Genomic DNA, 1,047,361 nt, shown 5'->3' with positions numbered 1-1,047,361 from the left:
TATGCATAAAATTGTGGAACGTGAAATGAAACATGCCAATGACTATTTTATCTTCCGTCTTATCTTCATAGTTGAGAAATTTTTTAACGATAGAGAGATAAAATCGGTGCAAAGAGCGCAACAGGGTTAATGTCAAGGGCGGATGTAACAGAATGGAAGACGGTGAGTTTTATTTGAAAAATATTTAATAATAAACATTGACAATATACAGAGAAAATACGCCATAAGAAGTCGCTATGGGAGTAATAAGAACCTAACAACTGGTCCAGACTTACAAAATATCATCAAATCAGACAATGATAAAGGTGTTCCGTAAGACACCCCGTGTACTCCTATCAGTATTTTGCAACTAAAGTTTTCGAGTTGACCGTATCCTTGTTCTCTCGACATGTTTTTTTTTTTGTATATATTTTTTTTGTTACTTCATGTACCTGAAGTTTCGTTATAATTAATTCTTATTTATTTAATTAATTAATTTATTTTTTTTTGCTTTTTTGCTTTCTTTTCCTGCGGATTCATAGATTACTTCCTCGTCGTCGAATTTCCATCGCGTGTAAATGTGTGTTCCGCGGATGCGTGAATATGCTAACGCTCAACTCTTCTGCATTTTTCTTGGCGCAAAAAGTCGTTTACGCTCGTTTTAGCGTTATTCTTTTTATTTCCTCCGGAGTTGGATTCGCAGCCGGAAACCAAATGACGATTCGCACGCGTCTCCCGTTGCGAATCCGTTTACACTGCGAGAAAAGCGAAAAAACAGGTGGCATTTAGCTCTTTTTACGATGTTCTCTAGTTTGTATTCAATTTCATTCTTTCTTTTCTTTTTTTTTTTTTAATCCACGTTTTCTGTTTTTATCTCGTATCCCCGTTTGTCGAAACGTTATCTCTATCGTCCCTCCATTTTGTATATCATCGAATCGCGCGCATTTTCATTCACATTCTATCCTCTAATTAACTTAATCGCTTAAGTTATTCTCATTTTGTCCCTAGAAACAAATACGTCCGAGAACTCTCTATCGTCTGTTTTTGTCGCGGCGATTCGACGAGGTGCAAAAGCATCATATCACGCTCATTCAGCACACGATACACGGACACATATCGTCTCTTCATAATATCATTCACTCATTCACGACTCTAAGAAGTTAGACTTATTACCGTAATAACGCCCTAATGTCATGGAACATCCCTTACTTGTTAATTTTCTCGTTATCTTCTTTTTCTCACTTGTCATTCTCTTTCTGTCTTTGCCTCGCGATAATTCGAAAAAAGAAGATGGCCATGGGTCGTGCTCGAAATCCTCGAAGGTGCTGGCCTCGAAGGTGTATTCGGCACCACGCGTTTTTCATGTGTCCCCGGCATATCGCGGAAGGACGACACCAGAGAGTTTCCGGAATAAGAGAGCGGAAATGTGCGTTGTCGCGTAGACGAATCGCGAATATCTCGTCAGCCAAGGACCTACGAGGATTTCGAGCTGAACTTGGCCACGACGCCGCCTAGTACGCTAGGATATGTTGCTCGTAAAGATGTGTCGTTTACGTAAGTCCTGTAGTCATCTAGATTCACTTTAAAAATCCCGTTTACGGTACTGCCTTTAATAATAATTAGAGTAGAATCATATATTTATATATGTATAACGTTACGGTGCGTATCGATCGTATTGGATTATTTTACAATGCGATTTACCCGCTAGCACTCGAGAACGTACGCGGATCAACGAAAAAGGAGAACGTAAAAATGAAACGTGGGCACAAATGGGGCGAATTAGTCGACTGTGCTCTTTCCAATTTGAAATTTTGACGTTCTACCTCGCATATTTGGCTTGTCTTCCTCTCTCTCTCTCTCTCTCTTTCTCTCTCTCTCTCTCTCTCTCTCTCACTTACAATATTTTCTAATTTGAATTTCATAGATTCGTCCAAAGCGTTCGACGATCGAATCGTGCGTGTTAAAATTACAATTATTAGCAGATTCTTTTTTATTTTGTACAATTCACGAAGAGAGGATTCTACGCCGAAGCACGATTTTTTTTTTTTTTGTTTGGCGAATATTATAAGTTAGTTTCTAGAAGTATGAAGAAGACTAGTATCTGTGGTTCTATCGTCGAGACAAATGCTCGATTCTTCTAAGAGACTCAGAAACAGATACTATTCTAATCTATTCGTGTTTCTGGCTACCTCTAATTTCATTAAATTTCCCTTTGTACAGCGATTGATTCATTATTCTTTATATAGATAAATTTTCCTATAGATAAATATTTAAGGTGTTCCGCAAAATGTGGCGAATATACGAAGATCGAGTTCAGTACATAGTATCGATAGAACTAGGCTTTCTCGGTGCTCACGTGATTATTTACAGTCAACCTTTCCTTAAGAACGTCGTGTTCGAATCTAAAATAGTCATCTCGAGTATCTTTCACTAAAACGTATTATCGATCGCGGATCTTTCTATCGTTTCTATGCACTGAACTCGTTCCAATGATTAGTTTCACGAAACACCCCGAGGGACATCGGAGTCGAAGAAACAAACTACTACAACTAAATCGAATCTAAATTAATCGGCTTTACAATTGAATTATATTTATAGAGCACGATCCGTCGATCGCCTGGACGCGTTGTTAATTTCGCGAGATGCCCAGGAATATTTGTATCAACGTTTTACAAACAAAGCTAATAAGCAACCGAAGAAAAGAATTACAGTGGAAAGAGAAATGAAATTAATGAAAAATGTAAGCTCAACGACGTGAATCGTGAATATAACGGGAATCGTGTACGGTAGGCCTGCGTACGCAATCGGAGAACACGCTCGAGAAAACGATAAAAGTCCGGAACAAGAGGAGCGATATCGGGGGATGGGAGTTGTGCACTCGTGACGAAGAATAAAGACGCGAAGACGGTGGGTCTCGCCTAGATTTGAGCTTGACTTACGCTAGCCACTAGTTGTAATAGCCTACCGATAAAGGTATCGATTACGAGTAAGTATAAATTGTAATTACAGTGTACAATATACAGGGATAGATCTTTCTTGCTTAGTTGCTCCGCTTTTGGCGCGTGTTCCTCAGCGAACGAACACGATCAAGAGCGTATTCCTTTCTAATATCAATATATCATTTTCGAGCACACAGCATCTCGAGAGCCTTACGTATATGAAAAATGTGTTCGTTCCAAGAGGAACGAGTCGCGATTAAGCGACCAAGGTTCGAAGAGCAAAGAGTCTCTTTTCGATCCTGGGAACGTCTCTTGCCGCTCAAACAGAGAATTCCCGAGAACCTTTCCCCTTTCATTCTCGCTTCTTCGAAGATTATCATACTCGTGCATCACTAGCATATATCTTGTGTTTCCTTTACCATCGTTTATTTCTCGCTTCGTTTCGTTTCTACAGACTCTCCTTTAAAATCTACGCTCGTTAATTTAACGTTACAAGAATCAATGAGTATGTTCTGAATTGTTCGGTTTAGCTCCTAAAACGGGGACGTCCCCCGTTCAATTAATCCTTCCTTTTGTGCTCGACGAAATCGATCACAGTCGATCCCTAATTACGTTATTTACACGTACTGGCGTTCGCACACGCAAAAATAAAAAAAAAAGAAAAAAGAAAAAATAAGAATATGTATCTTCTTATTTAGCGGCCAATTTCGGTCCGAGGACCAACTACCGACCATTTTGCCTCTCTTCCTAGCCTAGAGAATTACCCTAACGATAGATTAGAGCTTTAAAATCTACTCGACGACAGTAAACCAACTACGTCGCGTTTAACCACGTCAGTTAGTTTAACTACTGCTGTCGCGTTTTTTATCTACGTAGAAAAAAAAGAACAAAAGACAATAGAAGAAGTAGAAGAAAAAACAAAAAAAAAAAAAAGAGAAAGAAAAGAACATCTTTGTCATATTTGGCTATTTCACACGACTCTTTGTGTCATACCTTGTTCCAACCCCCACCCACCCCACCCTCGTTATCCATCGCGTTTCTTTTCCTTGACCATTTTGTTCCTCACGTTTCGTCGTTTTTTTCTTCCTCATCAGTTTCTTTTTATGTCTCCCTTTCACGCTCAAGTTCATTCACTCGTGGCCACTCGCATTCCTTCTCACTTACGCTCCACGTTGAATCACGCAACGGCTTACCTATATATTTATTTATATATATGTATATATTTATTACGATAAATCTCCACTTAACTAGAACTTTTTTTTTCTGTTCAACATGGATTATCACTCACTCGGCTCAATGTGCGTACCATTTCCCTATCGCGTATCTTTTTTCTTTTTACTCTCTGCTTCGGAGTACTCTGTGTTTATGTGTGCCTCTGTGTGTGTGTGAGTCTCTCTCTCTCTCCCTCCCTCTTTTTCGTTTTATAATTCTCTCTCGTTTGCCTTCGTGATTACGTCTAGCAAAAAAAGATTTTTCCGACCGATCGAGAAATCAAATTCTGTGATCGAGAATGCGGTAGAAATTCGAGGAACTTTAAACTTGAACGAATCCATCGTTCATCGTTTGAAATGAAAAATGCAAAAAACAATATGTATACATATAATATGTACACGTATATATATATATATATACGTATGTACACGTATATGTATACATACATACGTGTACATATTATATGTATACATATATCGTATATATATATACGATATATCGTATATATGTAAATGAGTTTAGTTCTCTACGTAGAACAGTAAAACATATCTTCGATAGCTGTAGTTAATTTCTAGTCGAGAAATAATATTGGAAATATCACATAAGGAATCTGATAGCTTTCTGTGAAAAGCTGTCCAAGAGATTGCATCAAAATTCAGAGGATCAGTCTATCAATTTCAACGCCCTCGATCACTCGAGCTCCGTTACAATGTGTCTATCTTTTGTAGACGAATATCGTAATTCTCGATGAAAATTGCTATTCGTGCGTGGACACTCAGTCCATCGAGGAATAGGAATCGTTTCGTCGATTGACATCTTACAAACGAATTTCTCGTTTGTACGAATCAAGTGACAATTTCACGTTCAGAGTATTCCAAATCGGAGAGATTCGAATTCGAGACCAAGATTTACTAACACCATAAATTAATTTCTATTCCAATTCCTGCACCAAAAAATAGTTACAAAAAAAAATAAGAGAGCGTAGAAACCTCGATCGACAAGCTTCAAAATTTACAAAATTCGAACAAAAATTACCATTCTTAAAAGGTAATTTTCATTAACTATATAAGAAAAAAAAAAAAAAAAAAGAGGCTGTCACGTTCCATCTTCCATTGGAGCGTCGACAAGGCCGTGAGTATTAGGAGAAAAGCTGCGTTACATTGTCATAATCTCGATTAGGAACCGGTAGAGACTGATTTGACTAGATTCTGTTTGCCAGAATCTTGCTTTTGTCAGAAGTTATTCAAGGGATTCTCTCTCTCTCCCTTCAGCCACATTTACTATTCTACTCTTTACAGCCGCGGTTCGTTTCGCGAATCTACGCACACACACGCGCAACATAGACACACACATATTTGGCATAGAAACCCTACCGGTCACGCGTAACTGCTTCGTCGCTCTCGTCGTTTTCTCTCCTCTAAAATCTTGTCTAGCTACCTAAAGAGGGTCTCGCGTATTTTTCTTCGCCGATTACCGAGCGTGGCGTTTGTCACCGGAAGTCGTGTGTACCTCGTCGACACGAAGGAAGAGTTCCTTTCCGGCAGCCATTAGCGAGAGTTTCCTCTACCTCTTGCACGTCTTATCACGTGTCTGATAATTGGTGTTTCTGATTCATGATTAGTAAAGACCTGTTAACGCAGGCAATTAAACATAAAATTTTGTCCATACGGAGGACAAGGGTAAATAATGGCAATAGTAATAATATTAAAAAAAAGGACACGAAAGAAAACGATCGTTTACTCGTTTCTTTATTTCAGATTTCGTTTTCATATTTTAGCGAATTGTCAATGAATTATGTACAAAATTCTTTCTATATTCATATTTCTCATTGAATGCCTTTTACTCTTTTTGGATCTCAATGAATAACATCGCATTACGATGATACGTAAACTTTGTAATGTGATCTAAATAGTCCCGGTTTCGTTAGTGATAAAAATTCTTGCCGGGTCGCGTTTTAAAAGTTTCTCCTGAACGATTATAGAAACGTGCACGAGCAACGAATTGCATAATTACAATTGATTTCTAGAGAGATCAATTATCTATATCTATCTACTTATATATATATATATACGTATATACACAAATATATATACACGTACACCGTCTAGATTCGACACATTTGCCCCTTTGTCATTCAACTTCGTAAAGTCGGAATGGCTGCCGGGTCCGAACTCCGATACGAACTGATAGTTTAATGACGCGATGCCACGTTCCCTTTACACACGAATTTCGACAGCTTCGGAACGTTTCGATTCTATTTCGTCTAACTTGTAACTTTGATCCTTCGCCGGATACCGATATTTTTCTTAAGACGCTCGATACGACCGTTTGCTCGGATGTTTAACATGTTTCCAACAAAACTCAATTTAATCAGTCCCCTTTGTCCGCTAATTCAGTTTACCGATTTCCCTGTCTGCCATATATCTCTGTCCTTCCTCGCAACCCTCTTATTATCGATCAGAGTTTGAAAGTTCGACGACGCTTCGGCAGACCTTTGTCGTCTGGTCGATCAACCCCAATCGAAAACTATCTCCAACTGAGAAGCACGCTTTCAATCTAATTTAAATTCTGAGTGTTCTATATCATCTTCCTACGATCTTTAACCTTCTATCTGTTCGTCTATCGGTCCGCTTAATGCATTCGATCGTCCTTTCGTCTGTAACGATTAAGCAAATTTCTTTCTCTTCCTTTTCTCTACGGGTTTCCTTCTTCTATTTTCCCTCTGATCGACTGTGTGTAAAACTTTAATGTACCCGTTTCGCAAACAATTTTGAAATTTTCGTCCTACTTATACGTGGCACGTTCGTAGTCGACTCGGTAGTTCTGGCTTTATTGGAACGTTGTCCATAATGGCCGGATGATTTCAGGATGAAAGACACGCTTTCGTTCCGCGTCGACGAGAGCCGAAGTCAATGATTTTGTATCGGTGCTACGAAGAAGGCTAGCGTCAGCATGCGCGGAGGGTCCAGGCATCGCTTCGTGGGCTAATCGTGATCGATGACGGATGACGATGATGATTGTGTCGATTTCTTTTTGTTCTGGTCATGTTCAGCTGAGTATAACGGTGTACTTGGAAGGCTCGCGCTCTGATATCTGACGATCCTTAGTATGGCGTGAACCTGTTGTAGCCGCCTCTGTATACGGTTGCCTGTGAAAAAGATTGATTTTCTCCATCAATTGAAATTATATTTTAATTTTATGATCGACGATTCCGCCTGTTTTTTCACGGATCGCGAATATTTACGAATAGAGATATTTGAAATATCTAAAGTACTTGTTATAAAATTGAACGAGCTAAATAGAAAGAGAGTCTCTGCTTAATTTTACGAAATTATACATTTCCATGAACATCTATATACTAGTTATTAATTATTAGTAATAAATTTACGAAAATGTTTAGAAATAAAAGAAATAGCCACGGTTTAGTTATTAATTGTCAACGATAAATTCACAAAAGTATCAGCAATTGAAATTATTCCGTCTATTTATCATTTTGAGAGGTGAAAAATTGCATTTACCCCATAGCCAGCTACTGGTCCAATACCATGTCCAAGGTAGGGATCGGCGTATTCACGCCCGTAACTGTAAACATCAACATTGAAACATATTAAGTATCCATTCTGTAATTGTAAATTAATCGATGCCTGTTAAGGAATAAAGGATAAACAGATAAAAGGAGATACAAACTTAGGATGTTATCTAAGGATTTTCGATAGGACTATCAGGTTTTTCGGTAAGAGTATCATCAGGTTGTTGACTTTCGACATGTCTGCGACTCCTAAGAGCTCGACCACGACGACGAATTCTTCTGGAAGGAATGGACTCCGACTGTACATCTTTTTCCGTATATCTGAAGTTAGATTTGTAGAATATGATAAATATAGAATTATAATAGATATAGTCTTCTCGATTCATGAACAAATAACAAATAAAAGCAAGATGATATCGTATGATATCTTCGATCTCTTCCTCAACATTTTATATCGAAGGGTAGGAATCGTTTAAAAAAAATAATCGACCAAAATCAGATTCTAAAATTCTGAGAAATTAATTTCCCCATAATTGCAGCGTTAATTTCTAACAAAATTACCCTTCTCGAAATAACCAAACGAAATTCAATGGTATCACAAAAATTCTCAAAATCCCTGAAAAAAATATCGATTGAAAACCAATTACGAAAACCTCATTGAATTTCCACAATTAGTTTCTTCATAATCACGGTATCAATAGAACGCTACCATTGTCGAAATAATCAAAGCAAATCTCTTATATCGATACTGTTATTATTATACTATTATATTATACTATTAAAATCCTTTAAAAAAACAACCGACCAAAATCCGACTAGAAAATCCTCAAGAATTAATCTCTTTATAATTCGAGTATCGATGCAACTCTACTAAATTAAATAATCAAAGCAAATCTCTTATATCGGAATTGTTAATAAAAGAAATAATAAAAAAAAATTCCCAATATCCGAAGATTCATATCCCTTGAAAGGCAATCGACTAATATCCAATTAACGAAATTCCTGTTAATTTCTTCATAATTACTAGCTGCCGATAAAATTAAAAAAAAGTTCAAATCGCTTAATAATTAAACCGAATCTCTTCACCGGTCGTGGTTGAAAAGCGCGTCTCGTCTCGAAAGAAGGAAAAAGAAAGGAGATCCCACGCGACGTCGAAGACGGGTTATAGTAAGGGTTATAGTATGTCGCATAAAGGAGGTAGAGAAGATAGGAGAACAGAGCCCGAGGGATAAGGCGAAGGAGGCCTTTCGAAGGGAGTAGTGGTGCGCTTACCCCGCGACTGCGGCATATCCTGCGACCGGTTGTGCCGCAGCTGCAGCTGCGCTGTATGCGCGCGCAGCCACTGCCGTGTAGGTCGCTGCAGCTGCGTAGGTGGCCTGCTGTGCTGTTGAGAGGGGCGTCTTCAGCAACGGTGACGCTGCAGCTGCTGCTGCCGCGGCCTGAAACAGGAACCATGACCCGCCATGCAAGGCTCAAGCAAGCTCCAAGACAGACCAGACAGGATGTCCTAGCGGAGAAACGGTACTAACGCGTCCTCTTCCCGCGTTTACTTCATAAACGTCCCTGCACGCTTCGCAAATATTGGAACTCTCCATCCACAGATTGTTTATGACCTTTACTCCTTAGGGGTTAGGTGTGAGGCAGTAGTTTTGACGAAGGAATTGTTTGATCTTTAGATTGGTTCGTGAAACAAGCGTAAAATGAAATAGGGGTAGTTGGTGGTAAAGAGTATTTAATATTAGAACCATCGGAACAGTTGGGATAAGATAATTTCCTATAGGAATTTTGTAGAGATCTACGATATCTTTGGGATTTTTTGATAAAATACGTAGATATTCTTTTGCAGAAATAATATGGACAAAAGTTTACGTTTCTCCTTGCACTGAATATTTTTCCTACTATATTTTTAATGTTGTTACGAAGATTGTTTAGATTTACGACGATATAATTTTCAGGATTTCAACGGTTCTTCGTAAGACGCGACTGAAAGAGCGCAAATAATCGAAAATATTTTAGAAAAAAAAAGAAAAAACGAAGTATTCTATGATAAAAGAACAGCGCACTTTTAATACAAAATTTTTAGTCTGAAATTTAAAGGGTTGCTGTAAAATGTGTGCAACCCCGGACATAAATACGTCGATGGATGGAACCATTGAACAACGTAATTTACGATCTCGATATATCTATGGATTCCTTGGGTAATTCATGGGTTTTTTAAAATAGGAAATTGCTTTAGGTACTTTATGGTTTTCTGTACAAGGTGTGGAAGGAGTAAAGACATGTTTGTAATCTTTTTAGTCACTGGAGAGTTCCATATGTTTGCAGAGTTTTTAACAAAGTAGGGTATTTTTTTTTTTTAATTTCTACAACGTGCAACGACTTTTATAGATGCGTTTCTAAAGCATATGGATGAGACAGGCGTGCATCGTTCATTCACGATATTTTTTACGACGTTGTTTACGCAGCCGGGAACTTTTATTTTGAGCGCTGTTTGAACAACGAACGCTGTTTCATCCATATGCCACACGGTGCAGATAGTAAAAAGTTTCGAGCACTCAGCTAAATGTGGTTCTCGAAGCTACTGCTTTCTGTCGATCAAAGCTCAAGGAGGCGTGATTTATGTACAGAGAATGATGCGAAAATGATTACATGTTATTTACTCGTCGAAATCGATTTCTGCGATAATAACGTACCAATGTACTCTTTATCGTTTATTTAACTAATCAAAGGTCCCTTTTAAAGAGGCGGTCAAATAAATTTTTCTTTAATGAAGGAACTAATTTTAGTTTATTTTTCTCACAGGAAGAAACTAGACGTTTTATCGTACGATAATAGAATTCTAAAGGGAACATGAAATGCCAAGAGTGATTCAGTTACGAGATGTTAACTGTCTCGGATAACTTCCGAACGCGGCGAGTATCGATGTTCACGTCGAGATTAAGACATATCCATCGAGTGTACCATTCATTCTCGGGGGGAAACGCGAAATCTACGTGCATGCATCTAGAATACAAGTGTATCTTCTCTAAAGATATCTTTCTATCACGGGATTTCGCCTGTCAAAACGCTTTTACGCTATTTTCATCTCGCGTCGTCGAATAGCGACGCTCGAGCATAAGAGAATTTTTTCTCGACACAATGAAAAATATATGCAGGTTCGATACTTTGCATATGAAAAAAAAAAAAAAAGAAGAAAGTATAAAAAACGTTACTCTCATATTCGATAAAATATAGAAATACGATACAAGAATATAAAAATTTTATTAAACTTAATTCCATGAATTCCCAAGAGAAATGGATCCTTAGAGTTCCTTTTCATGTAATATTCTGCAATTCTATTTGACGTTCGTAGCGAGAAGTGTATCCACTTCTGGTGATTTTCATGGAATTATCCATTCGACGGATTGAAGCCAGGCTTATTCCGTCACCATCTATGGGAGAGCGCTTAAGTGCATCGAAATTAAATCTCGCCTTTAGTTCTGTTCCGTTTTATTAAACTCTTTTGTCCCGCTTGTAATTCTGCGATCATATTATTCTCTTTCTTAAACGAAATCGTTAGCCGCAAGTCGAGAATTCGTCTACTGGTTCTCCCGCTAATGAAACGCGAATCATTCGCTAGATCAGGGTCTTTTAATTAACTATATGCGTTCCACGAACCTGCAACAAATTGCATATCTTCTTAGGTACACGACTTTTGATTTTCTTCTCTATAAAACATTTGTCGCTACTAAAATATTGTTATCCTTCGGTTATATATTTTCTGGTACAATCTTTCTTTTTACCATGATATTATCTTTTTCAGTCATTGCTTTCTTTAAGCTATGCTATTTTACACAGTTTGTCGTTTCTTTTCTGTTTTGAAATTTATCTCCAACTCACAAGCACGATAATGGTAATCAAGTACGAAAATTTTCGTGACAAATTTTATAGAAGATTCGATATTTCAGGTACGAGGAAGATTTTTTTAAATTAAATAGAGAATTTCTACCATACAAGGGAGAATTTAGAGCGCACCTTGCAAACCCCTTCGAGATGGAACGCTCACTTGCCAAATAAGCGGACGTTTTTCAAGACGCGATGATTAATGATGCTTTCCAAGCACGTCGTTTTCTTTCGCAACGTGTGCATCGAGCAAACTCCTCATAAATCATACATCATATGCTTTTTGTGCAATAATTGTACTTGATTTCTCCTCTCACGAGTGTCTAATTTAAGAAACGCTAACGTCACTCAATCTCTTTATACAGAAACAAAATTCACCCCGTTGAAACAAGTCCAAATTCCAAGTAATCTATCTCTTTTCTAAATACTTTAACTTTCTGCTCTCGGATCCCTAACAACAATTCAACGAATAAATGACAAATGCCAAAGAAACTGAAGAAACAACGACCAGAGGAAAGAAATATTTTTTCACGATAAAAATATCGCCAACATCGCCTGAAATACCAGGAATAAGGTTCCCCTACTCGTTCTCGATCGTCGCGAAACTTTCGTTAACAAATCTCCTCTCCGGCGAACGAAGAACATCGAGTGAAAGAAGCGGAAACACGGTTTCAACGGCGCCAGGAACTCGTGGAACAGGCCGGTGCGTACTGCGATAGAAGGTCGAGGTTGGAACGCGACAACGGAAATAAGAATCCGTGGCCGACGTTCCTGGAGACGGGAAAAACTCAGGGGAAAGTTTCTGGGTCGCGGTTCATTTCCAAATGCGAGACACGTTCCTGGTTGCGCGATTTTCGACCGGGATACATCGTGGTATGTGGGTCAAGTGACTCTCGGTTGGTCTGCCCTATTCTGCACACGCTGTTTAGCCAACCGACCACTCCAACCGTGGAAATTATTTAACGTTCCTTGAAATCCTGCAACTTTATTACCTTGCTGCCTTTCACAACAGTCAGTGAGATTCGAAAATGGACCACCGCGATGTACATCGGCCAGCAAAAGTATTTCGACATTTATCACAGGAAATTTTTTTGACCGTATTACATGAGCTTGATAAACATTTTGAAATTTCACTAGCTTCGTACGATGCACACAGTACATTTAGAGAATTTTCGAACATGTACTTTTGTGGGCCTATCCGTGTTCATGAAGTAGACTCGTTATAAACTAAACTTAATTCGTGCAGCGAGAAAATAATTTAATAACGTCATTTTCAGAGAGAATTTTCATTAGCAAACAGTGAAAATCCTTTGCGAAAATACTATAGTGCTGTTGCTTCAGTTTTATTTTTGAAGCATCGGAAGCCTAGGATTAACGTCTGACCAATGCGGGGACAATCTACTTTCGCTGTTCATCGAAGTTATGGACAATGAATTCTGATGAAATAGAAAGGCAGAACTTCGATATCTAGTACACGGTTAGAGGATTCAACGATATTGGCTTCTAAGAGAAGCTTTTAGAATATTGAAAGTTCGTAGCTGATGTCTAATCAATGTCAGTTCTAATAAAATCGAAGAACAACAGTAATAATTCTTAGACAAGTATAACATCTATAACATCGCCAGTTTACTGCTTGGGGAAAAAGCAATGTCTGATCAACGCAAGAAGCATCTACTTCAAGCCAACGTCCAAGACGTAAATACCGAATTTTAATTAATTAAATAATGGCGATAATTCTTCGAGAAAATTATACGATATTGCGACTCTACTCCTCTGAGAACGTGAATTTCGGAATGTCGAAAGTATAGAAACGATGTCCGACAAATACAGAGATTCTACTTTTACTTTCGAATAAAATTACGAATGTTAGAATTCGAACGAAATAGAAGGTCAGATTTTTCACAAGAACATTCCACGATATTAATTTATTCCTCTGGAAACGAAATATTCAGAACGTGCGAGCCCAGCGTTCACGTCTGACCAATGCCGGGCTTATCTACTTCTACTCGAGCAACGTTAAAGTCTGAACATTTTTTGCATCTCAAAAGACGAAAATATATTTAACGAGATACGAGTTGCGATCTCTGTAGAACATTTCGACACGAAACTGCTCGCGTACGATACTTAATTCCAGCGCGGTTAAAAGGTGCATCGCCGCAGGGTCAATTAACTCTCGGTTATTTTCAAGGGTGGATGCAAAGGTGGCTGGAAACCAGCGTTACAACGTTCATCGCGTAGTTGCCCGCCGATCGTTTTCCTTTTTCCATGTCCGTTTCCGTCTCCCTATTCCTCGCTGAACCTCCGTTCCGTGAAACGACAAAACCGCAACGGGGATATCGCGTTTACGCCGGCCTGGTTCACGGGTCAGATGTTACGTTAACGATCTCCTCTTTTCCCGACATAACGTTTCACCAGTAGCCACGAGAACGTATCTGGATAATTACTCCCTTTTCGTCCTATGCTCGATCCACTTTCACCGCCACGCGGGGCTGATTTTGTTTCAACTAGCCCGGAAATTGGAGTCGATGCGTCCTAATTGGTCGGAAAAATTTCGACGGCCGTACGGAATTTCGTGCAATTTGTCCAACGCTTTGGATACCGAACAACTATATTTTCGTTGTTTGTGAAATAATTGAAACGTTAATTATCGACGTCGGTATCGACTTTCGTTGCAATTTACTTTATTAGCCTGTCTATAGATACGTAAACATTGAAAATTTAATGTCGATATAAACGAAGCTTTAAACAGCTAGTATCGGACAATTGCGATTGCTTTTAATTGGAACAAGTGTTTTTAAAAAATTCTTTATTTCGAAATTGCAGAAATCAGAACGATATTCAGTTCCCTGTCAATTCTCATAAGAAACGAATAATTGAAATATGATTATAACTATGAAAATAATGTTCTGCGTTTATCATCATAAAGAGTTCATTATATTTTTCCAGTTCGTCAAACCGTGTTACGTTTAAGAACGAAATTGTAACTTAATTAATCACGGAACTAAAAGGATGACACGTTTAAAAGTTAAAATAGCTGATTATACAGGGTGGTTGGTAACTGATGATACGAATAAAAATTTTTTTCTTAATTTTCTTTTCTTTTTTTTAATTTTTCCATCGAGACAACGATCTACAGTGAGATCCGTTATAACGTACCGCACGCGTACCGAGCGAAAATTCACAGTCGATTTTCTCGAAAACAAAGCCTCAAACGAAAAATTTTTATTCTATATTTTCGACTTCTTTTTTCGCGTAGAATCACCCCCTTTCCGCTTGTACCACCAGTTACCAACCACCCTGTATATAAATTCTCAGAACTTCGACTCACGCAACTGTAATTTCCAGTGCAATTGGTACCGGTATCGACTATTGTCGTAATTTATCCCCCTAAGCTCTCGATTCTCCCAACAAAAATACTAAATCCTCAATTTCTTTTTTCCACCGAATAATAATTATCGTATTTAACAGGGCAGCTTGGAAGACGGAAGCTCAGCGAAATAGCCGGAATGAAGCTGTCGGACGCACGAAATGACGCGACGTTGATTTATGAAGAGAGAAGAGGCAGGCTTCCGCGCGGACCACTGGCTCTCTTCCTGAAAAGCTCGTAAATCCTGGCCGACAACCAGGATCCCTCGTGGCCGGTTCCGTGAGGCGAATAAAGACGAACCGGTACGCCGGTACCATCAGAAAGAAATCGAATCGTTGGCGCGGTCCCGAGCAGGAAATTAGCCGCGGAAAATTCTGTGGCCGCGATTCGACGCACGCGTGTCTCTCGCAAATTTACGACGCTGTATTCTTTCGCTTCTCGATTTACTTGGTCGATCGTTCGTGCTCCATTTACATTTCATCCCACGGAGAACCGGTTTGCAACCCCCTCTCTGCTCTTTTACGTTTTCTTTTTCCTTAACCCTAACCGTTCGACGTGAAATTTGTTCGATCACCAGTTTGTTTGTACAGCCGTTGCTCCTAATCGAAGACCGTTTTTGTTTTTGCTGCAATTTCGGTTCTAGTTCATTTTTACACGAACAGCGGACGGTTTTCAAGTGGACGAACAACGTTAGGCTTTCGAAATTTCTAGACCGAAATTAAAGATAAATTTCTCGAGTACACACGTTGCTGTATACTCTGTACGGTATAATTTTGTTCTTTAACTATCGTACGAACGGTGGGAAATTTGAGGCACCGAATCTCAGATCTTTTCAATTTATAGTTTCCGATTAAATTTCTGAAATTAGATCGAGTATATTAGACGGAGCGTACATTAGCGTGTTGTGCTTTGGAAGGAACGATTCTAAAATGAATTAATGCTACAAACTGGCTTTATCAAATAGTTCTGACAAAGCTATCCTTGATTCAAGAATCAAAACGTTTCTCCTAATGTATTTCAGGAATATAATGAGATTCTATGTTCGCTAAAGACTCTCCGATAATTGCGTCTAATATTCCTAAGGGAAAGAGACATGCCTCCTATGTATACGCAAAGAAAACGTTTACGTTCAGCTCTACGAAGACATGGGGCGGTGAAATTTCCACGAGATTGTGATGATCCCTTCGAAAACTCGATCATCGATTCCAGCAAGCTACGTACCTAATGTACATGACGCGTGCGATGAACGCAACTATGATGAAGCGTATCTCACGTGGAAAGTTTCTCGCTGTGAAAATCGATATGCTCGACATTAAATCGACAGAAATACTTCGATCGCGTAATAAAATCACCGGGACTTGAGAATAAACAATTTAACGAGTAATTATTTCTTCATCTTGCGAAATTTACTAAGGTTTCGTTCGAATAAACGGAGTCTACGTAAACAGAATTCTACGGTAGATTACTCGTTCTAATTTCTAGCAGTTGAAACACAAATCACTGTTCAGACTGTCCGTTTGAATTTGCATAAAGATTACAGTTCATGTACAACCGATACGATCGCAACTAAAGCATAAACGTTGAAACGCCAACGAAACACAACAGACGGAAGATATTAAGCTCTATCAAATTGCAAATGATCTTGCAGGATTCTCAGTCATCCCTCGAAAGCTTCGAGCTTGATATCCGTAGATGGGTTCGAACTATCGACTTGACGTTTCGAGAATCGAGTGCACGAGACGGGGCGAGGTTCGACGATGCTCGACGACGCCTCGAGTGCCTCGTCGAGCATCTCGAATTCCAGCAGTCACTACATCCACGACGGTTTCCGTCAAAAGCTTTAGAGGAACCAACCCCGTTGCGCGACAACTCGGCTTCTCTAACACGTTCTCGATTAAGTCGCCGGGCAGAGAACTAATTTCAAGGGGCTGAATCTGTCGCCATGGGGTGTGTCGGTTTGTTGTGGGATGGGTGAACTCGGAGCAACTCTAAACTAGCTAAACAACTCTTTCTAAGATACTCGCCGGGTCCGCGGAGTGCTCACCAATTGCAGCCGTTGCTTGCAGCTCAGACGCGTCTCATCTTCGTATTATTAATGGAGGGGGAGGATGCAGAAACAAAGGAAATTTCGAACTTGCCGGATAATTGGTCTATTTTATACTTCTTTTTACTTTCACGTATATTCTGACTGGAAAGCTCGCTGCGCTTTTTGCCGTTTCAACGAAATTCATTTTTCCAGACACTTTTCTGGCTACTTAACGAGTTGATGATTACGCATACTATCGTAAAAAGTTGATTCTCCGAGTTATGAAAGTGTATCACGTTGGCGAACAAAGTTAGAAGCTAATTAATTTTGAAACTAAAATTTAAAATACACGCTTGAATTCCAATTCTCGTGATTCTACAGCGCTATAACGTCGCTTGTGTAAATTATTATGTAAATCAATAAATGTAAAATTTGTTAAACATTGCCAGTAAATTGTATCGAATACCCGTATGTAGCTAGCAGCGTATGTGGATAGGCAAAACAACGAAGGGTGGAAAAGGAAATAGCGAATTTTTGTCGATATTTCTGCATCGCTTTGAAGGATGATGTTAGAGCTATTCAAAAACAGTAATCGACGATTGTCTTCGATAATCGCGGAAGAAAGTTGCAGTTGTCGTGTCGGCGAGGAACTTTTTTCTCCGTTTGAAAATTATGATACACACATTACTTCCTATATACTCTAGTATTCTCAACGTACAATATCGCGTGTATGTCTACGTAAAAGCGACAAACCCATGGAAGAGAATAAAAGTATCACTTTCTAACAACAAAGAACAGAGGGTAGGAGCAAAAATAATAATAACGAAAAAAAGAAAAGAAAAACAAAAACTACCAATCACATGCATTACATTGATACAGAAGAAGGAATAAGAGGGAGATATAGATAATAAACATTCGGGAAAGATGCACAGAACAGAGGGAGAAGCTTAAAGAACCGCAACGACAGAGACAGACTGTGTTTATAATACTTGGGATCGTAAAACAGAAAGGAAGAATAAAAAAAAAAAAAATAAATAAATCGTTGTTTGTATTAAACGGAGAAAGTAAAGTGTGATACAGATGTGAGACGTTGGTACGACGATCGGTGAGCACTCCTGATCGGCCAGGTCCAAACGAGAGAAACCACCAAGAAGACAGGACAGGAGAGAAGAAAAAAAAGGGACAAATAGTTAAAAAAATAATGAAAAAAAAAACAGGAAGAAGATAATAATAGACAAACAACGGGCGAAGAAAGATCACTCAGGGCGGACCCTTAAAATTCCTACCTCCAGAGCGGGTGCTTTAGCCTGAAACACAAACGGCAAACCTGAAAAGAAATTCCGGCCAGATTCGGGTGGATTTTAATATGGCGTCGCGTTTAACGAGGGATCGTTGTCGTTGGTGTGGTCGTTGCTTAATATTATTATTATCATTATTATCATCGTCAGTGTGATAGAACCTAGAAACGAATCTATACATGTTCGTTTAGTGTCTGTGTGAATAGCATTCGAATGATAAAATCGATTTCGTGTCCACGGTGTTTCGTATATTTTGATACTTCGAGTAAATGTGAAGAGAGAATGAATGAAAAAGAAGGGGTGGAAAATGAGTGGATGAAGAGAGATCAGGCGACAAAATGCAACAAGATGCTGCACGATCTTGCGACGCGATGTGGTGCAATGGTCGAATCGCAAGAGACGCTTTCCAAGAGTTTTGATTTCGAACGATATTTCATCGTTGTGAAATATATTTACTTAGCAATAACGAGAGCAGATAAATAAAATGAGAAATATAATCTTTTTGAAATGTAAAATTCGAAAACGTCTCTTGTTCAAATATCGCGAAATAGTAATATATTTAGAGAAAAAGATTTTATTACGTAAAATCGAGAATGCTGACACGTTCGACCCAGTTCACTGGCATTCCATTAGTCAAAACTTGGCAGGTATTTGAGCGCAATCGATTACGTTTCAACTATTAAAAATATAAATTCTTTTATCAAGTTTTCCGAACGTGTCAAAGTATCAACAAACGTTGTTCCCCGAAATTGCAAAAGAGCATCGATCTCGCTTATCCCTCACTTAACGTACAAAAAAATAAACTCATCTCCATTTATAAAAAAAAAAAAAAAAAGAGCATGGAGAAGAATGTGGAATATATTCGAAAATCTAATTTCTCCCGCGTATGTCGTTGCCATATTACCAGAGCGGATTTTTGTAACGGAATGACGTCGAAACAAGAGGACAGTTGGCGAAATGAGCGCGGTGTTCGAAATTAATTTTCATGCCGCGCGATGGCGAGCTGCAAACCGGCTGTCGAGGAAGTAAAGCTCAAAAACGATAGCTGTCGTTACCCGTTTCCTGTGTCTGCTCTTTTGCAATTCCTCGTTGCCTCTCGCTTGTTTTATAATTTTTTCTCTATCTCGTTCGAACGAGATTTACCCGTAGATTTTTCGCGTATACGATGGAAGGCACGAAAGAGAAACGAGAGATGGTGAAAAAAGGGAGGAATGAAAAACCGAAAAAAGAAAGAAAAGAAGAGAAGAAAAAATGGACGAACAGGCGGATGAAAAAAAGATGGACGAGAGTGACGGCAGATGAAAGAACGTAGGGACGGGATAGGGATGGCGTAATTGTTATCGGGATTCTCTGCGTTTCACGTGTGTGCAAGCCTGGCAAAACGTGTCAACTAACGTCAGCTGTTGCTTGAGGCCATTCCAGCTAAACGGGTCCGGAACAGTTGCAGACTTTAGTCAATATTCCTCTGACTTCTTTTCTCTTTGTTCTAGTTCTCTCTCTTTCCCCCTTCTATCTTTTTCGTCTATAGTTTTGTTTCTTTTTTTTTTCTTTTTGTTCGGTTTGATGTTTGTTTTTACCCTTTCCTCGCTTTTACTCTTTTTTTTTTTTGTTTTTGAACGCGTCTCGTGCTCTGTTTCCGCGACACGATCGACGACGTATCGATTAGAAAAGGTAGCTTTTTTTTTTTTATCGGTAACAACGAACTCTCCCTTTTGCTAAGGGATAAGAACGACCGACCGGTTCGCCATTGTCACGTGAAAACGCCGTTTCCTGGTCGATCGGTGTGTACAAAGGCTACTTCATTTTAGAGTGGCGGAATCATTGTCCGTGACGAATTTTCAATCGCGTCTTTGCCAATATCCGTGCAATTTGTCAATTCTTTCTGATCATTTTTCTATATCGAATTAATATTCCGATAATTCTATAGATACGTAAGTTTACATAGAAGCTAGAAACTAATTATTGCGAACATATGGTTCGTAGTTTTAGAAAGAATAATTGCCATTTATCCACGGGACGTGTATCCAAAGTGAAACATCGAAAAACGCTTACTAATTTGGAAGTTTCAGGTGGTAGGTTGGACCGTGTTCAATTTTATGCTTGTCGAGTAGATCGATGAAGAAAATCGATACGCAAACAACGATCAACCGGGATTCGTTTACCAATTAATTCACGATAATCTATCGGCAGCGTCTGAAAGGTGATCGATTAAGCGGGCTGACGTTTCAATCTGGCCGAGGGGCGTCGCTCGATTTAATTAAAAACTCATTCGTCGTCGTTCGCGCCCCGGAAACAGAGCACCAGCGACAATTTCCGGCGGAAAATCAGGGAAATCTCGTGTCTCACCTGTAGCCTGTAGTTGGGATCCTGTGTCGCCGCGTGTGCAGCTAGGAACGGGTCGTAATAAACGCTGCAAAATAAAAATCACCAATGTTAGTTTTGTATATGTGCACGAATTTCTACGCAACCAGCATCTTTTCGATTATTTCGCTATTTTTTTTTTCCAATATGTTTTTCTTTATATATTTCTTTTTCTCGGCGCGTGTTTCGTTTCCCTTTAAAATGAAGTATAAATTATTCGTTTCTTTTTTAAAGCTTTTAGTCCTACCTCTCTTTTATTCGATTTATCTTTTGCTCCAACTTGTTTCAACTTTACTTAAACTTGTATCGAATTAAATTTTCCTGATTGAATTATTCGATGAAATAACAGATCTTTCTTCGACGTCGTCGAAAAGAGGCTGGTTGCCTTCGATTCTCTGTAAACGAACCGTTGACAAAAATTTCGTTTCTCGTGGCATTCGAAACGCGATTCGAGCGCCGAGTGCTCTCGTCTTGTTAGAAGCTTCGAGTTCCACGATCGACACGATATACAGCGTCAAAGGATATGATTTAATCTTTTTTATTCGATCGAGGACCACGCTGTTCTCGCGACTCGATGAATTTCACCCATTTGGCGAATGAAAGAATCGCTGCGTTCGATCAAATTCCGAAATCGAACGCGTGCAACTAGTCTCGAACTCATCTCTTATACCTGACGTATTTATTCGTCGAGTTACAATGCTCTCGTTCGATTCTCGCCAATTGTATCAAATCCCTAGCGCTTCTCAATAGATCGCGGAATGATTTTTTTGAAATTTCGAACCGTCAAAAATCGCTGTACGCTGTAGCTCAAAAATATCACGCACTTGCTTTCCTTTGACAGGATATAATTTAATCGTAAGTCCCCCCCCCCCTCCCCAAAAAAAGGATTTATCGATGTTCATTTCTAAAGTCTACTGTGCAATAACAAAATCGACGCTCGTGATTGTCAAAGCTTGCGGAATTATTTTGTTGTTTGGAAAGCTCGTTATCTGCAGATTGTTTAATCTTCTAAATTAGGAGTTGACGTTGTTCGTCGATTGGCAGAACACGAACACCGACGTTATTCCAAACAGCGAGTAAAACACAATTACACGATTTAATGCGTTACTGTTAATTTTTTCATGCAGAATTTAAATTTATCTATTGCTAATGTCTATCAAAGTGTCGAAATATTTATGAGCCGTGGCGTACTCATCGAAGTAATGAAACTTTGAAACGTCTCGAAGAATCACGTTTTGCAATTTTTGTCTCGAAGAATCACATTTTGCAATTTTTCTTTCGAACAATCATATTTTGTGATTTTTCTTTCGAATCGAACGAGAGAACGTTCCGAGTCGATCGATTTTACGAGAGACGAAAGTTTCTCTTTCGCCATCTCCATTTCCACGTCGATTTTATTCGTCGCCGGTTATCACGGTGTATTCGAGCGAGGTCAACGAAAATTCATAAATCACATCCGGCGTGTTCTTCCATTAAAAACGTGTCGGTATCATCGGCGTGATCGGTGGATCGAAGAAGAGTAACGAACGATTTCAACGATTTACGAACGCACGGGAATACCACCCTTATTTATGAGTAATAAAACTGACGATTGATCGGTGGGAAAATATGGTTGCCACGCGGAAACATCGACGGCTTCGAAATTTTCCATCATCCCCTTTTATCCGGTTCGCGCCGTGCGAAATTGTTTAATTAACGAGCGATGCTATTTATCGACGCGCGAACGCGTATTTGTTCGCGTTCACCGACGGAAACTAATTAAAAATTCCTTTGTCGTGAAAAATTAAGGAATCATTCTAAACGATCTATCGCTGCGCGTAACTTACCCTGTTATCATTCTTTAACCGCTTAAGAATTATATTTGTTCAGGAAATTTTATTAAAAAAAAAAACATTTAATTTCTACTATTGATTTAGTAACATTTCGCCATTGCAAGTAATTACGATTCGATTAATTAATTATATGATCGGAATTACGACGAATCTTCGAATTACACTGTTTCGTTCATTGTACAATGTTCCTATTTTAACGGACTTGGATTGGATTTTTATAATATCATTCACATTGTCCGATATCCTCTTGGAAAAATATCCATTTTCTTTACATTAGCTATACTGTAATTAAAAATTTAATTAATACATCCAATTGACGTTCCGGAAGAAAAATAACATTATCAGAGAAGGTATGATAAGAAAATGTTGCATATCTAAATTTCTTCAAATTAATATATCCTTAAGCGATTAATTTTTAAAATCCTCTATAAACCTCGTACTTCCTTTTTATTTAAATATCGAAAATATCAACGCTATAAAAGTTTCTCTATCAACCGCACCAAGTTCACGATGATCACGTTTATCCGTTCGAGGCTTCCTTTAACCTCTGATAATTCCTCCTTGCAAACAAGTTCCTCTCAAGCAAGTTTCTTTACAAACCTCCTCCTCCACTATCCGCCGATCGTATTTTCACGTTCACAAGAAAAAAAAAAAAAGAAACGCTTCGTTATCGTGTAATATTGGTTTATCTATGTTGACTAAAAGGCTTTTTAAAGTGCGTTCTATAGAAGGTTCTCTCTGGGGAAAAGGAAATTGCGATTGACCTGGTGGAAAGGTTACATCGGTGCATGCAGGATGATTTCGACAAGCAGACTATAACGAGCGAGACACGTGCAAGAGGGCTGGTCGCAGTGGGTAACCAGAAGAGCGGGCTGGATTTCGATGACACTCGATGATCCGCGGCGACAAATTGGCAGAATTTCTGTACGGTCGTCGGTCGACGCGCAAAACTGGATCGGCTGTTGAACGAAGTGTGAATTTCCACGTGAAACTACGGCGTCGACGTGGCCGGCTGTTGCGTTCGAGAGAGGAACGTGATATAGGTAGGAAGAAATCCGGGTCAGTAACTCGAATATTCCTTATTCGCCAGTCTCGTTAAAAAATATTTCATCCGACGAGCAACTCAGGGAAATCCGATGAAACAGCTCTGTTGCAAAGTGCTTTTGCTATATCGTGTATCTTGTATTTCTCTTGCGTATCTATGTTCGTGTTATCTTGTATTTATAAAACGATTTGTAATTTTATTTCGAGATCCTGAATTTTCACCTGTCGGCTTGTGTAAAACGCCAAGACGAGACATCTCATTTTATGTTCGCTAATATTCAAATTTTTCGAACTAATTGTAATATATAATATATGTTCTGAAGATTATTTGTAATTTCATTTCGAAGTCACGTATTAGAAAAGATGATTCTTCGCTCAAGTTACCAAGGCAATTTTCAGCAAAAAGATATATTTTTTATTGAAAGATATGTATCCGTAGAAATCTGATAGTTTAATATAGCATTTTATTAATTTTTAATTCCAAAAACGTATTGTACAAACTTGCAAACGTATTTTAGAAACGAGTCGGTTTATTAAGTTTATTCATTTTCTATCTGTGTTGTAATTACGATTGAAAAATCTTTTAATTCGACCAAAAATTGTCTTCGTCTCGTTTTAACTACTAAGAAACTTGTGAAAATTCTTTACTATTCCATTACACGACCGATATGTAGGGATATTCGTATTATCGACAATGTTAACGATTTTAAAGTGACACAATGGATAGTTTGCTCGACGACAGTTGACAACTACGCTATCCATTCTGAAACAACATTCTCAGAAACGAGCTGGCTGGAACTACAACTACCACGAACTTCGTACAACGAATATCACCATCCTTTGTGCCAGAACAAGCACTTGAACGACTTCTTCTGTACTCTGAACACCTCGTGAACTATACGATCTCCCATTCACGGACTTAAACAGTGTATCTCTTAAACTTTCTCACGTAACTGTTCCAACTTACAAACTTTGCCGCTCCAATTAAAGCTTGTGTGTGTGCCAAGACCCCAGACATGCCTCGAACCCAGTGAACTTTGCTACTTTGTTACAGAGCTGTTCGTGTACTAAAACTTCGTCTTACTCTTTAACGTTATCCCCTCTATATTCAATAATCGCCAGGCTAAATATACGAGACCGTTTTATAAATAACGTGCATTTTCTGAGAATTCAGACAGACGTTTCTTCTACAAATAGAGAATTTTGATGAGACGACAAATGATCATAGAAAAATTGGGGAGTACAGGGCATTGATTAATTCGTTAAGAAGCATAATTCGTCGAAATTTATGCGTAGCAATTACACGAACACGGTGTCATTAGGAATTACACGTTGCTTCGTTAAGATACAAAAAAATGTGTATTCTAACAAATTATTAAATTTTCTATTCCCTCTTATCTTACGAAGCAGCCCTATAAATAATTCCGTTATTTTAAGTCCGCCCCTCAGAAAAGCAACATTCGTTACCGAAAGGTTAGACTTCAGCTTCTCGCGCAAATTAATCTTTTCCTGTAACGAACCATAATTGAACCGATATAATTTAAACACAGATTCATTTTTACCTGTAATAAAATTGCAACGAGTAATCTACTTCGGGTATTACGCATATTTTTCTACCTTCTTTACATTTTTATATACGAGTACCATTAAAATCTACAAAAATCCGTGCCTCAACGATGTAATTTATATTTTCAATTACACGCGATATCTCAATCTCTTTTTCATTTAAACTGAAAACCTCGAAATTCCGCCATTTGATAGATCACGCATCCAGCAACCCCGCTGATTAAAAGTTACCCGCTGCGGCTTCGAAATACCAAAAGTACCGTTGAATTGCCATCGTTGGATGGCGCGTCGAGGACGGCGCAGAACGTCGGAATCTACTTACGCAGGTGCGAAGGGATGCAGGGCCGTGGCCGCAGCCGCGGCTGCGAGCGGCCCCGGGTTTCTGGCAAGAGCCAACGCCGCTGCACTGGTTGGGAAAGCTGCTCTCGCAGCGCCCACTCTTCCTCGTTGGATGGCAACTCCTCTCAGCGCCGCTGCTGTAACAACACACACAAACGCACATGCCAATGCTTGCCTACCTTCTTCGTAGCGCTTTTACAGCGTCGGTTAGTGTTTGTGCTGCCGGCCAAAATCGCTTCGCTGGCTCTTCTCTTTCTCTACTTTCTTCGACGTTCATCGATATTCTCCTTTTTTCTTTTCTTTTTTTTTTTTTTTCTTGGAGATAAATCGTTGACAAACCAAGGGCGACGACAAGACGAGATTAGACGAATTTCAGGGAGTTGAACGGGCTCAGGGAAACTTTCGACCACGGACGGAAGGTTTGGAAAATCTTGGAAACGCTCGTTGCACCAAAGAAGGCGATTCCTTTGAAATTCCCATGGAAATTCGATGGAAGTTAACCAGACGTTTAAAAATTGATTTCTTTGCGCGAAACTATCGTAACAACGGATCCTACCGATTTATCCCGTTTCTGTCATTCAAATATCTATTTCAGCATCGTATACTCGAGCGACAGGCGGAATCGCACGTTTGAAGGGAAGATTAAAACGACGAATCGATAAATGAATTAGAAGTATAATCAAAGATTATGGAGGCACGGAGATCTGAATCTCGAGATGTACGCTCGGATGTACCTGATTCTGACAAGAAGAAGGACCGACGTTATCCGTTTTCCTTCGAGAAACGACGACGGAGAGATTCGGATTTTCTCATAAATAGTTGGCTGCAGCGTTACCGATCCAGTCGAACAGAGTCTAAGAAAAGTAGCCAATATCTGGAGAAAAGGTATGTTGGGAAACCAACTACGTCTAAGTATAGTCCATCAGCTGCAGCTGATGAAAACCGACGCATGGAAATTGCTTCTACGTCTGCAGATACTTCTCAGACCGTGAAACTTCCCAAACCTACTATAAACATCGATCGGATAACACCTAAGGAAGACGACACACCTGTGAGTGCAGTAAAATTTTCTCTGTCGCAGGAACGGCAGGAAGCTCCAAGACTCAGAAATATTTGGAGTAAATGCAGAAGATTTTGCGGGAGACCCGTGTGCTAACTCACGTTGGTCATATTTTTCTGCGCTCTGTTGCCGCGTGTCTTGACATACTTTGCTGTTTTCCTCCTGGACAAGTTCAGGAAGAAGAGGCAATTTCTTTCTTCGGGGGAAAACTTGAAAGCGTAAATGTCGTTGGAACGTCGATGAGTCCAAAAGACGAAGATATCGAATAAACTAAATACCAAAGATTTGCGTGGAGTGTTGGAAGTTACGCAGAACGCGTACGTGAATTCCGTAAGGTTCAGAAGAGTTTCCGAACGTGCACCAGGAATCTACATCCTTCCAAGATGAATGATATCCGTGAATGAAATAGTTTTGACGAATATTTGGCTAAAATTGCTCATGGCCAAAATTTTGGCTGAAGTAAAGTTCAACGAACTTCTTTGGGACATTTCATGGCGCTTCAAAATACACGTGTCCGTCATTCGTGTACAACGAACCAGGCAAAGAATGACGTGTAATTCCATTCCAACAATTCTTAAGAAACCATAGGGTCGACATAGATCTCGACACGAGTATCGATTACAAGATAGAAATCGACTGAAAAATCTCAATAACAACGCTTCTACACAGTTTGTTCGAACCTTTCGGAAGAATTGATATTTTAGATAGGAAGATAAAATCCGAGCGATCAGCCACGAAGAACTGATATTTTAGATAGGAAGATAAAATCCGGCTGATCAGCAACGAATTCAGATAGAGCAGAGTGATAAATCGTCATCGACGATTCTTTGGTGAAAGGTGGCAGAGAACGAGCGAGCTTTCAATGTAACGATCAAAGACGAGAAATTTGGTCGACTGTTGGAGCGACAATTAGGATGAAATCGGGTGTTCGTGCAGCTCGTTCCGTTGATGGAACTCTTGGAAGACGACGGTTCTTTCGGCGCCCGGAAATGCTTGCATCGGCGGCGTATCCGGCCTCGATTGATCGCAGACAGACTCTCTCGGTCCTTTGATCCGGACAGTGAAGCAATAAAAACTGATGTTTCTTGCCTACCTTTTGTCCGAGCTGTCACCGTGTGTGCGTGTGCCTCAACTAACTCGTTGTCTTTAGACTTCAGCATCGGTCCACGTTCAACTTCCGCCTCGAAGAGATCAAGGAGCGTTTGTGCGACTAGCGTCTTTTGTTTCTTTTCCTCCCTCACTTTTATCGTACGATCTTTTTTTGCTTTATCGTCGCAAAGTTCAGAGAGAAGGAAAAGCGACTTGTAAAGCAAAGTGTATCAGTAAGCGCTCAGTTGATGTAATTTAGTTCGTTTAACGAAGTAAACTTTCTTTCTCTGTCGCTCGGCCAACTTTCTTCAGCTATTAATCCAGATATGCCTGTTAATTAAGATTCTGATAGCGAGACAATTCTTTTTTATTTCCAGATTTCTGCCAACACTCGCGTTTCACTTAATATCTTTTGCTTGTTAAGCTCAGTTGCAACAACAAACTAACCATCGATATCAATAATGATATAAGAATTTACTTAACACGTTCAATTTAAATAACAAATAGAGGTTTTAAATATTCGGTAGAAGAAAATGATATTATTTATTATTATAATGTATAAAGTAGAATATGTATTATTTTTTAAAAATAGTACGAAGCAAAAATTCACTTATATCTGGATTAATTACAGAAAAGAATCTAATTTTTTTTTTTAAATATCGATACTGATACGAACGTTTGAAATTTTTGACAATATTTAACAATTTTCCCGGGGGTTTTTCCAAACTCGCTTGCTCCTTTTCTTTCTCTATCGTGCGCTCCGAATCTCTTCAAGAAACAGAGGTCTCCGTGGGGATTAGTACAAAAGAGAGAAAATTATTGGCGCAGCTGGCTACAGGCTAGAAAACTTGATACAACGAGCAACAAGTAAAACATCAACAATCAACAACAGCAACGGAATAAGTATTAAACAATCAACTACCGTGCAAGTGTCGCACGTGTGGTTAGCGCGAGTACAAAAACGGAAGTTAAAAACCAGAGCCGCTTATTCGACTGGATGGTTACAGAAGCCAGACCTGATATCCGGTCGCTATTTAGTACAATACAAAATTTGGGGTGTGCGTCAAGAAAACAAGACTAGAGCGTGATGCATTTTACAGCAGGCACATTCCAAAAACACATTGGTAAGATCGTGAGAGTTAAACAAGAGAATAAATCGAACATCGCAACGAATCGATCTGTGGTCTGGCGAATGTCCTCTTAAAACCATATTCTCGAAAGATCTTCCGTTTCTTTCGATTTAATAAAATTTATCTACGTCTGCGAAAATTGAATTGAGCTCTAATTGTACTTTTCAATCATTACGTACTAAAGGAATTTCCAGGTAGAAATTCAAAATTCGTTGGCCTATCTTCATCGGTTTTCATAGTGACGTGTATGTCCTCCAATTAACGATAATTAATTAATGGGTTAACGACCGGATACCGGTCGGGGTTGGTACTGATGAACATGAGCCGTGGCAAGCTGGGTATTCAATAACGTGATCCCGAAACATCCAAAAATGTGGAGAATTCAATTTCCTGAACGTTATTCCGCGCTCGTGCAAATAAAAACCAATCGATCCGAAGAAACTAAAAATATGCACGAAGAAAGCGGAACGAGAAAGATTCGTGCACGTTTATCGAATAGTTTCTCAAGACGAACGATTTGAAATAAAGCTAAGATCTCCGTTAAATGAATATGAATTCTAATAGAAATTCTGTACGAGTAAAATTTATAATTAATATCGCGAATTTTATAAGGAATATATGTCTCGATAAAAATTCTAATAAAAATTCTATCGGAGATCAAAGATTCGAAATAGGCCAACGATGTTTCGACACGTTGCGAAACAAATGGAAAGAGAATTAAAGGGGTTGAGAAAACAAAACAAAAAAAAAAAAAAAGAAACAAAGCAAAAAAGAAGAGAAAATACACAATCCACGTTGGACCACAGATCGATAATCGTCGCGTATGTAACGTCGCCCTAAATGGCGTGTGGGGTTTGCTAATTACGTGAAAGAAACATCGATAATGTGTGCCCCAGAGAGAAGAAGGTTGCTGAGGAAGGGCGTAACGGTGTAGAATGGAAAAAAAAGAAGAGAAAAGGGGGTGGAGAAAGAAAGAAAGAAACGGTGGTGCTCGACGAATAGTCGTGGCGAGAATGCAACAGCACCGTCGCTTCCGATGTATTCTCCCCGTTCTCGTTGTTTCGTTCTTCGAACTCGAAGATCCTCTCGACGCTGCGTATCGTGTATTTCGTGTCATCTTTTCTTTTTTTGTCACAAAGGAAACGCATCTGTTATTGTCTGTGTGCATTGTACGATCAGGGTAAATGGAGTAAAGGAGTGAGAGTTGACGCGTCGAAGAAAAGAAAAAAAACAGATCGGAGGAAAAGCAGGATAATACGGTGGAGAAGCTTCGATAAATTTCGTCAAAAGAGATTGCCTCTTAAATCAACGCGAAGAACATCGACTTCTTGCAAAGTATTCTTCGTCGAGTGGATGGAACGATGGCCAAATCGTGTTACGAATGTTAGCACGAAACAGAAGCTAAAACAAAAGGTAGATACGCAATTTGTGGAAACGCGAGATCGTTCAATTATCCGAAAATACGCGGTAGGCATCGCGGTGTCGGGTTTCCGTGCAATTCAAAGAGTAGTCTTTTTAATTAATTCGTTTTAATCGCACCCTGCTAATCTGCTTTATCGATTACGCGGCCATTGCACGATCGCTGTTAATTAAGTCAGCCTACTAGAACGCTGACTAACTAATTCGACCGCTTGCTCTCCGCAGAGGGAATCTTTTTGGAAAATCGACGTTCAACGAGGATATCGCGATGGTCATCCTCGATTTCGAAGAAATTACATCCACTTGCAGCTCTTCGACGGAGGCAATCTCTCAACTAACGAGGTTTTGCGGTTCGTCGAGGGAAAAGATGTCTCTTAATTTCGTTTAATCGACGAATTCCAAATGTCGAGGAGTAAAAAGAAGAGGAAAAGATCTATCGAAGTAACAAATAAATCGCGAATGTTAATGGAAAACAGAAAATATACAAAAATATAAATTTACACGAACATTCACGATCTACGAACGAGCCTAAAATCTACGCTTCCTGTCAAGAAGAGAAATTGCAAAAATTCCCATCGCGAAACGCTCGTTCGAGATCTGTCGATCTTGCTTCGGCTCGTCATCGCGACGATAATAACGTCCGAAGCTTCCTGTACCGATAGCATCGATCAGACGACGACAAAAGAGACGTTCGTTCCCCTTGACATCGGCGCGTTTCTGAAAATTCCGAAGCCGAGGAATCGTGACGATGGAGAAACCGGGTTAGCGGAACAAAGAATAAGAAGAGGATGGAACGTCGGGGAATAAGTGACGTGCTGGTGTGTGGTTTCGTTGAATCTCGCGTCGCTTCCGGGCTGGATTATTAGAAGTCTCTCTGTACCTTCGTCTCGCCGCCGCCCTGGGTGCAAGGACGAGCGGTGCAGCTGCAGGGGATGGGGTCACCGCGGCTGCGGCGACTGCTGCAGCTGCAGCTGCCGATGGCGCCGCCGCCCCAAGCCAGCTCCACGGCATGGCCGGCAACCTGTATCCTGTTTTTGTCAGAAACTGTTAGTTCGTTGCATCGTCGTACCATTATTCTCGCGATTATAGGCTACATCACGTCCCGATCAATCCCTATTTGCCACTGTGGATCTTTGTTTTTCTTAAACTTGCCCGTTATACCATTAAAGTACCATTTATACACAGGCTCGCGAAAGTATTCGATCATATGTAAACGTTTTTCACGCACACATCTTATATAGAAAGATTTTGAAATTTCATTAGTAAGATCGTATTGATAATGTTTATAATAAATAGATCTGAAAATGTATATTTAACGCTTATACATTTAAAATAACTGAGATCAGATGCACGCTGTGTACTAATTCTTTTACTAAACGTACGTGTCCAATATCTGTCTGTATTTCTTTATACACTGTCAGATTGGTTTCGATATAAAATCACAGCAATTGTGTTTTATCGCAGTGCCAATGAAATTCCAAAATGCTTGATGTAACACATACAACATGAACATAAGAGTTTTCTATGGTAAATGCTCGAATACTTTTACGAGTCGGTATAACTCAGCGATACGTGAGTATATACGGTATACATGAGCATATACACGTGTAATATAGAAGTGTAATCGATAATCTATTATTGCTTCATAATTTATTATTATTAAGAATATATTACTTTAGAGATGATTTAGCGTTAATTATGTCGATTCGAGTTTGAACTGACTACTCTCTGTGTTACAGTGCATGTGATTTGTTATAGAGGGAGCATAGTAATTGGACGTCGACGATAATATATATTGATTGGTAGGGCGTTTCCGGAACAATTTAATACGTCTGATTGGTTATTGCTTGGGATTATGTTCATACCTGTGGTACATTTCTGGCTCGATATTCTGAGTATCTGCATTAATGTTTCAGGGTGTTCCCTGTTTTATTAGGAGTTTATTGGAAAGTTGGATCCACGGTGCCGATTAGGGGTTGAAAATGGCAGCTTGTCGTTAAAGTATCTCTCTGTTTCATTAATGCGCGTATTATTGTCCGTGACACGGAAATACCATTTTGGAAATGTTTGGTCGAATGATCGATAACCTTCGATACGTAGCGCGACCTCCACGGACAACAAACACGCGATCCGATGAATTAATTGACATTTACAGTTTTACAATTATGGCATTCTCGGTGTCAGTTAGCGAGTATGTTTCTATTAGAAAGTTATTTCTTTTTTAGTTTATATTTGCTTCTTCTCGTCTCATCCTTCTGTCTTTTGTTTCCTCCTCATTTCGCGAGAAAATAATTCGATCAACGAACCTCTTCGATCCTATTTTATAATTCTATTCCGATCACACGAGATCGATCGTTTTCTTTATCTTTTCTCTGATAAAATCAACGATAAATTTAATGAAAACATCAATCAGCGAGTCACGCCGATTCGAAGAACTGTTTTCTGTAGGAAATTTAAATAAACTCCACCTTATCTCTCCCTTATTTTCTAATCTCCTAACAATTACAATAAAGCAGAACTTTATCGACGCTGATCATCTTTCACCTAAATCAGGAAGTAGCAACGATATCGAAGATAAACTTATATGGAAGACAAGCTGATATCGAACACAGGAAACATATACATGCAAAATATTTTTCTTTTCTTAAAGATATATTTAAGCCCTGAATCAATCCTGGTTCGCGAGCAACGTAGAATTATCCGCAATATTTCTTACCTAAACCAAGATTACTAATAACAGAGGACAAAAATCCTAATAAATTCCAGTTAAGCTATCACGAAGAATTGAACCTTCCTGCTATTCCTACGATCGAGTTATAAGCTTGAACGATAGTGACTACACACGATATCGTTATCGTGGAATTGCAGAATGGCCACGAGAAAGGGGGTTTCACCGACAAAAGGAATTCAACACCGTCCCCACGAATCGTCCAGGCGAATTACAGAAGCGTGGGTAACGCGAGAAACGGCATAATCAAATATCGGAACAGATTAACACCATCGCGAAACCGCGTATTCAAATTTCATGCAGATCTCCGCGTCACTGCGGTCTGCGTTTCGCAACCGGCAGTTGCGATTCGTTAGGAACAACGTTTCGATATGGATTTATTAAATTCCAGGTATTCTCGTTTAATTACGAATTTTCTGCCGAACCACTGTCATTCTTCCCTCTGTATATTGTACCATCATTTTCGCATATCTCCCGTGACTCTGTGTTCTCGAGTATTTAGCGAGAAATCGTTTATTACAAGGAATTTCCGAAATTTTTCTGAAGCTTATAAATTCCCAAGAATCTTTTCTTAGTATTTCAGAAACGCGATTCTTCTTCCTTTGTTCCAAATCGTGCATCACGATTCTATTTCTTACGTTTTCAAAATATTTGCCAATTAGGAGGAACCATAAACGAGCAACATCATGAAGAATACACAACGTTCGTGTCGTGGCTTTTTCTATAAATTTAGATCTAAATAAAAGGTATTATAAAAGTTGTTAGAAACAAATTGAGAATTTCAAAAACGTTGAAACAATGTTCTATCTCATGCAGACAATTTTCCGAAACGCAAACTATTTGGAAAGTGACCGTAAGTAGCTTCGTTTTAATTAATTTTTTAATTCTAACAAGGATAATTTTTCCAAATCTAAAATAATGAAACTAGTCGCTGCGAAAATCCACTGAATCACGTCGAAATAGCTTTGACTAACTATACGATATTTTCGAGATACATACTCGCTTTTCGATTCGAAAGGAAGGTACATATTTAATGTGCACGAACCTAACAGTATTGGATGTCGCGGTTGTCAGAAAGCAAGTTACCCCGGTGGAACAAGAGCAGTCTAAAACTATAGCAAACTATGAGAAATCGCAACGGTAGCGAGCATTCAATTTTCATTGCGGAGAAATCGATGCTTCTCTCTGTTCCTATTTTACGACAATCGTTCAAAAACTTCTATTTACGTGTTTCTATCGATTTTCCAATCGGCTAGAACTTCCAACCTAACGCAAAGTTTCCTTCGTACAATCGACTATCGGTAACATTTTTCTAATTTTTTCGTTGCAGCTTCTCCATAATTTCGTACGCAATAATATTGTACATCGGTCGTTCGGTCTTTTATTGTACGAAGGGCGAACTTACACGATCTCCCGGGAGTTTTTTAATTAAAATTCCGTATTTCCATAACGATACTCGTTCGGCGAACCGAGACAATGTATTATTAATTAACTCGGCCTCCCGTCGACGTTGATTTACTCGTGCAACAATACGCCGCCTATTTATCCGCGAATACGATTGAACTGCTAATTAGGACTGCGTTTATTTATCGACTCCTCGTCAATCCGACTGACACGACTCGCGATGAAAACCCTCGATTATTGTTTCTCTTTCTTTTCTCTTCTTCTTTTCTGCACAGTTCTCCATCAACGTTCGCGTAATTGCACGCCCATTACGATTCCATGTTTCTTCGTTTGTATCGTTGAAATCAAATACAAGATTCTTCGTATACAATGCGGTTTAAACAAGAGAAAATAAAACAGCAATTACGATGAATGGAAATTGTTAGTATCGCTTGAAATTTAACAGCTATGCGTTACGCGTTTACCGATTTTTCGATCGACCACGAGCAACATTCATTGTACGCGATATAATTTAACCAGAAATTATAAAAATGAAATTATCATAAATGAAAATTGCGAATGTATTTAATATTCAATTGACACGTGTCCATTGATACTTGATCTTCAACGAGCAACAAGATTCGATAAGAGAGTCGCAGGCTATTTCACGCATTGTAACGGGGTTTATTCGCGTCGTAGGATTTCTCCCTCTCTCCCTTCGATGAAATTTCCAATTCTCGTTTCCCCTGGAACATTCTTGCCTATAAATTCCCTAGGGAGCACCGGCAGCGAGCTCGTCAAGTGGGCTTCCTGCAGCCACGCCTCGAGTACCACCGCAGTAATTAATATGATTGAATTGCCGATTCGACGCGGAGAATCGGTACATTTTGTACGATCGTTCAATAAAGGTAATGCAAATTACGACACAAGTATTTTTTCTCGTTTCGTCACGAGCTAGAAATTTCCTAGAAACGTATAAACCGTAATAATCGCACTATCCGATTATAACAGAGTATCGAATTATATCACGTTGTTATCCAATCACGGACAATTATACGTTTTTACGAGGATGTCTCTACGGAAGATATTCAAATTCCAAAAGAACCGAAGGACAGTTATACATTTTACGAGGATATCTCTGCAGAAGATATTCAAATTCCAAAAGAACCGAAGAACAGTTATACATTTTACGAGGATATCTCTAAAGAAGAAATTCGAATTCCAAAAGAACCGAAGTTCTTGGGACGAGAAATTATACTCGTAATAATCTGTACAATTATAGGATATTGATTTATATCATGTTATTATTCAATCGTTGATTATCGAACTATAGAAACTATCGTAAATATCCGCGAGAAAATCTGTACGGTAGAAGTTAATTTTTCGAGACGACATCTCCCCTTTAAAGCAACCTTCGAGCATTTTTTCGCAATATTTGCCAGACCACGAACGCGACACGGGACGAGCGCCAGAAGCGTTTCTTTTGAATTATTAAGCGGACAAATGAAACGCGCCCAGACGGAGAATCAATGAAATTTCTGCTGTTGGTTGGCAGCCACGTGCGTCGCCAGTCATTCGCGATTACGTTGAATAATTAACAGCCGCCGAATTCAGTCGTAATTAATTATGCAAATAACTAGCGCGTTCAATTTGTTATTAGATTCATTTGAATCGGCGACGATTAACGAGCCGGGCGACAACGAATTCCCTGGACGTGCAGGAAAACCCAACCCCCTTGCGGTTCACCAATGAATTACAAGGAAAATCCTCCCGTAAAATCGATGTAGGGTGGCAAGATGTATCTTTGAATAATGAATAATATCAATCATTTTGTTATTCATCGGTTATATCCATTTCGGCACGATAATTCACTCTAGTTGCTCATTAATTGATGAAATATGCGTTTTTAAGACATTGGTACGGCTCATAAAAATTGATCATTTAAAACGAATCTTTTATTTTCTTTCTCCTTCGTCGAAATCTATCAAGTACGAAGAACTATTTGAACGATTTCGAGAATTTGGAAAGAATGTTCAATTTGTACAATTCCTATTCCCTAGCCATCCATTCCACAACGATCGAATCGCCTCTATTTCGAATAAGAATTTTCAATGAATTCAAACAACAGGCAATTTCTACCGTCACACGAATATTTGTGCAATTCCTATTTCTCATAACACTCCAACCACCCTCTATTTCAACGAATCCTAAAGAATTTCCAACAAATTCGAACCAACTTCTCAGCCAATTTCTATCGCCCAAATATTTATACAATTCACTTGGCAGAAGCGAATATCCAAGAAGATTATCCAAATATTCTCAGTTTGAATAATTGCAAAGAATCAGCAACGAGTCCAAACGATAGCCGACCTCTACCATCGCACACGTATTTATACAGTTCTCATTTCCTCGCCATTCCTCGCCCAACATAAATCATCCCTTCGTCGAACCATTTAACATCCCCTCCGCTTCTCTACAAAATTCTCAAAAAAAAAAAAAAAAAAAAGAAAAAAAAGAAAGAGAAAAAGCAGAAAAAGTCCACCAACATTACCATGTAGAATCGCAAAATTTTCTCACAAAAGATCATTCAACACGATCGTAGATGCGGTGCGGAAGCGACGAGCGTGTGCTGGCGTAACCTTGAATCGATGAAAAGCCGTAGCTCCGCAGCGTCGCGGATCAATGGGAGTTGGCGCATCGGGGTTTGCGTACATCGGGAGTCATCGTCGGTCCATGAGGCTGTGAGTAATTAATACGATTGAATTCTATTCTGCAGGGCTGGTGCAGCAGCTTTGAGGCTTTCGCGCGCTGCAGAAGCTTCGGAATGGTGAGAGGAGAGGGTGGCCCGACGATGGGGTCGCAGGAGGGGTGGCTGTGCTGGCAGGGTTGCTGCGAGCGATCAATAAACGCCGCTGCCAGCATCCACCCCTGGATCTACGTCTCTCCACTCTCCCTCTTTCTCTGTCTTTTCTTTCCACCCTCTTCTTTTCTGTTTTCATCCCTCTCGACATCTTTTTTCCCTCACGCGCATCTCCTCTCGAGAAACTTCGTCGTCTCCTTCTGTCTAGAACTCGTTTCAATCTTCCATGTTCCTTCTCCGATCGTCTCTTCTCTTTCCTTCCCCTCCCCCCTTTTTTTATAAGGGTAGTTCCTAAGAGATTCGCTGTTCTGTGTCTTTGTTTCAAGATTGAAGTTCATTCTACGTTTTCCTCTTGATCGATTTTACGCGTGCCTGCCTACACGCTTCCTGTGTCTTCGTCCTTTTCTTCTTTTTTCAGTTTGTCTCTTTGTCGAGCGAAGAAATCCCTTGGATTTCACTCTCGATTTTTCCCATCGATTCTCCCACGAACGTCTTGATTTTTATTTTCGCAAGACGGCTCTCGCGCTTTCGGATACACTTTCCCTCTTTGCGTTCCCTGCCAAGGGAATTCTCGCTTGCACTCTGCGCAGTAACGTATAATACAAATTTCTGTTTCCTTTTTATATTTTTATATTCACTTTTATGTTCGCTGTTACTCCTTGTCGCGTTCAACTCTGCTCCCGCACGTACAGATATATTTCGTACTAAAAAATACCGAAAATTCTGTGCAACACTTTTTCATTAGCTGCGTCGTTTCGTTCCCTTTTAAATTCATTTTGCCGGTTAATAATATACAATTTTCCATTTCCTTTCGGTTCTATATTAAAAATAAAATGCTAAAAATTCTGCGCAATGGTTTCCCATCGTTTTCACCACGTACCCGTCTTTAGAATATATTTTCGCTTGTAATATACGATTTTTTCTTTTATCCTCTTACGTCTTTATGTATTTTATTCTATTAAAAAATATTGAAAATTCTGTGCGATAGTTTCTTTTACCATTTTTCGCTTCTTTGCCTGCTACGTCGCAATTTCTCGTTTAATTTTACTCTACTCACGGTCTCACGGTTACATCCTTTAATCTCTTAATACTTCTCATCTATCCCAGCGCCAAATATTATTTCATCGCACCGCCGTTTATTCTGCAGCATCCGTTTTTCTTTGCCCGCGCACGATTCACCTCTTTGTCCTTCAATTCGTTCCATCAACTCCTTTTTCGCTGCCTGGAGAGTTTCCGCGCGAAGAAAGGCAATAAGTCGATACAACAGAGAGAGAGAGAGAGAGAGGAGAACCAGCTCGAATTTCTCTCTCCTATTGTAGCAATTTTCTTTCGAAAGCTCCCGCGTACGTATCCGTATAGCGAAGAATTGCACGGTGAAAAGAAAACAATTCGTCTTTCTCGACGCTTCCGCAGCAAAATCACCGACTAACCGTACAAAGGATTTTTATACAGCAAATGATCCCAATGGAGAAACATTCTCTGGCTTGTTCCTCACCGAATCTCTAAACTTTCTAAAGTCAACATACTTTTTATCGTTTCTGTCATCTTCCGAACGTTTCATAGGTCTCAGCGCTGTCGAAAAAATTATAGCAACTCAGTTATCTTCCCGGAAAGTAATTCCTCGAATATCTTCGATCTCGCTAGTTGATCTCGTTAGTCCTGGAAGGGTTGAAACACTAAAAATCCTTCTTTCAATTAAAACGAATGCAAGATTGGAATGTGGAAGATTGAAAGGTCTTACCATGATTGAAACATGGAATAGAAACTCGTTTAGACGAAACTTTAGATTTCACCTGGCTGCCTGATTTACAGTTTTCCATCGACAAATCGTTCGAGAGACAGGATGACAATGTGATTTCCAAGAGAAAAGGAACGTCACGTGAGGATCGTTAAGCGAGATTGAATTAGAGACGAGGAGGGCGAATTCGCAGCCAAGAGATTAATGCGTTCGCAAAGATCGAATGTGCCGATCAACCGAATTACCTGCTGAATGATCTCTTTAAAATCGCGTTCAGATTAAATTCACGACTCGATTTCTTCTGACAACCGCTGGTTCTTCGTTCGAAGGATGAATTTTTGAAGATTCATGGAAGATAATAGAAACACGCTTTCGAGATTACACGGATAGAAAGAATCTAACGAATTTAAAGATTCCTCGATAAAGATCGACCGATATGATATTTTTCATGGATCAAAGATATTTACGTAAATTTCGCTAAATCCTTTGCGATCAAAATTCCAAAGAGATTTTCCAAGACTCTTTGCTTCTAACAAACGTATCCTATACATATAGATGAGTAGATTCGCTACACCTTCTGCAAGTGAAATTCCAAAGAATTTTCCAAGAATCGCTCGTCTCGATAAACTGCAGCCTCCATAAACATTTTATCGAATTTTTCGCGATAAAAATTCCAGAGAGATCCTTAAAAAAAAAAAAAAAAGAGAGAAAAAATATACGAAAAATTCCGAGAACCGCTAGTCTCAACAAACGTAATTAATTTAAAACTGGCTAAAAATTTCTCAACTCGTATCCTAAAAATCTCATCGACAAGAAAAAAAAAAGTCGAGAAAAATAATCGCGTCTTGTAATCACGACTCGATAGAAAGGAATAGTTACGACTCGCGACAATGATTCGCAAAAGGTGTGACAGCAGAGAAAGGAATGGCGAATAGAGGATGGAGAGGGTGACAAGAGAAGTAGAGCGAAAATAGAGTACACACATCGAGGCAGACGCGGAACACCGGCAGACCCGGGGGCGAAAAGTCAAATGCACTAGAGAACCACAGTCGCATGAGCCACGAGTAAAGCAACAGTGATTAGGTGTGTGTAGATTACTCGCTACTCCTCTTTGCCAATTATGCGTGGTAACGTCAACGTTCTCAGGACTCGACTAATGGTAATCGTCGCATGACCTGGCAATTTTCATCTTTCTTGAATAGGAGAGCGGGTTTGTCCATCTCTCGACCAGGAGAAATCACTGGACCAATCTTTTTTTGGTCAGTATTCAGTGTCGAATAGGGATGGTTTCAAATTTCAAAGGGAAAGATGCTGGCTGGATTATCGCGAAAGATTCCGAGCTCCTTTACTTTAGCCGCCTTTGCTTTCAAGCATATTTTAACCTGTTTTGAACCGAGAAAAACGAATAAACGAGTTAATTCGTCGCTTGGATTCTTAATCTCTGAAAGCTAATTATCTCTTGATCCGTGAACCATCTCTGGTTTGAAACGCGTCGTTTCGCTATTCAAACAGCAACGCGTCATTGTTCATTTTTTAAAACTCGCTGTAGATCTGAGGAATCATTCGGTCTAAAGAAATAACTTCTTAAAAATTGCTAAAATCTAAAGACTTTCAATTATTTATACGTCTAATGGGCAAATACAGATTGAAACTTTTCATTGTAATAGCTCAGGATTTGAACGAATTAACATATTTCTCTGTAGCAGTTGCGAAAGCTAAATATCACTGTCAAATATTTAGAGATTATGCGCGACTAAAATCAAGCGCATTGTCGGAAATCGAAAATCGAAGTTCGTCAAAGGGATGTCGGTAATGAGCAAAAGTTTAGGTGTAAAGTGCTCGTTTAGCTTCGGCGAACGAATGAAATTTGTGTCAAAGAAAGCGAACTTCGCGGAAAGGAGAGATCGCAGTTTAACGCGGTAACAAATTAGTTCGGCCTTAGAAAATTTCATCGAATCGAGACTCGACTTTCCAACGAGTCTTTAAACGGTTAACTTTGCCTGATAAACACTTGGAAACAGTAGCAACGGCTATCTTGTTGTCGGGCTCGGAATCTTTCGCATCTTTGAACGCTGGATCGTTCGAGGTCGGTGGACAAGGAGGATGAACTCTATTTAAATTTCAAGGTGCGAAAAACCGGAAGTTCGTTGCTCTTCGAGCAACCAACACGTGTTCCTGAAGCGGTAACAAAATGCATTCTCTGCTGGATATAACAATTAGTATACAACGATGTCGCTACACAGATAAATATTCGAAAAACTCGCAATTTCGAAAAAAAACTGGTCCGGGCCTCGTCACAGTTCTTTCATCGATCCATAATTCATGCACTAAGAAACGATTCGTTCCAGAAATAACAATCATAGTCATTAATAACGATAATAATAATATCATATAATGATCTTCGTACGAAAGCCATTCAACAGAACGGAAAGAAAAGAAGAAAAGAAAAAGAAAAAAGAAAAAAGAAACAAAGACACAAACGAATGGTACAATAGACATAGTAGGTACTGCACTCCGAGCAATGTGAGTAATTACGCAAAAAAAATAAATAGTAGATGCAGAGATTAGTATGAAAAAAAAGTGAGCTTCTCTACCGATGTTCCGTATGTTTTTCAAATGGGAAAAAAATAACGGATGAAACGAACTACCTACTGAACGATTATCTATCGAGAAAATGTATAAAAGCAGTTCCCAATGGCTCGAATGCTACACAAAACGATATCGTTCTCGCGTTTAATTCGATCGATCGCGATACTCCACGTACCGTGCTTTGTTCTTGCGAATATGTATAATGTGTTTCCTTACACGTGTACGATTATGCAATACAAAGAAGAGGATATTGTTTTTCCGTTCTTTGCTCGGTTCTTGGTTATATCGGTTGTCTGATTATTGCACGACTCGTAATATTCTATTATCTTATCGTCTTTATGATTTTTTTCTTTGTCTGCTCTGTAGATGGAGTTTATAATACGATAAGGTTAACGATAGACGTCAACTTTTAAAAATATTCCCAGATGCACTGTGTAAAGAGAATTATAATGAAAATTCGAATGAAAACAGATAGACATATTACAATCATGTTGTTATTTTTCTAGGATTTCGGTATTCATTTTGTTAAAAGCGCCTGTATGTTTTTAGTAATTTGCAAAAATGATAGTTTCGATGGATCTTAGTAGTTCTAGCGTTAAACAAATATTAAAAAGACGAAACAAAATATTTTTTTATCGCGAGTAAACTTTGCTTTGGAGTTGCATAAATTTTGAAACTCTGTCCTACGCTCCAGATAGAATTAATAAAATGCTAATGTAAGCATCAGAGGGAGAGGCAATTAGTTTTTTGAGCTGATTATTTCAGAAAGTTTGAAACTCTATCCTCGTCGAATTTTTCTTTCCATCTAGTTAAAATCAATCGATCAATTTGCTAAACAAAATCAACGAAAAACAAAGAAAATAGTTAACGACGAGTTATACCACGAAGTTGTCTACTCTATCGTGAACTTTACTTCCGAAATATTTGAACCTGATCATTTCGCACGTTTTCAAAGTCGACGGTTTCCCACCGTCTATTTCTCCACGTTCTTTTTCCATTAATCAAAGAATAACTTTATCTACTTCGCTACGATTATTTTACCTTTAACATCCATCGTTTATCTCGATAACTCGCGAAGATCCCACGGTTCGTAGACTAAACGCAACGCGCTCCGATCGATCCGGAAAGAAAAACACTGTTCCTGCGAGGCATCATTGCAGCTAATAATCCCGTTCCTTCGCCGTTTACACGGACCACGCGATTCTCCGGTTATCTTTCATTCAACCTAACGAAACCGTGAGAAAGAAACAAAAAGGAAGAACAGAAGGAATCGACGTTTTCTCTTCCGAAGAATCGTCTACGCGTTAAAAGCGTAATACCTTTTCTCGTGAAACAAAAAAACAAAAACAAAAAAAAGAGCAACGGAGAATAAAATAAGAAGAGACAAATATAAAGAAAGGAAGAAACAAAAATGTAATGAGAGAGAAGGAAATACGAACGTCGTTTCTCTTTTCCCTTTTCTGCTTGTTCCAAGGAGCAGAGGATTATCTGTCGAGCTTTCAAAAAAGCGCACCCCTTCGAGGGGTGACTACTAATTGCTGGCGGTGCTTGCACGCTCAGCGGTAACTAATTAAGGCTACGCACTGAGACTAATTAGTGAATGCCAGGCGAAACAATCAGTAAGTAAGGTGAACGTTATAAATATATGTATACGTATAGATGTACTCGTGTCTGCTGGAAAAAAAAAAAAGAAAGACACCGCGAACGGCAACGAAGCTCGCGTTTTTTACTACACTGAAGGCATCTTTGGTCTTGCGGAACTCGAGAATTATTTGTCTCGCGTGTCGAAGGATTTTCGTATTTTTAATTTTCTATGGATTTCGATTGGACAAAATTTCCATGGATTCGCGCGTGTAAATTTTGGTTGACTTTTATGGCGATAGCTGTACTCTGGATGTTACTCCGTTCTGAATAGAAAACCAATCTTATTTTGTTTCGATTTTGATTCGGTGATTCAGTGACTTTTCGATTCCATGTTTACGATTTTGCTACAATCGATTACTGGATGGCGAATATTCAGATACAACTGAGGAAACGAAATCTAAACAGAGATTTTCTTGACTTGTCAGATATTACAGCGAGTACTTTGGATATTTCATATATTTCTGTATATTACGTGCTACCTCTGTGCAAGATATTTTCAAATGTCGAGATTTTCGTATGAAAGATATCGGAAAAATTTGCCATTGAAGAAACTAAGCTCACTTAGAAATAGTACATTCATTGTATTGACAAATTCAGTCGACTGCTTGTCAAGGAATCGATTATAGAAATAATCGTGTTAGAAAAGAAACAGCGAGCGGCGTGACCGAGGCGGTCTTGTCTGAACGATGCGATACGAGAATTAATTAGTTACCACTAAATCAAAGGCGGCACTTGTCGAGCATGCAGCAACCTTCGCCCGGCCAAAAAATTACTGTCATGTCTCTCGCCAACTAACACACCGTGCCACGATCCAATAACATTAATCAATAACAACAGTTCCAAAGAAATAAAAATAAAATAAGAGAATGAAGAAAAGAACGAACATAAAAAAAAAAAAAGAAAATAACGAAAATAGCGAGTGGTACATATATCATAAACGATCAGTAGAATATTAAATAGATGAGAATAACTTGAAACGCAGGAAAGAAATTTAAATAAAGTAAAAGGGAAGTATGAAAAAAAGAACAAGTATAAACGAAAGATATTATCAAACCGTGCCGCCATGGCAGCTCATCTCGGAAGAAAAAAGAAGAAAAAGAAAAGAAATAAAAACCGGCGTCAGAATCCGAGAGGATATTACTGTTATAAGAGGGACGGATGAGAACACAGCGAGAGACGCTAATTGAAAAGAAGATAACGTTACGTTCTCTGATAAGAGAAAAGAGATGAAAAAAAAAAAAATAAAACGAACGAAAGTAGTAACAAGAACGAATAAAAGAAAGCGTTCTCTGGTAGACGGCATGCTTTTTTGTCCCTTCCCCCCTTCGTTACGTTCTTTTTCGCGGATGCCTTTCAAAGACGCGAGCAATTAGCCAGTACAACTTGCATTACCGTCTCTCCCTCTTTCACCCTTTCGTTTCACATTTTTTCTTTTCTTCGTTCACGAAAAAAAAAAAAAGGAAAGAAAAAGAATAAAGATCATCTGAACGCGAATAACCGTTAAAAACTCGAATGACGTCGGATAACAAGCTGCGAATAGAAAGATAGAAAGGCGGGAAGAAATAACGAAGAGAACAAACAAGAGAAAAAACCTAAGGGAACAAATAATATGTAAAATGAAACAGAGAGTGAAGAATTAAATGAAAAAAAAATAAATATAGAGAAAGAAAGAAAGAAAGAAAAAAAAAAACGTACGTGTAAGATACACTAGGAAACGTTAAGATCGTTTCCGCAATCCACACTACTCAGCTCTCGTACGTGTACGTAGGTGCAAAATATATATATATATATGTATAGTAATCTGTACGACTGCCAGGACGGACGTACCATAACACGTGAAATTATAATATAATAATAAGGTATAGTCGCATGTATCCGTATACACAGTGTTTAGAATTTTCTTTTGAAAAACGATTCGTAAGACAAGAGAAAGAAGATAAAGATCCTGTTCTTCTTTTTTTCCTGTATATATACATTACAGTTTTATCTTCTGATAAATTGAGACGTAGTTTCATAAAATAACGTGCAAACGAATACATACGCGTTATCGTTACGTATATTCAATATAGATATATGTACGGTATAATATATAATAATATATATATAATGTATTCACAGGTGAATCTCATATGAAGGCAAGCCAAGGCCACGACATGAGACGTGCAAATTAAAAAAGGTAATAATTATTAAAAAAAGAAGCAAGTAAAAAATTCTCTCCCAAAACCGCTTTCCAACCACAACCAAGCACAACCACAGGCAAGGTACGGGCCTTTGTCAACGAGACAGTCATCAACCAGTGAATATGTGGCGCATTACCGTGATTATTATATATATGTAATAGTAACAATTTGAAAAATCTATATATATATGTAATGTATGTATATATATATGTATAGCTATATATACATATACATATACGTATGAAGTACGAAAGATGGGTTAATTTTATGGTTTCGTGGATGGATATGGAACAGGTGGGATGAGACAGTGTAAGAGGAAAGATAGGACAATGGAGGGTCGATTAATAATAAGTGTATAGGAGCCAGTGACGAGCACCGTCAAAGTGGTGATCGTTAATACGACTATTGTTTAACCATAGTGGTCGATTATTAATACGTAGCAATCGGTTAAACGATTCGACCAGTAGCTCGATCTCGATTCTCAACGAACGTGATGGCGGAACAGTGCTGGCTCGAGAGACATTTAACTACACGTTATCGTATGATCTTTTTCTTACAGATCGATCGTTTCTATCGTATTCGATGGATGAATTTTGGACACTCTATATTTTAACGTTAAAATGTCAAAGAATTTAAGGTGTAGAATTTACAGGATTAATTTCCGAATTTTGGAATTTCTTTCTTGGTCTCTCAACATTTTCTATTTCTAAAATATCCCACAGACGCTGGTTAATTTATCATGCTACGTTAAATATAAGAAGCGACTAACATCTTTCTAACTATCTATATACACTACCACCTCGAAACTATACGTTAATCAACACAGAAAAAGAAAGAATCCAAAAAAATGTATGCTGTGCATCAATCACCCCCAAAAGTATTCTAATTACTAAAAAAAACTCTCCATTCTCTGCGAGTCAGTCCACTATCGAAAAATCCCCGCAAAAACTACTTGGCACAATCTACTACGACCAAAAAAAAAAAAAAAAAAGAAAAACCAGAGTGTCCATGATCATCCAACGTTTCCGCGCAAAAGGCCAGCACTGATGCGTCAAACGTAAGTGTTACGGGATATGAACTCGAGATATTTGCTTGCAGCCGGTTATACATTGAAAAGTAAAAAAAAAAAAAAAGAAAAAAGGAAGAAATGTATGATACGTGGTGAAACAAAAACGAGAGAGAGTGCTTTTAGAGACTGGTGGTGTTTGCGAGCGGTGTGAGCCGCGATTCGGCCGGATTAATCGATTAATCGAGTACAAAAAATAGGAATTAAACAGCCAAGGTTTTTTCTGGATGTAAAGACGGGGAAGGAGAGAAAAGGAATAAATCGGTTTGACAGAGAAATTGGTACAAAGAGTACGAGGACTGTTTAAGGTAGGCACAGAGCGATGGGTTAATGTAGTAATCGTTACGCTAAAAATTAATCAAATCATACGAATTATTACGTACGAGAATACCTCATGCTTTTACCACCGGACAGAGGAAACCCTAGAGACTAAAAGCTAGCACAGGCGAGACTCGTATATATATATATTGTTTCTGTTTAAAAAATTTGTTTGGCATTCGACACTAAGAAATAATCCCGACCTTTCTCCTTCCTTCTCTTCGCGTTTTGGCGTCCGCTGCTCTTCGACTATCCGTTTCAGGCCATGGGAGGAACACATAAGGTGGTGGCCATCTGATCCTCACAAAGGTTCGTCATCCTTTCTTCTTCTTCTTCTTCTTCTTCTTCTTCTTCTTCTTCTTCTTTACTACCAGATCTTGACACATGTTCACGATTGTTATATGTGTGTATTATATATACATATATCTGTCCTTTATATCGCATTGTCAACGTGGAATCTTTTTTCTATATGATTCTGCCTCGATTCTCCTTTTTTGATTTTCTCGATTGCCTCTTATTGTTAGTGGAAACTTATCGTTCGTCCACTCTGCTTGAGAAGTTTCGATAGTTATCCTCTATTTTTCTTGACATCCTGCAGAAGTCATGTTCCGAGCCTACGAGCTATTTTCCAGTGCTCTTGACCTTTTGCCTTTTCAGCTTGGATGTTCGAGCGAACGAGTTCCTCTTCGAGGGTAGCTTTGTGCGTTTGTGATAAATTTATAATAGGATTCAGTCTAGCAACCTCGAGATGTCGAAATACCGTGCTTCATTTTTTAATGCCAATAGGAATTTTCAGAATCGGTAGACTTTTAGTATTCGTTAATTTAGGAAATTTTGCAAAATTCCTAAATTGAGAATTTCACAATTTCCTTCAAACATATCGCGCACGAGAATTTCAAATTCAGGTGAAATATTCTTTTTTAATACGCGGTACATTTGCTGGAATGTTCTTCCGCAATGGTATCTCGATATCTCGGAAGCTTCGAATATTCAACAACTACATATCGAGCATCATGGAAAACCGCGGAGTTCTCCAATGCACAAAGCTACCAACTCGTAGACGAGACATCGCCGTTTCGCTTGTTTCTTCGGATGTCTGGTTCCTTGTCCGTCTCTTTCTTCCTGGATGGCACGTGCACATCAACGATGTACAGCAACAACGATCGTGGCGCGCAGTAGCAAGTGAATCGTAAGAGCCGACAGAGAGCAGGGAACGACACAGAGAGAACGTGAGAACACGGCAGAGAGACACGGTTTTGCAACGACCTTTAAAAATGCTTTACGTGTGTGAAGAAAGGTGGTACACGTGGCATGCAAACGGTGACGGGGCTTCTGGATACGGTTGTCGAGCGTGTCGAACAAGCTTTAAAAGAACTTTATCGAGCGATAGAATCATTCAAACTCGTTGCGCACAGGTAACTTTTTTTCACCATTGTCATTTTTTAATTTTCTTTATCCTTGTTTTATACTTTTTTCAATATATCAATCTTTACAATATTCCTAACTTTCTACGAAAATGGGAAATTTTCAAGTCTCGATATTTGTCCTTTTACAGTTTCTAAGAAACTAGGAAAGTTCTAAAAATTCCAATTTTTGCCTTTTTCCAAATTTGGGATGTCTAGAATTTCTTTTTGTCAAATTTGAAATAGAAATTTAAAACCTTCTCCTTAGAAATTTAAATTAGAAATTTAGGATTTTCTCTTTCCAAATTTTGGACTTTGCTTCTTCAAATTTACGTTAAAAATTTAATCAAGCCTCTCTTTTCAAATTTAGAATAGCAATTTAAAGTTTTCCCTTTCTACACTTTGGTATAAGATCTATCGCTCGATAAATATCCCAATATCTACCGGGTTACGATCGAGTTCGGGATTCTTGTCGCAGTGTTACTCACTGAAAGCTAGACGCCACTAATCAAGACCAAAAAAAGCCTACTGCATGCATTCCTTCGAACTCTGCTTTGCGCTTTTGTGACCTAACGCTTCGCTTCTACAACGAAGAGAATCTTAAATACGCATAAACTTTGTAACTCTTGGAACATCATCGATTAATATCGATATATACTTCCCGAAGGAAACAGAATTTCCAGGATCGTTGAACACAGACGGACAAAGTGGATGTTTTAAAAAATCATTCGATCTTTCTCCCCTGTTTTAACAAACACGATTAAACGAGATAAGAAAAATAAATAGAAACCCGAAGGATTAAAGGATTGTCAGAAAGTTTCACGAGGAAAACAGGAAGAGCACAGAACACACAAAAAGTACTCGGGAAGAGATATAAAAGAAGATAAATAAAGATGAATCAAAGGAGACAAAAGAAAAGAATATGACGCTCGAATGGCGAGGTTCGAGCAAAACGAAAGAGAGAAAAGGCTATAATCAAACTAAGGGGATGGAAAATAAAGACAAAAGGTTTTGCAAGGGATACGAACGATGCATGCCACGTAATCGAAGTTCGAGATGGACAGTGAGAATTCTCGGTGTTACTTTTGATAAAGTAGAAAACTCCTTCTTTATTGCCTGGCCAGAAAACACATTGAATCACTCGCTTTCCGACGAACAGTAACTGCATTCTTTCCTTAAACCGCGCGAGTGATCTGTCCATTGGAACCTTGATAATAAAAAGAGCAGAGAAATGGAAAAAAGCTGATCAATTGGTGACACAGAACCAATCGTTCTAATATTTCTCGCTACTTCCTTTAATTCTCACTCTTGCTTTTTGATAGTTTCTTCTTATATGCGTATAACATTAATGGCAATCTATAAAACATTGCGTCGGATCGAAAATATTAAAAAGATATCGTCACTAAGCTACGTTTATCAATGAAACTAAAGTTGAAACTAAAATTTCGTTAATAAATAAAACTTACATATAACATTAGTATTTTGGATTACGTACATCGTTACAACGTATGAAAATTAAAGTTCAAATAACGCTATAACGTTTTAATGGTAAAGTTAAATTTCGAACCACATACTACGATAAATACAATTAAATCGAAATTATAATTTCGTTTTAACGTTGCTCGATATTACGAGCGAAGAGGTCAAATTCTACAAGTTTAATCTCCAGTCTCTTTTATCATTCATTATCAAGGTTCCGATATTCCATCGTAATTATTTTATCCTGTGCAATGTTGGAGACACTCGTCGAGACACTCGTATACATCGAGGCAAGAAACATCGAAATCAAGTTTCCGCGAAACTAACAAGTCCTGTCAACTCGTACTACTTAGAAGCGAATCGATCGAGGCGTCACGGCGTTTAATTCGATTCCCTGTCTTCTCCAGTATAACATTGTACCGTTTTCTTATCGTGTCGCTTCCCTCTTCTCTTTTCTCTCTTCGTTGTGTGCCCTCTATTGTGACTTCTCCATAGTCTCCAACCCCATCGATGTCTTCTTCCCTTTTTTTTTCCGATCGTTTTTTACGCTTCGATTCCATCCACTACTACGGTTACTAGTACCATTTTTCCATCGAATCGACATCTCGGAAACGTTAAAGTGGCGCACGCTTTTATATTTTTCGAATGGAAGCCGACGACAGTGAAACGTTTCAAAGGGACGCGCGTTGATGCACCACTTTACCTTTCCAATTTGTTACAATGGGAATGTGTCATGAGCGTATTTCGATTCGTCGAGCACCGTTTGGAAATTCGTCTCGAGAGTAATACCGTTTTCCCTCTTAGGTGCGAAACACCTGAAGTCACGAACGCGAGAAAGCCAACGTGCTTTGAATCCTGAAAGAGAATTGGTCGATCTGACTGTTCTGGATCACTGGAATGGAGTTTACTTTGCAACTGTCTGGCTGAGCTGCGTCGTTCTATCGATGGGATTCTATCGCGAAACCTTTGGCTTATAGCTGTATCCTTCGTGAGAATTCCATGCTAACGCTATCGGTCTTCGACGTGTGCCTAAATATCTTATACACATGTTCCGTGTAACTTGTGTATTTCAAGTATTTTACGCGTTCTTCGTGTATATTGTTAGCCTCTAATCGTAGCCAGCTTGTCCTTAACAGAGAAGTCTCAATTGCTATTTCGTCACTACAGTTTAGTAGTTAGAGAATATTTAACGCTTGGCGTTATACAGTTCAATTTAGAAAAGGTAAATGTGACTCTGAAAAAATCTGAGAATGGTTGATGTAGAAAAAGATTATTCCCGACACGTTACGATGCTACGGATCCTCTTTGTGTCATACAATTTTCCTATAATGTCCCTTCGTATTGCTAAACATCACGAGTACGCTTCGTTAAAATGATATAACAGAAACGAGGTAGCGTGGTAATTATATTTCTGTCCGAGTAAAATACAAAATTAATTTTGTCAAAGGCACCTGCATATTTTCGATGGATGTAAAAGGATAAATTTGAAATGCTTCGTTGTAACAAGACCGATAGCTCTAGCGTTCAAATCTTCTTTTTCTCCCGTCATTATCGTATCATTGTTGGCTTCGTTATAAAGTAGAAGAATATAAAAAGTTGAATTATTAACGATTAGGAACTCATTAAGGCCATCCAGATCGTCGACGAATTCTTTTTCCCTAAACAATACAAACCTAAGAAGTGATTCATGAAACTTTAAACAGCACGTTGACGATCATTATAATCAATATACGGAATGTATCGTTACTAAAGTAATAGTTTGCCCTTAAACAGACACTTTGAAAACGCTATAAAAGGTAACTCTCTTACGATCACTAGAAATAATACCCTGTATCGATTTATGTCCAAAGAAACCGGATGAAACAGCTAAAGTACAAACGTTACGCTAACGCTGAAACAAGTAAACGCTTCTCCGATCGTTGGAATGTCGTAAAAATACATACTTTCGTATACCCTGTAGTTCCGTGACTAACGCTAACCTTACGATCTAATCGAAAACTCGCGAAAAATGGTCGTGTGGAAACGTCAGCGAGAGCAAAAAAGCAAATCGTCAAGGACGTCGCTTGAATCTCGAGAGCTCAAGGATCGATCGTTCTTTCCGATTCGAGAGGAACATCGATCCTTTCTCGCTTACTAACGTAGGCTCGATAGAACCTAGTGGTATTTTACGGTATTTATGGTTCGCTCAAGTTTCCTTCGAGATATGAAATCGGTTTTCGCGATTAGGAATCATCGATCCGTCGATCCAGGAAAGGCAGAGGCTCGCTCTGTCTCGGGTCGATCTACCACTGACCGATAGATGCTACTCACGTGTTCATTTTCAAATTTTCTCTCACTCATCTATCGGAAGAATATGCGAAATTTACGTTCGAGACGATAATGAAAAAAAATTACACCTGGTAGTGAACGTGAAAACAGTAAAATATTAGGACTTCGTTAAAAAAGAAACATTCGAAAGACAATAGAAGAAAAGATCGAAGGATATAAAAGAGATTCGATGTGTAAAAAATTGAGTGAGAAGCTAAGGATACAAGAGAAATCTCGAAAACATTGGAAACTAGAGTTAATGAATGTCAGAGAGACGTTCGTATCAAGCGTAATTTTTCTTCTTCTTAAAGATTTCCCGTAACTTTTCTACCGCTGGCTAGGGGAAAGACCACGGACTGCTCCTTTCACGTTCCAACAAACACTTCCATGTTTGTTTTTACATGTGTGTATGTGTGTGTAAGAGAAAAAGACGTAGGATCGGGGTCCTGGTATATTGAGCACGAGCTCTCCCTCGTACACAAGGGTGGGGGAAGACGAGTGAGAAGACAGAAAAGATTAAAATTAACCAGAAAAAAAAAAAGAAAAAATTTACGTGAGATAAAATATATACTTCGATAGGTAAGAGTATATAAGACAGTAGTTCGCGAGCTGGTTGAACGACGAGCAATTAGTTGTAGTTAAATAAAGTCTGTACACCCACCTTGGTTCTGCTGGAATCATCGAGAACCCTAAAAAAGAGGGTCAGACAGAGCGTGGGGGGGACGGTAAAAACGGAGCCGTTTTTCGCGAGGACCATCTAAGGGTCAGTGCTAGACCTGTGGTAACGCGAGAAAACGAAAGAAAGTATCGTTTTCACGCGATATTTCGTGTCTTGAACGAGTCGAGTCTACATTATCTTCACCTTAAAATGTCTCGTCTAATCTTAAAACTTGTAAAGTTCGTTCATGAAACTTTAAATGATTCGTTTTTTTTCCCCTCCTCTAACTCGTCTCTGTGACACGTAGAATCGTATGTTTCAAGAGACAACGCTCGCTGATTTTTATTCAGCGAAGTTTATGGGAGAAAAAATGCGATCGAAAAAAAAAAATAAGAAAAAAATATAGTAGCAGTATAAAAGAGCTATCGTGAATCGTGGAGATAATCAGACTGTTCTCTCCCTTGAGAGCGAACCAGTCTCTCCCTAGATACTCTCGTGGCTGTCTTTTTCTGTCTTTCTTTTGTTCTACTTTTGATTTGTTTTTTTTTTTTTTTTATGTTGGCTTGGTCGTGGTGTGTTGGCGGCTGTTGGGGAAGAAACAAACGAAAATTGTGAAACTTTTTTTAGGTTTTCACTGTCTGTCGCGATACTTCGAGCACGGTCGTAGCTCGGCGACGATGAGTTTCGTTGAACGTCTCTGTTTCATTCGGCCGTGATCACTGTCGCTGCCTTTTTCTTGGCATCGCCTTCAGGAAAACCCGTGGCAATTCTCACGGATCTCGAAGTAGAGATTCAGCAGTGCCGATTCCGGCACGTCGTGGAAGCACCTACCCTCTGGCCACTGTACGCATACTGAAACACAAAGCACATACACACGGTTCACGTTAGCGTTGTGGTACCATTTTGCCGATTCGTTGGTTGGGAAACGTTTGAAAGAGAGAAAAGGTGTATCTGTCTTGGTTTTCATGGTCCGGGAAAATTTTTAAAGGCGAGGTGGACATAGACCACTCGTCTTTAAGAAAAAAGTCTCGATATTTCGTTACGCTATGCTCTTGTACAGAATCTTCTACGTTAGAAATTTAATCTATAAAAGATACGATTAAAACAAAATGGGTGTACAATTTAAATGAAAAAAACAATTATTTTTCATATGTTATCGTCTTCTCTGTATCATGAAATTTTTAAATTAGCATGACAAATTTAATTTTTTTTCCCTACTCTATTATTGCGATATTTCAATCTTTCTATGTGTAATAACGTTTCTATCGTACCGTTGAAATTATTTTTCCATTTATATATCAGAGATGACGGTTTTCCTTATCTGTATGATAAAAACGAAGAGACTATGTTTCCATCATAACGTTTTAGTATTATGTTTCTAGCCAATATTATAATATTTCTCCATTGTAACAGATCTATAGGAAAGCTTCGCGTTGAATTTGCTGTCAGACGTTTCACAAAAGGCGAAAGGATAGCGTTCTAGGATAAAACTAGGATGTCTATGTATATTACGCGTGTGACGACTGGCTTTTTCATGAATACGCGAACGAACCAGGATTTATCGTTACGCGGGAACAGAGGGTTCGGGATAAATTACGCGAAACATCGTATTTCACCGGGCAATTTCGATCGGCATTTGTAATTCGGATTGCATCGGCCCTTCACCGAACCGATAATGGAATTTCAAATAAAAACGAGCGCTCATTCGACGTTGCTTACGTTACCGGCGAACATTTGCCTGCTCATTTTTCCATGGTTCGTAAAAATCCATCAAAAATCCCGATATAGATTCGAGTGACGCGAATGGGCAAAAATTGCCGGTGAATTGTTTTCGATTTTCAATGAATCGAGTGTTTAATTTACTACATTCCGCGTAGGTAATGATTCATTTCGAAACCTATAGAGAAATAAAGAGAATTTTCGTCAATTTTTTATTTCTTCATTACTGCAAGTATATTTCGTTTAATTTTGATTTCGATTGAATTTTAGAAATTGAATTTCTATTTTAAAATTGGAAGCTGGCATTATATATAAACATATCGTGCGATTATATTTAATCTCTCTGGAATTGATCGACTTACCGACGATTTAAGTGAAATTTCATCGTTAAACATTCTACTGAAAAAGTTTCGAATATTTGATTGAACGAATTGACCGTATAACATAGTAGAGACGTTGATAAGCATTCAAGAACTATTTTAGATTTTTTCAAAGCCTACAAAGATCAAGATAACCCAGAAAGAATATAATGGACGCAGGAAAACCCGAAGAAACCTTTAATTTTGTATAAATCCATCAGCATTTCATCTTGAATCATCTTCAACCGATTGAAATCACGAGTGTAAAAGCTTCGAAGCGGCATAAACTCGTTATTAAGGAACGATAATTCACGTGCACGTAATGATTCGCGATTGCAGCTCAGGATGGCCATCATTGACGAGCGGACGTCGCTCGGAAGAATGAATCGTAGGTTCGCGTGCCAGATGGCTGTATCTCCGGTGAAGCGAAACGGAAGGTGGCGAATTATTCGTTCAACCTTAACCCGTGTCTAGAACAGCTATGTTTCAACCGCGGATGACCCACGAACGCCTCAGTTACGGACACGCTAGCTACTGTACAAAAAATTATCTGCATATCTTCCTCTAATTTAAATCTCAATTTTTTTTTCCTTGATAAACAATCGTTGCGCTATGACGCGCGAAATATTCGCGGGTTATCACTGACAACTAACTGACAAGTGTCGTAGGTTATCGCTGAGAGATTTGGGGAGAGAAAATTTCGTTCTTGTCGAAGTTTTTGAAGGCGAAATGTTTGAAATATCGTCGTTTACAAAATTTCGAAGCTGTGGAATTTTGAATCTTCGAGGATTTAAATATTTGATTCTTTGAAATTTTGAAACTTGATGCCTCTGAGATTTTCTGTCTTGGAAATTTTCGAACTGTCAGCCTTTGAAATTTCGGAACTTTAGAATTTTGATATTTATTCCAGAACAATAAGTAAAATGCTAATAATTCTGTCCTGCTATCTCTAAGCAATCGGTCGACAAAATTACGTAGAAAGAAACCCTCGAAAAAGGTCATCTGCAAAAAGGTAATCTAGTTTGATTTTACCTCTGTCTATTGTCTATTCTCTTATCCGACCTAACTAAATGCAAATCTCGAATACAAATTCCAAGTATCATTGTTCGTTCCATTCTGTATTCTACAAGAAGATAATATAAGTATTCGCTGTTAAACTCGTGCACTCGAATCAAGAAGATGCTCTTGGCACAGTTTGCTTTCTCGATTCGAGCGATTCTCACACTCGGTTTCGTTCCATCGCTTCTATGGAAAGTATGTTTCTCTAAAGCGAACGGGAAAGAGCTCCGTCTCGATTCGGAGGGGAAACGACTCGAAACTACTTCGCTTGACTCTATTGAAAAGAATTTTCAGTCGGAAATATTCGACCCTGTGTAATCAGTAGAATGTGCTTTTTTATATACGATAAAAAGCTTCGTATTTTTATATCGAAAGCTTGGAACGTAATGTAAGGGTACTTGCCCTGCTTCGTTCGATATTCGTCAAATTTCACAATTTCAATCAATTTATCTTTATCAGTCAATGAAACGTAGAGAATAAATTTTCAGTCTCTTCGATATTTATGCTAATAGTTTTGTTTCAATACCTTCGATTTCTATTGTAGAGTTATATTCGACACAACGAAGGATAAAATCATCCTCAGTTTTTCTACCAGTAATTTTCTAGCCAAATTACATTTTGTCAAAAACAAACACGTGTTCGCATACTTATGACGCCTCTACGATCCTCGATTTTTTATATTTCAATTTTACTCTCATTTGAAAAGAACAAAAAGAATTTCTAATGTTCCAAGGGAATATTTGACATAAAATCGAATTGAGATATTGCGTATAGGCAGCAATTTCATCGCATTTTGCTTCAACTTAAGATATGTTTCAATTAAAAAATAATAGAATAAAATAAAATAAAATTACGTTCAAAGTGACAGAAGAAACGCGGCGAGGTTAAGCGACAATTTTTTTTTTCCACGATTCTATGTTCAGTCGCTGTACCATCTTAACAGTATGTCCACGGATTCCTATTGCACGCACTCTCGCGTTTCTCTCAGCGTCCATTTCGATCTCGATCCTGTGAACCGCGTTGGAACCGCCAACGTCTCCCACAACGTGTATCGTTTCCTCTAGGGCAACGCGAAACGGCCGTTTCTTTAAAATTACACAGGGGAACATAGCCTGTGCAAACATATTACGGAAACAACGAGCGACGTACAAGCAGGGAAAAGTGGCGTTACGTGGTATGTTTTCGCGAGGCTACGTGCACCCACCGTTCCATTCCACTGTAAATTTCCTCTGGTCGGCACGAAATGTTCCCGCTGTCGACGAAACGCCACCGGGAAAACACCGTGCACGGCGTATAAAAAGAACACTTCTGTCTCTGTTTCTTATTGCCCTGAGAAAGACCGGTGCGGTTGGTCGCTTCGTAAATTTTTCACGGCGATAGAGTGTCTTTCCGGCGCGGTGAAACTGCTTTAATAGAGATAATAACAGAGTAATGCTGCGGTCAACACGTTGGCTGTCACGTAGTTATTATTTTTATAATTATAATCATAGATCGATTATAAAATATTATTATTATATTGTCATTCAAAGGGATAAGCCTTTTGAATTATTTTAATTATAAATCAAATGAATAATAATAGTTTAATCGTTACGTTAGCTTAACTCGATCGTTATTAATCAATCGACGTTATTACTATTTTTAAAATTTTTAAGGCAACGACGAAAGCAGGTATTTTAATGTAAAAATCAAATGGAAAGATAATTTTAACGTGGAATCGATCGACGAGTATTGAATTTTAAAATTGCTCTTCCATAAAACGTGACTTATCGAGATCCTCGCCTGCTCTGTCCGATTCGAAGAATTTTCAACGATAGACAAGGCAAAAAGAAAAAATCGCATATCGATATCCGAAAGGTTTGAAAAGACTGATTCGTCGGAAAAGTCGAAATTCGTCTCGTTCGTCGTAACCTCGATACGAGGTAAGAATATACGGCTTTCTTTGCGAGGGAAACGAATCTAGCGAATATTCCAGGGTTCGATCTGCCGCGAAACTTTCGCTTCACTGGATATTTCTCGTCGTAGGCTGTTCTTGGTAATTCGCGAACGACGATGTTACCGTTGGGAGATCTTCCGCTCTCCATTTGCAAAATTATTTCCGCCGGTACACAGCTTCTATATTATACACAGAATCGTAGAATATACATACACACGTGCTAGATTAATAGGACGTACGTTAAAGTACAGTGTAAAGCTTATTATTTATAAGAATCTCGATTAAATTGAATTATGAGAGAAGAACTGATTCCTAGGATCGAGAAGTAGACAGATGCAATTGAATTTCATTGACGAGCAGTAAAAATACAAAAGTAGAACGATTGTAAGAAGGTACAAAGGCGAAACTGGATTTCTAGGACGATATTTTTATACTCGAGTAAACGTCGATTCCTATCGAAGATTCGTTCGACAAACAGAGCCAGCTTATCTTCCGCGATACCTTTGTCCGTGACGAAAACAACGCAATTTAAAGCGTGGAAATGGATAGAAATAAATTCGTCACTCTGGCCCATATTTCTCGTTTGTATCAGGTGGAATTATTCATTTAATACTGGAATTGTTCGAGTAACAGATCATCAGACAGGCCAATGTTTCACAGAAATTTGATAAATTTATAATGGTGGGTTTTTGGAAATGTCAATGATTTTTTGCAAACTATATGGACAAAGACATGTTCTTCGAAGACCATGGTTCGATCGAGAAACGAGAAAATTCTCTTTACGAATCGTTGGAAATGAAATTACACTGAAAGCTATTGTTATTTTATTATTGCGCATAGCTGCTAATATTTTCATTTACATTCGCGAATAAAACTCCAATATTCCTACGTTATGTGGCGTTTGTACATCTCTCGTTCTTATTTCTTCGGTGGAAGTTTCATAAATAAACCGTCGACGATTCTAGCGTTAAATAAACTGCTCACTGATCAATCCTATAAATCGAAAAATAAAAAGAAGCGATGACGTTTTCCACGAAATTACTTTCCAAAGTTTACCTTAATTCTATACCCGAGTGATAAAACTGAGAAATTTACGAAGATAGTAGTCGATCAGTTTAACTTTTGAAACGTTGAAATATCGGGTTTTCCACGAACGAGAAAGTTTGATGGCAAACAGGGTGACCTCGGTGTTCTTTCACGACAAGTTTCCGCAAACTCTATCCTGGAGATATCGTGGCCATTTCGTTAAACTGTGATTCAAGGACAGTCTTTGGCAGACGATGGTTCGTCTGTCAGCTAGAAATATTCGCTTTGAAAGTATAGAGACCGAGCAGAGAGCGAGAGAAGTAAGCAAAAGAAACTGCGATTCCACGTAGACATCACCCCAGGGGAAATGTTCCATAAAGCAGCGCGTGGAAAAACGTGACGGGGTGGTCGGTTCGCTGGTAACCCATCGCCGGAGGAAAATTAAAAGTTACCGAGCACCAAAGCCTCGGGAGAAATCGTTACACGAATTTCACACGATGCCGCGATACTCGCAATCGATGACACCGATAACGAGAACGAAATTCTCGTGGAATTCTCGTGAAATGCGAGGAAATTGCTGCGCATTCAGAAAGGTCTTTTTCTGCTATCTAAGAAGTCGATTATGGCAAGGCATTTAACCCTCTGTAATAGGAATTTCGTTTGCCTGTAAGAATAAAGATTGCGATTGATCATTTATAAGAAGGAACGTGATCTTTTCTAATGGAATCGTCTATGAGGATAAAAGCTGTAATTGATCACGTATGAAAGTAAAGTGAAGTTTCTACGGTGGAAATTGAATTTGTTGTATTATGCATTTCATATGCATGAATACGTTATAGGAAAATGGATATTTATTCATTTTATAAATTGAATAGACACAATGAATATTTATTTTATGAAAAAGGTAATATTCCATATCAGAGAAAATGATCAAAAACCACAAAAGAGAGTATTTTTACACGTATATGAAACAGCGTACCGAAAAATAATTTGATGCAGAACGTGTTCTAAAAGTACTAAAATTATGAATTTTTATTTCTTTCGCTCTCGTTGATTTAATAATATATATTTAGTAATATTACAAAATATTACTGTAATATATACTACCAAAATAATTACATGTACTATTATGAAAATACAAAATGACAATTAGATTATTTCTAGAATATTGTTTAATAAGAGAAAATTAGCGATTAACCGAGAAGAACTGGGCATGATATCAATCAACCAACAAAGACAATATTAAATCGAGGCTCGTTCGGTGAACATCTCGCATGATGCACATACAAATACCACCCATCCCCGTCCCCATCATTGCGGGTAGCGGGGAGAATTTAATTAATTCGGACGACATCTAATTTCTCCGCAATAACAGATAACGCCACAAGCGCAATTTTATCGGCATTATCCCGCAACAGCAATTTCCATATCAACGGATTACGTTTTATATTTTCGACTCGGGTGAAAATTCACTGCCACGGTCCTATAGCGGCGAATTTCCATAAACGTTTCTCTTTCAGGGCCACATTGTATAATACGCGTAACATCAACGACTCAGCGTCTACTTTTGGTCGCGACGCGAGGAGCCTTCGCGTTAGGTCGCGTCGTTTCGGTACGAAATTTACGCGTTCATGCGAAAACCTTTTCCTTCGATGACGTGACAAAATGACGAAACACGAGCCAAGGAGAAGGAAAAAGGAAAGCTTAGCGATGGAATGAAATTTTCAAGACTCGCGTCAAGGAAAAAGGCTTTTTCCGTGGATGATAGATCGCTGGAATATTCACTCTGTCGTCTCTCTGCTATAGCTTTGTACATGTTTCCAGGACGAACAAGGAAAAAGGATACGCGGCACAGCAGGCAAAAAGACAATTGCAACGTATCGACAGAGATTAGTATTTTAGGAATTATACCGTTCGTTCGTTCCTTTGAGGCTATACTTTGAAATTGCAATCGTAAATTCTAAGAATCTGCGCCAAGTAATAACGTTGAGAGATTTTTTCATAACCCGTCAGCTTTGTGCCGCGTTATACTCGCTTTAAAATTGTCTTTTATCCGCGCTATCCGTAATCAGTTGTTGACGAATGCTCGTGCATTTATGAAAATTTTCATCGTCCAACGATGTCAGGTGGACGAAAAAGAATTTCATACGAAACGTTAACGTCACGTTGACATTTTTGTTAAGATTAACGGCATTCGACAAAAATATCAGCCTGACCGGAACGCGCTCGATCCATACAATAGCGAAACTGTGGTCGAACGCCTCTATGTACCTATACAACGCTTCGTCTGGGACGATTTTGAATTCAGTGCCTTGTAATTTCTGTTAATAAATTAGAACATGATGACTTCCTGCACGATTTACCGCGAGTTTCCGCGCGCAGGGAATTGTACAAGTTAAATGGTGCAAGCATAACCGAGTTTGGTTTGGGAAATTTCTCTGCGTTCACAGATTGGCTCAACCATTTTCCCCATCGACGTTACGGCAAATGATAAAACGTCGTCGCGGTCGTTCGTTCCAGCTTTCACCGTTTTATCAGCGACACGTACGCCGACAAGCGGATTATTAATCGCTCCGCGTCCCAATCGTTCGATAAGCTTTAGAAACACAGTTAATGGAATGAACTGAAATCGACTTTATCGTTGGAGGAATTCGATGGGTGACGAGAATCGACGTACGACTAAGGCGAATTTGTGGGAATGGCGGTCGAGGCGGTTGTTACGAGACGTTTGTGTTAGGACGCATACCAGTCAGGCGTCGAACGTTCTCCGTCGGCCTTAATCGTGCCGCGTGTGGTACCTAGTGGCTGCAGCTTGCGGTTAATTGCGCGATTTGAATGCTGCAGTGAATTTCATTGCGGGATGCGGTCGAGAAAGGAATTGGTTCGATCGAAGGAACAGTTATCAATCGGTCGTTTGTTTTCGTTGGTCGATCGTTTAGCGGATTAGAAAAATTCCTTCTTTGTGGACTAATTGACTTTCTGCGTAGAATTCTACTGTCCTCTTTAAGTCAAAATGTATAATACAGGGTGTCTCAGTTAAATGAGATCACGAAAATATCTGCCTTAGTCGCGATCGCACGAAGAAGTTTCTCAGGACGCGGTTAAACTATTTCAGGGGAGATTTCTTTTTCAAGTTCATTCTATCTTTCTTCTCCTTTTTTTTCTAAGGAAATTTCAAGATTATCGGTATTTTTAAAAATAGAACTCTGTATATCTTTCTACGTCAACGCACGTAATTTTTTATTCTCCATAGAAAAGTATTAAGGTGGGCACTTGTGTCGGAAAATGTATAGTTTAAAAGATACTTCTATGTTAATTTTATCAAATGTATCGCATGAGAAACGAGGGAAAGATAAACACGAGGCTATGATTTTGTCTCTCGTACGCCAAGTCTTACAGAATTAAGATTAAAATATTTCTTAAACTAAGCATTTTCGGACAGGTTTACCTCGATATTTTCGTATAGAGAGTGAAAAGAGGCATCAATCGATGGATAAAAAGATGTAGGGTTCCGTTTAAAAATATACAGATAACCTTGAAACCTCGTGAAAAAATATTATATACAGGGTGGTTGGTAATTGGTGGTACAAACGGCAAGGGGGTGATTCTACGCGAAGAAAGAAGTCGAGAATATAGAATAAAAATGTAAAATTTAAAAATTTTAAAAATTAAAACAAAAACGTCAATCGAGACAACGATCTACAGTGAGATCCGTTATAACGAGACGCGATAAAGTGCACGCGTACCGAGCGAAAATTCAAAGTCGATTTTCTCGAAAACAAAGCCTCAAACGAAAAATGTTTATTCTATATTTTCGACTTCTTTTTTCGCGTAGAATCGCCCCCTTTCCGCATGTACCACCAGTTACCAACCGCCCTGTATATATAACGACCCACTTGTTGAAAAATATTGTAATCTTCAGCATATCCGGTATGTTAGATAATTTTACTTCCTACGATTTTCTGCTTAATTCTATAATCTCTGATCTATCATTTTAATTTAATAAACATTATAAATTGCAGTTTTACAGCTTGCTCTGATTTTGCGGAATTTTGAATTCGATACTTCGGACAATTTTACTTTACGTAATCAACAGAGTAACTTTTCTAGCTCCTTATTTATCCGACAGTATCTCGATTTCGATTCCAAGAAATCTATGGGAACACGCGTATTTCGCAAACGTAATTTCTCGGAGAGCGATAGAAGCAACGTTTCAAAATGCATTACACGCGCGTTGCACGTGGTCAAACGAATCGAATCGAATCTCGTTTCTTCAAATGGTGGCGCGTCAATCGGTCACCCATTATGGACTAACAAGTTTGACTATAATTAGAGACGCTTTCATCGCACGTTGGTGCGTCTGATACGGGTTATTCGTACTAGGCTTTCGCGTTGGGAAATACTTGGCAGTCAATCATAGTTATTGTTGTTTTAGTGTCGATTATTTATAATTGTGTTATGATAGCTGGATGATAGTAATTATTAATTGTAATATCGTATTTACCTAGATTTGTATTAATTAACAGCTAATTCCATTTAATTTCGCGTTTTGCATGTATGTAACTATCTGTGAGTTGCATAAATAATTGTACATTGCATGTATATCGTTCTGTTTATTTGTATCTAATCATCGTTTTATATATTTTTCCTGTTCACTTGGGTTTATCTCAACTTTGAAAAATTACTGATACGATAATGTTGCAAATAAATTTCATCTCTGTAATATTCGATCACTTCGGCTAATCAATCTTCTCCTTCGAATACAGTTACTCAACAAAGCGTCAATTTTCTGTTATTACACATCCTCTCTATCAATCACATCTGTCCATTGGATTTAATTAATCCTCCGCTAAGTCGAAAGTTCATCTACATCACATCAGTCTTAAATTGGCTCTAATAAATTTTCAAGATAAGCGAAGTAACGCGAAGAACACGTCGTAATTTACCTCCGACAAAAATACTCAACTCGTGTTTGAAACATTGCTGTTTCATTAATTACGAAAGCATCTTAGAAATTTCATTTAATCGACAGTCACCGAGTTTTCGATCGATCGAACGTCCCCATTCGGAAATATTAGGTTGTCCGAAAAGTGTCTTTCTTCTACAGACACGTCTTTTACAACGATGCATTTTTATACAAACATGAAATCTAATCTGTCGAACGTTGTGATCTTTATCTTGACAGAACAAAACGAATCATAGGTAATTCGATAAAATAACATAAAACGAAAAATGTGCATAAAACCAAAGAAATTTTTTGGACGTTTAAGAAAATATCATAGGAGGAAGAAATCGTTGCTATGGAAGGAAACACGACTTCTTCGAGTTTCTCCAAGTACGAATAGATATTTCGACACAGATCTCGTCCACAAATGGCCGGTGCTGTTGATCCGGATTAAGTCGCGATTTTAACAAGCTCGTGCAATGCAATCGCGATTAGATTTAGATTAAAGTCAATCGTTTGCACGAGCTCTTAGTGCTCTATCGATCGGATTAGAAACGCGGACTCTCCTCGTAAAGAATCATATTCTACGATTCGTCTAATATTCTTTGCCTATTTCATCTCCATTCGCAAAGCGATCGAATAGCTCACAGTTTCGTATTCACGCGTTTCGAGGAGCTAAATTTCCATCTTAATTAATTCAGTCAGAATAAACGTTTAATCAAACGAAGCACCGATCGCATATTTACTTTAGCGAAAAATAGAAGAGCCGGCGAAGATTGTACGAGCATCGAAAATACCATAACATTATTTAGCATCAAGTTTGGGATCTTTGATTAGAAATGGAAATTAAAGAATCGCGTGAACTAAAACGCACAACTGTGGATAAGATTTCTACATTGTTTGTATTTTGTAAAGAAAGATTTGTAAGCGTGAAAAATAAGATTAAACCTACCGTTGGGTACCGTCGGTGGTTTTTTCGTCTGCACCCTCGCTGTCGCGTTGTTCACCTGTCAAATAAACAAAATATTAAAATATCTCTCGGTTATATCTTACTATACAAATTTTATTCTTATCGATCGATCGGCAGATTCGTGTTGACGTTTCTTCTTCGTATACATTGAATAAAAATTTCATCGACAATTTCTATCGATATTTTCACGAAAATTTTGTCGAACGAAAATTAAAAGAAAATAGAATTAGAGAAAAATCGTGTAAATTTTATACATTGCAAATGTTTCTTTAAGATACTCCACTTTGAACTTCTCATAACTTAAGCTTCTATATTTTTAACATAGATATATGGATTTTGTAAATTCTTAAAATTTTATATAAGATATTGCGTTTATTTGAAAAAAGGAAAAATCGCAAAAGAGAAATAGAAAATAGAAGAACTCGTTATAGAAATTGTGAGTGAAATTTACACTTCTGACGAAGAAGGAGAATTATATGTATTGTTCTTTTATATTTGCCGATTGTTGACACGTAGAAAGGAATGAGACGCGGATTGGAATGGTTCAAGAACCAACAACAGGAATTTTGTGGGTCACGCACGAATCTCACGATCGAGGACACGTTGATGGATGCGCAATCAAAGAGGAGAATGCAATTTCTCCCCATATCGGCCTCTCAATTTTCATTTCCTCGAAATTCAGCACGGAAAAGCGTGCAGGTCTGGATAAATCGCCGCTGCGCATCGATCAACTGACAAATGTGAAAATAACTGCAGCTGTGCGTTGCTAAGTCGCATCTTCCCTTCGAACTGACATCCTTTAAATTTTCACTGAATACATATTCCATAAAAAGAGAAAACAAAGATGGAAACTTTAAGGAAAATAGTTAGACCGATATAATTTAATTATAATTTTAACAATTCTGGCGACGTACAGCTACCGTACAATAATATCTTTCGTGATTCTTCGAGCGATCATCAATTTGTCAATTTGGCAACGAAGAAAAATCTAAAGGACTTTAATGTAAAAAAAAAATGTTTGTTACAACAATATAAATAATTTCGCCAAATTTAGAATTGATTCGATCCTCCTCCTGCTTTGAAATCTTATCTAAATTCGAGAAACCTGTTAAAAATCCTGCAATTAAATTCTTGGCCTCGAAGATGCTTCGCAAATGCAATTATTAATGAAAGATAATTTATAAAATATATAACAACACGAAGAATGGAAATAGAAGGACTCGTTCGAGTAAGAATTTTTGTCTTTGAGGCCAAGAATGAAAATATCTGATCGATCGCTTTGATATCCATAATGTTTATTTATTCCTCTTTTCGTGATACGTTAATCAACGTTGAAAAAATTCTCGAATCGCTGCGTTCTAAAGCGTAAAATCTCTGAAATAAGAATTCTTCGATCAATGAGGATATGAGAAGCGATCGATCAAGCATTTTCCATGCGAAAATCCGGCAAAGTGTACGTAAACGAGCAAAAGAAAACCAATTCCGAATATTCTGAAAAATCTCGAAACTTCCTCTCGTTACCGAGGGAAGCAAACAATCGTGAGAGGCACAAAAAAAGGAAACGTTTCTTTTTTTTATTGCTCTTTGGTCGTGGAACGCTCCACTTTTCCGGACGATCGAAGAAAAGTATACACGGTGAAAAGAAATGAAGAACATAAAAGCCGTTGCCGTAGATTTCCGATTATCTCGATCTCGCACAAGTACTTTCGTCGCTAGTGGATAAATTAAAAAGAAGAAGAAAGAAAAAGAAAGTAAAACGTAGGGGGTGAAATATCTCCACGTTTCGACGCTTCCCTTTATCAGCTGGCTCGCTCTTACCGTACGATTTTCTTCTTCGGACTTTTCGGTCTCCGCTGTTTAGACTTCACCTTTTCCTTTTTCTCCTCCATTCTCATCACGTTGCGCGGTTCACGAGACTTTTTTTCGTTAAAATGGAGATTCCATTCGTCATTCTCCGATCTTTTCGATTGTGTCAGTCTCGAAATTTTATACTTCTGCCACTTATGCTTGCCACCTATGTTTGTGTAGCAACAATCATGTTGTTGTTTTGTCTCGGAGTATCAACATCGTTAAGACACATACATAATATAATAATAAATAAACTCCGGGCAAGAAAAATGTCGCCGCTACGTGCAATCGTCAAAGGAAGACGAATTTATATTTTCCAGTACTCCCTCGACTGGTATAAATAGACGACCATGTTCTTCAGAAGTTAGTCGGTCGTGCGAATCAATATCAGTTTTTCAGTCTCAATTTTTCGCGATTTTAATAGGGATCTATACACAGTCTTAGCGAATCAGTTTGTACCGAGCGTCTTAACGAACGTTCTTTGTATTTATTAATTATTTTAAATACTCTTGACGATTTTAACATAGAGTTATGTCGCCATTTAAAACACACGATCAACCAACCTCCACATTTGTATTATCTTCTACGCGTTTCAAAATTCTGCAATTTCTGATCTATGATTTCGACGTACTCTGACTTTGTAGAATTTATAATCCGAGATATCTTGAGAAATATTTTCAAATTAATTTTACAACAACAGCCGATTAGCATGTTAATTTATTCGCTCGAGCATATTGTAATCTTCGATTTATGGATCTCGATGGAAGGCAATTTCGTAGTCTCTGATTTATTTTCTTAATTCATTTGTTAAAATATACCGTAACTCCTAACGTAATTTTTCTACTTACACCGACTTTTTACCATTTTCGATTTGGTATCTTGCTTCTTAAACAATCCTACAATTTTTAATGTAATATTGCTTGAATTCGTTTCAATGTTTCTGAACAGTTACTTTACGATTTTAATATATTAACTTTCTGCAATCTTTCATCTACTGGTTTAGTAACCTGTTAATAATAATAATCTTTCCATAATTCTCAATTTGCCTAAACACAACGAACACCTGTTAGATTTTATCTGAACGAAGCAAAACGATACCGTCATATTTTCTGCCGATTTTTCTACCTGAGATACTCGCGTTATATTTATATATTCTAGGAGACAGCATCGTATCTCGAACGTGAATGTTATCTCAACCACCCCGTATTTGTTTGTCCCGTATTCCGTTGAGAGAGCTGGCTGGCCAATCGCGTCGATCGGTCCACCAATTTGCATTTTACGATCCTGTTTCCAACGAGCGCAGGTTTGTTCGTCGCGTTATAGTTATAGCCGGATTAAACGAACGTCGCCTGCTCGTAACGAGCGATCGTGTTTAACTCTCTGGCAGAAATTAGGTCTCTTTTACACAGGTGTTCATGATAAATTGGTTAATTAGACTCGTCGACAAGGAGTTTCTCTTGGAATTACTTCTGCAATTCGACTAACAAAACCATCGTCGACACGGATTTAATCGTAGTTTCTATGAATTCTTGAAACACTTGTTGATAATTGCGAAATTTAAATGGTAAATCATGCAAATGCCAGAGCACGAAATAAGAGATCATTTTTCAATCTCTTTATCCTTGTTTCTACGAATATTAATATTCTACGTTATAATTACGTAGCAGTGAACAGCGAACATCGATTAACACTTTGACTGTCACGTTGATCATTGTTGACCGGAGCGCTTGAGCTTCTTACAATTGTAAAAATTGTACGAAAATTGACAATTAAGGGATTTCGAATATAACCGATAAATAGAAAATACTTTGAAATAAAAAGTGCCCCATTGAACGATTAAACATTTTTATTAGAACATCAATAAAAACAAAACAAAAAAAAAAAAGAGAACAAATCTTGCATCTAAAGGTGCATTGTGTTTTGTATCCACATCTTTGAGGGGTAATCTACGAATATTATTAAAAACACACCTTAGAAAATAATCGCAAATGCTGCTGTATAATCATATAATTGAAGTTAGAAGTGTGCACATATTTTACTATTATACAGGGTGGTTGGTAACTGGTGGTACAAGCGGAAAGGGGGTGATTCTACGCGAAAAAAGAAGTCGAAAATATAGAATAAAAATTTTTCGTTCGAGGCTTTGTTTTCGAGAAAATCGACTTTGAATTTTCGCTCGGTACGCGTGCACTTTATCGCGTCCCGTTATAACGGATCTCACTGTAGATCGTTGTCTCGATTGACGTTATTTTTAAAATTTTTAAATTTTTAGATTTTTGTTCTATATTTTCGACATCTTTTTTCGCGTAGAATCACCCCCTTTCCGCTTGTACCACTAGTTACCAACCACCCTGTATATAGAACGAGCAAATACCGTTTACTAATATCTTTTACACGTTTCAACAATATATTCTACACGTTTTGCTTACGACGAAATAACAAATGCGAATGGCTTGTCGAAATAAACGAAGCCTTGTTATAATATGTCGCTATCAACTGGTACCATTGCGCCAATAAGATAAACGGTTCATTGGAGAAGAACATTGTCTTGCATCATCGATTTATTATTGTTTTGCCATTATATGCTTTGAATAATAAAATTACTCCCGTGGCCTTCTGAGCGAATCGTGTGATTTTGGCGTGGTAGTCAAAGTGTTAAGAGACGTTCTGGTCGGAAGAATAACGAACATCGATATTAAACATGAAATTCTATTCGAGATCGAACGATTCGTAGTTGATATCGGCATCCGCCTTTTTATATGTGAACGATGAATACTGATCAACGATATGATTTTATCGATGAGTTCATGTCTCGCTTCGCACACAAGTTTCGACGCTTTTACAGTTACGCGTGTTTTACGCGCTCATAAATATTAAATATCGACGTGAAACGTTTAGCAAGTATGAAACGCTGGCCGTTAGGAGCAAGATCCTTTATACATATTCCGCGTGAAAGTTTCTCAACTCGTACCATAATCTTTCATTCATCGGTGGATATCGAATATCTAGATTATTGATCGCCGTCCGACGAAAATTCTCTTCTATTCCTCTTTAGTTCGTATCAAGTATTAAGCGGTATGAATCATCAAACGCGTCAGAAGAAAGATGAAATATCCAAGACAATTCGTACCATTCTAAAACTATTCGGCAAAACGATGATTAATCTACATCTTTTCAAATCTATATTGTCATATCATTGCGTTGATCGTTAAGAAAATCGACGAAATAAAACGTAGCTAATTTTTGGATATTTGATTTTAGTATCGAGAATAGTTTTAGTTCGTTTCGTTACTTTCATTTTACGAATGAGACATTCGAAGGAAATCGGAAGATATCCGACGAGGTACAATGTTAAAGAATTTACAATTTACGATGAAATTAATTAAAATCCAAGAGTAAAGTTCGAATAAACAACATTGTAAACAAGAAGTCACGAAGGACGTTGGTTTGTCGTGAGGAATAAAACGTCCAAGATGGATATCCATCGTTGACGAGCAAATGAAAGGCAAACAGTAGCGCGGCTGGATCTTATTGTAGGATAGGGAAAATTCGACGAGCAGGATTGGCGTGATGCGCAACAAACGAGCAAACAAACGCGAACAGACACGAGGACCCGCGTCTACGTTGTCGGAATCGATGGTCGTGCTTTGCCTTGTTGGACAGCAAACAATACGAACGCGGACGAGCCCCGAAATCTTTGTTTGCCATACGTGTATCGTGTTGAACATCCGCGTGCGTACACTCTGTAAATCCACGTCGCGATTATTTTGCAAATTAGGCCGACCACGTTTGCAACGTCGATTGTTCGTTCACCGGTCGTTTTTATCATGCTGATTATTGTTGTATTGCTTGGATCGAAAATTATAATTGGGATGGTATCGTTAGATCGTGAAATTGTAGCCCGACGTGGAATTTTGTTGGCAAATTTTAGTAGCGATATTTCCATTTAAAGGAAGTCATTTGAATTTCATTTTCACTTGAACTTTCGTGATTTTCTGCAGCAAGCGTAGATCAATTTTGAAGAGTCTAATCGCGTCGCAAATTGCCATAGTCACATATATCGAGGGCTATTTTTCGATCTAATCGTTTTCGTTTACGAGGAACGAGGCAATTAAGAAAAGTGAACTTTTTGAAATATATATAGTAGTATTTTATTTATCTATACTATTGTTAAATATTCAGCCATTTAGCACCGACGAATTTTTTTCTAAAGCCTTGTGATTTTATTCTCGTCACGTAGTATAATTTTATAGGACAATTATGGTATTTAAATTATGATCGCTTTTAAAGTTGTCTATCCCAATGTGTCGTCTTTCTAGCAAACTTAGGTTGGACGTACGAGATTTGAAATTTTTCATACTTCAGTTTTCCTATATCGACACTTTAATTCGATCTAGCGAGGATGGAATTTTCTTCCGGAGTTGTCCGATCTGCCATAAGTTACAGCGCAGTCTGCTATACTGCAGTTTAGATGTTCCTTGGCAGCGGACTTAGCGTAACATGATTTATCGTGGTCCGGATTCGCTATAGAAGAAGCTGCAACCCTGGGGTGCCATGACCCAGCTTTCCTTGTTTATTAGAACTTACTTTAATTCCCCATAATGTAGGCTTACCACGAAAGTTGCAGAATTATTAAAGTTTCGAAATTTCCCTCCGTAACATCGGCCGATAATAGAATTTTCTCTACCATAAAATTCAAACCTCCCTCTGCTTTCACAACCAAATCTTCCAATACGGTTTAGAGAAACAAAATATCCAACAATTTGTTCCAATGTCACTGGCAACCTAATTTCAGCACTCGATTCAATAAACATGGCTAACGTCAGTCACGATGATCAAATCCTTTGCATCGTAAAATTCAAATCTCCCTTTATAGCTCATCCCTTGGAACACGGTAACAGATTTCCTAGCAGCGACTTCCAATTCCACTAACAACCTAACATTCGGTGTAACCCGGTTAAATCGCAACAACCACGGCCATATACGACACGAGACTATACCAGCATCAAGGGCCTACAATCGCGCGCTTCTCCTATCAGATTCAACCTGTCCCGGCGTTGTTACAATATTATCTCTACCGTCGGCTCGGTCTAGCCATGGCTTACCTCTATTTGCCCGTGCAAATACCAGTAAATCCGTCACCGGCTCGTTTGCCGACAGATAAAATGACGTTGACTCGGATCAAGCCTAGACGTTCGCCATCCTGAATCCCTCGATCATCGACCCGCGCTACTTGACAAAGACTCTGTTCCAACTATCACCAGGCCGATAGATAGTCAAGCCTTTATCCGCTATTAACTCGAGCAGATCGTGCTTCTCGATTCAATTTCGTGGACAGAGAGCCAGCCAGCCTCGTTCGAACGATATCGATCCGATTAAGGGGACCATTGTAGCTAGGGTTCTACGATTGGCAGCCTTGTGTGTCCGGTTAGAGAGAATCCCTCGGTTGCATCGTCAATTCGTTCAATTTTCTCGACGTTCGATTAATTGCAAAAACGTGTCTCCGTGTCGTAGTTCGAATATATGTATATATGTATTTAGAGATAGGAAGAAAGAGAGAGAGAGAGAGAGAGGAGAGACAGTCTCGACGATAATAAACGGAACCAAGAGTTGGTTCACGAAGTTTCGTGACGCGAGCTGACACGAACGATCCACGATTTCCGGCCGATTCGCCGTCGTATCAGCGCGATCTGAATTGAAATACAGGAAGTAAGTAAATCTAGCTGGCCTCCGGTAAATCGTGTCTCGTTAGGCTAACCTGGAACGCAGTCTCGGCCATCGATTTTTCGATCTACGCGCCTGCTTAACTCCGCTCCCGAATGACACACATAATTTGCTTTAGTGGAAGGGATACGAATTGCCGCATAATCGTGAACAGTTTTGGAACGAGTAGTATGAATCGTGCCGTCTTCTCTTTCGGAAATTTGGATTTTTCGATTTAGGCGCCTGGAAGATTGTCGCGCTATCGAATGATACGCCGTTCCTTCGTTGATAGAGGCGAGACGAACCACGGTATCGTGGATAGAAAATTTGAAATAAAATAGCTCGCAGAAATTGTTCGCCTCGAATTCTAGAAATGTGAAATTTGATACTTTGCAACGATGGAATTTCGAATTTTTAGAACGTGGAATATGAGATTTATTCAGCGTGGAATTTTGAACTTCGCAACTCTGGAAGTTGGAATTTTGTAATCTACGTGTTTGTGCACTTGGCTGCCAAAAGGCACACCCTTCTCTCGACGAAAGCAATGCCATAAATAGAACTTTTGAAATAAGTACATGATATCAATCGTGGGGTAGACAGGAACCTCGTCGTAATTTTTGTCGTAAATAAAGTAGCTTCTCGATCGATGCCGCTAAACCGTTAAACTTTAAAGAGGCGTCTACTTAAAGTTCGTAACGAATAAGGGAAGGCATTTGTTGGATGGTAGACTGGGTTGGTTGATCGATATGCAACTTTTTTCATTAACAGCATTGTCGTCCTCGTTATAATTTATATCGCGCGCTACTCGTTGCAGGGTAATTGATAACGACGATGCTCGCACGCTTCCTCTGCAACCAAGTTTACCCTTATTACCAAGAGTTTCTTCTCCAGGAACGATCGATGGAGAACATAACTTATTCCCTTCGCTAGAAAATGTATGGGATGCATTTTCCCCCATTACTCGTACTTTAAAAACTATCAAATTTTAATACTTCCCAATTTTAATTCGAACTTGGCGAGTAAAATGAAAAATCGGTATAATTCAATTCTTGCGAATATCAGGATTCTGTTATGATTTATTTTCGTGTTATCTTGAGCCATAGAATCAACCTGGTTTATCTACAATGAATTACCACCCTATATATATAGCATGCCGCCTTTCAAAAGCCATATCGATCAACTTTATAAATCGAAAAATGCACAAAAGCAATGATATTTTAAACACTGTCTTTTCTAATTTCCCTGAGAATTTACCACATCGTGGAGACGAACAAACTTACGACGGTAACTCGTTCGCTTCTCGAGAATTGTACGTTAGTCACGTACTTACGTAACAAAGCTAAGAAACGAATAAAAAGCCGAGTTAATTAATTTTGCTTCGGAGAGGTTCGAGCAACAAACGCGCGTCGTCAGACATGTCGCTAAAAGACTTAACCAATCGATCGATACTAAGACCATGAAGCCTGGCATCCAACTGGTCTCGAGATACCAGGGTCATTATCAACCTTCGGTTAAAAACATCTCGAAGAAAAGGCCACAGGCCATCGTCAAAGAGTTTATACCATAAAGAATTCTCGTGAAAAGAGTCACGTGCCTACTTGACCGTGTTATTAATAATCGACGTGCCTTCGCTCGTCAGTTTGCGCGACCCGATTTGACCCAGCCTCTGTCGAAAATCTACCACTCTGTCGACTCGATGGTACAGGATGTGTCGCATGCCTGGAACAAGCAAACACACAGCTTCGAACGTATCGCGCAACCTTGCTCGCGTGGCCTGTATCTGCATAAATTTGACTTGCTAAGCCCGAAAACTCGAACCACCCGCCACCTGTCGTTGCGCTAGCGAGTAGCATGAGCTACGACCATGTTGATGCCACTAGGTCGCTCGTGAACTTCCGTCTTCAAGGAATGCCGCGGTTCCGGCTTTGCTTCAACCAACGGTATTTTGCTCTTGCTTGTTAGTCACTTTCGACCTTCGTGCGCCATTTCGCCGGATCTTCTTAGTGCTACGCTTGATTTAGGCTATCGATTCGAGAATTGGAGGTGAAACGAAATTGGATGCTTTTGATGCGGTAGATTTAAATTTAGCTTTCGCTTCTCGGCTGTATTTGACAGCTGGCGAGAAGAGTTTGACTCGTTGGAATAATTGTTGGCGTGATTGGCGACTGCGAATGGAGAATCCTATATTTGGCGGTTACGAGCAACTTCCTTTCGCAATTTCACGTTATCCGTCAATTTAGTGTTGCAGCAAACGAAGTAGATTTTGACACGAAAACGGAGATATTATGAATCAGGGAATATTTTAGTAATTCGATATGAATTATCCGATATAATCTGTTCTGGACATAAATGTACTGTCTCAATTCTTAGAGTCTACGCCCTTTGAACGAAATTTTCTGTAAATATCATGTGTATTAAACATTTATTGTAAAACTTCTAACTAAAAATCGATATCTTAGATTATCGAAAAATCCACGAATTCCACACGAACAACGCGACCCTTCAAACTACCATCCTGGCAAAGGCGCGCAAGAAAATGATTTCAACTACTCCAGAACTTCAAACGTTCAAAAATTTACGCTTCTTTTGCGATATCTTTGTCGAACCACTCCAAAAGCAATCCGTTTCGAGGAAAGAAAAAAAGCTCGCGAATAAAGAAAATCTCGGGACCGTTCGCGTGACCGATCTCCACAAACTCACAACCTCTTAGCGATACTTTCTGCCCCGGAGGCGGTCAACAATGCTTTCAGCGGCAGCGTGCAAAATTCAAACGCGCTAACGAGGCCGAAAGACCTTCGATAATCGAAGAGAGAGAGAGAGAGAGAGTATCGGGCCGTTCGCTAACTACTGCCGGTGCTTAAACCAGTTTAAACTTCCCCCGATGGACCTTTACGAGCTACGGTGGAGGTTCAGAAGGTTTGAATCGCGAGCACAGTTTCGCGACATCGCCAGCTACCCTATTCGCTGGCCTATTATCTTAACGAACGTCCTTTGTGTAGTCCACGAGCATTGTGTTCACTCGTTACCAAGCAGAAGAAAACTCGAACCTCGTTCTATCTTTCTAGCGAAAATATCGTTCAAGGAGATATCCTTTTTCAGGTAAAGTAGAACCTCGTTTATCTGATAACCGAGCAGTTTCGATAGAGCGGATAAAATAAGTTTCGATCGATTGTTTCATCGAAGTTTTACTGATACTTGTGTATATAACAGGTTCTAATAAAATTTAGCGTTACGGTTTCTCAAAATATAGAGAAATGTAATTTTTATTGGAGATCTCTGCACGGAATACTCATCCTCCGTGTTCGTACAGATTCTGTGGAACGCAAGAACCAGGTGACAAAGCTAAAGACTTTAGCATCGACCGTGCGTAAAATATTAAATAAAATACTTTTCGGATATTGAATAAAATATTCAGAGATTCTACGGAAAAATTCCGATTCTTTGCATCGCAGTGGTAAAACAGTTGTGGAACGTTCTGTAGCGGCACGCGTGTCAGGACAATTCAAATCCTGTTGTTGTTTTGCCTCGGAGTATTAAGACCGTTAGATTACAAGTATTGTAAGGATCAATAAAGGTATGTCGCCGTTACATACAACCGTCAAACGTAGACGAATTCAAATTTTCCGGTTCTCCCCGGGACCAGTATAAATAAACGGACGCGATCGCGAGCGAGAGAGTTATCGAACAGTGTCGAAGAGCATCGACGTGTGTAAACGAGTACCGAAGTGATCTACAGAGTTTCTCCGAGTATTTTATCGGGTATTTATTCCGCAACTTATATTTGTACCAACTCACATTCGTCTGTAATTTATTTATTTATTTATTCAAGAAATATATTTGACGGACTGCGACGGCAATATTTCGCTCTCGTTATTTCGCTCGACCTAATAACGACTAATCCTCCACAGTTCTAACGTGGCTGGACAAGAATCAGATCCCTGTTGTTAAATATTCCTAACGTTTCGTCGAAATAAAATCAGACGATCGTTTCGAATGCTACAACCCTTGCATTCTCTTCATTTACAAATGGATATAACGCGTAATTCCTCTGATTAAGATCGAGAGATGCGATTTAACATGGAGTACAGTTGCTCTGAGGAAATTCTGTGGATCCTTGGCGTGGCCTCGTTCGGGGTTAAATTCGAGAGTAATTAAAGCGACGTTATTACGGGTAACGTCGGTTGATTCTTGTGAAGCGAGAAAAGCTACGGCAGCGCTGAATAAACACGGGAAGATAATGTTTGAGCAGCCGGCAAAATATTTGACGGAAAATGTTTCTACTGGGAAACATTGTTGTTGAAGGATAAAATATGTGAGCGTAGCTGCAGGGGCTGGTTTCGATGTCAGAGTAATTCGATGGTGTGGATCGAGTTGCCGCGAGCTGCGAGATTAGAACGAGTCAGTCAAAATTTCTCAATTTAATCTTCGTTATTTCAAAACGATGGAAATTCTACAATTGCCTTCTATGCATAACCAGTATGATGTAATAAATTTTCAATGAAGAGGATCGTTTAATTCATTTAAGAATATTATTTTGGCTTGAGAAATTCGACGTAATTTCATAATTTTAATTTAACTATCGGTGATTAAATTTTGTCTCCTAATATTAGTGGAGTTCTCAACTTCTATTTAAAACGGAAATAATCCGACAAACCGATAGAATCTCCGGTTAGCAAACATGCAAGCAATAAAACGAGCATATTCACGAAGTCATTCGTCGTCTGACAGAAAGCTCCAACTACCCTCAATGATATCTGCTGTTTTCCCAGCTCGCGTTTTCGCGACGTAATTACGAGCCAGTTCCACGAGAACGTGTGTGCTTTTGAAGAGCAACCGTATCGCTGTTTTAGCTGGACGATAAACTTTCGAGGAATCCTGCGGCTCGTGCGATTCTCAAGTGACACGCGTCCACGCCAGCCTCTGCGTTAACATTCTCCTCTCTCTCCTTTCCCTCCTTTTTTCTTTTTTTTTTCTTCTTGTTTCCAAGGCGTGGGTGGAAAAATACGCCCAGTTCTAATTTGAGATCTCCCTTAATCCTTCCGGTAATTAAAAAGCTAGACTGGCGAAAAAGGCGAATCATCGCCGGACTCTCGCTTTTTCAATGCGACGTCGAGCTCGCTACCCCTTCAACCCCTTCGCCATTTCGGTCTTTAACTTCTCGTTAGGCTCCGCGTCGAAGCTTTGCGAGAATCCTCCGAGCGAATGTAATGCGGCTGCTGCTGCTACTGCGTTGGAATTTGACCCTCGTTCCACGGCGGACATTCGTGATTTCGTTAATGGAGGTTTTTAATTTGATGGGAAGCTTGAAATTACTGAGCTCGGTGGATTTAATCGAAGAGAGCACAGCCAGATTTTTAACGAAGTTGTATCTGCGTGGAAGGGTGGTTTACAGAGTGTCGGTTTTTCTTAATCGTTTCTCAACCCTTTCGCAAATGAATTATTTGATAGGTAGAAATACAGTCGGATTATTTAACAGCTGCAAATATTTGTCTCTTATCTTTCTTGATAAAAATATCTGTATATAGAAATATAGAAAGTATTTAAAAAATCTTATCTATGTATAATTCTACTATCAGTTGCCGAAAGAAGTAACATTTTCTTTCGTAATTTTGACTTCCTTTTTCTAAAAAAAAAAAAAAAATTCACGTAATCGAGAAATTATTCGAGTTAAGTGCATAGGTGGCAGAACATGGGCGCGTTATCAAGAATTTCAAGTTTATTCACCTTGCTTTGTCGAATTAACAGGGTTCAAACGCGGATGGTCAGCGCTTTTTCCCCTGTTTACGAACCGGCCCGCGTAAAACACGCTCGTAAATTTCAATTACCGTGGCTTATTACGCCAACAAAAATAAGAGCCAGCCCGGGCAGGTGTAACGCCATAATTGAACATTAAAACTTGTTAAGTTTAATTTGGCGCCAACTATCCACCTCCGACGTTTTCATTTTCACCCGAGATTTCGTCGCTCCTTTCGTTAACGCGTCAAATCTCGCGCGTCCTTTCAATTCCTTGCCATTGAAAAGTCACAAAATCGTGAATTTATCAGGAAAAGAAAATATCCTTTAAATATCATTTAAATCATAGAAATTTCAACACGCGCTTATCGTGTTTTTCTTCTGTCACCTTCGTGTATGAAAGATCATAAATTTTGTATCTTCTTTTACACGAAACGAATATTTCATTTCGATACACCCTACCTGCGAAACAACATATCCAAAATCATAAATCTTACATTTCTCGAACGAATAATTCGTTTCGAAATTCACCAACTGCGAAAGTACTTGTGCGAACGTTCGTTGCATACTTATTCAACTATCTTAGAAATTAACAGTTTTGTTGCGTGGGACACAGTCGCGAAACGTTCGATCGGAATTTGCAAATTGCCAAAAAGAATATTATTTTTTGTTTCCTCTCTCGAAAACGCGAAACAAATCGCGGGAAATTGATCGTACGAGCGCGTGTAGCGCGCGGAGGCGGTTACGCGAATATTCGGTAAAAAAAAATTCAGGCAAATGTTTATCGTGCTTGGAACTTCGTGAATTTTGCGAACGTTGTCAATTTTTCTTTTTTATTTTTCATTTTCAACGACGATTTATCAGACGACGTACGAACGGGCTCGTTGGGAAAGTTCGTTCCTCTTTCTTTCTTTTTTCGCGATAGAAAAAGAGCAAAGTCGAATAGAGAAGGGGGAGGAAAAATGGTGATTAAATAGTCGTCGGAAATTTTTCGTTACGCTAGGATTTCAGCTTGCTTTCTGACAGGTAGATAAATTTAATGACGAATTCCTCAGTTTGAACGTAATCCCCTTTATTCACGGAGATCTATTTTCCATGGAGATTTGCCGAGCCGCGGTTAAAAAACGAGATGACAGCCAACCAGATGTTCGTAACGATCTGATATTCGATCGAATCGTCGGAACAAAAAGAAGCTTCTGAAAATTTACATCTTTCGCGCGGCTCCAGTAATGTTAATAACGAAATTTTATATGTCGTAAGTTAGATTTTTTTGTATAACACGTAAAGCAAATTCTGTTATGTCAATCTGTAACATCGATAACGAAAGAAGCAATTGTACGAGTGAATTTTAGAAACTACAAGCCAAGTGATTATCCAATCAAACGTAAAATTGAAAAAGCTGTTCACGCGTTGTGCAATCAAAGTCTGCAATTTACAATTCGTTGTTTATCGATTCGGTGATATCATCAGATAACGAGTTATTATTTATATGATGTGTTTTTTTAATTCGAGATTATCGACGCTCTTTTTTCATTTTTCCCTTGAATTAAGGCTGTTACACACTTAATTAACAATAAGGCACACGAATAACTACAACAAATATTTTATCATTTATAGTCGATATAAGAAAAAACAACATTAATACATGGTTTGTTGAATAAATCTATTTCTGCGTGCCGCTAAGTGCATAATAGCCTTTGTCGGGCAGAACCCGGCTTATTTTTGCATATCCTCACTCGATATCGATTTATAAATTCTTTCAGTAGAATTATACGAGTAATCGTCGTACTTCCTCGTTAAAATCAACAAAAATATAAAACCGTAGTCTTCCAGTTTGAAGCAATAAATCATTAAGCTAAATGGGAGAATAAAAATTCGACAAAAAAATCCCAATACTTGCAGTCCTAACGTTTCGTCAGGATCGTTCGCAAAAATAACGATAAGCTCAAGCACGACTCTTCAGCGGTCCCAATCGCGTGAACGATAATTTCACGTACGACCGAGTAAACGAAGAGAACGAATTATACCACGGAATCGACGCGATCTTGCCGTATTGTTTGAAAAAAATTCGTGCGATTTCCGATTCGTGTGTTTCGAGGGGGGTGAGAGAGCGGGCAGTGCGAGGCGATATCTTTCGTCGCTCTTCAGACTTGTTACATTTTATCGTTCAACTTATATATTCGTTTCATCTGCTTTCCTTACCTTTCTGGACACTTCGGGGATCGTATACCGACTGGCCTCCTCAGTGTCCCTGTCGTTCGGCGATTATTGCCCATCAATCTCTCAAAATATATTTATCTCTGTCTTTCTATTTGCCTTTTCTCATTATTTCTCGTTTTCTTTCTCACTTTAATACGTATTCTCTTTGCTCGCTCTCTCAAAATTCTCCGTATCTCGTCACTAGCCGTCAGATTCTCTCTTTTTCTTTCTCATTTTACAGTCCTATCCGATCTCTACTATTCGTTTGCCGCGCGCGCCTCGACAAGTCTGCCCCTCTGTGTCACGACTCTATATTGGAGAGAACAAAGAGACATCAGATACTTGTTTCTCTCGTTTCTTTGCGTTATTTCGATGCCACCAGCCAAGATATACGCGTATCCATCACGGTATATATCCTTCGCTGGCTACCTTTGACCCTTTCTTTAACTTTTCATATCATGTACAAGTACATGAGTTCATATTTATTATTATACACGTGCGTTCATCTACACGTTCAAACAAGTATTTTATTCCTCGCCTCGTCTGTACCTTTTATATTATTCTATAATCTTACTGTATAATATTTCCATATATATTATATGTTTTCTTAAATATCGATTGACTCATCTTTCGTTCTTCCGTTTAGCATTCATAGTTTTTGTTCTTTTCGACGACTTTCTTAGTGGAAATATTTGTATTACGGAATTGTCCGGAGCGCGTCCACCCCTTCAACATCGTCGCGTGTGCGTGACTCGCGCCAACCACGCGGACGCGATTCGGAGTTGGATGGACACGAATGAGTTTTTCGAGAAATTTCCACGAGATTAATCGACTGCGTCCGCGTTCGTGGCACGGCCCACGCCTCGGTTGTCTTTGCTTGCGCCTTCGAGAGGCGTCGCGACGCAGCCTGGCAATGGCGATTGGACGAACATCGCGATCTCTACAGACGAATGAGATGGTCGCAAGGGCACACGTGAGTCTGACGCGACGATTGATGCGGAAGATTTGTCACGGAGATGATCGTTCCGTGGTCAGGAACATGTGCAGCGAAAATTGGATCGGTTTAATTCGTTGGTAAATTTAACGCTAATCGAACCATCGAAATTGGCAACTTTAGCTGTGAGTTGTGAAAAATTCATCAGGAATTCTTTGGAATTTCTTGTTAATAAAAGCAATAAAATTGACAACGAATCTTTGGAAGGATCTCGGTAATTTCTCAATTATATTCGACTGAAATTTACCAAAGAATCGATCGCGAATTCTTCGGAATATCTGCTAGCAACTGAATTTTCATAATCAATTTGTAGAAGTTAATTTATCTAAAAATAAGTTGGCTCATAAAGCGAAGAAACACAGTGACGCAACGATTCTGGCCACATTACTGTGCCAACGTGTTCGAAGTATCGGAGCAACATCGCAGCTGCTCGATTAATCGCGTTATCCAATCAGATTAAGTTGCTATTGCTGAGTATCGACACTGTGCCAGACGTCACGTTCGCAAGAACGATTAACTAGGGACCATCGGGTCGATAACCAGATATTTAACTTGATCTTCCCTTTAATGAATTACTACGCGGATTCTTGGATACGCCATTGCCACAATTTGCTACCTCGCGATTGATTCTAACGGAGCCATTGGTCTGTCGGACATAAATATCCACATATTGTACGATTCGCTTCGATAGAGATAAAGAGTTGTAAAAGAAAGGTAATTTATAGATAAACAAGTCAACGCTTTTCATCGACGATATACTCGTTATTTTAAACAATAAATTTATTCGATATTATCGTTTGAAACGCGTGTTATTTGAAAGAAACAAGAATATTTTTAATGGACACAGTTAATGAAACATACCGTGAATTTTTAATGACATACAGTGACATACGAAAGTATTTGACCACATTTTACAAACAACTTTTATGAACGTATCGAGCGTATTATGCAAAACTCGTTTAACTTTCGTTAATATTGTAATATTTTATAAATATTCAACATACGAACGTGATGTGTAAATTGCTGTTATAAATAATATACGTTCTACCTTAGCTTTTATGCACATCTTTGATTATGTTTATTTTAAACTTTACCAACATAAACACCATAGTTATACGTTATTATAACGCTACTAAAATTTTCCAATGTTTCGAATACAACATATATGTGTTAAAAAATATCTTTAAATATTCAAATACTTTCGTGAGACAGTGTATATTTAGTCTGGTTCGGAAAATGGAGTGTCCAGGTCACTCCAGGAGTCAGGATCACGAATCTCTCGATGCTCTCGAACGATCACCGAGTACCAATCGATCGATGGTACTCGAGGTGCCGAGTGGTTGATCCGGATTGACCCTGGACGCTCTTCCTGATTCGCTGTTGTCCCGATCACGCAATTATCTCTCAATTAACTAAACTAAAATATCCGTTTCGAGCAAAGGAAGTGACCGTGGCTCCGTGAAAATTCGACAAATTCGATCTTCGAATTTAATCCACCTGATAATTCTGTCTCGAATCGTACTCGAAACACATTGTTTTCAAAGGCGCAAGCGTTTGGAACAGTTTCACGCTTAAAACTAGGTGCGTAGATTTCATGCTGGTAAATTATAACAGTATAGAAAGTCTGTACTATTCGTTTAGCAATGTTTGGCAGAAAATGTGACAAACGCGTCGTTTAAATTTAAATGTCAAACGTTTACGAGCACGAAAACTGCGCGCGTTTCTTAAAATCTAAGGATCAGTCTCAATTAGGCGACCAACGTTTTTAGAAATTCAATTAGAAGCAGCGTTCCACGTTGTAGTATTGTTAGCTACGAGATAGAGAGTAAAAAAAAAAAAAAAAAGAAATAGAGAAAGAAAAAAATAAAGAGATCGACAGAAGCGATCGCTGGTCGCCTGTTGATTAATCGAACGAGAAGCGCGATCGAACTTACGCTCGATCGCGCTGCCCGCGTACACCTGCAAGAAAAGAATTATAACAACACGTGTAATATAAATGAATTAATGGCGAATGTATACATATATATATGTATGTATATATATATATAAGTATAAGAATGTTCATGCACACCTCAATCTTTCTGCCCTCAACCACGGTGCCGTGTAGCCTCTCACGTGCCCGGTCCGCGTCAGCACTATTTGCGAATGTTACAAAACCGAATCCCTGCATGCAAGGACAGACAAAACAACATGCATTAAACTCAACTTACAGACTGCCAGCGCTCGGCAAACGGCCGACTGGCAGGCCCGACATTTCGTGCTTGTTTTGTACAAAATATTCAATCTGTGTCGTTTGATAAACAGGTAATTAAGAGAAAAATATTGGTGAAGAAAAGAACGAGAAAAATGAAGGGATGAATTAAAACAAAACAAAAAAAAAGGGGGGGGGAATAGAAAACGAGCGTAAAAAGATTGAAAGAAAAAGGTGAGAGAAAAGGGCGACGCGCGACGTCGCCTTTTCAAGCGACCTGGAAGCTAACGAGTGCGAGTTCTTTGTGGGGGTGCTCTGTGTGCAATTTACGCGGGAAACCTTTCCACGCGTGTCTCGAACGAATTTGTATCGATTCGATTAACTTTTCATTCAAGAATTGCAGAACGAAGCGAACGCTACTATATGACGCTCGGTTCAACGTTCTTGAGCAGATGCTCGCGTTTCTTTGCTCTGTTTCGTTCCCTCGCGCACCCCATCTCACGCCTTCTCACTCGCCGTCACTCTGCACCGTCCTTTTACTCTCAAACCTATTCTTCCGTTTATTTCTCGGATGCACAATGGCCGTCTGCCGCTAATTAATTCTCGAGATGCTCTCTCGAGACGCGGCCGGGGGGCTCGAAACTTTCGCGGAATTTCTTTCGGGGCTAGAACATTTATTCCGACCGTATAATCTCGCGGAAACAATAAACTTGATGAAATTCATCGAATATTACGAGCAGACATTTTTTTTATTATTTTAGCTGAAATAATTTTATCGAAGTTACTTCTCGCTCGACGACTTTACTTCGATCGATCGGAAAGATCATACACTTTCGAGCGAATGGAACTTTTTACATTTAAATCGAAGGTCCGATAGTTTCAAGTTGAAAAGTGGTCGCGACGCGATATTTTGTATAATATGGAATTGGTAAGATATGTATATATTCAAGTAGAACATTCCAAGGGAAAATATGTAAGTGGGGGGCGCGAAAGGATCGAGAGCACTCGTGTTTGATATAATAGGCTAACTAAACCGCGTGAAAAGGATGGATAAAGAAGCACGATATTTCAGCCGAAATGTCGGTTTGCCAGAGAGTCTGCGAGCGCGTCATACTGCTTACGGAGACGCACCAAACAACGTGCAACAAATAAGTAAATATAAAATCATGGTAAGAAATCATGGTCATGGTCACATTAATCATCTCATTATCATATCATATCATATCATATCGTGTCATGTCATCATGGTCATCGTCATATCATTAAAGACTCTTGCTTGTACCGAGAGGTGCGTGTACGAGAAAAAAGAAAAAAAAAAAATTAAAAATTAAAAATACGAGAAGGAGGTTAGAACACGAGGAACGATTGGAAGGGAAACAGGATCTTAGGACTTTGATTAGGTGTGTTTCTGTGCTGTGTGTGCTCGTGTGTGGTGCCATTCGTCTGTGCGATCGCTTCGAAAACGATAGTGATTGAAGAAGTTGTAAAATCGAAGCTTTTAGTGCCGTGAATTGGGATATTTTGGATAATATTCGACGCAAATACGCTCACACCTTTTCTCAGTCTTCGAAAGAAACGTAATTCAAGGAAATACCTTAATGGAATCGTCATAAATTTCCTTATTGCAAATATCACTTCGACAGGTTATCAGACAGGTATAATTCGAAAATGTATCTCGAAAGAAACGCCATAAATTTTAACATATGTTGCACATATTCCTTTCCCCTCCAACGACTATCAAGGAAATATAATTCGTGAATATATTACCTTAGAATCGTCATAAATCTCAAAAGGATTACGCAAATGCCTTCCATACCATAAATACGACTTCCAGAGCCTATTAAAAGCAAGTCAATCGAAAGTATATCTCCTAAGCACCTAAATTCTTTCGTTCTGAACGTGACTTTCGCTTACCTAAATATCACTGACGAAAAGAACTCTATCTTGGGAAAAACGATTTTCTAAACGATATTTTCTAAAAAGCCGGAGCTCGCATTGTTATGTCAAAAATAAAGCAAATATACCCTAAAAGGTAAAGACCCACGTTATCATCGCGAAAATGAAACAAACCTATTCCGAAGAGTACAAATTCGCGTTGTTGTTCCAAAAAGTCGAAACAACTCGGTTCTAAAGGCGCACAGCTTCTTACGCAATAAAATCAAACAGCTTCGATTTCAAAGCAAAAAGAAAAAAAAAGAGAAGAAGAAAAAGAAGAAAAACGTCTTTCTCTGCCAAAGAAACTAATTTCGCGTAATCAGAAATGGGAAAAGACGAAGAGGGTCGGGCGAATAATCAACTTGCTCTCATCTGGCTCCCCCTGTTACTGCCAGCAGCGGCTACGTATATCCAGACTATAGCCGTCGCTAAGAAATCGCATTAAAGCCAAATCAAATACGGCCTCTTACTCTCGAAGAACGAAAAAGGAGAGTGCAAAGTTATCGTGTTCCTGACGTAATACGCGGCCAAGGAACCGCTGTTTCCCTCTCCTCCAGCCCCACTTCTCTCAAGGAACATCGTAACTCGTTTCGCCGGAGGACTATAATCGAATCGATGGTAGGAAATTGAATTGCCCCGTGGAGGATTCCCCTGGAATAATCGAGAGCCACGATTTCTCTGCGTTTCGTTAATTAATCGGAGGCGAGGGAACGGTTGCTGCGCTTGGTTAATCGAGGACGAGGAGGTAGGAGTTAATTTCAAGGGAAATTTCGAATTTCTGATTTTTCACGTGCGGATACTAATTTTAATGACTGTGGAATAGCCTGGCACGATGATGAGTAGATCGCGCACCTTTATGCATTTATGAGAATTTCGAAAGCGTAACAATCCGAAGGATGCAAGCAATTTAGAAAAATGTATGTAATATCCGAAATATATAGGTAGTCTTTATATTTAATACGTAAAAGCAATGTGTTCTATCTAGGTTCCATCTTTATAATTACATTCGCAGAGACGTTGATTCGCATAATAATCCGCAGCTGATATAATTCAATGTTATAATTTCCGAAGTTTTTATGTTGGAAATCGTTAATGGTAAATTTAGGTGAAAATTTTCCATGAAACTTCTATATCGCAGCGAAGAGAAGATTATCGGCCATCTGCATAGGAAAAATTTGTTACCGTTGCAAATTCTCACGACGAAGCCCACTCGACTGCAAGATTTACGTCTTAAGCTTTCCGAACTTCGCCGTTGCTCACCGAACTTCTTGACTTCCATTTTGAACTTCTGAATATTTTAATCTGCTTTCGAGCTTGCCTTTTGTGCCGTTGAATTTTTTACCTTTCAACCTCTCTAAATCGAACTTCCTGATCGATATTTTTATTAAAAACTGAACTAACTTTTTCCTAAAGCGACATAAAAGCTATTTTCTACTTAACAACAGTGTTTATTCATTGTTGTAATATCGGACAACGTTCGAGGGATATTCGACAAGAGCTAGAAACGATCGACGAAATGTAAAATCGAATATACAAACTTTTGCAATAAATAATAAATCATACTAGTTAATACGAATATTAATATTAAATGGTGTTTCGACGAGAATAATTAATCAGACGACTATTATTCGCCCGCCACAAGCTATTCTATTTCAAGTTCTTTTAATTTATTACACGGTAATCGAATGGGAATTAATTCATCGTTTTAAATTATTCAGAGAAAGAGAAAGTACGTCAAACACGAAATTAGCAAAATTGGTTTCGATCCGGAAATTCATTAAAGTACGTGAATTCTTTATCAACCACGTACACATATACAACAGTTGCATTCTAAAGGTACATCCGAATGCGAGTACCTTTGCTCGTATACACTCCTGAAGAATAAATTTTCTCTGCAAACAATAACGTTAGAATTTCTACGCGAAATATCGCGAGCAGCACCGTGGTCGCGATGCAAATCGATTCGGCGATTATTCGATTCCCTTTACGTTTTCGAGCTGTAGCACTGACACTGCGCCGCCGGCTTATCGACATTATGCTGATTTCCCAAGTGAACCGCGTCGCGCGCGCGGTTTGTCGCAAGAAACCCGTTGAAAATCGCGCGACAAACGACGCTTTTCCACCTAGCTGAAATCTTTCACGATCGAACGATCGCTGCTTTTTCGTGGCCCGACTATGGTTTTCTTCTTTCGTTTTTACGATATCGTCGACTCTATCCAATTCTTCAACCTTTCCTACGTTACAACCTTACGAGTTTCATCTACTACTCGTACAGTTATTTTCAAAACTTTTTTGTCATCGAAATTCCAGTCGCAAAGAATTGTTCAAACGTTTGCAAATATTTTCCACGGACAATGAAAAATTCCGAATCGCGTCGATTTCTTCCATTCGTCAACCTGCGCTATATCACAATTTCACAAAACCTCATCTACTATTTTCGCAATTATTTCGAAAACTCCTTCGAAAAACAATTCCAGAGGAATGAAACATTCGATCCTTTCCAATTCTTGGAAAAATCTTGGAAAAATCATCTGTTATTCCCAAAACTAATTTTCGAAATCGCTCGAAAAGGAAAAAAGAAGAGAAAAGATTAAGAGAGGTAAAGAGTAATTTCAAGCATTTTTCGCTCGCCGATTTTCTAGGAGGATAATGAAAAAGGAGGCGTTCCTTCTCAAGGCGAGGCACGGTTCTCGTGACGGTGAGATCGCGATCTTGGCGAAAGCCTCCTTTAAAGCCTTATCGACTTTCGGAAAATTAAGGTTAGCGTGCAATACACGACCAGCCATCGCGCCTAACTCCTCCTCTCTCAAGAAATTAATCCACACCGGACTCTTACCAATCTTTCGAACGCCTGCTGCGGAATAATCCTCGCGTCCATCCTGTTAAAAAGGACTCGCGATCGCGCGATATTGCGCGACCTTCGTGAAAACCCCTGTCACATATCTCTAGTGATATTTCGAGGAATTAAGTAAGTTTAAATTCAGTTCAAATAGCATGAAATGTTCTGCGTTCTAAATTTTCTTATTTTCATTTAATCTACCTTTGAGGATCTCGAAGAAGAATGAAGTTGGAGATTGATCGGATATCAGATTTTTCAAGCTTCCTGTATTATTATTATGTTAGTGCACGTACAATGTTATTTATAAACTAATAAATAAGTTAATAACGAAAATCATTCATCATCATTCTTACTATAAACTTTCTTAACATCTAATATATGTTATTTCTAAAGGAACTTCTTTTGTTTTAACGTGGCTGATAATCTACAATCGATAAATTCAGATTTCGAAAAATGAATATCTCGTATGCATCAAGCTATCATTACATACCATAATAAGAAAAAAACATGTTGTAGTTTTATTATCATAATTACAGTTCCCTGGAAATTAGCTGACGTGTTTTATATTAATTTTTTGTAGTTTTTAAAACTCGAGAAATTTTCAACGGCGCAAAGTCACCAATTTAACAAACTCGATAAATCAGCACGACTTCTTTCTCAACTTTATTTCACAGGGTTTATCCGGAAAATTACGAGCAACGTAGAGAATTACTACGAAGTTTATAAAAGTCTGGAATAAGCGTCGAAAAACTGGGAAGTTGATGGCGCAGCGGCTTAAAAGCAAGGCCAGAAATCATTTGTTTAATCTCCGGTGCAATTTATCAGTCCTCTAGATTAGTCCTACACCCGTTGAAAAAATATAATTACCTCCATTAATTTATCGCGATCGCTGCAAACGTTTCGCGTCCGCCATTTCTCTGTGGATCTTCCGACGGTGAACGGATCTCGCGACAGGAAACGAGTATTAGAAAAACAAGCAGCCAAAGCTCGATAAGCGGTTGGCTGAGCTCTGTCACGAACGAAATCGTGCCACCTTATCGAGCGATTTATCTTCCCGCCAGCAATTGAATATCGAGCTTCCCTCTGACACGAACCGGAACTGTTTCCAGCTTACGTCCGCGTAAATACTATGCATCAAAATTCTCGAGACGAAACGAGAACACGATGGAGAACGATACTGAAGGAAATGTCGAGTTTGTTCGAGAGGAGTGAGACGAATATTTTCGCAAGAACTGCGTTATCAGGATTCTTAAACGAATGAAGAGATCTCGGTCTTCGAGACTCTCAACAGGGCTGTTGATGCGAGAATTATGATATTCTCGCGCCTTGGGTCGTTAGAAGCCAATTAACGCTGGCGAAACGTTTTGTGAAAATTATGAGAGCGCGCGACGTTGTTGAGCTGAAATCGAGTTTAAGATAATTCGAGTAGGGAATAGCGTCTTTCGAAGTAATTTGGAGTATTTTTTTAACCGTTACATTCTATTCCTCTCGATCGGTAACCTGAAGTTTCTGCAATTTAATAAATCTCCCAGAATACTGTTCGAATAAATGAACTAATTACTCCCTGTAATCAATATTAGATTTCTAAAATTTCGAGATCTCTGAAACGGAATAAACTTTCTAGGATATTAATTAAGCGAGGGGAAATATAGACGAACGTGCTATTCCTCTAACTGGTCTCAAAATTGTCTAATTTCGGGGTTTCTCAAATTGAATTAATCCTCTAGAATATTCGTTAACCGAAAGGAAACATACACGAGCTGTGTCCTATTTTCTCTAACGAATATTATAACAGGATTTTCTAATTCCGACATCTCACAGATTACATGGATCTATTCTAATCTGAATCGAGATTTATCAAATTGAAGAAATTCTTTAGAATATTCACTATTTGAAAAGAAATATATATGAGCTATGTCCTGTATTTCCTAACGAATATTATAACAGGATTTTCTAATTCCGACATCTCACAGATTACATGGATCTATTCTAACCTGAATCGAGATTTCTCAAATTGAATAAATCTTTAGAATATTCACTATATGAAATAAAATATAAATGAGCCATGTGCTGTATTCCCTAACGAATATTATAATAAGATTTCTGAATTCTGACACGTCTGAGATTTTATAGATCCACTCTGACCTGCATCGAGATTTCTCAAATTGAATAAATCTTTAGAATATTCACTATATGAAATAAAATATAAATGAGCCATGTGCTGTATTCCCTAACGAGTGTTATAATAAGATTTCTGAATTCTGACACGTCTGAGATTTTATAGATCCACTCTGACCTGCATCGAGATTTCTCAAATTGAATAGATCCTTTAGAATATTTACTATTTGAAATGAAGTATATTTGATTTCTAACAATAGAATTTCCTAATTCTGAATGTTCAGAGATTACACTTATAAATCACTTGTAAATCAAGACGAAACTTCAAACTCAGACCATATTCGGAGGTAGAAGGGACAGCTATACTTATTCGATAATTTAAAACGGAACTGCAGTCTAGGATCGACTAGAATCGATTCAGTGCGCGTAAATAAGACGTAGCCGGTAATAGATGCGATCTTGAGATGACTAATTGGCCTAGAGCGTGATTAATTGCGGTACCTGTCGCGCGAAGTAACTATCGAGAGTTCCGATCGCTAATTCTGCGATTCCTTCGACCATCAAACATCGTGAATCACATTCAAACTCCAATTGAACGTTTGTAAAACGATCTATGACGATCGGTGATCTTGAAACGATTAGTTAACAGCCGGGTGCGAGGCACGGAGTAATTAACGTTAATTTCCAAGTGTGAGCGTGTGCTATGAGCGATACGAAGACTACCAAGATAAGAATATTAATCATGCGACGAGTAAAACACGCGGTTGAGCAGCGTCTTACATAGAAAAACGAAAGTAGACCAGTTTGATTAATTTCCAAGAAACTTTGTAACGATGATGATGATCTTCTCAATGAACGATAATCTGGCGAAGTTTTTAACGTATCCACGTGTATATCTAACGAAGTTTTTGCAACCCAACTTTTTATGGCGCACAGATTGCTGCTCTGAAAGTTCCACGAATTTCTTAAATTTTTATCAACGATAAAAAGACCGAATATTTTTCGTAATTATTTCCTTTAACGTTATGACGACCAGTTAACCATACTTTTATTCCAGAAAATTAATAAAATATCGTTTTTGTTATATTTCTGGAAAAATTCAATAATTTCGAATATTTGAAAAGCACGATATAAAGTCTAAACAGATAAATAGATGCGTACGGGCCAAGAGATTAAAATCACTACGTGTTCCATCGAATGTAACAACTTGAGAGCGAGAGATTCTGAGATAATTAAAAATTCTGTTATCTTAAAAGTCTTTATACGTAGAAATCTATCGACATAAGTCGATTATTGATATCTGTAGCATCAGTACCGAATTTAATAACGAAATTAGCAAACGACTCGACGCAAGTACGATCGAAAAAATATTTCCAATCTTTTGATCAGTGATATATATCGTATACAATGTACATAATTAACGCCCACGCATTAGGCTCGTTTGACTGGTCATCATAGCATTGATATCTATTCGAAAATTGCAAAATACAATTCGAAGAACAGGAACAGGTGATTACCAGTGAGCCCTAGAAACAAGAAAGAAATGGCAAAATGTGCAATTCGTCTGTGTACGAGTCACGTGAACCGATAAACATGATAATTAAGCAAATAATTGGTGTGTGCACGGCGACGATGTGTTGGTGTGGCTAAACGTGTGTGTAGAAAGTGTTAAAGGACTGTAATTAGAGTGGTCGTCGGAGGGTCGAATGGGGTTGGGGGATGACGAGAAATGAAGGAGAACGAAGATAGAGGAAACTCGAAGAATATTTGAAGTTGAACCGAAGCTGGCAAACAGCGATATAAAAGCGCACAAAACAATACGAGATTCAAGATTATATATATATGTATATTATACGTATATACATATAAGTAAAGATAGAAATAGAGAGAGAGAGAGAGAGAGAGAGAGAGAGAAGGTGAGTTTTAAGAGACAAGGAGTATGTTCGTAGGTTTGTGACTTTTCTTTCTAGTATGGTGTATATGAGTTTTGTGTGTGTTTTTGCGATGAAAGTGGCACGAGAGATCTTTTTCTTCGTCTGTCTACGCGTTCGGTAGTTTGCACCCTACGTTTCTCCCCCTCGTTTAAATTTTCTCACTCACTTACTCGCTTTTTCTGTCTCTTTTGTTTTATCGAAGGGAAATAATTGGGATTGTTGATTTACAGAAGAGGTTCGAGGAATTCCAAGGCTCGGTTATTTTCAATTGGTCAGCGGAGATGGTTTTCTGAAACGGAAGTCTTCTTACACGTTGACTGTCATGACGTTACCAAGTAAAATAAATAGAAAAGAAGTAACATAGTTAATTAGAACATAGTTAATTAGATAATACCATCGAATAAAAACTGTGCTATTTAATAATTGATAGTTTTCATTATATACACGTAATACGTTACGAAGAGCAAGTGTCACGGTTTTCTACATTGAGAAACTTCGATTTATGATTTTCAAGGCAACTGCGAATTTTTACGAACGTAACTAGAGAAATGGAATCTACATGAAAATTTGCTTTGTCCTGTATCCATTACATTTTACCATATTCCGTGTAATATATTGCGTACATTTTTGGATATTCCAATTTCCCACAAATGACAATCAACGAACTAAAGATATTTGATAAGAACGTGTATGTTCCAACTGTGATCGAAACAACGTAAATTATTTTTAATATAAGTCTTCTCGATCATTCCACTACTTCCTGCTTTTAAAATTAATAAAACGTAAAGACCATATACTAGGAAATCATCAAATACTTAAATCTTTAAATAATTATTTCTGCACGATCAGATCTCGCATTCAAACTCGCACGTACGAAAGGGAAAGGAGTATCTGTGGAAAGTGAATGGAAATAGGTCGTCGAAGGCGGAGAGAGTAAAAAAGAGAGTGAAAAAGGCAGAGAATAAAATTGCAACGAGAAGAGCCAAACGACACGTGAGACTGGAACACCGAACAAAACGGTTGGTGAGATCGAAAGCAGCATTTCTCTATCCTAAGACACATACGTGAGTAATAAAAGAGGTAGAAGCATGGGCCGTTTCATTAATACCTTCGACTTCGCCTAGACAAAAGCGTGCGACTACTATTTACATATATAATAATGATATAACAATCAGATAGAGGTACGTACGTACATGTACAGGTGTTATGTATAAATATGTGAACAGAGTGTGTATGTGTGTGTGTGTATGTGTGTGTGTGTGTATGTGTGTGTGTCTTCTATATGTTCTGTGCTCGTGTGTTAATATACATATACGTATATAATATTCATTATATAATAGAGAGAGAGAGAGAGAGAGAGATACTTAAGAAACTTCGGAAGATGCAATGGTAATATAGATATGTACGGTATCATGCTGTTTGCGTTGGATTGTGACATGCAAAATGTCTGCTTCTAAATGTTAGAATACGATTTTTCTCCATGAAATATTCTTTCGATCGTTCGGGCATTGACAAGTGAAAAAGTTCAGAAACATTTTTCGATCATTGGCAAACAACTAATTCGTAGGTTTCTGTTAAACAAACTTTTTTTCTAAGTCTAACCAGCGATACTAATAACATTCTACTTATAAAATTCTGAACAATTTCGTACAATTGTAACAACTTAAGAAAGAAAATAAGAAAAATTATATCTTCCCCGTTAACGAAGAAGAAATTCGACAATGAACGAATTCACGGGAATCAGCCATTTTTCTTATCGCAATCCAACACTTGCAGGTGGATTAGTAAAACGTCGCGGCAGTGTCTGTGAACCACAATACGGCGTGTAGCGAGACTAATTAACAAAAAGTGATGTCTCTCTCGAGAAAAAGTTCGAACGCAGGTCTCAGTTTGGAAAGATCGATTCCGATCTCGACAGGCAAGCCGTTATCAATCGTTTTTGGTTAGTTCTCACTACTATCGTCTCCTGCTTTTGCCTCGTCTCTAATATCTAAATTGTGTGTGTATGTACGTGTGTGTGTGTATGTGGGTGAGTGTGTCTGTCTCCTTTGTGCGTAATATTTTTTCTCTGTGTATAGAAGTGTACGTGTGTGTATACGTGTACCGGCCTTGAAACGCCTTGGGAAACTCATCAGAGAAAGAGAAAGAGAAGGATAAGAATGGAGGTTGGTTAGATGTAGCTTCGGAAAAAATGAGGTGTGACAAAGTTTCATCAAATCAAATGGGCAGCATCTCCCGAGGGTCTCCTCCGCGACCGGAAGTGGCGGCAGCCGGCTCACCGGGTGCACCGTGTGTCCGCTGCTGCGTCCATTTTGAAACGATCTAATTTTTTTTCTTTTCTTCTACCATTAATTTCTCGAGCTCGCTTTTAAAACGACTGCTATTATTATTATTATTATTATTATTATTATTATTATTATTATTGATCTCTGTTATTGCTATTATTATTTCTTTCTTTAGCCCTGCTGTTCTCCTCATGAAACGAGTGTTATATTTCAATAGATTCTTAAAAACATTGTTAGCAGAATATTTTCTGGATGGTTTATAAATAATCGGTATTGTTGTTCACTATGATTTTATGCCGCCTTTTATGTACTCCGTTCTTCTATGAATAAATTATTGTAAAAATAAGAAGTATACCCGCAGGGAGGCAAATGCGAAGAAACGAGGTGAACATCAGGGTTAAACAATTCCTTTTGCATGTTTTTTTTTTTTTTTTTTTTTTGAGCTCATCGAGAATTTATATTCTTCACCGACGCAAGAGAAGATCGTGAAGGATACTACATGAAGCTTTTTAGCTGCCGTTTGCTTTCCTTTTTCTTTTCTTACGTTTTCTTTGCGTATTACAACTGTTCATAAGAAGTATTTGCACACTATCGTGTTTACCATAACACGTACATAATAATTAATTAATCCAGATTATACTAAATCTCTTCTTATCGTTTAGTAACGTTCGTACTATAAAAAAGGAATGTAGAAACTGATAAAAAAGAAAAAAAAGAGGAAGAAGCTTTATTTAAAAAAAGTATAAAAAAAAAGTGTGTGCAAGTACTTTTTGTAGCCACTGTAGCTTCGATTGAACTGTACAAAACGACGAGAAGATCGTCGAAAGGATCACAAAAAGAATCGTGGAGGCGATTCGCCATTTGTTCAAGAAAAAGGTGTCGCGTGTTTCTAAGGAGAAGGAGGAAGGAGATGATGGTTTTTGGTATTTTAGTTACTTTAGATACCACAGTTCGTCAAAAGCAGCTGCGAACACAGTTACGCAAGGTGCACCGAGCTGCCTTATAACCAATGGGAGCTAAATAATGATAAAATGCGGAATGCTAGCTAGTAAAAATGCAATAGCTCGTCTAACAACTACGAGAACTAACACCATTGGTTATATTATGGTATGTATGTACGTGTCACTGGCACATACTCAGCGCGAGACAAGTGCGCCAACCGACTACCTTCGAACTTCGAACTATCACCACCTTTTATACAATTATACAAAATTATCTACTTTTTATCCAATTATATCACTTTGTACCAAAATTGTCTTCATTTGTATTTTTATTTCACGTATACCTCCTTCTATCCCCCTCCCTTTTTTCCTCCTTTTCCAGTAACTTTTACGAGAAACAATCTTATTATCGAAAAAATGAAAAGAAAAATGGTAAGTCGATTAGCGCTCTCCTCCGCGCCGGTCTCAAAGTATCTCTTCTCCAAAATGCTGCACTTCATTAGGGATGCCACATTCCATTTACATTGACGAAGCTTTCGAGAAAAGGTCTCTCTCACAGACTCGCGCGATCATCACACACTCTCTCGTTCGCCTTAGCCTAATCCTTATTTCATGATATCCTTAGTCGAACGTCAACATCTAGCTCGTGTCTCCGTTAAAATAATCGTCGTTAATCGACGATTATTTCACAAAGAAATCGAGTCGATGTCGAACGATTTTACTAGGTTAACACGAAGAATACGAATAACTTAAATCCGTGACGGGATCGTTTAGTATCCTAAAGAGCAATTTCATCGAATACATGGATTAAATTTCTCTAATCTTTTCTCTGGAAATTAATAATCACGATATATACTCTGGTTTCTACTTTACACAATTATCGAATTGCTTCTACTTATTTCTCCTTCCTTCTTTTCTTGATTTTTTTCCTCTCTATTTTTCTTGCCAATTGCGTGTAGATTTCACATCGAGGATCCCGTCACGTCCTCGCGATCACTTAAATGCTAAAAAGCGATGGCAACGCGTTCACCGTTGTCGCGCATATTTCTTAGAGAATGTCGCGGCGGCATTTCAATTTGCAATGCAAAAAGTGCGTCGCCTGGTGCCATTGTCGAGTCGTTGGATCTCTGACGCGTAATGAATGCCGACTTGTACTTCCAGTTAAACGCATCGACGGAGGTCGCTTTTCTGCAATTTATCTCGGCTTTCCTATCGACCGATTTCCCGTTACTTCCGCTCGGCCAAGGGCTCTTACACAACTCTGTACTGTCCCGATTCCTAGAATTCGGTTCTTAGCGTGTCAATTTCTCGAATGTTTTCTGTTATGGTAGCTCACGTTCTTCGAATTCACAATTTACTCGAGTTCTACCAAGAATAAAAGATGTTCTACGTACGTATAACAGCGTAATGGATATTTTCCGACCTTCAGATTAGAAAACAGCCTGTGAGTACCATTATCCAATAGTATCAGACTGGAGACGATAGAATTTAACTAAGCGTTAACCTACAACGTCATCGTGAAGAACGAAGACCTCGAACCTCGATAAAACCGTTGTAACTCAAACCACATTACGATCACCATACGCCTTAACAACGCAGTTCGATCCTGACTAATATCACATCCAATGATTGATTAAAATTTGGTAAAAATGAAAAAAATGTTCAAGTAGTTGAACTAATTCTACGTTCATGGATAAAAGATTATCAGACGCGGTGGATGAGTATACTTCCAAATAGCCTAAATACTAACGAAACATTAAAAAATCCTCGATTAATCATAAAAATTTAAGATTAGAAAACGCCAAACTTTCAAATGGAAAAATGATTAAAGGCGACAAAACCGCAATTACTTCGATTTTTCAAGGGACCTGGTTGGTTGGTTGAATTGGAGCGTGGCCTTTTATCGAGGCCGGTTTATCCAGAATTCCGTGAAACTTGGCGCGACCAATCGGATCCGATCACGCGTCGCCAAGCGGCGAAAGAAAGAGGATGAAAAAAAAGCCGTTTCACGGATGCAGGATGATCGGTTGCTGGATAACTATCGTCAACGAGTTTAATTAATCCCCTTTCAGCATGCTGTAACTAGAACAGCTATATTCCGCTTTGGGATTGGCTGTTGCAACGACGGATGTGACTCGAGCTACACTTCCTCTCAGCATTCTACGCTACGATCGAAATAGACCTCCCTGTCGTGACCTAATAGCCAAGCATTAGCGATTGTCGTCGTCTTTCATTCGATTAGCGACTTCGATTGATTGGCTGCTCTCTGATAGAGCGACTATTAGGTTAATGAGTCTTTTATAATTGAAGGTCGGTGTCTAAACGTTTGGAAGAATCTCAATACGTCGATATAGTGTGTAATTAGGCAAAGTGGAATTTATTGTACGACATACTAAGACTGCAAGTGCTCTGGATTCGTACTTTGTATCGATGCTTTGTACGTAACGTTAACGCTAGAAATAGCGTCTTTTAAAAATCTGTTTAAACGTTTCACACTGATCGAAGAATCGAAAGAAGTAAATTTCTAATTCAACGAGTTTACAAAAACCTGAAAGTTTCTATATCTCAATTCTATATCTCATATCAAATTCATCATTCACTGACAATAATCATTTGTCGCTCTAACTCTCGAATCTTAATTTTTCAAGCAAAAACGAACAAGTCATTCCGTGAAAAGAAGTCGGACCAAGTTTTTAGCACAACTCGACGGAATGATTCTTAATACAATTTACGGCACATTTGGCCGTTTCATTAAAGCCACGGGTAAAATAATTACCCAAACGCGAAAACTTTGAAGCACGTTTCGATTACTCGTCGAGCAACAATGAATTCCGCTCTTAGCGATTCGGCGAGAATAGTTTTGAATATGCAATATGCAAGCTTGGAAATTTCCATCGCGTCAAGTTTCTGGACCAGGGTCCTCGAAAATTCGTCTTCGAGCGGTGGAAAGTCCGTGAGAGGGCAAGGATGGTCGTGCCGCGTCTTGGAAAATCATTATTCGCGTTTTCGTTGCTGGAAATAATGGATTTCTGATCTAATTACGCCGGCCAAGACTCACTGCCGAAGAAGCATCCTTTTCTTTCTGGGAACTATTCGCCTTTTGTTATTGCTCCGCGTGAAACTTTCCACGCGATTTCATAATCTCGATGAACTTCGCCAAGTTTGATGGTGCGAGGAACAACGGGATCGTCCAACCAACTCCAATTAACCTCTTGGGAACGATGCACCGTTGCATTCCAATTTATATCGTGTTCGATACTTCTTCTTAAGATTCTCTGAGCAGAGAATCTAAAATATATCGATAGTAGCAGCTGGATGTTACGAATATTTCGATTAATACTGAAAATAAATGGGATTGATAATAGAAAGGTGAATAATTAATTGATGAATTATATGCAAATTTTTATCAACGTACCTGAATTCGAATTAATCGCGATGCTTGAAAGTGCAAGACGGAGTTGGTGTTTTTCTATGAAAATAAAATCGTATCGTTCGAAGTAATCGTACGGAGGAAGAAGAAGAGAAGCGAGTCTTCAAGGAACAACGAGATCAAAAATCAGAGTACCACGATAGTAAAAAGATTTTTCTTTGTTATTTGATATTTCATTATATCGACGAATATAGTTATTTTATACTTCGCCTATTTTACATTTTAAAGGATTCGTAAATACCAAGATAGTCCAATTGAAAATAAAAATGTCTATATCGTCCAACGATATCTATTAGATTGTTCTGAAAGTGTCTTTCTTCCGCAAACGTGTTTCTTACAACAGTGTACCTTCGTACAAACGTGAAATCAGGTCTGTGAAATGTCATGGTGTTTATCTCAACAAAACGAAATGGATCGTACGTAATTCGACAAAATAATATAAAACGAAAAACGTTGTGCGTCTATTATTTCCTCATAAAACGCAAGAAACTTTTCCGGCAACCTAACATAATTCGAAGATCATTACGGTAGTAAGATTCTAAATGACAATCTCAAAATATTATCGTAAAGTCTGAAAATATACAAAAATATACGATGCAAGAAAATAAAGCACTTGCATCGAGAATCCTTATGAGAAGATTCTACACAACAATCTCAGAATGTTATCGCAAAGTCTGAAAATATACAAAAATATACGATGCAAGAAAATAAAGCACCTGCATCGAGAATCCCTATGAGAAGATTCTAAACAACAATGTCAGAATATTATCGCAAAGTCTGAAAATATACAAAAATATACGATGCAAGAAAATAAAGCACTCGCATCGAGAATTCTTATGAGAAGATTCTACACAACAATCTCAGAATGTTATCGCAAAGTCTGAAAATATACAAAAATATACGATGCAAGAAAATAAAGCACCTGCATCGAGAATCCCTATGAGAAGATTCTAAACAACAATGTCAGAATATTATCGCAAAGTCTGAAAATATACAAAAATATACGATGCAAGAAAATAAAGCACTCGCATCGAGAATTCTTATGAGAAGATTCTACACAACAATCTCAGAATGTTATCGCAAAGTCTGAAAATATACAAAAATATACGATGCAAGAAAATAAAGCACCTGCATCGAGAATCCCTATGAGAAGATTCTAAACAACAATGTCAGAATATTATCGCAAAGTCTGAAAATATACAAAAATATACGATGCAAGAAAATAAAGCACTCGCATCGAGAATTCTTATGAGAAGATTCTACACAACAATCTCAGAATGTTATCGCAAAGTCTGAAAATATACAAAAATATAGGATGCAAGAAAATAAAGCACTTGCATCGAAAATTCCTATGAAAAATTATCCGCATTCGAACGGATCATTGTGATCGCCCCTGATACTTCTGGTACTAAAACTTTGAATTAGAATTGCGATAAAATCTCGCTACGGTCCTTCCTACAACAACAAAGATGATTGTTAGAACGATGCGAATTTATTTTTATAAGAAGATAATCTAGTGGACAATGGACGGGCGTGCGTGACATCGTTAGCGACCGATGCTATTGGGTTACTGGTACCGCCAGAGCTTGATGAAGTGCACTTGAGTGTACTTGACGCAAAGACGCTGAATATGCAAGCTCACCGGATGCCGGCTGTCGGCACGATGTATTACTGCGGATCTTATCCAGACCGCTGTCATCCATATTGAAACCTATTTGCATTTCAAACTCTCCTATACACTTGGAATCCTCTATGCCTCTCTCCCTTTATTCTCCTAGATCTCTTTTTTCGTCCTTCCTCTGAAAGCTTCGATTTTCTCATGCATAAACGAGCGACAATTAGAACTGCACGCTCGCGTTACTTCTGCCTGGTGTTTGATTCGATTCGCCGGAGAATCTTCAACGTGAGTCTAAGGAATTTGAATGTCGAGAGCTCTCGCGGAACATTGCGCGGCAAATTAGATCAAGACTATTGAATTTTGAGAGTGAACGCTGTAACTCAAAGTTACTCGATTACCTTACGAGATTAAAAATCCGAATGATTCGTTCGATTCGTTTCGCAGGAGAATCTGCAAGATGAATTTACGAAATTTAATTAACTCACCCGTTGCAGACATTGCGCAGAAAATTGAATTGCAATCGGCGAATTCTAAGAACAGACAGACATCGAAACTGCAAGTTATACAATTGCAATCTCGCAAGCTAAATAACCCAAGTTCTGATTTACGATTCGATAAGAACAGAAAGCTTTATCATCGTCAATAAGGACAGAATGTTCAATATCAAACTTCGTATCCTCTCAATCGAATAATCAAATCAAATAACTGCGAGAACCGTCTCTTCCATCTCCGATATCCGTATCTAACCGCTGCTCTTTGTCACGCACTCCATATCTCTAGTAGAAAAGTTTCAACAATCCGGAGGAACGTTCCACGACAGACTTGACTAACGACAGAACCTCTACCCTTCGACAGAAGCAATTTCGTCGTCTCATCTCGCGATACCCTTAATATTTCATTCCTCACGCAGCCACAATTTTCAAGCGCGACCTTCTTCCCTTTAGGCTACACAATAAGCCGATAATCCCGCAACTCGGTACAAGAGAACAGGGAATAAAACGAAGCAGTCACGACAACTTTGCAACCAGGAATCAGAGAAATCACTGGAGACGCGGTTCTTGACAAGGCAGATCGCTCGACAATGGCACCGACGATTTTACGTTACGCTTGGGGGTAGTTTAGGGTACGCGAACGTTTCTCGTCGCCATCGCGCTGCAAAAGAACGAACGAACGACGAAGGGACGCAGCCACACGATCCAGTTTTCACTTTTCTTCGGTTTTCAAACCCACCTGGCTTTCTTGCCTTTTCTTTTTTCTATTTACTTTCTGCAACTACAAACTTTCTGGAGGGATGAAACGACCCCCGTGGCGCTGCGTCTCTTCGAACGAATGATTACGGTCCCGCGACGTCCTCGTGACCAGGTTGTCTTTCTAGCTGAGTTTTTTTCAAAAGTTTTTCCATAAGAGAAATCGTGTCACGTTGGCGCGGTGATTATTTTATATTGTCAAGGGGCAAAACAGAAAAGAACGGGAACGCATAAAAGACGAGGAAGATTGGGAAAGTTAGAGAGGAAGAGAGACATAAAAAGGTTGTTCTCCACCATCAGATTGTGAAACTCATGGATCGATTTTGGATTCTGTGAAGGAACTCGAGGGATAGTTCGAGCGAGAAACTCGTGAATCGAGCAAGTTGGAAGGAGGGTAGTTCTAGGGTGTTGGATTAACGTGGAGCGTAGAAACGAACTAGGGCCGGTGAGACTTCGAACGCGAATCCATCCTGGTGACGAGGATTTCGTGGCTAGGACACGGCTGTGTGTGTGGCTTAAGTCTAACTGTATTCTTAGGGGTGGGTTGACAGGGGTGGCTCGCAGCCTAGGGGCGACGTGAGCTTACCTTGCTTCCCCTTTCGTTAAATATGATTTCCACGTCGAGGATCGGCCCGAATTGCTGGAAAACAGAAAGCAATCTCTTGAGAATTCGTTAGAGTGTGTTTAATGAGATAAGAGCAAGAGGAAAATTTAATAAAACAACTCTATCGAGAACAATCCTTATCACGTAAAATATACAAGACTAAATAAAACTATATATTCTAAAATTAAGCGTGATAATCTAAACTATTACGATGAACTATTATCATAAGAATAGAAACTGGAAATATTTCAATGCTCGATAGAAGAATTATTTATTTATTCGTTCTTTTTTCTCATATTCATAGTTGTTATTAAATTTTAACGATATAAACCAGGTAATAAGATAATTATACGAAATAAATTAAGAATTTCCAAGGATTTCAGGTGGTAAAAATGAGACTTACCCCAAACATTGCCCTGAGATCAGGGTCTCGAAAACGGAAAGGTATATTGCTGACATGAAGGCGTTTTGGTTGACCTTTTAGATCGGAACCCTGTGTCGCTGTCGCAGGTGTAGTTGCACCTGAAGTGACAGGTACTAAAGCGCTGCCTTCGACGGCGCCCTCAGGATTGGTTTCGTTGCCAGCGGGTGCGGGTGCTGGTTGCTGGCCACCTCCTCCTGCAGCTGCAGCTGCCGCAGCCGCCACTGCTGCCTGAAACACCTCCGACTGTCGTCGAAGACCAGAGATAGTATCAGAATTATCGTGAAGCTCGTATATTTGAGATTTGTCGTTTATATTCATAAGATATATATATATTCAAAGGTATTTACAACGATTTATTAATAGACTTTGTAAGAAATTTCAAGTGATTTTTAAAGATATGGACGTAAGATACTTTCGAATTTTATATGATTTTATTTCTTATACCAAGTGCTTCTTAAAAATATAAAGAAAACATCCTTTTACGTTTATTAAATTTTATATAACATTATGATATCTATCGTAGATTCTTAACTCCCAGCAATAATGATTTCTAACTTAAAGGTGATTTAGAAATTAATTATTAGTAACTATAATAATAATTATTAATCTATTCTATCATTGCACCATTGTAACTCCGCCAAACAATTCATTTGCAACAGACAGTGTTTCCTATATTCCCAATCGGAGCTTAACAAATCTCTATTCCTAACAAACGAAGAAAATCGTTAAACCCAAGAGTCAATTAACGAACGCAAATATTTTCTATTTCTTTATTCACGCCAATAATCCTTTACCTACGAAGCGGAAAATTCCAAAGCTCGACTTAATTGAATTCTCCGTAAATGTCTCTGACAATATTCGCAAAAAGGAGACAAGATGTTTGCTGCGAGGTTTAGAGACGCGATCGTTAGCATTCCGATTCCGCAAACGGTACAGAAGCCGCAAGTAGAGCCGGCTGTAAGTGGTCAGCCACACCGGCCGACCTTATCTCGTTCGCGCCACTAACGAGGCTAAGTGAACACACGTCGCGTATAGTCAGACGCAGCTGCCGTTGCGTGGAATTTCTGGCTGTGCTACTGAATACCGTTCCACCTTCAACTTTATCACGTCTGTCATTGCTTATACCGCCACGGTAACTATCCACGGTTACTGTAACTAAAGCAATTTCAGCCATGAGCCGGCTATTAATAAACACTTTGTTAGAACGACACGTTTCCTCTGGCTTCCGTAGAAAATAGATTACGGTGTCCTTTGTGACGAACAAAATTGGGCGGAATATGACTACAAATTGTCCATGTAATATCACGCTAACTTTCAAGGTTAAATTGCTATTAAATTATTGCAACGATATTAAAAAGCCGATAAATTAGAAATTGAAAGTTATAAACTTCTTTCTTACAATTTTACGTTGAACTGAGCAATCGGGTGATTGTATTTTCTAAAATTCGTTTGGAAAATTTTATTTCTTACGCTCTTGTAATAGAAATTATAAAACATTTTCTATTATTTTTATATGGATATATTTTTATATTATATATAGATATAATATAGATATATTTATTATTTATTATATTATATAGATATATTTTACATATTTATTTTTAATAGAGGATTTATTATTTCGATAACTCGTATCTTATGGCTCGTAAAATTTTGTTGATGGCTTCAAGTACACGCGTAATAATAATCAATTATTATTCTCGTTCTAATCACAGAATTCCTACTTTTTCAAATTTCTACGTTAGAATTATAAAATTAGCAAGCTACGTAATAATTTTCCAGTTCAATTTTCATTAATTTTGTACCTTGATTAAAATTTCATTCGCGTAGCAGCATGTCGAAATCTACTATTCTTTCGATTAATTTCGTAGCAAAGGACGACGTTGCTTCAACGTCGAGCATCGGACTCATCGAAGACGAGTTTGATGCCACGTTTCAAGAACGCGGCAGACGTAATGAAATTTAGATAGGCCAGAGAGGCTAGAGACTGGCTCCTTCCCTCTCCGTGGGAGACTCACGAATTATTCATTGAGCATCGACGATGCCCACCGATGCCCGATACTATCAGAGATTAGGGTTTGCAGAGGGAGCCTTCGATACGCTTTCAGACGTATTCTACGACGTGGGTAGCTTGTATCACGGTGGATTAAAACTTTGTTTGCTCGAGCCTTTGGGATAAAGAGGATAGAGTGGCAGCGACAGAATGGAAGAATGACGGTCACCTCGATGGCTACTCGAAAACACCCTCGATCAGCTTTCTTTTTCGAGGATTTCTTATGATGAAATATAATCGTGTCATTGATATTTTTGCGTATTCCTTCCTTATGGGTTTTTGTCTTATAGGTCTGGAATATTAATAAGATATCGTAGGAATATTTCGATTATCCAACGAACATTCGGAATATTATCTTTGGTTTGCTTTATTTAGCGAAACACTTATGAACGAATACTAACATAAACAGAGAAAAATCGTTATCCTATCCGAAGGGAATAATTCTATCAAAATATTCTGCGTTTAATTTCCAATCGTTTCTTTAGGAAAATTAAAAATTTCCTAAATTTTTTTAGAAGATTACAGAATGATATTGGAGAGTTGCGACGAGATATGCGAGCTGAACGATTAATTGAAAAAATTCTGATTGAAGGAGTGACAGAAGGATACACGAGGCAAAAAACAGAAAGATCGTATATGAATTTTCCGCGTTTTTATCGCTCTTTCGCCTCCCGTCGGGGCTGTCGAAGCAGCTTGCGAAAACGAGGCCGATTGCGTCGCGTTTAATCGAACGAAATTGCCATTCCAGCTTTTTTTTATTGCTGCCTCGTTTCAATCCGCGCGGGAAAATTTTACGAGCGTCGGACACTCGTTTCAATTAGCCAAAATTATTCCAATTCGATGGGCGACAGACGAACCGTACACTGTTCCAATTTCATTAAAAATTTATCGTTTCTTGGATAGCTATAGATTTCTTTTCCCGTGTCTGTTTACAGCATTTGCGCTTAAATAAACATTTTCAGGATAAGTCTGTTTGGAAAAAGGAATATTTGTGAAAATATAAACATTATGATTGTCATTTATTTATTTTGTTTGCAGATAAATGGTAGACAAGTATTACTTTGCGTCTGAAAAGGGAAATAATTGACTAGAATAATTGTAAAGAAACCGAAGTTATAGAAGATTTTTATGCTTTCTACTAGGAAAATAAGACGTCTGAATGTGACAGGTGTATTTTTCAACAAAACCGCCAGAGATTTTGAGGATCGAGTACTATTAACCCCGAAACGTTGGTAGATTGCCCGGGGATGGTCCTTCGACTGATACAAATAATAGGGATTTCTCTCTTCACTGGCAGGAATTTATCGTTCCCGGAAACTCCTGGCCATTTGTTTCTTCCCCAATTCCTTTAAAGAAGTAGCTACAAAAAGATACAGCGAGGGAATTGCGGAAACTCTGTTCAAGAACGGGCGTCGTTAGTCTTTCCAGTCTTCAATCGAACAACCAATTTCCTCTTAAATTTGCAAATTCGCCATACAAGTAGCCACACGATCGCCTGTTTCTTATCAGTTTTTCAGAATAAATCAAAATCGAAATCGTCGCGTATGAAACTTAAAATTCAATCCTTTGATGCACAGTTTACCACAAAAAAAAAAGATCAATATTCATAATAAATCAACATCCCACGTTTGAGCGCACGTTTTCCAACTTCATGGTACAACTATCTCAACCAATTACCCAACCCCCGGGAGTCTTCTTCCCTTCAAAACCTCGTGCTGGAAACAGTTTCGAGCGCGTACAACTCGAAAGCACGCGAAACTCTCGCGGAAGCCTTTCAACATGGGCGGCGGAAGGGTAAAGGGGGTGGATAATTCCATGCAAAACCCACGAAACATTTGAACTACTCTCGAGACGTCCGTATCGGCTAACGAGGCTCCGTGAAGAAGCGCGAATGGAAAAATTTTCGAGACATCGGCCGGTGGACTTTGCCCTACGGCCAGCTCACTCCACGCTGCCGATGAAACTGGATCGTCTGGATGCTTTTTCGTCGTTCAATGAACGACGCGACATCCGCGGGAACGCGGCCATTCAACGTGTTCGTTGAAAAGGAACTTTTAATTTGCGCCTCTGCACCACCGAGTGATTTGAATAGAGTCCTGGCGCCCGAGCGCCGTTCGACTTTTCGTATTGTGCGGCAAAACTGTGCGATACTTGCGCTGTCTCGCGATAATGGTTCTCCTACGACTAAAGGCTGTTTTTTCAAGATAATTTGCCTGCCAGGATCACTTGAAATTTGTTAAGAGAATAACGTTCGAGTGGGTGTTACAGTTTGGTTGAAGAGGCAGTTGAAGATCGTCGGAGAATAGTAAACGGCAGACACTGTTAGTGTATTCTTGTTGTGAAAGACGCTTTAAGATGGTTGGAAAATAAGATTCGAAGAATGAGCTGATACTTTACGTGATATGGCAATGGTTGGCCTGGAAGAGTCGAGTAATTTTTGGGATTAATTAATTTTTGGGATTAATTTGAGATATTTAGAGAATAATAATTGATGTTGTTGTGTGCGTTGGTGTTGTGGTTTTGTTGTGGATTGAAAGGGATTGAAAAATAAGGATGACGAGAAGACGGGATAATAAGAGTGGGAGGATTTTTATGATAAAAGGATTTAAGTTTGAAAGTAAGTTAAATGAATAAAAAGAAAGGGTTATCTCTCGGAATATAACAGAGCTTCATTTATCCGAGCTTCATTTGTTGGAACAATATTTTAGCCAGTTCCCAATTAACTCAGCTCCTTCTTGATTGAGTCCATTTATTCAAACGTGAACTTCTATTATTTGAATGGAGGAATTGTGGTTAAGGGGCAGAATTAATGAACTTCATTTGTACGAACTGTTTGTCTCTTGACAGTAACTTTAAATTAATGAAATTCTATCGTAGTCGATAGAATTTATATATTATAGATTCTAACATTTGTATATCGTAGACGTGAGATTTTGTAATGAAAATTATGTTAAAAATAAGAATATTCATCCTTGTTTTAGAATAGAGATAAATTCGTCCGCAGGTTCTCTGAGAATATTTTTTCTCTCGAGATAAAGTTCAGCGCAAGGAGCCCTCGACGTTCCAAGCGGTTCTCAAAATTGCCTGACGACTCTCGAATTCTACAGAAAATTTCTAGGAGCAGCTCAGATCCCTCCCTTCGCGTGTGTCTCCTAGCGGATAGGATCTCAACTTTCCGAGATTCTTCCTCTTCAAAAGTGACTCTCTAAGATCACCTAATCCTTAGATAGATCCTTAGTCCGAGGTAGATCCTTCGGTTCAGGAGTAAATTTTCGAAGACTGAGACTCAGAGCAGATCTCCAAAGTAGATTCCTAGAGAATCCCCTAGACGCGTGATTACTTTTCGTGTGCTTTCGATCGATTGCTTCAGAAAACGCTACCAAAGGCTGTTTTAGTCTCAAAGCAGCTCGACAAATCCCTGTCGTATTCTACATGATATCGCATATTTAAGAACATTCGAATTTCAAGCTACAAATAAACTTTCCAAAAGAGACGATCTCCAAGGAATCCTGATCGAACGTGAGCGTTGAAAAAGTAAACAAAAATATTTCGACAAAAAGAGTAGAACTCTCAGACAGTGGGGGATTTTCACGTTCATTTATTCGAAAAATTCATTACAGACTAGACATTACAGAACAGTCGATATCTTTTTGAAATCTTGAAGCGTAAATCGACGTACAACGCAGTTATACTCTAACTGCGGCAATGAAAATGAACAACGAAACGCGAAGCTTGTAAGCAACGTAGCAAAATAGTACGAAGAAAATATTTTTAAAAATATATATTCAAGAGAACGCGTCAACATAATTATCCATCAACAAAGAAGATTAGCCACGAAGTGCGACACGTCTATAAATAATAGAAACCTGACACGTACGATGTTTAAGAGGAGGAAAATCACGCGGGTCTGCATGCGCAAAATGGTCAGAACGAAATGCGGCTTTACGAGTCGCTGACTAACCGGCACCGGATAATTGAACAGACGAGCGACGAACAAAGCGACCACGTCGTCCGGAACCACGACATTGTTCGAAACTCTTCACGCTTGGCTCAACCATGTCCGAAATGCTCCGCGTGCACTTCGTTCGCCTGGGTTAATTAGATACGACTATTCGACAAACTGTCCTTAGAATCGTACGTCCTGAATCTTGCTCGAATCACGATAATTTACAGTCAGCTCCTACGATCGTTGTCTTTCGATTCTCGATGGTTCGCGTCTGTATGCGCGTGTATGTGTAAAACGATCCAGTTACTATAGACGTGCGTACAAAGCGGAACTTGCAAGTTAAAATTGGAAAATGGAGGATTTTAGTGGCAATCGATAGACTGATTGGAGGAAGAATGTTCGATGGAATTTGGCTGATTAAGAAGTAAGAATTTCATTGAAAAACTCTTCCACAAGGATCTGATAATAGAAAGAAAGGAGGGATGGATGGAGAAATAAAGAAGAGCGTGTTCTCTTCGGAGTCTGTTAGTGGAGATTTACGAGTAAGACTAATTTGATCATTCGATGACAAATTTCCTCCTGCATCTTTTTCTGTTTAATTTTTGCAAGTATACTATACCTTCTAACTCTATTCCGTCAGAGAAACTGACTTCGAATTCTCAATCCACTTCATCTCACACCTCGTGTTCATTTTCCCTTTTCTTCACCTCGAATCTTTCATTCTAATCCTATCATTTTTCCACCCTACAACCCGAGTCTCCACCGTAGCCTAAACTGAACCGGCTTCCAAACATGAGCAAGTACCTACAGCGTTCAGAAACTAAATTTATCTGCGATTTTTTCAAATTAGAAACATTGTCGCTTATTCCTATCCGGAATTACAAATTGTTATCTAGTTTCTAACAGCGCAACTCGCAACAGACTTCTCGTTTCATTTCGTCCTACGTTTCCTTCCTTCAGCCTTTCGCTCAAATCGCCCATTTTTCCAGTCTGCGAGCGAAAGCTGCACCGCGCTTTAAACTGAACAGGCGAGGAGATTTGGAGAATTGGTAAGGGCGAGCAAATAGGAGGGAGACACTACAGTTCCACGGAGCCCTTTAATTAAAAGCTGTTGTCGAGCGTGTCGACTAACGTGGCACCACACAGGATTACCAGAGTCTCTGGCTCTCTCATTCTCTTGGCCAGTCCAGAATCCACCCAGCCGTCTAGTAAATCGAATTAACGAACGGAATTACTTTAATTAGCGCGGCTAATTAGGCCGCTTTATGAGTCGCGCTAATTACCGCGACTACGCGCGTCACGCCATCCAACGGCGAGTTATCGCGCGCTTAAACAAATTTCGAGCGTTTGCACGGCGAGCCGAGGGATGTTTCAACTTCGCTGGAACGCAACGACGTAGGGAGAAACAACTACAGGATATTTGTTTGATCAAGCTGTTAAACCACGCGGAAAGCAATGGTTAGTCTGGCTTCTGTCGAGGAAACATATCGTTTCTTCGATACGAGTCAGTTGATGTAAATCGACTGGTTAAAACTGGCGGTGATTCCAGTCACACGTGATCCTTAATTTGCACGTTCGTATGGTTCAGTCAAGTTGTTATCGTACAATGTTTTACAGTAGACTGCATCGTGGTAAATAAAATCGTATTAGACGTCGCGTGTGATCTTTAACTTAGTCGCCTGTAGGTTTTAGACGAGAACGTGTTTCCTTAGCTGTTTTAAATTCTACATTACACGAGGAATAACCTTCTATTAATCAAGATGATGATGTGCAGGATGACGATAATCGTGTCGCTAATATTAATACAAATCTGTGTAGATTTTTGCCTCTTTAGCTAATATGTACTCCTTGTACACTTCTAGAGTCTATAGTATACAGCTGTCTGTTATTAGTCGCGGCAGTTATACGTCGAACGAATAAACGAACGTGATTACAGAAATATACAAAATTGAGAGAGTATCTTGGAAGTTAATCCAAATCAAATTCTACTTGTTCGAGATCTCCGATCCTTCTCAGTCCTTAATTCCAAGGGGAACTGTTCAGATCTCCAGAACTTTCGCCAGACGAATATTTCCCCGCTGGTTCGATCGAACTCTCCCTACACTTATCTCCCTTTGTTTCTCGACTCGTACGTGCGTAGAATCATCGAGGGATCATGTACGTGACGTAACGTCAGCTAAGGAAATCAGGCACCGGTTGTGGCAACTTTTGTCGGAGACCGCAAAGGCGGCGAAGCAAGGACGAGCAGTTCCGAATGGAGATCCGAAAGCGACTGAACAGAGAACCAAATGCGGTTTCGGTGTGGTGGTTCGACTGACTGACCGACGTGGCGTGTGACCTCGGTTTCACAGGGTCGCGTTCCGCTGCTACATCCGCCGGAAGACAGCGTTTCCCCTACTTGTGAAGTGTAGCGAGAATGTCAACGAGCGGTACATGAAACGGCTTGGTGAATCCGAGGATTCTTTTCGTGTTGAATATCACGAAGATCTTGGCCACGGTTTCCCACGCGGAAATTGTACGAACACGTGCGATATGCTCGTTAAGATTTTGCAACGAAACTATGTTTTATCCGTTGCATGTTGGTTTCAGGTAGGCGGTAAATTTTTTTCTGAAGTTTTTTTCAGAATGTAGAATTCTTAGAATAGCTTAATCGTAAAACTATGTTGCCCTTCTATCTCATTATTATTCGTAAACGCGGCTGTGTAAATATTAAAGTTTTCGTTAAAGAAATGGAGCGAATGCTCTTTTCCTTGCCCTTGATCGTACGAATTAAAATGACGAATTATCTGCTTACATTCAATCGTGGATTTTGTATATTCTATCGCTCGCATATTTATGATATCGACGCGAGGAAAGAGACTAATCGATTAATCGGTAATCAACTAATTATTTACTATCAAACGGTACCGACCAATCACGACGAAGGAAAACTAAAGCAAATAAAAGTAGCAAATAATGGAACGGAAGTATGACATACAATAGCCTGTTGATCGACGCCGTTCGGTGGTGGAGGCGGACTGAAGCTGGCCGCGGTTGGGGCACCGGGGGCGGTAGGATGTGGGGCACCAGCCGGTGGTGGAACTTGAGGACCGCTGGGTGGTGGCTGTTGGGGTGCGCCACTGTTGTCTTCTTTCACTGGCACCGGGGGCGGTGGTTTCACCTCACCGGCCGCACCAGCCGCCCCAACGACACCCGCTACGCCATTTACCGGCGGGGGGAAGACACCCCCACCGTAGGGCGCAGCCATGCCTGTCTGCACCATGTGCTGCAAATAAAAATAAAATTGATTATGCCATGTATTCCTTTCGTTTGGTCAGTATCAAGTATCGAATAGCGATTTTGGAAAAATCATTCAATTCCTCTAGGTAATGGAATATTTTATGTAGATAGCAAGGCTTAGGTATTATGCCTGAATGGTAAAATATCTCGCTATTGGAATTTCTAAATTATCTGTAATACGTAAAGACGTTTAAATATGAAAATATTTAGAAAATAATTTAGAAAATATATATGTAAATTCTATAGAATTCAAACTACCCGCCAACCGATATCTTTACTTTTGCTTTGTTTTACCGGCAGTGATTTGCTGAATCGAATAGATCGCAAGAGAAGAACTGTAATTTAGCACTTAGAAAATCGATTCTCCATTTTCCAGGTAAAATTTGTAGTAGATTTGTTATTAACTTTTATTGCGTTTAATTTAATTATTCCCAAAATAAACTCGATTTTCCAGAATCGATCGCCTGACTTACCCTAAGCATTTACTTTATTACATATATTAAACTTATATCGTAGGTAGCAGAGTACTCGAGCAACAAAGTTCTTTGACACAAACATTGCTACATAGCAGAATATCTAAGTAGCAGAATTCTTAGTTCTCAAACATACTGCTTGAGCGCGAAAATTCTCAAATACATATCGCAACTCTTAAGCACCAAGTTATACCTCTTAGAAATTCCTACTAATGAAGATTCTTAGAATACTAGATATTCTACCGCACTTATAAATAGCAAATATTTTGGCACATCTCCACCAGAGTGTCGCGGTTCACCGCGGCCGTTTAGATAATACCATTCAGCGAGCAAAAGGACTACGCTGCATCGCGGACTAATCCTTTCATTCCAAGAGCAAATACGCAACATCGAAGCTGTTTTCGCCATATTTCCTTCCCGTTTATCCTAACGTTTTATCGCGCTTATGTATATTTTAGAGGATCGATGGATCGAACTGGCACGCCTTACGTAAATAAGAAACTCGAATAAACATTACTCCATTGGTGGAATCCCGATAGAGTCGTGCAACAACAACTCGGACTTTAGAATTTTAAATGCGACTTGAGAACGAGACGATGATTTGTGCCCGTATGAATTTTTCACGTCACGACGACAATAAATACGCTCGATACAGGCTATTAGAAGTAGACGCCGCGGACAAACCACAAATCATTTCGCGTGTTGCACGCGCGTCGATTAACAGCATGCTACAACCCTCTCGTTTTTTCCCTCTTTACCTTAGGATTCGATGAAAATGTCGAGAAAGGCAAAAAAAAAAAAAAAAAAATATAAGAAGAAAGTTGCTCGTTACTTTTTCCATCGTTTCATTCATCAACCTCTTAATAATCCTGTTTTTAGTATTATTATGGTATAGATGAAACGTATACCGGGATTAATTATAATATCAACGAATAAATTGAATCCTGTGCAAAACGATTGGGTTTATGGACAGAGATTAATGGAGACCCGTGTACAAATCGTGTTTATACTCTATTATCGCTTGTTACGCGACCATAGGCTATGTATTTCGGTTAAATTAGTTCTGGATTAACGTACATATTGCTTTACTAAATAAGAATCTTTTTCGATAGAAATGTCAGAAACGTTGCAAGCTACCAGATTTAGAAAATTGGTTGGTTAATTTTCTTCTACGTACAAAATCCAATTATCCAAAGGACTCTTAAAATTATAACATTTTTATCAACAGAAAAATCATTTTGTCGCAACATACGAAAACAAAAGCACGATAATTGTTTGAACAATGTATTGGAATAATTCAAGTTACACGCTATACGAGTCAGCATGGTGAAAAGTATTATCTAAAAATCCCTGTTCGTCAAGAGAATCCTGCTCGTCTCCTTTCTACGAATTCCTAATACACGTTAAAACCATCTCGGTTCCATTTCCAGGTTGCCGTGTTCAATCCTCGCGGTAATCCTCTTTTCTTCGCGCTTCTTCGCAATTACATAATCCCGCATTTGCATGCGATCGTCGCGTCACCGTAAGACAATTCTTCTCAACGAAGACTAACGTCTTCCGCTTAAAGAATACTGTTACGAATGCGCACGGCGTCCAAGGCCTGCAACCCCTGCCGCAAAATGGAACCGATTTCTTGCGAGGGCAGGATGGAAAATGAGCGCCGCCGACATAACTCCAAAGAGACAGCTCACGGACGTTTCGTGCGGTGCTCATCTTTCGAGATTATTTGGAAACACGCGGTGCTCCAAACTACAATTTGTTCACCCTTGCGAAACCATTTTTCTGGCAGATCCATTTTGCTAGCCAGGGGATCGTACGACTGGTCGTTTGTTATTTAGAGATCGATGCTGAAAATACGAGGCTGTGAAAATACGTTTTGCTGGATATTTTTGAGAATCTCACAGGGTAAGATTGGTTATTCGTGATTTTGGTAATTAAACGACGAATTTTTATGTAAATTCATATCGCTGAAATTAAACCGACGATTAAAGACAATTTTTCTCCTAGTTTCTTCATCGACGTTTGTATCGATGTTTGTGAATTTGTACAAATATGAGAAACCTAATTCTAAGAAGTATTTATGCATACTTTGTACATTTTTGCGTAACGTGTATTCACTACATTTTTGTAGCATCCGTATTTTTTTTTAATTATTTATTTTGTATTTTATTTATTGTATATTAAGTATCTTGCACATTTTTCTGGTCATAGCGTCTGAAGAACATATCGTAGAATACTTTACATATAATTGTAATATACTACAATTATACGTAATACTTTATGTATAATTGTATGTAGTACATTTTGATGATAATTACGATGATAAAAGGACCTTTGCTTATAATGTACATGTAACGAGTTTGCCCACTCTCATCCATCTTCTTTGACATGCTGGTTAACCCTTTCTTTGTAGCACACTTATGGCATGGGTAATATAATTCAGTGTATTATAGAGAACATATATGTTCCTATAGTATATGTACACACATATGTACGTTTTCTATCTAACAATTACCTACAGGTCTATAAGAAAATGAAGAGGACGGAGAAAATAAAGTAGCACGAAAGAGAATATTCTATGAAGATATGTTGCAACTTTTCGGTTAACCGTGTATTTTATTAACGTGAAAGAAAGTACAAGAACCGAAGAAACTGAAGAGAGGGAGGTGCGTGAAAGTCGGGGACGCCATGCGGTTCGCGAAGTTTTCGTAAACTTCGGTCAGCAGCTGTGCGAGCCGATTAAATCGAATCAACCGTACAAGGCCAAAGCTCCTCTTCCGAGAAGCTGAAACTTCTCTTCGAACTTAGCCAGCCAATTTATTTCTTCTGGCATCGATAAACAAGCCGCCGATACGTGGCAGAATCCATCAAAGTCTCCGGATGCCACGTGCAAGACGAACGGAATTCCATTTCCACGAAAGAGGCTACGCGTCGAGCCAGAAATTAATTTCCTACGATGTAGAACGCTTTGTGCTAACTTCTGACAAGTTTTCCGCAACGAAGAATCGACCAGCGACGTGCAACGATCCAAAAAATTACGCGAAGAAAAAGAAAGTTAAACGCGCGATTCGACTTTAATATCATCGGTGATATCTTACAAGCGACGAGTTACAATTTGCTAGCCGTAACACATATCGTTGCATAACGTTAATAAATTCAGCGGTGAAACAAATGGACTTCCACACACTCTGAACTATTCGATTATTCCATTTAGCGTAAAGTTATCAAATTCTGAAAAGGAAATGTACGTAACCTGTATGTAATTTGTAAGTCATTACAATTTTCTAAAGAGATAGAAACGATGGATCGAGATTCTTTGGCGAGGTAGAGGGGACACGGGAAGAACAGAAACCTGAGAAGAACCGGTTAAAAGACGTGTTCGTAAGAATGGATTAACCTCCAACAATCGTCTTAATTCTCTCCTCGTTCTTAATACGATCAATCGATTAATACATTTGCTGTTATTGGCGCGTATATTGCGTCGATGCGATTACATTACGATTTATGTCTTGTAAAGTCTCATTAACGATATTGCTTCGATCGAGCAAGAGCATTTTGCTAAACAAGACGCGCAATTCCAAAAATAACGTAGCCATATTTTAATACCATCAGCATGTATTAATGAACAAAGGAGACGAGCAAAAAATGACCTTCGACTTAATTTATTTATACGCTTCCTCGTTGGAATACTTTATTCTCGTTTCAACCTCTCCATTGAATCTCTCACGCGAACCAAACTAACACCACCGACATCTTACTGCTCAATTTTCATAAACGACCGTCCTTGAATTTAATTGTACCATTTGCAGTTACAATAAGGAAGGAACTTTTTTTATAGCGAGCATCGTGTCTGGAACGATCATTAACGAGCACTTTTTTTTATCGTCATTTAGAAGCCGAGCCATAAGATTCGGAAGAGGGGCGATTTTTCTTCGTTCAAAGAAGAAGGTCCATTGAACGTTATCAGTATGGCACAGGAATTCGTTGTTTTTTTCTCCGCGTGTGGTCAGTTTCGCGGGAATTCGTCGTTCCACGAGAGAAAAATCGCCATGTTCTTAACAACAGGTCTGTCTGTTCTTCTTCGTTGTCCGGCTTTTTGCGAAGGGTCGGATCCAAACTAGCTACGATATAACACAAGGGGCCATTCAGTGAGCGTTTCCCCTTCGGGGGCAGTAGACCGTAGCGTTGGAGTTCGTTGGGTCTTGTGGTTATTGCGTGCGAAACGAGGAGAAACAGGAAAAGCCCTGACTAGGGTTAGTCGATGTTCGAACCTCGACTGCGATTTGCAGACGTGTAATTAGGTAAAAAGTTGGAACAGTGTTCTTGTGTGGAAATTTCGGGTTTGTAGGAAAGTACTTGACTTTCTATAGAATTTGCCAGTTGATTATTTAGAGATTAACTTTCTACGAGCGAGCTGTCAATTTTTATGTGACTCAATAAATATTTATTTCACCTACTAAATATTATAATGAGCATGTTAGCTTTCCTTATTTTTCTGTAAACGTTTTAAGTATTAATTATGATCTGTTATAAATACACGTCTAATCAGGTAAAAAATTGACACGCGTTGTTCTAGTGGTGAAATTTACGATCCACGAAGGGATGCTTAGGCCTTTTTTTTTTTTTTTGAAATTTGAAAGAGGATTTCATTATTTAGGCTCGTTGGTCTATGAAATTACCCGAAATAACGTTGTCCGGAATTAACTGAGTCTTTACCTTTCGACGTTCGATATTTGATCATCTACCTTGGGATCCGATTTTAATCCACGTGTTCGTCGAATTTATTCTCTTCCATTGTGACGATCGACAACGATATATATATAACGGTAATACTATTATAAACACAAAAGGGGTTGAAAATTAATCAATTCTTCTATTCTTTGAGTTAAGAATTAATCAATTCTTTTATTCTACAAGAAATTTATTCCGAAGAAATTAATTATGCAGTGTGAAAGCTAAACCTGCAGGAATTAAACATTAAAGACTCTAAAGTTTATTTTGTACAAATTTCTTAAAATTCTCCAGTTAAAATGTTTTGTAGCTCTAGAATTTTAGACCGTTAAAATTCTAGACTCCTATATGAAACATAACTTCCAAACTTCTGGAATTCTACACATTTCTAGTTCTTTCACAGATTTCACATTAGTATAATAAAAATTAAGAGATATTTTCCATAGATTTTGCTACAATAGAAAATGACAAAACTTATTGATTTTTTGCTGGTGCGTGCAGGGATGAATTACCGGCAGCGGCGTGGATAAAGCAGGAAAGTCAGTGACCGATCGAGGTTGGTCAAGTCGGGCAGTGTAGGAGATGAACGTAGATGGGACTGGTTAACGTTAAGGCGGTTTCCAATTCGATGCATCGCCATGGAAAACGAGCGAACACACATGGGCACGGTATTGACGTATCGCTGACGCTATAGTGACGCAATAGCAGCCATGATACTAAAGTACGGTGACGTAATAGCATCGACGAACGTTGTGAATTCGTATTCATTGTATTTTCTTACGGAAAGAAAGCTTGTTTTCATGCAATTTCGTTTAAAGATCTAGAGATCTTTCCGATAGGGCTTGAATAAGCTGTTTGGTCAGTGTTGAGACATTATGCTAGTCTCAAGATTACTTTTAATTGCGTCGCATAGACGAAAGATAATGTAATGTTTCTATGTACGTCGCGTTTCCATTGACGAGGTAAATACAAGCAAAATACAGCAAAATGTTACCTAGCGTTTAATAGCTAGCGTGAAGACACGCCTTTTTTTTAACGTTCGTTTCCTCGTGAAACTGTTCACAGTCAATGAGTAATGACAAAGGAACACGAACGATCAAGAACTTTGTCGTAATGCTTAGTTGTTTTGCTTCTTTTCATGTCTAATCAGTGATAGCAGCTACAAAATTTAGATGCCTATCTAGTTCAGAATTCATGCTTCTAATTGGCTATGTTGTTAGATTTTCAGAGCATCGAACTACCCCATTTCTAAATAATTAATCCTATATAAATAATTATTCCTAGGTACTCGATATCCATGTGCATAACTTCAAAATCCCTGAACCTAAAGTCTAAACATTAAAGTCTCCGTGTTATCCAGCAGTACAATAACAGCTAAACTGTTAACTCTGCGAGGCTGCAAAACCGCTGAGATATCAAGTTGAGAAGTTCTAAATATCGTTTCGTATTCCGTCGGTTTCACACTAGGAGTGATCTAACATACGAAGTATCGCGGCGTAGCGTAATGTTGAAACGTAGCTCGCTCTCTTCACGGTGCTGCTTGTTCCTGACATAATGAAACCGTTCCACATCCGTAGCCGCGCTATTCACGCGCTGAAATCTCGTTCGTATCCCGACTCTCACGACACTTACGGCACGCGAATTAAATAACCTACGAGTCGAATAATTACGGAAAATGAGCGTTCGCTGAATTTAAAAAGATTTTCCTAACTAATATTACGCGAATTTAACGAATTCTCGACGACAGTAATTTTCTGGTTACTCGTCTGGCAACGATCTGAACAGTTTAATTATTCAGTGTTTGCGCCGATTATTATTCACCACTTCGATTGTTGCTAAGTCTACTATGTTGTATAATTCTGACGCTATTAACATGTGAAAAGGTAGGTAGAACTTGTATGTACAAGTCTCGAGTATAATTCGATAAAAAGAAAAAGGAAATTGCACATCTTCAAATACTCGTCGCGTTTCATTCGAGTCGATACATGCCGGCAATAGCACAATTATCGTTCTACCTAGATAATGCTAATAGTTTGCCAAGCATTCGCTGTTTTAAATATTCAATTACCAGAGGACCTGGTTGGAAGCGTCGAGATAAAAAGCATTAATTAGCCGGCATCGTTCGTCTAACAGAGACGCGGGACAAAAAGGAAAATGTTAAAAATGATTGCCAGTCACATCTCTAATTAGCAATAAAATGAAAAAGCGTAACGATCTCGTCCAAACGTCTCATGTATCCTGTTGGATTCAATGTACCCTCGCGGATCAAGGCTTTATCGTGGCCAGATTTAATTGCTGAAACAGGGTGTAACTTACAAGTCACCGGTCCCATTAAACGGCTCGTTAAATGGAAATTCAGCGCGTGCTTGTAATGCTAATTTATTAATGCCGTTTGGGTCGCGAAACGACCAGCTTACGCGGAAAGAGAAATTTATTCAGCTCGCGAGGACGTTGCTCGTCCGACTATCGTCCGGCAAACGGCACATGCAAATTCACCCGTTTGCTGATTCGCAGACCAGCGAAGATGGCAGCAATGGAAGGACGAGGAAAGTACGATGATGTTGATCGTGGTCAATAACGTGGCAAAACAGATACGCTGTTTACGAAGGGATGAAAACGAATCGACGTTAAATTTTCGCTCATTTCGGATTTTTCTATGATCGAACTCATATCGTTAACGATATTTCATAAACCAGTTAACAGCGACAACAAATCCTTTCGTTTATGAAAGAATATTATAAGGCAGACTATTGTTCTCCACCACATAGAATTGTAATATTTTGTGATTTTAGAAATTAGATAAATTTACAGAGATGAATTTCTTCTCTCGTTCCCTTGTTCGTGGTTAGTATCGATTTAAGGGATGAAATAGAATTCAAATACACTAACTTCTCAAACTCTGTACATCTGGTTACCAAATGTTTCTTAAATTACAATACAAGCCATTCCTTTGTTGCAAACTACAACCCTGGCTTTGTTAAATTTGTCTTTCCAAAGTCGGATCAAACATCGAGTCAGCAATTACCAAATTCATCGAACCAAAAATTACGAAACAACACACGCTTTTCGTAACTTAGAAGCCTTTCATCGATTTAAACCTACCATATCTCGCATAAAAAAGCTTCGACTCTGCGCGTGAAATTACAAATAGGCTAATTGTTGCACCCCAAAACGATACTCCCGAGACACTAAACGACCCAGGAGCGTTAAGCGTCAGAGTCTCGACACGGTACCCTTGCTTCCGATGTTTTGACGCCAGCAAAGCGACCGGCACGCCAAGAATAAACCTGGAATCAATAGCGGACGAGTCGACAGGGGGTGGAGGAGAAAAAGGGACAGAGGGTGGAGACACAAGGGGGATCCGGATAGAACGCGCATCATAGCGAGATACCTAAACCGCTTATTGTCTGAGCCGCTTAATCCTTGGACGAAAATGAACGCGCAATTATAAGCGCAATACGGCTACGGAAAGTGCACGATAAGCAGAGGACGCGTCCCATATCCACGAGATTCAAGATTCAGACGTCTTTGGCGAATAATTTATCAAGTGTTCGAGGAAATTTCGAGAGAATTATTTTAATATGTGTATCTTCCTTAAACGCACATACAACAGAAGATTTATGCGTTTGAATTAATCGTTAGCTTAATTGATCTTTAAATGGTTGTGTCATAATATCCAATTTAAAAAACTAGAGAGAGAATTATTTCTGACATTTACGAGGTCCTGAAGATGTCCAGACTCCAGAATTGAAGTTTTATTAATAGATGACGAATATTTTATGTACTCGTGCTTCCTATGAATGAAATATTCCAATGATGGAAGATATCAGACTGTGACTGTAGAGATATTGCATGAATTTTTCAACGACGAAAATGAAAATTTTAACAGCCATGAATAATACTAGATAGACGTAATATCAACTAATTACAATTTCCAGGTACCTGAATTTCCGAATGCCCAAACACACACTAAGAAATACGATGTATCTAGATCGTTGGGTGTCGACCCATGGACCCGAATTCCTGAAAGATTTCAAAATTCGATAGTTTCCGCGATATCTAAATTCCCGAACACCTGGACATTCCAAGGGGAACCTCACAATATTCGTCAATATTCCTTGCACCTGGATTCCAAGATACGCGCGTGTTCGAATACCTAAATGCCAAGACTACGAGTACCTACATACCGAAGACACATGTACGCATCAAATATCACATGCAGATACATGTTTGTCCAGGTCTCTGACTACCTACCTGTCCATGTACAATATGTACATCGAGAATGGTATATCAACACCGAACAGCTTCGGTATTCAAGCATTCAGCCACACGGAATCTACATACTAAGTGTCTCCATACTGTAGGAGGGTATTTTCCAAATCTTCGGTAAAGACGTGGATTAGGGTTAAGTTTGGATTTCACATCATCCCTCTTTTGCCATGTTACGAAATCCGACTCGAATGTCAACAGCTAAAAATAACGTACACTGCCGTTTATGCAACGGATTAGATGAATAATGAAACTGAATAATAAAACTGAATAATCACGTTAGGGAATTGACAACAGCATTAAGAATGACTGTCTCGTTTGAAACTTCGATGCTGCGATAATCCAATTTAATTGCGCAAAATTAAATGCCGTATGTAAATGCATATGACGTGCTGCACGTGTCTAGATGAGTTTCTAAATCAGATTTAGATTTTGAACGGACTTTTCGAATTCAGAGTTGAACCGGAATTTCTCATCCAAATATTTGACAATTTGATAATTCTATTGTTAAAGATGAATATTAATATTTCTTATCAGCGGATGTTGCTACAACAATGTATCGTAACGTAATGCGAAGAATACTATTGTTATAATATAAAAATATCATTACATGCGTGGAAATATAGAAATACGTTGATGATATATCTCAGAATATAGCTATAATACTGACTAACGAATTGCCTATAATGAATTCTGTGTTCCATTTTCTACGCTTCAAGCTGACGTCTCAATAACGAAGCTTCTTAAATCTTTAAAATTAACATTCAATCTATTCAAACGAGTTGGCTACCGCGAGATATCAAATGGAGCAGCGGAAAGACGATTACTCAAGGGACATTAAGGCATTAAGGGATCGGATAACGTTATATCATCGGCAGGAAAGACGATTTCAGTGTGACGACATCGGAAAAAATGCTGGACGTGTCCATCCGGATAGAATAGGTGTGATTCTTCTGGACCGGTGCAATCGTCGTCGACCGAGTTATCGGGAATTTCTCCGACATTTATTAGACAGCGAAATAAATTACAGTCGTTGCTCGAATCCGGCTTAACGATTGCAACGAGCAGCAATTTCGTCATATTACTCGATACGAGCCTCGAATTCGTCTGCAACGTTTCTCGCTTGTCGATTGTGGGAACGACGCCTTATCTTCGCTTCTCAAACGGATCGAAGCTGTTATTTAATGATCTCTGTAGTTGATGCGTTTGAATGCTTTCAACTGTATGAACGTTTTGCAATTTGATTTGTTCAATTCGATGTGATATGGCTGACGAACTCTGACTCTCTCTTGAAGAATACTAGCAACATGTGTACAGTTTATTTTAAAAGATAATGAAACTGTCAACGTATTAATTCGTTCATTTTATTTGGCATATATTCCTTTGATATAATAATAACGATAGAAATGATCAACGAATAAATGAATAGATTTCTGGTGATTTGTCTTTGAAGTCGTCTCGAGCGTCGTACAAAGAGGGAAATGAATTTTATCAGAAATTTAAGAAATAATAATCCCTTTCTGATTTTAATAATTCCTCGACGACATTAAATTGAGGGCACTTAATGCTGCACTATGGAAGCGTACCATGAAAATAAGTAGAAGAAGAATGTAGGTTGGAAAATATAACTTTATTAACACACCATTTACCTCAAGCTACTTTAAACCAGCTATTAAATATTCTTAGTCTTTGCATATCAGAAAATGGCCATAAAATATAAATTACAAGTGCCATTATCTTAACAGTAGCTAAAAACAGAAGCAATTATGGAATGCGACAGTTTATTATAACGTTCTAAAATTAATGCCGATTGGGTGATTGTACAAGAAAAAGTGGAACTACGTCTAAAAAAGAAATCCTAAAGAATCGATTCCACGATATTATCTCGTCTTTTTCGTTTCAATAGAAATCCATCGAATATCGTATGCTTCGAATATCATTACTGTTGAAGTGGTAACCACTTCAACACCCTCGCTAAAACTCTACATCTCTACAAACAATTATCTCAAATTTACAAATTATCTTTTAATATTTTTTTAACTCTCGTCTGAAAAAATGTCTGAAAATTAATTTGTCAATGCCTTCACAAGTACATTTGCCAGTCACCTTTCTCTTTTCCATACAAATTAATTTATTACAAAAAACTAGAAGACTGAACAGATCATGTAGAGCTTTTCCTTTTTTTTTTTTTTTGAGAAGTAATAATCACTTCGACAATTGCTAACGAAGAATATCGAAGAGCAACTATATCCTAACGATAAAATCTATCCCTCAGAAGTTCTTAAATCTATTTCAATTTTATTATACAAGAAGCTAAAGCCCCACACACAACGCCATACAATAAAATGTTTCCCATACAACCAGCAATGACTATAATCACTTCAATTTGTCGCAGTTTTTACTATCGCACGAGAACATGCAGAAAATGAAGAATAACACCTACCGCGGCGAGATCGAAACAGAGAGGAAGAAAAAAAGCAAGCGAAATGGAATTTAGACCGCGGCGGTGCAATTCGGGCAATTTGTTTCCGCGAGGCGCAGCGATTCGAGCCGTTTCCATTCTCGTCTCCCTTTCTTCCCTTTATCCCTGGCTTCCTCCTTCTCTTCTTCCTCCTCCATTCTTCTCTGCCCCCGCTTGCCAAGTTAAATACTCTAATTCGTATTAATGGATGGCTTGCTGCCAGTGGAACGTTTCTAAAGGGGCTCTTCCCAAGCCGCTAGCCAGAATGGACACGTTCACAGAGTACGTTCACACCAATTGACCAGACTTTAACCATCGACTACGTGGGATCTTTGCCTCTTCTGCGCTATGGGGGAGATATCCTCGATTTAACGTGGCCCTCCCAACCAGAATGGTGTTTCAACCTCTCCAAGCTAGGCTCCAGGGACTCCAGAAAATTGTATTTAACGCCAGAGAACCACCGGCTGTGATCGATACTCTCCGGAATGGGTGAAAGCGTACGGAATAGAGTGACCGCAAACGCGAGAACTTGGATTTTCGGGACACGGGATAATGGGCCGCTGATGGGTTAAGTGAACTTGGTACTTTTGGGCTGATCAGTGACTCGGTCGATGGAAGGTTAAAGAATTCTTCGTAGAAGATTTTGAAATGAAGAGTAAATAGAAGCGTTGAGAATATATCTATATTAGAAACGAAGATGTCGACAAACTAAGTAAAAATCAGACACGACAGATTCCCTAAGTAATCAACACAACACCCAATTTCATCTCTAATACATCTCTAATACACTAAACTAAACCGACGCAGTCCACAGGACGAGCCAATTACAACGGCTCACACTTTAAACGATTAACTGAATCAATTAAACATCTGGAAGCATCATCTTACCAACGTGTCAATGTTTTCTACTCGACCGGACGTGATTAAGGCCCTGGAATACGTTCAAACAAATTCAAGCAAACTCTAACACGAACACAAATCCAAACGTATTCAAACGAGTCGAAGCCGTATAACGTTCTCAACGGTTAGGATATATTATTGAAAGGACGTTTTGTGAAACGGCGAGCAATTGACCGGGCAATTTTGCAATCTTCCCTCCATTAGCAGCGCGTCGCTAGCCCCTTTTCCGCCATCTGCTCGCGCGGCCATTGCGTTCGAGGAACTGGAACGCACGAAGCTGTTCGAATCGCACCTCCAACCATTGGCTTTGTCTATGCGTGGGCATATCCAGCAAGCGACTCGACGCTGCTTGACGACGAGTGAATTCAGCATGGGTCGCATGTATTTCTCTTCTGGAACGTGACTTTATTTCTGTCTGAGAGAAGCCCGCCTCCTGGCCCACGCCGAACCGTGATCGTCATTCCGATTCGACGATTCGCTTTTGAATACCACTTACGACGGTTCTTGTTACATAGAAAAGATACCTTGACTCACGCTTTTCAGATGCGACGCGAGAGAAGACGGTCTGTGAAATGGGGGCTTTGAACAAATTGCACGTGACGATGTACGTTTCGGATAGTCGAGAGAACGAAATACGCGGCTTCTGGATTCTGAATCGATGGAATTTTTCTTTCCGACAAGTCCTCGAAAGCCTCGCAGCTCGCGTTTTTCTGCAAAATATTATAACTATGGGATCGTTCAAGTTGATACGCGAATAATCCTTATTTGACCTGGATCGTTTCATATCAATTTTTCGTTCTTTTAGCAGTTACCGAAAACACACGTGTTTCTGACTTCGTGTCAGAAATCACTAAATCAACGTTGACTTGTGTCGAGACGCATAAACATCGCGTACGCGTATTCATTTGTTTTCACTATACAACACGGGTTGTTATTATTTGTATGTAATAAAATTATCTATAAATACCACAAATTACTATTTCCATTATTAAAACATCTGCAATGAACTATTTCTATAGAGAGTTTTCTATTAACAAGTTTTCTATTAACAAAACATAGTGGTCCACGGTATACAGAAATCTGTATCGAAGTGAAGAAATTATCTCTGAACGAAGAGACCAACATGAACATTGTAGCAAAAGTAGGTACACCATGAGAAAATAGTTTTAAGTGGTGAAAAACAATTTCAATGGCGTGTTTCACTCTCGATCGTGTTATCGCGGGTATGTTTCAGCATTCGGCACGTCGCGTCGCGTCGGTGCTTGCCTTTCCTATTCTACTGTCTAACCAAGACGGCCGACTATTTCCAATGGAACACGGGAACGTCTGTTGATAACCGTGGCGTGCGTATCCGTCAATGAAACGCGTATCGTATATTTATGAGGCCACATATCCATCCCTCTCGTGGCTCTCGAGTCGCGTTCGTTTCCTCGCGACAACGCTCGAAATAACTCGCATTAATCATTCTTACGTGTTCACAGAGAAGTTTCTTCCTACCGTTGGCCACGACGACGTGCACTCTTCTCATATTTATGTTACGCCCTCCCGCAAGGAGTCAGAGTCGAGGAGGTCCGTCTTATTTTCGCGCCTAAAGGCGAACTCGTGCCGAGTTTATGCAGAAATAGAAACAATGTAATATAGCTAGGAAGATTTATGAATACGAACTGGCGACGGGAATGTGGCTGTATAGAAGCAATAAAAGCGGGATTTTCGAAAGGAGAGTTATGGAAATTTCTATCGAATAATGCTTCAGATATTTGCATATTCTCGTTGAAAAGTATTCTAATCTGTGGAATTCGGTTTCAATAAGGTGGCTTTAAGAAAGTGGGCTATGTATCTAGAAAATCTGATTAAATGAATTGCTGGAAGTAGATATCGAGCTAGGAAATGTTTCCTCCGTGCTGTTTGTCTCTGTTGTTCGGTAGAGTGCGGCGTTGGCAGAGTTTTCAATTTTAAACAGACGAGGATTATTTATTGCGACGTAACCGATCAGTATTTTGCGCTACTGTAATAAGACGTTTATTGCTTTTGTATGTTTGTATCGAAATCGTAACCGATAACGTGAAAGAATTTTTTATGTTTCTCAATTTTGTTTTTCAAGCAAGAAAAATGTAACGGTAGTCTCGTTGAAATCCTGAAACGCGAGCTACGAGAAAGAAAGAAATTATCTCAACTCACTCGGCGTGTTAATACTATTTTGCAGCAGAAAGAATCACAAATTCTCAGAGAAACTCTACTTAATCAGAATCAACGACATAATTGATTTTCTCCTGTCCTTGCCTTTTCTCTCGTTCTTTTACAACAAGCGAAGAATTTTCACACAGTTCATTCGCGATTCTACGCTTAAACCCTCGTCCTCTTTATTGATTCTCAATTTTCTCTTTCTACGTCTACTTTGCTCATTAACTTCACCGTTATATCTTTTTTCTTCTTCTTCGACATTTCATCTTGCGAGGCTTTCTTCCCACGATCATTAGTACATCTTGTTCGTCGTAAGCGTCTCTAAAACCGCTTCTGTACCATAGACGGTAGTATCGATTCGCAAGCATGCCGCGAGATCGACGCGCGCTTTCATCGAGGGCGCGACCGGAAATGAGGCCTATATCTCCGCGAACGAAACTGAGGCGGCGACAGGAAATTGAAAAATTTCGAACGCCTTCGAAGACGCGCGATAAAATCGTCTTCGAGTCTTCCTTCTTCTATTGCATCGATTTAAGAAGATTTTTCTACATTTTTCTCTTATTAACAAAGATTATGTAGTAACAATGTATTTTTATTAATACATAAGAGAGACGAAGATGGAAAATTTAATAGTCGTAAAATCTAATTTGCGTGTGCGAGGCAGAGAAAAGAGAGAGGGAGTTTTATCATTTTATTTGAATATCGTGTCTGTATGAATTAATATTCCGAATATACAATTACAATACTATCGTCGAATTTATTATGCAGCGTCGAAATTGTGTGAAATAAAATCTGCAATGATTCGTCAACAAATATTACAAACATCAGATTTAAAGGATTCATAAATGCCAATTGAAAGAGATGGATCATCAACTTATCATCCGAATGGTCAATACCTGTAAATTAATGATTTACATGTAGCATACAGAAATCTCTAGATTTTCTCAGACAGCATCAAAATAAATTATTCCGATGTTAGTAAAATTTGAAACTTTGCTCCCAATGAAAATTTCTCATCGTCCATTGACAATTGAATTAGCTAACGAGTAAACTTCCTTTAAACGTTTTCAACTTCTTAAAAAGCACGACAAACTTCTATACAAATTTTTTGAAAAAAGAAAACAAAAATAAGAAAGAATATTATTCTTCCAAAAATTATTCATAAATATGTAACAATTGGCGATTGCATAAAAGAATTCGTATGTATTTTAGTAAATATCGTTGTCGAAACTGTCATTTGTTTGCGAATTTGGCTTGTGAGTCAGTCTCGATGAATCAGAGATAATTTTCGAGCGTCTTGCAAACACTTTGTGCAAGCACTCGTTGACCTGAACGCGTTTAATCTTACGGTTCAGAGACACAGGGTGCCTCGTTTCCTGTGATAGATGTTGCAGGAAGCTCGTAGTATTTTTGGAGAGGGTCATTCGTAGTAATTGCACAACCGAAATCTACCATTTCGCGACATTGCTCGTGAATCTCAACTTTACGATCCACCGACAAAAAACGTATTCTCTCGTCTTAACGATTAAACAACGGCAAAATTTTCTACCAATTAATCGCGTGATCTCAACAGAGAAGAATCGAAGATTCGATAGAAGACTCGAATAAAACATTGATTAAATTTTGACTGGAGTAAAAAAAAAAAAAAAAGAAATATTACAAATTGCGTCCTGTTCTGCAAATGTTAAACGATCCACGAGTCGAAATGAAAAAACACGGGTCTATGTGACAACAAATAAAAAAAAAAAAAAGAAGAAAAACAACTCGGGAACAGGGAGCCTTTTTACACAAGTCGATCCTTTATTTCATTCCCGTTTGATTTTCACCGGTATACGGATTCGATCAGCGACGCACGACCTCCATTCCGATTAAACGAACGTCCAGCCAGAACTTTTAATTACTTGTTTGCGTTATCCAAGCCTCGATGCGCGTCAGATCGAACAACCGGCATCCGAGTCCTGCAATTTTCGCTCGGTCTCCGAACCTTTTCACCTTTCATCCTCTTCGAATCTTCCCTTTCTTACTTCGACCGCCCTCTTGGTTCGTTAATGAGAAAACTTTGACAGAAGTAACCGAATGTTACCCAGGCTGGAATAATAAACACGCGAACACTAGTTTCAGGGAATTTATCTTTAGTTCGATATCCACTCGGCTTTGCATTGTACTTGGTTCACTGATAACCGATAGACGTTATCAATCGAAGGAACGAGTGCCCTTTGTGGAAGGAAATTTAAGAATCGAAGATAGAATTCACTCTGTGAGTGGATTATTCGTCTCTTTCGCCCTTTTATCTCGCAGTTTTCCATCTTGGAAAATGCGGGATGAAAAAATTGGTAGAACGATCGAATCGCGTTGAACGGCGGATCAGAATGCAGGTATTTGCAGCCATATCGATGATGCGAGTGATGTATTAACGTGAGACTTTTTAGATGACTCTGATGGATTATGACGTGTTCGATATTCGCTGTGATATTGTTCCAATTAAATTCATAGTGTTGTCGTGATTTCGTTTCGTTAAATTATTATTAATTCGACACCCGAAATATCGTTCCTGTCAATTTGTAGCGTAACTTTCGAGAAGTCATGAAAGAGCACGTATCTTAAATGAAGTTTCGAAATTTTTTATTCCCTACGAACTCGATAAATTATCCGAATTCAAAATTCAAGTTGTCGCTGGGTTCTTGAAACTACATAGAAAACTTATACCTTGGGAATTTAAAGAATCTATAACGAACCTTTTACAAAATTCCTTCAAACAGTGAGAAAAATATTGTTCCGTTTCGTCGATCAGAATGCAAATATTCTTGAAAAAATTCGTATCTCTGATTAAACAAAAATTACAAATGTATCTTGTAATTACACGTCGTTGCGCGTTAGACAAGGATTACCAACATTTTTGACGAGGTAACCAAGCGAAAATCAATATGAAATTACTAGCGGCGCGAAACGTAACGGCGAAAAGAAAAGTAATACGTAATCGCTAACAGCTAACTTATACTCGAAAATAGTGGACGATAATTCTGAGACGCGGGTTAGTGACCGGGCAACCAGCCGATCGTACAATTTCCGTGCGACCTGTATCCAGTTGAAGAATTATTACATGTTTTACCGCGAAGCAACGCGGGCAACCGTGAAGCCAGTTCCTTGTAAGTTTCTCTCGCGATTTTGTCTGATCCCGAAGGATTTCTTCTCTTTACGGTGGAGGAGTCATCGAACGATGTGTCGAACTGAACCTTTCAAAGTTCCAGAACGCCTGAAGAAATTGCAACTGTACGTATACATGATCGAGATGGAAGAAAAGTTTGATTATGTGTCGAGAGGCGATGAGTAAATGCAATGAGAGATGTTGCAAGCTGGTGCTTTGAAGAATTGGTAAGAGATAGTATCGGGTTGGCAACTAAGTGATTGCGGAATTTGTCAATACCACCTAGTGACAAAATCCGCAATCACTTAGTTGCCAACTCAATATTAACCTGTTTCTATTTGTGGACCACGTGGTATTTTACGCGTTTAATTTTCTATGCAACCGATGGAATGTTGGTTCGCGCGAAAAAGGCTTCGAAAATAATCGAAATGGAAGAAAAGTTTGATCATGTGTCGACAGGCGATGAGTAAATGCAACGAGAAATGTTGCAAGCTGGTGCTTTGAAGAATTGGTAAGAGATAGTGTAACTTACGTGTTAAAATATAAATTTTATAACCCTGTTAATCGCAGTGTTATACCCTCTCAACTACCCCTATTGTCTTAACGGAAATCGGGGGTCGATCGACTCGTGGTGTCGATTATTATAATCGTAACGGGAATTTACTACTCCCGTTGACGTGTTTCCTTGCGATTGCGTCTCCCTGCGATTGGTCGAAAATCGCAGATAGTATTGGGTTGGCAACTAAGTGATTGCGGAATTTGTCAATACCACCCAGTGACAAAATCCGCAATCACTTAGTTGCCAACTCAATATTAACCTGTTTCTATTTGTGGACCACGTGGTATTTTACGCGTTTAATTTTCTATGCAACCGATGGAATGTTGGTTCGCGCGTAAAAGGCTTCGAAAATAATCGAGATGGAAGAAAAGTTTGATCATGTGTCGACAGGCGATGAGTAAATGCAATGAGAGATGTTACAAGCTGGTGCTTTGAAGAATTGGTAAGAGATAGTGTAACTTACGTGTTAAAATATAAATTTTATAACCCTGTTAATCGCAGTGTTATACCCTCTCAACTACCCCTATTGTCTTAACGGAAATCGGGGGTCGATCGACTCGTGGTGTCGATTATTATAATCGTAACGGGAATTTACTACTCCCGTTGACGTGTTTCCTTGCGATTGCGTCTCCCTGCGATTGGTCGAAAATCGCAGATAGTATTGGGTTGGCAACTAAGTGATTGCGGAATTTGTCAATACCACTCAGTGACAAAATCCGCAATCACTTAGTTGCCAACTCAATATTAACCTGTTTCTATTTGTGGACCACGTGGTATTTTACGCGTTTAATTTTCTATGCAACTGATGGAATGTTGGTTCGCGCGAAAAAGGCTTCGAAAATTTATCTTTGAAAGTACAGTAATACTGGTGTGATATTTCGATGAAACGTATGAGAGATGTTTACTTCTTAAAAGTAGACCAAGTCGAAAATAGAAGGTTTTCCTCGGAACAGCAAAGTAATTCATGATTTCGACAGAAGATTATTACCGATCCCAGTTCCTAAACCTCTCTCCAATCTACTTATTACAGACACTTTAATCTCCATCGTTCATCACCAAGCTATTAAATGGCTCTTACGATTCTTAATGTTTCCTGCTTCGAGAACACGGAAACCCACGTGCGTGTTTGTATGGCTCGCAGTTTTATAACCTAACCCGAACCAGTAAAAAGAACGTGTAACTCGTGCAAGATTCGCGAACAAATATCGTACGACTCGATTTCACGGATGGCGAGTCTCGATCGGGAAGAGACCAACTGGCTCGTTCATTAACGATACGAACGTAATACGAAGAATAATTTTTATCTCGAACATCTATGTTTGGTTTGATCTTCAGTACACGCTATCAGTGCTATGCGATATAATTTATACGTTGGAACGAATCTATTTGTTGTAGAATCTGCTTCGTTCTAACATCTGTTCGTTTTAACATATGTTCGAACGTTATATTACAAACACTAAGATTATATTTATAACTTTCGATAGAATTTGATAGATAAATCTAGAATTTAACGATGCGAACTTTTCGACATAGGATTCATTGCTAGCAAACACCATTCGTTTTAGCATATCAAACGATATTTGATTTGATTTACTGATTTAACCAACGAACGGAAGAACCAAACATCTTCTTTGAAATACTAGATCGCGAGGATGACGTGTCCTTCTCTCGCAATGTGTTCCTTGTCGATTAATAGACCAGCCGGAGCTGAATGTTAATTTGCGTGTCTGGTACATGGTAGAAGCATAGGAAAAGGAAAAAAGAAAGAAAAAAGGGAATAACCGATAACAGGAGGAAACCTGATTGCTGGGAAAGTGCAACGAAGCGCGCCAGGTATGATAATAAAGACCGGGTTGGTTCGAGTCGGTCCGGCGATTTTCATACTATTTTTAGAAGGTGTGTACGTTCACGTATCACTAGGATGAATGAAACATGCACACGTTCGAGCGCACCGCTGCAAGTTATTCATCGGCGTTCTCTATGTATCGAGATTCCTTTTACTCTGTGTTTCTCTTGTAAGTCAAACGAGTTTCCATTTTTCCGAGTTTTAGTTTCTTCATTAGAAATGATTCGCTTCCTAAACGATTAGGAATCGTCATTTTTCGAAATTTCACATCGTATCAAGATTAAGAATCTTGTTCGTTTTTCAATTGTAAATTTCAGTTATAAAATCAGTATACGCAAGTCCGTATGAGTATTAGGTTGTCCGAAAAGTTTCTTTCGTCTCATTAGGTGATAATAGACGAACAACAATTTCTGTTTTATATTATTTTCTTGTATTAGGTATGATCCATTTCGTTCTATTTCTATTATTATGTTCGTGCATAATTCAATAAACTAATATAAAACAAAAAACATTGTGCGTTTATTATTTCCCTATAAAACGAAAGAAACTTTTCGGACAAGCTAATATAAATACAGAACGCATTTGAGTTTTCGAATATCTACAGATGAAAATTGCTACTTTTTTCGATTCGATAATCTTGTAATTAAATTACCTCAGTGTGAACATAATTCGTGAGCCTCGATAGAATTGATTGGATTTGAGAGATGGGAAATTAGTGATTGCGTTGTAGGTATACAATTAGATTCAACGAAAATTGTCTTCGCTTGGGAACGCGATATCTCGCGAGAAACGATCGGTTCGATTTTGATCGCTAAACGACGCATCGCGTGTCGCACGACACCCGGTATATAGCAACTCACGAAGGGGTAGCGCGTGTGCAGGGTACGCGTGTTAATTCACAACGAACATGCGACGCGAAGACGAAGAAACTCTACTGTGCGTGAGGATTACAGAAAGCTCTCTTTACGCGGGAAAACATTTTCCACTTCATCTTTCCAATTTCTATCAATTATACATTAAATCGATATTAAACGTGAAACAATTTATTACTTAATGCGTTAAAAATGTTATCACTCTTGTTACACTGTGTAGCTTTAATAAACTATATTTTTTAAACGATTTGTTGATGTAAAATTTATCAATTTAGAGATACGTTATCTTTCTCACTAGGATTTATGCCTTTCGTTTCTAAACGAATAAATAATTTAGAATATTCAATACATTTAAAATGTATGGCATAGAATTTACATTCTAATTATAATATATATATTTCATATTTATAATTTAAAGAATCTATAGAACTGGTATTTTATAAGTCATAATTTATAAATTGCGTTCTAAACCAGAATAATGAAGCAAACTATGTCAAAGGAAATAACACGGCAAAGCAATCAGTAGCGACGGAATCGAGTGGCGAATTAACAACGTTGTGCGTTAATTGCCATCGCCGTCAGTGGCCCGTGAAATCGTTTTTATTACGGAAAACGAAACCTCGAAGGAACAAGACTTCGCGCGCCTGCAATTAACAACTTTTTCAATGAAACTACCGAGCCCTCTCGCGGGCCAATGCAACGCGACCGTTTAAAAATTCCCTGTTTTCTCAAAGATGACGCTGCTCTGTATTTCATTGCACGTGATCAACGTTCTCCTTTTGCCAAGTCAACAATTAATTTACGTTACTTTCTTAACTCCGAACGCTGCTTCTGCGTCAAGTTATGTTTCCTGTACTTGTATGAAATGTAAATTCTGAAACTTCGAAATTCGAATACTTAAGATAAGGAAGAAAAATGTTGTTACGGGCGAATCATGTTCGTAAATCATTCTTTGGTCTGCGTATTAATTTCCTGAGGTTTCACGACGCTGAAATATTTTGTCATAATTTTGGATGAAAATGCAAAGTTCATTTATAAATATCAATGACCGCAACGCCAGCGTAATTCTGCTGGCTCGTTGACACGCCCTTGCCAACAGATTTATCATTTTCTCGCTCTTACAGTCGAGAAATGAACACGTATTTATCTTCGTAATCCTGGTTTTTTCCATTATCTTTTTTCTAATCTCGTTGGTAATAATTTGAAAACGAGCACGAACCTTACGAATACGAAATCTGACAGGAATGCGCAATGAATAAAAGTTTGTGCCGTCGATCAGTCGATTCTTGCAATCGCGTAGAAAATGTGACGTTAGAATTTCGAAAGTCTATAAGGAAACCTATCTACGAGAAAATTTCGATGACCTATTTTAAAGTAAGAAAATAATTTACGAGAAGATAATGAAAAATTTCGCATTTTATCAAAAGTGATAGAAGTGACTCTCGAGTACAAATATTTCTCACGGAATTTCCGCGAAATATAAAAGAAACGCACAAAGAGGAAACACGTTGAAAAACAGGAGAAACTGGGTGTCAAAGGCGAAAACGCTTAATTAAGGCGTCGTTCGAGCGCCTCACCCCTGTTCGCTTCGAAACGATTTTTAAACCACCTCGTTACCCTTTCTTCTTCCCTTTTTTTTCCGCGTTCGAGAAACCGGAGGTGGTCGATCCACGACGAGAAAAAAGAAGGTTCTCGCGAGTAGACTCGCGAGGGAACGCTTTTACCCCCGGTGGAAAATAAAAAATGCTTGCCTCGAGGGACAATACAACCCCCATGACATGCTGCGAACGCGCACGACCCTCTTTTACCGTAACAAGAGGCTTAGCTAACGAGCCGAGGGTTCGGGGGTCCCTTTTTACCCAACACACCGACCACTTCTCCATACTTTGTACAGGAGAGTCGTTGCATTCCATTAACGAAAGATTTACGCAAGCAGCTTCTTCCCGATCATTGTTCGATTTGCAGAAAATTACTTAGGGGAAAATTATTTAGGGGAAAATTATTTAGGGAAGATTACTCGAGAGCAGGGAGCATTACATTAGTCTCGAACGTAGCTGGATTTGAGAATCGAGAGAAATGATCGTTGAATTTTTGAGTAAGGGGAAATATTATTGTATGTGTATGTCTTCTGTCATGTTGGACCTACGAAAGTGGATATTTTGTTACACATTGGTTATAGGGATCATTATCGTCGCTCTGTAACGAATAAATCATGATTACGATGAGAAATAATTTAATTCTTATATATAGCACATTTAATTTCTTCGAATACAGTTGAAAATTGTTAAAATGCGAATAGAGCAAAGAAGGTATATCGCTTACTGAGATAACTAATAGTATTCTGTAGCAAATAAATTAACATAGCAATGAAGAGTAACTTGATCTATGCACTGCGTAAACAATTTTTTCAATTAACCTTGGAAACTGTTATAAGTAATAAAAGTATAGGGTATTTACATATACATGCATATGTATATTAAGACAAGTATATTTGCTGAGAGGATCAGTGCTGTGGTTTTACGACGAATAAATTCTAATTACAATAATAAATAATGTAATCATTACGTCGCGTAATTAATCCTTTCAAGACCGAATGTTGTTTAGACTTTGGGAAAAAATTCCTTGTGTCGTACATTAATAACAGGAACTTTTTTTCTAGTGTCTTTGTAAAACAGGCGTAATTCATTCAAACTCATAATCGGTTTTATCAATAACAATTATAGTTATCGTCTAGCTGGTTAATAATCTGTCGGAGTGCAGCGTCGCGTGCGCTTAATACCGAGCGCGAAAGAATTTATTTTTCCAACCAGTTTCAAACAGCAGCAATTTTATCGAAAAAAAAAAAATGAAATTCTTTAGCCCTGAATATTCTTCAATTTTTTTATATTATGAGCAGCTACTTGAATAGATCATTATTAACAAAATTTAACGATGCATGAATTATAATTCAAACTATCTTATCTTCATTTTGAAAGGAATATTTTTCAACAAAATAATAAATATTTCATGAAAATAGGACTGTGCGATAGAAATAAATGCAAGCACAGACGACAAGGATGAGAGCCACTGCACGTTGTTGAATACATTATCGTTCGCGTGTAAAGGCGCCTGCCCCCCTCCCCCCTCTGAAAATGGACCCTTTTCGAATCCTCCCCTTGCTCCTGTTCGCTAAGGGGTACCGTTTTGTTGTGCAGAGTGTATGCAGCTTGCTGCATCATGAGAAAGATTCGCTGCGTCCAAAGTAAAAGGTGAATAAATATCACGCATCGCTCTACAACGTCTTTTGCTACCTATTCCAATTGATATTCATGTATCGGTTTAATTCAGTTATATCCGAATGTTATTTTTTCACAATTCCGTTTCAGAATAACATTTTCCTTTTTCAATGATTCGCTTGTTGTTTTAACTATCCAAATAGAGGAGTTACGTGAAATATAAACAACGGTGCTACTGGACTGTATAGTAAAATTCGTGCCATCAAAAATCAATGATCGAATGAGAATCGTTTGAAAAGAATTTCGCGAAAATCGAAGTTCGAAATATAAATACGCGTATATCTGAATGTTTGGTGGAAAGGTGAAATTTTATACGCAAGTAACAACACTGGAGGATGAGCTTGTTTTCTTCAACCTAATGGAAATCACGAAATATTAGGTTGTCCGAAAAGTGTCTTTCTTTTACAGACACGTCTTTTACAACGACGCGTTTCTATACAAACATGAAACCTAATCCGTCGAACGTTGTGATCTTTATTTTGATAGAACAAAATGGGTCATACGTAATTCGATAAAATAATATAAAACGGAAAATCTTGTGCGTCCATTATTTCCTTATAAAACGAAAGAAACTTTTCGCATCACCTAATACATGTGACGACGTATTTAGCGACAAAATTCCTGATATTGCTGTATACAAATTCTTCAAATCCTTGAATACTATTTAAACCAGAACACCATATTTTTATCCATATATATATATATGTATCTCCCACGAGTGGAAGGTAACGTTAGCCAGTGCTTGCACGCTATTAGAAACTCCCAAACCCGAATGCTCACCCTGAACACGCCACTGATCCAAACTGAAATCGTTCACTCACGACACGCGGTGAATTATAAATCACGGTTGCCCGAGTGGTGCGAGCGGAGCGTCCATTCATCGAAAACCGGGATGGCGTTCACGCCTCGAATGTGAAATCGAAAACTGGGACGGCAGAAATTCGGGCCGTTCCTCCGCTATCAGAAAATCTCTGTCGCCCGAAGCGGAGAAACACTAGTGGGACAGCCTTCATGTACAATCCGTCGTTATATCGTTCCACAATTGACAAGCTATCGGCTCTTCAATTTACCTTGTGAAACGATCGCGCGATAGAAATCCGCCAGGGAGACCTCACTGATGTAACCGGAGGAACAGATGCTTCTTCAATTTTTCTAGGAACTTTCTCGAGATGAGAAGCTAACAAATAGGTTCTTCAATCTCTACACGTCTACCTATAGACTCGCGGAGATGTCGCTTTTTATTTATTTATCGAATAATTTATAGATTCTATAAGTTATCTAGCGATAATCTCGACATGTGAATACCGCCGACAGGATTTTTGATTTCACTCGTTTTTCGATTGCTTTTAGTAGCTTTTTTTTTTGCAAAAAGTGTGTTTGACGTGGCTTCCATTGATTTGATAATTTATAAGCTCTAAAAAGATAGTATTAGAAAAATAATGTTCAAGCTGAATCTGGAAATTGAAATCTTGATATTTGTTGTCTTATGTGAACAAAGGGAGAATTTAAGAGAATTTCTCGTATTGCATAACAATCGAGAGTTAAATCTCCTCTTTATGGATTCATTTTTTAGATTCTCACCGAGACGTTTTCTGTAGGAGGAAAAATAGAGAGGATAAAACGAGAGGCGGGTGTTTTCCTAGGGGAATTATCGTTGCTTGAAAATTCATAAATCGAGACAACAAAAAGTGGTTTCCATGGACAAAAGAGGATTCCGGAGACGGTGTTATACATCTCGGATGGGAATATCGGTTATACCTGTAATTTTCCTCGCGAATAAGGTCCCGAGGCTGAGGCGAGAAAATTGCTTGCGAAAAGAATTTCGTTCTCGGTGACGATCCTCATCTAATTTCGTCGATGAGACGCGCGCCATTCTCCCTTACGCTCGCGCGAGGAATTCGATTTGCTCGCGCAGAAAGGGGAGACGAAACGAGAGAAAAAAAAACAAGAAAGAAGCACGAGAAGAAAGTATAAATAAGTAAGCATGCGAGAAACTCAAGAGAGAAAACCGATCTTCTCTTTCATATCAATCTCTGTGCATCGATTAGACTATCGAGTGCCGTGTTACTTGATCACATACTGAGAACTTGATTTTTTATGTAACTAGAATAATCTATGCGTAGAAGATAAAATTAATCGCTGTCTACTCGATATAGATATAATTTCTTACGAATTTCAGCTTCGACGTTACATTAAATTTACATTAAATGAACATTCTGAGGAACAATGCTAACGAGGAACGAGTATCAGATCAAACTTGATGATTCAAATCAAACACAGAATTTCTCGTATCTGTGTATCTGTGTGGAAACTAAAAGTCGACAATCTGATGACGAATATTATAAAAGAAGACGCGTCAGAGAAGAATTAATGAATCACTATCGACAAACACTCCATTCAGCAGTCTCAATTCAAAACATTTAATGGAAAAAAGCAAAGTCCATGTGAAAGTTCTCGTTTCACGATGTACGAACGTAGTTTGGAAACGAGATCGAGATCCAACAAGATATGGAGTGGAAAGAAGGCCACGAATATCGTTTCATCGTCGTGATATCCCATCTCTATTCATAGAGAGACAATGGAACGCGAGGTTCAAACAGCTTAACATAATGATCAACGCTCGAACTACGCGACGCCGAATCGGTAAATCGCGTCTGAACGCCTTGAACTCCTTTAATCCGAGTAATTGGTCGAGATCTGGTTAATTGGATTGAGCGAGTTCGCGAAGCGTCGGAAATTTGCGAGATTCTTCTTGATTTGAGATGTTTGAGGATGTTGAAGGATGTTGGACTCTTGTAATATCGTGATTCTTTTAGGAATTCCCAGGAATCTGGATAAGAAATTTTCTTCGGATCAAGCATAATCGGCGTCCATTTGTTTCAAACTGCTTGCAAGACTAAAATAAAATAAAAAAAGAGAATAAAAGAGAATAAAAAAATAATATCGGATGCAATTTTGATACTGTACGTTTGATTCTTTTTATTCTTCGATAGGACTCGTCGATTCCGAATTCGAGAAATTTTCTCTCAAACTATCTAGTTAACGATATTTTTTACTTGATAACGATCTATTACAATTTAATTTTTGTTAACAAAAAATCTGTATATGGATGATCTTAAAGAATCCTAAAAGACTCGGTGTATCAAGGAAACGTGATCAAAGAAAGACCAAAATGACGATGAAGAATAAGCCCGGATATGTGTCAGCAGGTGTATAAAGTCTCTGTGTACGTACTGTGTTAGAGAGTGTAACGACAGCGGACGAACAATGCGTTAACGGGAATTAAGAGCACGGTGTTAACAAACTGTGCAATCGTTGGACGATATACACACGAGAATCGGAGATTACATATTTGTCGTAGCAAACAGCAGTGGAACGACGAGTCTCAGTGTTCAGAGAAAGGATCTACTAAAAGTTAGCCTAGGTAACCTCGGGATAGTCGCATCCGACAAAGCATGACCTTTCCAGTCACATTCCCCTCTTAAATATTTCAAGTATTCCGCTTATATCGATACGATATCTCGTCGAGTAAAATATGCTGTCTATTCCTAGACGATAACAACGTTTACAAAGTAGTATCGAGGCTAAACCTCAGTCTCGCTGTCGTTGAACCGCCCAGAATTACAAATTCCAACAATCTTAAACGCAATTTCTTTTCTAGTTGAATTCGTAATTTCATTATCATACATCTGGTTATCGTGTTGTGTTGCAGAAACATTTGCCAAAATCTAGGTACAGAGCTTCTCAATAAGACTGAATAACAGAGTTTCTTGTTAATAAGCTACTTGGGTAGTAAAGAATGTGACAGCGTATTACACGATGTATTACACGATACAAAGTGATTGCACTTCGAACGAGTGGAAGTTTTCACGATAATCAGAATATTTCGATGAAGAGATGCTTCTAATGCAGTTGCATAGTCTTGTTAGTCAGATACTTGTTTGGATAAAAATTTGAAGTACTATTTCAGTGAAAAGAATTATTTCAATGAAATGCTTGAATATCGATGAAAAATAATAATTTTTCCAACACTCGCTAGACTTTCCTACGTCAAGGAGATATAACGGAAAAGATGAATCGGAAGAAATCTCACATTCGACTCATCGTTGAATTTCATGTTGAATTTCTCGAGCCTCGGCATCTTTAATTCATAAATTTACGTACAACAGGGTGGTTAACCAGACATTAAGAAATTAACTTAACACAGCCCTCGAAGTAGGGCACCTCTTTCAGAGAGATAATCTTTTCTCCCCCGAAGCGAAGCTTAATGATTGCGTAGAGGTGGCGGTCACGAAGAAATTCTTGGACGTTCCTTTAGATAAGCGTGCAAAGCGAGTTAACGGAGTATGAAGCTCGAGAGTCTTTTCTTTTCTTCCTTATTTTTTCTATTTTTCTATTTTTTTTTTTTTCTAGCTATACGAAACGAGTCATCCGTTCTAGAAAAGAAGCGAGTCTCGGATATTGAATTTCGTGCAGTGAATTTCATATCGGAGCAGAGGAAATTCCTTTACTATTTTTTGATTTGTAGTCGACCGTACGGTGAATATTAACGAGGCATTAAAGGTTCCGTTAGCAGACTGGGTCATGCTTTTTAACCTGATAAACTCACTTTTCTCTACGAATCGCGCAAACGAATCTTAATTGCTCTGTATCATGTGAAAGAATATCGAACGATATTACGAAGGTAGATGTCTGTTAATTTGCTTCCCGATAATGCTGATTTTTATTTGAATACGTAGTACACCGCATAATATATTATTACGTACGGTTGTTCACGGAAGTATTTGCACGTTTGTAGAAGATTGTTTATCGCGACCGTTGTTTCTTCATCGACGTCACACAACCGTCAACTACCAAACGCACCTATTATCCTTCTCATTACGTGTCAATCTCTAACCAACATTTTTATTCTACCAAAAAACCACCTACGTAAAACATCGAATAACGTATTATTTCGTATGATCAATCTCGTCTATCCTCTCTGGAAAATTCGCATTTCGTCCATCCAAAAGCTGATTTATCCTGCGTCCTACATCACCTATTATCCGTAACACATATCCGCCATTAAACATTCCAAATCTCTCTAGGAAGATCTAAAATCCCGAAAAAAGCATGCAATCTTTCTCTCTCGCAAGAGAGAAGAAGCATCCATGACCTTTGCGCGTGGCTCGTCCTTCGATTATTTCGGCGATGCGATGGTCCGCGTCGGCGTCGTACGTTTTCTACGCGGACAATAAATGGAACGTGGCTTTCGAGGCTGGTTTTCGCAGGTCCGCTAGTAGGGAGCCGTTTCTACGAGGGGATCTCGTCGCAAGAGAGGAAGAAGGGACGAACACACACACACACACACACATGTACACAGAGAAGAGAAAGAGAAAGAGGCAGAGAATTTTGGCATGATGCCATGGTTGCTACAAAGGCTTGCTCTCTCGAGCGCGGAGCTACCGTGTGTTCCGGAGGGTTTCCAAAGGCAGGGTCCCGCCTCGATGCTTCTCAGCCTCTCTCTAGCCTTTAGTTCTGTCTTTCTCTCTGCTGTGCCAACCCACCCAGTCGACCCTAACCTCCAAATCGGCCGGGTCTGGATATCCCTCCCTAGGCGCACGTCGGAACAAAAACCTGCGACTTAGAGGCTGCATGAGAAACGTGGCGAGCCTTCTGGCCCTGGCTGGCGCGTGCGTGGCCCGATTCTTCGACACGCCAATGCGATTTTTCGGAGCCGGATCGTGGAATCAAATGCAGCCTGGAGCGGTTAAATTAACCGCTAGGTAGGCAAACCTCGGGTCATTCGACGATTTTCGTAGCAAGTGAAATTTCACTCGTAAATCTCTTGCGAACGAATTTTTATTTTTCGCGGAAAACCTTTTAAACGGATAACTTTAAAGCCGATTGTACGATGTAGTTAAAACTTCTGTAAGCATTGCAGAATTTCTACAGATTTTCCAAGAGCTTAGCTTAACTCCGAGCGGTAGCTATGGTGTGTGTAATAATAATAGGGAAAATGACGAGAAAGGACGACGGAGTATACGATGTTACTTTAGAACGTAGTTCGAACGAAAACGACGATAACATTATTCCATCTGGAAAGATGTAATCGTAGATTGGCGATTACTACTTGCAATGTTTGATCTGAGAGTTATTAAGATTGTCGAGCAGAGATTGCAGATAGGTACGGTCGGCTTGATATCATTTGTATGGTTTGAATTAGGGTACGCTGGCGAGATTGCTGGTATAGAGTTTGGAAGGTGGAACAAATGGAAACAACAGAACAAGAAGTCGTTGTTCAAATTGCTCTATAAAATAGAGTCGTTTTATTACCTTGGATCGTGAAATTCTCGTATCTCTTTTGGTCTCTATATGTATCAGTATTCGCGTATACGATAACGAACAGATTATCACTGCGACAGATCCTTCATGTTCTCAACAGTGTACCCAATTGTAAAGTTACGTTGTTAAATATTCCTAAATAAATTCTTTGATAACTATAGTCCGTATCGAGACGGGTATTTCGATGATCGAAGCGTAAACAATTCTTTCGAACGCGCAACGAATTCTAAATTTCACGGCGCCAGGGAAAAAGGTGACCACTTTCCAGAGAATTTAATTAACATGGCATCGCGCGACTGACAATTTACGGGCGTGCACTCGACTGCATCATTAGCGGGCCACTTTCGACCAAAGGACGACAGATTTACGAGGTTCGTCGGCTGCGCCTACTCCATTACCTGGCCGTCGAAATCGCGGCACAACCCTCGACCCTTTGATACGCGTGTAACAATCACGCTGGGCGGATCTTGCTCGCGCCTACAACTCGACCTGACCCCCTACGTTGATCGAACGTTCAGGCATTTACCCTCCGACAGTGAGTACGTAATTCGCTTATTGCTAATATAAAAGTCCTCCTCTACAAATTGCAACTTCCGGGAAATTTCAGCGAAGGGCGTAGGAGGGACTTGTGATTTTTCAATTTAATAATTTAATAATAATTAAACTAGAGAAGGTTTTTCCATGTATTTATGGGAAATGTAAGAACGCAAAGATGCAGAGAATGAGCATGATACGCGCAAAAGTATATAAAATATCCAAAGCAGTGCAACGGTTATAATTTTCCTTTCCTTTTCTATAATTCCTTTTGCTCGCATTTGGGGGAAATTTAAAAGTACAAACACGAACAGAATATGCAGAATATGCAGAAATATAGAAAATGCTCTAATTAACGAGTGAAATAAACTTCTATAAAAATTCTCTATTTCTTTATTTGTATTCAGAGAAATCTATAATCTAGCGATTAGATTTAACCAATGGTTTAACCAATAAAGTGTACACGGAACGGAAACTGCTTTTCTATTGAAAACAAAACTACACACCTTACAGAAACGTCAATTACTATTTGATCGTCCAGTTTCACGAGGATTTTGCGCTTCAAAAGCACGTATGAAGCGGAATTAAAAGAGATTAAATCTATGGATCGCCGTCGGTAGAACGAATATAGAGGGAGGGGGTTAGCTAAAAATAAGTAGCCACGGTAATTAAATCTGTCGACTGAAAACTCGGAGAACGTAAATCTTCGCGCACTCGTAGTGTATTTCGCGACACAGTGCGCGGTTGCAGTTTTACGAGCTCGTATATACGTCTTAAGCCTGTGTAATCCGGGATCTTTGTTGGCGCATACGACGTGCTCCGTCGGGTGGAATTTCGAAAAAGACTCAACACGATGATGGAACACGGTGCGTACTTTCAATGGAAAGCAGCGGAAAAGAGCTGTTGTTGGAGACTCGGATGAGACCTTTACGACGAAATGAAGATTAAAAAAGCTGTACCAACGTTAAGAAAGTCTTGGAAGCTTAGAATGATTTTACATGTTGAAAATGATGAAAGTTGAGAGATTTTGGGAGATCGCACCGTCGGTTTTCGTTCACGATATTAAAAATTTGCCGAGTTACGACGAAATTTATGACGATGATCTTGAATTCTTTATATTCCAAGTTTAATCTCACTTATGTTGACAGTAGAACTACCGAATTGAAGTCTCGACTTTCTTCTTTTATACTTATTAAAGGTATACGGATGCTTGGCAAAATTAATATTAATTTCTATTATGATAGATTTCGATATTAGGATTTCATAAAGATGTTAGGAAGACTTCGATCAAATATTGATCCCTATACTTTGAAATGAATAACCTTTTTCTCTTTCAGAGATATCTTCGATACAATAAATCTTTTATTCAGTTGGTGACATTTAATGTTACTCTTCCATTTATTATGATACACGAATAGTAAGAGATAATATAAACATTCAGACGACGAATTCAATTAAAATCTCAAATAGAGAGTGCAATTAGCTTGCAACATAGAACGCCTAAGTTAATCAAAACTATCTAAAAAATAATATGCTGCAAAAAAACTTCTCTATTTTTCTATTTGTTGTTAGCCCTCGTAATTTCAACGATCTATACTATCGAAATATAGAACGAAACGAGACATGTATCCAAAATTATGGTTCATGTCCTACCCAAGCCTATCGATTAGGGACTACAAACATCGTGAATTGGTGATCATGGGGAAAATCGATGGCCCGTGGTGAAATCGAAGGCCGGAGTCCGACGTGGTTTATAAATTATGACAGGAAGCGCAGCGGGTCTCGCTCTTGCTGATTTTATGTCCCTTCCGTGCGCGCATTTTACGCCATAGTTTGCAAGGAACGCTCGTTATGGGCTGTCACGCGTTACTTAGCCTCGATGGAACCGTATTATTTCGCACGTCGTAAAGGTCTCTATAGAAAGTCTCAGTCTGAACTAGAGTGAATTTTTTAATTTGTCTCGTCACTTTACGATCTCATAGCTCCCTCTTTAAACGCTTTTATTCGCATTTTATCATCTGATCACGTTGACGATGATGTAGAATTCTATAGAAAAAGCCACGATGCATTCTATTCTTAAGTGAAGTACCCTTTTTTTTTTTTTGCATTTCATCTCGAGTTTGTCAAAATTTTCAAGTTTCGAGTTTCATATCGAGAAGATAGGCTTCGATGATCTCATCTTGGACAATAGAATGGTATTATTGAACGCAACGCTCTAGTAATGGTATCAACGCTAAGAATGGTATCACTAGCGATGCCAATTACCATTCTCGGTGCTATCTTCAAGCTATGAGTAATAACAACACTATGCAGTACATAACGGAGTATCGCCACTTACAGAGCCATTAGCGTCGCTTGCCATCGTGCGAGTATCATTATCGAGCAACGGCTAATTCTTCAATCGCGTACTTTCTGTATAGAAAAAGATGCTAATCTGGTAGTAATCTCAATTTTACTATACAATTATCCGTGGTCAATCATTAATTCCACGCTTTTTTACGACGATGTACAGACAAAAATAAAATACCTATTTCACCGTTTTACCAATTTTTCGTGATCAATTCTCAGTCTGAATAGCTTCCCACGTGCGTAATTAGAAGACGACGCAGTCGAATCGAAAGACAACCTCGTACAATCGACCAACAAAATTCTTACACAAGAAATATTGCAACTACAATAATTTTCCCTGATCAATTCTTAATTTCGATCATCATCTCGTTCGCTATACATATAAACATTCTACTGTTGTACACTTAGTGTACGTTCTAATTAGAATTTCACTGACGATACTACTTCGATTAAACAAATAGAAAAGGACAGAAATATTCAACAATGAAAACTTCTTCATGGTCAAGCAACGTCTGAACAAAGGTTGAACAACCTCGGCTCATAAAACGATTATCCGGCTACCAACAAGCAGTGCGAAGCACGCATTGCGAAATACCTTTGATCCTACTGCTGCGTGGTGCATCGAGCTGCGAGATTAAACGCAATTGTCCACGATCAAAAGCAACAACGTTCAACCATGCTGCTGATGATTTCACCTCAACGAGCATCGAGAGAGACAGAGATAGATGCCGAATGTGCATCGAACGCGACGGTAGTAAACACACGTGAGGCCACACAATGTACGAAGACGCGGCGCGGATTAATGCGGCGGTTCGCGATGCGTGTCGTGACGTCACTTCCGGCCAATCAAAAATCATCAACGCTACGATCAGCGACCGTGCTCGAGCACGTTAAGCGACGTTCACACGCGTCGACCAACGATCGTCGTCCGTTGGATTTCTAGACGTTAATTGAACGAGACTAGACGAGAAACGAGAACCTCCAATTCTCTGTGCTACTCTCGATTAGTAGCCTGAACCTGATTATGTCATCACCGGATTCGATTTACGTTGCGTTACGTTACGGACGTTCGAATCAAACTTTTGAAACGATTCCGTGAAATTCACAAAGCTTTTGTTATCGTTATAGCCAGCATCGAATGTTTTATTTTATAGCGACGAAACGAAGCAAACGGGACGATGTATATTTCTAGAGAAACAATTTTACGCATTGACTCATGTTTCAGGTGATTCGAATTGAATCGCAGCGCATTATTAGATACAGCCTGTTGATCATGATTGGATCATATATTAGAATGAGAGATTACTAAAAGATTTATATTATTTATATTATATTATAAGATTATGCATAGTGTTAGAAAGAAATTATTGAATATTTATGCCGTGCATATGTCAGATGCAGTAGTAAAACAGTCTGAGTAAATATATTGGGTTGGCAATTAAGTGATTGCGGATTTTGTCATTAGTTGTTATTGACATAGTAGACATAAGTCCAAAGTTCGACCATTTCCGAGACGCAAACATTCTTTGTATGTTAGCGTTAAGATTGATTTACTACCGGCTTTTATATTCACCGAAGATATTTCACGTTTCCTCTTTCCATTCCCACACACGCTTAAAATCCTCTTGTTACAGAATCGCGAACTCTCCCGAAAATTTCAAACCTCCGTCGAATTATTTGAAAAGCACGCTGAATTCGGTTACGTAATTCCTCGAAGTCACTTACCGGTGAAGAATACAATTTTGTAAATATCCCCATGAAAGAAAGTTGAATGGAGGATATTCAGAAGCTCATTCGTCAGTCGATTACTCAATCATAACGCTAACGCATACAATGTTTCAGCTTGGAAATGCTTGATACTTCAGACTTACGTTTACTAAGGTTTTTTTCTTTTTACGCAGTATGACGTATCCCATGTAATATAAATATTGAATAGCTTTCTATGAACACACTGTATGAATGTCTTTCATTCCACGTAACTTTCTCCTCGCGATAGTAGCCGGTTGTTGATGTCACTTGCGTTTGTAATAGACAGCTATTGGCTGATGCATAGGTAGGCAAGGTGAATAATGAGTAGCTTGGAAGGGTATTTTGTCATGTTACTGCGAAGCGAAGATAGTTTTGTAGCGATTCTATATCTTTGTGTACAAGCGAATGATGGCATTTTACGTGAAAGATTCTTTTATTCCTTGCGCCTTTGTAATATATCGTATTCAGGTATCGATATTCAGATATTCATAGGAATTGATGAAAATATCGACAAAAGATCGTTTCGCGTATTTTACCTCTACAATACCTCTACGTTGTACCAATTTACCATTAACACGTAGAAAACCAAATTTATAATAAAAATATAACATGAGAAATGTTAATTAAAGGAGCTCGTTAAAGTTGCCTTTCGACTGTATCGTCCACGCTGTAAACCTCGTTTCGTCAAAAAGAAATATAGGAGAATAGAATGAAAATACTACTTGAAATGTTTATTTTTATGCTTATGAACATTGTCAAAGCGATATCAAAAGGGCGAAAATTTTCGAGGCAGTCCTTGCGACAATATTTAACGCTTTGTGTCTTATTTGTGTTTATAGTCGGAGTAATAAGAAAGTAAGAGAAAGTATTGAGAAACGGTGATTTCGATAGACGACGCAGGAAACGTACGTTCGTTTCGTGGAAATCCATAGGATTTTGTTGTTTGCCAAGACGAGATCCACGTAACAAAAGCGTATAGTATATATCCTGTTTCCCTAGGGTAGCTGGAAACATGAGCAAATCATGGCCTCCAGACTACCGAAATGGGCAGCAGGGCATAACAAGCGAACTTCCGGTCGATAGATCGAGCTCCTCTCTTCTCAAACATCGTATTAAAATCATACGCCGGAAAAGCTATCGAAAGCGTAATTGAAATGAATTCGTTGAGAAAGTTTTGATACGACAATGAGAGAAGATAAGAAAAATTGTTACGTAATTGGAATAATTTCCGAGGCGGATTGTGGAAAGCGGGCTATTTAATTTCCTGAGCAAAGAATGAGTATTCTTCGATGTAGCGAGATTAAGCTTGAAATGAAATAATAATAAAGTTTCGGAAGTATTAAATAATCTAACGACCTGGGATTATAGTAACAGCAGGGAATTACAGTTTTCCAGATTAATTGCACCCAGTTATAACTCTAAATATAGAATTGCTATGCCATTTCCTAAGCACACGGATTCAATATATCCATTGTAGATGTTTTAGGTTAAATATCAATAAGCTTCAGAAATGTTCTAATCGGATGATGAATTTAGCGTAACAAACCTAATGGAAGCACGATAATTATATTCTAAACGTGATTCCTCGTATCCAGAACAATCTGATTATTCTACCGCTTGACTATACATTTCTACGATCTACCATAAAACGTAAGAGCAGTGCAGGAAAAGATATTCCAGAATTCTCATATATTAGCTTGTTCGAAAAGTGTCTTTCTTTCGCAAGCGTGTTTTTTACAACAATACTTTTTACAATAATGGTTTTTACAATAATGGTTTTTACAAACGTGAAACCAAGTCTGTGAAATATCGCGTTGTTTTATCTCGACGGAACAAAATGGATCGTACGTAATTCGACAAAATAATATAAAACAAAGAACGTTGTGCGTCTATTATTTCCTCATAAAACGAAAGAAACTTTTCGAACAACCTAATACAAAAACGATGGAGCTCAAAAATTATCCAAATATCGGACATTTGATCGTAAATTTCTACAATCTACGATAAGACACAGAAATGACGATAGAGAGATATGGATCTTCCTGAATGTTTTAGCGCGAAGAGATCAAACTTGAACAAAGCTAAAGAAGGAAAAAGGAGTATCGCGTGGGAGGGACGTGTGGCTTCGTTGAAGCGGCCTGTAGACCGACGAAGCTTACGTTACGACAGAATGTCGTTACACCCAATTAGCTTCATTAACGACCCTGAGAGGCTGACACACGAGCGAGCCACGTTCGAAACGGCGGAAAAATAAAGCCGGTGTTCGTCGACGCGACTGAATATTTATGCTTTCGCGGGAAAGCTTGCGAAATTTGACCGAGCGACAGCTTCGAATAATCGCCTTCGTAGGCTTAATTGCGGGCATCGCGCGTTTAGAACTGGTCAAGGTAACGTGAAATGAAGCTGCACGAACAGGTAATTAAACCGTTCGTTCATTATACCAGCAACGTAGGGCCGTCGAACATCCTCCTGCGATTCATTTATGTCAGCGTAATTAGGACGAAATAGTTTACAGATTACAGTTATGATCTGTCAATTTGTTGGCTAGTTAGGGTTTACACGGATAGAAATGTCGAGTAGAGAATGGAACTCTCTAGTGGAAAGACAATTTAAAATATTCATAGAACTAGAGAAGCATTACTCGTAATTGCTGATGGAGCGAAGGATCTTGAGTCTCAAGAGTTTTAATAATCGATTCTAACATCCTTTGGTAGTAGCCACAAATTATGACAGAACACATTAAAGAATTCAAAATCTCCGATATTTGTTAAATTTTCAGATATCGCAATCTTTGGGTTTCCATTTTAGGTAAATACAATGATTTCATTCCGACGGAACTAAAGTAAAAATTATATCAGACTATTCCAAAGGGACAAGATTTGATCCCAAGAAGGGTTAATTTTTAAAATATCATTTCCAGGTATTTTCTTAATGCAACATGGAGATTTTAGCGCAAGAGGTAGTGGAACGTAGGACGTTAGAAAAATGAGGAAATTATCATTCTAACCTACAACGAAATAGCCATCGAAGAAGAAGTAGCTCTCTCGGTCGAGTCGAATAGGAAGAAGGCCAGTATCGGGGCAATCTCGTTCGAAACTGACCAGCCACGCATGAATTAAATTCATTTGTTTCTTGGAAAACTGGGTGGGCGAGCCGAGCAAAAAGGAAAGCAACGAAGAAAGTCCGAAGAAAGAGCTAGAGAAAACCTTCGTGCGCCTCCGTTTCTTACGTTTCTATCGCGTGCCTCTCTTTTCGTGCACCGGACGAGCTTCCTCGCGCCCATTTTTTTCATCCACAAATCACCGTCACGATCTACAAAGCCCACTTCCCCTGTTCGTTTAAAATTAGATTTTACCAGCAGAAAATTCCTTTTACCCTAAAATCTAGATTTTGAATTTTAAGCTCAGCGTCGCAGACCCCTTACTGTTTTATAACCGCTATCAAACTTTCCTGTTAGCTGCGCTCCTAGGCGATCAAAGTTGCATAAAATCGGTGATGGAGAACTTTGAGGCTTTACAGTGTTATGAAATATTCACTTCTCGAATTTTACGACTGATAACCCCTTTTAAGCAAATCCTTGCGTCTTGTACCAAGATAAATTTCGATACTACTTCTAGATTTCTCGTATTTCCAAAGAGCAATTTATAACCATCTGACGTGCTATGTCATAGCAATAGCATTCGCTGTAATCTGTAACCAGTGCACGCATTATTTACTACCTCCCGACACCTATGATACATTTCGAACATTCCAAACTTCATCTATGTCTATCAATTATCCAGATTTTTTTCAGAAAATTTGATTCTCAAAAAAAAAAAAAAAAAAAGAAGAAAAGAAAGAAAGAAAGAAAAAGAAGTAGACAACCTCTACCCAATCTGCACCATCACACCAGCGTAACCCTGAATCATTTGATGACCCACTTTCCATGATCTATTCATCGGCATGCCGTACCCTAAATTCCAAAGCTACATCGACAATCGTCGCAAACAATCCAAGATTCATTCTCAACGTCAAGTTCCACGTGATCGTTAGGTTTCTCGCGTTTTCTTGCCAGTTTTATTCGACGGGGAAGCCGCCGCGCCGCGTTTGAATAATTCATCCGCGGAGCCACGGTGGCTTCCGATTGGCGGTGTTAGGGACGCGAAGCTCATCGCACATGCGTGTTGCCTGCCAAGCTAATAAGGTACGCTTATGGCGTGCACGTGGCGTGACGGAACGAGCCTGTATGAGACAAAAAGGGCGTGTTAGCAGTCGGCGAGGAAGTACTCGCACGGCGAGTGTACAAATTGTCGGTTTAGACGGCGATCAAAATTCTCCCTTTCTTGTCGCCACCGCGATCAAGTCCCTTGCTTTCAAGGATACTCGTCGCTGCCTGAAAGTGGCGACTACTTCGGCAATTCCATTGAATGCTTGTCTTTCGAGTATGCGATTACAGCTTTGTTTGCCCTTCGAGATGGCCAGGTATGGGTTTTGCCCCGGTGATTCGTGACTACCTGGATTTCTGAAGAATTGATGGACGATCTTTCTCACGGTTGAATCGGATTTTATTCTCTCGTATTCGAAACGTTAAATGTAAAGAACAACAAATGTATCTTATACGAGGAAAAGAACCTTCGATAGATACAAAGAATTCGAACGACTAAATCCTTCGAAAATTCTATAGAAAAAGATCAGGCGCGCCGTGTATCGAATCAATCAATATGACATACGTGGTACGGGAAGAGCTTCGTAAAACGATTCGTAACTTCTATAGATAAAATCGCTGAAAGCTGACACCGATATGGAAGAAAATTGGAACTCGTCGAAAGTTCGAAATTTATTAGAACGAAAACGGTGGAAAGATTCGAGGAGGCGTCTAGCATCGTCCGAATCAAAATCTGGAAGAGTATCCGGCCTGGAAAACAATATCCTGGCTGAAAGGAGACGCCAATCTGGCGGGAAACTTCGAAATTGGTACACGTCTGTGCCAGATGTTACGTAGCTGCATCGAACCGAAGGGAAGATAAAAAGCCAACGCGTCCCTTCGTGGGACAGTTCGAGGAGACAGACGTGCACAGCTGCCCGAGAACTTAAACTGTCCGCCACATGTTCCAACGATTGTTTTCGTTCTGACGGCCAACCAGAACCCTTCTCATGACGATTAATTCCCTTTGACGCTTCGAAGCAATTTTCCTACGCCTTCCTCTCTTTCATCCGATCTTTTTCTTTTGGTCTTTTGATAATCAACGGACAGAGTAAGAATACTCTAGCTTCTTAGAAGTCAAACTGATCAATGCCATTTCTTTGTTAATTTTTTAACTTCGTTACGTAAGTACGCGATTAACGTTCGACACTCAAAAAAAAAAAAAAAGAAAAAAAATTACTTATTTCCACAAATTCACGATTGTTCTTGGTACGATATTTATATCTCGTTATTTATCTTTTGTTCTCCTCTCCTTCTTCTTGTATTATATTCGTACGATAAGTAATCGGCGCATTAATCTTTGAATTTCGTTCTGGTTCATCCGATAATGAAATTCCTTTGAAATGTCTTCTCGTTAAACGCACAATGTATTCAATTTCGGATGATCTTTATGCCTCGGATCGCGATACATTTGTCAAAAGCATCTGCTCATACGGTACGATATATGCGAAACGCTCAAAGGTCCAGCCATCGTCTTTGAAATTTCCTATATTCTTCGCCAGGTTTCCTCGTAATTCAGAATACCGTCTCCACGTTCTATCGATTTCACAGACCTTCGCGTATATCCCACGCAGTTTCCAGCCACAGTGCTCCAAATAATGTTCGACTATCTCTGCTGCATCTTCTCATCGTTTCCAGCCTATATCCGAACATATTCGAATTCCCTTCCATCCAACTGAAACCTCAAAGAGATTCCTTCGAAAATCTTTCAACCAGCAACATACAAATCGACCAAGAAAGAAGCAACTCTCTGGCGAAAAGTGTCGGCGGAGAATACGGAGAAGTGAAAGACAGAACGCGTCGAGTGAATAACCCGTCGCAGCTGATAACCTTAATTATCGTGATCCTAATGACCCGAGACTCTAGCGTGAGCGCGTGTTTCACATTTACACGCAAGTTTGTATAGACAGTGTGAGAGAGTTTGCCCGTTCCTTGGTGGCCGCTGGAAAACTCAATTTGGCGCGAATCCAACGACTCTGGTAGTCGAAACGAGTCCTCGTCGAGCTCAACTTCCCAGGAACAGGAATAGCCAGGCTATTTCTGCCTGTTTCACAACGTCCGCGAAAGTCTTTCGAGACAGCCGACCAATACAGGCAACCACATTTTTCTTCGTGTTTACGGGCCACCGATCGGTCCATGTATATATTGCCAAAGAGGAACGCGGACGTTATCTGTAAACGGCAAAAAGTAGCGACAGTCGGCGAAAACACGATTCTCGAGGCTTCCTCGGTAGAGTAAACAAGCATTTTCCATTCGAGAAATCGTTCGAACGATCGAACCTTCAGTTGCAAAGATTAAAGAGTATACTAAACGATCGATAAGCTTTTCTACTGTATTTTTTATTATCGCGAGTGTGGATTTTGATATCGAAATGACGTAGAAATTTATTAGAGATGACGAAAGGATGGCGAATCTTTGTAAAAGGACGACTGAAAGCCAATTTTACTATATTTCGCGATTTTTGCAAGACACGCGCACTTCTTAATAATCTTTGGAACTGATCTCTTTAGAAATCTTTTTAGAAATTAAGTAATAACAATAGGAAGATGTAATTAACAATCAGATGATTAAGAGAACTCTTCGAAGTTGCATCGACGCGAACATCTATCGAATCTCGTCGGAGAAGAATATTTTTTCACGAAACGGGACCGTTCAACCGCAAACACATTCTCAGCATGGTGTTGCAGAGTCATTCTCGCTGGCATTCGGCCAAACGGCGTATCGGTTTGCACGAGAATACGCTCATAACCACGCGGTTAGAGCTTTATGGTGTCGTTTGTTAGAGGTTCGCAACAAGAAGTTGGCCAATCGTTAACGAAAAAATTCAGTGGGCCATGGTTAACGTCACAGTTGAACTAAGCTTAATTTAACAAGCCCGTTCGGATTACGCAGATTTGGCGAATTTTCCGTGTTATGATTCGTTGATGGATTTCCTTCGTTCAAGATACGGCCACACTGCCGCTGGAAAGTGAATTGTACAACTATCCTGACGGAGTTTTATAAAACGTTTCATCTTTATTTTTACTCGTTCCAGTTTTTAACGAAGAAAATTTTGATTGGTTTAAAGTTACGCAATTTGTACGTGAAGGAACTGAGTAACGAATAACGCGGATTCGTGGAGCGTACGTGCTTTGGTGTAATAAACTAACGTGATTAGGAATGTCTGTATGTTTAGAGAATTCTTAAGGATGGTTAGCTTGCTAAGAGAATTGATTTCAGAATGCAGAATCTAAAAAAAAACTCAAAAATTGACATTCCAAGCACTATGCGCTTAATAATATTCCCTATAGCTTACGAATATATCGTGCATATTTACGATATATATTTACCTGTCATACAAATTTTGTCGCTGAAATGAACATCCTTCCGTTTAGATTCCCTTTCTTCAAATAGTTCTACTCGTACAAATACGAATTTACATTCTACTCGTGAAACGTTTGATCTTTCCTCGTACTCCAAATGTTTAACGTTCTAAATCTCTTTGCATTTTAAACTTCTTTGTATTTGAAAGTCAACCTTATAGAAAATTATACGATCTCGAATTTTCCTTCACTCTACATATCTTTGATATTTTGTATATTTCAAATTTTGCCGTATGTTAAATTCCAAGAAAATCAAATTTACACGGAATTTTTACGATCACCGATATATCAAAGCCAATATATCATGATATTCGCACCTAAGAGTATCAAGACAAGACAAAAGTGCAAAATCAACGTTAGACTAATTTGCAAGAATCCTCGTCTATCAGCTCGATCACGGTATTTCGCGCGAAATACGACGTCGTTTTTGGCACAGGGCCACGATGTGTCCTTATCAGAGACGACTCGACAGCCCAACCGATTTTCAATTCCATGTTCCACTTCGTCCGTGACCGCGTCTCTACTTCCCTCTCATCTCTCTCGCTGTAAGCACAGATAAGAGAAACGCCGCTTACCTACACGAAACACGCCTTTATCAATGAACCTTTGAGTCGGCCGAGGTCTCGGCTAATCCTGGCTTGTCTTCCGCGTGTAGTGTGTACAAATCTAGATGTACGAGGATTAGCGTCCGCTCGATTGTTGTGAGAACTAGTAACTAGCTGTCTACCAGGTGTTCGCGAAATATCAGCTACGAAGTGCTGACAAATTTCCAGGAGAATTTAGTAGGTACAGTATGGAAGAATTTTGATTTAAATTGAATTCGAAGATTGGATTTGACATTTGACATTCGAATTCGAGGAAATGGAAGAATATTTTATATTAACGTACGCATAGGAAACTGCGAAATTTTCACCGCTGAATTTCTCGGTAAAGAATCTTCAGTTTTATCGAATAAAATTTCAAATATTCTTAATAACGTAACAGAGATTTCAGATTTTTAAAAAGCTTGCCGCTGGTAGCTTTAAAATTTCATCTATTGAGAATATTTCGAAATTTATATTATTTCTCGAAACATCCTAAAATAACCTACTTGGTTTTGAAATGTCTTAACAATCAACGTAAAATTTTTAGCTATTAGTATTTTAATTTTGTTCATAAATGATTTCATTTCTAAAAGCATTGAATTTCACTCAATGCATCGAATTTTAAATCCTTCTTCCATACTTCAGCACCATTCATTGAATTTTCCTCGATATTCTCGTTCCTCCCATGACCGTCGCCCGAGCCACTCTCGCAATTACCTACTTCAAATTGCCAAGTAATTATCGCAAATTACGAAGCCGCGAATCTGGCGTAGCTTTCTCCCTCGTTTCGCGAAACACCGTGTAATAAAATGCTGGTAATTATGCGACGTTGAGTAACTTCTGCTGTGCAACGTTTCTCGTCGTCGCCATATCTTTTTTCTCTAAGTGGCTCGATACAAAATTACGCGTCTCGACTTTTTCCGAGGTGTCGCTTTTCCTAATTGTCTAAATACTAAATCGAATTGCGCGCCTGCTTCGTCACAGTGCGAGTAAGTAAGAACGAGACTGTAATTTCGCGTTATACGAAGATAATTATGGAACGATCGCGATAATAGACTCGCACGGATTTTGTCAATTTAGCACTTCCCTCTGTACAGACGGATTTCGATCGTTTTTTAAAAATGAGATATACGTACCACACATAACTTCTTCATAATATGTAAGATAATTTTATTCCGCTTCTATGAACACGAGCGTTTATAAGAACAAGATATTATAGAAAGTTTATGATCTATAAATCACGTGAGTCAGAAATATGGCGCACTAACAAGTGATAAAAATATTTACTTAATATTAAGGAAGATTTGATGTTCTTTAAGATAAGAAAGTTTGTAGTAGAATGCTACTTATTAAAACTTGTTGAGAATTTATGTAATAGAAGATCATTAATTCTTCTCGCTCTACTTTAACACTCTAATAAAGATTGACGTTATTTAATTATTTTCACAATGATACAAGTTTCCACGATTACACAATCTATTAACGGAATATTTTATTACTTGATTTAATTTCATTTGTTTATCTATCTTTTTTAAATAGAACTCGTATCGACCAGCAAACGACTGGCATGTTCTCACTTGCTTTGAAAAATTCACTTTATCTGTAAATCTGACCCAAAAACTCACTACTGTCTATATAAATCACCGCGAAATGAGAGAAGATTGGTTATTAAAAAATCGAAACTGCGATAGAAAAGAAAAGTCGATTAAAGAAGCACACTGACCCAAAGATACTTTACGATCGGATCCATTTCGAAGATGAAGAACGATCAAGAATATCCAACGATGTTTCTAAATCAAGAGCGAAACTGCCACTGTCGAAACAGAGGAAGCTCTCAACGTACAAACCCCCATTTTAAAAACAACATGTTCTCTTTCCCCTTTTTTGGTCCATAGAATTCTACAAAATTCGTCTCTGTTTCATTTCTCGTTTGACATGGTATCCTCGCTGTAACTGGTTTCTGACTGGCAGATGCGAACAGCTGAAAGAAACACAGAATCGATCCATTTTCTCCCCTTGAACGAGGATAAAACAGTATCGATTATCACGAAAATGAAGCTCTTTTAACTAATGGAGCTTCTATGTTGGTTGGAGTCGGAAACGTTTCTCTTAAGTCAATCGTTTTTCACGAACAAACTGACTGTGATAGATTGATAATGTGATTTGCAGCTGAAACCGCGTTTGCTTTCTCGAGAAATTAACTGTTTATAACGCAATTGTTATCAGAGAGTAAAGTGCATGAATGGAATCGTCGATCCGAATTTCTGTTCTTTATCCAACCATAATCGTATGCTTTGTAAGACGATCATTCACGAAATACGTGCATTCCACTATAATTAATTATCATGAAATCATCCTAATATCAATAATTAATATTCCTACAAAATAGAACATATTCTTTCCTAAGTACATAATCCCACATAAAATATCGTACATTTCGTGACACGACACTCGTCGCGAGATAAACTCGTTCGACTATGATTAATTATCGTAAAAAGTCGTTTTGCAATAGAAAATATTCCTATGAGATAGAATACGCTCTTCCCAAAATACAGTCTTGACTACAGAATCGCACACATTGCAACATGATTACTGGCAAACAAGTAATGAACGCATTCGAAGATAATTAATTACCAGAAAATCATTGAAAACAAACGACCGAGGAACAATTTCTCTCGGCACCGTAACAAGTAACGGTTTCGAACGCTCTGCAGGCTGGAACGCGACAGAGAACGATGGCGACGTATTATTTTCAGAGCAGAGCGAACGTCAAGTCGCGTCTTCAAGTTTGCCGCTCGGTCTCGGCGAATACCATTTATTAGCGGACCTGCCTAGGCTATTTCGGGCTTATAACCTGCCGCCACCAAGTCTAGATAATAGTAGGTCGACCGGAGGAACGAAAAGGTATTGCTGGAGTCTGCGCCACAATGGAGCCCTCCTTTCTACTTTCGAGGATCGCTTTGAATCAAACGATGCGCGTTTCTTTCTTGCAAACGCCAATGGATACCCTTTGTCCACCTCGGGCAAATTCGACGAAACACAGAAGAATGTTTTCTCGAATCGCTATTGCATAGGACATTCTGCAGTTCTTCTGGCAATCCAATTTTGTTATTAATCTTCGCGCTAGAATTATTGGCAACTAAAGTATCGTTTCACGGACTTGGATCAAAGAAATCCAAATGTAAATTAGGTGAAAAAATATATAATTTACCGTATGGAAGATAATATAAATTGGCCAAAATCGAAGTTTCGGTAAATCAGTGCAATTTTTATGTGAAATTACAAATTCAGATCTCGTGAACGATTTTTTCCACACGCCACCGTCTGTTTTTCGAAATTAGGGTGTCGAATTATTTTCGGAGAAATGAGGAGAGAATAGGTTTAATTATACTATTTTTCTGCACTAAACAAGGCAATGTTGTCAGACACCAAGAAGAATCGTTTTCAAGCAACCAAAAGATTAGTTTAGTAGCAAATGGAACACGGAATATCGACATGTAAACATCAAGAGATCCTGCAGAACAGGAACAATATAAGCAAAGATAAGGGGACATCAATGCGGTTAGAGCTACGTCGAAACAGGAGCACAATAACGTGTATCAAGGAACATTGTGCGGAGGAACATAACGTCGCGAAGGAAATAAATTATTTCTCGTTCGCAGATTCGATTGGAGAATGCATAAATAGTATTCGAACAGGAATCAGGACATCCTAGCGTAGTTTCCTGGCTTTCGACCTCCTTTTATAGTTCCATCATCCTTGGATTTGTGTTGGGAAAGTACTCGTTCGTATCTGAAACTTTCTATTCCTCCAAAGTATCATGGATTCAATTTCCCACTCGAAAATTTGTAACAAAGTTACATATACGAATTTTTAGGAACTATTCGAACAGAAAGTTCTTTACTATCACCGATAATCGAGATGGTTTCTAGAAGAAAAGAACCATAGGACAAAACAAAACTAAATTATTGCATACTTCGTTTCTCGTACGTTTCTAAAATAAATAAATACTTCATAATGATTCAACTATTTGATTATATATTTACGATAGAAGCATTTTCGATTTCAGTTATCTAACTTCAACAAAACAATTATCAATAATATCAACGCAAACAAATCTCGCCATTATCTCATCAAACACAAAACCATCGTATTATTCCAAAACCAACTATTCATAGATGGATCCTGAAATCCAGCGTAATTTCCAATCGGATAATATCAATTAATTTAATTGGAATCCCCTTCCAATCGCATTTTCTCACTGATCGATCTATCTTTCTTTGCTTTCGAAACAATCATGCCCTAATCCGACAATAACAACCACATTCATCATTGTCGCTGTTCTTTTCAGTTCCTTATACCTACGCTACCTGCGTGTTTCTTTTGGCAGGCGTACATTCCCTGTTGGCAGTCTGGTGAGCGTCGTTCCCCGCGGAATCTGACCTGCGTTCCCTACACGGGCTCCAGGTATCGGCATGACCCTGGAATTAAGCGGTTCCACGCGAAGAAACCCGTTCATCAGGGCGTCCCTTTGGGCTGGGCGTCTCTCTGTGAGAAAAGCCGGTCGACCAGCCTAGAATCGTGCCTCGAAATTCTTCGACCGCGAAACCAGCGCACGTAAGAACCAGCGAGGAAGCAACCTTGGGAACGATTTTCGATTTTTCGTCGATTTGTTAGCTTGCGTAATATCTGTGTTTGCATTGCTTTCTATGCTACGTTATTTACATAATTTTTCGATTCGATCGCGTTTCTCTCATTACCAATTGTATTCACGTCGTCATGCGATTATACTTCAATGAGTTAGGCATGAAATGAAATTAAAGAAATGAAAATATAGACATTTGTTTCAACCTTTAAATACTCTCACGTATTTTACTTGCTATATTTTACCTACTTTTCTGTAGGTTATCTAATAATCTGTCGATTATTTTTTTACTTACCATACGCTTACCGTTTCTCAATTGTTTAATTTCAAAAATGAAGAATCCTCTATCGCTAAAGATCGTAACGTCAAAATCTCTAGATATTGTTAAATAAATAAAAAAAAGTACGTAAAAAGTCTAGTTACCACTTTGCCACAATTAGAACGACGAAAGAAAAAAGTCGGAGAGTTTGCAGCAAACTTTCAAAAATTTCCGAATCTAAAGTTCACCAGATTTCAAAGACGATTTTAAAGGTACCGAAGAGTTGCATGTCGCGAGACTTTCTGTCTTCTGTCGATATTATAATAAGCACTTTCCGTGTGTATCCAACTTTAGGTTGTTTCAGGATCGCAATTAAGGGCCGACGATTAAGGTCGATTCTCGTTCAAGTGGCGACAATGAAACAATAATGCCTTCTCCGCGATAGCCTCTCTAACTTCGTCCGCCGTCGTCGTTATCATCCATTGTCATTACCGTGACGATTCTGGCCGTGCCAGCTCGCGATCTCACGTGAGATTCATTATCCAATCTGTGGCGAACACGCTGTGACACAGTTCACGGCGTTCCTCGAAAGTCTGCTGACGGTTCTGTACGCGTTTCGAATCGTTGTACGTAGCTTGACCGGCGTAATCACGCTTCCGGTGTTGCATCGTGACACGGTCGTTGGTCTTACCACTTTGAGAATCGTGTTCTCGAAATGGCAGACAGTCCTGGGATTTTTGATAACAGATACCAGCAGCTACAACAAGTGCTTGCACATAGTCCTATTTTTCCATCAGTTTCTTATCAGATTCCAATTTTCCAGTCTCATTTTTAGAATATTAACTTGTATATAGACGTATGAATGTACTGTCAAATTAATATACTTGTACTTGGTTAATAATTTGTTCTGTGAGAATAGATTCAGACGCGAAAATTGTTGACCGAAGAACGAAGAAAAGTTCTATCGAATCTTGTGGAACTTCGAACAACGAGAAGAGAAATTAAGAAGACGTACGTACATCCTACAAAATAGAATTTTCGATGATAAGCAGAGATATTTGGAAAACTTACATTTCTATGAGAACCAAACGTCGAATAATCGAGAGAAATAATACCGTATCGAGAGAATAACCGTAATCGAGCCTGATCGACGTATCGATGGTACAAAGATAGAAATCTAAACATCGATGTAAACGTTCGCGGAAATATCGTAAATCTTGTGTTCTGTTTATCTTTTGTAGAGTAGTTACATTACGATGGAATTGTTAATTTTCATGGAAACACCAGGGGCGGATATTCCATCGTTTTCCTCATTAAAAAATCGCGTTCTTCTCGGTACCGTGTGTGCCGATCTCTCGAGCAATCGCAACGAGTGGAGCACGAGATAATTATGTCGGGGTAATTAAAAATCGATCGACCGATCTTTTTATTCGCGAGCACTCGATACGCGCTTCATATCCCCAACCAGGTCAATTAAACTTGCACGCTTGTACTGCGATAATAAACGATCAATAAGCATTAACTTGGATACAGGTATTACAGATATTGTTTAACAACGGTTCTCCAATCGAATTAACAGAGACCCTATATTTTTCCCGTATAGAGAACCAAGTTCGTGAAATTTCACCGTCGCCATATGTAGATAATTCAAGTTGGAAGATGGCTCTGGGGAAATTTTAAGTTCCTACGACGAGATTGTTCCTACTAACTCGCGAGTAGTTTTTTATATAACCAAGATGATAGCGTGGTACTAACATGTATATTATACGAAGCATGCAAACGAGATATCTTCCACCATAGATAGTAAATAAATATAAAATGTAGGTTAAAGTTTCTGAATTTCTATACCGTAGACTTACTTTCGTTTCAACAAACACGGAGACTTTTGGTGCGAGTTTTATAGGCAACTAATTCGAATCGTTGAAAATCCAACAGACAGAATTTCAATTCCTCGTTAATCTATATTTCAAACTTTATCAACGATTAATTTGAGAAAGACGTTGAAAATAAAATTGAAATAAGAGAAAACGTGTATTAACACGTTAGAGGTTGCTGATGTAATATCATGTCCTTTTCATAGATGATCCATGTTTAAGTTCTGGAACAACTTCCACCTGAGATAAACCAGTCTTGAAAGAAGAATAAATATCTCACGAGAGCTGGTAAATACACAGCAGAGGAGAGGACAAGCGTAAGAGATCTTTCACTCGGAAAGTATTCGAGTAATCAACGAAAAAGCATCTGTCGCGTGGAGGGTGGAAATTCTATTTGAGAATAATTGACATTTCTACTAGAGCGTGGCAATAGCGACGCGAAGGATGAAGTTTTGTACCTCGTCTCTCGTGCTAAGTGTTTCTGTTTGACGATATCGCGCGGAAAGTGCGAGCGTTATAGCACTCGCAAAGTGCATGCTTCTGTCTTTGAAGTTTCACCGGGGTTGCAATCTGATATTAATGCACGCTCTATAATTATTAATCGACGAGACGCGCAACGAAGGAACAGAACCCTCAGCAACTAGTTCGTAATTACCGTCAGCGCGTTTCTCAATTAAGTAATCCAACGTAATGTCGATTATTATGAGATTCGACTTTTCGCGCGGACATAATTGTCTTTTCGAGTAACCGTAGTAATTTCGACGTAATTAATTGCGGACCATCTAATTCGTTTTCGCTATTTCGTTGAAATAAATAAACTCACGGATGTATATAATTCATTTTTTTGAAATAATGAACGCTAATTATTCGTTTAAATAATGAAATTTATTGAAACAAAAACAAATGATAATAACTTCTTTTATATTCAATTCCATGATTAAACTACATTCTGCCAAAGTTAAGCAAGTAAACTACCTATCTACTGACTAACAATGACCACTTTTAAATCTCATTTATGAGCAAGATATTTATCATGTAGCATAAAGTTGCACTCCGTAAAATTCTATTTAAAATCCAATTATGCCTCCCCCGCGAAACTTTTAATCGCAAGCTCTAAACGTTGTATTTACTAGGCATACGTTACTTGGCAAGCGTAAGTGGCGCTGAAAAAAAATTTCAATTTCAAATCGCACGCGAAGGAAACCGCTTACGACAAAGTTAAGGATGAACAAAGCGCCCACAAGCGCATTACACAAGTTACTACAGAAAGGTTCTAGTAGCTTGCTCCTGTTACTTTCTTTATGGTACTTCTAAATTATCTAGCCCTTGCAATTTTAATACAAGATACGTATCATACACGTTACTTTCTGGAAATTTTCTAATCGTAATATTAGAATATGCAAATCAGGTTTTCTGAGGAAATCTTAATCCTACGATACGAGAGTATATGATTAGCGTTTCACTTTATCAAAAACCGAACGATTAGAAACTCTCGATGGATTACATTAATTCCACTTCTACGAAGTTTAATTACAGGCACGTACCTACAATTACTTATCAAACGATCGGTAATTAACAATGATTACCACTATCTATGCTTCTTCATCCGTATAAATATCCACCGACTATGCTAATATACAACCGTCTAATACATTTCTTCTTAAAAAAGGAACATGTCCCTTTAACTAAACAACTGTGTATACGATTCTAATTGCTTTACAAATTCCAAGCACAACGATCGCTGTGCTCGGAAATGAGAAAAACGCTGCTTAATAAATCTCATAAGAATAGCGTGACTCACGGTACACCAGGCGAATCGTATTCTTACTTCTAAACCATTGCACACTTACCTGAAACAGAGAAAATACAACGAGTTTAGTTAAATAGCACAAAGGAAGGTTTATCCGTGTACGATCAAGTTAATTGGCAAATTGCGAAGAGGGTCTTGTAGACGACGGGATTCGAGATAAACGCGTTCAAACGGGGCAAATAGAGATAACCCTCGAGAAGGAGCGATACGCGGAGACTTGTACGGCGACCCGAAAATTGTGACGCTATCGGGACAGATAATTCGCAAACATAATAGGACGAACACGGTCGCGCGTTGGTCAGACCCGTCGCATGGAAATTAGATTCGTCCGCGCACGCGAACCCACACACATGGTTTTCCAACCGTGCAGAAAATCGATATCGACCTATCGTATAACACACGCGCGCAGACATACACACACATAAAATCTTTCTCTCGCATACTTTTCCTCTTTGGTGTTCCTACTCCCTCGATGCTTCTTAACGATGCTTTCGTGAAATTGTGCTGCGATCACGTGATTTGAAATTACGTCAAACATTGATCGAAAATCGTGAAACGATCGACGATCGATTTTATCAATGAGAGTTCGTATTTTATTTTGATATTTGTGATTACTTAAGCCGTATTACTATAACAATCGAACATTTTTCTTTGTCTTTGAAGATGTTGAACAGTAATAATCGGGAGTTACAAGCTGATGAAAGAATTTGGTCGCTCGTAGACACCTTCTACGAATATATTTTGAAACTTATACAGCTTATTAGCTGTATTACGAGAGTCGGTTGTCATGATCATGTTGCATGACCAACTCCTTGTTCATACTGCGATAAACATCGTAGATTCATCCTGCAATAAACACCGTAATCTGTTTCTCGTTCCTGAATCATCCCGAAGTTCGACTCTTTTTCCTCTTCGTTCCTTCCCGATAATTGTGCCAAACATATTAATCATCCTCACCACTAGGCTATGAGAACCACTTTTCCACGATAGATCAGCAGAGAATTCTACAGTCGGTGTCAGCGTGCAGTTACCCGTTACGAATAAATCCTCTAATTTTTCAACGTGTGTTGTCAAATTTCCACCATCCGAGATCCAACAATCATATCGATAAAGTTTGAGACAAATCTGAAGATATTACAAATAACGTAATAACGTAAATTCTTCGGGCAAATCAGACGATTGATTCTGGAAAATCGAGTTAATTTAGGGAATAATTAAATTAAATATAATAACAGTTAATAAGAAATCTACTAAAAAAATTTTTTCTAAGTCCTAAATTACCGTTCTTCTCTCGTGATCTATTCTAATCAGCAAATGACTGCCGGCAAAACAAAACAAAAGTAAAAGATGTCGGTTGGAGGGTAGTTTGAATTCTATAAAATTTACAAATATATATAGAAATTACAAAATATTCAGTGCATCGCGAAAATAATAAAAACAATCAATTATTCGTTATATTAATAAACTTCGAGATTTTCACCTGTTATTTATGCCGTGTACTGATATTTTACAAAATATATGTTTCCGATAATTGTTTCGTAATTTCCAAATTGATCAATTTCAGCAATATAGGGATGGCGGTCGTGTCTCGTTAAAGTGGAAATAAAATTTCAACACGTACGATATAACAAAGACAAAAGTTTCCTACGGTAGTTGTTCAAACAGTTGTTGCCAGGCAATATGAAATATGCGCTTGTAGTCGAAGACTTCATAAAGAATAAAGTAGATCAGTACGATTTCCAAGAGTCGAATACCAAAACCGAAATATTCCAGAAATAAGATATATCCGAATGACCAGTTTATTCGTACGCCACCGTTAATAAGTTGAAACAATTAAACAATTTTGAGAGTTATTTAGACGAAAGCATAGCGTATAAAAATATGAAGCGAGTCGATAAAACGTTGAACGTCGAAAGGAAAACATTTTAATGCCTTTCGAAATTGCTCCTGAAACCGTTGAAAAAAAACGGTCATTGACTTTAACGTTCGACGTATAACCGAAGTAGGGAACAAACGAACGAGGCGATTGAATTTTTATCACGTCGCCGATATATTGTCGTGGCTTTCACTGTTTTTGTTTTTAATACGATTCGATGGAGTATATTAACGCGGCACGGCGTATCCGCGGGAAAGCTGCGAGACCCCGAATATGGTTAAACCTTTTAATGAAATCGGTCGAGAGAATAATCGCGGATCGGGGTGAAATTTTTATTCCGTGGAACGATATTAATACAGAGTAGCTATTGTGCTCGCGATATCATTGGATGCGTGTTCCAGGGATTTACCGGTAGAAGTGTTAGTCAGTGGACGAACGTTGAACGAGGATCGATGCATCCATTATTCATTTCTATTACAATGTACATACAAACGTTAATATTTTATCATCCCCTGTTTGATTCCCGTTGTCCGAATCATCGGAGCCTCTGCTGGTTCAAATTTTTCCACTAAAGAGTTATTAACCCCTGCTAATAAATCGTGAACAGCCACGACATTTTCGTCGCTCCGTCAATTTATTATCATCGTTAGACAGAGTTTAGTTTTTCGAAAATTAAGATCGTTTCAGTTGGAATTAATTTATCTGATTTTCTAATTCGTCTGAGTTCGTAATTGTTAGTAGACGTAGATACAAAAAACAGAAGCATCTTACGAAATGGCCGAGGTATTCTTTAAAAGGATCTACATATGTTGTAGACATTCCCACTAGTGGGAATGTTGGAAGCAATTATTCACAGAACTATCGGAAATAGGAAAAACTTGTTTGATTTGGATGAGAAAATACGATATTCGACTAAAAGTTTCTTCCACTGCCACATTTCAAAACCAATTTCAGTCTGTGAAATGGGACTGCGTGTTTTTATTATCCCCCCCAGATTCTCGTAAATAAACCTACTTCGTTGTAGTGGCTAAAGTTTACTGTATAAAAACTGTTTCATCTTTCAACGCGCCATGGTGTAGTTCCGCTTCGATTTGTACGTGAAAACATGCGTTCACGCTTGCGAAAAGATTTAGCAGGAGCAAGCAAGCGGAATCGAAGCTTAATACGAGAAAAAGGAGACAAAGGAAAGGACAAAAAGGCTGGAAATCTGAGAAATACGAAAAAAAAAAAGAAGAAAAGCGAAAGCGGGAGGAAATCGAGAGAAAGGAAGCAGGAAATAAAATAAATGAAAAGGAAAGGAGGGTGGAAATCTGAAAAGAGAAAAAAAAGGAAGCAAAAGACACGAGATGAAAAAGAGAAAATCCAATAAAAGAATAGAAAAGAAGAAAAGTGGAAGGAAATCTGAGGAAAGCGGGAAAAAGGAAAAAGAACGGGGCAAAGGAAAGAAAAAAAAAAGAATATAGAAGAAAAGGAAACTAATAGAGATACAGTGAAAGAAAAGAAAAATGAGAGGAGAAAAAAATGAGTATCGATTTTCAGCAAGAAAAAAGACAAAAATCTGCAGACGTGGTACGAAAACTCGCCACTCCACGAACGAGCATGATATCTAACCCGGTTACTGGTGACGACGAAAGGATTTTCGTCTCGGTCATCCACGTGGGAACGATCACTTTATTTCCTCCTTTTCGCGTGAAAACGATTGATACGGGCTCGTGTCCACCTCGGTATCGCCGCCAGCTGCGCGACTTCGCTCGTAAATTACATTTGCGTTTTAATATCGGCGCAGTTATAAATTCTCATAACGGTAACACCAAGTCCTTCCTTTTGGCTGTTTCGCGTTAGGCGGTTCGTCTTTTTCCATCGATGCAACTGGACCACGTGTATTGTCCGAGTTAAAAAGCTCGATGAATTTTTACGCCATTTCCGCCGAGGAAATTAAAGCCAAGTTCTGAATATCGGTAACTGTGAGCAAACGCGCTTAGTGGATTTATAGCGTTGTTCGTTTATGTTCATGTTATGATCCACTAATTTTAGTCAATGTAATTTTCATAAGAAAATTAAGATATAAATGAATTATTAAAGCATTAAGAAATTATAAATTAAATTAATTATAAATTGATAAGCGAAATATCGTCGATTTCGGATTCTAAATAACACGAGCACTCGCTACGTGAAAACCGATCCAGAAATTATTGGTGAAAATAACTCTACATCCTACTCGGCAGTGTGAAAATGCATCTATTAAAAGAGAAATGCCGTGTATAAAGAATACTATATAGTCTCTCTCGTCGAGCGTGAGTGGAAAAACAGGATGAAAAGAGGACTCTCTCTCTCTCACTTCCCCATCTGGAAAGATGTCGGAAAATAATTTTTGTCCGTATGAGAAGCTTCGCTTTTGATAAAACCTACCATTGAAATCAGTGGTGAAACGTTGGTTAAATTAACTGGCTTTTCCTTTCATTCGCTGGTAAATAAAAATTCTTGGAATTCGTAGAAGAGAGAAAGCTGAATTGCTTTTGTAGCTGAGCGTGCTTTTATATCTCTATCAAGGTTGTAGTTCAAGAGACATAATTTGCCGAGAGCTTTTGAGTAATGACTCCGTTTTATCGTTCAAATTTTACCGTGTCTCTTCTACATTCGGACATATTATTCCAGAGGCCATTCCAGATGGCCTGCCACCGTTCCTCGTTTTTATCGTCGACAAATGAAATAGCGACTCTGAACCTAAAGGGACTCGATCTCCCCTGAGACCCATAGGCAAACTTCTTAGGCTTTATTGAGAAGTTTATCAATTTTTACGATATTTCTTCGAATCAACGGCCGCAGTAGATTATCGTTGGCTCGGTTGTACATTCAATTGTTGGTATTATCGTGAGGCAATTTGTTTTACTTGACACGTTCAGCCTTTGTGTTGCTTATATGCAACGTTTTAACAAGTTATTACCTTGTTATCATATTGTTGCGACTACTCGTGTGACAATCCGAATATTCTAGCAAAAATTAAAAAACCGCTCGATTCTAGTAAAATTTCACTTGACTTATCGATCACAAATTAATATTTTCCAAGTTCCATCGATCCTATTAAAAATTCCCTATTTGAATTTCAGCAAATTTTTCTTCATCAGCCGCAAAAATTTGATATTCCAATCCTATTCGAATCGAACCGAATGAATAAACTTTCTTCGGAATATCGTAGTTGGAAAAGGTACCTATCATTTGTGAGAGGAGAGGAGGAGAGATAACCGCAGAGATGACCTCTGTCATTATCTTGAAGCGCGTTCAGAGACGAATGCAGTCTCTGCCGTTTCCGTTCTGCGTTCTCAACTCTTCTACCCTTTCTTCTCCCTTCCTGATATTTCAGCCTCCCTCCACTACGTTCATGGAACAAGTATAATGAACGAGGCACACCAACATGCAGGAGAAAGAGAGAGAGATTTCGTATACGAGGCTGCGAGATCGATACTCGTGGCTTTCTGCGAGAAACGCGCAGCGAGAAAAGCTTCTGGAAATGCGAAAACGCTGACTGCGGCTGTACGGAAAGCTGCCCTTCTTACTTTTCCTTCTTTCTTACTTTTATATCGATATGCAAGCGTCGGGAGATCTTACAGAGGAAAAGAAAAAATTGTCTACTTGTCACGATACGTAGATCAAAATTTGCGATACTCGAGATTATTATTCGTAGTGAATTATTTTTAGAAAATAATTCGAAAATCGTAAGACACTTGCAAGCGAAGTTTTTCTATATGGACGTGTTTACTCGAGGATCGTGTGTTTGTGAATACGTAGGTACAGAACAGAGAGGACATGAATCTGGGTTAGGTAGGCTCGAAGACTTTCAGCATGCGGCAGGTGAAGAAAGAATTTCCGAGAAAACCTTGAGACCATCGTCAAAGTACAATCGCAGTCGTTCGCGGACTCTGGCCCTTGTTTGCGAGTTGTATATTTCCAGCTGCACCGAATAAAATGCTGCCACAGCGGATCAAGTTGGACCGCATAGATCGGACGATGTTGGATAAGTCACGCACTTCGAATTCTCTGAAGTTCCAATAAAAAGTTCAAGCGACTGCAAAAGACAAACCAAGGAAACACTGTAACTATGCGGCGACGTTAGATGAACAAAGAGCCAAGGAAAATTCGCGAGGACGCGTGCAGACGAGGGAACGGTGTCAAGTTCCCGGCTGAACATCGAAAATACTCGCGACAAGTGGCACTTAACTCTGCAAAGTAAGGGACAAAGCGGAGCTAGGCGCGAGGACGGTTCTACGAGAGCGGAAAGCGAGCTTTAGAAAGTCTAGGATGATGATTCAACCAACAGAAACAGGACCAGTTCGCTGTGTGCGTGAGAGAAACTGGAGGGGGTTGATATGAATAACGCATCTTTGTCTCAAGACGTTCATCCGAAGAGATGAACGAAAAATTAACAAAGAGACCTAACGATGACGACGCTTTAGTATTCGAAGATCGGTTTAAAAAATTGATGGACGAAGAGCGCAGTAAATACAACTTCGTTGGTTGGTTTCTTAACTCTTAGAATTATCAGAGTTCGCAAAATAAACAATTTTTCTTGATTTTAATTAAGAATTTTATTTCGTAAGATGATTTAATCTACATTTAGTTTAGTGAATATTTTGCAGTTTTAAATAATTTTAATTTTCATATAAAAGATTACAGAAATTTTCTGTAGGCACAGTTTTTCTGAATTTTAATTACGAATTTTACTTAATAAAATTATTTACTTTAAATTTACTTCATATTTCAAATTTTAATTAATCTTTATTCCTATAAACGATTGTCCGGTATGGAAAAAGGTTTGCAAATTCCAAGAGCTTGGAAGCTTTATTCTTTAATCGCCAGTGGCTCGAGTAGTAAGAGAATTCGACAAAGTCGAAAAGAAATTTTAGATGATGCGTGGGACCCAAAGTGGTAAGCTCTCATATGGGACTGATTGATGGGCGAGTATAATCCAATCTGACTGCGGGAAGATTATTAGTGTACCTTGTTCAAAGGGAGTCGTGAAACTTGGAGAGTTGCTGGGTTATGCTAAACCTAGAACTGAATTCAATGAATTGAATTACGAGGTGACGCGGTTCTTCTCGTAAAGCCTGACACTAGAGAAGTGCATGAGCGGGACTAGATCAATAAAGATTCTTCTTCAGAAAGTATTATCCACATAACCCAACTTAAAATATCGAAGCATCATCTTTTATGAATAAGTAAATTCACTTAGAATGCCAACCTAATTAAGAATAGCTACGGTAATGTTGCATATTTCATTTGGTATGCAATGGAGTCTCGATTATCGCAGTCCCATTTAACCAAAGCTGCATATTATCGCAGGCCTTTTGTACTTTACCACAACTTCATCTTTTTCGAAATTTTAACAAGAGGACTATGAAAGTGTAAACAGTGAGATATGGAAGTAGTGGAAGCAATTAATCAAACTTTCAACCGATCAAATAACTGATTAAAACTAAGTACATCTACAACATTACATTATCAATATGTTTCCTATGATTGTACACTTATGTACATTTATGAACACTAACCGACCTTACCGTATTATCCGAGTTTTCGATTATCCAAGATAAGCCCGGGTCATATCACCTCGGATAATCGAGACTCTGCTGCGTTTATTTGCACACATGACGCCTTCGAATGACTATAATCTCTAAATAGTTTCGCTCCTTATTCCGAAAATAACTGAGTCACTATATCCTAACATTTTCGAAGCACTGAAATTTCTACTATTTTCCCTCTTCACTTGCAAACGTCAAACAACGTGAATAACTGTACCAACAATGAGTATAACGATACCAACAATCCAACGAAGTTCTTTAACAATGTATCTGAATTTGTTGTACTTTCGCTAAACTAAAAATCGTACTACGTATATGGGACAAGCGTGGCCCACATATATCAAGGCGACCAATAGAAAAATATCAAGTAGCGACAAAAGAATAAAAAGATAAGCATCCGTACGTCGTCTGAAGGCACACGTTCCAGTACACGTTTCGAAGATCGAAAGCTGGAAAGAATGAAAAGAGGTGGTCGCGTCGATACGTCGGAACCTTGAAGAGAGCCAGCGACAGCGAAGATGTGAAGACGACGCGAAACGAAGTGAGAAAAGAGAGCTGGTATACGAAAGGATAGACAGAGAGGGGAGATACGAGGGGTGCCTTCGGTGGATGGAAACTGCAGGCTGCGTGGGTGGAACGGGGAAACGAGGAGTAAAGGGAGGATAGCAGAGCATCAGGGGCGGATGCGTGGGTGTTCCTGGGCCCCAGATGACTTAAAGAGAAGCTGCGACTAGCCCGGACCGATCGATATCTGCACCGACATTGCCACCGCGACGACACGTCGCGGGGTTTTCCCGTCTGGAATTTCTTCCCCTCTAGCCAACAGAGACTGCAACGATACTGCTGTAGTCCCGTGGGAACACGAGGTATGATTCGTCCTCGCGATAGAACCCCTGCCTCCTTTTATTTCGTTTCTTTCTCCCCGTCTGCTTGGTGTATGCGTCGGAGATTAAGTTCGGCCCGACGAGCCAACAAAGAATTCCTTGTACCCAACTATATTAAGTCGACCGCGGTTTCTTCCCGTTTTTTAACCTCTTTTTTTCTTCCTCCTTTTTTTTAACCCCTCTCTCTCTCTCTCGTTCTTTTTTCTTCTTGAAGAGCACGATGGTGCACGCGTGAGAGAAATTTTGCGAATTTTTGACGCCCATAGGTAGATTCGCGGGAGTATATCGCGAGCAGGATCGATCCGCTGGAGAAGCACAGAGAGGTTGAATTTTTTAAAGTGCAAGGTCTGCACGTTTTTTTTCTCTCTCCTTCTCCCTCCCTCCCTCTCCCTCTTTCTCTCTGTTTCTCTTTCTTTCGCTTTAATTATGACTGATGCTTTAAAGCTTGCGTCCTTTTTATACGTAGATATACGTAGAATTTATGCGATGTAATTTGTATAAAAGATGTAGCCTCGCTGGGAGTTTTACCGGCTCTTTTTTCCAGGATATTTTTACGAAGATAGGGATCGTTCTTAAGACGAAGGAAATTACTGCGAGACGTCGAGTGTTGCTCGACACCTGCCCAGCTTTTAATCCAAGTTGAGGGAACCTTATAACTCCTGGCAGATAAGAGAACGTAGGTTGAAATCGAAGAAATGGTGAATTCTATTTGACGGAGGAAATTCTCTGCGGCGAATTTCTCCGCTAGACGAAACGAGATGGGGGGAGGGATTTCGAGTCGCCTTGAAACGCAAAGTACTGGTTAGAGACGCAACTTTTTCGCAGACAGCCCGACGAGTTCATCGACTATAGCTCACGGTACCGTCGACGAAGTTACGCCGTTCTGGGAGGGCGAAACTAAAGTTAAACTGGCGCGAATGCGGCGAACAACTCTTGCCTCAGCTTCGTCTCCCTTGTCTACGCGACTCCGTAGTCGATTAGGCTGCTGTTCTTGCCTTTGACTTTCGCTATTTCGCCCGACTCAATGAACCCATTACAGTCATCGTTGTTGTGTACCGTTTTTGTTTCGTGTTTGTATTATGAAAACACGACAGATTATTAAGTAGGAGAAGAACGTAAGATGGGACGATAGAGAATCTGCGTAAAGAAATTTGGATAAAATATATTCGATGGTAATATCAATTTTTTCAACCATCTTTCTTCCTCAAATATTTCCATCTTTTGGTAGATCATTTTATATATTCCTTTAAATATCGACAATTTTTACGTTCCTATGTAATTTTCTTTTTTCCTATACAATTTGAACTTTTTTAGTTTTACGTGTATAAACGTATCTCTCTTTTGAGGTTCAGCGAAGCATAATTCGTTAAAAATCACACGTTTTATATATCAAAGTCCAATAGATGTTTTGATTATTTTTTATTACTTGTAACTCTCACATATTATTTTTCCAACTGAATTTATCCTTTGATATCAAGTTGATACAATAATAAACAACTGATACAACGAAAAAGGAAACGTTGATATAACTTAATACATTTTTCTGTCAAAAATAAAAGAACGAGGTAATTTGCATTGTCCATGAATAATAAAGTACCGCGTACCTCACATTTATCTGCGATATAAAAATGTAAAGCAAGTAGTAAGATGGATAAGTATTAATTATGTTTCTCTACCTTCGCGATTCAAACCTGTAGGTATATTTCTTCCTACAAAATCACATTTGACCATTTCTACGGAGCAAATATACCACTCGTGTAATCTTACGTATAAATCGCTCATACATGACTTTAACTATTCGCAGAGGATATTCCATTTTTACTCATAGAGTTTTCATAACGTCGTTGATAGAACCGCAATGTATGAAACGCGTTGTTCGCGAACGTTCGTTTATGATCAATAAACGGCTCGCGAGGATTTACCGTTTTTCCCTGGCGCCACCTAAATCGCACGGACGAGAAACTGTAAACTCAAACGAGCATCGCAAGCGTTTTTGTCACGGATATATTTAGGAGGTGTGCTCTATCCGTTTCTTTCGTTCTACTCTTCATTTATTTACGAAGAAAAAAACCTATTAGCAATAAGAAATCCAGGCCATAATCGGTACTAAATTACACAATAAAACGTACAATGTTTGCTAATTTACCTCCGTGGTATCACGAACGTTTATCCACGGTAATTAAACCAACGATTAAAATCATTTTCTCCAATAATCCTAAGAATTTACGACTTTGAGACTCATCGCGTTATTCGAAAAAATCGTTGCACGTATTGTGGTATCATGTTCTATAGTAAACTGTATTTTCTAGTTCGTCGATAATTCGCGGTACAGTTTTCCAGAGGGGAGGTGACCCCTTATCGGCCTTTCGATTGCGTCAATTAATTAATTTTAATTACTTCGCACGGTGGCGTGCGTCAGCTGTGTGAAATAGAATTAATCGCGTTTTATCGGTGGAAGTCGAACGGTAATCGAAGCGATTCGCGGGGAAACGCGAGCAATATTCAATCCTGGAGGATTAATCAGGGTCCGATATTCGATCTTTCCGAGCGATCGGTCGATATTTCGCTTTTATACAAAGCCGTTTCGCATCGGCGTTTCATTTTCAGACCAAACTTTCCCCTCGATCGATACAATTTTCCCTGACCTGCCCTCGTATTATTGAGAAATTTCAATTTAACCCATTAAAGGCTAGATAATAGTCTACATAATGTCGTACGTGCTTCCATTTCTCTAAATGTCATAAAATTGTCGAATACAGATTCCAGGAATAACGAGGAAAAAGATTAGTAGAATTCACGTTGCACAGCGAGGAAATCTTTTAATCGTAACTTTTTACCGTTGCAAACGTGTAGGTCCCTTTGGAATTTCTGATTTATGATGCGCCATTAAGGGATTAACAGCTAGACACGAATATGTAAGAGCCGTGATTAAACAATACAAATTGCACTGCAGGCAACATGAAGGCAGACGAACTAAGCGAACAACGACGATGGCTCTGTACTCAAAACGTTCCTCTTCCGTACGATGATATTATAAACCGTCCGAATGAAAATCTAATACCGTGCAACAACCTGTACATACATCTTTCGATAACACTACATTTGCGCAATTTTTGCTATTGTAACATTACTAAATTTCAAATAGATTAAATACGCATCATACGTCACTTTTCTTATCATACTCGGATTACCAGGGACTATCATCCCTGCTCATTAATAAATCGGCAATCTTCGCATCTAAACCATCCCAACCATCGCAACGCATTATACCCATCTGCAATATAATAGATATCCCAATATTATTCCCCACATTCAATAACCCCAACCTTCGAAAGACATACGATCATCGTGCATTCCCGCGATTTTCTCCCCTCTGCTCGGATTCACGGTCAATTTTCGAGCGGCAAGATCTCGCAGATGTTCTAGCGCGCGGGTCTAAAAACAGCGCGCCGCCCTATTCGAACGTGAATCATCCGATGACGAACGGCGTTATATATAATGAGCGTTCGCGCGCGAATCCGAAAATCGCGCGTTCTCGAAATTCCCGACGGATGGTACTCGTTAACGAGCCACTCGTGGAAATATTTCATAAACACGTTCGGTACGTGAAAAATTCGCGCGAAAATCCACGACCATGTTCGTAACGTCTCTTCCAATTAACGGTCGGCAAGAAGCCGAGCGTCAAAAATGCTCGCTGACTCGTTGGAAAATCGGGTTTCTACGCGGCAAACAGAAAGAAATTATAAAACACGCGCAGAGATCGGGGGATACACGTCGGTTTCTGTCGGAGGGATATTTTTCAGGGGCGGGTCCTTTTTCTGAAAAAAGATAAAATTCTGGTTGGGAAGGACGGAAAGAGGCGCGGAGCTTTTGTGTAGCCGACCCGAAATTTCGTTGGAACGCCGCCAACTACCGCGCCACCCGCTGGTTTAAGTATCCAGAGAATCGTCGGGATTTCTCGATGCTTGGGAAACTCGACGCTTGTGTTCAGTGCGTATATCTATGCACGTTCTTTACGAGATAATACGACAATTTTGGCGGAAACACTAAGGGAAGAGAATATATAACGCAGTTGTTTCGGCACTGCTTCGTCGTCCGTGAACTTGGAATGGTTAAGTATACTGTGAATGTTCATGTAGGTGTATACATATTTTATATGTAATTATTATCTTACATATTGCATATGTTTTGCATGTTATCACAGTTAAGAAGCATATGTACACGTGAATGTTAAATACTCCGTATCTATCTCTTTGCGCTTGATTGCGATAATAGACGACTATGTATATAGTCATAAGCCGAAACGATAATTGTAAGAACCTACGATGCAAATATTCATGAACCATATTGCGAGGATTTTTAAGGAATGTATTAAGCTGTTCGAAAAATTTCTTTTGTTTTATGAGGAAATAATAGACGCACAATGTTTTTTCTTTTATATTATTTTGTCGAATTACGTACGATCCATTTTGTTCTATTGTGATAAACACCGCGACAGACTTGGTTTCACGTTTGTATGAACGTGCATTGTTGTAAAAAAACATGTTTGCGAAAGAAAGACATTTTTCGAACAACCTAATATGTACCTGGTAGTCGTAGCGAACGAGTTCGTATGAGAATAAAAGCAATTTTGTGAAAGAATTCCGGTTCGTTCGAAATATTCCAAATTGCGAACGTATCAAGCGATAAAACTGTGGAACACTCGAGTTCTGTAAATGAAACTGAAAATTTCATTCAGTTTGAGAAGAATATAAGGAACACGTATTTTTCATAAACGATGACATATTAAATTATTTTCACGTTACTCTCTCGTCGATTCAACATTTTATTCCCGTTTGATCTTGAAATTCTCATCTAGAGATGCTTAGACATTTATCTACCTCCCTAATTCCAGAGCTAATAAATTAATTCAAGGGATGATAAACGTCTTCCTAAGAACATCAGCAAAGCCTCGAACCCCACAGGATCCTTAATCTTCGTCTCGAAACCATTGACTTATCCCAAGTCACGAGGATACGGGCGGTTGATCTCTGTCGTCTGTTCGATAACTTTGGGAAATCCGCTGCGGGTACCAGTATACGTTGACAATATTTAAAAAGAGGAAATTAAATTTCGAGGTAGTTCACGAAGAATAGTTCGTTGAGCAACGTTAAAAAAATTTTATCAACTGTGTCGTAGCTGCTGGTCGTGTAATATTTATATTATAATATTTAAACGCGTTATTTCACGCATGGATGAAGGATCGAATACGCGATATTGCGAAATCGAAAGCAAATTTTTCTTTCTCGCGTGTCTTATGCGCTAAAAGAATGCTGCGACGTAAGAAGTTCAATTTGAACAATGTAATAATCAATACAGGTAATATAGCTAACGTAACAAACAATCTGATTAAATTTTCCTTATAGTTCGTTTCACGTAATATTTTACAATTTTCTCTCTAAAGTTTGTATCTATTTTCATTTGCTACCTGCCTCGTTATGAATGCTATTCCACGCATGAAATGAGTAAAGGTACAGCATAGACGCTCGATATATGTTTCCAATTTACGTGGATACAACAAAACGTGCTAGCCAAATAGCACAAGAGCAAACGAACTCCAACAAGCTATACAAATATGTATACAGTTTGGTCGACCTCACAGACAGTGAAATACTGGAAATTTTCTCCAACATTAGCAGAAGTCAGTTCCGTGCCGATCTGTGCAAACGAGACGCACGACGCTCTTTCATCACGTGCAATAATAATACGCGCACGATACGAGCGATTCGAGTATTATAAAATATGAAATATCTCGCGTTTTCCATTTTCGTCGTTGTCTTATTTATCGAAAATCGTTCGTCGAACGACGTTCATCCTGATCGTTAAGCCTGACAGGCTGGCTCAATTTTCATACACGCTGATATTTTACCTTTACTGCTGGCTAAATTATATTTCGATGCTTCATTACACAAATGATATTACATGCAAATATTAAAGTACATCGATGCAATGAAAAAAAAAAACGTTTATATAAACTGCATTTGTTTTAACAAAATATTAATTAACGTCTGAGTAAATAAGCTCTCGTCGACTGAATCTACTTATATGAATCAACTCTGATTATGTAAACGATAAATCATACATAATGGGACGAGTCGGTGGATTGTTGTTATATGAATTCCAATTACATAAATTATTTGTTGGATAAATTCTTATAAACAGAGTTCTGCCGTATCTAAATATTATGATACATAATATTTTGTTTAGTCTTTAGTAATTAATAAAAAAAATATGTTTACTTAACCTACCATAAACTCTGTTTTGAAAGGGTTAAGGAGACAGCGCTTCCCCCCCAACGCGGATGTGTAATAAATCGTGGAAGCAAGAACGGTAATGGTAGAAGGGGAAACGAACCGATCGATTCTCCGGTTCTCTGACCGGCGATAATCCACGGCGAATATTATTAACCGCAACGAATGCAACCAGGAGGCCAGCAACCTCCTCGAGAGGCAGCCTCGACCCTGCAACGAAACCGCAACGACAGACCCGGCCGCGTTTTCGAACGTGAATTACGAACGCGACGAATGCCAACTTCCACGTAGAGAACGCTGTCCGCTTCCATCGACGAGTTCATCACTATTACTGTCTCGTTTACGAGCCTTTGTCTTCGTTTCAAAGGCTTTTGAACTCTTGTTTTCGTGAAACTTATTTATTTAACGGATGTTCACTGGTGACACTTCTGACGAGAGTATGGTTGGCAGCAGTGAAAACTTTAGACAGGCGAATAGCGTTGTTCTCCGATTTGACGAAAGACAGTGAAATGAGGATTGCAATTGGAGATAAATATTTGATTTTATCGAACAAAAATATATCGTTGATGCTACTTGTTATTATCTTTAGATATTTCTAATTCCTACTGTAGAGATGTAGGTTTTCTCACGCCAGGAATAATACAATACGCAATACAACTATAGCAATTTTATTTATTTGATAGATTTATTTACAATGATTGAAGCAGGAGAACGATGATTATTTAACTAGAGCTTAATGTAATAATGTAATATAACTAAAACAACTAATGTTACGTCGCGTGAAATGGTCCGTGCGATGTCCTTCAGTGTCTGACCATCAAGGCCCAAGCCCCATTCGACAGACCCTCGATAAACCTAAGGCAGGAACCTTCAATCCTGCAAGTATTTCCGGTATTTGAAACAGTCCTTGGGTTTATTGCACGTTCTTACCGGGTTACTATCCTTAAATCAATCACTTGCTTAACTTATACATACGCCTCAGTGTAACTCTTAAGTGTTGGAAATATAATCTTTATAACCATGTTAATCGCAGCGTTATACCACCTCAACCACCCCTATTATTTCAACGGAAATCAGGGGATCGATCTATTCGCGGCGTCGATTATTATAATCGTAACGGGAATTTAGAACTCCTGTTGACGTGTTTCCTCGCGATTGCGTCTCCCCGCGATTGGTCGATAATACAACTAAATTTGTACAACTACTCAACTTCTGAGTGACAGCTCACCACTCATGGTCTCATGACTCCAATTCACTCCAACTATTGACTAACGACTCACGACTAGCGACTCACGACTTACGACTAACGACTCATGACTTACGACTAACAACTAACAACTAACTCACTTTCTCCATCAAAACGTCCTTTTATACTAGTTTTAGGTACTTCTACCACGCACACATATTTCAAAACTGACTCAACATGGTCATGTACATCTTTCTTCAAGTATTTATTGCCCGAAAGCGTTACGGTTATATTGCTGGGCCACATGGCCCATTGGGATTTCCCATCCTTCCCGGCTCGTCAGCACTCACTTTCTATCTACATTGTAGTTCATCGGACTTTTCCTAAACGGTTTTTCCACGATACTACGCATCAGATATCTTTCATTATTGTTTGGTGTTTTATCGAGTAAGAATATTTGAATTCAACATATTTGAATTGTATAAACAATATTTGTATTGTATAGACGTGACTCTTCGCATTTTATACTACATATTCGTAATACAATGTATTTAAAAAACATATAGCCAACGTGTCGGACAAAGAAATCTTCTATAGCAGAAAATTGAAATTCTCTACACTCTTAGTACATAATGCTTAAAGTGTCACCAATTTCTCGTTAATGTAACGGAACTTGCTACCAAGTAGATTAAAAGTTTCAGATGTTTCGCATACCTTAACCTAAATATAGTATACATTGATGATTATAAATAAAGTGGTATTATAAGTATGCCAAATAAGCACGCCTGCCAAAAACAGTTGCAAAGAATAAAAAATAATAATTCTAATGTTAAAACAGAACACACTCAAAGCTACTAAAGCACAGGCTCAACAACGAAACCTATTTAAAAGGACTAAAGCGTTAACAAAGATTAACACGTTCGTATAACGAACGATCTTTATATGCTCGTTCGTCAAGGATGAGACGCGATCTCGCGAATTTTTCCACGCTCCAGTTACGTCACTCTGACACGAAAGTTATATTCGAACGACGGGTCCAAGTAGCAATTTGCACGAGAAGGACGCGAGTGGTTCGAGCTCGAGCAGCGACGTGGATTAATACCGAAAATGAAGAATCGTCGCTGGCACGTATCAAAGGGAACGTGCGGCGTTCCGTTCGCGAGGCAGTCGACGTTTCTCCGTGATAAATATATCCATCTTGTGGGAGGGACAGAGAGCCTACGATCCCGCGGGGAACACCGGGATTTATTCGTTTCCGCGGGAACGAAGGTGAAACGTCTGGCTGTTAAATGAAGGGCCGCCGACTGCAAATGGACCACGCGTCCAGTCCGCCCGAGTTTGTTAACTCAATCATCCGTACTCGTCCCCTGAACGAAATTAGAGCCATTAAACTAGAGAGACCGCGGTTAAAAAAACCGCGAATCGTGACTTTTCATATGCTCCTCTTTATGTATTTTGATGGTACTTCCGCTAAACGCTGTTAAAACTAGTAAAAAGATTGTAAAAAGTACAAAGTTTGGAATCACGGATGCTCGGAATTAAAAATTACGCCGGCTTAAAATATCTTTTTACAGGTAAAAATGTTAAACTCTTAAATTCTCAAATAAATACAGAAACGTTCCCAGTTTACTGATAACAAAATTAATAATTAACGAAAAATTCGGTTTAGATAAAACCGTGAAAATTGATATTTTGTTCATATTTCGTGTATAAGTGATTCACGTCAGTGTGAATTGATTTTCATAATGGTAGAAGGGAAAGGTTCATAGAATGAATCATTTCGTCCTATGATATTTTTGTTTGCGCGGTGTTTAAACGCGTGAACTATATAGAGACGTTGAGAATGTTTTTAATCTTCTCTAATAAATCGTTCGAACTAGCAGTAGCCGTAAAAATGAGTTATTCGTGCCAAGTTAAATGTATGTTCAGTGAGATATCTACAGCGCTAATCCTTTACGTAAAGTATGTACATTTGATATTTTGTTCTACTTGATTCACGCGCGATTACCAACTTTCTGCACTTTATATTATTACACTGTTGCGCCATTTCAGTTGTTTTCCAACGAATCGCATTTTTCTACCAGGGAAAATTTCTCAAGTTTGGAGAAAACGCGATAGAATCATTGCGCGATTTCTTTTTCCAACTTTGTTATAACATTTTCTCAATACCGTTATTAAAGAGAATTTGAAATTAAAACAGAAGAATTCGAAGACCGTAACAGAGATAAAGGCGATACTTAGAGATGCGATGGTTGAAAATATTTTCTTAATATCCAATTCAATGTAGAATGTGAAAGTAGGATTTTTATGACCTATTTACTCTTATATATTTGTTATATACGCTTTACGTATTCATTATTTCTTCTCTCTCTCTCTCTCTCTTTCTCTCCCTCTCTAATAAAGCAAACAGCAAACAAAAATTCTCCTCCGCTTTATTCTCTTCGTATCACCGAGACCCCAAAACATCCATCAAAAGCGCGAAGGTAAAAAAGGAGGAAAAATCCAGATACCGAAATACGTAAATCACTGGGACGATTAGTAGTCAATAGCGCAGTGAGGCCGACAAATAGGACGGCGTTAATAAAGTGGACTCGACACGTCCCAATTTGATGCGTCTAAATAAAGTGGCGGACCGATCGAACCGATCCACCTTCCGTCGATTTCGTTCGCGAATAGCCAACGCATCGACCCGTCCGAAATTAACCAACCGGTTACATGTCAAATGTCAGGAAGTATGATGCCAATACGAAAGGAACAACTCTAGCAAAGCAACGTCGCCATCGTCTTCGAGCAACTGTTTGATCGTGAGTAATGGACAACCGTGTCGTCGTCTCTACTTCATGGCGTAACAGTAGCCGACGTGGCACTATTTAATCATCAATCTTAATCCAGTCAGCCGCGTGCAAGCGTTAGAAGTTAATTCCCGTATCAGTATGCGGACACAAGGCACCGGACATGTCCCTCTGTGTCGTGATTTCGCGAGGCTGCTTTGCAAAGCGGAACGCCTCGAATTATTAAGATCCACGTTAAGACGCAACGTGCACTAGCAATACTAACTTTAGACGTTAGGAAAATCAAAATAAGATCAATTTTACGAACTAAGAAATTTTCAACAACGTGTTTCAAATGCTTCGAACGACGTCCTACAGATGCTTTCAAAATCATCCGAGTAACCCTTTATTTTTGAAAAGTAAAGGATCGACTTCCTTGCTCGAATGATAAAACGAATCCCTCAAACATTTGCACAGTTTGGCGTGTTAGTCGAAAATATCTTGGCGTGAACTCGTGTTAGTCGAAAACCAGACCAACATGTTTCCTTAATCGAATCGAAATTCTCCGACTCTGCTTCAATAAATGCTATTCGACATTTCCTTCCCTTCGTGATGTTCCTGTTATATTCGCAATTCTTCTATTAGTTCGTCGTTTTAAGCATTTTAACTCGCTGTAATTATATCTAAAAAGAAATAAATTTAAGATTGTATGCATCTATATTTCACAAACCTTATCTTATCTACCTTGTTTCTATTTCATTACATTTCATATCCATCTACTAGTATATTTTATCGAACTTAACTAAGTAGAGCAAAGTACTAATTCTTCACTGCTACATGGTATTAATTGTTTCAAGAAGCGTTTACAAAAGAAAAAATATTGCCAACGATGCGATCTTCCCACGCCAAGTGCATTCATAAGTGATAATTTGCAGGCGCGAAGAAGAAAAGGAAGACAGCGGAAAAAAGCAAACAACGTACAGAGAAAAAGAAGCCTTGACACGTATTCGCGACGCGGATTAACCACGCGTTGCGCGGTGGTTCGAGCTTAAAGTGATACTTCCTTCCCCTTTTGTGCCAACTCGCTCTCGAATTGCACGCGACACGTGAAATATTTCTTAATACATCCGAACGCGGCCGTCTAATTAATTCACGGAGTGGCATCCACCTTCAACGAAATGCCCGGAATATTTCTTCCTCGAGGATACGAGAGTGGATGCAATTTGTTCGCGCTTTACAGAATTCTACTCTCTCCCCGTGTTGCACTCTAAGTTGCTTGCGTTTAATTTTAAAATGGCTGCTGGTATCCAGAATTTTTTTATTCTCAGTATTTCTCTCGTTTATCAACGTCCGGAGGGTTCTAAGTTTAATTTAAAAAATTCGTATTCTGATCTTTCTTTATGCTTGTCTGTTCCTCTTCGTGAAAGATCGTTCAGTCCTTCGTAACTACTCTGAATCAATTCCGAATACGATACGAGACATACAGAAGCTAAATTGATTAATTTTATGCGCAAGTTTCGAATATAATGAAGTTTTACAAGTTTTTCACACAATTACAAATGTATTGTATTTTTGTTGCTTGCAAAAGGACCAAATATTAATCGTTTGACTGCGAGATTTATTTCACCATCTTGCCGATACAACGAGTAGGTATTTTCAGAAGGAGAAATTTTCAGAAAAATGACACGTACATCTTCCTACGTTCGAACAAACAATTCTATGACAAATCAATATGTCTCGTACGACAAATTCAAAACAATTTTCTCTCCTCCGTTTCCATCTTTTTAAACATTTCGATTCCTGGTATCCCGATCGAATTGCGTTTCTAAATTTACCCAATGCCCAGGAAAGCAGTTCGACGGCTTAAGTTTGGCTCCAGGCTGATTCCTTAGATAAATGAAACAATACCATGGAGAGAGCAGTGTCTTTAAGAAAAACTCGATATTACTTTCATTTCCGAGTTACGAAACGTCACGAAATATTCGATTTTACTTGTTTCGTTAATTTGTTATTTAAGGCTTAATTACGAGTAAACATGAAATACCATGAAACTGACCAAAGCTTGGAAACTATGATTTTTAAGACTCGTGTTAACACGCAATCATGCACGGCCTATTTCGCGTGCTTCCGCGGGGCATGACCCCTGTCTCTCGGTTTCAATCGCGAACAGAAATAGCTTACATTCGAGTAAACTGGACAGAACAATTCCTAATCCATGTATCAGACAGAAATTGGCACAAATTCTAGAAGCCAGAAGATAAAAAACATCGAAGACATGAATAACGGTAGGTATCTGTAGTAACAGCAGTAGGAAATATTTTATAGATTCCGCTTATCCCGGATACAGTGTAAATAAAAGATGAAATTAAAAATCGTAAAGTTTATACAGAGTTATGTACGTACTCGTAATATTTTGTTTAATATTTAGATACTATCGTATTCTTCCGTTTATTTATTTCTATATTTAGAAACTACTGAAATATTAATTCAGTAATTTCCTACTATAACGAGTTGTTTGTTATGACAACAACATATCTGTTCTCGTTCTTCGTCGCAATATTTCACGATGTTCCGTGAAATTCAAGACTACAGAAGAAACGCAAGAAGATCGGAAAATAAAGGTGAAACGGAAGTATATTCGCTCGATAACAAGTACGACGTTCTAAGATGCGGTTAACCATAGAAAAATCTACCGATTAATGGAGCACGTGATGAGAATATCGATAACAAGGTGACACACGTTGCAAGGACAGACTCGATCTGTCAGACAAACAGACTAACACGAAGGAAAATTTTAGTCGAAATTTCCACGCGGTCAACGTCCAACGATTAATTATCTTAAATAGAATCTGAATATTCAGGAGCAATTACTAAATGAGATAAGGCAGGGAGTAATGGCGTTGTTGGAAAAACAAGACAAATTCCTCCAATCCAAAAGCACCGCCTTATTTTTCGTCTTTTGTAACGCCAACTTATATTACGCGCTTCTCTTCTTGTGTCACAATTTTTTACTACCTATTTGTACCTTCTTTCTTTCTCAGCTTTTCTCTTTTTTTTTTTCCTTGCTGCGATATTGCTTGCCTCGAAACAGGTGTTAAATTATAGGTAGTAACGGGACGAATTTATGCTTTTACTTAATACATTACTGTCTTTTTATCCATGAAAATATCGACCTTTACCCGCGGCGATCGAACTGGTGAAATGGACTGATATTTAAAGCGTTCCTTTTGGAAGAAACAATCCATCCGTGATTTTCGCGAATCGTTTTGTATAGTTTCTTAAAATAACGGAAGAACTGTACCAAAAGTTTTCACTTCGAAATCAAAATACATTTAAAGTTCAATCGAATGAAAATCACACATATGAACAACGATTCTTTCGTGTCTTCCTCGGATTTAAGAAATTACTTGCCGATAAATGGACACGATTACATTGAAAAACACAAAGAAGTTAATACTTCCAGATTTCATAAAAACTATCTAAAAAATAGCTAATCCAAAAACCATCTAATAGGTATTCCACTACTTAAGCAAGACCCCATACCCTTCCTCTCTCAAAGAAGGATTTACACAGCCGCAACTACCCCGGAACACCCTAGTGAGAAAAGAAATTAGCATGAGGGGACAGATCGTCGGGGCCGTGCATAGCTTAAGGGCCAGCCGATACGATGGGAAGACCGATCGATCTACTTATTTGCCTCGAAATAAAGTACCGATACACACCGGGGGCTGGAAATAGCCCACCCTGCCCTATATTTCAAAATACACATCGTCGTGCCGTGGAAAATCTCTTCATCGACGATTCGATGATGAAAACGAGAAGAGAGAAATACATCTCTGGGAAATAGACGAACGCAAGAATAAAACACACACACACACACACAAAAAAAAAGAGGAAAAAAATTAACGCGAGTAGAGGATCAAAGTCGACGACGAGCAGTTCGTGAATGACGTTCGTCCACTTCGACTCTAGTTCAAGCCTCATTGGCCTCCGGTTTCTCGGGAAATAATATTAAAACCAGAAAGGGGTGGTCCAACAGCGCAGGGATAACTATGGACGCTTGACCCAAAAAGCGACTCTTTTTTCCTGAAAAGCCAATGGAACGTGACCGTGCGCTACCCCTTCGTTTTTCCCCTTCTTTATTCCTCCCCCTTTTCTCGCGTTCCACCTCTTCTTCTCTTATTTTTTCTCCTTTTATTTATTTCCGTAGAATTGGCAGTGGTAATGCCAGTGGATTAACGTCGATGGATAATACCGCGAGCTTGTGACGCTGTAATCTGCTTTGAAATTTTTCGTCCACCTCTCGCTGTGGACAAGCTTCGCCCCTTTTTCTAACGAATATATACGGGACGAATAAAAAAGCTGGGAACACGCGTCGGGTCGCAGGGAAATTCTCGCGCACACGGAAATTAACCGACCCTCGATCGAGCGGATTTTTCGGAGAGAAACAGCGGGAGATTGATGAAATCGATTGCGACTGGTCGATTGTTCCAACGTGTTTCTTTGTCCCCGCGCTAACGGTAAAATCGCCTTTTCTTCCGCTTACCGTGTAATTTGTGCTTTCCTTTTCCCTCTCTCTCTCTCTCTCTCTCCTTTTCCTTTTTGACACGTGTGTAAAAAAGAGCAGAAGAGTTTTTTGCGAGAAGAACAAGGAAGCTGGAAGTAGATTATTTGTTAATGCATGTCATGTTTACGGTGGCAGAGTTTACGATGACTGTGCAAATTCGTTCGAATCTTTACGTCCAACTTTTTACCGACGCGAAGTTGATCTGAGTTATTGCTCATGAATTCATGGAGCGAAACTTGAATTTCAATTGGAATACTGTTATGTAATTTTTACGCCGAATGCGATGTTACATTTTTTTTGTGGGTATACATTGACAGCCGCTGATATTGGTATTTGGTAACTAAATAAAACGGGTTTGATCATCCTATTCAACTTTGCGTTGTTGTTTAATCTTTTCACCGATGGATTTAACTACACCTATCTCGACTTTTTCTGTAATCGTTTGAATATGTATATGAATTAGCAAATAAAAGTGGTGAGGATATAAAATGTTTAATTATCAGGAAGGTTACTGTTGTACATTACCATTCATACTTGAATATTAATATCGAGACAATGCTACAAAAACTTCAAAATAATTCCAGATACCAAAAAAATACAGTAACATTAATAAATATTAAATATATAATATTGAATAAATATATTTATTCCATTATAATAATAATCTACGTACCACCTACCTACATATTCAACTTTGAAATTTTCGTTTCACTATAAATACATCTGTCAATTAAATCACTATATTAATAACACTATATTAAATAACACTATATATTATGAAATATCACTATATTAAATAACATACAAAGTATATTCAATTATTTCTGCGATACATTCTTCGAAAAACCACAAGATTTAATATTTAGACCTCAAAGAATAAAATAATTTCTACATATAAATAAAACTTAATACAATAACTATAAAACTTAATAATTCAAACGTAAAAAATAAAAACTATCTCTGTTCCCGAATTTTAACACTGGCATAAAAACGACACAGTCAAGATAACACTCGTACGTCAAACAAAAAACGCAACGCAAATGGCAAGCAACGCGATACGCGTACATATCAATATTAATTACGCGAGACGATCATGGCGAATCGGACGACATTGTGCATACTTCAAACGCGTGCAAAAAAAGGCACGTCTTCGTCACGTTAATCGTGACGTACCAGAAAAGTTCAAGACTCGCGAACGTTTCGCGCCGGGACGCACGTGCATCGCTTACGAAACCAGCGCACTACGTTCATATTCGCAGAACGTACTGTAATTCAACATCTGAATAGAAACCACAAATGATTCTTGATTCAAACTGCACAGCTGATGTGTACAATAATAAGAAATATTATAAATCATACAAAAGCTACTTCGATTTTGTGAATGCTGGTATAAAAGCGAGCGTCGTGCTCCGAACAATATGTAGAAAGTTGTGTAGGGGCGAAAGAAACAGGTCAGGTTTATTGTGTATGAAATTTAATCCGTCTATGCCTACCATGGCGAAGGAAGAACTTTGGAGCGAGATTCAATTCGAAGAAAGCCTTATCTCAACCTCTGAGGACCTACCTGGGTCTAGGTAAATACGCAGGTAGAAAATATCTACTCCGATTTGAAGTAAAGACACCAAGGACTAAGTTGCAGTACCCATTTGTAATATTTTTTGGTATTTAACACACATAAGATGGTACAAAAAGAGAATTTTGTATGTATATAGCGAATATCTTTGTTTAAAGATAGAAATTTTGCTTTTGGAGCACAGTATTCTATTGATTGGAATTATTGGTTTAAAATTAGCTGTAGATATTCGAATAATATGAAAAATACCTTCCATTGCGCTATATGACATAAAAGAGAAATTCTGCATATCTGAAAATAAAATTAATTTAAAATCGGTTAATTATGGGCACTGAAACGTAATAATTGGGAAACTAGTAAGATAAAATAGTGATAGCTAGTAACAATTACTTTCACTTTGAAGAGAGCCCTGACCGTGTCCTTCTTATCGAGTGTTCTAACCTTTCCTTCGCAGAGATCTTTCTTAACGCGGTAAATAAATAGATATATTTCCTCGAAATGCATATTTCGCCAGCAGTACGATGACCAAGGCGAATTTCACTGCTAGATATTACCGAAACACTCGTTCTATCGACTCGTGTTTTTGCTCCGAATTGTTCTCGTTCGCTGTCTCCCGGCGGAGGCGAACATAACCTCCAATTCGGCCGTATCGAGCGAGACACTCGTGTGAGCGACGCGACGACCACGAATTCTCTCGTGCTATTTACGACGAAACAAGGGTGAACGACGTATTTGTACTTCTAAGCAAACTACTTGAAGGTGTTAGTTATGACTCGATTTCGAACAGAAAAAAAAACAAAACAATGCATCATAGAACACGACACTGTGCGCGTGTGTATCGTATTATATTCACATACACGTTTCATTCAAGGGGCAAGAGTCAAATATACGTCAATTGCGTCGCGCAATGATATCGAATCGCTTTTATAGAGTTCGAAAATAGTAACAAAGCACGATATTCCACGACCTGACGCCTCATATCGAACCGACGCGACGCCTTCGAACATTTCCAGCAAAGGGAGGGTAGAGAGCGAGAGAAACAGTGAGAGACGCCTCCCTCTCTTCTGGTTTAGTCTAGCATCTAGCCTTCCGATGAATGCACAGTATTCATAAAAAAATAAAACGATCACTTACGGGGTAGTACATCCCTTGCGGAGGAAGAAAAAACGCCCCAGAGCCCCACAGTTTGAGGCCGTTTTGCTCCACCGTTGTGCAAGAAAACAAATCCAACACTCCGTTACCTCCTCCCCCTCCTCGCCCGCCTCACGCCTCCTCCTCTTCTTCCCCGGTTGTCCTTCTCGCTTTCTTTCTCTCTTACTTTCGTGCTCACACTGTGTACGCGAGATCCGGCGTTACTCTCTTTCCGATGCACGTATATATTCTTGTATGTATACTACCCGATGTATGTAACACACAGAGAGAAACGCGTAACGAGAGACGGTGCGGTGTTTTTCACGCACACACGGACACAGGCGCGCGCGCGCCGACCCACACGCACCAGAACGGACCGAGACGACGCACGATAATCGAACGACGGAGGTTAAAACTCTTTCACGCGCACACGATCGAGCGGGACCCGCGAACTCGGTGTGATCAACGAAGAACGTTCGCGTACGGCTACGATTTCGACTTATTCTTGTTACGTTTCGTCGTTTTTTTCTCAGAAACCTCTTTCTTTCTCTCTCTAGCTATCTTTTCTGCTTGCCTGTCTTTCTTTCTTTATCTTCTGTTTTGTCCTATTGCACGTTCTCTTTCTCCTGCGACAAACTCACGACCGCCACCGTACGTGGTCCCTCTGCGACTGATGGTCCCGCTCCCAGCCGGCGCCATCGGCGCGCAGCGTCACTGCGCACCCAGCGCCGCGCATCGGCCATCTTTCGCACTACGCGAATCAAACTCTATCGAGGCGCACAAAATGCCTCCACTTTGATCGGGTGTACCTTCTCTCCTACATCGAACGCGAAATTTATGGAAATATAAAACGTTTCATTTACCGCAAAACGTTCGTTACATTTACTACCCGTGCTACGTCGCCGTTGTGCCCTCAGGTTCCCACGATACGACGTAAGATTTATATCGGCGATTTACTTCTTTTCCCCTATTTTAGTCCTCGTACAATTACTGTACGTCCACCCATGCTCCCGTAAAAGATGCGATCGTTAAATGGAAATTAAGTCAGATTTATGTACGATTATTTATAACTTTTTCTGTTTATCTATCTATTATTTTTTCCCGTTCTTCATTATCTTAGTAGCCATTTTTATATCTTTTTACGATTCGTGTTGCAACATCGTATATTTACAATGATACAGTGTCCGTCACGAATATTTTTCATTTTTATAGTGGCACGTGACTAACTCTCGGTATTGCCATTGCTGTTTCGTCGCCTTTTCAGTCAGCGCTTGCAAAACGCCAGAACCTCGCGCGCAGACTGCAGATGTTCCTTCGCTATATGTGTACCTGCTTTTGTATAGATGTAAATCAATTGTTCTTTGCTCTTTAATTGGTCTGAAAGCACAAGCGTTTCAGGTGTACGATTTCTCTTTGCTGAATGACAATTGCATCCGTAATTATGTAAAATAATTTCATCCAAAATAATGTCAATTGCCTTTTTTTTTAAACGTAGATATTTCATAAAACGATTGAACGTTTTAAATGAAAACTTACTCATACGACTTTTTATTAACTGTAACCGGTTGTTATGCAGCCTTTTGTGTTTTCTACTTCCAGTAATTGATAATTTAGCGGATTTTATACAATTTAAAGTACAAGCTAAAGGTACGCGATCTAATGAGTCCTCGCGCGGCTAGCATATATAATATCGAAGGTTCGTTATTGCGCCCACAGTACGCTGTTATTACGCATATATTAGTATGCAGCAGAGAGATACAAGGAAATGAAACCATTATCGAACTGTGGGGAACGGATTTCGATTCCGAGGAAAGCTCGCGTTACACGAGATTACCCGCTGACCCTTTGCGAAATTATCCTTGCGAGCACAATCCCACCAGGATAACGAGCTATATTATTATTCGTAACGTTCTCTTTTTAAAATTCCAGATTAAAAATATTGTAAAATCAAACCATTATATTACAATTCAAAGATACTTTCGAGTAATAATTACTACATTTGCTGTTATTAATTACAGAACATTTAAAAGAAACAACTAACATTAATTTATGTTTCGATTTCATTTCCTCGAAATTAAATTTCCCTACAATCATTTTATTGCAACGCAAGAGATACCTTGAAAACGTAAGCCAACTAAATAACATTTTACTCGAGGCCTTTCTAACGTCTACTTCCTCAGTCCTTTGGTTTGCAAACATTTTCACAATGCACGTGCGTATTCAGATGTACGGGGAATCGCTGCGTGAATCACAATTTTCCTACCTCTAACCTTTGATTGCCGACAAACGTTCGTTGCAGCTCTGCACGACTGTGAACACCGGTCGAAACTTTCACGTCTTCCATTACGCCTATTCCTTTCCCTATCGTTGCGCAATATCCCGGCTTGGTACACGGAGTAAAGAGGACGATCGAAACGCAGCCTCGATCGAAGATGGATCGTTACGAAATCCTGTTCATCTGAAGCTTCGACCGAACACCACCGCGAACATCCTGATGGGGGCAGGAAAGTTCTGGAGCGAAGTATCGGGAGAAACGACGAGATCCCGACAATTTATACCCCTGGAATTCTGCCAGAATCCGTCTGTTCTTCGTATCGGGTACAACGAAAAATGCCAAACGAGAAACCGCGAGAGTCTACGCTCTGTCGGCGAAGATCGTAGGCTTGGGATTGTTATGGCGATTCGCTTTCGTGTGATTGAGGGCGACGTTGATTCATTGTGTATGGATTGGCAAATTGTAATTATTCCGATAGACCTTCGTAGGTGGAGTCTTGCTTGGTTATGAGTGGACTGCGGATATTCATGCAGATTCAAATTTTTGCGGTTATAACTAACTAAATTGGAACCTCGGCAGAAACGTTGTCCATCTATTGAATATTGTAACGAACACTATATTGGGTATTTTTGGTTAAAAAGTAGAAGGTGTAAAAAATTTGTAAAAATTACTTTTTAAAATGTGCAGATTGGAGCCGATAATTATTCTTTCCACCTCTTTGCTACGAATAAGTTCATTTATTTTTAAACAGGCCGAAAACTAATAAACATTAATAACTTGGTTTTTAAAAAGCAAGTTTAAACACGTACTTGAGTAACGAAGTTAAGAAATTTGAAAAATAACGGCATTTAAATTTAAAATGAAGTGTCAAACACTCCTTCAACACGATAAGATCAGTCTCCTAAGACAAACATCTTAGAAACTTTGGAAAAGCCATAAAAATGCTTCTATAAATAGCATTACGACCGAACAGGGTATGATTTTCCGTTTCTTTGATTAACGCCGGTATTTAAAGCGTCGGGTGTTCAAAGAGCGACCGTGTACGAAAATAGACGGTAAAGAAACACCGTCAGACAGATTTTCTTGAAAATCGTTTCTTTTTCTTTTTTTTTTTTTTTTTCAAGAGGTTGAAGCACGGTCCATCAGTACGATGACAGTAACGAGGTTTCGTAGAAATCTTGGAAAGAACATAATGCGCAGCTTTGTTCGTTCACCGGATTCGTAAACCATGTTTCAAGACGATTAAAGTCACATCACGGGAGAAAGAAAGCAAGAAATTGACGGCAGCTCTAAGAAACACGTTCACTTGGTTGGAGGAGCGAGAAGGTGCAGCTGTATTTTCGGTACAGCGCGAATGTGATCTCACTAAACAAGTGGAGCGGACGTTTAGAAGCAGAGTAAATACACGTTGAAGAGGAAGTGACGAGGACACGTAGGTAAACTCGTAGTCACTCTGCTCTAACTTCGCTTTCTTCGCGTATTTCAGGGTGAAGCAAAAGTTCTTTGTGATGATAGTCACGAACAGTAAAACTATTGCAATTTCCCGAATCTCAAGAATACAACTTCAAATTTTTAAGATTTGAAAATAAGAAGAACTTGAATCCTATAAATTCAATTTTTGGTCTATTAGCAGATAGATTTATAGACTAGAAACGATACATTCGAATGAAATTGTCTTTTTGGAGCCAAGAACCATTGTTACAATGTCTACAAGTTTTTCATTGGCAGATTGCGGATGTTTGTACAAAATGTTTTCAACCATCCATATAAATCTTTGTACATCCTATAACGAACCAATTTTTGTCAAAATAAAATGCTACAATATTTTACTCCAAAATTAATGTCTTTGACACAGATACAACTGAAAACTGCTTTACTATTATTTTATATGCTTTGGATTATAAATATATTATTATATGATTGTATTATAGATACATGTTTTATTTCGACAAAAATAGATTCTTTACAAACTGTGAAAGAACTATTGCCAGAGACTGTATATAAATTATTTTGATTCTTTAAATGTTACAACAAATACATTACCATATATATTAAACAATTTGGATATTTTGTATATTTTTACATAACATCTACATTCTATGCATTTCTCAATATTAAAATTTTCCATAAATGCATGAACATCACTGTCTACTCATCAACGAATCGAATGCAAGACGAAACAGTGAAGCAAATAAAACACGAGAGCCTGAAACAATATAACGCCACTCTTAAAAGTATCCTTTCATCCAGCACCGTGTCTCGATATCTTTAGGAAAATGTAACTTCCAGACAGCAGCCTGACGTTACTTCGATAATCACTAGCGAAATGATTGTCTCGTTCGAGAGAGGAGTAACCCTCTATCCCCGATAGATGATCCTGTGTTTGCCAAGAGGACTATACGGGCACCTACAATCAACCTGCGACGTTCGCTCGATCTACAGGGGATACTACCCCTCTTTGAATCACCATAGAAACGAAGGGACGACGCCGGAGAGTGAGAGAGGGTGCAAAAGCCACGGTGCTTAGAATAACGTGACTCGACGCGCTCTAGATGGAAATGGATCTCCATGGTATTACCGAGTGGTAACAAGCAAAGACACGATGTAACGACGTGCTCGTAGAACGTCGTAATAACAGTCGGGACAAATTTATAACACGAATTCGCGATTTTCTTTGTTGTACCGTTGAATTAATTCGGGAAGAAAATCGTGACGCTCGCAGCAACCTCCATTTTAAATCTTCTTCATTTCGCGTATGTTTCCTTGCAAAGCTGTATGTTTCCTTCCTTTTTTTCCAAAAAAAAATACTGCAGTCCTTTTTATAGGATAACACAGAGTAGAAAAGTTGGCAGATCTTCTATGTTTTTAGTAAATGCATCTTTTATTAAAATTTCATACGATTTAAGTAGAAATTGCAGGAATCGATGTGCAAAGTTGCCATTGCAATTTTCATGTTTTGTGCCAGGTTGTATGGAAAACTTCGTTTAAAACAAAAGCCATCGTAACTTGAAAATAGCGGGAAGCGCATAAGTGTTCAGAGACCACTTTAAACCATCACCCATTGTATGCAATACCGGTTGAATTGCACAACTGGGGCAACTCGTATCTCTTTCTTCCTGCAGATAAAAAAGCTGAAACAGCGACAAAATTCCAGAAGCGCAGCCACCCACCCTGTACAATCGCACTTTTCTTCGACTGAAACTTCCTACCATCTCCCGAATCTTTTATATGTTCGATCAAAAAGGAAAAGATGAGATTGAAGTGGGAGAAGAAAAAAATACGTGCTATTCAGTACGTTCCCAAGGATATTATTCCTTTTGAGAAATCCTCCGCATCAGCATCTTTAATATATGAACACACATATGGTACACTTAAGATTGCTATTCATCCCAGAACACTAATATTTTACGACATATATGTTTATAATTAATATTTTCCAACTTCTACACGCATTTTTAAATTCCTTTTAAATTGCACCAACATACGTAATTATGATAATCGTGTCACATCATAGTGCTATTGAAATTTCAAACTGTTTTAGATGACGCATACGATATATGCATATACGTAAAAGTTATCTATGATAAATTCTGAAATATTATCCGCAAACCATTGTATAAAACAATGAAGACTTCTTGTAATGAACGCAGGGGATGCTAGGATGCGTCGCCTCCGTGAAATTGCCTATCGAGGAACTCTCTCAGGCTCGGTCGACGCGGTTTCAAGTGCACTTGGGGTGGTCGCGTATTTTTAGAAGCTCGTATGCACACGCAGCTGGAGCGCACATGCGCTCGGGGACAAGCACGACGATCTCGCTTCTCGTCTTTGTCGTATAACATCTTCGTGACACTATAAATGTTTTACGGTTGACCTCACCGTGGGCCAAGTAAGAAATATCAGCGGAGAGACAAATTTATTGGACCCCAGGAACGTCAACCCCTGGAGCCACGTCTTCGTAAGATTCAAAGTTGCCACAGTTTATGATATAACGCTGGCAAGTGAGCTCTTTATTCGGCTATGGTAACCGAGAAACGTAATGAGTAACGATAAGAAATTCTCTTGGAGAATAATAATAAGGTACTCGGCGAAGGGTGAATTTTTCGATAGCATTTTTTGTCATTTTTGGGATAACGTAGCTATTTGTTATCGCATGATTTTGTTTTTATATGGACCACAGAGTGCCAGGAGGGACGTAGAGTCGTCCGCGATGAAGATAATAGTGATTTCTTTATAAGATCATTTAAAGCAACTAATTTAAACTAATTCTTTCCTAATATATTCTTCTGTACTACTTAAAGCGAATCATAAAGTAAATATTCGAAAGTAGTCAATAAAACATAGCAAATAGATATACTGGTTGTGATAAATATCTGTAATAAATTTTCCTGAAAATTCATAAAAATCATCTTTCATAAACACATGAAGTCTGGAGGTCACGATTGCCTATTATAATGCAGACTATACTTCTGACGTAATTTTTAGAAAACTTCTGACGTAAATATCCGGCATTCGATTTCTGCAGCAATATTTCCTCTGGGAAGAGGGTGACAGGCTGGCCGTGTAAACTGGTTGGTCATCGAAATTCACTGATGACATTCCGATTTATAGATCGCCCTCGTCATCCCTCTCAATCTTCGCGTTCTTCTTTACGAAGTGAACTCGCGTAGCTCGTAAGCATAGCGGATCTACAAGATGATCCAGAAGGAGGGCGGCGAAGCACGAGGCCCGGATGATTTTGATAAAACCAGGGACTATCGAAGAATCGGGCTGATCCTTTGAATTTATTCTACGTTGCCAACTTGTCGTGATACGTGAGATTCAACGCAACTACGATCCATCGAGCCTTTTTTACAAGCCAAAAGTAAGATCATTATGCTAATGAAAAATAAGGAAATACGAGAATGGACGAGTCAAAGAATTCCTGCAAGCAAAGAAGAACTAATTCTCGAAAAATTCATACGAGTAAAAGAGTAAATTCGTACCTTTCGAAGTTGTAGTTTAATTGCGCGGATTCTTAATTTATCTAAATATTCATGGTTGAACAGAGCGATGATTTGACAGTTTCTCAGAAGAAAGAAGAAGTTCGTTATGTAATGCTAAGAAGAAGCGCTCGAGAATGAATAAATTAATGAATCCTTGAAAATAAAATATCATCTCGAAAAACACAAGGCTATATTTCTTGCGTACCTTCGTAGTTCATGTAAACATTTATGATCAAACAAAGCAACGATTCTTGAAATGTTTTCCAAAGAATAGAGAAGAAATAAAGGTTGTGCTGATACAAAGAAAAAAAAACTCGAGGATAAATAGCAAGTAAGAAGAAGTCTCGCAAATAAAACATAAAATTATTTCCTTTTATTTGCCTGCACTTTCAATTCCATTAAACAATTCACAATTAAACAAACCGCGAGTAAAATATTCAAATCATTGATCTTGTCCTTGATCTTTCGTCCTTGAGACGATGTACTTATATATGGAATGGAAGGTGACAAGATGAAGTGTTTAGATTTATCATCGTTGGAATAGGTTAGCCTTGATCGACGTTGTCCGCCCCCGGAACTCGAGGTTACACCCTAAACCTCTGGAAACTGCCTACTCTCGACAAGGGAGCACTCTGAAGAGGGGTTTCCATGACGACTACGAGAGAGAATTGTGCCGATAGCCGGGCCAACCGACCCTCTCCGCCTCGAAATGTTCACGTACACCCGCTATACGCGCGTCCTTCAATAAGGACCGTGAAATATTCAAACTGTGAAAATACTACGGCCTTGCTATTGTCCAAGAGATCACAGTAATTTTCTCAATGGACACTACAGAGACTCGTTTCTGTTCTCTCAACTTTCGTTTTCTCATCTTTTTGCCTCCCTGGATTCTGGATCGAAGCTACAACGGATGTTTAGATAGCGCACGATCTTCTCTTCAGGATATTATGTCGAAAAATAAATTCTTTAACATAGATACATCATGATGATCTTATAATTTTCATTTTGGGTGCAACATACTGGTTTGTGTAACTTAAAAGAAAAGGATAATGAAAATTACAACGTAATTTCGACATTTCCTTGGAGGATAATGAATCGCTAATGCGGTAGTTTTGTCGCAAGGCATTAATTTTATTCCAGCTGTTTAAAAGTTTAAAAAAAAAGTCTCCCTTGGTAACATTTATAGACTTTAGTTAAAGTGTATTTTTTTTATATTAAAAAGCAGCTGACGATTTTCTCTTTAGGAAAGATAATCTCGTGATTTTCATTTCACGAAAGTTTCTTGTGGTAAGCGTACAAATACTTTCGTGAATCAGTATATCAGTAAGTGTACGTACTAATCCTTTTAGATTGAAAATTAGGCATTTTTTCTACTCGTGCAAATTCGTTTGCCATATTTTTGGAGAATGAAGGGCTACTATACAAACTTAAAAAGATCCTACCCCACCCCTACTACTCCATCCTAAAATCTTACCTAACCAATAGGCAATTCATGGTTAAATACCTAGACGCCACTTCCGCAACATTCCCAATAGAAGCCGGCATACCCCAAGGTAGTGTCCTCGGACCCCTACTGTACTCCATCTACACTGCCGACCTACCTATATCAAATGATATAACAATAGCGACATTTGCAGACGACACAGCGCTATTAGCTTCCCACGCTGACCCGGTAATAGCCTCATCCACTCTCCAGCGAAGTCTCGACTCCATGGAAAAGTGGTTTCACAAATGGGGCTTCAAAGTCAACGAAAAGAAATCCTCACATGTAACCTTCACGCTCCGAAAACAAACCTGCCCCCAGGTCACCATCAACAATGCAACAGTTCCTAGCAGGGACACAGTCCGATACCTGGGCATGACCCTGGACAGGAGACTAACGTGGAAGACACACATCTCAGATAAAAGGAAGCAACTAAAGGACAAACTAAAAAAACTCTATTGGCTCACGGGCCGACGCTCCAAACTAAATATACAGAATAAAATTACCCTCTACAAGACCGTAATAAAACCTGTCTGGACCTACGGAATCCAACTATGGGGAACAGCAAGTAACTCCAACATTGAAATACTCCAACGCTTTCAATCGAAAACGCTAAGATCCCTAATTGACGCACCTTGGTATGTAACCAATGAAACAATACACCGCGACCTCAAGATACCCACCGTCAAAGAGGAAATAGCAAAATATAGCAACAGATACAGCAAAAGAATCAACAAACACCGAAACCCCCTAATCACTGGACTACTCGATACGACGGACCAGACTCGCAGGCTGAAGAGGCACTACCCGCTAGACCTAAACGTCAGATTCATTTAATTATCCAAATTAAGCATATGCACTTACTTATAATACTTATAAATTATACCTATCTATAATAAGTATTAACTTATTGTAAATAAACAGCCATGTCACTGCGCCACGCCAGAAAAATTACTGAAAATTCTCAACGCGAGAATTGATTATAATTTCAACAAATAAATAAAAAAAAAAAAAATATTTTTGGAGAAATTGCCGAAGGTTTAACTCCCGACTTAATCGTATTTCTGATTTACTACGAAAAATATTTGTACCATGCTGCGGCGATAAGTGCGAATTTTCGAGCTTCGACCAGAGTGCACTTAGGCAAATTCGTCGAAAATACAGCGGCCCGCTTAATGAGCGTTGCTTTAATATGCGGCCAGATATTACGATCGCTGCGCATCGTCGCTTGGTTTTACGTCGCCAAGGAATTTACCGCTTTAATTTTAAGATGACGCTCGCGCAAACCTTCTAACTAGCTTGGAAATTGTCAATAAAGGTAGCAAATATTTTATCCGCCGCGGGGACAATTCTCTGATAAAGCCATTTCGTTATGAAGCTCTGTGTCCATTATGGCTTTGCTACGTTTTTATGAAACTTACGGCAAACAGACTGCCTGGACGTTGAACGATATTGAAGCTTATGTCACACAGAAAGTTCAAACGAGGATTGGCTGTTAATTGTTTCCGGTTGACAATTCTTTCAAATGAAACTATGTTTAAATAAGAACACCTTTTTCAACAATCGGTGATTTTGCTATGAATGCGGAATTTTGAAGGATCCACCAAGGGATAAAGTTGCAAGCACTATTTAAAAGCGGAGAAAGAATCTTTTTACACGAGACAACATTTGGAAAATTGTCACGAAAATGGCTGAAAACGAATCTAGATTTAATATTTGAGAAAGGTTAAAGACACTGTCTATTTCGTTTATCCAATTTCTCAATTTCAAGGATTGTTAAATTTCAGATTGTTAATTTCAAACTAATAATTCTTCTAAATTTGGAACGATTAAACCAATTAACCATCGACAAAATGATCTTAAATCACGTGGGAACTATATCCGTCAAATGCCTCGAGTTTCCAACAAACTACGCGAGTTTGACATTTTCATACAGAAAGTACAACAAAATATCTTCAAAAGTAAATTGCACAATCGTGCAACCGCATTAAAAAACACCGAGTAAAAGCACGCAATTCGTCCAACAATTCTCATTAACGACTGTATAACATGGTAAGGGAAACGAATTTGCCATTGTATTTGTATTTCTTTAAAACCTGGCTGCGCGAAAGTCTAACAAGCGCTTGGGACACAAACGTCGCGTCGTGGATGCGCTTGAAAACCGGGCGTAACTGGAAGAGAGGAAGAAAAAGTCGCGAAACGCGTAGACGGCGTTGAATTAATGAAGACACGGCGGAGAACTTTGCTTCTGAAAACGACGACAGGACCTGGCGGCATTGTCTTTTACTGGCAAAGTGAATGAACGCAGAAGAGAATTAGCTGCCGCTAAGGTCAAGCTCTGCGTTTCCAACCTGTCCGAAATAAAATCTAACAGCGAAAGATGGAAAGAACCACGTAGCGGATTCCCGTTGCTTTTCATCCCGGAGTAATACGAAAATAAGAATACTCGACTAAAATTATCCGCCTACTAATTCCGACTGCTCTTCTCTCAATTTCTCCTATTACCACTTAAGTCGGTTGTGCATCGAAGAAACGAAGAAAGCTTCTGAAATTTGTTTCAGAAGTGGAAAGTCGTCGTCGATGTATATTTGTTTTTCTTTTTCTCTCTTTCTTTTTTTAGATTACTTAGAAGCTACGGTTACTGGCTTATGAAAGTATTTCAACATCTACCATAGGAAACTTTTGCGTTCGTACTGCACGTTTGCATCTTTCGATTGTTTCTTCTTTTAAAGCTAATAAATCCATGCCAACCTTGATAAATTCTCTGCCTAATTTCTTACTGGAAAAACTATTCGATTATACAATCTTACCGCGTATTTCGAATATTATAAATAGCCAGTTTATGAAATTGCTAATAGTACCGATCCTTCGTTAATATATATAATATCTATCGCTACTCAAACAAATCATTTACGTAATTAAATAATTTCCGCTATATCATATAGAACTCGTTTTTCTCTTTAGATCAACGAGTCCATAACGACCTAGCCTTGTTTCTTTATTCATCACGTAAAAAACCGCAACTGCATCACGTAATACACCACCTTTGGATATAATAATCAACTTATACTTGAATATACTAGAACTTTAATTTCCGACTATTACAGCCTTTGCCATCCAAACGAATCGATCACATGATTACGAAATCTCTAATTAATGCTTCATTGTCTTTAAGACGAAAGTTTACAATAACTTTATCCAAAAGTTTCTCGTCGTCCACAACACGAAGAGCCACGATCGCATAATACGTGTCTCGGTTGATTCTTCCAGAAATATCTCATTTCCAACAACCATGAATCGACGTAAGCTACCTAGCTTAGTCGGACACGCGATGCTTCGCGAAGGAGCGTTCCTTTTTTAACGATGCTTCGGTTCCATCGATTCCAGCCGAGCCGCTTCTCCGTGCAGAAATATTACGTGACGCCACGTGCTTCTGCTTTCCATCAGTAACAAGTCGAGACTGTATGTTTCTCTATCGAGCCGCGCATTGGCCGGTAGCCGTGGACGAAACCTTTCCAATGCGTGTAAACAAGCGCTTCAAACGGCCTATGGATCAGCAGCTTTTCTCTCGCGCCGCTGTCAAAGGGATCTTGCACGCCAGTTCCCAGAACCACTCGGAATCATTGTGCTACCAGAAGCTCCCTTTGTGTACTCCGTTTTGGGAAAATAAGAAACGAGGGTTGATTCGAACGATGTGGAACTCTCCGAGGGAAAAGGAAAGAGCTAGTGGGTGCAATAGTCTCGAACTTTCCCTTCCAGAAAAATATTATACGTTGCTGTTCATAGCTTTCCATTCAAGAAAAGTACATTGTGTTTTACGAGTACCACGAGTTTTAGTGTTTTACGAGTAAAATTATAAGAAACAACTGTATTTTAGAAATGCGCATTAAAAATTTGATGATTTGATTTTATTTCGTATTTAGCTAAATTTATCGTATTTTAAGCTGTCGTATTTTTATACGAAAAAGGCCTCTGCTTGTTCATTAGTTGAACAGTAAGCCGGTTTATAAAATGCTTAATTCGTCCCTGGTGGGTAATAGCAGAGAAACGTGGAATTTCACGCTGTTCCTGCAATAACGTTCTATACTATCTGAGGATAGTTTATTCAATAGTTCTGACGACTAAGGAACACGACGGAGGTTGAAGTTTTTGGACTAACGGTTTTATGGATGTGACAGAGGAGGATCAATATTGGCTAGTGTACATATTGCAGAGCACACGAGAAACATCGAACGACAAAATCGTTCGACATGAACGTTGCCTTTTAAAATGATGGAAATTATTGTAGGATCCTACTACAATTAGTTTGTTTAAAATGGATTAAACAGGCGTTGGTTAAACAGAAACAACGGTTGTTTCACCTGAACTAAATATAGTAACGTACTATAATTAAGACAACTAAATAGTTAATTTGCAACTCTCGTCACCACGGTTCCAACGCTCTCTCTCACGCTGACCACACTCTCTCGACAACGCTAGCAACACACTGACTTCTCAACTAACACTGACTGTTGTCTTTCTCCCTTAGCGTCCTTTTGTCTTTTCTCTTAGTCTTTTTCCGCGTAACTATTCGATTGAAGCACTGGTGATACGTTAATAGGCCTGTCGGTACTTAGCCTTCTCGCGACATTGTTTATAATTCACCCAATATCTCTTAGGCCTTACATCCACGATACTACGTTATGATTCAATATTGATATCGATTTCGCGCTTAGAACAGTTGGTTCGTTGGTGTATCAAAACGGTCAATGGAAACCACGATTCGGTATCAAGGTTCGTCTTGTGTTTAAAAACTACGTAACTAAGAATCGTATTGGAATCTCCAAAAATAAATACGAGAGAATCTGTCGCTCCAAAAGAATTACACGCGTGTGTGCTGAAGATTCGAACGAGAAGTCGTGACGAAGTTAGCATCGATTTCGAATGGAGGAGAAAGGAAACTCGCCAAAGCGGAGCAGGAAATCTATAATCTTCTCCCCTTTCTCTTATCATAGATCGTGTTTCCCCGAGAATATTTCGCGACACGCAAACCCCGTGCTTCCACGCTTCTTTTTCATAAAAAAAGGAAAGAGGCGGGAACGTTCAAAGTGGCGTCGCGACCGGATGGAATTCTTTCGACACGCGGGACGATTATTTGAGGATGGTGATCCTGCGGGACCCATTACACCCGAGAACATCCCCCCAACCAGCTGGATCGAATTACAGGGCCGTATCCTGGCACCGGTTCAATTTTCCAGCTAAATATACCGGCGATGTATATTTGGCGAATTGCTTGTTTCAGACATGTATAGCGTTCACGGTGAAGCGCTATAAAAACACCGTGGAATTTCAATTGAACACGGTTGGCAACTCGAAGAGTTAGAAATCTAATAGTTTATTAGGAAAATAAACTGAACAAATTCTATGTGGAATTTCAATCGTTGTTGAGAAATGTTGAATTTCGAGAATATGAAAAAGATGTTTCAAAAAAGGTTTATAATAAGTTGCATACGGGGGATAACGTAGGGGCGATAAATTGTGTTTAGTCTTTTTCCTGTTACGATCTATATCCATTTATTCCAGTTGAACGTCATGCGACGAACAAGTCGTTATGTAAAAGTATTATATAAAGATATTAATCTCATCGAGATAATGATACTGATCGATAAAAAATTCTTACCCCTCATAAATTATGATATGCATGTAGATATTATTGTTTATTTTCTGATAATCTACATAACAGTTACTTAGCTTTTCTATAATAATGTAATTTCATATTTTTAATAATTTATTTATAACTGCTATCGACTAAATCGTTATTTTCTTTCTACGACGATACCTAACAATTTGAACAATTCATTTTTAATAATAATATTATAAATTAAATCTCCAATTGATTTTCTAACTTATTCAAGTATATACTGAATCGATAATGTCGCATTTGATACGAAAATGGTAAGTGAATCTCCTGATTCATCCAAATTATGAGAAAAATTATTGTGTATCAAGTATGTTTATCCTACCTTTCATCAGATCTCTAATTTTTACACTTCTAATTGTTTGCGTATTTCAGAATGTTAGATGAAATATTAAATGAAAAAGCTATTCTTTATATTTCGTTTATGATAAGACGTTACGACCAAATTTGATTTTCATTTTGATTTCATCTGTTATTCAAGTTGATGTCTCGTGGTACGCCAAATTACATTAATAGTAGGAATATTATAACAAAAGCTATGTAACTTTCGATTCGTGTGACACGAATTTGTATTAAATGAAGAAAGGTTTATCTTATAAACTGTCTATAATATTTTTCATACGTGTACGAGTATATTAAAAATTTGCCATATGTAAACAGAAAAATAAAATGCACTTGTTACGGACGTTACGCAGAATATTACAAAACTACTTTATCATTTAAGGACAAGTAACAGCGCTCCTCGCGAAGAACTATTTACTTCAGAAGCTCCTGTTCACATAGATGGTGGCGACACATGTCCTGCTATCTTGTGCCACCTGGTGTTTCAACTCGTGATCGATTCTCGATTGCAATTCAAATATTGCGAGAATCGAAATTAGAAAAATGGTTATTCGGAAAGTGTTCAACATGAGACAATATTGTAATAATCGCCGATGAACATTCAATCGTCTCGTATTACTGAACCTTTTTAATAATCGTACTACTAACAGAACTTTCTCGATATGACTGTTTAACGAACGAGAATATACCATTTCTTCGTAATATCAATTATCACTGAATTAGCAAAAATATTCATCATACAGTCACAAAGTCAATTATAAACAATTGGTGCATCTGATTCTATTTATATCGTTATGAAATAATACGCGAAGAACTGGGCAAAATAGAGCATACAAAGTATATGCTAATGTTACAATACATCAGAAACTTTCGTCCAACGTTATGGAATCTCACTCCACAGGACCGCCATATATGTCACATACAAAAAATTAACATTTTTTCATCGACATACCCAAATTTCCCAGTTCAGCTGATCCCATTCGTGGTTCAGGGATATTCTCATCCGAAAATTACGAAGACGGATATTTCTAATGATTTCTTGCGCTGATTTTTCAAAAGAAGATGTAACAAATTTCCTTGGTGCACGCATGACGACAAATAATATTGCAAAACTGTTCGAAAATCATTTGCGCGCGTTTCTCAGTCTGTTCGATACCACCACCTTCTGTTCAGTTTCTGTACTAAGCTAGCGAGGGTCGATAAAACAGAACTCTAGCGCGCATAAATTCAAAAGTTAACGCTTATGAATACATTTAAGATTTTCTGTCTAAATTATTCTATTACGTACAGATTTAAAATCGCATAACGTATGTATATGAATGAAAGATGGTGCTTTTGCATATTCTAGTGTGCCTTAATAAGAGTTACTTCTATCATTTTCAATAATATTAATTTCTGAAATAATTTAAGGTTTCTCTATGTATTAGAACAGAATTAAGAAATTTATTATCATTATATAATTATTGTCATTATATAATAAATATTAGAAATTATTTATTAAAATCAGTTTTGCTACATATTCATTCCTCTAATATCGTTCGCAATAAATTCGTAGTCCAATGAATCGTAATCATCGAATGAAATTTTAATTGTAACAAAATCATTATTATCCCAACAATTTTTTTGTAATTTTGGTCTTGGCTTCTAGAACGTCATTAACTTTTTTTTCGTAAGATCGGCCTCTTCCCACTCAGTTCTTTAAAGACATTGGCATTCTTAAGAGAATCGATTCGTCGAGAGGAATTTTCCCAAGAACAGTGATATCCCTGTCTGGTTTAAAGTTCGTAGTTTATTTTTCTCGACATTCATGATAAATTCTCTTTCAATAATCAATTACGTTTCACACTGCTACTTTTTAATACCAATATCACAGGATATTTCGAGGTCACATAAATCCACTGTGTTTCAGCTATTTTTCTAACGCAGGTTATCCACGAAACAAATTCCAACTATACTATTGCACTAAATACAACATAGCAATAACGTAATATTAAATCCTTCAAAAATATTTGTAGGTAACGTGTCCGTATGCGTGTTTGTATGTGTCAGTTCAGAAATTCGGTTCCGAAATGATCAAAGTTTCACGAAGTCATTCACGAACTATTTGAAAGGAAGGAAATATCATTGGAAAAGATTAATCGTGCGAATTGACTATACACTTAAAGAAACCACGAACCTTTCTTAGTATAAAATTCATATCCGTATCTTGAAAACGGTTTGTGTTACTTCACTCAGAAATAAATCGTCCATCCGCAATTACGAGTCTGTAATAAAGTCCACTCGCGTAGCGCGCGGGTGCGCGATTTACCAGGAGAACTTCTTATTAATTCCAACGCGGAGGCGGAAAAGCAAATACTTCCGAATTATTCATAATCCCGATGCCTCCAAGACTGGCATAATGGACGTCCGCGGAATAAAAGGTTTTCGCCGTGGTTCTGTTGATTCCTTTCATCGGTGAAATACTCGTCTACTCTCCTCTCTACCCCTTAGCGTCTGGAAATTCGCGCAAGAACGCTCGAAAATGATTTCAAGGACCTGGAACCGCAGTCATTACGCTCAAATACGGGCGCCGTGTTTCGCATTCGTCGATTTCCTCGTCTACCGAGACTCTTAGATTTTAAAGACCGTGAAAATTTCTATTCAAACGATCCTTCTTGTTTTTTTATTTTCGCCGTGAAAAATCGTCCAGCGAAAGAGAAGGAAGAAAGTACGCGGGATAGAAGTAAAAGGGGAGAAACGCTGGATTTCTCAAGCAGACCGCTATCAAAAGTGATCCAAATCTCTGTTGCTCGTTCGAATCGATTCTCTCCGAGTCTCTTTAGTTCATTCTTGTTCTCTGTATTCGATGGAAGAGCTATGTGACGTTACGGAAATGGCCACGCTATTATGCGTTTTCTGCCGTTGACGTTCAGTCCTCCTTCACGACGGCGCTAATTTACCGGATTTAATTAGCCAACGCGTAAAGGCGGCTCTTTTTAATCGAGCTGGATTAATTTGCCGCATACTGCCTGTATACTTGCTTCTTTATACCTTTTTCAAGTAGCGTAGTCGCTTTCTTGTTTAAACGTATGAACTATTAACGTTCGAATGAGAAGAGGCAGATTAAGTCGAATCTAATTAAAATTTAAACTTGCTCATTCCCGATCTCACGAATCAATTGGTTCTTTGGACACACGTGATATTCTGCTTCTGAAGATTATATCTGTCTTATCAGGAGATTATTTCACATTCAAAGGAGGTTAGATGGTAATTAGACTGTACTTATTAAGCCATATCCTAGCTTAAACCTCGAATTACGCTAGATTGGACGAAGTAACCTGTGGATTAGATCCAAATTACAATCAAACGGGACCAATTCTAGAATAGATAAGCCAAGTGCTCGAACTGGACCTGGATTAAGTTCGAAGCGAATCGAGAGGTCTAATTATCTTCGCACCAAAAATCTCCGGTTCACTTTATCAATGTACAATATCAATACGATTCTCGATTATCGACCGTGTGATATTTGCTTTTTCATTTGGAAAAATCAAACGAAATATGGTTGGCGAAATGTGGAACGGATCACGCATCGAATAAAGCCCGGTCGCCATAGCTGATTGAATTTTTTAGCTAAACACACGCGAGCAGGTGCGCTGGAATTTATCCAATCCACAGATTAGATTGCTCCTGCGGTTTCCAGCTCGATACGCGTCCGTCGAGATTATTAAAACATCCTCGTTATTAATCCGTGGCTTCGCTAGAGATTCTCGACGAGCACTTTTCCCACATTTCCCACCGGTTCCCCCCCATTTTCATTGTCCTATTCGCCCTCCTTTCTCTTCCCTGCTAGACGCTTCGATTGAATTCTAATTCCATCACGCGATTTTCTCGAAGATTTCTCGCCACCAACCTCTCCGTTATGAGTGCTCCATCGTAAAAAATCCACGAAAGCTCGTGAAAAATCCAGTTTCGATCCCTGGTCTCCAGGTTTTCCAACGATTACTGGCAACATTCACGCTCGACAAAAATGATTTGCGAATTTTTTGATCGTATTTCAGGGGTTATATTCATATTTTCTTGGGGTAAAGCGCACGGTTGGGGCGTGGAGAAGGACTTGTTTGCCAACGAGGCAGAAAGGGAGAAGGAGTGTGTGTGTGTGTGTGTGTGTTAGAGAGAGAGAAAGAAAGAGAGAGAGGGAGGTTGTAAAGTGGAAGTTTCATGGAATATTGTGGGTTTCGAGAGGCTGGCGGACGTAGCAAAGGATGAAATTTTGCTCGCGATTGGAATGTTTTTCGGAGAACGTGTTCCAGGCTGTTGTGTTGCAGGGAAGTACATTGAACGTTTTAAGGATTCTGCAACGTAGGAAAATTGCAAACGGGCGGAATTATCTTCTAAGATCGAAATAATATTCTTGCGGGGAAACGAGAATCCTTTATAAAGGGAGGTTTGTCGAGAAATTGCTGCCATATTGCTAGGAAGAAATTCATCTTTTCTAGAGGATGGAACTACTCTGTGGTTCTTCTGGTTATTGTGTTGTTACAGCACGGATGTTTACTTTGTAAGTGCCAGATTATTCATCAGTACGTCTACGGGGTATTCAACTGGTTTATTGTTTCAAGAGAATACAATTAATATTGCTTATTCGTCCTTTTGTAGTTCTACGTGTGTTGAATTATATTCGACGTCCTATTCTATTAGACCTTCCTCGGTTTTTTAATAACGAGTACATTCGTAATAAAGAGAATATGAGAAAATGAACAATTAGGTCAATTAATTAGAATTCTACGTTGATGCATGTGTAAAATACATGTTACTTTCATTACGAATAATGGTTGAGATACAGACATTTTTCACGTTTCCAGAGATACAAAGAAATGTACGTGATACTCGTTTATAACAGGTTCTGTACGATGAACATACGTATTTAATATATTACGTAACACGTACTCGTTGTTAGCAAGTTTTACGATGCGTATGTTTAAAATAATATTTTTAAAAAGATTTCGCGCGTGCATCCGTTAGATTAAACCTGATTTGCGTTTTCCTAGTTTAAAATTGACTTTAAGAATATTCACGCACGGAGTACTGTTGATTAATTATAGCACGTCACATTAAACACAAACGTACAAATTTCACAGACAAAATGGCAATAAAAATTTGTCCTTCTTCTTCTGTTCAACGTTCGTTAATTATATATTACATTTGGAATTCCCGAATCTCTCCAAAACGTTATTAATATTTATCGATAAATTGGCAACACGCTCTAAATATAAACACATATTAATTACACAGCGAACGTCATTATTGAAATTTCTCCCTCGATTTTCCTTTTCAACTTTCGAAAATAACGCGCTATTACTCGAATTCCCAAATTTCCACGGAAGCCCATCTGACAACCTTCGAATACAAACATAACTGTAAATACATTCTCGGTTTCCCAAAGCAACACTACTCGACGGCTCTCGAGTCCTCTCAATACTGAGATTCGTGTCAGGTATGTGTATATGCAGAGGAAACAAGAACATTGTAAGACTGGCTTAATGAAGTGCAAGCGGGAGAAATTGCGAGGCAAGGCAGCAGTCGGGAAGATCGGGCGGCAGAAAACTGCACTGCCGTATATCGCGCTTGTCGAGGGCGTAATTAACGAGCGTCACGTCGAAATTACGTCTCAGTGCCGAGAAACGAGCCGTGCACTTTTCAAGGGATGCAACGAAGTCTCGTACTAATTTACCCCAACTTCGTCGAACGTATCATCGGCGACCTTTGTGACGTTCGTCCGTCGCAGGAGAAGCAGCTACGAAAACGACGATGTTCCTCCTTAAATGGACGTGCTCGACAAAGGATCGACGAGCTTTGCTGGCAATTATTTTCTTACCAAGGCCGCTTTTGGCAAACAGACCTTGATTATAAGCCATCACGGCTACTCGTAATTATGTAACGACGACATACACGAGCGCTCTAACAAGTTTTCTCATCGATTCGATGAAGAAAGATTCGACGAGCAATCGCGTGGATCGTTGAATATGCGAGTCGAATTTTAATGCACTTTAATGCACGCGAAAATGTTTGTACACTTGTTCGAGAAATTAGCAAATGTACACATGCATTTAATATTGACCAAAATGAAATAAAAATTTGACAAATTGCTGACGTAAAATCGATCGACAACGTAGCGAAGAATACGATTTTGTTTCAAAATTGTATCTCTATGAAATTTGAAAAATGTAACTGTTCTGTGTGTTTCTTCTATGGGCCTTAAACTATATCGTTCACGCCTGTTTAGTTTCATAATTGAAAATAATGATCATGATATTTGTTTTGTGCATGAGGCAACAAAACTCGAAAGCATCGAGGATGGTTTAGAGAATCTTTTCTATTTCTTCGCTATCGGTGTTTAATTAAAAAAGAACGGCTGCTAGAGATGGTTGGGGACCAAATGAATAGAGTTCAATTTCGTTTCATTTTCTCGAACGGCAGAAAAATCTTCTTAACGATGATTCGCTGGCAAATAGCTAGCAGAGACTTTTCTAGCACGAGCGAGCTGTGATTTCCTCTCTCTCTCTCTCTTTCGCAGGGAGCGAGAGCCCTTGCTCGTGTTTCTGTCGGGTTTAAGGTCAGCCGGGAAACGCCATTTTTCCGCGACAGAGCAGCGGACGTAAGAGGATTAAGCCAGTTTTCTTGCCTGCGGATTTGCCGCGTTGCACAGATGCTGCTGTTCGCCATTTTCACTCCACTCTCGGCCATTTCGCAAAGGACGATCCTCTATGCAATTAATGGCAGATTTACGAACCCTTTGTTATATATCCGGAATTTCCAATGCTTTAATTAATATCATGCCCTTTTGTTCTGTAGCCAGCAAATAGACACAATTGATTCTACAGAAATATCTAGTCAGATAGCGAGTTCTTAACGTATGAAGCTTTCAATTCAAGACTCACTAACGTGTGAGTGAGTTTCAATTCTTGAAGTTATTATTATTTATCATCAACGCAGATTCGTATCCTTTCATAAAACATGTTACGCGTAGAATCGCCATTAATATCATAGACGACGAGACAGTACCATTTTGGATCAAATAAAACCAGGCTTCGCTGATAGAATCACGAGTTTCTTAACGCATTAACGTACATTTTATCCGAGTTATGCGTAGATGAAATAAAACTTAATTTATATTGTAAAAATCTGAAAACGTCGAACCTATTTTCACATTATAAATCAAAGTTTTGTTCCAATGCAATCCAAGTTCCTACGAATTCAATCACCGTTATTGTTCCTCGCGTAAAGATTTCCAAACAAGCGAACAAACACCAGCGCTTTCGTATCGGAAAAGAGTTTGCCCGAACGAAAATTACATCACTTCGGTTCATAGTTCGCAGTTATAACCGACAGAGCACGTATATTCGAAACAATTTAGACCATTTTGCCCGTGATTAATTCCGAGAGGCAACTCCGCACGATCGCCATTAAAGACAAGTTCTCTATCTGAGAATCAAGATTGAAAGTACGCTCCGTGATCTAATATTAATCATTCTTTGGGCAAAGTTTCTCGCGTTTCTATGTCAAAATCGCGAACCCCTTTTGTTCCACCCGAGTCAAAAGGTATTAGATTAATATCGCGGCTCGTGGAAACTCGATATTTAACCTGACGATGGAGGGGCGAGTTCTTTGAGCTCGGTTCCGTATCAGGCAGCGGATTAAGCGGATGAAGATTAAAAATTAAGGGAGTGCAGTTAGATTTCTCGTTCCCTGCAAGATGAGAACTTCTTCCACGTACCTCGATCCCGACTTTCGTTCACGAATTCTCGCGGAAATTATTTTCACCGAACACGCGTGCAATGTGCGTGACTACGAGGATAGAATTAATTAGAGAACTATGGTTCGGATAAATACTCACAATATGGGGTATGCGGTGTGGCGTCTTGGCGTGGTAGGTCAACCTGAAACGACAAGAATACGGTTTCGTTATCTTGATATTTCGGTAGTTGCATCTGTTGTTCCATTTATGAATCGTTTTACGATACGCGTATCACGATGCAGATGCAGCTTGTATTAAATCGATTATTAAGTGGAATATTTATGAAGGATAAATATTCTTGTATTAAAATTTAATTACCAACATTTGTGGATCATGAATATTAGCTATTCTGGTTGAAATATGATCACGGAAATGTCTGTGAAATATGAATATTATTTGCGCGTATACATATTTTCCATATAACGTTACAAAACGATTTGTTTTCCTTTCTCCCTCATCTTTCTCTTGTTCCTTTTATTCAGTTAGAAAATGGTTTCTTTTCCTTACCACCTATGCACCGTCCTTTTAATGTTGTTTTACAAAGTAGCTTTTAAGATATCCTTTAAAAGCAAGTAAATGCTCGTGTAACATAAAACTACTTATTACATCTGGACACCAGTATACCAAAATGCAGCATACCTCCTTCATAAAATTCCTTATACTTTCTTCTTAAACTAAACATTGGCGCCACTCCTCATTCTCCGTGGAAACAGATAATTACTCGTTATTCACATCCGCAGTTAATCACATCGCTAGCAATTTTCCACGTATACTACAGAATTTTCTCATAATCCACGTAACGTATATTCGCAGGATGCTATTTAAAATTTCCCCGTTCGCTTTAAAATATTCTCTTGATCCGTGTGAGCAAATACACGAAAATGGTACAAAATTGTATCATTCGTTTCGCAAAATCTTCCCGTAGGTCATATAATCGTGTTACATTCATAAAAAATCATACAAAATTCTTTCGTTCATTTTACAAAATTGTCTCGCACATTTCACGAAATTCTCGTCTAATTCCACACATTTTCGATTTTGAAATCTTCGATTCTGCGAAATTCACTCGGAAGGGACCATCTTCGTCGAAGACCTCTCTTGCTACCGCAGCATTTCTGGCGATTCGATTTCAAACGAAGGCGTCACTCACTCGTTTCACCAATCAATTCCGATGATCCTTCTCTGTATTCAAAGCCGGCGCGCGATCTCTGGCGCGCCAGAGAAGAGAAGACCGTGGTACTCGAGGGAGTAACGATCCTCACGAGTGCAGTTTCGATCGTTTCAATTCTGGTCGCGTCGTATCGGAGAACCACCCTCCCCGAAACGAAAATTTCCATGGAACGTTGGAGGGGGCTGTGTGTCAGACGATGCGACGTGGCGAGGCATCGCGAAATTTTCGGCCGCGCCGGAAGAGCGGTCCGATTTAAAATGGAAATCGAGACCCCGTTCGCGAAACCCCTGGCTGAGGGGAAAAATAAACGATGGGCCGGGCGTAAATTATGGAACGGGGGGTCAGAGACGACGGCAATTTCGTGAATCGACGGACCAAACGTTGTTTCGAACGCTGATCGATATTTAAAGGGGTTATCGAACGCGGTGCCCCGATTGATTGCCGTGATCGTGCACGGTACAGTGGATCTCGTTTTCGCATTTAATCCCACGGCTTTGGGCATTTGAACACGCTTCGAATTTCCTGCTCTCTACCTTTTTTTTATTCTCCTATTCTTTTACAGCTTTAGTGCGGTTATAAAGTGAATTTCGTGGAATTGTATTTTAGTAATTTCGGCGGAAAGATGTTCGGAAAGATAATTTGTTGGAACGTAACGAAAATCGAAAAGTGAATCAACATTTACATCGTTCATCTTATCAGAACGTAGACGAGAAAGGTCGTCGTGCTATTTTGAGAATAAAGTTAGAGAAAGACTCGAGTTATTACGTTAAATCTGGCTTGTAAAGCGAAGTTCCTAATCTTAGGAAAATTATCCTCGCAGTTCTCTGTTAGCTTACAACGAACTCCTTCGAGCCATAATCAGCCTTATTTCATAAGCAACCCCTTTAAGATCTTCGAACAAATTTATCCGTCTTAAATTAAATGAAAGACGAAGAATAATCCAAAGAAGCTTAATTCCAGAAACTCGTTGCGAGAAATTTCATTTTCACAGCCATTGTCCGTTGCAAGCAATTGTATTTCCACAAGCATCGTCCATCACCGAGTAAATCACCATTGAAAATGATTTTTCCAAAAGAAAACTATTTATAGGATGGAGTCATTCGACCGCTTGACAAATTACAGACATAAATTCTGCGAATTTCCAGCCATCGCTCTTACCGCAGGGTAACTGTGTGGTGTGATTGCAACGGATGCGAGAGGAAGACGCCGAATCAAAATTGAAAAGATCCACGTCGTTTTCGCCGTCGAAATTAATCGCATCGACGCATACCAGCTAATCCAATGACCGTGCTCTTAGTCGGCGAACCGCTGTCGACTCGAATTTCTAAAACTAAACCCGGCTTTCCGTGGTCAGAGAACTACGCCGAAAATTTCACCTACCAAGGTGGAATTTATTTTCTGGACATCGAATTACGTCGTCCTTGCCAAATAACGTGTTTGCGTGGATAAACGATGGAAATTCGGAGGGTTGCTTGGTGGAGCTCTATATAGTGGATGCTTTTTGGGTGGAAAGGCGAGTGGAAGAATAGTGACGCGTCAATGAAGATATATGTGACGCTTTTAGGGATAAAAGTTGGCGAATGTGTCTTTGGAGATGGGAAATGTGTTAGGTCAAAGGGTAGAGGGAGCTAGATGGTTCTTGGGGTTATGAAAATGTGTTTGAGTTAGATAATGTTGCGAATTATCGATTAAAGAACAACTGGTCAGGTCAAACCGATCGGTTGATTTCGCGTACCTTGGATGAATTAACGTTCAAGATGAAGGTGTTTTGATAGATCGAGTATTAGAGTAATCCAGCACTGTATTTGCATTTGTTGTATACGCAAAGTGTGATGTTAGGAACACGGCGGTGGTAAGATCTTGTTGGGAGTGAAGTATTACACCCCCACAATACGATGTCTGATGATGAACTGTCCTCTTACGTTGCTGATTCTCCCTACCAGCCGTTGGGTTTCGTCTGTCCATCGTGCCCTTCCGGTTGGTCCTTTTCCGGGGTTTTTTACCTTACCTCGAAGTCATCAGGTTTACAGCGGGGAGGACATGTAATTCGGAACTTCCTAAAGAAGGGAATGGGCCTGTCCGCGCCATAAACGGACGGCCACTCAAATAGTAGGTAATAATGGTAGAAATTATGCTTTTTCTACTATTCTGCGGTATTTAACGTGATATTATAATATTCGAAGAAGATAAGTGGATACTTTATATAACTAATTCTTTTCATAGAAGGAGGAAAAAAAAACAAAATTGGGGAGCTTTTTTTTTTATAAAGGTCGCATGTGTAAATGCAATGAATATTGAGTGTATTCTCTAGTCAAATGGTTGAACCGTAATCGTCAGTTCAAAGGTAACTAATATTAAAAAGATCAAGACTAAAGAACTTCCGATGTGATTTACTCATTTTAACGCACCAACTTTTTTTATGGGCGTATTTTTCAAGAAGCTCTTCCATCGTATTGTTCGTTACAATCTCGTGCAAATTTTCTAAATAATATTTGCTTCGCCCAGTTCCGCGTATATTTTCTCCGTTAAGCTTTATCTAAAGTATTTATCGACTTCCTTAATATCTCAAACATTTTCTTCTCGCCGAAAGAACCTTAAACAAGCACGTAGAAAGAAACGGAAATGACATTTCCAAGCTTGGCTGCACAAAAGGTGGAAAAGAACAGGCGTGAAATTGAATTTCGTGATCGCGAGGTAACACCGTGAAAACTTAAACAAACGGGAGGGAGGGCGAGAAAAACGAGTTAACACCCGACATTAATCGGATCCATCACGCTCAAACAAATTACTCCCATTCTATTATACAGTTCCGTCGCGATCAGCCAGCTCGATTGAACAGCGTTAAATCGAATTGACGGAAAAGTTCGCTGAAAAATTCACCTTCCCATGCGAGAGAAAAAAAGAAAAAAGAAAAAACGAACAAAATATATCGTTCGTTACGAGTCGAAGGAAGAAACGAGGAGGAACGACGTCGATCGAATCGAGGACGGTCGAATGATAGATCGTACGATTCGTATCCTTTTTGAGCGAGACGATCGTTCGTGTTCCTTTTTAGGAAGACGACGTAAAAATCCATGTTTCTGCAAACATGGCTCGAATTACTCGACCGGTCGATCAATGTGATTCCGAATAAGTCGTTTCACGTACTTGCTACTCTTGTTTCGTTTTCAGTTTCGTTAATCGGGTTGCCGGGAGTTTGCTATCCCTCGCGGAAAAAAGATGGCAAAGATCGAACGATCGATCATCGAGGCAATTCAATAGGCAGTTTCAATCGCATTGTGTATTTTGTTCGGCGCGTAATTAAAACGCAGAAAGGCTTCGATCATCGAAGTAAAATTCAACAAGAAGTATCGGAATGCGTAATCTACAGATAACGCTTATCAAAAGACTCCACTCTGTTACGATCTTCGAATTTTTATCCGGTCTTGCCTTTGTTTCGATCGATGAGAAGATTTTTAGTGAAATTCCAGCGCAAGTTTCAAACGAGAAATCGTCTTTTGTATTCTCCTGAAAAAGTTCATATTTGCGTGAAAAACAATCCGAGGGATATAGCAGAGGAATCCTACAAACCTCTTTCACCATTATAATTGTAATTTCTCGAATCCCCTAATCAACCAATTTCCTATTCAAATTCCCAATTAAACTGCCGAAAGTTCTTCACCTCAATTAAAACACCTAACACCTACATCGAGATGTTGGATCGAAGGGCGATAGCTCAGCACCGATTGCTCCACGCGGAACAATTTCCAACCCGGAGGCGGAAACACGATTGCCGGTCGCGAAGCTAAGCCCACGAACTATAAAGCAATTACTTTTACTCCCTTTCGTAATCGATTGCTTAGCTAGCGGCTACTACGTGACCTGTATCGTCTCGTGTGCACATACCGACTCGGTGTTGGCGATTCCGTCTCACGTTCCTGTCGTATTTCTGTATCGCTTACGAGCCGCCTTTCGTCTTATCGAATTCCCAGCGCGACTTCAGCCGACTACTTCCGTCCGATAATAAAATCCGGAACTAATATCCGCGAAGGCGGCGTTCAATGGTTCTCCAGAGTGCATCGGTCTTATTGTTGCACGTGAGTGTTTTGTTCTTCGACGACAGGCTGCGAATCGGACGATTTATCGTACTCGTATAATTGCGAACTGCCCTTGGTGGACGAGGAACTGGACTTTGTCAGACGACAAGATTGGTAATAAGCTATACAACTGGTTAACTGCGCGAACTGAAAGTTACACAAATAAGATTATGTTAAGAACACTGTTTTTTTTTTTTAATTTACCCTGGAACGTACCGTTACTCGTGTTATCTTAATTAATAATTTACGTAATGAAATTAGGAAATTGATAGAGAGTGAAGCGAAGAGAGGTCAATTAGAATAACTTATTCGCGGAAGCTTCATAAAATCTATCTTAATTGCAAGAAGTAAAAGAAGCTACTGGTTTATGGGAACAGAGGAAGATACTCTTACATACATGAAATAAGAAATCGTTGATCTAAGGTAAACTAGGTAATATACATTCAGAGTAACGCGAGCTGACGATGTGCCTGGGGAAGAGGAAGGGACGAAGGTGTCCATCACGGACGCATCTGCAATTCGAAGTAATTAGCGAGCAAGATTGAAGCTGTTTCCTAGAGACACGCAGATACTCCCGTGCGTGGTAATGGATCTGTGAGCCGCGCTTGTTGCGGGTAATGGTGTCTGGTCGAAACTTCGCGAAACGACAGCGCTCGACGTGCGGTTAACAACTTCACGGGGAACACGAATGAGGTCTTGACAATTGTTTGCGAACAGCAAGGGAAATCGAATTAGAATTGCGATCGATGTTACGTTCCACTTTGTGGAAAAATGTTGATTAGTTTGCTAAATTTCTCACTGTTGAACGAATGACGGCGAACGATCTGTAACATTGTCACAGGATTTTGTATCTAATAGAAAATGTTCGCTGCTGCTCGATTACGTCAACGTCGAAATTTTATTCAACTTGCGAAACTCCTTTGACATTTTGTTTAACGTCGTGAGAAACACAGTTGCTCATAAAAGCATTCAAACGCTTATAGAACCCTTTTATGATTATATTATGTTTGTAAATTCTATTAACGCTATAACGAGGCTTGACTATCACGATGATATCACGATGCTTTCACAAACGTGATCTTTTACAACAGTGCCAAGAAACAAAGTCTGTGAAATGTCTCGGTGTTTCGCGCTCAACAGAACAAAATGGATCGTACGTAATTCGGCGAAATAATATAAAACAAAAAACATTGTGCGTCTATTATTTCCTCATAAAACAAAAGAACCTTCCGGACAACCTAATATATTGGTAAAGTTTGAAACAAATCTAAAAGCGCACATAAAAAGTTCGATTTATTTGATACAAATTTATTTTTCAGAGATATATTTTATCATGTCAGTGAGATTTCAAAATATTTTATATAACATACACGATATGAACGTATATACATAAAAGTTTTCTATAACAATTACTCGAATATTTTCGCGAGTCATCACACGTAAGACGTTACCTAAAATTTGTCCGATATTCCTAATTACATCTATGAAGGTATTTGTACCAGCATCTCTATGATTAATCATATTCTTTTTTAATCCTCATACGTACCGTCGGAACACTTCATCGCCTTCAAATCAAACCTCGTCCTAGGGGGCGCAAAACCTTCGCGACACCGTCGAAATAAAACGTGAAACGTGAATACCTCGGTTCAGTCTGACGCTCCGTCACAAGCGTTGAATTATTCCCGCGCTCAGAGCGGGAGAACGTTTCCGATTCCGCGGATGAATTTTTCAGTGTGTCGACCGCAGACTTTATCCGCTGTACGTGGCGTATCGTCGTTTTGCTAGGTTCGTATACGCGGCGCCATTATCCCAGACAACTGTAGTTCGTGTATCCATTACCGCGTACATGACCATCCGTATATCGGTTCAGCGATGTAATTACAGACGCAGCAGGTTGCATCGTGGCCCGGTCTACACTCTTCCAAGAACAACGTTTTTATCCAGACGAACTAGATATTTTTAAATTTCCCGCCATTCGAATCGAGCAGGAGAAGAATCGTTTGGAAAAATTTCGAATTTATTCGCTGAAGATAGACGCGCCTGTATAATCACTGAATAGTCTTCCGCAACGTTTGATAAATGAAATCGCACGAAATTGCAAGTTAACGTTTCTCTGTAACAGAGAAAATCCCATTGCGCGTTACAAAATCGTTTCAACAAAATTTTTATTTTTCTCTGCTATATCCATTATATTACGTTTTATGTGCGATACGGCGGACGCAAAGTAATATATTCATTACAACAATATCGAGTCAGAGTACTCTGTACCATCGAAATTACCTTGACTATGGAATCGATACCGTTGGAATCCATACTATCAATCACTAATTTTAGCAAACAACCAAACCATTTTTTCGTAAGCCAGCCTATATTTCTACCTCACATTCCTATCACATAACAATCGTCCAAATTGTTTCACCACCCGCCATTCCATATACTTCGATTCTTCGACTACGGATCAAATATTTGCACTCGATTCAAATATCGAAAATTTGATGCTACGTTACAAAAAATAAAAAAAAAAGGGAGGAAGGGGAAACAAAAAAATCCCCATTCTACTCTTCATTGTAAATTGGCTTTCCAACGATCCTGTTTAACTCTGCTCCGACTGGTACAAGGCCCAAGTCCATTGTTACGTTCGTGCAGACGTCCGTGTACGCGATAATGGATACGCGTGCCGTGAATGTCCTGGTTAATGGCGGCACGGATTATCGTGCAACAGCCATTCGGTTCGCTGTGTCGCAGTACATGATGAAAGAAGGTTCAAGGGAACAGGGAAATGTAATTTTCATCGTGATCACTGTGTTACGCTACCGTTGGTGTTATATCATCGGTTTACTAGAAAAGTGATATAATCAAGAAGGGTATCTTTCTTTTTTGTAGAAATCAATTTGAAATACAATCGAACACTGGAGTAGAAAATTACTAATTGTTGTATCATTTAATGAATTGTATCATTCGATGAAAAGGATTTTCTTTTCTCCACGGGAAGAGCCTTTTAGAGTCAATCTCCCTATATTACCTTGAAATTAACGATACTTTCAATGTGTAATTTTTCTTTCAAACCAAGATAACTATTAGTTATTAGCAGGAACTCAAAAAATTCTAGGTTAACCTGAAGCAAAGTTGAGGGCGAATCAATTAATCAAAAGGTAACACGGACTAGGTTGAACGAAGATCGAGGAGTTTGAATCGTGATATATTGAGTTGGAGATGGATACGCGCACCCTTGGGGGACGATTCAGTTCTTAATGAAGATACGATCCTTTGAAGGAACGGGTGCTTAATTAGCGCTAACGAGTTCTATTAATCTTCGAGCAATAACGTAACCATATATTATTCTATAAGAGTTAATATATTTAATCAATATACGAAAATATAAGATTAGTAATATTTTAAGCGTTGAAACGCATAAGAAAATAATTTCCCGTAGGTTTATGGATGAGAACGATAAACCAAACAGTCTACGATGAGTATATTAATAAAAATACAAAACAGACTACAAAAAAAAAAAAGATGGATCAAAGGAATAGCGACCGATGCTATAACATTTCATATCGGTTTTTTCCCGCTCCAATTTTTTATCAAATACAGTTTCGAACCAGTACGACTTCCAAAGAGTCATTCAACGTTGACGAATAGGATTTAACGCTTTTCGAAAGCATTTAAGATTAACCGGTCGCTTCGATCCGGCTGCAGAGTCGCGATAATGATTCCTCGTTGCGGCGTGAAAGCCAATCGGCGGCCAACGGCGCAGAAACACGGCAAATGGCGATCGAACAACGCCCCGTATCCTAACGATTTCACCCTCTTTAAGATAGCTCTGTTCCGCAAATCCTTGTCGGTAGCCGATTTTTTAGGTCGTCAAGGAAATACGTCGAAGCTAATCTCAATATCTCGAGGAGAATCGCGGGTAGAGGGGCAAAGGCAATAACAATGAAGCCTCTCGAACGATTACGAGCGAGCAGGCACACCATTATCACTTCCGGCCGATCGGGTATGTTATCGAGACTTCGCGATCGCTGATCGAGCCTGAAATAAAGTGGAACCACCAACGATAAGGCCGAGGATGCTTCGTGCCGACGATTGTTGTGTGCTCACCGATTAATGATGTCGAGGATGTACGTGATTTGGAAGATTTTTCAATGATTCGTTGATTTTTTAGTTTGGTTGTTTGGAAACGAGTCTCTTTTAACTTCTTTCTATTGCTTCTAGTGCTTCTTCGGGTTCCTTTGAGCGGAAGCTTTTTTTAACTTCGATGCTTCTCAATTTGGATCGCTTGAAAGTCGGTATTTTCTAATTTGGGTCGTTTGAAATTCGTACAGTCGAATTTGGATCGCTTTGAAAACCAATGTTTCTCAATTTGTACCGTTTGAAAACCAATGCTTTCCAATTTGAACCGCTTAAAAATTAATCTCTGAGAACAAAAACCCCGAAGATTGAATTTTCTCGGAAATTCGTGGCCACAAATTCGATTTTCTTCAAAATCTTCTCCTCCTGTTGCAATTAAATTCCATTCGAAATCGTCACAACCCCATTTTGGGAACCGCTGTTTGCACGCTCTGTTCAAACATACCAACGCGAGATCACGAAAAAACATACTCAATCTGTAAAGATTAACGAAATGTCGTTCAATTATCGGTTCCACGATTTCTTTTATATTCGTGGGAAACGTGATTTTCGTTCGTTGGTCGAATTATTCGACTAACTGGAATTTGAGTATATCGATACAGACTCGGAGAGACTCGGTTATTCACAGAGACAGGCATCTATGCATCCCTGCGCCGGGATTTCCAAATGGAATTCCTGTCGCGCGAAATTTCGCGCTGATTGGTACGCACCAAAGGGAATAATAAACGGAGACGCATCTAATTTCGCGTGACGAAGACGAGACGGTAAATAATGCAGTAGCTCGCTAACAAGGTGCAAGATAACATACCTCGTACGTTGTTTAATTCATCGATCCGACCTGATAATTTTTTAGGAATCACGATTCCAACTGTACTCGTGTCCGACTGTCGCAAGTTGTTCTATTTAAAATTCAACCACTATTAGACTGTTGATTTATTGTTGATAAGCGTAAACATATAAAAGATGCAGGCACAAGAACGGATATGAATGAGACAATATATAAAATTCAAAGAATTAAATGAAATGTCATAGTCAAGAAATTTGATATTCATAATATTATTGAAAACGAAACTTGATAGAAAGAAAAAGAAATAATAACAAATTGATCTCTAATTTTTAATCTTTTAAATAAAACGTCACATATTTCTTCATATCGTGTGTTGAAAAAAAATGCAGCTATCTGCAACGTGATACATGTACATATATGATTTCTAGCTTTCGTCTGTTTCCACAAACTTTTTCAATCTTTGATCTTTGTTATATGCGAGAGCTTTGATCGAGGTTCGTACTTCTTTCACAAATACATATAGATATTATACGTTTGCATCGAATCGTTAAATCTCCATTTGGAAACCGATCCAAGTGTTTTCTATCGCGGCGAAAGTCGTTCGGAGGGGTATATAGTGACCCACATTCGTACCACCGGCTCTAATTCGTACGCGGATTCACGATACGAGGTCGCTATAGCGTAAGCATCGTCCCAACCAATCAGATTTCCCACCATCCTTGTTTTAAGGGAACATGCAAATTCCAAATGCTATCGCGATCTTGCATCCTCGTTGCGTCCAACAGCTGCCAATTTCCTTTCTTCTAGCGTGCAAAACTGTTCGCGTGTCTTTTATATGTTATCGCATCTGCCGTTCGAATCTCTTTGCCGACGTTGTCCCTCATTAAAGGAACCTCGATCGACCTTGCACCACGGTGGAAACTAGCAGTTTAAACGAAGACTACTTGTTCCTTCGTTTCCAGTCATTAAATTGCCGACAGATCGCGACCGAATCTGTTGGTCTTTGTGATTCGCTTCTTACGGGTCTCACTTCCTATGGGTTGGTAGTTTATCTTGTTCGACGTAGTCTCTCAACGTACGTCGATTCTACTCAGGGGATGATAAGATTCAGTCGTTAACAAATATTTTAGAAGTTACTTAATTACGATATAAAGACACTTTTATCATCAACAATTCGGAGTATTAGGAACAGCGTTAATCGTAGCCTAACTTATATTTCATATTATAGTATATTATACGGTTATCGTTGTGAGAAAGCCAATGGTCCAAAAAATTAGTTCAACCAACTCTCCATCAACCTAGTATTATCGTATTATCACCAAACTCGTATTATCACGTATGAAGAAGCTTTAAAAATTGTAGAAAATCCAATGGCCGAAAAAGTTAATCTGGCAAATTAATTCGAACTCGGATACGTCACAATCAGGCTAAAGTCAAATTATACTATCTTAAAAACAAGAGCTCGAGATACAAACAATTTTAAAAGGAGGAGAGGCGTGAAAAATTAACTCATCAAGTTCGTCCATCGAGTTGATCCGAATTTGAAACAAAATGTCAAACGTTATCATCCATTTCCCCTTCTTTACGTAAGACAGTCTTCATCAAATATCGCTGAAACAATCGGCAACGCTTCCTATCACCCACGTATCCGATTCCAACAGGTTCACCGCACTTCATAATCAATCCTCCCCGGTTTCCTCATAACGCTCCTGCGACTACGTGAACAGGTTTCGCAATCAGCAAGTGGAAAGTTGTTCCGCAAAAGGAAGAAATGGCGGAAACCGTGAAACCTGTCTTATAACTGGGTTATACAGCCGGCGTTTATTCGCGAATGTAGGTCGACCGGTCGAATTTACGACAGAACACGCATATGTCCTCGCGATACTCGTGTGAGATAACCAAACATCCACTATTATCCCGCGCGAATTTGTCCAGAACCGACAACAAGTCGTATAATTAACGAAGTCGCTACAATAATTTCCTTTTGAAATTTCTTCTTGTTCATCAGTTCTTTTTTATTTAATATCACAGAAAGATAAAAGTAAAGCTGATCAGCAGAAGAATACAGTATTCTTCCAAAAGTCGCTATAATAATTTTCTTTTGAAATCTCTTCTTGTTCATCAGTTCTTTTTTATTTAATATCACAGAAAGATAAAAGTAAAGCTGATCAGCAGAAGAATACAGTATTCTTCCAAAAGTCACTACAACAATTTTCTTTTGAAATCTTTTCTTGTTCATCAGCTCTTTTTTATTTAATATCACAGAAAGATAAAAGTAAAGCTGATCACCAGAAGAATACGGTATTATTCTTCCAAACAGAATAAAAAATATTTTGTTATTATTCACTTTCTGACTCCGTTATCTCTCTAGCATCAATTTTGTCATTCTGATTGTAAACGATAATTGATCTTGTAGTCTGTTATGACTCACGCCTAATCTTCTCTCTTGGCTTTGTAAATATTCGAAAAACATTCTCAAGAGTCTTAGAGTTTATTATGCATTCTGTGTTGTTATTCTCTGTTATTCCTCTGATTTCACCCAGCCATCGATAATTCGATTATTATACTGATATCCTCGTTAGGCCCCATCTGAAATACGCATCTCTCATCTGATCTCCTTATCTTAGGAAACACATGCTGCCCCTCAAAAAAATTCAACGTAGATTTCTTCTGTGAGCCCTTGTGAGCAGAACGTGCCATGATTATTCACCGATAATGTCATTACTTAATCTGAGGTCTCTGGAGGAACATAGATGATGTCGCTGATCTGCATTTGTTACATGAAATGATCATACAAACAGTTTGTATATCTCTGCGCTGATCGATTTTAACGCATCACATACGTCTTTAAGTAAATCGTTATTATTTCAATGTCACGCTTATAAATCTAAATATTTCCACTGAGATTTCCCAAAATCCTATTTCCTCCCTAGCTAGCGGTTTTCCGGATCGCATAAATCTCTTCTCCGCCAGTGACGTGTTATTCGAGCGAGCGATCCACGACGCGTTATCTTTATCTTAAATTTGCTGTACAACTATGCTTTCTTATCTATATTTTTCGAAAACTCATTTTTTTCACGCATGTGTAGCCCCTACGTGCCCACGTGTCCAAATAATTAAATTAGAAAACGAAAACCTCGTTTTGATAAAAGAAATCGAGTTTCTCGAACGATATTCCGATCAACCACGAAAGTGAGTTTACTAGACGTAAACCAGAATTTATTTCGGGACGTTTAATGACTCAATGAGAAGCAAGTTTGCCTGTTTTCTGGAACGATAGCCTGCGTTCACTGGTCAGTTCGTGATCAGCGATATTCCGATGAGTTTCGCGCGTTACAAACTTTCTTTCGATCTGCTCGATTCCATAGGATTCGTTCAACGATCGCGTACGAATTGAATTTTCCCGACTCCGCGAGCAAAATTTTCCGACTGACCACGCTCTTCGATAATTACCGACCGGAAACTCGTGAAACTTTCCATCGTGAGATTTCTGCACGTCCCTCGAGACAAGCCAGGAGTTCCGCGATTTTTTCCCATTTTTTCGTAATCGTGAAACGTTAAACGAAGTGCAGGGGCAAGATCGAGGATGTTGATCTTTCGACTGGAAGTTTCAGGTAGATGGATTGAAAAGTTTGTGGAATTGGTAATGATTATTGACTAGAGGAAAAGAATTTACCGTTTGCCAACTGGATGCTGCTTTGTAGCGTTACCGACCATTAATCCCTTAACGCACGAATTTTATCTTTGCTTTCTTGCTAAACAGGATTAAATGTTTCTTCGTAATAAAAGTTAAGCGAGATCGAAAACGAGCATCGTATTATTCGTAATATTGTCGTATTATTTAACGCGATATAATGGCATAAAATATCGCAAAGTGGATCGTAACATCGAGAGATCAATGGCTGAAATAATCAGTTAAATTAAAAGCAATCTAAATTAATGTGTATTAAATGATCAACGAGATAGAGGACGATTGAAACGAAATTAAAGGTCAAAGGGAAGACGATAAAAGTCTTTCGGAAAATGGAAATGAATGGAGAGAAGCTCAAATACGCGCGATGAATATTGCATAGTGAATATTACAAATAGGATTTCAGGGCTTTACTTCGATGTATCACAAAGTTCAAAGATGTTTGAAAGTGTATTGAAACGGACAAGTTTCTGCAAATGGTATTCAACTATATTCGACAATGTTGACAACGCACGCTGAAGCTTTACGATGCGACGATAGCCAATGTAGCAAACAGCCTGTGTAAACCTTTTAAAGCTGTACGAACGGTCTTCTGTAGCTTTGTTACGATATTAAACAACGTTGTAAATCGATTCACAATATTCTCAACTTTTGCAACGATGTTATAAAGCGTCTTTTAGCTCTGTGAAGCTCCGGTAGACGTTATGTAATATCGTCTCGCTATCTTGCAACGTTTCCTGATCCTAGTGACAATGTTCGATATTATTACCTCACTGATACTTCCTCAATGATTTTCCAGTTAGCTCACTCCATAAAAGCTTGGAAATAATTAATCGCTAATGGTACTGGAGACGTGATTGACGTCGAGGAAGTCAACGGTGGCGGAAGAACGCGAGATTTTCCTCGGGGAGAAACTTTGCTCGCGAGATTCTTCGTATTATACGGAGGCACACGATCCTCGAGGAGACCGATTAATGCAAGCAGTCGAGGAAAAATTTCATTTATCCGGCGAATATTCGACGTTCGAGGACTTCCGTTCCTCGAGCAAAGAAGCGTCGAAGCGTTCTTCCATCCTTGAAAGAGAAAAAGAGCGACGAGAAAGAGAAAGAGCGGAGGGACGAGATTTCCGTGGATAGAAATTTTTATTCCACGGAAGCTAGTCGAATGGAAATCGTTCCCTTTGGATGTCTTAATGGATTGCCATTTGTAAATTGTTAACGAGGGACGCAGTAGCGCTCTCTGACTTGGAACGCGTTTTCCTGGGATAGCGGAAGGTCGGAAAGAAAAAGCGTAATTAATAATAACTATTGGTAATTCGTCGTAGATTGCCAGGCTCTTCGGCGAAATTGCGCCCTGTAATTTAAACTTCCTTCGATGATAGTTTGTATTTTTTCAAGTACCAGCACGATAAGTTGTTTGTGAATGAATTTCTTTGAGTCAAGAGGAGAGAAGCATTTGTCATTTTTCAGTTGTATTTGTGTAATACATATTTGTGGTTATTAAACGAGACGGATAATATTCAGGGAAATATTTAAAAATCAACTAGATTCGATAAATTACTATAGAACGTAATTATCATTGGATTGTTTCAATTAATTGAAGAAATAAATAAAGTGTACGGTATTGTACAGGTTTCTTCTAATTTATCGTAAAATATCAAGTCTTCCGCGAAGTTGTTCGCTACAATTAAAACTTCCCACGGTAGAAACCAATTATATATTTTGAAAATATAAATTGCCATTAACTAAATTAATAATATTCTCCTGAATACATCTACGCCATGTTTCATTTCTCCGCATTCTCGTATTTAACCAGTCGATTACGCAGCTCCATTGTACGAGGAGAAAGTTACGCAAATACAAGCGTTATTAGCATTGCTGGCATTACATCAAGATCGGACACGGCACCCATATTTTAATCCCGTTTTCCATCGTCACGGTAGCGCTACTAATGAAAAGGTAAACTCAAGCTGGCGCGGTTCGCCATTTTTCAACCATACCGTTGTTGTAAAACCATGACTTAATGCGCGGCCTGGCAATATGCGCCGGTTTATCTCGCTTTAACAGAGATATAATACGGCAACATCGTCGTTACGTTATCCTCTATTTACCAGAGCAAAGGAAAAATAAAAAAAAAAAAAAAAAAAGAGGAATAACAACGAAAAAGGGAAGGAAAAGAGGAAGCGAGGCCGGAAGCGTGCCTCACTTTTCCGTAGCAACGAGATAAACGCGGACATCGCGCGTTAAATTATAATGTTACTGCTCGGAGCAAACTTCCACAGAGGGAGGAACGTCTAAATCACAATGAAATTTGTTCCTTTATCAGCAAACGTGCCGTAAAATTCAGTGTCGAGTCAGACGTGAACTACTTTCCATCGCATCAACGCGTGGTGAAACCGCTTTTCACCATCGCGTCGTCGGTTCGGAAGACAATTGGTGAGAAAAAACGAAAGACGGGCGCGAGAAGGGGATCGATCGAACGTCGAATATGCTGTTTGAGCGAACCAGGTAACCTTTTCTAGCGACGTCGACGTTTCGCCACAACTTCTCTTGCTGCTGAAGTTGAAAGGCGTGGGATCCTGCTTTCGGATGGTTTGGTGAAACGAGCGAATAAGAAATTCCTGGCGGAAGGGATGAAGAATTTCTGATCGGTCCACGGTGTGTGTAATTAGGCTGAATAAATGCATGAGCCGCACACAGAGGCTCGACGATGAAACTTCGCGTCGTTTCAGCCAGGAAACAGCCGCCAACGACCAGAGGGGAGAAGGGAGAGAGAAATGAGCGAGATAGAAGGGGATGAAAGAATATCCGATGTTTCTGGGTCAGTCGCGAGCGCCGCTCGAGGATTTCCATCTAAATTTCAAAGCCCCGCACGTCCCTGAAATCCCTTTAATTAAATATTTGTCACGTCGCGCGTTGCTTGCCCGCGTGTCTTTTATGATTCCACGACGTTAAAACGCGCGAAATAATTGAGACCGCCTGGGAAACACGGGCCTCGCTAACTTGCAAATGCTGAAGTTGAAAACGGTATCAAAAGCTTCCAGCCAGCTAGTTGCAGTCGAGCTGTTTGAACTGGGAGGGGTGGTTTTGAAATTGTTCAACATTTACCACCACTTCGAAATATCACCACGTTTCCGGTCTCCTTCTTTACTTTGATATCAACCGGAAATTTAATAGTTTCTGTAGAGACCTGAAATCGCTTTGATCTTGCTGATATATCGCCAGATCGAAAGATTCTAGACCGATGTACTTTTCGCATCGTCGTCTTCCTTATGATTCTCCTCTTGCCATTTCCTCTTGCAAAAACGCGATCAATGTCGTAAAAAATGGCGCAAAGAGTGAATGGCAACTCTTGGAAGATTCTTGTATTTCATTTAGTTTGAATGTACAATAGTCTTACGGTGTTCGGTAACGATATAGATGTCGTTCATTAGACAAACTACCCTGCGAATTTCAAATACGAAGGTTTTTCCTCTATTAGTGTCCCTTGTCTATATTCTTAGAATACGCAAGAACGATAAACCAATTAAACGATTTATTATACTAATGAGAACCAAGAAGTTAAATGATGAATAAAATTTGTTATTGAAAAACGTAAATTAAGTCATTTATATATCGCTTATGCGTACATATGTTTATATGGATATTATGTTTATCATCATGTATTCAAAAGTAAACACATGAGATATATAGAACTAATAAATAATTCACGAAGATCACAATCGCTTAATTCAATTTAAGATTTTTAATCTACCATCAAATATAGAAAATTTAGTTGAAAATAGGCATCCTGAAATTTTCGAGTGGAAGTGAAAATTCGATTAAAAAGACACTCGTCGAAAGCTTCCAATTCTAAGAGAAGTCCTATCCTTCTAAATCCACGAAAGGTGCCTTTAAAAAACAATCCCTTCCACGCCTCATCATCCGCGACAGTTCCCAGCCTCATCCCCGCGATTTCTCAAATCCTACCGATCCACGTCACCGTGGAGGAAGTTGCTGTCGATAACATCCGTAAAAAGGGCGCCGGCTCTATCTCTGGATATGGCTGGATATTCTTGTCCGTGGACTTCGGTTTCGATTCCACCGCGATTTCCGCGTCCGCTTTGGCCAGCCGGGTCTGTGTAAACGTGGGACAAAAGGGAACCACGGCTCGGACGTGGAAACACATTTATCGAAGGCAATAAAGGCCGTGGCGACAGAAAACGACGCCACGGGGCGCGATTGCTCCACGTCGTTTCTCCACTCGTCCCTTTCCTCTGTCGGTTACTTTAACCCTGCTACAACATCCCTTCGCTGGACAATAATGAGGGAGCAGCCGTACAAACACGTCGCGCGGCGCACCATTGGCCGGCGAACCTCGCCAAATTGCACGGTGATGTTCACGGTTTGTTAATTGCCCGTGAACAGAGTGCAAGTGAAACCAACTTGAGGTTGGTGCTTTCTGAATAATGAATCTGTTGTGATGTAGTTAACGATTGAAAATCGTTATAACGGTTTTTATAAAATTGGATTTTTAGCGAATATTTTTTCGCATTGTCCATTTATCGTTTAATTATTTGCTAGCTTCATAGTAACTCTATCGGAAACTTTTTATAAAATTCGTATTATATTAAATTATTTACGCTCTTCTTACTATTTATCGTACAGCTTTACCAACGCGTTTTCTTTTCATTTTTATGAAATTGGCATTCTTTTCTTAGACTCGCTTCTTGCCATTTATTGGATGGCAAAGTTTTTGAATAGAAAGTTTTTTCTGAAAAGTTGTTACAGAAGTGGAATTTTCCTAACTAACGTACTGTACTGTATGATATCGCGAATAATTCGCGTTCGCTATATCTACTATATTCGTAATATTTATATTTCGTAGGTGTTCCAAACGAAGACAAAATTATGGTCACAACCATCTTAACAACCAAAATATGAAAGGTTACAAGTCACTCCTTGATTTCACGTGATTCGTGAAAGAAAGTCGTTTAATGGCGCTATCGATCACAATAGAAGGAACATTGTATTGCAACGGTGGTACTCGCGAATTGGATTTGCTCTCGGAACGTCTAGCAGAGGTAGCATTGCGGCAGCTCTGTATAATTAGTACTGGCAATTTCAGACAGTCTCAATTAGGGGCTTCGTTAATTAAAAGTAATCAGCCGCGTAGTCGTCGAGTTCTATGCGAGCTTTTCTACGTTTTCACGACACCCGATATACATGCCTGGTTGCGAAGCTACTCGACGAAAATCGAGGCTTTTCATTCCATTAAAACTGCGGTGTTTCGCCTGTTCCACAGCTTGAAAGTCAGTTGATTCGCATTGTGACCTGGGTGACGTTGCATTTAACTCCGCCTCGCTATGAGCAAGCGGTTTGTCTTCTTATTCGTTCGATTAGAGACGAACATATTGACATTTCGGCAGAGTTGGTTTTAAAATAGACGATTCTTCATTGTGACAAAGATATTAATAAGTGTTATCGAATCATCGATGCTAACTGTTCGTTCAATTTATTTTTATTTCAAAATTTGATAACGTTAGTTCGAAAATATTCGTAATTAAAAACGATTCATTCTTACCATGGACAAGTTGTTACGATCACTGAACAAGGGTTGCTAACTGAATATTAAGCATCGTTTGAGAAAGGTAATTGTGACGAGAATCTTGAGAAATAAAATTGCAATTTGTTTGCCTCAAGGCAACACGAGAATCTCATAACTCAAGAGAAAGAAGATCAAGGCGAAAAAGACAGGGTCATCAATAATTGATACCACGCTGGCTCTGATCAGTGGCGAACACGGTTCCAGTTCTTTTTATTCGTTTAAAGATCGTATCCACAAACTCTTCTGAAGTCGAGTTAATTTATAATTCATAGAACACGAACGAGTGTCTCATGAAGCTGAATAATTTACGTTCGAACGAGTTTCTCGCCATATTTTTCTGGTCTATCTGCTTTAAAAGGTACCCGTTTCTATGTTTAGACCGCAGCTCCGCTAACTAGCCACGTTGATGAATTCGCGAGTGCAATCTTATCTCATTTTCCCTCACATATCCCTTGAATCGTCCGACGACAAAGCGCTCTTCTCTCTTCCTCTCAAAAAAAAAAAAAAAAAAAAAAGAAAAAAAAAGGAAAAGAAAGAAATAAGGAAACACTCTCAACAAAAGGAGCAGCAGAAAAGACACAAAGAGAGGCTCGTCTCTTTCAAAAACTCTTTCTCTGAGAAAACTCTACGTTTACACGCCAGGAAAAAATCGACGCACGGCGCCGTCCCCAAAGACAAAGACTGGGATTCCATTTAAGCGAAAGAATAATTCGTTTCGGCGACGGTCGAAAAACTCGCGCTTAGTCGGCCAACCAAGTCGAGGACGAATTAAAACCACCCCAGCCATTCAGAGACGAAGAAAATTACGCGGCTCCAGAACGTCCAGGGCCATCGAGCACGTTCGACGTCCGCTGAAAAATATTTCACGGCAAACGACATCGTAAGGACCAGGCTTGTTTCGTGGATCTAACGAGCCGTCACGAGGAAGTCGGCCAGGCTTAACGACTTCTGTCCGTGCGACAAGTTGCCGTATAAAAACCGTGGAAAGCGTGAAAACGACGTTTTCCCTTGGTACCTAATGCCTGGAAAATTGTTAATGTATTGTGACGAGAAGAAAAGGTGGAAAAGAGGGTGGGAGTTAAGAAGTTCTTGGTGCAATGATAATAGGTGGATGATCGTAGATTTTGATGAATTTTTTGAGTAACTTGTGAGACTTTGATTGTTGAAGAATGGTTTAATTGTGGAGAGAAAGGTATGAGAAGTTTCAAATTTTCTCGAGTATAAACATTTGAAAAGGTAGAAGAAGTTGTTGGAAGTTGCGAAATGGTAATAGGAGGATGACCGGGGAAGTTTTTAAACAATTAGCGAGATCATAGTTCGTTGAGGTACCAGTTTGATTACGCCGGATACAATACGAGTAGTTTCAAATCGTATTAAATTTGTAAAGGAAAAATGTATTCTTTATAATACATTAATGAAGGATTTTTTATCCCTGGGCAATGAAAGAAACATGTTGCAAGAAACATAATATGGAAATAATATTTTATTATAGAAACAATTTTGAACGCCATTTATGAGCAGCTGTTTGAAAAAAACAACGATAAAAATAACAAACGAAGAAATTACATATATTGCAAAGGTGAAATATAACTACGGCGCATCTGTACACTTACAGTACAAATATTTGTACATGTAAACAGGTAACCAGCTGGAAAGCATAAAACTATAAAAGTTCCTGCCAATACCTCTACGCTCTACCATTCCGTTCGACGTACCAGCAATTTTCCAGAAAGCTTCGAGCGTGCGAATCGATAGATCCCAGGTTCGCCAGTATCTAACTGACTCCCATAAAACCGGCTACGTATCATGAATTCCGATCCGGTGTCGTAATTCGAAATCCACCCGTTAAAATCTGCAGTCGTTTCCGAAACGTGCCTCGCCAAGGAATGCTTATTACCCAATTTTATTGCGAAACCCGCGGTGAAATCGCGCGAAGCGGATCCAATGCGCACTTTACCCCGTTTCCATCCCCCTTTCATCCCTCTTCGCTCCCACTTCTCTGAATATAGTAAAGCATTTCAAAAATTTCATGCCGAGCAATAAAACGGTCGTATCGTTTCATTGTTCCATGATCTTCGATCGCAGATCTACATTTTGTATTTATGATATACAGGAAATCCTTTGAGTTTGAGTTATCCAGTAACCCAGTAGTTTGGTCTCGTGGTTACGTTCTATCTTGACCGATAGTCTCAGTTGATAGTCTATTAGGAGAACAGTTTGTCAAAGTTTGAAGATAAATAGAAAGACACGCTTCATTTATCAAACTGAAGATTAAGGTAGGATATATTTTAAGGGTATATTTTAAGTTGCTTTGCATTTAATTGTTTAATTTTAATTCGAATATACTTGAACGGAGACTCGTTGTATCTTGAGAGAAACGAAAAGAAATTCTTTAATTTCGACGGAAATTAAAAAGAAGTTTTTTCCTTCTGCTTTAAAACTGTAACTTATCAAGTGTAGGGAAATAATAAATACGTAGTATAGAGGTAAAGAGTCGCCTTTTTAGTATTTTTAAAAGGATTGAACGATGGTTAGATAAATCTCATCAGTTTCTATAAATATCATTTGTGACACGGATTGGTAATAAATTTGTGTGCTAGAAAAACGTTAAAACAACGTTATAAGGATAGGAGAATGAGAGGTCTCGATGGTAATGGCGCTAGCGTGTCCAACTACAATTACGAGGCTCCCTCAGTTCGATTCCCGCAGACAATAAATCTTTTTCTGACATTTCTACATCCAGTGCTTCTTTCACCGAATCGACTTGCAAGATTTCCTTTCCAATCTTCGGGAAAAGCTTTAGCTAAACAAAAAGAAAAAAAAGAAAACTGAAATTGAATATCAATTCTCCACTATTTTCATGTAAAAAAATGCTAAAAAAATAAACTCAAAAAGAATGTCAAGATATTTAGAAATATATCTACTATCGAAAGAATGCAAAAAATTCACAGATGTCCATTAAAGAGATAAAATCGGAATTAATGTTGTGAAATTAAGTTCGTTACTATTGACCTAAAAAATGTCAAAAGTCGAATCAAAAAGCGCCAAAAACCCTTTCTTCGCGATTCCTTGGAGAAACGGAGGTTCAAAGAAAAATGTGTCGTAGTGAAAAGGGACAAAAAAGGAGGGTAGAATCGAAGGTCTGGTCGTTAGGCATGCAAACGGGGTGCGAGTGATAAACGGTTTTACGTTCGACGCGGTAATGGCCGAACTCCGCTCGACTCGTTCTTCCTGACCTACATCCATAGGAAGGGAGGTGTAACTGCGTTTCTTCCTGCAGAACGACTGGAAGTAATTGCTTCGAGTTGCTAAAAAAAGATGGTTCCTTACAAAAGGATAAATACGAAGGAATGAGAGAAAGGTACCATCGCGAGAGAAACACGACTGTTCTCTAAAACTTTCCTACCGAACTATCGAGATAACTTTCGTCTCTCAGACTCTTTATTCTCGTATCTCGAGGTCGATTATTCGATCGAAACTGTTCCGGGGGTAGATCGAACCAGACGGGGGGTGGTTTCACTAAAAATTTCACACGTTAAAGAATGTTCAGCCGAGTTCCACAGACTTTTATGTACATACATTATCAGTCAAAAGTTTACAACCATTTTTCAAGGTGTACCTATAACAAAAATAAAAATCTCCTGCTATTTGTTTTATTAATTCAAAATTAACAATGTAGATATTAACGATACAATTTTTTTTTGCTTGAATAGATCGTTAAAAATTTGTCCAAAGATACGAAATTCAAAGATAACATTTTCTTTAAATACTCGAGTTCGATGTAGAGGAAAGTTGTACGACTTTCATTACACGATTTGTTTCATAAGTTGAAAGATACGGATCTAGAATCTCAAGTATATGATTTTGCACAGATTTTCCATAGCGGTTCGAAACTTTTGGCTGACGGTGTATATCTGGACGAAAAACGGCGGTCGAACGAATAGCCGATAAAACAGACTCCTCTTTGTCAGAGGACACCCGTGAACGAGCAGAAAAATCGAAGCGATCTAATCTGGAAATGGCCGACCGTGTGTTTCCCGTTTGTCGTCGACTCTTTTTCTGTTCTTCCCTTTCTTTCTCCTCTCTTTTTTTTCCTCTCGCTCTGTGTTCCCTTTTGTCCCGCTTCAGGTTAACGGAGATACATCTGTTTACCGTTTCCTGTGCGGCTGGTTTATTGATTATTCATAGCCGCGCAAATATACCGACGTCGTTCCGGTACGAACCGCGGCCTGTAACGCAGTCGGCCAACCGGAAGATCCAATTTTTCTCACGGTAGCTGTCGTTTGTGCGCCCTCCTCGCGTGTTCCCCTCGTTAAAAAGAGAGCCTGACGATCACGCGATCAGCCACGTTTTCCACGCGAACGACCGAAGACAGCTCTCCGTGTGTAACTCTGATCTTTCGTCCCCTTTTTTTTCTGTCTTTCTACAATACGATACATCGATCGTTACGTTACGTTCTTTCCTCTCTTTTTTCTACTTCTTTGTAGCAACGAAAGGAAAAACTAGTCGGTTCTCGTTTCGTTTCGCGCTCTCAGGAGGTTGAATTCCTTTGTCGGTGATCTAAATCGTTGGAGGGTTGCGAGATAAAGGTGGAAAAAAGGAGGTCGGAGTATGCCGAGGAAAGAGTTGCTCGTAGAATCGATACTAATACCGGAAGGATCGGCGGATGGGAAAATGTAACAATAATCGGATAGATTGTTATTGGAAATACGTCGGGTATCGTTGCAATACGTAGTACAAGCTTCGAAATGGATCAATTTTCTTCGAAATATAGAATATCGTAGTGTTCGTTTACACACTCGTGGTTCTTATTTCGTTGCTGATAATATTCCACGTTTCATTATATTTTATTTCCGAATTTAGTTGTAATTTCGCGTTTACTAAATCACCCATTAATCAATCTCTACAATGTTTTAGACAATCGCTGGTCATTCGTTATTGATTTTATTCGTTGGAGAATGCTGTTTTCCATCGTAACGTATGAAACGTCAGTGTGAATGCTCCAGATTCTTCGTCCAAAATTATAGAGAAGCGTATCATTTGTTTGCGATCTTTTGTTTCGTGTATCTTTTGTTTGAAATAATATAATTCATCTTTCTTTATGAATTTAGATTCAGTTATTCTGCAACAAGAGCCGTACATAACGTTCATATTGTTTCCACAGGCTGCTACTAATGAACCTACCGAAACCACCCTTGGTTTTCTGCATTTGCTTTTAAAAATACCAACTTTGAAAATGGAGCTCGAAGAAATGAAAAAATCGAGGACTGATCAAAATTTTTTATGATGTGTTTTCAAATAGTTTCGCGAGCCACTGTTCGTCCGAAATGGCTTACGTTATTTCGTAGATTTGATTTTTCATTAACCCACGTCGATTCTTTTTCCATCGCTCCGTTAAAACATGTTTTTTTTTTTTTTTTGGATCAACGAACACAGACGTTTATAAAGGATTTAGTCGGGTTTGGAAAATTTTTCAAACGGCCGATAACGAGTCTTATAATCGTTGTAACTGGTTGTATCGGGTAACGTCGACGGCTCCATGTACACGGCCGTGTCTGCGGTCTTGTTCGAGCGGCGTATCGTGCACGACATCGCGCGTTCGAACAACATTGGCCCGTTTCCAACGGGCACGGCCCAGCGCAACGGCTGACTGCAACAGTCTGATTCTACTTAACCGACTTGTTCTAATCTACTTGAATAAATTACGGTGACGCGTACGCTTCCATACGGATTACGCTTCTACATAGAATCATTCGCTTCGTGATTGTATGTCGCATACTCTTTGTACGAGTTCCGACTGTCTTCCGCGTTAAGTCAGGGTTCATAGATATCTTTGATACATAACGATACTTTTGCATTATCATTATTTTACTGTTGGTATATTTACGTTAATTTTGATTACGTAGATTTTTATATTGCAAGGGAATATTATAAAATACTTTTGGAATTTATAGGAAAATTAAAATTGTGCCGTTATTTCTGTTTCGATCGATAAATGCCACTACTGAAGTTTTGATCGTCATTTCTGAACAGTTTAAATATATTATAAATTCGTATTTACGTCACAGAAGAGATTTAATGGCTAAAGGATATTATAAATTTATATCTTTAGAATTTATTGACAAAATCGCCAGAAATATCATTGACATTCTTTCGGCTGACGAATTAATATTTGAAATTTGTGATATTATTAAATTTACTGTCCTACTATGAAGATATAATAAACGGAAACACTCGTAAACTACGATCCAACACGACGAAAGTTTCCTTCAACTCCACTCAGAATATCATCAAGCAACAGGCTTTTGATCAATCAGCGAGACTTCTCGGCAAGATTCCAGCATCCGCTAATTGCAGACGCCTCGTTAATTAAGCGCCGCAGAAATTCTTAAGGAACGAGCATCTTCGCAGACATTTTATTTCGAAAGAAAGTCGAAGCACGTAGGAGGCTCGATTCATTGTCCCGTGAAACGTCTCTCGCGGTCGAGAAGGGATCAGATGGGGTGTTTCCATCTCTCTACCCCCTTTTTCTTACCTCGTCTTTGCCTTTGTCCTGTCTGGTACTCCTCCTCCTTCTTTCGTGGTTTCTTGAGCGTTCCTCACGATAGAAAAATGTCTTGTGCATGCCCAGGACGACGAGAGAAAAATACTCGAGACGTTTTCACCCCTGGAATTCGCCAAACGAGATGTTCGTCCTTACCCCTTGTTCGCGTATTGTTAGAGGTAAACGACGAATCGATTAAATAAGGTGGTTTCAATAAACATATAATATAAATAAATCAACGGTTCTTAGAGAAACAGATTGTATTATAAAAACGACACTGTACTTTTATTTGCTTATTCGATAGGAAGTTTATAGAATAAATAAAATATCGATTCTCAAGAGATACGATTCTAGTTGTAGCAACGACACTGGTCTCTTCTTTATTTAATTGCAATTGCAGCTTGTATTATTTTATATTCAACGTGCAAAGCCTGGCTTGTACTGAGATATTTTCACAATCATATTTTGAAAGTTATACGTATATATTGTATGAAATATCAAATAGTTGAGAAAATTGGGAAACAATTAATCGAAGCTGGCCGTATCTTTCGAAACTCGTGCACCCCCTGAAGCGGGCGAGCACTTTCCGAAGTTCTATGAGCGTCGTAACGAGCCCACGTTCCTCTAGCGATCGCCAAGCTGTGCCAAACAGGATCCACGCTGCTAGCTTTACGCAAACTATGCAACCATGTCCGATAAATTCGTTCCCAGCGAAACGAAATTCTTCGCCTGTCTTTGGACATTCTACCAGATCTTTAATATCAATCCTCCACTCGATAAAGGCGACAAAGAGAAAGGACAAAGAAACTCGTCCAAGCTCCAACATCTCTTCGTGTTGATCGCTTAACCGTCTTTTACTCGTAAAACTCTAACGATGGAAATTAGAAAGCAAGAAAATACAGCTTTAAGAGACACTAGAGGTAAATAAGCTCCAAAGTGATCCATCTACTACCTTTACGAGATTGTAGCTCATTTAGAATATTTCCCTCTAGGAAGCATGAAAATTTACTTGTTAACAATGCGTTCTTAAAGGTTGTTGTTAGTTACGTTACGGCCCGAAATTGTTCTATTTCCGAACAATTTATGTCAAATAATTTCTCAAATTATTTATTTAGTTCTCGAAAATTTGCCTACGCAACCTCGTATCGATTATACCTGTCCGATTGAAAGTGATTCGACCATGCGCTACTCTGTCTGATCATTACAAACTTCTACTACTTTTTAAAAAGACGTTCCGCTTACGTTAACTTACTTGTTAGAAAGATCTTAAAAGTGCACAGAATAATCGCTATATCTTTCAATAGGATATATCACAGACTGTAAGAAACCTAACAAAAACCATTTTATCCATTCGCGTCTGAAAAATGGTCGACCAAGGGTTACAAGAAAATCTCAACATCCACATTGTCCCTTTCCGCAATCTGCCAAGCTGTAGGCTACGGTTTACCACAGAAGACGGTAGAACAAATTCATTTCCATCCCGGCTAGTCCAGCTCTTCCATTCAACCGATCCCAATGGGTCGTACCTAAGATCCAGGATTCACCTCGGTCAAGATAATTTCGCGTTAGGGAAAAGAAGCTAGTTAACGTTGGCCGGATATTATCACGGCCGGTCCCTGACACTTCCATTTCCCGTCTCCACGTTCGTTCGCCGCCTTGCCTAATCCCCTTCCGGCCAGGAACAAAGGAAGAAGCGAGAGAATCGCCGATCGCGCAGCTTCGAAAAAGAGCGACGGTGAAATGGGACGGGATTGGATCCCGAGGATTTGGCCAACGAGCAGAACGAATGGCCGACAGACGCGCTACCAAAGATATATCGGCTTCGCGAAAGACGCCCAGCTAGCTCCTCTTGCCCTGCTTAATAGGAGCTGTTTCGTAAATCCGGCAGAATTTTTCGGATCCGAAACAAGGTGCTTCCGTTCTTAAGAAACCAATGGTCTTTTTGTTTTTGAGGATCTGGATGGTTGACGATCGTTAGACTGCGGACGATCATGCGTTTTTGTAAAACTTAAGGATGCACAAATTCATAGAATGGATAGACAGTTTGTAAAAAATCCACCTGGAAGATGCTCAGCTGTAACATCCTAAGGAGATTAGGTGCTCGTTATAGTAGTATTTGAAGATTAAATTGATTAGTTGTAGTTGAATTTTGTTTATGTAGTTCGGCGGTGTTCGTAACAATAGGAATTTGCATAAACATTCTAATGACTTAAAAAAGGTGAAGGGACGTGAATGGACATAGAGCATAATTCTTAAAAAATCATTTTTCTTGCAGCCCCTGAATTTCAGGGATGAAGATGAACTAGAGCTTTGTTAGTTTTCGTATAACCCGTGGCATTGAAATGAGAATATAGGAGCTATTTTGTAAAGTATTTTATGATCTTTTTTTTGTAAGTAATTTGATAAAGAAGTTTGTATTTCTTGACATTCTTGAATGTAAGGCTTTTGTAAGTATGAACGAGGAGCGGAGCTGAGATTTGGGGGTTTCTTGTTGATTTTCTTACTATCTGTGGTATATAAATGTGGCTTACTGTATAAATTTGTATAACCTCTGAGATCGAAGTAAAACTGGTATATAGACAATTCAAATAGGATAAAGAAAACCAACCGTATGACACCACAGGAATTTGTATTTTCTGGAATTCTTGAGACAAGAATATATTCAGGCATTCGGAAGAAGAAAGTTGCCGCTATCTGGAAAGTAAAACTCGCCAAGTTGAGATAGAATAAAATTTCCAAAGAGAAAATCGAGTTAAACCTCTTGACTGACTTGATACTGGTGAAGGTGAAGCACAATTTCTCCACTGTTACCGATATCCATATTGTCCTGGTTTTAAAGCTATAAGCCAAGGGATATAGGAACTAGATATCTTCAGCCTGGTATCTCGTGATTCACACGTCCATAAATAGAAGCGTTCAACGAAGGATGAAGCCCGAATTATAATGATCGAGGTTACTGCGCAAAAGATATTCCCTGATTACTTCGACAAAACTCCGGCAATTAACCGACTCGCGATTAAAGTCGATCGATAACCAGTCTTCCTGTAAATAGGTCAATTTCGAGTCCAACGATCCATAAAAATATGTTTCTTCGAACAACTTACAAATACCGAGTTCCTTTAATGTTTAGAAAAAAGAAACAAAGCTGTACATTTATATATATCTTTGTCCTTCGTTATTTTCTTTCTCAACTCTCCCCAAGAACAATATTTTTTCGAATAGAAACTTCGTAATTGCTTTTCAACTGTCTGCGCAAGACCAAACCCGCCAGTTGAAATAGAAACGGAAGTACAAACAACTCCGTCGCGTCGTGGCTATAAAACATTTTCAGCCAATGAAGAACTCCGTAAGACGATCGCGATTCCTGCGTCTCTGAGAAAGAAACGATAAGACTAGAGCATATCTTCTGCGGCTAATTATCTTTCTATCGCTTTGTTCGTGCTTCGAAAGATATGACAATTATAGTATCGCATCACGGTTCGATCAACTATGTCGATCATCCAGAAAATACAATATCCTAAGTCCCAAGACATCCCAATAATCATCGCGACTATCCATCTTCGATACTAATCCTGTTCTTAGAACGTTAAACGTGACAACAATTGCAGTAACAAGCTTAATTCTTTGCAGCGTTTGATAAACATCGCCGCGACTTATGGTTGTTGGCTGAAGGAAGAGGAAAATCGTCGCGGTCGAGGGGTTGGCTGGAAAGAGGGTTGGAGAAGGAAGTGAAAGGCATGTATCGAGGCATAAAAGCTCGTTCCATTTACCCGACTGTTCCTCTGCTCGCGTTTCGTCACGTAGACTCGCGCGCGCGTCTATTCGGTGCACTCGATGCCCGCAAACAATTCCAACCCCCGGAAAACGAGGAGAGAGAGGGCGAGAAAGAGAGGGCGCGGCTTGGAGGGATGGCAGGGAAGAGGAAGAACGCGCTCAGTCCACGAAACGAACGAATCCCTTTAATCCGTTCTGTCAGAGGCAAATGAACAGTACGCCTGTGGACAAAGCTTTGCCTCAATCCCATCCTCGCGCATCCCCTTCGTCGTCTCTTTCACTCGCACGGCCTTCTTCTCTGTCCTTCGTTCCAGCCGCCTGTTTCCGTTACCCTCCGAGAAAGGCGTTTTATCTACGTCCACCAGCAGGTTGTCCTCCTTTTTCTCGTTTTCTCCTCCCTAATTTCCATTCGCGAGCCGAGACCTCTTTTTTTGACCTTTTTCCCCGACACTCCGTTAGAGCATCGGAAGAAAAGCGAAAACGTTAGACAGATCCTTTTACATAGCGTAATAAATTGGTGAAAGAGGGTGGAAAGGTTAATTCGTCGCAGGGGTGAACGGATAGGGGACAACAAATATTTGGAAGAGAATGCCACGGGTGCGAGTGCTGGCTGACACAAGTCGGACGTTACTACTTACACACCGCTTCTCATTGGGTTCTTGGGACGAGGGAACGATTTAGCCAGCCGTGAATTGGAGGGTTGCTTTTTAGTGTACGAGGCCTCCATTGCGTCGAGTGTAAACGTATTTTCATGAAACTGTGACGCTAAAGTTGAACCCCTCAAAGATCAAAGTAAAGGTCTCTATTTTTTGTAAAATAAAAATTGTTCGTTGCTCGAGTATGCAATTAGTATCGAACATCGGGAAAAAGAAATCTTATTTTCGTTAATTTATGTGTCATAAGGAGATAGCGAGAATAATTATAAATTTACGGCGTTGAAGTTGCCTTTCACGCTTCCCGAGGTACTATGTTAAAAATTTCCGTATAACGAAGGAAAGACGGGAGCAAGAGCTTCTAGGATTTTTTCCTTAATGAATGGAAAACTTGTTGACAGCTCATCGATGAAGTACAGTTTTTTAATTCGCTTAAAAGTTGTTGAAATTTGTTTTCCACGGTACAAGGCAAAATTAATCGAGAGTTTAATGCACCGTAAAGTCCAAGGAATTCAGTAAGGCGTATTTGTGTGGCCAGAAATAGGCGGATTTCACGATTATATCGAGAATAAAGACGATTCAACGACAGAACCCGGCAACAGTAAGCCTTCTGGAATTGTCCAGTCTGTTTCGTTCTCAATAATAATTCCTTCTCCGTCGTTTCTGCAATCCTCTTGTCCACCGGCATCGTTCTAAAAGAAAAAAACCTTCTAGTATTTCGTATGTATCGTATGGAAATTCAGAGAAATATTCCTTTGCATGACGATAAAGCGACATTCAAATCAAAGAATCAACAAAAATTTCCTTCCAATGTGCAGACAAATCTCCGTATAGGAAGAGCGGGCATTAATAGCAGAAAATGGTCATTGACATACGCCATCAGTATCATCCCTATAGCCGAGAGCAATTACAACAATATCCACACGCGTGTCCGAGGTTTCATTGAATCGTGACTTTTGACAGGAATCGAAAGCCAATACTAGCTACAATCAGCTCAATATCGATCGCAAATACCAGTTACAATTTCACCAAGCTCGACAGCGAATCACCAACCCGATACGATGGTTCGCCAAACAATCGACCAACCCCCGTACTTCGATCCACGTAAAATCTCAACAGTGTGGCACATATTGTTAACTAAAACGAAATGGTAACTAGGAACGAGCGCGTGGCACACACACGGCCCATCAGATTTAATGCAATGTCCGGGGTTCGTCGTGATTCGGTATGGTGAACGTACAACCCCAAAACCAGTTTACCCACTGGCCTAGCCGACGATATTACGTGGCCACGGCCAAAAACTCCACAATACCGGTGGCGTAGTTTGCGCGTGGGCGCTTCCTCGATCGCCCTCGTGGACGTTAATCCATGTACGCATGGACCATTAATAGTGGCCGACCGATAAATGGATTGCCGTCGATAGTGGTGGCGGTATAGCGACGGCCATAAGTGCCGGGACCAATAGCATGGAAATGTTTTCCGCTCTGGCCTCGACGTTCTGACGCGCGTTCGCTGTTGCTTGTCGTTAACTTGTTGTTGTCGTTAACTCGTTGTTACCGTCAACTTCATTTGTGGAAAGTTTCGCTTTTTCTACGGTGGTATGCGCGTGAACGTGTATTTATACACGATGCTAAAGGGTTGGTATAGTGAAGTTGGATTTACGTGTTTCGAATTCGCGCCGGTTATTTTGGTAAATAGGGTTTATTTAGTGAATGGGGATATACTACGATATATGTTTGACGTATGATATTATCGTACAATTACATGGTAGCTGTATCATGGACGATGATGGAAGAGATCATTTAGCTTCGATCATAACGAAGTTTAAGTGTTTCACATTCGTATAACTTTCTTTGGAAAATGGAGCTTCTATTGGAAATTATATTTCAAGTGTATTTGTCTGCTATCTCGTCAAAGTGTTCGTTGCAACGAAAACTTTCCCAGAGACAACGTCCTTTAAAAAAAAGCAGTGAATTCTTGTACAAAAAATACTTCAAAAATTATTCGTTCAGACTAAATAAACCTTAATAAATTTTTGCAAAACTCGTACCAATGAGACGCTTTACGTTCGTTGGATACAATTCCACTCAATTCGGAATCGTATCGAACAACTTGGGAACGCGTGAAATCCCAAACCGATTGGAACAACAATTAAACATTCTCAATTGCAATCGGACACCTAAACACCATGCGAACCCCCAAACGTTCCTTCATTTTCTATTCCCAAACATTACGCGAAGGCATTGAAACCGATCCAACCATTCGACTAATATTCTGAACGCTCGTTGCGCAAAACACGTACGCTTGGTAGGATTTTCGGATCGGAGCTGGACAGAGTGATGTTCCAGATGTGAATCGCGATTGCTCGTTAATTACGCCAACAAGGTCGGATGGTGGGGTTGGACGTTCAAACAACCGGTCTACTAGAGGCTGCTAATTGAAAAATCCACGGCGCTGTTTGTACGCCACGGTAGCGATTAACGGAAAGTCAAACAAAGAAATCGAAAATTCTGTTTGCCCCGCGCCAGATACATCGTTAATTGCTCCGGCTTCTCGAGAGGAACGCGCGAACCACAATCTCGCGCTTAATTAAACGCTCATCCTCATATCGCGAATCAAATAATCTCTCCCTTTTCGTTGTATCGTCCTTTCATCGACTCTACTGCGATAGATTTATTAAATGCTAAATAAGTTAGATGCCACAAAGCAGATTTCTTTCTGTGAAAACGAAATTCTCGGATGGTGCAAATGCAAAGAAATTGCAAATGTGAATAAGTGAACGAAGGATTTGAAACTAATGTTGGTATTTAAATCCAATGTCTAGAACAATAAGGAAGCAGAGCAAGAATATCAATAAATAAATTTAGAAGATATAGTAACATAGTGAGATAAATTACAGTGACGATAGTAGGAGTCGAAGACACCTTCCTAATTCTTCGATATTTTTTCTTATTTCTTTGAATATCGAGACTTCTATTACGTTATTAACAAAATTACGTTATTAACGAAAGAATGACAAATTTTAAGAACGATGCCTAATCCATCTGATAGATGGAGATAATACGTCGATAAATATGAACTGTCTTTTTTTCTTTTTTTTATTTGGAAGAATTTTACAATCAATTCTCATTGAGAATTATGAGTCAATTATTCTAGCGTGGTACTATATCTTGAATAATAAGTGTTTATCGTACGTTTGATTCTAGTTAAATCTAACGCTTAAATCTAAAGGGTAATGTCTTTTTAGTCTGCGGATCTGATCCGTCGTGTCAAGTAATTGAGTAACTAGTGGGTTTTGGTGGTTGTTAATTCTTATGTTACATCTATTATTGAATTTGGATATTTCTTCTTTAACTGTAGGTATCTTAATTTCGCGATTGTTTCACTGGTAACATATTGTTACGCCACGAGGCTTACCACAGGCTGTATTTTCTAACCGTTGCTTGCGGTCCTACAGCGTCGCAGGCAGATCGTCTTATCTGCCCGGCGGATCATATACAATGTATCGACGAGCGCATAATTGTCGCCAAGTAGCGAGCTCTAGAAACGTCGATTTTTGTCCGTTACGTTTTCCACGCAAGAAGGCGGCATACGTGATCATAGGCGCGAACGGTGCCGTGACCCGAGCATAGTGAGAGTCGTCTTCCAAAGAAGACAAAGAAACGATCGCAGGGCAATCCAGTCCCTTCTGACGAGCCAAACGTGACACATCGAGAGGTCTGACGAGCAAAATCAAAATCGCATAGTCTAACGAATTCATTGAGAGATATCGTAAAATCGAGTCAACCTTCTGTAATATATTTACCATATTCATTGTTAAACAATTTGTGGCGTGTTCATCATATTATTATCAAATATACTATTATATGTTAACCTGTTAATACAGTGTTACATTCATTGAACCACCTCTGTTATCTTAATCGAAACAGGGGAATCGTAGCGAGAATTTACGCCTCTCGCTGACGCGTTTTCCTAGCGACCGCGTCTCTCCGCGAACGGTCGTAACACATACCAAGGTGCATCTATTAAGGATCTTAGAGTTTTTGATCGGAATCCTTAAGAATTTCTATGTTGGAATTACTCGCTGTTCCCCATAGTTGGATCTCATAGGTCCAAATAGGTTTTAACATGGCTTTAATATGAACTGTAAAAAAAGTTCGAAAGTGATGCTCTAAAAATCACCAACTTCCTTCACCATTCCTCTGAAACAATTGTTCGCACAGAGACTTTAGCATCGATGGACAGCAAGCGGTTATTCTCAGTTAGCACGTTCGTTCGAATAACGAAATTGAAACACGATATACTTACGAGGTGAATGCAAATCGAGGAAATCGCGAAGTTCACTGATCATTCCTCTCCATCGATTATTTTCAGAGAAATTTTCGCTTCAATCACGGTACGAGAGTCTGTGTTAGAGGTAACACAGAGTGGAGAGGGGAACAAAAAGAGGCTACTCGTGCCAGTTCCTCAGGTAAATCGAGTAAACGGCGGATTCTTGTACCGGATAGGTTTATTGAAACGTATTAAAGCCTGCTCCGGCTGGTTGAAACGGTGCTCGTAAATAGAGTTCCCCGTTTCTTTCTTTTCTCATTTTCTACCCTTCTGTTCTTCTTTGCTCTTTCCTCTTTGTCCTTCTCTCTCCCTCTGCCTCTTTGTCTCTCTCAGCAGAGACAGAAGATTGTCGCAATCGAAAAACAGAATTAAACAGGATTTGATTTGAACTTTCCTTCGTCGTGCAAATTCTGTCGCTCTTTCCGTGTTGCTCCTTGAAAATGCCGTGTAATAAACGAACTGAATTTTCAATCCATCCCAGCATCGATGTCTCGTCGCTAGTTTATTAAACTCATCGTCCCTCTTCTTCTTTTTCTATATTCATCCCTTTGAAGTCACCGGAATAATGAAAATTTTTTGTCGAAGAAAACTTTTTCTATAGGAATCGGTCAGAGGTCGTGTTAAATTTCATCTTCTTCCCTTTCGAAAACTTTCCAAGTGTTTGCGGTAGTTAAAACAGGGAAAGGATCCAGCGGAAGATATTTCTTTCGTTATATTTAAAGAAAATTCGCAAAGTCTTAATACGATACACCTATACTAGTACCCAGTAATCGTTGGCAATTTTCGAAAGCATCGCCAGTGTACTTCTGGAACGATTATTCGTTTACGATACACAAGGAAACTGGGTTACCATGAGAATCTTCGTTGATAAAATTTTTCCAGGCAGGTAATTGCCGCGAAACTTTCTTAATACTTCTTGAAAGTTTCCGCTGGACGGTTTCTCGTTTGCTTTTCTTTTTTCTTTTACTAGTAGATTGGAAATTTTTATGCATTTATGGGAAATCTAGAAGCGCAGTCGGTTCATTATTTTCGAAAATAACGAGACGAGCTTTTTTCTCGTCTAATCTTTTTACTTAAAGCATAGCGTATGTAGTTAGGATAGTTTTTTTAGGATAGTAGAGAAATATATCGAATAGAGAAACACGATCGGATTTATTTTCCTCAGGGAGGGAAACACTCTGTCTGCGATGAGACTTACGAACAATATTTGCGGAACGTGAGGCTACCTCGACTGCTATCGATCGTGAGTGACATCGGAACGATGGAAAATTAACGAAGAGAAAAGGAAGCTCGGAGCAAGGAAAATACATAAATTCCTAAATACGTGGTTTTGTTGATCGTCGCCGAATTAATTTAGCGATCTTACAATTAGTTTGAGTGGATATAAGGGTTGCACCCCTCGAGGTAATAATAAAGTACTTTGTACCAGGAACTCACGTGATGGATTAGTAGCTCTAAACTCGAGGATTCGCAGAACTTAATCACATCAAGTACCCATGAAAGATAATATTTTGTAATTTTCTTAAAAGAAAAAGAAAAATAGTTCCACGATATTCCATCGGTTTTATTTCGAAATGACAATTAATCGACAGCATTCTAATTTAATCGAACATCCAAAAAGTTACCAATTTCTAACTTAAACGAATCTGAAAACATAACAAAGAGTTTTAAGACATTGCATCGTTTCTAATTACAAGATTACAATCAAGTAAACGAATTCCAGAGCGCGCACGGTCCAATTAAAAAGTTTCCTTGGAGCTTCACAGTGGCAAGCATTGTAATTTAAAAAAAAAAAATATAAAAGAATTCATCTTGGTGTTTTTCAAGCTTCATAATACTTGCAACCCATTTTTCTCAACAACCTACAACATCTACCCCAACGACTTCTTATTTTTTTCTCCTTTCTCTCTTATTCTTTCTTTCCTTTTTTTTTTTTTTAATCAACTAGTGACAGTCAGCGTTTCTGAAAGTTGGTCGAGTTATTTGGCAAGCGTCTGAAAACCGTTGAATCGAGCCGAGCACTGAGAAAGAAAATACACATTATTTTCTGGATGGCAATTGCCAAGGCGCGCTCGAGGATATCTTTCCGACTCGAAAGACTCAGAAGTTCACGTTCGAAGCATACAGTCTTTCATTTTCTCTCTATGCTTGGGCTAAGGATTCGTCGTCGACCTTTTGCGCCAGTCGACCGAGTAGACGCGCTTTTTCGACCAGGTACTTCCAAAGAAAATCGAACTTCTTCCTTAGAACGTCTCTTATCTGGTTGTCTTTTCTGTTCTATTCGTGTCTTTGTTCCGATGATGAGCTTCTTCAGTTATTTGGAAATTTGTAGGGGATTGTTTGAAGCATTGGAAAGAATGGAGAAAATGTCAGTAACATACTTGGTCCCTATAATACGTAGTCTCTGTGATATCTTTACGTATATTTGGATATTTTAAATATTTTCTATATGCCACGATGCTCTGAGAATTTTGTGAAATTTTAATTGATAATTTTAATATGCCAAATTGTAGATCGTGCAACTTTAACGACACAACTACGAACAGCGGAAGTATAAAATTTTGATCGAAAAAATGAAAATGCAAGGAGAAGATCTTTACAAAAAATCATCCACGTCCCTAAAATGCTCCGTTGCAGGCTTGCAATATTTTTATGAAAACTTACAAATTGATAATTTTAATTACTCCAGCTTTAATCTAAGGAGAAAGTCCCACCTTCCATCGATTCGGTCGAATCGAACAAGTAAATTGACAGTTATCAAGAATATTCCTCTTCGATTTCCTACTTCCATCCCTTCGCGACGTTCATTTAGAAACTCGGACAACCATTAAACAAACTTGGGGGATCGTAACGAGTTTCGATTCCCAATTGTCCATTCCTCCCATTAACGATTTAAAAAAGAAGCAAATAAAGATCGTCCCAAGACGAGTGGATCAATCATTTGCCGAGGAAGGACAATAGTTCGCACATAACAAAACATCAATTCCGCAGCGGTGAACGCGACGCTTTGAAATTAAACCAATCAACCTGTTTATCCATTAAACACATGCCAGTAAAGCGTACACAGAACACCATAGCTATCAATTCCCATCAGAGGGCGCGTTAAATCGCGAACACGCCACGCGCAGATCGCGGTTCAACCTGTCATAAAGCATCTGCTCCGTCTCATTTATGGCCGGTTGGTAAACGGCTGAAAAATTACGCGGCTGCGTCACCAACACGCGGCCGCTTCCTTCAATTTTCGTTGCCCATAAATCTTCTGGTTCGATGGAATTTCTAGACTAGCCAGCCTTCTTCGCCAAATCACGATTAATGCGTCTCGGTTGATCGATACAGCATCCGTATCGTCGCGACCATTGATATCACGGTTTTATCCATTTTACCACCATTGTTCTTGTTGTGCTATGGACGTTTCGAATTCTTGAAATTGTTCTGGTTATACTATTTGCTTTCTTCGACTGGTTACCTATCGTGATTGGCGGTTGTTAACTGATTCTAATTGCTCGTTAGTGGCTTTGCTTTCTCGTTTGGGAATTTGCGGAGCGCTCTGTTAGGAATTTGGGTTAGGGAAGTAGTGTCTTTTCTTGTTTGTGTTTGAGAATTGAGAAAAGGGAGAGAGGTAAGATGGAGTAGGTAGTAGTAGGTAGTAGTAGGTAGGTAGTAGTTAGTTAGTAGTGGGTAGGTACAGCGAATTAAATGGAAATTAAATGAAATATTCCCAAGAGATCAACCTTTCAGATCATCGAAAATTCAAGCTCGTTCAAAATAAATTCCAGAGATTGACGAATAAAGAGGACAAGGACAAAAATGCGTTGCAGGACTTCGAACGTCGCCGAAGATCCGTTCCAGAACGTCGAATGCATGGACGCGTCGCCAATTATCAGGTTCGCGAATCCCTGAATCTCTAATGACCGCGTCGTCATCCGTTAATATCGCCAGCTCGTGCAAACTTGCGAGCAACCACAGGCTGCATTGTCGCATCGACTAATTGGACGCGGAAGAGCGGTTCGGAAGAGACACATTTGCAAGCGTCGAGAGAGGTGTCCGGTAATGACGAACCACGTCGAGAAAAATCTATCCTTGGCAGTGGACGAACTACCATATTGTTATGTCACAACAGAATTTTTGATAGACGATTATATTACTCGCTGATGCTTTTTATTTGTAATTAATGAGGATTTGGCGTTGAGTTAGAAGAACGGGCGAGTGATCGATTTGTATTAGTTTTTGGGAAAGAATGGGGATTTCGCGAAGACGAAGTATTGGTAGTTTAAGAAAATCGATTTGTTGAGGAAAATTGATTTGTTGAGTATACTTAAGAATTTTGAAGGTAAGATGTTTGTATACGAAACTGACCAATGTGCTTAGGAAATTAACGTGACTAATGCGAAATTACATCGTTCATAATTGGAAAAATAAAACTCCAAATGATATTTTTGTAGATAAACTTTTTTTACGCCTTTTAATGCCTTGTGCAAGAAAAGAGATAATAAAAAAGAATAAGATTTTGGTAAAAAATGAATTTGTGTAACGTACGACACAATTTATCATCTTTCGGCAAAATTGCCGACTTGTCAAGTTAAATTATCACAGCTGGTGCTTCAAAGAGGGAGTAACTATGTTTTATCAAATCTACGTAGCACTGAGCGCTATCTTGTACTTGTGCGGTCGTTGCGTATCTTTCCGTGAGCTTGGATACTTTCGTAATGTACAACAGGGAGGAGTTTCTAAGGAATGTTTAGATGGTAGAAGTTGGAAGAGGTTTGGGAAAGGATGTCCGAGGATATGTTTTTGCGAGAGTCGACGAAGAAAGTTTGAGCAGAAGACTTGAAACTAAAGGTACTCTTGTGATTGATACGTTATATTGTATTTATGATTTTTCGATATTAAAATAATTTTATTATACACGTGGAATATAAAACACCGTGCACAAGATCTCTATCGTATTTTTGAACGTTGTTCGATGATATCCTGATATCTCCCTATTATTTGATAATCCTATTTCACAGACAGTAAACGCACGTTCAGTGAACGGAAAATGATTTTGAACAGTTCCTAGAGGATCGATACTTCTTCTTTGGCCGCGAGTACTGATAAAATTAGACCAATGAAAAAGGTTTCAATGCTTTTCGCTTAATATCGAACAATGCTTGAAAAAAACATTGAATTTCATTGACTTCACTTTATCGATTTTGTGTTTCCATGTCAACGATGCTTCATCTCTTTTTAAGTGTACTTTTGCGACGTTGGGTGTACTTTACTTCTAGTATCAAAATATTGACGCGCCAGGGACTGCTCGTACTTAAACTCAGAATACTAATGAAGGTTAATAGGGCAAGATCGTGGGAGGGACGATAAGCACGGAAAGGAGAACAATGTTCGTGATGTTTACGAAAGAAGCTTGCAGAGGATCGGTGCAACCCGAACGATAAATATCGAGAGGGAGAAGCCGTACTTTTTATCAAAGGAACGTTTTCTCCCATTAGTGGCCGTTTCTTCTGCAGTTTCTCTTCTCTCGCTTACGCTCGTACAAAAGCGAATCCGAGCCCTGCAGCCCTCTACAAACTTCCTCTCCTTGTTCTCGTTCCAGATATAACTATATTAACAGAATTCTTTTAACTTCGTATCTTCGATAGATAAGAGCGATGTAAATAGAATCTTCTTGATGTACCGTTCGAAACAATCGAAAGTTCATTTAAAATTCCTAGCTCTTAATCGAACGAATAAGTGAAATTTTTCAAAAGTTCCTAGCTTAGATCGCGATTGATTTTCTCGTGGGAATTGATTAATCTACACGACCGTTAATCTGTACGTCTTTCCCTTTATATAAAAGTCAGCCGATCGAGCGGATCGTGGTTATTCTCGTCGATGGAAGTAAACGAAGCCGAGAGTTGTACGGTGGGGTGATGACAAATGTACCAGAAATTACAGCAACCTGTGCATGTCTCTCCTTTTAACAATAATAACTGGCGGCTTTCCGTCGCGAGCGTTTCTATATTTAGAGGAAATTTCTCATCGTCCGATGGACGACGTGAAATCGTACGACGCCATGCATGGGTGAACGTTTAATTTTAAACTCACTTTTTTTTTCTTCTTTGTCTCCTCTAAAAGCTTTTTTTCATTTAGGCTTTTAGAGACTCACCTTTTTCAGATGTTATCGAAAATTCTTTTTCCTTCGTCAACGTTCCGACTTTGCCTTTTTAACGTTCCTTTTACTTTTTCCAAGGGCAGCTTGTTTTATTTCCCTTTCTATTTCGAGTTCCGCGCAACACAGCTTAGTGCGTTACGTCTCTCGTGCGTGTCTCATTTTTGTTATTCAGCGGAAGCAAAGTTTCGCCTTCTAAATTATATTAACCGAATCTACGTCGGGAGCAATTAAAAGTTGTTAGAAACACCCATAAGAGGGGGAAATTTGCCGTGCGCACATGTTGCGTCGGCATAACCAACTGTCATGGGCAGAGGGAACGTGACACCATGAATCCTCGCGCAACCAAGGGTCGAGAAAAAGGAAGGAAGAAAGTTGACAGGGGAGCGACGGATAGAAGCGAGCACACGATATAATGGCCCTTGTCCTGTTTTCCAACAGTTACCCGGAAAATGCTTCAGCAATCGCGTTAGCGAGCCAGACAGCCACCGGAAGGGAGCAAGTTGCCTCGAAGGCTACCCTCTTCGCTACGCTTCACCGAAATATAACGATCTTCCATTAACCGTCCATGATCGCCTTTTGCTGCACGAAACAGCCAAACCGACGCGAGATTCCTTCACGATCTTCGTCGAACATTTTATACTTATAAATTTTCAATAACGTAATTTTGGTTTTGCAAGAAAAGCTGATTTTTTTTTTCAAACGATTTGTTTTACAACTTTTATTCATCTTTCTGATTTCAGGTTTCGTTTTGTAGTTAGTTTCCTTTTCCACTTAAATCTTACCAACCGTTGTAACTTTGTAAAATTTAAAGAAATTGAAGTGGATAATCGCGGTATTTTTCCTTCGCCTCGAAGATGTTCGAGTCGAGTGTGTCTCGAGTTACGCGCGATCGTCTTCTGTAAAATGTTTATCATCTTACGAATTCTTCGACGCTTTCACGTATCATTGCGCCGCTTATTTCTCAAAGAAAATATTTCAACCCCCGAAAAGGAAAATGAGCGGCAGTAAACAAGTCACGATTCCGCCTTTCGTGCAGCAGGGTGGAAGAACAATTCGTAGCTGGGGCAATTCTCGGAGGAAATTATTTCCAAGACGTGCAGCGTCGTCATGGCCGCCCCGAGATGCAAGAATAACGCGGTCCCGGGGCACGAGGCATGAAAATTTCAAGGAACTCGTTTGCTAGTTCGATTCGAGACGCCCGCCTTGGCTTGCATCGATGCGACGAATCGTGTGTACACGCTCGAGAAATAACCTTCCTAGTTTCTTTTCACCTGACGCGTAACTTCCCTTAAAGGCACGCTACGAGTTTTCTGCGGAAATAAGCGAGCCTAGGCTAAACGCAGGCAAGTTTCGCGAAAATCGATCGCTAAAAGCAGAATAAGGAAAGAAAGCAGAAATAAGAGGAATATTTCCACGGAGAAAGATCACAAGAAGATGGACTCTGGTATTCGCTTGTGCAATCGTTTTCGCGGCTAATGGTTGCAAACATTGATCGGTGGAATTGGCTGTAAATTGGCAGTTGCGCAGATGGAGATGGCCATTGTGATTCACGATTGACGTAAGCTCCGCGAGAAGATCGAATGATCGTACGGGCTCGCGAGCGTTGTTTTAAGATGTACAAATAATTTATAAGTAAATTCCTAAGCTCCTTATTTCTTCGTTGAAGTTGAAAATTAATTCTTCAAATTTGATATTAATCTTTTTAATATGATTTTGTAATAACTTTTAGAGGCATTACACAGAGATAACGTAGAAACACATATAATTAGTTAATACGATATTCCGGATAGATATAATTAACCAATAGAAGTTCATTCGTTTATAATTACCAAGCATCGATTATATTATAGGTGATTAAATTTGAATTCCACGAGGGTAATGAGCGAATGTGTGCTGGCATGTAAATACATTAACAAGGAAAACAGTGAACGGTATAATAGAGAAACACAAGAGAGATAGTGAATCGATTTTAGTTTTATTCTAAATAATGCAACTTTCGTTTTGCTAGAAATATTTCTACATTAATCCCAGAACACAAATATTCAATATTCAATACGTTGGAATAATAATTCGATATCCCTTCAACGCAAATATTCATCTTCACTTTTCATTTTTTTCCCCAAATCTAGCGTTTATATCATGTTAAAGTAGGATAATAATTAAAGCCATAATCCTGTGTCGATATCGTTCGATTTCGGGGAAATTTCTTAGCTCGACCGATTCTCTAATTAGCAGCAATTTTACGCGTCGGTGTAGCACATTAATCGGGGCTCGACTTAGCTTAACGGGCGTTCACCGGAAATTGTCAGACGACACTGTGAGCCGACGCAAATCGGTTCCGCGTGCTTCCTCCCGCGTGACTCAACTGAAAACGCGATCGAATTAGCGTAACTAAAGCAACGGCTCGCTAATAGCGTTACACCGAACCGGTAATGCAATCAAAGACGTAGATGTTGCTGCGATATTGCCAAGCAATTATGCCGAGAGACTCCGCCTCCGTATCGCGTCCGTTCCCTGCGAATTGCCGGCTGTTCCCGTTGCGAATCTGTTCGATACGATCGATCCATTTCGAATGTCCAGAATGAGATATAGGCTTATCTCGATAGGCTTGCTCAAAGAGATACAGCGAAATTCACCTAGCGTAATTACTATGAGAAATTTATTAACAAAGCAGACTGTATCAACACATAGAGACATATACAGCAGTAGAATATTTGGAACATAATCACGATCGATATATATGGACCTCTCGAAAGACAAACCAACGAACTGTACCCTTTGTGAAGTTTTTAATTTCATTGCTTCAGTTCGTAGCTAATATTGAATGGCTGGAAAAATAAATAACTCGTTTTCATAAATTTAGCTGTTTGGAAGAAGACGGTATAAGAAATTGCGAATTTCAAGATAAGTATTGAGAAATAATATTTCTAATTGGTATTGGTATTTTTCTCTTAATTTCAATTTATGGAGTCGCTGACTTCTAAATGACTCGTACAATGGTTCTTCGGTGTAGATACTGTTTAGAGACGAATTTGTTCAAGATTGGATTATTATTCTCGTATTGTTAAGAAGGGGAGTATTATTTGTAAATTATCGCATTTCATAGATTAGAAATATTACAATTTGTAGAACGTGAAACTACAGATTTCACTTCTTTAGGTATCAATGTCAGCAGAAACATGCAGAAATACGAATGTGCATAAACATTCTCATGCCAGTCTAGTCGTGAATATGAGTTAGGAGTATGATTTACACGATTGCGTGATAAAGACAGATAATAACACATTATAGATTTAGAAGCAACGGTGAACCCGAGGAAGAATATCTGATTTCTCGCCCCCGTTACCAGGTACCTTGTAGTGGAATGTTTGATTAAGTTAATGGCAGGCCTGCGTTCCTGCTGAACACACGGTTTGCTGCTGTTCGCTAATTCAATCACCTTCTGCCTTAGTCAAAGCTTCCCAGACTGCGTCTCCTCTGGCAGGATGCAATTCGAATCGGAACTATCGAGGAGCCGTGATGGAGATGCGGGCTTATCGAGTCGTCTCGTGATTCGAATAAGAGCCTTATCTACTCCGATGATCAGTAAAAGGATTCCATATATTTAACAAAAAAAAAAAAAGAAAAGAAAAAGATCTGACGTTATACGATTCGTGAAAAGGGACAGAATTTACTATCGCAAGCAGGGTGTTCTAAATCCGAATCTTTGAACCCTGGAAAAATCAATACCGAGGAGAAGCTTTCAAGCAAACAAATTCCATTTGAAAGCTTTAAAATTAATATAGAAAATAGCTATTCGAAATTAAACTACCTACGATAATCTAATTCTAAAAGACTTGAAACCTCTAAAAAGAATATTCGTTGAACGTAATATCAGTCATCGACGCACTGTCAATTCCCAACGTCTCTCGATGCATCGATTATTACCGGTCGCATGTATCGAAATATCAATCACTCGATCGATTTTCTCGTTTTCATCGTGTCAAAGGATGTCTCACGCGCATCACGCGATCTTTCGACGAACGCGTGTTGATATATATTTGCTTGGAAGCGCATCGAAAAGCCGATTCGACAGGCGCGCGTTGTGTTTCGCTTAATTGAAGAACTTATCAGCCGAAATTGCTTTCTGTGGCTTAACGGTCGCGCGATTGCAAAGGACACACGTGGTCCAGAAAGCTCACGCATATAATAGGCCAGGATCAAAGGAGACTGCGACCATAGCTTATTCCCATTCGCCATTCGAAACCACCGAGTCTCTGTGAACTGCGTGTATTCCATCCCTCTTCGCTTTTCAATGTTGGATCGTCACGATGATTATTTATGCAGCCGCATGCAAAGCTTCTTACCGAAGGGTCCGCTTTATCACGCTTATACATATATTAATGGCTTCGTTTCGCAATAGTTTTGACGAGGATCGTTGGCAAATGTTTGAACATGTAATAAGGAACGTTTCGAGGATGGATTTTTCGAGGATAATTAGTGGAGCAATTTGATAGAGGAGTTTAGAATGAAAAGTTAGTTCTGTTCAATGAAGATATAAAGCTGAAAATGAACAATTTTGTACATTTAAACCAGCTTCAGTGGAATTTGACGAGAATAGTTTGGAAATATTTGAACATGTAATAAGGGACGTTTTCGGGTTGAAAGCGATTTTTGAACAGCGATTAGTGGAAGAATTTTACAAAGAGGATACGGTGAAACGAGACACTTGGACTGAAAACAGAAAACGAGTAAAAGCGCGATATTCCTATATTTAAATCGAGAAAGTAATTCGATGAGAATAGTTTGAAGATATTTGCACATATAACAGAGCTTATTTTAGGGTTGATCTATCAAACTTTGCTTTTGATTTTATTAACTGTGTCTAAATCCTTCGCATTGCGTCGGAACGAACAAAGTTGCCCTTAGGAAGCAATCCCTTTCAGTTATTCCGCGCGAAAATCGCGGAAGACAAGCAGCGAGGGTAAAATATTTCACTTCTTAAAGTCCATCAGGCCAAAGGACGTTGAACCAGTCGACTAATTCAATTCTGGCGTCGTTTTGTATCGTGGCAAAGAGAAACACGCGGTTTCATTTCTAAGAGCGCGTCTACATTCGAGTGAAACAGGGAAACAAATGCAAAGTGCAGTTCCGCAGCAGCGGCAGAAGAACAAATATGGACAGCAGCCGCTGTACAAACAAATTCACCAATGAAAAATGGAACTGGTTCTCCTCTCTCTGCTAGCTATCTCGATCTTGTGCAAGCTCCTTCCTCAAACACTTCACCTGTCACCCCTATACTATCCTTATTGCCCTTCATTACCCCCTTTTCCTCCGTGACACACGTCATTTCTCGTACGTCAGAACTTTCAGAGGGTCAGAATGTTCGCTTCTCTACTAAAATTTACTTCAACGTAACGTGACTTACGTTATTTCTCCGAGAACAAGCAAAATACCGTAGAAACCTGCAAACACACAAACGCGTGCGTTTTTCCATTATTTCGAAGATTATATTTACGATTTTCGCGTTAGTCTTTGTACGATAACGGCGATTTTACGTATCGTGCGACAGTTACTTCTATGCAGAATTAGTTGCGTTACTGAAAAAAAGAATTTATATCAGTTTTACGCTGTGGGTCCCGTATAACGCGGAATTTGTTTAACGTGGAACGTATCTCCCATGTCGTAGAAAGTATCGCTGTATTTTATTGAGCAGGGCAAACCGTTTTATAAAAAGAAACTTGGTAGCCAGTGCCATGTTAATGGACCCAGCCGCGCTATTTGCAGCGACGATATGCATATTTACACTCACATTGCCTGGAGATGGTGCATCGATAGGAAACTTAATACCATGGTCGATAGTGACGAAATCGACTATGAGCTCGCTTCCAAGCCTTACTTGCATATACACTCATGCGTGTATGCATGTACGATCATATACAAGTATTTCAACGCGTACACAGTAGTGAAACGTTCTTTCATCGTATATTTAACATTGTGACGAAATTCGAAATTTTCTAATTACATAAACTGGGTATTTAAACATTCAAGAAGTAGGAAATATGTTTTATCCTATCGTGAACTTCAAAATAATTTATTGCAAATAGGTACACTGACACAAGAAACTTACTGTCAAAATCGAATTTAAATTCGCTTCTAACACACATGTACGCGTGTACGACGCCTATCAAAAAGGATCGTACACGTCTTGGGGAACGTCTCTGTTTACCGAGCACGCGCAACGAATATTAATATTTAAATGTTTACTCGATCGTACGAGATCACGATATTAATGATCGAAGGATGGTTGAGCGATAAAAGTTACATAAAACACGATACGGAGATATCGTGACACTTTAATATCTAGTTGGAAATAAAATAGTAGATAAATGATTATCGGTGGTCGAAAGGAAGCGATAACGACGAGGGAAGCTTCGTTTTAACTAATATTCCCGGATAATTGCACCGGGACAATTTCCGGTACCTGGTCGAATTTCCTACCGCAGTTTTCTCTTAATATCGTCGATAAACCCATTGTCTAGAACGGCCGATCCAATCCGCTGTTTCCACCGGAAATTCCCAACGAATGATGCAGTTCTTAAAGTTTTACGATTACTGTTTTTATTTGGGAAATCGTTGATTATGCTGATCATGCTGATCACTTCAGGGATTTTGTGTATAGGGAATACTTCGCAGTTTGCTTCTTTATACTTCTTATCACGGAAATATCTTCTTATTCTTTGTTTCCATATTCTGAGAAATGTTGGAGAAATACGCGAAGATTCTCTATAGTCGTTTTATTGTGAGAGTTTCATTTAAATTAATTTCAATCAGGAATCGCGAAGGTTGACGATTGGACAAAAATGAGGACAAGGATTTTTAGACGTCTCTGTCGATGAGTCGTTGTTGAATTTTAAAGAACTATCGTATCTCTGTTTACCTTCTTCTGTCATCCATTGAGCTGACACGATCGACGAAATGAATTATATATAAAAATTAATGGAACGGAATTAACGACGGTGTGTTACCGTATTGACAAATTTTCAATTATGCATCGATTACTTGCGACGCAACAGCTGTTCGCAAATTTTCGTACCTTAATCGAAAGACGAATAAAAAGAAGATCCTTCCTAGGTCACGGATTCTCCTACTTTTAGCAAAGTCTGAAATAAAAATCAGCGAAACAAATTCCTGCCTCTGAATCGGTAAATTTCAACCGTGCTCCATTTCGTCAATAGGGGAGGGAAACGCTCTATAGATCACAGATTCTCTGCTTTAAAATAAACAAGAAGATGCAAATATTTGAAAGAGAGCTTCGCTCTATTCCCATACTACACACGCCATCGCTTTTCCCTCTCTTGGACCGTGTACCTCGATATTACAACGTCTCAACATGCTCAACCGGGAAGCCCAGCGAAGAGCATCTTCCCAGAATAAGTAAACCTTTCGTTTACTTCGTGTGCTGCACTTCCATTACCTGGAAGCCTGGGCGTTTCTTCTTCCTGTCGCGATGGTGGACTCGCAAGGCGCGAGAAGAAACAGGAAACTAGCGATGGTCCATCCAGACCGAGTTTGCACTCGTCGCAGTATTTACTCGCTCGTGCGAAATGGTGAAATACAGTGGCTCGCCAAAGTATCTGGACACTCACGGAAATATTTTATCAATATATTACGTGCGTGGTATAAAGGATTCTGAAATTTGATAAGCAGTTCACAAACAATTTGAAATAAATCTGAAAATATACAGAGAAATTACAAGCCGCTTCTAGTACCAGAAATATTCTTCAGAGATCGCAAAGTTATTTAAACGTATTAATTAACCCCAATATTCAATGGATCTATATTTAGCAATTATTATATGTATGTGTAAGACGGTCATCCATGCTGCGTATGTATACTAATTTTGTACTAAGCAAATGTTTGCAATCTCTACATTACATTTGACCAATAGTTGATGGCAATCGCGTTTCATTACAGCAACATTTAGAAATAGTTTATATAACGCAACGATAGTAAAATTTCCCGTGGTATGTGGCCAATATTTTCGCGAGCCACCGTATTTATCGGTAAACGATGATGGGGTTCGTTTGAATTTCTATTACCGGGTTAATAATAAGAGAACGGGACTAGCGACTAACGATGACCGGCGATTTAGTCCGTGCCGTGTCTATGCGCGAGAAATTATAACTGCAGTTTGCGTAGCTCGTTCTGCCCGCGTAAACAAGCGCGCACACGCTCCAGATTACCCGCGACACACGCACGCCACTCATTAATACGATATCGCGTAATTGTCAGCGAGACGTACGGAAAATTATGCGCGATCGTGTCGATGGTTGATAGCGAGCGTTTGGGTAGCCGCGTAGGAGCACGTTATGGGACGTTTTCATGGAAATTTAATGAAAAGGTAGATCTTTTAGGAGGAAAGGATTTTACCGAGATTTGGTAAAAAATTGGGAAGGCAGAGAAAAATCCGCGCGATGCGAATGGGGGAAAATCGGGGAAATTTTATGGGGATAAATGAAATTGACGGTGGAGAAAGAAGAGTTTGGTAGAAACTTCCTACAAGAATTATAAGAACGTTTCTTAAAAGAAGATGGTGTAAGAGGGTGATGATATGTCAATTTTTCTAGACCACCAGTGTAGTTGTAATATTTTGTTATTTTTTAATATCGTTGAAACGATTAGCGATTTATGTTTTGTTTCCAGACAAACGAGTAAAATACGAACAGAGAAAATAATAGAAAGTTTCTGAAAAAAGGACAGGTATAACAAGAACAGAGTAAATAAATTCTTTTAAACAGTATGTTACTTGAATACAAAAAAGAAGAAGGACAGAGTGAAATATGGAATGAAATTAAATAAAAGAGAAAAGAAAAATGAGAATAAGCTTCTTAAAAGTATACGTAATGTAACAACGTTTTATTGTATCATCTTTAAAGAAAGAACAGCATAAAGAAGACGGAAGAACCAAATTTTCTCGAAATGCTACGGAACATGAATATCCTATTATATAATATTATATTGATCAAATGACGTTTGATTTATGTTTGATTACGGGGCAAAGCCATATCGGAAATGAGACAAAGCACTTGGCGTATCGCGTTAATTAATTCGTATCCGTTACGCATAATTAGCTTAGAAGCCAGCAAAATTGCGGAAACTATTTGAAATTGGTCGACGACGTTTCACAAAATTAATAAGTTTCGTGTAACGCTCGTACGTTTCGATTTTCATTCCAATGGACGTAGGCGAATGCGGATAGCCTTGCAACGTCGATGATTGTATATTCAGCTCGCGATCTCACTGGCTGTCCTCGAAGTATTTTTCACTATAATGATGTTTCGCTCGTGTGTTCTGAGAATTCGAAAGAGAACCAAGATCGTAAGGATATCTTTCTTAGCCAGAATGCACGATGAATGAGAAATGAGTACGATGATCGCTTAACGTTGTTACGACGGATTTAGTAAGGTAGTTAGAGCGTTTGGTATAGTTGATGGCGGTTGAATTGATATTATGTAAATTGAATTTCAGACCGAAGTTTGTGTTTAGGGAACACACGCTTCAAATATTTTGTATTTAGGATATTCCGGACTTGGGATATTCCAGATTGGAATATTCTATGCCTGGAATATTCTATGCTCATATATGACTTTGGTATAATTTGCTAAAATGTTTGGATTATCTATAATCTAAGATTATCTACGCTTTAGATTCCCTAATTTTTATTATATGCTTGATATGCTTTGAACATCCTAAACCTGGAATCCACTCTTTTACTAAGATATTCTACACTTAGATATTCCATATTTTGGATATTTGACACTTTAAATAATCTACTCCGATAACATTATCCCACTGTTGGAATATTCTACGTTTGGGGTACTCTGTGCTTGAAATATTCAATGTCTTGGATAACTATATACGCACAATACGCTACTGTTAGAATATTCTATGTTTAGGATTTTCTGCGCTTAGTGTACGCTATTTTAGAACATTTTATGCTTCGAAGATTGTATGCTTGAAATGTACTATACGTCAAATATTCTTTACCTACGATACTTTATTATTAGAAAAATCTATGCTTGGAATTTTATATATTTGATCCATTCTACCTTCGAAGTATTTTATGTTTAGAATTTCCACTCTAAATATTTTATGCTTCAAATACATTGTGTTCGGAATATTTTATATTTTGAATATCCCACGGCTACAATACCAACATTTTCGCAATTTTCTATATTTAAAATACTCTAAATTAATGACATCTCATACTTAAGTCATTTTCCATTTTCGACCTATCGCGCTTAGAAAATCGTACACTATATATCCCTTCAAAGCTTGCATTTTCTATGCCTTTAATATTTTCGATGTAACAAATAATTTCTTAATCGTCCGAGTCTAGTATTCGTTTAAGATTACCTTGGTCGAAAACATGCAGCAAAACCGAGACTCGCTGCATCCGAAAAAAAGACGATTAACTTTGAAACTCGTTGGACGAACGAGGGTGGAAGAAAGGGACGATCTATTCGAGGCACTCTCGTAGTTGCACCGAACTTGTTATCGACTTTTAAAAGTTGAAGAGTTGCCGACGAAGTAGGGTGGATCGTTACGAGGCTTTCGCGCGGTCCACGATTCCATCGCGATGGAAGGAATTTCATGCGGAAGAATGCGGCGACAGCTCGTCGCCGAATCTTATTACGCTAATGCGCGACCAAACGGGAAAGTCCAAATGAAAAGAGTATCGGGCTTTACTATCGAACCAGTTACTTTGGTAATCTGATATTATAGACAAATTTCTTTCTTTGCGATGGATCTGAACGCTACTGCAGAGTTCGTTCATTCGTTTGAATTTGGTTATTGCGAATGATTTTTGATGAATAATATCATCAGAGGATTTTGATGAATTTAAAAAGTTCGATAACTTTGGATAATTTTCAAGTACCTCAGAGACAATCTTGAAGAATTGTCAAGCATCGTAAAGATGATTTTAAACAATTCTCAGATTTCAGAGATCCCGTTCCAAAGATAACATTTCGAATACGTCAAAGATAATCTTAAATAGAATTCCTATCGACAAGTTGTTCTGCAAAATTACATACAGGGTGGTTGGTAACTGGTACAAGATATAGAATAAAAATTTAAAAATTTTAAAAATTTTAAAAATAATCGAGACAACGATCTACAGTGAGATCCGTTATAACGAGACGTGATAAAGTGCACGCGTACCGAGCGAAAATTCAAAGTCGGCTTTCTCGAAAACAAAGCCTCAAACGAAAAATTTTTATTCTATATTTTCGACTTCTTTTTTCGCGTAGAATCACCCCCTTTCCGCTTGTATCACCAGTTACCAACCACCCTGTATATTCAAAATATCAAAAAATGGTAATATGAATTTGTCTGTAGCGTATAATTTGTTGATAGCGCTAGAGAATTTCCAATTTCCACATTGAAATTTACACTGACAAATCATTGCTCCAACGAGTTTACTGTTTGCACGATAAAAAAGACCAATTTGCAAAATCCAATTTCCACAAGCCCATGAAGTTCAATTATTTTCCTACGAAATTTCGCAGAAAGTCTCGAGGAGGGAACAGGGGAAGAAGATTTTGGACGATCCCGTAAAGCGAGTCGAAATTTCTGCTATCTATCCAGCCACAAGATGAAAAACTCGTGAACGAGTTCGCTCGTAAAGTTTCCCTTACGTTGACGCCATCTTTCGAGACGCTTGTAACGGTGTCGTTCGTTCCTTTCGGCTGCGCCCAACTCGCGCACCAAATTATTATGCAAACTGTTTACCACGAGAACAGGGATGCGGCTGACACAATACTGTTCGCGGCAGGATCGTACAATGAGAACGCGTCGTAAAGTTTCTGCGAACATTACGCGTGTACGCACACAACAACGTTGCACGATTGTTTGTGAAAATAACAATGAAGTTATGGAAAAATATTTGTAAATACTAACAGATATTTAGAATAAAATTTCTATTTTTATAGATCTGTAGTAGTAAAGAATAGTTCGATTAAAAATATTGCAGCATTTGTCAAACTCCATGTATATTTGAAATAAAAGTTTTTTTACACGACATAGAAATTGTATCCGTGTTTTTTATTTCACTGAAGAAATATCTGTGAAAAATATGTAAACGAAATATTTTGATTAAAAAGATTGCAGTATTGCGATATAGTAACATTTTATTCCAAATTGAAACTCAGGAAAATCCGCAGAAAAATAGTAGAATTGACCGATCGAAGAATGTCTGACTACAGTCGGCCATATTCCCCTTATTCTTTTCTAACTTCTTATAACGCGTGGATGTCTGTGTTATCGAGCTTCCAGGTAATATTTTTTCGATTTAAAGTTTTCATACCCAAGGCTGTTAAAAGTTACAGTTCCCCTGTGCTTTGCTCTTTAAAGTGAAAGCTCTCTTTAGCTTTTAAGGTCACTGATTTACTCTTATTTCAAGAATAGAGTTTTTTAACCCTGAGATTTCGAATAAAAAAACAGTTTCCAATTTTAGTATACGAATGTTGGAATTTCTCGTTCGTAAATTCAAAAAAGCGAAATATTTATTTTACGCGTAGAACTTCCAAAAGCTTGAGACTAATTGGGTAAAGTTACCAAGATCAAAGTTCTTTAATCTCAAAGTCGTGCGCGCATGATCTTGAGCTTTCTCGACGACGAAGCTTTTTCACCTTGACTTTTCAACACCACAACTTTTCCACCTACAGTTTCCAAGCATAGAGATCTTTCACCCTGACCTTTATGATTCTCTTATCTCGATCTTGTAAGCCTACCTCTTTTTTAATTCTAATGCTCGCACGTCTTACATATAAATATTTGCCACAACTCTCGCAGTTTTTTCTATCCAATGTTAAATCTTGCGTTATCTTTCGCTCCATCTAAATATCACGTATCACATTTTCTTCGTGCAATTAAATCAACTCATTAACAAATCTTCGCATTTTCCTAACTGTTATTTTAATCCTGAATTCCAACGTGCTTTACAAATCGTCTGACAGTAAAACCACGTTTTTCCACAATCAAGGAATTAATGTACATCGAATCAGCCTGTCTATTGATAACTAAATAAACAAACCAATTAAATTTCTTCGATCCGTATAACAATAAATTCTTCTTAACCTTGTCACCAATCAGTTTATTCTCAATTTTGATGTGTTCAACGAATCATTTACAATTGGAATCATCTTTTACTGCAATTTAACGATTAGATCTCTTATCAAAAACGCACACACATATATAAAGATACAAACAAGTTAATCAGGAACCCAATTGATCGATTCAATTTTCTGAGAATTATTCGATTTTATTATTGCAGCGCACAATCGGTGCTTAATTCTCCGAAAGCCAAACGATTAATTGTCTTTTCCAAACTCGATTAGGATAAAAAATACATCGGAAAGGGGATGAATTAAAGAACCAAGAGATAGACACAAAACCAGTGATCTGCCCGAGCTCGTCCCAAACCGGCCAACCAAACCATTCACTTGGAAATTTACATTTCAACCAGCAGAAATAGACGCCGGTTGCTAAGTTGGTTTCCGGGTCCGAAGGAAGTTTCGTCGTTCCCCGAGCGACTCGTAATTTTTGCGCTGGTCGCTCGGATGCGATCCGCGCGGAGTCTGCGGCGGGTGTCCGCATTGCAGATTTCCCGGTCACGACTGGGGACCCGCGACGATAAACCGGAGCTCGTTGATAGCGCCCAGGAACGTCTTAATTTCATGCATTGAGAACGGATCGATGCGAAAGCCCCATAAACGCCGCTGTGACCGTTTGTTTTCGTGCCAGTTGCGCGCTTTTACTGCACACCCGGGAATCGTCAACCTTGTGACCAAACCTCGACGATGTATCCTCTCGCCGTGTGATGCCTATCGCTCGTTTACGACGATGCTGTAGCAGCGAACATCGCGTGAACGGTTGGTTACGTTAGTACCATAGAGCAAGATTTCCTGATTAATGGTTTGATACGACAGAAGAATGACGATTTTTATAGTGGAAGATCGTGTTACGTCGGTTGAATCGTCCATTGCGATGGTTGAAGCACCGAGTGATAGCTTAAGAGACCTAAATGAGTCTCTCAAGAGCCATGCTGATCAATTCCACGTATCGTAACAACCACAAACATTCTTTTCCAGTTTCCTTGCAAGTTTCGATTGTTATACTATCTCTTTGTGATGCTAAATAAATTTATGGAAATAAGATTTCTCTTTTGGAACGTCGTAATCTTTGATCTTAAATATCGTGTATTCGTTGTAATCTTTCCCAATTGGGTTTCTAGTCACAGCTTAATGAGGCTTAATATACAAGTAAATCCAACTCGTTCCAATCTACCGCAGATCCGAAGCCCTCCGTGATCGTTTCCTTTTAAAAAGACTGGTAGCACTTACCATCGTTACTTACACACGTAAAGCTCAGGGAAAATCTCCAAGTCAGAGCTTTTAGCGATCAGTATGGAGAGACCATTGGATCGCGCATCGCGTTTCGAACGAGGAAAGGCGCATCGGAGTTGGAATCGTCGATTCATTGGAGGCGTTAGAACGAGAGACCTCGTTGCGGAGTTATCTTTTCGCGATCGTCGATGCGTGTCAGGCTGGTTAAGCCGAGTCGACGTTCGTCGATTCGAGACTCGAAACTTCTCTTCTGCGTACGTCCCGGCGGGATTCGTCGTCGCGACAGCGGAACGAGAAGAGGATGCGAAGCTGAGGGAAACGGCGCGCGCCACCGGAAGTAGAAAGAAGTAGCAGGCGACGACGCAGAAGTGCCGTCAAGTGGAATGCAAGGTGATGTAGACTCTCCTTGCTTTTGCCTGCTTGCACACACACCCCTACACCTTTCCTACTACCAAAGCTGTCCTCCCATTCACCTACGTCTCTTTCGGTTTCTTTCATTGCTCGTCGCTTCTTTCTACCTTATCTCTACTGATGTTGCTCGTTTTTACTTGTGCTCACCGTTCTTCCTGTTATTTTTTTCTCTCATACGTTTTTATCATATTTCTTCAGACTTTTTATATGCTCTTTTTTACTGTTTCTAACCAGAGGTGGAATAACTTGTTCGTTATTCCGTTGGTTTCAATTTCATTGACTGGTTCCTATTATTTTTCGAACCCATTTTCCAAGTCTCTTTTCATCGTTCTTTCGTGCCGTTCGATACCTGTTCATATTGCATTTTTATCGAACCTTTCTCACGCCTGCTTCTAGCGATTGTTTTCGCTTCTATTTATTACATCTGTTTCAATTCGACTTTTCCCTTTACGTTAGCGCTACTGATACCAGCATCGTTCATTTATCATCGTCGACTAATCTCGTACTGAAGAAATCGAACGATATACGAACAAATACATAGCGTAATCATTGAAATGCACAAAAATATAGGAACAGAACTAACCGTAGGAAATATCAAGGAATTTCTGCCAGAATTTATGAATCAATCTTTTCACCGCGTTTCCTGTAACCAAATATTTTCAATTTTGATGGGAAGAATTCCTCCTTCTTACCTACTTTCTCCACTATCATCTCGACCCATCTTACCCTCTAGTCTCTTCTACCATCACCACATAGAAACACGCCCTCTGATCCCAACTATTCTCCCTTAATCCCCCACTTTTTCCCTTTTACTCTTTATCATTCCAAGCTCATGCCGTCCGTGGAACGAGAAGAGCGACGTTACGTGGTCGACCGCTCAGTTCTGCTCGATGCATTCTTCATCCGTCGCCAGCCACCGTAACCACCCCTAGCTCGCAACTACCCCTTTTCTTTCCCCCCCCCCCCCCCATTCCTTTCTTTAACCTGCGTTCTTCGACGAGAAAGACCCGGTACACCTCTTCGTCCGTGATTTCTTCCCTGACAGCGTTCCCTCGATAACGCCTGTCACGTTCCCTCTTATTGCGACACGCGGTCGTTGTACCTCCGACCGCCATTATTTCCTGTGTTATTTCACGCTGGCGGGGGAGCGTTGATCCAGCGACCGGATCACGGCGTCCGATCGCCTGGAAAGAAATCTCTGCGGGAGTAGCTCGTGCAGCTTCGAGAAAAATATCAGGGAAAAGTGATTCGTTGTTGGTAGACGAATCGTGGCTCGTTCTAGGGGCACTGAATTTCTTCGGGTTTCCTTTCTTTTCCGGGAATGCGATTCAGAGAAATTTGAGGAAGTGTGTTTCAGAATTCTCTTTGAGAAATGGCGAAATGAACAATTTGGAAATTTAGGGTATGAAATTTAGCATATGTTTTTTTAATCATTAAGATGTGATTTACTGTACGGGAATAATCAAAATTTAATTTATGTCTAATTCAAACAACCGAAACTCGAGCGAAATCTAAACCACTTAGCTCAAACTCCATTCAAATCTAATACAAACTTGATCCAAAGAGCCAAATCTATTTCCGAATCTATCTTTAACCTAATCTGTATCGAGGTTCAATTATTCTCACAATATTATATTTTTCTCAAAATAAAAATTTCTATTATTAACAATACACAAAAGAAAGAAATTTTCTTGAAAGGTAAGGAACGTTTCAGTTTGAAAAGTGCTAAAACTCGTAACGCTACAGTCTTCACGGACTATTCCAATCACGAAGCTCGCCCTTCGATTCCTTTACGAGCAAGAAATCACCCCGCACCATCTATTTTTTTATGTCGTCTTTACGTCACGTATAGAGTTATTGCGGCAAGATTCGCGTTTCGAGAAACGAAAGGAGACAGAAGACGCGTCGTTAAAAATTGCTTTCCCCACGGAGGGTATTTCTCCAACTGTCCCCGACTCGACTCAGCGTTCGTCGCCCTTCCTACCAATTTCAGACGCAATCATCTCGCTCCTTCTTTTTCGTTCTGTCTTTCTTTTTCATTTCTATAACATAGAGCGCGCGTCGTATACATTTTCGATGAAACGCGTTACAGGCGCATGCATTTTCCCTCCAAACCACATCTGTCCCGCGTCGTTCTCTTTGACGCTGTTTCTCCACTAGTAGGTGGATTGGTTTTGAATGTCATATAGAAACGACCGTAAATTTCTTTTCTGAAATCTTCTTTAAAATGTTTGATCGCATGTACGATTACTCTTCGATACAGTGACCACTATTTCCTGTTGCTTCTTGTTTGAACAACTATACCTTTCGTTTCTCAAAATAATACTTGAACGATCATCTCTTTCTGCGATAATTTCACGAATAATTTATTATATATATTATAATAAGAATAGAAATTTTCTATCGTTAAAAATATTATTCAATATCATTTTATTGGAACTGAGACTTTTTGAAATTTTTAAGGGAAGAATTTATTGGATGATGCTTATTGGACAGGAAGTTGGAAGTAATTAGACAGCCGTCAAACACGAACAGGAATTTCTGCGCGAGTGGCAGCAGTTCATGCCGGAATCTGCGTAAACTCGGAATATTATTTACTCAGCGAACTGCCTTCGGTGGCTGCGTTCTTTATGCACACGCAGTTCTACGCAAATACGGCTTCTTAATGCCGTGTTTGTTTTCGTCCCGTATAACGTTTTCGTAGCGCGAAAACTTTGCTCTCAATGCCGTAGTTACTTTTTATCGTTAATTGCATATTAATTTCCAAGAATAATACACACAACTCTAAATTTTAATTATCGCGCTACGATATCTTCGAATAAAATTCGCGTAATAAAATATTGTATTGTTCAGACGCTGGCACATATTTTCATAGAAATTTCCTATCTATTCACCGCTTCGTCAGATCTTTTACTTCATTTGCTGTACTTGATGTTTGATAAAGGGCGGAATTTTGTTATTGAGCATAATTTATTAATAAGCAGTCTATCGCGTACGTTCGTGCTTTTGTGAGAAATTTAAAATTGAGAAAATACGTAGGATAGATAAAATATGCGAAAGCATAGAAAGTTTCTACAGTGTATAATATTCAATAATTGAAATCAATTTCTGCTTAAATTCCACTTTTTTAACTAGCTTTATAAAAAGCTACGAGTACGAATTAACATGCGCAGTTTACTCATCGAATACATAACACAATTTCGTTCACTACTGATTATTCATTCGTCTGAAAATTTTGTACCAAAGAGAAGACAATACTCTAAGAGCAACGATACCGCGTTTCTATGAACAATATTAACGCCACTCACCTGACTGCAGGAAGGAAAGCCGGACAGGACGAGGCTGGCAGAAATCTGAAACAACGCAAGAGGATCCGGAATTATGTTACACGAAATTTCGCCTTCTGGTTTTAATCACCGAGCTGAGTAATGATTCAGTCACGCTTAGACACCCGCGGATGCAATTTTCCTAGGAACCCATAGCTTGGAAATTCGTGGGAAAGTCCCAAGGAAAGGTCGGGGTATAGGGGTGAATTTAATCAAGTCGAAGTTCGCTGGAAAGTTAGAGGATAAGAGACCTCTCGTTAGACAAGGTTCGTTTTGTTGGGACGAAAGAGAGAATAGAAATGTTTGCGATTAGAACGAGATTGTCAAACAAGTAATTTTCAAGTTCTACAAACAACGATTAACTGTTTCTATTAACGTTATTTAAAATTCATCTCGTCGCACCACTGTTGAACATAAAATTAACATTATAATTACGATTATAAATGCCTCTAATGTGCAGTTAAATATACTGTGCGTGAACGATTGTAATTATAGCGATACAACGAGGACAAGTGAGCATTTACACGTATAATCGTGATTCTATTTGGGTAAAAGTAAATAACAATTTTACTAAAATCCTGCGCGGGTACACTATCTGTTATCTGAATAAAACTAAACATCACTTTTACTAAAATTATCTACGGTGAAATTCGATTTATGTGAACTCGTTAAAAGTGTTTCATCAAACATTTCACATAATAAGATTCTCTCGGTCACTTATAATTTTCTCTCGTATACAAGTTCACGTTCAGATTAAACGGATTCAGCTAAGACCAAGTCATGTCACCAGACTTCATTCGTACACGAGTTCACGTTGCGGTAAGTAGATTCAGCCGACCGGAATTCATGATCAGACACCATACATAAACGATTTCCTTGCAATAAGTGCAGCCCTACCGCATATATCCTTAGTAACTACAACAGCCAAGCATGTACAACTCATCGAAATGCCTGATTCTATCGTTAATTACCAAGAAGACCGAAAAAGTCAAACTCAGACATTTTTCTTACTATCTATTGGGTTTGCAACTAAATGATTGCGGATTTTGTCATTAGGTGATATTGATCAAGCGAATAAATATCCTAAGAAATTATTCATTATTTCGTATATTTTGCGTATTTTCGCATATTTCAATCTAAATGCATAAACGATCTAATCGTCGTAGTATTCTTTAGAATAAATAGAGAGGCGATAGCCAAAATTTTTAATAACGAAACTCTCGAGCTTCGCTTCGTGGTAAAAATATTAAGATATGTATAATTTTATGTGCTAGACTAGGTTAGATTCGTAGTAGTGATACTTGTATGTGAATATCAGTGTGTGGAAGTATGTGTGTGCGCGGCGTCTCAAAAACAAATGAATGTAAACTGTTCAGTCGGTTAACAGTCGGATATGGAAGAAAGTGCTGAGACGCGTATGAGTGTGTATCGATGAATATCTTTGAAATCGCTTATCAGATAAATATATAACTATTCTAATATGAATTCTAATTGTAAATTTAGTGTTCCTATACCATTATTTCGGCTATTAAGATCCAAAATTCTCAACAAAAAAATACCAGTGTAAGAAGAACAGTGAAGCTTCACATCGAAAGCGAAGTGATTTGTTTAAATCAAAATTGGCTGATTTGAAAGACCTTGATCGCAGTCTCGAAGCTCGATTGTTTGGCGATTAAAGGGGGTAGCACGAGCTTCGTGAAAGAACGACGGAGAAGCCGAGGAACGCCCGGAACCTCGAATACATTACACCGTCGCGTTAATACCTGGGCCGCACGCGACGTTGTTCCGGTGCATAACATACTCGATTTAACTGCGTTTAGTTTTAAAGCTCGCGGACCGTTTTCCCCCTCGAGCGATACATCGAGTTCCACTTCCCGTTTCCACCTGGCGTAGCATTAACGCCCGGACTATCGCTAATGTGCGTTCTCTGTCATGGAAACCGGCTTAAACCGACGTCCAACAATCTGTTTTCTCCATCGTGATCTTTTCTCCGAACTGCTTCCGCCCTTTCCCTTCCCCTTCGTTTCTGTACTTTTTGCTGTCGCGTTTCGATCTTTCGTACGAGAAATTGGAACGAGACGACGATCCGTTTTCAATGTTCGCTAGAGATTCAACGTGCGTAAATCTGGAATTTAGTTATAGAATATTCTCCTTTTTGGTATTTGATTTAAGAGATAAAAATTTGATTAATGGATGATTTATTTTTAGCGTTCGTAGTACCTGGATTTAAAACTAGAAATATCTGGGATTTAACTAAAATCAGATTATTTAATTGATAATGAAATTGAAACGTTGATTGATTGGGCCATTCATTCGGACGATTGACAATTTAATTGTATTACATTCTCTTATTGGTTTTTCATTTGAAAAATCGGAATGTCGATGATTCTGTTCTTCGTGCTGGTCGAAGATCCAAAATTTGTTCCTTTTCTAGCGTATGGTTCGATAAATTGAAGTATCGATAAACGATTCATTTTTAATATATCCATTTAATCGTTATCGTAGAATGTTATCCAGCTTTAATCACTGATCGAACATTATAGAAACTAATCGTTCGGAATATACGTATTTCTAACCCTGATCTCTTCCCGAAAATTCAAACTCAAACTCTCTAAATCCTGGATTCGAGACCTCGAATCGATTGGAATCGCAATTGGCCTACCACGAAGCTCCAACTAGTTCCGATTTCACTACCGATCTTTGCCAAACTTCTCTCTGCAAGTCGTCTTCGAAGAGCTTTAAACCCCCAATCAGAAATTTTCGAAGGATACGGCTTGAAAAGTCTCGAAGAGAATCTAGCGGCTCGGGGGAAAAAGTTGGTTCTTTCTTCGTTTCTGTGGTAATAAGCGCTGGTCTAGTTTGATAACGCGGTTCAAGCTTTGACGTGACGGGTATAATTAAACAAACGAAGGAATGGAAATTATCCGGACTGGCGGCTGACTCGACAGGTCGAGATGAAAATTCCGCGGTGGAAGTAATTCGCGACATCTCGCAGGACCTTTCGATGAGAATTCCACGAGTTTCGAAGCCTGTAAAACCCGATCGATCGCGTTTAAGGAACGACGCGGATCATTTGCATTTCGAAGATCTTTCAGTTCAAGGAATACAGAAAAATCATCGTTCTTAAGTTATATTTAATTTCAACATTGATAACGCGATGGAAATATTATACTTTTGATTATATTTTATTTTATTTTAGTTCTAATCGGAAAGGGGTGAGATTCCTCTAGTGTCCAAGGGATCTCTCGTTGCCATTACCACGGAAATAAACCGAGTGCCTTTCGCTTCAGCGAAAAATCGCCGCGATAAATCCTCGCGACTCGTTTCGACGAAGTTATTTACGACGCCGACTTCACCCTCCTATATATTGTCCGATGCTGTTTATAGTCGGCCATTTTTCCGGTCGCTCTACCTCTAACGATGCGTCTAGCGCTTTTAAGTTTAACAGGTGGCAGATCGTCGAGTCGTCTGTTTGAAAAAAAAATATTTTCTTCTCTATCTCATCGACCAATGAATTTCATAAATTCTCGGTTGATTAGAATTTCACTTCGGTTGTCTTCAGTTAGTTCCTAGTTTCCGCCGATAGAATTCCTTTCGATGATTCAACGATTACATTCTTATATCGTTATTTGTTACGTCTCAAGAATCCAAATTATACCGAAAATTCGAATCTTCTGTCTTCGTAAAATAAAGGAAATTTCCTATGAAATTGATTTGTTAATTTCTATCATCTCTTTGAAATTTCATATCCCCGAAAATACGCCCTCCTCTTCTACCAGTTTCCCCTCGAAGCGCACTGTCACTTCGATCAAACTCCCTCGAACAGGCAACCCCCTGTTATATTCGCCCCTGGCAAGATTCCCAGTGTCGTGCCTTAATTTTTGCCAGTCGATTACGCGAAGCTGTTGCTCGCGAAGTGTATTTCGCGATCGCGGGGGTTAATTTCACGGCGTGGCGAGCCGTGCAACACGGCGAAACGACGCGTGACCCAGTTAACTCACTCGCTTCCCGGTGCATCGACCCGAGCGAGCGTTTATTAAGGGTGGCAAAAGGGTCGCGAGTTACAGTTCGTGGAAGGAGGATGGGCCAACGTCGCAGAGTAAACGTCCCTTAATTAAGTTGTCTAGTCCGCCAGACCGATCCATCGAGCTTCTTTATCGAGAGAGCTGGTCCCTGATGCGAAATCGATGACACGCTCGCTCTCCGAGAGGACGTCGCCTGTTTCGTCCTCTTACTCTCTTTCTCTTCCTATCTCCTTTTTTTCTTCTTTTTTCTCTCGTTTCTCATCTCTCTCTCTCTCTCTCTCTCTCTCTCAGTCTCGAGGGAGATGTTCAATAAAAATTCCTCAAGAGCCTCGACTGGCAGGAAATGTCGTCGGTGAAGCGCGTGTACGCCGAGATCCTCTGGCGGAATCGAAACGGAATTTCATGGGACCTTCGAACGAAGACGAGGGACCGGACGTGGCGGCTTTTTAGATTCTCCGCATAGCAGACGAGGACAACCCTGAAGGTCATTTCGTTCGCGACTAGCTCGTGCATAGAGTTTCTGCTCACTATGGTATACTTAACGGAAATACTATTTGTTTCAGCAAATATCAATTTCAGTCAATCAAATAATAACCGTTGTTACGTCCGTGACCCTCCACATAAAACAAACTCGTTCCCTCGATCAAAGAAGATCACTAGACGTCTAAACATCTTTATTCGGACCCGCGATAATCCCAAGGACCGTCATAAATTTTAGCATTTTTTATAATCAAGACCCTCAGATTCCTAAAGTATCTTTCAAGTCGAAAGGTTCCTTAGGGTTATTGCTCATTCCAGGAAAACACGAGCAAACAACATAATGCCACCCACGAACGACCTTTGGTCGGGGGCGGCCAGCACCCACCAGTTTTTCTCTCATCCAATTGGCAACGATGTCTGTTGCCCTCGCTTTCTTAACGAAAATTACCATTAACGAATCCGCTTGTCTCATACTCTGGACACATCCATCAGTGGTTTTTTCCTCCCCGACATCACCGTCACCGAACTACTTGCTAGTAACTTTGAGATCTGAACACATCTGACTTGCTGTTAACATTTCGCTGAGAACGCTTCTACACACACCACGCACGAATACTCGAGTGCTCACAGTTGTTGGAAATAAAGTGTATATTTAACCTGTTAGCTCGGTGTTATAATCATTCAACCACTCGTATTATCCTAAGCGAAACAGGGGATCGACTGATTCGTGGCGTCGATTATCGTAACGTATCGTAACGAGAATTTACGACTCTCGTTGACGCGTTATACCGCGAACGCGTCTCTCCGCGTGAACGAACGCGTGAAACGGTCGAACAACGGTACTTGATAAATAACAAGGATCGAGAGTTACACGTTTGTGGATGATTGAACAAAGTTTAGAACTTGTCTTGGGAAATGGAGAATTTTTTACAACGGGATTACAAACGGAAGATTTTTATATCTAGCAATTGGAAACCACAGTGAAAATTCACGATAAGTAACAGTTTCGTATGAGGGCAATTTCATAATCCAATGTTTTATCAAACAATTATTACTACGATCGTTCTCTCACTAGGTTTGACAAAATCCTCTCAAGTTCGTTGATTTCAGGTAACTCGAATAATCTGAACGAGCTTGACCGGCGCGTCTCGCGTTTGCCACAAATTCCACGTAGTAAAAATGTTTTAATCTTTTTCGCGATGATTTTACACGACCGGTTCGTTTTATTTCTCGTTTGATATTTCGATCTTTTACGCGCGTATTTCCAGCATAAATTTCCGCAACATTTTTCAAAATTCACGTTGATACACGTAACCGGGGAATCGAGCCAATTGCTAATGTATAAAACAGCGTTTGTTCCCGCATAACTAAATTCAAACCAATATCGGGACGTGCAATATAAATTCATTTTGGTGGCTCAGTTAAATCGCGGAATTGAAAACGTTGACTCTTGAAATTTTCGCGTCTGCCAGCCTCGCCGTTAAATTACCGTCATTATATCCGTCAAATCACTAACGGGTGCTGAACTCGATTGCAATTTGGTCCTGCATGTAATTTTCCAACGATCTCTCGATGCTTGACTTGCTGTAACGAGAATTATTCACAGAAGCGCGCATGTATACGCGTATTTGATCGTTGTGTTTCGTTTCGATCCGTCAAAATCTGTACAAACGTACCATTCTTTCCATTAACCAAGGAGCTAATTGTCCCTTATGTTCGAATAATAACCGTCAAATCAAAAGCCAAATGGAAATTTCGAATTTCCTAGTTTATTCATCTGTTCAGCTTTAATATCACGAATTAAATCAGAATTTTACGCGTTCGTAACGAAGTGGCGATGCAAACGGATATTCTACTCATTTGGTGACAAAATGTTGTTCCAAGAAATAAACCGTGAAATCAGAATAATTCGATGTATGACAAATGTTTAACAGATTAAAATATAAGCACCGATGATTGAAATTTCTACCAAAGAAACTGCGCAATGTATATTCAACGCTTGTGTATTCAAATTTACGCTATAAAACGGATATAATTAAATTTCGATGACTTACATAAAATATATATAATACCGAAGCTTAATAAAAAAAACTAAAACGCGTTCTAGAACTTCTGAACAAGACTTTGTATCGTTCTAAATACATGAAATTTTCATATAAGAAAAAAAAAAGTAGCCATTGTTCACATTGCTCATTCTCTACTACAATAGTTCTAGCATCGATAAATTTAACAAGTCGGATTAAGCGAGTCGCGACGGAACTTCTGATGTAGTCAGCGATTAATTCGTTTCTTAGAAATCTCCTCGCGGTCGCCGCGGAGGTGCAATTAGTTTGACGAATGGTTCGAATTACGAAGAATCTTGTCCCGATAATTCAAACGAGCCGTCGAAAAATTCCTCTCGAGTATTCTTCGTGTAGAAAAAGCCAGACAGGAACGCGCGAGCATGTAAATTCTATTAATTCATCGTTTCGTCGCGTCTTGTTTCTCCGCGAGCGAATCATTTGTAATGAAACGTTTCATTATTCTTGTTTTCGAGGACAGGTTGAAAGTCTTTTTGTCGAGTAATATGCAGAATTCAGAAAGATATATGGTAATTTCCTCTTGCTTTCGAGAAACTCTGATTGCCATTACGTGGATGCCAGTTGGCGATTTTCTACCTTCGGAAAAGAAACTTTCTCTCAGGTTTCATGTAACGTGTGAAAGTAAGTAAAAATGAAAACCTATCGATGCTAAATTGATGCTGTTTGTACGTATCTCCAACGCTATTTAAACGTGATTATATCTATTAGAGAGTAGCGTGATCTCATCTTCTTAAATGAAAACGTGTTAGACTTTTCGATTGAATTTGCTCGCGGATATTTATCGGAGAACGAAAAATTCGATAGCCTCTCCTTCTGATAAATTGTATGAACGTAACGAAATGTAAACAAGGAAAGATAACGAACTGTAAGTAATAAAATATAATTATAAAGAAAATTATTTTAGCCTTGGAATACCAGAGAGGAAGGCGAGACACGATGGAGTCGTCGTGTAAATTTCGCGTGACAGTCAAATTCCGGAGACGAGACACGCGCAATTTCCCGCAGGGCGAAATTACTGCTCTTAACGAAATTAAAGGCACCCTATGTCGCGCGCCGACGACTCTATCCTCCGTTTCATACGTCAAAGCTACGCTCGCGGTGAATTTTGCGCGCATAATCACAAGCAACCATGGAGCACGTGCTTTTCAAGATTCGAAACGTTACAAATTCTCGATGGATCTCGTGGATAGAAACATCTCAATCGTTCGTAGTAGAGAAGTAGACGTAGAGAGGTAGTTCTTGGAGACGAGCCAGTCTCTGTCTGTCTGTCGGGTTTGGTTTATTTGGGCCTTTTCGATTAATCGGTTCGGTCGACTAAAGTAGAAAGCGGCTTCGAGCGTAGAGGTTGAGGGAAGGAAAATTGAAAAGCGTTCGAAGAAGCAAGTGCAGCTGGATTAGAGGTTGAGCAATCTCCCGAGAACGTGATCTTACCGCTCTTATTATACCTTCTTGTTTTTTCCGTTGAATATGTTGGAGGTTAAGCTGGATAAAAAATTCTGATAGAAAGATCGTGAATGTTTTATACTTAATATCCTCAGTTTTATATATGTTACGACTATAATAAGCATAGGTTATCATGGCAGGTCTTTAATATCGTGACAAAAGATACTCAAGGAAGTATATAATATATATGGCAAGTAAAGAAATATTTTATGAGAATAAAATTCGCGTGTATAGTATCAAGAATAAAATAAAAACACAAACATGATATAGAGAACGCGTAAAATGACGTTAGGAGTACGCAATGTAAATGTTAAACCTTCGCAGTCCAAGCAGCATTCGACGCTTCGTTCCAGCTGATTTTTACTCGAGAAGCTACTTTCAAAAGCTATTCGTAATATGGATGAACTTTCATATTCTCGAGCGAAACAAAACCGCAAATCTTCGTGCAATAACATGCCGTAACCTAAACTTTGCTGTAGTCGTAAATCATCTAAGTCATTTTTTATTTGCAAATCATTTAAATCTCTCCGTATGAACTGAAATACGTACAAGGTGAGGTCTCTGATCTTTACCATAACAATTCGCTCGATATCGTAGCTGCCTCGTAATCAAACCAAACGGCGCCGACAACTTGGACCTATCTCCGAGTTTAAACCGTAACAGGGTTCACTTGACGCGATGCAATAGTAAACTTCGAGTTCGACTTCGACGTTCACGACTATCGAGGCGCAGGTAAACCTCCTAATTGCCAGTAGCGTTTCAGGTACGCGGCATTATTCGAAGCCGGCTTGCACTCGATAATGAACCAGCAAGCCGGCGCTCACGACGTTGTTGCGAGCAAGGATCGAATCGCATACGTTATTGGGATAACAAGGGAATTAATTCCGAACCGTTTCGATCGTCGCCCCCACGCCCCTTCAGCACGTTGATCGACTCACTTCCGCGGAAACCTGGTGTCCCCTGACAACATACGAATTCTATGCAGCTCCAAGAACAGAGAAATTTTGGTGAGACGCGCGATAATACGTATTCGTCGATGAAACGATAGAGGAAAGGATTGAGACGATGAGAAACGTTTGACGACGAAGAAATGGGAAAATAAGATTTATATCGTGAGATTTATTGGATTTCTTATATTTTGACACCAGTTTGTTGGTTGATTTTTTCTTGAACGATTAGCTTCTTCGCGAGTTTATGAATATTTTTGTAGTCGTTAAGAGTTTACGAGTACATCGAGGTAGGAAGGATTTTATTCAGAAAAACATGGATCGAGAGGGTGAGAAACGTCCTTGGACAACGAGAGAGACGAGAAAGAATATTTATACACTGGCTGTTTATTAGATTTTACATGTTTTGAGGGACGTTATTTGGTTTTTTATGGGAGAGTATCTTTTGAAACAGTTTATGAAGATTCTCCTTTACACGTACGTTTCTAAGAAGCGCAATTTAACGATGGATACAAAGATGAAAGGGACGAACGTTTACACTCTGCGTGCTTATTGAATCTTTAATATTTTTAGAGCGGGTTATTTGGTTAATCTTGGGAGAATATTTTCCTGAAGAACTAATGATGGAATTTCATTAAAAATGAATTAATGGTATGCTTTCTTAATTCGAGGAAAAAGCAAGATTAGGCTTCCTCTTTGTGCTATTAAGATCTACCTTTTCTTTTTCCAATATGTTGTTCATAGATCTAAAACGTTGATTTAATGATACAAATTGTAATCCGTTAGAATCACTGCCAAATTATTCATCGACATATCCATATCAACTTTGATAACAGAGGATTCGCGGAATTCTCATGCAATTAATACGCCATCTAATAAATGTCCAATTTATACGAAACTTATCCAGTTTCGCGTCGCATTGACTTTCATTAGAAAAGTTCTATGGAACTTGGAAGGATGGAGAAAAGTTGGCAGAAGCTACGAGACGGACCAGAACCGATCGAATCAATCGACCAACCGGAACGAGTAATTGCTAAATAAACGTCGGGCCGGCGATGGCCGCTCGTTAAATCGTTAATTTGCGATACCGGGAATAATAATGCAACGCGATGAAATATTCATACGGATATTCGCCGATGTTCTCGTTTATCCCGCGCATTGAGTGCCGATTATTTCGAAAACAGTCGGCGAGGACGCGAGGCGAAATAAATTTCCAAACGCAATAATCGACACCTGTCTTTTTCTTCCTCTTTCTTACTTGCTTCTCGACGATTCTACGTTCCGCTCGATCGTCGAAATTGTCGTAGGCGTGCGGACGGTGCAAACATTTTCGTTGCTACGATTTTTACGCGGCCATTATAAATCGTCGTTTTAATGATCGAGAGGTATTTCATTCAGCGCACGGTGAATATGCGGTACATTAAGCGAGATACATTCTATAGGCTGGTTCATTATGCGTAGGGGCCGACTTCGTCGATATATTCCACGTTAAAAAACGATTAAACCGCCATTTGAATGTTTTCGAATGGCCGCTGCCCATTTGTTAACGTTTCATTAAATCGAGTTGACGATCGAGAGAGACGTATTTCCATAGTGCACGCTTCGAATGTTATATTGTATGGGATTCGTTTGACCGAAAAACAATCCAAGGGGAGATATGCTCAATTGCTTGTAGCAATCGAAAAAACTAACACTACGTTCATTTATCCGACATATCGGCATGCACCAGATCTCCCGATTCACGCACGAGATCACATCTTTCTCTGGAAGCAAGATGATAGATATAGAAAGGACACGATCACGGAATATTATCGAAAAAGCTTCGCAGAAGAACCGGTTATCGAGCAGAAGATAGAGATAAGTAACGACAGATTGCAACGAAGAAACTACGTAATATTTCAACCCCCTGTCAAAACGAGAACTTAACACAAATATACGCTCGCATCTACACACCTGTTCCCCTTTTCCCCTTTTCTTCCGTCGAATTCTCCTGGATACACACATACATATGTACGTGTATATACGCACACATGGTACACGTCACGCGATATTAAAGCAGATTCCTTTGGCGAGCGTCCAAGTCGATGAAAACCGAGGTTATCGTCTGTGCGACGGTCGATTTCTTTGTAGAGGCTACAACGACACCGTCGACTACGCGAAAATCGCGCACACTCATTTTACTCATGACGTGTCACCGTCATGAATTTTCAAGCTTCCTTCCATTCTTATGAATGGAACTTCCTTTAACACTTGTACGACTTCCTTAAGCCCTTTGTGTCTTTCGTATTGTCTATTCTTTTAAATTCATTCAAGGTTATCATAAAGATTGGTCTCATGGTGTTGAGATTTATTCAATGTTCGTATAGAAGAAATTCTTGACTCTTCGATAAATTTGGTTTGCAGCGAAGCTCTCTTATTGGAATAGTCTCCAAGTTTCTTTTAAACTTCGTTATTCTCCGAGCCTCGCCGAACATATTCCAAAGTTCTTGCGCGGGAATGAATGAAGTTTGAACTTTGAAACTTTTATCCAGCTTTGTCAACGTTTATTAAAAATTGATTCTAGAGAAAGACATCGCGGGATATCGTTGAACAATTTAACAAACGTTACAGATAGATAAAAGAATAAGAATATAAGTAGTAGGAGACTATAATCGGGCAGACTTCATCATTTAGACTCGATCGCATGAAATATTAATTCAGTATATTAATCGATATAAAAATTCAACAGCGTCATATAGATATAAATAAAATAAACAAGCGCAGGTAGTGGAGAATCGTTTATGGTCAGACAGATTCCATCTATTTGGACTTAATCTACTAGATTCTATATTTCTCAACTTACCTACTTTATATTATGCATTACGTAAAGAATTACGAAGAGAAAAGTAAATTCGATTCCATTGCAGAACATTACTCTGACAAACACTGCCTAAGTAAATTATTTTTAATATTTTACTGTCTATCATGATTCACGATAGTTTTATCGAAGCGACGCTCACACCGCAAATAAAACATTTTACAATTTCAACTTTACCACTCGATATATATATATATTTATCAATATTTAAATTTTGCACAAAATTCTACTATAAACATTCAAAGTTTGGTATTTCAATTTGACCATCGATGTTTAAAATGTCAGTAGCACTTCCAAAGAATGAATCGAAAATGAACCGAAGCAGAAGCGATATTTCCGTGTGTTATCATGAACGCTTTGCAAGATAATGCAAGCACGATTCTGTTTACTCTGCATTCTGCACGCTGGTCGCGTTTTTGCACGCGTGCATATTGTTCCTATGGAACACGTCCAGGAGCATGCAATCAGTGTATATTCGTGAACACGCGAGCCCACGCGCGTGTGTTTCACATGCCTTCACGCCGGCATCAGTGCCCGGTCTGGAAATTCTATTTAGAATTTTTTTTTTTGCGCCGCCAACTTGAATCGGGTTTCCTCGAGGTTTAATTACGCGTGCCACGCAACCTTTCTCATCGTTTCGCTCTGGAATTCAGGCCGGACCGCGCGAGGAAGCTGAACCTTTGCCCTCCGCCACGGTTAATTACAACCTGACCTTTGATCTTACGAAACGGTCCCGCATGAGAACCGTGATTTCAGAGGACCAAGCAACTTCCACTGTTTTTTACCGGTTGAAAGAAGCGGAGAAAAATAATTGTAATTGCAAGTTCTCTGTGGCCAGAGTTTCGCCACGAAATCCGCAGATTATATTTTATATTCGCACAGAACGAGTGACTTTCGCCGAGAACTTTACCAGTACTTTAATCCATTAATTCTCCGACTCATTATTTTTCAAGTAGTTTATTCGAGTCGGTATTGGTTATCCACTGGTATAATACCGTGTCAGCTGCAAAATCTGGAAAATATTACACAATTTATAATTAGTTATTCTCTGCCTGAATAACAGAAACCGATGTTGAAATTCAACTTTGCGGCAGGTACAATTTGCTTTTGTTAAATTACCATCATGTCACGACGATACTACGATATTGTAAAGTAAAGGGTTAAGAGCAATATTTTATACGAATTTTTCCTAAAGAATTGGAAGACTATATAAATATGTAAAACAAACGATCATCCGGATCTTAACAGTGATTCTGACAACAATCGTTCGCTCCTCGTTGGAAAGAAATCCGTCAATTCCATCTGTTAATCCAAAATTATCTCGATTGTTTCTAAACATCCCTCTACCCGTAAAACCTACAACTTCTCCTCTTTCTAACCATATACTGCCAAACGCTCTCTTTCTCTCTCTGTTTCTGTCTCTATGCATCGAAAGTTTCATGCACGCGAGAGTGCCTCTGCAAGATACGAGCGTCGCCACACCTGCCACAACGCGTGCTCCCCTTTCGTTCACCTGAGCGATCTGCCGACGTCACCACACGCGTACGCTTACACGAGTCAGGAACACGCACGGGGAAGGGTTAGAAAGCTGGGCCACGATGGTAACATTCCGGAAGCCAGGATCGATATCCAGACACGCCATCGCCAGGCTCGACAGCCAACCACCCTCTTTTCACCCTCTTCTCCTACCTTCCAATCTTCTCCTCCTTCTTATTCATTCTCCATCCTTCACCCTATTCCACGTCTGTTTATTTTTCCCTCCGCCCCGTTCAGCCCTCGCGGAAGGTTAATGGACCCTCGGGGATGTCTTTGGTAACGCGAACGTTCCGCGGAGTTTTTCCTTTCTACCACCTTTGGCGAATCGTCCTCGAGCGAAATTCCTCGAAAAGCGGTTGCAGCCGTTGAGATCAAAGCAGAACGGATGCTCCCCGACGGAAAATCCAAGCCCCGTGATTATGTTTAAGTTGGTCCATGAGAAACTAACGAGTTCTACAGGGCACATGCCGGTGATTGCCGGAGACTTTCACCAAGTGTTTCGCAGCAGGAGGAAGTTGTTAAGAGAAGAAGATCGGGGCTTGATAGTACGTAGGATTTGATTCGTGTAATTGGAAGCGGTGTTTAAAGGAATATGTACTTCTGCGGTGTTTTGCTTCCACTTTCTCCGCACTATTACAGCAGAGACCGATTTTAAGATGTAAGATACCGAACAAAATATTTACCGAACGAAATGTTAAACTAAAATATGTCAAGCGATATTTGGTGATAATATTACGGCGAAAATAATTTCACTCTTTCGTAAATTCTCATTTGCTTGTTTCGCAGATGCGTGGTTCGACGTTTTCTGTTCCGTAAACATTGACAGTGTTTGAAAAATATACGTGAACTGTAATAAAATTATTTCACGGTATACCGCAAAAAAAAAAAAAGAATGAAATAGGAATATAGAAATATAGCAAATTTAACGTGCAATTTTCCCGTAATCAAATCGCAACGTTTCATAAAACCGGACAACTTATCCAAGCGATGCGTCATGTTGCGGGCGAGTCAGTTATCTTGTCGGCAAACTTGTTAACAAAATTGCAAAGCATCGTTGCTCGCGGCTAATGGATCATCCGTAAGTTTTCTAAAGTTTGTAGGTCGGCGAATTTGTCATCGAAGTGATTACGGTCGGCAGGTTGGTGGATCGGTCGCCGTATTCCATTCCCATGAGGATCCGAAAGCAAGTAAAAGCGGTCGAACGTTGGAATCGGGGTCGTGGAAGCCGGGATTAACGACGGTTTCTTTTTCCGCGAGCGCTTCTTACAGATTCGATTTGACCCGCGGCATTGTTCGCGTCGCTACGATCCGATCGCGAAGAACAAAGGCGGACGCATCGTCGTCCCATTTGCTTTAAACGCAAAGAGAAAAAAAAAAAACAGAGAAAAACATGGGGGACAATGCATTTTTGATCGACAGAGAGATAATTTGTTCGATAGGGAATTTTGCGAGGCGACTACAGGAAAATGGATCGACCAAGGTTCACAGGGTATGTGGGCAGATTTTGATAGATGGCAGAGTAGAAGTTGAGGAATTGATCTTGGTAATGCATAGACGGTGAAGTAGAAATCTTTGCGGATGAAAAATATAGAAAAATAAAGAAAAAAAAGAGAACTTGTATAATATTTAATTATATTTAATCACTTGGTACATATAGATAGGCTATTTTAATAAAATTGATCATTTTAAGAAAAATATATAGGCTGTCTCGCTAAATTTGAGCATGTAAAAGTTGAATTTCTGAAAAATGCTTGAAAGAAATTTATGCTCTTTCAGGAAGTGTATCTATATAATGATGTGAATTTCAGAAAATATATAATACACCAACAATCTTCATTATCGTTTTTCATAAAAAAAAATTGAGTAATTTTCATCTTAAGTCGCTCTAAAAGTAGTAAAATTTGGACATTATTATATAATCGATAGCAAAAGCCGTGAGTTGAGCAGCGAGTTGCATGTTCCTTTATCCGAAGAGGGTAAAACAATACTTCTTGATAACAGGATTACGAAGAGCAGCGCAACAGCTGCTCGAGGAACATCGAATGCGAATCTCTCTTCTAATTACGAAGTCTCTATGATCATTAACATAGCGGCAACTCGTCGATCCTTTCTAATTGCAACATCTTGTTAGAGATGAAAAACCACCGAAAACAAAATTGACAAGCGCCTGTGTTACATAAAGACTGCAAGATACGTGCAGTTCGGATGAAACACACGATCATTATACTTAACCGCGTGTATGTTACGTTCCACCGCTCTAATTAACCAAGATAATTAGTCAACCGTTCCTGGTGTGACCACTCACGAACATTTTTCCTCTGTGAACAAGGTACGCAGGATGGTAGAACGACGCCTAATGCGAGAAAATCCGATTACGCGACGCGAAATGCACACAGCCAATAAAAATTCGCAGATTTCGCGCTGGGAAAACGGCTCGCACGCTAATTTACAGCGAAGCTGTAGCAGTGGCGAGCTTTACGATGCACCTGATACCGATAAAAGTACCGACGGGAATTAGCGTGAAAGATCGCTGTCCTGATACGAGCAGATCGTAAACGCGACAGAACAACGATATGAAACGTTACTGCGCGTAGTAGCGTATCAGAAAAATTGCTATCTATGCCGTGAGGCGTAACCAAAATCCCATCTTTCGAGCTTTCTTGCACGATAATTTAAAAGCTAGCAATTAGACTACGGATGTGCATTTATGGGAAATTTAAAGACACAAAAATGTACGATCCTGTACACGTAACGCACAAAGATATATAAAATATCAAAAGTAAAGCAAACTCGTTATACTATTCAGATGATGTAACAGATCTCTTCCTACCGTATAATCCATTCCAATGTTTCTTATTATTGAGATATGTATCATTTTGTGTGCTACACTGGATTAGCCGCGTAGTAGTGATACACATATATGAGTATGAGTGCACGTACGGAAGTACGTGCGTGCACAGTGTCTCGTAAAACAGACGAATGCAACTGTTCCGTTAGTAGTCTGGTATGGAAGATGGTGAGACAAAGAGAATACTGAGACGCGTGCAAATGTATATCGACGAAGATGTTGTAAATCATATATTAAATAAATTTGAAACTATATTCATATCAATTCTAAGTATAATCTAAGTGTTCCTGTACATTTATTTCGGCGATTAAGATCCAGAATTCTCAACAGTTATATAAGAAAAACATGAATTTTCATAAAACTTCGCAGTCTACTAGCATTATCAATGGATTGACACGTGACAGATTGTAGTTTACAGACATTTTAGAATTTTATGTTAAATAGAATGATCGAAATAAATTATATTTCGTAAAATATCACTTATTCCACTGTCAAACATGTTGCAATTATGATAGAAAATCTATCGGTGTTAATTAATTTTTAACTCGTATCCGATAAAAACGAAACCAAAAGAGAATCACAATTTCCGAGAAATTGAATAACGAGAAAATCCGAAGCAGTATTCCTTGACAGAACTTTGCATTTTAGGCTATAAAATATTCATCGACGATCAGAGTAAGGACACAAGGTGAAATACGTGGATCTAGGCGACGTTGAACGTGATTGTGAGTCCGATACAGAGGGTCGCGGCAACACGAATGGATCAATCGCTGAATGCGCGCTCGAAACTCGAAGCGAACGTTTGATATCGCGCTTCGACCAAGTGTTCTCGAAACCGGCTCGTATCGAGTGTAAATTTTGTTCGATATCGCTACAAGTAGTTTCACGGAAAAAAATCCCATTCTAGTATCCTTAAAAGTGAATTTTAAAGAAGCGGAGCAAATAAGCGAAACGAGAGTGAAAGAGATATTTCATATTCTACGAGTTGTTTCCTTTTTTATTGAAAAACGTGTACGAGAATCGTGAGGAAATATTGTACGAATATATTACATGTGCTACATGAAAATTCTTAAAATTTACTTACGACTATCGGTAAAATTTAAAACCAGTATAAAAATGTTTATAGAAGTTCAAGTATTTTTAGTAGATCATTGTTTATATAGACTGGATAATATTTATAAACACAAAATGTTTATAGAAGTTCAAGTATTTTTGGTGGATCATTGTTTATATAGACTGGAAAATATTTATAAACACAAAATGTTTATAGAAGTTCAAGTATTCTTGGTGGATCATTGTTTGTATAGACTGGAAAATATTTATAAACACAAAATGTTTATAGAAGTTTAAGTATTTTTGGTGGATCATTGTTTATATAGACTGTAAGATATTTATAAATACAATACATATATATTTATAAATTATCTATAAAATTAAAAGGACATCGCTCAACCGAGAGTGGTTATAGAGAAAATATTAACCGGCCGGTCTGACTACATACACGAATTTCGGGTATATTTCACTGCGTGCATTCCTGGTGCAAACGTACAGAGAATCGAGGACGAGTACGCGTTATCCCTTGACAGTCAACTCGGTGAAATTTCACCGGTGACGAATCCTGCCATTTCTGCACCATTAATTAGGTCAGCAAGATCGTTTCGGAGTGAACGTAAAATCTTCAGCGTGACGCAAATTGTGGTGCCTGTAATGGACTACTTAGACGTTGATACGATTACATCGATTACGAGCGAACGATTAGCATCAATGCGAGGTCGTATGAAACAGATAAGCGTCGACCTGTCCGACGAATACGTAAAATTCACAAAAATTGTCGATTTAACGAATGATCACGATGGTTGAGTTTACGTCTGTGAAGTTGCTCGGGAAATTTCATTGCACGTAGAAAGTTTCGAAAGTATATCGAAGGAAAATGAAGAAGAGTTAGGAATTTTATACGCTTCGAAACTTTTGAATACCTGCAGGGAGTGAATGTGACTGACATACCAAAAACGTCGAATAATAAAATTTGAGTGTTCTCTATTAGAAAAATACAGAATGTTACGATAAAAATTTTAAGAGTTTGTGGATTTATAGTATTTTCTTTTTTTCAGCAAAATCACAAGTTTCTCGTTAACATAAGTTTTCGTTATAAACTTACGAAGTTTCATACGCTTCTTTTTGCAACGTTCTGTATTTCGAAATTTTATTTCTTTATCAAACTCCATTGGTTTTAGTTGTCGCTTGGTTTTCGTGCATAGAGAGGTTGGTTAGGAATTTTTGTAAAACGAGGACCGCCGCTAATTTCAATTAGCCCGCGATGCATTCGGTGCATCGCGGGATTCGGCGAAAACAGAAAGGCGAACTTTGCTTTTCGTAATGGTCGACGTCGAGGTCAGGGCAACGAAAAATAATCACGATTTTCCGGAATACCGTGCGGCAACTCCGACAAGCCGAAAGTTTTCCCCATTAACGTCTCGTTTTTGCGGACGCAAAACTCCACTCGACTCGCGCGACCAGAAAAGATGCCCGCCCACGTGCAGACACGAAAACCAAACTTTTTCCCAGCGTTTTCCCTTTTTTCCTTTTTTCTACCACTAATTTTCCCGTTAGACTAATTAGCGAGGCCGAAATGTAACAGTTTTACCGTTTCCGCTTTTGCAGGCCTATTTGTCCTACAGGCTGATTCAAAAGTAGAACATTCGTAAAATTATAGGTACGTTTTTAATTTGGTTTTTAATATAATGAATTGTAAGCTGTTTTTAACGGAGACAAAATATTTTCAATGTAGAGAAAATATGTAATAATTGGTTATACGTAGTGATTGTTAATTTGTACGGTCTATAGATTAATTTAGCAGAGGATTTACGAGCAATTTAGCTTTTTATTCGTTCGTGGATCGTATGTATAATATATCAGCATTCAATCCTCTTTATCACTAATTGGCTTACGGAAATGAATGTCATAACAGTGCGACTGATTTTGAAACGTAATGCCTACTCTGATAGTTCAAATCGATTCTGTACATGTACAGGGTGATTCAACGACAGGTGCAACTAATTTCGAAATATGCCAATATCGAATATTATATACGGAAATCTACGTTTCTGCCACGCTAAATTAAGTAAAATATTCTCGCTCATAAATCCTATCCTATCGATTCTACAACAACGTTAGAATGCTATTCTTTAAACGCCACTCGTAATTCCTTCTCCTTCGAACCAACGAAAAATTATCGAAAACCGTCGAAGCTACAGCAAAAGGTCATCCGAATTCTACTATACCCGCATCCATGTACACCAAAACGCACTTCGACTGCTTCGCTCGGTTCGATATTAGCCTCGAGTGAATTAACAGGCGAATCGGGCCAACTGTTTCAACGCACGACATAAGTTTCAGCTCAGACGATGACCGAGCAAAGGGTCGAGAGTAGAAGCGAGAGATAGAGTGAAGAGAGAGAGACAGAGATAGAGTGAGAGAGAGAGAGAGAAAGAACGAGAGAGAGAGAGAGAGAGAGAGAGAGAGGTCGAAAACGGAAGACGGCGGGAGCGGTTAAGGGAGTGCACAAAGCCATTTCTGTCGAGAGGGAATAGAGGCATGCTCTGTGCTCTCAGACATCGTCAAGCTGCATTATGCGCGGTGCACGCGATGCGTATAGACTGCCCAGGGCCGTATGAATCGGGCTATACGACCTCAGAGCTGCCGTCTCCATTTCTCTCTATTTCCTTCAACCTTCTCTTCCTGTGTCGTCTTCCTCCAACCTTTTGCATTCGTTGTACTTTCTCTCGTTCTACTTCTCCTTCTAAGTATTCTATATTCGTTGGAGAGAAAAATTTGCAAGGAGTCGACTTTTCTGGGCCGAGTTCAACAGCCCCTGTAAAAGATGCTGTCCTTAAAGGAATACCAAGCCAATGGGATAGAAGAGTCCTTCGAGAGGCAGGAAGGGTAAAGGTCGCTTTCTATCGTTTGCGAATCTTCTCTTTGTGGAGGATTAGTTGTTATTTGGTTGAGCGAAATAACGAAAGCGAAATATTGCTGTTGCAATCCGTTAAATATATTTTCAAATAAATAAATAAATTACAGACAAATTGTGAGTCGCTGGTACAAGTATAAATTGCGAAATAAATACCCGATAAATACTCGGAGAAGCTCTGTAGATCACTTCGATACCTGTTTACACGTTGATGCTCTTCGACACTGTTCGATGATCTCTCTCGCTCGTGATCGCGTCCGTTTATTTATACTGGTCGGGGGAGGACCGGAAAATTTGAATTCGACTACGTTTGACGGTTGTATGTAGCGGCGACATACCTTTATTGATCCTTACAATACTTGTAACCTAACGGTCTTGATACTCCGAGGTAAAACAACAACAGAATTCTGCATCTTCATCGCTAATAATCCATGTTCCCTCTTTCTATTTCTTTCAGTTTTTCATAGATTAAGGTAAGGTTATTTGAGCGAAGCTGAGGGTAATTTAGCTTGTGGCACGCCGAATTCTGTTACGAACAATTTTTTAAGCGAACTACGTTCGAAGATACACTGTTTAAATTAATGTTATTGATTTAATAAAGAGCGAAGCACGTCGTATGCGTTGACAGTTTGACAGCTTGACAGCCGTAGTTTTTTACAATCCTATCAAAGCTTGTTCAACCAATGTTAGTGCTTTCAATCGTAATTGTCGTAATACAATAGCGTGTAGCGTTTAGTTCTGGAAGTTATTTCGTCGTTTATTTAATTAATCTCGTTAATTTATCCTTGCTACGTTATATCTGCTTTCTTTTTTGTAAATTGAATCCAGATAAAAAGAAAATAAATTCGACGGAGCAACATTAATCCAGAGGTGACTTTGGCAAGCTTTTTGTCCCACTGCAACTTCCCACTTTCCGGAACATAAATCCAACGAAAGGAGATTTACCACGACGAGCACGCGGAAATCGAAGCTTCCTCTCGCGTCTTGGAACTTGGATCTGACCGTTAACGGCCGACTATAATCGTTAAATCGCGTCTCCGGACACTAACTGTGGCTACGAAACCGTCACTGATAAGACAATCTACCATTACACGCAGATAAAATTGCGACGTCGACGTCCACCTTGTCTATCCGCAATTGTATTTGTGCAAGGCTCTCCCAGGGTATCGTTGGGCAAGCTTCTAATTGTAATTCATACTCTCAATAAAATCTATAAAATTTCTACAAAAAACTACACTCTGGTAGTTTGAGCGTAAAAAAAAACGAATTTTATGGGAGTTCTGACGATACTAAGAAATAACCACCCACTCCGGATCTTCGTAATAATTCTTATCGAACTATCGAGACTAGTAACGAACTCGCCAAGATTAATCGGAAAATTAGTGGAGCAAAAACGACTTGATCAGGCATTTGCTATTCCCAACACGATCTTATCGCCAGCGATAACACTCGGTCGAAATAATTCCATTTCCATAATTCGGATAATACTTATACCAAAGAAAATGTCGTGTATCGTAATTATTCGTTTGAATTAGAACGAAACAATTGCATTGAAATTGAGATTAACATTGCTGTAGTCTCATTCATTTTCTGTGCTAATATAGAGGTCATAGTAGAATTAACTATATAAATGGCGACAGAAGATAGCGATATCGAGTCGAAGATGTCTGTGACGTGGAAAATTGAGTACAAGTGGGCGGAAACTGTATTACCTAAGGGTAAGTAGGTCTCGGTAAGGTTTGAGAAACTGTTGGAATATTAATTTGTTCGACGAATACGCGAGACTCTACGGCTCAATCCTCTTACTGCATTACGGAGTCTATGTCCCTCTGGCGAAGTGGAAAATCGATCGCATCCAACGGTCGAAAGGAAAATTCTTAGCTATGGGATGGATGGAAGTATGAAAAATTCTGGCCACTTTCCCATTGCGATCTCTCTACTACTTTGGATCAAGAGGCTCCTCGAGGTTTTTAGGTTAAGATGAGACCCAAAGAGAATCGAAGAAAAATTGATGGCGCTCCGGATCGACGAAAATGGAAAGGAAATTTCGTGCTGGAGAATGAACGAAACGTAGATACTCTGTGACACCGTCGGCCAGGACTGTGATAAATTTCAAACGAAAAAGTATAATAAATGTTGAATCTTGGAGAAGGTGGAAGAAAAATTGATGTAAAAATCTAGCATCCTTTAGTAAGAAAAATTATTAATTATTAAACTACGGGAGTTTACGCAATTTCAAATTTTTATAAACGATCAAGGAAATGGAAGTAAAGCAAAAATTTGTTTCGTTCATTTATTTCATTCGTTAAATGTTACGATAAATAGGTTTATTTACTTTATTACTTGGAATATATTACTTTTTAATTAAAAAAGACTCCCTGTGGATATTGTGTTGCATTCCATTTATGTTTGTTTAAAATACCAGCAGTCTATTAATTATCGAGAAAATGTACAAATTGTGTACATATTTGTAGAAGGAAGTAACTTAACAAATGAACTTCTATTAAGAAAGTATGCTGCTCGTGAGTGACTGAGAGATATCGAGGAAGCCAGCCAAAATTTCCCCAACTTTTGCTTGAGTTTCAGATCTTGTAACGAGGCAAACTTCTCGTGAGTGACATAATACACATAAACTTCGGAGAGAACGAACTCTAATATATCGCTTTGTCTTACATTCCAAAGATACGTCCTAAAATACAAGTTCTATTAAACATTGTAATTGTACTTGTGAACCAACCTGCGACACAATATAACTCTAACCTACTCTTCTGTCTCGATTTTTATACGATAAGAGTTGTATCAAATACTTAAAAAATGATCGATTTCCATCTACTTTTCTGGAAAGACGAAACTTTGGTAGAAAATTTCAGACAGCAAAAAGAACAACAGGTTCGAAGATCGGGACGACCAGGAAGGATTGAATATCGCGTAAATAAGAAACGCGAGAGGAAGAGGCGGCCAGCCTCGAGTGTCCTTCACCATGGGAAGATGGAAGGTTGGAGGATGGAAAAAAGCTAACGAATTAAGGCGATCTCGAGAGTGGCGCTTCTTGCTGGAAGCTCTTCGACTCCGGATAAAGGCTGTGCTCGATATCTCTACTTATTACCAAGCATCTCCACCGGAACGTCAGTGGAAGTACTCGCGAGGTCGCCGACTTTGGTTCCGGAACCGAAGTTTGTAATCATGGAACGTTGAAAAAGGAGAAACGAGGAAGAGGAAGAAGGAAAACCATTGGAGAAGCTCGCAGAAGGACGGTCGATGTAACACGGTGCTCAAAAGCTCTTTCTTCTCTTTCCTTTTGGCTGAAACTTCAGCCGAGAACGCTCGAAAACCGAGCAGGTCCGACGTGTTAAAGGGCTGGGCACGTTCTTCGTTTACCGAGCGAAAGATCCGGCGATTCGTCCATCATCGGCAGAACCGTAAATAAACGAGGCAGCTGCTCTCTGAATAGAGGAGAATCTTTGCAGAGAATCAGAAAAGTTCAGCATTTCTACGAGCAAGATAAAAGTAGAACGATGTACACACTCGCGGAGATGCGACGCGGTGTAAACTTGGAGGAAATTAATTGCTACGGCGAAGTTCGTGCTTCCACTCGAAATTACGATTCCTTGGGGATAGCCCCGAGCTCACCCTCGACCAAACAGCTATTTAATTAATGAAACGTAATTCCATTCGATCGAGCCCCCGGCTATTCATAATTCGAACACGCCGCCTGATAAAACGAGACTGCTGTAGAGCGTGGCTCGAAGCTCTAACTTTTCAGAGAGGCATATATTCGAATGCTTCTTCGACCAGGTCGGAATATGAACAGTTTTTCCATTCGGTACTCCCTGGGACATCGTAGAACGCGGCAATATTTCTATTGCCGTGGATATATCGCGATATTGCCTTCGATCCGTCCACCGAGAAAATATCCACGGCTGACTGTAGAAACGTATTGCTCTGGCGACTGTTGAAAAAATTACTTTTTCTATTGCACCACCCTACGTCGACAGTCAATTCTTAGTCGACAGATAGTGTGTCCATTTTGCGAAGGAATTTTTGTCGCGGTTGTTTACCGTGAACGTTCCTCTAAGACACAGCAGTCGGGAATTCGTGAAAATCGAGCAGAGATCGTGCATGATGTCTCGTGGCTTCGGTATTTATGTCGGTAAAGTTGAGTGTTCTTGCAAGAATATTGAAATCGACTCTCTCGGAAAGCATCGATTTCGAAAGTACTCGTTCTCGTACTTTGGATATAACGTGCGCCCTGTAACCTTCATACGCAAAAGTTAAAAAATAGAATTTAAAACGCGGATGAGACGACATTTCAAAAATCGCAATTTTTGTACGATTCGTAAACTTCACAAGAGCGTAATAAAATTTCAACTTTTGAATATCGCAGGGTGATTTTTGCGACGAGGCCGTAAGGCGAGCTACAAAAATCTAGAAAAGGCTGGATTCCTGCCAGAATGGCAGGCGTTCTTGGAAGCGCCATCGTGTCCGTCTGGGAGCTTTATGGGTTCCTATCTAACCGTGTATTCCTTTATATTAAAATGCAAAATGCGAAGCATCAACTGGCTAGCCAGGTCAGAGAGACGAACGGGTTAATAATACAGAATCCGGCGCGTTTCAAAGCGACGCGATAACAATTACCGGTGTGTTCCTTCTGCGAGATATTCGACGCGGTACGCGGCTATTGTGTGCATGGAATTCTCTTCAAAATCCTGCCGCCATGTTGTTGCAACCTCCATGGAAACACGCAACTATGATTCCGGAATTCTCTGTGAAAATTCTCAATATATGCACATAGGAGATACCGAATAATCCGTATCTGTTACATCGAATTAATATATTCCTTTTTAATTTTCTATTCTTATTTGGAATTTATTGCTCTTTAAATATGGAATACTACAGTGAACAGGCTACGTTCTCTGTTCATATTCGTTTTAATTTTTAACAGATCCAGATCATTTTTTGATCGATCCAACATGACTGATGAAATTTTACTTGTTACTGATACTCATAATCGTTGTATACCGCTTTTCAGTATCAGTAAAGTAATAAAAGCGTAATACCGCAGTTTTATTAAAGTTTCGAAGTATCATGCTTTTTAAATCTTGTTTGGAACGTATTTTAGTTTGGTATTCGCCATTCTTTTAACTTTAAATGGTTACTGGAAGTTTACAAGATGTTACCGCATCGCTACCGATTATGTAAAATGATATTGTTGGAATTCACCGCAGTCGACAAGATTTATTACTCACAACAGGGAGAAACATGGGGAAACATTATATTATTGCATAACTTGACGTAAATCCGGCCTGCTACGAAGTGGAACAGCAGAAACGGTACGCTTAAGGTTGTACGTAAATTTCAAAGATTCATATTCAGAACGTAGTCTCCTTGCTTCTACTTTTGCTTTACGAAATAACGTACGAATCCTAAGAAATCGTTTTTCTAAATTTCACTATTTATTTTACAATTCTCCTTATTCATATATACTTATCGATTTCTCTAAATTATTAACAACGTTGATATTCGTCAAGAACAACGTACAAATTCTAAGGATCGATTTTCCAACATTTCTCGACGATTCTAGAATTCTTCTTAGGAATGTTACAATCTCTCGTTTTTGATTCTCAAAAATCCACGAACCTAGAACAAGCGACACGACAAATTCTCGATGAGCGCAATTTGTTTTTCCTTGTTCCGAGCTATCTCGTTCCCTTGCTTCCATCATTTTACGTAACCTAGAAACTTCAGAAACCCTCAATCCCATCATATTTTCTTCAAAAACTACTTTCATCCACTTCTCTGAATCATCTCGTTGACGATGCAGTGTGTCTTCTCGCTGTGCACGCCAAAGTCTCGGATTAATGCACTCTTGGAGCACGAGCGCGTCAATTCGTCTGCACATACACACAGACACTCATACACACACACACGTAGCCGGTAGCCACTTTAATTAAATACACCGTGTACGGACACGATATACGAATGTTGGTGGTTTTTGTGTGCGGCCATCGACGAGTGCCATGCCTTTCCTTAACGAAGCCAATCTCAGGGTTCGTCCCGGGGTCAAACGAGAGACAAGACCGATTTCAACGCGCCGCTTCAATATGGCCGATCCGATTGATTCTCGTGGATCAAAGTGACCAAGAGTGTTGGTCAGCCCCAGATATCGAATTCTACCAGTTTCAGACTTCTTCGAGACTGCTTTACGAAGAAACTGAACTGTACCGAGCTGACTATGCACTTTCTCCACCAAACCTTGGATTTTTTGTTTTACGATTAATCTGTATCTTCAAGAATATTTGAATTTTCTTTAATTCCGTTTAATTTAGAGTAGCGCTCGGTTTTTGGGAGAACGTAGCGTTGATTTAGAAGATGGTAAGGTTAATTTGTGTTTAACACCAGAATTACTGCATTCACGTAAAAAGTTTATATGGAAGGAAATTAAAATAGAGGAGAGGTATATGAATAAATATTCGTACATAATGCAGGAGGAAAGATATGCTTGTCTCTACGTATTTTACAAAGGAACATTGAAATTCCTAAAAGGACATTATAAATAAAATTTCTACGAAAAATCACAACTTGATTGTTATAATTATTCTTATTAATTCTGACTACTCTGACTCGTACGAAGAAAAAGTAATTTCAGATATACTTTGTTACTAATTTCTAATTATCTCTGCTGATTTAAGTATTCATTAGAGTAAACGTAATCTAAATAGTGATTCATCTTCCTACCTGTTGTTATAATTATCATCGTCCAACTTGCTGTACATGTTCTTTGAGAACTTATGCATACTCCTGCACGAGAACATTCCTTTACGATCATTTACGAAAATAATTTAGATAATTCGGACAAGCTTTCGTGATTTTCTAGTCTAACAATCGTATTAAAGAAACATCAGCTAAGCAAACATTGTCATTATATTATTTTTGTAATAAGACTCAACCATTCTCCATTATCCTCTGACCTATCATCTTCGCTCCATACTCCAATTCAGACAACTGGCATTTGTTCTCACAATGGCGCACGCGTTTTTACATTACACGAGAGAAAGCGGTCGTGTCTCGTAAACAGGTAGGTCAGCGTTCACTCGCGAATTCCGAAAAGTCGAGGCAAGCGCCACGGGGAAGGAAAAGGAAAAAGAAAGAGTAAGTACGCGTATTCGAATTACCTTTCCCTTGTTATTACATTTTCACTTTATACTTGCACGGTTCAGTGTATAGCTACAGTTACACGCAACTCCACTCTTTCCTACGATTTCATTTCCGCGAACTTCAACGCGTTCGTTTACGCGTTTCGATTCAACGAGCCGACCCGCGACGAACAAACGGTCGGTTTAACGTGCCAGTTCACCAGCTCCGAGTTGCCCGAGAGCCACGCACTCGTTCCTACGCAATATATGTTTGTCAGTAGGCCAGTGCGAAATACGTGTCGTGCGCACAAACCGAAAATTCATTGTTGAAGGTAAGGAACGTCAAACGCGTTATTTCCACGCCGGTAAATCAACCGACGTTGCTGTCGTAAACTTATACGTTGTTACTAAAAAGATTTTTGTGGTCGTTTCTAACATCCACGGTTTATGAAAGAAAACTGAATGAAAATTGCTAACTGTCTCTTATCCATAGTAGGTTACTGGAGATTTGTCTCGTTATGTATTACAGTGGCTGTATTTTTGTCACTATTTTTACGAACGATTCTTCATTGCTCTTTCGTTGAAATTTAAAGAGATTTCAAGAATTGTAGGATTTTGTTAATTTCAAGGTCTTTTAATATATACAGAGAGAGATAAGAGAATTGAACATACCAATTTGTAACATCTTAAATTACTAACTACATTCATACTTTTCCACTTTGCTCGACTGTGTTCAGTGACTCGTCAACGAGAGTAGTAAATTCTTGTCTCGATTGGCATCAACGCCATAAATTTCCTATTTCGATTAAGATGATAAGGATAGTTAGATAGAATCTGACACAGGGTTTTAACGTGTCGTTTTATTGTATTTCTTGAGCTGAGAGCTGAGTGCAAGCGAGGTATCGGTAATGCATGTGGAAAAGATGAAAACTTGAGATAGGCCTGTGTAGAACATAGAACAAGCGGATTCACCCTCAACATTGGGTTGCAATTTTCTTTAAGGCAGTAAAGGTAGCGGCCATCGATGCTAATCGGTAGGAAAAGCTGGTAGGCAAGATGAGAACTGACCATTTTCAAACTAAGGGTTACTCGAGGGTACGGGACGTTAACGTTACCGTTAATAAATCTTTATAAACTGTAAATATATCATTAAAGAATGCACCGTAAAGCTAAGGTACTCAAGGTAAAAGCAAGGATTAACTTTCGACACGGCAGTAAGGTCTTCTTGAAGATTATTGCTGATCGAGTGGACATGTTAAGGAAAGCGTAGACAGAGAAATAAAACTGGAAAAAGGTGTATACAGCTGCCTTAGAATATTAGAAACTTCTATTCTCGAAGGGTTGTCGTGGATGAAGAAATGGACGAGCGTGTAATGACTGGGCGTTTAAAAAAGTCCAAGTTACCTTATCAAATAGGCGACACCAAACTTTTGGGCGGTAATATAGTATTAAAGGCGATTTCAGACTCGCGTAGAGAAACGAATGGCAATTTCCAGAAAACAACTTTTCCTTACGATCTTGATTCTTTCTTACAACCGGTTATACCGACGAGGAAAGATCGCAGATCGCGATTTGCTTCGAGGCGTCAAATGAAAAAGCGTGTAAAGTTATCGTTCGAATAATTGCTCCGTATCGCGCTATATATTTCGATAGCAACGCGCCACGTTCGAAAACAGCGAATGTAGAACGATGAAAATTACGATTGGAAAGGTTAAACTGTGGAAAAGCTCGACTCACTGATGAAACTTTACTATTGCAGAAGGTGGAAGCGCTCAGGGGAGGTTTTAGAAGCGTACAATTACGAGAGGGTCGTGGAAACGTCGAAACTTTGGAACTTTGGCACTTTGAGAGGGCGTATGACGCTCTTGTTCTCAAATTTTCCACTATCTCGAGTACTACTTTATATAAATATTATTTGAAATATAATAGAACCTTCGTTGTTTGAACTAATAGGAAGACAAAAGTGATATTATGCGTTTAAAGTTCAGTTCGTTTAAAATTCACTAAGAATATTTAGGTTAAAAACTCTGTGCGAATGAAATACACACTGGTGACCGTTCCAGTTTAGAGTTAACTTTTCTTGGATATAGTGCGAGGGTCGATACTATCTTATTGAAAAAAAATAGCTTTCTAATAGTTTCTATTACTTAACCGCTCTCAGTATCTAACTGGCAGAAATATTTATTCCAATATTTCGTTACTTGAAATTTCTAAAAGCAGGTGTCTGGATTCTATCGTAGTTTCTTAATAGACAAGAATTTTCCCTGTTTACGCTGTACAGCATTTTCAGATCGAAAAGTCGATAGACGGAGTCGCCGGCGCACCGATTGCCTGGCAATCGAGCGGACAGATTGAATTACGGAGCAGTCGAACTAAAAGCGGGGTAACGAAGTTCGTTTCTTTTTCAACGGGCGATGGTGTCGATAAATCATATTCCGAAACGAAGGCGGCTAATAACGAGCGACCAACGAGCAAAACGACTAACGACCCGGCGTGCCAATTAGGAGAAAAGCACGGCAAGTCTAATAAATGGCACTTCCTTTTCATCAACCACTACCACCGTGGCCGGTGGGTGGTTCACGAAACGCCGTGGCTGCTGATTCCGCCCGACGTGATTATTAGTGGATAGCATTCGTACAAATTCCGTGAAATATAACCTCTAATAAAGCTCTATTATCTTTTTTATGACTTACTCCTTTATCGTGAAAATGAGTAATCGATAATTCTTCATATACAGCGTATTGATATTCTTTCTATAAGTCGACTTCTATAGCTTGATAAATTAAAAAATCATAATTAGAAAAATTATTGCCCATGAATTGAAATATATATATCGCTAATATTGACGAAATATCACAAAGTAATATAAAATAAAATGGATTAGAAGACGTGTAAAATATTCCATAAGATTCGCGATTTCAATTTTAAACAATTCGTTAGAATTTCGAAGTTCGACGAACCGATCGAAATGGTTCCATTTATTTTTCTATTAATTGACAGGGGGGCTATGGCGACAAATTAACCGTCTACTATCTGCGGCAAAATTCCGGCATTCTTTTTTACGAATTTTCCCGAGCTTTTACAGACGTCCTGTATTTTCCGCCTTGTCATCGCGACGTACAATGAAGCTCATTTTTAAATCAACGGCGCATCCAGCGTAGTCAAAAACGGCGATCGCTCTGTGAACCTAGCATAGCTTCAGGGTATACAGGGTGCCCTAGGGTTGAACAACTAAACTTCGTAGTATATTCAGGCCAAAATGTTGTCTAAACATAGGTAATTTAAAGCCTTATTAGTAAGATTATAATTAAAGTACGGAATACAAAGGGAGTAACAAGGAATTTACGGTTATTATGCTATCAGACAGTAGCAGGTTTACGATTAACGCAATTATTAACAGCTAATATTTCATTTCAAAACGTTCGTTGTTTCTATCGATACGAAACTGGTAGCGATAAAAAATTATCTGTATTTATGTAACAATTTTTGTTCGATTATATTCAATATAGCGGAAAATATAGCGAGACAGAGTTTGACTGTCAAACCCTAGGACACCCTGTATATTTGTATATACGTGTGTATGCGTGTATGTGCAAACGCAAGGAATGTTTGCACGGCCGGAGTTTAACAAAACTGGCGGGTAACAAAGCCATCGGCGCCAATCCACGTGCCGAAATATCTGTCGCCGCTGCGCCTCCACCCAACGATGCACTTTTTTCGCTTCCGTTTCATACGCGACTCGACACAATGCGTGACATCGAACAGTGCATCGACGAGGGACAAGATAGAAAAAAAAATCTGTTACCCGGGCACGAAACAGGAAAAAAACTATTCCCATCGACGGCGCACCGGATTTTCGCGAGATTTTAGTATACCGCGTGGTTAATGCAGCTAATTTGGTTGCCGAGGCTAAACTGCAGAGGAACGCTGTGTACGTTGAATTGTGCGGATATTTTTCATTTTCACGGAAATTGCTTTTTTCGTTCTATTTTAGTTTGGAAGGTGGAATGGCAACGCGGTGTTATTTTCGTAGTATTCTCATACTACTACAAACACGTATCGCTATCGAAGCGAGATGGAGAACTGGATAAAGAAAAACGCCTGAAAAATAAGGCTATGTGTCGAAACTTTTGATGCTTTTCCGTCGGATTTTATGTATACATTTGCTATACAATTTCGATAAGAAGGAATATTTATACGTAACATAGGTGTTGCAGGAACAGTCTTCAAGTAGCTGGAATAAAATCTATCCTTCTGTTTTACCTACGATAAAAATGGCAGTAAGATGTAAGAATGAAACAGTTGAGCGCATAAAGAGTTAAATCGAGAAAGTAGATCAGAACGAGAGGCAAATATACATTTAAAAATAGCAGTGAAACGTAAGAATGAAATAATTGAGAGCGTAAATAGCTTAATCGAGAAAGTAGATTAGATATACATTTACAAATATACATTTCTCTCAATAATCACGTGAATTCTCACAACACGTATGTATACAAATAGTGTCGGAATGTCGAAAATTGGGGATGTGTTTTGGTAAAATCAATGGTGGAACCTTGAAGAGAATTATATTTACATATATCGCGCAATAAATTATTCTGACTTAATCTCGTAATACGTGTCGTGCTAGCAATGGCACAGGATATCGCATCAAACAGGATCTTGATAAGTCGGTGAAATTCTTGAAGTCGCTAGCATTTACTTGAAGAACGCTCCTGTTGCTCCGACTTTTACTCTTATCATACCCTGCATCACACTGATTTTCCACTCACGGAATCCTTCATTTCAAATTCAAATTTCTATGTCGATAAATGCATCTACAAACTGATTACGCATTAAGTTAAGCGAAAGTTGAGTGAAAACAACGGTGTTCCTGTGCAGAAACAATTGATTCGAGATATTTTTAGAGATACAAGGACTTCCATCCACTTTCAGAGCGGACGCGAAACTGTTTCTTTCTTTCACGCTCAAAGATATACCGAATAATTAACAATTATAAATTAATTTCTACTACTATAATAAGGCGATTGGAGGCCACAGGCAAAATACGTAACAATTTTGAAATCCAATAATCAGCTCCATTTCTGTTATACGTTTTCAGTAAGAAACGTTTGATCGGTTGTCATACATTTGCTGCAAAATTGAGAAAGCAACATTAAAAGACGATGAGGCAATGTAATTTATACGATAAAGGAATGATTTTGAAAAATACAGGATGTCATAACACTTCAGAGACTAAAATGCAATTCTCACATTTCTATGAACGCCGTAAAACAAACTGCTTCTTTCCATCGACAAAATATAGCTCCGTCGAGCCATAGAGTAATCAAACGTGCAATTTGCACGAACGAACGAAGAAGGAGAGAATAACAAACAGATAGCGGAGCATAGAATAGGATGCATCGATATATCATAAGAAACGAGGCCGTAGCGGAGGCGCATTTACCTTGCAGATAATTCCAGGAGGGTGGATAACGTTCGAAGGGTTGCTCAAGGGATCGGCTCGTAAATTCTCGGCAACCCCTTTCGCGGACGCAGTAATTGCTCGTTTCCCCGGTTTAGACCCCGGGCACTGTGGTACGTAGGCGCCGTCACTGACCCATTGTGGTCAACGCGGTCTACGTATAGATTCTAACTGCATTGTGGGTAATATGCCGCGGGTAATACGGCAACTAGCACGCGGTCTCTGCTTCTATCCCTCTTTCTCTACCTCATCTTCCTACTCCAGATCACGCGCATTAACACGAACTTCGCCCCGCGGGAATCTCTGCAAAATTCGTGACGATTTTTTGGTAAACCGGAGGTACAGGGTATTGCTCTTAGTTTGAGCGTCTCTTTAAATTTGAATATTATTGGAGATTTCTTGCAGAAAGAATTATCGGGCCGAGATTAGAATTTTTAGGGTTGCAGTTTCGACGTAGTTCTTGCCTTAAAGTTTGAAAAATATTGCGATTTGAATCGATTACGAGAGGAACGCGGTTTTCTATATATTCGTGGGGAATTTAATGACGCAGAAGGGAACAGAATGCACGTAACGTTCACAAATATATCAAATATGTTTGCGAGTATAATACAGGAACGTAAGGTTTGTATTTGCAACGATGAAACGATATTTGCTGTACGATATTAAGTTTAGAATTTTAATGATTGTTTCGGATTAGTACTTTTTGTCTGGAAGTTTAAGGTGTACTGAGATTCAAAACAGTTTTGATCGATTTTCAGGAAGGTTATTAAATATTGGAACTACGTTTCTCAGCTAACAATAAGCTTATAACTTACAGCATATAACTCACGGTCGTGTGTAACAAGAAGTGGATGAAGGTGGTTTCCTGGTTCTTGCAGGGACCTTTACATCGCCTCAAATCTCATTAATCACAGGGCGGGAAAATCCTCGTAAAATATTCTTCACGACCAAGAGCACTTGAAGAACATTGATTATTAAATTTCTTTCTTCGCGGAATAACGTATCACTGCATTAAAAAATAACCCATTTTCCAAACTTTTACAAACTGGTAGAAAATGACAAGCCTTAACTTCTATTTATAATATTTATTATATTTATATAAACTTATTCCCCTAAACTCATCTGTATTATTTCCATAGGAACCTTAACACGCAACAACTTTTTCGAATTGCAAAACGATTCGCTAGAGCTTGAAATCGCGACGGAAGGATTATCGCGATCATTCCCGTCGACTCGTTTTCCACATGGCTGTTCTTTTTCGTCCGCTCAGAAATAATTCGTTATTGATACGATCGCGAGGACACGCGCGAATTTTCAGCGCTGTGTATCGGCGCTAATGGCTCGAAATAGCATCGCCAAACTGCGTATGCGGTCAATGGATGCGCTAATGCAAGCTGGGTTGCCGTGAATTTTCATCATTTCCAACCTATCCCCATCCGCATGAAGGAGTGGCACCCATTGCTCTCCGTCGTGGATCGACGCCACGAATGAAAAATGATCCTACCGCTCTTTGTTTAACGAATTGATACTGCACTTTGCAAGATGAAATCGGCCGAGTTCGTTCGAATTCCGCCGAGCGTTCTCGTTACGTCTAAATAATTCCATCGAAAATACGGCAGCGATTGCTCGTGGAAGTTGGATCGGCAAGAAGGGCAGAGAGAGAGAGGTAGAGTAAAAGAGGAACGAGAAACATGCAAATTTCGTTCGAATTACAAGCACTTGCCGAAGATATTCCGAAACGATAGAGGTCGATCGGGTCCTCGTATGAATATTCCAGGCGGTATCGGGTCTGACTACGAGCGTCCCTAACCACTTTGAATCTCGGTGATAATCGATTGACGCTTCATGGCTGGCGGGACTTGTTTTCTTCTACTCCAGACTCGACGACCAACGTTCGCAATTATTTCTTTGAAACGTATATCAGCTCTTCAACAACGATATCGATCAACTTCATAAACGTAAAAAAATGTACAATACGAGAAGAAAGAGATAATCTTGCTACGAAGTTATTTACTTTGTGAAAAATTGAAAGCTAATTGTGTACTTGGCAATAAAATACAGGCAGACTTATTAAAATCGCGGTTGATCAATTTGACTGTTGGAAATCTCATATAACGATGACAGTGACAAATAAGAGACGCGGAAACAGAGAAGATAGGTATTATTTTAATGGAAATTGACCGTGGTTCATGAAATTCAAATTAGAAAATGATACTATTGGATGGTTATGGGAAGGTAATCGAGGATCCAAGCAGAAGTTTGATCGAAGCATCTTTGAAATTTTTATTATAGATACGTTATACGTTTATTATAGATGCGTTTTTTTATTCCTAACAAATTTCCTCCTTTTGCGTAGAATTGAAACACGAAGCTTCAAAAACGTGAACAGTGTTAAATATTCTGTCGTTTTCAGATTTCGTTAATCTCGCTGGAAATTCTACAAACGAAATATGCCTCTAAACAGAGAGCTACTGTTTCAATTCATACTCGAATTAAACTGGCAACGCCTTTCAACTACACTAACGCCAACAAGTAGCACAATAATCCCTTTCCTTTGAGCATCTAGAGCACCTCTGTCCAAGCTAAGCTTCGAAGCTTAGGAACACTAAGCCTCCATTGCGGCCCATTACCATGTGGGATCTGACTAACGCGTTACACGCCATAGATACGTAGTAATGAACGTGTATTAATATCCTCAAGCTCTCTAATTACTAAGATCAGTATCAATCGTCAAACTTCTTAACAACAATATCTTCCGGTCGATTTGACGATTCACATTTTGCTGCTCAAAGAGTCCAGAGAAGAGAAACGAAGTTAACACTTTTCCAAGTTATAGCGGACGGCGAGCTTGTGTTCTCTTCTTCGATGCTTCTACAACTTCAACACCCATGAAACACCACGGTCGCGACTGTTTTAATCGTTCAAGTACGAAACATAGAGATGGACGATGACGTGAAACTTTGGCGAATTCAACCAAACAGACAATAAAACGTCCCTGAACATAATTGCTGATCGAGATTCGTTCAATTTGCTAATGGTTCGTAAAACGTGGATGCTCTTGGACGCGATCATGCGTTTACACCGTTATTAACCCACTTCGTTATTGGTCGATGATGGATTGCCAGAGTAACCGACACGAGGAAGGAACGAGTCATCGGTAGATCCAGGAAGCAAACTGGTTGAGCTCGTAACGAGCCGATACCCAGCAACGATCACGATCGTTCTGGCAGGATGATTCCGCGTTTTCAATAGTTCTGTTGAACAATGGTTAGGTGCTACAACGGTGAAACGGTGGCCAACCAGGGTGGATTACAGAGAAAGAAGGTTGAGCGTCGCCGGATCGTGGAAAGAGATTATACGTGTGCACGTGAGAGGAATGGACGGCAACGAGTGCGATTAAAACGAACGTTAAGCGGACCAGGGGAATGCAAATGAAGCCGATTACTCACAGATTTGTTTTGAATTTGTTTACACGGCATAACGGTGACGCTGTTTTATATTCAACGCGGTCGCGGATAGTCGATTTGGGGTTGCTTATTCCTCTTCGCCAGCGTGCCCGGGATGACGCGAATATAATAGCCGATTGGAAGTGTTTCGTATTAGTTCGAACGTCCGTGGATTTATATTATTAATTGAAGCGAAAGTTCTGACGCTCGGTCAGCTATGAAAACACGTTCAACGCGGATAAAACTCGATCCTTTGTATTAGTGTTTAAGTAAATATTACTCGTATGGTGTATCAATGGCGATAAGTTTAATTTCAAATTGAAACGTTTATTCATTCAATTTAAGTTTTCAATCTTCTTATACTGCGCCTTATACAAAGATTTACGATGTAACGTACAACTTGTTACACATATATCGTTATATAATTTACAAATTATTCGTGTCTCCTATTATAATTACGTATAATGCGCTTCTTATTGCACGTATATCATTATACATTTTTATATGATAAACGATATAAAAACTTATGCAGTTTGTTTATAATATACGTACAACGTGATCGAGGCTTCGCTTCCCACAAACTGCCTCCACATGAATTACCAATCTCCACATGGATACACAGTGTCAACCGGTTTTCTGTGACATTCACTCCCTACCATATCCTTCCTCCACTTTCAACTTTCCCCCTCTAAAACCGAGTCACACAACTAAAACTGAATCTACAAACTTGCTGTTGTTGTGTCTGACTAATGACCGTCTGGATCTACTAAGAGTTCATCCTACTGGTTGACGCATCGCGATAATTTTAGCAACAAGATTGTCATCTACTTACAAACTATGAGAACTTTTACATATTCCTAATATTATTATACATCGAAACATCCTATTTCAAATAGCCTAATCAAATTCAGCCTAATCAAACCTATTTCCATTCTTCCGTTTCACATTCCATGGATGATCATCAAGTAATCCCTGTCATTCGCCACATTGTCGTTTCCTGGACCATTCCAGGAAGATCCATTCAACGATACAGGATTAATTCCGCTTCACGGTATCGCACGATGCTCGATTCGTCAGGATAGTGCGCTTTGAAACGTTCGCGTGTCCTAACGACGAATTGTTCCAGGCGGTTATTCCCGCCGGTCGTTTTATCTCCGACCGAGGTAAAATCGGATTAATTTAGACGACGCACAGGAAACTGGAGCCGCGTTTGAGAATCGTTCGACCTTGACGAGTTCTACGCTCATTCTCCAGCGCGCTGCGTTGCTTGGTGGGAAAAGTATCGATCGAACAGAGAAGCGGTAACGAGCTCCAAGTTCTTATCGTTAGCTCGGTAAGAAACGTGGATTGCAGTCAGGTTGATGTAAGGAATTTTCTTTTAGGTACACCTTATTCTTTCGATTCTCAGCTGAATCGTTCCTTTTGTTCGAGTGTATTATAAAACGGTAGAGCAATTAACTGTGGGAAGATGTGCGTTTCAATGGCCCGCACTTTTACTGAAGATGCAGGTAATTTAACCGCACGAAACAACAACTGCCTCGATAAAATTTATTAAATTGTTCCTTGCTTGTCACCCGTTGTGTAACACGCTACGTGGCATCGCGATACTCTTGTTCTTTCAAGAAACAACTACGCAATTGCTGCTTCGTGCTTGTTAATCTACCTTGCTTCGACATTTCTAGTTATACGCGTAGTTACTGGAAAGTTAGGATAGTAAATTCGTAACACGTAAATTTGGTGACACGAATTGGACGAGGTTAGGATCATTGAGCGCTCAAGATCATCGCAAAATAGGGTACCGTATTTTTTCATTTTCAATCGTGAAATAAAGATATGACATAATTCTTGAGAATATTTATGAGATGCTCCTTAGGAACGAAATGAGACCTAAATAGGAACTTGTTTCATCTACAAGCTATTATTACAAATGTAACTTTGCTTTATACATCTTATATATTTATTAAGTTGTCCAAAATGTTTCCTTAGTTTTATAAGGAAATAATAGACGCACAATGCTTTTTGTTTTATATTAGTTTATTGAATTACGCACGAACATAATAATAGAAATAGAACGAATTGGATCACACGTAATTCAATAAAATAATATAAAACAGAAATTGTTGTTCATCTACTATCACGTTATCAAACGAAAGAAATATTTCGGACAAGCTAATAGTTTCGTACATCATTTACGTCTTGTATAACTGTTTCGCCTCTCAATTTCCCATATATAAATTCTCCTGTATCAAGTAAAATTTCTTATTATCCTAAGCTAACATCTCGACTAATCCTACTTCGATATCGACACCACACAGTGTGTGTATAGTAACAGGATACCATTCTTCGTACACTTTCGATCAATCTATACATAACTCTGGCTTAAAATAAGAATGTAAAACAGAGAGATGTATTATTACCATAAAAGTTTACACGGTCGACCATCATCCACAGAGACGATCCTCGTGGTGAATATGTTTGTTGGCCTTGAGAGTATGCAAACTCACGTAGAACGGATGAAATCATTCGCACGCGATCCCCAGCCAACTCCAGGGATCTCTAACTGCACGTTGAAGGAAAAAAGAGAGCTTTACAGCATGCACACAGAGTGCTCGTGTCGTTTTCCGCGAAATTAATTGAAGTACTTCTGATCCGTCGTCCACCGGTTTATTAATCGACTGGCATTCATTCTCCACGCGATTCATAAACGCTGCTACGATTCTATCCCCGATGCTCGTTATCGTTCTCGTGGTCTACGCTGAATATTTCGATGGCCAGCTCGCAACCAAATTCGATACGTTTCCAGCGAGCGGGCACGCACTGGATGTGAATATGTTGGCAAATTGAGTTCGCCTGAAAAACCAGGCCTACGAGAACTTGTCAATCGAACACGAATTACCAGTTGATTCCTGACTCCAATTAATTTTGATGGTCTAATCTAGCCCGGGGATCAGCTTGATATTATAATTGTTGAAGTTTTCGGATGAAATCTGGTTTCAGGACCTGTCAATATATCTGTGATACGTAGATGAATTCGCCCCGAAACAGATCACGCGATTAGGCAAATGAATAGTCACATTTGGAAAAAGAAAGAGCAAATATAAGAAAAACAGCGTTGATGATGTATTTATAACTGGCAGAGAAAAAGAACTGCGCGTCAAGCTTTGAACTTGTTTCGTTCCAAATACGCTCTAAATATATCCCTTGCTTAACGATTAATCGACCTTCTGGCATCATTTCGCATTAGAAATTTGTAATTCTAACAGGCTCGACACAGCTTGATTGCACGTTTCACGTGATCGATTTCGCGTCTTCGTCCGATACGTGGATATTTTTGATGAATCATCTGCCGATAATATGGAACGTATCCTCCGTGATCAAACGCCGGCGGCCACGAAACAAGCGGAAGAGGAATGCGGCAGACGCATTGATTTTTTTCTACCATTGGCCGAGTCGTGGTTTAAACGGTTCGTATAAAATTCCTCGACCCGACCATTTGCGAGATTACAAACCAGCGAGGAAGTCGCTGTGCAACACGGCAGAGACGAGGGTGAAATCCAGAAAGCAACGCGACCTCGAAAGTTTTCGCAATGTCGTCGTCGTGTCGGAAGCGAAGTTTCCGTTTGCTCGCCGCGGACGCCTGAGAACCAGCCGAAAAGTTTTATTACGCGCGGCGAAATGCTCGAGAGGAGCCTGTGTCGCGCGACATAACTGCACAGTCTTTATTTTAAACAAATTCACCGAGGACGAGATTCTTTTCTGACGCGATTCACGCTGCGCGACCAATTAAAGAGGATCGACTTTTGTAAATACCTGGTGTGCTCCTAATGATAAAAATACACAGTGCCTACAGTATAGTGCCTAAAAAAAAGTATTATTTTGTAAAATTGTTCTTCTTTTTCTTATTTTTGAAACTTTCACGATGCTACATGGTATACGTTGTTTTAAAATAAAGTAACACCGAGGGACTTTTTATAACGTTTTTGATCATTAACGCTTAATACACTGAAAGCACCAGGCGCACATTTATTCTGCATACTTACGCGTTCAATGTACGTGTATAAGCGAGCAAGGTATCCCTGGCAAATTTCTCAAAGTGGGCGTGAATGAACGTTGAATACTTTACCGCCAACGGAACGCACCTGGCTGTGAACTATTATTAAATCTTGCCTCATTCACAACAGGTATTATTGAAAATATTAATCCTGGAACCTGTCTGTTCCTTCGAAAGATCAAATCCTTGGAACGATGTAGGCGACGAAAAACAATTAGCGGAAAGAAATGTCATTTGCCCACACGGATATAGAGGCATCGAAGTTGGCCTGAGAAATATTTTCGCTATTCGCGAAACGTGTACCGAGTAGGCATACGAATTAATCTCTGCAATGACCTATCTTATCTTTGTAGAAATATTTCTGTTACTTGTTGCTTTCCCATACTTGATGTATTAATTTTCCCATAATTAAGTTGTCTCTCGACGAATGAAAAATTGCGTTCGATGTGAAAACTGCCAACGAAGCCACTTCAATGTTCCAAACGCTTCGTACATCTCCGGTTATTCCTTTCCTCGGTGATTTATATTCGTCCAGGAACGAGATCGGCGTATCTCGGCGAGGCTTTCGATAATGGAAACGAAAAGTTGGAGAGACGTTGATCAGTGCGGTCCAATGGTAGGGGTATCGATACGGCGAAATTCGTCGGTGGATTGGCAAATGAAAGTTTTAGTGGCTCGATAACTCGTGTCCCTCCGCGCCCACTCAATTCGAAGAATACCGTCTAGCCGAACGCAAGGTGAATCGATAAGGGCGTTAAAGCGAAACGTTGCTCGAGAAAGCGATTCGTCGGTCGATACGCAAAGCATCCGTATCGAAAGTGACTTCGGTTGCCTCGTATGCTGCCTGGTCAACGAGAAAATCGTTCTACACGAACAGACGAATAGCAGCATTGTATAAAACAGATCGCTGCGTCGACAATTCCGTTTGAAGGACCATCTATTTCTCTTGGCAAAGAGTTTCCAACTAAACGCGATGGTATTACGTTAACTAAAAATGCTGCAGTTTCTGTGACGTAGATTGTTATAACATAAATGAAACGTTAATAGCAGAAGCGAACTCTGATACTTGACAAAATGAATAATTCACTGTCTAAAATAGATGCAAAAATATTCGTTATAAGATCGACGTTATTTATATAATCGAAATTTGATTCGGATAAAATGAACGATTAATGCAACGTGCTGGAGTAAATTGTTCAACTGAAAAGTCAAATTTAGAAAACTGTCTTTTAGCTCACCTTTTGACCTGGATACCTAAAATGTAAAACATGTGTGCAAAATTTTCGTTTATTATCACGGCAAAGCTAATTAACAAACAAAGCTTTTGTCAGGGAAAAGTTCTCATTGATGATAGGAATAACGAGGTTTCATATTGTTTGAACTTTTTTTTATCAACCAAATACCTTTTTCCCTGTGACATTCTGTTCTTCCATTATTTTCTACGGGATAATGAATGAATATCTTCGTTTTTGTATTTACTTCATATCAGACTCATGTGACTTTTTCATATGTTTTATATTCATATTATAACATTTTGCATCTCAGAAAGTTTAGTACAGATACCAGTACTTTTAATAAAGAATTTAATATTTTTAATTACCTAAATACGATTACGTTTGATCAAAAGTTGACTGCCTGGAGTAGTATTCACTTTGAGAATATTGCTATTATTCCAATCTCTATACGATCTTTCAGCGATATTCAGAAATCATGTCTTCGCAGTTTTATCATCGATATTATGTGATAGTTTGATATTTAGTATACAGGGACACGTAATAACACGAATCGTGGCAACGAACAGCGTGCTATTTGTACTCGCGTCTACGTAGTAAAATTTCCATTATTAATTAATGGAAATTTATGGAAATGAATTGCTCAACTTCCTGTTGTCGCCAACGTCTACGTTTACAAGGATTAAAATCGTAATCGTGAATAACTTCGTCGTTATAGACATAACCAAGTGTAGCCGACTTCTACAGCTTGTTGTGTACGGTACACTGGCTCGCTTCAAGGATTACTATCCCTTTGCGTATAAATTTCGTCATTAGACAAAGCGTCTTGTACTGTTTGGTTATGTCTGAATAAGTCTTTGGAAAGGAATGCTTGAGCTTGTCCATGTACGTTATGCAAAAATAAAAAATAAAAAGAACATTTAAAAGTTCAGATTTCTTATCCAACTGACTACGCGATTTATTATAATTACATCTAATCAACTTACTTTTACAAATACTTTTCGTAGCCTCTGTATGCATATACGTATATAAATAAATGTTCGACTGTGTTCCCGGGGAGTCGCGTCTGCAGTCTCAGTGACTCGTCGACGAGAGCCGTAAATTCCCGTCTCGATTAGGATCGGCGCCACGAATCAGCCGAATTTCCTATCTCGATTAAGATGATAAGGATATTTAGATAGAATCTGACACAGGGTGTTAACGTTTATTTGACAAAGAGCAACTTGCAAAACTCGGTGTACGGATGAATGTTCAGTGTAGGCTGAGCGGTGTCGTTTTATTGTATTTCTTGAGCTGAGAGTTGAGTGCAAGCGAGGTATCGGTGATGCATGTGGAAAAGATGAAAACTTGAGATAGGCCTGTGTAGAACATAGAACAAGCGGATTCACCCTCAACATTGGGTTGCAATTTTCTTTAAGGCAGTAAGGGTAGCGGCCATCGGTGTTAATCGGTAGGAAAAACTGGTAGGCAAGATGACAACTGACCATTTCCAAACTAACGGTCACTCGAGGGTATGGGATGTTAACGTTACCGTTAATAAACCGTTATAAACTGTAAATATATCGTTAAAGAATGCACCGTAAAGCTAAGGTACTCAAGGTAAAAGCAAGGATTAACTTTCGACATGGCAGTAACGTCTTCTTGAAGATTATTGCTGATCGAGTGGACATGTTAAGAAAAGCGTAGACAGAGAAATAAAACTGGAAAAAGGTGTATACGGCTGCCTTAGAATATTAGAAACTTCTATTCTCGAAGGGTTGTCGTGGACGAAGAAATGGACGAGCGTGTAATGACTGGGTCGCTGTACGAAACAATATATTTCTAATAAAGAACTTTGAAGAATTTCTGGTAGACTCCTATAAGATTTACCACCTTCCATTACCATAAACAATCATAAATTCTACAATAAATTTTGAAAGAGTGATGACTTCGTAATATCACCACTTTTCTTTACATTTTGATATATGCAGTTGATAAGTGAAGCTTCTCAGCGGTTCATACGTAGTCACTTGATCAACGACACACTGGAGTCCATCGCATAAACTCTCGTGTTACATCCAGAACGAACACCTTCGGTGTCAAGAACACGCCAACGTGGAGGATAGGGGAACGAGAGACACTCGGTGTACCCGGTGATTAGACGAACGGAGCTCTCTCGCACTTCACGGGAGAACAGTGACGTTTTGTCGCGCTTATCACCCAACCAGCACGTGTAGACACGTGTGTGCATGACGCTGATAAGGGCCACGCTACGCGACCATAGTCGAACGACAACGATTTGGTTCGCTCGTGTGCGAACGTAATCTCGAGACCCTGCTCGATCGTAGGCAAGCGTGACTGTCTCATCAATGCGGGTCGCTTTTATCATCAATCTACGCCGATTAATGTTTCTTCCCTGGTAGTAAAAATATATAACGTTTTGGAGAAATAAAATTTCCTTACGTAATTCGTCTATAGAATTATAAGAGCGAATTTTACAGAGAGAATTTCAATGGGTCGTTGGTAAATTGAATTTGATGTCACCTTTTATTGGTTCTTCTAGGCTTTTGTACGGACATGGCATTACATTGTTATACAGAAGCAACAAGAAGAAGAAGAAAAAGAACAAAAAATGGAAGCTTCAGCTTCTACAAAAGTTGCTCAACTTGTTAACTGTTTTTAAACGATTTCATCTTTAAAGCTGGCAAGTTTTCATTTTCAATTATGTTATATTAACATTTTTCTGCTTAGTCGTATGTAACATTAACGCAATTAAGTAACATCGAAGTTAAGAAATCAAGAAAAATGTACTTGTCGTGTTTTTCTCCTACAATCTTCGATATGTATAGTTATCGAAAGTTTTTTTAATTTAAAATATTTACTTTTCTAAGTTTTTCAACTGTGAATAGCAATTTCGATTATTTAAAGTCGCTACACGTCTTTTTTAATGGGCGACGTCACTATAGGGAGCCAGAGCGTCGCACCTATGCAAACTGCAACGTCGAAGGAAGTGCATCAAGAGTGAAGGGCCGTGTTCGCGTCAAGTGGCACGATGCACTCTCAGGAACCGCAAATTACGTTATTGCCGGGCACACGAACGAGTAGCGGCGGTAATCGATAGAGAGTAACGACGGTATATTACGTTGGTCTGCGTCACATTTTTCAACGATCCACGTGCAACAGCATCGTAAATGTTCTCCTCATTCGTAAAGTAAAAAACTCCGAAATATACGGCGCGATATTGGAATTTTTTATCAATTGCATACTGCGCGAGCGTATAAGTAGAATTTCTGGAGAGGGTTTCCGAAGGAGATACAGCATCCATTTCCTCAGCAGAATATTACGAAAAATGTTATTTAATTAGCAATAAATTTCGGTAACTTCAAACCAGATACTGCACCACAGGCTCACGAAATTATTCGAATACACGCAGATACAGCTTATAAATATATTATGTGCGTCGTATGAAACATTTTGAAATTTCATTAGCACTGTCGTGAGACTCGAGTATCGCGATTATATTATTTAAATTTAAGACAATTCTGAAAACACGTATAGAAAGTAGAAGATATTTAGTACGAGTTTATATTTCGCAGAGATCGTGAAGGTATTAAAGCAATCAGGTATACATTATATCAATAAATCTGAATATTTTGGAAGATTATATTTAGGATTCACTATATATGGTTAAACTTAATTTTCACAAAATTATGTATACATGCGATAAATATCTTGTATCGTGTTAAAACAATCTGAAAATGTATTCCATGTACAATAGACAAAATTTACAGGTTGTTTTCAAATTCAACCAATATAATCACGATAGTCGTGTCTCGCAATAATAGTAACGAAATTTCAAAATGTTTCCTGTGACACGTACAATATGGACATACAAGTTTTCTATGGTAAACGTTGAAATAGTTTCACGAGCCAGCGTACGATCTGTCGTTTCACGATGCAGCGAGTGAAACGAACGAATATCGATTCTTCGGTGAATTCAACCGGAGCACGGGGAGAGAGGTTGCTTTAGTGCTTCTTTTGGTAAGGTCCCTGCGATGCAACCTTGACACCATAGAGAACTGGAGCAGCTACGAAAGCTATGGAATTATCTCGTGACCATCCCGTTACGCTGCATTTCATTCTCCCCTTGAACAATCTCTCTCGACCTATGGATTTTTCATTCGGCTATAGTAGCCTTCGATTTTCCAGAGAAATCGATAAACGTACTATATCCATAGAGAAGCAGTTCTGCGGAACGCGATAATATATCGTCGATTTTTCGCCCGAGTTTCTGTTTCGACTGGTTTATCTCTCTCTCTCTCTCTCTCTCTCTTGTCTCCTGCTTTCTGTCGCTCGATGATTTATTTTACCGCTTTGTCCTACATTTCTCCCCGTAGTCTTTCGAACGAGAGCGAACAACTTGAATATACATCGTTTCACTCTCCGTTTCGATACGTATTTTTTTTTCTTTTTTTTTTTTTTTTTGTCTCTCCGATCGCGTTTCTTCCCGAGACTATCGGTTTTCCATTTAAGCTCAGATAGAACGGAGTAATTGCTGAAAAACGAGGAAAAATGCGGACGTTCAAAGCGGTGACTTTTAAAATGGTCAAGCTCGTCTGGGAAATTTGTTGCATCTCGAAAGCGATATATTCGTGCTTTATTGGGGTAGAAATTATTGAGACATCATTTTTTCTAGTAATAGGCTGTGCGTATTTACTTATGCAAACCTGAAGTGTAGATATAAATAGAACGTGCATATGAATCTAAAGATAAGAAATGTAAAGCTGACCTTTCGTATATCTCTGCTCGTCAAAAATGTTGATTATTATAATGTCAAATATATCCTTAGTTGCTTAGAAAATTTCATAAATATCATTAGTAAAATATCATCCTTTTTTTCAGAAGACGTACTGTCTTTGAATGCAGGAAACTGTCTCTTTTCAAACTATCTTAACCATCGACTGATTTTTTCTGTTATTTGTACAGAATTATTGAACAACGTTAATGACGAAGAAGGAAGGGATGAAAGAAGTACGATCATTTGATGTTTTACATTCAAAGTTCTGTCAGAACGAGAAACTTTCGCTGCGTTAACAGTGTCGCGATCTTGTCATTATCTATTCGATTGAAACAAGGCAACGCTAAATACATAGTAGAAGATTTTGTTCAATGGAAACCAGAATGGATAAGGTTGTACCAGATTAACGTTGAATGGTGCAATAGGCTACGCTTTCTAAGCAAATTTCCGCTATTCAAGAGGAAAAAGATCTTGCAGATATAATAAAAAGCTTGACTTATGTAGGACAACGTAAAGTCAGCAGGATATTTAATATATGAAAGTTTTCCAACAAAGAAAAACAGCATGGTACAACGAATCTTATCGAAGTTCATCTCTATCGACGTAGCAAATTTCTGCCACTGAAGAGAGGAATGATTTTTACTTTATGTTGCGTTTTAACTTTATGCTGCGTAAACTCAATAGGATATCTAAATTAGCGTTCGAGATGAGATGAAGTAGATATTACTTCGTAACAACGAAGATCGATACGGAATAATTAATAGTTACGTCAAAGATATATTGCCTCATTTTTGTCACCGCAGCAAATGTTAATATGACGGAAAAATCACGCTTCACAAGCATCAAAAATTACAAGAATTTCTAGGAAACACAAATGATCGAGCGAATTTATCAGTTTATCGCCCGTTCGCTTGAAGTGCGATGCAGCCCGAAAATTCAATTTGGAAGTCAATCATGACACAATATAATAAAAATTAAGTCTAAAACTCGATTGGCAATTCATTAGGAAAAATTTGCGATCGAATTTCAGAAACGTTTCGATCCTTCCACGCTCTGTATTGCAACAATTATATTGTACGCGATAATTAGAAACTAATTCAATACCGAACGCGTAAATGTAAATTTGTTTAGGTAAAGAATTTACGATGTTGGAACGGTTTCGTATATTACAACCTAATAAACACAATATGATAAAAATTAGATTCAAAACTCGATTGACAATTTATTAGGAAAAATTTGCGATCGAATTTCGGAAACGTTTTCGATCCTTCCACGCTCTGTGTTGCAACAATTATATTGTACGCGGTAATTAGAAAATAATTCAATACCGAACGCGTAAATGTAAATTTGTTTAGCTAAAGAATTTACGATGTTGGAACGGTTTCGTATATTACAACCTAATAAATCAATAATTAGTCGCGAGGTCCGCCATCCATTTCCATCTTTCGTCTTTTCCACGTCTCCATTTCCCATCGGGGATAGGAAAGAGTCAGAGGCTGGTTTTTCTATTCGAGGAAGCAGAGAAGCACGTTCATTTCGCAGCGAAAAGAGACGGGAATTTCGAAGGTGCACACGTGAAAAGGCTAATATCGGGCAGATTTCGATTCGAGCAGCGACTCTCTTCTATAAAACCTATACTTCATTCGACGAGCGTCGTGCATCAACACGTGGGTGCTTATCGGCGTCGAGCCGGCCGCTATCGGCGGTCTTGGAATAGCGAAATGAAGTCGCACGCTCGGCCAGGGTCGCTCTCATAGCACCGACCAAATGTAATTCCCGTTATTGCACCGGATCTCCATGGAATTCTCCGGATTCTTCCCGTCGCGATACGACTTCCGGTCGGTTTCTATCATTAACCTCCTGAGAACGCCGATATTCGCATGCAGGCTGTTTCAAAAGTATTCCTATGCTATGAAACTCTGAATTATATCGTTGTACTCTTTAGATAAATATTTTACTTGTTTCTTTATCGCTGCCTCTTGCAAAATAATTTTCCATTATCCGATATTTCATTCAAACTGAGGAAACCATGTGTCATCAGCTTAAGTAAAACAGTAAAAATACTCATCTCTCGTTAGAGTGAAAAACTTGCGAATAATTATATCCGTTAGCGACAATAGTAATTTTTATCAATTTCTTGATGTCTTAAAATAACGCAACTAATTTGTCTACTGTTAAAAAATGCTGAGGATCTTGTCGATGAAAATTATCATCTTTCGAGACTCTATGAATCAAAACGATACTATCTTGCGTAGTCGTATAGTCTTTTCGACATTAATGTATCAACATTTCATACTACTGTCAATCAGAAACTTTCTCGAGCTAAATATTCCTCGCGTATTAATTTTTTTTTTCTTTTTGTCGCATAAGAAATAACCAACTCTCTCGCCAAAGACGTGGCTGTATTTCATCGCAAAGGAGCACAAGCATTGCGCGCCCATTACGGTGTCATTGCTCGCGGGCAATTAAACTTAATAATCGAAGCAGAGAAGCATACGGAGGGGACGCGCGAATCGCATAAATACTCTGTGCAACGGACGCATGTGAAAAGAAGGAACAGTAGAACGATGAGAGAAGAAAATAGATCTAGCCTCATACGGTGAAAGCAGCTGTGTAAACGCAATCGTTAATGCTATGCGAATTGCTCGTAAAATCAAGTATCGCCACGGTTACCGATCTCACCTGAGACTGCCACTTCCGCCGCGAACAAGTTCCAAAGGAGTTTCGAAACTCTATACCCGCCCATATACCAGCATTCTCGGCTGTCGAGTCGCGTGTATGCACACAAGAGTTGAGGGAAAGAGAGAAAGAGAGAGGGGCACCATCGCCCTGAATTCTCGTTTCGCGCGTTCCCATTTTACGAACCTGCATTGCAACGAAACAGGGGGACGTTGTCGACGAAGAAGACGAAAAATAAGGAGAAATGAAACTTCTGCGGCAACATGGAAATTTTCTACGGCCGACGGTTGTCAATCATTTCGAGACCGATTTTCTTCGAAGAGTAGTCGTAATAATATGTGTACATATATACAGAGTGGTTGGTAACTGGTGGTACAAGCGAAAAGGGGGTGACTTTACGCGAAAAAAGAAGCTGAAAATATAGAATAAAAATTTTTCGTTTGAGGCTTTGTTTTCGAGAAAATCGACTTTGAATTTTCGCTCGGTACGCGTGCACTTATCACATCTCGTTATAACGGATCTCACTATAGATTTTTAAAAAAGTTAAAAAAAGAAAGATTTTTATTCTATATTTTCGACTTCTCTTTTCGCGTAGAATCTTCCCCTTTCCGCTTGTACCACCAGTTACCAACCACCCTGTATATATAATAGCGTGGGTTGTAATTTATTCAAATTAAAAAGAAAGTATTAGATTTTTCTGGAAATTTGTAGCATTCTTGTCAGTTGATTCGTTTTGTTATATTCCGTATATCGCAAATTCGATGAGACTTAAAGAGAATCATTTATTATATACTGGAATATTTCTTTGCGACTGAATATGTAATGCATCGGTTAAGTAGAGAAATGTGGTATTGATCGGTAGGATGAGTATCGTGTTTCAAAAAGAAAAGAGAACCGTATATATCTCAGTAAGAAATAACAAATGTCGATTATTCATAAGGAACTTATCCTATTTTATTCATATAATCAATCACATTTTTCCGAATGCTCGGATGCCTGAACGCTGTCAGAAAAGTTATAAGAATCTAACAATCTTTTTAAAGGTTACTTTTAAAGGATATCGTTCCATTAGTCTCGAAAGAGTTAAACGAGTTCCTTGTCGAATGCTTTGACTTCCAATGTATTTTGTAGTTGATTGAATTTAATAGGAAGAATTCATAGGTCAGAGAGAATCATTTTAACGAAGGATCAAGAAGGTTCACGTAGCAGAAACGAGTTCTCTAAGCGAGAGACGATTAATCATCGATATAATTTCCCTTTTCTTACGTGCAATTTCCCGTGATTCTCTCCCGAGAGTTTTAATTCTTCCGATGAACAGCGAATGTAGCAGTTGTTCGACGAACATCGTTTTATCCGAAGTTAATATTTCAAGCATCTTCTGGTAAATGTAATGGCCGTGCCATCTTGTTCTCGCATCATAGCGCACGCTATCTAACGATCGAAAGAAAGGAAGAACAATCTTCATGAAACTAAACTTCTGCTCCGGCGCTCCACATAAAAACTAGCTGGAAAGTTCGCTGGTAAGAACGAAGTTGCGAAGTGCTAAAGCAACGAAGTGAGAATGTTGATCGAGTGTATAAGAGACACGAATATTGTTCGCTACCTATTATACTATACACAGGTATCTCGCAACATTTTTAATAATTATAATGAAATCTATTTTAATATATTTGTTAATATATATCTTTTATTTAATATATTTGTTCAACAATGATTAAATTTTTATGCAAATTCATATCTTTATGAATAACAACCGAAGGAAAAGAATTGAAATAAAATTGCATCTACCAAATGTCGTAACAAATAGTCTACTTTGTATATTTTTTATCTTAATCGAATTATTAATTTTTGTTCGTCATTTTTCTAACGTGATTTTTCCCTTGGTAACAAATTAATTCGATGGTAAGAAATTAATTTGACGAAGGGATAAGAAGTGTAATTTGAATATTCTTTTACTAAAAATAGAAAGAGTCGTTATTTATCAGAAACATTATTCACCACGTTCATAAATAATAAGTAGCGTGCAGAGCATACTGTTTCTCATTTGTCGTAACGTGTCAAGTTGATTAGAGTATTGCACGAAAGTAATGCAATCGAAGATTTTAAAATCCTATAAAACGAATGTTATTATGGATCGCTAATGTTATCAATATTTTTTACAAAAATTTTCTTTGCAAAATTATTTTTCCCTCGAAAAAGTTAACCGACAGAGTGACGCGCGAGTGAATCTTCTGTGATCGTTTGTGATCTTTACATCATGGAATGTTCGATCATTCGATGCAGCAAAATCAGTCGTTCTTCAAGCGTTAAATCTTCAAATAGCGAAATCTTCGATAGGAAAATTATAGAATTTTTAAATAATAAAATAGTTAAGTTATCGAGTCTTCGAATCATCGCGTTTACAACTTCCAAAGAATTACGTTACTTTCGTTTCATTCTATGGATCCAGTAAAAACTCGTTCAGAGCAGTAACACTGTCTGTAATTGGTAGGAGGGAACTGAATTAAACGTCGGACAATTTTCTCCAGGCCTCAAACTCGATCGTTCCACCCCAGGAATAAAAAGCTGGATTTTGATTGCACAGAGCGGATCGACGAGTTGGAAAACCGCTAATTTTACCTCGGTGCCGACACAGAGAGGACGAGCGTAAATTATGAATCGATTACGAAGTCGACATTGACTTGCAACGTATCGTTCGCGAAGCTGTACCTTTCACGGTCCCGCGTGTGTCCGCGCGCGAGCAGCTGCGTCGCTCGTACAGGATGCAACAGCTTGCACACGCCGCACCACTCGTTATGTCGCGCCTATAGCCACGCGGCTGCCTGATCGATACCACTTCTGCTTGTTCCACGACCAAGCTAAAGCGTTTTCGAGCGTGCTGTTACGTTTCGATGACCTTTACCTTGTTCTTTGATATCCTTTTTTAGAATTTTCTGGCGCTGAGTAGGCGGTACCAGAGCTTGCAGGGGCATAATTTTATGGAAATGTCAAATTTCTGACAATGTACGAGATCTTAGATTTGTTATACTTCTATGAGATTACAGGTTTATTATACGTGGTACAAGATTTTTTAAATCCCTATAATTTTTAGAATTAGGAATTAGTACTCTAAGATCTGGGATTAGGAATTTTTTAATATTTGCAAACGAGGTAATTCCAAACAGTGCACTAATTAATCTTATGGAAATTTGAAATTTCTAATGAGAATAATAACCGTGATAAAAGAAACAAGATTCGATGGAACGGCGATTTGGTAGATGATTTATGAAATCGAATTTCTGAATATTTGCGAATGGGATAATTCCAGGTGATATTATGGTAAAATCTAAAAAGAAAAAAAAATGTGAATTTCTAGTGAGAATGACGATTGGAATATAACGAAAGAAATTCTAATTGCTAGTAGATTATCAGAACCTAAGACGGCTCAATCAGTCAGAAAACTGGTCTTCGGTACTTACGAAAGTACGAAATTCCTCAAAGAAACCTGCATTTCAACGATCATCACCCTCTTTACGATTCAATCCAGTCTGTTATCGCTCAAACAGTTCCGAAATCCCATCGATCGTATCAGAAGAATCCTCTCAACTCTAAACGCATCAAAAGCGAAAGGGAAAACGGTGCACTCGCGGCACGATCTTACGTCGAAACGAACAACTTCACCGGCAAAGAGCATCCCCAACGAGGGTTGAATCGTCGACGCAACGCGAACAAACGCAAAGAGCGACGAGGAGAAGGAAGCGGCCGCGCAGCCGGTAAGAACGTGCTTTCTCGCCAGACTGACAGCTTCGCGCCGCTTAAGCCGGCTTCCAGCCCGATACCTCGAAACGAAGTTTCCGCGAAAAAGATGGATTTACGCCGGGAATTCTTCCCCGACTATTTTCCGGGGTCGGACGCCCTTCTCTTTCTTCCTTTCGCTTAGACTCCCGAGCTCGAGGATGGAGAGATTCGTTCGTGTCGTCGCTCACGTTCGCCGCTGGAATCAGCGGGACGAGATATTCCGGGATTTCGCGTTCATCTTCAGCGACTTTGCGCTCCCCCTTTCGTCCTATGGGAGTTCTGGTTACTTTGATTACCGCTTTATACGAACTGTCACGTGAAATACGGACACCGATTTGCATAAACACGTGAAAGCGAGTCAAAGATCATAGAGTGACAAAGGATAAGCCGTCTTTCTCGCGAGTTTCAATCGCGGCTACGCAACAACCGAATAGAAAGCTGTCATACTCTACTTGTATAGACGTTAAACAATGTAATGGAGGAGAAAGAAAGCGGAAGTGGTCTGCGAACCTGGAAGAATATAAGGAGATGGCAAGGAGGCTGAAAACCGAGAGTAGATGTTTGGTTTGCTACAAGTTAGAACAATTACCGTTAGAAGGATAAGATGAATATATGAAACGCAAGAATGTACCGAACTTTTAAAAACTCAGATTTGAGTTGGTTTATGATTTTTGCAACAAGAATCGTCTAGGTATAGGTTGAACGTATGGGATTCTTAAAAACTCGAATTTACCCAGATTCATGATTTTCCACTCGCGCACGATGCGTACGATTTATCTCTATCCCATGCACGTAGCTTTCCCCGAAAATATCTGGATATTCGTTCGACGAGTAATTCCTCCTTTGACAGAGATTTTACGAGGATCGTGTCGAAGGCGATCAAACGAAGCTGCGTTGCGCGTTTGCATAGATACCGAATATCCTCTCTCTTTCCACGCTTCAATCCTCCTCGTTGTTTTAACATCGTTATTTCGCCTTTGGACACGGCAAAGGAACAACAGAGGAGTTTCACGATTACTTCGTAGTGTACGTAGATGCGCCGTAATTTCGGGTAATTTCATTTCGCTGGAGAGACACCGGCTGGCCTGATTACGGGTTGACAGAGAGACCGACCGCGGACACTAAGGGCTGATGCGACGAAGCTACGGTTCGCTGTCGGTATTTCCGTTGAAAAATGCCAGTTACTTTGAGATTGCAGTCTCGCAACGCTGAGCATATCGTGACCGGCATTACTGTCATTATTTGCCTCATCGACAGACGAGAGGCGAAATCGACGAGAGACGATCCTTGCTCGTTCAACGACTCTTGTTCGCGTGCGAGGACGTGGAACGTTGGTTTCTCAAAGCGAAGAATCGTGGCCAGATCGATTAGAATACAAACTTCGGTTCAATGTTTCGTGAAGTTTGCGAATTTCTTGCGAGAATTCGTAGAATCGTGGAACGGAAGGTGAGAAGTTGAAGAGATGTCTCGAGTGTCTGCACTTAGGGCAGCTGGAGAACAGCACGCGATTTGCGAGTAGATTCGAGAAATATTTCTAAATAGCTAATTGCGCGGTAATGTAAAAGGTATTGAGAACTTCATTTATATGAAGCTTGAATGTTAGAATTACGTGTTTTTAAATTTGCAATTATGAAAGAAAGCGTATGGCGCGGTATAATTAATACGTTGGTTTTATCCTGGAAGAAAAGTGCAAACGATAAAATCTTCAATTTAAAGATATTGCGGCTAAAATTAAACTTTGATGGAAAAATTTGAATGCCACTGAAAGGTTTAAACGTGGTACTGCGTATTAAAAGTTTCAACATTCGTGACAAAACTCTCTATAAAAATATAGTTTCGTTATTAAAAAAAGAAAAATGAAGAAAAACGTATACTTGTACTACTTTATTAATTTAATTAATTAATTACTTGATTAATTTTATTATTTTAATTATTCACTTTCAATATATTAAAATTATCATAATCATTTATTTATAGGCGACATTGAATAAAAATAATTACTCATTAACCAATTGCTTCCCATTCGATTCATTTCCAATCAACCTCCTATGTTTCTCCCAGACAAACATATTGACAAACTTGCTATAGAAACATTATAACTACGACGTACACCACTCCAATTACAGGGAACGCCTGGCGAGTTCCGAAACGATATCAAACAAACGCCCGTCTGCCCATAATTTTAGAGATACCGCGTGGTCTCGTGGGCGTATCGTCGCAAATTTCACAGGCATTAGCGTTATAAGATTGCATACCTACGTACGCTATTCCTATTATTATCAATTGAAATGCCCTATTTAGCATTCAAAAGCTGTTAGTAAATCGTTAAGTTGCACATTTTTTAAGACACTGAACCGCGTTTCTAGTCAATGAAATTAGAAAACTCGGAAAGATGCAGTTAATCAAATTGGCGTCTCAGTGGTTCGTATAATTTCACCTGAAAGATGAGAAACGTTAGACGGAAAATTCTTTAACGAAAGAAGGCAGTGTATTAATCAAATCCGAATGTACAACTGCGCCGATCCTCTACATTGTCCTGAGACACGATACACGCATTTCTCATCGACGATAAATTTCATTAAGATAGAAATAGCGGAATCGTTTGATAGATAAGAGTCTCGATGGTCATCGATATCGCGACCAAGCCTTTGACATTAGCTACCAGTCCCTCAGAAATCCGGTCGAACGTGATCTGGAACGTGAACAAAAGAGGAGCGGTCGAGTCTTTCGACTTCTTGCTCGGCGACGATCGAGCGCTGTCAGCAACCGACGACGATCTTCGTACGATCGAGAAAGACCTTCTGGGAATACCGGTTCCACAACGACAGCCGAAACAGCTCTGTTTTTTACTGGCAAAGAAAAAATGAATTTTCTGCTTGCGACATCGCTCCCAGGCGAGGAATCGAAGCGGAGAAAGTTGACTCGTCGCGAATTTTACATTGTTCTTGGTTGCAACGTTAATTCACGGCTTTTGTTCTCGTTTTTGTTTCCTAGTAAGCGTTATTAGGTGAAGTGACTGGCTTTGGCAGCTGATAACGAGGCTGTCGTTAATAATGGAGAGCGCGTTAATGCATCTTTTGATTATACAAGTTGCGAGCCAGTTGAAAATTGAGGATATAGAACGGAAGTTTCCCTAGCAATTATTGCCAGAGAATTGTTTGACGCGTCGACACTAAGTTAACGTGTTTTAATGTAACGCGATTTTTCTTTCTAGAAAGGCTAAGATTCGTTAACGTAGGTCCCGTGTACCGTATATTTACGCGAGTTGCAACTCGCAGTTATCGGCAAAGCAAATAGAAATTTCAAACAAAAGAGAAAATATTTCACTTGAAAATTTTCCATGAGAATAGAAATAATCTGCTTTTATATTTTTAAAAATGAAATGCGATATGCAGACCCTCTTATACCGGGTTGTAACATAAATTCACCCTGTTTTTATGTATATATTACTTATATTGTAGTAAATACAACATGTAGTATTAAACAAGATGAATCGCAATATACGTGTTCCTTAAATTTTATCAAACTTAGGAGTAACCTATACTTTCAAATAAAATAACTCCGAAAGATTCTGATAATTTCCTAATGATTTTCCACATTCATCTGATCTTTCCCAAATACTGTACTGCTTCTAAGTAAAGATACAAATAATTAAATTTAAACCAAGTAACAAACTTTCAAATAGGATAATTAAAATTATTCTTTACAACTATCGAATGAAATTTTCTCGGTACACTGCTACACGTTTCTCACAAACACCGAAACACAGGATTCTGAAACGTGTTTTTTTCTCTTTTCTGTTCATTAACCGTTCGCTGACAATTTGTTTCTTTTCGCAGATATTAGGTTATCAACGTTACACGCTGACGAACGTAGGAGACGACGCGAGCCGTTTTTCTGCTGGTATGTCCAGCGACGCGTTAATCTCGTGATAAATACGCGGTAGATAATAGCCGCTGCTGCAACCGCTAATCAATGCAGAAAATACACGCGTTCCTATTTATTATTCACGGCGATCAGCTTCGACGAGCGAGTCGCTCGTACTTAGTCGATCGAGCAACGCGAAGACGAAGCCTCGAACGTTTACGATGCCGTTGGAAAACGCTTCAACGAGGAGGACGTATCGATAAATCGCGGTTTGTTATGAATACAACGTCCTTTCCTGCGCGAGAAGAGATAAACGCATTATACGGAACGAACAGCGTATATTTTCCGATCGGAGAATCGTCAGAAAACGACGTTATTAATCGTTTAACGCGAACGAGCAGATTCAAGCTGGAACAGCGCAATTATACCGCTCGATGATTCATAGGAAATCACGGCAGAAAAGGAATAGTCTCGAATCAACCGCTAAATTCGAATTCGATCGGCTTTTAACGAGAAAATAAGCTTCTGAACGAATATGAAAAGAGTCGAGTCCGATAATCCTCGAAACTAGTTTCTCAATAATGCACGGTATTTTAAGACCCCAAAGAGTCATCGTCAATTGCGTAGACTAACAAAAAAAGTAACATACGTCTTTAACAAAAAATTAAAAAATCCACAGATTACAGGATAACGGTGTATAGTAGTATATATAGTATAATAACGGCCGAATAGTATCGATTCGAATATTTGTTCTTAAAAAAACTCAATTATGCGCATTTAAAGGTCGGCTATTTGTGAACGCATGTGTTCAGAACAATCGTCAAATTGTAATCTTTTTTATCGCGGAAGTTTGCACGTTACTTCACAAAATTCGTAAAACACGAAACAATTTACTATAAATATTAGGTTTTAAAGAAGAAGGGGCATCGTTCGGGAAATGGTATTCTTTAAGACGACGAACATCACCGACTTCTACATACCCATTATCGTAGTTACATAATTTTTATAGGCAATTAACGTTCTAATTATGAATTATTGAAAACTTAGAAACTTAAATTTCTAAAAATATCACATGATAGAAACTGAATGTTATATAACCTTTCCTTGGCTTCACAATCGTTTGAAAACACGGTATGACGCGTCTAGGCTCGCGAAATGTTTTTCCCAGAATTATGGGAGTAGAAAAAAGAAAAGAAGCATAGGTAGAAGAAAGAAACACGCGGGGTATGCTCGAGGTTTGTAAATATCGACGCCTCGACGAACATCGTTTGATAAACACACAACGACACGATCCATTCGTTGGACAAAGGAACAGCTCCGACTGAATATAGTCGGCTGGATCCGTCTTGGCTACAATTGATTAAAGCAGATTGATTTCCACGAGGCGCCACAGGTTTCCAGGAACTTTAAGAGTCGCGTCAAGATCGAGACCATGGAAACGTGGGACGAGCCGGTCACGAGACCAACGATCGACGATATTCTCGAAATCCAGAGATCATCGTGCCGAGATCACCAAGGTCCGCGCGAAAACATGAAAAAAACCGAACCAGCCGCGGACCGGCTGTTTATTCATGCACCTACACGCTCGTGACACTGCACTCGAATACGAATGAACCTGTGTCTAAATGTTATTCGAGATACTCTCAGATTTTGTCCGACAGATATTGAGAGAAACGAATATGCTGTTTTCTGCTTGTCGACGACTTATTAAACAATTGCCTTGACGCACGCTTTTGCGGCGTTTCATAATTTTCCCTTCGTGTTACGAACACTATGTTCCGCGAGGCACGATACGATCAATTCCAATTCACTTCTAAACAGTAAACTCATTTATTAAAGTTAACGAGACAAACGTAACAAGAATACTTCTCGACCGTTCGAACGAACAACAAGTCATAAACGCACACAAGATACACGCGCGAAAAGGAATTTCGTAGAGGGGAAAAAAACAGGCATAAAAGAATTTTACGTAATAAAATAAAAAATATTTGACTCACCGAAGAAGCTCCACTCCGCACAAGGTTCCCCACGATCCCGAGTCCAACTCCAAAAGTTGTTCCCCCGACGACACAGATCACACGTTCGTTCAACGCTCACCACCACCGGTCACTGCCTAATCCACACAACTGGCAACAACCAAATTACCGAAGGAATCGATCGATGACGAATCAACAGAGGGTGTACAATCAACAATAACGCAAATTGTAACAACAAACAATAACACCGTCACGAGAGTCGCGAAACGTAGCTCCGAGAACGAAACGTGTAGTAAAATTTCAGTTATCGTGTTCAATTTGTTAAGCGTATTTATACATACACACACACCGCGAGGGTGGAAACGAATAGAGAAACAGAAAGGGGGGATTGGCGAACGCGGGGGCGAACACGGTCGATGAAGGTGAACACACGGTCCCCTCGACGAAGACGACGGGTCTCGAGGGTACACGATACGACACGGCCGATCGTTGGGTCGCGAGTCGAGAAACTGCGTGTCCGAGTGGCACTGTGGCTCGCGCGATTCTGCCGTCGGTGGCTCGAGTCGACCTTAAAGGCCGTTCCGCAAGCGCTGCGTCGCGACGCGCGCAACATCGCTCCCGCTCTCGATGGAACACACAGTGTGCCCCCTTATCGCTGCCCAAACATTCCCGTTGCTTTTCCTCGCCTTTTCTACCTGCCCTTTCCACCACCGGCGTCACCACCGCGGATGCGGCTTGTTTTCATGCCAAGCTTTTGTCGCTTTCCGAACCGGAGGGATGCTTTTCAAAGGACGTGAATTCGAATCGCGGTGGAATAAGTTGACGCCTTCCTTTTTTCTTTTTCTTTTTTTGGTCGCTTTTTACCGGTGTAGCCAGGTCGAATTTTTGTGCAAGTATATATGGGTGAGTTGGTGGTAGCGTGTGGAAAATTTCGCGAATAGGTTCGGGAATCGAAGGTTCGCAAGGATCTTCTCGTGGAACGATCGAACGATTGGTATTAGAAGTATTAAAATGTTCTTGATAGTTCTGGGAGAAGGCGGATTAGTCTTGACGTTTTTAATTCGAGGTAGAAGTTTAAGAAAATTTGCAGCGCTTAATGGCTTGATATAAACTTAAAATCGAAGCTTCGTATAGGTTCGCGAAGGTAAGCTTAGATTCGAAGCTTTCAGGTTTCTTCTTCTTTTTTCTTTCTTGAGTTATTTGTCTCGATATTTATAATTTCTTTTCATAGAGTTCTTCCAGAGTAGAGGTATAGAGGATCTTGCGAATCAGTTGATACGGGAACCGAAGATTGGAGAGGATCCTTTCGTGGAATGTCCGAAGGATCGGAATTAGAAGTTTTAGGATGTTCTTGATAGTTTTGGGAGAAGGTGGATTGATCTTCGTGTTTTTCATTTCTTTTTATATCTACTCTTGTCAGGGCCGGTGTTTGAGGATAAAAGTCTAGAGGATTTTACGAACAAGTTGATATAGAGTTGGAATCGTTGGTTTGATAGATCCTTTCGGATACAAGTTAGTAGTTTTGATATCTTTAATACACTTTTAGCGTTTACGGGATGAGAAAGATTTCATAGATCATTTTCAAAGAAATATTTGAACGATACTAGAGTCGAAACTTTCGTAACTGTACTTTTTATGTGGATTATGATGTTTTTAGTTCCCTCTTACAATCGCTTGAAGATAGAAGTTCGAGCATGCAAGTCTGGAGTGTGAACAAACTTGCAATCGAAGGTTTGGAAGATCCTTCCGGAGAGAATGTTTGGATGGTTTCAGGACTGGAACTTGGAAGATGTTCTTGACAGTTTCGGAAGAGGCTGACCAAGTTCCACGTAGTTGTGACACTTTTAGTTTCTTTTTATAATCTTCAGAGTAGAACTTCGAGAATTGAATAGTTGGGAGTTTAGCCAAGCCCTTTATCGTTTGCGAACAGATCAATAATACATCCTTGCTATTTAATTATTTGCCTATTCTTCGAAATTGTATTGTTCCAACGGAACATCAAATAGCAATCACAGTCTATGAAAATAAAAATTCCGAAATAAAAATTCACAACGTTGCGAAATCCAGAATTCCAATCGTCGATTCGACGGTTGAATTTTTTTTTCTGAAAAAAAAAAAAAAAAAGAAAGAAAGGGAGAACCGAATTCGAACCCCACCGGGTTATTTGGTTCGGAGGGTGAACCGTGCCGCTGTCCATCGACGAAAATTCATTGTAGCGGTCGTTTTAGTTAGCCAACCGCATTCGTTTACCTGTATTGTTAGGAAAACTTGATTACATCGGCCGATATTGTCTTCAACGACGTACGTAACGAGAACTCGACGTGTATAATTGCGTTGTCAGTGACACACTGATGCGCGCTAGGATGCAAATGGAATTAGCCGGCTCGGTGTGCACGTTAAAATCTATAATAAACGAGTATCGACTCGAGCGAACCCCAAACCGCGGCAGAGTTTCGCGAATCGGCCATCCTGAAAGCAGTTTCGCGTGTTCGTCGTTACGATAATGTCTCGAACGACGTTATGCTGGCAAATGTGAAATATCACGTTTCTTTTTCCTTCGAATGGAATTTTCTTAATTTCTTAATTTAAGAAGGATTTTCTTAATTTAAGATTATTACAACACGATAATCGAAGGTGCTGGCTGATAAAGCTAACAAAGTTTGTTTTCGTTTGTAAGGGATCTCGTTCTGAATGTCAAAATGTTTGATTCAGACACTGAATTAACATTTAAGATGTGAAACGTAGAGTAAGTACTATATGACTACACTGTGAAAGATTTAGAGTAGCTACTGTACGACTACACTCGAGATTCAAAGTTCGCAGAGGACGTTTCATATGCATCAACCTAATATGTACTCTGTACCCTACTGGCAATTTTAATTCGATAACCAGCCGCATTTCTGTTATATAATGGGAGTTTTTGTATAGAATGTTACAAGGATGAGAATTAATGGGCACGAGAGAAAATAAATCTGACGAATAATAAATTCTGGAATAAAATCATGAAGGTAGAGTATGAGCGCATTCGATGATTTTTACAATGTTTGATATACTATCAAACTGAATTCGATGAATGAAATATCGAGATATTTTTATACTTTGCAAATGCGAGTTCGACTTTTTAATTATGTGTTTGAAACGTGAATAATACTGTGAATTTTTGAAAGATAGAGAGCCGAATGAAACAAAAGAATTGAAAGAATTAAAACGCAATCTGCGATATACCGTATAAAGCAATGCAAGAGATATTTCAACCAGCGTTTATTTTATTACGTCATTTTTAATTTATTTTCTGAGTATTTCTGCGCCTGCTGGATGGTATTTACATATTTACCAACGTTTTACCGTCCCTTTATGTTTCATGTGTTTCCCGCGTTTTGCAACATTTAAAATAAATTCGCTCAAAAATTACGGTGCAAGATGTCGATTATTTTAATGCTGCCTCGCAAAATTATAATCGCGAAATAAACTATATATATTCTTTCTCAAATTTACCCACCAGCATGGAGAGAGAAAGAGAGAGAGAGAGAGAGAGAAGAAAGGGAGAAAATGGATGATACAAATAACCTCGCAACAGCTTTCCGATACGTCCCAATTAAAAGCCATATTTAAAAAAAAGTGTTTATCCCAAGATAATATTGCAAAACGTCAAAAGTAGTCCGGAAAAATGTCCAATGAATTTTTCATTCGACGTGCATAACAACGGTACGTCCACAATAGACACGTATTCCGTCGTGCAAATAAATTTCGTGGCGGATTAACGCCGCATAATCGTCGAACAACGCACGAGAAGAGGTCCGCGTCGATAAAAGTTTCAAAGTGAAAACCGACTCTGTAATAGGAGCTCGCTCGAAAGTTGGATTATTCATTTCCGATGCATGCACAAACACGATTCATTTCCAATGCGAGCCATCGTTGGACGGAAAAGTTTTTCCAACAAAAGCCATCACGCTAGCGTAGAAAAAAAAATCCAGCATCCGCGCTATCGTTTTCCTTCTCCGTTCCTTCCGATTCGATGCTTTCTTTTAATTACCGTCATTGGTCAGAAAAGATGATACGTACTCGAACGAAATTACCGTACTCAAAGAAGATCATGAGAGGGATCGACTAGTTCCTTTTGGATACGAAACGATTATCACGTTCGTTGAACGAAATAAAATTGCAAAACAGTTGGATAAGATATGTTAAACATATGCAAATGATTGGCGCAGACATGAATTTCCATAGGAAGATACAAGTGCATATTTTTCTCCGATTGTTTGTTTCGAAGTTAGACACGATGGCTTTGGAATTTTCCCGAAACCATTTGCATTTGTTTGAAGCTGAGAAGTTGAAGAACGAAGTGAAAGCGTAACATGTTCCTTTTAAAAAGCCTTGAAACTTCAAACAACGACAAGACTTCTCTGCGCCTACTTGCTGAATATTCTTACGATCAATCTTCTGCCATTGTGATGGGTGCCTCTAGCACCCTCCGAGGAAAGGTAAAAATTTGCGGACACGTTTAGGTTATTCATAAAGATAGCGAAACAACCTCTGAATATAGAATTATTTCGAATATTTTACCTTTGTACGTCCCTTTCGACGAGACTTTCGATTTTTAATCTGTTCTTGATTATTATATGAACATTAATGTTCGTAAAGATAGCAAAATAAGAATAAATCTGCTTTCGTCGTAAGTTTAACATAAAGATACGTCTCATTCCGTTATTAATATACGTCGAAAAAGAATTCGTTTTTCCTTGAGAAAATTTCGTCGCCAACATCATAAATTCTTAAAGATTTCCAGTGTCGTTGCAAGGAACAACGATCGAATGGCACAGACACGGTATCGAACGCAATCTATTCAGAAAATCGGAGAAAGAGGGTCGCGGCGATAGAAGAAGGAAACGTTGTTGTAGAATGTGAAAGGGATACGATGTGCAACGTGGACGCGGACGGTGTTATAAAATACGTGACGGAAAATCGTGTCAGCCGTATATATATACTCGCTGCTGCACAACTTTCTCGCGTGGATACAGCAGCTTTTTTCGCGTATCTCATGAGAGAGAGACTTTCACCAGGCCCAACGACGTTCGTTTCTATTGATCCGCCTATACCTATTCGATAAGGAGGCGACGCTTCCAGTCTTCCACGGAATCCTTCTTTCATCCTCATTCTTGGTGCTAGACGCGTTTCGTACCCAATCGAACGCAGAGTGTAAAGTCGTAAAAATCATCGAGGGAAATCTGGTCGATCAATCTGAGGATATAAGGCGATGGTCTTCGTCGAGGGTTGGACGTTTTTACGGGCGAGTTAAGTAAAGTGGCAGTAGATTTCTGAATTAATAAATAACCGGAAGGAGATGAAATAATTTCTGATATATTGATGTGTTTGAAAATGTTTAGCGATTTTGAGTGTGCATCATGTGCGATTATGTATAGGTAAATTAATTATTTACTACTTTAGCGAAATATTAAAATACCGTACACAATTTGTAATTCGGTAATGTAATGATTCAGCAATCTGTGGCTGTCGTAATATCGAATTAAAATCAAAGTCTGATTTGCCCCGATCCAAACGTGACTGGATATTATAATGCAAGACAAGAGATTAATGAGAATACTTTCGAGATACAATTCCACTTTCGAATGAGAATCTACAAAAACTCGAATCTACATGTGTGATACGTGAGACTACTGCCACAACCAGTTCTGCTATCCAGGTTAAAGCACCTACTGCCTACAGATCGGCCAGATTGACGACTTTAGCGATACCTGACCACCAGCGAAATTCCAAACCCGACCGGGCACATCGCGTTTAACACGAGGATTAAAAACCTGAGATCACTGGATGAAATTTTTTACTCCATAAAAGGGCAACACAAATCTTGCGATCTTCTTTCAAACTTTTGCCAATATCGAAGAATTACGTCGCTTAATTACGTAGAAAAATAGGAACGATTGAAAGAATCCTAACTTCGCTGGAAACCTTGAAGCGTGTTTCGAGCGAAGCGAAGTAACAAACTCACATGGATAAAGTATTGAAAATGATTTGAAGTCAATTAATTTGATTAATGAAAACAAGGATATAGAAATTCCAAGATATTTCAAGTATGAACAAATTTACATCGGAAAAGTGTTTCAAATGATTCGATGTCGGGTAACTTGACTAATGAAAATGTCGCTTGAAACTTAAAACAATATCTCAAGTCGAGTAAATAAGACATCCGTACGGAGTATTAGATATAGAAGAAATAGATATAGAAGATATAGAAGAATAATCCGTACGGATTATTAGATATAGAAGAAATTTCAGTCTACATAAATTCGAGTTATAACTCGACTAACTCAAACAAGACATAACTCGGCATCGAAACTCCTACGGTTCGCGATTGATATTTAAGCACCAGAGTCAATCATATATCACTTTCATCCACCGGTAGTTGTCCAAGAAAATACCATTCCCCGCAGAGAATAACAAAACGTGAGACGCGTCAGCACACGTGGGACGAATCGCAATTTCGCGAGCAGCTCGCGGCCGATTCCGTGGAATATCACTTTGGTGTGCGGCGAACACTGACGTGGGTCCCTCGTCGTTCCATAACTCAGCGAACGTCGGCCGATGATAAAGCGATATTGTGTTGTAAATTTATATGACGCTCGCCGACCGGCGGCCAATGCGTTTCGGTAATGAGATTCGCTAACTGAGGAAATGCGGCGAGGCTTCGATCCGCGAGACACGTTCTCCGCACCCTACGTCCGTACAACGTGGCCTTAAATTCGTGTTACGACTAAAACCAGACAGATCGTACGGCTTAAAATAAGAAGAAAACCAAGAATCACGAAATTAACTTGATTGCTTTATTTTCGACGAAATTAAACTTGATATTCCATCAAGTGTATCTACGTGAATTTGTCCAATTCCAACTAGATAAAAATATAGAATCGACAGGAAATCATTCAACATGGTAGAATAAATCGAAAATATAGAATAAAGGTTTTTATACGGTTGGAAAAAGTGCGCTACCATTGGTTTTGTTGAAATCGAACGTACAGGAAATTGGTTTATTGAACAGATCGTGCGGGTAAATTCGATTAGACAGATCGATGTATGTATTTCTGTTATCTTGGCGCATAATGCATGAACGTTGAGTGGGATTTATTAGATTGTGTGTTTTCTTTATGCGATGGTTCCTAGTTGAACAATAGGATTAGAAATAAGCTGTAGTTGTACGTATCGGTATGTGATTAATGGTTAGTATTTGGTTAGATGAATGGTTAGAGATATTGTAATTAATTTCACCGTTGAAGAGACTTATAGTATTACTGCTTGTAACCTGATCGACGGTTTGTTTATGTATTTGCCTGAGGCGCGTGTATAAAATCTAGAAATATATAAAACGTTTAGAGTATAAAATATAAGAAATACGTAGATATATTTATATATAAGGAAGTTTTATTTCGCGCGATAACAGCCACCCATTTACCAAATTTAATCATCCCTTCCGTCGCAAGAATCAAAAGCCACCCTTATAATCCGACATCCGTCAGACAAGCTGCGTCTACTCAAATACGCCTTTTCTTCTCTGCGAGTTTCCACGTTCCATGGAACTCAATTCGCCAGGTTGGGATTTATTCGCGCAAAATATTTGCTGGGAAATGAATAACTCACAGCCGGGGATGGATTTAAGCGAACGAAATGAGGCATCAGAGAACAAGATTCTGCGAATCCGCGAGATATTCTCACCAGCTTGCGAAAAAACCCGGTGATTTAACACTTTTACCAAGCGTTGGACAAATTCCGACACGCGACGCTGTGAAATTGCGCCTGGTTCGCGACTGTAATTTATACGAAACGCCGTGCTTACGAGATCGTCGCATCGGAATAATAAACAAAGCGCAAAGTGTCCCATCATCGTTGCCAGTGGGACGAATCAAAATATTTAAGATATTTTTTTCGCCTGAGATTTAGAAAGTTGGTAGATTGGACGATTGGGAGTTGCTTTTCACGACGATCGAAGGAGCAAATGATCGATTTCCGATTGGAAGACTGAGCTGAGTGTTTTGATTATTCCGATGAGAATCTAACACATTAAAGGGAAATTCATTAAATTTAAAATTAGTAATTTTTGTGACAGCTGTGTGTTTTCGAGTGTTATTCGTCTATCACTCGTTTACGAAAAAAGTTACTGTAGAATTCCTTCGTGTTCTAAATTATTCCATTCGTATCTTTTACTACCAGATTATTAATAAATATTCGCATTTCCAATTTTTCTTAGATACTTCAAGATTCTTCGTCTAACACATACAACGCGTATAAATATTATTTACAGTTAGTAAAACCTACAAAATATCAAAAAAGATGATTAAAGTGTATCTAACGAAAGAAGAGTAAAACGTGTAATTAAGTATCAGTTTGAAGAACAATTTACTAACATCCGTCGTTAGCAAGAAAATCAAATTTCTACGATCAGACAAAAGAAGCAAAACCTCGAAAATAGCCATACATTCTGGAATCCAGAGCAACGAAGCTCGATTAATCATAGACCGCGAGTTTCCTTGGATTCAACGTTGAACAATTAGATTCGGAACATCGAAAACGATGGTCCATCGGTGGCAAAGCGGTTCCTTTGGATTCCGGTCAGCAGAATTTCACCGACACTGTCCTACCTATATCGATTGCAGGAGGTCGATGGTGCGCAGGTCAGTTCACGTAAGTTCTGCTTTCCCTAATTGTACTTGTTGCACTTGGGGTCAGGTGCACACGAGCCAGGATTCGGCAGTGTGCCAAACGTTTGACAAACGGCACCCTAGCACGCCGCCCCCGTTCCCTGCATCTGAAACAGATATTTCATATCGTTTCCACAAGCACAGGGCTTATCCTTCGTTCTCGTCTATCCCCTACTTTCATTCATGATCGAAAATTTCTACGAAAATCGCAGGAAACTTGGCGAATACGTTTCTTTCTTTTCAACTTAAACATTTAATCAGCCGCAAATTTCAAACTTTTCATTCTCGAGATACTTTTAACCCATTAAGGATACAATTGCATCGACGGAATATAAATTCGTCTGAAACGATCCAAGACAATTTTCAAACAAATAATAATGCACCTGCCGAAAGATTAACGTGGAAATTAATGGCACTCGAGGTAATCGTTGGTGGAATTCCTGCTAGAAATAGTCGGCAATGTGAAACATAATTACAATTGCACGAAATTACAGCGCTCATCTCGCGTGTTACGTACCGTTTACAATTATCTAATCCTAACGTAATTATTCAATCGCCGCTTTTTACCTGATTTCTCTTCACCGATCAAATCTCATTCCCCTTTCTTGTCCTTTTGAAGAAAATGAGAAAAGTATTCATAACGTACTGCGTCTTGCAACTATAAAACTATCCTAACATTTTCTATCTTTCTCTTTCTTTCAGCGAATACAATATGTCCTTTTTAAAGAAGGGAAACATATGTAACGTGTTCTTTCCCAGTGATCTTCGTATTTTAAGGAAATAATTTTGTGAAAAAAAAAAAAAAAAGAGAAAGCGATTAGCATCGCTCGATTGGAGACCCGATTAATTGACATGTAATAAAGGATCGTGTAGCAATACAGCGATACGTCCCACGAAATATTCGAAACTCATACTACTGCTCGACGTAACACGACGTCGTTACGAGAGACGCCTTTGAGGCAGAAATACGTATCGTTATGAAGCATCAAACAGACGTGTGTTTAATTAAAGGCCGAGTTAATGATCGACTGAACAGAATTCACCACATGTCCCTATAAATTGCGATGGCTCGGTAAGTTGATGTAAGGGCTAGTTTGCATTTTGGTCATTAAACGTTATTATGACGAAGCCGACCGATTCGATTGCGTTAACGTCTGCTTTCATTATCGTTGGAACGCGGATATTTATCCAAAATTCATATTTTTATAGAGAAAGTTAATCTTCTTGGAGAATGAACTTTTTTTTAAGATCAGAAAGAAATTAATTCGCGCGTATGTGTACGATAAATTAGGAATAGTTGCTATGTCAAAGAGTTATATACAGGGTGGTTGGTGACTGGTGGTACAAACGGAAAGGGGGTGATTCTACGCGAAAAAAGAAGTCGAAAATATAGAATAAAAATTTTTTTTTTAATTTTTCCATCGAGACAACGATCTACAGTGAGATCCGTTATAACGTACCGCACGCGTACCGAGCGAAAATTCAAAGTCGATTTTCTCGAAAACAAAGCCTCGAACGAAGAATTTTTATTCTATATTTTCGACTTCTTTTTTCGCGTAGAATCGCCCCCTTTCCGCTTGTACCACCAGTTACCAACCACCCTGTATATATATATATATATGCGTGTGTATCTTTCAAGATATTGAACAATCTGTTCTCAAAAGAAAAGTCAGATTATTTTGTCCAAAAATCAAAAAACGAAAGGAATGTTACGACGAAGCGAATAAATCTATTACGAATGAAGAATGAAAACGATATTTTATATGCAGATCGGAGAGTGTCGATGAGATGGCGAGAGAATATTTCCTCCGTGAATCGCAGCTGGATCGAAAAACGACAATATGCAGAGCGATGCGATGATAAAACATTCCATTAAACTTGTCGATTTCGGTTGCGGGTATGGCGGTGGATCGAGCGAGTCAACTTTTCATCGATTAGTCTGTTAGCAATAAAATACGGTGGCGAAGATAAAATACATTAATAGAGATGGAAATAGAAATTTCATTTCGAGTGTCGAGTGTTCGCGACAAATTAATAGTGTGAGCAACTACGTTACAAGTTGCAACTCCCGTGGCGTCGACCTTTCGTTTCACAGGTTTCGCGTCTATAGAGAGTAAAACATCTCGCCCAAGTCAATGCGTACCATTCCGAGAACATTTCCAAGTTCCATTCAACGTGTTAGATGGTCTGTCACCGTGGAAGGTTACCATTGTAAACTATCGTATTGTAAGCTGTGCGTCGCCCAACTTCCGGTGTTTAAGGGAGACGTCACGATGAGACATCGCTAGTCAGTTTTTCCACATCGAGATGTCTACTTCTTCGAGAGATGTCTACTATTTTCCTATCTTTCTTTTTTAACGTGTCCCGCATAATTCTTTCGTATTTACTTCTTAAACCTGATATATTTCTCGCTCGTTTTAATCTGTTCGCGTTACTTGTTTTCCATTAATCTTCTATTAATTCTCCAACGTGCAGGAACCAAATTTGCTGAATAATAGATTTAAATTTCCTTGAGGCATTTTTAGTTATAAATATTCATAAAATTATGTTGTCCAAACATCTGAACTCTATTTTGACTAATTTCCATATTTGAAATATTCAATTTCTTGATAGAGTTAGGAACGTAATTTCGTCTACATGAAACATAAATCGTTCAGAAAGCAGAGAGCTGTCCAAAAATCTTTCTTATTATCCTTATATAATTTTGACATTGTTATCCTATTTTATTTGTACCTGTCTCGTACACACTAATATATCCACGAACCAGAAATCCTCAATTTTTATCTGGGCCTTGATCTCATAAATCTTATGTGAAACAGAACTATCCAGGGATCTCTACATCACCAGCAATCGTTTTATTTCTATCTTACCACGAAATTTCCACAAACGAGTCTTCACTTTTTATGTCAACTTTAGCCTCGTAGATTGTTCTTAAAATAAAACTGTTCGCGTATGTTTATGCCAGCGAGCACTATTTTATTCGCTATCTTGCTAGAAAATATGCTGCACGATATACGCAAACAGGTCTGCACATACTTTTTCTCTTCACCTCGCTTTCACAGATCGTACACATACAGTATCGATATCCTCGAACTTTTTTACTGTCCTTTTACCGTCCCAATACTACGTTTCGTTTACACCACATACGCTGCAAAATATCCAGAAAAAGCGGCAAATCCAGGAAACGTTCGGTCTTGAGGCAAATATTTTTCCATCCACGACAGCCTGCCAACCGAGATACACAACGAATCCCAATGTTTCCACAGTGTCCGTCATATTCCAGGAAAATCACAGAATCCAGTAGCGCAGCTGAATCCAAGCTATGGCAAACCTCCCCGAGGATTTGTTTGACGGCGTGTCAACGATTCCTATTATTGTCGATCCTTATTTGCTCTGTCAATAACGAGACAGCGAGGGGAGGTTTTGCAGCCGCGAGTCTGCAGCGTCGTGGCGGGACGAAGATCGTTGTTACTCCCTCGGCACAGGAGCAATGGTAAATCAACGAGGCTGCTACGTCGCGTTTCCTCGAGTCCGATACGTGAATTTCCTCTTTCGACCGCCAGACCCTGCGCTCTCTTGCTATTATTTTACTATTTATCAAGCCACGTCATGTTGTCATGATTTATATCGCCGGTATCGCCGACCGAGATCACTTTTTTCAATATGGGCTAAAGGAAACGCGAGCCGATGCGAGTATTTTTGCTGGTTCGGGAAAACCGAAGGTTTAAGAGGCCGAGGGGAAATGAAACGGTGCATCGATACACTTCGGTGGAAATTAGAGTGTTTTAAATGTCGAAGTTAGGACGAAGATTTGACGAATAGTTGATACGTAATTAACACAACGGGAAATTGAAAGGTACAGAAAAATACATAGAACGCAGTTTATAGGCAAAAACGTAAAGCATTCGAAGCATCAATAACGAATAAAAGGTTTAACAACGTTTAACAATTATTTCCTTGGCAATTTTTTCAGTGACGTTGTATTCGTATATATTTTATAAAAAAACACAAAAAGTTCCGCTCAATTCAATAATTCGACTGGCACAGTTTTGTAGTGGCGTAATAACCGCAATTTACTGCAAAATTAGCAGGAAAAAGTGGAATCGACCACGCGAAGAGGAGACTATCGTGTTCGCCAATCGTAAAAAGGAGGATGATCGCTCTCGGTGAACATCGAAAGACATACAAGACGCAGTTTGGGGACCTTGAATTTATATTACGACCTCTAAAAATGCTGAACAATGACTCTCGATGCGCGAGCACGATAAAAACCTGTATTCCCATGCCACTGGATTACGATAAATATTTTAATATTCGCGAAAAAGCATCGACCTTTTGCCGAGCAATCAGGAAATAGTAGCGCGAACGAAAAGTAGTGAATAATTCATATCGATGCTATCACTATCTACGTCCACGATCAAACAGTAATAACTTTAACGTTAAATCGACTGCTAGCTGCGTGACGCATGAACATATACGATCCCAGTGATGTAATTTGCAATTTGCAATTGCGATGGCGACCCATTTAACTTCTTTTTCACCTCTTCTGTTCCAGAATTTACCCCAACGTTTCGTTATTTGGCAAAAACTAGTAATAAAAATTCTACCAATCTTTTCAATAGCCCAAATTATTTCTAATTTGAGAACTAAGTCCCAAACGACATTTCTATTGGGTTGGCGACTAAGTGATTGCGGATTTTGCGGAGTCATTAGATGGTATTGATAAAATCCGCGATCACTTAGTTTCCAATCCAATATATACGAAAATGTATCTAACCTTTCTTCACTGTTTTCGCGTCTAAAATCGCGCGTTATAAATATCATCATTGTTTTCGTCCTCGAACGTGTAAAGGAAAGGGGATAGTGAAACGCGACTGAGAGGGCTGTTGCATAAAAACAAAGGCAGCCAAAAATCTAACGAGTCGTTGAAATAATCGGGAATCCTCTCCCCAGAGCTCGAACAATTCCCTTAATGGTTACAATTAGATCAAGTAGCTCGGCATTCGCCGCTTAATTGTCCTCTAATTGAATCAACATCCACCTCTGTTTTCCATCTACGGCGAGAAGTGGATTAACGTTAAATAATACATCGATGGAACGCACGAATCGATCGATTTCCGATTAAACGATCGCCGAATTAATTGTTAGAATCGAATCATCGTTTTAAAATTTCATGTGTAGTTCGGTGTTTTGACGAACTTTAAAATTTCGTTTGCGATATGTGCGATTCGGTATTTTGATGAATTGCTTAATTTCGTTTGTAATGTATGTAGTTTGATAATTTTTCTTTTCTTTCCTTTGGAGGGTGAATTTCGAGTGGTCGACCAATCGAAGGGTAACGAATAAAATAATACGCGAAAATTTTGTAAATCTAACGTTGCTGAAAAATGTAAAAATGCGATATATTAATGCAACTTTTACTGTCGATAGATTCAACAATAGAAAATGGAAGTCTGCAGAGATGAAAGAATTTTATAAATCCGTAATGGCGAGCGGTCGGATGTAATAAAAAATGTGATGGTTTGCAAATTAAGTGAGCAAATTCTTGAAACTCTCTTCCATAATTCCAGTGACGGTGGAATAAAATACAATAGCGTAAATTAACTAAAATAAATTGCGGATGAATCATCGCCATAACACATCGTTGACTCTTAATGGGTTAATTCTTTTGGTAAAAGTGTTGGTGGGCAAGTTGATGGTGAATAATTTTTTTTCTCCAATCCGCAACGCATCGGTAATTACAATGATTTGGTCGAATCGATGCGGAAATTATTTCACGGACGAACGAGGAAACGTCAGGCATAGTTGTCACACCAAGCGGAATGCGTACTGCCGGTGTGTGTGTGTGTGTGTTTCGACATTGCCAATTTTAAACATCAAGAGCAAAATTACGCAATTCGTTAGCAGTAAATTCACCGTTATCGTTAAACCTTCGGCTTTGAGCGGTTAACTCTTTGTCGACACTGTAAACGCAATAACAAACGCGGCTGGTTTCGCTGTTTATTCGCGTATATCACTGTGGAGTAGGAAAAACGTTGAAAACGTATTCGGGATTCAATTTTAAGGGATAGGTTACGAAAAACACGATGCTTTGAAGTGAAACTAAATATATCCGTTTTAATCCGTGAGAAAATACAGTGCTATATCAAAGCTTCCAAATTTTTGCCAGACAGTCGAAACATATTTTGTCCCGTGTGTTATATTTTTCACCAATCGAAATATATCGCGTGCTATGTATGTAAGAAATCTTCTATCGCGAGATACGAAGAAATATATTACTCTATCGAAGACATTCTGTAGGATGTCTGGCAACGGTTGTCGGAATATTCACGAGGTGGTTCCACGAGTTAAAAGAAGATGAAAATCCTGAATAGAAACATGCATTTGAGATATCGTTCTTTACTTGTTAATATCTATGAATCGACCAAACTATCTTTGACATCTGGAAAATTATTTCATATTATAAATACGATACAACATACAGATATAAATATTAAATATAAAGCTCCTCTGATGTTATATGCAAAACGAACAAAATACGTCGAATATCCGAATCTCATTTGCATTCAGTGGAACAAGAAAAAAAGAAATATACCTCTCTTGATAACTCTTGACCAGATCCATGGCCAGGTAGCGCAATACTACTGTGCACAAAATTCAAGCTCTAAGAAATCACAGCATTCGATATTTCCAACATGCCATAGCACAACCACAATAACTCGTATCTTTTATGAATTACACCACACAGAACCACGTTATCAGGCTGTGATATATTAACGCCACCTTACAAATCATTTAAACTCCCTACTCGAGTCACGAAGAAGAAATTGTACGTACTATAAAGAAACAGATTCTACGATACGATTCGAAACCACAGAGAAATTCCCATTGAAGTATAGGTCGGTGATGCTCGTCCGCGACTCAGCCGTCGATAAATCAACGGAATTTCGCGAGCAGAACCACGATTTAATCGGAAACGTTGCGTACATACATCGTACATCATGCATCATCGGTTTGCCGTTACGCGTTTGAACGAGGGAGGAACGAACATGTAATTAAAAAGCCGCCGAGATTTCGGTTTTTTTCAACCGGCGTTTCCGCAATCCAAACGATCCTTCTCTCGCTCTATTTCTCTCTGGACATGGAAAACGTTTGCGCTTTTCACGAACGGAACGCGTGCGATTCGCCTGATCCTCGGATCACTGCTGTTTAATTAGCTGGAACGTCTGGCTGCGCGTACGAACGCGGATGAAAATTTTAATTCGAAATGGAGAGTTGCACGCTTGAAATTCACCTCCTTCCCCTTACGCGGTTCGTTTCATTAATCGTCCAGTTTTTACGGTGGATTTGTAAATTACTATCGGTCAACGTAGAAGGAAAATTTAATTCTACTCGGTGAGTTTTGTTAGATCGGCAATGAACGTTTAATGGGACGCGGTTTCTCGTGCATTTCTGGATTTTGAGTATTGAAACCGGAATCGGGTTTCGATGTTTAATTTCATTCCGCGGAGGGGCCATTTTTCGTCCCTCCTGAGGGAGAACTCGTGCTACAGTGATTAATGGCAGTCCTCGAGTAATTAATTCTAATTTAACAGATTGTGTAACAGGTTGTTTGCAAGGGGTATAAATTAATCGAGAAATGCCATTTAAGTCGACGGCTATGTGAGATGGCTGGAGGCTTTCAAGAGTAACCTATTACCTCACCCTCTGCCTTTAATACCCGAGTTCATTGACCTATATTTCCGTAGATCTCATTATAGAGAAATTTTAAAACTAATAGGAAGTTTAGTTCGCGTGTAATACAAAAGAGAAAATGCTAAATTCCAAGCCCTCCAACGTCTAAGCTGTTCGACCATGCGAAATATCAAAATTAACACGTGTAAGGTAACGTCTAAAGTAAATAATTAAGAAGATGATTGATCGTTACCAAGTAACTTAAACAGAAAAAACAGTCAGTTGTTTCCGGAATTTCCTACGGAGTAGACGTATCGAAACGAGTATCTCAATAATAATTCAGATTGTATATAATTGTACATATATAATTGTAAATAAAAGATGTGAGTTTACCCGAAGTTTGGCCTTGTATTTAACAAATATCTCCTACTATTAAAATTTCCGTAAGTAATACTAATTACCACCAAAAAGAGAATGATATTCCTTAAAATCGACTGAAATGTGAAAAAGATAAAATATCATAATCCCTCAAAAGAGAAAAGAGGACAGTAGAATAACGAAGGCATTTGAAATTCCATCGTGACCAAAATTAGGAAGACGAGGGCGTAATATAAGCGGCGAGGAGCGATTCCTCGGGCACGGGCGAAATTCCTCGAACTGACGGAAAATTATTGGGAAAATCTATCGACTGGTGGGCGCAGCGAGGCGAGCCAAACTGCCGCTAATCACCGGCGAAATCTCGATTTAATGGTCGACGGGGAGTTTGGCCGGTACACGTGGAGCTGGTGGTGCGCAACGCCTAGCCGAACAAAAACCGTCGTCTGGTTCGCTCGCATGCGTCGCGACGATAAATGCCATCGCGCCTCGCTGCATACACACTCCGTTACGTTTTATGCAAAATAGCCGAGCCGCGACGCCGGCCTACGGATTTATCGACGAATTCGCGCGTGCATTTCCTCCGTGTAGACACTTTCGTGATCTTCGCTTCATCGTGCCTCTTGATTCGAGAGCAGCTTCTTTCGGAGAAGTATGCACGACAGTACTCGTTATTTCGGGAGAGTCGAGCGGAATTTTTCGCTTTATCTGTGAGTGGATCTGTTCGAATCTCTTTTCGATGATGAGATTGTAATTAATTCTGTTCTTCGGTTGTGGAGTATAATTTTTTGCTTCTACGAAGTATTACGTTTCGATTCGCATCGTTCGATCGCAGATGATCGTAGGAGTTTTGATAAGGTTGGTTAACTTTGGTGTATTTAATTTCAATTGTTTCTTTTTATCCCATATTTCATAGGACAAATTGCTAATGGTCTTGATACGCGTAGAAGGAAGTGAATTTTAAAATTAAATTCCTGAACCCCCCTTTTGATTGTACATCGTGTACGACTCAATGACACGAATAGAAGAACGTTTGCTCTAATGTCTTTATGAAGAAAACATACAACGCACTTAATCGAAGATGAATACGTTTATAGCTGACAGGGTTGATAACTTGTTGAAGGACACTATGCATATATGGAACGTGAACATTGAGCGTGGAAGGAGCAAGTGTCGATAACGTAAGAGATAGTAATTACGATAGAAGAAAGTCTAATTTAAAAAAGCATTTAATTCTCTTCAATAAATGCAACTATCCAGCCGACACACTTACTCTAAAAGCCACCACGGACCTACACCTCTTCGTATAAAAAGAACCCTTCTATCGTGCCATTCTCGCGTATTCTACCACCTATCGTGTTTCGTGCTCTCATATTTCGAAACCAATATCTATATTCCAGTCTTTCGATAATGCCTGATCGACAACTTATAAACCCTCTCGCTCTCGATCTACAACAAAAAAAACAAATGGAAAGAGCTAGCTAATAAAAGTTTAAAAAAAAGTTACCATCAGATTCAACGAACCTGTCGGTCATCCCTAGCCCGCAAATGAAATCGAAAGAAGAGTTGGACGTTGGCACCGGATGAAAGGCCGACGCCAAAGGCCTGGACCATCCCCTCTGTGGCTGGGTTCTTAAAAAGTCAATTTCACAGGGCCGAACGGCCAAAGGGGATCGACAGGTTGATCGCACGAATCCTCCCTTGTCCGTCCCGTGGCGTAGTTTTTACGGGCGTGGAGGGAAAACGAGAGCCGAGCGTTGAAAAGCAACGTAAGCGAGCGCCACCGCTTCATATTGATCGTAGCCGGCTGCTCAACATGGCGCCGGGGGTGGCGTTCGCGATCGGCCTGATCCTCATCGTCGGACAGCTGAAGGAAGGGCCGAGCACTCTCGCGAAGACCTTCACCTTCCCAGAATATCCGTACAAGGAGACTACCAAGAATGTAAGTCGTCCTAAACGTTCGTCAAGAATCCGCTCGTGGTACGCGTTTCCAACGCTAGTACAGGTTATGGTCGAGCGAGGTCTTGTTTTGGGGGTGGCGCTTTTTACCATACCGGCCTTACCTGGCACTAGATTCCACGTCGAAATACCAGAAAGAATCTGCGGTGATCGAACTAAAAAAAGAAAAAAAAAATAAAAATATCAGAAAGTACCTCGTGCCGTTAAGCATGTTTTCGATATCCGAAGAAGTTCGAAAAAAAAGTTGAGTTCGTCCTTTTTATTTTTTCTTTCTTCTGGATCGATGTTGCGGATGTTGAATTGTTCGATTCGATATGAATGGGACAGTTGTATAGGATTTTACGAGTTGGAATTTTCAAGAGATCTCTGTGATATCCCGTCAGTGATGCGCGATACTCGAGAAGGGTTACTTCGCGTCGATCCAACATTCCCATGGGGGACGTAACGAAAGGACGGGTGATCTCGCGAGTTTGCTATGGGGATAAAATCGATTTGGCATTAACCCGAAGACAGTCAAGATGCTCCGGGGCGTACTTCGGTGTCGTCGCTCGGCGGTACGGACTCGTATCCAGTGGTGTCTTGAGAAATTGATGTAAATCGCGTATGTTCTCCATGAGGGATTATACTTAACACAAATGTGATTCTTTTGTTGTTATTTTATAACGTAAATATAAATGATAGGAGTTTGGTATCGGCGAATAATGTTCAGTGAAAGGGAACTATCTTCAAAGAAAATTACACGCGCCGGCGGCACCAATAATAGAACTCATACGAGCACTAATTGAGGTTAATCTTTCAACACGCATGAACCAATTGTTACGCTCAATTTTATCCCGTTATTGTGCGCGAGAGTCGGCTGTATTTTCCACCGCATGCCACGAGACTCTGTATCAATCGAATTCTCTATTGAAGCACATTTTAATTCAATTCCAATGTCTTTCTAATACAACACTGGTCGCAGGAACTTCTCTTCAGGCAATTCGAGCAGACTTGCGAGGAGAGCGGCGCTTGCAAGATGCTACAGCCAGAAAGGAGCGGCATCGCCAAAACTAAATGCATTCGCGAATGCGTGTCACCGTCCTGTTACAAAGAAATCTACTTGTTCGATCAGGTACTTCCATCGACTGGACTCTTTCAATTTTTCACTGTGCAAAGCAATGTCCGTATGTCTGATTGCAGCTAGAAGAAGGCGAGATCGACGTGAGATTAAACTCTTTCAAGGGTTGCTTCATGCAGCGCAACGGACGACCGCGAAAATAACAAAAAGCTCGCAAGCGAATAAAAGATGCTGAAAGAAGAGGGCTGAGGGCGGCCTGAGCGACCTGCTAATGGCGGCGAATACAAATTCTGAGCGACAGACGCACCGCACGAACCGCGTCCGACCAGTTGAAAAAAATAAAACAGAAAGAAATCACAAAAAAAAATGACAATTTTGAAAATATATTATATCCGGCCGGGGCATTTAGAGCGATGAGAGCAATCAAGCTATTTAGTGAACATACAACAATAACAGACAGAATAATACTATATTTCAGGATCACGCTGAAGCGCACGCGTTAAAACACGCGGACGAATTAAATTCGTCCTCGATTGATCTTTTTCTACTTTTTGTACGCACGTATTAACACGTTACAATGTTATCGAGCAATATTGCACGGATCGAATAAACTGTTAAAGCAAAGCCTCCTCGTTGTTCGTGTCATAAGATCGCCCTATCTAATCCTTATATTGCGACAACTAGAAACAACACGTTGCTTTTATAGATCAACGAAGAAAATATCCTGGTTGTTAAAACACTCACCGCGTAGAGAAGATTATAGAACGCCGCGTCGTTTCTTAAATCGCTTGCAGTGTTAACGTAGCTCTTGATCCGATCCAAAGTCTCCTCAAACGGTGTCTTGCAAAGAGATCTCGCGTTCCATGGTCCTTCATCGGTGCAATATCTTCTGCGATAGCGGAGCCAGGTTGAAACGAAATCCAGAAAATGGTAGGTTACGCCGCGTGTCTGCAGGATGCTAGATACGATATCATAGTTGCTCATCAACGTGCAGATATGGTACATCGGCAGTTTCGTGTGCTTATGGCAAAATTTCAGGACGCCTTGGAGGCACTGGTACACAATGTCTCTTTGTGTTGGGTCACTCTGCGAAAGGAAGAAATAATGAAAACCGTTCAAAGTAACGTATAAGTAATATAAGAAATTCTAACTGTTATAACAAGATCAATATTTCAGCGGAAATTTGTTAAATTGTACGCTTCAAAATTAATTTATTATTCTTTAGATCGTAGATTTTCGAGTGAATTATTGAATCGAAGATCTCTAGAAAATTTTAAATTATAGATTTCCTTTAAACCAGAGCATTCTACATTTCAATATCGAAATGAATTCCAGTTAAATATACAATTGCTTAAAAATCAACGAGGCGTCAACGTTCGATAAAAATATCAGCACTAACTCTTTCGTGAACGATATGAAGGGTCTCGTAAAGATTGATCACACCCTCGGTCCGATCGGCGGGGATCTCGTCCAGCCTGACAGGCGATCCGTCAATATTTTGAGTTAAAAGTTCCAGCGCGAGTTGCATTCCATTGATCGACGAGTGCACGGCCCTCCTCGTATTTAACAGCAAATCGGCTAAGCTCTGCACGTCAATCGTCACCGGCTTATCACGCTGGAAAACACGTCGTTCGACATATGGCTGACGGTCGACAACGCGAATCTATTATTTACGGACGTAGTATTCTCGCACCTGTATCGACGATTTCTCCTGACAGTGTACGATAAACGCGAGAAGCTTCAAGCACACGGCGGACAATTCTGGCGTTTCTAAAGAGAAACCTTGAACGAGCAACTCCTCCAAAAAGCTCGGCGTCGTGCAATACTTCTCGAGAACTGTTGGGAAATGAAGAAGAAGGTAAAAGAAGCCTGGCATTGTTTTCTTATACTTCAGTTTCTCTTGGTACTTATCGAGCTAGACACTCATTGAAATATGTACTCGTGTATGGCTTAATCCTCGCGGACGTGACCAGCAACGCGTACGACTGCAATATTGCTAGTGTCCTTAGCTTCAAGTCCGCTTCCCGGCGTAGAATAATCGGTATGAGACTCTCTGCGCATCGAATCCTGATGATCCATGATAATGAGTCCGGGATGGATACGTTGCTTAATTCTAACACGGCTTTCACTTGCTCGTCTATCAGGGATCTTTTATTTTAGCATTTTCCAGATTTTTTTTATATGACTGGTAACAGTGTGATCTATACTTTCAAGCTTTCACAATATAATCACGATGGTCGAGTGTCGTTACGATGTTAATGCAATTATGTAATATGATACGTTCATAAGAAAATTCTATCAATGTTCGAATACCTTCGTGAGCTATCGCATGTTGCATATAAGAAAAATACCTTTGGATGGTTGATAAGTAGAAAGAAGATTAGGCAACATGTGCCAAGCTATCTCTGCAATTTCCTTGGCATTATCCAGGCGTACCATCTCTCTAATTCCTTTCATCGCTAAGTTGATTATCTTATCCGAATATCCAGTTTGTATGACAAGCTATTTCCCAAATGACATTGCATCACATTATAATGCACCATTCTTACGATTTCAATAGACCATTGAAGCGAACGTATGATTGATTACCATTAGATAGTGTTGCACAACTTTCCCGCAATCTATGGTCAGCAACGGTTTGATGTCTCCATCAGACTCGACCAACCACAAGTCCATCGCTCTGTTTCGAAGATCCTTTGGGAATTCAGGGCAATTCAAGCAATAATTTAGCAGATCTATGTGATGAGTGTAACAGTCGTTCAGGTTGGAATATTGCAACGCAGTTGCCAATCGTTTCGCGGCTCTGTCGTAATCCTGTTCCGAGCACGGTGATGGATGCGATACGGACGCGACAGCAAACAGAAACCATAAAACTTTTAAAATTTGCGCCGGTGTCTGCTCGGATTTAGGGAGATTGACAGTCCTCACGATCAGCAATTTCAAGCATATCATATAGGTCCTACAATATTTCTATTCAAAATATTGCCACGGTATACAAAAGAAGAAATATCAACATTAATTGATCCTTAAACGCTATCGTAGGTGAAATTTGACCCCATATGAATTTTGTTTTAACATTCTCGCCCTGTTGTAATATCGTCGCAGTGTTATCTGCAACCACTGTGAACAATAGGTTTTTTTTCTCTTCATTTAATATCGAATAACAGTATGACGTGAAATTTCACTTATAATTTCTTTTGACGACAGTTTTTAAGGGTTAACTTTGATTTCGTACTCCCTGGTTCCGTGAAAGTGATAATAAACCAACGTCATTAATGCAATTGCTCTGTTTCCTCGATCATGAGCCATGATATTCTCCCATTGTTCAGTATCTTTTGGTAGATCCACCAGTCCTCGGTGTATTAGATATTCGAAGCTTATTTCTCGATTGATAGGTTGGTAGATCGGCATGGATTTATCAGCTAAATTTGCTACGATCCGCGATAACAGCAAGCAAATGCTACGTCGTAAAATTTCTCTAAAATATCAGTGATGGAAAATCTGACGTTAAGCAAAGTGAATGTTGGAAGATATGGCAGTCGCGATATGACATCATATCAACGAATAAATCCTAGACCATTCACGAAACTTACGGAAGTCTGGTAGTTAACAGCAAGAAGTACTTGAGATATCCGTTGGCGGTCAAGTGGTTTGACAAGTTGTCGCGGCCGCAGCTACTACTCAGCTTGTAAAGGTTGTTCAGACAAGTCACGAGGTTCCTATGGAATTTGACCCTGTCTGTTTCGTTTGACTCCGCGGTCTACAGGACGGAATGAAAGGACCCTTGATGCTCGCATAATTAAATATACGTCGCATCGACGACGTCTATCGAAATGATTAAACTTACCTTAACGTAAGGTATCAACGTGTTCATCATCATGATGCGAATCGTCTTCAGCATCGTTGCTCTAAGTTTCGAAACTTTATTGAACGATCCTTGACTATCGTCTTCCGCGACGCATAATCTGAGGGAAACGAGTTTTTTGTATTTCCATTTTATGATCCTGCATACTGGGTCTCTCGTTTCGTTTAAATCATTTCATGAGTACATATTTAGATAACGAATCGACGTTTCACGTTTGGGGAATTTCATGTTCGTAATAAACGTTCGACTCTTTTGAATGATACAAGAATTTGCAAATTATAAATGATATCGACCAGGTCATAATTAATTTCAAATTTTCGATTATAGAATTTTATGCCTTAAAACATTAATTTCAGTAACAATGATATCCAAGTAATTTAAGTACTTGTACAGCGAATTATTATTCCATGGTTGGGAAACTGAACATCTAATGAATATTCGAGAATTGTGAATAACGCACAGCAATTTACAAATTTTTACTACACTAGGATGAAACATGGTACAATCATGATTAAATTGAAACTTTCAATTTTGCTTTGTTCCTTCTGGCTAGAATCTTTCGTCCAGCAAAAGAAGTAGAATTAATATTAGCAAGCTCACACACTCTCTCAACTTATGAAGCTTTAACTATATAGAAAATATATAGCCTCACCGTGTGACAGAGGCGCAAACAGCACACAATGCATCCGCAGCAAACGAAATCGAGACGTCGTCGTCGCTATACTCGACGATCTCTTTCATTAAATTGAGAGCTTTGTGGCACAGTTCATATACCCCATCATCCCATTCGTCTTCAGCGTTAACGTTTTCAAGAACAAGATTCAATAGCGTAACAGATGAGAACTTTATCTTTTGATTCCAAGAATCTTCCAAGATCAAAGATTTCAAGAGCATCAGTACTTGCCGTGGTACACAAACAATGTCGAAATTCACGTGAAATTCTACCGCTCTAAAAATCATTACGTTTGTACATAATATTTTGTTTCATAAAATTATTTCAAATTTGGTTAATTTAATTACAAATTTTGGACGAAACGTTTACCTGTGAAGTATATCGTAAATGATTGAAATAAGCTTCTCTAATAGTTCGGTTTCTTTGCAACGAGACTTTGCGACGCAAACTGTAACTTTCAAGATGGAGTCCATGGCGTCTGTGGCTACGTGACTTTCGTAAAACTTTCGATATACGATTACCAAGTCCAGAAAATTGAGAATACATCTATCAACGAGAATTATGGGAAGGTTCTAACAAGAATTATTAATTCTATTTGCGTATAACGTATTGTGTGATACATACGGAAGTAGACGATCACTGGAAGTTTGTAGAAGTTCGAATATAGTTGAGAGTATGTCGAACTTGATCAACTTTGAAAGAGCCGCTTCTGTGTTCGCAGCGCCACCACTTTTGAATAAGTTGGATATTCGTTCGATACATGTGATCTACGAAAATTGTTCATTTTTTCTATTTCAATTTATGTTTATACTAATGGTATTTGGTAATAATTATAACATATTGTAGGTTCTGATTACGGCTTTTAGAAATAAAGATAGCAAAATCTTTTTTTCTAATAAAATTCTAACCACATTCTTTTTCCACTTCATTATGCTTAACCAAATATATTTAAAATTTCTACACTAAGATATATTCTAATTGAAAAATAAACATTTCTAAGATATCCGAAGATCTCAGTAATGTATAATTTTCAAATAATGAGAGTTCAAAGCATACTCGTATGATGTTACAAGCGGAGATCATACACGAACTTTGAATGTTTTTCTCACGATACATACCTGAGAATATTCATCGTGTAGCATTAACCTCTCTTTCGTGTTCACGAGCAAAATATCGATATTCTCAATATTTAACTGGAATAAAGGTTCCATTTTTCACAAATAACTGAACTTCCATACGTACGAACACGCAACGTACCGACTAACTACGCGTTTCTTTCAAACTGAAAGTCTTTTCAAGTACCTGCGCATGCGCATAGAATCTGCGCGCTAATACAAACAATTTAAATTTCATTTCGAATATTCGAAGCACTTTCTAATATATACATAAAAGAAACAGATTCATTAAACGGATATTCACGTCAATGGTTACTATATTTTATTTCAAACGTTATTATAAATTATAATACAAATACAATAAGTATAATCGTAATATATTATAAATGTTAAACAATCCTGAGTAATTACTCTACATAAGAGATAATGAATCGTATTGTTATCGATAATCCTTTTCTTTTTATTGTTGTAAATCGCTTCTGTCGACATCAATTAAGATGTAGTACGACATCTTCACTAGAACGCGTCAATATATAATATAGAATACAATAATAATAACATATAATATAAACAATCCATTTTCATATGGAAGGGGTTAATTCTAGGCTATTTATACTTTCTTGCTTCTTAAATTGAAAACGTCATAAACTATACAGTATTAACATCAAAAAATGATAATATCGCGAACCGACAAAAACATTTACACAATGAAAATATGTGGTAATACACAGTGCAATGTGACAACGCCGTATTATATTCAATTATGTGCAGAATCTATACATAACAAGAGCATAAACAAACCATCAAATTCGCACGCGACCGGATCAGCGACAAGTCATAGTTTTGCGCGTTTCCTCGTAAAACGATCGCGTAAAATTGGATAGAAACGATCCAAAAAGAAATAAATGCCAATATCTATGGTCAAAAAAAGGATGACTCGTATAGGACGTAACGCACACTCCTCTAAAACGAAGATTCTATCCAAGAAAATTTTGCCTTCAACTGGAAAGGAAAACGCGCACTCTTCTAAAACGAAGATTCTATCCAAGATAATTTTGACACATTGAGAGGAAAACGCGCGTCCTTCCGCGAAGCAAGCGTACAAATATTTTCAACTACGAAGAATTAACGAGAAACAGTGCAAAATAGAAAAAGAAAGTAAGTAGAGGAAAAAAGGAAAGAAACGATAGAAATAGAGAATAAATCTTACGCCCCTTGTCTTCTCTTGCCGCGACAAAATATCATCGTTATTTTTTCGCTTTAACACACTAACTCATCTTTACAAAACAAAATAATAATAATAATAATAATAGTCACGAACGACTTGTCAACAAATGAAAAAAGAAATAATTGAAGCCTCCCTAGAAGACGAACTTTGAGCCGATCGTCGATTAAAATTAGCCCCCTCGTAAAGTCACAAGATGGCGAACAACAAATCTTACGATTGTACAAAATCATTTCATCGTTTCTTTTTCTTTTTTATTAAAACGCAAACGCAACGGTCTTCATGAATTATTTGTCAGTACACTTTCACACCGATACATTTATGTGTTACATTGCGTTAACTACCACGACACTTGTATAAATGACTCACAGTACGGTAGATTGTTAATTATCCGGACTTTCGATCTCACTGATTCGGATATGTCTAAAGATTTCTATATTCGAATCTCTGAAGTGAATCATATCTTGCCAATTTAATTACTGGTAATTCGTTCGAATAATCGACATTCTACTGTACTTTCATTGCATCTGCCGCTTTCTTTGCCGTTTCTCGTCATTTAAAGAATATTCCATGAAAATATTTTGCCTCTTTTAGATAGTTACTTTACCATAATCTCAGTGAAGATTCAATTTCTTGATATATTCAAGCGCTACTCGTTGTAATTCGAATTTGAACTCGAAGCGCTAAGAAAAAGCCAAAGAGAAATTCGAACAAAACGGGTTCAGACACCGATCAATAATCGCATGACTTCCTTTTATGCAATCACGAATAAAGTGACGAGAAATGGCAGACAGCTGAAATAATGCCCCAGAAACGCACGTCGCTCGCGAAAGTCGATCGAAACGACTACTACTCGGTCCTACGGGAAAAAATTCACGTATCGAAAGTTTAAATGCGTATCAAAGGACCAGCCTCATCGAGTGGTGGCCTGGTAAATGGTACCCGGTAAAAATTCTATCGATATAAATCGGAAGAAAGACAGTCCCTTCGAAAACGACCTATCGTTCGCGATAGGCGTCCAACCGTAAAGCAGAACTCGCGAGCCTCGCGCGGGACCCGAGCCTCGTTTCGGCTATTGAATCATGTTTACTTGATAAACATGCTCAATATCGTTACGTTACGACGAGCATGATCCCGGGCGACCGTATTAATTGACACGAACATTGCTCCATTTTATCATCGAAGCTCTATTTGCTATGGCAGTGACGAAATGCTTGCAAATTGTCATCGAAAAAAAAAAAAAAGAAATAACATAAACAGTTATTTCAACACTAAAAAAAGAAGGAAATGCTAAAAAATGCCGTATGTTCAATATGTGACAATGCAAGTCGAAATCCATGGGTCTTCCTTGAGGAAGATTTTGAACGAGCAACTATTATAGTTTAGCACCAGTTGAAAACGATTCGTACGAATTAATTTGTGTGTGTGTTTTTTTTTTACATGGAGTTACTACCCATGATACATTCGACGATGCGCGTAATCTTGAAATTTCAGCAGACCAATAGGATAGTGATACATTCTTAATTAGCAATTCAGAGCTCGAAACGTTTCTTCCTCTCGGCGACCATGCCCACCGCTGGTAGTGGAGGGTGGAGCGTATGATGATAACTCGGCGTGGGCGTTGGAGGCAGACTACGACAACTTCTGCTGGACCACCTCACGGCTGGAGACCTCATCAGCTCTGCAAACAGAATTCTATCTTATTCATTGTCCAGTTGACTGATCCCTTTTCACCCGTGCTACCCAGAACACTAAATGCGCGTGGAGATAGAAATCAAAGTACGAAGGCAAACTTAGATAAAAAGAGCAGTGTATATACATACGATCGAATCAGGTTCGTGAATGTGCATCAGCAATGTATAGCCCACAACGTACAAGTAATAACGATAAATAATCCAATTTGAAGTAGAATAAATAAGATAAGAAAATTTAGGATCAATTATTTACCATCTGAATACACATAAAGGAACCTGTACTTAGACGAAAAGCTGGCAAAGCTGAAACTGGACCCAAGCTACTGAGCTACCAAAATAAAGAAGACCAAATCAAAGCAACGTTTTGAAAAGAAAAATGAAAAAAAAAATATGAAATGAAGTGCGGATAAGAGGCGTGTCGAAATAAAACAAGCTGGTGAAGTGCGTCGACGATGAATTCGTTGAAAGATTTTCCTTAATTGGCAAAAAAGAGAACGGACCTGCAACGGAGAGAGCTGGGGGTTCCGGGGTGAGGCGGGACGCGCGAGGATCGTTGGCATGGAAGCCGTATGCCTCCGAGTGTTGCTGTTTTTCGATTTTGTTGCTGCCCTGCCAGCCACTGCCGGCGCTGTCGACTCGCACCTCTGCTGTGCCACCTTTCGTGTGAAATACAATTTTTTCGAAATACGATTAACCCGGTTTGCACAATCCATTTACGCGTGTATTTCACTTGTTTTTCTTTCTTTCTATATTTTTTATACAACTAAATTACGAATTATTTTCGAAACAAATATAATTCGAACGAACGTTCTGGATTACTGTGAGATTTTTTTCTAATTATAGAATGATTTCTGAAATTTATTAATTTTACTACGTATACAGTTGAAATTTTACTTTTCTTAGCTTCGCTCGTAGATTTCTTGTATTTATCAAATAATTGAAATATATATAAAGGAATTTTGGATAAACTCAGAAACCATGAAGATTGAAATTATATTTTTTTCGATCAGTCTTACTGCCACCGATGTCCCTTAATTATTTTCAGACGATACGACGGCTAGAAGGGTATAATGATTTTCTTAGAGTACCTACTATGTTCCCAATAGTGAAGCGACGTTACTCTTACAAATATATTCGCAGAGTTTGATGCTGGTGTTCGGAAGCACGTAGAAATCTGTGTAAAAAACTTGGCATTTCGACGCGTGTATACTGCAGATTGCAAAAATAGGATCTCCAGTAAGAAAGTGTAAAAAGTTTTATTAAAAAGATCCAGTTTATAAAAGTTCTGTGGTAGAGATATATTCCACGCGCTTCCAAACCTGTTAATAGTACAACTTGAAAATTATTATGCGCACAGATTAGACATTGAAAGAGTACAAAATCACATTCATGAGAAGGCGGGGTTACTTTGCGTTACACCGTTAAAAGGTCTCTTGGTTAGCAATTGGTTAGACAACTTTCGAGTAAGATTAATATCTGCGCTTCGTATCGCTGCTTGAACAGCGATCGTACGCTTGTCAAATCGAAATACAAATCGTCGTCGAGAAAAACCGGACGAAACAATCCGCATCAACATTCGAATCTCGTCGACACGTTACACATGTAAATAACAAAACGATTATTGCACAACAACGCGATTGTACGCGTTAGTCGTTGAGAATTTGATCGATTAATTCGATTCGACGACAAACACTAATAACTATAACAGAATTAATATGTTCGAAAGTGGTTAATTTATAGGAGAAAGCACTCGGTTAGTCTTACGTTTCCCACATCTCTTTCTTGGTAACAAATTTCAAAAGCTTTTTCTTACGAATTGTTAAACAAAATACAAAGATCTCGATACACGCTTTAGCTAGTTTTAGTCATGCCATAGTCCGCTAAACCGTCAACGAACGAATCGTCGAAAGGAAAAAAGCAATGAGACAAACTCGACTCGATGTCCATCCAACGCGTATGAATATCTCGTAAGCCTAATGCAGCTAGTATGCATATTAGAGAGAAGCAGGAACGAGTTCGAGGAAAAGGAGGAGGATCGAGAAACGGCGGCGATCCGCCAGAAGCGTTTCTTTCTTTTTCTGATCGGCTTCTTTTTTTCCTCCCATTTCACCTTTCTTCTGTACCTTGATACTGATGGGGCAGTCCGGTCCTTGGTCTCAGGCTGTCCCAAAGCGGCGATGCCAGGCCGTTACGCTCCTGGCTCTTTTGCCCTAAGCTCACCTCTTTCCTATCGTGCGACGGCACGCCAGAACTACTGCCCGGCCTAACCAAGTTACTCGAGTAAGGCAACGACACTGACTTAACGCGTTCAAGCTTGTACGAGAACGCGGCCTGCTTGTCCTGCGTGCTCTTTTGCAACGTGGACAGCGAGCTTCTCGGCCGTTCGCCGGTCGTTCTCTGCTCCTCGCTGCTCGCCGCTCTGAGCAGCGGCTCGTGACTACTCCGGACACGCTGCGGCGAGTAGCTTAGCGACGGAGATTTCGATGACACACCGGACGTATCACGAGGAGCCTCCCCATGCTGTTAGTGAAATATCGAAAATATAATGCGTCAGTGCGGCTGGTATATGGGGGTGGGTTAACACGATCGTTGGAGATCGATGCGCGCCGGGGCAATCAATTATGGGCTACTCACGATCGGTCAGATAGGTACAGTAAAACCTCCGTCAACGCTGCTCCTAATAAGGATCTTGAATATCTGCTATCGTTACGTATCGTAAAATATTAAATCATTATTTTAGGGGTAAGATGTATTTACTTTTGGTTACCGGTAGGATGGCAGCAATTTTAGTGTTATGTTAAGTACTTCAATTAATCTAGTGCCTTTATATTATGCCTTTAGATTAGAAAGAAAGTAGATATGTTTTTAATGGTTAAGTTTATAACTGCATAATATATGAATGAGATTTTAATTTTGTTTAAAAAAGGCACTCGATTAATTTACAATACATTTGTATATATTTCATACGAATAAATCAATATATTATAAGCGATCTTTCGAGGAACAAAATTCATTGAATGAATGAAAAGATCTTAATAAGCATGGGGTTAAAATATCTTTTTATTCCTTGCCTACCAATCGAGGATTAAATATTCGCGAACGGTTAAAGCCTGCGAACACAAAAGCTTTTCTGTACCTAACTTCATCTTTAGCTTATGACTACTATTTATTTACAATTGTCAGTTCTTTTTCGTTATCTAGAAGCGCTTGCTCGAAACATTCGAAAGGGTTGGGCGCCATAACATGTAACTGCGGCGGAGTTAATTAATTTAGTATCGTACATTTTTGTTAACCACATCTACGCTGTAAATGGGGCACGTTCATGGCGACGAGAGCTATCAAAAGTTTACCTTCATCTGTTGTAATCGATGAATTTCCTCCCTCGGCTCGACAATCTCGTTGTCCCTGCCCCTCAACATTTGCATACTGTCGTTGATCGTACCATCGTTCGTTTCTAATACCAAATGTGCCCTCAGCTGTTTGTTTCTCGCGTCTAGTTGCATGATGTGCTGTTGCGCTTGAGCAAGTTGTTTGGTAAGGGATCCTACTTTTTCCTCCAGGGCTGCAGATTCCACACACTTAGAGGAATATTTTGCAGATAACGAAAGAATTTCCTGCTTTATCTCCTCCATCTCTTCCCTATAAATTGATAAATATTATTTAATAGTCAGAGATATCTAAATTAAAAAATATATATCATCATGATAAATTCATGGATTATTTAAAATTTACAGATATAAAATAGGAATTAATTACATACTCGTGTTCTTTATGAAGCACGCCAATGTCCTCGCGTGCCTGCATTTGTTTAATAAATTCTTGCTTAAACTTAGCTATTTCCTTCTGCACTTCGTGTTCGTGCGCCTTTCTCATAGCATCAAGAGCCGCAAGAGTGGCCTGAGTCTCTTCTGATAATGCCTGCTCTTTCTCCACCCTTAGATTTTCCAATTCCTGTCGATGTTTCTCTTCCATCTCAGAAATAATGCGTCTATGAGAATTCTCCATTGCCAGCAAACCTTTTTCACACAACGCTCGCAATTGCTTGATCTCTTCTTTATATCTCTTTCTTGTTTCTGCATCTGTGTCCAATTCCGCGCTCATGGATCGTTGATAAGCTGCTCTAAGTTCGTTCACGTGAGCAGAGTGCTCAGAGTCCATAGCGTTCAGTCTATGTTCTAATTTTCTCGCCTTTTCTCGTAGACTGGCCGCTTCCTGTTCGTACTGAGATGTTAGAGATTGTCTCTGATTGTCTAGTTCACCTTTGATATCCAGCAAATCCCTTTCCTGATTGCGCTTCAATGTCTCCAACTCTTGATTATGCTCGGCTGTTATCCTATCGATGGTTTCTTGCAATTGGCCACACTGTTTGCAAGTCACGCTATTCATGTAGTCGCTCAGCTTCTTGATCTGCTTGCGCAATTCCGAGCATTTTTCGCACACACTCGACCAGTCGGTGATGGTAACCGTCGGCGACTTCGTAGGCCACACGGTATTTTCGTTATTTTCGCTCAATTTGCCTCGGACGCGTTTGCCCAATTCAACTAAGTCTTCTTCTAGGTAGTGCAAACTCTGGCCAACGTTCTTTATCTGATCCTTCGAAGCACGCTTTGAACCGAATATCCTTTCCTCGCAGTCCTTGCTAAACTGTTGATAAAGGTAACTGTACTCCGCGTCGAGAATCGGATTGCTTTGGAACTCGTGGTCGTCCGCTTCTAGCAGACTTGAAAGGACGTCGTCGTTTCGGATTAGACTAGATACGAAAGTCTCCCCAGGGAAGATCGTCAATTGTCTCGTATTCTCCTGAAGAAGCCCGATTCTGGCGTCTATTAAAGCTTTGTGCGCGATCACGTCCGCGTATTCCGTTAACAACTGCCGGGACTCGTACTTCGATTCAACTATCGTCGACTTATTCTTCTTCAGCTGATGAAGGCATTCCTCGTACACGTCGGATAGCTCGCGAGTAGAAAGTTCCATCTCTTGACGGAGTCTGGCCTGCGCGGCATCGATCCAAGATTCCAACGTTACGTTCTCCGCGCCCTCAAAGTTGAGACAAGCATCGGTGATGCTCGTGATGTTCTGTTCGTACATTTGGCCGCAACGCACGATCACATGAGACACTTCAGCTTGTACCAACTCTTTGCTAACCGTTTCTTGAGCCAACGCCCACGCTTCGCGAATTCGTCGATCTTCCAGTAATTTTTTATTCGAGTTGGTCACCTGATGTTTGTTCAAATCCTCTTGCTCGGACATGCTCAACGTTTCGGCGGCCAGTGCTTCTGCGAGCTGTCTCAACTTCGTTTCTTTGTATTTCCGTACGATCTCGTTCACCTCGCATTGTTTTTGCAGCAGGAAGTTCAAGCTCTCGTTACGAGCTGCGGACACCTCCTTGGTCGTCGTCTCCGTCGCGGCCACGCCACCTACTAGTACTAACTTATTCGCTAACACTCTAGTAAGATACTGAATGTAACTGGTGTTTTGGTACGTTTTGGGCTTAGTTCCGTGAATCTTACGCATTAAGCTTGAGGCAAGCTGACTAGTTTCGACCAATTCACTGAGAACGGCACTCCGGTCGAATGTCCGGCCGATCGCGCACTTGATCTGTCTCAGAACGATGAACTCGAACGCCACTCTCTCCGCGACCAGCTTCATCTTCTCTCTGTCGTTTAGTTGGCCGTTCTGCTCGAGCGTCTGCCGTCTCTTCGTGAGTTCGCTCAATTTATCTTTAAGTATAGTCTCTAGTCTAGATACCACTACGCCTACTGACTCGGTCACTTGAGCGCTAGCTTGGTTTTTCTTACATTCTAAACACGAGTCCAGGATGTCGTTCACCTCGCGCAAACACTTCTCTGCTTTATCCTCCGCTTGTGTCGAACCTAAACACTTCTCCAGCCTCCTCTTCGATTTCGACACCACCCTCTCCAATTTCCTTAACCTCGCGATGATCTCCAATGAAACTTCGCTGGTGGAGGATGCACTGATCTCGCTACACTCGCTGGAGTCTTTCTCAGCGTCACTCGCCATATTTTCTGTAACGTTCGCCACCTTCGTCTCTAGAGTGCTGAGTCTGATCAACACTTTCATCGGTTCGGAACTAGTTGCACTATCTAGCGATTTTCTTCTTAATCTAGTACGATCCAGACTCTTTCCGTCCCTTCTCTTCTCCTTCTTTGGGTTAGGACTCGACTCCTTCGAGCTGCATCCAGTTGATACTGGCGCACTGGTACCTTTTCCACGTTCTATAGCACAGATCTTGTTCTCCAGATCCAGCAGCTTGTCCTCCATCTCTTGCGAGATCTGGAAGGACTCACGACCCTTCAACGACAGCGATCTTCTTTTATCTCTACTTTCAGCTTTAGTCAACTTCTGCTTCAACGTTCTCACTTGTTTCTCGCTAGCTGCAAGCTTGTTCGTCAAATCTTGAATCCTAGCTGCCATTAACTGCAGCTGGGCCTGGTTCGTCTCGCTGACACTCGCTGCGTCCTGCTTGTGAGCAAAAATCTCTAGCTCCAGTGCGTCCTGTATCGCGTGCGCTTCACGGAGTTCCTTGCGCATCGCGCGTATCTCCAGGATAGCTTTCTCAAAGCGGCTTCTCAGTTCGTCATATTCTTCCACGATCCTACGGATAAAAGATGCAAAAGATATAATATGATTTTCAAACTACTTGTAGCTATATACAACAATTTCAGATATGTCTTTATTACCTTTCCTTATCAAGAGTATCAAAGTCTAGGTCTAACTCAATATTCGTTAAATCACTGAGAGAGTCGAAGCTTCTCCCGCGCTCCCTTGAAGAAGATAGACCCCCTTTATCTTCCAATTCTCTAACTTTGCTATATAAACGCTCGTTTTCGTCTATTCCTGCATAACAACACGATAAATGTATAAAACATATAACAACATTGTAATAAATGATATTAACACCACAACAATTTTATTTCAAATTCAACATACCTTGAGACAATCTGTTACTCAATGAAGTAACCTCCGACTGCAAATGTTCAACGGTTCTATGACTCGATGCCAACTCTTTAGTAAGCATCTCGCAGCGTTCACTCGTCTCCCTAAGAATAGCCTCTGTCTCCAGCAATTTGCACTCCAACACCTCTTTATCTCTGTTGTACATCTTCTTCATCTTCTCCAAGTCCTCTAAATCCTTGTTCCTCTGTTGCTCTGTTCTCTGGATGGTATTCAATAGTTCATCGACTTGCTTCTCCCTAATAGAAGCTTCAGCCTTTTGCTGTCTCAACCTGGACAACTCCTTCTCCGCACTAGCAACATCCGCTCTCGCCGCGTTCAGCTGCGACTTCAGACTCTCTATTTCATTTTCTTGACGCTCGATAATGACTAGTAGCGTGCTTGGGTGGGATTGATTTTGATCCAACTGATCGCGCAACATCGATACCTGATTCTCCAACAATTCTACGATCAAGGGACTCTCGTTGGCGCTCGAGAGGCAACTATTGTTCTGCATGTGTCCATTATGTTGGTCCTCGTCTTCTCCAAGTTCGCAGCAAGCCATCATTAGATCTTCCGACCTCACGCTGTCCAACGTACTTCTTCTTGAGCTTAAAGGCGAGCTACAGCTTCTCTTGTATACTCTAGATCTGGAGCTTGATCTGGATCGTGCTTTTACTCGGGATAGAGCTGTTCTTGTCAACGGTGGTGACGGGGGTAATTCTGACCATTCATGGTTTGCTGAATCTGACCAGCTTGATCCCTTCAGTCCACTGGGCCAATCACCGTTTCTTACGAGAGGTGGTGACACTGGGACTTCTGACCAATCACCGGACTCTCTTCTGCCACCCTCGGATGCTGTTCGATACTCCTCGTCCGAAGAGAACAGCACTGAGCGTGGCGTGACCGAGGTCGATGGAACAACCGAGTCTCTCTCACGGTCCGTAATGGATCTAAAATTCAAATGTGGACTTGAATAAATTTCAAAGCGCTTTAGACTATGGGAAACGCTTGGAAGAATTTTATAAACAGTGGAGTTGATCAGTTTGGCTTCTAAGAAGCTCATACGAATCTTTTTCCCTTATTTAATCAATTATATTTCGCCTCACTTACGCAGTAGGTGATTGAGGCGTGTTATCCTGCTGTCCATCTTGACAAACGGTCAGAGAATCGTTGCTACTGTCAGGATCTGGTAAATTGGCAGCCCTCCGAATGGCCGACATCCAACTGGCTCGTATACCAGCGGTGACCGCGGACAACACGGTCGATCCTCGATCATCCCAGGCCTTGAAAAATGCGCAACAACCGGACTAGAGCAAATCATCGGATAAAACAGAGCACTATGAAAGCAGGTAACTGAAATGTTATCGTCTATGTGGGCCAAACAGCGGGATACAACGGATGACAGAGATCAGTGACACGAATAAACGAAGAGTTTCAAGATCTGTTCTAGCGTGAAATTGAGTTAGCGACTTTTTCCAGCCACTCCCGCCACGGAAGTTAATTCCGGCGATCCAATTGACCAACCAGCCTCCGGCGGATTCATAGTTAATTATAGGTTTCGACGATCTAATTCAACGATTCTTCAGTGTTACGTTACGTCCTCGCTGAAGCAACAAGGAATTTTTGTTGCTTGTCGTTGCTGCATGTTCCAGACGCTGTTCGACAAATATCAACTTGTGGAGATATTGTCCATCATATCGAAGCCACGTAATCAGAGGAATATTTCGTTTTTGTTTCGATCTCAAAACGATATGTCGTTATGGAACATTATGAATCGTTATGAAACATCGAGCAACAAACAATAACTTTTTCAAGAAACATAAAACATGAACAAGAGGTTCGTCGTTGGTTTAGTGAAGACGAGGTCTTACGATTTTTCCTGTTACACATCTCGCGAAGCTACCAAACGCTTAAAAGTCGGTCCAGCTAGTAGACAATGTAAACCAACTCGTTTTGTATTGTATCTGCCTCTACGAGGATGAAAAAAAAAGGATGGAAATTGCAGCTCCCGTAAGGTCTGTAACTGGATTTCCGTTGACCGATTCTTTCTTTCATGCGGAATGTTAATTACCGTAAATCACCGCGTGCAAATCCACCGGTCACACTCACCACGGTCTGGAATCCATAATTTCTTGCGACTTGAAGGGGCGTGACGGCGGTAACGGTATTCAGATCTATGACACCGTCCATGATACCCTTATCTTCCGCGCAAGGATCACGGTAGTACATGAGACCGCAACCGCGCAACACGAACCAATGCTTGTTCCATTCCTGAAGAATACACCACTCGTTACGTATATTAACCTACATTCGATGCTACCGTAAGGTTACACGAGAAATTGTCACGTTTGGTAATATACCTTGTTCAATCCTTGCTTCATTAGCCAGCCTTTCTTGATGTTTAATAAATCCTCGGCAGGCAGATCAACCCTCAGTTCGGACGTAGGGGAATATCTTATCCCCGAAATGTCCAGGCCACATCCGTCTGGATCACCTCTGATCTGTATATGGTATTAACGACGAATTTTTATTATCCTGGCTCGTAAAAGACATCTACATCGAAGTTATTTAGAGTCATGGAGTCATTTAACTTTTTATCGAATACTTTATCGATACTTTTTATCGAATACTATCCTAGATTCTGAATTATACATTCTCCATTTTGAGCAATATATCTTTCTTGAAACCTTAATCTATATCTTTTGAGCAATATATCTTTCTTCGAACCTTAATCTATATCTTTTGAGCCCTGTCCTGTACTTTATACTTTGAATGGTAGTATATTTTTCTTTCGAATCTAGTTTATATTTTAAAGCCTACTCTTGACTAATATACCAGAGTAATGCTTCTTTTGAAATCTTAAAAAAGAAAACCCATAACGAATGACGATGTGAAATGACAACTCCAAATCCTTCAACAGGTATAGAAACTCGAGACTCACGAATTTGTCCTGATACGCCGCGTTAGCTGCATCCACCACGTCCCTAGTCGGTTCGGACGTTCTCGGTTTGATCCTCCTGACGCGTGGCTGGGTCAAAGAGGCAGCAATATCCCGCAATTTTCCCTCTCGTTCCCTCTCATGCTCCAGCATGATTCTTCGACAGGCGTCATCGTCTGAAACATACGTCGAATCGTTCACCATTTTCTGCTCCATTCGATAGAGTCATTCCGCGTCTCCCGTTACGAGACGATAATGACAGGCTAGCCGCATAATGGTCATGATCAAGCAGCAACGTAGCAGCAACAGCGAGAAACGCGTTTCCGGGCTTCTATCGTTCTCTGGCTGGTCGTTATCGAAAATATTCGTCTTCGACTTAACGAATTAAGTTCTTTTCAGTTGGAGTAAAACCTTTAGCATGTGGCGATGTTGCCAAGGCCAGACGATCGCTCGGTTAATTGACTGCCGACTAATTAATAACCCAGTCCCCCTTTCACGTCAACGACCAGGCGAGAACGCTTATCGCCCTCGTTTATCCGCGTTTCTATCGACCCATCACCCATCGAATTCTAACCGCCATTACTATGCTAATAACAGTTTTCTACCAGCTACCTCTCTTCGTTGCTGTTGACGTTAGAGAGCATGACGTTTTGACAGGGTGGAAACAATGGGACAGTTTCGGGGAAAATTGGCGTCCAGCGATTCATCGTTCGATGGAAGATTTTACATGTAGCGAGCGATGGAGATATTCCACTTTGGTGAAACAATAAACGAAGATTCTTACGATATTTGCAAATCGGATGTCTAAAGAACATTTTCCGTAAAAAATTTCCCGCAAGAATTTAAGTAATAAAATAGATCAGATTCTTCTAAGTTTTAGATGAGCAGAAATAAATATTTGTTAAATATAAACATTTGTACAATATAATTGAGTACGATATTCAGGAAAAATGTTGCGTAAAAATGATCGGAAAGGTAGGAATTTCTCGATACTCGTCGATTATTCGTATCGATCGCTCAATTATTCGGACGAATAAAATTCGAAAAAGTATACAGATGGAGATTCTAGATTGCACGGCAGCGATCCTGAATTTTACTCTGTTGTAAAAAAATTCGCTAAGTGTATCTTCCCAAGTATTTCGTGGATATCTTTGGACAATCGGCGATCGACATAAATCTCAGAGATCACTGGTGAAGCTGGGCAACGGGTTCCTGGACGTTCGTTCGACGCCAATCTAAATGAAATCTACGGATCAGACGGGAGAGCAGAGATCACGAAGCACGCGGCGAGGAGAACCGGTAGATTTTCTCGTAGATTGTGCACACGCAATTACGCAACGAACGGGAAACGTAATCACACCAGGCGAATCCTTTGGAATCGAAGCTAACTATGCCAGTTAGACCCTTATAAATCTCGAACGCCAGATTCTTTTTTCGGCGAAGAACGTATTGCTTAATCCTTTTTCCTGCCAATCGGTTGATTCATCGTTTAATGACGAATTTCCGTATTGACGTGTCTATCATGTTTGTTCGGAGTCATTAAGCTAATAGGAGATAATGTCGATCGATGAATTTAGGTTGGAAGAAATAACATTGCTGATTAATAATTCACTCAACCGGTTGAATCAAAGTAGAATATGCCTGTTTATCTTGTTTATTTATGAAGTATCCATTAAGCTGTCTAGTTTCATTTCTTGTTGTCTGATCTATTGAGCAAACGTAAGTACGAGCATCTTTAAGAAGATTCAACTTCGATTAAGAATAGCTATGAAAATGATAAATATATTTCAATTTTGCCTCGTCAAAACTCAGCTTTGATTAAGAACTAAATTTTAGAAACGGCTACTTTCATCCCTTCGGTGTAGACAATTGTCGATAAAAAAAATACGCACCAGATATATGTATACCTCGAACGACTGTTCCAGAGAAATTTCTTATGAAGTTAATTAATTTTACGCATTATATCTTTTCTTGTGGAAACGTCAGAAAATATGTATTTCCACTATTAATCAAATTAAAAAAGCGATTCAATCCTGGAAGTCCTGTTAAAACAGACACGCCCAGATTCGAAGTGTTTCTTTGTCAGTACGAAAATATCGTGAAAGTCCTACGAACGTAAAATACATATTGCATAGAGGTACGTAAATAATTATACAGAAACATTGTTACAGAGATCGACTACAAAGCCTATAAAACAAATCAGAGACCTTTACCATCAGAATTCTCAACTGACCCAATTCCAAGAACCTACTAATCTCTTAAACTATCAATTATCCCAATGATTCCTCGAGAACGCCAGTTTTCAGGCTTCCAAGTCTGAAGCCCCGTGTTCTAAACCTTCGACACACCGTTACTAGTTGAACATCCTTCGCCCTAAACGGCGAACCATCGAGACAAGTTCATCGTGAAGCAGACAGCTGAAAGATATCGTTGTCCACGCGCGTTCGATCGGAATTAGGCTTTTTCACGTTGGGATACGCTAATAAACCGACCGCAAGAAGCTAATTCGATAATGATGCGTGAACAAATTGCAGCGGCTAACGGTGTAAAGCACGCGCAGTTAACGCGAGGCGATTGCACGATTTTTAGAAAAGGATACACCGTTTGCCACAACCGGTTCTCCATCGACGAAAAATTCACTTGTGTTCTTCTTCTATCGATTAAAACACGGCGCCACGCTTCTTCGTTTATTCGTTTGTTCGTTCGGCGAGATTAATGAAAAATATGCGATCATAGAGAGGGGAGAGTACTACGATAAAAATAGACACGTTCCGTCACAAACTAGCGTGTGAGTAAAAAAAGTTAAGTGTTGCGACCTTTCAACCAGTTGGCGATCGCTTAAATCGTAACTGTTCGGTGGGGTCGCGAACCTTGAACAATATTCACGCTCAAGGTGAAGCGTTGATTAAGAGTTCTAGTACGATAGTGATTTTCTTGAACGTTTATTTCAAAGTGTTTTATTCTCTAACCTGTGCTGACTGGTGCTTATATTCCAGGTGTCAGTATAGGTAGTGCGTTTTCGTCAACGTTTTCTACCAGGTGGGAATTTATATCTGTTCGATCATGCGACTGTCGAAATGTCGTGGGCATCTCGCAAGTTGTGCGTTTCTCGTCGAGGGTTCGCAGCGTAACGTCCCGTTAGCGACATCGTCGCGTGGTCTATTGTCGAGTTCTCAACTGTTGTCAAAGTTTATGACACGTTGTTTGCTATTGTAGGGAGCCGACGAGCGCTCAAAATGCGAATTAAGTCGTCCACGTGGTCCGAATTGTAAACTTTATAACGTGCAATGTGAAAAAATTCGAACTTGTCGAAAATAACAGGTGTGTCGTCCGTATCGTAAACTTGGGATAATCTTCTACCCTAAACATGGAGAAATTTACAGAATTTATTGAGACGACTAAATACACGGTTGAAGCTGTTAAACTGATCATAAAGAGCCCTATACCGTTTCTGACGTTAATAGCTTATGATCCTTCTTGATCATTGTAACTAAATGGATGGGAAAAAAGACAGTTGCAGCGCTTCGAATCGGCTGGATCGATGAATTTTTTTCATCAAATATGATTTAACGCCTCTTTTGGGCATAATGATCAAACGCGAGGATATTGTTATTGCCTTTTATATGAAATCATCAGGTTTTATAATACCACGTTGGATATTCTAAATTACGGTTTGCAATGAAATCTCCTTCATATAGGATCATGCTACTGATGAGTTATAGCAACAGTAAACTCGCTCTCGCTTTAACAAACACAGAAGGTCTTAAATATTTTAATACAAGAGGAATATTTGTAACGAAATACCCTGTTATTGAAAGTACACGTTGAAAATGTCTTTAAAAATACAATGATTATATTCTCGCAAGCAGGGAAAATATTCGATATTACCTTAAAATCGCAAAATAAATTGATACGGGGGAGGATACAGTACGAGAACCCTTTTAAGCAAATAAAGCTTCACAGAAAAATTGTCAGGGAATTTAATCGGCAGACAAAACACCCGCTCCGTGTTTGAAGTTGGCGAACACTCGACCAAAGAGTGTCTCTGTCCTCGATAACGACGCGGCGGGCGAAAATTGTTAGCGAAATTAATCAGCAACTCGTGGAGGAGCCTGCTCCCTCGAACGTGATAGGGGATTCCAATTAAACGAGCGAGGGGATTTTCTCTATGTTGTTCCCACCATCGGTATCTCGTACGTGCTTTCCAATCGACGATAAGTTAGCCTGTCGTTTTCAGTGAGCTACGAGCCTTTAATCGCGATATGATTCCCCCTGGCGCTCACGTGGCTACGATTTCTCTGCTTCGTTGCGTTTCTTCGATACAGGTTCCAGCATTAGAACGAATGTCCTGTGTTTCTTGTGTTATTAGAGAATCGTTGGATGTTCCAAGTAAAAGTGAAAGTAACAAGGGGAATAGTTGGTTCGTCGTTTGTACCTTAATTACCACACACCTATAATAACAACATTAACCATTTCTCGTATAATATTCGGTCACGTCGATTTTCTCGTATCAAAGTTTCATTTTAACTTTGATTTTGCTCTCCTATTGCAAGACATTAAATTACCGATTACATTTGTCTATACCGTTTCAATTTTTATTTCGAAGCTCCTTCGCTCATTCTGCGTTCTTTTCGTCATTTTCGACTCAAACTTATTCTTTTAGAATAACAAATTATCTCCAGTTTGGAACAATTGCCGGAAAAATTCTCTCGATCGTAAGATTCTACGAAACACTCCCTTTCTACGAAAGATTTTGTGAAACACTTCGTGATCGCGTGTCTTACGAGATTTAACCAGAACTGCACACTTTTGACCTTGTTCGTACATCGTAAGTTTTCGATCCCAGATTCTCGTCGAGCCACTCTTCCTGTCATTAAAACACAAACGGTAGCGAAGCTTCCCATCGAGATTACACTGTACGATAGAGAAGATAAATGACTGCCAGGGACGAATAAATTCGTGCGGATAGAATCGGCTGGATTTTCACACGGACGGTTCTCTGTTGCGTGGACACGCGCTAACTGTTTTGTTTATGCCGTCAATTGTCACGAGGGAAAATGGGTCAGGTACGATTTAACGCGGTCGCGCGAATCATCGTCGAAGAGAAGAATAGTCGTCGACGACCCAGTTTCCTCGTGCGATTCAATGGGACGTTGTATTGTTGGTTTAAAACCGAATCGCGTTAGCAGATCCGCTTTGCGATCGGGCAACGCAGTAAAATTTCTCTCTAGGTGCACGACCTAATAACGTGGCAATTAAACTCGCGTAAAACCGATTCATAAGCACTTAAATCGGAGAAAAATAATTTACGATAGAGTTTTATGGGAGTGAGACTGTAAAAAAGGAGAAACCACGATACGAATAATTCGATATATAATTGTCGTATAAATTTTCTATTATTTTACACCGACATCAATTAGCAATTTCAGTAATCGTTTAACTATATTTAGATGTCGTTAACGATCCTGCTGTGCCAATTACAGGGATTAAAGCTTCTGCTCGATAGGACCATGAATAAAACTACGCAATCGGCGGTGGGATGAATAAAAGATGCGGTCGTATCTTGTTAAAACGATTTCGACGAGTAACGACTGTAAATGACGATCCAGCCAGATGTTCCTAGGTCTGACTCACCGTGTTTGTCAGGTTGATCAACAGAATAAACACAAGTTTAGATTTACAGGTTACTCTGTGCTTTTTAGTTCACTTGGTAATTCTATGCTTCGGGTATATTCTAGAAAACAAATCATTCAAAAGTACTAACTTTACCCGTTCGTTACTAAAGAGCCTTAAGAACGTTCATTCGCCTCGTTAAAAATTCTTCAGCAATTTTTGACAGCGTAAGTGTCCCTAACAACGTTCGCTGTCGTAATATTTTGAAAAAAAAGGCGCTGGTAAAAATCGTACGGTATTTTACGTACACGAAACGCAAATAATGTCTCTTTCGTTTGAGACTAATTTGATACAAAGATGTCTCCTATCTTTTTGCTCGAAATTTGATAGACGATATTAGATGCAATTACCTTAACACATACCATATGCACGTATGCATTGCATCGCCAAAAAAAAAGAAGGAAAAAATTATAAACATGCCACATCGTACGGTTCGAAAAAATGGCTCGCTCAGAAAATCTACAAAACCTGAAAACAACGTGATCGCGATCAAAGGATCATTTGCAGCGGGCCTAAGCCAGTCCCGGCGTCAATTCGCATCTCCGACGAGCATCGCGAAACCAAGGCCACCGACATATTCGAGTATACCGACCTAGTTTCTCGCCGGAGCAGGCTGTCCCGGCTCGTTCTCCGTGCTGATTCATCCTGCGCCTGGCCTTGTCCTCCGCTCGAAGCTTGTCCCTGGTCGGAGGAGACGCGCTGCTCGCTGGTTGATCCCTGTAGCTCGATCTACCCTCGTTGGGTACGATCGGTGGCTTCTCTGTCAAGGAACTGCTGCTTGACACAGTCGTTGGCGTCGACGGAGTTGAATACACAGTGCTGGACACGTTTCCGTTCATCGACGAAGTGGTTGAAACGGAGGATAGATACGTGGAACCACCGTTCTCCAGGGGTGTGCTGGTTCTTAGAGGCGACAGGTTGCTCGTTCGATGATCGTTGTTGGTTTCCACGTTCCCATTGCTCATTGTTGCATTGCTGGTGGTGGTTACCACGCTGTTGGTTACCAAAGATGGTGTGGAAGAGAACACTGGTGGACAAAGGTCGGAAGGGACGCTCGTTTCTGGGATCCATGTGTTGCTGCGTGGCTCTGAACGACAGCTGTTGAAACGAGGTCGCGGAGGATTCGGTGTATTGCCTGTAAATGGAGTAGGTTTGACGTTAGATACAATTTCTATTAACTTAACGTTAGTCCGGGTTTCGTCTTTGGCAGCGATCCAGAGTTATTCAACTCTCAGACTCTTTCGAGTCTAGGTGGTTGAATGATGGGACAGAGATTGGATTTTTATCGCGTGATACAGAACGGGAGTGTAATAATATCTCGAGTGGCAATATTTTAGTATCTTAATAGTATCTTCGTAATTTCGTACAAAGAAAATTAATTTAAAGATCGATGACAGTCGATTAATTATTCTTTAAAGAAGCAATCTGCATTTAATTTATGCTTAAGTGGCGGCGCAGAACATTCATTTAACATCGTCGAACTCTCGAATTCAATTAACCGCTCCATTGAAAATAAAAACGTATCAAGCGTCTGCCATAAGCAAAACGTATTTCACAACTTAGCTTGTACAGACCGATCAATTCGAACTCTGATAAAAAAAAACATTATCAATTACTTACTTCTGATCGTTGGAGTGACTTGAAGAATGGTAGTCTGTCCACCGGGGAACGTCGCGTTCCTCTTATGTCGGCCCTGAAAGTTATTTCAACTTCGATTAACCGTTTGTTCTCTAATTCTTCGGCAATCAACCACCCACAACCAAATCATTTCATCGACATCGATCGATCAACGTTAAAAGCTTTCTAAGTCTAAAGTCTAAGTTTAAAGACTCGTGTACCTCGATAAATGGTACATTTATAACGTAAGAACTTTACGTAACAGTTAATTTAAAACGATAAACTCCTCGTAAGGAATTTTTCTTTTTGCCAAATTCAATAATAATAAAAAAAGAAGAGAATACCAAGACTTCGACGTCGACCGATCCTTCAAGCATTGGCGTATTTTCTCACCGCGTATAGAGGGCACATTTGCGTCGATTAAAAATCGCTAAAAAAATAATTGTTATCTTCTCGCGAGTCAGACTGACGTCGCGACTCCATGGTGGAATGTCGTAGAATTTGTACGTGGGCGACTGTACGAGGGCAGGCGTGTGCACGACCAGGTCGCGGTAGGCGGCCGCAATAACGGCAGATAACAGCGAGCCTGATAATATTCCGCGAGGAATACGCTCTTCTCGCCGTGCATAATTCATAAGTCCGCGGCCCGTGTACCGACCAATGCCAGACAAATGCGAACACGGACGATTCAATCGGTCCTACTAAAGCAAGATCTTCTTAGAGACTCGATCTTTCGATAGAGAAAGAGGATTTCAACGCGTACGTATGCTTATCGGGGAAGTTTCGATTATGATAAAGGAGTTGGTGGGATTCGTTAATGCGATCTCGCGCAGGAAATAGTTTTTAGATTAATCATGCGAATGAAAAATAGCAAAATGTGAGCGTAATCTTTGCGGTAAGACAAAGATGAAATAATGCGAATGTAGGATTCGAACTGATACAATATATGATCACTGTAATAAAGAGTCGAACAATAATTATAATTGGATATTTGGATCTTCTTAAAATAATTTACTTTTAACAAATGATGCATTACAGACTTCCACTGTACGAAATGTAATTCGTAAAATTCTATCGATTTGATTGTTACCAAACTTATTGACGCTTCTAAAATCCTGTCAATAATATTAATGCAATTATGCAAGAAACTAATAACTAGACAATCTTGGGAAAATAAATCCCACAGAAAGCAATCCTTTTCTCGTCTCAGAAATCTCCTACACGACGATCCTTAATATCCCGATAATCGATCCTTTCGAAATATCAAATACGAATACTCGGTCAAATAATAGAAACGATCAAAGAAATCAACCTCCCTGTCACTTACCCCTTCCAATCTACTTTCCTCTCAATCTTCGAAACATTTCGTCGAATTAACCGAAGCCTTACTCGATTTAACGATCGGACAGGTGACTTGGCGATCTTTTTGCCATCGAAACGCGAAATAGACGTCGTGCAACATTTTATTTCGTATCAAAGGACTGGAGCTGCCTTTACGAGAGGCGATCAGCGAAGAGAGGAAATAAGAGGCCCGTTTCCTACGCGCGTTCACCAGCTTGTACGATCGTGTTGGCGTACGTATATGTCGCCTTGGCCTCTTAAACGTAATCGTACGTCTACACCGAGCTGCAGGTCCGCGCAACGACGAGCCGTTTCCATTTGCCGATCGATCATTTCTTGCGTAACGGATTTGATGCGAACAATACGCCAGGGACGACCGATCGATCGCGACGCCACATTGGCGACGATCTTATAATCGAAAGATGCCCCTTTCAGGATACCGATGGGTCATTGGTGTTGAGGTCGTATTTAGATGGCAGATACGATTGATATTTTGTTGGTAATTTCCAATCGTGATCGATGATCGATCGATCTTTTTACTTTACGTTCTGTAATAACAATGTAGCTTAGATGTTACGTGAATGTGATTATGTTTTTTAAACCTGATTTTATCTGTTCATCGGTGTTTCATTTGACTTTGTTACCCTGCCATTCTTCTAGCGTTAATAAACCTACGTATTTACAACAATTGTTAGTTTCTAGGTTTCTAACTGAAGGAAAAGTAATTCTTCTTCTGACGATTATAAAATCTTCTATTAAATCTTCTATTTCTTCAATCCCTTCCGATTAGACAATTTTTTAAGATTCCAAATTGTTAGCTCCTAGGTTTCCAATTAAAATAAAAATTGCGTTTCGAGATACGTGGCATCTTAAGAAATTAATATCATCGATCATATCGTAGTTGAGCTTTGCCAAAGTATCCGTATCCTTTCAACTTCGATGATAAAAGATATTCAAAGTAAAGAATATTCGTATCGCCAGTCACGAGTCTAAATATTCCTCGAAATTCGCACACAGGCGAACAACCATAAGAATAATTCGTACGTTTAAAAGCCTCGTCTGATTTTTATCTCGTTGAGGAGAAGCTACTCTGCCATCGATCATTTGTTGCACAACGCGCCATTGTCGAGAGCCTAAGTAACGTGGCAAAATGACGGTCTCTCGACGACAGGCTACACGATTCTCGAACGGGCGCCTTGATCTATCGGGCGATCGCGAAACGCGTAGATCACGCGGCAGATAACATCGACCAGGCTCTTTTACTGTTTCGACGTCGGCGTTAATTCATCGATACCCGCGTTTTCAAATATTCGCGCGGCGATTATTCAAGACAGTCAAAGGACTGAAATAGATATGACATTAAACGGGGGAGGAAAAATTGGGAAAACCATTGGTAAAAGTAGTGTCGTTCCACTTTAATTCCATAATTATTCTTGCGAAGCGTAATATAGTTGAACGTGCAATTCTTTCGTCGTATGAACATTCATCGCTGCATTTGGTTGTCCCAAAGGTTCCTTTCGTTTTATAAGAAAGGAACTTCGTTTTATTTTATTGAATTATGTTTGATCTATTTTATTCTATTACTACAAAATGGATCGTACATAAATCCATAAAATGTTGTGCATCTATTATTTCACTTACGAAACGAAAGAAACTTTTGGAACAACCTAATAACATCGTTACAAGTGAAACCAAAATTACAGCCAAAGTCGACAATCCAAATATAAAAACCGACAGTCTGAGTTCTACAATCGCCTGAAAAACTCGAATCGATAAATTCACACCTCCCAAACTTCGTCCCCCGAAACAAACCCCGCGACACACATTCACAGCGATTCGGCGTCGAATCAAGCGCAATTAAAATTAATTGAATCGATCTCAACACCAAGGCAATCCCCCATCACCCTCGTGAATCCGCTCTGAATACCTGTCAGTGCCTGACCTCCCTCTCGATCGTTCGAGAATCGGATTGAATCGTCGCTGTTCACGGATTAACAAACAACCGGCGATCATCCGGCATTGTTGCGCTGTTACCAGCCGGTCACGAGCATAATCGGCTCTATTCCCTCGAACGACGATAAGAAACCAGCGAAGAACTCTGGCGAGGCACGCGGAACGATCGAGTGAATCGCAGAAAAGCGGCAATCGACGCTTGGCTACGGTGCAGTTTTGCCCAACGCGGCATTATTTCGCGCAGTAACGAGCGTGACGCGGCGACAGCGCGCGCTAATGATCGAGCATTATCGCACTTTTGTCAGACTCGTTTCTTTTCTCGTCTCTTTCCAGCGTCCGCCTCGTTTACCTGTCGTCTGCTTTCGCTCGTTCCGCGTCCAGATTAACCGTACGAGCTCGAACCGCCGCGCCGATTCTCCGACGATAACCGAGAATTAGATGTCTGTAGTGGTCTATCCGAGTTGTATACGCGTTGCTCGATTCCTACGGTTAAATATCGATACGATTGCGATTGTTGGATGGACTGTTGAAAAAGAGAGCAGAGTTGGTGGAATTTTTGTTTGGCGCGTAAAGGGGTTGTAGATGGGCAGGTAGATCGATCATCGAGATACTCGTAAATTATAATCGGTAATTGGGATATTGGAAATAAGATAGTCGGGTATAATAACAAGGCGTGAATAAGACGAGAATTTCATTGATAAGGATTTATTATAATAGAGATAAATTTGAGAATATCGAGAAGATAAGAATAAGGGTTGAGGATTAATCGGCAAGTTGATAGGTCGATTAACTAGATATCTATAGTAATTGGAATATTGGAAATTCCATCGAGATAAATTCGTTAATGGAAATTTATTATAATAGAGACGAAGTTGAGTACAGTGAGAAGATAAGAATAAAGACTGTTGTGGATTTATCGTTCGATTAAACGATTGATTGGCGGGTATATATACGTATAGTAATAAATTGCAAACGTAATTGGAGTGTTGGAAACTCTATCGAGATAATTTCATTACCAAGAATTTATCGTAATAGGGATAAACTGGGAGTTAGAGTACCACTGAACAGGTACCGCTTCCCAGAGGTCTGCAATTAGAAAGATACGTAGTGGAAGAAGGTTGTCTATTAAATCGGTACTAAAACATTCGATTATTTGAAATTAAAAGGAATTAAAGTAAAGACAATCCTTTAATAAGAATAATATGCTCCTATTAGAGTCAACCATTAAATCGCTAATAAGAGAACTTTCACCCCGCTTTTGAATCTACCCAGTCGTTAAACGGCCCAATCAAAACGTTTCATACTATCGTTAACAAAGCCATAATTAGCTACCTTAGCCCTTTAGAGCGCCACGTGACTCGAAAATTACACGTACCGTATGTACGTTTCGTGTGTATTTTTTACGTTCTTAGTTAAAATTATACCACACAAACTGAAATAATGATTGTGTACTTCGAATATGAATATGGCACGGAACAACGACGGGCTTAGTTTTCTGCGGTTGTTTCAAAATAATAGCGTTGCCTGGTCATTGGTCAGAGAGTTTGAAAACACGACAACTACTCACTACGGAAAAAACATCGTTACATGCAAAGTAAAAGATTTTAATAACGACGAAGGACCTCTCCGGTTTCGATTGGGAAAGACAGGATAGAGGAATTCGCGTAGGTCGAGGCGCGGAAAATCCGCGGGCGGACACGTTTGTCGCGATTCGTTTGCCGCGAGAACGCGAACGTAGTTTCGAGCGTGCGATTATTAAAGCTATTTCCGCCGGTGAGACAAGTCGACGCGACTGGTATTACTGCACGCGTAACAAGTATGACGCAGAAGGATGTAGTAATGATTATGCGAGCACCGCAATCAACGAACGACAGCGGCCCCGTCGCGTCAGCGTCACTTCTTTTTCGCGTTGGACCACGCGACTCGTGAAACGTGTAATTGGCAATTCGCCGCTTCTCGAACCCACCCCGGCTCATTTGCCATTCGATGGCAATTAAATGTAGCTCCACCGAAATTTCCCATAGAATTTTAGTCGCTTCAGAAAGATCCTTCTGTTTTCGTTACTTAAAACGCTGAACATTCTTTGATATATATAAATTGCAGGGTTTACAGAAGAAACAATCTATGTTCATACTACTGCATCATCTATAATTTGTAATAGTCCAGTAGTTTTAATTTCGTCTAAATACATTTCAATTTTGTCGAACGAACGTTCGTTCCACGAGTGTAATTGTAATTATATAATAGAACTATTAGGTTGGCAAATTGGCAACATTACCACCTACTGACAAAATCCACAATCACTTAGTTGCCAATATATTCGCTGAAATCATGAAGTTCGAAGAGAGAAATTATTAATTGGTCATTTTGACTATTTGGTAATTCTAACATAAACAATACGATATTCTGTTTCCATTATGCAGGTAATTTTGTATTTCCTACTTTCAAATTTACCAATTTGAGTGACGATTATGGAATTCGGAGCAACTCGATGCATCTGGGCTAAAAGCGTTGCGTTCGAATCACACTGTGTAAAACGACGAGTATAAATCAGCCAATGCTCGTATTACGTGTAATATATTTTTGAAGCAAACCTTGTTCCTCGAGTAGACTTGCAGCACATCAGCCCACCATCTGGTTTCCTCGCGGCACGTGCCTTTTACGAAGGTAACTCCTTCCGGTGCGGTGATCGCGAGGCTGTAAGGATGTCCAGTGATGTCTTCGGCTGCAGCGACCTCCAACACCCGGGTCATATCGATCCTCGCTTGAGGAACCGTCTCTGGCTGCAACAGAAACGTCACGTAACTCGTTAATCATCTATAAATCTCTTTTATATTCGTCTAGCAGCTGGCAATTTCGATTCGACGACCAGCCGCTGATTTAATCGAATAATGTAATCGTTTAATAACGAACAACGCGACCACGAAACGTTCTATTTCTCAAGAACGCGCGACGAAGACCTAGAAACACAGAAATGCCAACCGGGTCAATTGAGATGCAATTTAATCACACTATCTGGAGCAACGTTCGTTCTCCATCGATAGGAAGCAATTAAAACGTCGATCGGCCATTGATCGTATGTAAATGCGGCGATATTTCGAGGAACTGTCAGTGGCTTGGATGGTTCAATTAAGGGTTTCATTGAACGTTTTCCACAGCCTCGAATCAGCTGCTCCACTTCGTTTCGATTAAGAACGCTCTTTAAAGGTCAGGTGGAAGTACGTTCGATAACGCTTAAGAGGATCTACTTTTGTTTAATTAATTTAAATCAGCGAGCAATAATTGGAAATTAAACGAGCGAGTCACGAATGCTCCTTGAAAGATATTAATTCCTCAACGAAATAAAATATGCCTAATTTTAATCCGTCTAGTGTCTTAATAATTGTAACGTGAAAAGATTTTACTTAACTCTATCGGATATTTAGAAACTTCGAATTTTTTAAACGCATAATCTAATGGTAACTCGCAATTGGGCGCATTAAATTCTTACTAAATCAATAATTTAAAAAATCCCAGATTTTCTAACAGAATTTTGTAAAGATTCGTACAACAAGTAGCTAAATATTACAATAAGTCACACGCTCAAGCGCAACCGGTTTAACCTGGACAAAACAGCGAATTAAACAACGATGTTCCCTTCTTAACCGATCGAGCAACTACCAGGAAACGTCCAAGCTAAACATCCAAGCTTTTTACCGTTCGTTTTCGACTGGTATCGCGAGCCAGTGTATCGAGCCAAAGCTAAACGACCGAGAAAGACAGACGTTCAGAGCAGAGAACCAGGTTTCACCGTAATTTCGCGTTTATTTGTTCACCGTGGCGTACGCGCGTCCCGCAACGCGTTTTATTGCAAACAGGATAATTTAGTGCGCCGTATACAGGCGACAGTAAAAACCGCGTGACAGCGTGGCAAGGTGGAACGAGTAAAATCCAACCATTGCCACTTTGTCGCCGATTTCGGCCGCCACGGACCGGAAACGTAGATTTCCCATCGGCTTCACTATTCCGCCAGTCGTAAAAGCGTCACTTCCCGTGGAATAACGTCGCGATTACTACCAATTCTCGCCTCGTAAAACAAAACTGACAATTGCGAGGTCATCTCCACCTGGAGACAACTCGGTGCTAGGTAACTTGTCTACGGTAGGATACTCATCTCGAAAAGTCGATAGATAGACGATTTTGATAATTTTGATTCGTTTCCAGCAAGGATTGATCGATCGAAATAGCGATAAATCGAATTAATTTTATCAAGAAACGAAATATTTTGTCTTCTTTACTTTTTGTACAAGCGAACCCTAAAGATATAGCAGTTGGTTATAGGAGTTCATCACTTCAGGGTTTCATGAGCATTTTTTGAAATATACTAATAGTTTATTGTAGGATTTATTTATTTATTTAGAATGGATTAAACAAGATACGATGGTTATTTAACGTGAACTAAATACAGTAATGTCTCGTCACCACGCTTCCAACGCTCCCTTTCACGCGGGCCATCTTCCTCGACAACGCTGACAACAGTGACTTCTCAACTCACGACTGACTGGTAATTCGTCTTTCTTAAGCTTCCCTTTGTCTTTTCTCATAGCTCCACCGCGTACCTGTTCCGCAAACGTCCGCAGCCATAGTCACTAGGTCTTTTTTCCGCGTAACCATTTGGCTGAAGGACCGACCACACATTGATGGGTCGCTCGGACCATTGTAGTTTCCAAACCCTTTTGGCCTGTCGGCATTTAGGTTTCCTCGCAACATTGTTTATGGTTCACCCGATATCTCTTAGACAATCTGTCCACGATACTACATTACTAGAGATTTTATCTATATTTATTTATTTATTTATTATTTATTTATTATTTTTATATCACTGCAGAATAGAACAATAATTGTACAATTTCCTAGAAATGGCCAATACGTAAATAATCTAATAAAATAGAATAATACAACCGAATACCGTCGTGACCAACTGTATACATGTATTGTTTATTTAAAAAATTGTCTTGCTTATTCTACATAAAAATAACCAATTAATTGAATTGAACGTGATTTGTATACAAAAATAATACTGTTCAACATTTCCATATGTATATTATCTCACTGTGCGCCAGCTAGTTCGATTTGTCGATGTAAAAAAATAGCAAGAATCTTTTCAACTAGACCTTTTTATTTTTTACATTTGGACTCCCCAATGTTGCTATTTGCTAAGAATCTAAGAGGAAAAGTTTCGAATTGCTACGAATATTTCGATTTTTTAACTCGAGTAACATGTGGATGAATTATTACAGGTTGTGCAAACTTTTTCAATGGATATCTTGCTGAGCTGATACGAGTGATTGGTAACCAGGGATGTGTGACTGCTCTCATTAATCGCGTTATTTAGGTTATCGAACGATTGGATGTTCCTTGAATGTTAGCATCGAGGAGGATGCTGTTTCTGATAAGTCTGTGGAATAATTATACACCTGAGAGTATCGAGAATCCGAACAGCAATAATGTATCGAGATAAAACTCTACATAATCCTTCTCTATATTTAACAATCTCCGTATGATCGCTTTGAAGATACCGAAATAAAGTCGGGTTTCGATAATATTTCATTTTGCATAGATATCTACGTATGTTCCTACTTATTATACAGCTTACATATACTTGACGCAACCTAATCTCTTGAAGAATATCGACACATGTACACGTTTAGCTTCCCTTTGCTTCGAAATTAGTTTCAAAGAATTTAAGAAACATTATCGCGAATAAATATTCTTGACTGCATAACATTCTTCCATGAATAGTTAATTTCAATGTTCAATGGTCCTCGTACACCGTAACGCAGTATAGCAAAGCTATTTCCATCGAACTAAAATCCCATTGAATATTACCACTGATAATATACTCGACACGATCGAGGCTAATTAAATATTATTTTTATAGCAAACAAGTGACACAGTTTGCTACGAAATAATCGTTGTTTCATACATTAATAGACAAATATAATATTCCAAATAAGATACAGCTTATTTCGATAAACGACAGATCTTTTATAAATATTAGGTGGTCCGAAAAGTTTCTTTCGTTTTGTAAGGAAATAATAAACATTTTCCGTTTTATATTATTTTATCACAGACAGATTGGGTTTCATGTTTGTATGAAGATGCGTCGTTGTAAAAGACGTGTCTGTAAAAGAAAGACACTTTTCGGGCAACCTAATAGTAGGCGCAAAGACCCTAACAAATAACTGTACGTACATATTATTTCTCAAAAGAATAGACAAAAATCGCGTATTTCTTTGGCCTCGATAGATTCTACTTTTCTGTCCAGGCAACGTTAGCCATAAATATTCATGAGCAACGCCGCTCGAGATAAAACAGCGATATTTTAGCGTAGAACTAATCGAGAAAACAGAGCATCGTCGATATTTCCAATCTATTACCCGTTGTCGACTACCGGTTGCGATCGAGAAAGATGAGAAAAAAACGGAGCTTCCTTATTGGCCATAGAAAGTTGCCAGCTTAGACGAAAGATCCGTGAAAACGACGTCGTGAAATCCAGCGACGACCGCGATTCGCGTAGCAGGATCGTGTAATCGTCCGCGGAGAAGGAAGCCGGAGAAGAAAAAGGACCAGGGTGACCGTGGAAATCGCTCGGCTTTTAAAACCGAACCGTTCGTGACTGCGACAAAGTATCATCTCGAAACGGCGATTATCCTTTCGAACGCGATTGACGTGGCCGGTAACGTGGATAGCCGGCGTTCGACGTTGAAAACTGGCCGCCAAGATGAAACGAAGGAAAGTTGAAAAGGGTTCTTCGTGAAGGATCCGGGATCGAGGGGAATCGAAGTTCGATGGAGAGGTAGTTATGCCGTCCCGTTGAATTCAGATCGTACGTTTGATTGGCATGGAGAATCCGCGCTTGTTATCGAGTAAACTGTGGTGAATGAAAAAAAAAAAAAAGAAAAGAAAGAGAAAGAAGGAGAAATTTTGCGTAAGCGAAGTCGTGAATTCACAACGACCAAGTCTCTTTTAAACCTTTGAACTTCAATTTCTGTCTGTTTCTTTGATAATTATCCGATGATTCAATGGCGCATCACAGATACTCGATAATACTAGGAAGTACATACTGTTTTTAAGGAGTCAAGATTTCATTCTGTACTATCAATTATGCTGGCAAAATGTGTGCGTGCAATTCTTCCTGAACGTGGCTTGCGCCTGAAAGCCCCGAGTAACGATGTTCCTTGCAATTATATTGCATATTCTTATACGTATATGGTAAATTCAAAGGCGCATAAGGAACAAACTGCACACAGTATGCAGAAATAGAAAACATATTCAAAGTGAACTATTTGTTATAAAATCTAACGAATAAAGTAAATCTGTACGTATGTTTCATCTCCTTAGTTTAGATCTTAACAAAAATACGATACTGCGTAAAAATTCGCAATCTACTTATAATAACGCAAAGTTGTCGACTAATCGTGTGAAAACCACAGAATGCATACTTTATACTGGGAAACGGTTAAAGAGTATCATCACCTACTACCGTAACAATCCCAACAATTTCTCCGCCGCGCAAACATGGTACATAAAATTCCTCGTTATCGTTTACAACTCATTCCCCACTCCAAGCCAACTAACCTTAAAAAAGAAAAATAAAAATAAAAATAAAATGCGAGTCGCATAAAACGGAGAAACACAGCGATCAAAAAAATCGGAAGACAACTAGCGACTGTCCGTTAAGGCCGAAGAAACATCGCGAGGGTTACGCCTTAAATTATCCCGGCCGGTCGTTTATTCGGCGAGCAGAAGTCGCGTCGCATCTCAACCAGGGGGACGGGGGAGAAATTTGTTAAATGTAGATTTTTGCGCGTTCGAAGCGGTTCATTAGCCTGCTCTCGCGATAAAAGAGGCTGGTAACGGTAAAGGTTCGTCAGCGACCTCCTATACCGCTTAATCAAGCGACGCGCGAGGAGTAAGATTCGTCGTCGCGCGGGCTTACGCTTTAGTCCGCGATGTTGCAAAATTCCTATTAAAAATGTTAAAAGTCACAGTTTTTCTCCGGAATATCCTTTTCGTAGGATGCTTTCATCTCGATCAAAAAGCAGCATACTTCTACGTCTTACATCGAGAAACTCGGAGCTTTTCCTGCTTTCCTTTGCTCCTTGAATTTAACGATTATATTTATCAGTCTATGCGGTCGTGACTTTTATCAGACAAATTAATTCTTCTGTCAATTTACTGTAATATTAACCGCAAAAATTGGCCGCATCTAGTTTCTATTTATCCAAAATATCCTTTTCTTTTTCAATGAAAACTAATAATATTGTGCAACAGGACGAATAATTTACAGATTTGTATCGACTTCGATAATGACAAAACGCGATATATGAGACGAAAGTTGAAGGTTTTGAACGTTAAGGGTCCAACGCGTTACTATTTGCACGATCTGAACACCGAAACAGAAGAAGGAAGGGTCGGAGAAAAAATGTGGTATTCCGCGGTTAAAATTCAGTAAAGGCGATCGTGTTTCGAAACAGCGAGCACGACGACGCGGACACATTTGTAAAATGTAAATTTTTCGCGTGCACGCGAGTTGGCGCGGTTTGAGAAATGTATGGACACGGAAAAGGTGAACGCGCGAGTGAACCAGTCGCGGGAAGCAGTTCGGAGAGTAATGTCGTTGTTTGCACGAGTTGGATGAAAAATCGCGGATGGCCCGAACCTGTACGTTTCGAGTTACGTACGCGTTTAACGTCGTTGAGAAACCTGTAATTTTGAATCGTGTTGCGACTGTCCACTTTTTATACATATCGAGGATGCGTTTAACGAACGAAGCTTGGAGCTGGAGAACGTAATTAGTCGAGAAGTTTCAAGTAGCGTTCAAATTGTGAGCGCTGTACGAGAGATCGAATGCCTTGGCGAGTTCGCACGCATACTTGGCATATTCCTTGTAATAGATCGATTCTCTTTCACCACCTTTTCTGGAAAAACACGTGGCAAGGCTGGAGTCTGACGAGATGAATTTCACTCGGGTGCCCGTGGCAAAAACATCGAAATTTGTTTTCATCGGCATGGAAAAGGAATCTGCAGCTAGAACTAGCTAATCCGGTTAACCAACTGCCTTTGAACACCGATAGTAAATCTCGCGGTGAAATAACACGAGCGACGTTGTTTGATCGAAACAAGCGTGCCGTTTAGACTCCGTCGTTAGATCGGCCAGACCCTCGACCACGAAAACGTACGATCGAACGTGGCCAATAAAATCCGCGATTTAGAAATTACCGACGAAATTCCAGTCGGGTCCCGGAGTGTCGAGCACGCTACGGCCGCCGTCTTACTTTCTATTATCCGCGTTCTTGCCACGGCTGAATGGAGACCGTACAATTAAGTACACTTGACGTTCGTACACGGCGATCCATGAAACGTCCAACGCTCCCGGTTCGGTCCGCTTTGTTGCACGGCGGCTACAATTTGTTATTTGTTTATACAGCGTCGCACCGGCCGCGAATATTTGCAAGCGAGTGCGTGGGAGGCGTTCAGGCAAATCTACGATAAAATGGGAGGGCGCAGCCACGTACTTCCACGTTGCGTAAACTTCGAAAGTTGTATAGAGACTTCGAATAAAGCCAGGGATCCATCGGAAAGCCAAGCTAAACTATGCTGCACAGATTTTAGCTTTTAGTGGGAACGGTTCCGTATAGGTATATTTATCCAAGCAAACATTTACAAACTCGGCATTCCATAGCGTAGCGTGGCTTCACTTTTCGGTGGAGCATCGACCAAAGTACGTTACTTGCGCATTATATACCTACTTATCTAAACTCAGAAAGATTCTAGGACCGAAAATAAGAGGAAAATGAAGAACAAAATTGTCAAGAAGAATCCAAGTAACCAAAAATCCTACCAAGTTAAAAGATCCCTGTGAAGCTTTCTGCTTCGAAAGGTATATCGCGTTTTGGCGACGCTACGGTGGATTCGATCTGGCTCGACCGTTCCGCATCGAAACTCGCTGCAAACTGGCTTTCGGAGGCCTTCGACGCGTAACTCGAAAACGGAGAAACGTCCAGCACAACCTAGCGATCTTGTTCGGTTACAAAAAAAAAAAAAGAAAAAGAGAAAGAGCCATGCAAGGACAGGAGGTTAATTAAAACAACGATTTATGCCCGCTTTAAATTAAACAGACCGCTCTCGAACGGGTCGTCTCTGAGTCTCGAGACGACTTCCGGTTGGTGGCAATCAGCTTCCGGCAGCCTCGAGGATCGACGTCGAATCCAGCCAGGGAAGATCGAGCAATTATTGCCAGAAAAGGAATGGATAGAGAAGAGGAGAGGCTAGGGTCGGCATAAAATCCAAGATATATTGAGTGGAGAGCGGCACGAGCCTCTATTAAGCCGCCTCTCTTGGTTCCCATGTGCTCCACATAGTAGCGAACGGGATTATACCTGTGCACACACGATCACGGAGACGGTGTGTCCACCAAGAGCGATACATCATGGTCGGTGTCCGGCCGTTATGTATACGAGACCGCCCTGCTCCGCGTTTTTGTTCATACGACGTATTTATTAGCGCGGCACCGGCGTGGCTTTCTTTCAGGACACGCTTCTTGATTTATCTCGAACGACCGCTTCGGAATGTCCATTAGCACGCCAGGCCAGAGGTTCGGGTTCCTAACGAGAGGAATTTCGCAGCAATTGACAGTTTAATGGTGCGAATATTTGGAATTTGATCGAGTTTAAAATACGTTGATGGAACCGTTAAAAATTTGCAGGAGAGATGAGTGCTACGAGGGTGGAGGGTTGAACGTATGATACGGAAAATGAAATTTAGTTGCAGGAAGTTGAAAAGAATTTGAATGCATAGAACATAGTGTCAATGTTCTGAACATCGTGAACTGAACACAATGTTCATAGTGTGAACAAAGTTATTAAAATTTAAGCACGATTTTGTGGGGTTCGTTGACTTGGAGTGGATAGAAACGAGTGAACGAGGAAGTAATGAAAAGTTTGGAATAGGTGAGCAGGGGGTGTAAAATAGCGCAACTAAGCCAAGTTGGAAATCGGTGATTTCAGAAAATGACAATAAGAAAATAGAAACTGTCCTAAAAAGCAAAAGAAACGCAGAGGAAAGGAACACAATGCGGAAAAGGTGCAAACGAGAGAATAAGTAGCACGAGCAATCGCCGTAAAAGAAAGAATCTCAGAATATGTCGTAAAATAAAAAAAGAAAAGAAGACGCATAAAAGAAAAAGGAGAGGGTAATGAAACAAGCGGGAAAAACGTGTAGCGAACAAGGTGGCGACGAGCAAGGCGTGTAAAAAAGGGAACGAGCAACCGAATGGTGCGACCAGGTGGAATGTCAAAAATAAAAAGATATCTGGTTGGTCCAGGCGTTCGAGGATGCGCAAGATCTGGTACCTGGCTACATCGTGACCCGGTTGCAGTGTCCAGAGTGTACCAGAACGGAGATAAGATCCGCGCTACTTATGTAAAACACGAGTCGTCGCGCCCTGTGGCGGTCTCTTCATCTTCCTCCGTACCATCCAACCTTCCACTCTCTTTTTTCTCTCTTCATCTGGCTTCTTCACTCAGTCTCTTTCCACCGGAGTATCTTCAATCTCTCCTTACGTGAAAATAAAATTCAATGAAAAAATCTCGAACGCAGAAGCAAGTCGTTCGTGATTCTCGTTAATTCTTTCGAGAATAACTCGAAAGAAGATCTTTCAACTTCGTCTTCAGCTAGAGGCACTGGCTAACCTTTCATCGAAGCGAAGGTCGTCGAGAGCGAGCGATTCAAGGCTGCCGCGATATCCGCTTCACGGTCGAAGCTCGGCTCTCGATCCTGGTCTAATTAATTGCGGCAATTAAAACGTAACGCCCTGGTCGAGTCGTCGGCGAATTTACGGAAATTAGCGACGCTTATCGTCTCGTTGTCGTTCACCACCGACTCGTCCCTGTCCCCTTTCTACACGGACTCTAAAGCCGATACTGCGACAGATAAACAGGATTCTTGCTCCTGCAATTTACGAGACGAACTTTACGCGGTCCTCTAAAGATGCGACAGTGAAAGCTTTTTATCAATTCGTCGTTGCATGCAGAAAGGTATCGATTAAGACTCGACACGGACGTGTATCGTCGCGCGTTCTAGTAGTCTGGAATATGGAATATGGGAAGAAATTTACCGTGCATCGCTCAGAAGATGACATTTCTGAGAGCATGGGAATTTTATTTACAGATGTTGCGGCCAATACACGTGCCAATTTTTACGATCTTATCGTATAGCAAAAGTACCATCGTGCGCGCTATTTTCCAATCGAGCTTCTTCCATTTCATTTTCGTAGTATCTTTGTTTAATCGCATGCGAGTGCTACCAAATGACACGAAGATTAATATACGTACTTGGAGCTAATTAATTGATATGCAAATGCTACGAAATTAGCATTAATTTGTCGCTATTTGTGTATCTTTCTCCGCTGAATTATCCTTCGTGAGAAAAAATGGTTCCACTGCGTCGAGCTTTCGAAGAAAGACGAACGAGGATTCGGGGCAGCGATCGAGAGAACGTGTCAGGGAAGCAACGAACGACAAGATCAAGCAAAGAGAAACTTCTTCTTTCGGAAGAGGCGCGTGTTCGCGATATTCTGTGCCGTGTGGTTTTCGCACGGTCGACCAGTTCCATCTGGAAAAGCAACGGGGGTCTGTCGGGCGTATCGTACCGTCGTTGCCGGTCTGAACGATCTGGTAACTTTTCATCGGTGAAAACAGGTCCCACCGGTGTGTCCGGGGAGGCTCGCCACGAAAAACGATCGATAAAACCGGAACCCATCGACGCACGAATGGCCAACAGAATAGCCAGCAGAATGGCCACCGACGCCCTCTCACGCGACCAACCTCATCGCGACAAATAGTCGCTCAATTGCTCGCGGATAATCGAGGTTGAATTAGAACGACCAACCAAATCGATGATGTCCGATCTCCAATTGCTTACAGGCTTAAGCTATCACACGTGGCTATTGGATCGTTTAAAACGTGTCCGTAGAGAAATGTAACCCTGTTGCGATCCTGCAATATTTATATTTGCTCTAATTTTTGCGATCAACCAGGATTTTCAATATAGTTTAAGAAAATATTCGACGTAAAATTATCAGGAAAAATTATGCGTGAGAATAACGACGTTTTCGTATTGTGTTCCAACTTGAGATTGATCTTTTAACATCAAAAGAAATTCAATCGAGTAAAAAATGAGAGCAGATCGTGTTTTGGCCTGTAATTCTGTAATTAAATCACGTTAGATCAAAGAGGCGCAAGCGTCTAGCTACTTTTGAACCCAAGCGTACGTACGATCAAATTACGCATAGATTCGATTTATTTGCCAATTTACCATCGTTAGAGTTAGATCCAATCCACTATGATACAGCATGCGTTTTCGTTTAATTCAAACGGGTGTTATGGATGATCAGTATTATAATTGGATTAAGTTATGCTAGCCGTAAGTTATAGCCGATCAAGCAACGCTTCGACGTAAACTTATGCAAGCATCTACACGGTGTAATTTCGTCTAAATCGTGATTGGATAGGTCCTCTTAGACAGCGGCGCACGTATCTGATACCGTGATCTAAATTACGCGCCGTCTCGACAACTTATACTCGCGATCTAAATTATATATACGCTCGGATAATCCTAAGTCACACTTGTATGCGGCAGATTATGCTAGAGACGGAGGATCGTGCTCCAATCAAATTGTATTAAGCTGTAATTAGGCTTAGTTCCGACGTACGCTGTCGCATCGACCTCTAATCCATTCGACTTAAATCCTGTCATTAAATTCTAGGTCATTTCATTGATGATCGATCGAAGTTACTCTAATGCTTGATAATTGTATGATAAATTATATGACAAGCTATGTGATACATAAATATAAATAAATTAACTGACGATATAAATTTCGGATCGATTTGAACGTCAGTATACTAAGAAGATCGCAGTTGTTTTTTGAATTTGCGGATAATTTAAAGATGTAAAAATAGGCAGCATTGCGCTGTACTATTCAAAGTGAAGTACTTGCCAAATATTATAACAAACAATATAAATTCCTATTCAAATTTCATTTTATAAACTGTGTTTATAGAAACGTGAATTTTCTTCCACGAGGATGACAGGTCAATTTTGGTGAAACTTGGAACCTTCATAGTTTAGCCAATTAAATCGACAAACACAGTTACGGAGTGAAAACAACCCTTGAAGAGTTTGGGATTAAAAATTGAAGTAAAAATTAAGTAATTAAAAGTAAAGTATACGGAGAAGTATACGTAGGTGAAAAGAACCCTTAAAGTTAGGATAGGGAATTATATTTGTATCCTCGAAGTGCAAATATGTGGCTGTGCAAACAGATTTTCAAAGAATCTATTTTTTTAAAAACGATATTGATATTAAAAAGCATAACTCTCAGTGTTAATTTTTCTCGCCAATACTTATCGATCTCGCTACAGATTTTTAATTTCCTTGCCTAGATTATATCTCGTATTACAGTCCATTATTCAGTCCACGAAACGATCGATCGAATGTGCGTTCAATATTCCAACTCGTCGACGAGTTTAATATTCTCCTAATGATTATTACGACAACCCTGGACTGGCAATCGGCCGATTTCTCCGAATCAGCTTGGTCGGCCGTACGTTCGGAGATAGGGGGCTAGAAACTGATTAGAATACCAGGGATTTCCTCGCGGCGCGAGCGACTCCTCCCCTGCAACGTGACGGAATGCAACGCAGGCCGAGCCTAGTGCGTTCCGCGCCTTACACGCGAGATGAGTTTACACCGTACACCTTCCATGGAATTCCTATCAGTCTCTTACTAACGAGACCAGCCGACACCAAATGGGATCGATTTTCCATACGATCATTCGCTTTCAGCCTATACGCAAGTGTAAGAAATCACGAACAGCCTGTTATTGGATCGTGAATGATGACGAAGAACGTACTATAATATTTTCGGGGGAAGAGTGTCAAGAGGAACAGGGAAATTCAAATTATACTTGAAATCTTATTTTGTTGGAAATTAGGCTGTGACATCGAGAACTCACAGGTAGCACGTGATAGCTGCTCTAAAAGTACTTACGAATCAAAGTACATACGAATGTCTTGGAGATTTTGGGAAATACATCGAAAGTGTCGATCTCGATCATATAGTCGTTATTTATAATATTTCGATTACAGTACGAGTAACTTGAAAATATTACAAGACAGGTATATAAAGTCTGACTTTCGATCATCCTTACGATCGCATGTACTTCTTTGCTCGATAAATATGTACTTGAAATCTAACGAAAGACAGGCTTATTATTATATACAAGGTATTATAGCTCATAAACATTCTCTTTTGTAAAATAAAAATCCGTATGTTTAGCGAGAAAAGATAAATTGGCGAGCAATCACCAGGCATTGTCAAACAAACGAACTTCCATCATCTCGCATTATCACAGACACACCTACTCGCTCCATTAAGCACACGGTATTACGTCAATTACAAATCACCGACGACGTACATACAAACACTTCGCTATCCTCTTGCCGACTAATTTACGATCTAAACAATCAATCAGCCGGATAAAACCACGCGTACTCGCCCATTAAAAAATACCAAAGCGGCGTTGCGAGGTAATTTACGAAAGGTTAAACTGAAAAGGTTAAGACGAAACGCGTGTTATCCTCTTTTCCCCTATCCAAGCAATCCGCCAAGATAATCCGTCGGTTTTGCAACTTTTCAGAAACGCACGGCGGTGGCTCGGCCAACTAGCGGCGTCCTCGTCCGAGATCAACCGATAATTTAATCGACGGTGATCGTCAGTCAGGCTACGCGACCTCCTGCGGACCTTTCGATGATCGCGGCAACGCGTAGCCCGTCACACGTGGAAATTTCGTAATTAATAAATCTGCACGGCGATCTAAACTCGCGATTCGATACCTATCGTCACGGGGTACAATTAAATTAATGACCTGATGTCCTTATTAATTGACTTCGCCCCGGTTACAAATTACGAGCGCTCTCGCGCCGTGCCGGTGGCTGCTTTCATTAAAGCGTGGCGGATAGCGGCAGCTCGCTCGATCTTAACCGTGTGCTAGATCGACTCGTGTGCGGTACGATTCGATTACGGTGGCTTATACAGGCGAGGAAAACGTAGCGGAGGATTTGCGATCGAAGAAATAGAGTTTGGAAAGATTTAATTACTTTTAATCTGCAAGGGTGTATGGTTTTTTTTTAGCTTTCAGTCAGAAGGTTTCAACGATTTTTAATGTGAAATAGTCGAAAGAGTCGTAGGTTCGTAGAATCTACGAAGAGTTCGATAGAATTTCGGGATTTTTAGTTTACAAGGGTTGAAGAACTTTCAGTTTAGACAAATTTTAATTTGGATTTCTAAATAGTTTGGGTATTTGAAGATTTTTAATATGGAAGCGTTTTAAGGGTGAAAAATACACCTCATGCCTCGTACGCGGCAAAACATAATTCAAAAAAAAAAAGAAAAAATACAACACGTCATTGAAACCGTAATACGAGCGTGTAATAGTACTAGAAATGGGTTGGAAAGAATCGATGACTCAATTAGAATGTACAAAAGTATCCGTCAAACATCGGATATCTTCGTAGATCATTCAAAATGTTCGCTTTCAATCAAACTAACGAGGAACGTTTATCTACTTCGAAACAATTTCTATGTCTAAGGGTTGCTCAACCCTCTGACCACTTTTTACCAAACAATCCATGGTCTGACGTTTGTTCGGTTCTCGAAAGTCGATTAATCGTCGCCGACGATTCTATCGCGATTGCTGTTAACGTTACGTTAAGAAGATTTATCGATGACGTAAATAATATGCAGACAGTCGGTCGAAGTGACGCGAGCGTTTGCTTATCTCGTGGTCGCGGCAAGATTAATGCGCGTGCCGACCGGCGCGTGTACGTCGGTTAATAAACATTGCTCGCAATAATAGTGCCACCATCCTCTAAGCAAAGAATTAAGAATCGCTCGAGCGATGCTGTCTGCATACACAGGAGCACCATGTCGAAATACCTGACCGTAGGTATGCACACTTCGAAGCGACGAACAACAATTCGTATAAAATTGATTAATATCAAACTCTACTATTTCCTATTCTTTTCTGTTAGCGTGCATCAGAAGAATAAATCTGAATCTAGAAACAGATTGTTACAACGTTCCGGGACAGATCTGAGTGGAGATCTTAATAATTTAAAAATTGAATAATTTAATAGTTGGAGGATTATTCGCGAGTCATAAAAATGATAGAACTTCGTGTTTTAGGACGAACCTGGCAACGACAGGCTGTTACTCCGATAAACAAAGTTCCATTGCTCTCTTCAACCTTCTACGCGAACTAGCCAAGTAAATAGTCACACGACGATGACTCCGCCAGCATTCTATGTTCACGATCAACCACGTTGCACGTTCAACACGACGCCTTCTATCTCCTTGCGTTCTCTTCTCGCACGAACGACAAAACGTTACATAAGATCGAGAGCATCGACAGAAGGATCGAGCGCGCTCCTCCGCGAAGGAAAATGTCGACTGAATTGCGCAAACGTAGAAAACGATCTCTTCCTTCGAAGAATCGCGCGCGCGCTAGAGAATCCTCGATCGGCGTCCTTGATCCTCGGCCTTTTTCTAGATTTCACGAACGATCAATCGGCTCTCCCCTTACCTTTTCCTGGCGTAGATCCTCCGCGAAGCGTGGAACATCGTTAACCTTTGAGATCATCCGAGCGCGAAACACGCACGCGTGCGTCGCGATGCATTCCACTACAACGTAATCCCTTCTCTCTCTCTCTCGCTCTCTCTCTCTCTCTCTCTTTTTCTCCCTCGTTTGCGTGTTAAAGAAACGCGGTGTACACGGTTCGCGACGAGTAACGGGATCGCGAGGGATCGATCGTGGCGGAGATCGAAGGTCCCTCGAGAGATTCGATTCGATCGTGGAATGGCGAAGGTCGCAGGCGAAAGGGATATACCGTTCGTGAGTTATCGATCCGGCTGCGGAGATCGATGGACGGAAAAACGGCGAGACTGCGAGGATCCAGAAGTTTCGAAACACTGTGAGACTGATCGGTGATATTGGCGCGTGGGTGCTCACGCAGGTGCAAATTCCAGAATTGTCGATGAGATATGGAATAGAAGGAGGTTGTGATTGAAAGGAAATCTAAGCCCAAAGATCGACAAGTTAATAACTCGCGTAAGAAAAGTTTCGATTGGGTGATTCGAAGAAGAAAATGGGGCGAATGACTTGAAGATAATTAAGATTAGGAAAAGTAGGATTATCATTGTATCTAACGTACGTGGAATTCGGTAGAAACGTAGAAACGAGTCGAACATCTAAGATAAAATTCGTTCGTTCGAAGCTTCGTTCCCGCGAGAATCAAAGTTGAGAATACATCAACTATTCGATCAGGCCACTATACAACGATGCAAGAGGGAAATTATCTAGGGATCCGTAGGGATGCTCTGTGTACCTGCGATAGGGGTTAGTTAGTTCGAGATTTAGATTAGACCGTGATTGTTTAGTCTCGTTCAAGCGAAGTAACGAAACTTAGAAACTTAGTTTGCTCTCGTCCCATTATATACCAAATATACGGTAATTCAAGTTTGGAATTAACTTGAGGATAACGTTATCCAAGTTGCCAGAACCTTGAGGGAATTCCTTCCCTCGTTCGTTTGATTGATGTTAATTTATGTGAGAAGCGTGTGCAGTGTGTATCCTAAATTCAAAGCCAGCTCGGAAACATTACTATCCAGGCTAAGTCTTAGGACCTTAGGGAAGTTTCTAACCGCCTTGCTATTATAGCGTAGGAAGGTTGATGCCACATTATGGCGCTACGGCGTGTCTCTAAAATTGCGGAAAATGATTTCAAGATGAATATCCTCGGGACGAAGCACTGTTTCGCGAACACGTTATGATAACTCGTTACGTGGGAATTCAGCCGAACGTCCAGGAAGAGAAGTATTCCTTGGTGATTTTTGAACTCGTCGGATAATTTATGGACCGTGTTCAACTGTATATTAAGGCTTCGTCTCGAGCGCTTCCCTTAAAAGTAACCAATTACTTACTGGAACACAAAACGGCCTGTAACGCCAAGATGAAAAGTAAACATTCATCTTCGGGACTCGACGCCGTTCTTGCGTCACCGTACACGTAACGACACACACCTGTACGTATGTTTCGCTATGAATAACTGATTGAAAATCTGGGACAGTTATCTCGCTCCTCTTTCCTCCGTCGCACAAAGGATCCTGTGGCAAAAGTAAATCTAGACAGGATAGGAGTTTATTTATAGGTAGATTCTCTCAAGTAAATTGAAGGGGACAGGATAAAAATTAATCACTGTCGAGAATTGACGCTTGGTTCGTTTAACACTTTCGAAGGTGTTAATACGGTGTCGAGATTTATAGAGGATATAGTAATTTTAGATTGCCGAGTCAGTGAGATATCGAATTCTTTACCGCGTGATATCCAAATATTCCAATTTGCAAGTTTTCTAAACGCGGCTATGAATCAAATAGATTCGATATTTATTTGTTTTATGAAATTTATTAAATTCTCGAGTTTCGTTATCTGAAAATATTCCACATCCGCGCTATCAAATTTATAAACTTTAGGACTCTACAACGATCAAATTTCCCTTCTTAAGATTTCTTCAAAACCACATCAAAGACGCTGTATATCCGACAATATCTTTGCTATATCCCATTCTCATCCCCTAAAGAAAGACGAATCAAATCGAAACTACAAACGACTGTGGACAATCATGCAGCTCCAATCAGAAGCTTCGTACTCGGACATCGTGGATCGAGCATAAATCACTAAAATCCGTGAAAATTAATTTGGTTCACGGTGCCCATAGGCCAGAGTTCGTTTGACTCTGCGTCCACCTTGAGCCGGACGCTTGCTTCGTTATTTCATTATCCACGACAGCTATGGTCGGCTAGCATGAGAGCCAGGAAAATGGGTTACCGTGGCCGCAAGATTAATGGTGCCACCTGCTCGCAATTATAGTCGCGTAGCGAGACTCGCGCGCGTGCTAGCGCGTGGATTATCTTTCTGCCCCAGGCTCCACGGGAAATTCCTGTCCTCCTGTTCCGCTTCTGTCGAAGGTCCTTAGAACGCACGCTCTATGATTATTCTATATGCGGTTACTCGCGAAAGCCTGCACGTATCCCTTAAATATAATCTATTATAGTTAGCTCTACGAATTACTTTGACACGTTAAGACACATATCGCTAATGGTTTCGACATTTCTGCTACAGTGTTATCCTAAGATTTTCTAAATTGAACGTTTTAATCTTTTGAATTGCTTTTGAAAATACCTTAATCATAATTCTATCGATATCTAAATAGAAATAAGTTTGTAGCAAATTTAATCTGCTGAAAATCTTTCTACGCAGTAATTCAATTTAAAATAACGAAAGAGCAACGACGTTATTGTACTCCAAGTGACTCTATCGTCGTCAAATATCCGAATCTCCTCCAAAATGCTCAAAGTACAAATTAAAGATACTCTCTCTTTTTCAACATATACCTCGTTGCACAAGCTGCATGACCGCGAAACATTTTCTTTAATCGTTTACAACTATCGTGTTCATGCGACATTTTGTACTTGCCTTTGCACGTAGATGGACACGAATTTATGAATCGCTGTGTACAACGTGACCTAAAATCTACCCTCGTAGATAGCCTTCCTATCATTTCAAGATCAAAGATCAAAGATCACAGATCGCACTGTGTGGAAACCACGCTACTCCCCTACAGGCACGTAATTAACGCGGAAGTTATTGAAAAGCATTATGGTCTCGGTCACGTGCAGAACGCTCGCGAACAGCTCTTTTCAAACGACGGAGCACACCGTGGCGTCGCCTCGTTCCACCCCGGGTTAAGTGAGTTTCATTTAATCCCGTCATTAGCTATTTGCCGGCGGAGAACGGAGGGCGAGGCGTTTCACCTTCTTCCTTCTTCTTCTTCCGGACGAAGGCACGACCTCCTCCAGCGCATCATCTATCTTGTATCTTCTCGCTGTAGTCGCGGCGAGAGAAGCGGCAGCAACACCGCCGCCACCGCCCGTGGAACGTCTTAATGATAATCTTCGGGGTCGAGCTCCAGGAGAATAAAGAGCATGCATTACGCGGGGCAACAACGAGCCAGCGAGAAGAGAACCTCCACTGGGTGGCTGCCGTTGATGGCCTGCATCCACCGCAGTGGATCGATCGGTCGAACGGACTTTGAAACGATTAGTCGTTGGAAATTGAATGGCCTGGATCGTTCCGCCAGACCATCGTTCCCGTTTACGACCGCGGTGATTGTATTGGATGTTCCGAATGCTCCTCTGATAACCTCGTGGGATGATAAGATACCGATGCGCCGTGTCATCGCTGTTTTCATGGGTGGGCTAGGTCTCTGTGTACGAACGATGGAAAAATATAGTGAATTTTAGGAGTATCGTGTAGGTAGACATCGTATTTAGATATGGTAGACTTCTTTGGAAACACTCTGCAAGTGCTATTCGTCAGATTCAAGAATTGTAAAATGGGGACAGATTATGGTGTGGACGAAAGCATAGATTTTCTTTGCCTTGGAATTTATTGTTATCGTTATTCATACCGATTCCTTGCAACGCACGAAGTTAGGGAAGTTAGTGATTTGAATTTTGATTTGGATTATTATTAGGAATATTAATTGCGTATTCGAGTAACGAAATTGAGAAATTTACGAAAGGTGTGGTTTATTCGAGTAATCTGGAGCAATTCTTTTTGGGAAGATTTAGGTTGGAAATGCGAAACTTTTGGATTAAATTTAAAACTGCTTCCGTGGATGAACGTAACGAAGAAACGTGGAGAATTTTTTGAAGGAAAGAAGATCTGAGGTTTACGCGAGTGTGAAAGAAAAACAGAATATTAAATATACGAAATCGTGAAAACTTTCATCCGAGTATCTATGCTACTTTTGTAGATGGATATAATCGAAAAATGTATAGATCTTTTTCGATTATTGAATTTTAGAACAATTTAGAAATGGTTTGTTTTCAGAGATTTAAATTGACGATATGTTATTTTTAAGAAGATGAGAAGCTGCATACTAAATAGACAAGATTCTTCGAATATTCACGTGCAAAGTATCCGTGGTATTTAAATTCAAGGAACGCGCGCATCACGCAGTCGATTTCTTCTAGTAATGCATAAGCTTACTCATTGTCAGTATGCAAATCCCTGCCACAAACAAGCGACTGTATTTCACGGGGAGACGAGATTCTTTATCCGAAAAGTAAGTAAAATCTACTTGCCGTGCTTTAACCACTTACTTTGCTTGAAAGCACGCCTGCTTCTTTCATCTTCGCGAAAGAGAACTCCGAAGTACGGCTTTTTAGTTGGACTTTGTCAACAAAGCCTAAAGCCAGACTTCTATTCTTTCAAATGCGCCCTCGAGGAAAGATGTCGAGGTTTAGAAACTACTTGCACTCTTCTCAATTCTTTCCTTCGCAATTTATTCCACGTTCAAATTGCTTCGGCTGCAGTTGAATCGTTCAAGAGTCACATTGATCAATTCCAAGATTGGGAAACAGTTTTTCTTTTAAATTCGCTTTGAAATTTGCCGCTACTTATGAACAGCGAACAAACCTGTGGAAGTAAATTGGTTGTTTCTTTAGTCGCGTAGCTATACGATGTAATTGAAAAATTAATAAGTTTAGCTTCCGAGAACCTCGATTTATGCAAAAGATTTCCAACCTTGGAACAATGCACAAAGAAACCTTCCGATTTTTTCACTCGCAGCTTATTATTATCTGAATCGTCCAACTGCGATTCACGCAAAACTCGCAGAATCCGAAATATTCATTCTGAGATCTAACCCCGCCCTTTCTCTGAATGTTCGTAAACCGCTGAAGCTTAATAAGCAACCCGAAACGGTTAATCACGGAACAACGCCCATTTCCTTCCAACTATATTATCCGGAGATCCATTACAATCGAGGAATTCCAATAATCCCGCGAGACCGCCGAGTACCACGGTGATCCATCCGCCAAAGGAGATCCAGTCCACGTATATTCATATACCAGCCAATGGAACGCCAGTGATGTCCAATACGCGATCCCAAATGATGCACAGGCTGTACGATCGCAGTGTACGCGTATTACGTACCTGCACGAGTAAGTACAGTACATAGAATACACGTAGACGCAGGCGTGCTACGTTTCCTGGTTGCTCGCCTATGGTTGGGCGTGTCGCGATGCAGGCTGGCTACGTGCACGCAACGCAACCTCTCTACGATGTTCGATTTTGAAGCTATTCGCGTCATACAGCTTCGATGAAATGTATCGCATAGGTTGCTTTCTTCCAAATATCTCGTCTCAATAGGAATTTCATCTTTTAACGATTTTAACGAACGAATATTTGTTCTGTTGATGAATTTTGCCATTATTCTTTTACCGCACATTGAAAAAATAATTATACGCGTTACATGTACGATATTTTTTATTTATCCGATTGACTCGTTTTAAAGATTTTTCAGAAAGCCTTGAAAGAGGAGTGAGATTGGAAACAATACAAATTCTAAGTCCAGGATTAAGAATACGATAATACGCGGTCCTTAATGGTACAAACATCGAGGAGAAATAAAAGCTATTCGCTATATCGTTGCACCAATAACGAGAATACGCGTCGGACTTTTCTTAAATCAAATCCTTTGTCACACGTTGCATTTTCAACGTTAATATCGCTCGATTACGGGGAAATTGGTCGGGATTGTAGCGGGGCTCCCTGGCGTACCAATTTCGCCATTACATTGTTACAGGCAAGGTAACCGGCAATAATGTTCGCCAGGGTAACCTTATTCGCCGACAGTTTCCAATGCTATTACGCAGTTCGGTTTCACGCGGCGCACCGTTATTCATCGTTCTCGCGATCGTTTACTTTGCCGTAACGACGCTGTTCGCGGCCAGCCACAGAGACACAGAGAACCGTCCGGTCTCGGCGTGCAACCAGCTCGAGACACGGATAAACGAGCCATTGATTCGACCGTACCGCGAATCCACCGATGGACACGTCCAACTCGTATCCAAAATCCTATGTAACAAAGACAGTCTCGTGAATAATAACAGACTCGTATCCTGTCTGATAACAATCTGAAATATTTATTTGCAGACTATGTTATCGCAAAAAATGCTCTTCACATTATTCAACATTTTTAAAGAGGTTTATGAGATGTAAAACATCAAAGACTTGGCCGAATCCTGGAACAATTTCAAAACGAACAAGATCGTGCATTTGCAAAGCGATCTGTCGTAATTTCGACCGTACCGCGAATTCACAGATGGACACGTCCAACTCGTATCCAAAATCCTATGTAACAAAGATAGTTTCGTGAATAACAACAAATTCGTATTCTGTCTGATAACAATCTGAAATATTTATTTACAGACTACGTTATCGCAGAAAATGCTCTTCACATTATTCAACATTTTTAAAGAGGTTTATACGATATAAAATGTCAAAGACTTGGCCGAATCCTGGAACAATTTCAAAACGAACAAGAATCGTGTACTTGCAAAGCGATCTGTCGTAATTTCGCGACTATTTAACCAAGAACTTACGCAAGTTCTTATCTCTGTCTCTTTATCTATCCTTGAAACAAATGGAACACACACGCAGTAATGTTCATTCGAGTCTTTATTTAACTGAAAATAACATCATTTCGACATCCCGTCTTTTGTTCCCTGTTGAATCTCCGTTTTTTTTTTCAAAAATAATGTGAGCAGCATATTGAGAACACGCGAGGATGAAGCGCGACCCGAATATACTATGATAGTTTAGTCTGCGAGGAAGTAGTAAAAGTGAGTTGGCAAGCATTGGGTTTTAAAGCACGCATTCTTCAAACATAGTAAACGAATTCTTCGTAGTCTCGGGATATGCGTACCTGGAACTATCAAACAGGTATTGACGTTTTTGAGCAAAGGCTATAGGTGACGAACACATCGCAAAATTACTTTAAAACAGTTTTATTATTAATATTTCGTATTTCATTCAGGTGTTAATCAATAAATGTCGAAATTATAAATTAATACAAATCGAAATGAAGGATTTCCATTGAATAACTTTTTAATTCAGATATCGGGGAATTTAATCTTTTCTTTGTTTTATCGGAATTTTTGTTGCTCTCGGAACAGTGTAAAGAGCAGAGGTTACGCGTCTCTAACGCTCAAAACACAGTAATTCGCGATAAACGAAATTCCCATTTCCACAATTTGGAAGTGAAAATTATCGTATAAACTGGACGAATTAAATTTCGAATATCAGAGGCGGAAGGAAACGCGCGTTTCCCGGTTCCTGATCGGCCAGCATCGAGTTCGAAGAATAAAACGAACGAAAGGAAATTAACGCTAAATCGAGATTACTTTCACCTATTTATTTTTCCAATTACACCCAGGAAGAAGTAATTTACGTTTCACCTTATATTCCGGCAATATCGAAGGAGTCACGAAAATTCCCTCTGCTGACCGCGGAAAGAATTCTTAGTTCACCATTTGGTTAATTGGCAGGAAAAATTGCAACAGCAGAAGGAGAAAAGAAATCTGCCGATGAGAATGGACGTTCTGATTAAATTTCAAATAGCATCGCGGGTTTATCAGGGTCAGTATCGTGCGGAGGCACGCACTTTCTCATTCCACACGATCGTTTTGCTTTCGTCGACTGGTTTTTCACGGGCTGATGCAGAGACGAAGTGGAACGGCGGTCTCACGTGCAGAAGCGTCATGCAAATGAGACGGAGCCTTCACAATGATGCTTTTTGTCTCGTGAAAATGTTGCGACGACGATGGAACACTCGACTTATAATGCCGCTGGGATTAAGCTAAAAGCGTACGCGGCAATTAAACGGAAATTGTTGCTTTTGCCGCTAAAGACCGGCTAATTGCGGGAAAAACGATGGAATGCGTCTGTTTTGCCAGATAATCGAGGTAGATTATCGGAATTTCAAGAGGCAGGCCCAATTTACTAAGCAACGGACTATGTTAGGCGTGTTGGTTAATTAAATGATGTCTTTATTAAGTGAAAATATTGGTCATACATTTACGAAGTTTCGCTTTTTAAATTCCATGCCTGCTTTTAGAAGCACCAAGTTCGAAATGGATTCAGAGATTCGATAAGACCAACATTTACATCTTATTATGCAAAGTTTAGAGTAGAAAAAGTGGGATCCTGTTTTTGATTCGGAAATCGAAATTTTAGATTTGAAGATCCGAATTTTCTACAGAATCTGAATCACAGAATCGACGGTATGATTCTTAGAATCGGAAATCGAATCGTTAAATTCGCAAGCTCTGAATTAAAAATTGTCTAACTCCAAAATTTCTATTACCACGCCAATTGAGATTCTCAGTACGCGAATGAAGCTTCAAAGTCCAGCGTCCGAACGATCATTCCGACAGATTTATTCCGTGTCTGTCATCATTATCAACAGGAAAGGGATGCGTAATTCCTAAATCGCCGTTACAACCGGTCGTTTCGGTAATTTTCGTGCCATAAATTTTCCGTTCTCTCGACGAGCGCGGCTACGACCGGCAAAATGTTCGGTGCAATTTTAGGACAGGGCGATTCCGCGAATAGACCACGCAGGACGAGCGGTAATCTCTGACACGCGAACGACTCCTGCGTTCGTTGCATCGTTTAAACCGTTTCTATCGCATGCTGCCGCAAAGAGATCGTTAACCTTTGCCAGCGCGATGCTCAATTACGCTCTGTGCGTTACCTTCTTTACGCGCCGGCTACTCAACCAACGTATTAATATAAATTTACCTGCGACTACTATTCTACTTTTGCTATCTCGAAACGAACGAGCACGTGAACTGAACATAAATGAGACTGCAGTCGTAAATTTTTAGAGGCTCATCGGTGAAAATACGCGGAAATCGATCTTTAATCTTACGCAAACATACTTGGAAATTTTACATTCTCCAGGTAAATTGAATCATTTACACATCATTTTTTCACTACTCTAGGTTCTCCAAAGATGACTCAGACAAATTCTGAGATTCTTATCGATAAACTTAAAAACGCATAAATATACGTATAGAACGTAGAAACGCATGTAAAATCGATGTAACGTCTTGCTAATTGTAGCGTCAAATTTCTGCAAGAATCGACGTATCAACAATTTTATTATTCTTAGCTCTAATTTGAGATTTCAATGTGGAAGTAGATAATAAAACGCGGGATGTGTATTTCATTATGGTTAAAGTAACAATAGATTGTACTGAAATGTCGAGAGTTTTAAGATACAGAGCCTAAACGCGGAGGCAAACGTCTTCCGTTCGTTCGTCCCGAACAATTTTGTATTACGTGCAAGCGTTGCGATCATTACCCCCTCGGCACGGTAATGTTCGGTAATCAGGTGTATTTTAACGAGTAGAAGCAGCGGTTTGCGACTTACTAGATGCCATGAACACATTTGCGTGGCTACGTTGTGCAGGTGTACGTATAGCGGCCGCTGAAATGCCATTTCTGAACGACACGAGATCGTTGCACTCGCTCGGTCGAGAAAACTTCCTTCGATGGCCAACAAACTTACCCATTTCCTTTTTTTCCTTCCCTCCGTGTAACGTTATTTACATAATACTGTAATTTCAGCAACATTTCAATAAAACAATCTATAATTAAATCTCGGTTTTATAACACAGGTCGAACGACTGGCTTTACATTTTTCTTTCGTTCTCTCGGGTTATTCTGTCAGAATTTCTGAACAATTCTACTCGAATTCTCCGCAATTAAGTATATCTCGTTTTTGCAATTGAATTTGGCTATTAACGTGATTTCGATTTTTCTCATTTCAAAGGCTCATAACCGCGATTCCAAGTATAAATAAATCTTTATATTTTATACACAATCTTTTCGAGATAAGTTTCCAGTCTAATATTTTACGCTTGAATTTCATTTCTTTAATTTACGTCGAATGGCCACACATTCTATAGATTCTCATTTACATACTATCGCAGTTTAGGAAAATTCCGTTGAAACGATCTGTAACTCGATTCAATTTCTATCCAACCGGCATCTAACTTTGCAATTTTTCCAACTTTCTTAATTTCAATCTTTCTAACCATTGCTACATCGCCCGAAACCATAGCAAATTAAACGTGAATCACGTAACTCTGGATATAGGAGCAAGTTTACTTCCTTTCCTTTATTTCTCTGCTCTATGCAATCTTATTTGCTACCGTATATTACTATCATATATCTATACACGCTATATACAGACACCATACTGTCATAATGTTAAGAAAATTCCATCAAATCGGTCTATAATTCAATCGAGTTTTTCTAATTTCAAGCTTTCCAATTAACCGCGTTTCCAGGCCGAACAAAACTATAACGACTGAAATTTCACTCGCGTCTAAATATCACCACCACTGAGTAACAATTACGTAAGATAAAATTGCCCCTATCTATAGCTTTCTTTCGTCAACCAATAAAAGACGACTTTTTTGTATTTTAAATATTTTCATATGACGGGTTAACCGTTAGATGCCAGGTTTATGTTCGTCCATGGAAAAAGCAAAAAAAGCTGTGATAAACGTCGAAAAATTGGCGAGCATGCTGTTTCACGGAGCAAAAAGCGTTTCATAGCCAGGGAAATAATGACGGCAATAACTCGCCACAATAAGGTACAAACGGCCCGTTCTGCTAATTAGGAGTATCGCGTTAACAGTTCGACGAGCAGGAATGTATAACCGAAGATACGGGGTCGTCGACACACGACTGGCCGCCCCGTTACAATGTAAATATCGTACGCAACACACACGCAAGGAACGTGCTCCTATTATACCTTTCTCCGTCCCTGCCAACCTCGCCTAACCGAGGCAGTAGGAGTAATTAATATTAATGCACGAACGTTGCATGGCATATCTAGCAAAGTGCTCGCATTTTTCCACTGATAACCAGTCGTAACGATGTTTCGTTACACCTAGACTCGATAATTTTTCGGTGAATTTTTCTACTTGACCCGTTACATAATACGTTAATACATTGCCACGTGAAGTTTATACGTTGTAGGAATCGCGATACATTAAAACTATCAACGTAACACTTCATTTTTCTCTCACCGTGTTATCTAATTGTGTGTCATTTACGTTTTGCTGGAGAATATTTATTCCGCGAAGTTTGCCTTATTTTAGTCACTCTAGAAACTTTAGTAAAACGTGGCTCACCGATGACCACAACAGAGCGGTAATCAACGCACTGAGAAGCATGCGATAAATGAAACATTTTTACGTCTGCTCCGAGGATATTCACGATATCCAATATTCACGAAACGTCGGAACAAAACGCAATGTATCGATGAAAAAGCAATCGAACGCCGAAGAATTAGAAACATCTCAAATAGGAAAATGCTTGTTCGTCGATTTAATTAACACGATCGACTAACGTGGCAAAGTTGTGATCGAACCGTGGCCATGCGGACGATCGTTTAAAGACTCGACATCCTCGACAGCTTCAATCGCTGCACGGAGATCGTACATCATCGAACAGGAAGAGGAGACAATCGGCCGAATCTCGATAAGTCTTGAATGAAACGACCACGTTCGCGGCCCACGAGCCAGACTTGTTCACGCGGTCCTGTGCACGTGACATTGTGCTAGGAACGGAACAGCCGTCCGTCTCGACGTGGTTTCCATGAGAGCGACGATGCGTTTCGAAGTGTGCCACGTTTGTGTCTGTCCCACAGTTAGCAGCGTGGGTCGGCCATTGTTCCCCGTAGTCCACGGACACGCCGTTTCCCAGCGAAACGTACTCTCGACTGCGAAATCTTATTTGCGAAATGCGATTTACGCGCGCGCGTGTACCAATGACACCGATAATCGCACGGCGAACCTTTGCTTTCTCCTTTTTTTTTCCACGGGAGCACGTCGATCGGGAAGCGTACTGTGCCGTAGCTTCCTTTCGAGACGTCTGCCGAGTTCTTGGAGGTTTTCAGTTGTGTGACCCAGTAAGTGGATGCGTCGTTAATGATTCATCGTCTCATCTTCCGTTCCGAGGGGGTCTCGCAAGAAACGAAGAAGCGCGAAGCTAATTCTTTCGATCTCTCGGTAATCTTTTAGTCTTTTGATGCGAAACCTTAATTGTATTTTGCTTGTTACGTTACGAATTTACGCGATATATTTAGCGATACGAACGAAAGATTTATTCGACATCTTCGAATTAAATTTCGCGATTTATTACGACGTTCTTTCTCGATGATACGATTCCAAGGAAATAATAATTTCTTTTAATTTATTTCTAGTCAATTTACGTTATTCTGCTCTGTTAAATTAATATAGCGATTACGAAGAAGAATTCCAAGAATCTGTTAAGTATTTCGTTCGCTGTTATTTCTCCTTTCAGCTGGATCCTATAACTTTACCAAGTTTATGAACATTCGTAACGGTGAATGGTTAGGAACGATAAAGAAGATGATTTAAAGGAATTAATGGTGAATCTGTTGCCATGGGGAGAACGCATTGCCGGCAAGCGAAACATTAATTAGGACGAAAAATTAGCGTTGCGGAGTTGGTTTCAACCGAATTCCATATTAGAAGAGAAACGTTTCAACCCAATGACGCTCGCCTAATGACAGTCGTGTTAATTACGCTCTGCTTGCCGTTAATTACATCCGTATGCTCGTGTGCGTTTTCACGAACGAATTGGGATTACGTAAAAGCCGATTCCCAACGAAGCGCCCCGTTTCCTTGCGCAAGAATCGGATCATCAAGAAGAGAATATCAGTAGCAAATCAGGAAATTCAATTCCATCGTGTTAATCCAACCCTTCATCCGTAATACTAAATCTTAAACGCATAAAACTGCAACTTAAATGCAATTAAAATACAATTAATCGTTGGGTTCGTTTCTCTAGTGAAACCATCAGAACGAAAGATCAACGACCAAAACGATGAATTATTAACCAAGTACTCTAATTTTTCACGCGAGAATCGGATTATCGGAAAGAAGATACGGCGATAAATCAAACAAGTAAATTGTATAGACTCTACGATCGTATATCAACCTAACGCTAAACTATAAAGTCATAGAAAATTACAAATAAAATACGACAGCAAGTTGAACAAATTTTTAATAACTTCCAGGTTATAAAGTATCTACGAGGAAGCGTGTGTAACGATTATAGGCGCCAAGGTGAAAAAACGATGAGAAAAAAAAAGAAAGAAAGAAAAGATGGGAGTTCCAACGAAATCTGTCTGGCGTTCAGGTTTTCTTGCCTGTTCCTGGAGAAACCCAATCGCCAAGGATCTAATGCCTGCCGATGCACGTGAACGGAGAAGCATCTCAGGGATTTCTTCCTTTTGCACGCGTTGTATCGATTTCCGCGTCGCGGAAACCGCAGAATCCCCGAACAAGACCGGCCGGTTTCGACCCGAAACTCTGAAACCTGAGACGCCCGATGTCTCCTCCGAAGGAACTACGAAATAAAAAGGATCTGGCGTTGCTCCTGCGCCGACCACCAAACCAATCTTCGTCGTTATTTATTGTTCGTGAACTTCAAGTTACATCTCAATCCTTCTCACATTGTCGCAGAAATTTATATTTACGTTCGATTATGTTGAAGTGGTTACCACTTCTAAGAAAACTCTACATCTGGTCTTTTTAGTTTTCTCGATCAGTGAAGCCATCGACAGCGCGTAGACAAAAGACTGCGACGAAGTCAGACCATAAACAGTAGACAGGCGACGTTGGCTTCGGGGTTTTCAGTTATTGGGGTAACACAGCTAGCGTGCGGATCTGAACCAGCTCAAATTGTATTCTTATTTATAATTACACTTCTATTTAAATATATTTTCTGCCTTACAATTTATCCACGTGTTTTCTCTGTTTACAGATCGAATAACCTCAACAGATTAAATATTGTAAGCTTATATCGCTCGTTGTATACGAACTTTAAATTACATTTGAAACCCTGAAATAGTAAAAAATCTGTGCTTCAATCGGATTTGAAAGGAAATTGAAATTTTCATCAAGTTTTGAAATAAATAACTTTCAGAATAAAATAATCTCGATAATATTCGTTATCTTCGATTGCGTAACGCGACACGTTTTCCCTCGCCATTTCTCGCAGCTATCTTCGACCACCGAAACGTGAAAAAGCGCGTCCATCCGGTTCCTCCGGTTCGTCGGCGGTGCATGTCCCAGCAATTACGCCCACGACCATTCAAACTTAATTTCTCGTCAATTGTCTAGACGGTTCGGTTCTCTCTTGTCTCGCCATTGCGCCGATAAATCAGATTCCATGGCCGTTCTCCATGGGACCGTTTCTATAAATTTATGCCTGGCTCGGACAGACGAGAATTCTCTGTCACAAGTCGCGACGCATCTCTTTCTTTTGTCTCTTTATTTTTTTACCCTAACTCTTCCTGAAAACCTCACTTTTCTTTACTTCGCGCAGATACGCGTCGTAGTTAGTCGAGTTTTGTATCCGACCACGTTCCAGCTAATAACGAAAATAAGACGAAAACGCGTGCGCTATTTTTAAGATTCTACTACGGAAAATAGTACCGTTACGTTCTTAAACCAATCAGTTTCTTCAGCAATTCTTTCACGAACTAACTTTCCATCCGGGAAGACGCGCGATTATGTTTGTGGAAAATGGTTCCATCGCGTTCCAAGCCAATCAATTTCTTCTGCATTGCTTCCGTTAACTGACTTTTCAGCCGCGAACGAATGATTACTCTGATGGAAAATGATTTTGTTACATTACGAACCGATCAACTTCCTCCGCGTCCCCTTCCATTCGCTAACTTTTCAACCAGGAAGTTTTCTTACTTTGACGCGACTCGCCACTCTGAAAAGAGTCTCCGTCTGAGAGCCGACGGTGGCGTGGCACGAGGTGGCGCGGCGTGGGACGAACGCATTGTTCGACCCGACGACGGCCTCAACGATATACACCAGGAATAAAGAGTACCGGTTAGTTTTCATGGGTGCTGCCACCATAAACGCCAAACGCTATTTGCGGATTATAATTTGTGCCCCGATAATGAAGGATAATAAAGCGCCGCGTGGGATTAGCGACTTCGGTCTAGTCGAGAGAAAGCCAGAGACGCCTCTCTTTCTCTCGTTTCCTTCCTCGTTAATTCCTCTTTGTTTATTCTCCTTCCTGCTTTATTTTTCCCTAACGTGACATTACCAGGCAATTCGAAATTACCAACTCAAGTAGCCGGTCTCTGAATCGTCTTGGCAGCCGAATCAGCGTTGCTCGATCGTCGATTCTATGAATAAAGAAACTGCTAAGCTCGTCTTGGCTGGGATCGTCTGAATTAGCTTAAGGTAATTGAAGGATCGGCCTGCGATGAGTATCGGAGTGGTTCATGGATCGATTAGCTCAGAATTGATTCATCTTATCCTTCTTTTATTAATTTTTGATTAATCTTCTGCGAGAATCAGAAAATTTTCCGGCTATATGAACTTTGAAATTGAGATGGAAATTTACTTTTCATCGACTAAATTCCAAGAATCGAAGCAATGTCTTCTAAGGAACGACGAGACGATTCGGAAATAGAGGAAATTTCTCGAGTTAGAAAGTGATATTTTACGAGATCGAAGCGATACTTCTATCGAAGCTGTCCTCGGTTCCATGAGCGTTAAAATTGTAGAAAGTCTGTCTTGAGAAACAATAAAATGGCACCAAAACTTCATCGCAAGCAAGTCGTTTCGTACTCTGAATCGCGCAATTGAAATATCCCGCAGACATTTCGCTGCAAAACCGATATTATGATCAAAGGCGTTGCCACTCGGTTCTCATGCGCAACACGCGCATTGTATGCAAACTACCCTCTACGAGCCATAATCGTCCAGTGCATTCTACTTCTTTTCCGGCTATCCGACGCGTAATTAATATCTTGTAGAAAACCACGAGGCGAGAAACACGATTCGATCGTATAATCGCTACGAAACCGGATGCATTCGTTTCTTCGTATTGTACTTCGTGATTTTCCTCGATTCCAACGAAACTGTTCGTTTCAAGCGAGCAAATAATTAACACCGTATCACCTTACCATTTCTTTTCCAAGTGAAACCAGCGAACGATAGGTTGTTACGGATGATCGATAGCCAGGATATCGATATACGAAACGAGATTTTGCAAGGCTGATCCGAGATCAGGGTCGAGGACGATCGTCCGTGATTTGCAACAGTGTAGCAGTGTTGCCGATCTCAATTAAAAGATCCGATAAGTGGCACGCCGTTATCGCACCCAGCCACAGTTTTATAGCCGACGTATCGGAAATTATAACGGTCGATTGACGTTCGTTTAATTATCCACGCGTCGCTTCGTTGCTGTTTGCTGCCCTCCCACAGCCGGAAATTAAAATTAATCGCGAGACCAGGGCGAGAGGCTGCATCGATGCGTTTAATGAAAGCGAGCTAGATAGGACACTCGTAGCAATACATCGACCGTTATTGCTGCACCAATACTTTCTTCCATGCCGATCGTAGAATCGTAGAATGATTCTATTTCCATCGTTTTACGCTCGATATATTTCCATTCGTTCCTCTTTTACGTTCTTCGTACAGCGTTTAAAGAGTAAGTACATCGGTTAAGAAATTACGTGGAAGATGATCAAGTCGATTACACGAAATGTTAAAGGATTGATTGTAAAACGTGAAAAGTAGAACTTCTCGAGCACTAAGATTTCCTCGAGGAAACTTTCACGTTTTTACCTTTCTACGGCGTAATGAGATGTCGAAGAGAATAAACGACGTAGAAAGTAATTATCGTCGAGACTACCGTTCTGTGTTTCTGCTGTTACTGGCATATAAAAAATATGTACAAGTAAAAGGAGTGATTAATCGATGCAACAAATTTTCTAGACGATATTCCACGTTCCAGGAATTTTATTACGAATTTCCTTCTTTGTGTCATGTATCTTAAAAGTATACGGATTTCTCTGTAAGGCTAGAAATTAATGATTTCATTGCCTTGTGCAACGCTTTTCCTCGGAACTCGTCGATTAATCCGCGCGTGAAACAAACAGCAATAATTTGCAATCGTACGGCTATTACAGATAAATTGACGAAGGTTGTCTGAAAAGGTACCTGTGCTCGTACTTGTCAGCGCGTAATGTACGACCCATTATGCAATCCACGGCCAGGTTGCCCACGTGGACGGTAAGGACAGTTACTTGCACGAGGTGAGTTTTTACACGCTGGTTTTTCGGTGTCTCGGTTTTGACGTAACGCGTGTGACTTTCACTCGCGCGATCTCGACCGCGTATCTTAAGCTCGTAATGGCTTCCCTATCGGTTTTTCTAGATAGTCTGACGCTTTCCTCCACGAGCACAATAGGATTCTTTGTAACACGGGAGATACGTTCCGCGTTATACAAATTTCCCACTTACTTACGTTTTTATTTATTCAGTTGTACGTTCGCAGGATAGACCCTTTGGTACAAAGATCAATTTATTATCGATTCGTATTCCTACGTATATCATTTCGATCAATCTTTAATTCATGCAACGTATGTGTAAGAGTTGTCGAATAAACTACGTACTCCGAAGTACAAACCGATTACGTGTACCGAATAACGCACGACTGAAATGCCAGTACGATTTCTATTAGACGCGATTTATGCTACACATGGACACGTATCTCACGATTGAACTGAATTCTAGCGACCGATAAGTCGGCTCATTTGTCCGACCAACGATCGTGCAATTGACCGATTATAAAGCTATAAGTCTGGACTTTGAAGCGAGCGAGTGAAAAAATTGATTATCTCACGATCGATATGCCGATTGATACGATTTGGATGCCGTAATGCGTAATTGAAGCGCTTCAGATTGCAAGAAGTAGCAGTATGTTACGAAGCATTAGCATTTTATCGAGCGAGGAAAGCATCGCGGTACGATTACTGCAACGACCTGTAAAAACTGGCAGAGCTTGTATAATTTATGTTGAAATCGATTTGTGAAACGTTCATTTCGGCCATGAAATCAACCTTTTCGGTAATAAATTGGATCCAACTTGCGATAATTTCCCATCTACGATCTACAGCTATAATTACGAGAGCGAAATTTCTGCATATGGTCCTAATTCGATGTCCAGAGGCAACAAAATCATTATACTCCCGTATCAAGCGACTGTTTACAAAAATCACGACTACCTGGGATTGTTGTAATCACAGATCGCCATCGGTTTACGACATTTTCACTTATCACGTAGCTGGGCCACGCGGATCCCCGGACAATCTCGCAATTAGAAAGTATGCGCGTATTCGCGCGTAATCGTCACCGTGAGATAATATCGCGGCGAGTTTTGCAAGCGTAGAAACGCGTACGTACGTGTCTCTTTTCCCCTCTCTATCCGAGTAACGTTAATGGCGAAATTACAATGGGCCCGAGGAGCGGCGACGATTAATCGATAAGTCAGGACCACCTTCTTGTCGTCTGTTATTAGACGTACGTGGACGTCGCGGACGGTAGGTGAAACGAGCCGTTTCGACGCGATACCCTGCAATTGAATTGTTCACGGTATCGCGGAGGTTGACTGCGAACCGGTGGAAAACAAATTGACGCCCACGAATTCGAGTCTCTTTTCAGAGATCGTACGGTAAGAGTTTAGAAGTCGGTGAACAGCTGGTTAAATGATCGAGTTGCTTGGGTAGGTTGTTATCCGTCGTGGCTACTATTCACAGGATAAAGCTACAGTGATTTATTTCGAAGGAAAAGTCCGAGTTACCTGCTGAAATCCTGGCAAATGTTTTATGCGGTGATTTTACGCAGTACCTGCTCGTATGAGAGTGAAGACGCACGAAACGACTAGATCGAACCGAGGCACCGAGAAAATTGAATTTTTATAAAATATACATCGAGTTATTAGTCGTTGAATTTTTCATTTTAGAACGTTTTATCTAGTCATTTGTGTTATTCGGAATTATTTTCTCCGCCATGTTTACCTTGCCTCGATCGTTCTAAAATATTTAGAAACAGCGGTAGGCAGAGCATTGTAATTATTCGAGTGACTTTAAAAGCCTATAGATATTTCATAAATGTTAGGTAACCAAAGAAAGTGTTGCGTCATTGGCGTTGAAAAACTTACCTACCATTAAACCAAAGAATATTCACTTAACATATAGAATTCAGAAAAAAGAGCTTCGACCGTCGATTCGACGGCAAAAACTCAAGCAATTGACCAAAGTGGAAAGGATGGTACCGATTGATTTCGTTGGAGCGAGTGGCAGCTCGAAGCTCGAAGCGATTCGAGAAAGTGGCTCGATCCTGAAGATAATTACTGTTATTACGTGACTTTGTTGAAAGCCATCGTCCTCCATTCGCTCTTATCAATAATTGTACGTCGAGAATGTAAATGACGAAAGGATCAAAAGTCTGCTTCTCTCCTTTATACATCTTTTTATTTCTAACGTTGTTTCCTATCTTTTTATTCTTTCTGTTAGTAGCCGATGATCGAGGACGAAAGGATCGTTGAAAGACCGAAGAAACAGGAAGATCGTGATCTCAGTTGTTTGGATGAACGGATCCTTGGTGAAGATGTTCGGAGAGATCGGAACGATTTCATAAGATCGATAGGAAGTAGCGATAAGAAAATGGTAGCCTGCTACCCGCTACCACTTTCTCACGTACGTTAATTGTAATCCAGTTGACGAGTAGACATCGATTTTGACGTCTCCCAGACGATCGAATAACAGTGTTCCCGTCGATGGCGTCCGATTTGACTAGTTAATCGACTTTATGGCGGATCCATTGGTGGAATACCAATTTCCTTTTCCAACTACTGTGGATCTCGTTCGTGTGGACAGCAGGTGTCTTATAGTCGTCGTGAAGTTTGCAAAGCTGCGACTATACGAAAGTCGAAATATTCTTGCAGAATTTTTGAACTGCCAAAAATAAAAACACGATCGATGTAATCACGTCCATTGTAATCACGCAAATGTTTCATATAACACGTACGACATATTCGTAAAGTGTTCGAGTAGCTTCGCGAGCCTGTGTATTTTCCAGCATTGGTGAAGACGAAAAGAGACGAAACCGAGGTAAAAAAAAGAAAAAAAAAAAGAAAAGGAAGATAGACAGTAGGTGGTCGTGAGAGAAAGACCACGTCAACAAAGAGGAGCCAAGAGAAGGCGTGACAACGGCCGCGCTTAGCATAACAATATTTACTACTAGAAGACACTTAAGAGACTTGAATATTCTATGCGCCAAGCCTCGCCCAGTCCTTGCACAACTACCAGGTCCGTATAATTATGTGCCGAGGATGGGACAGGATCGTTGTGCTTCGTCGAGAGAAGATCCAAGACGAGGATCAAACGTATTTGATAGCCGGCGAACGCCAAGGGAGGAAAACTCGGCGTCGACTTTCGCGAATAGGGTTTTAATTGATAGCCGCTATTCAGACGTCAGTCACTCGATGATTATACCGCTATGAGACTACCGATGGAGTCGTACGTGCAAGTAGGATGATACTTTAGACGAGTCTTCATTGATTCTGACGTTATTGAATAAGTGGAGAAATTTGAGACACGGAGGAATCGTGTCACGCGTGGGAGGATATATTTCGCTGTGAAATTAATATAAGCGAGGAGTTTGTAGGATGTTTCTGGTATGAAGGAATTCGTTCTATCGGGCGTAGAAGGTTAAGTTTGAGCAAAATGGATTGAAAATTAAATTAAACTCTATTTTCAATCCTCTCACGATCATCGAATTTCTATACTTTGATCTTGTTCTTGCTTAAGCAAATTTCTATAGAACTTGTAACGTTTGAAGGAAAAGATTTCACGTAATATACGAATGAAAAATTAAGAATTGAAATTCTTTCGTATTCGGTTGGAACCCAAAATTCCTGTTGGATCGCGGATAAAATTGTTTCACGAAACATCCACCGCCAAATCCTGGCGCCTGAAAATAAGAAAAGAACCTGATTGCCCGCCTCGATTGGCTCAATTACTCGATCAATCTTCGAACGTAATCTCTGAGTCGTTTCAAGGCACTTGAGCGCAACATTGTGCTTCGATCTCGCCTCGATCGAAACGTTCGGCTAAAAATCACGAAACAAAAGCCAATTTACTTTCCACGCAGACTGGGATATTCCCGTGGAGCACGTAGCCAAAGGATTAGAGGTGACGCAACGCGCGTACACGAGGATGAAAACGAGCGTCGCGAGTCGCACGACATTTGCCCGAAAGCCAGGAAGAGACCAGCAGAAGATTCCACCACCTCTGACTATCTCCGATTGCGTAACGGTGAAAATAGGGAGCCGTGGCACGACCTGCGGAGAAACGGTCCTGTCGCAGGTGCTCTCGAGTCTCGCGAGGCCGGATGAATCATCGATGAACCGTCTAATCGACACGCGCGATCTACGCCTCCTAATGAACGGAATTCTCCACGAATTCCACAGAAAATTGTGCAATATCCTCGTTCGTAGCGAGACCAGAGTGCCATTTATAGTGGCAATTGTTGTAAGTTCTTACTTTAAGGTAAAGGTAAAATTGTCAACGATTTGCTGGATGTTAAGCAGGAGATTATTGGAACGAATGGTGTTCTGATTCGCGTGATTATGGTATAAGCCAAATTGGTTGCAGTTAAAAGAAATACGTAACTCAGACGTAATTCTGATTGCACAGCTGTGATTTATTGATATACGACGCCAAATATTAATTGAAACTTCGTGTAAAAAATCTATAGTATTTTATTCGTAGAAACAAAATTTGTAGACAAATATTTTAAGAAACAACGATATTTTAAAGATACCAAGCACTGTCACAAATCGCGCTCAAGAATATTCCAAACATTCACAAACTCGTCAAACGAACACACCAATTAAAATTGACAAGTTCAGTTGATACTTCTCGGAACAGTTTCCAAGCAATTCTGAAAATTTCGGTCGACAGTTTATCAAAAAGATGGACCTTACGATTCACTGATAAACCGTGTATTGCATGAATATTGTGAAATTATGAAACGTCACAGGTCACGTTCGAGAATATTCCAAATATGCACAATCCCATCGAACTGAGACACCTGTAAAGTCACGCGAAATCCGCTCGTAAAGATAATGATCGCATTTACGAAGGTGTCGTAACCGCGTCCTGTCGTTAACAGGATCGGCCAACGATCCGTCGTTTTCGATACGCTCTCTCGAGAATCCCGGCCTCGATCATCCTCCGCTGCCGCGTAACAAAAACCTCGTCTTTCCCTCGATCTGCCTCTATCTACTACTCCATGGACTAGAAAACAATGCTCGGCGTAGAAACTCTGACATCTTCGACGGGAGGCTAGAGAGAGCGAGAGAGGCCAGGCATTCCCGGAGGAGCCGCAAGAAAACAGAATTCCACGGTCCGCCTTTCTAGGAGGTGCACAGACTTCCTGCTATGCCCAGACAGTTTCGCCAGAAAGGCGATCATCCCGGTGTTGGCGCGTTACGCCGCCGTGGAAATCGTTTTCCACCTCGCATCTCCCAGAGATGCCGCGAGACTTTTTGCCTTCGAGAATGGAACACACCGAGGGAACCGCCTTGCGGATCGAACTGTTCTTTCCCAGAACAAGTGCAGCTCTTTGAACTCTATTCGCGAGTTGAGACAGAAGACTCTGATCTGCTACTCGTGATGGTCACCGAAATATTCACGCTTGTTCGCCGTCTGTAGTTCTTAGGTAGCTCGAGTTTTTACGTAGGTGAAACGACAATTTTGTTCGTAGAAATTCTCAGGTTTTCAGTTTTATTCTACATAAGCGAGCGTTGTTGGACGATCTTATGTCGGCAATCGGAATAATCGCGCTACCTGGATATTCTGATGAGAAACGCGTACCTTTTTCGTTGACCTACTGGAATTAATTATAAAATTCAGATGTTTGATATATTGCGCGAAGAATTAACTCTCATCTTAAACTTTCATCTACTCAATAACCTACCGCAGAGCGCACGATTGAAAAAAATTGTTTTCTGTACCCTGTAGACTCCGAGATATTCGAAAAAGTACATTTTCATCCTTTCAACAAATTACTAATAAATTTAAATTACCGACAATGCCCAATACCTGTCTTTCGTATCAATATTACCAATATTCCCATTTTCGGTATTTTCTTTCCATAAACCGCGCATAGAACAGGTGACGTAAAAAGAAAAAAAGGCCAGTCGAGAGCAATTCTACGATATTTCCATAAGAACACACGAAATGTTTTAAAGCGGAAATAAGAAAAATTGCAGATGCCTGGCAACGTAAGAGCCAGAAGAAAGAACAGGGGCGAACAACTGCTGAAGAAAAGTATAGAAGAAGAGCATAATACAGGGGAAAAGAGGACTCGCGGAACGGATAAGCTTGGAGATAAGTAGCGCGAACTGCGTGGCAGTAGGTAGAAAGAGTCTAGCACCGGCTTCGGGCAAGAAACTAGTGGCAATAATAATTTACAGTACGCTCATTCCCCTTCTATCTCTTTCCTCTATATCTTACTTCTTCCCTCTTCAGTTTCTTTCCACCCTGTTCTACCTTCGACGTGATGCTTCGTGGCTTCCACGGTGGTTGTTGCGTGCAATCCCATATTAGGAGTCCTGCTGCTCGGTTTACAGAGATGCGCGTCGGCCTATTGAGACGTAGTTACCCTTGCTCATCCTCTCTCTGCTCCAATCCTCCCGCTGGGACCAACAGCAGACGGAGACGAGGATGGAAAGACGCCCGGCGATCGCCTTGTGAAAAGGGGGAATCGAAAAGGTGAAACCCGATGGGGCTTTGTTGCGCGCCAACCGATTCGCCAACGAGATGGAGAGTGATTCTCCTTCAGGGAGATTCTGGATGTACACGCTATGAAATATGTACTACCTCGACGGAGCCTTCGATCCACTGCTCCGGGTATTAGAGCTTTCTGTAGGTTTTACGACGCGGAATATGTTATCTGGCGAGGCAGAGTCGAAGATTTAGGTGTGTTACTTTCTGTCCGTTAAATGGACGTCTTGGTTCTATTTTAGTCGAGGTTTCAATGCGGTTCAGAATCTCAGTTCACCTAGGGTTTAATAAAGCGATATAAACTTTTGCCGATTTATCTGATCGTTGAAAGAATGTTTTATGTCTTCTGCGATCGTGCTTATACGTTTGTATCATTCTGCTTGTACATTTTTAATAGGCAAGCTATGCAATATATTATATTATTCCGTGCATTAACAGTACAGCTAAAGTACAGTACAAAATGAGGAATTTCAATCTGCTCTTTTCTTACGATCACAAAAAAGTATGTTGGTGGTTGTATTCTAATAATTTACGCTCTATAAATGTTTTGCCTGTTTCATGGTAGTACCTATCGAATCAGTAACATTGCTTATTTCACGTATTTTATTAGTATCGTCTATACTAAAACGATAATTGGATTTATAAATATCCTATCGTACTTTCGTCTATCGACTAAATAAACCACACGCGTCAATCAACTTCACTCGGCATCAACCTGTCGTGAAACTGCACAATCGATGTTCCAGACATATTATCCTTATCCCTTCGAGCGCACGTTACACGTATTTTCCCAACATGACGTCCTGACATCCCAAACCAGTGCACAACAACTCTGGTCAACCACATTAGATGCTGAGGTACATAGTTCGTGTAAACTGTTTCTATAAATTATCAAGGCAAAACATGAAGGTGAACTGACGCGCAGGTTGCTGAGACACGGTTGTGGCAATAAATCGCGGTCGGCATTCCTCCGTGCCTAGCTGCTGACGAATTTTCCAAGCCAACGAGCCAGCCCTATCGCTCTCGTTTCAACCTATCTTTTTTCCTTGCGAATAACAAGAGATGCTACTTTGTTGCGCTCAACTGGAAACCTCTTCTTGCCTGGCTTCTCCGCGGAGAGATGTTCTTTCAGCCGAATAACATTGTGTCAACATCGGACGCAAAAAGTTAGTGTACGTCGAGATTCATCGCATTCACTCTTATCAGATAACGAGCTTTCTCTGAATGAGTTTTCTCTAGTTTCTTCGTGGTCAAGAACTTCTTCCATCTTGGACTTTTTCAAGGCGGAATAGAAAGAAGAAGAAGAGGGATAATGTCCTTTGACATCATCTTTTTCTTCTTTTCTTTTTTTAACGAATCCCATTAGAGCGCCACAATTGAAATGCGGTAACCGGAGAAATTTTACAAATCACAGTTCACAAATTATACTAATAGAGAGGTACTAATAGATCTTCTTATCTAACTGTAGTAAGTCTGGTAATAAATCGAGCGAAATTTTGCAATCAAATTTTCCAATTACGAAATTATAAAAGAGAAATCTATAACCTACGGGTTGTAGCTTGGCGTGATTTATTAACGTTTCTGATAAATAATAATTCACTGTGTGAGAAAATTCAGATCAACCGGTCTATACTTATCGAAAACAACCGAGTACTTATATCACCGTCCATTATCCTATCTAGGAATCATTTTATTACAAGAAGTTTGTTTCTTAAATGGGATTTAACGCAAATTAATATCATTTATAATAACGTTTCTCCATATTTTCCGAAAATAAAATTCCACGAGATTCTCAACGATTTTTCGCGAAAGAAAGAAAAAACGAAAAAAACGAAGCATGAATGAAACATGATTTCAAAAAGTACGCAAAAAATGTTCAGCAACATTAAACACTGTAGCCGAGGTGATCAGTGAGACCTCATCATTCATCAGAACCACCCCATGTTACACCGAGAGAACACCTGTTCTCGATACCACCAACAAACCACTTGATAACCAGCATCCATCGAAAGACTTGCAGTGGTCGAGCCACGGGGACGCATTAAAAATCAAAGAAAACCAACAAGTGGTAGCGGGGGAACGTCGAATTAACGAGTGACCGGGACGAGAATTGATGAACGCGCAACCGGAGCTCGCGTTTAAAATCGCATCTAAATACAATCAAAAGTGTATTACACGCGATCACCTGTTTTCCCCGGGGAACCACAGTCGAGAAAATAAGTCACCGATGATCAATCGAAGAGCCGACATACACGCGAAAGGGAGGCTGAAACGCGGCGGTTGGTACTACTGATCTTAAAGCTGTGTCTACACCTTCTCCTTTCTTTAAATTGTTTATTTACATAGGTCGCATTAACAATCAGATCATTAGCGGTCACATCTTCATACAAATAACGATCTTTCTACAATAATTTTATACATTCTTATAGTAAAATAGTACGCCGATAGGCAATAGTTTGATTGATATAATTGTCGCGTATGCTGAGGTCTTATTAACCCTTTGCACTTTTATTTTGCAATTTTATTTTATTTGCAATTTCGTTACCAGCAGCTCCCAACGCTTTTAAGTATTTTATCTGAAATTTATTTTAACTGAAAGATAAGACAATTTAAATAAATAAGGGAAGAAACTGTTGAGAATTGTGGACCTTAATTGCCGAGATAAAAGTAAAGGAACACTAAGGTTACACTTAGAATTCCTATTAAAATAGTTTTAGATTTATTTAATAAACGATTTCCAGGATCTTCGTCGATATACGTTTGCACGCGTCTCGGCACTCTCTTTGTCTCACCATCTTCCATATCACACTGCCAACGGGACAGTTACATTCATCTGTTTCAATCTAGTTTAGCACAGAAAATTATACGTATCTCAATAGAAACAAATTCGCTTAAATACCAGTTTTATTCACACTATTGTTGTATTTTGTAATGTTTAAGTGTACGATATATCTTGAAACAATTTCCACGGCGCAATCCTGATTTTCTAGGACGTCTGTTGATTCGAACATGAAAGAATATGGAGTGGGACTGGACAAAGGAGCTTCTGAGATAAAAACTGATGTCGAGTCACACTCGACATAGGAATGCAAAGGGTTAAAACAGCGTATCAGCAACACGGATAAGCACTGCATCGTTGCGTATGAAAACCTGATACCGTAGCGCGGGTGCTATCGATTTCCCTGCGCAATTATTATTTATTTACAATTCTAGAATAATAATTCTGGCACATACGCGATTCTCTTGATTTCGATAATTTCATTAGTAGCTTGCGCTTTGCTTCGTAGTTTGTTTCTTCAGAACAGATCTGAAGACGAAGATTTCGTGTCAGCGTGTTTCTATCTATATCCTTGCCGTGTGTATTCCTCGCCAGTCGGATGGAACGACTTTGACGTTCGGTGACCGTCAAATAGTCGCAACAATACAAAGATACGCAACGAGTGTACACGCGCCTTAAAATATCGCCTCACGCGATTTCTTCCTTGATGACTTGGCAAACGAGATATTAAGTGGCGGACAGTAAAATATCGCGACCCGACCGCTCCACCAATTAGGATACGTACAGTAGTATCGTCCAGGTACTCTCGATGTTATAACCTTCGGTTGGGGATGCGAAACGAGAACATGGGTGGGGGGAGGAGATGCTGGGAAATGATAATAAAGGGGTATAGTATGTTGGCGTGGTATTTATAGCATTTAATGTTGGGCATGTTAACGTTTGTTTCTTCGGGGTGGAAAAATACGAGAACTGTGACGCAGTAAAATATGGTGAGCTATGACGACGACGAGTCTACTTTATGACATTGTGGGCGGCCCTGTCCCGAGTAAATCTTGATCGCCTAACGGTTAAATGTTTGGTGAACCGGCTTTAACTCGCGCAAAAGTGTAAATAGATGGCTTTGTTAATCTAGGAAGAGTCGAGACCGCAGGCAAAATAACAATGAACCCTAGACGATTTTTCAATCTTGTGCCATGGACGATCTGTCGTCGAAAGATCGTGAACTAGTCAAAAATAAAGATGAAGAGGGAAGGAAGAACGAGGATGTGGACGAGTATCGAGGAATGCAACGGTTCTGTAGAGATTTCGAGTCGTTTTAAATAATCGTAATGATCTTTAAAATCGTAAATAAATGAAAAAAATAAATCCCTTGCGAGAAGAAAACGCATCTATTGCATTTATCTGCCCGTTGAGTATTAAACTTTCAAATTGCAATTACTTTCTCGTTATCTAATCTATATCTCGATCAATTACTTCGCTTGCAAGCGACTGATATCCCGTATCCACGTACAGTACGGAGAAAACATTAACATTATACGCGATGGTATTTCAATCTGCTGGCACTTGCTGATGTTTCTATCAGATTCTACGAAGGCAATCTACCTTTACGCATCAAGATCTGGCTATTTTTCTAAAGTTAACAAATAGCATCCGTGTTTCTTTTATTTTTCTGTCTGGTTTCATTGGCATGCCGGCACAGTCACGCGCGATTCTCCACGCGTAACTATAAAACGCTATTCAAACAGTTCGAAGGCGACTCGCTGAGATTTAGAGAATGGAGAATCGAGGGGCAATAAATATCCAGTCACCCTCTCCTTTTCCACGTGACACCATCGCGGTTGGAACCACGCCGCGTTAAACCGTCGTTAAAACGTCATTAAAGTATCGCCGTCGATTAATACTGGCACGCGAATCGCGAGCCAAAGCCTTTTATCTCCGCGCTCGGTGTTTCCCAATAGTTGGTTGAAAAAAGCTTTCTATAATCCTACTAGATACGTTTCAATTGATTGTCTGATCCTCGAATTTATGTGGTATCGAACGTGGCTTATGGCGATCCCAGTTCGTTCATAGATTATCGGTTATTTGTGCTACACCGGTAATTAGGTCGATCCCAAGTTATACCTTGGATCTGATACTTGATTCGTGTTTGAATCGATATCTTGAAATTAAATTATACCAAACGAGTACACGCAGTTAAATATCTTATGTCTATCTAAAATTAAAACGACAGGATGAAAACGAATAGACATATGGAACTACGTTTCTGTCTCGATAAAATCATCAGCAATTCCTTGGGAATCGTAACTCTGACTAACGTTACACCGTTAGCCTTCGTTCTCGAACATTCGAGAGAACATCTTGAATATCTAGTAGAATAAACAAAGATCGCAAGAGTAAATCATCGGCTCGAAAACCTACGAACTAACGATCAAGACAATATCTAATTTAACTTACAACTATTTACTTAACTCGTAAACTCTTCTATGTAGGTACTTGGCAAGCATAAACCAAGACGGAGCTGAGCGTAGGTCTGCAATGACCCGGATCGATTTCATGGATCTCGCCGAGGAGACGTCGGAACAACCGTGCGTTCATTTCGACGACCACCCACGACAATCGGAAATGGTCCGCGAAGCGGTCGGGTTGGCAAACAGTGATCTAGGTAAGACGACTCGCGTGGACCATGTAAATGAAACGAAAACGAACGCCTACAAAAGGGGCAGAAAAGATGAAAATACGCGGAGGCGAGGGCGAACCAGAGTTGCAGAGTCTACGTGATTACCGATTACCAAAGCGATTTGCACCGTACGCCGTGCAGGCGATTAATTTCTGTAATGGAGTCGTACTGGGGATAAGATCCTTCGTAGCTGCAGCTGGCCATTAAGTCGATTCTCGATATTGAATTCGCCTCGATATCGAGCCACTCGAGCATTGGATTTCGCTCGCGTGGTCGCATCGCGTAATTCTCTACGATACGCCCCTGTAATTTGTTAGTTCACGGTACAGCCAGATTCCTCGAGTTTTCAAGACGAACTTTCGAATTCATCGTGGAGTAGACATGGTCAAGTTCGTGGTTAGGTTTAGGTAAATGTAATTTAAACGATATAGCCCCATTGGGATCCAAGGTTTCTTAAATACACGATTAACACATACGTGTCTGGTCTAAGTCTGTGTTCGCTTCGTTTTGCCCTAATTTAAGTCTAACTCGCACATTATTTCTCAGAGACTAGGTTTAGATAGTTTTACGTTTAACTTTCTCCAATGTTATTCCAATGTAAGTTTAATTTAACCTAACGTAGGTCTCGATGTAGGTCTAACTTTGTACCAGTCTAACATAAACCTGACTCATTCTGGGCCCAGTGAAACTAAATCTATCAAACTTTCCACCGTCATGAGATCAGCAGAATATGTTTGCAGAGGCAATACGACTGTGCGGTAACCTACATTAAATTAACCTCGTTTCACCTTAATATTTTACCCTTACCTTCATCTTTTACCCTAATCTTTCGTTTTAACCTAAGTCCATACCCTAAATCCATCTTTCGTTTTCATTCGCACGAGAGTCTCGATCTTCGACGTAGAATCTCTTCAACGTGAATTTACCTCTGCACCTGTGTAACCTAAATTCAAATTAAACCGAATGCAATAAAACAAGATCTGTCGTATTTTATACATCGTTTTACGAAGAAACGCCCACCGTGCAAGGCAATCTTCTCGTCGATCCGACCAAGTTTTACCCGATGCTAATTCGTATCGAACTTCGTTTTCATCCGATAATAAGTAACTTCTGAGGGTCGAAGGGAGGAACGGAATAATTCCGATGGTTTCTTGCGGGCAAAGTACGCGAGGCTATACGACCCGACGAAGTGCTTTCCAACTATATGCACCCGATTACCAGGAACAAGACCGGCCTTTCTTGTTTCCACCGCAAGCCAACGAGCGTGTTCCGCTCTGACGGATGATGACGACGGACCATCTCAGCGGGTAGCTGCTCCACCTCGATATCCTCGTGTTCGTCGAAACGAGGGACGAGCCATGTACACATAAGAATCGTACTTGGCGTGCGAGAATCATCGACGAGCCACGGTGACACGTTTCGTGCGATTATCCAACAAACTTATCGAATTCTGCTCGCGTAGGCTAATTCGTATTTCGTTAAGAATAACAGAAAATAGCGATTTGTTTATGCGAGATCGCGTAATTTCATCGTACCGTGTCTATGTAACAATAAAGTTTGTAGAAATGTATTTTAAATAAATGCATCCTATCTTAATATTTAAATATCTTTTCGCTAATATCATATTAATCGCATAGACCTGTATATCCACAAATAAGTGGTTTAATTATCCGCTATAAATTACAATGTTCTTATTTTACCGAATTCTCAAACCGTGTCGAATCTCGCAGAAACGATCTCCTCCCTTTCATCGAGTTCCATTTACGTCGCGAATTATTCTTTCAAGTTTTCAATGTTACCAAACCTAGACGACAAGTTACGGTAAACAAACTTAGAGCTATCGGTTAGTACTACACGGACATCGGCTACGAGAGTGGAAGAAGTTGTGTAATTTAATTTAGGATTGGTACGAATTAGATGTAATTTAATTTTCTTAATTCAGGTCTAGACAAATGGGGTCTGAGAGTGGAAGTTAACTTGGTACAGGCTCGCACCAAGAGTTTCTGCTTAATTTAATCTAGATATAACGTGGACTGGAGGATGATAGAGCTTGGATATTACGAGCTAGGTGTAACTTAGGTTTACCGTAGTTTAGCTTTAGTAGGACTAGATTTATTTACCAGTTAAAGAGTACTTGTTTCCGAGGCTCACTTTCACTGCGTCTCATCTATCTTGCTCATCTATCTCGTCTATCAATCTCGAAAATTATAATGATCTTTCTGACGAAGGGGTGCTTGGAGGAGTTCGAGGAATATAATTCATTAGAACACCTACAACAGACGAGAATTCAACGTCTGTGAGCAAACAGAGAGGATTCCCTCGCAAATCAACTCGACGCCTCGCAATCTCTTCCTTCACTCGTCCCATCTTCGTAGCCAAACCGTCGAAATATATTTTTCTCTACTCGATATTACGCGAAAAGATATAGTGAATCGATTTCTCAAAAACCAGGTGCAATTCTACGCTCTGATTTAATAAAATACGAATAATACAGTAATAAGGTTGAAGATAAATACGACAAAGATTATTTATCAACTTATCGGACGTCCACGTTCAAATTTTACTCTAATTCTGCATGTGATTTACGAAAAGGAACGAAGCAGATGGCAAAAGTAATTTGAAGAGACAGAGAAGCAATATCACAAAAATTCCTGACAATTCCAAAGTTTCAAATCGTAAAACCACTTCTTGGTCGATACGCACGAAAGAATCTGTTGTTCGCTGCAGAAATCAAATGCCACAGTTTTACCAGCACAGTTGTCATTGCCAGCCTCGAATCATTAAACGCGTTTCTCGTTAGCACCAGAGACGCTCTATCTGTCAACATAATCGTGAGAAAACGATCTTTCTGTCGTCGACGTCTATCGAAATAATTCTCTTTCGTTTCGATGAAATACGGAACATAGCTGAAACCGGTGGTCAGAAACGCTATGAAGTTTCCGAGAAACTTAACACGATTATTTATTAACAAGAGGAATCCCGGAAGAATACGCGTCGATGCACTTTCACGAGCATTTGGGATGCGTTCAGCCCCGCGTTCGAGCTTCCTCGTCGGTCCCTTTTTCTCGGTGGCGTGTCCACGGACGATATTCTCTTCAACGAGCGGAGAACGCTCGCGATTATCCGCATCGCGCCGATTCCGCTACCACGAGGAACGCGGTAAAAAGCGTCGTTGGCGGATCTCGTCGTTAATTGTCCGCGAGCGGTTTCCTCGTTCACACTGCCTCGATTGCCTCGCTGGATTTCTTGGCGTTCTCCTTTTTACTTTGTTCTTGGGTTGCTTCGAGCACGCGTGCTTTGAAGATAAATTCTTTCAAATATTCGACAAACACACTAGGGTTTCAGTGTGAATTTAAGCAGTTCGACCAGAGAGATCAGTATCTGCCATAATACGATAGAATTCTGATTCTGATGATGGCTAATTATCGTCTTAGTTTCTCACGGCTATTCTTCGACAATTCATCGCGGAATAATAACGAGCAGATCTTCGATTGAGAGATCAGACAGATGTCAGAAATAAGAGGATTATGGAAGAGAAGTGCGGGAGCCTTCCATTTCGCAAGGGATGCGGCAGAGTTGAGCGAGGTGAGGCGAAGTCGAAGAAAGCATCCAGAAGACCATTATCCGACGTAGTGTGCGTTCAACCCGAGCCGGGACCATTACCATTTATCCTGGCAACCATGTGCCGGAATCGGAATTCGTACTTTTGCGGAGAACGAATCGGCTGAATTTATAATAACAAGCAGCCTCCTTGTTCCACGGTTCGCAATCGGTATCATGGCCTGCCGACGATATACTTTGAAAGCTGAGTGAAAGTTTCGACTACACGTCCAACGCTATGCAATTTGATCGTCGTTCCGTGTCCGCGTCCAAGTTCTCGCCAATTTACGATCTATCGGTTGCTTTTTGTCATTTTTATTCGATTTTGTTGCGTGGTACACAACATTTTTCACTCGGATACTTTATACTATTTCTCACGATCTATCAGCAAGTTCGTCCCTTCGAGCAAACCACCAAAGTGTTCTACGTTTTTGCTATTAGGTAGACTACGTTTCGTAACTCGCCGATATCGTTGAAAATCAGATTCCCTGCTCTGGAATATTTTCAAACGCGAACAAACGTAATTTCGCCTCGTCGATTACAAACTCTGAGACGTTTTTGCCAAACAGCAAGGAATTCTACACCTTCGGCATTGATCCGCAAACTCGTAAATTAAAATACTTTCCGCGATCTTCTATAACCAACCAATGCCATTTAAAATTCAATGCTGGAGGCAGAAACGCAGGCAAACATTGTGAGAGGCGAACAAAGGTAAGTTCGTCCCTTCGACATCGAAACGTTGGGATATTTGCCTTAAACGGCAACCGGAAGACACGCAGTGGCCGTGCATTTTTCTGGCTGCGTGTCGGTACAGCTCGACAAGGTATCGAAGGGAATCGAAGGTGGAGGAGCCAGGAGATCCGCGGCGGTGCGTGAGCATTGTCTCGACGAGACCGTAAATACTTCAACCCCGTCCTCGTGTGCTCGTCCTCGTCGTCGTCCTCGTCGTTGTCCAGGAGGGCCTGTGAACGCGTCCGCCAGAATTTTTCGTCCGCCAACACCGAACAATTCTGACCACCCAGAAACCGGCCAACGATACGATACCAACCGGTGTACGATAAAATATCGATTTCCAGCCACCAACCACCACCACCGCCAGCTTCCTCTCGTTAATGTACGATTTACACGGAACCTCTACTTGCTTCGAACGATCGCTTCGAGCAAACGCACGATTTACGCCAGCCAAAGGGTAATTAACATTGGGCAAGGAGAAAGAACGAGTTGGCTTATGGGCTGGGAAATAATGGGGTTTGCAATTGTGGCAAAGGTGAAACGAATCTCGTAGCTCCATAGAAAGTCCGAGTGGAGTTTCTTCTTTCGTACAGATCGATTTGAAATAGAAAAGTTTAAGCTATATAAATAGATGTAATTTGAAACAGTAAGTGTGTTAACTTCTGAGCGAAACTTGTTTGAATTTGTACACGCGAAAGACTTACAGAAAGAAACGAGAACGCTAAATTGAAAGAGAACTAGAACAGTAAATGTTTAAAGAAAGAACTTGAAAATTGTAAACTTGTAAAACGTAATAGTAGTTGAATGATAGAATGAACTGTAAAATTGCGCAATAGGAATAAAATCGTTAGAATTTACAACTACTATTACGTACTATATTTCAGAGGATTTCCAGTTCATATCATATAGAAAATTAACGTGCGATAGAAAGACACTGTAATAGCGCGATTATCTGAAATACAAATATATCCGACAAACTCGAAACTTGCACGGTAAACAGCCATAACCCATAACACAATTTGCTCCGCAACAAATCGCCCACCCTTGCCGAATCAGCGCCAGATCCCCAAGCAACAGGAGCTGAAAAAACACGAAAGCTCCCCCGAGCCTAATAACGAAAGAGGAACACGAGCGTCAGGGACGTGGAAAGGCGTGATAAATCGCGTGGCAGTTGGCGGAACGAACGGGAGCACAGGGTCAAAAAGCACGGTCATACGTATGTGCCGAGCCTTGGGCCCTTTGGTCGCCGCGTACAATCAGGAAAGCGCGACTGTTCTCGTCGGCGACCTTCTACTTCTCAAGATGCTATATGACCCTCTTAATGAAGTACGACAGATCGCGAAGTGCAAGCACTGGTGAAGCATGGCGCGAGGCTCGTTGCACCGCGATTGTAAGGGACACCGCGGTTCTTCGATACAAACGCGAGTAGGCCACGCAAAAAAAGAGAGAATTCTTGCCGAAGACGATGTTGAAAACGCGAGCTGAGATGGCGAGGTGATAAATCTGACGATTTTTAACTCCTTTGTACGACAAATTCCGGTGAATATCGCTGGAAGGGTTGGGATGAGTTATGTTCGGGTGGTGAATGTATTTTGGTTTTTGAGAATCTTCCAGGCGTGCCTTTGTGATTTATTTCTGAATAAATAGGATAGCTAAATGGATGACTTTTGTAACGAGTGGAATCTCTTCTTCTTTTCTAACTTATGGAAAAGAAATATATATAGGACAGATAGAGGGATGATTTTCCTAACGGATAATTCCTAGAGTTTGTTATTCGCGAGTTACGTAGCCTGGGGCTATTGGATGGAAAAACGAAGAAAACGGTAAGCTTGGTTAGAAAAATATTCGTATTCTCATGGAAGATTCCCTTCAAAATGCTACAATCCCTGTACCGTTACGTACCTTACACGATTAATCACTTCGTCCACGATAGAGTGGAAACATTAAGATGTACGACCCTCCGCGTGCATCAATCTCTTTGAAGGATTAAACACCGAGACAAAAGAAGTTACACTCTAACCTCCCAGAACTTGGCATTCATTTTTCTTCTGTCTTCCTGTTCGCGAAATGGAAATCCGACATTCCAACGGAACAAGTATTTAAAACGTAAGCGTGTAAGAATAAATTTTAATAAATAAAGAACCATATAAACAAAAGAAAATCGCAGCACGGACGCATGTATACGCTCGATGCATACGATTCTAACTCGATCCTCGAGCTTTCAATTAACGCCGTTCTCAACGAACTTATCTACGTGCTCTTCGTGTTTATTCGGTTGAATAGTGTCGATTAAAAGCGGCAATGCTAATCTAATTGGAATGCAAGATCCAGGTCAGGCCGACCTGCTGCTTATACCTTGATCAACACCAGCGACTACAACACGGTCCTCTAATCTAATTAGATGCAATTAGAGAAGCCGGTAACGCGACCAGCCACTGATTGGCCATTGCTGCTACGTCTAATTCGACTGGCTCTGCTGGTAGCGATCTCGTGTCGGCTACTGCTTCTCCAACCTGTCGTCCTCCGCTAGAGTTTTCGAGGACAACGCGCCATCGACGATTGACTCTCGACCCGTTACACTGCTGGGACAATGGTACGAGTTAACGAAGCCGATTCGGCGAATTCGTTCCCGTTCATGGAGCATTGCATTAATTTGCAGCTTCGTAATTACGTGTTCGACCGTGGAACCGTTCCTCTCGAGGGATGATATGAATGGAATGGCTCTCTCTCTCTCTCTCTCTCTCTGTCTCTTGATAGACCTCTGTTTGGTTGTCACGACTCGAGGGAGAAAGAGAAAGGAGAAGTTGCGATTAGTGGAGTAAGACGAGCTTTCTTCTCGGATATTCGAGGGAAGAGTATTCCCGTTTTAAACTATAATATTGGATCGCCTTTGTTTTCGAGGATGTAACGATTGTGTAAGATGAGAGAACAATAGTGGATTCTTCTTTAGAGACATCCCTGGGAATATCGTAGTGAGAAGAAGACACGAGATAGAGATATTCGCTTTGTCTAAGTATGAAAGATTAGATAGAAGCACAGGTAGTAACGCAATAAGAATATCACGCAAAATTAAATAAAAATCAGACTTGTCGTGCTCGACGACTTCAAGACGTTTGAAAACGTCGTTTCTTGCGAGATCGTCGTTTATTATAGACAACTGCGCGTCGTATATGATAGATGAGCGATTGAATCCAACGCGAAAGGACCGCCAACTTGCTAAAAGTTCCAAAATCCAGCAAAAACCAGGATAAGACAAGACATTCTGTCGGAAATATCGGCTCGAGTGGACCGCGATTCCCGCTCGTTTCTTCGTCCGCGTCCTTTTTCGGTTTCGAGCTGGACATCTTCCCGGAAGAACAAACGGTGCATTTCGATCGAGCAGCTCACGCACGAGCGCGAGGCGGCGCGATTTAAACCGAATTCACCGGCTGCCAACGAACGAGTGGCAGCACAAAAGGGCTGCTAATTTGCCGAGCCGCTTCAGCAACGAGGAACACGCGGACTCTTTTCAGTTCCGCACATCAAAGGAGCCTTGGAAAGAGGACAAAGAGAGAGAGAGAGACAGAGACAGAGAGAGGTTATTTTCGTGCGACGCGATGAAAAACCAGCGCTGTCACCCCGACGCAAGGAAACGCGACCTCTTTCATCCTGTTTTCACGCCCGGAGATGAGCAATCTGCGTCGAGGATTGTTTCTAGACCGCATCTCTCTATTCTCTCTAAACGCCCTTCTTTTCGGCCTCTTTCGAGTTCATTGAACGAGGAAACTCAGACGCTAGTGGCTGTGCTATAGAGGAAATTGTTCGAGCAAAGAGCGAATACAAAAAGTAGAGGGTTCTCTGTGTAGGTCAGCTTTTAGAACTCGAGAGAATAATCGCGGTAGATGTTCCGTTTTTTTAAATCGCTTTGACAAAGATACGAATTTGCACGAACATCCATTGCCATGATAATAATCCTATCACATTTCGTATCCAAAATCCTTAAAAAGCTGTTTAATCCGCTACAAATCGATTTCTCATCTCGCCAAAATCGGATCGATAGCGTCAAATTCATTCAACGTATCTTGCAAATGTCTCACCGATCCACGTAATACTCTGCTCTAACCTCGGTGGGCCATCGATCACTCCTTAAACAGTGCACATAAGCGAACGTACCTACAGGTGGATCAACGTGTAGGACTGAAAGGATCGCTTTCGTCAAAAAACCCGACCAGATAGAATCAAAGAGGACTCTGACCGAGGCGGTCCTCTTCGACTCACCGGAGCCATTCTTCGTGCTGGGCATATCTGACGTGCACGAGGAACATCAAGAAGGTCTCGAAGACGTGCGCGTTTCACGCAACGCGGACCCCAGCCTGAAATTATACCAAGCAGAGAGCTCCTCTTTTATCTAGGATGATCTGGAGGTCCGGCCCGGAGTACAGAATTCGCACGAAACACACGGCTCATCCTCGTCAATCTGGACAGCTGGTAAATTGAATTTTTTCGTGGCGTGGCCGATCCGATTGGCCGAATCATTCGTTCGAACGATACACGAAACGTCGGAATGAAACGAGCCAACATTTCGAAATGTATATTGGGCTCGATTATTTTTACTGGTAACTATGCTGCAGGTTGTCATACGCCTTAAAGGCTGAACATATTTCTTAGAAAATGACAGGTCCAACTTGTCCAATGATTTAACATTGGTTATTTGCTTCTCTCTGAAACGTGGTTCAGAAAATTCAGCCGATACGATAAACCACGGAGTAGAGATACCATTGAAAGCAAGTCGATCAGTGTGTATTATTTTTACAAAAAGGAAGATAAAGCTTGGTCGACTTATTGAATCATGCTGTGACTAAGGACTATGGATCGAAGTCATTACCTACCCGTTAAATACGCAAAATATATGTACACCCCAAAACCAAAATCGAAACGTGTATCGCAAACGCTTGCGTACGTCGTTGAATCTCGAGATGGCTTTCAGCTGTACCCATATAGAAATATACCAAAATATATCGAATATGGCATTTTGAGTAAATTGTATGTATTATTTAATGCTCGCAATTTCCAACACCGAAGCCAACGAAAGAGAAGCGGAACTCTGAAACACAGGTAATAGGTTACTTGGGTTCGTTTACTAAACGAGTGACTCGCAGTGTCTCTCGATAGAAGACATAAGGATTTTACGTACGTACTACAAACGATCCTAAGTTATACCTTTGTATATATACCTTTTTCCCTCTTCTTTCCTCTCGTAACGTAAGATATCATTGTAATGAAAGTGAATTGGAATGTTTGAAAAGATATAAAGTAGGTGTGAAGGAATTCGAATCATAAACTCCGACACTGCTAACATCTTAAGCCAAGAATCTTAAGCCGCATAATCCTAGGATTAACGCTCGATTCTGCGACATAGTAGTCTTGTAGATCTCGCATAGTCTCGTGCTACGAGCAATGAAAAACCTAGAAAAATTAAATTTACACCGCGTAAATAAGAAATCAAATCCGAAGTAGCAACGTTAAACTCCACCCAATCCAACGCGAGTTACCAAACCCAACAAGAACAACTCCACGTTCAAGGACTACGAGGCCACGACAAACTATCGAAAAAGCAAAGAGAGAAAGGGATAAAAGCGTCACGCGGAATTTATCATGGCGGAGATCTACAACTGTTTTGAACGGCCGCCGTCCCGACTCGTAATTCGTCGCCGCTCCTGGCGTAGTTTCGCTCGTTGTAAATCAACCGATTCCGCGAATTTTCACCGGTCGAGAGGCAAACGATCGAGGCCCCCGTAGATCCAGAGGAACGCGCACTTCGATCGGAAATTATGCGACAGGTGGTTGGGCGCAGCGCGTGTCGGCTTAATCTGAGTTACGACGACGTTGCGTAAAGCCGAACTGCTTCCACGCACGATGGTCCTCATTGACCAATTTTTTACGAGTTCTGCATCGCCTTCGGCCAATATATACGTACATATATATATATATGTGTGTGTGTGCGTGTGTGCGATTTCGAAAGATTCGCGACAAACACGCTAGATCAATTGAAATAAAATGATTTTAGTTAACGACGTAAAGTAGATAGATTTACAGTATCGATACAAAAATTGTAATTACTTCGACGATTACGTTGTATCAATCTTCCGTTGGTTAGATGTGTTGCAAAAATGTGTGGTTAATTCGAGACTGATATCATAGAGATCGCCTACATACGCGCAATAATAATATGAAATTAATATAATAAAGGTGAAGCGCAGAATGTATATGCATAGTATGTAGAAATATATAAAATGATAATAAAATAAAATATATGAAATGTTGAAATTACATTTGGTCATACTGATACATAGGTTGCGTTGTAATTCCGAGGAAATTAATTTTAATAATGAAAACAAATTGTACGAGTGATTCGCAATCGTAACAACGCATCGGAAAGTCCAACGAGCTACGTCATAATTTTCTGAAAGTTTCAGATATCGTTTGGAAGTTTTAATATACCGAATTAATTAAGTTTAAGGTGCTAAGACCCAAACGTACGTAAAATTCTACGAATCTCAAGACAGAAACAATCTACTGCCCCAAGCCTCCATTAACTGAGACTTCGCATACGCCACATTGAAACCTACACGATCAGTGATTATACCGCGAGACTTCTATCCTAATCAAGAACCTGTTACCAGGTCGCAAACATTAAGCAACGTCGTCAAAGCGTGGTTCAGGTCGAAAGTCGCGATACGACCGACTAAAAGGAGCCTCGAGGGTAAGAAAAGGAGGAGGTGAAGAACTTAGAGCGAGGAACTGGACAATCAGGTGCGTTTAGACGGGCCGTTTTGCATCCTCGCGTGTTTTCGCATTCAAATGCCTGACCGATGCAATTTAAAACTCGTTTGGGCGCCACAGTGGGGCCAGCTCTCACCGGTAAGAACACTTCACTGATTTCGTGCAGCATCTGGACCAGAGAAGACGAGGAAGAAGAAGGAGAAGAGGGACAGGAGGGGGAGGAAAGAGAGAAAAGAGCAGGGCCACCAGGCAAATAAAGCCCTGGAGTGGCTGAAGGCCAGTTTTCAAAAGGAAGATGAACCAACGTAGAAAGAAGCAACCTCTCATTGTCCTAGTGAACGGTCCTCTTTCACCGGTACAAAACCGACGATTCGTGAACCCCCGATTTCGTTTCCTCAATGAAATAAAGAGAAGAAAGGATTCGCTCGAGGGAATTCGCTTCGGGGTTCTTCGCTTCTTTGATTCTAACAATTTCGGTGTAAGGAATTTTTAGAGAAACGTCGGATGGAGACGTGTTATTTTCGTGACATGATCGTTGGGGTTAACAATTACAACGAGTTTCTGATTCTCGAACTTTTGCTTCGAGTTTCTCGAATCAGAATGACTTTCGAACTCTTTTCGTTTACATCAAACAGGATACCGCGATCCTGTCCCCTCGATCGCCATATGCAGTGAAATTAGCAATTAGCGATTTTCTTCGATAGGCTCTTCGTTGAGAAGCGTTACGAAGAGATCGAATTGTAAATCAACGTTTTCTTCGGAATTTTAAGCCTGACGAAATACGTAGCGGTTGCAAGCTTCTAACCGGTATTTCTACTAAATTCGTCTGTAGCACAAAAGCGTACGTTCTTCGTGTCAAACCTGAAATCCACTCTCTCAACGCAGAACCGCAGAGCCTTAAAAATCTGCATAAACTTTTAACGTTCCATCGCCGCTATACCAAAGAAACCCCTGAAACCAGCGGAGCTCTCCGAAAGCATGCAAGACAAAACAAAAGCACAGCGAAGCACGGCCAAAGAAACAGAGAAGCGAAGGAGAAGCTAGAAGAAGGCTGTGGCGGGCGAAACGTAGCTTCGAAGGGTGGAAGAACGTTCCACCGAAGGGTATAGATCGAAGTCAACGATAGCTCCACGTAAATATGTACGCCGTGGCTGGTAGATACACCACCGCCTACCAGAGATACGTCTGTTTCGTAGCAAAGGTCGAGCCGGGAGATCGATTTGCATGTCACTGATAGGAATCCGCTCGAGTAACGACGTATACGTGGCTGTGCACGCTGATCCGAGCGTACGCGCGCGCGCATGCTCGCGAGACCCAGTGACGGAAGCGGCAGACAGTTCGAGACAAACGATCCGATATCTCCTCTGTGCACACACGCGGGGCAATCGAGACAGCCAACCAAGAGTGCAAGCGGACGCTCCGGCCAGCAGACGAATGAGAAAGTCATCCATCGTAACACGATAATTATTATCATCGATGCTCGCGGCCGGCTGGCGAGCGAGCTGCTCTCTGCCTCGACCGCTGCCAACGACCGCGAGAATAATCGCGACCGTGCTCTCGCGGAGAAGAGCTACGGGATCGTGAGCAGACGCTACACGTATAGGATGGCGAGGAGATTGGAATTTTTCAGAAGGTAGCACAAGGGATTGAGATTTTGGCAGATTGGACGTACGGAGATGGAAACGATGGTCGAATTTTTCACTTTCTAAACCTCTAAACCTGCGAGTCATCGAACTCTTCGATGTTCGAATCCTTAAAACCTGGATCTTTGAATTTTTGAACTCTTCTCGACCATCAAACTATCGATGCTTCGAATTTGTTAATCCTCGGATCTTCGAGTATTTGAGAATTTTTTCGGTATTTTTGAATCGAAGACGACAACCATCCATCGACTTAGCGACGACTCCGAAAAAGACCCTTCCCTCCTTTCCATTTGCTGGGTGCAACAAGCACAGGGAAACTGAATCTGCTGTGTCTGCGTGATTGTGCGTTCGAGGAGAGGTAACGGAAAACTGGCGATCCTGGTATGATTCAATGATCCCGTGGGGTCACGTACATTCGTTCATGCGCGACCGGTCATCAATATGGCGGCGAATAACTGTCGCCGCTAGAACGGGCCCTCACGAGGCTATCATTACTGATAATTGCGGTTAGCTGACACCTTGTCCCACCCGAGGATCCCCTTATCCACGGTCGCGGTGTGTTTCTTGCCTCGTCCACGTCGGATCGAGCCACAAATGGACGGGAGCAATACGACAACAGGATGTCTGCGGGAAAAGGAAGAAGAAAAAGCCAAGACCAGAGGTCGACCAGTCTTCTGACCGGTCGGGTCTACAGAAAATTTGACAAAGGCCGTTTCGAGAAAGAGAACTACGACCGATAAAAGATCCAGCTGCCTTCTGAATCTTTCTTCCTTGGATCCTTTCTCCTACAGATTCTTTCCAAGTGTTTGTGATTTCTGAGAAAAAAGAACGCGGTGTTCGAGAGGTAAGATTTATCGCGAGGATTTCCACAAATTGGATTTGTCGTCGATTTCTTTGCATTTTTTGTTTCACAGTCGAAGTTCGACGACTGTCGCGTCGCATACCATAAATTTCCGGATCTCCATAAAACTTTTTACCACGTCGTCTATCGTTTCTTTTTTCATTTTACAAGATGCGTCGAAATATTTGAAATTCTTCTAAAGTAATAACTAAATATCTTAAATTAAATGCAGGAAAACGAAAGATGGTGGAAAGAAAACGACAGGACCCGAGTTTTATAGAGTTTGGAAATGGTAGACGGCTAAATACAATTTCCTTGGATGTTACAGATTGGTTTTCAAGCTTCGAGAACAACGATAAGTGGTGCTTGCAAGATTAGCGTGGCACAAAAAATTGAAAAGAGGAAAGAATTCGAATTAGGACCAGCGACAAGCCCGGAGGACCATACGGATAAAAAGAAATTGTAATTTATACGTCGCTGTGCCGTCAACGTGGACAATAAATCCGCTGGCGCCTCGGATGGGTTTAGTCGGTTGGACCAAAGATACCCGGGCCGCCTAGGGTGTCCATTATTCCCAGATAATTACATACTTCTCCCTCAGGAATTTTTGAAATGAGTTTCAGCCCCGCTACGTGGCCACAGCTTTCGTCCGGTCCGCCTTCCACTCTCGATACCTGCGCCAATAAGCTTTTCTCCCTTCGTGAAAATCCTGCAACCTTCTCTAGAAATCTCGTTCGCCGTGGAAATTCGATCAGCCACGCTACTACCGTACAAATTAGAATTAAAGGAGAAAGGCAGTCGAGTTTTCCAATTTCTCTTACGTTAATGCCAGATTATGTAACTAAAATCGTTAGTTTAAACACGCAAACAGTGATTCCAAGCGTCTTAAACTTTCCGATCTATCAAATAACAATTTTACAAATTAACATTCAACGAATCTAACTACTTTAAAATGTATACAACATAAACGACACATCTTCCCAACGATCAAACATCTTGTAGACTAACCAAAATTGGCCTAACAATTGCCTATCTCCAATTAAAACCCAACGAATCAAAGAATCGCGAGATGCTCGCTTTAGAAAGAAACACCGTTAAACGCCAAATATTAGGTTGTCCGACAAGTTTCTTTCGTTTTATAAGGAAATAATAGACGCACAGTGTCTTTCATTTTACATCAGATTATTAAATTATGCGCGAACCTAATAATAGAAATAGAACGAACCGGGTCACACCTAATTCAATAAGACAATATAAAACAGAAATTGTTGTTCATCCATTATCACCTTATGAAACGAAAGAAACTTTTCGGCCAACTTAATACATCAACGTATTTCCGACTATCATTACAAGTATCTTCTGCAAGCCGAATATTTCGTCGAATCGACAGAATCGATCCGATGGTCTCCGATCGCATTCCATTGAACCGTAAAAGCCAGCTTCCGTGTTCCGGCTAACTGTTCACCATGAGGGCCGTGCATAGCGCGTCTAGAAGGACGAACACGAAAGAGAAACGGAGGAAGACGTAGAGTTAAAGGGACCAACAAAGACCGACAACAGAGGGGAGTAAACGTTGCTACAGCCCGTTAAGCTACAGTCTCCCGTCGCTGGTTCGGTCTAGTTTCAAGCCATCGTCGGACGTCGAGTCTCGCGTGAGCCTGATTGCGGTTCGAACAGGTTGAAGAGTTGGGTAATGGACGCGCCCACGTCGTTAGCGGTACCAGCTTCTGTTATCTTCGCCGCTTCGAATCAGCTTCGAGCCGACAGTTTCCGCTGGACGATAACGGGCTTCGTGGAATAAGGGAGGATCAGGGCTGTACCAGACCACCGGAATGGGTATTAAACCGGTAGATACTCGGCGCGTTATCGGCAATGGGCCATTGATCGAGTATAGGGCAATACGTTGCTTCGCATTGGAAACGTATTTTTGTACATTGGAGAATGGGGAATATTCCGAGGATGTTGGATAATCGTAGGATCGAAGTTTAAAGATTTCTATCGCGGAGCATGAAGTTCCCGATATTTTCTATTGTAAAGTATGGCTTTCTTACGAAAGTTTTCGTTCGAGTGGATTTGCTAGCAGATTTACCGCGAATACGTTGGTTAGAATTTGAAGTATGAAACTCCGGCGTACATAAACTATCCAATCATTTCCAAGACGTAAAAAATTAACGATGCAATTCAAGCTGCGTTTGCACCTGCTCGTTCACCTTTTCCGGTTTCGCTTGACCTAAGACCGACGCGGCGGCGGTGGCGGCAGCGTTGGGATGATAACGGTACCGTTTTCCCAAAAATCTAACGTTATGGCTGCGTTTCAGCGCGATAAAACGCGTACGAAATACGATCGTCGCGGCTTCGCTTTATCCGCTTCGAAAAGGACGTAGACAGTCGACAGCATCGAGAAATTAACGATACTACGATGTTTACACCTGGTAAGTATGGTTCGTACGTGATTCTCCTATCGACGTAAAACATCTGGCTTTCTATGATCTGAAAGACAGATTCGTCGAACTCGTGCTGTCTCGTTGATCGTATTCTTCCTCTAATTATACATATAATAAATACTCCATGTTGGATCTGTGGAAGTAATTACTTCTAGAAAAACTCTACATTTTTCTATTGTATACCTGTTACCCGATACCGCCTTTACGTTAAGAAAATAGAATTTGTTGAAGTAAATAGAACTGAAAAAATGGAGAGGTCCATATTATTGTGCCCTTGAATATGAATGTTGTTTTGGGTTACAAGGTCTAGAAACAAAGAGCTATAAGTAGCTTTTTATCGCTGTGTCTTGTAACTTTCAGCTAGAGTTACACACCAAGGTTAATTTTTTTGGTAATGTAAGGACATTAGCAAAGCAAAAGTGCTGTAAATGTATCAACATGCTTCCTATCACATTCCATGGTAATGTAACACTGTTAAAGTGAAGATCTGCATCAACATACACTATACTTACACTTACTTCTATATACAAGGTGGTTGGTAACTGGTGGTACAAGCGGAAAGGGGGTGATCCTTTTTTTTTTTAAATTTTTCCATTGAGACAACTATCTATTGTGAGATCCGTTATAACGTACCGCACGCGTCCCGAGCGAAAATTCAAAGTCGATTTTCTCGAAAGCAAAGCCTCAAACGAAAAATTTTTATTCTATATTTTCGACTTCTTTTTTCGCGTAGAATCATCCGCTTTCCGCTTGTACCACCAGTTACCAACCACCCTGTATATTTCTATTACAGATTCATCCACGCGTTCCTCCTTATCTAATAAGATAACATCAACAGGATCGGAGCGTTTCCCTGAGCAATTATCTCGAAAGCACAAGATCAACGTATCGATGCACCGTTATATATGCATATAATTAGATACAAGAAAAAATGTCAAAAAATTCAAATCACAGACACGCTGATTATTTTCCCTATAGAAAGCGAAGAGACTCGACACAATGACGTCTGAACGCAAGCGCTTGCTCTGCCGACACCGCAAAGCCTCTTAAATTCCAAAACCATTTTTTATCACGATGTCATAACACAAAGCAACGCCCCTCTTGGTTGAAGAGGCGCAAGATCGCGGCGCATCCCATACGAAGGGTGCAGCCAGGCAACGCTTAATGGCGCAAATCGTCGAACAAAAGTCCCATCGAATGGATCGTTTTCACGCTGTCGTTAACGTGATCGAGCCGTCTGAGGCCGCGAGACTAATAGGAAACGTGTCGTCGATGAGGTAACGTTGCAGAACGCCAGAACGACGTCGAGATGACGAGGCCGATAACGACATCGAACAAACAATGCGAACCAGCCATCGTCTTCTCTCTTTTTATTCTTCCCCCCTCGTAAGGCTCTGTATACGTAACTACTCGCTCGCCTAAACGCCAAGTTAATCAGCTGACCCCAATTAAACGATAGCCATCGGCCAGACCAGGCGAGACGCAACGGTTGCGTCGTCGATAAATGTTAATGAACCGTGCACGTAATAGCGTGGAGAATAATAACCGGGGGAAAACGCGGCCATTAACGACGCCTTTGTTCCACCTACGATTCTACCGATTATCCTACCGGTCGCGTTAATATCGTAACGGTGCTCCAGCGCCAATTACAGTACAGTTTAATTGCGAGTAACCGTAAACCCTGCTGACCAAGTTGTTCGCAAGATGACGTTAGATGGAGGTGATGGTTTTGCAGAAATTGTTATTTACGAGAGGACTGCGCGTTCGCGACTCTGTATCAAGATGTTATTCGCGTTTCACTTGCAAAATACGAATCACGATTACGAATATTCATTGACAATTTACGATCTACAAATTCTGCTAATGCTACTAAAGAAACATTAGCCAAGCCAGAGTGTTCGTCGAGTGTGGTACTTTCGAGTTTCAACGTCCCGCTCTGTAACATCATCCCGGGAACCATCGAAATATATTATAAAGAGGCTACGATCGACTCGTAATTTACGCCGGTGTCAAGTGGCTAATTCATTTAATTAGGCGCGCGTAAATCAAGCGGAGCGTAGAAGCTGGTAATCGGGGCGAGTGATCAGCTCGCCTCGAGAGGCCATCCTCAGCCATGACGAAAGAAAGCGAACGGATCGAGAAAAGGAAGAAAAGACGCAACAACGACGACGACGAAGAAAACGAATCGTTCGCGCTCTCGCGGCTTTATCGCGAGTAAGTAAGTACTCGTGGTAATTAATGGCGGATCGGCCGATCCAATTTCTTTCTTCGATCTTCGAGCAGAAAAATCGCTCTGGCGATAATTGCGAGAACCGCATCGATCGCTCGCGTAACGCGGTTAATCGTTTCAATTCAAACGACTAATCCCCGCGCTTCGGTTCGTCCTTTTCCCGTTTTTGGGGTGGCCATTTTTCGCGCCAGCCAGCGAACGAACAGGTAGCGAGGAGGTTCCCTGCCAATTCCAATTAACTGATTATTAGGCCCGCGCCAGCCCTAACGGAACGTTACGCCTGTCCCGTTCAGAGAACCTTGATAAATGCTCGCGACGGGACGCTACCATTCCTCGTCTACCTTTTTCGATCGGTGATTCGCTGGTTGCGACTTCGCGTGGAACAGAGGAGAGAGCATTTCGAAGATGCTGGGCTTAGCGAGAAGAGTTTTCGTATTTACGTGGTCGAGCAAGATGCAAGTGATCGAGTATGCTTGACTCTGTGTACATTTGTTTGACGAAGGAGGATTTGGATATTCCTGTTTCTGAAGTTTCGTTAAGTTTCTATATTTACAATCTCGTTGTCGTTCCACCGTGGACGTTTATGGAAATTAACGTTTTCGTGGATAAAAAAAAATGGAACCTGCATAGAAGATTGTTTTACCTGTGAAACGCTATAAAGAGCGCCGTACTTTGAACATCTTATACGTATATTTTCGCATGTTCTATACACACAAAGTCCGCCGTCCACTAAATCGTCTACTTAGCTCGAATACATTTTTTTATCTACTCGGAGAGAAATTTGATCGGAAGAAGTTTAACAAAGCAAGATAATTAGAATTTTTGTAAATAAATTATAAATAAAACGGGCGAAAGGTTGTTGGCAACAATGTACGAAGCGCCAGCAACGTCTGGATGATTCCGACCTGTTAGCCCAATTTCACATTCCATCTCAAGGACGCCCAGAACGACTCGACGAAGAACAGGGCGAGAAAGGGAGAGACACGCATTCGCCGTACGTAGCGCATTATCTTTTCGCATTTTTCGACCGAGATTATTCTCGAAACGAATGGCCCTCTTAAGGCTCGCGACCGAACCATTAATCTGGCTTCGGTGATGGCCAAGTTGTCGGGCGCGCGCGCAAATCGGCCATTGCGAATCCTTTAATACCGTATCGTAATGCCATCCCCCATCAAACGTCGTTATTTTAATTTCGTTTTCGCGTGTCGTGGCGCCGATAATAAACTACGGACCGCCTTGGTATCCAGTTAAAAGTTCGATCCTCCTCGACCAAAGGAAAGTGACAATCTCTGTATGGCAATACATTATCGAATGCATAATATGGTAACGTGAGTCCTTAAGATCGATGTTGTTGAGGATACTTAACGTCGGTTCGTCGAGGACTCTTTGTCGAGATCGATAATACGCCACGAGATGATAATTTTATTTTTAGATCGAGATCAGCAATCGTTGTATGGGAAAATAATATCGAGACGGAGACCTTGAACGGTGGGATAAGATTGGTTCAGGTAGAAAGCTGCTGATATTATTAATTTTCCCTTTTTTGGTCAGTCAGTCGACTTTGTTTTGAAAGCAACAATTACAAAGTGGCGAAATTTTTAAATCGATACGCGTTTCGCAAGAAACAATTAATTTTAAAAAAACAGCTCGAATCGACTGGTGAAAAACTTTGATAAAATATCTGATAATTTCTGATCGACGATGAAATCAGATTCGATAATTAGAAAAATCTCCGGCTATGTTATACTAGAATTCCATAATTTTCATCGACGTATATGTCTCGATCAGTGAACGCGTAAGAACACGTCTAAATTTACAATTTAGCCATTCAGAAACCAGAATTTGCAAAAAGACTTCCGACGTATCTGTCAGGTAAAGTACAATGTCCATACCGTTAAAGAAAACCGCGGAAGACACAGTTTACGGTCTTTACTCAGCCATCAGTCCGGGTTTAAATCAATTCTGACGGTTTCCAACGTAACCACGGCCATCGACGTCAAAGAGGAAGAGTCCAGCAGCGAGATTCGCGTCTGTTCCGGCGTCCACGTCGGCCTAGACGATGTCGATGGTATTGATGGTGGTGCTGACGATGGCCGTGCTTGGCCGCTAACTACAATTGACTCCGACCTCTGCTGCACCTAGACTCCGAGGGAGCCGCTTCAGGGCAGATTCTGCCTGCCATAATGTTCCAAGCCTGACGGTTCACGATTCCTCAACGATGATAACCGTCAGCTATTCGCGCCGCGCCGCTTTGTACGCTCTGGAATATCGCCTCTTTGCGTTAGAATTCGCAGTAATATTGCCGTGACTTGCATTTCACATTTTTTGATAACTCGATTGCGTTCAGTTAGTTAGGTCGAACGAACGAAATATTTGGAAATTTTGGAAGTTTGGTAATTTAATACACTTCGTATAATCAGGCTTTGGAAATTTTTTCAGCAACTAAAAGAAGTATTTTGAGGGAATTTAATTAACGATTTCGACGGCAGAAATTGTCACAACGAAAGATAGAAATATTTTGGGGAAGAATAATTCGTTCGAATCGAAGCTTCGTTTAGTTACGAGAAAAAGATTAGAAAAAAATGGATTAGAATTTTTCTCTTTAATCCAAGTATGGCCATTATCCTTGCAGAAGGACGACCGCATAGTAATTTGCAAGAATTACAGAGTTAAATAGCGGGGAGAATATTTAAAGAGTGTCTAAATCAATGGACTTTCACTCTCGACATGGCTGCACAATGAGTTTCCTTTTTGAATGATACGCATCTGAACGTCCTTCGTATATCGAGCACAAAGAGCCATTATGATCGTGATAAAGGAACGCAGAGAACGTTCATTCCGGTTATGACCGTTCGAGTGTTAAAGAAAGACCGGTGTTTCGTGTTGTTAACGCGTTCGAGTGGTACGCTGAACGTTTCGTTAGTGGAACGATCATTTTCGCTGGATGAAACCGTATCGGGACGCTAAACGGATCTGTCAGTGGCAAAGTGGATTTCGACAACGCATCGATTGGCCGTTTGCAACGAGCGTATCGAATCGAGAATTTGCGTTAAACGATAATTTAACGATACTCACGTGCTCGTCCACCGAGTACGTCAGCTCTCCATCGTCGTACAAAACGAACCATCTTCTCTGCCATCTCTGAAAAATAAATTAAAAAGGATTTATCAGTGATATATCTCGCGAACAAAAATGCGATGTTTGTTTAAAATATTTACGACGAGTTCTGCAAAATTAATAATTCTGCTAATAACTTTGCAGAACTACGTACCATCTATGTAATAATACAAGACAGAAATTTGAATATTTCAAGAACATATGACAAAAAATTCGGCAAAATTGATCGTTTTTCAGATTATTTTATATATCACGGTGTATCTTCAACGCGAGTAGTTTTAGAAACTTGGAAACGTGTTAAAAGGAACGATTAGGAAGGAACAAGGGACGAAGAACGCGAAGAATTCACTTTCGATGACACCCGGTCGTTTTCGTGGAAACGTTTATTGCATCAAGTGAAAAGAATTCCGCTGAAAGCGAGGCCGGACTTGTCCAACTTACATGCAGGAATCTCTAAGTCTCTGGACGTGGCAGCTGGACAATTAGCACGCTGCGGTCGTTAATTAGGAACGAAGCTTAGAAAGAACCGTACAGCGTCCGTCATTCGTCGCGAGCTTCCCTCCATTTTGTTAACTTGCCAGGTTCTTCGCGTCACTGTCAATCCACGTTTCTCAAATTGAAGGAAAATATGAAAGGATCGTAATCGAGAAATCCCCTTCGTTGGTCAAAACTAAAGCGAGATTAGATCCAGAAAAATCCAACAACTCCGGCTACTTCGTCCAGACGCTTGAAAATTTTCGCACTCCACCGACGCTCAGTTTCACTTTCGATTATCGCGTTAACAGTTCACTGCGATCGCCCACTGATCATCTTGAGGTGGATAGTAGGGTCAGTGACAGTGCTGCTGCTGGTACATGATTTTTGTCTTCATCCGGGTTGCCTTCTTCTCGGTTGGAAATCGTGGAGAAAAAATGGGACTACGAGTGTCAGGATTTGAACCTGGTCTGGAACGTTCGCAATCAACGGCGCTAACCACTGCTCTGCCGTCGTCCGGTCATAGTTTGCTATCGAGTGCCACTACAACCTACATCTTAAGGGCTACATTTTCCGCGCCTTCGCGTCCCACCACGCTATCTCAACGATATCGAGGCGATAAGCGTGGGCGCGTAGAATGAAGCTATCCGGTGGAAACTTAACCGCGTAACTGTGACTGGTTTTCGCCGGCACCCTGCAAACGGTTACAGTTCACGAGGGGTCGATTCTCGTGGGTTGATGATTCGCGAAGGGACGGCGACGTCGTCGTTGTCGTCGAAACAGGCAGCCTAGGTACCGTTGCAAAATCCTCCTCCATCCGAGAACGAACAGAAGAAGAAGGATAAGAAGAGGGATACGGAATAAAAGAGAGAGAGGCGAGATTTCAGCCTACACGAGGCGGCGGTATCTTCATCTGGTAATTATTCAGCGGGCCTCGTACGCGAGAGCCGCGGCACGTGCGTGGGAAGATCTGTTCGTGAAGGAAGAGGAAGAAGAAGCGGACGAACAATGCCGCGGGATTGAGACGGCGCGAGAGAAAGCACGGAACGAGCCCGTAATCTCTTCCTCGTGGAACGCTCGCGAGCTAGCGAGCTGCAACGCTTCTCCGCGCCGTGGCTTCTCGCTTCAATAGACCTCGTGGGGAACGTGCGAAAATCCGCAAAATCCCTCTCCCAGTGGCGCACGCTCGGCTACTGTGCCATACTTTGGAACAGTTTGCAAACGCGGCTTTGGATTTACGACTGCTAGACTGCAGATTTTTATACAGTATCATATTTTTACGTTACTTTCGCTCGAAAGTTTCCAACGCGTCTATCTACGTTCTTTTGATAGACAAACATATTGCGATTGCAAGCGTCGCTTGAAAATATTCATCGCAGTCTGAATGCCGTAGCAAAATCGTGTTAATAGCGGCATTGGAAATAAAATATTCGTTTGCTTGAGAAAGTCGTTGTTTCTTTCCAAGTTCTAACGCGCTTTAAATTTCCAAGCGGCTATGCATGTGCGTGACAATAGGGGAAGCTTCGTGAATGAAAAAGGAAAGGGATGACGAAGTAGGGTCTAACGTTAATTTTAAAATCGGGTTTGGTGTTCCTGTTGCTCACACTGATTCAGTGTGATCGATGGCTCGAACTGTTTTGAATGCATAATGGTAGTAGTTATATTCTAAATAGAAACTGTTTCAGATGAAGGAAGAAAGAAAGAGATAAAGTAGGGTCTGACCTTAAAATTGATTAGGTTGATGGTTTATACCGTTTGAGTGTATAGTGACGTAGATTGTGTGCAGGTTAAATTATTCGTTAAATTCTGCGTAGGATGGATTGCGTTAAATATTTAAGGACGAAAAGAAGAAAAACGAAGAATTGGTACTTTCGATACCAACGATGTTTTCGTAGATGATCAAAATTCTAATTTTACAGACAATGGGTGTATTTAGTAAACGCTGAATAGCGTGGCAAAGAAGCAGAGAAAAAAGTAGTTAAGGTGATTGGTAATCAAAGTCGGTCGACGTTGTGTAAGGAAATAGGTCTGTTCTCGAGCGTGCATCGTAATTTCGTGCATCGAGGGACCCGCATATTCCTGACCTACCACATCTTCCTGGTTTGAACAGCCGGTCGTTAACACCGCCCACCAACCAGGCTGTTTCTGGTTCAACCCGTTCTGTTCATTTCGATCATCGATGAGTAAAATCACCGACGTTCCAACAGTTACGACCGAGATAACGACCTGGGCTCATTCTCTTAACACTTGTATCTGTCCCGCCAAATGCGTTTCTACGAACGTACCGCGATAAAGAACAACAGGAAACGAGATTTGCCTCGTAAGATTTCTAGATCGCATCTTATCTCGCAGTCCTAGAAAATCGCTCGATCGAATACGAATGAATCGAAGACGCTAGAATACCAAAAATATTATATGATTTATAATACTTTTCAGCTTCGATTCGCTGAAACTACAGGGTAATCGCTTAATTTTAAATCACTCAGTAGATTAATTTATCATAAATCACTGTGTTGGAAGAAAAGTAAATATTCCAAATAATCGGAAACAGAGAAACGTTTCGTTGAATGATATTTCTTAAGATTATAGGTAACTGCAGGTACTGAAATACCGAAACTTGTACAATTTTTTATCAAATAACGGTAATGAAACCACGGAGAGTATCGATCGGTCCGACACAGGCAACTTCGGAACGCTGACCTACCGCACCTTCTTCCGGGTATAGCGACGATCGTTTTGCATCGCCCACGGATCAAGGACTTCTGGTTTCATCGGCACACCAGCGTCGCGTCGATCATCCGGGACGGGATGCTTCCTCGAGGGGGAAGCTGGATAAAAAAGGTGAACATACCACTTTGTCACCGGTGACACGCGGAATTTCGCATCGCTACGATCCAGAGAACGCTTAGACACGCTTTTAGACACGTCTCTAATTTATGTCAACTCTATCTCGTATAATATAGATTCGTACTGACGCGTTTACGAGTGAACACACCACTATTGATAAATTTTTTATCATCGTCAAACTTTAATCCTTCGTCTTATGATCTTTTATTTACTACTTCGATTTTTCGAGACCTCTTCTTTTTTTCTCCTTTTTTTTTTCTTTATTTTTTGTCCAAGTAATTACAATCACCGCTAATAATACACTGTCGTATCCTGAATAATTCAAAATTATTAAGCGAGAGATTAATAGCATGCTCGTTAAGAGCGAATTTCAGAATATTGAAATATATCGTTGATAATACGTGGTCTTTCATGCAAAAATCTGCCTGTAAGATTTGAATAATGATTCGTGTCACGAAAGCAATGAAGTTTCGCATAATTAGAAGCTTCAGCTTCCCGCGTACTGCACGCCGTGTACAACGATGCACAGATAAGAGAAATATAGCAAAGTCATAAAAAACATCAGAGAACGAATACAATAGAACGTTTGAGTATGATTCATGTATCTCGTTACGTTCCTACATGCAAATCGTATGACTAAGACAAAACCGAAGACACGATTTTCTTGAGAAACTACGCGTCGCGTCGTCCACGCTGCTTATAACGCTCACAGCGAAAGCATTAATCCAAAACATCCGACTGTTAAACCTAATGATCACTAAACTCACACTGTACGTACTTGAATTTTGCACGATGCCACAAGACTACACACAATCGTTGCTAAACTGACTACATCGTATGCCAAAGTTTCTAGTCATAGAAATCGTGCAAAATGAATGCAGGCAGTCTAGATGTTTCATAGAAGAGAGATTTTAGAATTTAATACGCTGTCAATCAACATCGATTCTCTAAATTTGATTTTGATTAAATATACAGGGTGGTTGGTAACTGGTGGTACAAGCGGAAGGGGGGTGATTCTTTTTTTTTTTTTTTAATTTTTCCATCGAGACAACGATCTACAGTGAGATCCGTTATAACGTACCGCACGCGTACCAAGCGAAAATTCAAAGTCGATTTTCTCGAAAACAAAGGCTCAAACGAAAAATTTTTATTCTATATTTTCGACTTCTTTTTTCGCGTAGAATCACCCACCCGCTTTCCGCTTGTACCGCCAGTTACCAACCACCCTGTATATGTTTCTGCCACTCTTTTCAACGTTTGAAAAATATGAATAACATCAGTTAAACATACGCGATTGTGTCATAATTTAAAAGCTCTTTTGATAAAAACGCCATAAAGAATGACGCTTTTCAATTTCAACGGTTTTCGACAAAGAAAAAAGTAAATTAAAAGGGTTAGAGGAAAGTAAAAATAAAAACGGCTGGATAAATTAAATCGACTAATAAAAAATAAAATTCGCTAAGAATAGCTCTAGATAAAAATGCAAACAACATCACAATCTGCATAGTGAGTAAAAGGATGGTGGCATCGCGAGCTTATTTAGTATTCGCCGGGAAGGTTTCCTCACCGAGCGTTGAAATCACCGGTTCCCGGCCGTTCTCCGCGGCGTTATCGCGTCGCGATCGTTCCCTCCGCAGATCCATCGATTACGGAAGTTAGAAAGCGGTCCAGTCAGCGGGGACCGGCTACGAGGAGGCGAGTCGCGCTTCCAGAACGAACGCGGACGAATTTATTATCGTTGGAGCACGCGTTGATGCGCGCTGATGTTCAGCGCGAGGATGCACGTAACGTCGAGCGATACCATCACGATTTAGAGCGAAATGGTTGGCGCGAAACCAACGTACGTGTAACCGAGGCGATGGTATTGGATAACATCATTAAAACGTATATACAATATTCGATAAAATAAATTCCTGAAAAAAAAGACAAAATTAAAATACCAATAACGAGAGGAGTCTCGGATTTCAAGGAAAATTTCAAGGAAAATTTCAGGCAAATTTAATATACCAGTAGATCTATACGTACAGAGATAGTTGTTGTAGACACTTTAATATAACACTAGATAGTCGAGTAATTATGAACAAGTACAATTGATCGGATACAATAAAAAAGAAACAAAGTACTCTAATACGAACGTTTGTAAAAATCTTATCCCGATCGAATTATTCTTGACGAAAAAGATGACGATAAAAAAAGAATTCCTACGTTACTCCATAACGTGAGGTTCTAAGAAACATCTGTTAATAAAGATTAATAATTATCACGCGAGGAATATCGGGAAAAAGAGATCTTTTAAAAGAAGCATAGAAGGTGTTCGTGACATGGTAACTTGGCACCGAACGTCTCGACTTCCCGTGCGACTTCCTGGTCACCGATCAGCTTGTATCTTCTTCGACTCCGTGTCCGTGTTTACCTCACGATTCTCGCGTGGCGTGGTCATAGCGTAGCGTGCTACCATGCATAGGCTGCCGCTATCATTTAAGCTCCCGTGTACCAGCTGAGAATGGGCGAGGTTGCTGAAGGGACCAATCTGACCTCAACGGTAACGTGACCTAACGATACTGCTGGCGATTTCCCTGATCAAACAACTACGACTCCAGTCCATCCTATTTCCCGGTGATCCTCGAGGATAGTCGTGCCGCAGGAATTTCAACATTCCCTACCACGCCAATTCAGTACCCCGACTACCTTGTCTGCTTCGATCGAGTTCTCTCACAGATTCGCAACGTTAAGTTGAAACGGTACAGGAGCACGATCCAATAATTACGCTTCCGTCTCGATAACAGTCGATATTAATTTTCCCTAGGAATTCCAAAAATATTCTAATCCAATACAATCCGTAAATCGTCGCAATTCGACGACGATAAAATTTGATAAATCTTCTAGAACACCCAATTACGTCCGAATTGAACGCCTATTCCTACTTATCCCTCTCTTACGAACACGTATCATAAATTTCTGTAAAGTACGGCAACGATACTTCCAGCGAGACAACGATCCTTCCACATGATCGAACTCACGAATAAAACGAATCGATTCGCGGCGTTCTCATCGACCTTGCGAATCAGATCTGTTATCCACCGTTGGTCCGATTCAGAACGTTCCAATTTCACCAGGGTACTTCCTGGTTATCGATTATCTTCGACCACCTAACCGTCCATAAAGAGTAGCGGGCACCGAGGCCAACGTTTAGTCACGGTGTCTTATCAAGAATGTAGGCTACCGGCGTGGTTTTCCTGTTGCGCGAATATATCAATTTACCGTATGTATCGCGCGCCACGATCTAGCCGGCCCATCGGTGGCTGGAAACACCCACCGTCATCGTACGCGTCGGAAATCGATCGATCGAACATCTATCGTGTCTCTCCCTTTTCAATCGTCTTTGTCTCAATCGTTATCTCGTCTCTTCTATCGGATGTGTATCGATTCGTGCTACGAGACCAACAACGATCCATTAATTAATCATTACCGCGTTTTTTCATCGGTTCATGCCTGCTGGCACCCTTGATAGAATAATCTACGACGAGATCGGTCGTTACAGCTTTACGTGCACTTCCTAGCGGTTGATCATCGTATCCGTGCAACGTATATCCGTCACGATCGACGCAGACTACAGCCATGATACGTTCTCGTATCGGGAATCGTCTCAACATCACGACACTGTCCACTCGTGCAGGTTTTCGATGCTTTTGCTTTTATATAATAGCGATCGCGTGACGTTGGATCGGAACATCGATCGTTTTATGCGCCATCAATGTCGATCGCTTATAATTCTCGTCGATACGATAGGATACTCGCAGAAGAAGAAAAAACTTGAATCAGACAGATCGTGCAAAGATCGTTGCTTTCAATTTTCACGAAAATCCGCTACAAACTCTAATTCGAGATTGCCGTACATAATTGGCCGGATTTCTATTACCATACTCGATACGATGTGATTCTTTACAATTGAAACTTCCAAACGAAAGGACCACTGTATGGAAATCTCGAATTAGAGTTGGTAGCGGATTTTTGTGAAAATTGAAAACAACGATTTTCAAATGAACTTTGCCGTACTGACTGGCCAGATTTCTACTACCATACTCGATACGATGTGATTCTTTACAATTGAAACTTCCAAACGAAAGGACCACTGTATGGAAATCTCGAATTAGAGTTGGTAGCGGATTTTTGTGAAAATTGAAAACAACGATCTTCAAATGAACTTTGCCGTACATAATTGGCCAGACTTCTATTACCATACTCGATACGATGTGATTCTTTACAATTGAAACTTCCAAACGAAAGGACCACTGTATGGAAATCTCGAATTAGAGTTGGTAGCGGATTTTTGTGAAAATTGAAAACAACGATTTTCGAATGAACTTTGCCGTACATAATTGGCCAGATTTCTATTACCATACTCAATACGATGTGATTCTTTACAAGTGAAAATTCCAAACGAATGGACCACTGTATGGAAAAGTTCATTTGGAAATATTTCGTACAGTATAACACGCAATTAAATACGTTCGTAGAAGAAGCTGTGTACAGGTGTTCGGTCTACAGTACTTTGATAATAAGCTTGTGTACGAATAAAGGCGTCATCTATATTAAATCACTATTGCTACTTGATTATCGCCGTGCAGCCAAAGAATTCTCTGTGGAAGAATGGGAAATATGTAGGAGACAAAGATCTACTTGTTCTCGTAGGAGGGAACGGCTACCGTTACACGCGCGGCTCTTTACGTGGAATCGATCTCGATCTCGTTGGTCTGTGCACACAGGTGCGAGCGGTCACGTTCGACGCGCAATCGATCCGAAATGCAACGAGCCGATCGAGTCAACGCCGTCCGACCGCATTTAATTAAAGCTAGACAGGTGCATCGGAGAAAGCACCGGAGGACTCTCGTCGTCGAGTGAAAGTCGCCGGCAAAGTCAACGACGAATGTCCCGTGTACTCTGTGAACGCTCGTGTTTGCTTGTTCAGTCGATGTCTTGCTAATCGGTTAACGTTTACCGGGCTGAACCATTGTGAGGAGCGGTTAGGATAATTTGAACAGTACATAAACATTTATTGGCTGTGAAAATGGATGCTGCAAAGAAATATTCCGACGAATATCGTTTCATCGTCTAGCTTTATTCTTTCTAGATTCTATTAAATATTTATTGGATTAAATGATAAAAGATGAATAATCGAACGAAATACTCTGACGAATTAAATGCATCGTTCTCGTAGACACATTCTTTTTAAGCTACGATCGAAACGATTTAATTGTAGAATTTGCAACGATAAAGGAAAAAGTTATGCAATGCGTTAGCACTTGAAGAATTTGATCGTTGTTATTGAAAGATTCTTGTATCGCGAGTTTCTATTCACGCTGAAAGACCATAGACGGTGTACGTTTACCTGACCTATACTAAACCGATACAAAGCATATTAGGGACCGCCCCCGATATCGGGAAACCTATAATTAGACCGGTTTGTATACCTCTCACCTATGAATACAACCCTGAGGAAATCTCATAAATGCTAAATACGAGAATAGTAGGCCATTAATACCAGTCAATTTCTTGAAACTTAAATACCAATAGATTCTCTCCTTTCTGTTAAACAGTATTTAGCCTCTATTTTTTTCTACTCGATAGATTTCCACAGGCAAATTACACACCGCTAAATTTCTTCAACTTCTAGTACGTGTTTTACACGTACAGTTCCTACGTGCACTATGATTTCCACTTTTTCATCTTCTCAAAAAGTACGGTATCTTTCCTAACGCAAACCTCTTAAAAATCGAAAGATTCCAATTCTTCCATCCTCTACGGATTAACATGTTCCCATTAATTATCTGCAAATATCATATAAATTTGTCAATTTGCCGATTATCTAAAAACGAGAATGCAAAAATTAAGATCCGCGTGCAACAACGACGAAGTGGAAAGAATAGCAGTGTCAGCCCGTTTCTATTTCGACTGGCGGGGAAAAGAGAAAACATCGTCTGCAAGAGAAATCAGCGAGGTTGTTTAAAAAGCAGGGGAATCTGGAGCCGTGTGGTCGGGAGCAGGTTCGACGTTATCAGCCCGCGTATGCAAGAGTCGAGGGAGAGAAATCCTCGACCTTGATGAAAGCGGCGCGTAGCCACGGTGACTAACTGGTTACAAAATATCTGGCGTGTTCATCTAACGCGTTGAACGACGGGGGGACGTTTTCTCTTCGCGGGAAAATCGGCGGCCTCTCTAATTAAACCGTTTGTTAAACGAAACGCATCGAGGGCTCAGCGCCGCGAGAGCCAGCCAATTAAAACGATGCGATAAATCATCGTAGAGAAGGTCGCGCTCGCTGTGTTCGGTTACCCGATGATGAACATTCGAGGGCTCGATTATCGAACGTAGCCTGATGAACGGGCTGGCGAGTCCTCGGGGAACCTGTTCAACGCGAAACACGATTGCGGAATTCGAGTCAACGTGGCCGATGAAGGTTAAACAGCATATGCAAAAGATGATCGTTATTCGAGGGAAATGTGGTCGAAGATGAATATTCAGACTTCAGTGTACAAGCTTGTGATTAACCCTTCGACAGTGTAATAAAGCGACGAACAATTTGAAGAAATCACGATTTAGAAAATGTTAGAATTGTTAGGCCGTCCGAAAAGTTTCTTTCGTTTTCTGTGCAAATAATAGACAACGTTTTTTGTTTTATATTATTTTGTCGAATTACGTACGATCCATTTTGTTCTGTCGAGATAAACACCGCGACAGACTTGGTTTCACGTTTGTATGAACGTGCATTGTTGTGAAAAACGCGTTTGCGAAAGAAAGACACTTTCCGGACGACCTAATATTTCCGTATCGTCGAGACATCTAGCATTTTCGTTAAATATTTAACGATTTGATTGCTTCGATCGTTGATATTTCTCAGGAATTCGAGATAAAACGCTTTATAGCAACCCTTCGACAGTGTAACAGAGTGGCGGAAAATTTCGAACGAATTACTTTGAGAGTTATTACTTTTCCACGTATCTTACATTTTCGACAAACATTTGGCAGTCTGCTTGTCTCGCTCGAGAAAGATAAGAGAGACCAGACCTGGAACGAATGCAAGAAGGAGACAGAATTTGAATGAACGTAAAAGATGAGAATCACGGACTCGCAGCGAATATAGAAGACGGGTTTGTGCAAATCAAGCGAACCCAGACCTTGAAAAATTACAGCACAGCTCAAGAAAATGTGAGTCACGGCGATCCGACGAGTCTACTAAACATGCAAAATAAAATTTCTTGAATTCCAACCGAGTCTATAAATGAAACATCACACACGGGTCGAAACGGATAAACACGTGAGTCGTAAACCACAATATAGAAATATATGCACATATATACATCTGCAACAAGCGAAAGGACTCGTTAAAGGATAAATTATTAAAACAAGAAAACATTTAACCCACATTTTCATACAAATTCCCGCATTAACTTTGTTTTCAAGAAAACGATGATTAATTTTCTAAGAAAAAGTAGAAGAAATGATCCGGTACACAGAGTAGCTACTATGGTATTAGATCTCAGTGATTATACAAATTGCAAGAGCAATCAGCGGTTAAAAACCTGTTAAAAAGAAAATGAAAGACCAGCTTAACAAGCAATTGAAGAAAAACAGGTCGTCGATCATTGTTCGTTTCCACGCTGTTAGCAATCGTCGCTGGAATTTCCAAGCGGGTTACAAACGAGCGTGGTAACGATATGGATCTGTTTATCCAGAAACGGGCAAGTGGAGTCGCGGGTCAACGCGTTTCTGGCGCTATGGTTCGCGATATGGTTGAAATAGCCCGCGAATTCACCTGAGGCGAGACGATGATCAACGTGTCGACGACTCGTTAATTTTTACCTTCACGGTCTGCCGGCCGTGTACCGCGATAATTCGTCGCTTTACGATTATTTAACCGGCCACACCTACGGGAAAGATCAAACGTGCCGATCGTTCGCAAGCTTTCAACGATAATTGTACGCGCACTCAATTTTCTTATCCTACGATGTTTACTATTTATTGCGATATTTAATGAAAACTTTGTACTGGGTTTCGTACTAACACACTTGTACTAATTAACTAAAACAATAACACCGTAATAGAATAATTTACACGCAAAAAGTTAACGTTAGTTTCTTCGAATTCCAGTCAAAAAAGATACTACATCTACGTAAGTCGTCAGAAAGTTTCTCTCTGACCTAACGCGCTTGAAAGTGCAAACAATATTAAAAACATTCGAGTAAATATCTTGCAAGTTTCATGGTTTGTTCGTCAGATTAATTTCCTTTATTCGTCCCATATTTTTTATTTCGTTTCTACTCGGATTAAATTGTACTCGAAAGTATGAAAAATCGACCTACGTGAAATTGACTTTTCATAAACATTTCACTTCGTAATTATAGAGATCTCCGGTTGACGAGCAAAGTGAACGACAGGTTAACATTTTTGCGGTAGAAAGTGCGCCGGATGTTTCTCTACTCTGCGCTTCCGAATGAACGTCGCGTCGCGTGGTTGCGTTGAACACTGCTCGATAACCTTTCACCCCGATTTCCTTTTCCGGCCGCTTCCGAGTTCTGTCTCGGATGTAAATTCGAAATTTCGCCGTGGAGGCAACATTCCGCCCACGTGGGCTCAACCTCGACATCCACCTTGTAATTTATTCGCGCCAAATACGTCGGATTTACGAAGCCACGAGGACGATGACGCGGAAGGCCTCGTAATTTTCTGCGTTGCCATAAGCTTCATAACCAACACGGTGTACCGTTATCGTAGAACAAGAGAGAAACCGTACAACACTTGACATTGGAAGAGTTATATATCGTCCGTATCTTCGCGCGAATCTACCATTTTGATGCTTGCAAATTGTTGTACTTCTCTGAACAAACTACTTAAGAAGCTAAATTTAGAAATCTACGCCGCATAATGGAGAAACGTACGTTTGCGAGCAGATAAAAGTAGCAGCCACGCGAATTACAAACTTTCACTCATACATGCCTGGATCGTAAGAAGAAGACAATCCTTTAATCTTTCGATTCTTTACGCAGATTTCTCTAAAGGTCTCCGCGAACACTGCGTCTGCGTTTGTAAACTCGTTACACCACGCTAATTAAAACCTCTTACTCGGTATACGGAGATGTCCATTTCCAAAATGTCAACGCGAGTAAATATCGTTTCTCGGAAATTAACTCCGTGCCTTGTATAATAACAATTATACCGTGGCTATACGAACAACGCTAGAAAACTCGATCGACTGCATGGAGCATAATATAATCCATATTTTTATGAACGCGTCGGAGAAAAAGCGAAAGCCAAATAAGAATTTCTCTTATTCCCGCTAAACGTTACAACGAGCCTTTGTATATTTGGTCCTTTTGGTATTTGAGTCCTTTGGATATTTCGTACGAATTTTTCATTCTACGCGTTCCGTGTATTTCCGCGTCGTTAGATTTCCCACAAACGCGTAAATCTGCGAGGTCCAATAGTAACTTTCCGACGAGATACATCGCGATACCAAAAGCGAGAAATTCTCAGAAAATAAAATAAATAATCCTCATGAAGCGAATAATCGTAGTACATCGACGAACGCAAGGATAAGACCATGAAGATTCCAGTGTACTTCCCTCGCCTTCCGCTTTGTTCGTTTCTCTTCGCCACAGCTCATCTAATTAATTCGCAAACGAAATACGGTTACTCGAAGTGTGGAGCGGTCTTTCGATTTGAAATTAAAATATTGACGCGCAGAAGCATGGAAACCAAATCGAACAAGCTATGGCCGTGTGCTCTCTCGCTTGATATATTGGTTCGATTTCTAATCTTCCGCGGTCTATGCTTCCGGCCCCATAAAATATCATTGGTCGTACGTCACGGCCGAACCGTGTCCGCCGCTGTAATTGGTATTGCATCGCGTGGCAACTTCCTTCGTCGACGTCATCGTCCATGGTCGCCTCCATGGCCGATCTGCATAGACGATTATGCGAAAATGTCGGCCGAGATGCTAGGACCGGTAATATAGGCAGGATAAATGTGTCGCCGACTCGTGTTTTCTGTGCGTCTGGCCTCGGAGGTAGAATTATTGGCTTCCAGAGTATCCCCTTTGCCTCGTCACGTTCGGAACACGTACGGATTAGTCGAGCTGCGCTTTCTTGTTCGTTCGCTGTTAGTAGGAAGTGAATCAAGGCGATGCCACGCTGTTGTTTCTTGCTCGTTCGATACAGCTACGGCGAAGAAGATGGTCGGTGTTCAAGGTTGCTTCGTGCCGCTATGAGTCGCGCGCACGTTGCCACGGATAACAAGAATTTGATAGTTTCTTCTATTAATTAATTCTTCGATAATATCGCTCATGCATATTATTTCTCGGAGGATGGAGTACCAGAATGAATGGTCGACTCGTGGTGAAAAGTTTCAGCCTCGGTGGATTTCTATTTTCGTTCTAATTTCAATAGAAACTGGCGACCATCGACGCGTAAATTATGCACCACGTTCGATATTTGTTCGATTTTAACTTAGCTACCGGAGAGGATCGTAAATCAAAGCGTAATAGCGAAGATTCGAAGAGAACGAGAAGGAATAAGAAATGAGGCGAAGGAAGTAGGATTCTTGAGTCGTTGATACATCTAGAGCTTCTTTCGCGCTAGTTGCTCAAACGTCGACTAGCGCTTCAAAGTATACGCTTGGTGCTTGTAAATACCTTCTTACAAATACTCGTGCACGAACGTGTAAAGAACGATCCTTGTGATATCTCTTCCGATGATGCATCTGGCCTGAGAAAGTCGAACGCCCTCGTTCGTAGAATCGAAACAAAACAAAAAGTATTTAAAGTCCCTTGTCCCCTTTCGTTCCCGTTCTGCTTCCCTCGGATACTCTTCGTCTTGTTTCTATTCCGCTGCTGGCATTGTCCTCTCGGCGCGAGGAGTAATGTAATGGGGTCCCGTACGAACGGGCTACGCCATTGTGTCGGGATTTATTGGACGCGGCCGTGGACAAAGGTTTGTCATTGCAAATTATGATTCGTGCACGCATCCCCTCTATCCGCGAGAAAATCACCGACCAATTACCGTTCTTCTGCTTTACGATTGCGAATCTCGTGCCCCGTTAAAATTTCATTTTCTACCTCGTTCGCAGTAAACTGTCGATACTTGTGCGAATTAAAATTCTATTTTGTTGAATCTATTTTATGTTACTGAAATTACAATGTGACTATACTACGCTAAATATCACAATTGTGGCTATACTTTCGACGTTTTACTTTCCCGTATTACTTTCCTATATTGCGTGTATTTTTCCACTTTCGAGTATCCCATAATCGCATAAAAATCCTCGGTTTACTCGTAGAAGAAACAATATTCCAGCGAACTATCACGATGAAATAGCAATTAAGAAATAGATCTGGAAATAGATCTTTGACTGAGAGAGATTGATAAAACTGAAGGCAGCGAGATGAGCTCGTTTACAGCGGAAAGGAATAGAATTTTGAACAGTTCCAGTGAAACGCGAGAGATCGTATACCGTTAAATTAATAAAATCCACGGTGCACGCAGTGGAGCGCGCGTTTATGCAGATATGGTGCACGGCCTCCGCTCGTAAGCCGCATTTCAAGAGAACTGTAAACAAAGTCGTAAGACACGTTCCACGCGGCCAAAGAGAAGCAGGTATATAGCTGCTGGCTTAATAAAATGCCACCGATCGGATTACTCTTGCTGGCTGCTGGCTGTTGCTCCGTAACTCGGCTAACATTGCTCGAAACGAGCCGTTACGCAACGAATATTACGAAAACAGAATGCTGCGCCGGCTACGTCCTGGCTTCGTTCTCTTCGTCACACATACGGCGAACGTGAATGAAATCCTTCATTCTTTCTCGACATAGGGAACGATCTCGCGAGAATCGCGCTTCCTTGCGAACGAAACGCTCGTTAGAATTGCGTCGCGGACCGTGGAACGATGCAGAAGTAGATGCGAAGAACGAATGGTCGTAAAAATCCGAGATCGAAGGATTTGATGAAAGGATATCGTACACGTATGATTCTTTCGGTATTCTTCGATTTATTCTTCTTTTATTAACGATTCTTTACACTTGCACGTTTAATCGAGATCTGTTATCGAGATTTTCAATTTATGCACTTTGGAAAGTTCTAGTCGGATACTAAGGAGAATATCATTTCGATGCGTAGATGTGGGAAAATTCGATGTTGAGACGAAGCAAAATTCTCGGTATTCGCTACGCAATTGATTTCGCTAAAACCAGATACACAGGAACAGGATACACCAGAGAATGGTAATAGTCATAAAAATGGATTGCGAAAAGTACTTGCCAGAAAATCATCAATTTCTTAGAATCCATTCTTATTCCAACTTAGCCCATTCTCGTGAAGCGTTCCACGAAACGTGTCTCATTTTATCTTTCCACCAAACTTCCATCCTCGACGAAACGCTTCGATATTCTACTTTACAAATGTGAAGATACATTTCTAAAACCTTAATACTAACCAAAGTCTAAAACTACTACCAGAAAAGGGAAATATATTTAGAAAGATCTACAGCTCGAGAAGAGAACCGAGTCTCTATTCAAACATCCTAAAGGTCCCTGAAATCACCGACAGATCTGACAAATTTCTGCGAAAAATTATTGTTAAGAATTGTGGATCTTAATTGCCGAAATAAAAGCAAAAGAACACTGAGGTTGCACTCGGAATTCATATTAAAATAGTTTTAGATTTGTTTAATAAACGATTTCCAGGATCTTCGTCGATATACGTTTGCAGGCGTCTCGGCACCCTCTTTGTCTCGCCATCTTCCATACCACGGAACGGTTACATTCGTCTGTTCTTCGAGACGCTGTGCAGACACATGCTTCCACACTCTCATATTCACATACGTGTGTCACTACTACGCGACTGATCTAGTCTAGCACACAAAATTATACATATCTCAATAATTATTTATACTTTACCCTCGCAAGTTGCAAAAGAAAAATTGTACGTTTCTATCGAAAGAAACATCGAACAGTTGCACAGAAGGAAAATTGTACATGTACATAGCGAACTCGAGTAACGATCGGTGGCGGGATGCAAATTCGACGGGAAGTAAAAAGTCTGTACGCAATTGCCGACGTTCTTTATGGGGACGAAACTAGCCGGCATTCAACTGACCGGTGAAAAGTGGCCGCTTATCTGTCCTAGCGGACAGGGCGCAGAGTAGGGGTCGTTATCGCGGCAGGATGTCCTGCGAGGGGACACGATCTAAGTAGCAAAGTGTGTAAGGCATGTCGAACTATCGATTGGCCGACGTATCGCCGACAACGGAAGGTCGATACGCGGGTCCCTGTAGTCGAGCAGAGACCCACATGAGTCGTCGATAAAAGGACGACTCTTTCGAGAAAAAAAAAAAAATGTCCACAGCTATCGCGCTACTACCGTTAATTGAGGATACAGGGAAAAGCGCTACTTAACGATTCAGATTAAAGGAACGCATTTTTCTACTTCTCGAAACAGAAATTCCTCGAGTGGAATACCAACTGTGTGTAGTTGTTTGGTTCGTCGCAGTGCTTCCCAGATAGGCACACGAAAAATATGTTACTCGTAAGAAATTGTGTGTGTTGGGAATTGTGGATCTTAATTGCCGAAATAAAAGTAAAGGAACACTGAGGTTACACTTAGAATTCGTATTAAAATAGTTTTAGATTTATTTAATAAACGATTGTCAGGATCTTCGTCGATATACGTTTTCAGGCATCTCAGCACTCTCTTTGTCTCATCATCTTTCATACCACACTGCCAACGGAACAGTTGCATTCGTTTGTTTTTCGAGACGCTGTGCATCCATATACTTCCACATACTCGTATTCACATACGTGTGTCACTACTACGCGGCTGATCTAGTCTAGCACAGAAAATTATACGTATCTCAATAGTACGCTTCGAAGGGAGGGAATTTGTGCGAACGAGGAACAATCGAGGATCGAGCTGAAGTATTCGTTACGAATAAACAACTGTTCTGAGAATACATTACGTACGTATAGGGGTTGGAATACGCGATACCACGTGGCGATCATGATCGATCGCGCGTGCTAAGAATAGAGTACTGTGCGTGTGAAACGCTTAAGAGTGAAATGCGATTGAGAAGCGAGAAAGTTGTGAGAGAATCGTTCGATTGCGAGAGTCGATCGGAATCGGAGAGTAAAGAGGGAGAGAGTCTGAGCAAATGTCGTTAGATGTAAGTTCGGTTATTTATTAAATTGTATGTTATAAGTAATTACTGTAATTTCAGTTGTTTATTAGAAAGTAACGAATGTATTTATTTAAATTAATCGTGTAGTTAAATCGTTCGTGGAATTAAATTCTCGTCTTGTATTAGTTGTACGTTTAAATTGCTGTATCGTTACACTAGCGTGAATTATCGAATTATCATCGTTGAATAGGTTAAGCAAGTTTTTTTACCGCTTTATCCTACATTTCACGAATATTTCCTCGCATTCCGGCGATCTTCTCGAATAAATCATCAGAGGCTGGAGGAAACACCGAAGGTTGAAATTTACGTAAAAGCGATAATAGGCCTTTTAAATGAAAACGCTCACAGTCGAATGTAGCATCTGCGTGACACCTTTCAACAGGAATGACGTCGCACGGTCTAAAGACTGTGATTTCAATCTACTCTAGCCGACTGATTTGCACGTCGTGTCTCGTCGTTCGGTCAAGCAACGAGCATAGAGGTTTGCCCGCGATCAAGTCGCTTCGCGATGGTTACGTAACGCCTGGAGGTTAAAGGACGTTACCGAAGATCCCGGACGTTGGAGCGTGACACACGAGAAACATGGAACATAGCAGCACCTTGAGCTGCAGTTACGCAACGAATTACGCTGCACAGGCAAATACTCGCTAGAGTTCTAACGAGGCGACCTTTCAGGCTCGACTACCGCGTGGAATCAATCAAAATTAGACATTCCTCGGTATGTGGTAATAATCGGAGAAAGTAGAATCGAGAATCGCACTGAAAATTCTCTTCGACTAACTCGATCGATTCCACTGACACTTCTAAAGTTATCGATCCTGCTAACTTAACCAACACCATTAATTTCTTCTTAATTACATCTGTCGTGTACGTATATTCGTATTATACCTGTTACTGCGTCGATATACGTGTAATTGCATCAATTTTTTTTAACCCTTAGAGTGCTGAATACTCGAGGCCTATGCGGTCCGTACGGACGACGCGCGGCCAGCACTGACCATCGCTGTGTACGGAATACTTTTTCGCTAGACTGAACTTTGTTAATTGACTATTCAGAGCGTAAATCGTAATAGGTTATAGTAATTCTTTTGCACGAGATTAAATGATTCGAGAGCGTTATTTTTTAGTATTAATTATTTATTATAAACATTGAAATTTACGATAAACTAGAATTTGGGTAATAAACTAGAAAACGATAAACTAGAAAAGTAAATTTGGTAAATATAACACAAGTTAATAATTCAGGTGTGTGTGAAAAATTTCAAAACAATTATCGATACATAATCCGACATCGCATTTTCTGCATTCGTATCGCCTGTCGCTCCTTCTCTTATTTTTCACACGAACAACGCGTTTCTTCTTGATAATTGTGTTATGCCGGCGCGATTAGGGCATTTTGATGGAAAATGCCTATCGATTAAACGAAATGGTAAATCCTCAGACTTTCTCCTTCCTCCTCCTAACATGCTTCTACGTTGGAAATATTTTCGTAAAATGTCTCTTATCAACGCTAAATGAAATTCACTAAATTTTTGTTTCGAAGCGGTAGATTTTTGATATAAAATATGTGCATTATATATAAGGAACGCGTTTATATTTATCTCACACGAACGTAATAGTATTACTTCTGCGTAGGTGTTCGGAAAAATTGACAAACGCATGACGCAAACGTTAAACAGAAATGCACCTACTTTTCCGTTGCGTAGTTCGAATCTACGATAAAGCGTTAGGATAAAACGCTAGGAAAACAAATATTAGTTCACGGTACATTTTGAGTAAAATAGAAAATTCTCGTTGAATCCGCGAGAATAAAAATCGCGATCGAAACGAGCTAACGTACAAGCTGGGCGAGTGTAGCATCCAGACAACTACCCTCGAAACGTCTAACGAGTTATCTGATGTAACTTCGAGACGTTCCTAAGCTCCATCTAAATCCATTTCTCCCCGAAGAGAATTAGCGTGGAAGGAAAAAGGGACGAACGACGTACCAGGTTCGAATTAAACCAGGAAACAATGCCCTCGGAGTTCACGTAGCTTCCCTGTAACCACGCTACGCCCGAGCAAGGGAAAACAAGGTAATTCCAGGCGAACGAATTCTCGTGGAATTTGCGGGTGAATTCTTTGGCGCGCTGCCGAAGCTGAAGCTGGTCTGGCGGAAGGGGGCCTGGAATTCCTGGCGCGTTAAATAAGGTCGCGTTCAACCTGGAAGCACCCCGCAGCGGCGCGCAGAAACGCGGACGTCGGGGCTGCTTGGAAATTGCCTCGGAATTTTCCGCGGTGGAATGGAATTTCGCGCGATTTTTATCATTCAACAGCGACTAACTTCTACGTCTCTCTTCGTCCAACCTGGGACCAGCTTCAGGCTGGAACTCGACGTCGTTAACGTAGCCCTTTCAGTTTCCACGATCGAGGCAATTAAGTCGAAAATGAGATGATCAACTATTACGCTCGATTTTAAATGACTGGATCGTGCTCGTCGTACTGCGATTAACGCGTGAAAAGGGTAGTTGGTGCGGGATTCTACAGGGGTTGGTTATGAGCAGGAGCACGAGATTTTTGAGAAAAGTGGACATTTTTGTTGCGTCTCGTGTCGCGACACGAGAAGTACACGAACGAGCAATTAAAATTTACACGGGGAAAATTCTCACGATCAGCGAATCTCCGATTTTTCAGAGTCATGTCGACGATTATCCTCGTCGTATCGGATTATCTTCGGTACGTTCAATCGACGCGAAAACACGGAGATAATCACACGGGAGAAGTACCAGCAGAAGAGAGTCTGACGATGAGGGAAAAATTGCCAAAGGAACAAGGCTTATCGCACGATACAAAACGACGGTCACGGCTCTGACACGTAAACTCATTTAGATGCGTTACACGCCGCGAAATAACAGTCCTTTAAGCTCGTGGCGAGCCGATTAATTGTCCGAGCAGAGGTTCGCTAGCCCCCGTTACACGCGAATGCAAATCGACCGCCGCTGCAGGTGGAAATTACGATTGCGCTCTACGTTCTACGCGGAAATCAGGCGGCCTCGCTTTTAAACAAACTGTCCTGGGGCCACGTGAAATCTCGCGAGCAAGTGGATCGCTTCCGAGTTACGGTTATTTCGGGGAGTTTGTGATTTTCTTCTCGGTAAGGAGTTTGATATGAAATATCGATTGATATTCAAAGTGTGAAATCGATTTTCTTACGTGTTTCAATCGAACAGATTGGTATTGCGAAAACGTCACATTAGAGTGGTTTACAAGCAGAAAAGCGTGACAGGAGGAATACCGATAAGAGTAGAGTGCACTTAGAATATTGAGAAGAGATAATCGAACGATTGTACCTATGGTATCTATTGTTGTCTGATTCGTTGTACCTATACCATCGTTGTTAATCGTTATACAGGTTTTATTTAAAAAAAAAACCTTTATAATTCTATCACATTAATTATTCTATCGGATCTTCCGTCCCAAAAATTCGTAAATCATCCCTGTCCAGATCTTTCAACTACACCCCTAACTCTTATGAGACGGTTATCGTGTTCGTTTCTACAAGTTGTCTTGATAATCGTGTTACTATCGATTTGATACTCGAAAACGAAGTAACATAAACATAAAATCGCATCCTATATTTTCAATGTATTTTCTCACATAGAATCACCATGACCATCGCGGCATATCCTGTACAAATTTGTACGTACTACGGTACATACAAACGTACGTTAAGATACGTATACTTTTCACACGTGTGGCAAACTTCGAAGCTTCTCGTGAACGTTCAGCGACAGTCTCGAACGTCGAAACAAAAGGTGTATTATATTATCGTCGTTTAGCTCCTTCTCCGCGAAGAAATCGCGCGAAGCGGGTAACCTTCGACGCTCTTATATCCTTCACGGCTGAGATCCTGTCCATGGGATCTTCTTTCCTCCGCGGCTCGTTATGCAACACGATTCCATTCGACGCCGGACCGTTAATTTAATTCGCGCTTTCCACTTAATTAATCCCAATTACGCGTGGCGTCGAGGTATAGCAACGGGGCTCGTACTCGACTCGCGCGATATCAACCTCTCTCTCTCTCTCTTTCTCGCTCGTTCCACACGCTCGTTCCACACGCTCGTTCCACACTCTCCTCCACCTGAATGCCCCTTTAATCCGCGAATACCCAGGCTCTCTTGGCGGGCCTCGCGCGCCACAGGCCCGATAAATTAATGACTGACGGCGGTTATTGGCCGTTAAGTCGATTAATAGTTCCGGGTTAACGAGCCGAGCTCGTCTTATCCCGAAAGCGTGGCGGCGCTCGCACCTCGTTGCGAAAACGCTGCAGAGCTTAATGCCCTCTCGGTTAATACAGCTCTCCTGATGCTATAAGAAGGAACAAGCCGGACTACGTTACGGACCAAAGGTTTCTCGGAAGTTGCACTCGGAAGTCTACTGCTCTTCGTGGAAGTACAGTAAAACTGCGTTTATCTGAATTTGTTTATTTGGAAGGGAAACAAGCTTAGTTACAACTAGTGCTCGTATAACAACAGTTATAACTGACTCTCCTACGATCTTTTTACGTGTGTCCATTTTTACCATAGTATCGAATCTGTCAGAACCGCGCTCTTACAGAGACACACCTTTCCAACTTTGCATAACACATCGAAGTATTAGGTTGTCCGGAAAATGACTTTCTTTTACAGACACGTCTTTTACAACGATGCATCCTTATACAAATATGAAACCTAATGTGTCAAACGTTGTGATCTTTAATCTTGATAGAACAAAATGGATCGCACGTAATTCGATGAAATAATATAAAACGAAAAATGTAGCGCATCCATTATTTCCTTACAAAACGAAAGAAACTTTTCGGGCGACCTAATGCTTGTGAAAGATAAAACAAAGAATGTTTTTTACGTTCTAAAGCCGAAGGAAATCTCGAATAAGTTGCTGTAACGTCCATTCCAAGTCTACGTAGAAGCTATAGATGTTCGATAGCCAAACTCGACTATCTGCGTAGCCACTGAAAACCGATATTCTTGCAACACGTCGCTCTCAAAGAAACGCTAGTTCGTTGATTGAAAACGCGACTGCGAGAACAACTTAAGACTTCCTTAACAAAGGAGACAACTAATCGCAAGCGATTACGAAAGAATAGTCAGAATTCCATCGTAGGACGACTTTTGCACGCAGCAAGGTTGGAAGTCGGATGGCCAGGCAGTCGAGTAGTTTTGCTTCTGCAACGGACGCAACGAACACGACGAGACGAACTATGGTTGTGCACGTGCTCGTTTTCAATCAATGGCACCCTCGTGTAAGAGCACTCGACATTCTCCTCGCACGTGCCGATGGCAGTAACCTCGAAGACAATGACATGCCGACGACGAGCGCGTCGCCGCATGTAAATGTAACCTTTTGTAAGCCCGTGGAAGACGACGCGCGGCTGCCAGAGAGAGAATCGCACCGAGTGAAAGGTGCACGACGTGTCTCGATTCCGACGGACCTAGCCCCGTGCTTAGACTCCTCTAGGGATTAGGAAATGTCAGCTGATGCCACTGCACGAAAACATTCCGACGTTACTCCTCTGTTCTATCCATTTATCTCGTAGTTCGTTGTTCCGAAGAAACGGAAGATAACGCGGTGCGAAATGAGAAAATTCAAAACTCAATTGTAGTTTTGTTTGAAAGTACGCTGGAGATACGCGAGTTTCTCGTAGTAAGGCAGGTAGAATCTTCGTTCGAAACTGCCGAAGAAGATAACGCGAGAATGAGAAGATTTAAAGAAATCTTTAAGCTTTTCCTTACAAGCATGGCAGAACTTAATTCGTACGAACGAATTGGCGATCAATTTTTAGATACGTACAGGCTATCGCAAAATACGTGACAGAACGTAGGTACGTTGTATTTTTATGGGGGTCGATGTCAGGCATCGAAACGATGAAAGAAGCTCACGCTGAAGAATGTCGCTTGAGGTTTATCGTTCGAGGTAAAAACAATTTGATTTTGCATCGGAGACACGCGGTTATAGAAAAAGAAGAATTAAAATGAATTAATTAGAAATCAAATTTCGTTAATGGTGTATGAAATCTGCTTTAAATCGTCCAATTTCCTCCTGACACGTGACAAACGAGGCTGTAAGCTGTCGCCGTATTAATCAGGGCTCTAAAAAATGGAGTACAACACTTCTCGTAGCCTTTACGCGTCTTCTACTCGTTTTCTTGGACCGTATTACGCGTGTCGACCGATTATTCATTCATCGATGAATTATCTGAGGGACGATGCTCGCGGCACGTTTTCCACCATGGCGAAGAATTCCATGTTCCCGTGGGGGCTGCTAGCGCGGTCGGTTATTTATCGTCTAATAAATTGTTCACCAATAAATAAAAGGCTCATTACAGGCAACAGCGCGTGAAATGCGCGGTGTGGTTGGAAGCGGTGAACCGACGATCGTAATCGACCGTAATTCGACATCGTGCACCCCGCTTCGGGGCTCTGGGGCAAAATGGAAACGGAAACGAATCGCCGTGATTCCCGCTCGTCGCAAGATCCTTCTCCTCCTTACGATCCTGCGATCACCGATCATTTGTTACGTGTGTCATCTTATCGCAGGAGGAAACAGAAAATGAAAACAGCGTTCGCGTAATATAGAATATTAGTGTACGAACGTTTACGTAGTAACAATTTATACGGCACTGAACAAGTACGCTATTCCCGATGAACGATACGTATCGTTTCAATTGGAGATGAAAAATTGAGAAAAATAAGGAATGTATTTGCTTATACAGGTATTCTTAGATTCCAATGGAGCGCTTTCTTATCAGATTCTATTAGGTTGTCCGAAAAGTTTCTTTCGTTTCATAAGGTGATAATAGACGAGCAACAATTTACGTTTTATATTATTTTATTGAATTAGGTATGATCCATTTCGTTCTATTATTATGCTCGTGCATAATTCAATATGCTAATATAAAACGAAAGAAACTTTTCGGACAACCTAACATATCTGTTTCATTTCTACAACTTCAAATTGTTCCAGTCACCTGAACATACTATTAAACGATACGCGTTTCTTATAAACTCGATTACGTTATACATAAATACCTTCAACGTGCCGCTTCATTCGCAACTATTTAGCTACATTTTATCTACGTACGTATATTGGAAAATGTTAATTCTATTGTTGGTACGCATGTGCAACGAAGAAAAAAGCGAGATTTAAATAACACAGGTATGTACAAATAGAACTCCTAAATAATAACGATTATTCGACGTAAGAGATAAAACATACAAGTCAGAATTAATTATTTATCAAAAGCTAGTTTCAGGCTGGCGCTCCATTAGATAGAGGTTTGTTGATCACCGGAAAAGGGAATGGCATTTCCTTTTATCGTTCCTGCGACCATCCAATTAATTGCACTGGTCGCCGACAAAAGGGTGCAATCGTGAAAGTAGCGACTGAACCGCGTGCCTCTCGGCCTTAGAACGGTTTCAGCCACCGGACCCTCCGATCCACCGGCAATTAAGCTAATTAAGAGCAATAATAGTCATACGATAATTACGGGATCGTGCGAGTCTCTTGGTCAACGAATCGACCTTCCGATAATCATCCTCCACCGCGATAACTCAAAATCTGGGTGAACTACGACGATGAGCATTTCTAAAGAAGAACTAGAAGAGACTGGAAGGTGGAGCACGAACAAATGTGCACGAAATCCAAACTCGAAGTCAGCCATCAAGGAAATGTAAACAATTCCTCTAAAATTGCTCGTCGATCGTAACTCGTTTAAGCAACACCTACTTTTCGCCTATGGTGAAATTACACAAACGAAAAAACCAAGATTGCCGACGATTTAAGAAAGTCCCCTTTCCCGTCTTTTTTGTAGCTGGGAAAATCTGGATTCCTCCGGTCGAGCCAGTTTTTTTTCCAACTGCTATCATTATCTCGCATTAATTCGCCGGCCTTTCACCGTCAAACTTTTCCCTCTTCTTATTCGCTTCTTATCGACGCCTCTTTACGGACAACAGGGAGAGAAAGTCGCCTTGTCTCCGTCCTCCTTTCAATTATCGTAACAGTACACGTCTTACGAAGAATTCACCTAGCCGTTCCCTTTACTTCGCCGATTTACAAAACAAACGAAATGTGCTCGACTAAAAATTCCCACGATAGGATCAACGCGATGTTCTTGAATAACATTCGTCGAGGGTTATACGAAAAATGAACCGCTATACTTGGCGATACAAGAAAAATATCGGCGAACTATCCAGAAAATTTGTTGTCGCACGACAAATTTCTATCGCTGCAGATTGCTATACGATTTTCGCCCGTTACTCCGGTAATTTTCCACGAATGGAAATAGAATTGTCGCGGTGCTTTTCACGGAGAAAGCGTCACGTTCGGACGGTTTCCATGTTTTCACCGCGTTCGAGCAAGTCGCGCCACGGGTTCCGACAACTCGGCTAAACCGCTGCAATTAGCTGTACAATCGACGCAATTAGCGAACCCTCTGGCGTTCAACCCTGTGGTTTGATTCGATGCTCGTTTTCGTACGGCGCTCGAAACTCTGGAAACTCGGTTAAAACTAATACGATCACTTCTAAATATAGCGAGTAATTGCGAGTGACGCGGCCAAGAGATTGATGGCTTCTCTCGCGGCGGACAAAGAGGCCGTTACGCGATATCGAAGTCCGCGGAATTTTGTTAAATCGAAGTGGATAAAGACAGACGAGTCGTGCCGAGTCATAGGTTATCCATGAGGGACGTTGATTTAAATTTTGCTTCTCGTGATTACTGTTTTAAGGTACCTTGTTAGATACGTGGTAAAAATGGCGATGAATTTTCAAACCTGCCTCGACCTTCTCATTTCTTTCTTACGATTTCGTGTGGCAAATTTTTAATTCGTCTGGAAACATTGAACCGTTTGCCGACAAACGCCGCACATATGTGTTCCGCATAAATCATCCATCTGGCCGATGAACTCATATATGCGTTCAGCGGAAACAACCGATAGATATGATACGGGTGTTGTGGACGAAATAGACACGACTTTAAGTACAATCGACTGTCTAAGAAAATCAATGAGGTCGTAGAAAAAATATCTTTTTTCATCTACTAGACTTATCGATATACGAGGCTCGCGTCGTTTACAAACGAATCACTGGCAGAAACGAAAAATCTAGCAAATTTCACGTTCTACGTGCGAAAGAAACGCTAGGGAAATACTCAGAGCGTAGAGTAAATCAGACAGCGATGACTGAATCAGACAAAGATACTGATAATTTTCCTTTTCCGATAACGGACAGGCATTTCGTATCAAAATGTCTCAGACTGGCGGTCTCGGTCACAGTCTCAGTCGCAGTGTGTGTGGAGGAGAGTACTCTGCTGCTTTTGTACTTCTACTGTGCTTCCAAATAAAAATACAGTTTCCTCGAGCGTTTTCATTTGGCGGGTGGAGAAAGAAAAAGTGGATTACAAATTAAAAATAATTGAGTAGGTTAGCGAGGATATTGGAAATAATGGGAAGATCAACAGGTGGATAGTGGCAACTGTAGAAAAACTGGACTCGCGACTTCATTAGCAGAAGCCGCGAACACTTTCGCCGACATACGGGGAATGCGCGACGGTTGTCGATAATCCGCGAAGACGACTCGCGAGGAAGGTAAACACGCGGAGATTGCAGCCAATAGAAAAATATAGAGAGTTCTCGGAGAATAATAAAAGCGTTTCGAGGAGAAATTCCACGAAACGTGGCTGAAAGTTTCTAGTATTATTCGCGTGGTAAAGCCAGCAATCATTCCTAGAAAGCGATCGTATCGGCTGCCGTATGACAATTTAATAAATCCTCCTAATTATTATTCTTAACGCTGCTACTATATAATCATCGTTTTATCAGCAATAAAGTCAAACCTCATAGCAAACAATCTTTAATTAGTGTACATTAGCTCACTCCAATTCCAGTAATTATGCGAGTGCAATTTTCGCGGAACAAGGGTAGCAATTTACCCAATCCGAAGAAAAAAATTATAAATTTTACGTATGACGTAGTCGATAGTTTGTCAAACACTGTCAAACAATCGCGTCGATGCTATAAAATTAAACAGCACCTGTAGAAAAAGGGTAACAATACCCACCAGATATCCGAAACCTAAATCCTAATACAAAGTAATACTACTACTAATACTAATACAAACATTATCGATCATTAAAAAATAAATTCACATATTCATGAAACACCATCGAACCGATGCCTCGTCTTAACCAACCAAGACGTTGCTGAAAAGACCTCATCTAAAACTCACCGTAGTTAATCCTAAATATCCTACCTTATCCGATATAAGGAACAACTGGGCCTCGTATACACGCGAGTAGCGAAGAAGAAGCAGAAGGGCAAGGAATTGCGGTGTGTCGCGAACGTAGAGACGCGCGGCAGCCTGAGTCGCGGCCGAAGCGAGGAGAACTCTCGACCAAAGGACGAAAAGAAAGGGAAAAGAGAGGCGCAGGAAGGGAAAGGAAAGGCAAGGAAAGGGCAAGGCAGGCCGGACAGTGGCCAGAAGCGAGCAATGTGGCCGGCGCGGTGCGCAAGCAGGCGTTCGTCTCGGTTCGTCGACCTCGAGTGGAAAAAATACAAGGCATAACCTACCGTAACACCACCACTAGCATCACCAACGGCACCGACGCGTCCATCGTGGCCGTCCACCGGTCCGCGCGAGAGAACCACCTGCGAACCAACCCTCCTCGACAAACGCAGTCCTTCTTTTTCTTCGTCCATCGCGAATGACTCATCTCGCGTAACGTGTCGTCCACTGTTTGCCAGGTGATCTCAAATACAAGGTACTCTTTCGAAGGCTACCGGATAGGCAGATGGCGAAGATTATGCAGGATTCGATGGGTTTGGTTTTGATGGTATTGCTGGAGACTTTTGAACAGGTTTGAATTTGCGTAGGTTTGCGTTCAGCCTTTGTGCGTTGATAATGAAGTATCGTTGCTAGGAATGTAACATCCGCGGATTGTATTTCTGAGAGTCGAGACAGTATTCTCTAGATGCAGTCGTTCTTTAGATCTCGTGAAATGAAAATATTCTTGGGGGAAGATATCTTTGGATAGGGAAATGTCGAGTGATTTTAATTTGTCGGCATACGACGACGTGTAGAACCTTCAGACTGAGAATATGAATCGTAGATGCTAAGTTAATGACACTGAATGAAACATTATGGAAAGGATTAACCGTAGAGGAAAATGTGGTTTGATTTAATTTGCTCGTGATCGAGGGAGATCGAAAGAGAAAATTCGCTGAATTTCGAAGAGTGAGATGTATATCGGAACTTGATGCCACGTAACATTGAATTCTGAACGTGAAAGAGCTAAAACACAGCCTCGCCCAAAGAGTATATTCTTCGGGAAATTGTTACAATTTAAATTTGAATTTGAATTTCAAATCTTACGTTCGAATTTTTAAATCGAACGTATTAAACTATCGACCTATATCTATTTATCGGCAAATCTATAAAAAGTAAATCGTAACAGTCTACAAATACAGAGAAAAAAATTAATTCCACGGTTCTAACGAGTTTCAGTTGCACATACAACGAAAGGGGAAAAAATAGAGGAGAAGGTTCTGCAGGGAGAGAAAAAGATGGCCAATCGAATTACGAAAATTCCACGACACGCGAACGTGCCACAGCAGCCAGAACCTTCGAGGTGGTCTTATCTGTATAACTGTACCTGTCCACGGCAGTCCGCGATTGCTCACCGCAACGACTATTAGTGATTCTCCCGTTAGGATAAATACGTGCCAGGCGCCACGAGATCGTAACGATTAATGCCCGATTAACCTGGCCAGCCGCGCACCAACGTTCCAGAATTTCACGGAAAACCGTAGTTAGAAATTCAAACGGTCCACTCCTCTTCCGTTTATTGTTAATAACCACGTACGATCGTTCATTTACTCGAGAAAATTGTACGTCTTGAGCCATGCAGTAGTTTTTTCTTTTATTCTTCTGCCTTATCTTTTTGCTCTTTGTGCTCTTGCTTGGAAAAAAGGATAAACATAATCGAGTAGAAAATCTTATGAAATGACTAGGGTCAAGTATCGTTATTTTTATCAGTCTTTTAATTAGAATTATAAAGATCAAAGGAACTAGAAAGATCTTTCTGTTTAAAGTATTCTTAAAAAAAAAAAAAAGGTATTTTTGTCATTTTATTTTACCGTCATATTGTGCGTACGTATTTGTTCTATAATTAAAAAAAGATGGACATGACCGTGAATTTAGTCTTCGTCTACCAATTTACATACGAGACATCCACCCACGTGTTTCATCTGATCTACCTCGAGTCGAATTTAGAAATTTTTGTCCAGTTCAAAAACTGGTTTTATAAAATTTAATTTAATTAAATACACAGAATCTGTATATAACCCTTTTCATCCTGTTCAATAGCATTCTTTCCTTTATTCTCTTCGTACGAACTTCGCAAATATCCCAAATACCCCAAACTTCTTAATCCACTTTTTCCAAACTAATACAAATTCCAGCGGCAAACTTTCCTTCGGGAGAACGAATCTGCTTTGCTTAAGAAATTTCCGATGTAATTGCAGATTAATTAAGACACGGTATAACGAGGTTGAAACGCGAGCAAATAGACCAGAAGCCCAGATACTTAAGGCACTTTCTTCGCGCGCAACAGTTTCACTGAATGCATAATAAATTTCGCCGGACGTTTAGCATAACGCTGAGAGCCAGTTCGCACTGAAACTTTCGTGGAGTAAATTCGCAAGGATCGATCTTCACGTGGCGTAGGAATTTCGTGGATCGACGATGATCGAAGCCGGTGACGATGAAGCTGCCAGCGAACCAAGTATACAGTTATAGAGATAAGACCCACCTCGAAGGATCACGATTACAAGCTGCTGCGGCCCCATCGTTCAACAGGATCTCCAACGGATCCTACGTATCTCGGTTATGCCGTTCTACCTAATTCCAGATCCTGTTTACAAACGGCCAGCGATAACGGGGTATCGCGTAATAAAGTGTTACGTAAACATACAAAAAGTGAATTTTCCATGGATAAATTATGGCTGAAAGGTCAGCCAGTACGACAGTGCACAGAGTGAGTTTCCTAAGTTCATTAGAATTTAAGATTCTAAATAACTCGTTTGCCTACTGTACTGTACTCGATGATTAATGAACCAAAAATTATTATTTTATTTAGAAGAACGTACGTTACCTTCGCCTTGCATTATCTTCTAAACTTATTCATATATATATGTACACTGTCAGATATTATGGTTTTCACTTTGATTTCTTGCAATCCTCTATAAGCACTTTCTTCTGCACGGTATTACTTTTGGAAATATTAGGTTGTCTGAAAAGTTTCTTCCGTTTTATGAGGAACTAATAGACGCACAAGGTTTTTTCTTTTATATTATTTTGTCGAATTATGTACGCTCCATTTTGTTCTGTTGAGATAAACACCGCGACATTTTACAGACTTGGTTTCACGTCCGTACGAAGATGCACTGTTGTAAAAAACACGTTTGCGAAAGAAAGACCCGTACGTACCTGTGATTTTTATGCATTGAGATATGAAAGTATATTCAAAGAAAAGATTGCATATTGGGCAAAGAGACATAATTCGATAAGATTGATTTTTTATTATTTTTATCTATTTTCATTTATTAAAGAAAAACCCCATTCGTTAAGAAATATTTATTTTGATCGTTTTATATATCGAATAATTTATTTGTTTCTCTCACTCTGTATATTGTCTCAAACCGACTGCTTTTTAGTTGCGCGTTTTTTCAACGAAAAGAAGCCAACCACCTTGGCGGTTGATGGTAACCTACTTGTACAACGACTTGCTTGAGTGACTCACGATCGGTCGTTTCCTAAAATATCCAGTATCTTTTTGCTTAAAAAAGTTGATTTTCCGTAAAGCGTGCGACTCATTCCTAAATTAGATCACGTACATTACATCATAAATTAAAATAAATGAAATTGGATGATAAATAAGATTCATTTGTCTGTCGCCTAGATCTAGATCCTTAAAAAGCTGTTTTCGACCAAGCACAGCTTATTTTCATACTTCAAATCGTCGAGTAACGTTTAGATGAAATAAAGCCATCGCTCCCTAAATACAGTCAAAGCATCTGCAAGTCCGTGAAACTTAATAAACACCGTTTCCACGAGTCTCATTAAGTGCCTCTCTGATTCTCGGGACACGAACCAAGGGGCATCATTTTTCTAAGCGTTCGTGGAAAGTTCGCGCGCAAATTCTTCCCGTTAGGCCCGTGCCTAATTGCAGGATCGAGGAGGCGTGTTTGAAAGAGCAGGGGTTACAATATAGCCTAATGACCGCGCCACGGAGCAAAAGTCCATCATCAGCTTCTTCAAACGCGCGTCTCTCTCTCCTTGGTTGTTCGCGAAGCGGTGCGCTGACCGGAAGTCTCCGGGGCACTGCACTTAAATATGCACGTACACACGATGCACGGGCTTCCAAGTCCTCCAGCTAGAGAGGAACATTAATGGAGATTCGCTTTCACCGTTTCTCGTAGCCGACTATGTCTATCCTCGTCGTGAAGTTTCGCGTTCGTCGTTAGCGTTCCTCCTCCTCTTTCAACGATTCTTCTTCTTCTTCTTCTTCTTCTTTTGCTTCTTCTTCTTCTTCTTCGACCAAAGAGATCGGTGAAACTGGCACGACCTTTCGCAGCCACCTCCTTGTGACCTTTTCAAGGCAACGTTCTAACGACTTACGTTCTATGTGATGTACTTGTTTCTTGCTATGTGGAGCGAATCTGCTTCTCCGCTTTGCAAACATGTCACTCCGAGCTTCAAACCTCGTCCTATCACGTTCATTCTGTTTCCCAAATCCTTCTGCTCCTCGTTTCTAGGTTAAAGCTAATTAGATTCCAGTCACTGATTGCCGATCCACGTATAGTTAAATGCAGTCCCATAGTTGCAGCATTACATCCGTATACTTATCGTTTGTTTGACTGTTTGAAAACGGACAAGGGTGAATAGCATTAAATGGATTAATCGTGTATCCGATACGCGCAGTATTCCGATAGTTGGAAAAGTACGATCCATCGGTTTAGTTTCTTTCAGTCTCATTGATATATATATATAATACCAAAAAGATTACAGCAATTAATAAAAAGTAAACGAATAATTAAACGGTCATAACCTGTTGTAGGAGAATTACGTTGATCGAGCGATAAAAATTCCTCTACGCATCAGACAACGATGAGATACAGAGTATGTCAACATTGCTGATAACAATGGTCGTTACATCGCCACCGATTCATTATGTAACTTCGTTATTGTTCGCTCGCTGAAACGAATTTTTCTCGGCTGGGCCTATTTATCGTTTGAATGGATTACAATTGCAATATTACTCTGTACAGGTGGATCTGGAGATCGTTGTATCTCGTTTGCAATTGTGACTTTGAATCGCCGGAGTACCACGATATATACGAGAAATTCTCGTTCAACGCGTTGTTTGAGGAGACGATGTGGATCGACCTTCCCTGCTCGATTCTTTGTGATGTAACACCACTGTAGCATTATAGTAGTGTAGAGTGGTTACGTGGATCGGTTGAGTCATTCATGAAAAGTTCGTGTATGCCTATGTAGATACGGTATAATACTACTGCGTTCCATATCTTCCTTTCGACGTAGTAATCGTGACTTCGTTCTTTCTCCTAACTCGTTTGCTTTAGGTCTAGGTCTGAACCTGTTCTTGTCTCAATTTTTAGATGCTCACCTTGAAACAGGAAGTATATACTAGACGATGTCTGTTCTTCTAACAGACGATTCGAAATTCCTAAATGTTCACCGTGGAATATTTTCTCTTAGCTTTCTGCGTTTCGTAGCTTGAAATTTACCCGTTTGGTTTAAATTCCAGCATTTTTCTGCGCCACACAAGATCCGAATCGATTCATAATCCGATTCTCTTTGCGATCCGATGATTCCAGTATGCAGTTTTGTAAATAAAAATGTCACGTTCTCCGTAAAAAGAAAAAGAAAATTAATTTCGTTTACAACTTAATTCCCTGTATATGGCACGATTCAACGATTCCAGTTTTCTATCTCTCGCAACGCTCTATACAGCAATTCTCGTCTTTCAGAGATGATTTTACGAACGAATCGAGAAACCTGGAAGCCTTCGCGTGACGATTTACCGCAATCAAATGGTAAATACGAATCTTGCAAGCGTGTTTCATAAAATCGCCTGTAATACAAGTTGATAAGCTGAACGATGACGCACGAGAACGGAGAATCCGTTCTTGCAGAAGATTGTCTTGCAACGAACGTTCGATATTGCAATAAAATGAGCAAAGGCGCGTAAAGAATTCTCGCGTCTCTGGTTCGCAGGTCGGATAGTTTTTTCGCGAAATCGCGCTGTATCTCAGCCAAGTGGAATGTAGTCCTGGATCGGGCCGTGACTCAGCCTGTCATCCGAATCACCTTGACGAAAGCGATTCGAGAACGACCGGGATTCGCTCTCGCTCGCGATCCTTCGCATTCCAGGTTAAGATCGCGACACGACATCGCGGATCACGCCTCGTAAAAACGTGCGGGCTTGTTAAAGAAATTAGTCGAGCCACGTTGCCGTGACACGATCGTCCAGCATTTTCCTTCGAAAAAGTAATACTCGATCGAAGGAACTTCGGTCTTTTCTACTTCCATGCGTCAACTCCTTGTTGTGACGATGTTTTGCGCTATGAAACTACTCGGAAGTTTGTCATTTTTTTCTACGGTGTTTCGTAGTTTTGCTTTTTGGATTGCTTCGTGGAATGGCATCGACGACGATCGTTCGGTATATGAAATATCGCTTTCTAAAACTCGAATTCAAGGAATTCCGCGTATTAAATTATTAATCTTATCAAGAAAGAAGATATTTGTTATAAACGACGAGAATATTTACGTCATTTTCTTGTACATACTTAAAGTTAGATTTAATATTAAATACGCCTTTGATCTCATCTAGACAATTTTTTAACGCGTATTATTTCGATAGAATTTATGATACTCGGAAAAACTGTGTATGACGAAAGCCCAGTTACGATGCCAAACATTCTAACGTCCCATTCTATTCCAAGGAAATTCTATGCTTCGAAGCTTGCAATCTGCATGGAAGAAACACGCGAAAGAATGTCTTCCCTCTACCGACTACAAAATACAGTTACATCACGAAGTTACATCCTAACGTCCCATTCTATTCGATTTTACGGAACTTTTCCAAATTCCACGCTTCCTACTTTCCACGCCTACGCAGAACGGCGAGACATTCCTTGCGTCTCTCCTTTTCCAGACGCGAATCCCGCCATTACCACGCGGAATATCCTGCGGCACCGTCCCAAGCGTCCACGGTGGAAACAAAGTAGCGCAATGACTCTTCGGAAGCACGAATTGGAGTGGACTGGTGGAACGATGTAATATTGTAAAAGGGTATGGCTCGCGCGCGGCTGCTTTGAGAACCAGCCAGGAAGAGGAGGCAGCCGCGAGTGAGATCCTATCGGCTGATATTCAATGCGATATAACTCATTCTAGGTATGGACTATCCTGAATACACAGACCTTGAATATTCTTGTATATGCACGCAAGGATTGGTTGTGTGGTAGGATACGGTTTATTCAGTCCATAAAGCTGCCGCGATGCGACCACACGATTTAATTCGAAATCGAGGCAAACTTTCGTGCACCTTTCTTCCTCGAATTATATCAGAGATCGTAAAGAGCTAGTCGATTTGGATCGTTGGTTTTTGCGTTTTTTCTCTTTTTTTTTTTTTTTTGACGCGTGAATCGGATACGATTTGTCCGAAATTTTGGAAATTACCGAGTTACGATGTACAATAGGAAAACATGTAAATCGGTTCGGTTCGCGCATAGGCGTTTCAACTTGTAAGTAGAACGAGCTCTTACGCGCACACCGCTTATCTCTGAGACGAGTCTGAAGTTTTTCACATTGCTTTGTGACCTGTTTGCACTTGCAAATTCGACCGGTTCGTGTCGATTTTCAACTAGTTTGAAACATTCTACTTTGAAAGTTATATTTAGCTTCAACGCGCATCGTCGATTTTCCCAACTTCTTTATTTTCGCACGCATCGATCGATTAAGGTGCCTTTTCAAATCATCATTTTATTTTTAGCTTACTGTGATTTAATACGAGGTTGTCCGAAAAGTTCCTTTCGTTTTATAAGGGAATAGTAGACGCACAACATATTTTGTTTTATATCATTTTATCGAATTACGTTTGATCCATTTTATTCTATTACTACAAAATGGATCATACGTAAATCCATAAAATGATTTAAAATAAAAACTATTTTGGCGATCTATTATTCCACTTATAAAAGGAAACTTTTCGGACAATCTGATAAATAAAATACCAAATGCAACAAGCGATGAATAGTTAAGGCTTAAACACGATGGAACTCGTAAACCAATGTATCAGCTTTATAACGAGATCACTAGATCGTTCAGAGATTTATACGAATCAAATATTCTTCGTGACAGATTCTAGCCTACATTCTCTCGAGTAAAAAACATGTAACCACAGCAGATCTATTACGGAGTATTTCATAATTATACACATTCTCCCGGTAAAATATTCAAACCACTCGATTAAAACCTCAAATCACTCGGTCATTTATACCCTGGAAACGTAATTGAGCTTGGTAAATCGAGAGGTAACGGTTATCACTGTTGTCTCGCCTCCTTTCAAGTATCTTCCCTCGAACGTAATCCGTTAGTGGCCCAAATAAATGTCATTCGCGAGTCCCGCGAACCGATATGAATTAATTAAAACTTGTTAATGTTGCTCGACGAGAATCGAAGACGGACGCCACTTTCCAACCGTGTCCGTCTCCTCCTCGCTACCGTTACTCGATCCGAATTAATTCCGACCGTTCCAGCTGCCTCTGGCTCAATTAGCCTTCGATATTTCAATTATTCGTCCCCCGAGGACCTCGTGTCCTTCTCCTTTTTCTTTCTCGCTTCGCCGTCTTCGCCGATTTAATTGAATGTCAACCTCGACCCAGTAACGATCCATCAATATTTTCTTCTTTATTTCTTGTCTTATTTAATTGTTTATCTTCTTCACGATGCTAATTAGCTATATTGATTTTTCTCGACATCTAGGTGGGTTGGATCAAGTGAATTTTTCGTTCAGAAAATTTAAGCTCAGATCGCGCTGTAACAGAAACTACTATCAGGTTGTTCCTTTCCTTTTATGAGGAAATAATAGACGCACAACGTTTTTTGTTTTATATTATTTTGTCCAATTACGTACGATCCATTTCGTTCCATTGAGATAAACATCGCGACATTTCACAAACTTTGTTTCACGTTTGTATGAAGGTGCATTGTTGTAAAAAACACGTTTGCGAAAGAAGGACACTTTCTGGACAACCTAATACATATACATGGGTATAGAGTTAAAAAGTAGCGACGCCTTATCGTATTTATTATTTATTTACATATTAATCAATTAGGTCCAAATATATGACATTTCGTATCGTTTAGTTATGCCATCGTAAACCCACAAGAGTTTGATAGTACGCTTGATATTATGAATATATATCTATATATGAAAATTAATTACTACACTTGAAAATAAAGGTACGTGGAAATATTTTCTATAGTCACTGCAGTCTCTAACGATCCCTGTAATAACCTCTGATCCCTAAAATATAAAATAAACCATACAGATCACTGTCCTCTTATTTCTCATCCCTAATTCCCCTAAACGATAACTCACGGAAGACACCTCAACCGCCTAATCAAGCAATACCTGATCGCAACCAACCAAACTTCGCACAATCAGATAAATGGAACACCGTCGGCTGTTTAAGAGAATCGTCGACACGAAAAACTGAAATCACGTCGGCTAAAACTTCACCCGTGCCTTCGCGAAGCTTCGACATCGAGGCCTCGCGTCGATTACATTCTATTTCCGCTTGGGACACGCGTGCTCGTCATTTGCGGCCACCTGTTCGCTCGTCAAACGACGCACCTCGATAAGGACGCTCGATCAGATAATCCGCGCAACACCGAACGCACACGTTTCTACGTACTTGTGCTCGTGATTAGCAAAAAGTTCCGTTAACGGGCCTCGACGAGCACGGTGACTGGACGCAACGAGGAACAGCAAGAAATCAACTCGAAAAGCAACTCTTGGTTAGAGGTAGGAACCTCGTGATAAATGGCGAAGGTGCAGCGGTGGCACGTGGCTTGCGAAACGTTGACTATCGCGTACTGCTACTTTGTTTTACGTGGAATGTCGTGAAATGGCGTTTGGCGACTAAATGGTCAGAATTATCGACTCTATGGAATATCGTGCCTCCACCAAACACTGTCTCGCGAAAGTACTCGAATCCTTATTGTGGGAAACATTTACGTCGATATTGTGCGTGTTATGTGAAACGTTTCGAAATTTTATCGCCGCTGTAACGACATACGACTGTCGAGATTACGTTGGCAAAATTTGAAAGCGATCCGACTATATATATAGAAACTACAGAACATTTATTGCAAACGCATACGTATATACAGTACAAAATTAGCATACAACACGAACAGCGATCTCGAACGTCTAAATGTTTCATAATTTCTATGAATACGTTTTTCTATTTGTTTCCAACTTCGGCGTATCTCTTCGGTCGTGGTAATCGAGTCTCGTAACGGTGTCAAACGTAATTTCAGAATGTTTCGTACAACGTACGTAATATATTCGTAAAAAGTCTATTCGTGAAAAGTCTACGAACGTTCGAGTAGTTTCGCGAGTCTGTACAAGTGCTAGGGGTGACACAGGTGACGAAAGTGAATTTTTAAAATCGGGGTCTCCGGCTCGTACCGCGGAGGACGTCGACCTTAATTCACTGCTAACGACTCGATTGTTGTCTGCCTACCTTCTTCCATTACAAATGGCAAAACGTTCTCCGCCAGGGGATCCTGAAACGCGTTCTTTTTTCGCGTTCTCACGGTATTCCGCGCGCAAGTCAGTTTCTCAAGTGCCGTCGGATCAAGCGCAAATTATGATCCGCGGAACAACAGCATCACGCCAGTGCAATAGGTTAACTCAGCTCTGATCCTGTTATCGCCGCTGTTCGATCTTTGCGCGATCATGAGCTTTCCTATTGCCACCTCGTAATCATGTTCAACCACCGACACTCCCGTGTCTTTTTTTTTTTCTTTTTTTTCTTTTTCTTCGACCTTCTTCCTTTCACACCGTGAACTTTTGTCTCTGCGAGTTTCGACGTCTCGTATTATGAATAATTCCCTTTTATATCGAAACGTCCGATCGTTTCAACTGTTTATCCGATTGTTAATCCTCGTGTCTTTAGATTTGATTATCGATGGTTAGAGTACGGGATTTCCCTAGTTCTCCCGTTGGAAATCGTACTATTGCTTGTTTAGCGTGTTGCAAAATAACGATCCAATGGCGAAAACCGATTCTTCTTAACATTTACCATATGCCTTTTCCAGAAAAGCAAAAGAGTATTATATTTAATTTCTGTTCGATACGTTTCAATTTTCTGTTGGAAGATATTCATCGAGTCGTATAATTGTTACGAGCGTGTCTATATTCATATCATAGAAGAATTCTACTTAATTAAATCACGAAACTGTGCATGTGACAATGGTTGTTTCTATGGAAGCAGTTAATTCTCACTGGACAAAAGTTCAAGACGCGGATCGTTCTCATTCGTAATTAATTTTTGACTGTTAGAATTTATTATTATTATCTGATTAGTTATTATCTTGTCCGAAGAGTTTTTATCTGAAGAGCGAAAGATTCGAAAAGGACTGTTTTTCTTGCGAATCCTTCGATTTCTACGTACAATGATGACAAATTGGAATCGCCGTGGGCAGTTCCATTTTTCAGTAAATTTAGTAAAACTGTCGCGTTAAAAAGAACGTCATCGTTATGTAAATTAATTACGCAGTTTCATAACGTTTAATTCATCTTGTTTTTTTACACTTTGCGTCTATCGTACGTGTGTGAGCGTGTTGGTCGTGGGACAGTGCTCGCGTATCCACGAGTTGATCTGAAAGAGCAAACGGTATGCTAATTAGATTTCCACCTGCCAGGGATTTAAGGCGAGTACGCGAGACACAGAAAAGCACCGCCCGGAACTGGTTACTCGATTACAGTCGTGCTTCAAATAGGAACGTTCGACGTTCTACAAATATTGAAACAGTAGAATCGGCAAACGGTACTTGAGACCATTTTAGCGATGAATGTCTGCGCATGACGCTCTTCGTATATTAATTTAGAGCACATCGTGCTGTTAATTAAACGGTGTGAAAGTAGGGCATAGAAGCAGATTCGTGAAGTAATTATAAAGTGCGATATATATTATACCAGGTTATAACGTATAAACTGATTTGCTTCTATCAATTTTTTAAATCTTTATTTTTATACGTATAACAACGTAGAATTTCCTTTCATTTACATAAATAAAATATATATGAACTTAACCCTGTAATTATTCTGTAATTTGAAACGTTAAGTTTATCGTTGTCTAACCGAAAAATAGAAAAGCAGCATTCGTGCCACGAATAGTTCGTATATGCAAAGTTCTGCCCGTATTGCTATGCGTGATATAGTTAATAAATACAGGAAACTACTGATTGTTACGAGATGTCGCGGTATCGTTGATAAAATCTAGAGAAAAAACGTTAATCGTTCCAAGGACGATAGAAAACGCTAGTTTCAATTATCCGGCTACCATTTTCCAGCCGTATAATATATTATACGAATGTTGGAGCGTGGAACTCGTGGACCCTGTACTCTCATCGTAGCGGCTTCATTAATCACATCACAAATGTAATTTCCATACCCGGTTCAAAGCGTGATTGATTGCGCGTATGCGAGAAAAATCCGCATTAGCCGCAAGTTCACCCGTCTCATTAGCCAACGCGAAAAATCAACCACCCCGTGGTAATCGTGCGATCAAGAAGAAAAATTCGACCAACGTCAGTCTCTCGATACTCGTCGTTTTATACAGAAAATCGACGTGTTATCTCCATAAATTCGCTGTTTACCAAGTACTTTGGTATCGAGATCGTATTATCGACTGTTCCAAATTTTCCGAATTTTCTAACTTTCCATCTACGTTTAGAAAATCTAATCAGTCAATCGCTTCGAAACTCGAAAGCTTAATTAATCGTGCCAATCGGGCGAAATTCCATCGATTCTCGCAAACGTCTCTTCCATCGTCTTCGGGACTCGTAAACTCGCTCTCGTAAACTCACCATTCACCTAGTACAGATTTTCTATCGAGATACCTGTTATTCGACTGTCTTGAAGTTTCTAAACTCGTTAAATTTCCATTCAGTGAACTACATCAGTCGATCGGTTCAAACTGAAAACCCCGATTAATTATTTCTTGGGAGCATAAAGTTGATACAGAGATATCCGACCGCCTGGAATATTTGAAATTTCCATCGAGTAAAAAATCTATATCGATCGACGTATCGGAACACAAAAGCCCGATGAACGCGTTCCAATTCTCGATGCTCGCCAACTGAACATCTCTCTAACTCTGGTTAGTTCGTAGAACTAACTTCCCACAAACCCACAATCCTTGACTCTGCATCGAAGAGGTGCTGCCCGATCGCACGTGTTCCACGTGCAGGTTGGATGCACTCTCACGGGAAAAGGCTTTCGAACGGTTTATCCTTGCGGTTTGCGTCGGTCGAGTTCGTAAATCGAGGATCGAGACGGTGGTCGAGTGAGACTTGTCCGCGAATCGTCCAAGCTACGTGCGGCGATAGATCGCGTTATCGGGCCAGAAAACGGCCTGTCTTCGAGCGAAAGATCGAACCGTGGCGATAGAGCCGAGGAGAAACGGACAATTACAAGCGGCCTGTGCTCACCGATCGGCCGGGTTCCCCGCGCGTTTCCATCGACGCGTGTCCTTTTCGTTTGGTCGTTCAGTGACGCGTAAAACGCCGTGCGCGTTTTATATCACGACCGATCGAAGGAAGGCTCTCGTTGAGATCGTTTTCCATGGACGGGAGGAACGCTTTCGCACGCTCTTCGCTCGGCCTCCTCTCCCTTTCTCCGGACGTCGAGCCTTTTTTTACCATGGGAATGTGTGCCAAGTGCACGCTCGCGGAACAACGTTTCGGCGGATCGCGATTTCTTCGGCCTCGAACTGCTCGCTACGATTTTATTCGATGACTGTTTCGACTGACTGCTTTTAACTCGTAAGCGTCGAGATACTTGGCGGATTGAAAATTACCGAGGATTTTCAGAATTTCACTCCAGCCGGGTATATTTATACTCTCAAATGTATCGTCCTTTGAGTCTTGTAATTAATTGAATTATAATTTTATTCAACGTCGTCATACGTTTGTACGAAGCGAAAGGATATAACGATTTTTTTGCGATAATACAAGCAGAACACATTCTCAGTCAGTGATCTGGCGTGAAAGTTTTATTCGTCTGAGGCTATGGGCGAGATGTCGTTTATTTTGCGTAAAAGAAAGATGTGGCAAGAAAGTGGTTTTATTACACGCGCCGAGTGGATTATAGTTTAATTACCGGGCTTCTTCGAGGTTTTTCGGCCTCAAACATCGAGATCGAGATTCGACAGGATAACGTTTTATTTAACTTTATCCAATGGAACGTATCTCGTGTTTTAATTAAAAAAGAATGAGGAGAACTATCTTTTCGACGACAAGTGGTGACCATAGCGTTACAAAACATCTCATTCAAAAGGTCACACGAATGACATTCGATAGCAAGTAAGGGTTAAGTATTTATCGATGAAGAAAGTAAATTTAGGTTGAGTATTCTAGATGGATACGAATTTAGGACTTGCTCGAGTCAATGCCCTTCTAATCGATGCCTATTCAGATCTATTTCCTGTCTATAATAAGCAAACAGCACTGCATACCAGTACGCGTCGTGTTCTAGCTAATAATAGTCGGGATTCAACGATGAGTATTGACATGTCGGCTTGTTTCAACGCTATTGGATTATAGTCCGGAGGAAATCGATTCTCGTTACTATAGTTTGTTGCTACGACGTTCACTGTTCTGTCGCTCCACTTATTTTCAATCGGAGAAGATTTCGAAGACTGTCAATTCACAATTTTAACAATTTGATACAAGAATTTAATAATAGTAGGGCGAAGAAAAAAGAAGATATATATATAATAGAGTATCTATCGTAATAAAATTCAACATTAATTTTATCAAAAGCATGGAAACTGCTGCTAATCGTGAAATACAAGCGTCCGCACGACGCTTATCGCGAAGAATGGAAATTTCACTCGCAAGATCCTGGAATCACAAATTTCTCCCAATTACGAAGCATAAGAAACACAAGATGGGATTTTCTGGAAATGCTGCGAAGCAGAACCGAAGCAGAGTCGGCGATGCAACAAAGAGATAACATCGAATCGTACGCCATTCACCGCGGAGCCGATCCTCCTTGCCCTGTTACGAAGGTTTTCTTCTGTGGCGTTCTTCCGGGTCTTCTTGCCACTTCTCCCGGCTCGAATTACCGATCGAACTAGTCACCGAGTCCCGGAGACCGACGGCGATCGTGTCGTATTAACGAAGAGGTTTTTGCCTTTTACCCGTGCCAGAGAAATCCGACGAGTGGTTGGATTGTGCAACGAAATTTCTGCCTCTCTCGATTTAATGCCGCCTTCGCCACACGAACGCGAGCAGAACGAAGCTGAAAGCGGCGGGGACAAGAAACCTTAGGGACGTGTTCTTCCACGAATTAGATCTCTGAAAAGTCGTCTGTCTAAGCTGAGCACAGTTTACGCAATTTCCCGTTCTTCCTGCTACGCGTTTCCGGTTTCCAGAAAAGGTCACGGGTCATTTCAGACAAAGAAGAGCATGAGAATCGTCTTGAAGACAGATGCGGGTTAAAGGGGAGCGTGCGTTTCATAGAAGTAAGTAAGAAAGTTCAAGAGTTCCTCGAGAGTATTTATTTTAAATATCCCGTGACATCTAACTTCTCGATAGAATGGAATTCTATCTTTTCTTTTTTTCTGACGTTTAGAGATAAACGAGAAAAAAATAGAGAGAAAAAAGCTAGTAACGCGGTGCTACCGATCGAAGTTCGGAGAATCGTGGACGAGATTGGATTCTAATAGAAAAGTCAACGCGCTAGTAAAAGACAAGAGATGGAATTAAATCGGTAGTTGCCGCCTCGGTGTCGCAACTAGCGCGAAGAATTTTAATACCAGGCCGCGACAAAACGTTGTAGAAAACGATATCAGCCTGCCGATTCGCGGCTCTCTGTTCCCTTCTTTTCACGATCGAATTACCGCAGATCAGATTCGATCTTCTTTCCTCACGGTAGGTGCCAGGGCTCGCGTGTCTCGATATTTCATACGCGTACACTCCACGACAGCAGTTCTGCCTGTACAATCGTAACTTTCATCCACGATAGAAATTATTCCGATAGATCGATCGTATGTTTTAACGCTAAAATCGACGAATTTTCACAAAATGTCAACCGATCGATTTGCCCCACTCGCCTGTGTTTCTGCATCGACGTAAAATCATGTCCGGAACAATTGCTCGGCGGCATAAATCGTCGAAAACGTTTTCCTGGTTAATTCCGTGGTGAAAGGTGGACGAGGAACGGCGGAAAAGCGAAAGAGTCAAAAGAGAAGAAGGGATAGGCGAGGTCTATTCGTAGAACAATAGGCGGCATCGAGGTACCAGACGATGAAGTCACGACACACTCGTGTTCCGACATTGTGGACATTTTGCCGCGGCCAAATAGCACCGATTTAACGCGCAACACACAGTTTCGCGACTGGCCAACAACGGCGTCCTGTATTCGCGACAGCTACGAGCATCAAGAATCGACTTGAACATGCCCGCATCCCATAGAAAATGGCAACTACGTGGAAACAGAGCGTGTCCTGGTAATGTCGCGACACGAACTCGCAGAAGCGCGCGTGTCCACGAGCACTTGTTCCTTATTCGCGCAGGAAATTAACACGAGCAACGCGAATGTAAGGTAATTAGTGGACTACAGATGTTTATGCAAATTCGTATCTTTTACAAACGTTATCAGAGAAATAGACTGGAAAGTCAGGGAGAAATAGAAAACTTGAAAAATTCGTACACGAGATGTTTAATTAACGTAGCAACGATGTAGCAAAGTTTCCTCTGCAATTTTGTTACTTCCCCCTCGAGGATCTCTTCAACTCGTTCCGCAACTTATCAGACTCTGACATTCTGTCAGGTGGATTCACTAGGAAGTACCCGAAGAGCAGAATTCTCTTAATCACGCGAGTTTCGATCGACAATGTTACAGTCGAGTGGACGAAATATTCTGACCGCGTATCGGCCGTTACCTGAATGGATCGCTTGGAAATGCAATGCCGATTCCAAGGGAATCCACGGTGACTCGAATAATCCCGCCGTGCACGACGAAGCCACGCAGATGAATAAAGTCCTCGTAATTGGCTGAAACGCAGCCCCGGCACGACATTTTCACTTTCCGCGGATCGTTGCCCCGATAATTACGTACTCTGTCGCGATTTGTTCCGACAACCAAAGAACTGCGATCGATCGAAAGCACCGATTAAAATTGTAAGATCTTCGATTTAAGAGCGCGAAAATCCTCGAAAGTTAAAATTATTAGATTGTCCGAAAAGTTTCTTTGGTTTCATAAATTGATAACAGATGGACAACAATTTCTGTTTTATATTATTTTATTGAATCAGATGTGATCCATTTCGTTCTATTTCTATTATTACGTTCGTGAATAGTTCGATGAACTAATATAAAACAAAAATCATTGTGCGTCTATTATTTCCTTATAAAACGAAAGAAACTTTCCGCACAACCTAATAGAACTTTGTTTTCTGAGTGAACGATACGTTTAACTTCCGTGTTATCTCTTTTTTATCGGAAAGGTTCGAGAGTTTTCAGATTTCAGAGTTTCGATGCTCTAAATTTCTAAAATTCAAAAGTTGCAAAGTTTTTAAAATTGTTAAGCGTAAAAACGTTGTCCCCTGGAATGTCAAGATAAAAAGATAATTTACACGCATTTCCTTTTCTCCAAACTTTTCACAATTTGGATAGACACAAGCACGCACGCGATATCCAATACCTGAAATTAAGGCGATCATTTTGTAAGCGCCTAAGGTCGCATGAAATTACGTCGATCGGAATAATAACCAGAGTACAGAACCTGACAAAAATCCAAATGAATCGCATGTCGAGCACTTGATTTATCCGTCTGTTCACGGCGCAAACGCGACGAAATAAAATGTGGAGTCCCTACGGTGTCGCGAATTAAACGATACCTCGTTAATCGCGTTGATTCGACCTATCGGTCGTTTAAAAATACCTGCAAAATCACGATCGTAAAATTCATGTTTCGAAGAACGCGTTACACTAAGGATATTTCAAGTATTCAACAATTATCCAGTCGTATTTACGTGATTTCAGATTATACGGCAACGAATATAAATCTTTCGATTATAGTTCAATCTCTTTCGCACTTTTCTTCAGTTCAAAGTTTCTCATTGCATTCGAATCATCGTTACAATCTTATTATCGTAAAATTTCAATATATCGAAGAAAAAGTGGATCGACCTAATTTCTAAGTATCGCAAAAACTAATCGATTCTATCACGGAATTACAAATCGTACGTCGTGGCAAAGCTCTGTTAACCCTTCACTGATTGGATAAAACAATGGCGTACACGGCTCGCGGCAGTCGTTTACCTGAAACCCTTGCGTACCACTACTCTATACCCCGCTATCGAACGTGAAAATATCGAGTTACCCAGGAGACAATGAACCGAGGCCCTCGCCAATTATCCCGACTTCCACGAATCTCGCGTAAAATCCTACTTCGGAGAACGTGTATTATTTCTTCGATCGACTCTAAAGACAATCGTTAAAGAGATCGATGCGAACCTTTTTTATACAATTTTGGGTCGCCAACTAAGCGATTGCGGATTTTGTCATTAGATGATAATGACAGTAGTTTCCCAAAACCCAATAGTTTCCACTATTAAACCTTCTATTAATCGACGCGACGACAAGACAGCCGCGCAACAAATCTAGTTTCCTTGAAATTAATCATCTTCCTTCGGATTTAACTTTCTCTACGTACGTACGAACAATCGATGCATCCGTGTACCACGTACGAACAGTTGAAATCCTCTTTCAAAACCTATACACCGATCACCGGTGATACTATCGTTAATCGGGTCGTTCGATTAATACTTTGACTGCCACGTTGTTCATAAAAGACAGGTTTCTCCTGTGACGCCACGGTGGTCATTGGTGATCAACCAGAGCGATTGAACTTCTTACGATTGTAAAAATTGAATGAAAATTGACAGTTAGGGCATTTTGAATATAACCGATAAATAAAACATACTTTGAGATAAAAAGTACTCCTATTGCACGATTAAACATTTTTATTAGAACATCGATAAAAAAAAAGAACGAGAACAAATGTTGCATCTAACGGTGCACCGTGTTAAAACACCGTGGCATCCTGAGCGAAACATGTGATTTCGGCGTGGCAGTCAAAGTGTTTTAACCGAAACAACGAGCGAACAACCGTTCGAGTGGCATTTCCTCGAAATCGCGATCGCATAGGTAACACGGGCGAACACAGCGCGGAACAACAATCGGCACCTCGGGTCCCAATCGAAACTGCTTTCTCTCGTGGCCGGGAGGTTGGCATTACCAGAGAGCCGTGCAGCGTTCCAGAGATTGATTGCCTTATCGATAATTAGCTTAGCACGAGCAACCGTGCCGGACCTTTTGTTTCACCGTCTGACCTCAACAACGCCTTCGTCGGACTTCTGCGACCACGAGAATTCCTCTCGCGTCGAGCCACCAATGGCTCACTTATCGTTTCGTACGTGCTCGTTCGAATTTCGTCGTCGAATCTCGCGAACCTGCTCTTACGGACTAGCTAGCTGGTAATTTTCGTTTCTCACCGCGTCGTCATTTATCAAACGGCGAGTTACTAGTTTGCAGAGTGACTAAGGCGAATGTTTCCACGAGCCAGCCGATCTCAGAGTCTTCCGACGATGGAAAGCGAAACGGAGGCACGGACGAACGCTTGCCAAATGGAGAAGCACAGGCTGCTACTTAAGGAAAATTCAGTGAAAACAGGTTAGATTCGATGGCTTTTCCTGGGCCGTTCGAAGGAAAACTCGAAGAGGGATCTAGATCGATTCTAGAGCGGCGGATCGACGTTTCTCAAACGAGTATTTGCGTTCCGAGGAATCTCGTAATGTTCTCTGTTGCGAAGCGTGGATTGCAGAAGACCGAGATTTCTCTGGCTCCTTGGATCGATCAACGTTTCGTCAAAGTAGACGAACCTGTGTAGTTGTATGGGAAGTATGGTACTATGGTTCTGTAGCATGGTGTTGCTTAGGATCTTACGATATTCCATACTGCCAAGAACGAATTACGAGGAAGCAAGATTCCCTGGAGACTTGCGCGACATTTACAAACAAATTGCTTCTTCATCGAGGTAAACGAACCCACTGAAGGATCCTAAAACTCGGCATTCCTCGCGATCCAGCAACGTCTCACGTTGCGAAATCGAAATTCCAAAAACAGCAAGATCTCAGCGAGACTTCCACGGCATCTTTGACTAATCGGTGTTTCGTCAAAGCTAACGAACGCTCCACGGTGTAATTCGACAAACAATGAACGCATCGATTAGCGGACGCGTAGGTGGAGACGAGGATGAAGGCGCATTTGCACGTGTCGCACGTCCCTTGGGCGCCGAGGCGACGACGGGGAACCTGAAGGTAAAAATACGGGAGAGAAAAAAGAAAGAAAAAAAAAACGGCGACGAAAGGAAAGAGGTGGAAGAAGAGAGGAAAGCAAAAAAGCAAGAAAAAAGAAGAGGACAGCGAGGAAACGAAGAGAGGGAAGAAAGGAACGACGCGTGCAGGAAGGGCCGCCTTGAAGCTTTAAGAGGCAGCTCACAAAGGGTGGAGGAGAAAAAAAAAGAAGCAGCGACGTGCATACGGGGCATAACTCGCGAATAATGCGCCGTTTTATACGGGCGTACGTGAGCGAGCCGTAAGCAAATGCATTTTGCAGCAGCGGGCCTTAAACCGCGCTCACATGTACAGTCCGTTGCATAAGATCGTCGATGCAAATATCTCTGTATGGATATTTTTCTTCATCCCCTCCTTCTTCGTTATTTTTATTCCCCTTCCTTTTTCCTTCTCCGTCTAATTCCAATTTTCGTTTCCTTCCCTTCTTCCTCTTCTGTTTTCCTTCTTTACATTACCTCCATTTCTTCTTTTTCCTGTTTCGCTGTTTCCTTTATATTCTTTTACCTTCTCCTTCTTCCGTCGCCTACCCTTTCTTCCTTCCATTTCCATCCTGAGCTTTCAATCTGCGTAAATCTTTAAGAAAATAACAATAATTTTCACAAGATCTTCCCTTCCTTCTCCTTTCTTCTTTCACTCTCTTGTCTCTTCTTTCTCTTCTTTTCGCCTGGAACTTACGTAACGCCGATACGCATAAACGTTTGTACAAAAGAAAGAAATTAATTTTCACGGGAGGAGACACCAAATTCACGATCTTGCGTCGCAGATTGTACACGCATGGCCCGTGCTCGGTAACAAAATGCGATCGTCCTGTTCGTCGTTGCGATAAAAATACGCTCGTTAAAGCCTCGTGCGATGAAAGTTGCACGAGTTCCATCCACGGGAATGTTTAACAAGAACTCGCGAAAGACCACGATGACTCGTCTTCATTCAATATTGTTCAATTAAAAGCTCGTAAAGTTCTTTGATACGGAGATGGGGGCACGGTCGAGTGGTCGGGTTCCGAAGATCCGCCCTTATACCCCGGATAATCTTCCGTGGAATTACAGAACGATTTCACATGATGCCAGCAATTTCACTGGAAACGACGCGGCAGAGAAGGAGATTCGTTTCTTTCTTTTTTTTTTTTTTTTAATCCGGGGATTACGCTGCAATTTGGGCGCCATGGAAAAAGACGATAAAAGAATAACTTTGCTGGCTCTTTTTTCATTCGAAGCTCGTCTTATGAATATTCGTTGTCGTTTTATTAACGATGCTTGTAACTCTAATTTCTTGTAGATTGGCTTATAATTTTACTATGTTGTATAATTGCCTACAGAATTTTAATCTCTCGTAAAGTTCCATTTGAATTATAACGACCATGTTGCTATTCAGGTTAACAAGTCTAGAAATTTCCAACATAAGTATAAATGTTTCTTTCGTTAAATTAATATACGTCGTTCACGAAGGCATTCTCAAATCACTGGCTCAGAAAAAAGAAACTTCTGCAACTTGAATAGTCGACGCTACAGATTTTCTACCAATGATAACAGAACAATCTTCATTAAAGAAAGAATTTTTCTGTCAAATATTTTCAACGCCCCGATAAATCTAACATCCAAGGCCATTGGCCTACGAGTGACGCGATCTACTTGGCCCGATTCATAAATACGATAGTTTCTTTTATTCAAAAGTCTCTGTTCTCGTTTAATATTAATGTTCACGGAATAACTGAAAATGAACCATCTTCCCTCGTACGAGTATAACGTTACCCATCCTTTCGAACGATCAAGATTCTGTATAAACTGAAATACCATAGAGGCATAAAGGCAACGTGTACACGTCTCTTTCTCCAATTTAAAACACATCGTTTACGAAGGCGTGGAACGCGACGTCCTCGAATCGCTGGCTCGGAAAAAACGAAACTTCCACGCGACATAGATAGCCGATGCTCCGGATTTTCTACGAATTAATATGATTAGCCACGTAGAGCCACGCTTCTATTGTGACTCCCATTTGCAGTGAAAGCATACCATTAGAGACGTGCCACTTGCTTTTCCTCGAAGACGAAAAAGAAAAAAAAAAAAAAAGAAAAAATAAAGAAAAGGAAAGAAGAAAGATAGAGGAAGAAAAATTGGCGAGCGAGGACGAAAAGAATGGGCAAGAATACGAAGAAAGCTCAAGAGAGAGAGAAAGAGACCGGTTGCGATCGTGAGGGGACACGAGGCGCGTCCATTATGATGCAAATTAACGTTACCCGAGGAATTTTACGCTCGGCCTCGATTTTTTTCCCGCGTATTGCAGGTTCATTAGAGTGTGCCAATTTCTTCTGGCGTTTCTCGCAGAACCGTCTGGGAAAATATCTTTGTGCGCGAATTCCCCGGCTCGATCCAGGCCAGTCCTGCTCGCGAGAACGAATTAAGCCAACGTGCACGCGTTAATTGGCTAATTAAACGGGGCCATGGCGTAACATGCGATCGGTTTCGATCGATTTCGTCGGTTCGATCTTTCGACGATCGTTCTGCACGCCGATGAACAACGTACAACTTATCGGAGATACAATAGGAAAAAGGACGATTCGACGAGCGAGTTTAACGAAAGTCGCAGCAAGTGTAACCCAGATCGGAAATAGCCTGAACAGAAACGGTTCTAGACTTGCTTTAGATTCGACTTTGCTCGTCCCGCGTCACTGGCTTTAATGGATCTTCGGCTTAACGACGTGCGATCTTCTTTAACTGGTCACGCGCAAATCGAAATTTGCATAATATTCGCATGCTTCGTCCTTTACGGTCCTACCTTGACTGGCTCGATTTTTTTAAATTACTCTCGAGTGAGAACTTGATTCGGCAGAAATTTCGATGTAAGTGGATCGTTGGTTAGGAAAGTATAGCGATAAAAGGAAATTGCGAACTGTTTTTGAAAGGAAATTGTGAGAAAAGGTGAAATACGAGCGAGGTTAAGCGTAATATAAAGTTAAGTAGTTAAGGACTGCGCGAGTCAGACATAACGCGACCTAAATATGTGCCAATTTGGCCCAAGTCCGGCATCGTTAAACTCATCGAATTAAATACAACCCACGTTCATAAAGACAACTTTACGCGTCACGAGCGTATATTCCATTTGTTCTTAATATCGTCCATTAAACCTGTACAAAGATCTCAATCATAATGCAATTATCCTACGGGATTACCGATTTACCATTTTCGGAACTTTCTACGCATTTCATTCGAAACAAAGATCTCCAAGTAACGTAATATGGAATTATGATACGCGATCAGAGCGGATACAGGCGGCCGTTGCATCGCCACAGTCCTTAGCGGTACGCACGCTTGATAAACCATAAATTCTGTTATGGCGGTAAGTATGCAATCCGCGTGGGATGAGGCCAACCGACAAAAGGAAAGCGCTCGTTCTTTCTTCACCTGATAAGACCGTGTTTTCTCTGCTACAAAGAGCCCAGGCTAACAATGAGGTATGCCAGGGTTACGCAATAGAACGCGTCTCTGTATTTATACACGTTTACGTGTGTTTGAGTACGTACGACGACGATTGTGCAATATGACGCCGGTGTACTTAGTATAACGCAACGTTCCCAAAAGAAACACGAGCAGCGTTCTTGTATCCTGATTGCGGCTATTATTTAACGATCGTCGAAACAGATACGGGAAGAACCAGCAGAAAATCGGTTGACAAACATCGACACGTGTCGGCGGTTCCGTGGTGTACGGCCACCGATACGATACGCAACACGTCGACATGCTGATTTAGCAGGTATTATGCTTCGTTTCGACGCACACGCTGTGTCATTATCGTTATGCAACTAATCGTTGGTAAACGACGGATAGGATATACAACGAGGGACGAAATTACATGTTCGTACGGTCGGAACGTGGAAATAGAAGAAAAGAATATGTTCGGTGCTGTTAAATAATATTGAATAACGCGGTTCTGAAAGATCGAAAAACAATGATTATTTTCTTAATTGTAATCGTACGATGAAAAAGGCATGGCATTGTGATCGTGTTATCGGTGAAGTCGGCGTCTCTTATCGTTGGATACGTTACGATACCGAGGCCACTGCAATATTCGTTTACTTTATTACGCACGCGGTATAATGTGCTCGATGACTCTACAAATTCGTTATCGCGATTAATGCACCGTTGTTCCCAGTTACGCAGTTTTATGCGCACTCTGCCTTAAATACTAGTCGAGTTTCTTGTGCTTTGTCGACGATCAATGCGTCATTGATGGCGTTTAATTTGGATAAAAGATTGACGAGGAAAGACGCGGTCGGTAGCTTCGAAAGAAAGCTTATCATTCTCTAATTAAAATATCGTACGATTGTCTGACCTGAGAATTCTTTAAAATTCCAGACTAAAACTAGCCAACGCGACAAAGATTTTACAGCCAAATGTTCGAATTGCTGTTGAAAAATTCCGAGAATATAACTCGTGAAAAATGTTGGAGATCGAATAAAAGCAATAACGTACGCAAGAGGAACGTACAGATTGGAAGAAAATTCGCTCGATCAAGGTGCTCTAATTGTCTGTCGTTATCTAGAGAATCGTCAAACTGAAAAAAGTTCTAAGCAAACAGGCAAATCTAGAACAAATTCCATATCTAAAAGTACAACTGCTGGGAAAAAATTCCGTAACCGTATCGCGCGATTCGCAGAATATTCCCAAAATGTAATGCTAATGAAAACAATAGTATAGGCAAACAAAATGGACAAACTCGATGAAAATCAACATCGCTAAACGCATGAATTAGCAAGATCCACTTAATTAAGGAGTCTCGTCACGATTGTGAACCGAGAGAAGACGGTTGTTACGCACCGTTCGTCGTTTAGGCTTTAAAGGCCTTTAAGGCCTTAAGGCGCCTTCTAATTATTCACTTTCTCCGACGTCTCGCGGTGAAACGAGCGAGATTTACAGGCTCGCGTCTCGCTCGATGTAATTTCCACGATAGTTTCAACCTATTGAGAACGACAATACACAGAGCCGCCGATTCCCACCGAGCTTCCGGGTTGTTCGTTATTCCATGATGCCCTGTTTATCGGCCCGTATAACGATCGGTGGTGCCTACGTTTGTTTTATTCAGCTTGAATCGTTTATTTTCATACTCCTATCGAACAGCCATTAGAGAAATAATTGAATCGTTCGGAACGATAACGCCGATCGCGACTCCGTAAATTGAAAAACGTTCGTAAGGTTATTGTTTCTAACCTACCGTAAAATTTGCTGCTGTTTTCTGTCATTTCTTTCCGATAAATAGGCTATCCAATGTTTGTGCGAATTTATACTTTTATAAATGCAACTAAAAGAATAAGCTGTTTCGCTCATGAAATTATATTTCGTTTTTTTGTGCATTTCGTGTATTTTATCTCGTGGTTTTTCACTTCTTAATTTTCTACAAATTAAAAAGTCAAAAGTTTGCAACAAAGGAAGTCTCGAACGTACTGCTAAATCGTTCGTTTCTCGAAGAACGAGCATTAATCGTGTTACCCGAAAAATAAAATTGAGAAACTCGCAAAAAGCAGAGTTCGTCGGCTCAGCTTCTGAGAGGCTCGATTCGATTAAAGTGCGAATTGGGAATAAATCAGAGGCTGAAGGTCGAGGATGTATTATATACAGGCATCCTTTTCATTACACGAAACGATAGCGGTCATCTAATGAGAGTAATTTGGGGAACAGACAACGCGAACTCTTAGAATCAGATGCCTGGCTTTCGAGATGATATATGATCGTTTATGACGTAGAAAAGATAATTCGAACGCTGGGGAACTATTTTTTATTGTAATTATGTAACGCTAATCATATCTTTCTCGTGACGTCGATACACTTCTATGGTTCGTATCGTTGTGTTACACTTTTTTGCTTCTATCATATTTTATAATTTTGTCTTTATCGAACATAGAATTATTGATTCTGTATCATTTTTTATCTAATCATCTTTTTCTATAATCGTGAAAAATATGAAGAAATCGTCAATATAAGCCATTCCTCGTTTCCATACTATGGAAAAATATTGTTCAATTTGTTATCTCGCTATTTAAAGAAATTGAAAGTCTTTCCCTTCGTTGAACAACGAACAAGATCGAAACACAAAGATGTATAAACCACGATAAAATTGCTGAGAGAGGAAGAGAGAAGAGATAGTTTGATCTACGAACTTGTAGAATTTAAATCAGAATTTTTGCACAGCGAAACAATAACGAAACAACGACAGATTCGATGATTATAACGAAAGCGACACCGCGATCAAGATACTGTCATATTCTGTATGGAAGAACGTCTGCCAAGGTGAACGATGACTGCGAACCGGAAGAAGAATTGCCATTATTCGCGGGACGGCGAAAAACTCGCGGAAGAGCAGTCACAGCTGTCATAGAAAATCAAGGGAGAGTTTGTTGATCGAGGCCAAACACGGCCATCCATGAAACCGCTTTCTATTCGTGCGTTTCTCGACAACGGGCTCCGCAACGACGCGTCGTACAATTCGATAATCGATCGTTTAAACTCGCTCTTCACGCATCCATTCGACGCTGATCGAATCGCGAAACGTATACTATAATAACGATATACACGCTTCTAATCGATTCGTGTTGTACGACAGCTATCTCCGGCTAAACGATCCTGCGATTTAACAAACTGTTCCAAAAAGACTGTTAAGACTGACGAGTTCGAAAAGCCAAATTTCTCTTTCACTCTTATTTCTTGCTTTTTTTTCTTTCTTTTTAATATAGATACGTACGTAGAACGAAATTTCGACCAACACATAATGGATTCGACAACGTATATTCGTTAATTATTGTTGCGAATTATCGACTAAAGAGCAACCGGTCAGGTCAAACCGATCGGTCGATATCGCGTACCTCGAATGAATTAACGCTCGAGGTGGAGGTGGTTTAATATATCGAGTGTTAGAGTAATCCAGCGCTGTGTTGAACTAGTTGTGTAAACGTAACGTGTGATATGATACACGGTGGTGGTAAGATCTTGTTGGGAGTGAAGTATTTCACCAGTACAGTACGATATCTGATGATAAACCGTCCTTCTACGTTGCCGATTTTCCCTACCAGCCGTTGGGTTTCTTCTGTCCATTGTGCCCTTCCGACTGGTCCTTTCCAGCGGTTTTCTACCTGACTTCGGAGTCGTTAGGTTTACAGCTCGGGGAAGACATGCAATTCGGAATTTCCTAAAGAAAGGAATGGGCCTGTCCGTGCCATAAACGGACAGTCAGTCAAAATTCCGAACAATTATACTCGATGACATTTTTAAATCAGTTTCTATCGTTGTCCATTTGTCATTGAGTTACGATCGCTCTTCGTCGATACGTATAAAATGCGAGATATTTCGCCGATGATCTTTGGCGGCGGGATACAAAACCAGATACGACAAGAAAGCTTAGAAACTATAAAAAAGTTATACAAAAAAACTATATCGCCAATAAAAGAATCGGAGAACGATCGTAGACGAATAGATGAGAAAAGTTATGGTTCGCATTGGTTACAAGTAACATCCTGATGGTATCGTTAGAAAATTTGCAATGAAATTTCAGCCGTGATAATCTCTAGAGATTAATTGAAAATCTTTATCCCTCGTTGGGACATCGGTGACTCTTGAGCGCCTTTGTACGCGTCGATCTCGCGGTATTTAAGCTCAGGCTACGGAAGCGTGGTAAAATGATCGGAGCTGGAGATCGGAAATGCCGCGTCTGAGCCATCGATCACTTCCGTTTCGATGCCTCGAGCTACGTGGCGCGTTATCGACAGTCTATGATCGCGAGATCGTGTTACAAGATCGATCGAACCGCACAATTTTCTCATTATCGAGAAAGCGAGGATAACCGTGCAACCCTGCGCTCGATCTCGTTGTGGATCCTTCGTAACAGTGCTGAAACGATCGATTCCATTGCCTTCTCTTCGCGTTTCCATTTCCATCTTCCCATTCTCGATATCGCTTCAACGAACAAATGCTATTTGATTCGCCACGACCACCGAATCAAAATTTCTATCAATATACGAGTGGTCGATATCAAAGGATAATAATTACGATCGACAGTACCATTGATGACTTTGACATTCTCCAACGATCAGGTAGCGATTCGATAAAATTTTAACAATAAAATTTAACAAATAAATCTTCATCGAATAAATCACAAAACACATCGCAATATAAATTTGCTATTTTACTCTATCGTTACAAATAGAAGATGTAGCAAGCTTACTCTCATCGATTTTATTCTTTACATGCTGCAATTCTATTCCTGTTATTATAGCGCACAGACATACGAATGTTGTAAAACGACGTACGAATGTTTTCTATAAAATAAGTGTCCAAACACTTCCACTAGACGCTATACCGAAACTTTAAGAAATAACAGAAAATGATGGAAGCAGCTGTTCTCGAACAACGTGCTACGTACCTTTTCCCATTTTACGGTAACTGCTCGCGTACGTACGTGACTACGAATTACAAACAGTTCCCGCTGGTTACCGATCGTCCGGTTTTTTCTTCGTTTTATATTTACGACCGCGAACTACGAATCGGCCGTTCCTTTCTAAACTTTCTCCGGCGAACAGCGACGCACGATTCTTAACGCTTCGTATCGAATTTTTGCCGCGTCCAGATCGATAAGAGAACCGCCGATTTCGCTGTCCTCGGAGCGCCTGGTGATCTCGGCCACCGCCGCGAGTCCTTCATCGAGACCGCCGAGATTTATGCCGATCGTGAGCTCCCGTTCAACACAGAACCACGGGTATATTAATTTCCACTCCGTTATCGCAGCGATTCTTCTTTTCCGCGTCGTTGTCGGTAGCTTGGCGCTAAGAGAGAAATCGGTGTCCTCGAACATGTCCTCGAATCGCAAATCTATTAATCGTAACTGGAGAGCGTCGTTCGCTTCGTCGATTGGAAATTATTTATTTTTCAAGAATTTCTTCGGGGCAAAATATTCGATACAATGAGAGAAATAAATTTCTAGCAAATATTTAGAGATAAATTCGTTTGCGGCGCATAAATTAAATATTAGAGAAATTCCACTTTCCATTTGTTCGTTAACACCTTAGACACGGTTGATCAGGTGTAGTAGCAAACAGAAGAAAGTCTAATCCTACTGCCTTCTTTTACTATCGCAAGATTATTCGTAACCGACGCAAACAATCATTTTCCTAATCTTTTTATTCGAAACTTTTATCAAAAAAAAAAAAAAAGAAAAAAAACGCGTATACTGTAGCAAAATTTGATAAATGGTGACGTTAACGTAATCTTCTTCGACGATAGGTTTTAACGGTGAAGCGGAAAATTCGTTTCGTTTCTCTTACCTTCGTTCGATTCAGCGGATTCGAGAAATCCCAGCCCGGGGCGACGAACAGGTACCCGCATTTTGAAATCTTCCTCGTTGCCTGCAACATAAATATAGATCGTGTTTAGTTTTGACGTTGATCGATACTAGTAGCTATCGTTAGCTCTACAAATAGCCAGCAGGCTTATTGGTATTACGTTACGTCGGCTAAAAAGAATGTTCACTGGATCGAAGTTATAAATGTTTATAGATATAAATGCAGTGACACCCGATGAACAGTGTAGAGATAGTACAGAGACGGTACAGAGAAAGAAAAGTCAATGGTTGGTGAGATCAGAATGAATCCAAAGAAGTCACACTTCGTCGCGTGCATTATGCGTTTCGTCACGTTGCATTGAACTTCTGACGTCGTTATTATTTCTATCGAGTACAAAGACTTTCTACGTAGTTTCACGTCGCGCTTACAGAACTCCTCGGCTGTAGGCGGACACCGGAGAAATATGTACTGGCGAACCAAAGAAATATGAATATCGATGACACAGATTGGACATTGTAAAGCGAGACTTAACCTCGACGAATATAAACGAAAAACATATACTTCTAAATCTATGCTACGTTTTATGCAGCAGTCTCGTTAACTTGTTAACTCGTTCCTCTTCTTCCACGTCCCTTCGACACCGTTCTGATAATATATTTACACATCGATCTTCTAACGCGAACAATAGAGAAACGTACGTGAAGAAACAAACATATACCGAACGAGATACAATGTCGTTTCTTTCTTTTGTACGAATCGACTTTATCAATTTTCTATTTTAGCGCTCTCGTTTTTCGACTAACCCCCTCCAGCTTCATCGTAATATCAACGACACTCGAAACTTAACCTCGATAAATAAAAATAAGAAAATACATAAAAAAAAAAAAATACATATTCTGTTTTACATAACAGCTCATTGACTGTCTAACTTATTCGACTAGTTCTCCGCCCAACCACTACCAACACCGCTATAATATCCACACTTCGACCCTCAAAACGAATGGGAGAGGGAGAGAGAGAGAGAGAGAGAGGATGAAACGAGATAATTATTAAAAAAGTTCCGGCGGTGTCCATCGACGTCGACATTCCAGAGAAAACATAAGCGGAATATCAACCACGAAAAGCAATCTCCCGTCGCGTCCATGGAACGAGCTTCTCCATGCAGCGAGCTAATCAAACTTTCCAACAACGCCGCGGCTGCACGCCAGATCCTCTTCAAACTCTATTATTATGTTTAGAGGAAGATTTAGGGGCTACCGTCCAGGGATAGAAAGAACGAGAAACAGTGAAGGAGGGAGAGGATTGGATCGAAGGGTTCAAGAGAGAGGAAGAGAAACAGAAACGGCGGCCATTCAGATGGAAAGGAAAGTCACGTGAGCACGTACAACATCTTCGAGGAATCTTAAATCGGTCATTCATCAGGAGCAAGCGTACGTTTCACGTGTTTCACGTGTTTCTCGTAGTATTTCCTCGATTCATAGCGATATATTTATTTCAACGATCGACGAAAGCCACTTCGACTAAAAATTCTCTTCCCACAGAAAATATAGGATGATCGTATGTTTGTTCTTTTTGACTGGAACTAGGATTAAACGGATAAAAGCGCGATGATTGGGAATTTTCGACTGTACGATTCGAGAGCTGTTATCTGGAAGATCGAATTTATTTATTGGAATTTCTCGGGAGGGAAAGGAAGAGATCGTGCTCGGAATGAACTGATCGAGAATCTGACATTTTCTTGTATATTCGTCTTTGTAATTAGAGAGCCCTTTTATAACAGTAATATTCCAATGTATCCATCCTGACTTCTTCTTTTTTTTTAAATAAAAATTGCTCGTTATAACCCTAATTCCTTGTAAACTCCTCCGTTGTGGCTTCATCATATTCTCATTACACGTCTAAAACAACGTATATTTAAAGAAACAGCAAGGTTTTAACACATACTCGTTACCGAGCGCATAATTTTCCATGTTTTCCCCGAAGGAACAACTTCGACGGATCGTTTTCCTTGGAAATATGATAATGAAGCTCGCGTGCACCTCTTTCGCGTTACATTATTCCACGGGAATCGCTTCCGTTGACGCACGGAAGCCAGTTTTCGATAGCTTTACACCGCGCTTTCCAAATATCTCGAAAAAAAAAAAAAAGACGCGATATATCGAGGGGAAACAAAACGACCGTGCGTCACTTTCGCTCGTTACGAAAGTTGCATCCCGAGAAGGGAACGAGCCACGCGAATCAGCGAACGATTTTTCCTCTCGCTCGAGAACTTTGTCGTGGAATTAAGTATACATGTTCGGGACGATCGAGCGATCTTCGACAGCTGAAGAAATTTCACCTAGAATGACGCGCGACGACCCAGATTTCCCGTGCTTAATAACAAGCCGTGCATCCAGTCGAAGGTAATCGAAGGTAGTGGAATAAAAAGAGAAAGAAAGGACAAGTACAACTTTGTCGATCTGCTGATCTTAATATGGCATCGATTAAAAATGTTTACGATCATAAGATACGAGATCTTTTTGGAATAGATTAGAAATCCGTGAAGTTTAGTGAAAAAATAAAACTAATCGCAATGGATTAATGTATAACGATATCGATTTTATTACTCGAGTTAGGAATTGGTTGTGGAAGGTAACCGTTGAAGGTTGTGGAAGAGTGGAAGATTTTATAATACAAGATACCAGTGCACGGTGGGCAGAAATATGATAAGTAGCCGTGAAGTACTTCATACGGAGGCTAATTTCACAGCAATTTACACTTTGCAATTTCTTCTTCGTAAATTGTTAGTGTCTCCTCATTTAAGATTCTACTTTCGTAATTTCATAATTATATATAGAATATAATGGTGTAGTTTCTAACATTCGAATGTTCGTTCTTTTCCTTTTTCTTTTTTTTTTTTTTTTTTTTTTGTAAAAATGTAATTACACGAATGAAAGCGTGTTCTTTTCCTTACGTTATACAATTTCATTTCGATTTCCTTGGTGCAAGTTTCATATTTTACATTCTTTCTCACGAAAGTCTTACAGATTTATCAACTTTGTGGGTTACATATAATTTCCCATGTTCTTCTGCGATATATAATCCATAGATAAAAATTTCTTTTCCCCTTCGCAACGTACAATTTCGTTTTGATTTGTGCGCTCGACAAGGTTCGTATTTTAGTCGTCGCTCACTCTAACGTCAAAATCGAGACTTCTATTTAAAAGAAAAAAAAAAAAAAAAGAGAGAAGAAAGAAACAAAAGACACGTCTACCTCACATTCGCGAAACATCTTTAAAATATTCGACATGTAAAACCGAAGGAGCAAACCGTAAAGGAGCTCTCGCGCGAAGAACAGGGACGAAAAAGAGTCCGCAGGACCGGTAAGAAGAGCGATACGTCTTCGTTCCCGTGACTGACGATCATTTTCCAGTGCGTGGCAATCACGAAACCAGGCGATCATCTGGCCTGCGCGAGCAAGAACGAGAATTCACTCGGCTTTATGGAGAAATAAAGTCCCTCGGCTCTCTCCCCTGCTCCTCGCGGAAAGAGGAACGCCGTGTTGGCGTTCTAACCGTGAGCGCGTCTTTCTTTGCAGAAAATTATGGTGTACCCTTGTATGGGCTAAACAAAAGATCACGGACACCGGCAAAAAGCCTCGATGCCTAAACATGCGCGAGCCACTGCGGAATTCCACTGTGAAATGGGGTCTAACAGAAACCTTGTCCACGATAAACTAATTTACGCCGCGAGATCTCTGCCGTGAGCGCAATTACGCTCAAGATAAATGAACGGCAACGCGTTTATTCTGCTCACGGTCGAGAAACGCATCGAACTTTACGTTATAGGGTAAATTAGAGGAGCATTTGGTGATTTTGTCTAACGTTCCGTAGCATTGTGATTCGACGAAGATTGAAATATTTATCGTTTATAGATACAATTTGTATCGTTATCTTTTAATATGTTTCGATTGGCTATCGATGATCTTCATAGCTGGAGAAACGTATAAAGTGACGCGCGTTATACGTACGAAGAAGGTTAACAGTCAAAATTATACTAATCCGATTGTATTATTCTTTAAATTTATCTGTTTCTTAATTCGCATTTTATCTTTCGTGTGTTTAATTATATGTATGATTAATAAGAAGTTGTTTTACTGATTAAATTAACATTGTAATAAAAGATACGAAATAACTATTCTTGGATATTACTCGGATAGGATGATAACAGGCGTTCAAAGGGAATTTATGATTTCGTTGGTTTTTGACGCTGTTATTATGTATCGTTACCATGGTATGCAGTGCGTAATCGTATCATCAATTAAGGACCAAATACGATGTTATATCGCTGATAATTTGTAGCCACATTCGATATTGGCATGTACTGCGTTTTACTACAACGAGTACTAAAATTAAGGTCTGTTACAAATTAGTGCAGGCTGCAGTAAATCTAGCATAACATTATGTTTAATTCTCGATGTGATCGACCTGGAACCCGTTTAACCAATTACGTACCAAGGATTTCGCCTTATGTACCGATCGAAGGTTCAGTATATTGAATTCAATTACGCCAAAGGTAAAATACGAATGTTGCTGCAACATCTACCACGATCCACTCGTCCGAGCGAAATTGAAAAATATATCAAACGTACACGCGGTACACTGGTGCAAGATTTTTACGACGAATGTTCAAATATTTTCAATATGATCGAGAAAGGATGGAAAACTTTTGCCTCGTAACGTGCTTCTTATATGGCGATCAACATCGAAGAAAATGTCGGATCGATTTCGGTATTACGAAAACGAAACAAACGCTGGTAATACAGCGTGATCTTTCTTTCGCAAGAAAGGAGAAAAGTATGCATAAATTGTATATCGGTGTTCCGGGAACGAGCCAGTCCGGATTCACAGTCCAGTTAGCTTATCGAGGACGATTAGAATCGCGATTCCACTAAGAAACGAGCCAATAAAATCGCGAATTCCTTCGTGGCTATGGCTACAACACACCTCTGTGTTCGATCTATCCACCGAGATAATTCTAAAGATCCTGTATCTTTCTCTCCGTGGACGCTGTGCTTTTTGTCCGGTCGAATCGATCGCATCGAATCTACGCTCTGTTTAACCGCTTTCCGTCCGGGCGTCCGCTGATTTCCTGTCGTCCGTCGCACGTTCACAATTGACTTCCGGCCAGTCGACTCTCCCCCACGCCATACTATCTCGCATCTGGACAAAAGCGCGTTGGAAAACTACCGCAATTATTTTGCGCGTAAATTTTATCGCGTTTTATGCGAGTAATAACATGGAATGGAAAATTCGTATAATATAAAAATATACAGAAAGACGAGGATTTAGCAACGTCTCTTGCATTCGTCACCTAACGATTACCAAATAATCTTGCCAGAACGATCTCGTAGACATATAATCTTAATATATAACTAACGTAATAAATATTGCTAAATAAGCAGAAAGATTACGAGCATTCGGCAACGCCTTTTACATTCGTCGTTTCGCTAAACAATCTTCCCAGAACGATATTCGCCGTCTCTGTTCAGCTGACCTAATACTGCGAGATCCCACGAAGAACTACAACCGATATTAATTAACATCGTAATCTCCATCGATGTCTCGATAAATCATCTGAACGACAGGCTCTGAGAAACATTTCCGCCAACTGTGGTGCCAAACTTTCCGACATTTGCTCGCGCAACAAAGATCAACGAACGTCGATGTACTAATCCAAAGCTGAAAGATCAGTCGATGACCTGCCGTGGCGTCGATTGCGCAATCGAGGGACACGTTCGTCTCGGCAACTGGCAATAATTGGACAACAGGTTGATCGTTCGAGGCAAAGAGGTCTCTCCTTCTCTCGTGGCTTTCTCGCGGTCGTCCTTGACACGCTTCGACCGAGTCCTTGCCAGTCCTTAAGCTCTAAACGCGACCGAGATGCGGGCCCACTCGAGACCAGCCGCGCTAATCTCTAATAAAGTCAATCACGCAGAGGTGTAGGTGCGCCCCGACGCCTCTCAACGTCTAAAAGGCCAGCTTGAAACATGGCGAACAACGAACGTCGAAGAAACAAGTCGAGCTTTATGAAAGCAATTAAAAATCTACCGCGTCAGCCAACTCGTTAGCCAATCAGACCGTGTCGTAGGCGACGCCTGGTCAATAAAAAAAAGGTCCCGTTGAAACGTTCTCTATTTTGAGGACGTGACAAGTATGGTAATAGTCGCGTTTCTGGCGATACTCTGTGAATTTAATAAAAAGGACGTGCTAACGAAAAATCGATACTACAGATAGGAAGACTCTGTAAAATCCAATCTTTCTTTCATATATGATCTTTATGTTTGCGTGGATTTTCAAAAAACACATCATCGAACATTCTGGATAAAATTAAACGGAATCCTAGAATCATCTTACGTTATTTCAAAATGAACAACTACGCTATCCCGTTGACGCGATAATCGAAATACGAAATAAAATATGCTACTAACATAACGTGTCACATGGCAAGCAACGTTTTAATACCTAGAAACGTTACTTTCCGATCACCTTTTTACAAAGTTAGAAGACCATAACTTTAAATTACCTATTACGGCACTTATCATCGGTAATAACACGCTTTTATCTGTAATTTAATTATTACATTGCATTGTGTAGAAGGCAGCCAGGTGTTGTCCGGATACTTTCGCGTGATGGTGTACATACACTACGTGATCGTATGGCCGACGTACGCTGTCGGAATACAGGAAGCCAGGCAAGATAGATGTCCGTTTAGATTCAGTAACGAGGCGGATCTCTTATTAGAGACGGTTTTCGTTCAGAGAGAGAATCAAGAGGAGGAACGGCGAATCGTTAACGTTCTATCGCCGCGAATTCATTTCTTCCGTGCGGTAATCGAGTGTAAATGCGATTCGACGATTCCCCTATCGCGGAACTCGCCCATGAAATCGTCCGCGGGCAAACCAATTTACATCGTCGAGTTTCTACCCGGCAACGTAAATCTGACGTCTTTCGAACGCAACAGGTATTGCCCTCTGACTGTGTCGGAACAGAGCGACGATTAGACTAATGCCGCGTTAACTGTTCATCGCTATCCTCACCCTTTGAAACTAATTTCGTGATGCACGATGTTTGGCTCAATTTCTCTCCTCTGAATTTTTTATTCCAACAAAGAAAAAAAAAAAGAAAAAAAGAGGAAAATAATCGTTTCTACATCGTCGAAATGTCTCGCGTCTGTGGCAAGAAACGACGTATCTTAAATTTCAAAATCGCTAAGAAACCATGTGTGTCTTGATAATCGTCCGGACAAGATCTCGACTCGTGACCATCTAACAAAACAACGCTGTATACTGCCGCGATTTCCTCTTAATCGCGATTAATCGATGCCGTTTGACATTCCCAACAAAAATGTGTTAACCCATTGGCGCAAAAATATTTTTATCTTCGGAGATACTTCGATTCTGATATTGCTAAGAATCCATATATATATGTGCGTCTTGATAATTCATCGTACAAGACGTCGATCCGTGATCATCTGACAAAACAACGCTTCTACGATTTCTTTTTAACCGCGATTCCAATTCCCTTCTCTCTACATGCACACAGATTCCGTTCACCGAGCAGTGTTTGCGGTACGATCGACGATTTGTCGAGGCAGCATCGAGACTTCTACGTGCAGCAACTGAACACCAAGAAAGAGTCTCACCTCGTCGTAGCTTCGTTTCTCTCTTACCGGTCTCGAGACACGAAGAACTCGCTCGCGTGCATCACACGGGGAATCCCACGCATCTCGTCGTCTGCATATCCCACATCCGGTGTCCATTCTGGCCACCTCGACCAACCCTCGCTCTTGCATTTCTGCTTTCCTCTCTCGTCCGAGAAACCTGTCCCCACCTAGCATCCTGGTATCGAGATATTATCGCGACAAGAAATCGATCGACGAAAAGATTAAAGAGTGAGTTACGCGTCCACACGTTCGTTTTCATCGCCGCAGAGAAATATCTATTACCGATCGGTACAATTTTTTTCTCTTTTTTAACAGCCTAGGGGATCAAGGACGAATCGGTTCCACCTGCGAGATCGTGTTAATGGAGAAACCATAAAACGACTTCTTGAAGAGTTTCTGTCGAGAATTCTGGATCTTAATAGCCGAAATAATATTATAGGAACGCTGAATTTACGCTTGGAATTAATATTAGAATAGTTATATATTTATTTTATGGACGATTACTAAGATGTTCATCGATACACACTTGCACGCGTCTCGGCACTTTCTTCCATATCCGACTGTTAACCGACTGAACAGTTTACATTCATCTGTTTTCGAGACGCTGCGCACATACATACTTCCACACACTGATACTCACATACAAGTATCTCTACTACACATCTAACCCAGTCCAGCACACAAAATTATACATATCCGAATAGTTTCAATACGTCGATTGCCGGATGAATTTCGTATGGCTGGATCGTACGAGTGCTTCTTTCAGCGTGAAATTTTATCACGTATTTCGGCACGATACGTTATGTAAACCTACCGAGAGATAGCATTTTCGATCAGAACTTTTAGGTTCTCATCGCTGTGTCTACGAATTTTCGTGTAATAAGAATACGAATTGAAACAAATGGATTTGTAGCGTTTAGCTACTGGCTATATAAATAGAAATAAATATGTAGGTATTTTGTACATACCAAGTTGCTGAAAGATGTTTTTACTTGCCGTTTTACACTTTTTCAATAAGCTTACGACATACATCTTAATAACGAAATATCGTAAAGTAATTTGAGCGCGCCTGGTACGTTACGCCATTGCCATGGTAATAAGTGCGCTGAATTTTGCAAATATGGCTATTTCTTTAATTCAAACACTGAGAAATCTGGCGCCTGTCGCTAGTAATTTTCACAGCGTTCGACTTCTTCGTGCAGACTTTTTTTAGCTCGCCACGACATTCAAATAATCCACGGACGATTAACACGTTCGATTCGAGGTAACGCATATAGGAAATGTTTTTATCGCTTGTACGTCCATTGGACACGGAATCGTATCCCTTTTTATCTTTTAAATTGTACTCGATTCTAGCCTGGTTTTGCCAGGTATACGTTACTTTTTGCCTGCAACAGGTAAATCGACGTAAAAGCAAGAAACAGGCATTCGACACGATAATTGAGAAGCAATGTGAACGTGAAAAATCCGCAGCCTCGATTCCAAACGACCGGACCGTCGAATAATCGATTCCATCGACTAAATTGATGACACTAGCTCCACCGCGGGGCGTCTCTATCCGCCTCAACGTTTGACACGCCGACTGATTTCCAGTTTCAGTGGCTTTCTACTCAATTAACTTAGCGACCGCGTAACAACCGTGGAAAACCTCAAGAAACTGGTGTTGCCCTGCGAATTCCGTCACGGAGGAGGCCATCCTATCACTTCGTCGCGTTTCAGACTCTACTTGCCACGATGAGCCACATTTACGGCCTCTTTGCGCCATCGTCGACAGAATCACGTCAAACGATCCTTTTTAATCCTATCAGCCCTTTGGTTGGATAGTCATAATGATAATCGTGATGGCGCAATAGCTACCGTAATAACTGGCTCCATTGCCAGTTTTCATAACAAAAAAAAAAAAACGTGTGTACTGCATCTGTTATTATAAGAAGTTGATTATACTTTTACGAGTTATGAAAACGTGTTACGGCAGTACGAAATTAATGGGACGATGCGTTTAAATGATAACGGAGGTTACATTAAGGTTAAACGATCGACCTAAATGTACCTATCAATTATAGGAAAAAAGAAAAAAGGACGGAATTCGCGTTGGAATTGCATAGCGTGAAAACCATCGTTCATCAGCGTAAAAGAAAGTATAGTTCGAGAAAGAACGAACGATCGACGCTCGATCGAGCAAAAGCGAGCTTTACCTAGTTCCAGATGCTCGGTTTTCGTTCTCAGCGGTTCTTCTCGTCTCCTTCCCACGACCGGTATCCATCGTATTGCTCCGTTTCCACGCGTAACCACAATTAACGAAGAGTTTTCAACGCGAATCCAACAATTAAGTGGTCGTTAAACCTCCGGCCGGGAAAAGCCATCTTACTCGGTCGTGTTGATTGAACAGGCCAACCTGACGTTTCCGTTAATCGATAGGTGCAAGAGGAACCGTGAAAAAACGAGCAGAGGGCGAAAGAAAGCCGGAGAAAACGAGGAGAAACGTTTTTCAGATGGACATTGTGCACGTACGGTGAATCGAAACAATTTACCAGTTAACGATCGCTTACCTGGTCCAGCAGGACCACAGGTTGTGCAAATATCGCAGAACCATCTTACGTGTCTTGTTTTTAAACGGCGATTACGTGAAACGGATCAAGAAGGTCCCGGGGAAAGTGAAAGCGATGCTAATCGATTCTTAAACGTCGCCGACGAGATACGAAATTTATATCGGAGATCGATACGATAAGATTTTCCATCATATACAGGAAATAACGTGGAGAAGAAACCGCGAGCTTCTTTAACTTTCCGACAACTTAACGTTTAATATGTAACGTTTTTGACCGCACTCGACTATCCACAACGCTATTCAACCTGATAATCAAATCCGTCAAAACTAATCTTTCACTGTTCGATCGTCATTACGCGCAGACATGCCGTGAATCTCTTAAAAACTACCCTTTAACGTCTGATCAACAAATAGTAATATCCAGTCACGGTGCGTGGTCTTTTTGTGTCGGCGAACCTCTCTGCAAATCCGCCAGCTTGAAAAAAGCAAATCAACGTACGATCGAATGCCCCATCGGTGGGGCAGTCGTTATTCCACAATGTCCCCTGTGAAACAGAGAAATCAGAGAGGGCTGGCGAGCTGTGGGGAAGTTGCTACTACGCAGCAGGCAAGCGTAGAATCGCAACGTATCATTATCATTGTAAAGCATTCGTACGATTTACCATCATCGATCATGCTCGGGACGCAAGAAATCGAAAAGCAGCGGCAGCACCGGCAGCACCGGCAACAGCAGCCGCATCGTACCAAGAGAGAATCATTACGTTACGCAAGATTAACCCACCTCCCTTGTCTCTCTCTCCCTGCCCTCTCTTCTCCGTCAGTTCCCTCTCCTCGCGTGTTACGTCGATTACCCGCTCGCATGTTTTGCAACAACAATACAGCTGTGCATACAAATGCATACAAATAACCCGGCTGGTTAACTTCGAAAGAATTGCCCAAGAGAAGCGTCGAGGAGGTCGAAGACGTGGGATCGAACGCAGCCTGTGTGTTTCGTCGTCGTTACCTCGTCGTTACCTCGTTGTAGCTGGAGGAAGAGGTAATAAGGAGAAAAAAGAAGCAGAAATATAGACGCGGGCATGTATGAAAGTACAGGGTGTTCCTAATTTTTCTAACCAAACTGTAGGAGCGTAATCCACAAGTGGAAATAGAGGGAGAACGTTATACAGGCTGTCGCGAGATACGTAGGGAATATTTAGAAGATGATAATGTTCAGGCGCGAAAACGTCGCTGAGAATTATTTTCCAAGTTGCGAATAATTTTTCTATACGCCAGAAATATTCTAGTTTCGATCAATTAGTTGACGAAGCTTTTTTATTCTGTTGGATTTATTTGTACGATGTTCCAGTCAGTGTCTGATCGAATGAACTGTTCTAATTGTCGCAACGTGAATTCGTATGTGAACCAAGTCTCACCTGACTGCTGTTGGCTGAAAACATTGGAAACACCCTGTATATGCGAAATAATTAGCTACAGACTCCTGTTGTACACCATTGTTACCACTTAAATCACTAACGAACCTGCGAGTGCGAGCTGAGAACACACATCCTTCGTTCGTGGCTCGCGCGATAAAAATAACGAGGAATCGTTGGGAGAGGAAGGGGTGGAAAAGAAGAAATGAAGAAACACGTTGATCGGGTATGAGGCGGCTCTGTCTACGTGGTTCATTATGTAAAATGCTATAGCTGTGTCGGTTATTGACATTTCATGGATATTACGGCCCTCTGTTGCGTTACGTGGCGTTCACCGTGAACATTCCACCGCCACGTAATTTCTTGCTTTTCGATTTTCGAACACCGACAGGTGTTTGTGACATTCGACGTGTAAGCATGATATAGTACATAGTTTTGCTGGAAATTCAATATAATACAATAGAGCCTCCTATGTTCGATTTAATATATAGAAAACGGTATTCGAATAAAGAAATACCGAAATAATAGAACAATTACTTTTTCGATGCTAATCTGCTAACAGTGGCAGATCTTAAACAAAAACTGTATAATTCAAAGGTAAATTAATTGGAATATTTCGTAATAAAGTAATACTAAAAAATAACAAAATAAAATAAATACTGGTAAAATAATTACTGACTTAAATTTGACGTTTGCGATAACTTCGGCGTCGCTGATAGACCCACGTATGTATAATGACGCGAGGAAGATCTAAATAATCTGTTATCGTTCAAAGGTGTTTCTATAACTGGTTATTTATCTGGAATTATCTTGCCTACAGATTAACGTCCTTCTCGCCGATTGCTCCCACGAGCTCGAATTAACCTTCTGCGATATCGTATCAAGGCGAAATCGACGACATACGACGTTTCCTTCTACACTTTCATTCCCATTTAGCCGCTGTTGGGCCTTTAATAAACGTACGAACGTCATTAAGAAACCTTTTTGCACGGAGACGTCGCGGGAACATGAAACGTCGTATGAAACGTAATTGTACATGAAATGTAATTTTATTAAAACGTCCACCACTTTTACGTCGAAATATTAGCGAAGCTCCTTCGACAAAGTCTTTCAAGGTTCTAATTGTCTGATAATGTTGAAAATGACTACGTGAGTTCGCGCTCGCCATCCATATACAGATGCGCTAGTTACAATGAATAGTAACTAGAAGATAGTTCTAGATATACAATCAATAGATTTAATCTGAGGTGTAAGTGTTGTCTGTGATAATTGTTGCGCTGGCTGTAGATGTCGCTGGGATGGGATACTGCTATTTTTCTTCCAATTTAGATGCGTGGAAGAAAAATCGGACTCCGGGTCACCGGGATTTGAACCCGGGTCCCGAACGTTCGTAACCTACGGCGCTAACCACTGCGCTGCCGTCGTCCTACAGAAGTTAGTGTCGAGTGGCGGTATTTGTTGCCGAGCGCCGTCACAAATCGATAGGTTTAAGATGTTCTATCGTTTTTATCCCTAGTCCATGTAAGAGAGTGCAATAAAGGTTTTTCGGCTCAGAACGGTGTGATAGATTTATCCAAAGAATAAAATAATAGAAATTGTGATCCTACCTCTGAATACAGAAATAACAACAGTTTGTTTCAACGTCGAGAATCAAACAATCTCGTAAACGATGCATTTTACTATTTTATTGATAAATCTTCGACTTGTGCAATCCCAATAAAACAATCGTGTAAAGCAATCGTACAAAACACAGGACCAAAAAATAGAGCAAACTCGTAAAGAGGCAAACATGGAAATCGTGTCAAGGTCAAGATGATCACACGATGCAACATCGTGGAAGAATCGTGAGGCAGACGGTTTCCTGACCTGACTCAAAGTCGGAATCGACTGACCAACCTCGAAATCCCGTGCCCCGCCGTCAGAGAGATACGAAAAGCGGACGTTTAAGGTGGATAAGCTTGGAAAACGTGGGTGGATGTGAACGTAGGTGTATATAAGGTAGACCGATGTCGTGATGCGCACTTGTCGAGAATGACTAGTCGAGCCTCCCGCTCGTGGTTGCCCCAGGGCAATCACACAGGTACAATGTGCAACTGTAGGGTCCCGTGTATGCCCCATCGTGTCAGTTCTCTACCTCTTTCTCCGTCCTTATACTTGGGTCAAACTCTTTTTTTACTTTGGTCTTCGCGCGGGTACTTTCTTGCTATCGGCACCACCATCATTAGGAATCACTAACAGCGATCCAAGTTTCTCTTATTCGCGCCAACTTTTGACGAATACCAGGAAATCTATGCTTGGTAGGGTATCGCAAACGAGTACACTGGGCAATTTCTAAATCTGAAATCGTCGTGACGTGCGATTCTCTGGTGTAAACTACGTGCGACCGCGTGTAACGTAGAATCGGATTTATAGAAACGTGACACGTTTCGAGCATTGTCAATTGTAATAATTTCTGAAGTGTTTACAAATTGACGGAATATTTGTAGAAATTAGGTGTACAAGAAATTTCGAGAAATTTGCCGGGAGAGAAAAAGCTACGAAACTTGGCCAAGCTGCTAAAAAGTAAGAAACGTAGGAAGCAGCGCCGGGGGTGCAGAGAGGAACGTGCGCGGACTTCGATTCTCTCCAAAACAAGAAAATTACCGATAACCTGACGCACATGCAGAAGAACCAGCTCGTTTCTTGCTTTCGTACGACGAACCTCGAATACCAATATGTCGATACCCACGTTGTTCGATATCGGGTGAAAACAAATCGTCGTTGTACGAACGAATGAGCTTTCCTTGACTGGCGGCCAACAGACGGCCAACTTCGATTTCACGGTCACCCGGTCGTTGGAATTCTAATAAGAATTTAATGGACGAAACGACGCCAATTCCAGCGTAACTGGCCTCGGTCTCGGCCACTTTCCATCGAGGCCCGTTCCTTCGTATCACTTTCGTCTGACTCGCCGACACTTCCTGCAACCAGCGTTGCTGTTTGTTCGGTTTCTAACTTTGACCAGCTTCGTCACACGGTTGGAGAAAATCCCAATTTTTGGCAAAGATTTTAGCTTTACGACCATTTAGGTACCGACTGTCGAGTGATACGTGACTTGGTGAATTTTTAACACATTTAGACAGCGTACAATTTTACCTTTCGATTCATCGTATCTCGATAGAAAGTGCGTGTGTCATAAATCCCGTAGTTTCGCCTGGCAATTTCAACTTGCCGAGGGTGACTCTATCCCCCTTCTAGAGAAGAAACGCGCGCTAAAAACGAAGAAGAGAGAGCTCGAATTATTAAAAATCCTTGAGAGAAGACGGACTTGCTAACAAGGTTTGAACGAGACATCAGAGAGAGCGAAGGCTCCAATAGCAGTGGGCTGAAAATAGATTTAAGAATTAGATTCAAGGACCAAAAATTCGTCGATTTTCTTCGCCATCGCAGTAACCTCAAATTCGATGGTTTTTCAAACGAGCTACGAATCTTTGGACAATACCGTAGGATATTTCCCGAGTCTTCGGGCAACCCTAACGCTGTATCATAGCTCCACCGATCGAAACGAACAACGCCGACTTTCAACCGGCTAACGACCTTCCAATAAAGCGTGCACGATAAAATAGCGAGCCAACGGATAGTCGGAGAACGCGTGCACAGATAAAACAGTTGAATATCTGCGTTCCATCTGCGAAAAGGTCGTCGACGTCTATTTTTCGGTGTTCCTTATTGTCTCGATCGGCACGATCGAAGGCTGTTGGCGCGTAACGAGCCCTAAAATGTCGCAATATAATTCCGCTAGTGTGTATGGCCGATACCGGGCAATACGTTTCATTGTCATTAGCCTAAGGGTCGCCATAAGAGAGAAATGGAAATCGATACGGAAACAATCGAGCACGGTAGCTGGGATAGCAGACCGGCTTCTATGTACGATATGCGTGAACCACCGGTACCGTTACCAGAGTTACATGCCCGTTCACCTTAACTCGACAGTTGAATTCGTTAGCGGGCTGGATTACGAGTAATGTGACGCCGGAATATTCCCTTTTAGAACCTGGAGAAACGGCTCGCTAGAGCGAGCCCGGCCAGAAGGGAACCATGCAATAGCGCTTGTTTTCGCTGTACATGGCGATCGTTAAAACTCCTTTTCGTTGGTCGTCATACGGACGATTATGGTGGTTCATATTTTCTAAAGACGGCTCTTAGGATGCTGAGTCGGTTCTAACGATTCCTAGAAAGTGAAACTTTCGCCAAGTTGAGCAAAGACGAAGTATTTGGACGGTGTTTCCATTACTCGTACGACTCGTTCAACGAAGACGAATTCTTATAGCCCGAAATTGTATTGCGTAAAAGCGAAATTTTCCATGGAATTCACTTGAAATTCGGACTTGTTCGCTCCACGATGGTGTAAACTTTGCCGGATCAATTAATGAGAGATCGAAGCGCGACTCATCGATACCTGTCCTACGAATCCAATGGGATCACGAAAAGAATAGAGATTTGCGTTACGTAGCTTCGTTTCTACCAGTTCGCTTTTACTATTACGACACAGAGTGGTTTGTCGTTAAACAATTATTACGCTCGACAGGAATGAACTCGTGCCTTAAGTTAATATCGGGGGAATTCAAGTGGGTGATAATGAACGAACAAATGTTTACGTTAGAATATCGGTAATAAGTAAAAGGCAAATAAAAGACCTACTGATAGTCTGTACGCTATAAATTAGTATTGCATAGGTGTTCCTTTCGTGTATAGTAACGTAAGAGGAATGCAACAAAGGCAAAATTTAAAATATCTTTTTTGGTTACATCCCTGTCTGGTTATTTTGAACACGATCGTCAGGCATACCGACGTGTTCGACGTGAACGACACGCATCATAAAACATTTGGACGCTTTTGTATCGAGCACAATGGAACGTCTCCCGTCCCGTTACTTCAAATTAATATCGATCTTCGTTCGTTCGATCGATCGATCGTGTCAGAACCGCGTGCATACGGTCACGTTCTCGCCACGTGGGCGTTTAAACGAGCAACGAAAGGACAGACCGCGAAGTCGACCGAGCCGCGCCGAGACAGAAATAGTAATTAGGCAGGTCAAATTAGGTTAACCTTGAAAGGAAACGCCGCGCGAGATGTTTCAGCGCCAAAAATGGTCTCGAAAGTGGTTCGAATTGCCTCCGGATGGACGTTCACCCGATCGACGCGAACGATTTTCCTTCTGGACGACGTCATGCGTCAGAAACTCGTTCTTCTTTCTTCGGGTTTTTCATAAAGAAAGTTGGTTATCTTTAAAGGTAAGATTTTCTATACGAGTCACGCGTTATTTAACTGGATAAGTTCGAACGCAAAAATTTTTTACCGGCGTTAAATACTTCGTTGAGATATATCGTAACTGGAGACGAGGTTTCTTCAAACGCGCGTATTTCGCTTCATTTTTCTACTGATCCAAAATTCCTTCGAACTTTGCTTCGAGAAGATAACAAATTCCAATCGTATCGAGAGAATTTGTGCGAAGTAATAAAAAAGACGCGAAGCTCTTAAATGCCCCGAGAGAATCGAACAAATTCCAAATATTTCAGAAGAAAAGAAATGGAAAAAAATTCTCTACAGACGTTTAAGAATCGCGCAAGGAAATAAATTTTGCAAATCTATCCATTCGCATTTTAATATTAAACACGATTCTCGTAATATCTTTGTACATTTCCCAAACGAAATTCTGCCTGTGCGTGTCTCGAACGAATCTGTAACTCGATGGATTCCCACAATTGCCAATTGCCCAGTTCCAAAGTCGCGCTACCATCTTCCTAAAACCATTGACACACTTGCCCCTATTCGCAAACTCTTGGTCGACCCACTGAGCGTGAAAACAGCGTGAAGAGCCGTCGCAGCATCCGCCGGGTACGGGAATAGAATCGTTTAAGCTTTGATACCACGGCTAGTTAGCGTCGACCGTTAACCGGTTAACAATGTCGCGACGGGTCGTGACAGTTCGACCGGGTCAATGAATCGGGTCGAATTCAATTTTGCTCGCTCGACGAGCCGACACGCGGTCGAAACGAAGAAAGTCTAGCTCTTCGATACCGATATCGATTTTAATCCGGTCGGACGAGTAAACAGAACGAAAGTAACCCGTGGACGCTGCCTGGTGTGTATCGACGTCCAATTTCTCACGAGAGTTTCTCGAATTTCAATTTCAGTATCGGTCGAGAGTCAAGTTGGGCAACGGTTAGCCTCCCATCGAATCTTTCCATCTGTCTGTCCCCCGTCCAATGTCCCTCGAGGCCTTTCACTCGAAAGACATGGACCTCGAAACAGTCTCTGCACGGATTCCTGTCTAGTACACTGTATTCAGATTTCGTCACCGAAATACGTACAGCGGTTCACCAAAGTGTCCGAACGCTTGTAGAAACTTTTCTTCCGAATATATTACGCGGATTGTATAAATGGTTTTGTACGTCATACGATGTGCTACGGTCATCACGATCACGTTGGTAAAGTTGGAAACAAACCGGATAGAGTCGCGAGACGCTTGTGGCGAACAGGCGCTTCAGAAAAATCGTAGAATTATTTAGACGGTCGATCGAATCGCTTGAACGTTCCTGTCGATCGACTGTGTAAATTAAAATTAAATAGAGAGATTAAAATACACAGAAAACTGACGATCAGAGAATATTTAAAGAAATTAATATCTGTTACTCGTGAGCGAAAACAATTTCCATAACCGATAATAGTTACCGGCAAGCAAACAAATTGTGGTTATTTATGACTGTTATTTCTGTCGAAAATCCTTTCAATTGATCTAATTTACGACTGTTATGTTTTCTGACATTTTCTATGCCAAGTATTCAAATACTGTGGCGAGTCACTGTGTACCTATCCGAGAGTGCGCTAAATTACCTCGATGGAAATCAATGGCTCCAGGGGAAGAAGGAAAAAAGACATCGAACTCGCGGAGGTTGTGAGAAACGTCCGACTGGGGGAAACCGCGATACCGGAATAATTGACACATTTCAAAGTCGAGAGAAAATTCGCCTGCTACACTGGAGATCGATAACGTCGAACGTCTTGATTGCACCGAAATTTCGAAAGCAAACCGTGACTTACGTACCGCTTCTATAATAGTAATGGTGAGCAGCGAGTTGAATGTCGGAATTTTTTTCGTTTCATGGGTTCTCGGTAAATAACAGGGTTTGATCTACTGCCTCGTAATTGAGGGTAATTCGTTTGCCCTTTCCGCTACGTGTCTTGTACGTTTGAGGTACTTGAAGCTGAATATCGGATAGAATAACTTGGTTATTGAGGAGAAAAAACGCCTAGCTTCTTAAATCCTGAAGATACACCATCAACCAAAAATTATGAAAATCTCTAACGCTGTTTATATCGAATCTTCTTGTTAACAATCTCGTGATTACTTCGAAATTAACGCGACAAGTATAAAAAGCAATTTTCTTTGTATCGTTAGATGTTTCACAGAATGGTTTGCCAAAGTAGCACGATTTTAGCCAATTATCTTTCCTAAGTTCTTGCATTCTATGGGACACGCAGCGAACACGTAGAATTTTCTGAAGTTCTTCGATTCGACGCAACATGTGGCATAATTGCAAAGTATTGGCCGATACCGTAAATATCAAAGACCCACGCAAAGACCCAAAAAATAGTAGCAGTCGTAAATTACAGTTTGTCAAAATTCTTTTTCTCGCAGACACCAAAAGACACTTAAACGGAGAGCTAGGAGAAACGAATCAGGTATGGAAACACGAGCTTACCTACACTCGCATCGTCCCTTCGGCTTATTAGATGCTCCTTAATAAGGTCTTGGTTGGGCAGGTGCTTTCGAGGACTGTTTAAAGCTCGTTACGCGTTAAGAGGTATCACGTAGACGGGTCGTGGGTCGCGACCTCCGAGGCCGAGCCTCTTTTACGAGGAGTACTGTTACTGACACAGTGGCACGCTTAAGCACGACCTCTCGACCGTCTCGCTATTCTCGAAAGCACCTGCAGTCGCATACCCTGGAAGGTACCACGCCTTCGTCGTGTGTTAGCCCGAGATACGAAACCGGACGACTGGTCGGTAATGACACCTCGCGAAATGGTAATTGCACAGGAAGAGAGGGGAACGTCGGGAAAGAAAGAAATCTCGTTTTTCGCGACCGGTCTGTGTCAACGTACTCCACGCAGCCAAGTCGAGTCGGTAAAGTCTCCGGTACGAGTGATACGGACAAAAAAGGAGGAGGAAATATGAGGCGAGAGATGTGCAAATACAGGCAGTTCTCATTTTTTCTGTACAAAGTGCAAGAGCATGATCTACAAAGCGAAAATAGGAGAAAGAGTTTGGTAAAAAATTTTGCTGTGAAACGTGCACAGAGGTTTTATGTAAAGTGTTGTACAGAGTTTTGCTGTAAAGATTCCTCTTTTTATTCGAAATTATAAGTTTCTAAGCCAATTATAAGTTTCTTTTTTCAATACCAACTTATTAACACCTATTGTAACATCGATTACGAACCTTATCCTTATCTCGAAGCATAGTAATTGCAGGTCCTTTGCTATTCCCTTTAAATTTCGTATTTTTCTTACGAGTTGTAATAGAGAAACGATATATTTTAATATAATTTATCTCTGTAGATATATATATATATGATACATTCTGCTGTATCAAGGTATTCTACGGAACCAGACAAGTCGCTAAAGTCTTCGATAGAGCGCTCGTGGAGGAGGCGAAACAGTGACGAAACGACGACGCGACAAATCTCGCATTGAGCAACCATCCGCAATTGTTAGACGCTCGTGAGACGTTCGAGGGGAAGGCATTAAACGAAGAGGACCCTTTCAGCGAGTAAACGAACGATTACGCAAGAAAGAAGCTTTCTTAACGCGGAATTAGATTCTCGAAATCGTGCGAGGGAAACCTTATTATCTATGCCGCCATCTTATTAAACGATTGTCTAACTCTCTGCCTTGATTCGTCTTTCTTTCTCTTTCTCGTATTTCGTTTCGAGTTTCATTATGGAAGACGATTTCATTACGAAAGCCTACGTACCGCACAACTCCATTTATGTAGATTTGTCCGGCGGGGGATAAATATTTTATATAATTGCAGTCCATACAATAGAAGTCTAACGATCATAATTTTCCATTCTCTCTCTCGTTTTTCGTATTTCTTCCTATCCGAAGTACACGATACTTTCTCGTTCCTTCGTTATTACATTAAAGATTAATGGCGCCTCGTACGAGTTCGATTCTTTTGCGCAAAGTTCGAATAACCCTAGCTTACTACTGTACTATAAAATAATTTGGACGAGATTTACGCTACGCTGCGAGTTTACGTTCGCGTAAGTGGATTAGAAGTACTGCAAGACTTCGTTTAATCGGCCATTCACCCGTCAAGAGCCAAGCAATAGTTTATCATAATGTTACAGATACTTGGATACTTTTAAGTTTCATAAAACAACGTTGGCCCTTGAGCGATTAAGTAAAATTTCGTTCGAATAAATACAGTTCGTATAAACGGAGTTCTATCGTAACGCTGTGCCACCAGCGTATACCCATTATCGAGTTTTCTAGCGATGATAGTGAGTAAATCGTAGTAAAAACACGAAGAACCAGTAGCTAAGATAATTTTTTCAATCCGTCGATGGAATAGCTACTCTTGAAATTGCCAGTTAACAACCTCTGTTCAGTTATCGGCGGCGAGGATCTTCAACGATTTTGATATCGAGCGTTATCTTGGCATCGTGCCAGAACCGAGACGCTGTGTCACGCTGTATCTTTGAAATTATTAAGAGAAGAGTCGATTACCGATAACGTTGCTTCCGGCACACCGTTGTTTATTGACCGTACGCTCGAATCAAATTTGAAGAAGCCAGAGATACCAACGTGATCGTGTACAATCGTAAAAGGTTGCATCGACACGTTCATCTTGCCTTTTACGATACAAACGAGACAACAAAAGAGATCGATAATCACGCGGCGTGACGAAGAAATAGCAGGCTGCCACGATGCATCGCCGAACGCGAAGATCCACTACCCTTCAATTTGCTACCAGTTTCGCACGTTTTCTGATTTCATTCTGATAATACGCGCAGCCATGCTCTTCTTATCTCGCGTTGTTAGACGAAAAAAGTAATTTCCGGTAGCCATCGTATGGCTATGGTTTGTCGGTATTTGGAACGCGAATCGAACGATGTTTGCGCATTTTTGGTGTTCGAATAGTTTCCGGAATGCGATGTAGACAGAATTAATTTCGCCAAGGGATTATAGATAAATGGAAGATATTTATCCGTTTACGTCTACGATAAAATATCTAAAATACACATTGTAACGTTTACCGCGTGGAACAAACCTTCTACACGCCGGACGTACGTTAATATCTATGTAAAAAGTTTATTATTTTTATAAGAGAAATCGCTCGAAGATTTAACCTGCTTATACAGCAATTGGCAAAGTAATTGCAAAGTTCTAGCTGATGTACACGCATAACCACAATTTCTGCAAGCTTAGGAGAGATGCGTATCATTTTTCCAACTAATTTACTATTTTTCTAACCATTCTAAAATTCCTTCGAGACTCGATCCGCTCGTGTTGCGTGTACGAACATTGTACACCGGATGGGAAACTATTTTCTCCCTCTCAAAATAAAAAAAAAAAAGAAATAAGAAAGAAATTATCATGCGATCACACGCAATCTCGAATAACGAACGTTAGGCAACGTGTCTCTGTTTAATTGCATTCAGCTTAGCACGTGCACCCTGCCATTTTGTAACATGTTATCCAAGCCTAATGACGCGCAAAACGACGTTCTCGAGAGGTCACTATAGTTGGATATCCCGGAGGTGGAAATACCAGCGAACAAGCGACGTGTATACCTCTGGTACTGTTCGCAGGGGACCCCATCGTCGTTAAGGGGGTAAACTAGCAACGATTACGAAGCCTGCGGCACGCGATGACGTAAGAATGCAAAGTTTATTGCACCGGCAGTTTTCGTGGCGAACCATGCGCGCCGCCACCGTTGCAATTTGCCACGACCCAAATGACGAAACTAAGTATAAACGCAAAGAAACGCCCACGTGCGCGGCCAGAAGGGAGGTTGACACGTTGGTTTTCCCCGATGAGCGCCTCCCTGTTCACGTATTCTTGGACTGCAGGCCGGAGAAAAAGAAATCCGCACCGATTCCACGAATCTGTGGCGGAATTAATACAGCCTCGTTCACCATCCGTTCCGTGTTCCCAAAAACCAAATGCTTGGAGAAATAAGTCGAGAAAGAAAGCAAGAATTCGTAGATTCGTTCGTGAATGACACGACGTCTTTTCTGTTGGAATTTGTATCGCTTTCGATGAAGAATCTCTTCGTTCCACGTAGATCTCCAAAAATCTATCGAATGAAGTCATTTCCTAGTCCGGAGTCTTACGCTTCGAAAAACCACAAATAGCCAAGTATTCGTAACACTAGTCCCTTTCAGAAATGTACGTCGCTTTGAGCGAAGAACGCTCTGATTTCTGACATAGCGAAAACAAAATTCCAAGTCTACCAAGTAAAAGAGCGTGCGCGTGTATCGAGGATCTTCGATCTTCTTGCACCCTCGAATCAGCCTATGCTTCCTGGAAATTTCGCAAATACAAGTGGAGGAAGAGTGGAAGGAATTTATAAATCCGCCAAGTGGCACGTTGCCTCTGGAAATATCGAGCGTGTTAACGATCGTTGATTCATCGACTCGATCAGTTCCAAACCCGAGCGTGAAAGAGCCGGAGGAATTGGATACGCTCCAAACGATGTTTCTCCAGCTGTCGCGGCCGAAGACAGACGTCGCTTTCGAGACGAAAACCGCGCACGAGCGGAAATTTAATAACATCGAGTTGGTCGACGGCATTAATTAGAGATTTGTCACGTTGACGCGACACGTTGAACCACGATGTGACGCAAAAATCGAACCGGCTCTCCGGCTGGAGAACACGCACGGGCAAACGCGTGAAATTAGAAACGGAAACGCTGCGTGCCGGCCGAGCACGTGATCCCTCGCGACCATCAGCCACGTTTTTATCGGCTTTCGTGACGCGTTAATTGCGCTTAATTGCTTTTCTTCCACGCCATTCAGGGTTAACGAACTTTCTTCGCGAGCAGCTTCGAGATCTGGTTTAGAAAACGATAACCGACCGATTTAAGCGAAGTTGCGATATTTATGTTCGCGGGAAGCCTGGTATTTTGGGTACAAAATTGGTATTGGGTTTTTTTTCGAGAAGTCCGTACTGATTTTCAACGTGAATAACGGCGAAGATATTTGGGACGAGTGACGAATATGTTTGTTCCCAACTTCTTTCTTGGAACGAGAAAGCGGTGTTCTGTTTCCTCTTTGCTGCTACGATCGACTATCAACGCGTATCTTTTTCAGCTGAAGAGAGCTTTGCTGATTTCTTGCTATTATTGTATCACGAGAAATTTTATCGACACTTGATAATCAACGTATCCTAGGAATCATGACTAATTAGGAAAAATCGGACGATATATCCGAACGATAGATCAAATGGGACTAATTACTTGCGTATTCGTAAGTGAGCAAATGCGAGGAATATTAGCCATGAAATAAGAGAATCTCCTTCTTCGGAATGGGTAAAATCGTTTCTCTTAGACGATAATAAAGTAGATGCTACGTTATCGATTCCGATGCATCATAGTTTTCGATCGTGTTCGAGCCACGGAACATCGAATTCAAAATTCGATTGAAAATTGGTGAAAGAACAGTTCGTTAAAACTGATCATAGTTAATGGTTAGGAATTATAGATGGCGAAATTTCGAGTAGCAATAAATGCCAATGTCGTCGGTGTTGATACTGATAGTGGACTTGTTGATATAATAATCGCGGAGATAATCAGAAACGACGATAACGATGACGAAAAACAAATATTATTGTACCACCGTTTTACATACGAGGTCATAAATAATTATTTTAATCAGAAGGAAAGAATTGAATTAATCCGTTAAAATAATTCGATTAATTCGTCGAATCCGAGTCTTCTCTATCGATTGGAATAATAAGATCGGTGCTCTCTACTATGTGAAACGTTGAACGTATGAAAACCAAACCTAGAAAAATCTCGATAATCCACGGCAACTTGCGCATAGACGGCATGCGTGGGTCATCAACGTCCCGCAGGGTTGCACATATCCACGTGTCCCTTCAGCGAGGCCACGTCTGCCCTCTCGCATCGGGTTCGTTCGGGGATTGATTAAATTAGCGTCGCCCTATGCACGCGAGACGCAGAGGCGCACCTGCGAGCGCGAAGAAGCCAGTCGAGCTAGGGACGAGCGAGTGTCATTGCCCTATGCTACGCTGTCTAGTATAGATGGTACAGGAATAGCAGGCTTGGCCATCGGCTTAGACGTTGCACCGCTTCGTCGTCGTACCATCTACACGCGCGACCACGCTTCTCTCTTCGAACCGACTACAACGTTGTCCCCCGATTGCGTGTCCGCTGTGTCGCCATGGACAAACTAACAAATCAACAGCGTCTTATCGCGCCTTCTCGTTCACCTCTGTCCGCCGATGGGTGAACTTCATACCAGAACGCGCCGAATTCCTCACATTTTTCTGGTATAAAATTCTCGAGTTGCCGTTAGATTCGTAAATATAAGTTTCCTAAAAGTAGTCCTAATAGTCTACGATATAAAAACACATATCTTACTCGACAAACCGAATCTTAACGTCGCTTATCGTCGTTTTTGCTTCTTACGTATTTCTTAATAAATCTTCTAAATGGACGAAATTCTTTCAAAACTTTCACGAGAGATCCACGATACAATGCTGGGTAAAATTTTCATTTAGCCTGCAACCTTTTTATTCCTCTTTCTTATCCGCTGCATATCCTCTTACCCGAAGGACTGTTAGCAGAGGCTGGCTGTCTTCGCGAACTGTTCGTTACTGTCGAGGTGAAACGATTTGCTCGGGACTCTGTGGCGAACAGGACGTATGATCAAACAGCACTTGACAGCCTCGAAGGACAACCGCAAGTGTGTGCAGTGTGTACCGTCAGGCTGACACTTCGCGCAGCTCGAGATTAGATATCGACGGTAACAATCAGCGCGGCATGAAAATCGTCGTGCACCGTATTGCACGGAGGACCGGTATAAATGAAGGTTTCTCTCGCCGCGCCTATCTTATCCGCCTCTAATACCAGTGTAAACGACTCGCCACGCTAACGTGTTGCTCTGTTATACAGGGTGTCACGGCATATGCGTGGGATACTTAACGGGTCAACTGTAAATATCGAAAAGATGAAAAAAGTTCGTGCACAAAAATGTCGTTTGGAACATACTTTTCAAGTTAGGTAGACGATGGTTCTTTACGCTGGTGGCGTATCGGTATCGACGAATCGGCTGACGAACCGTTTCGTGTTTTTCGCATTTTGTGGATCTTAGAGCGAGAAAGGTGAAATTTGAGTGAGATAGGAGAAAGATATTATTACTTACAACTTGAAAGATAAGCCTGAAACGACGTTTCTGTGTACGAAACATTTTCTATCGTTTCGATATCTCAAATCGGCGGATATAGGCATAAATATTGCCGCATATTTTGTGACACCCTATATCGTAACACACCAGCAGCAGCGTGTACCCGCGCGAGCGCCTTCCTCCTAATGTGCGCGTTTCAAAGCAGTTGGAAGAACGAGGCGAAGAGGAAGAAAGAGCTAGACATGGATAGAGCCTTTTATTACAGATTGTAGAAGCGACATGGAACTGACTATTAAAACTGTACCATAGGATAACTGCACTTATATCGGTAAGCCATAGACTCGACAATGTCGGGGTCACGCGGGCAGATCTGCTTTTACTGGACGATAGCAAGCCGCGGCATACTTTTAACCAGCTTTCGTATTGTTGTTTCTGTGATAGGAGATTTTATGTCGAGATCGAAGGTTTTAACGACCGTGGACTCGTTACCATACGGCGAACACGTGCGACGAGAATGCAACCATGAAAAATGCAAGTTGAGACGGTTTAGATTGTGACGTCTGAACGTATTAATTTAGAATTATAATAACGTGGAATCGATAAAAAAAAGTTTTATTAGGAAATTTTGAGACAATGTACGATTTTTTATTACGCTTGCGGTATAATTACCGTTGCAAAATATTTATGCGATTATTACAAGGACCCTGTATGACCCATTCGATGACGAACAAAAGATTTAGCGACGAATGGCGACGGCCGTGAAAGGGAACCCAGAGAAAGGGCTCGGGGACTTTTGCTTTCGCCTCATGGGCTCGACTGATTGCGATTGATGGCAAGATTAAAGCAACGTGGAACGCGACTGCGACCGCGATTGGAAAACCTCACGAAATGTTCCGCAACGACTCTGTTACGCGTTCCAAACCGGAGCCCACGATGTTTTTATCCAAGCGAACAGTACACGTCGCTCCGTGACTACTTTTTCGATTGCACAAAAGCCTTCTTTTCACGTGAAAATCACCAAGAACCGCGATATTCCCTCGTATTTCATAGCTGAAACGCTGTAACTCGATTAGGAAAACGATCCGGACGTGCACCAGTATTAGACGGAACCTATCAATTTTCTATGTTTTATCGAACATTCGATAATTGCCAGGTTTCGAAGGACAAACGAGAGCAACGATTATCGTGACAAACGTGAGTAGAGATAGGATCGAGTATATCGCGGATAAGTTTGAAGTTCATTGAGAAAATTAAAATATGCCACGAATATAAAAAAAAAAAATACGCTTCGAATATAAAAAAGAATATCTTCAAATAGAATTTACGTAGATCTTATTCGCTGTCTAAACGTTACAGCCTCCTATTTTCCTTAATTTTATACATCTCCACAGATTACGTGAATTTTGTGCATTATACATCTCTAGATTCCTCGTAACTGCGTATAAAATCTACTTATGCGTAACAATTCAACCCTATAAAGTGAAACTTTTGAACTAACATCGACTTAGGTTCACGGATTCACATCGAGATTGATCTGTGAACCACAGGAGTCCAGGTCAAGTTGTGTCATTCGATATAAGTCTCTTTGATCGATCCAGTTCTCGACAAGAGAGCACAGGTGCTCGAGAGACTCTACGGCGCGTTGATCTCGTTTAGAACATTCTAACAAACCCCTTTTCTTCTTAATCCTCTTGAAAACGACGTCACGAGGTATGTGGCGCGATGCACGAGCACGATAACGCACGCTCGCAGCTTAAAACGCTCGCGACAATACATATCACCCTCTCACGAACCGAGAAACCGGCGGAGACCCGTATGGCGCCTTTGTTCTTCCCTCGAATGCTTGCTTGGCTTCTTGCCACCGTTTATTGCCAATTCAGTCACGCAAAAACGCTTCCAGCCTCTGCTGCTCATGCGAAAATCATCCAGGGTAAACATCTCAAAATGGTGCCTTTTATAGGTCAGACATTAAACGCGGAACATTCCCGGTACATTTATACGATAATAGACCCCGGCTCTCTGCTTTCTGCAAATAAGACTGGCGCACGGCTCTGCAGAGAATGATCTTTAAATTTATCTCGGGTCCAGAGAAGCTTAAACTCTCTGCGTTATTCCGGTCATTTTTAACGTTCTCTTTCCTTGGAAGATCTTTCACGTTACAGCTACAGAGGCCACATTTTCTGAACGATTAACGTTCCGACGATTACGCCAGAACGATCAAATACGTAGATCCTTATCGTTCACGGTATTTCATTCGTCAAACATAACGCTTAGATATTTACTAAAACAAAGTACACAATACTCAACACCTCCGCTTCGCTCGTTTCACAGTCACGCCAACCTAACTTTGAAATACCAAAAAAGACAAAAACCGCAGCTGCGTTTGCGCAAAAACCAGACTCTATTTCTCCGGAGTAATTCCAACCGATAACCGATTTCCATTGCTCGTTTCTAAAAAAAAAAACAAAAACAAAAAACAAAACAAAAAGAGAAAAAGGCTCGGAATACCTATATCGATCACGAGAAATCAAATACCCCGGCCAATGACGTGATATCCAGCGGTATAGCGAGGGAACGATCGATCGAACGATCAAAGGGATCGGATCTTGGACTGCCCGAGGGGCTCCTTCCGATTCCAGCTCCAATTTCCAGCCACCCTTCGCGACGCCGCGGTTTCTTCGAGGGCTCGATATTACAGTGATCTGTGCTACCGAGCGCAAACTCGAAAGGGGGGTTGGGTGGTGAACGTCTATCGATCGGCGCGATCTACGTGGCCAGAAGCCAGGGTGGTTGACGATCCACGGGATCGGGATTCCGCGGATCCGCGACCAAGCAAAACGACCAGAATGTCCAACGACGGGATAACCATAGGCCTTGGCAGCTGCGAACAGCAGAGTGACATGCTTCTCCGCCAAGTTTCAGATTGCATGCCGCCATAGCGGCTCGAGGAGATTATAATCAACCGGCCCGGACTGAGGATTCAGATCCACCGAACCGTCGCGCCGCGTCCAACAGACGCAGTTCTAGCTTGCCACCAACTATGCCTGGAAGCCGCGAGACCACGTGTCCTTTCTCAGCAGTCATCGATCACCATCGTCGATAGACCAATCATGGAATTTTTGGAATTTCGTTTGGAATTCTCCGGTCTAATATTTTCGGCAAACGAACGTCGTCGGAGGATTCTTTGGAGCTTGTAGCTCCGTGGATTAGATATTTGTTGCGAGTGACTTATGGATGGGTTGAGGGCGAGGTGGAGTTTGTAGCGTGGTTCGATTATCGGACGAACGATTTGGAAAGTATGTTCGACGATCGAAAGTGGAAAGTAGAGAAATGTGAGTAGTTTTTGACATTTATTTAACGCGAACTTACGTACTTGTGCGAGTAATGCGGTTATTTTTGAAGAGTCAGAGACGAAATTGAACGATTTATGAGAGATACAGTCGATCGGATGATAAATTGAAATGCTTATTTCCATATAGTACACTGTAATACTCATTTTAATTCATTAAATATTATGTAGCGATAATTATTATTTATCGATAGCGTACTTTCCATTTTTCAATTTTATCTACTCGTACGTCATTCAATATTTTCTGGATAACGTTCGTATCTAGCTCAATGATATCTTCTTGTATCGTTTATTAATACTTACTGGTTACTAATATAGTCAGCGTGTGTTGATAAAATATTTATAATATTTATATACATACAGATAACTGTTCTAATAGTTTCTCTGTTCTATACGTATATCGATGGAATATCAAAGTGCAACTAGCTGTGCGATTAAATTATCTAGGTATATAGATACATAAAAAATAGAATTACATGCATCTTATCTTGCATGCTCCCTAAGCTTTAACATTCCGCATACTTATCAATGAAAAAACATCGGTAATTACTGAACTTCGTATATTCAGTAAACGCTTCCTGACTTGAAACGTGCAATAAAAAAAGAATCGTATTACTGTACCAGTAATTAACGTCTAACTGTGCACCTTGTTGCGGTTGTCTTATTTAATTGCTGGTAACGATATCAGTCGGATAACACGAGTGTACTTGAGTCGGAAATACTTAACAAGAAGGAAGCGATGTGGGGAACGTGTTTCCGTGTTACGCGCCTTACTACTCCGACTCTATTCATATTTCTGACAATTAATTCTTGAGAGAAATAAATTAATAGATTACTTGGATCGATGCATAGCGCAGATATCGTCGCTTATCTGCGATTATGTGTGGATTTAACGAAATCCACTATTATTAGCAGAATACGAAAATTTATGCAAATTTATATCTTTAGTATTACAACTAGAGACGTAACCTAAATAGAAATCCCCTTAATCCTTTAAATAATACAGTGCATTAGTTTGAATATTTTGGATATTCTTTATATTACGCGTATGTATTTTGCGCATTTTTAAATATTTGAATTTCATATATCTTTATGATTACAACAAGAGACGCGACCTAAATACGATTTTCATCCCTTAACTGATTTACGTATTGTAGTAGATGCACGTACCAACGTATCCTGTGTATATTACAAATAGAAGAACGTATTATTTTTGCGCGTTTTAGCAAATAACACAAATGTATACCGACTCCATAAGATAATAGTAAATTCAGCTTTTAATATTTAATTTCCATTTAATTCGTGCGCTCAGGTAAAATTCAAATCGAAGTACCTGGCTCCTTTCGAACGGTAGTGTAGGTATCGAGGATCGATCGACGTGGATCCGAATCGTGGGCGTGGCTGATAAGGCTTCATTATTCTACGATACGAGGCAAGAGCAGGTTTTCGCCCGCGATCTGCAAGTGGAATTTCTCGTAACGTGACTCGTCGATAACATTAATAACGGTAGCAACGTCGTAACCAATTCCTGTTTCCCTAGAAAAACAGGCCGTACCAGAAAAGGGAGAGAAACAACTCCGAAGACGAGTAAACGAAGAGCAGAGATTCGTCACGAAGAAACCACAAGCTTCTGCCAGCTCTTCATTCAAACGAAAGTGTCGTAGACTCGTTGCGTTTTCTATTTGACTTCGTCCTACAGATGGAAACCGCTTCTATGAATCTACAGGCCCGACAAAAACCCATAATTTCTACTTGATGATAGCTCTTATAAAGCTGAGCTACTTTGCACGCTTATAAAACTTACAAAACTTGAAGTCGGAATACGGTGGCGGACAAAAGAAACTTTCAGATGTAATCGCTAGGAAAAGCACGGTAATTTCGCGAAACCGGATTATAATTTGCAAAGACTACGAATATGATATAATTTTCAAAGTGGAAGGCTGTTAAAGTGTAAAAATGTCTAACGGCTAATGGTTACTTATATGCATACACACGAGTATCAATTTTAAGTTTTCTTTCGTATGTTGCCACTATGTTTAGAAAACGAAGACTAATTCTGTAAAATCCTACATTAGAGTTCCGTAATTCTACCCAAGCATCGTTGAAAAACCTTCGAACGAATTATGGAATCTAATTTATACAATTATCATATTTATCTCTTCACGGGTGTCGACAAACGACGAACATGGACGAAACAGAAATTTAATTTCGTTCTATGTAATTGACGAAATTACCAGAATATCCAATATACGAGTACTGTATAGCATAAAATTTCAACTAGGACGATCTTTCTTGAAACTTTTTAACAATTAACCAGGCTAACCCAATTCTTCCAAAATGTCAAGACGCTTACAAACAGCGTGTACATCTTTCAATTTGTCCACCGTTACAACGTCATCGACTCGACTTAACCCTGTCAGAAGCTCAACGCGTAAATTTACGACTCCTTAAACCTTATAACGCGTCATCCACGCGTCGCTAAACCGTCCTGTTGACGGACTAATCCGCTGCGTGTTTCGAGGATCTCGCGAATGACACGGCGACGAAACGATCGAAACGCGAATCGTTTGATGTCTCTCTGCAAAGAGGGGTTCGAGTAACACGACGCGCTGCCCCCGACGCGCTATGGGTGCAAATCGTTGCCCGACACCCCGTACAAGGGGCCGAATGAGACGAGAGAGAAGATTATACGGTATGAAGCAGCAGGCAGGAGCATCCTGTCTATCAAGGACGCCTTCTATCTCACTGGCTCCTCCTCACCTTCTATGATCCACCTTCTTCGCTCTCTTCCACCTCTTTTCTCCGGCACCCTTCTACTTCTTTCTCTCTCCCCTGTTGCAACTCGTCCCACCCTATACAGACCACGCAGACACGTCGCAGCAGCCTGCTACCTCGTGTTACTCAAAGGTTATTTCTCCCAACCGCTCTGCCCCTCTTCCTTCATTCCCATCGATTCACCAAGGGAGCAAGGAACTGAAAGCTGGCAAGGATGTCTCGAGATCACGAATCACCTGACCATTTCTTCCCAGGATTCAGCTTGATTTTGTTGTTGTCGTCGTCGTTGTTCTTAGGAGCATCGAAAGTTCCGTGGTATCGCAGATATGCGAGTCTCCTGTGTGATATGAATGTCACGTGAAGTGAAACTGGTCGATTCCTGGGGGTTAAGATCTTGGAGACGTACGATGCATCCTACTATTTTAGAGTTGTTTCCGATTATCTGATTATTTACGGTGGAGGGTATTTCACCAAAAAATTACGGGTATTAATTGTTATTTCTAGAAATTGAGAAACGAGCGAGAGGAATTCCAGTACAGACATGAATTTTTAATAGGTCTAGGTTCTAGAATCGTATTTGCTAATTTGTATTTCTGTCGGTTTCTTTCTTTCGAAGCGTATTTTAATCTCTAGTATCAAGATCCATGTTATAATTAATGCCTCGGACGATGATCGAGCCATAAAATCAAAGGTTCTCAACGTGGTAGTCTAGAGAGAGCAATTATCAAGCTCTAAACGAAGTTTACATTCAAATTTCAGAAGACTTGATATTCCACAAATCGCTTGAAGCACCACGCGATAACGACTGAGGATTACAAGTCACCTACGACAAATCGATTATTTCCGTAATTGATTCTTTATCCCAAACGCGAGATTTAGAAGCAATGATTACAATTATTAGACGATAATCAGGGTGAGATAGACATAGTTCGTACAACGATGTCGGAGTGTGTAGATACAAATCGTGACGCTTTAAAGAGCCGAGAAACGCAATCGTGTTCGACTAAAATGCAGTCACCGGTAGACGCACACGGGGCCAGGCCAGAGCTATCGATTACCGATCAGATCTCCTATCTATGTCAATATTGTATTACCAGTGGACGAACAACATCGCGCGGGGATTAACTCATAAAGAACACGCTGTTTAAAACTGGTTGTCGCGCCACGCACATTGCCCATACACGAACGTTGCGTTTGTCAATCTGATCGTCGAAAATGCTCCGACAAATTCGTGAAACACCACCATCTATAGTAGAAATATTTTTCGGACAAAAATAAAATAATTTTTCCAGGAAGTTTATTCGATTTCGTAACCGCACACTGTCATACTTATATCCTCCGATAGCTAAATTCTCAATAAAGAATTATATACATTTTTCGTAACGGAATCATCTCATAAGCAATAACACTCTAGCGATAAAAAAGCAATTCCAACATTTGTTAACATCCGCTTAGATCGTAATGGAATTGAACACGCGCCCAAACGCGACTATTGGCGCGCTTTTCAAACGCTGTTCGATTCGACGTTAATGGTGCGGTGAATTTCATCGGTTACAAGCAATATACGACTCGATGCGTTCGATGTTAAACCAACCGATCGTTTAAGAATCTCCTGGACGCTCGTTCCTTTTCTTTCTCCGCCATATCAGCAGAGACTTTTCGTCCTTACTTTCCCGTGTAACGGCGATGGTAGATGCCGGTTTTATGGACAGGACAGTCGGAATAGTAATAGTACTTAAGCGAGTTCCGTAAATGCGGTTTTCACTGGCAAAAACGAGCCACGAGTCGAATGTGAAACGAGAAGCCGTGCGTTTATTTACGTTTAAGTGCGTTGCTCCAAGGGATTATGAAAGAGGTTGAAATAGGTACGCTGGAACCGTTTTCCACTTGGAAAAATTCAATTAAAATGCCGCGACGGGAGAGGAAGATTTTTTACGCACTCTTAATCCTTTATCCTTCTGGGATACAGAATCGTTTACTCGCCACGTTTTTTATCGCACGTTGTAACGAGCTTTTACAAGATTCCTCTCGTCCCTTACATCCTGAAGAATGTTCCAAAGAAGATTTTGAAGATATCTCGGAGATAAAATTATAGACGCTTCAACTCTGCCAGATCGTTTTCTACGTTTTGTACAATAACATCGAGGAAGTGTTTCGAGCTATAAAATACGTCCGTGATCCGAATACGTTTCCTTTATAGAGATCATGAACAAATGACGCAGTAGAATGATTGAAAGACACGAGCTCCGATAATCACGAACGACGAAGACACCGATCGTGTTATCGATGCAGTAAATTGCAAAAAATAAAATATTCAATTTCCCAATTGGCAAGAAGATCCGAGGTATACGACACATTTTTATTAAATGAAAATGACAATAAACATGGCGTACGTGAAATTTTGTCCATGTGTAAAACAAATTAATTCTGACGTGGTGTTAAATGTAAGTGCCCAAGAAATACTCTTGGGGTTCAACAAAGAAGGTTTATTTAACAATTAACAGACAACAATCAACCATCGACAATTAACAATCACGCTTCTCGAATGCGTTTGCTTCGCTGTTACGCTAGACCCTTCGCACTTCGCAGTTCGGAACGGAATGAATCTTTTGTTCGAAACCAAACGGATTCTTTTCTTTGTTGCCTCTCGATGTCCCCACTACGTACAAACTTTGTTAGACGTCCTCGACGGTTGCCGCGTATGCATTCTTCCGAATATTCGGCGAAAGAACCGTAGCAATATCGATGGTACATTAGGTTTACGCTTTTATGGTATAGCGCTTTGTGTCGCGAAGTCGCCGGAAAGTTCCGTCGTCGAGTGCCGCCAAAATTCTATCCCAAATAAGAAAGAAAATAAATTTTGTTTGATTTAAGCTAGATTCGTCGAACGAACTGAACCAATCGCAAAAGCGAAAAAGAAATAGAAATATTCGATTGAAATTGCATCTGTCTTATCACCGATTGCGACACCGATTTACTTGCGTTGTCTCGAATTCCCCGTAGCATCGTCACACCTTGATTGCTTATCTATTTATCTCTACAAGGTGTTCTCGTAAAAGGCACTTTGGTCATACCGAATTTCTACTCGCGATTCTCCTATCTGCGTGCTATTTCAAGTGGACAGAAAACCCGAAGCTTTTCTATTCTCACGAACGAACTAAATACGTAAGGACGATCATCCTCATCTGGTTATTTTCGATCGGTTCTTCGAAGAATCGATTGTCACCGGTCAATAATGTGATTCGACGACGATGAAACTGCACGGATCGTGGAGTATTTATCGGATGATTCAGTCGTCGACTTCGAGGGGATCGGAATGTTCGGGGTAGAATTTTCGAGTCGTGACTTGGGAGCGTATCGTCGACAATCGGCGTCGACGGAATACAGAATCTTCGCGTGCTATAAATACGTTTTCCGCTGGCAAGATGGCAGTCGAAAGACCTTAAAACGAGCGTGTGACGAGAGCATCGTAACGAACGAGGGAACCCTCGCGTCGTTCGCCTCATTCCTCGAACGTTTCCATTGAAATCACTCGCGGATAATAGCCGTATTTTCTGTTTCATCGGCCAAGCGACTGGAATCTCCATAAAGAATTCGTTTATCTCGCAGTATATTGCAGCAAATAAAATATCCTAATTTAACTGCCGTATTTCTTCAAGTTCGTAATATCGTAGGATCTAGATGAAAGAAGAAATACTCGCAGTAAATGCCTTAAATGAGCTAACGAAATTTCAAAATCTTTCCTACAGCATAATATATTCATAAAGGACGTGTACAAGTGTCCGAATATTTTCTTCAGCAACTCTATATACTCGCCATCCCGCAATGATTGGAAAAAGTATTTACGCGTATCCTTGTTCTCCGATAGAGCGTTTCCTCTTATCGTCTTTTACGTTTCATTTCCATAGCATGAAACTGTTGCGACCGTACAAAAGTACTACTAAACGACGCGAAGTCTAATACAATCGAATCCAATCGATTACTGTGCGATAATAAGTGCGGTAGAAAAAAACTTTTTGTAGCCACTGTACTTGCAACCAAAGAGCAAGCCACCACCGTGAACAACCTGCTGATACCGGCGTGAGAGAAACACGTCGACCAACGTCCGTGCGCCGGAGAACACGATCGATCGAGGTCTCTGGAACAACGAGAGTGGACGAGGGAGCAACGTGAATTGATCGAGGTCTCTACGTCACCGTACCGAGAACGATCCGTCCGCTGTCATCGCTAGGCCTCTCCGAGGAAATATGACCGTGGACAGTGTGGAAGGAAAGGCGCGATCCACAGAGAGGGCAAGATCAAACGCGTGCCGATCGCGAGAGCGCGAGCGCCAGAAAATGACAAAATGATCATTAATTTTCACCAGAGGCGACACACACTTCAGAACGAGACGGAAAGTACACACATTATATATACGCTGGCCGATAATAATAGTAGCGCTGATGATAGTGGCCAGTAACGTGTAACGGCTACGATAAAAACGTGGTACGCTCTTATGACTTCCCTCGAAACGGAATCTCAGCAAATAGAACGAGCGATGCTTTGGAAACAACCATTTCACGGACGGTAATCGATTTTTCAAGTTTAAAACGTTTGCAGAAAATTTTCTCCATCGATCGACGATTGCACGAAACTTCGAAACCTATGCACAGACGTGAGAATTTCGTAATAATTTTCGCAAGAAAGATATTCGTAAGAATTCTCTATGATAAATGTCCAAATATTTCCGTATGTGGAGAAAAAATGTTGATACAAAGATGTTTTCAAAGTAGACGGTAAAACTGCCGGAGCAGAGAAGTTGTAGTACAGCGGAAGGAGAGTGGAAACCGAGCCACGAGCTTGTAAAACACCGGTCGATCTCGTGATTGGTTCTGGCTGAATTATCAGGCTCATTGGAACGGTTGCACGGAAGTGTAGAGAACCGTGCTTCTGGCCGCAATTATGGTAAACTACAATTAGGCTACTGTCCAAACAGGGACACGGTGTCGCGACGTACAAACCGCCCCGGGAGAGAAAACAGTGCCCGATCTGGAACACCGACGTGTAATAGCCGTGATTTTATTCCGTCGGTAATTTTCAACGGGTTGTTCGTGGTGGACGTTGCGTTATTATTCTCCGAGTGGAGAAGAGACACGGGGGGAGCTTGAAATTCGCCTTCAAGAACAAAACTGCCTATCGTATACTCGTGTTACTGTATTTTTTTTTAATGGTTATTGCGGTTAATGGGGGAATATGAAAACAGCCTACCGAACTCTCACACGTGTTTCCTTTGTCCGATCTTTCGAGGATTTACGAAACCTTGAACTTTGACGCTTCTTTGAACTTTGATTGGTATGTGTTGGGTATTTGTTGCTCCATAATAGAATTTTGATTGAATTCGTTGATTTTAGCTTACGCGATAAAGAATAAAAACCGCAGATTGTAGAATATAAGCGGAGATTGCAATTCGAAACCAACGCTAGTAAATACTATAGAAAAGTAATCTAAATATATGTATATATATCCTAAAAATACGGTAGTTAAATAATTAAAAATCAACGATTATCCGACAAGTCCTAATTAAACAGCCTAAAATTAGTGAGCGATCGATCCTACCAATTAGCGGTTATCATAAAAGTACCTTGAGAATCTACTCTGAAATTGACAATTAATTATCCCACAGAAGCAATTTAAATGCAGTTCCAATCGTTACAACCGCTCACGACACAAGAACATCAGATAAAGATTAACATCTCGAGTCTCATCAGCAGAATTTCAAACTAACCGGAGTATTTCACGCGAATCGTGTTCGTCGATTAATTCCAAGAGATTCCTGGAAACGTGATAATCCCTAATCCAGCGTGAGACATGGCGAGAACAGAGAACGGGATTCAATAAAAGTCAGCGAGTCGTTAATTTACGCGGTCGTTTCGACGCGAGGCTAATTCGCCACTTCGTCGAAACAGCGACGATTGCGCAATCCTCGACGCAATCGCGCCAAAGAGGAAGCAAAACGTAGGCGTGTTACACCGGTGCACGACCATCGTAAAGCGACTCGTAAACGGTCCACGAACGGTTGTCCTTTCTCAGGAGGGAAAAGGACGAGACGAAGGGAAAGACTCTCGCGATTGCTCACGACACCAGATATTTCCGACAAACTCTATAACGGAAACACTCGATGATAATCATCGAACAGGTCGTTACGGGAATTTATTGGCGACAGGTGCCGGAGAGATCAATAAAACACGATGGAAATAGCGTGCGCCTACGGGGAATCCGAGATATACTTTCTAACTTGGCACTGACTAATTAAGGGCCTCCGGTGTAATAACGTACGTGATGAAACAAGGTCCTAAATTGACGCATTAATTAGCCGCGAAGGTTTTTCGCTAGAGATTCGACGCTTCAGTTGAAAGGATGATCGAGATGCGTTTCACTACGCAATTAACATTTTCCTGAATCTTTAAAAGCTAGTACAAGCTAAAGCAAATCACGTTCACTTTCGATCGACATCGTCGGTTATGGTTGTGTATGATTGTTTAATATATCTTAGACGACTAAGATTAGCGAGATTTTGCTTCATTTTAGGGCAATCCCTACAATCCCGAGTAAAAAAATATGTGCTAATTTACTAGTCATCTGTTCGGTATTATGGAGCAATCTAAAAATCGAGGATAAATGATAGTTCTATTTTTGGAAGTAACGGCTAGTGTTAGGATTGGCAAGTGGAACGTTATCTGCGATCGTGAATGGCTAAATACACGTCATATTCGATCGAGTATTCCGGTCTTAATAATTTCCAAAGAAATCTCCACGCCTTTCTCTTGTCTCCGTTTAAGAGAGTGTTGCCGGCCGATGAAGTGGAGCAGGAAGTGCCTCACCGGAGAGCCTGAGAACCGTTTTGCCCAACAGTTTCCTGCCTGGGACTGCGAATAATTTTCTCTGCGCCCCGGCAAATCCCATCAAAGTCCCGATTCTTATCGTTTTCCAGCTACTCCGCGAGTTAACAGTGTTGTAAATTTTAAACGTAGATCTCTTCGGATTAAAAACGTAAATAAACTTACTTGTTGTTGAAGCGCGGCCCGCGGGAAGCATTAACAGGCTTTCGAAATGCAAGTCTAATGAAAGAAGGGAAGCACACGGGAAATGTATATTCTTATTGACTCGTGTCATTTATTCCGCTTACCTTTTCTTTATTCCTCCATTTATGCGTACAATTTCTCTGACCCTTTTACGTATTAAATGGAATATCGTACTTTAGGAAGTTACGTAATTGCAATGTCAGGAATGTATTTATTTTTGAAAAATATCTTATATTTTAGCGCACTATCGAGGATACTTTCTCTCTTTATTTCATTTACTGTGTTTTTAACATGTAATCGAGTTATTTGTATATAAACAGTTAAACACCTAACGAGTTGATGTTTTATACAGTTCGAGATAAAAAGGATTTAAACGTGAAAATTATAATTGAAGTTGCCGGATAGAAATTACCTACAAAATCCATTCTGACGATGATTTTGAATATCCACCGGGTGTTGGCATTCCGTAGCGTGATTACGTTACGTAACAAAGGTGTATAAGGAACTAGCAGCTATTGTAGAATAGCCAGGCTCCATTATCGAATATTTGCTATGGTTTTCAACGAATCATCGTCCGGCCGTTTCAATAGGCGAACCCCGGTGAATCTAGAGGCTGAATAGCCGACGATGTCCAGGCAGATGCTAAACATATTACGCTTAATGACTCATACGCTTTACTATATTGCGACTTAACAGCTAACAGTACCTTCGCGTCTATCGAGCGTATCACGTGAAACAACTCGTCGTTGCTTCAAACTCATTTACGTGTCGAACTTTCACGCTCGTCGATATCTAATCGATAATAATTACTTATATCTGAAAATCATCGTGTATTATATCCACTCGTTAATCAAAAAATAAATACACAGATACGATGCAATCGTCCCTTTTTCGATATCGATACACGTATATGCTGATTTTCGACAAGATGTAATTTAATTGTGAAATTATAAATCGATAAGACCGTGCCAAAATTCTATTTTCTATCGTTAGTACGGCAGAAAAATATTTGTAAAAAGACTAACTGCGGCATTAATTAATACTTGCTCCAATTAATTGACGCGATTAGTTGGAATTTAAAACGTTCTTATACTACAATTTACTTTTCCTTACACGACCAGCGGTTAATAAAGATCATCTTTATATTTCAATTATGTGCTCATAATCCTCTTAAAATATTCCAACAAGATTTATGAATGACGATATAAATCGCTGCTTCCAATTGCTTTCCTTCCTTTTCTATCTAAAATTCTACACTTTTTATCCAAAGCTTGTCTAGGATCCCGTAGAAAATAATTTACTAATCATTCGAAACGCAGAAAAAAATGACGGCCATCGTCCACGAATTATAATAATATTCCTCTTCGGATATCGTATGTTCGCGTTGTGCACGCACGACCAACAATCAAGTAGCGCTCTGGTTCGCGTTACGCAACATGCGTGTGTACGCGTGTGCGTCAAATCACACGTGGGAACGCGTATCGTAGGCGAGGATCGAGAGTGGCTCCCATAGCAAAAGGACGAGAACGCAGGAACTCGTCTAAACCGATAGCAGCCTGCCAGAGGAATCGCACGGTCTCTTCCCTTCACGACCACTTTCGTTACGATACTATTATGAAATTCCGTAATAACCCTGACTATACCAAGATCGTTGCCTAGATTCCGTAAGTTGTCGCTATGTCTTGTTTACGATGCAACCTAATGACTTCCAGACCTGTTCAAGCTCGTGTACGTAACGCAATTGCTTCCTGTTAAAAGTGCAGCCGAGAACACGACGATGCAGTTTACGAAAGACTTTAACTCGCGAATGCGATGACGTTATTGAAGAATCTTACGGTCGTTACGTCGATACGTAATTAAAAGGATAATTCCTTTAAAGTTATCTCTTACTTTGTCATCTTTTAAATAATCTTTATGCGTCGTGCGTAATCTTCGAGTTACGTTCACGAAACTCTCGAAGCAAAGAGAAGAATCAAACGAGGTTTCCCAAGAAAAGTTACTACTACTACGACTGGCAAAGGAAGAAAAAAACACTCTCGTACTTCGATAAGCAAGTTAGAACTTCCCACATAAGCTGCACCATAGAAAACTTTGATAACCATAGCAGTCGTGAAAACCTCGAAGCTATATCGTAGAAAACGATCCGCCTGCGAGATAGCTTTTCCAAGCAATGTAGCATCGGGGCGATCTTGCGGGAGAAGAAGAAGGTTCCCACCGGTGTAAGAGAGACAACTCAAGGTTTCCTCGATGCACAATCCCTTTATGGTTCCTTTATCACGGTGACGTGCCTAGCCGGAGGAGCCACGGCCACCGCGAGCGAGGGCCGCTCACTTTCTCCAATTTGTCATTGGCGTATGGGCAACGATATTGCGATATTAATTAATCTTCCGCGGCGGTGCACGCGCACATACTCGCCCTTCATTCACGCCGCAGGATGTAAACCCTCGTTCAGAAGTACGACACCAGAACAATTAGAACAAAATAAGATAAGCCTGACCGATGCTAATTAATTTTAAAAGCTTCGAGAATTAGTTAGTTCAAGAATTGTTGTCGTTATATATTATGATGACGTATACACGCTTTGTATTATATTATTCTATCATATTTCTCGTATCGTAATATACGCGACAGAAGAGCACGTTAAGTCACATTTCCTATTTTCACAGAGAATCAATTTTTGAAATTCAATACGTTGCTAATTAAAGCCGTGTTACCAAAAAACCTTCTTACTTTTAGAGCATTGAACGTGTATTTTTGTACCATCCGTAACAGTTCGTCGTAACGTTAAAATATCGTAAAATACGATAATGATATTCTTACGTCTGTCCACCTCTTGTAAATAATTTTCATCGCTTTCTGTCACGTACTTTTCGTCGCACGAATACGAACTACTATTTTTTATTGATCGCTTTCTATTGCGTGTCGTACAAATTCCTGGTAAGCATCCTAATAATTATGAACGGGGATGTACATCAGGAGCACTGCGTACACGTGCACTTATGCATCACTCTCCCGCGTTTCATCGTTCGAGATAAGATCCAGAGCAGGTGGAACGTCTCGTGGTTCAGCACGCTGCCGCGTCGTAGTACGCTCCCACCCCACAGACTTCGAACCTGTTGAACCGCAACCCTGAACACCGAAGGACGACCATGGGTGACAATAATTTGTCATCGTGGAAATACGTACTGTACGCTTACGATCCGTCACGGCGATCCGCGGAATTTGTTCCTTGAGATACTGATACTACGTATAAAAATTACGAACGGTGATCTTAAAATTGCATCGAAGAATTTTCATTTTCGAGGCTGCGACATCTTTAATAACAGTAGATACCTTGATTTATCGGTTGATTTACATTTGGAGGTTCCATCGAGGTTAATTATCGTATTGACGTTGATCAAATCTTGTTTCATTCATCGAAACTATACTCGTTCTTGTTATTTTACCAGATTCATAGAAATATCAATACTTCAGAAAAGAAATTTACTACTGTAACCTATATTTTAAATGACCGAATCTCCGATAAAAAGAAATCTCTACATAATCCGAATCGATGCATTCGAAAAGAATAGATATATTTATTTGCAATTCCAATGTCTCGTATCTTTCTCCTAAAACTCGTTAGAATAGGCGCATTTCTATTGTTAATAATTAATAAACGAAATTTTCCATATCTGAGAAAAGACCTCGTCCTTTGCAAGGGTTAAGGAACATTTGCAATGGTGAAAGAATAAGAAAATGCTTGTCTCGCGTATCGAGACGAAATTTAATCGTTGAAGAATAAACTACGATGAAAGATTGGGTAAAAAATTTCTCTCCTAGTTCCGAATCTCGGGCAAAAATTCTCTGTACGCCAATTCGTCTCAATTTCGCCATGACTCAGATCGATTCACTGAATAAGACCACGCGTATCAACGTCGTTGCACTTTCAGCCATGCATCTGGCCATTCATAGTAATGCACGTGCACGGAGAGCTAGGTCCGCGTGTGCCGCTCAGACTTCACCGACCTGAAGAGATAAGATCGAGGACAGGTGGAAAGTTCTCCTCGGCTCCCACGCGACTATCCGTATTTGACCACGTTCAGACACACGGAGCAGAGACGACAAGCATTTACCGATCCGAAGGATTAGAATTGGGAATACGTTGGTTCCATCCCGCGCGGATTGGATCGTAGTGGAGAGAACAGGGACGTGAGAATGATCGAGAGCCAGCGACGAAACTGGGTCGAGACCGTTGTCAGAAAAATAACCGAGAACCTCCCGATGTACGAAAGACTCGCGAGGGGAACCAGTTACGGCATTATCTTCTTGCTTTCGCTTCACGCAACAACCGCCATCGGGAAAAAAAAGCATCTTTACTTCGTTCCACGCCGGTGAAGGATGCAATCAGCGTTTTTACGCGTCGCCTACGTGTCTCGTACCTACGGGTTTCTGTACGTGTTCGAATTATATTTGAGAATTTATATTGTATCGTCGATGACTGGACTTTAATTGGATTATCAATCACGCGGCCTATCGCCACCATCGATCGAACTTTGAGCTTTCGTCACGCCGGCCTAATGACTTTCATTATTATGCTTCGCGAATTACGAGATGAAGTTCTAACCGACGATGCAGTGGAGTTCAGGTAGGAGCCAGCAACATGATTCTACGTGTATCCTGTTCAAGGTACAAGTAAATAAAACCGAGAAACGATCGAAATTTATCATCTACAGGATATCATATGAAACAGAAATCATTCGAGTAATTGTCCGTCGTGTCTCGTAACGAAATGCTTCTACGTGTAAAGGTAAAAAAATATGTCACTTTGCATAGCGTCTTATAGCGTAACCTTTTTTGCGGTCGGACAGCCGTGTTTAACACACCGTGTGACGTCTCCTTTACTTTGGCGACTTTGCGATCGCGGGAAGACCATTCTGCGCCAGGTCAAAGCGATCCCAGAGACGCTCATTGATGATTTTGGTCGGGTCCAAACGTCGTATACTACAAGTCCAAGCAAAATCAAGCCTGTTCCTTTCTTGCGTGCATTACGGTACCAGAAGAGCCGGATTGTCGTCCGGATAGGTACTCGACACGCAGACAAGAATCGACTTTTCGCCAGCCGGATGAGTCATTACGTCGAAGCAGTAGTAGCTTATATCGAACCGCAAATGACGCGAAAAACCGCTTGCAAAGCTGGGAAGACGTCTTGCTCCGGCACATCGAACCGTGAACGTTTTTGCGCGTAAAAATTGCCCCCGTCTTGGACGATTGACCATTCGAAATGCGAATACGATCGAACCCGCGAACCCAGTGGTCAGACTTGTAAGCATAATCTCGTTTCTTCGTTGCTTCGATTAATTTTTATGCGACTATTTTTGGTAGACATTCTCGCAGAGATGAGATTTTTCCCCTTTGCGTGCTAAAATTAAGATACTTAAACCACTCGTAACATTAAATCATCCTCGTAACGAACTGTAGTGGACTAAATATAAAGCGTGTAATAGGAAGAAGAACCTGATTCTGGATCTTACTGACGAATCTCTGTTTGAATTTCAATTTTCGTTTCGATTTATAAAATTAAAAATCATTATCGTTTTCGTGTTCTTCCATGGTCATGGAAGTTTCATGTTTTATCTGCGTATTTACAACGCACTGATCGTAAAAAGTATTTATACGTAGTAAAATGTTATACGAACAGTCTCCAGACTGTTCCAGACTTAGAATCTAAAATAAAATCTATGTATCTAGCCTACCTAGAATAAAAATGGAATAACATGTAATAAAATAATATAAGAAGTAAGAACGAAGTAATTGAGATGGTTAAATCGTTAATTCGAGAAAATGGATTGAAACGAGAGGCAAATGCACTTGGTTCGGCGGCAACTTTCTTCGTACAGTAGCTTTATAGCCTATTCCACGAACGAACGACAAATTTCCTGAAGTGTTGCACGTTCGACGAGTTATGACAAGTTCGTTTCTTTCGCTGGAAAGCGCGCGCGATTGGCAAGACAAGTTTTCCTTTTACTTCCCGTCCTGCTACCGAGAGAGCCTTCTACGTTCTTCTGTCCACCGTGGCTCGTACCATTCCTCCAGGGCAAAAATGAAACAGAGAGCTTCCACTGGCTGTACTTTCCTTCGTCGAAACGTTTTGCAAGAACTATTAACAAAGAAAATTCCAGTCGACCACAGAACCTAACATCTCGCAAGAAGGATATCGTTTGATCGACAGCCAAGAACAGTCGAATAAATATCGTTGCAATCCTTCGACCGCCTTTACTTTGATACATCAACTATTAGAAACTACTCTTCCAAAGGTAACAGAATTCTAAACCAATAACTTGCTCGCGTTTTCAATTCGATATATTTCTCTAATAAATATTGGGTTGGCAACTAAGTGATTGCGGATTTTGTCAATACCACCTAATGACAAAATCCGCAATTACTTAGTTGCCAACACAATATTACAATTCCTGCGGTAGGGAAAGTTTGGTTGAAGATTTTAAAACCTTTTGCTTTCTCCGTAAGATAATTCAAGATGTTATCAACTATGAGGAATTGTCAAGATTGTAAAATTTCCAAGCCAACTTTTCCCGCCATAGAAGCTATAATATTTATTATCATAAGAATAAGTATAAGAAATAGATTTGCAGCAGTATAATTTCCCAAAGATAACTTTGTTGCCGAAACTATTCAACTATAGATTCTCGAGAATCGAGCCAGAGTATCGCGAGAGAACGACGATCTGTATTTCTGTTTTCCGCGGGTCTTGGATCTTGTTCGACCTTGCGATCGGTGCATAAACGATTTATAAATAATGTATGTGCGTTTATTTATACGTACGCGCGTACGGGGCCGAGTAGTCCTGCGCGAACTGGGCCGTGCAAGGAGCGTCAACGGGCAAAAAGAAGGTGTACCGGAGTGAACACGGGACCGACGAGGGAAGGGACATACACGCGATTGCCCGTATTCGTTTTGGTCGGACGTGATTCATTCAGATGTTACGTCCGTACTCCCTTTAAACCGGTCAACCGATACCAGAACGTGTAGTCCCTGGCGACAGGAAGCTAAGAGGTGTTCTACCCTCGGAATCTCGAAGAACCTTTAAATGCCTCGTTTGTAACGTCGTACTTTCAATTTTCTATTTTATTATCTCTGCTTCGGTGATTTAAAGCGCCGAGACCGAAGCATTTCGAAATTTTTAAATCTGCCGCGCTTCTTTGCGAAAGAACGTTCAAGCGTGTTATTACAAACTTTCAAAACTCGAGAAGAAAATTACCATTACGATATCGCGAATGTACTTTACGTTGAACGGTTTTAAAACTTTTCAAATCTTCCGCTTTCGGCGGCTGAATGCCAACGTTCCTACGTTTCTCGATGTTTATCCCAGAACATCGATCAAGTTCGATCTATTCTACGAAATTCTTTCCGAGGATTTGTCTGGTCCACGGAGATTCTCAAAATACACGAGAAGAGAGCTGCCGACCGTCGCTCTCGAAATACCTCGACGTTTCTAAACCTCAAGTTCGTCGGAGCTGTTGCAAGTTCAAGGCAACCGATCGATCCCGAAACATCCGATTCACTAACAAACGCAAGAGACGTCAAAGAAAGCAAAGCTTGCCGTCTCTTCTGAAGCCTCTCGCACTTCCCAGAACCCCGTTTGTACGCCGAAAAAGGGAAAAAACGACGGATCGAGAGAACGATGGCCGAGAACGTGTTGGAAATTAAAACCAACCAACCACGCAGACGGTTTCGGAAAACGTAAAACTTCATGACGCGATGAAAGAGAAGCGGACTGAGCAGAGAGGTATACCGGCTCTTACGGCGTAGCATAAACACCGGACGTTTACAAGCGCAGACTCGAGAGAAAAGCGTAAACGAAGCTGATGGAAGGGAAGCACGAGGTAGAAAGTACATTGGTATCGAGGAAAACGATACGTAGCAGTACGTTATGTCTGTTCGATTACAGGTAATCGATGCTCAACACCGATCCAACTTCATCGACCTATAAATCGACACGGGGAAGCGCCTATGGATGGTAGCCAACGATCTCTACCTGATGAGATATCCAATCGCGCTAGGCGTAAACGTACGATTATTCTTTTGCGGTATACGTGTTCCGTGGATGTATGAAATTCCGTTCGCGAGGAACGCGTTAATCGCCGGCTATTGCAGATATCTCCTATCGACAATGGTTATCTTGCACGATTTCTCCGTTTCTATGTCTCTACGGGGATTTTTGAAAGCTCGAGACGAGGTAGATACATGGATGTAGTTAGGATTTAATGTAAATTCGAGGAGAATGTATGTAATCTACATTACCACTGATAAGTCTCACTCTCTACATCTTCTACTTCTCGTAAAGCTTCAGCGATGAATAAATTCGTTAATTTTAGAATTTTACAATTAAGGTATGTCATTATGACGTCACGTTATAAACAACATTTCTACGCGACGACTGTGCTAAATATTCTGAGAATAATATAGTATATACGAATGATCAGCGTTGCAGAACGTTTACGCGCGTCTTACGGAATTATTTAGGAGATTTCTATCGATCGAACGAAGGACGTTGATGGAATAAATCGGTATCGCTGGTTGTCAGGTGTCGATCTTTCTCTGCTTCTTTGTAAAATCTACTTGGTAACGATATTAACAGAATTATATCTTCGTGTAAAATGATTGCCACTTCGTTATTGGATTTGTTATTATTGGATCTATCTTTGGTTATCCGCGTTTAAGCAGACGCTAATTTCCACTAGACACGGCTTACAGCCGGAAGCCTTAAACTGTAACAACTCGTAAACCTTGTAAACCGGCGGAAAATCTAAAATTCTTCGTTTCCCGATAAAGCTCAAAATTCTGCCTTAGTTTACGTTGCCCGGTCGTCCGCGGTCACATCTGGTTCAGGTTTATTCTTAACGCCGTCAACCTCCGCCGTTTCCCTTCGTTCTTCGTGTCTCTAAACCCAAACCAACCTTAGCACATGTATATATGAGTGGTTCAGAAGTCGCATTAGTCAGCTGCATAAATCGAAAGGTACAGTAAAGCGACGATTAGACTGCGAATATTCATGGGAAATTTTTCAGATGCAAAAACGTACGGAATACGCATAATACGCAAAAATAAATAGAACGCTGAAAATATGCTGCTATTAGCTGCTACGCCGATATCGAATAAACGTTCGCAGTCTAAGAACGACCTTACGAACACTACCTTTCTTTCTTATAAATATATCACACGTCAGGACTTATCGTTATTCGCGTCATGTTCTCGCGACGAACGAACTTACGCAATTAAGTAATTTGCTTCTCAAACGTTAAACATCAACCAATCGAGCATCGATCGCGTACTTGCGTAACGAGATTAAGGAATCGCTAAAACGTGGAATTAATCAATTAACGTCCAAGAGGCTCGTATTTATCGCCTAGATATCACCTTTAGCCATTCACGTTCTTTCTTTTTTATTTTTTTTTTATTAACGTGGAGAAAATCCGCACGGACACCAGGTCGCTTCTGGGGAAAAGCGGCGTGGTAGTGCCGGACTTCAACCGACTAAAACCTCCACGATGACCGTCCCGGCTACGATCGAGAAGGGCCCGGGAACCGGAGCCATTCACGCTCTAACGTTTTCCTAACGTTCTAACGTTTTGCCAGCGAAGAAGATCGAAAAGCAAGAAGAGCGCAAAGAAGCACGCGGCGTAATGAATTGTCGTTGTTCGGACAGATTCACCGGGAACATTAATCAATAAGTAGAACTCAATCAAGGGCCCGGATGATAATGGAGTTTCTGAGGACGAGAAGGAAAGTTACAAAGACGTCGGGCCAGCGGCGCGATCGCAAGATCACAAATTATCCATCCTGTACCATGAATGTCCCCGCTCCTCCTCCTTTCGATCATCGAGCAATATCTCATAGAGTAGCCGACCTGTGTTTAGCCTATCACGAAGTGGATGTCCTTGTCGTGACCGTGAAGCTAATTGCCGGTGGTCAGCGGGAGGACGAACGCCGGCGGAGGATAAATAGCAACGATGGTGGTGACGACGCACAAGAAGAAGGCGAAATATCACGCTGATTCCCCCTGCGATAGAAGTAGAAGGTGGAGAAGGATGTCGCCGGAACCGGAGGCGAGGGGTTCGGTGCTTTATTTTCTTCGCCGTTTCACCATCCATCATCGGGGGTCCTCCGAAAGGACGTTCCGAAGGTTGGATCCCGTGGCTTGCTCGAGAGCCGACGCTGACGCTCTCCTCGCTTATAAGCCGAGCGCGGATAGAAAAGATGGATGACTCGACTTGTTGAGTTTTTAACTCTAGTTCCTCCTCGGTAAAGGATCTCGGAGGGCTTTTTGCGAGGCGCGATGCGAAAAAGCCCGAGAGGATCGTCTTGGAGACTTTGTCACGGAAATTGGAGAGATTGCATCGATCTTCGATACGCTTTCCATCAGATTTAATTAATCCTTCGAAACAATTGCCTACATTATTATAGAGGAGCTATTATGGCAGCAGTAAATTCAGTAAAATCGAGAAATTCGTGCGTAGAATACGTAGCGCTCGAATGTCGCGAAACGCTTGTTCTCGAATCTTTCTCAGTCTCGAATTCAAATGATCGTTCGAGTTCTTGTCGTTTTCTCGAGTTCTCGTATTCGATATTTCGTTTCTTTAAACATAATATAACGCTAAATATAATAGCCGAAAAATCGTTGGTCGAAAGTTTCCATCTAATAATTGTACAAACAGAACATATATCTTCAAGATATAAAGCGATAAAAAGACGAGGATATCATTGACAGATTCTTGAACGGGGAATTTTCTGTACCGACGATGAAACGTAATCCGAGAATACTACAAGTCACGCGACCGATTATTAACGGCAGGATCGAATGGATAAAAATCCGAAATCACGACCAAGTAGTCGAGAGGAATTGGAAGAGAAATTATAAACGGGAGGTTTATCGGGCGGAGAAAGAAAAAAGACGAGTCGCAGGGACGGGCAGGTAAGTTGCTCCGCTTCGTAACTACGCGGATATCGCGTTACCAGGAACGAGGAGTTCTCGTTAAGAAGGAACTCCGTAAATGTAAAGCCGACCGGTACAGATCGTTCATTGACGTGGATCTATCTGGGTTTTCCTGGGAACAACGCCAGCCGTTTCGAACGGCTCGTTCATTGAAACGTTTTATTTTTCCATTAAGAATCGGCCGTTTAGACGTATGCAAAAATTCCCATTGACAGGATAATTATCCTCGTTAGTTCGTCGACGAAGAGGGAAAAATGCGCGCCAGGGAATAGGTGAAGTTAATTATCGAACCCTATTTTCCGCCAGAGGAACAAGAAATGCGCGCATCACGCGAAAGAAGAATGGAATTACAAGAAATGAACCCTCAGCGATATGTTCCTCGATCCTTCGAGCGATACCGCAGGATTTCGCGGAAGCAAATGAAATCGGTGCCTATGGTGTTACACGTAAATGCGTTCTTCGACTCTTCGATGCGTGTTAAGATGTATCAAAATTATACGACAAGGAAGGACAACTAATAAATCGTACAAAATCTCCCATGCAGGCTAATTAAACAACGTTAAGTAAAATTCACCGAGAAATTATATGATTCGCGTGAATAAATTTCTTTTTTCGAACGAAATATTCGAGACGCGACTCTACCGTTAAGAAATACTTAAGATTACGTCGAACTAAATTCATAAGCAAACTTTAATCCATCAAAGATGCGCGCAGATCTGCCAATTAAAACACCCGACGTCCCAAACATCGTTGTCCAGCGAATCCTCGTTTCCACTCAGCTACTCCAATTGACTAACGACACAAAACCAAGAAGGGTACGACAACAACCCGGCAGTCGAAGGTTGGCCGGACTGGAGGCGAGCGACAGGCGCGTTTTCAATGAAGTCCTTATAAAGGCAAGGAGCGTGCGTGCGACGGCTTCTATGGCGAGGTAGAACGAGCGGAGGTTGCGCGAGGAAAAACCGCGTTTGATTCGAAGGAAAGGAGGAGAGTGGCCTCTCCGGCTTCCCAGATTCGATTAATCGCCGCGGGGCTATCGATCCAGGATGAATGCGCCGCAAGGGAGGCCACCGACGGTGCCTCTCCATTCACTAGGAACGACGGTAGCCACGAGAAGAGGAGAGCTTTCGTTTGAGCGTCGTCGCCACGTCTGCCCCAGCGATCTCCTCTTTTCCTCTTTCTCTTTCTCCGAGACCTGGCTGTTGCGTACGGTATACCGTTACAACTGGATGCCCCCGTGTCTTTACGATTTTCTGCGGCGATCTTTTTGTCGCCAGCCACCGGCCGCGGATCGAGATCAACGATCGCGACACGCTCGATTCATAACGATCCACTGCTCCATCTCTCTTCGGCTCGTGGTTCCGGAAAAACTGCACGAATACGCGTTAACTTATTCGGGTTTCCACGCGTTCAAATCAATAAGTTGTCACTTATAGCTACTTATAGTTGTAGGTTGAGTTTGGTAGCGGTCGAATGGTAAAAATGCAATCTTTAAGATCCAGTTACAAAGCTTAATGTTTACATATGGTTTGCGAAGATGGCGATCGTAACGAAGATGAAGGAAGAAGCATTTCGACGACGCAAGAAACATTGATGTTCATGAAGCAGAAAGAAGTAGTAGAGATCTACTTTGTGATGGAGTTACGTGAAGAAGATGATAGGAAGATGATACCGAGATTCAGGAAAGAAAATGATACTAAACGATATACTATGATACAGCGAACGAAGACTTCTTCTTATGCCTGATGCTGTTATAGGCAGCACATTAAGTACTTTTTGTAAATTGACAAGTGAGTCATTTAGCGTATTCATTAGGAAGGATCACAAAAATGATAACTTATAAACTAAGCGTGAAATCTGAAGAGACCGAAGAATCCAGCACCGTTTACTCGCCAGAAAATATAACATGGAAAGGCTAACTTACATTTACAGTCTCTACGTCGTAGTACGAATAAACCTCGACTAATCGTTCACGAAGTTGTCGTTCTTAATCGCTCGATTTTATCATTTTTTCACACGACCCAACCGTTTATAACGATAACTAAACTTGCCTAAACCTAATCTAGAAATCCACCGTGCGTGTTTATCGACTAATTTCACGGACTGAAAAGTTTTCAACGATGCGAACGCTGATTTACGTAACGCTTGCAGAAAAAATCTAATATTTTGCAAAAACTAGATCTTACGGAGCAATTAATATTCCGACCTATCGCTACTCTCAGGAAAAAGATACAACGTACTCGTGGCGAACCGCTCGACCTGTTGCTTATTTTTGCAAAAATATGAAACTACGCAAACATCCGCGAAATATCTATAATCAAGCGTATCCAGGAACGTCCCTTGACCCCTTAAGTTCGGTTACTTGAAACTCGCGAGACGGTAGCAACGGTATTTCGCGTGTCACGCTGTATTTCGTTTAATGGGGAAACGATCGTGGACGAAAACCGTGGTGTTGGTTAAGTGGCAATTTAACGGGGATGAATAACATCGCCGAAAGTGCCGCGAGATCGTCGTTTCGTAAGGCGAGAAAGAAATATCAAGATCGGTTGGGCGATACGTCATACGAGCACCACCGGACATAACAGTACTTCGCTTATGGCCGGCGTCGTAAGCAAAGTAAATATATGCGGCTAACAATGGACAGGTTACGCTCGACTGGTCCGTAGAAATTTTGTCCCACAAGCGCGCGACACGAGAATAACGCGGGTGAGACAAAACTTGTACGTGGACGCGACGGCGAGCCCAAAATTCTTGCCACGACGACCTTCTGCATACTGATGCCCTTTAAAGCGGCGCCATATCGCTACAAGCATCGTACGAGTTTCGCATCCTCGCGCCAACTTTTCTCTTAACACGATCCTTGCGTGATGCTGTCGATCCTTGCGTGTTTCAAGCTTTTTCTATTTGGTATTTTAAAGCTTAAATAGATTATCGGAGAGTTTCGATTACGATGGTTCTGCGAGTTCTTCGGCTGGTGTCTTCGATATTTCAGTGTATCGCCAGATGACACAGCGTTAATTACCCAAAGTTAGCATACACTTTAAAAAATAAAGTTCGTACAGTATCGATTTACCTACGTTTCTCGTTATTAACTTACATCTCTACGTACTTTGTATCTTCGCTTAATTTTCAATTATACGCGCAACATTGTACGTGCAAGGTTCTTGAACAAATTCCGTACCTTCAACAAGGTGCACGTGCAACTGTCTTGTAATTTCTATACGTATTTTCGGTTTGATTTCAAGATTGACCAATGTAATCGTGATAATCGAGCCCGTCATAACGGTACCAATGAGATTTCGAAACGATTCGTAAAATAATTCCTAGCGTAATTCGTAAAAATATGTCTACGAATGTTCGAGTAATTTCGCGAGCCTGTGTAGTTTTTTATCCACGGCGCGTGGGATCCAGAGAAAGGATTTATGTTTTGATATACAACGATGGAGGATTGAACGTGTGTCGAAGAGCGGCGAGAACGCAAGAAGAGACCAGGACCGTTCTATGTTCCCCGCGAGGGCCGTGTCCGCTTGAAAACCGTGGCCATTTCTTCCCGGTGAACACAACGCGAACAGGTATTTGAAGGTTTTTGCGATGTCGTGTTGCACGACACGACCTTTCTGTGAAGCGAGCTCTCGATAACGATCTCTATTGCCTGTCCATAAGATCATCAATAATTTGTCGTGACTTGGGCGAAAACGACAGCCCTTTTTAAACCGATGAAATTTATGCCAGGTTGGCACGCAGAGATCGCGAACGTTATCGACATCGCGCACCGCTGTATACGCGCTAGTACCTACAGATAATCATCGAATTATAAATTGTATCGAGGGAAGATACAACACGGTGGAAGTGAAGCTGAACTTTTGCTAATGAGCAGATTAGATCTTCTTTCGTTTGGCTTTAAATCGAAGATCGTGAGCGAAGGGACGTTTGAGAAAATGCTTGTGGAATTCTGCAATTTCCCCTGCAAATCTGTTAATTTTTATCGAGGGAACTTCACCTTAATTAAAGAGTTCGCTAGAGTCACATGAATTATTCATCGATATTATCGTAATTTACTTTTAGTATAGTCTCTTAGACTATACTAGAGTTCTTCGTGACTCAAAAGACTCTATTACAAAGGTAAACGTTAATTTGGTGAAATATAGAAAAATGTATTTAACCGTTAAAATGTTTTACCCTTTTTAAAAGCTGCTGGCACGCGAACATTTATATCGGAAAAGAATCGGAAAAGCTACTTTTTCCATAAATCGTTGGTAGAATCGTTGTATGAAAGTTTACTCGTCGCTCGATAAAGATGTGAAAAGAAACGAATTGTAGGGAAAATTTTCGTAATGTTGGCGAATCCGTATCGAATTCGATACGCTACATACACTCGTGTCCCGTTATCAAAACGGGCTGATTTCACCAGGAAGAAAATTGTTACAGATAGTTGCGCAATAATGCACCTTAATTGCCAGCGAATCGAAGAATCAGAAATTACTCGCTAATCACGAACACCCTTAATTAAGCGAATACCACACCACAATGATGCGCATTGGAAACAAATGAAACAACGTACGTATGAACGTAGCCAATGGCAGAACGATATATCTTTCTGATCCCAAGCTTGCCTGGTTTCGTTCCGAATCGATAAGACTACGACGATGTATCGATACGCGGATAAACTTCCGATAACAAAGTACTTTCGTTGCTTCGACTACCTCGTGCTTGCGCTTCCTCAAATATACATACAATAACAAGTACGTGATTTGCCAAATATATTTCAGATTAAACTTGCACCAAGCAACTTTCTCTGCTAAGAAAGAAAACCGAGTTTATACCAAGTGCAAAAGTTCCCTCGAAATATCTCTTTCTATAGAAGAATTTAAATAAGAAATTCGCTGATCCTTGCTTCTCTTAGGATAAAAATAGTGGAGAACGAAGACGACATTGGCGAAAGATCGTCTTACGCAGACTGGACGCAAGAAAATTCAAACTACTGGCGACAAATTCCCAAATTATATCGCTGTGGAGTGTTTTCTCTTTCGACGGAAGAATTTAAAAGCGAAATCCACGATTATCCGATGCCTAAGGTATACAAATATCTCGAAATTAAGACGTAGGAAAAGAAAGGTTTGACGGTGAATCGTGGACGCGTGTTCGCCTGAGCTTAACATAATCGATAGCGAAAACAGAAATATGTGCACGCATCTGCAGGCCCGTGCGGATAACGCGTGCACCAGCAACAACAACGGAGAACGAAAGAGAGAAAGAGACGAGGGAATGGTACCGTAAGGCATCTCGAAATCGTTTCACCGGATCAAAATTTCAGGGACTCGAGAATGGCCACGAAACCCCAGAGGAAATTATTTCTCGAAGGCCACTTACCGAGGCGCTCACGAAGAAGTAATCGGACAGAAAATACGGAGCCACGGACCGATAATGGTTGGTCGTGAACAACGCGGCCCCCGGGCTCCTTATCCATCTCTCAGCCTTTCTCTCTTTCTATCTTTTTCTTGTCCAGAAACAACAACGGACTTCGTACGCAACTCGAAGAATCCTTCGTCGATCTCGTAGCCTGACTCTCTTCTCGTTCGATACCGAGCACCCGGCTACTTTTCATCACTTTCTCACGTTCGCGAACCCAGAATCCTCGGACGAACGGGAAGCCGCTGATTACAGGAATTAAACCGCGTATCGAGCCACGAACCGCGCGAAAAGTCATAATTAAACGCGGTTAAACCGCGATCTCCGTTAGGCGATTCGATGGATCCGAGTCGAAACTCCAGTTCCTTTAGCTTTTGGGGATCGTCCGATCGCGAGACGAAATTTCCAGAGATATTTCCTCGTTTTAGAGTCGATATTTGAGTATAACGTTGTTGTCTATCGAACGAATATTTAGAGAAATCGTGAGAGACTTCTTTGTGTTTCCTTCGTAACTGAACGTTCCAAGTGGTGTAACAACGCCGTGCAGCGTTTAGGCAAATTCGTGGAAATTCAATGAGATTTTCTTGCTTCGCTTTTGAAAAGCCAACGAGATTGACAGTGGAAATTATTTAGGTCTATGGGATTGATTATCGAAAGGATCTTTTGTTGCGTGTTCATCGTTATGATATAATTAAACGTGAAGGGGAATCGATGACGAGCATCGGAACATTTCCTTGTCGACAGGATGACTTCGAGCATCGTCGAAGTTACAACGTCACCGTAAGGACAACACGGTCGAACTTAATGAATTGAAATTGACAATGAGAACACAACATCGAGGATCCAATTAAACAGAATGGATCACACAATTCAAAGTAGTTAACGAAGAGTCGCATTTTTCTATTTCCAGTCGTTGAACGTCTGATCCACGCTGTGGAGGAAATAACGACGATTCGATCGCGAATATTATGCATTTATAGAAAACTTAAGAGAGTAAAAGCGTACACGAACATATTAGATTCTCCGTTCCTTTCGTTTTATGAAGAAATAATAGACGCACAACGTTTTTTGTTTTATATTATTTTGTCCAATTGCGTACGATCCATTTTCTTCTGTTGAGATAAACACCGCGACATTTCACACACTTGGTTTCACGTTTGTATGAAGATGTAAAAAACACTGTCGTAAAAAACATGTTTGCGAAAGAAAGACATTTTTCGCACAACCTAATACAACGTATCTGACGCAGAGTACTTCTCGTAGTATCTAATGAACGAAACGAATCCTCGTTGGTTGCGTTCGTAAAAATCTAAATTCGCACAAACAGCAACTTTCTATCGATGTCTTATACCCGATATAAAAAAGAAACATAGAAACTGCCGTAATTTAACTGGAAGATATATCGATCGTGATCGATAAAAATTCATTCGCCAACGATTGCCCGATCTTCGAACTGCCCGATCCTCTAACCTTTAAGACCTACGTGGAATCGGTGTGGAACACGCGTTTTACAGGTATTCACGCAATCAGCTTGCACTTCCGCGATAGTCGTAACTCGTAGAAACGATCCGGGAGAGGGCCGCCGCGAGAAACGTTGTAAAAGGTCAAATTCCTTCGATTCGAGACTCTCCTCGTCAAATTACGAGCCGCGAGACGAAGAACCGTGCGACCAAGGGGCAAAGAAAGGTTGGATTGCGTATGCATTCGTTATTTGCGGTTTATATGGGGGACAACAGCGAGAAGTAGAGAGACAGAGGAAGAAAGAAAGAAGCCAAGAAACCTGTGCAGATCGGCGAGACAGAGAGGCGAAGAGGTGGAGAATAAACCGATACAGAGATACCGCATCCAGGCGAAAGCCGACAAGCCAACAACTCTCGAAAGGGCCTGTGCTGTTGGGGTGCCGCGAGAAGACGGCTGGAATGCACCGAGAACAGGTCGCAAGGCTGCCGACATTCCGAAATTTGCAACGGCCTCGGCACGGGCGACGTGTCCCATTGTACGTGTACGAAATTGTCCTGGCCTCTGGCCGAAAAAAGCGTAAAAGGGCAATAGATTCGTGATCTTTCCCTTTCTCCTCGAGAAGCTCATAGATCGCGAGAATTTCACGACCAAGCTCGCTCTTCTTCCAATTCTATTTTCTTTCTTGGAAACAGAAGAACAGCTTTTCAAGAATCTCGTCGCAAGATGCCGTACGAATTTTACGACCACCCACCTCTTCTTTACATTTTATTCTACTCGTTCGGGTTTTTGGCCATGCGATATAACGAGACTCGAGTCTCTTTGTACGATAATTCGTTAATTAAACCGTTAACGACCAAAGTTTATAATACTACGTTAATAATACTACGTTTCGTGTAATCGTAGAATCTATGTGAAAGAAATAGCGAGGAAATGATATTGCGCGAATTTTAAGAAGTCTCTTTCGTAAACACAAAATATGCAAATGACTCTCGAGATAAGATAGAGGGGCAAGCGGTTATATTTCAGAGCTAAATCTCCTATATTTTCAATTTCCTATATTTCAATGTTCGTATGCATATTGAAAATTAATATGCACGCGCGTCACGCGACATAAACGAAATAAATTACGCAGCTCTGACATCGATACAAAGTTTCGCAAACATTTCCCAATGGAAACATCCGTAGGTAAAATCAATATATTATGCAGCGCGTTTCATGCGGCGTGCAATTTTCCTGGCGTCATTAGCGGAAACCAGAAACGCCGCTCGTCATTCATCGTATCGGCTATGGATATGTTTCTCTATACCGTATACCGCAAAAAGCGTTTATACCTATTCAAAGTCCCCTTTTCTCTTCTGGAATCGATTGCTGCGTAAAAACCAACCAGAGAGATACTCGAGAGCAACAAAAAAACGGATAATCGTGGAGAATGGAAGAAACTCTGGAGAATCGAGAGAACCAGAAACGAAACAGAAAAAAAAAAAGAAAAAAGACAATAAACGTCGTCTTATCGAACAGATTTTAAACAGACGACTGTTCTTAACATATGACACGTTCATACGTATTTCGACTTCTACGAAAACTTAAATAAATATCCATAATTAGAAAATTATCAAATCGTCTAGGAATTGTCATCTCGTTTGAAACGTCGAACATAAGTTGTAACACTCTTGTAACAACGATCTCTTTAATTCGACGTGACCAAGTTCTTGCTCGCATCTGTAGCATCTTTTCATCGCTGTGTTCGTCAATTTTGACGCTCGTATTATTTCTATCGTAAGTATTTACGCTTAATTAATTTCACGCGTATGATAAACGATTTTACGATACAGATTCAGACTTCGTATAAACTTCTCCATATTTCTTAAAAGGTGTCTACAAGTGTTCAAATATTGTACTTTCGCACTTGCCTACATGCGTTGAATCGTAGCCTCGCGCGAATACAAAATTCTGATCGATTAATCGTTTCGTTATGCTTTAGTTTAATTGTCGCGTTTCGCGCGAAAGCTGTAGGTGTCCTAAAACTTGAACGGTGTTCCTGTGCTGGCGTTTCGAGTACGGTACCGTACGATCCGCAGCGTGAATTGATTTTTAACGCTTTTATTCTGCGGCCCACCCTCACCCCCCTCGAGGGCCCCGCTTTTACGAGGCAATTTTGCTCATCGACGACCGTACCGGGCCCCGTTGTAAATAAAAACCACAGGCAAAAGGAAGAAAACCGTACTATAAAGATTCCTGTTCTTCTTCTTTTAACGTCTCCTAACTTGTACCGCGTGCCACGTATTTATATCCCGGAGCCCGTGGCGATGCTACTTTTTCGCGCATTCGTTTGTAAATTACTATTACGATTCAATCGAAACAGCCACGACTTCGAAAAATAAAGAGAAAAAGAACGAGGAGGAAGATAATCTCGAGGATTCGAAAAATTTTAGTAGAAAAACGGATGGAAAAGAGGTTGGGGGGAGGAATAATTTCGAGGATCCAAAAAAACTTCATTTTTTAGAGGAAGATACAAGAACGTTGATATTCTTGAGGCCTTCGGTCTATTTAAAAGATACATTTTGAACGACTTGATCGGATTGATCGAGATTAACCTTGAAAAGCCCTCAACGCCTCCGCCAATAGCAATTTCTTCCATCTATCTGCGTCAACCTTGAATTCCACTTATATTTCACTCTTTTTTTTTCCTTTCTTTTTAACTCTACGGCGAATCAAACGTACCGTGCGTTTTTCCATTTACCAGAAATAGATTTCGATTATAACGATAATAAGTCCAACCCCGGTATTCTCACACTCTGGCTATATTCTAATACCAAATACAGATTATAATTGCGAGACGACGTGCATGGAATTGCGTTAAACGAATCGTGTGTATATATATACATATATTCATATAGTTTCATGGCTGGATATTTATGCGAGTCAATATTTTTATGAACATAAGAGAAGACATTTATTTCGCTCATTTAATATTATAACGAGTAAAATGGACTGTCTATAAAACGTTATAATCTCTATAACCCTCTATAACCCTATTTTTCATTGCTCCTGCGATTTATCACTTCAATGGATAAACCGTACAGGAATTAACGAATACACGTGATATAAATGGACTGTTTGCTGATAAAACAGTGGTATAACGATAATGGAAAATATACAATTACACGTACGCGATATGATACTTGAGAGATATAAATAAAATATGAATAGATAAATAATTGTGAATCATCTGAAAATCTACATTTTTGTATACATCAACGTCATAATAGTTATAGAACATCTACCGATCCTTCATACTATTCTAAATCTTTTAAAAATGTAGGTAATCTTCGTAAATAATTACACACAGATAATTATAGAACATCTACAGATTTTGTATACCGGAACTGGTATAACCTATATGATTCGTTAACGCGCGGTTTCTTACAAAACGCAACACACCCCTGCATATTATACTTTACTCATTGTACTTTAATTATATATCTTCTGTACATTTTTGCATCTTGAAATATCTCCGAAACGCAAAAACATCGACGGTCTAATCATGACGAACGAACCGCTACATCGGCGCGACGAAAGCCTGAAAAGAGAAGCTACACGGGTGTCTGAGTTGAAAACCGTTGGTTCGTTCCGCGGACTAATCGTGTTCACCGTGCACGCTCGTCTTACATAACATCGACATCTCGAACGTCAGGACCTTCGTCCTTCTGGCTGGTCCCGATCACGGCAAGGAATTCGAGGGCGAGCAAGAAAGAGAAAATGCCGCTCGCGATGGACCGAGTACGCACGCGTGAGTAAAAACGAGATAGAGATACATACGCAACTATACGTTAGAGTGAGACAAAGAATACAGACAGAGAAGGATAGATAGCGAGCAAGAGAGAAGAAAAGGCGCACGCAGGGAAGAAGAAAGAGAGAGAAAGGAAGGGAGACAGAGAGTCCATCAAGCAAAACTCACCCTGTTGCATTCCAGAGCCTCCGCGCTGTGCTCCTCCTTCTGCTTGAAGCAGCTGCTGCACTTGCTCTTGTTGAATATGTTCGGCGCGAACTTCCTGCACTCGGCGCCGGTGCCACGGACGCCCGCCGTGCCGCCCGACATCGCGACACGTGCGAATTAACCGCGACGACCGGACAGCACCATCGTTCGTCTCTCGCCCCCTTTTTCTTTATTCCTCACCCTCCGGTTCACCTCCGTTCACAAGCACCGAAAACGCACCGACTAAATGCACGCCGGCTAAAAACGCGCTGGCTAAATACGTACCGACGAAATACGCACCGACTAAATGCGCGTCGGCTAAGTGCGCACAAACTAAACGCGCATAAACCAAATGCGTATCGATTTCGTACGACAAAAATCGGCTGATATCGATTACTCGAACGTGAAACTCCAAAACACGATTTCCCAAAGTTGTTCTTTCTGCACGCGATGAGACAGTTTTATCGAGGAGTGATTTTATTCGCTTAGAGTATTAATTTCATTTATTTAAATTTGTACGAATTCTGTATAATTTTGGATTTTACACAGACGCGCGCCACCACCGACAACGAGTCAGTCCCCAGCGGCCACTCTCCGCGTGTCCGTTACGTTAACGGATCGAGTTAACAGGATTTCGTATTCTCGTTTCGCGCGAGGATCGTCATTTATCGAACTATCGACCGGCAACGATATGTTCTCGATATGTTTCGTTGATTTCGTTTGTATCTCGCGTGCAGTCAGATTCGTGACACGTTCGAGGATCGACCGTACATCGAAGCGACACTCGCTTAGTCAAGGAGAGCGAAATGTGCTTAAATCGGCGCCAATGTATGAATAGTAACGTATTATGTTCTCTCGTGATGGTTGACTCCGTAACCGGAAGAAACTCCGATACGCTTCTTTGCCCGATGTTTACATACGCTTCGGCCAATAATATACGTGCTCGACTCCGTTCGAATTTCGTAACATATACAAACGAGCGCGCTTGTCTCGTGCTTGTGTGTTTACAGTGTGTTTATATGTCACACGCGTTTAGGTGACACGTACCGGTTACCGTCGCTATTGCGATATTTACATGATTCGGATAAACGAATCTGGTCGAAAAAATACAATATACAGCAAGATGACTCGATCGATCCGATTCACCCTCGCGTCCCAATCGACTTGTTGATAATGTTCCCCTCGAATACTGTACGCTGTTCGATGCGAGCACGTGGATTACGCGGCACTCCGAATCACACGAATCTATTATTAGACACAATAGCATGCACCGCAGTTAACATGTCACAGCACCGATCTATCGATCATTCGACTAATCGAACTGTTAATCACACATGATAGGGCGCGATTATTCGATCGAACGAAAGGTCACTTGCTTTTTTGGCTGCTCGAAACTCGCCTTGGATTGTGTAGAGACGTGGCTAAGATGTGATTATTCGTTTGCCACAGTTCACGATATACCAATAGTAGCACCACGAGCACCACGATCCTTATGTACGCTTATACTATATCGACTGTCACAGTGATAATTCCGTGATACGACCCGAAATACTACACACCCGACCACTACGGCAACGACCACGACGACGACGACACTCGAGCACACTTACGACACGTCGCGTTGTGCTCTCCATGACAGAACGCTCCCGCGGACGTCCATCTGCGATCTGGCTCGTTTAACTCGGCCTCTATGCCGTCCGTAGCGCTCACTCTCGCTCGATCGACCGTAGCACGCCCTCTTGGGTACGAGGCTACGCCAGCGCCAAACTAGTCCCCCATTCGTCCTCTGGAACATAGCGCCACGGCGTAAGAATTTCAACTAATCATCTCGCCGTTATTCTTTTATTCCATTTTCGTCCAATTTTCTTGATCACGTCCCTCTTACATAATAATTCACCAACTAATAATATTAGTAAACTATCAAGTTGCAGGTTATAAATTATATACTTCTCCTTTCTGCATCGAATAGGATACTCAAATAATTTGTAACTTGTAAAATTTGATTACAAAATTTCATTTGCGTCATTTATTAAACTTGTTATTGTTATGCAAGAGAATTTACTAATACTTATAATCTGCAACTTGTGAATTGTAAGATTTAAAATAAACGATAAATATTATAAAAACATCAAAATTAAATATAATTCATTGACAATTGATATCGCTTGCAAGAAATTAAACAATGTATATTATCAAACACATTAAGGTATGAATAATAGATTCAACAATTGAATTAATGTAACAATTGAAATCATACTAAATTTAAGGCAAAGATTTATACATCTTAGCTATAAAGAATTTCATAAGACTTGATTTTAAAAAAGATACGTATGTATCCCTGATATGATCTATCGCAATTTGTATTTAAATATATTATTTGTATAAAATATAATGTACAGATATAAATATAGAGTGACAAGGTAAAAGATATATCTGCAATTTTATTTTATAATTAGGTATACTAGAAAAGTCACATTTCACAAAATACCACACACTATCCGAATGATATATATTTCGTGAAATGTGGTTTTGCTAGGAATGACCTAATAATTATAAGTACCTTCTTAGCGGATGATATCTCCCTTACTTTCCAAACGCAATCAAATATTGAAGTAAATGAAGAAATATGACTTTACAAAGAAGCACGTTTGAACAAACTTAAGTTGCAAACTACGGCTTGACTCATGCGAATGCTTAAATTGAATCAGCTGATTTTTACATCCGGTTCAATGTTCGAGATTTCTTTTCCGGTTCATCCAGACCAACGTTCCAGTGTTTGGAAGTCTGATTGTAAAGATGGTAGATGAAGCTGGTGACAGGTTCGTAGGCTAAATTATTTTCGGCTTTTTATACAAAACTTGATACTTCTAACTAACACTAATATACATACCGTAATATAATATAATAACGTAATAATTAATTTTGAAATGAAATTAACCTCGAATCTACTCCCTGGAATTCAGGAGTTTAATCTTTCATAATCTTTGCTACAAGTCCGTGAATGTTTTACTAATCCGTAAATTTCCATTTCAAGACAAAATTAAAGATGATTTCATTATAAAAATTCATTATTTTTATGTACTATGTTCATTTTTTTCCCTGCACTTTTTTTTTGTCTCCTGTCAGTCTCAGTAACATTTTTGAATCATTAAAATGTATATTAATTTGACAAATATTGTTAGAATCCAATAAAATATTATTTAGACATATAACATTAAGGATAATGTTATTGTTTCTGTTATAAATGTGTTTGTATTCAAACAAATAAAGCGTTGATCACCTCCAAACAACATCTTACATAACACATAAAAGAATTAAGTTGTAAGAAGGATCATACTGTTTGATTTAAATTACACAATTGATATATAAAAATACATTTTTAACTTTATAAGAATGAGTACAATTTATATGTTTTATTGTGTATGTATAAATTATAATATAATATTATTTTGAAATGATGGAATTATATTTATATCTAAATGTAATTGCAATTTATATAATTTATGTAAAGTATTTATTTGACAATTAGGTACGGATTTCTTACAGGGATGATTCCTCAAATGTTGCCATCATCAAAGAGGTATACGATAATGAAAATGCACATGAAACATTTGAATATGAACTAGAAAGAGCATTAGAATCTGAATGCAGTTTAATTGTTATTGAGCCATCTAAATTAGGTGATGAAACCTCCAGGTGGATAGCAGTAGGAAATTGTCTTCATAAGACTGCAGCATTGTCTGGTCTTGCTGCCATAACTACAGGTTTTTAAAACTTATGTTTCATATTATATATGTGTATATTATTGAAATATTATTCTTTATACAAAGTATGTTATTATATATTTCACAGGTTTGATTTGGGGTGACCAGCCCTATATTTGTGGTCCATTAGGTTTTATATCTGTAATATCCTGTGGACTTTATACTGTTTCTTGGCAGTTTGACCCCTGCTGCCAATATCAAGTAGAGACTGACACAAGCAAATTGCCACATGTAGAATTGTTAGCAGTTCTAGGACCATCGTCTCCAACATTTCTCGTAAGAAAAGATGATACAAGAAGAAGAATTCTTCACACGACTATTACATTGGTAGCTCTCAGCATCAGTGCTTGGAGAGTTTATCAGGCATTTAAATGAAATGTTCTTCTGCCAAGAAAGAAAAAAATCTGAGTTTTAAAAAAGAGTAAGGTAGGCCATACGATATATTGTAAAAGATCGTAATAAGGCCTAGCATAGAAATCTGTGAATTGCAATTTCATGTAAATTAGTGGGGATTGTTGAGTCACGCAAATCTATTTTTGTTTGATGTTTATATTTCTTTTATGTTTTGACACTACCTCACAGGTGGATGCTGATTTTACAATAAAAGGGAAAATATCTAATAAAACAGACTAAAAAAAAGCCTGTTCTAAAACCACTTTGAATCTAAAACATGATACTTCTTAAGGCTCCACATTGTTACTCTATGATCTTCATCTTGTTGATTATATCACAGTTAATATTAACACAAGAAAGACACAATCATATTCATGCAATCACTTATGTGATATAACTACTAATATAAGTGTTCTTAGATTTATGCAAAATTGCAAACGTACACCTGAAAGGTTGGACTTGAACTATATATTTTTAGAGTGTAAATAAAGTAGATAGAATACACTGCATATGATGTATTAAAGAGAATGTTGCCTAGATTTTCTCACCCAGTGATATAGTCCACTATGCAAAAGATATTAATATTCGGAAAAGCCATTCTTGAAAATATCTAAAAAAAATTTGTCCTAGTATTATTTGGCAAACATCTTAATCAGCATAATACACAAAACTTTTGTTAATTATATAAGACTCTTATCATGCTATATACAAACACATGGGATATCAAGTTAAACGTCACAAACATTTCTGTAAGTGAATGATAATAATAAATATTACATCACGTAATATAAGAAATTTTTAGATACATTTTAAGTTGAGTAATGTGTCAAATAATTCTTGCAAATTGTAAATATAAACAAAATATACCAACATCTAAGATTTTATGACTATATAACAGATATAACACAAAATTGTTATTTACATATTTACATGATATGTAAGGAAATCTAATTGCATTAGACAAATCTTGAGTACTGTATATCTACTTTCCCTTAACATAAACAAAATGTAAAGTTTATTTCAATCAGTGTATAATTTCTAATATTCATCTACATTGTTTCAATATTTAAAAAAATCTATAATATGAGGTAAAAATTAAAAAAAAAAGAAAAGAAAATCAGCAGGCCAATACATTTTATGTAGAACTTAAGAGTTTAACTATCTTTGCATAATATCATTTACCAATAAATCCAATATAAAATATAGTTATTACATATGGCGTGCATTTTATGCACAATACAAACATATAATGCTTCATTATGTTAATATGAAAAAGTACGTGTTCGTATTTTTTTTACAATTAAGTTAACGTCAATTAGAATCTTTTTATGTAAATTAGAATTTACAGAAAATTGCTGATGATACATAACAAAAACTTAAATAAGTGTTGATAATCCTGCCATGACAGCAAAGTTCGTACCAATTGCTGTACATTATATGTCATACTTTGAATGTCTCAGTTATTAGCCAAATATTTGTTATGATACAACTTATAATATTTTATAGTTGTAACATACAAGAGAATATGCAATAAAATATCTACTATGGATAAAGATACATTTGACGAATGGTGTGTTAGGTAAATTTATTGTTCTGTAATTTGTAGCTTAAAAGGTCTCTATTTCTCTGCATTTTCAAGCATTTATTTTTCTATGTGAAATTTATGCAAGTATCTTTACTTTCTGTATATGTCTATATTTTACAGCTTTTATTATATTTATAAAACATAATTTCTGTAATTACTTATCTTTATATATTCCATGACTTTTCAAGTTTTAGATGACATATATTTTAATGTGCTTCAGTCTAAATTCCATTAACACGTTTGTAGTATTAAAATGTATATAATGTAAACATATTCCACCAATGACTGGCATTATAATAAAATATAATTTGGATATAATTTTGTCCAATGCATTTCATAAAATTATTCTCTTTTCAAGATTGCCATCAACTTGGCATAAAATTAAATCTATTACAACGTATATTTCATTTTAGTTATAACATAATAATAAAAGATAGTATAAATATAAAGATAGAGACTAAATGTTTTTATAAATAACAAGAAACAAATAATTGTCCCTTTGTTATAACCATATATTAAGTATTATGATTCTTTTGCCTTTTTAGCTCGTTTTTGCATTATCCAGAAATACAATGATGGACATAAAGTGCGTAAATATACTGCACATTTTGGAATAAATGGTGCAATAAACACATCTTTCTCTTCTTTCAATACTGCTTTTAAAATACGATCTGCTACATATTCTGGAGAATATCCCTCTTGTGTGTTTTTATCCATTACTGTAATTGCATTGATGTTTACAATTACATTTTACTAAGATTAATTAAGTTTCTAGTTTACAAACCTCCATAAATTTGCCCATTTCCTGTTAATGCATTCTGTGAAAGAGAGGTTCTTACATAACCAGGACTAACAGTTGTAACTTTTATATTTTGGTCATACATTTCTGCTCTACAACAATCGCACCAGGCTTGTAATGCATATTTAGAAGCTGCATATGCAGACCTGTCATATTAATAATGGTAATTAAAATTTTTTAGGAATTGCTTTCAAATTTAAATATAAAATATCCTGACCTGTATGGTATTGAAATTTTTCCCTGTATGCTACTAACACATATTATGTGACCTGACTTTTGCTGGATCATATATGGGAGGACAGCTGTGGGACACAGCAGACATTTTGATAAAGAATCAACAAATTTCATTGGATTAAGATTAAATAATTACCTTTTGTCAAAGCAATTTGAGCAAAGTAATTTGTAAGCATTACTTTCATATCTACATCCATATTTGTATTAACAACTTCACCTCTATAAGAAATGCCAGCATTATTAATCAAAATATCAATCTTTCCATGGATATCTATCATTTTTGAAACTTCAGTTTGTAGAGAATTGATATTAGTTAGATCTAATGGCACAATTACTGGAGGATGAGTTGGTATTGTCTAAAATAAAGTCAAATGGTTTACAATGAATTTTAGGAAAAATTTTTGTCAATGGATACATACAACATGAATATTCATTAGGTCATTTTTCACTCTTTGCAATTCCTCCTTTCTTCTAGAAATTAAAATAAGTTTACAGCCACAGTCATAGAAAATATGCGCTAATGCCTCTCCTAATCCAGAACTGGCTCCAGTTATTATCACAACCTAAAATGTCAATTGAAATATAGCAGGTGATTATTTCTAAAATTTACAAAATACAAATTCAAATGAGATATAATCTACCTTCCCACTTAACATACTTTTTCTTCTTTTTCGTTGCATTATATCAAAGAAATGATATATCAACCATGGGATAGTAATTGGAAATCCAAATAATGTAAATAACCACCATATAAGATGCCAACCTTTTAATGTTTCTTCCTTCATGATTCCAAATATTTGTATATAATTACAGAAAAATCAAGAGCTTTCAATAAGGGGTGTTAACATTTGAAACATACAGAATTAAAATGATAACTTATGTATTACGTTATAAATCTTAACCTCTATGCTCCTGAACTTTGACCAAACACATGGAGACCATACATTATATAGAATAATATCTGTTAATATGAATTTGGTCATAATATACCATAAATAACATAGAATATAGATGTAACAGTCGTAGTTGAATATGTATTCGCAAAGATTCTTATCATTTCAATGTAGCATTCAATATTATCGATTGACAGTTATACACGTTGCATTCATATGCATGTTTTTGTAATTTTTTATTAGTTTGATAAATAACAATAATTGTAAGACTTGTTCCAAATGATTTTGTTTATAAAAGGATTGCAATTAATCTTAATGAATAAAATAGATATCTATTTTTTAGGGAAACTTTTGTTGCCTCCAGTTATTAAATATCTATATCGCTCCAAAAATTAAGGAATTCTGAAAACATAAATTTAGACTTTAATAACTAAAATTTAGGCTTTAATATCTATTCATTTATTGTAACATTGTATATATTACCTACTCACAAAATTGTTGAAGACTGTTTTAAAAAGTTTACGTACATTGACGACGATGTTCTATTACACAAAAGCAGATATAGCATTTATATACTGGTTCAATTTGTCTTTTAATTTCTATATTAACGCTAACACATAAAAATATTTATCTTAAATATAGTTCTTAGCTTGTACCAATTTCCAAAAAATAATCGATTTGGAAAGTGATATCAATTATCAGACCTAACCATGGAGAAGAACTCCACTCGATGATTTATTTAAATGATTACCAAACGAATAATGTTATAAATTATAATGGAAATTAAATAGTTGATTCCATTTTATTCTAGACCCATATTTTGCTTTATCAATGCTCTTATCTTAATCCATTAAACATGTTGTACTTCCAGGAACAGGACGGAAAGTACCGCGAGACTTGAAAAAAAGCAAAAGTAGAAAAGGAAACATTGAAGTCTGTATTTGTTTGAATCTAAGAAAGCGGCTCTACTCTAGACGGTGGTTGATGATTGGTCAGAGTAAACGCGCCCATGTCAGCTGTGTGACACAGAGTCGCTAGTCGTCCGTCGTAGACGCGGATTCGTGCAAATGGCGTCACTGGCAGTATGAGCGAGCGTATGCCGTCTAATAACGCGTACGGGCCTCGTCCGGGCGCGGCGCCGCGCGGCCCAGCCTGACGGCGAGCGTGAGTGCGACGATATTGGTCGAGATCGAGGGAAAATTAATACAAAGAGATCGTTAAATTTCGTCGTCAAGTTACAACAGTGCGTACGTATCAACGACGAGTGGTGACACGCAGTGAAAAAGAGAGGTGAGTTGCCAGATAGAGAAAGAAAAGTCGACAATAAAGAATTCTGGTGATTCTTTATAAGAAGTGCTGTGTTACGCATACGTGTTCATTATTCACGAAATAAACGTATCCTCGTCATGCATACGCTTTGGGTATGTTTTCGATCATCGACTAATTTTTTTTTACTACGCGAATGACGAATCTATATTATGCAGATCTTTTGATTGCATCGATGTTTTTATGCAAGAAGATTTTAGTTAGTTGTTACAAAGTATAAGAAGCGCGAGATACAATTTCTACCACAGGGTAGTAAGATAAAGGCGACGATTCAAAGCGAATTTCTAAGCGACTTTTAAACCATGATAGACAAACACGATGAAAGGAAAGGAGTAAAATGTACGCGCAGTACATACTTTCCTCGTTCGATTCACAACCATACTACATAGTGACAGGTGCCATGCGTGTATCATTGCCAAATCTATCTTCACTCTTCAAAATACTATATCGTTCTGTGTATATTTTCATAGAAACGAAATATCAAAAATTAGTATTGTTCTTCAGCGTGATTCTCATCTAAAGTATCATACGATCGTTACGTTTTATTGCTTAATGCGTATATTTGCAATGAAGCGTGTAGTATGTTTATCTTATACAATGATTAAAAATATTCTTATCGTGTTTTGTAGAAGTTTTTATAATACTGTTATTCTGACAAACTATTTGAATATATGCCGTTGTTATCATGTAATCAGGACGGCCATGTTTTTCCCAACTAAAAAACACGTTTCCCGTGGCCACGCGCACGTGTGGGCGAAACAGAATGTTTTTGTTTGCGCCGCGACGAGTTCCTAAATACGACCTATGGTTGCATAAGACATAAGACATAAGAGATCGAGGTGTGCCTATTTGAAAAGAGTTCTGGCGTCTTATAAAAACTCTCTAAGCTCGTTTCTGTCTTCGATACACAGCCAGCCTCGCGAAACGATACAGATTACAGAAACAGAAACGCGCAGTTATACTAATATTGCCTTTCCATACATAAGATGGGATGACAAGTGTTTAAACAAAATAGAATCACAATGGAACATTTGATACAGTACGCATGGTATGTATTTCGCGATTACGTCAGAAAGTATTGCTTGTTATCCTCGTGTACGATCGCGCATTTTCTACTCTTCTAATTTATCGATAGAGATAGATTATCGATAGAGTCTACGGTCATAGAACATGCTTTCCACGATAAGAAAATTTCAGTAGCTATATTAGCGATGCTTATTATATTTTGTTTTCTATAAATATAACAGAATTTTTAAAGCCACACGGGGGAAGGAAAAAACCTTCGTATGCGAACGGATAAAGCGGTTAACCTTACCGATACCAAGTGACTCCGGGGTGAAAGGGCATTAACACTTTTAAGATAATAATATAGTGGAATATTAAGGCCATTTATTAAATAGAATTGTTGCAAAGGAAATCCGCCCTGATAAACTTGCTTGCGTAATATTGCAAAAAAAAAAAAAATACATGGTACCGTAAACAATATTAGTAAAATCACGATCATTGTCAACTATGACTTTGGAACTTTTTATCAACGGCTAAATGATATTTTATTCGTCTGTTCGAAAAGTAGTAAGTACATTTTACGTTCATGCGATTGAAATTATAATTGCACGTATTTCATCTATCCTGTGGATAATGTTGGTAAATTCCAATGCGTTTATAAAGATATATCGTCAGCTGTTAATACCTAGTCGATAAATGGAAAAAGATCTACTCCCGAAACCGGTTATAACGGATCAACCCATAATTTGCGATATCGCGTATGCACTATTCAATGTCTATTAGAAATGGACTTCGATTTCCGTTAGACGTTTTCGTAACATGTATCTCGGTGAAGGTTTCCACGCACCTTTATTAGAGGTATCTAACACGTAATGCATGTTAAAATCGACGAACCGTTGAACATACGTTCAAGCTAACTCTTTTACAACTAGCACGATTCTTTACACTTTACAGAATTACGATTGGGGCCAGTCGGTAACCAAGTTGCGGGTTTTCAAGTAATTTAAAATTTTGTCATTCTATTCAAATATATGTAACTTGATGTAGTTTAAACGAAGCAGTATAAATAAGAAAAATGTGCATTATAAAAACACGCTTATATGAATAAATATTAGGCTTACCTAGTTCTTCTGCAACACCCGTAACTACATGTATTAGTTTTCTACGTTATGGCTCAGCATGTTAATTCATTCTGTCATTGTAATCAAACCTCAACTTTCTAATATTCATTGGATTTTGCTTCTAAGAAAAGCTAACATACAATAGGTAAAAAAGTTTATGTGCTTTAGAGACGAAGTAACGCTACCAAAAGACGTACGAATTGATGTGACATTTTTCCGTACGATCTTTAACCTATTAAGACGAGTTAACTCATCGCTCAGATTACCAACCTTTCGGACGCAATTTCTTTATTTAGGGATCTTTTATCTGTTTACACGTCCTTTTATTAAGGATGAATTATACTATATTTACCATGCGTAAAGACAAAATTCGAGCACTATTCCTACTTGTAAGTTATAGTACAAAAAATAAATTAAGTTTACTAAAATAAACATATGTCCGATTTAACATCGTTGCGTCTTATTCTAGTTACCTTATCATAAAGTTATCGTATCTTTATAACGCTACATTTATGATTGACATTATGATTCTTATTAAATCTTGTTAATTTATGAACTGCAAAACAAATTATATCGAGTACGATATAATCAGTAAAAATAAAAAAATTAATACGAATTATACCAAAATATGTTTTGTATAGAAATTTTTATTTTTTCATAAGAACGAGAAAGGGGGTTAAGGCGGTAAACAATGATGTGGTTAGGAAGTTAAGGTTTTAAACACAAAGAAAATTGCTTGTATTTGCCCGTAAATGATAGTTGATCTGCAAATATGTGTGGTGTTTAATTTTAGACAGGGGATATCTGCGGTTCTGTCGAAGAAGTCACTGACCATCGAAAATTCTGGCGCGCGGTCACGTTTTCATGGAAATAAGCGGCCGAAACGACGACTTTAACGATTCCCGGTCATTCAACCAGGCATAAAGGTTGTTTACATGCTCTGAATTCGCACGTTAACAAAGGATGTGTTCCAATGGGAAACGTTCTCTTTCATTACACTTAAAATACTTCGTAACAATCGTAACAATAGCTTTATAAAATAAAATACTTAAAAAATTTTTTAATGAGAAGCTTCTTGCATATAATAAGACGCAGGGTTAACGGAAGTGAAGATGAAAAAAGAGCGGAAGCAAAGTTCATAGTAATAAACGAAAAAGATAGACAAGCGTCGAATAGAGAATTGTAGACTTATCAGTGGCCCGATAAATTTGTTGTGTCTGGCGGAAAGGATCCATCCTATCGGGATTGAACATGTAGACTTTGTAACCTAGAGAGATTTTGTGAAATGAGGTCGACTAACACCACTAAATTCTACGTTAACGGCCTTGTTCTAGATTTCTTTGTATTTTTTTATCACCCACTCATACCTTTTTCTTTCTAAGTCTTCTTTTTTTGAAGCTGTGTTGCTACCGTATTAAGAATTCCATGTCGTGGCTAGATTGCGAATATTTATGCAAATTTAAGTTTTTATTAATACAGCTAAAAAAAATGAAATTGTTTCACTTACAATTAGAAAATATTAAAAGATGCTATAGTACTCAGCCTTAGGTTACAGTAATTTGAATAAACCACACGCCAATTCGAAATCAGATCAACTTACCAAACATACTACAATTTATAATCGGTTAATATTCGAAGTAAGAAACTTCTGGAATTTTTTGAACAACTTTTTCCCTTTCGATATTACCGTAAAACCTTTAAGTTTTTTATCGATGCAATCCTATCGATCTCCAATAATATTCATCGTAAAAAATTGATGACCGAGAACAAATCCGAAGCTAATGAGGAACGCGCGATTCGTATTAAAAAAAAAGGAGTAACAACAAAATTAGAGAAAAAAATGAAAATTTAAAAAATGGAAAATGTGCGTGAAAATGCGTATCGACGCGACTGTGATCCGCAGAGTGGCGCTGAAGAGGGATGCAGGCCGAACTGGTGTACAGAAAGCCGTTAACAATGATGACCACAACGTCCAGCCAGAGTTTTCATCGTCCTGGGACAGGGAGAAAAGAGAACAGCGGTCGAGACTCTCGCGAGACCATACACTCTGGTCACTTTATGGTCTCTGACTTCGAGGCGGAGGCCCAGGACGACGAAGATGAACTTGCTGTCCCAGTGCCTGACGAGGAAGCCGCCAAGATCGCGATTATCGCTTCCACAGGATTTTTACAAGAGAAATTTGCCACTAGCTCTTCGAACGACAAAACTTCTCAGCAACTCAGCATTGAAACGTCCTTGAACAAGTTGTTCCAGTGCATGTCGCTAGCATACAGGTGAGTTTCTCTTTTCCCTCGGTTTTTCTTCGGCCTGTTTTCTTAGGTTACCAGCAAGTATCGTTCATAATTTTTATTAAATCTCTACGCTTTCTTTCGCTTCTACCATTGCCTTGGCAACTAAGCGATTGCGGATTTTGGCATTAGGTGGTATTGACAAAATCCGCAATCGCTTAGTTGCCAAGCCAATATGTCCAAGCTGCTATTATATAAACACATACGATTCGTTGTCCAAGCAATGAATATCGATTATACCGTTCCAACTAGAAATTGTATTTAAATTATTCAAGAAATGTCCATCCATTCAAGTCGTTCGAATAGTCATGAGTGGTAATGCATGTATAAATTACAAATGGATCTTAATATACGGTAGTTATCTGTCTCTCCATCGATCACGGAATCGTCAAAGTCGTGAGAAATCGCGTTTCAGCAATAGAAAGGGAAATCGAACTTTATACCATCGTGCCATTGAATAGAGCGCAAAGAAGCGTCGCGTAGTCGTCTTGTAACAGTCTCGTGATTTCAAAGTGTTCAAACGTTTTGCAAGAACCCGCAAGCGAATGCGTGGCGTTTCCTCTCGCAATCGGTTCCCTCGCAAGATTAGTGGAACAGCGCAGATTCGATGGAACTGTATTTCGAGCTCGGCAACCGGACAAATGCCGTGCCGCCGGCATTCCGCCTGATAACGGACAATTGAATTAATGAAGAAGAGGCCGTAGAACCAAACGACAACACCGCAATTAAACTCGGCCTCGACGAAGCCGACAGTCTGCCTCCGCGACAATTTCCGTTTCCCCTATACGGGACCGTTCGAACCCCGTCGCGAAGACTTCCTTCAAATCCTTTCCACCTCTCGATCAACGAAGACGAGCTAACTCGCCGTTTGGAAATGTTACGATCGAAGGCATAAATAAAGAAGTAAACTCGTAATCGATGAATCATTGTCCATATTTTGCAAAATTTAATGCAACAAGTGTTGCGAACACGCTGACAAACTCTGATACAGCGATCGAGATTAACAAATATTTCTCTCTTGTTTCATATCGTTCTTTCGATAAATCGATTAAAAACTCGCGTTGTTTTGGAATTCGCGCGAATTCCTCCAGTTGGAAATATTTTTTCGAGTAAATTATTTGTCGCTTTATCGTCGAATCTTTTCGATTTTACTCTTGTATCTAATCGTCCACCATTTAACACCAACAAAATGGATTAATTTGATCTTTTATTTTTTAATGGCCAGTTAATGTGCATCGATTAATCAGTCGATCGAAAGTCTGGATCTATCGAAAGTTTGATGAGCTATCGATCGATTACGAAGGATTAGCGCTTGAATCCAAGCATTAGATCGGCCTAACTAACGTTTTATTGAGATCGGACAAGGAAACAGGCTTATCTAGATTTCGTGTCTTTCTCGTCACTTTGCCACTTGGGTGTGTCGATTATAAGTTGGCGTTATCTGAAAACAGTCGATATCGAGGTCCTGTAATCCGAGTGCAGTGTAATCGAGAACAAGACTCGTTGTTTGGAGTATTTTTAACGTCGAATCGACCAGACGGCGAAAACACTTCTGCCCCGTGGATATAAATAAATATTTTGGTCGACGGTTTTATCCGTAATTCAATTTTTATGCCTCGCAATCTCGTTGTATCTTGCTCTTGCGAAAGTTGGCGAGAAAAAGGAGAAAAGAAAAGAACGTGTATATTTCTTTCGGATACACGAATTTGATCGCAAGATCGTCGGCAAATTCTCGCCCGAATTTGCGACGATATTAAAATTAATTTTAACGTGATCGATCTGAGTAAGTCGATACTATCGAAATTATCAGATTTTGTACGCGATATGTGGCTATTTAAAACGATCTAGCCGATCGGAAACAACCTTTGTCCCGAAACGAGGTACGTTCGAAAAAATTCCGTGGTTTATCAAGGCTTTTTATGTAATCGATAATTTCGAACGAACGATATTTAACAAGTAGCAATTACGGAGACGAAAACAGATTCGAAAAAGAAGAGTATGCATTGACGAAAATAAAAAATGTTACGTTGAATTAACGCGAAGGTTTCTATAAATTACTCGCAACAACGAACAGGAAGTTGCTGCTAGTTACATTGTACTATCTTGTTATCGTTCTTCATCTTTTATCTCTGCGGCTGTTACGACGATTTCGTTGTAATTATATTCCTGCGATTAAAGTGCAAGAAATTTGTTAATTACGGGCAATTATTTGTACAGGAAAAATTCGTATCTAAACGAGAAAATGTACAACGTGAAACATATTTTCGTAATAACTGATTCTAATTGCCAGAAGTCAGATTCTATAAAAGATAGTCTATATCGTAATTCATCGTCGTATAAAAATGCACAGAATGCATATAACGATCATGGCTAGCCGTATTGCTCTATGTTGTTCACTGTAACGCGTTGCTACGTACATGGTCACTTTCGACCAATTGCGTGCTTATCTTTATGATTGTGTCGGGTCTATCAGAAATAAACCAATCAATAATCAAAGCCGCATTCCTTCGTCTATTCGTCGTTTCATCGAAGTATTTTATACACGAAAGTACAAAATATCTATAATAAAGTGCGTACATACGTACTTGTAATAATATCTAATATCAAGAGCAAAGCGATCATTTCGGCTTATTAGGCTCTCTTTCTTCTTCTTTAGTCGGTCTGTTTCGTTCCATAAAAATTCGAATTTGCATAAACATTCATAAATCTTTATTTATAAGCGTATCTGTAATTATATGGAATACGGAAGAGTTATATGCAATTAAATCGTAAAATCGTGGACCTGCCTACTTTCAAGAATTATATGAAATATATTACGTAATTATGCGTAATTATTACGTAATTATATTACGTATATATCGAGTATAAACATTGAAACGTATCGAATGGAAATTAAGCGTAATAAATTATTGTTGCGGATAGAGATCGTTTTTATTGTGAGTTATAAAAAAAAAAAAAAAAAAAAAAAAGAAAGAAAAGAAGAAGAGATAACAGAATGCAATAAGACACGTTAAAATGAACTTCGTACAATTAACGGTGTACGATGTAGTTCAGCCATACGCAGAGTAAACGCATTACTTTATTCAGCCGGTCAATCGTTATTTTAGCCCGTCCCGGCGATTGGATAATAAATGAACCTGATATCGTAATTCTGCCGATAGCGTTCCATTGTTATTGTTCCGTCTTCCCGATGAAAGGGTTAATCGATTGATGATGATTTACGTCGGAACTGCAATTGGACGCGCGAAGTGAAAAGACGTATATATCTTTATCAGTGGAAGAACGGTGATATTATTGTCATAATGACGCAACGTAAACGTTCGTCCTGAACAACACGCTCGTAAATTACGTGTACACGTTCACCGTGTCAAAGAATGAGAATAAAATGAAGGAAAAGAGAAGAAAAGCAACGCCGTTTTCTTGAATCTTTAACGGCTCGATAAGGTATATATGTGTTATTTTTTTCGCCTATTTTTTTTTTTTTTCTTCGCTTAAATCCAAAGGTTATTTTATCGAAAGCGAGATAGACTTCTGGGACGGCAGTCGTATCAGATATATCGGTGGAATAATTCTGACACGCCTCTTGTCCTTCCGTTGTACGAGTGTCTAAGAATGACTGATAAATCGTATTGTATCTTATCGACGTACTCGACCAATAATTTGCTCGACATTGTAAAGTATCTCCGATACACCTGAAAATCTCTCCTATTCGATCTAAAAATATCGCAAATTTTTGGAGGAAGTTTTTTACTTTCCTCGAAGTAGGAAAGATTTTTTTTTTATTTATTTATTTATTTATTTGTTGAAATTACAATCAATTCTCGCGTTGAGAATTTTCAGTAATTTTTCTGGCGTGGCGCAGTGACATGGCTGTTTATTTACAATAAGTTAATACTTATTATAGATAGGTATAATTTATAAGTATTAGTAGGAAAGATCTGTCGGGATTTGTTCTAAAATTTGAAAACCAGGTTTGAGTGATAAAGTTGGTTCGTTTTTCGCCGGTGCATGATTTTCGAGAAACGTGAAAAAGATCGTCGAAAGATCGTAAAAATATTTATATCCGATACTTTCCTCGTGAAAGATATGAAAGTATAGAGGAATGGGATAAATAAATGACGCGCTTCTTGATTGGATAGATTTCGTACGAAAGTGATAATACTCGTGTTACGTGTTCCTTTAGCTTAAGAAATCATGAATCGACTGTTGCTCAACCTAGTACGTGTAATCTACATATTTAGCTTACTAGCATGGTTTTACGTCAATAGGAGGAAAAATAACGTGAGATTTGAAAGTCATTTAGATGTTTTGTTGCTCTACTACTAAAATAAAAAAACAAAACTCTGAAACGCCATCGTGTACGTAAATAAGAAACTCGAGAAAAAACGCGGAATCGGAAATCGAAAGAACAATATCGAGTCGAAATGCTTATCTCACGAAGCCCTTAGACTTCGACCAGTGCGTTACGTCCACGGTTCTGCCCGCAATGACGTCATTGTTGTCAGTGCAACCTATGAGCAATATTATTTCGAGAGAGTTTCACGTGTTGCGACCTCGTCGTCGTTGCGTCTTTCGAGACAACTACTCGCGATAATATCCCGAAATGCGCTGGCAATTGCGTATCTCGTTAAAATTGCATTCCATGGAAATCGTCTAAACGACGATCAGATCTGACCATTTTTCCGTTATAGCGCAACTTAACGGCTCCCTAATTGCTCGTGTTATTAAAAAGTAGGAAGAACGGTTTAATCACGATTGTGTTTACATAGCGATTACCCTATGCTAATTTTAATTGACCTCACTAATGAACATATATTATTATTCATAACCTTGCGCACACTTTGTAATGATAAATGTTTCAATTGTAATAATATCTAGTACCGTGACTAATAAGCAAGTACCTGAATGTGTTTAAACAGTGTACTTGGTCGATAACAAGCGTTGCATAGTTTCGATAGGTAACTGTATTTTAGCCTTTGATACTGGTTAACCCGATTTTTCTTCGTCCTCGACGCTTTACTACCGCGGTCGTGCCTTATCTTGGACACGAACCTAATTCACCAGCCGTGAAATGCCGTAAAATACCGTAAAATACCGTATGTGGATAAGATATGTGACACGTTCATTGACGATCCTTCTTGATACCGTTCGACTCTTTGCTCGATAGTAAACCACGTGTTTGCGTTATTCAAGCAGGTATCGCGATCGTTCTATTCGACGTTGAATGGACGTTTGAATGGACGGAAATCAATAGCGCTTTTTTTACATATAGTTCGATGTAGGTTGAACAGGAGGTACTTTATGCAATTAGGATTGAACGATTTTTTTTTTTTTTTTTTTAAGATCGGTCGGTAATCTTTGGTACTTTAAGTGGTTGGTTTTTCACCGTAATAAATAGGAATTGTTTCGGTCATCCGAGAATCACGAGATATCGCACAATTTCGTTTCCGTTTGTTCGAAAAGTTCCATCATTTTCTTAAAGCATAGCTTTAAGTTCCTCCATGCACCGGATACGCCCGTTTCAAAGTTTTCAAATTCACAAACTCAGCGTTCAAAAATATAGATTTCAACGCGTTTGAGAAACTAGGCTAAATAGCTCAATTTGTTCGTAAAGCTGCGGTAAAACTTCCGCGAATGAAAGAGGTATATAAGAGAGAGAAAGGGAGCGAGCGAGAGGGAGTGAGAGAGAGAGAGGTGGAGGACAGAGAGAGGAAGCTAGAGAACTTCTAAACGGTCTCGTGCAAGGGATAGCGTGAAGCATGCCAGGTCTCCGGTTGCACGGCAGCCGTTCTCTCGCGACACGCGTAACTCGAAAAAGTAAATCGAGCTAAATTACCGTAAAGGCCTGTGTGTCACAACGTGTCTTTTATCGTGCAAGGCCACTGCGTCATCGACTACCGCTGAGGCACCGCTCGCGTGCGCTCAGTGTTCCCCGCGAATATAAGCGCGAACACGCTCGCTTTTCCATCGCGCGAGACCCTGTTTTTCTCCTTTTTATCGTTCAATGATTCTCTTCTACCCTCGTATTCTTCTTTTCTCTACCCTTTGATTTTACGATATCTCGTTTCTCTTAATTTTCATTTTCCATCGCTATACTCCTTTCGAAGCTTTTATTCGCTTTTCCGCTTCTTTTTCTTCCCGTCGTTGGTCTTCGTATTCGTTTATTACTCTCTGTCCGTCTCTTTTATTGCGACTATGGAAAACTTCGGTCTCGATCTCTATATCTACACCCGTTTCCAAGTTCTCGTTGTTTTTTACATTTTCTCCTCTTTTTCCTTATCCTTGTGCCTCGATAATCGTCTGTCACCTTTTATCCGGCTCTTTCGTTTCGATCGTCGAAGCATCTTTCGATTCCGTTTCTCGACGCAGTCGTTTTGAAGCTTTTATCGATTTTTCCTATCTTCTTCTCTTTCTTCTTCTTCCTCTTCTTTGTCGCGTTCGCCTACTACTCGCTACGCGTCTCTTTCGTTTCAGTGAAACGCTTCTTCCGATTTCACTTCCTACGCTCGGTTTGCAGTTATCGTCGGAGTTTTTATCAATTTCCGCCTATATGTATGATGTATACATGTGTACATGTATATAGTTGCACATTCCGCTGAATGAAGCTTAACAACGCGTCTTACCGAACAGTCACGTGAGTGAACCTGATGATTCGTGTAATTCGATATATACGAACATGTGACAAACTTTCGTGATCCGTACTAAACCTACAGCGATACGAGTCACCGAGGATGACGAATTTTTAGGGAATCTTTGCTCCTTTGTATTTTTGTATCATAGATAATGGTGCGTCTCGTTGTAACAATGACGCAATTGGGGGAGCATAAATCTCTCGACTCGAGCAATTCGGAATTTTGCTTCGATGCGTGAACACGCATCATCAAATGGAACACGGTTACAAACACGTGATTATTTACGACGAAGATTACACGTTCTCGTATCGAATTCATTTCCCAGTTGTAATGTTCCCGCGTCTTACAATCGCCACCAGTTATAAACCACTTAGATATTCAAATTTTATTCAAAAAATCTCGAATGCGCATTTTATACGACGTTAAGAAAATATCGACGAAGCTTTAAGAATCTCTCGAGTCGTTTTGATGCTAAGAACTATCTAAGTTGTACGTAGAATTAAAAAATTCTGCTGCTGCTGTACGTTCTTAAAGTAAGACGATCGATGCATTGAGAAATTATTTAGGCGGATTACGACAGAGCGTGTTTAAGTCGTTCTAATTCTTCCTGAATTCTTCTTCGACGACTTTCCTGATATTTCTGGTATTCTTCGTACACCAATTCTCTTTCTATTCTTACCGGTTGCGTCGTATTCGATATGATAATCTTTCAATTGGTAAACCAACCAGATTTAATATGAAAATCGTTACAAACGTGTGGTAGAATTTTCATTCCTCTTCTTCATATCGCATTCAAGTATCGATCGTTTAAATTTATAAAACGAATGTTATTTCCCAACGACGAAGTCTAGGGTTACGATACGTAATGCCACGACTGCGATGTTCATCGATGAAAATAAAAATGTTGCTGCGAAGAATATCTGTAAAAAAACACGTAACTTTCAAGTTTACCTTATCTATCGTTTTAAGATGTCCGAGAAATCTAAAATTTTATCTCTTACTTTCCTTGTATCATCTTTATTTTTCTTCGTTCGATCGTTATTGCACGATAGTCTTGTGTCGTACAATTTTGCCTAAAAGATAAAAAGCACAGGAAATTCCTAATATGTCAGCTTATCTCGAAAAAAGGAAAAAAGAGAAAAGAAAAAGAAAAAAAATACTGGATGACAGCGTATTTGACATTACGCAACTTTGTAAAAGAGTCGAAATTAAAAACAAGAAGCTGAAAGCGTTCGATGGTGAATCTAAAGAAGAAATAGGGAAATTCCATGACAGAACGACGAATGATAATCGACTTTGCTCTTCTCTGCCGGATAGATCGAGCCATCGGCTGTACGACGAACAAATAAATCGTTATCTGATAACGAGATGCTCGCGGCTAATTAATCGCGATGGTATTCATCGCGCTTAGAAAGAGAAACAGGTGGATTTCGCGAGACACGACTTTGCGTTCGAGTGGCTTGATTCCTCGATGTTATTTCGCTATCGTACGCTTTCGACGATTCGTTCTGTGCACTCATCCGACACGCGATAACCATTTAATTGTTGTATTAATAGTGGATGATGAGATTCCGCTACATCGGATGCCGAGAGTCTAGAGAAATCCGGACGTTTTATTAATGTTGCACTTGTGCGATAGAATTTAGCCATTTTTGGGAAAATTATTTGACGCTTGAAAAGATTTCGACGTCGAGTTGTTCAGTTGGATATATCTTTTTCCATGAAACTGGAGATCTCATGTTGATGAGATTTTGAGATATCCGGCTAATCAAATTTGATAATTCCACGTAGCAAATGTCCGATCGATAAGGAATCGACTTAGATTCGAATCTAAATTTCGTATTCTTGATAAATGGACAAAATGGACGGTTCGGGAGAATAAAATCGCTTTTTCAGATACTAAGACCACACACAACGGATTTTTTCTTTATTTGATCATTTAATCGATCCCATTTTTTATCGTACAGAGAATCTTCCTTGGAAAATTTTCTTAATTAATATCGTCGATCTTAGCTCTTTATCGAGATCAGGCAGATAACTTTTCTAAAGATGAAGCGAGCCAAGACGATTTTCTAATCGCCTGCGACTCTTCTACAAACATTATTTTATCTTTCTGAGAGGTATTATACAATTCTGATTATTATTACGATTATGATATCTTTCTCGCGTAATTCGATCACGATCTCGGAAGAAATTCAAACGTTTAGCAGCCACGCATATAATATACGTTATATTTGAAAAATGAAAAATAATTTTATCTATTGAATTTGATAAATTGTTTACTGGAAACTTCGATATGCCGTAACTGAAATACACAAATAAATTGCATAAACATATTAAGTTGGAAAGATTCGGTGCAGCCTGTGTGTCGCCTCTGTCCTTATTTCTCCTCTTATCTAATCGATTTAATCTACGCAAAAATGAAATGCTGACGGTGGACTCGGCTGATCAGAGTCCCATGCCAAGAAAGGAAGAATATCCGCGGCACTCGTAGTAACGCGAACGCTTGTTAGTGGAAATCTTACCACCATTTCCAGCTGTTGGATTTTCGACGATGTTACATCGCCGCGAACTTCGATAACGAAAAACTTGTACCGGCAGTAGATTCTTACGTAGATCGTTCGATTCTCGTTCCGTGCAGGATGGCAATCGTATACACGTTGCCTCGGAAAAGAAAGGGAAGACAAAGGATCGAGACGTAATCGTTAAAATACAAAGAACGAGATTTGTGCTGTAAAATGAGAAAACGTGCCTTGTGTAACTTACGCCTCGCAGGATTTCGCCGATAACATAAATTGGATCGTGTAAGCAGTTTTTCCATTAGTGAAAATAACAAGCTCCTTCGACTCGCTCATGTATATTTTAACGAACAGGTCATCGTTGTTTCCGATCTACCAAACCCAAAGCCACGGTATTTCGGTTCGTTCTATCTCGTCTATTCGCTGGTCGTTCTGTCTCGCTCATATTTAGCCCGCTCCTCCTCCTCCTCCTTGGGATAAGTACGGAAAAGTGTTTACCGTGTTCGAACAAACATACGTAGCTTCCTTGACGATAAATCCGCTGGCGAATCGAACGTCGTTAGAATATCATATCGTAAAGATAACGTAATCCACGAAACTTTTAGATCACCGTAATGTCTATGTAGGTCGTCTATGTAGGAAACCATTTTTCCATTTGGCAGACTAACGTTAAATCATTGGATTCGCTGAAAACGTTGCATCGTGGCGTTAAACTACGAGGAAACGTCTCGATAAGGATTAATTAGTCTTTCTTGGACCTGGAAATCTTATCTGGATGTTGCAAAGCTCCGTCGATTAGCTGCCGAGTACTTTACTACGACGCTAACTTACTACGGCAACTTGCTTCAACTATATTCCGCGAAAGCAGATAAACTCTGTGTTTGCGTTTCGTGTCTTGTCTTAAGTTTTCAAGCTGTTTGCCGACCATTTACATTCGCTCGTTTTAAGATGTTTCTCCGGGTATATCTTGTTTTTACGGTGATTCGAGTAAATAACTTTTAGCTCGAGTCATTTTACGATCGATTCGCACATTTTCACTTTCACGTATCGTTCAACTTTTCTTGCGTTCTTTCCATCGTCTCTGACCAAATTTTATTCTTTTTTCTTTTCTTTTTCTTTTTTTATCGTTAGAAAGTTTCTCAAGTACAGCGATTGAAATTTATCTTCCACCTTCGTCCAACGAATATTTCGTTTATTTTCTATAACAGCGTTCGTACAACGAAACGGCGAACTCGTGTAAAATGCACGCGGTTCGTCGATCGAACGCTCGGAATTTGGGTTTACAGTGGTATGACGTATGGGCATTTGAATTTGTTCCAGACAGAAATTGACATCGCCCAAGTGGAATCGGTTCAAAGGGATCAGGCTGAGATGGAAGGACAAGATTAGACTGAACAACGTGATATGGAGGTGCTGGCACATGCAATGTAAGGAAACGCACGTGTGAACAGAACGCAGAACCACGACCGTCGATGCACTATAAATATAAAAATAACGTATGTTTAATACGAGTAAGATCGTTGAAACGATCAGAAATTAAGCGATCAGGATGTTTGACGAATTAACGCCGATTGTATAAAAGACGTGGGATTCTTTCGAAAAATCTATAGACGAAGTACAGGCGATATAACCGGAAATAGTAGGCGAATCCCGAGACACATTTACACCTCGAAACAAGTGTAAATTTTGCTTTAACCTTTAGGCCTTTAACAATCGTTTCGCGTGATAACCCGAGGCCGCCGTGATAACGCCGTGAGACGATCGTTAGTTTTATTTTTCTCGTAGCGACAACTTTTTTCCCCTCGGCCAACTTGTCACGGTCAACGGTTACGGTTCGAGGGTCACGGTATTCGTCGGAGAATGAGCCAGGAAAAGAAGAAACGCGTTTTCGAAAAACTAAAACGTTCCAGACCTACTTACGTTCTGTATTCTTCCGTCTTTACAACGAAATTAGAATTTTACGTTGCTCGTGTTTTCCATCTGTTTAAATAAACTGTTAAGTTTCATCTTAAATCGTATCGATTACGAAAACCTATCGATCGGAATCGTATCGTGTTTGAAATTATTTTGAGCCATTACAATTTTCCGAGCATTCGAATCGAAACAGTGTTTGCGTTAGTCGAAACTTGTAAACCATCGGAATCGCTCAAACGTTATTTCACTTCGAATTAACCGCTTCCTCCCCTTTGTTCGTTCACTTAAACCATCGTTTCCTATTTTAAATGAAAAAGTTGCTCGTCCGGAGCGTGATAAATTTCAAATTGCGAAAGCCTCGATATTGATATTAGTATCGTACTACTCTTTTCGTAACGCGGAAAATTTCTTCCGAATTTAGACCACACTGTCCCGATGTACCTATTTTCTCCATTCGATCGCGTTGTTTATCCCTGGACGACAATGCCGAATAAAATTTCACCTGGTGCGAATTTTTTAATATCATCGTGCCGCAATCTCATTTACAAGACACCGCTACGAACGATTTGCTATTGCGTTGGCAATTAAATGATTGCGGATTTTGTCATTAGATGGTAATTAGTTAAATACAAATTTCATTCCCAGAAACTAGATACAACAACTCGCTACTTTCTATATCCCTAAATACGCTACTGGACGTTTCAACTTGGTTTTAACTCGTTGAATTTTTCACTTGCAAAAATATACCAGGTACATCTGGGACAGATATAGCCAGGTACGTCAGCCAGGTATAGTTGTTAGACTTTAAGGGTTAATTATCTTTCGTCGGTTGGAGAATCGCAGGATTGAACAAAAAATTGAGGAATTTATTCCGCAAAGAATTTGGAAGACAGTCACGGTTTTTCAGTTACGATCGAAAAACAAGAGTGGGGCGAGATAAAACATAATCTAAAGCCAAATTAAATTGATTCAAGATATTCAGTCGCGAAAATAAGACGATAGTCTGTGGTGGCGTGCACAATAAAGAAATATCTTGCACGTGACACGCCAGTGACAAAGAATCCCCGCCAGCGGCTACCGAGCGTGGTTTCTTCGCAAGTTCCTGCGAAACTTTCGAGCAAACTTCAGTTTCGCGAATACCGTCATACCAGAAAATTCGAAATTCTTAGTCGCCGCGAAATTGCGTCGTTTCTTCCATCCGTTCGGCTTCCGACTTCCAATTTTTTAGGGAAATCGAAACGGCTTTTCGCATCGCACGAGACCGATTCCGATAATAGTCGACCTACATATTTCGGGTTAGTTTCGAAACAAGTTCCAAGTTAGAAAGTAAGTTTGTTGGGAATCGAAGCACCGAAGGAATCGACCGAGGTAAAGTTGAGCGGAGCAGGTGATTAAAAAGAAATCCAAGTTAAAGTCTTTGGATCAGTGGTGACGTAAAACAGAGCTAGTGGCTACGTTATAGAACGAACGAGGAATTATTCTTACTTTTAATTTTTTTTTTTTTTTTTTTTTTAAGAGAAACAAAGATTCGTACTGTTTGTTGCTAAGGTTTAAGACTAGTCGACGAGTTAATTTTAACGAAGAAAGCACGATACATCGATAGGTATCGAGATCACATAGGCAAGAAGATGTACTTTTAAATAAACCGATCCGCTTGAATTGTGCAAGAGACACGAGCGAGCGCAAAACCGTATCTCGTTCACTGACATTTCGATCGCCGCGAGTGCTATTTTTAAATACACCGCCTCCGCGTTCCCGATTGTCCACTCGTCAGACTTGCAAATATTCATTTACTTGTTTCTCGTCGATTAACGACATAAAATGCCAACCGATGGAGCAAAGAATTACAGTTACATGTAACAACGAGAAAGAAATAAAACTGCGTCACGTCGTGATAATGCCAAAATTTAAAGGTAAACGGTAGTAAGGAGGTCGGTAGTAAGATCGAGAGACACGGGAAATCGTGTAAGTTGTACGTAGCTTAGCTTCGGACGAGTTGACGTTAAAAAGAAAAGAATCTCGAGTGGTTCCTCGTTCGTTGACGCTTCGTTCACGCTGAGAATCGTGTAGCGTAACGTTCGCAGATTTTACGTACAATTCGTGTTCGATCGCCGACTGAAAATAAGCAAACGTGATATTTTCCATTCGACCCAATACGCAATCGAGATCGATAACAATTTGTTTGTCGCATATCTTTGTTTTCCATTCGAAGCGAATATCCGCGATTTTATTATTCCTAAGAATATTCCGCAAACTCTTGCAAATTTATTTTAAGACGCCAACTCCATTTCTTCGAATCGCTTTAATTTTTCTCTTCTTCTTCTTCTTTCTTTTTTTTTTTTTTTTTTTACAAATTTTACGCTTTTCTGTAATTTTGTATCGCCACCGTAAGTCGATCGAACATACTTTTCTTAACGCGACGCCGTTTCAACTTTTCGCTTGAACGTCGTTTCATTCAATTAACGGGACGAAATTTGTGCATCAAGGGAAAAGGATAGGAAAGGTGCAGCACGAGCAAAGTGAAAACGGAAGCTTGATCGAGTTGGAGGCGTGAAACGGAGGGACATCGACTTTAGTTCGCAATCGAGACAGCATCGCAGGACTTTGTACCTGCTGTCGTTAGTGATTACGAGAATTATTTCGCGAGTGCGCTACAAAATGCGTCGCCGCAAAGTCGGCATCGGGACGCTTGCGTCTCTTCTCCGATGCAACGAGCATATCGAGCATGGCCGTAGGTCGAAGGGCAGCTAACTAATCATTTCAAACGTTCGCGTGGTCGACTCAATTAAGTTCGTCCAAGGAGCACGCATCGTGGTTCGTATATGAACTTTTTCTTTTCAAATAAAAAGACGCGACGTTCTTCTCTTGGAAAAATCGATCTTTCGGTAGCTACAAAATCATTGTGTTACCTTTAGATGCGCATTCGATCAGTCGTGGTTCCGTTGAATCGGTGTACGCGAATCCATTTGCATGTCATCGCTGGAGATCGCAATTTTTCTTCTTTTTTAATCCGGTGAAACAGATATTGCCGCTTCCTTTGGATCATTTTTCACTGTAATGTACTTTTCTATTGTTTCTACGAGAGCTTGTTAAATTCGTCGTAGAATAAGGCAAATTTATATTATAAAGAATTTATATTATATTTGATATTTCATTTTTTTTTTTTTTTCTTAAAGAGGGAAGAATTAGCGGATGACGTAAGATAAGGTAAATTTGTATCGTGAAATAAGGAAATTAAAAAATTTAATTTTTTTCCGGTTTTTTTTTTTTTGTTTTTGGAAGAGGATCGGTGATAGACGCATGTTATAGCGCGAGTTTCAGTTATCTTTGTATCATTTCAGTTATATTGAAGCAGAACACGCTGGTGTGCCAGTTCGCGTCTCCATTGGATGTTGATACTCATAATAAACCCGAGGTACGTTTAGTTATCACTTAAACGATAAGAGTTCGATGCTTGTCGAGCATTTTTCTTGCGGCGATCTTGCACAGAGTGTCTCAAAGTGGAATCGAACAATTTTTGTTTATTGTCTCGACTACTTGAAAGAACAAAAGAACCGTCGTTATCTTCTTTGAAGCTCAAACGTTGAAGACGATGGCCGTATATAAAAACGAGCGTGTCCTGCAAACCAAACAGCAGCTCTCCTCTGTTTAAAAGTAGAGACTGTCAAACAATCCACTTAAAATAGATCGCAATTGAGTGTAGGAATCAGCGGTATATTCGAAAAGTGCTTTGTAAATGCAGGGTAATGGATCGTTTAGACGACGTCTGTTAAACTTCCTGGTTACAGAGAATTATTTTTGTAATTGCGTTAAAAATAACTGGACGACGTTGAAAGATCGATAGAGAGAGAGAGAGAGAGAGAGAGAGAGAGAGAGAAATCAGTTCACCAACGTTAGAGCGCACACTGTAAAAACGCCAATTGCTTTCTTATGTTCTTTAATTTATGCGAAATTAATTTTGAGACACGCTGTATTTTGTAATGAAAGAACACGATCGATAGCCGTTGTAAAGTTTTGCAACTCGATAACGACGTACATAAATTTAAAAGATGTGTTTCTTATCAGGCGGTTGTCTTAGAGGGCAAATACTGGAAGCGAAAACTTGCTGCTGTTACTGCGGAGTACAAGAAATGGCGTATGTTCTATCGGAACAAAATCCTTGGCTGGACGAACAAGGATGGCACCGAGATGGTATTCCTCAATCCACGAGACACAAATTTTCTACGATTAAATTTGCATGAAACTGAGAATTAAATATAGGCGTATTGCTATTGCATTTGCCTCGATTAATTTTTCAAATTTCAAGCAAATGTATTTTTCAATTAGGTCGAGTTTCAAAACGTAGTTCTGTTTCCCTTAGTTTCCTTATCGTGAAATATACTTTAGCTTGCAAAGATGAAAACGTTAAATACATTTGAATTGTACAAAATTTCTAAGAACCACTGGTATTTCTTATTCATAGTAGAAAATGGCGATATCGTTTCAGATGGAATCGATGGACGTGTTAGATTGGGGCAATGGATTGGGGATCTCGGGCAACTATGGAGTAGGTACAGGCAGCACACACGGTGGGACCAGTGGGACTCCAGGAGGAGAGAGTATGATGGTTGATGAAGATTACATGGAGCTCATGACTGATACGTTATTTTCGACAATCAGTTCAAATCAACCAATATACTTTCCCGACCCGAGAGAAATTGGTAATTCGCTAAAAAATAAAATTATATAAAAGGAAAATAAGTGCAAGACCGATAAGGATAGCGGAGATGATAAGAGAATAATACGTGTGTCGATAATTAGAGCGTTGTAATAGGAAGAAGGAACGACAAAAGTTGAAAGAAACAACGCGAACAGTCTAGTTGATGTAGATGTATCGAAACAGATGACACGATAAACTTTATTTTATACGGTTGCTTGTAATTGTAGCGCGTGGAGCTAGTCTGGCGGATTTTATACAACCCAGCTTGGGACCGCTCCAGCCAAATTTAGATGATTTTATGGACACTCTTGAACCGTTGCAAGGTATCCGATCAACGTGAAATTCACTATATTGTAGGTATGGACGATAACGAATCAATAATATTCATAAATCGTAATATTTTAGAATTTTTAAATTCGAAGTTGCCCCCTGTCCCGGAAGAGGACGACATGTTTCGAAATAGTACCTTGAACACGAACTATCCTGATCTCGACTTAATGACGCCTATGAATCAGATAAACGAGCTGAGCCAAGAATCAGCAGCGAAGAACGAGCAAGCTTCACAGCAGCCAGCGTTAGCACAGAACGAACAAGGAGGTACTATACAGAATCTGCAATACACTGCAAAAATATATACTCAACCTCAGCCAGAGCCAACGAATGCGTTCAGGAATAATATGTGAGCATCGATCGTTCATTACTTAGAATGTTTTACAATGAAATTCTATTTTAACTTTTACATGCACGTTATAGAACTCTGAGTGAGAATTATAGTACCATACAACAAAGTTATGAACCCGCTGCAACCAGTCAACCTGTCAGGGAAAAAAGTCGACCAAGTAGAGTTTCTTCGAGGAATAGTCGAGTGATCCAGCAACCTCAACAACAACGGACGTCAACGTATCAACGAACAGCGCAACAACAAAACTCAGCGTACCAACAACAACAAGCTTCGCAGCAACAACCTTACGCCATGGAGATCCAATCCGTTCAACTAACACCGGTTCAAAATCAAGTGCAGATGCCAGCGTTGAACGACCAGTCTGCTCATGCGAATCAAATCCCGCCTATCGCTGCTCATGTTCAAAATCTGGTGACGGTACAGCAAACTTTTGGACAAACGAATTCTACAGTGTCGACGCAACACAGGAGCATCAGACCTCTACCACCGGTCGCGCCGATCTCGTCAAAACCGTACAAAGTCGTTCAACCGCAACAGTGTTATAAGTTTCCCACACTTCCGCAAAACTTTAATGCGCAGCAATGCAAATTCAACACTAATAATTTCAAGGTATTTATTTCACAGATACGACGTGATATGTCTTGTTTCATTGAAACGTGGTGTTCGATTTGAATAATGCATTAACGAGGCGGGAGACTGTGATTAGCAATAGAAACAGATTATCGTGATATTTTTCAGACACACCCACCACAACAAGTCGTATCGGTTTCCACGGAGCAACCGTCGCAATCACCGATACTGTTACAGTGCAGACCCTCCGGTTTGGATCTCACCACGCCGACCGTACAACCTACGAAATTGTTACCGCAACCTGCCGCGTCCAATTCGGAGAAAGAGGAAGTTTTTGCCGTACCCAAGGTTCATACACAAGCTACAATAATACCATATGAAATATAAATCAATTTTTTCTATTTCCTTCTATGATACACGAAGCATAGGAAGTTGAAGAAATTTATAATGAAATCACGAAAATGTTTTCTGTTTCAGTATCAGATGAAAGCAAGGAATAGGTCTCGAAGTAGTTCGTCCTTAACCGCATCAAGAATCCATCCGCCACCATTAGTATCAGCGGCGAGCGATCCCGCTCTAAATCTAAATAACAATGTTTTGCTCGCACAGTTACTCACGAATAGTATGTATTTTAAGAAACGTAATCTTTGTACGGCTTTTCTCTATATTTCATAAATCATTTAATGGCGACATGACGCACAAATTATTGAGAAATCGATCACACGGTATTATATATTTTGTCGATAAAGAATATTATGAGAGCTTCAATATCGTTACATAGACACATCTGGTGTACACACAATGAATATGACGGCTGATAATGTAATGCCGACAGTGACCCAAACAACTACTACTATGAAACACATCTTACCTATGTTTCCACCTTCAGCTTCGCCTACGCAGGTAACAACTACCCACCATATTACCACGCCGGTCACTGTCCAAACTATGCAAACATCTACGATCCAAGTGCAACCGCAACAACAGGTATATTTTTTATTGCATCTTATTTCGAAATCAAAAGTTATTTAAATCAGTGTCATTCAAGAAGAGGGTACTCTCTAATATTCATAAAATTGACCCAACGTTTTTACGCTATAATAGCATACGTAGTAGATGAAACTCTTTAGTTTGAACCACGAGGATTTAAATAATAAGTCACATAAAGATATTATATTACGTAACATTAATACCGACGATAATAAATCTTCAGCTTGTATAATATTATATGACGTGTTCAACTGTATGTTGCATATTAGGCAATGCAACAGACTACTTGCAGCCAACAAATGCTATTAAATACAAACACCCAAGCGCATCAGTCACAAAATAGTCCCGGGTCACCAAAGGATAGTTCTAACGCACACAGTCCTCAAGGGTTAAACCTCAGTCCTTTGCACAGTCCGATGAGTATAGGAAGCCCATTGTCACCGAGTAGAGGTTACATAAAAGGTGAATCAGAACGGGGACAATACAAAGAACAAAGACGAGTCGGGCACATTCATGCGGAACAAAAACGTAGATATAATATAAAAAATGGATTTGACATGCTGCACAGTTTGATACCGCAGCTTAATCAAAATCCGAACACGAAGATGAGCAAAGCCGCTATGCTGCAAAAAGGAGCAGATTATATCAGGCAGTTAAGGGCGGAGAGGAATCAGTTGAAGGAGGAGATGGATACTTTAAGACATCAAATCGAGTGCCTTAATACGTCTATTAGGTAATAAGGAAATTAAAAAAGACAACAGTTAACATTATTTCTTTTAAATTGTTATATAAAACTTGTATATTGAACACTTTGTTACAGTAATTGTCAATCCATGCTTCCTGCAACGGGTGCTCCAATTTCTAGACACAGAACTAGTAAAATGAAGGAGATGTTCGATGAGTATGTACGCACGCGTACACGGGAGAATTGGAAATTTTGGATCGTATCCTTCTTAAAACACTTTTTATGTTTTTTTTTTCTCTGTTCTCGTTCGTGAACATATGTTATACATTTCCTTAGAAAATGATTAGTTCAGTGTATTGCTTGAGCCTCTAATGATTTCTTTCAATACCTCGGTATCCACCGCGAGTATCGAAGATCTATACAGAAGTACAATATTGTGGGTCGAGCAACATTGCTCACTCGTTGATCTCAGACCAGGTTTGTATCTTTTACGAGAAAACATTAGTAGTGGCATAATAAGGTATTAATATTAATAAGTTACATTTATAAATACACAGAATTATTAGTCATTAATCATTTTTAATTATTAATCATTCCTTGTCTTCGACTGTAGCCGTTCTGAACTCCCTAAGATATCTGTGTACTGCCACTGATATTCTATCAGATCCTGGTCGCCTGCCCGAAGAAGCACTCGCAGCAGTTAATCGCACGGAACGGCGACGATCAACTCAGTGACCAATTATAATATGCGAATAAGTCGCGAAACGTGATTTGCTTAGACCTTCGAAAGAACGTGCGAAAGAAAAGCAGTTACCGTAGCAGTAAGCCAATTTAGGAGAGAAACTTACGTGAAAATTCTTAAGACGATTCTTTTTTACAGTAGTAGACCTTCAGATTTCCTTTTGCAACGATTGCGGTTGAGAATGGAAAGAACTTAAAGTGCAATTTTTCCCTATCCTTCTCAAAATTGTGACCACAAAATTTAATAATTAACTGTTAAAAGAGTATATGAAGATGTACATGAATTTACTCGCAAACATTTAACAAAATATATATTATGATATACAGACTGTTAGAAATTTGGAACACGTTGAGATTTGAACATCCTTTTTTTTATAGCGGTTATCGCAATTGTTCATATGTTCGCATAAAATATTATAAAAAATGAGAAAGGACATTCGTATTTATTAGGTAATTATATTATATGCGTTACGTTTATGTTCACTCAGCATTAAGAAAAGAATTATATATAACTTTACATTTTCATAAATTGCGATAACAAATTTTTGCGATAAATTCCTTTCTTTTTTCTTCTCGATGCTTCATTAAATTCATTGTAATACTTGATCATACACACATGAAAAAAAAGGAAGGAAAAATGTGTAGAGCAAACCATTCCATTATATTTTTACTATGCTTGTTTTTATCTAAATACGTCGTTTATGACAGTGATAAAGAAAAGGAAATCATTATCTTTGGAAATTATTCTCTTTCTTTTTAGATATCGTTTCTTACTATTTTTAAGATAAATATATTCGTAAAACTATATTGCGGACTTAATTATATGTTACACTGTTGGTATATTTTTATAATGGATGAAATATAAATAACTTTCGTCAAAAAATCGTTTACTTTTAGAAAGTCTTTTGTTAAGATCGACGAATAAAGAATCATTTATAATTAACGTCAAGTAATTAATTACATTTTTTTATGTTACTTGAAAATATATACTTGAGTATACCTAGATGAAATCGGTGCCATGAAATTATAACAAGAGACTGGAGTAAGAAACATAAATTGTTGAAAATATCTGATTAATCTTTTAGCGTGAAAACTGCAGTTTAAAACTAAATATTTTCAAGTTCGATCTTGTATTCTATGATGAATAATACAGCTGTTGATACTTGCATAGTAATACCTTTGAAAGGATAAAAAGTTTATATTGCAGATAATTAAACGCATACGAAGTAAAAAAATGGGTTGCTCACAAATTACAAGATTATTATATACTATTAATGTTATTAAATATGAAGTTTTTAATACGAAATTTCATGTGATAATGTACAAATCATTTATAAAAGAATTGAACCATTAGAGCTTAAGCTATAAAAGACTTCTGCATATTGTAATATTGTTAGCTTTAATATCAATTGTATATAGCAAAATGTTGTAAGCGGCGAACAATCTTTAAGAACTTCTAAGGTTGTTTTAATGATTGTAGAAGTATAAATTTTACATTTTGCAAATACCTGTTCAATTAATTTTTACAATATGCAGTTGTTTTTTATTTAACTTTACATTGTGTATGTATAAGTGATAAATAATATAAAGAAATCAACAAAGGGGGATGTTTTTTGTACAATATGTATCATATAATCTTATAAAAATCCATGTATTGTTATTCTGATGATTACCTTAAAAGAAATTAAATTTTACTTTTTCTCTCTCCTATGAGCTTAACATTAAATATTATTAATTTTTTATTCATGTTTTTTTTATTTCTAACATTTTATTTAAAAAGAAGCATTTTATTATGTAAATTCTTTTCTGGATATTAGTCTGATATCCAGCATTAAGTTTCACTCAAATGTCCATCAAGTGTATTATGTATTAAGGGATTATTACTAAAAACTTAAGTTGGACATTGATTATATAAAAAAATATAGTTCTTTTCATTGATTGTATTATTCTTGAAATCTTTTAATAATTAAAGAGGGAATCAAAACTTATATTATTGATGCCCACGTGGAACATTCGTCACAAACTAGATACAAGGACATCTTATTGTTCTCAGACAGAGGAAAAAAGCTAGGTGTTTTTTTACATCGCGCAGAATGGTTATTCACACAGTTATTAATACGATATCCTACTTCCTTTACGCTGATACAATTATTCAATGCAAAATCACAAGATATACAAGTTACATTATTTTGTTTTTGTGTTAAATTAGATCTCTGACATATAGGACAAATAACTTCTTTGTCTTGTTCATCTGCAGTGAGAGCTAGTATTTCAATTTCTTCTTGTGTCATTTTTTCATATTCTTGTAATATCCACTGTTCTATAAATAACAGATAAACATTATAATTTGCTATATAGAGTAACGATTAAAGTTATTAATTTCACCTTCTTCACTGAGTATTTCATTTTCTAATTCTTCTTCTTGATTAAGCAATTCATTAAGAAATGATGTATTGTCAAAGAAAGCCGGATCAAGATCTCTAGTTACGAGGTTATTAAATTCTTTACGTACGATTTCAGTCAACGTATCTTGTACATCTCTCGAATTACTTTCCAAACCAAATCTACGTTTATTAAATAATTGTCCACGTTTCTCTCTCATTCTTTCTCGACATCTCTAAAATTAAATTTTATTGCACTGATAAATTTTTGTTGGAATACGACACAATTGACAAAGCATTATATTGGATTACATATGAATTTTATTAATCTTAAATTTACAGAATTACAAATTCGAGAATATCAGATGGCTAACCTCTCGCAACACCTCTTGCAATTTCGGAGAACTGTGTCTAAGTTTATTAGCACTGTTCCTAATTTTTAATTTTATACTCATGGTTGGACTTCGATTCTCCATGTCTTTCTTATATAATTAAATACTATTTTATAGTGAAATTATACGAAAACAGGCAATACAAAACAACACAGAGTAGATTGACGTTTACAAAATCGCTACTACTCTCAATGAAGCATGATAAAAAGTTCATTCGAGTGTTACGCATGCGCAGATGAAAATTCTATTTAAATATAAATTTGGATTGCAGAATTAATTATTATCAGGATAAAACAAAAAAGAGTTAAAATGTTTTCATAGCTTCCAAAACGAGAGTTACTCGTTTCAACCAAAACAAAAAATTCTTCATAGCTTGGAAACTATTAATCTTTCGACCCATGTTTATTAGGATTTTTTTCATAATTTAGTAAGTACTATCTATCCTAAAAATCATAAACTCTTTTTTTCACCCTGTATATCCCTTACAATTAAATGTTTATAACATATTTATGTATACGTTTACATAATTATGTAAACGTTTAATCAATGCGAAAATTATATTACAGAGGAAATGAAGGTAGACAATTTTTAAACGACAATGATTGATAATTTATTGTAATATCCAATGACGAAAGTGGAATACAATTTTACCAGCCAGGCTTTCTATCCGAAATTGAAGTCATTTTCCATTGATATTAATTTAAAAAATCATGAGCCAACAGTATATGAAATAATTATTCCAATTAGAGTAAGGTCGCATAATATAAAACAATGACTCTCGATTAGTTATTACAATGTGTCATTTAAGTTATGCTAAAAAAAATATAATTCTTGTTACCAGTGACAATAATTCACCCATATAAGTAAAATATCATTTCGCAATCCTTATGCCTAAGAATATATATATATATATATATATATTTATGTATATCTTAAACATTTATGCATCGTATACATACATATAAAGGGTATTTCGCGAGTAACTTTACAAGTTAGTCTGACACGACTTATATTCTGTTTCCGAAAATAAATAACATTCTCAACATTCGTAAAACAATCTCTAAAATTTTGTCCGTATTGAACTAATAATGCAAAAAACGATCGAGATCTACGAACCTAGAATAAATCTATCTTCATAACACCTTTCTGTTACAACTTCTAACAATTCGTCGACAATCCAGAAAGTTATATATTTCTGAAACACCCTATATATACATATACACAGTTATATGTACATACGTATATATACATATACACGATCACTCTGTTACAGATGTACACTTGTACACCTATACGGTATATCCATATACAGAACTATATTCATATCTCTTTACAATAATATAAACAGTCGATACTTCGGTTGAAATATTAATTGATTTTCTCCAGTTGCGATGAATAGAGCACTGAATAATATACGTGAATTTCTTATTAATGTCAGGAATAGATCAATGGCAGATCTTCGACCAATTACATACTAATATTACTGAGACAATCAAGGAACAATGATGGCACAACAAAGAGTCTCATTAATTATTCTTCTATTGATCTAATCTTGTCAGATATCAAACCATTCGTTTAAAGAAAATTTTAAAAAAGTAGGATTCATTATCTAATATGAGATTCAACGAATCGACTTGTATCACTTTCATTTTAAGTATCATTGCTTGTATCGATCCACTGATTTTTCCTCCAACGCAGATTAGCTATCGTATTAATTAATTGTAACAGTAGATCAAGCGACGTAATACTTGGACTAGTTATCGATTACAAAATTAAATATTTTTCGACTGAAACCGGACACGATAATTAATCATCTAATTACAAATATTTAAGCGCACAATCTTTGAGAACATATTCGGTAACTGACGTCTACGATCTTCGTCATCGAGCTATGTGATTCTCGTCGAAGAAACTATTATACTTTTATTATTATCTGGGGACGATACTTTCGTTGACGAAGCACGTAGCACTATTTGATAAATCAATATTTGCGTACAGCCTAAACATTTTTATCCATGAACATTTTACAGCGATGCTTATTTATATACACTTTGACGTATTTACATATATCGCTGTCTACAACGATATGGAACTATAGCAATTAAGAGGGAAGTGTCTTTGTACCAACGTTTATCGGAGGACATACTCTATTCGTACTCTCGATACTTTTCGATAGACAACATACAAAACGTGTTTGTGTTTTTTTTTTATTTTTTCATGTTTTTCATGTTTGCTTTTTTAATATATTTTGCAACCGATTGCAAAATATATTAAATGCATTTTCTTCCCTTCCGTTCTTACAAATCGATATGAATAGTTGAAAATAACATAGCACCGAAGGAACTTGGGCGCAACATTACGCGTGTATTACTATATCTGGCAACTCTTGGCAATGATTAGAGTTTCTATAATAACAGGGTAACCTTACAAGCTAATTTACTCCTAACGGTTAGAGATACGATCAATATCAGTTTTCTTCCGATAACAACGAAGAAGATTCAAGTAACAATTTCAACCAATCTTGATCTGTCTTCTGCTTTTTTTCCATTTTATACCTTACGAGTTACGATTAGAGCAATGATATTAGTTTCAACTAGGTAAAACATGATTGTATATACATATAATTCGCGGATACATTTCTGAGACTCGATCGAAGACCAACGAATAAAATTCGCGAAACAGCTTAAAATAAAACGGTGGAAAGAAACGTTGAAAGAAGACAGCGCTTTTTTTCTCTAGGAAACCGCTTTCCTCCGAAGTGAGGATCTACATTCTTTTAGGAACTAGACTCGATTCGTGTCTCTTCGAACTACGTTATCAAAAATTTTGATCGTGCTCGATCGCATTTTGCAGAAGATGCCGGTGCCAGTTTCGCATGGAAAGATTGCTAGAAAAAAATTCTAATAGTAAACCGGTAAAAAGATCAATCGCATCGCGTTTGAAAATGGTAGATGATACAATAACGATTAAAAGGGACAAAAAGACAAAGTCCTCGTACCTTCAAACCATATTTTTTCTCGATTAGAAAGTTCCTCCTTTGTACAGGACGTGGAGAAGTCTATACAGTTTGTATCGCGCTTTATACAACATAGATTCATCGTATCGAGTAGCGTTTTCAAAATTTACAATAGGTATACAGAGAGGATATAAAAAGGCGGAGTAACAAAGTAGAATTATCTTCTTTAGATTGTTGAGCACGTGTCGGTCGAAATATACGAGGACTTCCTCTCCGAACTATCCTCGTACAGTTTGACAGTTAAATGTAGATATACACATGTAGACCTAATGCCGGGTTTCGAAGAACGACCGGCAGCGTGCGAATCGTCAGAGTTTTTCTGGTGCCGTAGATCTGGTTGACGCAGTCTGCGATGAAATTGAAGGCCCAACGCTCGTTGATCGTTCCAATGGATATATCCCTTTACCTGGAGTTGGTTGCGATACTGCACGCTTTGCCAACCTAAAAGAGCTATCATTTGTTACTGATTAGTAAATGGTACATGATAAAATGTCGTCAAACAAATGTAAGATCTATATAGGCAATATGCCTAGGGTTAATTAATTTGAGGCGTTTATTTGGTACACTGATCAAATTTTGAGAATAAAAGATTGCAAAATTTTTCAAAAAAGAGACAAAATTTACGTACATAACAGCAAAATTATTTTGATCAGCGTGATTCCTTCAATACCTTACGATATTAAAGAGAGATAAAAACACCATAAGTTAGAAATGGAATAAGCGTCAAACGAGTTCAATTCGCTATAAGTTGCAGGGTTCATGAGTCATGCCTAAAGAATCAACAGTTATTTTTTACTTATAAAAGTTCCTCAACGAATCGTGTTAAGTCACGATGTTAATTAAAGTTCTATAATATGATGTTTCTATTAACATTCTTCTCACCGATTCTACATAATTATATTCTCTTCTGTTCTTATTAAACGTTACTATTTATACGTATAGCTGGATTCGCTACCGTCTAAGAGACTAAAACTAATGTACGTATATAAAAGTCATGGTGAGAAATCTCTTGAACCGCAGCATAATCGCAAAAAACATACTGCACCGATTAGTCAAGATCGTCGATCATGGAAGCAGATGAGGACATGGATTAGCAGCGTAGTAGAGTTAGCGGTGTGTTTAGATATTCATACTGAAAGCGTGATATAAATGTAACAGTTCCATGAACAAGAAGCATTAGTGAGTGATCGAATGACGATGAGGACGAACAGCTATCCCGTCTGCAATGACAATGATGCAGATAGTGGATTAATCGCTCATTCCTTAAATGAACAAATAAATACACGTGTCTAAACGCATCATCCATTGTGGACATGATTCTTTGTATCAGTTGTAACGGTGTATTACCACCGTTTAACATTTAATTAACATTATAATGTTAATCATATATATTGTAATATAATAAATTATTACAAGTCGTTAGAAATATCCTTGAATAAGTATTCCACAATGGTAGTTACTTTAATACAGAGATGGCACAACAAAAAAGATTATGAAGTAGAAAGAATCAGTTCAGTTTAATCTTCTAAGGGGATTAGCAGGATTAGAACCGACTGGCTTCGAGCACGTAAAAAGTGGTATTAATCGTTGCAGGTTCTGCATATCCGCTCCATTTGCGAGGGTTAAATACACAGCTAAAAATGAGAATTGAATATATCATGTCATAAAGCATATTTAAGAAACATTTGTAAAACGCGTGACTCTCTATTTAGTAATACACCGTATGTCCGTGAGTTGTGGTATTTTTTTAAGACGGCATTCACATATAATAGTCGTGCATCGTGTCAGAGCTTTAGTTCTATCACATGTTCAATCGTGCTGTTCATCTCTTGTACAAGCAAGATTATAGCCTGATCAACCAGCAAATGGGAACACACGATACGTTCTAGAAGTATGGCATCAAAAATATAAATGCTACCAAAGATAATGCACTAAATTTGAAATTATTCGTATAATTCGCTAAGTTAAACAAATGGTTTAACTGTAAAAGAATTTTCCAAATTTTAAATAGTGGATAAGAAATCTACAAAAATAAAGGATTACTTGAAAGTAATTTTGCTAGCGATTAAAATTAAATATAAATTTTTGTAAATATAGAGTATCTGCATAATTAATATTATAATTCGTGCGTCATCTGTGGTGGATCTAGCTTGATGTTCATTGTAACACAGACATTCACCTAACAAATTTCAAGCGGTAAGGGGCTCTAGTTTACCTTGGTCGCTAAAGTGAGATCAGACCATTTTCAGGAGTTAACGAAAAAACTTTTTAATTCTGTGTACATCTAGACACTCATAGTTGATTAACCACAAATTCTGGACATGTGTATGGTTGATAGATAAAACATTAAGTTTGAGCGTAGAATGGTAGCGGCTCTTGCCGAGAGTACGAGATATCAACTACGCCGCGTAACGTATCTTCATAACAGGTACCTGTAATTAAGAAACTGATAAGCTTTAGACACCGTTCAAACCTTTTAACTAGCAGCTAAAACAGAAATCTTGGAGATGTATTAAAAGTTATAGGGACAAATTGTCCGTCGCTCCAACATTAAGAAACGAGAATTTTCGTTGCTCCAATAGGTACAAAGTACCATTATTAGTGATTTAAGGTTGGAATAAAATTCATCAAAAGATATAATCTTTCCCTTTGCAAATTCAAGACCAATATAATACAAGAAGGAGAAGAAATACAAGTAAAAGGAAAATTAAAAGTGATAGATATTAGTGACGAAGTACTGTACAGAAGTGCAAAAACGGTTAAATTATTAATGTGAACTAGAAAAATATCTTTTGTGCTGAAATTAAGTTGAGAGCAAATCGCATATATGCAAAGCAGAGTATTTATGATGATTCCTGTACGCAAACATACGATATAGACTAATGAATTCCTAATATTACTGATGATGAACAAAAGTGAAACTTTTAAAACTGTTTTTTGGTCTATATCGTTTGTTGAAACTCTCATGGATTATGCCGTATCAAGACTATTAAGATTATTCTATGTATGTACCTTGTTTTCGTAGTTACGATTGTTTTATAGGGAAATCTCTCGATATAAATTGGGGTTTTAGTAAACATTGATGGGTGCGATTTAAAAACGAAGATCGCACGCGTCATTGATCGCCTCTGAAACAACTACCTTTGCTTAAAATTTCATACTGATCACAGTATGCAGAGCTATAAAAATACAGCATTATCTATATACAGACGATAGAGTTCTTATTATTCTCCGAAATGCCTTACGCCCATTCTGCATTCTTCTCTCTAAGGGACAACATTTATACACTTCCACCATTCTGCAGCAACCAAAACATCTGAACGTCGAGGATAGCAAGGGTTGTAAGAATTATTACCTTAAAAATTCCCACATCACGGCGAAGTGTAAGCAATCGAACACAGTATTCACATCAAATTATTTCCATCACGGAATAGATAGCTTACCTTCTTCGTCGTAGAGAAGCATTTTGTCCGGGTAAACCGAACTGACCTCTTGGGATCACCATACGTGCATTACCCTGAGCAGGTCTCGAGCCTCCGTGCGCCTGTAGCATACTCAAATGAGCAGCATAACCATCATGAAGTATCGTTGCCAAGGAGTGGTACTTCTTTGATACTTTCCCAATGATGAATATTTGATTTTGTTTAAGGTTAATCGCGGTGTAAACACTGATATCCTTACTACTGCCGTATGCGTAATGAATTATTACACCGTGTTCCTGAATAGAAAAGAGTATCGTTTTAATATCGTTGCGAACAATATCGAATCATTCGAATATAGATTTCAAGTAGTTAATCACCTGTATGAGTTTATGTAAGTACGCAGCTTTATGACCAAGTGGATCTGTCGAAAGACCATCTGCAAAGGACACAAGACCATGAGGGAAGTTGTGTTGAGACAACCAGGAAACGACTTTCTGCTGTTGCATATCAGGTCTTGCAGTAATATATATGATTAAATATCCCAGTTCTTGCCAATGCCTAATCAGAACCATAATCATATCAACCATCGGGCCAAAAATTAGACGTACAAGCAGATGTGTATGACTTAAAATATACCTGACGACATCAACAGCTCCAGCTCTAACTTTCGGATCTTTCCCGCTAACGGACATACTCGCAGTAAACGAACCATCTATACTAAATACCACGCACTCTGTTTTTGGTGGAATCACAGCCAAGAAAAAGTCTACGGATGTATGATCACCCCTGAGAGCCAAAAATTATATTTTAGATATATTCTGATAAAATTTTTTAAATTATGGTTGACTAATATTACCTAACAATCATTTTAACTGGGTAAAGTCCATGTTCCAATGCTTTATCATCGGGTATTTTATATGTTATTCTACCATTTTTATCAGTTACTTCAGTTGATAAATGCGTCCATTCTCCTGCTGGAGCATCTTTCATAATGTGAATGTCCACTTTCTCGCCTGTGAGGATTAATCATATTAGTTGAAATCACTTGAAAAGCATGTATGTAATACTAGCACGTATGCACATTATATTTGACATACCTGTCAAAGCAATAACATCAATTGGACCGTACATAAATCTAGCAATCAGGATTTGTGGTGCTCCTTCTTTAACAATTACGTCATTTGCTCTATGATTGGCAGCGACATTCTGAAGCAGCAAATGAAAAATCAAACATTCGTATTAATAATTCCTTCGTTATCTCAAATTACCTTAAGTTTAACAGAAGTACGTTTCTTATTCCACTTTTCTCTAGGTTGACCTGGACGGAAACAAGATAATTCTTTCTCCTCGTTTGTGAGTAATGACAAATCAAATCTGCCTAACTGTCGCAGGATAAATGCGATAACATCAAGTGACTCCCAATAGCTAGCGTGAAAAATTTGAGGTAAAGAGTTCGTGGGAAAGTTTGCTAAACCCTCTGGGCAGTACAGAGCATAATCTAATCTCTTTGTACCCCACCATTTTTGCGTTACTATAACAAATTGTCGCAAGTAAGCGTAATATGTCAATATTCTTTATTATCGTTAATATGATTAATTCTTTACTTACAATTAGATACTACTTTTAGAGGAACATTTTCAACCACACCAGACATTGTACTATGAATCGATATATCGGACAGCCGTCTTAAATGGGACATTGACATATTTGGGATATTCAATCCATCCGTAAACAATTGTGGATTCGTCTGGATAGCTTCCACTGAAAATATTAAACGATTTGTGATAATTATAAGCTACACAAAATTACATCTAAGACGTATAATACATACACAAATGATAAGGCTGTCCGTTTCCTAATGGATACTTTTGATATCGAGCCACGTTCACGGGTGGAAGAAGAGAAAACCTTGCAGAAATCAGTGGTTCTAATCTAGCGGCTACAGGTTCAGTAGGATGGAATAAATTATACACCTGATTCACCAACGGTCTTCTTATATTACTAGTTTTATCCGAGGAAATTTTTCTATACGCCAATACCAGAGCAAGTGGACTACCAAACATGAAAAACTCTCCTACTTCGAAATCCAATTTACAATGTGAGGGGGTATCACTAAAAAAATAACATATGTTAATTTCCCAATATCACAACATACGTATGTACATGTATATGGATACGAATTGAACTATAATTCTTCACCTTATACTAGAAGATTTCCTTCTAGGAGAAGGTGCAGTCAGGTGTTTGCCATCTTCGGCATTCGTGCTATTTTCAATGCCCTGATTATCCAAAATATTGTTCTCGCTATTATGTCTAGAGTGAGCTGATCTACACAAAGCGTCATATGTTAAAATCGCTCCTACTGAATCCCCAATAAGGCAAATTTGCCCCGTGAAACCTCGACCCTCGTCGCTTCTGATAAAGTCGTGATAAACTTGGTTTGCTCCAGCTATAACTCGTGATACGGTGTCCTGATATTCAGGAGTTGAACTAGCGAGCAAAGGTATAGCGCCGATAGGAATAGTATCGTGTGTCACTTGAGGAGCATCCATAGACGAGGGTGACACATCAAAACTATAAGGACTTAGGCTGAAATAACATGTGTCGAATAGATGGAGATTTTACAGAGAGATAAAGATAGTGATAAGGCATAGATAAAAGTAAATTTCTAATCTAATCACGTCGCTTTTACCTCGATAAAATACCAAGACCTTCGGTACAAATAGGTGGGCAAGAAACAAACTTAATGGCCACATGTCCAACCATACTGGGATAGTGTTGTCTCATGACTGACTCAAAGGCTCCTTTGAAAGTTGTAATGTCCGATTTTTTCGCCGTCAAGTCAACGTTAGCATCTAAAAGATATTCTTTTGTGAGTAGTGATTCACAATTAGTGGTTCGCTTTTATGAATTAGTGATGGATTTAAGCGATTATTTATGGCATTTACCTAGTACACTGCCAGCATGCATCACAATAAGAAGGACAGTAGTTTTGCATGGTTGATGAGTCGGTGAATGTTGAGGTGAAGCCGGATACGAGGCATCGATGCTGGCTGACGTAGAGATTTGTAACCTTTTACTGCTACGTTCACTAGCCATACGTTGCAAGTAGGAAGGTGAAAATATCGTGTCGTCTATAAATAAATATTGAAATAAATTTTAGTAATAACCAGGAAAAGGATAAGCATTTAGATTATCAATCATTACTTACCTTCTTTGTTTACCATGGTAGGCGAAGTGAACGTATTGTCCTCCTCTTCTGCTAGAAGATCCAAAGAACTCCATTTAGATAATGAAGTGCTATCTCCAAAGCCCTCTGTATAATCAGAAATTTTAACATTGCTTATGCATCGTGCCTTTTTAAGCATCTCTGACTCGTGTTAAGGCAGGAATAGAATATTATTAATCAGGAGTGTTTCCCTTTTTCGGATTAAGCGTCACAAGGTACAAAGCGGTAGTAGAAATATATTAGAAATATGAAGGTATTACTATTTATTTTATTTAATACAATCATTTCACAATGATATTTATTGTTAACATTTGAAAAAGTTTAACAATAAAAAAGCATTTATTTTTGTAATCTACATGGCCATGCTGTTTCATGCTGTGATAAACTGCTTCTTGAGAACCTCCATGCTCGATGTTATGTATGACGATCTGTATGTTATGCAATTAGTCAGAGTTTCTTGTAAGTGTAAATCTCCGTAAGCAACAAGTACATCTTGTTTCGGTCTACAAAGGCATGAATGCAATTACGCAATGTTCCTAAACTTATGTCGAGAGTACCAACACTAGTATCAATGTTGCGATCTTTTATCCGATCATTTATTACGTTTGCGAAAAAACATATTCGAATGTCTGTAGTTCTAAGAATTCAACACTATCTACGTGTCCTACCTTCGCGTATAATAGGTATAATGAACCCAGCTGCAGTGTGGAATGCGACATAAAAGAACAGAGAGGGTACACATATAAAAAAACAGAAAATGTTATTACCAATCATCATGCTGTATTTTCTACTTTGCAAAATGCGAATTTCTACCAGACACACTCCTATTTATTTTTAACAAGTTTTTTATTTGTTTATCTAATCTGTTTTTAACAAAAGAAAGCATACAAAAACAGTGTCTAAAGAAATTCGCCAAAGCGTCTGTTTCATGGTTTAGTTATCAGCCAAATGATAGTATTACGAATATGTAAATTTTTAGAAAGATTATTTACATGCTGCACGAAAAGAAGTCGATCTTTTACCTTGACAGTCAAAAAACTCATCTTCGCTACCAGATTCGGATTCTCTTACGATACTTTCCATGCGCCAATTCGCTATCTGCATATCGAAACTTTTGTTCGAACACGGCGAACTCATCTTGTTTTTCTTCCATCCCTTTTTAGCATCTGCTTTCTCTTCAGTAGGAGCATTTCTGGAACAAATTTCATCGCATTAAATAAACTGTAAACGAAAGAAGGAAAGCTATACATATAAATAAACTACTTCCTGATTTTACTTCTATTTTTACCTAAGGTCGGGTACTTCGGTCGGTGAATCTTCGGGGCTAACGTCACCCTCTGAACTACCAGCTGTGTTAGGTATATCGGTCGATTTTCTGGCACTTGGGGGACTTTGAGGATCTTCGTTTTTCTCGATGCTCCCAAGAGTGGCAGCCAATGTCGTAGCAACGTTCGACTCTTGAGGAGTCATTGTCGTGTTTGAAACAGCCCTGTCTTGATTGTCGTTTGTTGCTTCCCCATCGCCTTCTGCATTAGCCATTCTCTTCTGCAACGCCAATTGCGTTTGTCGTTCAATTTTCCGAATATCTTCCATGGTCAAACCATTCCATTCGTCTTGCCAGGCCCAGGCTTGTCTGTGAGCTCTAACCATCGTTTTTCTCAAGGCTGAAATCGTTTCATCGTCACATCTCACGGTATATAGAATTTTAGAAGTTGGACATTAAGAAACAAACAGGGAACGGTTGTGCTCATATACGATACTGACCTACATCGTGTATGAACTTTTCTAATTTTGTTTGCACACCCCAATATCGGAACTCCACACGGCATAATTTGTACGCGCACATTAAAGACTTTCCGGATGGAGTCGGTTGTTGTTTCCCCTAAACGACAAGACAGTTTTAATGCATCAGTATTGATCGCATTAAGCAAAAATTAGTGAAAAGAAACAGATACGGGAAGATAGATCTGTACTTTTACGTCAGCCCAGTATTCCTCTAGCCATGATTCCGTGAGAGGTCCTCGACCGGTCTTTTGGGACACGTATAATTTAGGATCCTCGTCTTTCACGTAATCACCCGTGTATTGATCTTTTACGATATCAATCACGTCTGAAATTTAATCATGTAATCGATGGATCTCGATATCTTAATAGAAAATGACTTGACCTGCCTTCTTGAAACTTCATAGAGATAAATACATACCTACGATTCTATTTCTCAAATCGCTACCACTTAGCTTGAAGACATTTTCTTGGTAACCATTGTCGGGAAAATAGTATGTTTCTATTTCGATAGAAAACTTTTCAACGAAGGGGCAAGTGTAACGGGTCTTCGTATAGGGGTAAGCATTCCATGCTTCTTCTTTGGCGATCAACGCGGATCTGGGCAGCAAACTTTTGAACCATTCTGGAAGATGACTACCCACGTGATAAATCTTATGGGTATATTGTCCGTTTCCACCTGGACCATCGCTATAAGGCTCGTTCTCTATAATCTCTACACCGCTGCCTGCTCCTTGACTTTCTTCTCTAGATTTTTTCTACAAGAAATACATTGGAAAAATAAACTTCACGTTTATTGTTCACTCTTTAATTGCCTCCAGTCCCTATAGGAATCTACAGGAGTTATGGGAAATAAGGAGTAACGAAGGGTTAATTGTAACGCAATATATTGCAATGTAATGTTAAATTACCGCTATCATGTAAAGCTGAGCAATTCTATACTCCTCGACGGTGAGAGGCAGCGGTATTCGATATTCTTTTATCAACATCTTGCCGCTTTTGTTTATCCACGATCCACTCTCACGAAAAACAGAGATCGTTCGAAGGCTGTTGCTTCCTGTTTATCTCTCAGCCTCATGATATCATCGGCGCAAATCTTAAAAATAAAAGAAATAAAGAAAAGAAACGTTAAGCGTTATATCGAACGTTGTGTTCTATTTTCGCTCAGGACGTTGCAAAAAGAAGTTCATCGTAATCGAGATATCCCTTGAGAGCGGCGATCAATATTTCTCGATACGCCTTCCAGCAGGTCCAACAGATCAACTTTTATCAGCGTAAACGGTTCTTTTTATCTATCGTCATCGATCTATCAGTTATACCTGGCCGAAAAACCAGCAACATAAGTGAAACGCGTAAATTCAATCGTATATTCCGTGGAACATTAGAAATAGAGACCTTCGCGAACATCGACTGCCTGTTTCTCTCGGTCTATAATTGAAGCACGTCAAATGCTGAATCGTTGTGTTTGCACGCCGCGTTTTCACGCAAATCTGCTCTAGGTCACAGAGTATTTAATAGTGATTAATAATCATTACACCGCGGATATTTATGCAAATTCATATCTTTATAAATATAATTAAAATATGAGATCCGAGTAGATAATTATCTTACTTGTGAAATACTATACTGAATACTATATTCTATATACTATTTTGCACCTTCAAATTTTCCATAACTGCATAGAAATTGACACATTAATAATAATCATCGAACGTTATAAATATGTGTCACCGATATCGATACTGATTGTACCTCTTTAAATGGTTAGCTACTGCAACCCCTTTGGAAGGTGTGTACCTAAAATATGTCGCAAAAAGTAAGCGACGACGAGTATACTCGTCGAGCACAGAGCATGTGTTGCTGTTGTAATGTAGAATTAAGTTGTAATGAAATGACTGTTTTATTTTTTTTAAATAACATAAAATATTACCATTTCTTCATGACTAGTATACTTGTAAAAAAACCGCTAACTGGTTAAAACGATTGTAGATGTAACTTTTCACTAAGGTGAAGCGTATAGGGACTATAGTAATTTATTCAGCGTTTATTTGTAAAATAGAACAAAAATTAGATATAATATAGTGATCTTTGACTTGAATGGCTTACGTTACGTTTCACACGCAATTGTAGACGATTTATGAATAGTGTACGTTATCGAATAATTCTGATTCTCTGGAAAGGTATGTATATCTTGAGACAATGGAGGGACAATAAACAAAATGTTGCGTAAAACGTTTATTTATACTCACCTGTACCGTAGTACTCAAACGTATCCTAAATTAAACTTTATAGCGGGAAAAAATCATACTACCATTCTGTGAAAATCGTACTGATAAGAAATGATGGTTCGTCGTGATCTATATTTCATACATTACATAATTATATACAAACGTTGAAACAACACAAGTCATAAATTAAACGTGATAGATCTAAGAGTGGAATTTCTTACTTGAAAAATAAAGCGTAATATACAGCGTTGAATCTCTAAAGTTGCAAGCATATCGGATAAAGTGCCAATAATAGGATTATAAATACCTACTTATTTCTAATTTTACCGCTAACACAGAGCGTTACTTCGTTTGATTAATATCTCATTCGGAATACAATAATCTAATGTAATTGGTACCTTAGCATCGTTTGAGAATAGTTTCATTCTCGATAGTTCGTTGTAATACCCGCGATCTTGCGACTACGATTGGACACGATAACCTGTCAGTTACGACCAATCGTTTTCAACGGGCTCAGCTGACAGATCCTTAACAGTTGACAGTACTCAACAGCTTGAGGGAGCGCGTAAACACGTATGAAATTCGATGTTGCATCGACGTACAGTAAAGTGCCTTGCTAACAGACCATAAGTCGAAACCAAGTTGATAATTTGTCTAACTACAAAGAAACAATTTTCTCCGAATATAAAATGAATATAAAAATAGAAAGTAAGATATCAACAAATTCTGAAGACGGTAGTCTTTTTCTGTGCACATACAAATTTCATAGCTTGAGAAAGGATACTTGAAATAAATGAGAATAGCGACAGTCAGTTAATAAGACAGAGTTCTGGTCAGTTAACGAGACATTACTGTACTTACGGGCAAAAGGTTTCCTTAACCTTGAATAACGTGGAAATAGGGCAAATATGTAAGCGAAACGAAACGATATCGCTGGACTCGCTCGCTCTTACTAGTGCACGGTATGTAGGTACATACTTTTCGCGCCACACCTTCCGGACCAGATGATAAATCGCGGAAAGCTGCGATATCCGCGACACGATACAGCTTGATCGACTGAAGACCGGCAACCGACTGAGTCGATAACGCTGCTAATCAAGCAGATACTTGTCCCGAATGATACTATTGTTATTCAACGTTAAAATTCCACCCAGATAAAACGTATATCCACCTCCCTTATAAAATATATATTTACGAATTCATTTTCGCCCGGACAGTTCACTGTCACATAATTTAAATTCCAGACGAAGCTCACCTAAGAGACACGAGAGGCATAGTACATAATACACGCGTGCAAACGAGCACTTGTTTCTTCTAACAAGTAACATAGAAGACGTACATTTCACGAGATGAATACAGGACGTAGATAGATTTGTTTCAGCAAAATCGTTAAGTACATACACTGAAAAAAGATTAAGGAGATTGAGGATTTATCCAAGGATCGTGTAGGATAAACGCGAGCCGAAAATGTGACGATGTTACATGGGCAACGCGCGGCTACTGACTGACGGAGAGGAGGTCGCTCCGATTGGCGGGCCCCAATGGCACGCGCGACTTCTCGAACCCGCGAAATCGAGCTCGGCCAATCAGAGTGCCTTTTACCGCCTCCGTGACCCGGTGATCCGGACGCAGTGCTGTAAAATAAAGGCGCGTGCCAGCCAGTTTTCCTTGAGTCCACGTACAACTTCTTAATAATTCATCCTGAAAATTATTCAAGTAACTGTCAATTTAATATCCTATTTATTCTACACATGTATACCTATACGATCTTATGTAACGATTTAATAAAATAAAGTAAGTATCTAAAAAGAATAATAATGTCTTTGCATTTACATGCAAGAAGAAGAGATGGAAAGATATGGAACCAATCGAGGCACTTTTTTCAGATTGATGATAAACAGAATATACAAAAAATGGTTTGATTCAATCGGTAGAAGATTTTAAACGATATCTTATCCTTTAATAATAGCTGATTTGAAATGCAAATTTCTGAATCCGTCACTGGCAGGACAGCCGCCGTTAGCCGCCTCCGCCACCTCCCTAGCCTATTGATCGACCCCCGAGCGAGCAAGGAAACGCAAAACCAGATGCGCCATAACACCAGCAGGCTCCCATGAAAGCGATACCGATAAGTTCGTCGACAGGATTGCACGCGTATCGTCTAGGATCGAATCACGGGGCACCATACCCCGATCCCCTGCCAGCATTAGAAACGACGTAGTACAACGGCGATCCTCACAGAGAGGAAACGTGCCACTTGTCGGGATAAGAATCTTTCTTTTTTCTTTCGCTCTGTAAATAGTTGAAGTCAAAAGCCCCTCTCTATTCACCGAAAAGGTGAACCAGACAGGGCTTGTTTATTCTTGCGCGGCACCTCTTACGAATGCCCTTTTCCGAGAACTATGCTTTTTATAGAGCGAAGAAAGGGAGCTCGTTAACGGAGAACATTGCTGGCAGGGAGCGGATATAAAAATAACAAGTAAATGCTGATTAGAGATTGCCGATAATAATCATCTATCGATATTAAAAAGTAAACGAGTAACAGATAATTGTAGTTAATCGAAGTAGATTAGTTTGTCCGTGAATAAAGTACACTGATAAAAAGAATAAAAAGTAGCAGACAAAGAAGAACAGAACAAGGTTAAATATCAACATAGAATGTTGATTAGAGTAGTCTACGCTATCTAAAAATTTACGATAATTAATGTGAGATTTCATCAATATGCCAAATAAGTTATATGTTTTAATACTAATAATAGAAATATTATATACATATTTACATTGAAATTCATGGAGACTAACTAGAGATGCGCCGTCCGTTGACCGTTCCTGAGCGTGACTGATGAAGGAAACTGACCTTTGACATTAGCCGGGAACTAGCCGAATAAAACGAATGTTATCGGGTGAACGCGCGTTATGCCGACGAATTCGGCCTATTCACAAAAGATGAAAAGGAAAGAATAAAATTCGCCTGTCAAAAGAATAGAGATTATGGAAGGTTAGTGACGCGTTTTCCCTGTGGGCTGGCATAAAAGCGAGGCGGATCGCTCGATGGACGGTAAAAACCATTTCTTTTGTACAGCGAGCGATATACATGTAAGAGACGTTTTATGAATAGGCAAGCACGATTTAATTCTTCTGCAAGTTTTAAATGCCGAGGGAAAAAAATTTGTTCAGATCGGTGTTCATCGCAACGTCTAAAACGTTTCAATGGATCAGGCGATCCAGTCAGGATAAAGACGATATTATTTAACTGCCTTTTGAAAGTTCATCCGAAGAATTTAGATACAACGAAGAATTTCGTTATGAATATGCATGATCTTTTGAGTAAAATTCTGCTAAAAGATCAAATCAAAATTGACCTTGACGCGTCCTTGATAGTCTGGCCTCTGGTTTTTTCCATGAAACTTTAAAGACTCCTCCAACCTATTTTAATCTTCTCCTTGGTCGGCACACGTATTCACTAATTAAAAGAGGACGCTTTTATTCTTTCATTGAAAAGTTTACGTGACAGATTTGGAACTTTCCTTAGGAGATATATTTAAATTCTTCTGAAGATATTTCCTTTAAAATTTCCGGTTTATTTGAAGAGAATACTAGGCACCAAGTAAGTAAACGAAGCATTCAAGTTTCTGCCAGTTTAACGTTATTCTTTGTAAGTTAGATTATAAATGGAGCACGGTACATTGTATCCGTGTTCCAGTCACAGATGATCAGGATACACACCGAGTGACGTCAAAACATGTTGAACGAATCTGTTAGAATGATATGCACATGTATACTGTGACGTAAGTAAAAGATTCCTCCGGGCAATGGAAGGAGGGGAAGAATGTGTTTAAAGAGACTCGTCCGTCCAACGTTGACCTTTCATCCGAAGATCCACGTGTTCCACTCGGTGGCTAGGAAAGTAACGCGACTTTGCGGCTGTTTTATACAGTACAAATATCTGCAACTCTACTTGAGACCGTCATTAAAGAGACGAGAAGCGGTGTTAGAAAACGAGCAAGTACGTGACGTTATGTCCTTAGCACACTGAAGAGGTCCAATCGAGTTTCGGACCTTTTTTTATTTTTTTTTATTGCTCTTGAGAAGTTTATAGAGAATAGTCTATGATCCTCGATGCAATTGATCGAAATAAAATTTTCAGAAGGTTTTAATTATTGTGGAATATAATATCTTTAATTTTTAGAATGGCAGCGGTACATGATATTAAACTGGGAAACAAAGCTACGAGGATCGAATGCAGTCAGCCAGTAATAATCGCTGTATTATTTTCATTGGTTCACCGGATAAAGCGCATCCGGCCCTTGAATGCCGCTTGCGGTCTGGAATATCATACCGAGTAACTTCTAAAAGGAAACATATAGAAAATGTATGAAACATATATGACTCATTTGAAAAATTGTAATGTGATTTTCAAGGCTTTTCTTAATCCTTCTAATGCATTACGGAATATTTAAATATTCTCAACGCGAGAATGAGACAATCTTATTTTCATCCTTCTTCGTTTATCGTTTCCTTAACCCTGCGGTTTGGCTTGGCGTCACAGCGTTTGGATCTTCTACCTCGTAACCATGCGGAGATATTGGATTTCTCACGGGATTATGGAACAAGGTGTGTTCCCCGTCGCCCCATGGAAAAGGCTATAGAAGGGAAATATTTATAAGTCACTTACAGGGATAAGGCTTGAAAGGTCTCAGCTTGTGAAATCGGTCACGATGTAAAATTATCAAATCCTCGAGGCAAGAAAGAAGAAAAGATAATGAAGGGAAAAGTATCAAATTTCCGTGGTGAAGGCAAACGATTCGTAAGACTTCATTAATCGATTACGGAGAATACCGCACAAATGGATTACCTTCCAGAGATGTACGAAGCAGAGAGCTTTGTTAGACCGAAGAATCAGTATAAAGCTTAGATGTTACGCAAAAGTACGCGTGCATTATCGATTAATAAAGATATTAAGATCGAATTTGTATGATATTTAACTTAAAGTTAAAGTTTCTCAATTCGTTATTTAAAAGAATATGACAATCGTGAAAAAGGCATAAAATTCATATGTAAAAAAACAGGTACCTTATTTATTCGCCTCATATAAGGAACATCAATGAACACAGGCCTCGATTGTTTATCCGATTCTTCCACCTTGGTGTAAACGTAACACGATATACCTATTAACACGATCGCACCGATGACAGTCACCAGTTGCAAAAGTTTCTCTTCATAGGCCACTGTATTTGCAAAGCCACAAGTTATGTTGTTAAGTAACGTACATACAACGAAGCTGATAAAGTTTTTCGCGCATCGCTGAACAGCAAAGATGAAACTTCAGCTGCTAGCTAAAGTGAGTCAACTTTTAATAATTTTTATATACGTATATACTTTAAGATAACATCATAATACAGGTGTTACACAATATGTATATCGTGGAATAGATAAAAAAAAGCTGTTGTCTCAAGAATGACATGACAGTTAGTATTCGGAATTAACTTAATCGTTGATTAAAAACGATAATGTACGACGCATTCTTCTCGGTATCTTTATCTTTTTGACCTATAAAACAATGTCAATTTGAAAATATTTCGAATTCAAAGTCAATTTCCTATTTCTCAATCATTTTTCTCTCTTTCCTCTAACTGTAAGTAGAAAATTTTGTTTCTAGGAGTTTAAAACTTTACCTGTAGAACAATAATCTTTTACGTCCGGACAAGGGAACGGTGAGTGCTCTTCGCAATCATCCTCAACTGGTAGTTGACATTTTCTGGAAGATTTTGGACATTCTTGCGTATCTTCGTCAAACTTTGAATAGCAATCCTTAGAAACATCTTTGATTGTTGTCCCATCGCAATCATCCGATTTCAATGTTTTATCGCAAGGAGGTTCTTTGGAGGAGGAATAGTTACGAAAGCTCATGGAACAAAATATTGCTTCGGATAGATCTCTCGATCTCCATAAATTTTTACATGCAGACTTCTGGTAAGATGGATTTTCCGTGAAAGAATGGAACTTTAACATCGAATTCGACAACTTCTGCATGGATGAACTATGGTATTCCGCCGAAGGACAAAATTCCTTGGAGAACTTCCAAGAGTGGTAGATTGGCGCCAAAGGGAACTGCGAAAAGATCGACGATCCACTGTCGAGCAAGAAACCTCTTCTCTCGATGTACGTCTTCATTTCACAGCGATATTTACGACTGCTCGTGTACCTATTTCTTTCTGAAACGAACTTTAACTGGAGAACGTCGGAGTTATAAGACTTCCCATTTCATACGAAAACCGTGAATATTTTCGATCTCCGAAAACGGTTGCAATACACAAAAAGTCGACTTCTGTTACGTTAAAATAGAAACCTTGCTATTTATGCTAACGAATTACGCGAGATCCTGCAACACGGTCAGAACCGTAAAACTTTTTGCAGTCTTGCTATGTATGAATTTTAAACAGACAGTTTTGGTAACTTCCTCGAGAAAGAGATAATTTCTTGCGTAGACAATTATTCAAACGGTGAACGTGTTGCATTTTCATGACAGAAATTATACGAAATCCTTTTTGTCATACAGAACACTTAGTTCTTTGAATGGAACACGGATAGTAGTTGTTGCACGGAATACGCCGCAGCTTTAGACAAGACCATTTGCCAACAGGCATCTCACACGTTACAAACCGATAATGACAAAGTTCAAACGAAATACGCCCAGAGACCCTTTTATTAGAATCTTTAAAAGGAAATTAAATCTCATGTATCGTTGTCATGTCGATAGCACGATCGTTCTATTGTAATGTCTCTCTAATAACGAGTCGCTTATATCTCGTGAAAAAAAAAGAGAATTTTATACCTCCAATTATCGCGAGCAATTTTCCATTCGACGATTCGTATCTTGAAATATCATTGAGCCAACCTTTGCTGCTGTGCCAACGATACCCTGTGCTCCAATTTCTTTTTTTCTCGTCCAAGAAACCGGTTACATTTACGCTCGTTGAAAATACCATTCCAATATCCGATTTGATTAACGTGGAACGCGTTGTTCCGTTGACAGACACCAATGACAGGATCTTTAACCTACGCAAAAGTGAGAACATCGCGATATCGTGCCTTATTGCTGTTTTATGATCTATCCGTGCTTTTTGGATAGAAGATCACGATTTGGACACATTTTTCAAGAGAAAAAATGCGTATGCCTGGCCATACGAAAACGTAACTTTTTAGTCTCAATTGCATATACGGACTCTTTTGTCATATGAACTTATCCTCCTTTGTTCCTTCGAGCGTATTTTCACGTGTGTCAGTATTTAATGAATTCGATACATCTGATATATCTATGACAAGTTCCTTCAATTAGTTGGAAAGCTTCGTAGGAATTTTCTTCTTGTACGAATTTCTATTCGATATTAGAAGATATTTTGAAGTACAAGGTAGATACTGAACGAAGATCATTGACATGATTTTTTGTATTACGTCTCTTAAGTTAATAAGCGAGGTAGTTCTCACAGTATCTAGATCAAGCATTTCCTTTTCTAGAATGGAATAGAACAGGTATATCCTCGGTGCTTATCTTCGTTTCATGACAAACATCGCACATCCGGCATACGAGTATACAACTCCTGTGACGTTTGCAAATCGACCGTATTTATAGCAGTCCTTCCGCTCTTCTCTCTGTACTCACTGTGAAGTTTCAATCTCTGTTTCGTGGAAATTCACGGCACAACATCGCCGATCAACACGCACGTTCCAATCAGGTACGTGCGACATGTACAAACATTTTACATATCGAGTCGTATTGCAAACAATATCTTATTTAAAAGCGCGATATTTTTCATCGACAGACGTGCAGTTTTAAACTGTGTAACATCATCGGGCAAATAATTCGGTTTTACATAAATGTTTCTGTTTATCAAATATAAACGTTCAAATAATACTGTTTCATAATGATATTTCTTGTACTCTTATAGTCTGCCTTTGATTGCTTCGAAATACAGTGGCTTACGAAAGTATTTGAAAATACATGGAAACATTTTCTGAATCGTATTATGCGAAAGATTTTCCAGGACATGCCACATAATGCGACTGTCACGATCAAAAGTTTGAAACAAATTCGAAAATGTACGAAGACGATAGAACATGCCTATTGCAAATATAAGTCTCAATATTCGTTGCAATCACTAATTAATTATATGTTTAAAACAATCATTTTATACTATGTACTAGTTTTTTTTAAACGTACACTCGCAAAAAATCTCTCGTAATTTTTACGTACATTTCCAGATTAGTTTCAGATTTTATCACTATAGTTATGATAACCGTGTTTCATTCTTCAAAAGCTTTCTATAATACAGGCAATATATTCATAAAGATTTTTTATAGCGAATGTCCAAATATTATTGTCGCGAATTATTATTATGACAAATCAACGTATGTTGGAGAAATATCTCCTCTTAATTACATTAATAAAAGTAAGACACCTCGTATGGATAAATGCGCAGTAGAATAAATGAATCAGCACTCGAAATGTAGTTTATTGAAGCGCCAGAATGTCTGGGGTCAGTAGAAAGCGATAAATACGTAGTGGTCCATATATCATGGTTTATGCTAGCGTTACAATATCCGCAACATTATTTTGTAATTAGTTTTTCTTTCTGTGTGAATCTCAATAAGAAACACGCTCGAGATTTTCATACGCAATAAATTTCCGGAACTTTCTCCATTAAAATGAAACAACAATTACCGGATACGCTCTGACATTAATCTCCGACGTTTTAATCTCGCAAACAAAAGGAAAACGAAACGAAAAACATTTTCGCTGAATTTTAGTAAGGATTTGAAATATTATCGTGGTGTGGCGAGTGTCGAAAGTTGAAAATAGAATGCAAGGGAGCGGTGACACAGAAGAACAGATAACAATAATTTAATGTCGAACGCACGAAGGACTCCCGAGATCTATTTCTTTCAATAAATCCGTTTTCACGGAAAGCTTCGCAGAAACGTTCCAACTTCTTGATGGAACTTCGAACCTTTGACATTAACCGAATAATTTCCAACGCAGCCTCTAAAATTTTTACGACACCGAGTTGTAAACTGGAAGTACGATAGTTTAAAGAAGAAAATATCATTGCGATGGGTAGGAAGATATTTACGCTACCGTCGTAAAACCACGGGAGAGGAAATAATTAAGAGAATCGTGGATTATTATAATTAATCCGTTGATGATACGAAAAACGAATGGAGCAACGTAACTTTGCCTTTTCATTATCTGTACATTGGAAATGCAGAGTCGGTGGTAATTTTCAGTAAAAGATTTGCCTGGGGAAAATTCAATTGCTCGTTGCGAAGTTAAATGAAAATGAAATAATTAATCTTCCGACAAGGACTTCGTCGCAATCAATATTACACGACGATATCGCTGCGATGTTCGGCTCTCCCTTTGGAATCAGCTACTTCGAAAAGAAAGAACATTATTTTTAGTTATTATCGTCATTTTAATAAGATTTTGTATAAGAATTCGAAGATAAACTCCAAATATTTATGAAATTATTTCGGTAACTGTACCAGGTATGCATAAGAAACAAACTGGAACAGTGTTTTCGTGGCAGAAATAATTCCAGTGAAAATAAACGAAAATGCGAGGAGTGAAATTACGAAGAAAATTGAGATCGGAAGTGCGGTCGATAAAGCGAACTAAAATGACTCTTCTTCTATTCCAAAAATCGATTAACCCAAAATCTTAATTATGATCATGTGAACAAAATCAGTTAAAAAAATTTCATTAATTACGTTACATTTCATCTAAAAATTCTTATCTATCTAAAAAAAAATAATTCTTATCTATAATAATTTCCATTCTCATTAATACATTTGAAGTTTTTGTACTATTGCTATCGTACTAATTTTGTACCACTAATAATATAATGGTTGTATGTTGAATCTATTTCTTTTGAAACAAATCATACGTTTACGTCTTCGATCTTCGAGACATAGATCTGTAGATATACATATATATTTCGTCTAGCGTGTTCAAAGGAATGCAATCATGAAATGGCGCAAAATGGAAATGATGATAATTACTGCTCGACGATAGAGCAGGAACAATAGAATCGCGTTCGACTGCTAGCTCCTGGAAAACAGGGATACGTCGATGCGCCTTGCGCGGCAACCTTTGACATTTTCAAGAGGACGGGTCGAAGTATTTCCACCCTCCTGGCCTAGGTACAGCCCGCTTTTCGTCAGCCCGACATCCGGTCGTGTAAAGGTGTGTGTATATGGTGAGGCGAAGAAGGTGGTTAAAATGCTTACAAGAAAGAGAGAGAAAGGAGATAATTAAAGCGTATTGCGCGTTAGGAAACACGAACGGCCGAGCATTTTTTCATTCAGCTGGCGAATCGTAATTGGAAAGTTACGCGGAAATCCTTTCGATTTGCAGTAAAGGGCATAATGAAAGTAAACCGAGACGAAAGCGAAACTAGGTCGATAAAATTCTTTTTTTGCTGCTCCTTTTTCTCCTTTTCTCTACTCCTTTTTAATGAACGTTCCAACTTATACGTAATTGGACGATGAACACCGGGGATGATCATGGAATTATTTCGAGTGTCATCGATGCAACGCCCAGTTTTAATTCAAGACGATGCACCATGATGTTTACATAGATTGTAAATGAGATTTGATCCGGTTCCTGATACGACCGCAATTGTGAGACTACAGCGCGACTTTCGCGCTTGAGAATAATAATGGAACCTCCTTTGACCTTATTTTTTCTTGGAAAGTAATGGACGTGTCATATGCTGCGCCGTGCTTCACGATTATAGTTGTCTGACTAGCCGAGAAAAAATGTCCAGGAAATTAGATTTAGTTTAATACAAGGTAATTAACTTGAAACTTTATATTGTCTGATTACGCAGTATTTAGTCTATCGAAAGGCACGATTAAGCATACTCTCTTCTCTTTATCAAATTGTTGTTAAATTAGACGAACAAATTCATTTACTTGAACAATGCAGTCCTATGAACCATCCAACTGAAGAATTCTTGCCATTTATAACTTGGTATTTTATCACGATACGATAGTACCACCGTAGACGTCCATAAAATTTTTTAATATCAGCAGAATGCGAAGATGAATATTAAGGTAGACTTTATGAAATACTTCTTGGGCGATAAAATCTACTTAAAGGCCTCATAACAAATACAGATAAAACAGCAAATGCAAATATCTATATAAAAGAAGGTACGTACCAACAATATACTCATGACCGTTCGATTATTTCCACGACGACACATCAAAGTAACAGTTTAGTCTCTAAAATCTAATCGATGTGTACAAAAGGCCAAATCTTGAAGAGTTTAATTAATGCAGCAACTTAGATTGTTGGGTAAATTGCACCTGTACAGCGTAAAAACGCTAGACTGCATTTACCAAATGTCAACCACGAGGTGAACCCTGCCAATTCGTTTCCATTTGCGATTAATGCGCAGGAGGAGGAAACAGAATCTCCTCTAAAGGGTAATTCTAAAAGGTTGCTTGGAAACTGAAACAATTCAATTTCAATACAACGAGAGACGAGAGGGCAGGCGTAACGATATAGTCAACCACGGTCCACAGACAATTGCTCGGATCTTCGTTGGAATGTGATTAACCACCCTATTCCCTTCTGCATCGAGACGAGCCAGTAATATCGAGGATTTATTTTCAGGCACAAATTTCTTTCTTCGATGTGAGTATAAAAACCATAAGGGTTCATCGTACTCTCCAGACACATCAGCTTCTAGTCAGAAATTCCGTAAGAGGATTACATTATCCTTGTTATGTGCCATAGCGTGAGACTGTTTTCCATTAACTTCCCTTCACGGTTCATTATCAGTCAAGTGTATTATGCTGACATTGAGGTGCATTTACCGACTATCTTTGCGTGATGCACTTCATATGAAATTAATGAGAACGATTACCTGTGAGAACGAATCGAATTAACGCATATTAAACATGCATTAGCGTTTTATGAGGGTTCTTATATGAAATAAAGATTACATGTGGAATTATAAAGAAGTAAGATAGTAGAATAGGAGTGGAGATGTATTGGAATAGATTTGTAAATGTTATGGAAGTTGTTGATTATTATATTAGTTTTTTTTTTTTATTTAAAATTTCACATTCACAATTTGTCCAATTTGGACATTTGGTAGAATTTTTTATCTGTTTGATTATCATGTAGGTGGCTACCCCCAATGGGGTAGCATCTTCGTGTTTGTTAAGATATATCCTTTGTGATTTATATTAGCGATTAATAAAAGATTGTCTGAGAAATGAGTAGAATGATAACAATTCACAAAAATACCAATGATCTTAATACCTCTTGGAATTCGTATGTTGACCAACGTAATTAATTTCGCTTTTCCGGTGTAAATGAATGCCACCGCCGCAAACCACGTGTCCACGTCGCTAATTACAATCTACGATAATTAGGAATGATGTACTACACTGATGCGATGTTAATATGAACACGTAATGTGTAACATTCGCAATTAATTCTTGAATGAGAAATGAAACGTAGCTACTCGAATGGCCAAAAAGAATGAAATACACAAAATTCTTACAAAAAGAATTTGAAATTTTTAATTTAAAAAATTTAACTGTCGAAATATTATTGCACGTATAGGTATAGAAACCATTCTGCACTCTACATCATTAATTAGACTGCTAGAAAATTCATATGTTTTAAATGTTTCTGAAAGAGTAAGTTTGAATTCGATCGATCTCCCAATTTGTTGACGTCACTAGTTACGTCACATAAACGAGGATGGAAAACGTCTGATACAATTTCAATGACGTAGCGGTGCTTTCTAACCCTTTAGAAATTTAGAAATTTATATACTTATACGATATGGCATATAGCAGATAGAAATAAAATATATATAAATCCTATTGCACCCTTTAATAGAGATTATTTTTAGAGATTAAAATATGTTTACAAATCTTACAATATGTTTACCATGATAATAATATCTTGCAAATGTATCCCCGTCATAAAAGTTATAATTAATTTTATTTAATTTGCACTAATTATATAGGGATATATCGATCGAAGCATCCTATTAGCCTGTTATTGATGAATAGCGCTAAATTTAAGAAAGATCACTGTTCGAATAGGTTTCAGAGCACGCTTATGAAAGTGACTTTGTATAGTCCCATTTCAATTACATTCTCCCCGAAACATGCAATAAATAACTAAATAAGAATCAGTATTTGTTAAAATTGGGAAACTATTCTTTAAAATAAAACAAGATAGTGTATATTATAAACAATGCAACTAACAAACAGTTGGTTCACGTCTAACACATTTGCATTTCCTTACAAAACTGTCGTAACGACACGATTTTACTACTGATAAAGTACAATCTACTTCTCATTGTTATGTGAAATCATAGTGTTTGATACATCGTATAGATAATTGTTGCATCGCCAACAGCGTTTTTGTATAAGCGAAAATACGTAGTTGGCAATAGATCTGACAGTTAAATTCTTTGAAAAACTAATCGATCATGGTTACGGTGTATCGCGTGTAGCATGCACTGTACATACATACCAATTCACCGAGAGATTTCAACCAGTCCTCTTGTTTCCTCGGTTCACTTATACAATAGTATTCATATATACACACATACAAATGAGAGCAATCATAGGCAACTACCGCGATTATCCCATTGCGAGGTGTCTATCGTTTTTGTCTGGTTAATCGCAACAAAGATAGAGGAAAATATGGAGCAGCTCTTCCTCAATCAGTAAAGCAGATTCAACCAGTTCTGATACGAGTATCGATGCACTTCTTCCCGCGTAACAGCGATTCAATTTAATAAGGTAACTAGTCATTTCTAGACCTTTTCAATTGTTTGAAACGATGTCACGATCTAAAATAACGACGACACATAAAATGAGTATTAATGAAAAACCATTTGATCCTTTCGATTCGTATCATTCTAATCGATACATTTAACTTTACGTCGCGAGATCTTTTCACATATTTAAACAAGACGGCAGCTGGCTACCTTCAGTTTTGATGCAGTTGCAGCCCTGTGTTCTGATAAGGTTCGCAGCACCACCGCGAGAGTGCGCCAACTGCAACTCAATAAAATCCAAAGAGCGCCGGACGGGCGGTGTTCCGCGATGCGTGATGAGTTTGACAGCTCCCGCGTACTGAATGTTGTTTAAAAAGTATAAAAAATCGATCAAGAGATGTGACTAAGAAAAAATCCTTAACACGTTTCCGTATGCATCCATGGGAGATCGTCTAATATGGGAGAATGGTTGGTCATAGAATTATCACGCTGATACTCTTTCTGGCAGGTAAGTACATAATATTCGTTCAGGCGTAAGTGCACCTGCGGATCAATGTGATACTATACATACGTTCGGTGTTCGTGCGCTTATATACGTGCAGCGTATAAATCGGGCTAAGTACACGATCGTTACGATTCAGGGTCGAGTTATGCAAATTTTGCCGTATATCTCGACTTCCCGAGTGGATTATGTGATTTTTTTGTTCTTACATCCTTTAAATGTTTAATCAAAATCGATAGCACAACGACGCATCAATTTGTACTTTTCTATCGAATTGCTTTTGTAGTTCTTATTAGTGATATTAAAGCTTAAAAAATACATATAAGTTTTCGTAAAAACTGTATTTTATTTAGATACAGTTATACAAAGTATCAAGTACATTCAGTGAATATAGTAAGCTATAATTCAAAATCGATGTTCAGATGCTTAGATTATTATAAATATTTTTTCTATTAGAAAAGGAAGAATTGTGGATCCTAATATTAGGTACATCAATTAATTTTTATATGTGTTTATTTTGTAAATTGTATTAATAAAAACGTATTTGTTTAATGTCTCAGTGAATTTTATTTATATTTTTTATTGTAAATAATATTTTAAATAATAATTTAAATTAATTCATAATTGTAATCCGTAATTTATATCTTTTTATCTATAAATGTTTACCCTATAAAAAGTATTAAAACGCCATTCAAAAAATAATTCTACATAAAATTATTATACAAATACCATTAACTTCATAATTTAATAATTATGTTTTACAATGTTTTTAGCATGGCACGAAGCAGCAACTTTAGTGCCAATAAGATCTGTGGCTGTAGATATAGGTCAGAACTTGACATTAGCATGTGCAGAAGAAGATGCACTGCCACAGTCAGGAGAATCTGTTGGAGTGATGTGGATAAGGGAGGGACGGGAAGATGGACAAATTGAAAGACTAAAGGTTGAGCCTAATGGAGCTTTGCAACTTATTAATGTTAGTGCAGATGATGCTGGAAACTATTCATGCACTCTAGATGACGATCATGATGCTGTCAAAACTAGAATCAACGTACAAGTTAGAAGTAAGTTACTTAAATTTAAATGTAATTTTAAAGTAATTTCAGGTTTATATTGTATGTTTTACTCTATTTCAGCTCCTCCACCAGCTTTACACAATGTATGGGTTAAACCATCAACAATATTGGCAAATATTCTTTGGGAAGTAGCTGGCACAGGTGGTTATCCTATCATAGATTTCACTGCCGAATATCGTCTTAAACCGAATGTGGGTGAAGAACCAGAAGACTGGAAGCCTATTGTTCCAACGCACATTCCTCCAAATTCTGTAAACAATTTTTCTTTTAATGAAATCAGCTCTATATCACTGACTGTTGTTATTAAAATTGATAATTTTATAGAGGCAAATTGATGTGTATCACTTGGTGCCAAACACTACTTATTCGTTTCGAGTCTGGGCAACAAATCAGCTGGGGAGAGGAGAAATTGTTGAGGTTGAAGGTCATACTCAACACAGTAGTGAAGAATTAGGTACATAATTTAAACGTAATAACTTTACATGATCCTGCATGTAAACAAATTAGTATTTATATAAAATAAATACTATTGCTTACTAATTATAATTGACAATTATTTCAGAACTTGCAAGACATCTCTTAGCAGGTGTAGAAAATTTTGACACTCGTGTCTGGGTGGCAGCAGTAGGGATAGTTATGGGTACACTTATGATTCTTGGTATAGGTACTTGTTACCTCCTCTATCGTGAGTGCAAAGTACCCTGTAAGCATTTCCTGGTAACTTTATCTAAAAGCTTTTGCTTCTACTCTTTCTCTTTCATGCTATTTATTTCTGCTGATGAAACTTATTTCCTTCTATGCAAATAAATTAAAGTAGAATATGCTAGATTATCTAAGTTTGAAAAATATAACATGATTATCTAGAGGACGAAATCTGCAGCAGAAACGATAGCATCACTAACCACTTAACTTATCTATGGCCCTGATCTCTAGCTTTCTTTACATCAGCTATTCTCCTTTCAATCAATTTAGTGCTATTCTAATACAGTGCCAATTATCTTTCACTAATATTTCCCTACTGCAAGCGCTCTGCAAATTAGCATTTAATGAATTTTCTAGCGTTCAACTTTTAAAATTTACTAGCGTTTAATAAATTTTCTTACCAATACCGATTTAACAATAACACTTTTATAACTTTTGCACAAAACACTTTACAACATAAGGCACTAAAATAATCTGTAACATATTTATATCTTTCTATACAGTTTGCCTGTCAGTAGCACCTTTCTTACTCCTCATAGGAATGAAACCTATAACTTATGAATGGACTTTATCAACCACCAAACTTGCTCTGTCTATATAAAGAATTTTTATCTTACTCTTTTACTAACTATTATATTTTAAATTAAGAAGCTTTGGTGGTTTGTATAAAATTTGTTATGCAGAATGATTAGTGTCATGAATAGAAAATATTATAATAATAGTAATATAGAGCATTATGGCCTAGATAACATTGTGTGCTATTAGTAAATCTTTGACTGTATAAAACTTAGGTCAAAGGTAGCACAAATATATTTGCTGGGTAAGCAATATATTTATATATATGAAAAATTTCTCAATGTGTTTTCATTGATTTATTATTGTATATATATAGATCTTAAATTGAACATAGGATTATTCAATTGTTAATGTAACATAAGTTGTTCTTGAATATCCATGGCCCAGCAAACACTGGTAAAGGGAGAGGGTAGAAGCTAATATAACTCATGGCCCAGACCAATGAAAATTAATCTCCGTTCCCGAATTGCAGCGCAGCTGGAGGAGCAGGAAGTGATTGAACTTGTACCCAATATCATTCTGAATCCAGGATTTTTCGACGAAAGAACAGAACACATTCCTCAAGATGAAAATTTCAATAACCAAACCACTACACGCTTAAACAATAATAGCGTTGTGCAACCTATGCGACTTTAGCGACTAAATATTTAGATTTCTGTGGCTAATTTTTATTAACAAGTGGCTTGAGCACAATTTATGTGTCACCTTAAACGTAAGTAACTGGAATTACAAGAGGCCTCGAATCCGCCAAGTATCACAATGCGTAGAATCAGATAAGCAATGAAGATGATAATTATTGCGAAAGTGGAAATTTATGTTTATAGTCAGAAAATTGAGAGACGCATCATACATTCCGAGTATTCTAAGGAAATAAATTTTTCACTTACAATACAATGTAAAGTGTTCAAAGCATATGTAAGACTCTGCTAGGTTTTGTGAAATGAAGTAGCACATTTTTGAGAGTGTTTACCAGGATGTTCTAGCATTAAAATTCGATATCGTTGCTCAGTTATCGAGCTTAAAGTCAAGAACTCCTGTAAGCGAAAAAAGGAATATTCTTAGTAAGACTGTAATTCTAAGAACAAAAGGCAAATTTTTGAAGAAACTGAAATCATACGACATTAATATTAAGCGGCAAATTTTTGTCTTACGTTCTGCATGAATTCATGTTTTTTACGCAATTATTTTTAACCATTATCACCGAACACGAATGAGATTTTAATGGACAATATCATGCAGGGAGTAAGACTTTTGCCAATAATACACATCATCCGATTAAAAAAATTTTGTCAAACACGAGGTATGATTAAAGGCTTGCTTACTGCCGTTTTAAGGTGTGCAGAAGTCGTTGGTAAAAAAGTTCCTTTTTTGTGTCTTTATAAAAGTTACTGTTTTTTTATTTATTGTTATACGAATGCATTTGTTTTTTTAGAGAATATTTTGATAATGCTTTCTTCCAAAAAAATTAATATAACGGAAGTCAATGCACCATATGCTCTTTCTGGAAAAATCCTGTGAATCAGAGAGTGTACAGTGTAAAAATCATAGTACTCTAATTATAAAAATAATTCTATTATGTTAATGTTATTTCTAGTAATATTATATTCTTCATACTTTTAACTTTGCATGTAACTATTCAAATATGTCTAATGCTTCAACATGCTTTTGCACTACCTTAATAAGAAATGCAATATCCACTGCTATTGAATTATAAAAAGCTATGAAATCAAATTTCATCAAAACCAAATCTTAACAAATACAAAATAGCACAAATCCATGAAAAATAAGTTTCGGTACATAAACTTTTTAAGAAAATGAAAAAAAAGAACATTCAATAAATCTTCATAACATTCAACAAATAAAAATTATTCATGATCATCATTCGGTTCAGATTAGTGGTAAATATAGGGCAAAAGTAGAATAGGTTAAAATATTTTGGATATCACCTTTGATAGAATCAAGTTTGTAATTGATCGTTAAAACAGATCTTTTCCACAAATATTCATTTTTTATGAGAAGTATCGTCTCGAATTGCATACAAAATTTAACTTAGTCAATCAATGAAGGTTGATGATTTTGATAAAAGTTCTTCCTGTACAAACAGATACATACATAGTTATTTTCCACAATTTACATGTAGTACCATATCAGAATTTATCATTATGTGAAATATGTTATTAAGATTGTGGTAGTAGGTGTTGAGACTTTTCTTAGTAAAAATAGTAAAAAAAGAGGTCTATTTTTAATTTATTATTAACTTTGAATTTTTTAGATGAAACTTTTCTCAGAAAAAGAATCAAGATAAATTTGTTTACTTTTATTGCTTTTTATTGATTAATTTCAGTTAAAACACCATAAGTGATGAAAATGGAAATGGTTGTGGAAATTGATTCTTGTGTGTATTAGTCTTTCATGTGTTAATAGTAAAGCTCATAATATAAGAAACATAATACCTTAATGATTCTACTTAAAACAATTACATAAGTTAAATATTGCTTTTGTCAATATAAAAATCTGACAAAAAGCAATTTGGTGCACGCAGGTTGTATAAATATTGGTTGTGCGTTGTTACATTGAAGCTTTATGATCTGTTCTTCCCTGCAGTATAATCTTATAGGGGTGAACAGATTCAATTCGGCTTCGTACTATGCACTCTGTGTTGTGAATGGTATATATACGCGCTAATGAAAAAATAATATGATAATAACAATAATGATAACAATATAAATATATATATTTATATAGCCAAGGCATCATGATATTTTAGCTATAAGCAAAGACAATTTTTTATATAAATAATAATAATGCTGAAATGCGATGATAAATATTTATCTACATATTCATATAGATAATTTTGTGCTATGATATCGAGCTTCAAGAGTGATCTAGTAGATATGCTCATTAAGAGTATTTCATGTAGAATATCATGTTCCTCTCTCCATTTAGAAGAGTCGTGTTTTTTCACTTTCTCAAGGATTGTATAAAACATCCTTCATTTTTACAAATCAATGCAATACTTTTAAAAACGATGAATAATACATTGTAACAATTGCACCCTTTTTCTATAAAGATAACTTTTCCTGCTTTAAATAATCCAGCAATAATATGTCATATATATTACTTTAGAACACGACTCTTTATATATCATACACATTTAAATAGAATTATAATCACTTGTTTCTGCTGAAATATATAACAATAGGTGTACTGTAATTTAAATATTTAACTGTCTCTATCAAAGCTGTCTGGTGAAGGCATAGGTTTTGCATTTAGCGGCATTAATAATGTGGTGAAGCCTGATAAAAAAAGGAGTATAAATGTTACTTGATATATAAAATGAAAAATTATTCTTATAACTACCAGCTGCTATAGAAACTAACAATAAAATTTAGTCCTCTGGGTTTAGAATTCTGCCATTGCATACCATTAGAAGATCTGCATATCTACCTATGCAATGTAGGATGATCATAAAATAACTTTAATTATATTAGAAATACAATCAGTAAAATAATATCATTAGAATTGAAAGTAAATAGGAAGATAATCATGATTCTTTCTTTTTCCAATAAGATAAATACACACTCTTTTTAAACTAAATATTTCAAATTAGTTACAGTACTAATGAACACAAAAATTAATTGCTAACTTTAATTACAAGACATGTCTTTATCATTCTATACCAAAAAATTGTCAAATACTATAATGGTGTAAAATAGATATATTTTTATGAGGTAGATCACAGTGTTATAAACTTAAATCTATGACTACAATGATAATGGCAGATATTTTATGTTCATACTATAAATTACATAAAATCGACAAAAAATCTTAATCTATTTCTGATTAAGACTGCTTTCTGTTTTATCTAGTAATTTCTTTCATTTAATTCTCTTTTGCATTGATAATCATACATCTTTGAAATTCAAAAGCTATTAAGCACAGCATGTGCATAGCATTTGTCATTATACCTTTGTAGTTAAATGTATTGCATTAATATATTTACTTCACATAACACACTCATGTGAAATATATATTAAGTAAAGCACAATACCATAGAATAGTATAATGGTTGCTGGTGGCACCATAAATCGTCCCTAACATACATATTGCTTGCCTATGACATACCAGAAGAAAAAGAAATTTAATGTGGTTTTTACAAAAAGCTTCAAATTGATTCTGCTTTTTTCATAAAAAGCTGATTTTGCTATATGATATTTTACATATAACACGTATTTACAAATATTTGTAAATATCATACAACCATTTCTAAATCCTTTACTTTTTGTAAAAACTACATATCTGTCGTGTCATTATCTATTAGATTAATAATATTAGTTTAACATCCTTACATTAAGTGATGGTAAAAGAGATTTATAATGATATCTCCATAAATAATGTTATAGCGGATAAGTATTAGTCTCGATATTAATTCTGCGATAAGTTATTTAGTTATATATTAACTGAAATAATGTATTAGCTTTTGGTGATTTCTTTATATAATTATTTATTTTGTAAAAAAAAAAATGAAAAGCGCAAAAACATATGTTAGAACCGAAATTTGTATATAGTATACACATTATTGTTTTGTTTCTATATTTTGTATAAATTGTTAAATATGCACGCTTGATTATATTAACTTACTTTATTTATGTTAAATATATTGTGTCAGATAAAAAATCTAATAGTAATCCATATTCATATAAAATTGTTCGCGTTGAATCAGCGTTATTTTAGTTCCAATATGTTGTATAAATCCATTCCATTGACATTATACGCGGTTATAATGTGTAGAAAAATGTTTTCCTAATACCGACATATTCATGGTTTATTTTATAAACTACGAATAATGCACATTCCATCACGTACAAATCCTATATTAAAAGAGAAAAATACGAAAATGTAACATGCTTGGGTTAAAAATTGTTTAAGTATTTTTGTGGAAAAAATAAAGAAAATCAAGGTTGTGCTTGAATGGCTGATACTATCATTAATTAGTATTTAGCTTTCATACTACAATCAGGAGACAAATATTAGTTACATATCAGAGAAGACATAGCAATTAGTTTAGTCACTTTTCACTTAGATACTGATTGTAATCATCAGATACAAACTATATTAGCTGCTATATTATATTCATTTTTATAACAGCTTTAAAGATTTTTTTATAAAAATATAAGAATGTACATTATAACATTAATATCATGAAAATAATCTGATTTTCTCATCTTGCATTTCTGTCAGGATATGATTTATTCATCAAATGAATGTACATTATTAAATTGCAATCAGAATGATGCAAATATCATGAAAATTTATGTACATTTCTTTTAACAGTATTCATTAATCATAATATTTTATGCATTTTCATTGTATTAATATAGCAGTATACATGACCAGCATACTTAATAATGTATGTACTACATATAGCTCTAATTCTACATTTTTATCAAAATGGTTGTCATAATGGTTGTCATCATAATCATCATATTTCATATAAGAAATCATACAGATTTATTTATAAAACTCATTAAAAATATTGATACAATAAATAAAATCATTCATAACATTTGTTTCTTCCTTTATTACAATTAATCTACATTACCACACTGAGTTAAAAGTAAAGTCTTTTCAATGTCTAAGCATAATTTTTTAATACCATTAGGTGGAGCATATTCTGCTGCCAAAATAGCAGTTGCTACTGCTATTGTTTCTTGAATAGTCCTTGCTTTGACCCAAACTCTACCATTCATACCAACTGCAACTTCAAATGCTTGACTACGTGAAAGTGTTTTGAACAATAGGGAATTGCGATTTAATATTTTTCTGACAAGACTCAAAGAACAAGTAAAAAGCATGCCTTCAGAGCTTAAAGCGCCCAATTTCTTTTCTTTACCATGAGAATCCACACATACAAGTTCTGGTTCCATATCTTTACTGGCAACTAAAAGCTTTGCAAACACAAGGTCTCCGACCTGAATGTCAGGACGATTTTTCTTTGTAGCTCCTTCAAATGCCAGATATGAAAGAGATGCTTGTTCACTGGCACCTATATCTACCTTGAAAATATCACTACTTCTCTGTGTTACTATACCAACTACATTTTCTCCGCGGTTTGGTACATAACTATAAAAAGAAAATACAATATATGAAGATTTTCTAAAAAAGTGTTAAAATGCTCCTTTAAAATAGAATTTGATTACCGCTTTTGATAACTATCTACATAATATACAGCTGGTTCTGTTTTCTTTAGTACACCTGCTTTATATGCAAATACTGTATCAGCTTCACGACGAAGTCCAGGTCCTAAAACGATTGTTTCTTTTTTGGTAATTGTAGTAATATCTTTTATAGTATCACCAGGCATTACTACGTCTCCTACACTGACTTCCATTGTCCCTTAGAAGTAAGTGACCTTCGTTTTTACGTTATAATGTAAATTAATATAGGTTATAAACATATCATTTACTCATATCTTTTATTACGAAGTGATCATGAATAAAATTATCCATAAATGTATTACTTCTCACTGATGTGATTATAAACATACAAAATTATAGATAATAATGTTTAATTGTATTCTGTTGTACCACGTGCATTGCTTCGTGATAAACTTAATGTTTTCTCCTAATCTCGCGCGTTTGTCCGAAACAGATTCAAAAGAAAAAGCGGCTGCGCAATGTAATATATATAAATTGATGCAATCAATTATACAAGAATTGTTATCGATATCACGAATGTACTGGTATAGAAAATAAATGTTATTTTTTTTATTTCTGGAACTAGAGCTATTAGACTTAATATAATTCAACTATGAATTTGAATATTGTGGAAAAATATTGTTCTTGAAGCGATTGCGAAATACAATGCAATTTTCCTGGTCTTACGCTTATGTGCGATAGTGATGCCACCGTACGGTACGTTGCAAAGCTGCCGCGTGAAAACGGTAACGCCACAGGAATCGCGCTACTGGTTGTGTTTTTTCGTTAATTGGTTTCGTTTTAAGAAGGGTTTGAAAATCGACAGTTTCGTGCATGACACAACAAGATTGTCAGTGGTGTCACTAATGTAAAGGTAATGCTTTTCGACGACGCAAAGTGTATATTTGTGAAATTTGCGCAACGTTCACCGGATCGATAATTGATTTACGTGTGTTCTATTCTAACCTACCTGCCCGTTCCTTCCAAAGTTATTAGTTCAATCATGTCACGTTGCCGATCGATTCGTCGCGATTTAGTTAAGATTTCACTTTGGACACTTGGAAGAATTCTATTAATATACTCCGCGACCCCAATAAAGATGATCTTTAGTCAGGTTTCTAAATGCCTAACCAGTATGCCTATTGTGCACTTACTGTCATTCATTGTTAAGACACTCGTTAATCTATATTATGTACAGAAATGTTCCCGTGATTCTTAGTCAACAAAAATATATATGTATATAGTATCATTCTTTGAAATTTTTTTTCTTGTAAAGTTTCTCCCTGAAAATTTCTATTCTAACATAATAAACATGAATGGACTTATTTAATTACCTAAATTCAATTAGTATATCATTTAAATAATATTTGTAAGAATTTATTTATGTATATTCATTTTTACCAAATATGTGTTTGTTTTTTTAATATTCGTCGATATTAATAAATTATTCTTTAGAATCCTTTTACATTTTATGATTCTAGGTATAATACAAGATGTACAATGGAATTGGATTACAAACACCACGAGGTTCTGGAACAAATGGTCATGTCCAAAGAAATTGGGCAATTGTACGCAAGACTAAAGACAAAGTCACTTACAAAACAGATGAAGGAAAATTAGATCAGCTAAATAAGCAACCTAACAAAGATATTCTTGATCATGTTAGAAAAAGGAAAGTTGAAGTCAAATGTGCAGAATTGGCAGATATTTTAGAGGAACAAGGGTAAGTACATATCTTTATTTTTATAATAATATTGTACATAAATCTGATTATATTATTGTAATATCATAATTGCTCAAAAAATAAATATTTCTTAGAAATAAATTTAAAAATTAGATATAGATTATGTACGAAAGAAATACAGAGCTTCATCGACCCTTTGAACCCAATAGTAAATGAGATTCCGAACTTCAATTGGATTTGGCTTATCTTTGGCTTCAATATATTCTTTCTATGCAGTGTATTTCTTCACTAAACTGCTAACTATAATTAAACAAATGCTAGAATTCTTCTTTATTTGCTTTCTTTGTGCTTTATAGATTTACATCCGAAGAGGTAACAAAGAAAGTAGAATCATACAGATCCATGTTAATGGGAACTGACACCAAACCAGCAATATCTAGAGATGAATTTGGTCGTGTAAAGTAAGTACATTTTCTTCCTTATTAATACATTTCTATATGATTATATTATATAAAATATGATCGAACAAAATAAATAAATAAAGTAAATAAGCTGCATTTTTAAATATGCTACAAGTAATTTCATGATATAAAATTGCATGCAAATAGTATTGCATGGTATGTAAATGATGAGCAATATTAGGTTGTTTCTATTTTAAGACTATATTAAGATCCTCTTTATTTATAAAAAAGAAAAAACTTAAAAACCACGAATTCAATGAAAATTTAAACTTTTACGTAACTATTCGTTCTAAATCCATTCATTTATGTCGTTCCAAAACGCGCATATCGAAAATTTTGAAAACGAAAGTTTTAAGAGATTTCGAGACAAAGATCTAATAGCTACGATGGCTAGAACTCGTGTAAATGTAATGTCGGGGCTGCAGCAGCTTCTGATCGGTAGCTCAGGTTCCCGCTAAACCCAATATTATTGGAGGGTGGAGACATAGTCGCGTTCTCTCTCCCGAGTCGGCTTTCAGGGATATTACGCGGCCGATATCGACGTACCCCATAGCGCCGGCGCCACCCACGAACGGGGGGAGATACGGAGGTGCACAGAAAGAGAAACAGAGATACGCAAAGGGTCGAGCCAGAGAGAGGGAGAGTTCTGTTCCAGCATCTCTCATACTCGACTCTTTCCGCCTCAGTGCGAGGATGGACCGGCGTTACGACGCTACGCGTCGTCGACTCTCGTCGAGTACACGAATCGTTGGCCAATAGTCAGAAGAAAAAAAAAATCAAAAAAGAAAAAAAAGAGACCAAAAACAGGAGGGAACATGTAACGGTTTCGTGATACACTCGCAAACAAACAAATCACAAAAGTCTTCCATTAGCGTATAGATTATTATATATATACATACATACATATATATATATATATATATTATATATTATATGTTTTAATTAATCGTAAGTGATAAGTTGGCGTGTTAAGTGTAATTTAAGGTACATAGGTTGAATTCGGAGGAGGAAGAGAAATCATTCGTACTCGTGTATTAATTCAATCTCAATTCCAATTTAAATTTACGCACATGTTCCGTACGGATACGCATATCTATTATAAAATTTGTTAAATCAAGGAACGTATTAGAAAAAGATTCAGGGTAAAAAGAAACTCCTGATTCTAACGCAGAGGGAGAGCGAGAAGATTTAACAGAAGAGCATAATCCCCACGTGTTTTGAATTGATTACGAGAGAAGAGAAATCGGAAGATTTGAATGGGATCCGACATTTTTCTATGATAAAAATCCATGTGTCTCCAGGTCGATGAATCGACAATAATTAATTAAGACGTCTTGCTTCTCTGTGCACTCAGCGTGTACGAGAGGAGGCGCGGCGACTATAGTGTGCCTGATACGAAGTCTTCCTTAGCATGTAAGCTACAATGAAATTACGATATATTCCTATATTCTTACACGAGTCACTAAGATATATATCTCTATACAATATACATGTATTACTAATTATATAAAACTCTTAAAAATCTAAGAGCAAAAATACAATCAAGATTGAAGAGGAAATACTTAAAAAAGTTTAAGAGAAATTAACACGAAAAAAAAATTTCTCGAATAATTTCAAACAAAAAGTTTGTTATTTTAAGAAGAGATTGGTTTCAACGACGATTGCTGTTCGGAGAAATAATCGATCAAGCAACGAGGAATTTTTCTCCGTGAACAAGAGAAGATAGGGAAAGAGAGAAAAGAGGAAAAAGAGAAGAAAGGGATCAGAGACGAAAAGTGACGTTTTCATCATCGCTGCCGGATGATTGTTCTCGGTAGGATAGCAGAGGTTCTGAATAAGGTGCTGGTGTAATCGGGGGAGGAAGCCATTACCTGCGCCTCCAACCCTCAACCCCCTTCCGACCGCCTAAACTGTCAAAGCCTGCCTCGAGAAGGGGATTAAGCTGCATCGGAACTACTCGCATGCCCGTCGCCCGACCGGTAGAGCTCCTTAACGTAAATTAGCGGCCGATCGTACTTAATGCTCATCTAATTACCCGGCCGTTAATTATTCAAGCCCTTAGTTTGTCCTCTAGAGTTGCCAGTGGCTGACCAAGCAAATTGCCGGCTAAATGAGATAAAATTTATTGGTAACTATATCGGGAAAATACCGAATACATTATTATAAATCTTCTCAGAAATCTTATAACTAAAAGAAAAATCTTATAATATGTTACATCTCATAATTTGAAAACGTTCATGTAATGGATATAAAGGAAACTTGAAAGAATTACCAAAATGTATATTTCAATGAAGGGATCAAGAAAAATATTGATTACAAATAGAAGAGAGAATTTGCAACAAGATCGAAGTTTCGATTAATTTATATATATTGTTAATTGAAAAATATCAAGGAAGAGGAGGAGTTTTTTCTATCGAGAGTTTTGAATCGAGGAATGATTATGTCTGTGACAGTAGCTCCTTTGAAACCAGCTCGTGGACGAGGTCCAGCTGATGGCCGAGCATTTTTTGAGACACTCTGGAGAGGAAATTTCTTCTTGGATAGACAGAAGGTGATGAAACGATCGCGAAAACGAAAGTTGCAAGTGGCGAACGGAAAGAAGCGTGCACAGCTGCAGATGCGACAGCATTGTTGCTGTTGTCAGCGCATACAACTCCACCTCCTCGCCGGACGGCGAAGCAACATGCGCTCCGTCGTTAGGTGAATTTGTCACGAACGTTTATTAAGTGTATAATTTTTTCTTACGTTGAATAATACGTTTTTATGGCCTGCTTTTTATTTGTGGCAACTTATCTTGTTTAGACATGAACCTTTTACTTTTCATTACTATAAAAATGGTAAATGTTCATCCTTTTTTTTTTTTTTTAATATTTTTTATCGATTAATGCATTTTTAAGATTTTTTGCTGTCTACCTTTCACCTGTGAAAATTTATTGTTTTGAGACAAAATCTTTTTACATTATATAAAAATCTTTGAAAAGTTATCGAAGGTAAAAATTATAGTTTCTACGTTCTAATAATTTTTCTAGGCTTTAAGAAAATTCTTTTTCTACATAATCGTTATTGTAAAGACTTAGAATGATTGTATTTTTAAATTTGAATTAACTTTCTCGAGAAGTTCGTGGGAAGATAGAAAGACTAACTGAAGGAATTGGGTTTCTCTGACCACAGATTATCGTCTCTACTTATTGTACATGGATATTCGATACGTCTAATGGCACACAGCTGATAGAATGTAGGAAAGTATCGCTACATATTCCTTTCCTATTCAAACATTGCTATAAATATATTTGTTTATTTTACAGTTTTTAACTAGAAAGTTAATAACTTAAAAAGTTCTCGACGGAAATTCAAAACCTAAAAATATCAGCAAAGAGGAGATGTGATTAACTGGGGGGATTAAAAAGGCAAACGCTCTCTTTGAGTTCTATTTGGGGATGATTCACACTGCTGACCCCCAATCCCACGCGAAAGGGAAACATTTCCCTGTAAACAACTGTTACCCTTTAACACGCCATAATAATCAAAAGTAACTACCTTTACGATACTACATACTTCGTTCAATTATTCTAAATATAATAATTCGAAAACAGATTCAACTCCGTCTTAGGAAAACAGAAAGATAAGAGAAAGGAAAAAACGTACAAAATACCTATTTTCTAAAAAGACGACTACCAAAGGCTCGCATTATTTAACTCTACCTTGCATAAAGAAAGAAAGAACATTTAGAAGAAAAAAAATTATATATTAAAATATAAAATATCTCGTCTTTCAAAAGAATAATTACCAAAAAATTCACATCATTTCGAACGAAATCACCCATCAAACTCTTTCAATTAAATAAGCCTGTTAAAGGGTGACAAGAGAAAAATAAAAAAAGCATAAGAAAAAATAAGAATTATTTGGCCGTTTGATCTCCGTTTAGCGATACTTCGCAAGTGGTTGGCTGCTGAATTCGAGCGTGCAGCGGCGAGGAGTAGTGGCGCGAAAGGGATAGCAGAAAAGAGAACAGCTGGATTGTATTGATCCGCGCTCGAGCGTTGGCGTAGGGGTAGCTCGGCCGATCCCGGCCTCGCTTGCTGCTTTTCACTCGCGGGGTAGAAGAGGGGCCACCTCGATTTCTCTTCGGTATAGTCCCTCTGTTCGGTGTTATGTCACTGCCTTGCCGCATTGTCCGGACGGTTTCATCGACGTTCGCCAAAGCTACACCGAGGGACACGCCGTCCACCTCCTCCATCGTCAATCTCTTTACACGCTTTATGGATCGTCGCGAAATTTCACAGAACTAAAGCGGCCCACCAAGTGTGTCCGGTTTCGCGCGACGATGACGGTGAAAATTTCAACGCGGTACGAATTTCCCTCGTTTCATCCCCGTGTCGTCGTGTTGCTTCCTCGTCGCGTCATCAAATTCGATTAGAATATCAAAATAGGTCATGTTACCTGTTTTCGTCCCTTCCTCCACGACATGTGTTTATTTTTATTCATAGCACAGTTACTTCGTCAGATTTTTCTTATCTCGCGTGGAAAAAAATATCTTGTTGGAAAGAAAATATTCTTTAGATCACAGACATTTTTTATGCTGTTTCTGGAAGAGTAGATCTGATGGCCACGTGTTTCTAGGTTTATGTGCGAACTTGGTATACGTTCGGTGCACGGGGTCAATGTGTTCGCATATGATTTACTGAGTAAAGTTTCCAGTGCCTTTAAGCGACTATATCACACGGCAGTGATCATTAAAATCTAAGATTTCTTTCTGGATCAAAAGATTTTAATTTTAAAATTTTTATTATTAATTTATTGTATTAATCGTTTGGATTCAAATAATTTACGTGATGCGAGATTACTTTGTTATTGATTTAATGTATCATCGTACAAAAGAGATTTATGCTTGATGGAAAATGACAATACAACTTTTTCTTGCAGTGTAAGAGAGACACATCAGATCGCCGAGGCGCAGCAAGAGAAAAATGCAAAGCTACGCGAGGCGTTCGGGATATCGGAGTTCTTCGTGGAGGGAAGTAGCCTAGATCCGGAGAGGCACGCGCGCGAGGCTGAGGCAAGAGCGGCGGCGAGCAAAGTGTATGAATTAGTACGGACCCCGAGTCCAGCTCCGGACACTACGTCCGTCCCGGAGAAGAAGAAACGCAAACGGTCCGGTAGTGCAATTAAAAAGAAAAAGGGAAAGAAGCACAAGAAGGAAAGGTAAAAGACAACGTAATGGTGCACGGGTCAATGGAGGCTGGATTCGATGTTTTAATTAATCCGCCAAAATAAAGACAAATAAGATAATGTAAGTGCAGATGAAGGAAATTGTAGTAATTATATTACTACATTGTACTGCTGTATATTAAAAGAAATACGTATACTGTATACTATAGCGTAGCAGTAGTACTATAACGGTATACTACAGCATACTATAGTATAGTAGTAATAAAATAGTGTACAATATTGTTTGTGTTATTATAGTGCAATGTAATGATATATATTATGTGTGACTTGAATTATTTAAACAAAAAATTCGTATCGTTGTCCCATGCGAGAGAAAGTGTACACGAATCCAGGCTCCAAGACCGAACGGACCATCCCCCGTAGTAGCTCCTCTCCTAACCCCCGGTTAATTATTCATTTATCGCAAGTTCCACACTCGTTCATTTGCTTACTACACACCTCTTGTCAGATACTGACTCATGACTCACCTACTATTTCATGTCCCATACACCTTTCTCTGTTTCAAACAGAACTGAGGAGGACTGAGTGCCTACCCAGTAGGCTCAGTAGGTAAGTGTGGTCGTCGCGTCTACTTTCCAAAAAAAAAGTTTAAAAAATTAAAAAAGTAATAAAAGAAAATAAAAAATATACTTGAAAAAATAAAAAAAACGATATAAAATATCTGTATTAAGAAAAGAAAGAAAGAAAAATAGTCGAGTCTAATATATTTAGGTATTTGTCTAAATAGGCATAATTAGAGGGTAAATGTTTGCTGTATTGCTGGAATTCCTGTAACATCAAAAATTAGTAATCAGCAAGATTTTTTGTTAGATACAATGTAATGATGTAAGAAAACAGTGGGCAAACATTTACTTCGATATTATACAAAATATACACGGGTTTTTTTAACAAATAACGTTGTACGTAATCTGACGCGTAAATCATGCATTTCTATCTTTGTTGTTGTTATCGATAAAGCTTGTTGTTAATGTCATCTCTCTATTTTTTTCTGACAAGTCCGTCCCTATCGATGGTTATCAAGGTAATGCTAATCCCATATTATATCAATACTCCTCATATTTTGTATACTCGTCTTTTGTAACTTTTGAAAGATTTGGTTTTACATAACGCACAATGTCCGGTGACTAGTTAGAAAAAAAAAAGAAAATCTCGCAGAACGTATGAAAAACCAAATCTTCCAAATGAGTGATTATGTAGTCGGTTTGTTAGCTATAGCCCGATATTGTGATTTTCACCTTATATATGTATCGTTGTACTTATATTTTTTATTACTTAATTCACTTGGGATTGCAGTGAAAGATTGGAAAAAAATATGTTTATATATATGATTTTTCGTTTTTTTTTTCTACATCGATACTTACTAAAATATTCACACACTGCATTTCCTATACATATACATATATATCAGTATATAAGTTAGTATCCATTTTTTAAATTGAATACCTTATCCAGATGCTGAGATAGATCAGTGTAAAAATTTCGCCCGGAATTACGCGTTCTCAACTGCTACTTTTTCCGAATTTCTTACTTTTTAATCGAATACAGCAGGTAGCTTGTATCATTAGAATAAAGTATTTGTTTCACACACGGATACATTGTACTACAGCTTTCTTTATTGTCAGCACAAGGTATGCACTTGTCGACAGGAAGACGCCCACTGCAAGAATTAAAAAAATTAAATATTATTAACAAAAAAAAAAAATTAAACTTATTTATAGTGAAACTTTTAGAATAACTACGAACGAATTTCCTAGGTCGGAATCTCCGAAGGGTAGCAAGAAGAAAGAAAAATCCAAGAAGAAGAAAAAGGAAAAGAAACACAAGAAGACTGAGGCTAGTTCCTCTGACAGTGATTCTAGTGAAGCTTCAGATGATAGCAGGTAATCAAACTTCTAAAATTTGTATCTTTTTATACTTAATATACATACTTAATTATTAATATAATTAATTTTTTAGTTCTTCCGAAACTGAGTCAAAGAAGAAAAAGAAAAAAAAGAAGAAGAAGTCAAAGGCAGAGGCAAAAGAAAAGCACGAGGTAGGGAAAATGATGCTAAGGAAACAGATACGAAATTTCTATCTTCCTCTCTCTTTCTATACATATACATATTTATAACTATATTATATCCATATATATATATATATACCTTATATATATATATACCTTAGCACGTGAAACAGGAGCATGTGACATTTACTTTTACGTTCATTTTTCTCCTATTAGTTGTTAATCGAACATTGGATTTTATAAAATATTTTGTGTTGCCGCCTAACTTTGAATAAGCATGATTCATTGCTTGTTTCTGTAAAGATTTTTATCTGATTTCAAGTTAACAGTCATTATTTCAAAAGTGTAAATCTCAGTATTGTTTGTAATTATCAGCGCCATTTGACAGGATATATTCCCTGAGTGAGTACCAGATATGCCGCTACTCAATGTAATAATAATTTTGTAATTTTTCTATTCGTACGAATTTTTGCGATTGTTGTTGCCTTTTCACTCGTTTTGTGTCAAGCACCATCACGTTTACGAGAGAATAAACGAATAGGAGACTGCTTGTTCTCTGGCCTAGGTGCAATGCAAACAGATTAATATTAAAATAGTATGTAACGTTTACATTATCAACTTCTCTGATTTTTTTATTTTCTCAATTATATTTCTTTCGCGGACACATCTCTTCAACTAAAACACTTCGTCCATTTTTATCTTCTGAATTTGTACTAGAGCGAATGAGCAGACTCCAGAGAATCTTTGAACAATTACGATTTCTTTTTTTATCCTACTGACAAGTACATATGCATGATTGATGTTCGCTAGATAATCCTGTCTAACATAGTAATCCATACTCTTCTTCTTCTAGAAGAAAAAAATACCTATCAAGAAGAAGCATCAGTCATCCGACAGCTCGTCAGATAGGTAAATTTCAAATTCAAAGTTTTTCACATAAATTTGTCAAATAATCAATTAGATAAATAATAATCCCAATAATCCCAATTGAATAATCCCAAATAGAAATCCCTTTTTAATAGTACATAGTTTTATATTATATATAAATTTGATGAATTTCCAGTTCTCCGGAGAGGCCGAAAAAGTCTATGAAACATGACAAAATTGTAGAGAAAGCTAAGAACGATGAGACGGAGAACACAACGAAAGAGCCTCGATCGAATCGCTCACCAAAGAAGCAAGAGAAAGGTCGAAACGAAACTCCTCCTCCCAAGAGGAAAGATTCTCCCGTTAAAAAACCCGCGCCAGAGAAAAAGGATAAATCACCAGCTGTACATAAGAGTCCTCCACCAAGGCGACATAGATCACCATCAAGAAGTAAAGCTGATAGAGGAAGGTCTCCTAGAAGATATTCAAGGTCACGACGAATCAGCCCTTCACCAAGGAGAAGAAGGATTTCGAGATCTCCAAGAAGATACAACAGATATTCCATATCCAGAAGCAGAAGTCGATCGAGGTACGATCGTTATGGATCACGACGTCGATTTTCACCACTTCCTAGGCGCAGGAGATCCGATTCTCGAAGAAGATCCAGGTCTCCCAGAAGACAGAGAGATAGACGAGAAAGATCTAGAGATCGTCGTAGAAGTCGTAGTAGAACAAGAAGTAGATCTAGAAGATCTACTTTGAGTTATTCTCCCGTACGGAAAAATCCGGAACGGTACAAACACATATTAGAAGAGAAGAAGAAACGAGATCAAAAGAAGAATCATGATAACAAACGGAAATCCCGGTCAACTTCGAAAGCGAGAAAAATGCGAACAATTACACCAAGAGTTAGGTTACGTTCCTCGAGCGAAGATGAAACAGATATAGCAGACGATGAACCAAAAGCAGAGGACGAAGAAAAAATGAAAGAAATGCATACATTGAAGCGATTACAGAGTGGATTAGCCGCGAAAGCCAGAGAGACTCTTGGTAAGAAGGTAATAAGTCCAGTAAAGATTAAAGTTGAGAAGAAAGAAGATAACGTGTTGGATATAGCTTTACCAAATGACCCGCCCAAAATGGTACAAAATACTATTGGTCTTGTGCAAGAGAAATCTAAGTCAAAATCTCCTATATCTCATTTACCTGCTATTCAGTCTCCAGTGTCCAGCAGATCACCCTCACCAGCTTTGCCATTGACTAGAGAAGAGGCTGCAATAAAAATACGATCACCGAGTGAATCGCCCCCTCCATTGCCGCCAGTCTTAAATAAGGTTGACTTAAGGTCACCGAGCATGACTGCTAAGACAAATCATCGTTCGAAGTCTCCTAGTATCACCAAGAAGAATTCGCCAGTTGCCTCAAGGAAACACTCGTCACAGAGCAAATCGTCCTCACACTCACCGCCCGTATCTATCTCCCATAAAGACACTACTATAAAATTACGTTCTCCAAGTGAATCCCCGCCTCCGATTCCTAGTAACAAATCTAAGCAAAGATCTGCATCACCAGTCATCTCAAAAAAGAGTTCTCCTGTTTCTAGAAAGCATTCTCCGAGGAATAAGTCTTACTCCAGGTCACCTTCCAGGTCGTACACGAGATCTGTGTCACTGGAGAAAAGGTCTTCCAGATCGCCTCGGCATTGTTCAAGGTCCGTCTCCAGAGACAAAAAGTCGCGTTCTGTATCAAGAAGCAAGAAATCGGCATCTCCTAGACACAGGTCTCCAACATCGCCATCAAGATCGAAGAAATCATCTAAATCTCCAGCGAGGTCAAAGAGATTGAGCAGGTCAAGGTCTTCTTCGGAATCAAAACGATCTGTATCTAGATCTCCGTCACGTTCAAAAAAATCTCCGTCTCATTCACCGGAAAAATCAAGGTCCAGAAGTAGGACCAGGTCGTTATCGAAAGGATCCAGGAGCCGATCTCTATCGAAGAAGTCTAGAAGCAGATCTTTGTCAAAGAAATCGCGTAGTCGATCACTGTCGAAGAAATCTAGAAGTCGGTCGCTATCGAAGAAGTCAAGGAGCCGTTCGCGGTCATTGTCCAGGCTGTCGCGAGATAAAGAGAAGAGAAGTCATAGTAGGAGTAGTTCACGTTCTTCTTTAAGGTGAATAATTAGTCTTTTTTACATGTATTTCCTTTACTCCATTCTTATAAGAAATTGTTTAATGTATTTCTATTTTGTGTCCAGTTCAAGGCATAGTCGTAGAAGTTTCTCTAGTTCATCGCGGTCATCAAGCAGTGTTTCTAGTAGGTCTTCTCGTTCAACGTCCAGCAGTTCAGCTTCTAGTAGGTCTCGGTCTCCGTCGATACCTCGACGTCATGGCTCACCTAGTTTTCTAGATAGACGTCGTATTACAAGGTAGGTATCTATACAACGGTAGTTTCGATATCGTAGCATCAGGTTTTACAGCGCACCACGCCAAATCTTGTAAGCTCACATTGTTGTATCAAACGTAGAAACGTTTATCTTCTTTCGACTTTTATTTTTTATTTTCGTTTTTTGATTTTATATATTCATCATCGATGTATCCATCTCACGATTGAAACGCTCACTTGTTTTAGAAGTTCCGATTAATAATAAGCAATTTGCAAAGCGACGATATCGATAAGTTTACGATGAATTCACGCTTGGACGTTCTTTTATTAATGCTATTTTGTGTTGTGTCCTACAGAGACAGATCGAGGGACAGGCATAGAAGATAAAGTTACGACTTCGCACAGATGTTTCTATTACTTTCCTATAATTATAATGTAGTAGTAAACATGTGATGCATACCGAATTTCATTTTTAATAAGTAAATGAAAAAAGAAAGAGAAACAAAGCAATTTTAGCTGCAACCGTAAAAACTAGTTTAATGATCATTGATGATTAAGCATAAAGAATGGTGTAGTTTAATTATAATTATTCGTGCATATTGTGGCACATTAAAACTTTATCAGTATCAATTCAATAATTTTCTAAGGAACTACTTTCGACACTCATATACACTTACTATGCAATGTGTCTAATTAGCGAACTCCCCGCATCTAATTACCCGCGTTATGTAAAATGAAAGTATACTCCGTCACAACTTATATATGAATTTCGTTTCAAGTCAGTCAAGTATACTTATGTTTGTATGATTTTTTCTTCCCCCTTTTTTCATTTGTATCTAATTGCTTATAAAATGTTCTAAATATGAGTAGACGTAGCATGCGTGTATCTTCCTTATAAATTATTGTAAATGACATATTTACAGTAGAGATTCTCTTTTATTTTGTCAGTCACGAATAAAATGTATTTACCGCTACAAAAGCAAGCTGTTTTCTTTAGTTCTTGATATACATTTTTGTTCGTTGTGTTCTGTGAATCATTTTCAATCCACTGCCTTCCTTTATTAAAATTACAGCAAGGTAAGTAACACATTTTTATTTTTGCATGGTTTCTTTTGTTGCATTGCATGGTTTATTTTGCACTTATTCAATATCTTTTTTTCAATATCTATTATTAATGATAATATGTATTAATATCTACTTAAATTATTTAATTCATGTAAGAGTTGTTTACGATTAACATATCTTTATCTAATTTTTAACAAACGTTTTTTATTGTATATAACTGTGTGATTATCATAATATTAATAGTCCTTAATTTTAGCGCCAGGAAACGACCAATTCCATATCATCGACCTACTCCGACACCACCTTCGTCACCGAGTAGTTCAGATAGCAGCAGACATAGTAATTGGTCAAGTCCAAGTCATCGATCAAGTTGTTCCCCGAGTCGAAGTCCATCATACACGCGTTGAAGCGATTGAGCGAATCCCTAAAGACTAGACGTTCCTTTCATGTATCAGATTTAGAATGGTGCAGATCATGAAGGTCCTTTGATGCTTTTTTCTAACATCATGTCTTACGTCATGTTAAATCATGTTTATAATGTTGGAAATTGACACGATTGTAAAGAAAGGTTTCACTGTATTTTTTCGTATCAGGAAGGTACAAAGATAATACACCATTCTGAGTTTGGTGCATCATCTTTAAATCTTTGTAAATTCTTAATATGCATTTACATGTTTGATCTCGTAACTCGTAACTTAATAATACTCATCGATGATGGTTCACAGTTATACCATCAGCTTCAGTATTAGTAACACTAACGTTATTTCTATTGCTCCATTTTTATTTTAGTCAGATATTAGGTAAGAATGATTTTAATGTACTTACAGTATGATATTTATATCATTACTAAGACAACCAAAGAAATGAAAGATTTAAGTTTGTCTATCATTCATCTTTCAATTTTATGAATTGAAACATGATTTAAAAGCTAGATGTGCAAGAGTAACCAGAGATAAGATATTTTAATAATAGGATATATGACTAATTTATAGCAAAATTTTATAACACCATCATTTTTGGAAGTACATTATCTTCCTCGATTATATTGTCTCACGATCTTGTGAATTTTATGTCTTCATAAAATAATGTTTTTCGTAGACTTATGTACATCTACGTACTTAAGCAATAAGAAGACAATGATGATTATAAGCATCATGAAATATGTTGATTGCAGCTTCTTAAGATCTCACATCATTATTCAGTAGCAATTCTATTATTTGAAGGTTCATTTAAAACTACTCTAGTAGTACAACGTCCGGGTGATTATCTAATCATATAATTGTTTGTTATACAAACACCAGCTAGTCAAATTTTAGACATTCCATTAGTAATTAACATACTGAAATATTATTCAAATTGATCTATTAATTTTTCAAGGAAGTAATTCATATTTTAGTGCAATGTTTTACACTTGTTCCTTTTGTATATACATATATATTATTGTGTATAGACTCAGCACCATGCTCGTTTGCTATATTAATTTATTTATTTTCTGACTTACATATATATATTTATTTATTTATTTATTTATATCATGAATAGCTAGTCATTTGTCAATTGAAGACAAGAAAAATGTATAAAAGTGATGTTAAACTATTAGAGTTTCGTTTACTGGCAATACTCAATTTATCTGAATGCTAGTCAGAAAGTTTTCATTTGGCTGTAAGGCCAGGCAGCGTACCAAAAGACATAATTAGACTAGTCTTGATTATTCAAAGTTAAGTCTTGAAAATGTATGTATAGGGTTAAAAAATCATATTTGAAAAGTCTACATTGTTTATGATTAGGAGAAAAACTATGTAGAATTAGTTCTTGCATAATGACTGACTCAGTTTTATTGAAAAAAATGTCAATTGCTATAGTGTTGCAACATTAATTCACCTTTGATGCATATCTATGAAACGAAACTGAAACATAAATATGTAGATACTTATCACATGAAAGACTTGATTTTAAAATTAATATATGTAAGATCTGGAAAATTCATTCTATTATTTGATTAATGCGTTTTACAATATTACAAAACTCTGACGGATTATGAAGTGGAAGTTATTTATACGAACGTAGGAAGGAAAAACATTGTTATCTTTGCACACCATGGCTCTTGACATTAATATTTATTATTCATAATTTACAGCCATCAAATGTTACCATCGTTGAAATGAAAGAAATTCTGATTATATCTGTAATATACTCTGTATTGTTGTTGTGTGATTAAATTAAAAAGCTTAAAATATTTTCTCCTTCTTTTACAAAGCATACAAAATTCATTTATATATATATATATAACCATTCTTATACCATAGCTTAGGTACTAGTAAGGATAGTGTTCAGTTTAAAACTGCCTATAACGTACAGTAGTATAATTACTAGACTGTGTAACATTGGAATGGGAAATTATTTACATAATTTATGTATAAAATATGTAGTGCTTGATAAATATGTATCCCATAAGCAGTATATCCTTTTTATATTTAGTAATATAAAAATTAAATCTCTATTATATGAATATGTTAGTATCTTGCTCCACTGATGTTATTTTGTAGCTTTTGTCTGTTTAGAACGCTGTTGTGCGAGATATATAGCCCAACAAAAACCAATAAGATTTACCACAAGAACACGTAACTGAAAAAGATTGTTAAATATGTATTAATTTTGAAATCATTTCAGTAAGTAATTTAATTTAGGTTATTAAATACTCGAGTGAACTTACAATTGGTGGAACATATTTTAAGTTAATAAACTGAAGTAATGTTAAATATTTTAAATTTGCAGTAAGTACTGGCAAATATAACTTTTTCATTTGTTTCAAAGCATCATCATGTGAACTATTCTACAACAAAAAGGAATTTGGATAGTTGGAAAAGACAATAAGTGATGGAAACAAATTGACATGCATAAATAGATCATACCTCAAACATAGACAGCATGTATAATGCTAATGCCTGATAACACGGTGTATATAAACATCTTTCTATTAACAAAAGAATTAAAGGGTTTCTCACAAATGGATTTATATATGTATAAAAATAATGTGGAAGTGGGCCTCCAAAGAATAGCCTACAAAAGAAGTAATACTTTGAGAGGACAAATAATTTTTTGATGAAACATTACAATTATACTAGCAAGTACTTAAGTACTTGATTTAGTCCATAATTTATTGAAACTTACCCAAAGAGAGCAAATGCGAGGAAACTGTCTTCATTGAAACGCTTTGCACCAGATATTTTTTGCGAAATAAAATTTCCGAGAGCTGCGATGACACAACTAAAAGAACAAATAACATTCCCTTTAAAATATATTTTAAAAGTGGAACGTAATTTGTATTCGCTGTGACATACCTAGTGATCGCTTTAGTTTTCAGCGGACTCGTATAAAGACGTTCGAAATAAGCAGAAGTAAGTTGAAGTATTAAATCTTTAGGCTTAGAAAGAGCCATTCTGATTGTTCTATTTCTCTATATCAAATAAGTGATAAAAAGGAAGTGAGAGTTAAACGTGGTATTTCGTCAAAGTATGAACCGAACGATCTGATAACAAACAGTAAATTGTAGTGAACACTACTAACAGTTAAATGCCACACATACAAGTTCCGTTGATCTGGCAAGTTATTAGCATATAACACGATCAAACTAAAACTAAAAGTATTATTAATTTATTGTACTATCTGAAATTACATCACAATAAAATAAATAAGTTTAAAATAATGCATAAAATATCATAATTTAACAGATTGCAAAATTGGTCATAGTACATAGTACATAAGTCGACAGTGACGTAAGATAGTTAAAAAACAAATATAGCCTGTAAAAAAAGAATAACCGCTATTTTTTGTAATATTTTTTCCATGATTATAAAACATGTATTTAACTTATATTAAAATGCGTATATATTCTTTTTAGTAATGTCGAGGTTAGGTTTTGTGTGGTAGTATCAGTGTATATACACTGTATGTACATATGTATTATGTGCTATAACTGTATATCAAATATTAGTAAACTTTTCATCAAATATTTAGGACATGGCCCAAGGAAAATTAAAAGTGAAAGCTAAAGTGCCATCGACGGTAAAAGGAAAAAGTAAGAACAAAAAGAGTTCTGGTATTCAAAGACGAAATAGTAAGTATTTTTTTATAAACTTCTACCATAAAATAAAACGTTGTAAATTGTAAGTAAAAAAATTAAATTATATGTAAATTTATTAACAAAAATTGTTTGAATTTTTTTATTTATAGATGCACCTATTCAACCTAAAAAGAGGAAATTTGAAGAAACACATAAGTTAAAACAAATAATTACAAAAACAGTTAACAAAGCAATGGAAGATGAATTGAGAGAAAAAGCTTTGGAAGGAAAAAGATTACTTACTAGAAAGGAAGCAGTTACGTTGAAAAAGAAATAATTTATGGTATTATTTTAAGATTGATACTAAAAAAGACTTCTTTATTTTACTGAAATAATAAATGTAATATAAATAAAGATTTGTATTGTAAAATGAACAATACAATGATACAAAACGATACAAAGAATAAAGATAAATAAGCAAACCATTTCAATATATATATGTAAAATTTATTGCTAACAGAGGGATGTAAATAATGGGAAAATAGTATAAAATCATATGTCTGTTAAGATTTAAGATCATTATTTTAATTTGTATTGTTATTTCATAGAATAATTCTGAACATGAAATCAATGGCACAGTGACTTATAGGATATAAATATAAAAAGAAAATAATAATTTTCAGTGCACCTGCAAAACATTCCGCAATAAATTACTTTTTTGTGCGATTATCCGACAATAGTTTCCTAGAAGGCACAAGGGTTTCGTTTTTAATTGATTCACATCGACGGCGAAAGGTTTTCATTTCGCTGATAATGCGCTAATTACAAAAATAAACATTATTTCACAAGATATTTTACATAACTCATATAACAAGGTACAAAATTGTGAGTTCGATTTGATAAATGTACTAAATTTTAATATATTATCTCTTCTTAATAAACTTCCACTCTAGATCACATCGATTAAGGCTGCGTTACGTATCGTATTTTGTAGGCTGAACGCTTCTTTCTAAGTACAAGTTCGTTTAAAACATTATTTGAACTTTATGGAGAAGCCACCTACAACGTTAAACACAAATACAAGTTGAGCAGCATATCTTATTTTGAATCTACCAAATGTTCTACAGTAGTCCCCGTTTAATGTTCGCTGGTTTGAACCTGTGCAATGAAAACTATTCTAGAAGGTGAATTCTCAGAAGTTACACGGGTTTATTCCTTTTCGGTACTTTCATCTCAGACTGCAAGAGCGAGACTGTGACATTCAGAGCGAATGACACGCTCACTCTGTAATACCAATTCCAGGAATTGATGGGAAAGACTCCGCGAACATTAACTGGAGTAAAACTGAACTAAACACAAAGCAAGGTTTATATTTACCACTAATAAATGTCCACTTTGTCTGTTTTTACTAATGGCTGGAGTTGTACCAGTTCTGAATTCAATCACACCTTCTTTACCACTGACTAGTTTATGTGACACTCTGAAACGTGATATTAGTTAAGCACCCAGCATGAGCATATTTGTTTGTTTTTAATCAGGGTTCATTTCTTTAATTAGAATTAACTATTTTTATTTGTACTTACGATTCCGTATGAACAATTTTAAGAATATTTGGGTTATTAGTGATATCAATTGCTTTTGTTAATGCTTCTATAATATGTGGTACCTCTAAAATTAAATCACCCTAAACAAAAGATAAGTAACGACAATTAAGAAATATTAGTAATTCATTTACACTTTTTTAATAGTATAATAATGACAAACCTTATCCTTTTTTAATTCGGGTGGTATCCTAACGATCAATAAATTGTCCGATTCTCCAGTAACCACCAACTCTTCAATTGATTTATACGGTAATCGATGTTTAAGTTTGAACGTTTTTAAGGTATCTAAAATATACACAGCATGCTCTGTTAAAATTAATACCCTTTCACGGGGTTTATAACCATGTCGATCATATTTAATAACGGGAGTCGCATACTAAAGAAGAGATAAATAAAAAATATTATTAGAACTAAAATTTAAAAACTATACATTTTAAATATAGAAAATTGTTTACTTTTATAGTTTCATTTTTAGAAAGATGATTATTAATGAAACTCTGTCTCAAGGCATTGTATTCGGGACCAAGCCGATCATTCTTGAACTTTGGTCCAAAACTCTTTGCATACGATTTCTTTTTGTCTTTGAAGAGAGATTCAGCTAAAATTTTTAATTCGAATTGCTGCTTATCCTCTTTTGACAAAGCCAATCTATAATTCCGAGCTTTCCATTTTTTGTATATGATGCGCAAATGCTCTGAGGCCTAAATCGAAACATCATTATTACTTTATAAAAAGACACATACATACATAGAATTAGACAGTCGTTTATCTTACTTCTCGACAAGAATATGGACATGGTGGCCAATAATTATTTAACACACCAACTGGAAGTGACTTAGAGAGCTTGATTAACCATTGAGATTTTGCTAGCTCGATAAAAGCGATGTTAAGCTCTGTTGGTGGCCCATTTCGTGTAATAAATCCTTCGATAAATCTACATAGAATTATTTTAATTTATTGTATATGTCTAAAATGTGTAAAAAATATTTAATCAGGAAAATTGATTCATAATACCGTCGAATAATAATAACTGCTTTTCGCCTTCTTTCAGCTTCCTGTTTCGCCAACCATCTTCGAATATACTTTTGAAAAACTACTGCTGCCTTTCTCATGTTTAAATACCTTCGTCTTATTAATATACACTTCCATTTACTTTGAATAATAGCAGCTATTTCATGCTTCTTCATCTGGAAGGCGTCTTCCGTATCGAATAATGTCTTAGGGAATCGAATGAATAATTTTGTACTGTGTAATAAATTTTATCCAGTGTTAGATGCATTTTTCAATAAATAAAAAATAATGTAACTCTTTATTTGTGTTAACAGTTCTTACTTGCCCATCCTGTATTCATCTTCTTCGAAACCAAGATGACACACGAGTATCTGTACACCTTCTTTAGCGGGACCATGATAGTTAGGCCATGTTTGCGGACACAGAGATTTATAACGTTGTAAGAATTGTTCATAGGGCCTTCTGTAGGCAAAACCAGCTCGCCTTACTCTTAAATTTTCCATAAGACCTAAATACTTTACTTGATGCAGTATAATTTTCTCGTTGAATTTATCTAAAATGATATTACAAATATTTTGAAATATATGAAATATTTTTCGAATATAATAAAATAGGAATTACTGAAACTTACTAGGCATTTTATAGTCATTTGGTTTAATACAACGAATATAAGAAGGTTCTTTGCCCATAAGAATCTCCACCAGATTATTTAAACTGTTTTTAAATTGCGTAATAGCAGTATCTGGTCGTTTTTTGCTGGTCAAATCTTTTACGTCAAACACGTTCTACAAAATCATAAATTTTAATACGAAAAACCGGGGAAATAATGTTTCGATATCAATTAGTGAAAGTACCTTAATAATCGAGTTCGTCGTGTGCGACATTACTTCACGCAAATCTCTATATAATAAATCATTATTCTTCTCAAGGAACCCACGGACGTTGTACGTTACTTCGCCAGCGTAATGCACCAATCTAAACTCCTGAAATACACAATTATGTTAGGGAAAATTATATTAGAAGATTATATAATAAATTGTGAGGTTTAAGTCTTACATCACGTCCCATAACTTTCTGTGTTTGTAGATCTGCTTTCATGTGGCTTATGTAATGAGGATGATTATTCAAATTTACATTCAATTTTTCCAGGAAGCTCAAATCGGTTGGTTCTCCGGGACGGAGGCATTCTTCATCCATTAAGGATATTATACCTGAAACAGATACACATAAAATAGTATATCATATTTACAATTTTCATTAATTTACTAATGTAAATTTTGAATTAATACCTTTATATTTTTCTTCGATTAAATCGCAAATGACTTTATTATTAAAATATTGAACATTTTCCCACGTTATTCCCTCTCTCAAATACTCCTCTTGTTCCGATTTCAATGTCAATTGAATAAAAAGTTGCTGCAACTTCTCATTGCAGTAATTTATACAGAACTGTTCGAAGCTATTGAATGATATCTTTCATGAATCGTGTAATGAAAAAAAGACGATTATTAAATAAACATTATTTAACCTTAGAGATCACGTACCTGTTCTTCTGAAAGATTTCGAAACCATAAATATCCAGGATTCCTATGACCATTTTCTTATGTGGATTGTTAATCGGCTGCAAGGATTTATTCAATCTGGTCACGAGCCATGTGAACAGTCTGTCATATACAGCTTTCGCCAACGCATCCCGTGCATAAATCGCAAATTCTCTGTTCAACGGGGAAACGACCACGTCACCGTGGGCGTCTATGGTGCGATTTGTAAAGGCGCCCGCCAACTGCTTTATGTCGCAACCCAATAACTGTGAATGAATATAAAAATTGAAAATAATTGGCCAACAAATTTCCATCAAACGAATCGTAAGAGACTGAAAGATACTTTATTATCTATTTTACTATTTATGTGTGGTATGGATGCCTTAAACTTACAGCGGCAACCGCCTCGACAGAAGCTGGTTTTAAGATTTGCGCGACACCATCTTCCTCGGTAAAACCAACATTTCCCATGTGCAATACCGATGCAACTATTGCGAATAGGTCATCCTGTTCCTGCTGAGTCATCTCCATAGTCTTCATCGCCTTTATTACTTCATTATACTGAGTCGCATCGTCGATACTGTCTATGGTGCCTTTCGTCTACAAATAATATGGAACCTGTCTCGCAATGTACGTTAAAAAACAGTCGGTTGATTAGAAAGCAAAAATAATAGCTTACCCCATTGGTAAGGTAATAGTACGTATCTAAATTTCTCTTGAGATATAACTTCCGCAAAGTCTCCTCGTCTGCTCCGGCTAACAATTGATAAAATATATGAAAATTACGCTCTCCCGAAAATTGATGCACTACTCGTGATTTCTCGAGTAGGTAATTCAAGATGTTTCCACCGATTGGATCTCCCTGGAAAGATATTAGATATCATTCATTCCTAACACATTCTTTTCGCGCCAATAAGTAGGTGTTAATAACTATATATGATACAATTAACATTATTTAAACATGAAGACAAAGATAAGGACATTTAAAGATAAAGACAATGAGACAGTTGGTTCATTTGTACCTGGAAATTAAATTGGATATCCATGTACTTGCCGAAACGGGACGAGTTATCATTGCGATTAGTTTTCGCGTTCCCGAAAGCTTCGAGCACCGGATTGCTACCGATCAATTTGTCATTTACTTCTTCCACTTGTTTCTTGTGCCCGGTAGCAGCTGCGATAAACTCTAGCACCTTCTTCGAAGCTTCGGTTTTCCCTGAACCGGATTCGCCTAAACGATCAGTTCCAAGCACGTTAAGTCTATCTCTAGCATAACTTATTACATTGCCGCAGAAATAGAATTTTCTTAAAATACCCAACAAACTTTATTTAATTATTAGAAGAATGACTAAATTCGTAAGTATGTTTCTTACCGGAAATGAGAATACATTGGTCCAGATTCTCCTTCAACAAAGATTGATAAGCAGTATCAGAAAGCGCGAAGCTGAAAGGAAACAAAAGATTATAAATTATCGGTTATTCAAAAAATAGAACACTTTGTAGTGTAGTTTAGTTTCTTACATGTGTGGTGGAGCTTCGAAAAAATTTCTTCCATGGTAGTATTGAATGGTTTCCGAGTTATAAATTGGTAATTTCTTGTAGGGGTTCACTGATATCAGCACTTGACCAATATACGTCTAGAAAAATAGTAAGAAGCTCGTCATAAAGCTGGAATAGAGCAATAAAAAATAAAATTCTAGGTAAATATGAAACAGGTTGGCCGATTAGTTCATGAAATTATCACAATGTCTCCAAATACGTATTTGAGGCATAGCTAACTGAATTGGTAAATTTTCTGCAAACGTAGCTCTAAGTGTATAACTGGTTTAGAAACCGATGAAAAATTCCTTTTTTTATCTGAGGAATGCTAGATAAATATCACTTTGTATTTTTAAATCTCGACATCTTTTTAAGAAGACTTCATTATAATGCTACATTCTTTGAATCAACAATGTTTATCCAAAATATACGCCGCTGTTACCTGTGCTAGTTGATAACACGTATGAGGACAATAAACTAACTGAAACTTCAAGCACTTATCGCGAGAACTTAAAAATTTCTAAACGTTGCCTCGTAACTGTCTAACTTTGAACAAGTTAGCTGAAAGAATTGCCATAAGTTTGCATGCTTACTTAACTCTATCGATAAACTAAGTTTTTTATATTTTCATGAATAAATTTTACCCAATTTTTTATTATATTTTCATAGACAAATCTAAGCGAAGTAATTTTCTAAAATTCAAGCCAGTTGAAAGTCTTGCTTACAAGTGCATTTAACTAGACAATACAGAAAGAAAGCGACGCCAGACTTCCGGGTAATTGGTTCGAGCAGTTCTTCCATAAAGATTTTTTACTCACGTAGATCAGATTCTCGTTGAAACGCTTTCGCAAATTATCGATAAACGCGTCCTCGCTCTGGAAGTCCTCGAGAAGAACGAAGTCCTGGACACCGACGCGGTCACGCTCGTGCAGACCACGTTCCATGTTTCTACGTAACTCGCTGCCAGTCCTGGGGACTTCCGGTGCCCGTGCCTTGCCGGAACCTCTCACAACACCTCCAGTGTCGGATACCGCACGCGCCTCGCTATAATAGGTCAGGGAGCAAGTTACTTTTGAGATGCATAATAACGAGTAGTTTGTTCGAAGGAATTTTTAAATGAAAGATCTGTACAACTTTATATAGAAGGAAGAGAAGGAACAGTAATTTCTTTGTATCATCTTTGGCTCGTTTGTATTTTTTATCGTTAAAAAATTGCTCTAGTTTTGAGAAAGATGTAAAGAAATGGTTAAATAAAGAAATAATTAAATAATTCATAAAAATTCAAAGATTATAGTTGGCTTAATATATTTTTAGATTATATTCGAGGATTGCGAGGTATAAAAATAAGTTTTGAGATAAAAAATGTAATAAGAATATCCTATGATTTTTTTTAATATTCATTTTCTATTTAGTTCTATAAGGCGTTGTACGTTTAATTATATAATAATCATATAATAATTATATAGTGTTATATAGTAATTTAGTTTTCATATAAAATTATACATCATTGTTTAATTTCTTAAAGCGCCATAGTGTCACCCTCTTTTTAAGGATCTGACTATATACCTATATTGTCTCGTTCGTATAGTTGTTGCCTGCCTATTCGCATATTACGATCGATCGACGATGAGATTTGTGAAATTAATTGCGGCCAAGACGTATGCCGATTTCTCGTGGACGTTACACGATACTGAGCGCGAGAAAGTGCGGATTGCGAGTATTGTTCGATCGCCGGAAAGGAAATCAACACCCTGAACTTCGATGGCGCTTCACGCGATCGGTGTCGATTTTCCGTATGTGGTCGCATCGACCATCGACATGGATACGCACCATAGAAAAATAGTAAAACAAGATAGATCATCTCGTTTCTCTCCTTATGCTTCCGAAATCTTCTGATCTCTATCTACTACTATTACTACTACTACTACTCTCTCTCTTTCTCTCTCTCTCTCTCTCTCTGTCTGTCTGTCTCTCTCTCTCTGTCTGATCTCTTTATCTGTCTGCAAACTTTCTTGCAACTTAAAAAAGCTAAGAAAGTAAAAAGCGTGTTGATCTAAATTATGTGATCTAACGAGCGGATCTAACTTTCGTAATGAAATATTTGTTGCATCAAGAAAAAGAAGAAAATTGTAATCAAATCGACTTATTGTCTGACGATCTTTCTTCCTTGAAATTATTCTGTTAATTTCATTAATTTCACAGACTTTCATTGATTTCCAACTAGTTTAATTGTAAATATATTTTTGATATATTAGACGTATATATCTTTCAATTTAAAGAAAAATTCTTATCCGGAGATGATCTCGCTTGACGATGATTTTTGTTCATTAATCTCCAGAAAGGGAGAAACGTCATATAAAGAATGTATTGTCTATGATGAATAGCGATATAGTCATTAGCAGAATTGCAGATTGGTGATAAAGTTACTGATTAGATAGCAAAGCAGTGTTGATAGACGGTAAGAGATCGATGAAAAGTTGTAACACAAGAAACTATGTAATTCCGATATTTCATTTAAATTATCACGAACAATAAATAATAACGAATAAATTATAACGAAATCAGTTTCAATCGAATCGCTAAATACAAGTAGAGGATGCTTTAAAACTGATTATGTAAGACGGGAATAAAGATATTAGTCTTTCGATTATAATACTGTCACAAATTTTATGACTGTACTTACATTAACTTCTTGTGAAACTGTGTATCGCAAAATCAATAAACTAACAACGGAGAATACACATAATTTATTGTCTCTCACGGTTCAACATCTCGCCTCACTTTCTAACTTCAAGTAACAGACTAAAACGCTAGACTACCGAAAGATCCAGGTAGAAGACTGTCAATCAGATACAAAGGAACAGCATGGGCCACTTTTACCCCACCCTTACGATTCAGGCTTGAATCAAACTTCGTTGCTTCGCATTGTGCAAAATAGGGTGTGTTCTGCCCTTCTACAAACTTTGCACAGTCACTATAGTAATTCATACGTCTACCTACGTGAGACACGGAATTTTATAAACCTTCTTCGTTGTTTATCCAAGACGAAACCCTAGCCGAATCATTGTTATATAACAATATATATGTAAAACTAACGTGTGACAATATAATAATAATGTATAATACTGTAAACTACTATAGATCTCTCCCTGTCTCTCCCTGTCTCTCCCTTTCTTTCTCTCTCTCTTTCTCTCTCGTAGTATAAAAAAAAGATAAAATGGACCATAAAGGATCAGAGATAGTAATTTTGCTATTGAGATAAAAATTTATATATATGTATATACTCCTTTTGTAAGAATAATGGAGGATTTTTATAGGACTCACCCCATGTTTTGTCAGCGTCCTTGTATCCTGTGCAATCAACAGACGAAACAGATTAACGAATTAAGTTACGACGGGTTATTGTTATCGCGTGAGTAGTGGCAGAAAGTACAGAACCAGAGCTGGTGCTCTCGCAACTGATGCTCGTTGTACTTCCCTGTGAAATCTAACGTTAGATCGCGCGATAAGATACGCGGCCTACGTGGAAATTCGATCTCGATTTCGCTCGATAATCTTCCGTGATCGATCGGTTACGATGTTTTCATTTAATTCCTGGTTGTTTCATTGAAAAAAAGAACCATCGGCTACAAATATTGTAGGTATATTAACAAAGCGTAACATTCAAATTTTACGATACAATTATCGATATTTAAAACTCCACCGATTCCATGGATATTTTAATTCTCGAAAGACATCGCTTTACGGAAATGACTGGATTGTATCACATCCTTCAGCCATAATTTACATCCTTTACTATCATATTTAATTTTCTTTTATCTCGCGTGCGCACCTAAAGATCGGCCATCGATTCTATAAATATTTCAGGATGAACAAATTTCATTATATTCTAGTGTCATGATTAATATTATGGTTGTCGAGTATATCCAATTTTCTTCCTTATCTATAAGCATCTAAAAATTGGCCAATTCTAAAGATATTTTTATTCTTAATACTATTACTTCACGCAGATGAGCAAACTTCATTGTACCATAATTCATATTTTAATTCGTATCATTATTCTATAGTTTCGAATTTATTTTTCCCTTGTACAAAGACAACGAAATTGCGTCATCGGCAAGAAGAAACATCAGCCGAGATATCTTAAATAATCCAACGCAAAATTTTTATACATCGTTTCGATTAGATTCAGTGCTTGAAGCTCGAACGTATTCTCTCAAGAGGACTGGTATCGATTGTGCGACGAAACGAAACGAAACGAAACGTTACGCAAGCACAGCTTCGATTTTGTGTTCCAATTAACTCGAACCAATTAAAGTATAACGCTAAAGGAGAAGCTAATTGCTTCGAATTCCCGCGTGACACGTTTTCACGCGTATTCTTTCGAACGTGTTTCACATTTTCTTCCTAAACGAGAAACTAAATACGAGTCGATGATTTGTACAAAAGGAAATAGCCAATCGATGCAATTGGAAGAAAGAAGCTTCAAGGTCGATTATACATACGTGAGCTGTTCGAAAACTGCACCGATTAATCAGCGTCTCGTTACCATTCTATAAACGCGAAAGCTACAAATCGCGGTCATTGCCGTTCCGGATGCTTCTCGGAATACAGATTCTTTCGTCAGAGAGTACGATGGAAAAGTGTTTGAAAAGAGATCATTGAGAAAGTAATTATACGGAGCGGTTCGTTTCGTTGTTAAAAGGAAAACTGTTTTCTGCAAAATGTACTTAGTACGAGTCTTTTTGTAATAACTCTCCTTTAAAAGATTATGATCTGAATTGGAAAAGAATATGAAAAAAATAAAGCGAAAGGAATTCTACATTAATAAGAAAGTTTCGTTGAAAGATACTTCTTCCACGCCTGAATTATATAATATTAACGAAGAATTTCAAGATAATAAATATATCATTAGATAATAATCTTATTCTTTCAAGGATAATAAAAAAGTGATGATATCTCTGGAAGATTAATCTTCCATAAGAAAAATCGCGCGATTAAAAATATCTTTCTTCGATTAGAAATTGTTCCCAAAGTATAGAAATAATATAAATATACAATTGAAATGGAACATCGTATATAAAATCAGATCGAAATATTGGAAACTCCATTAAGTTAATGGAAATAAAAATGAAAATGACGATGGCATTATGGGACAATCACATTTTATTGAGCAAACACCCTATCGCGAATTACTTTCTTATCGACTTAAGATTAGCCGTTATCGAAAAATCGTAACGTTCGATCGAAAAAGATGATACTCGCGTGATTCGTGCATTCTATCTATATTTCTTTCTGTCTCGACGCCAAGAAACTTTTGACGTATATTATTTGTTCGCATTTCTATGCGCAATAAAGACAATAATAAAATTGTTGAAATCAATCGTAAGAGGAGAATCATGAAAAAAAAAAAAGAATTAAAAATAAAATTTTCGTTCGCGACACCGAATCTCCATCATTCGGTCCGTTCATTCGTTCACGATTATTTTTAGTCGCGAGATTTTCCTCGTGAAAAATAGAAGAAAAAATGCAAAAACGTCTAAAGAATTGGAAGCTCGTAGCCTCGATTTTTGAAACACGTCACCTGCACTCTTTTGTTCTTATCGAGCCATGAATTGTTAATTGGACGTTACGTATTATCGACTTTTACAGGTACGTTCCACTCTTAGAACCGAACGTTCTTGTTTTAAATACCGCGATAACGTAACTTGGCTTTGGAAACTTTTTCAATTTCATACGATCCACAATTTATACAAAGTTTGTTATTTCCATCGGGATTCGTAATCTTTCCTTTAAAAAAATCAGAGATATTCTCCCGTAACGATGCAAATGCTCTATTTAATTTTTTCAATTTTAGTATACACCGATCATTAAAACATTCACAATTTACAAAAAAAGAAAATTCTCTCTTTTTATCGGCGATCTTTTCTTGTAAAAATCTTCGTAAGAAATATTTTTTAACACGACTTTATTTTTTCAATTTCTGTACACCAATCGTTAAACGATAACTTATCATTTCACTACTATTTTTTCTATTAGTGGCAAATTTTTCTTAAAGAAATCTCCGTTGAAGTTGATTTCCTGAAACGATCGAGGCTGTCGTCTCGTTTAATCGTCAGAATCGATGAACTAACAATCGTCACGAGCGATCACTGAAGAAGATCAACGAGACACCAGATGTTTGAGCAACTCGTCACTTCTGGTTCCGTTATTTTTGGTTTTAAACGATCGTACAATTTGCACACAGAGTTCACTGCGATTTACACGTTCACCGGGAAGATCGAGACACGCCGGAGGATCGGTTCACCAACGGTCGCTACTCAACAACGACTTAACAGTGTCCACCTTCGGTTTATCATCGGCTATACGCAACTTCTCCTACCTCCTCTCTACCGCTACATCATCCGCTACTGATACGCCAATAAATCCAGGTGAGATACAATGAAAAATACATTGGACACTCGAGTTCAGTCGTCCAATTCTTATTTTAAATCAAATTCCCCTGCTTTTCAGAATATAGTGTAGCGTTTAGAAAGTCCTTTAGCAAGCGAAGTATAAAAATATCGATTAACATTTGAATTTGAGAAAGAATTTGAGGAGTCTCAGACTCGTTTAGAGGTGGAATTTAGTAATTGCGAGTCTCTCATTTCTTACTTTGAAGTTGTCACCAGGTATTGAATTTTTTAATGAAGTAATAGTATCGAAAGTAAAAGAATTCGTCTGAATATAAAGAAACCATTGCATGTTAGTACCATTTTTAATAAAAAAATCTTTCAGGAGATAATTCATAAAAATATCGATTGACATTTGAGAAGATCGAGAAGCATTCATCAGTTGCTACATACGAATGCTTATGGACTTTGGAAAATTTTACATCTTGCTATTATCTCTTGGAATCGAATTACTTTACGAAGTAATTGTACTGAAGATAGAAGATCGTAGGAAATTATTATATATCAAGTAATATCCGTTTTTTAATTACTTTCTATAATAATTACATGGTTTTTACAGTGTTGAACATTGCAGAAAACCCGTGAATAAGAAGAACGAAAGAAAAGAAGAAATACATTCTGTGTAACGCCAAAAACTTGTAATAGACATCAGGAGAGCAGTACGCGTATAATCTAATCTAATCTATTCGAATTTTTTGTAGACAATGAGTGCAATTGTAACAGTATTTGCAATGACACAAATATGTTATCGTTCCTTCCTACTCGTTAACATCGTATTTATCCATCTGTAATCTGCGTTTGTGTTAATTTAAAGGGACTTTGTGTTGCCATAGAGAATTTCCAAGGTGATAATAAGTAGTGTGGAGAAAAAAATGAAAAAGGTTCTACAATTATTATCTGTGATATTAAAGTTCTTTTATTAAATATCGATTCAACATTCTTTGTTGAATTTTTACCTTGGTTTCATGATTCCAGAATTTGTATCGTGGGACGAAACGTTGAAACAACTTTGGAGTAACTGTGGAAAAAAAAGAAAAGGGGAATCGATCCCCATGGAGGAATAATAATGGCTATTTAAGAGCAATCGAGACGAACGCCGCGCGAATACTGGGACAAACGAGTCTCGAGAAAAACCGATCGAATACAGCAGCTTCTGGTAAATGCGTTTCGTGACCTCGTTATCGATACGAAGTGTCAATCGATGACCGTTCCGGCTACGGCATGCAAATTCTGATTCTTTTCTTCGCGTAAACAAGCTTATATTCCGATTGAACGTTACTTTCTGAACAATCGATGCGTTTTACGACTAACGAGAGAAACATAGTATACATTTTACGTACATATTTGGTTCATGGAAAAGTTGTGATCACCAGATCTTCTTCTATAAGAGCTTCTATAAAATTTACAAGTTTATTTAGAGATTAAGACAGATGACAGATAGTTGAACAGATAGGATTAACTATTCATCATTGAACATAACTAAAAGAATTAACAGATAAAATAATATTTGATATCGAACTATAATCTATAAGAATAGTATTTATTCAAGTATAAAAAGATGACATAATATTGCTAGAAAGAAATTATCGGCTATTGATAATAAATTATTTTATGATAGAATGTATTCTGCGTGGTGTATTTTATATGAGTGAAATAATATTGTAGAAGTTTCAGTTAAAGAAATTGTTTTCTTTCCTTTGGAAGAACACAAGACCAGCAAAATTTTCCGATCAATTTAATAAACGCGTCTTATCAATTACGTTCTTCTTTTTTAACGCTCGAACCGATTTTCGTATCGAAAGTTTCGTATTTGTGTAACTAAAATTCCGCTTAAAATAAATAAAGTTTATATTGATAGATAAAAATAGTATACGCTTAATTCGTAGATAAAAGAGAGTTAAAGAGGCTGATTCGTTGCTCGCATCTAATCAATCTTTTTTGCTCGGTCAACGACTCGGCCTGAGCCCCATCACAATAACTCTATAAATCTCGGGACACTTTCCGAGAATCGGAAGTCATAATGCTGTCGTTTCCACTTCTGATATTGGATGGAACGTCGTGTACCATATAAGTACACGGTTATTCGCGAGTTTTCTTTCGCTGCATCGGAAATGAGATGATTTAAATGGGATAGAAACATCTTGATGAAACTTCTGCTCGCTCTTTGTTGAGAAGATATTCGTCTTTTCTTGTGAAATGTTTTCTTCGAACACGTGAATGAGAAAGTGTAGATAGGGTACATAAATAACTCGTAAATTATGGAAAAACAGTGGTACTTTAATTATTCTATTGTTAGAGCAGGAAGCATTAAATATTAAAATTTCGTTTCCATCGAATATTTCCATGTTTCCACGTTATTCGAGATCAATCTTTTTTATTGGTTTTTTTTTTTTTAACCATCTCCATCGATTTTATTTTTAAATTGAAGTATTTTTCAGAGATTTGAATTTAAAGTTAACTATACAAATTTTGGCATCATTTGACATTAAAAAATGAATAAGAGCCTTAAAGATCTGCTTTTGATAATGTGTAATAATAAAAGAATATATCCATCTAGGGAAAATGGAAATATCGTGATTTCAAGCCGCTTGGAAAACATACCATGAACATTTGAACAAAATTTACGTTCCAGAAACATGTAGTTGTTTAAAATACGAAGCTTTACGAACAAATTGGTTGGAACTGCAGGCCCACGCGGCTTCCAGTACGAGTGGATCGCTGAAAAAGCTCGATCGGTTCGCAACCAAGGCCCGAACGAATGATATAAATACACCAAGACGGACGAGTTGTAAAAATCACCGTTCGACGTCTCGACCCGCGGCTTGATTAACGTGATACCTATTTTCGAGAGCTGTGATTTATAGCGACACTCCTTTGCATCTCTCCGACGTGGGTTCTGCTATGTTTCACAGATTGTATTCTAAAAACCAGGGGTACCCTGAGAAAAGACTGTATCGTGCCGGATCTTTGTGGAGAAGAAGATCGTAATGGCTGGATCATATCTATTCTGGAATGGGCTGTGCTTTCGCAATACGTATCTCAGGAATGCTTTGTCTATACTTGTTCCTTTTTACATTTTCTCAAAGAACAATTTTCTAAACACGATATTCAATTACAGTGTCGCTTCGCTATTTTCTTTTCTTTTTATTTTCTTTTTAATGAAAAATATCCTTTATTATATCACGAGGGTTATTTATCACTTTTATTAGTACAATTTTCATCATCCGTATATAATAAATATATCTAAATCGATAGTTCTAGCGTTAAGACGAAGTTGTCACAGAATCTGTGTTCTACGAACTTAATAGGATTAAAAAAAATAGGATTGAAGCAACATTCGATCACGGTCAATAAGAATTGCTTCTCCCCGAAAGGGGAATCGAACTGAGTCACTGTCTCGGTCGTGACCTTTAGCCCGATGACTAATTTCTCGGCTGATCTTATGCTAAATCACCGCAGATACGTGCGATCGACTGACAGGCGTACGAACAATCGCGTTGTGAAGGCGGTTTCCATTGTTCCATCTAGTCATGCACGATGCCGTCATACTTGAAGAAATCTTAAGAAAGTAACACGAGCCATCCTCGACTATTTTCTTCTATGCGTAAAAAAAAATATCCTCTTCCTCTCCGAAGACCGATTAAACATCGTTCGATTAAACACCTTGCGTCAGTTTCTATCGAATTTCTATCTAATTCTATCGAAACACGAACGTATGTATATAGGAGACCTACTAATTATTTAAATCGACTTTCTATCGTTAGGGGCGATCAGATTAATTAACATGTGCTTGCAGTTTCGTTACGCAAACACCAACATGGTGATAAAAAAAAAAAAAAGAATGCAATGCAACCTGCGGGTAGCTAAATACGTGCTGTACCTATCGACCTTTCCAGCTAATGCATTGCTCCACTCTTTTTGCATTGCACTTGTGAAACATCTAAATCTGTCAGTTCACTGAAAAAATGACGAATAATAGTATACTCTGGTATACAGCAGTTTTTATTGTAAAATCTTAAGTAAATTTGTAAAAAATATAGTTGCGTATTCAACCAGTTTGCAAACTACAAATTTCGAGTCTCCAATTTAAAATATATCATAATTTATTATTTTTGAGCAGCTGTGTAATGAAGATAAATAACAGAAGATAGATAATAAATTGCGTGTATTTTTAGGGAAACGTGGGATTATAATTGTTGCAAAATTAGAACTGTTCTACGCCAATAAAAACTGACATACGGTCAGTAGATATGTAACAATTTCTCTAAATTTTAACCGCATAGATAAATTATGTTTTATTAACTAGACACTGCATATCCTCCTACAACTTGGAAATTATTCTGTAAACAGAGAATTAGAAGCGAAAGCGAGTGTCGATCTTGCCGGAGGCAATTGTTGATTCCAATTACAAAACTGTTGAAACCTGTTCTTCTAAGCCAAAACAATTTCTGTTTCCTCTAGCTGAAAGTTAAAAGACGACCATGTAACTCTTTCACGTTCTAGTTTCAGTTTCAATGTGCGTTTCGCTCACGTGGAGAATTAAAAGCAAAATCAGGTTTCGGAGCGCGCTGCAGGCAATTTTCCGCCGTCTTCGACACGCGATTCGATCGGTCACAGCTTCTGACGTGTACGACACGCAGGTTCCACTGTAAACGAGCCGTTTATTGTCGCGTTTTTCATCCGGAGAAACGGGGTCGCGTTCGTTCACCGGGAAACCGCGTCATCTCCACGATGAGTCAAAGGAAAAAGGGCTTCCGAGACCTCGAGGTACTCGTCCGCGTTCACCTTCGCGCGATTCGCTGTGAAAGGTTGTTCGCCGCTTTAACGAGAGGCCGACTAGCATCCTCTGACGCATCCACCGAAAATATTCATCGTATAAACAGTATTTCGTTTAATTCTCTGCTTTTCTCGACTAATACGGAATCGAAGATTGATTCGTTCGCGTTAAGCGTCTATGTTGCACTAATTACATATGTCCATATATATCATAAACTGTTCTACTTATAGAGATCACGATAAATGTCTCTCTAGTTTGACGAAGCGAATCGTCAAGCAATTGGCACAAGAATAATGTCAATATCGTTTAAAATTTGTCTATGACTTTATTATGAAAAAATAGAGTAGATTTATTGAATCTAGAATTACGTTGTTTTTACATAAATTTTGAATTTCGAGCAAATGATAAAAAGTAAGGTAGAATAGATTATAGATAAAAAAAGAAAATAAAGAAAGTAATGAGCAGTGTGTTTTTATTCTGCCCTCCATTTCTTTTCTTTCCTTTCTATCTTTCGATCTCTTCTTTATTAGTTTCCTTACTATTGAAACTTTCATAACGTTTTCACACGATTTCAAGTACTTACCTAAAAAAAAAAAAAAAAATATGGGATGCTCCGGAGGAAGTTCAACGAATGAAAAGAAGAGGGTATGCAAATTCTTGACCTTGCTTGCTTTATTCTGAAACGGTAGTTACGCCCCGCGGGGTCATGCTCAAGACCTGTACCTGCACAAAAAGGATCACGAGCGCACTGATGGGTATAATAAAGAAATTACCCATTTCCGGAAACCGGTTAGCCTTTTGTCGGCTGCCTGGTTTGGCAAAGAAGAAATACGGGTTTTCACTGGATCGCCTGAAATCATTGGCTACTTCTTTCCATTTTCTAAAACTATCCAACAGTAGCGTACACCGCTCGTAAATTCACTTCTCCGATGATAATTTACAACTTTCCTTTGACGTAGAAGCCTCTTTGCCTTGCACCTCGATGAAATTTTCATCGAAAATAAAAATCCATCACCGCAAATAGAGGCAAAAACTCCACTAGAAAGTTCGTATGTAAGTACTCTCGAGTGTTTCTAAATTGAAAATTTATTCCAACAACTTTTAGTCCCTGGATATTTTACGCGTTTTTGCTTCTTTTATTTATTCTCTGCATTTCTGCCTTAAATCCCCCGAATTAAATTACATCAATTAAATAAATTAATTATATAAATTAAATTAATAGGATACACGAATATCTGTAGTCAAGTAATTATAGATTAATATTTAACACAGACGACACAGTCATAGTCGGCCGTCATACTATTAACATACCATTTACGATAGATCATCGACAGACTTATTATTCTAAAACTTAATCCATGAAACACGAAATAGGCCAACAGTCTATTAATAATCACAAAACAGACCTGCGATAGATCGCGTAACAGAATCTCTTTATATTCAAATGTAATTTTGCATTCGAGTTGGCGCGTGGCGCGTTTTCGATCGTGCCCATACGAACTTCCGGTTGCGTCCATTATTGTACCCGCAACGCATGGTAAACGTTGTACCTCTTATCTCGCGATAAAAGGAAGGCACGAGTCCCGCATCGTGGTCGACGCGCGCGACACTTCCGGTCCCTTGTTCCTTTTCCTTTCCCCCTTGAGTACTGTTAGAGACACCTGAGAAGTTTCACGCGACTGCGCGCATGCAAGTCCGAAACGAAATCGTTTAAGACTTTCACGCTTGAGGAACAATCGGTGGGGATCAGAAACGGTAAAAGTTGGTGGGTCGCGCGAGCCACTTAATTGCACGCGAGAACATCTCCAATTAAAAGCTTTAATTAATTTTCCAACCCTTCGTCGGAATAATTCTCTTGTGGTCGTTTATATGGCGGCATAACGAATTTTTCATTCTTCTCGCATTAAATTTGTTGGAAAAATATTGTTGCAATATTAATCTCATACAGGGTGAACCACGAAACGTGATCAGCTTACATTATTCTGGTGAACTTTCAAGGTCACTTTCAGGTTTCAGTTAAAAAAAAAAAAAAAAAAAAAGAAAAAGGAGAGAGAGAGAGAAAACCTGCAATATTTTCACACCTATTTTTTAACGGATATTTAGATGAATACGGCAAGTACCATAACATGTTCTTTTTTTCCATTCGAACCGAAGAAACATTAAAAAAATATCATTTACGTATCCGGAACTTTTGTTCGTCCTTTAGGTCAAGGATTAATTAAGATAAAGCAGATGTTCCATCGAGTCTCGAGGAATCTTTTATTCTGAAAAAGGGAACGTGATATGAAATTTAAAAAGTAGCTAAATAAGGTCTAGCATAATTTACATGGCGCGAATGATTATCGCGGGTCCCCTTTCAGGGTACGTACGCTTGCATCAACTGAAACTTGTTCTTCATTGTCATTACGTCATTGGAGACGCATGAATATGACAGTTTATTATAGGAATGAATAACTGGGTTTTACGGCGCGAACAGGGCCGGCCGAAACGTACGAGCGCTTCGGGCAAATTGATGATTTGGCGCCCGTATAAGCCAAGGCGTAAATAATCGACTGTGGAAAGCTGAGTTAACGCGATATTTATGGTTTGTTTGGAAGGGTCGTTTTGTTCTTTTGCATAAAATCGCATTTAACTTTGCAATTGGCATGCACAGTCGTCTGCCAAGGGGTCTGAAATATCGTGACTGTTTCTTATTTTAATAATTTCGCGGTTTTATTAATTGCCGTCCTTTTTAAACTTCTGCGCTTTACAAATAGTAAAATCCTGAATGAGAACTGCAGACTCAAGGAAAGACTGTCGAAGAATAATAATTTGGTCGAAGAAGAGATAATATAACACAGGAACGTTTAATGAACAAATTAAAAATGAATCGTCGATGGGCTAAAGAACGGTCCAAGTATTTTCACCTCTAATAAGGTAGTAACAATAGTACAATTGCCCAATGACAACTTACACCAACCACTACGATACAATTTGCAAGCGAAACACTAATATTTGCAGATTTATTTTTCTGTCAGACAGGTCACAAGTTTAAAGAACTTTCGTAAGCAACCAGGGATAACGATATACTTACATACAATAATGTAGTATCGTGTTACACGATGTGACCATGAATAAGCAAGGACTTCGATTTTGTACTCTTTTAACAGAATGGTAGGAAGTCAACGACTTGAGTTACAAACTACCAAGGCGACCATGCGTTGCACCATACACACTGGGTGTCCATTAAGAACATTAGCTACACCTTGCATAGGCCGGACACGAAGAAACATGCCATCCGATCATTGATGGGAAGAGTTCATTGTTGACAATTAACTTTAATATATGTTCCACGTTCTAAGAATCATTTAAGGTATGTACTTCACGAAAAAAGAAAGTCTGCAGTTTCTCCTGAGTGCACCAGAGAAACGTATCTCCATTCGATAGAGGCTTAAACATGTGAACCTCATTAAACCAGAACTCCCAGCTACTCAACCTCTTGGTAGACAAGTTCGCTGCCATTCAACTCTATGCAACTATACGTATACACCTACTCATCCCTAACGCTAGACAGTGATTCAACCAAGTTTTTTCCTTAAGATATCCTTACAGATATAGATATCCTAAACGTTATACTTCGACTTTAATAATTTTTTTACGGAATCACAAAGTTCTGTGATCGGGTCTCATTTGTTCGACAAATTCATTCACACATCTGATACTAATAATATTTCTAAATAATTAAAATAAAGAAAGAAGACGATACTCGTTACAGGAACTAGAAGAAATTTCAGATGATTGGCACAAATTTCGATAAGAGCATTACAAACGTTTACAAAAGGCAGAAATAAGAAAATAGTAATCAGAACTTGAGTTCGAGGAATATTGGTCTGAAACATAGAACTAGCGCTAAGAATGGTCCACTAAATATTACTGTTTATTAGTATAACGAATAATTAACACTTCAAATTTATCAATTAGAACAATAGCAAGTATCTCGTTAGTGTTAATGAAATGCCAAAATGTTTCGTATAACACACGTAATTGGTCAAATACTTTCGCAAGCCACTACATCGTATTCACCTATAACTCTACTATTCTGAAACTCATTCGCACAATCAGTATTATGTACATATATAGGCCGTTTTGCCAGTGGAAGTGGCAATTTAATTTGCAACAAACGTCGATGGAGCGGTGTCTGGCGAGGTAGATTTAAAGCGTTGCACGAGCGAAGCCCGCGGAGGCGTAATCTTACATTTCTTCTCCGAATCTTCTCCGAAAAACCGGTTGGCCGGTTCTGATTCAGACCGACCTTGAGTCAGTCAGCTTCAAGCCTGAAGTTCAGGGTTTTCAAGGTGCTCTCTCTGTCGCGAGCCTTTAATAAGCTCCGCGAGGACACGGAGCAGAAACGTCGGCGAAGAGGCAGAAAGAGAAGGAACAAAGTATGACGTCCGGGGGACGTGAGAATACCATGTGTAATAATAAACCGAACTCCGGCTGTATGACGCTCAGAAACGGCCAGCGAAACGGTGGACGAGCAAACGAAGACAATAAAAAGAATAGAAAAAAGGACGATTCGAGGGGAAGCAAGCAGTCGATCCACCGAAAATAAGCGACGATCTATTTTCGTACCGGCTTTCGTACGCGATGCGTCGTAGGAAAAACACTGGATGCCCATAAATGCTCCCATAAATCTATCGCTAGAAACCTCTTCGAGCTGCCATAGAATCGGATAAATTGGAAAATTGATAGAACAAGGTGTAAATTTTCACGAATCTCTTTCTATTTTCGTCCTTCTGAAACTTATAACGATCAGTTATGGGAAATTGAAAGATGCAAACATGCATAGAACACTATGCAGAAGAGAACATAAAATACAGCAGTGGAACAGATCTCTGTCTAGATCCTACTTTTTTTTTTTGTTATATTCATAAAAATAGAAATTTACAGAAATATTCGCAGCCTATGAAATTGATTCTTTGATTAGAACGTAGTAAATCATCGTATTAAACATATTTTTAACGCTCGAGCATTGGACAAGAAACATCGTTTTCTTTTTACGATTTATGTCATTTCTATTAGAGCTCAAGGATCTCAACAATAATCAACACAAATAAATCCAGTCTGGTGATCATTTTTCTGGCCTAGAACATAAATTTGTTATTTTCACTGTGTGATACACAGCACTGTAGTTTTACGACCGATCACAATTGCTTGATATATTTTTTATGGCTATCGGAATCGTATACTGCGTTCCTATCCAATTTAGAGTTCCAATCTGATATTCCATTCCCATTATTCTTGCCGCTATTCAAGAAACAATTGCACGAGTGTTTGGAACAATAGTTGTATACTTTAATGAAAGCTTGCGTAATTTACGGGTCACGAAAAGAAAAAAGATAGTTTAAGAGCCCGGCATTTGCATAAAGGAGTCGAACTGGATTACACGGAATTTAGAAAGCGCGCCGGAAAAGCAGAACACCAATTATCCTCTACATCCTCGGATATTCGGTAAACGTTTCAAGTTTCTAGTAGCATACAACAATTAAGGTTGCAAAATAGGGGATCATTAACCTTAAGATACTGTATACTAGCCTTTAATTATAGCTCATTTTATATCCACCTATATTGTATTGAATCATTGTATATAAATCTGTTATTTCACTCATATATGTCTTATGATATATAATAATAAATACGATAAAATTTGTTCGAGTTCACCAATAAATCTAACTATATATATAGTATGTGTCCTATTAAGTATTTATGACTGACAGTACAAATGCAGACAGATATTAATCACAGGTTTGATTAACGTAAAACTAATCCGGTAGCAATTTCTATCGCTATTCACCACTAACGTCACAAACTTTTATTTTAACGTACAGTTCGTGGAACTGGTTTTACGTCGAAGCGAGGAAAAAGGAACAAAACCGAAGCTGATAGATAACGAAAAGTGGTTTGAAAAATACAGAACACACGGTTACACCGGTTACGTGGCGTTCGCGATAAAAATCGTTTTAAGGAACTACATCGTTATGTAACTTCACTATCTCTAACTCGGTTCCCGAACTTACAGCCCAACACCGGATATTCACAAACCGTAAAGTACTACTGTGTTCGCCGAGTTAGACGAAACATTTCGTTATCCGATCGCATAACGAGTCTCAGACGAGGTCACTTCTGCACTGATAAATGTCAGATTTATAATATTCCAAGATAGCTGTATGTTACAGATTCCATTGATAGCAGTGAGTGAAATTTGTTGAATTTTGATATCTATGGTGGAAAAGCAGATACAAGTATGAATTAGAGAAAATGATAAATTGTGGAGATACCTACCTATATGACTAATCTAAGATGGAAATTATAAGTACGAACTGTTGCTGATGACTCGTAAAAAAAATATCTAATGGCTGCTGAGTCAGCTGAATATGGTAATCGGAATGCGCTAAAACGGTGATTCTTCAGCGCCACGATTGACAATTTTTGGTCGATCGGTTCGCTATAATGCTGGAGAATTCGATTCGACGCACTTATTAAATTAACTCAGATATGCCTCAGTTTTTTTTATATTTCTTTGAATAATACTATTAATGATGATAATAATAATAATAATAATAATAATAATAGAATACACAACATAATTATGTTTAAAGAAACATCTAAGTTTTTATTAACAAAACAGCGTGTTGGTAATAAATTTCCATGGTATTTTTCTTTTATCTCAACTAACATCTAACTTTTTGTTAACGAAATAGTGTGATGGTAAAAAGCTTCCATAATATATTTCTTTTTTATCGCGATGGACATAAATAACTTTTCTTTATTCGGCGTATGAAATGTTCCATAGCAACTGTCAAACATACTGCAAGCACCGAACAAGTTGTTCGAGGAAAAAACGTACGTCCAGACATGACTAATAGACCTGGCTGAGTCGCGCATGTTGCCCCCATAAAAATAGCTACGCAACCTTTATCGTGACTCATCGTATTTAATTGTGTTATCTTGTCTCTGACCTATGACCAAACTATAAACAAACATTTTGAAGAACAAATGGACAAGGTGAAGTTTTCCTCTTATAATCGTTTGTCTCTTTCCAGAATGGTAACCATAATGGGACATGAGGTTAAAGTTGCTTGCGGCGTGTTCCATGATGTTCTATGTGCGTGAAATCGTGTAATAGTTAATGTATTTGGAAGTTAAGATATTCAATTTCAAGGTTCATAGTGACAAAAGGTCACGTATCTACTTAAATTAATCGATAAACCAAGGATTTACCTTATTAGTTGGGAGATCAACCTATTAAAGACTAATGGACCAAGAAGCAACACAATATGGTATCCCTCTTCTCGATTATTTATACTTTTTCTAGGTGTCGTGCGTGTTTCGAGGTTAAGAGTCTTTGTCTAAACAATAACCTATAATCCTCGTTCCCTATATACCCTTAAATCAGGCCCTCGGCCCGACAGAGAAACAATGCACCGCTTTTTTCTCCGGTTTCTTCCTCCGATGTTTCCTAGAAAGATAGTTGACTAGCACGTTCGTGAAATCGCGGAGATATCTTAAAATCTTTTACGTGCCGTTTCTGCAAAATTTCCAATCTGTATGATTCGAAAATCAACAAGTAGTTTACTATTTGATTACATGTATGCTTTATGGCTTAGGTACTTAGGTAACAATAACAAAATAACTCAAATTTAACACAAATGGTATTTTCAAAAGTTACACAAAATTTAAGGAACAGAGCTATACGTTGGAAGATATTGATGTCATGATTGAGGATCGATCTTCAAACTTAATACGAGTGGGATTTCTAACAGATAAAAAGATACGTTAGGAATCGAATTAATAAGTTGGGAAACACTGACATGATTTATCGATAATAATCTTTTATCGAAGAAATTCGACTTGACGATATTGGATAAGTATTATCTCAACGGGTATAATAGTTTGACGTCACCGTCGATTGCAACGAGTAAGTGACAGACTATCGAATATCGAGCGCTATCGATACCCGATCATACCGACCGATTCAGAATTGGCGGATCATCTTATAAGTTCGAACCTTTATTTTTTTCCTCGATCTATGTTTTTCTTATCTAGTGCATGATTTTAATTGTTTGATATTGTGTACTCGTGATATTTGCGATATTTGTCGTTATGGCAAAAACGTTTATTTGGATAAAAGATAAGTGATAAGAACTGATAGAAAAAGCTCGTAAGTCACTGCTATTAAGGCGATTTTCGTTAAAACGACGGAAACGAATAGCTAAAAAATGGCAGGTTGAAACATGTTTTTTGACGAAGTATAATTTATTTTTCTTGTTATTCTTTTTTTTTTTTTTTTGCTAACCTATAATACAAGGACAGTTTAAAACTAACCTTGGTTGACCAATGACATCTTTATCAAAGCAGTTAAATCGTTAACTATACGTCGATCCAAGCAACGATTTAGCGGGTTCTTCGAACGTCGCCTTAATAAATTCGCTTGACCCTTTTACCCAACTTCCACTTGCACGTGGTCAATTATAGTTCGCTATAAATCCTATTCTAAATATATATCAATATTTAAACGCTTTGGCTTTGAAAACGTTAAAGAAGTCACGCGTCGATGTTGTTTGTTTCACTTGAAATATTATATATGGCACAAATTGAAATAAAATTCTAGTGGAGAACAGGGATAAAAAGGAGTAAGTTGTAACGAACATGATATGATGCAACAGGCATTTGTTGCATATAGATATGCTAGAATATATGTAGAATAGTAAAATGTAGTAATCATCCATCAATCAATATTATACAAATTAAAATTTTTTTAAATTTCAAAACAGCAATTTGAATTTGTAAGTAATAGATGAAAACATTATCCTGAAATTACTTTGTTCTGGAATATGGTTAACTTAAGAATGTTGCAAGTGTGGATTACGAGGTAAATTATACACGAAAACCGTGTCACGTACTTGATTTATGAGAAAAAAGTATCCTCGACTCAATGTGACAGACTACCTCGCGATGCATCTGCTGCAATCCGTGCATCACCTAATAAAAGCACGAGATGTTCGCGATTTCATTTCAGTGACTCACGTTCCAGATGTCAATGACATAAAACGCAGCTTGCGCGCCTCCTGCTTTGTGTGTATTTTCAACAAAAACTAATCGAATAGGTATCGTATCACATCATTTGCAACTTTGTATCCATTTCTTACCAAACTTGTAAGTAAACAAGAAGCAAAATACTTTTCACATAAAAATACGTTACCACATGGATAAAAGTCAAATTTTGATGCAGTCTATGCACATTTTTCGAATAAAAAAAGATGCAAGGGAAGTTAACCTTAATATGAACTGTATTCCCCACTCAATTTTTGAACTATTCGTAAGTGAAGATACTTTTGTGTTATTTATGGTTTCTGTTAACTCATTAACATAGAAAAGTCAAGTGCTCTTCACTAATAAATCCAGATCTACTGGAAGTGGCCATCATCTTAACAATATTACTTTTTCAGCTATCTAAACACTGTTAGTTACTTTTATGGTTAGGCACATTTAACTCTCCAATGCGTTATAAGTTATAATACAGTTTCTAAACGTTAACAGAACCACGTATAGTATCGAAGAGTTAAATTAAACTTACGTTCCAGCTGATCAGCTTGTCACAAATGTCACACAGAGTTCATCCACGAAACTTGTCACATCACAGTTACGATCACAAGAAGCGCCAACGTCAGAACAAAGACGTCCTCTTTCGAAACTGTAGATCCGCGCGGCTCGATACGTTTAAAGCGATTCCACGGGACTTTTACTTTTATTTATCACGAACGAGAGTCCATACACGAGACTGGACTATCGGTTCGTACACCTGGATGACACCTGGAAAACTTGTTCCTCCGAAGAAAGCCACCGCCGATCTCTCAGGGTGCCTTTTGTGCTCACCTCGAACATAAAACTTATGTGGATCTTGTGTGCACACGCCACGGTGTAACACACGAAACTGCCGGCTTAAAGGAACTCTCTGTGCCGTAGAAAGAAGGTGGTGGAGGAAAAGAGGAAGACGTTTGAAGGCACAACAGAGAAGGAGAAACAGCCCATTCCCTCCGTGTGTTCCGCGTGGTCGTGTTTGTATGTGTCGATACGTGCGTATACGTACGAATGTATATGTTACGTGTGTGAACGTTTCAGCATTCGGCTGACGATGCACAAATGTTAGTGTATGAAAAAATACGTATTTTTTGGAAAATTTGTTATATTACAAAGAAATCAGAGATATTAAGTTCCCCCGTTAAACTAGAGGGCACTGCTTTTGGGTCCGTTTCGAAAGCGTGATGGAATTAGAAACGTCTCGAAAGACTCTATATGGGATTGCTAGTATGCCACGCACGTTCGAGGTTATGTATAGACGATCACGATTATTGGTCCTCTTAGGAAATACATACTATGATTGTGATCTATCCATATATAAAGCTTATCTGTCGAACATCATGACTCTTTTTCTTCCAAATCATGGAAGCATATGCAATCAAATTTTATCGAAATAGTTTGTCAAGATTATTATTAAAATATACAATTTTATTTTTCGTATTTTTAAATTAATTTTGTATTAAAAGTCGAATGATTTTTTTTTGGTTATGATTAAGGAGACAAGTTTTATAAGAAAGATTTGCATAGTTTCAGAAATGTATAATTACTGCTCGAACCGCTGGTCTCGACGATGTTTGTAATTAATTTAAATTACTATCTGTACGAGCGTCGTTTAAGTCACCGATCGATATCTAGCGGTTGGCGAAAAAAGGAAAAGCAAAACATAAGTACACAAATATATAGTACACAAAGAAAGCGTTTCAGGGAGTAATCTAAATGAATGGAAAGGCGCGCGCGCATTTCCTTTCGTCTCGAATAAAACGTTACTCCCTAACGACCTAAGTATACTTCCTGTATAATTAAGTGTACTCAACTTTGTTACGCTTCCGGGAATTCGTTGAACTTAGCAAATTCAATACTAGATAAATTGCTGCTTATACCGAGGCTAATTAAACAAACGTGGCAAAACGAGGTGTAAACGAAAAATATTATGAAGACTAACTTATTTCTAATTGCAGGGAACAACAGGGAAAAACAATAACGGAATGGTTGTAGTAGAGAAATATCCATAATTGAAGCAATTACAAGGTGCTATTTTAAGCCGCATGTGTCTGCACAATTGGTATCTGATTAAAATTAAACGAGATCAAGCGTGGTACAGAAGTTGCAAGTGTTTGCAACCCCTTAATGATTGCTGCAGCGATGATCGGCCGGGGAACTGCAACTATTAGGAAGCCAAAATGTGCATCGCCCTTTCCTGCTATAATTCACTTATAGTCCACTCTTCCGCGTTTGTATACATGTACTTGATTATAAAGCCAGTTTTTCTATAATCATTTGAACATTGTTAAACATTGGACTTATTTGGCAATACGGCAATTTAGCAATATTTTTTGAAAATTGTACTTGCTTACATCGTTGCCAAATGAACGTGTAAGTATAGTCACGAAACAGACCTATATTCCAATGTCTTTATAGGAAACATCGATTAAGGACTAATGGCCAATTAAATCTCCGTTAGTTGACGATTATATTTTAAAATAATTATTTATTTATGAAGAGTATGTGACTGGCGTCGCGACCCCTCACGCTAAACCGGTATTAAGGCTGCACGCGTGCAAGCATCGTCTGCACTCGGCTTAATGTCAGCCAAGCAAGTTGGCACGAAGTACGATAAATGCCACTTTCGCCCTGGAATAACCTATAGCTCTCGGGTATCCCCTACTTTGCAATGATAATTCGCACCTTCGAATGATAAATCCTCCTATCCTTTACTCTTGATTATTTCCAAAGAGATGCATCTCCTTTGCACGAAATTATTTTAACGTTATGCAAATGTTTTCTCTCGTCAGTTTATGTTAAGAATATGTTGTTCGCCCTGTCAAGTCACGGCAGTACTTTGCTTGCTAATAATTGGTGAAATAGTTAGATACGCATCCATCATATTAAATTTGAAAAACTGTTTGCATCATCGTTTGTGTAATTTATTAGCTGTAAGTACTGATATACATAATATAGAATCTAATTTTATGATCTCGTTGTTTACTTATAGGCACCGATCAACCCACTTCCTGTTCGTTTCAAATTGTCAGTGACTCTCGAGCCCGAAGGTACGCAGGCAAAAAGTACTTCGCAGATACCCGGCTTTCCATCATTAATCTCGTGACAAGCGTGGCCAACAGGAATCTCGTAACAAGACAAAATAACTCAATATCCGCGTTTCTCTACTTTCCTCACAACTTACAAATAATATTTTTAGAGCAATTTGAACCAGACCCTGTGGCATACTTAAAATTCATTAGTATTACACCGATGACTCATACTTGTCTACAGACAGCCTCAAAGAAGATCATGGTTCCCGTTTCAGTGCATCTAAATGCAAGGAACAAGACGATTATCATTCCACGTGTGTTCCATCTGGTCTTACGATAAATACCGCTATGCTAGTTCTGTAACCGTTAGCCAGTGTTTGAAACACTACCATGATTGACACAATTATTAATTACACTCGACGAAAAGAGTAAAAGAGTAAATACTCCTAACTATTTTCACATCTTCTTTTGACGTTTCTTTTCTTTCATCTGACGGTTGTGAGGAACGAGGCAACGAACTGAGAAGACGAAGAACGTTTCAGAGTCGACGGTACGGTAAAGCCGATAAAAGAACTCTCGAGCTACGCGGCCAAGGATGAAGATGCCCGGTGCAAAAATACCGACGGCAAAACGAGGGTTGCTGTAAGCGCGAGAATTTTTCGAGAGCGTTTTCTTCTTCTTCGCGGCTAGCCCGCTACGGAAAACGAGCGGCAATAAAGTTTACAGCGCAGCCCCGTCGACTCTCGTGTATTTATAGCTGGTCATTTCCACGGAGATCCTCCCGTAATTTTCAAGTCGAACAGCTCTGCACGTCCATGATTCCCCTTTTGCTTTTTCCTCGCCTTCACTGACAGGAAGCTGATGCTTACAATTAGAGAACTCGAGGATCCACGAATACCCTACTTCTTTCATAAAACATTTCACATCTTGCATCTATAATACCGTTAGATATTAAAAATAGAATCACTGCTGTTACTGTATATATCACGCCCATGCGATCAATTACGGAACACTGTGAACGCAATCATCGTACTTTAATTTTCGTACATTTCGACAAAATAATTTAGACAGGTGAACAAAACGGTGAGAAGTGTACCTATAAAAATAAATAATTTTTGTTGAAAAAATAATTAAATTTCAGTAATGAATGATCATATTTCAATAGTAGTGGACATATTAATTCAGATATCTTGCAATCTGTCAAATTCTACATGTAATACGTAACATCGTCAGGGATGCGAGACACAAAATATAACGAGACATTTCGGCGTAGTTAATATTACAGTCGAAAATCGCGGAATGTTAGTCTCTTCATATTTCATGGGCCTCAAGGTCTCTGTTGAATATGAAATTTTCAGTAGTCGGTTATTTAAATATTTGTGTGACTTATGTCGTTTTGCGTTCATAAGGGCTGTCATTGTTCGACGGTTAGTTTATTTCCATGATGCGACTTGCGTCAGAAGTCAAAACAGCCTACTGGCCCATTGATCAACGATGTCTACCTCCACGCAACGTATGTTGCATTCTAACTCTGATATAACATCGGGGCCCACGTGGACGATGACCGTGGCCAGGGACGAAAGGGGAACACGATGCGTCTGAACAACGATGAGTTAGACACCAGTTTCGATCGGTGTCCACGAAACGTCCGCTGTAGGGAAAACTACCACCCTCCGCGAAAACACCCCTGCTAAGTGTCAGTAGCGTGCCGTCTGTTGTTCCTATTACACGAGTTTCCGTTATCCTTAAAACGTTCGTGTTAATCGAGACACCATTGTGTTAATCTTCAGAGATTGCTAGAAATTGGACTCTCTCGCGTAAAATCTTCAGAGATAGAGTTAGAAATTGGATATTGGATTATCAAAAGTGATAAAAGAAGATTGACAGAAGCTGAACAGCAAAGGGAGAAATCGATGAAGAAGTTTGGGTGATGGGACAGTTTTGATCGATCTATGAAATTTCGAATGTAAGTGTATTTGGTTGAAGGATTCTCGTCATCTGGAATTGAATATGGAGTTAGCAGAAATTGATATACATAGCAATGTTTATGACGTGTTCCTGATATTAAGGAATTTCACTATTGGAATTTGGAAATTTCTACACTGGGCTGTTAATGCCTAAAGTGTGAATATCTTTTAGAACTGTTTCCTAGAAAATTATAGGAAATGTGTCCAATCTGAACGCTTACGACGTAAAAGTTGTAAAAGAAATCACCGTAGTAAATGTGGCAATAAAATGCACTCTTCCCTATTGCTATAATAGTCTTCTTTCTTTCGTTGTCGCATGAATTTCTAGCTAGTTAGAAAGAATCGATATTAAAAGAAAGGAGAGTCATTGGCGTTATCATTTCGGAACGTTTACTACATTTTTACGATTATCAAACTTTTAAGATTCGGACACATTTGAAGCAAATCGATCGCGTGGATCCGCGCGGAACAGTTCTACCGTCGCTCTTATTGGCTTTCACTTTCAAAATCGCAGTAAACCACTACCTTTACGTTAATTGTTGTAAAAAGGAAAGGTGCAAAATGAAAGGTGTAAAACGAACCAAGCGGAACGTAGTCGCGAAACAACCGAGTCCCATGATCTACATAACTCTTTTTCTGGCCTTCTTAACCCGACAGAAACAGAAAAACGCGCGTTGATTAATACGATCGTAGTTTACACTTTCATTTCGTCACAGTTTCATTTATTTAAATACAGCCGTGAAAAAGAAAATATTTCGAAAAAGCGTATACTTACGTTTATGTTTAATTCACAATCACGATTCGCTTATCGATGACAGATGACTGAAGGATTTCTACGGTAGAATCGCAATTAGCGGCGAAACTTTCGCTTCAATTACGGCAACGCATGTAATTATCATCGCATATGTAAGCGAATACGTGTAATTAACCGGTTCGTTGTTGTATAAATTTTCGTACTCTTGTCGGGCAGGATTAAATTCATTCGAAAAGGCTTTCACTATTGTGAATCCCGGAAAATGAAGCATTTCACTTCACGATCTTCTGCGATGATCCATCTTCAAATGGGTCCGATTGTTCATGATGACTCGAGATATCTCGTGAGAACGACACCGATCGCACGACTTAAAATTAATTTAAACGAGATTAAATTATACTGTATGTAGGTACTTGGCCTGAATTTATGTCCAGATCAATTTCTATTTCTCTGTATTAATTCTATTAATTACATTTTATTAATACCATTAGTTGTATTAGCGGGATTGTATCTCGTTAATTGGTAATTATGACGATGGTCATGCGTTACTTTCATACGATTGTATTTCATTAATCGCTGTTTATGACGCTCTTGAAGGTTGACGAATGGTGCTTGTGAAAAGTCCATCGCCTTCCCGAGGCGACAGTCTTCAAAAAGAAAATGCGAAGAAGGATAAAGGGAAGAGTCGCGTATCACGCGGCAATAGTCCCGCGGATCACACTACTTCCAGGGGAAATAGTCCAGGAAAGAGCAATTCTACAATTAAAGTAGTCACGAAAAGTAGCCTTCAACAGTCTCGTGGAAGCGAGTAAGTATTCGTCCTCGTTTTTATCTGATATTTTTGTTTTATCATTATTCGTTATTATTATTAGATCAGCTTTAATCGATTACCACGTAATAACGAATGTTTTTAACATTTTAGCTTTTTCTTCTCATCACGCTGTGTTATATATTATTATACTATTATTTCATCGTTATTAAATCAGATTTAATCAATTTCAAGAGCATGTGGTTAAAGAAGAATGTTAATGATTCTTAATATATAGCATAGCTTTTTCTTTTCGTCACATTTAAATTTAGCTCATCTATTATTATTATTATTATTATCATATATTATTACACTATTATTTTATCATTATAAGATCATCTGTAGTCGATTACGTTGTACAAATCATATCGTCATAGAAAAATATTAATGATTCTAATGAATAGTTTAGCTTCTTCTTCTTGTTACACGTTTAAGTTCAGATCATTTAGAAATGATCTGCTGAGAAAAAATAGATAAGTACGTAATTTTCACTCCTTCGGCCAATGCAAGTATCTCATGTAACTCGTATTAACACTATCTGATGGAATATTAACGCTTTTACAACAATTTCATGTAAGTGGATACTGTAAGCAAACGTTTACGTAGAAACTATCGATCAGGCTGAACATTTCTGCGAGGAACTGACGCGTCGCACCAAACAATCGATGTGAGAATTATTTTCGTTCTCTTTTTTTCCATTAAGATACGTTCTACGTCGGTATTTCCTAAAACGATGACGGTTTTGTCATCGAACAATTTACAAATATTCTATAACTCGAACATATGCAATATACATTAGAACAATATCGTCTATTCGCAGAATAAAAGAATTTGTTTCTTTATCAACTTTTAAGATAACATTCAGACAATAGGAACCAAAATGATACAATTTACTAGGAATTACTTAATGATAAGTACTGAATTGATAATTGATAACACACGAAGTTCTCTTAATTTATTCAAGCTGTAAAGCACAAAACAAAAACAATGATAAGAAAAGAGATATTGACAGTAAGCCACGTGAAGAGAAGATCATACAAACCTTGACACGTTGTGAATATATTCTGTTAAAAGTGGAAAAGAAAACGGGAGAAAAAATATTGACTAATGGAAAACTACCGGTAGGAAATTATGGCGGGTGATGCTCGACGATCGCGACGACATAAGAATACAGAATTAACTTCCAATCTAGCGGAAAGCTAGAATTGAATTGATCGAGCGGCGAGTTTAACGGCTTCGGAGGAAAAACCCATAAATAAATTGTCAAGAAAATTCTGACAGTGAAATTAGAGTGTCGAATCGTTTCCTAGAAACTGTCCTCGAGATCCAGGCTAGAGATATTATAAATCGATGTGACGCGACGACGAAGCTTTCTATATCATTCGATTTAATTTTCCGTGTGAGGGGTTGCATCCTCGTGTAAATTCACCTTAATCGTTTCGCTTAGATATAACGTACGGGAATACCAACATTGATAGACACATACGTCGCAATTGCGACACATTTCGATGCCGTGTATCGATTGGGAGACCTTGCTCGACTGTCTCTTTCTGACGGTCAATATCACGACGATCGCAAAACGTGTGCCCATGGAAAGAGATCTCAGCGGTCAGACACGTGAAACGAACATTTTTCCTGCGATAGGATGATTCGTGCTACTTTATGGCGAAAAATGAATAATAGCGCAGAGGGCGAAGTCCAATAAAACAGAGAATACTAGTGTTTTATTTTTTTTCTTTTTCTATTATATAAAAATTATGGAGAACTGAATGTACCTAATATTTTTATCTTTGCTTACGTAAGAATTATTGAGGTCTGATTGTAATGTTTGTTTCCTTAATTCTAAGAACTCTGGATAATTAGCTGTAATTAAAACTAAAAAGTACTATTTAGAATTGTATATTAATTTATGAAAGTTGATAATAAAATCTCTAAAGCGTTGAATATGATATAATCTCAAAAAACGTTGAAACACATATTACATATATCAATTGATATTATCCCAATGAAACAATTTTCAACCTTCAATCTACAAATTGGTGTTAATTCTGTATTTTCTATTCGAGCAAAGAGCTCCCGCCAAACAGAGAATCATTATCGAATGGAATCGTAAGAAGAATAACAACGAAAGTAATTAAAACGTACATACGATGTTCTCAGACGATATTAATAGCAATCGATGTAACTTGGATCGCGAATCGAATCGCAAATGTGTAAATTACAAATAGATTTTAGATCCATCGTCAACTCGCCAACGTCATCAAATTCATGCGTAAATAAAAAAAAATATTCATTCTGAATCTGAACAATTAACCGAGCATTTCTACGCCCTAAAAATCGATCTGTTTCGTACAAGTTGGATCGATAAACATCTACGGGAATAATCGTTCGCGTGATTAAAGAAATAAGGCACGTGAAACATGATTTATATCAAAATAATGAAAGTGCGTTAACAAATAAAACGAACAGAAAGTACTTACCTACTGGTAACGTCCATTACAATTTTTCATAAGGTTCGTTAAAACGTTTGAAGCGATGGCAATTTGAGAAAGCTTTATCGATCGTTGCCCATCAATGTCACACGTTCGAGTGCTCGATCCACGTTTTCTACAATATATACTCCACGCTTTTAAAGTAATTGTAATTCTCGATTAAAGGTATATTAAAAGGTAATTTTTTTCTATGTCTTCGAGACAACGAATTGCTCGACGTCACACATGGAACTATAGTACGCAATAAATGTCATTGTTGCGATAGGCTCGGAATAAGAACTGCGTATTACAGTTCTCGAGGAATTATGACATACTACGCTATAGTGAAATAATAGTAAACACGTTGTTCCTGTCACAAGTGTATACATTGTCAATGACCCTTTCCACCGACCAAGGAAATGGAAAAGTTTCGCAAGTCATGCATGTCTTGTTTGTGCAACGTGCATCAATTAAACGAACGCGAAATCGCAGTTTCTGTACGAATAATTTTAGGCTTTCACGGTCGTCATACCGATGTTATCGGTTTCGTTGGAGAAATATTGTACTTGTAGTTGAAAACATTAGAACGCGAATATTCAGAATATTCTTTGAAAATGTCGCAACTTTGCAAGCTCGAATAACAAGTTTGCAAATTGAAATTTTGAAAGTTAGAGTAATCTTTGAAAATTTCAAAGCTTGATCGAATAATCTCCAAAAGTTGTAAATGTTCAATGTTGCGATAATCTTTGAAAGCATTGCTGTTTCGAAAGTTTGAACGATCTTCGGACGCTGCAGTATCGTAGAAGTGTAACAATTATTCCATTCGGTGGAAGAAAAATTTCACCTTGGTAGTCGTCTAATTTAAAATTATTTGCGAATAATATTTCAAACAAATTACACCAATTTTTCATTGGAGATTTATTTAAACCACTTACGATTAATAAAGAGCGATACATCGGTATCGTACGTTATTACGTGTACGTAAGTACGATGAACAACAATCGTAAAGTATTGTTTATCCAGGCAATCAATCAAGGCTGTCGAGTTCGGTAATCAAGCCCTCGTGAATTATTGACTGAGGTCGAAACGATTTTTCAATACTACGATTAGCTCCGTGGTGCAGAAGGAAAAAAGACGAACTCGTAAACGAGCCTGGTCAATCACGCGATTTTTCCTGACGGTTTCAGTTAGACCAATTGATTGAACTTCCTCAATTATTTAGCCGCCATGATAGCAGGTCAATCACGAATTGCCAGATGGGTTACTCCTGTTGAAGCGTTCGATCATGATCGAGAACGACTTTACGCTTCTACAGAAAACTAACAGGCTTTCTACACCGTTTGAAAATCGTTATCGTTTGTCTGCTTGTTTCGATTCCAGGACTGGTAGTATCGAGAGACTGGTAGACGGTGATAAGAGAGTGATCGCCACCAAGAATTGGCTTCCAGAGAACAACATAAATGTCGTTGTCAGGTAAGAACACCTAGTATTATTTCATTGATCAATTAACTCAGATACGTTTATTAAACTTGCATGGGATGATTGCAAGTGTAATATTAAATTTACATAATTTTCCTGGTTAATCGATCATTTTATAGAGTACGTCCGCTTAATAGCAAGGAAATTAAAGCCGGCGACGATATGGCCGTACAATTTCCCGGAGATGGACAGATATACGTAAGTATATCGCTTATTATGTCCTCTGATTAATTTGAAGAAATGTTGCGAGCTCGGATAATTCGTCGATTATTCGATATCATTTTTCCTTCTCTTGCTAGCCCCCTCGCGTTTAATTAAAAATATCTAAACGAAATTATCGTGAATCACATGGACTTTTATCGTTCAACCTTGCACAGTGCGACGGATTTCCAAGCAGCGGGGACAAGAAGGGCAAATTATTTTCGTACAACGTGGTGTTCGAGCCCACGGCCACTCAGGAGGACATCTTGCAATTCTCTGGTGTGAAAAAGCTTATTGAAATGGCGGTAGAAGGATTCAGCTGCACCGCGTTTTGCTACGGGCAAACCGGAAGCGGAAAAACTCACACCCTCACAGGGCCTCCAGAAATGGTTAGCGAAGAAGATTCCTTTGTCAACTTTTTACCTACTCTTCAGATAGAAATTCATCGGTCTTACACGCTGGTTTTTTCAATGAAAACCGAGTACGGTTTTCCGTCAGAATTTCCGTCAGAAAAAAAAACCGAGTTTCCAGAAACACTCGCCAAGAAGCGTAAGAATAGCAAAAGGCGATTACGAATAATGTATTAAAATAGTTGATCGAGTTGAAGTGAAGGCCGTGTATGAATGTAACAGAAAGGTTAATGTTGTTCGACGTGCGTAGATAAGATAATGACGGTATATCTAAACGATACTCGTTTACCGCTCGAACAATGTTATACGTGATCGCAAAAACAAACAAATTATCAATAAAAGTGTTCGAATTATTAAACGTGGCGCTTTACACTACTTCTAGCATTTGTATACTTGCTATTTCCAAATTTCAGTGGTGTAAAAATCTTCGGTTGGTTAACTTTTTATTTTACAAATTAATTCAATATATAATGTTACATAGGAGAATTGAATTAAAAGATGGAATCTTTTTTTAAGATTTAATGATAGTTAATTAAGCTTTGTTATTATTAATCGCCTAAATTTTACGATGAAAGTAAAATCACGCAAAGAAGCGCTTTTTGTCAAATTACAAGAATCATCAATGAATGTTTTTCTCTTAAGCAGTTCGAAAGGATGAACCCTTACTCGGAGCAACACGGCCTGGTCTTCCGGTCTTTCGTCTACCTGTTTAAGTTGTTGCAAGAACGACAAGATTGTAATTTCGTGTTAAAAGCTTCCTTTCTGGAGATCTACAACGAAAAGGTCAGTGGATATCACTTTCGGTGGAAAGAGAGAAGAGCTTCGTCACCGATTTACAAGGCATCGTTTACCTTTGAACCGCAGGTAATAGATCTGTTAAATCCTGGCACGTCGAGGAAACCCCTAATGGTACGATGGAGCAAAAAGACACGGGGCTTTTTCGTTGAGAACCTTTTCACTGTCGAGTGCGAGGAACTTGATGATCTTCTGGCGGTTCTCGAAGAAGGTAGTCGTGTTATTGATCTTCACTCTTTGCACCCCCGATAGATGTACTTTAAACCCCTTTACCATCCCTTACACACAGCACGTGTTTCATTGTGAAAATATCAAACGCGATAAATCCGATTAAAAAATATAGTAAAATTCACAGATTTATTTAAGAAGATAGAAAATCCATAAATATCTAAATTCGTTGACATTACTTTAAAAAAATTTCCAAATATTAGAAAAGCGTATTTATAGTAATATGATTTTTCAGGCATGAGAAATAGAAAAGTTGGTTCGCACAATATGAACGACTATTCCAGTAGAAGTCACAGTATTCTCACTGTCAGCATCACGTCTGAACAACAGGTGAGTATCCAAATTATCGTACGATAAAGACAAATTTTATACAAATATTACTATCGACAGATGGATAACAGCGTGTTTATATCGAGACAAGGGAAAATTAACTTCGTCGATCTGGCTGGAAGTGAGATGACGAAGAAAACGCAAAGCGAAGGGAAGACTCTGGAGGAAGCGAATAATATTAATAAAAGTCTCATGGTTCTAGGTACGATTATCAAAAAGTTATAAGAAAAAATACAACACAAATTAAGCACTGAAATACTAAAACGGTTCAATCTTCGAGTTGTCTTCTCTCAAAGTCTATCTCGAAGCAGAATTTTGTCGAATGTTCAATACCAAATTAATCGAACCTCGTTTAATATTACGATGAAACTTTACGTTATCAATTATGCGCAAGGATCGTAAAAATCGATTCCGATGAACAAAAGAGCACAGACTTCACCCGCAACATCGACTTCTATGTGACGATCGATAAACGAACGTGATAGCGCGAATTGCATGGAAACGACTTTACGTTACAGAAAAGTTTCTCCAACTTCTTTTGAGATTGACACTTTTTACTTTAAAGGTTACTGCATAGCCTCTTTGAGCGATGGAAAACGCAAGGGTGGTCACATTCCGTATCGAGACAGCAAACTGACTAAGCTTCTAGCCGACAGTTTGGCAGGAAATGGCGTTACATTAATGGTAAATCAAATTATTCTAACAAGGACAACTTAATAATTATACACTCAATCGGTATAACTGATTGGATGGTTTAATTGAATTTTAGATCGCCTGTATTTCGCCAGCCAAGTCGAACGCGAGCGAAACATTGAATACGTTGAGGTACGCGGCGAGGGTGAAGAAGATTCGAACGAAACCTATCGTGGTAATGGTGAGTGAGGTATATTAATTGTAAATTATAAGTATATAGAAAACATGAAATACAAATAGAATTTGCTTTTATATAGGATGCTCGAGAAGCTCTGATTCTCAGTTTAAAACGAGAAGTAGGAGCTCTTCAGACGGAAAACGAACATCTGCGCGCGGCTCTTCATTTAAGTGGTGATGCATCGAATATAGTTCGTAGCGAATCCAAAAGTAAGTATCAAATGTCAATTAATAAGAAAGATTTAATACAATAGTGAGTTTAATAAAAAGATTTAATCGAAAATTTAGTAACAACGATTTAATATAATTAAAACGAGAAAGGCAAAATTATAAAATTTCTCCTTAAATAACCTTTTATAGCTGAAAGAAGAGTACCATTGACACCTCCGGTGGTGGATTTGAATAAACTATCCGAAATGGAACGACCCGAATTAAGTCAACTTATCCACGCGTATATCACCGAGAACGAAGCTCTCCGTCGAGAAAATGCAGAATTATATGCTACGAGGGAGCAAGTGATACGGGACCAAGAACTCGTATGCAGAGAAAACGAAAGGTTACTGAAGAAACTCGAGGACGTTAATTCGTAAGTACAACAGGATTTTAAGACGACCTCGACATACAATTAATCCGGTAGATTTTATTACTGTAGAGTGTGTTGCCGGTCGCCAATTATACCTGCCAGACCAACCTATTCGGCGGAAATGTTGAACGATAGCAATAACGAGGACGCACCTGGTGCTACCAATGTTTGGACCAACCCTAACGTCGAACCTACGCCTCTTTCGAGTGTATGTCGAAATCTTTTAAACTTTCCTTTCTCTGTCATTGTATTCGCTGTATCTACTTAATTACGTTAATTATTTTTCAGTACTTTACATAGCAAAGTAATGTTTAAAAGATATAACAGAAATTTAAATTTGTAGGATATGATCCGGAATGGATTATACAGATCCGTTAGTAGTATGCCAGAGAAGATTCAGAAAGAACTAGACAAACGTAGAATCGTAGGGAGTTATAATAACATAGCAGAAGCATACAAAGACAAGAGTCATCATCGTCGACACAATTCATGGGACAACGGGAACGGGACGACGAGAATGAGTCCGGATCAAGCTATATCACCGATAGACATTAATCAGTAAGTAGCACTAAATAAATCATCATAATACTAGAGCCAATACGATATTCAAATCAATAAGCCTTAGTCTCCTATCAAAGCCAATTGCAATGCAAATCGACATTGGAATTCGCTTCAAATGTATTCCAATTAATTATATCCTTTTTAAATAAATCAAGAAATAATTACCACATTGTGGACTAGAAGTTTTGCTGTATATCCTATCAAAATTGATCTCTTTAATGATAAAATAATTATCCTGTGACATTTACTAAAATATATTACACGCATATAAGTATAATTAAAATAATGAAATTAAATAGCTATAATTATTTCAATAAAAAGAAACATTGATTTTGCTGATAGAAATTATTAAGCTGCGAATGTGAATGCATCTGTAAAGGATTTAAAAGTCAAAAGTATACTAAATGCACATATAAATATATAAAATATCCAGATTTCATTTTTTTAATTATATTCACAAAAATATAAATTCGCATAAATATCCGCAGACTTGCATATTTTTAGTAATTAAAAAATTAAAAAGTCTGAAAGCCACCATATTTTTATGGTATGATTCTAGTGGTAATCTCTAGTCACATAAAATAAAATTTTCCAAAATTTTGCTCAAGTTCACTCAGAAACTTACCAAGACTTTAGTCTACAATGTGTTATGGTGCCTGATATAATCAGTACCATTCTACCTACTAATTGAAGGGACGCATGGTAACAGGTACAAAAAGCCGAGCATGCGTCGCACCTCGACAGTCCCTGAAGAACGAAGACCATCGGAGACGAACGATCTCCTGGGCGAACCGGTTCAACCAACCGACCATTCGTACAACGAATCCCCAGACTCGATACTCAGCGGTCCTCTGGAGATGGCGAACTCAACGCCGGACACAGCTGAGTCAGAAGCGCCAACAGCGCCATTTCCGGCGGTATCACACATCTTGTCCCCGTTCGGCACTCCGGAACCCGAAGACCATTCGATAAGGACACCAAGAAAATCCAAAGAGAAAGAGGACGAAACTTCAGGAAGAGCTTTTGGAAGTCCAATTCCTATTGACGAGGATAAACCACTTTAAACACTCGAGTCAACAAGCACGATAGTCTGATGTACTTTAATCGTGATAACCTTGACTTGGTCAAAGCCATTGAGTCGACTGTAAAGATAAGAAAACGAATTAGGAAGAGTACACATGAAAATTAGTCGATAATAAAGAGTTTTTTGGATGATTAAAAAAAATTATTTTGGATCGATAATTAAAGTTTAATGACGAAAGTATGAATTAATGTTGGTAAATTTAAAAAAAAGGTAAGCTGAACATCTGTTTTGGTAACGACACAGAAATATCGTGTTTTCAAAGTGACGAAAATATGTAGTACGCGTAGTCCAAGTTTTATTTACGTGTGGTAAAAGTATATATGTACATAATTATGTGTGAACTTAGACGTGAATATCTACATAAAAGTCAGTATTTTTCCGTGATAATGACAAAATAACTCAGGTTGATATAAATTACTGAATTCTACCTCTGAATAATATAAAATGACATATCCTGTAACTCCTGTAATGATAAAGGTGTTGACCAAATTACGTACAATAAAGCATTTGATTGTTTTACGAGATTTTGTTCTTTATTACCTGACCATTCGTAGAACTGGACAGTTTCATTGAATTGTATACTTCTTTTTTAAACTGGATTGTTCTAGAAATTATAACTCGGCTATTGAATATCGATAAAAATAACATGTCTAATAAAAAAGAGCATTGTGAGCGAATAAAAACTAGGACGATTGTTAAGAAAATTATGTTTGTCTCCCCGATAAAAAATATCTATAGAAAAACACGTGACCTAATATCTCTGTTATCGACACGAACGTAGTATGTAACTCTACGATTGCGTGTCAATAACTCGCCACGCCATTGATGCGTACATAATTTATTAGATAAGCATCTTGCCACGTCAGATAAGCAAAAACATAAAATTGCTAGGTTAGACACGATAGTCGCCAATGATAACGCGTATATAGATGGCGCTTATCTAACCAGAAAAATTTCAATTCGAAATTATTTATTGGTCGGAGTCATTTCAAGTGTAATTAATATATAACATAACCAACCAATCATCTGCGACTATCCATTCAGTCTGCTTTCCCATTCGCCTGTTTCTTACTCCAATCACCGAACACTGTTCAAATGCAAAATTCATGATGTAATGTTAATCCACCATGTCGCAACAGGAAAATAAAGAAGCAATAACGTGCGAAATTTCGTTGTGGAAATGATAAATCTGTATTCCTGCCTCGTTACTCCGTCACATGTCGTCGTCGAGAATCAGCGAAGCATTCAAGACAATAAAAAAGGGGACGGTTTTGTTTCATGAACAAGGCAGTATCGCTGTTTTACCGACTGATCGAATCCCTATCCCCACTTTATCAAGGTAGCATCGACATCTCGATTGCTGGTGGTGCAACTGCGAGAGTAGCAACAGAGCGGATGAAAGAACGAGAATCATTGTTGGATGAACAGTGGTATCGTGGTAGACTTTGGGTACAGCTTTGAAAGGGTAAACTGGAAGTGAGGAAGAACGGACGAAGAGAGGTGCGTCAAGAGAGAAAGAGAAAGCGGACGCGTGTGGCAAGGTCGGTGTGTGGTGCGTGCGGTGCAGTTACGGGCTTTATTAAAGTGCAGTCGGCCGGGTTGAAAAACAATCGACGGACATAATACGGCGCCCCGTGAAGTCCGATGTCTAGTGCTGAGGTGGTGGAGAGTTCCGTTGACCCCCCAGCTAAGAAGCGACGCGTTGCTGCCACCACGGGAGGAGGCGACGACGATCCGACGACGACCGCAGACATGGCGAAAAATGGCTCGACGTCCCGGGCTACCACCGAAATTGACGAGGGTCTATACTCCAGGCAGCTCTACGTCCTCGGCCATGACGCTATGCGTCGCATGGCATCCTCGAATGTCTTGATATCCGGTCTTGGCGGACTCGGCGTCGAAATCGCCAAGAACGTCATCCTCGGCGGCGTCAAGTCCGTTACCTTGCACGATGACGCATTGTGCCAGATTTCAGACCTCGGCTCACAGTTCTATCTTACCGAGGCGGACGTAGGTGAGCGGCTTGACCCGCGAAATACATGAATCCCTCTTCTACAGAAATTATTATTTTCCAACGTTATTTTGATGCTCAAAATTTATCCATCCATTTTAATAAGATTGCGCGATCTTACGAGGCGATGATATAACGATATAACCAATTGTCTTGTTCATCGATATTATCGTAAAAAATTTCTTTAAATAGATGCGGGTTGTGTCTCGTGTAAATCAAATGCAAATGGTAGAAATTGTATGGAAATTTTTGTGACTGTGTAGCTATGTATATGTCTCTGTATAAATTAAATTCTTATTATGTTATAACTAAATTGTTGGTAACAACAATTTTCAATAGTATTAGAAATATTCAGAAGATATTTATCATTTAAAAAAGACTAAGCAATTAACCTCCACGTTATTGATCAATTTCATTTTTGTATGACTCACTTAAAAGTTATATAGTTAAGCACTATATACAGACATGATTAAACAGTAAAATTACATTACTGTACTTTCTTTTTTAGGTAAAAACCGTGCTATTGCTTGCTGTCAACGCTTGTCTGAGCTGAACAACTATGTCCCTACATGTCACTACTCCGGGCCGTTAACAGATTCCTTTATTAAGAAGTTCAAGGTTGTGGTTTTGACTGAAACTCCATTGAATGAACAATTACGTATCTCTGAAATTACTCATGCAAATGATATAGCACTTATTATAGCAGATACCAGAGGCCTATTTTCTCAAGTCTTTTGTGATTTTGGAGAAAAATTTACGGTAGTTGATGTCAATGGTGAACCACCTGTAAGTTCAATGGTTGCCAGTATTTCACAAGATACAGAAGGTGTTGTTACTTGTTTAGACGACACACGTCATGGCATGGAGGATGGTGACTCTGTCACCTTTTCTGAAGTACAAGGCATGACAGAACTAAATGGTTGTGACCCAATAAAGATAAAAGTTCTTGGTCCATATACTTTCAGCATTGGGGATACATCTAAATACTCTGAATATATTCGGGGTGGTATAGTAACACAAGTAAAAATGCCAAAGATCTTACAATTTGCTTCATTGAAAGATGCTTTGAAGACACCAAAGTTCCAGATAACTGATTTTGGAAAGTTTGACTATCCAGAACAGATACATTTGGCTTTTATTGTATTACATAAATACGTAGAAGCAAATGGACAATTACCTAGACCATGGAATCAAGAGGATGCAGACAAATTTCTGAACCTCGCTAAAACTGTTAAAGAGGAAGTAGGCAGTGAAACGGAAATAAATGCAGAGCTGCTTGAAATATTTGCAAAGATATGCTCTGGAAACTTAAATCCAATGAATGCTACCATTGGAGGAATTGTAGCCCAAGAAGTGATGAAGGCCTGTTCTGGAAAGTTCCACCCTATATTCCAATGGTTGTATTTTGATGCCATTGAGTGTCTACCTGCAGATCGTTCTGAACTTACAGAAGAAGATTGTCGTCCTATTGGATCACGTTATGATTCACAGGTTGCAGTTTTCGGCCGCAAATTCCAGTCAAAGATTGGAAGCTTGAAATACTTTGTTGTAGGAGCTGGAGCCATTGGGTGTGAATTGCTCAAGAACTTTGCAATGTTAGGTGTTGGTGCTGAAAATGGTAGTGTAATAGTCACTGACATGGATTTGATAGAAAAATCTAACTTGAATAGACAATTCTTATTTAGACCATCTGATGTTCAGCAATCCAAATCATCAACAGCAGCTAGAGTTATAAAAAGTATGAATCCTGACATGAAGGTGATTGCTCATGAAAACAGAGTATGTCCTGAAACAGAGAAAGTATATAACGACGACTTTTTTGAGGTTTTAGACGGGGTTGCGAATGCGTTAGATAACGTTAACGCCCGTATTTACATGGATCGTCGTTGTGTATATTATAGGAAGCCCCTCTTGGAATCTGGTACATTAGGTACAAAGGGTAATACTCAAGTTGTTGTTCCATTTTTAACTGAATCATACAGCTCCTCCCAAGATCCTCCGGAAAAAACTGTACCAATCTGCACGCTAAAGAATTTTCCCTATGCTATAGAACACACTTTGCAATGGGCTAGAGACAATTTCGAAGGTCTATTTCGCCAAGCGGCGGAGAACGCCGCTCAACATATATCCGATCCACAATTTGTGGAGAGAACGCTAAAATTACCTGGAGTTCAACCACTAGAAGTATTAGAATCTGTTAAAACAGCCTTGGTCGATGAAAGACCAAAAACATTCGCCGACTGCATCGCATGGGCTCGTTGCCACTGGCAGGAACAATACAGCAATCAAATTAGACAACTTCTGTATAATTTTCCGCCTGATCAAGTAACATCCAGTGGTCAACCATTTTGGTCTGGACCAAAAAGATGTCCCAAACCACTCACATTTAATGTTAATGATCCACTACATTTAGACTATATTGTAGCTGCTGCTAATTTAAAGGCAAAAGTTTATGGTATTCCTGTTAACAGAAACCGAGATGAAATAGCTAGAATTGTTAGCACTGTGCAAGTGCCAGAATTCACACCGAAATCTGGAGTGAAAATTGCGGAAACGGATTCACAGGTACAAGCGTCCAATGGTAGCGGAAATATAGATCATGAAAGACTCACTCAGTTACAAGAAGAATTACCAAGGGTTGAAGATCTTAACGGCTTGGTAATATATCCGCAAGAATTCGAGAAGGATGACGATACCAACTTCCACATAGACTTCATTGTGGCAGCTTCGAATCTCCGTGCTACCAACTACAAAATTACACCAGCTGACAGACACAAGAGTAAACTAATTGCTGGTAAAATAATACCAGCCATTGCTACTACAACTTCAGTAGTAGCAGGTTTGGTTTGCCTCGAGCTTATTAAACTGACTCGCGGCGTAAAAGATCTGTCTGTTTATAAGAATGGCTTCGTCAACTTGGCTCTGCCATTCTTTGGATTCTCAGAGCCAATTGCTGCGCCAAAACTAAAGTACTATGATTCAGAATGGACCCTCTGGGATCGATTTGAAGTGAAAGGGGAGTTGACACTGAAAGAGTTCTTGGATTACTTCAAAGAACATCACAATCTGGAGGTCACTATGCTCTCTCAAGGTATTTGCATGCTTTACTCGTTCTTCATGGCAAAGCCTAAATGCCAAGAACGTATGGGTCTTCTGATGTCTGAAGTGGTGAAGAAGGTATCAAAGAAGAAATTGGAAAGCCATATACGTGCGTTGGTATTTGAACTTTGCTGTAACGATGTTGATGGCAATGATGTGGAAGTTCCATATGTTCGCTACACTTTGCCGTGAAATACGTTGATGTCACCAGGATAACGAGAGATATCTACTTAACTGACTTAGCCGTAGTAATTTCCACAAATTTCTATTTTACAATACGATACAAGAGAATATTACTCTTTCTCTATGTAAGGTTCTCAAAGTTTAAAAAAAGAAAGGAAAAGATTCATTTCTATCGTCGATGCTTTGTAGCATTTATAATAGCAAGGAATCGCGGGATCCACGGAGTTCATCTTACTATGATCTCCCTTTTTCCTGAATGTCGATTTCAGGGCTGGAACTATTTGTTCCCTTTTTCATTCATCACCTTTTGCTATGTTTATCCTAAATAATTTCAATGATAATCGTAAAATATGTTCTTAGTTCTTGTCTTTCTTAATAAATTATATTTTCAAAGAAAAAGATGATCTAACTCTAAGGTAATTCGAACTGTTGATAAAAGAGGTATATGAAGATAAAAATTTGTACAAGAGAATCTACGATCTTGTGCTGTTTATAAAATGATAAAAAAAGAAAAAAAGGGAGAGAAAAAGAATATGAAAAGGTTGCAAAAAGTTTAGTCCATATTGGATCATAAAGGGAATTGTCATGGTAAGAATTTTCTTTGGGACTCACACACTTCACAACTTAATGTATAGGATCAAAATGTAAATTACTGGATAATAAACTTAATGGTCCTTAGACGAATAATTAACACATTTAATATAGACCGCAAATAAACATAATAAAAAGAATCGGACGCAAATGTATCTTGCCTTTGTCGTATCGCTTTTCATTTTCTATTTACTATCATTATTTTCATGAATTAAGGACACGCACGAAATTAAAGAAAAATATCACAATTGCTTCCCCTTCCTTTCGTTATTATTCTTAATACGTGCTTGCTATCGAACTCGATATTTTAATATTTTATGTAATCTATACGTTATTGATGATTTTTCATTTTGTCCGCTTTACTTTTTTTAATCACCGAATACACTATTGGCTAAGGCTGTTTGTTGTTATTAAGGGATATTGCATTTAAATTTGTAAGAACAGATGTTTGAAAAGAAGCTTCAAAAAAATAATTGCACACTTTAGATCAAGGAATACGAGGAGAAAAAAAAGGAAGATATTTTGTTAATTTTAGGATAATGCGGATATTTATTGTATTATTTTATCAATAGATAATAAATAGATGTGTTTGGATTTCAAGAAATATGAGAAATATAGTAATGAAAATAAAATTTGAAACGGCGTTTTTCTTTCCCTTATACACATGTTTCCTCCTATCTTCTTAATGAATAATTAAAATTTGAAAAAATTAAAAAATATTTAAATTTTAATAAATCGAACTTTGATCTCGTTTATTATAAGCTTTCATTTTTTAATCTTGCAAATCTTTAATGGTATATATTAGGTTCATCTATAAGATCATGCCATGTTCATTTTATATTAAATGCAAGTGAACATTTACCTACCAAATATGTCATACGTTATTCAATAGCTTTAGTCTTCTCTTTTTATTAAAATGTAAAATTTGTCAACAAATAAATATTGCAATGTAGAAAATATTTAATTATTTCAGATAGTCTCAAAGTTCCCGTCGCAAAAACATACTGAGTGCCATGTAAGCCATATATGGTCGATGCTGAACTTTCCAATTTAGATTTAGACTATTGTATGTTTATAATTTATATAAAATAAATGATACTGGATATGGTGATAATTGAAAATTGTTTCTTCCAGATTTTACTAATAATAATCTTTATTAAGCAAAAATTGGATATGTATTTTAATGAAAAAATTTGTAGCCTACGATTCAAAGGACTTCTATATCCTACAGTCTGTCCAACGAGACAAGGCAATGACATTTGAGTATCAGTCAATAGTTGTCAATAGTTGTAGCCAGTAATGACAGTAAGTCAAAGTCTCGTTTCGTTGGACGTAAGTACGGTTATATCAATGAGTGTCATTACTTGACGTTTTAATTTAAGACCTCAATATATCAGTTCCATTGACTGTACAAATAAATATGTAACAACCAAGTACTGAATATATATAAATTTTATCTCAGAAATTTTACTCAACGAATCTTGAAACTCGATTTTCTTGAAAACAAAGTCTAAAACGAAAAGACTATGTTATTTTTTTCGACTTATTTTTGCATATAAAACACCTTTCTGGTCAGTTGTGCCACTCGTTTTCAGGCTCTATACAAATTTCGATAAATATACCATGACCCTAGACCCACGAAATATGCGCGGGAACAGTACAGCAAGATAACCATAAAAAGCCTTAAAATGGCACAACGTAGTATAACGTATGTAATTTAACAAAATAACTTATTCATTATTTTAATATATTTATAATATTTCTTCTTATTTAACAGGTTATTTTTTTCGAAAGCAAGTACGAAAGATAAGACTGAACCTAATAATGCAAGGTACGTGGATTATTTTATCCAAGTACGATTATGTATACTCGTATTGCGTTCAATTTGAGATCAATTGTATTCAATAATACTTATTCGCGACCTGTGATATTTTTAAGTAAACAATTCCAATTGAATAATGCTTTTTCCCCTATTGTAAATAATGTTCTTAATCGGATACTCGCTAATAGCAAAATTGTAAAGAATGGAGACCAAAGCAATTCGGGTACCCCTAAACGAAAAAGAGACGATAGTGGAGATAGCAGTGAAACTGCCAGGTAATTAAATTTAATTATAGAAATTGTTAGGAAATGGTTCATTATAATTGATAGGGTATTTAAAATTTCATGTATAATATCAATATAAGATCTATCAATCTATTTCTTTTTTAGTCCACCTATTGGAAATTCCTCAAGGAAGAAATCAGTCTCAAAATCTCCGTCACCACTAAAGAAAGAAAATGGTAAACTATATTATGTAATTAAATAAATGTAATCTATATTTTCCAGTTTTCTTGATGTTATACCTATATTCTAGGAACACCAAAAATTAAGCTATCACCAATAGCAACAACTAAGGAAAAGGAAAAAAGAAAAAGTAAAACTCCACATACTGCTACTAAAAAGAAAAGAAAAACCAATGAAGTAAAAAGTACCCCTAAGAAGAGCGATGCAAAGAAGAAATTGAAAGATGTGTCAAGTGATGAGAACCAGAAAGAAAATGAGTTGACTGTAGAAAAGAAAACAGAAACAAGTGATGAATTTGAATCTTCAAAGTCTTCGCCTAAGGAATCTAAAACTAAAAAGAATGTTAAAAGTAGTGAAAAAAAAGCTACTAAAAAAAGGTCAAGGATAATAGCACCTGTTGATTCCAGTGACGAAGAAGAACATAATCTGGTATATAGATATATATATTTTTGTACATATTTATATATGTATATACATATGTATGACTATTAATACATATTGATTAATAGTTGCCAGAAAGTCCCAAAAAAGCAAATCTTGATGTGGAGGAAAATAACCCAGTTAACGAAGAAGAAAATTCTGACGAGGATGTTCTAGATAATCAAAAAGACAGTGAAGAAGAAGAAAAGAAAAAAGAGGCTAACGTAGAGAAGCCTGCGAAAAAGATACATAATTTTTTTGGTATTTAATTTATCAATATGTTACTAAATAAATAAATAACTATCTTAACAAACTTTATATCTTTCAGCTCCAAAAAAGAAAGAAAGTACAAATAATACTGATAAAGATAAGAAAAAGTCCTCCAGTCACTCTTATAAACCTAGTGCCTCGAAATATGACCCAATAAATGATGCATTTTGGAAACAGGGAGAAAAGTATGTCTCATATTTTTTAATAGTGTATCATTTGTTGCAATGGTAAAACAATTGTTTAATTTTTTTAGGGTACCATATATTGCGTTGACACGTACGTTGGAATTGATCGAAGATACAAGCGCTCGATTAAAAATAATAGAAATTTTATCAAATTATTTCCGATCTGTAATAGTTTTAAGCCCAGATGACTTACTTCCAAGCATATATTTATGTCTCAATCAATTAGCACCTGCTTATGAAGGTAAACATTGCCAGATATATACGTATATCGTTTTCTTCTTTTGTTTAAATATGATAACCTTCTTTTTAGGGATTGAATTAGGGGTGGCAGAAACAAATTTGATGAAAGCTATAGCGCAATGTACTGGTAGAACATTAGCTCAAATTAAAGCAGACGTCCAAACAGTTGGGGATTTAGGCATCGTGGCAGAAGGAAGTCGTTCCAATCAAAGAACTATGTTTCAACCTGCTCCACTGACAGTATCGATTGTATATACTAGGCTGAAAGAGATCGCACAAATGACTGGTTCTGCGGTATGCATCTATTAATTTAGAGCAGTGCTGTTCCATTTACATTGGCAGGACGCGAAATGCTCGTTCTTCAATTGACGAATAAAATGTGTGTGAAAAAATGAAACTATCAGATTCGTTTATCTCTCTTTGAATTTCGTAAAGCTAGTAACCAGAATACGGGCATATAAATAAGGACACGTAAGAGTTTTTGCTTATGGACGGCACTGATTATAGTTAATTGTAATTACTTTATACCAGTATTATAATCAAACAATTTCAGAATATTTTTATTGTAATCATGTATTTATTCTTGCAGTCTTTAACTAAAAAATTGGATAAAATTCAATCGCTTTTTGTAGCGTGTCGTTTTACTGAAGCCAGATACCTCATTCGGTCCCTAGCCGGCAAACTTCGAATTGGTCTAGCAGAACAATCTGTGTTACAAGTAAGTATTAGGTTGTCCGAAAAATTTCTTTCATTTTATGAGGAAATAATGGAAGCACAACGTTTTTTGTTTTATATTATTTTGTCGAATTATGTACGATCCATTTTGTTCTGTTGAGATAAACACCGCAACATTTGAAGGTGCACTGTTGTAAGAAACACCTTTGCGAAAGAAAGACACTTTTTGGACAACTAATATATTTATGCAAAATGATTTTTTCATTAAGTCATCTAAAGATAATGCTACAGTATGATACAGAAAATTTGGTAAAAGATATATGCTTATAGGCTTTGGCACTAGCGTGTACTATGACACCACCAATACAAAGTTATCCACCGGAAGTTTTAGACGTGAGTAAGAAAATGTCAAGCGATGCCTTTAAACAAAAGTACGACGAAACTGCGCTTACTCTTAAAACAACATATTGGTAAGAATTTGTTTCTATTTTAGATACCAGAATTGAATACTTTTATACGTGTGATAATAATGTTTATTTTCAGTGAATGTCCAAATTATGACAAAATAATTCCTGTTTTACTAAAAGAGGGGATTGAAGAATTACCGAACAAATGTAAAATTATACCTGGCATACCTATGAAACCAATGTTGGCACATCCTACTAAAGGTGTGCAAGAAGTATTAACGCGTTTCGATGGATTGAAATTTACTTGTGAATGGAAGTACGATGGAGAAAGAGCGCAGGTTTATTTTTCATAATTATATATATTATAGAATGGAGGTAGTATGTTACAAGGAAAGAACATATTTAACTTTTGCAAATATTTTGCAGATTCATTTAGCCGAGGATGGTAAAATTAGTATTTACAGTAGGAATCAAGAAAATAATACCAGCAAATATCCTGATATTATAGGAAGATTTAAAAATACTCAAGGTGAAGAAGTTAAAAGTTGTATCCTTGACTGTGAAGCAGTAGCCTGGGATAACGAGAATAAACAAATCCTACCTTTCCAAATACTCAGTACAAGAAAACGCAAGGTATGCAAAATGCATAAAAAATTATTTTGAAAATGTTACATATATCTTTGTCGCCCTTAGGATGCGAACGAAGCAGATATTAAAGTTCAAGTATGTGTGTTCATGTTTGATTTATTGTATTTAAATGGAGAACCACTGGTACAACAACCTTTCATAAAACGTCGTGAATTATTGAAAAAGAATTTCAAAGAAGTAATTGGAGAATGGAAATTTGCAACTAGTTTAGATACTTCGACTATGGAACAAGTGCAAGATTTCTTAGATGAATCAGTCAAAGGTTAGTCTCTATTTAATTGTAAATATTTCTAAAAAAAATATATAATTATATTTAATAGGCAATTGCGAGGGCCTTATGGTGAAGACCTTAGAACAGGATGCAACATATGAGATTGCTAAGCGTTCTCGGAATTGGTTAAAATTGAAGAAAGATTATTTAGAAGGTGTGGGTGATACATTAGACGTGGTTGTCATTGGTGGCTATATAGGGAAAGGAAAAAGGACAGGAACCTATGGAGGATTTCTTTTAGCTTGTTATGATCAAGAGAATGAGGAATATCAAAGTGTTTGTAAGGTAAATGTCATTAGCTTCATTGCAATGTTTTAAACGTTTGGATAAATATAATTTTAATCTTTTACATGTTTCTTGCTTATGTAGATTGGTACTGGATTCAGTGAAGAAGACCTTCAAAAGCACACAGAGTTCTTCAAAGAACATATAATACCACAAACTAAGTCCTACTATCGTTATGACTCGTCTCTCGAACCTGATCACTGGTTCGAACCAGTTCAAGTGTGGGAAATTAAATGTGCAGATCTTTCTTTGTCACCTGTTCATAAGGCAGCCGTTGGTATTATTGATCCAGAGAAAGGAATATCTTTGCGATTTCCACGTTTTGTCCGCATTCGCGATGATAAAAACAATGAGGATGCTACCTCAGCGCAACAAGTTGCAAATATGTACAACAGTCAAGAGCAGATAAAAAATCAGACATCATCAACAAAAGTAGTTGAAGAAGACTTTTATTGAATCTAACGTTTCACTAAATTTGCGTTATGCGGATAAACATACCTTCATTTTGTATAAGGTGGACTGTTTTATAATGTACCAACAATTGAAATATTTTGTATGTAGATGATTATTGTCTCAATGTATGTACTTTTTTTACACATACTACAAAAAATTGTTTTGAATTTATAGATTACTATTCAATAAAAACAGTTTATTATACCATTGAACTTTTAACCTTTCCATACATAACTTTTAACTACGTGGTAGACTACAAATCTTAGTAAACTCTTTTCATTCTTTTTGATAAATTGTTTCATTGAATTGGATTTCTAACCTTAACTTTTTGAATGCAACGAAAGTTGATCAACAAATGATGTCGGGTACAATTAATCAAAAATTATTTTATAACACTGTATTGTCACAAGCTTTCTCCCCGGATGGAAATTATTTATTGGCTGGAAATATTTACGGAGATATTTCAGTTTTCGAGTAAGTAAATATCTGACTTAAATAGTCAATAGTATGTAAATACAGGTTATGTCGACGTCAAAGAGAGCGTATAAACAACATAATATAAGTAGTAAAAACTGATAAAAGCTTTTGTTCAGTATTTAAAAATCTTAGGTAATTTCAAAGTTAAAGTTATAATCTAGTTTATTCTTCAGTTAAAAGAATTTCTTTTTGTAGGTTATTGAAAGCTCTAGGACCGCATAAAGTCGAAGAAAATGAATTACAAGGCCCCAATTATCATTTCACTGCACATCCCGATCAACAAGTGGAAAGTATGATTTCAACAGACAATTTCTTAGTAACAGGAACATCAGGAGAAATATGTGGATGGGATTGGAAAATAGTTACTTCGAGTAAAGCTCCAAAAAGCAAAGTATCATGGACCATACAACTTCCAGTTAATAAGTAAGATTATATGATAAAATTTTGGATGAACGATGTCGACTATCAATATTTAACATCAGTTTATTTTTAGGGACAGTTACGAAAAACCAGATGTAAATTATTTAGTATATTCAAAATCAAATAACATTCTGTATGCTGGTTGTGGTGACAATAATATTTATGTAATTACTCTAGAAGATGGTAGAATATTAAGAAGCTTAGAAGGACATACAGACTATATTCATTGCCTATCCTTAATGTATGTATAATATAATCATTAATAAATAATACATAATGTAGTTTGTACATGAAGTTTTTCACTTTTCACAGGGGTAATCAATTAGCTTCATGCGGTGAAGATGGAACAGTAAGGTTGTGGGATTTACGAAAAAGAGAAAATACCAATATATTAACTCCTCATTTAGTAGACAAAGTTGCCAGACCAAGATTTGGAAAATGGATTGGCGCCATAGACTTCACGGAAGACTGGCTGGTACATACTTTTTTTTTATTTCTGCAGAACGTATATTTATTTTAATGTAACGATTAAAGAAAACCTGATACATAATGATTATTTAGTTATGTGGTGGTGGTCCAAGTTTATCTTTATGGCATATGCGTACGATGGAAGCAGCTACTGTGTTCGAGCTTCCGGATGAAGGCATCCACGTGGCAAACATCTACGAAGAGCGTGTAATAGCTGCTGGGACGGCACCTCACGTTTACCATCTAACTTATCAAGGAGAAATGTTAGCTAAAGTGCCAACTTCCAGCAATACCGTATATAGTATTGTATATCAGGAAAATCCACAAAAAGTGTTCAGCATAGCCGGTTCCTCGAACAACATAGACATCTGTACGAACTTTAATTACCGCGAGTTAATGTTAAAGTTTGCTTAATAGAAATAAAATATTACAACAGAAAAACCTACCGATTGATTTACAGAAGAAAGTGATCTCATTATGTATGTATATATATATATATATTTTTTTTAATAAATATATTAATACAATATGCATTTTATAAAACATGATATAAAACTTTTTACAAATATACAAGTATCTGTTTGTTAGTTGTGATTTCTTGTAACGCGGTCATCCTCAGCTTCGGGTAGATTCGACTAATAGATCATTTATGAAATATGTATAAAGAAACACAGTTAACATCCGTCTAAAATTAGTTGGAAACTTAATAGTAAGTTCTCACTGTAAGGAGCATTATGCGTTTTATTTGGAAAAAAGCAAAGTTTAATGAAGAAATCGAACGTAGAAAAATGTTAAATGACAAATGATGCGGTGGTAGATAATACAATGATAATTTTTTTTCCGAATGGTATTGAACGAGCAACTAATTTTAGACAAACAACAGCAACGTAAGAGTCATAGGAAGCCATGACCTGCTATCACCGCAGGTATAAAGCCCTCTCTGCCGTCTCGCGAACGGACCCAGAACCAATCACTGACGTGATCGCTAAGTAGTGCAACAACGTCACCCTTGGAGACGCTCAAAGCGTTCCCACCTTGACCCTCATAATCGCTACGTATGACGAGTAAAGTATGCCGAGATCCTTTGGTTCTAGCGTTCGCCGCGGCCCTGAGGTACAATCTGTCGACACTACGTTCTCCGCAGGCTGACACTGCGTCCCTAGAACCTCGTTTTACCCTTGGATTTCTGCCTCGAGCTCCGCACTCTGATCTTGTATCTCTGAGCTTTTCCGTATCAGTCATGTTACCTGGAAGGAACAATAAACTAATGAAAAATGAATTTTAGAACCGATACTGTTGGAAATGAATTTTTAAATTACCTAAGGGACGAGGAAATACGTCTGTTGAATCCTCCCAACATGGTCCTCTGGTTGGTTGCGGTAATATCCCCAATGGCAGACAAGCTGCGTACCCGACGTACCCTTCCTGGCCGTGTGGAGTTTGAACGTATAGCCAGGTTTGGTTCTTGAATACAGCATTCACCACTGTTCCAAGAGGGAGAGCCATCTCGTCTTGAGTACCACCTTGAGTCTGGTACAGGACGGATGGAAACGAGAGGACCACGGGAATATTGGCAGGTTTCTCTATAGAAGCCTAAAGACGTGGAATATTTTCCAAAGTAACGTTGTAGAGGCCATATCGTCTCGTTGTTAATAATCGAAAAAGTACTTACTTTGGTGAGATACGCATCAAGATCGGCGATTTCGTAGCCAAATCTGCTCGGAGGTCTGGGTTTGTGGGACCGTTTGGTTCTTCGATGTCTGTGTTTCTCTCGGCCACTAGGCGTGGACGTTGACTCACGAGATACGAGAGATGGTTCGGACACTGCCCTCTTAACTTTCTCCTTCTCCTTCGTCTCCTTTAGCCCTGAAAATTCCTTTTCTGACTGCTTCTCCAGAGGACTATCCAACGATCTCTCATTGGCCAGTGCCTCCTTGCCGATAGCCTGAAAGGAGGACGATAATAAACGTGAATGTAAATTGTTAACGCGTTGTGTTTTCCACGTTGAAAGATGTTAATTAGAAGAGAACCTTTTCTTGAACTTCCACCTTCTCCGTCCTCTCGATCTTCTCTATTCTATGCAGAACTTTCTTTTCTCGCTTCTCCGTGTCGACATTCTCCTTACAACCATCTTTTTCCTTCACGCTTTTCACACTCCTCTTCGAGGACCTTTCCTTACTGTCTCGTGACAAGCCCTCTCGATCGCCGTTCCCACCTATACGAAGATAACATTGTTTCTTAGAATTCTACGAAGTAGCAAAATTACCGGTAATTTATGATATTTATTCTTATTGCATGCAGCTCGTGTCATTTCTCCTCTTTAGGAATCAAGTATACGTATACACGACTTAAGTTTCTCAACTGGTATTGCTCGACCTCGATTTTCTGTACGTGGAATATCGCCTGATCCAACTTTTCCATTGCGTAACTGCTATTTAATTTAATTTTCATACAGTTAGGTTTTTACTTCGCCTCGAATTTCATACGCGAGGTTCCTATATTTGGATTATTGCCTGACCCAATTCTGACCAAACCTCTATACTCGACCCGTTACTCGATCTCTTCGGTTCCTCCCTTCACGTGCGAATTATTATTTGACGCAATTTTTCCACATTCGGACAATTGCTCGACCCCCAGAAGGCTTTACGTTCGAACCAAATTCCTCGCATCTAAAGCATTGACGCAACTTTTTTACGTTTCACTCGTACTCCGTTATAACGAAATCATTGCTCGACCATGCTTCCCATAGAGTAGACTATTTCTTTCACTCATATTTCACGGACCTGCGTTCCCATTTGCGGAAGAATGACTGTTGTTGGACGCAGGTTGCTGTTGCCCGCGTAACACCCAGGTCAAAGAGATTTTGGGGCGCAACAGGGTGCTTGGCCGTTGCCCCATGCTCCTCGGAGGTACGAAGGGCGTCGAGGGCGTCGCGGGCGTCGGCGATCTGGGCGGTGACGGCGACCTCGACGAGGGTGTCACTACCTGCAAAGGACAGTCCGCCACCAGGTCCACCGTCTGCACCGAACAGCCATGTTCCTGTAATTCGAACATCCAACGTTTAATTCGCTTTTACGCGTCGGGGAAAAAGTCTTAACATCCGTCAACATTTGTATCTTTCGGTTTCTGTCCGCTTTGTAAGAGGAAAATACGTCGTGTTAACTGGTTGGTATAACCAGCTCGAAACGAGTACCACGTGTGCTTCTTACACGAATGTAAATAGACGTGGCTGTACGGGAAATGAGCGCTATTCAAGAGACTAGTTTGCGTTACAGAAGTGCACTTCCCTTTACAAGAGATAAATAGAATGACTACCGGCTGAGGTTCGTGAATAATCAAAGGACGTTTTAGAAGCGAAGTGTAAGCGTAGATCATTCAGAAATTGAAATAGGAGGCTCGTTAGAGCTGTTGTTAATGTAATTTCCAACCCTGGCAAAACCAACTCAATTGTTCACTTGATTGTAGCAATTTGTAGTTCGCGCGATTGCATCAATTGAAATATTCTATTTTTCTGCCGTATGAAAAATTTGTCCAGTTTATGAACGTGTTATTCATTGAACGAGATTTATAGGAGGTACGTTAGGAGGTACTAATTCATCCGATCTAAAACTGTACAATTTCCGTATCTTCAACCGTGAACGCTTTAACGAACAAACAAAGTAATCGGAGGATTATTTTTCACGTCACTTTTCATTTTTATACTCGGTTTTCTCGTCAATTTCGATCTTTACCGTAATAATCGTACGAGTCACGCGTTAATCTATCAAAGCCATAGGATTTCGTCGCCTTGTGGATTATGCAATGAAACCATTCGTAATAACGATATTCTAATTATTTCCAGCCATATAAACATATTTATTTTCATACCTATTATATGTATTACGCGTACTTATTAAATCTTATTATTTTTAATAAATAAAATCTGTCGTGTAATCGGACACTACGTATCTATGACCAGTCTGCTAAGGGTTAAACGAACAACTTAAAACTCGGATCGCACGTTCAGCATTTCCCATAAGACGATCTTGTGCCCACACCCGCATGCCTCTCTAATTTATTAAACGACAAACGCGCTAATAACGAGCCGTTATTACTCGTCGCTGTTACTTACGACAACAACGTCCATAGGTTCGTTTGCTCAAGATAGAATATATATTGCACTTCCGCGAGCTTGTGCCACGATGGGTCGGATCGCGGTAAATCTCTCGCCTGTGCAGCTCTTTCTACAAAGTGGATTATTAATTCGTCTCATAGGCGTTCAATTAGCCCGCGGGCCGGCTCTGGCGGAAATGAATTATTCGTCGACGCACGCTTGTCCCCGGCGTGGTTTACCGTGCCGTGGAAATTTACGGCTGTCGCCTCGCATAAATACCAGCCATGGCCACCGTGAAATTTACGAACGAACGTCACGGACCGCCTCGTAAAATTTCTATGCCGCGGCCTCCTCTTTCCAACTCTTGGGTCTCGTTCGTTTTCATAGGAAACAATGAGACCCGGAAGTGGAGGACTCGCGTCACCAGGGACACTGCGGTCTCCCAAGAATCCTGCTGTGGTTGCGGTGGTTAGAAGCATTTTTCTTCGTTAGATTAACACACTTTTAGCGAGATTCCAAACTAGGAACAAGCACGACGTTCTGCGATTATGGCAAGAGCTAGGATGTGTCGTATTATTTTCGTTATTAATCGACGTAATTTAGAAGTTAACGAGAAAGTGAAATAAAATTAAATTTTGTCTAACTATCTTGTTCAGTTAGCGACGAATTAAGGCTGACTAAACAGGTCGTTGACTATAGTCGTTTAATCGTAGCGTATTCTGAACAACTATAACTGTCTTCTGTTACCAGAGAACTAACCCCAATCAATTCAACCCTCCGTACCTTTCCGACGCTACCGCAGAGACATCGATAACGCGAGTATCAAAAATTCATAGATATTTATCTTTCTCTTGCGAAAAGAAAAATTCTGTATCGAAGAAATACGAAACTGGAGCTGTTGTTTGATAATGTAAGAATCGATACGATAAGAAATTGATATTGCATTATACAAAGATTCTTCTAAGAGTTTCACATTAAGAGAAGAATCCTATTCTTCTCGCGTTACAGCGTTTAAGCCAATCTTCGAACAAGTCTTCCCTTAAGAAAAGAATTCACCTCTTGCCATATTATTTCATAACCGAAACCGATTTACCATTACATAATACCATAACGAAAATTCCAAAGAACAACACATTGGCAATCTATCAAGAAAATAACCCTCCTTTTCTCGTATTATCCTATAGCTGAAACCACTTTAATTCTATTACGAAAATTCATCTAAAAGAACAACCCGTTCATTTTCCATTAAGAAAAAAGCTGCTTCTTTTTTTCTTCTGGTGTAATCGCGCGGCTCCCGGCTTCAAGCACGTTTCCATTAAACGAATCGGGGCTCGCGACTATCCGTGCAATCTTTCAACAGCGTTTCATCCTCTCGCGTGGACCGATCTCCGAAGACATTCACGTGGCCGTTGGACCCGGGCTGCAAACGCGTTCCTATGAATTATTGCACCATTAACGTGAATAATCGCGCCGGCGGGAAAATTATATAGTAATTTGTTCACGGCTGATCGAATACGTCGGGAATTTTATATTCTCTCTTTTGCGAAGGGGTAATGAAGCGGGTTAGCCCCGGGGGAAAAACGCGCTTTGCAACCCCGGGACTCTCGTGGCCATGAAAAATGAAGACGTTTCACCCGGGCCGGGCTTTCGATTTTACGCGGTGAATGGGCCGGCTAAGTAGCCATTCTGATGCCCCCGGAACGCCGTTATAATTTATACCGAGCCCTTTGTGTTACGCGCCACGAGATGATTCTTCCGGTGATCGGCCGACCGATTACCTCGAAACTACTTTCACCGTTCCTTTTTTTCCTTTTTCTTTTTCAAATGTATCTTTTTCCTCGGTTAACACGCCGACTGCCAACAGTGGTCATCGGCGATCCACGTTACTCGATTTTTTAGGACGACCGGAACAGGATAATAAATTCCATGGATTAACAAATTTTCAATAACGCGAATGTTTTGGATAACGTAATCAAAAAAAAAAAAAAAAAAGATGCGCGAGTATAACGTTTTGCGAGAGTCAAATAATAATTTCTTGCACCTCTATAGACTATTTGTTTAAAAGGTGTTCGGTGATACAGAAATTCTAAGCCGATTTCTGTTTCAGCCTCTAGGTCCTGCGGAACACTGGTGATTTCTAGTCGGTGATTTCCAATTTTTTTTTTCAATGAGAAATCGAATTTTAATTTAGAATATTTTGGAAAAGTTAGAGAAATGTACAGATGAGTGTGCTTGCTCTAATTCTAGATATACCAAAGTATATCTGTAACGTTTCGCTAGCCTTGAATTAAATAATTCATGAAAAAAGTCGATAAGGGACATTTCGTAAGCGATAGCGTTCAGATCTTCGATTTCTCAGAACGTATAACAAATACACGGGTATAATAGAACCGAAAGACGCGTCTATTTATCTCTACACAGAACGAAAAGATCGGAAACTGTATATCAAATTGTACGAAATAATGGGTCTTTCCTTATCTTTCTCTTTCTCTTTCTCTGTTGAAATAAACATCCAATATAGCTCTAAACCAATCGGAATAGGGACACAGAACTCTTAGCTGAAAGATAACTCACGCGATACAATAGGAACGGCAGGCGCGCAACACGCCCCATAAATCCTTGTGGAAGATGCTGGGATCGGTACTAACCAGGACCGTGTCCTCGTTAACTTCGATTTCAATAAGCGCCGAACGGCACGCAAAAAGGTGGAGACAAGACGAAAGAGAAGCGTTTCACTCTCGAGTAATTAGGAATCTACTCGCCTGGTGGACTAATCAACTGGTCGCAGTCCTGAGAAAGAAATAAGTCTGGGCAAGGTGGAGAAGAAGGAGGGTCCGGTTTAAGTGACAGAAAGGCTGGTCCATGGCGCGAAGGAACACGCGAGCTAGCCCCGGGTGACAAGTTAAAAAGGGAGAGAACGTGATGGCGGCGCGAGCCCAGGCAGCAACCTCCTTCTTCTTCTCGGATCATGCTAATGAAATTCTCAAGATATCTATCTCGCGCGCCACTGTGTACGGGACATTAGTTTAGCGTCTCGCTCGCGGCCACCTCGATCTTATCTGTCCACCTTGGACGCACGGTATCAATTTCCCTGGAACGTGAAACGCACGGACCATGTGGTTCGTCACCCGATTCGCGTTTCACGAGTCTCGGCTACTGGTTGCTCTCTTCGGTTGGCATTGCTCGGCGTAGAAATTGATTGGAACGTGTTCACGTACGCACACACGTAGCCGCTGATTTAGTCGAGCGACGAGTAATTCAGTAGGTTAACGTGTGTGGACGCTAAAACTTGCCTCGTCAGACGTTATTAATAGAGCAAATTTGTATCTGAAATTCGTATTAATATCCTGCACACTTTCTACGTAGCAGGCGATCTTGTGGCGTTTACTCGTTACTTGGTTAAACTGGTGGACGTGTCTGTACGAGCTTTTATAGCTGGTGACTTTTAGCCTTGGAACGTTACAGAGGGGTGATACGTTTTCTTACTTGAGATTCTTTCAGCCGTTTGCGAGAGACGCGTGTCTTCGTGGGTTTGATGAGATCGATAGGTTAATTGAATTATGTTGTTCGATCAAGTTGCAATTTTTACGGATGGTCTTGCAGGTAAATGGTGCTTTCGGTCTTTGTTTCTAGTTTACGATCATGAGAAGCGACATTAATCGGCTGCTTGTACGAAAAGAATAGGACGCTCGTTCATCACCGTACACCTTTAGTCGCTTAGTCGATGATCTTTGAATCAACGTGCCGCGGCATTCCCACAATAACGAAGCTGAAGATGCAGAAAATGGAATCGACGAGTCACGGCATAGAGACGTACATGAAGACGTTGCCACTGACTTATGCACCTCGCATGCTATTGAGATCCTTTGATCCCGCCGAATCATTCTTACGAATACGTCATCAAGTCACGCGAGGCATTAACGAATTTTTAATTACCATAGTACTCCCCCTTTCTCACAGAAGTTTTAATTTCTAATGACGAAACAAAACGATTCGTCATTGACGTAACATCTAAGGGAGCTAACTGATATTTGCAAACTTATTCAACTTCTGGCACAATCGAAATCTCTAAACATCCCTCGATTACGATTTCCACGGACAACGTTCGAATTTTCCACCATCGTATTTCACCGTTTTCGTAAAAATTCCCCAACAAAACGTAAACAATTTTCTTTCCTCAGACACACGACCGTTGAATTAAAAAATACAAAATTATCAACGATTCGAACGTACGACTTGGAACGTGTGAAATTCGCAGAACTTGGCAACAACTTTTACAACGTGAATCCGAGTCCTCGTGAAATCGCGATCGGTGCAAAGGTCAGCCACTCACGCTGCTCCGGAGCAAGGGAAGTGGAGGCTGGATGGGCCAAATTGCAAGTTACTCGAGCGAACCCTGGCTGTGTCTTCCTCCACTTCCTCTTCGCGAACATCACGTACGAAAGAGGAGAGGAAAGAAATAGAACGAATCGAATGGAACACTCTGGGGAGCGTGAGAATGAAGATTCTGCCGGCGCGGCTCCGAACCTGTGATTGATTTAAAGGTCACGCGTTTCCACGTTTTTACTCGCGTGTTCGCAGATCGTCGTTGGTTCCCTTCCCGGAATATTTAACCTCTTCGACCTTTCCGGCCAAGAGTTTCTCTCGTAGCCCCGTTCCCTGTTGTCCGAACGTCCATCGAGTAGACCCTCGGCTTTCCTCTTCCCTTTCGTTTCGCGTCCGCCTTTCTCCGCCGGCTGGCGCGATGTTAATTACAACCTCTTAGCTCGAATTACCGTGCACGCCACCACTTTTCCCATCCCCTTCACTCGATCCTCTCGCGTTTTCGTCTGAATCGTTCCGTTTCTTCGTTTCGAATGCTTCTCACTGCTAGAGACACGGTTTCAGCGTGTAATCGTGCAACTCGAGCCCTGTCAGCGCTAGAAATATCGTAATTTATTGTATCGTGTTTATTCCTTTCAGCCTGGTTGCCTAGAGATCAAAGCTTGGTTTTGTATAGTTGACAAACGTGAAACGAAACTAAAGATAAACTTACAGATATCTACAATAGCGTAAAGATATATCGATTCTTTGGTTATCCCTCTATCTCTAAACACTTTATCTTCGCATAAACATTACTCCCATTCACTCTTCGTTCATCCGTTTATTCATTCTTCGTTCGTTTGTCTACTTTCTTCTTCTGCCTGTACTTTATTTCCTAATAATTGTACTTCTCTTCCTTCGCTCTTGTCTGCTGTTATCATGCAACCTTCTTTCTTTGTTTCCTCTTTTTCCTATTGTCAGCGGTACGACTAGTGATATCCCTGCTATTTTTCGGGATCTATAAAAATTGTTTAAAAGATTTGTTCGTCGCCTCTGAAGAGGACGAACGAAACCGCAAAAGGGCTTGATTTTGCGAGGGTGAGAACTCGAATTACCGATGATTCGGTATGATGAATCCGTACGCTGTAGCGATGACTACGCGTAGCAAGAACGTATAATATTTCACAGATAAACTCTGAGAAAATTCAAGTTGGTCTGATCTTTATTGTAACATAAGATTAGATGGGAAAGGAACCGTATCTACGATAGTTGTGAGGCGGAACTTTGATGCTTGCAACATCGATACGTTATTCCTAGTAATGGCCAGGAAATTCTCTTTGCAGCGTTATCCACGGGCAACATTAGCGAGAAATGTCGCGAACGCGGCTGCTTCTATCTGCGCGATCGACAAACACTGTAATCGATATACAGAGGAATTCTCTATAGTATACTCAAACCACTCTCGATAGATTCAATGAATTAGAATTTCCATTTCCTTGGCAACAAAGTTGGAATTAACGAGCTTGCAACAGGACTACTTAAGAAAACCAGTTTAGAGAATTTACTATTCCACTTAAATGGTCTTGATTGTTCTTCCAATGTCATTAGTCTGTTCTTAAACCACTAGAATCTTAAACGATTTACTCGAATGATCTTTAAATAACCTTAGCATGACCTTCTCCTATGTTCAAGCGATCTCGTGACTTTGAACGATCTTTCATTCGAACGATCTCGATAATTACATGTCTTTGTCACGTGCCAAATATTTTTGTAAACAGCTTTCGTGAACAATTTTCAGTGGTTTATCACTCCGTGAATTACACTTCCTTCAAATATCCGCTACTTTTGGTTATTATCTTCAATTATGTTGTTGTATGTGTTACATAATAAAATATATGTAGTATCGTGGACAAGGGGTGCCTGCGGGGTGTCGTGCGAATTATAAACAAGCGGTTGCTTATGGGGGGAGCTAAGACAAAAGACGCGAGGCTAAGACAAAAGTCAAGGGGTTGCTGAGGGACATAAACGAATTAACAGCAGTATGAGTTGAGAAGTCAGAGGGAGCGAATTGCGTTGTCGAGATAGTGTTGCCAGTGTTGTCGAGAGAGGGTTGAATCCGTGGTGACGAGAGTTGCAAATTAGTTACCTAGTTGTCTTAATTGTAATACGTTATTGTGATTAGTTCACGTTAAACAACCATCGTTTCCTGTTTAATCAATATCCGTTTAATCAATGTATCGTAAATAAACTAATTGTAGTAGTAAGATACTATATATATTTATTTATATATCACCGCCTTTACACCACATCCTCGACGTTTCAATATTGTTTGCTTAAACTGCCACGACACTCAACCCCATTCTCGTTTCGTGCCCTCGTAAAAAGTAATTACGACGTCTAGTTTGATCTCCAAACGGTGCTCGAATGAACGGTTGTTAAACCGTTTATACCTTCGTTTACTCGCGGAACGCAACAATCTAGGATATTACGACGAGGTCTCTCTTTTTTCTTACGTGTTACGTTAACCGTGCGATTTCTTTGTCTACAAAACGCCAAGCCTTTCAATACGTCATCACTATATCACAATTCAATCAGACTGACTGCGAATCTGGAAGGTTCAGAGAAATTAGACGATATTTCCGGGATTTTTGTATCGAGTCGCTGACAGATTTTCATCTGATTTTATTGTAAGACGGTGAAACAACGAATGGAAAGTTTTATGCTTCGATAAAGTATTTTTCCATTTGCCAAATTTCTAGCAGATAAATTTACAAGAAACTAAACATATTAAAATTCCCCCAAAATTGCACGACCCTGCTATTTTCCTCGTTTTCCATTCGAGTTTGCATCTCTTCAGATATCTCTTCGCTGAAATGTTTCATTCGTAAGAAACATGGGACACACAAAACCGGATATTGAAAGATTATTTACGTTTTGGTAATACCCATTAAAATGTAACATTCATTTCGGATCGCATAGACAGCAGGAAGAGGAGGAGGAGGCGGAGGCGAAGGACAGCGAGAGGCTTAAAAGGAACTGATCGTACAGAGATTTAAAAGATTCATTCAAAAGGGATTAAGCAAGTTAAACTAATTGAGAAATCAAAGTATACGACGAAGAAGTTTCCAGAGAGTTGATCGATCTAACCAAAGTACAATACTTCGTACAGCGATCACGAAGATATTAAAAGTCCAAGATCAACCCCCACCCGTTTCTATACAAACTGCTGGAGTGTCACGATCACCGAATCGCCAATTCGTTTGTGTTCGCACGACAGACAGTGTAGGTGTTCAGAAGGAAGGTGGTCCAGAGGCTCGTAAAACTGCGGTTCGCGCGACTATTCGCCGAGAAACGCGCAAGTTATCCCCCTGTCCGCCCCTTCGACCGGATTATTATCAGGCATTTACACGTTTATGCTCTTTGCCGTGCCACGCAGATGGCCGCGACGCGTATACCCGCTAACGGTAACGTGCCTGATTTTCCGGTGCAATAAAGTCCCTTTGGTAGACGAGGCGCATAGTCTAGCAATTAACGCTCGTAAGTCGAGCCGCGCGATCTGTTTGATTTAAACGCCTGCCATGCGATCCTGCGTGTAATTCCAGGGCTAACTGAAAAACCAAGTCCAACTCTACCACCGAGCATTTATTACGTCATATTCAATGGCCGACCGTGTCGTCGTCCTCTTCTCTATGCGAGTTCTGCTTTTCAAAGGACGGCTGGTATAATGAAAGACACGTCGCTGTTGGGTGTTGCGCGTGTTCGCTCTGATGCGCTATCAATAAAGGTGGTTTCTGTTTGGACTCGAGGATAGATCGTATATGGCTTCTTTTATTTTGAATAGTTTCATGGCGTAATAAATCGATGGTACGTTGCTCGTTGATGTACGAGCATTCGAGGTTTTTGTTAATCCACTGGGAAGCGGCGTCAGTGCGTACCGTGTGGAGGATCTCGCGTTATTGTTATCTCTGTTATCGTTCCACCGATTCTGATAATTAACAATTCTAATTGTAATACACCGTTTGCAAATGAAGAAATATTTTGTTCACTGTCGAAGCGTTGGACGATTCTTTCATCGTCACAGACTATCCTCGAACATGATAATTAACTTTCTCTCGCCTATTATATTAACTTCGATACTAACAAAATCACAAAATTTAACCTCTGCTTGTAATATGTTACGCGTAACACTTGTAACAAGTTGCTTATTAACTTTTGGAAAAAATACCTTCGACTATGCTTCGAATCGTTAGTATTCCATCTACTGTATATGTGTTCATGTATATAGACTCAAACGGAAACGAGTCTACACAAATGAAGAAGCGGAAATCGTGTTGGAATCCTCGCAGCGCTACAAAGAAGCCACCCCGGCGCGCCGAAAAATTCTCTTCCAAATAAAGAGTCGCTCGCCATTACGTGCATAGAGTAGCATAGTTTTTCGACGTCGTCCTTCACTTCAGGGCTTCTGGAAGACAGGGCGTTTTGCGATCAAGAAAACGTGGAAGAAGAGGAACGTTCGACATAAACGGCGAATGCCTCGCGCTCGTTACACGCGGCTCCTCTAAAAATATCTCCGCGAAACAGCCTTCCCGTTTCTGACCGCGTCTGATTTTCTTCATCAGCCGATCTCCTTCCTCTTCATCTTCCTTTAAGCGTCGTTCGCTTAGCAGAGACGCGATTTTTTTCAAAGAAAACTGTGTCAAAGCTGGTGAATTGCATCACTCTACACTTTGAAATCTTAGGATTCCGAAGTCATGGATTTTTAATTCTCGAACGTGCTAAAATTTAGTTTCAAAACCGTCGAATTGCGAAGCTCTCTATTACGAAATTTTAGAATTCTAAAATTACGGATTCAAAGCTTCCGAATTCCAAGAAAATAGAGTCTCGACGCCGACGAGTTTCAAGGCATCGTATCTCAAAATTTTAAAACTCCAAAGTCGGAGAGTCGAAGTTCTCGACTCGTAAACTCCAACATCTCGAAATTTTAAACTTCTAAAAAATCGAAGACTTGAAGCTGCCGAATTCCAAAATCTGGAGCTTCGAAACTGTCGAATTCTACAGCTCAGTATCTCGAAATTCTAGGATTCTAATATTATAGTCGTAGAATTCGCAGCCTCCGAGTTCAAAGAGTGAAAGCTCGAAGTTCTCGAATTTTGAAAGTCCATTGTTTCGGAACTTGAGAATCTTAAAATTACGCGTTCTTCTAAAAATAGCGTCGCGAAACAGCCTGCGAGTTTCTAGCCGGCCGCGATTTTCTTTACGAACTGATCTTCTTCCTTTTCATAGCCTTCTTTTACCGTTCGCGTTCTTCAAGCGGGGGCTGTTTGCTTCACGGAGGCGCGATCGCTTCCGAGAAAACCGGCGGATTTCTCGCGCACGAAATACGACTAGATGCACGGAGGTTTATGTAGATGCTTTGTCGGTACGATTCAGCTTCTTGGAACTACGCAAACTGTTACGGCGGCAGAATTGATCGGCGATCGACTGATTGTTTCGTGAAGGCTGGTTTTAGGGGTGCGTTGATTGTAGCGCGGAGTAGAGTCTGCTTCAAGAGTGAAGTTTTTAGGGAACGAAGGGTAATTGTAAGGTTTAAGTCGTATGAGTTTCTTGAGGCGAGAACCGTGGCTAAGATATGGTTATGGTGGTAGCGAGACTTTTGTGGCCAGAAAAAGTGACTTTTTCTTAGAGCGCTCGTCGTGCATCTTAATTTATGTTTTGGATCGTGTTCTTAAAGTTTAAATTTTCTAACTCTCATGATCTCGCGTTAAAACAACCGACGTTACGAAAGGTTAATCTTCGATCTTGCAATCAGAAGCTATAAGTTTCAACTATCAAATTCGGAATTCTAACAAACGATTTAATATATGTTTATTTCACCATAGAGAAGTTAAGGATGGAAAGTACGTTATAGATCGATCAATATGCCGCATGAAAGAACAAACCGCGAAAGAGACCACGTAATATTTTACCTACGAGCATAAAAAGAGATCGGAGGATGGACTTTTTACGAGGGCCAGATCGCAAAACCGAAACCACCAGGGTTACTTAGGCAAAAAACGAGTCGGAGAAGGCAGGGTGAAGCACTTTTCCCATGAAAATGATGGGAATACGAAGGGACCACGGAACGAGCGCAGAGCGTTTAACCAAAATTACGTTTTATATGCACAAGCGGATCATTGCTCGCGAGACGGTCCATGCGTAACGGCCGCAACGCAACGGTGCATTTCCTTTTACTACTGCGGCCAGACAGCGAGCACCGTAAAACCAGAGAGGCTTTAACAACTGCAACTGCAGAAATCCTGGCGTTGCGTGGTGAACTTCCAGGGACAATACATCCCTGGATGCATCGTTCGACTTGCAAGAGCAGAACTGATTGTGGGAACGAACGCGAGGATTCTTCGTCCTTCCTTGTAATTTGAAGTTTTAATAATTAAGAAAGACCGGTTTACCATTTATTTCTGTTGTGCTGCGTTTATAAGTACTATTACAACAAAAGCGGTAGTGAAGAAGTTGCAATAAAATTGAAAATTGGAAGATCGAAATAGCAAACTGTAAGTTCGATATCTTTCGACTTATAATTTCAGATTTCCGCTACCAAATAAAACAAATACTTGATTTTACGGATTCAAAAGCGTGCCGAAGCAAAAGACTGAAACTTACGACTGTAAAAAGGAAGGTTGCCGAATCGAATTACTATTCCACACGTACGCGTATCAATTACGCAAGATGACCAATCGTGTGTAAAATAATTAAAATCTGGCTCTCGTTAAAAGATTGAATTCGATCCACGTTTCGAGCCATATAAAAGCCAATTATCGGCGTTCTCGTTTCATTCGACTGATTCCCGTGCATCGTTGCAAAAATGGCACGAAAAAAAGCCACATAGGAAGGGTAATACCATTTGAAGCGAGTACACGCCCCGCAGCTACTTAATTACTTGGCAAAACGGGATCAGAGAGTCGTGATTTCATGGAACAAAGGGTACATTGTCTTTACCAGCCGTGCACGGAATTAAGGCGTCTAAGATGCACGTGTTCCACGAATAGATCTTTAGCATTGCGATTAGAGATCGTGCGGTTTACCTTGTACGAGCTTCTGTCCTCCTCGTCCGAGGATGGGGCAGCGGGATCTCCTCCCGGTGTCGCTACGGCTTCCGTTTCCGCCGGCTGGTAGTCGACCTCACTGCTCCAAGAGTGTCGCCTCTTCAGGTCCCCTGTAATCATAGCGAGACTGTGTTAATTTTAGCTTGTGAATCTTCTCATCTTCGATCGTAAGACTATTGTCTATTTATACGTAAGACCATTTCTGTACTATAATCAGACGCGCAGTATCTTAATTTCAGCTTGGAATTTTTTTGCTTTCGTAGAAAAGATATTAAGAGACGTAATTGGTCTCAAATTATTGGAAAGTCTAACTGCCTCCTCGTTGCAGCAACTCTCTCGATTCTAGAATTTTCAGATATATTTACAAATCTGCTACATCGCTCTATAGAGAGCAACAGCTTTGAAATTCTAGATCTTCGAATTGGAGAGTTGCGAATCCCTAAATTTCACGGCTTCAACGCTCTGAATCTTCGCGAGTTTCGAAAATACGAATCTCAGGATTCCTAAACCTTCGGACAAAGCCACGTAGCAGCATTTAAAACCATATAGCGCCGCTGTAAGATCTTCGGTAGCGTCGACGGTAATGAATTGAAACGTTGAAACGCGAGATGGTGAAAATGTTGAGCAGAGAGAAATCAAAGGGGGTAACACGGATAGTCGGCACGTGCCTCGAGGTCCGCCGGTAATTAATACGGTCCGACTCAATCGGGTAGCCGCTTAATTAGAATTGTCACTATCATTCATCTCGACGGCGGCTGTTTAACGTCAACTTGCCAATCGAAGCGTAGCTGACAAAACTGGCCGCTACCACTTTTTGCCCACGGCTGTTCGACGTGCCGTATAATCCAACAACCGTATTCCCGATCGATACTCCTCTCCTCTTACGGGCTTTGGATTTACCATTTAATAGCGGCGAGTATCATCTCTGGAATCTTGCTCGAGCCGGCAGTTATTAATTTCCTAGATCGTCTCCTGAAATTAACGACATACATACAGTACAGAAATCGCATTACGCGGTCACGACCAGTTACGACGACGATCTTGAAACAGTTTTAACGAAGCCATCGATCCACGAGACGGTCGCAAACGGCTGGACCTGACCAGCTAGAAAATCGCTCAGCGTGTCGTGGCTCCGCTAACCGGCACCGTTTCTTCCATACCACGGATATGTAGAACGATTTCTATTTAAACTGTTATTTCCATATCTGTTTCAGCAGTTTTTCGTCGTTTACTTCCTTTAACTTTGAGCAAAGTTCGACGAATCCGATATCGAACATAGGAATTTCTTTTTCGTTAGAATGGACGATTCGATGGGAACTACGCTCGATTCTTCGTAATTGGAATTCCGTTTACTTGTCAGATGGAATGGAAAAATTATCTAAAAATGTCGAAACACAAAGCATTGGAGTTTTAAAGCTTCGAAATGAAAATATTCGAAGAGAAAAAAAGGATATGATTAGAAAGAGTGAAATCGCTGTGCGACGTCCGAGCATATCCCGTAATTGCCGGAGGTATAAGATGTACCGACGTTGCTGGATGTTATCCGTACGTTTTGTTATTTCTCGTAATTGAAACAATTTGTTAGAGCCAAAGTATAGGTTATTCGATTTAGCCTGTAAATGGATTTTAAGACGTTGCTTGGACCATGGCCATAAAAAAGCTGATGTAGCGTACGGTGTAATTGAATACGTCTCATTAAATATGTGCCATCACTTTTTCTCCTTTTAAACTATAATCTTTATACTTAGTGTTAGCTATTTTCTAGACCTTATAATAATGAAAGCACTATATTTCAAAGGAATTCCATAAGATAATCGAATATTACGTTATTATCTAAACCCGAGGACTTTGCGAAACTTTGGATGTACACAGAATTTCTAAAATTTGCTTATTACCGTGTTCCATTTTACGTATATACAGCACTATATTTTAACAAAATATTAATTAATCGAATTCTAAAGTTTGGTCCTAGTTTCAATCTATCGATCGACAAACTTCCATTTCAAGTTCAAGAAACACGATCGATCCTATCACGTAAAATATTTCACATCGCATAAATTTCAAATTGTCTCGAATGCTTCGGTAACTCTTTTACCATATCAAACAATTTTCTTCCGATTTACTCTCAAAGGTACTCGATCCCGAAGGAACGAAAATATGTCGGCGCAAACAAACGTGAAAAATAAAGATCGCCTCGAATTCGCCTGACGATAAATCAGCCTAAATCAACGACTGTCCCAATTAGAGGAATCCTAAATCGATTCTATGAAATCATCGAGTCGCTTTCGCGGATTTTCATCGATGCTCGCGGAACATTTAAGGCCGGCAAGCGTACGTACTCACGCACGCGCGTACACTTTTACAAAGGTGGAACCGGGGATAACGATCGACGATAAGCTCGCAGGTTAAACACTGTATTCGAGACGTGACTTATGGGATTCGATCGGGCCGAGGAGGCGCGTATTCTACCTACAAATTTACTCGTTTACTCGCTTCGTGGAATGCCACGGGCTCCCACGGGACCGGGCCGGTGAACGCATCGGAAAGAGGAGATGCGCTGCACGCGGCAGGGCTCGCGCGATCACGAGCACAGGAAATTTATCGGTTCGACGGTCAAAGTGTGAATTACGTCGATTCCAGCGTGAGCCGCAATAAAATATTTCCCAAAGCTTCATCGCATTGTGCCGCCGCTTCGTACCCGGTTATTTGCATCGGCCGTATATCTCACGCGTTTCGCGCGCATTTTGAACCCGCGCAGGCGCATCGCCATTTATTAATGATCGTCCGCCGACCGACCACTTTTACAAATCGCTGTATCCCGTTTTCGTGACGTATGGAAAGATTACTTCGTGAGAAATCGGTTTGCCTGAGAAGGGTGAAGCATTTGGTAGAAGAGTGACGCGAGATTAAGGAAAGTTCCTAAGTATTTAAATATTTGCGAAAAAAAAAAAAGAAAAAAATGGGAGAACCCGACGAAATAAAATTAACTGACTTAAGAATTATTATCCTACTCGAAGTACCACAATTTTGGAATTCATTTTTCCAGATATCTAGGAAATTACGATTTTTCAGACGTATCGCTCCTCCAGCAAACCAACGATATCCCTTTTGGTATCTCGTTACGTAGTTAGAAATATGAAATGTTTGTTTGTAACGGTTACGTTGGCGCATAAGCCTGAAGATTATATTAATATTTAATAGTAAGAAGAAAAAAACAGCTGTTCGTCGATACGTAACAATTAACACTTTCGTGACGATAGGTGAACATAGGGCGATCTCAGGAAGCGTATGATCGGGCCGCAAAAAACATGCACACACGTCCTCTGTAATTTACGACCACGTGTATTATTATTCATACATATTACGCAGTATGTAACCAGGTAGAAGTAACAGCATTCGCAGTTTTTTCAAGTGGACAAAAACAACTTTCCTCTGGCGAATAATCGTAATTCGACGAGCGCATGGAATGGTTGTAGATTAAAATGAATAAACTAATCTCCTGACATAGCACTCACGAGAAAAGAAGATTAGAAATATTATTCTAACTTCAAGCTTCCATTTCCTAAAAAAAGGAAAACGAAGTAAGATAGAAACGAACAAATATAAGGAAATGAAAAAAGAGAAGAGGAATGTATATACAAAGAAACGCAATCCTAACTTATAGATGATAAATGACAAATTATCAACGTCAATGAAATTTACGATTCAAGGTAAAAATTGAAAAATTATAAAATAGAAGCCTATAACCCACAACTTGTCACTTGTTGCGGCACTAATATTAGTAGTTAATAAATTACCGTACAAGAAAGCTCAGATTTTCTATCTCTATTCTTTATTTCCTCGAAACGAGGCAGAATTTTCTCAACGCGCATAATATAACCACGAAACAGTGAGGAACGCCTCCGCGTTTCGCGCTGCTATAAAACATAATGGACGTCAATTTGACAGGGGCTGCGAGAGAAAAAGAGAGAGAAAGGACGTTACGAGCGCGAACTGCGCAAACTTCCTGTCGTTTCGCGGGGTGGCGGAACACGAGCACGCACACGCTCAACGGTGATCGTGGCCGTGAATTTACAAGCACGTGTAGACTGGCGCGCGTGCACGTGGCTTCCGGGCCCACGGACGCGCGTAATTTCTCCTTCTTCACCTCGTCGCGTCCGCGCTCCGCCACGATCTATGATCATTGCGCTTTGTACACTTCGCTCGCATTCCACGAAGAAGCAGCGCGAAGCCGCAGAAACCGGAAAAGTAAAGCAACATGCGATGCAATTAGCTCCAGCGGCGAACGGCTCGAAGAAATTCAAGCTACGACTCTCGAGGACGGGAAGAAATTTAGATACATCAGGCTAATCGTTGGATACCGAGTTAGTGAGCTTAGATTCTGTTAGCGGACAGTTACGTTGCATTCCGATCCGACGAACGTTCGAACGAATCTGGCTATGAATGTAACTATCTACGTTATTTCCATTCGGCTCAGTTTTGGTATTATTTGAACAAAATTTTTTTCTTTTATCTTTTGTTCAATAATTCCTGTAGCAAATATTAAAACGAACTTTGGCCATGGACTGGTGTAACAACACGTAAAGTGGAGAATATTTTTGTCATTGTAAAGGAGCAGTTAAGATCGAAATTGAATTAAAGACGAAGGTAATCTTTTTCGTAAATACAATTTCTGTATCGCGAGTGCAATTCGATGTTGTAAGTCGAAGTCTTAAGATGTATTCTACTATATAAAAACCAATGATTCAATTTAAATGTTCATTTGTATCAAAACACGGAATCGTAAAAATAGAAACTTTCTATTCCTATTTCCATATAAATGAATTTTAAAATCTGCATGAATAAACTTCTATTCCAACTTATATCGATGATTTGGAAGGGAGGATGATGGCCGGTATTTCCGGAATTTGCATGCGCCTACGAGGAATCCTAATGGAAAAGAAACGGTTCGATGCCTCCGGGGACGATGGACAGAGCCTGCGTAGGCACAGAAGATGGAAAATCGCTTCTTGTCGATGATCTCACTGCGAGGAATCCGATCGGATTAACTCGGCAAAGCGAAATCAGCTAAACGCGACTGTCACATATCGTCTGCTACGATTTCTTACACCGTAGCTGATAGACGATGTCTCAATCGACATGTCACACGAAAAGAACGTTACCTGTTTCTAGTTCTTTCGGTGGATGATCGACGGCGATCCGTCCACGACGATCTCGCGGAAACTCATTAACATTTAACCGGTAATCAGAGCGGTTGATTAACGAGGCCGATGGGCAAGGCGGCTCGATAACAGCACACGGAATCGTACGATCTTATCATTGGCGATCTCACGGTCTAACGTCGTTAACAGTCGCCGGGGATCCATGAATGCGGATCGTCACGATCCACTGACGGTGATCCATGCCGTTCTGTTCGTGTCATCGTTTCTTGCCCAGGCTACGTCTAGCTAAGCATCCGGCTCCTTTACATTTCCATTTTATTTATATGGTTATCGAGCGTAACTAGCGTGGCGGTACCAGCGTTCATCGATGATTTTCTCTATTAAACTCGTTAGTCCAGTGTACGGTATCCCCTTGTTCTTCCTTCGCGTCCCCTCGCTGCATTCCCTAGGACACGTTCAGTCGGTGTAGCCAACGGCGACCACGTTTCTTCGCTCATCGAACGAGGTGACTGTGTGCGCGTCACCGTGTGACAGTCAATGTCACGGTTTCCCTCCCGATCAAAGTTATTAAAAGCTTGGACTTTCAAGAGCGAAGGACCGTTTCGGTTCTTCCTCCACGCTGTAAGACCACCAAAGAGACCGTGTTATTGTTCATCGAACGTTCATCGTATCGCGCACTCGATCATCCTCGTGGCCCGACAAAACATCCTCCGACACAATACTCTTCATGTTCACTGACACGTGCGAGATCACCGAGCAACGTACGTCCACCGAGTCATTACCAGACGTGGTACGGATATTTTCTCCGTTGTTCTCGTTCGAGAGGCAACATACACTGTCGAAGAACTTCCCCTCCTATTCTATTATATACACGTGTATTACTAGCGATCAGAGGGGGGTGGGTTGGAAATGTAATTTACCGGAGATCTCCGGGCCGATTCGAGGGATCACGATCGTTGGATCCACGAAGAGCGGCGAGTCGGCGAGACACACGGCTAGATTTCGGGTTGCAGGTGCACGCTACAGGTTCACTCACAGGTGCAGCTCTCTGACTAGACTAAAGGCGGGAGCGTGCTCGTTGCCAGCAAGTACTCTAGGAGAACAGAGAAAGAGAGAGAAAGAGGAGGCATACCGGTGCTTCGATTGGTCCATGCTTCCCGCGAAAACGACCCAGCCAATCACCGTGACTGTGCCACGTAATTGCCGGGTATCACGATTCACAAAAACGGGGGAGGGATACCCTTTCGAAATTCCCTCGAGGTAACGTTCCCCTCAGTTTCTTTTTTATTACGCGCACCGGCCGGCTTACTTTGTCCCACGGCCGATTTTTGAAGTCTATATCGATCATCCTGTTGTCCTAGGGAGATTTCGATACCGTACGCCCGGACCCTCTTTGAAACATTCTTTTCTACCTTTCTTCCCTTCGAGTCAAATAATTTTTTATCCTTTACACGCTGGGAATTATAATCACACGGTATTAACCTCTTTTTCGTACTGTACAAACACTGGGCTGAAGCTCGACTTTGAGAAATTGAACGGATCTCCTATTTTCCAAAGAACCAATCTCCACCATCCTTTGCAATTTAATTCTAACTAATAAGAACTCCTTCAACCACTGAGAAATCAATGCCCGCGGGGAACAGATTCAATCTTCAGGAAATCATTAACACTCGGTAGGATTTCTCAGTCAGGCCGATTATTTCGCGATCCCGGCTCAATAAAATCGCTGTACGCTACGTGATCGTTCGTTCGACGAAGGGAAGATAACGAAAACGAAACGAAATACAGCCGAGGAAGGGGTAAAGTTATCTCGACCAGTCACGAAACGTTTAACGAAGCAGATCGAATATCGATTAATTCGTATTGTTGCGAGTATTTGACGGCTACAATGTGCAATGTCAAAGTCAGCGTGTATCGCGATAGAAAGTTAAGAGGATGGTCGATTCTTATCCATATCCAGATAATATTCATCAAATAGAAAGAACAGTCACGGTCGTTCTCACAATTCTCTATGGAATAAAATGTGAAAATATTCCCAGGTACTTATCGATGTGTTGTACTATATCGTGCCACTCTTTATCGAGTTGAATATTTGCCGCTACCTTAAGAAAATAAAAATTCGAAAAACAGGAGCAATCGAAGGTGAAATTTCTTTTCGGTCATTGACAATTCATTCGTTTACGAAGAATTTTTAAATTAACAATTATTCTTTCTGCTTTACCTAAATATTTCACCCTACTGTGATTAAATAATATACGAACGAAGACGAAGCTTAATTCCGTAACGTTTAAATCGTTAAATTAGTATGGAGAAGGGCTGTCGGGTTAGTTGGTGGACAAATTAATTCACGATCGATGTTTTATCGAGTATGGCGATACGAAGCGATTCGAGGTTACCGATTCGAGGCGGCGGCAGCTCTTGTGCAAGTATTTCGGCCGGGTGGGTCCGCCGGATTCCTGGGCTTCTTTCTCGAACAGTCCCTCGAGGGCTTGGTGGTTCCCAGGGAGGTCAGAGGTCGTTGGGCCCTCCTCCGCCTTATTCCTTCTCGCCCCCTACCCGACCGAACGCCCTCGACCCTTCGCCAGCACGCAGCTTATGAACGTCCGCCCAATACGCCCGAGTCTCTTTCACCTCTCTCCCTGTTTCTCTCTCGCTCGAAATGTTATTTATTTGTTCACGCGTTTCACCTTAACGAGATTTTCGGCCCAGTACCATTTGCCAGTAGGGGAAATTAAAAAGCTTCAAGCTTTCATGGTACACCGTGTTGAATGTCAGCTTGTTTTGGCTCGGAGTCGTTTTTTGGCACGTACTGTAATTTGCAGGATTGTTGGTATTCGTGGTTTGAACTGGGGCAGCTCGAGGAGCGAATGCGACGTAGTTGAAGAAATTGCGGAACTTGTAGTTGCAGTTACTCTACGTTCGAAGTTGTCGATCAGAGTTGGAAGGGGCGTGGAATAAAATGCTTGAAACTCTCACGGTGTTACGAGTTGGACGTGGGTCTCTTTTACATACGAGTTGTTTTTTATTATAATCTCAAAGATACGATGAAATTGTAATTGGACGTCGAACTCATTAGAGCTATTCTAGTTTCGACTTTGTTGATCAAAGTTTGAAGGAATATGCGATGTTTCATAAGGACACGAATAATTTTAAAAGGACGTTTTATGCAAACCAGCAACGTAATAAAATCACAATCGCGCGTGTCCACTTATTTTCTCTTCCTGAAATATCAAATAAATTCAATTAATTTTTCAATTTAACCCGTCCATTTCACCCTCCCAGCAAGTCATAGAAACATACCATAACGCCACAAGCTATACAAATAATCATTCGGCGAGAAATTTCTTTTCAATAACTAATCAAGTAAATCGAGTACGACGAAAATGAAAAGCCGAAGTCATCTGGTCGGAAACAGAGTCGGTTAACGATCGCGAGTGGTACTGGAGGTGCGTTCCTCGCGTCCTTTTCTACTTTGCATCATTACGGAAGATTGATGTAGTAACGGTATACGGTTGTTCGTCTCGCGGTTAAAGTGTCTCGTCTTTTTTCGCGGCCGATATTCCTCGAAAGCCTGCCAACCGGCTGGTCGTCGAGCAACACTGAAGAAACGGGGCGCCCTAATGGCCAGCACAGCACTACAAAGAAAAATTTTTCGATAACGCGATGCACTCAGGTTTGGAGAGTCTGGTCCCGAAATTTGTATCGTACCCGAACGAATCCGAACGCCACGCCGCGCGTCCTTTCCATCGTCGATGTACATACGGGGCTTCTTGGGGCCGGCGACAACGCGTAAACCTTCGAACCGAAGGATAAATCCTCCTTACCGCGAAACCTTCCGACCAAACCATCATTTAGGCGGGATCACACGGACCTCTCTTCCGCGTCGTAATTTCTGTACGCGGCGAAGAAACGCGCGTGTAAATGCGCCGTTGGATTCCGGCGTGCCTTACCCGCCGCCCCCGAACGCCAGCAGGCCTTGTTCGCCGAGATTTTTCGGCGGAAACCGCCGCCGGGGAGCACTTTACATTCACCCTTCGCGATGGCGAATTTCGCAGAAGTTAGGATTTCGTCCCTGTTACGTGCGATCCGTGGAATTCGTGGAATCGATCACAACATCTAATTCACTGACCAGGAACTGTATGTAGTCGAATGCTAAGGTCTTTCTCTCGAATGCAATTGTCTTGCATGCAAGTTGATAAAAAGGGAATATTAAACTGCGACTAAATAGGACCATACTGCGTGACAAGTGCGTAGTATTTCGTTGAATCTTCGAAGCTCTGTGATTTATTAATTCTTTGATCTGAATCCGTTCTAACAGCGAGCCGAATACTGTCGTCATTCTGCCAATAAAAAGCTATCAACTTGCAACTTTATACCTTGCGATCGGAGTAACGAATCAATGCCAGAATCAGTTCAATGAACCAACGTCATATCCTCTTACGCGAAATGAACTTTGTTCGTTTGTAAGTCGGCGAGGGACTTTGACCTGCTTCACGAATAAGGGTGGAAGTCGAGCGAGAGAATAGGTTTGACCGCGGAGGATGAGTCAGAACTTTCGATTCTCAAGCGTAGAAGGTAAACACGTGATGCTAGTCCATCGTTGCTATCCTCTTTGTCGTCTTCGTGGTATGTCGACGGCGATATTTTTGTCGGCGTTGGCCAGGATTTAAGGGGCAAGCAGGCGTAGAAAGCGCGCCAGCGTGTAATGGTGATTGAATGCGGCTAATGGTCGTCCCGTACGGGACTCACGGCCTTCCAAGATATACGTTATGACTCGAGCATAACATTTACCGGGTGGTAAACAACCGCCCATAAACTGCAAAGCCCTACAAACGAGCCCTTCTGCGAAAAATGCCGAGACCGAGTAAGATCCTTATGGTTGTTAATCCAATTCTCATCTAGATGCTTTCGAACATCGAACTTCGGTGTCATCTTTTGGTATCGATAAAAATTTCCATATTCGATAGGGGCATTTTTGGCATGGCTTTGTCCTCAACCGTTGCCATGATTTTATCGATTGTGGATGAAATTGTGAGAGAATTTAACTATTGATATCTTTGGAACTGAGAAACTACAAATTTCCCACTTGCCAAAAGTTGGGAATTGTTACGTGTTCTATATCAATTCAGAAAAATGTTACTGTGCTGTATTACGCTATATTGCGCTATCTTTGGTAAAAAGCTTTATAGGAGCAAAGGATGTTAACATCGATACTCGTAGTATTAATCGGCAGGTGATTCGAGACAAGTATAATTGGAAAAGTATAATTGGATCTGAAACGTTTGGTTCGATCGATGATACGTGTGTTTGCTAGCTTGAAGATCGTGCGATGAGAAATCAGCAGTTTAAGGAAAAAACATGCAAGTACAAATATCCGTAACATCTGCAAGTGAACTGCAATTAGATTCGACTCAAAATATCATTACGTTGGAATAATTTAAAGCTTATATAGCTACTTACTGTGCGTACAAAGTATGAATCTCGATCTAGATCTCTAATCAAAATTTATTATGCAATCGAGAATTATGTATCTCCTCCGCTTTATATTCTAATAGAGATTAAAATCGTACACGCTTAAATGATTAATCCTTGCAGTATCGTCCATGTTTCTATCAGAAAAAGAACAGCGAAGAACACTTGAGAACATCATTTTCCCTGCTCTAAATAGTTGGTGTGGTCGGAGCGGAACAAGGAAGACGTCAGAACCCGGCAATTTGCCATCGGTTTTCGCGCACGAACTGATTTGTAAGCGCGACCAAGCGTAGGATACAACGGACTTTCGAGTTGTGAAGCTTGTCGCGTTGCACGGCGACAATCTCCTTCGACGATACCGCCATGACAAATCGTTCTAAGCAGCGTGACGCCATAAATCAAAGCTCGCCACTCGAAACGGTTCTCCACCCCGTGAAGAAAGATCAGGACACGAGGAGGACGAACGAGAGAGAAAGGGAGAAAAGGAAAAACAGAAAGGGCGCAAAGAAGAAGGGACGAGGAAGATAGCGGTGGTGGAGTACAAGTATAGTTGAAGCACGATTAAATTGTAGTCGATAAAGCTCTGGTCAGGCATTAATAATAATTAGACACGGCGTGGCTTCGAAATTAACGATGTAAGTCGGTATGCGTAGATAATAAACTTGCGAATGAATTCTGCTTGACGCCACGGCTAAATAAAGAATAGCGTAACCGCGTGAAAGTTTACGAATTATCATCGTATTAATTGGGGGCTATTGTAAATTCCATTGCAATGGGAAAAAATGGTAATTGAATGTGGCTCGCCCGCGAAAAATAACGTTTTACGAGGCGATTAACCGCTTCGAGGCTGTTCCGACCGCGCTTCACGATTTTCTCCTCCCTGCAATTCTTACGCAATTAGCGAGCCAACGGTGAGAAGATTCAAGACAACTCGTAGTTAGTTAGACATACTAGGTGTATTCCTGTCTTTTAATATTGTTATTTTTCTTCATACGAAGATGTTAACGGAAGATCTTAATATCAACGTCCAATCTCTCCTAATCTTCTGTTTAAGCTAATTTTTTCAACTATCGCAAATTTAAATTCAAATTTACAGTGGAACTTTTAATTTTCAATCATTTGTTCATCAATCAGCTATATCGAATTCTTTGAAAATTATCGAGATCCTACGGTCAAGTAAGTTGTTTGTTTTCGGAGAATCGAACATTAATCGTATGCTCGTGCGATGAAACGTAGAAATTAAGAAAGAGTTGATCGGTTTGGCTTGCGAGGGCTAATTATTAATTCAAACGTAGCTGATATTAGGAAACTAAAACAGAATCATCATCTCCGTTCTGAGTTACGGGCTTCTTTTCCAGGAATTCGATTTAAATGCGGTAACATTACGTGAGGTGATTTATCCAGCATTGAATAGGTAGGAAATGTGGCACGGTAATTTTATTAATGCATTAATCCCGTTTCACCGGCGTTCCTTGAGTTCTTTGTACGGTGGGATCGTGGCGCCCGCGGGCTCTTCGCCGAGGGTGGACTTAATAAACCGAAAGAGGGACCACACGCGTCGTGACGTCACGTGGCACGTCATGGCATGACGATTCGGTTGACGTACATTACGCCCGCCAAGGTAGATTGAAATTTAGCGAATCCACCCACGCGAGCCGCGCGCGCGACTGCATATTATTATGCGATTCGCGAGCGGCATAATTATTTCCCGCTCAAAGTTCCTTTGACGAGGAATCCCCTTTAACGCTTCAATGCTCCGTTCATACCAACACGCGTGAATTTATTTTTAAAACCGTGCGAAGGGGAAAAGCTGTTTTTGAACCGTACAAAAGCGATTTGGATCGTAACAGGAAATACCGTGTTTAAAAGCTGAATTTATTCTACTGCGAGACTTATATTCAAACTTATATTGTTCGTTATAAATTACACAATTGTGACTATCGTAAGACTAACTATTTGAGCCTCTTAGAAGTAAAAACCAGTCAACCACATCGTTTTGTAAGATTTTAATTTAGTAAATACATAGGTGCATGATTAAGAATTTAGTTGCATACGTATCGATGCTGATCTTAGAATCTTAAGGTCAAATTAAAAGTTTCATCTTTTATAGGAAAGTTAAAGAAAGATATAATCTTGGAAAGATCAAGGTTATATATCTGTTAAAATCTCATCTTCGTGTGGAGATAAGGTAAATGTTTGAAACTTTGGAAGCTCGAAACCCTGCTAAAAGTTGTGCTTTCGTACGGTAAATAAACCTGGAAGATACTATCTCGCAAGGAAACTGGACAAAGATTTATCCACGACAAATTTCAGATCCTAAAGCACCTAAATACCTTGTTCTCGTGAGAAAATCATACTTGTTTGGGCTTCTAAAAGTAAAACCGATGTCGATATTTTTCATCGTTTCTAAATGATGGATCATCAAGATGGATCATTTGATGTTTATACGATCGTGATGATGTTCTCAGAGGACCAGCAGATCCTCATCAAGCTCGAACAGAAAGAAAATCTTGTAATTACCGATTCCACGTGAACAGGTATACTGCATACCACACAATGGCGGCAGCATCTGAAAGGACCAAGGGAAACGAATCATCGGGGGATCGATTCGACGGTAGATTTTCGAAGATAGCTGGTACATGGGCGAGGAGAATGCAGGGAGGGAGATTGAGGGGTAAAGGGAGAAGGGCTGAAAAGATGAGGAGAGGGGGGAAGGGGGTAAAGATTGACCCATGACCCGAGAGTTATGACGCGAGTCTGATTCCTGAAATGCTCGCGTACACCCTGTAATCAGGAATGGTGAGTCCGGGCACCCCGCCCCAGCACGCCACGCTGGATATCTATAATTTAAATCTCGCTCGGCCATAAGTGGCAGGAAATCATTGTAATTAATATGGCGTACATCCACGCGCTGGTACATGTGCGCGACTCCCATGGCCCTCCTTTTGTCCCGATTCCCCTGTACGACTGGCGTGTCTGCTCTCTGAAGAGGATGTAAGCCGATCGCGCATGTGCCGATACGGAAGCTTATGTTAGACTAGCGAAATCGGTTTACTCGTCGTTCGTTAGTATACCATGGTGCAAAAGTTGCGGATCGTTATCTCGTTATTAGGTAGCCTTGGCTGTTATAAATTTCATTTACTTCCAAACTTTCGTTTTTCTTTCGGCAACTTTCTGTAATTAAGCTTAGACCTTCTAAAGTAATTTTAAAATTATGGTTAATTTACGTGTATGTATAGGTTAAACATTTTACCGTCACGCTTTAATAAAGATAGGTACTATTTTGCACTGTATCTTTTCATTTGTAGCAAATCTAGGATAGATTTCGATATTTCTGATTTTTTCATCTTCAACTACTTTGCATTTTTCATGTTACTAGTATGGTATAATTGATCTTCATAACGAAGAAAAATAAACGGTAATGGCTTGGTGGATAAATGTAGATAAATGTACGTCAGGTAGATAAATGTACTATATGCGACATAGTTGAGTATCGTTGTAGATAAATGGAAGCATGTACAACTCAGTTGACTCTCAAGGCAGAAAAAATGATATGTACCCAGTAACGTAATCCAGTCTCGTTTTAGATAGATACATATGCGACATAGTAACGTACTACATGTACGTAGTCAGTTCTAAAGATTAAAGTAAATAATTTGACCAATATGTAAATATCGAACTACCCATAATCCTAAATTTTTACACGCTATTGTACACATTACCAGGGCAATCAACCAATTTTCCAACATCCACGAGAGCCAGATATTTAAGAACACGACGATCGTAAACCGGTCAGTGGAATCCAGATTAATGTTTCGAATATAGTGGCGTGCACGTAGCGTGAATCAGAATTTTCCATCTTAATATTTATGGTACTAATGAAGTAGAGATTTTTTGTCGACCGGTGATTCGTTTCCTAGTCTTCCAGTGCACGCGATTTCGATTCCGTTACGGATACTGGATTAGGGTGTATGGTCGTGCCTTACGATGGAAGGATTCATTGATATGGAATCTACGTAGGCAGACTGGCAGTAAGGCTTTTTCGTTTTGCAAAGCTTGATACTGTGAGCGACGGTCGGGTTAATCGTATCCTCTTAGCTTGAATTACTGGCTCGATCCCTCTGAGTCTTTGTAACTCTGTTTTGGAGATTAAACCAACGCGATGGCGCGCAGAAAGGGGCAAAACTACTTAAGCGGTCTTATCCGTAGATGCCGACTCATTGGAATATTCTTTGCAGAAAATATTACTTCGAAATGACTGGTGATTCTCAACCGTGGAGGCCTCAACAGAGAAACGCGTATTGTAACGTGCATTTTTCCAAAAATGATATAACTGCAAGAAATGGTATATTCATACCTCCGAAGATTTACACTGAAGATTTAATTATAATTTTTAACATTTATATTCTTACGATATCGTTCTTCATCGAAAATTGTCTTATTATATCGAGACAAGTCTTCGATATAATAAGGAGGAAATGGGAAAATATCGTGTGCTTTAGATTCAGCAACAAACAAATATCATAGACTCGTTTCACTTTTCTAATTTTTGATATTTGTTTGTTGCTGAATCTAAAGTACACGATATTTTCCCATTTTTTCCTTATTATATCGAAGACTTGTCTCGCAATATGCAATGTAGGCAGCAAGTTTAATCGCTCTGTAAAAAGCTTAAGCTCCTTTTAAGACGCTCAGACTCATCTGACTGAAATAACCGTATCTTACCGTGTAGTATTGTAAAACAAGAGAATTGTAAAAACGAAGAATACTTATAATGTAAATATTATACTTGGTTTAACAAAAAGAACTTCTAAACCAACATAACCGCGCTTATATTATCTTGGACAGCCGGCTTGGACGGTTAAATGAATCGAAGAAATGTTTCAATTATCCCAACAAATGTCACTCGTGGCCGGTGATCTTGATAAGCGATCCTGTCCGGCGGCGATATTTTGCTCGGTGCAAGAAATTGTTACTAGGTTGCACAAAGTTACCACGTGGCGAGCGGCTCGCGTCAACGCACCATGGCCTCATGAATTATTCATGAGGAATTTGCAGCGCCCCGTCAATGCTACTGTCATTTCTTCGTTCGTATCGATTTCTGAGCGTCTCAGCACCGTACTTGATCGTTAGCGACCACGTGGTCCATCGTAAACTCTCCAAGTCGAAGTCGATACTCTCCGCTTCATCGATAAGGAGATATCGCTGGAGAAGTTCCAGTCTCTTCGCACGAAGCTCTATACGATGTCAGAATTTTTATGTTTCCAGTCCGTTGACGTTATGGTAAAATAACGATGAACTCAGAACCAACGATTTAGAAAATAATTATTTGTCTGTTTTCAAGATTTCTTATATTCACGGTACCAAATTCCAAAAAATACGTACTTCCAATTTTTTGGACAGAAGAAATGTCAATGTACAACGTATAGTATCAAATTTGAACTTTTACTCGAGTTTTTGCTTGGACCATGCTATTACTCAAAGGATTAATCTTATTCTATTTTCAACGAACAAAAATACTGAGTGTTTTAAGACAAATTCCAACATAGAACATGTTGACAACAATTCTCGCATATCTTCCTTAAGCTTAAGAAGATTTTTACAGATGGTAGACGCGATTGGACTCGAAATAGCCCGAAGGATATATCGCGATTAAAGTCGGACATGGAATGACCGTGGAAGCAAATTATTAAAGATTATGAGATCCATAGCAAACAAAGTTATCATTCGACGTCGTAAAATTTGCATGAACGCTGTATATAATATCTGATATATTTATCTTCTAACCTTAGAAACTTCTTCCTTCATCGAAAATGACTTCGCACGGACGACGGATCTACACCTCGAGAAAATTACTCTCAATCCAAATGTGCAGGCAAGCTCATCGAGAAGAAACCAATCGATGATCCTCATAGTTCAATTAGCGGCACAATCATCTAGCTGCTGGCTCGCCATCCCGTTGCGGCAATTTCTCAGAGTAATGAGCCCGTCACGGTCTCGAGGCGCGTGTATCATAAACTCGGGGCTAATTTAACTATCCTACACGCCTCTGCCACGTAGCCAATACGATCTACATGCACGGGCCAATAAAGAGGACGTCTATTCCCGACGAGCGATAATCCCTCCGTGACTAGGATTTTTTCGCATCTTTCTGTATTCATAGTCCTCCCGGGCTATCGACACGGTGGTCGAACGATGCAATGCCATATTCTGCCATTATATGTCCCTGATAAATCAGATTGGCAAGTGGTAAACCGCGAAAGCTTTGGGGGAACGGTTACTCGAGGTTAAGAGGATCGTATCTCAGCTAAAACGCAGGGAAATCCGCGGCAGGAGTGGCCTCGACGAATAGCCAGACGTAAATCCTCGTATCCGGACGAGGCATCATCTGGTATGGTTTAAAAGAAGCATTATCGCGCGCTTTATGCGCCAGGGTAAACGCCACGAATTCGAGCCGTTCTTTCGCGCCAACTAATTTTACGACGTTTCACGTGTGCGCCGCATGCACGCGAACAGCTTGATCCTCCGATGGCCTCTCTTTTAGCCTCCATTAAGCTGCCCATCCACTCTGTTTCTTTCTCTCTCTGTCTCTCCCTCACTCTCTCTCTCTCCGTATGTCGCAAATTTATCTTTTTCTCAAAGCGTTCTTAATCGTCCGGTGACTTTCCGGTGGTTGTTAATGAGTCTATTAGAAAGGAAGATCTATTGCGAGATTGGGTCGTTTATGGATGTCTTTAAAGAAGGGCAGAGTCTACTAATCGAATTAATAGATCAAGAAAACAAGTTCATTAAGGCTCGGACGTTTTACTTTCGTTTAAAGGATCTGTTAATAGAATTGGTAAAGGAAGTGTAACAACTCAGCTTGGTAAATTTACTATGTTTAATTACAGTTTAGTCTTGCGCTGAGAAACCGATTTTATTGCAGTTTCTTACGTGAATCGTCGAGGAGGCACGTTGCTCGTATTAAAGACAGGAAACACGCTTCAGCAATGGGCAGAAGAGAACCAGCCGGACGATGCATCCGGTGCAAATCGAACATTAGCATAAGATCCACTCGCCTCCTTGGGTAGACGTCGAAAAGCTTGTTCGACACGTGTAGGACGACGCGATAAATCCAAGATGGATGCTTCCAAAAATCCAAGCCACAGTCTTCTAGACTTGTAAACGGAAGGATGTTTTAGCCTGCAGGTTCTTGTGCCGTGGATCGACGCGTGTTTCTCGAAATTGAACAAACGTCGAAGGGAAGCGAGAACGTATTTTAATTTATTTAATACGTACATTATTCTATATACAGAATCGTCGATATAAATAGATTCAAAGTTAAATTTTAAAAAATATTCGTAACACGATCGGTTTTCGCTATACTTTTCAATTTACAGGATTGATCAGTATAGCTTTCGAACGATTTAATTCGTCCTAGTATCTCGACGTTAGGTTTGCTTAGTCTGACCTATTGTACTGTGACAACCGAGAGCGGATAGACCGTACGATAAAGGGCAGTGATAGAAGTTTTCGCAGTTTCATCGTTTCACCTATGATTTTCTCTGCTTTCTCTGCCTCTAACGGAACTTATTGTTCTCGAGTGATCTCGAGGTGCGTTTCGAGACACGTTACACTCGTTTCACAAAAGGAACTTTTACATCTTACAGCTTGACAATGAAAGATCACGATTTAGATTGATGTCTATACCAACAATAAGATCTAAAATCTATAATTTAAAATGAAAAAAAAAAAAAAATCGCTGGCGTCCCAGCATAACCATGTTCGCCGAGATGGAGACCTCCTTCGCGACTTCCATGCATAAATTTCAGAGCACACGAGCAAACAACACGCGCAGAAGTCGGAAGAATGCGTGTTGTTGCATGTTGGTAAAGCGATTCGAAACCGAACGAGTCGTACATTCCCACTAACAGACATCGCGACAGGGACTCAATTTCACTCCCACAGGAAACAAAGGCGAAACGGTACTGTACGTTACTCGAACGATAAAACGCAGCCACATGGCGGCATTTGCAACCTTGCTTATTCGAGATCGACGAAACATCCAGCTCGATAGAGAAGTCCAATTCAAGTGGAACACGTGTTCGAAATTTAATACTACTAAGCCGGTGCACGTGAAATGCCATTTCTTTGAAATTCCAATTTAACGAGTCAGTGTCACCTATTACAGCGTCAGCGACACTAATTCTGTTCTTTGAGACACTTTTCACCTAATTGTAAATGTCTATTTTTCTATCACTAGAAAGTTTTTAATTCGGGAAAAATATGAAAGAATGAAAATATAGCTAGAAGTAACAACAAAATCAAGCGGAGATTCGGCGTAAGTACAACTAGGAAGAATATCGTTTAACATTTTTCATCGCTAGATGGTGTAATTATTTGCACCCAGTGTAGATTAACATAGCACATATTCCTGTTTGGACTGTTTACAGTCCACTAAGGCGAAGATAATTTTGACTACCAAGTCAGTTGCTATCTGTGCCAGATTCTTTTCACTTCGTGCCCTCAATTTCTATATATCAACGCCAAAATCAACATTCCTTCAACACGGCTGATGATTCTTCGACCGAAACGGCCTCCATATCCAGTGAAGAGCCTTCACTGGCTGTTAATCGAAAACAATTGCAAGAATACTGTAATTATTTGAAGCTACTTCGAGTTTCTCAATTTCACTTAAAGATATTTTCCTCCTATTTTCATCTCGTGGTTGCTCTTTCTTAGCATCCCTCCGTATAAGTCGCTTTAGAACGTCGATTTCTACACATTGATACATGAAATAAGTACCTTCGAGTCAATAGTTCTAATATCAAGTAAATAATGCTGTATTAATATTAGGTATCTACACTGGAAGATCAATCATTTCTATTTTCGATGTACAGACTTTTAATTAGCCGGAAATTAATTCGCAACGATAGATTGTACATGTCGATAGAAATTCTCCTCGAAGATTGCTTCTACCCCTTTATTACTTAATTAACTCTATCAGAAAATGTTAGCGAGGTAATCGATAGTCGATGGGAAAATTAGTTGCATGCAGAACTATAAAGAGTTAAGTTTGTAGTACTAGAAGAACATCCGAGAGAGCCTTTCTGATGCAAAACCAATAATGCCTTGCAGTCTGATGAGAGGATAATTCATTATGAACGCGAGGGAACGTGTCAGACAGGGAGAACGTTCTTTGACAAACCGGCATGGTAAACATATTACGTAGATCGAGGATAGAGACGGCGGTAAATCATACTTTCGACGTTAAGAGGCCGCCTCGTCGTCGTTGGTCGGTTCGTAGGGATTGCGTGAGAGAGTTGCCTCGGGCTGCACTCGCCAAACGAAAATGCGTTTCGCCATGGGAGCTCGCGAAGTTCCCATAACGAACCTTCAGGCTTTTTTCAGGATCGAACTGAACCGACTACGGTTAGTCGATCGTTTGAATATTTCATGCGAACCAGAGTTAAACGAATTAATTCTTCAAGATTGTAAATTGACTAGAACTTTTTCTACTTTTAGATCATGTCAATTCAGTTTTAATCGATTGCAGTTTTATCAGATTACGGATTCGTTGGAAATTTGTAACGTTTTTAGTTTCGTTAGAACGTATTCGAATTCGATGTGTTATAACATTTAGTAAGAATATGCTTAATGAGGAATTTAATTCAGAAATTAGAGAAGACCAAGAGAAAAGAGAAATTAGGTCGTGGCTGGATAGTATAAGCAAGGACATTGGGATCTCGGTACGTGCGGCACACTGCTAGGTGCATTTCGCGCCATGGAAATACGAAATAATTTTTCTGCGGGGCCCGTTGCCTCGAGAGGTTGCTTTACGAGCGGCATAAATCACGGCCGTGCACGTGAGTGTGAGTGGGCGGAACCGCACGGTACCACAACCGTACACCATAAATTTGATACATGTTCATTGTGGTGGATGGGTTGGCGAATAGCCAGGGTATTCCTCGCGATCGGTGGCCCGCGAGACTTTTCATTCGCGAAACCCACAAAAATTTCAAGTCGTTTAAATGTCGGTGGAGAAACCTGTTTATCTAACATTATGATTACAAAATTTTCTTTCAACGGAGGTATTTAACCTTCTTGATTGATATTACGGGTCTGAAGATTACGTACAGCGTCGTAAAATAATAAATTGCAATCGTTTAAAATTTTTTAGCCTGAGATACGTTTCTTTTTTTCAAATTTCTTACAATCTTTCCGTTTTACAAAGTTCGAGAAACAACTACATATCTGGAAAAAGATATTTCGGAAAGATAATTCAGATTGGAAAGAGTTAAGGAAACTTTCATTTAATCTGAAGCATAAATTTTCGATGAACGGAGAGCTACAGTCTTTCAAAATTATCTGAAACAAAGCTGACGATAAGAAACGCATTACTCGGCTATAGTATTTCAAGGTTAAAAAGAGAATAGAAGGAAACCGATTACCGATCTTCGTATTAATTCTATGTTTCCACCTATACTTTTAATTAACGAGTATTACTCTGGAAGATCAGATTGGTATCAGTCCATCAAAGGGACGAGGCTAACCGGGCGATCGTAGCAGGGGCCATCATCATCACGAAACGTTGAACCCGTGGGCTCTCGAAAGCGGGTGCCATCGATAAGGAAGCGTCCCGTATATCGTTGCTGACAAGCGTTTAAAGCGTAAAGCGTTCATCGGAGTCAAATTACGTTGGCCAAGCGAACGTTCTGTCTTCTGGTTCTTAAAAACCGCGATACGAAGTGGCTGATATATCAAAGCGTATAGTGGCCTGTATGAAGCGTACTGAATGAAGGGCGTAGCACGATCTCTCTCGATCCATTCTTTTGGCTGTTCGAATCTTTTTCGAAAGGGAAGATTGCGCGGCTGGAACGCAAGAAGAGGGGCCCACGAAAGCTTCTCTACCCTCCACCGGTGTGTGTACATTTTCGAGAGAACGGGTCAAGATTGGCTTCGTGCCTGAAAAGTAATTGCGAGATCCGAGATACCACGGCACGGTTGCTACGCAATTTGCCCCTACACCTGGCCTCGTTGCTCGCCGTCATGTTGAAGACGTCCGTGGTCGTCGCGAGAGGCCCGTTTTCGTGAACCATTTCGCGTCTGTTGCCGCTCTTCCACTCGACAAAAATGAAATTGTTTACATCGTTGTCAAGATTAACCGCGTACTGGAAATTATACGCGCGGTCGTTCGCATGCCAATTAAATCGTATAAACGAAATTGGCCCGCGTATAATTGGACGGGATATTGAACGAAAATCGAAAAGCATCTCGCCGGATATTACGTGGAAAACGTATTATATATTTCGTTCGCTGGAGAGATAATTTCGCTCGTGTTTCGTGATCTGGATCGGGTCCTTTTAGCGTGCAAGTGCACTTTAAAAGTCATCTGATAGGATTAGTAGTAACGTTACGCTGGTGAAATGTCGCGATGCCTTGGTACACAGATACGTATCTCTAGAAGCGCGATTCTCTTTCGCATTCTTAATTGCTTCTTGAGAAATGACATTTGATCTCAAACCGAAAAATATAAAAAGTACGATGATCAAGCGTACCTGCGTTTTTAGTTACGATTACAGGTAAGAAGGATTGTACTCGTTCGTAAAGAAAAATGGAATAATTACACGATATCTGTGCATCGTTAAACAGTCCAGCTGATCACAATGCGTCTCTAGAAGCGCTCACACTTGAATTCTTAATAAGTTCTTAAGAACGGATACCTTTTCGATCATTTCGAGTGGATGAAATGAAAGAATCCGCTATTCGAGCCTGCCATATTTTTAGCTAGAATTACAGGCGAGGAACGCTATATCTTCTCGTAAAAAAAATCATTATAGTCATACGATATCTCTGTACGATCGACAAAATCGAGTTAATCACAGCTTCTTGGCCAACAAATCACGAATAACGTCCGTGCTCCACGATCATCAGCATCTTCCATTAAACGCATCGCGCCATCCCCGACAAATCTACGCGAGAGTACTCTCCGATCTTCGCTAACAGGTTCTCGTAGCCAGAGTCACGAGTTAATCTATCAAGCGGAGTGGAAGTGCAAAACGAATCCAGCGAGGCTGAGAAAAGAAATTTTCCACAGTTCTATTCGCAACATCCAGCATCCTTCCCTCGCGTTAATTTGTCAGTCGCGTAATAAGCACGCGCGTGTACACGGGGGGCGGAATAAGGAGAGCAGCGAGGGAAAAGGAGAAAACCACTCGTAGCCAGAAGAAGCCAGAAAGAAAGAGTGGGTTCGCGTTATTACGTCGATCAGGAGCGCGAAACATACACGTTTCTACACGCGTACAAGGTGAACACAAAGGAATGCGTCAACGTCAACGCGCCAGCTCTTTCCGGTGATCGCAAACCCGGTATTAGCGAATGGGAGCAGCGATTAAAATTTATGTTGCTGGCAGAAAGGGCCGATGAACGGGGCCACGGGGAAGACAGGGTAGAGTTTGTTGGCTTTACGTGATTGTCGGATCATGGCGCGGTGGCCTGCGCACTGTGTATACGAAGCCCAGCCAACTTTCCCCGTAATCTTCGACTCGTACACAGCCACGAGGATCCACCAGGAGGTGTCCAATTATGCAATAGATCACGGACGGGGCGTTCTCCACCACTTGCAAATGGTTCTACCATACTGGACGATAGCTGAGACGTTTGTTCTTTCTTTATTTGTTTCGCTCGTCTTCTCTTTCCTCCTCTTCTCACCATACTCCATGGAATTCGCGAATAAATCCTTAAGGGCTGACCTTGGATCGCGGGACGCTCGTAAATTTCACCGTAAGGGAATGTCTTCCAGCCGCGCAGCGTAAATTAATCGATCGCAGATAACTCGAGACAGGGCCGTGTTGCTCCACATTCAGAAATTTTCGACGCGCGGTTAATTTATCAATCGGCTCGCTGCTCTCCGCTCCTTTCCTTTCGTATAGACCTTCCTTCACAGTGCCTAAGTGTATTCACGTATACGTGTATGCATCGGGAAGGCTTTGTAAAGAAGAGAGAGAAAGACGGGCCGATAGAACTGAACAGGCCTGGTGGAAAGAGAGGGTAACTGTAATCCATACTTCACGTGCGCGCACGATATTTCTCCGTCAGGATACAAGTAACACGGTTCCTTTGATCGCAACACAAATACCACAGTGTAGTTATTACGATACAAATCGAGCGTTGTTATACAAACGAGGGCCGACCGATTTATTTATCATGCTTTACACGTTCAGTCGCATTACACGTTTTGTGCGTTCATCTCTCTTTCTCTCTTTGCCAGTTCTCCAAACGATCATCCAAACGGAATCGCCGGTTTCGCTCGGAAACGGACGTACGTCAAATTACGAGTTTAATGGCCGGGCTCTGGCTATCGTACGTCTTGGTGGGTGGCAAAGACAGGGAGAGAATCGTGCTGGCCATATACAGAAACTCACGGGATCTACCGAGTCACCGAGAGATACCACGGTCGTACCCCGACGATCTTGCGTTCGGTTCTTATACGTGTGACTGTACATACACACGATCGCTAATCACACGATCGTGGACTTCGTTATAGAAACACAGATCCAACCACAGCATCGGCTGTGATCCTTAACGATTATAATTTCGCGAGATTCGTTCATGTCGTGATCGTGAACACGGTTAATCGGTGTGCTACGACAGACGAGAATTTCAAACGACATAGTTGTTCATACGTTGCTAGGAACAATTAGAGAATCGATTCGGAAGCTTTCTCTTCGTCTTCTTCGAAATAGTTAACTTCACTTTCGAACCTGTCACGCTGGTAGGATTCTTGCAATTACTAGGAATTTTAAAGAAATATCAACTTCGTCGAAGTCGCAATACGAATATGGGTATGGATTATTCTTTTCCGCGAACTCCTTGTAAATACGTAAAAAATACGATTCGTTGCTTCATTCTTCATAAAATGTATTTTCGTCTAACTCGTACGATATACGTGTACGTAAGAGTTCTTTATGATAAGCGTTGGAATAGTTTGGCGAGCCACTGTGCCTCGAACGACGCCCGAACAAGTCTAGTACTCCGATCCCACGTGTTCCCGATAAAATATACGCTAGAGCGCTTGCACGTCGAATCTCATTGAACGGCTATCTTCCAGCAAGGCGGTTCAATTATAGCGGATAAGGTATACAGATTACGGTGGAGGCACGTTATAACACAGACACACACGCAGCGCCCATACCGACATGAGAAATTGTTTCATCGGTCATTGTTTATGTACCCAATTATTGTACCATTCGTTCACCGAGGGTGGCGTATCACTTACAACAAATCAATTTGAAGCACACCTCGCCCCCGGCCCTACCGCCCCTGGAAACATCGTGTCCCGCTGAGCGGACAATGTTTTGTCTCACCCGGTGCAAGACGACCCGCAGTGCCCGAAGCCGAACGCCAGACCACGGATTTCCTTTTCCTCGCTGCACGAACCGGAGTTCGTGACCCTGGGCTTTGTCGCGAAGCCACGCGACAACGCCGCGACAAGATACGACTATGCGAATTTGCCTTTCGCATATCTGTCGTTTATTTTACGTATTTTGGCTGTAATACGTCTTGTAAAACATCGCAGGGAGCTCAGGCCGTTTGACAATGAATTAAGAATGTTCGGAGAATCGATAGGCTTTACGATGGAGTAAGTTGTCTGAATGAGTTATTGATTGAGTATAGTTGTAGCGCTGTAACCGAAAGAATGAAAGAGAAAGAAGGTTAAGCTGGGAGAACGTGCGTACTTCGTCCTAGAACTGCTAACAGATTTATCGGTAAAGCTACTTTGCACGTCAACATAGCGAAGGTAATCCCGTGGATGGCTCATGCTTGCAAGTTATGTGTTATTTTACTGGACATTCAGGGCTGTGGAAACGATTTTAACTTCCTCAATTCTAACGCGTAGTTATAGTTTCGGAATAAATTTAGGAAAAAATTAGCGAAAGATCTAAAACACGAAGAAAACACGGTAATAGTAATAGCTTAGCCAGAGGATGTATATAGTTACAAGAAGGCAAGATTAAATAAATTTTTCAATATACGTATACTAGTCTCTCTAGTGGTGATATGAAAGAACCAGTAGAATAAATTTCATAAATTATACCATTTACGTGATGTAACTAAGCAAACAAAAATAAATTCTGAATTTCCTATTTCAATTTCTATCCCATCAACTCGGAATCTCGAGATCTAACGATAGGTATGTAAACTAGGGAAAATAAATTCTCCTAACAGACTAAAAAAAAAACCAGTACAGCAACGAAAATCGTCTGTCGAAAAATCGAGCAAAACTGCATACAGATATGGATACAGACGTTGCGTTTCATTACGATAAGATCGAATCGAGATCTGGCTAGCATATCCGCGCGTACCCAAACGTAATTAAACGTCCCACGTATTGCCGCGAAAGGTAGGAAACTTTTCGGTTCGGCTAGTAAAGGCGAGGAAGAGAAGATACGGCGTTTAATCGTCGGCAATTAAATTTCATTAGCCGGGAACATTCCTCGTTCCAATCAACGCCACTTTCCACGCAGGGAATAATCACGATGCTGATAGAAGGGGAAAGGCCAGGGGACGCCATTCCTTCGCATCGATCGTAAACCACCTTCTCTCTTCTTATCTGAAGTGACCGTTTCGTCGGTTGAAAGCACGTCGCGTTTCGTTACGCGTCAGAGAATCTGACTAGCCAACAACGGTACTCCGTTAAGCAGTATAAAGTTCATTAATGAACCGCTCATCGGGTTTGTTAATGAGCCAACACCTATATCGTGCTCCACACGGTCGATTCTCGTGTCGTTCGGTCGTTTCGAACCGGTCAAACACAGATTAGAAGTCTGTTAGATGGCTGACGCGTATCGCCGTGTAATCGACTAACAACCAAGCAGATGAACATCATCCAATGAAATTAACCTTCCATTAATTCTCGGAAAGCAGAATGGTGATTCTTGGCTGGTAAAAGCGCCGGTTTTCTTTATCGAAGTGAATTTAGTGCGTTGTCACTAACGATCTAACGAGGATCGTATTCTCCGATTTATGCTATTCTACTTATTCGTTATTAAAGTGAATTCACTTGAATTCCTTGACCGAGAATTGCTCGCGTTTAATTCGAATAAAAGAAGGAAACAGATTTTCAAAGAATATCTAAAAAATATTCTGTATGAAAATTAATTGTAGTTAGTCGAATTAGAAAAAAAGAGAAAAATAAATGATCGAATTGAATCGAATGATTCAATGTCCGATAAAAAATTGAAAGAACGTCAAACTCACTAGATACTTGAGAGAATATATCAAATCAAATATACGTATATACAGTGAGAGTCGAAAGTGAGTGTAGACCTTAAAAAAATGAGATTTGCGTAATACACATCGTTTTATTTATAAGTGTTAGGTAGATGATACATTTACACTGTACATGTGAATGTGTGTGTAAGCTTCAGAGGACGTCCAGGTCTTAGTTGAGACAAAAGACTGTTGATAGCTGTTAGAAGCATCTAGAATAGTCTGTTTGACAATAAGCGTGCGTGTAAGAAGGTTATCGAGGTCTTCAGAGTGTAATATATATGTATAGATGTTGTGTGCGAATAAAGCAATTAATTTATTATACCTTAACAATAAGCTTACCTGTGTTCTTTTTGCCATTAATTTGTATTCTTACATATCCTTTATTTTCGATGCAACATATATGTAATAATTTTTCAATAAATTTTGTGCCTTCAAGGTGCACACTCACTTTCTACTCTCACTGTACACTTTCCACCTTCCTCAGAAACTATGGAATCGTAGGTTGAAGTTAGAATAGTCGCAATTAACGGCTAGGTTAATAAGAATTTAGTACACCTGTAAGAGGCAGGTTTTTTTTCAATGACTGTGCGTCCACACCGGCGATGTTACGCTTCTTGCCAAAGCCACGCGTGTAAGTACGCGGATCCTCCGTTTCCGTTTGGTTCTCGCGCCACGCGGCGTTAAAGTCTGTATTTAAGTGGCGTCTCCCTCGCCGAGATAAGGCTTTAATGGCCTTAATGATCATGCGTGCGCAAGGACACGTCGTGACTTTCCTTCTTTACGAGGACCTGACAGTTTTTTCAGGATACTCGTTTCCTTTCCGCTGTCCGCGAATCCAACTTTGTCAACTTATGTGACCGTTCCGGCGCAATTGCGTCCATTCCGCGTTAAACATTTTTTTATGCAAATGACCGAAGAATTTTCATCGAATGTAAAATAAAAATTTCTTTTGACATTTAAAATTTGTCTTCTTGCGTTCTTAATATATATGTATTATTGTATGATCGAGGTTTTCAGTTATCCCAGAAATCCGAACCTTAACACTAGAACTACCGATAGTTAACACGAAGAAATTTTGACCAAAACTAGCCAAATTGATTGGTCTTTAAAAAATACGTAATAATAGAATATTTTTATATTTATTGATTTACTAATTTCTTACGGAAAGAATTCCATGTTATGTAGTACATTTTTGGTATTATTAATCTATCCGGGACCATGATCCCTAAACGAGAGTTGACACATTTATAAAATTGTAGAACTAGTCAATTTGACTGGTGTGGTAGTTCCAATGTTAATGTTAGAAAAACGTTAAGTTACTCCCAAAGAATAATTACATACAGTTACACTTTCAGGATTTTTATCTGACCTTCTTTTATTTTAGCTTTCTTACTTTCTCTTTCATTATTTTTCGAGAAATAAAAATATTCATTTATTCATGAAATTGAACGTAATATGTATAAGTATATAAATGTGCTAATTCGTAGTACTGCTTATTATTTGTATTAATCATATAAAATTTATTAACAAAACAACAAGAATTTGCGTTAATTTGTCTCTCAAATACATAAGAATATATCCCCGGATATTCTTCTATCGCATGAAAATTTTCAGACGAGGATGTAAATAATGAAGCTTGACATTTCCGATATCAATAATGCGAATCGTGATTTAATCAGAAGATCTGTTATCGCCAAGGGGTGAACAGACTGTAGAAGGAATCGAATCCTCATTCTTCGTCAAGGACTGTTTATTATATCGTAGCCTGGGGCACCGACAATAAAATAATTAACGAGGATCACGCTGTGAGGTTTCGCGAATCGATCACAAAACACTGGCTCAAAGGTAACCCGTGTTTTTCGTTGTTCACGCCGAAGGGCTTGCTACGACTAATTAGCATGATAATTAAGCGGCGCCGACGTTTTTAAGGATTCTTTCTCGCTCGCCTCTTCTCGCTCCAGAGGTCAACTTCCCATTGCCTTCATGGCCCTCCAATACACGATCCTCTTCGCACCGAGATAAAAATACTCTCTAAAGTCGTTAAAAATACTCGTCCAACGTTATTTCCCTATCTTGGAAAGGAGAATTTTCGTTAAAATTATTATGTTGTAATCCTTGCGTTTTATACATCGCGAAAAAAAATTTCTGTACCATAAACTAAAATTTAGAAGAATTTCTTCGTATAATTAAATTTCGTTTTTATAACCTACTACGGTATCAATATCAAAAAGAATAAACAGCATTAAAAATGAAAAGATATAATCATCCAAATACACGAAAGTGTCAGAAACATTAAAGCGAAGGATCACATATATTTTATTCAAGTAACGTGTTAATTCGTTTTAACAATCCCTCGAATACATATTTCTTTTTTCTTATGGAAGCCCCATATCAGGATTTCTAAATTTAAAGCAACTTTATGTTGCTCGGTAAAACAAATAATCCCCACTGTAACAATAAGAAAAAGGCACGATTAAAGATTGGTACCCATTGTCATCCAAACACATTAAACCATCAAAAACGCAGGAGTAAACGATCACTCTTTATTCGAACAAGGTGCTAACTCATCTTAACGACGCTTAAGCACTTGCTGCTCTTATCAAACTCCAAATTGAATCCACCCACGTTCCCATCGCCTCCACCGTTCTCCGTCATTACCTTCCCTTTTCTTCGAACCTGAACGCGATACATTTCGCGGCGTTAAAAAACGGATAAGCGATTCTTCGAAGGATCTTTACTCGCTGGCCAAGACTGTTCGTATCTCTGTGCGATTAATTTTTTCGGTCGGTAGAGCGCGCGGACAGTCTCGATTGTGCTTCTTTGTCCATAAACGTCCGGTGGGCAGATCGTAACTTTTACAACGCGCGTGGCAGAAACCGGAGAACAACGTCATAATTTCCGATACGTTGGTCGGCCACAACGATGAAGCCATTAATTGGTACATTAATTCAGGAATCGCGGAACGGCGAGCTACCACGCGGACAGAAACCCATAGAATTACGTGTCAGACATCTCGCGAACCCTCTGCCCCCGCGATTCAAGGGACAATGTCTCCTTTAACGAAGCTCATTAATTAAAAACATCGAGAGTCGCCGCTCTTTTCAACGTCCACGCACCTTGCCGGCTACTCAACGCAATTTATCTACATCAAACCATCTTTTTCTTCTGTTTCAACGCGATCGTCGTTATTATCTTTCACCCTTTCTGTTCGCACGTCCCACATGCGCGCATATTCATTTCTTGCCTCGCATTGTTTAAAGAGAGAATAGATTAGAAGAGAAACAGCGCTGTCTTATTGCATGACAGTATCGAACTTCCTCCAAGAGAAGTTTCTCGTATTTCGTGAAAAAATGCGAGTCCTAATTCGATTGATTAATTTGTCAAAATATGATCAATATGTCAAGCGTTGAATTTGCATTCAACGTAGTATAGAAGCAGTTACGTAGAATCTTTATTCCGAAAAATTGTTAGAAGAAACTGAAATTTCTGTGGGTCGTGTTTGACAATTTTTCCCGTAACGTTTGAACGGAGAATAGATTAGAAGAGAAACGGGACTAGCTTAGCTGCATCGGGGTACTGAACTTTCTCCGAGAGAATTTTACGTGTCAGTGGAATACGATTTGCTGTAATGCAGATTCTTGGTTGTTTTAGTGTGTGATATATGTAAGAGATTGGAGTTCTAAAAGGGTGTGACAACGAGGAAATTATTGCGCTAGATTAGATATCCATTTCGACAGAATTTTGCACTAGAATTTCTATTTTAACGGTGTTTGATAAGCTCCAGATAGATTTAAGATACCCTTGTTTCAGGTTTATAAACGTATGCATCTATTATCGAAGAGAATATTTCACGATAATAGAGACACGCGATTAATTAACATAACTAACAGGGAAGCGAATTTACTATCGAGGCACGATAATGCTTTTGTACACGAGTGGAAGGAACGAGTTGTTAAAAGTCGAAAGAAAGGTCGAGGAAGAAGAAACAACTAACGGGTGACCGAAAACGTTTCGTTCTGAAAAACCGTAACCGGAGAATGGCCATGAAGGGTACAGAGCATCGGCAATTTGTGAGTCGAAATTCTTTTCACGGCGAGAAACAAAAAGAAGTTAATTCGAGCCTTTAAAACCTCGGGGACGTTCCCGTTCCCACGTCTCCCGGCTGGACCGCGACCCCGGCACGCGAACTCACCGCCAGAAAATCATAATCTCTTTCTCATATCGCGGCGTGCATCGACCAAAATCGCCAAACAACAACCGATCGTTCATTGTAATTTGCCGATTACTCGAACCATATCGTTGATATTCGAATCGCAACTAATCGAACACGCCCAACGTTCACCTCATCGGCGGTACTGTTGAGATAGTTTGGTTTTAGATCGTTTAAAAAAGTAAAAGAACTTAAATCTCACTCAAGCAGTGTGATAAGAAACGTTATCTATCCTTTAGTGCACTTACGATAGGTATAAATACATGTTGTAATTAAAAAACAAAGTTGATCTTATTAATCGCGTGTTTAGAAGGAAAGGTGGATTACACTGTGTTCTGAAGATATTACGAAGGCTCGTGTTGAAAATTATCAAATGTCCTGTGACTTACGAATGGAATTGTACATAGAAGGAAGACATTCCTACATCCAAATACCCTTTAATAAACGAGAGGACAGAAAAGTGTGAGTAGATAGGTTTGATGGATGTTCCTAAGAGAGAATCAAGCACGTTCGAGGGAAGCAATCGTCGGGAATCTTGTCGACGCAAGAAGAGATTCACGGGCTGTTAAGAAGGTGGTCGCGCTCGCTTGTAGGTTGGCAGTTCTTCTATTAAGGCAGGTCGCGAAGCCGCTGTAAATCAAGGATCTCCGCGTAAAAGTCCCCAGAGTTATTGCGCCACCTCGCACCGCTGTAATACGGGTACCCATGTAATACCGCGGCTGTTTTATTTCATAACTAGACGTTCCTACCGAAGATCACGCGTTGGAATATAAAGAAGTGAAAGGAAGAAGGGGACGTTCGTGGTCTCGCGTGTCCCGTTTCTTCGTCCCGTAACTTGTAAATAATATTTCCGTCGTTGTCCTCGAGTCGATCTCGCTAATTTACACGTCAAGCTGGATTAACGAGTCTCTAATTGGCTAGATCGATCAAGATGATAATTAAGGATGTTAGATACTGTTAGAAAATTTTTTGTAGCTGAAATACCTTAGAAATGATCAGTTGTTTTTCTGTGTTTGCGCTTAGATCGCTTATGAATATTTATTGGCAAATTTATTATGAAAATATTTTTTCCGACATTCCAATTTTCTATCGCTTGATTCCTCTGGCGTCCTTAAGCAGCGACAAATACAAAATCTCCTCTGGAGAATCCAGAAACATTTTAAGATACCCAACCCATTTACTCTTCCAACGAACACGCTACAGGTACGTGTATCTTCCCTCCATTTTAATTCCTAACAGAACAGTTACCGTTTCTAATACGATTCAGGAGAGCAACCACGTCTGTGACGCGACGCTGCAATGAAACCTGGCGTCTGGTATCCTACACTGTTTATACTAATAGTCGAAGCAACTCCTAGCCAATGCTGGATCCATTAAACGGAGTCGTTCCACTCGATATACGCTAGCTATAAATGTTCATGATTCTAACTATCGAGTCTTCGACGTTTCGTAGGAATGTCCGAGCCATCCTTCCTTTCTCCTTTCTCTTTTCATCATATTCTTCTCTCTTCTCTCAGTTCATCTATCGGCGTAATAACTCCATTACCGGCTGCTCGAGCCTCTGTGGCTTTAATGTCTCATTTCCATTCTTGCGCTGTGCCAGCTACCGTTTCTTGCCCTCGTGTTCAGATTATCACCACGGCCACGAAAGTGTCGTTCCTTATCGGTTCTTCGTATAATCGGTTCAAGGAAACCGCTCGGGCGTTACGTGTCCGGAGATGTTAAAATTCAAGACCACTCTCCTCGGGTCGAGAAACGATACGAAGAAACTCTATGGAAGTTGAGTATTAATAGCGTTGGAAAGTCGAATGGTGCGACTGGTTAATAAGATTCGTAGTGGATTATGTTCGTTGGTAGAAATGAACTCCGATATCGGTATAGGTGACTATAATAATGTAGATTAAATTTGAATTATGTTACTTAACGCTTCGTAACTGCCTAGTATCGCGAAGGCGACATTATTAATTCGAAGAAACTTATTTCTTTAAATGTTTTCGCTAGTAAAAGATAGGAAAAGGAACAAAGTTGTCGCATAAACTTATAATTTCCTTTTTAAACTCTCTGTAAACTAATGAAATTTTTGCACAACTAACGATCCTCTGCACAAAAGAAACCAGAAACATTCCTTTTTTTAAAACCAGAAAGTACGAAAACGACGAGCACATAAAAATGAAACGCAAGGCGTACACATGAAACCAATGGCAGCGGAGATTCGACATTCGACTATTTGTTAAAATTCATGAGGATTCAAGCTGTTTGATGCTGCGACAAGGATGCCTTATACAGATGCTCCTTCATTCGTATTAATAACCAGCGAGTATGGCTAGGCCAGGCCGCAAAGCCAAGGTCGCGGAGGTTAAGGCGTGTTCAACAAGCTGTTCATGGCTACTACCTAAAGGGCTAGCCACTCCACCCGGAAGTACAGCTCTTTGGCTTGTGTAACTCAAGATCGTCCGTGTAACGTGTTGCTTTCCTAAGACGCTGCTCTTCTGGCTCCGGAATTCCCGATCCTCTCATCGTCCACGCGTTTCAGACGCGAGTCCAGGACGCGCCAGCTCGAATCGAGAGGAATGTTAATGCGCGTTTTCCATGCTGGTGAACCAGTGGAAAAGAAGATATTGAAACGATCGTTTTCAGAAAAAAGTGGACTTTGCCAGTGGACGTTAAAGAACCGGCTACCATTTAGAGGGGCTACGGGAGAGGATCGTTTCAAGGGAGAGAAGAATCATCATCGTGCAGCCTCTTCCGTAAAGGGATAGCTCGGACACGTTTCTATTTATTATAAGTCGGGAAAAGTCAACAATCGGGAGCCGGAGTCGACCGTAAATCACGACGGAGTCGTCTCCTGGCGCGCCTTAACGTTAAGGACTGGTATATGTAACCTATAAGAGGGATGCGCAGGCGGCAGTGATATATCGCACGAGTCCCCCCATTGTCTCTGACTAAGTTCACAGCGACGGGCCACCGAGCAACGAGACTCTTCCGAGTATTAATTACAATGTCCGTAGCCAAAGCACCGGGGTTCGCCTGGCTCGGGTTTGGTCAGAGGGCCCGGCCGATTTTTCTTTCGGAGAGAATCCGTCCACGAGTAGACCCGGCAAATTGTATTTACCGAGTCGGCCACTTGGGAGGACTTGGTCTTTTAAGAGGTGGGAATTAGGTAATTCGATATTTGAAACTCTTCTCCACCCGATACATCGTTTGTCAGTGAAACGTCGTCGCTTGATATTTTGAAATTTTTTTTTTTGCACTTACGCTGTGATATTTTATCCGTTTGAGTCCCAAGCAGCGCGATCGCGCTGTTTAGATTTTGTGTCGAAAAGTCCCAGTACATTCGAACGCTACAGACGACTGACGGTATTTTGTATTTCATCGTTATCTTCTCAACAATTTTTATTCAACAAAAGTTGAAATATTTATAAACTAATAGTACGCATATATAATAATATAGATGTATTTCATAAAGTAACAAATATGACGAGCGCCATTGTGCCGCTTGTTTCTCTTCGCAATCGATTAAGACAAGCGCTATCGCGCTGTTCGGGATTTTTCGACTCTGCTTCTTCGATGATCCCTGGGACTCAAACTGTTATTATTAAATTATTATAGTAACACCATTCGTTTATTACAGTTACCGGGTTACTCTTCGTGGGAAATTGCAATCGATTATAATTTGTATTCTTACAAGAATTGAAAATTCTGATTGTAAAGACCGTTTGTTTAAATGTATCTATTAAATTTGATAGTAATTCTTGAAAACTTTGACTCACCATTTGGAGCCTGCCTGCAGAGCCTGGCGAACATCCTCTAGTTTGTCGCTGATCGTCTACCTGCGAACAAGAATTCGCTCCAGATTACCATCCAGTCCACAATTTGACGGAAACTAATCTACTCTAAATTAATCTTCGCGACTCGACCGCCTACCGACACGCCATCGTGTAATAAACCAAGAATTTCCATGATTTTCTTCCTCTTTAACGGAATGAAACAACTATCCTTGAACCACAACCATAATCACGAGGTGGAAGAGTATCAAAATTCATAGTAACCAGTGATTCAACACCGGAGCAAGTATGATGCTTGAGGCAAGTGTGAGTCTAACAGGATATTTCCTTAACGTTAATAGCTACCAGTCATTCTCTAATATAATTACGAGCTTTCTTTGACTAATAGGTAACGACAGGTGATCCTCCTAGCGCTCCAGCTTTCTCTACTGATTTTACGGAGCTGTCCCTCGGGGCTTGTCAGCCGTAGTTTGTCGATTCTAAATCATATTGCCACGTGGAATCATAACTTCTAATTCCAAACGACCTACTCCACGGATCGTTTTCTTCAGCAGGAAGAATCTCGTTTATAGAAAATATATCTTTCGCGTCTCGTATATCATGCGTGTGTGTAAAATATATCACCGACATGTGTTCGAGATCAGTCTGAGAAGTATTTAGGTGTTTCGAGTGTCTTGAGAATAAATGAAATAAATGACGTGATATTAATCTATTTTACATTGTCTTTTTTAATATCAAATATCAGAACAGAGCTAAGTATAATAAATGAAAAGATTCGTATTGGTCGCCCTCGACGATTTGTTTAGCCTTTCCGGGCTACGAAGTACTTCAATAAATTTTCATCGGCCGCGTCATCTGAAATTCTGATAGAACAGACCCGTTGGGAGATATACGTCAGGTTCGATGTTCGATTCGAGAGGAAATAATCGTTCAGGGCCTCCCAACGTGTCCCTCGACGACGTTTAGAATCGAAAACACGCGAGGAATGCTTTCTCTTCAATGTTCCATTCCTTACCTTGACCAGATAGCTATCTGCCTATTTCAACAAGAGACACTTCTCGGTAGACGTCGAAGAAGTTTCTGAGACACTAAATCAAAGATCGAATTGGATAGATCGAATTAGGAAAGCGTGGCTTCTAAAACTGTATTCTGGAATTCTTTATGGAACCAAGAACATTTAACGGGATATATTGTTCTCGTTATAAATTTCTACCAAGTAATGAAACGTTTAAGCTTACGTTGTTCTTAATTGAATATTACGGAGAATTATTAAGAATAAATATAAAAAATTCGTTTTAAAACAGATGTTTTCTTTTTTTAATGGGACGATGTTGAAACTCATACAACCAAGAAATTGTAAATCTTAGTTCGAATGGAAGTAGTTTGGTTGAAACGCGTTTAAATAAATTTATTGAAATCGAAATGAAACGTGTATAATATATAGAATATCCATAGCACACATGTACACGCGAAAGGAAGAAGAATGCAGGTAGCAGAACGTCAGTAGACACGGTGAAACTATCATTTACAATGATTATTACCATACGACAAGCGACAAGGGGGAGAAAGATGAGAAAGTCGTCGGGCCTCTACATAATTGCACAACGCACAGGACACGTGCATACGAACGGGGAAACACGATCTGCTTGCTGTACCATTTGTACCACGTGCTGTTGCGCATAAATGTGCAAAAATGATTTACATCGTTGCCCCTGGATAACATTCTTTCTATTACTTGGTTCGAAAACTACCCATTCCAGTTAGTTCAGCCTTAAGTCATTAACTTTTTCAACTTCTAAGGTAAGATCGGCTGTGATTAACCAATCGCCAATTCACCTTACAGAAGATTGATTTCCCGTAGGTAATAAACAACATGAAAACAGAGAAAGATTCGCATAAGCAACAGGTGCGTCCCAACAAAACTCTACTACTGTGGCTATTAACTCTCGCATACTGATGTCTGGGTCATCGAAAACCCTGTACTTGTTAATCATGTCTCTTGCAGCATTTATGTATGTTTCTTCCTAGCGAAGGTTATTTTATTATCGAATTATTTTTTAGAAGGATTGTTCAACTTTTTATCGACTCTTTGGTAGTTAAAATTATAGAAGAAAGATTTATTTGAGATGATGTTTCTCAGAAATGCGATAGACGCGATCAAAGTTGCCAGAATATAAGCTTGTGATACATGCAATCGAAGTTGGCAGAGTTATGTTTGTATCGGAACAGATAATACGTATAGTTCTGTATGTAATAATTCTTTGGAGTTACGAAGTTTATGACAGAGTAATTTGCTACTGAAGCGTGTGAAAGTGAAAGTATGAAAATCTAAATTACACGCTGTCTAAAAACCTCACGAATTATATTCCAACTCACGTACTATCGGAGTGTTGGCGTGAGTATGAAAGAAATACCAAATCTATATTCTCAAAAATGGCTATCATTCCCGACGAATATCATAAACCTAATGATTGAATCTAGTAAATACAGTCTTAGTAAATCACTAACGATGACATCTGATTGATTATTTAATTCCTTATGATATTACGTAACTTGAAAATTATACATATCCTTGTATATACATATACGTGTGTCTTTAAATATTATTTCGTATTGTTATTACTGTGCTATTTTAGCAGTACGAACAAATTAATGCCGTGTATAATTCGATTTATACATATACGATTCGATTTGCAGATTTCCGGGAAATAATACAAATTCGAGTGTCCTATTTTTGCAATCCTGCAAAAGAGTATTTTCATTAAAAAAAAAATACGAATCAATTTCCACTGTTTGACACCATCCGCCCAATCTTAGTTCCTATCCCATTCGTCACAATAAAAAAACGATAATCTTCGGATCGACAAAAAGCTCCAATTATAGAGCTTTAATAGCCCGACAATTAAACAGAAAAATAACAATTTATCAAAATTAATTCGCAGTACATAAACTCTTGGTCTTTCATCGCGAGAGAAATTCACGCCCGTGCTATTGAAAACACACACGATTGAACAGCGCGGTGTCGGCATTCAACCCACGCGCGCATGGTAACCGTGGATCGCGCACCGGGCCAGCCGTGTTTTGTTCAGCATAATTATCTGGGATACAGCCATTAATTAGTATCGCTAATTATGTGGAACAGCGGCAGCGACTGCACGCCAGGGCAGAACGAAACGGTTCCGCGTTGAGAGGCAACTCGATTTATCCTATTTGTCGCGCATAAATAACAGATTAGTGCCGAGATATGGTAGCTTATGCAAATGCGAGGTTCAAAGTTTATAGCATCTAATTAACAATATTGGCGTGCTCGAACTTAATAAACCCGATCGCGACCGGTTTCCGTACTTTAATCGACGAATCTGCGATCGCCGAAAATTTCACCGGAATTCCACGTGAATTCACCATCGGCAACATCCAAAATAGATGACTTCCTGCCTGCGCTGGAGGATGTGTGACCGAGCGCCAATTACGCCCAATTTTTGTACGCCGTGCCGTAATAACGTATCGTAAGGTATTACCAGCACGACGGTCAAGGTGTAATAAATTATTCAGCACGCTCGAGCAATAAGCGAGCGCGTGGTGCCCGTTTCGCCATTCATCGCCTCGTGGCTGTTCGCCAGTCCAATTCGATGATTAAGGACATTGGACGCCCTAACCAGTATCGATTGGCTTACCCTTTGTTTCTTAATACACATATATTGTCAGAATTTGTATTATGTAAGACGAACGCTGCTACTTCTTAATTAAAACGTCCTATCTATCATTTCGGGACTGCATAAAGTTGAAGTTCCATCATCTTTGGGCCATTTTATTCATTCAATTTTAAGATACGTACATAGTGATTATTTCGTAATAGCCACTGATATTTATAGCATTAATTTCGAATTAATGATAAAGTTAGCAGATAATTCGATATAGATGAAATTGAAAATACCAAATTTTGACTCTAAGAACGTTGCCAAAATTTTCCATACAAGTATTGCAACGCTCAGGTAAACGCTCCTTTCGAGATTTTGAAGTATTATATTGCGCTATTATAACGTTCTACTGGGACTTCTCATCGATAATAAGGACACGGCGCTTTTCATGTGCGAGTGCACGGCTCTCCCCTTTTACTGACTTTTTAAGTATTAAAGTTTTAAATACAGTTACGATCAAATAAATAAATTTACATATAGTTTCACTCCATAGTTAGTTTTCCTTGTATCGTTTAAAGTAGATATTCGATACAAGCTACCATCCTAACGATACTTTTTGTATTGTTCACGAGTATATTAAAATGAAGAAAACCAACATGTTCGATACTGGTTATGCCGTGATCTCTATCCGCAATACGATCCAGATATTCGATTCCGGTCATCTTCAGTTTAATCGCACGTGGGAATCGAATCTACGAATATGATCCGCTTATAATCAGCAACGCGTGGTAATACTCGTAAACAAATCCGCGATAAAAGGGATGTAAGGGACCTTGGGGGACGATTCCTCGGAAGGATCGAGCGACGTTCAATGGGCAAAAAACAGGGTCCAGGACGCAGGGACACCAGAGAAGTAATGCGACGCCTTGATGGACGACTCGATCGAGAAGCCGGAAGTGGGCGGTTGAAAAACTGGCATTTAGAGGCGAGCACCGGGCACCCTGCCAACTCCTTGTCCACCGTGGATATGGGAGGGCTGAAAGCAGGTTAGGCCAACACATCGACCGGCTGTTTGACATAACCAGTTCGAAGCTGCGGGCAAGGACGCCACGCTGCCTCTCATCGCCTCTTTTCAACGTTCTCTCGAGTAAGCTTGCTCTCTGTTGCTCTCCTGAGACACAATCGGCCGTTCCTGACCACCGCAATGCATCGTGATCGATCGCTGCCACTCAGAAATCGAGCTTCTTGTTTCTCCTCTTTCAACATCCGAACAAGAGAGAGAGAGAGAGACAGACAGACAGACAGACAGAGAGAGAGAGAGAGAACCCAGAAAAGAATCGAAAAATGACGGATAAGTCGTGGATTCTAATTTTGTATACAACACCAGGTAACTATTATTGCGGCAATTAAGCGGATAAGGTGGCAGAAGTAATCGAGAGCCAGTTTACTACGCGTCAACGTCGTAAACTGTGAAATAGCTGGATTGGAAAAACCGACTGGTTTCCGAGAATCTTAAATCTTTCTTCTTGCATCTATTACGATCGTCGTAACACGTGTTCAAATCGACGGTGAACTGCAAAACCGTCAGGCTTGGAGAAATGATGGATGACAGGAAATCGAAGGGATCGATGTAGGTCCAAGAAGAAATCCACGGGTTGAACGTATATAGAGCTTAACGGAATACTACTTAACGGAGAACCTGCCAGAAGAACCTACCGTCTTCGCGATATTAATTTACAGAAGGCACGATGATGTTCGTCTATCCAATCTTCAGTGATTTTTGCTACGATCAATCTGAAGTAAACTCGATGAATTGAAACGACTCCTATAATTTCGCTAAAACCGCCATGGGAGACGAAAGAAGCACGTCGAACGGAGTTCCTTTCACCTCGGTATATACGTGCGTGTAACAAAGAGAAAAGGAAGATGTACAATTTTCCAGAACATTAAGTAGCAAGGGGAGAAACGGTACGAAGACGGTCGTGCGAGCATTTTTACAGACGTCGATCGGATCTCTACCAATTATTCCGAACGAAATTAAAATAAAGCCAATAAGACCGTGCGTTGGAAACCTTTTACAGGCAAACCTTTTTGCGGCCTGTCAGATCTACCTGAGCGATCACCCTGCTGGGTCTGCTCGGAACGAGCGGAAAGGAAAACGCATCTCGTCGAGGCAGCCGCGTTTTTCCGTTCTACGGTCTCTGTGCGTCCTACTGTACACGTATACACATGTACGTAACGCGTGGAAGATCGAGCCCCTCGTTCGTATATACGACGCGCCACTGCCCGATCGTTAAACCGTGATGGAGGTAAGTTCCACGAAAAACTGGATCCGTGGCGTAACAGGGTCCCTGCGGTTGATTGTTGTTCGCCAACCGAGTCCATCGAGTCTTGGCCTCAATGAGAAAACAACCGTTTACGATACGTACATGCGAACTTGCAACGGTCGTGCGCGGCTTTTTGCCCGAAACGATTTCGACGAACTTTCCGTACACTCGTCAGAAAAATCGAAATTATTAAGTATGGAGAATGAGAAAGACGGCTGATGATTTGTACGAGTGTGTGAAAGTCATAGATGATACACGATAGGGATCTTTAGACGAGGATATTTTTGTAATAATTTTAGGTTTTTATGAATACCATCGAAGAAACGGAATGTTAGTAGAAATTGTTTTTTTTTTTCAGATATTTTATATATTTTCGTATATTACGTGTATTTTCTACGTTCCGTATCTTTAAACTTCTTATAAATAAATTTGTGATTTTATAATGGCAATTAATAATGTCTTTGAGAAATATTTTCACACGATGTCACATAGAAACGAATCTTCAGGAATTAAAGTATTTCGTATTACAAAAACGACCAATCCATCCTATCAGGAGGATGTTAAATACTGTTCCTAAAAATCGAAAAATAAAATGTACCTGAAATCATCCATCTTAAAGCTTGACATAATCGATGTGTTTTAGGTAAATTATTAATAGTTCTTGAACTAAATACTTCTTAAGGAGTACGAACAGGTTTCTGATAACGTCAAGTATTTTAATATTCATTGATAAAAGCATAATCCGTCTGATAGATAGTCAGAGACTTTCTTAGAACTCTGTATCTACCTAAGGAAAAAATTTTGGAAAACTACAAGCGAAGGGAGCCTTCGTCTCCTAATAAGACAGTTCCAGTATGTTAATCGAGGCATAGTTGGGTGTTCTCGGATAATTATAGTTTGTGAATAAGATTAATAGCGATAATGAAATTACGGGATCAAAGGATCGATAATTTGAGCCGCGATACGCGTACACGAAACATCCGGAGTAAACCTGTTATCTGAAGTTATGGAGCTTCCGTGATGCAATCTAAGACCACTGCCAAATAGAAGTCGTCTTTGGTGTTCCTGCGCTAATGTAGTTACTTTACTATATCCGTTATTCTAAATGGATTCGAATTCTTCGGCGATCATTTAATTTCTTGCTGAGGAAACCTAGTGAGTAACGTAAAATTCCAACTACGAGAAATCTCCAGAAAATATCGATCAAATAACGGACAGTGAAATGAATGCAAAAAACAACTTGATAACTGGTTAAGAAAATACATTTCTACGTTCATGGGATTACTGTCATTAACACGGAAGAGTTTTCCAGAGATAAACCTTGCATCGTAAAGATGATGAAGGTTGCCATTATTTTTCTCTTTCAAGACCGGTAGTTTCGCTGCACAAATTATGAACAGCACGATATTTTAACTCTGCTGGTCTCCTAAAAGTGAAAATTATGTTTCAATAGACAGTATGTGTTTGTATCGTGATAAAGAATAGATATTGATTAATAAATAATATTAATATCGAAACTAAAAATATCCCTGAGATATATTTTATTTCGCCTGGTCGTTACGATTCAAAGAGATACGAACGTGAAGAATAATTGAAAAGAACAGAGTCAATTTTCCATTCGATATTACCAAAAGACAGAATACTACAGACGTACACGGTTCATCGAGCAACAGACGAAACGCGGAGAGAATCGAATCGAATCGATCAGAGGAATAAGGACGTAGTGCAGATCCGGATATACGGTGCTTGGTCGTGGAATTATGGCGGTCATAATGCGGTCGGCTACGTCGTTTCTGATTGTTTCACGTTAAATCGTCCTCCGCAGTTACCTAAGAGGAGCGGAGAGAACATGACCCTGTTGCGTGTTTATCTGTTCTTCTTGCAATCTTCGCCGTAGCATCGCGAATGCGTCGGTCATGCGTCTTAACGCCTGATGTCCATCCGATGCGGCAGAAATAAATTTTAACGCGGATAAATCGTTTTAATTAAACAACGCCCGTTCCACTGCATTATCTGTAATCGTCATTTTTGCGGGCCAAAAAGAAGAAGAAAAATATAGTGACGTGTCACAATGATATAGTAATAGCGGAATATGTTTCAAGAGAACCTCGTCGTCTTTAATTAAAAAAGAGTAGCTTTGATAATATGAGATTGGTTGACAAAGTATGGGATCTTAAAATTGCTCGCATAAAAAGAAAAACGAGAAGGAAAAATATAACTTGTATCTTCCTGTGGTCTTCATACGTAAAATGCATCGCGCGTCTTTCGAGGATCTCATAGATCCTATTCACGTAACGAAACCATTTTAATTGAGTAATATTGGCAGAGGGGCGAGGCTCTTCATTCAATTAAAACGAACTCGTAGGTCGGCTGAGAAAAATTTGGAATCGCGACTACCCATGTAGGAACTTCCGCATTGATAATGATAATTAATAGACTAACGTTATAATTTATTGGGGAACGTCGCCTTCGTTCATTATGCCACGATACTTACGGCTAGCCCGCGCGCATAACTCAATGGCAAAATTTATTGCGTCATTAAGGTAATGCATGCGATACACCGCGATGTAGATAACATAATCATTTCATGCGTAGAGTCACGTTTTATCGAATGATGATCGCGATGCGAGCGCGCCATGCCGCGCACCCAATATCTGCTTCTATCTCCTCGTCGAGAATAGTTACAAGACGTGATCGGGACCACAGAAGAGATCTACATCGTATGAAATCGATACTGAAGACGATGCTCAATGTCCGATCAGTACATCAACCATCTATTACCTTAATAGATTTAAAAGAAGTTCAGTAATTCTCAGACTCGATGCTTTCATATCTGTAAATTGCTAGTAAATCTACTTATTATCGAATTTAACAAAACCACGCCTATTTTATGATAAATTACAGTCGTTAGTTTAGAAATTGGAGTTTGGAAAGTTGATGAATTTGTTTTCGCACAAATATTCCAAAATCAATTACTTGCAAATACAAGTTTACCAAACAAAATAAAATCACACACTATTTATCTGACTAGCTGACAAGTTTCACTAATAACCGATGTAAGTTTTGAAAATGTAAAGAACGATCTCTTTTACGGCAAAGAATAAAAACTCTATACTGTTTGTACCGATAATTGAAATAATTATTTATCCGTCAAGATTCGACAAGACCGTAGGCTAAGAAACATATTAAATAATAATGAAAATATAAATTCTATACTGGATACCACTACCACTTCAACGCTATTACTCAGAGTAAAAAATTATTTTACAAAAAATGTTAAGGTCGTTCAGACATCTTTTCGAGAATATTCTCGATCTCCAATGATCGAAACCGCGTCACGTCGGTTGGCGGCATTGTTTCCTGGACCGTGTCCAAGGAGAATCGTTCTTCTGCCAGAAAACGATACCTCGAACTCGAACGTACACGCAGGATCGGAGCAAGCGGACACGAAAGCGAGGATACGCAACGAACTGGCCACCCTCCGTGTTCACCCGGTAAACGGATACGGGCATGTCTGGACACCGGATATCGCGGTTCGTTAGCCGCGTGTCTCAAGGACCGGAAATCATTCTTTGCTCCCGACGTAAACCGTGCATCGCGAACTTTCTGCCGCCCAGCACCGTTAATGATCGTCGGAGGACGAACAACTCTCTTTAAGAAGCCATTTCTGATCCGACCAGCGGACTCTTTCTCCTCGCTTTGATGATCCTCCGGGGACAAACCGCTCGTGTTTATACATGTACCAGCGGAAAAACTAGATTTAAGCTCACTGTTTTATTTCCTGTACGTTAATAGGTTGCATCGACTTGTTTAAACGATATCCACCATTTGGAAAATATTTTTGTTCAATGTTTATATTCATCGATTCATTTGCTAGAAAGTAATAGATAAATCGAGTAAATGGTTTTTAGTAAGAAAATTTCTGCTGGAGAATTTTGGAAGTATTTGTACTAGCGTGGAAGGAGTATTTTGGAAGATAGTTTCAATGAAAGTTTAGATTCGTTCGTTTACTTCCTGCGCTTTAACAGATTGCATTTGTTCGTACGTAGAGTAGTACGTGCAATTACCAAATTTTGAAGAAATTATTATCAGAATGAAGCGATAACGACAACACGCTAGGATCGTGGTGAAAATCGGGCCTCTTTCGCTCTTATAACTGAGATAGAAATTTAATTTAATTCGGAAGGAGGGCTCGTGGTGGTACCGGACGGACCAGTGGCGGAACGAGTTTTCAGCGAACGTAAAAAAGTATACGCTTATATCCGGGAGAAATGTTAATTAACCGCGATAGGCTGATTGCTATCTGCGTGTGGATATTAGATGTCCTAATTAAGAGTCGAGTGCGATATGCGGAATGTCAACGACACCTCGTTGAATCTCTTCTATCTTCTTTCAAGAAACCGCCTCGTGAATATCTACGTCGTAACTAAAAACAAATTTACGAAACCAAAGACACAGAGCACAAAAAAGAAATAAGATATCAGAGAAAAAGAGAGGACAGAGGGGAAAAAAGGCACGAAGCTGTCGCAGCAAAATCTGGCCAGGTCGGTAGACGTCGTAAATCTCGCAGTTGACGCCTTTCGAGAGGAAAACGACGCTGGCCAATTTACGATCGACCAACAGAGAGACGTGGGAAGAGCGGAGGTGTTCGATGGAACACCAAAGAGGAAACGTCGTCCTTACTGACAAACGGTACCGGTGGAATTCGCGGCAGGTCCTCCGCGTCTCCTCGCCTCGATTAACTTTCTTCCACTTTGCTCGTTTCCCTTGAGTCGTTTGTTAGCCATTCTATAGCCTCGACTTGGAACACGTAGTAGTATAGCAACGAAGAACGGAGAATAGTCGACCGTGTACGTACTTAAGACTGTCAACCGTATCGGATACGGAACGTCGATAATAGTCAACCGGTGTTCCCAGCCTGGCGTTTGCTTGTTAACCATTGACCGTTTTCAATCCGTCCCACGTCAACCGCGTGTCGCCGTAGGTGCGAAGACACATCCTCGAAAAAGATCCTGGCTCCTGATCGGCCCACGTTTCGCATCCATCGAACCTGAGAGACCGAAAGCATCGTCCAGTCCTTTTGATATCAAACCGCCTTCCTCGGCAAACATATTTTCGATAAATGCTCCTAAATGAAGCATCGTGTAGCCTACAGATACGTACAGGCGTATGCTACCACGAGAATCCTCGATCAACTTTGATATGTTTCACTGCGTTGCATACTGAAAGTTTCATGTTTTTCTTGGAGAGTTTCTTTAGAAGCTGTTAGTTTGGTTGGAGATCGTTGTTTTCTTCCGTTTGTCGGCGTTCTTCGTTCGCGGGGGAATGAAATGGAGAGAGGAAACACTTGTGTGTATTACTGGCGTGATCGTAAAGCACGCGTAACACGATCATCTATACACGTTTTAAAGGAAGGCTAATAATAGCTCGCTCGCGGGTGCTACCTTTTCTTGGGATCGTCCTTGCAGAACACGCAGAATGCATCCGATCGAACGTTAGTAATACGTTAATAATGTATTATATTATTATGATGTGTCCAGGTAATTGGAATTTTAATTCTTTCACCGACTGTCTCGCTATCTTTACCAGCTTTTAAAATTAAATTTTTAACGCGAACTAAGCTTATGATATTAGATACGTATATAAAATAAATAAACGTATTATGGTACGTACTCGAACTTCGTTATACCCAACGAAGAAGAAACTTTACTCGGGATTTTCTAAGAATATACAGTTGGAACAGACAAATCCTTTCGACGACTAGTCGAATGTTTTAGGAATAGACGTTTCTAACAAGGAAATATTAGACGATTAAGAAATGAATATTGCGATTACGATGCGTCGTACGAGATCGTTTAATTGTGATGTTGCAAAGTTCACGAGTCGTACGGGGTGGGAAACAAACAAACAAGCTGTCGCTGTCTCCCTATAAATCACCATTAGTCGCTTAAGAGCACGCAGCGCCTAGTCGTCCGCGTTGAGACCACCTTCTCTTCCGCGTCTATAGTTCCCCTTGACAGGCACTTAACTTTGATGCGAGTACGATGATCTGTAATCCCTCCTGGTACAAGCCATTGAGATATTTCTAATCAAACACGAATAAGCCAGCCAACGTCCAACAACACGGAGATATCGTTATCGTGCATATCGAGGACATCGAATAAATTTCCACTAGCATCTCCAGCTTCCAACTATCGTGTCCCTTCATTAATAACCACCTAACGGCCCAGCGTTGTCGAATTTTTCTTCCTAACTGGGAATCATGACGGATAGTTCGTTTATCAGACAACTCGAGATCGAAGTTATTTTATTGGAGATCCTCGACGGCCGTCGAAATTTACTCGCCTTCGTGGAAATACGATGATATACCGTGGAAGTTGAGGCGTAGTCCATTAACACGTTGACCGCCATGCAAATTTTATGTTTCGTTCTAGGGACTACAGCATACATACGGTATATTAAAATGTCGCGATATAACACACTATGATATTTAATTTTATGTTCTAATAAAAATTGTTTATCGTATAACGAAAGGTTTAAATTAACATTTTTGAAACAGCGATACTTCCATTCTATTAACTTCTACAGCGAAATTGCTACAGGATCACGCTACTCGCCTTTGCTAAGAGAGAAAATATCGTCGGAGCATAAAGCTCGGTGGCGATAGAGGAAAAGGGCAGGCCGCAATCTGCGACACAGGGCACGGTCGCAATTTATACTTGTACGGTATCACGTTGAACATAAAGGTTGATCGTTAAACTAAATAACGCGTGTCCCGAGCCTTGCGTAGCCACGTTTTCGCGTCGCGTGAATACGTTCGCATGCTCGTAAATCCAGCCACGTAACCGCGGTGTGAGTTAGTGCTCCAGGTTGCCTGGCTACTCGGGAGTCTAACACGCCACATGAGAACTCGAGCGACTAGAGGCTGTTGGATTTTTTTCTTATAATTGTTTAAAAAGTTAAATAATTCGCAGCTGGAGGAAGCTAGTGAGCAAAAAAGAAACGGGCTGCGTCACGTTATAATGTACAGGTTGTCGAAAGTATTCCAACACTTGGAGATACGCTTTTACGAACATGTTATACCTTACACGAAACATTTTCAAATTTCACCATTATATTAACAGAATTTCAAACTAATCACAAAAGTATTTAAACAGTGAATTATCTATTATATTGATGAACCTAAATCCTATCCAGTGGGCCCATCCTTATTCATACCGTGGACTAATTTTTTTACGAAATATGCGTATATTAGATTGTTTAAATTGTTTTTAAATTGATTGTTAAATATTAGATTGTTCGAAAAGTTTCTTTCGTTTTATGAGGAAATAATACTAAATAATAATAATAAAACGCTCAACGTTTTTTATTTTATATTATTTTTATTTTATATTACGTACGATCCATTTTGTTCTGTTAAGATAAACACCGCGACATTTCACAGACTTGGTTTCACGTTTCTATGAAGGTGCACTGTTGTAAAAAACACGTTTGCGAAAGAAAGACACTTTTTGGACAACTTAGTGCGACTTTTATGACTGACAACTTCCCCTATCCACAGAATATTCTAGTAATAGTTAATAATCGGATGTATTCTCAGTATCCGATTCGATTTCGATCATAAAAGAAATGTTCTTCCCCCCATACACCATACTCGAATAGTATCAATAATCCACACCACAGCTCATCGTATAGTAACAATTTGCTTCCAACGATACCTGCACAAATGATCGCCATAATCGTGACTGTCGAAGGATATAATACCTTTTAATTCCTTATCTAACACTTTCTCCATTTCCCATAGATATCTCCGACCATTCTGTAGAACAATTCCGTCCAGCTCATTAACGCCCTTGACGAAGGCCAGGCAGTGGAGTATCGTTCGCGCGTTCCATCCATTGAATCCACCGGGCAATAGCGATATTGCGGCGGGTCAGTACACCTTGTAAACACGGAACGCACTCACCGAGGCCCCCTCTAAGCTGGCAAGAAGTGAGTGGCAGGATGAATGCGGCTGATTACATTCAAGAGGCTTTTTCAGCCAGCCGTAGCAGCACGCCGGTATAATAACCCACCGAGCTCAGGGCCATGGTCCACCGGACGTTGCGTATCCTTGCCATTGTACGGCTTTTATTCCACCGCGTTTTCATTGCGCGACGCGACGCGTGGACGGGATCTAAGTACCGGTATTATATGACCGGGTCCTTCGCCCTGAGACACGAACGCTGTGTTATAACCTAAGTGGTCTCCAAGGATTATAAATCGCGCGAGTCTGCTCTAATTGCATCTGCTATCTCTGTACACTCCTCGTTCCTTCTATTGTTCTTTCGTCTGCGTTTCTTAATCGATCCAGAGTGGACTAGTAGCGTTAACAAACCATCTGTGCTTTCTTTCGTTGAAAGAAGTAGGCTCTTGTACATGGTTCTCGTTTTAGGTGAAAGGATTAACGAGGTACATGTTGCACGGACTAGCTTCTTCTTCCTCTTCTTCTTCGAAGAGACTGATAATCTTTAATGAGTCTGTCTAACGGTTGTCCGGTAAAACCTCGTCTTACGGTTAACTTTTGCTTGTCTTCTGTTTTACAGAACGAATTTCTGTATTTGAAGTTTGAAATGATCTGTTATACCTGCGAGCTACCTGGTTAACCTGTTCGTGGTGTAAGAAACTATTTAGAAAATAATTGCTTTTTTAAACTATCTTACATCTATGGCACGAGACGCAAAAGTTTGAACTCAAAATTCTTGCTATGGTTGCAAAAGGGTTGCGCGTAATAACACCCGCGATGCTGAATATAGTACTCGCTACATTTGATGATTTAATCAAGTCTCGCTGTTGCTAGACTGTAGAAAGGTTATGAGTTCTCTATCAACGGGTCTCTACAATTCATCAAAAGGAAATTCATCAAAAGCCGAAACACTCTGATTCATCGTAATCCCTCGATTATCGCAACAGTTTCCTTTTCACCTGATTATGAACGGTGTTACGGTGTACGTGTGTGCGAGGAGAGAGTATCGCTGCATTCATTACTCAACACCTAAGTCGGATGGAAGCATTGTCGACAGTGTCGATCAGCGTGGCCATCAATCACCGCATCAGCCAACCGATCGGAAGATCGTTATTACAGATTAACGTCGACGTCGACGATGAGTGTACAGGTGAACAGATTGCAACATTGTCTGTTCCTGGTTCCTCTCTCCTTTCTTTCTTTCTCTCTTTCTTTTTTCTTCTTTGTCGTTAATTGGCTTTTAGTTATGGCGAAATTTTCAAGCATCCCCCTCGAAGAGAAGGAGGGGATGAGCGTCTTATTAAACGGCTGGGGTCGTTAAAAAATGAAATGGCCCCCTCCTTTCGATATTTCTGCCCGGTCATGCCAGCATTAGGCCTTTCATTCGCCTCGGCCGAGGAACTCAAGCAGTCGCTTGTCATCGCGCTTAATGGCAGCTTTGTAATGGCGATGTTCAACGCGTGAACCACCAACCTCTTTCGAACCGCCATAAAACGTTACACACTGATTATTTGCGTAACGCGTAGCGCGAAAAATCGGAATCGGTGACTATTAATCCTGCCGGTTGGTTGCGTGCAGACGCCGATCGCTAGTAGGACGCGTGTAACATTGTACTCGCGAGCAATCAATGGAAAGACGCGACGTACCTAATAGCGAGGAGTTTAACTGCGAGTTTCCCTTGTCCGTTTGACGTCACCTAGCGATTATATCGCAATTACTCCACGGAAATCATCATTATCGTCCGACAAGGAAAATAAACGGAGAAAGAGGAGAAAGAGAAGAACAACAAAAACGAGGGTCTTATCCGTGCTCGTTTGTTATACGCGAATACACGTGCGATGGGAGAGTACGTATGTACAACGATAAGTATCGATACCGTACCGTTAGAAAATTCTAATTTCAGTCTGTTTGGAAAATGTTTCCTGTCAGGAGAGAACGTGACCAGAAAGTACATGTACAGCGTCGTGCAAAAGTAGTTTTAAAATTTATCTCCACGTAAGAAGATACAGAAATTTTCCCACGAAAAGTATACATACGTGGTTGTATAGTTAAAGCAGCAACATAAATAATCTAAGACTTTACTACCGCACTGTATACATTTTATCCTTCAAAACACCTTTTCTTATACGTCTATTTACTGTTAATCCTTAGTCGTACTACGCAATCCCTTTATCACTACGCTGAAGGGCAATAAACGTAGAAACGTTCCTTCAAAGTACGTTTAGTTGGCGTTGTGATATTATTAACTTTTGCAGAGTACTGTATATCGAGGACGAGTAGAAACGTATGATTACGCGTTGGTATTGTAGAAAAGATATTGGTAGAAAAGTGGAAGAGCGGTAATCAAGTCTGGTCTTGGCTTATCACTAACCAACGGTATATCGTTATCTCATCAGTGCCGAGTATTACAGGAAATCGTTACGATTCCTTCGATCCGCATCATGTACAACGTATCCATGTGCGATTACGTAGCTGTGTGATGTTCGTTGCGGGCCCCCCTCCGCGTGTACTTAAGGGTTATTATTAAGATAGCAGAGAACATATCCGCGCCGTAATTAACCCCAGCCAATATCGGAGAAGCGTGCTTACCTTCGGTCGCTTCCACGTTCGCTATTAGACAGGTCTGTTTAAGGAGTCATTTATTTCAAGCAAATATCGAACCGCGGATCGTTTGGATATTATAAGAAGGACGAGAGTTAATTCGGACAAATCCCTTTGGGTTTCTATGGATATATAAATATGGAAAGAACACCTTGCGTTGTAAGTGAACATCGAAGGCGTTAACGATCTTCTTCGATCGTTAACGACCAATTTCGAGTTAGTCGCAAAAACAAAACTTCTGTTAATCGCATATGTGTAGATTATAATGATTTACACAAGTATAATTACGTAGTAGACACTTGATAGGGATGCCGTAGCTATTAACATTTATATAATATTTCATAAGTTACGACAACAGAATACCAACGTTGTATGCCAATAACTTTTAGCAGCAAAACATATCTCAACCTATGCCTACGATCGTCAAGAATTCAGATTTACGAGACCAATCAAACACCAATCCTGGTACGTATCAGCGTATACCGATCTTAGACAAGACATGGAATAAACGATGGACGTCACTTATGTCATTGAAACTAATATTTTAAGAGACCGGAAATACGTACCACGAACTATCCCTTTTGTAAAATTTATACGAGACCATACTACAATATCGTAAAATTTATACGAGATTGTATTGCAGTTAAGAAAACTTCTTCATGGTATCATCTCTGAATTACGAGACCAGCGTGAGAACTATCATGGCCCCTGACCTCAAACAGACTATCTGAATACCAATTTGTAGACCTCGAACTGTGGTAGGCGATTTAGATTCTCATTTTAGTATCTCTCATAACGTAACTAAATTTATTTGTCATATTTCCTTTTACTTCCCTCTCGCACAGTAAAATATTATATTATTGATCGAAGAAGATTATCATACAGCAGATACTGTAATTACATAGATTTCGTTAATAAAGAAATTGTCTACAACTATCACGTAGACCTTTTTCATGAAACAAGAAATCTGTAATTAAACTGGTAAAAAAGACCTTGCGATCACTGGCTATATGATTTACAGGAATCCCAGCGGCGTCGAAAATAGCCTATTCTTCGCTATTGTCTTTTATTACCACAGTGTCATAATCGATGCTCACCGGGGTAAACCAGCTTTCTAATGTGCGAATGTGCCTTTAATAATGGCTATTAAGGCTAATCGCATGTGCGCGATGATGGACGATACATCCGGCTTCGCTCAAACGATTCCGATCCCTTGAATGGATTAGTCTGTTCGATCTTTTCGATCGAGGACACCCAGAAAGCGTGGCGCGAGTCGTTGTGTCAACGATGGCCTTGATTTTTTAGGACGTTAATTCGCCAGTGATTATACAGGTCGGACCACTTCGGGATGGCCCACATCGGGCTAAAGCCACGCGAGCAACTCTCCAGTAAAATGTATGCATGAAAAAGCACAGCATTTACGTACGGTACGCCAATCTACGATCATGACATTTCCATAAAAATACGTATGCCAGGCTTACTACCGACAGAGATGGCGACAGGAAGTTTAGCCAAAGAGAAAACTCGCCTGTACTATAATCAACCGGTGGAATCTTCGAGATTGATGCCGGTGGCTTCGCCTTCGTTTCTCGATACGCGTGATCTTGTAATCGACCAGCCTGCAGAGTTGATTCTAGAACGCCTCAACAGGTATATACATATTGTCGATCGTAAGTACCATCCATCATAGGACACGATTACATCTATTGGAAAATTTAAACAAATTTTACTTCGTTCGGTGTTTTATGTACGAAGCTACAATATATCATAGATTTAAAAGAACAGCGAGGTGAACAACCGTTGCTACGACGCTAATAAGATGAACGATGTATTAAATATGTCTCTATCTTTAGTACTCAGAAGTATAGTTCAGTGTCATAGTTAGCCAAGGGTAGTAATTGAAATGCGAGATTCTATCCAGGAAACAATAATTCGTTGCGACAAAGTTATTTCGGTAAAAGAAATAGCAAGCCGACAGTTGTTAACCGACGTTCAGCAGCGGACAAAGTACTTAGTTTCTTACTACCTTTTACGAAATTCGATAATTTATTCGGCTGGTTTTTATTCGCGACTCGCGGCTCGATATTCTTTGCATAAATCGCTGATTAACGGGCGGAAACGTTGCAGCGTCTCTTGAAATCGCTTAGCGAGCTCGACGCGGATAAATTGATCGGACGAGCACGAGGAGAGTCGAACGACGAATGGAAAAAAGAAAAGTCAGAGGCCCGTAAGAGGAGTTTTATCCAGGCAATTGGCTCGTTGGTTTTACTATACTTTCAGTGGGTTGTAAATTCTTTCGTAGATATTTTCTCGGATCCGTGGATTATCTGACGACGTGAATCTCAATGTACGTACGTCGCCAGCCATAAATATTAGGGCATCCGTTACGTTCAATATTTCTTAGTGAGAAGTATTTGATTCGTACTAAATATCAGTAGGTGTCCTGTTACTTACTGTCAGCGGTGTATATCGAGAAAAGGAAACTAAGAAGAAAAAAGCATCTGAGAATATTTCTTATGTGACGCTCTTCGATCCTGGTTTAATTTGCCTTGTGTCGCATCATGAATTATTTTTAATACGCTATACTATAATTTTACTTTCGCGTCACTCTTCCATCCCTTTCACCTTCCCGGAAGTGGTCTGACAAAATTCCCTACGCACTTGTAATTCTTTTTGGCCGTCAAGTTTTCTCCGAAGAACTGTCCTAACCACGGTTACTTCGTAGAACAGACGAAGGAAATAAATATTGGAGTGGAAAGTTCGAAGAGTCGAGCAACGATGAAGATTCTATCGGGCGTTTCTCTGTCCGCGATACGTGGCCATCCTCGAAGCACGTCCGCAGAATGGCGGGACGAAAGGGGAGGCATTATATTCTAGAATCAGAGGCCGTTTCGGAGTCAATGCACGGTCGCGTGGCACGTGTGTGCATATGGTATTAAGCCGAGTACAGGACGATCGAAGAACGCGTTGGCCGAACGTCCGCTCCTCCGATGGAGAGTGGGGAGAACAATCTCGCTAATTGTCGGCAAGATTTTCAAGTTCGAGCGTCGCATCTCATTAGGACCACCAGCCAGAGGACACAGAGTCAATCAAACCGAGCAAGAGAGCTCTGGCCTCGTCCGCGTAACAAAGAACCGGATTCGCGCGCTCAAGAAAGGGAAGAGTACTCTCTCTCTCTCTCTCTTTCCTCCCCCGCAACCAGCCTCTGCATTTGCATGCGAAAAAGCATCGCTGCGAAAGACTGATTCGCTGGTACCACGATCTCGAGAATTCTCCTTATTTCGGCTGCTGATCAACTGACTATTGTTAGTTTGACGATTGAGAATTTTTGTTTCTGCAAGTTTAGTCAAAGATACTTTGGTGAACTGGAGCTTGACGAATTTTCGTTAGAGACGAACGATATTCAAGTATAGAGTTATCACGATTTTATCTTTAAAGAGCAGAACAACTAACTCGATAAATTGCTTTTATGAATTCGTCGTTGCGAGACATTTGGAAATTAAAGAATAAAAAAAATGAGGTACATTGAAACTGAATCACGTGTGATCCCTAAGGAAGGAACGGACAGGACGTGTCAATGGACCGGAGGTTGCGTACGTTTAGGCTTTCTCGTTTGGAAAAAGAAAGCAGAAAGAGAGAAAGAGGAAGCGAGTCACGCTCACGTCATCACGAATGCTGCCGGCATTCACGACCCCCATCACCTCACCCTTCGTCCACCCTGCTTCGTCTAACCACGATGTTGTTGCTTCCACTCACCTTCCTCCTTTTCTCTGTCCACCGAACTCCACGGACTCTCCGCCACGGAGTACACGTGCTAAACGCGGACCAACCACGAAGCAAGAACACAAAACGTTGCCTCGGCTACGTTCAAGTTTCACGGACAATACACACCGACCACTGTGAGAGAGAACTCGGAAGCACACTGAAAAACCGAGATGCTGCACGGTCTCGGATGTCTAACCCTTGTTGTCTTATTCTACTTAAGCCAAGCGACGCGCCGCGTGGAAGTGGAAAATCAATTGGTCGTTTATGATCGATTCCTCCAGCGAATAGCGTCGTACAAATCTCGTTATGTCATCGTATAGATAATTTGATACCTTTAGTTTGTATATTAAGCGTAAATAAACGATTACTGTTTGATAATTAATTTACACGGGTAATTATGGCACTTGAACGACTATTAAGAAATTATTGAAAGAAAATTCATACGTTCGAATACAGCGAACATTTCATCCTTATACGTAACGATATTAAATTTCTTCTCTATGTCCATTAGGTTTCTCAATCGTTGCTTTTACCAATTATCAATCATCGCGTTATTCACTTTTATATTATACTTATCTATTAATTGTATTTGTTATTTTGTATTTTTTTAATTTTTTATTTTAATTGTAATTGTAGTTGTAAATTTTTCGTAAGTGCCCTGATTACATACGAACGAGAGTACAAATATTCCTTCATTTCGAGACAGACACACCGACGATCTTCTGCGTCCTACGTAACATCAACCACCTCCTCCTCTACGAACAGAGAGCAGAGCCAAAGAGTTTCTCGTGGCGAAGATACCAAGGCTAGCAACAAAAATCAAGAAGCCACGCATGAGTCAGGCAATGGGATCGCGTTCTGAAATGAACGATACGAAAGAAGAGGAGAAGGCGCCAGTCAAGATCTGGTAACGACGGTCTGACCGCGGTGCAAGAGCGCGCGACGAAACGAAGCGGATCCCCGCGGATGATTCCTCGTAGGTTCGTTCTCCGGGGCCTTAGCTCCGGTCGATCTCCCTCATTAACATTCGACTCTTTGTCTCTGTCGTTGTCGCGGTCGTCCTACTCCGTAAGGTCGTCCCGGTCGGTACTCGAGATCCTCGCGAGAGAGTTCTTCTTCTCCTTGTGTGCCTGGTCTCTGGTTCGGCTCCTCTTCTTCTTATTTCCCCAACCGGTCGACTTTTAGTAGCCCTCTGCTCGCCTCTCCTCTCCGCCTCTCTTCTCTACAACTCTTTTCCCGTCTCTCGCCCTTCTTCTTCTGCTTCTCCACGCTTCGAACCGACTTTTTTTCCACGCGCCAGCCGGATGAAAGTAAGAAACTCGGTGGATGGCGCGAAGAGCAGAGAAAACCACCACCGAAGAGTATTCCTTGGGTGATTTCGATGTAACCTCCGATGTCCTTCGGTTCTATACGCTATAACGACGATGTTCGAAGGTAGACGCGGGTCAAATGGACGTTAACGTGGCGTGTCGCTACCAATTCGTTCGATTTTCTTCTCCACTTCGTCACAAGTATACGACGACGGACCGTCGTAGCGTAAATCGCGCGCGGTCTTTCATGGTTTTCATCCGCGATCGAGCAACGTCGATTATCCTCTTGGTCGTTTTATCTTCCTCGGTAAGCTTGATTTTCATATATATAGTTGGTGTTTCAACGGCGAGCCGATGGGGTCCAGGGATTTGAAAGGTAGCGTGGAACCGGGGCAAAAAGAGAGATGCGGCGGGAGGCCGCGCGCGGAGTGCGAGTTTTTTAATTTTATGAGGGACGTTTATCTTATGATTATGTTGATAACTTCTCGGTAAGAGCTCGTAACGTAAATTGAACCTCTGACAAGAATTTCGTGAGTGACTCAGAGAACGGGCGGATCATGGGGAACGTCAAGGTGAAAGCCGGTCGCCAAAAAAACCTACTAACTGTAAATGCCCGAAAATCGATGGCATTAAAGTAAATGGCTAACCTATACCGGGTAGCTACCATTTCTAAATCGTATCGGCTTTGTCACTTACTAACCACGAACGATTTATATTCCCATATATCCTCGTCCTCCATCGTCGATGAAGTTCTGCGACTCGAATTCGAAATCATAGTTGCCATCGCACGCGAAAAGGAATAAGAAACACGCATCATAGAATCGCCTTTCTCTCATCCTACACCGGTCGTCCGCGAGATTCTCCGGTTCGCCAGCCGCGGTGCCGCGTGTATAACTTGATAAACAAGTTTACTTGGAGAAGCCGGTATCTTATATATACTCGCTTACACTGGGTGTCCCGAGCAAACTGAATACTAATTGCTGAACCGTTCCATCCGAAACAAAACGTCTAAGCTGCGTTCGATTTAGCGTTTACATCCTCTAGTATCCTTCAACTTGAACCGTAACTCTGTATCAATGGAATTTTATGCCTTTCAGATCAGATCTTGTATATGTGTTACCGAGTGAACTAGATCTACTTGCAGACTGGTTCGGTGCTGTGAAACTATTTATGATAAATAAATTTTCGATTTGCTGCCGTTGATATTAACGCGCAAAATAAAATACGTATCAGCTTATTGGACTGATTGGAACGTTCTACCGATACAATTTGCTTATATACTTCATTAGAAAATTGCGTAGAATATATTTTTACGATAATTAAAATTTATATTTTTATACAAGATACAAGATACAAGATACAAGATATAGAAACGTGGTGTAATATTATTGAAGAAACGAAACGCTATTGAACATTTGATTACGAAATTGTTGCATAATAAAGCAGGAAACAGGAAACGGCTGAGACAAAAGATATTTCTTGATCTTTTCTTGATCTTCATAAAACTTTCTAACGGGAAGAGTGTTTGATACTGAGAGTCGGATTACACAGGCACTGCAGGAATATTTTAATAAGAAAAATGAAAAGTTCAGCAACTGCGAAATAAATGAATTACCACATAAATGGAAGACCATAGTAACAATGTACATTGTGTCGAAGACCGACAATAGAATTTTCTGTTAGATGACGAAATAAATGAATTGCCATATAGATGGAAGACGATCCTAAGTAACAATGAATATTGTGTTGAAGACCAACTAGTAGAGATTTCAGTTAATATGGCAGATAGATGGAAGATAATTATAAGTAACAATTTACATCACGTTGAAGATTAATCAGTATGTTGAAACCATCGGTTCTTTTCTTTTCAAACGACAAGAACAAAATTGGTTCTTTTCAAAGAACAAAAACGACAAAAAGTTCTCTAATCGATCTAATATGCGATTTCCTTTGATTTTAGTCTTCGAAGAATTTTAAAATCGTGGACGATCACCCGGTAGATCGTTCGAATCCCGCTGATTCGCGTTTATTAGCATCCCCGGGAGATTTAATTTTCCCGAACATCTCGAATCAGACATTTCTTCCATCGTTTTAAAAACGTTCTAGACAGTCTTGACGTCGTGCACAGTTCGTTTGTAATAAATTTGCAACTGGATCTTTCCGTCTTCTTCTTCCCTTTCTTCCATCCGCTGTCTGGTATTACAGATTCAAAGTCCAGTAGTCGACGAAGCACGATAAGAAGGTGCGAGACTCGAGCAAAGAAATAATGCCGAGTACGCAGACAGGACGCACGCCAGTTGAGATAGCAGGGACGGGAAGCCAGAACGTGTAGACCTGCCCGAGTCGTTCTACATCGGGGATTAGACTCCCTTTTAAACTCCTTGCGCGTGAGCCTCAACGATCTCCCTAATACCCCAGTCACGGAACTTCGTTCAACTCCCTTACGTCCTCGTTTGTTTCGCGTTCAACTCCCTTACGTCCTCGTTCGTTTCGCGTCCAACTCTAAATCTATGCTTTCAAGACCACAAACTTCTCAAAGGATTTTAACGAGAAGAGTTTTCGTAACGCAGAAAGCGCCAAGAGACGTAACGTTCGTGGAATTATCATAATTCCCACCGCGTGGTCGTCCTACGCTTGATATCATCGAGGCGCGAGAGACGCGATTATCCGGTGTTTCCATTCGTCACTTCTCAGCTCCGGATCAGCGGTCCCGTAACATTAAATAACACGTGGCGGACACTGGAAATTAAGAGGCAAGATAGCCCCTCGGTTTCCCTCGGAAATGCTATCTAGATAGCGGCAGCAGCCGGAATCGAACCCGGGTAGAGCCAAGTAATTTTGCTAATGTCTCGGTCACGACTCGACTTCTGAATCCTTAAAACGGGTTTCCAATCTGATCCTCGGAATCCTGCTACGCTACGTCCCAGATTCCCGTCGCTAAGCCGAACGAAACGACCGTCTATTACATTAACAACGTCTTATTCGGTGTCGCGATGAAAAATCAGATATCATCTCTAGTCCATTGCGGTTAAGGGAATTTCGTTTTACTTCAAGGAGACGGGCACAAGGCCTACGTCTCCGTCTGTGAGAGAGATTCTGTTCTCTTGCTCGCCCCTCGTAGTCGTCGTCGTCGTATCGTGAACTTTGAACTCGACTGTCGACTCGCGAGTCCTCTAACCGTACGGTGAAAGTTCGTGGCCGGTATCGTTGGATCTGTGAACACCGGTAATACCTCGCCCATAAATCCTGACCCAGCTGATGACTTACTGCTTTTATCTGGCGACCATCCACCTACACTCGGCAGCCGACTTTTAAACAATATCTCACTTCTCGTGCACCTTGTTCCGCGTAAATGTTCGCTTGTACGTACACGCACCGCCGGAATTTAGGGGTATGTAAAGCAGTGCCTCTGCTGACTGGCCTCTTAAAAATGTCTTACTCCCTGTTCCGGTGTGCAACCAGCTCGCGATCAATTCTGTCCTACGTGCTGGCAGCACGTATACCTCTTCTGTATTTCTTCTTGTTTCCTCCTTTTTCCCTTTTATTTATTCGTTGATTTAATATTTATTGGAGGATCGATTTACAATCTGTACATGGGAAAATTGTCTTTCGTTGCATTTCTTCTCTTTTTTCTTCCTTTTTTTTTTTTTTTTTTTTTTTGATTATGGACCAACGATCTACGATCTTGGAAACGCAGGGAAAAGGACCAATATGTGCAAAAAGTTGTCTCTCGCGATAATTACAGAACGTAACACCGCATGAATCGTGAACTTTCTTAGCCTCGGTTCTGCTATTTAAAGTATTCGTACCTTTGGTTAATCTTACGGAGATCTAACGAGAAATCGATGATTGTACTTGTTCGTGGAAAAGGTCACTTGAAAGTGATCAATGATCCTGCGTGCGCAACTACATGCATTTTCTATTATTTGTTTAATTATATCTTCTAATCTGACATTAATTCCCCTCCTTTCTCTGTTATATGTCATTTTTACGTGTAATTCGTTAAATGTTTCTGAAATGTTGAACAAATGTTTAAGTCGATTATTTTACAGGATTAGAAATTGCACGGTTAAACGGTGGTATAGAGAGATCGAATAAGTGGCAAGGCCCGCGTGTTCATTTATCTTTAATCGCACGGTTCATCTCGTCCTGACACGACGCGCAGATGTATGCAGCGTTATCGTACGACTCCTTTCTTGCGCTGGCCGACTTCTTGCCTCTCCTAAAGCTCTTCTCGCGTTTTCTCGTGTTATTGCTCCCAACGTGCCACCTACGTCGCTCGAATACATCCAACCGACAGTCGTTTTATACACGTTTTATTACGTGCGCAGAAATTAATGCCAACTGTTGGTCGACTCGTAAGACGCTAATATATATTTAATAAATAAAGCTTAAGGTGGAAATTAATATTTCAAAGTACAACATTTTTGATACTATGCTACTTGAGATAATGGTTACATGAAAGTGTTACGCATTGACGAAAAGTTGAAATAATCCAAAAATATAGCAGAGATTGATACATAGAGAAATTCAGATTTTCAACAATGAAATCCAGCTTAAAGATAATTATCAAGTTTCTCTAATCGGCAAAAAATTGGCCTTTCTTTAGTGATTTTTTTTAATTATTAAGGCAGACACGCCCGAATACCTGTTGAGGATAATAGGGTAAAAGTTGGCGGCGATATCGGGGTCGTTCGAACGCCCACGGGTTGTCCGCGGGTCGTCGATCTAGCACATCTTTAGCACGTAGTGGCGAGAAACGCGGCGTTATCGTCTTATTTATACGATATAAGCCGACGTTGCGGCTTTCACGTAACGCGTGCACCGCCTTCCTTTTCTTCTTTTTCCATGCCTTAATCTCGTCTATTACGGTACACGCTGGATTTAAACAAGTTCCTTTATTATCGGCCGTGTTTACCAGACTTCCCCTCAACTTCGCGCTCCGTTACACGCCAGATTTCAATATCAACCCGTGTAACTCGACCTGCCGAAAAAAAACACCCTATCTTACATTTTCTTGTTCACCGTTGAATCTTCGTGTTCTCCAGATCTGCAACCTGCGCTAAAAGACTTTATCTAATTCGTTCGGTGATAGCGTTCTTTAGTATACAAGGTGTTTCAAAGAGTTTTTTGGATGTCAATTGTACGAAGAGTAAGACAAAGGAGAAAATTTCCAAAATATCTGCATCTCTGGCCAAAAAATATACCGACCGATTTACCAATTTCATTATTAATTCGAAATTAATGCGGGTATAAATAACAATTGACCGAATTGTCAGAATTGAGGCCGAATTGAGAGATTCTAAACTTTGGAACGACAATGTAGTTCCATATAACTGGCGTATTTTTATTTACGAAAACGCTTTGCAACTTCTATTCCTGAGGATTCTGACGATTCCAGTTTCTTTAAAATTTGATCAGCGTGCGACAAATCAACTTCATGTATCTATATAAAATGTATAAAATTACAGCAAACGAATTTTTTCACCGCTTGTTCGGTACAACCTTTCTACGGATAACTCAAAAATTAAATACAAAGTCTTTATGCCGATAAAGAAATCATTCTCCGGCAATTGTTTAACCAATCTTTCCGATATAGCGTATAACACAATACAATGTCTATCATTACTTCCGATAAGATCCGACTAGCTGAAAGATTTTCAAGAACATCCGGCAATAATATAGAATGCGATTTTTTCGCGAAGCTACACTTAATGGATCGACGGTATGTATCTCAAGGTGGTGATTTCGACGGGGGTCTAGAGCCTGACGGTAATTTTCCGCGCATTATACCTCTCGTTACACCCACGCGAGCAGATCAACGGTTCAGCTGGCGCGTCTTTAGTTCACAACGTGACTGCGCATTATCGCTTCTATATTACGTCCGTGGGTTATTTTCTGTTCAACTTGTACCCTGTTCCCTTTTATTCCATCGCGGGTTCCACGCTGCGCGTCAAATTGTATGTAAATGATCGCGGCCTTCGATCCAGTTCGACTTTTGCTCGTTAGTTTCGCCAGCTGTGAACAGTAACCTGTCGCTCCGAGCACTTGACGGAAATTAAATGGATTTTGTATTAGCCACAACCCTCCTACACTCCTACACTCCTACGCTAGAAAACCGCCAGAAGGATTCTCACCGAAGAACAAATTTACGAAATGTTGAATATCTTATTACTTTTTGAAGTATCGTCCCTTTAGCTTCGTGATCAATTAAGTTTTATAATCAGATAATCTTATACGTTGCCATAACGTTTTTACGTCTTGTAAAAATACAGTAAATTTTGCATCGTAAATAAAACATTATTCTATGAAAACTAGCAGTGGACTTCGTTCAATACTGGGTTAGATATTAACGAAAATTGCTCGATTGCTTAATTGTTTCAATACTGGACTTTTTTTAAGGTATGGAAGAAGACTTTTCCTTATAATTGCCTATAATAAATGTACAATTTTTCTCTACGATTGGATATAGATAATTCGATCTGTCTACATATTGTGAAAACACGTGCTTGCCTAAAGAAAGTTAATATAATGTAAGCGAGCCAATTCTTATTTCTTCTTCTTGTTTCACGATGTTGTAATCCGTTTACACTTATACCTATAATTATCTCCTATCGTTGTAATTGCTCTAAATGACAGAAACTAATTTTCCTTCTAGAACACGCGAAACATACGAAAGAAGGAAAAGGGAATGGGTAACACGACGCGAGGCATTCTATCGAAAGAGTAGGAGGCAGAATTTTTTAGAAGATGGAATTTTAATTTTTAAGAACAATAATCTCGAACGCGACAAGCAAGATATATGTACGTCCGTTTCCTGATGGAGCAATCATTTATTCTGCTTATTAATTGATTATTCAGTTCCGATCACGTACAGGAGATGATATATGACTCGGTACATTACTCGGTTAAGAACAGGAATCTACTAGTCGCGCGTGCATAAATTACCAACGTTGATAACGAAACCCACGCATTTTCTTCAGATCTTGTTTTTCTTCATCTGTTCGGTGTCATGTAGTCGACGCCGATACCTGGAACGGCTAAATAAGCCCGGCGAAAAGAGTTTCTTCACACTTTCAGTCGGATAAAAAGAGAAAGAAATCCCCCCCTCCGCAGACGATAAATCCGATAACGAAATGAATTATATTCATGAATAATTCCGTGGAGTTCCCATTCCGTGAACCCGAGAAGAAGATCGTTAGTAATCGTTATCATCGTTCAATATATATCGATGCCGAGTATCGCGAGAAATTCTGTTCGCTATAACCAATTATTTATCTTGACGGTTTCTATATAGCATACTGAACTTCAAAATAAAAGAATTTGAATTTATGTATTACGTTCCTATGAATCTTGCGACCACGGAATTAAACGATAGTAAAGACAAATTAATTTCTGTTTAAATGAAAAAGTAAATATACGAGAGATCTGCAATCCCAGTGACGGATTAACTCATCTTTCCTCTAATTTATCTACACACATTGTTGGTTATAGATATATGCATATCTACCCGCTGTATTTATTGGAAAATTCTAACAAATTCTACGGTATTTCGTTTGTTTAAAAAGCAAAAGAGGGAAAAAGTATTAAAAATGACTTTTCGCAAAACCTGCACTTTCCAATCGCATAAATTAACCGTTTCTCTCTGAAAATCGATTTTGAGAACACGCTCTTTATCCACCCGACCAAGCGACACTCGACCAAATGACCAACATGGCGTGACCCAAAGTCTCCAGAACTTTCCCCAGACATGGATCCCCTCCGCTGCTGAAATTTGTATCCAGGCAGGGCGGAGAGGGAAAAAGAGAGATATGCTTGAAAATCCACGTGGCCAGGGTATCCAGAAACGGCCAAGAAAGAATGCGGTTACGCGGCATGCAGGTTGCACCGTTGCATCGAGCGATGAAGAATTAGATGAAGATAGAGGAACGTGATGCATGGTCACGATTAGTCCAATAGGCAAGGGTCCATTGCAGATAAATGTTTAAGAGGGTAGGAAACGATGGTGATACGTGAGCAACAGAAAATAAGTATATTATATACATTACGGTCGATCTGCGAAGCTCTGGTCGAGACTGATCCGCGATCAAAATTAGGCGCACGAAAACATTTTACGACGAGGAACGTGCCACATTTTCATATGTCGAGGTAGTACACAATGCCTCATGAATGTATTTCAACACTTATCGTAGAAAATTTTTATGTATACACATATACATTTTGAAATTTCACTAGTAATATAGTGAAACACGACTATCGTGGTCATACTGCTTAACTACTACATAGAAGTTTTCTGTATAAATGTTTAAATATTTTTGTCAACCACGATAGGTCTTTCTTACACTTTCCTGTCTCGTTAATGTTCCCTAAAACGTATAATTGGAAATTTCAATTGAATTAAACGAGCGCGAACGTAGAGGAGATAAGTTTCGTATATTAAAGTGACAAAAACTCGTTAGCAGGGCAGAAAAATTTTAATTAAACGCTTGAGACAACCACGATCGAAGTACAATGCTAACCTTTGAACCGATGTGCGCAGGAATATGGCGCGATTTTTAAATCTCGATTAAGTAACATTATTGTTATTTAACTCTAACATATTAGATATGTTACCTTTACGACTAGTAGAAAGAATGATTTTAAGAGAGAAAAGATCTATTCGGATAAATGAAATTACGTTGCCAAGTTTGTTTAATTATCAAAACAATGCATCAAACGTAAATTGCTGCACATATATGGCTCGTGTCGCGACAAGTTGCGAGTGTCCAGTTACATCACCCTCTGCCTCGAACGCTAATGTTTGCTTTTCGTCGAACCCGTCGTTGAAATATTCGAAAAAGCTAATCAAATATGATGAACGAACTACGAGTTTTCGTTTGAAAAGCGATCACATTTATATATAATTGATTCGTATATTACCTCAGAAGAAAATCCACCGATTACAGATATATGTACATGTACGCTTAATGCATTCAAAAAAGGCGCTGCTGTTGGTCGAGAAAAAATGGCGGCGAAAGATTACAAGTATAACATAAAAAAATATTTGGACACTTACTTGCGAACCACCCGTTACATCCAGGAACGTTGATGTTCATAGCGTACCGAATGTACGTGAAAACGTATAATTTTGTGAACACACCGCTTCTTCTTAAAGAAACTCGGTCTATACACCATACGCGTTAACTCAAGGCGACACTTTTACCGAGTTCTCCGAACGCGCGCGTCTCACGAATTCGACCGTACGAATATTCAAACGTACGCGTTCACCGCAGCGTGTTTTCAGTCCCAGTCAGCTGGTGAAACGAACTGGCGGAATCGGTCAGGGTTCGTCGAGAACAGAGTGGTCACAGTGTAGCTCGTGCCCCGGCAACATCAGCTTCGCCACTATTCCGTGGTTGCACATGTTCCTCGCTATTAAGCAGTCTTCACACTGACCACCACATCTCCGTGCACGTCAACGATCGAGAGTAGCAAAATAATGCACATTCGATTCGCCGCGGCGACCTGTCACATATGTATAGTCGACAACGAATCAGAACCATGATATCGATTAATGATATCGATTAATTTTAATCGACTACCAGTGACGTTTAACCTTCCAATTTCCGTAGGTATCAACGAGTGCCACTTTTTATTTATCCTATAATATAAGTAGTAGTAATGGAAAAGATAGATATTAGTTATTAGTGATATTTTTCTGATATTCATTCATTCAGAAATCTGACGTACTATGCTAGGACCCTCTTAGACAATTCGACTAATTATAAGGTTATTAGTGAAATTTTACAAGTTTCAAGTTACAAATTACCGGTATCAATAAATACCCCTGAACAAGAATAACAAATTAGATAATTAAAAAAACTGAAATTTTTTCACGTACAAATTTTTACAAATTACTTTATTGTCACAACAAATAATTATAAAGTTATAAAGGAAAACTCTACAACCTGTAACTCGTTTACTGATATTATTGGTTGGTAAATTATTATTCATAAGTGGGCCTTGATTAGCGCCTCAATGTGAATACTAACAAGATATTGATATCGTGTAAATAAATGTATAATTTCTAAAGAAAAGTAAAGAAAAAATATTATAGATTTATTTTAAGGTAAATTTTGAAATTTGTTTCTTTGTATTGATAAAGATAGAAATTAACGAAGTGCCCCATATTATATTACGATCTAATTGAAGGGTTAAAGTCGATTTTGATATACAGCGAAAGTGATCATTAAGCATGTGTTTGCACGGAGGCTTGAAACTAACCATTGTTTTTGTCGAATCTATCACGATTCAATGTTTTCATCTTCCTCGAATTACCGAGCCACCTTTCACGACATAGCACAGTTGATTATCTACGTAGGTTTTGCGGACTTAAATAAGACGACATTCTGGACGATCAAAATATAAGATGAATTCGTGACACGCGGTAATCGTGACAGTTCGGTATGCGCGGACGCGAATTCTTGGCGCGCGACAAACAACGTAATGACCGTCAATGTTAACAGCGACGTGCTTCTACTACCAAGAAAATGAAACTAATCGACGCCACAGCCACGGCGGCGGATAGGACGCGTCTGTCCTCTTCTATTTACACACGAAACTCACGACACACGCGTTCCTTCGTACGTTGCGCGTAAAACTGGCATTCCAGGTCAAGCGTGCCTGTCGAATTTTGATTCGTCAATTTGGCACGGGGGGGAGACAATGTCACTCTATCCGATGGAACATACAAATTTCTAAACTGCGCTCTATATTCATAACATGAATTTTATTAAATTTCATTTTTTTACTAAAATTCAAGTAAATTTTTTTTATTAATAAATTTATATGCTTTTATCTATTACATATGTATATATATTTCAATAAAGATTGCAACTTTATGAATGTCAATCGAATTACACTATACCAAGAGTATAGTATACACGCGTATCGATAAAATGCCAAAATTACTTTCGAGAAGGAAGGATGAAAAAAAAGAATACTCGGTGAATACCTCCATGCAGAAACACGTTTTATCGATACAACGAATCGAATAAAGAAACGTTCTAAAGTTACCTCTGACCGGGCAGCAGGTCCTCGCCGATTAATCGAACTCGAGGGTTTCTCGCCACCTCCCGACTCGATTCGCTAACTGATTTTAAAATTGTTTTCGTCGATTCGAAAATGAGAGTCGTCGCTGGAACCGAACCGCTGGATCGAACATACAAAAAATGTTGTCCGCCAAGAGATATAGAAAAGATCCGAAATTTTCAGTGGAGAACGAACACCGTTTGATGTATGGACCGAATTCACGCGTAAGCTAGACCACGCGATTGTTATTCGATGTGTGGCCGGCCTAAGAAGAGTACTTAGTTCGCGTAGTTGAGTGCGGGCGTAATAAGACTGCCTGCTGACGGCGGTAGCGCGGTTCGTGCCCGCAAGCGGCAGCAGGCAGGGAAGCCCCTCTACCATGGCACTCTCCTGCAACTCCTCCAAGCAAGCCAGCCAGCCATCCGTGCCGACTTGCCTACCTACCAGGCCTCAGAGTAGGCCCCGGCACACCGCAGTTCCATCCTGAATCGAAATGGTCGCTTTGCTTTCCGTGCTTTGCGCGAATCACGCAAGGCCCTTCGGGCACGCTTCGCTTCGGGGGACCGAAAGGGGTCCCCACGTGCTGGATTTTGCCTCCGGCTGCACCGTCGATAAAGAAGTTTAAAATGTCATATATGTCCCCTGCAACGATCTGGCTAACAGTCAAGGTCCATGGGATAAGCAAGCGATTGTGGTATCGCGACAGGTTATTGAAAATCAGACTGCGTTAATCCGAATTCTCGTTTTACGAGACGATATCACGTGACAATCTAGATATACGAACCGTTCAGAAGCCATATTGATCAACTGCATTAATTGAAAAGCAAAGAAACGTGACAGTGTTGCAAAAACTACTTTCTTAAATATACCTTCGAATCTATATTGTATATACCATCTTTGTCTCAATAAATAAATTTACGAAGGCAAATCATATGTCGTTTAAGAATTGAAGTTTAATCTTGTACCTATGTAATATATAAAATTGAGAAATCGATAAGAAATGATTCCGGTCAGTTTCGTTTCTAAGAGATTCATATGATATTGATAAAGGAGTAAGATTATAACCAGCTTAAAACAGCTTAATTCGATTTCACTTTCTTATCGAGAAAATGGCGGTCCGAGCTTCTTTAGATTCTTCAGAAGTATCGGTTTCGTGATTAAAGCCTTCTCGATCGACTCTACCAGCACCTGTTCCTGACTGTAGGGCGGAAATGGCATTCCCTCAAGATTATACACATATACAACACCTTCCACATCCGCCGCCACAAGTTGGTTACCATTTGCCGTAAAATCAACCATAATAAATCTGTTGGTATTGGGTGACGTTGTCACCGATGCAGGTTTGTATATCTTTCGTCTGATATCCCATATACAGATCTCGTTATTGACGATGCTTACTATGATCGTGGAATGGACGGGAGACCAGGCTGCGTATCGAACGCATGCCATAGTTGTGGACATAGTAATCAGTGGATCTGTCAATCCTTCTGCCCAGATTCGAATGCACCAGTCGGCGCCACAGGTCAGGAAGATTTTTGAACAAAATGGAGAGAACATCATCGAGTAAATTGGTCCATCGTGCGCTAAAAAGCTGTCTATATGTTGATATAAATAATTCGTGGAGCATTTGTAGATACAACCTTCGTCCGTACCCACGAAATAAATGGTACCCAAAGTAGGATGCTTCCGTAGTGCCAATGCCCCAGGGCTTCGACTGATTGATGTATTATAAAAGTTACACTGAACAGTCCTAGTGACACCCGGCAACGTTCCCTCTATCCTGTAAACCTTCATAATCATCGACGAAGTGAAATCTTCAACGTATCGATAGCAAAACACGCAACCGTCCTGATTGCACGTATAAATTTGTTCTTGGTATTCGTATTGCTCGTCACCTGGCCACCACTGAACTTGCCAGTGCGGAGAAGTCGAAAATGTAGCTTTCTCGCTTCGCCGTACGACATTGAGATCTGGATTGCTTACGTCGATCACCTTGATTTCACCGTTGTAGTAACCGATAGCAAGTAAATTCGGCCGTTCGCGACTCCAATCGAGGTCTGACACCGGACTGTCAAAATTGTAATAACGAGCCGGTACACCAGGATTCTTCGCAGACCAAAGTAACACCAAGCCATTTTTAATTTCTGAATTAACTCGTGCCCCATATCCTACGGCTAGAATGCTTCTGTTAACGTAATTCCAGCGGAATGAAGATACTGGTCTTCCCGAAGTTTCTTCAGAATCGTGAATCCAGAGGAGGTCTGGACTGTACGTGAACTCCAAATCAAGGCTACATGGATCCTGTTTAATCAGGCCGGTGAAACGCTTTTGAGCGTGAATGAAAATGTTGTTCGATATTATACGCTCCATTACTCGTACGGCATTCCGGAAATTGATATGTTGGAATATATATATCTGCTCTTGTTCGGAGGTCTTCTTCTCGTAAATTTTTGATTTTGGTAGTTTAGCTTTCAAAGTCTACGAAAAGAAAATTAAACTTAATTGTTTGGTGTGTTTGTAAAGAAAATAAGCCTTTTATGATATTAAAAACTATTCAAACCTTTGATTGCAACATTTCTTGCAAAGATTCCTTTCTATGCACGACGAGCAAACCATTTCTTTCAATCATCAATTCAGGGGCACCATAAGCGTCGTACATCACCCAATTATTCACGAACATACCTTGATTTTTACGCCTCCTTCTGCTGAGGTGTGTTCCTCGAGATTTCGTAAGCACTTGCATGGTTTGAGTTTCGGTATCTATTAATTTCCTATTCGAACCAGGTCCTATCGTTTTATATTCGTAATTCTCGTTCTGTTCTTTAACCGCTATACCATCTGGCGTAAGTAAGTCAGCAGTTCGAGGCTGTATATCGAAAATGAAGAACGTCTCCGTTTCCCTCAAAGTGAGCGTCACAGTATCGGGTCGAATTAAGAGAATATTTGGATCTTCGCTGAATAGGCCAAAAAATGTCGAGGATGTAATTTCTATTCATTAATGTGAAATTATAATAAAATGTCAATTATAATAAAACATTAATATTAATTCTTTGTGGATCTGATATGTGTATAATTTATTTATACAAATAAAAGTCATATATGTACATGTTCATGTATATTTTTATTAACATCTCTAAATAATAGATACGTCCCCAAAGAGTCAATACGTATCATAATCCTAATAACAGCCTTAAAATGCTTAAAATACCTTATTTTATAAATTATAAATTAGCTATTTAATGTTTTTAAAACACCTTTTTGAACTATGTATATAAAATTTTATAATATCTAATTATAATACTCGTACCCAAAATTACCTAGGTAGATAAAATTGAGGGGGAACTTTATCTTCATCATCGTCATCATCATCAAAATCATCTGTTTGAGTGGATAATAAACTTTCAAACAGAATATCATCCGTTGTCATCGAACCGGAAGGAACTGAGGAGGTTCTGATGATCATAGAGGAACTTTCTTTCACTGCAATGCTTAAACCGGAAAGGATGGACAGTGTACCGACACTGCCGGTCTGGGATAATCCGATTGTTTCGAATGCAGTTATCTGTTTCTCGTCAAGCGAACTGTAGGTTGGATGGCTTAGTAATTTTGGAGTGACATCAACGTCATCCTCTATCACACGGAGTGCCTGACGTTGTTGTAAAATAACTGAGGTTAGGTTTTTGCCCGCGATCTTACGCGTCTTTCCTGCTGCGTTGAGCTTAAACTTCGACGAAATTGGGCTTTCGAATCTGCTGCTTTGATCCCTCGAGGTAATTTGTGGAGATCCTACTTCGTTTACTTTCATTCTGACAAATAATAGTTTTCATGTTGTTATACCTTCTATCACACGTCTGTATATACATTTACTAAAACTTGGTAAAAGATTTCATTTCGTTGATACCTGTAACTGTACTGAATTATCCACAAGCAAATAGAATAATTACGAAGTATTGAAAATTAAACCATGTATACTTTGGCATTATATCATGCTGAGAACCAGTCTCATTAATTACGCCTTTTATTTTTCATGTTGAATGCTTTTACTTTGTTATTAGACCATTTCGTCATGTTACAATGGAGAACGTATTGAACCGTACAGTCGTTTTCAATTCCATGGTGATAATAGAAATCAATTTTAGACACAGTTATGTCGATATTTTGGACTGTTTATAAAAATTGTTACCTTTTAATTGTATAATACAATGTTAATAAATATACATGAATTTCGAGTAATTTGTTATTTTTCTACATGTGATTTATGGAAACTATTAATGTATGATTAAATGACTGATTAAATTCATTAATTTACTTATATGTCTTTTCATTTGATACATTGGCATTAGGATCATCAATCAAGTAATTAATATAAAATGAAAAAATGTTTATTATAAATACACATTGTTTTTTATTATTATATACTTATGTAATAATATTTTTCATTTAAATTGCATCTATCGCGCGCTCTCTTAGTGTATCTCAGAAGCTAATCGAATCGTATCACATATACAGTCGATAAAAAGAGATTTTGCGATTGTGTTACGGCGTTAATCAAGTAGTGGATTTAAATAATCATATTAAGATTACGGCAGAATAATTGTAACGGTAGTCGAAGTTACAGTTGGAAATAATAAAACGCAAGCCGTTCGTACTAGCAATTGTCAGCGATAACATTACCATAGATAAATACAAACGCATTGCTGACAAATCTCTTACGTGTAGTTTCGAACATCCGCTTCGTGAAAAATCATGAAAATCATTTGATAGGACTTGCGCAATTGCGGTTACGGTGAACGTGATATATCAGATCATTTTGGAAGCAGAGTTAAGTTTGCAGAAGAATATATCGCTGACGGAGACTCCGCAGTCAAAAGGCTAAAGTAAGTGACATGAATTGTGTCAGCAATGGCAGATACAACTCCATTAGTATTTTGATCAGGCTTTCGATCTCTGGTTGCCAAACACCACCTAGTGAACGTTAATCGCTGTTCAATATTCAAATAATATTTTCAACAAGTATCATATGTGACAGCTTATTGCTTTCTGTAGGGAATATACTAAACACAATTAATTTTTCTTGTATCTTGACTTTTGCGTTTCTATCGTGGACATATGACATATGACTTCCGATTACACGGATACATAATACGTCAGACAGTACTGAATTCAGAAAAATACGATGTTAAAATAACTATAAATGGAAATTTCATATTTATACGAACTGCATAACCTTTAACATTTTACTTTTTCGAGGAATGTCATTGATTTCTTAAAATAGTTTTTTGACATTTACGTTTATACAAAATGTCAGTGATTTCGTAAAATTGTTTTTCTTTCCATGCGATAGTGTCGTCAGTGTCAGGTGATAAGAAATATACATATATTGTTCAAATCTTGTTTTCCTTCATATTGTTGTATATCAATACAAATTAATGTTATACAATTTTTAATTTTTACTTGTTAAGTTATACGTGGAAGCATTTTTACATTTTAAATAAACAACCTTTTGAATTTTGATATCTTGTAAGCTCTTGTTAAGATCAATTGTATTTCCATTAAGAGTTCTTCGGTATGAGTGCCACAAGGGAACAGGCAGGGCCATCCAAACCATGGGATTCTACCACAGAAGAAAAGGAAAAGGATAATCGAACTTTTGAATGCAATATATGTCTTGATACTGCAAAAAATGCTGTTATCAGCATGTGTGGTCATTTATTTTGGTAAGGATATTGTCAATATATTATACGTTTGTAGTATCTTTTATGTTTCAATATCTTTGTAATAACAGATATCATATCATACATTTATATATGTACCTATTTGTATGTTTAGTTGGCCTTGTCTGCATCAATGGTTAGAGACACGTCCAACAAGACAAATGTGTCCTGTCTGTAAAGCTGCGATCAGCAAAGATAAAGTCATTCCATTATATGGACGTGGAGATACGAAACAAGAAGATCCAAGGTATATTATATTTTTGTTTCTTATAATTATATATGATCGATTTGACAACATATTTAATGTTATATTTTATTGTTTTAGGAATAATGTTCCACCACGCCCTGCTGGGCAAAGAACAGAACCTGAAAATAATATTGGATTTTCTAGTTTTGGGTTTGGAGAAGGTTCTTACATGTCATTTGGTATCGGAACATTTCCATTTGCATTTTTCACATCTACATTTAATTTTGGAGAAACACGACCAACTGCAGGTAAAATGTTCTTCACAAACTAACTTTATATGTATGATTACTGTCTAATAAGATTGAATTAAAATATATATTTTTACATAGCTGCTAGAGGAACACCGCAGTATGAAGAAGAACAATTCCTTTCGAAAGTATTTCTGTGGGTGGCTTTGATATTTGTTTGTTGGCTCTTGATGGCGTAACATTTTGTTAAACCATATTACTTGCTCCGTATCTTGTAATCCTACACCACTTGCTGAATTGATTCATTACATTTTTATTAATACATCGATCTTTCCTCGTTTGTGTAATCGTTTGTTACTCACTACAGTAACTATACCTGCTTGAATAAACAAATGGATTTTGTCAGAGCTATAATAACACTTTTATTTGTACGTATACACATATATACACATGTATTTTATTTGTACATAAATAAGTATATTCAAGCAGATAGTTTTCTTGTTTTTAGGATTTCTGAAACCTATTCTTATGATATTTATGTATATATTACTTTTAGATACGTAAGATATATCTACTCTATGCAAAACATTTACAATTGGTTTAAGACAAAAACCTAGTGATTACATTTATTATATCAAAGTGGACCTATACGGTTTTTACTAATTATTAATATAAATAGTGTATATATAATCTATAGTTTTTTAAACAGATTAATAACAAACGCAAAGTAAACAGAATAAAAATAAATATATCGCTATATAATATATAATACTGTAATATATCATTATTATCAATGAAAGTATGTATGCTAGTAGTTTATAAATCTAGCTTATTTATTTTTCTGCTTTTATTTGTATTGTGGTTATGGAAATAGAAGGAAAGACAATTACAAAACCGGAAAACTATGATCATATAGTCAAAGAAGCCAAGTTTTTTTTGTATTCTTATTCAATGAGTGACAAATTATTATACTGAATGGATATCAACATTCCATATACAGTAATATCGATACTGGAAAGTTGATTGACTTGAAAGTGTAGCGTTTTTAATTTAATTTAATATCGTTGTCATTCGTTAAATATAATACGTAATTTTTTAAAAATTTAATATTGTAAACTGTCTTACATGTTTATTTAATATATTATTGCTAAAATAAATTAAAGGTGAAAAAATGTAACTAACGTTCTTTTGATGAAATCCTTTAAACTTCTGTAGCTATAGCTTTTATTAGAGATAATAGTAAGTATACATATTTAATAACACAAACAATTTAATTGCAGTGCACTGTAATATTTCGAACATAGGTAGATACATGACACAAATTAAAATAGTAAATTATTCTACATAAGTTATTGAATGTATGTTAGGTAATTTTGTTATAATATTATATCTTTGTCTTTCACTTTGTGCAAATTTTTTTATCTCCAGCTTGTTGTTTGTCTTCTGTGTCTTACATAAATAATTCAATGTTGCAGTAAAAAAGAAACAATATTGTGCAAATTATGACTAAAATAAATATGCACGGGATACCCTACTACAGAAGTTTCAGTTGTATCAGAAGCTGTCACAAATAAAATTATTTTTATTTGTAGTGAAATAAATAATTAATTCGAAATCGTCATTAAATTCTAGTTTCTTTTAATGCACTATAGTACATTAGTTATATCCATCCTTATTTATTAAGAGTTTATTAATTTTGTTCATAAAATATTTTTATTTGTCCAAGCCAGACAACTAAAACTTTTGAGTAAAGAAACCCAAGCATCCCATAATGATCAATTTTGTCACATTATGGATCTAGTAGTTATATCACAGATTGCAGCTCCACAGGAAGATAATATAATACTCCCTCATCTATGTGAAAATGAGGTACTCAAAGACAGTAACTTGTGCATCAAAAGGTCCTTATATTGTTTACTATTTTGTGCTCTAATTATTTTTTAACTATAAACTATTTAACAGAGTGCAATATATATATACATGTACATATATATAATGCTCCCTTTTTAATACTTTACATATACAAACTTTGGACCTGAATTATATCTACTACCTCTTTACGGTAATTAGTATTTATTAAAATTCAATTTAATTTAGAAAGGTAGTAAGTACCTGTTTCTATTTATAAATAAACATAAAAACATACTACAATCAACAAAATGGTCATGATTATATCCACGATTATATTCATAGACATGATTATCAGAATAAGTCATTTTGTAACAGATATTGTAAAATGACTTTTTAAATTTACAGATATTTATTTATACACACTTCATTTATTTTTATATCTCATCTTTTGATGCCTTTTTCTTAAAGCCTTTAGAAATTAAGAGATTATTGCATTCTTCCCGTGTCAAACTTGACAAAGGTAATCTCTCTATTTCCTGAAAAGTGAAAACGTTCAATTATCTTACATAATACTCGTGTATTAAATTTATTGTACCTCTTCATTATTATTAAAGAGAAGCAGTTCTGGAACTGCACCTGGAATATGTTTAAATTCGACGTTATTACTAGGAAAAGTTATAAGGATTTATACAATTAACTCTTATTCTTCACAAAAGAAATTGTAATTAGGTAGAATTAAATAAAGATTTTTTTTAATATTATAAGATAGTTATCTTTCACGCACATGTAAACATTATATTACAATGTATATAGAACAATAGTAAAAGTTTAAATATGATAAAAAAAAATGAAGACTTAAAGAAATTAAGTATTCCACATTCAAAATTCTTGTGTAATATTAATTATCCGTTTTTGATCATAAATGAGATACTTCTGAAGAAGTAAAATCAAAAAGTTGATTCTTTAACTGAAACGACTTTTATCATATTTTTGTAATATATGAATGTATATATGATAGTTTAATAATTTTTAAGGGATAAATATTAAAGGATACTAGTTAGGTAAATCTTCAAAGATAAATTGTTTAACATCTGGGAGCCGACTTAGACGACAACCACTGCAACTCTGGAAAAAATCTGGTTTTTTGAACTGTCCTAATTTGATTTAAAGTCATGGCATGTTGTTGTAATAAGGATTGTGCTAATGAAAATAAATATATTTAATACCTCAACTCTTGCAGATGCATAATAAATGTCTGTTGAATTAATATTAGAAGTTGCAAAAGCGACAGCAAAGAGTAAATGTGTAGCTTCCAAAGGAGCCATGTTTATCTCACTAAAACGGAAGTCTTACTGAAGCCTAGAGCTGAGGGCTTATATCAGAGAGTGCTTATACTAAGATAACGTTACTCATCTTTGAGATTATTAAGTATGACCTCTATGTACTGAAGTATCTAAACATTTCCTTTCCAACATACATTCAAAAATTCTCAAAGATTTTTAGTATCGTTTAATCCCTATGCAAATAACGTTTATTCGAAAAAATATAATTACTTGTGAGAATTCTGCTTATTAAAATTTTTTTTTATCAAAATTATTTTACTTTATATTTTATACTCAGACACATATTATTACAGACACATGCATATAAAAATTTGTTTCTATGTTATTATAACTGTATAAAATACGCTAAAACACAAATAATGTATTTCAATTTATATAGAAGCTACTAATAGAAGGGGAAATATCCCCACTACTGTTAGTAGTATAATATAGTAAATTGCAACTTAAGCGTCATGCGCAGTAAGTACATCTCGTGTGTGTGAAAATGGCGCTCTCTTGTGCGAGTAAGTTTTTTCTTCTTTATATAATAACTTTTAATCAGTAATAAAAAAATTTATATTAATTTCATGTTTTTGATATTATATAATAATAATGGAAATGAATTGGTCATTTTTGCAACAAAGTTTATGATTTATACCGGCAAGAGTTGAACATAACCTAGAATATTTTTCGTTATTACTGATAAATAAATATGTAATTTTGTGTGTAGTTTCTAACGAAGTCCCGGAACACCCGGTCGTATCTCCAGTATCTGGTTCCATATTTGAAAAACGTTTAATTGAAAAATATTTAGCTGAGAATGGAGTGGATCCCATAACTGGAAAGGAATTAACTGTAGATCAACTTATAGATATCAAAAGTATATTTCTTGCTTTTTTTATATATTTGTCTTTGAATATCACATCCAGTTATCAATAATATTCTTGTTATTTTGCAGCAACTGCAATAGTTAAACCTAAACCACCAAGTGCCACATCAATTCCAGCTATATTGAAAATTTTGCAAGATGAGTGGGATGCTGTTATGTTACATTCATTTACGCTTAGGCAACAACTTCAAACAGCTAGACAGGAACTATCTCACTCTTTATATCAACATGATGCAGCATGCCGTGTAATTGCTAGATTGACAAAAGAAGTAACAGCAGCCAGAGAAGCTTTAGCAACGTTGAAACCTCAGGCTGGAATTGTTCAGGCTACTACTATCCCACAACCTGTATGAACAAAATTATATTAATTTTATTTATACATCATATCAAGAATGTTTGCTGATAAACTACATGATCCTGCAGGCACTTGCAGTAGAAGCTGGAGGTACAGCTGCTCAACCTATGGAACAAGCTGGTATTACTGAAGATGTAATACAAAAACTTCAAGAAAGGGCAACGGTACTCACTCAGGAAAGGAAACGTCGTGGACGTTCGGTCCCTGAAGATCTACTTCCACAAGATAGTATTCGCGCATTTCAAACACTTGCGTCACATCCTGTAATATTGTGTTCCTTCATTTATGTAAGAAATTTTTCATACTTTGTTATTATTGTTACTTATTTATTTTTAAGGGTCTCCATTCAGCCAGTGTTCCTGGTATACTTGCACTTGACATTCACAGTGCAGATACCAGTAAAATCTTAACAGGTGGTGCTGATAAAAATGCCACAGTATTTAACAAAGATACAGAGCAAGTTGTTGCAATATTAAAGGGACACACTAAAAAGGTATAAACTATTTCTTTTTTCAATTCTATTCCTAAAATCCTTAAATGATTAACATTTTCATATAATATTTAGGTTACTAGAGTAATTTATCATCCAGAAGAAGATATTGTAATGACTGCATCACCTGATACTACAATACGTGTATGGAATGTAGGAACCAGTCAAACAACTTTGTTATTAAAAGCTCATGATGCCCCTGTGACTGGATTATCCTTACACCCAACAGGCGATTATTTATTAAGTTCATCATTGGATCAACATTGGGCATTCTCTGATATACGTACTGGTAGATTATTGACTAAGGTATACTTCCAAAAAAAAAAGGCTACAACTATATCTAAACTTTTGTTTTATGTATTATATATACATATATTACTTTAATATGTATAGGTTGCTGGACAAGCTAGCCAACCATTAACCACGGCTCAGTTTCACCCTGATGGATTGATCTTTGGCACTGGGACTCAGGATTCGCAAGTGAAAATTTGGGATTTAAAGGAACAATCAAATGTAGCTAATTTCCCAGGCCATTCAGGTCCAATTACGGCAATTAGTTTCTCTGAAAATGGTTATTATTTAGCTACTGCTGCAGAGGATTCTTGTGTGAAACTTTGGGATTTGCGTAAACTAAAGAACTTTAAAACCCTTCAATTAGAAGAATCGTATGAAGTTAAAGATATTTGCTTTGATCAAAGTGGAACATATTTGGCAGTAGCTGGAACAGACGTAAGGTAAGAATTATCTCATGTAACATATACAAGTTCAATTATATCAGTAATAATTTCTTATATGTTAATATTTCCATTCTTGCTTTCAGAGTGTACTTGTGTAAACAGTGGCAAGAACTGAAAGTGCTTAATGACCATACGGCAGCCGCAACTGGTGTTCGTTTTGGAAAACATGCGCAGTATATAGCGTCGACTAGTATGGACAGAACTTTAAAACTTTATGGTTTACCTTAAGCATTTAGTGACTAAAATACTATAGATAATTTAAGAAGAATTAAAATTAGAGTTTATAGTATATATTACTGATCATCGCTAACACGATTTTTATCATGGCTATCTATGTTCGAAAAATCACTCAATTTGATGGACAGTTAGAACTGTGAATGATTGCTGTAAGTCTCATAATTGAAACTGAACCTAAATGTAATTGTAATAATGATTTATGGAACCCTTGATAATTATTTCACTTACCTTGATAGTCATATTTTTACGAGTCTCAAGTCTTAAGTTCTGATAATTGGTACCAATTAAAATCCTTCGAAAACGCCTAATTTATATAACACATGATCATATAGGTAATAAAGGAAATTGCTTTCTAAGCCCAAGGGAGATGTATATTTATCCAAGTCTCTCTTTCAAACTGTTAAGTGTTTCCAAAATATCACAGCTGTGACAAACATTTTTAACGGTGATCATTAATAGCATAGTATTATAAAATCAATATTATTTTTATGAAGAAAATGTAAAACAAACATTTTCGTTTATCATCTGTATCCATTATTCAGGATATCGTTTAAAGTGATAAAATACAATTTATTCAAGTATAAGAAATAAAATGCCATTTTCTATATAATTCTGCGATTCTATTTTGAAAAGTTGAAAGTATTACGGAACGAAGTGGTCCACACGTACACAGTTCGATAATTTACTTGGACGATCTTATGGCGCCACTAGTCACGTGCTTTTTAACCTAACCTAATATCCTTTGTCCTCAATATTCAGTCTCGAATCAAATTAATAACAATGGCCGTCGTAGTTGTCTGTCATTCAGATGTATACCCGGATTATGTGATGGTGAGAAACGTGTGGCGACTGCGAGTGGCAATCGCTGCCGATCGGTCAGAGTGATTATAACGCGAATGAAATCAACGTGACGTGTAATGCTGTAAAGGATGATTTTCTAGTGGGTGGTTGTAATCGCAGTGTCAACTAGAGTGACCACACGGATGACCAGCTGACAATGTTTTGTCATTAGCATAATTTAGTGTTTAGCGGGTGGTCCGGGTAAATCAAGAATGTTTAAAGCTGAGGAACCATCCAGAGACAGCTTCCTTCAGCAAATGAAGGCCGCTAGGGAAGAAAGGGCCCATGAGAAAGACAGAGAAGCTGCTGTCATTTTAATTCAGGCTTATGTTAGGGGATGGTTGACCCGTAAAAGAATATTGTGAGTTTTTTAATCGTTTTTAAATATCGATGTCTGCTTACGATAATTATATAACTTTTCAAATCATATTTGGAGTTGGCGTTTAAATCAATTTTTGTTATACATATAACTATAGTCTTTTAATCGCTTATCGGTATTTATTTACATTCGGTAATCTTCCGTTTATCGAATGCGCATATATTTCTTCGCCACAAAAATATAGGAAATTTGTGTTAATGTAATTTTGCTAATTTTTTATGCTCTTTGTGTATTGTAAAAAGAAACTAGATATAAAATAGTAGAGCAACAAATGTGATTTTCAGGGAAGAGTTTGATACGAATTTTCTGAATGATGGTGGCACAGAAACAAATATAAAGTTAAAACCTGCTTTGGACGTGTATAAGATTATTTTTAAATTTTTGTATATATATAAGAAAGAAAAGGTTCAAGAAAGAATAGAAAAGCTATGTAGGTATGTATGCATAAAAGATATTTATGTTGAATGTAGATAAAGGAAGAAAGATAAAAAATTTAAAAAACGTATAAGAAAATTAAAAAGAGTAAATATTTCAGATATTTAGTGTTGACTCTAGATTCTGAGTCTCCAGAAATTTCTTATGTAGGACTTGTATTAAGCAAAGATCGCTATATATCATGGATATCACAGATGAAAACAATATTATTTTATTGTTTGACTGGTTTAGATAATCTTAAACCAGAAAGAGTGTCTGACCATAAATCCATCCATTTGAGATTACATACATTAGTTAGTTTTACATCACCAGGAACATGGGCAATTCAGAAAGTAGAAGGAATGGAAAAACTGAAAGCTGGTATGAATCAGCTTTGTGCAAACATAATGGGCCACCTAGTCAACAAGGGGTTTTATCCCATTATGCAAGTGATTATCCTATTAATAGTAGTTTTATTATTCAGTGTTTGTTTTTACAAAGTATTTGTTTTTGTTATGATACTTGATCTTGTTTTAGGCATTTCTAGTAAAAGGATTGGGTAGAGTGGAAATTGCTTTAAAACCAATTGCACTTTCAGCAGCAGTTACATTAGCACTGAGACCATTAATCTCCTCCCAGATGTCAGATAAATTGGTTTCATTGTTTTTAATTAATATTTTTAGCGTACCTGCATTGGTCTATCATCTGAATAGTATATCATCAGTAGTGCGTAATCATTAATATATGAATTCCAAATGATATTTCACAGCATATAATATTCTTTATAATATAATTTTAGTGTATTACATCATTTATTACAAACAATTTATTTGCAAGGAGCCTGGAATTATTGAACTCGGAGCAAAATTTACGAATAGTATTTAATGCTCTGGAAGGTAGTTATGCACTGTGTTTGTTGGCTAATTTAATACAGTTAGCTAATATTGAAAGAGATGAAGTGTTAAAAGAATTGTACTTTCCATCTTTTACGGTACAGACTTATTGCATAATATACAATCTTTATGTAGATCTGAAAACAAACTTCATTTTTAAATAAATTTTATAGTTTGTTGTAACAAAAATGTTGGAGGCATGTCAGCAATATGTAGTTGCAAAACAAAGTAATTTAACTCACTGGCATCCTATTCTTGGTTGGCTTGCACAAAAGGTTGATACATATTTACAAGAACCTATTCCATATGTTAAATCACAATTAGCCTGTTTGTGGACAGGAAGAATAGTTTCACAGTTGATTGGTAATGAAAGGGTTTTTGTATCTATAAACAGGTATTCATTAGAGTTAATATTAGAAATTACAATACAATTTTTATAGGCCAACCTTTAACAGAACTTATTGAAAAAGAGATACCCCCATCAGTAGAACAACAGAGTACATCTGTTGGTACCAACATTTTCAGAAGAGCATTTTTGGAAGCACGTACAAATAGGAATAATAACACTAAAAATTATAGGAAATTGGGAAGTGCAGAAACTACTAGAATAGCTTTAATTTGTTCCCTTTATCAAATTGCTTTACATACACTTACACAAATGAAAATGGAAATATTGACTGGTAAGTATTAAGAATATGTTGAATATTATGTATATAAAATGAATAATATGTTGATAGTTATACATGTATCTATTATAAAATAGGTTTATGTTATCAAGATAAAATTTTATACCATATGTATTTATTCTTGGGAACACTGGGTCCACATTGTGGTTTAAAAGCATTTTTGGACCATTTAGCTGCTAATACAAAATGTACAGCACCTGAATTTCAAATGTTGATATTATTTTCTGATTGTATGACACATTATGTTACGTAAGTTTATGCTATACATATGGAAATAAACTACAAAAACGACTGCATCAATAATCTACTTATGTATATGTTTGATTAGAATTTTAGATGATATGGAAATGTATGAACAACAAGACCCGTTCAAACTTAGCGATTTTGTAACAATATCATACTTTTTAAACCAATTTCTGTATAAGGCAGTGCTTAATAATTTGTTTGGTGTGTATTATAGCCTTTACATTATATTCTTTCATAAAGTATTTCATATTGTTTTCTTCTAATGATATATAATTATAAGAGATAAATGGTTTAGCTATATACTGAAGTTTTAGATGTTCCAGATGTGAAATCAGTTCCTAATAATCCCCTCTTCACCTCTCTTCACACACTTTTAATGGCAATTTACCGCCGGGATTGTAGACGGACCTTTTGCCCGGAAGGCCACTGGTTGGCAAAGTTAAGTATTTGAAACTAATCTATTTTAACTAAATTATATCATATGATTTCAAAATGAATACGTTTTACAACAGGAAGTTCGAGTGTCTGGTTTTCTAGCAGACCTGGAGAAAGGCAGGCGAGGTGCCGCTCTTCTCCTTTCTAAAATGCCGCATGTTATTCCTCATTCGGAGCGTGTTGTGCTGTTTCGTAAGCATGTCGCTAACGAAAAAGCAGTTTTAGGTCTAACCGAAAGTGCTTGCAATAGTACTCCAACAACGCTTATTGTTGTTCACAGGTAGTGGTGGATATTCTCGTATTAAATGTATTATACCAATAGTAACATAAATATTTTGCAGAACTCGTATAGTGGAGGACGGATATCGTCAATTAGCGATGTTACCCTCTCAAGCACTTAAAGGCGTAATTAGAGTTCGTTTTGTAAACGAGCAAGGTTTAGCTGAAGCTGGTATTGACCAAGATGGAGTCTTTAAAGAATTTTTAGAGGAGACAATAAAAAAAGTTTTTGACCCATCTTTAAATTTATTTAAAGTCACTAGTGAAAATCGACTTTATCCATCTCCAACATCATCTATGCAAGATAATCATTTGCAACTCTTTGAATTTGTTGGTCGTATGCTGGGTAAAGCGGTGTACGAGGTAAATAAAAAAAAAGAAAAATATAATTACAAGACTATAATGTCAGTTAATCATGTTCTGTAAAGAATACCTTTTATAGGGCATTGTAGTAGACGTACCTTTTGCATCTTTCTTCGTTTCCCAATTTTCTGGGCAAACAGGAGGAGCATTGTACAGTTGGCTGGACGAATTGGCTTCTTTAGATCGAGACTTATATCGGAGTCTTACTCTTGTGAAGCATTATAAAGGTGATGTTAGACAGTTAGAATTAACTTTCTCTCTTGATGAAGACGTTTTAGGCAAATTAGTTACGCACGAATTGGTTCCCGGAGGACGAGCAGTGCCGGTCACTAATGAAAATAAAATCAATTATATACACTTAATGGCCCATTTTAGAATGCACATGCAAATAAAAGATCAAACAGCGGCTTTTATCAAAGGGTTCCGTTCTATAATCAATCCTGAATGGTTGGCATTGTTTTCCACTCCAGAAGTAAGATAAACATTCTTACAAAAAAAAGGACTAATTAGTTTTTTGAAGAAGTATTTTTTTAAAATATCTTTATTTTTAGTTACAGAGATTAATTTCGGGTGATAATGTTCCACTAGATTTACGAGATTTACGAAGACATACACAATATTATGGTGGTTTTCACGATAGTCATCGTGTGGTGTGCTGGCTATGGGATATTCTAGAAAAAGATTTTTCTGAGGAAGAAAGAGGCTTATTTTTGAAGGTATTTCGTGCGATATATGATAATTGTAAGTAATGTTTGTTTTATTTATTTCTATATCCTTATTCGTTTCATAGTTTGTCACAAGTTGTTCGAAATCACCATTATTGGGTTTCGCACACTTAGAACCACCATTTTCGATTCGTTGCGTTGAAGTTGGCGATGACGAGGATACCGGTGACACAATCGGTATGAAACTATAAACATCATATATATTTTTCATACTTTCTATTTATTCTATTTATTTTATTCATTCTTTATAAAATAGGTAGCGTAATAAGAGGATTTTTTACGATTCGTAAGAAAGATCCGCAGAATCGTCTACCTACATCGTCTACTTGCTTTAATCTTCTTAAATTACCAAATTATCAAAAGAAAAGTACCTTACGGGAGAAGTTACGTTACGCTGTCACTAGTAATACGGGCTTCGAACTTTCATAATTTTCACCTGGTTTAAGGTAATTCCAATGCATACTATATGCTCAAATTACCTAACGAAAATTTCTACGAAGTGATTGAGTGGTGCCTAACCGCCGCGAACCAAATTGTCAGGCGAGGTGTTTCTAGTAATTATGTCAGAGACTCTAGATCGAAGAAAAGCATAACTCTCATTTATATTATTTGTAAAACAAAATTTTTTAATGAATTTATTGAAACGAAATTGAAGACTCGCACAAATTTTATGAGATATTATCCATATAAAGAAACAAAGTTTTTGCTTTCCTTATCATTTTGTTATTTCTTTTTTTTTTTATAGTAAAAAATTTCTAATGTTCCTATCGATCAATTTGACACGAGATTAATTTATAGTTATAATAAAAAATGAATTACCTTCTTGCTGTTTCTGAAATTTTTATGAGATTTATGTCTTCTGTCTTATTTCGTATACAATCGTACTGTGTGTTGAATTTACCTTGTTTTCACAGCACATATTCAAGTTTTGAAGTTTCATTCTATAAAACTTCTCGCCAAATGGTAGATTACTTATGGTGTAAAGCACACTGTACCTCATGAGCTTAATATTGCTAATACTGTGCGCTTGTTAGTTTATAGTATCGTGGATTAATGTTAGTCTATTAAATCGATAAAATGCATGACGCGAGTGTTGAATCCGAGCCCATCGGTGCCCGGTGAATAAATAAAGAGGAGAAAAAAGAAGAAAAAAGAAGATAGGAAAAGGAAGAGGTCCGTAAATTTCTAAAATTGTCGAGTTATTTGAAAGTCAAGGCTCCATTTTGGGGAAAGCTATTTTCGCAAGATTTTGTACAAATTTTTGACACGATGTATAAAAAGATTTATATAATCTTGTTTGGAAATATATACGTGTATATATTGTGTCCACGGGCGCTCATGGGTTGAAAATCCATAACCGTTCGAGTGTTTAAGATCGGTTTGTTCGGATCGAACGAAGTTGTGATGTTTGTTCTCCTATTTGAGCATTTCGAGCTGAATTTCCTGTAACTGCAGTTCGTCCGTGATCTTCGATGAGCCCGAACGAACGTGAGAAAATGGAAAACGAGGGAGCATCAGGACTGTGTTATCCGCGATATAGCGAGGAATACGATATTACAGCGAAATTTATTTTTCTCGTGGTTTACGCGTAACTTCGACGAATGACTCGCGATATTGTCGGTGGAAATTCGGTCAGACCAAAGATAGAAGCCTATTTAGTGTGAAGAAGATAATTCGAGATGTAATCTTTTCATATTTTCCTATACGACCGTATGTAAGTTTTTCAGGCCTGTATTCACCGATTGTACCTATGCTGTAGAAGAGTAATAAAGAGCGAACATTTTTTAAAGAGATAGAACGATAAGTTTACAAGTAAATTAGATTAAATCGTGTACCAACTAGTTTACTAACGTCCACAATGTGAATACTAGCTAACGAATTATTTTGATTATGTATAGAAACAAGAAAACGCGGAACATAATAACTTTGGCTTTTGTTACTTTCCATCAGAGTCGATAACCAATTTCTCTTGTAATGTTAATTGTGAATACATGCCTTGCAAATATATGTACAATTGAACAAAGTAGTAGATGATACTTTCCTTTATGAATATACATACTTATCGTTGGAGCGATACATGTATGTGATAAATGTGGATATCGATACAAATATGGAGTAAGATACGAAATAAAATTGTTACGATTGTAAGATGAAACCTTTTTTTTCAATGTCCGGCTTGTTATTCAATGTCCGGCTTTTTATTCAATGTCCGTTCTTGTTAACGCGGATCATTTTTCTATTTTAGACATTACGCTAAAAAAAGAATATACAAACACGATATAAACGAGTTTTCCTTACAATCGTATCAATAGCAAAAAAGCGCGCTTTGTATAATATGGCTTGCTCGAGTTACTCGTACTTCTGTAACATTTTTTATAAAAGTGTATACATATTGCGACGCAGTTGAGAGAACAACGGTGAATTTGTTAATTTAATACATTCGATAATAATTCACAAAGATACTGTAAATATACACACTGAATTACATCATGCCTTTCAATTATATTATCCTATAACAATCATATCTGATATCTCGGTGTAAAATTTGAAAAAAGGACTCTATTCGAGGCGCCACGGTATATGAAATTAATCTGCTCATTTTTAAATCATTCAACGCTATATTTGGGCAAATAAACAATCGTTCGATGCTTTATATAATAAACGTTCTTATAACATTTATTAATAAAACGAACGAATAATATAACATATAAGCGAAGGATATATGTAGAGTTTGGTGCGGTTTTACAGTCGTATTTACAAGGATGCAAAGATCGCTGGGACGGTTGCGCGTCGGCTTAGTGCGCAGGTCACGTGACCTCCTTTGTGAGCAGCTGGCGCTGTCGACAGTGTAAGTTACCTTCCCTTCGACTAGTGGCCAACAAGCTTTGGCTGCGAGAAGACGTGCGTTTAGTTCGTACCGCGACGATCGCATTATCGCGGCTACGCGAGAGACTCCTTTTCTCTTTCTCTCCCTCTCTCGCTCGTGTGTGCGCGCGCGCGTGTTTTCGTGTTTGTGTGTGCGTGCTTAATCTGTACGAGAAGTGGCAGTGTTTCTGGCTCGGCCGTAGGACCCGGACAGTGAGGAAATCATTCGTGAAATTCGGAAAACCGCCGAACAAACTCGGCCGCCCCTCGTAGCCGGAATCGCTGTGGCCATCGAGGACTCGACCGAGCCTTTCAGTGTTCCCTCGTTCCTTTCTCTGTTTCGCGCTACTGTGTTTCTTATGGACAAGCACCGCCCCCTTTCCACCTCCGTCCCTCCGATCGTAGCGTTATGAGGCCAGCTGAGCGTAACTGACGGAGAAGAGGGAGAACAGGCTTGCGTGCGTGTGTCAAACATAACCTAGCATCGTTACCGTGGATGTAGCGAGAGTAAATCTAACGAAAAAACGTGACACGCGTTCAGTTTTAATAATTCCGCATTGGTGACATTCACGCATCCAATAGCTCTTCTGGTTTAGAAAGCGCATCGAGCGTCAAAGGATTCGGTGGGAACTACGAAAGTGTTGTTCTTCCTTTCTCGATAGTACCGAGTAGAAACGTCCGAACACGCAACGCCCCGTTTACTATCGACAGTGCTAAGGAATACTTACACGAGGACACCGCCTCTACTCCGAAGGTTACCCTTCGCATGTATCGTTTTTGCCATAAGTCGCGATAAAAGGACGCGACGTCGAGCCGCAGCGTCGAGCGTGGTGTCACGAGTCCCCTTTGCCTCTCGTGCTTCTCAAGCTTCAGCCCTTCCCGCCGTACCTCGAGAGCGCGCGACATTCGAAACTGAGCTACGTAATATTCCATCAGAACGCAATTTGCAATTTTCCATCGAAACTCGTCGATTTCCATTATCGTGATCGACGATCGAATCACTCGATCCAGGGAATATTCGCGTGCTTCTCGAAATATGGAATCGACAGCTATATCGAGATCTATCGACTTCTAAGTTGATACGGCGTGTCTATTAGTCAATCCTTTTTTTGGATAACAGTGATCTTACAAGAATCTTATCCAGTTTAATCGTTGAAAGCCAAAAAAAGTCGTTTCGAATGCTCTCATCGCTATTGTGGTGAAACGAAAACGAGAAAAAGAACTTCAAGTTGTGTCAGTGTCACGTGTGTGCCCCGTCACTGGGACGATAACGAGATATCTAATAGAGAAAGAAGTGTTTGATCGAACAGGTGAAACAGAGTGAGCAGGAAAAATCGAAACGGTCGGAAAAGAATCGACGAGCAGGAGAGGCGTGTCCCGGCTTCCCTGAAGCGGCAGGGGCCTTGGCGGTGGCGGTGGCGGTGAATCGGGAAGAAAGGGTTGAGGAGGGTGGCCCCTAGGGAGAGAGGAGAGTTTTGATGGCAGTAGTTGGGCCCAGTCGGCACTCGCGGGTGTCCATGAGCGTGTCTATGTCGCTAATGCAGGGGGGTGGGGCGGGGGCGACAGGTGGCGGTGGGACAACGGGGGCCCACCCGGGGCAAGCGGTTCTCGCGGCAGCGGCCCAAGCACCCCCCACCTACTACCACCCTGCCGCTCCTGCGCCTCCGCCACCGCCGCCGGCCCAGGATCTCGTTCAGCCCGACAGACCCATCGGATATGGTGCCTTTGGCGTTGTCTGGTAAGTCGATTATATCTATAACTATTTGCTTCTTCTTTTTTTTCTTACCTCGTGCTTCTTTTATTTATCTCTATGTTTTTTTTCGCGACGTCCGGACGTTGTTGTATAAAAACGATCGTCATATAAAAGAAAATGATGTTCTGGGTGGGACGTAGATGGCACTCGTATTACTTTTAAAAGTTGTTGTTTTAAGCATTGTAAAACTTTCTACCTACAAATAGGTACTACTGTTTAGTTAGAAGTAGAAATACGAAAAGATACACGAAATGGTACACAAGCTTCTGTTGTACGAACTACGGTCGCACGAAGTTTTAGTTGCATGAACGCGTTCTCGTAATGAACGTACATATACAGATATATTTGCGTCTGTTCAGGGGAAGAACTCGATAAGTCACTCTTTCTATTTTGTACAGAGGATTAAGGATTACCAAAATTGTCTATATACATTTGGCTTTGGAAGTAAACGCGTGTCTCTCTCAAAATTTCGTCCAATCATCGACTATTTTTAGGATGAACATTTAGTTCTTTTGTATCATATCGCGTTAAAATTCTCCTGTTTGTTCATAAAGAGACATTAGAATCGGTAAACAAAAAAGGAATGTACTTATCGTGTTTTTCTGCTGTGATCTTTACACGTATGGAACGCGATATGGAAACAACGTAAACAAGATGTACCGACATGCTCGATTTTAATTTTCCGAACTTGGAAATCATTCGGTTACAGCAACTGTTTTATGCTGCATTATATTCGCAAAATAATCTTCCGGCGTATCAAGTTCGTCGGTCGACAGTTAAATATTCGAGTAATTTTGTATTCCATTTTACTGTGCGCCCACGGGCTCGACGTTAAAACAGGAGGAAAAAAAATATTAATTCGAATTGAAAATTCTGTCAGCAAATTTCACTGCGCGGCAATTCGCGTGCAGCATGTCGAAGCAATATGTAATTAACGTGGAAGTTTGGAGTGCGCGCGCGGCCGCGCTTTCGAGCTCGACAAATTTTCTAAACATTTTAATCCCGGGAAACGGAACGTTCGACTAATTAGCGCCACTTTCCACGTTCGCTACGCGTCGAACGAGAGCTCTCCGACGATCGCTAGAGAGTAAACGCACTTTCCTTCTTAGCGTGTGTATAAATCGTTGCCTCTTTTCAACCCTGTATAATTTGCGAGTTCGATAAACAGCTGTTACTATGTTTTTCCCTGTCCCTTTCGTGTCTCTATAGTTCAGAAATTGAGTATGACTAGTTGTTAAAATGGCGTTTCGACATATTCAACGTTGAAAGTTTCTTTCGTTTATAGAAACACGTATGATACGAACGAGAAGTCTATACATGTATAATGTACACTTCATTCTTATTATAGTGTAAAATGATACAGAAGTACGATTATTTTGCTTCTGGTAAAATGAAAAAGCCGGCTTTTCTCGTGATATTACACGCCGAAAGTAATTACATATATACGAGATCTCATTAAGATAACTTGTACTTTTTTGGATAGAAAACAGATATGAGAAAAAGATTTCATTTGCGGTTTAAATTGATGTGAAATTATCTCAAACATGGAAAAGATATTTACATAAGCGCATTTCTTTTCGTATATTAAAACTTGATTCTCAACGATTTTTTGTAATTTTACAGCATTATTCTCGTTTAGGAACGATAGTAGCTCTCTTTTTGCTTAACTTTACTGTTTATCTAAGTGAATTACTACGGTATAGTGTATTGGCAATTTAGAGACGTGTATCGTAAATTACGTTCGTAGATTACGAAAATGTAGTAAAGAAAAAGTGTGCATGTTTCGAGAAGCTAACAATTTAAAATTATGTACACGACAATTTCTTGCAAACACGCCACGAATAGAACGACGCATTGTCGTCGTTCAACTTGTTCGTTTGATTTATCTCCCTTTAAACTTTAAGCGACACGTGGCGCCCCATTAAATTTTATTTCTGGACACGTCTATCGGTCGTATCGCGTTCTCCGAAGCTTCTTCGCGTTTCCGTGGGTCGTGTTCGGGCATTCGGAACGGTATCGATAATCCTGCAATTCGATAATGGACAAATTGCCAGCGGAACTCGATTTCGGGAAATTTTTACAGCGCCCACACGCGTAGAATTATGGACACACGTTCCGGCTCATTTATTCCTGACCGGTTACCGATACTAGGAAAAATTCATTTCCTATCGATCGGAATTACAGACATTTTGGATTTTTATTCGGTTCAACGGCGTTCATATTTCAGAAAGTATATACAGTGTGATCAAGTAATTACGGTGTAATTGGCAAGGGAGCGACTTTACAGGAAAAAGTGAATCGAAGACGTAGAATAAAATTTTCTAGTAAGACTGACCAGGCCAATTCTTAACCAAACACGTTCAAAGTGCATTTTCTTGAAAACGAGGCCATAAATGGGAAAATTGTATTTCACATTTTTCGTTTACTATAGCACGTAGAATATCATGTCTGTTGATCGCTTGCTCGTATTTAGTCGATAATTAGCCAACTTCGCATATGCTAAACAAGTTTTCGAATTCGATTTGTATTGATTTGTTTTTTCACGTGGAATTACCACCTTGTCAGTTATGCCACGATTTTTGACGTACCCTGTATGCGTATGCGTACGTGTGAATCCGATAAAACGTACACTTTCCGTGGCAAATGTCTGAGAACATAATATAAATGGCGAGTTATCCGTTCAACAGATATAATAAACTACTAGATCGAGTGTTAATTTATCTTACGGTACGAGGCGCCACTTGGACTTATTTTCTTTTAATTGGCTCGCGGTCAGCGTGCGTTTGGGTAAACGCGTGTTTCAGCGCGGTTAATTCTCCGGCAAATAATGGCAGCACTGGGTCTCTGTTTACGCGACAAGAGTTTGCTTTCCACTGTCAAGGGTATTCACTGGTAACACAGTGCTCCGAACGTTTTAATGGACACGTAATTATCGGCTGATTTCGATTTTTCTTACCAACCGTTAAAATTACGCGATCGTGCTCTGTCGTCGCTCCAACTAGCTCCTTGAGCGAGTTTAAATTCAATTGCCATTTGCTTGCACACAGTTTGCACGTCGCTCGCCTTGAATTGTAAATGGTTGTATCTCTAAATAAGCGAACTTGGAATCCGCGTATGTTTCTCAGAAAAAGTTTTTCGTTCATGGTGTATTTCGTAAGGAAGGATTTCATACAATGGATGATAATACCGGCAGTTTTTTTATTTATAAAGATAGCTCGCGAAAATATTTGCACCATACCATAGGAAATTTTTACCACTACACGCGTATTATGCAAACTTATTGAAATTTTATAAAACGGAACGAGACATGATCTATTATCGCGATTAATCCACGAAGAATTAATCGGCATGAATAAGTAGTCTTAGACGTAAATCTTTACCAACACGTTTGCCACTTATCATAGGTGGTAATGGTTGATGCGCAAACAATTATAATCAACGATAAAGATGGTTTAAATATTGCGATGTACTAACACAAAGAATATTTTGTTGTTCGAACACTTTGCCGAACTTTGCGAAGCGTGTGCTTGCGATAGATATTCTGTAGCTTCTACGTACAATCTCAGTTTTCTTCCAAATTTGACCAATATAATCGTGACAATCGTGATTCGTTTCAGCGCCAATGAAATTTCAGAATATTTCGTAAAACACAGGTGAAATATATTCACGAGGAGTTTCTACAATTTTCTTCTTCTTTACTCTACATATATACAAGACATTAATTTGAATGAAATTGAGCTCGAGAAAAAAGTTTGAAAATACAGAGGATGGTCGGTAACAACGCGTCGCGTGGCGCTTGATTTCTTTGTTTACCGATAAGAGGCGAGCAAACAGGAAACGCGCCGGCTATTCGAGGGTTCGCGTGTCTCGCGTGCAAATGTTGCACGCCGCGGCGTAAATCTCCGATTTTCAACGGTGAGTGCAATACATAACGAGAACCGGCTGGTGAAATGGAGAGAGAGAGAGAGAGAGAGAGAGAGAGAACCGCGAGAGAAATTACGAGTTCGCTGGAATGTCCAATAAATTACCGATGAACGTAAACAAAATAAAGTTAACTAGTGTCGTAAGATAAAGCGCAGGATTACCATGGGGAGAAATATATCGTCGACAGTCGGACGTGTCATCGTTTCATTTACATACGGGGATTTAAAGCGACGCAGAGGCTCGCCAGAGATCGTTCCGGTCTTTCGTTGCGTTTATGTTAGGAATTGTTCTAGAAAATTCCCTAGACCCGAGAGTTCGTTTTGAAAGCATCTAGGAAATATTTCCCGTGTCGCCTTTTGTCAACCAGGGAAATGAACAAGAGGGATTAGGTATGATGGAATTTTTCCTTTGTTTTCTCCGTTATAGGTTTACCTGGTTAGCGATGAATCATCGAGGTTCCTAGCGAGGATTTTGGTCGAACGTAAGAACGAAAAAGAAACCGAGTGTGATTTAAGAACCGCGCAACAATTTCGTCGTGACCTGCGGTCGGTATAATTACCGTTAGCTTGCCTGAACCGGATGCCCGATGGATTTTGTTGCTGTATTTGGTTTATTGTCGTTTCTGGATAACCGTTTGGCGTTGTAAAGCCTGCTGGGTACTTTGTGTTTCACGGCCGTTATTTACAAGCTCACGTATTGATGTAGCGTGTTCTTAATATCCGTGTCAGTGGAATAACTGTTTCATTGGGATAATGAGTCGGTTTAAACGAATGTCGTAAATACGTAAATATGTCGTCGCTACGAATTGCCATAATACCTGGGCGATAAACCCGAACATCTACTTGGATGAAGAACCAGGTCAAATTTCTGTTGTAGGTTTACATATAACGATAAACATTTGTATCGTTTTTCGTCAAACTACGATGGAAGTTACGTTTGTACATATTGGTATTTATTTTATGGATTTACGAAGCTACGTTCTAATCTAGATCGAACGTTATTTTTTAATAAATCCAGTTCGCACCATTAAGTTTTTATTTATCTTGCAACGCGTTAGAAAAACATTGAATGAGATTCATTGATATCGATTCGTTTCGTTGATAAAACGGCGCGATCAATTGCTCGTTAAACGCATCTGATGCTACCTTTCAATTCAGATATCGTTTTGCACGCGACAAAAACTCGTCTCAAACGATGGAAATTTTCTTTTTGTATCGCCGTTGAATCGTTTTAATTTCACGGACCAATGAGAGATATTGGCGTTGTAAAAAAGTTTATTTAGAAAGGATTCGCGAGTTTAAAGGGATGACCGCGTCCCTGACGTGGTAAAATTGTAATTTCGGAGAATTTCGTAGGAAGAAAAGCGCGGGAAATTTATTCAACGAGTCAGCAGTTTTCCGCGGCATGGAAAAGAGTGGTGGGAAAATGAAAGGGGGAGTGGGAGTCACCATGACAACCGCGGCATTCCAAGATAAGGAGGAATCGTGACCAGATTGCGTGTACGAGCTTGCATGTTTAAATGAAGAATGCGTACGACTACAGCACGGTGCTGCATGTTGCATAATATATTCGCTTTTTAAATGACAGATATACGTCGTGACGTATCGATGGTCAAAATCATTTAAAGACGAATGCTTTAAGGATTTAAATCATAAATTTCTCGAATTTCCCACTCCACGAGTCTACATCTGAATCGTAGTTTCCGATCATCTCGACCGAGTAATCACATGTTATTATCCTCGAGAGAACGTTGTTGCCATAAGTTGCTCGTTTCTCTCTCGAGCGTACAAAATCTTGCCTGGATACAGTGACTCGCGAGAGTATTCGAACATTCGTCGTACGAAACATATGTGTACGTATATAACGTGCGAAGTATTTTGAGATTTTATTGCCACTATAACGCGACACGACTATCGCGATTATCACTGATAACATTTGGAAGGAATTTTCAAGTGCATGTAGAAGCTCCAAAATATTTGCGAACGAAGTGTAAAGAATACTTGGTATAAAAATTCATCAGCAACCTTACGTCCTGTTAATTGTCAAAAAAAAAAAAATACAACCAGCGTGGAGCACTAGGGGAAAGCAAAGTTCTCAAAAATTCGAGTGACAGAATCGCGATAAAAGATCCATTCAAAACTATTACGTCCCTCTGTTCTTTTTATTCCGTTGAACTCAATCAAGTGACTCTTGTTATTTCAATACACGCGTGTATGTACTTTTGCCACGATATTATTCCCCTTGTTCTCGTTTAATCCATTATTTCCAGAAAATCGTCAAGTTTTCACCCTTTCGATCGTAGTTTGAAGCTTTATTCGACATCCTTTAAAAAAAGCAAAGAAAACAGATACGAATCGAAAGACAAAGGAAAAAAATACATATTCTTCTTTCAATTTCAATTATCGGCGGCGCACAATCGTGCAAGTGTAATCGACGACAATAGCCTGGGACCGGAAGCAGCCGGCATCGAGTAACCGCATTTAAATGACAAAGACGGTGTTTATTCGAAAAACGGGCTATTAACGTCAGCAACAGAGGGGTTTGGCGGGGTGGGCGGGGGTTCGGTATCCATAGGGAAAAATGTGAAAGCCACATTTTCACCTATTGTCGCGCGACCGCTTTTTAGCCTTGCGTGCACGGTCGCGAGGATAAGTGTTATTCGGATTTCATTCGCGTCCGCGTTTCCGTTGCAACATTGTGCCCAACCTGGGCTTTTCAGGGTCGTCCGCAAAGGATTGTTATTTCTGAACGCAGCATGGAACGTAACGCGGTAGATTCTCAAGTATATAAAAGGTTCGATAGGAAGAGCATTGTCGTATTGTTGCAGCTCTCTGTGTGGTTCGATGATGTACATTTTTGTTCAGGACAGCGAAGTTTCGCTGTGGACGTTCCAACTGTTTCGAAACGGAGCTTCATCTACTTGGTTGTCCTCACGATTGTGTTAATCCTTCGCTTTCTTTATTCGCGTTGTTTTGTTCCGCTGTTTTCTTAGCGAAGTTGTCAAGGAAGCGAACGTACTTACATTATCATAGAAACAAAGTAATTCTCTTCCTATAGAATCATCGAATAATAAACATATTCAATATCAATAGACGATTGGAAATTAGATAATATCTTGCGGGATATGTTGCTGTAAATTTTGTTGAAAAATTGTGCCATGGCTCTTTCTACTCGTGCAAATTACAATATCTCGTTGCACGCTTCTTGCACTCTTCGAAATCGATTCTCGACGTGATAATGTAAAATGCAATCGTTCGTTATCGACGTATAATCGTCATTTACGGTTTCGTAATTAAATTGTATCCCGAAACACAATGCAAATGTCCGGATATTTTTAGTATAACTCTTCTTCGTGCTATAGGTATTCGTTTCGGAAGATTACAGAGACGATTTGAATTACCTACGGTAAAAAGTACTTGGAAATACCTTAAACGTTTTTTTACGATATACCTGTTGTTATTGAAAACATTATTCACGAACGTTCGAAGGGTATAAACGAGCATTTCCTGCGCGTTGCGCTTAATTGCATATCACAGTGTATAGAGTGTACACATTCATCACTGGAAAAAAGTATACTCTGTTAAGAAGCCACTCGTTATGTTCGAATTAATAAAAGCTGCTTTAAATTATGCGGATTCGAGTAACTATCAATTTATTCGGCTGTATAAGCAACAAGAAACGTCGGAAATTAGAGTGCAGCGTGTTTTAAATAAGAATGCAAGAGGGTGCGTTTCATTTTCCACTGGTATTTTCAGGTGTGAAGAAACGAAACGTGTCGTTGTGTACCGTATATTCGTCTATCCGGATTGTTACGTCCCTGGAAATCGGTTTAAGCGGATTACACCGCGGACCATGTATTCGCGTTAATTTAACAACCACCTAGGGACGAACTGCGAATCCTGGCAGCCGTTATTGATTTATTTTTTTCTTTTTATTTTTGTTTTTCGTTTTTCACTCATTAACCCATATGTCGATACTCCGTTGTCGTTTTGGACATTTAAATTTTATTTATATTACGACTTAAAATTTCTTATTTTCTTCGACAAATGATTTTTAAATTCAGTCAATTGCTCGATATATCTCTTATCGATGTCTGCTCTAAATAAAAAATTTGTTGCCAAAAGGTAGCGAAATGGAAAGATAAATTCGATTACCGACGTCCGTTTGATAAAGAGTTACATGAAATTGTTTCATGAAAATTTTATCAGGAAAACCACGCGGGAAAAACATAGGATAAGTGCACATTTTTTGATTTTCCGACTTCTATACCATTTCGCTATTTCATGCTAGAAAGAAGTTGACTGTAAGAAGAAGAAAACTTGGGATGTCGATTTAAGAGTCGAACATCGTCGTACAATAAATTAATCGTAGGCATAATTCATTGGTTGAGACTCGTCTTAAGAAAGAAAGGAATAAAGCCTGTCTGAAGAGTGAATTTCGTAATTGCATAGGCTTAATCGACGATTCACTTCGGTAGGAGAAACGACTTACGCTGTTCTTGCAAAATAGTAATCGCAGCGAAACTTTGACTGCTCCATCCTCGTTGTGTCGTTGAACTTTGGGCCAAGTCCAAAAAGTTGAATCGCCAGCGAGCGAAGAAATTGAATTTCCGCTCTATTGGCAATCTTTCACGCCCGTAATCCGTCGTTAACGCGAGTACGCTGCAGCATTTTCTGAATTCCTCGTACATTTTCCTTTAGAAATTTGGATTCCTTATTAATTTTCCTCAAGATTGAAATCCTGCAGAATAATCCGATTTACTATTTACCCTATTTTCAGTTCGTAAATGGACAAAGAAAGTCGTGAATCGAACTCGAATAATTTTCCTTGAAAATATACGTGTAATTTGTATCGCAGAGCGTAAAAGTACGCAATTTGCGAAAAAAGATGTTCGTCGATAGATATTTTTGTTGTGGTGCTTCAGTCGGAGCAGTGTATCGTAGTTAATTCTTGTATATTTCAGATTTTGTATCTTTCTTGCTGCCTTTAAATCAATTCGAAGGTATTTGCCGTAGAATATCTCATTCGGTTTGATATTACGTTTCAAAGATATACGAAGATGTAGTAGTTTATTATTCATCGAGGATGACTACGCTTGTTTGAGATGAAAAGGAACGTTTCTCGATCTGCGAACGAGCAAGCGCATCGGACTCTATCGCTGTCCTCAATTAACGCGTTATCCACCTCAATATCGAGAAAGTTCGTTGACCCGGGAATCGTGTGCACGTTAGCCGATATCTGCGAGCTGCTTCTACTCTTTTTGGTATTCGATACAGAAAAGGCAGATTTCCATATCTGTTTCGAAATCGTATCGATTCAAACGAAAATCCAGATTCCCGATTAATCATAAATATACGCGATAACAAACGCAATGCAGGCGATGCAAGTCATCAAATATTCCTTTTCACGAGTAGTTTAATAGTCGTCAGTTGCGACAGAGGTTCGCAAAATTTTCTGCATAGGGGGGGGGGGGGGTGCATCGAGTGGCATTGTCGGCTCGAGTCGGTCTACTTTTAAGTTAAAAGAGTTCCCTGGTCGCTGCGATACGGTCCTGAACAAAGACCTCGCCGCTTCGCCGTCTGCTCTGATCCCGCATTCACGCGGCACACGTGCACGCGTGCGCGTGCATAAGGTGCCTCCCTTCGCGTGGGGAAAGGCATCTGCGCCCGAGACTGATGCTGCTCGCATAAAGGGAATAACTTATGCCGAAAGAACTGTGTAGCCACAGCGGCCAATACTCTTCCCCTTTGCCTTTCTGAATCGCTAATAGAAACGAGATGTTGGCGGGATGGCGCCGCGGCGCCCGTTCAATTTTTCCGATGGTCTCCCTAGGAGACCGATTCCAAAGACGTGCACCAGACAGCATCGATATGAGTATGCATTTTGCTCTTTCCAGTGATCGCGCAGTTCTTGGGAATTTAGATCTCCAGGGACTGTTGAAGGGGAATGATGAACGATGTTCGGGTGGCAGGATGTGGGATCTTCTGGATTGTGAATTGATGAACAGAGATCGGAACGATGGTTGCAATGGCATATAAATAGTCTTTTAGTTGGGAAAGGATTTTTATGGGATATACAGGAGTACGTGGAAGGATTTTTTGAAAGATACGCGTAATAAGCCAGGTCTTGATAATAGTCAGCAATTGATCTCCCAATTAGTCGAAGAAAGATTTTTAAGGATATATGTATATCGTAGAATATTATTTTTACATGTATATAGGTTTGAGAATTTTATTCAGGGAAAAAGGACAAAATTTTCTTTGCTTACGACAGACACTAGTGCGTAAAGAATATTCGATTCGATGCGCGATAGGAAATATGTAATTAGAGGTTTAAAAACGAGAGCGTCGTTGATGTTGGTAATTGGAGCAATTGTTAGAATCGGTAGAAAGGCTAATTGACGGATGTATGAATGTTACTAACTGTGGGAATTTAGAATTGAATGGCAGAATTTGACACTGACCAGTGGGTCACGAAGAATCAGCATTTCAAAGCTTAATATGAAATTGATGTATTACATGTTATACCGTAGCGAAACATTCGAGCGTGGTTGTATAACATCGATTGGCATATCTCTGTTTAAGAAACGAGGTGCTTGTTGTAATATTGATTTCCTTTCCAAGCGCTGTTGTGTAACATCCTACTGAATTGATACGTCACATTGATCGTTGCACAACTCGTTTGTTACTGTTTCGATCAAAACCTAGCAGAATTTTTAACTAAAGTAACATTTCTTTCTCTTTTCATATTTTCCCGAGAAAACAAATTTCTGCGAACATATACAGATTTACACCAAAAGTTTTCATCCAAATATCAGAATCCCGTATTAAACCATTCTAAAAAACCGAATTGGCGTTTTCTCGCGGCGTAACGGAAAAGAATTTCCCATTGGGGGTTGATTGGAGCAAAGAAACGGATTGTTAAACAGCTCGCAAACTTTCGTATATCCTTCTCCTTAGGTAACGGACTTTTGTCCAAAGCTATTCCAGCTGACCGAACGCGTAGCTTAATCGCCAAAAAAAGAAGAAAAAAAAGAGGAAAATCTTACCAACCATCGAAGTGTAACATTTTAATTGCGCTGTAGGTTCGTTCAAGTGGCCCCACGAAAAATTTCTTCCCCTTTTCCTCTAAACAGAGAAGAGAAAGGTTAGGCGAGAGCCAACGAAATTCCTCGCGGTCACCATGAATAAATGGTGAACTCTCTCTCTCTCTCTCTCTTTATCTTGATATAGAAAACCTAGCACGGGGATTCACGTTCTGGTCGAGCGAAAACGATTTAACCGGTGCCAAAACGAGCCGTTTTCGCAGCCGATGACGCACGCATATTTCTTTGCACGTGTACTAGCGATTCATCGTTTCCGCGTATCGCAACGAAACGCGCCACGTGTAAATCCGCTCTGCAATTTATCCTCCGCAGTTTCGAGCCGCGTGGAAATAAATTGCGATCCCGAGGTTGCTGGTTCGTGTTCTCGAGTCGTTTAACGTTTTCGGTGCGATCGTAAATGACGTTGTCTTTCGATATTTGGGGAACATTCTATTCTTGCGAATTGCTACTTAAGCATCGAAATGGCAGTTCTTGGAGCTTTGCAAGAGTACACGGACGTTTATCGATATTCAAACACCGCTATATCGAAATGTACAATTTGTTCCTTATCGCGAAGGGAAATTAAATCTCGACAAGTTTCATGCGATACATGTAAAAATTTTATTTGAAGGGTTTTGCGGTAAGTGTTGGAATACTTTGGTCCGTCAACGTAGTGTACGTCTCTCGTCTTGAATGGTTCAAGACGTTCGGTGACATCGACGATGTTATCGTCGGTCTTGTGGATGGACGTTCGTGTCCCAAACGCTTTTCCTTGCGGAACAGCTGTCGTCGAGCTGTTTGAGTTTGCGTTGTCGAGTTGCTTGTGTGATCGTCAGAACTGAGATCTCTATCGTCAGACCGAATGGAACGTCTGCCTTTACATCGAATATTAGCTATCACGAACGATATACTAGGTGCACGCAGACGTCTTTACGTGGAAAGTTCGAAATAACTCGTTGCAGTTGAACATTTTTATGTCTTATAACATCGAACGATAAAAGTTCGAATTCCAACTTTGCTTCCACACGTAACGAATTCGCAAAATATTTCTGTAAGAATTCAAACATTTCCCTGACTCCCTGTATACGCATGCTCGCGACTAACAAAATTAACGTCGGCTGTCAAACAGTGACGATCGTATTCGAAGTGTCCTCGAAGTAGAGATGGATGGAATACGGTTGAAGTGAAACGAGTACGCGTGAAACGAGACGATTCTTTATCGACGTTTTATGGTTCCCTCTCGGTGGTCATTTAGCGACAAATCAGCAGAGACGAGTCGATAACGGGTCGGCGCGTGTCGAAGTCTCGTATAAACGTAAATCCAGACGATAAAACAAGGCGTGAAACGCGGAGCGCGAAAAGTGAGCGCCCGTAAATGATTAAGCTCGATACGAACGCGGCAGTAAAACTGCACTTTTAGAATGGCTGAATGCGCAATAGAGAAAGAGCTGCAGCTTATCCTAACGATCCCTTTCGCGATGAGATAACGCGACTGTCTTGAGCCCACCCGTTTTTCCACCGGCTTTCCTTTTGTTCCTCTTCTCTCCTGTTACCGTTTCAACCTTCTCTTTCAGGTGTTTTCTTCGCTCTTCTTTAGCAATCAGAACCGATCCTTCCCTCCGGCTCGTTTTCCCGACCTGTTCCTGTTCACTTTCCAACGAATCTTCTGCTTTCGAATTACTTTATCGCCGGTTTAGTTTCATCTTCGAATTGTCTCTTTCGCTCTGTAGACCTTTAAACTTCAAACTATCTCCTCTGCCTTTGCTTACTTTACGCGAAACTATTTTTATCGTTTAACGTTGTTATTACTCGCGTTTTATGTCGTACGTTTCATCGGAGACGTTATGTAAGAATATGCATATGAATATGCTTATGTAGCATATGCGTAATTATATTAGATTAATTATTATTCTGCTCTATCAAGTAATTTAATTTCTCCGATGGATTCTAACGAGTCAAAATTTGTGCTTCTTTCAACGTTGCTCTTAACGCGTAACTGGTATTATCGCAAACACGAGTCTTTTTATCAATTTTCAAATTTGTCTGTTCCGTGCGTCTGACTTATCTGAAAGCGATCGATAATACTTTCCTTGAGCACCAATCGTCTTCTACACTCGCCCAAAATTTCGGTCCCAACATTATCAACAGGATAGATAGCTCCCTCGGATTTATCATTCGATTCTGGATTTCCGAAAGCCCTTTACATTGAAAGCTCTCTACAATTCATCAGTTCTATCTCGCTTGAAATACGCTTGTGGTTATGCGATCTCCTTGTGAATCTAAATACGTCCGACTTATCGAATGAACGCAACATAAATTTCTTGTCTTCTTGTTCCCCCGATTTCTATCAAGTTTTGCATTTAGTCGCCCAATTCAGACTCGGGACCACAACTACGAAATCCCGTGCTTCGCACGTCGAATATGCTAACATCAGAGGATCTTCAAAGGATTACATTTTTTTATTTTCTTATACATCTGTATTTCTTATTTTGTTTCCTTGTACCGTAGAGCTTTGTTGCCCGTGATTCGCTAAATAGATAAATAAACAGATAAAGTTGTGCATTTAGTCGCTCAATTCAGACTCGGGACCACAACTATGAAATCCCGTACTTCGCACGTCGAATATGCTAACATCAGAGGACCTTCAAAGGATTACATTTTTTTATTTTCTTATATATCTGTATCTCGTTTTTTGTTTCCTTGCACCGTAGAGTTTTGTTGCCCGTGATTCGTTAAATAAATAAATAAATAGATTCTTTCTCTTTCAAATCAATGTTTACCTTTACCTTCGACATATCGACTTCATTCGACCATCTTATCTCGTATTCCAAAGCTAGATCCACCTTCTTCCTGTGTTTTCCCCGTTTCTCAGGTAAGAATTCTCTTGCACGTCGATTTCTTTCCGCTAGCATCCGCTTCCTCTCCGTTTCTCGAAGCTCGTCCCTCCCCTGATCGTCCGGCCTCGTTCTTCCCTCCTTCGTCAGCCGTTTATGATATGCATGTGCACACACGCACGTGCACGCCGAGTGCAAGGTCCTAGCATTGACTGCGGACACGCCATTCGAGTAAATTGCACAAGCGGCACTCTCGTTCACCGACTCCGCTTCTGGCCGCGGATCCGTTCTCGTTTCGATGCGTGCCCACGCGTCAACCCGTATTCCGTGGACGATTAATCGCGCATGGAACTCATCGGTTGAGAACATCGCCCCGGGACTCGACTCATTAAAGGCCAGGCAGTGAAATATCGCGTAAAAGTTGCGTGGACGTAGAAGATTGTTGGGAAACGCGGATAAAGTAATTTATCTAATTGTTCTATCGAACTAGAAAAGTATATCGCAGTAGTTAGATACTTTGGAGAATACGCACACTGTAGACACGAGGGAATTTTTTCCGAATTTTCGAAAAATTTCATTTTGGACCTCGCTGTTGGATCCGTTAGGTCGTGTAAATCTAGAAATGTCTAGTTTTTTACTCATTTTGCATCTTTTCTATGTTACTAGCACATGGAATGATATACGTACAACGTATACATATTATAGTCGTTGTTCGCATCGAAGAAGAATGAAATTTAAAATGTCGAAATGTCGCAGCGTAAAGGTTGACGATCGATGTAGACGAACAATGCAATTTTATTGGAATTTCGTTACGTTTATTAACATTTTCCACTTCGACAATTTTATATCTTCGATAGCAGAATCGCGCGCTGTAAGTATCGCGCCGTTACAAATCTAAAATTGTAGAGTACAGCGTCGTCGGTGCAAAAATACGCGGTCTACTTACTAGTAATATCTGTTTGAACAATCTCACCGCTGTTACCTCCAACTTTGACAATTGACGTAGATCCGACGAATTTTAAATCGATATTATCGAGATTATTGGAATGGAATTTATATCAGTTTCGTTCATCGTATAAAGCATCGATTTAAATCGATTATTACGATATAATTCATCTTTAACGTGTTCTAATTTTAGAGCAAATAATACATCTTCTTCGTCTCTCCATATCTGCAGTTTTATATTCACGTTACATTCATTAGAAACATCGTAAAATCGTTCAACAGTACAGCGTCTATATCGAACTTAAGTTGGATCGTGCTGTTCGTTGAATGTCGTTGCATAAATCCTTCACGATGGACGGAATAATTTATAAGGACGTTTGGTTTCGTGATTTATTCGGATCCAGGTATTGATGACGTAGCCCGTGGCGGAAGGTGCCTTAGAGTTTCGCTTGATGCTCGACAGGTATTGAACCAGTCGGTGGCTGTGCACAGGTGCAGGAATGATTCTTCATTGGCAATCGTCTTCCATCGAATAACGTCCCAATGCGGCAACATTTTCTTCCTTTCGTTCGATATTCATTGATTGCTCGATGTAAAATCTTTATAAAATAATAATGAGGAAGATATGTTTGCCGTTAATTTCGAGACTGTCGGTGTTGGAAACCGATGTTTCATTCGATGGAACACTCGTACTGTGAACGAATTTATTTTTTAAATTAATCGCGATATCGATAGCAAAATTAGAGAATATTTCAGAGAGGTTTCTTTCGATTGTTATCTCTATATCGTTTGTTTCGTTTTGTTCGGTACACGATTAGCATTGAAAGAATTCATCGCCAAGTAACAGCACAGAGATTCGTCGCAAGTTCTAAATATATTTTTACACATAACGTTTGTAATCATCGTGTTTCTCTCCGTATGTCAATTGGTGAAATTCATCGGCATGGTTTCTGAGAAATTCGTACATTGTTTGAAACATATGAATCTCGTAGTTACACTTTATAGTGTAGTTATTTTATATAGAACACTCATTGGTGTGTCTCGTTGAAGTTTAACAGACGTGAAAATATCAAACTATTATCGGGACACGTCAAATTTATCAAAAACTGAGTCATTAAAAATAAACGTTTCTTTGTACTTGAAGAGCAGATTATTATTAACCCTTTGCGGTCCCGTGGCGAGGCTAGTTCAACGTCAATACCTCATCGCGTTTATTTTTACCCCAAGTCCGATGGAACGTTGAACTTTCTGCGTATGATAAGTGCAGTTAAAGGATGTTAAAAAATAAGATAAAGTTTGAAAACACTTTATTAATACTTGGTCAGCGAAGCACATCGATCGGCCGCCTAGTTGAAGCTTATATATAAGCTTTAAAGTTAAATGATCATTTTTATCTGCGAATCACTTTGAACAATGAAGTTAATCATTTTGATCGATCGTTAAAAAATATTAGTTGACCGAAAGAGGAGATTTGGTTGGTGGAAGCATGGCGCGTTAGAGGATTGGAATCGTTTCGAGGCTCTAATCCAGTGAAACGAGACAGAAATCCACAGGTTAATTAATAAAGCAGACACCCGAGAGCTGCTCGTGCACTCGAGACGAGTCGCCTCTTTCGCGATCACGCGACGCATTAAATGGCGATACCCTCGATTCAATACCGATAGTCGGTCCGATACCTGAGAGCTGTCGTTTCAGCTACCACCGATAAATAAAGGAATGAATCATTTCGTTCTCATCCTTCTCTATACGATCGTGTAAATGATTCTCCGCGTGAAACGCGAGTTTCGTAGACTCGCTGCCATCGATGCGTTTAAATTATCTCGTTATCTCGTTTGGAATAATAGTTAGGTCGATGGATGTGAAATCGTATTTTTCTTTTTCGAAAGTAAAATTTTGATTAAAATATTATTCGTTCAAATACAAATAAAATATTATCATTCGATGGAAGAATCAAGCTTACGAAATGAATTAAGCTAAGTCTACGACTTAGATTGTTCGCGAATGCATATCGCAGCTAATCGATATTTGTCCTTCTGCGGACGTTTCACGAAAGATAAAGATTGGCTGCGACAAGTATTTGCGAGCAATTGTCCGTTAGCGTAGACTTGGATCGATTAATTTTATTACGTCGATGTTACGTTTATTGTATTTATATTAAGTAAAATTAGTTTTATTCTATTTTAACGATTATCGATTTTAGAATTGAAACGTTGATGGAACAAAGCTGCGACCATTTCTTCATTTATTGTCTTCTTTTTTTCTCGTTCAATAATTTATCCATTAAAAATCATTTACGTGGAATATTTTCGACTGTCCTCAAGAAAGAAATTTATCTTCAAGTAATCTTCGTAACGCTTCTTAGAAAGAAATCGTAGGAATATTCCGATCATTCATCGCGACTAATAGCGACGTTTCAATATTTGTATTGTAAATCTGTTTAGAATTCAATATATATCTACTTAATTTGTACGTAACAAGTTTGTTCTTCTACTTTGATTTTTAGTTAAGTTCGTCCGTCAAACTGATGTTTCTCAGAAACATTCTCAGACATTTTATATACACTGACCTAATACTTAGACAGTAATTGCATGTAAAGAACAGTATTTCTTACTTTAATATGAATATTTGCAGATTCAAAGCAGTACTTTTTGCGAGGAGTTTTTTGTTTTGATACCGATTAAACCGCTGTTTATCAGCAATTCATGTAATTGAGCATTCGTCATTACACGGTAGGAACCGTAGTTAGCAATAGCTAAGTAGCGTCAGAATAATTTGTAACCGATAATAGTAACGTTCGCGAACCTGTTTCTCCATGCAAACTCGAGCACGGTGTCACTTGAAGCAGCCATTTATACGTGATTATATTTTAATTATGCTCGACTTTTATGTTTTTTTCATGTTTAATAACTAGCTCGAAAATAGAGTTAGCATTAAATCGCAACGAACGTTGCTCGATGACGAGCAACCAACGGTTTCACGTTGCTCAAATATTTTCGGAAATATTTTTCAAAATCTTGCAGAACTAAACGTAATTGTTTTATTTAACAAAGATAGAGTTACATTTTTACGGAAACCGTAAAATTTTTACGTTTAACCGTTTATAAGTTTGCCAGTTTTATTGCACGAAAAAGATGAAAGTCATGATCGAAGCTTTTAAAAGTATCAAGAACGCAGCCTTAAACGCTATATTTATTACAATTAGGTCACAAATTACTATGAAAAATACTTCAAATACAACAATTTACAGAGACGAGCGTTTAACAACAAAGTGATACCAACTTCGAAGCTTGTTCAATGTAATTAAAGAATTCGAAACTCTAAAAAAAAAAAATACATGTATTTGTATGACACGAAAACAATCTTGCAGCCCAAAGAAATCGTCACTGCTTTTGCATAAATCCAGACTCGTTCGATTGCGCGTGAATCGAACCTGTCTGCTCAGCGAGCGACAGATGCGTTCGCTGTTGGATTATTCGTAGGTCCGCGGGAACGCCGTTTCCATGAAACGACGATTTCGCCCGGCTGCCTCTGGCACGTAAATAAACCAGCTGTTTGAAGATCGAGCCACGCGCCTACTCGTTTCGAACGAAACGCGTCGTCGATTTTCCTCACACCCCTCGAGACTTCAAGCTCGTGCACGGAAGGAATTCAACGTACATATCTACATACATATACTTTTCTCTTGAAACTTCGCTTTGGAAATTCGATGGATCGACAGTAGTAGACCACCCTCGATCGATCTGCCGATCGAATCATCGAATTTATCTTAAAAGAAAATATCAGAATTCCAAGACGATTTCCATCCAGCTATCGCCACGCTTGCATTCAAAGTTTCATTCATGGGAACCAATCGCAAAATTCATCGAGAGCAGTCCTGTTCTCCGAGCCGTTTTTGGTTGGTACCATTTCGAGAGAACCGACGACGGAGAGCAGCAGCATCGATCCCGGGCGAGACTGGTCCAGGAACGAGAGGGGATCGCCGATGAGAGACGGCTACCGAGAGAGGACGTGCTCTCTCGCAGGCAGCTGCACCATCACCTGCCTGGCAGCTGGTTCACTCGGTAGACTGTTGCCCGCGGCCTCTGCTTCTTCCACTATACCGACGAATTTCATCCAGACGTCGCAAGCTTCGGTGTGAAAAACAAAACGACTCCGCTCGAACCTTGTAGCAAGACGCACGATCGCTTGAAAGTTGGCCTTTCGAATGTTCTTTTGCTTTTAGTCGATTTTTAGAGTATTTAGGATTATTATAGGAACGTCAGACGCAAGGGCGGTGTATGTACCTACATATAGGTATCTTATAACTGTGTTTTAACGATGGAGAGATAGGATTTCTTAAAGAATTAATTAGCTGTTAATCTTGTCAGGAATAATTCAATACCATAAATCATGTTCAGGTATTTTAATAATTCATGGTGACGTTGGTAAAGGCGAAATTGGTACCATTTTCATTTTTCGATGTGATCGTGTGTCTTTGGCGTGAAAGGAAGAGATCGGGTTCTGTCTGGTTTGTTAAAACAACGTACTCTTTCGTTTTATCGTTTTCTTAATTTTCTTTCAAGTTCTGAGGCGTGTAAAAGACGTATAGTTAAGAGAAATATCGGGAAGAAGAAGCTTCTGGTATTTGTAGCGACGAAACGAATATTAGTTATTCGTTTAGTGTTTTGTTAAATTTCTGGAGCGTTTGGAAGTTTAGGATCGGGAGACAGGACCAGATGCATATTTTAGAAGCTACAATGTTTAAACGTTTTTGCTATATCTCGATGCAATTTTAATATTCATCACGTTGGAATGCATCTTGGATCACGTGGACTGTTATCCGCGATACGTGTGTCACCTGATACTATAAACCACTCGGTTAAAATTGCAAGACCAGTCTTTGTATAAGAATCGTGCCTGATAAATGCCGCTGCAACGTTCTCTGATCATACCTATATATCGTATTATAATGGAAATAACTTTATTAAACGATCTCACAGGTTTGAAACCTTTCAAAATCCTTTTGGATAGAGATCCAATTTTTCCTGTTCAATTTCTATCGACGATTCGAGAAATTAATTCGCAGGAAATCTCCTATTGTCCAGTAGAATTGTGCTCTATTCTGAATCTATCGGATCGATCGAATCCACCTGGAAACGGTAGAAAATGAGAAAGTCGTGTCGGCAGGCTAAAATGCTGATTCGATCTTGATGTTTCTACAGGCTATTTCCAATTTGTTCGATCAAATTCGAAGGATATGATCCACGAATGAAAATAAGGGAAAATATTACGTGAAGTTTTATCGCGAACGCTCTGCTCCACGATGTTACGAGCAAATATCGAACGTTTCGTGAAATATGTAGGTGGTATTTACGTAACAACGTAGTTTTAATTGTAGGATATGTAAGATCGACGTAGAATATGTAATAAGGTACAGAAATAATTACACGCGAAGGATTAATGCAATGAGCCAACAGCTTCTTTCTGAAATTCTCAAGAAATTTGATATGCAACAAATTTCATATCATTTGCGGCACAGATCAGATCAATTTGATCGACCTTGCCATAAAATTCTATAAAATACAATCTTTCTGTAAGATAAATCTGTGAAACTTTTAATAGTATCATTTTTCACTACCCTGGCGAAAAACTATGATTTGATCGTTTTTACCGGTATATAGTCAACCGTGTAGAAGGCAAATTGAGCAACTTCAAAATTGCAAAGCTGGAAAGGGCGATAACATTGGAAAAATTATTCTTTGCGATCTATCGTGTGTTCTTCTAGAAGGTTTATACCGTAGTCCCAGTTTAAACCGAGAAAAATTGCGAACACCTTGTATACTGGTCGGAAAATGTGCCACGGACGTAGCTTTTAATTTACGAGAAAGTTTGCCAGATGGACAGGTGACGTCGCAGCTGCTCCTTGCAAAGCACGCGACTCCTTATCGTCTCGCGTGGTACCGTCGTACCATTCCGAAACCCACGTCGTCAGCCTCTTTCCACCCTTATCTTCTTTTTCTCTTGCCTCTACGCTCGTTTCTCCTTCTCTTTATTTTTTCGTTTTTGTGGTTGGAATCGGTAGAAGCGTAAGAGAAGTAGTCGACGAGGCGGCGGCCACGACAAGTGCGTAGAAAAGCAGCAGCTAGCCACCTTTTGCATACACAATCTGGAAACTTGTCACGCTCCAGATACGCGTGCGCCTTCATCCTACTAAACTGGATATTCCGACTGGATGAAAGCAATATCGCAGCTCGACTCCTCGGCCCGAAACTGGAAACTGGCTCTCTCAAGCGACCGCTCGATTCAAGTCGATTCCACGGTTCGAATCGGTTATGTTCGCGCTTTGTTCCACGTCGTGTGAAGAAATTCGAGCGAGGAACGGGCCAGTTTTGAAGATCTGGTCGAAGAAAGAACGGTAAAATGTATCGTCTTGCATAGAGAAACGAGTTTTGTAAATAGTGGAAAGCAAGGTAGCTTTGCGAGTAGTTCTGCGGAATAGTTGTTGACAAGAGAGTGTGAACAGCGGTAGATAGGATGTTGATTTTTTAAATAGAATCTCGTTACTCATCGCAGTTTTGTTATTATTATTTGTATATTGCTTTTAATGGGATCTTGTTTCTTGGCTGGCCATCGAGGATCGAATCTCGCGACAGCGAGAAGTTATATCTTATCCGTTCATCAGAAATTTTCCAGATCTTTAGATAGAAACTTACGTCTCGTCCTATAAATAGGAGTAAAACACATCGAGTCTCTGATACTTTGAAGCGACACTGCCTTTTCTTTTTTGTACAGCCATCTTTTCTCTCATATCGTAAATCCTCGTGATGGATATCAGAATTTTCTGTTTGCTTGTACAGCGGTGTACAGTTTGAAAATTATATTTCATCTACTTGTCAGATATTTTCAAGATCTCTTCGTAGATAGAAACTAGAAGACTATAAACAGAACTTCGTGGCACTCGAAACTCTTCAACGCACACGTATAAAAGTATTTAAATCTGTCGACGAGAAAAATCGATATCTCGGAACTACGATGCTTGGAACGACGAATGCGTAGCAACATCCGTTGTCCAGTGTACAGACTCGTCTTTCGTCTCATTTCATAAAGAATCAAATATCGCGACAGTAAAAATATGCTGCGCGCAGCTTGAAAATTATATTTCATCCACTCATCAGAGATTTTCGCCATGGAGACTTAGCTCCACGAACAAAACTTCCAGACGCTCGGACCTCTTCAACGTTTTAAACCTTTCTCCTGGAAAAATCGATAACGATCTAAAATCGCCACGCTTATTTTTAATCGAGCGATCGTTTTTCCTCTCGCGTGAAAACGAATCGAAGCTGGGTGGCGGCGCGGCGAGAGTTTGCTGCGTGCTGCCTGGAAATTATATTTTATCGTCACCCCGCGGCCGGAGTTAAACCACCTACATGACAGGAAGCCGGCGGAGCATGTGTTGCGGGTATTTCCGGTGCGACGTCTCCCCTGCGTGCGTCCCACCCCTCGTGACTTTTCGCTCGCCGCGTTTGCACGCTCGCAGCTGCAGCTGCACCGAAGAAAAATGTTGCCTGGCCCTGTCTACACCTCTCTTTTTCTCTCTGTAGATTGGCCCGTTTCGATGATCCTTCCTAAACTCGCGAAAATAAGTGTCTGACGGCGACAAAATCGTCTCTTGCTATCGTAACACTTACGAGATCTTTCCTCGTATTTGTTGTATGATGGAATCTTATAACAGGCTTGTTCGTTTCTTGTAAGAAGAATTTCTATTTAGGAGACGACATCTCTATAGAATTTGTTTTTAACACATTTTGCACCGCATTTGCGATCTATTTCGCGCATTTGTACGTCAGCGGCGCAAAATGCGTCGAGCCGATAATCCGATAAAAAGACTTTCAGACAAAAAGCGATTTATTAAAATCGTGGCGAATTTTTATTCTACGATTCCGTCAGAAATCGCATGAAAATTCTTCAACGAAATGGGAAGAAGGTATCGACGATAGATAAAACATCGGTGTCAAAGTATATTCGAATTCGCGATCCGGTTTCATCTCTTTCAATCGAAGCCAGATGAACGTGACGAGAGCTGCGCGGTGTTTTAATCTCTCATGATCGAGAAAACGCAATTTCATGGTCGCTTTTTTTTCCTCTCATCGAACACGGTTAAATCGTTGGTTTAATAGAGGCGCTCGCACAGGCACGCGACAGTTTTTCAGTTTTCCGCCGAGTGGTATGTACATACACATACGTGTACAGTGTACACACATACGTGTACATATATGCGCAGCTGTGGAAGAGAGGAATTTGTCGAAATTGTATTTCCGTGTAAAACGGTGCAGTTTTTCGTTCCCGTTCGCTGGCCGGAATGAAAAAGTGCAAAGAGCAATATTTACCTTTCACATCGATGACCACGCAACGCGATATCTAATGCCAATGATCCTTCAAATATTTGCCAGTTAAATTATTACATCCTATTTTTTTTATTTTTATTTCAATTGTGTCGCGACTTTTCCTGTTTTTTTCTCTCCCTTCTTTTTATATATATTTTTTCTGCTCTACTGTTTCTGGTTTTAATTTGTTGCCGGAAGTATCGCTTGAATTCCAATTAGTCGAGTAATATGTGTGGAGAGTTGCAGCTCGATAGAAATTACGTTCGCTGTGTTATTTAGGGAAGTATTTTTCTTTTCTTTTTTCTCTTTTTTCGATCGTTCGTAGTAAAAATTTTTGTGGTCACTCACTTTGTCATTTCGCTTTTTTTATTTATTAAGCGCGTAAATCGATCTGGTGTCTCTCGTAACGAAAATGAAAATTTTATCTATGAAAATCTATAAAAGTAGATAGATATAGTTCGCAGATATCGCTGAAACACTCGAACGGTTAATTATTCGTCCAACGTGGCTATTCATGCTGCATACTAATTTTCTTACTAAATACATATTTCTAATAAATATCTTGCGACTTCTAGATACATTTTCAGACTGCTGTCAAATTTTGCCAATACGATCATGATACTCGGCTCTCGCTACGATGCTAATGAAATTTCTACATATTTTTATATAACACCCACATAATATCTACGTAACAGTTTTCTGTGATAAGTGTTCCAATACTTTGGCGAGCCAGTGTACTCGTTTAGAAGAACGTCTGTTCACCGGGACAAAGAGAGGGAACGTTAAATTCGCAGGTTTGCTCGGAGGGGGCTGAAATCGGCTTTAGAGACGGCGCGTGTAGTGTTTGCACGGGTTACCGACTGCATCCCTGTGCACACAATTCCGCCCCTATCAGAATCGAGAGAGCCATGGGTCGAAGCATGTAAGAGAGAACGAGAGAGAGAGAGAGAGAGAGAGGGTGGCTCGACGCGTTTCTCGTTCGAATAAATTTCTGCGGCCACGTTCGATATCCGTCGATCGAAAGTCGAAGCTACGCAGCGGGGAGTATTCGATGCTGGTCGAATATCGAAAAAACGTAACATCCTGAAAAATACGTTTCTGTCGTTTTGTGGCTTTTCTCACTTTTTTTTTCTTTTATACGGTATACGGCGATACGTTTTGCAGTGACGTAGAGAAGAATCGACGATCGAGAGAGAATTTTTTGCGTACGGGAAGAATCTAGTTTTTACACGTTTTAGAAACGATTAAGGGAGGTTTTGGAATGATAAAAGGGATTTGACGTATTTTTGGGAATAACGTGTTTGACGAGGAAGCGTCGAAGGATTTGGAATGTGCATCAGATGTACGATAAGCTTGTTACATTGTGATATAACATAAATATATGTTCCAGCCAACGGTATATCAAAGCAAAATTCCCCAAACGCGTGTACTATTGCCCGAAACTGGATGATTTGAAGCGTGAAATGTCCTCGTGGTAACTAAACGTCTATTGTAAAAGACAGTCTTACTTGTTCATTGTTGCACGAAATACATTGTTACTACATGGAAACGGCAGTCATATCTTTCCAATTTGCGTACTGTTGCATAAAATTCGACGAGAAAGAGCACACAACGTTCCGTGATTTCAATGACAGTTGTTACAGGACATTTATCTCAGGAAATGTAACTTCGTTTCTTAATTATTCGACGAAGCAACCTATGATCGATAATCGATCTAAGCAACAATCAAACTTGTTCATAAACTTCGAGAACTTGGAACATAAAAAATCTCAATGATTTCGAAAATGATAAAACAGACGATTTAAACAAAAAGAAAACAATTCGCCGAAACGACGCAAGATTTCTTAATTCTGGCGTCATACGTGATACGAAAATGGAAAAGTCGGAGCGTCGCGTAGCAATGGTTTTAAAAATGGTTTTCAATTTCTTTTCCCGCGTGCTAGCGCGCAAATTAGCGGCCGTCTTTTACTTTCTTTCGCCGGACGTGAAAATTTCATTACCTGTCGACCTGTCGTCAGAACTGGTTGTGTACGGTATCACGGAAAGAAGGATAGCGAAACGACACGGACGACGAGGGTAAAAGTGAATCGCGCGCGCATTTTCACCGAACGCAAAGCCATTTTCTTGGAAACGGAGTGCCGGTCAAGGCTCCGTTCGTAGATAGATCCGAGGGATAAAATGTGATTTAAGAAGAAGCCACGGAAAAGATGGAAATTTGGGTGCGAGGCACGGTCTTCCAGACGCTGGAAATAGAACGCCATTCGAAAAATCGCGTCAAGGGCGTCGTGATAGCGAAGATTCCACGGCAAGCCGGAAAATAATGGCGCAATTATGCGCAGAGGTATCACTGGCTGACTTCCAGTGGAAACGGTGCTGAATTTCGATTATAAAAGTTTGAAGAAAGCCTCCGACCAGCGATGAAGTTGGTGAATCACGATGAGTCATGAAATTACCATTTTTGAAACGGCAGTTCCCAAGTTTTTTATTATGTGCAAATTACATTGACAGCTCGATGATCATAGTTTTCTAGCAAGATATAACTTCCATTCAGAAGGAGAGAACTTTGCTCGCTCGATATTAATAATCTCAATTGTAATTATCATAACTCAACGGTTGAAGTACTGGATAATAACGGTAGTGGAAGTTATTTAATCGTTTATTTTAGTACTTCTTATATGATAGCTGCCAATTGACTGAAGTATCCCTATCACAGGGTAATTCCAATCGTTTTCTCATTTTCGGTTATGTTTCTCGCTGGACCTAAAGCACGCGATATTTCCTTATCCTTTCTTTGCTGCGTCAAGAGCTAACAGCGTCTTTAAAATATACAACGAGTTTCATTATTCTACGCAAATGTTCAAAATTGAATATCAACGTGTTGGATCTCGCACGACTGAAATAATCCTACCATACTGTATATATATCCTGGATTTACCAATCGAAATGGACGTCCGAGAGAAGGTGAAACTAGCTGGCCGGTTCGCCTAGCCTTCTAACGCCTAGTTCTCGCGTTCGACAGCCGATTGACTGTTACCCGGCGACCTACCTGCCGGGACAACCTTGACGTATTTCAATGGACAAGCCGCACGGCGTAACCAGTTTCTGCGATAATGCTGCACGGACTCCATAATCTCGGCCGTAAAAGGAACAAAGCAATGGTGTCAAGTCTGTCGGCGACACATCGTGCGCGCGCTCGTCGTGTCTGGCAGGTGCACATCGTGGCCAGAGCGGAGAGATGCCAGTTGTTGCGTCGAGTTTGCAGCGGTTCACCGGGTCTCTTCTTCCTCTCCTGTTCCTCGTGTTCACCCGCATTGCGTGCGACCGCAGGTGCAACTGCACAACCGGCACAAGCCGCTTCGCGCAGATGCACCGCGTTCGACCGGTCGCCGATGCAATTTTCTCCCCTGAAATCGGTTTCTTGCCTCGTTTCGCGCCATAGAGGCGCGCTTAGCTTTTTTCTTTCGCGTTTCTTACGTCTTTCTCGCTCATTTTGGTTCGGCCAAATTCGCTTTCGGTGAACGATTAACCCAATTGATGACTGAAATGGTTTGGGCCAAATTTCCGTACCTCGTCCAATTTTAATTTGTATACCGTGCGTTACGATAGAAGATAAAAGTTAATAACAAACCAGGGAAAATAAAAGCACCTTCTATGCTGGACAGGAATAATCGTTTTGAAATTAAGATTATGGTCGCTGTACCAGTCGAGGGTTTAAAATACGGATTTTCGCGTACTGGAACATCGCAGAAGCTACGAACTTGCCAAGAGGCAAAGATTCCTCATGAGTAACGGTTACTATACAAGACATTTAGAATACCGATTGGACGTGATACATTAATTTGCAGAAGATTATTATTGTTTGATGATGTGATTGCTTGATCGTTCTCATTGTCGCGACAGAATGGCTCAATTTTCGTATTTAAATATAACGTTAAATTAACGTTAATAATAAAAGAGTACATATCCAACGTACGGTTTGCGTTTTTCGCAACTATATTGTAAAATTTTATTCTCGAGATAGTAAAAAAGGTAAAGCCTGTAACAGAAATGGCTAGGATCTGTCGAGAACTAGCGGCATCGACTTAATCGCAAAACTAAACTTGCCCATCGTTCTAATCGTGGCGGCGCGGCGTGGCTAGGAACCTAGTCAATTTGCGTACCCGGCTGAATATTTATTTCGTGGGATTTGAAGGAAAGTTTCGGACAGCGATGGTAGTTAGCAGTGCACGCGGGCTGCGAGCGTTGAGCAATCTCCGGAGAGCACAGCCGGCTTGCGAAAGTAATTAAAATCGCATAGGACACCGGGTTTCGCTTCTCGCAGCAAACAACGTAAATGGGGAAGAGTTGAGCGCTTCGTAACTCTTCAACCCTAGAGAAATCCTTCGGTTTCCAACACCGTTTCTTCCTACCATATACTTTGGTAAACTTTGCAACTTTCTGCTCTCTCTTTTTTCCCTCCTACAAATGAAGATTTCTGATTCAACGACGGAAAAATAGTAGACTAAATAGCGGATTAAAATCGTTTGCCGGAAAATCAAAGAAATACAGGCGCTGTTGACTCGAACTTTGTTGCAAAACTTTGCCGAAGCAACTTCGCGAGCGGTTGTCAGCAAAATGTTTCAGCACTTTCGATCGTCCTGTAATCGAACAAACGTTTAAAAATTGAACTCGTTAGGGAATCGATTTCATCCTTCTTTTTCTTTTCTCTAACTTCTGCAAACGTCTATCATCCGCTCGTTAACCGAATTAAAATCCAGTGAATACCACGTAAACACCTGCGCAATCGTCGCAGAATCCCATGGAAGAAACATTCCGCAAAACACGACGTCTTATTCAGCCCTTGCCTGGGTTGAGAAAAGTGAAAAAAGAAGAAATGGCTCGAACCATGGAGTACGGGGTCAGGAGTCTTTTTTTCCCAAGAATCCTCCGGTTTCCACGGCGATTTTCATTGTAGTTTGTATACATACAGGAGGAGCGACGGTGCACGAAGCAGAAGAAAAGCGAGCTGCGTTGGGAGAGCAATACCGTGACGGCCACTGGCCTTCTTCATCGTTCTTTATTCTTTCTCAACGACTGCCGTCTTCTCGATCCCTTTTCAGCCCCCCTCTGTCTACAGAGTGTTTCAAAAACTTAGACCTGACGAACATACGAGAGTCTTTCAGAAGTCACTTACAGCTCTGGCTGTGCCTTTTCTTAATTTCTTAATTTTATAACATAAATACACGATTAACGATCGCTTCTCGAGAAGCAAATCACTCGATTCCGTATGTTCGTTTATCGCAAGAAAACCATACAACTAATAGAAAATTCTATGGTAAATTTAAAAAAGGATGTTCGTAACGTCGTCACTTTTCCATATTTCAGAAAGAAAAAAAAAGACTTTTCGATATTTATGGACTTGATCAATGCCGCTTTAAACTTTGTCAGTTGATTCGTAATCCGTTAATTCGCCATTCGCGACAATCGACGAGAAAAGCGACATTATTTTACGAACTGATCCAACGATAAACATTAATTCCTTATTTAAGAATTGATCGATGGAGATTGGATGATTCATCGATGACCAAGGTGCTGTACGTACGTACACGCTTCTTAACTTCGCCTCCAACTTTTTGAACATCCTCTACGACAATATCATCCCATCTTGATTCTTCTGTTCCTCCTGGTTTGTCCTGTTTCGCGGTGTTCTCTTTTACTCATCCATTCGGTTCGCTTGCTTTCTCTCGTTAGAGACATCGAAGGGTCCTATGGGTCAGTTACTTCTTCGTGGCTGTTTATCGCTAGCTATCGCCGGGATCTCACGTCCGCGGTCTTGTGTTTTATTTCCCTAGGGGGAAGGGCTGGTCCTTTAGAAGGGAGCTTTAATAAAGGAATCGAGCGCCACTTTGTCGAACGCTCGCACATTCGCTCGCGTTCTTTCTCTAGGATGGGCATAAATTCGCGGTGAATAAGCTGCTCGGTGGTTCTTCGCGTTGCAAGAGATGCCTGCAAGGTATTTCTATGAAACGACGATAATTTATGGCGGAGATCGATTTTTCCAGATTCGTTCAGACGAAAATGGAATCAGACTCGTGGATCGAGTATTTCGTTTCGATAACAGAGGCGTTGGAGTAAAAGATTCCTTTTTACGTATAGATCAGTTGGTTAATGTTTAATCTTCGAATAGTATATGTCGTTTATAGGTTTGTCTTGTATATGTTTTATAGACGGTGTGCATAGTTATTTGTAGCCGAAGAACTGGACTAGATATTACGTTTCCATGAAATAAGTACTAAGAAAGCGTTAAAAACGGGAATAAAAAGATAAAAATGATAAAATAACTTGGTCGTATAAGAAACACATCGTATCTATCGGATGAAAATTTCTATTATTTCGAATTTGCTAAAATCTATTCAATAGGACGCGCTTTAGGAATTCTTCGAGCGTTGACTACGTGAAAAGCGTTGGGGAAAAACCGACTAACCGGATTAAGGAGACGGTAATAGATGCTGCAGAGGAGCGCGAGCGTAATTTTCATTTGGTTTTTTCATCGTGTACGCGAGCTCCGTCCTGACAAATGGAAAGAAGGTCGACGCGATTGCGAACCTGCTTTCTCTTTCTCTCTTTCCCTCGCTTCGCTTTTCTGTCCTTTTCTAACTTATTGCCTCCCGCTGTCGATTTTCTTCGTTCCACCGTCCTTTCTCTATTTTTACACAGCACTAACCTCCAAACCGTGAGAAACGACTGCGCGATGTATATGCAGACCCTATCGTCCTTCTTGCTTCTAGCCGATTTTCATCTCGTCGTGGATCGAGGACGTTTCCGCGATATCTGTCTTAATGCTGGTTTTGCAATCACGTTGACGTATAGGGTTGCGATCGTTTCGCAAAAGTCCAAAGACGTCGTAACGATCCCTCACTTTGACGTGTTCTGTGTAGGCTTCTTTATTCGATCAAGTTTGCCAAGTGTTGGAGATTGATGTTGAACGTAGCTCTGCCTGTATCGACGTGTTAATGTTGCAAATTGACGTTGTCCGTTTCTGACGTCGTATGTCATTAATATTACATCATTGATATAACGGGCTGTTACAGTTTGATCCAGTTCTATGTCTTTTCTGATTTGCAAAAGTTGAAAATCATTCTTATCGGAAGGCTTTGCGCGATAGCTGTTCTTTGTTCCGAGAGATCGAACAGTATCGACGGTGTTCTAGAGCGAGTTGATAGTTTCGGACGTAGTATCTGGCTGTCATTATATCGCTACGTGTATTTCTAAATGTCGAGACGTACCTGTGGATTGACAATTTTTGATGTACAAGGTTGTTGTATTTATATATCCCGATAATTGCTAGGAAAATAAGTAGTTATTACAAACCTTCGATTCAGTATACCTCGTCCTTCGCTTCAGTGAAGTCACCAGGCTGTCGATGATGCAAGGATTTAACGTATGTGCATTAGTACGTGCAAGTAGTAGAGAGTACCGAGTCAAACTATGTTGAAGTCCAAAGTTGAGCCGTGTCGATGTAGTTTTTTGCACACGCACTGGTGGATACACAACATACACGCGCTGTTTCGTAGCAGTAAAAAGATGTCGAACATTGAAGTACGAGGTTTTTCTATTTGTAGATATTATTTGTAAACGTTAACGAATGTCGTTCAATTTGAAAAAATATTATCGATGCCAGAATCTTTCAACATATTAGATCTTCCTTGCTTTTTCTTTCCTTTAATTTATATCAGCGTGGACTACAGGGGTCATTCCATGGATAATTTTGATTTATCGAGGTTGAAAGGTGCAAGTAACGTAGATCGAAGTCGATAGTCTTGAATTATAGTCCTCGATACGTGTACTGACTCGCAGAAATCGAAATGTACGTACGTATCTATGCTGTCGATCTTTGATACATCAGGTTACTCTATTTGCACGTAATAATTCCGTTTCCTTATTTGTAGATGTTTTTAATTATCATCAACGATGCAAACTGATATTACAAGTCCTCGGTTCGATACATAGTACACGCTTTGATTAACGCAAGTTGAAAATAGTCGACGTGTTTGAAAATTTGCTGGAAAGCTAGAGCTGTTCGTTTGAAAAAGTTAAAATTGGACAGCTTCTTGGAATAAAGTTTAAAGTCCTTGATGCGATAGCACGTTCTGTGGTTTAAAAAATCTTTTGACGCTTCTTTATTTGCAGTTGAGAGTAGGTGACGTCGTAGATCTAAGTTGAAATTCTCAGACGTAGTACGATAAAAGATCCGTACGGTCTGCGAGCCAAACACGTAGTACTATGTACGTGTTTTCGTGAGCTATACTGGAAGTACCGGTTTTTCTGCTTACCCTCGCGTATATTTAAAAAGCCAGATAATTACTGTGAACTTACGTTCGAAAGTCTTATATTACAATGTATCTTTTTATCTATTACCGAGTCTTCATTGCATTCCGAATTAACATATTAATTTAATTCTACTGTATGCAGACGATTCTAATTAAATCGATATTACGAAAACAAATAGAATCATCTTCCTATCATAATGAGAGCCACCAAGAGAATCGAGAGAACGACCAAAACCATTCTCTAATCTAAATTGTAGTAAAAGTTCCTAACGCGTTTCTGGTAATTACAAAAGACCGAACCTATAACACGTTCCCTTTTGGGAAATACGATGATGATTGTAGCGTTAAAAATACATCGCATATTTTCGAGAATGCTGGAATACCAATAGCTCTGGAAACTTTAGCTGATCAAGAGATAATGTCCCATGTCATCGATCTCGAATCAAAAATAACTGTAAATAACGTCATTGTGAAATTCTGGTGTACCGGTTGGAGAATCGCACAGCGGTACTCGCAACCGAAACGCTTCTATCCGTGACGCCCACTTTCGCGCGACGCCTCTTCGTCTCTATTTATCTATAATAACATTAATCAAACCGTCTTTGTGTTACCTCTACACGAGATTCAGCGTATTCGAGGAATTTCGAGTAGAAAAAGCGGTACGAGTGACAGAACGCTCGACTCGAGAAAATTATTTGCGGATAAATTTAAATTCCCAGATGCTTTATTTCTTGTATGTTTCCGTTAAATTAAAGTTCGCTGCAAAAGAATTTATTTATCGTATTCTAAAACTAAAAAGAAAAGCTGGAACTGAGATACCTTGGAACTGAGACTTTCGAGTCTACATCCACGTACGATCGCGAAAACTTGTCTCATTTTCGAAAATGTACACTCGTATCGTTTTCTCGGCGAACTTTTCCTTCTTCCTCTCTAACTGTTACTCGATTCAATTTTTCCACGAACGTTCCTTCCTCCGAAAAATATCAACGAGAGTTTCTCATCGTCAAACATTCGACGCAGCAATCCTAAATTTCGTCGTTTTGCTCTTCGTGCCTTCGTATCTCTAACGAAATCGATCTTCGCGAACGCAATCGCCGAACGATCTGTTTAACGACAGATTTTCAGCCGTTATTCGGTGATCGTCGACCGCAAACAGCGTATGACAGAGTAAGAGATAGAAACTCGTGGGCGTTGAGAAAAGGGCGAGCAAGAAAGAGAATAGGAGAAGAGAGTCGGTGCACGAGAGTAGCTATCGTGGGACTCGTGACGAGGGAAGCGTGCACCAGGTACTTTTGAGAAGTCAATGGCCCTGATTACGAAGTGCCTGCGCAGGTACTTAGGTCGGTTACAGTCGCTGTTAACCGCAAACGTGAGTCGTCGACGTGGTTTTCGTTTTGGTTAGCAGGATATTCGTCGGCTTTTCGATCTTTCGTGTTCCGTGTTGCAAGAATAGATTCCGTAGCGTAGAGTTTCCGAGAGTTTCTCGTATCGCTCCTGTGAAATATTCTATTCAGCGTCCTATGTATTCCGACGCAGGTGCGACCAACGAATAATTCATTCGTGAGAAATAATTTTCTTGCTCCATTTATTTTGAGTGACCTTCTCGATTTAGAAATTGTTTAATCATTTAGGAGACAGTGCTTGTATTTTTACGTTCTGCTTCGTTCACTCGTTCCTCATTTCTAGCATTGTATCGATAATAGTTGTTTCCTACTTTCAGCAGGAAAACGAGAAATTAATCGATCGCAATGTTTGTCAGTTTCTTAACGAATCGAAATAATCTAACTTACCGATACTCCGATACGCCAGCACGAAATTAAAAATAAAATATCTGCAACCAAACTAACCCGAAAGATTACGAAGAATTCTCTTTTCGCGAATACGATTAAACAGATGATAATCGACTTTTGTAACCTCGATCGAGCGCGAAACCTGATCGAAAATGAATTCCCGTTGGCGAATTAATCGGGTTGCGCAAAAGGTACACCCCTGGCCCGTTATCGCCAACTATAACTCAATTTATGTTAATGCGTAGTTAATTGCGCGCTATTTGCAACGAGGCGTGTGCACATCCGTTTTGGATATCCGCTATTGAAGATGATACCGTTCGGCGCGTAGGATTTGCAAAATTACCGATTCCTAGATGCATCCACGAATTCACATTAAAACTTACTCGAATGCCATTGTTGCACGGCTGTTCGAGGCATTCGTAATGAGCCAAATGGATTAATCGGTTTCAGTTTCCCTGCGGAGGATGGATACCTGATTGGCCTGATTAAACTCCGTCTGTTTAACGTTTCGACGTGTGTTTCTCCTATACCTCTGATCACATCCTACCTTTGAGTCAAAGATCCGTGTGCTATGCTTTATCGGAAATATTTTTCCAGTAGAAAATTTTTGTATTCGTGCAATGGTTTACTTCTGAAACGAATCTATGGTGTGTAGGATTTTTAACGAAGCAGCTACTGGTCGCGAAATGAAAATCTGATACGAACACAAATACGATTAGCACAATCTCTTAATAAACGTATTATGATCCTACCGATATGCAAATATGCGTAGATAAATCGAAGCACCAATTGTTTCGTCCTTTTTCCTATCGATCTTGTTTCTTAGCTCTTCTTGTTCGACGAAGAAATTGTCTTAATATGAAAGATCGTATAAAATCAGCAAACACGTAGCCTTCTGTGTTCGTCTCCTATGATCTTCGGTTTATTTCAACGAAGTTGACCAGTCTGGCTTCTGTGGGACTAAATTTACGAGGAGATCGTGCCTCGTCACAGTGAACGCGCTTAATTCGCGGGACAACCAGACGCACTTGTCATCGTGACAACTTGCCAGCGGCGGTCGCAATAAGGTGTCTCCGCGGGTACATTAATTAACTGGCGGCGACGTAACTAGCCAAGTAGTTCCTCGTCGATATTACGAATATTATTTGGCCGGCTCGTCTAGGGAGCTTCGCGACGCGTAAACTCGACGGAGCCGACTCCGATCGATACAGAAGTGGCTCGTTCACGTAGAAACGAAAGCCTCCTATCTGCTGCATGCCCGAATATTCGAAATAAAACTACCTACACCATGGAACTCTCATGTTAGCACCGAAAAGCATAGTTAGAAATCCTTACGTTGAATTTTACGTATATTAGAAAATTTGATATGGAAAATTTTAAACGAAGAAACAGAGTTCGATGGTTGTAAACGAATTTTTCCTGTAGTCGATAGAATAGCTTTTTCTCTTTTAAATCAAATGTCTGGGTAAATAAAAAGAATCAGATCGAATCGATAATAATTATTCGAAAATTCGGTATAGATATGATGGAGAAATGATTCCAAATTTTCTACTAATAATGTATGTAGTCTCTGTCATCTTAAACCGATCGCATCTGCGAATCACTACTCGGCAACCGTACCGATTTTCGGACATTAGCACCGTACAGTCCCATTTAACGAGCCGATAAAACACTAGCGCGGTTCGTAACAATGACGTTTATCGCAACGCCGATTATCGGCGATAATTTATTACCGGTCGATACGGTGCAACCGCCCGTCGTCGATATTTTATTTCCCTGCGAGAGATTGCGATCGACGGAGCCGGTACATCGAAGCTGGTTCACAATGAGGGATGCAGAGGAGATTAGCCAAAGGACTGCAGAGAATACATACCCTAGCTGGCGCGAGTATTTCCACAATTATCATAGGAAACTTGCACGCGTATATTGTCTGTGTTATATAAAACAAACCGTCTTAAAATATATTTTGAAAATGTGCATTTCGGAAAGTCGCAAGATATTTGTCGCAATACCAATGTATTAGGTTGTTCTGAAAAGTTTCTTTCGTTTTATAAGGAAATAATAGACGCACGATGTTTTTTGTTTTATATTAGTTTATTGAATTATGCACGAACATAATAATAGAGATAGAACGAAACGGATCATACCTAATTCAATAAAATAATACAAAACAGAAATTGTTGTTCGTCTATTATCACCTTACGAAACGAAAGCAACTTTTCGGACAACCTAATATTTGGCAAAACATTGGTAATACAGCATGAATAACCATTTTGAACGTACAAGTGTCAGATACGTTCATCGAATGTCGAATTTGATGAACATAACGGATAAACGACTGTTTAATTACTTTTGTCTGCGAGAAATTTATACTTGCAGCAAATATCTTGCAACTCGTACATAAATTTTCGGATCTGTTTCGCTAGTACGATCGCAACTGTAGAGTTTCGTAACGTTACTAATGAAATTCCGAAATGTCTCGTATAAATGACGCGTAATATATTCATAACAGGTGTCGACAAGTGTTCCGATAATTTCCCGGTGTAACACAGTACACAAGGATTAAATTAAAAGAAAGAACGCACGTTGACAAAGAGTACGCGAGTAAAGGAAAATGTTCGCCTGTTTGACACGCAGGAGGGGAGGGGTATATCGTACGTTAGGGGGGTAGGAAACGAGTTAAATCAAGCGGACCACGAACCGGTAGAGGATGCACCGATTGTTACGGTAATCCAGCTTCTGGAATACGCATTATGATACGGGTAACAGTGTAACGCAATACTGTTACAGCGTCGCTCCAATTTGCAATTCATCGTTGGCCGCCTCTCCGCCTCTAACAATGCGATCGCGAGCAGAACGCAGCGCATAAGCATCGGACCGACGCCTTTTCAGCCGATCGCCGTGTCCGGTCGTCTCTTTTCTGGGTCGTGTACGATTACCCACCGTTTTCTATTCTCTCCCCTCTCTGCATCTACCCGTCCGTGGGAGCTGCACTTCCCTTTTTTTCTTTTTTCATCGGGATATAGAACTTTTCGTCTGGTAAAATCGAGTTCTGGTGCTGGGAAACTGGTTACAAAGAAGATACGGTAGGAACGCAATTGGGAGATTGGACCGTCTGCGGGGATGAAGGAAATTCTAGTTTGAACCGGTTGGCTACCTCGAATATAACATCTGGATGTAATTAACGATTAAGGGATGGATATGTGAGATGAGTTTAGGGACGGGTGAAAAGGATGAGAGAGATAATTATCGTTGGTGTACGTTTGGCGAAATTTTGTTGGATAAGGTATGAGGTTGTTGCGAATAGATTAAAAGTGTTCGAAAGATGCTGGTTAACTTGTACGTAGATTGTTTAGAGAGAACGAAAATTGCTACAGAAGGAGTTTCAACACGAAATTTTTCGTGTTTCCAGTCGATAGATTCTACTTAGAGTTGCGTTATTCGAACGAAATTTATATCTTTTCGTCGGAAGGAAAGTGAAACTTTGGCAACAGCAAAAATGTTAATTGATATTTCGTCCAGTACTCGGTTCGATGATCGTCCCGAATCGCCTGTCATCTACCATTCCCGTCAAAATCGTTTCATATTCAAAGAGTTAACATCGTTTTTGACATAATACGTCGAAATATCCTGGTATCTCGTAAATTTGAACAAGGCTAATCGACATTGAAATCAATTTGTCAAATTTCCATTATTCGTTTTACTCTCGTGCTTCAGCTATTCTGTTGACTAATATATGATATATATATATATATATATGTATATTACTTAATTCATCTATTCGCTTTAACCCTTTCATACAACATTTGCTTTATATTTTTCACTATGGACAGGAAGTAAGAAGTAGCTCGTGATAAGTGATATTCAAGATCCGACTCACGGATATATATCTTGTCTCCGGACATACAACTTTTATTATTCGACAAACGGGATAATTGCACGTAACGAAAAATTAAGAGAATAATTTAGATAGGTGGAATACAGCGAGTCAATCGATAGTCTGTACGCTACAATCCAACAGCCTGATCGTACGAAAGCACCTGTCGTCCGTGTCATTCGCGTGAAAATCATTGCACGTTCAAACGGTTACCATCGTTTTTGACGTGTTACGTCAAAACACCGTGGCGCAGGCTCGAGCAAAGGTAATCGGCGTCGAGATCGATTCTCGGCTGCTCATTAGGCTTAATCAGTCTGCATCGATGCTGCCAACTGTTGGTCGGATGACACGACGGCTATCGTCCTGTAACTGTACCTACGGGGGAACTCGAACGTTCCTTGTGTGTCTCTCCTCGTCCCATCGAACACACGTATATACACGTGCACACACGGTCATTCGCCTTGAACCTGCTTTACCGACCGACAGATTATTAAGCATATGCATTGTCCATTAGCCAGATCCAGAGCACCATCGCTACCCATCATCTATGCATCACGGCTGGTTGGAATTATGGGCATACGCGACGCATTGTCAGGATTGCACCGCCACCCCCGTCCCTGCTCCGTCGAAAAACGAATGGGATCAGGCGGCGCATGGCCGAATTCGAGACACCCCCGACACAGGATGCCCTCGCACACTGGATTTATGGCGTTCCCTAGTGTTACGTGACCATCGTCAAGCCCTGGCTACTGGGCTCGATCGTAGGATCGGTTTTGCTTTGCGTCGTACTAGGGGATAGAAATGTTTGAATATTGTTCAAATTTAGGGGACTTTGTATCGTTAAAAAATTGGATCGAGTATCGTGGAAAAATTGACGATTTCAGAGATAAGATTTGTTTTTCCTTCTTCGAGACAGATATACATATATTTGCAATGATGGATGAAAGAAAGTTTAAGGGCTACAGACTGGTACGAAAAGATACTGCGAAGTGGAATTTTAATTTACGAGCGGAAAAGTATCGTGAAAGTTGCTTTGGATTTTGCGAGCTTGGTTGTAAGGTTGTAAGGTTGTAAAGATAATACGGATAATATCCGAATAATGACGTTTGCCTACTTCGAAGTTGAGGATTGCGAAAGAATTTCGTATATCGAGGAAATTTCAATCTTAGAATCATTGCGCGATAGTGTTCGTTCCTATAACGCAGTTAGATTTTAATTCATTATGAGAATACATTTCGATGTATCCGTTTGTGGAGACTATGCACCAGCACCTACTCGAGAATCGCAGGCGTTCATGTTCAGCCTTGGAGTCTCGCTTTCGAGTACCCAAGCACCACGCAGTTTCAACTTGGTATATTGTAACCTTAGTTTAGATTGAGCGTGGCCCAGGTTTAATATACCTGGGGTGCAACGTAGCTTAGACTCGGTGTAAGACCGGTCTAACGTATTTCGTACAGGACTAACTCGGAAATTCCTGAACTCTAACGTAGCCCAGTCTTAACGTATTTTATCTTATCTTAGCTCCGCTAGTCCTTAAACGGTGTTACATGGATTTCGCGTATCGCAGTTAGCGTAAACCGACTGTAATGCCGTATATTTCTAACCGGGTGCAAGTCGTGCGTATATTCTATAGTATACCGTGTAATAGTTTCGACATAAAACAGCTCGTACGTATATAGAACATTTTTATTACAGCATCTTCGAAAGAGACAACAAGAGGCGTAAAGCGATTTCAACACCAAATCTGCTTTGCTTATAAGAAATCCTTTATTTGGACGTATCGTCGCCCACGATGTATTTGTTTTCAACATCCAAAAGTCACTTCGAGTTAGCATCGATATCTCAGCGACTCTACTCGAAAATCATTTCTCGCTTTAGGGAGAAAGCTATCGAAAGCCTACGAGAGAAGACTAAAAAACGAACTTTTTCCGCTTCTCGCGGAACGAGTGTGTACGCCCTCGAAGTATTCCATTCATAGTCACGCACGCTATCTGCCCACGTAAACGTTCGCGGTAATATTTATTCATTTCTACAAACACTACGAGCAACGCGTTATTTTTAATTAACACTGGCACTCACACCTACACCGATCGTCCGAGATCTTATTACGCTGAAAGCGCAGTAGATAAAGACGGTGTATGGTACGGCGCGAACGAAGGAACGAGTGGCACGAGATATTTAGGTTGAACGTCGGTCGTGCATCGAGAATGTTTGAATCGAGCTGAAAGTATCTTAAAACAGCTAATATCGTGGCTCTGGCGAATAAAACGAAGTCTCGAGGATCGTATATCAGCCGACGAGTATTAAATGTACGATCGTTTAGAACCTCGTAATATTTCGTCTAACGATCCATTAAAGTGATTTCGATGTTCTCGAGTGTTCTTTATTTATCTCGAGGTAGCATAGCAACTTTTACGCGTTTCAAAGATGCGATATCGAACAGAATGTGTATATCGGGTTGCCATATAAATTTGCCCTGTTTCTAGGTATATTTACAGTTAGAGTGGAAGACGAATATACATCTCGAGGGCATGAAATTTCTTTCGAAAATTTTACTCGTACGTTGCGCCAATTGAAAATCGAATAACTGGTGAAACAAAATGTTTAATGTGGCTGAAATGATAGGAAGTTTAATGTACTCGGACCCAAACGATCGGTAAATATGTAAATGCTGTAAGTACCGTAACAGTGACAATGCTTTCTGTAGTTAGGATACTTGTATTTTCGTAAATTCACTTCCTTCAAAGTACCACGACGCCGTAATATTAACATTCTCGCGTTGTTATAAATATCCAATTTTCAAAAGTATCGGTCTCCTTCTTAAAATCTTCCAATTCTCATCACTCGAAAAACGGAGCTGCGTTCCTTCGGCCTCTCCATTGGAAGAGACAGGCAAACGGTGGAATAACGCGAAATTCTGCGAGGAAATGGGCGCGTGTGGGAGAAGTTGGTGGCGTTGGTAGTCTCGGGGGTAGTCGACGGCGGGTGGCGAGTCGCGTCGGGGTGCCGTGGCTCCAGTGACGTCACTGGAACGTCCGCGTAAGGGGCGGGGCCCCTCGAATCGATGAGCGTCGCGACGCCGGGGGCGGCGACGTCGACGACGAGTGTAACGAGCCGCCGCTCCCGACGCCGACGTCGACGTCGACGTCGAGGGACGGGGATTTCCAGGCCCGGATCCACGTCGTCGTGGCGGAAACGCGGAGCTCCGCGAGCCCCGCGGGTTCTCTCTAGACGCGAAATTCGATTTACGCCTCTTGTCGATGAGAGAGCATTCATCGACTTTCTCTTATTTTACCTGGCAAATTCGGTTTTGCTTTTAAATATCGCCTTCTGTTTTTCTTCTCCTTATTGTTGTTGCTGCCTTGTTTCCTACGAGTGTTATTTCGTTGTTCGTGAAAGGAAAGTTGTTTGGTGATGTCGCACCATGTACTGTAGGTAGACTGAGGAATCCAAGATCTGCGATTAATCTCTTAGTTATTTTTCACTTGTATTTAGACGATATCATCGGCTGGATTGTATTATTTTTGAAGGAGATATCGTTCGTTTTACAAATTTTAACGATTATAACGTTTGGAAATCTCGTAGCTGCCTTTAGTAGTACGGTCTAGCAGTGAAAAATTGGTCCACGATAATCTTTAGCGGTAGATTCATATATCAACTTCTTCGCACGACAATAATGGAAAGTTTGGGACAAGGGAGTTGGTCGTTGGGGCACAGGGTGATGAAAATAGGGTCGGCACTTTTCGATTCATTAGCAACGTCGATCATTAGGGGCCCGCTCGTACATGTACACGCGACGAAATCACGTTAAAGCACGATAAAGCGAAATTAAAGGCCTATGGAGAGAGGCTGGTTAATTGAACGATGGATATAATTGATCGTAATTGCACGACGCTCGACGTCCAACGATTCGAAGGTATTTTTTGCGGCGAGTCAAGCGTTTGGTCCGCTGATTTTGTTTGCTTGTACGACTCGTACTTTTGTTTGCTGCTTTAACAAGTTTAATCGAGCATTGGAGAGAGCGTTCTGGAAGTTTGAGTTTGATTCGATTAGTGGCGTAGATTCTTGTTACGATATTTCGCATTAAAGGAAGCAAGAAATATTTGGAAAAATCGTACGCCATAAGATATTGGAAAAATGCGGCTATTTTTCAACGCATTTCTGTCCTATATTTTATCTTTATTCTTATCTTCTATCTGGTCGATGATGATAAAGTTGCAGCTAGAAGAATTTATTTCTTCTTCTCGTTTCTGCTTCTAAGTCTGCTTCTGTTTCCAAGTTTTTTTTTCATTATTTAATTTGTACTTTACAATTTGTCCAGCTGGACATTTGGTAAATTTTTCTAACTTAATTGCTAAATAACACGTGGATGACCATCCCAAGCGTGATACCATCTTCGAGTTTGACTATTTTATTTCTTTAACGAGGTCAGTGGGGTGTTTTCTTTTCAGTCTTCTTTCTATGAGAGTTCTGCTCGTTTCGGTAGTCAACTGGTTTGGATGTGTTGCCGTTCTTTTCTTTTTCTGCTTACCTGCCGATTTTTCTTCCAAGTCTCTGTTTTCGAATTGTTTGTCTCGAACTATCCTCGAAACTCGAGATTCCATAGAATTTTATTTGACATCCTGTGTCGTTAAACGCCCCATATAAATCTACCCCAAAGATATACTAAACAAGCGACTGTGATTTAATATCAAAAGTTATTCCGAATCATAATGCATTATCTTGAAACTCGTCAATCGCCAATTATCTAAAGACAAACGTCTTATACACTGTCATAAACTCTATCAAAAGCCTGTTCTATTTGCAACAAAGGCGCACAGAGGGTGAAACTCTGGGCTGACCAGTTGATTATCGGCGAATTAGAGGGTTAATGCTGTCGGCGAACGGTCCCATTCAATGTTTGTTACTGTATTACAAGACAATTTCCTTCCGAAGGCCATACACGGAGCCTGAGATCCGGTAGCCCGATAATCGCAGGTGCATAATGCGCCTAATTGGTAATTAAAGGTCTCGCCAGTAGTGTATACACTGTGTGCTCCGCCCTCTCTCTCCCTCTCTCTCCCTCTCCCTCTGTCTTCCGGAGAAGATCATGAAGCGTCATGCAAACCTAATATCGATGGTATTACACAACGTACATACCACGGTGTCTGTCGGGCCCTGATTCAGACCCCGTCGGTTGATCTTTCAAGGGAAGGGAGAGGAGCCGCGAAAGGCAATTAAATCGCTGGATGGGCCGGGCTAGCGGTTACGAGTAGTCGCTCGTTGGAAATCTGTAATTAGCGTTGTGGGTATAATGGTACGGAGATAGAGAACGGAAGGTCGCTTTTTTCTATTAATCCCTTTTGTGGGTTTAAATCCTTGCAAGGAAAGAAAAATTTGTACGTACGCTGCTACTAATTGTAGCAGGCAATATTTATATATTTTTTCCAAGAGCTTGTTTATTTCCTAATGAAAATAGAAAATAGCTCTGTATTCTCATTCGTGGATGTTTATTCCGAAATTAGTGCAGCGATTATACAAGTAGAAGCCTTAAAAAAAAAGTCTTCATTTATGTCTTCATCCGCGCGTCGTAGATTTAGTATACGATGAATTGTGTTGCGCCGAGATTAGTCTTGAACCATAAACGTAAAACGTAGGACCCACAGCTTATAAATAGATAACTAATCTGTGGTAAGAACGTTTCTTTAGGAGTAAGAAACCTTCGTTTGATCTTTCTTTTAAATTATATCCGAATTATTTATGGACAACTTCGAATCGGGTTTGTAACTTTATAATAAAAAAACTCAGCTAAAATGTCTCCGTTTCATCTTCAATATACGATCCGTTTAACGTCTCTTTTTAACGATATCTCAGTTAATTATAGTAACATAGGATTGTGAATTAGATTTGTTCCCTTTAGTCCTGCATCAATCGCGCGACATGGTCGCGACGTAATCACGATGCCGGCGTACAAGCGATGTCGCTGGCTGTGTTCCAAAAATCGGCGATACACGCGTGGTAAGCAACTCTCGAGGCCGAGGTACAGGGGTGTCGTTGGCTCGTTGGGACGAGCATAAATTCCCAGGCACGTTTGCTCGGCTTGGCGCCCGCTGTTTGCACGGCTCTCCCCTCTCCTTCTACGGTTAATTCCCGTTCGAACCATCGACTGTATCGAATATTGTTCCAGCTATTATCGCAATGAACGCCACAGAGCGGAAGTGTAAGCGATTCACCGTGATCATCATCATCATCATCATCATCATCATCATCATTATCATCATCATCATCATCATCATCCTGGGCTTCATTTTATATTTCGATGTTCAGTAGTGAACATGAGAAACATCTTGGAAAAATTAAAAGTCGATGGTGTATTCATCTTACTTTATCGTCTTATTTATTGTTTCATCGGATGAATTTTTGTTATTGGGTATTTTTGATGGAGCAATAGGAATTTAACTTTCCATAGGTAATTTGGGTTGTTCGCGGTTTCAGCGAAATTTCACTGATGAATCTGTTCGAAGATAATGTTTGTTCTTTCTGAAAACCCTTTTAAACGTTCCAGTTATAAACTGATCGTATAACAGAGTAAAGACTCTGAAGTAAGCATCTGAAGATTTGTTAACGTTCTTTGAAAGCCTAGAACAGCCGAACAGCCTGGAACAAAGAGAATAATAGGTATGGACATGACGTGTTCGTAACATGTTTTTTGAAGTACGACCAGTTAGAGCAATTATCTGTAATTTTAAGGAAATAGGAAAACAGCCTGTTCTTCGGGTTTTTGTTCTATCCTTAATTCCAGAAACTCGTAATTTACTGCTGTAAGACTCTCGTAAAGTTTCCAATTACAAATATATCGAGAGTATTATCATTCTTCGTTATCGCCGCTGACGAGTAGCACACGGTCTATCCGACAAAATTTCATACTATTAACAACGGATATAGCCCTCATACTATATAACACAAAATCAACGAACTTTGTTATTAAAAACATCATCGATATTTCCTCTCACGCGTATAAAAAATCTTTTAATCGGACAGGATTCTGCCAGGTTCACTCGATTATCCACACAAACGACGATACATCGCTTAAACGAGGCAACTCGAGCAACGGTTTTGCTTGTTTTCGAGAAAAAAAACGCAACCTAATTAAGAGCGTTTAGCTGGTTTTAATCCGGCCAGCAGCCGGTGTATAATGGTTTTCCAGCTCGCCACGGAAGGGTTAATCTTTTATTAGCCGGAAAGTGACGTTTCCCTTTTTCACGGGGAGCAGCTTACACTTTTGGCATCGGTCGAAAGACGAGTAACGTTTTTCGCATCGACGCGTGATCATCATGATCGCTCAACTGCCGTGTCCCTTTACGTACACGGGTCTCTATTCCCCTAATTTCGTCTTCCACCCCTTTGTCCCTTGTCGCGGCGCACCGAGCAGCCTGTTAATTCGCTATTTACACGCGCGCCCATTAATTCAGCCGCCGCTAGGCGTTTAATATCGTTCCGAAGGTAATCCGCGAGGTTATTAAAAAAGCAGCAGTCGAGGGAGCAAAAATTCAACCATTAAAAACAGAACCACCAACCCTCCCCTCCTTTCTTTCTCATTTCTGTCCCTTCGAAATAAAATCCACCGAATAAGCGCTCATTTGCATATACGTGCCAGCGAATAAACAGCACAGGCCCTTCGCGAGTATATATTTTCGAGCGTAGGCGAGCATCCGGACAAGTTTGCGTAGATTGGAGCTCGTGTTCCTTTTTCTGGGCTTGCCTCGGTCGAAATTAATTCTTTCGACATTTTGTGCCAGAGATTTTGTTTTCTTCTATGTTCGAGCATTAGTAGCAGGGTACAGTATTGGCTTTTTGAAGGTCGTGCAATTCTTGATAGCGAAACGTTAATATTTGGGATAAGATCGACCGTGATTGTTATTTCCTTGGACGTTGACTGAGATGAAAAAGAAAATATCGCTACGAGCTTGTTTTTCTTTCTTTTTTTTTTTCGAAGATGCATGGTTCCATTGTGTGGTAATGCGCATTTACATTTTTACATTTTCATTTTACATTATACTGTGGTAACGAAGTAACATAATAATTGCAAATGCGTTTCCGACCACATCGCTAAATTTTTAGGTGCCACGAAATTATTAATGGATCTCAATTGGAAGGAATAATCGTAATTGGAAGGCGTGTCAAGTGGCCTCGAATTGGATAGCTGTTATTTTCTAAACGTTCGCTTTTAGGAGAGGATAATAAATTCACGATAGAATTTGGGCGTTGAAACGTGAAGTGGCTTGTCCTTTCACGTTCAGAAAGTTTCAGAAGTGGCCACTGAGGGTGTCTGGCGAACTTTCTAAACACTCTGAAATATAACCATTTAAATGTATACAGTTGTCAAGAACTGCCCTCTCTTAAGTAGCTCCTCTGCGTTTTCTCACTCCGTCACTGTCTTTCGTCAGCTTTGTCACCTACACATTTTCTTCACCCATAAATTGATTGTCAGCCCTAAACCCATCCTTCCTCTTACTATTTCAATCGCTATTTTGTTCATGCTATTTTCTCTCGCTTTCTCTCTTTTGCCATAATGCTTCCAATATTTAAACCCATAACTCTCGTATCGTTTGATTCTCTCCTTACTTTTAACTAATTTTTATATCAAAGACCATCAATTAACAAATCTTCGTTCCATAAAACGCAAGATATGAAACAATATCAAACGCACTAAGTTATCTCGAACTTAATCAAATTATTCAAATCACAGCGAAGAAGTTGGTCTCTTTCTTCATTTCCATTGCTCGATAATTCCACAAAGTTGACGTTTTTCGAGCGCGGAGTATTCGCCGCGCTGAGATTGTAATAACGACGCGGGTCACGATGCAGCAGTCCAGTCTGGATGGTAATGCGTGTATAAATCAGAGCGATATCAGAGCAGTGGCTTGTTTCACTGTGCGGCAACCGAGATGCATTGCACCCATGCCGGGTATAGCGAAGGGTGGCGCAGGGCTGCGGCCGCGACTGTTTATGGTCGTTGAAGTGAGGAAACCATGGCCTGGTCAAGCCGAGGCTTCGACCACCGGGGCGTAGTTGAACCTTAATTGAAACCTACGTTCAATTAGACCCGTCTTAACGACCGTCGACCGTGCCACGACCGCCTCGTCGACAGACTGTAAAGCTGAATTTTAACGCGTGCCGTGGTGTACGCGTTGTTGAAGAAACGATTGCATCATAGTCGCCAGTTAGTCTACCTGATTTTCACACGATTAGGGCCATTTAGGAGGTTCTTGGGAAGTCTTCCTCTTCGGAGAAGGTTTTATTGGTAATTTTGGTTCTTATGGCGAAAGTCTTTGTACTTTACGTGTGAAAACCTCATTTTGACTAAAGTATTTCCATCTTAATAAAGTAATTTCACTATCTTTTGTTGCGAAGATTAGGGAGACTAGGTAAGGACATTTATGGGTTTAAAGTCGTTTGGACGGTTCTTAGGAAACCTTTCTTTCTCCAGAAGGATTTATTGGTATTGGTAATTTTGACTGTCATAGTCAAGTACAGAGATCTTAAATAATTTATAAGAACGTTATTTTTATTTAAACAAAATTCCATCAAATTGTATTGTAAAGGATAAGAAGGCGAATTACGAGCTACTCGAAAGACAAAACTATGTATGATAAATGTATGTAGGAAATGAATTACGTGATAGATATTTGTTCAACGAATGGATGGCAGTAGGTGAACATCAACATAGCCACGGTGGTTGACCGGCACTAGACTCGTTCGTGACATCATTGATGACCGGTGATGTCGGAATTAATTGAAACACTTTATCCAGATAAATAATTACATTCGCAAAGTACTCGCTATTTTTAGTGCCGCAATAACAACGTAAACTACTAAATGTACGAGAAAACGTTTAAACAATTCTATTTCAATCGAAAGAACACTCAATCATCACGAAATCAAAGGAACACTCAATTTTCGTCGAATAATTAATTGCTGACGTCTAAACTGTTCGTTATAATCTCGTAACAAAAAAACATACAGCGATCATTCTGAGCTCGTTTTGAAGCGTAAAGCTGCTACTTTCACAATTCGTAACAGTTTTTCACATAGAGGTTCCTGCATCGCGTGGGAGAGTGGGAAAGCGAAGATGCTTCTTCGTTCCGGTATAAACTGCTACGAATTCCGAAAGTAGCGGCTTTACGCTTCAAAACGAGCCCAGAATGATCGCTGTATAGTTTTCTTGTTTGTCAAGATTATAACAATTATTCGACGAAAATTGCGTGTTCCTTTAATTTTGCATACCAGTGTACAGATTAGAATGTATCGAGCGGAAAGAAGCGACAATAATTCAGTGCTACAGATAAGATATACAAAACGTGTTAATTGAATTCTAGCTAAAGATAAAATACAACTAAATTCTCATTGAACGTGTGAAATTTTCCAACTTCCATTAGCTACGATCATTTATAACGTCGCTTGTTTAAGGTGAGCGAATTAGTTTGGTATCGAAAACACAGAATTCCGGTGGTCGCTTATCGGCATTCGTGCAAATAAGACGACGTTCTATCTACCGCGATTACCGTTTTAATATATTTCACGTTATCTATCCGAAACCTTTACCGTTCGTTTTATATTTTTCACCTCGGTTGCTGTAATACGTGTCGCTCGAGTATATCGTAAATTCCGTGTACTTACCGTTTTTCCGTACTTTAATCTCCACGAGGTTGGATTTATCGAGGTCAGGAAAGGACGCAATTATTTTGTACCTTTTTTTATTTTTAGTTACATTCGAAGATATTAACCGAAGTTGATAATATTACGGAAAATATTTCAAAATATCTTAGAAAGATAATGTATACGTGTGTAATTGTGGAATTTCTGCGTATTCTTAAATTATACGCGAATTCGATTAAAAATTGAATGTATACGTTTTGCTGGTTTTGTTGGTTTGCTGGAACGATAACGCGAGTATAGGAAGCATATTTTTTAGAATATTGGTTTGAAATGTAGAAGATATTTTTCCTTCTTTTACGATTTAGTTGACAATACTAATTTCTAATCACATATTCTTTATATATACTGCTCCATTTAAAAAGAGGGTTTAAAGTAGCTTCGTATTTTTGTTACGAAATTACGACACTCTGCTAGATTTTTATCAATATTTATAATATCTCGCTGTTACTACTAAAGTTTGTTAAATATATTTCTAAACAACGAAACGATATAGGTATTACGAGATATATATATATTTTCGACCAACGTAATCACACGTGTTCGTGTCTCATTGCGATGAGAATGAAATCGAAATTCCTCTAACGAAATTTTGTCCAAAATATTTTATACATGTCGTACAACACATATATAGGTAAAAATGTTCTACGATAGGTTTTCAAATGGTCTCGTATACTTTCGTATGCTGCATATGACTTGAAACGGCATTTTTTCCCAGCGTGGTACCGTTAAACGTCTCCGGCGGTTGTCAAAGTTCCAGTCGCCTCGGTTTAAAGCTCGGAGCGTGGAATTTGTGGAAACGACGGAGCAAATCCAAAGCGTTTCGCGGAATACGGCAGTTTTCACCACGAAAGCGCAGTACGTGATATCTACGTGACGTAAGCACACGAGGTCACGAATGCAGTCGTACGAGTGCCGTGTCGACGAACGACGTTGATAGCTATTCCCCTCGGTTTCCGAGAAACTGACTTTTCGGGCATCGGTGACGTTCTCGGACGACCTTTCCGAGCATTCTGGGAAAACGTTCCTCTCGTCTTGCGCAAACGTTTACGACTTTTCGTAACTTGGGACCGTTTCGTTTCTTTAAATTACTAGCTCGCGCGGTAGAATTTTAAGAATTTTACATAGAATATTATAGTAGCTGATTTAAATACCTTAATTTCTCTATTCCGCGAAGCAAAGCAACGTGGAACGTTAAACAGAGAGTCGTAATTTAAAAACCCGTCACTTCCAAGTGTTCCCATAAATCTCGAACGAGTTCCAGCATCCTATTTGTTGCTGATCGAAGCCCCCGATTAGAAAAATTCCAGCATATCGAACACACGTATCTGGAAGATCCGCTGTCGCATCACGATCCTTAATTCTCAATTCGAACTGAAACGTTTCATCATTGTCGACGTACGTGGTAAGAGTAATCTACGTTGGAAGAGAGTTAAATAGGAACGCAATAATCGACGCATTTGTCTTTTGTCTAAGAAGCGTTCTATCTTACTGTTTGAAAAATCTTCTAAACTTGCGTCTCTTCTGTCAACTACGTTGTATGCATATTTATTTGTACCCAAGTCCTCGATCCAAGAGACGCAAGTTGCAAAGAATGCCGAAGCACTGGAAAAATTCACGATTCTTCGTAAATAACACGAACGTCTCGCGATTCTCGAGCCCAAAATTGCTGTTCCGCTTATAAATAAAAGGAGATTCAGAGTACAGAAAGAGAGAGAGAGAGAGAGAGAGGGAGATTCGTATCTCGACAACAGAGGAGATTCTCGGAATTTTCGGCGCGTATAATCCCGCATTCGGCAAAGTGAAGAGCGTGCCTGACCAGCGACCATTGTCAAGCCCTAATTGAAGCGTACATTCAATTAGACGCGCCTTAACGACCGTCGACACACCTGTAGAGCATACATCCCTCGCTCTATAGCCGTTATCAATCACGATCGCAATCAGGGATCCGTTTTTGCGTTCGCGTGGAATACGCGCACGCGTCACCGGATGAACACGATTATCGTAAATCATAGTCCTTCCGATTTTTCCTGCTTGTACCGCGGTTTAATGGAAATTGCGAGTCCTAAACATAGAGACCAGAATCGATAGAACGTACCGATCGTGTACGCTATTCCAATGTGGATATTCACCGGTGTTGGCAATTTTTACATCGGACTCATCGGTCGATCGATCTGGTTGTTGGAAAAGTTTCGTTTGGTCCGGATAAGAACGTGGCCAGTCGTGGAAAATTGTTTCGAGACGATGTGCTCGGTGATATTAGATCTCGCGTTTCGGGAAGCTTTTGACTACCGTTAAATTGGTTTTTCTTGGGAACGTGAACGAAAAAGGCGAATAGCGTTGGATAGATGTTTCAACGGAGTTGGTTCGCATTCCTCGAGTTTCCTTGTTCGTGCACATGTTTCTCGATATCTGTACATAAAGTTATTTTTCGAGAGACCTAGTTAAGTGGTTGAGGTCTTCGTAACGATAGTTCTTTTCTTCTTAATTCAACATCTTCTTTTCTTCATTCGTTTTTAATTTTCTGTAGATTTAGACAAAATTTGTGGATAGTTTGAGGGATAAACAACGCGAAAATACATCGTGATTTTACATGTTTAAAAGAACAGTTGGTAATACTCACTGGTACTGCTCACCACCAAATTCCTTTCGTTCGTTTCAACTCGATATTTCAAATTTCTGCTTAGATTTACATTGTCAGAAACCAAAACACAAACCATATAACTTCCCTGTTCTTTCATTTAAAAATTAATCCTTACTCGCATGAAATATGCGAGAATTTTCCTAGTTTCTACGGTGATTATTATTTCCAAATATCTTACCTACCTTTCAACAGAGAATTTCTCTAATTCCTGAGAAAACAATCAACGTCTCACCATGTCGTATCTTCAACGAAAAATTTCTCTAATCGTCTTCGATGATAAATCGGTATTCCTCTACAGCCTATATTATATCTGCAAAAAAAAAAAAAAAGAAAAGAAAAATAAAAAAAAAAAACTACGTATTTCAATATCGAAATTCGCTATTCGACGTATCAAAGTTGCAGGAAAGAAGACAGATGCAAGGGAAGACGTAGCGGTGGATACGTCGCGTTATTAGCGTTTCTCGGGCATTTGCATAAACGCACGTTACGGGGGAACAGGTTTTACACTAATTCGCGCTAAGGATACGTTATCGGAATCGTTTCGATTGACGGTCGCTACGTGTAACTAAAATACTAAAGTGGCGGTCTTGCGCCCCCGGACACTTTCCGTGGCCGCCGTTCCGCTCGCTGTTTATGCCAAACAAACTGGCCCGCTTGACTTAATTTAATCGACGATCGAGATTGCACGAAACAGCCCGCAGGTCGGAGAAACCGGAGAGGGCAAATTGCATCTTCTTGTACCCGGGATGTTGCGAGTTTCATTATGTTGCCCGATGCAGGGAACAGCTCCCTTCGCGTTCCATCATTTTTTTACGATTTCTCTGCGTCGTTGGTAAACGTTCTGCTTCTGTGTGACACGTGAATCACGTGATTTATATTTCTCGAAACACCGAGCGACGCTTGTTTCTTTACGAAGATTTATCTACATGTCCTCGCTGTATCTTTTACGATATCTCTAATTTTTTCTTTGCATCTTTACGAAGACTTTTATTAAGTTGTTTTCCTTCGGACGTTGTTGGCAATTCTTCTGTCTTTCTTAGTTGGTGCTATATGTTTCTTTCTTTTTATTTGTATTTTTCTTCAGTGCTGTTGTATCATACTATTAAGGTTCCTATTTTTGCCATTTGAAGTTTAATCTCGTTGAGCATTGTGTACGCGACGTACCGAGAGTTCCGCAAGGTTTATGGCACGGTTAATAATCCCGAATTTTCAGAAATAAGGTTTTAACGTTACGACTACCTGCGTGTCAGCAGCGAGTAATTTAACGGATTTGTCTTTAGCTCGTTAGCAGCACTTCTCCATAACGAAATAACCGAGACCCTGTTCTAAACCTTACAAGTCCCAAATGGTCACGCGACGATTAACCTAACGGTTCCCAGTGACGTATTTTTCTATCCTCTCGAATATTCCACAAGAATATACATTCCAACGCCTTGACGTACGCACCCGCATGAGGTGCTTTTTCACGTGACAATAAATCACGACATCATTTTATGGTCATGACGCTAAATATGATTTCTGTCGTAGTGAAAACTATTTATCACATTGGACCCTGTTGTCGCGACACTATCGTCACGAAGTCAAAGTAGATTTGATTTTCTGTGGGATTTTCCGTGATTGATCAGTGACAATGTTACAACAGCAAAAGCCATGACTTTTATCATCACGTGAAAATGTACCTGTAGGTTACGAGATATTAAAAATCCTAAGACTAAGGCATTTTCGACAGAATTGCGATTGTACCGCGGGAAATCCAAATTAAATCGCTATCATCTGTTATCAGCTCTGTAAATCTCTTTGCACGTCGCAGCACCGTTTAAGTATCGCGACCACATCGCTATTTCCGTACATATATACACGCATACTCCATCAGTTTTCCGTGTAAATACAATCAAAGATCACAATCAATCAATCGTAACCAATCTATTTGTTACAATCACACATCGCGATAGCGAACACGACTGGTTACAACACTTGATCAAACGCGAACATTTCCCTCGATTTTACTTTGCTTCGGTTATTTCTTTATACCATTTTTGTAGACTTTTTACCTTTTTCTACTGTGATTTGGAGTGTAATTCGTTCTCGATATTTTGTTTTGTATCATTTTTAGAGCGTGCAATTTGTTTTTCTTTGTTTTTTTTTATTGGAAATACTTTTTAGAATCCTGTACTGCTTAAATTTTCTGTTATTTGAAATTCGGTCTTGTTTTAACGGTTTATATACGGTCGAAGTTAAAATACAATCTCCTGAATTTAATTAATTTAATTTTAAATTAATGCAATCTTTTCCTTCTTAAAAAAAGGAAAAAAGAAAACGCGAAACATAATCGATCGGCAACGCGATAAATTCACAGAGTCACGATCCGAACGATAAATTCGCAGAAAATGTTCGACAAACGATCTGAAAAATCTTCTTCTCGTTTCGTTTCGGCTGCAACGCTGTTTGGTAAAAACGAGATCCGCGGAACACAGACAGGTAAGATGTTCGCGTGTGCACCGGGACAAAAGTAGAAACGAGTCGGGGAACAGGAAGAACAGTACACGAAGAAACAGCGAGACAAAGGAGAAAAGAGAGAAAAGAAGGAGCGCGTGCTTTCCTCGAGAGAGGTTCGTCGCGGTTGCACTTCCGGTTGTTGACCCGCTTCTCGAGGTTTCAGGATCGCCCAGTTCTTTCAGGGCCTTTTATCTCTCGCCTTATTATTATTTGCATCCTGCGCCAACTCGCGAGAAACCGACTCGACTCGCACCTACGAAACACAACCTCGTTCGTTTCGTCGAAAGTCTCGTTTCCGTCGTTGCGGTCACCGCGCCGGAAACCTCGGATAACCAATCTTCGACGACGCGAACAGGATCGTCCCTTTCTCGATTTTCATTGTTCGATGATTCTCTGCTCTATCTCGATCGCAGCTGTTAAAGGATCATCTTCAGGAATATATTGTCGGTTGAACTTCAATCACGAAATAATTGCTAACGGAGTTGTTTATATAAATTTTAAGAAAGCGGATGCTGCGTTATCGTGGAAGATCGGCTTTCCCAAATATTAATTAATTATTCGATTAATTTATCCGTTTATTGGTTCAAGAATTTTGTTTATCACCGTAATCACCAGCATTCTTTTGAAGGAATAACTACTTTTTTTTAACAAGTATTTAATGGCGACAGAAAAGCATAATTATCCGCTGTAACGAAATTATAACGCTGTATAAATGAATTCATAATAGAAAATAAGTTTACATCTGAATTAAGTTTAGAATTTCTCTGACGCATTTAACATAGTCATCGACCTGAAAACAATACTCACTTCAATTTCCTCGTCACAAAAGCACCTTATCGTGTATCACGTGTCGTCGTTTGCAATTTTCCGGCGAAATTCGCGCGAAGGGAACGTGATTTCTGGCTGCGTTGCTCGTCGCTCCTAAGGGCGCGTTTACCGTGAATATTTATTGATCGGCACTGGAATCGATTCATCGAGATCCGGCCAGATTACGCTTCTGCCTGTCCTATCTCTTCCGTGGAAATTTATTCGGTGATTTTAATAAAATATTTCGGGTCACTGGGGTCCGCGATAAGCCAGCCTCGTCACTTTGAATAGTCGAACCAGCTGCTGGCTCAACTTTCGACCTAGCCTTTGGACCCCTCTTTCGTTAAACCACGAATAATTGGCCATCAGAGATTGTATCTGAACTTCGTGAGTTCTGCTGATACGCTTGAAAAGTATAATCGGAAGCAAACTATTGTTCTATGGATACTTTGGAAATCTCGAATGGAAAATTATAAAACCCTATAACGCGGAAAGTTGGAGAGTTGGAAAAACGATGCAACCCGCAGACTAAATTAACTTGTAGTCGAACAAATTTGAATATACAAGGTATTCTGTAGTAGTTGTAGCTGGTGATACAGCCGAGAAAATGATTCTATAAGAAAAAGGAAGAAAGAAAAATGAATAATATTTTATGATACGAAACTTTGTTCTTGAGACGGTTAGTTGTAAGCGTTTGGTTGCCGTGTGTACTGTTAACTCCGTTTAAGTTTTATTTACACGGTCGTATAAAACTGATTGCGTACTTTAAAGAACTTATAAGAATCGAAAGAGAATCGAGAAATATCAAAAGGCAAGGTTGCTTTAGCTCTTGATAGAACGAAGAACGTGTTAGGAAGTTTTCGTAAAAATTCAAAGAATTGCGTGTTTAACAGAAGAGAAAACATTTTCAACTATTTCTAAGGTAATAAAATTTATCACGCGTGAATATACGTTCATTGTGCAATAAGCGCGTGTAACGAGATTTTTAACGCATTCGCCGCTATTAAAATACGGGCACCCGTTACTCGTATTTTTCTTTCATTAGAAACAGCCTAAAACGATGTTCATTTTCATACACTGGCTGCTGTTTCGTTCTTTCTTTTCTAATTATTTTGTCGATACGCGCAAGCTCGAAAACACAATAATTATTGTTTACAATCCAAATAAAATAATTGAATCGACGCGATACATATATCGCGCATACGCCAATAACAGCGATCGCGTTAAATCGAAATGCAGTTAAGTACCAGGCAAATATTTCATTGAAACGTTGTAGAGAAAAATTTTATTTTTCGTTCCCGATTTATTTTCTCACATAGAACCAATCTTCGCTGATTGTACCGTTTGTTACGATACATCCTGTATGTATACGAAGGTTTACTTTCGACGCAGAGTGGATAATTCTTAATCGTCGGAGGAAAAATATCAAGGGAAAAACTGTCTGGCGAGGATATACCGATCGAACGCTTTAGTGACTTATGACGAACAGAAGGCCGATTAATATCCAACAGTAATTACCTGGAAGTGCCACTCAGCTACATTGCTGTTTTACCGAACAGTAGATAAAGTCACCGACAGATGTGTCCTACTTTCGAGAGGTTTCAATTTTCAGGGGGCGAAACTTATGGCGTTAAGATTTTCGTCAATATTTGCCATTCAAACATTTTCAAAATTCAATTTCCCATATCTGGTTGAAAAATGTTGTAAAAAGAGAAAGAAAGAAATAACTTAATATTAAATTGACGTATATGAAACGTCACTTTGCCAAATAGAATTTCAACATCAAATTGTGTCTTCAGAATATCATCAACATTCAGCACGTTAATCTTCCAGCGGTTAACTATTATAGTTTCGTTATTCTACACGTGCGAGAATTATTCAGTTTCTAGTTCGATATTTAATCTTATCGATTCGCGGTGATAGAAAATTTCACGGATGGTATCGGCTGCTCAAACTGGAACAGCATCGAAGAAAACGAAATTTTGCGAAACCGATACGTCAAGCGAAACCCTCTAAGCCGCCCCTCGTAAATAATTCAAGCTGTTCAGCTATGGGACAACTTCGGTGCGAAATTATTTTCGCCAACGAGAGTTACAAAGTGGCTGAAAAGCCATTCCTGTCCTGGAGACACACGCAGCTTTCCATTCTCCCTTCTAAATATAATTTATATCCAGCACCAACGCAACTCTCTGTGTGCTCGACAGCGAGAGAGAAAAAAAAAGAAAGAAGGAAAAAAGAAGTAAAAAAAAAAAAAGAAAAAAGGAGGCGAAATAAAAAGAGAGAACGTAGAGACGAGGGGAGAGCGTTGAACGATCGTGAAACCTTATGTCGTTGGTTGTTCGTCCATAGAGAAGCAGAGCTGGTTCCTCGTCGTTGGGTGCCTCTCGAAATTACCCCCTCGATTTTGGACGACACAAAAGCCACGCCATGGACCGGGCTGCGCCTCCGAATATCCGATCTCACCAGCGAGTAACTCTTTGTACACAGAGGTCAGAGGCCTGTCTGCGCGTACCACGCGTGCACGCGTATTTACATGCGAGGTTAAGGGAGAGAAACGAGAACTGCTGCGTTCTCTCTTACATGAGTTATAACGACAGCGGCAACCTCGAATCATCGGGGTGTGGAACGTCGTGATCGAGGGAGCAACTCGTACCCTCGTAAACGTCGACCGAGCTTTAATTCGACAGGGCTGGATGAAAGTTTTAATCGATTTTGGGAGGATATAAAAGAAACGTATTTTGTGAAACGTAAGAGCGTGCGAAATTTATTTCAAAGTTATTGCTATTTAATTCGAACAAAGACGAGGTGATTTTGAAGCCTAGCGATCGATACTGTTTCCCGATCAGTTTAGGATATTTTTACGAAGATCGTTACAGACGTCGGATATCGTAGTTGGATGAAACTTTTAATAAAAAATTGAAAGTGTTTCTTTTTTTTATGTAGAGCGTAAGAAGCGTATAGGAGACCAGAGTCAAGAATTACTTCGACGTATTTATTCATGGTTTCGGTGATGCACACGTTATTGCTGCTTATCTATATATTCGCTTTTATTGCGATACTTTTCCGTCTTTTTGAAAAAGTAGTCGCTACAAGATCAGTGCACAGTTTCGCAAAACGCTAAACGTTACCTCCCTCAAACACGAACTCATGAAAACCGCTTGAAAAATAGAACAAAAGGACAGCGAAACGCGCCGATAAGCTTACAACAACGCGAGTTACTCCGTCGAATCGACGAACGGAATACTCATCACCCCGATAGATTTCCAGCGTCCCCATTGAAATGTGTTCACACCAGGGCCAAAGATAAGTATCGTCAGTGAGGGTGTGCAGGTTTCACGCAGGGCTTTCCCACGACCGATTAGATTTATCGTTTCGAGATAAAGAGACGAAACGGGTGAAACAGAGACGAATAGAATTCGCGTCGATTCAACCAGGTGCATGCGTCACGCGGAGAAGTGTTTTCACCCAATGAACCGTTCTCTCTCTCTCTCTTTTCTGATGGAAAGTGCAGACTGACAACGATAAACAGCTTTCGCTATTTTCTCGATAATCGAGGAACCTTCAACGGGGAGAGGCCGCGTACCCAGGCCATTGTACCACGCCAACGTATCGCTCCACCGACTCTACTTTGATCTCTCGCGGCTTTTATACACCCGTGCCACTTGGAAAAACGCTTCCCTTTCGAACGAGCAAACACTTTCGCCGTCGAGGGAGCTCGTCGTTTCCTGAACGGACACTTTCGATGCAACTCATTGCCAGCCACCTCTGCTGACTTTTTCTTTTACGAGCAGCTGTCGGCTTCGCTCGAAAGGAAACAGCGTTCCATGTGAATACGATCAGAATGTTGAAAACGAGAAATTGGGTTATACAGGATATACCATTTAGACGTTGGAGTATATACACGGTGCAACCGCACAAGTTGCAGGCAAAAAGAGTCTGAAAAATATCGGACGGTTTTATGACCTTGTGCACATCCTACACATGTTTCTGGGTCTGTCGAGCTCCACGATCATCTGCACTCGCTTCGTCTGTATCTCAACAGAAGCGGCAATACCAATGTTCGGGTTTCGCAATAGTTTAACACAGATATCTTGATTTTTATATTATATCACGATATCTTAACATAGCAACGCAATTATCTTTTCTACTATAATAATAAGGATATAATAATAAGAATAATAATAATACTTAGTACGTATTTACATTCGTTCGTGTTATCGTGAAACCAAGTTTCTTCAACGATAACGTGGCCATTTCAATTATTTTCGTACACTGGCTGGCGGAAGTATTTATACGTTTACCATAGAAAGATCATTGTATTTAGCATTGTACATCTATAAGATTGTACGTGTTATATAGAATATTTTGAAATTCCATAAGAATCGTTGCGATTATATCGATCGAATTCGTGGGCAACTGGAAATGCACGTAGAGATCGCAAGGTTCGACTAAGAATATCAGAATTTTATTTTATCGGGGGAACGAGGACGAGTTTGTCTCTGGAGATTTTTGACCAGTCGAAATATGGTTTGGTTCGGAGAGGCATGGTACACGTTCTGGCTGCACGATGCTTTTGAAGTACGGTGCTATTTATATCTGGCACACGCAATTCCTTAGTGAGATATTACATTGAATTTCCTGCCCCGCAGCTGCGATATACGCGGGTGCAGCCTGTTTGTCCACGTGACACGACTCCTTTTTTCTGTCGCCGCGGCGTCGTTCCGTGCAAAGAAGTCGCCGCTCTCGTTCGTTGACCCTTTCACAGTCGAGTTTTGGGACTTCATTTCTTTTTTTTTTTTCTTTTTTTATCTAATTAAGTTTCGATATTAAAATACAAGAATATCGTGATATCCTATTTATGCCTGGAATATTGGAAATTTATCTCTGTCGGATATTAATTAACTAACTAACCATTGAGTCTTCGCTTTCCCAGTTTTATTTTAAAAAACACCGTTCTAAAAATAATAGTTCTAACCCAAAGTCAGGTACCGACGTATACCAGCAACACCATTTCCTTCGCACAAAGCCCATCCCTATCACAAAAAGAGCTCCATTCATCCAACTTACACAATCGTGGCTCGAATCAACACTCGATTAGCTCGTCCATTCAACCACGACCGATAACCTTCCACCAAAAGCCTGGTCGCTTCTAAATAATTCGAAAAACCAAATTCACGCGCGCCGCCACTCAACGAGCTACACGGTCGACCTATCCAAGGACACGTTTTACCCTGAAACGAGGGAATTTCTGTTCAGCCGGCGGGATGAATGTTGCAGACCCTTCCATAATGCACCACGTCCCCGAGTTTCGGGTTTTACGTGTGTGCCTTCGAGGTTCGCGTGCTCACGATTTTCCCGTGCGATCTCCTAGCCGCGAGCTTTCACGATCGTATAAAAGCGGAAGTCCGAGATTCCAACGTTGAAATCGGGTCATCCACCCCGTGTGTTTCGTTGAAATTATAACGGCAGACGTTTGCTGGAGGATTTTCGAGACTGTCGTGCTTTTCGTTATTCTTCGGTGGCGAAGGGAGATGTTGTTCGAGCGTCTGGCATTTTCGAGATTGACTGAGAATGGAATGGAGGACTTTTGCTCGGAACTTGAATGAATTTCCAAGTTTTTCGAGACGGAGGTTTTAAACGTTTTCGTATCGAGCGACGGTTTCTCGAGGATTGATTTGTTGATAACTTGCTGCTCGAAGGCAGTGGATTTTTATCGAACTTGGTATTCGACAATGAGGACTGTTTTAAAATATAATCGTCGAAGAATTATAAAATGATCTCTGATTCACGAGTTCGTACTTGTTAGAAAATGTCTCGTCTTATTTCTAGCGAAATTACAAATGGGAACATTTGTTTAAAATAAACTAATGGTAAACTAGATTTGTTCGATATTTTCTGTCATTAATTTTTTTATACAGATTTATTTATAACATTACAAATTAACGATAAATTATTATGGATACCAAATATCGAGTAAGTCGTATCATAGAATAAGATTGTATGCTATAAAAATCAATTTACAGCTTATAAAGGAGGAACTCTTAAGTATAACCTGATTGTTTCGCTTCTTTTATTGAAATGGAGGAGCATGTTGTGACAGAAGTTCGATCGACTTTACGCCATTATTAACGCATTTAGCGCGAATCAAGCCCACAGGGAATATCGGGAGAATCCCTCGTCGATTCATTCCGATAATCCACGAAATATCCTCGAGTTCTTTCCGATCGGCACTTTCGTCGCGCTACCGACATTTAGCCTCGGAATTAAAGGATTTGCACATTCCCTTTGCCTACCTTTCTTTCCTTCCTCTAATTTTTCCATTATTTCGCTCAGCATATTCGATTCCGATTGATGCATCTCGTTCTCAGCAAAGATAAAACCTTTTTTACTCGAATTGCCAGCTTGTAAATGAATCCATTTTAACGAAGTTTAGAATTTTCTTTGGAAAAATATTCTTTTCCACAATGTCGAGGTTTAATTCTGCTCTCAACATATTCGTTCGTAATTTCCACAGTTGACGACGTTTCCCTCCGTGACGAATAATATAAACAGCGTACTTCGCCTTATCGACCGAGAATGAAATATTCGAAATTTGTCATAGAAATCAGAAGGAAGTTTACAAATTCCTAAAATTCCGTAGAAACCTCAAGAAGATCGCGAGAGCAAAGTAATCTAAAATTTCAACGTTCGATCTTTAGGTGCTTCGATCGCTTCTCTCTGAATCAACTCAATGATAATTAGGAAAAAAAAAGAGGAAAAGGAAACGGGAAAAGATAGTTAGAGAGGGAGAGAGAGAGAGAGAGATAGTTCTAGAGAAATCGCGAACAAACGCAATCAGGTTGCTCCTTTACCATTTTTTCCATCCTAATGAGACTCCTCCTTGTACTTTACAAGGAGAACACGAACGAGGAATAGAAGGAAGACGGAATTTTGGACGCAGGTGCCGATTCGAGCGGTTTCGAGTGGCAATTAGAGCAACGGGATTATTATTTACCGGCATTCGCACTCTCTTCTCTTTCTTCTTCGGACCCTCTTCCGGCTTTCCCTTCCTCTCTCGTTCCATGGCCCTTTCTGTCCGATGAAAACGGGTAGACTTCATTAGAAATTACATCGAGTCGCTTGAGCAAGTGCTCTCGCTTATTAAGAGGCCTCCCTATTAGAGTAGTCCGACCGAGTGGCTATCAGAAGAAAGGAGAAAGGTCGGGAAAATGGAGGAAGCTCGCTTCGTTATTATTTTTACGTCTTTTTTTTTTAACGCAACTAGTTACCGTTGCAACGTTATTTTCTATTTCGATCCTCGTCTTGATTCATCTTGCGCAGCTGTTTTATCGAACTACGCAAACTCGCGACAGTACTCGAACGCCCGTACATACTTTCTATTAATATGTTACGCGCGTTGTACGAAATATTTTGAAATTTCGCTAGCTGCGTTACGAGATCCGACGCAAACGTTATGCAATGTTTCTCTACTGTAAATTTCCTTAAAACCAGCACATCGGCGTTTCACGATCTTCTTGTAACTTCCCTGAAATTGAATTTCATGTAGAAAAATGGTTTTTTCCAAATGTTAGAATTTGGAATTTCTTCTAACGGGCAAAGAAAGGAGAGAACTCGATGTTTTCTAACGTCCTTGTAACTTGATCGGTAACCGCGTGAATTTCACTTCTCCGAAGTTGAATTTCATGAAGAAAAATGAATTTTTTCAAATGTTGGAATTTGGAATTTCTTCTAACGGTCAAAGAAAGGTGAGAACTCGATGTTTTCTAACGTCCTTGTAACTTGATCGATAACCGCGTCAATTTCACTTCTCTGAAGTTGAATTTCATGAAGAAAAATGAATTTTTTCAAATGTTGGAATTTGAAATTTCTTCTAACGGGCAAAGAAAGAGAACTCGATGTTTTCTAACGTCCTTGTAACTTGATTCGGTAATCGCGTGAATTTCACCACGAAATAATTTACAACTTCTCTTAAACTGCCATAAAAAACCTGACAATGGGGCAATAAAAAAAATCGGATCTTCCGCTGGGATGCGTTTCTGAGATAGCGGCATGTTGGATAATCTTTGTTGTCGCGGAATTCTTTCCAGTGCATTGTCCCCGGTGTACGACGTTGTTTCTGCAAAATCGTAACTCAAGGTTATCCTTTTGTGCGGTACAATTGCGCCAGCTTCTATAGGATCCTCTGCTTTTCTTGCACCTCGCACGAACCTATCATTACGATTCATTCGTTCGCAGAGACAACACGTGCGCGTTTTTATGCCAACGCCAGCGTCAGATGACTCAGAACGAGTACTTAGAATTTCATTTTGTTACCTCGGCCATATGTTTGTCGAGCGATTTCTATTGAAACTTTCGGATCAAAGGCAGGGAAGTATCGTTTTCACGAGGAATGTTTTTAAAAAGAAATCCGCGGCTCTGCTAAGCGTTTTACGGTGTTCTATACGGCGCAACAGAGAACTACGTGGCGCAAGAAGCACACCGACTCTCTTATTACGTGAGAACAATCGCTTCTTACGCGGTAATAATAAGTCGCTTGTTTCTGCACACGCAAAAACCCGTTCAAAGCCGTTACACGCTGGAAAGGACGCTGAAACAGGTAGAAAAAGCGAAGTAATGGCGACCATGTTTGACGCTCGGAAACTGTCGTATGGCGTATTCATGGTGAAGATGCTACTGGATGTAAAAATTGACTCGGTATCTTTACGTTGAATCAATTATAAATTCAATCTGAATATTTTCTCGCAGTTTTGGCATTTTACAGTAATTGTTTAACATCTCCAAAAGCTTAAATACATAACTAGCGTAGTCTAGAAGATCATTAACGGACAAGGCGGTGTCGTTTTCCTTCTTCAAGTCAAAATGTAAGAATCTGGGATTGATAAACGAAACTGAAAGAGAAAATTGAAAATTTATTGAAAAATCGAACCGAATTATTAGATTGTTACGTACGTTCGTACGACTTTTTCTATATAACAAATATTCGAACACGATGAATTTGTCTTACGATCCGACATAGTCGACGTTTGATTGTCAGCGATATCTCTTCATCGAAGAACGAACTCCGAGAAATCTGTCGCGTCAGTAAACTTTGAAAAATCTTTAATAATACTTTTATTAAATAAAATCTAAATAATCTTTAATGTACTCTACCCAATGTATTATACGTCGATATAAAACATTAAAAGCATGAAACACGTGGAACGAAGAGAAGCAGGAATCACGGAGGCTCGAATTACCGGCAGGATATCAGCGTAGGTTACACCTTGGTCCCCGTTCTACCTGGCGAACGTTACCACGAAACTGGTCCCGCTGTAAGCGGAGAAAACAGGGTCCGAAGGGGGTGGAGAGGAGCACCTGGCAGCCGTGCACAGGTAGCGAGCTGGCCTTTTGTCGTCCTCGGAGCCCTCCCACGTTCGGCCAGCCACGGAAACTTCTTCCTTTCGAACCGATCGCCTTCTTTGTGCCCCGGACACAAGGAGGATGAACAGCTGGTGAAAACAGAACCTTTCCAGTCGACGACAGCCAGCTGCTCTGCACATTTCTCTCTCTCTCTCTCTCTCTCTCTCTTTTTGGCGCCCTGTGCACCTTCCATTCTAAATCAAATGCCTCAGTATTCTACTAATATCCCAAGCATAGTGTGCTATTTGTTTCGTTAACAAACGTAATAGTGGGAGAAATCAACGTTTAAAGGGCTTTTCTAAGATATTCGTTTTATTCTGGTTGAGATTTAGGGAGGACTTTCAGCAGAAAAACGTAGTTTCATAGGTTGGACGAAGTCTTTGCACAATGTCTGACCAAACGAACTCCTGTCGACTGAATCTACTTATCTAAGCACGAACCTTCACTGCGTAAATCTTCTCTCAACTGGTTATTAACGAATTAACTGAACGAAATTAATTGCACAAGAATACTCGAAGATTTAATGAATTTCTACCGAATTTACTTATCTGGACGTGAATTTCTATTACGCGAATTGCTCGTTACTCAACGGTTTCACGCGAAGAGTTGCTACTACCTGTAGCTTAACTAAATTTTCTATCGCTAATTCTATTATATCTTCCGATTCTACCATACTTCTTTTCGGATACGATCTCTTCTTAACCAATTAATTCAACAAATTATCGCACATGCGTCGTTGCACAAGAATATTCAAAGATTACGAAACACGTCGGAACGAAGCACCACTGCTTCGCTATCGTTTACAAATCGCCGAACACTCGCTAGAATCATTTAATATAATTTAATGCGTCGTTGTTACCATAGTTACACGTATCACCGTGTACACCGAGTCAGCGAAACGGTTCTCACGTGCGAATTCCTTTCACGCTTCGCAATCGTTTCGCCGTGGCATCGAGGCACCGTCACCTTGAAGCCCGTGTCACCGATCTTTCTTCCGTCTAATTGGCCGACGGTTGCGTAAATATCCGCTCCATATCCTGCGATCGTAGCAAGTAGAATCGAATTGCGAGAAAATTCGTCCCGAGTGTGTCGCGGCCTCGCTTTCCATCCAATACTCGCCTCAAATCGCCATCAATCTTGTCGGTTGCAATTAAAAAGTTGCTCTCACGAGCTGTCCGTGCGCTGCTCCTCGCTTGGCTTTTCCTCGTGAGAATAATGAAATCGCGTTGGTGAACGCAAAAGGAACGCGATTTTCATCGTGGCCGGCTCGACGATTAACGCGTCACTCGTTATTCCGTCTCGTTAGACGGGACTTTGGACTGGAGAGTGGAGATGGAATTCGTGGACGAATAAATTCGCCAGGCTTACAGCGCGTGTCGAATCGGTTTGGTAAGATAAAGGCGAGGAATCGTCGATTTTTTGACTTCGTATGGCATCAGCATGGCTCGGACTATCGATTTTCGTGCGTAGTTCGCTGGGAGCTACAGCAATGTTAGAATAAATACTGAAGAGAATAAAATTGTGTGTTATCGCATTTCTGTTAAAAAAAAGTGATAGCGATGTTAATATCATACGGTTGTCCGAAAAGTTTCTTTCATTTTATGAGGAAATAATAGACGCGCAATGTCTTGTTTTATATTATTTTATCGAATTACGTACGATCAATTTTGTTCTGTCGAGATAAACACCGTGACATTTCACAGACTTGCTTTCACGTTTGTACGAAGGTGAAAAACACGTTTGCGAAAGAAAGACACTTTTCGGACAACCCAATACCAGGAATAGTCGCGCGTATGTAATAATTGGAAAAATAACATTTTTCATATTACTTATTGCGGTTAGTTTCATAATTCCGGTGTTAATACGCAAGAATAGAGGAACGTGTAGGTTTTTGTTGACATTTTACGACAGCTTACGATTGGAAAATTCTTTTGGCACAGACTTTAGGTACTTTTTAACAATTTCCGAGAAAAAGTTATGGTATACGATAATTCCAAGTTATATCTTTATGGGTCTGGGACGCATTAATTTTTCCCGCTTTTAACAAGGAAACGATAAGATAATAACAGTCTGCGAATCCTAAATTCAAGGTCTACCACGTTGATCGATATCGACTTTCGACGGTCTACTATTTCACGCTTGTTCAGCTCGTCCTACCAAACACAGTCTTTTCACACGAACATACGTAAATTACGTACGGAAGTAAAACACGCGTCCCTTGAGAATCGAACGATTATACAACGAAACGAAAAAACGAAGGAAAAGTACAGTGGATCGATTTATCTTCGGAGAGATTTAATCACGGCAAAGATCAAAGTGTTACTTGGACGGAATCATCGAAGCTCGACCGAACTCACAATCGAATCATTGAAAAAACCACTTACTCGCGAAAATCAGCGATTGAATTATCGCAGATTAGATTTATATTAGATTCCTCAGCGAGAACTCCACTCCAATCGAGATTGCGATCGAAGTTGCGCGAAGATAGGATTAATCTGACTCGTTAGCGCGGCAAAAAGCACAGAGCTTTCAGGATCTTGGCTCCCCTGGTGTTAGTCAGAGCTGACGAGCGCGTATTCAGACCCCTGCAGAGACTATTCCTTTCCACGGTCCGCGATGTACATTACGCTATGGAAATGAAAGCTGGCAACCCTTGGAAAATGACGATACCCGACCCTCGTTTCGCGTCGCGGCGCCTCGTACACCCTCCATCCAGCACAGACGCGACTGAAATTAGTTATCGACGCGAGACCAGCCTTCTTAGTACCTGTCGTTTTGCTTCGTGCAGACGAAACAGCTGCGTCCTTTGAATTCGATTGCGTATACTCGATCGAAGTTGATGCAAATCCGTTCCGGACGTCCAATTTGCTTTAATCGCACTTTCTCTGAAGTCGAAAGATTCTTGGGACTGGTAGAAATGGAATTGATAGGATCGGTGAAACGACGAAAAGACAAAATTCGCGATGTAATAGCGACGCGATAGCAAGAAAATCTTGATCGTTCTTGTAGGGAGAGAAGCTACGATTCCCCCAGCTTTACGAAATCACTTTCAGAAATCACAATACGAGGTTGATACGCGAAAGTTGACGTTAAGATCGATATTAAAATTGCGTCTAATAAGGGGACGTACTAAACGACGATAAAATTGCTCACGTAGAAACACGCGAAGATATAGAACGTAGAAAATCGAAGGGAACCTGCGAAATGACACTTAAATGATCGACTAATACCACGTCGATCCCTCGTAAATTTCAAATTTGCTAAACACGGATCACGTTAGACACGATTTACCGAAGTCTTGAAGCACACCTCACCCTAATCTCGTGATATGCTGAGCCAGACCAACCAAAGTTATACCAGATTAGCTTATGCTAGACCCTTATACCACAGCAAACGCAGGTCCCTGTGAAACCCACAGGCCACGATGGGTTCCGATCGTACTTAATTCTACTTTATATCGGCTCTCGCGTCGGATTCAACTTATCACCTTGTGTTTTATAACAGCGATCTAGGTTCGAGTCACGGAAACGATCGTTGGAAGAAAGTTTTCGTTCGCGTACCGGTTCGGTAGGATTTCAGAAAGGAATTTCTACGGTTATCTCTCAGGACAACGCATCGAAAAGCCGTTTATCTTGGCGAGTTGGCCGCGTTCGAAGGCTTATCAGCGATACCAAGCCACGTGTGCCGTCGATGAGTCAGACACGCCTTCTTGCCATCGCGGACTCCATTTTCTTCGACCTGTTTCGAATTTTTTTCTCACCGGTGCACACACCGACGACCCGGCGCCGACCAATGTGTTACACGACTCGCGTCGTGACCAAGTTTCGCAAGCTTTTCTCTGTTACGGACCCTGACACCAGCCGGCTAACTTTGAAACAGACAGTTGGTAGTTTAAAGAATCTTGGATTAACAAACCATCGAATTTTCAAGTTATTTACAGGGATCGATAGTCGAATGTAACGACGATGAAACATACTTGGGAAATACAATATGTAGCGTACTTTGGAAGTAATCGAGTCGCTCGAACATTTTTACCATCCTCTTCGCAAGAATGTAATCTTCCCTTTATTTTTGGCCTGGAGCGAGAACATCAATGAAATTGATGTATTGCTTCCTTCGTGGAGCCATTTGCAAAGATGCGTCTCCATCGTTAGTTATTAATAAATGCTATCTTCTTTGCACTTAAAAAAAAAAATTCAGTTCTGGAAGTACAGTTACAAATGTAAGTTAAAAACGCTACTTTTGAAACGGAGCACGTAGAGAGAGAGAGAGAAAGGGAGAGCGTATAATGGCTGAAAGTGGAGGTTGGATTTATTATCGATGAGTTATCCCGGACATCAATTATTCGAAGATCCACTAAACGTAACTTCAATCCATGCATTACGTACAGGACCCGTTTTGCATAGGTTCCACTAAACGCTGTATGCCCTATACTGGCATCTGCAAGGCGTGAGTTATTTTAGACGCGGAATTCCCTATGCATAGATTATACTAGCTATAAATTATTCCTCCTGTAGGATTCTCCGTACACAAACCATGTAGCTTAACCGTCTCTCTCTCTCTTTCTTTGTGTCTATCTCTGTCTGTTCTACGCTATTCGTACACGAGTAGCATCAGAAGTATACCAAAATCAGTTAAGCAATCTGTATACTAGCCATTAGTATATCGATCGAGTAATCGTGAGACGGATAGCTTCATCTACTGTTAACCTTCCACTATCATCAAACAGAGTAGATTCATTAATAATAGACTACGATGGCTACAAACAGTTAACAGGCTACGAATATAAATGCAAATACGTATTCTTATAGACACAACGAAAGAAGTAAATAGAACCTAAACGGAAATGTGCTTCCTTCGCATTTATTTTTCGATTGGTAATTGCAATAATCGCGATAGAAATTTGCGATACGAATTCTACTTAGGGCAGAAAGATTCCTCCGTTTTCTACGTATTTCGAAGAGCTCGTAATAAAAAAATACGTATTCTTATAGACACAACGAAAGAAATAGAACCTAAATGGAATTTTGCTTCCCCCGTTTTTACTTCTCGATTGGTAATTGCAATAATCGCGATAGAAATTTGCGATACGAATTCTACTTAGGGTAGAAAGACTCCTCCGTTTTCTACGTATTTCGAAGATCTCGTAATAAAAAAATACGTATTCTTATAGACACAACGAAAGAAGTAAATAGAACCTAAACAGAAATGTGCTTCCTTCGCATTTATTTTTCGATTGGTAATTGCAATAATCGCGATAGAAATTTGCGATACGAATTCTACTTAGGGCAGAAAGATTCCTCCGTTTTCTACGTATTTCGAAGATCTCGTAATAAAATACACGCAAGTGCTTTTAAGATAAAAAATGTATCTCTTTGTAGATATTAGATCGGTTAACCGGTAACAAAGTAATATCAATTTAAAAAGATCGAACATGAAATCTATTTGCTTAATTAAGCAACGATATCGAAGGAAGGATGCAACAGCGATATCAAAGCAGACCGCGACTCATTCTCGCATTTCGGCAACGGTACCCATCGGAAACGGTCATTAGCACGATCGTTAAGGAGAGGATAGCCTGGTCGAGGCAGGAATATCAAGGAGGATCGAGCCGAGCTCCACCCAGGGCTAATATCTTGCACAACGGTGCTGGAACAAGTCTCATCCTGTAGACGTTCTCCAGCGGCGTGATTCCGCGTCTCGGTGAGCGTAGCTCACGCGAACATTGTCCAGTAATTGACCCTGAACCTCGTACCGTTACGATCAGCTGCCAGCTACACACCTGCTCCGCTCGTGATTAGCCACGATTCCAGTCGATTCATCGATTTTCCACCGTCAGATTCCCACGTGGATTAGGACGTAAGTTTCGCAAGGACATCCGCGATATGTGTAATATTACGATATTATACTTTTTCATATTCTGTGAACAAAGTGAATTGTTTATGTCTAAGGCTAATCTTTCTATTGTTCCGAGTTTTCAACAATTTTGAGGAATTCTCAGGGTATTTGTCGCGTTATTCGCGTTGAGCATACGTTCTTTTAGCGTTCCGAGTTTTCCAAAATGTTATTTACGAATTAAGAAATTCTAGGATTCTTATCATTGCGTTATTTCGTGTCCTCGATCGATTTCTCGTTTGCAAGAAGTTTTACAGAAATTGCAAGATACCTGTCGTCGTTGAAATTAATCCTAATTCGTTACTTCGTTTCTTATCATTTGCGCTACAAATCTCGGCGAAGGTAAGTTCACGCGAACTCTGATAAATTTCGCCGTGAGTATAATTCTTCTGACAGTATCGGTGGTGTGGTTCGAATATGAAAAAGTCTGGCCGACGGCTTGAGAATTGTCGGTGTAATATTTCCAGGTGTATCGCGCGACCCAGCACGCACCGGAAGTGCCGATAAGACGGTCGATGGAAATCGCGCCGAATGACCCCGACGCTAGGCGAACGTGTTTCGCTCACGATCCAGGATAAGTGCAACGTTGGCTTACCAGGAAACCTGGACAATTGTGTTGATTTTTAGGTAGCACCGAGCATATCCAGTAGTTCGTGAAAGGTTCAAATATTTCATTCTTAAATATTTGTACTTCATCTAGCGGGAAAAGTACCAGTGGATTGGCGCATGCGAAACGATAGTTCTTTAAATGTCGTTCGAGTTAACTTCGCGTAGAAACGCGATCGAAAGATAAAGTTAATCACCTTTCTCAGAACGAAAAATAAATTCATTCAAATTCAAACGAGTTCCCATCGGAATGTTCTCCGCTACTTTCCTCCAGAAATCAGAATGTTAGGTTGGTGCGTACGAGATCTTCTTTTATATATCGTTTCGAAAGGACGAAAATTTCGAAATCGTCGAAAGTGGAGGAGTTCGGTCGGAAAACAAGTGGATCTTGCCTTTTCTCCGCGCCTGTTGGCGAGAAGAGAGCCGTAAAAGTCGCAGACCGTGTGGTGACCTGGACATAGGTTGAATGAGCCAAACCAGTACTCGGTGGGCTCCGATTGGCGGCTATTTCGGAACTTTCAGGCCGCTCAAGTGTGTCGTGATTCTCGTGGTTGCCTCGGTGCCCACATTCTCGCTCTTGTTCCATCGTAGCTCGTTCCAGCGATCGCTGGAACGTGTTTTGTTCCTCGTCCGTGAGAAACTTCTCCTCGAGCACCACTCTAATCTCAATGACAGTGGCCCCTGTCGATTTATTTTCGCGTCACCTGCGCGTAGGCCACAGAACTAGGCTTTTGCGTTACGTTAGATGCACTGGGCGCATTCAGGCTGTGGGTTGGAAACCGTGGGTTACGATCGACTATGCGGAGGAATGTCGGTAATGTGATCGTTAACGCGGAGGATGACAGTTGGAAGTTTCACTTGGTAGAACTCTGTTCGTATGAACCGCGACGAACGAAAAAGTTGTTCGTACAATTGCAGTTCGTATACCGAACGCAAGTTTATTACTTTTCCTCGGTACTTGTGATTTTTTGTTCAAACGTTTATGGACGAACAAGCGGAATCTGTGAACAGGATCCTGTTGTAAAATTTCACGAGTCGCACACGTCAAATTATGAATTTAGCAAGATAGATGACTCGATGGACGAAATATCTACGGTCAACGCGTCGAGTCCATTTTTAACGATTTCTTACCGATCGTTTTATTAAACGTTAAGTATACTCGCGTTTAGGAGGATTATTCTATAGAGGATTGTGTACAGACGTGTTTGGAAGTTGACCAACCACTCGTCAAAGCTACTACTAACACGCCACTTACATTCGATATTATCGATCGTGCAAGTTTTCGGTTTTACCACTCTAAACAGGTGTTTCGCGTAACCTAAAAGGGTTAAAAGAGACTCAGTTTGGGAGTAGAGTCGGTAGAGCGTTGACGACTTTGATCAGACTTGGTACGTGGAATTTGTTGTCGCAAATGTATAGGTATCAGGTGTAATTTACGTTGGGTGGAGGAACGTGGTCTGAAGTAAGAGTAGATTCCGCTGCTGTGGATTAACCTTTCGAATTTGTAAACTTTGTTGAACTTACCGCGCCTCCGGTAACATTGTGTGTCTACAAACAGTAAGTTTATTTAAAGCCGATGGTATTCCAAAGGTGTAACTCGCGTGGAGAACAAGCGCGTCAAACGAAGATCCTACCATGTATCGATTACCTTAGAACTCGCTTATGGAAACTATTTTCGGTTCAGGCTACGATAAACATAGGTTTTGTTTGACTGACAAGATGTTGCGAGAGGCTGTTGTAAAAATACTTCGCTTTGTTGCGTTAGATTACGTTAAACGGAAATTATTCTAAAAGTAAATTCTTTGTACAGAGTCTTTGTAGAAAACACTGGCATTTGTTACACATTTTTAGAAGATATCGTGACTCGAATCCATAAAGACCAACGATTAAAATAAGCAAATAGTCAAATAGTGTGTATATCGACTATGTTTCTTTGTGTCATAGTTATGTTCGTTAAGCGGTTAACGCAAGAGCCTGTACGCATAAATTGCATCGCGAATACGTTTTATTTTGCACGGATAGCGAGACTGTACGATTAGAAATAGCGGAGCTACCGCGGTAAAGGTAGCACGAGCTTTCATATTAGAAGTAGATTATTTAAGGCGTAGGTCACGTTAAGCGTAGGTTACGCTAGACACACGGGTCACTTTAAGCCCAACCCCCTTGATAAACGATACATTTTGCTAATCTCCTATAGCCGGCGTAAGTCATGCCTGGCATAAGTTACGTCAAATATAGTTGGACGTTCTAATATATTTCGCGTCACTCGTACCGTGTTTCGCGCTCGTTTAATCTGAAATTAATTTTCTCATCGGATATTAATCGTCCAATTTCTTTTTGCGTTTTTTTTTTTATAATCGTAATTGATCGAACAACAAAGATTGACGTTTAAAGAGGAGCTTCTGAGAATTCGCTGAAATTCTTCGCGAAGAACATTGGATCGAGTAGATTCTAGACGGGCAAGATCGTTCGAATGGACTGAAATAATCGTCCTGCTAAAGCAGCAATCATTGGATTCTCGGAGAAGCTTCTTAATAAAGCAAGGTTAGCCGAAGTCTCGTAAAACTGCCCTACTGACCCGGCAATCCTTGGATTTCTGCTGAACCATAATGGAAGATAGCCTGATGGTAAATGGAGAATCTATCTCTCGCGGAAAATTGCCACGTACTTCACCATAAATTTCTTAGAATGTTAATCGAACTAAGCGACCTTCTAACTGAAATTAGAACTTCGCGAATCGTCGAGTAAAAATACAGACAGCCATCGTTCACTTGTTCCACAGTTAGCGAAAAATTTAACAAACATTCGACTTAGACTCGAGTATCATCCTGTCTGTAAGATATCGTCGAAATTTGATCGATCGTCGGATCCATTTCCGAAAATCGCATTAGTTTCTTTCAATTTGCTTTTCTATTTTTCCTTTCTTGTTTCTTTTTTTTTTTTTTTTTTAATCGAGGTAGTTCGTCACTTTCAACATGCGACTGGTTTTAGTCAGTCGTCGCGTGGATTCACACACGGCCACGAGCTGTTGGTCCCTTTGAAAAATCCGCTGAAATTTAAATATAGCGGCGTGTAAAAAAAAAAAAAAAAAATAGAAAAAAAGGGAAAATCTGTCGATAGTTTCGGGTATATCGATGGAAAAAAATAGAATGGGCGAATGGTTTTCGATCTTTTGGGTGCTTTATTGCACGAATACGAGTGTGGTTTTTCCGGGGATATCGAGTCGATAAGTCGATTTTTATGAATGGAGGAATATCGAGGATCTTTAACTTTAATTTACGAGGCAGATTAACGAGAAGAGAAATACAGCTTTCATTGTCGTGATCTAAGAATGCTTTCATCACGTACTACGCAGTTCTTTTAATCCAATCGTCGGAGAACCGGCAGATTTAATGAAATTCCTTAAAAGCAACGCGACCGGCAGCAGAATCGTTCGAGGTCGTCGTTCCGATTTCACGACCGATCGCTGAAAGCAGAACGAAGTTGACCCAAAAGAAAAAGAAAGAAGAAAAGAAGGAGGAAGAAAAAGTATTCGGCGGGAGTGTTCACGAAGAAAAACAGAAAACGCAAGGTCGATGGAGAAAAAGGAACAGTACTTGGTTCGTTAATTCTTTTAATTGCGGTTTAGGTCAGATTTGCGTTAGGAAATCTTGCAGGATTGCATCTCGTAGGATTAATGACTAACGATGGATGGCGAGATAAGTCAGCTCCGTATCATTGTATTTTACAACGTAATCAAGAGCAGCTAGAACTCAATAACGAGTGGTTACAGTTGGAAGTAACTCAACTTACGAACTCTCGTGGTACAGCGAAATTTGACCAGATTTCCACATAATTTTTCTATCGCTTTCTTTTTTCACAATTGTTGGCCTTTTTTTATTTGTATACGATGAGTCGCCGGTGTAAATATTCTGATCAGAGCCTCGATATTCGAACTTGAAAGAGTTAATGAAACTCGTAACTCATTTCCGTGGCTAAAAAGTGTAAAAAATGAATTTCAACGAGGAGAGCTGGTCACGGTCGTCGATATCGATTTACAAGAGCGTGGAAAGGCAACGAGGGAAGCTTATCCATCGTTGACCGAACGAATATTTATGGTCGTTCGCGGAAGACATTGGTAGAAAAGAGTTCGAAGAATGATTCCCCGATACATCGATATCAATAGTCTAATGACAACGTCGAGTTGAATCTAGAAAATACTATGGACAACAGAAAGATACTTTAATTTGAAAAAAAAAGAAGATAAAATTTGACAAAGAGTACATTCATTTTTAGTATTTTTCGTAACGTTATTTTTCCTTTTTTCTTTTTCTTTTAATAAAATTAGCGATAACGACTTAACGAGATAGCAATGATCGCGTATAGTTGCACGTGTTTCGAGAAGAAATGGCACGCGAGGCATCGATCAGAGGCAAAGTTGAAACACGCGAGCAACCAGAAGGGTTGGAGGAAAAATTGAAAACGCATTAGCCCGAGAATTTCGCTCTTATCGGAATTTCTGCCCTAGTTGGCGCGAACAAACTTCGAGATTCGAGTGGTGAAACGAACGCGTGTCTCCGAGTCGCGTGGCCAGTTGCTGTACACACCAGAAGGGTCGATCTTTTCCTGCCGCATCGATTCTTCTCTAATCGTCGTGATCCTTTGGATATCCTAATACTCGCAGAAACTAGAATATTTGTATATCGATGGAAACGAATTACCACGTAAATTCCATTTCTTTAGTTCTCTTCGAAAACACACGAAATTAAATAAAAAGTCCTCGCAAGACACAGTGAAAATTCTTTGCGCCAAATTGTTGTTAATAGGCTGCGGATTTTTACGCATTTTCGTAATTTACGAGAGCAGTCGAAGAAATAAAACTTAAATGGAAATTTGTTGCGCCTGCTGAATATTACAACGAGTATCTTCCTTTGCATATTTTATTCTATATTTTTCCATATTGCGTGGATTCTGTGCTTGTTTGTTTGCATCTTTAAACTTTCCATGAATACGAGAAAAAATCCGGCTCTCGCTAACAGACGCCCTTAGTATTTGGATATTACCACGTGTTTTGGACGCGATCGATGGCGATAAGAAAGAGCCGGTTGGGGTTGCACGATTTCGCTGGGCCGAAGAGAGAAGGGTCGTGAACGATCGAGCGGAGAAAGGCAGACGAGAAGAAAACGAGAGAACGGACCCTTTCACCGGCAAAATGGCCGAGAAGCTTGGCGAGTTTCAGTTTCATTTCGAGAGGACGCCGCCCCATCGACCCGTCTGGACTCTTGCCGGCCTTTCGTTTGTCGCAGTTCACCATCCAGGGACAAATGGGAACGAGGGAGCGATTGTTATGGGGGTGTTGCTCGTTTCGAGAGCTGTTTTTCATTTGGATTGCAATATTGATATGGATTCTGCTGAATCTTTCATCGTTTCGATCGGTCTTCTGCTTTTCTCTCTCTCTCTTTTTTCATTTGTTAAGTTGATAAATCGATTTCACGGAATTTTTCCTATGAAAGCAGCGCAGTTATTGGATTTTGGATATTTGGGACGACCTAGGTTGCGGATGAAATTGCGATTCAAGTGATCGTTGATCTATCGAAGTCGTAGATTTATACAGGGTGCTTGGTAACTGGTGGTACAAGCCGTAAGGGGGTGATTCTACGCGAAAAAAGAAGTCGAAAATATAGAATAAAAATTCTTCGTTCGAGGCTTTGTTTTCGAGAAAATCGACTTTGAATTTTCGCTCGGTACGCGTGCACTTTATCGCGTCTCGTTATAACGGATCTCACTGTAGATTGTTGTCTCGATAAAAAAATAAAAAAAAAAAATTTTTTTTAAATTTTTATTCTATATTTTTGACTTCTTTTTTCGCGTAGAATCACCCCCTTTCCGCTTGTACCACCAGTTACCAACCACCCTGTATAATGCTACTACTGTATGTATAATGCGTGTATAGAATGTGCAGATTTTGCAGAGAAGTCAGACTTGCTCGAAAGTAGAAGTACAAGAGTATTAGTTGTATAGGTGGATTGGAAGTATCGAGTAATCAGTTTCTCTCGTATTTGCTCGAAAATTTCTAACTTTCGATTATTATCGTTCGATCAGTTGATATTTTCAAGAAGGAAGCTATAGCTTGATAAAATTTCCAAACGTTTCGTACAGCAGACGTGGTTGTCCGAAAAGTGTCTTTCTTTTACAGACACGTCTCTTACAACGACGCATCTTTATACAAACATGAAACCTAATCCGTCGAACGTTGTGATCTTTATCCTGATAAAACAAAATGGATCACACACAGTTCGATAAAATAATGTAAAACGGAAAATATTGTGCATCCATTATTTCCTTAGAAAACGAAAGAGACTTTTCGGACGACCTGATACGTATAAAAGTTCTCGTCCAAATATCTTCATAAGCCAAAGAAACACGCGAAGCCTACGACCAACGCAACGCATTATCTTGCAACATCCCTTTCCCACGTCTGAAAATTTGATTACTTCCATCCCGAAGCAACACGAAATTTCCTTCGGTTTCTTTCTGAAAGCGCTTATATGTAGTTAGTTTACCGAGCTGGTACTATTAATATTGCAGGATATTTGATGGTCATGGCAGACGAAAGCAATTTGCTCGATCCTTTTCGTAGCAAAACTTCGCCTCCGAACGTCGGCAACTTCGCCAATCTTCCCATTTAACGAGAACCTTTTTAGTAGCCGTGCGTTGAACCTCGGTTAGCGATCTTCTGTCCATTCTGCCGGAGCATTTGTACGTTTCACACACTTGCAATGCAGATGCGAACGAGATCTCTCGGAAAAATACCAGAGAGCTTTCTCGATGTGAAAATGATTTATCGTCTGTTCGAAATTAGTTTTAAAACTATCAACAATTTATTCAATGTATCGAGAAAAAGAAAATCTGATATGCAATACTCCAGTCTCCGCCATATGGTAGAAGAGATCAAGTCGAGCTATTCGAACTCCTAATTGGAGACACAAGGCCGCTAATTGGACACAGAAAACTAACAAATTTCTATTGCAAAGAGAAGCTTCTGCTCACGTGTTGCGAACCCTGCGACTACCACTCATCGTACGACTCGTGCTTCTAAAATGCACAAAATTATGCGAACCGCGCAACACACTGAAAATCTCCAAGGAACTTCGTGAAGTATCCAGTTCGAGACAAAGCAGAGAAAAATTTACCGAATCGACGAACACATGGAGCGAGATCCAAAAATAAGCGAAACCGTCGCTAATCATCGCGTTGTCGATACGATGTTAAAGATGCAAAAAAACGAAGATGAAAATTCGTCATGAAAATTCAATTACCCTATGAGATACCAGAAAAATACCTACAAATTTTCGAATATCACCATGGAATATGATGCAAATCTTCGATCGTCGTTTAGGTTTGTTACTCGAGTCGGAAGAATATTCGAATGGACTTAAGCACATAATTTGTCTTGCAATTTGTCACACTTATCTATGGACACTTTTTAAGCGGTCTACGTTTGAAAACATAGTAGCATGTAGATTTACGAAAACATACATTTACGTGGATATAACTCTTACTCGTTGAGAAGAAGAAAGTTCGTACAATTAACGTTAATATTCTTAGTCGTAATTATCGCGATTCACCGTGTTTTCTTATTGTTTCGTTATTCGTATTAAGAAGTAAGACCGGTTCAACGTGGAGATACCCATATCGCGATACGCGTGCGATAAATAGCGAATATACGTACGCACATGCACATGGTTTCTCATAATACACAACAAATTTGATTATTCCGTGCAAAGTTCAAGATTGAGTTTAACATGCTGATGCTTGTTAACTCGAACAATCCTACCTTAGTATATGTATATATCGTACAAATTTTTAATCGTAACCGGGAATTTTTGCTGATACCGTGTACACGAGTCACGGAAGGGGAAATTTAACGGCTTATAATTTTTCGTCGACGAAAAATTTGGTCGCATTGCGGCCACGAAGGAATGCGACTTTAATAGTTAAACGCGTGGCTTGCATGCTGGTGACGTAGCAGTAATAAAGGTTAATGGACAGCGAAATATTTCAGCTTCGTTGCATAACGACGCCCATCACCGTGTCGTGTCTTATTCAAACAAGCTGAAATCGAGTCGCTACCTTCCCAATGAAATTTATTCATCTATTCGTTTATTAAACGTGTCCTGAACTCGAACGAAGTCGCTGGAGAAAAGAAACAGAGAACCGAAGAGGTAGTCTTCCATTCTTGCGATGGACTCCGGAAGAGATGAATTAATCTTCCTATGTTCTTATTTCACCGGAATTTCACAAGAAAATCATTTTCTTCCCTCGACTGTTAAAACGTTCTTCGATCCTTCCACGTTCTCTCGACCATCTTTCGACCCAGTTATATCTTTCTAACTATGAAAACTATCTTCGTAATTTGGACCAATTATGGAAAAAGTCTCGTTGGTACAGGTACTCGATTTATCATTTCAATTTTACGTCGAACATCTTTTCGCGATATCCTAAACTATTTTTTATTTTGCTAAGACGAGAGCAAAAAATGAAAAAACGAAAGGAAGTGCGTGTCGATGCAGGGCGAGCGTCAAACGAATCTTCTTCCTGAGATCGGGAAAATTCGAGGGGCACAGGCGGGTCGGATTCTCCGGGGCTTTGCCAGGTTTCATCGGGATTTGCCATCAGCACCATGCTCCTAAGATTTATGCAAATTTCTCTCGAAGGCTTTCTATCGGAAATTTCTAACCAGTCGGTTGTTCCTACGACCTCGCGTACCTTCGAGCCTCGATTCCCTCGATATCGCGTTTTCTACGTTTATACTTTGGGTCACTGCTAACGTGCTATTTGTGTGAAACGTCTAATCTTGAAGTAATAAAGAAAAATGAACGAAACTTGAAACGCTGTTTTTAACAAAAATGCTCACCGAAACACGAGATTGAAAATCATAAATCATTTACTATTATATAAACTTCTTCGCATGATATTGGCAGAGAAGCTAAATCTATAGCTACAGTCCCAAACCATGTAAATTGATAAGAACCTCATTCAGTTACAATTTATAACTTAAAGACGTTATATACGTTTTGCTCGCGACGATGATATTTTATGGAATTAATAAGTAAATTATGGAATTAATCATATAGCGGTAAAGTCGTAAGATTTAGTTTAAAAAATTAAAGTAAATTTTAAACAAATATATCGTTAATCAATTTGGGTCCTAGGAAACTTATTTCACGTAGATACAATCATTATATACGTTTTACACACACATATACGTTTGATGTCTGTTACAATTGAATACAATTCGTCGTTCTATCATCTTTTGCACGACGCATGTACACGGTCATCGACTACATGTTCGACATATTAAAATGACGCACAAGCTGAGCCATTTGTCTCAGATATTAAATCAGAGCCAGCTCTACCCTATTCGAGAAACATCAAAAAGTTAACAAATAAAAACAATCATTATATACCTTTTACACACACACACACACACGTTTAATGTCTGTTACAATTGAATACAATTCGTTCTATCATGATTTCTCTAATTATCCTGAGAATTAGACTGATAATACAAATCTATCCGAAATCCTTTTGCACGACGCATGTGCACGGTCATCGACTACATGTTCGACATATTAAAATGACGCACAAGCTGAGCCATCGGTCGCAGATATTAAATCAGAGCCAGCAAAGGGACATCAGAAAGTTAACAAATAAAAACAGACGAATCGTGAGAAGAAAAAAGAACTGCTAGTGCCGCGATGGTTGAAAAAAATTCAATGGTGATAGATCGTAGGAAAGTACCTCGAAATGTTTCATTTTGATTGATTCGTACGTTGGAAGTGATGCTAGAGATTTATCGTGCAATTACTCGTGCCATTGTTTCAATTATTTATAACAGACGCGTGATTTATGGCGACAACGATGTGTCTTCGTGTTTCGAGGAACTATTTTCTTCGTTAGCAGAAGCATGGCTATCGTTCCCCTATTTATAGCGATTCCACGTTTCTGAAATAGCAACAATTTCCGTTAACGGCAGGAAATGATACGCTTTCGACGAGTGGCGTGGCATAGAAAGTGAAAGGACAATGGATCAATTTGTCTTTAGACTTTAGACCAGTCTTGCCATTTCGCGATCGATTTTTTCACCGTCTACAATCGTTTTCCTACCATCGTTCTTATGTTATTAACGTTATTACTTACTACGAGATTGCCTAGGTTCTTGTTGGACTTGGTATGCTTCCTTTCGTATCGTATAATCTTCGTATAATCGTATAATCGTTTAATTCACAGATGTAATTTGCATTACGTGTTTCGATCCATTTGAGATTTTTTTCTCCTTTTTTTTTGATAAACGCAATAATATACCTGTAGACCAAAACACACTGTAAGGTTTTTTAAATAGCGAACGTGATAGTATAATAATGTAGGCCAACGGCAATGAAAGAAATTTGTAAAAGGAAATTCTTTAAGATAAGATAAAAATAGTGGATTATTTTCGGAAATGATTCGTGAGATTAACCTTGAAATGGTACGAGAACGTGCGAATATAATTATGTATTGCGTTCTTCTCTTTGTCTCTTTTATTATGCGTCATGACGCAAATATTTTACGATTCTTTCGTTCTTTTTGTTTCAGGTAAGCATCGCTAACTTTGATTCCTCGGAAATGGTTTCTGATTCATAAGTCCACTGGTAACGTACTAATTACGCTTATTAGAGAACACCTGACGTTAATGGAAATGCCCATACCGCGTTTGTTGCCAAGTTCCTTAATGGTCGTATTTTTGATTGCTTATCATTTCTGTTAGAATTAAAGATTGGAGAATTTGATCGAATTAAAAAGAAATTTAAAAATGTAGCGCCATTGGTATAATTAATTTTAAACGTGAAGAGAAAGGAAGTTTAAAAGCGTAAATGATTGATTTTAATATGGTCAATAAATTCGAAGACGAGTTGCAAGGTTGACGATGGTTCTGCTAAAAAATAAAAAATAATTCAAATTCCCTGATCATCGCATAATCGCGTAAAAATATATACGTTTTCATCTCTTTATAGAGTAATTCTAAACGACAACAAATTTTCAAAATGGATAGTCTTGCGACTATTTATGTCGACGTTTTAAATCGTTTATGGTGTTTCACGAATAAGACAGGTTTATAGTATCACATTTGCAATTAGCGTGGTTAGACCGGCCTGTTTCTCGATGTTGATAATTAATTACGATAATGATTAGCGTATCGTTACGCGTTAGAATCGGCGTGAATTTACGTATGTATTTATGCAGGACACGAGCGTATCGAAAGCTTCGATTTTAAATCGACCACAATTAAATGCCGTGAACCAGCGTTGATCCAATGTTATCCGTGTTCCGCTCGCGCGCGTCCAAACGATCGATACCGCGACAATGAACTATTTCGACAATTGTATTCCATGTATTAAGTATTTCGTGGGAAACGTTAGACAGATTCTCTCTGTCTCCTTGTAAAATGCGTTTCACCGTATCTTTCGTGTATCGTTCTCTATGATAAAAGCAAAGTTGAAATCGCTTTATCCGTTGGTGGAATATTTAAAAATTTTCAAGCATTCTCGTAGTTTCATTTTCACGATATACAAAGTCTCGTTCATTGGATGAAGATAAAAATTAAACCAGAATTTGATAGTATCTTTTTTTATTCAAACTTAATTAGACGCGAGAGTTTGCGAGCATGTCAGCTATTTTTATTGGATTTCGCTGAACTCATAAAGACGGGTTCATCGCTTTCGAGAGTTAAAAGGCCAATCCGGGATTAACGATCTCTCCGTAGTTTAATTTCTCTCTATTTAATGAGTACCTACACGAAGGAAGATGGAAAAATTGTATCTCGATGTTGAAAGAAAAATCTGTCAATTTATTATCCTGTGTTTCGTTCAAACTTCGCATCAACTATCGATGACTCTGATCTTTATTTCATCCTCTAAGTTTCCATTTCAATTTATTCCTACGTACACGGTCGTTTCTTTATACGTGTGCCTCGATCTTCTCAATCGATTGACCCGATCGATTTTCACTTTTATAAGACTGGGTCATCTTCCTTCTGATTGTAATCACCCTTTAGAGCGAACGCTTCGGTAAACGCTCGAGTGAATGTTCGATGAGCGATTATCTTCGACGATAGAAACCCTTCGTATTGGAAATTTGAAAAAATTCTTATTGCAATTTATTTGCAAACGCCTTCTTCGGCTTCCATACGTGGTTCAAACTATCCAACCTGCTTTCCCAATCGATTTCCGCTTCCGTAAGTATATCCTTTGCCCCTAGCGAGTGGCAGAAGGGCGGTCGTGCATTCGTCGACCGATCGATCACTCGATACACGCTGTTTAGCCGCGCGATGAAATCGCTCGGCCGTTATATTTTTATCTCGCTGAAGGATCTCTCGTCGACGATCTTCGTGCTGGCTAGTCCACGCGATCGATTTTTCCTCCTGCGCACCTCCAAGTCTGCGTTCGAATCGAGGAAAAAGCTCACGACCTCGGATCATGGAAATAGCCTGGCGATTTCATTAATTCCGACGTTCCACGCGAAGATTTATAACCCGTTGCGCGCGTGCCTTCAGAAAAACCGTTTACGTTTTTCCTGGAAACAAATGGAGAGATCCGCGAAAGAGACGCATGTGCGGCCGCTGTTCGAGGAAAACCAAGCGATACAAGGAAAATCAATTAACCGTGGATGGTCCTGAGCAAGCGAAGCAGCTCGAGGTGTATCTAATTCGCCTGAACGTTTGCCAAATTTCCTGGCTTAGAGTAGCTACGATTTCCGCCGTGAGTTTCGTTCAATATCGTCGATGGGTCAGAAGGTTATGATTGGACGATTTGATTTATCTCGAGGAATTAGCGTTTTGTGTTTGTGCACGTTGCATGATAGAGATTAGATTAGTTTCAATGGTCAAATATTTTTCCATCGAGAAACCGAGTGACAGGACTCGAGTATACGATGCTTGGTCGATATATTTGCTAAAATAAGCCAGTTAGTGTCATAGATTTATTTATTTAAAGTAGATGACACGAACAATCAAATTCCGAAGTAAATTTTTAGAAATAATATTCTTAATCTGGTATCGACGTTAGGTTTGCCTACTTTTTTATTTCCGCTATCGACGAATAACATTTTCGGACAGCATTGGAAAAAGTTAAGAGCAAAGTAAAGTCAATCGATAAAACTTATAAAGTAAGGAGTGGCGAAAGATCGTAAAGTGGGCGCGACTTTCGTCGAATGTGCACTGCAATTAATTCGCAGACAGTCATCGCCGCAGTTTATGATAGTTGGTCTCGCGGATGCGTGAAATTTATATCAATCCAATGTGATGTACCTGTTGAACGCGATATTGATAAGAATTACGAATATGGTTATCGTCGCGCAAATTCCAGTGACTGATCTTTCTTTCACAACTGTCTTATACGAAATATTTCACGTACACGTTTTCCGTAATTAAGATACATCCAACAAGTATATAAGTATACAACTATAACAAGTATATTCGAGTCCCTTTCAATTATTTTAATTATTTTATAAACAAACTCACGGTACAAAACGATTCAAAAACCTAGCTGCTTTTTCTACGTCTCGTTACATTCTGTCCATGTTACAGACAAAATCATAGGTACAAAGCGATTACGTGTCTCAACGTGCTTCCTCCACAACTATAAACGATCATGTTACTCTCTTTCCCTACACCTCGCTACGTTCGTACCATTTTGCAATCAAAATTATAGTGCAAAACATCCAAACATCCCGATATTCTCTTCACAATTTTCAATAAATCTTCCTACTCTCCTTTTGTCACCTTTCATCCAATCATATCCTTATTTTTTATATATACACACACACATATATATATATATATATTGGGTTGGCAACTAAGTGATTGCGAATTTTGTCAATACCACCTAATGGTAAAATCCGCAATAATTTAGTTTCCAACCCAATGTATATCGAAATCGTGTCGCGAAACGAGCAAACAGTTCAACATCTCTTTTCAAATCTTCAAAACTTGCTACTCTCTCGTCTCACCTGTCCGAATCACCTCGATTCTCTACGGCAACCATACGGCAAAATAAGAAAGATTCTGTGAAAAGAGGCGAACGTCGCGTTATCTGCTGATTCCGTATTGCGCTATTTTCCTCGGTAGTCGATCGCGTGGCGGCAAACGAGGCGGGAAAAAGAATCGAGATGAATCGAGGGGTGGCGCGATCGAACCGGGGCTTCTTTCAGGCGCGCATGTCGTCTCTGCCTAAACGGGGTGTCCTTGTCGTCATGGTAACCTTTATGGGAAGGGAGAGGCTGCGATATCTGGGCTTGTGTGAGCACCAAGATAGAAGGAAACGTATATGAAACGAGAGACAAAGACGAAGAGAGAGGGACGTATGGACGAGAGGAACCCTCCTGGTTGTCGTCATCATCATTTGTCATCGGTTGGAAAGGACGAAATTCGGCTTCGAACACCGTGTATGTCGTTTTGCGCTTGATATTTTTCATCGTTCTTCCGCTTCTCCGTCCCCTAAACTCCCTTTTTCGCTTCTTTCTTTCATCCTTGTTCCTCGTTTCTTCCTTTGTATCGCGGATCGAAGGCTGCTTTACAAAGGACCATTCGTTCTACGTTTGAGAGCGGGTTTTTCGACAAGGTAATTGGGCGGGAGGACGAGGATTCGCGTGAACACGAGTTGATTTAATGAAAAAAGCAGGACGAGTGGTTTGCCTGTCTCGTTGGCTACTTGTTTCGGCTGGCTCCTTAATGCCGTTTGACACGGTGTGTCCGCGCCGTTTCAACGACGTCGGATAAAGACTTGTTTAGTCATTGTTTCGCTTGTTCGTTGCGTCGTATTCGTCTGGCTCCGTGTTGCCGTGCAATGAACAGAACATTGAAATTATAGGGAGAGCATGGAATCAAGACACGCATTGTCGAATTTTGACGAATTTGTTGCACTTTATTCGAGTGACATTAATAATCGACGCGACAGATGATCACCGCAAACGTCCTAAGGTTCGTTGTAACGTCAATCGCGACGATCTTTAGAACATCGGATTGCATCGATTGTCGACGTTTCTTCGTTGTACAATCGAATTTTTATCGTTGTTTCCGACAAATCGCAGGGATCCATCTCGAAGCTCTTGGCTTTCGAACAGAGACTAATCAAGTCTGGGTGAACAAAATGCTCAACAATCCCCTTCGTTCGAACGATAGCCCCAAACAGTTTGGAACGACGATCGACCGAGTAATTAGCGAGCACGCGGTAAACAAAGTTTTCATTTCCGCTCGGTGGCCCGTCAATGGAGGGAAACGCAGTCGAAACTCGTGGAGAATCCGGGCCAAATACCGTACCGACATTTTCCACGTGCCCGTTTTTCCGCGACCCCCTTTTTTCTCTCCCTCGGACCGTTCCTTTTGTCTCGTCTCCGAGCTTTTGTGTCGATCGGGCCGAGAGCCGAACTCTCGCGCCTCTGTCGAGCGCAAAAACATCCGCGGTTCGTTGCGTTTCGAGGTTTCTGCGCGACTGATCAATCGCAACAGGTGCAAAAATCCGTTGAATCTTCGTTCTGGTCATTCGCTTCCAATGAATGTCAAACGCCCGTAACTCTTTTGCAATTCCGTTGGTCAGAGATCTTCGAGTAGATAAATAGTTGCAGATCTTTTCAGGACAAACGAAAGTAGCAGTTTATCGTAAATCTGTTTAGTTACCGGGTGGTTTGAATCTTTTTCCTGGAATCCTTTCTTCGTTGAATCTACTTTAACCTCGTTCTATAATTGCGAAGAGATAATCCAGGCCAAATATTCGGTTCGAAATATTCTAGTCATCTGTACAATCCACAGATAGTAATCGATATTTAACGACGCGTCTTTCCTTTCTCTCGAAAACCTACGAAAAATCCTACGATCCCTGATCCTGTTGAGGCATTGAAATTACGAGAGAAGAAGAAAAGAAGAAAACAGAAAGAAAGAAGAGAAAAGGACGGAAAAAGAAAATCGATCGGAATACTTCACTGATCCTTCAAATAATCTCACGATCTTACAACCCCAAAGTGGTTCCTCCGTCTCAATCTATTTCTCACCGAGAAACTTCACAAAACGATCGTGTCGAACGATGTTAAATCAAGGCGAGAGAATCACATTGGGCCAAAACGGTGGCGAAATCGTGGTGTCGTCGAGATTATAGCCAGAACGGGAGAAAGGGAGAGAGAATCGATTTGGTGAGCGTGTCGGTGACGACGTTGCGAAACCGCCCGTGAACGCGCGTAAACTGTCGAGGCGTCTGCAAGTCAATATCCGAGAAACGCCGCGGCACCTAATTATCGGGGCAAGATTAACGTCGGCTTCGGTTATCGATTGTCTACGCTCCAAGTGGCGGCCAGACGGATTCGAGATATCTCGACGGCCCTCTGTCCACGGGTCGATATCCACGGTAGATATCGTGCGCGATCGTCCGTCGTTCCTCGACACGGTCGCGAGAAATTGACGACGAAATCGAAACGGCTGATTTATCGGCGAGACGGTGAGAAACGGAGGTCGCGATGAATCATGACTTATCGTTAGTGCTACGGAAAGCTGGCTGTTCCAAGGTTTTCTCATTGATCTACGATTTTTTTCTTTGTTCTCTTTTGCTTTCCTCTCTTTTTATCTTTTTTATTTTTTTTTCGTAAATGGGTTTCCGGTGGGAAACGAGGAGCAGTTTATTTGCCGTTGATTCGTATAGCTGCAAATATTTTCGGCTATGTTGGATGATTTGTTGGTATAATACGATCGGAGTGAAAGAACGTGGAAATTTTCCGAGTGATCGTTTGTTTTATCTTCGATTTACATTTTTCTCTTTTACTTCTCGTAGTCTACCGAGACTCGAGTTGTGAATCTCTGTGAATTATATCGAATATCTTGTTTGTTGGGAACAACGTATCGAGGAAAACATCGAATACTAAGACGGATGGGAAAGGTCAAGGTATTCAATTTTATGAGCTGAAGCGAAACCTAGTGAGGCTTCGTGTTCGATAAATTTGACGTCTATTAAGTCGTAATAATTCATGGCTGGGTTAATTTAATATCTTGATAAGCCTTAAATTGACTTAATATCACGATAGGGTACGCCTTCGATATTTTAAAAAGAACAGTCGAAGATCAATGATAATCAATTATCAGAGTTAAGTTAAGCAAGCGAAGTCTCGCGAATCTTATTAACGGATTAACAGGGAACGTGACGTCGAAAAAGTGCTGCGACATAATTCTATTAGCTTTCGTATCCAAACAATTCCGTTTTTCACGAGTAAACTGGCGCGAGAGTCGAAACGGTTCAAATAGATCGATCGAAAAACAAAGAGAAAACGGGCGGAAAAAAGTGGGAAAAAAGGTAGACGAAGAAAACCAGTCAAGTGGAGCAGTGGATGAGAAGAGAAAGAAAGGTAGCGGCGATTCCACGTTGTAAAGTGGGTCGGCTAATTACGAAGCGAGGATCGAAGCGTGCCTTTGTCGCAAGGGCACGGGAAAGAGCTAGGATGGTACTAGGAACGGAAGGAGACAGACGAGAAAAGGAAAAGAGCTGTTCATCCGGCGTGAAGCTGGAAGCTGCTGACGCGATCTTCTTTCTTCCTTTTACTATTTTCTTCTTGGAAGAACGTGGCTGTCGTTCTTGTTACGATACAATCGAAACTTGTATATATCGCATCCTCTTGTAAAACGAGACTAATATTCTGAAAATTGAAAGTTTTACAAGTTTTATTTTACGAAGTTTACGATTTACAAGTTACGAGCTATCGGTATTAATCAATTTTCTTGTACAGCGTGGTTTATGCAATTGTAGCGGGTAACTTACGTCTGGGAAGAAACAAAGAAATGTTTTCTTAATCATCTTTTGGTTTGTTAATCTCGAAGGCTTTAAGTTGAACTCGTCTGCTAACCCTTTTAATCTTGTCGGAGAAGAAACTCTGTCTCTCTCTCTCTCTTTCTCTCTCTAGAGTAAAAAGTTACTACCTTCTTTCAGTCTGGATATCCACTTTTTACCTGTGCCAATCTCCAGTCTTCGCTAAACCAGGTAACTTCTTCCCCAAAAAACTCACCTTCCCTGCTGGTCCTATCTTACGAAATTTCATTCTTCGTTTCCAACTTCAATCTTCGAACTTGGTCGTACAAAAGATTCGTCTTAAAAATTTCTCTAACTTTCGGGGGAGAATTCATTTCGACTCATCCCTGGAATCGCGCGTTTCTCTAAATTCACCGGCATTGCGAGATTTCCAAATTTCGAAATTCGAAAACGAACCAGCCTTCCTATTTCTTTTGTCTCTGTGCAATTACGTTAATATTTTATGAACAAAATTTCATGCCCCAGTACGAATATTTCATTTTCGAAATCAATGATCACACACAGACACAATTAAACGTATTATTTTTGCTCGATATTAACGAAAAAACATCAAAGTCGTTATTTGCCGTGATTAAAAATAACGTTGCGATGGTATTATACATTACGGAACGATGATATTAAAATAATATTCACCTGGTGTGTAATTTCACGCGTGATACCTTTTAAGTGTTGCCAACGATTCTCTCGCAGTTTTTCCACAAACTTCAACAATTTTTTTCACAATAGCAAAAAACACGATTGGCTTGAAAATGATTCGAAGAACGTAACGGTATTTCTGATTAAAAATATACGCGAAATATTTCATTCGAAGCGTCGTTGTACGAACATCGCTGCATTGCGAAATATCCGATCGATGGTCAGGGAAGGGCTAACAGCATTGTTTCGTCGAATTCTCAGTTTTTCCTGATCGTGTAGCATCTGGTGCCTGCGTTACAAGCTTTCTCCCCTCGTCGATTCGATCGAGCGACGCATTATGCACCGTGCACGCCCGCAGGATATGCTAATTGCACGCTGGTTAACAGTACGCCATAGATGCGTGTCGGTCGACGTGTTTCCACGCCAGCAACGCTCGTGATATCGCTCCTGAATCGTTCAATTTATCGATACGTGCGTGAGCCTGTTGAATCGTAAGAGGGATCGTCAGATTTTTAGAGGATGATGGAATGGTATGCGTTGATTTTATTAATTTCACGTTACATCGTCGTTCACTTTTCTCACGAAACGTTTACGTAGAAGCTGCGAAGCTTTTTTATTCCTTCGTTCTCAGAGATTACGTTGACTCCGGAATATTTGAAAATTCCTCTAGAATTGACTAATTTTTCATAGTCTTTTCTCGCTAACGATATTCAGTGTTTCTATGAAATTTCAAATTTTATCAATCTCGACTCTATTTTTAAATACAATTTCCAGCTACTGCGCCGAATATCAAATCAACGTTTACATCATAATAACGTTTATCGCAATAACGAGACTGGATTCAACGTTTCTACTGAAATCCAATGGCCTTCGATATTTTGCAACGCGTTATTCCACCATCTTTCACGATTCGAAAATTTCCACCCTCTTCTAAAATTTCATATCTCTGCAATTTTTCTACATCCAAGTTTAACCGTTCGATGTCAAACAACACGCGGAAATTTATGTGCAAGATAAACAGAGAAAGGCTGCAACGATTCGAACGTTGCACGAAAAGTCCGGCGTTTTCCAGCGGCGAATCCGGTCGACGTACCGTAACTGATTTATACGGTGTAACACAGTTTCCCCGGTATCGTGCGTTTTATTCACTCTTAGCGGTGCTGAAACGGAACACCGAGCGATCTTGTTGGTTTAGTAGCGGCGGTTGTTGCAGCGTGCGCTTTGTTAACAATATCGTTTCTCGTTTCCCATATTTTCTACGGTGGACGAGCTTTCGGTCCTACACTGTGTACGGTGGTTCTACGTTTCTTTGGTCAATGGCTGTCGCGCACGTTTCTATGAAAAATGTCCGGTCTCAGGAGGTCGTCGAAACGGAAAGAACCTCGATTGCGAAATCAAAGGGTTAAATCGGCTCGTTGTGCATTTTCTTAGTTTTCTCTTCGCCCTCTGTTTATTCTCTTTAACGCCACTACTTTATCTTCTTTCTCTTCTTTTTGGCATTTAATTTACTTTCCTTTCGTTTTACCTTTTTCACGTTTAGTGTCTGACGAAGGTATTCGGACGTTTGTAGAAATTTTCTTGCCAGCGTATTGAGTGGCTGTATTTCTACGTGAAAAAGCAAATCAAATACACAGAATAACAGCTTTTCATACGACGCTTTGTTTCCGAGAAAATTTACTTTGAAGATTCATCCGATTGGTGTACGACTTATCTCCTTACGAATGTACGTTCGTTGCAGAGTACTGTTTCTACTTGTCCTTGTCCATGAAATACAACAGGACACAACAGGCTGTTAAGAGACATCCTGTACGTAAGAATTTGTCAAAGAATTTTTTCGATCGTCGATAAATTTTTGTTTCTACGTATCATACTCGGATTAGCAATATTTAATATTAAATAATTATTAATACAATTATCGCGTGTTTGCAACGAAATTATTATGTTTTCGTATTAATTACTCCATTATTACATCCTCGTATTTTATTCCGCCTTCTTCGAATCCAGAATTTCTCCATTTATAACGTAGACCAATTAACTTCGCTAGTTCCCGAAGCATTTTAAGTGGTTTTCGAAGGATAAACTGAAAAGAGAGGAAGGATTGGTGACATACCTGGCGAATCGTATAACCGCATTAATCTGCAAGGTTCCCATTGGGCTTCGGCTTTGCGTTTACGTCACTATCGATGCTCCGGTTACGTCGACCTGTGCAACCAGCACGACAACGTGACCTTAAAGTCCGTTTCCCGCTGTGGAAAATGGGTTCTCCGCTCTCTGGGCACGGAAAATGTATTCCAACTGTCTTTGTGCTTCGATTCTATTCGTCTAAATGATTCACCGAGTGTCTTTACGCGAGCGTAGCTCGTAACCGCTTCGGTCGACGTTTTAAATTTTCGTAGCTATGAATTAAAAATTCCAATAATTCGATCGAGTAAAAATTCTTTGATCGCCGATTCCAACTTCCGCATTACGAAACACTCGTAAGTTATAAAAATGTTTCCTGCGACTTCTCAGCGCTTGATAGTTAGATATCTGTGAAGTATTTATCAACGTGTATTTTATTTTTATTTAGTTCTCAATAAACGAATACCAGGGAACTGGTGAAAATGGCTAATTCATAATTTTGCAGAGATATTCCATAGATTTACAAATGCGCTGGTCATTTGAATTATCTTTCGTACAATATGCACATTGATAGAAGCCTGTTCTTTACATTTGCGTTGTACATTTCTTCGCAACTTTTTCACTTTGATTTGCTTTAGTCCTCTCCTATACGCGTTAACAATTTCTATGGTATGTTAATTAGACATTTCGCATCGGTAATTCATATTTTTCTTCGCGATTTCAAATGAAATCGTCCGATCGAATTGTTTAACGCAACGAAATAAAGAGATTGTCTTTCTGTCTCATTGACTTCTTTTTATGCATAGTCGTATAGGTTTGATAAGTTGTGCTCGGACGTCGGACAGTCGAAAAAAAGAAAAAGAACAAAAATGTAATCGGGCGCCGACAGATTATGGTTCGTTAAAATGGAATGGACTAATTAAGAAAGATACATGATGCGGACGTCGGGCAAAGCACAATGATGTAGTGATTATTTATAATGGCCTAGATATTTCCTCGCTGTCTGTTTCTGGGACACAGGAACGAGCTATTTCTTTTTTCCTTTTTTTTTTTTTCGCTTTCTTCCTATTCGCTGAAACCTGCATATCCCATATGCTGCCCTAATTTGTTTATTTCTGCTTCTAATCGTGTCACCAAAGTTCAAACTTCGCTTATCAATCGTCGTCGTTCTCTTTCATTCCTAAACTGTATCGTGAATTTTATAAACTTGAAAAATTCACGTATCGAAGAGGAAACGAGTTCTTTCCGGATCGAAGACAAGTCAGATCCGTAGATGATCAAATTATCGTTAATTATACGTTCTATCTTATTGTTCGAAAGTTCCGGCTCCTGTAAAAAGCAATAGCGCTTTCAATTGTATAGGAAAAATAAATGAAATAGATTCTGTTTGTACAGTTGAATTTAATATCGAACTTGGGTTGGCAACTAAGTGATTGCGGATTTTGTCATTAAGTGGTATTGGGACATCTTACGAGTAATACAATCGTCTTTTTCAAGTTTTCGAATATTGGTGCCTATGGTGGTGAAATTTTGATAAAAGTACCGTGCGAAACTTAACTTAAGTCTGTATAACTTAACAAATACAATAGCTGCTCTGTACGGTTGGCTTACTTTTTCAAGTTTTTTTTTTTTTATTTAAAATTTCACATTCACAATTTGTCTAATTTGGACATTTGGTAGAATTAATTTTTTTTTTTTCAAGTGACGCATCGTTTTCTGAAAAAAGGCTTCATAATTTTATCAAACTATAATTTTTGTTTAAACAAATCTCCAAAGCATAGACATGGTAAAAAGGCGATAAAAGCGGGATATCAATTTTTTGATATCGCCGAATGTTATATCTCCTTAAGCGGAAATCCTTGAAATTCGCCGGAACTCGAGGACGTTTCCAGCTCGAAACGAAATTTCCCGGTATGTGGGTTAATTGGTTTTTGCGTCGCAACGTCTGTGCATCTGTGGCAATTTGCGTCAGGCCCGATCGATCGATGTTCTATCGAAGACACCGCGTCGCCTAAGGACCGATTCTTCCGACGCTCGATTCCTCCACCGACAGAAATTCTCTGATCCAGAAGCTAATGTAACGAACGAATCGTAGCGGTTTCAACCGATCGAAAGCTTAGCCTGCTATACTGTCTCGAGACAGAAATGGATAGTTGCGAAAGGGAATATTTATTTGACCAAGAGAAGCTTTCTCGCGAACGATCCACGAGGAAACGTAGATTCGATGAAGTATCTGATGGAATAAGATGGATGTTCCGAGACCAAACTACCAGTGAAATACCAGTAGAAATTTTCTTGGTTTCGTATCAGGATATAGCAGAGAGGAATACCATCCATTTTCGCATATTACGACAATTTTGGAAAGCGAAGCAAATTTTTGAAAGCGTTAAAAAATTGTTATACTTTTTGAAAAACGTTATCTCGTTCGAAGCTTCGTTTCGTTAGGCAATAAGAACGCGTAGTCTAATATTGTCGTAATAATCTGTACAATTATCTAAATCTTTTTTTTTATGTAAATTAATTTGTTTAACTAGATAAAATATTTTTTCGCACTCGTACGTTTCTCTGCAATTTTTAATAACAATCACGCTCATATTTGTATAAAGTAAATTGTATATGGATATGGATGTTTTCGAGGTTACAAAAATGATGCGAAACAATTGATAGGACAGTGTTTCGGGATAAACGAGTGACTTTTTAACACTGACAGGCTGAATCGCAAACGTTTCGACCACTTGCACGATAATAAACTGGAAAATCAATCCTCTCGATAGCCCGGCGATTCCAACACCGGTTTGTAAAATGAATGCGGAATAACAATCCCGAGAACAAAAGGCCAAACATCGATTCGCGAACGCTTCAAATCGGCTCGAAGTTTTCAGGAAAATCCGTGTCGCGAAATTCGGAAATCCGATTCATTTCCCCTCCTCGTTCAATTTTACCCTCGTCGCCCGACTAATCGATAAACAAAACAATGCAAACCGCACACTTTTTTTCTATTTATCGATATACGGATGAAATCCGATTGGTATAATGTCTTGAATTATTTCTTCTTTCGTTTCCCATGAGAAAGGAATTTGGGTAATTTGGATGTTGAAACTTTAGTATATTTCAAGTTAGAACATGTAACTATATAACGAGAAAGATTGAATTTCAACTATTAGTTTATATCTATTTCAAACAATGTTTCAAAGACTCGATTCTTCCTACAAAATGAGATGTAGAACCTGATAAACGAAATATCGTATATTATCGGTACATAATTTTCCTTTATAAATCACAAACACTAATCCTAGACTTCCAAGCATCGTTATATGTAAATCATCAGCTGCTTTTCTCATCCATCACTATGTTTTACCCTCTCGTTCTTTCCTCAATTTTTATCGATCGTGGTTTACCGTATTTGGTATCGAAAAAGAACAGAGACACGAAATCTAAAGGTACACAGGGAGACAGAGACAGGGACAGAGAGAGAGAGAGAGAGAGAGAGAAATCGCTCGGAGGACCGATAACGGAATTAAAAAATTTTCGAACGAACCGCGTCGATTTATTTCCGATTCAGCGAATCGTTTTCCGTGGTTTTTCGAAAAATCGACGCCCGACGCCGCACACAGAGGCCAAGTTATTAATAGGAATATCGTTTCCGACCGGCCATCCATCGACGGTTACAACACCACCATACGCGACTGCACATCCGACGATAATGGCGCGCAACCGTTCGAAAAATACCCCCTGGAGCTTGTTCGAATCGTTTTCAGCTATAACCACGACGTGTTTTTCCTCTGTTCGATCGACGAGTTGGTCGATCCGCATCGAAAATTGTTGTTTTACTATCGATACCAAAACGTAGTGTTTTAATTTTTCTTTTTTCTTTTTTTCTTCTCTTTTCTTTTTTCTGTGGGCTTTGGTTCGACAGTGGGTGAATTTCGAATTCGTTCGCCAGATTTCCATGATAATCGGATTCGGGATTCTACGATGCGTGCTTTTTGGTTTGTTTCCCGATCATGGGGATATTGTGCAATTGCGCGTGGATTTTGTTTATTTTAACGTTTGCCGGCTTTTGGCGCACTGATCAATGTGACGTACAGTGGGTCACGGACGTAGTCGTGCTCTCGTAATTATCGAATTCAACGATATGTTTTTCAAGTCTCTTTAAATATTATAACGAATCGGCGTTTTTCAATAAACGATACGTTGATCGAAACCTTCATTCTGCTACTTTATATACGCCCGTTCCATCATACGACGATACAATTATATCGAATAATTTTATTATAAATCCATTATCTCGTTCCTGTCGCGTGTACCTTGGAAATGACGTACGAATGAACGAATAACTTACGAATAAAACAGCAAATAAAGTAAACTTTGTTGCCATTTTCGAATCCCTGTGTTTCGATCATTCGCGGAAAGACGCGATCGCGAGATAGCACGTCAACGAGAGTCGTAAATTCTCGTTACGATTAAATAATCGACGTCGCGAACTGATCGATCCCCTGATTTCTGTTACGATAATAGGGGTGGTTCAATTGAGGCTATACCGAATTAACAGGTATAAATTAATGTTTATTCCAACAACTTTGTAAAGAAGGTAATTACACTGATGCGTATGTACAAGTTAAATAAGTGATTGTTTTAAGTATAGAAGCCCGGTAATGGCATGTTGACTATTCTATAAAGAATAAGATAAGGAATAAGTGAGGTAAAGTGACGATGCTGTGTCGAAGGAAAGCTAGTCGTGGGTGGGTCTAATCTAGAAGAAAGAGCTGATTTGTCAAGGGCAAGGTTTCATTGGGAGAGCGAGGGAAAGACTTCGCTGTCAATTGGTTAATTTTCTAAGTTGGTTGGTGAAAAAGGGTGCTAACCGCCTCCGAGAGAGTTGCTAGTAGGAAGCATCATACGTGCGAAAACTGACTTTCCCGTAGTAACAATAAGCTTTAGAAACGATTCAGTAAAGAGATGTTCGGTCTGAAGGACCCTAGCTAGCAAATTCCTGAGATCTACGATGGGTCCTTAAGACTATTGGGGGTACGCAGTAAGGATGAGCGGACATCTGGTTCCTATCTTGACCGCGGTGTGTGGCCTGGTCTAGGTAGAGCGTCGCCCGACGTATCACCCTGTAACGAGCAAAAGTATTTTAATAATTGTTATTTACTATTTATAATCCTCCTGCTCTGCCAACCAAGCACGACCTTTGCTTACTTCTTACGATCGATACTTCGTCCACTTTTCTCGTCTACGATATAAACTATTAAATTCTTCCACATCTGAAACCACATTTAGACGGAAATTCGCGATAAAGGTTCCTCGAAATTAAACCGCGAAAATCCTGCTACCATTGTCAGCTTCTCAAAATTCACAGCACGAAGAACCCTCGAATTACTCGCATCTTCAACAAACCATCTACCCCGGACCATGTGCCATTCTACTTCCCATCTATCCGAGCGTCAAACTGCATTTAATCAATGGTTCCTCTTCACGAAGGGTCTTCTTGAGATCTTGAAAGCGGGGTGAACCACCGCCGTGTACGCGTCCAAGGACTCACGAACGCGTTGTCCCCGGCGTTTCGAGTGTTCCGATTACAGACAAGGGGTGTTTACGTGGTCAAGCGGGTCCTGGGAAAAGAGGGTGAGTCGCTCGATATCGGACGAAGGGCGAGGGTGGCGAACAAAGGAGCAGCCACTGGCTAGAACTTCGCCAATTTTCCGTTCCTGGCGACGTAATAAGTTTGTTGCGACCTCCTAGGGGTAACAGCGAGGACGCTGCCGCTGGTGGAGAAGGGCCGATCGATCTGCCTGCAAGGGGGAGGGAGGTGCTTTGCAGCCGGTTAATTCATGCGTTTCGTTTGCCTTTTAATCCGCCCTTCGAGTGTTCGAAAAAAAGAATCGAAGTTTTGCTACCTGTTTTTCTCCGGAGATAGAAGCGACCGGTTCAAGTTGGCGATGGAAATGACCGTGCAATTGGCGAATAATCAATTACTGAGTCGTTTCTTGTTACCACTGACTCGATCAGTTACTTCGTTATTATGGTAGGATCGATCAGGGGATGTTGGTTCGAATAGTTTTCGGATCGGTGAGTGGTGGTCTAATTTGTAGGTATCGATGTGATTTAAGGCGAATTTTAAGAGGAATTGGTTAGATGTAGCGGGAAATTATGGGGAAGCAAATATCAGAGAATGTCATTGGTATAATTTGCAAGCGACAAGACTGGCTGGCCCGAGTTGGGAGTGGAACTATGGCGAATAATTAATTATTTGGTTGTTTCTTGTTACGAGCTGCTTAATTGGTTGCTCGAGTACTCCGGTAGGACCGATTAGGTGACGTTGGTTTCGATGGTTTTGGAAACTGCGAATCGTGTCTAATTTGCAAATACATATCCTGTTGCGACTTAAGATGAATTTTCGGTGGGTTGGTTAGACGTAGTGGGAAAATCATAGGAGAGAAGACTGTTCTAATTGTACGTGTATCTTTTTATGAAAATTATTATCGTGCCTGTTAACAATCAACGACGCGACGTATAATCCTTATGCGGTTTCTTTGGAGAGTACAAGCACGTACACCCCTCCCTCCCCCCATTCGTGAGGGTTGTTCCTCGTTGAGAGGAGCGCGAGACAAAGGGTACAATGCCGCGTGGAAAAGCGCAACGTGGAGAATTCACGGTGGAAACTGCGGCAGAAGGTGGTCTGGCAAGAAACCGGCGCGAGACCGGCCGCAAAGCGGCTTATCATCGCGTTATCGATTTTGGCCGAGACGCTGCCAGCTGGAGCTCGACTGGCACAACTTGTTTTTTTTTTCTTTTTATCGTGAAACTTACCTTTTTTGCGATAAATAGATAGGACTTGGACGGGTGAACGAACCTTTACTCAAAACCAGTTTCGAACTTCGATTTTTGTCTGGACGAAACGGTCGATTATCGTCCCGACGCAATTTCTTTCTGTTCTCCTTTCTTCGTGGAATAACTTCTTTGATTCTGGAATTTTTGTCCCGTTGTATCATACAACGGATCCGTCGAAGAACAATCGGGAAGATACGTAATTTTTGGCCACGTACCTTTTCACGTTATGCAACAAATCGTTTTTACCAATTATTAATAACGGGAATATTTTGTTATGTTTCTGTAGAGATGACACGTGTGTATTTATTTATTTCAGCCTGATGGCCGAGAAATTGGACTTGGTTTTACACTGTAGAGACGACATCACGCAATCAAGCTTTTACAACTTCTCATTTCATCGAAAACAAATAAATGCAAAATAATATATTACAAGAAATAAGTGTCATTTATACTTATAGGAAAGATAAGGTAAATGAAAAGATCGTGTTTATGGATAGAAAGAACATGGGGAATCATGACGAAGATATCGCGAAATTAATAAATCGTGCAATTATCAAAGTAATTGATAATCATAGAGTGTGTTGAAATACGAGTGCTATTTTGTTAAAAATAAAAACTCCAAACATTTCCATCCAGATTGCCGCAATAAATTCACGATTACTTATCGCAATAAATTTCTCATCGAAGAAATCTTCCCAGAGCTCTCAATGTACTATCAGTGCTTCCATCATTTATATTAAATCCAGTACAAAGTGTGACACTCCTAATCTAATCTTTCTCCCCAGAGTCACTGACAGTCCCTCTTCAATTCTGGAAATATTCCAATAGAAATACGTTCAATCCATCGATTTAACCACCATCGATGATATACGTATACATAGATTCTTGCGAATATTTAGTTTTCACTATGGAAACCCATCGATGTTATTCTCATGATTATTAATTATAAATAGTTTCGATATTTTAATTTTGCTATTTTAACTACGCACATTACGCGCGATGTAAATATCGAAAAATCTACGATGTTTGTGTTATAACACGGATTTCTTTGAACGAAAAGATTTACGAAATTTCAACTAATGTGTAAGACGGAATATAAACTAAATAGTTTTCAGCGGTTCCGACTATTTATATTTCTCCGATTGTACCGTCCATTGAACAATTATTTTGTTAAAGGCGGAAGAAAGATATCGATTTGATGCGTGAAAAGTATCGACGAAATTGGCGCGAACGTTCACGGAATACGATCGAAGGCAATTGTCTCCGGTGATATCGACGGTAATAGGATTTTAGTGATGAAACACATCGGAACACGTGCAGTTTGGATCGAGCATCTTGTCACGACTGTCCCTCCCTTGAACGCTCCGTAGTCGAATGTTATCGACAGCTGGAAGGGACGGTATGCTTGATCGTCGGATGCCCTGCAGTCTCCACCTGTCAGATTCGTCCTGGCGGAACCGTTTCAGCGACGATGAAAGACTCGTCAACCCGTGAAACGAGTCCCTCCACGATCTCTTCCCTCGTCCGACGTCCAATTCCTTCCCGTTTTGTACTTCCTGGGAAATTGGGTTAGCGTAGGGATTTAATCTTGGATGTCAAGGACTTACACCACTGTTCTTCTATGTTCAGAGCGATGTTGTAGTATCACCGTGTGTTGGATTTTAGGCAAAGCTACCGGAATGTGGTGTAATAAGGAAGAAGATACAGCGGAGAAAAAATAAGGGCGAAGAGAAACGAGGGTGAGACGGGTTTGGAGAGTGAATGAAATACTATTAGGTTGTCCGAAAAGTTCCTTTCGTTTCGTAAGGTGATAATAGATGAGCAACAATTTCCGTTTTATATTATTTTATTGAATTAGGTATGATGCAATTCGTTCTATTTCTATTATTATGTCTGTGCATAATTCAATAAACTGATATAAAACAAAGAACATTGTGTGTCTATTATTTCTTTATAAAACGAAAGAAACTTTTCGGACAACCTAATATTTCAGAACTTGCTCTAGCAATTATGGACTTTTTAATACAACGTTCTTACGCGGATTCGTTGGTCCATTGAGAGAAGAATGAGAACGTTAAATTCTAAATCTATACGTTATTACGCTAGGAAAAAGTTTGTTCTCGAATTACTGCAAATTCTGCTTTCACTGACCAAGATCATTTTTCTCGCGATCTTTCCACTTACAATTCTCCTTACTTACAAGTCTGCTTATTTCCATATAACCTTCCTCGCTACCTAAACAAACGCTACCGCGCAATCACCAACCATCTCGCCATTCGAAATCTGCACAGTCTCCATTTACGATTGCCACAAGCGCCGAAATCATATTCCGCCTGCCATTCACTTCGCTGCACCATCTCTCCGATTCCTCTGTTCGCCACACAAATCGCCATTGTTCCATCTCACGAATCTTTCAGAGTGAATTCGACGATCAACGTGCGAGGCGCACGCTGTGAAAACGATTTTCCTTCCTCGGCCGGTACAATCTGTCGCGTGATCACGTTATAGCGTAGAATTTGATATGGCGAGCCACGAGGAGAAGCGTGGGGTGGCTCCTTTCACGAAAGTCCGTTCATAAATCATCGTCAGGTTCGTTGACAAGTTTGTACAGGCCTTATACGCGAAACCAGGAGGAGGGCGGCCGGTTGTTTATCGTCTGTGTATACCCGGTGCAAACTCGTCCCCTTTGGACGAAGCCTGGGCCGCATTCACGGCAAACCGACACACCGACCCCTCTGGTCGTCGTCGTTACGCAGCCTAATGGCGACGCTGTGCCCGTTGTCGCGGCACTGGTCGACGCGTATCGCGTGTGTAACCGTTAATTGGAACCTTTATGCCGGCCACTGATACGCGATACCCCGCGATCCGTTTCTCTCTGTCATCCCCTTGCCGCTGTTCTGGCCGACGGCGCTTATGATCCACCGATTGCCGTTTGCTTCCGCTCGCGTAATTGGATAACCGAGGGTCGCTCCCGCGGTTGACTCCGATTTTCCGGACGTCATCGGTATTATCCGCGGGCTTTGCTTTCCAGTTCTTTTGGCTCTTCGATCGGTGCTTTGAACAGGATGGAACGATGATTTGGGAATTGCAGGATTTTTGGATTATCGTGGTGGATAGTCGAGGATTTGATTCGAAATTACGGGCTTTTGGATGGTTGACTGAGGGATGATTATGCTCTTGAACGGTTGTTAGGATTTTCGAGAGTAGTGAGCTTTTTGGATAGCTTTTCTTAAGGGCCCATCGTAAATCTCAGGAATTTGATAGCTAAGGTCTTTCAGATCGAACAAATATCGTTTTTATAAATCGCTTTCTAAAGATTATTGTCTACTACGGCTGACACGGAAAAGTTAGTTTTTTCACTCACGTATGACACTTCACACTAGCAACTTTCTATCGAGGGCGGCTAAGACCCTTCCTAGTTCACCACAACCTTCTTTTATCCAATCAGAAGCAATGTCTACTGCCCTCACTCTCCTAACCGAAAGTGTCATCAACAAATCCGATGGTGCCGTGCGCTAGACACAACCATCATTAGCTCTCCTCTGATACAGCATCGTCAGTGTACTTTACTTATTCTACAACGTTAGAACAGTCAACATGTCAGTACCGGGTTAGCCTCCCTTATTGCTACGTCAACTATAACAAAGAAACTCTAAGAGCCTTGCTCGATTACCAACGAATATTGTGCCAGTGTCTCGCATCTCTATACGCCAAATCATTGTCTACGACGTATATCACAAGTAACGGTGTAACTTAAGTGTTAAAAATATACAGGCTGGTTGGTAACTGGTGGTACAAGCGGAAAGGTGGTGATTCTACGCGAAAAAAAGGAGTGGAAAATATAGAATAAAAATTTCTCGTTTGAGGCTTTGTTTTCGAGAAAATCGACTTTGAATTTTCGCTCGGGTACGTTATAACGGATCTCACTGTAGATCGTTGTCTCGATGGAAAAATTAAAAAAAAATTTTTATTCTATATTTTCGACTTCTTTTTTTCGCGTAGAATCACCACCTTTCCGCTTGTACCACCAGTTACCAACCACCTTGTATAGTTTATAACCCTGTTAATCGCAGTGTTATACCCTCTCAACCACCCCTATTATCTCAACGGAAATCAGGAGATCGATCTATTCGCGGCGTCGATTGTTATAATCGTAACGGGAATTTACGACTCCTGTTGACGTGTTTCTTCGCGATTGCGTCTTCCCGCGATTGGTGGAAAATACAGCTTCGAACGGATGATCGGTGTTACGGAGCGGCGAGTTGGAGAATTTCTGGGCGACGAGTTTCTTAGTTATCAGGGCAGATGAAAGATTTCGGGAAATTTGGTTCGGATTTGTGGAATTTTCAGTCGATCGGTAGAAGAAGAGTCAGGCCGGAATCGTTAGGCTCGTTTGAGCTTTTTTTGTAATTTCCGAACTGACGATATATCGCGGATGGATGATTCGTAGAATGGGAATTGCTTGCTACGAGGCATTTACTTTGTAATTGTAGAATCTTTAGATAGTTCCCTGTATTGTCAACGGGGATTAAGAATTTCGAAAGTTTTCGAACGATCGTTAGGTATTATTTAAGAACGAGACGATTAACGAGGACGATAAAATCAGAAAGGTTTGCATTTTTCATGCGGTATCCGATTCGTCGCTTTCGTAAATCAATTTCATTAATGGCGTTGCGAATTATCTTATCAACTAGACCTAATTCATACGTTTAAAATTAACTAAATCAAAACCGTTAAACGAACACGCTCGGCCGCCAAATATTTACGTGGCCTGATCTCGAATCTTATTCCTTGACGGAAGAGAACGTGTTCCACATCTCGTTCGGTCTGCTCCACTTCCATCAGACCAGGCCGTCAGCGAACGAAACGTTAGAATAATGTTTCCTTTGAAACACCTTGGCGAATCCTCGACGGCGAAGAAACAAAGATCCAGTGTCTGGAACGGAGAGAGCTCGCTCCATCGGGAAACTAGCAGACCTTCGTTCTTCCAGCCTGCTGGATTCGCTACGAACTAACCAGACTGCTGGCACACGAGCTTGAAATTCCCCTGGCGGGGAGAGACCAGTGCGATACCGCTTTAGAACGCTTCAGCCGATCCCACGACAGGTTTCGTCTGGTCTTTCCGTCTCTCTGTTCACTCTACCACCGAATTTCTCTTGCTAATAAGCGGAAATGGTTGGGAAGCAGAACGAATATCGAATATTAGTGCCTGTAACGATAACGAGTGATCCGCGTTAAATTTTCTTCCATTTTGTTGACTCGTTCGCACGAAGTATACGTCAGCCACTTGTATAAAACACGACTAAAATTGAATTGAAATTTTGATTATCAGCGGCAGAAGAAAATTTTCTTTCGTTGGATATAAAAATTGTACGAATTCTAACAACTTGCGGTACTAACATTACGCTCCACTATGTTTCATACGCTCGTTTTTCCAATCTCGATTTCCGTAAATAATAGAAAATTTCTTCGAGAATCTTCCTATGCGATCTACCCGAGTTCAGAAAACATTTTTGCAATACGATTTTACCAAACAATTGCCAAACAGAATCGCTCGAGAGGAATACAAAGTAAATTGATATTCTTCGAATGATACGGGTCATCCTTCCTCAGAGCGATGATTCTATCGATTCTCTTTGAAACATCAGCTATGGTGTCCGTGTACAGTTCGTCTTATGCAACACCGATACACTGTCAGTTTGTCACTGTAACTACAACAAAGCTGATCGAAATACCGACAGACCTGGGAAATATCCGCGTTCAAAAGCATACGATACGTACCGCGAAGAGCAGAGAGTATTATCAAGCGTCGTTGCGTAGGCTGCAATAATCTATACGTCACACGCTAAATTGATCTCGTGTGTCGGGTGCACTAGGCGTGTCCAGGTGAGCTTCCAAGCTAATTACATCAAGGCATAACATGCTGCAATTACCATTGCTCCTGTAAACTGATTAATTTACAACTTCACTCGGTTCTCTGATTAACGAGATCCTTTCTCTCTGTCTCTCTTTTCCAGCGTTTTACTCCACCAATTATCCCGTTCCAAGATAATTAGTCGATTAAAACGTCTGTCATATTATGCACATAGAGAAAAGTAGGTAAAACGAGTGTTGTTAAAAAAAATACAGTTTCAGAAAGTTAAGGACGATGAACTTTGAAGAAATTGTTTTTTGAAAGTTCCTTACCGCGTAGAATATAATTCGAAGAATGTATCTTGTAGAAAATAAGAATTAATTCTCTCTTTCTGGAGACAAAGTTTCCAAAGTGTCGGGATATTGTAACTCGAAGAGATAAAGGAAATATGCAAATAGTTCGCGGTAAGAGGGAGGCTATCTGTTACAAATCGATTTGAAGATCTTCAAATACGAAAGAAAAGACAGTAAACAGCTCGGTGGAACTGTGTATGGTTCAGCTTAAAAAGAAGTATGTACCGAAAGAGAAGAAGGAAAAGAAAGTGGAAGAGGAAGCTGTAGATGCAAGTTGCGGGTAGAAAAGCCGCGGCCGCAGGCCACGGAGGCCCGGAGCGGACTCGAAAGCACTAAAAATTCACGCAACAGGTCGTTCTGTTTAGTAGAGTATCGCGACTATGCGTGTGTGTCTTCGTTACGCACGTGTTTCCCCTTCCGTCGCGTCTTCGTACGCACGTGTAGACGCGCGTGTGTCCTCCCACGCAACCAAGTAACAACCCGTTCCTTGCGTCCCAAGTGTAACGAGACGCGAGAAGAACGCTGCGACTCGCGAGGCTTCAGTTTACTTAACAACGCGCGTCTTGAGTAGAACTGTACGAAACTATTTAATTATAAAACTGAAGGTTTTCTCATGCACTTTGGTCGATTTTTATCACAGTATGCATATTTCGACGAGAGTGGAAGAAATAGAACCTAAATAGAGATTTGTTTCGCTTTCTTGATACCGTGACAAATATTCTGTTTCTAACATTTTGCACACTCTTACGCAAATTAACTTATCGCTCTAAATTCGTAGAACAGAGGATGGTGGAATAAAATTCAACTCGTGTTTTCGAACCCGAGTTCGAAATTTCGTATCATAACGATCGATGCAACTGTAAAAGATTAATTAAAAACAAATTTTCTGTTAAACGCATCAACATTCGCGGTTTAACAGTTGTAAATTAAAGAAGACTAAAAAACGAGATTAAAAACGTTTCCTTGTTAGAATGTTCAAAGTGGTCGATCGTAATTATCACCAAATAAAGCCAAATCTTCTAGTATTTCCTAGAATATCTCGTCAAAAAGAAATATAAAAAATCAACTCTGCATCTGGAAAGGTTCTTTCGCTCCATTTTCAAGCGCTTGACCCGTGTTCCTTATTTTCCAAAGCCGGTGCGATCGTTCCATGATGCAGCAGCATCGGGTTCAAGAAGGCGTTTATGGTCGAAGGCGTTTTTCGAAACACTCGTGGCGTTTCGTTTTGGAGAAAGGGCGGTAGAATCGAAGAGGAACGAGGGGGAGGGAAAATTGGCGGGAGGTCGATGCGAGGAAGACCGTAAAAGCGAGCCACTAAAGAGTTGGAGTGCAGCGTAGGAATCTCGCTCGCTCCCATAAAGCGAGTTTTAAGTCTCCCTCTTTCAATGCAGCCTCTCTCTCCCTCTCTCTCCCTCTTTGTCTTTCATGGTCGTAACTTGGAAAACCAGAGGAAGGGATGTTTTCGACTGCGACTAATGAACTTCATCCCTCTGTTGGCAAGGAACAAGCGAACAAGGAGTTCCAGCGAGGAATTGCGTGGCGAAATTTTCTACGATTCTCGTGTCACTCGTTAAAATTTTATTTTTATAGAATCGTTAAAGTAAATCGTTATTTTTCCTCTTTATGTTTTGTAGTAAATTTGATCGTTTATTCGTTAACTTGGACATGACCGAATTTTCGCAACGATATAAAATTTGTATTTGCGATAGCAGCCACGAGCAAACCAAGTTGAATTTGGTGGGATGATATTTCGTATTTACATGCTCGTCGCTGTCTATATTCCGTAATATCGATAGGACGATTATTTATGAGGAATTTTTACTAGACAGTGAAACAATGACAAGTATGAATTTGCACAAGCACGATACGTCGGTGTATTTTAATAGTCTTCTCATTTTTTTCTTTTTTTTTTTTTTGCTTGTTCGATTGTTCGTTTGATGCTTTTGAATTTCTAACGAAAGGAATATTTTGTGAATGAAGATCGAGAGAAGACGAGAGAATATTTATGAATTTCGTGTAAAAGGAACGGAGAGTCTGTCTTATGAACTGCATGAGAGAAGTCTGCCGGTTATTTTTGGAGAATCGTTTGCCGTTTTTTATTCGGCTTGGTGAAAGATGCGCGTGGGTGTGCACCCGCTTTATAGCGTTTTAGTCTTCCAGCTTTCGTACGTGGCTACTTTGAAACTGCAAATAAATATTCTTTATCCGTGTGCAAATATTTTTCAATGCAGTCGGTGTATGAATATAATTACCGCTGCACAATTTTCCTATCAGCGCGAGAAGCAACGATCTATCGTGCTAATTCTATCGTTAAAATTCCACTTGCGTTTGAATAAATTGTAATCGAGAGCGTCCAACCCCATCCTCGTTAAACGTTCTGTTTTCTTGCCAAAAACCGCGAAGAAAATTCTCCATTGATATCTACGGCAGAGTGCGAAGGACGACTGTAACCCGTGCAAACTCGCAAGACAGAAGAGAGCAAAGTTTAATTACTGGAAAAAAACGAATTTCCAACGCGTGGTATTAACCCTTTGATCGTTGATACATTCGACGAGAGGAGAGCCACTCGGTGTTCCTTGTTCTTTGGACAACTTTACGAATCTACTTTGATCGGTGGAGAGCCGGTGGATGCACTTCAAACGTTCTCGTTCTCGCTCCAGCTTTACCGGTTCTCGTTATTTCTGCATCGTTTCAACGATTCCCAACGGCGTGTGCCCTCGAGTTTGAAAAACAACCAGCCGACCAACCAAGACGGAGTCGCGATCTAATTAAGACTACCCTCGCGGTTTCGAGATCGCTCGTTAATTCTTGCTTTCAAGACCGGCTACTTTAGGCTAGATATCGACCGTTTTCAGTCCTTCGTCTCTTTTGATTTCTTTTTTTTTTTTTTCGTTTGAACGAGGTTGACGATTTAATGATTCAGAACGGTGTGACAAATGTATTTATTTTAAATCGGACGCAATCTCTTCGTTCCCAAGGGATCAGCGAGGCAAAGTGGTATCAAATGCAAAAAAAAAAAAAAAAAGAAAAAAGGGCGGGCGAATATCACGAAGGATATCGATCTCACGCCACTTAAACTCAAAACCATCGCCCATCTCGTTCTACGTATGGCCGTCTAAAAATCGGCAAACTCTCGAACCTCCTTCGAACGCGGTAAAACCTTGCAATATCCCTGCAAGCTGGTAAACTCAATTAATCGCGCTATGAAAAGTTTCGTTTCTACTTCCGTTGAACGAAAAACCGTCGCAAGAAAGGAAGGAGAAAGGAAAATAGAGAAAAATACCACGGAGTGGTGTCCGATATCAGGACATTTGCCCGCAAAATCACCCCGTTGTCTCGTTCTATTCAGCCCACTACAAAAATCCTAAAACTTTCCGCCATCTTTCCGCCGGAAAAAGAATCAACGGATCAGGCTACGAAAAGATTCGAAAGAGAAAAACATATAAAATAGAGAAGTACACACGGAGAGTATCGATGATGCACGGTGGTCTCCCCACGGCATACGAGTAATTGTAAAAATACGGTGAAAGTGGATTAGCCACGGGGAACGCGTTGCATCCGGGCAAATCCGTGGGCAATTGCAGCTGTTCCCGTGCAGATGTCCAGGATCTCGTCCCCCGTGGGTATATACGCGTGCGTTGCAACTGCACCGGCGCGTTTAAGTGGCCTTCCGTGGGGGACGGACGCTCGTCGTCCACTTTCAAAGGAATCCACACGCCGCAGCCACGCACTGTCTCGTCGGAGGATGCGCGTGCACCGTTATTGTTCCATGCTGTTTTCCTGCCTTTTTGCCTCGACCCTTTTTTCTTTCATACGCGCCGTGGGCGTGCCTGTTGCGAGCCTTCCGAACACTCCTCTCGGAACACGGGTTAGGCCTGCGTAACTCGGTGCTGTGTCTTCGTAATGAATGCCAACGCGTGGGTGGACGTCGATGACACTGTCCTTTTTCACGCTTCTCAGCGGTATACCGACGATAGGCGCGCTTTCTGGCTTCTTTGTGGATGAAATTGTCTCTCGGATCTTAATGCCACGATTTGATAAATTATTTCGGCTTGGCAGTGATTCTGCGTTTCTTGACAACCGCGAGACGGTGTACGAAGCTTATGAGAGTTGCTCGCGATTCAAATAATTCCGGACCTTTGGCTTGAAGTTGAGATCTCTGTTCAGAGTTGATTTATTAATCGTAATTGTATTAGGTTGTCCGAAAAGTCTCTTTCGTTTCGTAAGGTGATAATAGACGAGCAACAATTTCTGTTTTATATTATTTTATCGAATTAGGTATTATCCATTTCGTTCTATCTCTATTATTATGTTCGTGCATAATTCGGTAAACTAATGTAAAACAAAAAGCATCGTGCGTCTATATTTCTTCATAAAACGAAAGAAACATCTCGGACGACCTAATGATCACATCGGTACAGAGGTATACGTATTTGGATGCGCGTAGTCGAAATAATGCTAAACTCTTGATTGGTAGTTACGATGCTAGATAGGAGTTGTTTTATTAATGGTAAATATAGTCTAATTAACACGAAGTATATAAGTAGGTAGTCGACTGCTCCATGTTGTTCGTGATTGGAAAAGTCATTTGGATCTTCGATTTTTAGATACGATTTCGTAAATCGGTGTTGATCGGCAATTCGTTAACCGGCTGCAATTATATTTTAATTAACAGAGGTATGGAATCGTGAGAGAAAGGAGACTCTCTGAATGCAACGTGATTCCATGCGTCCTTTCACGAAACTCTTAATTGAAACTCCTATGAGAATCACGGCCTCTTATAAAAGGAGAGAGCAATTGGCGCGACGTGGTTGCGCCCTCGGTCGTACGATCTAATTGCCAACTACTTATTTAGTCGCGTCAGATACGGCGCGAGCTTCGAAATCAGAATCTTTTCAGCCAGAAATCACGCTGCGCAAATTCACCTCGTATTTAACACCGCAATTACCAAATTTCCCATTCTCACGAATTTTAACATTTCACTCTTCGCGTACTAATGGAAATATTTGAGTAATAAATTCGTTCTACCTTCGCTAGCGTATGAATTTCGAAAAACGTTGTACATTTACGCGAACGATGGAAAAATACGCCTGTTTGAATCTTTCTTACAGAAGATTATGAAATAAGTTGCTTCTTGATCGGGTAGCTTTTACCACGTTCATTTAACAAAATCTCAACAAACTCGTGACTCGCTCTATGCAATAACCTGTATAAAAGAATTCATGTTTTATGCTTGACAAATCATTAAACGGAATTAGAAACCGGTAGAAACTGAAAATATTTGTAGGACACTGAGAAAACATCTGGTTTGGAAGTTGCCAACTCGGATGGAGCAACTCTGCAGGTTCGGAAAAAGGTATCCGCTCGCAGGTCACCAGGGATTGACCAATCCCTTTTTCGCAAGATCGCGATTGTTTCGCAAACTAGTTTCAGGCCACGAGGCTGATAGAGCTCATCGTCGCGCGAGCGCTGCCCCGGCAACTATCGAACCGTCCCAGTTTTTCAACGGTGCGCAGGCCCCTCTCTCTCCCTCGAGTCTGCAAGCTCGATCGTTCAATTAAAAAAGCCCGTTGTATCGCGCTGAACAAGCTCCCCTGCTGCCCTTAATCTAATCGCGGGGCAAACTTTATCCCGGATATAATTTCGTTTTAAAACGGGCAAGGAGTCGTCTTGCGATCGAATTAGGAGAACGCAAGTTTTATCTAGTTTCTTTGCGTTTGTTCGCTTGTTTGCAAGCACGAGAGTCGTTGGCTACGATCTGGAATCTGGAGGAGACTTACAATGAAAATTCGTAGTAGGATTGAAATTATTAATGAGGAAATAGAAAGATCTAAAATTGAAGCTAATACATAACACCTCTTAGAGATCGATCGCTATACGGTAAGCCGAGAAATGGTTCTCCTGTTTATTTATAGAGAGAAGATTAAATATATTTGTAATTTTTTAATATATTTTTATTATCTCCTTGAACAATTGAAGAAATATTAATCGTCGACATGTAGCCATTAATCGTATCGCTAAGTTTTGCAAAATTTCGTAGATTTGCCACGTTTTATTGAAAGTCTCAAGCGTATCCCATTTTTAGTTGTATTACATTTCATACTTGCATACTTTTTACATTCGACAGACTAAAGTCGCAAGGAGGAGGCTGGATTTAACTTGTTTTAATATAGTTAGGTATTATCGTTCGAACGTCGGTTGAAGCTCGGATAGGTTTAGATGGATTTTGCGAAGTCGTATCCTAGCGTGGCTGTAAAACGTAGATAAGGTTCAACGTGGTTTAGTTTTACGTTGGCTTAGGATTACGTTGCTCGAGAATTTAGACACCTAAAGCGTGCCGTAGTCGTTCCATGGTTTACATTTGGCCGGAATTTTAGCACAGGTTACTGCTAAACACCAGGCGTCTATAATCTTCTTATTTTTGGTTTCCCGATAGTGTCAAAAATTTCATTTTTCCTCCCCTGTGAACGCCCGAACTTTCTGTCTACGATCTACTTGATAAAAGTTACCATCGTACCAATACCTACGCGTTAATAATTGACAAATAATCAAAATTCTACGGTACATATAATCGAAATTCTAAATCGCAGCAAATTTGTACGAAATCTAAATTTATCACCATTTGACAATGCTTTAATCCTCGATTCTCTAACTCTAATTCCCTATCTCTACACGCAGCATTGTTGAAATAATCCACAGAGTGTAACGTACGTACGTGTCGGTATTTCTGAAAATTCCCAATATAATTCCAATTAATTCCAAACGATCGCACGTTTCAACAAAATTCAAATCTGCGGTGATTCAACTACGAAATTCCCTGATTTTAACCTTTTGCGTCGAATGGAGCATCCAAGCGACACACCCTGTACTCAAACTTTTCACAGTCTGGCCACTTATCGCGGTTCGTTCGTTTCTCCTCTTCTTCCTCCTTTATCGGCGCTCTACGGTTCGCGTGTCCGTGATATCTGGCATAAAATATATAAAGTCTGGTACGTCCGGTACTGCGGCAACACCACGACAGGAAGCTTAGCACGCAATACGACGCACGTACGCACAATAACCGCGGGCTACCACGCACACCCGATATTACTTCTATGAAGGGAGAATGAAAACACGGTGCAGAAAAGCCGAAGAGCAGTCGGACGGACGCTCGATGGCTTTCTGAGTTTAATTTGAGCGTGGTTTTTCACGCGCGTTCGATTTCCCGCGCGTTAACCGCCGCGATAGTCAATTTCCGCTCGACTTTACGTGGAAATATTTGCTTTAGTTTCACAGGGCGAGCGTATTAGGCTGCCGAGACGTACATTCTTGTCGTAAGTTTGAGATTCCTTGATTTGTTTCGTGCAGATAAATTAGGAAATTAGATGATATTTATTCCTTACGAGTTCCGTATTTATCGGGAAAGATCGTCGATCGAGTCGAAATCGTTCAAGATTATTATAGCGTGATTGTATTTAGAAAAATAATGCGCACGTGGATCAACGCCGAGGATTAATTCGCTGGAAATTTGTAGGAAATTATTGCGAGGAATAGGTGGGTTTATTATAAAAATTAGAAAATGCGTAGCGATGTTCGAGAAAAATTGCTACTAAGTCTGAGCATAGAAACAATTTCTTATCTTTTTAATACGCCGTACATCTAAATTAATAGAAAATTATAAAGCAGACGAGTTAAAGTGACCGTGTTTCACATAGCTAAATTATTCGTCTTTTCACCGATTAGAAAGTAAATGGGCAGACAGCGAAACAGCCAACGATTAAAGCGTTAACTAACGAAACACTGTAACGATATGTGTGTAAAATGTTTTACTTTTATCCTTTCATTTAATATAAATAGAATTATAAATAGTTTGAATTATAAGGAGCTTGAAGAAACTGCTAATGAAAAATGTAAAATCTGAATTCTTGAAACACGTTCAACTATTTGATTTAATCAAGTATACGTATGTACGTACGCAACACACAAAGATTTCCAACTGGTGTCAGTAATTTTTCGAGGAGAGAATTTGCTCGCGCTTTGGCAATTATCCTGTGGCACGTTTAAATTCATAATGACGCGTTCTAAGGGGGACACCATCTTTTATATGCAATGCGTATATCGCGTATGCGAATCGACAAAAGGGAAGACGCGGTTCTTGACCAGACAAAAGCGTCTAGACGAGCGACGGAATTAAAGCCGAGCCTCTGGCTCAACTTCTTTTTTCTTCTTCTTCTTTGCATGGAGAAAAATGTACAGCAGGTTCAAACAATTCCTGCATGCCAGCAACTTTAGCCTCGCTCTTCGATAAGTATTAAATCACGTGCTTTGTGCCTCTTTTATCAGATGACGTACAATCTTTTCTTTTTTATGGGAAAATGATAGTTAGAGCTTGGATATTAATTACTTTTTAATATCCTCGTATAACTCGATTTACCTGGACTCGATCCATTGGAGCGGAATTTTACTTAAGATTAGCTGCACCGAATGAATTATCGATTAAGTCTGCCGACTAATTCCATCGTGTGACTGTGATTCTTTAACGAAAAGTTGCAGAGATTATCGCGTAGAGAACTTCTATTACATGGATTTCCTGTCATCCGATGGATTTATATGGAATTGGAACGTATTACGAAACAATAATTGCCACAGTTGGATGAAATTAGTTGGACAGGAATGAAAAATTGTCGACGACGGGAATTCTGGAAACTTTAGTTTCCAAGAACTTTGCACGGAAATTTTCAAGAGTTTTAAAATTTGTGTGGCTGTTCGCTAAGGAAGTCGAGTTACCTCATCGCAGATAGTCGATCTTACGAAAAGTAATCATTTTTTTTATTTCATGCGTACTTTCGTTTCTATGAAACATAAATTACATCTTGATTACACGTACAGAGAGCACATGGCCTATGTAACCGCGATTGATTTTTCTTCGTTAACTTTCGATTCTACGATTATAAACTGAATTTTAAATCTCTTTGCGAACGTTCTTTTAGCTAACCGATTAAAAATTGTAAATTAATTCGAACAAATAATAACGAATCGTATAGCATTTTTGTTCTTCTCGTTATGTTACAAGTGTGAAGAACGAAATATCGAAAAGAGAAAAAAGGAAAAAGAGTGGCATAGAAGGAATCGCGGTCGTATCGCGCGATTTAATAATCACGAAGCTCGCGAATAAATTTACCGAGGGAGTTCTCGCGTGCCTTCTAAACGACCACGGGAAGGCGTTGCACTTTCGTGCAGCCCTTTTATCGCTCTTATCTCATAAATAGAAATATCGCGGTTGGAATTAATAAGTTTCAGCGGCGCGATGGTTTTTCTGAAAAAACTCGATGAATTGTACTATCGTCGATATTAATCAATCAGGCGATCGTTTCTTTTCATCATCGTCGATTGAAACATGTACGATAACGTGTAAAAATATTCGATTGATTTTCAACGTCAATCGAACGTAACTTCGGTGAAAATTGTTTAAATCAATCCAATTTATTCTTCAATTTTGATTTTAGTACCTGTAGCGTTACGTTATGGAAAATTCAGTATTTTTAAAATTCTATTTGAAAATCTGCTTCCGATTCTTTGTAATTTCATGAACTTTTTATTGAACTGTCGGCTACTATTTTCGTACGAAATATCCGATGTACAGGGAAAAATATCCTGTGCGTATCAAAATATTCTTTGTTTCGCAAATATTTTGTATTGTTCTTACAACGTTATCTGTCGTATCTTCTTCTATATTCTTTTTATCAATTCCATTTTATTTGCTTATTTTTCTAACTTTACGTTACTGTATCATCACATTGTCGCGCGTATGATCGTGTTATCAAAGTCTGCCAAATTTAAATATCAGAGTCAGTACACGTGTACCGAGTAGATTTTTTAAATTGTCCCTCTCGGTAACAAAGAGAATCTCATACACAAAACCTCTATTGTACTCTTTCGTCTTATTTTTCATTTTCGCGAGAAATCACCCCTTGCTCGATCCTACCACCCCATAGAGACTCTACCGCCAGACGCTGTATGTGAAACAATTCCGAACAAAAAAAAAAGAAAAAAGAAAGAGAGAAAGGGAGAAGGTACAAAGAAAACAGGGCAAAAGTTGAACGAAACGGAGGTTAGAGTCTCGTGGTTAGTTTCAATCGTTTCGATGAAATATGGATTTCGTGGTTGCGAGTCGTTGACCCCCGACACACGTAGCCGGATCGCGTTTGACGTGTCGGCAGCTCGACGACGGCCGAGAGAGGAAGGGGCTCCATTAGCAAAGGTTATCGGGTCGACCTCGAATCGTATCGATTGGCTCGCTTTAAAATGTCCTCTGGCGGCCCTAGCGCCAGCAACAGGCGTCCTTCTTTTTCGGCGCGTCACGCATCGCCATCCCACCCTTTGTGGAAGGGGTTGTGATCGCGACTGGCGACTGTTCGAGGGTGAAAGGACGTTGACCCCCCATGGAAGGACTGTAGAGAGACAATTTTATCGCTCGATTGACGACCACAGAAGGTTTGTTGTAGTGTTATTTCGCAGGATCGTTAAAATGGTATTTCTAGACTTTTTTCTGTAGTGTGTTTTTTTTTTATAGTGTTTCCTTTTTTTTTTTTGTGTGTGTATGTGTGTGTGGGGGAAGAGTTTGGCAATGGAATGGCAAGAGTATAGATGTCGAAGAGTCGATAACGAGGGGATTGTGGATTTTTGCGAAAAAGTATACAAGAGACGTACAACATACAGAAATAGAATACTCGCTTATAATGTTCGACGGATAAAACGAATCTGTATTAAATTAAATGTTATTTCTTTGTTTGTGTTTCTACGAAAATATGGATTTGCGTAAAAATATTTTACCTGGTTTCGTATTTCCTATTTATGTCTCGTGTTTTATGGTAAATATGTCAAAAATATCAAAAATACCATTAGATAAGCAAGAAAGTTCTGTTTTCGTGACAGGAGAAGAACGATAGAAAAATATAGAGGACATAATTTTGTTTATAAAAATAGTTGCTCTTATTTTGATGAACGCTTTATTTTCCATTTTTCTCGTCTTTTTCTTTCGTAAAAAATGATACAACATAACATAAGCGATAACAGAGGTACGTTTGAAATTGTCACACGCTCAAGAAGACCACCCGCTCAGAAACAGTGATAGGATAGGCTAGACATGCTGCATACCACAGCCACCGAAACAATAACGAACGAAGAAAGTAACGGAATAGGCGCCTCTGAGATACACCAGACGACAACCCCTCCGGAGGAACTAAAACCTCAGTATAAAAACCCTCCAAAATAAGCGCTCGAATCGGTCTGTTAAAACATTTTGAATCAGTCTCTTGTAACACTTTAATCATTCTGTTGTAACACTTTGAACCGTCACTTGGTTGGATTTGCATAATAAATTCTATTATCATATACAAAGTTCAATTTCTTCACCTTATTCGTGAAACGTTCGAACTGCGACGCGAGGAAATCACCGGCGATCTATCGGTTTTGTGATTTCTTCTTTCACCTACGTAACAAAATAGTTGAAAGCGTGTTTGAGATTCTTCCATTTTCTTTGTTTCAAGTAAGCTTCACGAACTTTATTTCACGCGAAAGACGCTCTGACTTACGGATTTATTGCCGAGAAGTCTTATCATCGATTTCAACTTGCTTCTAAAATTGTTCATGCTTTCGTAAATATCTTCCATGTATCTTCTCGTTGCTTGGTATCGAAAGCAAAGATCGATTGTGTCACTGTTTCGCGAATCCAATTTCCAAGAGCAACAGTTTTTTCCTGCATTCGTCCGCCTCGTGTGCAGAGATACGAGAAAAAACATCGATTCGTGTCCGCCGATATGAATTTCGTTTTGTCGTTATTGATTCCTCGTTAAACTCAATCGACGTTGTTGATACAACGTACGTTCGATTTGAGCGCGTTACATTCGTCCTACGATATCGTCGAACGTTCCCTACGAACTATGTTCCCTGCACGTAGGGAGGGTGTCTAGAAGCGTCAGGGGTGTACCTTTCACGTCGAAAATACGATTGGCGACGATTGTCGGAAGGATAAAAAAGAATATTGAATTTTTATAAAACGAACGGTGTAAAAAAGTTACGACGACAAGATGAGAATCCGAGTAATTTGTCTACCAGAGTAATTGAGAGGACAACAATTTTGAGAATTGTTGAAGTGGGTTTCATTTCAAGGAAAATTCTTCTCTAGTGTTTAATTTTTGGCACAACGATTTTCTTTACAGCGGCTTCTTTGGTCTCCATTATATTGGGTTGGCAACTAAGTGATTGCTGATTTTGTCATTAGGTGGTATCGACAAAATCCGTAATCACTTATTTGCCAGTCCAATAGTACCTTGGAAAGATCACCGACGTACAGACAATGTCGATGATAAAGCGCAAATACCGACAAGTTGAAAGGTCGGAAAACTTCAATAGGCCTAACGGCCATCAATATATTTCGGCATAACAGTCGTTGATTGTCAGTTAGCCACCGGAGAGTCAAGAGTCAAGAGTCGTTAATGGAGAGTTGTTATATCACACTACTGCATTAAGTTCAAGTTAAATAATCATCGTTTTCTGTTTAACCCACTGTAATAAATCCATCTATCAATACATTATCACACGGTATAGAGATCACTGGAAATCCTAATTTCTAGCATTTCAGAATTTCTATAATACGCGTCTGTTCTCTCTATTCCGAGATAAAAACCTCAAGATGAATAAATACAAATTACTGCGCGAAGGAATTCGACCATTTGATGACTCAAATGTGCGCATAGTGTAAATGTTACCATTTAAAATTCAAATTGACATGAAAACCCAATACACTAGAATATTAGTCGAAATGATTTATTTGGTGCAAATAGCAACAAGTTACCCGTCACAGAAGCCAGACATTTATTCATATTTTTTTTTTTATTTGGTAGACTATTTAAAATCAATTCTCATTGAGAATTATAAGTAAATTCTTTTGGCGTGGTACAGTAACTTGGATTATTTATTCATATTATAAAAATTGTTCTTTTGTTATTTTTATTTCGAACAAAATTTGTCCACGTGTGACGTTATATGTACAATTTAAAATTCATAATCTGTACATCGAACGTTGAAGTTTTAATAAAAGTAGAACACGTTCTAGGATTTTCAATATCAGACAGTACATCTCCTCTATTTATCCCCAAAAATCTCCACAAGAAATATCATATGGATCGTCCAGAACAGGACAGCAATTTGCTTAATGGCATCTCCAAATCGCCTCATTTTCCATCGAATTAAACTTCCCTTAAATCGAAATTCTGCCTACGGAGGATTCTTGCCGAGCAAAGCTTCTTTTCACGAAAATTCCCATCGTTGAAATTGCTCGCCCTGCTGCAGCATCGTCGTACCGGAGACGGAAACCCTCGAGACGAGCGACACCGTGGATTCTCGCGGTGTCGATCCTCGAATCTTTGCCGTCGATTCCGGTGCCAAGGCTTGTTAGTCGCGGACCGGCAGTTTATTCAAGATCGCATCGTGTCTCAGCGAGTTCGCAGGTCGCGAGAGCGAATTTCAGAACGACGAGCAAGCTCGTTGATAATGACGTTAAAAGTCGCCCCGAGCGACGCCTTATTAAAATGTTCGTTTCGCGACGAAGGAACGTGAATTTGCCCAAGTTTAACGACGATGTGTTATACGACTGGACTTTGGGGAATTCTCGAATCGAGGAATTTAGACTCGCGTAACTAAGCAGAGTTGTAACAAGAAGCAACGGATTGCAATGGTTTCTACTAGTGCTATTTGCAGTTAATTCGGAGCAGGTGTGAGTCGTGTTACGATTTGATTTATCGTTGCTTCGCGTTTGATGGATTATTTCTTGCGCATCTTTGTTATTTCGTGCAAATATCGGTAATCCTTTAACGAAATTTCTAATATTCTTTGCGATTTTTTTCATACGTTTTTCTGCAATCTCAAAAAACGACGTAGTGCTATGCCAACAGTCACAAACGCAGCTACAATCAGTGAAAACACGAGATCGTACACTATTCGAAAAGTCATATTCCAAAGTATCCCTTTGTAGAATTTGTAGGATAGGTGTAGTTGCTACCAGGTGAAAAGAGAATGCGCGTTTCGTCCCAGGACTACCGGTGGACTCGTCAGTAAGGCTATGCCCGGTAGTCCCTGCCTTAGACGTAGAGGGAGTCTCGCTAGGTGCGGTATTTGTATCGTGACACCGTATATTCGACCGCTAGCGAGACAGACAGACTCGTTGTCGTCGTAGTAGCCCTCTGGTGTTTGGCGGTTGGTACCCGCGGATCGCCCGGGAGGTGTTGCGCCGCGTTGATGCCTCGATCTGTCGGCGTCCTGTTGGTACCGAACCGCCACAAATTAATTTATCGTTCTTCAAATATTCCTCTTCCAAATTGAAAGTCACCAATTGAAGTATTTTTGCGCTATAAAGATCGTTCGAAGAATTAATTTGTTCGATATGCGTTCAACGTTACGAATAACCGCGTGTTACATGAAAAAAAGTGTGAAATGCAAACGTACAGGGGAATGAAGGAAGACCCACGCAAATTGGACCCTGACTTTCTATCGATCTTGCGAACAACCCTGCGAAAATCGTCGTAATGCCAGGACTATCCGCAGACACGGATTCCGCAATCTACGGGTGCAGAAGTGTGGGTCGGGTTTCAAAACGTAGAGGATCTAATCTGCGGTAGTTTTGGGATATTCTAACCGGTGGGATCATGAGATACCTAAAATCTAGGTAATAGTACGTGTAGAAGCAGGAACGGGTCGAGTTTTATCTCGAGTATCGAAGTGGAAGTGTAAATTAGAATGGATTCGAGAAATGTAGAATGTTCCGAAGTTGAAAGTAAAATTGGCCTGCTCTAACACCTGGGAATAGACGAGACTATGGTGGAAGTGGATTCTATCGGAAGATAAACTTGCTGTTCGTGGCAGGCAGAAAGGATATAGCAGGAACGAAAGAAAGTGAACGTTCTGCAAGGATTACGTGAAATGAAACTATGTTTTTCCAAGTGAGTCGTTTTGAAAGATGATTAACTATGATTATACGATTATATATAACATACTTTCACGTTTAAAAACTATCATCAAAGGAAATTACGTTAAACCTGTCACGAGTGAAATCTTGTCCTAATATATTTTTTGCGGGCAGCGTAAAAATTCGAGGATCCTCGCAGGATTAAAAAATACCAGTTACGTGTCCCTCGGTCGTTGGACGTTGAAATAAAAAAAGAAAAAAAAACGGTTCGTAATCGAAATGACAGAAATTCTTCAAATTCACGAGCTATGCCATAAAACTGGAGCACAGGCGATATAAAGACGTGTCTGTATCGAGAGAGAGAAAACAAGGCGTCGAATAAATAAATTTGTTTGTCCGTTTCGCTTAATGGTTTGTCATCGGTGGGTCATTAACGACGATCGTCGGGAGTTTTATTGCGGTAATCAAGCGTGTAGGCACGGCGGAGAGCGTGACGAGAAGGCGATGACTGTTGAACGATCGCAATAATCCGTCATAATTGTCGTTTTACGAGCGATTCCTGTGCGTTGAGACACCGTGAGAAATGGAAACACGCGAGTGGCCCGTGCGAGAACCGCGTGAAATTCGCTGATCGTAAGCGAGCAGCAATCGGACGCGATTCCAGCTGATGACCGAACGTTTTCTTGTCTCGCGCGTTTCTCTTTTCTTCGTTGATGACTTGTTCACGTCCTTGCAGCCTAACTTTGATGCGATTCAAATTGTCTTATACCAGTTCTCTCAGAAGCTGAACCGATTAACTCTGTTTTTTGCCGATTCCTTAATTTCGTCATACAAATGATGTGTGTACTTTACAAAACAATATTATAATTCAATTACGATTTTCTTCTGTCGTAAGGAGTTACTACATGAGGCGAGAGTTACCGATAAGCTTCTTGCTTGTCCCAACCTGAGAGAGATACAACAAACGCGTCTGTTTATAATTAAAATCTTCTTCGGTCGCTCTAATTCAGAGAGCAACTCGATATTATTTCACGATCTACTCTCTGCTAAAAGTAAATTAATATGTACTGGCACAAATGAAAGAAATAACAGATTACAGCTGGAATTAACGTAGCGCGTTATTAATCGCGGCGAGGAAGTTTTTCCAAGCAAAACAACATCTCACTTTCTCCTCTCCGAGACACACCGCTTACAGCTCTATTATCGCGTAACCGTTTCAAGAAGCTCGCACTCGCCTTCTGGCCAGAAGTCACGGCAGTTTCGCCGAAACAGCAGTTTCTCCGTGCGTTAAATTTAAACTAGTTAGAGGAAAGTCAAGTCGGAGCTTACTCGTGTAAATACATCCGACCACTTACACCAACGTTAATCCCAACGATCGATACTCGACTGCGGAAAATTCAACGTGTTTCCCGATCTTATCGTCTCATTTTTCCTTTCCTTTTTGTAAAACCTTTTAATACATCGTTTTCCTCTATTTTTGTTCGTATCGTTGCGCTTCTGGTACCGAAATGGCGTCTTTCTCTTGGTTTAAAAACGATACACTACTCACGACCTAAATACGTTCCCTCTAATTTCACGATCTCGAATAACGTGCAAATAATCTTTAAAAATATAAAACTCACTTGGGCCGAAGGAAAACGATTCCAAAACCTACAAAATATCTCGTTTGAATCTATAATCGGAATCACTAGCGAACTACCCTATAGTTGAATATAAACGATTATTATCCCATTTTTATTTTTTTATTTCGTAAAACCTATCGCGCGAAAGACGAGTCAAACAGACACAAAAGTATACGGCGTCTTGTGTGTTTTCCGTGTATCTGCCTATTCATACGTCAAACAACGATCAACGTACTTGAAAACAACCGATACCGAAACTCTGTCTGTGCGTTCGTTTGAAGAGTCGAAACGAGATCTTTCGACTCGTCGCCCTTCTACTCACAAGGCGATGACAGACTCTTTCAAGGCGAAAGGCCGAAAGTTTCTCGGAAGCTGAAACGGCGAACCGGCCAGTTACGTTCGCTGTAAACACTCGTGGGATTCGGCGAAACGAGGAATCCTCGTGGCACCGTCGTCGTCATCGTCGGCGATGAACAGGCGTCGTTAAGGGGCGAGTAGTCTGACAGCTGAGTCTCCCGTTGCTAGTAAATCAACCTAACGAGCTGTAATCGATCGGCGCGTTCCTCTGCCGTGTAAGTTTCGACCGCGTGTCTGCGTTCAGGCAATTATAAATTATCGCCTGCTACGCATAATCGACGGTATTAATTACGCGAGCCGCGCGTGCCTGCCGTGTTCTTGATTTCTCGTCGGATTACTCTTCGCAAATTCTGAAAGGTATAGGAAGATTTTGTAAAATTGATCGCGGTTGGTGGTCTGTTCGTTTCGGGTTATTCATTAATCGTGTGTGACACGAGGCGTGTTTGCAGTTGCAGTGGCTGCAAAAAGTATTTCTACGCGCGTTTATTTTGCAACGAAGTACCGAAGATGCGAAAGTATGTGTAAGATTCGATAAATCAACCGCAATTGCGTCTGATTCCTTCCTTGGAGCTTCTTTGCGTTATTGATGATAGGCGTAATAATATTTTATTGTACTCTTTGACAACAGCCTTTTATAAAATCAAATACGAGTACTCAGGACGATATAGAATGGCTACTAATGGTATTTCTACGCACTTTTAGTTTCCAACGAAGCGTGGTTAATATAATTATTCGTCTCGACCATTTAAAACTCTGCTTCTAATGATTATCATGACATATATCTCCAACATAGCGTCAAGGGAATTGTATATAGGTTTCTTTTTATTATTATTATTATTTAATTTGTACTTTACAATTTCATCACCCGAACATTTGGTAAATAACTTATTTGCTAAATAACATGTGGATGGCTACCCCAGCGGGATACCATTTTCTGGTTTGACTATTTTATTTCTTCAATGAAGTCAGTGGAGTGTTTTCTTTTTAATCTTCTTTCTACGAGAGTCGTATATAGGTGTAGCAGATAAAATTGAACTTACGAAATGAAACACGTGTTTCATCCGATAATATCATCAAGATATCACGTCCTATAACCATCGCTTGAAAACCTCTCATTCTTCAATTACTAAATTACTTCGTTGTAATATTCATACACAGTATGGCCTGTTTAACGATAAACGCTTGAATATCTGGAAAAATACGAATGATACGGTAAAATGTTTAATCACGAACAGAAGTTGTATAGTATCGAAGGGGACATACCGTGCCATTTTTTCTTCTGTTTCTTTTTCTATCTATTTGTCATTGCGATGATTTTCGAACGTCCTATAAAATTCTAAAACGAGATACTAAAATTCTTCGATAGAGATACTCATTTTTTATTACGTGGAATAAGTATTCCAACATTCTCACAGCCACGACGAACTTGTGTCTTCCGTACCAAGTTTTTCCCTCGTAATTCCTCGCCTTTCGCTCGATCTCGTGCGGAAACACGTCTCTTTAATTAATATTCATCCTTATTATCCCAGTACACGATCGAACTAGATCGTCGTTATCGATTAATAATCCCTGGCAGTCGCGTAATCGACGTAACGCGAGCACAAATACCGACGTTCGGTCGTTCGATCGCGAAAATACAAGATTTCGTTTTCCATCGATCGCTAATGAAAAAAAAAAAGAAGAAAGGCTTAATCTGATCGTGAATAAATTACCGGCTCGTCCTCTTACGGGACACCACCGAAGCAGGGGCAGCGTGCGCGCGAAAAACCGGATCGATTTCAGGACTTTATTACCGCGTCGTTATCGCCGCCTCTAATTGCGCTCATAATTAATCAGAGGATTTTTTTACGCGGTCATCGCGGGCTCGGTAATTAAATTGAGAGCTAGTCGTCGATCGTATCGCGGTAATAATGTCGCGGAAAATGCTTGGACGATGCGACCTGCACAGGAGGCCGGCGTTAGCGCTTGTTTAACGAGAAAGAAAAACGACCAGATCCCTTCTTCCTTGTTTCTTGTTGTCATTAGAGTTTATAAAAGATTATCAGGCAGGTTTCATCGAAGCTTTTGTTGCTTACTTGCGTTATTATTGGTTTGATCGATGTTCGGGTTAATTTTTGTCCTTCTCGAGATTCTACATTGGAGAAATCTTTTCATTTTGTAATATATCATTTCAGTGATATATTGCTTTGGATGTGCTACGCGTAGAGATAACGTACACTGTCGTTCGTAAGTATCGGAATACGTGCGGCAAATGAGGAATTTATAAGGAATTTATCGGGAAATTATTAAGATCTCCAATCGTTGATTCGATCGATATGAAACAGGACGTATGGTTGATGAATCAGGTTAATTGCCCTTCGTGCTCATAATAATGGTTCATGGAGAAAGTAGATTTTTCTCGTTGCTGTGGGGTGGGGGGAGGGGATGTTTAGCCAGATCTTACGAGTCAGGTTTTATTCGCGAGCAGAAAGAGCGGTTTGAAAAGTGAATTCCTCGAGAATCACCGTGACACTGCCGGATTTGTCTTTCTATTTTGTCGTAGGAAAGTTTTCCGTGCGATATATACTCGTCGGAAGCGCCGGAAGAAACAGCCAATCAAATCGATATATTAAACACCATTGTGTTTGATAAGCGAAGAATTTATTTCGTAGGAACGAATTTATATAGAAATATTAAATCGCGGACAGGATTTCACTTAACGATTACAAAGAGAAATAAAAATCACGTTTAAAAACGTTTTCCCAGTGGCTGTTTGCACGATTCTTTTTACTCTTTAATGATTCACATAGGAATTTCTCCCCTCTTTTCTTCTTACTTTTCATCCGCAGGTTTTTCTTGGGTAGCTTTGTAATTCCCGAAGAATCGTCTGCTAGCAATCAGCGTATACGTAACGTGAGTCGTATTGGATTATTTCTTTTGGCTCACGCGTGTTGATGGTTGCAAGATGCGACGAGTACAGGAAATGTCTGAAAAAACCTATATCATATGGATGATTGGAGAGATCATTTGGAAATGTGTAAAAAAAGATCTATATCATCTGGAGCGACATTACGACTATAACACAGATAAATATACCCTTAAAAAAGCTTGCGCAGTATTTCTAATACTTTATTTTTAGGACATTGAATAATTTACAAAATCCTCGTTTTTCGATCGTATACATCTTATTACTGGTTTATTGCATCCTGCAAATGGTTCCTCTCTCGCCACTAATATGCTAATGTAAACATTTTCAAACACACTTACCCGATCCTCATCCACAGAAATTATTCTCAGTCCGGCGATAGGAATTTCGATCGTGAAACTTTTAAACGCGAACGCGACAAAAGCAAAAATAAATAAAAGGTGCAGGTAATAATGTCGCAGAAAGAACTTGGATAACGTTGAAGAGGAATATTCTATTCGCGAACGCGATTACGTGGCACTGCGACGCTCTCAACCAGCCACGTTGGAAAACGGCCGAAAAAGCTGCACCGACCGCAGAACGCCGATTCTCTAAACACAGCGCCACTGATTGCAAGATAACAGGTCAGCGCATCTCGTAGAACCGTTTTACCGCTTCGAAGTAGCAAGAAACGCTTAACGCAAACACGAATCCGCCAGCTTCTTGTTCCCAGGATCTAATCTTTCTGCTTCCTATCATCATCCACCAAGCAACGAGTATTACGATTTTTCTGGCGGAACTCCTCTTATGACGCGCCTTTGCGCTCATCACTCGCAATAAAAATCACGCTAGCGACCATTAATGCTTTTATCATTAATTCTTGCGTCCCCTTTTTTGCTGCTACTTTTTGCGAGAAAAGGAAATTTTATGCGATTGTTTATCACGCGTGAATGAATTTGGAATATTAACGCCGAGCTTCAGAGTGAAAGGATCGAGTGTTTGATACGTCGTTAGTAGAGTAGAGTACTCGTCACGGTATTTAATAGCCGAGAAAGACGTCTGCTTACGGTTCTACTCTTTCAATTATTTTCGTAAACTATCTGCCGTCTAAAAATAAGGCTATCCCGCGCCTTAATTGTAATTTTTGGTTCGCTACTTTAGGATTTTCGTAAAATTATCGGAGACAAATTACGTTACCGATTGATTGCTGAATTTGACCGATTTAATAGGTTGGTCCTGTGGTCGCGTCTGATTTGAGTTCGATCGGTGAGATTGGTCCGCGAATGGGATTGGCCGGACCGGTCGAAAGCCCTGCGACGGCCTCCCACCATTTCGCAGCAATGCGGAAGCCGTGCCGTCAGCCTCAAGGTCACCGGTGCACCTCAAGGTCACGAGCTTTTTGCTCGTGTGCCAATCCGTCTCGATCCTTGCCAATTTGCACACCGCGCTGCGACACATTGATCCCCCTAATTGTGTCAGTCATTCGAATCTTTCTACTGTCGACCCTTTCTTTCGATCCTTTTTTTCAGAAAAAATATATTTCTTTTTTTCTTTCCTTTTTCCTCCCTTTTCTCTGATTTCTGTCATTTTTTCGTGGCAATGAAAATTTGATGAGGAGGTTATGACGCTTCCAAGATTAGAAACGATATCTTCGTCATTTTGGAAAATCAGACAAAAGGCAGTTAGTTGTTAAAAATCGTGATATTTTCAAGGTTAGGAGGAATATTTACGCTTTTTGGAAAGTGAAAATGGAATTTAATATTTACACATTGAGGAAGTATATATTTTTTTGTTTTTGTTTTGCGATGAAAACGGTACCTGTTTTTATCTTTTTGATATTGAAAACGGGGAAGGTCGATCGCTGAGAAAAATATCTTCGCTGTGGATACAATGTTTTTAACTGTTTAATAGCGAAATATAATCGTTCTTGACATCTAGTTATCGCAAAAACATATTTAAGCATAGAAATAATATTTTTGTTTCTTCTGTAGCGAGAGAGAAATGTTGGGTGGATCGTTCCTGACATTTGTAAAAATTGTTCGCAAATTTTTTAAATTCATTTTTTCATTTAATATGTTGCTATTTCGTCATGTGGATTTATTTTAACATTATGAAGGTTCTTTCGCAACGGCTGGTCAGGGACCCGGTCGCGTGTAGACAGTGACTGGCATGCGTGCGAGAGATCGATAACTTTTTCCCCACCTTTCGCCATTCTTGCTGACAACACGCGCAGCTATTTCCAGGTTTCAACAATTACAGGTTGCAAAAGCAAATTAAAGTTGAAAAATTAACAGGAAGCTGGTAAATACCGTTGATTGTAATGCCATCTAAATAATAAACGAGCCATCGTTGATAAATTCTCAGTCTCGTTTTATGTTATATCTAAAAATAATCAATAACCATTTTCTGATTTTAACATTCAAAAAGTAATTAATAACCGAATGGTGTCTTATCGTCCTTAAAAATATCTTTTCTAAATTTAACTTAAAAGTACATACAAATTTCTCTAATTTTAATATTTATATATATAGGTAACAAATATTTAAATTTTCTAAATTTAACTTACAGAGTCGCAGAAATTGCATCAGATTATTTCTCATAAATCATTCATTCGCATAAATTCACTTTCTATTTAATATCCATCTTCTAATTTTAATGTTCAAGGCGATACATGATTAATTCTTCGTTTGGAACTCTTCGAAAATATTTTTCGTAGATCGAGTTATCGCAAATCACGAAAGTCTCGATCGACAACTCGAAACTAATTTCCATCGTTTTCGACCAGAATCGTAGCGAGTAAATTATGCGAATGTTAAACGATCCCGATCGTGGTCTTCCTCGGTTTTCAGCGTTAACAATTCATCGGTCTGCTTGAAATTTATGCATGTCTAGATGAGAGAGAATACAATGCTCGTCCACGTGGCACAGACGATAATGTTTCCCTTCGTATTCCTCTATGGCGATAACGCACAAACCTAATGTTGAGGTTTTATCGGTAGCGACCCGAAGGGAAATAAGGTGCTCGTAGTATCCAACTTTTCGTGTTCTTCGAAAATGTTACTCTCAACGACACAGGTAGAACACGCGTGCCGAATGAATGGAATCTTTCAGACCTGAATCGGTTGTCTGTTGGACCAGTTCTGACCCACGTAATCGCTTAAGATAACGTTGACTAACAATAAGAACGATTCATTGTCTCTGATCTTTGAATCGAATCTTTTGTCCTCCGATTTGTTTAATGCATTCACAGATCTTTTTATGGTTTTAATAGTTTTGTTAACTCGGATACGATTAACTAATACATTTCAGGGATATTAGTATATTTTACAGACGTATGAATACACATAGAACCAAATAATATTTAAATAGAATGACAAGGAATTTTAACAACAATATTATTACAATTAATATATTTGAAGGATAGATTTTTATATTATCTCACTAACATCTTATTCTCTCGTTTATTATTTTCTCATATAATAGTTAAATATAATTCATAGGAATTTTTATGCTTTGAAATCAAAGTAGAAATTTGGTATATGATTAAACAAATTTCCAGTTGTAGAACGTTGAAAATATCATACTGTAAACGATACCTCAATTTGTTATATTCCTTCGAAATTCCTAGTGGCCGTAGATACATCATAATCCAAATTCTCCACTGAAAATCTACTGCAACATAATTAATGAAATTCCACTGTTCGATCGTATCGTGGACTCTCGTCTATTATTAACGAAATTTGTGGAAACTCGCGATACCATGTCGCCTGTTTAAAAATTCACGAGCCACACATCCCTGCAAATTCGTTTCGTTTCCAAACGGATGAATCATTCACTAGCAACGTTATAGCGAACAAACAATACCGTCACGTTTATTCAGGGGATTATACGACAACGTCTGGATAAATAGATAAAACCGTAAGTCATCGTGCAACGAATTAATATCGTTTGTATCGTTTAATTAAACACTGATTAAGCTGTACGATCCTCGATAACGCTTGCCCTTTTACCCTTATTTTCATAGTGACACCGAATGAGGGTAATAGAGGGGATAGTAGAGGGTTGAGACCCACCAGCCCTTCTCTGTCTCGTTGTTGATTTTTCTTTGTTCGTTCGTAACTGCGCTATCGGTTTATCGGCGCAATGTTTAATTGGATGGTAATTAAATGGAACTGGACGCGATAACGTTTACGAATTATGCCTACTTCTATTTCATTTGCGGAAATTCTGTCTTTGTTACACCGTTATTTTGTTACAGGATTTCTCGCGTGTAATTGCGGCCAGCATTATCCGTTCACTCGGATATTCGGTTTAGAGTTAATTGAATTGAACCGGCCGTACTTTAATTACTTTATTTTATTGTTCGAATGCTTTTTACGTAAGCGGCGGGTTCGATTATCGTCGAACACGTTATTTGGCTAGTTGCTAAGCGAATCGAACTGCGCGCTACGGTGTTTGTTACTTGTCTTTGTCGTTTCTTCGTTTGGGGCTTGTTCTAGGAGTATTTTTATAAGAACTGTAGACTCGTGGTTAAATACTACGATATCGAGATTTTGCATTAAAATTATTAATACGAGTGACACGTGCACGATTATCGTTCGATAGGACACGCGGTTTATTTGTTTGTTGCGCTTTGGGGTTGTTCCAGAAGTGTACGTTTCCAAGTGAAACGAGTTGCGCATCATAAAATTAAGAATCGGGTTTAAAGTTATTAAAAGTAAGCGATGTATACGATTATCGTTGAACGGAAGAAGAAGAAGAAGAAGAAGAAGAAGAGATCTTAATATTAATAAATTTCGAAGCTGAAGCTTTTGATAAATATTGCGATGGAAAACAGTGGTATCGGAAATATAACAGAAGACGATATTTAACGGGAGAAACGCGCGATATTCGTCAGTTTTCCCATTTCACCGGCTGCGTAGAAGTTGGCGAGCGTAATTTCCCGCTGTGGGCAAAATCACTGGGCTTCCAAGAAAATCATCGGGCGCCGGTTCAACGTTTCAGCCGGTCGCTCCGCCAGCTAGTATAGTTGCTCGCTGAACTATTTAATGCTCGTCAGACTTTCGACGCGGCAAAATCGCGCTCAGCTCTCCTCGCTCCTTTCACCTACACAACGACGCCCAACGAGAACGACGACACGCAAAAACGAACACACAGAGATGAACGAACCGAGACAGCGACGGGAAAACAAGTTTTCGCGAGCACCACCCGGTCGAATTACTATTATTTTCCACCTACGGAAAGACGATGTTATAGTAAAATAAATACCGTATGAAACTTTAGTCGATAATATTTCAACGTGGCATTATATTTCTACGTTTTACGTTGTTCAATTTTTTTTTAATAATTTATACCTTGGTTGATTAACGGTGACTCGCAAGAGTTGAATTACGCTATATGGGAAAGTGCAGAGTTAACGCAATTAACACCTTCCGAGAGCTTGGAAATTTGGAAATTTGCGTATGAACAAATTTGAAAGTTTCGCAATTTGAGAATAGAACGTTGGAGAAATTGGGTAGTTTGAAAGTTAACAAATTCGAAAAGTCGATAGTCGGTGTAGCTTGGGAATTTGAAAATTTCGAAAATCGAGGATTCGAGAGTTTCGAGCATTGAAACTTCGTCGATACGAGAATTTCGCAAAACCGAAAGTTCGTAGGAGTTTTCGCGAGCACTGTCGTTCTTTTTTTTTTTTTTTTTTTTTTTTTGTTTCTCCTGTGAGAAGAAGGTGTTTCGATAAAACGAACGTGGAGGCAGAATTTCACTCGATGATATTTCAATATGCAGAAGCATGTCCATAATATTTTTTTCCATGTTTCGCTTTGATTTACTTTAGTCGATTAATGGTGATTTACACGGGTTAAATCAGGCTACATGAAAAATAAACGAATATTCTGGTGTATCGAGTAGAAAATAGGTAGAGCGTGATCGGTATTGGTATCGATTTGTTCGATATTTAGTTAAAACATTCTACGGGGAATTAATGCGGCAGTTTCCCCCGTATAAAGAAAATCGATAACAAAATAGAGGCGAAACGAGTTCCATTAGCGGCGTGGAGTTCCGTTTAATCAGCGTTTAATTAAATATTCCGCGATGATGATGTTAGAACGATGAATTTAAAATGAGAAGAAAAATGTTGGATGAAATAAAATAAGGGTGGAGTATACTGTGTTTACTATGGGGATGAGCTTTTGTAGGATATACTGTACGATTTAATTACCGATTAATTAGATACTCCACGCGATAATCAACTCGAACTCTATTTGAAAATCGATTGGAATAGCTGCGATAACAAAATACAGAGATGAAACGATTTTGCGCTTACGACGCATCGTTCGACACACGAGGGTTGACCGACGAACATTATTAAACCCCCTTTGACGGAATTAGTGCACGATGAAATGCTCCTGTGCTATAATTATTCTACTCTAATCGTATCGAAAAGGTCGCTACATATATTAGAAAAATTGGTAACCGTATCGTAAGAAAGTACAGCGAGATCGTCGAACCGCTTTTAAGTTTTAACCCTCGAAACCGCATCTGTTGTATCAGGTTGTCCGAAAAGTTTCTTTCGTTTCGTAAGGTGATAATAGACGAACAACAATTTCTGTTTTATATTATTTTACTGAATTAAGTATGATTGATTTCGTTCTATTATTATATTCGTGCATAATTCAACGAACTAATATAAAACAAAAAATATTGCGCGTCTATTATTTCCTTATAAAACGAAAGAAACTTCTCGGACAACCTAACGCATCGTAGAATAGAAGCAAATCGAAAAATACGTTCTCCCTTTATCTTTTCCTTTTCAACGATGATCCAGTGAAAGGAACAACGAGAAGAAATCACCTTTCGATTGTACGACAGAAAGTAAGATAAAATCTATTCTCATTATACGCAGTAAATTTCCTACTTGTTCGTAGACCAGCTGCCTCTTATCGTTGCTTTCATTTTCGATCTCGAAAGATCTATTCAAATTTCTCCACGTGATAAATAGCTCGTTGCCTACGTACCGCGAACCACCTCTTTTCTCCAATAAACCACTTAAATTTATTTTTCGTTACTCTTTAAAATTCACTATACCGCAATTCGAATCATTGCGTTCACAAAAGTCGCTTATCCATCTTCCTTCTTTTCTCCTCAAATTCTTTTAACTCCGCAAAAGAAAGAACGATTATCTTATCTATGAATTATCTTTCAATTTACGTAAGATTTACCCAGCGAAATATCGGATGTAGTTTTAAAGGAAGAAAGACATTTTTCTTACTCTTCCTGAGATTTTCAATGCCGACGGAAAGACTAGCAGCCGTGACGTTCAATGTGTTAGAAGACAGTCCATAACGAGACACGAGGTTGAACTTAGAGACATTCCATTCGCAGAATAGATTCGCAACAGCGTAAGGGGTTGAATCTCTGCAACGTGCTGTTTCCGGGCATTGTCGAGGCGGTTCGATTTAATTTCACATGCAAGCGGTCCGGAATTAAAGCGAGGCCGCGTGAACGGGATTTGATGGGATTCTACTTCGAATGGACGTGCGGCAAACAAGCGGCGCAAAAAGCGCGCGTTGTCCGCCGCAGAAACGGTAATGGCATTGTTGGTCGTTAAACGGCCGGCTAAACGATCTCTATAAATACATCGGATCTAGTTTCCAAATTTTCTATTAAATAGAACCAAGGAAATATATTCTCGCGAATACATCCGCCAGTAGAGTTCTGTCATCTTTAACACTGGAACAACCGATAGTTAACACGAAGCTGTTTCTACTAAAACCATTCAAAATGACTGGTCTTTAAAAAATACGTAATAATAGAATATTCTTATATTTGTTAATTTATTCATTTCATACGGAAGGAATTCCATGTTATGTAGTACATTTTTGGTATTATTAATCCATCTGGGACCATGATCTTTAAACGAGAGTTGACACATTTATAAAATTGTAGAATCAGTCAGTTTTGACTAGTGTGATATTTCTAGTGTTAGCATCTAGCGATCTGGCGATCGATCAACAATTTTCCTGATAATCGATATCGTCATATCGAATGATATGTAGTAAAAAATTTTAAAAACGTGTGGAAAGTTGTACAAAAACCTTTTACATCTTGACAAGAAAATTCTACCAAATGTCCAAATCGGACAAATTGTGAATGTAAACAACTAAAAAAACAAAAAAAAAACACCTTGACAAGTACCAGTCATTTTTATTGGGATTGGTATGAGTATTCTTAATACAAAATTATTTTGAGTTTGGGTACATAAAGAACAAAATAAAATTCACTATATCATTCTTTTAGTTATCGTTGCGAGAGTCATTACATCATTGCGGGGAAAAAATATAACATGAAGTAGGAATTTTAAAATAAAATTGTAAAACCAGTCAATTTGGCTGGTGTGATATTTCTAGTGTTAGCATCTAGCGATCTAGCGATCGATCCAGAATTTTCCTGATAATCGATATCGTCATATCGAATGATACGTAGTAAAAATTTTAAAAACGTGTGGCAAGTTGTACAAAACGAGGAAACTAGTTAATTGAGTTCGATTAACAGTTGCAGGACCCTTTTACACTTTGACAAGTACCAGTCATTATTTTCACTGGTATTGGTATGAGTAGCTTTGATACAAAATTATTTTGAACTTAAATACATAAAGAACGAAATAAAATTCACTATATCATTCTTTTAGTTATCGTTGCGAGAGTCATTACATCATTGCGGGGAAAAAATATAACATGAAGTAGGAATTTTAAAATAAAATTGTAAAACCAGTCAATTTGACTGATATGGTAGTTCTAGTGTTAAAATACAATTTCCATGTACATTACTAAGTTGCGATATGTTTGGTGTTGTTGCGAGGTGAATGGCGAATTTATAGAAGTATTCGATTAAATGAATGGCGAATTAAAATTAAGAAAAGCGGAGAATTCTTCGGGATAAATAGAGAAGTACACGTTGGCGATTCTCTTTATTGGCTTGCACGATAGTTGCTGCGTTCTATTTGAAGATAAAAGACGTTGTTTATGAATAGATAGAGACTGGTACGTGTGTTCCGAAGATAATGGAGCCTGTTTCGAATGCAACAGTATTGTTTGCAGAATATTGGAATATTCGAGGCTTATGTTAAGAAGAAGATATTTATAGAGGAAATGGTATTTTGGGCAGTTTGATAATGTTTGAAAAGAAATGACGCGATCTAAAGTGTGGATTCTAAAAGTATTGCAGTAATAGTACAATAACTGGAGTACATTTACAGTGACAATAGCGATATGAAAATAATGCAAGTATAGTTGTTATAATATCGTTCTAATAATTACGACATTGCTAAGTTGTAACATATGAAATGTCCCATGAAAAATTGGAAATCACGCGTAATATTAAATAACGGAAGATGATGATTCGTTTCCGTGAGTTTATTTATCGAAAGATCGTGCAAATAATCGTAAAGTGTAATATGAATTTCGAAGAATAATGTTTGTAATGTTGTCGCTTCAACCGTTTGATAATTTATGGAGTATCGCAGTTAGTACAATATTAAAAATCAAAAGTATCCTAGGATTTGCATAAAGTGCTTCTTAACAATTCAGCTTCTTGTTCGTGGATCATAAAAAATAATCGCAGAAGGAATTATTCAATATTCATTCCACCACAAAAGCTCATCTTTCATTTAACCTGAAAGTCCAGCCTGAAGCCCTTGCAACGTCATGAATTATCAGCTCTATCTGGACGTTACGTTCTCGTTTAAAAACAGTATTTCCACGGTGAACCTCGGTTAGGAACTAGAGAATCTCGATTTAAAACTTCCTCTCAAAACAAATCCCGGGCAACCAAGCAAGCAGAAGCAAGCTCGGAAGCTTTATCGGAAGCGAAAGCCAGACAAAGAAGAGTTGAAAAAAACGGGAAAGAGGTGGAAGAGGTCGTAACTTTTGCAGAAAATTGCGACTGCCTGGTTAAATTGCGCGTCCTTTATTCCCTTTATTTCCTCGCGACCGATTCTTTTTTTCCTCGTCTGATTTTTTTCCCTCCCCTTTTTCTCGTCGCATGTCGGAATTTATGCGCGCCACCATGCTTGATAACAATGTTGCGGTGTAATATGCGGAGGGAACGTGTCACATGGCCGAACGAACAGAACAGAAAGGAACACGTATGCGTGTTTGGCTCACGCGTGTGAGTTTCAAGTAACATCGATCCGATGAGAATTCAACCCGATTAAATTAACCCGCGCTTGGATGTTAATTATCGTCCAATGGAATTAACCCTTCCGGCTGGAAAGAAAGGGATAGAGGAAAAGGCAGACGTAGGCAGGTACTTGTTGATTCGAGAAACCAGCTTCTTATCGGTGGTGAAGAGTGCCTGGCTTCTTTGGTTGCTTAAATTCGATTACACGATTGTCCAAGGTTTGTTGCGTGACAAGAGAAAATTTCTTCAGGAATGTTAATTCTTCGAGGTCCTATAGTTGAAGTCGTAACGGCACTCGACAGCAAAGAACAACTCTCTTTTCAACGGTTTCGTCGAATCATAGTATACCATCGTTGACAGACTGTTTACGAAAGACCTACGAAACATAAGCAAGATCTTGACGAAGCATAAGTATCGACAGGCCTAATGAACCATCGATATTCGATGGTCCTTCCGATAAATACTCGGAAGAAGGCGTACGTCACTACGATCGCGAATGCCTAACGAACGCGTGCGTAGTGGAGATATCGAGAGGTGACAAAAAGAAAAGAAAGGGATTAAGAGATCGGTCGAGACTCGTAACGAAACCATTAGTCGAGTTAATAAACACGATATTAAATAAAACGCCGAGTATTTCTTTGGCACTCTACACTTCCTACCATCTCAAAGTAATTGCAGTTGCAGCGAATCTTTTAATTTTTGACCTTTTGAATTTGCGAACTGTCGAATTTCTTAGTATTTTAACTTTCAAATTTTCAAATATTTAAATGACTTCCTAAATCTTTAAATTTACAAAGCTTCGAATTTTGATGTACCTAAGTTTCCAATGCTTCGTACTTCCAGATACTCAAATTCCCAAACCTTCGAATTCCCAAATATCCAAATTCTCAAGTCTTCAAACTTCTAACTTTCCAACCGTCCAATTCGTAATTTTTCAGACACTCCAATTTCCACGTTTTCCAGTCTTCGATTCCTCGAATACCCCAGCTTTGAAATTGAAACTTTGCAATTTCATTGTTACTCGATTGACTATGAAAAGATATGGTAGAAATGGCAGTGATGTTATGGGAGCTACGGTGAAGACGAACGGCAGCCAAACTTTTCGCTGGTTATCGCGATCGAATTTGGTGGTGTTAATTATCTTATCTGAAGAAAGACCCCCCGTTGAAGGGGGGTCCATAGCTGCAGACGGAGATTAAACTCGATTCACAGAAGCGAGTCACGAAACGAACGAAGAAAGGTACGACGATCTTCGAAAAGGGTCATCGCACTCGGTTTGCCGTGTATAACGGAAGTGAGGCCACTGATTTCGAGTAGAACGACCCTGAAGTAGTGCGTGCGACGCGCATCGCGGACTTGCCTTCGCTAATTTTCATTTCGATGCTCGTACAAAGCCATCCGCCACCACTTTTTACCGACCTTCCCTTCCTCTCCTATAAATCTTTTATAGAATATTTATATTATATCTTCAACCGTGGAAGAATGTTTGAAACTGTTGCGTTGCGTTTATCATCGATTTAATTCTCATTTTGCTTTATACATATTGGTTTATGCTGTTTTTCTTCATTCTCAGAAATGTTTTTGCCTTTTCTATCATATGAGAATGTTTGAATTCGTTGGAGATAGTCGTCAGAGTTTTGAATTATTATTTCATTTTATACGTACATTTTCTGCCAGATCAACGAATTGAATCTTTGTACCTTAGGAAAGAAGAAATTAACAATCTGCTTGGTTCACTTCTATCCCTACTACCCCTTCTCTACTCTACAAACATTATCAAACTTCGAGAAACCGTACGCTATAAAACGTCGCCTTACACCATAGTAATTCAGGTATAAGAACTAAATCTTCGTATCTTTTATAATCATCAGATTCTCTGTGCGCGTGTACGCAAGATGTCGCGTGGCTACTCAGCGCGGTATTGCATTTTCCACAAAAGAGTTCCAAAAGGCGTTCGAAACCTGTCAACTCGCTCAAACAAACTCCAAACTCCGACGCTTTATACGGATCGATGTGTCTCATCTTATAAGTACTATCCTAATTTTTCATCGCGTTATACGAGCGTGTATTGAGTTGGCAACTAAGTGATTGCGGATTTTGTCATAACCACCTAATGGCAAAATCCCCAATCGTATAATTGCCAACCCAATATTATTAAACTTGATCTACCATGTTCTTGTTCTTCGTCCAACCCTTACTTCTCCCTTCTATTTGCCATTCGACAACTCAGAAAACGCACAGAAAGCAGTACGAACCGCACGACAACCGATTTTACGATCACGACCCTGTCTCTGAAAAATGTGAAAAAATCGGTTGATCGCGGCGTCGGGACGCGGATGACGTCGTCGGACAGGGTTCGACCAGCCGCGGGATGAGATTGACTGTCGAATGAAAACGAGGGATTGGAATCGTCGGTTTGCGGTGTCGTCTGACTGACAATGAAATCGAGCCACCGTAAACGAACTAATTGCAGGCACAATAATTATTCCAGGGACCAGGCCCTGTGCGGCCTCGTCGTCTGCTCGCGGATTACGAATCGATCGTGGCCGCTCTCTCTGTTATTAACCCTCCTAACCCCTGCTGCGTTCCTCCTATTCCCTGGCACTCGTGTTCGCGGATCGACGACCAACGTCGAAATTTATCGTCCCATCCGCTCTCTATCTCGATGTTGACTCTTCTGGGATTTCGATTGTTCGATGCTCGATGGATGAGTTCTGATCGTGGTAGGTTTTTCGGGGGGAGAGTGGTTGGTATCGGCTTTTGAAATTTTTCTTAATGAGTTTGACCGTGTTTCGAAGTATTTGCGGCGATAGATGATGTATATTGCCGATGAAATAGCTGCGAGATGGAAATATCAGCGAGGTCGATGAGCTTCGATGGTGGATAAATTTTGGGCTGAATAATCGTAGGGATCTTTGAAATTTTTGTTAACGAGTTGCACCGCGTTTTGGAGATTTCACAGCGATAGATGGAATTACGAGAATTTACAAATTGGATATGCGATCGTTTTTGTAGAAAATTATATCATCTGAATACGTTTCATTTGCAGTTGATGATAAAAAGTACTCTGCCATGTCCGGCATTTGGCGTATTTCAACCGAAATTATGAAGCGGATACGTAGAATCGATGCACGGCAATTCGATTAATAAACTAAAATTATTTAAAATCAACAAGATGATAAACCTCGTTATCGAGAATTTCATTTCAACGACTGCAGTTCCGATAAATCTACTTCCATTATATTCATTTATTTTATTACAAAGAAACGATAAAGCGTGTTTAATAATATCCTCTTCCAGCGATTGTTGGTAACGTTCGTATTTTATGATTTACAGGGCGGTGACGGATCCAAGGGACGGTAGGAGAGTGGCCTTGAAGAAACTGCCGAACGTCTTTCAGAGCCTCGTGAGTAGCAAACGGGTCTTCAGGGAGTTGAAGATGCTCTGCTTCTTCAAACACGAAAACGTAAGTAATATTTATTTTATTGCCCGCCTGGCATGTCGAAAAATTGAAGCTTTTCAGAGTTATAAAGTATAACTGTTGAACGATCATGATAATTTTTTCGCTATAGCGATCGATCAAATTTTGTCGTCTCTGAAACGGCACTTCGAAACGTTTTTATTTCTTTCTACGTTTATATACCGTTTACAGAACAGCATGGTAGACGTTGAAAGATCGAGCAATCGCTTAAGTTATATTTCTTATTGAATCCTCTAGCGTTTTCTGTTTTCTCTCTGACAGACGTTGGAAATTTTATTATAAAAATTTCATAAAGAATACGATTGAATTTTAGAAATAGACGAGTATTCAAATTCTGTCGTCAAATACAATGCTTCCAAGTATCGAATTCTTCTGTTTTTCTGAAATTATTTTCAAGTTTCAAGTTGCTTAAAAATTGTTCGCACTTGAAACGTAGCGTGTTTGACTTTCAAGTAACAAAACAGCCGCTTCTTACCAAAATTCAAAATTATTCGACGAGACTGAACGAAAAGTCGATAAGTAGATGTATAACTGTAGGTTTGGTGTCTAACCAAAAACCAGTGGTCTTTTTCCCCTTCGGAGGTGCTGATTTTCCAGTATATTCGCTTATCTGTGCCTCGGTTAGTAGCGGTTATCTGCCGTAGAATGAAAATACAGCCGGCATTTTGTTTTACGAGCTAGATAAGCGCATTATCGTCCGGCCACTGAAGGAACGTGTCGATCTCTCGAGCACAGAGAAGCGTTTGCAAATTCCAAGAATTTTAATTCCCCAAGGAAATTCTCGTCTAATAATAACTTGTGCACCGCTTGTATTTTTCAATTCAGAGGAGAACCTTCGAGTTTCGATTAAAGTGAATTTATCGTTCCTTGATTCGTTACTTAGGAAACATGAAACCGTAGACAATTAGTGTAAAAATTTCAAAGTAAAGAACAAAACATAGAACAAAAATAGAGAACAACTAGAAGAAATATAGCGTAGATATGGAAGAACAATTTCATCCTTTTTTTATATCATCTTTAATGTCCGAATTTTACGTGATAATTTTTTTTCGCATCCTGTAGATGCATTATGGTTCAAATATGGCTAAATATTTTCGCATAATATATCGACGAGTAAATAAAAAAAAATTGTGTTATTTTTGTGTAAAATTGTGCTCCCTCGAACGACGCAGTTTGGGTCATACGCGGATTCTTTTCTGGGGAAATTTCGACGTTCATTTCGAATTTATTTAGCGTGCTGTTACAATTTTTTTCGCCATGGCGAATACGAGAGACAAGAAAGAGCGAACGCGAATTCGTTCGTGTCAATTAGATCCTCGCAAATCGTCGTTGCGTAGAAGTAACGAACGGACGAATTTGGGAAAAAGATCAAACGACCAATGCGTTCCTGCTAGCTACACAGCTATTTCTTTCTTTTCTGCTTCAATCTTTTGCGACGAAGGGGAGAAGGTTATTTCAGTTACGCGGATTTCCATGTACGCGAACAGTCGTGTCCCTAAAGCACGCGTTGTTCGAGGGAGCAACTGTGTTCTCAAATATTAAGTTTCTTACTTAGCAATCACTAGACAGCGGATATTTATGTATGTTCGTGTATTTATAGATATAATTAACAAAAACTGTGATCTAGATACGCTAGGTAACACTGTATCGTACACTCTATGGATTTTTGCACTTGAAAGTTTCTCATAAATTTACAAAAGTCCGAAGTCTAGCAATTAAGCGGTAACATCGAACCAACCTATCCTGAATTCGCCATAATTTCTGTTTTTCAGGTCCTGTCGGCCCTGGACATCCTTCAGCCACCACATCTGGACTTCTTCCAAGAAATGTATCCTTTTCTATCTTGTCGACAGCACGGTCGAAACTGGTTTGTCTTTCGGAGAAGTCCGAAAACGGTGATTCTTTTACAGCGTCCCGTGTTTCCGGGACTTTGTGCCGCCTCCCTATGCAGAGTTAGTTTCAACGTCGAGACACGCTACCCGGCATAAAGACTCCTTCGTGGAAATATCGCAAATTTTAACAGTATCGTTCCGCTGCAAGGAATTCATACCTCGAATTACGACTTCGCTATTTTCCTTCTTCTTATCCTCCTATATCGCGAGTTCGTACATTTTATCGTACGGAAGTTTGGCAAATTTTGAATTTCATCGGTTAGAAGCGAACAGGATAATTTATTGCCGAATGTAGGAACAGAGTGTAGGAACAGAGAATATAATATAATATACAGATAGGTAACTTTGATTCTTTTTTAAATGATCTTTTCTTCTATTACAAGCATGCAAATTTTTTAACGTTTATCTAACCATATAGAAGCACATCATCTCCTGTGAATTTTGGGCAAATTTTCGCTTTGTCCGTGTAGAAGAAACGTTCCTAAAATTTTATATTCGCCGGCATCAAGCCTAGCCGAAACCACGCGAGAAATAAAAATGAAACATGCAGAGAAGATTCGATAAGATAAATAAAGAAACACACAGAGAGAGAGAGAGAGAGCAAATTAACCGAATCACGCGAAATAGAAGATCCATGGGATGCGTCCACTAGGATCTTCGACCACTTAACCCGTACCCCGTGGATTTTTCAGTCGCTGCGGAAGCCAAGTGCACGCAACGTTCGTCTGAAGCGACGCGGCGCGGAAACTTTTAATCGAGGCAGTTCCGTGGCAGCTAGCAATTAAAGCGTAGAAGAAAAAATACCGTGATGGAGAAGCGATTCGACCAGCGACCCTTGTCGATCCTGACCGGTCGACCACGTGGAAATGTTTCATGCGAACGATCGTCGTTCCGCGGAACGACCTCTTCCGTTCATTTTTGTTTTCTTCTAACCTTTTCCTTATCATATAGAAAATCTGTCGCTGGTTGCGTTTTTGTTTCCTCGCGGGAACAGAGCAAGACAACGATCGTAACGACAAAGTGAAAATATAGCGAGGACAATTTTTTCGAAAAGTTTTGGCTTGCATAGAGAAATATCGCGAGATATCTGCAGCGACGAGACTATCTTTCGAATTCGTTTCGATGCGTCGGAATAGAACCTGATGCTCGAAGAATTTGTTCGAACGATAGAAGCTTCATAACTCGAATTCACACGTGAAATTCCACCTGAATATCGCTGACAAATCATTTTCGAATTTTATTTCTTTTGCAGTTTTATTCTTAGGAATCTTGTAGCAATTTTCGTAAGATTCGGATAGGGTCTATCGGAGTGTCGAAAAACGGGAGGAGCCAGACGGGTTTCACCTTGAAATTAAGCTTCTTCCCCGGCGTGGAACGTGACGGAACACGCCATCGTTCCGCCACGGCGTTATTGATCTTCCGGCGTTCGTAACGCGAGAACCGAGCCTCGAGATTTATTGGGTTACCTCTTCGTCTACACGTGTCCGTCCCACCTCTGCGCACGGACGCAACTTTCAACTTAATTTCGTTTTCAAGAAGGACACCTTCCTACACTATCGCCTCCAGCTGGAAACTGGCTGGTTTTCTAGGTGAATCGATCGTCTCTCGTTTCGTCTAATAGATTTTAACAGAAGGGAGAGCAATATTTAAATCTTCCTCTTCGATCGAAGCTTCTATTTTTTTTTTTTTTTTTTTTTTAATTCAGATTGAACAATCTCATTGTTGAAATTGTCTGTGTTAAGGTGCACATTGTATATATGAAATTGGAAGACACGTTGAAAATTGTTAAATGTTATATGCACAGGATATGTAACACGACTTGAAAATATTTATTAGAAGAAGTCTATTTTCCAATTGAAACAGGAAACTGGATACACGTGTTCGTTTTAAAGATTCTCGATTGTCAAGATAAATTTTTGTCGATTCATGAAACATTCAAGGATCTTTTTTCCCCCAAGGTATATTTTATCAGAATTCTACTCAATATGTAACGTATCTGTCTCGATGATTGATGGATATGGATTAATCCAGGACTCGGCTTTCCTAGGACACAGAGAAAAGGCAGGGGAATAAGCGAAACGCGCGTGTAACGAGACACTTTACTGCAAGAAGTGAAGCAAGCGAGAAGAAGCAAAGTACGACGTATGGTCGTTCGTAGTGACGTCTATATGTATCGAGTGTGCATGATATTACAGGAATGTACATGCATATGCCGTTATGTAGGGCGGTTGATAACTGGTGGTACAAGCGGAAAGATGGTGATTCTACGCGAAAAAAGACGTCGAAAATATATAGTAAAAATTTTTCGTTCGAGGCTTTGTTTTCGAGAAAATCGACTTTGAATTTTCGCTCGGTACGCGTGCACTTTATCGCGTCTCGTTGTAACGGATCTCACTGTAGATCGTTGTCTCGATGGAAAAATTAAAAAAAAAAGATTTTTATTCTATATTTTCGACTTCTTTACCCCCTTTCCGCTTGTACCACCAGTTACCAACCACCCTGTATAATAGCGAAAGATCACAATAATTCATCGATCCAACAATAATCGAACTGACCAAAAGCATAGTACTGTATTTCGAGTTGGTGAAAATACGGAGTTTGCGTAGCGTTTGGAAGCGAAACTTCTTTGAAATATCACGGACTAATAGCAACGTGTCGCCACGTTCGTGACCTCCGCGGTTTCGTAATGATCTCGTAACGAAAAGTGACGCGCACAGAGCCGAGAACAAACGGTGCCTCCACGTAACCAGCGAGAGCAATCTGCACGTAACCGGCCGGCCGCTTACGTAACACCATTGGCCCGTCGGAGCTCTAGAGGAAGTCTTTTCCTCTCTATGATACTCCTCCGGAAGGGATTTGAAAAGGACGTGCCCGAGATTCGCGTTTCACGCAATCTCGGAAATTCACCTCGATCGAGACACACATTCCAAGATTATTATAAAAATAAGAGAGAGATTCTCGTTATTCCGAAGTCTCTGCGAAATCCATAAGATCTGCCTTTTAGAAATGGACATCATCGCGAAGATTCTGAAATTTTGTACAAACTGTCCAAGTACAATTTGATTTCAATCAAAGTTTCGAGAATTCGTCTTACTGCTTCTCTTGCTACTTCAATTGCACCAAGGCAAGTCAAACATGGCAGATGTTACTTCACGTAGAACTACGAGTGGAAGGTACAGTTGTTCTTAGAGAGTTTGTCCGCGATGTATGTACCAGATCGCCGAAACGTACGTCTGATTTCTTATTACGTGAATTGGAGCGAGTCAGCGTGAAACGCATGAGATTTCACTTTCCGCGAAACTCGGTGACTCGTCGATCGTAATCGGAGTCAGGCGCCATTCAAAGCCGCCGAACGATTGATCGATCGATCAACGTGAGAGCGATAGTCGATGGCCCCTTAAGCGAACGAGATCGCACGAACCAGCTACGAGAGTTAATCTCGATGAAGGCAGCTCGATAAATCAGTTCTTTCTACCTCTTTCTCTCTTTCCCTCCTTCTACCTCTTCACGCCGTTGCTCTATTTACCTCTTTATTACTTTTTTTTTTATATAAATACGGATCACCGGTGCTCCTCGTTATTACTTTTTTCCAGAAGACAACTCCTTAAAACCTTTCTCTTCTTTTCGTCAACTTCTTTGTCCTAACCTTTCCTCGTTTATTGTTCCAAGTTTCAATCCAGACAGATATCCGGCGTGACAGCATAAATCATCGTTACCGAGGGCGTTTGTCGCAAGAACCGTCTTCTTCGTTTCTCTTTTATTTTTCAATCGACATCTTTTTGTTTGTCTGTGTTTCGATGACAGTCGAACGGTTCGTAAGGAAAACGCGCGTTGCTCGCGCTTCTCTTTCCCCAAGGAAGCAACAGGATATTTTCGCATCTCTAATTTACGTTCTATATATTTCAATTTCTTTAAACAAAATATTCATCGGATCACGCGATTTCTACAAGCGTATGCGGAATTATATGGCGGAAGAATGACGCGTATTCGATTAAATCAGTAACTTACGGATATCGTGACAGAGGAGGTGTCTATAGAAACTTTATGAATGAAACATAATCTATTATAATATGGGTGTCGCATTATGTTCGTAAGATCAGCTTCTAGACACATATCGCCAGAATGTGTTATTACATATGCATCTAAAGGGATCAAAAATTTGACACGGGTCGTTAAGGGACCCTCCTCGATCGGTCGTCTCGTCACTCGTCGTCTTCTCGCCGATTATGTCGCGTACACGAGTCACATTCAACGGTGCATGCACCGCTGCGAAGCTGATGAGACAAGACACGATGGCACGATTTACTGCCACCAAGCGCAGTGAATTCCCGCCTCGACACGGACCACCTGTTTCACGCTGCCCGCGCCCGATCGATTCGCCCGCGGATTACGTTTTTATCGATTCTTCCTTTCTCGCTTGCTCGTTACGCACCTCCAATTTTATCAGGGTTTGTCGAGACGTATATACATATATATGTGAGGGTGGATGCGTTGTCCGTGATAATTGTAGCTGCTGGCTGTAGATGTCGCTGCCGATGGGGTGGTACTGCTGTTTTTCTTCCATTTTTGATGAAGAAGAAAAATCGGAATCGCCGGAATTCGAACCCGGGTCCCGAAACGTTCGTAACATAAGGCGCTAACCACTGCGCTGCGGTATTTGCCGTTGAGTGCAGCCACATATGTTACGAACAGTTGGCACGTGGAATTTATCGGTATCGAAGATTTTGAAAAACGTTGGAACTGTGTCGGAGAAGAACGAAGAGCGATATGGTTGTTCCAGAGTCGAAGGGTTTCGTGGAACGTCAGTTTTTAGCTGTTGCCATCTTATTTGCTTTTTTTAAATCGGATACATACGTTTTCTAGCTGAGTTTGCTTGTACGAGAAATTCACCCGCACTTGTTTAAAAACGCGTCAGAAAATTGATGTGTTTAATTTGATTGATGTGTGTATTTTTCTTTCAATTATCTTGTTCTATCGTTCTCTGCAAGCGAATTAACTTACTCGTCTCGTCCCCCTAGAAGCATCCCTTATTTTATATAAGGAATTTTATAATTGTGGATCTTAGTCGCCGAAATAAATGTATAGGAACACTCGCATTACACCTAGAAATGATAATAAAATAGTTTCATATTTATTTAATATGTGATTGACAAGATATTCGTAGATACGCATTGCACGTGTCTCAGCATCCTTTTTGTATCACCATTTTTTTATCGCAATGCGTACGGAACAGTTGCATTCTTCTGTTTTACGAGATACTGTACACGCACGTACTCCCACACACACTCATACTCATATATGTGTAACACTACTAATCCGGTGTAGCGCACAAAATTATATATATCTCAATAATAAATAAATTCGCGAGTTATACAAGTTAAGTAAAGAGACGCAAGAATATACAGAATGCGCGAAACTGTAGAAAGTATTCAAAGTACGATACTGTTTGTAACGTTCGGCAGGTAAAAGAAATTTCTGCTTGGATTGCTCTTTCTTTTTTATTTACTCGTATTTGCAAAAATATGAATTTAAACGAGTATCCGCAATCTATATATAAATTGGTAAACATTCTCCCGATCGATGAAATGTTTACGACGAGCGGTGGACATAAACATCGTTAAATCGGTTGCACAGGCTGCTAGCGTGAAATCACTGATTCATATTTGTCTTTCTCAAGCGACAGTCTTCCCCTCTATGTATTCATCCAATCAAGCCCGCCCTTAATCAGAAATTAGGCGGCGTCTTCGTGGAGCTGCTTCCCTGGCGAGACACGCTATCGAATTTTCGATTTATGCAGATGAGATCGAGCCCGTTCCAGGCCGCAATAAGGCGATCTGGGCCACGGTTCGCCGGTTATCGAGCCATCGAAATCGTTTCTCTAATTTACTATTCGCGATGCGCGATCATTTTGACATTTTCGTGTCATAGTACACAGCCACTGCATATACAATTATTAGAATTTTAACGCTAGAAGTAGCAGAGTTTCTTTTTGTTATAACGCAAAGACAATCGATGTAGAATTTTAAATAGTTCCCTATTTATTTATAAACAGACTAGAAGGAAACTTTCACCTTCTTCCAAAAATAAACGAATCTGCAAGTAATTCTACTTTTCTTCCTTGTGAAAATAAGTTTTGCTGATCGTTTCAATATTTCAATATCTTCAATGTCTTTTTACAATATCTGATAATATGCGAACAATATCTGACAATATATGAACATTCTGAGTTCCTTAAGAATTTATTCAAACAACAATAAACTTACTTCAAAAATTGGAAATTACACGTATCAGTGGAAGGAATCATTTGTTGCTATTAGACAGGTAGTTGTCGAGCGTTGCTAAAGAAATTGCTCTTTTTTTTTTTGTCTTTTTTTCTTTTTATAGATGGCATACGAATATGTTGAAACATTTTGTCCAGTGGACTCGGTAAATTCGAAGTTTCAAATTTAAATTCAAATTTTTTAATTTAAATTCAAATTCAGATTCAAATTCTCATTATTAGGGGTTATTACTGCATATTGAAAATAGATCGGCGGTACAAATCGAAGCTACGAAAGAACCAGGTCGATATGGTTGTAAGTTTTAATATCTTTAATATCATTGGCAGTTCAAACGAGATGATGTATGCGCCTGGATCGATTCTAATTCCATCTACATGGAAAATTCAGCAGCGCTCTCGATCGACCACAGGAACTCAAGCCGAACTTCGGTGAAAGCGACTGTCTAATTTCTAATTGAAGAGCCCGACTAACCACCGTCTCGTAGGCGATACGCTAACGAGATTACCGATTAATACAGCGGTTCGATTGCGTGCTATCGAATCGTTCGTTGCTTCCATTACACGAGATACACGGTATGATGCTAAAGTTTTCTTACGAGCGTCATCGCTTCGCTTTAGCGTGGAAACATTTGACGTTTGTGATTTGAGAAAGTGGGAGATCATTCGCAATAGATATCAACTGGATTTGGCAAAACTTACTTCGATACGAAAGACTATTGCTGCTGTTATTCTTGACTATCCTAGAAGATTCATCTCCGCTTGAAAACATTACCGTTACATCATCATCAATGGCTGCCCTCTAAAGTACTACGTCTCCTATATTCCATTTTTATCCAAAGGAATATTCCAACTTGATCATTCTATTAGGTTGTTCTGAAAGTTTGTTTCGTTTTATGAGGAAATAATAGACGCACAATGTTTTTCGTTTTATATTATTTTGTCGAATTACGTATCCATTTTGTTCTGTCGATAAACACCGCGACATTTCATAGACTTGGTTTCACGTTTCTACGAAGGTGCATTGTCGTAAAACACACGTTTGCGAAAGAAGGACACTTTCTGGACAACCTAATACTTAACACCATCTCCCAAGATTCACCTCCATCGAACACCATACCACACACGTTGCTCTTGGATTTATCATATATCTCTTAAACTACAGCCCCCAAAATACTCTGCAAACCTACCACCGCTTTACCACTGATACTTTTACAAACATACTAGGGAAATCAACTTTCAGCTAAAAATATCTTCCAACCACCTCATCATCTACCCTTGAACCCCTGCGAAACCTTCTCCAATTCTGCAATCAAAATACCAGTCCACCGTCCTCCTCCAATTACCGGGACGTCATCAGTCGCGGAACTTGAGCCACCCCCTTCTCACTGACCTCGAACCAACCAACCAACCTCGTATGGTTCTCTCGCGAGGGTAGCCGGGGTGTCGCGATTCCGCTGTAAACCGCCGTCTAATTCCTAATTAAGGATCCCGCTCGATTAGCTCGCTTTCACCGGGTTGCCTGCGGCCGTGACCACCCCTGGGTAGGCCAGACGTCCTGTGGACCCTTGGTCCGCATGAATACAGCATGGCGGCCGGACTGCAGCTCCAGTTGCTCGATGGCAATCATGGATTATTAATGCGCGCACCGCACCGCTATTGATAGCTCGATAGCGTGCCATTACGATCCTCTACCAACCCCCCAACCCTTCTATCAACTGACTCTGGTTTGCTCGAGTCCGTTTACACTGTTGCGCGACTGATAATATAACTTCCTCTTCGCAGAGCACGAGGATCGATAGATCGATTTTCCGGGATAGAGGATTCGCTCGTTCGAACGATGGATTCGAGCCGAGGCTTGATAGGTTTGGTTATAATACGGCTGGTTTTCGACGATGAATCTCGTGGTCGTGTAAAAAGAAAAATGATTACAATGATGGGAATTAGCAACGAAGAGCAACAGAGTGGCGATGGGGGTGGGCCAAGTTAATCGCGTTCTTTGATCGTGCTGCTATCTCTCTTTTTCTTTTTTTGATAACGCGATGCGATGTTTAAAGATGTGAAATCCGCGGTCGAAAAGTTTTCTAACCAAAAGTAAATACGTCGTTCTTCTTTAGTGTGATAGGCTCTGATTTTCAATGCTGCGATCTCGTGGGTGCGAACGTTGAATGCTGTTTTTAGTAGATACGAGGTTCCAGTGGTTGTTGAATTAGGTTTAATATTTTGTGTAATCGAGATAGAGGATATAGGAGATCCATCTTCGGGTGGTGATATTGGATATAATTCTTTGAAGAACCCGCATAGTAGAACCCGGGCGTTGTATTGCGTCTACCCCTATTATCGAGGATATCGAGGATGTCGATGTCCATTAGGGACGTGGCTTTATCGTCTTTTTTCTGCTTAATTGGTTTTCTTTATTGTTTAAGGATTGTGCAAAAGGTTTGAGCGAAGATCATGTGTTGCATGGTTTTTAAAGATAGTATCGAATGTTAATAAATTCAGGAAGGGAGTAGATGATCAGGCTCTACATGATGTAATGAAAATTGATTATATACGTATACTTATTCATTTTTCTAACTTGCACACGTCGAAAACACCCCAAATATCATTTACGTAATTTCCAACGTTATTTCCACTGAGAAACAACACCGTTGCGATTTTTCTTCTATTATTATCTCTAAATTTAATTCGCAGTAAATACCAATACGTCAAAACCACTTCAAATATCATTTGCATTACCTTTAGCTTCATTTTCATAAAGAAAACCGTACAATTTTTCTTCGATCGCAACTCATAGCAACACCAAACCATTCGTCGACTGCAAATTCAACTTGAACCATCAAGTATCACTTTCACCAAGCAAAGTACAAACACAAAATGGTAAATGTTCTTCGAACAAGTATACGAGACAGAATTCAGGAAACAGCACGCGGAAACTCGTCGCGTCGCGAAACAGCCTCTCTATAAATAAATCCGGGATCGATGATGACAGAGAGAAAGAGGAACAAGCCAAAGACACATCGACGCACAGTGCGGCGTGCAATGGACAAAAATCGGGGCAACGGTTGTTCGATCGTGGCCTTATTACTCCATATCGCCATCCCTTAAGTGATACGAACAACGTAATGCAAACAACAATTTTTCCAAGAATCGCTAATCGCTTGAAAATTAGATCTTCGATCTTTTTCGTCTGGTGGTACACGCCACCTAATTACTAGACGACGAATTTCCATGCATTTTTACATTTCTATGAACATAACTGAAGATACAGAACGTAAATAGACATTTGTTTCATCTTTCGAATATTAGAATATTCTGTATTTTGGTTATTTTCCATATTTTTGCAGATTAGACGTTGCGTGCATTCTTTCGCCTCTTCAAATTTCCCACAAAATGCATAAAAATCCGCAGTCTATTACAATTCTGTGTTACGCCAAAAGGATAGGTTACATTTGATTCAGGGCGTTTACACCGAACTATCGTTGTTTCTATTTGAAGATCTAAGGGAAAAGAGGTCAGTGACCTGACTAAATGGATATTTGCATATTTAAAAAATTCTCGCGGCATACCGGTTGAAAATCGCACGGGCCTAGACGATCTCTCACGGCTTCAAGCAGATATTATAATTGGAACACGGAAATCGTGCGTATCTGGCGATGTATTAGGCTCGTATCCGTACGCCCACGAAAACGAGTTTCGTGTCTGTCGTATGGTTGGTTCTCGCTCTCCAAGCGACTTAACCGTACGTACAGTCAAACGTTCTCAGAGAGAACTTTAACTCCCATTCTCTGTTTCGCTTCTTGTTCTAGCTGTTTTCCTCTTGCTTTGGTGTTAAGACCGTGTTGCGTTTCGCTGGCGGCGATCCGCAGAGATTTTAACGCTTTCGAGCCAGGTCGTTCGAAAGCGTTCACGGATTCGACTCGATGGGAACGAATAGGAGACACCTTACTTCAAAGTGGTTTGCTCGTGTCCGATTAGTCACGATGAATTTTCTACGGTGTGTACAGCCGTAATTCGCGTTAAGACATTGTAACGAAGATTGTTATTATTTCGAGCGATTTGTCGATTTGAGGTAGATGTTTCTTTTTAGTTCATTTTTCGTTGATCCTATTGATCGTTGAAATTCGTTGTTGGGAATTTTAGCACAGAGATTCGAAAGGATAGAATAGAAGATTAGAAACTTAAGGAGAGATTCAGTGTACTTTGATATTTCAGAATTTTACTATTCTGATTTTCGATTCTACCATTCTCGGAAATTTTATTGAATATTTATAGGAGACAGAGAATATGATATTGCAAAGAGTTACCTCTAACCACTGGTGAGTAATAATTACATAATCATTCAAGTTATTTCATATCATTATTTAGTTTCGAAATTCTAATACTAAATTATAGTACTATATCATGGCTATTCGTTTGAATTACCGATCGAATTACGTTCATTCACGCTAGGTATCCATGTCCAAATGCCAAAATTATATAAATATATGTACACATATTAATACGTAATACAGCCGAGTGTTGATTTACAAACTAGAAAAATACCGCGACAACGATTTCTCATAAAGAATTAATCAAGCTAAATCCCCCAAAATAAATATGTAAAGGAAAAGAGCCTTCCATCAATCGCAAATAACAGAGGAATACAATTTGCATAATACTAGAATTGTGCAAAAAAGAAACCAAAGTAGTACTTTTCATCGATCGCAGAGACAAGTTACCCTTGCTTTCCCTTTCCTTTATCCCAGCCTTCTTTTCCACAATTACATTACGTTTTGTTGCATCACGTTGCGTCATTAGTTGCTACCTACACGCGGTGGTGGATCGAAGATATTTGCTAGGAAAAATCGAACAGGAAGGAACGACGATGGCCAATACTTTGGTAGGTAGACGAGGGAAGGAAAAAACATCGTTTCGACCCAGATACGTTTTCTGCGTGGAAAAAGAGTTTCCTTCTCACGCCCACGTTTCTATCTCTCGTCGTCTAAATGTCATTATGGTTGAGAATGATCGATCGCCATTCTTACAATACCACGTGGTGACTCAAGCTTAGAATTACCGGAATGTTAAAACTAACCATTTCGTTATTTTCCATAGGAATCTTTCGTTTAATATGCTTTTTCTAGTTCGTAACTAATTTTTAGTTCGTACGATGGTACATTTTTCGGAATCTGAATGATCTTTCTTTGTATAGAACATACGAACGTAGATCTGTTTTTTTTTCTTCTTGCGTTCGGATTTCTCATTTGCTTTTCATTTTGATTTCTTTGGTACGTGCCGTGGCCATCCGCAGTTCTCTAACGTCAAATTTGATTTCTGTTATTATTTCTTTCAACGATTTGGCAACCGGACGGTTGTTTATGGTTGACGGGGTAATTTTAATTGCTATTGTTAACGCGCGAAAATTTGACGCTTTCGCATTAACGAATGACGACGCGTTTGTCCGTTTGATATGCGATTTTAATATAATCGAGGCAAATAACGGTTCGTGGCGTTTGGAATCGCGTTAATTAATATCGGTAATTAATACCTCTATCAATTACTAACATTGCGTCTGAGGTGTTGCATTAAACGCAGCCAACCCTCCTAACCGCATTAAATTTTAATTGATATCGATTTTAACGCGAGATTGTCCATCTCTTCCTCGATCTCTGCCAAATATCCCTCATGATTTTCATCGATTTTCCACGCGCTATTATTGCAAGGGATGCGTCATCCCGAATTTACAAATTCTGCTGCATAATCCACAAAAGCTTTTTATTTAACGCAAAGATTTTTATTTAACGCTAGGATTGTCGTAAAATGTTGCATCAATTTTACGACGATTGTTCTTCGAACATTATAAAACACGAATCAAACACCTATCAAAATTGCCAAAGATTTTAAAGATCTACAAAGATTTTCGAACAAGACTCGAATAAAATCCATTGATATTCCTCGAGAAACTGAAAAGACGAATGGCGAGGGAAAAGTGAAAGAATGGAAAATAGAATAGGGAAAAGGGCGAGAAGACACTGGTCTCGCGTAGGTGATCACGCGGGTTCCCACGCGGCGAGCAGAACCGGTGCTTACGAAAGACGAGACGGCTTGTCGTATTCTCGGATTGCGGATTAGCTAGCGAGTTCCAAGTAAGTGCATGCGCAGGTGGCCACGTTAAATGCACCGTCCGGCCGGTTTCCGGTCAGGATCGTTGCTCTCCAACCGAGTTTCACGGGTCGCCTTTATTCCATTTCGGTATTTCAGCGATACAGCTAGATCAATACCACCTTCGTCTGTTGCCACGATGATATATATATATATCTTTCCTCTTTTTCGTCGTTATCTTTGTCTTTATTTTATTTCATAAACGTGTCGCTGTTTGTCTTTGTTTGTTTCAATGTCGCTGGAAATTTTTGTCTGTCGCTGTTTTATTTCTACGCTCTTATTCTTTTTCGCTCTTAAAGTATTATTGCCGATAATATTTCCAAGCTTCTCTCTCAACTTTACTTCTCGACGAAATATCTTCAATTCTACAATCAACGTTAAACTATCTTAATATTTACATAAGCTTCTTTAAATACTGAATTCATACTGGCAGCAGCTTTTACGATCCACTGTATCAAGTTTAAACTCGTAAGAAAAGTTACGAGAATAACCACGTTGATTCACAACGTGAAATAATGAAGTTATAACAATTTTATTATAGCAATCCCGAACGTTCGTGTATTGTAGCGAATTCCTGCTCCTTTAATGTACTTTATAAAATATTTCAAACTGGTTTTTTCACTTGTGAAAAGAAAGAACCTAAGAGAAGCTAATATTTGCCAACTTCATTCTGCCTCATATGTACATATATATATATATATATATACACCTAATACAATTAAACTATAATTAAGATGCTTACACATACGCACCTTCGAGCTCGACGAGTTTTCGAACTACATCTCCATTTGCTTCACGTTTAAATTCTCCTGTTCGATCGTAAAGCGACATTGAAACAAAAGTAATCGATAAAAACGTATCGTATTTTTTATTCTGTGATCGTCAAGTGTTAATTATCGACTTGCATGCCATATCACTACATCGCATCGCTCATCCGCATCCGTCCTTATCGCTCGCGATTGAAAATCAAAGGACAGACGTTTCATATGTGGAACGACGTATCTATCCCGAAGGGAGCCAGCCAGAAGCTTCGATGCGACGAAACGCGAACGAGAAAGGACGCGCGATACAGTCGTTCGTTACGGGGCCTAAGCACGCGAGCACGCGTATCGGTCTGCGTGCACGCCTATCGATAATCGTATAATAAGCCAACGAGAACTGGACCGGGGAACGCGGACACGTCGTTCCTCGCAGCTTAATGAGTGCTTTAATGAATGCACGCTACGTATTGCCGATGTCGCCGATCAATTAATAGACCACTAACGGTTATCGCGAGTTTACCGACGGATCCGGATATTCGCGTCCCCTCGATCGTATCGTCTCTTCCGTGTAATCGCGCTTCCTCACGCGAACACGCTCCGCTCTCTCTTTAGTTCTTTTGCGCGACATTTGAATATCTTCCCTAGCGAGGCGGAGACTGAGAAATCTGAGGTGCAGATCGATTTATTTATTTATTTTATATAGGATGCTCGTGGGTTTTTCTTTTTATTTTCTTTTTTTTTTTTTTTAACATATTACGTGTTTTCGTAAATTGCGCAGGAACGAATGTATTATAAGCGGCTGGATAAAAATAGGCGGTTTTTTATTCTCTGTGCTATGTGATAAGTTTTTAGATTTTGGATGAAAAAGAATATTGACACATTCTCGTCTTTTTTTTTCGTATCTTTACATATTAAGGCGATGCATCTTTAGTATCTTTTAACATACCGAGGTTATTTGTTATACTCTTTCGGAATATAGGATAACGTGCTTCAAGGAAATTACATCGCAAGAAAGTAAATTTCATAGTAAGTGAATTCGATTAGATTAAAACACGATTTCTATAATGTTGTATGTTCAAGCTTGCATCAGCAACTTGTTTGGTTTTAAACGATTTAATTTGCAAACGTCAGTTCTTCATTCTTACGACGTTTTCGCTGGCTTTTTTCATTTTTTCCTGTCTTTCGTTTAATGATGTGCCAAGTTACAGAGAGTGTTTCCTCTTAAATCTTCCTTCCCCTAACGCTGATTACGCGATCGGTGTCAAACAAGCAGACGATAAATCTGTTTATTCCGTTTGAAGCGGCGATAAATCGCGTTATATCGTCCCCCGAAGATTAATTCGACGACCCCGAACGAACGTTTTCCCACGGACGAGAGGGAAACAACTGAATGATCAGAACGAACTGGTGGTCGCGTAACGAAAGCGTGGCCGCGTATCAGTGGCAGCTCGCTGACAGCCAAAGTTTCGCCAGGAAAATTAATTTACAGTCGCTGATGAATTTCTATTACGGCCGTTACTGGCCTGATTTCACAGGAGAAATTCGATTTTCCACGCAGCGTCGACGCACACCTGCTCCTAACTGCTTCGTGCTATTATATGTATCGAGAAGGAGGAACCAGAGTCTATAAATACATTTTTGGGACGAGGATGAAGGGCAGCTTCTGGATGATATAACGTCGGAACGATAGTCGGTTATAGCCAGAAATTATATAGCCTGTCAAATTTCAAATTTAAATTTGCGAAATTAAATGGTGAATTTCGAAGATTGAAATTTAAAACGTCCGGCGTGTAGATAACATTTCTGGCTGAGAGTCGAGGTTAGGTTAGAGAGTTTTACTATGACGTTCGGTGGTTTCAATTTTGTTGTAGTTTTATCTTCTTTAGTTTCGTTTGTTTTATTCCTTGCGGCTGGGTTAGGTTGCTTATTCGAAGAGTAGAAAAAGAAACATTGTGTAAAATATTTTCGTATCAACGTTTTATCTTCCGTGGGTACTTCGCACGTATTTAAAGACTCCGTAAAACGTAGAATATAGCTTCTGCGCTCCTTTTTATATTTTTATCGACAGTTATACCTTCGAGATAGACTTTCCTCTTGAAATGAACGCAAAACATAACGTCACGAACTATCGTATCGTCCTCTATTTCAAAATTCCGTTGCTTCATTACTCTTGGAAGGATTAAACTACGATTATTCAAAAGACGTCTCACCAAAGTATCCTTCACACGAATCTACGACCGAAAGATCCTCCATGGATTACCAATGACACGTAGAACTATCACTAGCTCTGTAATACAGCTTTGATCCTGTTAAAAATTCGTTGCAATAAATTATTCTACCTTTTCCGTTCGATCGTCTTCCCAGCGAAGGGGAAAAATCAGATTCGAGGGCAAAGCGAAGGAATGGATCGAGGTTTATTGGTCATATGCATGCCAGAACGAAGATTTAATCGTTGAACGAGGTGATGTGTGGCGCGTACATCGACGATCGACCGGAAACCGCGAACCTTTATTTCGCGAAATTTCAATTCACCACTGTGGAGATTATTTTTCGCGGGACGTTGATTTTTCGCCGCTCGGCGACACATCCCATCAAATTGGCCTCGACGATCCATCTCTCTTCTCCGCTCTTTTATCACGAACGCTGACTCAAACGATAAAACGACCGCAGAGAAACGCGTGTAAATAAACGACCTCGTGCTTTCCATATTCCCTGATTCTCGATAATCAATGATTTTCTAGAAAAAGAATATACGCGTAAAAGCTACTTTAAGCTTCCCAAAGAATGCCAGATATAGAAGAAAATGAATTTACCCAAAGAAAAAGAAAGCTCGATTATTCTCGGTTTTAACGTATCAAATATTTTCTCTTTTTTGTATTACGCGTTGATTTAATTAGCAATACGTAGATATACACGTTACTGGTTACCAAAGTATAAAAATGCATTGGAATTTGAAAACAGCTATTGAAAATAGCTTATCGACTAGTACGGACTAATCGATGTTAAATACAAAATGTTGTTTGGACTACGAAAAAGTTAAGCTTCTAATTTGACAGAAGGAATTTTTTTTAACGAACCACCCCCGTATCGATCTCTGTTTTCGTCGCCTACCTACAAACACTTTTACTCGTTGTAGCGTGGAAATGGAAATTTTTGTATTCTTGGTGCGTGCTCGAGGGAGAAAACGTGAAAAGAAATTGTAGAGGTTCTGTCGATTATTCATGGCCAATCAACGACGTCTGGATCACGGTTTAAGGATTCTTCGTGTAGTCTGGAGGCTTCGAGTCCCGTGGGAGATGCTGCTTCTTAATAAAGCCTCGAATGACGTCACGCGACGCCGTGGAAGAAAGTCGATTGGGAATTCTGGCTTAATAAGGTGCGCGTCCAACGAGTCCTCCGTCCGATCCCTTGAACTTTACGGCCAAACTCATCGAGATACCGACCGATTCTACGATCCAAGTTGAAAAATCCTGTTATTTCTTCTCACACGGGTGAAAAATGAGATCCGTTTCAAAGATCTCTTACGTCTTACGTACGTATATTTTACCAGCATTTAGGCATTGGATATTTACGCATCTGTGACAAACAGACAGGAAATCTGTCGAACCCTAAATGTCCAGAGGGTTGAAAAATTACAACGTCGTGTTATTCGTCGACTTGTGGCGGGTTGAATTTTTGTTGAAGTTTCACCGTTGAAATTTCTCGACCATACGGTTGGAGAGAAAATTCGCTACCGCACGCGCAAGATGAAAAAAGAAAGGGGAAAATTCTGAATAAATTTCGTGGCTGCTAACGACGCTGCTGGGGGCCGGGGAAAGGAACGTGTACTTCGAAAATGCGGCTTAGAGAAATGGAAAAAAAAGAGAGAAGGAATGAACGGAACAACTGTGAACCGAGTGGACTTTCCTCGTTTGACTTTTAAGAATATTAAACGCGAATGTTTTAAGCTTTTTAGCTCGAAATTTAATCAAACTTTCTTCGGAGGGAAATTGTGCGAAATTGTACACGTTGGTTTTGCTAAACTTGTTGTTTAGCGAACCACTTGTTTCGCGTCTTTTCTTCTTTCGTCTAAAGCTCACAATTGCACGACATCTGTCGAAACTGAGATATTTATAATACTACGCGATAAATTATCTTCTCTTTAAGTCGCAATCTATCTACAAATTTAAAAAAAAAATTTACTTTATTCTTTCGATAACATTTCATCCACGCAACTTTTGCATATTGTTTCACTATTTAGTCGTCAGAGGGATAATTAAAATGGGACGTGAAATAAAACACGTGGAAATAAAATGCGAAGCTTTCAAAGGTTTCAAATTCTAGCGCGGAGACGAAAAATTGAATCGCAATAATCGAATGACAGCACAACGACGCCTAGTTCGCTTTATTCTAACAGGGAAAACGGTGTTTTCGACGAATACGTGCCACGAACCGGAAACATCGATTGTAACTTCCTCTCCGGCAGCTTCTCCGCAATATATCGAGTATCGTGCCGTGTATCGATCGCTCTTGCGCAGTTTTTGGGCCGAGAGCCCGTCCTTTGTTTCTCTCTTTCTCTCTTCTTCCTCTGTTCGCCTTATTCGTTCCTCCATTTCTCTGCTATTATATAAAAAGAACCGTTGGTCCGCCTGCTAAAACGAGATTCCACGATCCATTTTTTATTTCTAGTTGAGTTTTCATTTTCTCCATACGCGGCCGTTGTGTCGCTTGATTGCCGCTGTATCTTTCTTTTCCAGAATCAGTCGACTCTTTCTGCTTTAATCGATTACGTGTTGTCCCTTTCGGTTCTTAAAAATGTGTATCAAAAGGCGCATAAGATATTTATTCTGTGTTTTGCATTTCGATTCTTGTTAATGCGTTTTCTATGCCATTAGCGTACTCTCATATTACGCTTAGAAATTCGTTTCGCGATATTCATATTTCCGGCGTAGAGCCTTCTTGAAGTTTTCATATTTTCGTCACTGTCCTTAAAATGCATCTTCGTATTATACTTTCACTATGCACCTTTGAACAGACTCTCGTATTTCCCCTAAGCACCTTAACCTAAATTTCATTCGTATTGTATTTATTTTCATAATGAACTTTCATATAAACCCCCATATTTTTTATAATTTTCATTCACCTTTTTTTCTTTCTTTTTCTGTTCATCATTCGTTAAATCCAAGATAATCCTGTTTATTTTAAAATCCAGTTACCATCGATCTTCCAACACGCCTCCAAATTTCAATGAAAAACCTTGAAACACCCACGCAATGCCCAAAGAGGGTCGAGCGAACAGAATCCTCGATCGTCGAATCGTGAAACTCGAAAGATCGGCGATTCGAAATAAGGAGAAGGTTCTGGGCGTAGAATTTGCACGTGCCGTGTAGATCGGTATTTTTTTCACCGGGACAACAGGAATCGGCCGCAGAAGAATCCCGAGACTCGTCGGGTTCCCGTAGTTGTTTGCCAGCCGAGTTCGAACTCGGTTGACCGGTCGGACGAGCCGGATTGGCCTTGCTCGAACACCTCGCGCTCTAAGCCTTCATCATCGTCCTTAACTTTTCTCCTCCTCCTTCTTCCCTTCTTTTCTCTTTCTTCTTCTTCTTCTTCTTTGTTATCTTACGCCATGTGTAACAAAGAGACGCGAGGTTCATCCCTGTGACATCGATGATCGCTCGGCCGAGGAAGATCCTTTGGAAAATTGAGATTCACCTACCGAACATTCGTCCAGAAACGCTAGCTGGTGCTTTTAGGAAGACGTTCGCTCGGTTTATCGATGATCTTTTAATTCGTCGACGATACACGTTTCACGTGTTGTCAGCAAGTTGCACGTTTGATCTAAAAAGCATACTCGAACCGCGAGAACAACTATCGAAGCAAAGATTACCAGAGACGAACGGGAACTTCACCCAGAAACCATTCTTCTCTACCTGTTTTTATCTGTGTCGCTTCTTTTCGAAGTTCTTCGGAACACTTTCACGACGTGGCACGCGATTCTCCGTGTAAAAACTTCTTATTCCTGCCGCGAAATTCTGTTTCGTTTTCTTCCGGATTTACATGACTCGAACGTTTCGACGCGTTTCTGTGTTTCCTCGACGTTCCTAGAACACCTGTCTTACTTTGCGACAATAATTCTACCGCTACTTGCTCGCTATTCTAATCGCCGATTACGACCAGAGTCACGCGAACGTGACACCCGCCGTGAAAATGTGAAAAAACTGACAGAAGAATGGTGGAAGGAGCGTGACGGCGAAGTTCGAGCGAAGAATCCGAACTCTTCCAGGTTCTTCTTCCTCCTCGGACCGGTATCGCGGTGCGAGACTCGGAGAGGAGAAGAGAGAGGCGGAGGACAGGAGAAACGGCAGGATACTCGATTCCCTTCGCGCCGGGTGATACTAGGGGCAAGTCGCTTTGTCCAGGAACCGGTCGACGTGCCTACCAGGAGGCAGACACGCATCGATCCACCAATCGCTGCGCCCCGAGCGCCATGCACCAACGCGACCGCCAAACCTTCCTCGCAATCATTTTCGTCGGCTGAAAGGGAAAAGGGAAATCGCGGACGCACGACGCGGAAGTGGAAATCCGCGATCGATAGCTGGCGACAAGCAACGAGACTAGGAAGTGGTTACCGTTTCGTGCGCGTTTCTTCCTTCGTCGCTCGTGATCTCGATTTTACTCGATAAAGATTTTCATCGGTTCTTCGTTCTCGTTAGACGTTTAGGTTTTATGAAAAATGCACGATGATCGCAATTACGACTTGCAATTGGAAGGAAATATTTGCAAAAATGTTTGTCACCCCGATTCACCCGGAAAATATCCAAGAACTTTATAACCGGGCTTTTTCTTTCGATTTTCCCTGCGAACCTTTTAAATAATCAAAATTACAGCTGTCGATTAAAAAGAGGAAGCTATATGGAATTCCTCAGCCCCATTCATTATCCCATCAAACTCGAGCATCGGACTAATGGAAACGGTGATTCGCATTTCCATTGAGCACACACGGAATTCGAGATTTCATCGAGCGAATTCCTGGCCAGGGATCGGCGCGCGCGTTCGTAAAAGGAAATCGCGCGAAACACGGCAGAATCGCCGCGGTTCCGAGTTAAAGGATCAACCCCCGAGTGTGCGTCGGCTCTGAAAAGGTCAGCTCGTCAAAGGGTTCTCACCGAGAGTGAAACGCTGTTCAAAGCTCGCTCTTCCATCCAACGTCTCGTTAATCCCTTGGAAAACCTTCGACTTCGCTCCGTTTCCGATTAATACTTAGAAACACGAGGACGCTCCTCGAAAACTATGCCTCTCTCCTCATATTCACTCTGCGAACACGTTTCTCCGATTTTAAGAGTTCGTTGAAAAGTGTTGCGCGAAGTTCCGATATCAAAGTGTAGGAACGACGAACAGAGAAAGAGTTTTTCGAATATTTTGCCAAACGTTTGATCGTTGCAGGGCGTTTGCCCTTTACGGTTGGATCTTTGAGAAGTTTCCGCCTTTCGATTCGCCGGTCTCCTTTTTAGCTCGCGGAACACGCAGGTTGCAATCGTTTGGAGGATGAAACGAAAAAAAGATGGTGCAAAATCAACTTTTGATGGGACAAAGATAAAAGGGAAGGGGGAAAGGTGTCTGCGATGTTTGGTGTCGTTTGAAGAAGACGCGCGAGATAGGATAACGAATCTGTTAACTTTTGCTCGATTTTAATGCGAGATCAAAAGTAACGAGGTACGAATCACCGGAGATCGGCTGTTCTTGTTCGCTCTTTCGAACGTAGCAACGTTGATCAAAGGGTCGACGACGATGATTTCAAACGACAGTCGAGTGAAAATTAATGCCGAGAAACAGGCGCCTGGTGAAATGTTCGAGGGTTGAATCGTCGACCCTCGCAAGAGCGAAACTGCGCGAGTTAAACGTACGAAAGCAAAAATATTGCGGTTTTTCGATAAGCTTTATTTGTCGCGAAGGTGAAAGGCTGTGCGCAGCGATGAAAACCAAAAAAAAAGAAAAAAAAAATGCAGCTGCAGCGTTTAGATAGGGGATGGATGAACGAGGGAAAAGGTGAACGGCGATTGAAAGTTGGGAAATCAAAGGTCTATGAAAGAATTGGGAACGTGGGTGTGTTAGTTTAGGCAACGTCATTCAGAGAAATTCGTTCCATTGAAAAATATGCAAAAAGAGGAAGGTGAAAGCGGAGGAGGAAATGGAATAAAGGCGGAGAAGGAAATGGAATTTAATTCACGATTATCAGAGAGTATTGAAAGTCCTGCTATATGAAGAAAGATATACTGTTTTTAATGGTGTTATGTGAACATTGAACGTGGGAGGAAAATAGCATCAAAAGAGGATTGCATATTGATAAAATGGAAAAAGGTGAACGTATATAACGTGTTTTATACGTTTAACACGTTTCATAGAAAAAAGATCTTTAAAACATCTATCGTCGGAAACTTTCGTATCTGTCCCAAATTTTTCGATATTTTTCATGTTTCGAAATAAGAGCAGACGTTAAACGTGTGGGATAGAGGTACGCGGTGAACCGTGTTATTGCCCCAAATAATTGCGCTATCTCGTAGCGTGATCTCTGGATAACGCAAATATTTGTCTAGCCCGGTAATATTGATAATCTATGCTAATTCGACAACGCCGCTAACCGCGTTAGGTTCGTGCTAGTTAATCGATTCACTAGAAGGGTCTTTCTCCTTCCCTCTTCCCTTATGTTATTAGAATAACGCGAATGATCATCCTTAGGCGTGTATCGATAATCGTCAAACGAAATTACGCCTGGTCATTGGCCATCGTTTATAGAAAGCTACAGTGGTTACAAAAAGTTGTATTCTATTTTATACGATTGCATTTATTCTAACATCTACGCAACGATTAATCAGACCCAAGTACGTGAAATTAATCGTTTGGTGGTAGTTTTATGCGACTATAAAAATTTGATGCTACGGAAATGAAGCGTACAACTTGATAAAAGATCGTTTGATGGAAAAACAAAGGTGTATGGCAATACTTTCTGTAGTCATCGTACTTTAAATACATACATGCTTGATTAACAAATTGTTGCATAATGATGGAATTTAGGAGTTTCGAAGAGAGTTTGCAACGGCGTTGGCGAAGCTTTTAAATGGTTGAAAGTTGAAATTACTATGGCGGTCCAGGGAATCAGCCAGTTTATGTGTAAAGTTTATTCGATAAAAGTTGATATTTACAAACTAAGGCTATCGTAGTTTATAGTCTTAGTTCGTTAATGTTTCTGCCACTTCTGCGATCTCTCGTTGCACGCGAATAGCGTTACTTGAGTCCAGTTGCGAGCCAGTATACTCGATATTATTTATCCTTCGACGACGACGGCATAAATAATTCTTCGTTCTTAATAGTTCTTAATTTCGCAGCTTTCTAAAGTTCGATAACTTTCTCAAACGAAATCGGACCGCGCTGTTCCACAGTCGCTTCGTCAACGGCGCAAAAATTCCACGTATCGAACGACGCGTGTCACCCATTAGACACTGTCGATCGCACAACCAATCGCAGCGAAAGTGCAATTCGTTACTTCCACTGGAACAATGGAATCTTTTTATCCAGATCAACTAGCCATATATATACAGCAGTACCGCGAAAACTTGCTTCTTAAATGCTCGAGACCAAACGGAGACTCGACCTTTCACTGAGATATCCGTCGAACGTGTTAAAACTTTAAAACCCATCGATCAAGGCGATCGATTATTGTTAGCCTTTTACTTCGGTCCCGTTTCAACAATTTGTTACGTGGGCGTTTCTTCCAAGGGATGATTGCCAGGTGAATCGCTTTATTAAACGTGTTAAAGCAAACTCTATTATAACGGACGATAAGCGCTTCACCCTTTACATCGATAATCACGCGTTAATTCCTTTTCGCGATTCACGAGAATCAGTTGAATATTAAACGATCGCAAATCCAACGACTAACGTATCAGCCTTTGCTCGTTCAACGAATTTTTCTTCCTTTTTTAATTCGTCGTATCTCCGTGTACACGTACAACTTAACGTGAGAATTTTTGATTAATAAGAAGAACTTTTCAGTGAAAGTATTTGCAACGTAATTTAACCCTGCTGTTCTTCTTGGTACTTTCTCTGTGCGGAAAAAATAGGATACTCATCCTTATTAATACAATTAAAATTAAAATCAAGGTTACAAGTACCAATTTTACATTTCATAAAACGTATGAATAAAGGTTTTAAAAACGTTTAGTACTCTTAAGAAGATGTAGAGACTCAGTCTCATTTGCATATAAAGTTGTATTAAATTATTCGTTTAAACTTGTCATTTTTCTTGTGCACTTTGTCATATATACATATAATAATTTCTTTTATTATGATAGAAACGTTTAAATGAATTCTTAGCTGTTCCCTTCCCAGATACTGTATTCGAAAGAATTCCAAGATCGACTCGTCGTTTCGATCGCGTTTCACGCGTGTAGTTTATTGGTAATCGAGATTCATCGAGCAGATTGTTAAGCTTATCGAGACCCGACTGATTGTCAAGAGAAAGCTGACGATTGTTTTTTTACGCGTCTTTTTTTTTTTTTTTATTTCGGATCGTTCGTAGAGGATTGATGGCGACGCGGTTAAAAGTGTTTCGATGGCACTCGATCGACACGGTGTCGGTGAAAAGCGAACCGGGAAATCGCGATGGAGCCGCAAACGCGATTAAATCTCGGCGCGAATTCTAAATAATACGCTGAAAGCGTCCGCAGCCCTTCGGCTGCGATCGATCCAAGCTCGCCGGAATTCTGTTTCGTCTCCATGGATTTTCACTGTCACGTATGCGGCATAATGGCTTTTATTCGTCGTTTCATTAAAACGTCTCCAGGTTAGTTCCGTAGTGATACTCGGCTCGTTGGATTAGCGAGAAAACTTTTTCGCTTTCGATTTTAAAACAATGTCCGAACAAGTGCCGGAATATTCGCAGAGATAGCCGAAATAGCGAGAATTGTTTGAGAAACGAAAAAAGCATATTTCGTAATTGGCTTGAGGTAGATCTGGCGTGCGATTAGCGAGAGTCAGCGCGTTCTATCGTTTTTCTCTTCATCGACGTTCGTCGGTCGATGAAGTCGGAGTGAAAATCGTCGAACGTGGAGGATCGTACAGTTTATTTTCACCTCTTTTCTCTTTTTCTTTTTTTTTTTTTTAAGCAACAAACTCGTAAACGCGTTTGACGCAGTTGTCGTGTGCCAAGTATCGCGTTGTTGGCAAAAGTGTTCGAGCGAGAAGTGTCTCTCTCGTTACGTCGAAGAATCCTTTATCATCTCTGTCAAAATTCAAGCGCGAGAGGTAATTGGTCCGTGGTTATCGGGTATCTCTCTTCTATTAATTATTATCAATTCGAAAAGCATTAGCAATTCCCCTTAGTTTTATGTGGATTTTTAACGACAGACTTTTTAAGATAATTTTAGCTTGTTCTTTTTTCAAAAAACTCGGCTCTATGGTCGGTGCACTTGGTTGGCGTTTACTGTCAGGCGGAATATTGCAATATTTATCGTACTATGAATACCAAAGAATGTTGTTACAACACAAAAAGACGAACAACTTTTTTCATAAGTAATTGTTAAATGATTTAAAGAAGAAACGCGTGCATCGCGCGTTAAATGCCGAATTTTATTAACGTAAGAGCAGAAGCTTTGAAGTTACGAGGTAAATAATTTAATTAATTAATGAAATGATACGAACATCGTCGAAACGGGTCTTACAAACGATGTTTTAAAAACATGCGAACTTCCTACGCGATCTAACATCGTCGCTGTATAACGATGCAATACAGTTTTATAATCGGGCAGCAATCTACTTGTCCAATTCGCTACGTCTCAACCTTTCCACCGATAAATCATCCTTTATTTTCTCACGATCAGAAGAAATTTGGTCAGGTTTGGATTATGGTTGACGAGGAAGAATCGCATGCCGCCAGTTCCAGTTTCTCTTGGGCAGAATCGCTGCACGGATTCTCACCAGCCGTCAAATCGATCGATCGATCTTGGAGGATCTCGAAACAGGTTACCGCGATAGGTTCTTAACTCGCGGCGCGGCCTCGTCCACCATTCGTTTCTCGCGAAAATATCCGGCCTCCCATGAGCGTGTGCATCCCGTGGACGAGTCTGCTACTTGGAAATATCGCGTACGAAGCGGTCCATCGATCGTATTTCAGAAGAGACACGGCTCGAAAGCGTGGAACGTCGGCAAAGGCTGTGTGCGCTTAGGTGTTTCAGTCCGAAGCCAGCCGGACCAGTCGACTTGCATACCACACCAGGTTCGCAGCCAGCCTCTACCTGCATTCCAACCTACCAGTCGACCTCATTCCGCCATTATACTATTTCATTCTCCTCCAACCTTCTCTCTTTCTCTCTTTCACTTTGACTATGTGCTCGTCGTGCTGGATAAAAACGAAATTTCGAAGGACGCGCGCACCGATCGAAGATGAATTACGTTCTCGTACGGGGAAGGCTGATGGGGAATACGGTGAACGAGATGATTCTTGCGATGGAGTATTTTGCTGGAAATGCCAGAGTTCTGGAGCATTTCCAAGGTTTCGGAAACCAGGAAATGTAAATGATATGATTAATCGTTCGCACGCTGTGTTTCGTATTTTATCGTATACTTTGCCTCATTGTCTTCGTTCTTTCGATAGATGGATCGAATAAAATAATTGGCTTCTGGAATGGGAATAGCGGAAGAAAACCGAGGACACGTCTGTCTTTCGATTAGAATATCATCCTACACGTGAAAGAGATTTTAATATTTCATACGGAAGAACGAGGAGTTAGCTGGAAACGAATCACGTTAACATTAATGGTAGAATAATGTCACCCATTATAAAAGCGTACGAGATAGCGTAGAAAAGAAGAATAGATAAATAATCCATAAGATAGCTATTACTACACAGTCGCATTTATTCGTGTGCCTTTCTGTCAGGCTAATTTAATTCTTTCTTCGTCGTTTTCTTCTCAAAGCGGAAATATACCATGCAAACGTGCCATTCGACGAAACAACTTCAATTGCTTTTTACGAAAGATAGACAATTACGGAACGATCTACCGTAACTTTTAACGAAATATCAAATCATATAGGGCTCTATCGATCTTGTCAACGATACAAAGTCGAATAAAAATACTCGTTACTTTCAGACGATCGACTAATATCGTCAACGTAGGGACGACACATCGCGCGAGACAAAAAGCGAACATCAACGTGGAAAAGATGAAATCGAAGGTTCGTAAATGCTGTGGTTGGGGAGTTCCGATTTACAGCGGAAGCGGAGGAAGAGGCGCGTGCATGATGGCACGGTTCGATACAACCACCCCATTTACTTCCGGCGTAGCCGAACGCTCGACCATCGTTCGGATCGCGTAAAAACTTTTCGAGTACTTTTTATTGCCTCCGCTTGCCCTCTTTCTTGGCCCTACCCTTTCTTCGTGGCGTGGCTTGTCGATCGAGGAGCCTGTTCTTTCTCCTTCCATCGTGAAATTACCGTGCAGCGAAGTTACGGCAGGGGGTCGATAAGTTTCTTGCGAGAACAAGGGGGTGCTTGTGATTATCGTAACCCTGGTAATTGGCCAACTTTACAGGCTCCGTGTTTTTCGTCGATTCCGGATTTTTTCTCGCGAACGGTGTGATTCGGATTAATCCGCTTAGCTTTGATTCATTTTCAACGTAGGATTTCACGTGGTCTAAATTTAAGAAGCTCGAAGGTTTTTCTAAGGGACAGTCTGTAACGAATTTTCGGAGAGTCGTCGAAAATGACTGTGAAACGAATTTCGAAGAGCGTGAAATGGAAATTTTTGTCGTTCTTTGTTCGATTGTGAATTTGCTCCGTTTCGTTATTCGTATACGTTTAATGTCCTATCGCGAGCGAGTTGTTCTGTACAAAAAATTGACCATACGTTTGATGTCTGTAAAAACTTCTTTGCATGCATTTTTCATTTTTCGTACGAGAGGATTAAGGAAAGATTTAGAGAAAGAACGATGTTTCAGGCTTTAAATTATCGACCCGATCGCGGTCTCGCAACTTCGAACGACGACGAACCAACTTTCTTTACGCTTCTAGAAATGTCCATCTCTCTTCCTATCATCTTCGAGACACGATATAAAAACGGAATCCCCTTACAAAACGTACAAACACGATTAATCGAAGCAAACGTTTAACGAAGGAAACGTGATGGGTCACTTTTATCCACAGCTCCATTAACAAAAGTGGATACTTCTGGTAACGCGAGTTTCCGTTCGCCATTGTCCACGAACGGTGGCGGCTTAACTTTCTGAAGAAGTTTCACCCCGTGGAGCCGGGGCCAAGCGCTGTAAATTACCCCGGCAGGTTTATTAAGGCCAGCTACTTTCGTCACGGCTCGACGTCATCGGGCTCGATTCTTCTCTCTCTCTCTCTCTCTCTCTCTCTTTCTTTCCTATTCCGCTTCTTTTCTCCCCTTGTGCACCATTCCCCTCCTTTTTTCCCTTCATTTCGACGGATTAACTTGTTCGAGGACGACGAAGGAATCCATTAAGCCGACGGATCAGGAACGAGAACCACCTGATTGCCAAGGTTTTCGTCGTAGCAGACGTTCCGATCGACGCTGTTACCATTTTATTTTTCCAATGAAGATTAGTTTCTGTTTCCTTGTTCCTTTTTTTATTCGCATTTTGACAGATTTATCGTTGAAAATGGTACATTACTGGGAACAGAAGGTTTCGCAAGGGCTGTTGAAATGTTTGAAAGATGATTAAAACAGAATTCCTATGGGGAAATTTTGTAATTACAAATAAGAAAGAAATATTCGTTATATTGTAAGAAATATTTTCTTGATGATAGCGAACGAAAGACACGGATGTCTTCTTTAGCGTAGATTCGATCTACGTGTTAACAGATTTCACGCTATTTTCTATGAGTAATATTATATAATACAACGTAAATTACTACTCACTGGTTATATAAAAATACAATTTACTATAATCCACTTGTTACGATGATCCAGCTTTAATTTTCCTACCTTCCAATTTGCGTTATTAAACTTTCACAATTCGCAAGTAGACTCTCGAATCACGCAGATAAATTTTAATGAAATAACCTATGAATTTGATAGCGGCAATTTGTAATAATTCAACTCTTCCACTATCTTCGTCTTATCCTCGTCTATCTGTTCGTAATTTCAGAGCAATCCGTTTCCTAATGATCCACCTATATAATCCAGTCGTAACTCTAATTTTCTTACATTCCACTTCGCGCTATTATCAGCTCATGTTGCTGTAACAAGTGCGCAACGAGGATACCCTAGATTCCAAGAAGAGGGAAAAACGAAAAGGAAACGAGAAAGGGAGCGGTCCGGAACGAGTCGTTCAAATTGATTCCCGCGCGTGTACTCACGCGATTAGCTTGATAGATCGAGCTGGTTTTATCGAGCGACCGGCATATAGAGAGTTAATATTCGTTGGTAAGGTTTTATCGCGAGTCGTAGAGGATCGTGTAAATGACGCTGTGAGAGAATCAGCCGTGATAATCGAGCGGCTCGTTCCTTCGATACGGTTTAATTTCAGTTAAGATTCGACGATTGTTCATAAATTCCTTAACGAGCATCCGCACAGATACGTGATCACGGAGCTGCTTCAGAGCGACCTGCACAAGATCATCGTCAGCCCTCAGCATCTCAGCCCCGACCATATCAAGGTCTTCCTCTACCAGATCCTTCGAGGTGAGTAAATATAAATTATTCTTTGCTTCGTTTGGATTTATCCAATGTACTGTGGTAGAATCGCACGTATTCTCGATTCTTTTTTAACAACTCTTTGTGTTCTTTTTTTCTTTTTAATTTGATCATGATCAATATGGATGAATTGAGATGTGGAATTCGAGTCTTGTTAAAGGTTGTATCTTTACGACTTAAGTTTTTATCTCGACATAAGTTTTTATCTCAGAAGTCCCACTCGATATTTTTCCAGTTCCATCTTTTTTTTTTTGCGAAACGTGCGAAAGAAAACCAAGGTTGTATCTTGGAAATTGTTTCAAGATATATCGTACATTTAAAAATTATAAAATACAACAATAGTGTGAATAAAACTGGTATTTAAATGAATTTCTTTCTTTATTTATGTATTTAAATTGTCTTATTCTTTAGTTAAAGTAAATTTCAAATAAAACACTTGAAATGGTTGGGAGTTGCTGATAACGAAATTGAAATAAAATTCAGAATGCAAAGGGTTCATACGACAATCAAGAAGCTTGATACATTTTTTTAGCTTTATGGGAATATTATATCTATATTATTACATTACATTACGCTACATCAACCGCGGATTAGATAGATACAACTTTCGTAACGAAATATATCTTCGACGTGACAAACTTAGCTCATTTCGGCAAATCTCTTAAGCTGTCAGGTTCTCGAGGCTATTGGTAACGAAGAGGAAAATAATCGCGTGCTATTGGAAAATTGCTTCTAACGAACGTTATGTTCGTTGGTGAATTTCACAGTATCGAGACGGGTAGCATCGTCTGCAACGGATAAACGCAGATTTTCATTTCGTTACGCGGTTTTTACGAGCGAACGTCACGTGCAGCCTGCAGTTCGAAGGCTCTAATCGACAGAAACAGGTATCAAGTGGGAGGAGGGAGCGTTTGGTTGCGCGTGGAGGCCATTTTGTCGGAACTCAGCGAGTCTTCTCGGTTCGTTAGTCACGAGTCAATTTCCTACGAGGCTGGCGCTCTAGCTACGTTCAAACCCAACGATTTGCATGCTTTCCCGCGTGTATCGTGAAAATCGCGTTGATTTTTCGCGCGAGAACAGACGACGAACGTAGTAGGATTTTACGTTCCGACGAATAAATATGAGAATTTTAACTTAATCGTGTTTCCCTCTTACTTCAAATTCTTTCGATTTTCACGGAAATATGGAAAAATCTAGTTGTAGAAAATACGAGATACGAAGAATCGCTTTTCTTAAAACATCGAAAGCGTTTTTTGCTCGATGAAAAAAGGGCAGACTGCGATAGAAAAATTCGAGAAATTCTTCGTCGAGCTAAGCTCGCCAAGTGTAGGTACAACCACGAAGAAACTTTTTCGTTGGCGAAAATTTTAGCGACACGCGGCTCGATTCGCGCGAAATTTGACTCATCCAATTACTTTGCTCGGTTGAATGATATAGGATCTCTTTGAAGTGGCAAATCGCCCTGGACACTGAGAACCGGCGCTGAACTTCGTACAGAGCCTAAACAATTCTACATAGGAAATGACGGACGCTTTGATGGCGAAACGAGAGTCGTTATTCTCGAGTAACTACTCTCGAGTCGTCGGTTCTTCGAGCGTTAAAACAATCCTCGCTTGTAACCGCTCGAGGAGAATATTCGAAATCGATTTTCTCGAGAACAGAGTCTCGTAGGAAAAATTTGATTCCACTAGAGGCGGTGCATGTGACATCGTTTCTCTCACAATTTTAATTCGACGAGCCAATATTTCGCTAAATTTCGTTATTAATCGCATTAGAGAAGAATAAATCTGTAAACCATGAAAATATTTGGAAACTCATCGTGTGAAATTTTGACGTCCATATGGTATAGAAAATATTCTGAGATATCATTTTGGTACTGTAACGAGACACGACTATCGTGATTGTATGCGTCAAATTTGAAAGCAATCTGAGAACGTACGTAGAAATCAGAAGATTTTCGTAGCAAACGTATATTCAGAATGATATGAAAATCGAGATACGAATTCCATTCTTTCTCCGAGAGTTTCTGGAAATTTAAGAAGACCGTGCAACTTCTTTGGACGATTACGATTCGCAGATTACGAATTCGAAGAGACAAGATTCGATAAAGTTGTCGAAAGATTGGAACAATGTCGAGTATTCTAAGGGTTAATTAAGCTTAGCTTTGCCGATCGAACCGTGAAAGATCTGAAAAGACCAAGTTTCCACGGTAGAAAACTCGGTGTTGGAATGATATCGATTCCTTGAAACTTGCAGAGATATCCATTGTCGGGATGAGCTTTATTCAAGCGTGGATTTCGCGAGCGATCGTTCAAAAACAACGCGAAAGAAATTCTCGAACGAAGAAACAAGAGGGTGGAGAATTTCTTTCGCATTGTTGGAAAGAAAACAAAAACGTGAGAAAGAAATGGAAAGGAAGAGAGGAACGTAAATCCGAATGATCATTCACTGAATCACGAGCACAGAAAAATCAAACGAAAGAAAGAAGGAAAGAAAGAAAGAAAGAAAGCAAGAAAAAGGAAGAAACCCGGTGGATAAAACTTCTTCTTGTAAATATCTGCGTTGTGTTGCCTGCAGCGTTGAACCAGGGAAAGAGTAAACAGGATCGTTTCTATTCATCCCTTGGGATCATCTCTGGATCTCCGTGATGTTAGAGCGTTCGTCTGGCAACGTCTGACGCGTCGAATTACTCGACCATCTTTCACTATGGTCAGCCAAGTCTGTCTGTCCAGTGACCGTCTCTTTCTACTTTGCCTCGCTCCTTTGCATTTCGCTTTATTTACATGTCTTGATAACGCGTTAATTTTCTCACTTCTTTCTCTTTCGTTCGAAAACCTTGTTTCTCTTAAATGTTAACGACGAATCTGAATAAAGATATCCGGGTCCTCTTGCGCAATAATTTACTACGTAACTGGTAATATCGAAATACTTTAATCGTCGATAGTTCGAACATCGAAAGTGTTGCTTCTAATCGTAAGTGAAATTTATACTAAATTTGAAACCTTTTCGTTTTTTATGCGTACCACATACAACGACTTTTCACTATCTGCCTCAATCTCTTCCGATTAACTTCAAGTAGCCACGTTATACGTACGTTTTCCACTAGGATCGCAAATTTTACGTGAAAAATCTCTCGTTAAATCCTGATCTATATTTGGCTTGCACTTTAGCCGGTTTTCCTTCGAGTATGCAATGATAATTGTTATCAAGAGTTAAGAGAGCCGTCAACCCTTTTCCTCGCTGTTCCTGTAGTCAACCAGCCACGATATATTCCCTCGTTTGTTTCTACTTCTTTGTTAACGCTAAATCCCTTCTCATTTGAAAGTCTAACTACCAGCACTGGCACTGCCGGAGCTTTTCAAGGCGTTTCTTGCGGCTTCACCGAGCAAAACGATCCATCTCACTTTCTGTCTAGCTCACCCATTCCCCAATTTTCTTTTTTCCCTTCATTCTCGTCTAAATTATGATTTTCACTCGTCCCTGCTGCGCTTTATCGTCCTCTCCGCCTTTTCTCCTGACTGTTTGCGTAAATTCGTGTTATGGAAATGGAAATAGATAAGCGTTTGGCAAGAGTTTGTCTAATCTTCGACATTTGTATATATTAATATATTAAGACCGAACCGGAGATTCCGGTTCTTTAAATGCTAAATTACTGGCGGTAATGGATGACATAATTACTGGATGATTAGCAAATTATTTTAATGAATCTTCCTTTCTCCTAAACTGTCAGAGTGCTCGTAAGGAAAAAGAAACTGTTCTATTCGTTGCAAGTCCGTACCATCTACGCTGTTTTTTCTTTATCGAAAAGTATCGACGAGGAATACTAAACTTTAGTAGATTTCGATTACAAATTTATCTCATCGACTAAAATATTCGCAAGAAGATAGAAACCATATCGTGTCTGTCCATTAGAAATCTACGTTTCTACGAAGTTATTCCCAGAGATCGACGAAACAATATCAACGAAGAATATCTTCAACGAACGCGTTTAAACATTTCAGTGAAAGATTTGTCCAATTAAAAAGAGAAACAGATTACAATTGCTATCGCGAATTCGCAATATCCTCGTCTTTTTCTAGCTCTCTGTCTGTCAGAAATACAGTACTCGGATTTACAGTGTTGCGATACGACAGGTAACATTTTCGCTAGGAACAAGAACGCAACAAAAGTCGAACTCTTCCATTCGTTTCCCCAATGGAAACGCGTTTCCGCGTAATTAAATCGAATCGGGTGTACAGCGCGCGATGACGAGCGTAGGAACGCGGGCCCACGGCAAGATCGCTTTAAATCAATCAGCGTTCGCGCAATCGGAAGTGAAATAGCCCGTATCAAACGTATTAATTCGCTCTGTTTTTTTTTTTTTTTTTTTTACCTTTCTCTCCTACTCTCCTTCCCGCTATTGCTGTCTTGATTTTTTCGTTGCCGTTTCGTTCGAAACGCTCGTTACAAAAGCGTCAGATCGATCGACGCAACGAAAACGGACGAATATCCACGCGGAACGCCGCGTTACGACGAACAAAACCGGAACACGGCCGCCCAGTCAAAAAGTGAATGGCTCGGTAAGAGTTACAGAAACAAATTTCCCATGAAAATTTCGACGCAAGTGTACGTACATATATGTCGGAGATGTAGAGACAACGGGCCTTTCTTTTGGACTTTTGGGAAGGTTCGCAATACTTTGGTCTAAACTATTCATTATAGCTGTACTTAAATAATAGAACTTAGAAATAGTAGTTGTGATACGATTTGATTATGTTTGCCCGAGATTGGTGACAGTGGACTTGGGCTCCAGGTGACATAACTGGTCGCCGAACATAGCCATGGTTACGGGATGAACGTTTTTACTTTACAGTAGAAGTAGCAATATCGAGGGACACACGCTGTATTAACAAACAAGCCCCGGGGCAGGAGCTGTGACGGCTCTACGCGGGTCTGCCTAGTAACGGCGCTTGGAACTTGGTTGATAACCCCGATCAATACGCAATTGACAAGTGTGATCGTGTCAGTCTTTTATTCTTATGATCTCCTTGGAGAGTTTGCACACAACGTCTGGTGAATCAGTCAGAAAGATACCGTGCACAGCTAACGTCATTTGAGTTTCAAAGCATATTCAATTGTACAAAGAGATATCCCGTTGATCGTGGATTCGTTTAAATCTAAGAACATTGTCTTTACTTTAAGAGTGACCAATAAACACGTTAAATTGTTAAACCTTGTTAAATCAACACTTTTTTTATTTAGTTGTTTACATTCACAATTTGTCCGATTTGGTAGACTTTTTTGGCTGTTTGATTGGGGTTAGGTTGTGTGTTGATGTGTGTTAGGTTGTGGGTGGCTACCCTCAGCGGGGTACCATCTTCGTGTTTGTTAGGTTATGTCCTTTGCGAGATCTGTTGGACGTTTCTTTTTTAGTCTTCTTTCTATGCTTGATGGAATCAACACTTGTACACATAATTGTAAATATAAACCTCTTTGAACAACTACGATGGCTTGTCCCAATGAAGATACGCAACGCGCCCCTAAAACTAGCGCCAGCCCGACAAACCCGACATATATATCGTTACGTTCGGTGACTCTGTCCAAAAACCAGGCCCCAGATGGCAGCCAGATGTCTACGCATCTTCGCTGCGTAGCCTCAATGGCCTTTAGGACCCGCTATAAATCTTGGCATTTTTATAGTTGAGGTCCTTCAGACCAAACAAGTATCTTTCATTTCAAGTGTTCCTTACATTTATCGTCTAGTACGGGATGATACGGGGAAGTTGGTTTTCCTCACGTTCGGTATCTTCCGCTAGCAACTTTCTCTCGGGGGCGGCTAAGATCCTTCCTAGTCCACCAACCTTCTTATTATCCAATCAGAAGCAACGTCTATTGCCCTCACTTTCCTAGCCAAAATTGTCATTAACAAATCCGCTTTCCTCTGCCACAGCATCGTCACTGAACTTCACTGATTCTCCAACCTTTCCAACGATCAACATCTCTTAACCGGGTTTCCAACTTTAGATCAGTCACCTACTTAACTTATACATACGCACCAGCGTAACTAGCTTCTATATAAAGTTGTTGGAAATATATAATATTATAACCTGTTAAACTCGGTGTTATATTCACTGAACTACCCCTATTATCCTAACAGAAATAAGGGAATCGATCATTTCGTGGCGTCGATTGTTTAATCGTAACGAGAATTTACGATTCCCGTCGACTTGCTTCGCGTCTCTCCGCGAATGGTCGAATAAATACACACACACACATAATATATCGAAAATCGTGACAATTGTCGTTCAAATGAAAGAAGTTACCGTATAGGAATCGATATCTGAGATTAAATAATTTTAGTCGGGAATAACCAGAACCGTGGAAAATTAATATTTCTCAATAATGTAATTTTTTCAAAAGTTTCTTCAAGACTAGCGAATACGTTTTCGCGAAGAAGTTCGACTGTAGTGGAAACGGAGCTACCGATGAACCCCTTTCAAATAAAATTCCACGGACAGGGCGGGGGTGGCGAAGCTTACTGTGAAAAGGGAGTAACGACACCACTCGTGTCCGTCCTTCGACAAGAACCCTTTTATCCCAGTCGGAGAGAATCAAAGTCGCGTCTCAACGTGGATCAAAACCTGGAAATTTTCTCCTTCGCTCCCTTCGAAATGTTCGCAACGCGTCTTTCATCGCCCCTAACCATCCTCTTCTTTCCTTCCCCTTTGGATTATTATCGAATCTTTATTGAAAAATTTCTTTGCCGTTACTCAATTTACGTGGATATGAAATTCATTCCGTCTGTGGTTGATGGGCAAGTATTTTCTGCAACTAGAATAATTCGTAGAATATCGATTATCTCGGTTATTTAAATAGCAGATGCTTGGATTGCTTGAAAGAATACATTTTGCTGAAGAAGCGTGAAGGGTTAGAGAAGCCTGTAAAAGTAGGAACGCGCGTTATTGCGCACCCTTAAAGACGAGAATACTTAAGGGTGGAGTGGTGCGTCGTTATTGATAGTTGCTGAGAAATGTTTAGACAAGTTTCCGAGTAAAACCGAGATATAGGATAAGTATTCCACGAATTCTACGCTGTCTATTAGGGTTGTTGGCTTATATATCGTACGAATTTCAGAACGCTCCACGTGTTTGAATAAATCGTACAGTGATCGATGGAAGTAGTAATTAATAAGAATTCGAAGATAGATACAAGCTTACTGTTCTGTCAAAATGCTTAATCATCGTCGAACATTCAGCATTGAACGATTCGTATAAAAATTCGTGCAAAAGTCGCGTGAATAATTTGCATAAATTCCGCGTAGAAATTTTTCATCGCAACTTATACCTATAATATTCAAGCAATTCGTACAAAAAATTCATAGAAATTCAATATAAATGTTCTCTGGCCAGTCTATGTCCAGAATATAACCATAACACGATATCGCTATACTGGCTATTATTATCAATAACCCATCTACTAAAATAAACGATACCTATATCTCCTGTGAAAAATATTTCCACGTAAATTACGTTGATAAACCTTCCGTTCCTCCATCTTTCCATTTCGCCCTAACAGACGGAGCTTCCAAAACACGCAACAATGTCTCGACACGCCCTAATGTCTCGGAAACACCATACAGTCTCCTCCGTCGCTGCGATGGCGTCGCAATTCTTCAAATCGATCGACAAAAGAACAGACGAGGCGCGTCCTCTCTCTCTCTCTCTCTCTCTTTCTCTGTCTCTTCAAGCAGAATCGTCGTGTAATTATTTTGAAAAAGTCTATCCCCCACCCTGTACACCGAGCTTCCTCAACTTGGTCCATCCCCCAGCGGCTGAAGAATGCCGAGTTAATTAAACCCACGGCCACTCTTTTCTCAAAGCGGTAGGCTCGAAAGCATTGCTCGAAAAAAATCTTACTTTAAAGCGGTCGCGATTCTTCCTCCATCTCTGTGGCTCCGCTCTTCAGCAACCCCGGCGCGACGCGTTCTCCACCCCCTTTATCGGGTTGGGACTCTCTTTCTCTCCCTCGTCCCCGCAATTTCTGTTCTGTCTGCTCTGTCCCGGCCGTGTCACGCGGAGATATGCAAATAACGGGCAGCGTCATAGTACGCGTGGGAAGAGAGTCTTTCGTGAAAGGAACACAGCCATCGAGTAATAATTATCGAGGCTGTGGACACGCGCGAGGTGGCACACAGCGAATATTTATATTCGTCGAAGGAAAAAGAGAGATTCGATGTTATTTGGAAGTACAGTTAGTCGCGAAAGTTTCCTAACGTTTGTGGAATTTCGTGAATTAAACACGCTCTTCGCCACGAAATTGTTTACACGCGTAAGTCTCACGTATTCGATCTTACGATTGTTATTGTCGTATTTCACGTATTTGTCTGCAGCGTAGATCGTTCGAGTGGCGGGCTATAAATTTGACTCGTAGGATTTCGTTTGTTTTATTACCAAGCTTGTTATTGTTATACGCGAGAATTTATTAGTTGCAACTCGTAGTGGAAATGGTAACGAGAATTTAATCGACGTGGCACTTAACGTGGTCCAGAGGTTCTGAGAAAAACGCGAGGAAACTTATACGAGTCGGGCATGTTGAATTTTCTTGTGATATTTGCGATGAAATTTTCCATGGGATCTATGTTCCACCTTTTCGTTAGAGAACGTTCAGTTAGCGGTTACAGGTTAATGCACGAGCGAGTGAATATGCCAAGCGGTGGACTATCTGGCTGGCAAGATTCCTATTTCCCAAATTTTTGGTGTGTCACACGATGCTGACTCAGAGTCACGATTTTTGAGAACGGAGTCACGCTTTCTGAATAAAAGAGCGGAGGGAACTGGGTCGCGTAGATTTAATGTACCGTTTAGCGTGCAAGTAACAAAGAGCAACTAAGAATTTGTCTGACGAGTATGGAGTAAAATTAGATTGTTCTCATACTCTGTACTCTTGTACCTTGTGCTCGTGAAATTTCCAAGACCAGTTAAATTAAATATGCCCTCCACCCTCGAACAAAGTGCACCACGTACTTGATTAACTGAAATTTATACCAGCCAAATATATGTAATAAGATGTAAGAAACTTAACCTTCGTATTCCTCCGTTTTATATCTACAATTCTCTCGAACGATCAACTTTTCTAAAAGTTCTCCTAAAAAAATCTCAAGTATCTTTAGCATTGAGTTTAGAACATTTTAGCGTGTTTAAATCGTGACTAGTCTGAGCGTGTTTACTCGCATCGTTTTTTCATGGACGTAAAGGGAAACTCGCTTAAAAATTGTATAACAAGTAGCGCAACATTTTCAACATTTTATATTCCTTTGTATAAATAAACGAAAATTCCTCGTCCAATTATAAGTCACGACTCGAAATGCTTAAATTACGAATCATATTGCAAATTAGTAGACAAAACGCAGTAATTGGAATCATTCTTAATAATAACTTCCTCTGAGATACATCTCTCCATCGATTTCTAAATTTTCTCCTCTTTCGGGACCCAAAAGACGCCTACGTTAAAATCCGTTTGTTTATCATCTCTATTTAAATCGGAAAATATTCATCGTTTAAAATCGGAATTAAAAATCTCGGTCAATGCTCCGATATTAATGAGCGCATTTCACCATTGAACAAAACCACCCCTGGCAATTTACTCGAAAAAATGCAAAGCGACAGAACGTTGAAACGTCGAAAATATTCAGGTATATCTCATCGATGGCAATCGACGATGTTAAACTCCATTCATCGATCGAGCATTTTACCGAAGGTTGGAAACACCGAAAGAGCGGGAGGGGTTAGGTTTTGCGCGATCGATCCTCTTTACGAGAGCTGTCCGTGGCACTCGGGTGAAACGAAATCGTCGTCGTCGAGCAGCTGAAGGGTTGCGAAAAGCAGAAGGAAACGGCGTGGCACGCCAGATACGCGCGTTAATTTATCGCGGTTCTATTCCGTCGACTGGTCGTGTTTCCGCGAGTAAAAAGAAACACGCTCCCTCGGAAAATCGACATGTTGCTATGACGAAAAATTATCGGGTTCTTGACGGAAGATTTTTTTTAATTCTGGAAGCCTGTTCCGAACGAGGGCTTGAAAAGATCTAGATCTCTGATATTTTGGAGTACGGATCTTGAATATGCTACATATCCATAGAATTTGAATTAGAAATTGATTTTATGCGATAAGAGATTAAAGTGATATAACGCGATACGAAATAAGTAAAATACAGGTGACGGTGTTGCTGTTTCAATAAAAATTGACGTTGATAATATCGGAAGCATTTGTAACAAGAGTTTCCAAAGGATAAAGATGCTGTTGGTACTTTTATAACGAGTTTAAGATAGGATCTTCACGGTATTTTTATAAACGTGCTTGTTGAAGTTGAATACTATTGTAATATACCTGACGTATATAGAGTTACTTACGAATTTCCTTCAAATATTTTCACACCGTACGTTGTATTAGAAGTAAGTTGAATTGGCTCTTAAAACTGTATTAAATTCTTGGAATCCACAAGTATAAATTCCATTACGATGCGATCGATAAATTCTGCGATGTTACGTATGCTCGATCCTTTTTGCCGACGTCGTCGCGATTTTCCAAACTTTCAAAAGCAACCCACAATTTGTCCCAGCATCGTGCACGCGAAAACCAATTAAAATCTCAAAGCAGCATCCTCCGCAAACCCGACACAGCCTGCAAATAAACAACAAGAAAACCCTGTAAAACCAGAATTCTGGCGAACGGGACAAAGGCTACGAAACCCTTGGAATTTCCACAGCAGACACAAGAAACCCTCTCTCTGTTTTGAAGCACCGTCGAAAATCTACTTGCCAATTGCGAGCAACGTTTGCTTTCCGAAAAACCGGGCCATCGTTAACACCGCGTAGTCGCTGGGTTTGCTCCGTCGAAATTAATTCGTCAAAGAGCCAACAGAAACAACGACGCGAGTTAAAACCCGGTGTCTCCGTGTTCGCCCCTTTTCCACCCGCCCATCCTCCACGAATGTATGGAAGTCGGCGCGTTAATACATCATGCCGGTGTCTATAGTTTTGTTTCTCTTTCGGCCGGTAGTTTTCGAGGGTAATTTGTCACGGGTGGTTCCGTTGTTCGCGCGTGTCGCGCCAGGATGCGCAGGAATCAGGATACAAAGGAAGGAACGTCGGTCTGTGCGCGGTTGAACGATACTCCTCCGCCTCCGGAAGAAGCATCGCGACACGGCGAATGATTATACACACTCCGATGAAGATGCTTCTTTGAATAATAATTCCGCGGTATTCCTTTATTTTTCTCCCTTTTTCTTTCCGACTAGCGACCCGTGTCGAAGCACCCTTTTCCCTTCTTCTCGAATGTGAATCTCGTTCAACGAAACGGAGGATAGAGAAGAATGTGATTCTTATACTACTTTTGCTTTTGAAAGTCTTTGAATATCTCCTGTCTTTAATAGAATTTTGATATTAAATAAATTGCAAATTTTTTTTAGCAAAATTGTTACTATCCATAATATTTTCTCGATTTTGAGTGTATGATACGTGCATCTTTTTCTGCTTTCATTTAGATCGAGATGTACGTAGAAAATTTCTAACGAGGCGATTAATCTTTCTTGAAGAATGTAATCGACAAATATTTTTCATGATACCCGTACAAAAAAGCCTTACAAAAAGAAAGTACATTAATAGAAATTTAGTTACTATTTTGAAAAGGACACGATTAGTTCATTACGGACAGGAATACTTAAACGAAAGACTAAAGAATAGAACGAGAACTTAAGTAGCCCATGTACCAATTTCGATTCCTAAAAATGGAGCGTATCGGAACGAAGAAAGTGGGCGTAATTTTGACGTAGACAGATAGTTGGCAAGATGGATGTAAGCAGGTGTCGGCGCATGAAAGTTCGTGTCGCATACCGGATGGATCTGGGACTCGGAAAACTCGGCGAGTTAATTCGAGACAAGAGGAAGAAGAAGAAAACGCGGCCGGGGACACTGTTGGACGAAATAGGATGCGACTAGATCGCAGAGATAATAAAGCTGAAATACTGGAACAATTCTCGACGTGCTAACTACGCTCTTATAAGATTTGCATTAATTTTCACGTCTAATGCGATCGTCAACACCCTGAGCACTTTGCTACTTGCAAGCTGTTTACTCGCAAAAAAGAGTCCTTGTTGCTAATTCTTGGATAAACAGAAGGAAGGAGCGAAGTCGTCGAAGACGGAACGTGAATCCAGTTGTTTGAGATTCCAATAAAAATTTGGAGATGTTGTATACAGTTGTATACATCTGTGACAAAACTTTCTTTCGCGAAAGTCTTTCTTCCATAATTTTTTGCTTTAAAACACTTCGCTGCAAACGAACACCGTAGTTGCTGATGTCGATTTATTAAATTTTATATGTTACAGTATCAAATAGATTCTTGCAATTAACGAAGAGTTTTGCAAAACGTTCGTATATGTATGAAAGAAAAAGTCTTTAACGACAAACTATTATTTAGGAATTTACAAATTTCCTAAGAGAGGAATAAACGTTCGGTCGTGAGTTTCTTCATTTAGCCAACGATCATCGATCAACGAGAGTCGAGTACGTGGATCAGCAACGATAATTAATGTTTAATCGAGCTTCGTTTAACCCTTTGCACTCGAGAGGCGACTTTCAGTCACCACGGCATTCCGTGCTGCAGCTCCAGTGACGACCGAGAGGCGATAGTCCCTGTTTATGCTAGATTTCGAGTGCAATATTGGTTCGTAAATTGGTTCCTCAGCTCTTTGTGTTCTTTGTTAGGAAGTGTAAAGTGTTAGACTTTAAAACGGAGATAAAGTATTTAATCCCATATCCCTGCGAAACTATGGTTCAACTATACGTTAGTTCGGATTCGACGATCATGGCAAAAGTATTATAGTTTAGAAACCCTAAAAAAGTGGTTGTGGGAAGTGAAATTAGCTGAAACGAAGATGAACTTGATTTTGAACTGTTGAAAAATGAGATTAATTATATCAAGAATGCATCTTGGTGAATGCTTTATAAGTTATCACACACAAAAAAAAAATACAGAAATTAATATTACAAAATCATATTTTCAAAGATGTAAATATAGATAAATTACTAGAATATAATGTTTTTGTAAGTTAATTCGTATATGAAATCATTTTGCACTAGCTGTAAGATTCATCCGGAGTAGCTGCTACGCCCGGCCGAAAAAGTCCTCGAGTGCAAAGGGTTAATTCGTTTATCCTACTTACTCCTCGTTCAACTTTGTCGCACTGATTCTTCGGTATTAAAGGATACACGTTTGCGTACAAGTTAAACTTGTTATAACTAGAACGGTGATATGGCTTTTTAGCCAATGACTCTGCACTTTCTGTGACATCGATCGAGAAAAGTATAGGGGTAAAAAGGGTGTAGGCGGATGTCTTCAATCACCCTCGACTAGAACTTCCGTGAAATCGAGCAGCTGTCGCGTCAAACGTAAGGGAAGACCTCGGCATTCTTTCTCGACTATCCTTTCCCCGTGATTGTTGCTTTTTCCCCGCGGGAAGAAAGAAACTCGGCAAGTTGGAAGCTCGCTGGAATTACGAGTTCGGCTAGTTTCGGGCAACGCATTTAATTTAGAACGAGTCTTTCTTATCCATCGAAACAGACACGCGGCACAGATTTATAAGGGAAATTTCTAAAACCAAGTATTTTTCATCGTTTGCTCTTGCTATCAAATATCATCGAGGAAAAATGAAAAATAAGATTCATCGTGACGTTAAAAATTTCTTTTTTTCGCTCCAACTATTTAAGAAAGCAAGTCTGACTACCCTTAACCCTATGCACCCTAGTCCTTAACCATTATCAGACTAAAATTATCAGACGTCTAAAGGTGCGTTCTTGATACCACGAACTAGACATATCTTCGACATGTATCTTTCGATGTATTTATCCGATGTATCGTAACGTGTTATTCTCCTGTTCCTATTGCAATCTCCAATAAGTAAATTATCATTATTTTAAACGTATCAGACTGTCTATACGATGTTCCGCTACGAACTGAACGTTCAAAGTATCGGGACTCTAAACCACAACAAAGAAGAGAACGAAAGACAAGGAAGAGAATGAAAGAGGAAATCGAGGCATACGATTCTTCTCTTTCTTCTCTCGGAGTTTCCAAAGGATTTTTCTACCTGATATCGGATGTTCTCACGAGGCAGAAACGTTTCGGTGCATTCGAACATTCCCACCCGGTAGAAGATTGCACGTAAAGCCCCGGACAGATAGAGCAGCAGAGTTGCTCTTCTCCTCTTGACTGGCCCGAAACCAGTCCTGCCACCGCCCATCCGTGACCCCAGACCCCGTCATCCGGTCGGTTTGCTCGCCGCGGCTTCTCCTCCAACTCGCTTAACCTCCTCGCTCCTTCCTCTTCTACGATGGTCTTCCACGCTTCCTTAACTATCCTCCATCCATGATGTTTTAATTAAGCCGATCCTTGTTCGATAGGGCAGAGGCTGTCGCTATCTCTGTCTGCAGTTTCTCTTGTTTATCCTGCTTCTTCTTTTTTCTTTTTGAAACAGGAAGTCTGTTATTTTGTTAGAGTCTTCGGTCTTTAGAGGATGTGGTTTTCGCGTCTTTTTCTTTCACTTAAACCTTGCTTTCCTTTCTTTCATTTTCTGCTTTTTTTTCTCCCTCGCGAACGGTGAGTTGCGGTAATTTTTTTGTGGGAGGTTGTCGAGGTGAGTTATGGAGGATGTGATTGATTGGAAATTCGTATTTGCGGCACGGGTGATAGATTTCAATCGACGTTGTAAATTCTTGCATCGTCCTTTCCACGTTGAAGGATTTGACGTGGAAGCGCACTTTTCTCCGATCAAATGAAAATTGAACATTTTCGAAAGCAGCTAACAAGCATCGTCGAACCTTTCGTTCTTTTACGCAATGGGACGATGAACGTCGAAGATTTTTTTCAAATACTTACATTCATAAATAAAATCGTCGTTCTAACCAAAAGATTTTACGTTTGCTCGTACAAAGAGAAGTTTTAACTCGCGAGAATGTTTTCCTTTAATCTAGCAAATGTGGCCGATACTAAATATAAACAAACGATTTGAAGCTAATATACGGGCTAATATAAAACAAAAATAGACGCTCAGATACGCAACTTCTGTGCCACGTGATATTACAGAGGGCTGGAAGCTTAAAAAGCCGATGCATCAGAACCGTGCTCGCACTTCCTCTTCCACAACCAAGGCTTCTAAGCTTTTGAGCAGCGTTGCGTCTAATAATTCCGTCTTCTCGAACGTTCAAGCGCGAAAGGTCTCTTCTTTCTCGCATTTCGTTTCTCCGCTCGCGCTTTTCAACAGCCAAGCCCCCCTTTCCTCGCGTTTTAATTAAGCCAAGCTTCAACTTTTCTCAAACAAGATCACGATATTTGACCCCGCCTTGTCCTCGTGAAAGCAACCAAGAAACGGGATTAACGCTCGCCGCGTTGACGTTTCAGGCCGGCGGCGGCCCTTAGTTTTCCTTTCTTTCTTTTCTTTTCTTTTTTTTTTTTTTTTTCGTATTTTCCGCGACACGAAAGCGAGAAAGAACGGGCCGGCGACAAAACTTCGCAATAGTAACGCGGCCTTTCAGCGGCCGCCAGCCGAGAAGTGCGAAATAATGCGGGCGGATTTCATTCGCGTTGTCAACTCGTGCTGTTTCTCAGCTTTCTTCGTCTCCTGTTGGACGTTGCGCTGCCAGCGTGCAGGTTTAATTAAAGGAATATCGTTTCTTTTTTAATCGCTGAGAATCGTTATCGGTGAATGTTGATTGTATTTTTGATTGCATCGGTGGAGGAATTTTGAAAGACTGTTAAGAGTGAGAGTTCGTGTGAACGAAGGATTCGGGATGAAGACCGATTCGCGAAACGCAAGTGACGATTTGGTTGCGCGTAACGAGAACACGTGTGATACAAGGTCGATCGAATTGTCTCTGGGATTAGCAACAAAATTTGGGAAACATACGCGAGTATCTTTAGCGAAATTAATATCGACTTCTATTGAGGGAGCTTTAGCATTACGTATAGCTGTTTATTTTCATTATATATAAACTAACAATCGGACAAAGACAACAATAAACGATAATCTTTTATTAGGAGTGCGGTATATAATTGAACAGATCAAAAAATTCCGTGTGGATCGTTGAAAAGTTGAAAGAATCATTTCAGAATGGAAAAGAAGAAGAGATTTTTTAGAGAAGTAGGAGTTATTCCAAGATTTGTTTTTATTATCGATATTACTCGACGTATACTTTATTATTCAACGATTAAAAGCCTGTTACAACCCAACGTTTCTATAAGGAAGGAAAGGAAGAGAAAGATGAAGGTAGCACAGAGTTATGGACGTGTCTGACTGTCCGATCTGTGACGAGAGTATTCTACTTGCAAGTGGTTCGAATCAACGATCGCACGAAAGAATCTTTAACGGACGAAGACATACTAAATTTAAAGTGTTTCGGATTTGTGAAAGGAAACTGGTCTGCGTAGAATCTTTACTTTGCTATGCTATACGTAGTATAACGTAGGCGATACACTAATTGTGTATTAGGAAATTGAACGCTCGAACCGTAAAAATATATGAAACTTTCGTAAGTCTGAAAAATTCTGGCAAATTTAAAGCGATAAAATTAAATTTCCAAATTTACGTGCAATTTATATTTCATCAGTTTACTAAATATTATAAAATCAATTGCATTCTGTAATCAACAAAAACAGTGTCTATTGCAGACATCGCCGTCTTTTCACGACACGTCAAAGATACGAAATTCACGTTTCATAAGCATAATTACAAAGGATCGTAATTAATCGAAAAACCGAACAACATTCTCATCGGAATCACTCGTATATATAATTCGATTGAAAGTGGCGATTTTTACGATCATTTTCATCGAATGTACGCGTTTTAAACAATTATTTATATAAGAAGTGCATGGAGATATTTTTACGGGAAACAAAATGAGAAAGAGTTGAATTTCATTAGCAGGTTAATTAAACGAGCGACAGGAATAAATATCGAGGATTATAAATGCGAATGACGGTTGGTCACGTGGACGCGTTAACATTGAATTATGCTGGCGTTCACGTGTTCCAATCGACTTTTATAGATCGAGTCGGTTTTATTGGCGCTTTTTACTTCTATTTTTTCTTCTTTCTTTTTCTCTCTCTGTTTTTTCATCACATCCCACGTGCCTCGACACGTTCTCCGCTGCGATTGCTCTTTATTCCGCTCTGTTCGACCATCTGATATGTGTGCATTCGTATTCAGCAAATAATACCACCGCGCCGTTTCGTTCGACACTCGATAACACGTTCGAATCAACTTTCGATCATTTTCTTTTTTTCCATGTTCCTCTCCTATTTCGAGAACATTCGGGGCTTCTCTCGTGAAATTAAACTCTGCATACAGTAGGAGAGTGAAATGTTGCGAGAGAAAAGATGATCGAATGGATATCCGTGAACAGAGTTTTAGAAATAACTAGCTCGGTTTCATTGAAATTATCGTTCTGAAACATTGAAAATACCGTTAAATGCATTTGGATTATTCGAGTGGTAATTAAAATACACGTCAGTTGCGGAGGAACGGAAGACGAATATGCATAAAGTTAAAAATGTAATCGTACAAATTATAAACATTTGGGTAACTTCAAAATCTCGAACAATTCTACACCAGTTACTTTTTGTAAATTTCAGTAAAAATTGCAAGATCAGTGTACCGTTTCGCGAATGAACGAAATGAATCTCAGCCGGATCGAACGAATCAGACGTAATCCCGCTGCAAAATCTTACGCGTACCAACGATATAGTTCCTTTGGGATTGAAACAAGCTCGCGGAACGTTTGAAAATTGAATTTTCCCCTGAGGGATGAAAACGTTCGACGTCTCCGACCTTTATGTCTCGAACATTATGTTCTCCGCATCGACAGCTGCGACAGGACGCGCTATTTATGGTTTCTGGCCTACATCCCTTCAGTGTCCCAATATATAATCATCCGCGGTGAAATTCACGCGTTCGATTAAATATCGTTCCTTGGCAAGAATGTAATTAACGGGTGGCAAAAAGAAGCTGCGTCAACGATGGAGCCTTTCAACGTCGACGTGGAGCTAACGAGCTTCCAACCTCGTCCATTCTACCGAACGTGATCGCGATTTTTCCGCCTTTCGTTGAAGTTTGACGTTTTCCTTTTATTGTTATAACGTAGGATATGAGAAATATCGTAGTATATATAATGTAGGATATCAGAATTTTTTGTTATTACAGTATAAAATGTATGGACTTTTTGTTATGATATTAGATGAGCGAGTTAATGCAGTTCCTTCAAATTTATCAGCTATATAGAAGTAACTTATCTTATTCTCAAATATTTCAAAGAATAGCTATCTGCAATTTTTCTTCTCGCTGCTTTCAATCGTGAGAATTATTTTTACGATTAAATTTGTATTGTATAGATAAATAAAATTTGTTGGAAACGTCACGGAATCGATTTACATATTTAATGACACGGAATACTAAGTGAATATCTACTAAGAGTGGGTGAAAGGAATAAACGCGTTTAAAAATTTTCTTTCCGTTTCGTCGTCGATTTTATGTAAGATAGTTCTAGTTGACGCGTCTGATTTTGTGCATTTAAAAGTCGATCAATGACTTAGTAGTATATAATATGCTTGATTCTGAACACTTAACCTGAATTATCGAAATGCTGCTCTCCAATTTCACTAATGCTTCTCATTAATGGATATCCATCATCTCTATTATCCACCTATATCCGCCTATGCACGTAGAACCTCAAAACTATTTCTGACTAGCATTCAACGTTGACTCGACAATTCGGCTCGCTCTCTCGCCAAGCCATATAGCTCTGATCAATATCACAGGCAAACAAATCATAGTGACAGTGCTCAGAATTAATTAGAACGAAACAATAATTTTCATCGTCCGTTTCAATTCTACAACAGAAATAACGTACCAATTGGACATGCTACGTCATACTTGGTTAAACATTATACGAATTCTAATAAGAATATCGTACCGATTCTATCTGTTACATCTTCCTTTAAACGTTATACCGATAAAGAAATATAATCCTATAAAATAATAAAATAATAATATAATAAAAATATTCTATCAATTCCGTCAATTAAAACTTTCTTAAACGTTGCGTCAAATTTTCAGAGAAAAATGCAAAGCAATCGTTGCGATCTGTATATCCGAAAAAAAAAAACTCCTCTGTGAACACTTGCAACTCGAACGAAGAAGAGGTGAATCGAGATATCTAATTAGAGGGAGAAATATTTAAATAGAGGGAGGAAAGAAACCGCGTTGGTTTGCAGACATTTCGATTTCCTTCGGCGTCTACGCTTTTTAAACAGAGCACCGTTGTTCTTAAACAGAGAAAAGAAAATGCACCGGACAAGTTGTTCTTTGACTTATTCCCCAAGCGAAACACGTATAAATCAAGAACAAAGTGTCAAGGTTCAAATTTATTTCTACCTTTCTGCTATTAAATTTGCCCACGATACAAGAGTCAAACTTTCTTGTAAACTACTTTCGACGCTTCCAATTTTTCTCCAACAAAGTACACGTTAGGAAGAATATTCTCTTGTTCCCTATTTTTCTTCGATATAGAACAAACGGAATTACACGCAAGAATCCGGATTTCTTAATAAAGGCCGCCTAGATCTATTGGATTCAGCACCGTGTGTGTGTGTGTGTGTCTTATTAACAGTTATCTTATTAACAGTCTTATTGTTATATTACACTGAAAAGCTCGAAATGAGAAGGAACGCTTATGCAAAAGTATCAAGACGCTAAAGTTCCCTTTCAACCTGCTGCCGCCTGCTGCCAAACTCCACCGTAGAAAATCGAATGGAAATCGATCGAGAGATGAGCTACGGAGAGGAGATCGACAACAGGTGCGACGTCGAGGACACGTATTCCGCGCGCGATCGAGCATAGTCGAAGCAGAGGCGGCTGTGAGTGGCCGTGAGTAGGAGGAACGATCGAAGGCACCGATGACCTTGGAATTAATACACCAGCCGGCCGGTCCTTCGTCCTTGACTTTCGGTACGATATATCCCCGCGTGGCTGTTGCGTTAGCCTCTGGTAGCCGCGGCGACCTCATCGTCCCTGGAGAGGAGAAATGAGGAATCGAGCGGCGGGAACGGCACGCATAGCCGGCTTCTTCGGGTGCGATGAACCCGATAACGCTGCCACAGACCGACGTAAAATCGTCCTGGCGTGACGTATTCCATCGCTTATATTCCCACTTGGTCTCGATTTCTCTTCCTAACCGTTATCGAGAACTCACGCGAAATCATTCCTAGGAACTATAATACGCTTGTGGTGTGTCGTGGATGATCATCACCCGAGCAGTGGTAAAAAATGTAAGGGATACCTTAACAGAACGGAACGAGAATAAGGAATAAAAGAACAGCGCGTGAAAAAATATACAGGTTAGCGGGAACTCGCGCGAGATTGCAGCAAGCAACTGAACTACTTGCGGCGTGTCGTGGACGAGATTCGTATATTTATGAGCGAGTTAGAAGAATTGTGTCGTGGAATTGGAATTGCGGTTTCGTCGTCTTGATGGTGGGAATATATCGCGTATTGAAAAGCAGGCTCTTTTTTTTTTTTTTGGTTATCATAAATTGAACGGAGGTGGTTGAAAGATTCCCAGGGTTTGAGAGTTGCTATTCGAGGATTTGGTTTGGAGGCTACTTGGTTTTCGAATGGAGAGTTGTTGGAACGTTTTATGGTTTCGACTGGATTATTAGTTGTGCGAATATTTTATATGAAAAATACGATACTCGCTATACGCGCAAAAGCTTATTAAACTAAATTAAACTAAATTAAACTAAATTAAACTAAATTAAACTAAATTAAACTAAATTAAATTAAATTAAAACTAAAGATAAATGAAAATAAAAAAAAGACACTTAAAACTTCCTAAATTTCTGATAACGTGTAAGGATATAAAAGATCGTTTTATTCAAACGATTCGAGCGGCACGAGTTACAGAACAATTTAAAAAGAGGAATCGATTAGGTTGGAATCTCGATGTTGGCGGTTCGAGATGTCGGAGACTGGCCTCGACCGTGTCGCACGGAGATCGCCACTCGATGGTCGATTCCGTTGACCTTGCGGTTAATTTTGAAACTCGCGCGCAATCTCGCCGCGTCGCGTCGCCCGAATTACATCGTAAACAAAGAGAGAAGCTGTTTGTCGCGAGATTATTTTCAGCGCGGCCGATAACCGCGGTCTTTTCCCTCGAAACCACCTGAAACCTGAAATTTCCATTTTTGTCTCGTTCTCGGAACGTTTAACGTGGATCGGTCTTTAATGGATGCGATGTAAATTCGAAGAGAATGTTGATTAATATTTCAGCGAATTTAAAAAGCAAATGGAATTCAGAATAAAAAAAAGATAGTAAAAAAAATAGAGCGACAATGAATGGCCGAATGAACGAAACAACGAACGAATGAATAGATGAACGTAGTGCAATGGAAAGAATATTTAGAAAAATAGAATATTTAAAAAGAAAGAGAAGACATATCGAAAGAATCTTGTGCCTTGTGTCTCTGTGATGTTACAGTCACCCGTTGGTTTAGTTCCAATTTTATTTTATGTTTATAAACTATGTGAAACCAAGTCAAATTTCTACACTACCAGATAGACTAAATAAATGCTGTACAGTATCTGTAAAAAGAGAAATTATCGAAAAGTTAATTATTCAACTGGAAGTTTGGAAGATTTCCATATTTTTGTGACAAACAACTATGGAAATCTGAATATTTGATATTAAATTAATATTTAAAAAGAGACTTGTAAAAACGAAAGATGTAAAAACGGAAAGAAGGAAAAGTTGATCGACCAATTTGAACTTTGGAAAGATTCCATATTTTCGCGGCAAGGACTACGTAAATCTTAGTCGATGACTGGCGACAAACTTATGCGTTTGTTTTCCGAAGGTTCCTTCCACTTGATTAAGTCACGATTAATGGAGACGTTTTACGAGACTGCTCGAGAGGAAGCGTCGTTTAAAGTCGGGAAATCGGGAACAAATAGGTCGACGACCTTCGCATAAGGTAGAAGATACTATTTTCACGCGGATAGAAATATCTCTCTATAAATACCCGTGCTGGAGGGTCGACAAATTTTTCAACGCGCATTTCTCAAAACCGCAACTGTATAAGAGAAACGCGCTTTCTTAAAGGAGACTGGATTTCTTTCACAAAAATTTATTACACGTAACCATGAACTTTTTGGGAAAATAGTATCTCGAAAGTCGCGTATTCCACCGCGATGCTTTTGCCGCCAATCTTAATCCTGTTTTAATAAGCAAGGCGAGTTTGAAATGTTCTAAGAAATAGAACATAAGAAAGAAAATTGAAACGAGAAATTATACGTATCGACAATGATGCATATTCTCATCAAATTTGAGTAGATAATTTTTGAATCGATAAAATTAACGAATACATTAAAATTGTCATTATCGATCAAGCTATAACCGACGAAAAAAAAAACGAAGTGTCTTAATAGTTTATCATTCGTTCGTAATAATTAATACTTCCCAGACTTCGAGTTACTTGTATACGAATCAACTGTAATAAATCTTAAATTCTCTCTGCCGCAAAGAAGCCAGACTTTATTACGAGAAATATCCAAGAAAGTAGATATTTGAGAGAAACGAAAAGAGCAAAAACTAACGATTACTAATCGAGTTATAAATTCCAATTCCTATCTGAATAACAAAAAAAAATCACAAAAAAACAAACACCCTGTATGATTCTCTGTGGGATAAATAAAAATTGACTGGAATCTACCATGGAACAATAATTGACGAAACAGTGCCAGGTGTATCGTTCCTTTGACACGTAATTCCTTATACCAATATCAATTTTCGAAAGCAGGGCGATCCATTTTCCAATAGCAGAGCGTGCCTAGCTAACAACGTTTCATCGGTAACCCGTCAGAGATTGGGAATTTCCGTGTAGCCATTAGAACTGGTTTCATCGCGGCGGTGATCCGAGCTGTCCAGCTAGCACACGGTAAAGTTCCTGGCGTAAAACGCTCTAATCCAGCGTCGAGCACGTGGCTGCGTCCGATTAATCACTCTATTACGTTAATCCGTCGCCGTTATTTATCTCACGGGATGTAACGGCCACGCATAATGCCGGAATCCTGCGACGTAACGCGACTGATAATTGAAACGTTAGCGATTCGGCGTGACGCGTGAAAGTCGATACGCGTCGACAATACGCTTGACGCGTTTTGTCGCGAAAAACGAATTTTGTCGGTGGCGATATGAAACGAAGAACACCGGTAACAGGTCTGACTGGACCGAGTCGAAAGTGGGAAATTTCGTTGTTTATTTTTTTTAGAGTAGCGTTAGATTTTTCTACGAGATTATTTAAAGTTCTTTCTATTTTTGTCTTTTTTTGTTTACGATAATGAATGCAATTATATAATAATACACTATATAATAGTTTGTACTGTAGACGTTATAGTGCGGATTTCAGGTTAAAAAAATTTAGCATCGCTTTCGTAAGGATTTAGTGGGATTTGAAAACTTTGTGTTATGTCGTTCGATAATGTTTGGAGTATACGTTAGGAGAAATTGACGGAGGGGGCAGTGGGAAACGTTTTGGAATTTTAAAAAATTATAATGTCATTTTGTAGAAACTATTTGGGATTTAATTGGAATTCGAGGAGACGGTGATTAATTGAACCGAAGGATATATAAATTATCTGATAATATTTGGAACGTACACTAAAGGAGGTTGATCTAAGAAAATGGTTCTACGAACGCGTTACGCTGAATGTGCTACGAATTTGTAAATAAATGCGAAACGGAAGCACGATATATGCACTTTTTTTTTTTGGTAATGTTACGATGAAAGAGAATATCAGGATCGACGAAAAGGATATTAATTAAAACTTTTATGTCGAATTAAATACTTCCGCAAGGTTTCTTCTGAATCACTCGGACGACAAAGGAAACTAAAACTCGATAGTAACGTTAAACGCGATTTCTTTATTACACCGACGATGAGAAGAGAATACGCCAGACGACACTGCAAATAGAAAGCATGCAGTCTGCTAGAGCGTTGCAAATCGAAGTTACGTAACGTCCAAACGTAAAACATCTCGCAGCATTAACAGAGGAGAAAAAGAAATACCAAGAAAGAAATATGTAAAAAGAAACTTCAGTCGTGTAGGAAAGGAAAAAAAGTACGTATATCGGCGCTGTAATCTTCCACTCGATAGCTAGACTACGGATATTCGTGAAAATTCATATATTTATAAAGGCAAATGAAGAAATGGAACCCAAACAGAAATTTGTTTTACCTACTAAACATTATAATAGGCGTTAAACTTTGCATATTTTATGTAACTTTGCGTGTTCTCTCCACATTTGCCCTTTGAAATTTTTCAGAAATGCATAAAAATCCGCAGTCTATCGATAACAAAGATAAAACAAAGATACCTTGACTTTTATATTCTGAAGACAAAAAAAAAAAAAAAAAAGAAAAGAAAAGGAGACGAGGTCAATCTTAAAAGTCCGCCCGTAACACCCGCATTTGCGGAACAATTCATCCCGGCGCGGAGCATCTCCCTTTGAATCGAAGTTTTTTTTTTCATACGAACAATAGTTGCACGCGTCCTCGAGCCGCAAAGGTAAGGCCACGTCGGCCGCTTGACAGGTGACACCCTGTATATTCGTAGAAAACCCTGGGACGTTTTATTTTCGTAGACACGTGCGATGAATGCGGCCGGTGGAAGAAGATAGTCAAAGTTACATAATGCAGAAGACAATTTTCATTATAACCATCGTCAAGGATTTCCTCCGCTGCACGATCTTGGCAAATTTGTTAGTTTCCTCTCTTTTTTTTTATGACACGAACCTTGTATCTTATCGTTGCTTCTTCTGTCACCTAGAATGAACTATCAGTTGCTTTCGTAATTACTATATGCAAGAACAAATACTTGTTGAAATAAAAAAGCGCGATGCAGGAGAAAAATACGGAAGATTAATAATTGTGGTATATCATACTCCATCACAGCGTCAGCAGGTTAAAAGATTTCTATATGAATTGTTCAGAAGCCACATTAATCACCTTCATAAATTGAAAAGTACAGAAAACCGATGATGTTATAAACGCTGTCTTTTAAGTATATTTTAGAATTTATCACCATTTATCTCATCTCTTTCGACCAATCAACTTATGCAAGCGTATCGTTTGTCCCATGAGAATTAAATCTTAATAATGAGAATTAAATACGCAATGAAATGAAGAAATGAATGAAAAGTGGAATCGTGATCAGCTTGGCTTCCTAGTGGCTCGTATATCGTTATACCATCGACTGTATCGTGTGCTGGACAATAATCGAACTCCAAACGTTACCAACTAAAGCAGTACACGCTATGAATTCCCTTCGTTAGAGCAATGAAAAACGCGCAGCCAAAAGTATGCATATTTATACTGTGTCGAAACCGCTAAATATAAAACAAACATCGAAACGAAGAAAATTCACGAAAATCCGCTATGCTTGCTACCTAAAAATTCTACTGGTGGTAAAACAAGCGGCGTCTAAAAATCACCGTGTAAAAGATTCAAAAGCGAATAACCAGCGAATTCGAACGAGTCACGCGAAGCGCAAATTCGATTCACCTTGTGGCTAACCACTATCGTAAAAATTTATTTTCACACGCGCCGATACAACCGATAAACTAAACGAACGTGCGGAAACAGAGAGGTACGATGAACATGCATGACTTATGATAAATCATCGACAACTCGTTAAAATCTTTATGGATGTTATTTCGTTGTATATTTCATTAGTTCTTACGTAATAACTTTTCGTTGACTCAAACGATCTTACCGTAAGGTTTAGATCCATTCGTTTTCTCGTTCATGAGAACACTTTTTCTTGCTCAGCCTCCAAGTGCACGATAGTTTCTCGTTCCTTCGCTGTTATATCAAAAGCTAATGCTGTCGCATAATATACAACGACATTTCGTTACTCTATGTACGCCTGGAGATTGAATTTTAAGACGTCGAAGCTCGGCTAACCCAGATAATAATCCTACCTCACTCGTAGAATCGACAAAACAAGTGCATCGAGGATAACCACCCCGCGTCTCGAGTTATTAGTGCGAGGGTGTGCGAAGTCCTGCGGTGGAAAGAGAGATGGGACCAAGAGAGAGACTTTAATTACCGGCGGGTGAATTCGCAACCGGACGCACCCACGGGGCAGATTACCCCGGTAATATTACCGAGTTTTATTGCGGAGAGAGAAAAGTCGAGGTCTGAATGCGGCATGACTCACGGCACACTCATCTGGCACCGATGTTTCTGCTCTTATTGCAGCCCCTCGTCACTCCCTTGCCCTCACCACCCCCGACTGTGTCATTCCTGTTTCTCTTCCACGCCGACTTTCACCCTTCGTCTTCCCCTTCTTTTTCTCCGTACTCTTCTACAGTTTGCTCCCGAAAACATTTCAACTCTCGCCATAGGAAATTTTTGATGTGCGTGTATCGCAGTACAAAACACGTGGAAATTTTATTAACGCTGTAACGAAACGCGCTGTCACGATCATTGTGTCGATAAAATTTGGAACACATGTGAAAGCGTACATAGAAGTTAAAAATATCTATCGCAAACGTACGTTTCGTAAAAATATTCATCTGCAACAAGAACAGCTGTCTTAAACGTTAAATAATCCAACAGACAATAAACAACAAAATTAAAAAAACTGACTTAGGCTTATCGGTGCAATTGATAATTGTCTTGACTATTTCGATACTTTTGCGATCAGGTTTCGCATTAGTCTGAAACGTAACCAGTACGATCGCAATAATCGAACCTCGTTGCAGTTCCAATGAAATTTCAAAATCTTTTCCGTAACCTACGTATCTAGTTATATTTATATATTTTGTATTGCACGTATTCATCAAATATTTCTACGAGTGTTCGCATACTTTCGTGCGTTACTGTACTCTCGATTCTTCGAAAACCAGCCTGTTTCTTCGTACGCTTCCTTGTCTCACTTCACCCTTCAACGGGAAACCTACCCTTAACCACTGTACCTCTCTTCGTTGCTGTCCGTTTTCAGGTCTCTCCTTCGTTTCACCTCCGTCGTTCCTTCACCCTTTCTCCGGCGATTCTTTCCACCCCCTCGCATCGGTCAGGTGGCTTTTTTCCTCGATGCTCTTCGTTCGTCAGCCAGGATGCGAGAATGAAAAGGCTGACGTTTTTACACGCCTGTCGACGACGATGAAGACTCTGTTTCTCGCTCGATCGGTCTCCATCCACGGTAGTGTCGCGTCGAGATTTAGCTTCGCGAAGGGAAGAAAGGGATGCACGAGAAACTGGCGACGAAATAATTACGCGAAAGGGAGTGACACTGTTCAGTACCGTGGCCGTAATGCGCATTACATATCGCGAATAACGTTCCACAGTGCGTATTTAACGCGCTACGTAGATGTTACGAGTATGATGTGTTAATAACTGGCTTAGCGTCGCGCGTGTACAAAATTTTCCATTCTTCGTGCTGTGCTTTCTCTGGAAAGTTTGATCTTTGATCCCTTTGTAATTGCATTCATAATTTTACGCGAGGAAGAAATACGGTTGATCAATGTTTCTTCTTTTAAGAAGGAACCAACTGTTTAAAGTGGTTTTTAAAGTCTACCGCGCAAAACGTACGTATTAAGCAATTCGTAAGTAACTTTGTACGTAAGACAAATTGTGCCTTAAATTTTAAGTTTAATCTAGTAGCATTTTTAAGTACGAAGCATTAAATAAGGAATTCCTTCTCGGATATGTACCGTTACACGCGGAAAGTTAATTGAATTTTAAAAGTAGATTTTAACAGGCCATTTTATATTTTCTGCGAGTTTTTAAGCTAATTGGACTTTACTAAACTAGGATTTTATTAAAACGAAGGTACTACTAGTTGCTTGTTTTCTACGAGTATAACCTTCCCTCTAAATACTCTTAATAAGTTTAATTCAATATTTAACAATACGTACAACTGTATTCGTGAAAGCCACGCATAAAATCGTAATTAATCGTAACTGAACTTCATGAAGGATCCACTTGTCTGAATAATTCCGAATAAATAAATCTCGCTAATAATATATTGTATCAGACGATCCGACAAAAGATATAATGGGGAACGCGGAAGCCAGTAAGTACGAAACTCCATTTAGAGACTAAAATTATTCTTATTAAAAAAAAATTCCACCCATCCCCTTCTCGAGGAAGGAATTCAATAATATTCTACCGCCGTGAAATTGAATAATATTCCACGGAACGACAATGAAATAATTATTACTCCCATGAAACGGTTACTCGAGATGAAATGTTTGGCAAGCGACACGCGTGTCCATTTGGAAGGGATTACACGAGCGTTTATCCACAGCTCCGCGACACTCGACGTCCGTTAGTCAAGCTGCCACCCCTTTTCGTAAACCCTCCGAGGGGCGGCCCGGTAATCTGTCCTGTATTCAACTCGCGCCCCCATTTCAATCCCCCGTACCAGCTTATGTATAACAAACCCCCAGCCCCGTTGCTGCCTTGAACACATATCGTTTCGCCTCGCGGTTTCGCGACTAAGGGGAACCAAGAACGGTGAACGAGGGTGAGAATGCGAGTTCGAGCAGCGTTGATTTTAATATACGAATACGATGAACGTAATGTTAATGGTTGACTTCTAGAAAATCAGTTATTTAAAGTTCCGTTTGGCGTATATTATAACGAGGAATGAAAATTGATTTTTCTTTTTTTTTTTTTTTTTTTTTTTTTTTGTAATTTGATTAAACCTGTAATAGACACGTTCTTGGTGTAAACTTGGGCATGCTCGATATCGTAAACGTTTTATTTGGTTTGACCATTTGTCTTCGTAGATTGGAGATATTTTATGCCGAGGTATGTGGACGGAGTGTTTTAATAAAAAAATAGTAGGAAATTTAAGAGGTACTTTCACGAATTAAAATAAAATAGAAGCGAAGGAAGAGAAATCGCGTTCGCAGGAAATAAACAGAGTGTCCAATGCAATTTTTTGTGTTGCGTTATAAGAGCATTCTTTAAACTTCATATCTATTTTTGTACCTAATTGCGCTCTTTTTGTGATTACGAGGAAGATTGAATTATTTTATACTGACAAACCGAAGAATAATTTATGCGTTCACGGGTTAATTTTCAAAGTCGATTAAATTAAGGTAGAAAGAAGACGGAGCAAACTGGAATATAAAAATGTCGGAAGAAGAATCCTCGCAAGATCCTTTTTCTTTTCTCCTTTTTCTCGCTGATAATAAGGACAGGTTTCTTGTTCGATCCGGATTTCAATTTAAAACAGGTTTTCGGCGCGCGCACCGTGCGAAATTACCATCGACGAAGGACGTTTCGCGATTCGATGCAATTTGTCGTCGATGACGAGCACTTAGGGGACGCGACCCACCGTCCCACTTGTTCCGTTCAATAAAATGTTAATAATCCTGTTTCCATGAACCATCAGCGCGACTCTGTACTCATATCGCTATCGTTTATCCGGTAAATTTAAAAGTACCGTGGCTACAAAAAATATTTCCATATCATTTCATTCATTATAGCATTCACATCGCTAATTGTTAAATTGCTACGCACGATATGTCGTTTCCTTTACCAACTAAAATTTTCGAACTCGATGCAGAATACAAAATTGCACATTTAGGAAAATTATCGGGATCGCGTTTCTAGAATTTATAAATACAAGTTCCTGAAATGGAATTACTGTACATTCTTCGCTGGTAGCATCTCTTAAAGTAATTTATATTAGCTTGTCCGAAAAGTTTCTTTCGTCGTATAAGGAAATAATACAATGTTTTTTGTTTTATATTAGTTTATTGAATTATGCACGAACAATAATAATAAAAATGGAACGAAATGGATCATACCTAATTCAATAAAATAATATAAAACAGAAATTGTAATTTGATTAAACCTGTAATAAACACGTTCTTGGTGCAAACTTGAGCATGATCGATATCGTAGGCGTTTTATTTGCTTTGAACATTTATCTATTATCACTCATCTATTATTATTCATCTATTATGGCTCATTTATTATCAGCTTATGAAACGAAAGAAACTTTTCGGACAACCTAATACGCTAGAAAATTGGCCAGCCGGAATAGAGAAACTTTGAAATTTTAGAACCGCGCATATCTCTTACTCGAAATTTTATGCGACAAAGGGACAGATTCTCGATATTACTATGATAATTGTTTTGTCTTATATTATACACCGATGATAACCAGACGTAAGAAATACGACGTTTGCTATGAAAGTAGGAAATAGTTTAATTTTACGGATTGGTATGTCACGAGGATATGTTCGGTGGATAATCTGCGGTGAATGTATGCGCATTTGTCGAGTCGAGTGAAGAGGCTCTAACGACCTGGCGCAGGAATTTTGTGAAAATCGAGGTCGCGCGTTTCGCCTCCTCGATGAGAAACATCCGTGTCTTTTCAGGTTTTAGAACGATAATGGCTCGTCGGAAAGTTTGATTGTCTTGGAACGTGGCTTGGTTACCGCGCTGCGAGGAATTCGGTACAGGATTCGAAATATATAGGAAGAGGCAGTTCCTATTTTAGACTTTAGGGGTTCGAGGATTTAGGAAATTGGAAATTTAATTTGAAAAGTTGCGAAATACGACATTTTGAAATATCGGTTTGTTGTTTGGCAAGTTGGGAATTTGGCATGTTGACAGTTACAAGTTTGAGAATTAAGAACCACGGAAACGTCACAAGACGTTTTAAGATCCGTGAATCTAGAGATTTATGAATTTTTTAACTTCTTCGTTTAGGCATTCTAGAGCTTCTGAGTGACTGGAAATTGAGAAAATTAGGAAATTCAAAATTCGAGATCCGAGAGTTTAGAGGTTTAGGAAGTGTAAGAATCTAAAAATTCAGGAACTTCAAAACTCGTGGATCTGAGAATTGAACAATTTCTGGACTTATGATTCAGAAGTAGAAGTTCAAAAGTTTCACGATTTAACGATCTGGAAGTTTACAAGATGTCTGAATTTTCAAATCCACGAGCGTAGAAAGTCTAAGATTTGGCAACCTGCGAACTTAAAAACTCGCGAACTTAAGAATCGTCGAATTCTCGTACTAAGTATAATCCGTTTTTGTTTCAGGCCTCAAATACCTTCATTCAGCCAGAATCCTGCACAGGGACATAAAACCAGGGAACTTACTCGTGAACAGTAATTGCGTACTAAAGGTAAGTAAACTAACCGAAACAAAGTGATTAAGCTGGCTAAATCTTCCAAACTTCTTCGCTATCAACGTAAAAAAAATAATAAACGAGAAAATAAGGGAAACCATCGATCTTTCTACGGAATTAATAACGACAAAATTATGAATCTTATTCGCGAGCAGATCTGCGACTTCGGTTTGGCCCGAGTGGAGGAACCCGATCAGAACAAGCACATGACGCAGGAAGTGGTGACGCAGTATTATCGCGCACCGGAAATCCTGATGGGAGCGCGACATTATACCGCAGCCGTGGACGTTTGGAGTGTCGGTTGCATTTTTGGCGAGCTTCTTCGTCGGCGGATACTTTTTCAGGCACAGAGTCCTGTGCAACAGGTTAGTCCTTTAACCATCGATTAACGAATTTCGCTTTCTTCGATGACATTTCATTTGAAAATTGGACGCATTTCTCATACAAATACACGCAAATATCCGTGCCACGAGTGAACGTTTTAAATTCGCCGGTGAATCACCAATTTCTCTTGTAATTCTATGCGAATAAGTTAATTTCATAACGCAAACAATAATTGCAATTTCCTCGATCCTTTGCTATTGTACTTTGCGACGAAACTCTACGAAAATGGAGTGATCTGTCAGGTAAAAGTATGTTCATCCAACAACAATCATCATCGACAAAGTTCTACGACGACAAATGGCGGGAGAATCTTGCCTGTTCTCCGAATATAACGATTTATTTTCTTTCGATACGTGCAAAGTTTCTGCGGCCGGAGTGAAAGTGACGAAGGAAGGAGAAGACCAGGTTCTAAAATCGAGAACATTTTCATTCGCTTTGCAGCTGGAACTGATCACAGAATTGCTGGGCACGCCTACCCTCGAGGACATGAGGTTCGCGTGCGAGGGTGCGAGATCTCACATGCTGAGGCGCGCACCAAAGCCACCCTCGTTGACGGCCCTCTACACCCTTAGCAGCCAGGCGACGCACGAGGCTGTCCATTTGCTCTGCCAGATGCTAGTCTTCGATCCCGTAAGTTTCATCACGCTCAGCTATCGTTACGACATAATGTGCCGACTTTATAGGATTGTAATTTATATGATTGGAATTTCGAGCATAGAATATATCGAGTATAAAGCTTGCTCGTGTAGGTGTACAACTTTATTAGGAAACAGCACTAAACACGACTGGAAGTTGCGAGTACATTTTGCTAACATTTGTACTCGATAAATACGACAGACTTTCTTCAAACGAATGAATCTGTCGTTAAAAATGATAATCGATATACCGGTTGCGAAGAAACTTGGGCGAGGAACTGCGAAAGTTGGTCAACTTCTTTGCAACAACTATTCTAGCTACTACCATGCTGCATGATAGATCGACTCTGAAACTCGTAGTTATGTTTACGAAGAGAGACGTGCAAGTTGCGAGCGAGGATGTGCCCTTATCAACATCCGTGGCGACGCGATAAGTCATCGAACTCCGTCATCGTTCCATTCGAGAAACTTCCAACGGTTCACGAAACTGTACATCGAACGAATTACAACCGACCTTTTCAATTAACAAAATAAGAAACGGCAAAATGTCGAAGAACAAAAAACCGTGAAAAGTTTCGCGTGGCAGTTCGTAAAAAATATTTCGAGCGACGACCGCGACATAGTAAAATTCTCGCGGACATGGTGTTTGTATAATACGAAAGTCGAGATAAAATCTTTACTGTCGACTGTCCAGCTTAAAAAGAAGGAGAAACGCGAAAAGAGAAGAAACGAAAAAGTCAGAAGAAATCGTGTACACTCCGGTTCATAAGCGTTTTACGATACTCGATGTTCTCACACACGCTAAAAACGTGTATTGTATAATTATCGAACGAGATAAAAATTACCGATCGCTTTTCAACTTTATCTCATTTTCTTTAGGCGGATGCGAAAACATTGTCAATTTCGCGCAATGTAGAATATTAAAAATACTTGTGAACGAGAGTGTAGATCGAAACACGTAGCTTTTACAACTGGCAGCCGCCACATTCGTCAGGATTTCGGTAAAACCAACACAGTCTCGGCAGTTATTGGCTTCGTTCGAACGAGATCGGAGCCGTCTTTGTAGGTTGTCGAGTAGTTATTAAAGCACGGGAATACGCCAACGCAGCCTACTTTCCTGAATCTCGTCCTCGAACTCTCGTTTACGTTTAGATCGTTCGTACGACACGCTTAACTTCTGTAAAACCGCGTGTGATCGTTTTAACGCGGTTGATATTAAGACATCAAGCGCTCAGAACGGATTGAATAATGGCCACTCCAGTGGCCATTTTCAGTAACAAACAGAGAATAAAATGGAGGCATGAATAATCGAGATGAAGTTCCAACGTAGCTTTCAGAAGGCGTTAAAACCGTTCCTCTCGTGAAACTGTTGATTCATCGTTCGTAAAACTAAAACTGCGGGGCTATTACCATTTGCGAAACTTTTCGTGGATTTTCGTTCTTTCTACAGCGTTGCTCCGATACTTTTCCGTAATTTTAGATCGTCGTTGTTTAAGAAACAACAGGGAAGCTTGGTTTCGTCGAGGCTTCATTAGAATCTGAAGTTTCTCGAATGGAAAGAAACGAAGGGGGATAAAGATGAAAGTTGAAGGCGGCAGAAGAAATATGTTAACTCTGAGGTTCTTAGTTTCGATTCGCCAAGGACTTTGTTATGTAGAGCGTGTTTCAAAGCGAGAAGGGTGAATTAACGAAAGAACTGAAACTAAGGACAAGGGATTTTCTAACGTAAAATAATGTTTTCGCGCAAACGTTATTCTATTTCTTTGGTCGAGTCCATAACGGTAAATTCGCTAATAAAGATCCGTAATCCGACAACGAATAAGTCAACGGATGAGGAATTTCCATATCGTAGATATTTTCAAATCAATGAAAAGATTCTCCCTTTCTTTAACGCTAGAACTACCGATAGTTAACACGAAGCTATTTCTACCAAGACCAGTGAAAATGTCTGGGCTTTTAAAAAATACGCAATAATGGAATATTTTTATATTTAATGATTTTTTACTTTCTTACGAAAGGAATTTCATGTTATACAGTACATTTTTGGCATTATTAATCCATCTGGGACCATTATCCCTACACGAGGGTTGATACGTTTATAAAATTGTAGAACCAATCTTATCTGCTGCTGTGGTATTTCTAGTGTTAGCATCTAGCGATCTAGCGATCGATCCGGAATTTTCCTGATAACTGATATCGTCATATCGAATGATACGAAGTAAAAATTTGAAAAACGTGTGGGACGTTGTACAAAACGAGGAAACTGGTTAATTGGGGTTCGATAAACAGATTGCAGAATCCTTTTACACTTTGACGAGTACCGGCCATTCCTACTGGTATTGGTATAAGTATCCTTAATACAAAATTATTTTGAGTTTGAGTACATAAAAAACAAAATAAAATTCGTTATATTATTCTTTTAGTTACCGTTGCAAAAGTCATTACATCATTGCGGAAAAAAATATAACACGAAGTAGAAATTTAAAAATAAAATTGTAAAACCAGTCAATTTGACTGATGTGGTAGTTCGAGTGTTAACGAAGAACAATCTCTTCTTTCTTTTCTAAAATCTATTATTCCCATTTTTCTAATCTAAAGCCAATCTACGTGTCCCGATCTGGAAATAACGATGACGTACAAACTTATTAACGATTAACCGGTAATTAGTTAGCGATCTCAGTCGAGCAATCCGTTCGAACAGTGGCCGTAAATTCGTTTTCGTCCCTAACCGTGTTGGAACTCTGGTTTTTCCTACCTCTTGGGAGATTAACACGGTTAACTGTCCCCGTAAATAGCCGGAGTCGGCCGAGATCGATCGTTTTCGAGAGGCGGGCTTCGCGTCGTGTATCGATCGTTCGTTGACCCCGTTCACGAACTTCTCGCAGGACAAGAGGATCACCGTGGTGGATGCACTGGCGCATCCTTATCTGGACGAGGGGAGACTGAGATATCATTCGTGCATGTGCACGTGCTGTTACACGACCAGCGGAGGCTTGAGACAGTACACGGGGGACTTCGAGCCTGCCACGTCTCATCCGTTCGACGATCTCTGGGAACGGAAGCTCACCACCGTGCAGCAAGTGAAAGGTAAGAATCGTACAGATCGAAGAACGTGTACTTTAAAAAACGATACTTCGATATCGAATGATTTTTACACAGATTTCACGTTAAGCTTAAGTCGGAGTTTATTAGGTTGGCGTGTAGGAAGTTTTGTTTTTTGTAAGTTCGAATTTGACAGGTTGATAGCGTTCAATTTTCCTATTAAGATATGGAATCAGAGAAAAGACGTTTGATATGGATTATGTTTACTCGGTGTGTTGAGAAGCTTTATGATAGAATTCGAAACGCATGAACATTTTTATTAAATGTGTGATATTATCGATTATTATTTCATTAGCTATGTATGATATTTTATAGAGACTACGTACAATTAAAATTTGAAAATGGAAGAGAAAATTTCATATACGCCAACCTAATGATTCTAACGAATATAATTTTCTTTTCATGCTGATTTTGTCGTTGAACACGATATGTGAAGCTTCTTCCTGGAAATATATCGATTGGCGAATGATGATTTTTTATAATAACAGACGAAAGATCGTAGTTCGGTGAAACACGAAAATCGGAACATGATCGAACGTAAGAAGAGCGACCTAGATTATATCGGATTCACGAGACAGAGTATCTGAGGGATGTAGTTGAAAAGCTGCCACGCCAGGAACAATTGGTAGATAGGATATTGTCCGATTTTGGCGGAGAATATCGCTAAAAGTAGATTTTCATGGTCGCTTTTTTGATATTTTCTAGAAAAAAGTGTGTCCTACTCTACCAGCTCTGAGGTCTGTTTCTTCGCTCGACGATGATTTTATAGAGATCTTTCGCCAACTATCTAAGACGCTCCCTATCGCCATCGAAGTAAACTAGAAAATCGGAACGAATAGCCACCTAAAACTCTCGATACCAAGTTCCTCCGTAAAACAGAAAAACAAATTTATTTTCCCACCGTTCAGCAACTTTGGATCAACATCGAGCGAAGAAACTTTGCGCCGCAGGGTAACAGAGATTCAATAACGCGAATCGATTTCTCGAAGGGTGCTAATAAACCGTACCGTAACCCACGAAGCTCGTGAATTTTCCACGGTATAGAATTCCACGATTTTCAGACAGTTGCACCCACCCATCGAACCAACGTTCCAAATTACTCGACGCTCTCGTACGCTTATTTTTAGGGTTGTAGTTTTTAGTGTCAGATTCAGCTTTCACGCCGGATTCACGCGTCACGTTTAAATTAGACAATGAATAAGAAAAAGTAATTGCAATTCCTCTCTACGTATTATATGATAACCGAATTTATGAATACTAGTAACTTGTATTAGTACCAATAGTTACGTGAGTGTAGTATTTTATCGACCATATCGATTTAATTTTGCGCTATAGTGACTCGTATAACTGATAACCGTATTCGTGGACCGATAACGAGCTACTCTCAACGATTGCTAATAAAGCGCGGAAACGAGCGAAGAATTATTATCGAAAGGGTGGATTTTCCGAGCAGCTCGCGCGACACGACACCGTATTAATCGCGGGTTTTCAGCTGGAGAGAAAAATGCATCGGTGTGACTCACGCTGGATTATTAATAGTAAACGTCTTGGACACGTGGCTGGAACCGTACGCGGAACAACGATGCGATAGACTGTTGCGTGCGTTCGCGAATACGACCGCGATAAATCATCGTTTATCAGTGGGGGTCCGACTAGTTATCGCAGCAGACTTTCTTCCAAAGTAATCGTCGGAGAAACTGGGTCTAATATCGCGGTTAAAAATTGCACGCCATTCGTTCGTTAGGCTGACTGAAGGGGCTACTTCGGCGTGAATTGTGTATCCCCTTCGAGAAACTTATTTTCCAGATGTCTTAGGGTGCTTAAAACTCTGATATTCAAAGATATTTAATATTTAAATTTCTCCTTAATCTCTTACTTTATGAGTCTTTCTATTATTCCACGTGTTGCCATTTGCATTTATCGTCTTAACATGCTGTCGGATGGAAAATGATATAGTACGAGTAATTTGTATTCAGAAATCTTCTAGCGAGCTTGTAATATGAAATTAAACTCGGAATTGACGTTCAAATTGGTTAGAGGTATACGTATTTATCTTTATCGTACTTGCATCGATGAAAAATATCCTTTATACTCGACCGTTCTATAAAACTTCTTTTCTTTTTAAGTTTGTTAGAAATACGCTTCATCTTTGTCGTGTTTAGATAGATATACAATACACGAGATCAAATTTCTTTTGTGAATTCTCAAATGTTTTTTAATCTCTAAATTGTTATATAGCTTTACGAGAAATTTTTACATTCCAATGAATTTTAAATCCATAGAAAAGGGGTCTCCTCTTTGCCTCGTTTAAAAATCTCCTAGATTTTTCGTAATCTTGCATTTTTATAAATTTCATCTTCGTAATACGTACGTAGAATAAAACGTACAATTGTATATTAGATTTATATGGTCCCATAAGAAATTATTCCCGTTTGGATACATGCTACCGTACATTTTTTAAAATATAGCGCCTTTGTTCGATCTATAAACGCCAACAGAGGCACGAATTCGCATTAAATTACGCCTATTGAGCTCGCGCCACATAATAAACTCGTACAATTATCGTAGACGGCGCGTCTAACGCGTTTGATTTCGCATTCGAGTTTGTCATACGACAGGCATGCGATGCTCGTAACGAGTAATCGCGTTTGTCGAGTTGTTCCGACTGGAACAGTCGCGGACGGCTGCACGTGTCCAAGAAAGGTGTCGTAAGACGAAACGCGCGAATCGTGTAGCTACGAACAAAGAAGTTCTCGATGGATGCCAGAACGCTTTCTGGAAAGTTTGTAATTTTGTATTTTATTTGTTATTATCGTCCGCACACGAAGAGCTGGTTGAGTGTTAATGTTCGTCGTATTATCCTAATTGTAGTGGTGCATGTAGATATAGAACATTTAGAAACATATCGTGGACTGAGAATTCTATTGCGAAGAATATTTTGTAATTTCAAAGAAGGTCGGAAATGTTCTACAGAAACGCAAATGTAAGAACAAATTTTCAGTAAATCGAATAGTTTCAGAAAAATTCCAATTGTAAGGTGATGTAGAACTGGGAAGGAGCTTTTATAAACTTCTATAGGACCACGAATACGGAAAGAAAAGTAACTGAGAAAGCTATAAAAAGCGTGTCCATTAAATTCTGCCTCTTCTTCTATCGAATTGAGGAGTTGAAGAACTAAACGAAGCTTCTATCTCTTCTTCGCGTGCATACATCGTTCGCAATTTCGACTGCTCGATTCATCGATATCATCATTCGCCAACGAGATATTTCCAGGCACGTGTCGCAGCACGAGTAAACTGTGCGCGTGACAACGCGCAATAAAGCGTAAAACGTTCGATCGACGATTCCCATCGATTGGACACCCTGAAAGGTTCGCGAGGAACGTGGTCCCTTGAGCGAAACGAGAACCTAGACCGCTTCGATCCACCTTCGTATTCGCCTTCCTAATTTCCAGGACTGTCGAGATACAGAACCCAGAATTCACTCGACGATCCGACGTTGTCTGTTTCAGAGGAAATGCACAAATTTATAGCGGAACAGCTGAACACGTCGCGCGTGCCGCTCTGCATAAATCCGCAGTCCGCGGCGTTCAAGAGCTTCGCAAGGTAAGCCGTAGGTGGCGAATCGTCCAGATTATAAAACGATCGATTATAACAAAAGGAAATATAAAGAAAAGCAGGGTACGACTCTATGTTGGTTAGGATATAGGAGAAAAGGAATACCAAGTTTCGGCTTGGTTAATAGGGAAAGATTTAAGATAAGAACGAGGAGACCGGGTCCTCGAGAATCGAAGAGCCTCCTTTCACTGAATTTTTCCCTACCCTCGATATCACCAGTGTCCACCGAATCCTTTCTCCTTTGAACGACCAATTATATTAAAAAGCCAAGACCAATTCGAATTTCGCGCAGGGTTAGAAAGGAAACAAAGAAAATAAGTGAATAAACAAGAAAATGCAGAGGATCGAGGGAGGTTGGGTGGGTGGGCGGGCAGGGGGAGAGGCGTGTGCGCGTGGAAAAAAGGAGAGAAAGGGTTAGCGGAGGGGTACACACCCGTGTATATACCGTGTGTTGCCTCCCCTTCCCCACCCGTCGAAGTCGATGCGGTAAGAACAAGCCGGATTAAAATAAAAGGCAAAAAAAAAAAAAGAAAGTGGAAAGGAAAAGAGGACAAAAGAGAAAGAGGGAAAGAATGAAAGAAGAAGAGAAAAAAGGCAGCGGAGCGGGCACAAGGGCGTATCGTAGACGGAAATTAAAAACCGTGAAGAATGAGAAAGAGAGAAGAAAGATTGGAAAAAGAGAGCTGATGGGGTGGTAAAGGGATGGTAAAGGGGTGGAGAGAGAGAGAGAGGGTCGAGGCGAAACGATCGAAACGAGCCAGGAGAGAACGATCTTTTGTCCCTCGACGACCCTTCCTCGTCGACGTCCTTTTGCCGTTTTGGCCCTCGGTAACCAACCAAAAACTCCGGCCAGTTCTTCCACTGCTTTCGTTAGTACTGGGAAACGATTAAGAAATTAACCCCCGCGTTTTGTCGCGTTGTCTTTCTGTCGTAATTGTTCCTTTTTGCTGTGTATATATGTATACACACATATATATATGTACATATATATGTGTATATATATATATACGCAGATGTAGCCATGTATACGTTCTATGCCGTGAAAGTATCAGTAAAACGATCGAACACATTATCGGCGCCATCTGTCCCGATACGCAGAGAAAGAAAGAAATGTCGAGCGGAAGAAGAAAATACGAAAAAAGGAGTTGAACCCACCACCCCTGCTCTCACCGCAATTCTACAAAAGACACGGAGAAATAGAAAGTAAGAACGAAATTTTAAGATAAAAGAGGCTACCATGAGAAAAAAGAAAGAGTCGTCAAAGTCAAATGTAAAAGAGGGTCGAAAAGAAAGACTTGTAACGTGCTTAGAAGTTACGATAGATGCAATTAATACCCTAGTCCCTTAAGAAAGTAAAAATGAACGAATACAAAAAAAAAAGAAAAAAAGTTAGAAAAAAAATTCATTCTTTCTTTTCATATGTGATCTTGAAGTGTGTAACATTATTTCTCGTGTTGCTTACTGCCGTCAAGTTAGAGCAAGCCGATCGCCGACCCAGCGCCCTACGCCGCGTATACGTACACGTTACTACCACTACCAGTACCGAATCAGCTATCTACCACTGTCAGCTACTATCGACTACTACCGCTATCGTCTACCACTACTACTACTACCGCTACTACCACTACTACTACCACTACTACTACCAATCGTGTTACGTCTCCTCCTGAACGAACCGAACGAACAGAGAGTCAGCTCTAGGCGGCGTGACCTCGCTCGCTGAGGTACTTGAACAAACCATTTTACCAAGCATATCTTTTTTGCATTTTCTGTTTCTTACTTATTATCATATATCTATTCGTCTTTTGTTTCCCAATTACGACCATTTCGACCTCCTTTTTCTTATTTCTTCTATTGTATATTTCTTCTCACTCGTTTTTCTTCGTCAGTTTTTCGTTCCATCCTCCTTGATCAACGTATCGTTATATAGTATAATATTATATTCGTCGTACTGTTTTTAACTCTCGCCTTGCTTCTTACGTATACTTTCTTTTCTCTTTTCTTTCTTCTTTTAATTACATAGAGACTTCTGTATGATTGATACTGTGTATATAATAATATGCAAATATATATATATATATGTATATGTACATATATATGTATATGTTGATGAAGTGAGTTTAAGGAATGTAGTCGAATAGCAGGTTAATACGTAGGTGTATTATGGATATGTATATATATATATGAGTGTATATATATATATATATATATGTATGGTGGATCCTCGTGAGACACACGTTGCCGGATGCACGCCAGCGACCAGCTCCGCTCGACCGACTTCCGATCCGCGCCTGACACGATTCGAGAAGCCTTCGCTGGCTACTTGGAATCGTAAATCTCCTATAATTCAGTTTGCTCTCTTCCCTATTGGCCTGTTCCTCGAAGATTTGCTAATTTTATCGATCGTTCGATCGATCGATCGATCGACTCGCTCCCAATTTCCAACGCGTTTAAACCACGTTAACGTTTGCTTTCAAAGAAATGGAATTAACCTTTTCATAGGCGGTGGAAATTATTTTTCACTGTAATTAGAGTCACGCGCGTGAGTAATGTGAAAATATATTCACGTTTATAGAGAGTGCAGCCTTTATTGAACATTAATTTAATAAAATATTGCCGATATGACCGGTGGGAACATTTGCATGCTACTTGAAAGCGATGCTGTAGGAAAGAAATAAATTGATTTTAGTAAAATATAATAATCGTCTATTTAATAAGTTTTCTATCGAAATTTCCTTTTTCACGGAAATTTAAGATTAATAGCCAAAGCTCAGAGATCGAACGTTAGTACTCAAAGTTCGGAAAGTTAATATAAATCGACAAATTAACAAATTGTTAATCTCCCATCGAAATTTTACGCAATCTTCGATATGAATTTTTGGCAAAGCGTATGAATAAACCTGTTTTCCAAGTATCTTTCATCTTTCAACGACTCTAACGTTATATTTGTGGAAGGATTGACAGCGCGAAATTGCTTATTAAGAAATTCGAGGAAAGTAATGGGAAACGAAGTGCAAAAAGCGATGTCTTCTCCTTTCTTCGAGAGGGAATTCTTCACGTTCCCTGGTGCGTGCGTACAACGTTTTTTTCAGACGTTTAAATGGCCTCTTAGAGTAACCAGTTATACATAGCAGGGCGACACTCGACGCCTCCACTTCTAAATACCGCGATAAAGATAAAGAGGCGCGGATGCCTCCCCGAGGAGGAATTCAACCGCCTTTCGTCGACGTTCCGTCGTAGGAACGCGACGAGCTCTGCTAATTAACGGCAGTTTGGCGTACGAGCAATTAACGAAAGCTTTAAATCGGGTCGAAACGATACGCGTAGAAAATCTCGAACGATGGTATTTCCTTCCATGTAATCGTTCAGATACTAACAGATAAGATTAAACGTTTTGCTTCTGAACTTAGCTCGACGATCTTCGAGGAACACGTACTTTAATATTATTACGTTGTATTATATTATATATCATAATATAAAAGTAATAAGATAAATAAAAAAAGGACGAATGTATGTCAACGACTCGTTATGAGAATTGTCCTATGTAATTCTACAATAATATTATATTTACAGTATGTTATTATCATATACAATATGAATAGTCGAGAAACTATGTAAGCACGTGATTGTTTAAAATGTCTATCGATCGCAGAGGAACGTGTCACACGTCCATGTTTATATTTAATTATATTTAAGTGGCTGGTCGCTGGTGCGTTTTTACGTTTTTGATCGTGAGTCGCTGTGAAAGTGGTACTTGTAAATAACGCTGAGAGAGAACGGCTGAAAAGAGCGCTTTGTTGGACACGAGGAGTGTAAAAAGGCCTGATCAACCATGCAGCCTTCAGTTGAAAGAAACGGGCCCGAGGAGAGAAAAGAATTCGAGAAATAAATAAATAAGGCGATTGAACGGATCGTGTCGCGATTCATTGAGAATCGGATGAACGGGACGAAGAGAAACGACACGGGAAACGAAACTCTCTTTCTTGATGCACCTGGGTAGATCGAGATCATCTGCCATCATCCTCTCCTCTAAATCAACTTCCTGAATATCAATTTTATCCTAGAAAAGTAATTCCACAAAGTAGCGTAATATTTTCCTTGAGAATACTTCAATACATTGCTCGATAGTATCGAAATAGTAGCAGAGTAGACAAATTTTCCTGATTCATCTAAGAATGATCCCCGTTGGTATCCTTGAAATCCATAATTCTTTTAAATTACCAATTTTCGACTGCAAGTCCTGGCGTGATCTGGCTGTTGGCACAATGACCGTAATCTTCGAGTCGATTTGAATATTTTTCAACAAAACTACGTGTTTTTTCTTTTTTTTTTTTTTTTGCAAAACATTCGGGTATTAAAAAAAGGGGAAGAAAAATGATTTTTTAAAATATCAATATCTTCCGTAATTTTTTCTTTTCCCACAATGTAGACATTTTTTTTGCACTGGTTTTATCCATCGTTTTTGTTTTTTGTACGTTGTGTGTATGATTCTTTTTTTTTTTTTGTCTTGATCTCCATTCTATTTTGCGCAGATTGTGCGGTACAATGGTAGAAATGTTGCGAGGTTGAAATACAGAATTTTTGTGTATCGCGGAGGCCGCGAAAACTGCACGCGTGCACGTGATACTAAACTAAGAAGCAGGAGACCCGCGAAGCCATTACTGTCATTTCGCCAAGTCCGGGACGCGACATGGATTTCGGCGGAAATTTTGTCGACCCTCGGATTTGCTTTGCCAAGAGAGCTACGTGTACCGCGGTTCCAGTTAACCAAGGAAACTTTGCTAAATCATCCATTTTTTCGAAAGTTTGCTCGACCAATCTCTAAGCGTCCTCTGTTGATAATTTACTTTCCGTGCAAATTCGTCGTTTGAATTTTATCACGTCCCATTATTATAATCTTAATCCTTCGCAATATTTTTCGAAATATTTAAGCTGCAAGAAAAATTTCAATCCACCAGCTTTTAATAGTCTTAACAATTGGGCCAACTAAATATTGGATAGCGAAGAGAAGAGATGTCAGTAACTAGTAGACTGCGGGCTTTTACATTTATGCGAAACTTAAAGCTGCAGAAATACCTAAAATACAATATACGTGATATACAAAATTGTCTAAAATATTGAAATATCTAATAGTCGCAGTCTAATAATGAATCTTAGATTTAATTTTTTTAGAATTCACAACATTACGACAATTTGTATAGAGGAAAACGGATACAAGAATATTATAGTATTATTAGAAACAATGATAATAAATAAAATAAAATTCTACAAACAAAAAAAGTGAACAAGAAAAGCAGCGAAGTTCCTCAGCATTGCCTTCTTTCATCGCGTGTATACTTGAAAACTAATGGAGCCACGTTTTCCACGAAATTTGAGGCAGGGGGGCGAGGGGAATAACGCGAAAAACGTTCGCGTGCAAACGAGCTGCGGTCTGACACGCGCGGCGTCGCTTTTATCCTGTCGGCCGCGGAGAAAGCGACTACTCGCGACGGGATCATTTTTTCAAAGCCCAGAAATAAATTTCGACACAGTGGTGGAGGTCGAAGATTCAGCGATTTCGAGACCAGACGAAAAAGTTGTGGCCGAGGGTGAATTCGAGAAACAAAGAAACGAAAAAAAAAGTAGTAGCGTATTCCCTTTTTGACCGCTTTTGTTTCCGTGCTATTTTCACGACTGACTTTTCCCGCGAGCTTGGCAAAGCAAAGCGAAAGGCCGGTGACAGAGACAGAAATTAGAGGCGCGCGTATCGAGAGGGAGGAACCGGGCGAGAAAGTTGCGAGCGGGCTTAAAGGGTGGCTAAAAAAACGGCGACTACGTGAAGGGGAGACGTTGCAAGGAACGGACGAGACAAATGGGTAAAGAGAGCTAAAAAGAGAGACGTGGAAATAATAGAAAAGAAAAGAGATATCTTCGAGAATCTTAGTGAGAATGTATGAGCCATTTAGAAGCCACATTGATCAACCGCATACATTGAAAAACAGAGAAAGGCAACGACGTTGCAAAATCTTTGTTACCACTTTTCTCTTTTAATTTTGTATTATTTACACTATCTTCGGATTGTGGATCTTTACGTAGATTTATACTACTATGAAATTTTGTTTTTTACCGTCTAAATGTTATTATACCTAGAGGTACAGTAACTTTAAAAATATTATATGGCTTTGCATATTACGTACACTCTGTATATTCTTGTGTATTAAAATATTTCATAAATGCATATAATTCTACGGTTAAACGTTCTTCTTGATAAATGAACTTATAGAAGTGAATATTGACTTCCAAGAATGAAGTATTAATCGAGTATTTGTTGTAACGAAACAGAGAAATTTACAAACAGCGAAGTTGATTAATTTGGCTTGTGAGAGTCTCGTGTGAAGTATCGAAGAAGAAAAAGAATAACGATATAGAATCGTGATTAACGGCCGGCTGTCACACATGCTGACAGCTGCATGGAAATCAGATGAAGCGTTTTTATTCTGTTGTTCATCTCCAGACCTGTCGGTTGCATCTCCCTTTTATCCGTTGTCTTCCCGGCAACGTACAATTTGAAGAGTCGAGTCTCGCGAGCTATTTGGATATCTTGTCCACGGACTGAAACGATTCCGAAAGTAACAATCAAAGTTTACACAGTGACAAATTCAAACGCCGCTCGCGCGTTACGATACAGTTCCGATGACATAAGATGAGAAAAAGAGCGTGACAAAGAACGATTTATCCGATACGAAATGTCCACGCGACTCTTCGAATCGATCGTCACGAGAACGCAGAGCGTTTCCTCGGTCGAGAGTATCGAGAAGTCGATGAACGACGCGGTCCGCTGGTAGTTTTGGACCCGTAGCTGCCATAGCGAATTTATTCGACCGTGTTCGCACTTGTTCCGTTCATTCATCGAGTAATACAGTAAATAAAAACGACATTAATTAACGCATACGTAATTCGTAGAAGTAAAGCAGTATGATACACGCTTGAGACACACGGTAGAAAAATGAAAATATAGTCTACGAATCCCGTAGTTAATTCATTTTCTAGAAGAACCACGAATTCTCAAAGATTTCGAGAGTCGATTCTTTTGTTTTCATAAAAATCCCTTTCTTCGGGCCAATCGTTGCGGAATGTATTTTAGTTTGCCATATCCGTTTTCTCTTTTTTTTGTTCTTTTCATTTTTCTACTTTTATTTTGTATCATTTCCCTTTTTTTTTTTTTTCATCACACCACTATACGATCTACCGTAATTCTAGTTGAGTTTTTACGTTGTTACATCCTCTCACCGATTGTATTTCGACACTTTCGAGACGCACTGCTGCCACTCGTTGACGATATGCTGCCCCCATCCCTTTTTACCACCATATGTCATCCCTTTGTCCGATTGTTTAGCCGACGAAACTCGAAGTGCCGTTTGAACGAATGCTTTCGACGATTGCCCACGTAAAAAGAAAAATCCTTTCTAATAGCGAGGAGCACTTTGCACTTTCGTCGTGTACCGATCTTAGTGTTCAAATCTCTGCGCGTGAGGGTATCGTCGAGCCATCGATACACGTAGTCGGTTTTACATTATCAACCGCGTAGATGAATCGCAGGAAAATGGGATCGATCCGAAGATGTGAAACTGTATGTTATAATTGGTGTTGTGTTGTCAAAGTTGCAGAAGATAAAAAGAATTCGTGGACACGGCTCGTTGATCTTGGCTCGAAGATACCCTTGACTGTGGGGCTTAGTAAAGCTGCTCTAAAATGCACGAAGAGGACGAAGAAGATGTTTGTAACGATGTTTATAAAGAAAACGCTGTTTTTTCCTCATTTTACCAAGTCCCTAGTCCGGTGTGTTTCGTTCGGAACACGGCACAGATAGCCGGAGATTTGAAAAAGTAGCTATACACCTCTGTTTCTCCCGCAAGTCTCACTTGAGAGAATATACACACCCCCGAGTAACGATCGAAAAAAAGCACATGAACGATAAAAAGAAAAAGTACAAAATAAAAAAGATAGAACGAACGAACAAAAAAAAAGACATAAAAAAAGACTTGTTTTCTTTAAAATGGCAAGCACTAATGATCTGTTCGTACGACTTGCAGCTCCACGGTGGCTCATCCCTCGGAATTGCCACCCTCTCCTCACCAGTGGGAATAAAAATCTTCTCCGAAATCGCGAAAGCTGATGACGAACGCGCGGCCGAGCATTCGCTTCGCTGGAAGACAGATGTTGAAGAATTTTCGACAGCCTGGAGAAGAAGAGTGAGAAAGGACGAGGAAAAGAGATGGGCAAAGTGAGACAAGGATGGAACGAAGAAGAGGAAACAGGCTGGAAAAAGGGCGAAGAAAAGAGAGAAAAGCGAATTCGGAGAAAGAAGATGGGAAGAAAGGAGAAGAAGAAGAGCCAAGAGAGACAATAGACTGCCGAGCGCTGAAGCCTCAATTTTCGACTAGCTGATATGTATATACATAGACACGTGTATGTATATAGATATCTATAAATATATATTATACATACCGCTGTATACATACGAGAGGGAGCCTAGGAAAAAAGAAAATATACCGAAATACAAAGGCGCACGATACGAAGAGCACAGTCGAAGGATTGATACACAGAAGAAGAAGAGGAAGAAGAAGAGAAAAGAAGAAGGTGAATCAGTTTCGAGGGATTGGAGTTTGGTCAACTAGAGAAGAAAAGACGAAAGAAAAGGAGGGCGTATACGTAGTTTGTAAGAAAGGGTCGAAAAGACGGGCCAGTCTTCTTTTATTTTCTTTTCTTTTTAGATTTTACACGCTTCTATCATTAATGTACATGATACACATGTAAAACACGACCGCTGTGACGCGTTTCCAACGATCGATTAACACGGGAGAAAGGTGACCAGGATCGATTGCTCCTTCGTCGAACGTATTCGTCCATTTATTCCAAGAATAATCATGTGTAATGTGTGTGTATATATATATATATATATATATACACACATACACATACATATATACATATATATATATATATACATATATATATATATATACATATATATTTTACACGGTTTCTCCATCGGTAAATTTGAAAAGCGAAAAGAAGCGTTTCAGAGTACTCCGCGAGTACTCCAGTTTACCTTGTACCTGCTGAAGCGGAATCGTGGATGAGAACCGTGTTCGCAAAAGGATGAAACACGATCCATAGGATCGATCGATGGCCCCTTTCGTTCCTGAATTTTTCAACGAAACGCTCAGCGCCACCCTTAGGATGCATTAAAATCGGTTCGTAAGCGTTTGTAATTAGCGTGTCCTTTTGAGATGGCGCACACACGACCGAGCCACTTCGTCGGAGAAAGGAGAACTCGAGCGAGAAGCTGCATGTAAGGCGAAGACGGAAGAAGCAGAGTCGCGAATCATGGGCAGAGTCAGGATTTTCAAAACTTTGCGTGACGCACTGCGACGCGAATCTTGACTCCAAACGGGATGTGTCTTGAACAAAATTGGGATTGGATCTTAGAGAAATCATTCGAAGTTTCAAAGAAGTAGACATAGTTCTCTGTTACGCTAGGAGTCGTTTATTTGGGCGGAATGTTTCAAGAACTCTAATATAAATCGTTCGTTATGGGTTGAAGACCATATAGTTTAAGTACATCGACGATTTGACATGCTCGAATAAAAGGAAGAAAGTTATGGATAGCGAAGAGAACCATGATCTATGAGTATTGTATTCGATGATCTCGATGAATCCTGATGTTCGATCGATACAACGATCGCGTTCATGGACTACGATCTAGAATTAGATCCTCGCGCTGATCTACAAACAGCCGAGGACTCTTTTAAGAAGATACAACACCTGTTGGCCGAGATATTCGCGACGAAGAGCGAACTTCCGTTTGCTGAAGTGCAGTGGACACGCGAAAGCTGGGCTCTAGCTTCCGTATCAGTCGCTGCGAACATTTAGTTTATTTAGCGAGTTACGAACAGCAGAGATCCTTTGATCCGTGGTGATCTCTATCAAAGTGAAAGATAGGTTTTTTAAACGAGAATTCGAAATGAGGTTCTCATCGTTTCACGGCGTCGTTCTCCATTAAGAGATATTCTACTATAGTTAGGTCGTTGTTTGTAAAAATGGGACGACGTCGCTCCTCTCTCGTAATTAGAGAAGCCACCTTGATCCGAAGGTAATTAGAAATCGCGTGCATTTCTAGAAGATACGATGCTGGATTCGCGTGTGGTGGATCGCACGCAATTTTATTCCAATAAATAAATGCACTGCCGACGAATCGTGGCGATCACGACGGTATTCGTGAACTGAAGGAGAACTTAAGAAGCGAAGAACACAGCGTTTGAATGGAAGAAGCGATCCCTAAAAAGAATCGAAGAAGAAGGATTTGTTCGACGTTGTCCAGAGAGTCGTCTTTGGTGTATAGATAAATAGACGTTCTAGTTTAATTTACCACGAACTTTATGTTAGAGCGCTTCCGTGCGAGATCTCGCTTTGGTTTTTCATTCTTTTTAGACGTGAATGGTCGCTTACGGCCTCCGGAGTGTAGAATTAGAATGTCCGTTCTACTTTCCGAATCTGATTGCGTTTGAATTACTTAGTTTCGTTCTTCTTACGTATAAGCACGTTGTTCATGTGTTACGATCGATTATTGTAATTGTCCTAACAAGAAGGTTTTACATCTTGGCCAGGACAAAGTAATCGTTGTTCAGATCACGTCGAAAGTGTTTGTAGTACCATTAATAGTTAACAATTACCATTATACCATGAATTCAAACGCACTCTGAGGCCGGACGAGCGCGCGGTATACATAATTACGTTCTGAGTGTGATTTTACTTTAAGGAAACTTAGGTAGCCAGTAGATTTTCACGAGAATTACCGTAAGGACTTTTAGGTAGCGATTTAGCGTTAGTAGCAGAAAAAAGATAATTGGAAGCTCGTTTTTTATTATTATGGGCGACAAAGACGAGAAAGCAACGCATGTGTTCTCTTTTTTACGCAGACTCAACTAATTTCTACTATAAAACCATTTATTCGCGTGATCACGAATAAATACAAAAAAACACGTAACGATTATCGTTTAAGTAACCCTTGGCGAAAAGGGAGTTAATATAGAGAAGGAAACGGTCGGCTTTAGGGAGAGAATTTTAACGAGAACGAGAAACAGCTGCTTCTCCTGAGACACGAAAAAAAGACATGCATTTCTTTTCGAACGATCGATCAAGACCGTCGTTTTTACGATTCGGAGCAATAGAAGTGTGTACGTTTAATCGAGGTTTTGCAAGGGAAAAAATATTCAAATCGAAACCATCTACTCTCTGCAAACAATAGATGTACAGGAAATAAAAGCGAACATAGTCTATTAAATATATAACGAAGTTAATGTTTAAACGCGCGATCGCGATTTGCCCAGGCGTGTACTAAATGTTCGGAGACGATATTGAAAATGTTGCGATCTTGTACCCTTTCTTCGTGGAAGTTTTCTGGTTTTGTAGAATTTAAATAATGCCGGTCTGATCGTTTCGGCTAGCTGAAGCGCTTCTTCTCGTCATATGTAAATACGTCATCGCGTTCACCGTGTACATATATATTACTAGTTCATAAACTAAATCACCACAATCAGAGACCAGCAAACGTGGCCCGCGGAATGCGAAATTTTCGTCGTGTCTAATCACAGACAAGCAACAATAGTTACATGCAGTAGCTACGTAAGATGATGAGTCTATGAAACGTAAAAAGTCGCCTCTTTGTTGTTCAACTGTGAAACGATTATACGCAGCGAAACGATGTCGCCTTAATTAGAAACAGCGGAAATTTAAACAAATCCCTCGTACCACGAATATTTGGACGGACAGTGATGTTCCTCTTAGATCTTTTCTTTCATTCTTACTCTTTGTATTCTGCTACAGTGATGTTGATAGCGTGAAAATTGCTTTCCGAATAAGATATGGAAAAAACGTTGTGTATCTAAAATTAGAAAATGAAAAGAGAACAGAAGGTTACTGAATAAATAAATTCGCAAATACATTTAGAATTCTTTCCCTTTAGAAACGAAATATTGTATTTTAAATTGTTTGATTGGAAAAGCATACTAGTGTTACCGATCGATTGTAATTGAAGAAATCGTGGGTTACAAAGGGCGAGATTTCCTCGAGACTGATATTTTAATTATTCAACGATTATAAATCTAGCTCTCCACTTTCGAAACGCAATTGAAGTGACTTCTGGAAAAAGGACTCATAAAACGAAACGATGAGTTGGATAAATTGTATTAGAGATTTTAGTCTCTCAATGTTAGCCACTTTCCTATTTTCATATTTATAAGAAAGAATTTAAAAAGTCTCTTAACGATTCAATCTGTAGCCTAAAAAATATACTCGATATTTGTCAAACATCAAACATATTTGTCATAAATCCATAGACTCCTATCCCAGAGAGCTCTTTAACTATTTTTGTTTGATGCGTGCCAATGCAAAAAAAAAGGTTCACCTTGTTTTATCGCGGACTTTTACGTCTGGACCCAACGCTCTTTTATCTTTTAACAGCCTTTTGAACGATTCACGAAAAACTCTAGGCTTCACTTCCGCGAATTTTACTTGTCAGTCTCGTGGAACGCTCGTTCTCGCCGATGGAAAGTGCGAGAACGCTTTCAAGCGATTGGTTAGGATAAAAGAAAAAAGAAACGAAAGAAAGGAAAGAAGTGAGTGAAGAAAGGGTAGGGATTTATCCAGGACCCTTTCTAAGCGATAAGTGGTGAAAGAGGAACACCGTGGTTCCGTCCAAGTTTCGCAACGGTCCGATTTGCAATTTGATTAATTACAAGAGGAAGCGTGGGGATGAAAGGAGTGTGAGAAGATAGCGGAGAAAGAAACGAAGGGAAAGTTCGAGTGTACGTTTGAGTGTGTGCGCGTGTACCCGAGGGAATGAAAGGGAATGGAGCGAGTGTGAGCGGGTGAAATTCAATGTTTCCTATTAAATGAGAAAAAAATTTACAGATAATACATAGACGATTACTTAAACAAGATTTGTAAATACGTAGCTCACTGTAGCTGGTCAGTTGGGCATTTAACGATATACACCTCGAGATAAAGAAAGCGGGCGACAAAAAAAAAAAAAAAAACGAAGTAGCAAACAAACGAAAAAGAAAAGAAGAAAAATGATAATTAAAAAAGGAGGGAAATTTGAAAACACATTGAAGAGAAGAATAAAAAGAAAAAGAAAACAAAGAACGATACATAGAGATACATTACTCTCTTCGCGTTATTACACACACATACAAGTATATAGTACATACACACACACACGCGTACACATACACGTATGTAACAGGAACAAACATTTTTTGGAAAATTAATGGAATGGCATGTTTTGTTGGTTCTCGATCGCAAGGAGAACGACGGAACATAAATGAATAATAATTGGAGGCTAGGTGATAATTCATAAGTCGTAAAATACCTACGTTATCAGATAATGACGATATTAGACAATTAAGCGACAAGAAAAAAAAAATCCACGTATACTTCACACTAGCAAATATGCCTTCGTTATGGAAAGTGGCTGGCACGTGATGCACCAAACAATAAAGTTGCTACAGATTAAAAATGAAAGAAAAACTAGTAAAAAAGACGACTGCAAAACGGTGGGTCTCTTGTCTCCGATTTGGCACGTCATTATTCTTTTTTTCTTTTTACCTAGTTTCCTTCCTCCAACCTTTTTCATTTTTCTCTGCCTCTTTCTATTTTTTATTTTCAGTTCTCTGTCTCTAGCACTGTCGGTTGGAACACGTCTCTTTCACAGGTTTTACACCCGCACCGTTCTTTCCTTCGACAAACCATGGCACCGGATTCAGCTCAGCTTTGCTTTCAGCTACTTTCGTTTCTGCTCGAAGAGACACAGCCAGTCGGTTAGTAACGACACGAGGATACAAAAACTGCCAAGACGCCAGTCTATTACCTAATTTCATGACAGTCAGCCACACGAAGTTCAAATAAATAAACTAGAAATTAGGGCTGTACTTAAAACACCTTTTATAGTTCCTTGAACCTTCTCTTGAATCCTCCTCACGTCAACCGAACACTTCACCACTTTTACTCAAGATCACTATGAACAGTATTGGATCCTCAAACTCGCTTCCAATGAATAATTTCCAACGAAGCCTGTGAAGTTCGAATCAAGTATGAAACCACGAAAGGGCGTTATAAAAGGCACCTTTGTAAATTAAAAAAAAAGAAGAAAATCTAAAGAGAACCGCTATATTATAAAATATATAAAATATAATTTAAAATATAAATATGTATAAAATACGATATAACGTCATTGTCCCCACACTAGTAAGACGATCGACTGGCGTGTCTCTCTGAGATCCCTGCAATTAATTGGTCCACAATTAATCCACAATTGGTCCACAACACGCACACACCAGATTCTTGGTGGCCAAGAGACGAGACAAGAGTGACGCAGATTTCGCGTCCTTTCTCTCGAACGATTTTTCTCCCTTGATACGAAATACGGGAAAAGGGAGAAACCAAGATTAGAAAGCTAAGCACTTTTCGACTTTCGCGTGTACAATGAATAGCCGAGCGTATTTTTTCTTTTTTTTTTTTTTTTTGTTGAGGGACGACAGAAGGGAAAAAGAAGGGGAGAGAAGCAGGAAATTCTGTCGCCGTCTTCGTATCGTTGTAGCGTCGTAGCGGAGGATGATAAACGTGACGACCTGTCGTTAGTAACTAAGAGGCCTTAATATATTGCGTTTACGATATATTATAACACAAACACACATTCACAGACACACGTCGGTTCAATTCTAAGCATAAAAAATACACGAGAGTAGCATAGACGGGAACACAAGATACACATTTGGAAGTTAAGTGCAAGTAATCGATAGTACAGGGCACGGAAAACGAAACAATCTATTTAGTAAACAAATTCTAGAGAACCCTGCGACTGCGAGTAGTTTTGGATTGTTCGAGTAGATTCATCGTACTGTAAAGTCGCATTTTTCTCTTTGTAGAATCGTTACGGATTAATCTTGCTATCGTTCCTCTTATGTCGATATCGTCGATACGTGATTAATTTAATTATTAAAATTTTAGTTCGTTTGAACGAATAATAATATTTATCTTCTCCAGTATAACGAGATTTCGAAATAAAATGTAAAATGAAGCTACATTTGTACGAATTATATATTTCGTAATATAAGAAATTCTTTCAAACGTAGTATTAATAATCGTGAAAGAATTCAAACTATCAAAAATATTCCTAAAATTGATTCAAAATTTGACGAATAACTGATATTCGTTGTCGTGGATAATAAAAATTATCAACATAAAAATATTTGAAGGAGAAGCTTCTAAATCTTTTCATTTATTTCGAAGACTAGTGTCTTCGAATAGAATCAAAATATATTAGACAAGTTCTGAACTGAACGTATAATCAAATGATTTTGAATTACGTTATAAAGTTAGAAACTTGGACATATTGTAATTTTAGCATAAGAGAAACGATACGTAGACGTGGAGACTTTACGCGATAAAAATAAGAGTATCCTTTAAAACATAAATCTCTTGTAGCAAGAGAAACGCTTGATTTAATCCTCTCGGTGTCTCTAGCACGTTTCCATCGTAAACAAACTAAAATCTGATCTAAGAACGAGTACCAAGCATAAGTCGAAGATCGAAAGCACAGAATGGGCAGTCGTGGGGTCCTAGAAAACGAGTTTAAGCGCGATTTTCCTCGTTCTATTCTGCATGGATTTCAAGATAATGCGTTAAACGGGTCGAGGAGGAAGAAATCGTTAACGTATATGTAGATGTAAACGATGTAGAAATAAATGACGAAGAACGTTTATGACTGATAGTAAAGGCAAGATGGAAATGGAAATGATGCCAGTTTGATTTATGCGGCACAAAGATTAAAATATAATTTATTCCATTTCTGGAATATTTCCAACAACGAGAACACGATTATTCGATTTCTAAATATTTGAACACAGTATTCGAAAGATTCTAAAGTTGTCCAGAATATTCGATATAACGTTTTGACGTTTTAAGCATTTTTAAAAATAAGAACGCTAACCGATTTCAAAATATTTGGCTACTGTATTTGGGAAATTCCAAGTTTCTCAATATCCGATATAAAATTTTCATTTTTTCGACGTTTCTAAAAATAAAAACGCTATTCGATTCCTCGATATTCGAATATTTCGTTTGGAAAATTCCAAGGTTTCTATATATGCGATACGAAGTGGTGAATTTATCGATGAGAGAAGAGAATGAACGCAGAGAAGAACGAGGTAAATCGATTTGTACAGTGACAACAGTTTTCCAGACGCACGTCTGTTCAGAAGCAGATGGGAAGGTAAATTATCATTTGCACGTGCCACATTTACAGCGTATCTCATTCTAAAGAGGACTTTACCGATCGTAGTTCTTCCCTGGGAGTACAGTTTTCGCATCAGCACTGCCAGTTTATCATTGTTAAACGGAGGAATCGCCATCGACCCCATCGCTTTGTTCGCGTTGTTCAATTCCGGTCTCGTTCTAGATTCGTAGACGTTCAAAGAATTTTTCGAAACGCGTGTAAAGTCCAACATTTGCCGATTATATTCGTATCCACGTACAACTGCTCCTAAATAGTTCCAACAACGTTTTTTTTCATAAAAATGACCATTGATTCGTTGTAACAATTTTCATTTCACACATCGCTGATTCAATTAGAAATAAAATACTTTTCGGAGAATTCTTCGGACGTCTCTCGTACTTTCTAACTCTCTAGCAGAGTGACAGGGCAGAGAAAGAAATTCGAATGAGAGAAGAATAGTTCGTCACGTGCGTGTAATATCTGTAAAAAGGAAATGGCAACCGTCGAGGAAATAGAATCGCTATAGTGACTTTGGAAACTCGACGGCGAGCACACTGTTAGCACTCGTAAGCGTGTAAATATTAGCGTGTAACCTCGAGAATTCGCGTACCTTGAAAGTAGCCCGAAGCCTTTTCACAATTAGCGATAACGGAAGAAGAAAGAAAAGAAAGAAAGGAGTTACAGAGAAGAGAAAGAAGAAGAAGAAGAAGAGGACACTTCGATATTCCCTCGATGACGAAGGGTATGCATCGAAAAATGAAAGAAAAAAAAAAGCGAAGGAGATAAAAACGAAGGGAGAAACAGGCAGGCACAAACACAAAAAAACCTCAATCGTGTTGTTGTAAATAGTAGAATAGAGCTCGATCTAAGGTAAACAAAAAATCGTTAAGGTTCTAAGGTTTTAATCGTGTAGGGTACGTACTTAAAAATTATTCGAGGACGAACATTTTTTCAATGGGCAGGCACGTATTTTTTAGGGTTAGCAATCGCGTGGGTGTTAAGACGAGCGTCGAGCTGTGGAAGTTGTACCCTTGTGTACGCGTTTTCTGATTCTAGTATTTTCTCTTTCTTTTTTTTTCGTCACTTTGGATTCCTCATTCTCCCCTCGCTAATCTTCCATTCTCGAGCTAGACTGTAAGAAAGAAAAAAGAAGAAAAAACTGCTACATTCTCAGAAAACCCTTGACACCGAGAAAAAAAGCTCGCGCCCGTCTCGATGTTTCCTTTTTTGCGTTACGTGATTGCGTTCGTTCTCGCGCAGACGGGCGAAGCTCGTTTTTACTCTTTCTCTCTCTATACACGTACGTATATATACATATAAATTATACATATATATTAATAAAGGATAAAAAAAAAATGAAAAAAATAGCTGGTACTTTAGTATATATAAATACTAGGCTCAACGATCCGGCACTTCTCGATTTAGGAAGACGATCTAGCCTCTTCGGACGCATCGCGCGAGGATATATTTTTTTTAAAACGAAATATCTCGACGGCATGGTTTTACTCGCAGAACTCTCGCTCGTTCGACTCACTTGTCTCTTTCTCGCGTTCGAATCATCGAATACGAGTCCCCGAATCATGTAGCAGACTCTGAAATACTTCGAACCGTGGAAACACCTTTTCGCTGGAACGGAACGCCTCTCGAATTTTTCTTACCGGGACGATCTATGTTTCTAGACGAGATTAGAACAAAGTCAAGTGCAAACGATGAATTCACGGAAAAAGGAAGGAATAAAGAAGAAAAATGAGAAGAAAAAAAAAAGGACAAAATGCGAGTGCTCGATCGTTGATCGATTTATGATCGTCTATTTAATGTTCTGCGTGTCCCTTGTTCTTGGTGTCTTGTACTTGTAAATATATCCGTGATAAATAAACCTATGGAGTCCTGTCGTTTAAACAGCCGTCGATTAAATGAAGAAAAAAGAAAAATTCCTCTGTGATAGCTTTAAAATAGAAACGATGCAAAACTATTAAATAAAATAAAAATCCTTTACTTAAATAAAAATCGTATTCGTATGTATCGACTCGAATTGTTAGAACACACAAACTCACAATTTTGCACAAGTAGTTTATTAACGGATCATGGAATGTTATGAGAATGATTGACGTCAGGACTTCTCGAACGTGGTTTGCAAGCAGGTTCGTGGGAAACGCGTGGCGAACCACGCTCGAAGGGTGAATCTTGACCTCTTCGTGGACTCGTGCGTTTAATTAACCCCCGATCAAAGCCACCGATTAGCGTGGCGTCTGTATATACAGTGAAATTTTGTCGGCGATACGTGTACGTAAAGCGATAAGCGTGTGAACTCTTTTAAAACTTTACAGGTACGTTTACGCGTAGAGGTTCTTTCATTCGTTTTATCCCCGTTAAATATTTTATTATTATTAACGTCACGAGGAAACGTTTCTAAGAAAAATTATTTATTTCTGACACACGATTCTTCGTGTCACAGTTAATAATAGAGAATATTTAACGAGGTGAAAATAAATGTGACAGCCTGTACATGTACGAATATTCTACGGATATGTATATGTAACAAATTCTTTCGTGTCGATGCTATTACACACGTAGGATCGTTTCTATTAGCGGGTATATATGTGTACTTTTTTAGAGGCGAACAGGCGATCGTCCATTCGCGCTCGAACCACTCTAAATTCACGGCCAAAATAATGTTTAGGGATGCTCGTATGCCTTCTACACATACACCTGAACACACACGAACACTTGTAAGATTTATATATTAGCTGGGACGCATGGGGTGTCGATTAAATTGTCGCGACCCCTTTCCCATACGAAAAGAAGAAACAAGTAAAAGATAATAAAAATTCTTACAAAAATTGGCTCAAGAATATTTAAAAATTATTTATATTATATTACAGACCATCCACCTTTGTTCTTAAAAATCTAGCGAAAGAAATAGAATTATTGGACACATTTGAGACTTTTCTCTGAAACAATCGAGTTAATCTTCTCCGTTTTACGGAGTTTCCATCAACCGACGATGTCACCCCGTGTGCACAGCATTTAATGTACGTTTTCTCTTCCTCTTCCTAGCAATTTGCCCGAACTTTCGTACGAACGATGCTCGTGGAAAACGATCGAGAGCCTCGCGACTAAGCTCGCTGGGAGATCGTCGATCTATAAAATCGCGATAGTCTGTATCTATTAAGAAACGTCCGTCTGGCGATAAGGGCGGACCTTGTGTAATATATTATTACGTCGCAACGATAGGTGGCAAGAGTTAATATTTGTAGGTAAAAAGATAGGGAAACGAAGTAGAAAGGCTGATCTCCGCCGTGTAATTTTTGTATTTTCGGGAAAGCGAGGCCGACCGACCGCGTTAATAATGGTAATTGTAAAGACAGTACAATTTTGCATCGCTACTCGCAGCGTTTTATTAAATACGATTTAGTAGAGGTCAGCGATTACCGAATAATCTTTGTAATATAAAAGAAGAGCACGAGTGGGTGGAGAAATATGTCGCGGAGGTGTCGAGCGACGATTTCCTAGCTGGCTCGATTCTCGAAGAACGAGATCAGAGAGATATTTTTGAAAAAACTTTTCTCGGAAGAATATTTTGCACGAAATTCGATAGGAGTGGCGCGAAGAGAGCGGATTTTTCTCACGATAATAGAAGAATTCCCTGATGATAGAAAAAGGGAGAAAAATGTACAAGATCGGACCGAGAACGCGCTGTCTCGATCGAGTTTCCGCCTTGCATCGTCGATAAAGTTCGGGGGTGTTTTCTTCGATATGTTCTAGAAAACAAGTGATAAGATTTAAAGGCCGTCGTAACAGAGGCAATGTACTCAGTGTAAATAGGAAACGAAAAAATGAAACTGTAAAGAAGTAACACGAATGCAGATAAGAAATAACAACTAAAATAACAATTACGTGTCTACGATGCCTATATCTGTTTAATCTACGTAAAACGAGATGGAAGCAATTAATTGCTGATCACTATTAAACTAATAACTAAACAACAGTTTATTCTATCTGTGTGTGTCGGTTTCGATTGGACATAGATTTTGTATCACCCTTTTCTCCGTGTATGGTGTGTAGCCAGGGGGTCGATTTCGGGGGGGATGCGGGTTAAAACGAAATTAATTTAATAAATATACTTATATATTTAATTTAATAAATATAAAGAATAATGAGATCAAATTAAGGACAATGCCTATGGACAAATTTTATATTACAATCTATAACAATTTTTACGTCGGAGAATAAATTTTTGTTTTTAATAGATCCATGTTTGACTTTGTACGTTCATCGTGAAAGGAACGATCGATGATCAACGATTGGCTACGAAAACATTAAAATCCTATCCCGTTCCCATCGAAATCGACCTCCTGAATTGTAGATTCAATCGTGTCTTTCACAACTAAGTAGTCTTTGTAAATCGATTTCCGATAGACGAAGTCGCGTTTCTTCGAAACTAGCTCGTAACTTAAAACATACTGTAAGGAACCGACCATAATGGTATATCAGTATATCGATACACTGTTGCGTCGATCCTTGACAACGGAGAGAGGAGATTCGCACAGACTATTCGATGTACGCTTTCGATCAACGCGCGATCTTGATCGCAGTCGATATATTTCAAGATTTATCGTGCACATGTCGTAGATATGTCTACGCACCGGGTGCTTCGAGACCAGTTTTGAGAAATTATTGGAAATCAAAATTCGAAACGAATTACCATTACTGTTCCTTTCGCGTCAAAATCGAATTTCAACTGTTATCGAACGCTTTATCAATGAATTTTCACTCGAACTTATGCTTAAAGTTTAGTTAAATAAAAGATTCTCGACACATTCGTCCTTACGTTTCTTTCGCGCTTATGACAAATCTGGAATTGTTATCGAACGCTTTATCGACGAGTTTTCGTTTGAAAATTATGCTTGAAATTTAATTTAAAATTCTGGACACGTTTCAAGTATGAACGTTTCTCGAATAACATTTTTGGAAAAGGAAAAAACAGAACGAAATTGGTCTTAAGCCCTTATTTTCTCTGGTAACTAGCTGTAAAAACTTCATCAATTATAATTAAGACCGCGTCGAGGATTTTTAACGAAGAATCTAAACAAAAGAGAGGAGTTTTTATTTGCATTTTTCTTTTTTCTTTAGATTCTTCGTTAAGAAGAGCGATCTATCGATATATGCACATTTATCGTCGTAGAGTGGATCTTCACGGAAAAAAGATCGTAGTCGATTCCAGCCTTTCTAATTCCAAGCGTTCTACTCTACAACTTTCGGCTAAATAATCAAATACCATGGGAAACTATGAATCAAAAGATGTGAAGAAGAGAAAGAAAAATGCAGCACGTAAACACACGGATAAACAAACGAAGGAACACGTCGTGCATGAATGCACGCGTGTGCACACACATACACACACACACACACACACACACACACACACACACAAGTATATTCACAGCGAAAGGAAAAAAAGACAAAAATTCAAAGGCGAGGCGATTAAACTTTCCCGATGAAATTTTTCGATCGCTCGATAATTTGCATTCGCGCGTCGTATAATTTTTCGCGACAACGTAGGATCGATTGTGTAAATTAAGTTTATAAGATTCTCTCCGACTGGTAGCGTAAGAAACGATCGATTGCAGCGAGAAATCGGAAATAATCCACTTTCGAAAATCTAACAACTAAAATTTTCATTTTCATCGAGATTATTTGTTTGCAATAGTTTCTATCAAAATTGGAATGCACGTGTGGAGAATTATTAGATATAATTTGGTTTCTCGTTGCATGCGACTACAAGAAAGAAATTCTAGTTCATACGCATAATAAAATAGCAACGTTTTGTATAGTGCGAGCACGTTTTTCGGACTCGAAAGTTTAATCGAAACCATTTTTTCGAAACTCCACGTCTCAGCCTTCGGACGATCGACAGAACGACGAATTCTAAGGACAAACAAACTAAAATAAAAGGAAAAACATGGAAAATCTGAAAAAAAAAATACCAGAGCATTGAAGACTGGCAATCAAAACTAACGTAGGCAGATTTAAAACGCAGATTTATTCTGGTGTCTAGCACGATCGTGCGCGGCCTTGCCAGCACGCAAACGACTCGAATACAGAAATTATTTTCGATATGTCGTGTGTTTGATGTCGAAGGAGATCGTTCTGTTTGCCTTATCTAAATTTATCGACAATGCAGAGCAAAGATCGTTCCTGGATATCTTTGATTAAGAAAACAGAAAAGGAGAGAAAAAAAAAACAAAATTAAAGAACATTGATGAGATGCCAAAAAAAAAAAAGAAAAGAAAAAAAATTGATTGAAGCAGGAATTGTGTAAAAATAATACGAAAATAATATCCTTGGAATATTTCGAAATATGTATTTGATTCGAGTGTGTGACGACGATCGTACTAAGCAAGAATAAATCGGCGAAGGAAACTAAATGCAATTCTATGCAACTCTCCTTTAAAACAAAAAGTAAACAAATAAAAAGAAATAGATCGTACAGTTTTGCGAGTAAAATGCGCGTCTAATGTAACGCTAGTGAGTAGATAGGTAGGTACCTGCATTTCATGAAATTTAACATGCTTAAATAGATCCTTAATAAATCGTTATACATGTTTTGATAAATCGTCGTCCTTTTTTCTTCTAATACCTTCAAAGATACTGACCACCGTTCGTACTCCGTGATTCGGAGGCAATTCCATTCAAATTTTACTTACACCTACCTTCGTCCTACTACCAAAATACCATAAAAAATATATTCATTTGAATAAAGAAATTATTGGCAGCGCGACAGATTATATCAATACAAATTACCTGCTATTCTTACAACATCAATCCTTTGTTTCTCGGAACGCTCTTATCTAAATTAATTTCATATCTCTGTGAAGGTCGCTATCAAAATATCAAATTCGTAAAAAGATATCTTCATTTTGAAATACAGAACCATCGACAACCAGCGGAATGCACTATTCAGAAATATAGAAAAAGAAAAATGCAAAAATGACGCGGCGATATCCGTTGCAACAAAAACGCTGCAGTCATCGTGTCTCGAACTCGCATTTGAACAGTTCGTTTCCTTTGTGACAAAAACCTCGTGACACGATACCAGACGACGGGGAATTCTTTTTCTGTTTGAAGAAGAACGTCTCGAAGGCGGAAAAAGCGCGAGTACCGACGCCCAAGTCTTGGCTTTTGCAAGTGGCGAGTTGAAGGAGGTCTCCGAGTCGAGCAATCGGCGCGCACGACACCGATTGGCAGTTGGGACATTGACGATAAATGGCAGACCGGCTAGCGGAGAAATTACAGCCAGGGAGATTCTAATCAGGCTGTCGGACGCCATAAGTTACGCTGTTAAGGAGTCACAGATAACAGCCGAGAAAATAATAAGACCTAATGAAACTGTTTGCAAGGCTGATTAATGATAAAGGGAAGCGAGTCTTAGATTACACGTGGGCAGGCCTCTGGGCTTTTTCCTTTCTCTCTTTACAGCTAATATCATTACCCACTGGACATCCACATGGTTTCTTCTCCAGCTTTCCGTCCTTTTTGCACGCTGTCTGGCTGGCTCGCTGAAAAAGGTAACGGATTTTGCCCGATCGTCGAGATTTATCGATCGGACTCGCCGATACACGAATTAACTGTACGCGGGATCTATCGAGCGGAGAACCGATCGTTCGAGGTAAGTTTCGATGTATAAGCGAAGATAACGAGAAATAATTGACGATGTGGCGATATATGCGCAATATCTTTCCGCACTTTGCTATTGAGTCTGTTTTTTAACGTGTCGACTCTATATTTGTATCTGTTATTATCTGCAATCGTCAAAACGAGAATGGTAACGGTGCGAATCAATATCTTGAAAATTGAAATTCAATCACGTAAATTCGATAACATTTAAACGTATGAACGCTGCTTTAGTTTCGTAAGTGCTTAAGTTATAATCTTAGAACTGCGGATATTTGTGCAGTTGATAAGCGTAAATATTCGAAAACGTGCAAGAACAGAGAAAAGACAGACAGATGTTCCATTCCACGTAAAACATTGTTCCGCGATACTAACCCAACTTCGACTCCCACCTAATACGAGAAACTGTGTCCAGAAGAAGAAATTAAGACTCGAATTTCGGGCCGATGACCTCGTTTCCCTCTCTCTAACGTTTCTGTTCTCGTCGAAAAGAGTACCGTTTCAAAATTGCGGCGCACAGTGACCGAAAGCGGAAACCAGGGTCGCGTTTGGCCCGGTGGTCCGACCTGAAATCGACGTGATCGGCATATCGACGACTACGACGACGAGGACGATGACGACGATGATACATATAAGCAATGTTTAC

At 39.5% G+C, this 1,047,361-nt stretch overlaps 27 protein-coding genes and 2 long non-coding RNA genes across 90 annotated transcripts; 15 read left to right on the top strand and 14 right to left on the bottom strand.

Annotated features, from left to right (window-relative positions):
- Positions 1 to 5,331: 5,331 nt before the first annotated feature.
- Positions 5,332 to 190,665, bottom strand: LOC117235519 (RNA binding protein fox-1 homolog 2). 8 transcript variants are annotated; one of them, XM_033497631.1, is made up of 13 exons: positions 190,000 to 190,664; positions 111,456 to 111,743; positions 102,459 to 102,722; positions 102,038 to 102,091; positions 82,985 to 83,077; positions 64,419 to 64,473; positions 53,257 to 53,277; positions 30,953 to 31,100; positions 20,579 to 20,642; positions 19,628 to 19,654; positions 8,932 to 9,098; positions 7,649 to 7,712; positions 5,332 to 7,278 (listed from the first exon to the last, which is right to left on the bottom strand). In XM_033497631.1, exons 1-13 carry the CDS (start codon positions 190,009 to 190,011, stop codon positions 7,234 to 7,236), a joined length of 1,302 nt encoding a protein of 433 aa, XP_033353522.1. In that variant the 5' UTR covers positions 190,012 to 190,664; the 3' UTR covers positions 5,332 to 7,233. The 8 variants fall into 8 exon arrangements, with proteins under 8 accessions (XP_033353522.1, XP_033353523.1, XP_033353519.1 ...); XM_033497632.1 differs by lacking the exon at positions 19,628 to 19,654 and adding an exon at positions 18,221 to 18,241; XM_033497628.1 differs by lacking the exon at positions 30,953 to 31,100 and adding an exon at positions 25,358 to 25,511 and having other exon boundaries at positions 190,000 to 190,663.
- Positions 190,666 to 211,050: 20,385 nt separating this feature from the next.
- LOC117235517 lies at positions 211,051 to 355,660 on the bottom strand. 4 transcript variants are annotated; one of them, XM_033497625.1, is made up of 16 exons: positions 355,568 to 355,660; positions 355,074 to 355,216; positions 354,819 to 354,995; positions 354,429 to 354,725; positions 353,759 to 353,876; positions 353,505 to 353,671; positions 353,147 to 353,389; positions 352,501 to 352,870; positions 352,263 to 352,413; positions 351,851 to 352,048; positions 351,605 to 351,747; positions 351,311 to 351,526; positions 350,656 to 350,997; positions 271,532 to 271,576; positions 212,629 to 212,671; positions 211,051 to 211,496 (listed from the first exon to the last, which is right to left on the bottom strand). In XM_033497625.1, coding segments are annotated over exons 1-16 (2,748 nt in total). In that variant the 3' UTR covers positions 211,051 to 211,494. The 4 variants fall into 4 exon arrangements, 3 of the variants coding, with proteins under 3 accessions (XP_033353516.1, XP_033353517.1, XP_033353518.1); XR_004493687.1 differs by lacking the exons at positions 211,051 to 211,496; positions 212,629 to 212,671; positions 271,532 to 271,576 and adding exons at positions 348,107 to 348,344; positions 348,420 to 349,009; XM_033497626.1 differs by lacking the exons at positions 211,051 to 211,496; positions 212,629 to 212,671; positions 271,532 to 271,576 and adding an exon at positions 338,521 to 338,953.
- On the top strand, positions 348,706 to 350,278 carry LOC117235520. Its single transcript, XM_033497637.1, has 3 exons — positions 348,706 to 348,837; positions 349,816 to 349,965; positions 350,034 to 350,278. The coding sequence occupies exons 1-3, from the start codon at positions 348,712 to 348,714 to the stop codon at positions 350,112 to 350,114; spliced, it is 357 nt and encodes a 118-aa protein (XP_033353528.1). The 5' UTR covers positions 348,706 to 348,711; the 3' UTR covers positions 350,115 to 350,278.
- Positions 355,661 to 356,027: 367 nt separating the features above from the next.
- Positions 356,028 to 566,937, bottom strand: LOC117235362 (protein outspread). 5 transcript variants are annotated; one of them, XM_033497311.1, is made up of 18 exons: positions 566,551 to 566,937; positions 566,244 to 566,504; positions 505,140 to 505,220; positions 447,475 to 447,540; positions 381,557 to 381,745; positions 375,672 to 375,744; positions 374,644 to 375,186; positions 368,382 to 368,554; positions 367,801 to 367,941; positions 367,550 to 367,711; positions 366,551 to 366,747; positions 365,435 to 366,390; positions 365,185 to 365,341; positions 362,244 to 365,099; positions 361,834 to 362,122; positions 360,607 to 361,003; positions 358,984 to 359,139; positions 356,028 to 358,470 (listed from the first exon to the last, which is right to left on the bottom strand). In XM_033497311.1, exons 2-18 carry the CDS (start codon positions 566,382 to 566,384, stop codon positions 358,322 to 358,324), a joined length of 6,726 nt encoding a protein of 2,241 aa, XP_033353202.1. In that variant the 5' UTR covers positions 566,385 to 566,504; positions 566,551 to 566,937; the 3' UTR covers positions 356,028 to 358,321. The 5 variants fall into 5 exon arrangements, with proteins under 5 accessions (XP_033353202.1, XP_033353204.1, XP_033353205.1 ...); XM_033497313.1 differs by having other exon boundaries at positions 366,551 to 366,723; XM_033497314.1 differs by lacking the exon at positions 358,984 to 359,139.
- A 2,061-nt stretch (positions 566,938 to 568,998) lies between these two features.
- On the top strand, positions 568,999 to 571,204 carry LOC117235637 (transmembrane protein 11 homolog, mitochondrial). Of its 2 annotated transcripts, XR_004493707.1 has the most exons (4): positions 568,999 to 569,080; positions 569,808 to 570,025; positions 570,114 to 570,451; positions 570,608 to 571,204. XR_004493707.1 is itself a non-coding variant. In XM_033497868.1 (3 exons), exons 1-3 carry the CDS (start codon positions 569,058 to 569,060, stop codon positions 570,398 to 570,400), a joined length of 528 nt encoding a protein of 175 aa, XP_033353759.1. In that variant the 5' UTR covers positions 568,999 to 569,057; the 3' UTR covers positions 570,401 to 571,204. The 2 variants fall into 2 exon arrangements, 1 of the variants encoding a protein (XP_033353759.1); XM_033497868.1 differs by having other exon boundaries at positions 570,114 to 571,204.
- Positions 571,205 to 571,942: 738 nt separating this feature from the next.
- Positions 571,943 to 574,122, bottom strand: LOC117235635 (dehydrogenase/reductase SDR family protein 7-like). The gene is made up of 6 exons (XM_033497865.1): positions 573,678 to 574,122; positions 573,456 to 573,599; positions 573,173 to 573,392; positions 573,020 to 573,104; positions 572,788 to 572,948; positions 571,943 to 572,722 (listed from the first exon to the last, which is right to left on the bottom strand). The coding sequence occupies exons 1-6, from the start codon at positions 573,819 to 573,821 to the stop codon at positions 572,526 to 572,528; spliced, it is 951 nt and encodes a 316-aa protein (XP_033353756.1). The 5' UTR covers positions 573,822 to 574,122; the 3' UTR covers positions 571,943 to 572,525.
- Positions 574,123 to 574,958: 836 nt separating this feature from the next.
- LOC117235633 (carbohydrate-responsive element-binding protein) lies at positions 574,959 to 600,336 on the top strand. 12 transcript variants are annotated; one of them, XM_033497854.1, is made up of 16 exons: positions 574,959 to 575,219; positions 579,285 to 579,654; positions 590,141 to 590,247; positions 594,076 to 594,149; positions 594,800 to 594,925; positions 595,200 to 595,434; positions 595,661 to 595,756; positions 595,839 to 596,112; positions 596,187 to 596,724; positions 596,854 to 597,033; positions 597,163 to 597,307; positions 597,575 to 597,672; positions 597,945 to 598,408; positions 598,496 to 598,619; positions 598,708 to 598,837; positions 598,974 to 600,336. In XM_033497854.1, exons 2-16 carry the CDS (start codon positions 579,302 to 579,304, stop codon positions 599,093 to 599,095), a joined length of 3,066 nt encoding a protein of 1,021 aa, XP_033353745.1. In that variant the 5' UTR covers positions 574,959 to 575,219; positions 579,285 to 579,301; the 3' UTR covers positions 599,096 to 600,336. The 12 variants fall into 12 exon arrangements, with proteins under 12 accessions (XP_033353745.1, XP_033353743.1, XP_033353750.1 ...); XM_033497852.1 differs by having other exon boundaries at positions 597,467 to 597,672; XM_033497853.1 differs by having other exon boundaries at positions 574,961 to 575,219; positions 595,221 to 595,434; positions 597,467 to 597,672.
- Positions 600,337 to 600,849: 513 nt separating this feature from the next.
- LOC117235636 (RPA-interacting protein) lies at positions 600,850 to 602,077 on the bottom strand. Its single transcript, XM_033497866.1, has 3 exons — positions 601,857 to 602,077; positions 601,487 to 601,718; positions 600,850 to 601,421 (listed from the first exon to the last, which is right to left on the bottom strand). The coding sequence occupies exons 1-3, from the start codon at positions 601,956 to 601,958 to the stop codon at positions 601,087 to 601,089; spliced, it is 669 nt and encodes a 222-aa protein (XP_033353757.1). The 5' UTR covers positions 601,959 to 602,077; the 3' UTR covers positions 600,850 to 601,086.
- Positions 602,078 to 602,459: 382 nt separating this feature from the next.
- Positions 602,460 to 629,258, bottom strand: LOC117235491 (protein retinal degeneration B). Of its 13 annotated transcripts, XR_004493683.1 has the most exons (22): positions 614,719 to 614,817; positions 614,235 to 614,642; positions 613,745 to 614,081; positions 613,515 to 613,651; positions 613,306 to 613,423; positions 612,830 to 613,205; positions 612,564 to 612,733; positions 611,524 to 611,628; positions 611,261 to 611,446; positions 611,005 to 611,167; positions 610,512 to 610,901; positions 610,144 to 610,424; positions 609,921 to 610,073; positions 609,581 to 609,843; positions 609,410 to 609,518; positions 609,169 to 609,325; positions 608,949 to 609,098; positions 608,690 to 608,870; positions 608,334 to 608,608; positions 607,903 to 608,245; positions 607,106 to 607,322; positions 605,086 to 605,340 (listed from the first exon to the last, which is right to left on the bottom strand). XR_004493683.1 is itself a non-coding variant. In XM_033497566.1 (21 exons), the coding sequence occupies exons 2-21, from the start codon at positions 614,310 to 614,312 to the stop codon at positions 605,199 to 605,201; spliced, it is 3,747 nt and encodes a 1,248-aa protein (XP_033353457.1). In that variant the 5' UTR covers positions 614,313 to 614,642; positions 614,719 to 614,818; the 3' UTR covers positions 602,460 to 605,198. The 13 variants fall into 13 exon arrangements, 10 of the variants coding, with proteins under 10 accessions (XP_033353457.1, XP_033353458.1, XP_033353454.1 ...); XM_033497566.1 differs by lacking the exons at positions 607,106 to 607,322; positions 607,903 to 608,245 and adding an exon at positions 612,210 to 612,239 and having other exon boundaries at positions 602,460 to 605,340; positions 611,524 to 611,574; positions 614,719 to 614,818; XM_033497567.1 differs by lacking the exons at positions 607,106 to 607,322; positions 607,903 to 608,245 and adding an exon at positions 612,210 to 612,239 and having other exon boundaries at positions 602,460 to 605,340; positions 611,524 to 611,571.
- On the top strand, positions 619,143 to 621,298 carry LOC117235512. Its single transcript, XR_004493684.1, has 5 exons — positions 619,143 to 619,557; positions 619,741 to 619,923; positions 620,101 to 620,479; positions 620,621 to 620,892; positions 621,211 to 621,298. It is a non-coding gene; the product is annotated as an uncharacterized LOC117235512 (long non-coding RNA).
- On the bottom strand, positions 619,941 to 621,776 carry LOC117235506. Its single transcript, XM_033497607.1, has 3 exons — positions 621,227 to 621,776; positions 620,625 to 620,779; positions 619,941 to 620,194 (listed from the first exon to the last, which is right to left on the bottom strand). Exons 1-3 carry the CDS (start codon positions 621,723 to 621,725, stop codon positions 620,060 to 620,062), a joined length of 789 nt encoding a protein of 262 aa, XP_033353498.1. The 5' UTR covers positions 621,726 to 621,776; the 3' UTR covers positions 619,941 to 620,059.
- Positions 629,259 to 629,270: 12 nt separating the features above from the next.
- Positions 629,271 to 636,754, top strand: LOC117235505 (neuronal cell adhesion molecule). Of its 4 annotated transcripts, XM_033497603.1 has the most exons (7): positions 629,271 to 629,390; positions 629,596 to 629,876; positions 630,644 to 630,934; positions 631,007 to 631,197; positions 631,271 to 631,400; positions 631,509 to 631,649; positions 632,697 to 636,748. In XM_033497603.1, the coding sequence occupies exons 2-7, from the start codon at positions 629,834 to 629,836 to the stop codon at positions 632,858 to 632,860; spliced, it is 960 nt and encodes a 319-aa protein (XP_033353494.1). In that variant the 5' UTR covers positions 629,271 to 629,390; positions 629,596 to 629,833; the 3' UTR covers positions 632,861 to 636,748. The 4 variants fall into 4 exon arrangements, with proteins under 4 accessions (XP_033353494.1, XP_033353496.1, XP_033353495.1 ...); XM_033497605.1 differs by lacking the exon at positions 629,271 to 629,390 and having other exon boundaries at positions 629,543 to 629,876; positions 632,702 to 636,748; XM_033497604.1 differs by lacking the exons at positions 629,271 to 629,390; positions 632,697 to 636,748 and adding an exon at positions 632,612 to 632,652 and having other exon boundaries at positions 629,543 to 629,876.
- A 787-nt stretch (positions 636,755 to 637,541) lies between these two features.
- LOC117235507 (exosome complex component RRP40) lies at positions 637,542 to 639,110 on the bottom strand. Its single transcript, XM_033497609.1, has 2 exons — positions 638,425 to 639,110; positions 637,542 to 638,347 (listed from the first exon to the last, which is right to left on the bottom strand). The coding sequence occupies exons 1-2, from the start codon at positions 638,613 to 638,615 to the stop codon at positions 637,813 to 637,815; spliced, it is 726 nt and encodes a 241-aa protein (XP_033353500.1). The 5' UTR covers positions 638,616 to 639,110; the 3' UTR covers positions 637,542 to 637,812.
- Positions 639,111 to 639,147: 37 nt separating this feature from the next.
- On the top strand, positions 639,148 to 654,348 carry LOC117235495 (serine/arginine repetitive matrix protein 2). Of its 4 annotated transcripts, none has more exons than XM_033497580.1 (10): positions 639,148 to 639,295; positions 639,903 to 640,144; positions 640,462 to 640,566; positions 645,490 to 645,768; positions 647,550 to 647,675; positions 647,752 to 647,830; positions 648,654 to 648,709; positions 648,864 to 650,837; positions 650,922 to 651,092; positions 652,371 to 654,348. In XM_033497580.1, the coding sequence occupies exons 2-10, from the start codon at positions 639,915 to 639,917 to the stop codon at positions 652,519 to 652,521; spliced, it is 3,171 nt and encodes a 1,056-aa protein (XP_033353471.1). In that variant the 5' UTR covers positions 639,148 to 639,295; positions 639,903 to 639,914; the 3' UTR covers positions 652,522 to 654,348. The 4 variants fall into 4 exon arrangements, with proteins under 4 accessions (XP_033353471.1, XP_033353473.1, XP_033353472.1 ...); XM_033497582.1 differs by lacking the exon at positions 652,371 to 654,348 and adding an exon at positions 651,406 to 651,901; XM_033497581.1 differs by lacking the exons at positions 639,148 to 639,295; positions 639,903 to 640,144; positions 640,462 to 640,566 and adding an exon at positions 641,048 to 643,266.
- Positions 654,216 to 655,813, bottom strand: LOC117235508 (peroxisomal membrane protein 2). Its single transcript, XM_033497610.1, has 5 exons — positions 655,456 to 655,813; positions 655,286 to 655,381; positions 655,027 to 655,174; positions 654,828 to 654,947; positions 654,216 to 654,739 (listed from the first exon to the last, which is right to left on the bottom strand). The coding sequence occupies exons 1-5, from the start codon at positions 655,551 to 655,553 to the stop codon at positions 654,650 to 654,652; spliced, it is 552 nt and encodes a 183-aa protein (XP_033353501.1). The 5' UTR covers positions 655,554 to 655,813; the 3' UTR covers positions 654,216 to 654,649.
- Positions 655,424 to 656,751, top strand: LOC117235511. Of its 3 annotated transcripts, none has more exons than XM_033497616.1 (3): positions 655,424 to 655,512; positions 656,132 to 656,231; positions 656,348 to 656,751. In XM_033497616.1, exons 2-3 carry the CDS (start codon positions 656,135 to 656,137, stop codon positions 656,512 to 656,514), a joined length of 264 nt encoding a protein of 87 aa, XP_033353507.1. In that variant the 5' UTR covers positions 655,424 to 655,512; positions 656,132 to 656,134; the 3' UTR covers positions 656,515 to 656,751. The 3 variants fall into 3 exon arrangements, with proteins under 3 accessions (XP_033353507.1, XP_033353505.1, XP_033353506.1); XM_033497614.1 differs by having other exon boundaries at positions 655,426 to 655,716; XM_033497615.1 differs by lacking the exon at positions 655,424 to 655,512 and adding an exon at positions 655,666 to 655,757.
- On the bottom strand, positions 656,741 to 691,508 carry LOC117235493 (unconventional myosin IC). 4 transcript variants are annotated; one of them, XM_033497575.1, is made up of 21 exons: positions 668,118 to 668,232; positions 665,197 to 665,223; positions 662,691 to 662,916; positions 661,855 to 661,970; positions 661,707 to 661,777; positions 661,356 to 661,564; positions 661,013 to 661,195; positions 660,727 to 660,933; positions 660,337 to 660,599; positions 660,082 to 660,251; positions 659,849 to 660,003; positions 659,647 to 659,775; positions 659,424 to 659,577; positions 659,114 to 659,345; positions 658,796 to 659,026; positions 658,556 to 658,715; positions 658,237 to 658,482; positions 657,942 to 658,157; positions 657,761 to 657,861; positions 657,555 to 657,657; positions 656,741 to 657,236 (listed from the first exon to the last, which is right to left on the bottom strand). In XM_033497575.1, the coding sequence occupies exons 2-21, from the start codon at positions 665,199 to 665,201 to the stop codon at positions 657,222 to 657,224; spliced, it is 3,192 nt and encodes a 1,063-aa protein (XP_033353466.1). In that variant the 5' UTR covers positions 665,202 to 665,223; positions 668,118 to 668,232; the 3' UTR covers positions 656,741 to 657,221. The 4 variants fall into 4 exon arrangements, with proteins under 4 accessions (XP_033353466.1, XP_033353465.1, XP_033353464.1 ...); XM_033497574.1 differs by having other exon boundaries at positions 668,107 to 668,228; XM_033497573.1 differs by lacking the exons at positions 665,197 to 665,223; positions 668,118 to 668,232 and adding an exon at positions 691,263 to 691,508.
- On the bottom strand, positions 679,728 to 680,890 carry LOC117235513. Of its 2 annotated transcripts, XR_004493686.1 has the most exons (3): positions 680,728 to 680,890; positions 680,362 to 680,668; positions 679,728 to 680,241 (listed from the first exon to the last, which is right to left on the bottom strand). It is a non-coding gene; the product is annotated as an uncharacterized LOC117235513 (long non-coding RNA). The 2 variants fall into 2 exon arrangements; XR_004493685.1 differs by having other exon boundaries at positions 680,362 to 680,890.
- On the top strand, positions 686,890 to 698,310 carry LOC117235499 (kinesin-like protein KIF12). 5 transcript variants are annotated; one of them, XM_033497588.1, is made up of 16 exons: positions 686,890 to 687,219; positions 688,572 to 688,782; positions 692,634 to 692,726; positions 692,852 to 692,930; positions 693,110 to 693,322; positions 693,986 to 694,126; positions 694,208 to 694,349; positions 694,602 to 694,696; positions 694,757 to 694,898; positions 695,262 to 695,380; positions 695,466 to 695,570; positions 695,647 to 695,776; positions 695,927 to 696,152; positions 696,204 to 696,357; positions 696,493 to 696,707; positions 697,420 to 698,310. In XM_033497588.1, exons 2-16 carry the CDS (start codon positions 688,580 to 688,582, stop codon positions 697,772 to 697,774), a joined length of 2,412 nt encoding a protein of 803 aa, XP_033353479.1. In that variant the 5' UTR covers positions 686,890 to 687,219; positions 688,572 to 688,579; the 3' UTR covers positions 697,775 to 698,310. The 5 variants fall into 5 exon arrangements, with proteins under 5 accessions (XP_033353479.1, XP_033353484.1, XP_033353480.1 ...); XM_033497593.1 differs by having other exon boundaries at positions 686,891 to 687,219; positions 696,252 to 696,357; XM_033497589.1 differs by having other exon boundaries at positions 686,892 to 687,219; positions 693,989 to 694,126; positions 697,420 to 698,221.
- Positions 698,311 to 699,128: 818 nt separating this feature from the next.
- LOC117235496 (ubiquitin-like modifier-activating enzyme 1) lies at positions 699,129 to 704,290 on the top strand. The gene is made up of 2 exons (XM_033497584.1): positions 699,129 to 699,808; positions 700,314 to 704,290. The coding sequence occupies exons 1-2, from the start codon at positions 699,439 to 699,441 to the stop codon at positions 703,094 to 703,096; spliced, it is 3,153 nt and encodes a 1,050-aa protein (XP_033353475.1). The 5' UTR covers positions 699,129 to 699,438; the 3' UTR covers positions 703,097 to 704,290.
- A 680-nt stretch (positions 704,291 to 704,970) lies between these two features.
- On the top strand, positions 704,971 to 709,931 carry LOC117235497 (DNA ligase 1). Of its 3 annotated transcripts, none has more exons than XM_033497586.1 (16): positions 704,971 to 705,010; positions 705,274 to 705,386; positions 705,456 to 705,775; positions 705,890 to 705,960; positions 706,035 to 706,393; positions 706,474 to 706,645; positions 706,713 to 706,839; positions 706,908 to 707,080; positions 707,150 to 707,373; positions 707,669 to 707,797; positions 708,085 to 708,224; positions 708,298 to 708,499; positions 708,588 to 708,794; positions 708,855 to 709,071; positions 709,130 to 709,365; positions 709,450 to 709,931. In XM_033497586.1, the coding sequence occupies exons 3-16, from the start codon at positions 705,540 to 705,542 to the stop codon at positions 709,819 to 709,821; spliced, it is 2,865 nt and encodes a 954-aa protein (XP_033353477.1). In that variant the 5' UTR covers positions 704,971 to 705,010; positions 705,274 to 705,386; positions 705,456 to 705,539; the 3' UTR covers positions 709,822 to 709,931. The 3 variants fall into 3 exon arrangements, with proteins under 3 accessions (XP_033353477.1, XP_033353478.1, XP_033353476.1); XM_033497587.1 differs by lacking the exon at positions 704,971 to 705,010 and having other exon boundaries at positions 705,027 to 705,386; positions 705,456 to 705,509; positions 705,689 to 705,775; XM_033497585.1 differs by lacking the exon at positions 704,971 to 705,010 and having other exon boundaries at positions 705,027 to 705,386.
- Positions 709,932 to 710,062: 131 nt separating this feature from the next.
- On the top strand, positions 710,063 to 711,710 carry LOC117235504 (THO complex subunit 6 homolog). Its single transcript, XM_033497602.1, has 5 exons — positions 710,063 to 710,292; positions 710,491 to 710,718; positions 710,789 to 710,956; positions 711,028 to 711,190; positions 711,277 to 711,710. The coding sequence occupies exons 1-5, from the start codon at positions 710,174 to 710,176 to the stop codon at positions 711,595 to 711,597; spliced, it is 999 nt and encodes a 332-aa protein (XP_033353493.1). The 5' UTR covers positions 710,063 to 710,173; the 3' UTR covers positions 711,598 to 711,710.
- Positions 711,711 to 711,751: 41 nt separating this feature from the next.
- On the bottom strand, positions 711,752 to 795,010 carry LOC117235502. Of its 3 annotated transcripts, none has more exons than XM_033497596.1 (9): positions 794,263 to 795,010; positions 792,263 to 792,711; positions 761,547 to 761,606; positions 726,658 to 726,788; positions 713,967 to 714,222; positions 713,214 to 713,398; positions 712,856 to 713,128; positions 712,503 to 712,776; positions 711,753 to 712,430 (listed from the first exon to the last, which is right to left on the bottom strand). In XM_033497596.1, the coding sequence occupies exons 3-9, from the start codon at positions 761,578 to 761,580 to the stop codon at positions 712,078 to 712,080; spliced, it is 1,506 nt and encodes a 501-aa protein (XP_033353487.1). In that variant the 5' UTR covers positions 761,581 to 761,606; positions 792,263 to 792,711; positions 794,263 to 795,010; the 3' UTR covers positions 711,753 to 712,077. The 3 variants fall into 3 exon arrangements, with proteins under 3 accessions (XP_033353489.1, XP_033353487.1, XP_033353488.1); XM_033497597.1 differs by lacking the exon at positions 794,263 to 795,010 and adding an exon at positions 793,471 to 793,783; XM_033497598.1 differs by lacking the exons at positions 792,263 to 792,711; positions 794,263 to 795,010 and adding an exon at positions 781,889 to 782,008 and having other exon boundaries at positions 711,752 to 712,430.
- Positions 795,011 to 795,073: 63 nt separating this feature from the next.
- Positions 795,074 to 798,444, bottom strand: LOC117235500 (WD repeat-containing protein 78). The gene is made up of 3 exons (XM_033497594.1): positions 797,595 to 798,444; positions 796,838 to 797,231; positions 795,074 to 796,755 (listed from the first exon to the last, which is right to left on the bottom strand). The coding sequence occupies exons 1-3, from the start codon at positions 798,080 to 798,082 to the stop codon at positions 795,376 to 795,378; spliced, it is 2,262 nt and encodes a 753-aa protein (XP_033353485.1). The 5' UTR covers positions 798,083 to 798,444; the 3' UTR covers positions 795,074 to 795,375.
- Positions 798,445 to 798,770: 326 nt separating this feature from the next.
- Positions 798,771 to 801,331, top strand: LOC117235509 (E3 ubiquitin-protein ligase RNF185-like). Of its 2 annotated transcripts, none has more exons than XM_033497611.1 (5): positions 798,771 to 799,154; positions 799,835 to 799,994; positions 800,107 to 800,238; positions 800,317 to 800,486; positions 800,568 to 801,331. In XM_033497611.1, the coding sequence occupies exons 2-5, from the start codon at positions 799,846 to 799,848 to the stop codon at positions 800,663 to 800,665; spliced, it is 549 nt and encodes a 182-aa protein (XP_033353502.1). In that variant the 5' UTR covers positions 798,771 to 799,154; positions 799,835 to 799,845; the 3' UTR covers positions 800,666 to 801,331. The 2 variants fall into 2 exon arrangements, with proteins under 2 accessions (XP_033353502.1, XP_033353503.1); XM_033497612.1 differs by lacking the exon at positions 798,771 to 799,154 and adding an exon at positions 799,295 to 799,636.
- Positions 801,332 to 801,623: 292 nt separating this feature from the next.
- LOC117235510 (selenoprotein M-like) lies at positions 801,624 to 803,749 on the bottom strand. The gene is made up of 4 exons (XM_033497613.1): positions 803,504 to 803,749; positions 803,332 to 803,402; positions 802,873 to 802,942; positions 801,624 to 802,813 (listed from the first exon to the last, which is right to left on the bottom strand). Exons 1-4 carry the CDS (start codon positions 803,600 to 803,602, stop codon positions 802,712 to 802,714), a joined length of 342 nt encoding a protein of 113 aa, XP_033353504.1. The 5' UTR covers positions 803,603 to 803,749; the 3' UTR covers positions 801,624 to 802,711.
- A 284-nt stretch (positions 803,750 to 804,033) lies between these two features.
- Positions 804,034 to 806,900, top strand: LOC117235501 (pre-mRNA-processing factor 19). Its single transcript, XM_033497595.1, has 8 exons — positions 804,034 to 804,123; positions 804,330 to 804,479; positions 804,558 to 804,835; positions 804,912 to 805,106; positions 805,181 to 805,336; positions 805,409 to 805,639; positions 805,727 to 806,067; positions 806,154 to 806,900. Exons 1-8 carry the CDS (start codon positions 804,105 to 804,107, stop codon positions 806,296 to 806,298), a joined length of 1,515 nt encoding a protein of 504 aa, XP_033353486.1. The 5' UTR covers positions 804,034 to 804,104; the 3' UTR covers positions 806,299 to 806,900.
- Positions 806,901 to 806,970: 70 nt separating this feature from the next.
- Positions 806,971 to 812,723, top strand: LOC117235494 (ubiquitin-protein ligase E3B). Of its 2 annotated transcripts, none has more exons than XM_033497579.1 (16): positions 806,971 to 807,508; positions 807,811 to 807,960; positions 808,062 to 808,389; positions 808,478 to 808,666; positions 808,740 to 808,931; positions 809,007 to 809,196; positions 809,274 to 809,513; positions 809,597 to 809,768; positions 809,848 to 809,966; positions 810,089 to 810,204; positions 810,278 to 810,480; positions 810,542 to 810,842; positions 810,922 to 811,314; positions 811,394 to 811,558; positions 811,633 to 811,744; positions 811,824 to 812,723. In XM_033497579.1, the coding sequence occupies exons 1-16, from the start codon at positions 807,360 to 807,362 to the stop codon at positions 811,994 to 811,996; spliced, it is 3,192 nt and encodes a 1,063-aa protein (XP_033353470.1). In that variant the 5' UTR covers positions 806,971 to 807,359; the 3' UTR covers positions 811,997 to 812,723. The 2 variants fall into 2 exon arrangements, with proteins under 2 accessions (XP_033353470.1, XP_033353469.1); XM_033497578.1 differs by having other exon boundaries at positions 810,080 to 810,204.
- A 1,697-nt stretch (positions 812,724 to 814,420) lies between these two features.
- On the top strand, positions 814,421 to 1,045,264 carry LOC117235503 (serine/threonine-protein kinase NLK). Of its 2 annotated transcripts, XM_033497601.1 has the most exons (13): positions 814,422 to 816,170; positions 952,832 to 952,961; positions 954,749 to 954,804; positions 983,627 to 983,733; positions 1,014,897 to 1,014,982; positions 1,015,141 to 1,015,350; positions 1,015,811 to 1,015,999; positions 1,018,890 to 1,019,091; positions 1,022,618 to 1,022,711; positions 1,024,196 to 1,024,447; positions 1,030,796 to 1,031,638; positions 1,033,237 to 1,033,239; positions 1,044,783 to 1,045,264. In XM_033497601.1, exons 1-10 carry the CDS (start codon positions 815,911 to 815,913, stop codon positions 1,024,197 to 1,024,199), a joined length of 1,338 nt encoding a protein of 445 aa, XP_033353492.1. In that variant the 5' UTR covers positions 814,422 to 815,910; the 3' UTR covers positions 1,024,200 to 1,024,447; positions 1,030,796 to 1,031,638; positions 1,033,237 to 1,033,239; positions 1,044,783 to 1,045,264. The 2 variants fall into 2 exon arrangements, with proteins under 2 accessions (XP_033353491.1, XP_033353492.1); XM_033497600.1 differs by lacking the exon at positions 1,024,196 to 1,024,447 and having other exon boundaries at positions 814,421 to 816,170.
- The last annotated feature ends 2,097 nt before the right edge of the window (positions 1,045,265 to 1,047,361 follow it).

This window comes from Bombus vosnesenskii, unplaced genomic scaffold, assembly GCF_011952255.1.
Source record: "Bombus vosnesenskii isolate JDL3184/JDL3185 unplaced genomic scaffold, Bvos_JDL3184-5_v1.1 scf7180000013316, whole genome shotgun sequence".
In the NCBI taxonomy this organism is placed as follows: Eukaryota; Metazoa; Arthropoda; class Insecta; order Hymenoptera; family Apidae; genus Bombus; species Bombus vosnesenskii.
This window is presented reverse-complemented; position numbering and strand designations above follow the sequence as displayed.

What these genes read in the sequence shown, in the direction of transcription:
- LOC117235502 (XM_033497596.1), bottom strand. Translation starts at nt 761,580, where the DNA reads ATGTTCGCCAGGCTCTGCAGGCAGGCTCCAAATG. An exon ending in AGGACAGAAGCTCGTACAAG is followed by an intron (nt 714,223 to 726,657) that starts GTAAACCGCACG and finishes TTCGAATTACAG; the next exon opens with GAACATGGCTGTTCGGTGCA. An exon ending in TTCCGCAAATGGGAACGCAG is followed by an intron (nt 713,399 to 713,966) that starts GTCCGTGAAATA and finishes ATCTTCGTATAG; the next exon opens with GTGGGAACGGCGATCGAGAG.
- LOC117235497 (XM_033497586.1), top strand. Translation starts at nt 705,540, where the DNA reads ATGTATACTCGTATTGCGTTCAATTTGAGATCAATTGTATTCAATAAT. An exon ending in ACCACTAAAGAAAGAAAATG is followed by an intron (nt 705,961 to 706,034) that starts GTAAACTATATT and finishes CCTATATTCTAG; the next exon opens with GAACACCAAAAATTAAGCTA. An exon ending in ATTAGCACCTGCTTATGAAG is followed by an intron (nt 707,081 to 707,149) that starts GTAAACATTGCC and finishes CCTTCTTTTTAG; the next exon opens with GGATTGAATTAGGGGTGGCA.
- LOC117235506 (XM_033497607.1), bottom strand. Translation starts at nt 621,725, where the DNA reads ATGAAGACGTACATCGAGAGAAGAGGTTTCTTGCTCGACAGTGGATCG. An exon ending in AAAAGATTATTGTTCTACAG is followed by an intron (nt 620,780 to 621,226) that starts GTAAAGTTTTAA and finishes TTGCAAATACAG; the next exon opens with TGGCCTATGAAGAGAAACTT. An exon ending in ATATGAGGCGAATAAATAAG is followed by an intron (nt 620,195 to 620,624) that starts GTACCTGTTTTT and finishes TCCCTTCTATAG; the next exon opens with CCTTTTCCATGGGGCGACGG.
- LOC117235508 (XM_033497610.1), bottom strand. Translation starts at nt 655,553, where the DNA reads ATGGCTCTTTCTAAGCCTAAAGATTTAATACTTCAACTTACTTCTGCT. An exon ending in AAAACTAAAGCGATCACTAG is followed by an intron (nt 655,382 to 655,455) that starts GTATGTCACAGC and finishes TTGTTCTTTTAG; the next exon opens with TTGTGTCATCGCAGCTCTCG. An exon ending in TAAAATATGTTCCACCAATT is followed by an intron (nt 654,740 to 654,827) that starts GTAAGTTCACTC and finishes AATCTTTTTCAG; the next exon opens with TTACGTGTTCTTGTGGTAAA.
- LOC117235501 (XM_033497595.1), top strand. An exon ending in TCAACTTATAGATATCAAAA is followed by an intron (nt 804,480 to 804,557) that starts GTATATTTCTTG and finishes GTTATTTTGCAG; the next exon opens with CAACTGCAATAGTTAAACCT. An exon ending in CTACTACTATCCCACAACCT is followed by an intron (nt 804,836 to 804,911) that starts GTATGAACAAAA and finishes ATGATCCTGCAG; the next exon opens with GCACTTGCAGTAGAAGCTGG.
- LOC117235505 (XM_033497603.1), top strand. Translation starts at nt 629,834, where the DNA reads ATGGTTGGTCATAGAATTATCACGCTGATACTCTTTCTGGCAG. An exon ending in AATCAACGTACAAGTTAGAA is followed by an intron (nt 630,935 to 631,006) that starts GTAAGTTACTTA and finishes ACTCTATTTCAG; the next exon opens with CTCCTCCACCAGCTTTACAC. An exon ending in CGCACATTCCTCCAAATTCT is followed by an intron (nt 631,198 to 631,270) that starts GTAAACAATTTT and finishes ATAATTTTATAG; the next exon opens with AGGCAAATTGATGTGTATCA.
- LOC117235635 (XM_033497865.1), bottom strand. Translation starts at nt 573,821, where the DNA reads ATGAAGGAAGAAACATTAAAAGGTTGGCATCTTATATGGTGGTTATTT. An exon ending in AAAGTATGTTAAGTGGGAAG is followed by an intron (nt 573,600 to 573,677) that starts GTAGATTATATC and finishes TTGACATTTTAG; the next exon opens with GTTGTGATAATAACTGGAGC. An exon ending in ACCTAATGAATATTCATGTT is followed by an intron (nt 573,393 to 573,455) that starts GTATGTATCCAT and finishes ACTTTATTTTAG; the next exon opens with ACAATACCAACTCATCCTCC.
- LOC117235633 (XM_033497852.1), top strand. Translation starts at nt 579,302, where the DNA reads ATGCAGGCCGAACTGGTGTACAGAAAGCCGTTAACAATGATGACCACA. An exon ending in TGCATGTCGCTAGCATACAG is followed by an intron (nt 579,655 to 590,140) that starts GTGAGTTTCTCT and finishes AATTTGTTCCAG; the next exon opens with ACAGAAATTGACATCGCCCA. An exon ending in AGAATTGGAAATTTTGGATC is followed by an intron (nt 598,620 to 598,707) that starts GTATCCTTCTTA and finishes GAAAATGATTAG; the next exon opens with TTCAGTGTATTGCTTGAGCC.
- LOC117235362 (XM_033497311.1), bottom strand. Translation starts at nt 566,384, where the DNA reads ATGTCGGGCGGCACGGCGGGCGTCCGTGGCACCGGCGCCGAGTGCAGG. An exon ending in ATCCGCTGAATCGAACGAAG is followed by an intron (nt 447,541 to 505,139) that starts GTAAGAGAAACG and finishes TTTATTTTTCAG; the next exon opens with AGATGGCAGAGAAGATGGTT. An exon ending in AAGTCTACTCGAGGAACAAG is followed by an intron (nt 375,745 to 381,556) that starts GTTTGCTTCAAA and finishes AATAACTTTCAG; the next exon opens with GGCCGACATAAGAGGAACGC.
- LOC117235507 (XM_033497609.1), bottom strand. Translation starts at nt 638,615, where the DNA reads ATGGAAGTCAGTGTAGGAGACGTAGTAATGCCTGGTGATACTATAAAA. An exon ending in GTAGATAGTTATCAAAAGCG is followed by an intron (nt 638,348 to 638,424) that starts GTAATCAAATTC and finishes TTCTTTTTATAG; the next exon opens with TTATGTACCAAACCGCGGAG.
- LOC117235637 (XM_033497868.1), top strand. Translation starts at nt 569,058, where the DNA reads ATGGTAGATGAAGCTGGTGACAG. An exon ending in GTAGATGAAGCTGGTGACAG is followed by an intron (nt 569,081 to 569,807) that starts GTTCGTAGGCTA and finishes GATTTCTTACAG; the next exon opens with GGATGATTCCTCAAATGTTG. An exon ending in TCTTGCTGCCATAACTACAG is followed by an intron (nt 570,026 to 570,113) that starts GTTTTTAAAACT and finishes TATATTTCACAG; the next exon opens with GTTTGATTTGGGGTGACCAG.
- LOC117235509 (XM_033497611.1), top strand. Translation starts at nt 799,846, where the DNA reads ATGAGTGCCACAAGGGAACAGGCAGGGCCATCCAAACCATGGGATTCT. An exon ending in ACGAAACAAGAAGATCCAAG is followed by an intron (nt 800,239 to 800,316) that starts GTATATTATATT and finishes TTATTGTTTTAG; the next exon opens with GAATAATGTTCCACCACGCC. An exon ending in AGAAACACGACCAACTGCAG is followed by an intron (nt 800,487 to 800,567) that starts GTAAAATGTTCT and finishes ATTTTTACATAG; the next exon opens with CTGCTAGAGGAACACCGCAG.
- LOC117235491 (XM_033497564.1), bottom strand. Translation starts at nt 614,312, where the DNA reads ATGTTGATAAAAGAATATCGAATACCGCTGCCTCTCACCGTCGAGGAG. An exon ending in TTTGAGAAATAGAATCGTAG is followed by an intron (nt 613,652 to 613,744) that starts GTATGTATTTAT and finishes ATTAAATTTCAG; the next exon opens with ACGTGATTGATATCGTAAAA. An exon ending in ACTTACATAAACTCATACAG is followed by an intron (nt 608,609 to 608,689) that starts GTGATTAACTAC and finishes TTTTCTATTCAG; the next exon opens with GAACACGGTGTAATAATTCA.
- LOC117235495 (XM_033497580.1), top strand. Translation starts at nt 639,915, where the DNA reads ATGTACAATGGAATTGGATTACAAACACCACGAGGTTCTGGAACAAAT. An exon ending in AAGAAGCACAAGAAGGAAAG is followed by an intron (nt 645,769 to 647,549) that starts GTAAAAGACAAC and finishes CGAATTTCCTAG; the next exon opens with GTCGGAATCTCCGAAGGGTA. An exon ending in TCCGACAGCTCGTCAGATAG is followed by an intron (nt 648,710 to 648,863) that starts GTAAATTTCAAA and finishes ATGAATTTCCAG; the next exon opens with TTCTCCGGAGAGGCCGAAAA.
- LOC117235504 (XM_033497602.1), top strand. Translation starts at nt 710,174, where the DNA reads ATGATGTCGGGTACAATTAATCAAAAATTATTTTATAACACTGTATTG. An exon ending in GGAGATATTTCAGTTTTCGA is followed by an intron (nt 710,293 to 710,490) that starts GTAAGTAAATAT and finishes TTCTTTTTGTAG; the next exon opens with GTTATTGAAAGCTCTAGGAC. An exon ending in ATTCATTGCCTATCCTTAAT is followed by an intron (nt 710,957 to 711,027) that starts GTATGTATAATA and finishes CACTTTTCACAG; the next exon opens with GGGTAATCAATTAGCTTCAT.
- LOC117235519 (XM_033497628.1), bottom strand. An exon ending in TTAACGAAAGGGGAAGCAAG is followed by an intron (nt 83,078 to 102,037) that starts GTAAGCTCACGT and finishes CCTTGCATGCAG; the next exon opens with GGATTCGGTTTTGTAACATT. An exon ending in GACCAGTAGCTGGCTATGGG is followed by an intron (nt 7,279 to 7,648) that starts GTAAATGCAATT and finishes TCTTTTTCACAG; the next exon opens with GCAACCGTATACAGAGGCGG.
- LOC117235517 (XM_033497625.1), bottom strand. Translation starts at nt 355,660, where the DNA reads ATGGAACCTTTATTCCAGTTAAATATTGAGAATATCGATATTTTGCTC. An exon ending in GTTTGCGCCTCTGTCACACG is followed by an intron (nt 353,877 to 354,428) that starts GTGAGGCTATAT and finishes CGTTTCCCTCAG; the next exon opens with ATTATGCGTCGCGGAAGACG. An exon ending in GCTTTCCTTCCTGCAGTCAG is followed by an intron (nt 212,672 to 271,531) that starts GTGAGTGGCGTT and finishes TTGTCGTTTCAG; the next exon opens with GTTGACCTACCACGCCAAGA.
- LOC117235503 (XM_033497600.1), top strand. Translation starts at nt 815,911, where the DNA reads ATGGCAGTAGTTGGGCCCAGTCGGCACTCGCGGGTGTCCATGAGCGTG. An exon ending in CTGGACTTCTTCCAAGAAAT is followed by an intron (nt 954,805 to 983,626) that starts GTATCCTTTTCT and finishes GCATCCGCACAG; the next exon opens with ATACGTGATCACGGAGCTGC. An exon ending in CCTCTACCAGATCCTTCGAG is followed by an intron (nt 983,734 to 1,014,896) that starts GTGAGTAAATAT and finishes TTTTTGTTTCAG; the next exon opens with GCCTCAAATACCTTCATTCA.
- LOC117235493 (XM_033497573.1), bottom strand. An exon ending in ACTATTACCTTACCAATGGG is followed by an intron (nt 660,934 to 661,012) that starts GTAAGCTATTAT and finishes TATTATTTGTAG; the next exon opens with ACGAAAGGCACCATAGACAG. An exon ending in AGAAAGTTATGGGACGTGAT is followed by an intron (nt 659,776 to 659,848) that starts GTAAGACTTAAA and finishes TGTGTATTTCAG; the next exon opens with GAGTTTAGATTGGTGCATTA.
- LOC117235520 (XM_033497637.1), top strand. Translation starts at nt 348,712, where the DNA reads ATGGCGCCGGGGGTGGCGTTCGCGATCGGCCTGATCCTCATCGTCGGA. An exon ending in ACAAGGAGACTACCAAGAAT is followed by an intron (nt 348,838 to 349,815) that starts GTAAGTCGTCCT and finishes CACTGGTCGCAG; the next exon opens with GAACTTCTCTTCAGGCAATT. An exon ending in AAATCTACTTGTTCGATCAG is followed by an intron (nt 349,966 to 350,033) that starts GTACTTCCATCG and finishes GTCTGATTGCAG; the next exon opens with CTAGAAGAAGGCGAGATCGA.
- LOC117235496 (XM_033497584.1), top strand. Translation starts at nt 699,439, where the DNA reads ATGTCTAGTGCTGAGGTGGTGGAGAGTTCCGTTGACCCCCCAGCTAAG. An exon ending in TCTTACCGAGGCGGACGTAG is followed by an intron (nt 699,809 to 700,313) that starts GTGAGCGGCTTG and finishes TTTCTTTTTTAG; the next exon opens with GTAAAAACCGTGCTATTGCT.
- LOC117235510 (XM_033497613.1), bottom strand. Translation starts at nt 803,602, where the DNA reads ATGGCTCCTTTGGAAGCTACACATTTACTCTTTGCTGTCGCTTTTGCA. An exon ending in ATGCATCTGCAAGAGTTGAG is followed by an intron (nt 803,403 to 803,503) that starts GTATTAAATATA and finishes GATTTTTTCCAG; the next exon opens with AGTTGCAGTGGTTGTCGTCT. An exon ending in TCTTTAATAATAATGAAGAG is followed by an intron (nt 802,814 to 802,872) that starts GTACAATAAATT and finishes TTCACTTTTCAG; the next exon opens with GAAATAGAGAGATTACCTTT.
- LOC117235499 (XM_033497588.1), top strand. Translation starts at nt 688,580, where the DNA reads ATGGTGCTTGTGAAAAGTCCATCGCCTTCCCGAGGCGACAGTCTTCAA. An exon ending in GAAATGGCGTTACATTAATG is followed by an intron (nt 695,381 to 695,465) that starts GTAAATCAAATT and finishes ATTGAATTTTAG; the next exon opens with ATCGCCTGTATTTCGCCAGC. An exon ending in AAACTCGAGGACGTTAATTC is followed by an intron (nt 696,153 to 696,203) that starts GTAAGTACAACA and finishes TTAATCCGGTAG; the next exon opens with ATTTTATTACTGTAGAGTGT.
- LOC117235636 (XM_033497866.1), bottom strand. Translation starts at nt 601,958, where the DNA reads ATGGAGAATCGAAGTCCAACCATGAGTATAAAATTAAAAATTAGGAAC. An exon ending in TGCAAGAGGTGTTGCGAGAG is followed by an intron (nt 601,719 to 601,856) that starts GTTAGCCATCTG and finishes ATTTAATTTTAG; the next exon opens with AGATGTCGAGAAAGAATGAG. An exon ending in TGAAATACTCAGTGAAGAAG is followed by an intron (nt 601,422 to 601,486) that starts GTGAAATTAATA and finishes TGTTATTTATAG; the next exon opens with AACAGTGGATATTACAAGAA.
- LOC117235511 (XM_033497616.1), top strand. Translation starts at nt 656,135, where the DNA reads ATGGCCCAAGGAAAATTAAAAGTGAAAGCTAAAGTGCCATCGACGGTA. An exon ending in TGGTATTCAAAGACGAAATA is followed by an intron (nt 656,232 to 656,347) that starts GTAAGTATTTTT and finishes TTTTATTTATAG; the next exon opens with ATGCACCTATTCAACCTAAA.
- LOC117235494 (XM_033497578.1), top strand. Translation starts at nt 807,360, where the DNA reads ATGTTTAAAGCTGAGGAACCATCCAGAGACAGCTTCCTTCAGCAAATG. An exon ending in TGTACTTTCCATCTTTTACG is followed by an intron (nt 808,932 to 809,006) that starts GTACAGACTTAT and finishes TAAATTTTATAG; the next exon opens with TTTGTTGTAACAAAAATGTT. An exon ending in AATAGTTTCACAGTTGATTG is followed by an intron (nt 809,197 to 809,273) that starts GTAATGAAAGGG and finishes CAATTTTTATAG; the next exon opens with GCCAACCTTTAACAGAACTT.
- LOC117235500 (XM_033497594.1), bottom strand. Translation starts at nt 798,082, where the DNA reads ATGAAAGTAAACGAAGTAGGATCTCCACAAATTACCTCGAGGGATCAA. An exon ending in CCTCAATTTTATCTACCTAG is followed by an intron (nt 797,232 to 797,594) that starts GTAATTTTGGGT and finishes TGGCCTATTCAG; the next exon opens with CGAAGATCCAAATATTCTCT. An exon ending in AAGAAATGTTGCAATCAAAG is followed by an intron (nt 796,756 to 796,837) that starts GTTTGAATAGTT and finishes TTCTTTTCGTAG; the next exon opens with ACTTTGAAAGCTAAACTACC.